The sequence below is a fragment of the Castor canadensis genome, chromosome 14 (assembly GCF_047511655.1).
Source record: "Castor canadensis chromosome 14, mCasCan1.hap1v2, whole genome shotgun sequence".
In the NCBI taxonomy this organism is placed as follows: Eukaryota; Metazoa; Chordata; class Mammalia; order Rodentia; family Castoridae; genus Castor; species Castor canadensis.
The window spans coordinates 96,169,989-97,323,421 of NC_133399.1; the positions used below are offsets into that span (position 1 = coordinate 96,169,989).

Genomic DNA, 1,153,433 nt, shown 5'->3' on the forward strand with positions numbered 1-1,153,433 from the left:
AAATATTGTACTTTCCTCTACTCTCAATTGTCTAAAATAACATTTACTCACTAAATGATGGAATGACCCAAGTAAAGAGAAGTTTAATTTGATGGAGAAACTGCCAAAGACAGCTTTTCTAGCTAGGCTCATTTTTGTAGTGTTTAGAGTGAAAACATTTATAACAGGATATGCTGATGAGGCAAAGAAAAATGGGATTAGGAAGAAAAGAGAAGAACAGAAAATGATTGGGGAATTTATGTAAAAAGCAAGGAACAAAAGAACTGTAGCTTCCTGAATTTAGAGCTGTATACATATGCTACATGTCCTGAAGTATGAGAGGTAAGCCAGTTGCTGATAAGTCTGATTTTTGAAGCCTTCTTCTTTTATTATTATTATTATTATTATTATAAGGAATTAGACTGAAAAGGAAACAAAGTAGATTGGGATAGTGTGAAATTCATTTCACACCCATTATTGGGTTTTAAGACACTGGCTCAAAGGTTTGAAAAGGAAAGTCACTGTACATATGAGGACCCGGACCTCAGCATGCTCTGGTGGCAGAAAATAATCCCATTGTGAAAACGTAAGACAGTAGTGAAATTAATTAGCTCTTGCCTCCAGCTGTGTGAGGCTATGGTGAGAGTTTGAACTTAAGGAGCACCCCAGCAGGGGCATGGACTTTTTCTAGGGGAACAGGAAAAAGAAACACTTTTCTGTCACCAAATTGTCATGATCATATTACATAAAAAATGCATAAAAATGACAAAACTGGCACTTTTCCCCATCTAGAGTATTTAATTGAGATCTTAGGTTGCTTTTAAAAATGAAATATAGGGTAATTAACTTTCTCATCAGGCGACAGCCAGGCTGCAATGATTATATAGAAGAGTTCGAAAGGGAATCTGTTCTATAGTATCTTTTATTAGGCTGTTTATCTGGCTGTTTTAAAAGTTTTTTTTCAGAAACTTTTCTTTTTAACTACATGGATAAATATCTTTGTAGTCTTTATTAATTGATTTTTAAAGTCTCATTCGGATTTCCATGCCTTGCATTTGCAAAGGTCAGAGATGTTTTGCACATAAATGGCATGGGGGGGTTGTTCTATAAATAATATTTCTAGTTTCAAAGGTCACATGGAAAGGTAAAAAAACTCACCTTTGTACTGCAGGAGCCTCATATACGTCACGTGCTTTAAACAAGTCCTCCTTTCCCAATATACCATAGAATGTGTTCTTCCTAACATTGACATTGTCCCTCTTTAATCCAGATTTACTCTAACTGGGTTATGAGGAAATTATGACTCAGCAATCAAGATACATCTGTTTGAAGGAATCTCACTGGAATCATACATTGTTTGTTTTGTTTTGTTTTTTAAAGTTGAGAGAAACGATACAGTACAAATGTTTTGTTTCCCCAAAGGAGATGTGATGACCAGACATGTTGCCTGACTTGCTTCAGTAAGGTAACTGGTTACCTCAGAATGGACCTAGGCGCCAAGTAAGTACCCTGATTCTCACTTCTATGCTCTCTGGTGACATAATCTCGACAAACTTCTAGACATGCCTCTTTTAGAAGAAAGGTCTTTACAAAGCTAGTTCTTAAAGTCCTAATTAGACTTTCTTTTTCTATTTTATTTAAAAATCCCTTCTTTAAAAACCTATATACAGGATAATACCAAGCAATATATGTATAGCTTGATGAATTATACAAAGAAAACACATTTGTGGGATCAAAACATAAATAGAAATGCTGCCTGCACCCCAGAAATACCTGCCTTGTTCCTTTCCAAGTCACTACCCTATTCTCCTCAAAGGCAATCATGGTCCTGGATTCCTTCACCATATATTTACTTTGCATATTTTTGAACTTTATACATAAATTTATTTTCTGCCTATGGTTTCTTTTCCCTCAAAATTTTGTTTGTAAGATGTATAGTGCTATTTTACATAATATGTTACTTTTCATTGTCTTCATGATATATGGCCTTCCTTTGCATTGCCAGGCCACAATTTATTTGATCCACTATTGATGCCTAATTGTTGACTTCTAGTTTTAGGCTGTTAAGGTACTTTTATGAACATTCCTGTTCAGGTATTTGGTTATGTACATAATATATACACATGCACATATCATAAGTGTCTATCCATATCTATCTATTTATATATGCATTTTCCTATATGTCTTTCTAGCATTTTCCTAAGTTGCTTCCTGGAGGTAGAATAAGATAACGAGGTCTGCACATGTTTGATAGACATTGTTACCTTTCCAAAGTGGTTTAACACTGTGCACTCTCAGCAGTAGTCAACTTGTTCCACATTTATATCAAAGCTTGGTATTGTCAGAATTGTTAATATAATATACACTCTGGAACATGTGTAGAGGGTCTCATTATGGTTTTTATTTACATGTACTTGATGATTAATTAGTTTGAACACAGTTTTTATGTAGCTAATTGGACTTTTTGTCATCTTTTCACATTTTCCTCTTAGTTTGCCTACCTTTTTCTTATTGATTGGTGTCTTTGTTTAGGCTGCTCTTACAAAAGATTAAAACTGCATGGCATATAAACAATAGAAATTTCTTTTCCTCATGACACTGGGAGAGAGCATCTTTTATTTTTTATTGTTTTGTTGGGTGGAGTACATTGTGGCATTTACAAAAATTCTTACAATATATCAAATATATCATACTTGAATTCACTCCCTCCATCTTCTTTATCCATCTTCCCCCCATTCCCAGAATAGTTTCAACAGGTATCATTTTTTTCCCATTTACATACATGTGTACACAGTATTTCCATTATATTCACCCTTCTATACCTTCTCTCCCCATCCTCCTCCTTCCCACTAGTACCACCTCTGCCCCCAGGCAGGATCTGTTCCTCCCTCCTGTTCTCCAATTTTGTAAAAGAAAAAAAATTACATTTTTGTTTGTTTAAGATAGCTACACAGGCATTTCCATGTATTATAGCCTGAATTGATTCATCTCTTCTATTTTTTTCCTTTCCACATTAGTCTGCTTCTGATGGTGGTTTCAACAGGTTTAAATATTCTGTATTCATTCCGTGTACAGAATTCAACCATATTCATCTTCTTAATTTTCTTCTTTTACTGCCCACCCCCCAGAATGTGACAGCCCTTAGCATGACCTGTTTTTCGTAATACTGCTGTATTTATATTAGGTCTATATTCCACATATGAGAGAAAGCATGGGGTTTTGGCCTTCTGAACCTGCTAATTTAAGACGATGTTCTACAGTTCCATCCATTTACCTGCAAAGGACAAAATGTCCTTCTTTGTGACTGAATAAAATTTCATTGTATATAAACACCACGTTTTCTTAATCCATTCGTCAGTAGTGAGGCATCTTGGCTGCTTCCATAACTTAGCTTTTGTGAATAATGCTGCAATAAACTCCAGGTGCCTCTGGAGTAACATGTGTCACATTCCTTTGGGTATATCTCCAGGAGTGGGATTGCTGGATCATATGGCAGGTCTATGTTTAGATTTTTAATGTCTCCAAATTTTTTTCCAGAGTGGTTGCACCAGCTTGCATTCCCACCAGCAGTGGATTAGGGTTCTTTTTTTTCCCACATCCTTGCCAGCACTTGTTGTTGGTGGTGTTTTGGATGATGGCTATTCTAACAGGGGTGAGGTGGAATCTTAGTGTGGTTTTGAATTGCATTTCCTTTATGGCCAGAGATGCTCACCAACATTTGTTGTTTGTGTTCTTGATGGTAGCCATTCTAACAAGAGTTAGGTGGAATCTTAATGTGGCTTTGATTTGCATTTCCTTTATGACCAGGGATGCTGAAACATTTCTTCATGTGCTTTTTGTCTATTTGGACATCTTCCTTTGAAAAATCTCTGTTCAGTTCATTTGCTCATTTCTTTGTTGAGTCATTGATTTTTTAGGAGTTTAGTTTTTTTGAGCTCCCTGGATATTCTGCATATTAATCCCTTGTGAGATGTATTGCTGGTAAAGATTTTCTCCCATTCTGTGGGCAGCCTCTTCAATTTAGAGACTGTTTCTTTTGTCATGCAGAAGTTTTAAATTTCATATAGTTTCATTTGTCAATTCTTTCTTTTAGTTGCTGAGCCATTTGAGTTTTATTTAGGAAGTCATTACCTATGCCTACTAACTCCAATGCATTCTCTGATCATTCCTGCACTAGCTTCAAAGTTTCATGTCTGATATTAAGGTCCTTAATTCACTTTGATTTGATATTTGTACAGGGTGAAAGACATGGATCTAGTTTCAGTTTTCTACAGGCAGATATCCAGTTTTTCCATCAACATTTGTTGAAGAGGCTGTCTTTTCTCCATCATATGTTTTTGGAGCCTTTGTCAAAAATCAAATGGGTATAGCTGCATGGATTCATATCTGGGTCTTCTTTTCTGTTCCTCTAGTCTTCATATCTATTTTTGTGCTAGTACCATGCTGTTTTTATTGCTATGACTCTATAGTATAGTTTGATGTCAGGTATTGTGATACCTTCACCATTGCTCTTTTTGCTCAATATTGTCTTGGCTATTTCTGGTCTTTGTGTTTCCAAATGAACATTAGGGTAGATTTTTCAATCTCTATGATGAATACCATTGGGATTTCAATGGGAATTGCATTGAACATGTAGATTGCTTTTGGTAAGATAGCCATTTTTATTATAGTGATTCTGCCAATCCATGAGCCTGGGAGATCTTTCTATCTTCTGTAGTCTTCTTCAATCTTTTTCTTCAGAGGTTTGTAGTTCTCCTTATAGAGGTCATTTGCATCCTTTGTTAACTTTATTCCTAGGTATTTGATTTTTTTTTCAGGCTATTGTGCATGGAATTATTTCCTGTATTCTTTCTCAATTTGTTCATTATTGGTGTATAGAAAGGCTACTGATATTTGTAAGTTGATTTTGTATCCTGCTACATTGCTGAAGCTGTTTATGTTGTCAAGTTGCTTTGAGATAGAGTTTTTTTAGGCCTTTGAGATATAGGATCATGTCATCTGCAAATAGAGATACTTTGACTATTACATTACCTATTTGTTTTCCTTTTATTTCTTCTTCTTGCCTTATTGCTCTGGCTAGGAATTCCAGGAGTATTTTGAATAGGAGTGGGGAGAGTGAGCATCCTTGTCTCATTTCTGACTTTAGGGGAAATGGTTTTTCAGTTTTTCTCCATTAGGTATGATGTTGGCTATAGGTCTGTCATATATATCCTTTATAATGTTATACATTCCTTCTATTCCTAGTTTCCTTAGAACTTTTATCATGAAGTGGTGTTGAATCTTATCAAAGGCTTTTTCTACATCTGTTGGGATGATCAAGTGGTTTTGTCTTTGATTCTATTAATGTGCATGTCATGGTGAATGATCTTTCTGATATATTGTTTTATTCAGTTTGCCACTACTTTATTGAGGATTTCTGAATCAATGCTCAGTAAGGAGATGGCCTGTAGTTCTCCTTTTTTGGATGTGTCTTTGTCCGGCATGGGGATAAGGGTAATACTGGCTTCATAGAATGAGTTCCTTCACTTTCTATTTCATGGAAAAGTTTAAGGAGTGTTGATATTAGTTATTCTTTACAGGCCTCATAGAATTCAGCAGAGAATCCATAAGGCCCTGGACTTTTCTTTTTTGAAATAGTCTTTATTGCTGCTTCAATTTCACTGCATGTTATAGATCTGTTTAGGTGGTTAATATCCTCTTGGTTCAGTTTTGGATGGTCATTTGTATCTAGAACTTTGTCCATTTCTTTAAGATTTTCCAATTTATTGAAATATAGGTTCTCAAAGTAGTCTCTGATGATTTCCTGGATTCCTTTGGTGTTTGTTTTTATCTCCCCTTTTTTCATTTTTGATTTTACTGATTTGGGTCTTTTCTCTCCTCATTTTAGTCAGATTTGCAAGAGGCTAGTCAATCTTGTTTATTTTTTCAAAGGACCAGCTTTTTATTTTGCTGATTCCTTATATTTTTTTGTCTCTATTTCATTAATTTCAGCTGCTATTTTTATTATTTCTCTCCTTCTGAAATCAGCTTATTGTCTGATATAAGTATTGCTACTCCTGCATGTTTTCAGGTGCCATTACCTTGGCAAATCTTCTTCCAGTCTTTCACCCTAAGCCATGTTTATTTCTGTCAATAATGTGGGTCTTTTGTAAACAACAGATTGTCAGATCTTCCTTTTGAATACAGTTTGCCAAATGGTGTCTTTTGAAGGGAGAGTTCAGTCCATTGTCAATCAGTTTAATATTGACAGGTATGTGGTGATTCTGCCATTTAGTTGTTTTTGTTGTTTAAGGATTTGATTGTGTGCAATTGAATCAGTGCTATACTCTGATTACTTGTCTTTCATCTTCTGTGTGTAGAATTCCTTGTAGAATCTTCTGGAGAGGTGGCTTTGTCAATTTAGAATGATAGTTTTGCTGCGTAGACTATCCTCAGGCTGAAGTTATTTTCATTCAGTGCTTGAAGTAATCCATGCCTTTCTTATTTTTAAGGTTTGTGTTGAGAAATCTGCTGTTATTTTGATGGGTTTACTTTTATATTTTATTTGTTTTTTCTCTCTTAAAGCCTTCAATATTCTTTCTTTGTTCTCTTGTTTTAATGATAATATGCTGTGGGGAGGTTCTATTTTGGTCACATCTGCTTGGTATCCTGGAGGCTTTCTATACCTAAATGGGCAAAACTTTCTCAAGATTTGGGAAATTTTCTGTTGTCTTATTTTATATATATTATGTTTCACTTTGCCTTGCACCACTTCTCCTTCTTCAGTGTCCATGATTCTCAGGTTTGGTCTTTTGATGGAGTCACTGAGTTCTTGCATATTCCTTTCACAGCTCTTGAGTTGACTAAGATTTCTTCTGTTTTTTCTTTAATTTCTATTTTATCTTTGAGTTCTGAGGTTCTGTCTTCCACTTGTTCTAATCTACTGGAGTGGCCTTCTAGTGTGTTTTTTTGTTTGAATAAAGGGATTTTTTTATTTCCAGAATTCTTGTTGATTCCTTTTTCTGAAGTTTTCCATATCTTTGTTCAACTCCTCTTTTATATTTGTGTTTTCCTCTTTAATTCATGTATCTCTTTTTCATAGTGTCCTCTGTTTCACTTTGGTGTTTGTTGAAGTCCTCTCTGAGTTCCTTTATTTTTTGTGTGTCTTCTCCTGTTGTTTGTTTTTATGTCTTGAAATTTCTTGAGTGCATCTTGTACATTCTGGTTAGCCATGTGTAGTATCTTCTCCATGAATTTCTCAGTGATATTGTTCAAGATTTCTCTTCTGGGGTTTTTTAATGTAGGTGTCACTGGGCTCCTTAATGACATTTATCATTGTTTTGTTGAGGTCAGAAATTGTGTATTCATTTTCTTCATTTCCCACTGAATCCTGTATTGTGTTTTTTTTTGAGGAGAGTAGTTTCCATCCCTTCTTCTTCTTCCCATTGCTCCACTTGGTGCTGTGCAACTATGTTTTTGATAGGCTAGTTGTCTGTCAAAATTGCGTGATTTCTTTCCCTGATTTAATTTTTGTGTTGTGACTGACTTGGTTGTTAGCTAGGTTGATGTTCTCTTTCTGTCCCTGGCCTGGAAGTATAATTTAGCAATAACAAATTCACAGGTTCAATGACAGACCAGTTGTTTACATATTGTATAGAAAACCCCTCAATGATAATATCTATTAACAGTGGGAATTGGGAGAGGGGTAATGGTTATCAGCCTAGTTAAAGACTTTGGGAAATTCACAAAGGTAGTACTGAAAGGGGAGTTAAGAAAAAGAGTATTGAGGCTGCTGGTTTTTGTGGCCCTTGTGCATGTTTTGATGTATTTCTGTTGTTGTAGTGAAGGGTGCTTATGTTAGGGATTTTAGGGGGATGGTTTGTGTACAACTGATACAGTAGGCTAGTCAGTGGGTGATGAGTGTGTAGGAGGGAGGGGTAGTGTGGTGACAGGTTGGGGGGATAACAGGGGGATGTGAAGACAGGGAAAGAGTGGATGAGAAGGGGAAGAAAGAGTAGTTGGGAGAGAGAACAATGGATTGTAAGTGAAAGTAAATTGAAAGTGAAGAGGGTAAGAATAGGGATAAGAGAATAGTGATGGTGAAGTCTATAATACAGAAAAAAAAGAAACACAATTCAAAACACCAGGTTTTGGAACCACAAAAATTTCAGTCATTTGGTGAAAGTTCTTATTCCTTAGGTGTATAATCCTGGTATTGGCATAAAAGCAGAAGCTCTTATGTGGTCTCACCAGGTACCTGGCTTGTATGTAGTATTTGATCAGTTGGTCCATAAGATTAGTTGGAAATGTGAGGTGAAATAAGACTGATCAGAGCTGTTGTTTTCACCAGGAGGCAGCTGCATTGCCTTTTACCTGCAGTTCTGTTTGGTCAGCTCCTCCCCCAGTAGCATGGGGCAATTCAGTTTTGAATGCTGCCCTCTGTCCTAGAAATCAGCTCCAGGATTCACCCCTTGTCCTGCTTTGGGAGGTTGGCCTATCATCCCACCCCTGTTCTCAGCCTTTGTGTTTTTCCCAACTTCTTCTGGGTGCTAGTGACTCCTCTGGGAGGTTGGCTTGTTGCCCCACTCCCTCTCTCAGTCTTTATTCCTCTCCTGATCTCTGGTGGGTGCTAGCAGCTCCTTTGGGAGGTTGGCTTGTCACTTTGCCCTTGCTCTCAGCCTTTGCTTCTTTACCCTCATTAGTTCACTGAGAATTTGGCTCCTTGCTCCACCCCTGTTCTCCAGGGCAGGTTCAGCATTCCACCCCCACCTCTGCTGTTGGTGTTAGATTACAGTTTGCTGTTTATGTTTTTCAATTTTGCTGGTTGGGGGGTTCAGTCTGCCCAGGGGCTGCACTGGATTATTTTCCTGGGGTATGGGTAGGGGAGTCACACGTGGTGTTTGATGCTCACCTGTTTGTTCTGCAGTTTCACACATGCAGCTTTGGAGCTGGCTGGTGGGGAGAAAAGGCACTGCTTTTTTTCAGTGCAGTGTGGCATAGCGAGGCTTTCCATGGGCTAGGGGTCCAAGATGTTGCAGATTTTGATTCTGATTGATGCCCTGTCTTTTACTGGTTGAGAGAAAAAGAAGAAAGAAAAAAAAGAGAAAAACAGTCAGGGTTTTTTTTTCCCCCAGGGATAGACATGCCTTGCTGGCTGTTATGTGCAGGGTGGCTGTTAGGTGCAATTAAAGGCTTACTTAAGGGTCAGTCTTTGAATTTTATGTGCACCTAATGTGATGGCAGTTATTATTTTGGTTAGGAGCAATCAAATTACCCAAGTGTAGCTCTGAAGTCTCAAGGAGGTTTCTAGTGTCACAGAGCTTAGGATTTCTGGTTCCCTACCCTAGCCACCATTTTGAATCTCCCCAATCACTTCTTGAATAATAAATTTTTGTTTTGAGTTTCCTCCATTCAAGTCCTATTGTGTTCCTATGATTGTGTTTATTTCTTATGTGTTTAAGATGCTTATATTCTCTTTCAGATCACGTTTCATGACCACAGGTGTTAAGTAACATAACTGTTCATTGCTTGATAACTGTCACTTATAATTTTGTTTATTTTGTATGTGTTAATTACATGTTCATCTCTAGTGAGGATTTTTTTTTTCTGTGATCACCTTCATGACAAGAAAACATTACTCTTGAGAGGCTTAGACTTTGCATTCTCCAGGTATATTATGCGTATCATTGGTTTGGAGTCCATTTTAATATTACATTTCCATTTTCCGAACCACATGCAAATCTGAAATATGCATGGGCTTTAGGCCCAAGACTCCTCAGTGGGTTTTGTTTTTTCCTGAACCCTCAATGACACAGATCTTGTTTTCTTGAAAGAGAGTGGAATGAAGGTCACGTCTATTTCTGTCAATAATATATGAAAAAATATTCCTTAAAAGGACAAAATCCAGCACAATATAAAAGGTTGTCATTGCTTTGTATTTTCTGGAAAGGTATTACCCATGTATGTTCAGTACAAAGAAGTCTTGCAATACTTAACAGCATTCATTCTTATAAAACTTGCAATAATGAATGGAACATCGAATCCAAATAGTGCAAGAGAAAAATCTTTGCCCTACTATGGTTGTCTGCCCACAGAATATAGAAAGTAAAAGAATCCATAGTTTGCTTTTATCTATTTACATTTTACATTAAGATTTTATCTCCTTTCTCTCTTGCCTAATAACAGAAAGGACACTTGACCATGCTTTACAGAATGATCCAAGAGAACATGTGCAAACTTAAGTCAGCACTTCAGTGTCTGTGTCTTGAGCAGGCTAGATGAGTGAGAGACGGTTTCATCCTGCTGTGGCTGTCACTAGCAGTTCTGGGTCTAATTCTCATTATGTACACTTAAAAGCACTCTGTGAATCATGCACTCGCTTTCAGATCAATGGTCAAAAAGATTCTAGCTTAGTAAAGAAACAGATAATGAGAGGAAAAAAATCAAGAAGAACAGTGTTGGAGTTAATTCATCTTTGTTAAGAAACCTCACTACAGAAATATTGGCAGCACCAGACGTGAGATTCTAGCTGAGGATAAAGGGAAGGAACTTGTATTTTCATTCTCCTGGGGAAATAAGGACTAAAAATGAATTGGACCATAAAAAAAGCAGGCAGAAATTCTCATCTGAATGATTAGATTTCATAAAATTACATGTCTACATTTTTCATCTTGGTTCTGAAAAGAATTAAAAACATGGAGAGATATAAATTATAGGAACAGGAAGACTAAGAAATCTTTCATTTTAGTAAAATATTTATGCACTTCTTAGATCTTAGATTAGTTTTTATTTTTATTATAGCACATGCAATTCTTAGTTTGAATAGTAATGACCAAAACATTGACCCTTCTCCTGTGCTAGTGTGTGAAATAGGAACCTTTTTTTGTTGTGTCATCTGTATTCAAATATTCTCGGTCACATTGTCTTAAAGGGGAAGTCAACCTGATGAGACCAAAGGATAATTTTGCAGTAAAGGATAATTCTATTAAATTTGTTAGAATCTCAGAATTTTAATAATGGCTTGTTCATGTTTTAAAAATAACAGAGTGGAATTCAGATTTTGTTTTGTATATAATGTTCTGAAGGTATTAGTTTTCTCTTAGCTCTAAGTGCATTTTTCTTTACTTTCTTATCAGTACTGAGGATCCAGCTGAGGTCCGTATGCTTGCTAGGCAAACATTCTACCACTTGAGTAATGCTACTAGCCCTTTTTGCTGTAGGTTATTTTTCAGATAAGGTCTCAAATTTTCTGCCTGGGGCTGGACTTAGACCAATATCTTCAAATTTATACCTTCTGTGTATCTGGGATCATAGATATCTACCACCACACCTGGCTTATTTGTTTATATGGGGTCTTGTTAGCTTTTTGCCTGGGCTGGCCTCAAACTGTGATCTTCCTTATCTCCACCTCCCAAGTAGCTGGGAAAGTAGGCATGAGCCACCATGCCCAGCCTAGAGCTAAGTGACTATTATGTGGGATGAACTATGACCAATGTGAGCTCATATGTTAGATGAGGAGGGAATAGTGGATTGGCTTTTTAATATAGGCACTGGCAGATGTGCTAGTGAAACTACTCAGGACCACAGTAAAAATGCCACATTGTAAAGCATCTCCCTTTTCCCTATCTCAACATTCTAATTCCAGTCAACTGGCAAGTCCTCTTTTTGTTGTGCTCTTTCCCATCTGAATAGGAAAAATTTCCATTTTGATGGTTATAGAGGTTAGCTATTTAATGTTCCAAACAAATTAAGTCAAAGAGAATGTGGAAGCAGCTCAGAACTCCTCAAACATTGTCAGTCATTCTTAGTTTGACCAAATGCTACAAATAGAATTACTTCATCCTGTAACAAACTCCAACTCAAATATTTTAGGCCAGGTATATAGCTAGAGGGAAACTAGATTTTACATATATATATGTACATGTATATGTATACATATATGTATGTATACATATATAAACATATACATATACATGTACATACATATATAGCAACTTAGATTTATCAAGCAAAATTTAGCTAATCTGAATGATCTTAGACTAGGAGTATAACTGATTTTTCCTATATATGAGTTCTCTTTCTATTTTTCTTTGGATCCAATGAAAATAAGTGTATCCTTACCTTAATGCTATCTATGAATTAAATCTGACAGCTAATAGTTTCTGAGCACCAATCTTATACAGAATTTTATAGGCACTATCTTATTTAACTTGTGAAACACTATTTTTTCAAGTTTATTTCATGTAAGGAGAAACAGAGGTTTAATAGTGGTAGTAGTGATTTGAAAAATGGGCTTTTCAAAACTTAGAGGAAATCAGGATAAATATTATGCAATTCTGGAATATAGCCAGTAAGTAATTAATGTAGTTGCCTTTCTACATATATTATGTGTTTTCTCATATAAAAAATATATTACTCATAATTTCCATACACATTTCTTTGGGAATCAATACACACTATATATATATATATATATATATATATATATATATATATATATATATATAGTGTGTGTGTGTGTGCATTGCTTTAAGAATATGAGAATCAACAATTCTCAAAGAAATGTGTACTGAAATTTTAAGTATATTTCTATAAACAGATGTTTGTGTTCTTGTACCTAAGAATTTAGAGATTATTTTTTCTTTTTCTCAGCAAATGAACATGTTATTAAGTTTGATCAGGCTTTCTGAAATTTCTTCATGTGTTTCTGAAGAGTAAATGATATAGTTAGAGTTATCTTAGTTCCAAGCAAGAGAAAGCACTTACATTGGCATAAAAAGAAAGAACAGTACTGAGATATTGGCTTTTGTAACTCCTAAGTCCACAGATAGCTTGAGTGGCATCTTGAATTCAGAGGCTCTAGTGATGTCACCAGGCCTTCCTTCTCTCTGTGTGGTGGTAGCTAAGCTGGTTACTAACAGTAACCAGGCTTTCACACTCTGAGGACAAGCATTAAAAACAAACCAACAAATAAACACTTGCCTTCCCTTAGTAATGCACCCACACAGAGTTTCTTCCATCCATGTGCCTAGGATCATGTCAAAATTATCTGTCTAGGTCAAATGCCACTCCATAACTGTGTCCATATGTCCACTTCTGAACTGGGTCTTAGGAGGTGGGCAGACAGTAGTAAATCTATTAACATCAAGCAAATTACTCTCAAAAGAAGAAAGAATGGATATTCTACAGCAAAATTCCAGTAGTGCTAACATTTTATGAAGAATATAGTGTGCCTTTATTAAAAAAATAGGGGTGTTAGGTCAGAACCAATGAGGGAAAAATCCATGTTAAATACTGAATATTATCATAAAGCATCTGAAAGTACTGTTTTTTAAACCAAATACCAGATTATGATTTTTATGAGTTAGCTATTTAAACATAATGGTTGATAAAAGTAAAATCATAAATTGTAATTACTGAGTACAAAAGTAAACATTAGGATTTACACTGAGGATATGCAAGTCTAGATTGAACCATGGATCTGGTCTCTTCCATTTTAGACTTTTTCTCTGCCTGTTATTGCTCAGGGTCTTATTTTGTGGAGAGATCAAATGGCTGACACCTAGAGCATCACTTTTCCTACATGATCTCTCAACATAACTCTCATGTTGGTCACAAATTCCAGGATTGGTCATTAGCTCCTGGATTACTGTCTTTGCTGGTCACTATTCTTTCTCCACAGTCTTTCAGACTGTGGGCAATGTCTGAAATATGGAACTTGTGTGGCTTACTCAACTCTTTACTAGCACTCTTAACATAGAATCATTGCAAAAGAAATTTTGTTAACAGGATATTATTAAATACAAATTCTGTCAGGAGAAAAGCATATGGAAGCTGAAATCTTTCGTGCCACCACTTGCCAGAATTTGGATGTTCCTGACCTCATCTTCAGCATCTGACAAGAAGGAGAGACTTTTTTTGGTCCTGCAATACTACTGATCTTGAAAGGTTTGTATGCTGTATTCTTGGATATAGTAATTTTATTTCATATTAACTAACCTTTCTAAGTGTTTATATATATACATATCACACCAGATTCTGTCTCCTTCAGGTAATGAAGTTTTTGTTTTGTTCTGCCATTTTATGGATTTCATCAGTGGTAGAGATTTAATCTGATGTCTGGAAAACTTTGAAAAGCAATTGATTGAGCATGAAGTGAAAAGAATGTTAGCAGAGGCTAAACAATGAATGAACCCTTTGACTCCGAGTCCACTCTACCTGTGTGAGAAGGGGCCTATCAGTACTAATGCTTTCTTCTGGGGCCTAACAGTGTGGGATTTGCCTTACAAAAAGCAAAAGTGAGTTATGTTTATATTTTTATTTGGTATAAATTTAGCACCCATTCAAGATGGCTGAAAGACTTTTCCTTTCTGGTCAAAGAACTTTAGCTCTCTTAGAGTCCATCTAGTGCTGATAACAGTTTCATTTCTCTGTACTGATAATGGTAGCCATGATATTATTACAGATAAAGCTGACACTTATTGAATCCACACTGTTTATCTGGAATTCTAAGCACCTTTAATGTCTTTTCCTCAGCCAGAGACCCAAACCCATATATCTAACTGCCTGCTAAATATCTTCTTTTGAGTATTTTGAAGGCATCTTATCTTCAACTTTAATCTTTCTCTTCTCGGTTGTTAGGTTAGCAAACACTCTGTCCACTCAGGCCCATTCTTGGGCCTGGGCATCATATTTGACAAGTCATTCTTTCTCCTAGGCCGCTTGATCAAGCCCTAGTTTGTAGAACTATCAATTCTAGTCTACAAATAGCTTCTTCACCCCCCTCAACTGTCACTTGCTCCATACCTCACTTGTTCTATTGCAAGAGGCTCTAAATTAATTTCTAATATGATCATGTCACTTCTTTATGAAACACCCTTCCATAGAATAACTATCTGCTTTCTTTACTGCCTCATGTGCTGTCTCTTCTTTTATACTTCAGCCTTTCAAACATCCAGATCTTAGTTTAGAGGACACTTCTTCAAGGAGAACTTCCTTGAATGCTTACAGGAACTTTGGTCTCTCAGACACAAGTCCACAGTACATCTTGCTTTTCTTTTTTTAACTCTTCATGATTATGTATATGCTGACTCTCTTCCCCATAAACACAGATTACATGAAAGCTAGAAATACATTAGTCATGTTCAACAAAACATTTATGCTGTCTAGCACAATTCAGGTACTCTTTAAGCATTTTTTAAATGAATGAATGAATAAATAAAACCTACACAGGTCTTCCCATTCCAAGCCTTTACTCTATGCCGTCTGCTTTCAGACACATTTTGATTTAATTTTCATTTCATAAAAATTCAATCTTTGCCTTAGGGACTTGATAGGAATACCCAATACATTCAATGTAGACATTTACATTTTGTTTCTTATTTAGGTAATATTTCAGTTTTTCTTAGTAACAATTTTCTTAGGCTCTTTTTGAAATACTTAGAGAAAAGATCAGAGAGCAATGGATGTTTTGGAATGAAAATGATTAAAGCACATTTTGAACTGTGTTGGATTATCCAAAAGTAAATTAAAAAATGTGCTTCAGACAAAAGGTTTTGAATATTGATATTTCTTGAAGAGCATAAAAGTAATACTGATATAAAAAAATGTCAGAAATCTGTTAAACTTTCTAAAACTCATCTTGATGTTTATTATTGATTTTACTTTTTGTTATACAACAGACATAATAATATTGGGATTTCTAAAGACCTCAAGAGTACCTGCTTTTGAATATTAATGATGTGTGATTTTCTATGTATTTTAAATTAGTGTTCTTTCATTTTCATAATAATAATAATAGCCATGAATTATAATACATCAGATACTATGATAGATATTCTTTCATGCATTATCTCTAATCCATGTTATCTCAAAAGCTGGATGTTATCTTTCTTGTCTTTAGATGAGGCAAGAGAGTTAGAAAAGCCAGATTATATTAGAAAGGTCTTCCTGGCTTCTTAGCCCATACTTTTTGGCAGGTCATGCTTTCTCATTGTGACTGGTGTTATGACTTTTTTGCTATCATATTTGTCCTGGTAAGACAATGCCCATGTTGACTATGTGGCAGGATTGCATACATTGCTCCAATCTGCTTAAATTGGCTACTGTGCAAAACTGAAGCAAACCCTAGCAGCTCAATAGAAAATCTATATGTTCCAACAGGATGCCCACAGGGAAGCAGCAGATCTCTAATTTAGAGCAATCAGCACAGCAGGGAGTGTGGCAGAACTGCTTTGAAGAAATATACAAGAGTTTTGGTCACTGTACTTGGCAGAAGAAGTGGGATTTATTGTAGAAACGAGCATTTTCTTTATAATCAGTCATTGCTTGGATCTGGAGTCAGCAGTTAAATTTCTTTTATTTGGGTCCTGGCAAGGTCACTAACTGGGTAAATGATATTATTTAGATAGAGACCAGGATTCAGTAATAATAGAAGTATGGAGAAAATTTGAGTAAATAAAGTAGTTTTCATGGTAAAATCCATTTGATCCAATAAGGCATATTGAATAAAACAAATTTACTTGAGAAAGTTTGAAAGTAGCTAAAATGATTTTGGAAAATGGCATGACTATAATTTGTGACAAATTCTTTGAAAAGAAATAGCTTGCCTTAACTTTTTGGATTCCTGAAGTTTTCCTTTTGAAATGGGCCCTTGAAATGCCAGTGCTTAGTGCTAGCCACCTTCCCTCGGTGGCAATGGGTATCATGAATGCCAAGAATATTGTGCTGGGCTAGACCTGTTGACCATGTCAAGAAGAAGTGAAGGTGTATGCATTTGTAGGAATTTGTAAAGAATTGTATAGAGAAGGTAGTAAGAGAAATTAATAAATCATGTGGTAATGTATTCAATGCAAATTGCATATGTAATCACCTTTGCCTCAAAGGTAGACCAATAATGTTTTCTGTTAGTTTTAATTTACTAGAAAATTTTCTCTATTTCTGTTTTTGAATTTCTCCTTTATAATGTGTTAAACTAAGGCAGCCCTCTCCTTTCTAGTACTACTCCCTGCTGATTAACCATCACCCACACTTCACTTTTCTAACACATCCCCTTCCCTTGAGATGCTACTTGCTTGACTGACTTTCCACTTGATGCCTTTGTGCTTCTTCATGTGAATTTCAATGAGTCACAGTGACTGTGCCTGCTAGCACAGTTGTACATGCAGCTAGTTCCATAGTTATAAATGTGCCAACCTTGTCCAGATCATGGAATGTGATAGTTAGAATATAGTGTCAGTAAAGCCAAGGGTGCTTACCCTCTTATAGATCAATAAGCACCACTCAGGGAAATGGTCTATACCAAGGGTCCTGTTTGACACCATGTCTCTGACTCCAAGTATAGAACTCACATAAGGTGAGCAAATGTTGCCATGTAAGCTCTGATATGCATTCTTAGAGATTTTTAAAGTCATTACAAAATAGTGTAATAGTGATTTTCTTTGGCCTGAAAAAAAACCCAGCTTAAAAGCACACAGATAATCTGGTTACACTCCTCCCAAATAATTTTGTCTGAATACACACATTGTTTTCTTTCACAGTAGCAGTTTTTGTCTTGCTATGGTACATTATGGGAGTGTCGCTCAATGAACCACACTTCCCAGTAGCCATGCTCTTTGGTGGTAGTCTCCTCCCACATTGACACTAGTCTTAGTTGTATGACCTACAATGATCAATGGTACCACAGCAAACATATGGAAAGCTGAAGCTTGAGATATGGTTCATGAGTATAATCATAGGTACTTGGTAAACAAAGGCAGAAGGATTGTGAATTTGAGGCCAACCCTGGCAAAGTTAGGGAAACCTTATTTCAAAGATAAAGGGCTAGGGGTGTTATACAAATGCTGGAGAGCTTATCTAGCATTCTTGAGGTTCTGGGTTCAATCTCCAGTATTGTGGAAAGAAAAAAAGAAAGAGAGGGGATCCAAGATGATGACTAAGGTGCAGAAGCTGACAGCATGAGCTCTGTGAATCAAAAACCTTGCTGAGATGCTGGAGCCACACTTGGTGGAAATAAAGCACCAAAGAGAATCAAAACTTCGAAACCCTGAACCCCTAGCCTGTAGAAAGCTTCTTCATACCATGTTACACTGAGAAAACAGGAGGGCTCCTGCTGCTGCCAGACACCAGCTCCAAACCTGCCTTGGAGACATTTGGCAGACCAACAGGTGAGCACCAAGTGTCACATGGTAGGCCCCCAGCACACCCCTAGGATAAATCAGCATAGTCCCCTGGGCAGACTGAGCCCCCCCTGCAAACAAAACAAAACAAAACAAAACTGAACAATAAATAAGGAACTGAAAACAAGTGCACAGCAGAGGGGGTGGGAACTCTGAAAGTACATCAGAGAAGGGGGAAACAAGGAGCTGATCTCTGTGCAAACTTTCAGTAACCAAAATGCTGGAAAGGCAGGAGGGCCAACAGTGGGCGGGTGATAAGCCTCTGCCTGCAATAGGCCAGATAGCAGTCCACAAAGCTCATCTCCTGAGCCAGTGAGCAACATCTAAAGTCAAACAGCACTACAAAATTGAAAAACAATCAGCAAACCATCACAACACACTGACAGCAGGGGGCCAGCTGGCAGGTCACTGACCTTGCCCCAGAGAAAGGGGGCAAAACAAAGAAACAAGCCCTCATTAATCAAGCACAGAGAAAACCCAACTCCAAAGCAGAACAGCTGGTGGGCTACAGAGCTGATTTCAGAACCTAGGCCAACATACAAACTTACACTGCCACACCTCACTGAGGCAGGATCTGATCAAGCAGCTGCCTTTGAAAGAATAAATAAAAAAAAAACCCCACTATCCAACCATCTGGCAAGACTATGACAGAGCTTCTGCTTAAATACCAACACCAGGACTGGATGCTGGAGGAGTAACATTAGAACTTCAACTAAGACTGAAATTCTATTGTTCCTGAACCTGGAATTTTTGTTTGTCTGTTTGTTTTATTTCTTATTTGTTTGTGTTTGTACATCTCTCCCAATTGATTCCTTTGCTTTTTTTTTGATAGTTTTACTATTGTGAATTAACTAATACTAAATTGCACACAGACAAGGGACAGAAATAGAACACACACACTTAACTAAAAACCCAATACAGCCACAAAACAAAATTAAACCAACAGAAAGAAAACAAGTACTTGAAACCATCAACTAGCCTATCAAGAATATAGTTGCAAGACCAAGTGGAGTGATGGGAAGAAGAAAAAGGGATGGAAACCTTTCTGCTCCCCAAAATAATTTAATACAGGATTCAGAGGGAAATTAAGAAAATGGATACCCAGTTCCAAACTCCAACAAATCAAAGATAAACAATGCCAAGGAACCCAACGATGCCCATAAGAACAATCTCAAAGAAGAAATACTGCAAGTAATCACTGAGAATTTCATGGAGATGTTACTAGATATAGTTAACCAAAACATGTAAGAGGCACCCAAGACATTTTAAGATACCAAAAATAAAGAATATTAGCAGACACAGAAATAAATAAATTAACTCATAGGAGCCCTAAATAAACACCAAAGTGAAACAGAGAACACTATAGAGAGATAAATGAATTAAAGACAAAAATTGATAATATTAAAGAGTGATCCATGATATGGAAAACCTCAGAAAAAAGAGTGAAACAGAAATACAAAACACAAAGGAAAGCTACACCAGAGGACTAGAAAAAGCAGAAGACAATCTCAGAACTTGAAGATAAAATGGAAATTAAAGGAAATACTAAAGAGCTATTAGTCAAACAACTCAAGACCTGTGAAAGGAATATGCAAGAATTCACTGACTCCATCAAAAGACCAAACCTGAGAATCATGGGCATTGAAGAAGGAGAAGAGGTATAAGCAAAAGGGATTCATAATATATTCAACAAAATAATAACAGAAAATTTCCCAAACCTAAAGAAAGCTATGCCTATTCAGGTACAGGAAGCCTCCAGGACACCAAACAGACTTGACCAAAATAGAACTACCCCCATGACATATTATCATTAAAACAAACACAGAGAATAGAGAAAGAATATTGAAGCCTGTAAGAGAGAAAAAAAAAAATAACATACAAAGGTAAATCCATAAAAATCACAGCAGATTTCTCAACAGAAATCTTAAAAACAAGAAGGGCATGGAGTGAGGTATTCCAGGAACTGAATGAAAATAACTTCAACCCTAGGATACTCTACCCAGCAAAACTATCATTCAAAATAGATCATTCAAAATAGATGGAGCAATAAGCAGAAACTGAAACAATATATGACCACCAAGTCACCACTACAAAAGATTCTTCAAGGAATTCTGCACACAGAAAATGAAAGCAAACAAAACCATGAGAGGACAGGCAGCATGAAACCAAAGAAGAAAAGACAAGGATCAGAGAGTAATATTAATTCAGCTGCACACAATCAAACCCTTAAACAACAAAAACAACTAAATGACAGGAATCACCACATACCTATCAATATTAACACTGAATGTTAACAGACTCAACTCCCCCATCAAAAGACACCATTTGGGAAACTGGATTAAAAAGGAAGATCCAACAATCTGTTGTTTACAGGCAACCCATCTCATTGACAGAAACAAGCACTGGTTTAGGGTGAAAGGCTGGAAAAAGATTTACCAAGGCAATGGCCCCAGAAACAGGCAGAGTAGCAATACTTTTCTCAAACAAAGTAGACTTCAAACTTACATTGATCAAATGAGATAAAGAAGGACACTCCATTCCAATAAAAGCGGAAATATACAACAAGGAAATAACAGTTATCAACCTATATGCACCCAATGTCAGTGTCCCCAATTTAATCAAGCATACTCTGAAGGCATATACATACATTCTAAAAGCACATATAGACTCTATCACAGTGGTAGTGGGAGACTTTAATATCCCCCTATCACCAATAGATAGGTTATCCAAATAAAACACAATAAAGAAATTCTAGAACTAAATCACACCATAGATCAAATGGACCTAGCTGATGTCTAGAATATTTCATTCAACTTCTGCACAATATACATTCTTCTCAGCAGCCTATGGAGCTTTCTCCAAAATTTATCATATATTTGGGCACAAAGCAAGCTTCAACAAATATAAGAAAATAGAAATAATCCCATGCATTCTATCTGATCACAATGCATTAAAACTAGAACTCAAAAACAACAGTAGAAAACATGCAAAAAATTGGAAGCTGAACAACATATTGCTCAATGATCAGTAGGTCATTGATGAAATAAAAGAGGAAATTAAAATGTTCTGGGAAGTTCATGAAAATGAAAACATGACTTACCAGAACCTATGGGACATAAAGGCAGACCTAAATGGAAAGTTTATAGCCTTGAATGCATATATTAAAAGGATAGAAAGATCTCAAAACAATGACCTAATGCTGTATCTCAAACTCCTAGAAAAACAAGAACAAGCAAATCCCAAAACAAGCAGGAGAGAAATAATAAAAATAAGGGCCAAAATTAATGAAATAGAAACACACGCACACACACAAACACACAAAACCCAAAGAATCAATGAAACAAAAACCTGGTTCTTTGAAAAACTAATGAAGATTGACAGACCCCTGGCAAATGTGACTAAAATGAGGAGAGAAAAAACCCAAATAAGTACAATCAGAAACACAAAAGGGGAGGTAACAACAAACACCATGGAAATCCAGGGAATATTCAGAGTCTACTTTAAGATCCTATATTCCAAAAAACTTGAAAATCTTGAAGAAATGGACAGATTTCTAGATACTTATGACAATCCAAAATTGAAACAAGAGGATATTAATCACCTGAATAGATCTATAACACAAAATGAAATTGAAGCAGCCATAAAGAGTCTCCCCCAAAAAGAAATGTCTAGGACCTGATGGGTTCTTGGCTGAATTCTACCAGAATCTTTAAAGAACTAATACCAACTCTCCTTAAACTTTTCCATGAAATAGAAAGGGAAGGAACACTGCCTAACTCATTCTATGAAGCCAGGATTATACTCATCCCAAAACCAGACAGACACCTCCAAAAAAGGAGAACTATCAGCCAATATCCTTAATGAACATCGATGCAAAAATCCCCAACAAAATAATGGCAAACCAAATCCAACAACATATCAGAAAGCTCACTCACAACCAAGTCAGCTTTCTCCCAGGGATGCAGGGGTGGTTCAACATACACCAATCTATAAATGTGGTACAGCATATTAATAGAAGCAAAAACAAAAGCCACTTGATCATCTCAATAGATGCAGAAAAAGCCTTTGATAAGATCCAACACCGCTTCATCATGATAAGAGTGCTAAGAAAATTAGGAATAGAAGGAATATACCTCAACATTGTAAAGGCTATATATGACAAACTATAGGCAACATCAGGCTTAATGGAGAAAAACTGAAATCATTTCCCCGAAAATCAGTTGCTAGACAAGGATGCCCACTATCCCCACTCCTATTCAACATAGTACTGGAATTCGTAGCCAGAGCAATTAGGCAAGAAGAAGAAATAAAAGGAATACAAATTGGTAAAGAAAGTGTCAAAATATCCCTATTTGCAGATGACATGATCCTTTATCTTAAAGACCCAAAAAACTCTACCCCAAAACACCTAGACTCCACAAGCAGCTACAGCAAGGTGGCAGGATACAAAATCAACTTACAAAAATCATTGGCTTTTCTATACACCAGCAATGAACAAATTGAAAAAGAATATATGGAAAAATTCCATTTACAATAGCCTCAAAAAAAAAAAAACACCAAATACCTTGGAGTAAATTTAACAAAGGATGTGAATTATATCTACAAGGTAAAGTGTAATCCCCTGAAGAAAGAGATCAAGGGAGACTACTGAAGGTGGAAAGCTCTCCCATGCTCATGGATTGGTAGAATCAACATAGTAAAAATGGCTATGCTACCAAAAGCAATCTACATGTTTAATGCAATTCCCATCAAGATCCCAAAGACATTCATCACAGAGATTGAAAAATCTACCCTAAAGTTCATTTGGAAACACAAGAGACTGCGAATAGCTAAGGCAATACTCAGCAAAAAAGAGCAATATTGGAGGTATCACAGTATCCTACTTCAACCTATATTAAAAAGCAATATATGATTGCTGATGTGATTGGGTCACATCAACAACAGATGTTGGAGAGGATGTGTGGAAAAAGAACACTTGTACACTTCTGGAGGGAATGCAAGCTAGTGGAACCACTCTGGAAAACAATATGGAGGCTTCTTGAATAACTAAGCATAGATCTGCCATATCATCCAGCAATCCCACTCCTAGGGATATACCCAAAGGAATGAGACTCAGGTTACTCCAGAGGCACCTGCACACCCATATTTATTGCAGTGCTATTCACAATAGCCAAGTTATGGAAACAGCCAAGATGCCCCATTACTGACAAATGGATTACCAAAATGTGGTATTTATACAAAATGGAATTTTACTCAGTCATGAAGAGGAATGAAATCTTATCATTCACAAGTAAATGGATGGAACTGGAGAACATTATCCTGAGTGAGGTTAGCCAGGCTCAGAAGATCAAAAATTGTATTCTTTCCCTCATATGCAGACTTTAGTTCTAGGACAAAGGCAGTAATGTTGTTGGACTTGGGTCACATGCTAAGGAGAGAGCACATACTGGAGGAATGGGGATAGGTAGGAAACCCAAACTTGAAAGTGTTTGATGTCCCCCATGCAGAGGAGCTAATACAGTAAACTTAAACCAACAGAGGTCAATATGGGGTGGTGACCGGGAAGTAGTGAAGAGGTCAGGTAGAGATGAATCAATTCAGGTTGTAATATACATGTGCATGGAAGCAATGCTAGGAATCTCTCTGTATAGCTATCCTTATCTCAGCTAGCAAACATGCTTTGTCTTTCTTTTTATCTCTTATGTCTTCTCGTCAACTAAATTGGAGAAAAGGGAAGAACAGGTTCTGCCTGGAAGGTAGCGGGGTGGTGGGGGTTGGGAGGGTGCAGGGGCAGAGGGAAGAAATGACCCAAACAATGTATGCACATATGAATATATGCATAAAGAAAAGAGAATGAGTGAGAGAGAGAGAGAGAGAGAGAGAGAGAGAGAAGGAAGGAGGAAAGAAGGAAGGAAAGAAGGAAGGAAAGAGAGAGAATGAAAGAATGAAAGAGAAAGAAAGAAAGAAGAAGGAAAGAAGGAAAGAAAGAAGAATGTTAACCCCACTAACTGGTGAGGTTTGGGCTAGCTTACTTAAGGATAAAAGTTCACATAGAGGGAAAGGTTTTGCTATCTCATCTTTCTCAGGCCTGAGTCAACCCCCTCCTCAACTCAATAAAGAGGTATAAGCCAGGCCCCAGTAGCTCATGCCTGCAATCCTTGCTACTCAGGAGGTAGAGATCAGGAGGATCACAGTTCAAAGTCAACTGGGGCAAATTGTTTGCAAGACCTTATGTAGGAAAAAAATCCCTTCATGAAAAAGGACTGGTGGAGTTGCTCAAAGTATAGGCCTGGAGTTCAAGCTCCAGTACCACACACAAACACACACACACACACACACACACGTGTGCACATGCACGCAAAGACAGCTATGCATGTGTGTCCAGGGGAAATTAGCAGATGAACCATCAGAGTAATTAGAAATAAGAAGTCATTATTGTTTTATACCAGCAAGTTTTGGGATAATTTGTTGCTCAGCCACAGGTAATAAAATGCATTCACACACATTATAGAACATATTTTTTGCAGTAAGAGAATAAAAGGTTAACTTATGTGACCTTTACTTTTCTCCTAAAACTTTGCTATGACCATAACAAAAATTACTCCATTTTTACATTTTTATCTGTTTTCAGTTAGAGATTGGAGAAAAACTATGGTCAATTGTTAAACATGTGCTCTATGCAAGTTCTGATTAGCTGCATTAGGAATCTATCCAGAGAGTAAAATCTTTTAGGTTATAGAAAAATATAGCCTATACATTTTCAGTATTTTTATTTAAATTTCAGGAACTTTAGAGGAAACTAAACATCAGAAAGAGAGAGAAAAAGAGGGCAGGGGGGCAGTGAGGGAGAGGGGGAGGGAAAGGGAGAGAGAGTGAGGAAGAGGGAAGGGTAGAGGAGACTTGGGCTATATTTTGTGTGTGTGTGTGTGAAATCCTAAATATTTTATTTGTTTTATTGTTGTGCTGGGTGGGGGTACACTGTGTCATTTACAAAGGTTATTACAATGTATCAAATATATCATACTTGAATTCCCTGCCTCCACTGCTCTCCTTCGTTTACGTTTATGTCACATTATTATTGTTGGTGGTGTTGTTAGGTATGGATTCTGCATATGAGAGAAGGCATGTGATATGTGTCTTTCTGAGTTTGGTTGCTGAACACGATGATCTCTAGTTCCTCCCATTTTCCTACAATGACATAATTACATTCTTTATGGCTGAAGAACCCTTCATCACGTACATATACCACATTTTCCTTATCCATTCATACATTGAATTGATGGTGTTTGTTTTTTTTCTTTTAATGATTGCTATTCTTACTAGGACAAGATAGAATCTCAGTGTTACTTGATTTGCATTTCCTTTATAGCTAAGAATGTTGAACATTCACATATTTGTGATCATTTATGTTTATTTTCAGAATTGTCTACTCAATTCATTTGCCCATTTATTGATTCAACTATTCTTAATCTTTAACTTTTCTGAAGAATAAGAAGAATGTCTATTCTGTTTCTATTGGGTGGAATAATCTGTAGATGTCTTTAAGTCCATTTGATCTAAAGTGTCTTTTAATTCTGAACTTTTCCTTGTTAATTTTTTGTCTGGAAAACCTACCTTCTGGTGAAAGTAGGGGATTGAAATAGCCCACTATTGCTGTGTTGGGGTCTATCTATGCTTTTATGTCAAGTAGTGTTTGTTTTATTAATTGATTGTGCCAGCATTCAGGCTGTGTAGATTCACAATTGATATATTCTCTTGGTGCATTGTTCCTTTTAAATATGAAGTGATCTTTTGTTTTTTATTCTCTTTTGACTAATTTCAGTTTTGAAGTTTCCATTTCAGATGGGAATATAGCTACTCCTAATCCTTCTTGCTTTGAGACTCCATTTTATTGGAAAAATCTTTTTCCATCATTGCACTTTAAGCCCATGCTGGTGTTTGCCAGGGAGGTGCATTTCTTATAGAAAAATATGTTTGGATCTTGTTTCTTAATCCAATACACCACTCTGTGCCTTTTGATTGGAGCATTGAGACCATTAGCTTTCAGAATTATTATTGAAAAGCATGTAGTAATCCCTGTCATTTTGTCTTTGTGCTATTTGATTCTTCTCTATTCCTAATTTTCTTTCTTATTCATCTAGTGAAATTTATTCTTTGGTATATTTTCATGATTGCATTTATCTTCCTCTTCTCTGTGTAGGATTTCTTTAAGTATCTTTTGCAGCTCTGAAGTAGTGGTCATAAACTCTTGTTTTTGTTTGTCACAGAAAGTTTTTATTTCTCATTCAGTTATGAAAGATATTATTGCTAGGTATAGTAATCTGACTTGCAATTATTTTCTTTAAGGGCTTGAAATACATCATTCCAAACCCCCTTGCTTTTAAAATGCTAGTTGAGAAATCTGCTGTTATTCTTATGGGTTTGCTCAACTTGGTGCCTTTCTCTTATAGCTTTCAGTATTCTTTCCTAGTTCTATATACTTAGTGTTTTAACTATAATATGCCTTATCAAGATTCTTTTGTGGTCTAGTTTGTTGCATGTCCTAAAAGCCCCTTGTATCTGGAAGGACCATCTCTTTTCTGCTATTATATTACTGATTATGCTTTCTGTACCTTGAATTTGCACCTCTTTTAGTTGTATGTCCATGATTCATAGGTTTTGCACTTTAATGGTGTCTTTTAATGCTGCATGTTTTCTTTTTTGTAAAAAAAAATTTATGTTCATCTGAATGTTCTAATTGATCTATTTTGCCTTCAAACTCTGATATTCTGTGTTCAACTTGATCCAGTCTACTGGCAAGAATTTCAACTGAGTTTTTATTTGATTTTTTTTTCAGTTTCTATTTTTTATTGAATTCCTCTTTTTTATCCTTCTTTTCCATCTTTATTTTATTCATCTGTTTATTTATATTCTCTTGGAATTAATTTAAGTGTTTATTAATATCTATTTAATTTCATTGATTATTCTTGTTATTCTTTGTGATTTTTTCACCCATTTTATTATTGTTAGTGTCTGTAATTGTGGGTTTATTGACTTTTGGAAGAGTCACATTGTCTTATGTTTTTTGTTTTTGTTGTGTTTCTATCCTGGGATTGGAGCATTTGAGGCCAAGTCATTGCTTGGGCATTTTAATCACCTGTAGACTTCAGTTGACTTATTCTCAATATTCAAGCAGGGGTATACAGTGGCAGAGTTGAGTTGGAGTTTCTCATTACTTGATTGGGGGTGTAGCTGAGTAGCCAAATATCCACCACATGCTCAGGGCTCCAGGACAGCTCCCCAGCACCAATCAGATAGAGGAAAACTCTTGTAGTTCCCAGTATGCAGGTTTGTAGCCATTTGAGGGCTCTGTGTTGATGAGGGCAGGTCTGCTCAAAGATTGGTTGTCTGCTTCTGGGCTGCTTTTACTTTAGAATATTTTCTTCTTTGTGTACTATGAGCCTCTTCTGGATGCAAGGGGCCTTGCAGCCTGTGGGTAAGGCAGACTTAGTGCTTCCACATCTCATACAGTATACAGTAGCTCTCTGATTTATGGGAGGTGTGAAGGTGAGGGTAATTGCATGATTCATGGTTCCTGAGTTCAGTGCCCTCAGTTTTGCCCCCAAAACAAACACATGGAGCTGGGATGAAACTCTTAGAGGATTCTGGTCTCAGTGTTTTCAGACCCTGACCCACAGTTCCCCACACCATGGGTGGGAGGTTGAAGAAATCATGTTGTTATCTTACCTTGGCTCAGAGTTCAGTCAGCCATGGATTTGGTGCTGTTTCTGCAATGATCCTGGTGATGAGACTTGCTCCTTGCCAGGGAGAACAGGGCCACTGACTATCATGCCTTTCACTATCCATGCTCCCTTCTGTTGAAACTTTTCAGTGGGTGCATGTCAGGCCGTCTTCTTCTCCATGACCACATGTAGCTGTCTCCTTTCCAGACACTGTGGCAGTTGTTCCCAGGATCCCCAAACCATGACAGCTCCTTGTTTTCAAGTCCCCAGAGTATCTTAGTCTTAAACAATAGGCCCTCTCTCAAGATGGTGCCTTGCTTTATCTGAGATAAGAGGAGTAATAACATGTTTTTCTTCTTGGAAGATAGCCTGCCACAGAGGAGCAATCACTGTCACACCAAATCATCACACTGGATTTAGGACTTGTCAGAAGTGTGGGCATATCTTGTGGCAAAATTGCCAGTCTGTCACCTGGGCCATCTGATTTATCTTTTCTTTTGTCTTTGTCTTTCCCCTCCCATCCAGGAGAATTTTTTTTTTGCCTGTCTATTTCTCTATGCTTTTCAGCCATCCTGTCACATTTATCTCTTTCCTTATTACCAATGCTCTCCTCAGAATATATTCTCTCCTTTGTTATTCTGATTCTCATTTATGGAGTCCAGCAGAGGACCCTTCTAATCCACCATCTTGCCCCACTCTTCAATGTCCTTACATTTTAAATTTATGGCATTACATATTGAATGTAGTACTATGAATACAAACCATTGAGAGAACCATTTTGTTCTCTCAATGCATTTGGAAGAATATTGTTGAGAAACAAAAAAAGAAAAAATTTTACTTCTGGAAAAGGAGCATGATGCAATGACATTTTATTCTAGGGGATACTGTGCTTAGTTTAGGACTTTTCCAGGGTCAAATTATTTACCTTTCAAAAGTTTTGGCTATACATGATGTGAACCTTTTTTTTTAAGGTCACAAATGACCTACTTTGTCACATTCCAATTATATCTGATTTTCTTTATAAAATATCTTGACATTTGCTAGACAAATGTTCATCATTTCTCCTGAATATTTTCTTTGTACACCAAACACTTTGAAAATCCTATACTATACAGAAAAATATATTGCAGACAGTGTTATTTGCATAACATCAATCTTATGCTTAACTTTAAAAACATTATTTGAATCATTTGCATTGAAGCAAGATCTTTGTCTTTTAAGAGCTCCTGCTGCTCTGTATCTTGTACTGGATTATGACTTCAAGTGAGGAATAAACAGAGGAACAGATGAACTCTTAAAAAAAAAAAGATCTTGTTTTCATGCAAATGCCTCTAATAATTAAAACAGAAATAGGGGAGTTGTACACAAATTATCTGGACAAATCCAATAGTTTATTTTTTCTCTAAAGAAAGGCTTTCATATTTTGATTTACTATCTGAAGTCAGTGGTATTTGCTTGTGTTACTTTGATCTTTAAAACCCTATGTTGTTTTGGTGCCAGTGAATTTCAACAAGACCTGTTAGGTTCCCTGCAATCCTCTTTCTTCAAGGGGCTTAGTGAAACCTAAGCATAAGTGTTGTCTCTCAGAATTTGGTTTGCAAAAATTCTTGAATTTGAACATGATGATGATGATAATAATGTGTGTTTAAATATTAACTTAAGTATGCATTTGTACATAAATATATGTGTATATATTCATGTGTGTGTCTGTTTGTAAAATGGTTACAGTGTTTTTATATTATACTTGCTTAGCTACATAAATTAAAATATATTCCTTTGACACAATAGTTATTACTAGACTTTTCAAGGATGGAAGTAAATTTTTGTTATTAAAATGTTTAAGTCATTTGTTTATATAAAAAATGTTACATTTTTGCTTTTTCCAACTTCTGCTTATTATGTACATCAAGTTTTGATTCTCTTTTAATAGATCTACTTCCCCCTGTTCCTCTTTTCAAAATAACTGACCCAGTATATCTCTGATCTGGTTATTTAATAATGTATTTCTACTTGGGGCAGCTTGACTAGGGCTGGGGAATCCATTCCAAGGACATCTGTCTCATACAGCTGCCAATTTGGGAGTTGACTGGTCTGGACGGGGCCTAATTTGCTTTCCATGAAGGTCTTTCTATAGGCTTCTCAGGCTTCTTAACAACTTGGATGCAGGGTCCAAGACTGAGTATTCCAAGAATACTAGAAGCTACTGGTCACTTACTACCTATGTCTAGAAATTTATAGAGCATGATTTCTTCTGTAGTATATTGATCACACATTGCCCTTACAGATTTAAGGTGAGGGGACACAGCTTTCAACTACTGGTAGGAAGATTACCACAACAGTCAGCCATCTTAATTGTACTTTAGCTCATTTAAAAAGATGAACCTGGATTCAGACACTGGTATAAAGCTTTCCATCATCTTTCCAAGAAGATCAGCATTCTCCGCTCGTGGCTCTGGTGCACACCGCATATTATGGAAGGCCTGCTCTGCTCCATCTGCTTTCTCCTATCAGGACTGGACTTCTCTAGGACTGAAGAAGAGCGCTACAGAGTCACCAGCAAACACAGACCTTATTTCTGGGACACTTTTTTGTGTTTTTTTTCTCACATTGTCAGTGCACAGACAACTCAGTTCAACAACACTAACCCACACTCCTTAGACCCTTGCTAACATTTAGGCCTTTGTTATGAATACTCATAGATGTCTTGTGGCAACAGTAGAAAAGGGGCCAGGGGAAAAATTCCTATAATAAAGTATGCAATCAGTGAAGGGTTGTTGCTTTATTTGTATCCTTCCCTGAACTCAGTTCTCCCTCGTAATAAGGTCTATCCTCTTTCCTGCTCATAGACATGAAGAAGATTGATTATTTTTCCTCTTCGCCCTTTCTCTTCCCTCCCTTCCCCCTTCTCTCCTTCCTTTCCCTCTCCTCTTGTCCTATTTTTACTTCATGGTTGTTAAGATTCTTTTTATTTATTGTACTGGGGATTGAACACAGTGCCTTGTGTATGCTAGACAAGTACTCTACCACTTAGCTCCCCCAATAAGATTCTTGGCATTTCATAGACACACCTTTTAAAAAAACAACATGAAGTCTTTCCTGAGGGACTAAAAGTGAGCCGAAATTAAATCTGTTGTTTCTGGTATTTAAATTAGTGGAAAGTAGCTGTCTTCTAGATGTGAAGATTTATGATTAACTTCTTAAATTGATTACTTTATGGTTTAGAGAAGTTATGTTTTTGTATGTGTGTGTGTGTGTGTGTGTGTGTGTGTGTAAAGTGGGAGAGTTTATTGAGATAGAGAAGTAGCAAAGAATAGAGCTTCCAAAGCTGTGAGGGGTCCCAAGAAGGGTACCTGACAAATTATGCTTTATGTATGCAGTGATCAACATTTTAGAACAGATTCACCTGAATATATGAAGGATACTTGAGAGGAAGGCTAACTCTTGCAAATAGCCTCCATTCCTTCCCTTCCTAGTACTTTCTCTACTTGGAACCTCCCACCTTGACACAATAGCTTTTTATCTGATGTCATGGGCTTAACATAAAGTTAGGCTTAAGATAAAGCTCTCCTGGGTCTCAGACAAGAGTTGTGGAATCACCTCCTTGTTTACACGTGTGTGTGTGTGTGTGTGTGTGTGTGTAGTGCTCAGTATTGAATCTAGGGCCCTGTGAATGCTAATGCAGTACTATTGGTCTATATCACCAGTCCTCTTCTCTTTTACTTTAACCTAGACTTTTAGATGCTTTTTAGTAAACACACACACATGCACACACACACACACACACACACACACACATATACACACAGTACATATGTGTTATAGACTTTTTAAAAAGTGATTTAGGCTTATTCATGTCTAGATGCAGACATGACATGGACAGGTGAGCTCAGTATCTATCAAAATGACAATTATACCCAGAACTCTAAGTTTAGACACTGAGGAATATTACACTTTTCTCCAAAACAGAAATAACTGGTGTGAACAATCTTGGGAATACTGCACTTCTTAATTACATAGGACTAAAAAGCAAGTGTATAAGAATCGGTTCTTCTCATCTAGTTACTTTATTTTAGTTGTTCCTGTTGTATTTTATTTTTTTATGATAATTAGATCTGCAGAAGCAAGTAAATTTTCATTTGTCCCCTTGCCTATAAATCTTACCATAGAGTCACTTACTTTTAAGTTAGTAAATTTTGACCTATGTTTAGGAACATAAAAAGATACACAAGTTTTTATGATATCTTGGTAGCTCTGTATAATCATAGCACAGTCATATCTTTTCCTAAATAAATAGGTATAGCTGTCCATGACTACTAAAACTCATGAATAGCACAGACTGCACTTTCAAACTGATCCTGACAATCTGGCCTGGGAAGAGTTTATCTTTTTTTTTTCTATTCTGGACATCATGTCAATTATTTTAGTGTAAGAAATATAGCACTTTTACATTAAATCAATTGTTTCTATAATGAACTCAAGCAGAATGTTCAGAAGAAAAGTGTCCTAAGGATTGGGTTAATTTGCAGACATCTTGGGGACTGAATCTTCTTTTGAGTCTTCCCTCTCTAATACTCATTTTCTCCTTTGTTCATCACAGATGTACCACTTTTTCTTTTCTTCCTTGTTCTTCTCTATATTCATATTTAGGGCCTTCTATTTTTGCCTAAACATAAATTTTTCTTATTAATGACACAACTTTAGATTATTATCAAAATCTCACAAAACTAACACCTTCTGTGATCTGATTCCTAAAATAAGAGGAATTTAATTACTGTGCCTTTTGGTGACATGGAAGTGAATAAAGCAAGTAGGAAAAACACCTCTTCTTCTAAAAAACCTTTACCAGATGAGCTACTTGATTGACCACTGAGTATCATAAAGTCCTGCAAATGTGAGACTCCCAATTTATGAGCAGTGATAATGAGAAGGTGAAGAAAGGGAAGGTTGCCTGTGTCAACTACAAAAATGAGATAAAAATATTTCTTTTAAGTTTTTAAAATTTTATTAACACTATCTTTTCTTAATGTAAAACTTCTACCAGATTTGAAGAACAGTGAAGACTGAAGGGAATATTTAATTAAAAATCCATTCTTAGTTGAATATCTGTAAAATTTCTCCAGGGCAACTACCCGTTATTACCTCTTTAGGAAATATTTTCTCTTTTTTTAATTTTATGGTTTTTACATTTATTCATGTGTATACATTGTTTGGGCCACTTCCTTCCTCCCCCCTGACCTCAGGCTTCTGGGCAAACATTTTCACTCTTGTCAGGACATGATCTGGTCACTCAACTCTATCCTGCCTGTGATCCCTACAGGACTACCTCATAACTAAGTTGTCCAAATATACATAACAGGCACATGCTTATTCACCTTCTTTCATTCTTCTTAACTACCTAATAGTAAGAATACTAATACAGTAACTTTACTGGCATAGTCTTCTATAGTGGTATATTAAGGTTAATTTTTTTTTCTGTACTGGGTCTTGAACTCAGGGCCTACACCTTGATCCACTCCACCAGCCCTTTTTGTGTTAGGTATTTTTGAGATAGGGTCTTGAGAACTATTTGTCTGGGCTGGCTTCAAGCCTCAATCCTCCTGATCTCTGCTTCCTGAGTAGCTAGGATTATAGGCAAGAGCCACCAGCATGTCTAAGGTTAAATTTTTTTCTTGTTTTTCCTTTTCTTTTTCTATTTGCACATATTAGTTGTACAAAGAGGCTTCCTTCTGTATTTCTATGCATGCATATGATGTACTATGATCAAGTTCATTGCCTGTATTACTCTTTCTTATTCCCCCTTTTAAAAACAATTTATGACAGGTCTCGTTATTCTATTTTCATAAATGCAAAGTAGGTACTTCAATCATTTTCATCCCTTCACCCTCTCCCCTCCTGCTAGTTCCCACCTCTAAACAGTGCCTCCATTTTATACTTGTGTCATCATTTTTTCAGATCTGCATTCCACATATGAGGGAGAACATGTGATATTCGTATTTTTGTTCTGTAGTACACCTATTGATTTATGTATCTTGAACCATTCTTGTACCCCTGTAATGAAAACAACTTGATCATGGTGTACGATCTTTTTCATGTGTTGTTGAATTGAGTTTGCAAGTATTTCATTGAGAATTTTGCATTTATGTTTATTAAAGAGATTGGTTTATATCTCTCTTTTCTGTGTTTGTCTGGTTTTGGAATGAGTGTAAACTGGCTTCATAGAACAAGTGTGGTAGTGTTCCTTCCATTTCTATTTACTGGAAAAGTTTGAGAAGTATTGATGTTACTTCTTTAAAGTTCTGATAGAATTTGTCAATGAATCCATTGGGTCCTGGGCTTTTCTTTGTTGGGAGACTCTTTATTACTGCTTCAATCTCATTTCCTATTATATTTTTATGTATGTGTTGTATCTGGTTCAATTTTGGAGTTTGAATGCATCTAGAAATTTATCCATTTCTTCTAGACTTTTCAGTTTGTTTGAATATAGTTTTCAAAGTAGTCCATCATGATCGTATGGATTTCATTGGTATTTGTTGTAATAGCCATGTTTCAATCTCTGAATTTACTAATGTGGGTCTTTCCCCTCCTCTTTAAAGTTATATTGGCTAAGGGTTTATCAATCTGGTTGATCTTTTCAAGAAAACAACTTTTTGATTCATAGATACTTTGAATAGTTTTTCTTTTGTTTGGTCTCTGTTTCATTAATTTCTGTTCTAATCTCCATTATATCTGTCAGCTAATATTGAGTTTGTCTCATTCTTGTTCTTCTAGGAACTTCAGGTCCATCATTAGTCTATTTATTTGAGCTCTCACTGTTGTTTTGATGTAGGCACTCATAGCTATAAAGTTTCCTCTTAGCACTGCCTTTGTTGTATCACAAAGATTCTCGTAGATTGTGTTTTCATTTTGATTAAGATTCCAGGAACTTTGGGACTTCCTCCCTTATTTCTTCAATGATCCACTGGTCATTCAACAATATGTTATTAAATCTCCATGTGTTTAAATGTTTTTTGTAGTTTCTTTTGCTATTAGGTTTTAGTCTTATTCCATTATAGTCTGATATGATACAAGGAGTGATTTCAATTTTCTTATATTTATTAAGACTTTCTTTGTGTCTTAAGATACTATCTAATTTGGAGAAAGTTCCATGGGCTGCTGAGAGGAATCTATATTGTGCAGTTGCTTGATGAAATACTCAATAGATGTTTGTTAAAACCATTTGGTCTACACCATCATTTATTTCTGAGGTTTCTTTGTTGATTTTTTGTCTGAATGACCTATCTATTGGTGTGTAGGGTATTGAGATATCCCACTATCTTTATTTTGGGATCTATCTGTGCTTTCAAGTCCAACAGTGTTTGTTTAATGAAGTTGAGTGAACAGCATTTGGTGCATATATATTAACAATTGTTATTTCTTCTTGATTGATTGCTGCCTTTATTGCTGTCTCTTCTGAGTAACTTTGGCTTGAAGTCTATCAAATATGAATATAGTTACTCCTGCTTGCTTTTGGGGTCCATTTGCTTGGAAGGTCTATGTTTACCCTTTTACCCTAAGCCAATGTTTGTTTTTTCTTTCAGTGATGCACATTTCTTGTAGGCAAAAAATGGTCAGGTCTTGCTTTTTGATCCAAACTATTCTATGTCCTTTGATTGGAGAATTGAGACCATAAATTCTGTGTCCATACTGAAAATATGTAATAATTCCTGCCATTTTGTTTGTATTTGATTCTTTTCTAGTCTTCATTAGGTTATATATTCATCTGGTGAGATTTATTTTTTTCTATATATTTTAATGGTTATATTTGTCTTGCTCTTCTGTATGTAGGATTCTTTTGAGCATCATCTACACTCTTGGTTTAGTGGTTAGAAATTATTTTAGTTTTGTTTATTATGGAAGGATTTTAATGCACTTTCAGTTATTAATTATACCTTTGGTTGATAGAGTAGTCTAGGTTGGTGGTTATTTTCTTTCAGCAGTTGAAATACATCATTCCATGACCTCCCTGTTTTTAAGGTTTCTGTTGAAAAATCTGCTTGCCATTTTGTGACCAGCTGCATCTCTCTTACAGCTTTCAGTATTCTTTCCTTGTTCTGCACATTTACTATTTTAACTCTGATATGTGGTACTTTTTGGTCTTATCTCTTGTGTATCCTAAAAATCTGTCTCTTCCTCAAGATTCAGGAAATTTTCTCTTATTATTTTATTGAATATGTTTTTCTGTGTCTTTGTCTTTGCCTTACACTTTTTCTTTATCTAAACTCATAATTCATAGGTTTGGTCTTTCAAGACTGTCCTAGAGGTCTTGCAATTTCCATTCATACTTCTTTAATTTTTTTTTCCTTTTTCTACATCTGACTGTTGTAATCCATCTGCCTTGTCTTCAAGCCCTGATAGTCTGTCCTCAACTTGATGCATTCTACTAGAGAGACATTTCACTGAGTTTTTCATCTGACTTTTTGAGTTTTCATTCCAGAATTTCAGTCTGATTACTTTTCAGAAATTCTGTATCTTTATTGAATTCCTCTTTTATATCCTGCACTGTTTTTCTAATTTCATTCATCAGTTTGTCTGTATCCTCTTTGAATTAATTCATCTTTCTATATGTGTCCTCTTTCATTTTGTTGATCTTTCTTGTAATTATGCTTTTGAGTTCTTTGGACTTTCTTCCTTCTATTATCCTTAGTGTTTGTTAATGTGGTGTTGTTGGCCTTTGGGGGTGTCATGTTGCTTTGTTTTTCATATTTCCTGTGTTTCTGCATTGAGATTTGTGCAGGTGTCATGTGAAGCCAAATTCATTAGTTGGAAATTTTAATTACCAGAGATCTGCAGTTGAAGTATTCTCAGGGTACAGACAGGACTGTGTAGTGGGAGGGTTGCAGTATAGTTTCTAATCACTAAACTGGAGGACAGCTCCACAGGCAAGTTTTTGCTCAGGTGTCCAAGGCACCAGCCCTGGTCCCTATCACAACTCATAGAGAAGTAGCTGAAGTCTCTTATGTTTCCTTGGTAGAAGGTGGAGCTGGTTAAATGTCAGTTGTTCACTTCTATGCTGTTTCCACCTTAGGAGCTCCCCTTCTTTGTGTACAGGAGGCCACTGCTGGTCACACAGTGCCTTTTAGTTTATAGGCCAGGTCAGTTTCCACTTGCTATGCAGGTCCTCCTGCTTGTCCCCTGGGGCAGTACATGTTCAACCCTCAGGATATCTCCCTAATGCATCTGATTGGGGGGGGGAAGCAAATAGCACACTGAATACTTTACAGGTGATAGAAGGCTCTCCTTCTGAACTTAGTACTTTTACCGTACTCAGAAGTTCACTGCCCTATGGAAAGAATAAGGCTGGGGAAAATTACACAAACTCTGGGTCCTGTGCCCAGAGTGCTCAGCCCTGCTTAGTAACAAGCTGTGCAAACTACACATAGCTCCTGGATGGTGAACACTACATCAGTTATAGGCTTGGTGATATTTATGCAGTGATCCCACGATACTGGGGCTTGCACTCACCAGGGAGTGCAGGGCCACCAACCACTAGGCCCTTTACTGCCTGAGCTCTTAGTATTGCAGTAATTTCTCAGCTCACCTGTGTCAAAATTTCTCTCTCTCCTCAACCACTTCTCATAGATATTTGTCTCCCAACACTAACCAACTGAAAGCTGTGTAATTGTCCCTTAATTTTTCAAGTGTTCTCAGTTGGCTTAATATCAAAGCCTGCCTGGTCACCAGCAGGTTGGAGGAACTCCTGTAACGAGCTCTCTGCCAGTGGAGGCTAGGTGCTTTGGTTTTGAATTTGTCCTTAGGAAATGTAGCAACTGCTGCTGGGTAGGGTAGGGTGCCCAGAGAGTTCTGTGCCTTTTGCTGCTTCCTGAGTTCCTGCTAGGAGCCCTCAGGTTACCACAGTCAAAACTTCTCTTCCAGGAATACTGAAGATGGTGGCTAGAGGGAGGAAGAAGAAAGCGAGCCTCCTATAGTGAAATCTTGGAGAGATGCTGGAGACACATTTTGCAGGCATAATCACTGAGAACAGGCATAACTTTGACCCCTCCACGCCTCCAGCCAGCGCAGAGAATCTCCACTTCATGTTAAACGGAGAAACCAGGAGGGCCCCCGGGCTGCCAGCGGCCTGTGCCCAGACAGCTTGGGAAGACGTGGACCAGATGAGCTTCACAGTACTGCGGTACTCCCACAGACAAGCCTGGGCCAGAGCAGCATAGCCCCCTGTACAGACTGACATCCACCAGAGGAAAAAAGAGAAACTGACTAATAAGCAATAAGAACAATAAAGACATGCAGGAAACAGGGTGGGGCACCCTGAGCGCTGAGGATTGGGGGAAGGGAATCCTTCCTGGGACTGTAAATAAACAAGCCAGGTGGGCTGGAGAGGCTCTGGCGGGAGCAGGGGCAGAGCACAAGCCCAGTAATCAGGAGCAGGAAAGCTTATAAAAGTGGTGGTGGGAGGAAAACTCCACAGGAAAGGGGGGAAGACCCACCTCCCACATGAACTGTAAATAAACAATAAGGCCTGAGAATGAGGGAGGAGTGTCACCTTTCCCAGTGCTTGGAAAGGGAAAAGCTTGTAGCAGAGGCTCCCGCACAGGAGAACTCTGAGCAAACAAAGCCTGCAGGGCCAGGTGAGTGTTAAGCTCACCCCAGAGATCTGCATAAATAAAGCCTCCAGCAACAGCAGGCTGACGGCAGTGGGCAGGCAAGCCACAGCTGCAGATACCATTCTCAGAACTGTCTCCAGACTCTTTTTTTTCTTTTTCTCCCTACCTTTGATGAGAGAACAACCGAATTACACATGCAAGCTGAAAAATTTACTAAAACTGTATTGCATTTGAACTTGGGACATTTGGTGGGGTTTTCTTTGTGTGTGTGTGCGTGTGTGTGTGTGTGTGTGTAGTTTTGTTCTACTTTATGCGTCCCCTTTGATGAGACAACTACAGAACAACATCTGAGGCACCATCTCCAGGACTGGAGACTGAAACGGACACCCAAATTATTAAGACTGAAACTTCATTGCATTTGAACTTGGAGGTTTTTTGGTTTTTTTTTTTTTTAATTTTCTATTTTCCATTTTATTTTAATTCATTTTTATATATAGATATTTCTTTCATTTACTTATTTTTTATTTTTATTCTTATCTTTATTTTTTTTTATTTTTGATTTTCAATCCTCTCTCTGTCCCTCTAGTGTCTGTTCAGCTTACTGTCAATTAGTACACTAACGCTCTCTGTTTATACCTTTGAAACTTTCTTGTCTGAAACCTTGTTCTGCTTCCTCCCTCTTGTCTGTGTATTTGTTTTCCCCTTTTCTTTAACTTCTTGCTTTCCATCTCAGCTCACCCTTCCATTCTAAATATTACCATTGTTATTATTACAAGCTAGAAAATACTTAATTGCACACAGTACAGGGACAGTAACAACACCAAAGACAATGACGGAAGACAGAAAAAAAAAAAAAAAAGGGAAACCAGTTTCCCCGCAGCAAAAAGTTAATACAGGAACCAGAGGGAAATGAAGAAAACAGAAATTCAGATCCAGATTCCAACAAAATGAAGATAAACTATGCCAAAGGACCCAATGAAGCCCACAAGAATAATTTAAAAGAAGACATACTACAGGTACTCAATGAGAATTTTATAGAGATGATACTGGATAGGGGCAACCAAAATGTACAGGAGACACTCAAGAAATTCCAAGACAACAAAAATAGAGAATTTGAAAAAGCAAAAGAAGAAATAAAGGAAACCATAGAAGCACTGTATAAACACGAAAGTGAAACAGAGAACACGATGAATAAATGGATAAATGAACTCAGGAAAAAAATAGACAACATTAAAGAGGAAACCACCCAGGATATGGAAAACCTCAGAAAAAAGCACGAAACAGAACTGCAAAACAAAATGGAAGGCCAATCCAGCAGAATAGAACAAACAGAAGACAGAATTTCAGAACTTGAAGATGAAATGGTAATTAAAGGAAAAACTAAAGAACTATTAATTAAACAACTCAAGACCTGTGAAAAGAAAATGCAAAAACTCACTGACTCCATCAAAAGACCAAACTTGAGAATCATGGGCATCAAAGAAGGAGAAGAGGTGCAAGCAAAGGGAATGCATAATCTATTCAACAAAATAATAACGGAAAATTTCCCAAATCTAGAGAAAGATATTCCCATACAGATGCAAGAAGCCTCCAGGACACCAAACAGACCAGATCAAAATAGAACTACCCTATGACATATCTTCAATGAAACAACAAGTTCAGAGACTAGAGAAAGAATACTGAAGGCTGTAAGAGAGAAAAAACAAGTAACATACAAAGGTAAACCCATCAAAATCACAGCAGACTTCTCAACAGAAACATTAAAAGCAAGAAGAGTGTGGGGTGAGATCTTCCGGACACTGAATGAAAATAACTTCAACCCCAGGATACTCTACCCAGCAAAACTATCATTCAAAATAGACGGAGCATTAAAAGTTTTCCATGATAAGCAGAAACTAAAACAACATGTGACCACAAAGTCACCACTACAAAAGATTCTGCAAGGGTTTCTGCACACAGAAAGTGAAACCCAACTTAACCATGAAAAGACAGTCAGCACCAAACCACAGGAAAAGAAAAAGCAAGACAGTAGATAGTAACCTCAACTTAGGTACACACAATCAACCTTCAAACGACTAAGACAACTAAATGACAGGAATCACCACATACCTACCAGTACTAACACTTAATGTTAGCGGACTTAATTCACCCATCCAAAGGCACTGCTTGACAAAATGGATGACAAAGGAAGAACCAACAATTTGTTGCTTACAGGAGACTCATCTCACCTACAGAAAAAAGCACAGGCTTAGGTTGAAAGCCTGGAAGAAGATTTACCAAGACAATGGCCCCTGAAAACAGGCAGGAGTAGCAATACTTATCTCGGACAAAGTAGACTTCAAACCCACATTGATCAAATGAGATAAACAAGGACATTCCACACTAATAAAAGGGGAAATAGACCAAAAGGAAATAATAATCATCAATCTGTATGCACCCAATGTCAACACACCCAATTTCATCAAACATACCCTGAAAGAACTAAAAGCATATATAAACGCCGACACAGTGGTTGTGGGAGACTTTAACACCCCATTATCATCAATAGATAGGTCATCCAAACAAAAAATCAATAAAGAAATCCAAGATCTAAAGTATGCAATAGATCAAATGGACCTGCTTGATGTCTACAGAACATTTCATCCAACTTCTACACAATATACATTCTTCTCAGCAGCCCATGGAACCTTCTCCAAAATAGATCATATCCTAGATCAACAAAGCAAGTCTCAGCAAATATAAGAAAATAGAAATTATACTGTGCATACTCTCTGATCACAATGCAGTAAAAGTAGAACTCAACAACAAAAGTAAAGACAAAAAACATGCAAACAGCTGGAAACTAAATAATTCATTACTTAATGAACAATGGATCATCGATGAAATAAAAGAGGAAATAAAAAAGTTCCTGCAAGTCAATGAAAATGAAAACACAACCTACCAGAACCTATGGGATACAGCAAAGGCAGTCCTGAGAGGAAAGTTTATAGCTATGAGTGCACATATTAAAAAGTCTGAAAGATCCCAAATCAATAACCTAATGATACATTTCAAACTCCTAGAAAAAGAAGAACAAGCAAATCCCAAAACTAATAGAAGGAGAGAAATAATAAAAATAAGAGCTGAAATCAATGAAATAGAAACCAAAAAAACCACACAAAGAATTAATGAAACAAAAAGTTGGTTCTTTGAAAAAATAAACAAGATCAATAGACCCCTGGCAAACCTGACTAAAATGAGGAGAGAAAAAACCCAAATTAGTAGAATCAGGAATGCAAAAGGGGAGATAACAATAAACAACATGGAAGTCCAGGAAATCACCAGAGACTACTTTGAGAACCTATATTCAAATAAATTTGAAAATCTTAAAGAAATGGACAGATTTCTAGATACATATGATCATCCAAAACTGAACCAAGAGGAAATTAATCACCTGAATAGACCTATAACACAAAATGAAATTGAAGCAGCAATCAAGATACTCCTTAAAAAGAAAGGTCCAGGACCTGATGGATTCTCTGCTGAATTCTATCAGACCTTTAAAGAAGAACTGATACCAACCCTCCTTAAACTGTTCAATGATATGGAAAGGGAAGGAAAACTGCCTAAACATTTTATGAAGCCAGTATTATACTTATCCCCAAACCAGGCAAAGACACCTCCAAAAAGGAGAACTATAGGCCAATCTCCTTAATGAACATTGATGCAAAAATCCTCAACAAAATAGTGGCAAACCGAATTCAACAATACATCAAAAAGATTATTCACCACGACCAAGTAGACTTCATCCAAGGAATGCAGGGGTGGTTCAACATATGAAAATCAATAAATGTAATAAACTACATTAACAGAAGCAAAGACAAAAAACCACTTGATCATCTCAATAGATGCAGAAAAAGCCTTTGATAAGATCCAACACCATTTCATGATAAAAGCTCTAAGAAAACTAGGAATAGAAGGGAAGTACCTCAACATTATAAAAGCTATATATGACAAACCTACAGCCAGCATTATACTTAATGGAGAAAAACTGAAACCATTTCCTCTAAAATCAGGAACCAGACAAGGATGCCCACTATCTCCACTCCTATTCAACATAGTGCTGGAATTCCTAGCCAGAGCAATTAGGCAAGAAGAAGGAATAAAAGGAATACAAATAGGTAAAGAAACTGTCAAAATATCCCTATTTGCAGATGACATGATCCTATACCTTAAAGACCCAAAAAACTCTACTCAGAAGCTTCTACACATCATCAGTAGCTACAGCAAGGTAGCAGGATATAAAGTCAACATAAAAAAATCATTAGCATTTCTATACACTATTAATGAGCAAATTGAAAAAAGAATGTATGAAAACAATTCCATTTACAATAGCCTCAAAAATAACCAAATACCTAGGTGTAAACCTAACAAAAGATGTGAAAGTCGCTACTAGGAAAACTATACACTTTTGAAGAAAGAGATTGAGGAGGACTATAGAAAGTGGAGAGATCTCCCATGCTCATGGATTCGTTGAATCAACATAGTAAAAATGTTGATACTCCCCAAAGTAATCTACATGTTTAATGCAATTCCCATCAACATTCCAATGACATTCATTAAAGAGATTGAAAAATCTACCATGAAATTTATATGGAAACACAAGAGGCCACGAATAGCCAAGGCAATACTCAGTCAAAAGAACAATGCAGGAGGTATCACAATACTTGACTTCAAACTATATTACAAAGCAATAACAATAAAAACAGCATGGTACTGGCACAAAAACAGACATGAAGACCAGTGGAACAGAATAGAGGACCTGGATATGAAGCCACACAACTATAACCAACTTGTCTTTGACAAAGGAGCTAAAAATATACCATGGAGAAATAGCAGCCTCTTCAACAAAAACTGCTGGGAAAACTGGTTAGCAGTCTGCAAAAAACTGAAACTAGATCCATGTATATCACCCTTTACCAATATTAACTCAAAATGGATCAAGGATCTTAATATCAGACCACAAACTCTAAAGTTAATACAGGAAAGAGTAGGAAATATTCTGGAGTTAGTAGGTATAGGTAAGAACTTTCTCAATGAAACCCCAGCAGCACAGCAACTAAGAGATATCATAGATAAGTGGGACCTCATAAAGCTAAAAAGCTTCTGTTTATCAAAAGAAATGGTCTCTAAACTGAAGACAACACCCACAGAGTGGGAGAAAATATTTGCCAACTATACATCAGACAAAGGACTGATAACCAGAATGTATAGGGAACTTAAAAAACTAAATTCTCCCAAAACGAATGAACCAATAAAGCAATGGGCAAGTGAACTAAACAGAACTTTCTCAAAAGAAGAAATTCAAATGGCCAAAAAACACATGAAAAAATGCTCACCATCTCTAGCAATAAAGGAAATGCAAATTAAAACCACACTAAGATTCCACCTCACCCCTGTTAGAATAGCCATCATCAGCAACACCACGAACAACAGGTGTTGGCGAGGATGCAGGGAAAAAGGAACCCTCTTACACTGTTGGTGGGAATGTAGACTAGTACAACCACTCTGGAAAAAAATTTGGAGGCTACTTAAAAAGCTACACATTGATATACTATTTGATCCAGCAATACCATTCTGGGGATATACCCAAAAGACTGTGACACAAGTTTCTCCAGAGGCACCTGCACACCCATGTTTATTTTGGCACTATTCACAATAGCCAAGTTATGGAAACAGCCAAGATGCCCCAGCACTGACGAATGGATTAAGAAAATGTGGTATCTATACACAATGGAATTTTATGCAGCCATGAAGAAGAACGAAATGTTATCATTCGCTGGTAAATGGATGGAATTGGAGAACATCATTCTGAGTGAGGTTAGCCTGGCCCAAAAGACCAAAAATTGTATGTTCTCCCTCATATGTGGACATTAGATCAAGGGCAAACACAACAATGGGATTGGACTTTGAGCATATGATAAAAGCGAGAGCACACAAGGGAGGGGTGAGGATAGGTAAGACACCTAAAAAATTAGCTAGCATTTGTTGCCCTTAATGCAGAGAAACTAAAGCAGATACCTTAAAGCAACTGAGGCCAATAGGAAAAGGGGAACAGGTACTAGAGAAAAGGTTAGATCAAAAAGAATTAACCTAGAAGGTAACACCCACGCACAGGAAATCAATGTGAGTCAATGCCCTGTATAGCTATCCTTATCTCAACCAGCAAAAACCCTTGTTCCTTCCTTTTATTGCTTATACTCTCTCTACAACAAAATTAGAAATAAGGGCAAAATATTTTCTGCTGGGTATTGGGGGGGGAGAGGGAGGGGGTGGAGTGGGTGGTAAGGGAGGGGGTGGGGGCAGCGGGGAGAAATGAACCAAGCCTGTATGTACATATGAATAATAAAAGAAAAATGAAAAATTAAATAAATAAAAAATAAAACTACTTATCCAAAAAAAAAGGATTGGTACTTTGTTTATGAAAATTTCCACAGGCAATGGAGCAGCCGGCTCTCATTAGATAGGGTGGGGCCAAAAAACATTGTGCCTTTCCCTTCCCCAGTTCCCTTTAATGTCTCAGCTCACCTCAAGTCAAATTCTCTCTCTCTCCATGAGCCTCTTGTGGTAATCCTCTCTTATACACTGTGGCCATGTGTCTCAAGATGTCCTGAACTGTCATTGCTCCTTTTTTTTAAGATTCTTAAATACCCTAGTCTTGATCTGGAGGCCCTCTTTCAAGATGGTGCCTTGCCATAACTCTCTGAGGTATGGGAAATGAAAGGTTGTCTTATCTGATGTTTACTTGTCATATTGGGGAACTCAGTCTCCTGTCAAATCCCCACTGTAAGGCTAACATTTGTGGGAGGTTCCCTTTTTGTCCCAAGCTGGGTTTGCCAGTCTGTTGTAGAGGCTGTCTGACTTACTTGGAGGTGGAGGCTTAGACTTTTCTTCTTCCTAGGAGAATCAAGGCTGGAACTGCAAACTGCCCTTAATTTAGTCTGTTGCCCCCATAGTATATCAGTCTCAAATAATAAGCCTTCTCGTGACATGGCATCTTTCTATAGCTCTCCAAATTAAGGAGAACAAGAAAACGTCTTTCTTTACCAAGGCTAGACTTTCACAGCAGAGCAATCACTGTCTTGCCAAATCCCTAAACTGGATTTAAGGCTTGCAGGAGATTTGGGCTTATCTTGAAGCTCAAAATGCCAGTCTGTCAGGAGGGCTGTCTGGCTTACCTTATGATTACATATTTGGCTTTGCTTCCCCCTCTGAGGGAGCCAGGGATAGGGCTTGGAACTGTCTGCTACTTTTTTTCTGTTGCCTCAGTTTCTCTGTGCTTTTCTGTCCTGCCAGCACTTTTGTAATTTCTAAGTCTTTTTCTTTCTTTCTAGCTTCAGAATATATTTTCTCCTGTGTTACCTGAAACTTCTTGTTCATGGAATCAAAATGGTGGATGCATTTATTCTGCCATCTTTCCCCAGGATCACCAATGTAGTTCAATTTTATGTGTCAACTTATGTGGGCAATGAAGGTTCTTACATATTTGGTTCAATGTTACTCTAGTTGTTTCTATGAGGAGATATTTGGATGATATTAACATTTAAATTAGTAGAGTTTTAGTGATGCAGGTTGCCCTCTTTAAAATGGGTGGGCCTCATACAATTAATTAAAAGGCTTAAATAGGAAACAAAACAAAACAAAACATGGCCTCTCCCAAGCAGGATAGAATTCTCTAACAGATTGTCTTTGGATTTCATCTGCAACATTGATGACTCTTGGTACTGTAGCAGATGGCTTTCAGATTTGAACTAGAACATTGGCTGTCCTGGGTGCCCACCTGCCTGTCCATTCCTCCATAATCACATAAGAGCCATTTTCTTAACTCCCTCTCTCTCTCTCTCTCTTTCTCAGTTCTATTTCTCTGCAGAACTCTAATACAAGTCTCTTTGGTACTTTCGGTATCTTAGCCATTAGATTGCTGTATTATCAGCTAACAATTATTTATACTTTGTCTTATTTCTTTTAATGTTTGTTGACTATGTTTCATTAAATATTTACAAAGATAATGATATATGCAGCAAAGTATTTATATCTTAAATTCAGATGTTCAAAACATTGCTTATTTTTTGTCTAGAAGGATCTTTTATTGTGAGTTGGCAGAGTGGCTAAGATGGTAGACAGCCTGTCTAACAAGTGCGAAGCCCTGAGTTCAAACCCCAATATTGCTAAAAAAAACAAAAAACAAGTGTTTATTCATGAATTCATGAGTCACCAGCCTGATAATGGGGTTTGGGGAGAGGGAAGAAGAACTAAAACTTGTCAACTACACTTCTTCAAGTTTAAATAGTTTATTTCAGTTAGAGTAGTTTATTTAACTTTGTTTCAATTTGCTTTTGATAATCATTTACTAATATTAAAATGAAACCAACAAGGGTTTCTTCTCTCTAAAAATTTTACCCTTTCATCTCTTACAAAGGATAGTATTTAGATGTAGAAAGGTCATGGTGGTGGATTAAAGGACATTGGGAAGCCTAGCTTGTGAACTGCTCTTTGTGCACTATTCACTTACTTCTGTGGAAATTCTAGGACATCTTGGTTACCAGACATTCTGTTGAAATCTTCTATGGATTAACACTACTAGTGAAAACCATGACCTCATCCTCTGAACTGGCAAAAGTCTTGGGATGTTTGGAACTTGTCATTCACAATTCTATTTTTGTTTCTCCTGGCACTAAAGATCCCTCTAGTTCTTTAACCATCATGTAGTTCTGGATCTGGTGCTGCCTCCCTTGATACCCCAATTAACTCCTGCCTTTTCTAGAACACAGAGACTTTAATTCAAGTGCAAAACAAATTCGTTTTTGCTTACTTTGCAATAATCCCTGTACTTCAGAAAGTTCCAGGTTAGGGAGTTATTCCTCACACAACTTCATGATATAGAAATGGAGAACCAGAATATTCTCAAGTGTCATTTATTTCAAGGCACTTTCTATGAAAAGGGTAGAAATAAGCTACTCTGTAAAACATATCTACTTTTTAATAAATACAACAGTGTGACCCAGAGGAGACAAAATAGAAAAATCAAATCATATTGAATGTTCATTATTCCAAAGTAGCATATTGTGGTTTTTTTTGCTGCAAAGACCAAGGCAAGGTGGCAAATGGGAAACGCACACAGAGCTCTCCCATGGAAGGGCACTTCTAGCCCCTAAAGATCATAGGAAAGGAAACAGCTGCATCTAAAATCCCCCAAGTCACTCACATCTTGCACATGTAGATCTCAGCATTAGCTAATTAAGGTACTGTGATTGAATTGTAAACAAAACACCTAACAACATTCATGCATGTGACAAGTTCCATTACCTTATTTTTATCTTCAAACTTAAGGAAGAAAATCGGCCTAAAGAAAGGTCCCATTTGAAGACTACCACTGAAATCCACAATGCCTAGCAGGTAAGGGCAGATTTCCAGCTCCACCTTCACAAACTAGAATGCCTTTCTTAGGTAAAGGGAAGGGGAATTTTAATCTCCAGGTACTTAATAGGTTAAATGTAGCAGATATTAGAGAAGGATGGAGTTAGAACTAGATTTTTTTGAAAAGTACCAGCCAACCAGCATTTCAATGCTGGCAAACTCACAGTGCACTCAATGGCAAAGGAGATCATCAGTAGGAGAAATACCAAGAGCACTGGGTTAGTAAGTTGCATGGTGTTCAGCTCCTCAGGATGTGCCATGGTGCACAGGGTTCTCATTTTTTTGGAAGGCAGCTATGCTCACCACTGTATCACCAATGCTACTCTCACTTTCTTCTGGTTCAGTTCATTCTGAGCACAAAGTAGCAGTTTCAGTAATTTTACCAGTTTGTGTGCGGCCTTATGATTTTCATGATCTAGCTTGTTTAATTCCACACCTTTTGCCTGTGCATCATGTGGCAGGGTCTCCAAAACACGACTCCTCAAGGGCTATCTAAGGCCAGCTGGCCAGTGCGCCCAATTTCAGAGAGGCACCTGCTCCCCTTGCCCTGCTGTGCAGTGGCCTCAGGCTGATGCTGTTCTCAGCTCAATCAAGTGCTGTGACTGCAGATGAAAGTAAAGAGAGTGGTTTTCAACCAAGAGCTCAGGGTGAATGGAACCTGATCAGGGAGATGGCTTCCAGCACCCGACCAAGCCCCATCATCTCCAGAATCCTGATGCACTCATCTGGCATTCCTTGATTCATGCTTGGCTCCATCTTAGCTTCCATTTGAATTTTGTCTGTTACTTCCCTATGGCACCTGCATTCAGGGGTTCATGGCGAGTAAACTTACATCTTCCTATTGAACCTGGAATCTATTGAGCATTTCCAACCACACATTTTTCATTGTTTTGTTTTTTTTGCTGCTTAACTCATTATCATTTATATCATGTGGATCCTGCTCCCTTCACAACACAGCTGCTCTTGGGATAGAAGGGCAGTGGCCCACCTAGTTCTTATCACAAACCTTGATCTTTATCATCCCTAACATACACTAAAACCATGCTATAAATCCCTATTATAGAGTCTGTAAGTTACTCATTCAACAAATAATTATTATCTGATGTTTCTCCTTAGGGATCCAGAGAAGATCCCTGCCATCATCAAGCAAACTTTCTAAAGATCAGCTAGATAAGACAAGCAGGTAAATAAACAAATGATTGAGAAAATTGTAGTATTTGAGACTGTAAGTGATAGAAGATTTGAGATGGACAGCAATTTAGAGAGGATATATTTTTATATTATGCATCTGGGTAATTACTTGTAGAGGAGAACATTTCTATATTATTCTAAAAAGAAGAAAAATTGTTATTAAGGAAAGCATGTAGTTTAGGTTTTTTTCCCAATGTGATGTAAATGTTCTAAATTGATGTGGTACACAACTGTGTGAATCTACTAAAAACCTTGAATCATCTGCTTTAAATGAATAAATTTTGTGGAGGGTAAATTGTATGATATGTGCCTTATATCTCAATAAAGCTATTTTTTAAAAAAACTATTAATATACATTAAAAAAATGAAGGACAAGAAGGTAAAACAGGTCCTGTCTAGGAGTGAGTACCACTGGTGGTGGTGGGGAAGACATAAGGAAAGGGTGAGGGAGGGCAAATATGGCAGAAGTACTTTGTATTCATGTATGAAAATAGAACAGTAAAACTTGAAATTGTTCAAAGAAAGGGAGAGACAGATGAGGGAGACCAATAGAGGGAGTAAATCTAACTAAGATATAAGTACATATGCAAATATCACAATGTGTGTACCTATACAACTATTGTATGCTAGAAAAGTAAATAACAGTGAATATTCTTCAGTTCTGTTACAGTAATGACCGGTGTGCAGAATTTTTGCCTTGGGAAACAGTCTATGGAAGAATGTCCACTGGCACTTTCTTGACTGTAGTTTCTTCTTTGCCATTTGCCATGAGGGTGCTGCATGCACTCTGGGACACTAAGGGGGCTAACAGGTACTAGTTACTGGGCTCCAAGGTACCAGGTCCTGTGCTGAGCATGTTATCTGTGTTATTCCATTACTGCATGGTGTTAGCATCTCCATTTTATAGGTGAGAAAACTGAGAACGGTTAAGACTATAGTCTGAATGTTTATGCCTCCAAAATTCCCTGTATTGAAGCTTAATCTCCATAAAATGGGATTTGAAAATGGGGCCTTGGGGGGTGATCAGATGATGAGGGTGGAGCTTTTAGGAATGTGATTATTATAGTAAAAGCATCAGAGAGCTCTCGTACTCTCTTTTTGGCCATAAAGAAACCAGAAACTGGGCCCTCACCAGAAATCAATCATACTGGTGTTCAGATCTTAGATTTCCAGCCTCCGGAACTATGAAAAATAAATTCCTTTGTTTAAGCCACCCAATCTACATTATTCTGTTACTAAAGCCTGAACTGAGAGTGTTGAGAAATCTAACTTCATTAACACATCTGGTCAATTAGTAAAACTAGGAAGTGAATCAGGTCTGCCTCATGTCAAATATTATACTGTGATACCCTCTCATTGGGATCTTCTTTTGTTGCATTGAGATAGAAAATAGACTTAGGTGATTGGAAAGGTGCTCTTAAAGGTCCCTTTTCCTTTGATTGTCTCTCCTCACCCCCCTCCACCCTCCACCCTTTTCTTTCTCCTCCTTCTCTTCCTCATACTTCCTTGTTTTAGGCTAAAACTGAAAGATCATGAAGAAATTGGGAAACAAGAAGAAAACAGAATATACAACTCAGAAGTAATGGCAGTTTAATTAAATTCTGGCTCCTTTCTGCAAGTTTTATAGAGGAAAAAGATACAGTCTTGGGCTTTATTGGACTATAAAATCTTGATCCTAATACTTAAGGACAGGCTCCCTTTTCCAGTGGACCATCTGTCTGTTGCTTGTTGAGAGTGACCATAGATCACTGGACTTATACAGTGGAACATTATGGAATGCTAACTGGAGCAGGAAAAGAAACAGTTACCTTGTTTGAAAGGTAGGGGCAGACAGTCCATTCTCCCCTCCCTCCACAGTAATTCTGATCTCCATAGTATCTATGGAAGCATCATGGAGTTTTCTGCTACTTGGGGCTAATAAAATTAATAAAATAAAATAACATACCAAACATGTATTACGTATCTCCTATGTACATAGGATTATTACATGGTATTGGGGCACAGAGTTGATTGGGGGTTTCTATCAAGACGAAATTCTCTTAGCCTCTACACCAGTACAGATACCCCAATAAACAGATAATAAGCAAAAACAGTTGCCATGGAAATTAAGTTTTATGAAAAATTCTCTAGGCCATTCCTGCCTTCCTCTCCACAGGGATGCTGCCCATTTCCTCTACAGAGAAATGGAAAACTTTTCCTGTTGTGATGGGTCTTTTGGGAGAACACAAGCTTTATAATGTACAGTCTTTTCCCTCAACGAACTTACAATGGAATTGGAGGATAAATATGTAAACTGTGAATAAGTAAATAACAACAAAATATTTGCTGAAGGAAAAGGAAGAGGTATGACAAGGACACTGAGTTCCAGAAGCATTCACAAGAGTAGCAGAGTTCAAGAACCAGTCACTGGAGCTCAAGCCCTGGCTTTTTACCCTGGATCCACCACTTGCCATCTATGTGCAGTAATTTAGTTTTAGTTTCTTTCTCTCTTATAGAATATTATGAGGACAAAGTAAATTAATACACCAAAAATGTGTAAGCACTTCCTGTCAAAACAACACAGACTTTACTATTATTGCCTTCAAAAAGGGAAACCTCACATTCCAATGCTCAGGGGAGCTGCTGTGAAAAATGGAATCCATTAAATTGATCCTGCACAAAAGTGTGGATGGGAAAAGTCGATTCGTTCCATTTCACTGTGTGGAAAAGTCATGGTGTTTGTTACTATGATACAGCAATGAATTCTGTCTCTTCTCTGTCTCATCTAAACCCTTAAGGCACACAAGAATTTAGTACCTTTAAAATCATAGCATTTAGGCTACTCTCTGCTCTGTTCCTGGGTAAATAAAGTTCTGGTGTTAATAAGCTGGGAAACAGAATGAACTAACCAATCTTATGATTACAAACCATTGAATCAAAAGCATATAGTAAATTGAATTACTAAAAATTAATAAACTCTCAGAATAATTTATCTATGCTGCTGAAAGTTTTTTGTGTTACAGTTGGCTTAAAAGCATCAGTTCATTTGTCCAATTGCATTTTACACACTCACAATCATACTAGCAAACTCCCTGTTTTCGACACATAGTTTCAAAAGTTGGCTTTGAGGGGTACATTTTCTTGTTTATCTGGATGTAAGATCTAGCCTGGAGACAGGAGCATGAACTAGACACCTGAACAGGACCCTTTCAGAGTTCTGAATCTTAGATTATATAGCAACCTGAGACAGAAAGGAGAAGTGACGCAGAATTATTTCCAGTAAAATCACACTCCATTTGTCATTTGTGTTTTTATCCCAGGAAGAGAAGCCATTTGGATGCAGAGGCTGGAGCTTTCACTAAAGTGAACAAATAAAATTAATGGAAGACAGTGTGTGACTCTGCATGTGTGCCTTTCCATCCCAATGTCACATGTCATGAATGATATACAGAGTTCTAAGCAAAATGAAGCAAATAGCAAAGCAATTGTAATGCTAAAAAGTAGATTTTTGACAAGCAATACTTTTGATCAGATGGAAATGATGATAGCATCTTAGGAGTTTATCATGATGACACTAGATTGCAAAGTAACATGCTGCTGATCCTTGCCAAGGATGACATCTATTTATTCTTTACTATAGGGATATTATTATACACTATAAGACATGAGCAAGCAGACATATGGCCAAAACTAATATTCTGCAGAATGCAGAAAATACAAGTAAATATGTACTATTCCTCATATTTTATTTTGGTCATTTTGAGTCTGTTGAATTTTATTGACAGTTATTTTAAGTCTTCTTCTTTCCTGCCTCTCTCTCTCCTTCCCTCTCTCTTTTTCCTTTCTTTCTTCCTTCTTTCTTTCTCTTTTTTTTCTCTTTCTTTCTTCATTCTCTCTCTCTCCCTCCATCCATCCCTCCCTACCTTCTTTCCTTCCTTTTCTTTCATCTCAGGGCTTTCCACTTGCTAGGCAGGCACTTTTCCACTTGAGAATGCCCCAGCTATAAATATAGTTCTTCATATCTACTGAAAGTCTAGGATAGTATTGTCTTTTAATAACTGATCTTCATAATTACCTGGAATGACCTTTGTATAGAATTTTGGAATGTATCCCAATGATTCTAATTCCTTTATGCAGAGGCTAAAAGTCTCAGTCAAGAGTACTTTATAATATTCAACTTAAACATTTCTAAACTATTTCTTTTGTAAATGAACAAAGAAAAGTATTTATGAACTATGACTGGATCTCTATCTTCCCACAGTCCATTTGGACACTGATTGGGAAGAAACCATATTTAACAAAGGTCTACAATATTTCAACCAATTCACTCATTTAAAAAACAACAACAAAAAAAACTGATGATGACAAGTTCTCTCGAGAGATGGGCCTCTTTTTAAGCCATCACAACTCAAGGACAAGGCCATGTTCAGTTCAAGCTCCAAGATCTTCCAACCCAATGGCTAGAAGCCACACAAGTTCAAGTTGGGCATCTCCTGGGCGCTGCTGGAGTGGGAGATGAATTTGAACCTCAAAGCGCAGCTGCGAGAGCTCAACATCAAGGCAGCGAAGGAAGTTGAAGTTGGTGGTGGTCAGAAAGCTATCATAATTTTTGTTCCAGCTCCTTACTTAAGTCTTTCCAGAAAATCCAAGTCGGCTAGTGTGTGAATTGTAGAAAATTCAGTGGGAAGCACGTGGTCTGCACGCAGAATTCTGCTTAAGCCAGCTGGAAAAATATGAAAAGTAAGCATATGAAAAATAAGCAAAAGCGTCCCAGAAGCCTCACCCTGACAGGTGTGCACGGTGCCATCCTGTCTTCTGAGTGAAATCGTGGGCAGGAGGACTCGCGTGAGGCTGGATGGTTGCTTTGGATTCAGAGAAATATAGCAATTGATTGAATAAATAATTTCTCATTCTAGCATTGGTTTCCATGTTTATGTAGCAAAATGGTGAACATCTTTTTGTGTTATTAGAAACCCAAAATGTTAAATGGGATAAAACATTTGTAAGACCTTTAAATTGCAGATGGTAAATATTTCACTGATCAGTAATTATAGAATAATTTTATAAAGCAATCTAAAGAAAAAGGTCAATATTTTATGGTAGTAGAAAAAATAATTTTTTTAGCCTGGGTATTTTGAAACTTTACTAAGAACTTCTAGATATTTCTGTAATTTCCTGAAAAAAACCAAGTATTATTTTGTTGTATGTAAATAAATTAATCTATTTATTTGAATTTTCAATATAAGTATATATTATTAAGACATATGCTAGTGGGATTTCAGTATTTCCAATGTTTAAATTCATGGATAAATACTCTGTAAATGCTTTATATAGTTAAAATTGTAATTTTATTGTGTTTGGATTTATCTTAATGTTGTGATATCTCTTTGCAGTCTTAACCTAGCCTACCCTTAAAATTCAAAACACTTTCAGGATTAGGAGTGCTGTATTGTGAAGATGACATCTAATATAAATAATGGAAATTATTTATATTATCACAGGGTGGGCCCAAGTGATCCTTACAGGTATGTGGCCCAGCTCACTTACAAGTAGAGCACGATTACATAGTTAAGTGCCATCCTGTAGCTTGTAGTTTGGGCATCTCTCTTAGACGTATAACTCCTTTCTTCATACAATTTAAATTTTCCTTTTATTTTCACAATCTAGTGAGTGTTCACTGTTCAGGTACAAAAAATTCAAGATTTGCATTTATATATATGTAATTACCTGAGTAGTATCAGAACAATTCAAATAAGACAACATACATGAAAAAAATCCTGATTTTTTTTTCTTCTTTGAACTCATTTATTTCCTAAGGTCTCACTCCTAAACTTGGTGTGTATTATGTTAGGCCTCTTTTGTGCCCACACTTGTGTATGTTTGTTTTCCTCTTGCATTTGTGGGAATGTTTTATTCATACTATTGACATTTTTTCTCCACTTTTCTGGAAATATTTATAAATCTCTGATATGGATATGTTTCAAACTTTACTCAGATTGTTATGAACAATGATACAATAGACATTCTTATTCATAGTTTTGTGTACATATGGTGTACTTTCTATAAACTCTATTTGTAGAAATGGAACTGCTAACCAAAAGACATACATTCTAAGCATTAGATGATATGCCTGGATTGCTTTCTTATAATCCTATCCATATCTATTCCAAAACAAATCTTTTCAGTCTTAAAATTGTGTAGTCTGATGCCCACTAAGTTGACATCTTATCTTTAAAATTTTGAATTTTGTTTACTACTAAAATTTAAGAATATTTTTATATTTGAATTATTTCACTGGTAACTTTGAAACATTTACTTATTTTATTGGATTAATAAGAGCTGTTCATATTCTATGAAGATTTACTATGTGTATGCTACATAAATTACATAAATACTGAAATTATTTTCCTCAAATTTGTTGCTGACATTTTAACTTTGCTGTACCATTCACTGGAAAGAAGTTTTAAATTTGTATTTACAGAAATGAGTTAATTTCTTCTTATAATGACTGAGAATTATTTAAGAGACTGTTAACAGAATTATATTTAAAAACAGTATTTAATGTTATAATTAATTTTGGATTTGTTTTGCATGTATATATTTAATCTAGCAGGAATTTATTTTTTGAAAATTATATGAAATAAGTATCTAATTGTATTTTTTCCTAAAATTCTATCTAATTACTTCAACATCATGCATTTAACATCTTTCTTTAAAAATACTGAACACATAGATATATTTAAATTTCTGTCTTTACTTATGCATATTAATATGCTTGTAAAAGCAGCGGTGGGAGGAAAACTCCACAGGAGGGGGGGAAGACCCACTTCCCACATGAGCTGTAAACAAACATGCAGGCCAGAGAAAGTGGGTGCAGTGTCACCTCCCACAGTGTGGTTGGAAAGGGGAAAGCTTGTAGCAGAGGCTCCCGCACAGGAGAACTCTGAGTAAAAAAAGCCTGCAGGGCCAGGTGAGTGCTAAGCTCACCCCTGAGATCTGCATAAATAACGCCTCCAGCAACAGCAGGCTGAAAGCAGTGGACAGACAAACCATAGCTGCAGATAATCATTCTCAGAACTGTCTCCAGACTCTTTTCTTTCTCTCTCCCTATCTTTAATGAGAAAACAACCAAACTACACCAGCATGCTGAAAAACTTACTGAAACTGTATTGCATTTGAAATTGGGACACTTTGTGGGTTTTGTGTGTGTGTGTATGTGTAGTTTTGTTCTACTTTATGCATCCCCTTTGATGAGACAACTACAGAACAACATCTGAGGCACCATCTCCAGGATTGGAGGCTGAGATGGACACAAAAATTATTAAGACTGAAACTTCATTGCATTTGAACTTGGGGTTTTTTTTTTATTTTCTATTTTTCATTTTGTTTTATTTTATTATATTTTTATATATTTTTTCTTTCATTTACTTATTTTTTATTTTTATTCTTATCTTTATTCTTTTTATTTTTTATTTTCAATCCTTTCTCTGTCTCTCTAATGCCTGTTCGGCTTAATGTCGATTAGTACACTAATGCTCCTTGTTTATGTCTTTGAAACTTTTTTGTTTCATTCTTTGTTTTGTTTTTTTCTACTTCTCTGTTTATTTGTTTTTCCCTTTTTCTTTAACTTCTTTGCATTCCATCTCCTCTCACCCTTCCATTCTAAATATCACCATTGTTATTATTACAAGCTAGAAAATACTTAATTGCACACAGTACAGGGACAGTAACAACACCAAGGGCAACAACAAGAAGACAGAAAAAACAGGGAAACCAATTTCCCCACAGCAAAAAATTAGTACAGAACCAGAGGGAAATGAAGAAAACAGATACTCAGATCCAGACTCCAACAAAATGAAGATAAACTATGCCAAAAGACGCAATGAAGCCCACAAGAATAATTTAAAAGAAGACATACTACAGGTACTCAATGAGAATTTTATAGAGATTATACTGGATAGGGTCAACCAAAATGTTCAGGAGACGAAAATAGAGAATTTGAAAAAGAAAAAGAAGAAATAAAGGAAACCATAGAAGCACTGTATAAACACCAAAGTGAAACAGAGAACATGATTAATAATGGATAAATGAACTCAGGACAAAAATAGACAACATTAAAGAGGGAACCACCCAGGATATGGAAAACCTCAGAAAAAAGAACGAAACAGAACTGCAAAATAAAATGGAAGGCCAATCCAGCAGAATAGAACAAACAGAAGACAGAATTTCAGAACTTGAAGATGAAATGGTAATTAAAGGAAAAACTAAAGAACTATTAATTAAACAACTCAAGACCTGTGAAAAGGAAATGCAAGGACTCACCGACTCCATCAAAAGACCAAACTTGAGAATCGTGGGCATTGACGAAGGAGAAGAGGTGCAAGCAAAGGGAATGCATAATCTATTCAACAAAATAATAACGGAAAATTTCCCAAATCTAGAGAAAGATATTCCCATACAGATGCAAGAAGCCTCCAGGACACCAAACAGACCAGATCAAAATAGAACTACCCTATGACATATCTTCAATGAAACAACAAGTTCAGAGACTAGAGAAAGAATACTGAAGGCTGTAAGAGAGAAAAAACAAGTAACATACAAAGGTAAACCCATCAAAATCACAGCAGACTTCTCAACAGAAACATTAAAAGCAAGAAGAGTGTGGGGTGAGATCTTCCGGACACTGAATGAAAATAACTTCAACCCCAGGATACTCTACCCAGCAAAACTATCATTCAAAATAGATGGAGCATTAAAAGTTTTCCATGATAAGCAGAAACTAAAACAATATGTGACCACAAAGTCACCACTACAAAAGATTCTGCAAGGGTTTCTGCACACAGAAAGTGAATCCAAACTTAACCATGAAAAGACAGTCAGCACCAAACCACAGGAAAAGAAAAAGCAAGACAGTAGATAGTAACCTCAACTTAGGTACACACAATCAACCTTCAAACGACTAAGACAACTAAATGACAGGAATCACCACATACCTACCAGTACTAACACTTAATGTTAGCGGACTTAATTCACCCATCCAAAGGCACTGCTTGACAAAATGGATGACAAAGGAAGAACCAACAATTTGTTGCTTACAGGAGACCCATCTCACTGACAGAAATAAGCATAGGCTTAGGGTGAAAGGCTGGAAGAAGATTTACCAAGCCAATGGCCCCTGAAAATAGACAGGAGTAGCAATACTTATCTCTGACAAAGTAGACTTCAAACCTACATTGATCAAAGAGGATAAAGAAGGACATTCCACACTAATAAAAGGGGAAATAGACCAAAAGGAAATAATAATCATCAATCTGTATGCACCCAATGTCAACACACCCAATTTCATCAAACATACCCTGAAAGAACTAAAAGCATATATAAACGCCAACACAGTGGTTGTGGGAGACTTTAACACCCCATTATCATCAATAGATAGGTCATCCAAACAAAAAATCAATAAAGAAATCCAAGATCTAAAATATATAATAGATCAAATGGACCTGCTTGATGTCTACAGAATATTTCATCCAACTTCTACACAATATACATTCTTCTCAGCAGCCCATGGAACCTTCTCCAAAATAGATCATATCCTAGATCAACAAAGCAAGCCTCAGTAAATATAAAAAAATAGAAATTATACCGTGCATACTATCTGATCACAATGCAGTAAAAGTAGAACTCAACAACAAAAGTAAAGACAAAAAACATGCAAACAGCTGGAAACTAAATAACTCATTACTTAATGAACAATGGATCATCGATGAAATAAAAGAGGAAATAAAAAAGTTCCTGCAAGTCAATGAAAATGAAAACACAACCTACCAGAACCTATGGGATACAGCAAAGGCAGTCCTGAGAGGAAAGTTTATAGCTATGAGTGCACATATTAAAAAGTCTGAAAGATCCCAAATCAATAACCTAATGATACATTTCAAACTCCTAGAAAAAGAAGAACAAGCAAATCCCAAAACTAATAGAAGGAGAGAAATAATAAAAATAAGAGCTGAAATCAATGAAATAGAAACCAAAAAAACCACACAAAGAATTAATGAAACAAAAAGTTGATTCTTTGAAAAAATAAACAAGATCAATAGACCCCTGGCAAACCTGACTAAAATGAGGAGAGAAAAAACCCAAATTAGTAGAATCAGGAATGCAAAAGGGGAGATAACAATAAACACCATGGAAGTCCAGGAAATCACCAGAGACTACTTTGAGAACCTATATTCAAATAAATTTGAAAATCTTAAAGAAATGGACAGATTTCTAGATACATATGATCATCCAAAACTGAACCAAGAGGAAATTAATCACCTGAATAGATCTATAACACAAAATGAAATTGAAGCAGCAATCAAGATACTCCTTAAAAAGAAAAGTAGAGGACCTGATGGATTCTCTGCTGAATTCTATCAGACCTTTAAAGAAGAACTGATACCAACCCTCCTTAAAGTGTTCCATGATATGGAAAGGGAAGGAAAACTGCCTAAACATTTTATGAAGCCAGTATTATACTTATCCCAAAACCAGGCAAAGACACCTCCAAAAAGGAGAACTATAGGCCAATCTCCTTAATGAACATTGATGCAAAAATCCTCAATAAAATAATGGCAAACCGAATTCAACAACACATCAAAAAGATTATTCACCATGACCAAGTAGGCTTCATCCCAGGGATGCAGGGGTGGTTCAACATAAGAAAATCAATAAATGTAATAAACCACATTAACAGAAGCAATGACAAAAACCACTTGATCATCTCAATAGATGCAGAAAAAGCCTTTGATAAGATCCAACACCATTTCATGATAAAAGCTCTAAGAAAACTAGGAATAGAAGGAAAGTACCTCAACATTATAAAAGCTATATATGACAAACCTACAGCCAGCATTATATTTAATGTAGAAAAACTGAAACCATTCCCTCTAAAATCAGGAACCAGACAAGGATGCCCACTATCTCCACTCCTATTCAACATAGTACTGGAATTCCTAGCCAGAGCAATTAGGCAAGAAGAAGGAATAAAAAGAATTCAAACAGGTAAAGAAACTGTCAAAATATCCCTATTTGCAGATGACATGATCCTATACCTTAAAGACCCAAAAAACTCTACTCAGAAGCTTCTACACATCATCAATAGCTACAGCAAGGTAGCAGGATATAAAATCAACATAGAAAAATCATTAGCATTTCTATACACTAATAATGAGCAAACTGAAAAAAGAATGTATGAAAGCAATTCCATTTACAATAGCCTCAAAAATAATCAAATACCTAGGTGTAAACCTAACAAAAGACGTGAATGACCTCTACAAGGAAAACTATACACTTCTGAAGAAAGAGATTGAGGAAGACTATAGAAAGTGGAGAGATCTCCCATGCTCCTGGATGGTAGAATCAACATAGTAAAAATGTTGATACTCCCAAAAGTAATCTACATGTTTAATGCAATTCCCATCAAAATTCCAATGACATTCATTAAAGAGACTGAAAAATCTACCGTGAAATTTATATGGAAACACAAGAGGCCACGAATAGCCAAGGCAATACTCAGTCAAAAGAACAATGCTGGAGGTATCACAATACCTGACTTCAAACTATATTACAAAGAAATAATGATAAAAACAGCATGGTACTGGCACAAAAACAGACATGAAGACCAGTGGAACAGAATAGAGGACCCGGATATGAAGCCACACAACTATAACCAACTTGTCTTTGAGAAAGGCACTAAAAATATACGATGGAGAAAAAGCAACCTCTTCAACAAAAACTGCTGGGAAAACTGATTAGCCGTTTGCAAAAAACTGAAACTAGATCCATGTATATCACCCTATACCAATAAATGGATCAAGAATCCACAGAAAAAATGCTCACTATCTCTAGCAATAAAGGAAATGCAAATTAAAACCACACTAAGATTCCACCTCACCCCTGTTAGAATAGCCATCATCAGCAACACCACCACCAACAGGTGTTGGCGAGGATAAGGGGAAAAAGGAACCCTCTTACACTGTTGGTGGGAATGTAAACTAGTACAACCACTCTGGAAAAAAATTTGGAGGCTACTTAAAAATCTAAACATTGATCTACCATTTGATCCAGTAATACCACTCTTGGAGATATACCCAAAAGACTTGACACAGGTTACTCCAGAGGCACCTGCACACCCATGTTTATTGCAGCACTATTCACAATAGCTAAGTTAGGTAAACATTCAAGATGCCCCACTACTGACAAATGAATCAAGAAAATGTGGTATCTATACACAATGGAATTTTATGCAGTCATGAAGAAGAATGAAATATTTTCATTCTCTGGTAAATGGATGGAATTGGAGAACATCATTCTGAGTGGGGTTAGCCTGGCCCAAAAAACCAAAAATCATATGTTCTCCTTCATATGCGGACATTAGATCCAGGGCAAACACAACAAGGGGTTTGGACTTTGAGAACATGTTAAAAGTGAGAGCACACAAGGGAGGGGTGAGGATAGGTAAGACACTTAAAAAATTAGCTAGCATTTGTTGCCCTTAACGCAGAGAAACTAAAGCAGATACCTTAAAAGCAACTGAGGCCAATAGGAAAAGGGGACCGGGAACTAGAGAAAAAGTTCGATCAAAAAGAGTTAACCTAGAAGGTAACACACACGCACAGGAAATTAATGTGAGTCAGCTCCCTGTATAGCTATCCTTTTCTCAACTATCAAAAACACTTGTTCCTTCCTATTACTGCTTATACTCATTCTTCAACAAAATTAAAGATAAGGGCAAAATAGTTTCTGCTGGGTATTGAGGGGGTGGGGGGAGAGGGAAGGGGTGGAGTGGGTGGTAAGGGAGGTGGTGGGGGCAGGGGGGAGAAATGACCCAAGTGTTGTATGCACATGTGAATAATAAAACAATAAAAAAAATACTGAGCACATAGATATATTTAAATTTCTGTCTTTACTTATGCATATTAATATTTATGTATATGTTCTTCAAAGATTTATATATACATGCTTACCTGCTTAGAGTATACATATATATATACACATACACATATATCTTCTTCTTATTTTGTTTCATTGACCTACATTACAACCTCTATGTTTTATATAGTAAAACACAAGCCCTTATTAATGTTCCTTTCTCTCAAATTTTTGGGGTGTTCGTGTACATTTGGTTTTCCAGATGAACTTCAGAATCAGAAGACTTTAATGGGTTTTAAGATCCCTTTAAAAAAGTTGTGATTTTGATTGCATTTGCACTGAATTCATGTGTAAATTTTGGAAGAATTTAATTTTTATATTATTGACTTTTCTCTACCAGAAAATTAGCATGATTCTCTACTGATTCAAGTTTTCATTTATGCCCAATATTAAAGTGTACTTAATGTAGATGTTTAACAGTTTCTTTTGATGGTATTGGAATTTGAATTCAGGGCTTCGTGCTTGCTAGGGAAGAACTCTACTCTTGAGCCATGCCTCCAGCCATTTTTTGCTTTAGTTATTCAGATGGGGGTCTGGCCTTTTTGCACCTGGTAGGCCTTGAATGACAATCCTCCTACCTAAGTCTCTCATGTAGCTGGACCACAGGCACATACCACCACACCCAGATTGTTTTTTTGAGATGGGATCTCACTAACTTTTTGCTCAGGCTTGCCTTGAACTTCCGTGATCCTCCTGAGTGGCTGAGATTATAGTAATGCATGACCATTCCCAGACCACATTTTTTTGTGGGTCCTAGAGACCCTATTGCCTCTTTGCCCTTGGGGGCTCTGAGACATTCTTTTTTTAACTGTTGTGCTGGGTGAGGGTACATTATGGCATTTACAAAATTTCTTACAATATATCAAAAATATCATACTGGAATTCACCCCCTCCATCATTCTCCATTATCCTCTCTTCCCCCCATTCTCGAAATAGTTTCAACAGTATCATTTTTCCATTTCCATATATGTGTACACAGGTTTTGCACTATATTCATCCTCCTTCACCATTTCGCCACCTCCCCCAAACTGATATCAACCCCCCACCTGACTCCACCTAGTGAAAATATGTTTCTTATTAATTTTATTCCTATTGCAGGATTAAATTTTGCAGGAAGAGAGACTCAAAATGATAGTGATTTAGCTATGAAAGATGTATATTTCTCTTTCTCATGAAGGTATCCCACAAAAGGCAGGTAGCTCTGTCACACAGTCCTCAGGACTCCATGCTCATTCATCATTGTCCTACCAATTCTTATAATGGAATTCTAATCCTTATGACTTTAGATAACTGCAAGAGTAGCAGCTTGTGTGTCCACATTCCAGGGAGCAAGACTGGGGCAAAACTGAACAAGGAGACAGCAGAATATCTAGGATCTTAGAAGGAAGGCTGTTGAAAACTGATACAGAAAAATTCCACTTGGACTCCATGGCTATAATAGGGTGTCACATGGAGTCTGAGAAACATTGCCTTCATTTGGGGGAGACTATGAGTCTAACAAAAGGGAAGAAGAGAGAAAAGGACATTTGAGCTCAATTAACAGACTCCATTACAGCAGGTGCTTTTTAGTTTTTGATGTTATTATAAACATAAACAAGTTTTACATATTTTTCCTTATGATTGTGCAAATAGAGTAAAATGCTCTTATAACTGAGAAAGAGGGCACCAATTTTTCTTCTGGTAAAATGTAAGACTGTACCACTGTGTTAATAAAATGAACAAGGTGGCCTATGTAGCAGCTGACAGAGTTCTAGGATTTTGTTCCAAATCCACTTTGATGCTATGTGGGGACAGTTCTGCATTCTGTGCCTAGTTGGGATTTCCAGGATGTCTGAGAATACTTAAGGAATACTTTGGTTGAATGGTGCCTCTTTTCATGGTCCTATCTGGGAAGATCAGAGTCAGAATCCTGGAACACAGGAACCTGCCTTTACCCTCTCCAGTCTCTAAAATCTTGGTTATCTAAAGTTGCCAGCACAGCAACCTTCTCTTTTCTGGATGACCTTTGCCCAAAAGTAGAACTTTAGCTTATCTCTCATCTAGAACTGGGGGTCTGGGGAAGATAGGTATTATTCATGTAAGTACTAGTCCTCATCAATGGGAGGTATATTATGGCAGAGTTTTTGGCTAACACATGCCTGTTGTTATAAAAGTAAACAAAAACTATAAAGAATAAGCAAAAATCACATGCAGCAGTCTACATTAAAGTATTTTCTCTCCTTTCTGCCTTTCCTTTGTCTTCCGCTTTCACTTTTTCTGTGATCTTACGAGGACTGTGAGATGTGTGGTAAACCGATTTGCACTGCTTTGCTGTTAAATCACCCGTTCTGCCACCTAGAGTGTTTCCAACCCTTTCTACGTCATTAATCTCAACTACTGAGCTGGTAGGAATTGGACTCTACAAACAGGCTGTCTACCAAAGAAGATGTCCCCAGGCAAATGCTTACAATATTTTTACATAGCAAACCAAGTTTTGGGTTTTTTTTTTAAACAAACCTAACTGAAACAAAAACAACAATCTGTTTTCCCCATAAACTGATAAAATGGCCCAAATGAGTTGGAATTGAGATGAAAATAAATTGCTTTGGACACATTCAGCATTTGTAAAACCTAACTAATAACTAGTGAAAAAATGTATGAAAACAGTAGATAAAAAACTCAGTGATACTTTGCTATGTGAATATTCTGAGGGACTGCAGTAAAACACTTATCTTATTTAAGTCAATCAGCCAAGCACACGAATAACACGTAAACTGTGTTAAGAAAAGTTTCATTCCTTACTCTGTTACACAAACAGATGGATGAGAAGAATCCCCATGCAAATGGGTTAACAAGCAAGGGAAGATTGGGTATGATATTTAATGATCCAAGAAATGCAGATTAGTTACACAGTAGTGTTAGTTACAGTGAAGGTGGTTGCAAATGAGGTTGAAATGTATTTTGAAGTTGCATTGTGTTGTTATACTTAAAACTATCAATTTTCTTTTTTAGTCCTTTGCTTGTCCATTTCTATAGCATAGCACATAGAATTACAACTATTTATTTAACAGTGAACTTCAAATATGCAGTCTCTAGCAACAGGCTTGATATTATCATATACCAACCAGATGGTTTATGAACGAATGGGTGATAGCAATTGATTCTGTTGTTCCAAACTGTCACATATATTGTCATATTTTTTAACACAAATTTTCAAGCTGAAACAAAAATATATGCTTTTATAATAGAAATATGAATGCTGTTTACTTTGTATTTCCTTTTAAGAAAGTGTGCTTGGTGACTGACTTTAATAAGATAAGTGGTGACAACTTGAGTATATCTCTCTCTTCCCCTCAACACAGCTAGTCACCAAGTCAATCCCTGGGACATGTAGAGCCCCTCCAGTTTTTGCTGTCATTAACATTGCTAACGTGAGCACTTTTTATTTTTTTAAAACAAGACAATCTTTGTATACATGTGAAAAAAAAGCACATTCTTAGATACAGAATGCTAATTTAAATTTTTCTTATTTTTATTTAGTGTCCAAAAATCAAATATTGCTAAACAAAAGTGTGTACTAGAAGATCTTGTCCCAATCCTGTTCTTTATCTGTTTTTTTCCCACTACACATACTTGATATTGTGTACTGTTCAAGTGTTCTTATACACAAATGAAAAATAGGAAAAATAATAATGTATCTCCTCTCTTCTTACAAAAAACATAGCGTATTAAAGATGCGTTTCCTCCACTATATTTTTATTGGAAGGCTTTTCATGTAAGTGCACTAAAGAGATTCCTTACCTTTCACATAGATTGCATTCTATTGGATATTATGGTAATTTATTCAACCAGTGGTCTATTAATGTGCAGTCTGTTTCTTATTGTTTTTGACACAAGTAATATTGAATGAATAACTTTATACATATATGATTGTGTATATGTGAGTTGGTTCCTGCAAATATATTTTCCAAATTGGGACTCCTGAACTAAAGATTCATGTTTTTGTAAGGTTGACGGATAATTATCTTTCTCAATATATTAGCAATTTACATTTGTACCAGCAATGTAAGAGCATGCTTATGAATAAGATTGATCATTTTTTAATATTTTAAGGAAACTGCTCTATTTCTTTGTGTGTATATTCTATTCATACTCTGAGATTTTACTATAGTATTTAAAATTTCTTTTTGGTGGTATTGGAGTTTTGAACTCAAGGTCTTGCCCTTGCCAGGCAAGTGCTCTCCCACTTAAATCACCCCCTTTTTCAGTTAAGGTCTTGTGTTTTTGCCTGGTCTAGCCTTGGACTGCTATCTTCTACCTAGGCCTCTGTTATAGTTGGGATTGCAGACATATAACACCATGTTTGCTGCGATGAGTCTCACAGTCTTTTTGCCCTGGGCTAGACTTAAACCACAATATTCCAGCTCTGCCTTTTTTGAGCAGCTGGGATTATAGGCATATGACACCATACTTTTATAATATTTTCTCATGTAAAATTTTAAGAAGTCTTAATACTAGAGAGATTAGTCCTCTGTCTATGATACTTACGTCAATTTTTAAAATAAATCATTTTTACCATTCCTCCTATTTTTATGGTTTCATTTTTGATGGACATGATTTATAAAATAAAGTCACTTCATGTAAGTTGTTATTTTTTAGCAAAGCTGTATCAGTATTCAATCTGAAAACAGTTTGTAAACTAGGTTATTTAAGCCCATTAACAATTATTGAAGTAAAAGATGATGGTCTTTAATGTCATGTTAGCTTATTCTGCTTTTCTGTGTTTTTGTGTGACATGTTTGTCCTTGTGTGTGTGTGTGTGCATATGTGCATTTCTCTTGATATTTAAGAAGACAGGTGTTCTTGCAGTGCTTACCTTATAAATCATATACTATATCATCACTTTGGTTTATTTTTTTCACATTATTTGTAAGTTCTTCCTGTGAACAGTGAAAAAGTAGAATTAATCCTCTCTATTTTCCCTTCTTTCTCTTCTACCACTAAAAGTTAGCTTATAATAATATTTTAGTGTTTAAGTATTCTGCAGGCTGTATCCTGTGTGTGTGTGTGTGTGTGTGTGTGTTTGTGTATGTGTGCTGAGTGGGGGTACACTGTGGCATTTATAAAGGTTCTTATGATCTATCAACTATATCATACTTGAATTCACCTCCCCACCATTCTTCTTTACCCCCTTTGACCATAGCTATTACAAATTTTGAAAACTTACACTATTTTCCATCCCCATCCTATCCCAATCTTTGGTATTTATATTATTTCCATGTTTCAGGATCTATAAAATTTACATTTTACTTTGTCACTCACATTTACATATTTTCCTTAACCTTATTTTGAGAAAAAAATATATGCACTCCTTAACAATTTTTATACTTCCAAAATGTTTTCTTTTGGACAAAAGTTTATACTCTAGTGGCTTCCTTATGAAGGGCTCAAGAGAAAAATAGTCCCTCCTTCTCACAAGTTCAGTGTCACATCTAGCCTTTTCAGTTAGCTCTTTGACAGGGTATACCATCATTTTTTCACAATTCTTTCATTGAGTGTCTTGTAACTATTACTTCATTGCCTTTTAGTATTTAATAGTGCAGTGAGGATATTTGTTTTCAGCTTGAATTTTTTCCTCTTATATTTGAATTGATATTTTTTGCATGATAACCTAAAGGCTATCTTTCACTTTAAAATTACAATAACTGTACTAGTTTCTGTGTTGATTCCATCATTATGAGTCAATTATCTTTTGTATCCAATACTTAAATATATATAGTACATTTTATTTCATATTTCAATCTTAAATTACTTTTAGTTTTTTGTACTTTATTAGTTTATATTAATTATACAAGATAATGGATTTCATTATCGCATTTTCATACCTGTTTATAGTGTATTTTGCTCATCTTCACCACCCAATACCCTATCTTACTCTCCTTACCTACCCTGCTGATCCCCTTTCTCTACCCAAACAGTTCTCTTTTATTGTCATGACTTTTAAAAAAGTTTAGATTTTGTATATGAGAGAACATATGCAATATTTATCTTTCTGAGATGATTTTCCTGCAAATGACATGATTTTGTTCTCTAGGCCTGAATAACACATTGTGTATATAAACTATATACCACATTTTCTTTACTCATTCATCCATTGATGGGTACCTAGGCTGCTTCCATTGTGGAAGTAGTGGTGGTCATTGTGAATAGTGCTGCAATAAACGTGAGTGTTCTGTTGTCTGTATTATATGTTGACTTTGATTCCTTCAGGTATACACCAAGGAGTGGTACAGAAGGATTGTAGTGAGCTCTGTTTTTAATTACGTGATGAACCACCATACTAATTTCCATAGTGACTGAATTAACTCACATTCCCATTAACAGAATATAAGGCTTCCTTTTTCATGCATTGTCACCAGAATTTGCTGCTTGTTTTCTTGATTATGGTTATTCTGATTAGTAAGAGATTGAGCTTCAATGTCATTTTGATTTACATTTCCCTGATGGTTAAAAACATTGAACACTTTCCATGTTTTTATTGGCCATTTGTACTTTTTTTTTGAGAAATGTCTATTTAGTTTATTTGCCCATTTATTGATTGGATTATTTATTCTTTTGGTGTTTAGGTTTTTGAGTTCTTTATATTTTCTGGATGTCAATTCCCTGTTGGAGGAATATTTGGCCAAGATTTTCTGTAGGATTTCTTCCTACTTTTCTCTGCATTGCTGTTTCTGTTTCTCTATGCTTTTTAGATTTCTGGTACTTCTGGTTTGATGCCTGATGCTCTTCTCTTTCTCTCTTCAGAGTACAGTGGGTCCTTTGTTACCCAGACTCTTCTTATTCACAGTCACATGGAGGACACTTCTAATCTGCTATCTTCTCTGGAAGTCCATCTTTCTTTTCTTGAGTTACATCTTAAAACAATTGTCATGTTTTATGTGTTGTTGTCTTTTCCAGGGACTACAATTGTACTTACTTTTGTTCTCCATCACCTGCTCTTTATAACTTTCTTTTCTGAGAAAGTTATAAAGTTGCTTTAGTCTTTTCTGTCCTTTGTGTCCCTTAATATGCTTTCTAGATTTACTGTCCCTGTTCTGTTTATTTCTGTGATGATATTTTAAAAAATTCCTTAGCATTTATTTCTGGAGTTCTGCCAGCTGATGTCTCATCTTCTGTTTCTTTCTGACTCTCTCCTGATTTTCTGTGTTTGTTTAATTTTTGATTATGTATATATTCAAAGTTTTTATTTGCTGTGTCATAATTTTATAAAGTGTTCTTTATGCATTAATTTGTTTTGATGTCTGTTTTACATATGTGCTTTTCTTACGATACTTTTGTATAACAGAACACCAATTCCTTTTTTACTATTACTTATCCTCAGTTGAGTTAGAGTCTGCTTTAGTTTCTCTGCGTTGAGGGCAACAAATGCTATCTAATTTTTTAGGTGTCTTACCTATCCTCACCCCTTCCTTGTGTGCTCTCGCTTTATCATGTGATCAAAGTCCAATCCCATTGTTGTGTTTGCCCTTGATCTAATGTCCACATATGAGGGAGAACATACGATTTTTGGTCTTTTGGGCCAGGCTAACCTCACTCAGAATGATGTTCTTCAATTCCATCCAGGTACCTGCGAATGATGACATTTCGTTCTTCTTCATGGCTGCATAAAATTCCATTGTGTACAAATAGCACATTTTCTTAATCCATTCGTCAGTGGTGGGGCATCTTGGCTGTTTCCACAACTTGGCTATTGTGAATAGTGCCACAATAAACATGGGTGTGCAGTTGCCTCTGGAGTAGCCTGTGTCACATGCTTTTGGGTATATCCCCAAGAGTGGTATTGCTGGATCATAAGGTAGACCAATGTTTAGATTTTTAAGTAGCCTCCAAATTTTTTTCCAGAGTGGTTGTACTAGTTTACATTCCCACCAGCAATGTAAGAGGGTTCCTTTTTTCCTGCATCCTAGCCAGCACATGTTGTTAGTGGTGTTGCTAATGATGGCTATTCTAACAGGGGTGAGGTGGAATCTTAGTGTGGTTTTAATTTGCATTTCCTTTATTGCTAGGGGTGGTGAGCATTTTTTTCATGTGTTTTTGGCTATTTGAATTTCTTCTTTTGAGAAAGTTCTGTTTAGTTCACTTGCCCATTTATTTATTGGTTCATTAGTTTTGGGAGAATTTAGTTTTTTAAGTTCCCTATATATCTGGTTATCAGTACTTTGTCTGATGTGTAGCTGGCAAATATTTTCTCCCATTCTGTGGGTGTTCTCTTCAGTTTAGAGATCATTTCTTTTGTTGAGCAGAAGTTTTTTAGTTTTATGAAGTCTCATTTATCTAGCTATCACTTAGTTGCTGTGCTGCTGGGGTTCCATCAAGAAAGTTCTTGCCTATACCTATTAATTCCAGAGTATTTCTTACTCTTTCCTGTACCAACTTTAGAGTTTGTGGTCTGATATTAAGGTCCTTGACCCATTTTGAGTTAATACTGGTATAGGGTGATAAACATGGATCTATATATTTCAGAATTTGAAAATATAGTGCAAAACATCCATAGATTTCAATATTATGCAAATAACAAATTTTAGTACATGTGATATTTGTGATGTAATTTACCATTTTTTCAGATTTCATTACCCAAAGGACTCCATTTTACTTCCCTGACACAATCTGCTTTCTCTAATATGGCTTTTTCATTGTCTCATTTTGTGCTTTCTCTTCAGAATGATCTTCTTCTCCTTCTCCCTTCTTCCTTCTTTCTCTTTCCTCTTTGTCCTCCTCCTCCTGCTTCTTCTTGTTCCTCCTCCTCCTCTTCTTCCTCTTCCTTCTACTTTTTCTTGTTCTTCTTCCTCCTTCTTTCTTCTTCTCCTTCTCCTTCTTCTTCTTCCTCTTCCTCCTCCTCCCCTTCCTCCTCTCCATCCACCTCTTTTTCTTCCTTCTCCTCCTCCTTCTTTTTGGTGGTACTAGGCTTTGAACTCAGGGCCTTGAACTAGCTAGGCAGATGCTTTAATAAGCCACTCCACATCCCCGCTTTTGGGCTGGCTGTTTTGGAAACAGAGTCTTGTTTTATGCCTGAGCTGGCCTGGACCACAATTTTCCTATTTGTACTTCCATGTGTAGCTGGTATGACAGACATGCATCACTGTGCCCAGCCTTTATTGGTTGAGAAAAGGCCTCAAGAACTATTTGTCAGGGCTGGCCTCAAACCGCAATCTTCCCAAATTCCATCTCTGGAATATGTAGGATTACAGGTTTGAGCCATGGTACCCAGGCCAAGATGAGCTTCTAATATGTGGACAGTGTGGTTCTGTTGGATTTTAGATTACTGAACACTTTGGTAGCAGTCTATTTACTGAGTTTTAAAAACTATCTTTCTTCAGAGTTTTGTAGTTTTCCTCATATGGTTGTTGTACATATTTTGTTAGATTTAAAATATTTTATTCTTTGGTGTGCTGTTGCAAATGGTAATGTGCTTTTAATTTTAAATTCCACTTGTTCATTGCTGGCTTATAGGAAATTGATTGACTTTTATATATTAACCTTGTATCCTGAAGCTAATTATCACTTTTTAGTTCCAGGAATTGTTTTGCCAATTCCTTCAGATTTTTCTATATAAATGATTATGTCATATGAGAACAAATACAGATTTCTTTCTTTCTTCCCAATCTGTATGCTTTTTTTCCTTTTCTGATCTTAATTATCCAGAAATTCCTGTACAATGTTGCAAAGAATTGGTGAGGATATCTTTGCCTTTTCCTTACAACTGCTCCTTCAAAGACCATAAACACAGCATCATCATATCTAAAAATTACAATAGTTCTTTAATATCAGCAAATATGAAGTCAGTATTGATGTTTCTCTATTATAGCTTTAAACAATTTTTTTTGGTGGTACTGGGGTTTGAACTCAGGAACTCACACTTACTGGGCAGGTGCTCTACCACTTGAGCCACTCCACGAGCTTTTACTTTTTGATAATATCTTTTCGTTTCGGTTAAGATTCAAATAAAGGTCACATGTTGGGATCTTAAATTTCTTTTAAGTCTTTTTAAATCTATAACTTCCCCATATTCTTGTTTTTCTCTTATTTTCTGGCAATATTTTTGTTTGTGAAACAGGGATGCATATTACACAAACCATTTTACATAGCATGTATTTTACTAATTTCATGCCTGTTATGTGATGTTAACTATTATTCTTTCCACTAGATTTTCTTTGAGTTGTAGGTTTGTTATGTCTGGAATTTTGATTAAATTCAAGTTGTGCCTCCCACAACTTGTCATAGGTTGTATATTTCCATAAGGAGGCATATTACATATGATTCTCCCACCCTCTCTCCTGTGAGTGAGCAATCAGTGTGATTATTGCCTAGGTTTATTATTTTATTAGTGTTTGTGAGATGGCAATATTAATTAGGCCTTCTGTATTTATTAGCTAGAATAAATTAATGCAGAATAATTTCCCCCATCACCTCTTTGATAGCTCCATTCATTGACTATATTAGAGTTCATACAGGAAAGAAGAAAAATGCTCATTTTTACTGTTCACAAGTTTTCAAGATAGTTAATTCCTGGAATTTTCCAAAAGTGAGTAGCATGTGCACATTTAAATATATTTGATATATTTATTCAATCAGTTTTTTAATCTTTGTTTATCAAATTGTGCAATCTTTGGTTTGTCAGAGTCTCTTCGTGTTTCCTCCTGAGTCTTGACATGAAAACATTAATATTTAGTGGGGTCATTGCTTTCTAATATAGCGAGACATTCTAGGTACCTTTCAATTCAAAACTCAGGCTTACAAAATTTGTACTTGACCATATTGATATTTTTTCTCCTTTCTCCTATACTAAAAATTCTAGTTCCTAATGACATCAAAAATTACATGTTTACTTTATCCGACATTAAGCACTCAAGAGTTTCATAACAACAGCATCAACCTTCTATGACTAAAGGTAGTTTAATTTACTTTGTAAGTGAGATAATAACCTAGGTCAAATTGCCAAATCAGTCACATGGATAGAAGATATTATCAGCATTTACTAAATAATTTCAAGGAAGTAGGATATGGGATGTAGGAGTCTTTCTCAAGGGAGTCAGAAAAAATATAGTGAGATCTGGAATAGTGAAGGCGGTTCCCCAGATTGTTCCTTCAATTGTTACATATGAGTCTCTGACTCAGAATAGGTCATATCTCTAAGACAAATTTGCAATGTTCCTTACACAAGGGGGAACATTTAAACTATGAAACATTTTTGTTTAATATTCCCTCAAAGTTGTATTGCTTTTATAATATTCTTCAAGAAGCCTCTCCTCACATATTCTATGCTTCTTTGCCAGATATATCCCATTAAGGGAATTTCAAAGAAAAAGTCTCTTCTTCCTAGAAAATAGAATCAGCTTACTTATGTAAAGGTCCAGTTAAGCAACAAGATTGGACAAGGTCATCTGACTCCTGCCCAAGCTCAAGTCCCTGGAGCATCTGCCCTGGTGAAGGGAATTGGGTCAGCTCTTTAACTTCTGTCCAAAAGTTCAATTTTTTTTACTTCAGGGTACAACTCACTAAGGAAGTACAATCAAATATACCCTTTTTAAAGACAATTGGACTAGCTCTTCTCTGTATGGCTCTGCCATCAACTTAATAAACATGCTGCTTCATTTCACTTTATATTTCTAAGAATTGCTTTTTACATTTATATTTTTGTTTCTTTTTTGACAGCACTGGAATTTGCACTCAGGGTTTTGTGCTTGCAAGGCTGGTGCTCTACCCTTTGAGCCATGTCTCTAGCCCTACATGCAGTTTTTAAAAATTGGTGTATATTAATTATGCACAGTAAAGTGTTGAATTCTGACATTTCCATACGTGCATACAATGTACTTTGGTCATATGTACTCCTTGTTTTAAAATGGCATACAACACTTATCAAGCCCCAAATACAATGTGCAAAACAAGATATATTTAGAGAACTCTAGAGTCTATCCTTGATCTATATGCTTTCTTTCTACAATGACAACTGTCTTTATAGATTACTACCATCTATACGTTATAGTATAGATACTTTCTTAAGCAAATACTAGTACCCCACATACATTTTTTTAACTCTCCTTAACAATATATCCTAGAAAGTACTCTACAGTGGTAGATAGTGATTTTTCTTTTTTTTTCTTTCCAATTGCATTAGTGCTCCTCTGTGTGTATGTATCATTTAAATATTCCCAAACAGATAGACTTCTGGATTTTTCTAAATGCTCACTTTTGCAAATACTTCTGCAATAGCTTTCTACTGTTTCTTTTTTTAATTTTTCTAAGTATATCTTCAGAATATAAGTTAAAAGTGAGATTTTTAGCTCAAGTGCGTATGTATATATAATTTTACTATGCTTTGCCAAATTATCCTCCATAGTGTCGAATTTTGTTTTCATTCCAGGATTGAAAGAGAAGGCTTATTTCTCCATAGCCTCACCAGCAAAGAATGTTGTCTGACTTTCAGATTTTTCTCACAATCTAATGCAGGAGAAATGATATTCCAGAGTAGTTTTAAAATTCATTTCTCAATTCAGTTGAGCATGTTTTACATGTTCAAGGGTCATGTGCATTTCTCTTTCCACAAACTCTCTAGTCATAGATCTATTCCTATATCCTGTTCAGTTCCTGACTTGCCTTTTTCCTCTGTTTTTAAAAAGCCTTTTAAATATTAGGAATACTAATACCAAGATGAAAATATGATAGATAACTTGGAAATATTTTTATGGTTTTACATTCATTCTTTTTTTTATTGTTCTGGTGGGGGGTACATTGGATTGGAGTATTTACAAAGGTTTGTACAATATATCAAACATACCATACTTGAATTCACCCCATCCACTGCTGTCTTTCCCAATTCCTGGAACAGTTTCAACAGGTATTATTTTTACATTTACATATATTTACATTCTTTCTTAATCATAACTTAAAATTTTTATGTATTCAAGGCTTCAAATTTTTATTTAGTTCAAATTATTAATTATTCTCTTGTATCTTAATTTTAATCATAGTTAGAAAAGCTTGTCTCAGCCCCATGACCATGTTTTCTTGTAATACTCAGATGATTTCAGTTTTTACATTTAAATGTTTGATCTATTTAGAATCCATCATAGAGTAAAATTGAGGAACAGATTACATTTTGTGTCTTGTTTTTCTATCGAGTTATTTTAATATCAGTGATTAACAAATCCATATTTCCCCCACAGACTTAGGCTGCAGTCCTTATCACATGTTGAATGTTCATATGGGATTAATTCTATTTCTACATTTTCTGATTCCAATTCATTGGTCTGCCAACTTATGGGTGGTATTAATGCTGCACTGTTTAATTACATAAGTCATACCATATATTTTGCTATCTGGCACAGCCAAATACTTCCTGACTCCAGTTGTTTTTAGTTTAGCATTTTCTTGGCTATTCTTGTTTGTTTTCTTTTTCAAATAAACAATATTTAATGGCTAATAAATGTTCTATTCTGGTCTAATGGTGGACTGAAAAGAGAATTAATAGCTTTTTATTTTAAACATTTTGCATCTGTAAGCTGTATTAGTCAACCTGCTTGCTGTTGAATCCATGCCTGTAAATCCAGCAATACTATTTTTATCAAAGTCAATTACTTCCATGTATCAAAATGCAATGGTCAATTCTTAGTTCTCATTTAGCTTGATACATACATAATATTTGACAGAAGTGTCCTTTTTTCTGTGCTTGGTTTCCAAGACACCATTCTCCCAGTTTTTATTCTACCAACTGGCAGCTCCTTCTCACTTTGTTCTTATCTTTCAGACCTCTAGACCAGGAAATCCAGAACTCAGTATTTGGATTTCCCATATCTAAATTCACACTTTTATTTATCTCACCATGCCTTAGGGTTGAAATGTCACCCACATGCTTCAGAATTCTGTTTATGTTCTTGCTCAGCACTTCCACCAGTTCACAGGCTCCTCTATTTGACTACCTCCTACTGGATGTCTGGTAGCCTGTGCCTCCACTTAGATTTTTAATAAACAGTTCAAAATTAGCATATGCCAAACTGAAAAAGGTAAGCAACTTAAAATACTAATGCAGCTTAATTTCAAAACATGTTAGCAAATAATCAGTTTTAAGAATACATGATTTTCACTGGCAGAATGGCTAAAGCAGACCACTGAAATAGCTGGTCTTCCTCACTTCTCTCATACATGTTAGTCTTCTCTAGCTATTTCAGTTCTTGAAAATTTCACTTTTCTATTAGCTGTCAAGGGCATCTGTTAATGTACAAGTCTCTTAGGTGGAGTAATACTAGTCTTGGTTTATTTCTTGTTTTTTCTTTAATAGAAAGAATAATATGGAAAAATTGGATCACAGGATAAAATCACTTCCAATGGTGGAAAGGAACTGAGAATTTGAAATTCTTCTTGCCTTCATGTTGGTGAGTCTCAGTGATGAAGAAGTGATGAGAAAACCAACTACATGTCATATGGTTCTGGAAGAAGGGATTTCACGGGTGCAGTCATATCAGCTTTGTTTCCTTCATAGTTTGCCTAAAAGATACGTCAAACAAACATGCAACCAGAGATGGTCTCCATAGACAACTCAATAAAGTTGTAGGTCCAAGAAAACTATAAGGTCATTAATCCTCATGCAGGAAAAAATACCTGAATTATTTTAAGTTACATCTGCTTATTCTCTTTCAGTGTAAAATATGAAAATGGAAAATTACAAAATTAAATACCATGGAAAAAGAACCAATATATCAGGTAGATGACATGCTGAATTTAAATTACTTTAATTTTAATGTTGTTCATGGTAGAATTTATTATCAAGCTAAACAAAAAAAAATGGTTATCCCCCAGGCAAATGTTCTCAAGACTTTCAACAAGGATATATGTAAAAAGGTGAAGAGAAGTTAATAAGTTGCATCATGAGTATCCTTCAAGCTAGAATGTGCCCATCAAAAGTTCACATCATCTCTTAAATATGTGTTTTTCTAAATTCAAGAGTATATCCCAGTTAGAGTAGCCATCAGCTTTGCACACCTCAAAGCTATAGCATAAAATTATTATACCCAAAGAAAAGAAGCTTATTATCTCACCATAACAGCATTAAAGGTGGTGAGAATGATGTTTTGGACACCTGCTGAAGAGATTGAAAGGTGCAGAGGAGAGTCATATCACAGATGTGCTATAGTCAGTTGCACCACTGAACACTTGAGAGGGTCATTCTATAAGGTAAGACTTTCCCTTGTGCACAACATCTATGCTGGCTTGGCAATGATACCGTCCAATAACTAATATTACGTTTAGTAGTCCTTAAAAACTTAACCACTTTTTTCAATTATAAGATGACTTGGTTACTTCTTACTTTTTATCACTATTTCCATGAAAACATTTGTAAAGAGAAATAGTGTTAAAAATGATTGAGAAATTAAATTTCTGTCTTAGCACTTATGTTTGCACTACCTTTGTTTTATTTCTTTTATTTTTCATCTATCATTGATTTATCTTGTGTCATATACAAGTTGACAGACATTTAACTGGACAAGACATGGTGAAATTCATGAAACAAGAATAATTATTCTAGTTTGGAATTTGTCTGGTGTGACTGCTACATGAATACGAGAATTTCAAAGCTACTCTAAGGAAAGTCTTTTTTTTATTGTTTTATTATTCATATTTGCATACAAGGCTTGGGTCATTTCTCCCCCCTGCCCCCACCCCCTCCCTTACCACCCACTCTGCCCCCTCCCCCTCCCCCCACCCCCTCAATACCCAGCAGAAACTATTTTGCCCTTATTTCTAATTTTGTTGTAGAGAGAGTATAAGCCATAATAGGAAGGAACAAGGGTTTTTGCTGGTTGAGATAAGGATAGCTATACAGGGAGTTGACTCACATTAATTTCCTGTGTGTGTGTGTTACCTTCTAGGTTAATTCTTTTTGATCTCACCTTTTCTCTAGTTCCTGTTCCCCTTTTCCTATTGGCCTCAGTTGCTTTTAAGGTATCTGCTTTAGTTTCTCTGCGTTAAGGGCAACAAATGCTAGCTAATTTTTTAGGTGTCTTGCCTATCCTCACCCCTCCCTTGTGTGCTCTCACTTTTATCATGTGCTCATGGTCCAATCCCCTTGTTGTGTTTGCCCTTGATCTAATGTCTACATATGAGGGAGAACATACGATTTTTGGTCTTTTGGGCCAGGCTAACCTCACTCAGAATGATGTTCTCCAATTCCATCCATTTACCAGCAAATGAAAACATTTCATTCTTCTTCACGGCTGCATAAAATTCCATTGTGTATAGATACCACATTTTCTTAATCCATTCGTCAGTGCTGGGGCATCTTGGCTGTTTCCATAACTTGGCTATTGTGAATAGTGCTGCAATAAACATGGGTGTGCAGAAGCCTCTGGAGTAACCTGTGTCACAGTCTTTTGGGTATATTCCCAAGAGTGGTATTGCTGGATCAAATGGTAGATCAATGTTTAGCTTTTTAAGTAGCCTCCAAATTTTTTTCCAGAGTGGTTGTACGAGTTTACATTCCCACCAGCAGTGTAAGAGGGTTCCTTTTTCCCCTTATCCTTGCCAACACCTGTTGTTGGTGGTGTTGCTGATGATGGCTATTCTAACAGGGGTGAGGTGGAATCTTAGTGTGGTTTTAATTTGCATTTCCTTTATTGCTAGAGATGGTGAGCATTTTTTCATGTGTTTTTTGGCCATTTGAATTTCTTCTTTTGAGAAAGTTCTATTTAGTTCACTTGCCCATTTCTTTATTGGTTCATTAGTTTTGGGAGAATTTAGTTTTTTAAGTTCCCTATATATTCTGGTTATCAGTCCTTTGATGTGTAGCTGACAAATATTTTCTGCCACTCTATGGGTGTTCTTTTCAGTTCAGAGATCATTTCTTTTGTTGAACAGAAGCTTTTTAGCTTTATGAGGTCCCATTTATCTAGCTATCTCTTAGTTGCTGTGCTGCTGGGGTTTCGTCGAGAAAGTTCTTACCTATATCTACTAATTCCAGAATATTTCCTACTCTTTCCTGTATCAACTTTAGACTTTGTGGTCTGATATTAAGATCCTTGATTCATTTTGAGTTAATATTGGTATAGGGTGATATACATGGATCTAGTTTCAGTTTTTTGCAGACTGCTAACCAGTTTTCCTAGCAATTTTTGTTGAAGAGGCTGCTATTTCTCCATCATATATTTTTAGCTCCTTTGTCAAAGACAATTTGGTTATAGTTGTGTGGCTTCATATCCGGGTCCTCTATTCTGTTCCACTGGTCTTCATGTCTGTTTTTGTGCCAGTACCATGCTGTTTTTATCGTTATTGCTTTGTAATATAGTTTGAAGTCAGGTACCGAGATACCTCCAGCATTGTTCTTTTGACTGAGTATTGCCTTGGCTATTTGTGGCCTCTGTGTTTCCATATAAATTTCATGGTAGATTTTTCAGTCTCTTTAATGAATGTCATTGGAATGTTGATGGGAATTGCATTAAACTTGTAGATTACTTTTGGGAGTATCGACATTTTTACTATGTTGATTCTACCAATCCATGAGCATGGGAGATCTCTCCACTTTCTTCCTCAATCTCTTTCTTCAAAAGTGTATAGTTTTCCTTGTAGAGGTCTTTCACATCTTTTGTTAGGTTTACACCTAGGTATTTGATTTTGTTTGAGGCTATTGTAAATGGAATTGTTTTCATACATTCTTTTTCAGTTTGCTCATTGTTAGTGTATAAAAATGCTAATGATTTTTCTATGTTGATTTTATATTCTGCTACCTTGCTATAGCTATTGATGATGTCTAGAAGCTTCTGAGTAGAGTTTTTTGGGTCTTTAAGGTATAGGATCATGTCATCTGCCAATGGGGATATTTTGACAGTTTCTTTACCTATTTGAATTCTTTTTATTCCTTCTTCTTGCCTAATTGCTCTGGCTAGGAATTCCAGTACTATGTTGAATAGGAGTGGAGATAGTGGGCATCCTTGTCTGGTTCCTGATTTTAGAGGGAATGGTTTCAGTTTTTCTCTGTTAAGTATAATGCTGGCTGTAGGTTTGTCGTATATAGCTTTTATATTGTTGAGGTACTTTCCTTCTAATCCTAGTTTTTTTATTGATTTTTGTATGTTGAACCACCCCTGCATTCCTGAGGAAAGTCTTATGCTAAAAAGAAACCATATTGCTTTATTCTTTGGATATGTAACAAATTTTTTCTTTTTTTTTTTTAAGTTGGGATCAAGCCCAGGGCCTTACCTGTGCTAATCAAGCACACTAAAACTCAGCTACACCTGCAACAAATTAATTTCTTTTTAAAAAATTCCTTACATATAGTAAGCTAAGGACTTGAAGAATATATTCAGTACTCCAGAATCCTACTGTCTTGTATTGTAGTAATGAAACTGGTACATGACTTTGTGCTTAAATAGTTATTGTCAGTCATATGCCATTATTTGTACCCGGCAAAAAATAAACATGGCATAAAACTTATCAAAGTTCACTTTAGATTAATAATACATTTCTAGTTTTGTGCAATTCCATTATATTTGTATGATTTTTTTTTAAAATGAAATCACTATGGATATAACATTAAATAACTCACTGAAGATCACAAACACAGCAAGTAATGGAACAAAGTCTCTGGCATTTGGGCCTTATATATTTCCCTGTAATACTCATCTCAAGAATGAGAGATACTAACATTTAAATATCTGTCCATGTTGTTTATGGGTCAACCATAAAAATGCAAGAATTTCAAACAAATTGTGTCTGAATAATGTCAGCAGGATGAGAATATTGGAAAAGAGGTCTTTAACCCATAAGGATGAGTCTATTTGACATCTGAGAATACCCAGTTACATATTGAAATATGATATGAGTACCTTTATTCTTTCCAACAATTACTTCCCAGAGTTTCCCAGACAACATGACCAAAATTCATATAGTGTCCTTTAGAACATTTTCAAATAATATCTTTTAAAAGAAATAGTTTTGAGTGAGTGGTTAATATATTCTGTCTTCCCAATGCCAATATAAAATTTTGAAATTAGTCCATTGAATTTTTTTTTGTTTATGTGTTGGTAAGACTAAAAGGTTGAGTTTTTCACTAAACTGGCTGATTTTTTGAAAAACAAAATTAATTGGATTCTCTAGTTGTTTCTATGGCAGTCAATGATAATTTATATGAAATAAAGAATTCAAGGAAATATATTGCAATATAAGACTCTATTTTCAGTGGGCTTGTCAGAGGACTTCTTGAAGGATGTGAAATTTGACTGAAGATTTGAATGAAGCCAAAGAAAAGATTTGTGGAAAGATTCCAGGAAGAGAAAAAGTCCATTGTTAAGGTTTGTGTTAGGAGAATGCTTGGCTGAAGACAGAAATAGCCAGAGGCCAGAGAGGCTAGAATTAGTGACTCAGAGTGACAGCATAGGAACTATTGATGGAGAGCCAAATAATTATAGAGCTTTGTAAATTTAGGGTGAGGAATGAGTCACATTTTGTGTCTTAAAAGGATTACTGTAACTGTTCTATGTATAAAATACTGGAGTAGAAGCAGGGAACCATTCAGGGCGTTATGACCGCGTTCTAGGAGAATAAGTTGATGACTCAGAGAAGGTGATAACAGAGGAGAAAACAAGAAGGGTAGGATTTACATTTTGTTCTAACAGAATTTGTTGAAAGATGATATGGAATGTGATATAAAGCGAGACACCAAGAAGATGTATATAAATGATGGTGCTATTTATTGAAATGAGGAAGAAATGTTGGGAATGAGTTGGTTTGAGAAGCTTATTCAGACGAAGGCCTTTGCACATGTTCCTTTGAAGCTCATGGAAGAAGTTGAACCTGAAGTGAAATTTTAATGTTCTTAGCATAATGATCATGGCAAAGCAATAATATCACTTAAGGAAGTAATGTAGTAAGGACAAGGTATGAGAAATAAGTTTTTAGGACAGTCAGGATGCAGAAGGTGAGGAAGGAAAGACATCCATCGTAGGAGATGGAGGATGATCGGATATGAGAAACACTATAGAAGTATGGGATATAGAAACCAAAAGACCAGTTGGGTCATTTAAAGAAGGAAGTAATTGAGTGTTTCTGATGTTCCAAAGGAGTCAAATAAGATTAAGACTGAAAATGAAACATTGGGAGAAGTAATTGGAGGTCATTGATTAATTTGATGAGAGGTGTCAAAACTCTTGACATCTCTTGATGTCAAGCTGGAACAAAATAATGATTGGATTGAGTTCTAGACAGAACCACTGAGTGTGAAAGTAGAATTAGGAGTAGACAACTGAAGTATTTTTCAAAAGGTATCAGAAAAACAAGGTAGTAGCCCTAAGGAGAAAAAATAAGATAGAAAAAGCAATAGCACATTTGTATGCTGATAGAAAAATCTAGGAAGGAGAAAAGTTACTAAAGCAGAGTCAGGATACTTGAAGAAGCAAAGTCCTTGGGCAGATGAAAGGAAATAGAAACAAAAATATAAGTGGTGGCAATAGCTTGGTAGATATAGATGTGTTTCGTTTATTGTAAAGATGGTATATTATATGAAGTTTGAGAAGCTATCTCTTGGATCTGATGAGGTGAATCTTATCTCAGATCAGGAATTCTGCCTAGATGGATCTCCAATAGATTCCTTCTCCTGCTCAGATTGAGCTTAATGCCCATATGGGATTGAGCCTTCAAATGAAGGACAAAGATAGCAGCAGATAAATGGAAAGGAGGCAAGAGTGAAAAGAGAGTTTTGAGGGAGCTTATGGATTTAATAAGAATTCAAAACTTTCTATTTAAAGTATAAAATTGAATGGTCACTGTAAAGTTAGCAGAAAAAGTCTAATGTTTTAGGACAAAAATTGAATTATGGTGTTTGGTCAGTAAATTTGGTGCTATGTTTTTAATTCAACTGAGATTTTTACAAGGAAGAAAAGAAAATAAAATCACGGCCTTTTTTTCCTGACAATTGGAGTCATTTACATCCATTCACAAAGATGACAGCTTTTGGTTGAACTATCTTGAGACACAAAGTGACCATGTGGGTCCTTAGATAGAGGTCACCAAGCAACAAAGGGTACAGTATCTTTAAATATAGTTTTATTATCAATAAGAAATGCCCATAATTTGCCTTTGTTTAAAATCAATGCTCCATAAAAGTAGAGGGCTTGCCAGTGAATTATAATTAAAAAAGGAGATGGTATGAGGAGTTGTACATAAACTTTGTTCCTTATAGTCAAGCTCAAAGCAATGGCACTTTTTTATTAAATGGGTAATTAACACATTCATTATGAAAAGCTCTCAAATATCAAGTACCTTAAATGAATGTTGTATAGATGTTAGAGCTTACTAAATTTATTTTCAAATCCTTTGGGAGCTACTAAGAGTATGGATACTTTACACTTCTGATTCCAGAGTAAGCCTGATGCTCTAGATACCCAAAGAAGACTGATGTGATTCTAGACGTGGAGCCACACTGGCCAACCATACAAGATGTCAGACTCTGCCTCTGTTCATAGTCTTAGGTATTGAGGTCTCATTGATGCTAGTCACACCAGTCCCTCAAAGGTGATGATGGTCTCATATAACATTCTGTGCTTTGTCAATAAATGTAGTGTTGAATGATGAGTTGCTTACAAGAATTTGGTGATAAATTTTAACTCAGTATTTTTATAACCTTGTAGATCAACATCATGAAATTGCTTCACATATTGCAAATTTCTTCTAAGAGAAGTTTTTCAAACTATTCTATGACAAGTAATAAAAATTAAATTAAAATAAACTCTCTTTTCCCCATATATATTCTATCAACTTTTTCCTACATAATTTGCTGTGTAGAATGCCTAATTCCTAAGTTGTTGGCCTTGAACTCAAATCTTACTAACATTAAGGCTACTTTTAGTTGAATATTTTACTGTAATTTTTCCACTGGCATAGTTTTATGGCAAATTAATGCTGACTATTTTCCAAAAGAAGAACAAATATTACTCTATTTCACAGAAGTATTGAGCACATACAGAGTCAAGTTAAGAAACAAATGCTGACAGAGTAGATATTAAATGTCTCCATCATAAAAGTGATATCTGTGTGAGGTTGTGAATATTTTAGTTAACTAGTTTTAACCATATATATACTTTATAATACCAACACATATGTACTTTAAAATACCATATCACCAACAATAAATACATAGAATTCTGTTGAATTAAAATGAATAAATGAATGAATAGATTTTAGAAAAAGAAAGAATTCTGACATAGTAGCTATAAATGATAGTCACAGTTTAAATGGTAAAGAACCATGTTTAAAATTTATTTCAATTATATTTTAGTGTATGCTATAGTTTGTATCTCCAATGTTTCCAAAAGGCCCAGGTATCAAAAACTTTATCCCCAGGTTAGTGCTGTTGGGAGACAGTGGAAACTGCACAAAGGTGGAGTGGAAGTACACCAGTGATTGGATGGGATAGTGGGACCCTACCCTTCCTTTTCCTTCTTAACTTCCTGCTAACGATGTGAACAGGCTGTTTCATTACTTGCTCCTCACCATGATGTGCTGTCATATACACAAAGCAACTGAACCAATTGATCACAGACTAAAACTTCAAAACAGTGAGAAAAAATAAGCCTTTCTTCCTTATAACTTGGTTATCTCAGGTATTTTATTAACATAATGGAAAACTGACTAATATAGTGTAGTCATCATTTAAAAGAAATCTTAAGTTGAATTGGTTATTTTGCAAAGTATACACACACACGTGTGTACATACAACACTTTTTAGATGCATGGGAGTCTGTTAGTGGACAGTTCTTATTAGTTTAGAATGGATATTTAAATTAGAAGATGAACTTAGGTAATGGTCTCAACTGTTTCTGGTACCATTTGGTGCACTGCATATTCTTTCTGTTCTATTTTAAAAGTTAGTGTGAATTGCTGAGTATTCAGAAGCACAATACACCAACACCCAACTAATTGTTGATATATGTTTTTAGATTTGAAGTATTACTTAGTTTTGAAGGAAGACATTTTTCCTCCTGTTCACACATCACCACAGTAAATAAATAAAACGAAGAAGGTTTCTTTAGAAAGGTTTGGAAAATTTACTGTTTGGTGAGGTAATTGTCAGTTAAGAACCTGCTCCCAGTCACCTTTCTCCAGCTAGGCCCCACCAACTAAAGTTTACAGCACCTCCCAAAATAGCACGACCAAGCCATCAACCTATGAGCCATTGGTATGCATTTCATCTCAGGGTGTATATTCAAAGGATACAAAATCTGTATATTGAAGCAATATCTGTATTCCTATTTATTGCAACATTATTTACAATAGTCAAATTATAAAATCAACCCTAAGCATCCATCGGTGAATGAATGGATAAAGAAAAAGTGGTATTCCACCTTAAAAAGGAGGGAAATGTCTGTAATTTGTTAACAATATGGATGAATCTGGAGGATATTATGTTAAGCGAAATAAGCCAAACACAAAAATACAAATATTGTCAGTTCCCATTTGTAATTAGAATCTAAAACAATTGAATTCAGGAAAGCCGACAGCAGAATGATGCTTATCAAAGGCTGGGGATGAGGGATGGAGAGACGTTTGATAAAAGTATAACATTTCCAGTAGACAGGAAAAATAAGCATCTGAAGAAAACTAAGTTCTTCCAGATGTCACCATGCCATTGTGAAAGTTGCTGGAATTTTGAGTTTGGAAAGGGTTTTCTAAACTCAGTGAGGTGTGATACTTCCTTGTCCCATTAAGCACAAGCCAATCAATGGGCTTTCAGAATATTTGAGGTACCTTTAACAGTGGCAACACATCCTTGTATAAACTCAGGAGGGCGGATTTCCTCATCCCTTGCCACTATCCAGCCTCTCTATAATATTCTAGTTTTTTTGTAATCTTTTCCTTGAGACACTATATCTTCTCTTTAAAAAATGCATTCCTTAAAACAAACCTTAAAAAATACACCCTTAGCACATGCCTTAAAAGTAAGCTATTATGCTAGGAATCTCTTATATAGCTATCCTTATCTCAACTAGCAAAAACACTATGTCTTTCTTCTTATTGCTTATGTCTACTCTTCAACAAAACTGGAGGAAAGGGCAGAACAGGTTCTGCCTGGAAGCGAGGGGGGTGGAGGAGAGAGAGTTGGGCAGGAGGCAGGGGGAAGGAATGGCTCAAACAACGTATACACGTATGAATAAATGATTTAAAAACAAAAAACTAAGCTATTATTTTTTAAGCTAAAATAAAGTTTTGCAGAACACAGCAACCAAGAAAAGAAAAGAAAAACAGGATCATGAAAGGCTTTATGATTGTAGGAATGGGAGACATGCATGAAGATAGAAATTTTATCGAAGAAGTCTGTCGTAGAAATATATTCAACACTTTCACTTTGGAGAGAGCTTATTGGATGTTAAGGTCATTTCAGAAGTAATTTACTTCTAAATGCACAGAAACAGGAAAAACTGAATAGTTCTGCTACTATAGTTAAAGCACACTAAGAATTTATAATTTTATGGCAAAATATTGAAAAACCTGAGTGCAAATATCTTTGCATCAGAAGGATACATTGTCAGTTGAATTATTTTCCAGGAATGAAGATCACACATCTATTCTTAAAAAGTCCTTTAAATATAAACTTAATGTCATGCATAAGTTTATACTTAGTTTATTTAGTGCTGACAAATCAAATAAATTTATAAACATCATTGACAGCATTTACCAATTTCATAAATGCTGCCACTTTAAACACTATAAGTTAATTAATGCTTTTAGAAAAAACCAACATGCATTAATTTCTTTGGTTGCAAATAGAAATGGGGGAACAATATAGTGTTGCTGAAATTTTTGTTATTCCTTCTTTCTTGTTCAACATACTTCGACATTATGATGATGTGGACTTCTTGTGAATAGAATAATAAGTATTTTTGTGTATATAAGACATTAATGGAGTTTATGTAGGTCTTGTGTATTTATTCCAATTTCTGAAAATTATCAGGTCCCAATATGCCTGTCTGCCAGCAAGTCCCTATCCAAGTTATCAGGCTGTGTGAAGCCCTGTCCAGGGTGCTGAACTCAGGCTTCTGGATGTAGATCTGCAGTGTAAAGGTGAATCCAGCAAAGCACTCTTTACTGCTGAGTGCTTATGTGATCACAGTAATTTTGACTGCTTATCCAAGCAACTGCTATCAATTTCTTATAGATGGCTGGAAAATTGAAATGTATTAGTTAATTCAAGAATTTTTTATTTTTATTATTTATATTAGCATATAATAGTTGTATGTGGGGGATGTATTGTGAAACTTATATATGCTTACAATATAACTTTTAAAATTTTTTTTCTTTTTTCTTTTATTCATATGTGCATACAATGTTTGGGTCATTTCTCCCCCCTACCCCTTACACCCTCCCTTATCCTGCTGCTCCCACCCTCTCCCCCACTACCCCCTCACTACCAGGCAGAAACTATTTTGCCCTTATCTCTAATTTTGTTGTAGAGAGAATATAAACAATAATAGGAAGGACCAAGGGTTTTTGCTAGTTGAGATAAGGTTAGCTATACAGGGAGTTGACTTGCATTTCTTTCCTGTACATATGTGTTACCTTCTAAATTAATTCTTCTTGAACTAACCTTTTCTCTAGTTCCTGGTCCCCATCTCCTATTGGCCTCTGTTGCTTTAAAGTATCTGCATTAGTTTCTCTGCAATGAGAGCAACAAATATTATCTAGATTTTTGGGTGTCTTTCCTATTCTCATATCTCCCTTGTGTGCTCTTGCTTTATCATGTGATCAAAGTCCAGTCCCCTTGGTAGGTTTACCCTTTACCTAATATCTGCATATGAGGGAGAACATACAATTTTTGGTCTTTTGGGCCAGGCTAACCTCACTCAGAATGATGTTCTGCAGTTCCATCCATTTACTTCCAAATGATAAGATTTCATTCTTCTTCGTGGCTCCATAAAATTCCATTGGGTGTAAATACCACATTTTCTTAATCCATTCATCAGTAGTGGGGCATCTTGGCTGTTTCCATATCTTGGCTATTGTGAATAGTGCTGCAATAAACATGGGTGTGCAGGTGCCTCTGGAGTAACCTGTGTCACATTCTTTTGGGTATACCTCCAAGAGTGGTACTGCTGGATTATATGGTAGATCTATGTTTACATTTTTAAGAAGCCTCCAAATTTTTTTCCAGAGTGGTTGTACTAATTTGCATCCCCACCAGCAGTGCAAAAGGGTTCCTTTTTCCCCACATCCTCACCAATACCTGTTGTTAGTGGTGTTGCTAATGATGGCTATTCTAACAGGGATGAGGTGGAATTTTAGTGTGGTTTTAATTTGCATTTCCTTTACGGCTAGAGATGGTGAGCATTTTTTCATGTGTTTTTTGGTCATTTGAATTTCTTCTTTTGAGAAAGTTCTGTTTAGTTCATTTGTCCATTTCTTTATTCATTCATTAGTTTTGGGAGAGTTTAGTTTTTTGAGTTCCCTGTATATTCTGGTTATCAGTCTTTTGTCTGATGTGTAGCTGGCAAATATTTTTTCCTGCTGTGTGGGTGGTCTCTTCAGTTTAGAGACCATTTCTTTTGTTGAGCAGAAGCTTTTTAGTTTTATGAAGTCCCATTTACCTATGCTATCTCTTAGTTGCTGTGCTGCTGGGGTTTCGTTGAGAAAGCCCTTGTCTATACCTATTAGTTCCAAAGTATTTCCTAGTCTTTCCTGTACCAACCTTAGAGTTTGGGGTCTTATATTAAGGTCCTTGATCCATTTTGAGTTAATATTGGTATATTGTGATAAACATGGATCTAGTTTCAGTTTTTTGCAGACTGCTAACCAGTTTTCCCAGCAGTTTTTGTTGAAGAGGATGTCTTTTCTCCATTGTATATTTTTAGCACCTTTGTCAAAGGTAAGTTGGTTATAGTTGTGTGGCTTCATATTTGGGTCCTCTATTCTATTCCACTGGTCTTCATGTCTACTTTTGTGCCAGTACCATGTTGTTTTTATTGCTATTGCTTTGTAATATAGTTTGAAGTCGGATATTGTGATACCTCTAGCATTGTTCTTTTTACTGAGTCTTGCCTTGGCTATTCGTGGCCTCTTGTGTTTCCACGTAAATTTAATGGTAGATTTTTCAATTTCTTTGATGAATGTCAGTGTTGTCTAGCTTATAATGGTAGCGATGGTGATATCTAGAATGGAAGGGTGAGAGGAGAGGGAAAGCAAAGAAGGTAAAGAAAAAGGAAAAACAAAACAAAACAAAACAAACAACAACAAAAACAGAGCCAAAGATATAAACAGAGAGAGATAGTGTACTAATCAATGGTAAGTTAAATGGGCATTAGAGAGACAGAGAGAGGATAATAAAAAAAATTTTTTTTTAAATCCCTAAGTTCAAATGGGTTAAAGTTTCAGTCTTAGTAATTTTGGTGTTAGTTCTTCAGCCTCCAGTCCTGGTGTTGGTGTCTGAGAAGTAGTGTTTGGCCAGTGGGCAGCCACCCCATGGTGATCAGGGACTCTCTGCTCACTTTCCACTCCATCCCCTCCTTCCCTTCATGATTACCATGGCAAGTCCTGCTGGCAGGCAATGGGTCCTGACCCATATTACCCCGAGCACCTCCCCACCAAACCTCGACCTATCCCGATGCCCCATAATACCTTAAGCTCTTGACTTCACCCAGGATATAAAAACTGGGCTGCCATTTCTCTGGCGCGACTTCTCCGGCCCTGCTCCGGCCCTCTCCGGCGCTCTCAATAAAGCCTGCTTAAAGCCTGCTTGCTTTATTATTTGGCTCCAATTTGGCCTTCCCATCAGCATCAACCTAACAAGTAGTTCTGCTATTGTCTCATCAAAGGGAAACAAAACAAAACAAACAAACAAACAAAAATCCCAAGTTCAAATGCAATACAGTTTCAGTTAGTCCTTCAGCATCCAGTCCTGGTTCTGTCCTTGTCTCATCAAAGGAAGAGAAAAAACAAAAAAAGAAAAAAAAAAAAGTCTGGAGACAGCTTTGTGACTGTCTATCTGAGGCTGCAGCTCACCTGCCGCCTACTGTCAGCCATCTGCTGCTGCAAGCTTTATTTATGCAGATCTCAGCAATGAGCTTAACACTCACCTGGCCCTGAAGGATTTGTTTTTTGAGAGTTCTCCTGGATGCATGCCCATTTTGTTTTCTCCAGTATACAGCCCTACCTGCCTGTTGCAATTGCAGCCTTTTTTTAGTTAGAGTTGGTGTGGGGATGTCCCCTCCCCCACTCTCCTGTGGAGCATGCCACACTTTAGCCGCCGTTGGAGGCCTTCCCCTCTCCAAGCACACTGGGGGAGGTAGTGCCACACCTGTGTTCTACAGCTGTTTATTTACAGTTCACATGGGGAGTGCCCCTCCCCCACTCTCTGGAGCTCGGGGTGCCCTGCCCTCTTTGCTATGTGTCTTTTTTTTTTTTTTTTTCAGCTGCTTGTTTATTATTCAGTTTGGTTTTTTTTCTCTTTTTTCCCTGGGTGGGGGGTCAGTCTGTCCAGGGGGCTATGCTGATCTGACCCAGGGTTGTCTGTGGGAATACTGCATGCCATTTAGCTCACCTGGTGGTCTTCTTCTCCCAAGCAGGTTAGGAGCTGGCATCTGGCAGTGGGGGAGCCCTCCTGGTTTCTCCATTTACCATGGAGTGGGAATGCTATGTGCAGGCTGGGAGCATGGAGGTGTTGGATTTTTTCCTCTTCTTGGTGGTTTTTCCTGTAAGGTGCATCTCCAGAGTCTCTCCAAGATTTTACTTTAGGAAGCATGCTTTCTGCTTCCTCCCTCTAGTCACCATCTTGGAATTTCCAGGCACATTTTTTTTTTTATTAAACAAAGGACCAGCAAGATAAGATGGGAATTCTGCACTGGGCCTTGAGTACTTGGGCTGGAACTGGGATATTTCTCCTCTTCTTAAAGTCACCCAGTCATGCATACTACACATAGGAGATATCCCCAGTGTTCAAGGATTGGACAAGAAATCATCAAGTGAGATCACAATATATCTTAATTAGATTCACCCCCTCCTTCATTCACTTTTTTTCCTCCCTCCTTCTTAGAACAATTTCAACAGGCTTCATTGTTCTATTTTCATACATGAATACAAAAATAATGCCATCTTTCAGCCTTACATGAATTTCTGAAGTCATAAAACAGAACTCATGTTAATAAAGATCAATATAGACTAGTCTATAAACTGGAATGATTGTTTATTAGCTTCTATATAGAAGTACCTATGAACATTTACCAAAAAGATAGTCTCCTTGTAGTGAGAAAATACTAATAACTAGCATTTAGTCTGTACCAGGCACTGTGAAAATGTTTCATATATATCAAGTAATGCAGTCATCACAATGAATCCCATAAAATCAGCTCTATTATTCTTATTTTATATGTGGGAAAATTGAAACACAGAGCCAGAAAATGAATTCAAACTTAGGCAAACTGGTTCTAGTAAGTGTGATTTTAATTATCACAACATACTGCCTTTACATGAGAAGTCAAATTATATACAGAAGCCACTTTGTAAGGACAGAGTAGAGAAAAATAATTATTGTGACTGAATTCTTAGTGGAAATTTTAATGGTTCATTGAGTATTTTTTCACATAATAAAAGTATTTCAGTCCCAGGAATCAGTTAGGGAAGGAATATGGGTCAGGGTATTACTTCCTTATTCCTAATTTTTTTGGGGGGATATTCACCAATAATAATTAATTCAGTTTTCTATTTAGTGAAGGCAGTATTCTACAGTGATTAAACAGGCTGAGAGTTTAGATTGCCTGGGTGCAGAACACTACCTGGGGCATTAGTAGTTGCATGACCTTTCCAAGTTGCCTTTCCTTTTCACTTCAGTTTCTTTATAACATAGGAAAACAATAATGCCTTCTGCACAAATTCATCTGCTGACTAAGAGACTTAATGCATGAAAACACTCGGAACAATGCCTGGCACTTAACCGATGTCAGTAAACATCACTTACCAGTATTGAAAGTTTTTATGGCATTAATTAGGTTACAATTAGATTTTTATAAACCTTATTATTTTTTCTTTTTTATTAGTGTATTTTGATTATATAAAGTAATGGATTAAATTTTGATATTTTTAGATGAGAAGTTTTGTATTTTCTTATCTTGTGGTGCTGGTACTTGTGCTCAGAACCTTGTGGATGTTAGGCAAACACTCTTCCCCTGAGCTATATCCCCAGCCCTCATTATGAAATTTTCATTCATGTGTATAGTATACTTTGATCATATTTACCCCCAGTTACCCTTTCTTTTCCTCACTCTATTGTTATTACAAAATGTTTTGTGGTCAAAGGATACTGTTTGCATATTTAATTTTATTTCTAATGCATTGATTTTATGTGTTAAATATAGAGGTTTGGCTGCTTTTCCATCTACCATATGCATCTTCTAAATTTAGTTTACAAGCTGAGTAAATAAGAAACAACATATATTATAAATGTAGACATCTAGATAAACAGTGTTTATCACTTTACAGTGAATTTACAGTATGTGATCTTGGTTACAAAAATCACCACTCATGTGTGACCAAATCAATTTAAAGTTGACAGAAGAATTGAGGCTTCATGGCACATGTGGTTAGTTAGTCAGTAGATAATGCATTAGTCACAAGATAATGCATATAAAGTACTTAAACTATAGCCTATTGGTTTTCAATAGAATATTTCTATTATGAATGATGAAAGAGAATTTGCTATGAAAAGATTATTAAATGTGGGTGGTTACCTTTCAGAAACAGGAAGATTACCTAAAGCAAAGATCCAGAGAGTGTGGCTTGTAAGTAAAATCTTAGTGCATGTGGGCGAACAATAGATGAATAAGCTGGAAAATTGGAAGAGGTCTAGACTTTATCTTTTGACTATAAAGATTATTTTAATATACATGATTAAAAATTTGATTGCCTGAGGAAACACGTAATGACAACGTCAGTATGAAGTCAGTCATGTTTTAAGTGAGCAGGCATTAATTGATTACAGAAACAGTTTTTAAAAATGATCGCATATGCATATATGAGACTTTGATTTTCCATGGAAAATGCTTGGATGTGTAGGGATTTGTAAAGCATTTGGAAAGTCTCTCAAGTTATAAACTACTGCTGGTGATGAAGGGGAACCATGAAGAGTTCACTCAGAAGAATTGTATCATCAGGTTTGCATCTGTGAAAGAAGTTTGTCCATGGTGGAAGAAAGTTTCATATTGAAGGTAGAGTGGGAGAAATGCTGTGGGCGTGGTCAGCCAGAGGCTATTTCAGTGGTTGGAATAGGGATGTGCATCATTCTGGGTTTTTATAGGAAACAGAGCACATATTAAAGGATATTTCGCTGACATCTGGATAGAGTTAAAGTAACTAACATGCTAGCACTACCAAGATTGGGAAGCCATTACTCCCCTTAAGACTTACTAACCTTTGGTTATCATGAAAACCTGGTCCAGGGCTGAAATAAGGGAAGAAAGTGCAATTCAGAAGTGAAGTCACATCCTTCAGAACCACAGTGAAATAGGAAAGAAATGCTTTCTTTATTCCCACCCTCCCTATCCTTCTGGTGCCTTCAAACCAAATTTAACCAGAAGCCAGAATGCAAGAAAAACTCTAAAGATGTCCACTGAGAAAGACAAAGGATACAGAATAAGTCTAGGGAGAAAACCTAGAGGAAATATCTTGCAGTGATATTTAGATTTCTTGTTAGAAAACTTTGGAATGGTGGAATTATTTGCCAAGAATGGATTACAACAGAGATAGCAGGAGGAAGAGGGCTGGAGTTGGAGTTAAAAGGAAGTCCGTAAGTTGCCAAAGGTTCATATTAAATGGCTAAAATTGCTATTTCATTAGACAGTAGTTGGGTTAATTTAGTCCCCAGAAGTTTCAACGTTAATGGTATCCCAAGACTGTAGTAATCACCTTGTTTGTAGAAAGGGACAACATACAGGTTCACAGTGGAATATACTAATTTTACAGCTAGTCATCACTTACTAGGGGAAAGAATATCTTTGCAGTGAAAATTACCCTCCCACCTGGATGAGGACATCTGCAAAGAAACTGCCATGCTGAGATATATAGCTTCAGGGCCTCAGGTTCCCTGGCAGCATCTCTAGAGATCTTGTTAATGTGACATCAGGAAACTTAGCTAGGAATTTATAACACTGTCTGTTCTGTTAGGCTCAGCAGTGTGTCGAAAGGTGCTATATTGGTCAGTTTCAAACAATTTTTTCCACTTCATTTGTTTTAAGTTGTTTTATTGACATCATGACCCTGGCCTTAAAAGCACTAGTTTTCCATTTTTTAATATATAAATTACTCTTTGTTGAATATTTTTGTGGGTAAGCATTTTCCTCTATATCTACAGTTATTTTCTATGGTAGGTCCCACAAAATCAAATCATCTATGGGAATTCTTAAAGCATTCCACATGCATTGCCAAAGCTTTCAAGAAAGCTTGAGCAAATGTATGTTTATACCCATAACATAAATCTCTTCTTTACCTCAAGAGAGTGTTACAAGTTGTAAAAACCTTTACTTGATACTTGAAAAATTGTATCTTAACTTTTTTAACTTGAATTTTAAATTTCAATTTTCACACCTTTTTGCCACTGGTGGTTTTGTGTGTGTGTGTGTGTGTGTGTGATTTCTTTATGCATTTTAAAATTACTTTCTGCTGAAGTCTTAGTACTTTTTACTGATTTGTATGACCTCCTCATATATTGAATATACCAACATATCTATTGCAAAAAAAACTATTAAACTTTAAAAAACTATATGTGGTATTTCTGATACTTAGAAATTTCATTTAATAATATATATTACTATTTATATTCATAATTCCTTTCATTGCTTATAGATAAATTTTTGACAGTGTGTTCTCATTTTCATTTAAAATTTATTTTTATGCTTAATATAAATCTTTCCAGACTATAAAATAAGGATAATAAGAGTATAAACCTTAGAAGATTATTGTGAGGTTTGAGTTAGTACATATGAAGTGCTTAGAGCAGGGCATAAAACATAGTAAATACACAATGAGTGAACTACTATTCTTCACACCACTTATCCAAAATTATAAGACCTAGAAATATCTAAACATTGAAAAGAATTGTTCACAGATCCTTTGGAAGAAAACATGACCTGCCCTGATATTAGGCTTGTTTTTTCACTTTTGCTTTAATCGTCATAAACTTTACAGTGACATTTTGCAGAAATGTTTGATTTTGTCATGGTGACCCATGTCCCAGCAGGAATATTATACAAAATACAGTATATATTCTATATTTTCATTTTTTTGAACTCAGTGCGTACACTTTGAACCACTCCACCCATCCTTTTTTGTGTTGGATACTTTTGAGATAGGGTCTGGTAAACTGTTTGCCTGGGCTGGCTTCGAACTGTGATCCTCCTGATCTCTGCCTCCTGAGTAGCTGGGATTACAGGCGTGAGCCACCAATGCCTGACTCTATATTTTCATTTTAAATGTCAATGCATAAAAAGTTTTGAAATGCGAATATCCCTGATCCATGATTTTGAGCTGCATTGGTTATTGACCAACTGCCAAATGCCAGGCATCATTAATATTGGTATTTTCAGGCTGCTATAACAGAATACCATAAATTAAATGGCTCATAGACAACAGAAACTTATTTATTGCCATTCTAGGGACTGGAAAACCCAAGATCAATGTGCCAGAAAATTTGGAGTCTGGTGAGGGCACACTTCTTGGTGCATAGATTTGTACCATCTTGCTGTGTCCTCACAGGGTGGAATAAACCTGAGCACTCTCAGGCCTACAAGGGCACTAATAATACTCATGAAGTCCCCACCCTTACAACCAAATCACCTTGCAGAAGTCCCATATTTTAATAATATCGTGTTTATGATTAAGTTCCAACATATGATCTTGAGGATTGGCAAACATCCAGACCATTGTTCTAGATGGTGTCCATATTCTGTTAAATTTTACTCAGATATTACAGTGATGCAAACATATATATTCGCTCATCTAACCAATATCTGCCAGGTCCCATTTAGGTGTTATACCATTACCATTAACAAATATTAAAAGATTAATTTTTCCTTCTTTATTTGCTATAGCATTATGCTTCTTTGTGACAATATCAATACTGCTTATTATAATTAATAAAAAATAACCTTGGACAAAAATAAAAGTATAGAAAGTACACCATATTTGCATATATATATTGATTTTAAAAACACTAAGATAAATTGAGGAAAACTAACTGTAGTATTTTATAGAAAATAAAAGTTTAGAGGGATTAAGAGATATTGATCAAGGTATAGAAATGGCAAAACCTGGATTAGAAACTTTTAGACCATTATTTACACTGCTCCATTTTTATGTGTGGAGGAATGGGAAAGATTCCCAGTAGGATAGATCTTCTATTTTCCCTCTTTCCTTCTCCCCCTCTTTCCTAGTCCCATAACCAGCTATAAAGACTGCCCACTATGCTTAGGATGCCCTATTTAGATCTGTTAGGACAATCATGCTACTTTTATGTTACATTTCCACTCTACTTTTCTTTCTTATAAAATCCTCTGAAATGAGAGCCAGGTAAGGCAAATACTGTTAACTTCCATTTCCAAATGAGAAAGGTAAGGTGTCTAGGTTAAAGGAATTACTTAAGACGTAAAAGACATCATTAAGAGAATTAAGTTCAGAAGCCAGGTTTTAACACCCTGGGCTTTTCTTATGTGATTCCCAGCTTAGTTTAGGAATTAGAGGACACCTGGAAAATCTGAAATGTCTGCTGTGGACTTTCTGGATTTTTTTTCTTATGATAGTTAAGAAAAAGGAATATGTGAGAAAGGAATATGTTAGAAAGAATTATGACTCTAAATCAGAAAATTATCTCCCTGTGATTTGATTCTGTGCTATCTTTAATTTCTTGTCCATGGCTGGGATCAATCAAGGCAATGAAAACAACTTGAGGAAGCATACATGACCATAAGATCTGGGTAGAACTACTGAAGGCAAATCTTTGCTGTTGCTATTCTAGGTATTAAGAAAAAATCTCAGTCTTAAAATGGAGTGACTGACACATGGTAAGATAACTCAGCATCTCTACTTACAACTTTTATTTTAGAGCAAAACTGTTCAAATACATTCCTTCATAGCGTGTAACTGCTGTACATAGAGCTTCTTTTTCCTTTCCACAAGTAATATGTCTGTTTTGAAGTAAAAATCTCTTTCTAAAGAGAGCCATTCTTCATGCTTCCCTCTATTTTTACATGAAAGCTATTCATAAATGACCACTTCCATGTCATGTAGTGCCACTGATCAGCACTACTGACCAAGCAGCAGGAAAATGAGCTGACAGCCATGGAAAAAAACCCATCCCATTACTAAGAATACTTAATAGCAGAAGAATGTTCTGGAACCAAAGTCAAAATAACATTAATATTTAGATCACAAGAATTCAATAAATTGGTTTCTACCTGTGAACATAACGAACAATCTTGCATATGTAAGAATTCCCATTATTAGTTTCGATCCTTTATGTTGTAAATGACAAATTAATGCAAAAACTAGATTAACAGCATGCTTTGAAAGAATGATTATCTATTACATGAGCCTTTTAACCTTTTTGCAAATCAATTTAAATAACCCTTGTTAACAGAGTTGTTGAACATCAACTATCAAAAAAATAAGATAAAAATGATTTTGAAAAACTCTATGCTTAATATACTGTTTAAAGAAGTTTGGTTTTACATCTGTGTGCAGGAGATATTATTTTCAATGATAAAACATATGGGAACTTCGGTATACAATATGTAAAATGATCACTGTTCCTTATTCATATTCATAGTAGGGAAGACAGCCCTCACTTGGACGGTGAAGTAATTTACCTTCACAGATCCACGGTAGATTAATTGTACAGTGAAGAGAGTTGATGAGGCAGTATTTGTCTCTATTTAAATGAATGGCTTATTATTATTTCTTTATCATTTCATTATTTTCCCATTTTTATTAGGATATATTTATTGTATGAGGGGATTTATTGTGACAACTCTGAATAGCCTTACATTGTACGTTGATTAGATTGCCCCCACTATTTTCCCATCCCCAACTCCCTATCTGTCCCATTTAAAGAAATTGTAAGTGGTTTCATAATTCTATTTCATAAATGAAGCCCATCAACCATAGTCCCTCACCTTCATTTCCTCTATTCACCCTGTCCCCTTCTACAAGTATCCCCCACACATTGTACCTACTTTACAGTCTTGTCTTTCATTATTAATTCCAAAGTCAAAGTGATTTGTTTCCAAGTGAAAAATCACTGGACTTTTCTTTGTGTCTAAAGCTGTTTAAAAATAGATTTAAAAGTGTAAAGTACATTAGTAGCCTCCAATTTTTTTTCTTCATAAATAACTTTAGAAATGTTTCATGTTAGTAGGGATAATAAGAAGAAAATTATGATGAATTCGGTAATTGATGGATAGGTTCACAAGAAGATATTAACCACCTTACCAAATAGAATATAATAAACCTAATATATGTAATTATTTGTATGTATATTATTATGCTTTCATTTTTTCAGAGGAAAAATTATCTAAAAGTTGCAAGTATGTGTTGCTAGGAGAGGTATTAGATATTCCTACCAGTTTAGTTGCTTGGGCAATTTCTGTAGTCTCTCTAGGTGGCCTCTATTCCTTGCTTTCAGGAGTGGTTAATAAGATGGCTATGGCATGGGTGAATTTGAAAATTAAACAGACTAAAGCAAATTGTCACATAGCACAGCATTTGGCACATTGGAAGGGCTTCATAGTATTAGTTCTGCTTTCATTTTATAAAAAGTTGAGAAATTCATATACTGAAAAACTTGTTTAAAAAAAGTCATTTGCTATGCCACAATGTACCCCTAGGACAAGAGTTTTTTTTTAAAAAGTCATGAAAAAAAAAAAAAAAAACCCCAAACAAATGTCTTTACACAATCAAAGGTTCCCGGTTTTTCACTTTACTTTTTATAATGTATTTTTGTTTTCTAGTTTATAACTTACTGTTTTTCCTTTTATTGTAAATTTGTTCAATAAAATACTGATTTTAGTTTTAAAAAATCATTTACTATTAATTTGTCTATTAATTTAAATAAAGCTAGAGTTAAAAAATTATATTTGGTGGAATCCATGAAAGAAAATATTGAAATGTTTATATTTTTTCTTATAAAAATGGTTGCTTTTGTGAAGAGATTTATGTACCTTCACAAAAATAGTGCAGCAGAGAGCATCAGTAATTGAGGCAGAGTTAATACGTCCATCTAAATCCTCAGTTGCAGAGTTCAATATAATCATCATTTAAACAAAGTTAGAATGTAAGTTAGGGTTGTAAGATAGGATTTTTGGATATAATATTTTTCTGAGAATTATGATTCTTTTACTATTTTTGGTGTACTTGGGAGTTGAACTAAGGGCCTTGTGCTTGCTAGGTGGGTGCTCTACCTCTTGAGCCTTCTCCCACCTCCCAGTCCTTTTTTTGCTTTAGTTAATTTCAAGATATGGTCTCCCTTTATGCTGGGCCCAGCCTGCACCAAGGTCTTCCTGTTTGTGCTTTTCCACTATCTGGGGATGATAGGTCCCCACCACTGCACCCACCCATTGGTTGAGATGGGGGTCTCCAACCTTTTTGTCCAACTGAGATCCTCTAGATCTCTGCCTTCTGAGTAGCTAGGATTACAGGCTTGAGTATCCATGTCTGGTGAGCACTTTTACATTTTTTAATGTAACAATTAGATGTTTTATTTTGGTTGGATAAAAATATCTCAAAATATTCAAGCAATTTGACTTTCAAAATACAAAGAAATACAAAAGCAGGTATTAGATGTGAGACATAGAATTGGCACAAGCAAGGATCTTGAGGGGTATACAAACCTGGGACAGAAGTTCTTGTCCAGATGTAGTAAGTTCTCTTTCTAAGACCAAGGGTCACAGTGATAGCCATGGGGCAGTGTTTTTCACCCTCAAAGAATTCCAAAATCACACAACTGAAAGCTTTTCCATTGGACCAAATAAAGTATCATATATGAATGCATTTCAATTTCTTTAAAGTAAAAGTTACAGGCTTTGCTTTAATGTTTTAGAGGACTGTTTTTTTTTTAAGACTGAGGAATGTTTTCTCTGATATTTATAGTCACTAAATCCCCTAGATGGGCTAACTACATATGAACTTCTTGTACCCACGCCTGTGCACTAGTCCAGAGAATGTCGAAGAACGTAAGATAAAGAGAGGCAATGAAGATAGACGGGGCATTGAGGGACCCATCTCAGAGGGGAGGTTTGCAAATTGACCTCCTGATGTACTTAGAACAGCATCATCAGCAGTCCTAATTACTTTTCACCAAGCAACTGGATTACTTTCCTTTCCAAAGACTGACATCACTACATTCCCAAATTCTTACCTCTCAGTGTTTTCACATAGTTTATTTCCCATTTGCTCTGATTTTGTAAAAAAATCTTCATTCTTTTGATATTTAAAAGTACTTATTTCTAGAAGTTGTTCATATGTTCTATATGTTCTTTTGTACTTTGGGGGAAGGAATATGTGATTATCTTTTAACAGTTATTTAGAAAATAATATAAGGTAGTGAAATTAGCAAGGATGTTAGACGTGTTTATTTATAATGTTATATATATATATATATACATATATATATACACACACACTAATGATGCCTAAAATACTTTAATTTGAAAATAACTAAATGCAAGTTAACAGTTAGATTTCCAAATTGCATACATTTCCAAAATGCATTATTTCCAAATTGCATACATCACACCTTTCTATTTTATTTTTAAAAATGATTTCTGATCTTGCTTTATATGTAATTTATTGCCTTTTCCTGAGAAAAGTCCTCCTGGATTTCATGATTTCATAATGCGTTAACAGGCCTATCTTACACAGTGACTAGCCTTCAAATTGTTGTTGCTGTTATTATTGTTATTACTGTTATGAGTCTTCTTTGGATTTGCGAAGGTTAGGAAGTTTCTTATTGTATCCACCTTTATAATGAAAGCTATTCCTAATGTCTGTGTCTCTACAGGAGATCTAATGGTAGAGCCCACTTGTTGCTCCTAGGCACTGTCAGTTAAGCCCCTGGAATCAGCACTTACTGCTGGTGCTCTCCACAGCAATCTTTGCTTCTCCAGGAGTGATAAGTGATAGGTAATTCTGGGGGAGTCAGGAGGCTCCTGGAAGCATAGAAGAGTTAGAGTACGGACATCAGTTGTTGGGCTCTGGCGTCTGAAGAGCATATTTTTACTCATTTGACGATTTTCTAGACTGGTGTAGAGCTGGATCTCAGATTGTACGTGTGTGTACTAATACTGGTGAATCTTTGAAAGTGTGGAGACCGATCCTGTTCCTCTAATACCATTTCTATTAATATTATAAAGAACATTAAACAAAAGAATCGCTTTTGTTAGGTTCAATAAACCCTCTGTGACTTAAATAGTTTCATCGGCGATGTGGCAACCCTGGGGTGAAGCCACAAGGGAGGCATTCCTAGAATGCCCAGTAGTGTCTTGTGGGAGGACTGGAGAGCAAAATACTAAGGCCGAGGGTGAATTTCTGCTGGTGCCTGCTTTGTGCCTCAAACGAGCGGTCTTTTCGGTGTTCATGTCATATAGATCATCGCAGGCCCCTCGTTTCTTGAGATTTCACCTCAGACTATTCTTTTGCCTATCAGCAATACACATCTTTCTTCATCACTGCATGTCTTTGAGGGTGGCACTGGCCAGTTGCCTTCAACTTTATTCATGAGACTTGGGCTGAAAAGTTCCAGGGGTTGTAGCCATTTTCTTGCTCATCACCCAGATATGACTCCTCAGAAGCCAAAAAAGAAAAAAAAAGCCCCCCCGCCAAACTTTCCCCTTACGCTAGGTTTTGCCATTAGCTTAAATCCAGCGAGCACTCTCAGTCCCCTGCCCTGTTTCTACTGCACCCACCCAGTCCCCATGCACCCTTGGAGACACCTTTCCTCAGATCCCTCCTCTGTCCTGTCCCTGACTCCAGTTACCCTGGTCATGCCAGGGGCTGACCTAGAGGCTCTGCTGCCGCCCCCGCCCGCTTTGCGTTCCCGGGAGCGCTGGATTATTCCAGTTTCTGAGCATGGCAGATTTCCACTGGATGACATCATGGGAGCCCAGTGAATGCCGGCTCGGAGAGGGGGACGGAGAAGGGGAGGGGGAGCAGAGGAGAGAAGAGGACTGGGGAGCGGAGCCAGAGCCGGGCTGCCTGCCACCCGGCTGCACATCGGCGAGCTGGGGAGGAGCGCTCCGCCAGCCGCTGACAAAGGATGAGCGGGTGCGGGTTCCCCGGGATGCTGGCTGTGCGCAGCCTGGCGGCAGCCTGAACCACTTCGCCCTCCGCCGGTGAGTGATTGCCACAGTCAGCCTGGTTGTTGAGTCCACGCTGCCTTCGGCTTGCAGTCCTGGGAGGCTTGTCCCTGCTCCCGAGCGCGGGACTTGGCCCGGCACCTGCTCGGAGCACAGGCAGCAGGTGCCTTTGCCTCGTGGGTCCACGCCAGAGCTCAGGCTCCTGGCAGGGGTTTGTGGCGGGTGTTGGGACCCAAGCCGCTGGCGGCAGGCTTGTTGGTGAGTGGAGGCGGCTTCAGCCAGCTGCTTGGGGTAAGTTCCTTTTATTGGACCCCGTGGCCACCGTGCGCTCCTGCTGCTGCCGGTGGATCCCGAGTGCGCTTCGCGCTGTTTACACCAGCATCATACTAGTCACCCAGCCGCACCCCTCCAAACGCGCGGCATCGATGACAGTCACTTCACAGGCACATACACTCCCATTGTGGGCTTGAGGGAGCGAGCACCGCTTACCCAAGGAGGGCGCTCACCACGGAAGACCCCGGGCAGCCTTTGTCTTGGTTTTAACACGGATGCGCTCCAACCTGAGTCAGGCTTCCTGAACTGTTGAGTCCAATCCTGGTTTCCTGAACTCGCCCGCCCGGGCGAAAATGCCATTGTGTTCCTGCGGCAGGCGGGGTTGAGAACTGGGACTTGAGACACCAGAAAGGTCCTGCGCTCACGGGTGAGTGTCGCAGTTATCCAGGTGTAGAGCCAGCTTCGGGGGCTCCAGGAAGTGGCCAGTCGCGGCAGAAAGCCGCCCAAGTTCTATCCCCAAGTGATGCTAGGAAAAGAAACTTAGCGAGAACCACTCGATCTTTTTTTTTTTTTAAACTCCTTTCTGATGTGCTTATTTTGGGTATTATTTGTGGCAAGTGGATGGAGTTGGAGCCATGTCCACTATGTAGTTAGAGAGCTCCACGTTTTCCTGGCAATTCCTTTTGTTACTCAGTACTTCCGAAGGGGGTTTGCTTGCTAAACATGTTTAAGACCAGTATCTTTTCTACTATACAGCTTTGCGGGCTAAAAGCTATTTAGAATCTGCTCAGAGGAACCTTAGTTGAGAGTTATACAGCATACATACCAATACCCACGCTTGCTTACTGGCTTCCTGCCCGTTGGACACACGTTTTATTTATGAATTCCTTCTGTTAGGGAAGAGTCCGATTTTCAGATCACAAGAAGTGGCGGTATCTGCTGGAACATTTGTGTTTAATGTCAGTTCTTCCTCCACACCCCCCCAGAAAAACCCACTTTGTGAAAAAAGACAGAAACAAGTGAAAATTTTGCTGCTTTGGGATTCAGTTATTATTATTATTTTTTAGAATTTTCAACCACTGGAATAAAAATAATTAAAAATTTAGCAGCTATTTCATGTTCATGATTTTAATGTATGATAATCAATGAATACTAAGGAGATTATTGGCATATAATTTTGGTACCCCAGACCAGTATCAATGACAGAATTAAAAGGCTCATGTTATTTTTTTAAAATGATTACATTTTTTCTTTAGTTTTTCATTTTAAAGATAATGATTTTAATGAATTTTTCTAAATTAGAGAACTGCAATACAGCCAGTTGACCAATAATTGCTCTTCTGATAGTTTGAGGTCCTTTCAGGGCAGACATGAAAGAAATTTAACGCAATAATAAATGTGGTGGAAGTATAGCAGGATCTGGTGGAGAGCATAGAGGGAGATTTTCTACCTATGAATAGTGGAACTCAGAAAGCTATCAGAGGATGTTACTTTAGTTTTGATTTTGGAAAAGCTCATTGTAGAGTTGACATGCTCTTTTCTCCTGAGAAGTGCATAACCAAGTGTTTGATTATGTTAGGCTATAATATTATCAAAGAGCTTCATTATCCAGGACTTCTAAAGTTAGCAGCAACATTTCCTCTTGTGATTCAGAAATAATGTTTATTTCATTATTTGTCTCTTGACTTCTTGTCACAAAAGGCTCCATCTATTTTGTCAAAAGTTTACTTTCTGACTTTCTTATACTAACCTCTAAAGCACGAATAGGTTTACATTAATGTTCTCAGAGAACTTGTTGCTCATGTCGACTGCTATCCTTTGAAACTAGCCCAGTGAACATATTACTTGCTGATGTGCTTTTGTGATTAGGTGTATCCAACATAAAAATATTGATTTACATAGAACATGTATAATTCTGAACAATGACAGGTAGGAGGTTCTGGGATATTTGGCTTATGTTTTTGGCAGGTGATATTACCTTTAAAATAAGACATTTAATCCACTTTACATGGTAAAAAAATGTACAATAAGGTGAACAGAGTATATTTTATATCTAAAATATTTAATTTTATTTCAACAATATTTTATCCAAGGAAGCCAAAAGTACTTTGGTATTTTACTATACATGAGTTAAAATAGGTGAGGAAAATCCTCACCAAATGTAGGCATCTTAGAAATAGATATGATTGAATATATTTGAAAGGAAGTACAATATTATTTTTTAAAAAAATACTTGGGAGTAAAAATATGTTCTTGAACTGGAGGTTATTTTCCTAATGTAATGTATCTCACAAATACTTTGACTATTTTGCTACACAGGACTTTTAATTGGGAAAGATGAAGAAGAAAAAGAAGCAGATGCACTGTAAGACAAAAACAAGCCATAGCATATTGCCCAGGGTAGGTGCTAGTGGTGTGCCAAGGTCATGGAAAAGAGCATTCTGTCAGAACACTGGAAATTTTCCGAGAACAGGTTATATGTAGAAATGGGCTCATACCACTTGATGGCCTCCTGCTTTTCTTGTTCTAGTTGGTTGATTTAACAAACATTTTAGTGTCTCCATGAACTGAATTTCCTTCACCTTCCTTGAGGCAAAATTATACCTTGAACTCAATCAGAAGGTTACTTTGTGGCCTTTCCATAAGGATGTCTTATGGCTTTTCTAGTTTAAGGATGCTTATGGATCACAAAGCATTATGGTTTTAACTTTTGGGTAGGCATTTGGAAGGTGGTGAGTAAAACTTTGGATGAAATGTTTTAGTGCCTAATTTTTTTCTGGAATTAGAAAATAAGAGTGGAAGCCAACAGTTAGAGTTGTTGGAAATGTTGAGAACTATGATGACATTTTATTCAGAGGGTAATGATAATGATAGTGGAGTTTTTGCAAATAAAATTAAATTTTCAGACCAGTTTTTTAGAAGCCACCACTATCCCTTTTCTATATATTGGACACATTTCAAATTACTGGGATCCTCTATGATAATATAAATTAATTGCCTACTTTTTATAGTGTCCAAATGATGAACATTAGATAGGAAATACCCATCCTGGTCTTGACTTTGTCATGGCATTAGGGACAAAACTCTGAATCTCTTTGAAGATTACTTTCATTTTATCTAAAATAAAGGTGAAAATGCGAGCTTTTTCTTTCTGGGTGAGGAGGCATCACATAGCAAATGAGGTAATGTGCAAAAGGAATTTTCAGAAATATTGAAAGAAACACTTGGCAAATATTATGATGAATGAGTGAACTTAGCAACATTTTAATTCATAATCAGTTTCAGTGAAAGAGGTGAATTTACAGAAGTGAATTTAGTTTGTGACTTCTATTTTAGACATCTGATATTTGTGGAATTCTTAACTCTTCATTTGTTCTAATTTACTCATAAAATTATGAAGTTGGTTTTTATATCTTTTTAACTGAAGATTTGGGCTGGTGGAGTGGCTCAAGTGGCAGAGTGCCTGCCTAGCAAGTGTGAGGCCTTGAGTTCAAACCCCAGTACCACCAAAAATAACTGAAGATTTGCTGACAAAAAAATTCCCTAAAGTTTTGTATGGTTAAAAGTATTTTTATACACTTATAATTCTAAAGACTATTTAAGCTACTTATGCAATTTTTGTTAGTTAGTTGTTTCTCAACAATTTAACATGTTCTTTTGACTTCCGACTTCTCTCAAAACTGTCAGTCTTGTTGTTCCTTTGAAGGTAATACATCTTTGTCTCTATCTGATTTTAAGATTTTTTCATTTGTCTCTATTTTTTCAGTTTTACTATGATGTTGCTAATGTAATTTTCTTTGTATTCATCCTCAAAATTAGAGCTTCTTGAATTTGTGGATTGATGTCTTTCATTGCATGAAATTAACTGGTGAATTCTCAGGTATTAACAATTCATGTATAGCTCTACCATTGTCTCTTCTTTTTTCTGAGATCTAAATTGTTCAATAGATGATTTCAGGGTACCCATCATGCCACCTGAAATTGTTTGAGTATTTTCTTTTGATCTTTTCTTTAATTTACTAGTCATCTTCTATACTTATGTCTACTATGCTGTCAAGCTCATCCATGGATTATTACTTTATTATATTTTCTCACTTTTCAATTATGCATTTGGTTCTTTCCTATAATCACAATTCATCTGTTTTCTCTATTACTTTGAACATACTGATCAAAATTAAAGTTTTTGTCTGTTAATGCCAATAGCTCTGTTGTTGTGAACCTCTTTTCAGTGTCATTCTTTACTGTTTATTTTAGTCATTGCACATAAAAATTATACAGACTTTAGGTGATTTGTCCATCTCTAAAGAGGTATCAGTTTTTCCTCTTATAGACAGATAAAATGGGAAGGTGATAATCATTGCAACCCAATCAGTGACTGAGCTAAGTCAAATATCCTTAGACTTCATTTTCCTTCTGGGGCACAGAGTTGCTAAGGTATAGATATCCAGAGTTTCCCACTAGGGAATTCAGAGGTTCTAAAGTGCTGCAAAATCTATGAGAATTTGGCTTTTCTGTTCAGAAACATCTTTCCTAGTGCCTTAACCTCTAATCATATACAACTTCAGATCTCAGCAAATATTGTGTGGGTAAAATCAAACGTGTCAGCTGGGTGTTCTATGTTTTAGTTTTCATTGATGGAATTTTGTCCCTCATATCTACTGTGTCTCTCTATCCTCCCAATACTACAAAATCTGTACTGGATTCTTTACCCCACTCCAGTGGCCGCTGTTAAAACAAAGCCCATATTCTCACTCTCTTGCTGTTTCCAGATTGGCCATTATCTCTACTCTTCATTTTAGGGGGAAAAACATCCTAAAAAGTCAGCTTCCCTCTATGATACTTCCATCTGAAAACTTGCAGCTCCTGGTCTTGACTTTTCCCATCTTTGGATCTTGAGTGTTCCCTCAATCACTCCTGTGTTAGGCTCTGCCCCCGTTTGGTGCTATTGAGAGATGACAGAACCCCCTTACTGGGTAGGGCTTCCAGGGTGGTCTTCAGGTCCTCAGTGGTGTTTTCTTGAAGGGATAATGAGATCTCAGCCCCTTCCTCTTCACTTGTTTTTCTGCTTCTCCATGCACTCCCAACCATGATGTACTGCCTTGACCCTTGACAGAGATCCAAAAACACTGGAACCAACTAATCATGAAATGAAGCCTCTAAAACTGTGGGCCAAAAATATACCTCTCCATAAAATGACTGCCTCAGGTATTCACTACAATAATGGAAAGCTAAAACACTCCTCAACAGTTTTTTTTTTATTAATTTTTTTTTATTGTCGTGCTGGGTGGGGGTACATTGTGACATTTACAAAAGTTCTTACAATATATCAACTATATCATACTTGAATTTACCCCCTCCATCATTCTTTATTCCATCCTCTCCTCATTCCTGGAATAGTTTCAGCAGGTCTCATTTTTCCATTTACATACAAGTGTACACAGTATTTGCATTATATTCACCCTCCCACACCCTTTCCTTATCTCTTCCCCCTCTCACTGGTACCAAACCTCCAGGCAGGACCTGTTCCACCATCCTATTCTCCAGTTTTGTAAAAGAAAACAAATGATATTTTTATTTGTTTAAGATAGCTACACAGGGAGTTTCCTTGTGACATTTTCATGTATTTATAAGCTGAATTAGTTCATCTCCTCTGTTTTTCTTCTTTCTACCTTATTCCCCTTCTTATACTGGTTTCAACAGGTTTAAAAATTCTATATTCATTCTTGTATAGAGAGTATATCAACTACATTTGTCTTCTTAACTTCCTTCCTTTACCCTCCCCTTCTTGGATGTAACACCTCTTAGCATGACCTGCTTTTCATAATTTTGCTTGTATTTATTTTAGGTCTATATTCCATATATTGAGAGCAAACATGCAGCTTTTGGCCTTCTGAACCTGACTACCTTCACTTAAGACAATCTTCTCTACTCCCATCTACTTACTGACAAACAACAAAATTTTATTCTTCTTTGTGGCTGAATAAAATTCCATTGTATATAAATACCACATTTTCTTAATCCATTCATCAGTAGTGTCTCCAACAGTTGTTAATCATTTGTTTTCTTATATCTGGCTTTTAAAAGTTGTTTTTGGTGGTAGTATTGGTTTACTGAGGGTTATTTCACTGAAGCTGTCAGCCACAGTGAATAATTATTTGTCACTGATTACAAACACAGATGTACATGAATGCAGGATCTCTACCAGGTAAAACTAGACTTTAGGAGTTTCAGCCTACAGACTTATAGGCAATCTAGGTAGCTCCAAGCCCATGTGATTTTCAAAAGTGTTGTAAAGAGAGAAAAAGATTTTAAGCAGTTATATTATTATTTAATAGCCATTTGCTATTAAAATAGTGTTTTTTTTTATCTTAGCAACAGTGAAAGTCAATAATTCCAATAACCAGTAAATTCAGTTCTTGGCAATGAATAACCAATTGGCAAAACTTTTCTTTCTTTTAGTAGTGACACATACACAGACACGTGTGCATGCATAAAAAACAAGCCTTTTTCTGAATACAAGCACTCTATGATTGATTAATCATCCTAAGTTACAAATAAATATCACATATATGGAGGGAAAATTGTGAGAAGACTAAACCTTCTTTCTCCTCAGAAACAGCTTTATTATTTTGAACTGTTACTCTGAAAAACAACTGATTTCTTGTCACATCTATATAATAGCACTAACGAGCTAGTAGTATGTTTCTTATTTGTATATGAATAAAACAGATTATATTTCTAGACTAATCAACAGAAGTATAGTTAATTCAGATCATACCTGAAGTATATTGGTAGATACATATGATATGAATTAACTATACTCCTATAGATTGGCCTAGTAGTTTTGTTAGGTCTGCATGATAAAGCAACTTCAAGGCAAACTAACATATATAATGCTATTTTTAAGTGGTGACCTATTCCAGGTAAAATATTAGAAACCACTGACCTAGGCTAGGAATGCTGGCTAATGCCTGTGTCCAGCTACTCAGGAGGCATAGTTCAGGAAGATCCAGTTCTAGGACAACCCAGGGAAAAAGATAATGAGAAGCCATCTCAATCAATAACCTGGGTGTGGTGGCATCCTATGCTGTCATGCCAGCTTTGTGGGAGGCATAAATGTAAGGATTATGATGCAGGCCAGCCAGGGAAAAAATGCATAACGCTGTTTGAAAAATAACTAAAGCAAAAAAGCAATGTGGCTGAAGTAGCAGAATACTTGTCTAGCAAGTGTGAGGCCCTGAGCTCAACTAAAAAAATGAAAAGAAAAAGAGAAACCCCTGGCACTTTTTGGGACACAATCAGTTGGAGAATGGCTAAAATGGGTTCTTTTCCTGCTTTATGGTTCCTAAACACATTAGTAGAGCCAGTGAACCTGGGTGAGAGTGATAAGTTATGTCTTTCAGCATTGCTAGGTCAGTGCTTGAGACTGACTCGTGCTGACCACATCCTCTTACCTCATTTCTGATTTGGGCGATAGCTATTGCTAGCCTTGAAATCAAGCTTTGTCTCAATTGTGCTGATTATTGTGCTAAGTATATCACTTTCTGCTCTGTGACTTTATTGGTATGTCTTTACTGACTCTGACCCAGGTCCATGCAACCTGGAATTAAGCTAACAACACCCAGGGAAACCTTCAGTCATTAGAGTTGACTGTTCTGTGAGGCATTCTGCAGCCATGCAGAAGGTTGTGGCAGAATGGAGACACTGGTTATGGCGGTAAATCAACTCCATGTACTTGTACTAGCCTGCCCTGATTTCTCTTTACCTAGCACCTCACTCAGTCCCTGGAATCATCTTCTACTATTGTCACATGGATTCTTACTTTAAGCTCTGCTTTTGAAGGGAACTTTGTCCAGATAAATAATAAATTAGTTTTCCTTCCCTGGAGGAAAATAAAAAAAAATAGAAAGGAAAGAAAGAAAAAGCATCAGGGTATAACTATAAGCCACATCCACTTATAATGAAAGAAAAATGATAAGGAAGAAGCCAAAGCAACATATTTCTCAAAGGTATTTTTTTAAAAAATTAATCATCTTTCAGGTTACCAAATGAGGCCATTTAAATAATTTTTTTTAGTAATTATGAGGCCAATCTTTTTTTGTTTGTTTGTTGAAAGACCATTTTATTTTCATGCATATCTGGTTATTTTCACTCTTTAATTACCATTTCATATCTTGTCAGAGATGTAAGAAATGAATTAATGTTCATATACTGCTTTAGACTAGACATCATGATTTTGGAATTACTAGATATTATATAAAGTATTTTATCATGTTTGTTGTTGCACTTAAGTGTTTTATGAAAAGTATGTTTGTAGTTTTTGATGCTTGTTGATTAAGTTTAAACTTGAGACACTTCCTGTGCAGTTGAACAGTCCCAAAAACCTATTGTTAATTTCCTCAACCTTTTATTTATTTACTGGTTGGGACAGTAAATTAAAAATTTGAAGGGGTTGGGGGAATAGTTCAGTGCTAAAATACTTGAGGCTGGCCCAGTGGTGGAGCACTTACCTATATCAGCACCACAAACAAAACTTAAGTCACTTTTTTTGGGATGGGACTGGGGTCTGAACACGGGGCTTCATGCTTAAAACAGCAGGCATTCCATGGTTTGAACTGCACCTCCAGTCCATTCTGCTCTGGTTATTTTAGAGATGGAGCTCTCTCAAACTATTTACCTAGTCTGGCCTCAAATCGTGATCCTCTGATCTCAGCTTCCCAAGGAACTAGGATTATAGGCATTAGCCTTTAAAGAAAAAAATTTAAATATTTGTGTATATTATATATATATATTTTTTCTCATTTTATTATTTTATTTGTTCCTTTTCTTTTTCTTTTATTCATATATGTGTACAATGTTTGGGTCATTTCTCCCCCTTTCCCCCCCTTCCCCCCCTCCCTCCCTTACCCCCCCCCCCCCGTTACCCCTTGTTACCAGGCAGAAACTATTTTGCCCTTATCTCTAATTTTGTTGGAGAGAGTATAAGCAATAATAGGAAGGACCAAGGGTTTTTGCTAGTTGAGATAAGGATAGCTATACAGGGAGTTGACTTGCATTGCTTTCTTGTGCATGTGTGTTACTTTCTAAATTAATTCTTCTCGAACTAACCTTTTCTCTAGTTCCTGGTCCCCTTCTCCTATTGGATGAGGCCATTTCTTGACCTAATGATCACTTTCCCTTACTCTCTTTTTTTTTCTCATTCTGTGGTATATATTTATTGGTAGTCCTCTGTGTTTCTAGCACTCAGGTAGGTCTTGGTGATATAATGAATAAAAGTGTAGCCAGACTTCTGTTACTATGGAACATTTTATATACGTGAAATTAATTAAATAATCTCATGAACCAATGCACATTTGGAACAGACAGTTGTACACTAATGAGAAAGTCTATTATAGGGAATTGGACTTATCTTTGGGTATTTGGGCAAGCCGCTTTAGGAAAGTGACATTTATCTGGAGGGGTATGATAGAGGGTGAGGAGATGTGCCAGACATGAGGGACTGTCATAAAATGGCATATTAAGAAATGCAGTGCATATGTTTATGTGGGGTAGGGGGTGTCAGTAGAGAAGGGCTCAACAAATAAATAAGATGATCTATTAGCAAAAAAAAAAGAGAAATATATGAAGAACCTGGGAGCATGTTGTATAAAACATGCAGACTAGCAAATATTGAGAGTTATGAAAATCTGAAAAAATGAGATTTGTAGGAATCAGTGATTTTGTTAGTGTATTTCTAAAGAAATAGAGTTGAAAGCAAAGAGATGTTTACTCATTTTGCTTAATTTATCCTGGTGTTTGACAACTACATTTAAGAACTGCATATGAGGTCTTTTAAGTTGTATACATCTAAGTAGCTTTACATTATTGTAAAATTTATATATTTATGCCAGTTGTTAATTTTTAGGCAGTAGAATTATAGGTAGATTTTTTTCATTTAAAAGTACTTCAACTAAAAATTTTACTTGAGGAGGTGAATTCAGTTATGATATGTTGTAAGAACTTTTGTAAATGTCACAATGTACCTCCAGTACAAAAATAATATGATAATAAAAAGATTTTTACTGGAGATTGATTTTACTAGAGTAACACAGGTCTATTTATATGCTTTCGAAGCAGAGTTCACAGTCACATTTAATCATTTAGTCTTGAGTCAGTTCTTGTATTTAAGTTTTAATAAAGCTTAATTTACCCACGTGCTAACATAAATTTGGATTCTACTTTTGTTAATTTCTCCCCAATTTAAAATCCAACCAACTAGAGACAAATTATTTTTCACTTAGAAGTACATTTTGATATTTCTGAGCAATTGTGCTTTAAAAGAATGCAGAACTATATCCCAGACACATCATGAAGTGACCCTTTAATATTTAGTGCAATGCATACAACAGCTCTTGCCCACTACTCTTCCTTTCTAATTAAGTGGTTTGTTTATGGACTACTTTAAAACTTAATCTTTATGAAATTTCATAACACTATGAGTATGTCTTGCTACAAAAATGTTCGATGAATAAATGGATAAACAAATACTCCGTAACTACCATGTGGAAGGAAGATTCTGTGCCATGAACAATTCAGAGAATTAGAGGAAAGTGGGGGAGGGGGGTTAACTTGACAAATTACAGTATTAAAACATTGACTGACGTATAAAAGACAAACTCCGAGACACTGATTTATTCTTTATGACATTTGTGGTAAAGGAAAAATGATTCTTAAAAACAAGTAATCGCAACAATGTTATTTGATGGCCTTTTGTTGTAAGAATGAACAGTAATTGTCACTTTGCAGAAATTACTAAAATGATGCAAAAAGTTTTGATTTTTCCCCATCATGTGTGACCAAGTATTTCTCAAAATGAAGTGTTTATTTTATTCATGAAAAGAATTATTTTAAAATGTTAATAGTGGTCATGTGTTATGCTTAGTTTTTATCCTTTTCTTTTTTCCTTTCTTCTCCTGTCCTTTTCCTCCCTCCCTTCTTCCTTTCTTCCTTTTTTCTTTTTTGTGCTAAGAGTAGAACTCAGGGCCTGGCAAATGGTAAGCAAGCATTTTACTGTTGAGCTACATTCCAGCCCCAGGTCTTACATTTTGTACTTTCCAGATACTTTTTTATAAGTGAGAATCATTTCCAATGATAAATATGTAAATAAGTACTTCTTGAATATAAACATCACAAATAAAACTTCAAAATTTTAACATCTGTTAAATGGCTTTCCCGTGGGTAGTTTCTTTATATGTATGTGTGTGTATGTATATACATATATGATACTTATGATATGTCAACCTAAAAGGCACACCAAATGAAAGAACAAAGACTTTATTTGAGCCAAATTGAGGAGGTCTGCCCAAAAAGCATGAATTCTACTTGCCTAGAATAAGTGCTCTGAAATGGAGTGCAAGAAGTTGGCTTTATACATTAAAGACCAAGAAACCAGTTTTTACAATTGCATTGGTCTATAAGAACAGCAAAAGTTGCTGATTGGTCTTTGGTCACTTACTTAATACTTTCCATGTAAGAGCTTCAATAAGAAGGAACAAGGCATTCTCCAAGTCATTTATTGTTGCAAGGGCTTTCGTACACCTTCAAGGAATGAAATTGAAGCAGTTAAATGTTAAAAGTAATCAGATTATGAGATTTTGCTATCTAGGACTATTGCCTCACAACTGAGATCTGCCAGGCCTGATAGTTTTTAGAGCCTCTTCATTCTTTTTTTTTAAAATTAGTGTATTTAACTGTACACTAGGTTTTATTATGACATATTCATAAGGTACATAATATACTTTGATCATATTCACCCCTCCTCCTGCTGGTCCCCTTCCCTTTCCCAAACATGCAGACTTTCCTTCTTTTATTTTATTTATGTTTTCCATTAAAGTTGTCTATATCTATCTATCTATCAACCTTTCTATCTATCATCTATCTATATAAATGACATGTACAAAATCCTTCTTGCTTAAGTTTTACTTTATAGTGACACAGCTAAAATGGAAATTTCTTTGAAAAAATTGCTTCTCAACAGTGTAAGATAGAACACATGCTAATAAGTTATTTTAAGAAAACTATTAATTATCCCAATTAACTCATCCTAATAAATAACAAAGAACAGTTTCACATTGCCAAGTTTTACTTTTGTGTGTTTTTATGAAGAGGAAAGAGTAATCCACATTTCTTCCTGTTATGTTTGCATGGCAGCAGTAACAGTCCTGCAGACTGTGGACTCTGCACTCGTTAGCCCTTCAGTTCACTGGGGGAGGGGGGGTTCTGTTTACCTATGTGGTGGCTGTGTGTGTGACTTGGATGATGTGCACTTTGCCATATGGGTGCTGAGAAGGAGACAGAAGATTTTTACTTTGGTTCTTCCTTGAATACCATATTTTACTTAGGGAATTTTAATAAGATAAGGCAGTTTTCAAAGTTAGCTTTAAGCGCGAAGATTCAGTTTTCCAGCTAGAAAAATGGGAAACAAATGGTAGCTGGAAAAATCTCAGAATCTAAGTATTGAGCTGTGCTGAAATCCCCATTAGTAGCTGACATAGCTAAATTGCTTAACCTGTCTGGACAATGGTTTCCTTATCAGCAAAATGTGCATATTGTTAGGATGATTAAAAGTAATAAGTAAATTCTTTAATAAATACTAGGTATTTAATAGCAGTTTGTACCATCACTAAAACAAAATTATTGCTTTAAATAATTAAGCATGGTTTCCTGTTTATAAGATATAATGCTATAAATTTTAAGCTTTGAGTTATTTTGGTACTTTTAGGTGTGGATAAAATTTGAGGACTTAGTTGCATGAGAAACTAAAGGAAGTTGGTAACTACCACCATTAGAAAAGAAATGAGACTGAATGAATGATTAGATGATTGACATTCTGCAGTGAATTTTCTCCCCACTTTTTATCTCTTTCTGTAGTTCCCAACTTTTCTGTCTCATGTTTTTAGTACTGGGGATAGAACCCAGGGACTCTCACATATTAAGCAAGTGCTCAATTACTGAGTTACATCTTCAGCCCGCAAATTTCAATAATGAGAGTCCATTAAATGCTGATATGAAGGAATTATTTGAAAAATAAATTAATTATATAAGTATTAGTTTGTGAAACACAACATAACTACTCAGTCTGATATCAGTCATACAAGTGGTATAATAAACATAATGCAAGCTACAAATAACAAGGATGGATTTTTTGGATATTTTAAAACTATAAACCATGTTATAAAATATAATTATCATAAAAACAAGTAATATAGAGAAATGAAGAATAAGAAGTGATTGCTACCCTTTAACTTCCTCCTAAGTCAAAATTTATTTCCTGAGATATATCAAAATACAGATATTTAAATGGCATATATTTCACAATATTTATGCTCAGATATATTAGAATAAGTATGTCGCACTGTGCTCTATGTTTTTACAATGCCTGTCAAATATCTTTTTGATGTTAATACAGCCTCCTTATTGTATGGTATTATATTTCTGAAGGTATTCAGCAATTTCATTTTTATAAAAACACTTCATATATGGAACAAAAGACATGCTTATGGAAATATCACTTGAATTAATCTGAAAATTTCTAAATAACCGTTAATTGTTTTTTTGATGCAATTGAATATTATTAAGAAGCTAAAATGACTGAGCTAAAATTTCCATGTGATCTTTCTTTAAAACATAAATTGAGTTAAAAACATTGCAAAGGAAAATCATGACCTATAAATGATCCATCACTTTACAAGCTTTATATACAAAAACATAATCTGTGACTTACAGAAAAATAGTAAAACTATGAAAATGTGATAGTAGTGTTAAGAGAACAGTTTCTGTCTTTAATAGATCTTTACCAATCTGTCTTTAGAGATATTGTGGTGTTACTCTCTGTTAATGATTGTACCAATTTACATGTTCATACAGCCATGTATGATGTGTTCTCAAACTTTTTATCTTTTACACATGTATATTTAAATATTATATTAATGTTTTATTTTCCCTTACTGATTCTATCAAGTATCTTTTCATATATGTAAGTATTTCTCTTTCATGTAGTTTGTTCTTTTTCCTCCGAGTTTGCATTTTCTAAAACAAGTATTTTAAAAGATTATTTGTTCATTCTGGGTAGTCTTTGACATTTACATGCTCTGAAAATATTTTCATACATACAGTCCCTTCTTTATACAATTTGTTACAATGCTTTGTTTTTTTTTAACTATATAGAGATTTTAAAATGTTATTATGTTTACCTTTATCATTCTTTTCAAATTTTGCATTTCTTATTTGAATAGTTTTTTCTTACTTAGACAGTATAAAGATGTCCACCTGTTTCCCATTAGGGCTTTAATTGTATTTTGTATCAGGTCTCTGGATCAGTCAGTTGGAGTTTATTTTTGTAGTTGATTCACAAAGAGGGATTGGCCTTTCCTTTTCCTTCCTCCCAAATGCATATCCAATTGTTCATGTTTAATTTTTTTCCATTGACTTGTAGGGTTAACTCCGACATACCTACGTGCCACATATCTACATCTGTGCTTGGTTCTCTACTCCTTTCCATTGGAGTTTATTTGTCTAATCCTGTGTTGATTCAATATTTATTTCATTTAATTCTTTAAACATTATAACCAGCCTTTATATCTGTTACAAAGAATTATATTCCTCATTCTTTTTTTTTCCCGTCTTTTGTTTTATGTGTGGTGCTGGGGCTTGAACTAAGACACATGTCTCTACTTGGTCTCTTTGGATGTGTTATCTCTTTCCTCCAAGGGTTCTGATATACATCCTATTGGAATTGGAAGTGCACTCATTTTGTAGTGTAATTTGATATAAGTGTCATTATTATGACAGACTCTTCCTACTCATATACTCCATCTATCTGGTTCTTCTTTTATGTGCTTCAGTGATATTATACATTTTTTCTATAAAGATCTTGCCTAACTGTTTTGAGATTTATTGTCAGGATTATTATGTTTTTGTTGCAATTGTGAATGAGAAAATTTAAAAGATACACATTCTAAATGTTTATTGACAACGTGTATTGATTTTTACATGCCGATTTTCCATCCAGCAACATTAATCATAGTTTCTAATAGTTTTCTGGGGAATTCTATTAAATAGACCAGATAATCATGTTGTATGTGAATAATAATAATAATAATCATTACTAAAATTTTCAGAGAATACACTTATTTTGAAAGACACACTTTTTGTTTTGTTTTGTTTTTCTGAGACAAGGTCTGACGATGTAGCTCAGGCTGACTTCAAACTTGCAGTCCCTTTGCTTTGACCTTTGCAATATAGGTGTTGTTCTTGTCATGCCTACCTGCCTTTTTTTAAGAAAGGGATTCCTAGAGGTTCAGGGTTCTAGCAACTTAACAATGGCAAAGCAGCTAGTGATTTGTAGCTATTATCATCCCTACTTTTGACATAAGAAAACCTAAGCACAGAAATATTAATTAATCTGATTTAAACCACATAAACTAGTATGTAACAGGGTCAGGATTTGAACTCATGCATTCACTTTGATGCTCTTGAAACAATGTTATCTACCTCTGAAATTTCAGTATCTTCTTTTTTCAATTCTTATGCTTCAAATTAATTTCTCTGGTCATAGTACATTAGTGAGAATTTCTGTAAAAAGATGTAGCAAAGAGATTGACTTAGACTGAAATCCTCCCTGGAGAAAGGAGTTGCTGCCTCACTGAGGAGGATATGGTCAATGGACAGCCTTTGCCTATCAACACTTTCAGGGTCAAACTTAACTGCAGAGAACCACCAGGCCCAGATCACTCCCTTCCTGGAACAAACCACTTAGGTTGGTGAGAGTTGTATAAATGTCCAGTCATAGGGCAGCTCTGATGGATCCTTGCTCCTACCTCATTGGCTAAGGCTCTGCTGCAACATGGCCCAGCTTCTCCCCTTTGTTCAATGAGGTCTCTCCTTTCTGTACACACAGTGTTGATCTTTAATCAGTATTTTGTGCTACACTTCTCACAATGCCTCTTTGCAGAGAAAGCTATCTGCGCCAGGATTGAAAACTTCCTTGGGTTAAATGCCTGTAATATTTCACATTAATTTAAAGACATTTATTCTTTATCCTTAATGTGATTCCTATATTTGTTTGCTTGTGATTGGACTTTGAAGCTTTATTTTTAGCTTCTAATCCTTTTGCTTAGTGAGTGTCCAGTGATAAGCAGTCTTTGCATATTTGGAATAAGCCCTGTTTGCTCATTTTATACACACATGGCTGAATTTGGTTTTAAAAGTATTATTTGAGATTGCTGCTGCTGTATCTAGAAATGAAATCTTATACTTTTATGTTCTCGTGTTATATCTTTTAGCTTTGATATTAATTTTATATTAACATGAAAGTGAGTTTGGGAAATTTCCTTCTCCCTTCCCTTCTTTTTGTGGAACGTCTTGTATGATTAAATTCTTTTTTGAATGTTTGGGAACACTAACCTGTAAAACGCTTTAGAAATAGTGCATTTTAACTTTCTGATTCAGATTATTCAGTAATTATGTCTCTTGATGTTTTGTCCTCATTTTTGAATCACATTTCATAATACATGCTTTAGAAAACTGAGTTGGGTGTGTGGAACATGCCTGTAATCCCAGCTATTTGGGAGGTAGAGGTAGGACCATTGCAAGTTAGTGAGACCCTACCAAAAAAACCTCCAAAAACCTAAAATACAAACAAAAGGATGCGGGTACAACAATTCTCTAGCATACTCAAGATCCTGGATTTAATGCTCAGTATTAGTGGGCAAAAAAGAGAAAGCTAACTCCTTATTTTTTATGTTTTCAAATTGTGTGTATTTTTATATTTTCATCTATTAGTCTTCTAGGATATGCCTATTATTTTCCTCTGTATTTTGTTCTCTCTCTCTCTCCTGCTCTCCCTCTGTCTCTTCTTTTTTTCTTCTATCTTGGTTTTATTTTTTATGCTCTTTCTTTTTTTTGTATTGAATTCTTAGCTTATTAATATTTTCTCTTTTTTCTAATGTATACTTCTAAGGCTATACAACTTTAGTTGCCTTTCAAAATTTTGATATATGCTTTCTGAGTACTGGACTTAAGAAAGGATAGAATAACAAAGATACTAATAATAAGCATGCAAAAATGACTATAAATGCAAGCTATGCCTTCCTGAACTGGACTCATAAAATTTCACAGGTGAATTTATTTAAAACTTCATGAGCAATAATTTAATTGTGATTGAAAATGTTTTAGAACACTGAGAAGTAAGGAAAATTTCCCAATTTTAAAAGACCATGCATAACTTGGGTACAAAAATTTTAGAAAAAGTGGCAAAAAATAAAAGAAAGAAAAATGCTATATTATATTTAAGACTTTTTAAACAAATGAATGTCAGTGCTAAAATTCAGAAGAAAATATCAAGGAAAAAACAAGCTGCACTACAACAATAAAGCATAAAATAAGGTTATTTTAGGAATATCATACAGGTTTAATTTTAGGAGACTTATTAATATAATTTATCTATTAGCATAAAATAAGGATAAAATTACTAAATATTTTCAATAGATATTGAAATAATTTTTGATCATTTTTAAGTATGTTTCTAATTAAAAACTATGAGGAAACAATAGAAGAAAGTTTCCTTAGCATGGGGGAGAGGTTTTGTTTTTTTATTTTTTTGCCTTTTCTTTTTTGGTAATGAGATCGAACCCAGGGCCTCATGCATGCTAGGCAAGTGCTGTACCACCAAGCTACATCCCAGCCCTTTCCTTAGCATGGGTAAACACATTTGTATCTGAAGCAGGTTCAAGCACCCTCCAAGACAGATAAGAAATAATAAAAGAATTTCCATTATCATTGCTATTATTTAATTTTTTTTTCTGTAAGTGCCAACTATGAGCTAAGAAAATTTACTAAGCTGAGATTTGAAAAAGAGTAGGCAAATTTGTCCTCATTTGAAATGTGAGACTATAGTATGGTAGTGGTTTCTATGAAAACCTGTGGTACTAGGGTCCTCTGAACAGGTGTCACCTTGGTAACTACACTGAACCTGTAAAGAGCTGAAGATTATGGTTGATTTTTTTCTCTTTTTGGAAAGCTGTATGTTTAATATTGCTAAGTCATCTTTTCAATAAAATGTTTTTAAAAATCTTAGCATCTGTAATAGCCTATGATAAAGGATGAGATCTGGTCAATATAAGACAAGTTCCTGCCTCCTAGGAACTTAGATGCTTGCAAGACATGAAAAAGAAAAAAATACAATATTGGCTTACATTTATTATATATTTAATTTTCTAAAATGTTACATGTACATGCATTATTCAATTTAGTTATCACTGCTGTTTTTTTTTTAATGTTGGTCCTTCTACTAGAGTGTAAACTTTATGAGAACCAGGATTATGCATGCCCTGTCTCTCTCTAGAGGTCACTGCATATCCTCTATTATTTGGTATATGTCCACTGGAGTATTCATGGGAGTGGACAACCCTTATAAGTTATGCAGGAGGAGGAGTATTCATATTTTTACAAATGAGAAGCTTATGCAGAAAGGTTAATGATTTTGCCTTACTAAATATTGTTAATACTTAAACTTAACTTTTCTAATTTTATATTCACTGTTCTATTTAACACAACATTCTGTTTTCTTGTGAGAAACAGCTTAATGATTATAATAATAAAAGATATACGGAGATATTGGTATGCAACCAATTGTGTGTAATGTGTGACTTTCAGAGGGAGAGTTATAAATCAGAATTTGAGGCATTGGTAGGAAGAAGGATAGATTAAGATTATAATTCATGTATTCTCCTTCTCAAACTCTTTGGAAGTATTCATACAATATAGTATTATATATCTTCTCCTGATAATGGGATAATGGGATTTCTATTCAGATAAACTAATATTTATGAAGACCTTACTTATGATAAATGCCCAGCCATTTTTAACTGGAGTTATCATAACAACTATCATTTACTTTGCTTTGCACCTATATAGTATTTGATCTTTGAGAGATCAAGTAGAAATCTGACTTTTTTTCTTAACAAAACTTCCATATCTGTTTATTTTTCTGCTACTTTATGTTTTCCCTGCCTTCCCAAACAGAAAAGAAAGAATCTAGCCAACACATGTTGATTTCTAGTTAATTAGGCAGAAAAACCTTGTTAATGCCAAATAAAAATTTAAACAGGCATTGTTCCAGAGAACTTGGAATGTAGAATGAAAAGGGTAAAATGGAAATGCTGCATTTTGAAAAACAAATTAAATCTTCTCTCTCTAAGCATTTGCATTTTGCTCTAATTCACATTTTAGGTGTGAGTCTGGATATTTCTCGCATGGGTATTGCTAAAGGATTTCTCTTTTTTAAAGGTGCATTTATGTTATGCACTTAAGAAAAAACACTGATTGCTCTCAGTTCAGGAGTATGTAGCTGACTGGTAGGTAGTGACCATGGCACACCATCTCTGGATACTAAGTCTACTTCCTTTGGTTTAAATATCACAATTATTTATTTTGAAGTGCAAAAGCTATCTTTCAGTTTCTAAATGTGGGGATATTACTCTTATGTTTCCTTACGTTTTATTAACTTTATTGAATTTTTTGTCACACTGTACTCTGAGGAGTAATTGTGAAGAGATCTGAGATTCTAGAGGGTGCAGAACAGAAACATGGCTAGAAAAGAAAGAAGAAATGGTGAAAAAACATATGAAGGAAAAGCTAACACTGGTAAAACTACCTACTATATCAAATGAGTAAAATGATTAGAAGAAAAGGGAAATGGTATTTTTTGAAGGAAAATGGTTCAAGGAAAGGTTAAAAAGAAAAAATTGTAGATTAAAAAAGAAATTAAAAATGTAACTCTAAGAATGAAAGGACAGCTGTCAATGGAATATGGTGCAAATACTGTGTCCACATGTATGCAAATGGAAAAATGAGACTGTTGAAGCTATTCCAGGAATGGGTGGCAGGGAGATAAAGGGGAATGATGGGGAGCGGGGGGTGAATTCAACTATGATATATTGTAAACACTTTTGTAAACTTCACAATCTACCCCCAACACAACAACTAAAAAAAGAATGTTAACATGAAAGTCAAACAAGGGGTGGTAAATTAAATATGGACAGTTTTAAAAGGTATGTGCAAAGTTAAATATGAAAGCATAAATAAATGAGTAGATTTACACTACAAATGTAAGGTAAATAAAAGATCCTTTGTGAAAGGTTACTAATATTTTGCTTTGAATGCTTGCTTTAATCACTACTACAGCTCACAAAAGTGAATGAACTTGGGAATTTGCCAACTTCAGAAATGATCTCTAAATTTCAGACGGAGATTGAATATTTGATGACTTTTGCATAAGCCTTTAGAGTTTTACCCGTATGTTTATTGACTGTCTGGACTTGTGCATAATCCTTCTGTAATTCAAATGGAATATGCTTAAGCACAAACTTATATTGTTTTCAAAAAAGCCAGACATTTTCTCTGACTGACTAAAGATTATTAAAAGGGGTTGCTGTACTTATTGATTTAAATCTTGTAGCTGCTTCCTTGCCCTCTTTTATAAGTAAGCCTGCTACATTTCTTCATTACTCCTAGAGATTTATGTGACATAAATGGTGAAATTGGATCAAATTGATACAAAAATATATTCTTTATTTTTATATGTTTTTATGATTAGTTGGAAGAAATACTCTTTTTAATAGAAAACTTACTACGTACTTACTGAGTTGTACATCACTGATAACAGCAGAAGCTGTGCTCATCCTGTACTCAGCAACAGAATCAGTGAGGTAGCATATGATGTAGACAGAGTATGTGATCACACACGTACACACACACTCCTTCACAATAATGTACTTGCCAAATAATAAAATACAGGGCCATTGTATTGGAAGCCAATTTTATTTACAGTGGATTGGTTGGTTTGGAAGTGAACATCTGTGTGTTAGCCAGTTTTCCATCACTGTGACAAAAAATATCTGAGATAATAAACTTATAAGGAGGAAAACTTTATTTTGGCTCACAGTTTCAGGATTTTTTTGGGCTTGTGGTGGTGACTACATGGTAGAGAAAAGCTGCCCATCTCATGGCAGTGGGGAAACAAAGAGAGAGACAGGGAGGCCAGAGTTCCACTATTCCCTTCAAGGGAATAGTGACTTCATTTTCTCTAATGAGGCTCAACCTCTTAAAGTGTCTACCACTTGCCAACAGTGCTGTGGTCTGGTGACCAGGCCTATGGGGGATATTTAAGATCCACTGTTTTCACCTCTTGAGAAACTCCGAGTCTCCTTTTATCATTTCTTTTCCCAAAGCTTCATGTCCTCAAGTTTTTAAAATAAACTTTGTTGGCTTCTCTGTCACTACGGACCAATGGAGCTCTTTCAGCCACTGACGTTATCAGCATCTGTATGGCTCTTTCTTACATTTCTGACTACTCAGAGAAATTTTGCCAACAATAATTTTTGGGCCCTAGTATCTTCTCTTAAAGATACAAGTAGCTTAGAGTTTGGTTTAACCTGTTAAGTATTTAGACATTCAAGTTTTCTCTTGCCTAAGGAGAAAAAAATATGGCTTCTCAATATACTTGGATTCTGTACTTGTTTTTGGAGTTTTCTTAGAATCAGTCTATATTTAGATACTATTTTAAAATATTACTTAATCTGGAAATATCTTTTATTGTCCGTTTATCAAATATGTAAAAACTTACCACTTACAGGTATGAAACATTACAAAACGCATATGTTTTTGCATAATAAATTTCCACTTATCTTCTGAATTGTTGAACTGTCAGAAATTGTAGCAAATGCATATGAAACATGATCCTATGAATCTTAATCAGTAGTTTTTAAAATATTGTTAGAATTTATCTTAACAACCTTCTATTATAGACAAATAGTTTTCTAGAAAAACAGTTGTCCAAAAATGAGGCAGTTTGTGAGGAAAGCAATTGCAAGAAAAAATAAAAAAAAAATTGGAACAGGAGAACAACTATACATAGATGACTCCATTTGTAGGTTAATTCATATCAAAAGTTTATTTCCCTAACACTCACTAAATGGCACTAAATGGTACTGACTAAATAGTCCTATAAATCCTTATGATTTTATATCATATCAAAATCATGATTTTGTTATTTTCTTCACCTGTTTTAACTAACTTTTGGTAAGCCATAGATCACACCATTTAAGTTTTATCTAGTAACAAAAGTATGCACTATTTGAAATTAGTTGTATTGGTTACTACTTTGTTTTATAAAAGAAAATTCACTTCTACTTCTGTGCAGTAAAATGCAATTGTTTTCCATCGGTCTTGTGTATCTATATTGATAAACTTTAATACGAGGCCACTGATGGAGACGGAGTTCCCTAAATCTCTTTGTATGGCCTTGGCCTTCATTCATGAGTCAAGTGCCCCTGGACTCATGTTCTTCACCTACTAGCACTAATGAAAATGATTGTTACCATTCTGTTTTGGAGTGCACCAATATTATCCTTCAAGTTTAGTAACAAAGAGTTGATCATTTTAACATGAAATAGAATTGTTCACATGTGTTTGGAGGATAAAATGTTTTAAGGTATGCATGCTTCTCACTTAGAAAATGAAAAAAAAAAGAAACTTAAAAGTCATTTGCAACTTGAGAGATTATCAAAAATAGAAAAACAAAAAGAGAAGAAATCCTTGCTGTAGCTACACAAGAGTTAGGATTCAGAAAGCCACTTAAAACAAATTCTGTACCTGCCCTGAGCACACACTTGGAGAGTCAGAAGTTTTACTCAATTGAGTTCAATGCACAATTCTAGAGCTGGAACTTTATGGCTATTGAAAACAGAGATGGTGGAGTATTTTTCAGAGGTCCTCTGAGGCTTTAATCAATACTTACCCTAACGCTCAGGTGCACCTCAAGAAACCACTTAAACGACTTGTTTTTAAAACTCTGAGAACCAAAGACATAGTCACTGTCTTGATTGGTTTCTAGATGCAGAAAACAGAACCCAGAAAACCATGTCTTCTGTAGCATTCCAATTTCCCCTGGGCCATATCTGATTTCATTCAAACACACAGTTATTTTTAATTCCCTAATAAGAAAGTGTGAAATTCTCTGGTGATGACTAATTGATGTTGGACTCCTGTTCAGCCAGCTGTTGGATGGGACTCTAACAGGGTTGGAGAGGTGAAGTACATCTGTGGTCCCACCTGCTAGTTAAAACATTCATGGGAGGTAATGTTGTCATATTACCTGTGCTATAAAGAGGATTGATGTAGGTTATTCATGAGCCATTTTCAAAGAGGGCACATTCCTCTGATTAAGGGAAGTTTTGATCTTGAAGTTGCTTCCTGGATTCATGATGGCAAATTTTTTATCAGATTAGTGGTTTCTCGGGTATTGTAGTTAATCCCTCATTACCACCAAACCTATCCCACAGCCCAGGTAAAATAAAAAAAAAGAAAAAAGAAAAAGTCACACATAAATTTGCATAGGTTTTAGATATTATTCATTGATCCTTAAAAAACATTTTATATAAGCCAGTTTCTTTATTTGTTCATTTGTATTTTTTACTTTTTGCATCCTGGTAATATTTAAATTTAAACTACATTTTTTGTGTTAAACCCCTTTTGTTGTTTACTAAAGGCAGAAAAAGAAAGAATTGCTTTTAAAATTCTAGAAATGCGTAATCTACTCATGAATTTCAGTGTGTCCCAAACAGTGTGGATTTACATTAATACTTTTGAGCCAACTAGGTAGGAATACATGATTAAAATTGTTAGCATCCATTTCTGTAAATGAAATTAAAATGTGTTCTATGATACACTATTACATATGCAATTTCAAAGTCCATTCCAAAAGTTTACACCCTTCAAAGCAAAGCCCTGCCTTAGTAAGTTATCTTTGAAATTTTTACACGTTTATTTAGAAGGAAAATATCAGAAAGTTGTGTAGCATACTGATTTTGCTGCAATAAAAAATCAGGAAGGGTTATTTGCTGATTTGGTGATTTGGTAAAGGATTCTTTCAGGTATATTCAATTCCTATTACCAAAAATAGTTCCAAATTATAAAAATAGCTCCTGGTAGAACATAAACATAAATGTGTGCAAAAATGAGAGAATAGATGCAGCGACAGAGTTCAAAATATCGGGGGGGGGGGGGAGAGAGAGAGAGAGAGAGAGAGAGAGAGAGGGACTGTTCCCAGCTAAATAATAGCTGTTTTTAGTAATGTCCATAATGGAGGAACACCAAGTTTCCTTGTGGATTTACATTGTACTGTTTCATATATATCAGCAGATTAGGAAGTGTGACAACAGCTACAGTTATAGGAGGATGGTGCTTGTTGAAAGACCTAACTTAATTGAACTTTAACTGAAGATAAAACAGTAAGAATTCTTGCAATTAATATGAAAGCTTTGATATAAGAAAACACTTTTGAAACACAAGTGTGGTACTTAGAACACAGCAGGACAGTGAAGAGAATTAGCTAATGAAACACCAGAGGAGGAGGTGGATATCATCAGGTTAGATGGATATGCCTTAGCCATGTTTAGCCTGTGTCTTACCAGTTCTTTATGAGGGTGAAGTAGCATGATTAAGACAAGAGCCAGTGCATATCATTAGGTTCATTTTATGTATGTAAATATACATGTATTTTTAATTCGATTTATTTATTTATTTTTTCAGTACTGTGGTTTGAACTTAGGGCCTCAGCAACTAGGTGCTGTACCACTTGAGCCACTTCATCAGCCTTATTTATCTAAGTTAACTAATTTGTTTTTCACGTATATGGTTTACTGCAAATTGTGGGTTCTGGTAGTCTATATTATTTCTGTTCTTATGAAATTCAAACTTATAAAATCCCTCCAACTATTAACATAAATAGATGAAAGTGACATTTATAATAGAAATCTTGATGGTCATCATAGTAAGAACAGTGTCAGGGACCATTTACTGCAATGCTTCTTCAAGCACATCTGTGGACTACCTGTATTAGAATTTTCTAGAAAGGATACTAAAATGCAGAGTCCCATCTCAGACCAACTCTGGCTGGGGTGGACAAATCTTCACATATGCACCTTGAGCTACAATTTTATGGAACTCTGTTGGGATAAAGCCTATTTCTGATTGAGTATGGACACATAATGACTGCAGAAGCAGATCTTTTGTTTTATTATTGTTTTCTTCCTACCACTTTGTTCTCAAACCATTTTAAAGTGAGAGAATAATAGACATAAGGATGTACAAGTGACAGCAATGCCTGTTTTGGATTTTTTGGAGACTAAAAATTCCTCTACTTTATTCAAGTTGGGGATCAGATGCATAAGAGACCACTCTGCCTGGAAATATTACAAGGTGGACACCCGGTGTGTAAATACATTGTCATATCTGAAGTTTTTTCCAGTGGATAAACTTGAAGGTTTTTTTCTTGCACATAAAGCTAGGAAATATAGTGGCTTTGCCTGGTCACAAAATCTTCACTATGATTATCTTGATAACGCTTGCACAATTAATGAGTTGAGCTGGGGCGAATGCTGTGGTAAGAGGAGCCCAGTACTGGCCTGGTATGTTGCTAGGGACTGTGCCTACACTGGCTGCTAAAATGTCACAGTCTCTGAAATAATGTCATTTTAAATTAAAAAAAATCTGTGTCTGTGGTTCTCAGATTTTGCTGTGAATCACGATCTTTAGTAGAAATTCTAAAATCCAGATTTCTAGGCTCCACTTGCAGAGGTTCTGACCATGTAACTGAGAACGACAATCTATTATTTTCCTAAGTTCCCTTATCCAACAGACAGAGATGGATTTATAGGTGGTGCTAAAAGGTAAGCACATATAGCGTTACCAGAATAGACATTATTACTAAAATAACTCACTGAAATAAAAATAATCCAGCTCTAGGGGAAGCCTAATTGTTTTCACACTTTAGCATAAAAATTGTTTGGATAGTCTGTTGCAGTTCATTATTTTGTGAATTCACTTTATTATATACAAAATACTGACTATGAGTTTCCCTGATTTATACATGGAGTGAAAATTTCAGATGGTGTAATTGGGCACTGTACACTTTAGAAAACGTCTGTCTCTTCTTATAGAGGAAGCAGCAGAGGCATCTATCTTGATGTGTGTAGTAGTATCTTAATTGAAAGGTCTCACTTCAGACGGAACTACTGAAGTTCGTTTGGAGTGTTTTAAAAGCATCAGACAACAAGGCTGAAAACACTGACAAATGAGAGAAAGAAGCAATTCTTCCCAAACATCACTTCATGAATAAGGTATTATCTCTCAGAACTACCACACACACATGCAAGGACACACATCATTGGAGTTAATAGAGTGCTTACAGGCATGATGTCAGTGTCCACCTCTTCTGAACATTCTCTAAAAGCTGGGTGCAATGAAACACAATTGCTTTCCTCTTAAATACACCAACTGCACTAGAAATGTTTACTCTGAGTCTCTCTGAGAAGAGAATAAGAATCTTGGATTTTGTAATTTAAAGAAAGGTTTCCTGGAGTAATAAGAGAAACACCTTCCTTAAATAGATTGAGATCACAGAATATGTTATATCTTTCTTCAAATATTTTAAAGAAATAGACCATTGTTATAGAAGCAATGGAAGAGAGTAAATAACCTTTGGGACATCATTTTACGCTTATTTCTCTGTTTTTATTTTTTTAAAGTCTACTTACTTAATGTCCAGTACTACCAGTAGTTTGAAATAGTAGGTTCTTAAAATAAGACAAAATTACTCTACAGAATTTTCTGTTTCAAAGAATGTCCTGAACTTGGTCCACTATCCAGAAATAATATTTCCTTTTCTTGGTCTGTTACAATGTGTTTTCCAGTGGTAGCTACTTAACTGTTAAACTCATGTTAATGAGCTCTTCCAGCTACCATTTACCTAGAATGATATCAGCATTCACCTTCTTTTCATTCTGTTTATGCCCCCAAAGCAATAGTTATGTTGAAAATCTAATTTATTTTTATAAAACTAATTTCAGATATCATGTTTAGAAAGTTTCATGTTGAAATTCTTACTATTTTGTTTCTTACCTCAGTTTTTCTCTTACCCTATTTTTTCCTCTGATACAAAGGAAATTTCCTTGGAGTCCTCAAAATTAATCAATCAGGGACTTTCTTTTTAGCATTTATGCTCCCAGTCACATTGGCTGTCTCAAGGTCCCCACCCTCCTTTATAACCTGTATTTCTAGTCATTCCAAAATGACCCTGGGCTCCTGATATGCATGTAAATGTCACCACCCCATGGGCTTAGTCGTAGGAACAGCTGTTTAGCTAACAGAAGAGGCTTTATGGGGTCCTTTCCAACCCACGTCTTGGGCTTCAGTAGTACAATGTGGATCAATAATTGTAAGCTCAAAGTTTTTGTAGGGGAGAATGATTCCTACTTTATTTACTAGAAAAAATAGTCACTGTGTGTGCTTTCTGCAGTCTTTCTCTCTCTCTTATGTTTCTTACCTTGCTACCTGTTACCTGAGCACGGAGAATCTACAGGTCTGTGGGAGAATGGAAACTCTCCCTGATGCCATGTTCCCTTTCAGAAAATGGATGTTGCCTTTTTCTTCTGAGGTTTTTGGGAAAAAAATATTTCTCAAAAATCTGTTTTGTACAAATTCAATAACTTAAATGAAGGTTTTATTTTGTCAATATTTTAGTTTTTATCAATCACATTTTTGCCAATTGCTACTTCACTCATGATAAAATAAACACATTCATTTTTTCCATTTTATTTATTTATTGTAAATTTTTCCATTTTTATTAGTTTGTATTACTTGCACGAAGGGGCTTCATTGTGATATTTCCATACATGCAATTAATGTATCTTGATTAAAATCACCCCATTTCGGGTTGGACTATGAGCACATGATAAAAGCGAGAGCACACAAGGAAGGGGTGAGGATAGGTAAGACACCTAAAAAACTAGCTAGCATTTGTTGCCCTTAACGCAGAGAAACTAAAGCAGATACCTTAAAGCAACTGAGGCCAATAGGAAAAGGGGAACAGGTACTAGAGAAAAGGTTAGATCAAAAAGAATTAACCTAGAAGGTAACACCCACGCACAGGAAATCAATGTGAGTCAATGCCCTGTATAGCTATCCTTATCTCAACCAGCAAAAATCCTTGTTCCTTCCTATTATTGCTTATACTCTCTCTACAACAAAACTAGAAATAAGGGCAAAATAGTTTCTGCTGGGTATTGAGGGTGGGGGAGAGGGAGGGGGCGGAGTGGGTGTTAAGGGATGGGGTGGGGGCAGGGGGGAGAAATGAACCAAGCCTTGTATGCACATATGAATAATAAAAGAAAAATGAAAAAAAAATCACCCCCTTTCATTCCCTCCCATTTCTTCTTCCCCCTTCTTAAAACAACTTCAATTGGTTTCATTATTCTTTAAATTCATGGGTATAAAGTACTTCAACCGTTTTCACCCCTATAACCTCTCTTCACCTTGCTCCCTTCTGCCAGTCCTCACAAAGCCTTAGTCACTACAGGATTCCGATTTTCTTCTACATTGAAAATTGATGGAACTATGCTCAGAAGTGTCTCTCTCTCTCTCTCTCTCTCTCTCTCTCTCTCTCTCTCTCTCCTCTCTCTTTCAGGTTTTGCTATGTTCATTGAACATTGATGGAACTATGCTTGGAAGTATTTTTCTCTCTCTTTCTCACTCTCTCTTTTAAGCTTTTGAGATGGGGTTTTGCTATGTAGTTTAAACTGACCTCAGACTTGCAATTATCCTACCTTGGTGACAAGAGTGTCACTCCCAACTTTTCATTGTTGTGACAAAATTCCTGAGAAAATAACTTAAAAGAGAAAGCATTTATTTTAGCTCTGATTTGAGGTATTTCAATCCATGGTCTCTTGGCTCCATTGCTTCTGGGTCCTGTGTGGTGAGGCAGAACACCACGATGGGGAGCATGTAGTAGAGAAATGTTGCTCACCTCATGATGGACAGGAGGCAGAGAGCAGGACAAAGAAAAGGGTCTGGGGAAAAGCTACACCCTTCCAGGCCACATCCTCAGTGACCTACTTCTTCTAACAAGGCCCTACCTCCTAGTTTCCCACTAGGCCACAACTTCCCAATAATACCATCAAATTATGAATCTTTCAATGGATTTACCCATTGATTTTGTCAGAGTCCTTGTGATCCAATCACTTCCTAAAAGTGCCATCGGCTGGGTACTAAGTCTTCAACACATGAGCTATTGTGTGGAATACTTCATATCTAAACCATTACACACAGTGAATCAGTGAATGCATGTATCTATAGAACCATGATAATAAAAGTAATAGTACTTTTATCTTCTCTAGGATTATTTAAAATATGTGCATGTATGTTTACTTAAAAATGTATATGCTTGTTATGCACATGAATATGTGTTAAAACATTAAAAGCACATAATCCTTACAGTCTTGTGAAATATCTGTTTGAGTAAAATGAGGGTTATTGGACCAAAATTATTGGATCACCAATGATTGAGAGAGAGTTGAAATTCTAGCTTTGGTATTTCTGACTCCAAAAGCAAATTTTTGTTTAACCATAATGTTATACTATCTTCTGTATTTTTGAAACTTCTTGAAATCTCTTGAGAAATATAACATGGTAAGTTTAAACACCATGTCCCTTTCCTGTATTGCCTTAAGTGTGAAGGAAATATTTTCTCTCTTCCTCCTTGTTTTCTTCATTCATGTTGTAGGTAACTGCTATGTGCCAATAAAATGTCTTTTTAAAAATGACTCTGATATTCAAGTCCTCCAAATTATAGAGTATTGGAAGTCTTAGGAAACCTCTTGCACTCCAAACTTGTATTAATTCTAGAAGCATTCTCATAAAGGGATTTGAAAACTATAACATCGGACAAATACTGGAAATAAGTGCTCTATTCTAAAAACAATATACTAGAGAAAATACCACCAATATTTCTTATGTAAAAATCAGTACTTGTGAATGAGACTGTTAATGGAAAAGGAAAACTTCAAAATTAGGAGATGTCAAGTAGATGATGTTTTGATAGCATTAACTTTCTGATATATTTTAATAATAATGTTGGAGATCGGAGGAATGAAAATGAAGACTATAATAATTTCCCTCAGATTATACATCTACCCAAGAGAAGGAGCAGAAAATATTCTTAGAGTTCTTATGTTATCTAGCAATTTAAGAAGTAGAATTAACTTTCAAGTCACTCGTGTAGTTTTGAGAGGATATACATTACATACTATGAAGTTGAACATGAACTTACAGTGGTGGCAGGGGCAGGTATTTTTTGGTAATTGACAGTAAATTAATTCTCAAAATCAAGTCAATAGATCTGGTAGGGACAGGGGCTTTCTCCCCTCCGCCATTACTCCACTTCATCTTTGCATGGAAGGAAGAGTGAAATCTCCCCAGAAAGAACATCATCTTTGGGGATGTAAGTATACAAAAGCTTGCTTAACTTTACAACCTCAGAGCCAAGTTTGTGAAGTAATTGTCCTCACTATAGTAGAAGACACTGTGAGTGATGGAGATTTCTGGCTTTTTCTTAGAGATACTTCTAGTACATGAAAGAGTGCATGCAATATAGTATTGTCTCAATAAATAAACTTTGGATGCTTGAGTGAATTGATCAAATAATCCCATGTCATACTCATATATGACTAAAGACCAGAAGATCATATTTTTAGGCAGAAATCATGTTTTCTGTTTTCTTTGTTTCATACTGATGCTTTTTACTGCTATTAAATCATTTTCTGCTCATAGTTTTATCTGATATTTGAATTCCTCATGTGGAACCAAGAAGACTTACATCTACTTATAACAAGTTATGACCTATCCGTGTTGTTGGCTCCTCCAGTCAGAGCAGGAAACCATGAAACCCAAATGAAGTTGGGATTATACAAAGCTCAACATTACTGTAGGAAGTGAAAGAATCTTGTCCATATGAGTAAATATTAATGAGTTAATAAAGATTATCCCTTTACTCCTCATTGCTTTTTGTAACAAATTAGGGTAACCCCCCAGCTTCTCTCTGGCACACCAACATAAAGGAAGTTTATAAATCAAGACTGACTAAAATGCACTATGGGCTGCTGAGAAACTCTGTTACTTTAAAATAAGGCTGATCCTCCATGAGGAAAATAAAACAAATTCCCTTGACACCAATTACGGGGAAAATGTCTAGATTTTATCCGTCCCTATTCTATTTGCTTTTAGGAAACTATAGAACTATCAGATTTCCACCCTTTGTAAACCACAGGCAAGTATTCATTTTTCATTTAGTTTATGATTATTTAATTCTATCAACTTTCTCTTCTCAAAATAAAAAAAAATTAAGTCTAATTGGATTAAGGAAAAGCTAAGTTTTAAATGCTACAATGTGACAAAATGAAAATATATAATAAATTGTATTAAATGTCATGAACACAAATGCTTTCTGCTCACTTTAATTAACTCTAAAATAGATATTTTTCTTTTTGAACACCTTGGTTCTTGTTCCCAGTTTATGGTACTATCTCTAAATTGATATCTGTGAAGTACCAACCTCCTTGTGACTCCAGCATAATAACAATCACCTTATACTATCCCTCATTAAGCAGCTACTAAAAGTTCCAAATGATGTTTCATTTGGGGCACTAAGATTAGAAATATATTTTGCATATTCTAAGAAAAAAATGGCATCACAGTGGAGATACAAGACTAAATAGCCCATTTTAGGACATGGAACAAGTTGTCCTTTATAAGCATGATAAATTAAAAGAAAATAATCATAACTAAGAACAGGGAAAGGAAATAAATTTTTTGAAAGGAAATAAGTTGAATGACAAATTTAACATGACATAATAAATACAGAAGGTTTGCTGGAAGAATGGGGTGATGGAGGACAACACCTGACCCTCTTGGCTGAAAGATACAGTTGTTTCTGGCAAGGAAAAGAACGTACCCTATTCTTCGCTGTTCAACTCTGCAGGCCATTTCTCAGTCATGCATATCACCAGAGGCAGTCCTAGTTCAGCAGCGCTTGGAAGGACACATAGAAATAAAATCTGTCATCTCTGACAGTGAAAAGTGGTGAATTAAATGAAAAAAAGAATATTTGAAAAGAGTTTTCTAGAACAGCATTTCATTTCTTCATTCAGCTCAAGCTGCTCCTCACAACTTTTTATTGTTTCATTTATTCACAGACAGATTTTGAGAATCTAGTAAATTCAGTTCAGTGTGCTTGAGAAACGTCAATAGAGAAACCAAGGTCCATTCCTCTCTAACACACTAACTGGAAGGGTAATCCCATTTGTGAATGTCTGGACAGAATGGATTCCATTTCTAGTATGGGGATGTGAATGCTGGCATGAGTTTATAAAGGGAATTTTTTTAGATTAAAGAATTATTATTATTTTATCTTTTGTGGTACTGAGGATTTTCCCGTGCTAGGGAAATACTCTATCACTCAAGCTACACCTCAGATCTATTGCTTTAAGTTTGTTTTTCAGATAGGGTCTCATGCTAACATTGACCTGGCTAGCCAACTACTACTATCTTCCTGCCTTTGCCTGGGATTATAGGATACGAGGTCATACCCTAGTATCATGCCTGGCTAGAATTAAATTATTTTTTACTTATATTTACCTTTTTTCTTAAAGACATTTAAAGAAGGATAGTCCCAAATCATGTTGACATTATGAAAATCACTATATGGCTCTTTGTAAATTTGCATTCATTCATTCAATAAATTACTACCCTAGTGCCATGCATTGTTGCTCAGTGCTAAGCAATGGAGCCATCTTTTAAAATGATTTACTTTCATCTCTGAAGTGAAAAGACTGAGCATTTTATATGTTTTAATGTTTATATTTGAGCATATGTGTATATGCATATAGGGTTTTTTTTTTATTTTATTATTCATATGTGCATACAAGGCTTGGGTCATTTCTCCCCCCTGCCCCCACCCCCTCCCTTACCACCCACTCCGCCCCCTCCCTCTCCTCCCACCCCCTCAATACCCAGCAGAAACTATTTTGCCCTTATTTCTAATTTTGTTGTAGAGAGAGTATAAGCCATAATAGGAAGGAACAAGGGTTTTTTATGGTTGAGATAAGGATAGCTATACAGGGAGTTGACTCATATTAACTTCCTGTGCGTGTGTGTTACCTTCTAGGTTAATTCTTTTTGATCTCACCTTTTCTCTAGTTCCTGGTCCCCTTTTCCTATTGGCCTCAGTTGCTTTTAAGGTATATGCTTTAGTTTCTCTGTGTTAAGGGCAACAAATGCTAGCTAATTTTTTAGGTGTCTTACCTATCCTCACCCCTCCCTTGTGTGCTCTCGCTTTTATCATGTGCTCAAAGTCCAATCCCCTTGTTGTGTTTGCCCTTGATCTAATGTCCACATATGAGGGAGAACATACGATTTTTGGTCTTTTGGGCCAGGCTAACCTCACTCAGAATGATGTTCTCCAATACCATCCATTTACCAGCGAATGATAACATTTCGTTCTTCTTCATGGCTGCATAAAATTCCATTGTGTATAGATACCACATTTTCTTAGTCCATTCATCAGTGGTGGGGCATCTTGGCTGTTTCCATAACTTGGCTATTGTGAATAGTGCCACAATAAACATGGTGTGCAGGTGCCTCTGGAGTAACCTATGTCACAGTCTTTTGGATATATCCCCAAGAGTGGTATTGCTGGATCAAATGGTAGATCAACATTTAGCTTTTTAAGTAGCCTCTAAATTTTTATCCAGAGTGGTTGTACTAGTTTACATTCCCACCAACAGTGTAAGAGGGTTCCTTTTTCCCCTCGTCCTCGCCAACACCTGTTGTTGATGGTGTTGCTAATGATGGCTATTCTAACAGGGGTGAGGTAGAATCTTAGTGTGGTTTTAATTTGCATTTCCTTTATTGCTAGAGATGATGAGCATTTTTTCATGTGTTTTTTGGCCATTTGAATTTCTTCTTTTGAGAAAGTTCTGTTCAGTTCACTTGCCCATTTCTTTATTGGTTCATTAGTTTTGGTTGAATTTAGTTTTTTAAGTTCCCTATATATTCTGGTTATCAGTCCTTTGATGTATAGTTGGCAAATATTTTCTCCCACTCTGTGGGTGTTCTCTTCAGTTTAGAGACCATTTCTTTTGATGAACAGAAGCTTTTTAGCTTTATGAGGTCCCATTTATCTATGCATATAGGTTTAAGGATAGCATATCAGCATTTGTCGGAACCATTTCTTACTGGTTTTGATGCTACCAAGAGGCAAAAGACCCAGGTCTCCATGGCCTTTTGGTCCACCCTTAGATTATTCATTACAGGCTAAATGTTTGTGAACAATGCAAAACAGTCATGTATTTTTCTTGAGAAATTATGGTTTGTAGAGAATTATGAAATCATATTTGCTCTTTAAAAGTGTAAGAAATTATTTCTTAACATGTCAATGACTATCTAGTCATTGACATGTTAGACATCTAGACTTCTGTACATTTATATAAAACAACTTTTTAGGTATCCCAATATTTCTTTTGTCTCTTTATTACTTGAACTCAACTCCTAAGAGACTCATTTCCTATATCCTGATGTATCTAGTGCATTATCTGTTTAGATCTGCTAAGCTCATTTTCTCAGAGCTAATGAGAACAAAGTCTCAGCTTTGATACCTAAGGGAAAATCTGGTCATAGACTGCATATTTGCTGTCTCAGCTCTTAACCACAAAGGTGAATTTTTTCTCAGCAGCAATCAAAGCATTGGCCTGATAAAACTCATGTGGTTGTTAAAAATGCATTTTATATAAATACATAATCTTATTTGCTTATTCAATCACTAATAAAAGAATTATGTGCATAATTTTATTGTTGTGAGAATCATTAAAACAGGTTTTAGTATATATCTTATTATACTCATCAGTGAGCTTCTAATAGTTGCAATGCATTATTAAGTTTTGTAACTCTGGATTTCTCTATTGTTAGCAAAATGAGAATAACATACATAACTTGAAAAAATAGTAGATAAGAAAATAGAAAAACTGCATGTAACAGGCAAGCCAAGGACTAATGTTAGTATTTGCAACAATTCACAGTAAAGTAGCAACAAAGTCATATCTGCATGATGTGTGAATTACAGAAATAATCAGAAATTGTGGCCCATTAATTACAGATTTAGTTACTAGCCTATGCTTGGCATTTGAAAACTATTTGATTATTCTTTTCCAAAGGGAAAACTTAATTAATGATTTCAAGAATGAATTGTTTTTCATTATGAAGAAAACTTTAAATCTAGTAAGACTTCCTAAGTTTAATTTTCAGTTTCCTGAATGTTAGTGCCTGGGCAGGTCAGTTAGGTTCCTTTCTATTTTTGGTTCTACTTCTGTAGGTGCTGTAAGTGTATTATTGAATGGAGAGAGAGGTGAGGTTTTGCCAGATAATAGTTAAGTAGCCAGGAGCAGGAGTGAGGGTGGCTCACAAGCCTCCTATTCACTTTTGAATGTACTTTTGAAAGCTTCCTGCCTTTCTAGATCTTCAGTAAGCTCTCTCACCCAAATAATGGGTGGCATAGGAAATTAAACACACGCATAAGCAAATTTTATCAGTGATGAAAAACTCTTCACTTTAATTTTCAAAGTGATGAGCAAACACCCACTCTGACACAGAACGCATTCTTATTTTTTTTGAGGAAACATTGATTGATAGCACACTATTTTTTAAATACTGAAGTATAATTAAAAATTCCAATTGAAAATTCCAATACTTAAATTCCGCAGCATGTTTTGTGTCTCTGTTTACATTGTGAATGATTACCACATCAAACTAATTAACATACCCAGCATCTCACAGAGTTACTGTTTTTTATTTTGTACAATATGTACTTGCAATTTGTATGGGTTCTTCATAAGACGTCTATTCAGGTCCTTTGCCCATTTTTAATTTGGTTATTTGCTTTCTTGCTATTGAGTTGAGTTCCTTATATAATTTCCATATTAACTACATGTCAGATATAGAGTTTGCAAATATTTTCTCCAGTTCTGTAGGTTGTCATTTTATTTTCTTGATTGTTTCCTTTGCTGTGTAGTTCCATAGTCCCACTTTTAAAATTACTTTTTATAAGCATACATTAATAGTACAAGGTGGTTTCATTGGGATAATTCCATAGGTGCATACAGTGTATTTTTGCTTTTGTTGTTTGTGGTTGTGGCATAAAATCCAAAAGCATCATTATCAGGAGCAATGTCATGGAAATTTCTTCTATTTAGGAGTTTTGTGGTTTCAGGTCTTAAAAGTTCTTCGGTCAATTTTGAGTTGATTTTGTGTAGAATACAATATGAAGCCCTAATTTTTTTTTTGCATGAGGAAATCCAGTTTTCCCAACACTGTTTAGTGAAGAGAATGTCTTTTCTTAATTGTGTTTTCTTGGTACTCTTGTGAAAAATAAGTTAACAACTTATATGTAGGTTTATTTCTGGGCTTTGTAGTTTGTTCCATTTGTGTGCCTATTTTAAGTGCTGTTTTTTTTTATTATTATTACTGTAGCTTTATAATATAATTTGAAATCTGGGAGTGCAATACCTCCAACTTTGGTATTGTTCAAGATTGCTTTAGCTATTTAGGTTCTTTTGTGATTCTGTTGCAAATATTAGGTTTGCTTTTTGTGTTTATGTGAAAAATACCACAGGAATTTAGATAGAGATTTGCATTGCATCTGTACATCCCTTTGGGTATAGATGTAGCCAAAATGTATAGACATTCTAGCAATATTAATTATTTCTCCAAGCATTGAATATATTTCCCTTGTGTTTTCTTCAATTTCGTTCATCAAGTTTTATAGTGTACAGTTGTTTTCGCTCCTTAGTTAAATTATTTCTAACTACTATATTCTTTTTCATACTATTATAACTGTGATTATCTTCACAATTTCTTTTCAAATAGTTCATTGTTAAAGTATAGAAACAGGTCATGGGAGGTGAAAAAGGTCATGGGAGCTGAGCATTCATAAATGGAGTTAGTACTCTGATAAAAGAGACACCTCACCTTTTCCACTGTGTAAGGACACAGTAAGAAGGTACTGTCTGTGGGGAGGCAGGTCCTCATCAAATAGCAAATCTACATTAATCTTGACTTTCCCACATCTAAAAATATATAAAATGATTTTCTGCTGTTTGTGAGTTAAGTTATGATAGTTAAACTTGATTGTCAACTTGATTAGACTGAGAGATGTCCAGAAGATTAATAAATCACACCTTTGGGTGCTTGTGAAGGCATTTCCAGAGACAATTTGATCATGAGGGCTTTGACTTAATCCATAGTTTAATCAATTTATGGGTTCAGAATTGGAACAAGCAATTAAGAGATGGTGGAATTGTGGAAGGGGGAGCCTCGTTGGAGGAAGTGAGACACTGGAAGCATGCCTTTGAAGGGTATGTCTTGGCCCTGACTCATTCCAGTTACTCCTCTTTGCTTGCTGGCTCCTGTGAGGTGAGCAGCTCTGCTCCATCCCATCCTCTCTGCCATGATGTTCAGTCTCACTCCAGGCCCAACAATGGAGCCAGTCAACTGTGAACTGTGAAGCAGATATAAGTCCTTCCTCCTTTAGTTTCCTCCTTTGTTTCTTCACCGTGATGAAAAGTCTACCACACTAGTTTATGATACTTTGATATAACATCCCAAATTGAGTAAGTCACAGGGACAATTGTACTTCTTCCTTTCTCATTTGGGTGCTTTTATTCATTTTTCTTGCTTAATTGCTCTGGTTAGGACTTCTTGGTACCATGTGGCATGGAAATGGAATGGAAATTCTTGTCTTGTTCATGATTTTAGAGGAAAGTCAGTTTTTCTCCATTTAGTATGATGTAGGCTGTGGGCTTGTCATAAATGATCATTCTTATGCAGAGGCCCATTACTCTTTACCTAACTTGTTAGAGTTTTTTTATCTTTTTAAAACATGAAGCGATATTAAATTCTGCCAAATGCTTCTTCTGCATTTGTTGAGATGATTGTATGAGTTTTATCTTTCATTTTATTAAATAATTTAAAGATTTTCAGATGTAGAACCACCCTTGCATTCCAGAGGTGAATCCTAATTGAACTTGGCTTGTGATATTTTTAATGTGCTCTTGAATTTGTTTTTTTAGGAATTTGTTTAAAAAGGATTTTTGCATATATATTCATCAAGGTTATTATCCTGTAATTTTCTTTTCTGGTGTATCTTTGCTACCTTAAAAAAACAAAACAAAGCAAGACTCTTCAACTTTGGGAAGAATTTCAGAAGGATTGCTATTAATTCTTGATTTGTAGAATTCATTGGATTCTAGGTTTTTTTTTTGTTTAGGATTTTTTGATTATTAACTCAATCTCCTTACTCATTATCTTTGCGTTTGGGGTTTTTTACTTCTTTATAATTCAGTCTTGCTTGATTATATGTTTCTCAGAATTCATCCATTTCTTCTAGGTTATTCAATGTGTTGGTTTATAATTATACATAGAACTTTATTACAATGTCTTGTATTTGTGTGTTTCTTTTCTGATGTTATTTATTTGATTCTCTCCCACATTACTTTTTTTTTTTTTTTAGTTTCCCAAAGGTTTGTTGATTGTATTTGTCTTTTTAAAACATCAGCTCTTGGTTCCTTAGTTCTTTTGTATTGTCCATTAAATTTTTTTCTGTTCTGATGTGTGCTACTTCCTTCCTTCTACTAAATTTGGGATTAGTTTGTAGTTCTTTTTCTAGGTTATTGAGGCAAAAAGTTAGATTATTTATTTATTTCTCTTTATTGCTATAAACTTCACTCTTACAATTATTTTTGCTGCATCCCATGAGTTTTGGAATATTGGGATCTCATTTTTTATTTATCTCAGGATAGTTTCAAATTTCTTTTTTTGACCCAATAGCTGTGAATCTTCTGTGATTGTTAGCAATTGTTAATTCTCCATGATTACTACTATAATTGATTTCTAGTTTTATACCATTGAGGTCAGAAAAGATATTTGATATAATTTCAATCTTAAATTTTTTAAGATTTGTTTTGTATCCTAACATGTGTTTTGATGGAGAATGATCTGTGTGCACATAAGAAGGATATGTATTCTGCTGCTCTCTGATGTGTCTGCTTTGTATATGTCTGTTAGGTCCATTTGTTATAAAGTATAGTTCAAGTTCACTGCTTCCTTATTAAGTTTATGTCTCTCTGAATGATCTGTTGAAAGTTGGCACTGAAATTTCTTACTGATACCCCTATTATTATTGTGTTGCTGTCCATGGATACCTTAAGATCTCAGATATTTGCTCTATAATTTAAGTGTGTTGATAATGGATAAATATGTATTTATAATTGTTAGCTGACTCCTTTATCACCATACAATGGCCTCTGTTGTCTCATTTTATGGTTTTTGTCAGAAGTGCATATACTTATATCAGCTTTCTTTGGGTTTGAGTTTGTGTGGAATATTTTTCCCATCCTTTAATTTTAATTTTCATTTTCATTTTATGAGTATCTTTAGGATGAAGTGAGTTTCTTATAAGTAGCATATAGTTTCTTTTTTTATCTAGTCAACTACTTTATGCCTTGTGACTGGGGAATTTAGCCATTTATAATCAAAGTAATTGATAGGTTAGACCTTACTAGTGCCATTTTGATAATTGTTTTCTGGTTGTTTGTAGATCATTTTTGTCTTTGTGTCTTTATGGCTTTTTGTAGTGACATGTTTGGATCTTTCCTTTTTATCTTGTGTTTCCAGATGTTTACATAGTATCGCATCCAAAAATACTGAACTTTTTTCTTTCTTCTCATGTTTTTTTTTTTTAACATAACAAAATGCATCCTTTTATTATTTGTATCTCTTTGCTAATTATAGCAATTTTAGTTGTTTTTAATAGTTTTGCATTTTAGTATGTATTCTAGAGTATTTTAGATTTGATAACATACTTTGACCAGTGAGTTTTATATTTTGATATATTTTTATGTAACTAGTATTCTCTTCCTTCAACTCAAAGAACTTTCTTAAGCATTTCTTGTAAGGTAGGTCTAGTGGTGATAAACTCAGATATGTTTGTCTGAGAAAGTCATTATCATTCCTTTATTTTTATAAAACAGGGTCATTCATTATAACATTCTTGGCTGGCATTTTTTTTTCTTTTAAGAGTTTGAGTATATCATCCCACTACCTTCTGGCTTGCAAAATTTCTGCTGAAAATCTACTGATGATCTTATGGGGGTTTCTTTGTATATGACAATTCACTTTTCCCTTGCTGCTTTTGGATGTCTCTTTTCTTTAACTTTTTTCAGTTTGCTTATTATGTGTCTTGGTGTGGGGTCCTTTAGGTTCCTGGACCTGGATTTCTGTGTCCTTCTGGATTTGAAAATGTCTGAAATTTCTTTTGAATACATTTTTCTGTTCCCTTTTCTCTGTCTTCCCCTGCTGGTATGCCAGTGATGCATATATTGTTGTGGCTGATGGTGTTTCTTAAGCTATCTTTACTCTTTTTTATTCAGTTTTCTTTTTTGCTCTTCAGATTAGATTATAAGAACTGGTATTCTAGTTTGCTGATCCTTTCTTCTGATTAATCTAGGCTACTGTTGAAGCTCTTCACTGAATTTTTTTCATTTCATTTGTTATAATATTCTTCAACTCAATGATTTCTGTTTGATACTTCCTTATTCTTTCTGTATCTTTGTTGAAATTCTAAGTTTGTACTTGCATTGTTATCTTGACTCTGAAGAACATCTTTATGGGTGTAGTTTTGAATTAATTGTTCAATAGTTAACATTTCTATACTTCATGTGGGTTCATTTCTAGAGATTTATGTTGTTATTTTATTTGGAATATATCCCTTGTGCTTCTTCATGTTCCTTGGTCATCTGTATTTTTTTTTAAATTAATTAGATAAGACAACTCCTGTCCTTAGTCTTTTTTCAGGTAGGAGAATCTATGAGTGCATGTGACCTGACATTTTTAAGGTGTCTTTCAAATATTTTTTTTACTGACAGCTGATTCTGTTTTTGGTAGCTCCTTGGAGATTAACATGTGCAACATCCTGTCATAACATTGAGAATGGTTAGGTAGAATCTGGACTCTATAGGTGTAGCTGGAAAGGTTTGAGGAGTTGAGTAATGGTGCAATTTCTTCTATCTTCGTAGTGAAGCTAAGTGCATGTATTTATTGCTCAATCTGCATCATTAGCTAGGGAGAAAATACGTGATAAACACTTATACTTTTATTAAGCCTGAACTTTTTCTTCCTGGGGAGATAACTACTGTAAATGGGTCCAGTCCATGTCTACCTTCTTGTTTTGTGTAGCAAAGGCCACCCAAGAATGCAAAGATCCATCAACTCCAAGAGCTAAAGTGTTAAGGAGACAGGAGACAGTTCTTAGGGTGGAAGCTATAGAAGTTGCAACACTTTGCATATGAGGGAACTTCTTCTACTAAGAATGAGTAAACCTGGATTTATCACTGGGTCAAACCTAAGGAAAAACTAAAGAAATGCTAAGCTTTAGCTCAGGTTGCTAGAGGGTTATTTTCTGACCCAGTAGCTTTCCAATTTTGTTGAAGTGTGTGTTATACACCACTTCTGGAGAGAAAATGAAAACAGCACATTCCAGTGTCTTTCCTACACTCTCTAAGGGGCTATAGCCCTGTATAACTGTTTAAAACCAACTCTTTTCTCTGTGATATAGAGTTCATATTCCTTCTCCCTTCTGTTGCTAGAGCTAAGGTTAGGATGGAGTCTCTCAGGAGTAACTATAAAAGTTGAGGTGCTCAATGCATGGCATAAACTTGTAGTGGGAGAAGCAAGGGCTTACATTTTCATACCCCCTTCTCTAAACTTCATCTAAGGGATGTCGCTGGAAGTGCTTGTATGCCTATAAGTGACTGATTTTTCCCTGAGGTTTAGAGAGACTCACATATACTTTGTTCTATCTGATCACAGGGCTAGGATGTTTCAGATACAGTCCCTTGGGTGGAAATTGAAGTTAGGGCATCAAAAAAAGTTAGGGCATTCAACGTGTGCTCAGTCATATTTTAGGAAAGATTAGTAGATTTGGAATTTTCACTGGGGCAAACCTGGGAAAAAGCAGAGGAAGTACCGGTCTATTTGATAGGCTACTGGCAGGCTAATATTTGTCTACTCTTTCACCTCCCTAGTGTAAGTTACTTAAAAAATCAGTCTACCAAGTAGCCACCTGAAATGTGTCATAAATCCCCTTCAGGTAGAAACAAATGGATGAATTTTTTGAACGTCTTCTTAGCATTGTTCCCATTGGATGAAAGCTCAAGATGTGTTTGCATGCCCATATAAACTGCCACTTTCTTCCTTTGCCGTCGAGAGAGCCACACATCTAATACTTCCACTCCCAGTGCTGGTGAGTTAAAAACCAACCCATAGGGAAGCCTTAGAGATAGGTCATGCATATGTGAGGTCCAAGCCCTGTTCTCCACAGGAATGAGTTAGGTGTTGGAAATTCTTTCCAGGTTTTGCAAAGTAGTGGCTTGGGATATGGTTTGTATCTAAGTGTGCCTCAGCCTTTTCTACCCATTCAGTGAGGTTATTTTAAGAACTGTCTAGTGTATAGGAACCTCTCACTTTCTCCAGAGAAAATCAGTCCATCCATGAATAGGTGCTTATTAAGTGTGTGCATGGGTGGAGGGAGAGTTAAGGGCTTTCCTTTCTGCCATGTTGCTGATATCATCTCTCTTCTCTAGTTAGAAAGGGCAGTGTTTCCAGGTTAAGTATTTTGGGTTGGTAGTTTTTCTATTTCATCACTTGACTATAACATGTGATTCTCTTTGTCCCTGCAATTTTTATTCTGGGAAATAAATTGATATTCTCAGGAGAGTCCCTCATATGTAAAGAGCCTCCTTTCTTATGATGTTTTCCAAAATTTCTCTGCCTTTGATTTTTGACAATTTGATTATAATGTGTCTTTGTAAATTCTTCTTTGAATTTAACCTCTGGAGATTTTTGTACTTTACATACTGGAATGTCTATTAGTCTCCCTAGATTTGATGAGTTTATAGCCATTATTTCTTTAAATAATCTACCCATTTTTTTCAATGTTCTTATACTACCAATGTGTTACTCTTAGCTCCGTTGATGTTGCCAGATAAATACTATGGGATTTCTTCATTCTTTTTCAGTAATTTTTTCCTTTTCTCTTCTTATCAGCTACTTTTAAATCACCATTTTTCAGTTTACAAGTTCTTTTTTTGCTTGTTCAAATGTGCTATTGACACTCTCAATAAGTAATGTTTTGTTTCATTCATTGTATTATTCTTCATCTACAGAATCTGATTTTTAAAAAATAATTTGTATTTTACTACTTGTTTTTATTACTTTTTATAAATTTTGTTGAGTTTTTTTATCTGCTGAACTTCCTTAAAATAATTATTTTGAATTTTTCTCATTGATCTTCATTTCTTTGTTATTCTTATTTTTTATTGCACTTGGGTTTGAATTTAGGGCCCTGTGCTTGTTAGGCAAGTGCTGTGCCACCTGATTCATTAGTGGGAAATTAGTGTGTTTCTTTGGTGGCTTCATATTTCCTTGGGTTTTGTGTGTGTGTATGTGTGTGTGTGTGTTGCTGCCTTTGCACTTGAAAAAGTAGTTATTTCTCTAGTATTTACTGATTATATTTAGGAGAAAGACCACCTTCTTCAGCTAGGGATTCTGAGGTGCTTAGTCCTTTTCTATGGTTACACCTGTCCATTCCGCTTAGTCTTGTCTTGGGAAGAATGCTTAAGATTGTATACATAATTCTGATCCTGAAAACCCTGGCAAGGGCCTTATAGTCTCATTTGTGTTTGCCATAGGGAAGAAATGGCCAAAATGCTCAAGTTGTGTGCTATTCTTTAACCATACAGAGCCAAGCTGGCTGAATGCATGCACTAGAAAGCCTTTTGCAAAGGCTTTCACTTGCTGTCTGATGATTGTGCAGGGAGTTAGTCATGGGGAATAGGCTGGATGAGGCATACGGAACACTGAAGATGCCTGTGTCGGGGGTTTCCATGAAAGATGTCACCAGTGGTTGTGAGGGGCTTTCTATTTGAATCCACAGAAAAGTTAGCAGGGTGTTCAGTCTTTTCCCCGTCATCAGCCTTTCTGAACTATTCAGACACATCTGTCACTTTGGCATTTTGGGTTGAGAATGAAGTGGTCCCTGTCCAGCATGGCCTGGAGTTCAAGTGCTCATTCACTATGATTTCACTTTATGGGAACAAAATGGGCTAGGGAGTCTCTCTGGCACCAAACTATGCATTTTGTGGGATCTGATGTGGGTTAAAGTCAAATTTGTTTTATTGCCCTCCTCAATGTATTTTCAGATTTTTTTGTTACAGCAGCATGGTGGAACTTCTTTACTGGACTCACAAACTCACACAAAGCTATTCTTGTTCATGGTTAGTTGTCAAAATCATTGTTCTTGAGGGAGATCATAGTATAAAAACTCGTATTGCACCATCTTCCTGATGTTCATCAATAGGTAACTTACTGTGCTCAGTACCAAGTGCTCCAAAAGTGATCATTTCTAGGTCTTTCTTTCTTCCTTTCTTCCTTCCTTCCTTTCTTCCTTCTTTCTCTCTGTCTTTTTGACATTTCATTATTTTTATTTTATTTCATCATTTTTACATTTACTTACATGTGTATAAATTATTTGGGTCACCTCACCCTCCACCCCCTCCAAGGCAGAACCTGTTCCTCCTTCTTGTTCTCCAATTTTGAAGAAGAAAAACCATAAAAGATAATAAGAAAAACATGGTGTTTCTGCTAGCTTGAGATAAAAATAGCTATACAGGGTTATTCCTTGGGTTGTGTCTATGAATATGTGTATTACAACACAAATTGGTTCATCTGTACCAGAACTCTTCACTACTTCCTAGCCACCTTCCAACAGTGACCTCTGCCAGTTTAAGATTATTATATTCATTCCTCTGCAGTGAGCACATCAACCACATTCAAGTTTTTTTCCTTCCTTTTCCCTATCCTTCCCATGCATGGTCTCCCCTTAGTGTGTGACCTGTGTCCAATTATATTACTGCATTTGTTTTAGGTCTACAATCTGCATATGAGGGAGAACATGCAATTTTTGGCCTTCTGAGCCTGGCTAACTTGGCCTAAGATGACGTTCTTCAGTTCCATCCATTTATCTGTGAATAACAAAATTTCATTCTTCTTTGTGGCTGAATAAAATTCCATTGTATAAGTACCACACTTTCTTAATTCATTTAATGATAATGGGGCATCTTGGCTATTTCCATAGCTTGGCTATTGTGAATAGTGCTATAATAAACATGGGTGTGCATGTGCCTTTGTAGTAACCTGACACACATTCCTTCAGGTATAATCCTAGGAGTGGTTTTGCTGTATCATATGGCAGGCAGATCTATGTATAGTTTTTTAAGACTCCATATTGTTTTTCATAGTGGTTGTATTAGTTTACATTCCCACTAGCAGTGTGTGAGGGTTCCTTTTTCCCTGCATCCTCACCAACATTTGTTGTTGATGGTGTTTTTGATGATAGCTATTCTAACTAAGAGTGAGGTGTAATCTTAGCGTGGTTTTGGTTTGCATTTCCTTTATGGCCAGGGATGGTGAGCATTTTTCATGTGTTTTTTAGTCATTTGGACTTCTTCCTTTGAAAGAGTTCTGTTTAGTCCAGCTGCCCATTTCTTTAGTGGGTCATTGATTTTGGGGGAGTTCAGGTTTTTGAGCTCCCTGTATATTCTGGTTATCAGTTCCTAGTCTGATTTATAGCTAGCAAAGATTTTCTCCCATTCTATGAGTGGCCTCTTCAATTTAGAGACCATTTCTTTTGTTGTGCAGAAGCTTTTTAATTTCATTTAGTCCCATTTGTCAATCCTTTCTTTTAGTTGCTGAGCCACTTAAGTTCTACTGAGGAAGTCCTTGCCCATGCCTATTGCTTCCAGTGTATTCTGTGATCTTTCCTGTACTGGCTTCAAGGTTTCAGTTCTGATATTAAAGTCCATAATCCATTTTGAGTTGATACTTGTACAGGGTGACAAACATGGATCTAGTTTCAGTTTTCTGAAGGCAGATAACCACTTTCCCCAGCAACATTTGTTCAAGAGGCTGTCTCTTCTCCATTATATGTTTTTGGCAACTTTGTTGAATGTTAGGTGAGCATCACTGCATGGATTTATATCCGGGTCCTCTATTCTGTTTCAATAGTCTTCATGTCTGTTTTTGTGCCAGACCGTCCTGTTTTTATTGCTATGGCTCTGTAGTATAGTTTGAAGTCAGGTGTTGTGATACCTCCAGCATTGCTCTTTTTGCTGAGTATTGCCTTGGCTATTCATGGTCTCTTGTGATTCCAAATAAACTTTAGGGTACATTTTTCAGTCTCTGTGATGAATGTCATTGGGATTTTGATGGGAATTGCACTGAACATGTAAGTAGCTTTTGGTAGTATAGCCATTTTTACTATGTTGACTCTGCCAATCCATGAGCATGGGAAATCTCTTCACCTTCTGTACTCTTCTTTATTTCTTTCTTCAGTGGTTTGTAGTTCTCCTTGTAGACCTCATTTATATCCTTTGTTAAGTTTATTCATAGGTATTTGATTTTTTTGAGTCTATTATAAATGGAATTTTTTTTTATATTTTTTCTCAAGCTGCTCATAATTGCTACGCAGAAAGGCTACTGATTATTGTAAGTTGATTTTGTGTCCTGCTACACTGCTGAAGTTGTTTATGGTGTCTAACAGTTTTAGGGTGGAGTTTTTTGTGGTTTTCAGGTATAAGATCATGTCATCTGTGAATAGGGAGAGTTTGACTACTTTTTTACCTGTTTGTATTCCTTTTATTTCTTCTTGCCTTTTTTTTAATTTATTCATATGTGCATAAAATTTTTGGGTCATTTCTCCCCCCTACCCCTTGCTCCCTTCCTCTCCCCCTGTCCCCTCCCTCTTCCCCCCACCCACTTGCTTCCAGGCAGAAACTATTCTGCCCTTATCTCTAATTTTGTTGAAGAGAGAATATAAACAATAATAAGAAGGACAAAGCATTTTTGCTAGTTGAGATAAGGATAGCTGTACAGGGAGATTCCTAGCATTGCTTCCATGTACAAATGTGTTACATTCTAAGTTGATTCTTCTTGAATTGACCTTTTTTCTAGTTCCTGATCCCCTTGCTATGGCTAGGAATTCCAGGACTGTGTTGAATAGGAGTAGGGAAAGTGGGCACCCTTGTCTTGCTCCTGACTTTAGGGGAAATGGGTTTTTCTTTTTCCTCATTAAACATGATGTTGGCTATAGATTTATCATGTGTATATATATCCTTTATAATGCTGAAGTAAATTCCTTCAATTGTACTTTCCTTAGAGCTTTTATCATGAAATGGTGTTGAATCTTATTAAAGGCTTTTCTGCATCTATTGAGACTATCAAGTGGTTTTTGTTTTGCTTCTGTTAATATGCTATATTACATTTAATGTTCTACATATGTTGAACCATTCCTGTGTTCCTGGGATGAAGCAGACTTGGTCATAGTGAATGATATTTCTGATATATTTTTGAATTCAGTTTGCCATTACTTTATTGAGGATTTTTGCATCAATATTCATTAAGGAAAAATTGACCTGCAGTTCTTTTTGGATGTGTCTTTGCCTGGTTTTGGTATGAGTGTATACTGGTTTTATAACATGAGTTAGGCAGTGTTACTTCATTTTCTATTTCATAGAAAACTATAAGGAGAGTTGATATTTGTTCTTTTTTTTTTTTTATTCATAGTGCATACAACGCTTGGGTCATTTCTCCCCCCTGCCCCCACCCCCTCCCTTACCACCCACTCCACCCCCTCCCTCTCCCCCCACCCCCTCAATACCCAGCAGAATACCCAGCCCTTATTTCTAATTTTGTTGTAGAGAGAGTATAAGCAATAATAGGAAGGAACAAGGGTTTTTGCTGGTTGAGATAAGGATAGCTATACAGGGCATTGACTCACATTGATTTCCTGTGCGTTGGATGTTACCTTCTAGGTTAATTCTTTTTGATCTAACCTTTTCTCTAGTTCCTGGTCCACTTTTCCTATTGGCCTCAGTTGCTTTTAAGGTATCTGCTTTAGTTTCTCTGCATTAAGGGCAACAAATGCTAGCTAATTTTTTAGGTGTCTTACCTATCCTCACCCCTCCCTTGTGTGCTCTCGCTTTTATCATGTGCTCATAGTCCAATCCCATTGTTGTGTTTGCCCTTGATCTAAATTAAGGTATCTGCTTTAGTTTCTCTGCATTAAGGGCAACAAATGCTAACTAATTTTTTAGGTGTCTTACCTATCCTCACCTCTCCCTTGTGTGCTAAAGCTTTGATATTTGTTCTTATTCAAAGATCTGGTAGAATTCAGGGGAGAATCCATTAGGTCCTGGACTTTTATTTTGAGGGAGACTCTTTATTGCTCCTTCAATCTCATTCTGTGTTACAGATCTGTTTCAGTGGTTAATAACAGCTTGGTTCAGTTCTGGATGTTTATAAGTATCTATAAATTTGTCCATTTCTTCAAGATTTTCAAATTTATTGGAATATAGTTTCTCAAAGTAGTTTCTGGTGATTTCCTGGATTTCCTTGGTGTCTGTTGTTTTCTCCCCTTTGTCGTTTCTGATTTTACCGATCTGCGTTTTTTCTCTCCTCATTTTAGTCAGATTTGCCAGGGGCTTGTCAATCTTGTTTATTTTTTCAGAGAACTAGCTTTTTGTTTTGTTGATTCTGTGTATGGGTTTTTTTTTTTTTTGGTGTCTATTTCATTAATTTTGGTCCTTATTTGTATTATTTCTCTCCTTCTGTTTGTTTTGGGTTTAGCTTGTTTTTGTTTTTCTAGGAGTTGAGAAGTAGCATTAGGTCATTTATTTGGGATCTTTCTGTCCTTTAATATATGTACTCATGGCTATAAACTTTCCTCTTAGGACTGCCTTTGCTGTGTCCCATAGGTTCTTATAGATTATGTTTTCATTTTTATTAAATTAGAGGAATTTTTTGATTTCCTCTCTTATTTCTTCTATGACCCACTAATCCTTGAGCAATGTGTTGTTCAACCTCCAATTATTTGTGTATTTTCTGCTGCTGCTTTTGTTGCTGAGTTCTAGTTTTATTGCACTGTGATCAGATAGCATGCAGGGGGTTATTTCAATTTTCTGACATTTTTTGAAACTTTCTTTGTGCCCTAAGGTATGGTCTATTTTGGAGAAAGTTCCATGGGCTCCTGAGAAAAATGTATATTGTGCTGTTGCTGAGTGAAATATTCTGTAGACATCAGTTAAATCCATTTGATTTATGGTGTCATTTAGTTCTAGGATTTTTTTGTTGTTAATTTTTTGTCTGGATGGCCTATCTTTTGGTGATAAAGGGGTATGAAAGTCTCCCACTACCATGTCTTGGAGTCTATATGTTGTCTTAAGTCTTTTAGTGTATTTATGATGTAGGTGGGTGCTCTGACAAGTGCATAAAGGTTGATAATTGTTATTTTCTTTTGATGTATTGTCCCTTTTGTTAGCATAAAGTGACCTTCCTTGTCTTGTTTGATTAATGTGAGTATGAAATGCACTTTGTCTTTTATATGTATTGGTACTCCTGCCTGTTTTTGAGTGCCATTAGCTTGGTAAATCTTCTTCAGCCTTTCACCCTAAGCCAGTGTTTATTTCTGTCAATAAGGTGGGTCTTTTGTAAACAACAGATTGTCAGATCTTCCTTTTTAATCCAGTTTGCCAAACTGTGTCTTTTGATGAAGGAATTGAGTCCATTAACATTCAATGTTAATATTGATAAGTATGTGATGATTCCTGCCATTTAATTGTTTTTGTTGTTTAAGGTTTTTGGTGTGTGCAGCTGAATCAGTGCTACTCTCTGATTACTTGTCTTTTCTTCTCCTGCAGTTTAATACTTTTTGTCCTTTTGCAGTTTTCTTTGCCTTCATCTTCTGTGTGCAGAATTCATTGTAGACTCTTCTGTAGGTGGTAGCTTGGTAGTCATATATTGTTTTAGTTTCTGTTTATTGCAAAAGACTTTTATTCCTCCATCAACTTTTAATGACAGTTTTGCTGGGTAAAGTATCCTAGGGCTGAAATTATTTTCTTTCACTGCTCAAAATACCTCACTGCCTTTCTTGGTTTTAAGGTTTCCATTGAGAAATCTGCTGTTATTTTGATAGGTTTACCTTTATACATTATTTGTTTTTTCTCTCTTATAGCCTTTAATATTCTTTCTCTGTTCTCTGTGCTTGTTGTTTTAATGATAATATGTCGTGGAAGTTCTATTTTGTTTAAGTCTGTTTGGTGTCCTGAAGTCTTCCTGTACTTGAATGGGCATAGCTTTCTCTAGGTTTGGGAAATTTTCAGTTATTAATTTGTTGAATATATTATGAATCCCTTTGGTTTGTACCTCCTCTTCTTCTTCAATGCCCATGATTCTCAGGTTTGGTCTTTTGATGGAGTCCCTGAGTTCTTGCATATTCCTTTCACAGCTCTTGAGTTGTTTGACTAAGAGTTCTTTTATTTTTTTCTTTAATATATATTTTATTTTCAAGCTCTGAGATTCTGTCTTCCACTTATTCTAGTCTGCTGGAGTGGCCTTCCACTGTGTTTTTTGTTTGACTAAAGGGACTTTTTACTTCCAGGATTTCTGTTTGATTCTTTTTTCTGAGGTTTTACATACCTTTGTTCAACTCTTCTTTCATATCTTATGCTGTCTTCTTTTTTATGTATCTATTTTATAGTCTTCTTTGTTTCACTTTGGTAATTGTTGAAGTCCTCTTTGTGTTCATGTAGTTGTTTTTGTGCCTTCTCAAGTTTTTTATTTGTGGTGTCTTCAAATATCTTGAGTGCATCTTGTACTTTAAGGTTAACCATGTCTTGTAGCTTCTCCATGAATTTCTCAGTGATCTCTTCCATGATTTCCTCTTCAAGAGATTTTTTGTGGTCATCACTGAACTCATTAGTGACATTTATCATTGTTTTATTGGAGTCAGGAACTGGGTATTCGTTTTCTTCATTTCCTACTAAATCCTCTGTTGAATTATGGTTTCCCTTTTTTTTTTTTTTTTTGAGGAGTGTAGTTACCTTGCCTTCTTCTTCTCTTTATTGTTCTAATTGGTGCTGTGCACCTATCTTCTTACTTGTCTAATTGGCAATTTTAGTTGCCTGTTTTCTTTCCCTTGACTTAATTTTTTAATTGTGACTGGCTTAGTTGTTAGCTAGGTTAATGTGCTTTTTCTGGCCCTGGCCTGGAGGTGTAAATTAGCCATAACAAATTCACAGGTTCAATGCCAGATCAGTTGTTTACATATTATATAGAAAACCCCTTGGTGATAATATCTATAAACAGTGGGATTTGGGGGAATAATGGTTGTTTGTCCAAAGATTGAAACTTGAATAATCGTTAAAGGTGGTGCTAAAAGGGGGACCAAATAGTGTGGGATGGGGTGGGTGGGGAAAGAGATGTGGGCTCTGCTAGGTTTTGTGGACTTTGTGTGCTTAGATGTATTTTGGGAGTTATAATGGAGAGTATTTGTGTCCAGGATTGCAGGTGACTGGATGTGTGTATGTTTGGTACAGTAGGCTAGTCAGTGGGTAGGGAATGTGTAGGAGGGAGGGGTAATGTGGTGACAGGATGAAGAAGGATAGGAGGGGAAGGCAAAGACTGGGGGAATGAGTGGATGAGGAAGGGCAATTGGGGGGAGAACAATGGATTGTATACAGCCCAAGAAAAGGAGAGAAAGTGAAGGGGGTAAGAATAGGGATAAGAGAATAACAATGGTAAAATTGATAATACAAAAAAAATCCTCAGGTACGGCAACAATAAAAACTTCAGTCTGCTCAAGAAAAGGTCTGGACTTACTCCTTTGGCAACCAATCCCAGGATTGGCACTTTGTATTCTGGGCTTTGTTGGGGAGGTTGCTGCCCCTCTTGTCAGAGAGCTTGGCTGGGGGGAGATGGCTGGAGCATTTTTTTCCTGCTTTCCTTGGCCTTATGTGTTGTGTGTTATAAGGAGGAGCTCTTGAGTGGTCTCACCAGATGACTGGCTTGTGAGCAGTATTTGGTTCCTTCTGACCACAGGCCAGGTTGCAATTAGGACCTGAGGTAACTCACTACCAGTTTGTTCAAGCTGATCTGATCTGTTGCCAGGCAGAAGCTGCATTGCTCCACTGCTGCAACTCTTTCCTACCCCAGAAATGTGGGGCAATTCAGTTTTGAGTACTGCCCTCAGTCTCACAAGACTAGATCAGTGATCCACCATGTCCCCTCTTTGGGAGGTTGGCTTGTCACCCCACTCCCACTCTCAGCCTTTGTGCCTCACTCCACCTCTGCTCGCTGATAGTTCAGCTCCTCTGGGAGGTTGGCTTGTTGCTCATCCCTGCTCTCAGCCTTTGTTCCTTGTCCTGCCTTTGTTTGCTGAGAGTTTGGCTCCTTGTTCCACCCCTGTTCTCTGAGGCTGGCTCAGGGTTGCACCCCACCCTCACTGTTGGTGGTAGATTACTATTCATTGTTTATGTTTTCAGTTTTGTTTGGAGGGGGTTCAATCTGCCCATGGGTTGCACTGATTTATGTTCCTTGGAGGCAGGTAGGGAGTCGTGTGTAGTGCATGTTTTTCACCTGTTGGGTCTTCAGATTTGCTCAGGCAGCTTTGAAATTGGCCAACAGGGAGAAATTGTGTGTGACTTTTCCCAAGGCAGTCACTTACTGGAACTGGGTTCAGCATGGCAGGGCATAGGTATGCTTTCCATGGGTCCCAAATGTCACAGGGTCTTCTGCTTTTTTGAAAAAAAAAAGAAAGAAAGAAAAGGGAGAAACAGGGCAGATATGCCCTATTGGCAGTGCCATGCCGGGATTTTCCCAGCTGTTAGGTGCAATTAAAAACTGTTTTAGTGGTCAGTCCTTGAATTTTATGCACACCTAATGTGTTGGCAGTTACTATTTTGGCTAGAAACAATCAGAATTATCAAAATGTAGTTTCCATGTCTCGAAATGGTTTCTGGAGTCAAAGAGTTTAGGAATTCTGATTCCCTACCTTATCTGCCATCTTGGATCTCTCCTCTTTCTTTCTTTCTTTCCTTCCTTCTTTTCATTTTTCTTTCATCTCTCTCTCTCCTTCTTTCCCCTCCCTCCCTTTCTTCTTCCTTCCTTCCATCCTACCTTTCTACTTTCCTTCATCTATTTCTTATTGAGAGTTGGAAGATTAGTCTCATTATGTTGAAAAGATTGGTGGACAGAATTTTCCATAGTCATTAAAAATCCAGTTAACAAAGTGGATTAAGGACCTTAATATCAGAACTGGAACCTGAAGCTAGTAGAGGAAAGAGCAAGAAGCAATAGGTATAGGCAAAGACTTCCTCAGTAGAACTCAAGTGGCTCAGCAACTAAGAGAAAGGATTGACAAATGGGACAACAAGATAAATGGTCTCTAAATTGAAGAGGCCACCCACAGAATGGGAGAAAATATTTGCTAGCTATACATCAGACAAGGGACTGATAACCAAAATATAGAGGAAACTCAAAAAACTAAACTCCCAAAAAATCCATGACCCAATAAAGAAATGGGGAAGTGAACTGAGCAGAACTTTTTCAAAGGAAGAAGTCCAAATAGCTAAAAAGATGAAAAAATGCTTACCATCCCTGGCCTTAAAGGAAATGCACATCAAAACCACACTAAGATTCTACCTCACTCCTGTTAGAATAGCTACTATGAAGAACACCACCAACATCAAATTTTGGTATGGATGTGAGGGAAAAGGAGCCCTCATACACTGCTGGGTGGGAATGTAGGCTAGTACAATCACTATGGAAAACAATATGGAGGCTCCTCAAAAAGCTAAAAATAGATATGTGATATAATCCAGCAATATCACTCCTAGGGATATACCTAAAAGAAGATGTAGCAGGTTACTACAAAGGCACCTGCACACCCATGTTTATTGCAGCACTATTCACAATAGCTAAGCTATGGAAACAGTCAAGGTGCCCCACTACTGCCAAATGGATTAAGAAAATTTGGTATTTATACACAATGGAATTTTTACTCGGCCACAAAGAAGAATGAAATTTTGTCATTTGCAGGTAAATGGATGGAAGTAGACAACATCATTTTACATGAGGTTAGCCAGGCTCAGAAGGCCAAAAAATCATGTGTTCTTCCTCATATGTGGATTATAGACCTAAAACAAATGCATCAATATTTTGGAACACAGGTCGCACTAAGGGGAGGCTGTGCTAGGGAGGGGATAGGAAAGAAACCAAACACTTGAATGTGGTTGATGTGCTCACTGTACAGGAACAAATACAGAAGTTGTAAAGTGGCTGGGGCCCTCATGGGTAGGGAACGAGGGAAGAGTAAAGAGGACTGGTAGAGATGAGCCAATTGGGATTGTGATACATAAATGCCTGGAAACAACACAAGGAATCACTTTGTGTAGCTATCTTTATCTCAAATTTGTTAAAACACCATGTTTCTCTAATAATGTTTTATGTTTTTTCTTCTACAAAATCAGAGAACAGGAGAGCAGAACAGGTTTGGGGGCAAGTTGGCAAAGTGGGACGTAGGAGGTAGCAGGCAGGGGAAGGCATAGGAGGATGAGTATGGTGCAAATAATGTATACTCGTGTATGTGAATGCAAAAGTGATACCTGTTGAGGCTGTTCCAGGAATCAGGGAAGGGAAGGATGAAAGAGAGCAGTGGAGAGGTGAATTAAAGTATGATATATTTGATACATTCAAAGAAACTTTGTAAATGCCACAGTGTATACCCAGCACAACAACAATAATAATAAAAATAAAAACTCAGCTAATATAAGTACATCACAAGTTTGTAGGAAAGATTTTTTGTGCTGGCCTGCCATGTTGCTACTCCTTTCATATGATGAGACTCATCTTTTGTCCTGAATCTCAATGATAATAGAAGATAAAAGGTTTGTTCCCTGGTTATAACCTTTGTCTTGACTTTTGGGAGGGTGTCTGCTACGCCCATGGAAAAGGATGAGCAGAAAGCTGTCTTTACATTGATCATATTCACAGCTTTTATTCTTAATATATCAACACAATTATAAGCAACTCCAGCTGTGAAAGAAAATGTTCTTTCATGGTAACTCCTTTCAAGATGCATTATTTTAAATATGAGTATTTACTTTAAAAGGAAAGAAATTAAAAAAAACTTGACATATGACCCTAGCTATCTATCATAAAATAAGTGAGGCAAAGAAACTGATTGGCATTTATTAAATGATGGTAGAGACCTGAATATCACATATTCTATGCATAGCCCAAAAGGCAAAATCTTATTTGGCTAATACTCCCTTTCTTCCTTTTCTTTTGTTGCTTTAACCAAATACCAATATTATGTTACCATTATCACACCACTTCCTGCTATTTACTGAGCATGCCTACCTGATGTGGGCTCCTCCTCAGGCATATTGACACTGTTCAGTTGATTCAGGTGTTTAGCCTCTTATATGTCATGAAGAAACCACTTTCTTTTCCTTTGTTGGTCTGTTTAAAAAAATCTTCCCTCTCACAGCTGTGAGCCTTCTGCTTCCCTCAGCATTTTATTCTCAGGAGTATGGCTAAAGGCTCTCAGTACAGTAAGTTCTTTAACTCTCATTGAATGAGTAACTCTACTTTCCACAACTTCTAATTTTAGGTGGAGAAAAGAAAAAGCTGTCTGTTGAAAACACTGTTTATCCTACGATGCTTGCCTTATTAATGATTAAAAGAGGCAATAAGTAATATATATGTAATTTTGTGTGCATAGACACACAATTTTATATAGTTCTTATATTAAATATTATTTACATTGTTATATAAATTCTGAAACAAAAACAATCTTAGCGATAGAGTAAAATGTTCTTGTTTTTTTTTTCTCCTGGCTTTCATAATGATCAACTTATGACCAACTTTCTTTTTCTCTTTCATCTACTCCTCCTATTCTGCCAGATTATACTGAAACAAAACTTAGATATTTCAGATCACTCATAAATATTTCAGATCACTTTTTAAATACAAAAGCGTTATTCAAAAATGATATCCACAATATCACAATCCCACCTAAGAATTAGCAACAATGGAAGTATATTTAATCAGGCAGCTCCAAAACAACAAATTATCTTAAAGTGTTTCCTCTTTTAGTCACTTGCAGAACCTCTCACCCACAATTACAATCTTACGATGCTGATTTCACTTTCAGACTGAATCACAGATGCCCAGTTAATCAAGATGCAGTTAATGTGTGGCTCTAATTGCACCAAGTTCTAGGTGCTGAAGTCAGGGCTCTTCCCTCTTGTCCTTGAGGCCAGCTGTAATGTAAATTTTACAATGCAGTCAAAGTGACCTTCCTTTCTGTATCGTGGTCCAGAAGCCCAGCTCTTGCACATATACTGATCCACAGTAGGGCACTAAGCCTGTTCCTGTGCTACCATACCACCTAACTTTAATCCTTATTCTCATCTCTAATAAAATTTGCTGTCATCTTAGAGCTTCATTTCATTAGCTAAATTTTGGTAGCAGGCAACCTGTACTAAGATGTATTTACACCAAAGTCCATTCACTTTTTATAAAAGCAATCACTTCATTATTTTTTTAAATAACCATCTTTGGCAGGTAAAACAAGAATGTCAGAAGACATGGAAACTGTAACAACAGCTGAGTAATATGTAAGCTCTATATGTCCTGAAGTTGACAAAGAGGACATGATTGAGACATGTTATGGGCCACTTTTCTGTCTTTCTACTTGCATATCTATCATTTTGTTCATTATAATAACATCAATAGGAACAGAAAGAACAAACTAAAAAGGAAGAATAACTGGTAGGGGAAACCCAGAAAGGAGATGAATGCTCTGTGGTACATTGAATTGTGTTGAATACTGGCATATTGGGACTACAACCACCCAGGTAGTTTTTGAAATGGTGTTTAATGATAGGGACCATGGTAATTCATTTTTTGTCTTCTCTGCAGTTGTAATTGTTAGTAACCTTACATAATAAAGATGAAGGTAAGTAGAGTATAAATATGTTATTAGAGAGATGATAATGAAGTTGGTATTATAGTAGTCAGAAATTTCTTTTTACTGGAACACATAAAAATTTGTCCTGAGAATTATAAATTATATATATATATATATATACATACATACATACATATATATATAATGTCACGGAAAAAGAAGAAAACAGGGTGAATTGAAGTGTTCTTTTACATTTCTTACAAACTAACCTGTTACGACTCACAATTTTAAAGAAAAAAGCAAGGAAGTGCCCTCTTCTGGCATTTTAATAGCCTGGTACTAATATTAAAAATTATATTATAATAATTAATTCTTACATTTCATATTAGGTTTTTTATGTAACTTATTTTGAATGAACTACTTTCCTTCTTACTAATTCTTTTCCTTCAAGGAAATCTCTGAGATTTTTTTTTAATGCAATGTTATTCACCTATGGGAGGAAGTCATTATTTTTTAAATAAAAGGATAAAAGTATAAGCTAATGATGTAAAAATGGTTGATGAGATTATTTGAATTTTTTATCACACATACAGTTGAATGTACTGTTTTGTATTTGTAAGTAACATTCAAAATCAGTTATATAGAACGGGAGCATCATCATACATAGAGCTACCTCTGAAAACATCATAATTTGTATTTTTCAACAAATATGGATATAGTTGAATGACTGCTAACATCCTTATTTCCCAAAGTGTGGGAAAAACCCAATGGCTATTGTATAACCATTAAAATAAGAGCTTTGCTGCTGAGGAGGAGTGAGGTATTTTGCACACTTAATCCTGTCCTGTGTTTGTTTATCTTGCATTACTGGAAGCCCCTCATGCCTCCATACAGAGGACCAGTGACGCGCATGTACTTTGCCATGTTCTTGCAGTAGCTTTACTACCTCTTCACACTGGGACACCATATGTCCCCTGTATTTGTAAAGAAAACTTTATCTGTTTTATTTTTTAAATGACAGACTTAGTAATCATGAAGTTTGCAACATGCAGTTTGAAACTTATGGAGCTCTTATTTTGTGGGTAAAGATGGAGGTCATGCATGTGTGTCTGAACAGACAGAGAAATTTTCAACAATAACTACTTTGAATCAAGTGGGGGAAAGACAAAGCATCTCTACTGGGGTTGGTCTCATGTGGAACAAGAGTGAAGCAGAAACCCTGTAAATTGTTTTCTGTAAAGATCCAGCACTGCTGGTCCAGGTGAAAAGATGTGTAGGTAAAAGGCTTTTTCTTCTGACCTTTATTCACAGACCCTGACGCCAATCAGGTAGCTTTAGAAACAGAAGGCAACAACGCCCTTTGCATGTACAGGGTATTCTCTCAAAGAGGGTTTCGCCATGGTCACCCAAGTGGAGGTGCTGGAGCAAAAGAGGAAAAGTGACAGATGCTGTCTGATAACTGCTGTTGGTAGGCTGGTTTGTGAGCAAATGTAAGGAATCCCCAGGAGGACACCAAGAGAGTTTCTGAGGAGGCAATGGAAATATACGAGCAGATGTGGGCTCAGAGCCACTATAATTTGGGCATTAATATAAGTATGACCTTCTTCCCTCTCTCTGTTCCTTTCTCCCTCCCTTCCTTTCTCCCTCCCCACCTCTCTCCCTCCCTTCCTTCCTTTCTTTCCTTCCTTCCTTCCTCTCTTCTCTCCCTCTTTGCTTCCTTACCTCTCTTCCTCACTCCCTTCCTTCTTTCCTTCCTCCCTTCCCTCCTTCCTCCTTCTGAAGATAGTGAAGATTCTGTTTGCTTCTGGCAGTTTTTGTTCTTCATCCAGAAGTCAAATGTCAGAATTTTGATTGGGTGGAAAGTTCCTTCTCCAATAATAAGGTAAAGATGTAGAATCTTGAGGCAATCACTCAGGGGTATTTATACAAGCATTACATGTACTTAAGTTGTTAGTCTATTTAAAGCATCTTAGAAGTCCTGCCAGAAAAATATTCTTAACTGGAAGTTATTTCTGTGGCACAAAGTCTTAAATCAGGACTCTTTTGTGATTTTCTGTGCCACCACCTTAGTGTTACCATAGAAATATGTAAATTCACATTTTATTTATCTCAAAATGTTCCATGTGACCCTGATACATTTACTCAACTATACACTAGGTGCTGTAGTTTAGATTTTTAAATATCTTTTTGAGGAAGGATCTCCTTATGTATGTAGCCCAGGCTGGCCCTGCCTCAGTTTCTCCAGTGCAGGGATTACAGTTATGCACTATCATGCCTGGCTCTAGGGTTTGGATCTTAAATGCTCCCTAAGGCCCATGTGTTGGAGGCTTGGTCCCAGCTGATGTTGCTAGTGGAAGGTGGTAAAATCTTTTAAGAGGTGGGGCCTAGTGGAAGTTCTCTGACCAATGGGTCATTGAGGGAGTGTGCTTGAAAGGGATCATTGGAGCCTGATACCTTCCTCCCTTCCTCTTTTGTGTCCTGGCTCTGAGGAAGGTTTTGCTCTGCCACTTGTGCCCCTGCCACGAAAAAGAGTGCTGCTTTGCCATGGACTCAAAAGCAGTGATGCCAATGAACCCTGTTCTGGGACATCAAAAAATGTAAGCCAAAATAAGTTATTTCTCCATATAAATGTATTATCTCAGATATCCATTATAGTGACATGAAGACAACAACACATTTGATCTTTGGTCAACATTGCTGTATTATCTTTAGCATTTGACTGCTTTAAGTATTAGATAAAGGCTAGGCCAGAAGTAAAGTTCTCATGTCTCACCTGTGGAATGCATTCTTTAATTGTTTTAGGGCTGTAAACAATATCCTGTGGTTGACATGTAGTTGTGGAAATGTATTAATAATTTTAATCATAAATCCAAAGACCACTCTTTGCTATTTTTAAATAAAAACAGCTATTATCAATGTTAACATTTCAGTGTCTTTCAGAACACACCTAATTTGTTAGAGTAATTTTTCCCTTTACTTGTTTAGACATGAGAAGATAGATCATCTAACTTTAAAATTTTCTCCCTGGACATATTTAACTTCCTCCCCTAAAGATCTACGATCTACAGTCAACCCTCTTCTCTTCCTGCAGACTGTCTTTGGGGTAAAGGATAATTTATTCCCATGTGGTAATGGACACAGCTTTGTATTTCTTGTTCCTGAGTCTCAGGGCTGATGCCTAATTGCATGGAAAACATGTTTTCTTGAATGTCTCACGGACAACCACACTGGACATGCCTCATGCCATCTGCTGTGGTTCTAATCTCAAAGAATAGCTGCATGTGCTTTTCAGCTACAAGAACTGGAAACTACATAAGCCAGAAAGTGACAGTAGATTCCTTTGCTTCTTGAAATTCATACATCAAATTAGAAAACAAGTGTTGAAGATTGGTTTCTTTCAATACTGTTTTTCCTTTCCTTACTAACTGCTTTAGAATGGACTATCATCAGGTCTCCCTCAATTATTGTCCAGAGCCACTCTCCCCAGTTCCTTGTAGACTTGGAGGGCAGAAGTAACTGAGAAGTTCACTCTGACTTAAAAACTTTTCAAGATCATGTTCAAATTCTCAAGAATACAGTATGCTTTCTATACTGTTACTGCCATTTCACTGATTTTACTCCAATCACACCTTATTCTTCTCTCTTCCTTCTCACTTTAGCTCCAACTATTAAAAATATTTTTAATTCTCCCTTTCATATTATTGTTTCATTCTTTTAAGGCTTGCACAAGCTGAGCTCTTCACTTTCCCTCCATTTTTCAACACTCATCTCAATAGCTACATCTATAATGGGGTTGTGTTGATGTCTACTTTTACTGAGCTATGGCACTCCCTCTGTTTTCTCACAGATTACATGTATAAATAACCAGAACTTGACGCCATGACTTGTAGTTACTGATTACTTGTCCATCTCCTCATTAGACTAGCTTGAAGTTAAGGCTATATTTGCTATTTCTGTTTCAAGCACTAATATACCATCTGGCATGTAGAAGACACTCAATAGATATATCTTGGCAGACTGAACATAAGATATTTATAGTAGCTAATATCTACTCGTACTTATATGTCTTGGGAATTATTCTCTATATGTATGTATGTGTATATATACATATATTCCTAACAACATATATATATATATACATATATATATATTCCTCACAACAAACCAGTGAAATAGGTCCAATCATTAACCTTTTTTAACTGATGAGGAAAATCACTCACAATGAGTTTAAGCAAGTAAGCAGAAAGTCTAAGATTAGACTATTAGCTGTTCTTTTTTTTAGCATATGTCCAAGACATGAGCCAGGCATGCACAATAGATTGAAAACCATGCCTGAGATAAATGAAGAGTTGTTTTGCTCCTGGTTAGAAACTATGTTCTTAAACTCTTATGAATTAGTGAACTTTGTGGTTTTATTGACAACTTGATAGTTACCTCAGAAAATTTGTAGTTATCTTATTGCCAAATCTATTTATGTAAGTAAAACTATATAAACAGCACTTTGAATTCGTCAGGGATTACTCTCCTCCATATAGCATCACACACAAGTTTCCTATAGTCTCATCACTCCATACCCAGTTTTTCTTCCCATTTCTCTGATACCTTATCCTTCCTCTTCAGGAACAACTACCTACAGAATCATTTATTTGCTCATTGCTTTGTTTCTCCAGGCATTCAAATAATCCTTATGTTTTGAAATACTGTCTTTATGTAATAATTTTCCATTTATTCGATTCTCTTGTGAAAGTGATTGTACACTTGATGGATGCCTAGATCAGAAGATGATGTGGATCTTAAGATCCAGTTCTTCTGTGTCTTTTGTCCTATAACTGTGACCACACACGTACTTTTTTTATACTGCATTTAACACTGTTTAGGATCTTGCTATTCCTATCATTGTGTCTCCACAGGAGAGCTGCAATTTTTTTTTTATGGCAAATTAGAGTTTATTGATTTTTATTTTTTATTATGATTGTTGTGCTGGGTGGGGGTACATTGCAGCATTTACAAAGGTTCTTCCAGTGTATCAAATATACCATTCTTGAATTCACCCCCTCTCCTGGAGAGCTACAATTTTAATAAAGGCAGCAATTTCAGAAAAATGAATGAAAGAACTAAGTAAAAAAAAAAAAGACATGTAAGAAACTTAATAGCAAGCTTTATTTGCTACATTCTGAGTTAATATACCTGTTTGAGAGTACGAAATGAAAAATTTTATGAATATTCTTACTATTAAGGACAATTTTTAAGCACTACCATAAATGAAAGTTTTGGAATAGATGAAATGTAAAATAATGAGCTGTGACTTTAGTACTTGTCAAAGTCATAGTGACTGTTCCATGTAATGTTTTTTAAATTTTAGAAAAAATTGTCATTTTAAAATTATTTTTATGTTTGTCTTTCCCCTTGCCATAAGGTATCAGTTATTTCATGTATGGTATGTTTTGACATATTGTATCATAAATTTATAATGTAGTGGAGTACTTCTATTCTATTTTATACATTAAGGGTTTCCTGTCTTTTGCAAATTACCTTTTATTAGAGTGTGTATTGTCTTTAATTTTTAGCACAAGTCTTCTTATTGATTTTATAAGTATTTTTCCTTTCTCTTTTTTCTTTTTTATTGTTGTGCTGGCGATACAGGTACACTGATAAAATCTTTTTTTTGTTTGTTTTTTTTAAATAAGGGGTTTAAGTCATCTGAAATGAATACTAGTGTGTGGAGTGAAAAAGGTGTTCAGTTTAACACTTTCAGGTATGTAACGCATTATGTGAATACTGTTTATATGAAATTCATCCTTTAAAAATGTGTTGAATTGTAACTGTTTTTGCAAATGTCAGTACACACACAAACACATAGAGTATAGATTTATTTTTCTTCCACTGATCTGTTTCTCTATTTCTAATATTATGCTAGTAACATATCAATGATAATCTTGTAATATAAGGCAAATATCTTCTTCCAATATTTTTTCTTTCTTTCTTTTTTTAATATTGTTCTTGGATATTCTTGGTAATTTATTTTTACATGTGAACTTCAATGTCATTTTTCTACATTAGAAATTTATCACTCTTTTAATTAGGGTTGTATGAACTTTATATATTGCTGTTTTATATATTTATGTTTTGGTTATATAAGTCATGCATGAAAATATGATTCATCTTTCCATTGTATCTTCTTTACAGTTCTTTCTAATTCATTTTATTTTTTTCATATAAATCCTGTGACTTTCTTGTTGAATTTATTTCTAGAGTGTTTATATTTCTGTTACTCTTATAAATATTCTTTCTTACTTTTCAGTTACTTTTGACTTCAATAGAGAACAAATATTGATTTCTTTCAATTTCTTGTATGCTAAACTTATAAAATTATCACATTAAGTTTAGAAAATTTTAAACTTAGAATACCTTGGGTTTTCAAAGTAATCATATTTGCATAGAAAGTTTCATATATTCTTTTTCTATATTTATAGAGATAATTTTGTTTTCTTTTCTAATTATATTTACTAGATTTTCAAGTCAATGGTGAATAATATTGTGATTCTTTATACAGTTACCAATTACAATTGCAATTGCTTTAGTGTTTCAGTATTTGGGATAATATTAGCTGTTGATTTGTAAGTAATTGACTTTTTCGGTTTTCCTTAGAATTTCTTTTAGGAATGGATGTAATGTGCCCAGTGTCTTTCTTACATTAATGTTATACTTACATGATTTTCTGCCTCCATTTATTGGCATAGTTGATTGTTATCAGACTTCTGGAGATGGAATCACTCTTGTGTATATATCTTTAAGAATTCATATTCTCACAAGACTTACTCATGGCTCAAGTACATTTGTTCTTTGTACATGGCAATGATTCTATTTATTCATTTTTTATTATGTAACTCAAAAGATGTCCAGAAAAAAGCCCACACAATTTCTTTGTGGTCAAGGATGTGATTTATTTTTGCTAATGTCCCATAATCATACCCAAAAGCATATTCTAATTAAGAGATGGAAAGTTCTATATATGACTACTAAGTTAATTTCTTAATTTTTGAAATTAAAATCTTCTCTATCTCAATGGTTGCTATCTACAGTTTATACTGATTTTATTACCATTTCATTCTTTCATCTCTGACAGCTTTTGCTTTACTTATTTAGGAATTGTAGTTAGCTATGTTGAAGTATGTGGGCATTATATCTTTTCATAAATTATAATTATATCATATCCCACCATATCTAGTTCTATCTGATTTAATCATAATGGCAACATTTTGTCATTTTTGGGCATTTATATATATTTTTTGCTTTGTCAATCCCTTTGTCTTTATCACTTTGATTTTAGTGAGTCTTTTAAAATAGCAGAGAGTTGTTTCTTAATTTAGACATTTTGTCTTTTAATAGCAGAATTCAGCACATGCTAATGTGTACAATTTTCTTTCTTTCTTAGATAACTATTTTCCCTCAGAAGACACTGTCCTTAACTGTCTCTTCTCCCTACACACACATTCACTCCACATACCCACACATATGTCAGAGAGAACTATAGACTATTTTTACTTCTCTTCTTACTCCTTCTGGGCTAACACATTTTACTCTATATTCCCTCCACTCACAATTCTTAGTTTTGAGGTCAGTATAATAATAGTTACAGGCTTGTTGTGAGGATTAAATGAAAAATGCTTAAAGTATTGCTTTTGTTACATAAGCAGTCTTTTTTTCTGTAATTACCACTAAATATACTACCTTCCACTTGGATTTATGTATTAGTGAACATATCAGCATTTTGTTTATCTTCCTTGTCTTTAGGTCTCTTGTGCCCTCTTTTCAGTTCTAATTTATTTGGGGTGCATGACAATATACCGTTGGCCTCTTTGCATACACTCAAAAGTCTTCTTTAACGTTAAAAAATGACTGACACCTTAGCAGAATTCTTGGGTTGTGGTTCTTGAATCTCAGTGGTCTCTACATGTTTTCCCACTGCATTCTTACATCCCATGGTCCAGGTGAAAACTCATGTGCATATCTGATAATAGTTACCTTTGCATACAGCTTATGTTTTGTGTATGGAATGGTGTCATAGTTTTGTTTCTATCATTGGTGTTTGGGCATTTTACCAGGATGTATCATGGTCTCATCTCCTGTATCTTTCTCCGTTCTTAGACTATTTCTTCTACTTCAGTTTTCACTTTATGAAAGCAAGTTTCAATAGGTTCTAAGCATTCTTTAAATTCACCTACTGAATCGTTTACTTAAGAAATCTTAATTTTAAATTTTATTTTGTTTATTTTTTTCTCCATGAAGTCCTTTCTTTGTATTGGATTTGTAGTCTCTGATTTTGGTTGAATATATATTTGCATATATATGATTTATTTATATATGACATATATATATATATATACGCATATATGATTCATACATACATACTATTTAAATCATTAGCTTTCTTTTCCAGTGGTTCTCGGTCACATGTTCATTTGTTTTGGCTTATCTGTCTTTATCAGATATTGCACTCCTTTAGATATATTATTATGTTACTTAAAAAATCATCTCCTGTGGAGTCACCCAAGTGACAATTATGTCACATGTAGCTGGGCTCCAGTATCTGCCAGACCTTCACCCCAACATGCTGATGCTAGTCTCAGGCTGTGTCAGTCAGCTTTCTGTCAAAACAACAAATGCCTGACTATTCCTGGAAGTGGGGTGGGTGAGGATAAAGGAGAGCAGTGGAGGGGGTGAATTCAAGCATGAGATATTTGATACACTGTAAGAAACTTTGTACATGCCACAGTGTACACCCACCCAGCACAAAAATAAAGGGAAAAAGAAGAATGTTTAGCTAAATAAATAGATGAATTTCTTAAAAAGAAAAAAAAAACCAAAAAAGCAAGAACAAATACCTAAGATAATCAGTTTATAAGGAGAACAGCTTTTTTTCAAGATTTAGCATTTTATTAAAAAAATTTTAAACATTTTTATTAGTATGTAATAGTTGTGCAGGGGGTTTCCTTGTGACTTTTCCATATATACCCACAATGTACCACAGTTTGGTTCATCCCCAAATGGATTATTCTCCCTCCTCTCTCTCTCTCTCTCCCCCTTCATAAAATGACTTCAACAGGTGTCACCTCTTAAAGGTCCTGCCATCTCCAAATAGTGCCAAACTGGGGAGTAGGGCTTTAAAATGTGAGCGTTTTACAAGACATTCCAGATCTAAATTATAGCCCAGCTACTGATGTGAAATTGAGAAAACCCATCTTAGTTCTCTGGCCTTTGGGTCAGGAAAGGAAAGAGGCCAGAGCTAGGTGTACAGGGGTAGTAAGCCATGTTTGGTGGCTATATGTCCAGAGCTTTCAGCTGCCAATCATATCTTTAAAAATTATATGCATTTTTATCTAAGTACATTTGTACACATATCTAGTCTCTCTCTCTCTCTCCCCCTCTCTGTGGTACTTAGGTTTGAACTCAGAGCCTCTCACTTGCTAGCTAAGTGCTCTGCTACTTCAGTCATGTCCCCCACAACCTTTTTTGCTTTTAACAACTTTTCAGATAGTGCCTCACATTTTTGTCCCAAACTAGCCTTGTACTACAGTCCTTCTACCTACGTTTCCTGAATAACCGGTGTTACAGGTTTGCACCACCATGCACAGCCTACTGATTGAGATGGAGTCGTGCTAACTTTTTGCTGAGGCTGAACCATGATCCTACTGATCTCCACCTCCTGAATAATTGAAATTATACACGAGGCACTACACCTGACTTTCAGTTTTCTCTTTATCTTTGTTGTGTTGATATTGTACACATGTACTTGGAATGGTAAGAGATATAGATCTGTGGGTTTGATGAACAGCATGCATAATAGAGAAGACTATAGTTGCTTATTGGTGGCTCTCTGCATGTGGTAGAGAGATAGACTTTTCCATTTCTCCTCAGAGCTGTGTAACTTCTGTGACTTCATTCCTCTTGCCCACTGTTTTCATTATTCCAGTGGCAATAATTCCTTAGTGTTCTGTAAGCCTTTCTCCTCAGTAGAGATTTTCCATAATAATGTTTGTCTTGTGAAATGTCATTTGGCAGAAGGTTCTGGAATTAATTACTGAGTGCATGAATTTCCGTTCATTAGAAAATATTTGTAGGGCTGGCAGAATGGCTCAAGTGGTAGAATACCTGCCTAGCAAGAGTGAGGCCCTGAGTTCAAACCCTTGTGCTGCCAAAAGAGAAAATATTCACAATTCCTACGCAGGTTGAACTGAATGCTTAGCACTATGAAGATAGTAACACTGTTCGAGTTTTTCATTGTTTCTCCAGCATCTAAAATAGTGCCTTGCACATAGTAGATGACAGAAATATTTGTGAGCAGATAATTGGATTCAGCGATACACAATTAGACACAAGAATGTGTGCAAAATGTGATAAACATTTGTCGTTGCCTGCATAAAGCATAGAGTTGTACTCCTGTTATCCCCTCTTCATGCATAAGAAATTGCACACATTTTAGATTGAAAATGCTACACAAATATGGCAGAAAGTCCTTCGGCTTAAGAGGTTAGGATCTTTTTCTTATTACATTTATTCTTTGTCATTCTCAATAACTATCTTCTAAATGTGCATAAAATTTTGCATAGTCCTTTGCTCTTTTGTTCTGGGACATAGATGTGACCCAGACATGGCTCTGGACCATGTCTAAGTCATTTGTAAAAACATATCACCTCCGTAACATCTTTGTCTCCCTCTTCACAATAAAGGATTTTGTTGATTATCTGAACAAAGTTCATCTGCACTAACCAACTAAATAAGCAATCCAAAGAGAAAATGTAATTCTTTAAAACATGGGCTGGAATGTAGCTAAGCAGCGGAACACTTGCCTTGCATGCTGGAGGTCCTAGGTTTGATTCCCAGCACATCAAGAAAACGAAACAAAGAAGCAGACAAAATAATAAAACATGAAGCAAATCTTTAGTAACATGACTGACATTTCGTCATTCTTTCCTTCCTCCAGAGAGTCTATCATCAGTGGTAATTTTAAAGACATTTCTGCCACACATGGGTTTATTAAAATAATGTCATTCTTACTTTTTCAAAGGAGAAATAGTACATGTAAGTTGGTTAGAGGGTGAATTGGGCAGGGGAAGGCAGCATTCTGTTAGAGATGCTGCTTCTCTTGCTTGCTCACCCTGGGCACCAGGACAGTGTGATTGCTGTTGAGTCCACCCAGTGCAGATGTTCAGGACACAAACCAAAGAGATCGTTTAGCTCTGTGCTTTATAATGACAAACAGACAAGAGAAACTCAGTATTATTAAGTCGTCTGATCTGAAAATGATACAATAAATTTAAATAGAAGTATGTGTGTTTTCACCTATTATAAATGATATAGATGAAGGCCAGATATTGAATTTCAATTTCTCTTGCTGAAAGTGCTTTTGTGGCTAAGTGATATATACAGCTAGTCCTTTGCAATCCAGGGTCTGCAGGTTCTTCTAACTTTGTCCCATATCACACTTATCTCATGCTGCTTCAAGGCATTCAATAATAGCTGCTCAGAATCCAGTCAGTGAAAGTACTCAAGAGTTATACTTTCTGTAATCACCATTCATATGCATTTCTATAGACCAATTGGCCTTGTTTTTCACTGTATGAAACCAGGTAATTCCTTCTGTATTTACCATGTTCTTAAAATGCCTGCTCCTTCTTTTGTCCTATATTGTTTTCTCTCTCTTTGTAGGATGATATTACTCTCTGACATCTATCTTTGTGTCTTTCCTACACAATACCCAATCGTTTTCACTTAACTGTTTCTGAATTACGTTGAGGCAGTGTAAAGATTTTACGGTACCTCACTCTTCAGAAGACAGAATCAATTGTATATTGAGTACTGCAAAACAAAATTGCCCTCTCTTCTCTTCCCCGTGGACTTCAAATGCTTCCTCAGACTCATTTTTACTTTGTGACTATCATCTGCATTGTTGCAGGTTACAGTGCAAGGTCCTTTTCCACAATCCAAATTTATAGCTGGTAAGAGATGATTTTTTTAAATTTCTTTTATTCATATATGCATACAATGTTTGGGTCATTTCTTCCCCCTCCCCCCCACCCCCTCCCTTTCCCTCTGCCCCCCTTCCTCTCCCCCCCACCCCCTAGCTACCAAGATGACAGGTTTTTGAAGAGTCACCATGTACAAGGACCTAGTTTAGATGCTTTCTTTATCAACTTGTTTATTTATGTATTTATTTTTGTGGTGTTAGGGAGTAAACCCAGGGCCTGGTACATGCTAGGTAAGCACTTTATCCCCTGAGCTATGCCACCAGACCTTTTATTTTTATTTTATTTTTGAGACAGAGTCTTGCTGCTACCTTTGCCCAAGTTGGGCTTAAACTTCAGATCCTTCTGCCTCCACCTCCCAAGTAGCTGGGATTATAGACATACACTACCATGTCCAGCTCAACTTGTTTAATCTTTCACCAACTCTGTCAAGTAGATTTTGTTATTATCTGTAGTGTTATAGACGATGAGCCTAGGGTAGAGAGATATTAAATAACTTGCCCAACTCATGCTTTTAGTAAAAAGAGGAAACAAGATTGAAATTCAAGCAATTGGGCTCCTGAGTCTGAACTCATGACCATTATACTATGCTGCCTCTCACGACCTTGAATTTTCACTCTTTCTGGAGTAAAAGTGTCATTTTTATCTAGTTAGCAATAACTATATATTTACATTTAGAATATGGGATCAGATTGGAACCCTTGATTCTAGGTAAAAATAACCCTGAGTTGTACATAGCTAGGTCTGGATATGCTATTGATTGTTAGGGGTGCTCATCAGATCCTAAATATTATTTTTCAGCCAGCCATCAAGTGCCTCACCAGGAAGATACAAATGAACATCGAATCAAAATACAGTTGAACTTATTCAGATTAAGTCTGACAAATACCTGGGCTGGTGTCTTCCCATGGTTCACAGCTTGAGCTGAACTATTCACCTTTGGTCCAGTTTTCCCACCTAGTCAATCAATGCAACCCAAAACCTGCCCACCTGCAACAGGCCCTTCTATTTGACTATTCTGTTTTATCATTTGATCTCTTTTCTTTTAGGTAGAAACAACTGTTTTTTCCCAATTTTTCATTCTTTCTTTTTGAAAGCCTAGCTTGTTCTTTGGACTGACCAAGTAACTCAGTTCCTGTCAATGAGATAAGGGCGGGTTTGTGCACAGCAGTTAGGGAGTCTCTTTTTAAAAGGGGGTTATTCTTTTTCTTTTGTGTGTTGCTTGGTGTGATGTTTAGTCCTGTGTAACAGCCATCCTGACTATGAAGATGGTCCACCTACAAGAATGGTTGAGAGGTGAGTGGGAGGGACCCTGGGTTTCAGTAAAATTTTCAAAAGTGACTCTACCAGTTGTTTCCAAGACTTTTTAAAATATAAGGCAAATAACTTATGTCTTGTTTAAGCAGCTATTATTTGAACTTTGTTATATGATACAGATGAATGTAACTGATATTCGCTAAATCATTCTCTAAAAAGTGAAGGGTTTTGAACAATTGAACAAGAAGACAATACAAAATCAAGTAATAAGGTTTATGAGAATTTGCACAGGATGCTTTTGAGAACAGTTATTTGTTTATCTTGGGAGAGCAGTTTATTTGCATTAGTTATATCACTTCTTACAGAAAACAGTATTTATCAGCAAATTGTCTTCAGCACATTTATCTACTAGAAAGGAAACACAATGATCAAAGCAATATAGAATAATGTAGCAAAAGAATTTTTTTTCAGCAAAAATATATTTTGGGTTCTCTTACATATAGTTATCTTTTGCTTATTCTTGTCATTGCTTTAGTGGATAAGTATAGAATTTGGATGTTTAAAATATATTAGGTAGATTTTTGTTACTATGGCCTTTTTAAACTTTATATTAAAAATGCAATGTATCAATATTTACAACATTTCCCTTACTTTCTAATCTTTCCCATTTCCTGTGCTCTTCAATCCCCAATGAGTTTGCTGCCCCCTAAAAAAAATCAATAAACTGAGATCTGAATAGTAACCTGCAGGATGTTTTCATTGTTCTAACAAAGTGTTTATGAATGTGTCTGATTCGTGCCTGTAATTACTACCCAACCCTCCTCAAAACACTGAGGCCCTTGCTTCCCTTGGTGTGACATGCAGGGACTGGGAAGCTAGTTAGCTTAGGTGTCACTAGACATGACCTCCAGTTCTGATTATGTATAATGAGTTGAAAAATGTTGAGTAATTATAATGACTACCATTTTTGAGCAATCACTAAAAAAAGAGCTAGACTCTTTCCTGGTCTCTTGGTATTCATTTGCTCCTTTAGCACATTGCAATCCCTTGAGTTGAATATTTTTTATAACCTCTGGTTTACAATTTAGAGATCTGAGATACAGATGAGTCTCTCTGCCTGTGTGAACTCGCCCTAGAAACCTAACTGGGAGCTAAGGGAGATTAAGAAAGGACAAAAGACAGAAGACAAACAAGCAGAAAGCTGGGGTCAGGTGGGCTGGATGCTCTGATGGAGACACACAACAGCCTTGTCCACTTCCAGCAAGCTTATTATGTACAGTGGCAAACAAGGAAGTAGAGCAACAATTCTGTGTGTGGGGTGACATTGTAGTTATCAGGAAACGGGAACCTGTGATCTCTACTCTCTGGACATGCTGCCTTTTGCCCTCGCCCCCTTCTGCGGCTGGGGGCTGTGCCCATCCCAGTTTGCAGATTATTGGGCATAGCTGTGCTCACTCCCTTCTGTAGCTGGGGCTGTGCCAACCCAGCCTGCAGGTTATTTGACATAGCTGTGCTTATGTGAAGTTCTCATAGGTTTCTCATACTCCACTCTCCACAGCTGAGATCTTATAGTTATATAGTGAAGGATATAGACTTGAACTCAGCTTATTTAGCTAGAGATCCTGTGTTCAAACTTACACTTCAACTTAAATAATCATTCTAATATTGCTTAATTACCTCTACAATAAAGGCAAATGAAACTTAGCCAATCATTTTTTATAGATTATATTTCAGATTCTCTGATTAATATAGTGTAAATGGCCTATCATTAGCTATGACCTAGTTATGATCATCAGGGACCTCTTATAACTAACCGTCTCCTGAACTAACATCAACCAAACACCTTGTGAAAAATAAGATTTCCTGAGACCACTGAATGCCTTCAGTTTTCTGATAGAGACTAGCAGCTGGCCTGGAGCAGCTAAAGCAAGTTCTAAATCATCCACAAAATTGACTATTAATTTAGACACCTGACAAATTTGTCTCCATATGTTTTCTTCCTTGCTTCAGTGTGACAATGACACATTGATATGACTACTGCCCTTATGATAATGTAGTTGGCTAGATTCTCATGTTGTGAACAAAGTGCTGCATCTTGGAGTGATTTTTTTAACTTGCAGAATTAGAAAACTTTAATAGAACCATTACCTATTGGTGCATGAAGTTGCCACATATGGGCCATGTTTCTGCAGAAGTTTGCTAACCATTGTATCGAGGCACTACTGAGTGTTTTGCATTGCCTCTACATTTTCTGTGAGATGGCATTATAATTGAAAGTTAAGGGTCTGTGCAATTTTTTAAGGTTAAATTAACTCAACACAGAGGAAAGCTAAAGTTAGCCTGAGCTACTTTTATTGGCATTGTTCACTTGGTTTTAATGGGTTCTGAAGTGTTTTATGGAGCATAGACAAGTTTGGTGTTTCATGCATAAATTGTAGGTTGAGCATCTCCCTCAGTATTCTGACACACTCTAGTAAACTGGAATGACTTTTCTCTCTTTTATTCATGTATTTTATTTGATATTTACTAGGCGAGTGACTTTTAAAATCATTCCTGAATGTTGTTGAATTATCACTATTATAGATTACTGAGAGTAATCAAAAGATACATGTTTTCTGACTTTTTTGGGTTGAGCAAAGAGAAAAGTAACTGACAGCTTTCATTTTATTTAGTATAGAAAAATAAAAATCATCACATTCTAAGTGTATGGAATGTAGCATCTCATACTCAGTAGGGATTTGACATGTTCAATGTATGAATAACAAGTGAAAGGAGATTTTGATAAAGAAAGGCAAGAGCTACATTAATAAACTATTAACAAAGGAGTAACAGATATTTACTTTAAAACTTTCATGGCTTAGAAATTGCCTAATGTATAGGCTGAAGAATATAATCTTCTAATGCATATGATTAGCGATAAATTTTAATCTGCTTGGGTTTTTCCATAGTTTGGTAAAACTGTTGTTGCCTTGTTGCCCATGGTAAAGGCAAAGATTAATATACAACTGAGAAATGATTTCAGGTAAAGCAAACAGTGATCCCCTTCACTCCAGCCAGTGAGTGATGTAAAGAGAAAGAACTATTCCCAGATAATCTTCCCCAGAGAACTGTGGCACTGATTAAGGTTGGCTCCAACAGTGTATAGGTCAGTTATACTGGCAAATAAGATCAAAGATCAGTAACAAGTTGTAATAAACACTCCTTAAAGTCTGAACTTGAGTTAATTAAATGCTGTACTACCTCTTTTTCCAGTTTCAGTTAACCTTGCTCAACTGCAATCCCAAAATAATAAATGAAAAATTCAAGAAATAAGCAATTGGTAGGTTTTATATGGCATGAGGAAGTCTTTAATTTAATTTACCTTTATTGTTATTAGCATATGATAGTTGTACAGGGAGATACATTGTGATATTTACATATGTGCTTACAATATATCTTAATTAGATTTACCCTTTCCATTGTTCTCTGTCCTCTCCCCCTCCCTCTTAAAGCAAATTCAACAAGTTTTATTCTTATATTTTAATATATGAATACAAAATACATCCACTATATTCACCCTCATTCACCCTTTCTTTATGGCCTCCCCCCTCCCACTGATACCCATTCCTGGAAAAGATATGTTTTACCGTTGTGTCCTTCATTTTTTAAAAAAGTGTATATTGATAGTCCAAGGGGGTTTTGTCTTGGCATTTAAGACCTGTATATATGCACAATGAAATATTGCACCATCTTGCTTTGCCCTGCTGGGGATATGAGTTTTCTGTTTGTCAACCATATCCATTAGTCACTTGGTAGCCTTCTTTGTTGTCTGATGACTGATAGATGGCTGCAGGTGATTGTGCTCAAATAAGCCTTATTTTACTTAATAATGGCTCCCAAACACAAGAGCAATGATGCTGGCTGCACTGTAAAGTGAAAAGGTGAAAGTTCTTTACTTAGTAAAGAAAAAAATGGTATGCTGAGGTTGCTAAGCTCCATAGTGAGAAGGAATAGGAGAAATCAGTATATGTCAGGTTTAGTTCTGCCTGCAGTTTCAGACATTTACTGGTGGTCTTGGAGCATATCTTTTGTGGATAAGGGGGAGACTACCATATATTCAAAAAGTGCATTTTCTCTAGTCTTTACGGAAGTCACAATGAAAGAAATTATCCATTTGGCTACAGACCAGAAAATGCCGTGGGGCAATTTATGATAGAGAAAACACTGGCAGAACATGCTGAATGAGCATAAATGAAGGATCTTCTGTAAAGCTGAAGGGTTTTAACTTTATCTGCAGAGCAATGAAGGATTTGAAGCAGGAGAGTGTCGGCTCTGATAAATTTATTAGAGCATTCCCTCTGGCATTTGAGTGGAAAATGAATGAAAGGGATGCAACTGAAACTAGGAGGCTGTTTTCCTTTAGGCAGAAGAAAATGAAAATTGGAGCTAAGGCAGATTAATAGGGATACAGGAGAAGTCACGGATTTGAGAATTATTGGTGAGAAAAATCTGCCAGGGCTTGGTAAGTGACTGAAGGTGGGAGAGGGAAAGGGTTCATACTGACTCTCAGGGTGCAAAAGTGGGTGATTAGTGGATTTGGTTTTCATCCATGAGTTAGGAAATGTAGGGAGAGGAGTATTTGGGAAGATGATGCATTCAGTTATTCAGGGGTTTTGTTTTCTTTTAAAATACACATGATTTTGAGAAGAAATTCATTAAGCTGTCATAGCTATTTAAAGCTGGTGATATTGTTAGGAAGAAAGGAAGAAGAAGAGAAAGAAGAAACTAGAGCCCTGACAGAGACCATCCCCACTTCACTGCATTGCCTGGTGTATCTCAAGCTCCTTTGTTTTGTACTTTTGAACTATGAAGAGAATTGTATGTATTTGTAATGTTTGGGATTGAACTCAGGGCCTGTGCATGCTAAACAAGACTCTACCAGCTGAGAATTATGTTTTTACTGTGAAGAGGATGGAGACTGGCTTGGCCTGTTCTGAACTTAATATTGAGGACTCATTCGGTGCATGTTCTGATTGTTTAGGAAGTCAGAGTATTGAATAAGAGTCACTGCAAACGCACACACTTTTTACAAATCTACATTTTTGCCAGGTAGTTTTGTGGTTCCTAGATGAAAACAAGGCATCCTTAAGTGACAACATCATTATTTATTGAAAGGTGTAAGTTCCATGTTCAGTGGAGTCCTGGGGTGTCCTACAACTTCTCTGTTGCTTAAATGTATAGTCATGAAGTTTGTGGACCTGCAGGAGGTCACAGGTCTCAAGCAGTTATGATCCCATATCTCAACATAACTACTTTCCTAGTGTAAAATATCTTCTTTAACATATACCTACCTTGAGTTCAACATGAAAGGCATGAAAACTTTTAAAAACATTTTATTAATGCATATACTTTGGTCATGTTCATCCTCTGTTTCTCTTTCTTACTCCATCCCCCTAAAACATTTTGACACATTTCTTCAACATGAAGAAGCACTATGAGAAGTAAGAAATTATCAAGAACTTTATAGATTTTTTAATAAGTAATAGATACCTTCTTTCCCCAATTTAGATAGTTATGATCAGTGTGAAGAAAATAATTTACAGGGCTGGAGGCATGGCTCAAGTGGTAGTATGCTTACTTGGCAAGTTTAAACCCCAGTACTGCCAAAACAAACAAAAAGCAGTTTATGAGGGGAGGGGTGGAGAAAGAGGGCTGGATTTCATTAATGAATCTTGCATTCCTATGTTGAAATATCACACTGAGTTCCATTAGTACGTACAATTAATATATGTTAATAAAGAATAAAATGTAAAAAATAAAAGAAAAATAATGTCCAAGTGCTTCATTTGTTTTTAACACACAAACACAACTGTATGAGGAAATGCTCTGTGAACAATTCTAGCCAGACATTGTCAGTATGACTTACCCATTGTCACGAAGCTTCTGGGATATATGTGTCCTCTATGTTGAATTTACCATTTCTAGAAATTTAACTGACAGCTTGTCAGAACTCTTGAAAGATTAAGTTTTTGGGGTAACAAGAAAATTATTACCATCTTCAATGCTGGCAAAGGAACTGGCATAGATAAAAATGGACTTCTTGACTTGCATAGGGAGAACTGAATGATGCATGGTTATATGGCTTTCTTTGAAGTAAGAGATTAAAGGGAATAAAATGGGAAAGAGACTCAGCCTCAAATTAAAGATAAGAGAAAGTGAATCATTGTTCAAATATCAACTAGAAAGCCATAAAGCTCCTGCTCGTGCCTGGGAGATGTCAGGACATGTGCAATCAGATTGTTTACTGCCCTTATTAAGTCGATGCATTTACATTGTTACAACCACATTTTTGTTCATACAAATAAGCTCTTCTTATTTAACACGAATAATTGTTTGGGTGTAGATGTAATCCAAATGGGACTGCAGACTATTCTAGCAAATTCTATCTGATCTGATTATGGAAAACATATTCTACCCAAAAAGATAATTGCCAAGATTAATGTGATTCAAGATGATATTTGGAACCATAATTTTTCCCTTAGTTTCATAGCAACGGGATAGTAACAACAGATTTTTTTAAAAATGTCTTACTGTCTCTCAAAACTTAAAACACAGAGTTTGGACAGATGGTCAAGTGGAAAGGTTTCTTACATAATTGTTCAATAAATAGTGATCTTTACAAAAATGTAATTTTTCTAAAATATGCATAACAGAGGCATCAGTTAATTGTACATTGCCCGTTTTGGAACTGAACTCCAATATTTAACTTTAGGTATTTTCATATTAAGTCATGAAGTTAAAAAAGTTGTAACAGGGAATCTTTTTTTTTTTTATCTCTCTGCCTCAGGATTACCCTGGAGAATAGCTGAGAATTTAGGTATTATGAATAATAATCCTGTATAGAGCACAGCCAAGTAAAAGGAGTTACTTTCAGGGGCACACCTGTTAGCATACTAAGTAAGCAATGAAGAGCTGCCTCTTGGTCTCTGGAGGCAAGTGACACATTTGAAAGGCCTTTGGAATGGTTTTACATTTGCTGTCTCTGGAATTCCTTAAAATGAGTTCTGAGACAAATCATTACAAGGAGGCAAGTGTTTTAGCGGGAATTCTGAGCATACAATCATAGTACGAGGTTTTAAAAAATTGAATCTGGTTCAGTATTTAATGTAAACCCACAAATTGCAAAATGGAGAAGAAAAGTCAGTATTTATCATACACTGTTATTATTAGAAAGAAGTCTAAGCTGTGTGTGATAAACTGTATTTTGTATATATTTCCAGTTATCTCATTTGACTTAATTCTATGTTTTCTTATGAAACCATATTACTGTTCTTTTATTCAGTTAATTAAAATTAAGGAGCTAAGATTAGTAGTTTTAAGCAGCTGTATCATTTCTACCAGAGCAAACTGTTACACATGGTAAAGGATTATGAAATAATACATTATCCACTATTGTAAACAGTTTTCAATTTTTTGTAAACATAAAACATATTTTCACAAACAGAATTATTTTAATAGTCACTTGAATCCACATGTTCTTTATAAAAATAGGTTCCCTTCCTGGTAATTCAATAAAATTCAAATTCCATTTTTAAAGGATCATTATTTTATATTTATTTCTTGGTTTTTTTTTGGGAGGGGGAAAGAGTATTTCATTTTATTTATTTTTTAAAATTCATTTATTCATATGTACATACATTGTTTGGGCCATTTCTCCCCTCTCCCTTCTACACCCACTTGCTTCCTGGCAGAACCTGTTCTGCCCTTATTTCTAATTTTGTTGAAGAGAAAGTACAAGCAATAATAAGAAAGACAAAGCATTTTTGCTAGTTGAGGTAAGGATAGCTATACAGAGAGATTCCTAGCATTGCTTCCATGTACAAATGTGTTACATCCCAAGTTGATTCATCTCTAACTGACCTTTTCACTAGTTCCTGATCCCCTTCCCATATTGACCTCTGTCGCTTTAAGGTTTCTGTATTAGTTCCTCTGCAGTGGTGACAACAAATCCTATGATGTTTTGGGTTTATACATATCCCCATACCTCCCATATGTGCTCTCCCCTTATCATGTGACCCAAGTCCAACCACATTGCAGTATTTGCCCTAGATCTAAAGTCAGCATATGAGGGACAGCATACAATTTTTGGTCTTCTGGTCTTGGCTAACCTCGCTCTGAATGATATTCTCCAGTTCCATCCATTTACTTGTGAATGATGATTTCATTCTTTTCATGGCTGAGTAAAATTCCTTTGTGTATAAATACCACATTTTCTTAATCCATTCCTCGGTAGTGGGGCATCTTGGCTTTTTCCATAACTTGGCTATTGTGAATAGTGCCGCAATAAACATGGGTGTGCAGGTGCCTTTGGAGTAACCTGAGTTGCATTCCTTTGGGTATATCCCCAGGAGTGGGATTGCTGGATCATATGGCAGATCTATGTTTAGTTTTTAATGAAGCCTCCATATTGTTTTCCAGAGTGGTTGTACCAGCTTGCATTCCCACCAGCAGTGTACGAGAGTTCCTTTCTCCCCTCATCCTTGCCAACACATGTTGTTGTTGGTGTTTTTGATGATGGCTATTCTAACAGGGGTGAGGTGGAATCTTAGTGTGGTTTTGATTGGAATTTCATTTATGGCTAGAGATGGTGAGCATTTTTTCATGTTTTTTGGCCATTTGAATTTCTTCTTTTGAAAAAGTTCTGTTTAGTTCACTTGCCCATTTCTATATTGGTTCATTAATTTTGGGAGAATTTAGTTTTTTGAGTTCCCTATATATTCTGGTTATCAGTCCTTTGATGTGTAGCTGGAAAATATTTTCTCCCACTCTGTGGGTTTAGAGACCATTTCTTTTGTTGAGCAGAAGCTTTTTAGTTTTATGAAGACCCATTTATCTATGCTATCTCTTAGTTGCTGTGCTGCTGGGATTCCATTGATAAAGTCCTTGTCTATACCTATTACTTCCAGAGAGTTTCTTGCTTCTTCCTTTACTAATTTCAGAGTTTCGGATCTGATATTAAGGTCCTTGATCCATATTGAGTTGATACTAGTACAGGGTGATAGACATGGATTAGTTTCAGGTTTTTGCAGACAATAACCACTTTTCCCAACATTTGTTGAAGAGGCTGTCTTTTCTCCATCATATGTTTTTGAGCCTTTGTCAAACATAAGCTGGGCATAGTTGTGCGGATTCACATCTGGGTCTTCTATTCTGTTCCACTGGTCTTCATGTCTGTTTTTGTGCCAGTATCATGCTGTTTTTTATTGCTATGGCTCTGTAATATAGTTTGAACTCAGGTGTTGTGATTCCTCCAGCATTGCTGGGTATTGCCTTGGATTTTGTGATTGCTTGTGTTTCCAAATGAATTTTAGGGTAGATTTTTTGATCTCTATAATGAATGTCATTGGAATTTTGATGGGAATTCCATTAAACATGTAGACTGCTTTTGATAGGATACCATTTTTACTATGTTAATTTTACCAATCCATGAACATGGGCGATCTCTCCACCTTCTGTAGTCTTCCTCGATCTCTTTCGTCAGAGGTTTGTAGTTCTCCTTGTAGAGGTCATTCACATCCTTTATTAAGTTTACACCTAGATATTTGATTTATTTTGAGGCTATTGTTAATGGAATTGTTTCCATATATTCTTTCTTAGTTTGTTAATTATTGGTGTATAGAAAAGCTAATGATTTTTATAAGTTGATTTTGTATCCTGCCACCTTGCTGTAGCTGTTTATGGTGTCTAGGAGTTTTTGGGTAGGGTTTTTTTGGGTCTTTAAGGTATAGGATCATATCATCTGCAGATAAAGATATTTTGACAGTTTCTTTACCTATTTGTTTTCCTTTCATTTCTTCTTCTTGCTTAATTGCTTTGGCTAGGACTATGTTGATTAGGAGTGGGGATAGTGGATACCCCTGTCTCATTCCTGATTTTAGGGGAAATAGTTTCAGTTTTTCTCCATTAAATATGATGTTGGCTATAAATTTGTCATATATAGCCTTTCCAATGTTGAGGTACATTCCTTCTATTCTTAGTTTTCTTAGAGCTTTTATCATGAAGTGGTGTTGGATCTTATTGAAGGATTTTTCTGCATCAATTGAGATGATCAGGTGGTTTTTGTCTTTGCGTCTATTAATGTGCTGTATTGCATTTATAGATTTGTGTATGTTGAACCACCTCTCACCCCTGGGATAAAGCCAACTTGGTCGTGGTGAATGATATGTTGTTGGATTCAGTTTTCCATTATTTTGTTGAGGTTTTTGCACTGATGTTCATTAACGAGATTTGCCTGTAGTTCTCCTTTTTGAAGGTGTCTTTGTCTGGTTTTAGGATGAGAGTAATATTGGCTTTATAAAACGAGTTAGACAGTTTTCCTTTTCTTTCTATTTTGTGGAAAAGTTTAAGGAGAGTTGGTATCAGTTCTTCTTTAAAGGTCTGATAGAATTCAGCAGAGAATCCATCAGGTCTGGGCCTTTTCTTTTTTGGGAGACTCTTTATTGCTGCTTTAATTTCATTTTGTGTTATAGATCTATTCAGGTGATTAATATCCTCTTGTTTCAATTTTGGATATCTAGAAATTTGTCCATTTCTTCAAGATATTGAAATTTATTGGAATGTAGTTTCTCAGTGTAGTCTCTGATGATTGCCTGGATTTCCATGGTGTTTGTTGTTTTCTCACCTTTTGCATTTCTGATTGTACTGATTTGGGTTTTTCTATCCTCATTTTAGTCAGGTTTGCCAGGGGTCTATCGATCTTGTTTATTCTTTCAAAGAACTAGCTTTTTGTTTCATTTATTCTTTGTATGTTCTTTTGTTGTTTATTTGTTTCTATTTCATTAATTTCAGCCCTTATTCTGCTTATTTTGGGGTTTTTTTATTCTTGTTTTTCAAGGAGTTTGAGATGTAGCATTAGGTTATTGATTTGAGCTCTTTCTGTCCTTTTAATATATGCACTCATGGCTAAAAACTTTCCTCTTAGGACTGCCTTTTCTGTGTCCCATAGCTTCTGGTAGGTCATATTTTCATTTTCATGAACTTCCGGGAACCTTTTAATTTCCTCTTTTATTTCATCAATGACCCATTGATCACTGAGCAGTGTGTTGTTCATCTTCCAATTGTTTGCATGTTTTCTACTGGTTTTTTGTTGTTGAGTTCTAGTTTTAATGCATTATGATCAGATAGAGTGCAGGGGATTATTTCTGCTTTCTTATATTTGCTGAGGCTTGCTTTGTGCCCTAAGATATAATCAATTTTGGGGAAAGTTCCATGGGTTGCTAAGAAGAATGTATATTGTGCAGAAGTTAGAAAATATTCTGTAGACATCAGCTAGGTCCATTTGATCTATGGTGTAATTTAGTTCTAGAGTTTCTTTATTGATTTATTTTTGGATGACCTTACTATTGGTGATGGAGGGTATTAAAGTCTCCCACTACCACTGTGTTGTAGTTTATATATGTTTTTAGATCCTTCAAAGTATGTTTGGTGAAATTGGGTGCATTAACATTGGGTTTATATAGGTTAATGATTGTTATTTCCTTTTGGTGTATTTCCCCTTTTATTAGTACGGAATGTCCTTCTTTATCTCATTTGATCAATGTAAGTTTGAAGTCTACCTTGTCTGAGATAAGTATTGCTACCCCTGCCTGTTTTCTGGGGCCATTGCCTTGATAAATCTTCTAGCCTTTCTCTCTAAGCTAGTGCTTGTTTTTGTCAATGAGACGGGTCTCCTATAAACAACAGATTGTTAGATCATCCTTTTTAACTCAGTTTGCCAAATGGGTCTTTTGATGGGGGGAGTTAAGTTCGTTAACATTCAGTGTTAATATTGATTTATATGTGGTGATTCCTGTCATTTAGTTGTTTATGTTGTTTAAGGGTTTGATTGTTTGCAGCTTAATTAATGTTACTCTCTGATTCCTTGTCTTTTCTTCTCCTGTGGTTTGGTGCTGCCTGTCCTCTCATGGTTTTGTTTGCTTTCATTTTCTGTGTGCAGAATGCCTTGAAGACTCTTTTGTAGTGGTGGCTTGGTGGTCATATATTGTTTTAGTTTCTTTTTATTGTGGAAGACTTATTGCTCCATCGATTTTGAATGATAGTTTGGTGGGTAGAGTATCCTAGGGTTGAAGTTGTTTTCATTTGTTGCCCAGAATAGCTCACTCTATGCCTTTTTTGCTTTTAAGGTTTCCATTGGGAAATCTGCTGTGATTTTGATGGATTTACCTTTGTATGTCATTTGTTTTTTCTCTCTTACAGCCTTCAATATTCTTTTTCTATTCCCTGTGTTTGTTGTTTTAATGATAATATGTCATGGGTGAAGTTCTATGTTGGTCAAATCTGTTTGGTGTCTTGGAGGCTTCCTGTACTTGAATGGGCATAGCTTTCTCTAGGTTTGGGGAATTTTCTATTATTATTTGTTAAATATATTATGAATCCCTTTTGCTTGCACCTCTTCTCATTCTTCAATGCCCAGGATTCTCAGGTTTGTTCTTTTGATGGAATCAGTGAGTTCTTGCATATTCCTTTCACAGGACTTGAGTTGTTTGACTAATAGCTCTTCAGTTTTTCTTTTAATTTTCATGTTCTAAGATTCTGTCTTCCACTTGTTCTAGTATGCTAGAGTGGCCTTCCATTGTGTTTTGTATTTCTGTTTCATTCTTTTTTCTGAGGTTTTTCCAATCATGAATCACTTCCTCTTTAATATTGTCTATTTTCATCTTTAATTCATTTATCTCTCTATTTATAGTGTTCTGTGTTTCTCTTTGGTGTTTATTTAAGGCTCCTAAGGGTTCATTTATTTGTTTCTGTGTCTTCTAGTATTCTTTATTTTTGGTGTCTTGAAATTTCTTGAGTACCTCTTGTATGTTTTGGTTAACCATGTCTAGTAACATCTCCATGAAATTCTCAGTGATTATTTGCAGGATTTCGTTTTTGAGGGTGTTCTTGTGGGCTTTGTTGGGTTCCTTGGCATCATTTATCTTTGTTTTGTTGAAGTCCGGCATCTATTTTCTTCATTTCTCTCTGAATCCTTTATTAAATTATTTTGGGGGTGGGGGAGAGAATGGTTTCCATCCCTTTTTCTTCTTCCCGTTGCTCCACTTGGTACTGTGCAACTATGTTGTTGTGTTTCAGTCACCTGTTTTCTTTCCTTTGGTTTAGTTTTGTTTTGTGGCTATATTGGATTTAGCTAAGTGTGTGTGTGCTATTTCTGTCCCTGGTCTGGGTGTAATTTTGTACTTACTAATTCACAATAGTAAAACTAACAACAAAAATAACAAAAAAAATGCAAAGAAATCAATGTGCAGAAATGAACAAACAAATACAAACAAACAAGAAACAAAACAAACAGACAAACAAACAAAACAAATAAACAAAAATTCCAGGTTCAGAAACTATGGAATTTCAGTCTTAGTTTAAGTTCTGGTGTTACTCCTCCAGCATCCAGTCCTGGTGTTGGCATTTAAGCAGAATCTCTGTAGTAGTCTCACCATGTGCTTGGGTAGTGTTTTTTTTTTTCTTCTGTCTTTCAGAGACTGCTGCTTGGTCAGCTCCTCCCTCAGTGAGTTGTGGCATTTAAGTTTGTATATTGTCCTTAGGTTCTGGAATCAGCTCTGTAGCTCACCAGCTGTCCTGCTTTGAAGTTGGGTTTTCACTGTGCTTGTTTGTTGGGTGCTTGTTTCTTTGCTTTGCCCCCTTTCTCTGGAGCAAGGTCAGTGATCTGTCATCTGGCCTCCTGCTGTCAGTGTGTTGTGATGATTGGCTAATTATTTTTCAATTTTGCAGTGTTGTTTGATTTTCAATGCTGCTCACTGGCTCAGGAGATGAGCTTTGTGGACTGCTACCTGCCCTATTTCAGGCAGAGAAGCTTATCACTTGCCCACTGTCGGCCCTTCTGCCTTTCTAAGCTTTGTTTACTGAACATTCATTCAAGATCAGCTCTTTGCTCCTCCCCCCTTCTCTGGTGAGCTTTTGGCACCTCCACCCCCTCTGGTGTGTGCTTGTTTTCAGTTCCTTGTTTATTGTTCAGTTTTTTTGTTTTTGTTTTTGTTTTTTTGCAGGGGAGAGGGTCAGTCTGCCCAGGGGGCTATGCTGGTTTATCCCAGGGGTGGCTGGGGGAATACTGCATGATGCTTGGTGCTCACCTGTTGATCTGCCAAATGTCTCCCAAGGAGTTTTGGAGCCAGCATCTGGTGTTGCTGCAGCCTTCCTGTTTTCTCAGTGTGACATGGTGTGGCAAAGTTTTCCATGGGCTAGGGGTTCAGACTGTCAAAGTTTTGATTCTCCTTGGTGCTTTATTTCCACCAGGTGTGGCTCCAGCATCTCAGCAAGGTTTTGGAGTCATGGAGCTCATGCTGTCTGCTTCTGTGCCCTAGTTGCCATCTTGGATCTCTCTCTCCTTTATTCTTAAGACATTTCTAATTATACCAAGAGTGAAAGTCAGACTTTCTTGATTTGTAACAGTCATTATGCCACTATAAACACTTCTTTTAAATTTAGTAATAGTGTCTTCCACCCAGCAGCCTGCTTGGGTATTCCAGATCCAGAGGGGGCATTTGACCAGCAGCATTCCATCTGGAACCACGGTTGCAGGGTCCATAGTAAAGGTTCTATTCACAGGGCAACACCATTACCTCTGTAAAATGTGGAGGGGAGAACAGGATAGATATGTAGAGAAAATCAGACAGCCATGACACATACACACACACAAAAGTATAATATATACTTTACTGTACTCTCTATATTCTCTCTTTCTCTGTTCACACACACACACACAAAAATATATTAGGTGTTTATATGAGTATATGCGTGCATGTATACATACATACTACATACATGCATGCACACACTAAGTACTGTCTCTGAGTTAATAAGCACTTGGGAATTTCCTAGAATAGAGCTGAAAATAATTTCAAAAATTTTGGACACATATAAAAATTGTAAAATGGGTGTCATTTACAAGTATCCAGTGGAAGTGATTCAATAATTATTTTTATCCTGTTTTTAATCTCTACTTATTTTTCAGCTTTATTTTTCTTCACACTTAAGTTGACCCTCTCTTTGCACAATATAAATATTTGTTATCCACAATTTATCCATCATCTGTTTTTACTGACACAAATTTTACAAGTATAGTCTAAGCAACACTCTACTTTTTCTCTAACAGTACTTCTTACCTTATGTGATCATTTCATGAGTTTTTGTTTTAATTTTTTAAGTTTCTAAGTTAATAAATCATTTTTTATTTTGATATTTTTCTTCAACAATAGCACTCATGATCATCTTGTATAATTAGTTGGACCATTCAGGAGCTTAGTTAAAGCAGAAAATTGCAAAGAGTATGATGTGAGCTGATTATCTAAGAAAATGATCACAAGTCAGTGCTCCCAGTGAATGTGATTTGAGATCAGTAGATTCCAGAAATGATAGGAAGTTATCATTTAATGATTTCTTTATCCTGGAATCCAGAATGTGGTAGAAATATTACGTACACATATATGTAAATGGAAAAATAAGATCTGTTGAAACTATTCCAGGAATGGGGGGAGGGGAGATAAAGGAGAATGATGAAGAGGGTGAATTCAACTGTAATATATTGTAAGAACTTATGTATTATTGTTGTACCCCCAGTACAACAATAATAAAAATAATAAAAAAGAATACACCAGATAAGTTATTCCCCACATTTGTTTGTATTTTTTCAATACAAGTATAATTTCTAAATTAAAATTTGTTGACACAACTCACCTTCTTCAATACTAGGTTTTAATGAAATATCAAGACCCTTTGTGAATTATGTGCAGATCACAAGCATTATTGTGATTTTTTTCCCTACTTATGATCAAATAGATCAGATTAAGTTTAGTAGTTTATGAAAGGATGCTCCATCTCACTGTGCTGGATAGAAAGGCAAATTTTCAAGTCCTATCCTTTCAGCTTTTCTTGTACATTGCTCTGTATTCATTAGTGTGCAGTTACCCCATCTGGCAGATATAAAAGAGTCAGTGTAGCTACAAGACAATGTTAAGATTTGGCATGTTTAGTAGTCTCAAGGGGACAATAATGTGAATGAAGACACATGACTTGACAGCATTTACAGCACAATAGTTTTGAAGTCTTAAACATTGAACTCATATATTCTTCCCGAAAGGAGGCACACTACACAGTTGCAACCATTTTATATTTTCTTTGCCTTTTTACATTGTGCAAGCTACCTTATATTTTTGCTTCCTTTAGTTATGTCTATACTCTGTCTCCTAACTGTAACACTAACTTAAGGGCAAAAATAATTCCTTAAATTCATTTGTACCTTTGGCACTTAGCATGGTCTCTTATAGAGAAATACACAGGCAGAAAATTTCTGTTGTTACTGAGTTTAATTTGTAACTGGGGTCTCCATTCATTGGATTGGCAAAAGTGAAATAACATTGAATTCAGGTGTTCAATTCTTTTTTGCCCAGAGTGTCAGGGCATTGGAGTTAAGAGACATGAGGTAGAACAAAGATTGTATGAGATTGGGAAGAGAATGGGGTAAATCCATTGATTTACCTAGTCTTAGAAGAACGGCTACTGTTTAATCTTTTATTTCTATGCTGAAGACTGCATAAGGCCCATTTCCTTTAGCACATCAGAATTAATTTGGCTACTTGCTTACTATGCTGGGCTATAAGAAACTATAAGAGGCTTTCTTTACCTCACTTCTAGGGGTTTCCAAATGCCTGTGAAACCCAGCTCAGGTTTTTTCCTGTTTCCTATATTTTAAAACTCATTCATGGTTCTTGTCTTTAGTGTAGAAAACCTTTACCTAGTTGGGTAAGACATGAGGTATGGGTAGTAGGGAAATGTGGTTTCCATTCCTTCTGTGTTAAACCAAAGCTAGGAGATCTTTTATTTAAGCAAAGTTCTTCTTAGTTCTTTAAGTCTAATGGATTAAAGTTAAAGTCAAAAAGAAATCATTACAGTGTAAGAATATGTAGGAAATATGTCTGTAACATCTCCAACTAGTATTGTCTCTCAGTAAGTGGATGTTGTCATTGAGGGTGATTAAGTTATACCATGTTCAGTACCAAGCCAATATCTTTTGCAGAAAGGTTAAATATTCTCTTATTTTGTTTTATTAAATATGGTTTCACTTGTCCGGATGAATGATAAATGCACACAAAAGACTAATTGTTTTAATTTACAAACTTTCTACATGTACACTGGGTTAAACAAGCACACTTATTTATCTCTTCATTATCTTTTTTGTCCATCTTGGTTTAGAAGGAGTATTTAGCTTTTGTTACAGCAGACTTAGGTGGCAGCCTGAACACAGGTGACTATTAATAATTTCCTGAAGTGAGATAGCTTTATTGCAGTGAGGAAGTAGTGATTTGAAGTTGAATTTTGTGTGAGGGGTCAATGACTATGAGAAGGCAAAGAAATGGGAGTGAATTTAAATACAATACATATTAAGTCTTGACTCATTTTTAACCCTCTTTCTGGAACTCTCCTCATTTAAAAATTGAAGTAGTTGATTTTAGTAGAAAATTCCTCAAGATATCATAGAATTCTATATTTCTAATAAAATGTAAAGAGAGTCAACTAAGAAAAATGTTATAAATATTGATGAGTTAAATTGACTTTAATTTCTTCAATAATTATAACCTTTCTAACATTTTTAAGAAAAGATAAAGAAATTTGAGGACAGTATTTGATATTTTTTGTGGTATTGGAGATTAAACTCTACCATTTTAGCCACACCCTCAGTCTTTTATGCTTTAATTATTTTTCTGGTAGGGTATCGCTTTTTGCCATTGTCTGGCTTCTGATCAGGATCCTCCTACCTATACTGCCTGCCTAACAGGGATGACAGATATGTGCCAGCATGCCTGACTCGTTGGTTGAGATGAGGTTTTACTAACTTTTTGTCTGGCTGTCCTCAAACTGGAATCTTCCTATTCTCTACCTCCCAAGTACCTTGGATTACAGGTGTGATCTACTATGCCCAGGTGAGATTATCATTCTTAAGAATTAGTGTTTTTGACAATTGTAAATTCTGGTGAGTTAATATTCCTTGATATGTTTATTTTTAAATTTTTAATCCTAGTTTTATTTTATATATACAGACAATACCATAATTTCACCTTAATATAATTATTTATGAATGACACACATGTACATTAGTAGCAGGTATTAGTAATAATCACTTATCTTAAAAGTATGAGGCATTATTAAGTGAGGTATAGTGGCTTATACCTTAGCTACTTGGGAGATGGAGGCAAAAGGATCACAAATCTGAGGCCAGTCAAGGTAAAGTAAGTGAGACCTGATCTCAAAAAACAAAACAGAAAACAAAAATCCTGGGGGAATGGGTTAACTGGTAGAACCTTGTCTAGCAGGAACAATGTACAAGGCGTTATGAAACATTCGAAGTAAGTTTTTCTAACATGCTGCAGCATTATTTTCTTGTCTGCTCTTCTTTTCAAATCCTGGTTGTCTATGGAAAATACAGAGATGTTTCCTTTATTAGCCCTTGGTTAATACAATATCAAGTGTAGTTTATAGAAAATAAATATGTCAGGTAAATAAGATACTTTTATTTTTCTGTTAAACACCAATTTACCAATGTTTGAGGTGAAGATTATTCATGAAAGCATGGGGATTTTATTTTATTTTTATTTATTTAGTTTTCTTAAGATCGTAAAAACATCACTAACATTTTTACTTCAAATGCAGTTAAGCCTTTCATTTACAAGAGGGAAAGCTATTAGTCATGCATTCTTTGTCTTCCTTCTCAACACTGAAGGGACACCAGGTAAACTTCTGAATGTTTTCATCAAAAAACCTGCTCAGATTCTCTTCAAAGACTGTGAACAGTAGATAAAATTTCTTGTGTCTTTGTTTTTACAGAGAAAAAGGAAACAAATGCACAATTAGTTTGGAGGGATTGGTAGTGCTGTTTCACTTTCAAAGTTCACACAAAGTGAGTTAGGGGTGTTCTAAATCAGGATGCCAAGCATGAATCTGATAAGTTTACTGACACCCAGGAAATGCGTCATTCCCTTTCTGTGGGACTTTCTGCAAGGCACTACGCCCCCTCAGAAACCTTTCTTCTCTGTGGTACCCTTGCTGGTAGGCTGGTCTCTCTGACTTTCCTCCAGTGCCCTGACCCTCACCTCTCTGACTGATTTCATCTCCTGATACTTCCCAGCTTTCTGTACATACCCTGGCATTTTGCTTTTTCATCAACACACTAACCTCTTTCCTGCCTCAGGGCCTTTTCATGTGCTGTCCCGGGACTACCTAGTAGGTTCCCATCCTTGATTCTTCCTGACTTACTCTTCAGAGTGTCCTTTCCTGAGCACTTCTAAAATACCCACCCACCTTCCACCCCACCCACAAATGCACTCACTTTACTCAGCATGGGGATTTTAGAGTGGAAAGATACCTTATTCTCAACCCTTTCATTTAGTCACATTGTTGATGTTTTAAATTTAGTATACTTATGATCACATTGCCCACTCTTTTTTAATATTTTTCCTGTGTCTGAGATGATCTTGTGTTACTTTTGTCCCCATTCCTACTTGTTTAGAGATCAGATTTTAGCTTAAATGCTGTTTGTCCTGAACATAACACTCCACAGTCTTTCTCAAAATAGTCTGTACTTTTATTGACAGTATTTAATTTGTGGCTTTGTATATAAATGCATGTTGCATTTATTTGGTTAGTACTTCCCTTTCCATTTAAGTGCAGGGATGTTGTCTTTTTTCTGTCTCTACTGTTTTTGATTCCTAACAGTGTCTCTTTATCTGGCAGCTCACACTAAATTTGCCATGAGTAAATTAGAATGTGAGTGGATGAATGAGTGGGCCCACTATGATCCTAGAAATGTGCTTTAAGGTTTTATAAATGGTATCTGAAACCTCTTAGACTATCTCGACATTCATAAACCTATTTGGTAAAAAAAAAATTCTGATTTGTCAAATATCTAAAATTCTGAAGCTGTCTAAAAAAAATAAGTAAAAATTGAATGGCTTATTACTTATATTTAGCTTCCTTCCTCCTATGAGCAAAATGAAAAAACCTCCATCAATTTTTCAGTCACAGGCATAGCACTGGTGTTCATTGGCCTTTATAGACATGTAGTATGTGAACACAATGGAAACATCACAAATACAGAATTTTGATGCAAGTATTGAAGATATCAGGAATGTTCAGAGGTTACAGGATCAAAGGTGTTTCCAGGATGATTTCAGGAAGTAACATTTCTTGTTATGGTCCCTGCTACAACCCATTTTAGTGCACTGTATTTCTATCAGAGTGACTCAACATTTGAAAGAAATCTAAACCAGGCAACTCAGGAAATTTATACAAATTCTTGGAAATTAGCATTAAAGAATTCTGACCACTGCTGCATTGCTACAGTCTAATTCTAAATTTTTTCCAATGCGTAAAGAGGAGAAGTTGGAGGGGCTGCACAGGGATGGGGGGAAGGGGGGACTGCAGGTGACTTCTCTTTTATCCCAAAATGCACTTGTAGTAAATGTAAAAGCTCTTAGCTAAGAGCTAAGAGCTAGAGGGTATTACCAGTTAGTAATACCATTTTACATTATTGGCTTGATTTGCTTCTTTAGAATTTAATAGGCTATTGTTATAGGTCTCACAGTTTGCATTATTCTCCCCATAACCTGCTCAGTGTTCATGGGTAATCTTCAGGGACATCTATACTTGTTTTTCTCCCTTTGGTTATAGTTAATCATGTAACACAGTTTCTGGCATCTTTTTTACAGTCTCCTACTTATGATTCTAATTGCAAGCTTTGGTACCATTTCAAGGCTTCCAATCTTCCAATCTTTAGGGATTAATTCATAATTTGATTGTTGTCAAGAATGAAATAGCTTGCAATAGTCCATTTGGAAGAGATTGAATAGAGTATCAGCTTGATATCTTAAATGCCAGCAGTGATAGGGACAGAGGAGTTTTAGTCAGATTCATCAGTCACTTAGGGTGTTGATTATCCTTATAATGCCCAGGGGAGCTATAACTTCCTCTGTCCTAGTAAAGCTAAGAAAATAAAAGTTTCTTTGTGTTAAGATGCCTGAGCTGAAAGCTGAATGTGTGTGTGTGGGGGGGGGGTGGAATTGAGGGATGGGATAAATGGTGTCATGGTTGTGATAGTCAGATGTGGTGGAAGAAGTAAAAGCTCATGAATGTCTGGTTAGTTAATGTGACTCCTTTTAAGGTGGTATAAAACACTTAACAGACCATGGCTACAATTCCATTCAGGAATGAGGATGTAAGCCACAGAGTACCCATTCTCTTCAGGCATGGTAGAAGATGGTCCCTATATGTACAATCCCATTTATTTCTCTTTTACTCCTGTGAGGTGTCAAAGATAATAAGGAAGCAACAGTGCTTAGAAAAGTCCAATCTCCAGTTCAGTCTCGCCCAGTCTTAGCTCTTGGTGCTTCTGCAAAGCATTCTGCCTCATCACAAATGCATTCTTTGATTGTTGGAAGGGAAATACGTATTCTTATGTTAAAGACCAACTTTCCTCAGTTTGTTGTACAGTGACAACTCATAAAGTTTCATTAAAAACCATAATGCTGAGAGAAGCCTGCTGAGTTCCATAGGCCCCCAGATTGCAAGAAGGAAAACAAAGGTAAGCTGAGAAGCAGAAAGTGTACGTGTTCACACACACATTATTCCAAGCTAGAGGGAGAACTTGAACCAGTCAAAGTGGCACAGATAAAATTGGAGTGGGCCCATGGAAGTTATAGTGTCCAGCCACTCCAGAAAGGTGAACACCACTAGTGGCTTTAAAAATCTGTTTGGGAAGCCTTATATTTGTAAACATGAAAAATAAATGATGTCTAGCTTAACTCCCTCATAATATGGGTAGATTCTATTATTTCTCTAGGCTTTCATAAAGTGCTAATTAAAATATCTTTATAATTGAACTAAAAAAAATCTTTATAATCGAACTAAAAAAACATTTAAAAGTCTTTTTAGGCTTTCTTCCAGTCTTATCTTCTATAAGTGAAATTCTCAGCCCTTTCTAAATCATGACACCAGGGTTAGTAATGATTTGCCTTTTCTTATAAAAGAGATTTGGAAAATTTAAGGTAGTTTTAAAATGCTACACTGCAAAAAATTTTAAGTAATTTTAATTGAAGACATGTTAAAGTTGAAATTTGCATCTTAAAAATTTTAGTTTCATATTTTGGAACAATGAAACAACGTACTTGTGTGGAAGTGTCTCATGAATCAGGCACAAGACAGTAGCCCATCAGAAGTCCAATTTGTTGAGGTCCTTACAGGGTCTTCCAAAAGCTTTTTAGAGAGTTAGAAGAGCATCTTTCTATTACTCAGCTCTGAGTTTGAAGCACCATCAGTCACAATATCATAAGTGAATTAAGACTACATTTGCGATCACTGCTTTACAAAAGATCTAAGTTCTGAATGCTCCATCACTTAGCCCTGGTGTGCTACTGTAAATGCCAGCAGCATCTATGGTCCATACTTCTCTTTTGGACTAACTTGTCTTCCATCACCTGTCTCTTGATTTGTTTACAATCCTAGCCCATCATTTGTCTCTCTTAGATCACCCACTGGCTTTCTCCTTCTTCCTTTTGTAATTAAGTTTTCTCTTTCATACTTTGCACTGGCTATTTTGTCAAAATCATCAAAATGCATGAACACTGCAATCATTCAATCCTTCTAGAATGGTTTTTCCATCTACTTTGAAATATTCTCATTCTTTTTGCCTTCTATGATAATGACCTAGTGACATTCATTTTTTATTTCTGTTATTTTTCTTAGATACTTTATTAACTCATTAAATATTTGAGTGTATTAAATTTCTTATGTTAGACAGAAATTGAAAATGGTCTGTTGGGTTACCATTTTTTGCTTGGGTAATTTTCCCTGTCTCTATCAGCAATGTGCTTATGACTCTCTTACACACAAATCCAGCCCTGCTCACTTCTTGGAGCTTCAAAGTGGTCTCTCTTTCTGTTGGATGGACTTTTGACCTCTCTTTGTTCTATAAAAATGCAGTGAGTAGACCCAAACCTGCTGTCTCTCTCTTTCACTTTTTTTTTTTTTTTTGGTACTGGTGTTTGAACTCAGGGTCTTATTCTTGCTAAGCAAACCCTACCATTTGTAACACCCCCAGTTCTTTTTTATTTTTCAGATAGAGTTTTATGTTTTTGCCCACTCTGGCCTGGGACTGATATCTGATCCTTTTATCTTTTCTGCATACCTGGGATTACAATCTTGTACCACCATGGCCTCCTTAAAATCTGACTTTTTAAGAAACCCTAACAATTGATCTGTTTCTTGTATAGGAAAATGACTTCTTTTCAACCAACCTAGAAAACAAATAGGCAGGACTCTACTTTTTTTCTGCAGTGTCAATTCCTGGCAATTTTATTTTCAAAATATTCCTCTTTTCCATCCCTACCTTTCAGTTTTTGCTGCCATTGCCATGGGTTATTCTATCTGATTCTCTAGTTTCTATAATGCCTTTTCTTTACAGTGATTCCTACATGATCATGGGAGTTATTATTCCCCTGTAAAACTTAAATGTCTCCCATTTTCAGCATATTAAATGCTTAATTATGTGTGATGATGTTTTAAGATCTGGTTCCATCTTAATTTACAGTGTCTTTTTTAGTGATAGCTCTCCAAAGACCCTATTCCAGGCAACTTAAGTATGCTGTGTATTTGTGCTTCTGTGGTTTAGCTTTTTCTTTTTTCTTTCTTGTATTTTCTTTCCGCATCTACTCAGATCTTCAGTGCTCAGTGTAAATGCTATCATCTTTTTTGTCTGCATCCCAAATCAGGCCAGACAAATGAGTAAATTCTCCTATTATGTCATCTTATATATATCTAATACAGTGATGCCCTTACTGCATCCAAACTAGATTATTGTTAATTTCATACATACTTTCCTCAACCAATTGTAAAAACATCAGTTCAAGAAGTAAAAATTGTTGAAGACACTGAGAAATTCCTAGAAGGGAGATTCTAGGGAGGAATTGTGCAAGTTGGAGGATTTCGGGCTATTTTGAGAGCCATGGATTATCAGAAGGTAAGGCATAGGTTTTAGGATCAATAGGTACTAAAAGCTCCTCTACATATATACCAGTTGGTTTCAGTAAACAAGGTGTATAATTCATTGAGGTATTGCTTTAACAGAGCATTTATCATGAAGGAGAGGTAAGTGGGATTGTTAAAGTAAACTTTTAGCAATAGCAATAATGATAAGAATGATGATGATACACTACAGTGGGAAAGGAGGAGGAAGGAGAGGAAGAGCTATTTGGAATGAACTGAGTGCCTATTCTTTTAGAAGTGTTCTGGACCTGGGAGAGTATGTTTAGATGTCTTAGGTTTTGTCTTTGATACCTATTATTTACAGGTTCTGGACCTATGTGTAGGGCTTACATTTGTTAAGTTAATACAGTTTTCTTCTATTGAACATATTTACTAGAGGAATTCTGAATTCTGGTTAGATAATCAATGAGTTCTACTGAAAGTTGAAATACTGTATTTCACATAGGGTTTATTTTTAAAATGTGATTTAATTTAGAAGGTTTAATTTAGAACCTTCTAAACCATGTACCTGTATATTATCATCACTTACCTATTTTTTCTTTTCCTGAGTAAGGATGGAATATAGCATTGCCTACAGAAAAAGCCCCATCAGAACCCAAATGTTCTTCCTCTGTAGGTTGGAAGAATATTTGTGGTCTAGGTCATTTCAGTTGACCCAAACAATAACTTCTCTTTTGTATATCTAAGGTCTACGCAGCCTCAACTAGAATGTTTTGACTGAGCTTGTAAGATTTAATTTAGTGGGCAAAAATACAACTTTCTTAATCTCCAAAAAATTGTACTTTATGTTCTTTTGATTACTTGATTCATTTTCCTGAAGCTAATACCCCATTTCAATAACAAAGGCAATTTCTTAATTTTTGTCATTATTTAAGACCTGAAGCTTTCCTATACAATGATTTCCTTCCATTAAAATATTTCTAAGATTTCCATTTAACATGTCAAAGTTGTCAGGACTCCCAGCACTAGGGGTTGTTTTTGACCTCCATTAAAACATAGATTTTAGCAGTATAAATTATTGTGGACATTAAGGGATTAGTTCTGAGAGGCCGTCTCGATGGAGAAAACAGAGCTCTCGTGGAATGAACATATATACTACCTCCCTGTACAAAGTCTTGAACTTAGTGGATAGGTGGTAAATACACTTCTTGGATGACTATGAGCTTAATAAGTGCTTTTAATGGTAATTTTTCTGCAGATGATTAGAATGCATGCCAGAAGGAATATGTTCTGAAATAGTATGAGTACATACTTTAAACTATATTTTATATACAATGTGTTAGTTTGTAAAGAAAATACACTTGAAATTGACTTTTATACTCCTGTTTTATTTAGAACTTTTTTGTCCTGAAAAATAAGCTATCATTTTACTCTATAGAATATACCTGTAAGAGAAGTGAATTATCTTCTGTGTATCACTTAACTCCTCTAACTATAGCAAAGTACCTCACTTTGTATTGTATCACTTAACTCCTCTAACTATAGGAAAGCAGCTTACTTTATATTGGAGGATAATGTAATGTAACCTTTTTTTGTAGAGATGTGGTCTAAAGAATAATTCTTTCCAGTAACTAGAGTGTCATTTTTCCACAGAAGCAATAACGTATTGCCTATAACCTGAAAGGCCTTTCGAGACCAACTGCTACTATTCTATCTACAACTGCAAATCCATGTAGAGGTTTTATACCACATCTTATGTGAAGCAAAATATAAAAATTATTTAAAATATACAAAAGGGAATTGTTCATATTTTGAGCTGTTAATCAGGTCATAATAGGTTACTTTCGAAACATAATTACTGCTCAGACTTTGAAGAAGTTGTCTACTGTGGAAAGATTTCTGGGCCATAGGGTTTTTTGTTTTAGCTTGCAACCAGGAAAAGAAGTGCTACTGTAGTTAATTAATTTGCTCAATATGATATTTTCATCTTCTCTTTAGCAATGTAAAACAACTCTAGAGGGATCTTTATTTTAAACTATTAATTTTTTATTTTTAAACTTTTTTCCTTTATTGCTGTGCTGGGTGGAAGTACATTGTGGCATTTACAAAGGGTTTTATAATGCATCAAATATATCATACTTGAACTTATTCTCTCCACCGCTCTCCTTTATCCTCCCCTATCTCCCCCACCCCCTGTTTCCTAGAACAGTTTCAACATGTATCATTTTTGCATTCACATACATGTGTACACATTTTTGCACCATATTCACCCTCCTATCCCCTTTCCCTGCCACTTCCACCTCCCGCTGGTGCCCTGATCCCCACCTGTTCCACCCTCCTGTTCTCCTTCCCTTTTTTTCCCTCCCTTCCTCCCTTTTTTTCCCTCCCTCCCTCTTCCTTCCTTCCTTCCCTCCCTCCTTCCTTCTTTCCTTCCTTCCCTCCCTCCTTCCTTCCTTCCTTCTTCTTTGCTTCCTTCCCTCCCTTTGTTCCACACATGTTAGGGATGGAACTCTCTAAGCCTTGCACATGCCAGGCATGTGCTGTACCACTGAGTTATATCCCCAGCCGTCAATAAATATTTTTTGGACGTTATCAGCAAAGTGCTATGCATTCAGATGTAAGGTATATGTAGGATTTGAGGATGACAGGGTGACTATTTATATGCAAGTGCATGAATATTAAAGATATTGAGCTCCTTTGGATGTTAAATTTCCTTTACTATGGAATATTTAAGAAGAGAGAAGAAATGTGACTTACCTCGCCAAAGCCGGTGATCACCATCTTTATTGGTGAGCTAATGCATGGCTGATTGATTTGGTGACACTGGGTTTTGATAGGAAATAACTAGTACTATTAATGACTACATAAAAATATGAAAAAGATAAAAAATACATCTTCAAGTGACTATGGATAATCTAGTTATCCTGAAACAAGACTGGGAATTTCTGTTTAAGAACTTCCTGTTTTGTTTTGAAATACCAGATTCCCCTCCTTTACTTGGCATCGGTGGTAGTGTTAGTGTTGGTGGTGGGTGAGCCTGTGTGTATTATAGTTTTGTTTTATTTTGATTTTCCATTCATCCTTGATTCTTCCTCATTCTAAAATACTCTATGTGTAATCTAATCCTTTTGCATTATTTTAGGTCACCTTCGTCTGATTACTTAATAAATTCAGCTGTTTATTACCTGTTCTCCCTATTTCTACTCTTTTTCTTTTCTTCTCTTCTATGAGAAATATCTTTACCATATGATGTCTAAATTAGGAAGTCCACTGCCTCATTCTCATATGCAGAACTGATGGAGAAAGATATATTCATAAGTTGCTTAAAAATCTTAAGCTCATCCAAATGTTCTATGGTAATCATAGCCACTGACTTCTTTAATTATACCCCCACAATATACAATATTAAACCTATTTTAGTTCAAATAAATTCTTATGGTTTTATTCTTGTATAACTTTACACTTTTAATTTTTTGTGAGAACTGGCCTATTTCTTAAGTCATTATACACACACATACACACACACACACAGTTCAGATCATGCCATCCAAAAATATGCCACTTTGAAATAAGGATTACTTTGAGTTAAAGATACTTGAAAAATAACAGATGCAAGAAGGGCATTTTAATCTCCCCCTTTCTTCCTAAAAACAAAAACATGCCCTCCTGTCTAGGGGAAAAAATCTTGAATGGGGTAGCCATAGCTGAGAGAATTTTATCTTCTTTTAGCTTCTACCCAAAGTTTACTTACTTTACCACAGTCACCTCTCTTTATTACATATAAAATAAAGAGAAAACTAAATATAAAAGCCTTTAGGTTCTGCTAATTCTTTGGGTCTTAATTTCTTTATGACGGTTCCTATGCCATGTAAAACTTACATAAATGCATATGCTTTACTCCTACTAATATATTCTATGCCTAATTAATTCTCAGCCCAGCCAGAGTCCCTAAGACAGCAGAGGTAAATTTCTGCCTCCCCTTACAACACTGGTGGGTTTGAAGAACCATATTCATTCTTTTAACCCAACTGAAATTTAGTGTTCTTTGTATAATCACCATAGGGTATATTTAATTACAACATATTGCAATTATATATAGATATTTATTATGCTTTAGATATGTGTGTTTAAATTTCTTGCAACCCAAAATAATGAGTTATTTTGTTTGTATTCACAGGTTCTATTCAAATTAAGTAGAGGTTCAATAATTGTTTTTATGAAACATATAATATGTACAATGGCTGTATCTTGATTGGGTGAATCTGGTAAAAATCATATATTTGAGATTTCATGGAGACAGAAAATGATTATAAAGGAGAGGAAGGAATAAATGTAGAAAACCTTAGGAATAAGGTGGTTTATGTAGCATGTGGAGGACATATATAGGCTAGAATTGGGATAATAAGTAGGTTGTACTTGTAGAATCATTTCCAGTCAGCTGGCTGTGGCTGGAGCTATGTGTCAGAAAGATTGTGAATCCATTGTTGGATTGAGAAAGAGAGAGAGAGAGGCAAAAGTGTTTGTGATGCTGCCATGAGCACAAGAGAAAGGATAGGGAAGGAGAACCTAAGCCCTGAATGTGCTGATATGCACCTAGAACACACAGTTCTCAGGCTGTTTTGTTGTTGAACATGTATTATGTTTGTGTTTCTGGCTATGCAACTTCTTGAATCCTAGATTTTCATCATTGATCATGACAACCAGGTTAAGAACTGCTGGTCTTCAGCAGTGAGTCTCAGCCAGGGAGCATATGATTTCTAAAGGGTAGAAGAGCCAATGTAGAGGGTCCTTTATGCCTCTAAGGGTAACATAGTCTTTAGTTAAAGAAAAATGGCCAATCTGTTATTTGTACAAAGTGTTATATTAGCTGTTGTGATTCTTTTTTCAGATCTATTAATATTTTTATTGTATTCATCTAAAATTCATTTTCTGTGTATGTTTTATAACATACACAACAGTACACAAGTACATAATTTATACAAATTAGTATATAATACACATATAATGGAGTTGGCTGTTCAATTTTCCTTACTTGTTACAGCTAGTATTAGGAGACCACTGAAACAATCTATACATTCCAGTACAACTGTGGCTCAGGTTCTTTCCTAGCCCAATCCAAAAATGGGGCAAGTTCTTGAAGGATCCTACACTTGAGAGCTTGAAAAAGTTAACAGTTCAGTCTAGAATAACAGAAAAACCCACTATTGTACTTTAAAGTCTAACAGTTAGGAAAGGTATTGGTTTCACAGGAAGTCTAATTGGTGTCCACCAATAAGTGACTAAAGATAGGACCTCTTCTTATACTTAAGTTTTTACAAGAAAAAAAAATCATCAAAGATTAGTTTTCAGTTGTGGGTAGATTGGTCTGGTTTTTCAAGGTTCCTAGGATGATATGACCAAAACGTCTAATGAAAAACTACTTATCATTCTTAATGAAAATAAAGTTTATCTGAACAATTTATTAAATGCCTAGTAGCTTCTGAGAAAGTCACTGACTTTCTCAGTCAGTGAATACTAAAATATGATTAAAAGTTTTAAATAAGTTAATTTTAGTAGAGTTTATTTGAGCAAAGAGTGATTCATGAATCAGGCAGCAGTCAGAATCAGGAGCCACTCAGAGAGCTCCACTGAGTAACAGGGGCAGGCAATATTTAGAGTATTTAGAAATAGAAAAAAGGAAATGATGCTTGATTGATTACAATATAGAATTTGCATATTTGGGCATGGTCTGATCAAGTGTCAGCTTGTGAAGTCCAACTTGGACTTGGCTGAAGTCCAACTGCTGTGATTTCTAGAGACTCATCTACTTATTTTAAGAATAGACTCTTAAGTTAGGTTGCAGCTCATTTGTACACCAAAATACATTGCAGCTTGCTTTGTAGAAATTCCAGATATGGAGACAGTTTTAGGCAAAATTTAATTTAATAATTGGTATCCTGTAGGAATGTGAGATTTTTTTTCATGTTCAAGTTTTTTCTTAATATACTCAGAAATAGTGGTAGTCATTTGTTGAGAGAGGTAAGAGACACAATGATTAAATCTGATTTTCATAAGTGTTGTTAAAGAAAGTGACAGGATAGCTAAGTGGTTAGGGAAAAAAGAAACAATATACAACATCCTGAGTGTTTATAAGATTAGCAGAAGGTTTTAGAGAGGAGTGACAGTGATATAGTAACATGGCAGTTTTTCCAAAAGAGCTATAAATAATTAAAAAATACATATAATCCTGGTTTTCTTATCATAAAAACATACTGAAAACATTCAATTACTGATGTTACTATGAATTCGTGGCCAACCGTTTCTCATGGATTGGTAAAATGCACGTATTTTGCATATTTTAACAATTCAGAAGTTAATGGGCAACTTGCAACTCATGGTAATCTATGACTGGCTGTTGTCCAGGTGGTAGTTGATTTTATTGCCTTCACATAACTGGTAGTATGACAATAAAATTTCAGTATCATGGCACTTTAGTAAACAAGCCTCATGAAAACCATTTAAAGGGGAATATAGTTCCAGTGTGTTATTTGAAAATTGCTTATTAACATCTCCTGGTGTGGTGAAGTGAGCATCAACAGCAAACCAGCAGTATGGGTGCAAATCTTGGGGACAACAGTGGAAGTCTTTTTTTTTTTCCTAGTGCTGGGGACCAAACTCAGGGCCTTGCACTTGCCAGGCTGTCTTGCAAGCACTTTTTCATGGAGTTAAATCCTCCACCTCCAAGAGTGAGCTCTTTTATCAGAAGGCTGCCTTCACAATGACTTGTATAATGTCACCAGCAATGTACAGTAGTTCCCTTTTTCCACATCCAGGCCAGCATTTATATTTTGTCTTTTTTTTTTTGCAAAGGTCAGAAAGATTTTATTTGTAGAGAAGAGAAAGACTGAATTGTGGAGAATGCAGGGGGACCTGGAAACCAGTGGTTCCCTGTCTTTTTGTTAATAAACATTCTACTTGGAATAAGGAAATACTTCATTGTGATTTGATTTATATGTCTCTGATAAATAGTGATGTCGAACATTTTTTTACATAATTGTTGGCCATTTGTTTGTTTTCTTTTAGGGGATAACCATCAAAATTTTTAGCCCATTCATTGTTATTTTTATTATCATATTGTTGTGCTGGGGGCATATTGTGACATTTACAAAAGTGCTTACAATATATCTTAGTTAAGTTTACTCCTCCACCATTCTCCTCTATCCCCTCTACCCCCATTTTTAGAATAGTTTCAACAGATCTCATTTTTCCATTTTCATACATGAGTACATAATCTTTTCACCATGTTCACCCTCTTTCCCATTGGTACCCATGGAAGCATTGGCACCCATGGGTACCAATGTTCAGACAGGATCTGTTTTACTTTCCTGTGTCTCATTTTTGAAAAAAAAAAGACATTATTTCCCCCTATCCTACAGGTTATCTTTTCATTCTCTTGATTGTTTTCTTTGCCATGCAGATTTTAGCTTGATTTAATCCTAATTTTTCAAGATTTGTTTTATGTTGCCTGTGCTTTGGAACACATTGCCCAGACCAATGCCATTGAACAGTTTCTCTCTCTTTTTTTTGATGGAAACAGTATTAAGGGTCTTGAAAAAATAAAAATAGAACTAATATATGATCCAGCAATTCCATTACAGGATATATATCCAAAGGAAATGAAGTCAGTATGTCTAAGAGATAATTACTCCCATGTTTAGTACAGCACTGTTCACAATAGCCAAGATATGGAATCAACCCAATTGCCCACGAATGGATGAATGGATAATCTAATGTGCTAGCATGCACAGTAGAATACTACTCATTTATTTACAAAGAAGGAAATCCTGTCATTTGCAGCAACATGGATGAAACTGGAGAACACTATGTTAGTTAAATGAATCAAGCACAGAAAGACAAATCACACATGATCTCACTCATATGTGGGATCTAAAGAAGGTAATTTCATAGAAGTAGACAGTGGAAAAGCAGTGACCCCTGCTGGGCAGGGAGAGGGGAGGTGGGAGTGATGCCAGGGAGAAATTCCTCAGGGGCTAGATGGAAGAAGTAATTCTGTTGTTCTATCATAACACAGCAAGGTGAGGATAGCTAATATTGTATTGAAAATTTCAAATTAGAAGAGAGGATTTTCAATTTTTTTTTCAAAAACAAATGATAACTATATCAGGTGATGGATATGTTGATTGTTATGCAATGTATACATTATCAAAATATCACAGTTTCACAAATATGTGTAATTATTGTGTGTCAATTAAAAATTTAAAAAACTGAAAAAGACAACAATGCCATAAGCATTGCTTTCTTTGAGTTGTAGAGAGTTTAAAGAAAGTAAACTGAGATTATGAAAAAGTTTTAGAAATAACCTTAGGCAATTTTTGCATATATTTTTTCAATAAGAGTCAGTATAATACCTATACATGTAAAATGTCTAAAAGTGACTTTTAATAAATAGAAAATAAATATTCTAGGTGATAAATCGTAGTGCCAAAGGTTTAAAGAGCAGGTATGTTTTTTTCTTCTTAGAGACATATAAAAATAATAAAACATTTACAATTAAAGGCATCTTAATTTCCATTTAAAGTATAAGAAATCTCCATTAGTTGAAAGTTTATAAACCCAAATTCACTGTTACTTAGTACTTCAGCAAAATCTATAAAACAGCATCAATAATATTTGCTGAATGAATGAATGAGTAAATTACAGTGAGTGTAAATAACATTAAAGTTCCTGAGAGAATATAATACATCTCAGAGTTATTAAGGAAATACTGAATTAATTCCAAATAAATAAGTTTAGTTTATTGTATTTAGAATGGTAATCCAGACATCACTCCCTATAAACCAGATTTTTTTTTATTGAGACAACCATTCTATGAACAGGTAGGTTAAGGAAAGTTTATTTCATTTAAACTCAGCAATAGAAATGACATGCAATAAGCAGCTTTAATTATTTGTGACAATTTACCATGCCGGAACATTCCTAAACAAGTATTTCATTTATGTGAGTGATCAAGAATGATGTTTCACAGCGTTGATTTATAAAACCAGGAGGGAAAAACTATTAGCAATCTTCCACAAACTGACAAGCGTTTAAAAACTGTGTTGATGACATGCTTTGTGGTCAGCGGAATTTTGTGATTTGTAGTCATGTTCTCTGGTCTACTAAGTATTCTAAAGTTTGAATTTAAAAACAAAGATAATAGTCATAATAGTACAGATGATATTTTTTTAAATCCCTCCTTGAAATAAATCAGTAATAATTAGCACATGCAGTAATTTTTAAATAAGATACAAGAAGTGTATTTATGACTGAAATTAATTAGATAATCCTTGTTCTTATATGAAAAGATGTGTGTTTCTAGAAGTTAAATAAAATTGAAGTGAATTTTTTCATGGTCATTCCTTCATGAGCTATTTACATGGCAGTTTGAAGTATTTGACATAAAATAAATTCTTAGCTTTCATAAAACAAAGAATGAATACTTCTAAACTTATTTTCATTATTTGAGAGCATTAATTTACCTATGAACTACATAATTGCGATTCTTAATATATTATTAGCAAAAATGAATTAGGTAATTAAGAATGTTTATAAGGGGGGATTCTTGTGTTCTTAATTTCTAGTGAAGTAATCTTTTTCATTTTCCAATATGATTCTAATTATATGACAACACAAGATTTGTAAAAAATGGAAGGGTTCGGTTTTAAAACTTTAAAAATGATTACGACTGCAAGGACCTTCTTTTTCAAAGCAAAGGTCAGTTAATCTCAAGTTTATGATACAATATCTTGTGTTTTTGTTGATTATGGATGAAATAATGGTGTCTATGATTTTCATTGTAATTGCAGAGAATTATCATTTATCCACTCATCAAACATGTACCTAGTGATTGGCAAGCTTTGGAGATATCAAGATGCCAAGACTAAAGATGAAACGTTGCAGCCTCTCTGACTTGAAAGAATGTATTTGTTAGCAGAGAAAATAGAGATGCAAATAAATAATTACAGCCCAGTATTTGAATGCTGTAATACAGTTGTATATTAGATGCTTCAGGGCACAGAAAAACAAATGTGTGTGTATGTGTGTGGTGTATTTAAGAACAATTTTAGAGAGAGCTATAGGAGAAGACATAGGGAGTCCATGAAGCCATGGAATTATTAAGAAATAATAGGTCATTAGAATGGATGAAAGGGCAGAGGTATGGCTGAAGTGGTGGGAAATGAGGCAAGAAGGATAGGCTAGAATTAGAGCATTAACAGCTAAGTATTTGTTTATTGTGGTGATAAACCAGCAAATGATGTAAATATGATAAGAAGGTCCCTGTGGGAGCAGGATAGAGGATGAAACGGTGGAAGTTGACTACAGCCTGTGAGAGTCTGACCAGATGTGAGGCAGGGCAGATGGACTAGCCCAGGAAGACTCTTGTTGCTTAGACCTGGGGAATGTTTTGAAGAAGAAAGTCTTCTTTTTCTAACCATTGCCAGAAGTTCACGAACCTCCTGCTTCTGTACTATCTGTCTCCTTTTATTCACGTAAAAAATGTCTATATCAATGAATCAAATACTACTTTAAAAAAATCTGTTTCTCTTAGTTGCTGAGCCACTTGAGTTCTACTGAGGATGTCCTTACCTATACCTGTTGCTTCCAGTGTATTTCTGCACTGGCTTTAAGGTCTCAGGTCTGATATTAAGGTCCTTAATCCACTTTGACTTAATACCTGTACAAGGTGACAAACATGGATCTAGTTCCAGTTTTCTGCAGGCAGATATTCAGTTTTCCCTGTAACATTTGTTGAACAAGCTGTCTTTTCTCCATCGTATGTTCTTGACACCTTTGTCAAAAATTCAGGTGGGCATAGCTGTGTGGCTTCATATCTGGGTCCTCTAGTCTGTTCCACTGGTCTTTATGTCTGTTTTTGTGCCAGTACCGTGCTGTTTTTATTGCTATGGCTCTGTAGTATACTTGAAGACAGGTATTGTGATACTTCCAGTTTTGCTCTTTTAGTTCAGTACTGCTTTGGCTATTTGTGATCTCTTGTGTTTCCAAATGAACTTTGGGGTTGATTTTTCAATCTCGGTGATGAATATCATTGGGATTTTGGTGGGAATTGCATTGAACATGTAGGTTGTTTTTGGTAGTACAGCCATTTTTCCTATGTTGATTCTGCCAATCCATGAGTATGGGAAAGCTTTCCACCTTCTGTATCTTCGATTTCTTTCTTCATTGGTTTGTAGTTTTCCTTGTAGAGGTCATTCACATCCTTTGTTAAGTTTATTCCTGGGTATTTGATTTTTTAAGGCTATTGTAAATGGAATTGTTTTTCCTATATTCTTTCTAAATATATTAATTGTTATATAGAAAAACTACTGACTTTTCTAAGTTGATTGTGTATCTTACTACTTTGCTGAAGCTATTTATGGTGTCTGTAAGTTTTGGGGTAGAGTTTTTCAGGACTTTTAAGTATAAGATCATGTCATCTGTGAATAGGGATAGTTTGACTACTTCTTTACCTATTTGTATTCCTTTTATTTTTTCTTCTTGCCTTATTGTTCTGTAGGAATTCCAGGACTATGTTGAATAGAAGTGAGGAGAGTGGGTACCCTTGTCTCATTCCTGACTTTAGGGGAAATGGTTTCAGTTTTTCCTCTTTAAGTATGGTGTTGGCTTTAGGTCTGTCATATATAGCCTTTACAATGTTGAGGTACTTTCCTTCTATTCCTAGTTTCATGACAGCTTTATCATGAAATGGTGTTGAATCTTATCAAAGGCTTTTTTATTTTTGCATCTATTGACACAATTAAGTAGTTTTTGTCTTTGCTTCTGTTAATACTCTATATTACATTTAATGATTTGCATATGTTGAACAATCCCTGCATCCCGAGGATGAAGCTGACTTGTTCATGGTCTTTCTGATGTATTGTTGGATTCAGTTTGCTATTATTTTATTGAGGATTTTTTATTAATGTTCATTAAGAAGATTGGCCTGTAGTTCTCTTTTTTGGATATGCTCTTGTCTGGTTTTGGGATGAGTGTAGTAAATGGGACTACATGAAATTAAAAAGCCTCTGCACAACAAAAGAAATGGTCTCTAAATTGAAGAAGTCACCCACAGAATGGGAGAAAATCTTTGCTAGCTATACATCAGACAAAGGACTGATAACCAAAATATGCAGAGAGCTCAAAAAACTAAACTCCCCAAAAATCAATGAACCAATAAAGAAGTGGGCAACAGAACTAAACAGAACTTTTTCAAAGGAAGAAGTCCAAATGGCCAAAACACACATGAAAAAATGCCTACCATCCCTGGTCATAAAGGAAATGCAAATCAAAACCACACTAAGGTTCCACCTTACTCCTGTTAGAATAGCTACCATCAAGAACACCACTAACAACAAGTGCTGGCAAGGATTCAGGGAAAAAGGAACCCTCATACACTGGTTGTGGAAATGTAAGATAATATAACCACTATGAAAAACAATGTGGAAGCTCCTTAAAAAACTAAAAATAGATCTGTCATATGATCCAGCAATACCACTCCCAGGGATGTATGTGAAGGAATGTGACTCAGGTTACTACAAAGGCACCTGTACACCCATGTTTATTGCAGCACTATTCACAATAGCCCAACTATGGAAACAGTCGAGATGCCCCACCACTGACAGAAATTTACATGTATGTAAATGCGAAAATGATACCTGTTGAAACTGTTCCAGGAGTCAGGGGAGGGGTGATGAAAGAAAGCATTAGAGGGAGTTCAAGACCAGTATATTTGATGCATTGTAAGAATCTTTGTAAATGCTACAATGTATCCCCACCCAGAACAACAATAAAGAAGATAAAATTTTTAAAAATATGTTTTAATTTAAAAAACTGGGCATGGCAGTGGACCTGTAATTCTAGGACAGGGCAGGTGGAGGTGGGAGGATCTTAGTGCAAGTCTGGCCCTGAGCCAAAAGGTGAGATCCAATCTGAAAACTAAACTATACTAAAGCAGTAAGAGTTGGGGGCCTGGCTCAAATGGTAGAGCACTTGCCTACAGAGAACAAGATCCTGAGTTTGAACTCCAGTTGTGCCAAAAAATTAAATAAATCTGTTTAATAATGATCACCAAAACCCACATAATGACTGATGCATTTTGAATTCATTTGAGTAAAATTTTTTATAATGTAAACATCTAAGCATCTAAAACCATCTGTAAAATTGCAGAATATTAAGCTATTATACAAGTTGTTGCTTAGATTTTTGTGATGATCCTATTCATACTCAGAAGCTCACAGACTCTTGGGGCTGATTTCAAATGGAATCAGAATGAGTATCATTTTTTGTTCACTCATTATTGTCAGTAACATCAGACCACAGTTTCTAATGTTTGCATTATAATGAGCATTTATACATCCAGTTATAAAATAGCTTGAGTAAACAAGTAAGGACATCAACTTAATTAGGATAATTTGCAGTTTGCTGAATGTATATTGGAGGGGAGAATATTATCACAAATATAAAAAAATAAAAAATATTTTATTGGGAAAATTCCAAGTCTCAAACTTTCAAGATTTAATTATTTTTTTACTTAATTAGTTCTTGCAAGTTCAATCAAACTATTTGGATAGTCAATGAACAAAAGTGAATTTGTAGTAATAGGATGTGTTTATAAGTCTTTTAAAATTGATTGAGAAACTAAACTGATACATACTTCACTAACAGCCAATTCTACTGGTAAATTATTTCTGAGATAGTAAAGGTAAAAATATCATTGTCTTGAGTTCTCTCCAAGGATTTTGAAAGGATTCCCATTCGTGTGTAGAGAAGGTATCTAGAAATGTAACATAGATGAAAATTTATCTTATACAACAATAACACAATCACAGCAGGAGAACAATTACAATTGTTGGATATGTGGAAAATCCCTTTTATATTTTGTATTAATTTTTGACCTTTTTTTTTTTTTTGGTTGTACTGGGGTTTGAACTCATGGGTTTGTGCTTGCTAGGTATGTGCTCTACCACTTGAGCCACACCCCATACCTATGTGTTAATTTTTAATATGACATTTTATATAGCCAGATGATTTTTTCATCTCTTCTCAGAGTTAGTTTTCATTAATTCTACTTTCACAGCTAGAAATTCTCAACCTGGTCACTTTTTCAGTCTTCATTCGTATAAACACTGCTTTCCTAATACTGCATAGGAACTAAGTATAGTCCTCATCTTTTGGCAAAAACTGAGATCCACATAGTAGCTGTCACTAATAGCCCAATGACCATTCCTTTACTTCTTCACTGCATTTCCTAAAAATAATTCCAGCGATTCCTTTCTTCAACCCTTACTAAAAATCCTCATTTTGAAATCAGAAATTGGAATTTTAACATATTTTTCAAGAATTTTAAGCAGTTCTGACTGCCGTGGTAAGAATTTTTCCTTCTGTTTCCCTGGTCCCCTGCTCAATAACATCTGTGATGTCTAAGTTTAGAAATGAATGTTAGACCCTCACTGACCTTGAGAACTGTAACCCAGGACTTTCAGCCATACAGAGCATGGACCGAATCTTTGTCTGCAACATCTGTTTCCTTCCCACACCCACACAACTTCTTTTGTAGCTACTCATAGCTTAGTTTAAATAGTTTATGTTTCTAGACCAGTATATATTAATAGTGGTGGAATTCATTTCAGTATGTTCTGAGTTTCAGCTTCTCTGAGGAAATACATCACAGTAATCTAGTGATTTACTAAACAAATTTCTAAGAAATTTTATTTTCACACCAAAACCTTATGTTATCAAAAATTAACTAGTCTCAAGTGACCTCCTGTAGTGTCTTAAGAAGACAAAGATCTTAGTTTGGTTTTCATGTCACGTCAGCACTACTTCTACCATGAAAGAGAAGCAGATGTTTTCCTTTCCCACTACCCAAAGTAAGAACATTGTGAAGATCTCAAAATTAATGAGGAAGAATGAAGTAATCTTGGTGGCTTTTTAGAAATGTGGCTTACTAATTCTAAGGAATGCCCTGTAGTGTGTTCTCTTAATTAAGATGTTCAGAGGTGTATTCCCTGCTTGGGAATTGACCGTGCTGTTAGAACATGTAAGTTTGCCTTAAACTGTATTTTTCACTTAGCTTATTCTGGAAGTAGTCCTTTAGAGCAGCAGACAAGGAAACTAATAATAAAATCGATGACAGGCAATTCTCAACTACTTGGCCTCAAAACAAGTTCATTTTCTATGAGGATAAGTTGTTTCTTCTTCTGTCCACTCTCTTGAAATCTCTGGTGTATACTTTACTGCTGACAATGGGTTTTGTAGAACCCTTGATATGAGAGATAAATGATCTTTTATGTAGATTTTATTAACTCTATCTCAGAAAGATAGAGAAAGTCTTCTAGCACACATTTCGACACTCTTTAAGGAGAATTATTCATGACACTAAGGAAACTGAATCAATTTTCTCTGTCTCTGGAACTTGGTAATTTTCTTTCTGAAAAAATTATGTTCTTGGAACATAATTGGAATGAATGATCTAGTAATTGGCATTAAACCTTGTCAAAATATGTTAGTAGATTTTTAGATAGTAGCTAGACACAGAATGTTGAGAATTGATTAAAATGTTGATGTTATTAATTGGCTGCTGGATTCAACTTTTAATACATAGGGAGTACAACTGTACTTTTAAAAAATGTAATATCATATACTTATCTTTCAGATAAGGTTACCAGATAAAGTGTAGGATGTCAACCTTTAAGCATAAGCATGCAAATTTATGAAACGTGTACTGAAAATTATTCCTTTTTATCTGAAATTTGCACTCAACTGAATATCCTGTGTTTTAACTTGCTAAATATAGAAGCTGTACCCATGCATGTTTATTCCCAAGGTCAGAACTACTCTTTGATTATTTTTGCAAGGTTGATTACTTGAGAGATGTATTTCCAAATGTATACCTCATAAGAGTTTCACATGTGGGACTTCTTTGTGGGACTTCTTTAACATTTCCTGGACCCTTGTCTGGATGTTCTGACTCAGTAAGTTATTGGGGGGCTAGGAATCCTTATTTTTCAAGTGTCTAAATAATTTCTCACAGCCAGGCTGTTTGCACACTGCCTTAAGAAGCCCCAAGGGGTTCCTGGCACTGTCCAGCATCAACCTTCCAATCCATCCCCCCTCTTAGTTCTGTACAAGCTTTGGGTTTTCTTGATACGGTGTCTCTTCACTTTCCATCATCCAAGAGCATATGACCTGGGCACAAGAGAGCACCCTATCATGATTTATTTCTTCAAACATGGGGCCCATGGAATGGCATGCCCTTCACAAAGAAGGTAGAGTTTCACTTCTCCTTGTTCCCAAATATGTTTTATCGAATTTGGGGAACACTTTCTTTCCTTGGTCAGTTCCACATGGTTTGCATTATTATTGTTCTTATTATTGTTGTCGTTATTACAGATAGTTCCATACTTGTGATGGTTGAACTTGAGATTGTTTTTGCATTGGTATGAAAGTGATAAACATTCAATAGGAACTGTACTTCAAATTTTCAGTTTTTGTCTTTCAGAAGATGTGGCGTCATACTCTTCTGCAATGCTAGACAATAGGAATGAGCCTGGGCTCCTGTTAGCCCTGTGACCATAAGGGTGAACAACCCATACTCTACAACGTAAATACAATGTTCAGAAAGTTAGTTATATTATACTTTTCATTTATTTTGGTTTCAATTTATGTTGGGTTTATCAGGATGTAACTCTGTTGCAATCAAGGAACACCTGTGTTTTATTCCTAGTCCTTACAAGTGTATCTAATAATTGAGTCCAGGATTTAAACTACAACTATTTAACTATAAAATGGTCCTGTTGTCCTTGAAAATAATATTATAAAGGTTGTCATGGAATCTCACATTTGGGAGAGAAGGAAAGTGAAAAAAATCATCTCATAAGACCTCACATGCAAAGCTTTTATAATTTTATTTTCCAGATATTCTGTACTCTAATTTTATTATGTAGCAGCTGTTTCCTAAGCATATGAATTAAATTAACAGGTGGACCAAATCCACATGTGAACTAATAAAGTCTGTGTTTTCTGCATTTTTATTGGGTGAACATTGATTTTCAATCTCAATGGTGTCAGAATATATGGAGAACTGTACTTAAAATCAGCTTCTCTTAACAAATGGATGTGCTAGTTTACAATCTCACCTACAGTGTATAAGAATTCTTTTTCTCCATATTTTGATAAATATCTATTCAGATTTTTAGTCCATGTTTTAATTTTTTTTGCTATTGAGCTGTTGAAATCCTTATATATTCTAAATATCAATCCCTTGTTATATGTTATGTTTTGCACATATTTTTCTCCTGTGCTATAGGTTGTCTGTTTGCTCTGTTGATTGTTTCCTTTGTTGTGCAGAAGCTTTTTAGTTTGAGAAAATGCTATTTGTCAAATTTTGCTTTTATTGCCTCACATTTGGGGGTATGATCCCCAAATTATTACTCATCAATGTCCTCAAGCATTTTCCTTATGTCTTCTTATAGTGGTTTCATAGGTCTTATATTTAAGTATGTAATCTTAAAAATCTTTGAGTTGTTTTTTGTAACTGGGAAGAGATAGGGTCTACTTTCATTCTCCTGCATGTGGATACCCAGCCTTCCCAGCATTGTTTATTGAAGGGACCTTCCTTTTCCTAGTGTGTATTCTTCATTCACATGTTTACTGCATCACTGTTTACAATAGCCAGCATATGTAATAAACCTAAGTGGAAAAAAATACAGTATATATACACCATGGAATACTATTCCACCATAAAACCTTGAAATCCTGTTCTTTGTGAGAATATGAATGGATCTAGAGGATATTATGTTCAGTGAAATAAGTCATACAGAAAGACAAACGCCACATGAGATCGCTCATAAATGGAATCTAAAACTGCGGATCTCCTAGAAGCTGAGAGTAGAATAGTGGTTACCAGAAACTGTGGAGAATAAGAGGATGTAGATATAGTAATAGGTTGGTAAATGGGTACAATGTTCTTGTGTGATAAGAAGTATAATTTAAGGTGTTCTCTCACACACAGAGTGAATATTATTAGCTATGGGGCATAATGTATTTCAAAATAGTTAATAGACAGAAATTCAAATTCTACTCTTCTATTTTGAGATATATAATGTACCATAAAGAAATTGCAAAAATTTAATGTGATAGATATGCTAATTACTCTGAATCGATCCTGACCCAATGTATACATGAATCAAAATAGCACATTGTACCTTGTAAATAAGTATAAATCTTGACGCCGATCAAGAAAAAGAAAATTAATTTAAAGAGAGGGTGATGGGGTAAATACAAAGTACAAGTGTATGCATGTACATATATATATATATATATACATATACATATATATGAAAATAGTATAGTGAAACCCCTTAAAACTGTTTTAAAAAGGAGGGTTAAGGAAGGAGAGGGGTTAATGAAGAAAAATATAGATAGGGTGAATTTGACCAAGGTACATTATGTGCATGTATGTAATTATCACATTAAAACTCATTTGTATAATTAATTGATGATAATAAAAATTTTAAAAAAATTTTTAAAAAGAATGTTGTTATAGAGACAAATTATTTCTATAGGAGAATCAAGGAAGGAAGGAAATTGACACATTTTTTCAAAGAAATGACACGAAGGTTTTAAATTATTTTAGTTATAGAAAGAGAGATAAATGTTCAATTGTGCTTGAAATAAAAATTACCTGTCACCCAAAGACATCATGATGCATATTTTGACTTTATGTCTCCATTTGTGCTCACTTTTCCTTTTAACATTGTGACAGTAATCATTGAATAACACTTCTTGTTGGGTTATTAGTTTGTCAAACTAATTTAAATGCCGTGTTTTGTATTAGTAATTTTTTTTATTCCTTATGTAGTTATTATTTGTTAATATTGTTAACCTGCAGTAAATCTTTAAGTATTATGGCTATGTGAAAATTTTGAGTTTTATTTTAAGGCTAAAACTTGAATAAGTGACATTTATTTTTTGTTTTTTCTCAATAAAATACTTAAATGTCTATACAACAAATGAGTTTATACATGCATATATACTGAGGGTAAATGATTGGCATGTGCTGAGGACTTAATTGTTAGTTGCTATGGTAGTGGTTTTTATTGTTCATATTAAGAACTTTCTCCCTAGAAGGTAACACCCACGCACAGGAAATCAATGTGAGTCAATGCCCTGTATAGCTATCCTTATCTCAACCAGCAAAAACCCTTGTTCCTTCCTATTATGGCTTATACTCTCTCTACAACAAAATTAGAAATAAGGGCAAAATAGTTTCTGCTGGGTATTGAGGGGGGGGGAGAGGGAGGGGGCGGAGTGGGTGGTAAGGGAGGGGGTGGGGGCAGGGGGGAGAAATGAACCAAGCCTTGTATGCACATATGAATAATAAAAGAAAAATGAAAAAAAAAAAAAGAACTTTCTCACACAAGTTTCATAAAAAAATGAAAAGGCAGTTGTTATGACTAAAATTTCTGTCTTTTGGGGAATTGAACACAAGTAGATTAACCTGCTGAATACTGAAAACAAATGTTCTACTCATTTTGTTGGAGTGATTTTGGTTTATGGAGTAGTTTCCTTATCAGTTAAATTTTGTTTTCATCTATTAATATTTCATTATCTTACTTGTACACCTATTCCTTCCCAAGTAGGCTGTTAGGGAAAAGAACAGACATAAACTAGCTCAGATTACTAGTTGTTTGTTTTTTCATTTAGTTAGTTATTTGTTTATGTATGCTTTTAATCTGCATTTATTTATGTTGTGCTGGGTGTAAATTGTGGCATTTACAAAAGTTCTTACAGTATATCCAACAGATCATAGTTGAGTCACCCCTCTATCATTCTCCTTTATCTCACCTCCCCTCATTCCTGGAATAGTTTCACAGGTCTCGTTTTTCCATTTATACATATGCATACACAGCATGTGTACCATATTCACCCTCCTCTACCCTTTCCCCACATCATCCCCCCAATCACACTGATACTACCTCCCAGACAGGACCTGATCTTTCCCTTTGTTTGCCAAAAAATAAAAAAAATGGGTTTTTTGCTTAAGACAGCTATATAGGGAGTTTGCTTGTGACCTTTCCATGTATATATGTATTATAACCTGAACTGGTTCATCTCCTCTATCCTTTCTACCTCAGTCCCCTTCTTATGGTGATTTTAAGAGATTTAAAATCCTATATTCATTCTTGTTTAGGAAACATGTCAACCATTCTTCCTTTTACCCTCCTCTTGTATTGCTTGTTTAAATTAACAATTCTGTTGGGAGAAAAATATATTAGTTATTATTAATTTTCATTTATATAATCTATGACTTCAGTTGAGCCTCTTAAAAATAATATATAAAAGATGGAACAATTACTAGGCTATTCAACTTTAAGTTTGAATTTTAAATGTAAAATCAATATTTCCTTTTTTGGTTGGTGCTAAAAAATGAATCCGAGGCCTTGCACATGGTAAGCAAATACTCTACCACTGAGCTGTGCCCCTAGCTAAAACAAATATCTTTAACAGTAAATAATACTGTAGTTTTAGGCTTATTATTGGATACAATGAAAATAATCATTCCTAGTGGCAAGTGTTGGAATTGTATTTGTTCTGAAGCTCTCAGAATTCTAAAAAAATTATAGTCATGGATTTATCATTGTTCAACATGGTCAAGTAATTTCTTTAAGTTGATTTTTGTAACCTGCTACTTTGCTGAAGCTGTTTATGAGGTCTGGGAGTTTTTGGTGTTTTTCAGGTCTTTTAGGTATATGATCATGACATCTGCAAATAGGGATAGTTTGACTACTTCCTTTCTAATTTATATTCCTATTATTTCTTCTTTCTGTCTTATTTCTCTGGCTAGGAATTCCAAGACTATGTTGAGTAAGAGTGGAAAGAGTGGACATGGTTACCTCTTTTCAGAGGCAACCTTTTTCGTTATAGGAAATGTTTTAGGTTTTTCCTCCATTTAGTATGATGTTAATATATAGGTTTGTCATTTATTGCCTTTATTATATTGAGGTACATTCCTTCTATTCCTAGTTTCATCAGAGCTTTTACCATGAAAGAATGTTGAATTTTGTCAAAGGCTTTTTCTGTATCTATTGAGATGATCATGTGTTTTTTGTCTGTGCTTCTGTTAAAATGCTGTATTTTGCTTAACGATTTGCATATGCTGAACCATCCCTGTAACCAGGATGAAACCAACTTGATCACACTGTATGAACTTTTTATTATGTTACTGAATTTGATTTGGCAGTATTTTATTGAGGATTTTTGCATCTAAGCTCATTAAAGAGATTGGCTTGTAATTGTCTTTTTTGTTGTGTCATTTTCAGTTTTGTGATGAGTATCATGATGGCTTGATAGAATGATTTTGTCATTGTCATGTCACTGTTTCATGGAAAAGTTTGAGGAGTGTTGGCATTAGTTTTTTCTTAAAAGTCTGGTAGAATTCAGCAGTGAATCCATCAGGTCTAGGTCTTGGACTTTTCTTTTGTGGGAGACTCTCTTGCTGCTTAAATTTCATTGCTTATTATAGATTTATGTAGGTGATTTATATCCTCTTGGTTCAATTTTGGATGGTCATACGTGTCTAGAAATTTGTTTATTTCTTCTAGACTTTCCAATTTATTTGAATATAAGTTTTCAAAGTAGTCCCTAATGATTCTCCAAATTACCTTGGTGTTTGTTGTGATCTTCCCTTTTTTATTTTTAATTTTACTAATTTGGGTCTTTTCCCTCCTCATTTTAGTCAGATTTGCTAGGAGTTTATCAATCTCACTTATCTTTTAAAGAACCAGCTTTTTGTTTCATTGATTCTTTGTAAGGATTTTTTGGTCTCTATTTCATTGTTTTTGGCTCTTATTTTTCTTATTTCTCTCCTTCTGTTAGTTTTGGGATTAGCTTGTTCTTGTTTTTTTAGGAGTTTGAGATGCAGCATTAGGTCATTTATTTGAGAACTTTCTGTGTTTTTAATGTATGCACTCATGGCTGTGAACTTTCCCCTTAGCACTGCCATTGCTGTCTTCCATAGGTTCTGATAGTTTGTGCTTTCATTTTTATTAAACTCAAGGAACTTTTGATTTCCTCCCTTATTTCTTCAATGGCCCCCTGATAAAGGAGCAATGTGTCCTTTAGTCTCCTGATGTTTGAGTATTTTCTGCTGTTGGTTTTTTTTTTGTTGTTGTTGTTATTTTTGAGTTCTAGTTTTATTGTGTTGTGGTCAGACAGTTATGCAGGGTTATTTCAATTTTCTTGTATTTGTTAAGACTTGCTTTGTGACCTAAAATATGATGTATTTTGGAGAAAATTCCATGGGCTGTTGAGAAGAATGCATATTGTGCTGTTGTGAAATGGAGTGCTCTGTAGATGTCTGTCAGGTCTATTTGATCTATGGTGTTATTCAATTCTAAAGTTTCTTTGTAGGTTTTTTGTCTGGATGACCCATGTATTGGTTATAGAGGAGTATTAAAGTCTACCACTACCACTTGCATGTTGGGATCTATCTGTGTTTTTTAGTACTTATTTTTAATGACATTGGATATACCTACACAGTTGCATATAAGTAAATAATTCTTATTTCTTCTTGATGTATTGCTTCTTTTCTTAGTATGAAGTGACCTTCTTTATCTCTTCTAACGAATTTAGGTCTGAAGTCTACTTTATTTTGTATAAGTGTAGCTACTCCTGCCTGCTTTGTGGTGCCATTAGCTTGGCAAATCTTTTTCCACCCTTTCACTCTATACCAATGTTTGTTTCTGTCTGTAAGATAGGTTTCCTTTAAACAACAAATCATACATTCTTCCTTTTTATCCTATTTTCCAACTGATGTCTTTTGATGGGGAAGTTGAGGCCATTAATATCCAGTGTTAATACTGAGAGGTATATGATAATCTCTGTTATTTAGTGTCTTTGTTGTATAAGTTTTGTGTGTACAAAATTAATTCTAATTACTCTCTAATTACTTGTATGCTCTCTTCTCTTGAGATTTAATAATTTCCATCCTTTCTTGGCTGCATTTATTTTCATTTCCTGCTCATAGGATTCCTTTGAGAATCTTTTAGAGTGTTGGTTTAGTAGTAAAGTATTGTTTTAGTTTCTGTTTACCATGGAAAGTTTTTATTTCTCCTTCAATTTTGAGTGATAGTTTTGCTGGGTAATGTAATCTAGGGTTGAAATTGTTTTCTTTCAATGCTTGAAATACCTTACTCCATGCCCTTCTTTATTTTAAGCTTTCTGTTGAGAAATCTGCTGTTATTTTGATGAGTTTACCTTTACATGTTATTTGATCTTTCTCTTTTACAGCCTTCAATACTCTTTCCTTGTTCTCTGTGCTAATTGTTTCAACTGTAATAAGCTGTGGAGAGGTTCTAGTTTCATAATGTCTGTTTGGTGTCCTGGAGGCTTTGTATACTTGGATGGACATCTCTTTCCCGAGTTTTGGAAAATTTTCTGCGATTATTTTGTTGACTATATTACCTATACCTTTGGCTTTCACCTTATCTCTTTCTTCAATACCTATGATTCACAGGTTTGTTCTTTTGATGGAGACACAGAATTCTTGCATATTTCTTTCATAGTGCTTCAGTCTTTTGTCCAAGTGTTCTTCTGGGTGTTTTTGGTTTTTTTTTTGTTGTTGTTGTTGTTGCTGTTTAATATCTGTTTTGCCTTTGACCCCTGAAATTCTGCCATCCCCTTGTTCCAGGCTGCTGGAGTGACTTCTACTGTATTTTTTTAATGTGATTTAAGGAACTTTTTGTTTCCAGGGTTTTGGTTGATTTTTTTAAAGACTTTACATATCTTTATTAAGCTCCTCTTGCACATCTTGTACTGTCTTATTTATTTCATTTATCTCTCTTTTTAAATAATTTCCTTGGTTTTGTTTCAGATTTTTTGAAATCCTCTTTGAGTTCATTCAGTTGTTCTGTGTCTACTTGAGTTTTTAATCTGTTCTCTTGAGATTCATTGAGTTGTTTTTATATATTCTCTTTAAGCTCCTCTTTAAATTCATTAAACATTCTTCTGACCTCAGCAACTGGGAATTCATCCCCTTCACTTTCCACCAAATCCTCTATTGTGTGATTGTTAACCTTTTGAGGAGTCATGTTCCCCTGCCTTATTTTATTCCCTCTGCTTATATTTTGAGATTTGCTCATGTGTTGTTGGTTAGTCAGCTGGGTGCTTTAGAAAGTTGTTATCTTTCCATTGACTTAATTTCTATGCTCTGGCTAGCTTAGTTGATAGCTAAGTTGTTGTGACATTTCTGTTCACTAACCTGGAGGTATAACTTAGCAATAACAAATTCACAAATTCCATGCCAAATCAGTTATTTACATAATATTTAAAATCCTTGACAATATTATCTATAAACATTGGGTATTGGGAAGATAAAAGTTTTTTTAATAGATACTGATACTTAGGCAATTAGAATGATGGAGATAAAGAGGAAATGGGAGGGTGATGGGCTGAGGAGGAGGAGAGGTGTAAGGTGTGGGAGTTATAGGTTAATAAGGCCCTAATGTTTATAAGTACATAGTTCAGTCATTGTGTGGGAAGGTGCTATTTTCAGAGATTGCAGAGGGATGGAGGGGGTAATGTGTAAAGTTGGTATAATAGACTACATTATGACTGGTTAGTGTGGAGGAGATAGGGACAGTGGGGGGTGATGGGGGAAGAAAGGAAGATAAGGAGAGGGAAGGAAGTGTGAAAAGAAGAAAAGAGAAAAAAATTGTGAGAGAAAAGAAAGTGGAACAAGAAGAGCTAAGCAAATTAAAATTTCAACAGAATGGAAAAAGGAGATAGGACACAAAAGAAAAAGAAAGAAATTTTAGTTAAAAAAATATGTATATTGTCCAAATTTCTTCATTGTTATGGAGAGGTGTGGGTTTCCTCTGAGTTCAATGAGTGCTCTGGGCACTTGCATCTGATTTCTAATCTGGGTGTTGTACTTCCTTAGGACTGATGTACTGGACTGTGTGGCAATTGACAGTGCCCCTCTCTACTACCAGACAGGTTTGAGGGAGATCTGCTCAGGTTGTTTAAGCCCTGGGTCTTCTTGGGGGAAGAGGTGAGCAGTCAAGTTCAGCTTTTTAGAGTAGGCAGTTTCTTTGAAGTGGCCCAGTGAGGAGCTGGTGTGTGAACAGTGGCCAGCCCCCTCTACTTGCAGGGCAAGCCTGGGAGCTGGAATTGAGCTTTGTGTTCAAACACTTTTCTTTGAGAAAGCTGTTATTTTCAGCTTGTACCAGTTTCCCTAAGGTGGTGGATTGGATTGTGTTGTTATCGTCCCCAAGCTGCAGTTGGGTCACCCTTCCCTCATACAGACTGGATTAGCCCAGTACTCTGCCTCAGCCCCACCAGGTGGGGGTAGAATTTTCCTTCCATTTATTAAGCCACCAGCTTTCTCCAGGAAGGGTGAAATCTGCCCATAAATTGTACAAGACTATGTGGTTCCCTCCAGAGCAGATGATGTGGCACAATTACCTGGAGTGGTTGTAGTTTCACTTGGTGCTATCAGTTGTCAGCAAGCAGGCAGCCACCAGAGGGTCCACATCCATGAATGTTGGTGGTTCAGGAAATCCAGGCACTTTCAGAACTTGTTCTGCAGTTCTCTGCATTGAGTTTTTGCTCTTTGAGGAGAGGAAAAAAGAAGAGGGAAAAAAAGGAGAAACTGCTCTCTAGTAGGCCAGCGGAGCTGCTGGAGCCACAGTGCCTGTTGCTAACAGTCACAGTGTCTGTTATGTACTAAAATAAACTAACTTAAAAATAGGTCATTGTACATTATGTACCTGCTATGTATTGGTTGTATCTTACTTAGTGAAAAACCAGGTTATCTGACCCATGCTACCACAAATTTGAATTTTTCTTTCAGATTCATGAGAGCTCAGGGTTCCAGGGTCTGCTGGTTATCTGCTATCTTGGGAGGTAGGGCAAGTAATGTTTTTACTATGAAAACATTTTTACATTACATTTACAGTTGCCAAAACAACTTCTGTAAAATAATACTTGCTGAGGAGACTGGCATTTTATCTATTATCATGCTACCAGTTTGTGAAGGAATAATAGAATTAGCCACTGTAAATACATGTGTATTTTAGCTAAGGTTACTGGGAGAAGCTTGTTCTTTGTAAGGTAAAAACTTAAATATATTTGTGTTAATTTGGACTTAATTTTCCCACTCTGTATTTGGAAAAGATGCACCAAATAGGTGATATTGAAGTATAAAGTTGCTTCTCAGTGTTTCTCAAGGAAGAAAAATGGTTGTAATTAATGAATATCTTTGTAACTTTTGAACCAGTTGTCCTTTAAGAGACAAGATAAAGTCTGGCAGCAAAATAGGCATTTATGAGGGAAATGTCTAGCCATAAAGAATAAGTCAGAGAGGAAGACTAGTCTATGCTTGGTTTTGGACCCTAAGACCGGAGAATTTACTTAAAACTATTTAAAAATTTTTATACAAAATATATTTTCAGCAATTTCAAGGTGACTGCTTCTTTTAAAGTATGTAGCTAGTCTGAATACTCAAATCCTTAATTACCTACTTGCTATAATATGTTAAAAGTGTATGTATTCAGAAAAACTATAGGGTAGTCTGTTTCCTATAGGGTTTTTCTACTGTTAGCAGCTGCTTCAGACCAACATGCTTCTATTTATTTATTTATTTTGCCTTCTTAGCTTAAGGAATATAATGATGTCAAGTTGAGTCATCTCCCAAATCCCTTTCCATTTGACCGATACTTACATATGTGTCAGAATGCCAAATTAATGAATTAGTAAAAACATTCACCTCACATACAAACTAAGAATACGAAGTTTTCTTTCTATCCAATAGGTTATTTGAATAGTCATCAATCTAAAACTTTATCATCTCAGGGTCTATGCTTTCTCAGATTCAGTCTTTTATATCCAGCTATTGCTTAAGTTCCCTTCATCTAAAAAATATCAAATCAATTTTAATTGTTGAGTCCAGTTGTCTTTTATAAAAATAGTCACTCTCTTACTTAGCTACAAGTACCAATTGACATTTAATAATTTTGTTTTAAGTGGAAAAATTACTGGCACTTCTGTTTGTAACACATTGCCCCATGTTGATAAATAGAATACAGTAGAACAATGAGAATTGAAATTATCACTTATTTTTGAAAAGTCTCTTCCCTTGGTTTCTATGAGCTCCCTGACCTCACTGTCTTCCATACACACCCCTTTTCAAATTTTCTCTTTCTTCTGTTGTATTGGGCTTCCTCTGGTGTGGCAAAAATGGAGAAACAATGTTAACTTGACATCTCCACCAGATTCACATGATGGAGGGCTTTTCAAAAAACACAATACCAATCCTGACTGAATTCCCACTGAATATAAATATATGTTTGCATATGAGAATTCCAATGCAATATTATTTTTGGTGCTTCTGGATTCCATTCCAGGTTTTCCCTATTACACACATGTTCTATGGGTGGTCAAACTGGCTACAATGACTTCAAGGAATATACCCCTTAGATGAGTTCCTGAGACTTTCCTGAGCTTCCGGCATTTCTGAAAAATTTCACTTGATACTCGAAATATCTCAAAGAGGATTCATTATGATGAGCTTTCTTCCCAAACCTCCCTTTCTTCCTCTATTTGTGTTTTATCTTGTAGAGAATGTCATATCTTTCCTGTTTCCCAGGAATTTTTTTTGGAAGGTTGAAAACAGGTAAACCTGATGAAGAGGTTACACAATTCCTCTAAATTGAATTATGTATTTTGTGAGTTAGGTTGGGCAGGTGTGTTTATTATTGAAGAAGGAGGAAAAGCAAGCCCTAAGGTATTGGGATTGTGGGTAATAAAATTACTGAGGAAAAGAAAGAGACTTGCTGTGAAATATTGAATATCCATTTGAGTTTTTGTGTCTGAATTTAAATTGAAAACACTAAGCTAGTTTAAGTGATTTTTCTAACAACAGAATCTCATATGAAAACATAGATCATATTTATATTCAGTGGGAATTCAGTCAGGATTGGTATTATACCTATTGAAAAACCCTCCACCATGTGAATCTGATAGAGCTGTCAACATTGTTTCCCCATTTCTGCCACACCAGGGGAAGTCTTGACACTTGTAAAATTCAATGAGACTACTCCACTTCCCTGTCCACAGTGATGGATACAGAGATGGGAAGATATTTGAAGTAGAGTCAAAGTGATTGATGGAGATAGGGGTCTTCTTTCTTCTCAGGTTATTGATTTTAAACATGTCTAGTGTTATTAAGAAGTCATTATCATTGTCTGGGAATAATGATCAGATAGGGAAATAGAGCAAAGAGACAGAAAGATGCCTGTTCATAATTCTTGAACTTTTGAATCCAACTGTTTTAGTCTTCCAGATTTCCCATTTAGGAGGAACAATAACAACAAAAAAAACCTTTTCCTTTTGTGTTCAAATGAGTTACAGTGTGTTCCTGCCACTTAGAGCAGAAAGCACTTTGGTCAAAATGCCAGTTAAGTTGAAAGGAAGAGGGACAGGGGAGTTTAGGGTATGTTACAAAAGAGTGTTTATTTATAATGAAGATATAGGTGTGGGAAGTGAAGCGAGGCAATGATAATGGATGGTGAGAAAGTGATGTGGTGATTCTATCAGAAGGGGTCACTGTGTGAAAATTCTCTTCATAGATAGGGAGAGCTGGTAGGCTGTTATTGGACATAGTACAACTATTGGTGACAATGATGTGGCGGGTGTGATCATGCTAGTGCATGGCTTAGGTGGATAAATGTGAGGAGTTCAAGGCACTGGGGTATCAGATGAAAGGTGGTAAAGTTGAAGAAATTATTGAGCAAACAGTCACAATTGTGGGTGAATTAGAAAACTGGAGGGAATTTGAGTGAGAATTAGTAAAACCAGATTACTTGGGTGTTGAAATGATAGGTTTTGTAGAAGGAAACTATCAAAATGATTTGAAAGTAGTAGTTGTAAGCAAGAAAGAGCCTTCCCTGTGATATGTAACATGAAAGAGAAGGAACAAGCTTCATGTAAATGGGATTCAGTTAATGCAAAAATGTGAAGGTGATGTTTATAAAAAAAAAGATTGATTTATGGAAGAGTTCATACATTAGGCAGTAAGAAGTCCACAGGATAGAATTAAATGGTGAAGTGAGAAAGCAAAAATGAGGCAATGGGCCAGAGGAGGTATATCTGTGACTGGTGTGTGGACAAGGATATTGACAGTAATTGTAAGCTAGAGAATCCCAGACTTTTGGGTATAGCTAAGGGCTCAGGCCTTTAGAAGTATCAAAAATTTGGGGATTAGCTCATATTATTTTTTATAATACAAACTTACTGCCTCTGCAACCTACAATGGTGTGTAAATTTGTGTGTGTGTGTGTGTGTGAGAGAGAGAGAGAGAAAAGAGAGAGAGAGAGAAAGAGAGAGAGAGAGAGAGAGGGCAGCTTGAATGACAGAGACTGGTTCTCTCTTTGTTAGTTTACCTGGCATGTAGATCCTTTGGTATTTAGATCCTCTAGCTTCATTTCTTGCCACTTTTTAGCATTTCATATTATATTCCAGCTCTTCTGAAACACTCTCAGTTCCCTAGGTACTCCTTATTCTCACTTGCCCCTGATCTGCGGGGCAAGTGATCTGATCTTTTTTTTTCTTCTGCCCCAAAATACCCTTTGTTCTCATTCCAATCATCCCTCATTTACCTGACACATGTAGTTATCATTCATGATTCAATTTTAGCATCACCTCCTCAAGTAAGCCATTTCTACTCACCAGTGACGAATGAGTGCTCCCTGTCCCCAGATGCTCCACAATACCTCTTTTTTTCCTATCAGAGTAATAAATACACTTAATACGTAGCATCATCCATGACTTGTAAACTCTTTGGTAGAAGGCAGTATGATTTGTATACCCAGTGTTTAAGCAAGAGGTATGTGATAGTTATTTAATACATCTTTGTAGCATTGATGAATTGAACAAATTAAAATTAGTCATGACCCAAATAAGTTCTGTTTGACTAGTTCAGGTGACTGATTTCACTACTGTATATAATCCATGTGGTTTTACTATAAAATAAATGATGCCTGTGTATCTGGGGATTATGCACTCCAAGAGCTATAAGAATATAATTTAAACACTGAGAAACTTAATTTTTCTGAATATTCAGTGGATTACCAAAAATGTATTTTCCCTTTGGCATAAATTTTCTGATAGAAGATATCCCATTCAGTCCTCTCTTTATTCTTCAAAGTATTATATAACTGCTTGATGATGCTCTTTGACATCACCAGTTCTTGTTCTAATAAGGCCAGACACATTTTCAGAACTACAAAATTATAGCCAATGTCCACATATCTAGGCAGAGTGAGTTCAGATGTAGGAAAATAGAAATACTTATTCTGGTTTTACCAGTTGACATTCTACTTAGTTAGTATAATAGGTCTAATAATATTTACAAAGTAAATTTCAAGAAATTTGAAATGAAAAAATAGAAATCTAAATTTATATCTTAATATGTCTTATTTCTGAAATGTATCTGAATTTTTGAAAATTGCTCAGTCTTTTATTTTCTGGGATAAGTTGACATATGCAATAAATTTGATTTAAATATTTGAACATAAATCTATAATCCATCTGGAGTTTATTCTGGTTTATGTCACAAGGTGAGAATCAGTGTTATTCATTTTCCAAATGGTTAGCCAGTTGTATCAACACCTTTTCGTGAATAATTCATTTCATTCCACTAGTTTAAAATGTCATCTTTATGATATACTAAAGTAATTTATTTAATTAGATTTATTGCTCCTCTTTCTATGCAATACCACTGATAATTCCATTCTTGTGTGTGTGTGTGTGTGTGTGTGTGTGTAATTTGTTATTTTTGTTGTGTTTAAAGACATGTGGATCTATGTTCACATTTCAATTCCAGTTCAAACTCTACTGGTGACTTTCAGGAAATGTCTCTCCAAATCTCAGTGTGCTCAGTATAAAAACCGGGATAATAATAAACTGAGAATAACAATAACATCCTTTTCTTATAATTGTTGAGGATTAAGTGAGGTACTCTGTATAATTACTTCATCCACAGCACATATTAAATATTCAGTAAATCATTAAATCATAATTTATTTCAATATGAGATGCGGAAAGACTCTTTGAATTAATTTCTGCCTTCAAGTTTACTTTTTCTTATTGTTTGACCTCTGTATTAAAATTTAAGAGTCCTGTGATGGATCATGCCTGTAATCCCAGCAATTTGGGATGCAGAGTCCTGACAGTGAAAAGTTAGCAAGACCATATCCCCAAAACAAAATAAAAAATGAAAGCACTGGAATTGTAATTGAAGTGGTACAGTGTTGCCTAGCAAAAAGTCCCTGTGTTAAGTTTCCAAGAGCTTTTTTATGACATTTTGATTAGGGTTTATTAAATTTGTAGTTAAATTGTGTAAACATTTGGGTTCTCAATAAACATGGGATCCCTATGTTCCTCAGTAAAGAAGGACTTTACATTTCTCAATGAATGTATTCATAGATACAGATATTGTTTGTTGTGCTGGGAAAGGGGATCTTTTTTAAATCTTAATTTTGACTGATTATTACTGACATATTGAAAAGATATCAGTTTTTGCATATGCATTTTGTAATGTGCCACCTTCTTGAATTTTTTGAGTCCTGAAAATTTCTTAGTTGAAATGATTGAATTCTCAGATAGACTATGTTGTGCCCAAATACTTTTTTTGTGTTTTATTTCATAGTATAAAATTTTAAATTTTGCATTCTTTTCTTATACTATTGAATATATATTTGTGTATATAAGCACAGAATTCGGTAAATATATGCATAATATATTAGAGGATTTATTTTTATCTGCCTCAACTCATTGCTTCATATGAAAACATTGGTAAAGGTACAGTGATTATATGATATGAGAAATAAATTACTGGAAGCACTTATGCTAACAAGTATTTGGTTTTGACTGTATCCCCTTCCTTTTGTGTAACAGATTAGACTCTGGCAAATGACTAATTTGTTGACTTTTGTCATATGTTATAGTTTCAAAATACGTTGCTAAAGAGTGGAGATTTTAGAGTAATTTTATCTGCAGCTATTGACATTGTTTTTATTTCAAAATATATACTAAGGCTTCTTTGTTAGATCCTTTGAAATATATTCACATATAACTTCTATCGCACTGAACTATATTTGAAAAAATTTTCAAGGTCAACTCTGGTACAAGCTACCATAGTAACATGTAACTCAAAGATGTATGTTAGTGTTTGATTAATGTGTATATGTTTGCTATTTAGTATAATTTTATGAAAGTTAAATTAAGTTGTAAATTTATGAGTCAATTTGATTTAGTGGCTTGGGTGAAGGTTTTCAGTAAAAAAAATTTTCCTAATTTGTCCCTCCTTTGGCATAATGCTCCGTATTTCTTATTTTGCTTAGTTTTCCATTTACAAATTCTTTTGCTTATTAATTTTGAACTTTCCTTTTCATGGTTGTTCTCCTTAGTTGGGAACTAATGTGAATAGACCACAATGACTTAGCCAATTTTCTATATATGATCCTTATCATCCTGATTTAAAGATACATTAATTCTTTCTTCTTTTATTCCACAAACCCTTGTTGACTATAGCTAAGTGTTAGGTATTGTGCTAGACACTGGAAAAAATCAAATAGTGAACACTAGAAAAATGAATAGAGAATAGAATTTCTGCTTTCAGGAGACTTATAGTCTAGTATAGGAAATATAAATTGTTGAAACATAAAAATATAATGGAGAACTTGGCCTTGACAAATATTGTGAATTTTTATAGAGGCATTACCACCTACAGAGACAATGTCTCTCCAGTTAATCACCAGAATTATCAATTTGTTTATCATTACCACTTTAAATGTATTTTTCCACTATCAACTAATTTCTTTTCAACTGATGATGCTGCTTTTTAAAGAAAATGGAAATTTTCCTTTTTTCCCTCTTAGTTTACTGTTTGAGTTCAATGATTCACTGCTTCAATTTTGCTTTACCAAAGACAAATGGAGTCTACATGTAACATACTGGTACAAGGCATAGTGATTTATAAATAGCTGAAGTTTTGGAGCTAATTTTAAGTATCTGAGTTGAATTTAATCAACTATTAATCTGTTTCTGGCTTCTTAGTTATTTATCAAGTTTATGTCAAGAGACTGGGAAAAATTACCCGAACATTATTTAGAACAATCATCATTAGTTAGTAATTCTTATCCAGAGGGGCTTCAACTTTCCTCCCATCTCCCTTAAGGATTATTCTAATGTTAGAGTGGAATTTAAAATGCCTGTAGTGATCTTGACTCTTTCAGAGTGAATGAACACTTATCATAAGTCAGCAAGCTCTATGCTAGAATACGACTGGAGGTCACAGTCTATGTAATGTAGCAAAGTGACAGGGCAAGAGGAACAATGTGTCTAAGAAAATCACTTCCGATTCCTTTTCTATAGGTTTTAAATATTTGTTGTTGTTTTTGAGACAGGATCTCACCATGCAGCCCAGGCTGATCTGGAACTTGCAGTCCTCCTGCTTCAGCTTCCTGAGTGCTGGGAGTACAGGCACATGTCACCATGCCTGGCTAATGTTTAAATTTTGAAATGATTAATCATCTATCCTTTTTTACTCTTCATCTCTCTTCTTGGAATTCTTTGTTAGTATGCACTTACTTTATGTACAATAAGGCAAATTAACCTTATCTTCTGTAATAATCTTACAATTTTCAGAACACTATCTCTACTTTGGAGTAGATTGAAAGGCACACTGAGTGTCTGTCATGTAGGGAGATTACAAATCCTGGCTGAAGGGTGATCTTTCAAACTGAATTAACCCTGGGGGTGTCTTCATTTATTCAAAAAGATATGAACACCAGAGCATTGGGGAGTGATCTTTACACATTTAATGTAACTTTCAAGGTGATTTTCCTTTTTATAATATTTTTTCTTGACTAATCTATACCCACTTATTTAGAAAATAAGCCATCTAAGATTCACTGAAGAATGAAATAATACCTTGCTAACCATTCAGACTTAAGCAGTTTTGGTTATAGACGTTACATCTACTACTTACTAAAAGCAAGTCTAGTTACACAGTACAATATTAGTGAGGAGCTTATACTATTTCAGGAAAAGTTAAGACAAAAGACATCTGGAAAGCAACTAGAGAAGATCATAGGAGTTTTGTTTTAAATCAGAGATACCAGCCTGAAAATCAGAATGTAGGCATAAAACCAGAGTATACGAGGATTTCTGGAGTCTGCAAATCCTATCCAATTGACAGTGGGAACTTATGAAATAGCCTGCAGATCATCACAGTGGCCAAACCTGCCACTTGTAATCCCAAATATGCAAATATAAACACTTCCTTTTCACTTTCCCCTTCCACTTCTCATCCTCCACCTTTCACTGGCAAATCAAACCTGGAACAATGTAATTGGAAGGAGAAGACTTTGGGTAACTAAGTTCCCATACTTAGATATTAGTATAGTGGTGGTAGAATTTGACTATCCATCCCAATTTTCCTACTGCTTACTCATCCGTTTGATTCCTCTTCTACTTTTTAGCCACATTAACATATGTGTTTTATAAACTGTGTTTGGTAATACCAGCATTGGAAGTTTTTACAAGTTTACATCTGTTGCCCATTTTTCTGCTAGCTTTCATTGTTTTGGTTATCATGCTTTGTGGTTTTTTGTCTCAGGGGAAACATAATCTATGGGATTTCTCAGAGGCTTGGTTTGATAGGGTGTTTTTCTACAGAGGATTTATTTTATTTCTACCAGATACTTTGCACATTACTAACCTGGGATCACTTTGAGTTAAATCCTCAATTTGCAAATTTGAGAGCCATGTAGATTGTGTGAGTTGTAAGATTCTCAAAACCAGTTTTTGGTCTTCAACTCCTTCTTGTACTTTCAGTGTGACTCAAGATGCTGGCCAATGCTGTAGTCATTTTCAAGATTGTGGGTGGATCTTCTTCCAAGGTTGCTCACAGGGTCCATCTTAATTCAGTTCCTCCCAGATTGTTGGATTAAAATCCTCAGTTCTGCTTGGAGGTTAGCTAGAAGCAATCCTGAATTTCTAGTTGCTTTTCATTGGGTTCTCACAATATGCAGCTGGCTTCATCCAAGTGAAGCACCAAGAAGGCAAGACAGAAAAAGTGCAAACAAAATGGAAGTCACAGTATTTTATAATCTTATCTCAGAAGCAACATTTCATTACTTTTGCAATATTCTATTCAACAGAAGCAACTCACTAGGACCAACCCACAATCAAGGGGGAACGACCTAAATAAAAGTATGAGCATCAGGAGGTAGAAGCTATTGGGAGCCATTTTAGAAGCAGCATAATAACCTATCCAGAATATATCTTATTCAGGGCTTCATATATGCTCTTTTCTCTGGTCTCTGTATTAGACAAGATCCTTCCTTCTATATGCCTCCTTATTTCAGGTTTTACTCTATCTTTCTTATCATATACACACTACTTCTATATTAAATATGTGTGTCTGTCTTTATTCTTCATAGGTCTAAATGTACACATAATTTCATCCTACCTCTGTAAGAACGAACCCTTATTCTTACCTTGTTAAACATGTTTTTGGTTCTTAATGACTATTTCTGAAATTGTGGAATTGAATTAGTATCTTATCTCCATTGTTGCTCAGCTAACAGTCCAAATAATCTGTCATTTCTTTACCTTCATGACTAATTCTATTAAAAGTTGCTTTTGTACATGTTATTTTGTTAGACTATAATAAAAATGATTAAGGCTAAAATGAATACTCAAATTTTTTTTAAACAACAGCCCTTGATGTGTGACTCTATCCCATTTTCATATGCAAAGGTCCTCCTGAAAGAGGCAAATGTGAGAGTATTCAATCTTGTTTCCCTTTTTGGGCTACGAAAATAAATATTTAATTTACAAATTTAGAGAAATAAATCTGAAAAATCACAGGGCTGGATGAGTTTTGAGTCCCATTGTACCATTAAGCATGACAGTGATGAATGCAGACCCAAAGAATTCTGTGGATTAGCATTTCAGAGGCTCTATGTAGACATTTACTTGTTTTAAAATGTCTGTAAATACTGAGCACATTTAAGGTTATAACATCTGTTATTATTTTTAAGTTGGAAATATATTGCTGTCTAATAATAATATAACATCCATTTAAATTATTTTAATAGTGTTTTATGTTTCCCAATACTATTTCACATCAGATACCTCATTTGATCCTCAATAACAATTTAAATTTGGCAAGGTGGTGGATGCTACTGTCAGGGTTTTCTAATGAAGAACTGAAGCCAAATGAGGTAAGGAGACTTATTGAGGTCACATATTTAGAAAAAGATGGACGTATGCCAGATTTATAGCTCTTATAAGTGACCTGTATGACCTACCATGTCGCTGTCATAGTCCATTTAGGATTCTGTTCTAACAACAAGATACCATCCATTAATTCACTGTTCATTCATTTAGTATTTGTTCAGGAATTACTGTATATTCCTATACAAAATATTTAGGGATTATTTTTACTCCATACAGGAGTGAATAAAATAGGCATGATCCCTATCTTCATGAAACTACAGTCATATGTTTGAGACAGGAGTTAAACAATGAAATTTCCAATTATTTTAAAATTATAAATCTGATTAGATGCTCTATTACTACACAGTTTTTCCTAATTTAGTTGGATGGGAGAGGCAGTTAATAAAGGTTTCCCTGAGCCAGTTCCATTTAAACTGAATTATGATAGATGATTGGTAATTTTTCAGGAGAAAAATAGTCTAGTGATAAGGAGCAGCTGGTACAAAGACATGAATCTGGGAAGACATTTTTGGTTTGGGAACTAAAAATGTCAATGACTAAAGCTGGGGATATAGCTCAGTGATATAGTGATTCCTGGCATGTGCGAAGCGCTGGATTTAATTCTGAAGACCCAAAACAAAAACAAAGAAAAAAACAACCCAGCAGCCAAACAATAACAATAATAAAACCCATCACAGTGTCTGAATCAGAGAGAGGGAGGGAAAAAGTAGTCACTAAGGTCTTGGGATGTTAATGCAAATATAAACATTGAAGAGTTATAGACAGCAAGTGAAAGCACAGTTCTAACAAATTCTAAGTGATTCTTTGTTTGATCTAACTTAAACATGTAAGCTATAACAATTATCTACTTTAAGTAAGAATATGTTCTAAATTGGCAGAATGTTCTCAACAAAAAATCCAAAGAGAATGTCCATAACAGTGTCATCCACATATTTTATTGCCTGGGAATGAGTTTTACCAATATTACTTTGCAGAGTTTCAGCTGGCTTTAAACCAGTTAATGACAATACTCCTGTGTAATACCACTCTTGAAATTTCCATATTATTAGGATATTACTTTACCTTCAATAGTTTTATCCAATTCTGAATATCATTATTTGGAGTAATATTTCAAATTTAAAGCAAAATCATAAGCTTACATGCTATAGCTTTTAATGAGATTTCCCAAAGGAGGATGATAAAATAATCTGTTATTGTTGTTTACAAAAATAATAACTAATAGAGTATTAATAATTTATCAAATACAAATCTTTGAAGTAAATCATATTTCTACAATGTGAAACTGGATTTAAGACCTGCTCCAAGCACTACAACAATGGTATGATTTGCATAGTGAATTTTTATTTATTGTGCCAGGGATTGGCTCCAAGCATTCTACAGTTTGAGCTACAAATCAAGCCATTTCATTTTCATTTTGTATTTGAGATAGGGTCTCCCTACTACCTCTGCCCAGGCTGGCCTTGAATTTGTGATTTTCCTGCCTGTGCCTCCTGAGTAGCAGGATTGCACAAACCTGGCTTTGGTTGTAGTTCTTACATCTTAGCATTTTTATTAGCATGTGCTAACTGTACAATGTCTTTGTTACATTTCCACTGTGCATATCATATGTATATATAATATTCACCCTTCTATTACTCTTTCCTATCCTTCCTCTTCCTGATTTTTTCACAATTTTAATGTGTTTCGTTATTCTAAGTTCATACATGTATATCATGTACCTCAATCATATTCAATGCCTTGTCACCTCTCCTTTTGCCGTCCTTTTATCTTAGTTTGCCATTAACTCTTTATGCCTTAGCTTCCACATCAGTAGATAAGAGTGAATATAAAAGTGAAATGCTGTTCATATTACCCAGTAATGAAAAGTCTTTAACTTTCAGTAGATGTTTTTATTATAAAGTTAAGTTATGTTATTCTAATATTGTATTTTTTATTATTAAAGTATTAAAAATAATTAAGAGTGGTTTGAAATTTCTATGTGCATTTTTCTTCTTCTGCAAGATCAACACACAACAAAACTACCTAACTCCCCCATCTCCATTGCTTTCTGTGCTTCTCTCAGTTCGTGTATCTTCTGCCTCTGATTTTCCTGTGACTCTTAGTTTTTTACAATCATCCTGGATCTCCCTCCCTTACTGACTTTTCTTATTCACTAACACACACATACTCTCTCTCTCTGAAAAATATGATTTCCTTAAAAAAATATTTCCCTAAAATCTTTCATAAATCATCTATTCTCAACCATTCTTTTTTTTTTCTTGGTGATACTGGGGTTCAAACTCAGGGCTTTGGGTACTTTTCCACTTAAGCCACACACCCAGTCTTTTCCTGACTTAGTAATTTTTTGGATAGGGTCTTGAGTTTTTGCATGGGACCTGCTTGAGATCGTGGTCCTCCTGCTTATGTTTCCTGTGTTGCTGGGAAGACATGCACATGTTACCATACCAGCCTTGAGATGGGGTCTCACCAACTTTTTGTCTGGGGTCACCTTGAACCATTATCCTCTCAGTCTCCCACCTGGGGATTGCAGGTGTGAGCCACCATGCCTGGTCACCAACCATTCTTCATCTTGCTCCCTCCCTTTCCTGTCACAGTTTTTTATTACACTGGGAAGGGGAAGTGAATACTCATATTTTCCCCCTTTCCTGCTATATTCTTAATACTACCATATCTTTGTCATTTCCTTTGATGAAAAGCACAATATTTATTGGATTCACTGTAATATTCATCTCATTCACAATGAATACCCACTATCCCTCTTCATTCTGTGATATCTGCAGTTTATAACTTATTTTGACTAATACTTGTCACCAGAATCTAAACAGATGGGAAGAAAGGACAACTTAGCCAATCACAGTCTCCAATACATTATCCACTACTGGCATCAGAGTCCACAGCTATGTGCATCCTCAGTTTGAAGCAGCAGTTTTCAGAGTGACATCCTCCTCCTTTTTAGACTATCACTTTGGTATTTCTTTCTTCTTGCAGAAGACAAGTGGTGCTTCTCAGCCTTAAGTATTTTTTAAATATAATTGAGTGCTAGGTGTCCTTAATTCATATCTCAGAGAAGTGCTGCCATGCCCCATCCTCATAGCTCAGAAAAGCTCAGTGGTGGTCACCAATTCTAGAAAACAAAGGGAGTGGATTATAGCTGAGTGGTAGAGCACTTGCTTAGCATGTGAAAGTCTTAGATTTTATCACTGGCACGAAAGAAAGAAGAAAGAAAGAGAGAAAGAGAAAGAAAGAAAGAAATAGGAAGGGAAAAAGGGAGGGAGGGAGGAAGGAAGAAAGAAAGAAAAGGAAGGAGGGAGGGAAGGAAGGAAGGAAGGAGAAAAGGATGGTTTTCCATTTATAATGGTGATCTCATCTCTATGTATACAAGTGAAAAAAATTAGTTCGTTCAAAGATCCCAAATAGGTCAGGCCTCCTTCGAATTGGGGTAAATTTATATACCAAGATTCTTTTTTGTGTGGTACTGGGGTTTGAACTTAGGTCTTCACAGTTTCTAGGTAGGTGCTCTAATACTTGAGCCACTCCATCAACCCATTTTGTGTTGGGTATTTTTGATATAGCGTTTTGTAAACTATTTGCCTGGGGTGGCTTCAAACCACAGTTCTCCTGATCTATGCCTCTGTAGAAACTAAATTACAGCTGTGAACCACTGGTGCCCAATAAGATCTTTGCTTGCTGGGAATCCAATTTTGATGACTGAGGAATATTTTCCTTCACTATCTACACATAGTCATTCATTAAATATTAAGCAACTTCTACATACCAGGTTTTGTTCCATCCTTTGGGGCTATGTTTACCTTTGACAAGGAGAAGAAGATGAATTAGACCCTTTATGTCATGTAGCATTTTCCCATCCTAATGAAAAGGAAGAGTCAGCAAAGCAGTTAATCAACTGAAAATTTTATGCTAAGTTGTTACAAGAACCATGGAAGAAATAAAACAGAGTATATAAAAAAGACTTTGTGGCCAGGAAAAGAAGCCTTGATAGTAGAAGTGATATTTGAATTGTGACCAAATCCTTGAAGGAGCAGTTCTTTGGAGAGTTGATGGGAGACATTCTGAGTCTAGAGAAGAACATGAACAAGGGACCTGAGAGGTAAGCTCAGGATGATGTAGTGATAGAGGATGATGTCAGAATGGCAGCCATGAAAGAAATCAGAGATGGTTAGGAGTTTGCATCTTATTCTGTGGGAAGGGAAACCTATTTGACAGTTTTAAGTAATGACCTAACAAGAGTTGTAATGCATTTTTTAAAAAAGCAATTGAATGGAGAATTCACTGATTAGCTCAGGAATGTATAATTTTGTACAAGTCCTACAATCTCCGATGAAGAGTTTCCTCACATACAAAATGAAGACAATGTCTACTTCATCATATTATTAGCTTCCTATCACTGCTGCAACAAAATACCACAAACTGGGTGGCTTAAACAATATAAATTTACTGTCTCACAGTTCTGGAGGTGAGTAGTCTCCAAGAAGCTGCTAAAGAAGGACTTGTTCACTTGCCTTTCACTTTGATTCAGATAGTTCTTCAGCTTGTGGCAGCATAACCTGGCACTTTCCTTATATGTCTGTCTTTCCTCAAATTCCTCTTTCTTATATAAGGACATAGTCACACTGGATTAGAACCCTTCATACCTTATCTTACCAATTACCTCTGCAATTTCTAAATCAGGCCACATTTGCAGGCACTAGGCATACCAGGGGACACAATGAAAATCATAACCTGAAGATTACAAAAAATGATATATGTAAAAAATTGAGCCAGGCACCAGAAATTCATTACTAATCTTAGCTAATGGGAAGGCTAAGTTCAGGAAGATCACAGTTTGAGGCTAGCTCAGACAAAAAATTAGTGAGAACTCAACCAAAAGCTGGGGACAGTGGTATGCACCTGTCATCTCAAGATATGAGGGAGGCTGAGACTGGGAGGATCAGGGTTCCAAGCTAGCCTAGGCAAAAAAATTTCCATCTTAATGGAAAAAAGCTGAAAAGCTGAGCATGGCAGTACACATCTACCATCCCAGCTATGGCAAGATGGGAGGATTGGACAGAAAATGAGACCTATGTTCAAAGTAACCAGAGCAAAACTGAACTGGGGGTGTGACTCAAGCAGTAGAGTGGCTTCCTTGCTGTGACTTCAAACCCCAGTACCACTTGAGGGGGGGAAAAAGAATTGAACAAAGCAGATTCCAAATAGAAAACAGTCCATCTAAGTCATCTCATGTTTATTTAATCACAACTTTGTACCACTGGTATATCTATAGGCTCTTTAAAAGCATAGTTACTCATCTTTGTGTCCCTTTTATCTACTGACAGCAAGTAGCTTTACAGAATACAGGTACTGAATATTTGATAAATGCTCTTTAGTCCTGTAAACCATTACCTACTTAGATGCTGTAGGTCTAATAAAGATGGTTTCTATGGCTACACAAAGTCACAAGTACCTGCTACAGAAAATCTCTAGCATGAGGGATAACAGCATGAGGGAAATCATCAACTTGGTTTTGCTGACTTGAGGTGCACGTCAGTTTGGTTGGTCAAGAGAAACATCTAATGTGAGGCCCCTGGAGTTCCTATGGTGATTAAACACACTGAGTGGAACCATTTCTGGAAAATGTGTCAACTAGAGAAAGGTAGGAAAGGGACAGAGATTTAATTTACCATTCACTCAAGTGAAGAATGAGCCACAAACTCCACAAAATTTAAGTAGTCTTAAAGGGCAAGTCATTGACAGATTTATCTTATTGTCTCCTATTTTCTCTTACATTGCCTCAAAACAAAGCAATTTATTGAACCCAATGGTCTCATTATTCCTGAGGTTTATAAGGATAGAAATACCTGGAGTTTTGTGAGCAGTGATAGCATTGGAGTGTAGTTTTAGTAGTGATGTGTGTTTACAACACCTATGAAGTCATAGAGTCTGAGGCTTGAGGACGAATAACCCTGAGTTAGAAGAGAAAATAAAACTTTAGATTCTTCTTAGTGTCAAGAAGAAAAGAATTTACCTTCACATTTCTTGCAAATCATCTTCTTACAACTAGCCTAGTGGTTCTCATCACTGCTTATATATTAAATCACTTCCAGATATCAAAAAACTGTCAATACTCAATCCTGCTACAGATTAAATCATTACTGGAGGTGGCCTTCCAACAGCCAAGCTTGGGAACCAGAGATTTTCTCTGTGGCAGTCAATTTTAGCAGCAATAGCTGTAGGCTATGAAAATTATAAAACAGAAACTAAAATTTACCTCCAAAGAGTTGAACATCTTAAACTTGCTGGTCATTTTAGAAAGAATTCAATGCAAATTTATTTATTTCTAAATGTGGAAAAATACCTAATTTTACCTTTAAACATTATAATTATCATACTTATTGTATAAGAGGTGCTCAGTAGGTTTTTGTCTTTTTAAAAATGAATTTAGCAATTGACATAAGTGATGAATAGATTTTTCAATAACTATATACTAGACTTTATAATCTAATTTATGTAGGCACATAAATACTGAACTCAGATCTCAAAAGTGAGTATTTGCCTCTATAATTCTGAAATGTCATTTTTCTTCATTAACAAAAGTCCTAGACTCTAAAGAGAACAATTCCCCCAAATAATCAAAGTGGAGTTACTAAAAAAGTGATCCACAGAATGATGAAAAATAAATTCAAATATTCTTTGAAAACATATTTATAATCAAAGGGATACACATTGTTTTGATATGGAAATGTATTACAAAATGTCTGCATAAATGATCAAAACATAAGCCCTGAAGTACATTTCTTTGATATTATAATTCCTCACACATGGCAGAAACTCATTTTAACAATTGCATTCAGAGGAAAAGAACTCCAAGACATAAAGGCAAGATAAACTACAAGCCCTATGTGGTGTGATCATCAACCTTCCATCACTGTGACAAGATACCTGAGAAAAACAAAAGGAGGGAAAATTTATTTTTCCTCATGGTTTCACTCCATGTTTGCTTGGCCCCATTGCTATGGGGCTGTGGCAAGGCAGAACATCATGGTGGGGAACATGTGGTAGAGCAAAACAGCTCACTTCATTGTGGTCAGGATATAAAAAGAGAGAGAGGAGGGGGCAGGGGTTCCAACATCCCTATTAAGGGCACACCTCAGTGACCCAACTTCCTTTCACTAGACTCCACCTCCCCAAAGTCACATCCTTTCTTACAGTGCCACATGCTGCTGACTGAGCTTTCAACATTTTCCCATTGGTGACCATTTAAGATCCAAACCATAACTGTTACAAAGTGAGTAAGACTTGGAATGAGGAAGAGGGTAGGAAAGGATGTCATGCTGCTAGGACACAGACAACCTACCTGGTACTCAGGTGATATTTTCTTCTGAGTCCAGGTTGCCTTCTTAAAAAAAAAAATCTCTCTTGCTCGTACTTTGGTTCTAGTTCTTGCTCTCACTCTGACTTTTGCTGACATCATTCAAAACACAACAATATGGAAGTTAGAAAAAATATATTTCTACTTGAAGAAGTTCACAATTTTTAATTTCCCTCATATGCACAATTAATTGTATTACAATTTCCACTTACTCATTATATTAAACTTTTCAAAGTTTAGTTATATGTGCTATATTTTTATGCACATAAATACTCTGTGTGATGTTTTCCAGAAATACTTGTTGTTTTATCACTAGTTATTAGGTCACAACAAAATTTTCTTTGTGGCAATCAGTTATGACATTTAGCAAAATAAAATAGAAGACAAATGTGTTAGAAAAAAAGAAAAGCATAAGATGGAACAATTTATCATAACACACAATATAACAATTTTCAATGGTTTGGTTTCTGAGATGGCTCTCCAGTTTTTAATAGTCACGCTGAGATGAAAATATCACCTTTAAAATTCACTCTGTTCATAAGCAAAACAAGAGAAATCGTCTAATTAATTCTTTTTTTAGTAAATACTAAGATAAAATTAAACATGTGTGTGTCTCAGCCTAGTAGATACGTTCATACTTACATTCTAAGGGACAATCTTTCATTCCTGAATCACATTTTGAGTTTCACTGAGTAACTACATTGTAATTTTAACAGAATTAATTCGTCTTCTAGTTGGTATTTAATATTTCCTATTCTGTAAATATAATGTAATGAACAGTTAACTGAACAGATAATGTGTAGCTTTTTCTTCTTTTAAGCTACTCCACAAGGATACATTTTTATGGTTATGTTAATCTTTGATTCTTCAAAGGTACTACCAAATCCTTGTCCACAGAGTTTTGACAGCTCTGCTTCTATACAGTTATCTATGAATACAGTTATCTACAAGCTCACTATCTTTGTTTTCTTATAAATAACTCTTAGAAATAGAATTAATTAGTGATACGGTAGTTATAAAGATTAAATATGGCCAAAATGCACACTTAGTTGACTGTATCAGTTTATACTCCCAAATTTAAGTGTGCTTTTTGGGCATAATTACTGAAGTCCTTTTAAAATTTATTTTATAATACTTGATTCAGTCATATTTTCAACTTATTCATGGATGTATTCTTAAGAAGATGCCGATATAAACTAGATTTTTAAAGCTATTTAAAATACTTTTCACAATATTATTTTATAATACTTAAGTTTTTCTGTCTGTAGTCATGTTTCCTTTTTTCATTCCTAATATTTTGCCTGTTTTTCTCCTTTCTTTTTTTCCTGGTTACTCTTTGTACTCAATTAGTTCTTTGAAAAGGACTAGTGTTTTATATTTTGCTAGTCAACTTGTTTTTATCTTCATTTAACCTTTCTTTTTTAAAGTTAGCTTCATGTATATTGTAACAGTGGGTTTGTCTGGAGGGAAAAAGGAAAAGAGAATGATAGAGTGGATAATATTGAGATACATGGCATCTGTGTATGAAGATTATTGAACAAAGAGGAGAAGGCTGACAGAGAAAGAGTAAGTAATAGAGGGGGTTAATCTGATTAAAGTAGGATGTATACATGTATGAAATATCAAAGCAAAACCTCCTTGAGCAATCAATATGCACTTGAGAAATGAAGGACAGGAAGGTACAACAGGCTCTGTCCTGGGAAGGATGCCAGTAGGAGGGTGAAGGGCAAACAGAGAGGGTGAAGGAGCGCGAATATGGTCAATGCACTTTGTATATGTGTATGAAAACTGAACAATGAAACTTGTTGAAATTGTTCTAAGAAGGAGGAAAATGGGGATGAGGGAGAAGGATGGATGAGGTGAATCCAATTAAGAAATATTGCAAGCACATATGTAAATGCCACAATAAAATCCCATGTACTACTAATATCTGCTAAAATTTTTTAAAAATTAGCTTCATGTGCTTCACACGACTCACATTTTCAGTCACTCTGTTTTCATCTAAATGAATTCAGCACTATAAATTTTATTTTGAGCATCACTTTAGATATATCCTAAGGTCTTGGAAAATAGTGATATCATTTTCATTCAATTCTAAGACATTTGTAATTTTCCTTTAACTAGATTGTGGAATGTTTAGATACTTGGATTTTTATTTGACTTATTGTTTCTTTTCTAATTTTATTGCATCCAGGATCAATTATGACATAATTTAAACACTTTTTTACTGGGAATGCTTTTGTGGTCTAATAGATGGATAAATTTTAAAAAATAATTGGTTAATATTTGATTAGAAAGTTTATTCTCTATTAGAGATATGAAGCAATTAGGTAAAGTTTATTATGTCATTAATAACCTCAATACATTTCTTAATTTTTCTGTATTTTTTCTGTTAGTTTCTTAGAGAGTTATATCAAAATTATCAAATATGATTTATTTGTTGATTTTTCTTGAAATTATGTAAGTTTTTTATGTATTTCAGAGCTATTCTGTGAGAACTATTAAAATTTGTGACTTTTATGCAATTTGGTCTTTTTCTTTGTCCATTTGAAAAACTTTCCTCTTTTATTTTAATAATTTGATAGCTACAGATGCTCCCTGACTTCTGATGGATTCATGTCCTATCCTAAATTTAAAATATTGTAGGTTGAAAATGCATTTAAAATATCTAACTATTGAATATTGTTGCTCAGTATCATTGTACGTTGTAGAGTCTTGTTCACCCTGGTGATTGCATGGCTGGCCTGGGACCAGGGCTTCTGTCACCGACCAGCATCACCTGAGAGAATGGTACCACATTTGCTGTACCGACAAAGGAACCCATTCATACTCTCTTTACAGTACCAGTACCTTCCATCCAACCTGGCAGCCACTAATCTTATTTCTATCTCTATAATTATTACAAGAACACTACCTAAATGGAATCATACAGTATGTAAACTTTTGAGATTGTTATTTTTTTCCCTCAGCATCCACATTTTGTGTATCTAGTATTCTCCATTTTAATGGAGGTAGTATTTTGTTACATGGATGTCCTAGACTTTGTTTGTCCATTCACTCCTGGAAGGACATTTGGATTATTTATAGGTTTTGGTCATTAAAAGTAAATGATACAAACATCTATGTACATAATGTTATGTAGACATAAATTTTCATCTCCCCCAGAACAAATGCTCAGGAATATGCTTATCATTTTGAAACAAAGTTACTCTCTGTGTATCTTATATGTATAAAGCTTCATTCAGTGTTTATTTCTCCTGTTAGACAAATCAGTGTGCTAACTGTGTTAAACAGACTGTGTTGTTGCTATAATATACTTCTAGTCTCTTACTGTATGGAATCTTAATTCAAGCTTGCTCTTAAAAACATGTTTTGTAGTCAGAGTTTATTTAAATATTACAATAAATTTTGTTGATTCTTTTGCTTTCTATTTTGGGTCTTATTAATAACTTCTAGAATTATTTCATCTTCTATGATATAATTTTATTTCCAAAAGCTCAAGTAAGTGCTCTACTTCCCAGGTTCTCATATGTCTTCATTGTGCCCATTTCTCTCAAATGAAAATCCGGCTACTAGAAATTTCTAGATTCAAACTCTTTTCCCATAGTATTTTCAAGATATTGTTTCAATCATGATTATGTTTAAGATTACAAATCATAAGATTGAAGAACTGTATTTTTTTCATTTTGTGCAATCTGTTGCTTATATTTGAATTCTTTAGATTTTTCTTACCATTGTCATTACCATACTTCACTTTGAACACATTATGATCTCTACTGTTTTGTTTTATCCTTTTCATCACAGAGGAAAGGAGAACTTGCCTGGTTCTTTCCCCACGGCTTTGGAAAATTCTCAGGCAGTATTCCTTCAGATATAGACTAATTTACATCTCCATTTATATTATCTCTTATTCTGTCTTATAAAATCCCTGAAAGATCAATTTGTGTCCTTGCGAATTGTATAGTCCTCATCATTCTTTTCAGTCCATTTAATGAATTTGTCTTAGAAAAATTATATTTTTCTTTTTTAATGAAACTTTTTTTTAAACTGTTAGAGAGTTTTGTTGCATTTTCTGCTGTTCTTATTTTAGGGAAATAACACTTTTCTCCTTTCCCCGAGAATACTTTGTTTATTTTAATAAGTCAATGTTGATTAATTCATCTTATTTTTCTAAGCATTTTAATATGTGATTTTTTTTTTTTTGATGGTGCTGTGTTTTTCCACGTTTGACCTCCCAGGGACGTTGACTTTGCAGCAGGACCTCATGAGCTGAGATTACTTCAGTATTGAGGGGAACACTGAGCATGAGCACAGCCGTGAGAACTGAGGATCTCAGGATGATTCTGTGCTGGGAAGCAGCTTCCGGCTATGTCTCTCTGCTTTCCCTAGGATCACACACACACACACACACACACACACAAACTTGTGTGTGTATATACTTTATAATTATTATATATCTTTATATATAATTATAATGTATAAATTATGTATTATAATTATTTAAAATCTTCTGTATTTTTTTCTATAGCTTTTCTATAGAAAGGGAAGAATACAGTGTATGTTCAGTTTTCTCATAAGTAAGAGATGTAGAGATACTCATGGCCAGTGGTATTTGTTAGATAATAAACTCTTTTTTAATAAAGTATCACGTATGTTATAGAAGCTAATCATCTCATTTAGGATTTTTGCTTTGCATCCATACGTAGACAGATTTAAAAAGATATAATCCACTTCAGGTTTAGTAGTTCAAGTTATTTCTGAAAATAATTTGAAAAATTTTCTCCTCCAACTCTTCATTTTGTGATGGTTGAACTGAAATGAAAATTATTGCTTTCTTAAACAAAATATTTTTAAAAATCCATTGTTTCCATGTCCTTTTTGTGTAAAATTATTTTATTTTTACATTTATTTCCTCAAAATTGAGTTACAGATTCATTACTTTGTCAGTGTTGAGTTATATCCTTTTTGTTCCTAGGTTGACTTTCACTCCAATGAGATTGTATTCATTAGTGTTCAGCTATGCTGCTCTGTGTTCTTGTCTGCATAGAGAACTTTGCTGTAAGGGTTGGTAAGGCAACACAGAAGTGCTTCCACTTAAGTTAGGTCTTGAATTTTTCAAAATCACTGTGAATTATAAAGAAGTCTGCATTTAAAAGTTTTGTTTTATGAATACTACATGAAGCAATTTGCATTTACCACCATCCTGGTATCTAGACTGAAAACCACATCCATTATACACACTGTATAAAGACAATTTCCAGTACAAAAAGTGACCATTGTTTCCATGTGAATTTCTTCTTGGCCTAAGGCTGGAATTTGATATGTGGGGATGTGGAGGGTTTGACTAGAAGTGCCAAGAAAGAAGGCTGCCAGGGCAAACAGTATATTTCATTACACCCAGCATTCCCGAATATTCTCAACTTCAAGGATTACATTGTATTGTTTTCTATTTATCACCTCATGAATCAGAGGGAAAATATTGTTCGTTTGAATTTGGTGACTAAAATTATATGTTCTGTCTTTGAGATGCTATTATCCTTTACAACTATGGAAAGGATGACTTTCCATGGCATGCTGAATAAAGAGCAAATTTAAATACATTTTGCTGAGGAAATACGTATTTCAGAAGTAAATTAGAGAAAGAAGAACAGGAAGCTTAGACTAAATAGTTAATTTTGTATAGTGACTAGCACAATTGTGATCCCGGTATATTTTAAGGCTTTTTATTAGTAATAATGTGACAGCAATGTTTGTTGAGCATTGTCGTGAATCCTTTGTCAGTAGAGAAAGACAATATTCAAGTCTTTACAATGCTCCTTTCCTCTAATGGAAACAGAAAAAACAAAACTAAAACAAAAATGTAGGGAATAACGAATTAGTTCAATTACAAATGAAGGAACAAAAGCACACATTTAAATATTTCTGGTTGTTGGTTAAGGGCTCCACTGAGTCTTCCTCTTCTTTTTCCTTGTAAATTACATTTCCTCCTCTCCTTTTTCTCTCCAATATTGTTACGATACTTTATCATCTTAATTCTCTAGATTCCAATTCTTTTAAAAAATTTTAAGTTGCCTTAGTTTAACACATAATATTATTGATTATTAAGTCATTTAAAGAACACATTATACTTTATCATGTTTCATGACATTTATGCTCAATTTTTCAATTATTTTTTATTCAACTTTGAATGACCCTGGGAATGAAAATAATTTTTCAAAGTGTAATTAAAAGTGACACAACATTTATTAATATAATGCATGTGATGTTAGTTTTATTAATTAAGAACCTTGAAGTGAAAAATTAAATGTTACAATTTTTCCTTTGGATTTATTTCCTAGTTTACTCAGTGATATCAAAACAATACCAATACTATTTGGTCTATATTATGCCATTTCTATGGTTTATCTTTTATATTTTGCACATTCAGAACATCTATCTTGGTTTTTTGAGAACAAACTTCTAACATTTAGTAACAAATTAAGACTCATAAGATGAATGCTTATTCTTAAAATCATTGCCTTCTATTTTCTTTGGCCATGCCCTCCCCCAATTTTAACGCAATATTCTCTCTATTGATGTTCTGAAACTTAATGGTGTTAACTACACATATGACTGACCTCAACTATGTCTTAGATCTGCTCTTTTTGGAGCTCCAAACTTAGTGTAAATGCTATCACATGAATTTTACACCTCTTCTTCTAAGTTAGCAGATCTGCCACTCACTCAGTAATCCTGGGTAGATTCCTTTAACTGACACAATTTCACCATCTATTATGAGGCAAAGCTAGGCAACACAAATAATAGGCTTAGAAGTGTGGGTGAGTCATTTCTTGCTTTCCTGACCTCTTTGTGCCAAGTTTTCTACTTTTTTTTCTAGAAGATATAGCCATTCACCAAACTATCATTTTTCAGTTTGCTCTTTTCCTTGCATCCAACACCAAATTCATGAATTCCCATCATTTTTTCCCCTCTAATTCTGTACTCTAGGTCAGGATCTATTGACTTGGTCATTTCATAGCCAACATTTACCACTCTTCCTTCATCCTTGACTCTTTCTTCCTCAATTAGTTCTTATGCATTTTTAGGAACACCTTCCTGAATACCCTACTAATAAATTTTCGGAGGATGCTCCAAATCCTACAAAATAAAAACCAATTTGTATTGTTTAGGCATGCTCCTTTGTTTACTACTGTTCTCTTTGCCAATCTTTCCTTCCTGTCACACTGAACTAATTTGCTTGCACATATCCACCATATTTTGTTGTCTCAGAGTCTTTGTTTATGCTCTTTCTGCTTCCGGGTCTCAGAAAGTCTTCTTCCTCATGTCCACATGACAAAACTCAAACCCATAGTTTAAAACTCAGAGTCTTTCCTTCTCTTAGTGACTTTAGGTAACCTGGTTATTTCTTCACTTAAATTCTTATTACTTTAAACTTATACTTATTATATGTTTTTTTTCCCTATTAGTCTTCACATTCCTTGGCAGTAGAATCTGTGTTTTTCTTGGTATCTACCCAGGAATTGTAAATAATGCTTATTTGGTACTTCATAATTAATTCAAAATTGTTGAATAAAAAATGGATATGTAGTGATTTAGGTAATTTCCAGTGGTTTCCAAGAGGAGCCAAGAAATTGATGAGGTTAGAAAACACAAACCACCTAAAAAAGGCAGTCCTCAATATAGCAAATTTTGTATTAAAATAAGAATAGTTTCAACATTCACCACTCACTGTTTACAAAATGCTTTGAGATTTTGAATAAAATCATTTTGTTGTAGTTTTGAATTTATGTTTAAAAATACCAAACCAGTTGCATCTTGTCAACTTTAAATTCAAGTCAACAATTTTTTGTTGTTGTTGCTGAGAATGGAGCTCAGGTCCTTGTACATGCTAGGCAATTGCTCCACCACTGAGTTACATCTCCAGCCTTCCAGGCAAAGATATTAGAAGCATTTCCTATTTTCCATTTGAAAAATATTTTTAAAATGAAATTTTTTTACTTCATTTTTGTTTTATCGTTTTTACATTTACTCACATATGTATATATTGTTTGGGCCACTTCCTCCTCTACCAAACCCCACTTCCGGACAGAACCTGTTCTGCCTTCTTGTTCTCCGATTTTGTTGAAGAGAAAACATAAGAGATAATAAGAAAGACATAGTGTTTTTGCTTTTTTGAGATAAAGATAGCTATACAAAGAGATTCCTAGTGTTACTTCCATGCACACGTGTATTGCAACCCACATTGGAACTCTTCACTACTTCCTGTCCCCTTCCCATTAGTGGCCTCTGTCAGTTTAAGATTACTATATTTGCTCCTCTACAGAGAGCTCATCAACCACATTCAAGTTTAGGTTTCCTTCCCTTTCCCTATTCTTCTCATGCGCGTTCTCCCCTTATTGTGTGACCCATGTCCAATAATATTACTGCATTTGTTTTAGGTCTGTAATCCACATATGAGGGACAGCATACGATTTTTGGCCTTCTGAGCTTGGCTAACTTTGCTTAAGATGATGTTCTTTACTTCCATCCACTTACTTTTGAATGACAAGATTTCATTCTTCTTCATGTCTGAGTAAAATTCCATAGTGTATAAATACCACATTTTCTTAAACCATTCGTTGGTAGTGAGGTATCTTGATTGTTTCCATAACTTGGATATTATGAATAGTGCTGCAATAAACATGGGTGTACAGGTGCTTATGGAGTAATCTGAGTTGCATTCCTTTGGGTAAATCCCTAGGAGTGGTCTTGCTAGATCATATGGCAGATCTGTGTTTAGTTTTTTAAGAAGCCTCCATACTTTTTCTGTAGTGCTTGTACTAGCTTACATTCCCACCAGCAGTATACAGGGTTCACTTTTCCCTGCATCCTTACCAACACCTATTGTTGGTGATGTTTTTGATCTAGTTATTGTAACAGGAGTGAGGTAGAATCTTAGTGTGGTTTTGATTTGCCTTGCCTTTATGGCCTGAGATGGTGAGCATTTTTTCATGCGGTTTTTGGCCATTTGGATTTCTTCCTTTGAAAAAGTTCTGTTTAGTCCAATTGCCCACTTCTTTATTGTTTCATTGATTTTTGGAGAGTTTAGTTTTTTGAGCTCCCTGTATATTTTGGTTATCAGTTCTTTGTCTGATGTATAGCTAGCAAATATTTTCTCCCACTCTGTGGGTGGTCTCGTCAATTTAGAGACCATTTCTTTTGTAGTGCAGAAGCTTTTGAATTTCCCATTTGTCCATCCTTTCTCTTAGTTGCTGGACTGCTGAAGTTGTACAGAGGAAGTCCCTGCCTATACCTATGAGATATATATTAAGCAACGTAAAGACAATGATATTTCCCCAACAGTAAGATACATCATAAGAAAGATCTTAATTATTGATACTTGATTCATATATGATATTCGTATCTTAGTAAATATCCTGGAGAACTGGACTATTCTTGATTTTAGTGCAATATACATTCAATAGTATTTTAACAGTTCTTTAAATTGTTAACTTTGCTAAAAGATTGTTTATATTTTTATCTGACATGGGTAATATGATTTTTAAGAGACAATTATTGCTCAAAATTTACTATTCTTTAAGAATTTTTTGATGGAACTGGAGTTTGAACTCAGTGCTTCATGCTTGCAGCCACACCTCTACCCCATTTTGCTCTGGTTATTTTGGAAATGGTGCTTGTGAATTATTTGTCTGGGCTGGCCTCAAACTGTCATGCTTCTGATTTTAGCCTCCCAAGTAGCTAGGATTACTAGCCTCCCTAATACCATTGTCCAACTATGTAAGGATTTTTTAATAAGCTACAGAAAAAGTTACCATTTTATGTTGTTGAAGGTACTTAGGTTTTGAACGCAGGGTCTCATGCTAGCTAGGAAGATTCTCTACTGCTTGTGCCATGGACCTCAGCCGTTTTTGCTTTAATTATTTTTCAGGTAGGGTCTCACATTTTTGCCTGGGATCAGCTGCACATTTCTGTGTTGCTGAGATTGCAGAGTGTGGCACCATGGCCAGCTTGTTTGACTGGCCTTATACATGACCTTATTCGTATCTCCTCTGGATTAGCTGGGATTATACATATGTGCCACAATAGCTGGCCAAAAAACATTATAATAGCCATAATTAGCATTTGTTATCCAACAGATGAACTTATGAATACTTGAGAATATTTTAAAACAGTTTTGGAATGTTACTAGTAATAATATAGCACAGTATAGCTTATTCTACCATAATCAATGTTTATATAACAATTGTTTTTATATTTAAGAAGACAACAGGACAGAGGAAAGGCTTGAAATTTAATAATGCTGAATTTTTGTCTCATTGTCTTTACCTTTCCACTTACTTATTAACTTACACATTCATATTGTATTAGTCAGCTTGCCATCACTGTGGCAAAATGCCTGAGGAAATCAACCTAAAAGAGAAAAGATTCATTTTGGCTCATGGTTCCTGAGTTCAGCCCTTGGTCACTTGGATCTGTTGTCTCTGGGCTATAGGGAGGCAGTACATCATGGCAGGGAGTGCATCTTACAGCAAATCTGCCTACCTCATGGGAACTGAGAAGGAGAGAGGTGGCAGGGAGAAAACAAAAGATAGAAAGAGGATAAGATATAGACCCCAAGGACAGGATCCCAAAGATCGCCACCTTCAGCCAGGTCCCACTTCCTATTTCCATCACCCCCAATAGCCCATCAGTGTATGAACCCATCAGTGGATTAACCCCTTGATGAGGTCAGAGCTTTCATGATCCAGTTACTTCCCACTTCTTAACACTGCTACATTGGGGGCCAAACTTTCAACACACAAGCCTTTAGGGGACATTCCAGATCCAAACTATAACACAGATATTTAGCAGATATTTGTAGAGTGTAATTTTGGACCCTAGAGAGGGAGTGGAGTACAGAAGTACCTTGGGCATTCAAGCTATACCAAAATTCTAAGTTAGATTCAAGGAAGAAGACTCAACACACAAAAGAGAACACACTAAGTTTTCCCCTGGACTAGACAGTGCATGCCCTTTACATGTTGTTTTGCAAGAGTATTGATAGGTATGTAGGTATTTTAAACTCATTTTTAAAAACAGGGCTTCCAGAACTTAGATTACTTATACAAAAAGAAAGCAGTACAACTTAACTGGAACCTAGATTTAACTCTTCCACTATGCCAAGGTCCTTTGCCATGAAGTCATTATGTCCTCTGCCTTGCACCTCTCCTGTGTTAAATGAAGGAGATATTCTGCATCTTTCCTACCCAAGAGATGGAGAGATAAAAATTAGGTGATGTAATTTAAAGTGCTTTGAGTTCTTGTGAAGAATGATGCCATAAAATTCTAAGATACCATCATGTAAAAGTGGTAAATTTTATGAAACTATCATCTTTCTCCTTAAGCAAGACATTTAAAATTCTGATACTACTAGCTTGTTCCCAGGATCCTTTATATTACAAATTGTTCCAGAGTCTTATATAAAACATGAAAGAACAACATATGGTTATAGGATGATTACTGATATAGAGTGTGTATGTGTACTACACACAAATAAACAGGAAAGCTTTGTAGTTCAATTTATAGGCTTGGTTTTGTTGTTGTTAATGCTGTTGTTAATGAATTGCGTAAAAGGGGAAGAACATGTTTAACTTCACGTGAAAAACTCAATTCTGTGTTTGGAACAACAAAGGGTAGCGTCTGTTTGCTCTTTCACTAGTCTCAAGGTAATTTCTAAATAAATGCCCACAGTCTGGTAAATTGTTTGCCTTTGAAAAATATGATGAAGTATCTCTTTAGAAAGTCATATTTGGTTTATTTGCATATCCAATGAATTTATTATGGAATTCATAATTTTCTTATTTTTATTTAGAAAACAGTATTGTAGATTATGATCTTTGCTGTTTTTAATTCTTCCATTATACAAAGAAATAAATACAAAAGAATAAGAAATAGTTGCTCCTAAAAATGTGATATTGTCACTGATAGTTTCCATTTCTTGGACAACTGCTTTTCTGAACTTAGATCTCTGCCTTGCCATGGGCAATCTGATAAGTCATCCACATAATATCACTTCCTCTTGCTCTATTTCATTCCCCTCACCCCTGATTCCCATTGCCTAGCGTTATATTTCTTGATATAACAGCACATGAATCTATGCCTTAGGCTCTGCTTTCTGATAAAGCCAGTACAAGATACATGGAAAAGAAACTTCTTAATTTAGGCCTCTTGACAACCCTCAAACACCTATCATCTTACACTGGAAGAGGAAGGGAAACTATGATGAAGAAAGATTAAGGTCATAATGAAACAAAATCATTCTAAGGTATGAGCGATCATGCCTTAGGGCCAGAATATAAAGTGTAAATTTTTGTACAAACACATAAAAACAAGTGAAAAAAATGTGAACTTCCATTATAGTGGAAGCCATTTCCTGGTAAAGTAATTAGTGGAACCTAAGGCAAGAATGACTGAGGACCACATATTTCAGAGGGAATTAAGGGACATGAATAGAAAGGAGACTTTTCTAAGATGAAGTTTTGGTTTTTTTCCTACAAGGTGTGCTCACTTTGTGCATCTGTGCCACATTTTGGTAATTCGTACAATATTTCAAGCTTTTTCATTATTGTATATGCTATCATGAAATGTGCAAGTAATCATTTTAGGGTACTACAAACCACATCCATGTAAGAAGGCAAATTAATTGATAAATACGGTGTGCATCTGAGTGCTCTGTTCACTCGTCTCTCTCCCTTTCTTCCCTAAAACATAGCAATATTGAAATTTGGCCAGTTAGCAACCCTATAATGGCCTCTAAGTGTTGAAGTGAATGGAACAGATGGTTGTCTCTTAAGTAAAATCAAAAGCTAGAAAGGGATCTTCATGACAATGCTAAGTAGAAAACTCAGATAGATCTAAAACTAGGTATCTTGAACCAGTTAGTTAAGATTGTGAAGATTGGAAAATTGCTACTCCAGCGAACATACAAATTTTAAGAAAGCAGAAGAGCCTTGTTGCTGATTGGAACAAAGTGTTAGCGGTCTGGTTAGAAAATCAACCCTGCAACAACATTCTCTTTAGCTTCAGCCTAATCAGGAGGAAAGCGTCAATTCTGTGAAGGCTGAGAAAAATGAAGAAGCTGCAGAAGAAATATTGGAGCTGGAAAAAAAAAGAAAATAAAAGTTGGGGCTACTGGAGGTTGGTTCATGAGGTTTAAGGAAAGCAGCCATCTCCATAACGTGAAAGTGCGAGGTGAAGCATCAGGTGCTGATGCAGAAACAAATTGTTCAGAAGATCTAAGATCATTGATGAAAGTGGCTATACTAAACAATGGATTTTCAGTGTAGACCAAACATCTTTATATTAGAAAAACAGGCCATGTAGGACTTTCATAGAGAGGAGAAGTAAATGTCAGGCTTCAAAGCTTCAAAGAACAAACTGACTCTCTTGTAGTCAGTCTTGTTTTATGACAATTACTGAAATTTCGTTGAAGACAGTGCTCATTTACTATTTCAAAAATGCTAGGGCCCTTAAAAATTGTACTGAACTTATCTTATGTTCTATAAAGGTAACAACAAAACCTAGGTGACGACACATCTGTTTATAACATTGTTTATTGAATATTTTAAGCCCATTCTTGAGATCTACTGCCAAGAAAAGAAAACATTCCTTTGGAATTATTACTCATTGACAACTCACCTGTTTACCCAGGGAATCTGATGAAGATAAACAATGAGGTGGAGTTGTTTTCTTGTCTGGTAACACAAAAGGCATTCTGCAGCTTATGGAGGAAGGAGAAACTTGATTTTCAAGTCTTATTATTTAAGAAACATACTTCTTTTTTTTTTAATTCATATGTGCATACAAGGCTTGAGTCATTTCTCCCCCCTGCCCCCACCCCCTCCCTTACCACCCACTCCGCCCCCTCCCTCTCCCCCCATCCCCTCAATACCCAGCAGAAACTATTTTGCCCTTATTTCTAATTTTGTTGTAGAGAGAGTATAAGCAATAATAGGAAGGAACAAGGGTTTTTGCTGGTTGAGATAAGGATAGCTATACAGGGCATTGACTCACATTGATTTCCTGTGTGTGGGTGTCACCTTCTAGGTTAATTCTTTTTGATCTCACCTTTTCTCTAGTTCCTAGTCCCCTTTTTCTATTGGCCTCAGTTGCTTTTAAGGTATCTGCTTTAGTTTCTCTGCGTTAAGGACAACAAATGCTAGCTAGTTTTTTAGGTGTCTTACCTATCCTCACCCCTCCCTTGTGTGCTCTCGCTTTTATCATGTGCTCATAGTCCAATCCCCTTGTTGTGTTTGCCCTTGATCTAATGTCCACATATGAGGGAGAACATACGATTTTTGGTCTTTTGGGCCAGGCTAACCTCACTCAGAATGATGTTCTCTAATTCCATCCATTTACCAGTGAATGATAACATTTCGTTCTTCTTCATGGCTGCATAGAATTCCATTGTGTATAGATACCACATTTTCTTAATCCATTCGTCAGTGCTGGGGCATCTTGGCTGTTTCCATAACTTGGCTATTGTGAATAGTGCTGCAATAAACATGAGTGTGCAGGTGCCTCTGGAGTAACCTGTGTCACAGTCTTTTGGGTATATCCCCAAGAGTGGTACTGCTGGATCAAATGGTAGATCAATGTTGAGATTTTTAAGTAGCCTCCAAATTTTTTTCCAGAGTGGTTGTACTAGTTTACATTCCCACCAACAGTGTAAGAGGGTTCCTTTTTTCCCGCATCCTCGCAAACACCTGTTGGTGGTGGTGTTGCTGATGATGGTTATTCTAACAGGGGTGAGGTGGAATCTTAGTGTGGTTTTAATTTGCATTTCCTTTATTGCTAGAGATGGTGAGCATTTTTCCATGTGTTTTTTGGCCATTTGAATTTCTTCTTTGAGAAAGTTCTGTTTAGTTCACTTGCCCATTTCTTTATTGGTTCATTAGTTTTGGGAGAATTTAGTTTTTTAAGTTCCCCATATATTCTGGTTATCAGTCCTTTGTCTGATGTATAGCTGGCAAATATTTTCTCCCACTCTGTGGGTGTTCTCTTCAGTTTAGAGACCATTTCTTTTGATGAACAGAAGCTTTTTAGCTTTATGAGGTCCCATTTATCTATGCTATCTCTTAGTAGCTGTGCTGCTGGGGTTTCGTTGAGAAAGTTCTTACCTATACCTACTAACTCCAGACTATTTCCTGCTCTTTCCTGTATCAACTTTAGAGTTTGTGGTCTGATATTAAGATCCTTGATCCATTTTGAGTTAATATTGGTATAGGGTGATATACATGGATCTAGTTTCAGTTTTTTGCTGACTGCTAACCAGTTTTCCCAGCAGTTTTTGTTGAAGAGGCTGCTATTTCTCCATTGTATATTTTTAGCGCCTTTGTCAAAGACAAGTTGGTTATAGTTGTGTGGCTTCATATCTGGGTCCTCTGTTCTGTTCCACTGGTCTTCATGTCTGTTTTTGTGCCAGTACCATGCTGTTTTTATTGTTACTGCTTTGTAATATAGTTTGAAGTCAGGTATTGTGATACCTCCTGCATTGTTCTTTTGACTGAGTATTGCCTTGGCTATTCGTGGCCTCTTGTGTTTCCATATAAATTTCACGGTAGATTTTTCGATCTCTTTAATGAATGTCATTGGAATGTTGATGGGAATTGCATTAAACATGTAGATTACTTTTAGGAGTATCGACATTTTTACTATGTTGATTCTACCAATCCATGAGCATGGGAGATCTCTCCACTTTCTATAGTCTTCCTCAATCTCTTTCTTCAGAAGCTTATAGTTTTCCTTGTAGAGGTCTTTCATATCTTTTGTTAGGTATTTGATTTTTTTGATTTTTTTGAGGCTATTGTAAATGGAATTATTTTCATACATTGTTTTTCAGTTTGCTCATTGTTAGTGTATAGAAATGCTAATGATTTTTCTATGTTGATTTTATATCCTGCTACCTTGATACAGCTATTGATGATATCCAGAAGCATCTGAGTAGAGTTTTTTGGGTCTTTAAGGTATAGGATCATGTTGTCTGCAAATAGGGATATTTGACAGTTTCTTTACCTATTTGTATTCCTTTTATTCCTTCTTCTTGCCTAATTGCTCTGGCTAGGAATTCCAGTACTATGTTGAATAGGAGTGGAGACAGTGGGCATCCTTGTCTGGTTCCTGATTTTAGAGGGAATGGTTTCAGATTTTCTCCGTTAAGTATAATGGTGGCTGTAGGTTTGTCATATATAGCTTTTATAATGTTGAGGTACTTCCCTTCTATTCCTAGTTTTCTTCAAGCTTTTATCATAAAATGGTGTTGGATCTTATCAAAGGCTTTTTCTGCATCTATTGAGATGATCAAGTGTTTTTTGTCTTTGCTTCTATTAATGTGGTTTATTACATTTATTGATTTTCTTATGTTGAACCACCCATGCATTCCTGAGATGAACCCTACTTGGTCGTGGTGAATAATCTTTTTGATGTGTTGTTGAATTTGGTTTGCCATTATTTTGTTGAGGATTTTTGCATCAATGTTCATTAAGGAGATTGCCTATAGTTCTCCTTTTTGGAGGTGTCTTTGCCTGGTTTTGGGATAAGTGTAATACTGGCTTTATGAAATGTGTTTGGCAGTTTTCCTTCCCTTTCTATTTTGTGAAACAGTTTAAGAAAACAGTTTGGTATCAATTCTTCTTTAAAGGTCTGATAGAATTCAGCAGAGAATCCATCAGGTCCTGGACTTTTCTTTTTAAGGATTATCTTGATTGCTGCTTCAATTTCATTTTGTGTTATAGATCTACTCAGATGATTAATTTCCTCTTGGTTCAGTTTTGGATGATCGTATGTATCTAGAAATCTGTCCATTTCTTTAAGATTTTCAAATTTATTTGAATATAGGTTCTCAAAGTAGTCTCTGATGATTTCCTGGACTTCCATGGTGTTTGTTGTTCTCTCCCCTTTTGCATTCCTGTTTCTATTAATTTGGGTTTTTTCTCTCCTCAGTTTAGTCAGGTTTGCCAGGGGTCTATCGATCTTGTTTATTTTTTCAAAGAACAAACTTTTTGTTTCATTAATTCTTTGTATGGTTTTTTGGTTTCTATTTTGTTGATTTCAGCTCTTATTTTTATTATTTCTCTCCTTCTATTTGTTTTGGGATTTGCTTGTTCTTGTTTTTCTAGGAGTTTGAGATGTATCATTAAGTCATTGATTTGTGATATTTCAGTCTTTTTAATATATGCACTCATGGCTATAAACTTTCCTCTCAGGACTGCCTTTGCTGTGTCCCATAGGTTCCGGTAGGTTGTGTTTTCATTTTCATTGACTTCCATGAACTTTTTAATTTCCTCTTTTATTTCATCGATGATCCATTCTTCATTAAGTAATGAGTTGTTTAGTTTCCAGCTGTTTGCATGTTGTTTGTCTTTACTTTTGTTGTTGAATTTTACTTTTACTGCATTGTGATCAGATAGTATGCACGGTATAATTTCTATTTTCTTATACTTGCTGAGACTTGCTTTGTGCCCTAGGATATGATCTATTTTGGAGAAGGTTCCATGGGCTGCTGAGAAGAATGTATATTGTGTAGAGGTTAGATGAAATGTTTTGTAGATATCTACTAGGTCCATTTGATCTATTGCATATTTTAGATCTTGGCTTTCTTTATTGATTTATTGTTTGGATGACCTATCTATTGATGATAATGGGGTGTTAAAGTCTCCCACAACCACTGTGTTGGCGTTTATATATGCTTTTAGGTCTTTCAGGGTATGTTTGATGAAATTGGGTGCATTGACATTGGGTGCATACAGGTTGATGATTATTATTTCCTTTTGGTCTATTTCCCCTTTTATTAGTATGGAATGTCCTTCTTTATCTCGTTTGATCAATGTAGGTTTGAAGTCTACTTTGTCAGAGATAAGTATTGCTACTCCTGCCTGTTTTTGGGGGCCATCGGCTTGGTATATCTTCTTCCAACCTTTCATCCTAAGCCTATGCTTATTTCTGTCAGTGAGATGGGTCTCCGGTAAGCAACAAATTGTTAAATCTTCCTTTTTAATCCATTTCGTCAAGCGGTGCCTTTTGATGGGTGAATTAAGTCCATTAACATTAAGCATTAGTACTGATAGGTATGTGGTGATTCCTGCCATTTAGTTGTCTTAGTTGTTTGAAGGTTTGAATGTGTGTACCTAAGTTGAGGTTACTCTCTACTGTCTTGCTTTTTCTTTTCCTGTGGTTTGGTGCTGCCTGCCTTTTCATGGTTAAGCTGGGTTTCACTTTCTGTGTGCAGAATCCCTTGCAGAATCTTTTGTAGTGGTGGGTTTGTGGTCACATATTGTTTTAATTTCTTCTTATCATGGAAGACTTTTATTGCAACATCTATTTTGAATGAAAGTTTTGCTGGGTAGAGTATTCTGGGGTTGAAGTTATTTTCATTCAGTGCCCAGAAGATCTCACCCCACGCTCTTCTTGCTTTTAATGTTTCTGTTGAGAAGTCTGCTGTGATTTTGATGGGGTTACCTTTGTATGTTACTTGTTTTTTCTCTCTTACAGCCTTCAGTATTCTTTCTTTAGTTTCTGAAATTGTTGTTTTAATGATGATATGTCGTAGGGTAGTTCTATTTTGATCTGGTCTGTTTGGTGTCCTGGAGGCCTCTTGCATCTGTATGGGAATATCTTTCTCTAGATTTGGGAAATCTTCCGTTATTATTTTGTTGAATATATTACACATTCCCTTTACTTGCACCTCTTCTCCTTCTTCGATGCCCATGATTCTCAAGTTTGGTCTTTTGATGGAATCAGTGAGTTCTTGCATTTTCTTTTCACAGGTCTTGAGTTGTTTAATTAATAGTTCTTCGCTTTTTCCTTTAATTACCATTTCATCTTCAAGTTCTGTGATTCTGTCTTCTGTTTGTTCTAGTCTGCTGGATTGGCCTTCGGTTTTGTTTTGCAGTTCTGTTTCATTCTTTTTTCTGAGGTTTTCCATATCCTGGGTGGTTTCCTAATTAATGTTGTCCATTTTTGTCCTGAGTTCATTTGTCTGTTTATTCATCGTGTTCTCTGTTTCACATTGGTGCTTGTACAGTGCTTCTATGGTTTCCTTTATTTCTTCTTTTGCTTCTTCAAATTCTCTATTTTTGTTGTCTTGGAATTTCTTGAGTGTCTCCTGTACATTTTGGTTGACCCTATCCAGTATCATCTCTATAAAATTCTCATTGAGTACCTGTAGTATATCTTCTTTTAAATTATTCTTGTGGGCTTCATTGGGTCCTTTGGCATAGTTTATCTTCATTTTGTTGGAGTCTGGATCTGAGTATCTGTTTTCTTCATTCCCCTCTGGTTCCCATACTAATTTTTTGCTGTGGGGAAACTGGTTTCCCTGTTTTTTCTGTCTTCCCGTCATTGTCATTGGTGTTGTTACTGTCCCTGTACTGTGTGCAATTAATTATTTTCTAGCTTGTAATAATAACAATGGTAATATTTAGAATGGAAGGGTGAGCTGAGATGGAAAGCAAGAAGTTAAAGAAAAGGGGAAAACAAATACACAGACAAGAGAGAGAATGCAGAACAAGGTTTCAGACAAGAAAGTTTCAAAGGTATAAACAGGGAGCATTAGTGTACTAATTGACAATAAGGTGAACAGATTAGAGGGACAGAGAGAGGATTGAACATCAAAAATAAAAAAATAAAGGTAAGAATAAAAATAAAAAATAAGTAAATGAAAGAAATGTCTATATATAAAAATAAAATAAAATGAAAAATAGAAAATAAAAAAAAAAAACAAAAAACCAAAAAACCTCCAAGTTCAAATGCAATGAACTTTCAGTCTTAATAATTTGGGTGTCTGTCTCAGTCTCCAGTCCTGGAGATGGTGCCTCACATGTTGTTCTGTATTTGTCTCATCAAAGGGGATGCATAAAGTAGAACAAAACTACACACACACACAGAAAAAAAACACACCAAGTGTCCCAAGTTCAAATGCAATACAGTTTCAGTAAGTTTTTCAGCATGCAGGTGTAATTCAGTTGTTCTCTCATCAAAGGTCGGGTGAAAAAGAAAAAAAGAGTCTGGAGACAATTCGGAGAATGGTGTCTGCAGCTGTGGCTTGCCTGCCCGCTGCTGTCAGCCTGCTGTTGCTGGCGGCGTTATTTATGCAGATCTCTGGGCTGAGCTTAACACTCACCTGGCCCCACAGGCTTTGTTTACTCAGAGTTCTCCTGTGCGGGCCTCTGCTACAAGCTTTTCCCTTTCCAAGCACTGGGAAAGGTGACACTGCACCCGCATTGTCAGGCCTGTGTGTTTATTTACAGTTCATGTGGGAGGTGAGTCTTCCCTCCTCTCCTGTGAAGTTTTCCTCCCACCGCCACTTTCACAAGCTTTCCTGCTCCTGCTTACTGGGCGGTGCTGCTGCTCCTGCCAGCCGCCATGTTTGTTTACAGCTCACGTGGGATTTGGGTCTTCCCTCCTCTCCTGTGGAGTTTTCCTCCCTTTGCCACTCTCACAAGCTTTCCTGCTCCTGGTTGCTGGGCACACACCCCTGCTCCTGCCAGAGCCTCTCCCTCTTTCCTGCATGTCTTTATTGTTCTTATTGCTTATTAGTCAGTTTCTCTTTTTTCCTCAGGTGGAAGTCAGTCTGTCCAGGGGGCTATGCTGCTCTGCCCCAGGCTTGTCTGTGGGAGTACCACGGTACCGTGAAGCTCACCTGGTCCGCGTCTTCCCAAGCCGTCTGGGTGCGGGTGACTCAGAAACATACTTCTTAAGGCTATAGCTGCCATAGATAGTGATTTCTTTGATCGCTCTTGCAAAAGTAATTTGAAAACCTTTGGAAATGATTCATCATCTTAGAAGCCATTAAGAACATTTGTGATTCATGGGAGAAGGTAAAAATCCCAAAGTTAACAGGAGCTTGGAAGTGGATTCTAATCCTTTGGAGGATTTTGAGAGGTTCAACACTTGAGTTGAGGAAGGCATGCAGAGGTAGAAATAGCAAGAGAGCAAGAATAAGAAATGAGGCCTGAAGATGTGACCAAATTATTGCAGTTTCCTGGTAAAACTTTTATAGATGAATAGTTGCTTCTTATGGATGAATAAACACAATGGTTTCTTAAGATGAATTTATTCCTGGAGAGGATGCTGTGAACATTGTTGAAATGACAACAAAGGATTTAGAATATGCCATACACTTAGTTGATAAAACAGTGATAGAATCTGGGGGAACTGACTCCTATTTTAATAAGAAGTTCTAGTCTAGGCAAAATGCTGTCAAATAGCATTGCATACTACAGAGAAAACTTTTGTGAAAGGAAGAGTCAATTGATGCAATAAATAGTATTGTTTTTGTATTTAAGAAATTGTCACAGCCACCCCAACCTTCAGCAACACCTCCTATCAGTCAGTACTCATCAGTATTAAAACAAGACCTTTCACAGACAAAAAGATTATGACTCACTACATTCTCAGGTGGTTGTTAGCATTTCTTATCAATATTTTGATATTGATATTGTTAATATTAATATTTTCCAATGAAGTTATTTATATACATATATATTGTTTTTTAAACATAATATTATTTTGCACAGAACATACTCCAGTATAGAATTATCATGACTTTTATATGCACTAGGTAACCAAAAAAAGTCATGTGACTCACTTTATTGTGATGTTGTGTGCTCTGAAACAAACCTGCAACATCTCTAAGGTATGCATATGTGAAATCACCATTCAGTTCTGTGATACTGCTGAGGAGGTCAAAGGAATGGAAGAAACATGGCATGTACACACATACTTTAAAAAATTTTATGAGGATTCATGTTTTCAAGAATCAGTGCTTACATAAGTTATAATTTTATTACTGAAAATGTTGATTAGCATTGAATAAGAAAAGTCTCTAAGTACAAGAAATTTTTGGCTTTTGTCAAAACACTTAGCTGTGCTCAAAGCAGGCTGAATTACTTACACTGAACTGCTTCCTGACACAGCAGTCTGAACACTGTAATCCAGAGGAAAATCTAAGATGGCAAGGACTGCCTGACTATACTCACGTCGAACCCCGTGATTAAGATCTGTACAGGTGCTAAAGTTTTTTTTTTAATTCCCAAATACTGACAGTCTCATTATGAAAAACATTTGATTGTAGGTAAACTGTGGAAAAATGTTTCTTAAAACTGGGAAATGGCTCAAATATCTGACACATAGCCAGTAGCTAATAAATAATTAAAATTAGAACTTTGTCATGACAGGAAGTAAGTTTGTCCCTCACCTATAGCTTGTTCACTTTCCATTTAAATGCAACTTAAATTCTCCCTCAGACAACAAATTATGAAGGAGGGTAGGAAAACCAGTCATACATACTGAAGACATGAGCAATAATAATTGAAACCTAAACTGTGAGGAAAATGAGCAAGAAAATCCATAATCAACACACACATGAAATGTACAGTAGTTCTGAGCCATTTGTTATATATATATGTATAAAGCCCAAAGAAAGTTACAAGCCTCAAGACCTTAACTTCTTTTTCTAAATTTAATTTTTTTTTATTGTTGTGCTGGGTGGGGGTATACTGTGGCATTTACAAAAGTTCTTGTACTATATCAAATATATCATACTTGAATTCACCCCTCTATCATTCAAACCTTAACTTCTTAAACAGAATATAAGAAGCTTCCTTATGAAAGTCTCCAAATTACTCAGACATAGTCAAGTATAATCTGTGCACTCAAAGAAGTCATAGAAATACTTAGGTTTTTTTTAGAAATTTTCTTATCAAAAATGGCTGAATTAAAAATTTTTTTACATTAATAGAAAATACCTCATTTAACTAGGAAAATAAATTCATCTTTACTAGAATTTGTTTAATCTTTTATGTTTATAAGTGAGAATTATTTTTTTTCTTTGGGTGATACTGAGGTTTGAACTCACAGCTTTGTGCTTGCTTGGCAGGTGCTCTACCACTTGAGTCACATCCCTAGTTTTTTCTGTTCTGATTATTATTATTATTGTGGTACTGGAGTTTGAACTCAGGTCTTACACCTTGAGCCACTCCACCAGCCCTTTTTTGTGACGTGTTTTTTTGAGATAGGGTCTAGCAATCTATTTGCCCAGGCTGACTTTGAACTGTGATTTTTCCTGATCTCTACCTCCTGAATAGCTAGGATTACAGGCAAGAGCTACTAGCACCTGGCTTATTCTGATTATTTTTGAGATAGGGTCTCACAGTTTTGCTTGGACTAGCCTGGACCATAATCCTATTTATGCTTCTAGCAGTAGCTGTTGGTTGAGATGGAGACTCTCACTGGTTTTTAAAAAATAATTTTATTATATTTTAAATTAGTGTTCATTAATAATACAAGGGGGTTTCATTGCTGTAATTCCATACATGTGTACCATGTACTTTGAACAAGTTCATGCCCTCTATTATATTCTCATTTTTCCCTCTTTTCCTTTTTTATGCAGTGTTTGGTGAGCTTTGTTATGCTGTCTTTGAACACACGCCCCCTCAGTAGGCTTTCCTTACCTCCTCCTTCCTCCTATTGATTTCCCAGGAAGACTGCTCTCCTTTCACAATCATGTTTTATCGTCATCATCACTATCATCATCGTTTTAGTGTAGGTTTCACAAATGGGATATGTGACTTTTTGAGCTTGGCTTATCTTACTCAACCTGATGATCTCCAGATGTATATTTTTCTTGTCCATTCATTGGTTTTTGTTAAGCATTTTGGCTGATTCTACAGTTTTGCTGTCGTGAGGAGAGTTGCAATAAACATGGGCATTCAGGTGTCTCTCTTGTATATTGATTTACAGTTCTTAAGATATATGCTCAAGAGTGGTGTGGTGAAGTCATAAAGTAGTTCTTTGTTAGTTTTATGAGGAACTTCCATAATGATTTCCATAGTGGTTGCACTTGTTTACATTCCCATCAGCAGTGTATGAGGGTTTTTTTTTCCCTACCTTCTCTCCAGCTTTTGTTGCTGTTTGTTTTCTTGATGATTGCCAATTGGCTGGGGTTAGATGGAGTTTTAGTGTAGTTTTGATTTGCATTCCCTTTAGGGCTAAGGATGTCAAACATTTTTTTCATATTTATTAGCTGTTTGAATTTCTACTGAGAACTGTCTGTTCAATTCATTTGCCTACTTAATTGAATTATTTATTCTTTTGCTATTTTTGAGCTCTTTCTGTATTCTGTATTTTAATCCCTTATCTGTTGAACAGCTGCTGAAGATATTCTCCCATTCTGTGGGTTGTCTCTTGATTCTGCTGTTTCTTTTGCTGTGCAGAAACTTTTTAATTTGATGCAGTCCTATTTGTCAATTCTTGCTCTTGTTTCCTGGGGAATTGGTGTTCAATTCTGGAGTTATCACAATATTAGACTTCATGTTATACTACAGAGCATCATGATACTGTTGTGAAAACAGACAGGAACTACCAATAGAATAAAATAGAAGATGCAAAAATAAAACCACACAGCTATAACTATTTGATTTTTTGCCAGAGAAGCCAAAAACATACACTGGAGAAAAGACAGTCTCTTCAATAAGAAGTGCTGGGAAAACTGGCTCTCTACATGTAAAAGACTGAAAAAACATTTTTCTCACCCTGTGAGAAAATTCAACTCCAAATGGATCAAAGACCTTAACATAAGGCCTGAAACTTTGACACTACTTTAGGAAAAAAATAAAGAAAACTCTGGAAGATATAGCTCTATTTTCTGAATAGGGTGTCCCAAATATTTTCCTCCCAAGGAGGTGGGATTACAGATGTGAACGACCTCAGTCAGCTAAATGTACCTTATTCTTAAAGGCACAATATTTCTATGGAAAGCTCATTTGATAACTTTTTAGATACAATTGCAATATCTCTGCTAGAGAAATATCTTTGTAATGATCATATTTTGTTAAAATTGTACAATGGGTTAAGTGAAATTTTCTTTTACCTATTTTACCTCATCATGTTTTAGAAGATATTTAACTTCATATCTATGGCCTAAGAAATGATTGAAAGAATGGACAAACATAAATTTTCTACAGCAGTGATCAAAATGCAAGGCCATCAGGTGTATAGTCTTAAGGAGGACTCTGTTCTTTTGTGGTAAAGTCATGAAAATAGAATTTTGAATAATATTTGATATGAAAAACTTAGAGAAATCTGTACAAATAATGTCAACCAATTTTTCACTCACCTTTCTAAAGTATGTATGTTGCTTTCGTATTCTAATATTTATTTCACTACTGGAGTATAGAGAAATAGGCTCTCAAGTGCCTGGGTTTTCTGAATTTGCTTTTGAATTAAACTCATAATTATTCCCTTGGTGGAAATAACCTTCAAGAAAAGGCTATGGACACTCTATTCCAAAACCTAGAAAATTATCACCAGTGATTCTGTCATTTTAAATAAATCGACTCCATATAAATTTCTAGTTAGATCTTATAATATGGGTATTTTACTAGTATTCCTGATTCTTTGAACTATTTTTAACTGTTTTTAATTTTGAAGTAAGAAATAATTACTTCTTAACTATAGACAAATCAGTGATTTAAAAATGTCTTGATTAAATCTTAAAGTATGTCATAGGACTCAATTGTTCATCAATTTTTAAAAATATTGATTTTCAGAATTTTATTAGTAGAGAAAGTAGGTTGTGTTTTGACCTGTTAAAGAATACATATTCATAGTGAAACAGGTCCTGTCTGGGGATTGGTAGTGTGTGGGGAATATAAGGAAAGGGTGTAGGAGGGTGAATGTAGTGAAAATATTATGTACTCATGTATGAAAATGGCTAAGTGAGACATGTTGAAACTATTCCAGGAATGAGGGGAGAAGGGATAAAGGAAAATGATGGTGAGGGTGAATTTAACCATATAACATCATAAGAAGTTTTGTAAATGTCACAATGTACCCCCAGTACACCAATAATATTATAATAAAAATAAACAAAATATTCTTAAATTATTTCCCTCTTTTTTACACTTGTAAAAAATACATGCCTAATAATTGTCTTATGTCATATTTTGACAACTTTAGATCTCTTTCTAGCACTGAAGCAAAAGCAAAAACACTGAACAGTATTTTGGAAAAATGGCTTATGAGCAGAAAGAAACACTTTTTGAGCCATGGTATTTAAAAATCAAGAGAGAGAATTAACAGCATAGAAAATCAGTATCAGAGGGTTTTGCAATCAATAAGGAGAACTATTTTGTCAGCTTTTACTTCATATATTCTCATCTTCTGTATGCGTGTGCTCACACACACTTGCATACAGTAAGTCATAATATAAACTTGTATTTCTTATTGTGTTTTGGGGTCAAAATGTTGACTATCCCTGTATTTAGAAATGTATATAGATAGAAAAAAAAGAGGAGACGGAGAAAAGTGTGGAGCAATGTCAAACAAGCAAGGAAAGCACAAAGCATGGAGGGTCTAGGGTATTGAGCAGTGGTAGTGATTGCTTCCTGTTTAACTGAGATCTAAGACCAAGCCATTAGATTTCACAGAAGAGAGGTTTTGGGTGTCAGTGAAGAATGAAATTTTGTTGCATGATGGATGAAGTAGCCAGATTTTTAAAAGAATTCAGACTGCAAGGAAAATTAAGTCATATCATCAGGTACTTATGCAAAGATTTGAAAACAAAACAAAATAAAAATGAGTAATAAAGATATGGTATAATCACTTTCAAGACATTAGTCAGAAAGTTGAACTACATGAAGAGGTTACTTGGATTTGGAACTTTGAAGGAGCAAGTTGGAGACTTGAAGACAGAATCAAGTTACATAATGCTGGAAGCCAACATGGGTTTACTGGTGCATTGTTGGTGAAGATAGATAGTGACCAGTGAAATAGAAGAAGGCTCAGGTTGGAGGATGCATTGTCAGAAGTACATTGAATTAGCAGTTTTCAAGAGTCAGAGAAAAATTATGTTCTTTAAATTTCAAAGCTATGACTTGAAGTGTGTTCTAAATAAGACTTATCAATCACTTGGTTTCCATATAATCAATCCTAATTATTCTCAGATTCTGTATTTGTGACTTCAACTGCTAAAATTTATTTATAACCTCAAAATCAATACTCTTGATACTTCTGTGGTCACTTGCAGACATGGACAGAGTAGCAAAAAATTTGAGTTGCTCATGTACATGTTCCCAGAAGCCAAACCAGATATCACTCTATCTTATTTCAGATATCAAGCTGTGGACAAGTGTCCTTTTATTAGTCCATTTAGTGCCACTTTTCACATTTTAGGCTGTTTGTTGGTGATTTTGCTGCTTAAAATGCCCTCAAAGTATAGTAGTAAAGTGCTATGTAGTGTTTCTAAGCACATGGAAGCTGTGATGTTTCTTACATAAAATTATGTGCTACTCAAGCATTGTTCAAGCACAATCTACAGTGCTGCTGAGTGTGAATTCAATGTGAATTAATCAATTATATGTATTAAGTAAGATGTCTTTTTAAAGCAGGTTATGTATTGATTGGTTTTGATGATAATCCAGTGCTCAGTTGTTCAGTGTTTGCAGTGACTCTATAGTACAAATAACAAGGCTTGATTGCAGTTTTAAGTAGCCCATCTGTAAATAGACTATTAAAATAGAATATTAACAGTCCTTTAAATATTTCTCTATTCTGTGTTTCATTCTTCAATAATAAGTCTTGTGCAAATTAAAGGGTCTGGATAAACATATGACTTTTCTTTAACTAAGGACATGGTGATTGATACAAAGCTCTTCTGTCAGCTTCTGTGTATAAGCAAATAAAATATATTTTCTCTTTCCAAACAATTCAAACTTAAAGAAATTTCATAGATTATTCAATTGCTGTAGATTTTTCAGATGAGTCATTGAAAGTGATTTGTGAGATGATTTTAAGCAATATTTTCAAAAGTGTCTAAAATATTTTATCATCTCATATGCCATAGATAATAAGCACATTAAAATGTGCCTTTTCTCCATCTGGTCTTATATCTTTAGTACAAATTAAATTTTAAAATTCAATCAGCATTGTGAACAATTCTTTAATATTTCCTAAGCCTGCTGTTTTATTTGTCGTATTCTCTACCTTTCTTATCAACATATCAGAAGTAATGTATACATGATCCACTAGGAAACTCAGTAAAGAAATCACTTCAAAGCTATAACTTTGTAGTATTTTGTAGGAACTGTGAAATTAAAATGTTTAATTACTTATAATAATAACTATGCCTTTGAGTCCCTCCAAAGACAAATCATGTAATGAAATAATGAAAGCTATCCCTGCTTCAGCCCTAGAATTTGCACACAGCTGAGTTCTTAATATTTAATACAAGCCCTTCTGAGAAATTAACAAGAGGTATAGGCTATTCATCAGTTTCACAGGCATTTGATAAGCTAAATAAGCTTAAGTGAACTATTTCAGTGGTCAAATGGAAGAGGGGTCAGATGAAGACTGCAGACTCAGTAGACTCTGAGCCAGAATCTCAGTTCAACCACTTTCCAATTCCTGACCCTTAGAAAGTGGGAGATAGAAAATGCAGGCTGTTTTAAGTCAACATTATTGGGGTGTTTATGCCAGTAATACACCATACTTGTTTCCATTTCTTATTATTTGTGGTCAAAATTTAAATATCTCTTTGCTTGTGTTGCTTATTATGATTTTTTGAGAATTAATTAAAATGAGCTCGGTTCTGAAATATGAGTTCTCAGGACATCAAGAGGATCCTTCTCATCAGGGCAATATTTCCTACATATCATGGACAATAAACATGTAAAAATTGTGCACAAACACTTAATGCAGCACTCTTTCTTTGTTTATGGGGACAGGAACTCATGTATTTTCATTATGTCAAGTTCTGTATATAACTGGGCCTCTTTACTAATAGCTCCTTACAGTTTGGTTTGAGATAAAAGAGCAGAAAAAATTAAACTAGGACTCAAATGTCATTGGAGATTGTTCTGAATCCTTAACACTTACCTTAGAAAGGGCAAAAGAGTAGGATTAAATTTTAGGTTAGATTCAATAATTTTCCTGAAATGTACAGACTTTTGTTATGGATATTTTGGACTAATGTGGAGTAAAAATGTAATAACCTAAAGAGTGAGTAGAAAAATTTTCATATTTTTGTTATGTGACATGATCTAGGATGTGAAATTTGAGATGTAGAGAAATGTTTCTTGTTTATGAAGACAGGATTAAGCTGGATATAATAAAGAATTTGTTTCGGAAGATTTACAATTTTCACATGTAGAGACAGTGATTTGGGAAAGAGAGAAAAGAGAAGCCTAAAGAGAAAATTTTAGGAAATGTCCTGATTTAGCACAGATGAGGAGAACAAGATATAAAACAAGGAAAATGAGAACTAAATTATAGCAAGAAAAACAAAATAGTGTTACAAAAATGTGGCTACTTCAGCTTTATCTAAGCTATAATAAAACTTATCTTGGTAGGAAACTCCTTTATTTTCTCTGGTTGTGTCCCAGCAAGGACTATTACAATCTGTTTAACTCGGTAACAATGCTGAGTAGAAATTCAGTTGCAGAAAAAATGGTGGGTTCTGGTAAGGGTGGTTTAAAAGTGGAAACCTTTCCCATTTTATCTGTTGGTATTAAAATATATATATTTTAAGTTTTGAGTCTTCCTTTGAGTTAAGATCTTATGGTATCTCAAAATAATAGCATTTTTTATTTGTGTAGGCTTAAGAAATTACAGAGGCTTACTTAAAGTGAATTCTTGTAAAATTTCATTGTGTTTATTAACTGCTATGCTTAGAAGTGTATTAGAGTAGCACATTTTATGAAAGAAAAAAGGGCAAATGAGGCTGAAACACTGTATTGATCATTTACTCTATCATAGAAAATATACATAGGTATTGTATTATATCTGGCTTCTACTTGGAGGAATCCTGTTATTGAGCAGAATAAGAAAACACAAATTCTTAAAGAGTGGAAAAGTCTGGGATATAGTTATCAGTACTTCTGAGAATTAGGAATCGTGTTTTAGAAATAAGCAGTCACAAGTTAGGAGATTTGCAATACAAGGAAAGAGTTAAGAGTGTAGACCTGTTGATATAATTTATTCTCATGTTAAACAAATACTTAAAGAGACACTTGTTTTTTTTAGGTACTGGAGTTTGAACTCAGGGCCTACACCTTGAGCCACTCCACCAGCCCTTTTTTTGTGATGGGTTTCTTTCAAGATAGGGTCTCACGAAGTATTTGCCCAACTGGCTTCAAATCTTTATCCTTCTGATCTGTGCTTCCTGAGTAGCTAAGAGTACAGTCATGAGTCACTAGCACCCAACTTAAAGAGATACTGTTAAGTGCCTCACTCTTTGTTATGATTCTGAGTCCAATGGTATTAATATTTATTGTTTATAAACCTTTTAAGCACCAGTATTACTTCTAAATAAGAGTTAATCCTGGAAATGTGTTTCAAGGAGAAGTTTTACAGAGTTAGAGTGTGAGGGATAGTTATTAGTAGTGATAAATTGAACTCATGTTGACTATTGAAGAAGTTTTATAAATGGGTCATGCATGATACACAAGTGTTTAAGTGTTTTTGTGTGTGGTTGTGTGGTTGTGCAACTGCTATTATATTTTGCACTGGAATTGAAAATACAGCTCAATGTTTACGTATAAAAAGCTTATAAAAGGATAATTTCCAATCTGTAATAGTCCCATATAACACATTAGAAAATATTTTTATATAGTACTTGCCAGTCATTAAGCACATTATTCATAGCTCAAAGGAAAAACACATGTTAAATAAATTGTTATCAGTTGGTTGACTGCATATAAGCAAAAGATGATGTGGTTTAAAATAGTACTTCCTACCTCTAGAATATGAGACAATGATTTGTACTTGTAATTATTAGCGATCATTCATTGACATTACTGCATCTATATGTGATAACTATTTTATATACGTTCTTGTCCATACTACCCTAACTTCACATACTTCCTTATTACCTGTGCATGTTTTGATATGATATAACTTTATAAACACAAAGATGCCAACTATAGGCCCAGGATTCATATTTAAACATCGTGTGAAATATGTTGTGGTTTTATAGCAATAGTTGTAACCTGTAGTTTGATAACTCCTTATATTAACCTTTAAAATTAGCAATAATTTTTGTTCAGAATTCAAGTGAAGGCTGATTGGAACCAAAAGATGATGAATGAAAATGATGTAGCTTGATTAAAATTAGGTTTTACTAAAATTAGTACTGACTTTGTTCTTTGTGAACTAATTGAGCATGTCAGTGTGTGGTTGCCTCCTTTTCTTCAGAATAGATATTATGAAATGAAATAATATGATGGTTTAATTACAAAATTTCTCACTGGTCAGTGAGTCCATTAAAATTTTTAATAAATTTTTATAATATCTCCATGTAAGTTAACTCAAGACATGTATTGATAAGATGACATTCAGTCATTTTCACTGGAATTACAAGTTGTCCATAGTCAGTCATAAGGGCCTGAAAGTAGAGTTGATTATAGATTTCAGAACTTACTCTCCTATCCAGATGTACTCTCATTTATCAGTAAGAGTCTGACCTATATTAGAGGTCCAGAGAAAACTGTATAGGAAGGACACATTCTTTGGAGAATGTAATGTTCAGTATTTTTATGTATAATTGGGACTGAGAGCTAGAAGCAAAAGATAGGATATTATGGTGTCAAGCTGAATTTTGATCCCCGGCTTTTGGTCTCCCACTGCTTATCAAAATGCCTACATTCTCTTATTCTCTTTAATTCTTTTCTCCCTCTTAGGAATGTAGGTGTCAAACACTTCATAGTGTCCCTTTCACACACCTCTGCTAAAATTAAAAGCTGCAAATTAACAGTCACAAAATTTGAACAACTTACATGCTAAATTTGTTCTATGTTGATCCAGACTAAAGAAGTATGTCCAAAGGGATAATCTTGTTGGATTATAATCCAACAAGAATCTAACAACTAGAGTTTCTAAAGTTTAGCATGCTATAAAAATAGCTCATTTCTCCATCAATGGACTTGTGAAAGAAAAAGCCATATCGTGATATGCCAGGAATACCGCAGAAGGAATTTCTGAGGGAGGTTGATTGGGATGACCTACGCTTTTCTTCCACCTCAGAATGTTTTATTTTTCGTTCTTAAAAAAGTCTCTTTTATGCTTTTCTTTCTCCATCAAAGCAACATGGAATTCATGGTACAGACAGAGTTTGGACAGAAGTTGTGAAGGTGAAGAAAATACACGGTTCTTTTCCCTCCTCACTAATAGTGCTGGATTATGTTCATCCTCACCTTGCTCACGAAAGGGGAGTTCTGCTAGTTGTAAGGAGAAAGTAAATTTTTATAAGCATTTGTATTTTATTTTTTTATGTTTTCTCCAGAGTTCTAAGCAGCAGTGCTTTTAGAAACAGGATCATTTGGATGTTCTAGAGATCACGAAATCTTAATACTAAGCTTGCTTGAACGAATAATTCATTATTATCTTACAAATCAGTTCATTTCCCAATAAAAGCAAATACACATTTTCCTTCTTTTTTCACCCCAAAATAACAATAGTAGCATATGTTCGTTATTTGCTGTTGCATAACATATTGCTTCCAAATTTAGCAATTCAAAACAACTCAGGAGCAGCTTAACAGGTTGGTTCTAGCTAAAGGTCTCTAATGTTATTGCAAAAACCTGGGCTACATCAATGAGGAGGCTGAACTGGAACTGGTGGTTTCACTTTTGAGGGTCAGTCACTTGGTTGCTGACCAAAGGCCTCAGTTTCTCCTTGAATATGGTAAGATAGCTTCTGTCTCTTGCTTTTCCAGAATGCTGCTCATGACATGACATAATGTATCCTAGAATGAGTGATTCAATGAGAAAGCACCCAAAGGAAGCCATGAAGACACAATTCTATAACCTAGTTGCTAAAATTGCAAACAGTATATCCTGGGAAGTGGGCATGGGAGGGTGAGTATAGTGTAAATATTGTGTACACATGTATGTAAATGGAAAAATGAGACCTGTTGAAACTGTCCCAGGAATTGTGGGAGGGGAGAATAAAGGAGAATGACGGAAGGGGTGAATTCAACTATGAGATATTTGATATGTTATAAGAATATCTGTAATGTCACAATGTACTCCCACCCAGTCAAACTCACAGGAGGATAATCAAGCTTTACTTCTTGAAGAAAGAAAGATCAAAACTTTTGGGACATTTTGCAACTATAACATAGCACTACTATGAGTGAACACTTATGCTATGGTTTCAAAAATGGTGTCTGCCTCACAAATTCATGTTGAAATTTAATCTGTAGCTTTGGAAGGTAATTCATCCTTTCTCATCAGTGAGATTAGAACTTTATAAAAGCATTTTGGAGAGAGAGTATATCCCTCTGCACCTCCTGCCATTGAGGACACAGCATTTGTCCTCTACGGAGGGTTTATAACAAGTTTCCATCTTAGAAGTGGAGACTGGGCTCTTTACAAGACACCAAATGCCATTGCCTTGATCTTGGACTTTCCAGCACCCAGAACAAAGAGGAAATAGCTCTTTGTTCCTTATAAATTATCTAGTCTTAAGAATTTTGTTGCAGCAGCATGAACAAGCTAAGATAACTACTGTTCAGCGAATGTTTAGAACATATGAGAGTGTTCTGTATAAGCACAAAGTTAGCTCTGCATCACTTCCTATTTTATTTCAAATTTAGCTGGCATACACATGTGCATCCACTTTACCATATACTCACAAATCCATTGTATTCTTCTTCCCCATAGTTTTACTTATTGCCTGACTTTTATACCAAATTTTCTTTCTCTACTGATTCAACTATGGGTTTATAATAGGATCTCTTTCTTTTGTTACTTTCTCTTCTTCTCCTCTTATGAAAATTGGCATTTACTCCACTAACCCCAGTGACATTTATTTTCTCCTATCAAGAAAGCCAGTAGATGTCCAATAGCATGTTCACATGGACTAAAATTCCTTGAGAAATCTTAAGACAAAGAGGCTGGGAAGTAAAACTGTATCTCTGAAATTTAATATCTGAAGGCAAGGAATTATAAAGAGCCATAAATTCTCTGAGATCTTCTTATTTTAATGATTGAAAATTAAGAGAAATTCAAATATGCCCACTGAGTTCATCCATAATGGGTGCATTAAGATTCAGAAAGACATTGCTTTGTCCTAAACTTCACAGATTTCACCATAATTAAGTTTACTATTTTGTGATAAACTAAATAATTCCACATGCACATTAATTGCTAAAAGAACTTTAAAAAGGTTATTAACCCTGATAATTAGCCAAGAATAAAGCTATTTATTATTACATTCCATTTAATCCAATTAAGGAAACTCATGTGTTGGATTCAGTCTATAGCTATTCTCTAATAGACTTAGGGGTTTTTGTGTTCACAGGGCCAAATAAATAGAATATAGGTATGGCAAAAAATTCAACCCTCTATCATTGAGGAGAGATTATACGTCTGTGAACTAAGCTAAAATCTTAGTAAGATCCAAATTACATAATTTGGTGAGCTCATATGTTGGTAAACACACTGTTTTTCAATTTTTAAAAATTTTTTATTCATTTATTCACATGTGCATACATTATTTGAGCCATTCCTTCCAGCTGCCCCTTGTTCCCTCCCTCTCCCCCCCAACCCTTCTTGCTTCCATGCAGAACCTGTTCTGCCCTTATCACTAATTTTGTTGAAGAGAAGACATAAGCAATAATAATAAAGAAAAAGTGTTTCTGCTAGTTGAGATAAGGATAGCTATACAGAGATATTCCTAGCATTGCTTCCATGCACAAGTGTATTACAACCGAAATTGATTCATCTCTACCTCATCTTTTCACTAGTTCCTAATCACCTTCCCATATTGACCTCTGTCACTTTAAAGTTTCTGTAGTAGCTCCTCTGCAGTGGGGACATCAAACACTTTCATATTTTGGGTTTCCTACCTATCCCCATTCCTCCTGTATGTGCTCTCCCCTTAGCATGTGACCCAAGTCCAATAACATTACTGTCTTTGCCCTAGATCTGAAGTCCACATATGAGGGAGAACATACGATTTTTGGTCTTCTCAACCTGGCTAACCTCAGTTGGAATGATGTTCTCCAGTTCCATCCATTTACTTGCGAATGAGAAGATTTCATTCTTCTTCATAGCTGAGTAGAATTCCATTGTGTATAAATACCACATTTTCTTAATACATTCATCAGTAGTGGGGCATCTTGGCTGTTTCCATAATTTGGCTATTGTGAATAGCGCTGCAATAAATATAGCCATATTTATTGCAAGTGCCTCTGAAGTAACCTGTGTCGTATTCCTTGGATATATCCCCAGGAATGGGACTGCTGGATCATATGACAGCTCTATGTTTAGATTTTTAAGAAGCCTCCATATTGTTTTCCAGAGTGGTTGCACTAGCTTGCATTCCCACCAGCAGTGTAGGAGAGTTCCTGTTTCCCACATCCTCTTCAACACCTGTTGTTGGTGGTATTTTTGATTATGGCTGTTCTAACAGGGGTGAGGAGGTATATTAGTGTGGTTTTGATTTGCATTTCCCTTATGGCTAAAGATGGTGAGCATTTTTTGATTTTGGGAGAGTTTAGTTACTTAAGTTCCCTGTATATTCTGGTTTTCAGTCCTTTGGCTGATGTACAGCTGGCAAATATTTTCTCCCACTCTGTAGGTGGTCTCTTCAGTTTAGAGACCATTTCTTTTGTTGTGCAGAAGCTTTTTAATTTTATGAAGTTCCATTTGTCCATCCTTTCTCTTAGTTGCTGAGCTACTGGAGTTTTAGTGAGGAAGTCCTTGCCTATACCTGTTGCTTCCAGAGTATTCCCTGCTCTTTCCTGTACTAACTTCAGAGTTTCAGGTCTAATATTAAGGTCCTTGATCCATTTTGAGTTCATACTATTACAGGGTGACAAACATGGATCTAGTTTCAGTTTCTTGCAGACAGATAACCACTTTTCCCAGCAACATTTGTTGAAGAGGTTGTCTTTTCTCCATCGCATGTTTTTAGCACCTTTGTCAAAAATAAGGTGGGCATAGCTGTGTGGATTCATATCTGGGTGCTCTATTCTGTTCCACTGGTCTTCATGTCTGTTTTTGTGCCAGTACCATGCTGTTTTAATTGCTGTTACTTTGTTATATAGTTTGAAATTTGATATTTTGATACCTCCAGCATTGCTCTTTTTGCTGAATATTGCCTTGCCTATTTGTGGTCTCTTGTGTTTCCAAATGAACTTTAGGGTAGATTTTTCAATCTCTGTGCTGAATGTCATTGGGATTTTGATGAGAATTCATTTAACATTGCTTTTGATAGAATAGCCATTGTTCCTGTGTTGATTCTACCAATCTGTGAGCACCAGAGATCTTTCCACCTTCTGAGCCTTCCTCGATCTCTTTCTTCAGGGGTTTGTAGTTCCCCTTGTAGAGGTCATTCACATCGTTTGTTAAGTTTACTCCTTGGTATTTGATTTTTTTTGTGTGTGTGGCTATTGTAAATGGAATTGTTTCCATATATTCTTTCTCAGTTTGTTCATTATTGATGGTAATGATTTTGTAAGTTGATTTTGTATCCTTCCACATTGCTGTAACTTTTTAAGGTGTCTAGGAGTTTTGGGGCAGAGTTTTTTTTGGTCTTTAAAGTATCGGATCATATTGTCTGCAAATAGGGATATTTTGACAGTTTCTTTACCTATTTGTATTCCTTTTATTCCTTCTTCTTGTTTAATTGCTCTGGCTAGAAATTCCAGTGCTATGTTGAATAGGAGTGGAGATAGTTGGCACCCTTTTCTCATTCCTGATTTTAGGAGAAATGGTTTCAGTTTTTCACCATTAAGTATAATGTTGGCTGTAGGTTTGTCATATATAGCCTTTACAATGTTGAGGTTCTTTCCTTCAATTCCTATTTTTCTTAGAGCTTTTATCATGAAGTGGTGTTGGATCTTGTTGCAGGCTTTTCCTGCATCTATTGAGATGATCAAGTGTTTTTGTCTTTGCTTCTATTAATGTGCTATATTACATTTATAGATTTGCATATGTTGAGCCACCCCTGCATCCCTGGGATGAAGCCGACTTGGTCGTGGTGAATGATCTTTCTGATGTGTTATTGGATTTGGTTTGCCATTATTTTATTCAGGATTTTTGCATCAGTGTTCATTAAGGAGATTGGCCTATAGTTCTCCTTTTTGGAGGTGTCTTTTTTGGGATTTGAGATGAGTGTAATACTGGCTTCATAAAATGAGTTAGGCAGTGTTCTTTCCCTTTTGATTTTGTGGAACAGTTTAAGGAGAGTTGGTATTAGTTCTTCTTTAAAGATCTCATTGAATTCAGCAGAAAATTCATCAGCTCCTGGACTTTTCTTTTCTGGGAGACTCTATTGCTGCTTCAATTTCATTTTGTGTTATAAATCTATTCAGGTGATTAATGTCCTCTTAGTTCAATTTTGGATGTTCATAAGTATCTAAAAATCTTTCCATTTCTTCAAGATTTTCAAATTTATTAGAATATAGGTTCTCAAAGTAGTCTCTGATGAATTCCTGGATTTCCATGGTGTTTGTTGTTATTTCCCTTTTTGAATTTCTGATTGTACTGATTTTGGCTTTTTCTCTCTGCATTTTAGTCAGGATTGCCAGGGGTCTGACAATCTTATTTATTTTTTCAAAGAATCAGCTTTTTGTTTCATTGATTCTTTGTATGGGATTATTTCTGTTTTCTTATATTTGTTGAGGCTTGCTTTGTGCCCTAAGATATGATCAATTTTGTAGAAGGTTCCATGGGCTGCTGAGAAGAATGTATATTGTGCAGGAGTTGGATGAAATATTCGGTAGACATCAGCTAGGTCCATTAGCTCTATGGTGTGATTTAGTTCTAGAATTACTTTATTGAGTTTTTGTGGATGACCTATCTATTGGTTATAGGAGGGTATTAAAGTCTCCCACTACCACTGTGTTGGAGTCTATGAATGCTTTTAGGTCCTTCAGAGTATGTTTGATTAAATTGGGGGCACTGACATTGGGTGCATATAGGTTGATAATTGTTATTTTCTTGTTGTATGTTTCCCCTTTTATTAGTATGGAATGTCCTCCTTTATCTCATCTGTTCAATGTAATTTTGAAATCTACTTTGTCAGAGATAAGTATTGCTACTCCTGCTTGTTTTCTGGGGCCATTGCCTTGGTCAATCTTCTTCCAGCCTTTTACCCTAAGCCAGTGCTTGTTTCTGTCAATAGATGGGTCTCCTGTAAACAACAGATTGTTGGATCTTCTTTTTTAATCCAGATTGCCAAATGGTGTCTTTTGATAGGGGAATTAAGTCCATTAACATTCAGTATTAGTATTGATAGGTATGTGGTGATTCCTGTCATTTAGTTGTCTTTGTTGTTTAATGGTTTGTTTGTGTGCAGCTGAGTCAATGTTATGTTGTACATTCTTGCTTTTTCTTCTCCTTTGGTTTAGTACTGTCTGTCCTTTCATGGTTTTGTTTGCTTTCATTTTCTGTGTGCAGAATTCCTTGAAGAATCTTTTGTAGTGGTGGCTTGGTGGTCACATATTGTTTTAGTTTCTGCTTATCATGGAAGACTTTTATTGCTCCATCTATTTTGAATGATAGTTTTGCTGGGCAGAGTATCCTGGGGTTGAAGTTATTTTCATTCAGTGCCTGGAATACCTCACTCCATGCTCTTCTTGCTTTTAATGTTTCTGTTGAGAAGTCTGCTGTGATTTTGATGGGTTTACCTTTGTATGTTATTTGTTTTTTCTCTCTTACAGCCTTCAATATTCTTTCTCTGTTCTCTGTGCTTGTTGTTTTAATGATGATATGTCATGAGGTAGTTCTATTTTGGTCAAGTCTGTTTGGTGTCCTGGAGGCTTCCTGTACCTGAATGGGCATAGTTTTCTCTAGATTTGGGAAATTTTCTGTTATTATTTTGTTAAATATATTATGAACTCCTTTTGCCTGCACCTCCTCTCCTTCTTCAATGCCTGTGATGCTCAGGTTTGGTCTTTTGATGGAGCCAGTGAGTTCTTGCATATTCCTTTCACAGGACTTGAGTTGTCTGACTAGTAGTTCTTCAATTTTTCCTTTAATTTCCATTTCATCTTCAAGTTCTGAGATTCTGTCTTCTGCTTGTTCTAGTCTGCCGAAGTGACCTTCCGTTGTGTTTTGTATTTCTGTTTCATTCTTTTTTCTGAGATTTTCCATATCATGGGTCACTTCCTCTTTGATATTGTCAATTTTCACCCTTCATTTATTTATCTCTGTATTTATGGTGTTCTCTGGTTCACTTTAGTATTTATTTAGGGTTCCTATGAGTTCATTTATTTGTTTTTGTGTCTTCTCATATTCTTTATTTTTGTTGTCTCGAGTGCCCTCTGTACGTTTTGGTTAACCATGTCTAGTAACATCTTCATGAAATTCTCAATGATTACTTGCTGGATTTCTTCTTTCAGGTGTTTTTGTGGGCTTCATTGGGCTCCTTGGCAAACATGTGTACATTGTGCATTGAGCAAGTTCACCACCTCCATTATATTCCCATTCCCCTCTTGCTCTTCTCCCTTTTTACAAACAGGTGTTTGGTGAGTAGCTTACTTCCATCCTGTTCACCACTCAATATATTTTCCCCATTCCCTTCCCATTGAACCACTGAACCCCTCTAGGCAATCCCCTATATACATTCATATTCCATTATTATTATTATTATCATTATTATTGTTTTAGGTCTAATTCCACAAATGAGCAAAATCATGTAATATTTGGCTTTTGAGCTTGCTTCATCTTGCTCAGCATGATCTACAGTTCTATCCATTTCTCTGCAAATAACATAATTTCATTTTTCTTTATGACTGAGTAATATTCCATGGTATGTATATATGTATGTATATGTTTGTATATCTTATTTACTTTATCCATTCATCAGTTGTTGGCCATCTCAGCTGATTCCATAGTTTGGCTATTATGAAGAGAAGTATAATAAACATGGGCATTCAAGTATGTCTCTTATATATTGATTTACAGTCTTTCAGATATATGTGGAGTACAGTGGGGTCATAAAGTAAGTCTATTTTTAATTTTTTGAGGAAAATTCATACTGATTTCCATTATGACTTCACTAGTTTACACTCCCACCAACAGTGCATGAAGGTTCTCTTTTCTCCACATCTTCACCAGCAATTGTTTTTTGTTTTCTTTTTTGTTGTTGTTGTTGTGCTGGGTAGGAGTGCATTGTGGCATTTATAAAAGTTCTTGCAATACATTAAATATATCATATTTGAATTCAAGCCTTCCACCGTTCTCCTTTATTCCTGCCTTTTAACAATTGCCAGTCTAGAGTGAGATGAAATCTTAGTGTAGTTTTGACTTGCATTTCACTCATGGCTAAGAATGTTGAACATTGTTTCATGTATTTATTATCCATTTGCATTTCTTCTTCTGAGAAGAAGAAATCTTAAGATTTCTGAAGAAGGAATCTTAGTGTGGTTTTAATTTGCATTTCCTTTATTGCTAGAGATGGTGAGCATTTTTTCATGTGTTTTTTGGCCATTTGAATTTCTTCTTTTGAGAAAGTTCTGTTTAGTTCACTTGCCCATTTCTTTATTGGTTCATTAGTTTTGGGAGAATTTAGTTTTTTAAGTTCCCTGTATATTCTGGTATCAGTCCTTTGTCTGATGTATAGTTGGCAAATATTTTCTCCCACTCTGTGGGTGTTCTCTTCAGTTTAGAGACCATTTCTTTTGATGAACAGAAGCTTTTTAGCCTTATGAGGTCTCATTTATCTATGCTATCTCTTAGTTGCTGTGCTGCTGGGGTTTCGTTGAGAAAGTTCTTACCTATACCTACTAACTCCAGAGTATTTCCTACTCTTTCCTGTATCAACTTTAGAGTTTGGGGTCTGATATTAAGATCCTTGATCCCTTTTGAGTTAATCTTGGTATAGGGTGATATACATGGATCTAGTTTCAGTTTTTTGCAGACTGCTAACCAGTTTTCCCAGCAGTTTTTGTTGAAGAGGCTGCTATTTCTCCATTGTATATTTTTAGCGCCTTTGTCAAAGACAAGTTGGTTATAGTTGTGTGGCTTCATATCCGGGTCCTCTATTCTGTTCCACTGGTCTTCATGTCTGTTTTTGTGCCAGTACCATGCTGTTTTTATTGTTATTGCTTTGTAATATAGTTTGAAGTCAGGTATTGAGATACCTCCTGCATTGTTCTTTTGACTATTGAACCAAAGTATTGCTTTGGCTATTCGTGGCCTCTTGTATTTCCATATAAATTTCACAGTAGATTTTTCAATCTCTTTAATGAATGTCATTGGAATGTTGATGGGAATTGCATTAAACATGTAAATTACTTTTGGGAGTATTGACATTTTTACTATGTTGATTCTACCAATCCATGAGCATGGGAGATCTCTCCACTTTCTACAGTCTTCCTCAATCTCTTTCTTCAGAAGTGTATAGTTTTCCTTGTAGAGGTCTTTCACATCTTTTGTTAGATTTACACCTAGGTGTTTGATTTTTTTTGAGGCTATTGTAAATGGAATTGTTTTCATACATTCTTTTTCAGTTTGCTCATTATTAGTGTATAGAACTGCTAATGATTTTTCTTTGTTGATTTTATATCCTGCTACCTTGCTCTAGCTATTGATGATGTCTAGAAGCTTCTAAGTAGAGTTTTTTGGGTCTTTAAGGTATAGGGTCATGTCATCTGCAAATAGGAATCTTTTGACAGTTTCTTTACCTATTTGTATTCCTTTTATTCCTTCTTCTTGCCTAATTGCTCTGGCTAGGAATTCCAGTACTATGTGAATAGGAGTGGAGACAGTGGGCATCCTTGTCTGGTTCCTGATTTTAGAGGGAATGGTTGCAGTTTTTCTCCGTTAAGTATAATGGTGGCTGTAGGTTTGTCATATATAGCTTTTATAATGTTGAGGTACTTTCCTTCCAAATACACAGACTGGAGGGAGAAAACAGAACAACGTATCAAACAAGAAGGTTTCAAAGGTATAAACAGGCAGTGTTAGTGTACTAATCGACAGTAAGCTGAACAGATATTAGAGAGACAGAGAGAGGATTGAAAATCAAAAATAAAAAAAAAAGGTAAGAATAAAAATAAAAAAATAAGTAAATGAAAGAAAAATCTATATATAAAAAAACCTCCAAGTTCAAATGCAGTGAAGTCTCAGTCTCCACTCCTGGAGATGGTGCCTCAGATGTTGTTCTGTAGTTGTCTCATCAAAGGGGACACATAAAGTAGAACAAAACTACACCCACATGCACAAAAAAAAACCCCACCAAGTGTCCCAAGTTCAAATGCAATACAGTTTCAGTACGTTTTTCAGCTTGCAGGTGTAATTCAGTTGTTCTCTCATCAAAGGTAGGGAGACAAAGAAAAAAAAAAGAGTCTGGAGACAGTTCTGTGGCTTGCCTGCCTGCTGCTGTCAGCCTGCTGTTGCTGGAGGCGTTATTTATGCAGATCTCTGGGGTGAGCTTAGCACTCACCTGGCCCCGCAGGCTTTGTTTGCTCAGATTTCTCCTGTGTGTGAGCCTCTGCTACAAGCTTTCCCCTTTCCAAGCACTGGGAAAGGTTACACTGCACCCGCATTGTCAGGCCTGCATGTTTATTTACAGGTCATGTGGGAGGTGGGTCTTCCTCCCCTCTCCTGTTCAGTTCTCCTTCCACGTCTGCTTTCACAAGCTTTCCTGCTCCTGATTACTGGGCAGTGCTGCTGCTCCTGCCAGTCACCATGTTTGTTTACTGTTCACGTGGGCAGTGGGTCTTCCCTCCTCTCCTGTAGAGTTTTCCTCCCTCCTCCACTCTCACAAGCTTTCCCACTCCTGGTTGCTGGGCGCGCGCCCCCCTCCCAGCAGAGGCTCTCCAGCCAGCCAGGCTTATTTATTTACAGTCCCAGGAAGGATTCCCTTCCCCCAATCTTCAGCACTCAGGGCTCCCCACCCTCTTTCCTGCGTGTCTTATTTGTTCTTATTGCTTATTAGTCAGTTTCTCTTTTTTCCCCGGGGGAGGTCGGTCTGTCCAGGGGGCTATGCTGCTCTGGCCCAGGCTTGTCTGTGGGATTACCACGGAATTGCAAAGCTCACCTGGTCTGCGTCTTCCCAAGCTGTCTGGTCACCGGTGACTGGTGGCCCAGGGGCCCTCTTGGTTTCTCCGTTTAACATGAAGTGGAGATTCTCTGTGCCAGCTGGAGGTGTGGAGGCATCAAAGTTATGCTTTTTCTCAGTGATTATGCCTACAAAGTGTGTCTCCAGCATCTCTCCAAGATTTCACTATAGGAGGCTCGCTTTCTGCTTCCTCCCTCTAGCCGCCATCTTGGAATCTCCTTTTGTCAGGTTTTTATTTCAACCATACTAATATATATTTTGTGGAAAATATAAGAATGTGAATAATTGCCTGGAAGCATGAGTAACAAATATTTTTCTCTAGTTAGAAAAGGCACACTATGATTTCAGGTTTAATACACAGTAGGATGATCGAGAAGAAGTGATGAAGTCAGTTAGACACATGCATTTCCTATGTATTTCCATGTTTATCATTTTCACTTTCAGTTGTCCAAAGGAAAAAAAAAATAAAAGAAGAACCCAAAACAACAACAAATGAACAAACCAAACCAGAAAACCTTCCTGAAGGATATCAAACTTCTTAAAGTTTGGATATCATAGGCCATGAGAAACAGAGAGTTGGCAAATTTACTTGAATTCTTACAATTTATATCTTTGGACTTTATAAACTTTTTCTTAAAACCATATGGACCAAAGAGAATAAATTTGAGATAAAAAATTCTATTCATTAAACAAATGTTTTTTAAATGTCTACTTTATAAGAGATATTCTATTAAGTACTACTACATCACAAAATAGAATGTAATTTGATACAGGCAGGTGAAGACAATTGTACAACCATCCCTAGTTCAAAGCAAATTGTGGGATTTACCATGGGAAGCATATACCATGGGGGCCCCGGAGTTGGGAAGCTGAAGCAGTAACACCTGTTAGGGAGAGCTAGGGGAGTCTTACCAACAACAAACTACAGCCCTGAAAAATGCACAAGGGCCTCTCTGTTTTTTTCATTCTAAAATTGATAGTGTATTGTAGAAAGTTTTTGAAAATGAAGAAGCATAATAAAGGAAAATAAATTACCTAAAATTTCACTACTCAAGTAAATCACAATTAAAACTTGGTTATAGTTCAGTTTAAACTATCTTTGCATTGCTTCATATATTTGAAAAAATGGCATGCATATATTTTTATATGCTGCTTTTTAAAGTTAACCATGTACCAACTTAAATGAATGGGTTACAGCATATTTAAAATTTTTTATAACCATAACAATAGTCGTTTATTCTACCATTCTAAGTGTCGTGAATACTGAATCACATCCTTACATATACTACATGCAGGTAATGTCTTGGATTTGCTAGTTTAAGTCACATAGTAAGCATCCTCTCATTTAAATCCCTTTTCTATATTTTAGATTTTTGTGAGATATATTATCGGGGAGAGACTACTAGGTCAAAAGTAGTAAGCATTTTGCATGCTAGCAATATGTGGATGAAAGCTAAGGTATGAGTGGGGGTAGAAGTATTTTAAAAGAGAAAAAAGAGCATAAAATTAAAATAGCAATAGAGGTAAGAAACCTAGGGAAAAGATAGAGCATAGTGTACACAAAAAGGTACTGCAAAAAGGAGTATCATAAGTCAAGACTGAAATGTCCTGAACTGGAATATTAGTTTTTAAGGGAATTTAGTCATTTATATATGTATAACATAAATTTATTTTAAATGGAAGCATAAAAGTATAAAAGTTGTACATATCGATGTGTACTATGTGATGTTTCAATACATGTATACATTGTATAATGTCTAAATCAGACTATATGTATATCTGTCTTCTCAAACATTTATCATTTTTTATGGTAGAAGTATTTAAAAATCTGTTCTTCCAGAATTTTAAATTATATACACATTATCTTTCTCTGGGTACAAATAAATTTTTAAAAATTAATAACCACATGAGCCAAAGAGCCTTTGGTTTGTAATGTGAATCACTATTCTCTAGGAGGAAAATATAATATGGATGGATTCCTACATTCATTTTACCAAGGGAACTTTTTTTCCAGGGAGGAGTATTCGTATTTCATGAAATGCACTTTGCAAAATGGTAGGTACTGGTAGCAAAACTTGATTAGTATGGGATTTGAATTCAGTTTGAGGGAAATGAAAATCAGTGGTAATTCATATCTACTGGTGCATAAAGACATCGTGAAATGAAGGCCTTTCTGTCCACACTTGCAAAATGTGGTAGGTTTTTTTTTCTATTTCTTCCATTCTAAACATTAGAACATATTTATTGGGTGAAAGTGAATGCAATCAGTAGTTGCAGCTTGCTTCTTCAATGCTTCCTGGTGCATTTTGAGTGTTTAAGTACTCAAATTTTGCAAATAACAGCCTCAGTCATCACTGTATACATGTATTTTCATGATAACTTCTAGCTTCTTCCTTCATGATTTTGGCTAATTCAGAATGCAACAATATAGCCTTTTTAATAAAAATTTTGTGGGTGTCATTTTGCATTTCTAAAACTCCATTATTGATTCAACTCTACAACATTCATTTTGAGATTTTCCCTCAAATTTCCTTCTTTACTTCATTATTCCTACTGTGTTAACTGACACACAGTACATGATTTTTGTCAAATACTGCCCTTGTGGTATAACACATATTATAAACACCAAACAATAATCATTCATCGTTGTAAAACTAGCATAAAAAAGCTACAATCTACCCTTACTGTATTTTACTAATCTTAGACATTTTTTATAAGTGAGTGGGATCTCTCTCTCTCTCTCTCTCTCTCTCTCTTATTTGGAAGACTCTGGAAAACTGCCTATAGAAACACTACCCACCGAAATTTCAGCAAAATCTGTTTTGTCTACATATGCTAACAGGGCTCATCCTTTCAGTTATCTTTACAGATCTACCCCAGTAAGCCTTTTTATAAAAATTAATTTGCTTTTGATCCCATCTGCCTTCTGTCCTGATATACATAGAGCACGTATTTCTTTCACGTATGTAAAGCCACTTTTTATGTGATGTCTTTTTGAAATATCTCCCATAAATTAATATCCTCATGCAAATAAAGCTAAGAAACAGAATAAAACCTAACAGGAAGGCAGCAGGAAATAAAAAGACACATGTTGATTTAAACTTAAAATGCTAAAAATATCAACTGCCTTTTCTAAAGAAAATAAAGGTGTTGGCAGATGATATTCAAGCACATATTTTTTGCTAAAATGACAGCAAAACAGTTCATATTTATCCTTCCAAGGAGAGTGTAATAATAAAATGTACCTGCCTACGAGGTTGTATTAATTTGAAAGCTACCTACATAAAACAAGTACTCTTAGCTTATTAAATTGTAGGGTCAATTTAGAGAACATCTATGGAAGATACCAAGTGTACTCTTCCGATCACTTTGTCCACCAGGTTCAACTTTTTCTTTGTTACCTAAACATTGATTGATTTAAGTACCGGCGAACATCCCTTGAGTTAAAGAAATGTAGATCAGGGAGTGATTGTAATTGATCCGAGCCAGGGACGGTAAGCTCATTGGCTTGCACTAGTCATTAGTCCGGGAGTGAACATGTAACCAAGGGCTGACCAACTGAATACAACCAGAGTCAGTTGGTTAGCATAGCCCTTCGCCCTTTCTTTTTTCTACTTGGTACATTGATGTTTAGAAGTGTTGCAACAGCTGTCTTGTGACTATGAGTCAACATGCAAGACTATAAAAATCAACAAAATATTTACTGTGGAGAAAAAAGAAAAATCCTGTGCTTCTGAAGGCACTACTGTGCTCTGTACTAGTCCTAGATTTCTGTCCTGTATTCCTGTTTGTGTTAGAAAAAGAATCCATTATTTTTTTTGTTCACTGTAGGCAGGTTGTTTTCTTTCATTTTCAGCTGAAATTATTTATAATGAATCTAATTTTGATGTAATGTTATTGATTTTAATTATTCTTTCCATGAATATAAGGAACTCTTCAAATACTGAGTTGAGTGTTTTTATGAGTTATTTTCTCCTCTTCCTACAGATCCCAGTGGTTCTCTAAAGATTTCAGTTCTCCATAACTACCATCACAGTCTCACACATTTCTCCTTATCGCAGTTATCATTTTACTTTTATTTGTGCTGTTTCTCATTTAATGTCTACTTTAGTGCTATCTAATATTTTGAACACTAGAATTTAGGATGTCCCATAATGCTTGCTCTAACTTGCAAATTTAGGAGAATTAAATACAGATTCACTCTCCTATGTTCTTGCATGGTTTCACCGTGGAGGTGATGTAGTTATTGTTAACAATTCCTCAGCAAATATGCAGATTACTCTAGTTCTATACACTCCCAAACTTAGGCAAAAGTAATGATCATTATATTTGTCTAAAATTATGGAGTACATATTTCAAAGACTAAAACCAATTTTGTAGGAATGAAAGGTTTTTCCTTTTTTCCTATGATTTTTCTAACTCACACAGAAAGAAAAGAAGAACATATAAATATGTTTTGGGGCAGGGGAAGAAAATTGCCTAAAATGTATTATTCAATGCCCATTGCTGGTTTATTTCTGCTAAATAAGTGAATTTCATTTCTAATAACTGATGTGTAGAAATGACAAAGTGTGATTATTGAAAAGTTTTCAATGCTTTTTGGAAAGTATGATTTACAAAAAGTTAAAAATATGACTCATACAAATTTAAGATGATGCTCTTTTATTCAAATTATTTGATTAGGTAGTTACAGATAAGATGTTAAACCTGATTTGAAGTACATTAGGGAAATAGGAATTTAAATAGGCCATTTGGAAGGCATTAATGAATGTTAGAATAAGATTGCTGCATTACATACATACACAACTGGTTATAAAATCATAATATTTGGGGGTATTTACATGTATAAGTTAGCATGTAACTTCATTATGCCTGGAACCTGGTTCCAGTTAGTGGTGAAGTCAAACACAAGTATATTCTCTTAGAGATGTAAGTATTCTTGAGTGACTTTGTTAAACTATGTCCTGGTATAACGTTGAAAGGACATATTGCCTATCATTTTGGGGTGTTCTTCCTGAATTTTAGTTAAAGTCTAAGATAGTTAATTAAAAAATATAGAGAGTTACTGAATTTTTAAATGCCACCTTTGAAGGTTAACATACCTTTGCTTCGTAAATCATTTTAACTCCTACTTGTGTTAACATATTTTATCAGTGAGATTGGGTTGGAATATTGATTGGATTACCCATCCTTCTGAAGTCCATGAAATTAAAAATTGAATCAACATGAAAATAACTTATTTAGAATTTAACTATTTGTTTAATTTATCTAGAATTTCAACCTTTATATTATAATGGAGTCTTCATTGTTATGACTCAAATAGTGTGTCTTCTTCATATTAGTTTGAAAAAATTCAATTTGGTCATTTGTCATTGGCTTTAGACTAGAGATGAAAGTATGTTCTGAATTTTAAAACTGATTTTGAAAATAAGATCAGAAGCAATTAATGAGTGCAAAAAAGATGTGCGTCATCTTGTTTATTCACAAATGTTTTGTTTTAGGATTGTGCTATTATTACTCTTTAGCCACATATAGTCATAATTAGAAGACTATTTAATTTTGATGTTAGTACTTGTGATGATTAATGTTCATTGTCAACTTGATCAGATTGAAAGATGCCTAGGGAGACAGTAAAGCACACCTCTGGGTTTGTCTATGATGGCATTTTTAGAGACAATAAGATCATGAGGATTCAGACAATGGATCAATCGCTTGATAGATTCATAAATTTGTTTTGGCTGTACTGAGGTTTGACTCATGGCCTGTGCTTTCTTAACAGGAGCTCTACCACTTGATCCATGCCCCCAGCCAATGGAGTCATAATTTGATGGCATGTTTGGGAGGTGGTGAAATGGGAGATTGGGCATGGATGAAGGAAGTAGGTCACTGGGGGGTGCATCCTTGGGGCTATATCTTGCTCCAGCTCTTTCCTGTGTGTCATTTTCCACTGCTTCCTCTCACCATAATGGGAACTGCTCTCCTCTGGCACATGCTCCCTGCTATGATGAACTGACACCACCAAAGCCAGTGAAATAAGTTTTTCTTTCCTTAAATATTTCTTCCAGGTTTCTGTCACAGTAATGAGTAAAGCAACAAATATGTAGCTTCCTATATGATTAATAATATCGATAAAATTCAGTTAATACTATACTCCTCCTCAATTAATCCCCAAGCTGGGACAGTTGATAGGAATACTCATGCACAAGTTTCTTCAAAAAAATGCAAATGTCTTATGAAACAAAGATAGTTTTATACTTCTCAAGAAGGAACTAAGTATTGGATAATTATGAAATAAAGTAATAGCCCAAATCAATGTAGCCTACATATCCCTAAGTCTTTCAGATTCCTTCCTGATTTGTACATCAATAGCTAAATAAAATGGTGTTGGCCCAGTTTTCTTGCAAGACACTCTAAAGGCTGTTGTTGATGAGACCTCCTCTACCTTAACCTCTTTCTGACTCACTGTCTTATTTCCAGTAGCCACTCTCCTTTTGCTTCTCTTCTGTTATTCTCCAACCTCCTTAATGCAGCACTGTCCACTTGACTGACCAGTGAGTAAGGCCAAGATGGCAACATACAGAAGAGCAAAAATATCACTTCAATTTGAACTCTCAGCACTAGAATTCTTAGACTTTTACAGCTTTTCATTTGAAAGGAGAATTTTTTTACTAGCTCTTTCTAGTAACATCTCTTCATTGTCTCTAATACTTCTATACAATTGTACTTTTATTTGAATGCCAAGTATTGATTTCCCTCTCATTTCCAAACTTGTCATTTTATTTGCTTTATTATACAAGAAATTTAGTATATTGTCTTAATATTTCCATACAGTCTTTGATTGTCCCATGAGCTTTGCCTTTGTCAAACAAGTTTTGTTTCTTAAATTATATTCTTAAAGGAAAAAGTCTAAGATCTCTATGATGAAATATTTCCTCTTCTCTCAATAACAGAAGCTAAGCTAACCTTTTTTTAATAGTCATATTTTTCTCTCTCTCTGCTACAGAATTAGGCTGAGAGCAATTTCTTGCCTATCTATGGAAGTTTTATATTATTTACAAAAAAGAACAGGGACACTATTGAGTGGGAAGCACCTTGTAAACTTAAGTTTGTTGATGGACATGTTAGTGAACCAATGAGTCTTTTCTTGAGTTCTATTTTAAAGACCCTGTAAACAGTCTAGGGTAGAATGCAGGAATAGTTTATCAGGGCTGACATCTGACAAAGAGTCTTTATCACATAAGGTGTCAGAGGTCATTCACCACAACACTGACTTTATTAGATGACTGTGATTTTTAAAAATTATTTTTTAAGGAAAAAATCATTTTCCCTTCTAATAGGCTACTTTTAATCTGCAATAATACTAGGTGGCACTTGTATCCCAAAGTTATGCAGTTTTTTAGCTTCTGATGTGTGGATGAATGAACACACAAAATTAATGATTTGGTTGGTTGTTTAACAGGTGTCTCAAAACTCTTGCCTTTTGGGTGGAGACTTATTTTATTCTAGGCTAAATCAATTCAAACCTACATAAAAATCCCAGTTAGTTAGATACTTGCTCCAAAATTGTTTGGGGTAGTTTTCTGGTTTGATTGAATGTGGATATCAAGAAAAAAAGCAGACCAATAATAAAGTGATTATAATTTAGTACTAAAATTTAGTTTGGATAGTTGAATTCTGTTTGACAGCAAACTGGAAGCATTGGTGAGCAGTTGTAACATTAAATTGTAATCTCTAATAAATGGATGTGAAAGGTGCTTGCTCAATAGGCTTTCATTTATTTCTGATAGCTATAATTCTATATTTGTTTTACACCTACATTTATTTATTTATTTTTATTGGTAATTTTTCATTATTTACAAAAAATTTAAGGTCATACAAACTATCTTATTAATAGGTTTTCTTAAAACACAAAACTAACAAATAGTTATATAAGTAGACCAGGACATTGTTGTAGAAAATAGCTAAAACAGAAAGAATGAAGAATTATAAAAGAGTGAAAGGAGGAGAGTTAATAGCAGGATGTTTAGGACTAGGTAAAGAGAATTAAATATTTTAATAGGAAAAAAAGGACTTACATTGGTTCCTTAGTCATCTGGTGAATGCACTGTAATGCTAATCCCCCAAAATCAAATACTCAGTCAAGTTGTTCTTTTATACTGGAGTTTTCAATTGTATATTTTAAATTGTGCTAGGTGGGGGTACGTTGTAGCATTTACAAAAGTTCTGACAATATATCGAATATATCATACTTGAATTCACCCTCTACACCATTCTCCTTTATCCCACTTCCCCTCATTCCTGGAACTGTTATATTTATTTTTATGTCCCTGTTAAGGTAAAACATATCCTAAAGGACTTTATGGAATAATTACCTGAGTAAACTTGGTTATTTGCAATCACAGGTGTCAAAAATTTGAGTCAAAATATTCATAGTTTACAACACTTACTAACATTTGTAGATCACAGAAAAAAGTGGAAATATTATCATCTTTTCAAAGTTGAGAATTTTCACTTCAGCAACAAAGGCTCCTTCGTGAAGCCTGCTGAGACATAGTTTTCTCAGGGAATGAAATACCTGTAAGACACAGATAAACCTTTTATTTTTTTCAAACCTGTGAAAACATAGAGTATGAGCTCCTTATTCCACCATTAAGCTCAGGATAATGAAAATTCAGATATTTTCTTCATCAGTAATTAATCTAATACAAGAAATGACTTTGCTTTATTAATAGAAAAATTAACTAAACTTGATCATTCCTTTGTTAGCAATTGGGTTCCAAGTAATTAAATTTTCACATAATTATTTCTCAGTCTGCTGCCATTCCTTGTAAAGCATACATTTTTCTTCTTTTTCCTTATTAGAATTGTGTACCCTTTCACCTTAAATTGGAAGATTTAATGAAGTACTAATGAGACTTTCAGATTCAGAAGAATGTTTAACAATGTTATTTTCCAAGACATTTAGAGTAAAGAGCTGTAATTGCACATCATTTTTTCTTTGGCTATCTGACAGTTTCTCCTAAAAGATATTTTTATTTCTAAACAAATGAATCAATTGCCAGCATTAATATTTCTGGTCTTTTCTTGGATAAAGGTCAAGTGAGAAGAAATGGCTAAACCATAAAAGGAAATACATTAAGGTGTTCAGATGTTGGTGTCCTTATAAATGCATTTCTTTTTCTCAAAGCTGTCAGTGCAACTTATGTTTGTTCTGTCCTTGGAAAACAAATCCTATGCTGTTGAGCCCAAGAAAAATTGAGTCTCAAATGTCTTCATTGATTATACAAGCCTTATATGAGAACTAAGCTATGGAAATATTTTTCTCATTTTTTCATTGCATATTCTTAACTACTTTTGATTATATTTTACCAGAATCAATATATGAAATTTTTGTTGTGAAAACAGAAAGAAAAGTCAGGACTTCCTCTAGTGTGTTTGATTGAAAATTGTTTTTACTGTTGATTATACAGATGAAACATAGGTTTCAACTGCCCTATTTGTTACTGGTACTGTTTCACAGTTCCTTAAGACTCTTCACTTAGCCTTTTCTTTGCCTTCCCATGCTTTAAATCTTAGAATCCTTCCCAACCTTGTCTAATTTTGTTGTTTGAAGTTCTTAATCTGATGTGGCAAAAGCAAATTTTAAGAGTCAAATAGTAATGGGAAAATGTGATAAGGGATTATGGCAAGAGGAAATGATGGGGCCTGAGGTGAACTATAAAATGCATGCCTCACATTATAGGCAAGTAATTCATTATGATTCAAATGTATTATAATTTTAAAGTACATTTTTGATACACTTTTCCTGCATCAAAAAAAATAGGGTATTAATCATGCAGGAAAACCAGAACCATTCTAAGTATCTCAAACAATCACAGAGCACTTGTTTAGAAAGTTTTTGAAGGGTGGGAGGAAGCAGGAAGCTGATGTATCTTTGATATTAATGACTGTTGAAGCTTTTTTTATTGTGATGGGATAAAAAGGAGAGTGGTAAAACCAGAGATCAAGAGGAACTCTGCTGCCGGGACTCTTTGCTGCTCTAAATCACCAATACTTTGCAGAAACTTCAAAGGCCACTGAAGTCTGGCCACACACAGTTGACACCCTTGCTGATAGAAATACCACTGAAAGCAGGAGAAAGAAGAGGTGTCTGTTCCTCCCATTTCTACATCCTTCTAGTGCTTTGCATTAGTAGAATTCACACAAGACAGAAAGGACAGTCTGAGAAATGTAACTTCTGGGATTTCCAATGCTTTGAGGTGTGAAAACCAAAGAGAATAGGGAAGAACTGGTACAAGTAAATGGGCAAATGACCTTCACACAGCAACAAATGCTATGAAATGTGTTGTATTTCCTGAAGTTCTGCGGGGATTCTGTTTCTTCTCTGTACACATGTACCACTCTTCTCAACTTTCCCCGTGTCCTATTTCTCCATGATAGAGGTTTTAATGGAAAGAAATGTCCATTATTTTCCTTTCCTTTGCCTGTGCTGACTTTCAACTTTATTTGCAATTGCTGGAGTCTTCCTAATTCATAATGCTGTTCAATCATAATCTCAGCCAACTGATGTTAGTCATTATATTTCCACACAGCTGTAGATTTTATGGTGCTTAATTTGGTAGGAAAAAGCAGTAATTCCTGGGATTGGTTTGTTTTTATTAAAACCAGGGGTTCTTACTCAAAGTTTAAGAAGTTCTTACTCGGTTGTAAAACTATCCTCCTATATTTTCTCTAGCAACTTTGTACTTTTAGCTTTTCCATTTAACTCTGATAAATTTGAAAATAGTTTTTGTGTATCAAATGAGATGGCATCAAGGTTCATTCCCCAGGTATATATTTCTGTTGTTATAGTATCTCTTTTCCTCCTCTACGAAGCATGGTATTTAAAGTACTCAGTGTTTTTTACTTTTGATATTCATATGGGTATGTCTAGCTTAATTTTTGTTTGTAATTTTAACAAACACTTTAAAAATGTGTGTTTCTGGCTTGTGTTTTTCAGTCATTGAGAATCAAGTAGGCTCAAAGCAGTCTTGTCAATAGGAATGGTATCTGTTTCCAAACAAGAATGACATTACCCATAACTTGTAAATTTACTTCAAAAGAGCTTAGTGTAAGGTCTAGATAATCCTTCATAATCCTTCAATATAACCAATCAAATGAGAAAACTAAGATGTCACAAATAGATGGCATTTTTACTTTTGTCAAGGGTTTCAATAATCCCAGAAAAAAAATCTAAAAAGCTATGTCATATTTTTAATGAATGCATTGTTATTGCCAAAATATGAAGAGCTGTCCTAACTTTAACTTTCTTTAGTGCCATTTGTGACCTGCAGCCAGCATCCCTCCCACAAGCTGTGCAGAGGATGAGCACGTGGAACCACTCTCCATCACTTAAAGCCTGTCGCACCTTGGTATTGCGGTTAAAGGATTGAGTTTTAATACACATATCACATTTTTCTTAATATATGTATTATGTATTCTTGCCCCTTTCTATTTTGCTCCATTTTAAATTTAGTTTTAATTTGCACATTTTTTAAAAGTACCAGAATGTCACAGAATTATAACTAATGAATTTTTTCTCAGGCTTAGTCATGTTTTTAAGTGAATATTCTTGTTAGAATATATTTACTGGTTTAACAATGTAAAATACAATTTCTCTTTAGGATAAAGACTGTATACATTTTACTGGAAGGTTTAAACACAACAGAGCGCCACATTACATCTTAATCTATAAGATTCTTAGTACTTATCATTTATATATTTAAATTTCTAAACATAATTTTATTTACAGTACAGAATAGAGAATAACAACATTTTAATAAAATAAAATTTGTTGATCCCAAAGGACATCTTATATGCAACATACAGTTTTTAATGTTTTGAAATTTGTTTTTAGTTTTAACATTTTAAAAAATACTAATGATATAATATAATTTTATTATCATACATCTGTATTGTTGATATCCCATTTGTTGCCAGTAGCCAATGTATTATGTAGAAATTTAAAAGTCATAAAAAGTGATTAAAGACTTTATATGAATTAAGAAATACATTACTTATGATAGGGATTTTTATGTGGAATAAGAAGACACACATATAAGCATACGTAGCATATAAGCAGGTCTGTCATATGACCACTTATTTCCATTTCCAGTTTTGGTCTTTGTTTTCTGACTTACCTCTCAAGGCCCTGGAATTTATGTATTACACATACAGACAAGTATACAGGTGAATATGCGTACTTATATATGAGGCAGATATCTCTTACTAAATACTTGGGACCAGAAGTATATCTAACTTGAGAATATTTGCATATACATAATGGGATACCATGGGGATGGGACTAAAGTCTAGACATGAAAATTTCTCATATTTCATGTGTGAATTACATACATAGCCTGAAGGTGATTTATATAGTATTTTTTGTATATCTGTATTTTGACTGCAACTAGTTACAAGAGGTCAAGGTAGAATTTTCTATTTATGGCATCATGTCTAAACTCAAAAGATTTTAGAATTTAGAGTATTTCAGATTTCAGATTTTCTGATTAGGGCTTCTCAGTCAATACATACATAAAATAAATGATAACTGAGAGTTTGAAATGAGATGCAGACGCAAACATGCATGTCTTTGCTTGTTCTCATGCTTCCAAATCCATGAAATAGCAGAAAATATACGTTTAAAAAATAATTAATTGCATTAACAGCCCCAGACAGGTAGAAAAAAACAGAAAAAAATTTAAAAAATAATTCATAGGCCAGGCTCTAGAGACAGAAACATTGCCACTTTCAGTGTTTGACTCAGCCCATCCTGGCTCCATGCCAAGGTACCCTAGGGTGCCTACTTTTCTCCCCTGTAAAATGGGGGAAATGATGGTACTTTACAGCTACTGTGATGATTAAGTAAGAGAAATGTTCACTATAAGTTTTGCATGGATCTTAGAACATAGTAAGTGATCATTAACTGTTGTTCAGTTGCTGGTTGCTGAGGTTGTTATTGGTTTCTTGTACTTCATCTTCTTTTGCTCATTGTCACCATCATCATTATTAACAAGCAAATTATTATTTCTTGACAAAGGAAGTCAAATAGCACATGACACCACAATAATGTTCCTTCTTCCCAGGGACTTGGCTTCAGTGCTTCTAACATTGCTTTCTTGTTCTCTCCCTTGCCAAATTTTCATTTCTATGAGCATCTGAGCAGGCTGGAATATTTTCCATTTTCAAGAGTACTACTTTGAACTTCCTCCCTCTGACTTCCGCCTCATCACTCTATGTTCTGTCAAAGCAAAATTTCTCAAGGTGATTATCTGAGCAGATCTTCTTTGTAGACGGAAGTGTCTTCCTTCTACTTCTGACTTCAGTTTGCCCCTCTGTCTTCCACACCTGTTGTGTTACCCTACTGCTTCTTCTCCAAGTTCTAAATCCAGCTCAAGTCAGTGAGAGTTAAGAATTTGTTTCCTTCTACACCACTAGTGGTGAGGATGTGCCTTGTATCAGCAGACACTCTACAAAAGCTTACTGAGTGAATAGATACATTTTTCAGTCTTTTTCTCATAAAATATTTCACCAGTATTTATTTCCCTGTTTTGAAACATTCTCCTAATTTGGCTTCTGACTTTTGCCATATTTAATTTTTCTTTAAAAAATTTGATTGATAAAAAATTAATTGATAATTATATTTGCTAATGGGGTGCAATGAAATCTTTTGATATATGTATACATCATAGAAAGATTAAATGAAACTGAGTAACATGTCTATCAGATTACTGATTTATTATTTTTTCTGATGAGAATATTTAAAAGGTACTTTTATCATTTTAGAAAAATACATTATTATTAACCATGGTCAACCATTGTGCAACAGGTTAGTAAAATTTATTCTCTCTTCTAACTAAAACTCTTTAAACTTTGATAAACATTGTCCCTTTTCCATCCTTTTCCCCCAGCCTCGGTAACCAGCATTCTATTCTTCCCTTCCATCAGTTACACTGTTATATTCCCCCTATAAGTGAGATCATGCAGTGTTTGTCTTTCTGGGCCTGGCTTATTTCACTTAGCATAATGTCCTCCAATTCATGTTGACAAAAGTTCCTTTTTTTAAAAATCCATGTTAGGATTCCATATGCCATATTTTCTTTTTCTGGTCACCTGCTGATGGATATTTTGGTTGCTTCTGTTTATTGGTTAAGGGAATAATGCTGAAATGAACATGTGAAAGAAGATTCCTCTTGCTTTTCTGACCATACATTAGTCAACTTTGATAGCTTTTACTTGTTAGCATCACTGCTGTTCATCCACATCCTTAAGACTCAATACTGAACTTATCATTCCTTTCTTAGCTTTCATTTATTTACTCTCATAATACTAAACTCTATCTTTATGGCCCTAAATGCTAATATGACTCAAATCTACAGAGCTCCAGTCTATATATGTAACTATGTACCTGACTTTCCTAACTGGGTGACCTACAGTTACCTCAAACCTAGTATGTTCAAATCCTTACTCGACCTTTCTCTCATATCTATTTATTTTTTAATTTTCTAAATTTCAGTTAATAGAATCTTTAGTCATCCAGTTGCTCACACTGGAAAATGAGGTGTTGTCTTTGATATCTTTCCTCTCTGGTCTTTAACACTGAGTCTACCACAAAGCTCTGTCAATTCTATTCTAAAATATTCTGTAGCTCTAAGAAATCACCCTCTCTTCATGTTCACAGATGATGATAAATGATGCAACATCTCTCAATGAGGAAATGTCATGGTTTTCTCATCAGTCACTCTGTTTACACTCTGCCCTTTTTCCAATCAGCCTTCCATACAGTAATCAGAATGGTGTTTCAGTGATCTTTCTTTACATAGTGAAATAATACAGAAGAATTTTTTTGTACTACTCAAGAAGAATAATTTTCAAGAAAAAAGTAGGAAACATTTAATTATATGTAACTTGCCTAACCTGTTTTTTTAAGTAACCCATTTCAGAGCCAATAAAGCCTTTCTATACTTTTTTACTGTGTTTAAAATTTTTTTTAAATTCTTTTAGTGGTTGGGCATCTTTTCATCCTTAATTCTAAAAGTATACATGATTTCCATGAAATCTTAGTTTTTTTCTAGAGACCACTCAGGAAAATTAATTAAGATTTTTTTCATGAAACAAAGTCACTGAGACCACTTTTACAGGAAGCAGGAATTTTTATTACAGTAGTGGACTCGGGAGATAATTTCTCAAAGCCCTGAGCCCTGATCAGAGTCAGGAGATGAGTTATATACACCCCAGGTGGTTTATGTAACCAGGGGGGTTTTGCAGTAGATGGTTTACAGATGGTCAGAAAGACAAGTCAGTTACAGAGAAACAAGCTGGTACAGAGTTTCCCCTCCACCCCTCTATAGACTGTGGTCACAGTTACAGGAAACCTGGCAGGGCCTTGCTGGAGGTCTGTGACACTTTTGAGCTTGCAGAAAGCTGCTTGTGCCTCCAGAGTAGGAAATTCAGGGCAAATTCTAGACACAGTAAATCCCAGAAAAATAACCACGTTGGCTCCAACAGATTCATATGAAATAAAGAGGACTGATAATAAGGAAAAAGGCAGTGATTCAAGAAAGGGAAAAGTCAGGGTGTTCTACACTGTATTGATCTAATAAGGGCAATTAAAAGCACTGATGTGATGAAAAGCTTCTTGTTTTGTCTTCTCACTCAGAGACCTGAACCACGGTTGGTTACCTTGCTTGCAGAATTTCTAAAAATTCATGGAACCTTGTAGTGTTGGAGACTGTCCAACTTTTAGTAAGTCCATCCCCTTTTCTTCTTGGGGATACAGCTGGTCTCTATGTCCCAACTTGGCTTGCATTTATGTATCACTAAGTTCTAGCCAGGCTTGTGAGAAGATTCTAGCCCGTGGGCTACAAGAATCTCCTTTGCCTAATGTTCGTGCTGTTGAGATTTTATTCAGAAAAAAAACCACTGAGAACCTGAAATACACATTTTAATAGTCTGGGCTTAGGAGGTAAAGATCAGGAGGATCACAGTTCAAGATCAGCCCAGGCAAATAAGTTAGTGAGACCCAGTCTCAAGAAACAAATGGGTATTGGGTATGGTGCTCACACCTGTAATCTCAGCTACACAAAAGGTGGAGGTAGGAAGATTCCTACCCACGGCAGGACCCAGGCAAAGGCAAGACCCTATCTGAAAACAAACTAAAGCAAAAAAGAGTTCAGGGCATGGCTCAAGTGGTAGAGTGCCTGCCTAGCAAATGCTAAGTCCTGAGTTCAAAATCCAGTACCTCTAAAAAAAAGAAAGACTCATTTCAAGATGGGAGAGCCATAAATTGGAAGGAAATTATTCCTAAATTGACATTGTTGAAGAACCATCTGATCAAGAAGCATATTTTTTCTTGACTTGAAAAGAGAAACTAGTATGTTAAGCCACTGAGCTTTTTGGGGTTTTACAGTCAAAAGAACGTTAGCATAACTAATGCTTGTGCTATCAAATGCCAGCCAGGTGTGCTTTCTTCCTAGTGTCTGACATGAGCAAAGCTATTTCAGAAGGAAATAAATGAGAGCCCCGAGTCATGAAACTTGGCACTTAAGGGCTGCCTTGTATTGTAAACTTAATTTAAAAAGAGAGAAACTGGTTGCCATTTTATGCCGTATGCATCAGTCATCTTTTCTCTCTTGCTTGATCTTGTGTCTTGCTGGAGAGGTTGGTAGTTATCTGCACACTGAAGTTATGTAGGCAAATCTAAGTGAGGGGGCAGAGCCAACTGCATCTTCTGGGGAAATGTCTCTAGATGGCACCTGGGAAGACTCTGGAAAATACCAATTTAAACTTTCCTGGTTTATTCGTGAAGGTTAAACCTTTCTAGATCCTTAGGATTGGGCATTAAGTATAGCTCATATTTCCCAGTTTAGATGGGGTTGGGGGAAAGAGAAAGAATCTAACTTAAGATGTTGGAAGGCAGAATTTTTAATAGATGTAATTTAAATCCTGTCATTCTGCTCCATCAAGCCCTTCAAATTCTTTCACTGCACTTGAGTCAAAGTCTACAGTCTTCTTTTCTTTAGAGGGGATGGGTAATGGGCTTGAATTTAGAGCTTTGCACTTGCTAGGCAGGCACTGTAGTTCTTGGGGTCATGCCTCAAGCCCTTTTTTGCTCTGGTTATTTTGAAGACAGTGTCTCACTTCATGCCCAGGTTGTCCTGTGCCATGATTCACGCTGTTGAGATAACAGGTATGTACCACCATGCCCAGAATTTTTCTTTTGTGATGGGGTCTTGTGAACTTTTTGTGCCCTGGCTCTACCTGGAATCATGATCCTCCTAATCTCAGCCTTCCTGAATAGCTGGGATGACAGACAGACCCCACTATGCCCTACTAATGGTTAAGATGAGGCCTTGTGAACTTTTTTTTGCCCAGGCTGGCCTTAAACTGTGACCTTCCTGATCTTAGCCTCCAAGTAGCTAGGATTACAAGTGTGAGCCACCAGTCTTGGTAAGACCCAGCAGGCACTAGCCCCTGCCAACCTCTCCAACCCCTTTTCAGGCTGGTTTTTCTTTCTTTTTTTTTTTTTTTTGTTCTAATCACTCTGATAATTTTGTTTCTTGTGGAAACAGTGCTTGCTAACATCAAGGTTTCACACACAAAATTGCCCCATTCCCAGAGAGCTCTACCCTGAAACCTTTGCCTGGCTGTTGCTATCTTAAAGCTCTGTTCAAATATCTTCTCAACCAGTGAGGTTTTATCTATTTCCATCCCATTCAAAATTAATTTCTTCTTTCATGTTTTCTTAATATAAAATGTTTTCCTTCATTGACACTATTACAAGTTGTATTTATAAATTTACTTTTACGGTGATTTGTTTAATATTGCCTATTTTATTCTTATCTGAATTACTGCCCAGCGCCTATAACACAGAAAGCACCCAAGAAATACATGTCAAATGAATAAGCCGCTTATTGAATTTATTGGTCACAATTGACTAAGCATTTCCAAATTGGCAATGCTGTAGCAAGTGTGAACGTATTATACAATGTATTAGCAAGTAATTTTTTATGAATTGTAAAACATAAAATAATGATGATTTTTTTAGGCATATATTACTGTTCTTTGGTTTTCTTAAGAATGGTTTTTAAGTTGGGTGTGGTGCTGCATCCCTGTAATCTCAGTTTACCAGAGCAGGGGGAGGAGAGAACAGGATTGTGAGTTCAAGGTCAATTTGGACAAAGTTCGTGAAACTTTGTCTCACAAACAAAATACAAAAAAAGGGCTGGGGTTAAAAAGGTAGAGTTCTTGCTAGCGTGGATACAAGGCCCTGGATTCAATCCCATACACTGAAAAACAAAAACATAAAACAGGGAAATGAAAGAAAGAATGGCTTCCAGTTCCTCTTCCTCTCTTGTCAAAAATAAAAGAAAAACAAGGAGAGGAACTTTTTACTGTTAAATGAGTTTACATAATAAATGAAGAGTGCCGCATATGGCACATTCTTAGTGCGGATGAGCTATCATGTTTATCGTCATTTTTTTCTTTAAGCTCTCAGTTTTAATAATTTATTAAGATAAGTTATTTTAATAAGTTACTAAAGCTCATTTGGTTTTATCACTCTTGCTAATCATAATTTTGAGCTTGGTTTTTATGGTGCTCTACAAAGTACTTTTTCACGTTGCTTTTTCCTTAACGCTCTTAGCTTGTGCATTTGTTATACGTAACTGTCACATACAGTTACTGCACCCAATTAAATGCATGCATACCCCACAGTTACTTGTATGAAACAAGTTTAACCTTAATTGTTATTTTGTAAAGAATGAGGGTCTCATTCAAAGACAGTGACACGTCTTTGAAAACAAAATATTCTTCTCTATTTGAAACCAAGGTGAAGGTGGAGTCTGTGTTACAGTAGGTCAATGTAAGGTTTTTGTCCTTTGACTTTTAATTCTTAATTTGGTGTTTGACATAATGAAGCATGGTGTTTTTCAAAGTTTAGAAAGTTAAGCTTATTTTAATTGTTGTTTTAGTGAATATGTTTTACTGAAGCAATCTGGGCTTTCAACAGAAAGAAAGAAAATAGCAGAAAGCTTTAGCTTGGTCTGTGTATTATGAAATAAAATTTTGGTTTTTGTCATTTTCATTTCTTTGCAAAGGTAAGTGGAGATGGGAGTGTCTTGTCATTTTTATTCCTCAGAAAAAGAAAACTAACTGTATAGCATAGCATACCATAGAATAGGATGGGTCACTCAGAGCTTAGGTCTTAAATCTAATTTTATATCAAAGCTATGAGTAGTATTTATAACTATTGTTGATAAAGCTTGAACTTAGTTGTACTCTGCTCAGACAACATTATTCTGTAATGTATCATTCTGAAAAATTTTACCAAATTGTGTAGCTTGGTTGGATATTTACTGTGACTACCATGCAATTTATTTTCACTATCTTTTTATGGTTGTAGAGATAGCTTGTAGAACTCTAGGTTAATTGAAATTCAAGGACAATTAAAGAATTTTATTTTATTTATTTTTTTCTTCTTTTTTTATAGCTGTGGGGTACATTGCGACATTTACAACAGTTGTTATAATATATCAAATATATAATACTTGAATTCACCCCCTCCTTCATTCTCCTTTATCACCCCTGGCTGCCTTCCCCATTCCTGGAATAGTTAAATTGATATATACTAAGTGATGTTTTGATATATGTACATGGTATATAATATTCAAATAAAGATAAGCAAGAGAGTTTTTTCTTTTAAGTAAAGAATCCTGGTTCATCACTAGATAATAAGAGCAGAGAGATCACAGAAACATTTCAGATTCCTAGCCAGTATTTAAAGAAAAACAAGCAAACAAAAGTCACCATCAAAAAAAATCACCAGTGGATGGATAGCATGGAACCTATGTGATTACTCATTTGCAACAGTTTTGGTTATGTTAACTTAAATGAGAAACTTACATCTTGTGGAACAATCAGAAGAGGAAAAAGAAGACAGTCATGGCTGTCCATGTCAGTTCATTCCCCCACAGAACAATTTAGAAATAGCAGGGGTCAAGCCCAGACTCTATTCAATAGAGTATAAGTGACTCTATTCAATTTATACTACAAAAATCTTGTTTTTGTTTTTCAAATGCCGACGACAACAGTGACCATATCACTTAAAATAAATAAGTGAAGTTCTTTGTACAGTGTGGAGCTACTCAATAAATGTAAACTCTCATCATTACTAAGGGATAAAATGTAGCTAAGTTTTAAATACATTTTTCTTTCTGTCAATGGCTAATAATGAAATTAATTCTTAGAGACCAGTTTTATACAAGGTTAAGAATAAGGTATTTATACAAGGTTAAAATAAGAATGAAATATTTAAAATCATTGAATTAAGAGAAGGAATACATTAAATCACTAAACAAAGTTGAAAAAATTCTTCATAGAAAATTTTCTCTGCATTTGGATGACTTTAGTTCAAAAATAATTGAATATTTTTCTATTTAACTTTCTTTATACCAAAAGAAATTAGATTCCTTAATTGTGCATATATATCCAAATACTGAAATAGCAAGAAAGAGTTTCATGTTGTAAATGTGAAATTAAATTTTTAATGCTCCAATTTAAGTCTACAAATCTGTGAGGAAATTACCTTCTGATGAAGCTGAATGGGGCTGGAAGTGTCACTGCAGAGAAAATCCCTACTACTCCACTCTCAATCATCTTTTGACAGCATTATCTTTTCACAGCCTCCACCATTACTGATTTCCTGATGCCTGTCTCAGAGTGCATTTTCAGGATTTCAGGTTTCTGAATCAGACCAGCTTCTTGCATATTTTATTAGGCATAACATTTTCTAACACAGAATGGTTAGATATAACTGGGTCATTGCTACTGAACAGTGAATGACACATTTAATGTCACTTTTCACTGGCAAAATCTGCTCTGTATTTACAGTGAAAAGTGACTCACACAAAGTGAAAAGCTCACATTATTTCCCCTTTTGCTGGCTGTTTCAAAGAGCAAAAAATAAAGTCGTGATTTTTAAAAAATGGATTCTTCTGTGGTGGTCCAGATTTAAAGTCTAGAGGAAAACATTACTCATCCCATCAAGTTTTCTTGATTTGAATACTGTTATATGATGGTTTCTAATATTTGTTCTACTTTTAAACATGTTCAAGATGGTGAAATATCAATGTTTGTCTTCTGCATTGAGGGGATGACATAAAATCTCAGAATTTTTACTTTTAATATGACTTCATGCCACAAGTTTTTACTTAGCTCCTACTAACCATGCCTGGATACAAAAAAGAATAACAGAGTCTGTTCTTCATCGCTACTTTGGGGAAAAGAAATCATACCATAGCAATTACAATACAGGGAACAGGTGCTAGTGGAATAATGCACAAAACACTATAGTTAAATAATAATTTGGGAATTATAAGTGCAATAGATCTGTAAACATATAAATATTTTAGAAATTAATGTATCTGTGGATCTTTATTTAACTATGATTGCAGAATGACACAAATGTCCAACTGTAATATAACTCAGTTACTTCTGATTAATAGTTCATCCTCAGCAACACCTCCCCTCACTTTCTCCTTAATATCTCCCCACCCCCCATGATCCTGTCTACTTTCACTTTAGGTTTTATTCCTTGGGTACAGATTTAAAGTAAAGGAAATCGCTAGTATTCTCAGAATCCTCCAATGATTGTTAATTTTATGTGTCAACTCGCCTAGGCCATGGAGACCAGAAGTTGATCACAAATTTTTCTGGACATTTCTGTGAAGCATTTTATGGCTGGTGTTAACATTGAAATTGGTGGAGTTTGGGTAGGATTATTCTTCATACTGAAATTGTTATATTTTCAGATAATATGATTATGCATATAATCCAAGTTAATCAATTTTATAGTGTCTCTTAAAACTAATAAATGTCTGGTAAGATTACTGGATAGCATCAGTGTAAAAATATTGAGAGATTTTTCTATATATAAGCAATGTTTCATAAAATTTCATAAGAAACCCATTTACAAAACTAGTTCAACCAAACCAAAATAAAAAAACCCAAACAAGAAATCTAGGAAGAAACCTAACAAAATGTTCAAGTACACAAAAGGATATTTTAATAAAAAGAGAGACATCTTATGCTCCAGGGTGGGAAAGTCAAATGTTATAAATAAATCAGTTCTCTATAAATAACATATAAACTCACTGTCATTTCAATGAAAAAGGCAATGCAGTTTTTCAGGGGCCTTAATAATGGATTCTGAAAACCATCTAGGAGAGAACGTATGAATGGATTCTAGTGATTTAGCAAAAAAGAATAATGAGGAGTAGAAAACTAGTCTCAGAAATATCAAAACCTTCATTTGTGAGTTATATGATCAGAGTATATCATAGGTATATATGAAAATGTCACAAGGAAGCCCATTATTTTGTACAATCAAAATATGTTAATAGCAATTTTTGAAGATTATCGCTCTGGAATAAAAAGGAGTTAGCCAGCAGACTGATTTTGGACTTGAACTGCAACTCTTCCCTGAGTCTCCAAGTGCTGGCCTCTCTAATCAGACATTGATACTCCATAATTGCATGAGCTAATTCTTTAAAACAAGTTTCCATATCTGTCCTTCCATAGTATTTATAGAAAAATATTAAAGCCTTCTGTGTTATTTTATGGAATTTGAACACTAATTCATCTTTTCCCACAAGAAAATGCTGAGTTTCTGTCCCCAAATTTGTTTCTTCCCATCCTTCCCCATTGTGATGATACCACTGTCCTAGTTGCTTGAGCAAAACGCCATGAGATTGTTCTTGAAGCTATCTTACTGCCCTATACCTCATAGGTAATCCATTAACCAGTCCTCATGGCTCTGCCTCTTAATTCTCCCTTATTCCCCTTTGCCAGAGTACTAACAAGTCCTAACTGCACTACTACAACAGCCTTCCAAACCTTGTCCTGCTAAAACCCATTTGTCCAAGCAATCTTTAGGAATATAAATCAGATTTTGAGTTGAGACATCTTCAATGTCTTCTTGACCAACTATGGTAAAATCCAGTGCTTTTTCTTGGGCACTGGTTTCAGCAACCTTATTTTCTCCCCTACGTCTTCCTCCTGCTCACTTGATAGCTAAGCTGAGTGGTCTGGATTTCCTTTTCTTCTGCCATGTGGCCCTTGCACTGGCTATTCACTCTGCCTGGAATCCTCTGTACCCCGGGGGCTCAATCATCACCTTCACAGGAAGGTCTTTCAATCATCCACCTAAATGAACCTCCAGTTGTTTCTTTTAACATCATTCTGTTTTCTTCTCTTCATAGCGCTTACTACTCTCTAAATATCTGCTATAGTTGCCTTTTCCCCCCACTTTACTGCTTTATTTTATTGCTATAAACTCAGTGCTTGGGTTGCAGAACACATTCATTTTTTTCTGAAATGAATCATAAAAGAAATGTATGCCTGTTTTTTAGAAAGGTTATTATAGGAGCAATTTAGTTTACAAACACTTGCTAAAATCTGTATATCTAACAACAGGTTATGGTAGAAAAAGGAAAAATGAACAAGTAAATATTTTAGAGAATTGTACCTTAAAAGATAAATAGGATTGAACTAGTTATGCATGATGAAGTACATGCACAGAAAAGAGGTATAAAACATATCTAGAAAATGACAGATCACCATCTGAGCATAACTAGAACATAAATTCAGAGGTAGAGAGGTGAAGTGTGCCTTTTTGTCTTAGTTACTTTAACCACATTAGGATTGATGTCATCTTTGCTATTTCTTTTGGATAATGACTGATGTTCCCTGTGATTTCTTGTAGACATCTAGTGAGTAAATTAGATGGCAGACATTACGAATCCAAAAGTAATAAGTTGAATAAGTCTTTGAAGAGGAAGAGCCAGATATATAATCAACAACACAATATGGTAAGCACAATGACAAAAATAAGCATATGTCAACAGGAGCACTCAGAAGGCGTGCTTCCTCAAATCCAAAGCTGCCTAGGAAGGCCCTGCAGAAAGTGATGTCTTAACTCCTTCTCAAAAGAAAAGGTAACCAAAGGCATATGAAGCAAAAACCAAAAACCAAAGGCATGGAGGTAGAAAAGGATGATGGATTCAACCAGAGCTTTTAGCGGTTTCTTTCTTCTATGACATGCAGTGTAGGTTGCTGTGTAAGGAGAGGAAGATTAAAGACATACACAGACATGAGACCACAGGGACCTATATATATCATGATAAGATCATTGAGAGGATTTTGGGAAGCCAGGGAAACTTTAAGCAGTGACAGAAAGAGTTCATCTTCTGTCAGTTCATCTATTGTCAGTACATTAGATGGATTTAGGGGAAGCAACACAGGAGGATAGAGTTCATTTCTAGCCAGAAGTTCACTGTGGAAGCTGTGGAAAAGAAGCTGATAAGGGTCTGAAATCCAGTAATGGCAAAAGGGGTATACAGAATAGAAATAATTGGGAAAATTCTTAGGTGTTTACTTTTGAGACATTTTAAGCTCATTAAACAGTCTCAATGTTTTCCTGCTATTGTGTGGGTTTTAGGATTTGCAACGTATGATGAAGTTAGGCACACATAAGTCAGTTAGGTGAATACAATTCTTACAATCCATAAATATTTTACTACTGGGAACTGGAATGTTTTCTAGCTACTGCTCCTCATTTTATTTTAATCTACTATTCATATTCTTATAATAAAGTTTTTAGGAAATATGTTTCTATTTGCCTAGAATTTTAGCCATTTAGTTTTGTGCCTGTCTCTTTTAGTAATGTAGCACATCTTATAAAATGGGATGACATGATATTTCTATTAACAATTATAGAAAAATATGAGACCAAAAATATTATTTATCCAAGACTCCTGAAGAGTCTGAAGAGTGGTATTATGGTTCTGACACAAATTTCTTAGGGCCTCTGATGCTAACACTTCTCAGTAGGCCATTCTCTCTTCTTCTATAAAATCCCATATGCCTGTGGAAAGATTCTTTAGGAAAAATATTGTTTGTGGCATAGAATGTTTATTAAGTGTAGAATATATGGTCTACTGAAATGGATCTCATGATACAAAATAGAACCTGTAATACTTCTTCTTTGTTCAGTGAAAATAAAAGAAGTCTCAGGAAGGACAAAATGATTTCTCATTAAGTTAACATATTTGGAATTTAAGCTTTATTCCTATGGAATTTGCCAAATCTAAAACTGGTTCTGTTTTGGTTGTAGTTATAAACATCTGAGGTCAGATTATCAATCAGAAATGGAAAATTCATGATGTTTGATAACACCTGAAGTATAGGTTTAAATTTTTATAGGATGGTTTTATGCATTTAATAATTATTTAAATTGAATAGTAATCTCATCAAAATGTGTTGGTTTTGGCTTATTGTGTTACTCACTGTGATGCATATTCTTAGGTTATGTTAAATCCAGTATTAGATTCAAAGGTAGAATCATTCTGATTTAGGGCTCTAAAACAGAAAACCCAGTTGAAGACTGACTCTCTGACAACTGTGTAGAGAGAATTCCCTGTGCATTCACAGATCAACCAACATGGACACAAGATAGAATTTCTTCTCATCCTCAGTCACACATCCTCAGTCTTACTAGGAAGCTCTCTGTATGTGAATGATTTTCTGTTTAACCCACATTACTTGCTGATGCCTTCATCATAATGTTGGCAAATACTGAGGACAGTAAATTTTCAAATGATTCTCTGTCAACTGTCATCTTTCTTTCACTCGTTATAGACCTGTTTGAGGAAAAGACATTATAACCCAATTAATAATATTTGTTCATATTTTGAAGTGAAATAAGTCCTGTGATTTTAAAAAGTAGAAAGTATAAAAATTTACAATAATAGTGAATTTATTTTTTAACAGGATAGTTTTTGTCCATTTAGAAATTCTGTCATTTGAGTGGTAACTCAAATATAAAAAATTACAGTGAATTTATTGCCAGAGCAAATTTTGTATATTTTTGGGGAAAGGAATATTGTTTTATGCTTTACTTTTATTTTAAAATAACAAATTATCAACTTAAAAACAGTTCATACCTTTTTCACAGTATGGTGTAAATTATTTGAACCATACAAAACCATTGCATAGGACCAATGGGGTATAGCCAAAGGGATTATAATTGTACCTACTTTTAAAATGCAAATTTAGAAATACATATCTGATTTTCAGAAATGTATGTTTACAAGTTTTTTTATTAAAAACTATGCAAAAATACATTTGGATGAATGATATTACACTGAAAGAGATACACCAGCATCCATCAAGTCAAAGGATGCCTGTGAAACTAATAACAATTATAACTTAAAAAGTAATAAATAGCAGTAATTGAACAAGGCATCATCAATGATACCTTTATCAGTCAAGACATTTACAAATGTACTGATTGCTAGAAATTTATAGCATTTCAACTATATTCATGTTAAAATTTCACCATTTTTAGTATAGAATTGGGGACTCCAATAAATTTTTGTAATAAACTAGTTTTAATTATTGCTATCAGACCCTAGCATGCCCCTAATAACTCAATTAATTTGTACCATGTCTAAATATAAAAGCCTATAGAATTGCAGTAAAAGTTCAAAAATAAATTTATAATTCTGCATTAATTCAAAACCAAGTAAGGATCAACAATCTAGAGACCATATTTCAAGTGTCATTGACCTATGTTGGTAGAACTTTAAAGCTGGTCTACATAGTCTTTCAAGTCTTAGTCCTGAAATTCTCTCACTTTTTAGATCATGAAATTGAGGCTACCAGGTGTTGAATTCTGGATCCCGGGCACAGATCTCCCAGTGACTTATAGAGCCAGAATGAGGGCACAGAGTATAATTTCTTCCCTCTGGTGCAGAGCAGCCTGATGTAGAAATTGCTGGCATGAACAGTCTGGAAATCTTGGAAAACTTGGAATCTTTGGAAAACTAAATATTTTATTTAGTTTGACTGTATTTTGCCATGTAGGTTTGGTTACAATATGTCTAAATTACTAAATATATCTTCTCACTGTTCATTAAAGTGTTAACATGTAAGGCATGGTTCAATTGGTAGTGCTTAGCTAGTAAGTTCAAAGCCTTGAGTTCAAATCCCAGTACAATAAAAAATTAATGTATGAAAGTTCATTTCTCTTTTTTAAGTTCTTCATTGTTTGCTTCATAGTAGCATAAGAATCCTGAGATTTTATATTGAAAATTATAGTTGGAAAAATATCCTCTTTTTACTCATTCAATAAGCATGAGTGCCCAGGACATGGAAAAAACGACTAACTAGGTGTTGTATGGGGAACTTAAAGGTTTGTAAGAATGAATCCTGTCTTCAAAAACACTTAGAGCTGAGTAACTATGACAAAAATAATTTGGCTCTTCATAGTCAGTGAAGTTCTCAGGTGTGGGTAATAGTGTGTTAGAATTAGTATAATAGCCTTAAAATTTCTGAAATACTAAATTTTTGAATTTTATTATTTACTATCAAAAGGTTGTAATCAGGCTTTTCTCCCGCTTATAAAAATCCATTAAATGTGTCATGGAACTTGGCCCTAACATTTTGATATTAGTCAGTACTATTCTGCTAGGTTTTATTGTGGAGTGACAGCATGTAATTAAGAGATGTAGACTGGGAGTGTGAAAAGTTAATTAACTGCAAGATTTTCAAGAACACCAGATAATGAAAAATTAAAATAAAAAAGGTTTTTAAAAAAATTTGAATTGTATTTTATTTCATGTTATAATGCCAAGAAATGTGAAAAAGAGTGTTTTCCACCAGGTGGACTTGTTTGTCCACCGTGGTCATTCTCACATTCCGCTCCCAGTGAAGCCATAATGTGTTTCCCACCTGCAGTGCCTTTAATCTGCTTCTGAAAGTAATTTTAGAAATTAGAACACTGCTGCGGTATTAAAGTTTAATACTTTGCTGGCACTATAGGAACACATTTCTAAAAGAAAAAAATCCACACAATTCAAACTAAAATTATGATTCTTATGCTTTTCTGTTTTCAGAAAAGAAGAGATGGTGCTTGGGAGTGAGATAGCCCTGAGAACAATTTTATTTATGACTTCTTGTAATGCATGAGAACCACTATACTTTGTGTCTATACCTCAGTATACTGACATTTTAATTTTGTTGATGATTCAGATTTACTTCACCTATTTTTGAGAGAGACAACCCATCCACGAATATTATAGGTAATGCTTATTGGTGCCTTTAAAATGGTTTTGGTCTGGTATATGCTGAATGCTTTTGAACACTAAAGTCACTTACTTAGAACATCTAACACAGAAATCAAATTTCTTGGAGTATGTCTCCCAAAAGTTCATGTATTAGAGTCAAGCTTGTTCTCCAGTTTGCTGGTAGAAAGGTGTTATAGAACCTTTAAAGGTTCAGCTTAGTGGGAAGTCCTTAGATTAATGGGGGCATGTTCTTAGAAGGGACTGTGGAACTCTAAGCACTCTCTGGCTTCCTGTTCAAGGTGTGACATCTGCCTCACACTTGTACTCCTGCCATTGCCATCTACCTTGACGTGGTGTTGCATCCAAAGGGAGTCCTTGCAGGACCTGTACAGCTATTTTGAATTTTATCTTCCCAAACGATGAGATAAATGAAACTCTATATGTCTAATACCTAATGCCTTAGGTATTTTGCTATAGTAATACAAAATGGACTAATACAATACTAATACTAATAATTTGGAGATAGCTTTTTATTACAAGGTCCTCTGGAGATTATCTGACACATTTGGAATACTGGCCTGAATGTTACAGATTTCCTTTTCAGGATTCTAGTTGACAGGTGTTAGAAGATCCACAACAGTGTGTATACATTTACAAAACTCATTTTTGAATGTTTTATCAAATGATTGTTATTCCAGCACTGAAGGGAAAATAATGAGCAGGTAAGCAATTGCCCTCATACAGTGTTCACTAGATGGTCAGTGCCTAAGTGGCTAAAGGCCACATTGATACAAGAACTGGATTCCATTCTCTCCATTGACAAGAGCAGATAGAAGAAATATCCTCTAAAGTCATTGTCAGAAATTCAAATTTTGTGTAGACCTTTTCATAAAAAGTGCTTCTTTAAGAAGGTGTTGAGTGAAAGAAAAAGATCATTGATTGGCATAACAGTACAATTCCCTAGTGTGGCCTTGTGTTCTGAGTGATTTGTTGAAGAGAAGAGAATCTCTTAATATGCCTAGATTCTACCTCTTAACAATTTTATTAAATGTTTCATATTTTTAAATTTTGCAGTTATTACTTTAATGTCTCTTATGTTTTTTAGGGGAAGAGACCTAGTATTATTATGCAAGTGGCCACAACTCCTTCAAGAGTGACAGAAGTGTTTTTAGTTCCTTCCTCTCGTTCTCAGGATTATATATAATTTACCACTTTAGACATTTGGACAAGTGGAGCCAGCCTGATTCTATTCTATCCAAAAGTACTTAGTTAGTATTTTGTTGAATGATATATATAAGTAAGCCAGAAGTGACTAACTCTTTACTTTCCTGTTATTGGTCACATGAGTGATTGACTGTCTCATGAGGGCTTGTGATACTAGGCTTTGTATGATATTTACTTTGAAGTCAAACATAATTAAATATTAATTTTATGAATAAGAATTTACTCAATGGGATACTATCATTCTTGACAGTTTTCCTGCCCTTGCTTTGTTTTATTAAACTTTGTTTTCTACATTTTACCATTGTATTGTGTTCTATTACCAATTCCTCCTGAGAAATTAAGATCCCAAAAGCACTATCTTATGATTCCATCACTTTAATAAGAATGGCAACACAATGTTGCAACATATGTGATATGTTTAATACTCATTGTGAACAGGATTTGAGTAAAAACATGGCAGGTAAATATTTATCTGCCAGGAAGTGTGATTTTAGTGACTTCAGGGGAATCCATTTTAAAATGGAACCAGGAGTTAACACAATCTTTTTATTTATCATATTATTATTGTATCAGGGGCACATTGAGACATTTACAAAAGTTCTTCCCTCATTCCTAGAATAGTTTTAACAGGTCTTATTTTTCCATTTACACACATGAGTACATAGTACTTCCACCATAATTACCCTCCTACACCTTTTCCTTATATCCTCCCCCTTCCCACTGGTAACAACCCACCCCCCAGACAGGACCTGTTTTACCTTCTTGTTTTCAGTTTTAGAAAAGGCATTTTTGTTTGTTTAAGATACCTATGCAGGGAGTTTATACATATATATATATATATATATATATATATATATATATATATATATGTAATAACCCTAATTAGTCATCCCCTATATTTTTCTCCTTTCTACCTTAGTCCCCTTTCTTATGGTAATTTCAACAACTTTAAAAATTCTGTATTCTTTCTATTGTAAGAACTTTTGCAAATGCCACAATATACCCCCAGCACAACAATAAAAAATTTTTAAATTCTATATTCATTGTAATATAAAAGTACATCAACCATATTCATCTTTTTAACTTCCTTCTTTTACCATCCCTCTCCCATTAGCGTTACCTGTTTTTCATAATATTGCTTGCATTTTCACTATAAGGAACACAATCTTGGACTATGCAAAAAACAAACTATGCTGGATTTTGGCAATCTACTTTCCTCAAGGGTCTAAGACATTACCTATTAAAAAGCTTTGCTAAGTAGCTATTTTCAGAACAATTGCAAAATCATAATTTCCAGTACTAAACTGATTAACTCTGTAACTATATGTAGAAAAGAGACAAAACTTTAGCCCATCATTCAAAATTGTACTTCTAAAGGAAAAAGAAGAATAAATTATGGTATTTCTAAAAACTTTGTAGGATTAATTGCCAAGATTATGATAAATATTATGCTCAGAGAGAAAATGGGATAGTTATTGGCAACATTATTTTTGTTAAATGACAATGTTCAGTGCCACTCCACATTAACAACACATATTATGAAAAGTAATTACTTTCTGATATGTATTCTAACAAATATTTAATTTTGTAGCTGGATTAATCAATTAAGAGAAGGTATAAATCAGCTCTCAGCCATATGTGTGAGCAGTGTGAGGAGCAAGTATGCAATGGTGACTCACTCCAGCAGCATCAAGACTTGACAAAGGTCATATTTACATGAATTAAATGATAATTCACTGAATTTTAACCTATGCTCTCAGTCTTGATTATAGGAAATAGTGACAAGTGTTATTATGATCCAGTGACTGCCAGCTAATGTTCTTTTCAGTGTGCTGAAAGAATTTATACACTTTGGATTATGTATGCTGATATCAGAGAATTATTGAGAGGAAAGATAATTTCCCAGGTGTTTGAAATGAAACAAACAACAAAAATGCAACACACAAAACCAACCATAAAAACTATCACTAGTTTTAAAAATGAGAAGTTCTATGACTTCATGGAATATGCCCAAGTAGCTATCTCAGTAATGTATCCTCTGCCCAAAGAGCTTGCGCCTATTACTTCAAGGCTGAAAGAAAAAGTTTTCTTATCATGCAGATGTGATACAAAGATGACTGTGAAGATGAAACTCAATACTTGCATATATTCTTCCTAAAACTTCTTTGAGAAGTATTTTTTGCACAATATTTGGATAAATATTTGCATAAAACTGTGACCAAATGGAGTAAAAGCAGAGGAAAGTAATTCCTAGGGCTGAAGGTAGTCAAAACTCAGAGTTGAATTTGATGTACTGCCCTTTCTCCTAAAATAAAACTTTCTGCCTTTCAGTTTTACATGGGCCTCCCTCACTGATTTTGCATCTGAAGGAGTACAGGAAATGGCCTTCAGTGAAAAATTACAACAAATCACTCAGGATTTCTGAGCTCATGCTTAGTCTGAGTATTCTGAAGAGTTTATCGGTGCTGTAAATTACTGTCCTCTATAGTAGTTTATGTTGGGGGTTATATTTTCTAATTTGTAGAATTGAAGAGTCAGAACAGATGTGAAGACTGATGTGTGATGCAAGCTATCTGCCATCATCATTGATGAGTAGAGTTATAAATAAAATATATGTAGTTCTTGTTATATGAAACAATCATGACTAGTGATTTGTGAAGGCTTTCTTTTTATTGCTAACCCTTGCACTTATTTCTTTTCATTTACCTGTGATTGAGGTTTGCACTGCCAAGTTCCTAACAGGTCCTAAGTGGCAGTAGGAATTCAGCAGCTGGGAAGGCTTGCCTGGCTCCCTCAGATTCAGCCAGCCAGGAGACAAACCCAAATGATTTAGGCAGTTTGTTACAGCAGAGCAGGAGGCAGAAGCTTAATGCTTCCATCAATTCCTCTTCCCTTGAGGCCCCCTGGGAGCAATTTGGAGGGGCACATGTCTGTGTCACAGTTGAGGAGCCTTGGAAATCCCTGAGTTGTAAAAGGAGTGAGAGCGAACTTTCTTGGCAGAGGCGCAGGGGAGAGAAAGGTGTAAGAGAGATCATATTATCTTAGTCAGAAAGCCAACCTGCCCTCTGAGCCAGAGGAAGACACCTTCTATATCACCCTAGGATGTCTCCGGGAGAGAAAGGAGAACCCAGTTTTATTACCTTAGTACAGAAGGAAATCTGTTTCCTGCTCCAGAGCAGCTTTGCAATGTCCTTCAACAAAGCTGTCAATGCCCTTTGCTCAGGTGTGCAGAAATGCAGGCCCATGGAGAATATCTCCTGATACATGTGCACATCTGATACCCATAAGTGGTGTGCAGATGCTGGGTTTGGGTGAATTCAAAAGACAACAGGCATTGCGCTCAAAAAACAACTGCTTCAGCACAATTTCTGTCTTCTCAAGTCAAGTTATTTTTAATGAAAACTTTGCATATACTGATTTACAAATATGGAACCAAGTTTTGAAACACTTAGACATCTCTGCTTAAGCTAATGCCTTTGGATATACTACTCCCTAGAACTGAGAGTTAGCCTTGTACCTTGCAGGTCCTATCCACAGGTAACATATTTGTCAGTACCCCTTATGTTATAAAGAAACTGGCAACACCTAACCAATTAAATGACAGAGAATTTTAAAAAATGAGCTCTTCTGAGACCTCATTGAGCTAAAATCCTAAGAATTCTTAACATAGCTAAGCACTGCCCTTAGGCTTTTTTTACTCATGTGAGCCTCCCCAACTAAGAAAGTATGAAAGGACAGATCTGAGCAACTTTTTTTTTTTTAACTAGAAGTGAGCACTTTCTCTTTTTTGTCTCGGGTTGTACTGCTTTCTCTTAAAAAGATAGTGATAGTAGGGCCAGGTAACGCCAAAGATTTCCTTCCAAACAGGGACCCAGGGAAATGAACCTGCCATTCAGCTCATTGCTGGTTGAATGAAAGTTGATATGAGAAAGTTAGAAATGGGAAAAATATTTATTCTTAATTTTACACAACTGAACCTGTAAAGGATGGTTAAAAAGGATTTAAGTCCTTTGGGGATGACACTTTTCTTCTTGTTCTTGTTCTTGTTTGTTCTTCTTCTTGTTTTTTGTGTTATGTTTTTTGGCAGAACTGGGGTTTGAACTTAGGCCTTGCATTTGCTAGGCAAGCACTCTACCTCTTAAGCCATGCCCAGCTCACAGGTTTCTTTTTTCCCTCTTTTTTTTTATTATTATTCATATGTGCATACAAGGCTTGGGTCATTTCTCCCCCCTGCCCCCACCCCCTCCCTTACCACCCACTCCGCCCCCTCCCTCTCCCCCCACCCCCTCAATACCCAGCAGAAACTATTTTGCCCTTATCTCTAATTTTGTTGTAGAGAGAGTATAAGCAATAATAGGAAGGAACAAGGGGTTTTGCTGGTTGAGATAATGACAGCTATACAGGGCATTGACTCACATTGATTTCCTGTGCGTGGGTGTTACCTTCAGGTTAATTCTTTTTGATCTCACCTTTTCTCTAGTTCCTGGTCCCCTTTTCCTATTGGCCTCAGTTGCTTTTAAGGTATCTGCTTTAGTTTCTCTGCCTTAAGGGCAACAAATGCTAGCTAATTTTTTAGGTGTCTTACCTATCCTCACCCCTCCCTTGTGTGCTAAAACATGATAAAAGCTTTAGCACAGGTTTCTTAAAATACTAACACCTAATAGAGGCAGATCTTTGAGGAAATCCTGAACACCAGTTCAGCACATTTTTCATCTTGGTGGCTATGGGGCTTCAGGATTATTGGATATTTTAAAAGATTATCAAAATAAGAAGTCAGCATTCTAGCCTATGAGGCTCAATAAAAATCATCTAGTTGCATAGAAATTTAGTTGTTGGTCTGAAATTGTTTTTTGAGTAGTTATAATATTTCATAATATCAATGGAAATTAAAGGTTTATTTTTCCTGAAAATAAGTGATAGTTTATAAATTATCTGGGTATATTGTTATCTTGCTGAGAGAAAACATTTTATTTTTTGATAAATGCAATGTTTGAAGTGAAGATTAGTATCAATAGCTCTTCTCTCAGATGAACTGAGACTCAAATAATGTAAAAATAATTCTGAAGTCTAAATGCTTAAATATGGTCCTTTCAATGGGCCTTATGTCTCTAAGTACTTAATGTTTCAAAGTGTAGATGACTCTAATAATTAAATCTTTTGTGGTAATACATTGGTAACATTGGATAAGATGTCTTTGCTATGTGCAAAATTTAAGACCAGTTAACCTTGGAAAGAAATTTCCCTAATGAAGTTTTATTGGATATAGTCATTGCAACATTTTTTCATTTAAATGAAAGCTAGATTGAGTACAAATAACCATTCACTGAGGTACCTTAAGCGTACTGTTATGATAATTGCTAAATATCTGTATTAGAGCCTCAGTCAGAACTAGTATAGAGTGCTAATGGAACATAAAACAAATCCAAACAGAAAAATAAGCTTCATGGTCAGACATTAACTAGCATATTTATTTATGCTTAACACTCGTCCTGGGCAGCAAAGTGAGTTATCTAGGATGACCAGCTTTATACTGTTTAATATCAGTATTTTAAATTTTGTTTTGCTTTTTAATTATTTCTTAGAATTGTCATAACCTATTCCTAACACGAAATTTATCATTTTAACCATTTTAAGTGTACGGTTAAATAGGTTCACTGTGTGCAAATATCACTATAATCCATCCTCATTACTCTTTTCATTTTTGTTTTATCAATATAGATGCACCTCAACTTATGATGGACTTATGTACCCCCAAAATCCATCATAATTGGGAAATGTCCTAAATTGAAAATGTATTCAGTAACCTAACCTACTGCACATCATAGCTGGGTAACGCAGTCCACCACAGAATGTCTTTTGGATGACATGGCTGACTATGAGCTGCAGCTGGATGAACCATTCTAAATTGAGGACTGTCTGTATTTTTATATGACATGCTCTATGTGAGTTTTGGTATTAGTATCCAATTCAAAATCTCTAAGTACTGTGCAGTCACTCTCAGGCAAGATGGTTAGGTAAGAGTAAGGAGACAGCACTGAAGACGGGCAGTTCTCTCCTGGGTACCAAATCCAAAATGATCAACTCAATATCCATGTGTGTTGTTGCTTCAGGACCTACACTGTCAAGACGGTTAGTGTGTGGCTTTGTCCTTTATTAAGTATATTATTCTAAGTATACTTAGAATAATAGTATACTAATTATTAAGTATATTATTATACTTAATTAGTATACTAATTATTAAGTATATTATTCTATATTGAGTTGTTATCAACCAGTTTCAATGGAAGAGTCAATCTGCAAGGCAAGATTATTGCTTCCGTTTAGCAATGACCCTTCTTTCTTCTGGCAAAATCAGTGTTTTGTTTTGTTTTTTCTTTTTCTTTTTTTAAATGTAGACTACATCCCACTATGCATGTGACAAAGGATATATAACTGTTTTGGTAGAATTTCTATGCCTTTAAAGTGGAAGGTAGAAGTGGATTTGCATTTACCACATGGGTAATAGGGAAAGTCTGCAATGAAGTGTGTAGTAAAAGCACATAGATAATATCAGTTTTTTATTCCTACATTCAGTGGGACATGGGAAGAAAAAGAAACTGTAAGTTGAAAACTAAAAAGTGGTTTAGGAAAAAATTGTAAATTCCAAGTTATTTGTCACAATTTATGCATCAATTTGTTTAGCAAGTCTCTACCCCTGAATGCACAAAGAAAATACCTATATCTGAACTTTAGGTTTTGCATTTCTAATGGTTTCCCATTACTTTCAGTAAAAGACCAGGGTTCCATTAGTTTCCCTTTTTGCTATATTTTATATTTCATGATGGCAGTTAGCTGCTTATCTTTTCATGGTCCTGTCATTTGGCCCTTTGTCTGGCACTATTCCCGCACTAAAGCTGAAAAACTTTTGCTTCCATAGTTCACAATGTACATAGAAAGAACATGACTGAAAGTGCATTAGGAAACCTAGTGCTTCTTTTACAACTCTGGAGTGAGGAAAATTTTATGAGAAAATTTCTAATTGATTCAAAATCAAAAAGCTTGAAAGAAAAGACTGTTGATTTAGACAACATCAAAATCAGAAACTTCTACATAGCAACAAACCTCGTAAACAAAGCCAAATGACAAAAGAACAAGTGGGAAAAAAGATTTTCTACTCTTAGTACAAAGTGTTACAAGAAAATATACCAACAACTCAGTGAATCAAAGTGCAAAGTATTTGAACAAATTGTTCTCAGATTCCAATTTTTATGTGTAGCATTGGGAAAGTATGAGAAAGTGGACTTTCTTCTCACTTCATGATATGAGTATACATTTGAACATTCCTTACAAAGAACAATTTGCTTGTTTTTTATTTTATTTTATTTTTTATTTATTTTATTATTTTTTTATTCATATGTGCATACAAGGCTTGGGTCATTTCTCCCCCCTGCCCCCACCCCCTCTCTTACCACCCACTCCGCCCCCTCCCACTCCCCCCCACCCCCTCAACACCCAGCAGAAACTATTTTGCCCTTATTTCTAATTTTGTTGTAGAGAGAGTATAAGCAATAATAGGAAGGAACAAGGGTTTTTGCTGGTTGAGATAAGGATAGCTATACAGGGAGTTGACTCACATTAATTTCCTGTGCGTGTGTGTTACCTTCTAGGTTAATTCTTTTTGATCTCACCTTTTCTCTAGTTCCTGGTCCCCTTTTCCTATTGGCCTCAGTTGCTTTTAAGGTATCTGCTTTAGTTTCTCTGCGTTAAGGGCAACAAATGCTAGCTAATTTTTTAGGTGTCTTACCTGTCCTCACCCCTCCCTTGTGTGCTCTCGTTTTTATCATATGTGGACATTAGATCAAGGGCAAACACAACAATGGGATTGGACTTTGAGCACATGATAAAAGCGAGAGCACACAATTTGTTAATGATATTTAAAATTGTAAGTTGACTCAGCAATTTCACTTTTGTGACTTTAACAGAGACAAATCACACACTTAAAATGTCATATGCACTAAATTATTCATCAACTATTGTTTTTAAGACCAAAAGACTAGAAATAAATTAAATGTCCACTAAATGGACATTGGTTAAAGTACAGTGCATTCCTACAATGAAATTCTCTTTGAGAGATGGAAGAAAGTTTCTTTGTTTTAAAATGGAAAGGTTTCTAATTTTTATTGCTTAAGAATATTGCAAAATTGTATGTAGAGTATCTTATTTTGAGTTTTAGAACAGGTTAACTCTATACATTCGCATTTGATTATTTTGCCTATAGATTTCTAGAAAACTACACAAAAATAAGAAATGTGATTTCCTACATGCATGGAGAGAGACTGGGTGGATGGGAATAGGAATTTAAGGTGAGTTTTTAAATGTATGATGCTTTTTAACTGTTTTTTTGAATCCTGAAGTTCTATAACCTATTGAAACTGAATAACAAAACCATTAGGGAGATGAAGATGGGAACAGTTAGAAAAATATAACATATGAGGAAGGAATAAAAGTAGATCCTGTTAATGACTAGGCAGAGAGAAGTAATAGCTAAATTGGTAATACTCTTCAAGCTTAAATGCTTCTGCTCAAAAATGAGGGATTTAGACCTTGATCTCTTGGTCACTTCAAACTCGGAGTCTCTATCATTTGACACAAAAGGCTGTTATAAGATGTGATAAGTCCAGATATTTTCTGCTTCCATTAAAAGTAGCACAAAGCAATGTGGGCTTAAATTTTCAAAGGAAAAACATGAAGTTTGCTTCATGTTTCAAGTTATGTTTCTAATAATAATAGAACAACAAACTGGGTATTATCATACAATTCATTTTAGTTTTCTCTTTGTTTAACTTAAAATGGACTTAATTTAAATGGAATATATGACTGGTATATATGCTTTAACAGTACATGAGAACAAGAAATTAAGAAAATGACTCCAACTTCTTCAGCCCCGTTCTTTGACAGTAGTTATGGTCCTGTGACTTATTTTTCCTGCACGTCTGGCAGACAGCTTGATCAATTCACGTTGTGTACTTTAAAAAAGTATGTATGTTATATGTTTAGAAGAGTATTTATAAGGAAAATGATAGAATTTCTTTGTAAAAGAAATGAATTTGACTGAGGCATAGGGGATCACAACTTTAGTCCCAGCTATTGGGAAGGTTAAAGTGGGAGGATCTCTTGAGCCCATGAGTTACTGACCACCTGAACAATATATTCAAAATATTCAAAAAAGAAAAAAATAAAAGAAAGAAATGAGAACAAAATAAACATATACATCCTGCATTAATTTGCTGTTACTGAGAAAATGAGATAATCCACTTACAAAGGAAAAAGGTTTATTTTGGCTCATGGTTTCCTAGGCTGCAGTCCTTGTTCAGTTTGGCTGTTGTCTTTGTGTACGTGACAACGCAATACCTCATGGTGGGAGTGTGTGGTGAAGGAAGACACTCTTCACGGTGGCCAGGAATTCAAAAGAGAGGCAAGAGGAGCCAGGAAACCAATTTCTCCTTCAATGGCTTATCACCCAATGACCTAACTTTCTTCCCCTGGGCCCCCAAAATTCCACCATCTCTCAGTAGTGCCTTGGGTTTGGATCAAGCCTTCAACATCAAGACCTTTGGGGTCATTCAAGATCCAAACTGGTGCACATACCTTTTTTGTAAGTTGCTTTTTTTCACTTACAAATATGACTTGTTTAATATCCCCAGGACATTTATGTCAGACAATACGTTCTGTATGATTTTGTTGTTTTGACCTGAATGTAATCAATTTTATTTCTTAAGCTATTCTATAGGAATACTAATAGGATTTTAAAATTACTACATATTTGCTAGTCAAACTTATCACCTACATTTTTTAATTCATTTATTCACATGTGCATACATTTTTTGGGTCATTTTTCCACCCTCCCCCCTCCCCCACCCTCTCCCCCTCCCCTACTCTCTCCCCCTCTCCCCCCCTCACTTTCAGGCCTGTCCTGTTCTTCCCTTATCACTAATTTTGTTGAAGAAAAGACACAAGCATAACAAAGAAGACAGTGTTCTTGCTAGTTGAGTTAAGGACAGCTATACAGAGAGATTCCTAACATTGCTTTCGTGTACCTATGTGTTGCAGCCCATGTTGATTCATCTCTAACTGATCTTTGCACTGGTTCCTGATCCCTGTCTCATGTTAACCTCTGTCACTTTGTATTAGTTCCTCTGGAGTGGGGACATCTAATGCTTTCATGTTTTGGGTTTTCTACCTATCCCCATACTTCCGGTATGTGCTGTATCCTTGTCATGTGATCCAAGTCCAACCACATTGCTGTATTTGCTCTAGATCTAAAGTCCTCATATGAGGGAGAACATACTATTTTTGGTCTTCTGAGCCTGGCTGACCTTGCTCAGAAAAATGCTCTCCAGTTCCATCCATTTACCTGCAAATGATAAAGATTGCATTCTTCTTCATGTCTGAGTAAAATTCCATTGTGTACAAGTACCACATTATCTTCATCCATTCGTCAGTAGTGGGGCATCTTGGTTGTTTCCATAACTTGACTATTGTGAATAGTGCTGCAATAAACATGGGTGTGCAGGTGCCTCTGGAGTAACCTGTGTTGCATTCCTTTGGGTATATCCCCAAGAGTGGGATTTCTGGATCATATGGCAGGTCTATGTTTAGATTTTTAATAAGTCTCCAAATTTTTTTCCAGAGTGGTTGCACCAGCTTTGGATTCCCACCAGCAGTGGACTAGGATTCCTTTTTCCCCACATCCTCGACAACACCTATTGGTGGTGTTGTTTTTGATGATGGCTATTCTAACAGGTGAGGTGGAATCTTAGTGAGGTTTTGATTTGCATTTCCTTTATGGCTAGAGATGGTGAACATTTTTCCATGTGTTTTTTGGCTATTTGAATTTCTTCTTTTGAGAAAGTTCTGTTTAGTTCAGTTGCCCATTTCTTAATTGGTTCATTTATTTTAGGAGAGTTTAGTTTCTTAAGTTCCCTGTGTATTCTGGTTATCAGTCCCTTTTCTGATGTATAGCTGGCAAATATTTTCTCCCACTCTATGGGTGGTCTCTTCAGTTTAGAGACCATTTCTTTTGTTGTGCAGAAGCCTTTTAATTTTATGGAGTCCCATTTATTCATCCTTTTAGTAGTTGCTGGGCTGCTGGGGTTCTATTGAGGAAGTCTTTGCCTATACCTATTTGTTCCAGAGTGTTTCCTGCTCTTTCCTATGGTAACTTCAGAGTTTCAGGTCTGATATTTAGGTCCTTGATCCATTTTGAGTTGATATTAGTACAGGGTGATAGACATGGATCTAGTTTCAGTTTCTTGCAGATGGATAACCACTTTTCCCAGCAACATTTGTTGAAGAGGTTGTCTTTTCTCCATCGTATATTTTTGGCACCTTCGTCAAAAATGAGGTGGGTATAGTTGTGTGGCTTCATATCTGGGTCCTCTATTCTGTTCCACTGGTCTTCATGTCTGTTTTTGTGCCAGTACCATGCTGTTTTTATTGCTATTGCTTTGTAATATAGTTTGAAGTAAGGTATTGTGATACCTCCAGCATTGCTCTTTTTGCTGAGTATTGCCTTGCCTATTTGATGGTCTCTTGTGTTTCCAAATGAACTTTAGGTAGATTTTTCAGTCTCTGTGATGAAAGTCATTGGGATTTTGATGGGAATTGCATTAAACATGTAGATTGCTTTCAGTAGTATAGACATTTTTACTATGTTGATTCTACCAATCCATGAGCATGGGAGAGCTTTCCATCTTCTCTAGTCTTCCTTGATATCTTTCTTCAGGAGTTTGTAATTCTCCTTATAGAGGTCATTCACATCCTTTGTTAAATTTACTCCTAGGTATTTGATTTTTTTTGAGACTACTGTGAATGGAATTGTTTCCATATATTCCTTCTCAGTTTGTTCGTTGTTGGTGTATAGAAAAGCTAATGATTTTTGTAAGTTGATTTTGTATCCTGCCACCTTACTGTAGCTGTTTATAGCGTCTCAGAGTTTTGGGGTAGAGTTTTTTGGGTCTTTAAGGTATTGGATCATATTGTCTGCAAAATAAGGATATTTTGACAGTTTCTTTACCTATTTGTATTCCTTTTATTTCTTCTTCTTGCCTAATTGCCTTGGCTAGAAATTCCAGTACTGTGTTGAATAGGAGTGGGGATAGTGGGCACCCTTATCTCATTCCTGATTTTAGGAGAAATAGTTTCAGTTTTTCACCATTATGTATGATGTTGGCTATAGGTTTGTCATATATAGCCTTTACAATGTTGAGGTACATTCTTTCTATTCCTAGTTTTCTTAGAGCTTTTATCATAAAGTGGTGTTGGATCTTGTCAAAGGCTTTTTCTGCATCTATTGAGATGATCAAGTGGTTTTTGTCTTTGCTTCTATTGATGTGTTGTATTACATTTATAGATTTGTGTATGTTGAACCACCCCTGCATCCCTGGGATAAAGCCAACTTAGTCATGGTCAGTGATCTTTCTGATGTGTTATTGGATTCGGTTTGCCATTATTTTATTAAGGATATTTGCATCAATATTCACTAAGGAAATTGGCCTGTAGTTCTCCTTTTTGAAGGTGTCTTTGCCTGATTTTAGGATGAGAGTAATATTATCTTCATAAAATGAGTTAGGCAGTGTTCCTTCCCTTTCTATTTCTAGAACAGTTTAAGGAGAGTTGGTATTAATTCTTGTTTAAATGTCTAATAGAATTCAGCAGAGAATCCCATCAGGTCCTGGACTTTTCTTTTTTGGGAGGCTCTGGATTGCTGCTTCAATTTTCTTTTGTGTTATAGATCTGTTCAGGTGATTAATATCCTCTTGGTTCAGTTTTGGGTGGTTGTAAGTTTCTAGAAATCTGTCCATTTCTTCAAGATTTTCACATTTATTAGAGTATAGGCTTTCAAAGTAGTCTCTGATGATTTCCTGGATTTCTGTGGTTTTTATTGTTATCTCCCCTTTTGCATTTCTGATTGTACTGATTTGGGTTTTTTCTCTCCTATTTTATTCAGGTTTGCCAGGTGTCTGTCAATCTTATTTATTTTTTCAAAGAACGAGCTTTTTGCTTCATTGATTCTTTGTATGGTTTTTTTGGACTCTAATTCATTGATTTCAACCCTTATTTTAATTATTTCTTTCCTTCTGCTTGTTTTAGGATTTACTTGTTCTTGTTTTTCTAGGAGTTGGAGCTGTAGTATTAGGTCATTGCTTTGAGATCTTTCTGTCCTTTTAATATATGCATTCATGGCTATAAACTTTCCTCTTAGGAGTGCCTTTGCTGTGCCCCATAGGTTCTGGTAGGTCATGTTTTCACTTTTATTAACTTCCAGGAACTTTAATTTCCTCTTTTATTTCATCAATGACCCACTGATCATTGAGCAATGTATTGTTCAGCTTCCAATTGTTTGCATGTTTTTTACCTCTGTTTTTATTGTTGATTTCTAGTTTTAATGCATTGTGGTCAGATACATTTTTTAATCTGAAAATGACCCAATGTTTATTCACCCTATTGTTCAAATAACTCAAGGGAAGTGGACAGAGATCTAGAGGGAATTTTTAGCTATGTATTAATGCCTTTATGAGAAACTTACTGGTATTTACAGTTATTAATCACTTTGTTGTCATAGTGCCAATTTGTGAAATTTGTTCTTTAATTCATTTTAAGGAGTTTAAAACAACAACAGGAAAACACACCTGTAACCAGAATTCCTAATGATGCACATTAATACATGTAGGATGCATGCTTGACTGAGTCCTAAGAGAAAAACTGATACTGGAAAGTGGTTTAATTCTGTTTACATTTACAGAATTTGTATTAAGACACTAAAAATAGAATTTCATGAAACTGTGGCATAAACCTTAGCTAAGAATATCAAATTTAATATTAAGAATATCAAATTTAAAATTTGTGTTGCAATACTGTAAAAAAGTTCACAAATCGAAAGAATAGTAATATATTTTCATTACCCAAAGTATTTGAGCTAGATTTATATATATTGTCATTTTCTAAGCAGCAATGAATATTCATACCGATGGAATTAAAAATATAATCGTGTTCTGAGGAAGTAGCTCTGGGTTCCATCACTACCATTATAAATTTATCTATCTATCTATCTATCTATAATCTATTATCTCTCTCTCTCTTCATCCATCAAGATATAGATATATATGTACATAAAATCTCCCTCCAAAAAAAATCATAGTTTAGCTCTGTTCATTATAAAAATTAATTATCATAAAACGATCATGGAAATAAACTAGAGGAATGTGTTTTTTATCTGAGAGCTTTATTTTGTAAGATTTTAGAATAATGATGTTTACTCTGTGTTCTGATATTAGAGTCCTTACATTTGGCTATCTATTCCTGCTGTGAAATTAGTTGCAATTTTTTCATGTAGTTGATATAACATATTTGTTGGGACGTAGTATATACCAAAAACTAGGATATAGCTGGGTACCAGTGGCTCGCTCCCATAATCCTAGCTATGTAGGAGGCAGAGATCAGGAGGATCATGGTTTGAAGCCACCCTGGGAAAATAGTTGGTGAGACCCTATCTCAAATACAATGGAATTTTATCAGCCACAAAGAAGAATAAATTTTGTCATTCGCAGGTAAATGGATAGAACTAGAGAACATCATCTTAAGTGAAGTTAGCCAGGCTGAGATGACCAAAGTTGCATGTTCTTTCTCATTTGTGAAATATAGACCTAATACAAATGCAGCAATATTGTGAAACGTTGGTCACACTAAGGGAAGGTCACACACGAAAAGGTAGGGAAACTAATAACTTGAACAGGGTTGATAAACCCACTATACGAGAATGAATACAGAAATCTTAAACTGACTGAAACTACCAAAAAAAAGGGACTAAGGTAGGATGAAGAAAATTAGAGGAGATAAACCAATTGGGGTTATAATACATATATACATGGAAATGTCACAAGGAAACTCCCTGCATAGCTACCTTTATCTCAAGCTAAAATGTCATGTTTTTCATTTTATCTTTTTTTTCTTTGCTCTCCTACAAAATTGGAGAACAGGAGGGCAGAACAAGCCCTGCCCAGGGGTGGAAGGCTGGCACTAGTGGGAAGGGGGAGGTGTTGGGGAAAGGGGTAAGAGGGTGAATATGGTGCAATAAAATGTGTACACAAGTATGTAAATGCAAAAATGATACCTGTTAAAACTACTCCAGGAATCGGGGGAGGTAGGGATGAAGGAGAATGCTTAAGGAGGTGAGTTCAAGGATAATATATTCGATATATTGTAAGAACCTGTGTAAATGCCACAATGTAACCCCACCCATCCCAACAATAAAGGAAAAAAAGAAAAAACCCTTCACAAAAAACTGCTGGTAGAGTGGCCCAAGGTGTAGGCCCTGAGTTCAAATTCAGTACTGCAAAAGAATAGGGTATAGCTAGGTAGACAGATAGATGATATATGGAGCGATATTGATAATATATACTACAATGTGAATGAATGCACATGTATGATTCTGTGTGTAATATGTATATCTGTGCATGTATATGTACACACAAAAGAGAGTAGAAATGATACAAAAGAGATACATAGGACTATGAAAGCTGTAAAATGAAAATTTTATAGAAATCAAAACTACATTGAGCTGTGTATGGTGGTGCATACCTGTAATTCAGGCTAGCTGGAAGGTGGAGGTCAAGAGGAGTGCAGTTTGAAACCAGCCTTGGCAAAAAGTTAGTGAGACCATATCTTGACCAATATGCAGGTCATAATGATGCACATCTGTAGCTCCAGCTTTGTGGGACGCACAGGTAGGAAGATCAATTTCTGAGGCTGGCCCCAGGCAAAAACATTTACCAAAAAAACTTCTGACATAAAAATTTGCTGGGGGTGTAGCTCAAGTGGCAGAGCACCTGCCTGGAAAGTATGAAGCCCTGAGATCAAAGTCAAGCATCACCTGCTCCCCCAACACACAAATAAGAACCTCAAACAATAAGAAAAATTCCATTTCATCCCAATCAAAATGGTTATCATCAAGAAAACAAATACAACAGAGTGTAGGGAAGAAAGAACCCTTATATACTGCTATAGGAACGTAATTATTCCAGCCACTATAAAAATCAGTATGACAGTTCCTTAAAAAAAGTAAAAATAGAACTTTCATATGATCAACTCCATCAACCACTTCTGGGCATATACCTAGAAAATGTCAAAGTCAGCTTACAATAAAGATATATGCACACCCATGTTTATCATTGCACTATTCACAATAGCCATGTTGCAGAATCAGCCTAGGTGCCAGTAGATGACTGGATAAAGATATACACACAGTGGAAATGTTTTTCTGTTTTCCAGGGGGTTTGAAATAAGGGTCTTGTGCTCTACCACTTGAGCCACAACCCCAGCTTTTTCTGCATTAGTTTTTCAAATGGAGTCTCACACTTTTGGTTGGGCTGCCCTCAGACTGCAATCCACCTAACCTCCACCTCCACCTCCTGAATAGCTGGGTGTTGTATTGACCCATAAGGAAGAATGAAATTGTGGTGTTTGCTGCAAAATGGATGGAACTGGAGATCATCATGTTAAATGAAAGAGGACAGTCTCACAAAGACAACTATCACAGTGTTTCTCATATGTGCAGTCCAGGAGGTAAGGAAGGACATGAAAAGAAAAGGATGACTTTGGGATGTGGAAGGGGACAAGGAGAAGAAGGGATAAGAAAGTGTAGTACAGGGAGTGAATGTGATCCAGGTACATTATATGCATGTATGGAAATATCACAATGAAATCTTTACTTGGATAATTAAAAAAATAAGCAATAAAAATTTTACTTAATTTGGGAGTTAAAAGGGAAGGATGAGTAGGAGTTAATAAGTCAAAAAAGGTTAATGTGTGCTAGGCATAGGAAATATCCATGCAAATGTCTTGTTGGAGAGAGACCTTGGGGTATGTGAGGAGTTAAAAAGCTTTAAGTAGCTGCTTTGAGAGAGATGATGTGACCTCATCCTTGTGAGAACTTGCAGGCCACACTAAATCTGAGTTTACCCTAAGAGCAATGGGACTCCAGTAAAGGATTTTAGGTTAAGATGTAAGGTGATGAGAATTTTACTTTGAGAAGATTTCTCTGGTTGCAGAATTGAAAACAAGTTTCAAGAAGGTAAGTGATGTCTAGAATGATGTGAGTTGCCTAGTAAGAAGGCTGCTGCCAGTCTCAGGGGAGAGGTGTCAGGCTGGACAGGAATGGTGAGTGGACATGGCAGTTCTAATACCTATTGTCCCTTAAATGCTAAATGCTATGTAAGTCTAAATTTTATTACTTAATGCTTACCAAACCATATAAGATATTAAAATTTGGAGTGATTAGAAAGAGATTTATAAATATACCTTAATCCTGAGGATAAGGGGAAACTCTATTCAAGATAAGGAGCCACATGGTGGTTATCAAACCTAATGAGTCAAGCCTCAAATTATTTTATTGTTAGCAAATTCTACACAACTTATTGATTGATTGATTGATTTTATCATATTATTGGGGGTACATTGTGGCATTTACAAAAGTTCTTACATTGTATCATCTCCTCCATCATTCTCCTTTATCCCCCCCATTCCTGGAACAGTTTCAATGGGTCTCATTTTTCCATTTTCATGAATGATTGCGTAGTATTTCTACCACATTCACCCTTCTAATACCCTTATCTTATGTCCTCCCCTTCCCACTGGTACAAATACCCTAAGCAGGACCTATTTTATCTTCCTTTTCCCCATTTTTGAAAAAAAGGAAATTTTTGTTTGTTTTATTAAAACACAGTGTGTTTTACTGTGATATTTCCACATATGTATGTATTATAACTCGAATTGGTTTATGCCTTCTATTTTTCTCCTTTTTACCTTAGTTCCCATCTTATGGTGATTTCAAGAGGTTTAAATTTCTGTGTTCATTCTTGGATAGAAAGTATATCAACCATATTCACCTTCTTAACTTCCTTCTTTTACCCTCCTTTGCCCATCAGTGACCTCCCTTTAGTGTGACCTGTTTTCATAATATTGCTTGTATTTGTGTTAGTTCTATATTCCACATATGAGAGAAAACATGCAGCCTTTGGCTTTCTGAACCTACCTGATTTCACTTAAGATGGTGTTCTCCAGTTCCATCCATTTACCTGCAAATGACAAAATTTCATTCTTCTTTATGGCTAAATAAAATTCCATTATATATAAATCCTGTATTTCTTAATCCACTCATCAGTTGTGGGGCATCCTGGCTATTTCCATAGCTTACTTATTGTGAATAATACTGCAATAAACATGGGTGTGCAGGTGCCTTTATTGTAACCAGACTTACATTCCTTCAGATGTATCCTAGGAGTGGTATTGTTGGATCATACAGCAGTTCTTTTTTTAATTTTTTGAGAAGCCTCCACACAGTTTTCCATGGTAGTTGTACTAATATACATTCCCACCAGCACTGTATAAGGGTTCCTTTTTTCCCACATCCTCACCAATGTTTGTTGTTGTTTATGTTCTTGATTATGGTCATTCCTTTACAGCCAGGGATGTTGAACATTTCCTCATATGTTTTTTTGGCCATTTGGAAAAGTTCTGTTCAGATCATTTGCCCATTTCTTCATTGGTCATTGATTTTGGGGGAGTTCAGTTTCATGAGTTCCCTATATAGTCTGGTTATTAATCCCTTGTCAGATGTAAAGATGGCAAAGATTTTCTTCCATTCTGTGGGCTGACTCTTCCATCTGGTGACCATTTCTTTTGTATTGCAGGAGCTTTTTAGTTTCATGTATTCCCATTTGTCAATCCTTTGTAAGCCATTTCAGTTCTATTAAGGAAGTTCTATTTAGGAAGCCTATGCTTATTTGTTACAGTGTATGCCCTGCTTTTTCCTGCCCTATTCAAAGTTTCAGATCTTGTATTAAGGCCCTTAATCACTTTAAATTGGTACTTAATTACTTTAAGTGAAAGACATGGATCTGGTTTCAGTTTTCTGCAAGCAGATATCCTGTTTTCACCATCAATGAACTTGGAACAATTTAAAATTTATTAGAGGGCATTAAATGAATAGCCAGAAAATCATTTTAATATTTTCACTATAAAACTTCCATTTTGTGCAAAGTATTTCACCAACACTTATGTAAAAGTCCAACTGGCAAAAAATTCTTCATCTTTTCTTCAAATTTAGCACTTGTCAAATTCATCTAATAAATCTGTATTTATTATACCTAATAAATTTCTAACCAAAAAAGAAGCCATAACTTAATGCAAATTCCCAATGAAAAATGTATAAGCATGTACCTCATCATAAAATTTATAACAACTGAACATTTGTGTCTTTTTAAGTCCATGTTGTCACTTCTAAAAAAGGTATACTTTGCTGGGTGCCCATACAAGTTACATCTATAATCTTAGCTACTTGGAAAACTAAGATCTGGAGGATACAGGTTCTAGGCCAGCTTGGGCAACACATATGCAAGACCCCACCTCAATTGAAAGTAAGTTGGATCCACACCAAGCTACCACAGAAAGTGTCAAACAAGAGTATTGTGGTCCACACCAGCCTGGGCAAAAAGTAAGAGTCTGTCTCCAAAATAATCATTAACACAAAGGGCTGGAGTCATGGCTCAAGCAGTAGTGCCCTGCCTCACAAAGTCCTGAGTTTATTCCCTGGTACCTCCCCCAAAAAAGATGTGAAATTGTTGGATTCACAATTTAGAAAGGTCAGATTATAATAGAAGAAAAAGACAAGAGTGTTATCTTGTGACTTCAATCCAGAAACAGTGAATCAGAGCCTACAGTGGGCACATATAAAATACTAGTCACTGATGACTGGTGGTGAAGCAAGCTAAGGGCCCAACATCAAGAGTCTTACCATCTAGTACAGAGATCTCTTTCCTGACCTTGCCTTGAAAATTGACCCATATTTAAACTCTTCCCACGTGGAAATTATTGAAATGTTCCTAGGTGAAACAAAATTTTTCTGGTTAGTGCTTTTCCTAACCTGTTTATTTTAGTATAAGTTATAGACCATCTAATTGTTTTTGTTCAAATCAAAATTTTCTTTTCAGATAAAAACATCTCTTGGGAATTTTGCCAGATGAAGAGTAATTAACCACAAATGAAAAGCTGTATCACTAGTGTCTTCTAAAAAGGACATTTTTCATACTAGCTTATAAGAAAGAATGAATGTGCAGGGTTTTCTCATTAAAGTGCCCTTTACAGCCTCTGAGTATATTTTAATTCCAGGTAATTTGTTTTCAGAGTTGACATTTATGTCATCACCTGACATTAAATTAGGAGAGGCATATCTTTCACTGATTTTTAGACTTATTTTGACTTTGAAACTATTCACTCTTAATATAATGATTTATTTCCTAAGCCATAGAAACCTGCCATTTTTTACCCTTTTATTACAAATATTACATACTTTGCCGTAAAAATATGGTTATGAGAAATTGGTACCAAAATAAATCACAATATAGAGCTTATAACAAATGGAGCTCACTAATTGTTAATCAGTTTAGCACATATCTAATGAGAGTTTACTGTGTACTAAGTGGTTTTTATTGAACCCTATAAAGAAGAGGTTGTAGCTTCCTTCTACTCTAACACCTCCTCCATCTGTTCTCTAGGGTTTTGCATCTGGAAAAACCATGTGAGGGGACAAAAGACTTTTGCAGTGGAACCAAGAAAAATAATCTTTTCAGCTAGTATGGACACACATATTCATGCTGTGGGACTTTAACTAGACTTACTCTTTATATGGTATTATCTCACTCAAAAGAACTTGAAAACAACTGTGATTCAGTTTTTTTAATTTATAGAAGGAATGGTTTTCCATTTTTTAATTTGCATTTGGAATTATAAAAAAAATATATATATATATAATCCAAATATACAGAGAAATAGAGATTAAAGAAGAAGGAGGAACAGGAGGAAGAGGAGAGGAGAAACAAGAGAAGGAGCAAGAAAAGAAAGAGTAAGAGGAGGAGAAGGAATAGGAGGAGATGAAGAAGAATGTAAAGGAAAATCCAAGAGTTTCAGCAGTTAGGAGGCCTTTAGGCTAGACAGAGAATAAACTATGTTTCTCAAATTCAATACAGTTGCTTAAGGACCTGTTATTTGGTTATTTTGAATCACAGAAGGGCTATAAAATTAAAGCCCTTGCTAGTAAATTTAATGAAAATATTTCTGTGAGACACATGTGAAAAAATAAAATGAACAACATAAAAGTGGACTCTGTGAGTTCTGTCCTTCTCAGAAACGTTTTACCTTGGATTCCCAAATTCTTATGGCAGCATAAAATATTTTGATTATCTAAATAATATGACTGTCTGGGTATGAATTGATTCTTGATTTCATGATCCTATACTCCTGTGTCTTTTATTGTCCCCAGGGAGTTAATTTTTTAGGCCAGATAAATATTAATACTCCTAAGGAGGTTGGCATTACTCAGGTCATATAAAAATGGGATGACTATCATCTATCCCTTGAATGTGCATTTGGAAACGTTTGTCCTCTGAGCAGAAAAAAAGTTCAGAGCAAATATATTGATACCTCCAGGTAGGTGCTGGGTACTAAAGATTTGAGGCTATTTTCGTTCTATATACATGTGCCAAGCACCAAGTACTGCATTACAGTTCAGCTGTAAAATGATTGTCTCTCTCACTGACTCCCCGGCATTGTCACAATGACCATATTTGGCCATGGTTGTCTGACTAACTATAGAATTTATAGGTAAGTGAGATGTTATGAGGAATTCTGAGTTATATTAACACCTGTTGGGATTAAAAAAGTCTTTACAACTTGGTCTTGAGTTTATTTCTTTAATCAACAGATTGGTATTTAAAATCACTTTTAGCTCCATGTTCCATAGATTTCCACATTTTGGCAATGAGCTTGAAGAAGATGAATAGATAATTTTAGGAATATTGCTAAATTATTAAGGTCCAAGTGAAAGCAATTTGGAAAAAGTTACATGAGTGTATGAGTCAGTGTTTGTCAGAGAAACAGAATCAGTAGGATGTGTGTGTGTGTGTTTGTATGTGTGTGTGTGAAAGACACAGAAAGAGTGAGAGAGAGGACATAATAGATCAAGACATAGAGATGGGGATAGAAAGATTTACTCTAAGTAATTGGTTTATTCTTTAAAGTGATTGTGGAACTAATAAGTTCAAAATCTGCAAGGCAAGTTAGTGGCATAGATGAGAAATTCTGACAAGAGTCAATGTAGGTCCTGATCCAAAGCCAGGTTCAGAAGACCAAAAATCATATGTTCTCCCTCATATGCGGACTTTAGATCTAGGGAAAATATAGCAATGTGGTTGGACATGGGTTGCATGCTAAGGGGAGAGCACATACGGGAGGAATGGGTGTAGGTAGGACACCCAAAACTTGAAAGTGTTTGATGTCCCCACTGCAGAGGAGCTAATACAGTAACCTTAAAGCAACAGAGGTCAATATGGGAAAGTGACTGGGATGTAGTGAAGAGGTCAGGTAGAGGAGAATCAGTTAATGTTGTAATACACTTGCACATAGAAGCAATGCTAGGAATCTCTCTGTATAGCTATCCTTATCTCAACTAGCAAAAATGCTGTCTTTCTTATTATTGCTTATGTCTCCTCTTCAACAAAATTGGAGAAAAGTGCAGAACAGGTTCTGTCTGGAAGTGACAGGGGTGGAGGGAGGGGGAAGGCTGTGGGGGGGAGGGGGGAGAAATGACCCAAACAATGTATGTACATATGAATAAATGAATAAAGGGGAAAAAAAAAAAAGGCAGTCTGGAAACAGAGTTCCTTCTTCTCCTGGGAACGTCAGTTATTTCCATTCAACTAATTGGATAAAGCCCATGCTGTGAGAGAGGTAATTTGCTTTGCTCCCTCTCCTGATTTAAATGTTGATTCCATCTTAACAACACTTCTATTGATATTTGATCTTTGATGAAAAACTGAGCACAATAGCTTAGCCAAGCTGTCATGTAAAATTGACCATCATATTAGACTCTTACAAAAATGAATTTTTCTACAAACCTGGGGAAACAGAGGTATGGTAAATAATACTAAGAAGACTTAAGTTTTACCATTAGAACTACTGAAGTGGGTACCTATATAAAAACAGGACAAGACTGGCAATCTATATTTAGATTTATACTTTGTAGGTTCACATTTTCTTAGCTTTGATAAATAAATTGGAAGGAGTATTTGTAATAAACAACATAATCATTCCAGTGATGGTGTCAACCAGAATATTAAATGTTCCATACTTAATATTTCATTTGCGTAAATCTTAAGTAGATGCTCATGTTATCTGGACTACAAAGTTGAGATTATTGATTCTCAAATAGGTTGAGGCATATACAAGGTCAGAAGACAGTAAGAAATACAACTAGGACAATTACAGCATAGGTGAACAGTTTTTTGCTTGTATCACAGTTGATAAAGTCCTAAATAGAAGATTCTACAGGTTTTTGTTCTTACATCCATTGTATGAATGGACCCCGAGTATCTTACAGCTATTACTGACTTTTCCTCCAATTATAAGCTATTAGTTAACTCATAATACCTTCTAAAGGATACAATTCTTTTTTTTTCTGCATAAATAATTTGCCAGAATTAGTTTTTTAATAGATTAATTTGTTAAAATGAGTTTTGTAGTGATATTTTCATAGATGTGTATGAAATACTTTCATATTTTTGCTCTTATATTATACTCCCTAATCTCCTTTTCTTTTCCCTCCTTTTACAAGCAGTATTTAGTGGGTCTTCATATATGTATATGTATGTATGTATATGTATATATGTGTATGTACATATACATGTACTTCAATCATATGTACCCTGCAGTACCCTCTTTTTTCCCCTTCTCCCAATCTGCTTGATCCTGCCCCATAGACAGTCCCCTTTTGTAGTCATGTCCCATTGTTATTATTATTTCAGATTTAGATTCTTAATTTGAGTGAAAACATGAAATTCAGCTCTTTGAGCTTGTCTTGGTTTGTTCATCATGATCTCCATTTCTATCCATTTTCCTACAAACACCATAATTTCATTTTTCTTTATGGCTTTATAATACTCCATTGTGTAAGCATAGTATATTTTCTTTATCCATTCTTCAGTTGTTGGGCCACCAGGCTGATTCCATAGATTGGCCATTGTGAATAGTGCTGTAATAAACATGGATGTGGAGGTATCGCTCTTGTATGTTGACTTATATTCCTTCAGTTACATGCCCAGGAGTGGTACAGCAAAGTTATAAGGTGTTGTAATTTTAGTTTTTTGGTGAACACCCATACTGATTTCTATAGCATTTGCACTAAATTTATATTCCTGTCAACAGTGTATCTTTTTTCCCTCTCATCTCTTTTGCCAGCATTTGTTGTTTGCTTTCTTGATGACAGCCATTCTGACTGGGGTGAGATGGAATCTCAGTGTCATTTTGATTTGCATTTCCTTTATGACTAAGGATGTTGAACATTTCTTCAAATATTTACTAGCCATATGTACTTCTTCTGAGAACTTTTGGTCAATTAATTTGTCCATTTATTAATTGGATTATTTGTTCTTTTGGTGTTTAATATTTTTGAGCTCTTTGTATATTCTGAATATTAGTCCTTTATCTAATGAATACCTTGCAAAGTTTTTCTCCCATTCTGTTGGATGTCTTTTCACTCTGGTAATTGTTTCTTTTGATGTGCTGTGGCTTTTTAATTTGAGGCAATCCCATTTATTAATTCTTGCTCTTATTTTCTGGCCTATGTCTCCACATGCTTTCCCTATGATAGTTTTAAAGCTTTAGTCTTTCATGAAGATCTTTGAATTTGGAATTGCTTTTGCACCAGGTTGAGACATAGGGGTCCACATTCAGTCTGCTACATGCAGATACCTAGTTTTCCCAGCACAATTTGTTGAAGAGGCTGTCTTTTCTCCAATATATGTTGTTGGCTCATTGGCAAAAATCAGGTGGCTGAGTTTATTTTGGGGTCTTCTTCTGTTCTATTCCATTCACCAATAATGGAATAGAATCATACTGGGTTTGAGTCCAGAATAGTACTGTTTTTGTTACTATGACCCTGTTGTATAATTTGAACAACAGTAGAGGTTCAAATACCTCTTCCGTTTTTTTTTTTTTTTTTTTGCTTAGGATTACATTTGCTATTCAGAGTCTTCTCTGTTTCCACATGAATTTTAGGATTGACTTTTAATTTCTGTAAAGAATGATATTGGGATTAGGATGGAGATTGAATTTGAATCTGCAGATTGCTTTCAGTAATATAGACATTTTCAAAAAATTAATTCTGCTAATTCATGAACATGGGAGGTCTTTCTGCTTCTAGTGTATGCTTCAATTTCTTCCTTCAAGGGTTTTTAGTTTTCAAAGTAGAGGTTTTTTACTTCCTTAGTTAAATTGGTGAATGGAATTGTTTTCCTGATTTCTCTCTTAGCCTGTTCACTATTGATATGTGGCAAAGCCACTGAATTTTGTATGATGATTTCCTATCTTGATACTTTGTTGAAAAAGTTTATCCCATTCAGGAGTTTTTCCATGAATTTTGTAGGTCTTTTAAGTATCAGATCATATTATCTGCAAATAAGGATAATTTGATTTCTTCCTTTTGTATTGGTATCACTTTTATTTCTTTTTCTAGCCTTATAGCTTTGGCTAGGAGTTGAAGCACTATATCGAATGGGGGCAACATAACTAAGGTAACTACATAAGTCTGATTGGAATTGTCATTATGAATCGCCTTCTGTGTAATGAATATATCTTCATAAAAAGTTTTTTTTAAGAAGTTGAAGTAAGTCTGGAGCTGAGCAGGGAAAAAAAAAAAGATTGGGGAGAGTGGTAAGCCTTTTCTCATCCCTGACTTTAGATGTAATGTTTCCCATTTTTGCCTTTTTAATTTGATGTAGGCTGTAGGTTTGATATTATATGGACTTTATTAGCTTGAGGTACTTACCTTCTATGCTTAATTTATTCAGAGGTTTTATCATGAAATGACAGTGAATTTTATCCAAAGCTTTTGTTGCATTTATTGAGGTGATCATGTGGTTTTTGTCCTTGATTTTGTTTATACAATGTATTATGTTTATTGATTTTCATAAGTTGAGACATCCTTACATCCTTAGAATATGCTGTTGAATTCAGTTTGCAAATATTTTATTGAGAATTTTTAATTCTATGTTCATCAAGGAAATTAGTGTATAATTTGGATTTTTTGTTGTTTCTTCATCAGGATTTGGTACCATTGCAATACTGGATTCATAGGAGGAGTTAGGAAGTTTTCCAGATTCTTAATATTTTATGTAATCATTTGAAGATCATTGGTGCTAGTTCTTCTTTAAAGGTCCAGTAGAATTTGGCAGTGAATTCCTCTGGTCCTGGGCTTTTCATTTTTGGGTGATTTTTTATTATTTCAGCATTATTAATTGCTATAGATCTATTTAAGTGGTTTTTATCTTCTTGGATCAAATTTTATAGGTCATATACACCTAGAAATTTATCCATTTCTTCTATATTTTTCAGTTCCATAAAACATACCTTAAAGATCCTCTCAGTTTCATTCACATTTATTGCAATGCCATCATTCTCATCTCTAATTTTACTAATTTGTTTCATCTCCTTCATTCATTTGGTTAGCTTGGCTAATGGTTTATGAATTATATTTATGTTTCCAAAGAACCATATTTTTGTTTCATTGATCTATTGTAATTTCTAGTCTTCATTTCATTAATTTCTGCCTTAATGTTTATTTCTTTCTGCCTACTATTTTTGAGTTTGGTTTGTTCTGGTTTTCCTAAGAACTTGAGGTACATGGTGAGGATATTTATTTGATATCTCTGTTTTGTTAATGTAGGTATTCATTCTTACATACTTTCCTCTTAGCATTGCCTTTTCTGTGCCCCAAAGGGCCTGGTAAGTTTATTTTAAGAATTGTTTTAATTCCCCCATTATCTCTTCAATGACCTACTAGTGGTTCAGCAATGGCTTGTTCAGTTTCTAGTGTTTGAATATTTTCTATAGTTTCTTTTGCTGTTGATTTCTAATTTTATTTATAGTGATCTGATAGAATAAAGGGGTTTATTTCTATTTTCTAGCATTTGGTAAGACTTGTTTTATGTCTTTAAATATGATGTACATTGGAGAAATTTCCCTGGGCTGCTGAGAAAGTTCTATGGGCTGCTGTGTATTATGCAGCAATTGGATGAAATTTTCTCTCAAAGTCTGTTAAGTCCATTTGGTCTACAGTGTCATTTGATCCTGAAGTTTACTTGTTGATTTTTTTTTGTCTGAATGACCTATCTGTTGATGAGAGTGGTGTATTGAAGCCTCCCACTCTTATTGCATTAAAGTCTATCTGTATATCTATGTCCAGTACTGTATGTATAATGAAACTGAGTGTGTTGCCATTTGGTGCATGTATGTTACAATTGTTATCTCCTCTTGATAAGTTTGTTCCATTTATTAATATGAAAAGAACTTTGTCTCTTTTGATTAATTTTTGTTCAAAGCATGTTTTGTTAAATGTGAGTATGGGTACCCCTACCTGGTTTTTGGAACCATTTGCAGAGACAATTGTTTTTCCAGTGTTTCACCCTAAACAATGTTTGGCTTTCTCAGTGAGATGTTCTGTGGACAACAAATGCTTAGGACTTTTTTTTTTTTTTTTTTGGTGGAACTAGTGTTTGAACTCAAGGCTTCATGTTTGCTAAGCAGGTACTCTACTGCTTCATTCAAACTTGCAGTCAATTTTGCTTTTGTTATTTTTGGAGATGGGATCTCATGAATTATTTGCTTGGGTAGGTCTCAAACTACAATCTTCCTGATCTTAGTTCCCAAGCAGCTAAGATTACAAAGTGCACAGCTTGGGACTTTTTTTTTTATCCAACCCATAAGTCTATGTCTTTTGATTGGAAAATTGAGGCCATTAACATTTAATGTTATTATAGAAAGGTATACAGTGCTGACTGTCTTTTTTGTTGTTTTGTGATGTTTGCTTCTTTCCTAATCCTCATTTACTTATTTACTCATTTAGTGGTATTTATTCTTTGCTATTTTTTTGGTTGCACTTATCTTTATTTTCTGTATGAAGAATTCCTTAAAGTATCTTGTAGTTTCTAGTCATGAGTTCTAGTTTATTTGTCATGAATTCCTTTAAATTTTGTTTATGAGGGAAGGTTTTTCTCTCTCCTTCAATTCTGAAGGATAGTTTTGCTGGGTACAGTTATCTAGGTTATTTTCTTTCAGGGTTTGAATACATCATTCCATGCTCTCCTTGCTTGTAGAGTTTCTGTTGAGAAATCATCCCTTGTTCTGTTGTGTTTGCTTTATATGTGATTTGTCACTTCTGTCTTGCAATTTTTAATATTGTTAAGATTTTAATGTCCTGTGTTTTTTAATTGAAATGTTAACGATGTTTAGAGTTATGGCCAAATTGTGGTATATTTTCTCATCAGTGGTCAAACAGTCATTCACAGTGCTCAAGACACTGCCCATGGTCCCCTGATCCACACAAGTAGAAGATTAGCCTTAGAAGCAATCACAGTTGATATACACACCCATTATGAGAATTCAGTAATCCCTAATTAAGAACAATCATTGTCATTGCTCTAGTATCTTTAGAGGAATAAAGGATCCAAAATAATACTTCATGAACTAGGTAAACATTCATTAATAAGGGTATTAATGGGAAGAAGGTAAAAGTGATAGTACTAATGAGTAGTACAAAAATCTGAGGAATAATAAGGGTGGAAGGGGAGGTGGCTCGATTTATTAAGAGTAAGTAATGAGAAAGAGGAAGGAGATAGGTAGAAAATATCCAGCTTAAGATATAGTGAGAAGGAAAGGAAAATGTGAGAAAAAGGAAAACAAAAAACAAAACAATGATCCAGCAATCTAATTACCTGGTAAAAATAAAGACAACAAGTGATTGTGAATGGGGAAATAAAGAGAGCAGAAAAATAAAATGGTAACCACTCTAATTTTGGACAAAAAATGAAATAGAATTCAGGGAGGGTGATAGGAGAGTGACAGAGAAGATGTGCTTAAAAAGGGAAATTAAAAGGTGGGTGCTATGGCTCACATATAATGACTGCTAAAAAAGGAAAACAACAACAAAGAATGACTGAAAATGCACAAAACAAAGAAACAAAAAAATCAAATACAAAGACAAAAAGAGTCTATATATTCATTGCTCTCCAAAGCAGCTTTTTTTCTTTTTTTAAAGTCTGAACCAGTTAACCAGTAGGAGATGTCTGATTTGGAGATTTAGTTCAATGGGAGGGTGGCTCCTCAGGCCCCTGAGCTGAGGCCTCAGCACAAAAAAGCAGACTTAATGTTCTAATTGCAAGTTCCTGGGAAGGCTAACCTGGCAAGCCTCTTAACCATAAAGATACCAGACACTTCCCACTTGTCTCGTGATATCCTCCACATCTTCCTGGCCCACAGCAACTCACAGGCTGCTCTCTGGACTGGTGCAAGTCAAAGACTTAGGTGCTGTCCTCTGGGTTAGCTGACTTTCTCATTGGTCATATGCCTTAAGATCATGCTGTGATTTTCAGGATGTAGCTGTGGCTAGTGGCAGGACTATGCTGACCCTTAGGACTGTATCTTTTGATTGATGGGGGTTTCTGTAATACAGTTTGTATGGTCCCATAGGTTGTAAGTTCCCTGCCACAGTCAAGCAAGCTGGGTGGGGGAGCTCAGCCACTGTGGCTTCCTTGACCAAGCTTACTCCTTACTACCTTTAGACTCCATGCTTCCTCTGTGCCCTCTGAGTCTGCAGTTCTGTGCCCACTTGTATCTGCTGGAGTGCTCATGAGATGTTGGTGCAGTCGTATATTCTGTGCTACTCACTCTGACTTCTTTTGCTTTTCTAGAGGTCCCTCATCAACCTTACTCCCAACTACCTTTGGGCTCCATGTTTCCTCTGTGCCCTATATGTCTACAGTTCTGTGCTCACTGGCACCTGTTGGAGTTCTCATGAGATACTGGTGAGATCATATATTCTGTGCTACTTACCCTGACTTGTATTGCTCTTCTAGAGGCGGTTTGGTGTGAGACTATCGGTTGATTAAGAACAGGTGCTGGGAACTGTTACTCAGCTGCCATCTTGCTTACTTCCCAGAAATAGTTTTTAAGGTTAATATTTTTCAAAAGGATGATGTGACTATCATGCATAAGAGTATAACCATTTACTACTATTAAATAGTGTATCTATTTCAAAAGAAATATTTTAGAACATAAGGCAACTTTCAGTTCAACCTTAACCCAGTAGAAAAATGGTAAGTTGCATGAGCTTGATAAAAACCCTCGACTACCAACCTTTCACACCACTTTGATAGAGATGGGAGAAGCTATTTAAACAGATCCAATGATGAGGCAGAGTGTGCCCTGCCAGCCTTTCTGTTCTCCCCACACTTCTCATTGGAACTCACTACCAACCTTTCATACCACTTTGATAGAGATGGGAGAAGCTATTTAAACAGATCCAATGATGAGGCAGAGTGTGCTCTGCCAGCCTTTCTGTTCTCCCCACACTTCTCATTGGAACTCTTCCTTGTGATCACCCTCAAGTCTTTTCTGTTTCTTGAACAATGACACAGTTATATTTCTGAAATAAGTCTGGAAAGAAAGGAAGGAAGGAACGAAGATAGGAAGGACAGAATGTCCTTCAGAAATACTTTTTAGCTCTGGATTTATTTGTATATATCTCATTACTTATGTAGTACCCCTTTACTTGTGTAATTGGGTATGTAAAGTTGAAGGCTGTGGGGAACTGATCAGCAGGTGATTATGCTCTCATTTCTCCCTTCATTGTTCTTTTGCATCTCTCACTATGGGTTTGCTGCACGTAATGCCTAAGATTGAACATTTGAGTCTCAGAATGTGCTGAGCCATAGTGAAAAACACTTCCAACTTTTGAACTTTCTTATTTTAATGCAGAAGGAACTACTGTCCAGCATTTTTTAATGGATACTTTTAGAAGGTTGGTTGATATTATAGCATCTACAGGGTAACTGCTTTTTTCAAAACATCTTGAGTGATGCTCTCTAGCTATAAAATGACAATCATTATGAACTTGGGAAACATGATTTAAGGATAAGAAAAGATAGAAGTTGCATTGCCATTATTATTTTAATCTGACAATTTGGGCTGTGAAAGTGATGTGTACTGGTGACATTCAAACTTTGGTTTGAATTCACTTAGCTTTGGTTTGAAAGTAATAACTGAAAGAACCCATTGTAATAAGCTCCCTTTTGGACCAAATAATGTTGAGTAGACAAAATTATAACCAGTTATTAATTTTTATTAATTCTCTTAAATTCAGTCATATTTGCCGTCAGTCTCCTTAGTATACACTTTAAGAAAATGTTATTTTCAGGTTAAGAAATAAATACGTTTTCAATATATTTTTAAATTGCTCCAGGGGTTCTAAGTGGAAAATTAAATACCAAACCTAAATATTTGGAATATTAATGAAGGGCTTTCCTTCCTACCTAAATAAGCTTTAGAGAAAATAACATACTCTCACTTTTTCTTTATAATAGTATAATAATATAATTTTGATAACTTCAAAATAATCATTATTTGAGAAATAAATAGTCCTAGAATCTTAAAATTACTTACTTAATATTATACAGTATAATAAGCATTATGAAAATTTACGGGCACTGCGTAATATACTTTAAAAACAAGTGGGTAGACATATACAGATATATACATACTTATTGTATTATTGTTCTTATATTATCGTTAATGTTGTTTATTTAGTCAAGAGTAAATTACTTGATGGAAATACTTAATATCATAAATAATCACAAGTTCTTTTCATTTATGGTGATGGAATTTACGAGGTTCTTAGTATTCACATTGGAATTGTACTATTGAAAAAATGATAAAACATTGTTTATAAAAAGGCAAGCATACTATAAACTACAAATACACACAAAAGACATTTTCCTGGTAGTTTAACATTCAATTGGCTAATAATTATTGAATAAGAGAATAAACATTTATGGACATTTGTTGCTATAAATGAGAGGTTTTTTTTTTCAGTGTGGATCGCAATTAGTAACTAACAATAATAGTTACAATTTTAAGCTAATTTAATCAGATTTTCTTTGAGACCTTTATTAATAAACAAAGGAGCCATCATAATTACTCAGGAACATCTGTACCTTGTGAACATGAGTAAATTTTCCATGCCAGTCAGTACAGCACAACACCTTTCCCCCAGTGTTCTGGATTGCATTTCCTCTCACCTCCGTATGATTTGTTCCATCAATTTTGCAAAAACTTTCTCATTCCACTTTACTCACTTTATATGTCCTTCACAATGTAATTTATGTGAAATAATTTTCTAATTTGTTCCATCAATTTTGCAAAAACTTTCTCATTCCACTTTACTCACTTTATATGTCCTTCACAATGTAATTTATGTGAAATAATTTTCTAATCAGATCCAAATAACTCTGCCCAGCTGGACTCCAATAGCACCACTAAGACTTCTTCTCCCACAAAGATCAAAAAGATCACAAATTGATTGGACAACCCCAACATACTGTGTACTTTTTGAGGAAAAGAATCAGTAAGCCAATATGTATTAAACATTTATTAAGTGTCTTGCATGGTCACATACACTGTCTCATTTAATCTTCACAATTGTAGAGATTGTGAAAGGTAATGCTATTTCTGCTTCAGGCTCAGAAAACACTTGTTGATAATATTATTAGTGACAATCAGAATGTCTTTCATGAACCTGAGAATATATGGGCTAAAAATATCCAAACTCCCACCCCCATTTATGAGAAAGTATAAAGACATTTTCATTAAAGGCAGTTAATGCCACTTAACTCCTGTTAAGCTTCATAACAAAATATAACTTTGCAAAATATGTTAAGACTTTTAGTGGTCATCACAAAATAGTTCAACTCATTGTGGTTTTAGAGTGGCACACTTGATTTTTTCTTCAAGATGCGTTTATCATTTTCATCACAATATAAAAATTTGAAATTTTATGCAAGGTACTGGCTCATATTCATAGGCCGAAAGTGCTCTCCTTTCATTTCTCTCTCTCTCTCCCTCTCTCATTTGTCTTTTCTGTACATCTGCTTTTATGGAAAGACTGCTGAGAATTTTGGCTTTCAAAATACACCTGAGTCCAATTAAGCAGCTTGAAATACAAGAAGCACTAGGAGTAAGAAAAACTGTCCAGAAAATGACATATGAGTTGGTGTTATTAAATGAAGGGTAAATGCATATTTTGTGGAGGTGATAGATATTTAATTCACCAAGTGGTTCTGAATCACTTGGCTATGTACTGTGATTGAAAATGATGCATGGGCTAGTAAATGGGTGAGTCATTCTTACAAGCAAAGATGGTAAGTGGAAAAGGGTGAGTCTTGAACGGAGTTACTTATGGTACAGCCACACAGCCCCAGTGCCTAACAGACCTCCATAGCGTGGTTGTATATCTTCTTTTAACTATGCTGAAAGTTACTTGCTTTTTAGCCATTTCATGTTATATATCTTAACAAACATAAATTATATTTCTCTCTTTTGGGACTTATAAATTGTCATTGAAGAGAACACATTTCAAAATGAAGGGCAAGTTTAGAGACTATTTTCTTGGTAATCTATAGGCTGTCATTTAAAAAAAAACCACACAGCAGTTTGATATAAGATTTTTGGGGGGATAACTTGATTATGTAAGTGAGGAAATAATGAAAAGCATTTAACTAGCTTCACACTTCATTTTGAAGTGAAGGAATTTTATTAGATGTACAAGCTAACCCAACATGCCTATATACTTATCATTTTGTGCATGAAATAAGGGTGCCAGAGGAAGAGGCATGAAGAGACAAAAGGAGCACTTCAAAGGCAAGGATCCTTATTAGGTTGATGGAATTCTATCCCCAGGTTGATTTCTGATGGGCATACAATTCTTTGAATTTCATATCTCAAATTCCAGTGAGTGTGTCTTGTTAAAAGCTGAGCCTCTCAGTCCATGTTTCTTGCATGATTTAATTTTTAAAAAATTATTTGAAAATGAATGCCTGCATTATTTGGTTTATTATTTATTATTTGGTTTCATGTGAAATTCAAGTAAACATAGAAGAAAAAACTGAAATGATATTTCACTTCTCTACTGTTTTGCTCAATGTGCAAAATATTTCCAGTGATTCCCTGGCTACTGGTGTATTGTAGTAGCAGAGGCAATAGAAAGCAGAGACTTTAGAGGGAGGATCACTTCAGCATCACTAATAACCTCAAAGATGAAGGAAGAAGCAGAATTTAATGTTATCAGACTAATCAGAATTTGAATGTACCTCACACCCTCTCCATGAACACATGTGTGCTGTTCTAAAATGCAGGGCCTTTCAGCTCATGTTTACCTTATGCTTTTAGTCTACAGAAGGTTATCCAATATGTAACCTATATTCACCAGACACCATCTACTTAATGGAGTGTACATAGAAGTGTAGATAACCTTAACTCAAGCTATCATAACAAAATACTATAGACTGGGCAACTTAAACAAAAAAAATTTTCTCACAATTCTAGTGGTTGTGATTTCATTTTGGTGAGGGCTGTCAGCTTGCAGAATACCATATTCTCTCTGTATTTTCTTATCACATGCACACACACACACGCACACACACACACACATACACACACAGAGTGAGAGAGAGAGAGAAAAAGAGAGAGAGAGAGAAAATTAATGCTTTCATGTCCCTTCTTACAAGGACACTAATTCTATCATACTATTCAGACAGATCAAGGCCCTACCCTTAATAACTTATTTGTCATTAATTACCTTCATAAAAGCTCATAGTTACATTGGAGGTTGGGACTTCAAATACATACATTTTGAGGGCAAACAAATGTTCACCCCCAACACTAGATATATAAAGCAGTTGTCTCTGGCTCAAAGCCAGAACCATAGCTCAAACATTTTATCTCCCTTATTTACAGAGTCCTGGAAATATCTAACATGGGATCTTTGGACTTGCAGTTATCTGATGTCCTTTTTTTGGTAATTTCCTGCCCTCTCTATGTTGCACTGACATTGATGAATCTAGTTGTGGCCATAGTTAGGATTCTTTTCCTTATACTGATGTTATTATAATTTTAGATGTTTTTCTCTAATACTTCAGTCAATCATGGAGGGAAGGAATTGGGAAGGATCTACTTATCCTGTTGTAATTGTCCTATAAAAGTAAGAGAAACAAATTGTATTATAAGAATTATGCTATGTATAAACTTACATATTGTTTCATTTTGTCTTTACAAAGCCACTATGGTAGAGGTATATATAAATGAGGCTAGTGATTTAAAGCCCATATGCATCCATCAGCATTCAAAGCCTTGATTGTGCTCACAACCTATGACTTCACCACTGAACTGAAGAGTCATTGAAACATGATTTTCTTGCACCTCCATAATGCACACACTTGAAAAACTTATTTGCATATAAAATTTAAAGGATACAACTTACCTATTTCAGCCACCTAAATGTTATCATCAGGCAATTCTTATTTGTGTACATAACTATTTATATCATTTCCTAATGTGGCTAAAATTTATCAGGGATTCTCTATATTTGTGGCATTTGGATTTATTCATAATGTCTTTGTACATTTCATGAAGTTCATCCTTCATCCTTTAATATTTGTATGGTCTGTAGGTGTATTGCTTTTGCCATTTCTGATAATTGGTAATTTATGTCTTTCCTCTATTTTTTTCCTGATTAATCTAGATAGAAATTTGTTTATATTACTAATGACTTTCCAAATACCAGCTTTTGGTTCATAGATTTTTCTGGAGTTTTAAAAATCTATTTTCTGTTTCATTGATTTCTCTTTAAATATTTATTATTTTCTTTATTCTGTTTACTTTGTGCTTAATTTGCTCTGCTTTTTTACATTTACTAAGGAAGAAGTTGAAGTCTTTGATTTGAAAACTTTTATTCTATCTTCTAACATAGGCAATTAGTGCTATCAATTTTCCTCCAAAAACTGATTTAGCAGGATTATCCCAAATTTTGTATTATTTTTATGCTCATTCCCTCAATTGAATATATATTCTAATTTTCCTTTAGGCAACTTTTGCCTATGAGTTTTCTAGAAATCAATCATTTTTCCAAATGCTTGTGATTTACAGATAACTTTGTTTTATTGATTTTTAATTTAATTTCATTGTGGTTTGAGAATACACTTTATATTATTGTTAATTTTTGACTTTGAGATTTTTCTGTAATGCAAAATATAATTTATTGTAGTCAAAGTTCCATGTTCTCTTGAAAAAAATTATATTATTTAGCAAAATATCCTGTAAGTACCAGTTAGCTTAAGTGGATTAGTAGTATTTAAGCAGTCTAATATTTTTCTGATTAGCTGTCTGTCATTTATTGAAAGAAGGCATTAATCTCTTCGACTATACCTCTTGATTTGTCTGCTTCTCCTTCCAGTTATATTTTTTATGTATTCTGAAACTTTCAGTTTGTCCTGTCTTATATTTTGATTTTTCTCTTTTTTCTTGACTTTTCCTGGGTTAATTTTTTTTCTATTCGAGTGCTTTCTTCTACTAGTTTGAAAATTGTAACTCTAGTACCAGTCTTCTACCATTAACTGTAAACCTTTAACATGAAAACTCTAAACTCAAATATAAGGTATTCAAATATCAACATTGTTTTTAAACATTTCAAAGAAAATTTAGTCACTTAATTTTTAATGACTTTACATCTCATGAATGCAAATTTGGTTTTGTATTTTAATTTTTCTTATTTTTAATTCTCTCTGCATTATTATGATGATTTTTAGTCTTTTCCCCCCAAATATCACCACCATATACGTGTGTGTGGCTTGTATTTCTTCTTGTCTTTCGGATCTTTCGTGTGGGATAATTTTTTTTGCCTAAAGTGCATTCTTTACAACTTTAATTCAATAATTCTGTTAATAGCAAGATCTCTCAGTCTTTTCTAAAATTTTCATAATTTATCCTCATTCATGAATGCGATTCTCCCTGAGTGTACAATTCTAGGTTGACTTTTATTTTCTTTTAGCTCATAGAAGGTAAGAGTTCCACTGTTGCCTGACTTCCACTCTTGTTCTTCAGCATTCATGTCAGTAAAACTATTGTTTCTTTAATATTGACTTTTTTTTATGTAGTTGCATTTAAGTGACATTTTTTGGTTATATGTTCTGCTCTTTTCTCATAGTTTTGCTAAATATTGTTTTCTTATTGTTTAGCCTGCTGTGAATTCCTGGGCTCTTGTACCACATAATTGATTCTTTCATTTATTATGAGAAATTCTCAAGCATCATTTCATTGATTTTGCCTCTGTCTCACTGTCTTTTCCTTTTTCTTTTGGAGACTGCTACATATTGTTTTCGATATCTATTTTTGAGTTTCTTATCTCATCTCATAAAAGGCTGATATGTATGGACTATGTCAACGATTTCCCTCACTCCTTTGTTTTCCAGATATGTCAAATACTATGAAGCAGAGATAGCCAATCAGAGGAAAGTGGATCTGGGCATTTATTGACCTTGGTCCTTAATTGCCAAGTTGACTGACCATTTAATAAAGGACACAGATCCTGCCAGGCAGCCCTCCTCTGTCAGCTGTTCTCTCTGAGTTCCTTCTGTTCCCTAATCAAAGTTCCTTCCTTACTCTTCTTCCTAAGTCCTTTCTGGGTTTAGGGTAAAGGTATGCCTGATAATTAATCTTGGGATCATAAAATATATCATGTAACTTCTTGACATGTTAATCAAAAATCATAGTCATTCTTAACTCATCTTCAAACTACCCCGTCTGATTGTACTGTCTGCTTCCCAGTCAGATGCTGATTCATACAGATAGCTATGAGACCTTCTCCATGACACTTAACCTACATTTTTAGGGGAGGCATCACCATTTTTATCTGTGTTGTTTTATGAATTTTTTTCCAGTTCAAAACTTCTTTCTAAAATGTGTTTGTATGGAGAACAAGCATATCAGATCCTAACAGGTAATTTTAAAGAAACAAATCTAATTCTGATTCTTATTGCCAGGATTTTCCCCAAGGAAGTCATTTACTTTTCAACAAAAAAAAGAGTGCAATAAGTTAGGTGCAAGATCACAGGTGAGCTTTTCAGAGAAGTGAGGCAGCTCTTCAATCCCAAATAATATTTTATTTTTCTTAATTTTTTTATTAGCATATGTTAATTGTACAAAGCTTTTCATTGTGATATTTATGACATGTATATAATGTACTTCAACCAAATTCACCCCATTTATATTCCTCTTTCTTAACCTACCTCATTTCTCCATGTTAAACAGTTTTTGGTAGGTTTTACTTTTGATTAAAAATAATCAGTTCAATTTATTTTATACTGATAGCACAATACCTGAATTAGGGAGAAAAAACCTAAGAAGTCTTCAAAAGAAAAAGTATTTTCATAATTCACAATAAAGAATATTCAAAATTGAAAAAAAAAAAACTTCTTTCTATAGTTGCTCTAGTGATGAGTTTTACATTTTTGAATTATATTTGGTTTTTCATCAAATCTATTTGATAATTTTTCATAGTTTATGGCTTTCATTCATATCTTACTTTCTTGTTTTATTTCCTTAAATCTATAACAGATATTTCTCTTATGTGCTGACAATTCCTAAATTTGATTTTTTTCATAGGTCTGATTCTGCTGACCATTGTTTTTATTAGCTCTTGCTTATACTTTGTTTCTTTTAGTGTTTCTCATGTTTTGAATGTGTGGTCATAATTGTTGGAATTTCATTTATGAAATGAAATGGGATGAACAGGAGTTTCATCAAAGGACTGTTTTTTCCGTTACCAGGTCCCTCAGTGAACAGTATGTCAAGGATTACCACAAATAAAAGTTTGTTGTAATTCACAAAATAGATGTATCTATTTCAGCTTTGTACTGTGTTTATAGCCATTAGATGGCCTACATATGTAGAGTGGATTTCTTCTTTTAGATACTCTACCTAGAATTGTAGTCAGGCTTTATTTCATATCCTTTGAACTACAGAATGCTATGAAGATACAAACTGAAGTTTGTGAGGTCTAACAAGTTGTCTTAAGGCACAAGTTATTATCACTGATTGGCTCTCCTGATTTCCACTTTCAGTTAGGTTTGCTTGAAGAGGATTATGATTACAATGATAATTTTAACATCACATGGAGAGATTTAAGAATATGTTTCCTTTAATTTTAATAGCATTGGTAATTGGCTTCATTTGGATGATCACTTACTATACCTTATAAGACAAAAGTACTAGAATCTAAACCATCATTTTTTTCTTATCTTTTTGTATAAGGTTTGTCTTTTGTAAAGAGCATAGAGTCAAATTCACTTTCATTGATTCTGAGATTTCATGTCAGTTAATTGTGTTATCTGTCTTGTTTTATCTTATTACATGCTTTCTGATCTTTAAAATTCTTTACTTGGGTTAGTCTCTAAGAGTTTTGTGGAGAAGCTATGCCTTAAGCTTATCATGATGAAAGTGCAGCTGTCAGTTGGAGGTGTGTAATGAGAAAAGAAGGAGAGGGGACTAACTGTCAATGATTGAATTCGTGTATTCATTTTGGATCATGCTGTTTCTTCTATTTTAAAAGTACAGTATAAAATTATACCCAATTTTTTATGGTAGTTACTTTTTTGATTATGGATACTTTGTCTTTTAAATGTAAAATATTTTTTAATTTCAGTAGTTAGAGCAGAAATCTATAGTAAGATTTTAATGGTGAAATGTCAATATATATTTCTACTAAAATATGGGGTTGAAAAGATATAGCCTTTAGCATTCATCCAAGCTTAGGATGGCTGATAAAATTCATACTTTGTATCACCTAACAATAACAAAAATAATGATAGAGACTTTCTTGAGTATAATATTAAGAAATGTTTTAAGGCCAGATCCTGGCTCAGTAAGAAGGACATCTTGAAGGATAAGTAGTGTTTTTCAAACTCTGAATGCCATCTATTTACCCATGGTGATTAAGTTCAATGTACTCATGTTACAATTGAAAGATGAGGTCCAGCAAGGAGACACAATTTACTGGAGTCAGACAGGAATTAAATGGTAGGAACAGAGTTTAGACCCAATACTGACTCGAAATTCAACTCTTTTCCCTAGACCATATTTGTGCTAGCTCCATCTCCAATAATTCCCCTAAAAAATGTTCACAAATATTCCATTTATAGCTGCTTTATGCCAATTATTACCAACTTTTCTATGCACTTTTATAAGTATCACCTGGGCTTAATGCACAAGGCAGTGTTGAGAACCAGTTGTAATATCTACAACATATAGTGCTCTCTTAATTGCCTAAGGTGAGGAAGGTCTGAATAAACTGTTTCTCTCATCATTTTGGACATTTCTAAAAAGATTGTTCAAGGTAAATTACAGTAACAAAATCCTGAACTTGTTCAGCTTTCTTTCTGTTCTCTCTCATTTGTGTCTTTTATACATTGTTTATTGCAAAGGAAAGAAATACTTATCCTATCAAGGAACAAATGAAAATAAATTGAATTCATTATTACTTTTTCTTCCAAAGACATTTTATGTTGGAATAAACCATCTATGATAGTTTTTGCAATTAACAAAGATACAATGAACATTGGTACTACTGCATATTATTCAAAAATTCCCAACAGTTTCAAGGTTTCTTTAGCATCAACTGCACAGAACAGTATGTAGTACTTACATGAGCCCTATCAAGTTAATTACTTCAATATCTCCATTGTGTGATAAAGGAAACTTAGACTGGGATAGATTAAATACTTTAGCAATGCTCACACTGTTAGTCATAGTGTGGATTCTAAGTTTATCAGATGACAGAGCTTGTGTTCTTAACACAGTGCTGTGCTAGAATTGCAAGCACAGTAAAGCTTTATGAAAAGCACAAATATTTCTAGAATCGAAATCTACCATTGGTGAGTGCCATGATTATCCCTGACATGCAGGAATAGGAGGAGAATGGTTCTCAGAAGTGGAAATGTTGATGCAGAAAACGTCATTTCAATTGGGTATTGAAAGGAAATGGAAAGAGTAGAGGGTAGGAGCTGAAAAGGACATTTCTGGTAGGTGGTGGTTGGGAACAAATGTAGAAATAAAAATAGTAAATATGGAAACAAATAGGTCTGTTTTACCTGGGAGAGGCTTCATGCATGAAACCGTCAGATGAGATCATTGGAATTAGAGTCTTCTTTCACAATTTATACCTTATGTGTTTGGCTCAAATTTCCAAAGTGAAAGCAGGTAATATATAGATGTTATCACTTTAAAAATGAATTTCCCCCCAATCAGAACTGTGCTTATAGTTTGTTTTTTTTTCCCTTTTTGTTATTATTGTTATACTGGGGGGGTACATTGTGACATTTATAAAATTTCTTACAACTTATCATAGTTGAATTCACCCCCTCTATTGCTGTCAGCAATCCCTCCCAGCCCCCATTCCTAGAATAGTTTCAACAGGTTTCATTTTTCCATTTACATACATGTGTATAGAATATTTCCTCTGTATTTATCTGCCAATATACTTTCCTTATATCCTCCCCACACACACTGATACCCACCCTCCAGACAAGACCCATTTTGCCTTCCTGCTCTCTGGTTTGTGCAAAAATGGCATTTTTTGTTTGTTTAAGATAGCTATGCAAGGTGTTTCATTGTGACAGTTCCATGTAATATGTATTATAACCTGAATTGGTTCATCTCCTTTATTTTTCTTTTTTTTACTTTAGTCCCCTTCTTTTGTAAATGAAGTACATCAGTCATATTCATCTTCTTTAATTCCTTATTTTACCCTCCCTCTCTCATATGTGACCTCCCTTGCTTGTAGTTCTTGACCACATAGTACAGTACTTAGTTGTTAAAATATAGTAGGAACAGCATCTTTTTTAGTCAATTAAAACACTGACTTATTTCTAAGCATGCCACTGATTGGGCATGTTTAAAATATAAGAAGTAGTCGTTTCTATTGGGGTTTTAATATAGCACCAAGTGCATGCAGATATTTTCCCTGGAAGCTATGGATGAATTTAGTCAAATGAGTGTGGAAGCAATTACTAAGAATAGGAATGATTGACACATACTGTGGAACAATTATCAAAAACAGCATTGAAAAACATTGTTAAAATTTCCATTGAAGTGTTGCTCTTTTCTTTCAAAGTGTGTTATGATTTAGTACCTCCTTCTTCTCCAAAAAAAGAAAAAGATATGTTGAAACCCTAACCCTCCCCCAGTACCTTAAAAGTGACCTTACTTAGAAATTGAATCATTGCTGATGTAACTAGTTAAGCTGAGGTCATATTGGAGTAGGTGAACTCCTAATTCAACCTGACTGGTGTTCTTATGAAAAGATGACCATGGGAAGACATAAACACACAAGGATAACTCCATGCCAGGATGAAGACAACTGAGAATCATGCGTCTCCAAGTCAAGAAATGCTGACAACACAGACACTAGAAGAAGGAGGCAAGGACTCCTCTATGTGTTGGAGAGGGAGCACAGACCTGTGGACACCTTGATTTCAGTCCTCTAGAATTTTAAAACAAGATAATTCTATTATTTTAAGCTGCCAGTTTGTGACATTTAGTTATTATAGATCTCTAAGAAAGTAATACAATATATAATGGAATAAATTAGAACTTTGGTGCAATATTTCAACATTTTGAATTATTTTCAAAAACTGAAGACTCTTATAAATTTTTATGAAAAAAGTATTTTTCTGATATGTTAATTTTATATTTGTTAAAAATATGAATTAAATATATGTAACAAATACTATGACATAATTTGAATATCATGCATTATATTATAGTTATGAAGATTTTTCCATATATGAAAAAATGAATAAATTTATATGTGGGTATATATTAAGGAAATAAAATGCAATTTATAAGAGTGAGAGAGGCAGGAAAAAAACAAACTGAAGGTCCAAATAACTGACTTCTAATCTCAGCATCATTATTTAGCTGCAAAACTTCCTTGAGTCATTTCCTTTGTAAAACTAGCATAATGCTGAGATGTTTAAAGATCAAATAAGAAGGCACTTCTTTTCATCTGACAGTGTTCTTGGTAAACTGCAAGTACTTAAATTGGGCCTGATATGTGGACATAGTAACCTAGAGGGCTCCTGAATTAATGGGATATATGCATCATCCTTCACTTCCTATACAGTAACAAGGATTTTAGTTTTCCTTATTTTTCTACTGACATTTCTCCTCCACCTTTTTCTCCTACTGAAGCTCAAGCTAAGTTAAACAATATAGTTTGGGAATAGGTACCATATATATTTTTAATGGACAATGAAGATGAAAAGAAAACATGAAATTATCATTGTGTTCAAGAATTTAAATAAAAGTTTGGTGTGGCCTCAGTCAGAATGACTATCATCAAGAAAACAATAGCTATAAATGCTGGTGAGGATGTGGGAATGGGGAGAGAGACAACCCTTATATACTTTTGATTGGAATGTAAATTAGTCTAACCATTACAGAAATCAGTATGGCAGAATGGAGGTTCCTCAAGAAACTAAAAATAGAATGACCATGTGATTCTCACATTTCACTCCTGGGTATATAGTCAAAGGAAATGAAGATGCCTGCAAATTCACTGTTGACAATAGCCAATTTATGGGATCAACCTAGGTGCCCATTGACAGATGAATGTATACAGAAACCATGCTATAGATACTTAACAGAGAATTACTAATCTATAAAGAAGAAAAAAATCATCTCATTTGCAGGAAAACGGATGATCATATGAAGTGAAATAAGTCAGACTCAGAAAGACAAACATCATGTTTCTTTTTACAGGTAAAATCTAGATTTTTTTTTTTAAAGGAAAAGAAAGGAGAAGGGGGACTATTTGGAAAGAGGAACCAAGGGTAAAAAGGGAGGGTAATGTGGGGATGAGTATGGTCAAATGACATTGTATACTTATATGAAAATGTCCTAGTTATTTTGTACATTATTATACACCAACAAAAACAAAGAGAGATTTTGATGTGAGTAAAATCTACAATTTGAGGCTTCATTTCTATAAATTAGGTTCAGGAGGATTGCAATCATACTCAAATTTTGTATTTTGATAAAGCCCTTGGTAATTCTTCAGCAACTAGACTGTTAACCACTTTTGACAAAAAAAAAACCCCACAAAAACAACAACAAAAAATCCCTCTGTCTTAGTCCCAGCTATGAGGCCAGCCTGGGGGAAAAAGTTATTGATGAGACCCTGTCTCAAAAAACAGTATTCAGTGACACACATCTGTAATCCCAGCTATGTAGAAAGGTAGGAGGATTAGCTGTCCAGGGCTAACTCTGGGCAACAGTGAGACCCTATCTGAAAAACGAACTAAAGCAAAAAGGGCTAAGGGTGTGGGTCAAGCGTTGGAGTGCCTGCCTAACAAGCACAAGGCCCTGAGTTTAAACTCCAGTACCACAAAAAATAAACAAGCAAATCCTCTTTCAGCTATCAAAAGCTAATTGATACAGTCCATTAAGCCTTGTTGATAGATTTTGATTACCAAAATAAGCATTTCCGAAAAGGTTATGATTCCCTACCAAAATATGTTACTTTGAACCACAACTGAAGGATGAAAATGCTTTTGAGGGTGGAAGGAAACTGAGGAGAAATGTAGACAACAAGATTCGTTTCACATGAAAATTCTCAACAGAAATTTGTAAGTCAGCAAGTGTGCAGAAAAATAGCATGAAAATCTTTCTTTGAAATTCAGAAAATTATATAACATTATTAGCTCTTTAGCAAGATCAATGAAATTTTAATGAGTTACTGGTGGTCTTGAAATGTTGAGTAATGTTAGTTATATAAAAATCATAAAATCCATTTTTTTGTTTCAGTGAGTTTGTTTTCATTATTTGTGATAAACAGTATGAGATTTCCAATAGCTATATTAGAATATATTGAAAAAAGAAAAGTCCCAGGCTTAGGGTTGGAGGCCATGAAATAAATCATGCTTGGTCATTAATTTCTTAAATGAGATTATCAAGATTTTTAACATCTCAAATCCAGCTTCCTCATTTGTAAAATGAAGAATGGAGGCTAAATAATTTTTAGACTTTATTCTGTATCATAATTCTATATCTGTTATGTTTTTAAAGGCATCCATTAGCAAATTTTATGCATGACTGAATTTTTTCCCTTTCTTTAAAATGGCCAAATGGTAAATTACAGCACATTTTTCCGCATTTAAATAGCGATTTTGGAAGCCTGATGTTGCTAATATTTGTTCTATAAAACATGCAAAAGTGCATGCAACAGTATTATGTTGCTTTCTGAAGAGTACTAATTTGTATATAACAATGTGTGAAATGTACCCGGCTCACATTTAGGTTAGCTCTTGAGTGGCACAAAACACCATTTAGAACAGGTAAATGCAATAATCAAACTTTGGCTTTTTATAGTTTACTGAACTATTTTTGAAAGCACAATTTCATTAACAGTGAACTTAGAATTTCAAAGAAATATAATGAATTTGCTAATGTATCATAAATATGTATATATTGTTTCACCTGAGTTTTGTAATAGTATATTTTAAAGGCTAATTCAAGATTTTTTAAAAAAAATACAAGTTATATTTTAAATGCACAAGATGATACAGCTATTCATCTGTGATGAAATTTTTCACTTTAGTTATTCGTATGATTCATATTCTGAACATCAGCATACTTTGTCTATGGAGAGCCCTTTTGCGAAAATGTTTCAGTTATTCATACATGCTGATTTGTAAAGTCAAGCTATTTTCCATGAAGGTTGGCAGGATTTTTTTCTCCCTTGGTAGCAGTGCTTTTTTGATTGAATTATAAGTTAAAGATTATACAAATTATTTATAAGAAGTAATTTTATACATTTAAACATATGACTTAATTCACAAGTTAAATGTATTTTATTTATATTTTACCTTAAATCTATTTTGGTGGTGAAGAAAGAGTTCATAATAATTTAATTTAAGTAACAAAATTTTTAAATGATATAGAATTGAATTAAATGTGTATATTTTATAAGATATTTATAATGAATATATAAATTATTATCTGAATACAGCTTATATTGCATAAATAAGAGTGTTTGGCTGTTTTTCAACATTTCAAACTTCCCTTATGTTTTACAGCAGTGGGACTTAAACCTGGGGACTCATACATGTTAGGCAATTGTTCTGCCACTTGAGCAATGTCCCCAGCTATTTGTTTGTTTAAGTATTTATTATGTACCTATTTATTTAGAAATGGTCTTGCTAAATTTGTCTGAGCTACCCTTGAATTTCTGAGGGACTGAGATTATAGGCACCCACCACTCTGCCTGGCTCAACATCTTAAAACTTTTAACACTTCTCCTTGGATGGAGTACTTGAGGAAGCCTATAAAATTCACTGGAACTTCTGTTGAAAAGGTTAGGAGTGTTTTTTTGCCAGGTTAGAAGAGAATGGGTATATTAGAAGTTACTTGTCAGCATAAGATGGTTTGAACCACTGCTTTGGTGGTTGAGGGTTAGTGCCAATTTTGTCTTTCTCTGTGTCTGTTTTGTGGTTGTATGATGTATTTAACCTAATCATTATTTTGCCTAAACTACCTGTTTATATCTACTCTTTAATTTTCTGGAACAACAGGAGAAGAAAAAATTAGGAACAGAAGTAACCAAAAAATGTTTCCTAGATATTCAGAAATAGTTTTTGATTTCATCTTGGCTGAAGTAATGTCTTTTAAGACATCCTGGTTTCCATTGCTTAATTTTATATACCACTTATCACCACCTGAAATCATAATTCTTTATGTAGATACATATATATATATATATATATATATATATATGCATGTTTATTTTGTGTTTCTGTCTTCCTTTCGCTCTCATTAGAAACTAAAATTTCCAAAAATTGAATGATTTTGTTATTTTTAATCATTATTGCAGTCTCAAGATCTCAGAACACAACTTAGCAAAGAGTAGTAATTAAATATATGGGATGAATGAATAAATAAATAGATATGGTTAGAATTCTAAGGTCTCAATATGAATAGGTGCCCAATCGAAAAATTCTCATTGTGGTTGTGAAGAGCAAGATCTAATAAAACCTGAATGATTGGGAAGATTAGGAAGGTGCAATTTTAAAAACAAGTGAAGTAAAAGTTTAATGTGGTTAGTGGCTAGGGAATTAAGGTTGCTGGCAAATGTTACCTCGGGTGAGCTGGAAAGAAATACTTCTAGTCTTGTTTTCCTATTTTCAATAAAAGCACAAAATAAAATAATACCTCTGTATATATTATTTCTGGTTCTAGGGTTTGAACTCAGGACCCTGTACTTGCTAAGAAGGTGATCTTCCACTTGAGCCGTGCTCCCAGCTGTTTTTCCTTTAGTTTGTCTTTGAATAGGATCTCTTGTTTATGCCCCACCTGGCCTGGACCACAGTTCTGCTTTTTACACTTCCTTTGTAGCTGAGGTGATAGGTATGTGCCACCATACCCAGATTTTTATTGGTTGAGATGGTGTCTTACAACCTTTTGTCCTGGCTGGCCTCATCACAATTTTTGGGATCTCCATCTCACAAGTAGTTAGGATTGCAGGTGTGGGCCACTGAGCCCAGCTAAAATATTTTAAAGAACACTTTTAGGCCAACATTCAGGCTCCTTCTTGCATTTAGCAATTCCCATGGTGTAGGGGAGGCCTGCTCTGGCTACTTGGATGAACCCCTGGGGAAGATGATGGAGCTGAGGACTCAAAGTGAAGTTCATTGAGCACAGCAGTGCTCAGAAATTAAGGAAAAGAACTCAGCTTTCAATCATACTTAGTGTTTCTAAGCACAGTGTAGGAGACAAGTGCCAGGTAGGAAATGTCACTTCATAACATAGTGAAGAATTGCCTACAAAGTTTCATAGGTTAGAATAAGATTCTGCCCAAGAACAAACACATGAACTCTGACACAACTGATTTTGTGGGTGGGTGGTAGTTTCCATGCTGCAATTTTGGGCTTAGGAGCAAATTGACTTAAAACCAATCTTTCCAAATCCAAATGGAGGAGTTTCTGTAATGCTTTTCACCTTGAAGCTGTCTTAGCTGTCCTATTCATCATTGTCTTAGTTTCTATTGTTGATGTTACGAATTATTGTAAATTTATTGCTTAAAAAAACCCACATTTATTTTCTACACTTTAGAGGTCAGATGTTCAAAGTAAGTCTCACTGGAATGAAATCAAATGTGAGCACCGCGTTCCTTTCAACAGGGGAAAATGTTTCCTTGACTTTTCCAGTTTCTAAAGACATCTCTCGGATTGTGGCCCCTTCCACCTTCAAAGCCAGCGGTCACTGACCATGTCTGTCATATCACATTGATCTGCAGTAACACTTTTGCCCTCTTACTCTCCTTCAACAACTGTGATTATGCTGCACCACCCATATGATCCAGAATAAGGTCAGCTCATAAAGAATCATAATTCTGTTCCATTTTTTGGTTTTTGTTTTTAATGACTGTACTGGACTTTGAACTCAGGGCCTCCTGGCTTGCTAGGCAAACTCTCTGCCACTGGAGCCACATTCCCAACCCCTTTTGCTTTAATTATTTTTCAATTAGGGTCATGAATTTATGTCCGCACTGCCCTGGTCCTTGATCCTCTTACTTATATTTCCAGCATAGTTGGGGATAACAGGTGTGCATGACCACACCTGGGTTTTTCATTTGAGGTGGGAATCTCACAAACTTTTTTGCCCTGGTTGGCTCCCAGGTAGCTAGGATTATAGGCACGAGCCACCACACCAGCTCTGTTACTTTAATTCTCCTTTGCTATGTGATGTAACATATTCCTAGACTTTGGGGATTAGGAAGTAAATACCCTTGGGAAAAAATTATTTGCCTATCAGATCAAATATTTTCTTTATGAAGATTTGGACTTTTCTGAAAATGAACACATTTCTAGAAAGGAACAATTCTGCTGTGTCTGGTTTAAATGACCTAAATCTAGGATATATGTGTTTTTGGTAAGTGCAGTACTCTGAAAGGATCCAGCTCAAGGTGCTCCTGAGCAGGGTCAAGCTCAAACAGGACCAAGTTCAAGACTAGGAGGGCAAAGAGCACAGAAAAGTCACAGTGACAAATTATTTTTTACAGCTATTCTTTTCTTCTCTGTTGTAGAAATTCCTTTTCTTCATGTGAAGAGAGCAACAACAGTCCTCATTATACATAACTTCCTACTTGGAAACACACAAATCTCAAATTGAGCTTTTGATGCAATGTCTTTTGTTGCACTCTGCTCTCAGTGGAAACATTTGAATCCCAGGAAAGACAGGAAAGCAGTGCTTTATGTTAGCAAAACACACAAACTTGAGGCATTCAAAAGTTTTTAGAAAAGCAAGTTGCTAATAAATCCCCTGAAATTCATTAATATCTGTCCGGGTGAAATTTAATCATGAAATTTATATGCTTGACCTCTGTGGCAAGATTCTAAATAAAAATTAATCTCTGTAATTAATTTATAATAGAATTTTCTTTCTAATTATGTGCAAATAAAACCAACCAATTGCTTATTTTTTACTGTTTTTGGCAGTAACTATTCCATCACCTTGTTTTATGAGGCAATAATATGGTATCTAAATAGAAAAATTCAGGGCACAAATAATTTGTCCTTTTGAATAACAAAGAGATTTTTGTGAATAAATCATGAAATCAAATTACTTTTCATGTGGGCCAGGAGTAAATGTGACACTTACAACTGCAATAAAATCCATGATTAATGATCTTTGAATGTCACAAATTTGAATATTTGACATAAATTTATTAAATATCCAGAAAGTCATAAGACAATCCTCACCCCAAACAAGTGATTTGAATTTCTTTACATCATTCATCCAAGATTACTACACTCAGAAATCTGTCTTTTAGAACTATTGTGTCTAAAACTGTATGAACTCATGGTATTTCTGACCAGAAAAAGATGAATTTTTTTACTATTAACCCAAATCTAAAAATGGCTGTTTTTACTGAAGAAGTCCTTGAAGCTGTTGCTAGGGAACAAGCTTTAGAAAACAAGGACCAGCTATCATGAAAATCTGTTGGCTAAAAAGGAGAAAGCTCTGAAAAGCAGTCATTTCTCAGGAAAGCTCATATGTAGTTATAAGTTTTTCCAGGGCTAGTCCAGCCCCTGGTTTTTAATTCCATAAAAACATCTTATTCTGCTCTCTATATCCAATGTTCTGACACTACTTGAAATGTTACCTATTGGATTTAATAAAATATGTTGGGGGGAGCAGTAGTGGGGCTTAAACTCAGAGCCTTGTGCTGACTAGCCAAGTGCTTTTTCCTCTTGAGCCACACCTCAAGCCACACCTTTTTGTTTTAGGTTATTTTTCATATAGGGTCTCAAGTTTTTGCCATCGCTTACCTTGAACTATCATCTTCCTGCCTATGTCTCCTGACTAACTAGGATCATAGGCATATGTCATCATGTCTGGTTACTTGTTGAGATAGAATTTCATTCACTTTTTCCCCAGGCTGGCCTTGATCTGTAATTCTCTTAACCTCCACCTCCTGAATAGATAGTATTTATTTATGGCTGTGAGCCACCCTGCTTGGCTAAAAACTCACTTTCAAATGCAGAGATCTTACAGAAGGTTTAGGGTTCATAGGTCATCCTTAACATAATGGATGCATAATCCTTGCCTACAGGAAATCACATGTCACAATAGAGGTACACACATGTGAGACAGTTACATCACTGTCTTTGTCTATGTTAATTACACTGCTGGTCGGAAGGCAGAAAAAGCAAAATTTGCTAGAATCCTATGGAATTACATGTAAGAATTAATTTTTCTTTCAGCAAAGAATTATTAACAATGGCACAGTGGTCAGTGAGCCAGAATTTTCTAAATAACAGAAATTCTTAGAAGTTTAAATATGATTATCAATATTCAGTTTGATAAATAGCATTTCATAGTGACAAATTTTATTTCGATTTGAGGACCATCATAATATAGGGTCTAGAGTTTCAGTTAATGGCTTAAATAAGCACAATATAGAAGCAAACCTGCTCACCTAATGATTTCTGCAACTGAAAACCTATAGGAAAGCAAATTATGAATAATGAAGCTAGAAAAGGAGTGTAGAAATAGTAGAATGACTGAGCAGAAGAGAACTGGTCCTGATGAGCAGTAATAGATTATTTAACCAGAAACCATGAAGTATGGAGTTTCTCTGAGGAGTCTGAATTACCTGCTCTCATTAGGTAAGTGGTGTCAACACTGACTCACTAGGAATTAAATTCAAGAACTGAGCAAAATCTAGAAAAATGACATTATGTCAACCTCACCTGTTGGTGGTTATTAATCTAGTACCTTAGCCCTGTTACATAAATTTTCCTGGTATGTGTATGTGTTTTCTTTTTTGCCCTGGACTCATGATCAATCACTATGAGGAGGTATTACCAGAAGGTATTTTTGATCAAAGGAAATGAATAGAACTGAGTACTAATCCTTAGAATATGATAATTTTTTAATCTCACAATTAATTTGGTTATTAAAAGCTAAATATCAATGTTAATTTTGTTTTTTATCAAATTTTAATATTCTATAGGTTATTCTTTTCTATGTTTACCTAAAATTCAGAACTTTTAAACAATATTTATAATGTACAACACATTGCTTTGAAATATGTATACTTTGTGAAAGGGTTAAAGTGAGGTAATTAACATATGTAATTTGAATGATTTTTACATTTGAATTTGCTTTATTTGCACAATTATATCTGACAGTCAGGGTTATTCTTAAAGGTGAATTTGAACAGGTTTTTGCAATGCAGTTTTGGGAGAGTAGTGAAGAATTTCTAGTTTTACCAAGTTGCTGTCTTACCTAAAGTTTGCTCACTGCCAGGTAAAATGATATGGACAGCCAATAGAGGCATATTGTTACTATTTTCATCCTTGTTACTATCAATTTGAGTAAGAAAGCTAATCATGCTGTAAGGAACAGTTTATGAAAGCATGACAAAATGTATATGAAGGAACGACAAGGAGTATGCTTGACATAGCATGGTCCCAACTTGTTAACTCTAATGGAGAAAATTGGTGGTGTGGCTTTAAGTTCATTTCTTTACAGGGCTCTTCTTTGTAAACAGAGGTCAAAAGTCAGCTAAAAACAAAAAACAAAAATACTTGCTGTGTCCCTTTTCTAGATGAAGCAGAAATCATAGAAAAAGAACCACTAGCTTATTCACATACATATTGGAGATAATCACACCAAGTTGTTCACTAGTAGAAGCAATTTTCAGATGCTGTCATTGAGAATATTGTATCAGATTATAGTGATATGAGATCTCTTTTCAGAGGAACCTTTCAAACTTGGGATGGAAAATAGGTTTCAATTCTTATGTCAACCTTCATGGATTTCTAGGCTACCTACAACATTCTCTAGATCCGGCTCAGGTTTGTTGAATAAGGATGTCATGATTATTTGTGGTGAAGTGTAGGGATATAGGTGTAGCACTATGAGTCACTGTTAACAATTGGACTTCAGCTCTCATGTGTGTGTGTGTGTGTGTGTGTGTGTGTGTGTGTGTTTTTAATATCTGTTTATGTTTTACATCGACATGGACAGAGAAATGTTGGTGCTCTCTGAATTCCAAAAACGCAATGAAATGTTTAACCCAGAAACAGAGCTCTCAATTTGTTAACTGGCCCTCAGACTTATGACGCAGGTTATATTTAAGAAAACAGAATTAACAAGCCTTCATTTTTTGGGTTGTATGAGAAAGATGAAGTGAAAGAGACCAATTGCCCAGAAATTCAAATGGGTCTAAATTACTGTTAGGACCCGGAATCCTATTCCCCCGAGAGACAGAGAGCCAGGCGTGAATGCAATCAACAAAGCAGAGTTTATTGGACTGGCTAGCCAGGGTCGAGCTCCCACACGGACACGCAGGACCGGTTAGGAAAGCAAGACCCTGAGCCTCTTAGGGGGAAATCTTATATAGACTGCAGTGGCGTGCATATTTTTGTTATCAACATTAGACAAGCAGGCAGAGCACATCCTGCACGTACTTCACATCTTGCTCGTACCTCACATCTTGCTCGTATCTCACATCTTGCTCGTATCTCACATCTTGCATTCCTCACATTCTATATGCCCTAACTGAGCCCTGCCTCATTGCTTATCTTATCTACATGGGATGTTTGGTACTGGTTTCTCCAACAAGGGGGTTGGGGCCCGCTGAGACCTCATATTCCTTTCATTCCCCCCTTTCTTATGGCCTAAATTGAGGAATCATCCTCGAGAGGATGAAGAGCCTGATATTGTTGGCGGAGGACCAGAAGTTGGATAGTATTAATTCGACTTTTGACAAAAGTCATAAGTCGGTTTAGAATCCAGGGTCCTATGGTAACAAGCAGTAGGATGATTATTATTGGCCCTGCCAGTGCAGATAAAAGGGTAGCCAACCATGGGGACTGGTTAAACCAAGACTCGAACCAGCTTTCCCCTGCCTCTTTTTCTCGTTTTCTTTGTTCCAGGCTCTTTCGAAGTTTAGACATGGAGTCACGAACAACTCCGGTATGGTCAGCGTAAAAACAACATTCTTCCCCTAGAGCAACGCATAGTCCCCCTTTTTGGAGGAACAACAAGTCCAGACCTCGTCGGTTTTGAAGTACTACCTCAGACAGGGAAGTGAGGGATTTTTCTAGGTGGCTAATGGAGGTTTCTATTCTCTCTATATCTTCATCTATGGCTGCGCGCAGTGAAGACATCCCTTTATGTTGAGTAGCCAGGGAGGCTATGCCGGTCCCTGCCCCAGCCACCCCTAGGCTAAGTAGGGTAGCAATGGTTAGTGTAGAAATAGGCTCTCTCTTCTTTCTCTCACCTGTTCCTATATTCCAGTATGAATATAGACTTTCCTCCGAATGATAGAGGATGCGGGGCAGCACAGTCACTATAACACAGAATTCTTTAGAGCTGTTAAACACCTTAGTTGATAGGCACGGGGTGAGTCCGGACCGCGAGCATAGCCACCACCCATTGTCCTTTGGAATTACCCATTTAATAGCATTTCCCCAGGTAGAACTGGCGTTAATAACAGTACATAAGTCCCGTCTGTTCTTTGGCACTTTTCCTAAGCAGGTTCCTTGGCCGTTTACCTGCTGTATGGTCAGACCTCTCTTACGGTCTCCCCAGGAACATTGACTAGGGTTTTCCTCAGATGAGGTATCGTGAGTGGTGTTTAGCCCTATTGCCTCATAGAATGGGGGCCTCACATCATAACATAACCAACAGGAGTTAGTCATGTTAGGGTTGGTGTGGTTTAACGTCAGGAAGGCAGCACCCACTAGCTCCCAGAGGGGGTCTTTAGATGCGGTCATGAGACTGGGCCTCACCAGGGGAGGGCTGGTTTCTGATGGTCTTGGAGTTGTAACATTAGCCCGAGCTATGGTTGAGGGAAGGTGGTGAGTTGTGGAAGGTTGGGGAGATGGCTTTACATTGGGCGGCCTAAGTACCTTATTGGGGCCTACTGCTGTGGACGGTGGCCCTATGGGCTCAATTTTTAATCTGACCACTATGGTCGAGCCAGCATGTCCACCATATTTATAAAATACAAGTCCCCATACCTTACCTTGTATCCACCCAGGGGTGTCCTTCTTGCCAGTTTCAGTGAAAGTGACCTTGATTCTATCTAGATCCGTGGGCTGGCATTTATGGGTGGGTATTGGAATTCTGTGCCCCCTTAATATCCCATTTACAAAGGCAAATTTGACTAGGTCTGATTTTGATATCCCCCATTTCCATTCACTATCATTGGATGTGACACATGCCCATGACCTACAGAAGGAGTATTGTATCCCCCCACATTCCTGGTTCTTTTTGTGGCCGGGGCAGGCATAAAACCCATAACGTCGGGCTGACTCCGGGGCAGTAGACTTGTAGGCAGGATTGATGTCTCTGAAGCAGAACTGAAGCTCCGGCCACCAAGGTCCTATGGGGGCAGTGCGAGTAGTCTCGTTGAGGGTGGTATGAGTCTCCCCATCGGTGAGTATCCAGGTTTGCTTATAGGGCTGGTGAGGGTTGGTTTCTGCGAGGCTCCCGCTCTGGGCATTGAGCAAGATCAGAGTGATCAGCCACCCCATCCGTGGCTGCTCCTGAAGGCTCTGCATGTTCCCGGGGCCACAAAAGCTTTAGCTTTAATGGGTTGTCTGGGTGCCGCCGTACAGTCCACTCCTTGACCCCTTCTTGTTTTTGATGATTGGCTCGACGCACGTGGGAGTGGTGGATCCAAGGTCCGATGCCATCAACCTTGAGGGCGGTAGGGGTAGTAAACAGTACAACATAAGGTCCTTTCCATCTAGGCTCTAGGGTTTTGGACTGATGCCTTTTAACCCATACCATGTCACCCGGGACTATGCCATGTTCCGGAGCCGGGTCCCTCTTAACAGCGTGGTATGCTTGAATTAAGGGCCAAATCCGTTGTTGCACTTTAGCTAAAGCCTGCAACATGGTCAGGTAATTTGGGGCCAGATCACCTAGTTCTGGGCTTAAGGTCCTCTGAATGATGGGGGGTGGAGCCCCATACAGGATCTCAAAGGGAGTTAGCCCATGGACATAGGGGGAGTTCCGGACTCGGAAGATGGCCAAGGGAAGGAGCGTCACCCAATCACCGCCAGTCTCCAGGGCCAATTTGGCTAAAGTCTCCTTTAGTGTCCTATTCATCCTTTCTACTTGCCCTGAGCTCTGGGGGTTATATTCACAATGTAGCTTCCAATTGGCCCCCATAGTCTGGGCTAGTCCCTGCAGGACCTTACTAACAAAAGCCGGACCGTTATCTGACCCAATTGCCTCGGGCACCCCATATCTGGGTATGATTTCCTCTAGCAAAGCCTTTGCCACTACCTGACTCGTCTCCTTCTTTGTAGGAAAAGCCTCCACCCAGCCTGAAAAGGTATCTATGAATACCAGCAAATATTTGTACCCAAACTTTCCCGGTTTTACCTCAGTAAAATCCACTTCCCAACTTCTTCCCGGAGCCCTCCCCCGTTCCCGAGTACCTGTATGGTGCCCCTCCCTTCGTCCTGGTTTCATGATTGTGCAGCTGGCACAATCTTCCACAATTTGGCGGACTGCTATGGTCTGGTTCGGAAATCGGAGCTGCGCAGATGTCAACAAGTCTAGTAATTTTCTCCGCCCCAAATGGGTGGACTTATGTAAGTTAGCCAACAGGAATCGTCCGAGTTTTTCAGGCAGAATTAACTTGCCTTCCAAGTCGCTTTTCCATCCGTCTTCCCCTTCTCTAAAGGGGGAGTGGGCTCTCATCCAAGTGAAATCCTCTGTGGAGTATTCTGGTCGGGGGGGTAGCGGAGGGAGCTCTGGGACCGGCACGTCTATCACCGCAACCGTGGAAGGTTGCCCTGTCTCCATGGGAGGACTCACCATTGCTACTCTCTTTGCTTCTTGATCTGCTCTGTTGTTACCGACAGCTTCCGGCGTCTTGGCAGACTGGTGGCCTGGGACATACATCACTGCCACTGCCTTCGGTTTTTCCACTGCCATTAATAGACGCTGGACTTCGGCTAGGTTCTTTAGATGTTTTCCTTCTGCTGTGCGGAATCCTCTTTCGCGATAGATGGCCCCGTGGACATGGATGGTACCGAAAGCATAGCGGCTATCGGTGTAGATATTGACTCGCTTTCCTTTTGCCCTCTCCAGGGCCTCTGCCAAGGCAATTAATTCCGCTTTTTGGGCTGATGTTCCGGGTGGGAGGGCGCTGCTCCATACCGTATTTCCTTCTTGGTCGACTACAGCTGCCCCTGCCCTTCGGGCTCCATCTTGGAAAAAACTGCTTCCATCCGTGTACCAGTTTAATTTGCAGCCGGACAGGGGGGTATCCTTTAGGTCAGCCCGTACCTGTGTAACTTCGGAGAGGAATTCTTTGCAGTTATGGACAGGTGTCTGCAGTTCCGGGTTAGGCAACAAGGTGGCAGGGTTCAGGATTACGGGATCTGTGAATGTGATCCGAGGGGAATCCAACAAGAGCCCCTGGTAGTGGGTGAGCCTGGCATTCGTCATCCATTTCCCAGGGGGTTGTTTAAGGATTCCCTCCACCGGGTGAGGGGCCGTTACCCAGAGGGCCTGTCCAAAGGTTAGTTTATCGGCTTCTCTCACCAGCACGGCAATGGCCGCTATGATGCGGAGGCAGGGGGGCCATCCTGCCGCTACTGCGTCTAATTTCTTGGAAAAGTATGCCACTGGTCTCTTCCAGGGACCTAGCTGTTGGGTCAAGACTCCTTTGGCTACCCCCTTTTTCTCATCTACAAACAGAGTGAATGGTCTTGTAGGATCTGGCAAGGCTAAGGCAGGGGCCTGCAAAAGAGCGTCTTTTAGCTGATCAAAGGCCTGTTGTTCTCTCTCTCCCCAACTCCAATCTGGAGCTTCTTTGGTGGCCTCATATAGGGGTCTGGCTATTTCCGCAAATCCTGGAATCCAGAGTCTACAGAACCCCGCGGAGCCCAGGAATTCTCTCACCCCCCTAGTGGATGTCGGGGATGGGATAGCCAGAATAGTCTGTTTCATGGCATAGTCAGCCACCTTGCCCCATCTGCAATCCGATAACCCAAATACGTCACTGACCTTTTACAGATGTGAGTTTTCTTGGCACTTGCCCGATACCCCAGCTCACCTAATTCCGTTAGCAGGTGTTCAGTAGCCTTGATGCACTCCTCTCGGGTTTCTGCCGTTAACAGTAAGTCATCAACATACTGTAATAGAGTGACTCGTGGGTGGCTCCGACGAAAAGGTTCCAGGTCCTGGCTCAGGGCCTCATTAAACAGGGTGGGAGAGTTTTTAAATCCTTGCGGCAGTCTGGTCCAAGTGAGCTGTCCGGATTGGCCCCCATCTTCTTGCCATTCGAAAGCAAATAGCGGCTGACTAATTTCTGACAATGGAATGCTGAAGAAAGCATCTTTCAAATCAAGGGTTGTATACCATACTTGCGAGGGGGGTAGGTGGCTGAGCAAGGTATAGGGATTTGGAACGGTGGGATGAATGTCCTCCGTCCGCTCGTTTACCTTTCGTAGGTCTTGCACAGGCCTATAGTCCCCGCTTCCCGGCTTTCGGACGGGGAGCAGAGGAGTATTCCAGGCAGACTGACAAGGTCGCAGTACTCCTTCCTTTATTAGCCTGTGGATATGAGGGGCTATGCCTCTTCGGGCCTCCTCAGGCATAGGATACTGTTTCACCCGAATGGGGAGAGCAGAAGCCTTCAATTGTATAACTACGGGCGGGAGGTGTTTGGCGAGGCCGGTTCCCGCAGTCTCCGCCCAGGCCGTGGGAAATCTTTTTACCCAATGAGTCATGTCCCCTCCTGGTTCCTGTTGACTCTCAAACAGACGATGCTCATCAGCCAATGATAGGGACAAGACATGAATCGGGCTCCCTTCTCGATCAGTCACAATTATTCCATCTGGTTCAAAATGGATATGGGCCCCTATTTTGGTGAGTAGGTCCCGTCCGAGCAGGGGAGCGGGGCTCTCAGGGACGACCAAGAAGGAGTGTGTGACCTGGTGTTTTCCTAAGTTCACCTTTCTTTTGGTAGTCCATGTACATAACTGCGTACCGGTGGCCCCCTGAACAACACTTGTTCGTGCCTTGTTCAAAGGTCCATGTGCCTTGTTTAAAACCGAATATTGGGCGCCGGTATCCACCATGAACCCCATCGGCTTCCCCTCCACATGCATTGTTACCCAGGACTCGGGGAGGGGGTCTGAGCCCCGTCTCCTTCAGTCCTCTTCTCCGGCTAGTAGGACTCTGGCCTGCTCTACTGCTCGTTCCCTTTCCCTGTTTTCCCCCGGTCTCCTTCCAAACCCTCTTCTTCCCTTTAACTTAGGACATTCTCTCTTCCAATGCCCCGTTTCCTTACAGTAAAAACAGTGTTCCTTATCCGGGGTCCTGGCGTGGCCCCCTCCTCTGGGTTGGTCCCGGACACCCGCTAGGAAAATACGAGCCATTTCTCTCTGTTGCTTTCGGTTTTCCTTAGCCTGGAACTCCCGGTCCTCCTTTCTCAATTTCTCCTGGGCTTCCCTGTCTTCCTTTCTCTGTCTTTCCTCCCTTTCTTCTGGAGTTTCCCTAGTGGTAAAAACCTTTTCTGCTACCTGTAGCATTTCCCTTATAGTCATCTCCCCTAAGTTTTCCTGTTTATTGAGTTTTCTCCTAATGTCTGGGGCTGCCTGATTAATGAATGAGAGTACCACAGCAGACCGGTGGAGGTCCGCCTCAGGGTCAATCGGGGTGTACTGACGGTATGCCTCATAGAGGCGCTCTAAGAAACCGGCTGGGCTTTCGTTTTCCCCTTGAATGACTGCTTTTACTTTTGCAAAATTGGTGGGCCTTCTAGCGGCCGCTCGGAGACCGGCCATCAGAGTCTGGCGGTAGATCCGAAGACGCTCCCTACCTTCTGCGGTCCCGAAATCCCAATCAGGCCGGCGTAGGGGAAAAGCCTCGTCTATGGCCGGTTGGAGAGTTGTGGGTCTCCCATTATCCCCCAAGACATTCTTCCTCGCTTCGTTGAGGATGCGCTCTCGTTCCTCCGTCGTAAAAAGAGTATTGAGCAGCTGATGACAGTCATCCCAAGTGGGGCGGTGTGTATGCATGATGGACTCCAGGAGATCTATGAGACACTTGGGGTCTTCAGAAAAGGGCGGGTTCTGCGTCCTCCAGTTATATAGATCACTGGAGGAGAAGGGCCAGTACTGAAACTGTTGCCCTCCTCCCGGTCCCCCTTGGCCCACCATCCGGACTGGAAGTGTAGGGACAGTTTCCTCCCCCTGTGTTGATGAGGGGGGCCCGTCTTCCCCCTCCCTTTCCCGGATCCCTCGGGGGCGAAGTCTTCGACCCATTCCTCCTCCTGCTGCCAGTCCTGTTGAGGAGGATGAGGAAATTTCCTCCTCCGGGGCACTGGCTTGGCCAGGGGGAGTCACGTATGGAGGCGGCCGATCTTCCTCTGCCCCTGCGAGGGATGGGTAAAGGGGGGAACTCTCTGGTAAGACCGGAGATGGTGAAGGAGATGCCCTAATTTGAGGACCGGTCAAGGTGGGAAGAGGAAGTTTTTCCTCCTCCTTTATGACCAAGGCGGGCGTAACTGGGGTTTTAGCCCCGGGGGCCGAACTGGAGGGGTGGGTCAGAAAAACTGTTAACCAAGGGGGAGGGTTCCTCACCAGATCCTCCCAAACCAAAATGTAAGAAACTTGGTCTGGATGGCCTCGATTGTCTGGCTGAAAAATGACTGCTTTAACCTTAGTGATCAGGTCTAGGGAGAGGGAACCTTGAATGGGCCACCCGACTCCAAAGGTGGGCCACTCTGTAGAACAAAAGGTGTCGAACTTACCTTTCTTGATGACCAGACCCGCATTTAAGGCCCTTTCTTTAACTTCTGGAAAGTGAGAAAGGATCAGAGACTTTGGGGTTGTTTGTCCCTGTCCCATTGTGGAAGGAGACTCAAACACCAAGAGAGATAGAACAAAAAGGGTAAAGGCAACAATAATTCCACACACACACAACACTCTCCAGCACTCGCTCGGACCGGTCCTTCTCTCACACTGGTGCGCACCCCATTCAACCTCCTCACCGTCCAACTGGGATATCAGGCCGAAAGGCGTCCACTTGACGGGTGGTCGGTCGACTAGCTCAATTAGTTCTTCACCTGGCGCCAGGGTTCCTAAAATGCTCGAGCCCAAATGAGAGGAAAGCCTCTCCCAATAGGACCCTGTGGTCCTCCTTGCAAGATTCCCAGAATGAATCTCCCTGGGGATTGGCCGAATCCCCGCCGCGGCCCAAATGGAACACTCAAGTTCCTCCAAATGAGGGTCTGGGATCCCCTCCCAACGCCTAGGACTTGGGATCGCCCCTGCTTTCTCGCAGGCAGGTTCTGTCTCTCGAGAAAATGAAATCTCGGTGGGACCTCCAAATGTTAGGACCCGGAATCCTATTCCCCCGAGAGACAGAGAGCCAGGCGTGAATGCAATCAACAAAGCAGAGTTTATTGGACTGGCTAGCCAGGGTCGAGCTCCCACATGGACACGCAGGACCGGTTAGGAAAGCAAGACCCTGAGCCTCTTAGGGGGAAATCTTATATAGACTGCAGTGGCGTGCATATTTTTGTTATCAACATTAGACAAGCAGGCAGAGCACATCCTGCACGTACTTCACATCTTGCTCGTACCTCACATCTTGCTCGTATCTCACATCTTGCTCGTATCTCACATCTTGCATTCCTCACATTCTATATGCCCTAACTGAGCCCTGCCTCATTGCTTATCTTATCTACATGGGATGTTTGGTACTGGTTTCTCCAACAAGGGGGTTGGGGCCCGCTGAGACCTCATATTCCTTTCATTACTTAGTAGTTTTCCTAATGGTTGACACAGTTCATGATCCATATTATACATTATATTTAGTATTTAATCACCATTAACACACATATTTGCATATAGTGCTCTTTACATTTTAGTTCCCTCGAGTTAGTTTTCCATTCTGCAGAAAATCATTATTCCTGCTGTGAATAACCTGTGGGCAAGTATGATTAGTAACCTCTCTCAGATCTGTTTTTCTCTTGTTCAAATACCACAGGTCAGTCCTTTCTGTTACTCAGCACTTCTGCTTGACCTTCTCAGCAGCCCTTACTGACACACAGAAGGTAGATATCACATTCTCTCTCTCTCTCTCTTTCTCTCTTTCTCTCTTCCCCCCTCCCCTTATTTTTTTCTTGCCTTTTGGTAGCTCAGCTGCTGCAAATCAGTGTGTGGGGTTTTTGGTTGTTGATGTTTTCAGCAGGAGCAGCCTGCACATGAGGTTATAATATCTTTGCTTTTTCAGTTCCTAGCCTTCATGAGTTGACCGAGGCAAGTTGAGTAGCAGTAATAACTGTCTCTTACCACGACTCTGCACTGACACCAACACCTCACTACTATGGGCCTGCTGCCTCATCTGGTGTGTGGCCATATGCATGCCTTAATTTCTCCAAACACAAGAAGGATACATTTTTGGTTAGTCTTTTCTAAAAGTTTAGTAACAAGTACAAAATAGAAGTACAATACAATAATAACATGTAGCTATGGTAGAGCTGGCTTTTCACAGAAAACCAGGCATAATAGGGTATGCTTCTATGTTTAGCCCCAAGCATACTGCCATATTGGTGGGTACTTCAAACTCACTATTACTGCCAGTCCTCCAAGAATAGCTATGCCTCAAAGTACAGACCATCCTTCTTAGAAGTGACGCAATCCCCAGGGTCAGCTTTTGCTCCCTCATTCCTACTTCTGGTCATAGGAGGTAACTTTTTTTGGCTCAATGACAATTGAAACACTTTATCTCTCATATAAGAACATCTTGAATTGTATCTCTTGTAGGAAAATTGCATCTGCTCATTTTCTAAAATGTAGTTTGGTCACTCCTAATTAGCACTACAAAGAGTACACTTGTTCTGCAGTGCAAACCCAGATCATTTTTTCCCCTAAGTGGCATCTTTTATTTTATTTTTGGAAGTACTGAGATTCGAATCCAAAGCCTTGTGCTTTCTAGGCAAAAGCTCTGTCATTTGAAGCGTGCTCCCAGCCCTTTTTGCTTTTAGTTGTTCTTCAGACAAGGTCTCACACTTTTAGCCTAAGCTGGCCAGAGATCACAGTCCTCCTGCTCAGGACCTATGCCTCCTGCTTAGCTGGGACTGCAGTACGTACTTCACACACTGAATGTATTCTTTTAACAAATATCTTTCTTAAGATTTGATCTGAAGTCCCTGGGGCCTCACCTCAGCTTAGGTTGTTCAGAACACATACACACACATACACATACACACACACACACACACACATACACATACACACACACACACACACAGACACACACACACAGAGAGAGAGAGAGAGAGAGAGAGAGAGAGAGAGAGAGAGAGAGAGAAAGAGAGAGAGAGGAGAGAACTAATAATGGGTAAATGCCAAATTAACACAGAACAAAGGAAGACTTCTCCCAAAGAAGAATACCAAGAGATGACTTCTCTTTGTATTTAGAAGATAAATACCTTTTCCTATTATTTTTCCAGAATTAAAGAGATATATTTCATAGAGCCAAGTACAAGCACAGCCCAAGTTCATTACAATTTAAAACAATAGCTCCTCTACATGTTGTGTTGCTCAACCAATCAACTAAACTAACAACAACAACAATGCACATCTGTGTGTCTTCTGTCTTCTTTGGTTGTTAGGTAGCAGGGATATTGGCTTTTCCAGATCTCTCCAGCCAGAAATCATCCTTTCTTTCCTACACATCCCACACAGCACTTTGACTTTCTCTTGTGTTGCTGCTACATTAAGTATTTGGGTACACTTGTTTCAATATTATATTATAAAACCCATGAAGACAGAGACTAAGATCATTATTATCTCTGTGACCTCCACACACTCTATTGTGCTTTGGAAGACATATCACTAATTTTGATAACAGTTGTCGTTTTGTGTAACTGTTCCTTCAAATTAAGGATCTTACATTGTACATTCAAGTTTAATATGCATTTTACTATGGTGCTTTGATTCTAATCCATCTTCTATGGCTTGGTCATTACTACAGTAAGAAACACTCTGAAGAGTCAGTGTGGTGGTACACATCTATAATCCCAGATACTTGGGAGGCATAAGGAGTGTGGCAGAAGGGACACAGCACCTGCCTAGCAAGTGCAAGGCCTGAATCCAAACCCTAGTACCACCCAAAAAAGGGGAAAAAAGCACTCTCCTTGCCACACAAAAAAATCCAAGTAATCAAGGTATGAAATGGTAGCTATAAATTTGTGCTCACTTCACACTGACTTCCTCAAAAGCACTTTTCAATGAATCTGCTGTTCTCAGTTCTAAATGTCATTTGTATGTTTTTGTTTGTTTTGTTGGCTTTAAGATTTTAGTTCTAGTGTGGAAGAGAAAATATTCCCCAGAAATCTTGAAATAGTACAAATGATTAGAGGCAAAACTGGAATTTATCCTTGCATTATTAATGATATACTTTGTTAAATGTAGTTCTCAAAATTAAAGCATTGAGATTTGCTTCTTTTGTGTATGTGACATGTCTTATTAGGAATGCATATTTTGACATAGTCTGAAAAAAAGCAAAGAGAGCTATCTTATTAAATATTGACCCAATGAACCTAATCCAGACCATCTTACTTAAAAATCTGAAACTTACTTCCCATTAATATTATGAAAGCATATTGATAGCTGAATTTTCCTTGATGCTATTAAAAAATAATCACTCTGTTGATGTTGCATGAAAGATAATACCATGTATTTTATCATCAAGTTTTTTCTGTCATGTTCTATTATCATAATATTATAGAAGTATATTAGCATAATTATTTTACTGAGAATAGTTCTCCTTCTGACATATCCTACAGTTTCAGTCTAGCAAGTTACAAGGTTTTCTATTAGGAAGATGAAAAGTCCTGACAATTTTTAAGTTAGAAAATGTATCACAGTAGGCTGGGGATGTACTCAGTGGTAGAGGACTTGTTTAACATGTTGAAGACCTTGTACTTGGTCTAGAATTAATATAAGTTGTATGTCCACAACAAACTTTAATAATACTTAAGTGAGTAATGAAAGCTGTGAAATTTGAATTGAAGGGAAAGACATTAATACAGCAATATCTTTGACTTTTATAATTTATTATATGGTTTAAATTCAAAATACAGTTTGTTTTTTCCTTTAGGTTAGCATATTTTTTTATACAATTAGTTCCTTTCATTCCTTTGGTTCACAACAGGATTTTACTCCAAGATTTCTATTAATTCTGAACTTCCCCAGAGATCTATAGCAATGTGTCAAAAGTCTGCATTTGTGGTCAAAAGTTATGGAGAAGCATACGTCTTAGCAACAGCTAGCTCATGTCACAATACTGCATTTTCCACACCTTTCTTCTCCTCCATGCCACATGGATCACTTTCTTTGGTGATGATTGTACCCAGGGAGCATGAAGTTTTAATAGTTCCAAGTAGCTTTTTGCCATGAAGAGTTCATGTTGAGTGATCATGCATCAGGTGCTATACACACAGACAAGTAACTGACTCTTACTTTTGCAAGTGAGAACAGATTTGTTTGACTTTTGTTTATAGCATACTTTCTTTTTTTTGCTGTACTAGGGCTTGAACTCAGGGCCTACACCTTGAGCCGCTTCACCAGTCCTTTTATGTGATGGATTTTTTTAAGATAGGGTTTCGAGGACTATTTGCCCAGGCTGGCTTTGAACACAATCCTCCTGATCTCTGCCTCCTGTAGCTAGGATTACAGACATGAACCACCAGTGCCCGGCTTACAGCATTCTTGGTCACTTAGATCTCCCTGCCAGTCCTTGAGCATCCATGACTCTTACAGTACTACCCCTGATTAAACACTACTCCTTCTTCCACAACTCTATGATGCTGGTGCCTGCATGCTAAGGAGTAACATAAGGAGCTGCAACCTAAGGAAAAGAAATATTGAAAACCAAATTTGATGTTAAGTTCCAAGTATTCAAGAATAAAAAAAAATACGCTTTAAATTGTATGGGTATTCTATTCTAGAAATACCTACCTATAATCCTAAATTAGTAAGGGACTCATCAAATTATTGTGACTTTTCTCAACAAAGTATTTTTATTTCTCTTTATAGTTAGTCTTGCATAAAAGCTATGCTGAAGTTTCAACCTGTAAGTGGAAGAAACAAAGTCCATTACAGTCACTTTCCAAAGAACCATCTATTCTAAATCATCCTCATTAGCTAAACAAACACCAAGGAAAAATTTGAAATTGTAGGATTTTTTGTATGTTTCTGTACCAGGATAGCATTTTATTTTTTAATTTTAAATAAATTTTTTATTATTGTTGTACTGGAGGTACATTGTGACATTTACAAAATTTCTTACAATATATTGCAACTGAATTCACTACTCTATCACCCTCCCTTATTCCCATTATCCCCATTCCGGGAATAGTTTCAACAGCTCTCAGTTTTTCATTTCCATCCATGTGTACATGATAGTTTCACCATAATCACCCTCCTATACCCTTTCCTTACATTCTCCCTCCTCCCATTGGAACTCACTGCTCAGACAGGACCTGTTTTGCCTTCCTGTTCTCTGGTTTTGTAAAAAAAAAAAATGACATTTTTGCTTGTTTAAGATAGCTATATAGAGTGTTTCAGAGTGACAGTTCCATGTTTGTGTATTATTAGTTTATCCCCTCTTTTTCTCCTTTCTACTTTAATCCTCTTCTTATAGTGATTTCAACAGGTTTAAAAAATTCTATATTAATTCTTGTATATGAAGTACATCAACCATATTCACCTTCTTAACTTACTTCTTTTACTCTCTCTTTTCATATATGACCTCCCCTTAAAATAACCAGTTTTTCATAATATTCTTTATATTTATATTTGGTCTATATTCCACATATGAAAGAAGACATGTGGCCTTTGGTTTTCTAAGACTTCCTAACTTCACTTAAGATGATGTTCTTCAGTTCCATCCATTTACCAAGTCAACATTTTAAGCAGGCTTCCCATTCCTTTCACCTTTAGTGACTGAGGAAATTCTTAATGATGCTTAATAGGAGCTGTCATAGTGAACCTCAAAAAAAGAAGAGACTACTCTTGATAACAAGTACTTGAAATATTCACTGTGAAGGATGCTTACCCCAAAGAGATAATGAAAATAAGAACACTGCTGTGAGCCTCCTACTCACAGAATGGGATAGACTTCGTATAAGTATTAGAGTAAATAATCTGATAGCATCATTTGGGAACAGTAGTTATGTGGCATTTCCCAGAATTCTGTCTTAAGTACATTTTTTTAAAATGAACTATATATTTGTTTATATTAAATACTTACTCAATTTTATGTAGCATATATAATCATCCAGGACTAACTAAGATCTTTCCTTGTTTTAAAGTACTAAGTTAAACTCTTCCGTTAAGAAGACATTGAAAAACCTTGATTAGGTGTATTAAGATACTCAAAGCCAAAATCTTTGTGGACAAAGTGAGTAGATGTAGTATAAGGCAGTTTCTGTATATGGTGCTCATGTTGACATTTTTTTCAAAGTGATTCTTATATATAAATAGCAATTCAGAGTAATCTGATTATAACCACTTAGGTTTTCCTTACTAATTCTTGAGTTACAAAATAATATTCCTAAATCTCTTAAAAGTGTTAGAAACATGCATCTTAAAGACTTTCAACATGCCCAATCAAAATTGAAAAAGGAATATTTACCAAGCACCAATCTAAACTGTACTCATGTTTACTGTCAGTGACTGAGGAAAGGCCAGTGGCGTCAACACGTCCAGTCATGAGTGGAAAATCTTTGTCTCCTCCTAATTCTGACCCCTAAAACATTAACTTGGGCCAGTCACATGACTTTTTCGGATCTCATTTTCTTTATTTGGAAAACTATGAAGCTAGAGCTTTATTGAAATTTTCTCTTTACATTCTATGTGTGTAGGTTTTAAAATATGTTAAATATAAATGATTTTAGTTGCATCATCTTAAATAACTATTTAATACCTATTTGGGTTATAATGGTGAATTCAATATATGATCCATTTTGATTGAATTGTTTATGATTCCATCATAAGTCAAAACTAAGCATTATATTCTCATTCAAATTTGAGTTTCACTTCCCTTATAATTTATGCTGGTAAATGTATCCAGTTAGATATCCAGTTATATCCTTAGAGTAGAGGTGTGTTTGCCATATTTATTTCAGTATTTTCTATGAGTAATTCTCCAAATAAATCTCTTCACTCTTTATAACCATTCCTGTATATTGCAATGTAACATGGTGTTATGCATCTAAATGGGTATCAACATTTAGTATAATATTTCATTTCAACATTTTCCCTGAACCATGGCATTATTAATTTAATTTACATTTTAGCTATTTTTCTTGAGATACAATTCATGTACCATAAAATTCTCCACATTTAAGTATGTAATTCAATGATTTTAATGTAGTCACAGAGCTGTAAACCATCACTGCTCTCAATTCCGTAGTATTTGTCTACTTTACTAAAAAGCCAGAATAACTTTCCTTTGATTACCATAAAAGTTTTATTTTTTAGAGTTAGATTTTATTTGTGATTTATCTCATTCTCTTTAACCCATTGGTGAAGGAGAAATTCTTTCCTGCTATAGGTTTTATGGAGATGGCTGTAACATACAACACCAATGAAAACAGGAGTTGTCTATTTGTGTTCTCTTATTGCTTTCTGAGTTTCTTTAAAACAATTATTTTGAATTCTTTGTCAAGCAGTTCATAAGTCTTCATTTCTTTAGGTTGGTTACTGAAAAGTTATTCTGTTCATTTGGTGATGGTGTTTTCTTACTTTTCATGCTCCCTGAAGTCATGGATTGTTGTCTCCACATCTAAGAAGTAGTCGTCTTTTAAATCTTTACTGATTGTTTTCAGAATAAAAAACATTTCCCTATTCTTCCTGTTAAGAGATTCTGAGGCTTTCTCAGACCTCTCCGATGAATGAAGCTGTTCCTCTCCTTTTGCTCCTTCCTGAGACAGGAATTCTTTTTTTTTTTTAATTATTATGTTGGGTGGGGGTACACTGTAGCATTTGCAAAGGTTCTATCAATATATCAAATATATCATACTTAAATTCACCTCCTCCAGTGCTCTCTTTCATTCCCCCCACAGAGAGGAATTCTTAAGATTGTTCTTTCTGTCACTTCAACAAATCTTGTCTATGTGCTGAGAATCTCTAGTTTCATTCTCTTGGAGTTTTACTCTGAAGCTTTTGTACCTTCTCTCAATCCTGCAGAGGTAAACTGGTTGACTGGACATGCTCACAAGCCATCTGCAAATTTTTATCTGGGGTGTAGGAGTGGGAAGAAAGCCATAGAGACAGAGAATGAAGCCCCTGAAGAATTTTGGGCATCATGGATCAATTAAAAGGGATCCATAAGTGATGGGGTTCCCAAAGTGATGAGCAGGACACATACACATAGCTTTTGTTAAATTTCAAAATCTGATTGCTTTGAGTGACCCTTTCTCTTCCCAGTGCCAAGCCCTGCCCAGCCTCAGTCATGCTGATGCCCTTAATATTCTACACAGGGCAAGAAAAATGGAGGCCTTTTGGTCAGTGTTCCAAGTGTCTGGAAAGCCAGGTACTCACTAACTGTGCTCTCACTTTGTCAGGAGGGAGAAACTGCAGGGTAAGGGATGACTAGCAGTCAACTGGGACACTTTTGAAAAAGAGTAATACAGGTGAAGTGAAATTGCTCTTCTTACCTCTTTGATGCACTTATTCTTGAATATTTTGCTCCAACTTTGAATTTCTCTACTGGACTCCCAGACTCCCACAAAGGTACCGTCTTCTGTGTGTGGTTATACAAATTGGTGCTGTCTCAGAATGTGATAGAAAAGTACTATTGGGTCATCTTGTAAACATCACTTCCCAGTCATAATATACTTAAGTTGACAATTATCTGTACAGGAAAAATAAATGGAAATTTGATAATTAAAAATGAAGATTCTAGTAGTAGCAGGAAAAAGAAGAAATGTTCCCATGTTACTTGTTTAGGGATTCAGCTCAAAAATAGGAGAGTTATCTGAAATGGAATTTTGACTCTTAAACATTCATTTTATTGCTATGAAAAGCCAGATGTCCTCTAAAAATCTCCAAAGACATGATAGAATCTTGTTTCTTAAGAATAGCTTTCTATTGATAGAAGCTAGAAAAACTACAAAACCACTTGAAATCATATCTAACATACTCTAAAAGGACTCAACATACAAAACAAGGAATTATAAGAGCTAGAAAGTCCCAGCCTCAGAAAAACTAGTTTTCCATGAGTTTATTTTAGCAGTGTAACTTAAAAGTTTAAGAGAATTGTTTCACAAAAAAATAGATATTCTTTCTTATAATTTCATGTTTAGATACAATTTTTTTATTGTGCTAGGGGGAGGTACATTGTGACATTTACAAAAGTTCTCACAATATATCAAAATATCATACTTGAATTCCTCCCCTCCATAGATACAATTTTAATTAGTTTTACTAGTAGAAAAAACTTAAAACCTGAGAGAGAGAAGGGAAAGGAGGTTCAAGTGAAGTGATGACAAGTGAAAAATGTCATTTCAATTTATAATGAGGTAAAATACTTTTAATGTACAAAGGTGCATAGTAACATAAATATATAATACATACATATATAATACACAATGATTCACATCAATAATAATGACCTTGTTTTATCACAAAAAAATAACAAATTTATTTTATATTTTTCTAATCTTATTTCAATAGTATTTGGAAGACTCCTACAGAAATATACCGTTAAGTGATAAATCATTGAGATCTTACAATGAAAACACAGAAGTAGATTGAAGTCAGATATTCATCTTCAATCATTAGAACTCTGTCTTTTATTTCTTTGGTCCAACTGGTTCAAATTATCTTTTCAGTGACAGCTCCTTTTGCCTTCACTTCACTATAGCTACTCTTTACTACCACAAGCTGTAAAAGTAGCCTTATCTGATTGGCTTAAAAATTACCCTTCATTTAAATATGTGAATACTAAAATGAATCATTTCCCTAAGAGCTTATCTGTTTCTTATTAAGAAATTGCCATAATTTATTTCTTAAGTTTCTAATTAATCTTTACTCACTTGGGACTATATTACTGTGTGTAAAATTATATATCTATGTTGTTATATATGGACATATGTTTAATAGTATTTATCAGTATTTTACATATTTAAATTTATACTATGTAAGTATTTTGTATATTTAAGTATATACATTATAGTCATACATGTATAAATATATTAAATCAATACAATCATGTCAATAAGAGAGAACATCTTTCTTGATTTTTGTATGTGGTTTTGGCACCATATAAAATATAAGTTTTAAAGTAGATAATAGTGTTTATATCTTCTATGAACTTACAAACAGATGCAGTCTTTCTTCTTTCAGATGCTCTAAAGTCATTATTCTGGGACTGATGTATAAAAAGGGTTCTACCTATGGACTAAGGTTGAGCTCAAGCACCTGCATTTTTCACAAGCAACTTCAGTGACTCTGATGTTGGAATTTCTTGGATCACAGGATTTTAGTATTTTAGTTTGAATACTAATCACCTAGTTCACTATAAATTCAATTATGTATACTCTACCTGGAAGACTCTATCCTTTTATTTGACTAAGAGAATATTGAAGATAGTGGTCAAAGCAAATCCTGCATAGAAATCTTTCAAAGGATATAAAAAATGTAATATTAAGAATACCCATTCCTTCACAGATTCTGTATGGTCTGTTTCCTGTTACTATAACAAAATGTTGAAGCTTGATACTTCACAAAGAAAAGAGGTTTATTTAGCTCATAGTTTTTGAGGTTGGAAGGTCAAGGCTTGGAGACCCCATGATCTCAGCCTTTGATAAGAGTCTCATGGTGAGTGTCATCAGAATGGTGAAGCAAGTGCAGAAGAGATTACATAGGAAGACTGGAAACCAAGGAACTTGCTCCTTTTCTAATAACCCATTCCTATAAAATCTAACCAAGGGCTGGTGAAAACTATATTAATTTCTTCCAAGAACAGTGCTCCCAGTGATGGCCCACTGGCTCCACTTTTTTTTCCCTTTATTGTTGTGCTGGGTGGGGGTACATTGTGGCATTTACAAAGGTCCTTACAATGTATCAAATATACCATTCATTCTTGAATTCACCCTCTCAACCATTCTTCTTTAGCCTTCTGTATCCCCATTCCTAAAATAATTTCAACAGGCATTATTTTTGCATACCTGTTGAATATATTTTTTGCATACATTTTGCAAATGTGTACACATTTTCTGCCCCATATCACCCTCCTACCACCTTTCCCCACACCTTTCCCCTCCCAATGTCAGCCCCACCTCTTCCCCTGGGCAGGAACTGTTCTACCCTACCATTCTCCAATTTTGTTGAAGAAAAAACAGAAAAGATAAAAAAGAAAAATATGACATTTTAGCTTGTTTGAGATAAAGGTAGCTACACAGGAAGTTTCCTTGTGATATTTCCATGTATATATGTATTATAACAGCAATTGGTTTATCTCCACTAATTTTCTTTATTCTATGTTAGTCTGTTTCTTATGGTGATTTCAGTCAGTTTAAGATTTCTATATTTATTCTTGTATAGAGAGTATATTGATCATATTCAAGTTTTTAGTTTCCTTCTTTTAACCTACCCCTCCCGTGCATGACCTCCTTTTAGTGTGACCAGCATTTCATAACATTACTGCATTTATATTAGGTCTATAATCCACATATGAGGGAGAACATGCAGATTTTGGCCTTCTGAGTCTGGCTAACTTCACTTAAGAAGATGCTCTCCAGTTCCATTCATTTATCTGCAAATGACAAAATTTCATTCTTCTTTGTAGCTGAGTAAACTTTCATTGTATATAAATCTACATTTTCTTAATCCATTCATCAGTAGTGGGGCATCTTGGTTGTTTCTATAGTTCAGCTATTATGAATAGAGCTGCAACAAACATAGGTGTGCAGGTGCCTCTGTTGCAAGCTGACTCACATACCCTAGGAGTAGAATTTCTGGATCGTATGGCAGATCTATTTTTAGTTTTTTAAGGAGCCTCCATACTATTTTCTATAGTGGTTGTACTAGCTTACATTCCCACCAGCAGTGTATGAGGGTTCCTTTTTCCCTGCATTCTCACCAACATTTGTTGTTGTTTGTGATCTTGATAGTAGCTATTCTAAAAGGAGTGAGGTGGAATCTTAATGTGGTTTTGATTTACCTTTCTTTTATGGCCAAAGGTGGTGAACATTTTTTCATGTTTTTTTTTTTTTTTAATCATTTGGACTTCTTCTTTGCAAAGGCTGTGTTCAGTTCGTTTGCCCATTTCTTCATTGGGTCATTGATTTTGGGGGATTTTGGTGTTTTGAATCCATGCATATTCTGGTTATCATAAGTCCTTTGTTTGATGTATAGCTAGCAAAGATTTTCTCCCATTTTGTGGGTGGCCTCTTCAATTTAGAGATCATTTCTTTCTTTTTTTGTGCAGAAGCCTTTTAATTTTATGTAGTCCCATTTGTTGATCTTTTCTCTTAGTTGCTGTGGCTCCACTCATAAAGGTCCCACTTGTGAACATTACCACTCTGAGGACTAATTGGCTAGCACATGAACTTTGGAGGGACACAGTGAAACCATACCAGACCACACAAGACCTGGTCATACTTACTTTTGTGCCTTGACTCTTCTATGGTTTTCAACTGGTCATGTGTGCCTATGCTAAAAGAAGTTCAAAGAGTTAAAAAAAATAGAGAATCAAAAATAGTTCCCTGTTTTACCCCCGTTCTCAGTCCTCTGGTTTCTTCCCTAAGTAGGTGTTATTAGGTATTTCTATTACTTCTGTGTGTTTCCAGAATGTATTTAAGATTGTCATGTGTTTGTGATGGCAGTGGTGGTAAAGGATATAAATAATTTCAGGATAAGAAATTCCTTCTACTTCAAATTATCAGAAAGCATACACTAAAGAATAACAGTAGCTTAATCACTTATTGTCACTAAGCAACACATTTACCATCAGAGAATAACTTAGATTCCAGAGAATATATAATATATCCCTCACATAAGCCTTCATGCTTTCAGGGGAAAAAAAAAAAAAGACTTTTATAAGCAAGTACTGCTTTCAGTAGCAAACACACACTTGAATGAGAATACACTTTAGCTTAATGAAAACTTCCTGAGTTTTAAGATAACCCTCTAGATTGTGGAAACACTGGCAACCATTCAATTGTTCTGGCAGAGTAAAATCAATGAGTACTCTGTTTTAGCAATGTGTCTGGAGAGCAATTTGGAAGTGAATGAAAAAATTGTTTCCTTGGATCCACTCATGATGTTTCATCATTAAAACATAACTAAAAATATTGTCAGAAAGATAGGAATATATATAATGATTCCCAAAGAGTAAACATCATATACTATGCCAGGGTTATAAAACATCTTGAGAATTTTTTCCATATAATTAGTAAATGACATATGTGAAAAGTATAATCTTAATGCAGTATCCATTTAGAAAATGAGACAATATTATGTGGACCTTGTGACTCAGATTCCTTCAGACCTATGTTGCTCTCCATCTCTTGTGCAAAGTGCAGCAGCTCTCTAGGTCAGCGGGAGGATGGCTGGCCAGTGATGTATGTGGGAGATGCCCACTGCTGCTGGGAGGAGCCAGACTGTCTATCAGTGCCTATCTAGTTCTAAGAACTTTACTTATCTTCATGGCTGTGCTTTTATCAGCCCTTACCTACAGCCTCTATAATTTATTATTTTGTCAAATTATCACTAATTGATTAATCTAGGATTCACCTAGGTCACAAACATTACTTCTCTTTGGGTAAAATTTCTGTCTCTATTGCATATCTGTTTGTTTTTGTTTACATTAGTACTTATATTTAATGTGATGAGATTTTTATATTAAGTAAATTCCATAATGGTTTTGAATCCAGTGGAATACTACTTCTCTTCCTTGTTCAAGATCAAAATCAATTAAGAGAGAATAATCATGATGACTGCAGATCAAATAATACAAATGTTCTTGATAAAAAGCTAGTCTGGAGTACATGGCTTAAATCCATAACTATGAGGACTTGTCCTCCAATCTTAAACCAGGCAGACTGGGGTAGCTGGGAACAGAAAGCTCTCCCCTCCAGGGTTTCTCCTTCGCTGTGCAGATGAGAGCCCCTAGGACATGTAAACACTGTGAAGATCTCTTTAAGTATGGACAGAGCCCTGGGTGGATGAGCTATGTTCTCTTTCTACCTCCATCTCTCCTCCCAAATATACCAATAAGATAATTTACTCCTGTTCACTTCTAGGATGTATGTTTCAGATCTGGGGCAACTATAGTACAAGTTGTGCCTGGAATACCTTATTCAAGCAGAATGCAAGGAAGCTTAAGATTAATGATATCATGTCAAAAGAAAAAATTATCTAGCTTGAAGATGCTTCTACTGGATACATTTGAAACATATTGAGTATCTAAATAGAAAAATGCTTATAATTGATTATAATATACACAATAAAGGCATGCAACCTAAGACTTATGAATACATACATAGATATTTGTGAACATACAAATGGGAAATAAGAAAACAGGGTTTTTTTAAAAAATGAAAGATGCATTAGATTATAAAGATCGATGGAATGGTAGAATTGAAAATTAAACATTCACAATAATTCAGATAAGAGCCACTGGTGAAGGCTAAAACCATTATGTCAATGGTCAATACAGCAGGATAGCCATACAATCTTTGACAAAAGTGCCAAAAACATATGGTGCAAATAATGTATGTGCATGTTTGTAAATGCAGAAATGATACCTTTTGAAACTATTCCAGGAACCAGGGGAGGGGGATGAAAGAGAGCACTGCAGGGGGTGAATTCAAATGTGATGTAGTCGATATATTGTAAGAATCTTTGTAAATTCTACAATGTATCCCCACCCAGCACAGCAACAATAATAAAATAAAATAAAATAAACCCCATATGTTGGAGAAAAAACAGCATCTTCAAAAAAATGGTGTCAGGAAAAGTGGATAGCCACGTGTAGAAGACAGAAACTAGATTCTTATTTCTCATTCTCTACAATAACCAGCTCGAAATGAATGAAAATCTTAATATAAGACTTGAAACTTTGAAGCTGCTGCAGGAAAAAATAGACATGTAGATGTAAGCAATAACTTTCTGAAGAGAACTCCAGTTGCTCAGGAAGTAAGAGCAAGAAAGAGTTGACAATGAAATTGCATCAAACTAAAAAGCTTCTGCACATCAGAGAAAACAATTGCCAGAATGAAGAGGCAGCCTACAGAATGGGACAGTCTTTGCCAGCTATTCATCAGATAAAGGATTAACATTCCGAATATATTAAGAGCTCCAAAAATTAAACTCCAAAAGAACAAATAGTTCAAGTAATAAGTGGGCAAATTAATTGAGCAGACAGATCTCAGAAGAAGAAATTCAAATGACTAACAAATGCATGAGGAAATGTTCAATATCTTTAACCAAAAAGGAAATGCAAATCAAAACTACACTGAGACTCCATCTCACCCTGGTTGGTAAGGTAATCATGAAGAAAACAAACAACAAATGATGATGAGGATCCAGGCAAAAGGGAATCCTCTACACTGTTGGTGGGAATGCAAATTAGGCTAGCCATTCTGGAAATCAGTATGGAGATTTCTTGAAAAAGTAAAAACACAATTACATACCATATGGTCCTGCTATGTTACTATGTCACTCAGGGGTGTATATATTGAAAGGAATGAAAGCAGCAAACAGTAGCAATACCTGCACACCCATATTTATTGCAGCTCTATTCATAATAGCTAAGCTATGGAAATAGCCAAGATGCCCCACTACTGACAAATAGATTAAGAAAATGTGGTATATGTATATATATATACCATAGAATATTAGGCAGGCATAAAGAAAAATTATTTCATATGCAGAAAAATGGAACTGAAGATCATGTTAAGTGAAATAAGGTAGACTGGGAAGAACAAATATTACATATTTTCTCTCATATGCAGAATCTAGACTTGAATGTAAAAGGGGGACTATTTGGGAGAAGGGACCAGTGAAAAGGAGCAGGGGGAAAAGAGAGGGTCATGCTTGAAGTACATTATATGCATACACGAAATAGCATAATGAAGTTCATTAAAATTGTAAATGGAAAAAAGCTGGGGAGGTGGGGGGAGAAGAGAGTAATAGAGGGAGAAAATATGATGGAAAGTACATTATATGGCTGTATGGAAATGTCACAAAAAACCTTTTTACAATTGAGAGACAGAGAGAGAGAGAGCCAGAACAGATTGAAAAAATGTATACACTTGAAACAGTCAGAACAGGTAATCATTTTAACCAAATGCCTACATTTATAGTTGATTATCACTAATCGTAGGGCAAGGTAATATTTTCTTACCTTTTAATATCAATGTGCAGAAAAACCACCTATATTATATTCTTGCTCACAATGTCAGTCATACTCAAATAAATAATCTACACTTATATTCAGATTATAGAAAAGGTACTAAGCGGAAGAAAAATCACATGATATGTATAAAAATAAGAGAAATTTGAAATGGGGAACATTCTATAAGAAAATGAGACAGGACTCTTAAGACATGTTTTCAAAATTGAGGTAAATTATTTTAAATTAAAAGACGTTAAAATCCATAGCAAATAAATGCAAATTGTACATAGGTGAGATCCTAGTGAGAAGAAGAAAGGGGAAGTAAGGCAGAAAGGAGGAAAGAAGGAAGGAAGAGAGGGAGGAAGGAAGGAAGGCAAGAAAGGAGAGAGGGAGGAAAGGAGGGAGGGAAGAAAAGAAGGAGTAAATGAGGATTATATTACCACACAATGAAACATTTATGTTACCAGTCCATTACTATTGAAGGTTTTTTTTTTCATTTTCTTCTACTGGCTGTTCTGTTAAAGATTTCTTACTGTTAAAAGTTAGTAGATTTCAAGTGGTAAATTTTCTATTTATACATAGGATTCATAAGTGAATATTCCAATGGAATTTTTTTAGTACAGACTATACAATCAATGCATTTGCTTTTCTTAATAGAAATTTATATGGCATGCATCACCTGTATTCAGCACACAGGTTTCATGTAAGGAACTACATTGTTATGCAAATCTATTTAATTCACTGAGGGCCTCTCGGAGTTATCCTAATTAAAATGGTGGCTGGTTTATAGTATATCCATAAGCTGCACAGAGTTGTAGGCAGAGGAAAAAAGTTTGCAAGCAGGGCCAACAGCATAGAATTTTAAAAGGTTTGTTATTCCCTTTGATTCATTGTTAGGGTTTCCAGCCTCAGATCTTGAAGGAGATATCACAAGCAGTTTCCTACTTTCATTTTCCTATAATCATAAAAAAGAGGAAAGTTTAAGCTCATATTAGTAAAATATATTAATTTGCTTTTCTCAATTAGTTCTTGGAAATTGTGTCCTCGAAGAGCATTACGATGTCACTATAAAAACTGCTCTCCAAAGTTTTAAAACAAATGAGGTTTATAATTATGGGATTGTGTTTCTAAATGCCAAATGTAATTTGCTTTGACAGGAAGAATTCTTTTGTAGATAAATGTATCACTCCTATTGTTTATGGCAAATTAAATAGAAAACTTCTCATTTCATACCTGCATGTACTTTATTTAGCTTCTTTCCATCTGCTCTGCAAATGCTCTTATAAACCTGTTTCCCATGGCAACCCCCAATGGCATTTTAGCTCCTGGTCTCCCAACTGAGTTGATCTCTCCCAGGGAAAGTACCTTAGCACTTCAAGGAAAGCAATTTTCATTCATTTGGAAGGGACTTGGTTTGGTGCATTCCCAGGGTGCTGTGGAGATAATATGATATTCTTAACAAAATACCCTCTTGGTTGGAGATATAGCTCAGTGGTACAGCACCTGCCTTGCATTCTCTGGGTTCATCCACCGCATCGCAAAACCAACCAATTCACAAACCAACAAACAAGCAAACAAAACCAAAATAGAAATTGTCTTTGTAAATGGCAAAGCACTATTTAATGCAGGACTTATCATTATACTCTCTGAATCATTTTATTATTGCAAGTATCATCTGTACACAATTAAACCATAATGATATTTTAGCCTTAAGTACACTTATGTAAAACAATGAAATGAAATCATTGTTAGTGAACACTAACAGTGATTCACTTTGAACTTTTCTGCAAAAACCAAAGCACTCCACCCCATATTTGGTGTCTGCATTTACAATCATTTTGTGCCTTTGAATATATATCCACATTTTAATAACCATTTTCATCATAATTATTTTGAAAAATGGATTAGCATTCTATTATGAATAACTGCCACAAAGGAACTAAAATCCATATGAGTTTTTGTCTGTTTACTTTTTTTCAGTACTGGGGCTCAAACTCAGGGCCCATACCTTGAGCCTCTCTGCCAGCCCTTTTTTGCAAAGGGTTTTTTTTCGAGATAGAGTCTTATGAATTATTTCCCCAGGCTGTCTTTGAACTGCAATCTTCCTGACTTCTGCCTCCTAGGATTACAGGCATGAGCTACTGGTGCCCCACATGTCTGTTTACTTTTAAAATAGTTTATTCCATTTCTCCTTCTAGATGTTATCATTAGTCCTCAAGTTTAGAATAATAATACTAATTTGTTAGTTTTTGCCTCTAAATGAATCGTATTAAAACATTTTCATTTATTGCATATGCTTTACACTCTCTGGATCATAAACTACTGGTTTGATCAAAATTCAATAACTTAGGACTTACTTTTCAAAAATAATGTAAGGGGCTGAGGAGTAGTTAATGGTGGAGCACTTGCCTAGTAACATGCTGGAGGCCCCGTGTTCAATCCCTAGTCCTGAAAAAAAAGAACAAAGAAAAATGTAATTGTAGTAGGTTTAAAAAAATATTCCAGGTAGAAATTTATTTAGAACAATACTAAAAAATCCTCAATATATAAGTAGTCATTTATATAAAATAAACTACTATGAGGGAAAATCCACACTGTAATTTCTCTACTTGTTCTTTAGTTTCAACATGTCCAACTGCAGAAGTAAAAAAACAACAACAGCAAGGAAACAGTACTTTGAAGGAATTTACCTTGGATAAAAAAATCATGGTTCTGTTTACTTTGCATCTTTCATATTTCAAACTTTTCTTCATTTAGATTGCCCTTTTCTTAAAAATGTTATTCTTACTTATTTGATTATTTGTGCTACTGTTTACATAACAAGTGAGATTTTCCCTTTCCATCATATTTTTCATTCAATCTGGAAATGTACGCCACGGCTATTGATTCTAAAAATCAATTTTGTATTTTTCCATCTTACTAAACTTGTTACTTTGACAATTGATTTAGTATTGTTTTGATTCCTGTGCAATCCATGTAATTTTGCCACCTGCATATCAAAACATGGAAATAAAGAATTTACAATCCAATTCAGACCTTCTGAATGCAAATCAACATTCTAAAATGTCCCTGGGTAACATATATGTCTATTAAAATATGGTGAGCATTGACCTAAAATAATTAAAAAACTTAGAATTATATAATATTCTCTTAGAATAGAAATTATTATAGTGTTTAAAAGAGATATTAATTTGGTATTTACTATGGATTTTACTTTTGTGTGAACTAGCAAGGAAATGTATAAACATCTTTTTTTTTTTTGAGGTACTTTGGTTTGAACTTAGGACCTACACCTTGAGCCACTCCACCAGATCTTTCTTGTGAAAGATTTTTTTCAAGATAGTATCTCGTGAACTATTTGCCTGAGCTGGCTTCAAACCACGATTCTCCTGATATCTGCCTCCTGAGTAGCTAGGATTATAGGCGTGAGTCACTGATGCCTAGTTTAGAGTTAAACACCTTAATTCTGCTATTTATACTATGTGATAGAAATGGGCATTAAACTGAATTTTTAATTTGATTCAATTTTAGCTAGCTATTTAGTTACTTTAGCTACTTACATTAAAATTTACTATTGAACAACAGAACTCTGTAACAAAAACTAGTAAAGTTGCCTGCTTTTGTGTGACCCATGAGCTAAGACTATTTTTTCTGTATTTAAAGGACTGAATATACAACACACAATAGAGTACTTTTCATGCATGCATTTGCACACACACACACACACACACACACAGAAACACCAAAGAATAATGCAAGGCCATGAAGAGTGTGTGTTGACCTGCAAAGCCTAACATATTTGTTACCTGGTTCTTTATAGACAGGTTTGGAGACTCCGGCTGTAAAAAGTTCATTTTACTTAGTATAGTATGCAGAATTAGGAAAGAAATGTAAAAATAGGTATTTTGAATACTATACCATGCTCTACTATTCTAGAATTGATAAATTTAGTATATTAATATCATAAAATATTTTTAAATGCATGACAGTTTTGTTTTTAGTGATATGAAGGCAACAGTTTAATTTTCCTATTGAATATTTATATTGCTTTTTTGTTTATGGTTGACAAATTCTTAATATCTTAATGAAGACAAGGAAAGTTGTATAGACAACCTCATAAAACAAAATCAGTGATGTCCAAACACATTTTCCCTTTATCATTCTTATTCATGCTTACCAACTAGATAGCAAAATTACAAATTTAGAATTCTTTAAAACTTTATTTTGAGGACCTTCTACTGAAATCTATTATGTTTAATGTTTATATTTGTAGAAGCTATGTACCTTCCAAGTCCTCAGTCATTTTTTTCCCCATGATTCTGAACTTTAGCAATCTTTAACGATTCATCTCCTGGAAACGTTTTCTCAAAAAAGTTTGTATAAAAGTTTTGAAAAGTTTGATCATCAATTAACATTAAATATAATTATCTATACCAAACTTACATCATGAATTGTGTCTAAAATAATTTGAATAACAGTGTTTTCCTTCCAAATGACTCAATTCATTGCTTCTATAATAAACCTATTCAGTTTTGTATGTAACTTCTTAAATTATGTGTAACACTACTTGGTGCCAATGTTTACACTTTGAATAAACATTCTTTCATGATATTATGAAGTTTTATTATGGTCTCTGCCAAATGCTAGAAATTTTCATTATCACTCTCATAAACTTTCTTGGATCATCTTCTGAACACATTTGCCTTGCCAAAACCAAAATTATGTATATTGGATGTTCAATAATGACATATCTTCTCTTCATTTTTTTGAACAAATGCAGTTATTGGGTTTTCTGAATTAAATTTTAGTTTAAATATCTAACATTGTGATTGATATCCAGTTCACCCTATTCTCATGTAGTCATAAATCATAATCAGTGTTTGTCTGTTCTCAAGTGTTGGTGGATTTTTTTGATCCAGAAAGAAATTCAGACTAAATATAAGATCGTGTGCATAAAAAACCACAATGCATTTTTATTTGAAAAATCAGAATATAATAAATATTCTAAAACTTCCTTTCTCCTCTGTCTTTTGTAAAGTCAATTTTTCTTTTGTCAGGTGGTAATTTTCATCAAGAATAGCTCTTTGCTAGATTACCTAAAAATATGTCCACATTCTCAGATTGTAAGGGAATACATTTGCTGTGCTGAATTCTTCAAGACTTTTTTCTCTGTAAACTTTTCTTAGAAGTCAATAGCTACTGTAGTAGATGTGGAGAATAATTTCATGTCCTGTGCTATCAGTGATGATTTTCTGAGGTCTGTTTTTACTTTCAGTGGCTCACTTAACATTCTTAGAAATTATTTTAATGTTTCAAATAATTTTTGTGTATATAAAGTTTTCCATTTTTGTTTACTTGTTTCAGTAATAATTATTATAATGAAGAACGCTTATTCCAATAATTGTCATCTTATAAATTTTGTTGTATTTTCAATACTAAGGAACAATACATAATACATAAAATATATTTGGAAAATTTAGCAGGTATTCACAGAACACTTAAATTTAAATTAAATTTGTACATAAAAATTTATCAATTCCTGTGACACAATGGAGGAAATATATATGTGTATATATATGTGTGTATGTGTATTATTAACATTTACATTTGAATTATAGATTGATAATTAATGACTGCACTTATATCATGCTTTGTATAAACTGAATGTGAAGTAAACGGGGGTCCTCATAAGTACAAGAAATGGATAAGTTCTTGTGCCTTTAATTCATATCCTGTAGAAAATAAAACTATGTCAGGTGCACAGTGGCTCCATTAGGTTCCCAAAGACCAACTGGCCATTGATCTGTAGCTCATCAAAAAAAATCTTCTTAAACATAAGAAAAGAAACTTCTTTAAAAACACCATCTTCCCATGACTACTTGACCATGGACCACTCCAGCAACCGAATTAAATTAAAGATCCTGTTCTTTCCTCCCCCTACCCTCTGTCAGTGCTTCCTCCACTCCGCTTCCTCACACCTTTTCTAACCTCTTCTCTCCCTCCTTCTTGATAAAAAGCCTCCACTAAAGCTTTTGCTTGAGTGTTCATTCTTTCTTTTTTTTGGCAGCACTGGGTTTTGAACTCATGGCTTTGTACCTGCTAGGCTGGTACTATTACTGCTTGAGCCACTCCATCAGCCCTTTCTGTGATGGGTTTTTTCAAGATAGCATCTTGCAAACTACTTTCCCAGCACTAGCTTGGAATCCTCCTGATCTCTGCCTCTTGAGTATCTAGGATTCCAAGTGTGAGCCACGAGCATTGGGCTGAGTGTTCATTCTTAGTTTTTATTTCTATTGTTACTAGGATGGAAGTCCCCTTGCATCCTGTATTAACTTTTACTTAAATAGGGAACTCAGCAATGACAATTTAACAGCAAGCAAAAGTAGATTATATGAATTATAATAAGAATGCTCCAAATATAGCTAGTGCATTAACAGCAATGACATTTTCATTTTTATGACTATGTATACATAAATGTGTGCATACATACAGCAGTAGCTACATTAGATAGGTAGCTTGATCAATTTATCAATAGTTACATAGGTAGACTGACAGGTGGACATGTCAGTTTGCAGCTCAGATACTTGTTCAGAGCACAGATTTTCATATACATTATTATATCAGCTGCATGTTTTGATTATTAAATCTTTAGTTTATCCAATTTATTTCTCCAGTGTAAATCCAAATGTAATTATGTATGTTGACTCTGCTACAATGGAAAACTTTCCTATCTTCTACAAGTTTGTCAGAATAAATATGAAAATCATCTATTTGTTAATTAAACAGTTAGAAAAATATAAAAGTTGTTTAAAATCAGTGAGCTACCACTGGACATGTTGTGCTCTCTCTGAATTATCAAAACTGTCCAGCCTACTTATTGAAGCAATTTCACTTTTTATTTATATCCTTTCATTTTCCAAAGAATCTGCAAAGAGACACAAGAGATTGAGTTGAAAGATAAAACTCACATCAAATCATTTATGTACCATCTGTTACATAGTGTTATATTCCCCTCTTCTCCTACATGAATAATTTATTTCTGGGATAAATGTATCTATACAATTTTCTCAGGACTTGGTTGTTCATTCATATGTTGAAATATTTGGCACTCACCTCACAAAATAACCAAAAATATAGAAACAGTGGTGACTACATTTTAGTCTTGTACTCCTTGTTTTCTTCAGATACGTAGCTCTTTCTTTTCCTTTCTGCTTTCTCTGTTTCTTTCTGTATTATCTTTCATGCCATGTTCCACAAAAAGGAAGTAAAATGTAAATATGTAGAGGGAAAGCATAAGGTTTGTGAAGCTTTCAAAAGGCCTGCTGGAGAATCTAAAATGATGAAGCAGTAGAATGCATGGTCTTAACCTATCTTACCCAATTAAAGACAACATAATAGTTCATTAGCATTTATTTTATCATTAGGCTAATAGACCCAATGATATTTCACAACAATTCATATTTGGAACTCAGCTTGTGATATCCAATTTCCATTTAAATTATATAATTTGAAAAAAATGGGTCCTTACACAGAAACAGAAAATTTTCAAGTTATTGAAGTGAATGTAAGCAAAACCAGAGGCAGCCTTAGTTAAAGCCGGATGACCGTAATCAGTATGTCCTGAGTCAAAGAAGGTTATCATTCTTTAACATGTAAAATAATCCACCTGAAATTGTTTAATGGGTATGCCATTGGATTGTTAATATGTTACTTATTTTAAACACTTTTGAACATGTACTATGAATAAAAATGTATTTAGTCAAAGTAAAAGCTACAATGACCTATTTCAAAAAATTGCTTTGACAATCATTTCAGTATTTGATACAACATATCCTTTTATTTTGGAGACATCACTTTGGTTGTTTCTCTAATTGATTTACCTGATTTTCAATTGGTTTGTATAGTTTGAATTTTGTTTCTCTACCTCTTAAGGTTACAATGTGCTCCTGTGTCAACATTTGGACTTTTATAAATTTCCATTAATTCTACAAGTGGGCTTAGTTTTAAGTAACCATTTACACAATCTCTGCTTTAGTGTAATAAACATTTATTCTACAAACAGATACAATTCCAAATTGAAAGGGTAGTATTTTCTCTGTAACTACACTCCTACTTTACATATTCTTTGAAAAATGATAAATAATATCCTCTATTCAGTTTGTTAAAATGCCATCTTGTGATCTTCCTACATGTCATAAGAAATAACTTGTAGATATTGATGCTAGCTCAGTGTACCAATAATTAGCATTTTTAGCTTTTTCAGCAAAACAAAGGCAATTCAATATTAGCCATGTATGTCTTCTATTGGAGTGGGTCTGCAAGGAAATAAGGAGTAGGTTAATTGGTGCTGCTTTGTTCTATACATGAGAATGTTAGAGGTAGTAAACTGGATGTCTTATGAGTATATCCTCTTGATATAACACCTAGGCAAAATAAGGATAGGTAATGAAGCCATTGATTAGCATCCATGAATATTCTTTTGTTCATTCTTCAGGTGTTAAAAAAGGTTTTTTTGGTATTGAAGTTTGAACTCAAGGCCTTGTGCTTGCTAAGCAGGTGCTCTACCACTAAGCCATTCTCCCAGTCCATTTTACTTTAGTTATTTTTCAGATAAGGTCTCCTGTTTTCTTCCTGGGCTAGCCAGGACCACGATCCTCCTGCATAGCTGGAGGTAGAGGAGTGACCCACCAGCACCTGGCACACTGTTTTATCTTTATATTTGTTACCATTATGTTTAAACAAAATTCAGACTGTATCTTTATAAAAAAATAATTCAAACTGAGACCAGGTATGCTAGTTTGATTTTTTTTTAGTTTGTCTATTGTTTTTGGGGTGTCCTGAAGTTCAGTCATTCACAAGGGGCACTTGTAACCCTTTCTATCTTGTAGAGAAAAATAATATTGGAAGCCTGTGTTAGAAAATAAATCTTTAGTTGACTCTTTCTTAATGTACAGAAATATGCATATAGAAATTGGGATTAATTCATTTTATGACCTGGATATTAACAGAAATGAAATTAGGAACACTCCTTATTATATTATATCTTGAAGACTATTTAAATAGATTTACAATTTACCAGTATTTATATGGTCTTTGTATTTTACAAATCATAGATTCCTTTTTAGATTTTTCAAAGCTTAGCCTGTCAAGTTTATTTATTTTAATTTTCTTTTTCAGGAAATGTACCCAAGAGGAGTTCTGACAGGATGTACTCAGTTATCCTGCTGTGATTAAGCAAGACACTGCTGTATTTGTAAGTTCATCTATTTTAATTTAAATAAAGAAGATTTTTTTGCTGCAGAAAACTGCTTTTTATTTCCATTTGGAATTAAGCTGAATCGTGTTTTTAATGGGAGACTTAATTGATTTTTTCAAGCTTTGTTTTACTTCAGTCTTATTCAATTTCAGCAAATTTTGCAAAAGCATTTCATTGTTAGATTAACTGTGCTTTCTTGTATTTGTCAGCCAATATTTTAATGACTGGTGATAAGAACCTTATCAGCTATGAGCTAGTTCAAAGAGGTGGTGACAATAATGCTGATTTGGCCTAGGCAAATATATTGGTAATTATAATGTCTTCCATTTTGGTGAACAAATAAATTTGATCTTATTTGTAGAAATTGTCCTAAGACACTGCATGAAGGTAGCTAAAAACTGACCTTCTTCAGCAAATGGAGTGATTTTATCTTGTACTAATATTTAAGATTTGCATTCAGGATTATACTATCCATCATGAAGAGATAGGCACTATATGACTTTGATGTCTTAGAATCTGGCATTTATTCATTCCACATAACACAAAACGAGCAAATGAAGGCTACTGTGTGGTGAAACATGAATGACATTAAATTCAGTGTTTCCTGATCTTACAAATTTATAACCTTCTGTTCTTTAAAAGTTGAAATTTGGCTCTTTCATAGTTTCTGAAACACAGTATAAAGCAAATAGATTTTCCCATCTTTTACAATCTGCCTTCTGACATTGAGATAAAATGGTCCTTTTGTCCCTAATTAGTTTTCTATGACAGACCCAGTAGAATGAGATAATGTAATACACGTCATTTATTTTGACATGCACAACAATTTTTTGGCTTTTCATTTATGTAGACTATTTCCAACTAATAAGAGAAAAAATACTCTGTATCATCTCAGAATAAATGGATTAGGGATAAACTAGACGAAAGATGCATGCAAAGTTCTGAATTCAATGTCACAGTAAACTCAAAGTCACTCAAAGAGGTCTTTACTGGGATGTTTTTTAGCCCAGTATTTGTGAAAAACTAGTACTGAGGTGATTACTTAAATAACAGTCTTAAAAGTCAGAACAGATTTTAGGAACCTATCCACTAATTAAAAGGCATAAATCAGTTTTAAAAAACCTTGAAATTAGCAGAGAATCATATATAAAAAGAGGAAAATTTTATAAACAAAGATTTTAAAAAAATTTTTATCTTAAATTTAAACTATAGCCCAATGGTTGCATTTTTTAAAAACCAGCCAATTTAAATTATTTTTCTCCAAGGATATCATTATTTTTCCTTAAAACTGTATTTAATAAAAAATTTGATTACTTTTTATTTACAATTTATGAATGAATTTATTTCTTAAATTCTAATAAGTATTTTGTTCATATCAAATACCAACAACATTAAAATGAATTCATACAATTTTATATGAATGGGAAATGTCTGTTTAATGCTTACAAAGTATCAAACCCTGTGCATAAAATTCAGAAAGCAAGTTTGGCATTGACCTATGTAGCTTTATCAGTGGCAAATGTGCATTTTCTATTAGAAGTTCACAGACTTCATCTTGTCTTTTACTTTCTACAAGTCTAAAGATCCCACACTGGAAACCCTGGAGGTGTTGTTAGAACCTAGACTAGTAAAATCCTAAAAAGGTTTTTTAACAGAATATCTTTTTCCAAAGGAAAAACTGTTCTCTTGGTTTTTGCCATGTTCTCCTTGATTACTCTGAGTCTGAGCTCTTGTGGTCTGGTGAAATGCTGAACCATATGAAAAAGGTGCAGAAAGAAATGAAAATTGTGAAAAAAATCTCAGAAATAATGTTTGATAACAAATTAAGAAATAGAACAATGCCACATGAAAAAGAAAATAGTGAAATAACTAAGTATTATTCTTTATGTATATGATGAGATTTTATGGAAAAGTGACCAGTTTTTTGTAGTGATCAAAAACCCCCAAATATTAATAAACCTAGATTATTACTATTGAAGATTTCCGAGCTCTGACAAGTTTTAAAGCATTAGAATAGCTGAAGAAAGAACTGTGTAAATTCCCTTCTTTGGAAAGACCTTTAAAGCCAAACAGATTTTATGTTGAAGGACTGTTTGAAGGGATCATGTACTAATGAACTCACCAGGAAATCTTCCAAACCTAGGACTACATGTTCATAAATTAATTGCTGTTTTACATTCTATAAGGAGATCATCACTTTCATCACTTCAGTCAACACTGGCTTTGCTTTTCTGAAATCATACACAGAAGGAAATAACTAGTTTGACAAAACATCTCATCTCAAATGTGGAAGCAATTGAAAAACTGTCCAGTCCCTAATGGAGAATTACTGCACTTTTCTCTGAAGGCTTAAAGGGTGATCAAAGTAGACGTTCACTTTTGGAATGGGTATTGCTTTGGGGACTACACTAATTTCATCTGGTTAGAGTTCATCTAGACAAATGTGTTAATGAGGACTGGCGAGGATGCGGGGAAAAAGGAACCCTCTTACACTGTTGGTGGGAATGTAGACTAGTACAACCACTCTGGAAAAAAATTTGGAGGCTACTTAAAAAGCTGGACATCGATCTACCATTTGATCCAGCAATACCACTCTTGGGGATATACCCAAAAGACTGTTACTCCAGAGGCACCTGCACATCCATGTTTATTGCGGCACTATTCACAATAGCCAAGTTATGGAAACAGCCAAGATGCCCCAGCACTGACAAATGGATTAAGAAAATGTGGTATCTATACACAATGGAATTTTATGCAGCCATGAAGAAGAATGAAATGTTATCATTCGCTGGTAAATGGATGGAATTGGAGAACATCATTCTGAGTGAGGTTAGCCTGGCTCAAAAAACCAAAAATCGTATGTTCTCCCTCATATGTGGACATTAGATCAAGGGCAAACACAACAAGGGGATTGGACTATGAGCACATGATAAAAGCGAGAGCACACAAGGGAGGGGTGAGGATAGGTAAGACACCTAAAAAACTAGCTAGCATTTGTTGCCCTTAACGCAGAGAAACTAAAGCAGATACCTTAAAGCAACTGAGGCCAATAGGAAAAGGGGAACAGGTACTAGAGAAAAGGTTAGATCAAAAAGAATTAACCTAGAAGGTAACACCCACGCACAGGAAATCAATGTGAGTCAATGCCCTGTATAGCTATCCTTATCTCAACCAGCAAAAACCCTTGTTCCTTCCTGTTATTGCCTATACTCTCTCTACAACAAAATTAGAAATAAGGGCAAAATAGTTTCTGCTGGGTATTGGCAGGGGAGAGGGAGGGGGCGGAGTGGGTGGTAAGGGAGGGGGTGGGGGCAGGGGGGAGAAATGAACCAAGCCTTGTATGCACATATGAATAATAAAAGAAAAATGAAAAAAAAAAAAAAAAGAAAAAAATCACAGCTATCTTCTTACTGTCCATTATTGCCATTCCCTTAAGAGAAAATTATGCCTGACAAGGTAATACCTATCAAAAGAGATGATATTTTTGGTATTTTAGACAATGAATGATTCTGGGTTAGAAATACTAGCATCTTCTAGTTTATCATGATAATTATTTCATGGAGTTTTTTCTAGTTTAGTATAGATTGAATCAACATTACATTTTTCAAAGTTGTTTCTTAATTTATGGAGTTCAATCAAATGAGTATTTATTCTTTTATTCTGGAGAATAAAAGAAAATGAAAAAAAAATCTACTGTTTCTACAGCTCTATGATCTTACTGTGGAGAAAAGTCATATAAAAACCCTACATATAAAAATAATATAGGATTAAAATCTCCTTTTCACTCCCCCCCTCCTCTTCTTTCTTTATTTCTTTTTCTCTCAGTACTAGGGATTGAACTCAAGGCCTCATGTTTGCTAGGCAAGAACTCTACCACTTGACCACCTGAGTCACATCCCCAGTCCTTTTTGGTTCGGTTTCTTTTTCAGATAAAGTCTTATGCTTTTGTCCAGACAAGTCTCTTACTGAGAGAGCCTTCTACCTTCAGAACAGCTAGAGTTACAGGGTATATGATACCCTGCTCAGCCATTCTGTATACTTTCTTAATGGTATTGCTATTCTTTTTACTTTCTTAAAGGATAGGAGACGCTTGGTTAGAAGAAGCAACCACAAATGATTACCTCCTCATATTAGGTATTGATTTGTTCATTTACTAAAATAGTCTATTTACAATGTGGCCAAAAGTAACTAGGCACTGCCTGAGGAAGACAAAGTGAAATTTTAAACATTTAGTTATCTAATTAAGCAACAGCTTCAAAAATATACATAAGATATCTTTAGGGGTAAAATACCAAGGCAAAACCCTACTGAGCAGTTACTTAAACTATAAAGGACAGGAATGTAAAACAGATCATGTTAATGAGTTCCAGAGAGAGGGGGAGGGTAAATGAAGAAGGAAAAGGAAGGTGAACCTGGTCGATGCATTTTCTATACACATATGAATATGGAACACTGAAACTTGTCAAAGTCATTTTACCAAAGGAGAGGGAGAAGAGGGAGAATAATGGAGGAGTTGAACCAAGCTGTAGTACACTGTATATAAATATGGAAATGTCACAGTGAAACCTCCTGTAAAACTGATAGAAATTAAAGAAATGTAGGATATATGACAGAGAGTAATATCGAAGGAACAGTTATCTACTAAAGAGAGTTGAGTAAAAAACAGAAAAATAACTCTTAATACCTCTCTATACATTATTAGAGAATAACCTAGAATTAAAATATTTATTAAGTAGTGATTATGAGTGTCAGTGAAAGTTGTGCATGTGGATACTTTTAGGGCTCCAGAAACTAGCTGTAATAAATTAGAATTAAGAACAAAGATTTCAGTGTCTATTTTATATCTATGTCTTCACCATATATCATTTTATTCAATACTATCTAATCTAAAAGTCATTTCTGGTGGCTAACAGAAAGAAAATGCACTCTGTGAACCAAAACTCACCAATATATGATGAACCACACAAGCAGAGTACAGAATTGGCCATGAGATTACTTACATCAGAATAAAAAACTAAAATGTTCTGAGGAAAACAACAGCATTTCAGTATATTGCTCCGAGGTTTTAGACTTGTCTTGTCTAAAAGATAGAATAGCATTTCATAGCCACTGTTCCCCATCCTGTGTTTTGAAGATGATAATACATCTGAAGGAAGGGCATGTATTCTCAATAGAAGCTTTATGCAATATGAGAAAGTTCTTCTACATATGGTTGTCTTTTGCATCAGTCTTTGGTAAACACCTTGGTCCAAATTTAAGTGCAATAATTCAAGGAAGCAAAGTGATATGACAGCATTCTGATTATCCAAAAACACAGGAGAAAAGAGTCTTGAGAAATCTGTCAACCATGTGGCTGGCAGCTTATCCCTTAGATAATTACCTTGAGCATCAACTCTCTTAGTAGGCTTGTGATGGGAGTTTTCTGTCCTAAAACTCATAAATTTTAGTAATTATCTGAAAGACAGGAATTTTTCATTCTTAACCAGAAAACCAACTCTATGCTATAGCTATTAACCATCTTCAAAACAAGATATTGCATTTTGAAAGTTAAAGGTTATAGTTTTATTCATTCAGGCAAGGTATATGCATTTTTTAGTCTGTATTGATGGTCATTTAATTCTATCTCCAAAAGCTGAGGTACCTGTATGTAGGATAAAAAATTTCGTTAGGAAGAAACTCTAATTGTTTAAAAGAGTAATGAAGGATCTCTCAAAGTTTTGTATGTGTTTGAAAGATTTCATGGATCTTGGAGAAATGTTATATTCCATCAACACAGTGGAACCTTAAAAGTTGGCTCTCTATTAATGATTTTTATTTTATTGAAATTATTGTAATGAATTTATTTGGTGAATATGGTTTCTAAGTATATTCATGGAAAAATGCACACCTTCCCCAACCTCCTAATCCTTCATTTTTAAAAAACTATGTTATACACTACAGAGTTATGGCATATCTATTATCTGGCATATCTGTTATCTGTTATCTGAAACTCTTAACACTTCAAAGCAGAAAAAAATCTATGTAAAATAAGCACAAAAAAGCACATATAAAAATTAGAACTTTCTTAAAAGAAAGACTCAGTTTCTTTATAGTGAGAGATTCACGTACACAATAGAGATCAATACAATGAGAATCAGTTACAGCAATGTTCTATCCACTTTTTCTTCTGATGCACTCAGGCAATAGAACCTGCGAATTAGAGGAGAGATCTATTTCTTCCTTTTTGTTCAGAGTTACTATTAATTATGTTATTTCTTCCTTTTTGTTCATAATCATTATCAGTTATATCCTTGGGCATTTATAATAGAAAATATAGCAAAATTGAAATGCATTAGATTCTCTGTTTTCACAACTCTTAAAAATTCATATATATTCTTGATATTATAACTTCAGAGAACAATATAAACATTTTCTTTTCTTTTGAATAATTTCTTTGTTAAAAAAGATTTTCCTTAAGTGTGACAATCTCTAATTTGTTTTTTCAGCATAATTAACAACTGTGGCTTTCTGTTTCATTTGTCTTAACGTTCACATTAATGAACTCACCTTTTGTCCTGCTCGAACTTGTATTTAAAAAGGTTTTATGCACCATTGCTTCTTAATATGCCTCAGGTAATTAGCTTGGTTACAGTAGCTTATATAATAGTTCTCTGAAATGACTAGGAAGACTTTTCTAGGAAACAGGGATTATCTCAAAATGATTTTGTTTCAGTGAGGTCAGCACCAAGATGGAAGATGTTTTGACAATAAAATCTATGAAATTATAGAAAATTTAAAAGGTATCATTGAGGCAGTCAGAGAATATTTTCCGTACAGTCTTAAATATCCTTAATATTAAATGTCTTAACATTGCAGTCTGTTCTCATTACATAAATAAAAGCAGCCTTTTGTGGTAGAAGAATGGTACATATATATCCATCTGCTAATATATTCTGAGTTTTCCAGACTGGAATTCCCTCTACCATTCTATGGGTCTCATGTGGGTTTAGCACCCTGTACATGTCAAACTTTTATTTGTGCAGCTGATTCTGAACAAATACTGATTTCCACCTTTCTGTTATTTTGTGGAGACCATGAATTAAAACATTGTCAATGATAACAAATGCAGGCGAATGACTGGTTTGGTGATTCTTTGCACAAATTCACGCTGGCCATATTTCAAATGCGATCTGTTAAAAAAAAAATCTCTTCTACTTTTGCAGTGTAGCAAAATGTCTATGTTCTTTCAAGCCAAAGTGGGTGGATAGTTTGGGCTCTTGTGTAGCCTTTTGAAATGTTACTTTGAGCATTTCTGCAGTGGATTTTAGTCTAGAAGATAAATGGTTATGTGTCTAAATGCATTCCTGACCATGTTCTTGGTCAGACGGCTCTGGGGCACAGAGTGAGTGCTGGCCATTGTGTGAAGGATTTTCACATCATACTGAGAGATCTAGATCTGAGCACAACTCTGTTCTGTGATTGAATTGATCATGTGAAGATCCACATTCTTTCTTAAAATGGCTGTGAACCAGCCTTCTTTGTTGATGATGCTGTGCTCTCACTTGTGATCAGCAGATCACATATAAATCTTTAAGTACCAATTCTGCAGTGAGAGTGGAGTAAGAGCCACCATGGAATAAGAAAGAGTTTTTGAATAAACTCAACTAGAAGGAGAGTTCGACAATTTCTTTGAATCGACTCATGACACTCTTGGACTGCTCTTCAACCCTGCTTCTCACCCTCGGAGACGAACATTTCTTGATAAATGTGTTTTCTGCCCTCCATTTCAAGGGCATTATCCAAATACGTCTGGCCTGGAACCATTGGGTTTGTGATAAGCTAAAGAAAAATTATAATTAAATTGGTTCATTGTGAAGTTAACCTACATACTTTTTTTTTTTTTTTGTAGTACTGGGGCTTGAACTCAGGTTCTTTATCTTGAGCCACTCCACCAGCCCTGTTTTTGTGAAAGGTTTTTTGAGATAGGGTTTTGTGGAACTATTTGCCCAGACTGGCTTCAAACCGTGATCCTCCTGATCTCTGCCTCCTGAGTAGCAAGGATTACAGGCATGAGCCACCGGTGCCCAGCCTACATACATTCTCATGGCCAGAAAATGGCATCCAATAATTGCTCTTGAAATTAGAATAAACATCAGCTAATTTAATGACTTTGTGATTATAATTATGAGTATCTGAAATTTTGCTTTGAACATGGTTTCTTCATATTATTTCTTTGTATCAGTATTCAATTAGAGAAGATGAAAACTTAGGAAATAATTGTTTTAATAAGAGCTTTTTTATAAGGGTTTGCATAATGGAAGGACCTGGTTAGATGATCTTTCAGGCTGTTATCTTTTCCTGTGAAGATAGGGTTTGAAACCTATCAGACAGGCAGTTAAGAAGGAAAGAAGTGTACAAAGTTTAAAAGCAGAAGTTATACGCCACAAAGTATGAGCTGAAACCAGTGGTAACAGGTTGAAGTCATACAGGTTTGCACTTGTCACTGCTTTCAACACTGATGGCACAGATGTCCTACAGAAGAAGCTGGTGTCTGTGGTCACAAGGCAAAGCACATATCTAGGCCAGGGGAAGTTGAAGGAGGGTACAGGAAGAGGTGGAACCATAGCAGACCCATTCTTCAGCATTGTACAAATGAAGGAGCCAGAAGATAAACTGTGATGGGTGTGATCTACAAAGCTCTGGCTGACCCTGCTTTCTTGGTTTTCCAAATAAAAGCCAATATGGTGGCTTCTATGCCTGTGCCCTCAAATCTCACAACATGTCTCTGTAGTATGCCCTAAGTGGACTGGATGGAGATTTTGGAAAACTTAGTTGACTTTAGCCCAGTTGACACATTACAGAGTCATCACAATGCCATGGGTGCATTTAAAAGTCTGGTGAAGCTGGCATATCCTTTCTCAGAATATTTGTGAACATTTAAAATGCATTGAATTAGCTACAGAAGATTATTCAGAAAATCAATTATGTTGAACTATAGTCATCAAAAAATCAAAGTTGTGATATAGTAATAGGCTTTTTGAATTTATATTAAGTTTTCAACTGGTACATAAAAACATAAAAATTATGCATGCTTATGCATTCCCATGTGATTCAGTATACGTATACATCGTGCAGTGTCCAAATGGGGGTAAGTGCGTCATTTCTGTATAGTGAAAACTTCCAAAAGTTCTTTGTTCTAACTTTGTGAAATGTACTGTACATTACTGTTGTTCATCTCACTGTGCAATAGCACACTAAAGCTTCCCATTCCTATCCGACTATAACTTCGTAGACATTCATCAGCCTTTCCCCTTTTTTGCCTCACCCTTCCTCCCTCCAGCCTCTGGTGACCACCATTCTATCTCAGCTTCTATGAAGTCAACTTTTTATATTCCACACATGAGTGAGACCATGTGGCACTTAGTCTTCTGTACCTTATTTCAGTTAACATAACTTATCTCTAGTTACATCCATGCTACAGCAGAAGACAGTATTTCAGTCCTTTTATGACTGAATAGTATTCCATTGTACCATATTTTCTTTCTCTTTTCTTCTTTTGTTGGTACTAGTGATTGAACACAAAGCCTTGTGCTTGACAAGCAAATACTCTACCATTTGAGCTATGGCCCCATTCCTTTTCACTTTATTAGGGTAGTATGATTTTTGCCCTGGACTGGCCTCATACCACGATTCACATACGTATGCCTCCTGCATAGCTGGGGTTACAGGGATGCCCACTCATGCCTGGCTTTTTTGTTGAGATGTGGGGGCCTCACTAACTTTTTGCCTGGGCTGGTTTCATCCTGAGATTCTCTCAATCTCTGCCTATCAAGTAGCTGTGACTATAGTCATGTGCCACCATGTTCAGTCCTGTGTCATATTTTCTTTATCCATTAGTGAACTCTTAGATTGTCTGTTTCTTTTATTGTATGAACAGTGCTGTAGTGAACACGGTTGTGCAGGTGTCTCTTTAACATTCTGATTTCATTTCCTTTGAAGAGATATCGAGAAATGCAATTGTTATATCATAAGCTTTAAAACACATTAATTACCAAAACCTAAGCATATGTTTAATAGCAAAAACAACTTTGAAATTGTGATAAGTGTAATTTATAGTTTATTACATTTATAATAAGCAAAATATTATATAATAAATTCTATAATAAATATTAAAGTTGGAATGTTTATATTATATAAATTAATAAATTACATAATAAAGTTTATGATATCTATAACAAAATATTCTGTAAAATATTTGATGATGCAAAAGCGATGATTCACAGGTGCTGCTACTGCTGCTGTGGTTGATAATTCAGTTCATAATTCTAGAAATAATAAGTCTCAGTTGTACTAGTGAAAATGAAAATACTACTTTTTTCCCATCTATGTGCACAAGGTGTCTGGGCCACACAGACAGCATCTGTAAATCCTAGCTAGGATAGACTCTTCCCTCTGGAGTCTCAAACTCTTTTGGAGAAGATTTGACCTGCACTTATTTTTTGAAGAAATAAATTCAAAGATATAATTTTCAGGCTTGTGCTCCATGGTGAGATCTGTGTTACATGCTAAATGATGTCTGTAGTACAACAATCCCATATTCTTTTTTTTTACATGACCATACCTTTAAACTTGCAATAATAGTAAGCACTGAACAAGTACTCCTCTTGAAAAGTAAAATTAATATTACCAGAGGAATTGGAAATGCTAAATTGTTCGTAGGCTCCATGGTATTTTGCTTCTTGATATTAAGATTTCACTGATTTTTTTTTCTTGGTTTAGACACAATAAAATAGCACTATTTAGACTTCTGAGAATGGCAGTCTCTAAATGTTTTCAATGTATTATACTTATTGGGAAAAATGGTTGTTTTTGCATGTAATGAGATACAGAATAATGCACAGTTTATTAAATGGGTATTGCCATATGGGTACAAAGTGAAATCATATTAAGTATTAGTGTAGAATACAAAATTTCTATAACATTCTGTTTTTAATTGCATTTTGTCTAGCCCTAGAACTTTTTTCTTTTTGTTCACCATTATTTATTCTTGCACGCTCCTTCGAAAGCGACAAGCTCTAAGGCGTAATTTTTTTAATGCAGCATATGTTAAAATATTTGCTAAATATTTTTATTTTGAGAACATTTTCAGAGAAAAAGATGAAAGTTTGCTGACTTGCTTATAGTCACAGATACCATACATCATCAGCAATTAATGAATTATTTTGCCCATTTTAATCATATTACATCATAATGTCCAAAAATCACTTTAGCTTTGTTTTGTTTAATAGTCTTGACAATCTAATGCTGAGAGGAATTATTTTTTCATTTTGTGGGTAAAGGACCTATAATGAAGTGAGGAAAAATGACCTGTCTAAGCTCGTGTGTGTCAGTGTGCATATGTGTGTATGTGCACAAAAGGTAAATGCATCTACCACTTCCAAAGCATTTTTCAATTTAATTTATGTTTTTAACTGATCCATAAAAATTAAAAATTGTACATATTGATGGGGTAACGTGATGTTTTGATGCATGCATAAATTGAATAATTTTTAAATCATCACACATTTATCTTTTATTTACAGGTAAGACTTTCAAAAATCCTTTCTTATAGCACTTTGAAATGCACAGTACATTATTGCTATCCATAGCCACCTACTGTACAATAGCACAACAGAACTTCTGGCTTATAACTGTGGCTTAGTGCCTACTGATCACCCTTTCCCTGACCCTCTTCTCCCCCGCTCTCCCCAGCCCTGGGTGATCAGCACTCTACTCTCAAGTTCTATGAGATCAATTCTTTGCTATTCCACATATGAGTGAGATCACATGGTATTTGTTCTTCTATTTCACTTAGAGTAATGTTTTCAAATCCTGCTCATGTTTCACAACTGGCAGAGTTTCCTTATTTTCAAAGGCAATGGTATTCCATTGTGTATATACACCACATTTTCATTATCCATCCATCAGTTGGCTGCTGTGAATAGTGTCTCAATGAATATGGGAGTGTGAATAGCTTTTTAATGTACCAATTTCATTTCTTTTGGACATTTACCCAGGAGTGGTTGCTAGATCATATGATAATTCTAATTTTAATTTTTCAAGGAACATCCCTACCTTTTCCTAGACATTTTCCAGTGCATCACCTATAATGATCTTATTTGTCCTCACAGTAACTCTGTGTGTTGCTGTTACAACGTTTACTTTAAAGATGAAGGAACTGAGGTGCTGAGTTTATGTAATGATCTCAAGTTCCTAAAGAGTTGGTGAGTGGTTCTGGAGTGTAACCCACGCTGCTTTTAACTTCACTAAGATCTCTTTATTTATTTATTTATTTATTTGCATTTTCATCAAGTGATAGGTATTATTTCTAGTCACTGTCTTATTGTATTAACTGAAGTTTTTAGATTATAGTTACATGTTAGTGATAAGAATGAGCAACTTTGAAAATATTCAGGTTTTTATGAGATTGTTTTTGGTTTGCTAGATTTTTAGTGGTGTTATTGTTATAATAAAGGATCTTTCATGAAGAAAAGATGTGTTCTTATATTTCTCTTTAACTTGGAGTGTTTTCAGGGAGTGTTCTTGAATACTATAAAATAAATAACGTTTCACAGCAAGATAATCATAGATGCTCTTTTGTTCGAATTGGAGATGTATTTTGTTGATAAGATTCCAGTAGCTTATTAATTTTCTTTCAATAGCATTTAATCATGGTTCTGAATTCAATTTGTCTGAAGTTAGCTCTGAATATTTGCATTTGTATTCTCAAGCTAGCTTTACATTTCTGTAACCTTTATAAGATTTTTATAATAAGATCATATTAAATAATTTTCATTCTCTGGAGATATTTGTACCTGTTCTTTGCAGTCTTAATTAAGAACCACTTGTAAGAAAGCAAGGCTTATAGTGAAGTGTGGTGGTGCACACTTGTAATCCAGTACTCGGGAGGCTGAGACAAAAGGATGGGAAGTTCCAGGCAAGCCTGGGCTAATCAGCAGAACCCTGTCCCAGAAAAATATAGGAAGAGAAGGGAAAGGTAGGGAAGAAAAAAAAAGCAAAGAAAGGAGAAGAAAAAGTAAAAGAAAGCATGGCCTATGTATCCTTATGTCCCTAGAGACAAGCCATAACTTTCATTAATGATTACTAAAACGAAATCATTGGCACCCACTTTTCATATTTTACTCTGTGCTTTCAGGACCTGTTAGCACCTAGGGACTCCACTTTGGGCCAACATGGATGCACTGTGATCTATCTGTCATCTGTGTATCTATCTATGGATCTATCTATATATCTATGTATCTATGTATATATCTATGTATCTATGTGTCTATGTATCTATGTATCTATCTATGTATCTTTGTATCTATGTATCTATGTATCTATCTATCTAGCTATCTATTTATCTATCTATCTAAACATCTCTCTATCCACACTTAAGCCTTCATTCACTTGGTCCATATCTATCTTAGGACCCAGCATTATCCTCTTCTCATTGACATGGCTTCATGGCAGGCTGGTGCCTCCAAAGCCTGTGTACCTTTCTTTAGTAACTGAGGCAGGCTCTTTGTTTTCCTCTCTTTTGGCTGTCCACACATTTCAGCCCTTTTTAACATTCTGGGCCACCCTTGTTCTCTTTATAGGAAAGTCCTGCACAGCAGACATAAGTTCCAAACACCTTTGGATCTTAAGTATTCTTGCTCCACCAGGCATGTGTCTCTGTTGTTTGGACTGAAACAAGGAAGGGTGAAACCAATAGACAGAATAATCATATGACAAAAAACACTGTAGTTATTTCAAGTAGAGAAATTAAATCAATATGGTAATGCTGTAAAACCATTGCAGTGTTGGAGAAGCAAAAAAGAGGAAGATAAGATTGTTGGAGCAAAAAGAGAAAGACAAAGCAACTTGAGAATTAGTGACTAGTCTGCAGGTACAAAACCTTTACCTATACACTAGATTCTGTATTAGAAAGTTTCTATGGTTGAAGCCAGGATGCCCAGGAACTTACACTGGCATGAAGATCTTGTAGTACCCTACTGGCTGCTGTCCTCACCTTCAGTGCTTAAATCTCTGCTCACAGCTCTGCTGAGGATGCCACAGGAAACATAAAGTCACTCATCCATGTGTCCTGCCTCCTAATGTTCAGCATGGGTTTCCCATTGTAAGACCCTAATTGGAAGTTTAATCAAGGAAAATTTGGAAGGATAGCTTGCTAAGAGCAAAAGGACAAAACTTTACACTAGTCTTTATCTTCTACATAGCAATAATATCAGTTGAATGCATGCCTTCTATGATAAGTACTATTTTCATATGACTGAAGAAGCCTATTTTTATTGGGAGGTGGGACTGATTGAAGAGGCTTTTCACTCTTCCCTGAAAGGAAGAAACAAGTTTTTGCCAGTCCCCATGTCTGTCTTTGCAGGTAGTAATTCCTCTGGTGGCTTAGTAATATTCCCATTGGCTCTACTGGGAAACTAAAAGTCATATTTTAAAGAATTCTACCTCTAGTTTTTGTATAAAATAATGGAAAAAAGAAGAAAAATTACATTTATATGTACAAATAAATAAGGAAGAAAGTATAAAAATCTACAGCTAATGGCCTCATTTCTGTAAGTATAATTTTCTTGTTCTACCATGTAATTCCCTTTTCTGAGGTTTGTTACAAGTTCAGATTGTCAAGGTTATTTACCTGTGGAGTGACCCAGACCTTCATTTCCAGAGGGTTTTAAATTCTGTGTTCTTGTACTCATAGGAGTGCTGGGGTTTTCCATTAACTCTTACCATTAAATATGAAATAATAAGAAAAGTTCTAAGGAATTCCCTTAGGGGCCACATATAATCCCCCTGTCCCAGTATATATCAGTCAACCTAACTATTAAAGTATCTTTCTTAACCAGTAAACTAGGTTCCTTCTGATAATTAGGATCAATTTAACCAGTAATAAAATTTTCAAGTGATTTTGCTTTCCTGAGTGCCTATTTAGAACTATTGTCTGTTTTCATTAACCTATATTCTTTCTTCTTTTTCGAAATTTCCTTAATGATTTCTTTTTGAAATTTTGAGAGGTATTAAATATGCCTGTTACTTTGTGCTGATGGTCCGATGGTTAACGTCAGGTTTCAACTTGACTAGGTTGTGGGATGCCTCAATGACAGGTGAGGTTTTAATTCTGGATGTGTCTATGTGGATGTTTCTGGAGGAGATATGTCTGAATCCATGGAGCTAGTGAAGAAGATCCACCCTCAGCCTGGCTGGGGACCATCTAATTGGCTGGGGACTCAAATGGAACAAAAAGGCAGAAAAAAATGAACCCTTTCTTTCTCTCTGCTGAGGCTAGGATTCTCCTTTCCTGCTCATGGACATTAGGTTCCTTAGCCTTTGGACTCGGATTTGCAACATCAGGCCCCATGTTTTCAGGCCTTTGGCCTTGGAAATGGCATTTGATACCACTGGCTGTTTTCCCTGGTTCTGAGGCTTTCTGACATTGATAACCATGCTACTGACATCCTTGGTTAATTAGCTCATAGATAGCCTGGTGAAACATTCCGGCCTCCATAATTGTGTGAGCCAATTCCTGTAGTACATCCCTTTATCTAGCTTATCTATCTCTCTATCTATCATCTATCATCTATCTATCTATCTTATTGGTTCTCCCTGGAGAACCCTAAAGCAAATGGTATTACAGGTGTTTACGTGTGTCAAAACTTATCAAGTTGTATATAGTAAGCATATTTTTATGTATTTCTGTTTTTTCCCATTACAAAGCTTTCAATGACCTCAAAATTGTTGAAATATTTAATTTGATAGTGTTAAATGTGATGTATATCTGTCATAGGCTACATCTCCTGATGCATACTATTAAAAGAAGTAGCTATCTTTCAATATTCAGTAGATTTTATTTCTTTATCCTTAATCTTGAGCTGTGAATGACAGAGATACACTAAAATTTCCAGCTCTACCAAGGGCTGACATCTATCTCTAGACTGAGCTGTGGTGAGACCATATCCTTTCACAGTTCATTTAGATAATAGTCAAATTACCTTCTAAATTTGACCCAAAAGCAGACTGACAGCAGACTTCCCTCACCTCTCTCTGTTTAATCGTCATTCTCAAAGTTAGTCTGTTGTTCTAAAGTAGGATGATTTACTTGGCTTAAAGCCTGTTTAGAGCACTTCAATCAAGCAGGGTCTCTAGAGAAATATACTTTACATTTTCTTTGTTCTCTTTCAGCTCTGGACTTTGGTGCTTTGGTGTTCAAATGACAGCCACACCCTCCTTCCTGGTTCTTTCTTTTTTTGTTTGTTTGTTTATTTTTTTTATTATTCATATGTGCATACAATGTTTGGGTCATTTCTCCCCCCTTCCCCTACCCCCTCCCTTACCACCCACTCCGCCCCCTCCCGCTCCCCTCCTCAATACCCAACATAAACTATTTTGCCCTTATCTCTAATTTTGTTGTAGAGAGAGTATAAGCAATAATAGGAAGGAACAAGGGTTTTGCTGGTTGAGATAAGGATAGCTATACAGGGCATTGACTCACATTGATTTCCTGTGCGTGGGTGTTACCTTCTAGGTTAATTCTTTTTGATCTAACCTTTTCTCTAGTTCCTGGTCCCCTTCTCCTATTGGCCTCAGTTGCTTTAAGGTATCTGCTTTAGTTTCTCTGCGTTAAGGGCAACAAATGCTAGCTAATTTTTTAGGTGTCTTACCTATCCTCATATCTCCCTTGTGTGCTCTCGCTTTTATCTTGTGATCAAAGTTCAATCCCCTTGTTGTGTTTGCCCTTGATCTAATATCCACATATGAGGGAGAACATACAATTTTTGGTCTTTTGGGCCAGGCTAACCTCACTCAGAATGATGTTCTCCAATTCCATCCATTTAAGCAAATGATAACATTCTGGTCCTTTTCTAAGCCTCACCATCTTTCTTACCAGTTTTCTTCTTCCTTTGATATACCTTGTCATCTGACTTGGTTTTTTGGTTCTTAAGAACCAAAAAACCATTGGGGACCATTGTTGACATCTCTCAGCTGCTTTTATCAATTTTGAAGTTACATACTTTTCATCCAGACTTTAGCTACTATATTATTATATTTTCTGTGTTTTTGCATTTTAATATCTTCATGAGTATTTTATTATGAAGTTGGATAAAGTGATTTAGAAGATGATAACTTAATATTTACAACTGAAAGTGTATGAATACCAATTTTAATGGACACATGCTATACTATGTTAAAGACATATCATTCCTTTGTTTGAATTTGTGATGTTTCAAAATTGAGTCAACATAAATACAATAGCGGCAAAATAATTTCACAGAAGTAGAAGGACTAAATAATTGAGTATGAACATTTTTAGGCCCTTCATCTGTTGTGACAAATTTCTTTCCAAATAATCTGAATCAATTTATGGTTATATCAATACCACTTGACAGTCCTTGTTTCAACAGCTCTCAGTATTGCACTTTTTATTAAACCTATTTTTATCCCAAATTGCAGGGCACAAATGGAATTTTATTTATTTAATTTGTATTTGATTGCTTAGGTATTTTTGTACTTTTTTTCATATTTAGTTAGACTTTTGTATTTCCACTTGGTGGATTGTGTGATAATGTGCTTTGTCTAGTAATCACTTGCTAGTTGAGGATATTTCTTATCAACAAATATTCCAGTTCAGCATGAATTCTTGGGCATGATTTTATTACATTTGTGTGAAAAAACATATATTTAAAATTCTATCTTTCTTTGGTGGTACTGGGGTTTGAACTCAGGGCCTCAGGCTGGCTAGGCAGGTGCTATACTGTTTGACTTACTCTACCAGCCCTTTACATTTGTTTTCTAAGATATAATTGACTAGATTTTACCCAAGGAGGCAGATTACCATGGAAAATAGAGAAGAGGTTAAGAAAGAGGTATCCCTAAAATGCATTAGCTGCCAAGATAGTTTTACGGGTGAATTCCTTCAAAGATTTTAAATCAATAAACATTTAGTCATTCTAGATAATTCTGAGGCTAAACTCACAATGATTGTAGTTCCATCAATCAAGACAGGATAGTTTTACTTGAATCTTGAGAAGCTGGTCTTTACTTGATTGTCATCCACTGAAATCACATTTTAAAATGAAATATTAGTAGAGTTAATTATCTTTGATTTCCTATGCCATCATCTTTAGAACATTCTTTAAAATTTTTTATTTTGCTTTTTAATTGCCATACATTGATAGTATGAGGGGGTTTGTTATGATCATTTCATAGATGTGTACCATGTACTTTGAACAAGTTCATCCTATTGATTATCAATTATATTCTCTTTTTAAACAGTGTTTTTCCTTTCCTCATCATCCTTCTTCCTGATCTCCCCCTTTTACATTTATGTCTCACTGTTATTTTCAGTATCATTTTAGATCTAGATTATACAAATGAATGAAAAACATGCAATATTTGGCTTTTTGAGCTTGGCTTGTCTTGCTCAACATGATAATCTCCAGTTCCATCCACTTTCCTGCAAATGACATAATTTCAATTTTTAATAGCAGAGTAATTCTCCATGGTGTATGTGTGTGTATATATATATATGTATATATATATGTATATATATATGTATGTGTGTGTGTAGTTAATATTTTCTTTATCCACCCATTGGTTTGGGGCACCTCAGCTAATTCCACAGCTTGGCTAAACTACAGTAAGCATGGTTATATAGGTATCTCTTATACATATTGATTTACACTCTTTCAGATATTTGCCTGAGGTGGTATGGTAGGGTCATAAGGTAAAGTCTGATTTTAGTTTTTTGATGAACTTCTGTATTGATTTCCATAGTGGCTGCACTAGTTTACTTTCCCACCAACAGTGTATGAGGTTTCCTTTTTCCTTATATCTCACAACCAGTTGTGGCTTGGTTTTTTGGTGATTGCCAGAGTGTTCTTCTCATAAACAAATAATGCACATATCTGATGTACACAACTTAATGAGTTTGGACATACGAAATGTGTGATATTATCACTTCATTCAAGGAAATAGGCCTTCAGCCTTGACAGTCATATTGCTGGCTCCCTGGTTCTCCAGCTTTCAAACAGAATATTGTTGGACCAATACTTCCCTAAATTTCCTTGGGTTCCTTTGCTTGTGTTTTTGTCTTGTGGTAAGAACACTTAATATAAAATCTAACCTCTTAACCAAATTTGAAGTGAACACTTTTTAGCAGAAATTATACCTGATCAGCATGTGTTCATCTTCCAAAAATACAAGTCTAAATATAAACCTAAGATTTACTTTACTTCTAAATTCCTTTCATATTGTTGGAGACGTATATCCAGAAGTGTATTAAAAACATTTAGTTGCATGGACAATATTCAATATTACATTTTGTTATTTATTTCGTTTATCATTTCTTACAAAGAAAAAATAAAAATACTTTGTACTGAATGTTCAATTTTATAAGAAAAGGACAATAATGCCTTGTAAAGTAAATTTTATGGCTAATTAAAATTTAAGTGACTATGGAGGATACAATGCTAAACCCTAGGAGAATGAGAAGGATCATTTCAAATCACAAACATGTTTTCATTCAACTTCAAACTCTGCCTTTGACATTGATTCTGAAAAAGGGATTAACCAGATATTTATTAGTCAAATGTGTTTCCATTTTAGCATTAAGTCCTTCTTACCTGTAATTAAAAATAAGTCCTATTTTGTCACATATATTTCTTTGTCCTAAAACCCAGTCTCTGTAGTTTTATGATTACCTTCAGTTAGCCTTTCAATTTATAAGTTTTTAAATAGATACCTTCTAAGCTTTCACATCTCCAGATTATATACAATGTTTTATTTTAAACATTTATAAATATAGTATGATCTTGACTAAGCAAATATTAAATCATTGGAATTAATTTTTGTTAGTTTCTCTAACTGTTGATTTATCAAGCTTTATGTATAGGAATCTTTGAAAACCAATTAACCTACATCCTTACCTTTAAATAGAGAAATCTTCCATATTTGTGATCAAGTGTAAATAAATAACAAATTCTGAAAGACCTCTCATATCTATTTTAGAGATTAAATTCATAGGGAAAATATACGAACTCATTTCTCATAAAGTTACTTATGTCTATTGTCACTTTCTTCAACATGCAAGTTAGCCATGCTTCATGCTCTTGAGGTGAGGATAAACTTTTCTTTTGTCCCTAAAACCCCTTCATGTGTTGGAAGACAATTTTTAGGTCATACCTAGTTTAATGTCTCCATTAATTTTCTGCTATTTCAATGTCACTCATCTTTTCCTTCAAAATTATTACCAAGTCTGGAATTATTCAAGAGATGAGAGCAACATATGACTCATACACTTCCCCCACATCCCACTTAGGTTTTATGTCTTTTAGCTTGGAGAGACTAAATAAAGCTATTGGTTATAGAATTCAGTGAGGATTTGTTCAGCTCCTTGATAAGCTAGAGAGCAGTTTTGTGCAAAATTCCTTGGATTTGTGCTAGATTTGACAATTAAATTATTCTAGCTTGGTGCATATTGAGCTGGAGATAACATTGACAAAGCAGTAGATTGTGGTCATAGCACATGCATCTGACATAATTTTAATTGATTCCTTGTGCTTATCTGAATTTAATCCATGGATAAAACTTAACCGATGGCCACTCTGAGAGTCTACATTGAATCCCTTTATCTCATTGTCTATTTTATGTTTTCCATATTTTATGCCTATTTGGGTTTCAGTATCTTCATGATCTTACTCATAACAATTATAACTGCTTTTTAAGTGATTAAAACCTTTTTATTATTAAGAATGTGATTATGATAATCATTTGCACAATGTCATTTTGAAATATTTATGAAATATATTTTACACTTAATAGGGAATAGTTCTAGCCAATATTAATAGAGAGAAGTGAAAAAATGTTTCCTCTTATCAGAGAAATGTGTTGCTTGTGTCACTGTCTCTCTTCAGCATCTTTAATTCTTTAGCAAGATTAAAGAAAAAAGTTCATCCAGTTGTGCAAATCATCAAAATTCAGTTGACTGAATTAAGTGTGCCTCATTTCTGATGCAAAATCATAGGGCAGCTCCCCCAAAGAATTGGTCTAACAGTTTACCTAAGACTACTAAAAATATCATCACCTACTCTTGAGTTCATTAAATGACTATTTATTGAACACATATTATGCTCCAGGTATTGAGCTTGACATTTCATTCATGCAGTGTTCCTTGGGTATTATTTCATGTCAATACTTTCCTCATTTTTGCAGTTTTTCATTTCATTTACTTTATAGATATTTTTTTCCTCCTTTCAAGCCACCATCCATCTGCTTAAGATCATTTAAGATTTTTTTCTCTCCCATTCACAACGAGAAATCATTAGCAGACCATTTGTAAATTCTTGGTGATAGATAATATCTTGGTGTTAGCAATTTTTAATACTAAAAATTAGCATTCTTACTTAATCTCTATTCTGCAAAAGTAAGTGTAGTATGATTTTCTGTTTAAAAACATGAAGTATGAGTTTTTCTGGGCTTGAATATCAATTCTCTCTCTCTTAGGTCTATGGTTACTATTATGAATATTTAGGCTTTTAGAATGTAAAATGAGTGGATCAAAAATTTCAGTGAAATGATGAAAGTCAATAGTTAATAGTCAATAAATATCACTCTAAATGAATAGTGTTTTAGTAGTGAAATACTGAACTTTTCATGACTAAATGTGAAATTTTTCATGTTAATGGAAGACCTATGATTACTATGGTCATTTATATTTTCATCAAATAAATAATTTCATATTTTAAACAAAATTGAGTTTAAAAATTCTAGTGTGTTTTTAAAATTCTATTCATTTGATAAGGTCCATAGCTTGTCTCCATGCCAATACATGCTTTTGATCAGTATTAATAAAGTTTGTACAGTGGCCTTAGATACAGAAAATGAAACTGTTCCTTTTATTGAACTGAACCAACACTTGAAAAGCAAAAGTGTATTTAGTGGGTTAAAAAAAAATGTTTCCCTTTAGGGGATAATAATATTTAGCTTTTAATAGTATTATAAACCCCAAAATTTTAAACTCTCTCAGCAAAATAATATTTTGGGTGATTTTATTTCCAAGATTTTATTTCTATTTTAATTGACTTTTACTTTTTAAGCTACTATTATTAATCATAGTAATTGATTCCTAAGATAGTTAAACACCCCCCATTTCCAAATAAAAAATTTCTGAAACTCATGGAAATAGGAAATTCACAAGATTGATTCTTTTCATGATTCATTTTTTTTACATTGCTCCAATAATATGCTCTTTTATCTCATCTCTATCCTGAAAAGTAGTAAGGATCATAATAGAAATAAATTTCATTCACCAAGACAGTGTTTAGAATTGCACTACAAAATTGTTGTAAATACATTGAAAACCTCAATTGGCATTTGCCTTTTAGAAATCCATAATAACTATATTTCCCTTCCAGTGCCCAAGGGTTTTATCCTTGATAACTATGTATTATTTTCTATGCACAAAATCTCTTAAGTTACAATATTCTTTCTTCAGTCTATGCTGCAGTGTCAGTGAGAACTTGGCAAATGAAGCAATGGCAAGGGAATGTACCTATGGTTGAGGGCATAATATAAGTAGTTATTATGACTATTTTGTGCTATTGGATTTATGAATATAATCATCTTCCTATAATTTTATCTTTAGTTCCATTAAGACACTGTACATTTTCCTAGGGTGTATGTTTTTGAAAGTGCTAAAAATCTTACTAGGTAGGAGAAAATTTAACAAGCTAAATCTTAATTGAGTAAAAGACCTCATAAAACTAACATTTTGATTTACATGGAGATTTTTAAAAAATTAAAATCAGAGTATATTTTTGATTGATAAGAACTCCTATAAGTAGAATTATGAAATATAAATTTTGCTCTAACGTGAATTACAGATTCACTACTTGGAAGGTCTTTCAATTGCTAAAACAAACAATTTTGTACTTTTGGATGCATCAATTTAGATTGGAGAGATAAAAAGAAGTAAGTTGAAGTCTTTACTCCCACTTCCTGCATGGGAAATAGGAAATGTTTCTCACTTTTTTCCCATTTCTTCCCACTTTTATCCTATTATACTAAATTTCTTTCTTAATAAATTTTAGTATTACAAAAAGAAATGAAGGAATCTCTTCAACAAGCAAAAATGTAATTTTTTGGTTTTTTTACAAAATCAGAGAACACGAGGGTGGAACAGGTCCTGCCTGGGAGAGTTGGTACCAGTGAGGGGGGAGGAAGTAGGGAAAGGTTGTGGGATGGTGAATATAATGTAAATACTTTGTACACGTTTGTAAATGGAAAAAATGATACTTGTTAAAACTACTCCAGGAATGGGAGGAGGTGACCGACCATAAAGTAGAATGGTGGAGGAATTCAAATATGATATATTTGATATATTGTAAGAACTTTTGTAAATACCACAACAACACACAATAAAAAAATTAAAAAAAATAAGGTGTGGATATGTAGCTCAGAAGTAAAGTGATTGCCTAATATGAGTGAAGCTGTGGGTTCAATCCCCAGCACTACAAAAAAGAAAGAAAAAGAAAAAGTAAACATTTTTAAAGGTGATGTGGAAAGAAAATGTATCAGTGGTCACACTGAAATTAAGAATTCAACCTATAGAATGTAGTCAGTGACAGAAAAACAAAAACTTCTGAACTTTGTGGGATTAGTAATTGAAGTCTTTTGGTGAAATATAAATAGATGAGCATTACTTTGAGTTACTTATGTTTTTAAAAAATCATCAACTTTTCAACTCAGATTGCAACACTGTTTTATTTCATATTGTGATAAAATCATCTATATATCGTTTGTTACTTTGACACTAAAGTGGTTCAAACAGGATGTCCAGAAAAGATGAATCATGGTGCAGAGCAGTGCAACAGGATCCTATGCTTCCCCACAATAACGCTGATAAACTGTTGCTTATATCACAATAATTCTTACCTGAATTTTGAGAATATGCAAAATTTTAATTTGTACAGGATATTAAACCAGCAAATTATAAGGATTTACTTCAGTTTGATGGTTGCAAATTTAGTACGTGCAAAATACCAGCTTAGAATCACACACTAGTATTGCTTGTTTTACTTTGCTTGTACAATTCTATTTATAGACAATTAAGTTTTTCCACAAATAAAAATTTATTTATCTAAACCATCTGAAGTATGAAAATTCATCTCTTTTCCCTGTTTAAAAATTTTACCTGAGGTAAAGATATGTAAAAAATCTGAAATCTGGAAAGCAATTCCACTCACCAGACATTTATTATGTACCTTTGTATTAAAAATATGAATTAACAAAATGGGAAAGCATTATGTAATAACCTAGGATCTCATCACTTAATAAATAATAGCAAGTTAGTTATTCCAAGTTCAACATTAAAATAACTTATACCATTAATTAATTATACAAACGAGTTTCATTGTGAAATTTATTTTATATATATAATCTACTTCAACTAAATTCACCCCACTTATATGACTTTTTCTTAACAAGTTCAACATTTTTAAGAAGGAAATCCTTGACTATGGAAAAATTTGTTTTTCACTACTAGGCTTAAACTTAGGGCCTTTCACTTGATCAACAAATGCTGTAACATTGGAGTCATGCCTTAAGCCCTTTTGAGCACACTCTTTCTCAGTCTTTTCTACTTTTAGTGTATTTCAGATAAGATCTCATGGTTTTGCCCAAAACAGCCTCAGATGGTAATCCTTTAACCTTTACCTCCTGAGTAGCTGGAATTGCATGTACCACAATGCCCAGCCCTCTTATGGAAAATTTAATAACATAAAAAATCCAATCAAAACCCCTCTAACTCATTGCATGAACTATGGTACTATCGTGATTTTTTATGATTCTCAGTATCTTTATCTACAAAGTAGGATGAATCACACCTCCCTGAAAAAGTAATGATAAATGCAGTGAGATGAGCATGGCAAATAATGTGCTTTATGATGTTTAGAGGTTCTCTGCTAGGTTAGGGAGTGTTTACTTCACAAAACTAATGGAAAATATATCATAGAAACTAAAGCAGGATAACAAAAACCAAAATCACTTTCTTAGGTGAAAATAATTGAAAAGAAGGATGGTTAATAATAGTAGAAAGTACATATTATTTTTCTTCTATTTTTGTGCCTTGGAGAGGATTGAAGATGGTGGATAGGATAAGGAACCAGAATTCCTGAGCTCTGTGAAAACACTTTGAGACATGGAAGTTACACTTGGGCCAGAGACAGAAATTGCACATCAACCTAGCTAAAAACTAAGGCAGTCACAGCACAAAAATTAAATCAAGGGGAAGACAACAAGCAATTAAAACTGTCAACTAGCTAGTCAAGGACATAGTGCATACCATCAATTAGAATGTTGGTGTGAAGAAGAAGGCAAAGAAACAGCACTTTTCAAAAAACCCAATTCAATAGAGGATCTAGTGGGGAAAGAAGAAAACTAATACTCAGTTCCTAACCCCAACAAAACAATGATAAATGTAACTAATGAGTGCAGTGTTGCCCAAAAAAAAGTCTCTCAAAGAGGAAATCATGGATGAGATCACTGAGAGACTCATGGAGAAGCTGTAAGACATGGTTGACAAGAAAGTACAAGACACACTCAAGAAATATCAATATGCCACAAATAAAAAGCTTGAGAAGACACAGAAGTTACTAAATGAACTCAGAGAGGACTTCAACAAACACCAAAGTGAAACAAAGGAGACTATAAAAAAAGAGATAAATGAATTAAAGAGGACAACACAAGATATGAAATAAGAGTTGAACAAAGATATGGAAAAACCTCAGAAAAAAGAATCAAACAGAAATCCTGGAAATAAAAAGTCCCTGTAGTCAAATAAAAAATACAGTGGAAGAACACTCTAGAAGACTAGAACGTTGGAAGACAGAATCTTAGGGCTTGAAGATAAAATAGATATTAAAGACAAAACATAAAAACTCTGAGTCAAACAACTCAAGAGCTGTGAAAGGAAGATGTAAGAACTCATTAACTCCATCAAAAGACCAAACCTGAGAATCAGGGATATTGAAAAAGGAAAAGAGGTGCAAGCCAAAGGGATATGTAATATATTCAGCAAAATAATAGCAGAAACATTTCCAAATCTCAAAAAAAGAGTTACCCATTCAGATACAGGAAGCCTCCAGGACACCAAACAGACTTGACCAAAATAGAAACTCTCCACAGCATATTATCATTAAATCAGCACAGAGAACAGAGAAAGAATATTGAAGGCTATAAGAGAGAAAAAACAAATAACTTATAAAGGTAAATCCATCAAAAATAACAGCAGATTTCACAACAGAAACCTTAAAAGCAAGACAAACATGGAATAAGGTAATTTGAGCACTGAAAGAAAACAATCTCAGCCCTAGCATACTCTACCCAGAAAAACTGTCATTCAAAATTGATGGAAGAATTAAAGTCTTCCATGATAAACAGAAACTAAAACAATATATGACCACCAAGGCACCACTACAGAAGATTCTACAAGGAATTATACACAGGGAAGATAAACACAAACAAATCCATGAGAGGACAGGAAGTATTAACCACAGGAGAAGACAAGGCAAGTAATCAGAGAGTAGCATTAATTCAGTTGCACACACTCAAATCCTTAAACAACAAAAACAACTAAATGGCAAGAGTCACCACATACCTATCAATATTAGCACTGGTAATGGACTCAACTCCCCCATCAAAAGTTTGACAACTAGATTAAAAAGAAAGATCCAAAAATCTGTTGTTTACAAGAGACCCACCTTATTGATAGAGATAAACACTGGCTTAGGATGAAAGGCTGGAAGAAGATTTACCAAGCTAATGGCCCCCCAAAAGAAGCAGGAGTAGCAATATTTACATCAGACAAAATAAACTTCAAACTTACATTAATCAAATGAGACAAAGAAGGACACTCCACACTAAAGGGCAATACATCAAAAGGAAATAACAATTATCAACCTATGTCAATTCACCCAACTTCATCAAACATATACTGAAGGACTTAAAACAATATATAGACTCCAACACAGTGGTAGTGGGGGACCTTAATACCCCTCTATCACCAATAGATGGATCATTCAGACAAAAAAAATCAACAAAGAAATCCTAGAACTAGATGACACCATAGATCAAATGGACCTAACCAATGTCTATAGAATATTTCACCCTGCAACAGCATACATTCTTCTCAGCAGCCCATGGAACCTTCTCCAAAGTAGACCACACCTTACAGCACAAAGCAAACCTCAGCAAATGCAAGAAAATAGTATATTATGATCACAATGTGATAAAACTGGAACTCAAGCAGCAGCAGAAAATATTACAAACAACTGACAGCTGAACAACGCATTGCTCAATAATCAGTGCATCATAGAAGAAATAAGGGAGGAAATCAAAAATTCCTGGAATTTAATGAAAATGAAAACACAAACTACCGGAACCTATGGGACACAGCAAAGGCAGTCTTGAGAAGAAAGCTTATAGCCACAAGTGCATATATTAAAAGGACAGAAAGATCTCAAATCAATGACCTAATGCTACATCTCAAATTCCTGGAAAAACAAGAACAAGCTAAACCCAAACGAGCACAAAGAGAGAAATAATAAAAATAAAGGCTGAAATGAATGAAATTGAGACCAAAAAACCCATACAAAGATGAAACAAAAAGCTGGTTCTTTGAAAAAATGAATAAGATTGGCAAGCCCCTGGCAAATCTGACTAAAATAAGGAGGGAAAAGACCCAAATTTGTAAAATCAGGAAAGAAAAAGGGGAGATAACAACAAACACAAAGGAAATCCAGGGAATCATCAGGGAGGACTTTGAGAACCTATATTCAAATAAAATAGAAAATCTAGAAGAAATGGACAAACTTCTTGATACTTATAACCATCCAAAACTGAACCAAGAGGCTATTAACCTGGCCCAAAAGACCAAAAATCGTATGTTCTCTGTCATATGCAGTCATTAGATCAAGGGCAAACACAACAAGGGGATTGAACTTTGATCACAAGATAAAAGCGAGAGCACACAAGGGAGATATGAGGATAGGTAAGACACCTAAAAAATTAGCTAGCATTTGTTGCCCTCAACACAGAGAAATTAAACAGATACCTTAAAAACAACTGAGGCCAATAGGAGAAGGGGACCAGGAACCACAGAAAAGGTTAGATCAAGAAGAATTAACCTAGAAGGAAATTAATGTGAGTCAACTTCCTGTATAGCTATCCTTATCTCAACTAGCAAAAATCCTAGTTCCTTCCTATTATTGCTTATACTCTCCTTCAACAATATTAGGGATAAGGGCAAAATAGTTTCTGCCAGGTATCGAGGGGGTGGGGGAGAGAGGGAGGGGGTGGAGTGGGTGGTAAGAGAGGGGGTGGGGGCAGGGGGGAAAAATGACCCAAACATTGTATGTACATATGAATAATAAAAAAAAATTTAGAAGAAAAAAAAGAGGCTATTAACCACCTAAACAAATCCATAACACATAATGAAATTGAAGCAGCAATAGAGTCTCCCAAAAAAAAAAAGTCCAGGACCAGACTTATTGTTCACTGAATTCTATCAGATGTTTAAAGAAGAACTAATACTCCTTAAACTTTTGCATGAAATAGAAAGGGAAGGAACATTGCCTAATACATTCTGTGAAACCAGCTTACACTCATCCCAAAACTAGACAAGGACACATCCGAAAAGGAGAACTACAAGCCAATCTCCTTAATGAACATTGATACAAAAATCCTCAATAAAATAATGGCAAAGCAAATCCAAAAACATATCAGAAAGACCATTCACAATGACCAAGTTGTTTTCATCCCAGGGACGTAGGAATGGTTCAACATATGAAAATCATTAAATGTAATACAGCACATTAAATACAGAAGCAAAGACAAAAACCACTTGATCATCTGAATGGATGCAGAAAAAGCCTTCCATAAAGATGCACAACATTTCATGATGGATTGACAAATGGGACTACAAGAAATTTAAAAGTTTCTGCACAACAAAAGGTCTCTAAATTGAAGAGAATATGCACAGAAAGGGAGAAAATCTTTGCTACTATACATCAGACAAGGGACTGATAACCAGAATATACAGGGAGCTCAAAAAACTAAACTCCCCAAAAATCAATGACCCAATAAAGAAATGGGCAACTAAACTAAATAGAACTTTTTTAAAGGAAGCAGTCCAAATAACTAAAAAACACATGAAAAAATCCTCACCATCTCTGGCCATAAAGGAAATGCAAATCAGCACTTCACTAAGATTCCACTTCACTCCTCCTAGAATAGCTACCATCAATAACACCACCACCACCAACAAATGTTGGTGAGGATGTGGAGTGGTGTGAATGTAAACCAGTACAAGTACAATGGAAAACATTATGTTGGCTTCTTAAAAAAACAAAAATACATCTGCCATATGATCTAGCAATACCACACCTAATGATATACCTTGAGGAATGTGACTCACTTCCTCAAGGTGAGGTGACTTACTACAAAGGCACCTGCACACCCATGTTTATTGCAGCACTATTTGTAATACCCAAGCTCTGGAAACAGCCAAGATGCCTCACTACTGATGAATGGATTAAGAAAATGTAGTATTTATACACAATGCAATTTTACTCAGCCACAAAGAAGAACGAAATTTTGTCATTCACAGGAAAAGGATGACACTGGAGAATATTATCTTAAAAGAAGTTGGTCAGGCTTAGAAGGCCAAAAATCACAAGTTCTCCTCATATGTGGATTATAGACTAACAAATGCAGTAATATTATTGGACATGGGTCACACACTAAGGGAAGACCACACATGCAAGGAATAGGGCAAGGGAAGGAAACCAAAAACTTGAATATGGTTGATGTGCTCACTGTCTAGGAACAAATATAGTAATCTTAAACTGTCCAAGACCACTATGGGAAGGGGACTAGGAAGTACTGAAGAGGTCTGCTAGAAATGAACCAATTTGAATTGTAATACACATGTGCATGGAAACAACACAAGGAATCTCCCTATATAGTTATCCTTATCTCGAAGTAGCAAAACACCATGTTTCTCTTACCGTCTTTTATGCTTTTTTCTTCTACAAAATTGGAGAACAAGAAGGCAGAACAGGTTCTGCCCCAAGGTGTGTGGGGGTGATAGGGGAGGTGGACCAAATAATGTATACACATGTAAGTAAATTCAATAATGATACAAAAATAAAGAAAATAAATTAAATAATTTTTATACTTTTAGGTTTAATATCATAGAGCAAAAATTTGCTTTTAAGGGTCATTTTGTTCTACTCTTTTGTGAAAATGTGGCAGCAGATTTTAAAAATATGATGGAAACTGAATTGGGTGGTGCATGCATTTGACATTAAGGCAACCAAAACCTTTGCTTTCAATGGTTGAACCCTCACAATCTGACCAAGATGCAGCTTAGAGTTAGGGATGCTGTGAAATATGCTTTTCTGCTTCCTTGAAACACAACATTCTTTTTTGGAATAATCTTTCCATTAACCACATCTGCATTGTTCCTACATAACAGCAAGCTGCTTGCTCTGTCTGGTTGTTGTTCCTTCCACCATGGCCTTGGTAGCAGTCCCATGAGGCCTTTTAGTGAGCACCCAAATGGAGTCTTCATATTTGCACTGACCCTAAGATGCTTCTGAAGAAAACACATGACCAATGAATCACCTATGTATCTATTTAACTTTGTACGGTGCTTTATCCAGGAGAAATCGAGCTGATTGTTAAAAGTTAAAAAAAAAAAAACAATTCTCAGCAGCTTGTCAAGTTCATCTTCATCCAACCTCTGTCTGACTTTGTTTCACCACTCCATTCAGACTATAGAAAACCTTTCCCATCTTTTTACCACCTGAACTACTTCTTCAGTTTTTGAGAAGAGGCACTGGAAGCATCACCATGGCAACTTGTGTCCTCTCTTGATATGATCAAATGCCATGGGCTCTAAGTGAGAAAAAGAAAGGAAGGCAGATTAGAGAATGGATATACATTCCTTGTTGGAACCAACGTTTATTATCTTTTCTTGCAAAATTTGGTGCTACAAGTTTTGACAAATAATTTAGGAAAGAGCATCTTGATTTGTGAGAAGGGCTTTGAGATTTGAGATACAGGGCAGAATAATGGCAACATGAGTTTTTCATGTTGATTCTAAGTTAAGTATTCCACATAGACAGTGCTGATTTGTAGCAGTGGTTTGTGAAGATGTGCTTCATTAAAATCCGGATTCTGCTCTTCATAAAATGGATTGCAAGTCAAGATGGAGGTACCAAATATGGTTAATTTCATGCTTGCTTCATGAGTTTCAAAATGAGACACAATTTATGAATTTGTCTATCTTTAGCACATACATTATTTTGTCACTGGTCTGTACAAGATATGATGCCCAATTCTTTGATGTCTTTTGCAGAGTGGCTTAAAATAATTGTAGAGTTAAAACACAGATGATGCTGTGTATATGCTTTCTAGGAAGTATGTGAATCTTTTAATGAAATTAAATTTTTACTGTCATTCTACTTCTTTTGTGTTTTTTATTTCTTGTAAAGTTGCTATGTTCTAGTTTAGAAGATAGCTCAAAGCTGTCTTTGGAGGCTTAAGGGAGGATGGATGAGAATTACTACAGGGTAAAAGAAGGAAAGTAAGAAGATGAATATGGTGGATATACTGTCAATATAAGAATTAATATAGAATTGTAAAACTGGCTGAAACCACCATAAGAAAGTGACTAAGGTGGAATGAAGAAAAATAGAGATGAACTAATTAGGATTATAATACATATATACATGGCAACATCACAAGGAAACTCCCTGTGTATCTAACCTTTATCTCAAACAAGCAAAAATGTCACTTTTTTCTTTTTTTCTTCTACAAAATAGGAAAACAGGAGGGCAGAACATGTCCTGCAGGAGAGTTGGGGAGTTGGTACCAGTGGGAGGGGGTAGGTGGTAGGGAAAGGGTTTATAAGGGTGAATATGGTACAAATATTGTGTACACATGTATGTAAATACAAAAATGATACCTGTTAAGACTATTCCAGGAATGGAGGGGGCATAAAGGAGAGCAGTGGAGAGGATGAATTCCAGTATGATATATTTGATATAGTGTAAGAACTTTTGCAAATGCTACGATGTACCCCCATCCAGGACAACAATTAAAAGAAGATATTCTAGGTGTGGCTTTATTTTCTGTTGTGCTGATTTTTGGCAAAAATATATATTTATAATGGACAGTGTAAGTTGCTATATCTAAGCTGATGGCTTCCATCCCTCATGTCCTGCAGGATCATTTACTTCACTAATACATAATTTCATGCCTTGTTAGAAAGAGAGAAGCTGTTGACTGTTGAAGGCAAAATGAGAAGACAAGCTTCACTGGAGATAAACGAACTTCTGTGATACCCAGAGAGAAATTGTCATTTATGGGGAATATACAGATGTGTGTATAGTAAGGAGGAGGCTTTGGAGAATGTAGCCTCTTGGGGCTGTTTTCACAATTTGCAAAACACTAACACATGAATCAGTTGCCTTGCTCTGTTGGTAAATTATACAAGAGTACATGGACAGACCATGTGAGCAGGCCTGTGTACATTTGCCAGCCAGATGGTGCAAGACAGTTTATTAGCACAGTGTCCTTTGATGATGTCTCTATTAGTCTTAGTCAAGATAACTATGTGCAATATGGTTCTAGTGCTGCAGTAGATAAAATATACCCATATTAACAGAACCAAAGTTGAGATGTTTAAGTAGGTAAAAGTCTAAAAGCAAAATTCCTAGCAGTTCACAAGAACTCATGCTCTGGTCTCTGCATTGGTGTGTGCATATGTGTGTGTCTGGTTTTCCCCTTGTATCCCAAACCAAGTTAAGGGTTTGGGCTACATAAGATCCCTTTTTTCTTTCTGTCTCAAAACTATGGCAAGACAGATGCTATGCCGCTTTTTTATCATACAAGAACACTCATCGAGGGTATTTAGATTCCCATATCCCCGAGTTGCCAAGCTTCTCAGTGAGTTCTCTTCCTTGGTGGGCTAGGTAGTATCTTTCAGCAAGGAAGAAAGATAGGTATAGTGTAACATTTTATTTATGATTTTGTCAGGAAGGTTCTTATTTTGCAAACATCTTTCTTTGCTGCTACTGCGAACAGTGCTTACTTACTAAAAATAGTATTTAAATTTTCCCACAATAAATTTTAAATAAAATCTCTGAACAAGATCTGCTAGCACAATTATATTTGTACTTTTGGAACCAGAAAGATTTCTGACATTGATAATTTAATATGGAATACTTTTCACATCAAGATATTTCTCTAGTTTAGTATTCTTAAATCATTATTGGATAAATTTGCCATCAATAACAAGTTTGACCTCTGCCTAACAATTTTTAGAGCTTTTTTCCCCCTTAAGTAATTTGATGATTTCATGCAATGTTCTCTATGGATTTCAGGGCTGTAGGCCTTTCATGCTGTTAAAATATTTGCATCTTTTAGTTTTGATGCCTCAGCAGATTTATTGGAAGAATACATAAATGATAGAATACTATTAAACATGCTTCTCTAAAATTTATAAGTGATAATATAAAATAAATTGTTACAGAAGTTTGTGGTGTACTGAAGGAAAGTGAAAGAATTTTGTGAAAATATTCAATCTGCAACTCAGGAATTTCTTTTGATGAAAATCTGTGCTCCATTTTCTTCCATGCTCAACTCCATCAGTTGTGATAATAGAAAAATAGCCAATATTGATAACTAGATATTTGAACATTTGGAAATATGAGGACTTATCTATTGACACATAACTGACCACCCCTAAAACTCAGTGCCTTAAACAAATAAGTATTGTATTTGTTCATGAGTTTTGTAACCTGGGTAAAGCTCAGCTGCTTCTTCTGCTAGTCCTACCACTGGTCATCCATTGGCTGCAGTCAGTTGACAGGTGACTAAGCCTAGCTTCAGCTCTGATGTTGGAAAGGCAGGGAGTCTGTCTTATTCTCTGTGGTCCGGGAAATGTTTGTCTCCACATGACCCAAATACATGGCTTCTTCATTCAGGTAGCCTCAGATACCTGGTATCTCAGGGCTCCCCAAAACACAAAAGCAAGGTTCCAGTTTAGGCTTAGGTCCAGAATTGAACCAATGTTAATTTAATTGCATTGTGTTAGTTAAAGAGTGTCACAGGACAACCTAAAATCAAAGGATTTGGATTATACTACAGCACAGGTATTAAGATAAGGCTTATTGTGAGCTGCCCAACAGACCACCATACTCATATTACACTATTCATTGTTTGTGTGATAAATCTGTAATACTAATATTATAGGACAATATGCAACTCAAAGTACAAGTGACTACCTCTTTTAGAATATATGTGCTATGAAATTGCATTTTCTTTTTACAATGGGCAAAACATAACTAATGAAAAGTAGATATATAGAAAATTAAATAAAATTGACCCAAAATGAATGGTGCACTAATTCTTTTACAAATGAATATAAGTGCTTAGAAAAGCTTTTAGACTAGAAGATACATCAAACTGCTATATTTTGTTAAATTAGAACTTACATGAATTCTTAAACTTATTCTGCTTGATAATATTTTCTTAGATATCTGTTGCATAGTGAATTTTATTAAAAATAAGAAAACATGTTGTCTAAAGAAGAACAATATAAGAACAAGACAATGTAATAACAAAGGAACATATTTACTAATACTGGAAAAATTAGTTTCCATAAACTTTTTCTCCATAGTTCAGTGACTCGCCTATTCCTACCCCAGAGTTTCTTAAGCTGTTGATATTCCAAAATATCAGTATATATATATATGTTTATGTATTTGGCCATACTAGTTTGAACTCTGGGCTTTGCACTTTCAGGAAAAACACTCTACTGCTTCAGCCACACCTCCACCCCTTTTTGCTCTGGCTATTTTAGAGCTATGTTCTCACTTTTTGCACAAGCTAGCCTGGATGATGATCCTCCTATTTACATTTCCAACCATAGCTGGAACAACAGATATGTACCACTACACCCAGCCTTTTCACTTGAGATGGGGTCTTTTTTGTTGTGCTGACCTAGAACTTCAATCCTCATCTCAGCCTCCCATGCAGCTGGGATGATAGGATCACGTCCTTATGTCCAACTATTGGTTGAGATGGGGTCTCATGAACATTTTTGCTCAGGGTGACTTCAAACCTTGATTCTCCTGATCTCAGTCTCCCAAGTAGCTAGGATTACAGGCATGAACCACTGGTGCTCGGTTAGAATCTTATTTTTTGTTAAAAAAATGCATAAAGAAAATATTTGCCATACATAAAATACAAAATGGTAATATCATCATATAAAATCTTACAATGGAATACGAAGTAGGTACATAATTAAATAGGAACATAGAGTAAAAATGCCAACAAGTAATATATAGAGGAAGAAATGCAAGAGACAATAAATACAGAAAAAATGTTCAACCTCCTTTAACCTCCGGTTAGAATAATAACCGGATATAATTTATCATCTGTCAGATTGGCAAGTGTTTTGAGAAAGCAGGACCATACAACTGTTGGTGGTATTATGTGTGTGATTTCTAAATATCAGCACAGAACTGTATACCTGGAATTAAAGTGAAAGTATCTCTTAGTGCAGATGCTAAAATAGTCTAATTTGCTGCTAAGCCAGTCATTTAATTTTTAGCTTCAGTTATAATAATCACTTCTAGAAGTTTTATGTAGCTCTTTTTCATACTGTTAGGTTATTTGGCATAGTTTGCTGTTAATTTACATCATGTTAAATCTTTTATTTTCTTTCTTTTTTTATTGTTTTGTTGGTTTGCAAAACACTGTGGCATTTACAAAATTTTCCCCATTCCTGAAATAGTTTCCACAGGTATCATTTTTCCATTTACATACATGTGTGCACAGTATTTGCACTATACTCACCTTCCCACACACTTTCCCCACCTCCTTCCCCATCTCACTGGTACCAGTACCCCAGGCGGGACTTATTCCGACCTTCTGTTCTGTGATTTTATAGAAGAAAAATATGACATCTTTTTTGTTTAAGGTATCTGTATAGAGAATTTTCTTGTGACATTTCCATGTAGATATGCATTATAACCCAAATAGGTTCATCTCTATTTTCTTTCTTTCTACCTTAGTCCCCTTCTTATGGTGATTTTAGCAGATTTAAAAATTCTATATTCATTCTTGTACAGACAGAACACATTTTATTTCTTTGAATGTACTAAGCATAATTGTCTTTTACGCTATTTCTTTGAATTCTAATATTTTATGTATTTCCAAGTCTATTTCTGGTCTTTTATTTTTCCTTCTAGTTTTTATTTATGATTCCTTATTTCCTCATGTGCTTGAATCTGGTTGATTGGTTGCTTGGTTTCCTTTTATCCCTTGAGCTGATTGTTGCTACTTTTGTGTTAGAAAATTATTTGTTTGAATTCTTTCAAGTCTTAGAATGAGAGCTGCTTTTTTTCCCCCGTAGAGGAATTTGATCTTCTATCAAATACCTGGACACTCCTTTTAGGAGATACTTTTAATTAAATACATGTCTAGGAGTTCAGTTATTAAGTCTATGTGAATTTCAGTCCAAATCTATAAAAAGAGCTGTGTGGAGTGGTGTCTGTACTTCTTATCATTTAAGTAACTTTTTCTTGTGGGTCCCACAGATGTGTCTGGAGGGAGAGGGACTCATTTCAAAGAGATGGGTTCAGTACATGGGAGGAATAGGGAAAGGAAAGGAAACCTAAAACTTGAATGCATTTGATCTGCTCACTGTAGTGGAGTGAATAAAGTAATCTTAAATTGGCAGAGACCACTATGGGAAGGGGACTAGGAACTGGTAGAGATGAACCAATGTGGGTGGCAATACCCATGTGAATGGAAGCAATGCTAGGAATCTCTCTGTATAGTTATCTTTATCTCAAACTAGCAAAAACACTAGTCTTTCTTATCTCTTATGTTTTCTCTTCAAGAAAATTGGAGAACAAGAGGGTGGAACGTACTGCCTGGGAGTGGAGAAAGGGAGGGGAAGATGGCCCAAACAATGTATGCACATGTGAGTAAATGTAAAAATGATAAAATAAAAAAAAATTGAAGAGATGGGTTCATTTCAGCCTAAGCGTGCATGTCGTTCAGGGGGCCTTAGATTAAAGGGTCTCTGAGCCTCTAGCCGATCTTGGGATGCATCCTGTTATTTCATTATCTCTCCTTTCCCTTTAAAGCTATCAAAACAAAAGCATAAACTCACTGAATTTGGCAAATGCCCTCAGGACAACATGGAATTCAGGGCTCCAATTAATCATTAGGTTTTCAGTTGTCACTTAGACTTTAACGTGGTTATTTTTATCTCTTGTCATAACAATGCCATGTAACAAGCAGATACAAAACTCTGATGGTATATAACAAGCATACATTGTTCATGTATCTGGGTGATCAATTAGCAGCTCTGGGGGTCTCACTGGGCTTGTTTCATGTTTGGGTGGGGCTGGCTGCTAGCTGAACATGGCCTCAGACGGCATGTCTAGTGCTTTGGTTCTCTTTGCAGTCTTTTCCTGGGGTTACACATATTTAGTGAGCTTGAGCTCATGCCTCTCAGGTGATGAGAGGGTATGAAGGAGCTAACTCAACCATGGAAGCACCTTTCAAGCTGTTATTTGCAACATGCTTGCCAACTCCTTCTCGACCCAAGTAAGTCAGCTGTGAAACCAAAATTAAAGCAAGAAGTGTAACTGGCAGAGAATGGATACTGTTTGAAGAATAGACTTATTTTTTTTCAGTTTTAACATTGCCCAGTAACTTCTTACTATCTTGTCAGTTCTATGTGTTATTAATAAGTTTATTGTTTATATTTACTTAACATTTTTGCTAGTTTTTTTGGTACAGATGATTCAAATAGAATATATAAGAAACAAAAGATGCTTTCACTAAATTTTTTTAAAGTTGTATAATTACTGATTTATTTAACACTTTTAGGCAGATATCAAATATAATACAGGCATGATGTCACCTTTGCAGATGGGTGAAATCATTGGACCAAACATTATTATAATCCAGGGTAGCATTTTTTGGTTCTTGTAATTGTATAGTAGATTTATTTTTTCTAATAAAATAGAATATACGGATTTATAAAATGAATAAAATATGAGTTACCCCTAACCAAAACCATTTAAGATATACCACTGCAGATACGTTTTTTTAAAAAAACCAATACTATACAAAGTATGTCTTCATTTCTTTTCAAAGCTAACAAAGAAAATTTTTCATGTCTATAAAGCCTCCCTTATTCCATATTTTAAAATTTTATTTCATTCTATATTTCCCATCATTTATTCAACTAAATATCTATTTTTATACTGGTTGTTTCTAACTTTTCAGTGTTACAAAAGAAGCAAAAAACATTCAGGTTGATTTTTGTTCTTTGTATCAATTTCCTTAAGAAAAAGTTGTTGGCACGCTACCTAGAAGTGATGCACTTTATTTTATTGGTTTGGGCACCATATTTAGATTTTTTCTGATTGGTCTAGCTAGAAACAGGGGTGAATAAAAAAGTAGAGAATTTGGCAGCTGTGGAACAAGTGCCGAGCCTCTGAACGAACGCTGCTGGGTTGGCGGCTGTAGGTGTGATTTGGCTACTGCTTCTCGTGTTTGCCTCTGGGCTTTATTGCTATTTATGGACCACCCATTTCTCATTTGTACATACATCCAATATGTCTTACAATGCTGAAGGAAGCATGTAAGAGCTAAATGCTCATGCTCATTATGGTTTTATGTATTCCAAAATACAGTTTTAAAATGTGTGAAAAATATGCTAACCTGTCCAAACGCAAAGAATGGACTCAAGGATCTGTGGAATAGAGCAAAAATGAGACTTTAATGACAGTCTTTCAAGATGAGGTGTCTGGTGAGCAGGCACACCCAAAGCGGTTACAACGAGCACCGTATTGTCTAGTGTACAAGTCTCTCCCCTGCTTCCTCATTGGCTGAGTACAGTCTTCCCATACATCGCCTAAATTTCCTATTGGGTCATTTTAAAATATATCTCTCTGGGAATTGGTCACATTTGAGAAGCAGGCCGTAGTGTTATCCGCCTTCCTTTGTGGTGGGATGGTCTCCCTGTGCTACGTGCTTTCTGGCGTGCACATAGTTTTGCCCATTTCCTCATTTTATTCCCTCTGAGTTTACGGTGCCTTATATATCTGCAAGCTGATGCACAAGCAAGAGCCCAATAATTTTCCTCTCAGGGTTAAATGCCTTGCCTTGAAAGTGAACCACCACTGACTTTATTTCTAACAAAATGAAATAATCACAGAAAGCTCTTAGCAAAATAATTGATCCACAGCAAGAGCTCAGCAAATGTCTCCTATTGTTACTTACTTCAGTTGGTCTTTCTAAAATAGTGTATTCAGGATAATACCCTTTATTCAAAACTCAGTGCTGATTTGCTTACTTCCTGTGTGATGATCTGAAAATAGTTAAAGTCCTTTCTACTGTATCCTTACTGTGCAGTCATCTGCCTGTTCTACTCAACTCATACATATTACTTGTTCATAATGTCTGCACAAGTCACTGGAATTAAAAAAAACACCCTTGTCTTTGACTTTGTTTACAGTATTCTGGTATTCCTTCTCCCTTTTTATCTATGTGAAGTATCTTCAAAACTACCACAGGCTGGGCGTGGGGCTCACACTTGTAAGCTCAGGCACTCAAAAAGTGGAGGTAAGAGGATTATAAATTAGTGATACAACATCTCAATCAAAAAGTCAAGCCTGGTGACATCTGTGGTCTCAGTTACATGGAAGGTCATAGAAAGGAGGATTGCAACAGGCCTCAGGCAAAAGGGAGCCCCTTTCCAAAAAGTAACTACAGCAAGAAAGGACTGTATATCTAGTTGTAAAGTACCTGCTTTGCACGTGTGTGCCTCTGAGTTTAACCCAGTAGCACAACAAAACATCAGCCAAAACCCTGCTATAATTTTCTACATGGACACCAGTTACCATTAGGCTCTCTCCTCTGAACCTTTATAGCACATGAAATCATTAGTTTTCCATTTGTCTTATTTAACAGCTCAATTATGTAGATTTCTTACACATTTTAACATCATTTTTATGTCTAATATATCAACCTCTATTAATAGGCAGTATACTTCTCTCTATCAATGTTCTCTGTGAAACCAAAGATTTAGGGCACTAATAAAGTATTTTTTCACTAGGAAACTTCGTTAACTTCAGGGTTTAATGCTCTCATTTTTTAAAAGGAGATAAGATTTTCAGTTTCCTTTCAGAAAGGTAAGAATGATGAGAATGCTTAAAGTTTATCTGCTTCTAGAGAAGCCTTTATGTAGTGAATAATAAGGCTGATATGAAAGCATAAATAAACGTTGGAAAAGGATAATGCTTTTACATTTGTTGTAGGAAAAAATTATACCTTCATATTAGCAGATCCTTTGTTGTTCTCACTGAATGTCTTCTATGATATATCAAATGAGGAAGAAATCATGGCTTTGTTTGTCAAAAATAACTTCCTTTTCTAGATTTTGATTAGCTTGGAGTGCAGGGCACAAACTTTTTTAGATCTTTCAGGCTTCAGTATCTCTTAAAAAATTTACAGATGCATGGTCATATTGTTAGCATCCAGATTATCTATTTGATATAAATCCCACTTTCTTGCTGCACTAAAATATTCATAAAAGATACAATGAAGCATTTCTCTTTCAGAACAGAGTGTAGCATTTGGGAAGAAGAACGCGTAAATTTCTATTTCATACGGTGTGTACTTACAGTGGGAGCCAGAAACACACAGCAGGGTGAGAAATTTTAAAAGCAAAGTTTACCACTAGGAAGTTATGTTTTGTCAGTTGGAATACAAAGAGGTGTCTTATAGAAAGAAAGAAGAGCAGCACAGACTCTCAAACAAAGGAACAAAACTTTAAATATTCATTGTAACAGTTTGGATTAATTTGGGGAAATGCATTGCCTGTGTTTTCTTTATGAATATTAATTAAAAATAAGTAAAATCCAACCTTTGATTTATTGTAAGATTAACAGTTTTGTTTCTTGATGGACAATACTTGGTAGCAGTTTCATAATATTTTAAACTATTATATTTTAATCACTATTAATTTTGTTTTGAAATAGTCATAAGAAAATACAAATTTTTCACTTTTGGGGGGTAAAGACCAAAAAGAAAAGAGGAGTTATGCTTTTATTTTTTTCTATTTCTTTTAAATTTGAAGGATAGTTTTAACGCTTTTAAGAATAGTAACTGGTAGTTATTACTTTTACTACTGATATTATCACATATAAAAAACTAAGATGTTTCATTTTGAAAGGGAGATAAAGTTATGCTTTTCATTATTATTTGTAAATTGGAAAATTGATGTTTGTTTATAATTCAAAGATCAGCACCAAATCAGATATTGCATTAAATTTTGGAATATTTTAACAGAATGAACAGAGGCCTTGAGACTGGCATTAATGCATTGTATGATTCTACTCTGCCTGTCTTTCAGGTATTTACTTATTAATACGTAGAAACAGAATTCACTTTGTGCCCCTTACAAATCTTTCCAAATGAATAATTTCATGTTACTGAATTGGGAAGAACATAATTTATCATCTAAAGCAGACTTGCTTTGAGTGGTGATTAGTATATTGATATCACTTTGACAACCATATTGCAACAGTAAATAACTTGTTTCTCCAGCATTTTTACTAATAAATGCATTGGGAGATTATTTACACTATTATCAAGTTAGATTGCAATACAGAGATGAAAGGGATAATAATATATGGCTTAGGGGAACATAGAGAGGAACATCTCCAGGGGTTCTTATAAAAATCCACTTGAACTTTGTTTAATTATGACTATTAAAAATACTTATTTTTATTGAATGGATTTATGCCTTGTAGCTTTTTCTTATTTTTCCTGGTTCTATTTCTTGGAGGTTACAGAGAAGTTTGCACATTTTTTCTAAGTGAAATCTGTTCAATTATGGGAAAACTCTTGTGATTGTTTCTATTTTTTCCTGGGGAAAAATCCCTGTTTTTCAACTTTTTAATCAAGTACCATGCTCTTGCACTTTATGTACTATTTCTTTTGTTTGTTTGTTTTGTTTGTTTGGCAGTACTGGGGTTTGAACCCAGGACCTCATGCGTGCTAGGCAGGCACTCTACCACTTGAGCCACTCCACCAACTTGCACTATTTCTTAATAATTATTTATTATAAAATATTTTTACTTACTTCATCACATCTTATTTCAGGACCACAAATAAAATAAGAAATATTTGATAAAATAAAAATAAAAATATTGTGTCAGTATAACTCATTTATTTGAGTACTAATTTTTATCACCATAGTTCGAGAGCACATTAGAAAATTGTTCTCAAATGCGATTAAGTTTTAGTAAATTCTCCAATACATCTTTTAAGATATGTTAATTCTCAATTGCTATTTCTGTAATCTATACTTGAACTACCATTTCTAAACTAAATTCTAATATTTTACATTATAATTGTCCATCTAGTGCAAAAATTCGAGAAAAATATAAATATTTTGGAAAAGGGTGATATTTGCTTATTAAAGTCCCTTATTTTCTTTGTACAAAAACTACAGCATCTGAAGAATATGACTGAAAAACAAAATTAAAATCATTTGGATTTGCAAATGAACTTTACTATACACTAAATTATCTAATTTAACTTAAATAAGATATTTATCCTATGAAGGAGAAAATGAAGACACAAAGATGACCAACAACTTAACCACGTTCATAACCAACACTAAACGACAGGCCTGAAAATTGAATGAGAGGCTTATTTAAGTCCAATCTGTGAACTGATTGAAAGAAATATTTCCTTCCTCAATTTTGCTCATCTTTATGAAAATATTATGCTAAGATTTTAGTAGCAAATTTTTGTTACTTTAAAAGTGTTCAATGTCACAGAATATTGCAAATCATAAATAATACAAATTTGTGTTTCACATGATAGTGTATTTTAAGAATAGATTTCATTGATAGAAATTAACAGAAGTGTAGTCACTTGATTATGAACATTTGTATTTATTTGCATCCTTTTCAAGTTTTTATTTGGAACACATTAAGCTGGTACAATGAAGCTTCCATGTTGTTTAATTTCATTTTCATTGCTAAGCTTAATGGTGCCTAAAAGCTGCAACGTCTCTTACATGGTAGGGATATTTTTGCCAATAAATTTATATAAGGCTAAAAAGCTGAAGAAGCATGTTTTATTTACCCATCCTGAAAATGTATCAATCATGTGGAATTTTTTAATGAGAAGTCTCAACTTGAAAAGGCTAGAACTTTATCAAAATTTGGATCTGTCTCAGTCAAAAAGCCTGGCCTGGAAACATTCTACAGAATTGCTTATCACGTGGCTAAGAGAATGAGAAAGAATCCCAAGACATTGGAAAGCACTTGGTGAGCCATATGTCCTGGAAATGTCAAGCTGCTGTATGAGGAGGCAAACTGAGTCAATGACATGTAGAAGTACATCATTCACTCCAAACTCACTGATATTTCTTTTAATATTTTGAAGCAGATTATGCAGGAATTGGCAGTTTTCATTTCCCTTTAGTACGATACATGAATCTGCTGTTCTTTCAGTACAGCCAGGTTTTATGTGCACGCATCAAACATGAATGAAGAATTCCTGCTCCATGAACCCTTTCTGCAAGCTGTTAAGGCCATTGGTATCTTCAGATGGTGAAAATTTTCTGTGCCAACCCAGACTTCAACTGGAGAGAAAATCTTGTTACTCTGCTTAGATGGAACACCTGCAGTTTTTGGCAACATAACTGAATTTGCAATTTTAGGGAACAAAGACATTCAACAGGCACCATTGTGACTCATTGGTTTCTGTATTTGTGAATATTTGCATCAGAGACAGAGCCAGCCAGCCTCCAAACATTTCCCACTGCCTTGAAAGTTGTCAATTTCACCAGAGTCAGAGGCTTGAATAATTATATTTTTGATAGGTATATTTTAAAATCAGGACTGGAATAAAATTTGAAGATTTTTTTTTACTACATGGATGGATTTTAGCTTTCAGGAAAAATTTTGCAAAGAGATTGCTTGGATTTTAGACCTTTTCTTAAGAAAAAACAATTACCTTTTTTTTTTTTTTTTTTTGTCAGCTAAGGTTAAGTCTTCCTGCACATAACAGAAAGGAAAAAAAAACCACAGTGACTTACTTAGATGAAAGTTCATATTTTTTCTTATATAAAAAGAATTCAGGTCCATAGGGAATGAGGATTGCTACAGTATCTTCTTTTGGTATCTAGGCTTCTGTCTGTTTTGCCACATTAGCCCATGGTTCTTATCCTTAAAGTTACTTCATGACTCTAGATGTTTGCTTCATATCTAACAGGTTGGATCCTTTAAGATGAAAGAAAGATAATGATCAAAAAAAAATGAAAGTCCTGTAGCTGTTTTTATGGAAGTTCTATGAAGCATATATGCTTAAATGTCAATACATAAAACTTAGTTACATGATCATATGCAGACATGAAGGAGGCTGAAAAATCTCTTCTGGATTATATGTAATGATGTGCTTAGAAAGTAATTAGGTATCTGCTCTTCAGAGAGAGGAGGAAATGAAAGTTGGGTTTAAGAAGTTCTTCATGTCTGTCCCGCTGGTTCAGAATGATTTGTTGGGTGTATTTCTTCATTGTTTGGCTCAGCTGGTGGATCTTCTTGTGATGTGATATGAATATGGTAATATTTTTCATTGAATGTGCTGCAGTCTTTGTTGTCATTATCAACAAAAGAAAAGAAGTGATCCAAACCATCTACATTATTTTTTGGGCCTTATGAAACTTGAAAATGTGGGGCTCCTTGTTCAAAAAGCAGGCAAAAAGTTTTTTTGCTTTCTTCTGCAGTCTTTCTCTTAATCTGTCACCATGTTTTTTTATGTTTTACTTGTAATTTAATGTTGTGTTCCCTGGGGTAAGGACAGAAACTCAATATATGCTCCAGTGTCTGCCCTGCAACTCCACATAACCCTCCCAGGGTTCACACTGAAGCCATTCTGGCAGAAGAGTGACTGGGTCAGTGTCTAAGTGAGAGCACAAATGCCTGGCTGTCCTAGGAAGAGGAGACAAGGGGTGGCAGAATCCAGCATCATGTGTGAGCTAAAGCCCTCAGCTTCTGGTTCTTGATCCATTGTCCCATAAGATTTCATTAACAACAAGGGAATTCTAAGATAAAATTATTCAGAACATTAACCTCTAAATGTCATACATGGGAACCCCTTCTGATCTCTGTGTGACTAGTTGATCAGAATCCCTAAGGTCAGCCCTAGGTATAGGTTCTTTTACACAATCAGCTACTGTTACTGAGTAGATTGGAAAATGATAAAACTACTAATAGTTTTCAGTTGGATTTCCCAGAGATAAAGCCTGATGTGAATGTTCCTGTGAAAGTGACTCATTTGGAAATCTTCCCAGAAAAGCATGGAAGGAAAAATGGAAAAATGCAATAGGAAGTGAAAGCCCCCAAGTGGGCCTTCAAAGAAACTTTATCTCAGGAGGCTCTTGAATGGACGTAGGTTGTTCTATTCAGACAGCAGAAGCGTTTATACCTCCACACCTGTCAGTCTGTGGTCAAGGAATAATCTCTTGGTATATAAATTTCCAGGAACTTCCTAGTTTCTCTGCTGCACAGAGCAAGGGCATCATAACAAAGGTAACTGAGGGGATGTGGTCCAAGCACCGACAATAAATGTGCACCACAGTCACTACCCAAAGCCTTCTGAAGGCTGTGGTTGCACTCTATTTTCCATGTTGCAAATATCTATGAACACTTGGAAACATCACAAAGTTATTTAGAAGTCAGCCCTACATAGTGATGCTTGAATGCTTCCTTAGTGTCAAAGATGAGCAGCATCAATAATATAGGCTTAAAGGAGAACAGATTGACTTGAACACTCAAAGGTCTTCAAGAAAACAGGTGCCTCTTGGGTATAAGCCAAATCTTGCAAATCTCATAATGAGGATATAAAATGAAGGGGATGGAGAGTATTACATGCATATGTATGTGGGCATTTTTCTACAGACTGACTATAAATTTAACTGAGCAATGTTTCCCTAAAGACCATTACTCTAGGGAATGTATTCTTTTCCTTAATTCATGCTACCTAATATATTTTAAAGCAAAATGAGAAATGGTTCAATTGGCTACGAGTTCCGTATAAACCTGCATTTATTTATCACTGCTGTCCTCCTTATATTATTCTTTTAAGTAATACGTATTGGACAGCCAACACACATGTTCTGGGAAAGAAAGGCTCAGTGGTGATATTCTGGACCATTCAAATCCAGTTTCCTACCTCTAATTTCTCATTGCATTATTCAGGTTTATTTCCTTCATTGTCATTTTTATTAACTTACTGAAGCTTTTTATATTTGCATGTTTACTTACTTTTTCATTCCTCCCACTTATGTAGCCCTGAACACATTGAAGAGAGGAATAAATTAGATAACACTCAAAGTCACCTGCAACTTTCATATCCCATGATACTAAAAAAAATAATTTTCTAACAATTAAAGCTGTTCCAAGTCAAGATGCCCTTCTTCATGACCTAGTGAGTTACAACTGAACATTTTCAAACAGAGCCCAAAAAACAGCTTGTTTAAAATGTTGAAGAGATGATTCCTGCATTAGAAAAAGAAATTGAAGTATCCTTAAATATCATTTTCATCTTTGAAAACGTAAGCCAAAACAGAAAAAATAATAAAACTAGGATAAATACAAAAGAAAGGAGAATAGTGAGGTACTTGAGCTATTTCTTTATGGACTAAAAAAAGCTATTTCTTCTTAGTGGAGGAAGCATGTAGAAAACACAGTAAAGCACTACTTCAAATGCTTCCTAATGGCTAGACACAGTTAAGAAAAATGCCTTTTTCAAAGCTAATATGGCCTGGGTCTACAAAAAACCTGAGATTCAAGTACTCCCATTCACATATAAAACAGAAATTTCTTGTACGCAATCTAGAAAACCAGGAGATCGAATCTACTTGCATCTTTTCAATCACATGCAATTATTACCTTGACGAATATAACTGTCACCTTATTGTGTGCCAGTGTCACAGTATGATAGCACTGTACTAGGATTTTTACTAGATTCATACATGTCATAATTGAGTGAGAAATATTAGATTCCTAGTTTTGCAAGTATTATATGAAATAACATTATAGGTCAAAATACCCAAAGAATGATTTCATGTAGTTTTATCTGAAGCCATGAGAAATGATTATTGATAACTTTGAAAGAAACATCAAAGGACATCTTGTGCATTCAAATAGAATTTTCTCCAGCCAGCAGACATTAGGCAGGTGCTCTACCATGGGAAAGCTATGCCCCCAGCCCCAGCCAGCAGACTTTAAAAAGTGTTTTTCATCATACCTTTTGTGTTATGTCAAATTTTTTCTAAATCGACATTGTTTTTCACTTCTGATAATTTATTAAAGATTTTGAAGAAATTAGTAATCACATTACTTTTTTTTTGACTGTCCAATAATTAACTAAATACTCTTGGAAGAAGTCTATTTTGTGACTCTGAGAATCAGGCTAGCCAAGTGTTCTAACACTGTGCTACATTTTCGGCCATGGAAGCACTCTAAATGTAGAAGAGAGAAGAGATTATGTGAGACAGCCAATGAAAAAACATAAAGAAATCATCTGAATTCCAGATGTAAAAACCATGCTAACTAGGTAAATTGAAATCTGTAAAGTTTTAGAAAGTAAAAGGCAAAACAACTGGGGAAAACACTTTAACAGTTATGATTAGGTAGGAATGAGATAAGATAAAACTGATGTAAAAATGGAAATGAAACTTTGATGGCCATAAATATAAAAATAATATGTCAAGAGAAAATGAAAGTTATAGTGAGGTTTTTTTTTTTTAAGTACAAATTACTTGCATAATATGTTTTCTGAAAGAATGTTAAAAAGTAGCCACATGCAGGGCATGGCAAGTGAAGCCATACAACAAAAGGACCGCCATTTCCCTCTGGCTTCCCTGTAGCTCTTTCATTTCTATAGAAAGTATTCATAAAAAATAACTATCAGGTAAAATAAACATGATTTAATTAAATTTTATGTTTTTGAGTTTCAAGTCTATCTAAAGTTACTAGCCATCATTTATTTGGATCTCTCTTAGTTTTAGCTTTTTCCCTTTATTAATTATTTTATCTAATGAATTCTTGAATTTTAATTTTGCAATATACAGTGATGTGCTCTATGGGTTAGTTTAAAATGATTAACAATATTCAGTATCAAAATTTATGAGGTTTTAGTGCCGAATTCAAAAGCAGATTCTATCTAGTACACTCAAAGTGTAAATCAGAAATGAGTATAAATGTATTTTATCTACTTTTTTTCATTTATATTTGTAAAACCAAAACTAAAAAGTATTAGGTTTTTCAGGTGACAGAGGAATGTGACAGCCAATAGAAGATCAGGATGATTTCACTAACAACTGAATTTTTTTAACATGATGTCCCCACTGAACAATGAACAAACACTTAAACAATGAGGGACAGGAATGAAGAACAGGCCATGTTAAGGGAGGATTAGTGGAGGGGGAGGATAAGTGAACAAGGTAAGAGAGTGAATGTGGATGATATATTTTCTATACATATGTGAATATGGAACATTGAAACCAGTTGAAGTTATTTTAAGAAGGCGAATATGTAGAATGGAGAATAATGGAGTGGATGAACAAAACTGAGGTATAATTCATGTATATGTGGAAGTGTCACAACAAACCCCCCTATATAACTGTCATGGGCTTGCAGAGTGACTCAAGTGGTAGAATGCCCACCTACCAAAAGTGAGACACTGAGTTCAAACCCCAGACCACCAAAAACAAAACAAAATTGCTATATACTGATAAAATGTTTTTTTTTTTTTAAAAAAGAAATTGATTTAACCCTAGATTGTCAAAGAGGAAATCATTTTACCTGGGATTTAGGCTGGACCTTGATGAATGTATATGATTTTTTTTCAAGAAAAATGACCCATCAAGGATTTTCTAGAACAGCCAAGAACAAAATTAATAGAAATGAAAAAAAACATTTTTAGATCAGAAAACAAAATAAAGAAAACATATTAGACATTTACATGGTCAAATATATGGGGGAGGTGAAAAAACCTGCAAAAGTAAACTGGGACTTGTTTACAGAAAGTAGAGGTCCCTGTGTGGGATTTCTATTGCTGTCATTACAAATTACCACAAATTTAGTGGCTGAAAGTGACACTCATTTATCATCTCAAAATTCAGTAGGTCAGAAGTCCATGTGACATGGTCAATTTCTCTGCCTCTGGTCCCAAAAAGACTCAGATCAAGGTTTGGGATGACCCATGATGTTTTCTGAAGGGCTGGCAGAAGGTCACCTTTAGGGCCATTCACCTTGCTATAGGACCACTCATTTTCTTGTGTTTGTAAGACTGAGGTGTCTGTCTTTCTGGCTTCCTGAAATGCAAAGTTCATTGTCAACTTTTAGAAGCATTCTCTGGGCTAAAGATTCATTTGTGTGGATGTGACTAGGGTTAGGATAGAAAGATTAACCTATTGTATAGAAGAATTTATTTGGATATGATCTCAGTCAAATTTCCTTTATTTGAAGTAAATGTACTGATATTTAATAACACTTATGAAAGCTTACATTTGTTCATGGAATGCAATAGTTTCCTGAAAATAATGTTCTTAGTGTTCATTCAAATATTATAGGTTGAATACATTTGTGTTTATTTCTTAACTTGAATTATAAACTCATTACAGGACAATGATGATAATCTATAATTCTTAGTATAAACCAAAGACCCATTAAGCATTTAATGAGTGATTTTAATAGGAAAAAATGAGTATTGCATTTGCACTGGTTATTTAAAAAATATCAATATGTAGGATAGAAGTAATACTATAAAATTGTGATTTTAAATGGAATTTATTAATATTATTTTCATCTATTAACAAAACACTGGAAATAAGCTCCTACTATGTGATAGAAGACAGTTCTCCTAGGGTCTTTTGTTTTCCCTACATCTTGTGATCAGAGGCACTGATAGCTTTTGCTCTGGGCTATCTGTTCAGGAATATTTGTCCCTTTGAGACAGAAGGCAGATTTATTGACTGTCCAGTATCATGAACATTATGTGTTCCTTTGGATCAAAAGCCCATTGTAAAACATTGGGATGAAGCTTTAGGTTCCTTTCCTCTAAAACAACCCATTGCATATACAGGTGTCTCATGTCCTTATGGCATCAACTTGTGGATATTGGGAGTGAGGAGCCAATGCAAGAAAACCATCATCCTCAAGCTACTCTTAGTTCTTTGAATGATAAACTCCTTTTCTTTCATTCTTGATGTAGGAAGCTTGTGTCTTCTGCCAGCATTCATAAACCTGTAGCAGGCTGGCTTGTTGGCTTGAGAAAAGGGTAAAATTTCTTATCTTTCGTAACCCTCAAAATTATGTTTCAGGTACCGTAACAAATATGTAAAATAAATCAAACTACATCCTTGTCCTCACATAGCCAATTATTTACCTTGAGGTACTTTTACTTCAGGCAAGAATGCAATGAAGAAAATCAGGAGGAAGGAGTGTATTATATGACTAGTTTTTTCCCTATTAGACCATATATTTTGCTGGGTTTTTTTAACTGAACCACAATACTCTCATCAGTGTAATGCCAAAACTAGACTAAACCTGAATTGCTTTACCTTTAAAACTTGCTAAGAAAGTATTGATTTTAAATTAATCAAAATTGTATTCATTTAGAAAGTTTAAAATATTTTAGTAGGTCCTTGTTAATTGTTGTTTATTTTTTGCTTGCTTGGTTGATTGTATTGTTTTTGAGACTGTAGAAATACCTTATCTATTTTTCTTAGTCAGTAATACTGAATTTTTTATTTTGGTGTTAAGGTCTATGATTTTGATACATCTTACCACATCTCAGCCACATCAATTCCATTACCTCCCTCAAATTCCTATGAGGTAGCTGTTTTAATTCTTACATTCCTGAGGTAATGGAAAATGTATCTTTTCTTATATTTATGGAACATAATCTCAGTTGTATCACCTGTGTACCTCCAGATGATACCATGGGAGTTATTTTAGGATTGGGGGAGAAAAATAATCACGTAAAAATGTGACTGGGTAATTTGAGGAATAGAGGGACAAAAAACTATTACAGAGGTTCCCAGGACTAACTCCAGTCACCTGCCATCTGTTCCTGTGGAGTTTAACTTCTCTCTTGGAGTGATTTAGTTCAATTAGAATGTGAGTCTCTCCTTCTTTAGCCTGAAGAGACTCAACCTGGAAGGACAGAGTGGCCTTATTCTTGGATCCTGGCCTCTGAGGACAAGGATAGAAGACAATGATAAATTATTCACTCTCTTAGAAAATATTAATTAAGAGAAATAAGTTGAATATTGTTGGTGATGGCATTTTACAGCAGTACTGGTATCTCTAGCAAGCAGGGCAATTGTGACATTATAAATCACAGAATTAGGGAAGAAAGATTGTCTGTCTTCTAAACCCAGACAGATCACTTTTTCCTACAAAAAGTACATCTTAATTTTAAGCAATAAGATCACTTAGGGCTCTTGAGACCACAGACTTAAAAGCTAATCAAAGAGTATAAACTTACTGTGAATCTTTAAATTAATGGTTCTCAAGACTCAGCCTAGGTCAGCATCAGTAGGAAGACTTATAAAAACAGATTTCTGGAGCCCACCTCTACAGTTTCTGATCTAGAATGTCTATGGTGATCACAACAATTCCTATCTATAATAATAAACTTCTACATGATGCTTGTGCTACTACTGATGGTAAGACCACAATTTGAGAGTCACAGCTATAAGTTATTAGGGGGAATGGAAAGGAAAACACATTTTAAATATTCCAGCCAAAATGTCAAGATTTTTGTTATAAAACATGTGCTAACTTGGCTTAGTAATTACTGTGTTCATTCACTCAAAAAATACTTTGTAAGGATATATTGTGACCAAGGAATTATGATGGTAGGAGTTGTGACAGAGAACTTCATGAAGTAAGCATGAATCCTTTCCACAAAGAATTTCTAGGTAAAAGAAGAGATAATCCATGTAAGCTAATGATTTCTGACAGAAAGGCTAAATGCCATAACAAAAGATATGGATATAGTGCTGTGGTGGCCAAAGGAGGGAGAGATTTCTGACAGAGATCCATGGATGTTAAGATAGGCTTCATAGCTCCAGACCTAAGTATTCTTGCTGTCACATAAAAAATATTTTGTTTGTACATACAGATGCTGCCATAAAATTTGCAGCTTACTTGAGTTGACAAATGTCCAGATGTGTTTGCTGCATTCTGAAACCTAGAGCTGGTTGGCTTGCCTAGTTTTAGAATACCATATGGGGTAATGGTTTTATGATACTATGATTCTATTAAAATTGTCACTACAATTTCATGTGAGATTTCAAATTGAATTTATTTTCTGAGAGCTAATAAAATTGCTCACTGTCAGGAAAGGTAGTAGTGAACACATATTTTGCTAAAATATGCATGCAAGTTTATCTTGGTAGTGTTTTAGCACAACTCGCTGCATTTATATTAGATTACACCATTCACAATTCCAAATGATTTCTCATCTTTAGGCTAGAAAATGGTCAAGCTTACTTCCCTAATTTGTTTTCTGGAAGCTCTCTAAGCACAAAGGAAAACTATTCCTTTAAGCACAAAAGAAAAGTTTGTAACTTTCTAGCATTAAAGAAACTCATATTTAGAGTATTAAAGAGGAAACAGAAAGCATTGCCATGGGCCTATTTGGTACAAAACCCAAAGCTATATTAATATTCAACATGCATATTTTCTAAAAATCTACTTATTAATTATCAGTGCATATTCATCCCAATTCAGAGACATAATTAAAAAAATAAGTATTCAAAAGTATCCTCAAAAGTTTCAATACTATATTTTCAAACATTGTCTTATCTATTTGTTAAATATACACTGACTTATAAATATATATAAAAACATTAATTTAATGCATGTTTTCAAGTGAGTTATCATTATAAACTAGATATATATATATATATATGCATATATAAAATTTCGTGAAGATGCATATTCCTAGCATCTTACTTGTTTTTATTCTGAAAATATTAAATGTCATAAGGTGGAACAGATTTATAAATGTTCACCCTTATAAAAATCCACCTATTCAAATGTTTCTAAGTAAAGACCACTTCCATTGTCTCAATCAGATGTCAACAATTCTCAAAGTATTCATTTAATATATCTGAATACTGTATTGTCAAATTGCATTGTGGGGACTACCATGGAAACCGACATGTGTATGCTTTTGTTTTTTAATCTGTATGTGGAGTGTTGATGAGGAGAGAACGTCTTAAGCAGAAGATTAACTTGAGCTGTCATGAATAACACATGAAAGTTCATACTTCAGAGTACCTCCTCTTCACAGTTCTTTCTGCATAATGCAACTTCCAGTGTGTAGGTGTCATTGACGAGTGAGTTGGGGAAGGGTGAGACATATTTTTTTATAACTATGATTACATGAGCCTTGTGTCTTTGGTGATAATAGCATGTAGAAGGAATTGCTTATATTAAGGAATTCTGCACTTTCCATATGATTTTGTTGCAAGGGTTTTTACTGGTACATGGCAGACGCAATTTCAACCCAATTTCTTTCTTCGTAACTTTATTAGCATGTCAAAGTCAATATGTGTTGCTGGTGAGAAGTGCCATAGGAGAGTCGAGTTTTATACCAGGCCTGTGGCTATTATTACTGTTTTCTGAAATATCTTAAAATGCCAGATTTGCAACCATCACTGCATGTTGAAATTAAGGAGCAGAAGAAGTTTACAGAACTTTTTCTATTATTCCAAAGTAATAATTAAAAATAGATTATTTTACTCCTTAGTGTAACATGCATGTCTGTATTTGTTCTATATGTTCAAATTCCATATTTTAGTAGCTTATATTATTAACTCACTTGAAAATCTGTATTAAATTATGTATTTTTAAGTATTTATCTTTTTTAAGTATTTATCTTATGTTGACTTTATGCTGTATTGTCATAATGTTTTATTACTCTTTTGTTTTATATTGGTTGTTTATTATCAATTGTACAAATTATCATTGGTAACATTTGAAATCATATACCTACAGATGAATTTGGTGACATAAATAATATTTAATAATCTCAATCTATAAAATTACTGTTAAAATCATGTGATTAATAAATGTACCACTTGTAAATTACAGGACTGAGCTGAGACCAGTAGATATTAGAAAGAAATACAGACAAGGCTGGAGTTTGCAAAGACAAGCAGACTTCCTTACAATTTTCTAAGAAATGAGATATGCTCCTTTCATTTTCAGGGTAAAGAGATAGTAGGTTGTTAAATTAGCAAGAATCTTAAGAAAAAGAAAGGACCACTCACAGCATGTACACAGAAGCCTATATAGCAGCTGTACAAATTTCAATTAAATGACCTATGAAGTTAGATTTTTGCTTTTATTTATTTTAAAAACTGGGTTATTTTGGTGCTGGAGATCAAGCCCAGGGCTTCATGCATGCAAAGCACATGCTGAGCTACACCCCAAGCACAAAATTGTTTTAAAATTTGAGGTAATTATAAATTCACATGCATTTGTAGGAAAATGTACAGAGTGATTCCATATACCCTCTACTCGGCTCTCTCCAATGGTAATATTTTGTACAGTGTAGTCTAGTATCACAGCCAGGAGGTTGACTTTGATATAGCCAAAATATGGAACATTTCTATCACCAGAAAAATCCCTTACTGGCTGTAAAGCCACCCATATTTCTTTTCCACCTACATCTCCTCCTTAAGCCCTTATAACCACTAATTTTTTCTCCACTTCTGTAATTTTGTCCTTTCAAAACTGTAATATAAATGGAGTTGTATAATATGCAACCTTTTGGGATTGACATAATTCTATGGAGAGTCATTCAAATCGTTGGAAGTTATCAATTATTTTCATCACATCATATCAAAGTACATACTATCAGCATAAGAAATCATTGTTGATGTTGACTTTGACCTCTACCCTAGAGGTGGAGCTGAGGAGTTTCCCTCATTGTAAAGTGATTCTTTGTTTTCTGCCTTTCTGTACTGGTGAAAAGGAAGTCACCAAGCACCGTCCACAGTTAGGGAGTTATGCTCTACCTTGCTGACACAAAAAATCGCAGTGTTGGGTCTCTTAATGTTGGGGATAATTTCTGAGAAATGTGTTATCTTTGTCATTTTATGAACATCATTGAGAGCTCTGACACAAACTAAGACAGCTATATCACAAAGCAATGTGGTCCATTGGTGGCAGAAACACCATTGTGGCATGTCTGTACTTGTCATTCTGCAAAGGAGACTTGTTTTTTCTCCACTGTTTATGTATTTATTCAGTCATTTTCTTATATCACAGTATTTCCTTATATATAGTATAGATTTGTAGGTATTTGTTTTGTACTTAGGCTTATAATACAATGCTACTTTACTTACTTCTCATGTATAGATTTTTTTAAAAAATCAGATTGTCTCTAGAGTGGCTGAACATTTTCACTAGCAGTGATTGTGTGATCCAGTTCTTCACATCCTTGTCAGCATTGGGTGTTGTCACTTTTTTCTTTTAACTTTAGCCATTCTAATAAGCATGTGAGAATATCTTATTCTGGTTTTAATTTTCATTTCACTAATGCCTATTGATGTTTAACAGCTTTTCATGTGCTGTTTTCCATTTATATCCCTTGCCCTATATTCCTTCATGTCTCTTGAAAATTTTCTAATCACATTGTTTGATTTTTTTACTAATTGGCTTTTAAGAGTTTTTCATATAATCTGAATACTGATCCTTTTCAAATATGTAATTTGAAGATATATTCTTCCTGGCTATAACTTTTTTTTTTTACAGAGTCCTTGGGCTAGAGGTGTAACTCAATTAGTGGAGTACCTGCCTAGCAAGCATGAAGCTCTGAGTTCAAACCCCAGTAATGTTCCCTCTGCCCCCCAAATTAACATTCTTTGAGAAGAAAAAGGTTTTTATGAAGTTTACCAATTTTTGCTATTATGAATCATTCTGTTGGTGTCAAATCTAAGACCATTTTGCTTTTCCTAACTTTAGATGCTGAAGATTTTCTCTTATGTTGTTTTTCTCTAAAAGTTTTACAGTTTTGGGATTTATATTTAAGTCTATGATTCATTTTGGGCTAATTCTTGAAATACAATAATGAGAAATTTAAGGCTTAGTAAAGTTGACAGATCAGGAGACAATTGTATTAAAAACATAGTTTATTACTTACAGTTGCCAAGGACAGGGTTGGGGGTGCTTGTCACACCATGCAACAGGGGGCTTGTGGAGTTGATCATGAGACAGGAGGGAGGATTTGTAAGCAAGGAAGTGGAAAATCAGTCCAGCAGGCTCTGGGCATGGAAGCTATCCCTAGTTTTCTGGTTTCTAGTCCTAAAATGATTAGTGCAAGTGAAGTGTGAGAATTCAGTACAGGAAAGATTGGGGGTATGAACTTTGGATTACTTAATTTGTATTTGAAAAGCATGCCCTTGTGGAAAGACTTCTCTTGGTGGGTATAGAGATGGGAATCATGGATGGGAAAAGGAGAGGAGGGAGGCAGAAGGTCAAGGCAAAGTGACTCAGGCATTTATAGGGTTGTTAAGAACAAGGTGTGTCCAGCATACATATGTAGGGAGGATATTAAAGTGTCAAATTTACAGGACTAGAAATGTGGTTAACACAGTCAATGAATTGGGAAGATGTATCCCATGGTGTTCTCTGCTTTGCTTTCCAGACTGATTTTCTACTTTGATCTGGGTCTTAAGAGACCATCTTTAATGCCCTGCCTTGTTCCAGCTCTCTTCTTCCCCTGTGTTTTGCAGTAGGTCACAGTAATGAGACAAAACTGCCAGAGATTGCAGGGTAAGAAGAATAGATCTGGCTATTTATGCTATTCCTGCTCACTCCCTACATTGTCCTACTTCTAAGTATAACTCTTACCAGGTAGTCTTTCTGCCAAAACCATAGCTTTTACAAATATCTGCTAATCTTCATTCCGTTCCTTTATACTTAGGGGTTGTTATACATTCCTGTTGGTTCTACAGTCTTGAATGCTCTGGATACTTCTATAAATAGTCCCTTCAATAAACTGCCAATTAAATTCTGAATGTATCATCTTTTTCCTGCTGGGACCTTAACTGCCACACACTTATTCTAATGAGCTACATCCTTGCCAGTCCCAGCTTGGTGAAAAAGGTGTCCTTTGTGTTAAAAAAAAAAAAGAGCATCTCTTTTTTTTTTTTTTTGGTATATCTCATTCCTGGATAAAGGCTTTAGTAAGAAAACACTGATTTGTTTTACTCCCTCTAGATTCTTTGCTCCTTGCTCCCCAAACTACACAAAATGCACTGAATGTTCTGCACATACATGGAAGAATAGAAAATCAAAGTGTGTCTTCTTTGAAGACTCAATGCCTCTTGACAGTTTTATGTTTAAGCTTCTTTTTTCCTACTATAATTACACATTAAGAACAAGTCTCTATTTTTTATTCATAATTTCACATGACTGTTCACTGAGACAAAATAATACTGTGGTTTGTAGGTATCATAATCTATCAAAGTTATAGATCTTGAGTATGATACTCTGAACAAAATATCATGGCCCACTTTATATTAACTAGCCAATTTTCATTATATAAATTGAAAATTGTGTAAGACAACATAAAACTTGCACAGATATTTTTTTCCCGGTGATAATTCAGACATATTGATGAGGCTCCACTTAACCACCCTGAGCTAATAAATATCTGTGGGCATGTGCTAGTTTGTTCATACTTGGACATTTTCAGATGTCATTTTTTTCTGTATGTTTAATGTATCTCGTTTTGCTGTGTATATAGTATATATAATAGTCAAATAAGTCCAAATTTTGCAACTTGTAGTCTCTAGATGTTACAGAGGTTGCCAGTGTATGACAAAGTAGTAAAATGAGCACATTTTGTACACTTTGTTTTGAAATTCATAGGAAAGCTTGTCCTCCATAAATGACTTTCAGGTATGAATTTGTACCACTATCTCTAAGCATTACATATTATGCCTGTACTTGTCCACTGGTTTGAAGGCAGAGAGAAGGAAGTGAGGAGGGAGTGGCTCAAGGCCAAAATGGTCATATTTATAAGATACCTCAGCTTATAGTCATTGTTATGTGTGTAATGTTATTTACCAGTGCTGTGTGCATAACAGAGATGCTCATATATGAAATATCTAGTCCTAGATATTGAGAATTTTTTGATGTATTTAAAAGTAGAAATAGTATATGTGAATAGCTTTCAAAAACTTGGGAAATACTGTGTTTGAAAATGGAGTTGTAAAACCATCTCTGAACAGTGTACTGTTTGGACTTGCTCATTGGGTTGAGTGAGGTGGTAGGGAAGAAACTGCAAAAAAGCATTTTGTTAGTATGTGCTAGAAAAATTCAGCGTATCCATTACCCTATATGTTATGCGTGATTCATTTAACTTTGCTGCACTATATATATTGTGTATATACTGGACAAATGAATCCTAATTTTATAATATATAATTTGTCAGTGTAAAAAAAGTTAAAGATTTCTGAGGGCTTGATAGTAATTTGGACAGAAAAAAATGAGTGTTTCTTGTAAGTGAGGCAAGTGGAGGGAAAGACTGAGGAAAGAAGAGAAATTAAGGAACTTAGTTCACCAAAGAGCATTAGGGTGGTACCTAGCAACTGGAAGAATGTAAAGAAAGGTCTATGGCTGTTGGGAAAGTGCTCCAAAATGGTGGGTACATTGAGATTCAGATGCATTGCTTACCAACTTATTCTTTCCTTTTTGCAAACACAGTCACACTTTTGGCATTAGCTGTAATTGTAATCAGGCATTGGTTTTCTTCACTCTTTGTCTCTAATTACATTTGCTTCCTTAATGACCTAAATTAGTAGCATGACTTTGCATATCATCTATAGGACAACTCCAAATTTTCATCTCCAGCTTAGTTCTCGTCTGAGTTTTAGACTTGCATGTCCAATAGCTCACTGAGAAGCTCTGCCTGAATGCCTAATCAGCATCTCAAATTCAACATGTGTTCCCCACTCATCCTTGCTATCTCAGCTGAACACATTATCTATCTAGTTGCTCAAGCACAAAATATCAGAGTTATGTTTTGCACTTCTTTTCCTCATATTAAACTAATCATGAAATCTTGCAGCTTCTATCTTTAAATATATCCAAATCTAGTGTAGCAAATTCCATTGCTACACTGTGGTATGAAATATCACCTTTAACTAAGAGGCGAAATTACTGATTATTGAGAATGCAAATTATCGCCAGTAGATAATACCAACAATTTTCCAAAACTGCATTTTCCCCAGCAATGAATAAATGACTCCCTGGCTCATTATTCTCACCAAGAGCACTTTTTTTTCAATAGTGGAGATTGAACTCAGGGCGTGGCGCTTGCTAGGCAAGCACTCTGCCACTTGAGCCATGGTCCCAATCTTTCTTTGTTTTTGTTTGTTTTTCAGATAAGATCTCCTGCTAACTTTTGTCCATGGTGGCCTGGAACCTTGATCCTCTTAAATCTGCTTCTGGAGTAGTTAGGATTACAGATGTGAGATACCATGGCAGGCTTGTTTTTGAGATAGGATTCTACTAATTTTTGCCTAAACCAGCCTCAAAGCAGGATCCTCCTGTCTCTCCCACTGCTTCCTGAGATTAGGATTACAGGTATCCACCACCAAGCCCAGCTCACCAATAGTCTATTAAATGTTAGTCCTTTTAGTGAGTAAGTAGTGGTACCATACTGTGGTTTTAATTCATGCTCTGTAATTTCTGAGGCTGAGCCCTTTTCTCACCTATTTATCTGTCATTTGTCTAGTGTGTTTCATGAATTGTCTGGAATGGTATCACTTGTGGGGAATGATAAAATAAGAGTAAGTATCCTGTATGTTCCTTTATTTTTAAACAACATTTGAAAAGATAACAAAAGCAGGTTACATGTGTTTTTATTCTTGCAAATCTTAGATTTACATAATACATCACTTTGTTCATCCTACTTATTTATATGATTTCAGACAACATTTCAATGATTCCAGAGAAATCCTATAGATTAATTTTGCAACTTCCCTGTTCAATTATGGAAGTAGTTTCTGTTTGTATCATTGAACACAGATCCTCCTGGTAGCTTGCTTCAGTCTTCCAATCCCTTCAGCAACTGTTGTGTAGAAAAAATTGTCAACAATCCAATAGTATCTGTCAAGTTGTTTAGAAGTAATTAAGAGGGATTATTTGTGTGTGAGTTAAATCACTGAACTCTGAGAATTTCATTAACATTAATTCAAATTTTAAAATTTAGCACCTCACAAACCATTTTTAGCAAACTTTTTTTATAAAAAATTCTATTATTTAGATCTGGCTTTCATGAAAGTTTTTTGCTTGCTTGTTTTGAGACAGTGTTTCATTATGTAGTCAAGGCAGGACTTGAGCTCACAATCTTCTTGCCTTAGCCTCTTGAGTGCTGGAATTATAGGTATATGCCACCACACTCAGCTTCATTAACTTTTATAACACTTTCATGTTTACTTGGAACTTGGGAATCCACAGTGTTCCAATTCATTACTTACATTAAAAACATTTTATGTACAGTGTCAAGTATTTATACTGTGTTCATTTGTATTTTACCCCCTGGTACTTTACATGTATGGAAATGCTTGATTACACAAATATTTTGCTTCCCTAAAAGTTATAAAAAGTTGTCAATTCCCCAGTGCTTGTGTCAAGAACTGGCATGAATCTGACATTGACTTTGCTTGTAAACCAGCAAGCCAGCCTGCAGTCATGGATGCTCGCAGAACACAGACACCTAGTCAGAGACAAAGCTTTTATCTCTCATGGCACAGCAGGCAGATGAGTTTCAGGAGTGTCGGGCCCCTTCCTCGCAAAGTTTTATAGAGAAGATGCACAGCAGCCCAGTTAGGTGCTGCACCGTAGGTCTATGCCTCAGTCAAGAAACCCTTAGCTTAGGAAACCCCTCAACCTCATAAAGGAAGGCTAGGAAAGCTACCCAGTCTTCTCCCAGTAGGGAGGCATTGTTTCTGTTATCCTGACTTGAGAGAAACACAATCTCTCACTTTCAGGGCTGTTTACTGTGAAATCATCCTTGAAAAGATAACACAAAACAAGGTGTTCCAATGACTTTCCTTTCTATCTCATAGTTAAGACTTGAGTAATGACTGTTCTTCTTCTAAACTTATGGCAAACTGGTTACATATTATTCATAAAAGGAGAACTAGTCAACTGAGAAGCTGTGTATTTGTTACAGTTGTCAGGTTTTGCTGAATTACTTCTTGGCTGTGCACAGAGGTAATACCATTGTTATTCTCTATTTATACCCATCGTATGCTTCTGAGGACATTTACAAGATCCTTGATGAACTTTTAAACTTATTTGACTTCACTAATAGTTAAAACTCTTTGATCAGGCATAGGAATGTACTATCTTCTAACAATAGTTTATATACATATAAATTTTGAATAGATCAACTTTTTTATTAGTTAAAACATTCATTAAAATATAAAAATATCTCATATGCATAAAATTAATGGAAATTACCAGTGTTTCTCTTTGCTAGCTCCTTGATAACATTGTTTTAGTGGGATATTTGTGGAAGTGAATTCATAACATTTTATTAAATTCTCTGGCTTTGGGAACCAGAGACCTATAGGTGATGCAATGCTCTATTTTCTGTCATCTGAGTGACTTCATAAAAATTATTTTTTTCAATGAATTTTTGCATCTTTGTAAAACTATAATAATAATGACAGTCATTCTGAGCACTAAAGACACACTTCACACACACACACACACACACACACACACACAGCTTTAGAAATTGAAATCATTAAAAATTACTGAGTTAGGAGCTAGGCATGGTGGTACATATTTATAATCCCAGCACTGAGAGGCAGAGGGCTACATAGTGAGATTCTGCCTCAAAACTGCTGAACTATGGTACATCTTTTCTTTTTTTTTAATTCATATGTGCATACAAGGCTTGGGTCATTTCTCCCCCCGCCCCCACCCCCTCCCTTACCACCCACTCCGCCCCCTCCCTCTCCCCCCCACCCCCTCAATACCCAGCACAAACTATTTTGCCCTTATTTCTAATTTTGTTGTAGAGAGAGTGTAAGCCATAATAGGAAGGAACAAAGGTTTTTGCTGGTTGAGATAAGGATAGCTATACAGGGCATTGACTCACATTGATTTCCTGTGCGTGGGTGTTACCTTCTAGGTTGATTCTTTTTGATCTAACCTTTTCTCTAGTTCCTGGTCCCCTTTTCCTATTGGCCTCAGTTGCTTTTAAGGTATCTGCTTTAGTTTCTCTGCATTAAGGGCAACAAATGCTAGCTAGTTTTTTAGGTGTCTTACCTATCCTCACCCCTCCCTTGTGTGCTCTCACTTTTATCATGTGATGAAAGTCCAAACTCATTGTTGTGTTTGCCCTTGATCTAATGTCCACATATGAGGGAGAACATACAATTTTTGGTCTTTTGAGCCAGGCTAACCTCACTCAGAATGATGTTCTCCAATTCCATCCATTTACCAGCGAATGATAACATTTCGTTCTTCTTCATGGCTGCATAAAATTCCATTGTGTATAGATACCACATTTTCTTAATCCATTTGTCGGTGGTGGGGCATCTTGGCTGTTTCCATAACTTGGCTATTGTGAATAGTGCCGCAATAAACATGGGTGTGCAGGTACCTCTGGAGTAACCTGTGCCACAGTCTTTTGGGTATATCCCCAAGAGTGGTATTGCTGGATCAAATGGTAGATCAATGTTTAGTGTTTTAAGTAGCCTCCAAATTTTTTTCCAGAGTGGTTGTACTAGTCTACATTCCCACCAACAGTGTAAGAGGGTTCCTTTATCCCCGCATCCTCGCCAACACCTGTTGTTGGTGGTGTTGCTGATGATGGCAATTCTAACAGGGGTGAGGTGGAATCTTAGTGTGGTTTTAATTTGCATTTCCTTTATTGCTAGAGATGGTGAGCATTTTTTCATGTGTTTTTTGGCCATTTGAATTTCTTCTTTTGAGAAAGTTCTTTTTAGTTCACTTGCCCATTTCTTTATTGGTTCATTAGTTTTGGGAGAACTTAGTTTTTTAAGTTCCCTGTATATTTTGGTTATCAGTCCTTTGTCTGATGTATAGTTGGCAAATATTTTCTCCCACTCTGTGGGTGCTCTCTTCAGTTTAGAGACCGTTTCTTTTGATGAACAGAAGCTTCTTAGCTTTATGAGGTCCCATTTATCTATGCTATCTTTTAGTTGCTGTGCTGCTGGGGTTTCGTTGAGAAAGTTCTTACCTATACCTACTAACTCCAGAGTATTTCCTACTCTTTCCTATATCAACTTTAGAGTTTGGGGTCTGATATTAAGATCCTTGATCCATTTTGAGTTAATATTGGTATAGGGTGATATACATCGATCTAGTTTCAGTTTTTTTATTAAGTTCTGGAGTTTGAATGTAGGGCTTTATGCTTGCTAGGTAGGCCCTTTACTGCTTGAGCCACACCTTCAGCCCTTTTTGCTCTGGTTATTTTGGAGAGAAGGTCTCGCTTATTACACAGGCCAGCTGGGATCACAGTACTCCTATTTTAAGCTTCCCATAATCAGGATAACAGGCGTGTGCCAGCAAGCCCAGTTTTTTTCTTTTAAGATGGGATCTCACAAGCATTTTTCACCAGGATGATGGCCTGGAACTGCAATTCTCCTGATCTCAGCCTCCCTAAGTAGTTTGGATCAAAGTTGTGAGCCACTGACTCCTGGTTTTTAATGAAATTTTTTTGTCTATGATATTTGCCATGAAAATTTGTTGTTTTAAATAAAGCAAAAATAAAACGAGGTCATGAAAGTGAAAGGGGGATTACTTGGGAAGTGGAAGGGGAAAGAAAGGAGGGAAGGAGTAGGGAGATAAGAAAGAATAATGGAGGAGGTGACTATGATCAAAGTACATTATATACACGAATGAAAATGTCATGATGAAACCTTTTGCTATGTACAATTAACATATGCCAATAAAAAGAACGTATCAAAAATTCAGATAGTAAAGCTACTATTAGGTAATCATGCTATACATTTTATATTTGCATTTTAAGTGAAAAATTATGACAGTTTTCAAGATGCTGTTTTATATTTTACTAAGTCACAGTATCTTAACCTTTTTCTAATTTGCCCACACATTTGATTATTTAATCTTGTTAAATATTACTCCTGTGAAGTAATTATCTAGACTTATAAATTTATTGAAGAATCCTTGTGATATAAAGTTCGCTCAGTAATAGAAGAATATAAATCAATTTGGCACAAATTATGACTAATTTTTGAGAAATCTAATAACCCAAAACTACTTTGACAATTTTGTGACTATAGACCTAAGGAATTTGATGGTGACTTATAATTAATAAATCATTTAGCTTGAATTTGAAATATGTAAAGAATAACCAGATTTAAGTTATTTTTGGTCATAGACAGTATCTGGGTTAATGTTTCTGTGTCCACCTTTGAGAATTTATGGAAGATATTTTCCTGCTCCAAAAAATACACAAACCTTCAGGGATTAGAAATTTTGCACAAGGTTTCAGAAAATTCCTGGTTCCCTCTTGATCCATAGAGTCCATAATAAGATACCTTGCCTGAATAGTTCATTTTTATTTCAAAAAATAGACATGCATTTGAAACACTGATACAAAACTGATAAAGAAATATTTCCAGACCCACCTGGATGTGCACACCTTTCCCTTAACATCTACCATATTATCAACTGTTTGGACATATTTACCCAGAATAGTTGAATATTATATTGCTCAACTGAAACATCAGACTTTGTGGACCAATTTTCTCACTGTTAAATAGATAGGATGCTTATTAGAACCAAACTGCAACAAACTTTACTTGCAATAAGTGAAAAAATTCAAAAAATAGAACTGCAGAATGAAAGGGTACACACATTTTCTAAGGTTTTAGAATAAAGTTCCTTCAGGAGGATTTTATTAACTCTAATTAACTTCTGAGTGTTGATAGCAAAGTCCCAGTCTTCCCAAATCTTCTCTTCTACTGTGTATTGTACTTAAAAGAGTCTTTACAAATTTTGAATATGAAATTTTTTGTTGTATTGTAATGTCATGATTACTAGAGTGACTCTAAATACTTCAAGCTATATTGCCTATGAATTATAGAGTAGCAAAAGTAGCTGTAACCACTAGGGTCTGTAGTCACCATGAATGTGGCAGAGGAGTAAATGTTAGGGAAAAGAAAAGTAAGGGGTTTACTTTCTCTACTAATGACACTTTTTGTTTTGGAGATCTGGGGTCACTAAACACAACTAAACATAGATTTTAGTGAGAGAGCTAGAGTTTACCAATTTTAAGGAAATATTTAATGGCTCCAAAATTTTGTTTACTTTTCTGTCAAATGTTATCAATTTACTGTAAATGGTTTAATATATACTTGTATATATTCACTTAATGATTTATTATAATTACTTAATTTACTATTAAATGTATTAACATTTTGTTTAAAGAGGTGTTATTTCCTATTTCACAGACTTTTCATGAAGGTTAAACAGAATATTGGTGAGATGAGAATGTAGTTCAGTGGTAGAGCACTTGCCTAGCATGTGAGAGGCAAGAAATAAAGTGAAAAATACAGCACAGAAGTCAAGATCTTAACATAGTGTTGGGTGAATACTAAAGGTTCAGTAAAAGTTTACTGTCATTTTTTTTTTGTTGTTCTTTTGGTTTGGTAACCTCATATATAATGACAATAAAATCTCAAAACCCCCAAATAGTTTACAACTTGGGAACTGTAAAATTATTCCACTGTAGATTTTCTATAGTATTTTGACATTTTGAACATTATCTAAAGACAGTTTTTGAAACTGTTGTACAAGTCACATTTCAGAGGGGGTGAATTCATGCATGATACATTTGATACATTGTAAGAACCTGTGTAAATGCTGCAATGTACCCCCAGCCATCACAATAAAGGAAAAAAATAAGGTACAAATATAAGCATTGCTGGGGTTTGTGGTAGGGAAAAGTAATTTGTTTTTAGATTTTTCTTGTAGGTCAAAGAGTCTACCATCCTTATATCGTCAAAATTCTCTCTTCTTACCAGCTCCTTTTCTCCATCCAGTTCCATCCTTTCAATCCACCACTCTAATCTCACCTTCACAGTGAAAATTTTCTGCCCAAACATATACTGATTGATTCATGCTGAAAATTGTGGTGCAGTTGTTATCTGTGCTACACAGACTTGTGTGTGATAGCATTTTCTCCTAACTGCAAATAAAACCTGTTTGATAAAACTAAACCCCTCCACAAAGCCAGCTCCTCATGCTTCTTGCATGCCACACAGTGTCCAGTTCTGGATGCTCTGTAAAAACACTACAAAGTTGTTTCATTATAATTAGAAAAGGGTCACACTTGCATATGTCACTTATGATTTGGGCACATCTTTTGTGTCAAGGCAAATCATTCACAGAAAATGTTGCAATAAACAGTGAGCTTGATCTTGAAAGAATCCAGAAGTGGATGGTAAATTGCTACACAAGGTTGTCACAAGGCAGTGGTCATCTTCACGTACACATACTTTATAACAAGAAGAAAGTTTATTTTGGAGAGGAATGTAAAAATGCTTTGCTTCTATTTTAAAGACTAAAAAAGTGGAACAGGTGTATAAGCAGTTTTAGTTTTTGTAAACAAAAAGTGGAATTCTCATTTTTTCAAAAAAAGACATCTTTTTTATTTCCTCTCACTCTCTCTCTCTCCTTCTCTCTCTCCCTCTCCCCTCTTTCCTTGCTGTGTATCAGACTGGATCTTCACTCATGCTAAGCACACTCTCTACCATCGAGCTATCAGCCCTTGTGTTTTTTTCCTTTTTGAGTTTACAATGTTTTATGAAATATTTTTCTTTAATAGTATATTAAAACAATGTTCTTTTCAAATTTCAGTCACTTGTAAATGATGACTAAAAGTATTGTGGTTTATTAATATTTATAAATAAAGAAAACATTGGCAAGTATATATGAGCTGTATATTGCTTTTCAGAAAATACGGCTGTCCCCTAACTGATTTCTTCTTTTACAGGTATTTTTTTATGACTACTGTCAATTTTTCACTTGTAAAACCTGTATGAAATGTAGACACCCCAAAGGAAGAAATGATGTTTTCAAAAATTGTTTTCTCCAAAGAATACAGTGTTAAAGAAATATAATTCTCACATCCATGAGGAATAAAACATCTAAAGAAACATCAATAGATTTTTAAAAAGCATTCTAAATCCTTGCTGCATTTCTAATAGGAGGTTAATGACGACTACCTACAAATACTCCAGTAAACTAAAAAATTACTTCAGGGATCATATTCAAGCCACCTTAAAGCTATCACTTAGTAATGTCACTACAAATCAATACAAAAAAGATGAAATGTTAAGTTTGATGTGTTCAGGAAGTCGTGACCACGACATCTCCTGCAGTGGGACCCACCAGCACTTCCTGAAGTAGTGGGGATATCCTGTCTTGCAATGTGAGATTAGGTGATAGCTAGCCCTGGAAATGTGGCTAGCCTAAGTGAGATAGTGAATGGCAGGTAACAGACTGCACAATCAAAAGCATCTAATAGAAGAAAAATCCATAAGCCGAGCATGGCAGCACTTCCCTATGATTCCACCTACTCCGGGGATGGACGCAGTGGGATCTTGTGCTCCGTTTGGGCGAAAGGTAACAAGACCCTGTCTCAAAACCAAAATACCAACAAAATGACTTAGGGTGTAGTTCAAGTGATAGTGTGCCTGCCTAAGCATGCAAAAGGCCTTGCTTCAATAACCAGGACCGCAAAAGAAAAACGTTCTCTTTAATAGCATATATAAAAGTTATAAGGTTCTTAACACTGCAAAAAAACCTTGTCTTTTAATGAAATTAAGTCTTTTAATAAGATACAGTCTTTCAAAAATGTTTCTGGGATCACTGGAGATTCATAAACCATAAAATTAACCTTGATGTGTACCTCACACCTTGTATAAAATGGATTGGTTTCTTAAATATGAAACAGAATATTATAAAATTCTCTAAGAAAGCCTAGGAGAAATCTTTTTTTCTCTTGAGTTAGTCAAACAGCTTTTGGCCATAATATAAAAATCACAGCCTAGAAAAGTAGAAAAAAACCCCCAATAAATTAGACTGATCAAAATAAAAATATTTTGCTATTCCAAGGACCTAACTAAAAAGATTTTGTAAAAAAAAACCCACAAACAGAAGCATATACAGAGGTTAAGGAAATAAAATGGAATGATGGAGTACTCCATGAAGAGCAACATCAGAACACCATTTTCTTCAGAGTTGAAGACAGGAGAATCAAGTGATATTACCCAAACCCAGTAGGACCAAGGGCTCCCCAAGAGCAGCTTCATTTGATGAGGAAAGTAGCCACTGGCAAAAACACAGGGAGACATGGGTAAACACAGGAAATAGATTTTCTGTCACTAACCACCAATCTCAACCATCTGCATTTCCTTATGCTCTGAAATCCAGAGGGTGGAACCTGGACTGTGTGCTCCATAGAAAACAGCCTCTTGAGCCACACAGTAAGGGGAAAGGAGGACAGGAGTTATACTGAAGGAAACTATCCCTCTGATTCTATTCTCTTTACCACATAGCTTCTATTTCAGTACTTCCCTTAATTAAAACAAAACAGCAACAATAAAAATATTTCAAACATAGAAGAAACACAAAGTCATAGCTATAGTCATTATGTATATCTTTGCAACATACCAATTCAGTCATAATGCTTCCTGGATAGTAGACTGTGCAGATGGTCAAAGCATTTCCCTCGTTCCAGAGCTCATTCACTCGATTAATAGTGAAAACTACCTCTGGAGCAGACTTGGGGAAGACATTCAGTGCATACTTGTTGCCATGTTATGGTTTTTCAAAGTAAACAGACCTCTCTCTCTCTCAATTAATTTGTTACAGGTGTATAAATTAAGTCTAAGACCAGGTTAAGGGCTCTGAAAACCCAATGGTGATTTGATTCAGATTTATTCCTAGCACAGAGGTGCCTCACCTCACATGTTATTCAACATTCTTAGTGAATAGTCCCGTGATGATACCGCTGGACCAGACCAATGCCATAATTCCTCCTCCGTGGGAAAGCAACCCTAGACCATTTCTCTCCACTTTCCCTCAGCTCTTGACAAAGGAAATGATATAAGCCCTACAAATACCCAAGCGTTTGTGGCTTCTCTGTTTGAAACAGACTTTGCACTTTTTTCTCTGGTTCATTGTCAGTTTTAACTTTCATGATGAGACTGGAGGCCATAAGGAAGATGAAGATAGATAGATGATGCAAAAATATCAGCGTACTATTTTTGAGGCAATCGTTTGAAGTAAAATAATTGGCATTTTTTCAAGAAAGATTTATTCTGTGAGATGAAAGAGATACTGTTTCCATCATCAATGACAATTCAAAAGGACTTTTGGATTCAAAATTTTAGCTGACTTGTTTTTACCCTAATCTCATGGTTCTCCTTCTTCCCATCAGGTATTATTTCCTTAGTAAATAAGCAATGCAGCAAGTTATCCAAGACACTAACATGGCAGCTCTGCCTTCCCTACAATTAGGCCTCAGGCTTGGTCCTCAGCCATGCCTGCCCCAGGCAACCCCACAGAAAGGATTGTTATAAGATTCTCATTAACATTATACAGATTTCCACCTGTACTTTGAGTTGGATATTTTAAGTATGTATTAATATTTGTGTAAACTCTCAAGAATCAGTCTCATCCCGTGGTATAACCATGTTTTCCATGTCCATGAAGTATCAAAGATGATGACTCAATACTTTGTACTCAATCAGAAACCTCACATTATTTTATTGAGAAATTTGAAAATTGTGAGTTCACTTCACCAAAGATTACCAAAAAGAGAAATAAAAGAGTCAGAGAAACAGCTCAAACACCAGCACAGGATTTATTTTCTGGCAGGAGCCTTGTGGAGGGGGATCCCAGCAAGAGAGCTATAGCCCACTGCCACACACAGGATTAAAAGGTACCAGAAGGTCACGAAGGAATACCACTGTGGGGCAACCAAGAAAGATAAGTTGTAGTTAGGTTACTGTCTGCTCAACTGCCCTTGGCACCCATCTAGAGATAAAGGTTAACAACTGTCCCTTTGTCATTTTTTGAGGTCACATAGGGAGTTTTGAGTAAGCCACCTGCAAGAAGGAAGGGAGTCTGGTCCTAACATGGCTGTCCTCACAGTTAACCCCAACATTCCTGCCTTTAGATAGTTAGATAGATAGATAGATAGATAGATAGATAGATAGATAGATAGGAAAAAGGATGATGAAATTTCATTTAGCTACTTCCTGCTGAGGTGTTGAGGTCTCTTAAGGACAGAGGTTATCAGCAGGGTCTTCTTGCTATAGCAGGCTTGTTGGAGGAACAAGATTGAGTTGATCTGGGTAGTGTCCTAGATGAAAGCCTGGAGCCTCTGGGAAACAAAGCAAGAAAGTGTTTGAAAAAGACACCTCTGGGAAACAAAGAAAGAAAGTGTTTTGAAAAGACAAGGTCCAATAGCAGAAAAATAAGAGGTCCTAGCAGAGGGAGAACCCAAGGCATCCACTTAGCCCAGGAAGGTCACTGTCCCTAGCTGTCCATTGTTTGTTGGAGGTTGGCAGCACATCTTGAGATCTGTTAGGTATCATGAACAATCCTGGACCAGCTGACATAAAAGGAGCATTTTTCCTGTAGAAGTGGCATGGTTTTGAGTGGCAACCTGTATAAAGGAATGTAGGCTTTGGGAGATACGATGAGACATGCAGTTACATACACATGCCCAATGGTTATCAGCATGAGAAAGAAAGCCAGGGGATCTTGGGGTACAGGCATTGGCTGTAGGTTTAGGTAGAAAAAAGAACTGGGGTCAGGGGACAAAGGCAAGCACAGTAATCGGTCCCAACCACAGGTGAGACTGTGTTGGTCCTTATCTCAGATCTGGTTTTGGGAGAGGTTCTGGAGTTATTATCTGGAGGAGGCTTATTCTGAGTAAAGTCTGTTGTTGGGGTAGTTTTAGTCCCTTGTCATAAAGATGTTATCAATCATTCCTGTTCTTTTTTGGTTCCAAGGTAGCTGCAAGAAAGAATGGCTCAGAGCAAAAGACAACAAAATGGACAGATTCCATGATTTTCTTGTTTTTAGGGGCCCAAGTAAGGAGTCAGTGCTTTTTAATAAAAGCAGTCCAAGTACCTAAGGAACCAGGGAAGTAGGATCTTTTGGCTAGTGACAAATACAGGAGAAGGGGACAGATAACTGACAGCTAAATCAAAAGTACTTCTAATTTAAGTTTAAAACTTGAAACATCTTTATTAAGCAGAATACACAGTAAAAGTCAGAATACTCCCAGTTAAATACACTGTGTAGGGAAGATAGCTTTATGAGCATAGACTAGTAAGAAGATAAGTTTGGAGCCAGCAAAAATAATTTTTCTTTACTTAAATAGAAGGCCTTGGCTAAAAATATGAGTTTGCCTTCTGTTAGAGGTGTCTAGTAACCCTGTGTAAGATCACTGCTTTAAAACCTCTTGGCTTTAGTATCTTTTGTGAGGTCTGGTACAGGTGTGTCCATCTGGATTGTGACAGGTCTCCCCTCTTGTCTCCAAACTGTCTCTGAAGAATCTCCTCTGAAAATTTTGTCAATTAACCATTTTGGTTAATGAAAGTCCCTTGGTGCCGGAATAGCTTGGAGGGGAAAGGACCAGGCAGGTCAAGAGAAAATCAGTGCCAATTAAGACCCATTTGGCCAAATTATAAGCAAAAAAGAGGTTTTGAAGAAGTGGTCTTACCTGGCATCCATTTTTAGTTCTGTCTGGACTATGGATGGTATCCTGACAACTTAAAAATGCTACAGAATGTCAACAAACAACAGTTAAAAGTTTTCCAAAAAGCCAACAAAAGCAAATATTTAGAAGACTGACTCAATTGAAAAATAGATACTTGTTAGAATCATTTTGGGGGTTTGATTATAAATGCTCCAGAGACAGAGACCCAGACTGCAAATGACAAGACTTAGAATTGCCAGGGTTAAAATACTGAAAAGCAGTTTAGGAATTGTCAGAACATCTAGTTATTTTTATTGTAGACAATATTTTGACTGACAGCATTAAAAAGGCAACAGTAAGTGTTCCTTGTTATAATTAGGAATACATGGATATATACCTGTTTGGTAAAGTTTTTTAAGCTTTGCATTTTAGGCTTATATATTTGGGGAGTATAAAAACATTCCAAAGAGCTGGCAACAATTAGTATCACAGCTACATAGATATCAGATATACATATTAGTTTAGGGTTTTTTTCTTCTTTGAAGTAAAATTTAGAATTTTGGCTAATAAGATAATAGGTGTACAGCACTGACAAAAGTCAAAACTTTAGATCTCTTACAAGTTAGGAGGACAGTGCCTGTAATCCCATATAGTCTTATTATCTAATGTACAAGTACATTTCATATATACATTACCTCTTATTTGGCTAAGACAAATATAGGCCAGTTTTAAATAGCAGAATTGCCCAAACGGTGGGTTGTTTCTGAATGTTACAGATTACAAACAGCAGAACTATCAAAAGTTTTATTAACCATTTTGTATGCCAAAGGTTTAGATGAGATGCTGTTTGATAAAAGAGAGCGTTAGCTGGTCATTTTAAATATTTAAGTGACACATTTTTAACTCTGTAAATGTTTGTGCAATATTTAGGTAAAGTCTACATACTTTTAGTCACAAATCCATAGCATACCAATTGTGCCAGAATTACCCAAAACAACAGTTGTTCTAGCACACAGATATAAGGTGGTCATTTAAGAGACTTTTACATGAACAGATACTTAAATGAACTCTGACTTCATTAAGGTTTAGTTTTTTAAGTATTTAAAAGTTTGACAAGATCAACAGAAAACACAAGTAATTATTTTGATAAAATCTTTTCTTACAAAAGGTTTTTACAGATCTTACTCAGAGCAGAACAATGTTAAGATAGTCTTTTTATTTTATGGACATAGAGAATCAGGTTCTAGTTTAACATGACCCTAGAGAATCTTTTAGGTAACTCTTAGATTACAGTCAACTTAATCACCTAGGCTTTTATAAGTTCCATCTATTATATACTTTTAAGACCTACTTAGAATCTTTATATGACTTTTTGAATCTTCTGATGGTTTGTCCTTATTCCCTTCCATTAGGACAAACCTTTTTACAAAATCCTTTTTCATTTAGTGGCACTTTGTTATTTCCTTTAACTTTTCCCCAAAAATATTCTTAATACCTTTTTATATCCTTTATAGACCCATGAAGAAAGGCAATCTTAAACTACTTTTATACAGAAGTAACTTATAAAGACACCATTTGTTAACAGATCTAATTATAAAAGAATTGAATGTAAATTATACTTACACAGGATGAAACAGATTAAGGTTACTTTCCACAAAATAATGTCTGCATTCTAGTTAGACCTGACTGACACAGAACTTTGAAAAACTGATTTGTCTTGAAAGTAGCAGCAGATGAGGTAGGAGGACAAGAGAACAGAAGCCTTTTATTTATTTATTTTTACATTGACTCTATAATAAGAATCATCCTAAAGATGTTTAAACACACGCATATGTAAAAAGTATTAAATTAGGCGTGCCATAAGTGTCAATTTAAGAGCTTATAGATTCAAAGAGCTTAAAGAGCACACGAACATGTAAACATTAACTAAGTGGCCACAAATACATTAATCAGTTTTTTTTGTGTTTAAATTTTTAGGAGCAGATTGAGATGTGCCCCAGTCTGTTTTTTTAGGAATCATTTTGGGCAGTTTGATAGCTGAAGCAAGAGTCAGTTGTAGGAAAATGTTTTGAGTCAGTCTCAGTCTCCAGTAAGACTGTTGTAGTTATCAGACTTTTGTCTCTAATAAGTTAGTCATACAATAGACATACATAAAATGTACACAATGATGCACAAAACAATTACATCAATTCCAAGTGTACTCTTAGATATTGAAGGCTTTACATTTACCTCTAGGGTGTTTATTTTTTAATAATCTCTAATAATAGTTTACCTTGGGCTACAGTAGCTTTGTTACTAGCCAAATCTTTAAAGCAAATTTAGGGAACCTAGTCTTGTGTGGTGACGGCATCCCACATCCTTGTTTGGGACAAAGGATACGAATGCATGAGAGGGGGTACAAGTTTTTTTTTTTATATTAAAAATTTGTTTTTAAATTCGAATTTGTATGACAAGCTAGGAAAAGGGCAGACTGTTGTGGTAAAAAGGATTATATTTTCATTGAAACTGGTGATAGCAAGCATAGAAAAAGATAGAATAAATTAGCCCTTCAAGAGTTAATTTTAGGTAAGTGGCCTAATGATAAAAATCCAAATCTCCTCAGGGAGGCTTCCTTTTTCCCTTTTAGCTAATGCCATAACCTAGAAAACTGAAGTTTTTTAATTTTAAATATATAGGACATTTTAGACAGAGAATTTAAATTTTGTCTTTGCTCCCTCCAGCCTGTGTGCAAAAATGAGGCCTAAGGCATGAGTCCATAATGCTGACTGCATGGTGTTTTGTCCAAGAGAGCCAACAGACCAGCCCAGGGTCACTGCCTGCAGCAACTTGGATATGACTCGATCCCCCTCCAGTCTTGACATGCCTGCAGTGGGAAAACCGCCCATCTCAAAAGCAAGATTTAAAGGAGAAAAGTGTTAATAGAGTGTTTAGGCAGACTTAGAGACTTAGTTTTAGGTGGGATACCAGGGAATCAGGACAGAAAAGTAGCACCAAGCATTAACCATGTGTTATTTAGACTTTTAATCCATTTTATGTTTGTAGTCCTAGGACTATGTGAGTCACTCAGGATGCTGAGAGAACTGACAATGTGACTTGAGTAGGACTTTTCTTTCCCTTTTTCCCCGTCCTTTTCTCTCTCTGTTGTCCTCATCTGTATGGCAGGTCCAGTAGAAGAGACAAAAGCTGGCTACAGAGTAGGAGGGGTGGAAGCAAACTCCATAATGGGTGAGACAGATTTAGAGAGAAGAGTTACAAAGTTAGACATTATGTATAGCTTGTGAGATGAGAAAACAGGAAAGGATGACATAAGAGCTGCATTGAAATCAGAGGAGGCTTTTTTTTTTTTTAATTTATTTAGAAGGAAGATCTGTAAGGAATTACAAGACCGACAGAGAGAAGGCTTTGGGTGGTGAAAAGCCTGGATGTATGGGACTTCAGACCATCTGTCATAGCATTGGAGAAAATTTTTACACTGAATTTGGAAATCAAAAGTGTTCTGTTTAAGCCAAGGGTTATCATTGTTTAATTTATATTGGGGCCAAATTGTGTTACAATAAAAAAATTAACTGTTTGGGTTTAATGGTTTTTGTGAGCCTCAGAGTCTAAAGTTTTTAGAGGAGACATGCCAATAGACTGTCATTTGGGGGCTTGGGCGACTTGACCCATTTTGTGGGTCGGAAATTGAGGATTGGAAATTAAGACAATTCCAGTGGGACAATTCCAGTGGGACCTAAGGTCCAAAACCGAGACAATTCCCATTGGCCCTAGACTGAGATTGAGAGATGGTGAACAATCTCCATAGTGGCCCTTCCCAGTGGGACAGGCTTATGAGAAGGCAGAGTGTTTTCACTGTTAACTGATAGCATCCAAGTTTGTGTACTTGGATACTTTCCCAGAAAGTAGCAGGCAAATCGACTCAGTGGTGGATGGAGGAAGTCCCTTGCCCAGCTGGGGCTTTTGTGGTTCACAGTAAAATGTCTACAGTAAGATTAGAGAGAAACCCAGATAAAAGAGAAAGCTCATCAAAATTTGAAAGCCAGTATGGGTGGAAATCCAGTGATGGAAGATGGTCTCTGGTGGAGTCTTCAAATAAAGGGAAGAAAGGAAAGGGTGGGAGAGTGGCAAAAAAAGAAAGAGACAGTAGGAATGGAGGAGGAAAACTCTAGCCTCTCTGTTCAGGGCCTGAGAGTGAACCTGGGAGGAGCTGCTGCTGTCCATTGCTTTTCAGATTGTGACAGCAGAGAGCTGAAGTCAAACCTACATGCCTCAGAAGTTTGAACAAAAGGAGGGTTGAAATCAGAGTAGAAGAAAGCCTAGAGATAGGGAGCCTCTTGCCATTTGCTATTTCTCATGGTAAAATTGTTAAGGTCTTGGAGGACATTGGGATCAAAATTTTAAATTTGGGTCATTTAGGGGAATTATCTAGTTTGTCTTGAGGCCAAATTTTTGTAGAAAAAAAGGATGATTTTTTTGGTTTTAAATCACCATTTTTAGCCCAGTTTAGTAAGGTTGTGTAAAAGGCACCTCAAGGATGCTTCAGAGAGAATCTTTGAGTGGGTATTACTCATGGCCGGGGTTAGGAAGTTTTTCCTACAGTGTCCCCCAGAGAAAACTTGCAAAACTGGAGAACAAACCTGGGGCAGTAAGCAGACATCGCTGACCTACGTAGCCAGGGACCAGAATCGCCTAGGCCAAATGGCCAGAAGGTAAAAGGGAGAGGGAGGAATAGGGATACTGAAGGTGAGAATGGTCAGAGACCCACACACTGAGGCACCATGGGGTGCCAAACAGAAAGGCCAGCTCTTACCCTTTCTTGTAGAAACCAGAGCCAGTGTTGAGTGTGCCAAGTGGAATTGGTGAAGGGCCCTGCAGGAGGTCACAGAGGAATGGGAAGTCAGAGGGTATGTATGACCAGAAGGTCAGACCCCAGAGTAGTGTGGCTATTAGATGGAAGTCAACCAACAATGTTTTTTGGGCTCACGTCCAATCAGAAGGAGTGGTTATGCCTAATCCCATGCCCAAAACAATTGTCAGTATAATGGGGAAGCTAGCAGAAAATATAATAGTTCCAGAGACATGAAGAAAACAGTGAGCAGAGAAAGAAAGAGAGAGGGAAAGAGAGAGAGAGAGAGAGATTAAGAGAAAGGTCAGGTGGTTTGGGGATGAAGGGAGGTACCAGCCACACCCCTCACCAGAATTTAGGCGCCTCTTAGCCATAGTACATCCATATTAAGCCCAGACTAGAGACCCCAACGGGATGCTCCATAGACCATATGAGGATCACAGAATTGCGGTAGCCCAAGAAGAGTGTTCCTCCTGTTCAAAACTCTCTCCTGGGTTTCAGCACCAAATGTTAGAAATAAAAGAGGCATGGAAGAGACAGACATGGCTCAAATACTAGCACAGGGTTTATTGTTCTGGCAGAATCCCTGTGGAGGGGGACCCCAGCAAAAGAGCTAGAGCCCACTGCCACACACAGGCTTGGGCTAAATACAGAGGGCTAGTGGAAAAGAAACAGGAAGGTCATGAAGGAGTACTGTTGCTGGGCAACCAAGAAAGATAAGTTGTGATTAGGTTATTGTCTGCTCAACTGTCCTTGGCACCCATCTGGAGATAAAGGTTAACAACTGTCCCTTTGTCAGTCTTTGGGGTCAGGTGGGGAGTTTCCAGTAAGCCATGTACAAGGGGGGAGTCTGGTCCTAACATGGCTGTCCTCACTGTTAACCCTAACATATGTGACTTTGCATTTGAAGTGTATTATTTTCATTTTCGCATTATTTATACAATTTGACAGTATTTGCCTTTTAACTAGAGTGTTTAGAAATTTTGTATTCAACATATGTAGAAGTACTTTGGTACTTTGGGATTAAAATGTATCATACAGCTGTGTTTTTTATTTCCATATTTGTTTTGTTTTCCTTCCCCTCTTTTTCTTGGCTTTATTTGGTTTACTATTTTTAGAATTCAGTTTATCACTATCTTTGGCTTATTAGTGGCATCTATACTTTTTATAGTGATTTACTGTAAAGTGTTTCTATATTCATATTTAAGTGTTCACATCTACCTTCACACTTTTGCATATATACCATAGATATACTACTTTAAATGTAAGACCCTTATTGACATTCTTCTTTATTCCTTCTCTCATTCTTTGCCCTTTCCTTCTGCCCAAATAACTTCCTTGGACAACCGTTAGTTATTCTAGTACAAATGCTATGTAACAAAAAGAGTGGCCTTTGAAAGTAATCTAAAGGATAAATCATATATTAGCCTCTGTTTAAAAAAGAAAAGTATAATACTGAGCAGTAAGATTCCAGATGCATTAATTCTGTGTTCTGAAGTGCAAAGCTTGTATGGTAATATTAATTAATATGTCCCAAATGTCTTTCACATTCTTCATATCTTACTCATTCACTTATTGTAGCTAGTTTTAGAAAAATGATCATTGGAAAATTGAACCCTCTTTTAGAAACAGATGAAAAAACAGATAATTTAAAAGTTCTGGACAGAGATCTTTATCACTTTATTATATTGAGGCTGTTCTCTATACAACAGTAAACATTTTATGAGTAGTTGTTCTTCTATGAAGGAAAATATATCAATTTTTAAGTTATGCAAAGTGTTCATAATAGAATAGGTAGTTCAGACTATTTCCACTCAAACATATCAATTCATTCTTATTTTAAGTATCTTTTCTCTTTCCATTTATATAAATATTTATGTTTACTGAACATTTTAGTTAATGTGCCAGCCGACACTTACAGAAATGTTTAAGGTAGTAAATTAAGTATTTTCTAATATTTAGAGATTTTTTTATGAACATTTGGATTATTATTATAATATGGTGACTGCAGTCTGTGAAGTTTTTATGAAACAATGTCTTGTAGAATATTTGTCATTGGGTAAAATGAATCATAATTTATATTATTTAGAATATCTGTTTTCAATTATTTTCAATGACTTTAAACTTAATTTTTAAGATTTTGGGCATGTTCACACTATTGACTCCATATCTTTGGGGAGATGAACAAGTAGATAGGAACTTATGTTAGGCACATCCTTTTTGCCCACATTCATGGCAGCAAAAACATTATTATAGAGGCATCAATCTGAGTAGTACTGTTACTAAACCTATAAGAATGTTCTAATAACGCCGCATTCATTGACTGCTTGGTTTTTTGACATGTACTTTGAGAACAGCATAATTAAGGGACCATGATCAATCTACTTATTGCCTCACACAATCAATATGTTTTCTGCATCCGACCAATCAGAGCCCTCAGTTAACATCTTGTTATTAAGTTATGTGATGTCAGACAAAGTTAAATTTAATCTATGTCAGTCATTGACAATATGTGAAACCTTGGGCAAGCCATATAACTTTCAGAGCCTCAGGTTCTTTTCTCTGTTAAATGGAGATAATAATCCTGCCAGAAGATTATAGTAAGGGCCTAATTAAGAAATATGTATGTAGAGTGCCTAACACATTACTTTCCAGATAGTGTATGACTCAAGAAATGACTATTGTCATCATTATTGCTTCATAATATTCAGACTTATAATAATACCAGACAACTATAACCATCTGATTTTAAAACTACACCATGTAAACTACAGTTTTGGTGCAAGGTACATGCTACTTTCTCATAATGCTTATTTTTTGAAAAGTGCATATTTTTATTAAAATGCATGGCATATATTTGATATATGAATTTGTATTTAATCAAGAGGTGAAATTATTCCCCTCACATAAAAACTACTGTGTTTTACTATGTGTTTGAATACTCCTTCCTAAGAAGGAACTTCAAGGGAAATATGTAATAATTTCTTTTAACATTTAATCTTCACCATTCTTTTAAATATAAGTACTATTTTGTGACTGAAATATCCAGTAGGCATGATTAAGCCTCAAATATGCGTGTCTAGCTATTAATTAGTGCTTAGTCATTGCAAGCCGTGTGCCACGTTAACGTGCACTGTCTTATTTTTTTCTGCTTTTAAATTTATTTTTTAGTTGACAAATAAGGCATAATCCCACTCATATATAGAACATATGAAGTTGTACTTCATAGAATTAGGGAGCAGCATGTGGCTAAGGGCAGAATGAGAGGAGGTTGAGGAGATGCTGATCAGAGGATAAAAACTTTAGTTTGATAGGTGGAGTAAGTTCAGGAGATTTATGGTGGCTGTGTTTATAACAATATACTGTGTTTGTGAAAATTGATGAGAGTGGATTTTAGTATTCTTCCAATCCCCAAATAGGTATTTCAGTTAATGCATGTTAATCATTTTGATAGCTGTTACCTCATTTATTTTTCCAAAGTATTAGCATGGTACCTCTGTTTTATTAATAAATCCTATTTGTATAAAATGAAAACACCAGAACATCATTGCCTAAGAGAACGAAAAAATCTACATGATTCTTAATGTTTTTCAAAGTAAAGAAAATGGTCAAATGATTATTATACTGCCCTAACTCATTAAATTTGGGGGGGCCTAATTATGAATATAGAGCATCTTATAAAAATGATATAACAGAGTTAGGCGTGGTGGTACATGCCTGTACAGTACTCAGGAGGCAGAGGCAGGATGGGAATGAATTTGAAGACAGTCTGGAGTTTTAATTTAAAAAAAAGAGATGTATTAAACATCTGATAATTTTATTCATCTTAGAAAGTAGTGGCAGTAATATTTTTAAGTATTCAATAGCCCATTTTCAAATACTTTGTTTCACAATTCATTTTATATCTTTTCATCTTCTTATTAGAGGTCTTTTATCTATGGAATTTTCTTCTGGTAATAAAAATATCTTTAGTACTTCAAAGTTAACTATATTAAGAATATCTTGTGTTATTTGTTTATTGATCCTCTGTAATAAGTCAGAGTTTTTGCACATGGGGAAACTACTTTTTCTTCTTTAAGCCATTGAGGGGCTAAGATGAGTTGTGCTGTTTGACTCTGAGAATCCTAGGTTTCTGGAGTTTGGGGTGATAGTGACGGTGACGTTTCAGAGCATGGGAGGGAAGCCCTGGCCACACACAGCCCACACACACCTTCCTCTCTCGGACAAGGCTGGGCAGGTTCTGAAGCAATGGTGATTGAAGACACTGTACAATGTTCTGATTCCCCCAAAGATGCCATGCCACTCTTTCGGCATGATTGTTCCTCATTTTTTGAAAATATAAGGAAAAACAGTTGTTTGCTCTCAGAATTACTTTTATTTTTTTAGTTCCTGTTTGTTCAGCTAGATATACCAATATTTTGAAAGTGACACAGAACTTTAGGAAAGATTAACTTACATCTTTTTATGCCTGAAAAGAAAGGTTGACTTAATTCTATTTGCCAAAATAAATCTTGCTTTTAAATAAGGTATTAATTCCATTTTGCCAAGAAAGCAAAACAAAACAGAAATGTGAACTTATTTAATTACAAAACATTTCCTCAAAATTTATTCATTTTTTCCTGGTACTTGTGAAGTTTGAGCTCAGGGCCTTGCACTTGCCAGGCGGGTGCCGTACCACTTGAGCTGCACCCCTTAGTCTTTTTCACTTTTGTTTTTCAAATAGGGGCTCATATTTATGCCTGGCCTGGCCTGGACCAAAATCCTCATCTTTACACTTCCTGCACAGCTGGAGTGACAGGTGCACACCACCATATGCAGCCTGCATTGGTTCGGATGGGATCACGCTAACTTTTTGGCCTGGTCTGGCCTTGAACTGCAGTACTCCCAATCTGTCTCCCCATAATTAATTTTTAATATCCACTTATCTCCCTAATTTTTTACTACTTCTTCTGTCATTTTTTTAGAGAATTGAATTTACAAATTTTTTCTTACTAAATTACAATGGAGAAAAAAAAAATCAGTCTCTTGATGTTAATACAAAGATTGTGATGGCATTCTTTTGTCCTGAGTGTGATGTAAGGAACAACTTGTACAACTGACTTCTAATGCCTGTTGTAAACATCACACACTTTATGTGACTGTGGTGCTTGCTATGGATTCCTCATAAGACTGAAATCAATTGCATGGCAATGTTGTGATCTCCTCCAACCTTAAAAAACATGAATACTTTCCAGAGGATAGAATTAAGGATCTTAAGAGTTCATCTGATCTATCGTCTGGTTCTCAGTGTTGAAGTCTGATCACCAATTGTTTCTGAAAAGTCTTCGCAAAGTATTCATATTAGAAAGATGCTCTTTTAATTACAAAAGATAGTTGCATGTGCAAAGTATAATCACAATTGGATTCTACAAATCAGACAAAAACCCAGAAAAGCATACTATTTTATAAATATTATATTACATTGAATATATTTTTATAAATTAAGAACAATACATTTTAACCATTTTTCCCATTGAACTTGTTTGGCTAGTTTGAGTTCCCTAAACCTGTTAAAATATGCTTCAGCCTTTTCCTAGTAAAAGTAGCCTTTAAATTTCAGCTCATTTTTCTTTGTTCTTTACAAGATGTGAGGTCATTGTGCAGGGATGGCTTCTCATACATTCTTCCCAATAACCTCTGACAGCAACCATCACCTGTGCAATGACACATTGAAGACCCACTAGATCCAGGTTTCTTCCCCCTGCCCAGGGATTTGTTATGAAATATCCTTTTCCCAACTCAGAGTACCTTGTTTTTATTTTCACAAATCATTTAAAATTTTTGCTATTTTACTTCTCTTCCTTGAATCCATGCATCTGTAATTTTGACATTGCTTTGCATAGACGTTTCTTTTCTTCTTGTCCTGAGCCTGGTTTCTTCCCTCCCAAATGGTCTAAACAACTGACAATCTTAAATATATTTTCTGTGTTATTCAAAATTGACCTGAGCTAACCCTAACCTCACACTTGTCTCTGTGCCTTGAAATAACTTAGTCATCTTATCTCTACCAAGTCTGACCCAGGCCTCAGTTCCTACTGAAGATGTTCTTAAATTATCTATACCAGTTATGATTTCTTGGTGTGCAAACCTTCTTTGACATTTACATTCAGCATTCTACATTATCTTTCAAATATTAATTGCAACATGCTGTGATCTTTCAACTGGATTTACTTATGTAGGTTATTATCACTCTAATGACATATGGTAAACCTTTTGAATGTGGGGATGGTACCATATAATTCCACACATTGACTCCTGTCTTTTCACTCCCAGTATGGTACAGAAAATAGAGAAGATGCTCAATAGATGCTTGCTGAATTATCAATCTGTCCATTTAATGTATTAGCTGGTGCTTCTTGGTTTCTTGTCTTTTCCTAAAACTATGTTGCCCTTTGTTGATTAATTAAAATCAAAATAAACCTTTTAGAGGTCTGATTTTTCTTGATCTGGCAAAGATTGAGGTGGGCCTATGGTAGAGGATCTGATGCATATTTTGTTCTGTTTTTCTTTTAAAACCGAGGCTACCAAGAGCAAGAAACAGCAGCAAAGCAGAATGTCGTGGGGAAAGCTGAGGTCTTAATATTGGAGCTATCAATTGCAGATGCCAAATTCAGGAGCCAGAGCAAGCACTGAGGTGCTGTTCCCAAAAGTGGAAAGTTGGAAGTCAGGATGTGAAAGTAAAACAGTCATAATTAAGACGCACATATAGAATAGCATCCAAATGGAGAGTCAATATTCCAGTATAGTTCTGAAAATAATTGTAATTCATAGTTTCCACAAAAATCAAGTTTAGAAATCTGGATCATGTATTATGGTGGTATATGCAGATGCAGGTTAGCTGAATGACTCTTCTCTGGCCTTGTGATGTGGCCAGTTCTTATTAGAGCATAGTTGCTGAATGCATTGCTTCTCCTCTACTCCATAGGGCTTAATTACTGCATAAGATGGTCTGTGCTCCCAAAGGAGAAATGCATTCCCCAACAATTTTCTTTGCTTTGGATTATTACATACAGACTCACCCTGGAGACTTTATGCTTCCAGCACATAGAATACTTTGGGAGCTGCCTGAGGAAAGGGATTGGATGACTGCAAGTCATTGACCTTAACCGATGTGAATTCTAGTGTTCCAAGGCAGCAAGGGTTGGAACAAAGAATAATACAATCACAGAATACAAAGTGTGATATACTCTGAAAATTTTAGAAACTCAGGTTGTTGCAGTACCTAATATAATACTTGATAAATGCTTATTAACCTTTTTCTTAGTTATTTCTAAAACTTTTACTGAAAAAGATATAGCAAACCTCCTCTTGCTAAGGGTGTAAAATACTCTAAGAAGCACATATCCTTTTCTTGAAATTCAATTTATATTCTGAATTTTAGAATTTAAAAAAAGCTAATTGAAATAACTCAACCGTATAAATCAAATTAACTTTAAATTTAAATCTTATTTTTAAAAAAATCTCATAGTAAACAAAGGATAACTTCACATGCATAATGAGGTACAGGATTAAAATAGTCATTGAGTTAATTCAAGCTAAGAGTCTCCTTTTCTGTAACTTTAATGAGTATTTTCAGCAAAAATACTGAAATCTCACTTTATCTGGGGAACTGCCTTGGCTTTTAATGGAAACTTTCATGGATGTAAACACTGACAGTATTACTTTTCTAAAGAGGTTTATAATTTACATTTTAGTATTTGTCATAGACTATTAGATTTACAGACTTCTATTTCCAACTTTCTCTTAATTAAGACAGTCCTAGATAAAGGGATTAACAATCTTTTTTAAAGTAAGGAAATGCCCCCTTCACACTGACAGGTCACAGATAGGATCCTTAAACCACAGCCATGTTTAGTCATTGTCAATTTAACTTCAGATGTGACATTTTTGGAAGAAGTAGGACTTCTATATTTTACAAATACACTTTGCAAGTGTGCTGATGGAAAACAAATGTCAAGTTCAGAGCTGACCAACTGCTTCTTTTTGCCATTCTAAAGCAAGAAATTTGTTGCTATAGAAACCTTAGCTTATTGTGCTAAGATAATCTAAGTGGTATACTGTAGGGGTCCTCCAAATGAGTTTGTACAAGAATCACTTGTGATTGCTTTAAAAACTGTCTACTTCAGTTCTCCACCTCAGACCTGCTGACCTCAAATACTCGTGTGTCGTAAGTTTGCTATGCATTTAAAAACCTCCCCCAGATAAACCTGATGAATGGTAGCCATGAAAACTAAATGAAGGTGACTAATTAAATTTAAGAGGAACACATAATTAAGCAGAACTTGAAAGTACATTGAAGTATATTTAAATGCAAATATTTAAAGATGGATTTTTGACACTCTCCACAGTCATTACTTTTGGTTTTATCGCCAATGAAGGGTCCTACCTTTTCCACATTTTACCTCTATCCTAAGTTTAATCAGATTGGAATATCATGTTGGAAATGGCATTATCATTGTGAGATACAAAAATAGCTGGATATGAATGGAAATGAGAAACTATGGTGATCTCCTATGTGATCAGGGAGGGCACTAATGGGAGGGGATGGGTAAAAGAAGGAAGTTAAGAAGGTGAATATGGCTGATGTACTTTATATACAGCAATGAATATAGAATTTTTAAATCTGTTGAAATCACCATGAGAAGGGGACTAAGATAGAAAGGAGAAAAATAGAGGAAATGAACCAATTCAGGATGCAATACATGTATACGTGGAAATGTCACAATGAAACTCTTTGAATAGATATCTCAAACAAACAAAGAATTCTAATTTATAAGATAGTGACCAAGGATTAAAATACATATATTTTAAACAGACAGATTTTCCAAATTTTGCTTTATTTTAAACAAATGAACAAAAAAGACAGTGGGATAGCTAACATATTTATAATGTCCAGAAAATATAAAATGCATATATCAAAATGAAAAAAGAAATTTTGTCTTTTTAAAGACAAAATGCTGAATACCCTAAAAAAAAAAGAGGAAACACTCAAAGGGCAAGTGATTTTTACAAAGTTTAAGTGTCTTAAGGATTTACTTCACAGAGAGAATGAGCTATTCTTGAAAGGGTATTTTGTTTTGTTTTTAATTTAAAGGACAGAAATTCTGACTCACCATTTATTTTGTTCAGATTCTTTAACTCTATTGAGAGCACAGGAAAACCCTCAGCAGAGTTTATTTCCTTCTTGGAAAAGAAAAGAAGAGCTACTGCTGATTCTGACAAATCTATCTTAGGGAGCACAGGAGTTTCAATGAAGCTGAAGTGAGTAGTGTAGACATCTGTGCTTCCCTACCCATGCTTCTGAAGCTGTTGCTTATGTGCTAGCAAGGGAGATGCAGGGAACAGTTAGCTCTTTACAACCATGGCAGAAGGGCTTGTGCAGTCTCTGCCAGTCTCATCTCTCCCCTCCCCTCCTGTCTCCCCTCTCCTTCCCTCTCCTCCCCTCCCCTTCTTTCCCCTCCTCCCCTCCTCTTTTGTGCCCCTTACAAATCCTTCCCAATGAGTAATTTCATGCTACTGAATTAGGAAGAACATAGTTTATCATCTAAAGCAGGCTTGCTTTGAGTGGGAAAGGAACACTAGCCAGATGTGATGGTGGGACAGTTAGTGTGAATTGACCATCACAGGCAAATGAGAATATGCAGTCATGCTACAAAGAATATACTTTGAAACACTCTTTTTGTCCTCAACTAACCAGTTTTTTAAATGGTCCCCATCTTGGTTGTACAAACATGTACAGAATCTAATAAAAATTCTAGAAAATTGGCAGAACTTGTGCAATCACTGTCAGTCTCCCTCTCCTCTCCTCTCCTCCCCTCCTTTCCCCTTCTCTTCTTCCCCTTCCTTCCTCTCTCTCTCTCTCTTCCTCTCTCTCTCTCTTCCTCACCCTCTCTCTCTCTTACTCTCTCCCTCTCTCTCTACCCACTTCTGTACCTTACTTGAAGCTCTTCACTTCAAGACAGATCCTTTGACCTGATCAGATTATTGTAGACTGGAAGGACACATTCAGCTATCCCGGCTTTTCAAGGAAGAGATTTGGCCCCAAATAGTACACTAAGCTTTTCAGCCTCCTGCTTATTTACCTAGTCAGCAGGATACAGTGTCTCTGGGTGCTTAGTGGACTTCTAGGGGCTTGGGGGTGGGGAATCTGGGGTGAAAGAAAAGCAGAAGTGGCAGCCACTGCAAATGTGGGAGTCTGTGCCATTAAAGGAAGCAGCTGCTAATAAGGGCCTATGAGACCTGGGTTTCCTTGGTTTCCATGACAGTTATTAGGTAGCATAGAAATTGAATTGTCTCCCACAAAGCTCTTAGGGGAGAGGGGGCGCTCCAGTGACAAAGCAGTGCAGTTATGACTTGCAGTAAATCATCCTTTTGAGAATGCGATACTCCCTGGATTGTTTGCTCATGCATTTCTTGTAAGCACCCTTTTCAGTGTGTTTGACATTTTGGCCAAAAGACACTGACTTCTGCAGCACAGTGTCTCAAACACTGTTTTTCCCCTTTTTATTTAGACCTGAGCTTGGCAAGGCAAGGATATGAACAATTGTGCAGGTGGGCTGCTCAGGGAGAGTGAAGAGATAAGTCATCTAATCAGAGATTGGCAACTTGCAGCCCTGCCAATATGCCCCTCCACCAGACATCCGTAATCCCTGCACGGGAGACTGCCAACAATGGGAGAAGTTCAATGGGCAGAAACAAAGAGAAGAACAAGGAAATCGAGGTAAGAGGAGTTTCGATGTGACAAAATAGGAGAACCAAGGCATTGTAGCCAATCTCTCTCTCTCTCTCTCTCTCTCTCTCTCTCTCTCTCTCTCTCAGCAACAGGATGTGGTTCAGGTTTAAGAGCAGCTGTATTCCAGCTCTCAGTGTGTCACAGTAGATTGGAAGAAAATCATTTGTAAATGACAGGGACAGATGAAGCTTAACCTCTGTTTTCTGAATGAAGAAAAGAACCAAATCCATATGGACATTTGCTATTTCACAGACAAAAACTTCTACCTCTTTTTTCTAAACAATCTACAGAGTTGACTTCTTTGGCTTATAGGGTACAACCCTAATGTCCTGGGTTGGCCAGGGGCTTTGATGTTGCTCATTTTCAGACATTGGGACCATTGATACTTGCTAATTTTGCCCATTGCCCATGAAGCTAAAGTGTTTGAGAATAACTTTCTTAACAAAGCAGAAGAGATGTGAGGGATAAGAGAGCTGTGGCACTGAATACATAATATGATTTAGGACCTCAGAACATCTATTGCTGTCATTTCTGGGCAGTGAATGAAGGTGCATTACTTTCACTTGATGTCTGTATTTTATTCTTCATGAAAAAAAACATTTAAAACTTAGTCTATAAGATTCAACTTACTACATTTATGCTTTATTTTGGAATAAAACTTAGCAGCTATTGATGTAAGTTGAATTATTTGAAAGATCAGACACTTACTTTCAAAGGTTTTTAAGAAAAGAATTGAGCAGAGTCAAGGATATTGGGTGAAAATGTTATGAGTACTACTGCTTTTTCTTTAAAGTGAGTTTGAAACAGATTGGCAAGTGACCACTCCTTTAAAAGCCTGGAGCACAACTGTAATTGAACCACTCAGGAGGCTGAGGCTGGAAGATAGAGTTCAAGGTCAGCCTGGATGCATACAAATAACTCAAAACAAACAAACAAAAGACCAGGAACTGTAATCCTCATGTATCTTTTTAACATAACTGTTGCTTAGACCTCAGGGGTTATTAGTTTTGTAGGAGATGAACTTTTCCCACTTCCAGGTCTGTAGGTTAATCTTTTTTTTTTCCTCAGTGATAGATGTTTAGGACAGATGAAGCAGCAAACAAAAGCAAAACAAATAAAGGAAATGAAAGCAGAGCATCAAGCAATGCCCGATTGGAAGAGTATAATAAGCTTGAATATATCTTCAAATGACAAAAGACATTTGCAGGCTCTTTCTATCTACTCTGTTTGAACTAAGTTTTACAAATGTCACTCAAGAGCAATGAGTTTTTTTGAGGGTTAAATTGCTGGGCTCCCCCAGACTTTTATTTTTTTGTTTGTTTTATTATTCATATGTGCATACAAGGCTTGGGTCATTTCTCCCCCATGCCCCACCCCCTCCCTTACCACCCATTCCACCCCCTCCCTTTCCCCCCCACCCCTCAATACCCAGCAGAAACTATTTTGCCCTTATCTTTAATTTTGTTGAAGAGAGACTATAAGCAATAATAGGAAGGAACAAGTGTTTTTGCTGGAGCACACAAGGTTGGGGTGAGGATAGGTAAGACACCTAAAAAATTAGCTAGCATTTGTTGCCCTTAACGCAGAGAAACTAAAGCAGATACCTTAAAAGCAACTGAGGCCAATAGGAAAAGGGGACCAGGAACTACAGAAAAGGTTAGATTAAAAAGAATTAACCTAGAAGGTAACACACACGCACAGGAAATTAATGTGAGTCTACTCCCTGTTTGGCTATCCTTATCTCAATGAGCAATGAGTTTTTGATGAGGCTAGAATTTGCAGAAAACTTCAGGAAAGTTATCTGACTAATTTAGTACAAGACATACTTTGACTTTAGTAATTGCCCTGTCATACGCACATCAGCTGTTTCAAAGAATGAAATATCTTTGCTAAAGAAATTTATCAACTATGTATTAATTGGAAATACTCTATAATACCTCTTCAATGACTTGGTACTGTAATTATTAGAATATCAAAAAGCTGTCACTTGCTTATTGGTGTAGGGTGAGAGAAAAAGGGGATACTAACCAATTCTGAAAATAGGTATGGAATGCCAAAAAGCAAGATTTACAAAAGCTGTACATTACTTACTCATCATCTGAGTCTTTCGATAAATTTAAGATTATTGAAGAAAGCATCACATAGAGATATAGGGTGGCAAATTTGTTTGCTGTCTGGAATGACCAGAAATGAAATACTGCTTTACTTCCAGGTCTTCGTCTGAAGTCTCCTACTGTTGATTTCTACTTGGCATCAGTCAGATAAACTGACACAGCTTACATGACTGTTGAAAAAAAAGGTGACATAAATGCATCTGATTGGAGAGTTCAGTATTAAATGAGCAAAGTTTACTCTAGGTCACCTAAAATAATATGCATCACTGTGACTGTTTGATTTTGGCTGGTTGCTTGTTAAATTTCTCTGAAGAGCCTTACTTGAAATAAAAAGAAAAGTAAATTTGAAGGTTCATTACAGTCTTTTAAAAGAGCAACACCCCCAACTCTCCAGTTAGTAGATGGGCCTGTCTGTAAAAAGTGCTAACAACATTGCACAATGGGAGTCAGTGGGTATAATTAAAGGAAAATTGGACTAATGGTGAAAAAATGAAAGGGAACTTCTGCCTACATACTATTTTAAAAAGAGGTAGCATTCTGAGTGTCGGAAAGGGAAGCACTTTTAAGGTTTCAAGTACATTTTGGTTTTCTAGAGAATGGAGTTAAAAGTTTTTCTTTAAAATCATGTTTGAGTGCAGGCGTGATAGTGCATGCCTGTAATCCTAGCTATGCAGGAGATACAGATAGGAGGATCTGAGGGAGAGGCTACCCCTGAACAAAATTGCAAGATCCTATTTGAGAAGTAACTAAAGCCAAGAAGGTCTGGGGGTGTGGCTTAAGTAGGAGAGGGCCTGCACAGTGCTAGGCCCTGAGTTTAAACCTCAGTACTGCCAAAAAAAAAAAAAAAAAAAAGGCATGTTTGAAGCATATTATTAAATCTCTTAAGCCATCAATTGCTTCTTTTTCTTTTTTTGCAGTACTGGGGTTTGAACTCAGGTCCTACACTTTGCGCCACTCCACCAGCCATTTTTTGTGAAGGATTTTTTTAAGATAGGGCCTCACAGAACTATTTGCTTTTGCTGGCTTCATACCATGATCCTCCTGATCTCTGTCTCCTGAGTAATTGCTTCTTTTGATAAATTAAATAGTCTTAAAGAGACAAATATCTTCTGAGGTGGATGAATTAAACAATATAAGTCCTGTGCATTAAAAAGCAAGACTATTTAGTGCTGCACAGTGATTTCTGTCATTTCATGTGATTCCCACTAAGGGAAGGGAAAACATCTTGTATTCGTATAAGCATTTCTTGTCTTGTAAACAGATGAGAGACATCCCACTTTAAAGTTTCTTTGATGTTTGTTGCTTATCTTAAAATCATTAAAGGCTCTATATGCACATTGAGCAAATGATCTAATTTCCAAATTAAGAATTTGCTAATTTAAATATAAGCCAATTTTATTTCTATTCCACAAGAAACTTAGAGACTCTTGAATAAATGGATATACTAACATGATATCATCTTTTTTCAGTTTTTTTTTTTTTTTGGAAGGGGACTCATAGAGAAAATACAAAACTTTTCTTAACTTTTATTGTAGCCCAGAAGACCTAGGCTGTAAAAATAATTAAGAAATTAAGATTTTAAAAATTTCTAACTTCAAATTTAATAATGAATTTACATTTTGACATTTTTACATGGCATTAATTATTATTTATCTATTTGGGTAAAAACCTGGAAGCACATGCTGGCAGGGTGGCTCAAGTGGTGGAGTGCCTGTCTAGAAAGTACAAGTCCCTGAGTTCAAATCCCAGTACCACTAAAAAAAAAAAAAAAACCTGGAAGCACAAAAAACAGGTCAACATATATCTACTTTGGGTTGAGTTGATGTTCAGGATCAGGGATATGTTATTTTCTTCCATAGCCATCAGCTCTAGAGGTTGGTCGAGTATCTAAAAGACAGTGCCTCACACTTATATCCCAGTTACGAGGTTTAATTGGCACAATTGAGATTTTTAGTAGCACAACCACAGTCATTATCACAGACATTTTAATCTGTTATGAAGTATATAGATATCTGTCTGTGACTTTGTAATAGACAAAAGTATATTGTATATATAATGTACTTGGTCAAATTTACTAATTTATATCTGGAGATACAGATATATAAAATTAGTGATAGAATAGTTGACTGCAAGCTTCAGAGAATTCTAGAAGGGAAATTACACTTGGTAGTGTAGAATTGAGGAGGGAAATTAAATGGTCTAGTTGGGAGGTAATTCACCTACACCTTGAGAGAATCATGACCTTGGGAAAACAGGGGAGGAGATCTCTCTCTAAGGAAATACATGGTTTCAGCTTTCCTTTTCTCTGGTTGAATGTTAAGAGACTGGCAGGTTCACTTCTTTAAGTCTCATTTGCTGACTTTGCTGGACCATCTTCCTTCTATTAATCTGTTCTTTCCTTCTTTTTATCTATGCTAACACCAATTACTAGGATATAATTAATTCACATTAGAGATTTGGCTTATAAAACATGTCTCTTACAAGGGTAGCAAATTTTATCCTTCAAATTCTTAGCCTTCTAAGGGTAACTTAATTTCCTTCTCTATATCCAGAAATTATGACCTTATAAATCTTATTATTTAGTCAAACGCTAGTACATACTCTTCATAACTCTCTGAGATTTGAAAGCAAGTGTCTCTAAGACTCACTGTGTTTTGGATGTGGATACACACCAGGGATCTAGGCCATGAGCCTTTCTTTCTAATCTTTCTTTACTGTAGGCTGACCACACAAGGCAGAAGTGCTTTACAAAGATTTGAGGGGGAGAAAGAAAAGCGTCTTTGTTTATATGTGCACTTTCCTTTAGCACTTTCATTATTTTGTGATGTTTCTCTACGTCACCTTTTCCATTTTTCTCCTCAAAGTATGTAAAGCTTCTTTCCCTTTTGCCTAGGATATCTCTCTCAACCCATACCTCTTGAGCCAGGCCATCTTTCCGTCATTCTTTTTTTTTCTTAAAGAAGCTGAAGATCTTAATCATAAGGCTAGAGCTGAGATTAGTATTCAGGCCATTCCGATTTTAAATCCCATGTGATTTCTTTACAATTAAGGTAGCTTAACCTTTTTCATATTCTTTAAGCAAAATTTACAGAAACATACGATACATAAACCAGACCGAATCAATGACAAACACTGAACCTTTAAATGGGATTTGGGAGAAAAAAAAGTCATACTGCTCCTGAAAACTTCTGAAATAGATTTGTTCACGTCTTATGGGTAGTTTGAATGAAGACTTCCAATTCAGGCCATTCCTCAGAATGATCTGAATATTCTGAGGAAAGGGTTGAAGCTTCAAGAACATAAATATGCCTGATGCTAAAGATGACTTAGAAATAGCAGGACAGAGAAGGAAGGAGAGGGAGTGAGGAAGGGGGAGAGACAGGGTGGAAGAAAAGTCCTGGGTCCTGGATAGTAGTGGTCAGACTAGTGGAACAATCTTTTCTTGAAAGTAACCTTTGTTCAAAACCAAAGAATTTTTCTATGAAGTAATTCAATGTATTATGTTCAATAATATATGTCTTTTATTGTTTATGCCTTTTAAAAGTTGAATATTTCTGCTTTACAGCATAAAGGACCCTAAATGTCAGTTTGCCATAATGCAGTTTAATAGTTTCCTGCTTTGTTAACCTGGGCAGCCACTGTCTTCTGAGATTAGCATAGGGATCTGAGTAAAGTCGTCACAAACGTTAATTTGTGAATAACCTCTGCTGAGAGTACACTTAACCAGAGCATACAGGTTAATGCTTTGTATTAACCAAATGAAATGCATCTTTAGCAGGTGTGAATCTGACACCATGGGAGAATGCCAGGGGGTAGAAAGGCTAATTCCCTTTTACATTTCTCTAGATGAGCACTTTCCAAGTACTATCCTGAGTCGAAATTGAGTATTAGCATCCCATGTGCTTAGAATGAATTCCATTGAGTATGCTAATAGTGTTGAAATACTTTTTTATATCAAGAAAACCAGGAAATTTCCATATTATTTTTGCTTTCAACAATGAAATTAGCATAATTCACATTAATTTTTCTTGTTTAAAACAGATGTTGTGGGTAATTGTGTTAATAAGTAAGACTGAATAATACACTTTACTGACTATCAAATTAAAATAATTAGTAAGTATTGACATACTCTGGTCAGTATTTTCAAATTGTGGCCTCGACTAGGTACATAGATTGTTAGAACTCCTCCCTAGTAGGAATCTTAAAAAACATTATTATGAATTCATGGCTGATTTAATGAGACTCCACGTGGTCATTGTGTTTGAAGGATTATTGAACAAAGATCTTGATGTGGAAGTGTTTTGGAACATGGGAAGAACAGGTGTGGTTACACATGTTTCATTAATCAGGATTTTTAGAACTCGCTGATTAGCCAACATTTACCTCAATTCTTTGAAGCACAAAGGGAACACTGACATGCCAACATGGATTTAGCATCTCTCAACTTGAGGGCACATTAAATGGGAAAGATCACAGCCTCAATACCACTTTTCCCCAGCTCATTCCCAGGAATGTCACTCTGAGCCTCTTGCAGTAGCCTTCATAACATCCAGGTGAGGATGAGAAATGACATCTATTCAATACTCATTCTCTTCCCTGTCTCTGCAACCCTGTTAAATAATTGAAAGAGGCACGACAGGAGGATAGAACTGGTGATAAGACTTTGCTCTTAAAAAAGTAAAAAAAGGAGACTGAAGAAAAGGACTGAGTGCTCGTGGGTGCTGGGTGTCAGCCTCTCATTTTTCTCCTTGATGGTCCCATTCATCAAATTGTACAAATCTGGGTAACAAAAGGGAAGGGGACAATTGCAGCAGGATCTCTTCACCCAACCATTACCAATGGATGCATGTTTCCTGATACAGAGCAACATGTTACATTCTTTAGGATTTGTGCTTTTGATGTCAATATGAATAAAAAGGAGTTTCTTAGGGGAAAAAAATTGACATCAAGAAACCACTGGACAGGAAATGCTGTAGGACACAGAAAATGAACCTCTTGTGAATTACAGAAAACAAATGTTTGTTAAGTGAGGCACGACCTGTGTGGTTTCACATATGGTCAGAGTCTCTACAGATAGTAATTATTCTTACTTATAAACCTAAACAGGTTTATACCTGAACAAGCTCCTATAGTGATGTATAGCTATTGCTCAGTGGCTGAAAGATAAGCTTACAACTTATATGTTCTTATGTAATTATTACATCTTATGTAATTGTAAAAGCACAATTTTGCTTTCAAATTTTATTCAAAATTAATTATCATAAGCTTAGAAAATATATTAGAGCTTTATTATTAAATATTACAAAGATTTACCAATTTTAATTGCAGAAATGTTTTATTTTAAACCAAAATTACTTTCCATATGACCATTAATAACAGAACTACTATTATAGTTCATTCATGTTTTAGAAGCAGCCATCTCTGCATACAGTCAGTCAATTATACAGTGAAGGATTTGCCTGGGACTGTCATTGTTACCACATGATTCAGGCATTCTGTTTGGGGTCCGGTGAGAGTATACCGGCAACTTCATGCTTCAGAATTAGAGGCAACGGGTTACGCAACTGCCTACGCTGAGGGGCAGTGGAGTAGTTAAGAACACGCAGCTACAGGGAGATTGGGTTCAAATCTGAGCCTTATCTCCTTCTTCCTGTGAGACATCAGCATGGTTACCTTATATCTCTATGCCTCAGTTTCCTCAAATGTAAAATAGAGACAGATGTGGGGACTACCTTATAAAAGAATTAAAATGAGTAACTATTTCCAAAGTTCTAAGAAGATTCACTGGGTCAAAATAAACACCATTAAGTATTTGATAAATGAAAGTGCTAAAACAGTCATTTTCCTATGTTGGCTATGTTTTTTCCATGCATTTTGTTATTCTTAGTAAATATGCCTCATTAATGAGTTAATATCTTTGATTATGAGAGATATTTAAAATTTCATGGCTCCATAAACAGTGCCTTCTATAATAACAATGATAAAATAATGATAGTAAAGAGACTAACTCACTGCTGTGTGAAGTTTGCCAGCACTCTGACCTCTACTTGAACAGACCGTATATGTTTTCTTTAGATAAAAGACATCTAACCTTATGGTTTCTTTTTGCTAACTTGACTTCACACACATAGTTGCTGAACTAAGAATTTTCTAGAGTTAAGTGTTTGTAGAGAAATGCATATTATCTTTTTATTTTAGTTGCATGCACAAGTGTTCTTTGCTTATGTTGATATTTTTCAACATTTCATGGACTTTTAAATTTCTGTTTAACTACCTATAAATTTGATAATTTTTTTACTTGTCTTCATCTATATGGTAGTCTTTATTATCTATATGGTCTTTATTGCCTATTATTTTTACCAATGTTTTTAGGTTTTATAAAGAATAAGCCATGCTATAGAAAACTATAATGATCAATGATACTGAATAGAAAAGTTTGTGGACAATTTATATGCATGTAATTATTTTGTAAAAATTTGAGTACTTAGGAAAGTGGTAAAATTCTATTTTCATTTGTGTAAATCATAATAAGACTTTTCCTAACAAAATAACTTTGTGCTAACCAGCATTTAAATTAATGTTCAACTGAACAACAATGACTTTATTATATGTGGAACCTGCAGCATTTAATCTGAGGTACTGGCCTGGTTCAATTCTACATAAATTTTTCTGTGAAAGTTTTTTTTTTTTCCTTTGATACCCTTTGAGAATATCAGTGCTTGTAGTATTAACTAAATGGCTTTGAAAAGTAGGACTGCCTAAGAAAGCACTTCTGCTCTGAATTTGATTTGTGCTCACAGAATATAATATACTTGAGGGCTTATTTGTATGGACTATTGAGCTCTCTAGATACTCCCCAGGGGAACAGTCCCGCTGCTGCTTTATGATGCCAGCAAAGGAGGTGACCATGTTTCCCTCAGATTGCTCAAATCCTGGGATTAATGGTTCTGGATGTAGATGGGCAAGTGTTGGATACTAATCAGGTTTTCTCCTGTCATTGTATTTGACATTTATATGTTCCTGACAGATAGTTTCCCAACTGAATTGCTGAATATATAAAATTCAGGTTTTCTCTAATCTTGCTATTAAGATAATATTTTATGCTTTCATATTTTATAATCATTATCATTATTATTGAGATGTACTATGTGTATAATAGAAACTCATTTGTGCACTTTTTGCGATAACTCACAAGTGCTCTATGTAATAATATTTATGTTGCCACTTTAATGATTTGTCCCAAAACTTAATGAGTTAAATTATTTCAAAATGCCCATAATTCTGTGAGTCAGAAATTTAAACAGTACACAGTGGAATAGTTGACTACGTTTGACCGTGACATCATCTGTGACTCTGGAAATGACACAAATGTTGGTGCTGGCATTATGTGAAATCTTATTCACTGGACACCTGGATTGAGGTGATTAGAGCATTAGGACTGCCAGGCAGAAAACCTACATGGCCTGTTGATGTGTCTTTGCATCCTCACAGCATAGTACCTCAGGCTAGTCAGACACCTTGCATGGGACTCAAGGTTCTAAATGTGAGTTTAAAACAAACCAGAAGCTTCTTGGCTTGTTTTTTTCTATAACCCTAGCAATCATCTAGCATCACTCAGGAAATCACCTGTTGGTCAAAGCAATCACTCAGATACCCACCCTGATGCAAAGGGGATGGATATAGAACTCACCTTTCAGTGGAAGTTGTATCAAATAATTTGGGTTCTAGTTTTAAAACCACTGCAGTACATGCTATGGCCACAAAGACTTATTTTCTTTGCATTCCTGGGTGAAAATATAATTATTACCTCCCCCAAGACCTGTAAAGTGTGTCACCCCATTCTGCTGTTAACTACAAGTTCTGGAGCTTATTATCTAAGTTACTGGTGAGACTTCATGGGCAGATTCTTGTATATTTTCAGTGTGAAGACCCAAACAGTCAGACAAGTTATCTGTTCACTCTACAATTAAATACATTGGATAACCTCCACAGAGACTCCCAATCAAAAGGAGAGAAATAAGAGACCCCTATCAGTCACTGGTTCCAGAATTCCAAAATGTGGGAACGTGTCACAAGTTCTTCAACAAGGGTCTACTCCTAATTCACCAAGAGTATTCAGATGCTCTAAATTCTGCCCTATGCCTCATAGTGCCTCTGCAAACTTATTTTTTTTTCCAGAAGATACAGCCTGTACTTCAAATTAAAGGGCCTGTCAAACTTTCTTCCTCCTCAAAATGGTGGCAAGTTCAATGACATCACTTCACTTTGGACTGACTTTGTTCCTTTCAATCCAAGCTGACCAGCCCTCTTCAAACATTTTATGTACTTCTTGCATATCAATTTATAACCCACTTCATTAGACAAAATTAATATCCACAAGTCTTTTTAAGATAAACTTTTCTCTACTTTGACATCCTGTGAGGTGCTTGATTCAAGTCCCTTAAAATTCTTAGGATCTGAGTTGTTTATCAGAGAAGGCCCATTGGGGATGTTCTTAAGGTCTTTGGAAAGCTCTTGTTTCTTTGAAAGGGTTATGGGATACCACTTCTAATCTTTCTAGGCTCTTACTGAATGATTTGTATCGTTATGTCCTTGACTTCTTCTTAACTCTGAGTTTTTTACATGAGAAAAACAGGAAATTGATATTTGCCCTAAGGCATTGACTCTTCTACTGAGAGAAACAGGGGAAGGGGAAGGTAAGTGCACACAAAGGAGGTATGAGGATAGGTAGGTAACCCCCCCCCAAAAAAGATAGCATTTGATGTCTTCAATGCAAAGGAACTAATGCAGAAACTTTAAAGCAACAGAGGCTAATAGGAGAAGGGGACTAGGAACTAGAGAAAAAGTTAGTTGAGAAGAATCAATTTAGAAAGTAACACATATGTACATGGAAGCAAAACTAAGAATCTCCCTATATAGCTATCCTTACCTCAACTAGCAAAAACCCCCGGTCCTCCCTATTAATGTTTATACTCTCTCTTCAACAAAATTAGAGATAAGGGTAAAACAATATCTGCTTGGAAGCGAGGGGGTGGGGGCGAGAGGGAGGGGATAGGGGGAAGGGGGAAGTAATGACCCAATTATTGTATGCACATATGAATAAAGGAAATAAAAAAAATTTAAACCAACAAGTCCAGGCTCCTTTATATTTCGTCTAGGTTTTGTATGAAAACTTAGGTTTTCTCTCAGTTTATCTCTCAATTTGTATCCTATCATATGGAGGGAGGCCTTTGGATCAATAATTCCCTTAGCTATTTTAACCATAATAAGTGTTGCCAAATTTTCACCATTAATAATAGGCAGCCTTTTGTTAAACCTCTGATAACAATTTCTTCCCGATTTTCTCATTTTTGATGAACAGTCTCCTTGACTTTCTTCTGGCTCTAACTTACAGTCTCCTCAAGGTCTGTTAGTTATGGATCTCCAGAAATACAGGAATGATGAAAGATGTATATGTACCATTGATTATGAGGAATTGGCTTATGAGATTACAAAGGCTGAGAAGTCTCAAAATCTTCAGTTGGCAATCTGGGGATCCAGGAGAACCAATGGCATAAATTCAGTTGGGATCCTAGAGGTCCAAGAAGAGCCAATTTTCCAGTTTGAGTACAAAGTCAGAAGACTGATGTCCCAGTTCAAGCAGTGAGGCAGAAAGGGTTCCCTTTTACTCAGCTTGTCTGTTATATTTATATCTTTAACTGATGGAATGAGGGCCGCCCACATTAGGAAATGCCATTTGCTCTACTCAGTTTACCAATTCAAGTATTCATTTCATCTAGAAACATTGTCATAGACACACCAGAGTAACGTCTGGTCAATGTCCAGGCACTCAGTGACCCAGTCAAGTAGCTGATCAAACTGACCATCACAGGATCCTTCCAGCTTCTGCCTGCCACCTGCACTGAAAGCCAACACACGTTTTGGGATTTTATGGCACCAACTTTTTCCCCCCAGGTACCATATTTCTTACATAATTACTATTGTTATGTAATTAGCCCACATCTTAGTGGCTTAAAACAAACATTCCCATGCTTATGAATTCTGTGCATTAAAAATTCAGGGCATAACACAGATGGTTTTTCAATACTCCACATGCCTGGTGCATCAGTTCGAAAGACTCAAACATTGGAAAGTAGCTCAACAGTTGGAATCATCTTATGGTTTGTTCACTCACCATTCTAGTACATGTGTTAAAAAAGATTCCAAGAACAGAAGTGTCAATTGAAACATCTACATGTAGCTATTTTGTGTCACTTGGCTTTCGCATAACAGTGTGATCTCTGGGTTATCAAATTTCTCAATTGGAGCCTCAGAGCTTCAATGACCAGTGTTGTAACAATCAAGGCTAAGCCAAATCGCGTTTTTATGACTGGCTCTTGACAGTTGTACAGCATTATAGTCACCAGACCTATTAGTCAAAGTAGTTACAAACCGACACCATTCATAAAGAGTTGTCATAAACCCTATCTCTTCAAGCGATGTCAAATAATTTGGGAGATGTATTTATAACCACCACAAGGGGGTGCTTTTGGTATCCTTATTTCATAGGTCCAGAATTTGGGACTAAACAAGCTGTGATGCTTTCTCTAATGTCACACACATACTAAGAGGCAAAGCCAGGATGTAAGTCCGAACAGTCTTCCTGAAGAGGCCACATTTAAACCATTGTATTACTCTTTTTTGTTTTCCATTGTGCTAGCCAGGTGTGTTTTGGCATCCTTCCATTTAAAGTTGTTCACATACTCAACAAACATTTATATGTGACAATTAGAGCCAAAGATTGGGCTGACTACTAAGGATATTGATGAACAAGGGAAAAATGTTCTCTGTCATTTGTAGCATAAAATCTACTTTATTGTCATCTTTCTTAGCACTTTCCATTGTTATTTTTTGCAAGAGGTCATTTTCACTTTCTTCTATGAAGATATATTTTTGTCACGGGTTGCTGTTTGTAGCTGTGTTGGATTCATTGCAGTAATGACCTCTCTATTTAAGGACTTCCATAGTGCTATCCTCAACAGTGCTTCTGAGCTTTGGTATGTGACTTCGGTATGTGAGTCCTTTTGCCCAAAGGAAGAGCAGGAAGAATGATTCGAGCTTAAACCTTGAAAGATACTTGACCATTAGCATTTGCCCTCTTGCTCTTCTAGCAACATGGATAAACCAAACTAGCTATTTAATGGTGATTCATGTGACCTAGTTATTCCTACTGCTTCCAGGCTACAGATAGCCAGTTACTAGACATGTGAGTGAGGCTAAGACCAACCAGCAGCCTCCCGCTGATGGCAGACATGTGAATAAGCCTCATGGAGATTATTTGAGTTTGTTCCAGGCCTTTATACCTATCCCTCAGAATCATGAGCTAAGTACATGGATAATGTTTAAAGTCACTAAGTTTGAATGTAGCTGGTTATGTGACAATACAGGACTGAGGCAGTGGTCTTCTTTAAAATATATGTTGATGCTTTGTGCTCTAGATCCTGACTCTGTACTTGGTACATTTGTACAGCTGGTTCTGATAGTCTCTGAAGAAGTTAAATGCAGATTTTATGCTTGCTACACTGTTTTTTGAAAGGACATGACAGTCTATTTTAATACCACATTTACATATAGAAATCATCTTTGCCATTGCTAGATTGGTTAATTTCAGCTGCCAAATTAACTTTACAACCATAACAATTACACTGATAGTGACTAATTCTGATTCTTCTAAATTGAACGCCTTAAGATTTCTATACCTAACAGAACTCTTAAGAGATACACATAAGACATTTTTGTATAAATATACCTTGTAACATAAATAAATCTACTACATAAAAGTCCAGTCTAGTTCATATCTTTAAACTTGAACAATTTCAAATACAAGCTGCAAAATTATTTCAGCAGTAGTCTTTCCTTTGACCAATTCATACTTCACTATTTTCATCTTTGGAATGATCATATAAAAGGCATTATGTATTTACTTCTTAAATATGTAATACTGTATTTGGAAGGCTCGATAATGTTAAACAATATCTTTAAGATATGGTATTCTTATCTGGCCCCGAGGCCTTTAAAGTATAATAGCTCTCTAATGTATCTTACCATGGAGACATATTTATTTAACATATGTGGACCAAGACTCTGATTTATATTTTACTTGGCCCATTCTCTCAATCTTTGACTCTCTTATTGCCTTTCTTTAGCTTTAGTTTCTGCTTTTTTACCCTGGTTCACCCTCCATGTTTGAAAATCCACTTGGCCTAACATCCCTGGTGTGACAATCACGAACAACTGCTGCATTCTCAACTCTGCCACTTTCTCGTGTCAGTACCATTTACAATTCTTCATGGAGGGGCAACCGTTCTATTAGCTATGATTTTGGGGAATCTTCAGTAACATTAACCTGACTGACAAGTCTAACAGGAACATGAACTAGTCTACTTCAAACACAACCTAGTTATAAGTAATACAGCTGTTTCCCTGCTCATCAGTGGCTCCTGTAAGGACATCAACACTGTGAGTGTTTCTTAGTCAGTGTGCAGGAAGCTCATTTCTGCCTCAGACATTAAAACTTACTGTTTGCGTTTACATGCCATTCTTTTCACATGTTTTTCATGTGGATGGCTCTACTCATCTGTTCAAATTTATCAGAAGTAATACTGTGGCACCTGCCTCTTCTCCCACTACTTGACCTTATTTGCTCTTTACCTATTGAAACTACCTACTCTGTGTATTCTTCCTTCTTGAAAATGAGGTACCTAAGAGACAAGTGCTTTGTCTTTCTTCTCTATTAAAGCCACAATGCCCAGAGTAGTGTTAGTACATGGTACTCCTGCAGTAAATATTTATGAAGTGAGGAAATCTTATTTAGAACTAGCAAGATGACATTGTTAATATGGCCTGTACTGCTTCAGATTTGCCATGGGTCTTGTTTAGTTTCACTAGTTGTCTTTTAAGAGGATCACTGTCTAACAAAAGCATTCCAAGAAACAGAAAACCAATGTCAATGAAGAGATGAAATAATTTTCCTTTAAAAATATGTTTTAGGAGCATATGTTGATATATTGTACAAAATAGAAATGATATATTAAGCCACGAAATTTGGAGTATTTGGAGACTAGAGTTGGGAGAGATTAAATAAATTCTACTTAACACTGACTGCACAATTTAGAATTAAAAGAATATTGAATATCAAAGTCTAATGATAATTTAAATTAAAAGCAACCAAACTTCTATTTTTTTCAGATAAAGAAAAACAAGCTCTTATGCCCCAAAATGTTATAGATGTTGAGAAACTGGTAAACCAAGAATCAAGGTTTCCTGATTCCTACTGCATTGTTCATTATACTGTAATTCTCCCCTTACCATTTAATGTCATTGTTTTTTCAAACACTTAAAATGCTTGTCCATCCATCCATCCATTCGGCATTTATTGAGTATGTACCATCTGTGTGCATGGATAATCTGTTGTGAGAGTTCGTAGACTACTCAGTAAAACCTCCAGGTGAGCTGATTGGCCCCAGAATTCTCTGGGATCCAGGGGAGAGCAAGGTAATTGAATATTCTTTGCTCAGGTTGCTTGATTTGAAGCACTCTTGGGTCCCTGTATCAGTCATATTATTTTCAAAACAGTATAAAATTGAGATTCACAATATATTGTAACTTTTCAATCTAGTATGCTACCCCAAAACAAGTACTTTTAAAACTCCACCAAGTATCGAACACTATGAAGATGTATCCTAAACAGAACTTTCAAAGTGTCATACCATGAAAGTCGTCTAAGTCCCTGGGCTGGAGGCATTGTCTTTCCCGGGACCCTTTGAATGTGTGAGCTCTATTGGCAGAAGCATCTTCAACCAGATCTACTGCCATTTAGCTCTGTCCTAACTACTGTCCTCCTGCCTTCCACTTAGGCAAATGTCATATTGATGAAGTGATTTAATGAAAAATATGCTTCTTTGAATCTAAATCATGCTTATTTAAATAATAGCTTCCTTCCACATTTCAGATTATTCTGTGACTGTTGGCTGCCATTCCCCTAAGCCTTGCCCTAAAACATTCTTTGGAATCAACAATTTTCCCAGGCCAAGTGGCATCATTTCCTATGCTATTCCATATCTCTCTTCTCATCTACATATTTTTGTTGAGTGATAAATGCATTGATTAATAAGCAACATTGCATTGAGTTCAAGAAAAAGTGGGTCATAGAAACATGTTTCATGTAGCATACATTTCTGTTTCATATCATTTATTTTGATCTGTTCCCCATCCAGATGGACTGAGGCATATGCTGCATTTATCACTGGAGATAAATAATGAAAGGGTGAACTTGCAGTCTAAGGAAAATCATTTTTACCTTTACATTAAATCTAATTTAATTTTCTGTAAAAGCAGAAACCATGTTAAAATAAATATTGCTGTTCTGTCATGTACCAACTTTATTGGGAGGAATCAATACTCCTGCAAAACATTGTATCTTTCCTGAAATATATCACCATTCTGACAAGAGATCTCTCTGGACACATTTTAAAGCATCCTCATTTCAGTAAAAATTTACCTCAACTTGTAGGAAATGCCATTGGGAACATGCAGAATTAATTTCGTGTGGCTGCTCTTACAGTTTTCTTACTTGAAATGGTACTCTTAAATATCGAGCCTAACACAAAACAAGAAGATGCAAATAGCGCTTACCAGCTGTGCATATGAAGAGGGAAAATGTGGTCGTTGTTTCCTTGGCAGTGTGTGAGTTACATTCCTCTCCTAACAGTGCCTTTCCACCTCTTTCTTGTAAAGAAAAGCAGATGACCACACTAAAGAGTGCCTGGCAAGCCTACCTCACTGTGTGTCTATTGCAAAACTCTCAGTCATGTCCCCATGGCTAGCTGCAAGACCTCACTGCTTTTTCTTTGTGAGATCTGAAATTCAGGCTGTTTCTAGGCCCTCCAAGTCCTGCGGAGTAAGCACTGGTACAGCAACATTTTCCACCCTGTTTTACTGAGCAATTAAGCTTAGCCCTCCTCATTAATGCACTGTGGCTAGACAAGTTAATTTAGATAAACAATTCCTGAGCCAGGAAGTGTACTACTTAGTTTGTTGCATTTTATCTTCCCAAGCTGATTGTGTTTTAGAGTTGTGTGTTGGATGAAGGGCAGATGGAAGAGGGTGCTGAGAGAGAGAGGAAATGGTTGCCAACTATTAGGATACGTCTGTCTGCATCCTCAATCCCATATTTGTTTTAAGTGCAAATAGAATAATGTGTCCAACTGGGAAGGAAACTCTCAAACTATAAGAAAGCAGAGAGCATTTATTTAGTGCTTGGCATAAAGTAAGAACACAGCAAATGCTGAAGCTTAATGATGTTTTTGATTAATGTTCTTTGCATGAATTAAATGCTATGACTATTATTTGATAACAGTAATACGTGGAAAATAATTGAGATTTTTCTGAATAATAGGGAAAAAATAATACACAACAGTAATTATTGTCTTTACTACAAGTAGTAAAACATATATCCAAACTCTCAATTGGCAGATTGCCCATGGAAAAATCTGAGTCTAAATTTTTCCATCACTTTATTTTTCTCTGCTTATATGTAGCAGGAATGTCAAGTTAAATGCTTTCCAAGAAACCAGCACTTTCACTTTTCCTGGGTATGGAAAGTACAGTGAATAACATCCAGGGAGCATACTATAGTGAATAACATCCAGGAAGCATACAAAGGTTTTCTGTAAATAAGGCATTCTTCAGCAGTCAAGAGTGTGCACACCTGTAATCCTAGAAGGAAGATCACAAGTTTAAAGCCAGCCTGGGCTACATAGCAAGACCTTATCTCAAAAACAAAACAAAACAAAACAAAACAAACAAATAGTAAATATTCTTTTAAAAAAGTAAAGCATTCTCATGGAGATGGATACAGGAAGCCTTGAACTTTACCCTGTGACAAGGGAAATACCTGCAGCCACTGAAAGGATTTTCTTGGTGCTAGGCTGAAAGACAATACCAACCATGCAGATTCTTGTGAATGCTTAATTGATTCTCCTTTAAGTAGCAACTTACTCTGAGACATGTTTAGGAATAACCACAGTGATATTTAATTTTATGTGTCAATCAAGAGAGTGTTTTTGAGTGAGATTAAAGATTAAATTTAAGTCAGTAACTTTCAGTAAGAAGATATAACTCTCACCATGTGAATAGACATCATCTAATCAGTCAAGGTTCTGTATACAACAAAAGTCTGGCCTCCCCAGCCAAGAAGGAATTTGCCAGAAAACTGTCTTTCTAGTTCATCTACTCCATCAGCACTAAGTCATGAGCTTACTGTAGATTTTAGATGTCTCAGCTCACATATGATGTGAGCTAATTCTTATAATAAACCTCCCTTATACTGGTATGGACAGAGATAAACATAGGTAGAGATTTAGAGATAGGTATAGATAAAGGTGTATGGATAGGTAAATAGATAGATAGATTTCTGATTAGTTCTGTTTCTTTGGAGAACCTTGAGTAATGCAGCCATCAATTTTTTTTTTTTTTTAATGTTCTGTTTGCACTACCAGAAGCAATGGGGACCTGAGAAACTAGTCAGGAGGGCAGGGGAACGAGAAAGTGAGAGCAGGAAAGTCATTGACAGCTGTGAATGAAAACACTACTCCTGGAATGTTTTCATTGGGCTAGTTATGCAAATTGCCAAAGTGATCTACTTGCTGCAAAATATCTTCAAAGTAAAGAAATGGGCCATAAGGAAAGCTTCAACACAGCAAGGTGCAACACTGATCTTTGATCACTTATTTCTTCTTTCCCTTATTCCTGCTGCTTACTGGTCCTGACTGATCCCTATCAAGGACCAACCTTAACTTCTGTTGACAGGTTAACTTAGTAAAAGATAATTGGACAATATCACTCTTCTGCTAAGTGACTTTGATTACTTCCCACTGCCTTATTGGTAAATCTAATTTCCTTGTCACAGTATGCAAAGTCCCTTGATAATCTGATTCCAAAAGACATTTCTCCTTCCAGGTCTCACTCGGGTCCTTTCATTCTGTGATTGCTGCAGACTTATTGATCTACCCATCAATGCCTGACTATCCAACTATGCTGGCGTATTTTCTCTCCTCCTGGAATGGTTGTTTGCTGTTCCTTAGTGTCTGTTTTTTTTAAGGCCACACTAAAATGAGAACTCACCTGCAAAATATTTTTTATATAGATTCAGAATAATCCCCTTCATTGTGCTGTAAGAAAACTTGTTTTCCATGATTTCCATCATGCTGTCACACCAGTATTTAGCAGACACTGCTATGTGCTTCTGACCCTCCTGCTGGAAGTCCAAAGTACACAAACCTGGCTTAGAAATTCTGTTGTGATTCCAGGAAAGTTGTCCCCTAAAGCCCAATTTCCTTACCTGTGAAACTGTGAATATAATAGTAATTTGAAGAAAATTAAATGTTTTGATACATGAAAATGTTCAGGACAGTTCCTGACCTTTAGAAAAGCCCCTAAAATATTAGGTACAATTCATTTATATATTGGCTTTCCAAACAATATTGAGTATCTGTTATGTGTCACACATTGTTTACTGTTTGTCATAATCACTCTTACTGTTATTGAGTTCCCATTCGTTTTTGAATGCTCAGCGTCTAGGTCAATAAATGCCACATAGATGTTCGTTATATGTTTACTGATGTAAGAATTGGTTTGATCATTCAGCTTATACTCTAGGAAATTGGATGCTCAGTTTTAATCTTATTTATTAGGGAAAAGTTCACAGTCTATAGCTATGAAAAACATGCTTTATACCTTGAAGCTATTTTTTCTTAATGGTGGGGAATTTAAATAACCTAATTAAAATGAAATAATATCTCCCTTATATGCAAAATAACTATGTTTATAAAGACAACACATTAGGAAATCAAATTGGAAATACCAACTTACAAATGGTGAGATTATATATTTTACTCTTAATGTAATAGAGCAAATTTTTGTACAATCACATGTAAATTTTCCTTTGAAATATTAATAATCTCAACTCCTTGAAACAAAAATCACTATTACTTTACAAGCACTGAATACATAATATTAGCTGTTGATAATAACATAGTATATAACACCAAATATACTAGAATTTTATAATTTTTATGTTATTGTGTTTACCATAGCTCAGTTTCTCAAAGATCATATATTTCACTCAAAATTGTGAGAAACAGAAAAGAAATTATGTCCTTTCTCTCATAGAAACACTGTGCACATTCTTGGACACCAAGCATAGATTCTTTGAGGGAAATCTATCCCAATCAGTGTGACTTACGCGGCTCTAGTAACAAAGCCTTCACAGTGCTCTGCATTCTGATTATGTGATTTTTTTAGGTGCAAGAATCTGTCCATTTGTAAATAACTGAAAAGATAAACTTGGTTCAACTGTACAGCATCATAGACTTTAAATGCTCACAAGGCAGATATAAATGCAATGCCATTCTGAAGGTGACTATGTCAACAATTCTCATAAAAGTGTCATATATAGTTGACCTGGAGACAATAAAGAGTAGATCTGAGTCTTTGATTTGGCTATTTGAAACTCTTTTATAATTTTATTTTCTCATTGCCTTAAATGAGAGAAATGTAGCCTAAAAACTCTAACAAGCCCAGTCTCTGGACTTCCCAAGTTCAATTCTACTGGGACATTTCTTCGCCATGGATCAGTTTCCTCATATGTAAATAAGGAGGTTGAAGGTAAGAGTCCCAACCATTAATGATGAGGGTTCAATGAGTTGATACATGTAAACATATCTCACTCTCTAACAAGAAAGACTCACATTTGAATACAAAGTACACAGTTTGAAGAAAATCACCCTTCCACACAACTTCTGTTAGTCCGTGAATACCTGGGTGTATGATTGTAACTTATTTATGATTAGTCCCTTAGATTCAGTTAACATACGTGCTTAATAAATTTCTCCTGAGACCTATTTTCTGAACTACTTAAAACTCTAATGTTGATGTTTTTATTCTTTTTCAGTTAATAGAAATATATTCTTAAACTTGTATGGAACCTTTACTTTGTAACACCATAGAAAAATTGTAATCAATTTCTGCTTTAGGTTGATTCTGTCTTTAACTTTACTTAAAAACAGTTGAGTATCAATTACATATTGTTGCAGGAAACGGTGAGGGAAATAAAGTCACCGAGACCACTTTTACAGGAAGCAGGAGGTTTATTATGCTAGCAGACTCAGAGAGGATAATTTCTCAAAGCCCTGAGCCCTGATCTGTGTCAGAGGCTTGGTTAAATACTTACAGAGTTTGCCCTTTATCCCCCTTACCACCCCCTCTTTTGGTATGTGGTTACAGTTGTGGGAAACTTTGCAAGGCTAGCAGGTGACTGCAGTGCTGCAGAACTAGCAGAAAGCTGCTTGTAGACTCAGAGTGGGGAAACCAAGGTGACTACCAGACACAGTAAATCCCAGGAGAATAGCCAAGCAGGCTCCAACAACATGTCACCTATGGTGTTGGGAACTGGTGGTACAAGACTAATATCAGCATAATCTCAACCCAGAACAAGCTCTAAATTGATCATGGAAGCAACATTTTTGAGTCCCGACTGAAACTATGAAAACTTTTAGTATGTGCTACATACTTAGAGGAAGTTATGGCAGTGCTGGACATTACATAGAATGACTCTAGGAAGATGAGAAAATGAACTTGAATATGCTGTCATGGAGTGGATTACAGAATACAACACTCACAAAGGAGAGAAGCCAAGAGTAAGAAAATGAAAAGCGGAGTCAACATGTTTAATGACTTGATTTACATTTTTTTTTAATTAGCAGTCCCAGAAAAGAGGCTTTTGGCATTATCTTAACCTAGGATTCTCAAAGTAAAGTCCTTGACTCTTGTGACACCAACATCACTTAGGAACATCTTAAAAATCCAAATTCTTGGCACATATTTTAGGCCTTTTGAATCAGAAATTGGGAAATGGAGCCCAGACAGTCTGACTTTAGCAAGCCGTTTAAGTGGAACGATTAACATAACCTAGATCATAGGTAGGCAACTGTTTACATTCACTGCTTATTAATGTCAATGAAACTTAGTTTTAAAACATCATTGTGGTTACTAAATTAATACTGAGTATTTACTTGTTTCTGCTAGTCTGAAGATAAGCAGCACATATCTTCTGCTTTCTCGTTAGTGATAAATCGTAAGTGAACCAACAATTCAAGGAAGTATTTGCTAAATTTTGAATGATTATTTGTAATACCAAATGGTATAGATATTAGAGAAAGTACTGATAACCATAGATGCATGTCACTGAGGAAAGGGTCAAGCAATGGAATTTAGAAGAGCTAAGATACTGTCCTGTTCAAGCTCTATGTTCCTAGATGGTCTATTTGCTACTGAGCAACAAACCACCTCAAGGCTGGTGGTCTAAAATGACAATTTATTATTGTCTCTCATAGTTCTGGGAGTTTATAGTGGACTCAGTTGGGAGGTGTCTGTTTTGGTCTCTTGTGCATTGCCATCTGAGTATGCAGATAGAGTTAGAATTCTTCCAACGTTTGACCAGGCTAGATGCTCAGGAGTGCTTCCTTACTCATACATCTCTCTCTACATTCAATATGTCATTCCCAGAACCTCTGCATATGACTTAGGCTCTTTAGCATAATTTTCTTGGGGTAAGTGCTCTTTGTGTCATGTGGATGGCTTTTGAGAGGGAGGAAGTATAAGCTCCCAGTCTTCTGAAATACCTGGAACTGGCACAGCATCAATTTTACCATACTCTTTTGGCCAACACAATCACAAGTCCAGTCTTGATTCAAGGGAAGGAGATACTCAGGTTTGAATACTGGGAGGCATATTTTGTTGTAGGGCCATCTTTGGAGACTTGGTACAACAAATCACTGATAATCTCTGGAAAATGTTAGGTTTGGACTAGATGATGTCTGGAATATTTTTAAAAGAAATGCTACAGTTTTAACTCAGAGTCTCCTGCTTGGTAGGCAAGCACTCTATCTCTTGAGTGCTCTTGAGCCAAGCCCCCAATCCTGGGACTATTCCTGTATGTAGATTCACCTTTCCATGTTCCACAAAACTGGGCTCCACAAACAGTAAGATAATATTTTAAATGCATATCATCAGTTTCCTGTTTCTATGTCATTTTGTTTTCAATTGGTTGCCAGTATGCAGCATTGAAAAAGAAAAAACAAGGATATTTTCCTTCTAGTTATAAGCTACCAGCACCTCTCAGGAAAATATGTCTCTTAAGTTTATGAAGCATTTGTCCTTTCATTTCTACAGTCAGAGTGCTCTAATGCCCCAGGCTACATCAAAAAGTGCAAATATATAACCTGTACATTTGTATATAAAGGTTTTAAAAGTCAGTAATAACTTATAAATTCATGCGACTGGAGCTTTTGAACTTTTGTCTCATTTAAATCACTATTCCTTAAAAACATAATGGTTTTATTCTGAGCCAGATGTTTTGAAGTATAAGGTTCTATAGAGAGATGCAGTGCCCTCTAGGAAAACCTGTTGAGTGGAAATAAATGTAAATCTTTTTAGAGTGTCTTGAATATACAAGCTCTATTGCTCATAGTAGTTATCTCGTAGGATCAAGCCAGATGTCACATCTTTATATGAAAGTCATTAAAATTTTACCGAAGAAGCAAAGTAAAATTCTAAGCTATAAGTAATTCAAATTACTTAAAAAATAGTTTATTCTCCAAAAACAGTGAAGGATTCTTAGAAAATTTAAATTCATAACAATACTCATTTGTTCTTGAGTGTTCTAATAAGAATGACTGGAGTATAGTGAGGGAAGGATGGAGTTGAGGTGTAGTCAGGGGATGTACATGCAAAGTCTTTCAGTCTGTTGTAAGGCTATGTTTTTTATTCCAAGGGTGAAATTATTCAAATATTTAAAAGGCTCTCTGAGTGCAGTATGGATAATAAACTGTAGAGGAGTTCTGGGAAAAGTGACAATTGTTAGAAACACTGTTCCCAAACATTGATCAAAAAAACATGTGGCTGTCGCTCAGCAAGGCAAAAAGAAGAGTTTTATTTCTGCAGAAGGGTAGAGCCACAGACCAGAGTCTGAGAGGCAGAATACACTAAGAGTGGAGTCAGCTCAGTTTTTACCAATCTCTGTCCCTCACCCTGATGGATGGGTTTGGGTTCACAATCTTTGTGACTGGTTACTTAGAAAAAGGGGCATGTGGGACCTTAACGTAGGGAGAACAAGATAATTCTTTTGGACAATATTCATCTTTAAGTAAACAGTTTGAGATTAGGCCATCAGGTGATAAACAGCTCTTTGTTTGACCTCAATAACCTTGCAAGGTCAAGCAACATTTCACAAAGCATGTAGGCAGCAGTTTGGGGAGGTTAGAGGCCATCTGCACAGTGATAGGTTTACATTAAGTCCTTTGACAGAAAAGACCTGACTTCAGTTGATTCTCACACAATGTAGATCAGTAACTGGATGGTAGTTGTGGATGTGAGGAGACCTAGTGAGATTCATCATGCTGACTCAGAGTGGATCTATTTGGAGGTTGGATGTAGAGTGTAAAAGATCTAAATAGTCAAAAATGACTTACAGTTTTTATGGCCTAAGCAACTCAACAACTGGCAAGTAGAACTCTTTCTTTAGCAAAAGCAATGCAAAAGAGCAAGTTTCAGCATAAAGGAAACCAAGACTTGAATTTACATGTACAAGTGCCTATAGCTGTATCTGGTACATAATTAAGTGGATGCACTTTCATTATTTATTTACTTATTTATATATTTATTTGTTTTTTGATGAAATATGTTAAACATATCTTTTAAAAATGGGGAAAAAAGACAAACTTGACAGCAAAAAAGAGCATTCTGGCATTCACAGAAAATTAGGATCAGTGGATGGTATAATTTTCTGGGCAACACACTGCACGCTAGGTTTGATAGTCATAAGAAACCCTAAAGCCACGGTCTTTATTAATTTGTAATTGCAGTTAATACATGCATGCAGAAATTTTTGAGAAGAAATATGTCTTAGTACTTTTATGATTGAAGAATTTGACAAGTGATTTAGTAATTTAGTATCAGTTTAATTGAGCAGTTATCATTTTTGTCAAAGAAAAAAAACATGCTATAACTGAAATTTCCATTGGTAAATTCAAATAAGATGTGCTAAAAACATGCAGATTCCATTTTTAGCAGTTAAAAAATAGTTATTTAAGTACTAAAAAAATATATAGTTTCTATATTTGACAGAAAAATAGAAATCACTTTCTGAAATTTCCAATAGTACTGATGCAATGTGAATGAATCTCCTGGCTAAGTAAGAACAAGTTAACAGTGGGGGTTCTTGTTGGATGAATACTCAGCTTATTTAGACTAAACATACAATCGTCACATTATTTGCAGATTTTGTTGTCTTTTGATGAAGACACAACTTCATAGGAGTCATTATTTCAAATTGAATAATAGGAACAATATTTATGTACTTAAACAGATATCCACTATAGAAAATCATGTCACCATTCCATATTTATTTATTTCCTCCCAAACTACTTATCAGTGACCTCCACATATAAATTAAACTATTTATTTTAATAATTTGTGGTCTTCTCTTAAAATTTTATGTCTAAGGTGGTGTAGTTTACTGGTATGTTTTTGTTGTGTTCCTCATGGAAATGTTCTCCCTGGTATCATCTGTATTTGTTGCTTAAAGGAATAATTAATGAAGTGAAAAACTTACTGTTAATTTACCAGTGTGCTAAAGAGTTATCATCTGATCTGTTCACTTAAAAGTGACATTATGGCAACAGTACTGACTTCCTTTTTGACCAATTCAACTAAGTGTAATGATGAGATTTCCAAAATAAGAACTCATCATATATTGCATTATTTGTGTCAGCAGAGTTCATGCAACACATTTTTGAACTCATATGATAGGCATTTTAGTAAACATTTAATGAATAACTAAATGAGTTTAGGAAATCTACCTTGAGGCTATGATTTCAGAAAATTTGAGTCAATGCTATTAACTATATTAATTATTATCCTTTCTTTTTAAATTCTACCAGTTTTTCCTATTCATGTCCATTTTCTGTTCCAGGACCCCACATTGGATTTTTCTTCTCATGTCATCTTGTCCACTCTCCATGATAGTTTTTGAGGTTTTTGAATCTAATTCCAAAATAGGGAAGTGTTTATAGTTCCTGATACATTTTATACTAAAATGAAAGTTGTTTCAATTCACTGATAACATCTATCATAATATAATGTTCTTGGCATTGGAATATAGACATGACTAGAATGTTCTTTTTTGGAGAGGCTGTAATGTAAGCAGAACATTCTAGACATGACATAAGTGCTATATCAGAAAAATGGAGAGGACATAAGTGAAAGTGTCTGACTCCAACTGGAAAGTTGAGATGGGTCTTCAAGAGAGAGTGAGTGAGACTTCTATAGACAATGATGGCGTTTGAGACAGTACAAGGACACAGAGATGAGAACCAGAATAATTACAGACAGAACTGCCCATACAGTGATGAGTGGGTTATGAAAAAATACAGTGGCCAGGGACTGTCAGACTCAGAACCTTGTATGTACTGCTGAAAAATGTAGACTTTATTTTGTAGGCAATGGAATCCATTAAAGTTTTCTTCTCAAAGCAGACCCTGTTCATTTCTTGCCCTATATCATGGGGGCAGAACTTGCTGGAGATCATTCTGGAGGGTTATTAGATTTGCATTCAGAGTGTTTCCTCTCAAGCACTATGTGTCTCCTTTTCTTTAATACTTAAAAATGAGTTGGAAAGTCTTTAGATCTCAAGCTTTCATCCATATACATTTTTGGAACTTATGTCTTAATGTAAATTTTGATGTAACATATAACAGCATATTCATTGTCAGAGTTTGCATATTTCTTACATATAAGAAACACGATGTCATGAACAGAAGCAAGGACTACAGAGGAACACAGAATGTCACTAAAATTTCGAATTGGTTTTCTAAATGAAAAAAAAAGTTGATTCTTTTATAAAAAGATAGACTTAAAATTCCAAGTTGAGCATCAAATGAAGCAATTTAATGCTGGATTTATACAAGGTGCCAGGGGCAAATTTATTAATTTTAAAGCATGGCTTTACTGATTTTTGTCTCTGTGTGAGAACCCAGTATTATGTAGACATTGATGCAGAATGTGTGATCATCATCTGGGCAGGACTCTATCCATATGGTATCTGCATTTGTATCAAGACCCCCAGGTGATATATACACATTCAGGTTTTAGAAGCACTAATTTAAGACCTACTTCATCAGATTTTTTAAGTTTTATAGTTTTTGATAGTCACTATAAAATTATGATTAAAGTTTGGTTTTGAAAGATGAAAATCTGTCGAGACAACATATCTCAGCTGAAAGTCTGAAAAGAAAAAAACCATTATGTATAATTACCAATCTTTTTAAATATGCATTTTATTTTCATGCAAGCACATGCAAGGGACAAATGGGAAAATTGTTTTTAAGTATCTTTAAATGTCATCTCATTAAATTCTACTTCTTCTGATTATGCATTTTTAATGACTGGATGAAGCTTTCTTGTCTTCCAAGAAAGTTTTAGATAAGGAACTTTAAATACTGAGTTCTTTTTGTTGTTGTTGTGCTGGATGTGGGTACATGTCCTATTTACAAAGTTTCTTACAATGTATCACATACATCATACTTGAATTTCCCCCCTCCGCTTCTCTCCGCTATCCCCCCCTCCCTTGATACCTGGAAGTTTCAACAGCTACCATTTTTGCGTTTACATACATGTGTATACATTGTTTGCAACATATCCATCCTCCTACCCTTTTCTCCACCACCTCCCCTCTCCCATCAATGGCTCTCTCCACCTCCCTGCGGAACCTGTTCTGCTCTCCTGTTCTCCAATTTTGTAGAGGAAAAACAATAGCTACACAGGGAATTTTCTTGTGTTGTTCCCATTCATGTGTGTATTACACCACTTGCAATCCTCTTTGTTCCTCCTTAGTCCCCTTCCCATAGTAGCCCTGGCCAGTTTAAAATTACTACATTCATTCCTGTTCAGTGAGCTCATCAACCTCATTCAAGATTTTGGTTTCCTGCCCTTGCCATATCCCTCCCTTGCACAGCCTCCTGTTAGCGTGACCCATGCCTCAAAATATTGCTGCATTTGCTTTAGGTCTACAATCGACATATGAAGAAGAACATGTGGCTTTTGGCCTTCTGAGCCTGGCTAACTTCACTTAAGATGATATTCTCCAATTCCATCCATTTACTTGAGGATGACAAGAATTTCATTCTTTATGGCTGAATAAAATTCCATTGTGCATAAATATCACATTTTCTTAATCCATTCGTCAGTAGTGGGGCATTTTGGCTATTTCCATAGCTTGGCTATTGTGAATAGCACTGCAATAAACATAGGTGTGCAGGTGCCTTTGAAATAACCTGAGTCACATTCCTTCAGGTAAATCCCTAGGAGTGGTATTGCTGGATCAGATCTATTTTTACTTTTTTGAAGAAGACAGCATACTGTTTTCCATAGTGGTTATACTAGTTTACATTGCCATCAGCAGTGTATGAGGGTTCTTTTTCACCCTCATACACTTGTTCTTGATGTTAGCTTTTCTAACAGGAGTGAAGTGGTGTCTGTAAGGAACTGCCGAATAAAGACCACGCCACGTGTGGAAAAGAAAGATTTATTAGGAACCAGACTACAAGGCTGTCACTCTTTTGGGTTCAGAGAGAGCAGCTTGGCTGAAATGGGTAGCGGGCTTTATAGGAGGGGCCAAGCCATGGGAGAGGGACAGAGTCTCTGGTCTCTGATTATCTGCAATCACCAGATGGAACAGGTCGACATGCCTGGCTAGTTGAGAAACTGGAAGTTACTGAGATTTTGCAAGCAGAGAAACAAGCAGGGAAACAAGCAGGGGGGATTGGCAAGCGGTCATAAATCAGGGGGTCTGGTTTCAGTGCTAACCTCAGGAGCTTCCGCCCACCCCAAGAATGCCAGTGACCTAACAGTATCTTAGTGTGGTTTTGGTTAGAATTTCCTTTATGGCCAGGGATGGTGAGCATTTTTTTCATGTGTTTTTTAGCCATTTGGATTTCTTCCTTTGAGAAAGTTCTGTTCAGTTCAGTTGTCCATTTCTTTATTGGGTCATTGCTTTTTGGGGAGTTTAGTTTTTTGAGCTCCCTGAATATCCTGGTTATCAGTCCCTTGTCTGATGTAGAACTGGCAAATGTTTTCTCCCACTCTGTAATGGTCTCTTCAGTTTGGAGACCATTTCTTTTATTGTGTAGAAGCTTTGTAATTTTCTGTAGTCCCATTTGCCCATCCTTTCTCTTAGTTGCTGAGCCACTGGGGTTCTATTAAGGAAGTCCTTGCCTATACCTATTGCTTCCAGAGTATTACCTGCTTTTTCCTGTAATAGCTTCAAGGTTTCATGTATTAAAGTCCTTGATCCACTTTGAATTGATACTTATACAGGGTGACAAACATGGATCTAGTTTCAATTTTCTGCAGACAGATAACCAGTTTTCCTAGAAATGTTTGTTGAAGAGGCTTTTTTCCATTGTACGTTTTTGGCACCTTTGTCAAAAATTAGGTGGGCCTAGCTGTGTGGATTCATATCCAGGTCCTCTAATCTGGTGCACTGGTGTTCATATCTCTTTTTGTGTCAGTACCATTCTATTTTTATTGTTATGGCTCTATAGCATAGTTTGAAGTCAGGTATTGTAATACATCTACTGTTGCTCTTTTTGTTCAGTATTGCTTTGGCACAGTCTTTTGTATTTCCAAATGAACTTTAGGGTTGATGTTTCAATCTGTATGATCGATGTTGTTGTGGAAAATTATGAGCTGAGATAGGAGTCTCTGAGGCAGATTAGCAGAAAGCAATGTTTATTGTGCTGGCACACACCCAGCAGACTTGTGTCCAAAGGCTGAGCCCTGAGAACAAAAGGGTCTCACCTTATATATCCTTGCAAGCAGGTTACAGAAGCAAAAAGCAAAGCTCAACCCACATATGGCTGCATGTGACTTCATTGGCTATTTCCCTAGTGCTATGTGACCTTCATGTTTCAATTCTTTAAGTTTTATCTCTCTGCTTTGCCATCCCCTCCCCCATCTCATTGTCAGAACACCAGCCTGTTTCTTTTCTGGTCTCCCCTTTCTTGCTACAATGTCATTGGGATTTTGATGGGAATTGCATTGAACATGTAGATTGCTTTTGGTAGTATAGCCATTTTTACTATGCTGATTCTGCCAATCCATGAACATGGGAGATCTTTCCATCTTCTGTAATATTCGATTTCTTTTTTCAATGGTTTGTAGCTTTCATGTAGAAGTCATTTTTATCCTTTGCTGAGGTAATTCCCAGGTTTTGGGTTTTTTTTTGAGACTATTGTTAATGGAATTGTTTTCTTATATTCTTTCTCAATCTGTTCCTTGTTGGTGTATAGAAAAGCGACTGATTAAGCTGTTTATGGTGACTAAGAGTTTTTTGTTGGAATATTTTGGATCTTTTAGGTATAAGATCGTGTCATTTGCAAATAGGGATAGTTCGACTTCTTTTTTACCTATTAGTATTCTTTTATTTCTTCTTCCTGCCTTATTGTTCTAAGACTATATTCAATAAGAGTGAAGAAATTAAGCTTCCTTTTCTTGTTTCTGACTTTTGGGGAAATGGTTTCAGTTTTCCTTATGAAGTATGATGTTGGATGTAGGTTTGTCATATATAACCTTTATTATGTTGAGGTACATTCCTTCTATTCCTACTTTCATAACAGCTTTTATTATGAAATGGTGTTGAATTTTATTGAAGGCTTTTTCTGCATCTATTCAGATGATCAGGTGGTTTTGTCCTTGCTTCTGTTAATATGCTGTATTACATTTAATTATTTGCATGTTGACCCTTCACTGCATCCTTGGGAGGAAGCTACCTTGGTCATGGTGAATGGTCTTTCTGATATGTTGTTGGATTTGGTTTGCCATTATTTTATTGAAGATTTTTTTATTCAATATTCATTACAGAGTTTGGCCTGTAGTTCCCTTTTTGGATCCTTGTCTTGGGATGAGTGTAATGCTGACTTCATAGAATGAGTTAGGCAGTGTTCCACCCCTTTCTACTTCATGGAAAAGTTGAAAAAGTGTTAGAATTAGTTCTTCTTTAAAGGTCTGGTAGAATTCAGCAGAGAATCCAACAGGTCCTAGACTTTTCTTTTGGGGAGACTATTGCTACTTCAATTTCATTGCATGTTATAGATCTGTTTTGGTGATTAATATTCTCTTGGTTCAGTTTTGGATGGTTGTATGTATCTAGAAATTTGTCCATTTCTTCTAGATGTTACAATATATTTGAATATAGGTTCTCAGAGTAGTCTTTGATGATTCCCTGGATTTCCTTGGTATTTGGTGTTATTTTTCCTTTTGGGGGTTCTTTCCCTCCTCATTTAGTCAGATGTGACAGGGACTTACCCATTTTGTTTATTTTTTCAGAGAACTAGCTAGTTTTATGTCTTGTTGATTCTTTGTAGGTTTTTGTTGTTGTTTGGTTTGGCGGGTTTTTTTGGTGTCTATTTTGTCCCTTATTTTTATTATTTCTCTTCTTCTTCTTGTTTTGGGTTTTGCTTGCTCTTGTTTTTCTAGGAGTTTGAGATGAAGCAATAAGTTGTTCATTTGAGATCTTCCTGTGTTTCTAATGTACGCACGCATAGCTATAAACTTTCCTCTTAGGACTGCCTTTGCTGTGTCCCATAGGTTCTGATAGGTTGTGTTTCCCTTTTCATTAAATTCCAGGAATTTTTTGATTTCTTCCCAATATACCAATACTTGGACATTGGAAGAACTGTTGCTGGATAAAGGAGTAAGAAGGGTGGATGGGGTGAGAGGGGGATGGGTGTGAAGCATGGGGGTTCTAGGGTACCAAGTCCCTAGTGTGTGTTGAGGTGTAGTTCAGTCATTATGGAAGATGGTGCTATTGTCATGATTGCTGAGGGACAGGAAGGATGGGGTAATGTGTAAAGTTGTTATAATAGACAATTCAGTGGGTGGTGTGTTTTGAGGAGGTTGAGGTATTGGAGGGAAAGAGGGGGAGGGCAGAAACATGAGGAAGGGAAAAGAAAGGGAGAGAAGATGGAAAGAGTTGAGAAAGAAAAAAAATGGTGTAGAGAAAGGAAAGTGCAGCAATAGAAGACTGAGCAAGTTAGTGTTAGGACAGAATCGAGATGGGAGTTAGGGAACAGTAAGATTGAAGAAAAAAATGAAAATAAAATTAAAAGTTAAAAAAAAGTAAAGTAAAATAAAAATTAAAAGGATGTATATATTTAGTATATACCACAAAAAAACAATTTAACGAATATTCTGGACTCTTTCCTCTGATTTCAGGTTGAGGTGGTGATGCTTTTATTTTTTATGGGGGCTTTAGCTAAGACATTGTCCCTTCCTAAGTCTGGTAGGTTGGGTTGCATGGCAATGAGTGTTTCTCTTCCTTATTGGACAACTTTAGTGGGGCTCAGCTCTTGGTGTTTGACCCCAGGCTTCCTTAGTGGAGTGGGGCCTCTGGAGCAGTCAGGTTCTCAGCAGTGATCCATTGAGGGGTTGGTAAATAAGCAGTCGCCAGCCTCTTCCGCTCACAGGGCAAGCCTGTGAGTTAAATGAACTTTTCTGTCGGTGAGACTCTTAGTTTTTTAGCTTGCTCTCAGTTTCTTTAAGGCAGTGCAGGGCCTGACTTTTCCCACAGGGGCTTTTTCAGCCCCATGTTCTGCCCCTTCCCCCCAGGCAGCGCGGAAATATTCCCTCTGTGTACTTGGTCATTAGTTTTCCCTAGAAGGGGTGCAGTCGCCTCCCCAGCTGTGCTAGAATATGTGGGTTCCTCCCAGAGTGTTGCACTCACCTGGCAGGTTAGCAGATTCACTTGGCTGAAAATGAGTCAGCCAGCACAGGCAGGCAGCAGCTGGAGGTTCTGTGTCCACACGTATTATGGCAGGTCCAGATACTCTCAAATGTTTTCAGGTCTTTGCCATTTTCTGTGTTGGATTTTACCTTTACCGACCCAGGTGGGAGGGAACTAAGAGAGAGAGAAAAAGAAAAAAAAAAAAGTGGCGGATCGGCCTGGGCTAGCTGACCCTGCTTTCAGCTCTTCCCTGCCACTGAACAGACAGGCCCGCCCGCCGGCTGCAACTGTCTAACCCTGCCCTGGGGTGTTATGCACTTTAAAAATTAGCTTAAGGGTCTGGTCAATGAATATTATGTACCCCTGTGTTGGTGGTATCTTGGTTGGCAGGAAAAGCAGTATTACCTAATCCTTGCTGCCATGAAAATCCGGAGTAACTGTTTTACTGTCAGCTATCTGCCATCTTATGGGTCTTGTTTCTGAAATGCCCTCCTAAAACTGCTCTTGTTTCCTACTTTCCAAAGTATATTCCTTTTGATTGTTATTGGATGTAGGCCAAACTCTTCAGTCTGACAATCTGGCATTTCCAGCTCCCAGTCACCCTAATCTCACTAAATTCTCAGTGGAGCTGAGAATGATCTCCTGGAAGCTAGATCATTCTCAACATTGAGTTATTTAACCTAAAACTTAAATGTTTGGATTTATGTTAAATTGGAACATCACGATTGTTCTAAGAATCTGAATTTCTTGAGATTTCAACAGACGATCTTAGTGTTCTATTTGATTTCTAGAAGAACTATAATCTTACAGCTACTTTAAGTGGAATTTAATAAATGAAAGAAATCCTTTACCTTTCAAAGCACCTATATCCTTTACTTCATTGTTTCCTTATATATATTTTAAAATGTATATACAGGATTTATTGCATATAAATTATTGTTAGGGTTATAGTGATTTTTTGCCATCAAGAAATTAGCACAAATACATGGAACACTTCCTTCTTCATGAATAATTTTGATACAGTTCTCTACTTATCTTATTGAACATCAGGTTAACTTTTTCTATAAAAGACCAGATAATAAAGAGTTTTGGCCTTTTTGGTTCATAAAGTCCCTGTTTCACTTCACCTACTTTAATCTGTCATCGTAGTTCAAAAGCAGCTATATGAAATATATAAGCAAATAAGCACTAACACGTTCCAAGAAAACTTCGTGAACACTGAAATTTCAATCTTCTAGAAACTTGTTATTCTTTTATTTTAACCATTTAAAGGTATAAACTCCATTCTTGGAGTTTGGGCTATACAAAGAGGCTGCCTTTCGCCTGCAACACGGTTTGCTAACATCTGATATAAGACATTGCGTATATAGCTATGTATTGATAGTGATTCACTATTGACTTCAGATTTAGTAAGTTCCTGGTACCTAGACCACAATGCTGCTATTGTGGGGATTTTTGTTGTAGTCATATTGATTTGAGAAGAAAAACAGAGATTGAAAAAGAAAGAGAACTAAGTGAACTAAAAGTCATTGTAAATCTAAGTACTAACACTCTGTTTAGTGTTATATCTTATTTAAACTTCACCATAGCAGGTTGAAATAGGTACCATTATACACATGAGAAAATTGAGGATTATGGACTTTACAAGTGCACAGTGTGAGGAAATGGTGGGATTCATCCAAATCTGACTCTAAATTCTGAGATATTTTCACTGTATCACTCTAGCCACAGTGACTCATGCAATAAAAATGCATGCTAATACTAAAAGATTTTTTTTTATTTTAGAGGACAATGAGGGACAAAGTCACAGAAAATGTAATATTTGTTTGAAACCTTTAGGTGGATTTCTGACAAGTGGCTGAAGGGTAGAGGATGACATCCAAATATATTGGTGCAAAGGGAAGAGAACACAGTTGGAGGCTAAAAAATAGAGAGATGCGTGGAGAGTTTTAAACTTTCAGAGGGCATGCCATTGTCTTTCCTCTCACTCCTCATGCACGGATCTTCCTCTTCCCTTATCATTTTTAGCCTTTTAAGCTTGATAAAATTGGATTGGTTAACATTCTTTATTTGACTTTCTGTTTCTATTCTTGGTCTAAATTTTTTAAAAGTAAGCTCAATGCTGCTCACCTGGCCCTTCTGAGTCCCTAAGAAACAGCTCAGGAGGGCCTCCATTTCTCTGATGATTTGCATTTAAGCCTTTGGGCCAATTGTACTTGACAGTAAGCAGGCATAAAAGACAAAGGAGATAGCCGATAGGGGGGTTGTGTCTTTCATACACCATTGCCTTTCGTACTTTCTCAAAGCAGATTATAACCACATAGCTATTTAGATGATATGCAAATTATATCTGGTCACAGTATTTGAGCTAGATACTAATTACTACATAGGTGGAGTGCTGAATATTTCATTAGTACAAATATGCACCTTATGCAGACTCTCTTTTTGTTGTAAAGTGAGCCTGTTGGGAAACATAACCCATAACATTTTTCTCTTAATGACTCAGTCTTATACTTTATAGTGTGCTTAATTTTTAGGCATTAATTGTTCTTTGTTCAGGAATCCCTCCTAACCAAAAGAGCCATACAAAGACAATGAAGATATAAGTTAAACCTTTACACTTGAGTTTAGAGTAAGCTTGTAACATGATATGAGAAAAGTTAGGCCCTAACAAAGATGTCACATGTCCTTGGGTTAGTGTTTTCTGCAGTGTGCATCATTATATAGGATAAAAAAAAAAAAGCATGTGTAAGGAATCTCTGATATGTGAAATCATATAATATTAGAGTATTCAACTTTGATTCAGGAAATAGACCATAAGATTTTGTATTTGGAAGATCAAACTTAAACGTATGTTTGTCAAGCCTTTGTGCTTATTCAGGACAAAGCAGGCAATTTTCATGGTGTCTTAAAGAAGTTAATAGAATCTTTGTTGCTGCTAAATAATCATTTCTTGAGATTTAAGAAATGTTCTGTCTATTATAATATTAAATTGTGTCACAGAATAAAAAAGTGAGGAAACACAGGCAGCAAATAATTTTATAAAAGTGTGATTTGTATAATCCATAGTATGTAGCATATTTAAAATGGTTACCTGGGGATTGCTTGCTAATGAAAATACTGTTCTAATCCACTTTAAGCTACAGATTATTGAAATAGCATTTATTTGTGGAGCTACAGTCAGGAGTATGATTCATATTTCCTAATTGATTCCTTGGGCTATCCCTAATACATGTCTTTAAACTCTACTGATCTACCTACGTAACTGTCATAGCAGGCCTTTAGAAGCAAGCTGTAAACTGCAATTGTTGCTTTTAAAAATTACCTTGGTACCATTGCTACTTTGCCTGTCTGATTTACTCCCTCTTCCTTTAGTCCTAGATTTTACTTCTTGTTCCCTTGGGCCATCGTTTCAGGGATGCCTTCAGCAGACCACTCAGACTTTCTCTTAAATATTTTTACTCTCTCACTTGCCTAAAATTTGATTTTCTTTTTGGTTTTAATTTTGGACTGTGTATCATCTACCGAAAAGCATCCTATTTACTTACATGGGCATATTTCTTCAAATTCTGTTCTCCCTCATTTAATGTGGTTATTCACATCTAGATAGCAAATCTACCTAATAATGCATTCAGGACAAAGGTTAATTTAAAGGTATTACAGGAAGAGAAAGGCCATTGATAAATAGCTTTAAAGATAAAATTACAGCTATGGATAAAGACAAGTACAAATACATGGACTATCTGCAGAAGTAATAATCCTTTTCCTCTCTTTTTTTTATCTTTTGGCCTCTATTAAGACCAGTATTCCTCATTTCCACAATTGTTGTCTCAGTTGAAGTGATTATTTTGTTTCTTTTTCTTTTTATCTTTTTGGTAATTGCCAAAAAGTTCAATCCATGTGAGTCAACTCTGCCAAGACTGTAGGGCTCAGATTGATCTGACTGCAGCCATCTTGAGTCTTACTGCTGTGGTTGTCCCTGGTCTGTTTTCTCTGCGTAGCCTCTCAGGATGCTCTGGAGCTTTATGATCAGGCTCTGCTGCCATCATAAGCAGGGATGTGCCTGATGTCCTTGAGATAAACCGTGTATACTCCAGTTTAATGAAGTCACTTTTGTCCTCATCATTAAAAAGTCCCCTTAGACACAAATCTCAAGATCCACTGGCCTTACTGCTTCCCAGACCACACTTCTGTCAGGAAGTCCCCAGTAAAACTGCAGTCTGTGCAATCTTGCATCTGTCTGCCCCTTTCTTTGGTCTCATGGCACCTTGTGACCAGTTCTTGATACATTGGGACTGAATTGTTCTGGAAAGAAAGACTGTGACATCTCATGCTTTTTCAATGCCAAAGCAGATTTCTTCAGATCAATTTCTTGAAATACACTTTTAATAAGCATATACTTGTATAATTCAAATAAGGCTGTAAATTAGTATATTTTGTCACCCCAAGATAACATTTATAACCCTTAGAATCATAATGTGGATTCTGGGAACTTCATGGCACTACATGGTATGGTGCCCTTGAACGTATCAAAAAATGGCTCCAGGGTTAATATCCAAGATTTACCTTCCCCTAGATTTGATGCTTCTGATTTTTTTACTTCCTCATACTTATCCCATTATGATAATGATTGCTGTTTTAAAGCTTTCATCATTTTATGTACTTTCCATGGTTACCATGTTATCTTGAAAGTGGACATTTATTCTTGTGTTCGGGTTTTCTGATATTCCTCCAGAAAATGCAATCATTGTAGTACTCTACTTATCTCCAGGGCCTCTACTCTTGTTGTTCGCTCCTTTTAGAATGGCCTCCATCCTCTTATACAGATAACCACATCCTCTGTATAATTTTAAGCACAACACAACTCACATCTTGTCAACATACCACCTTCCCTAAGAAAGCTCTTTTTGATCAGTCTTTAATTTTCTTTATACAGCCCCTACAAGCTGGGTCATCTCAATAGAAATATCCAGTAACTAATTAACCATTACTTTTTTTCACTAACTTGCACTGCTTCCTTAACTGTAAATTTCATGTGGGTAACTATTAAATTTTACACCACAAAGTCTTAAGGTACTAGACATGTAGTAAATTCTTAGGTGACTACTCTTCCTAATGAGAGTAAATGTGCTCTCTATCAGGACATCTAAAAATAACCTAACCTCTAAGAATTTGTTTCTTAGTATGGAAGATATGTAGATAATGACACTGTCTTCTTTGATAGCAATATTGTTAAGGAACCATTAAAAGATAAAGTGCACCAGGTAATGCCATTTTAGGAACTGATTGTTTAGTTTAAAATGACAATGTATGTTTTATGACTTTATTATTATCAGCCAGATTTTAGTGTTATGCCTAGCACACCATGTTAGAGAAACAAAGTAGAATGGTGAGAAGGCAAAAATGTAGTCAAGAAAGAGTAATGCTTATGGGAGATGGAAGTAAAGAAGTCTACACTGGGGAATATTACAAATTCATAGCTTTAGAAATTTGATATTAGCCAATAGAAATGGTTCTTTTTCTAAGAAATTATAATAACTACAAAGCATTTTTTTGGTCCTTAGCTATGAAATAGAAAAATAAGGTGAATAATTATGAACCAAAGGCAATTTAGAGCATATACAAGTTGAAATTAAGTTATCTAAAAAGCAAGTGGCTTCTGGACAACATAGCAGCAACCCATTTCCTGTTTCTACTGTAAAGAATACCCCAAATATAGTGACTTAATATAACACAAATTTATTATTTCAGAGTTCTAAAGAACAGAACTATAAAATTGGTGAACATGATTCTGTCCCTTAAGAAGCACCTGGAACTGAATTTATTTCTTTGCATTTTTCTAGCTTGTGGAGACTATAGTATTCCTTGGCTTTTGGTTCTACATCACTGTCACCATTGTTTCTATTGTCCTTCTGGACTTTCTCATTTTGGTCCTCCCTGCTTCCCGCCTTATAAGGACCCTGTGCTTATATTGGTTTCACCTGGATAATTCAAGATAATTTCCCCCCTCAGCATCCCTAAAAAAATCATATTTTCAAAATCTTTTTTGCCATATAAGGTAGCATATTGACAGATTTCAGGGATTTAGACATGGCCATCTTTGTGGGGAAGATATTATACTAGCTACCATAGCTATTAAGTATATTAGGATCTTAGTTCATCTTCCTATTCTAACTACTTGGAAAAGAGTAGCACAAAAACATGAGATTTTTAGATCATATTGTTAGTAGCTAAGTTTTATACAACGTGAAAAAACCTTTTCCAAGTGTCTTTACATTGAACATTTCCACAATTCACAAGTTTCCAACATATTTCTCCTCATTTATAACATTTCTTTACACACTTGCTAAGCCAAAAAGTTCAAAGTCAGTATTTGCTGAATATACTATTTTCATTTTCTTCCCGTAAGTTTATATAAAAGGCAAAGGCTACCTCTATTTAGCAAATTCTTAAAAAAGAAAAAACTCTATATTTAAACACAGACCTGAATATTCTTTACAGAACTTGATAGCACTTTCTAGTGGTTTTCATGGTTAACATCTGAACAAAATGTTTCAGTGATATTTAAGGGGCATGTTTATAAATAATGCAGTTTCGTCTCATGGAAAATAAATCATGGAAAACTGAATCATTGCTTAACTGCTGAGGACTATTGAGATGTCTCTGCACCACTGAAAGCACAGCCACAGTCACATGAAGTTTATAAGATTTCTGAAAGCCAAATTAATCAGCATTGATTGTTTACTTGTGCTCAGTGTAATCTGCAGTCCCTTGGGTACACACACATACAAAATTGCTGAAAGCATGATCTTTCTATCTATCTTTTTTGGGGGAATTAAGTGAGTAGTCATAAAAAGTAAATTTCATTAGGAAATGATGAAAATTATTGCCTTGAATTAAAGGAGTCGGGGAACTTTCCTAGAAGCTATTATTCTCTTTTTAAAAATAAATGCTATTGTGTATAGATGAGGTATACAATGCAATATTATGGGATACATATAGCTAGCAAAGCAGTTACTCTGGTAAAGTAGATTATATATATATATATATATATATATATATAATCTCATATACTTATGCTTCTGCTGGCAAGAGCAGCTCAAATCTACTTGTTTAACAAAAATCCCTAATGCAGTTTTATTAAATTTAGTCCTCCTGTTAGACATTAGATCTCTAAACTGCATACATATCTGCTATTTATAATTGATCTACATCTCCTTAATTTCTTCTTCCCACTTCTACTATTGTCCAAAATAGCCACTAAGAAGTGGTTGTCTCTAAATATTGGAGGTCTTTTTATTTTTGTTTTTAAATTGACATTATTTTTAATTTGAATCATATAACTTGAGCATTGGAGAGGAGAAAATAAAACACTATGGACCAAGACATGAAGTTGATAAAAACAAAAATCAAAGATAAAAACAAAAATAGAAGATAGAGATGGATGAAGTATTGGGAGGAGGTGTTTTGAATAGATGATTTAGGGAGCAACTCAGAAGGTCCAATAAGCAGATAGACAAAGCAGTGTTCCCCTGTAATCCCAGTACTCAGAGAGTTGAGTCAGGATGATCAAGCCTGGGCTACATAGTTTGACACTGTATCAAAAATAATTATTCCAGAAATGGGGGTAGGGGATAAAGGAGAATGATGGGGGGGGTTTGAATTCAAATATGATATATTGTAAGAACTTTTGTAAATGTCACAATGTACCCCCAGTGTAACAATAATAAAAATAAATTTTAAAAGTATAATCAGTCAGCATAATTAGCATAGTTCAGAAAAGTAGTAAAGTTTGGGCTTGTTAATGCACACAAGATAGAAAAATCAACAAAACCAACAAAACCCTAGAATGGAAATTTTCTCCACCCACAAACATGCACTATATTCACACAGAAATATACTTCTCAGTGTTCAAAGAAAATTATGGAGACTTTCATTGCTTTTTTTCAACTGACATTCCAGATGCCAAAGTGATCCAAATGTTTATTGAATTTTATGGAATGAATGATTTGAATTCATTTTCCACATAACGTTTTGTAACAAATTAACTTTAAAATTTATGTTTTAGTGCAAACTGTAAAACATCAGTTTGATGCTATATGTATTTAGGTTTCTTTTTGTTTTCCATAGATGTGCTAGAAATTGAGAATGAGGATTGAGCTTCATATTTCCCATAACAGCAGCCTAAGATGTAGGGAAGTTGGAACATACACCCTCTACCCAATAATAGACAGGTGACTGTTTAGGCTGGGCATCCTATAACTCTCCAAGGAGACTTAAATATCTTCTAAATGAAAACCCATCCCTTCGAGTAACTGAGAAGCAAAGTATTCTAATAACCTGTGATAAACCTATGAATGCACCCCTTTTTTTCTTTACAATAGTTCATCCTTTGAAATATCAAGATTACTCAAGAAATGAATTAAGATTGCCCAGGGAAAATGCAATTTTTCAATTAAAATAATATGTAAAATATTGAGTTACTAATCAAAAGCTAGTTTATGGAGGCAATGAAATATGCAACTGATGAAAAATTTGTAATGGTAACATTGCCGGAACTGAGCTCAATAACTCATAAAGATTTAGGTTTTTTTCTAACTTAACTATTAGACAAACTAACTTAAAAATATTATGAGTGGTGATTTTTTAATACCATTTAAAAATTATCCTACTTTCACCTACTCACCTTAATCAATCCCAAAGAGATTGAAAATCATATCACATGGATATTAGGCTATTATTAAGAAAGACTCATTTTATTATTAAGCAAGGAATTTTGGTTACCTTATTTTCACCTAATTGCATCTACTCTTCTGCTCTTCAATTAGAGATTGAACGTTGTAGGACAAAGAACCCCAGAGGGGGAAGAGACTGGGTCTAGACTATAACCAGGAGTTCAAAGAAAAATTGATATTTCTGTAAAGATATGAATAACAAATTTGGCATTTAAAAAAATCATTAGGAATAGAGGCTAATGTAGGAATTTAAGGGCATCTAATATCAGTTTTTATGGCTTCTTCCTCATGCTTGCTAGGCCTGTGCTCTACCACTTAAGCTATGCCACCAGCCTTGGCTTCTTCCTCATGTATGCAAGACAATATCATTTTATATTTTGCCTCTACCCCTAGGGTTATTTCAGAAATAAATTGGTCCATGAATATGGAATAGTAAGTCAGATACCTGTACTCAGAGTACTTAAGTTGCATGGCTATCAATAATAAGTTCTTATAGGTGAATTTACTATTTTCATCTGAAAGCTGTATCTAAACATATTAGATTGATACTAATCTGGCAAGACTTGAGTCAGTCAAATTGTCATGAATGTCTGTGTGGAAAAGTAGAAATGGCCTTGGATTTTTGGTTAAGATATACGTATTCTAGTTAATTCTCTGCTTACAATTAATGTGACTTTGAATAAGTTACATTGCTAGTATTACCTTAGTTTTCAAGTTGGGTTTTCTGGAGCAGGTGTTAAAATTTGGGAGTTTAACACATTTCTTAGAGGAGGTGTGGCTCTAGTGGTAGAGCGCCTGCTTTGTATGCATTAAGCTCTGAGTTCAAACCCCAGTCCCACCAAAAAAAAAAAAAAATGCTATTTCTTAGAGATAATATTTGGAAAAGAAAAGGAGAGGAGGTAGAATTGAGCAAAGAAAAAGTTGAAATGTATTGCAGATCCAACACAGCTTTGACCAAACAGGCTGGAAGCTCAGGGGAGAATGTTTCAGTAAAGTTACCCCATGACTGGACAAAAGGCTGCTTTTATCTACTTGCCTTACTTACTCCATCAGTGGACATGGACTAACCCAAGAAAATTCATTACATCAGGTAAGGAAGCTTTCGGCAATGGAAGCAAACCTAAAAGAGGTAACCGCTAGAGACTGTCTACTGGCAATACGCACTGCAGCTAGGCAAGCCCGTCTCTAAATAGTAACACCCTGAGGCAATAAATGGTGCATTGCAGTCAAGGATTAGGGAAGCATTTTGTAACAATGTAATGTGTGAATTATTAGATGATCTATAAGACCTAATAATCTAAAAATTTTGTTTGTAGACATCATAAGCCCACACTTAAATTCCTAGGAAAATTCTAGAGCCAGCCCAAGGATGAAGGCAGTCTTGAACTTCATAAGCACTTAAAGGACACAATGGCCAGAGCATCCTTCAGTGGGTCTTTATAGATTTTGTTTGTCTACAATCCAACTCCCTTTCTCCTCATGAACAGAGCCTCGATTTTGCTTTGGAAAACCACTGCTCTCCTACTACACAATAGATAGGTCGTCTGCCCTCTTCTGGCTGAGAGGTATACATCTAAACCTATTGCAGCCAAGGCGATGCATTTTCGCTAGAATTTAAATTGTGAAAGTGACAGGAATAGGAAAGAAATTATTGATGTTGATTCCTCTATAAGATGACAGCTGCCTTAAGAAATAGTCCTGGTTCCTGACAAGCCTGAACGTTAACTATTAAACTTTTGCTTAATAGCAAAATATTAGCTACAGATTATTTCAATAAATTCATGGTTATTATTATTAATTATTTTGGTTAACCAAAGTTGATTTGAGTTGATTACAGAGAAATCATTATGTGACCTCTAGAAATGGTACTCAGACTATTCTAAATAACAGTAATACAGTAATGATAACTTACTATGAGTTGATTTCTGAGACATGAATGCTGGATGAACTAGTGTATCCATTTTGTTCTTTCTTTAGAAGAGAGCTCTTCTCCAAATAAATACAATTCCACATTAAAAATAAGGTCATTATGGATGCTACAAAATCCAAAATAATTAATGAACAAGAAGGAGAAAGCTAAATTGAAAAAAAATGTTTTAACTTATGACCAGAGAGAATTTTTTATTAAATAGAACTGTCCAAAAAATATCTAGACAGGTAATGAGTTCTTCCCTGTAAGTTCTTATGAGGAAAAAAAATGAAGAAACAGATGTTTTGTTTGGAAAACTATTAGGATGTATGTCCCTTAAACTCTCCCATCACCATATAATCACTTGGAAGGACATTAGAAAAGGAAATTAATAAGAAATGTATTTAAAATGGAAAACTATTTAAAAACCATCTTTTTATGATTCTGTGTGCCCCTATGATAATTCACCTATACCAACAGCTCAAGTTCTTGTCAATATATGTAACATAAAGTCAGAAAACTGCCTAAGAGGCTTATAGGACAATCCTCCTTATCATCTTGATGTAAGTCTTAACAGGAATTACAAACAGAAAAATGTCTTCGTATCCAGAAAAGAATTTTTCCAGGACTCCTGGATATAAAGTAGAGACTTGAAACCTATAACTAATTTCTTTGCTTCACTATTTTATGCTTCTGCCACTTTAAGAACAACTTCTGAATTGGCCGTGGGGGATTGAGTTATTTTTCCAGGGAAAGGGTGGTGTGGAACATTAAAACATCATAGACATTTCACAAAAGCAGACTGTGACTTTTGAAAGAGGTAATGTAAGTCAATAGAAAAGAAATGTTAGCACACTGTTTTATTGTTCATGAAGCGAAATACAAGAATTTTTATTGAGAAAGTGTCTCAATTTAATCAACCCTGCACACTAAATTGAGTGTATAAAATATTTGACTTGACTGAAATGTAACCACAAAGAAGAAAGTTCTTGACTTAAGAAACACAATATGAAAAGAAGTAGACAGGTTTATTCAAACCTGCAGACATTTTCTTTAAATGAAGCATTTCTGAATATATGTTAACACTTTTAAAAATTGAATCACAAATTTAAATAGTAATTTTAGCACATTTTTATAATATTCACTATATATTAAACAATGGTTTAAGTGCTTTACCTACATTAAATCCCTTAATCACTGCCCATGCTCTGTGACACAGTTATGATAATTTCTTTTAAACAGAAGTACTTAGCTATACTGCTCTTAAGAGACAAACCAGAAAATCGAGGACTGTCTCTAAAGAATCTGTGAAAGAGGGAGATCCATTCTTTGGAAAGAATTTGGTGTGACATATTTTGTCATATGCTCTGTGTGTTTAAAGATCCAAGAAGGTCAGTAAAAAGGTAGTAAATAGAATGCCTAGAATTTGAAGGCAGGAAGAGTCATTTAGAATGCAAAAATTTATCTTTTACTGCTATTTAGCATATGTCAACAATTCTAATAAGATCAGCTGGGTTTCCTAACTGCTTCTACTACATCTGACAGATTTACCCCTACCTCAACATTTGCTCAGACTCTTTTGCTTTCATTGTTTCTTAGAATATCCATTCTTTCTGTTTAACTTATTTACCTGAATTCAGTGCCCTCTGTTTTAAGACCTTTGCAAAGCTTTCTCAACAAATGCAGTTAAGACTGGGTTTACCTTTCTTTTCCTATTAATCTCAGGATTTGTACTATGTAATTCATTAAGGAAATCTTTGAAATATGCTATTATTCTTATTTGAAATGAAGTAAATGACATTCAGAGAAATTAACTTTTTTTTCACATTTTTAAAACTAGGATATATTCATTGTATGGGGAGATTTATTGTGACAATTCCAAATAGGCTTACATTGTACATTGACTAGATCACTCCCACTCTCTCTCCCTCTCGACCGCCTCCCACCCCACTTAAAACAATTGCAAGAGTTTCTTTGTTCTATTTCATATAAGTATATGAAGTCCATGAACCATACACACTCACCTTAATCTCCAAGAGAAGTTAAATTATCTTCTCAAGGTTACATAACTGGTGGGAGCAAGATTCAAGGCTTCTAAACTTACACAGGGTGTTCCTTAATTGTTGCATCTGTTTTGTGTTCAACTAGATTAGAAACTCCAAAAGAGAAAATATCATGCCTTACACTACTGTATGTCCCCAAAGTTCCTAATACAATGTTTTGTATAACAGCAGAAAAAACTATTATAAAAGCAAATATTTATTGTTTACTCCATGCCAGATAATTCCTTTCACAACACTGTAAGGTAGGCACTGTTACCACCCGTTCTGCAAATGAGAGAGCTTCTTTTAGAAATAATCAGCAGATGAATACGTATCTATGCTTTTTTAAAATCCTTATTTTTGCAATGCAAATTCACTTTTTAACATAAAGTTCAGTATTTTAGAATTTTATTAAATGAAACTCATGAATATTTCATAGAACGGCAAAGGAAGCCAGTAAACAAGTGTATGATTTAAGGTTTGCTCCTCTGTGAACAGATCACTTCTTTGAGTCTTTGACATTGATTGTGCTTGACCCATGTTCTACAATGTCTTACAAATTGAATGACAATAAGGAAATATGTGTGAAGCATGTATGCATGCATAACTTATTAAAGTATACATACATCTAATTGGCATTTGCAGCTGTATTTATATAGCAGCTGTATTTATATTTTTCCTCTTCTCCTGAGTATATTTATAGAAATAAATAAATACATTCTTATTTCAACCCTAGTGCATTAAAAATAGAATATATAAATAAATAAGGCAGAAATCACAAATAGGTAGCTTGGACCCCTTGTCTTAGTCCAGGTTTCTATAACAATACCACAGAGTAAGTGACTTAAACAACAAAAATTTACTTCTCACAGTTCTGGAGGCTGGGAAACCCAAGATCAAGGTAGAAGATCCAACTTGTCTGGTGAGGTCCTTCTTCCTCGTTAGCAGATGACCATCTTCTGCATGTATCCTCACACGATGGAAAGCAGACAGCGGAACAAGTTCTATTATGTTTTTTTCTTATAAGAGATCTATATAATTGCATTCATTAGAACCTCACTGTCATAATCTAATTAACTCTCAAAGCACCATCCCTACCATAGGGACACAAACATTCAGTTCATAACACTCTTACAACACTTTTCTGCATCAAATTCTCTCTTCAGGCCAAACCGGTCCTCAGAGGAAGTTCCTTAGGAATGATGGTTCTGCATGTTGTGCTGGCTTAAACTAGAAATGGATTTCTCTATCATTACACTCCCAACCAGAAATGTCCCTAAAAACTAGTGACAAAAAGTAATCTTTCTTATGAATAAAATTTGGAGTCATTTATTTTGTTAAATATTTTATCTTGTATAACAAATTCTCAAAAAATAAAGCAATATACATATTAATCAGTGGTTGCTATTGTTTGGTGCTATTGTATGTTCAGGGACATACAACAGGATTGGCAGGTTGGTGACAAGAAAAAATGGAGAAAAGTTATGTGTATAGAATGGGAAAAATGATCAAACACCATCCACTACAAAGACTTCCCAAAACCAGATAAATGTGAAAATGTGTTCTATGGATGCCAGTCAGACATTTTCTCCAGTGAGGTAACATACAGAATTGGATGATCAAATTTGACTCACCCAAATCAGAAATTTCACCTATTACCAAATGTTACTGAATTATCAAGCTAAGATCCTATGTCCTGACTTCCTATTCTGGATATATTCTTTTCCCCAGAATAACAGATAAGGACTCTATATAAGATTTGTTGGATTATCTCAAGTAATGCGAACATTTAACTCACAAAACATATACATTTCTATCCCAAAGAGTTGCATGGTCCTTAGGGAGTGTGCCTCAGAGATTGTGAGTTGTATTCCCTCTAAGTCATCTTTTGTCAGGAACGCCCTGCTAAAGACACTTCAGATATGAAGACTCTACCTCTCAGCAAAAATCATTAGCTGAATTTACCAAATATCTAATCTGAAAGAAAGTTAGACCAAGTCATTAACTTTCTTTCTTACCTTAGGTGCATCTTCAAGGTTAAAGTAGTGATTGGTCATTTTTTTTCAGCCAGCTATCTATGTACTATTGTTCATTGTGCAAAGTACAATGTGGCCATTGTGTAAGCTATGTTTTTGGCTTCATAGTGTGTACTTTTCTTTGTCAATGCAGAACTGGCTACCACCAATACCGAATGCCTAATCTCTTTAAAAGCAGAAATCAACACAAAGCACCCAAATGGCACCTTTCCCAATAAGGACCAGCCAGTCACATCATCAGACACCTTCCAACAGAGTAGACAAAGGAATTTTCCCTTGTTGGAATTGTCAAATTGTATTCTGGATATATGTGTACATTCCATGTCCTATTAACACCAAAATCTATGGTCTTATTCATTTTATTCCACACTCCCTTGTGTAAGACTAAGATAATGATTCCACACCAAAAAAAGTGTGCCAGTGGGTTCATACTCATGGAATTAGTATCATGCAGTCCATCGTTGGAAAGAAGATGGCCTAATAGGATGGTGGAATGGTCTACTGAAAACAATCACAGTGCAATCTTCAGATTACCTGGTTTAAAAAAGTGAGATTTATCTTACCTAATGGAGGATGTGTTTTGAATCACTAACCAGAACATCATGTTGTTTATCCAGCAGCAAAATATATGTGTGTCTGGGAATCAAGGAGTGGAAGACAGAGTTGCATGGCTTACTATTTTACTTAAATAACCCACTCTCAGAAGTTTTGCATTTCTTTCCCACAATTTAGAACCTGTTTACTTGAATTTCTTACTTCCTAAGGAAAAGATTCTTCCACCAGGGTACCCAATAGTAGTTTCATTGAGTTATAAATTGAGACAGCCACCTGGGCATTTTATGCTTCTCCTGCCATTGAAAGAACATGCAGGTTGCAGTGGCTAGCCTGATTGTTCCTGATTGCAGGGAGAAGTTAGATCAATACTACTAATGTCAATGAGAGAAATATGCTAATGGACCCAGAAGTTGCCCCAAATCTAATGGCAAAATGCTAATGGAAAATTTTAACAACACCCTCCTCCAAGGTAGGACCACTGAAGATTCAGATTTTTTAGATATGAAGATTTAGGTTATCGCACACACTGCCAATGACAAAGGACATATGGGATTTATATAAGAAAGAAGTTACAAAATCTAGCTATAGCTTTGTGACCAGCTGCAAAAATGAGAACCCTGTAAACTATGCATATTTTATTATGTATTTTAAATGTGTGATTATATACATATATACATGTGTATGTTTGTATGTATGTATTTATTAATTTCTTCTGATATCCTTATTTCCTTTATTATATTATTTAAATCATGGTGATTTTTTTTCAAAATTCAGCCTTCAGAGTACAGAGTGTTCTGTAACAGAAGAGTAATAAGCATCTCTAGTAAGGCATAAACTACTGTCACTAGAGGATATATGACAGTTTGGATATATGATGGTTAGGGTTTTGTGTCTTCTTTTTTAGGCAGAAATTAAGTCTGACACTATTTGAATGGAAGTTCAGTGTGGCTGCTAAGGGGAGTATGCTCCAAATCCAGTTTTACACACTCTTCTTAGAGATGTAGAGTCTGAAACACTGAAAATTACTTTTCCTTTTCTCAGCTGATTCTATGTTAGTGGCACCTAGTTGGGTATGTCGGACAGAGCTGGAAAGGCAGGAAGAAGAATGTTGTTCCTGTCCATGTCATCCTAGCAGATCGTGTTTCACTCGATCAATAGCAATTGGTTTATATCTCAGGGTTTGTTACTCTTTTTCAGAGCCAGCCTTCATGTGCCCACACAGAGCTATCAAAAACAGGTTTATAACATCTGATTCCAAAAGGCTTCAGCTCCACCTCCTAAGTGCCCATCTCCAATCCCCTGAGATACTATCATTAGTCAAGCAACACACCCTTCAGAGAGACCTGAACTTGGGCACCTGGTGCCCCTGGTTGAGTGCCTAAGGTATCAATAATAGCCAGATATGTTATTCATAGGTTTACAGAAAAACAGTATCAATAACACCTGTATATACACAGAAAAATTTTTCTTTTTAAAGGAATTGTCCTGTGATATTGTGGAGGCTTGAGAAGACCAAAGTTTGATGAGATGGCACAAGCTAGAGGCAATGGAAGGGTTGCAGTAGAAGTCCAAAGGCAGCCTTGCTGGCAGAATTTCTTCTCAGGGAAGGTCAGTCTTTGTTCTATTAAGGCCTTCAACTAATCCGTTGGATGAGACCCAACCCATATATGGAATGTCTCACAGTTCTCAACGTTGGGAAGTCCAAAGTCCAGGTGCCCATAGATTCAGGGTCTGGTGAAGGCCCATTTTCTCACTGAGTCCCAAATATGCTAGGATAGTTCTTTGAGCTTCTACTACATCAACAGTTTTTTGGTAACTTTTGTAAAAAAAGTTTGATTTTCAGTTATCTGGTGCCCTCTGAGGTTTGAAAAACTCTCTTTTTATTTCTCTACCCCAGGGAATAATAGCCATTGATTCCTGAAGTAGCTATTTTCTAATTTAGTGTACTGGTTTTGCTTTTTCAGGTCTCAAAATGTGTTTAACAAATCTCCCTTATTAAATTCTCCATATTAAAATACCTGATGTGGCTTCTGTTTTATTTACTACACAATGGCTGACATACCACAATCCTGGCTTGCCTGGGACATCAAGATTTATGTCTGTTTTCCAATGTGTTTTAACAGTGCCCTCATTCAGTCTCAAAGTTGTCCTATTTGAACAACAAATTATATGATTATGCTGAAAATAAAGAGTAGCATCCTGGAAATCAGACACTTCCAAAAGCATCATCTGACCTGAGCAAAGCCCTTCACTTAAGAAGATGACTATTTCTACCATTTATTACAGCTGCTGGACTCTGATTTTATCATCTATGATGCTATTGCATAATTTACTCATATATATTTAAATATGCCACCATTTGATATTGATGTAAACCTGGGCAGTTTGAGAAGGTGCCAGGTATGATGTGAGTTTTGAACAGTGTCCTGAAGAAGAAGAAAACACTTGGTTGGCAAAGATGAACCGGGAGAGATTTTGGTGAAAAGGAAGTGTTAAGTCAGTCTGATCACTATTAGCACCAGAATTACTGCAGTGGAAAAGATACATGATAATATGATATATGTGACCATTTTAACATGTATACATCCATAGATAAAAAATAGTAACTAACATTTGATTTTTTTCCCTCCATACAGAAACTCTTCAAGCCCATATAATAATTCATTCAATGTTTGTAATAACTCTGTGAAGCAAGCATTATTATTAACATCATCTCTATTTTATTTTATAGTATGAAAAACTCAGAAAGGTTTAATAAATAGCAAGATAGGGGTGATAATGAGCACTGTATCTTGTAGTCTAATTTCGCGTAATTTTTACATTTTAAGATCAAAAGAAATAAAATTAGAGTGCAGTTTGATTAGAGAAAACCTCTTAATCTCTGTTAAAATATAGGGATTCTTCTTTTTCAAAATTAAGAAGACTGGGGCATGGCTCAAGTGGTAAATTAATATATGTATATATGTCGAGGGCTTGAAGAAATCTGCCTTTGCTCTGTGCCTTCATGCCCCCTTGTGCCTGTTTCTCCTGTGTCTTAACCTTTTCTTATAAGAACACCATTCATGTTGGATTCATATCACTTAAGAACTCCATTTTAACTTAAAGATCCTGTCTGTCTCCAAATAAGGTCACATTATGAAGTTTAGAGGTTGATGCTTGAACATGAGGATTTTGGAGAACATGTTGAATTTACATCCCAGATTGTTCAGCTGAATCCCAGCTTACTGACATACCAGACAATTTTTATTAGAGCCTATTTTTAATCTCAAAAGAGATCAAGTTTAAAAGTTGAAAATCTTAAATATAAGCATATATAGTTCTCTTAGTTTTTCTTTGTCCTTTTGGCCTCTTGGTGACAATTAGTATAGTGTAGAAATTATTAGAACAGTGAGATTTCAAAAGTTATGCTATGTTAATAATGTATTTTAATTGTGTTATAGTTAAAAATTAAAAACCCCAGTGAAAAGACATTACAAAACTAAAGTGCTTATGGTGGATTTTACCACTCACACATGTGCAATTTTTTTTGATTTTGTTACTTAATAATTACTTGCTTATATTCAGGTTTTACAATATTGATCTATAAATTAATCAGAATTTTTTTGTGTAAATGCTGCCACAAGCATAATTAAAAATGTTATTTCTATCCAGAGCTTTCAATAAAAAAATTAGCAACTCACTTTTCTGAAGTTGTAATAGTGCAATTTCAATACCCTCAAGTCAGTAATTCTTTTTGCCCTAGTTCCTGCAGTGATAAAATGCAAATTGTAGCATTGACTACTGAAGAATTATGAAAATTAGAGAGTTCACATAAATGCTCTACAGAGCTCTCACCGTCATACTTGCCTCCTCTTCCCCATCTATGGTCTCACTGCCTCTCCTCTAGTACTCGTCACATTGCTTTATATTACACTTTCATTCCAGCTTCTTGGAAGCTAGCATCTTGAGGAAAACACACTGTGTTGGTCTATTAGTCTGTTTTTAATCCCTTTTATCCAGTAGAAGATTTGGAATATACGTACACTAAGTCAGTCAATATTCATGGAGAGAAGAGCAAATAGATGAAAAAAGAATGAATAAATAGTGTAAAAAGGCACTTCAATTTTCTCTACTGTTGAGAATTATGTAAAAGATTCCTCAAGGACTTGAACATCTAATTGAGATTTTCCTGAAATGAGTAAACTATGCTTAATCCATTTGAACATCAGAAGTGGGTAAAAAGAGAGAGAACTTAAACAACACACAGGAAAAGAACACCTTTCATTCTTCCTTTACCATATTTTATTTGGAAAGTAGAAAAAAATAAATATTGGTTTATATAAAAGTTCTTGACTCATGAGTATCTCCTTACATGAGCACACATGTTTAATATTCAGACAAAACGCTAACCTAAAAAAAGTAGGTTTACTTTCATCTTTCATCTTACAACCTTTATAACATAGAAGCACATTAACTTTAGGTTGTATTTTAGATTTTACCAAGAGCCCATAGGTGGTCTTCTATCTTTATTTCTTGAAGACAATTTCTATATTTGTTTTGGAGTCCATTCTAAAATTACTCAGCAAGCTAACTGGTGGGCCTGTTTCATTTTAGTGCTGGAAAGGTTGTTTCTTGAGCTTGTTTGAATCACTTAAAATGTAGTTACAGAATCATGAAATCACACACATGAATCTCCTATTCACTTTGAAAACACAAAGGAACCACCTCTTTGGGTTAAAACTTGCATAACTTCATTGATATGAAGAAAGTATTCCCCCATTTTTTCCCTTGTGTGCAAGTATTTGTGAGTTTGAATGAGGTATGCAATTCCCACACTAAACTTTAGTTTTAATGACTGAAACTATTTTTCATTTTTTTACATGGGTGGCCCTAGGAGTTTATTTAAAATTGAAATTATTCTCAGTTTCAAGACCTGAATTTTGAATCTGGTTTGGCCTGTCTAATCTGGAGTCATTAACTGGCTGTTGGAGCTGACAAAGTCTAAGGAAAGAACACGAATCACATCAGGCTGCATTGTCACATTTTATATGCCAAAAGTATGAGGCCTCATTATAAATAAGAAAGCAACACATTTGTCTGTCTTAGAAAAAGAAAATTATGATAATATTTGAAAGTTCTTTTCCAATCCAAGATTTTTTTCTTAATTTGGGATAATTGGCAATGTAGCTTTTTGATAGTTTTAAATTAGCATTGATTTATGCCCAAATTAAATTGCATGTATATTATTTTAGTGGTGTTTAGATGTTCTCTACTATACTCATTCTACTCTAGAATTCTGTCCACTTTAATTTTGCTAGAACTGTCTGAAAAATGATAAAGTTAACCATCTCCTTTGGGAGACATTCTCAAGGGTTGTCAGTTTACCCTGTTCAGGTATTGGTTTATAAGTGGCAATGTTTCCACCTCTTTCTAGATCTCCCTAAAATGCAAGTATCTTAGTATCTGAAAAATGCAAATTAAATCTCAAGTGGAATCCTACTATTATATACATCAGAACATAATAAATTAAAAATATTTATAATTCTAAATATTTGTGAAAATGTAGAACTCAAATTCTTATGGAGTATTGATGAGAGTTTGATAAAACTGTTCTGGAAAATAGTTGGGTAGAGTTACTAAAAGTGAACATATGCAAATACTTTTTCCCAAAAATTCCACTTCTATGTTTGTTCCCAGTGGAAGAGTGTGTATGTTAAACTGGAAGCAATTCAAATATCCATTAAAAGGTGATAGATAAATATAGCATTTTATATAATTCAAAAATATATTTTTTAAACCTATAACTGCTTATAGAAATGTGGATGAATCTCACAGACTAATTGAAGGAATCCAGGTACCAACATGTACATACTCAATGATTCCATTCCATGAAGTTCAAAAACAGACAAAAGAAATCTATGTAGATCTGAAGTCAGAAAAATGGTTATTTGCAGGTGGTGTTAATTGGGTGTTCTGTATCTTGACCTAGATACTAATTATATCTTGATGTTAATTCATTCTATATAACAAGGTCTTCAACTAAATATTTTTTCACTATGTTTCTGATATCTCAAATTGAAAGTATGCAAGATACATTTGTATATGACTTGGTTATTATTCGCATACTGATCTTGGAAAGAATACAAAAGCTCAGAATATTTCGAAACTAATTCCTCGGGAAGGGAAAACTGTGGACAAGTATTTAAAAATCTTAATCACTATATTTATACTAGAAATTTAAATTTTCTCATGTTTAAATGAATTTCTTAATGTTAAATTTTCTTTACACATTTTAATTAGAAAAAAAATAGCATACTGTTAACTAACAATAAAGCTATTCTGACCAAATAATCAATGACAAAGAAATTTGCTCCAGCAAAGTCAGTTCTACCTAACCTTTAAACTTACCTGTATCTTCTTATATTCTTCCCCAGAATTTATTCTCTATTTTCACACCAAAATTATTAGATGTTTCTTAAAGTTCACAGTGAGCTTCTTTAAACCAGTAACTGATGCAGATTTCCATTGGCACTTCTTTCTTATGAAGATCATTCTGAATGTATCTCCCTTGACTTATTTTCTAAGCATCTTATAAGTGTTAAATATACGATACAATGCAGCAATGGCTTATTGGGAAGAATTACTTTCACTGCTCAATAGCTTATAGCAGCATTAAATATAGAGATACTAGTTTGAGAGCATTTCTACTTGAAAAAATACAGAACATTCCATTACTGAGTTATTTGAGATGTTGGAGTCATGGGCCATTCTGTTTGCAAGGTCAACTTGTGCACTCCTGCACCCCCAACAAATACTGCATGACTGAACTTTTGCTCTGAATGTTTTCATTGTACTCTCATTTTTTTTTTTACTACTTATTACTGCTTTTCCTTCCCTGTTTTGAAAGTATTGTCAGTGTAATAGGAAAACGAATGTCAAAAATGCAGCCTTTGGCCAATCTCAACCCTGCCTATGTTAAGTTCTTTAGTTTTATGAGTAATTGCAGTCCTGTTTAGGGAGAATAAGTTCAAATCATTGTAGATCAAGCCCAGAGGAAACAACTGACTTTGGGACCTTGAAAAACTCTTTCAAAATTAGGATTCTATAGACTGTCATAGTATTTTATACCTACACCCATGAAGCTAAATCCAAAATTAATTGATTCAGGAATCTAATAGGGCATTTATGGAAATAAATTCTTTATAAATGTGTATCATGTTGCAGTTTATCTTACTTTTCCTAAAGTTTATCATGATTATGAATTAATCATAAACATCAGAAAAGAAAAAAAAAGAAGCAGAGAAATGACCAAGAGCCTGGACTTGGGAGTAAATTTTTTGGGTTTTATATCTAGCTTTGGTACCTGCTCCTTGAATGCCTTTGATCAGATTTCTTACCTGCTCATTTCCTCTATTTTCTCATCTGTGATATTTATATCCATTTCTTAGTGTTGTCAAAATGATTGTGTAGTCAACTTTGCACCACATGGCAAAACATCTGAGATGATTATCTTGTAAGAGGAAGGATATGTTTGGCTCATGGTTTTGGAGACTTCAGTCCATGGTCAGTTGGTCCAGGTGCTTTTGGGCCAGAGAGAAGGTAGCATGGTATGGCAGAAGTGTCATATGGAGGAAGCTGCTTGTCTCATGGCAGCCGGGAAGTGAAAAAGGAAGAGGAAGTCACTGATGCCTTCAAGGGCACGCCCTCTGTGACCTAACATCCTTCCACTAAGCCCCACGTCTTAGAAATTCCACCATTTTCTAGTAGCACCACAGGTTGGCAACTAAGCTTTTAACACATGGGTCTTTGGGGAAAACTTAACCTCAGGAATGATCAAAGGAACTTCTGTTTTTAATTTTATAAGTGAAATTCTTGGGACTATAGGCCCTGGGTTAAACAAAATGAATAGGTAAAAATCTGAGAAGAAATTAAATAAATAAATAAGAGGAATCACTAAAAACACTACTATTGATATTGCTTTTAGCATCATTATTATGCTAGCTTCTGTGATTTTTCCTTGTTCTATGAGACACTTATTTCCTCTAACCTGACAATTTCTTAGGTTTTTGTCCTCATTTTCTATACATATCTGTCACTTTTCCTTAGTACGTAATTCCTCTCCAATTTGATGCTTGCTCTTCTTATATTCACATGTCCAAAGTCCAGCCAGCCTTGAAAGCTTAGTTTAACTGCATTGGTCTCTTTGAGTATTTCCTAAAACAGAATGATAATTTCTTCCTACTCTGAAATTGTAAAGCATGATTTTTTTTATAGCAAACTAAGTGCTTTTCATCTTGTGTTATAGCTTCTTAAATATGGCTCTTCATTTCCTAAACTATCAGTCTATGGAGTTATGCAAATCTTTATCAGCTCCATGTATCATGCATAATTTTCATGAATAGTTGTTCAACAAATATTTAAGTAGATTAACTAATGCTTAATCTAAGTAGATTTTAATGCAAAATGTGTTGATTTTGAAAATAAAATTTTCTAAGAATATTTACTGAGAAGGCAAAAATAGTCATAATATAAGACTAAGTGGTATAAAACTTTAAGCAACACGGCTTAAATTTTCTAAATAAAATATTCATCTGTCTACTTGTCACATCCTATGTCTATCTATGTCTATCAGTCTGTCTGTCTATCTGTCTGTCTATCAATTCCTATCTCCCTGTTGAAAAAGACTAGTAGGAAACATCCCACATATTCACAGTATTTATGTTTGCATCATAGGCTGCAGGGAATTTAAAATTACTTTTACTTGTATGATAAAGTTTTGACAATTCTAACACATTCACTTTATAATCATAAAAGTTTAATATTATAACATAAATTCTTATATTAAAATAAAATCACTTTAAACCTAGAAATCCAGCAAATGTAATGCTATCATGGAAGAGTTTAACTTCGGATTAAACAGAGTAAATAAGTGAACAAGTTTCCTTTTGGCTTTGAGCATACTGATCTGGGACTCACTATGGTGAGGTAGCACTTAAGATGTCTTTCTCCCTTGCTTATTTTCAGTATAATAGCTAGTTTTTAATAAAACCTGGAATCTTAGTGTGAATAGATAACAGGTAACTTTCAATAAGAAGTCTTAAAAGAACGACTGAATGTTTTCCAGGTGGAACTTAACAGAACGCAAAGTCTATTTGTACCGTGCTCTAGACATGCAGAAACCACTAAGCGTGTGGGGAAAAATAGGTATCTGTAGGGCTGAAAAAGATACATCACATCTTTAGAAAGCTTTTGAATAATTCATTTTGAACGTGAATTTCATGTTAGTGCATGTAAAGGAATAATAAATATTTTGATGATTTGGAGGGAAAATGTCATTTCAAGAAAGAAATTAGAAGTGAGTTTAATTGAGCTTCCAAAATTTTTCCCCAGTGACTACACTACCATCACCTTGTTAAGATAACCAGCTCTGGATCACCTTTGGTATCTTTTTCAAATACATACTTTATCATCTCTTTTTTCTTTGGTGGTACTGGGGTTGAACTCAGGTCCTCGTACTTGCACTTCACCACTTAAGCCATACCTAAAGTCCTTTTTGCTGTCATTCTTTTTTAGATAAGTTATAATAATTTTTCCTGGGTTCAGCCTCAGACCATGATCCTCCTTCAAAAACCCCAACTTGCTGGGATGATGAGAGTGCACTATCATGCCTGGCTTGTTTGTTGAGATGGGAGTCTTGCTAATTTTTTGTCCAGGCTGGCCTCAAACTGAAACCCTGGGAGTAGCTGGGATTTCAGGCGTGTGCCAACACCCCTGCTACTTGACCATTTTCTTAGCTGGCGTTTCTTTAAACCTTATGAGAAGTACACATGCCCAACATTTGTTCACCTAAAGAACTCCTTGATTTTTTGACAATGCTTTCTCTATCTGTATAGCTTTTCTAGTATCAAATTTTTATGCAGTATACTTAGTTGAGGTGAAATTGATTTACTTGTGATTGTTTTTTTCTCTATAATAGAGCTAAAATGTTTTTGTTGAAAACAGTACATTTGAGATCACACACACACACACACACACAATGCACTAGTAATAAAATGGAAACAAAGTTGTTTGTTCAGTGAGGAATATCTGTTGAATATGTTATTTGGTATTAAGAAAGAATTAATTGCTACCTATGAAATGAAGCTGAAATATCTATCTAATATAGCTGTGGAGATACATCAGAGAGACACATTTAAAAGTCTAATGATATAAATCCATGCACCACTATTCAACACCCGAGTCAACAAGTTTTTCATAGAACTGCAGATTACAATAGCCCCATGTGAGTAACAGGTGGATGAATTAAATATGTTAAGCAGCTTTGCCGTGTTATGAAGAGCCTGACTACCAGAGCTGTTTCAGTAAAGCATGACAGGTCTGTGTGACTCACTGTACAATAGCAAAGGAAGCTTACTGTCTGCTTAGTACATAATATCAATGTAAAGTGAAAAACTCAATGTTCTTTTTCTTTTGTAGAAGATGTAGAGGTACAAAGTACCTTTATGAATTTTTAAGATGTCTAAGAATTTTCCCAATTTTAAAATCTGCTAACATTTCGAAGGATGAAAGAAGTGGCTGGGTATAATGGTACAACCCCAGCTCTAGGCAGGCAGGGGTAGGAGGATCACTGTCTGAGGCTAGCTGGGCAAAAAACACAAAAGCACAATGCCCAATCAAAAACAAACGAAATTAACGACAGGGCTGTGGGTGTTGCTTCAAGCAGTAGAGTGCCTGCCTAGCAAGCACAACACTTGCTGAGTTCAAACCCCAGTACAACAATAAAAAGAAGTAAAGAAGTCATCGTTTTTCCTCCAAAAATTTAGTTGTATTTTTCCTGAGAATCAAACCTCTCTGATAAATTATAAATTGATGCTTTTCTTTACCATGGGATTACCTTTATGTCCTGTTTTTTTTTTCAACACAGTAGTAATAGGCTGAGAAAAAATTTAGAACTGCTAATAATCCCTGAAGTCTATGCTATGTCACACATTCCCAAAGTCACTGCAATTCTTACTTTGCTCACTTATGCTTGTGAGTCACTGGGAGAGGGTTCTAGTGACAGTCACATTGTTTATGAGCACCAACATCCTTTTCTTAGAATTCCCCATACCTTGTCCTTGAAGACAAAGTATAATAAGAATATGATCTTCTAGATCTACCAACTTTCTTTTGAGCTAATGACTTAAATCTGATTTAACATAGACTCACAAAAATCTAAGTATGACATTGTGAGAGAATTTTTAGTTTTATCCATAGGCATGATTAAAAATAAACTATTCCAAATGAAAAGGAGTCTTCCAAACATATACAGAACAAGAGTTTATGACAACTCATAGCATCATGTGTTGTTTAGAACACTTCCCTTCAGGCTATACTTGCATCTTCTTCTTTAAGTTTCTTATCTGTCATTTTATTTATTTTATTTTTTGAGGTACTGGGGATTGAACCCAGAGCCTCACGCTTGATAAGCAGCAACTCTACCACTTGATCCATGTCCCCAGCCCTTTTGTTTTTCTTTTGTTTCTGAGATAGGTTCTTGCTAACATTACCTGGGCTGGCCTTGAACCACAATCCTCCTGCTTCCACTTCCCAAGTAGTTAGGATTACAGACATACAACACTATGTCCAACTTCTCATTTGGTATTTTAATCTCAACTAGCCTTCCTTAGTTTGCTCTCTGTAGAAATAAAAACATTTATTACCTATGTCTTTGGAAGAAATTACTTTGATATAATTCAATTTGAACATGCTAAATCTTTTAAATTATATTTCTTTTGAAATTTTACATTATTGAAACTTTATATGCTTTACTTTTTAAATTGTAGCCAGGTTGGCTACACTCTTTAACTTGAATCCTTTTTACTTTATGAGTTTCTGTTTGTAGAGGTTCTCATATTGTTCATATTACACTACTAAATCTATTAAGTCTTGGAAATTCAACTCTAAAACACAAAGATATTATCCTATATAACTGATTTCACTTACAGTCTTTTAAATTTTCAATTAAAATATGGAAATATGGCAAAAGAATGCTTCCCCATTCCTGGTTCTTTTAACTCTGTCAGTGCAGCAGGACTATAGGCAAAGCAGACCAGGATCACAGGAGCCCTCCCAGGACTACACTGAAAGAGGCACAGCAGCAACAGATGAATTAAGCAAGAAGCCTAGCTCCAGAGAACTGTCAAGGCTGGTAGGACTCAACCCTGTTCTTTGGACTCTGCAAAGTCTAGAGTGTAGCAAAATAAAAATAGAATTCAGAGGCTACAGGGAGCCATGTCATTCGAACTGAAAGAAATAGTGAAATCTACAGAAAAAGGACAAAGGAACTAGCATCAAGGGATAGCAACTACCAACTTAGCATCTCTGACCAATCAGGAACATTCTTGTGAATGAATATTTGCAATAATATTACACAGGAAGAATGTTAAACTACATGTTTCCAGCTGGACTGGGGTACTTATGATGGGGAAAGAAAGTAGAACACAACCCCAGAGCATCTACCATTTCCTAAATGATCAGACAGCCACTACAGTGATTCTATCTTTTGAAAGCCTCTGTGTCAGATCCTATATAGTGAGTTTTGTGTGGTTGTCTAATTTTAATTTAATTCTTCTAGTTTTTTCAGTAGCCTGTGAACTGTTTGTCATTCATTATCCTCATTTTAATGCAAAAAATGCAATCAAGATAACTTAATTATTTACCAAGATTACATGCTATTGGAGGGAGTAACTGGATTCAAATTGGACTGTTTTTATTTCTGAATAGGACAGATGTTTCCCTATAGATTATTAGATATAATACTAACCATTTACTTTTAAAGGCCATTAAAACAGAAGTGCCCTAAAGACATGGTGCTAAAATCTGTTAGCTAGTACCAAGGGACTGTTAAAATATCCTGGATATTTTGAATTATTAAAATGTTTTAGTAGGCATTTTGAAAAATTAATATATTGAGATAATAGAATTCATGCCCCTTTTATGTACAATATATTTGTATTAGCTATATAATTGATTGTATGATAGGAAAAGTGGTAGTTGCATTTGTTAGCAAAATTAAGTTATCCCATTTATTTCCAATTATAAAGATTATATATTCCTTATGCCCTAATGGAAGAAACAGAGTAAAATATAGGAAATGAAAAAATATGTGCGAATTTTATAGTTCAAGGCATTATAATTTTTATATCCATTCCAATTATGTAAGTAAAATATACATCTTTTTGGTTCATTTATAATTTTCAGCACATTATTTCAATTGTTTCATATTTTACTTCCTTTTGGTGAATTATTATCTGTACCCATGTACTTATTGTGCTGTTAATCTTTTCCTTAATGAAAGTACTTACTCTCATCCTCTTTATGGACTTCTAGGAAATTCTACTCAGATTTAACATCTTTCTCCAATAATTTTACAATAGATTTTAAGCAAACAAAAACGTTTTAACATTTGCTCTTGAAATGAAATCTAACTCATATTATCTTTGCTAGTCAACGGCATTTCTCTGGATTCCTGCTCACACATTTAAGAAAAAATCAATACCGTCTCATGGACTGTGTGTCAATATAGTTTCTTAAGCAAAGATGAAATAAACAGCCTTTTGCTTTAGAGTTGTTTATGACCTTGTCAAAGTATATTTACCTACAGGAGAAAACAAAAATGAACTCAACACAGAAGCAACTTAATTTCTCATGAGTTCATGCTCAAGGAGGAAAAGAGTAACTCTTAAGATCAAATTCTTACAGACACCTATATATAAATCCATATAATGAGAAAACACATATAAATAAATTGATGATGAAACATAGTTTTTTTCTTATTGGACTTACTGTGAAAAAATAATGCACATGCTCTTTCATCCTTCTGCTTATTTCTAACCAATTAGAAATAATTAATCAGTTAATCCTCATATTAGCAAAAATAAGCCAAACAACAAATAAGCAACCAAATAAATGAATAATAAATAATGTGACTCTGGATATAGCTTTTTAAATAAGTTTTTCCTGGAAGAAGAAAACTTTAGCCACATTTTAATGGGCAAACATACCCACATTAGGAAGTAAAGTTGTCTGGTGATGAAAATGTATTTTTTTCTTATTACTTAATCTTTGTTACCACATCTCCTTTAAAAATCATATGTATGCAGGACTTTTTCACAATCAAGGGTCTTTTTCACATTTTGGCCCCATTTCAGCACCCTATTTAGTCCTATTTAGTCCATTTCAGCACCCTATTTAGTCCATTTACTTCTCAACCTAACTCAAGTGCTCTCAGAGGAGGTGAGACACAGTCTGGGAGAAGATATTTACAAACTACGTATGTAATAAAGGAATTATATCCAAGTTATACAGAGAACTCAGAAAACTGAGCAATAAGTAAGCCAACAATCTGATTTAAAAATTAGCCAAACACGTGAACAGGTATCTCACCAAAAAGATAATAAATAAGCTTATGAAAAGATGTTCAGCATTATTTGCCATTAGGATTGCAAATTAAAACTATAATCAGATACCCATTAGAATGACCAAAATCTAAAACATTACCAACATCAAACGACCAACAGATGTGAAATGAGAGGAACTCTCCTTCATCACTAGTGGAATACAAAATGATACACTGTTAGAAGGCAAATTGGTATTGTGTTGAAAGACAGTTTCTTACAAAACTAAGCATACTCTACTATATGATGTAACAATCAACCCCATTGTATTTGTCCAAAGAAGTTGAAAACTTGTGTCCAAACAAAAACTTGCACACAGATATTTATAGCAGCTTATTCATAATTGTTAAAACTTGGAAACAACCAAGATGACCTTCAGTAGCTAATGTATAAACGGTGATATATCTAAACAAGGTAATATTATTCAGAGTTAAAAAGAGATGAGTTATCAAGTCATAATAAGACAAGAGTCCAGTTACTATGATTCTAACTACCTGAAATTCTGGAAAAGGAAAAATGATTTAGATAGTGAAAACATCATGGTGGGGAGAAAGGATAAATAGATGGAGCGTTAGGGCACTAAAACTATCTGTATCACATCAAAACTCATAGAGTGTCCCAAATCAAGAGTGAATTCTAATGTAAACTTTGTGCTTTGTGTGATATGATTTGTCTGTGTAGGTTCTTTGAGGGTAATAAATGTACCACTTGGGGTGGGATATTGTTAGAGAGGGAGTCTGTGTGCATTGTGGAGCCACAGGTATAGAGGAGATTTCCTTATCTTCCACTAAATTTGCTGTGAACCAAACACTTACTCAATCAAATAATGTTTAAAAATATAAAACACACAGAGGTTACCTGTAGCACTATTATTTTTTGATAGACATATGGGGAAGTCGCCCTCTTCATATGTTTGTCAAGACTTCATAAGATAACTTCTGTGACTCTTTGGGGAAGCAGGAATCATACCTCTGGTTATTTGAGGGGGCACATCTTCATAACCTCTTTTTCTCTTCATACCTTCTCCTTGTACTTTTTTCCCTTCTCCTGCCCTCAGACAGTTATGTACTATCTGTCCTGTCTCAGAGTCTGTCCTGCCATTGTTTATAAAATGATCTCTATTGTGCTAGAATGGAACAGCCAGACCCCAACTGTGGTGCCAGTTTTCATCCCTCTGGTTCATGAGGGTTGGGCAAAGAAGGTTTCTGTTTCAGGGACAAACACTAAAGTTTGGGACAATTTATGGGGATCCCTCTTTGAAAAGACTGAGGAAAACCCATTTTAAATCACAAAAGTGGAGAAATCAAGACAGCATATATAGACAGACCCTAGAACCTTGACCTGCACAATATCAAACAATTACTCCAGATTTTTGTGGCAGCAAGGATTGGGTAATCCTGCTTTTTCTGACAACCAAGATACCGCCAACACAGAGGAGTCACATAATATTTTTAACTACCCTTAAACTAACTTTTTAAAGCACATAACAGCCTGGCACAGAGATAGGCAGCTGCTGCCAGCCTGCCTGTGTGTTCATCGGGTGGGAACAGCTGGCAGCAGGGCTAGATAATCCCAGCTGATCCGCAGCTTTTTCCTTTTTCTCTCACTCTTAATTCCCTCCCGCTTGGGTTGATAAAGCTAAAACAACACAGAGACCAGAGAACAGCAAAGACCTGCAAGCATCTGAGAGTACCTGGACCTGCCATAATACATGCAGGCACAGAACCTCCAACTGCTGCTTGCTTTGTGCAGATCTCTCTCTGCCTTAGTGTGTCTGCAACCTGTCCAACAATGATGCAGCACAGAGAACTGCACAAAGAGAGCTGCTAAAAGCATTTGGGAAGACCCACCAAACACAAGCAGACACAAAACCTCTGTTTGTCACCTACCTGCACTGTCCTGTAGCTGATTCTTTTTCAACCAAGTGAATCTGTTAACCCACCAGGTGAGCGCAGCACACTGTTTGGGAGGGAACCTTATATTCTAGCACAACTGGGTGCCAATCACATTCCCTCTGAACATTACTGGTAGCCAAATACATGGAGGGAATATTTCCCCTCTGCCTGCATGGGAGAGAAGAACACAGAGCTGAAAAGGCCCCCGTGGGTGTGGAGCGACTTAGCAGTCACTGTGGGGAAAGTCAGCACTGTACTGCCTTGAAGAAACAGGAGCAAGCTGAAACTAAGAGTCTCACCAAGAGAAAAGCTCATTTCTAACTCACAGTCTTGCCCTGTGAGTGGAAGGGGCTGGTGACTGATCATTTACCAACCACTATGGGACCAGTTCTGAAAACCTGCCTGCTCCAGAGGCCACACTCCACTAAGGAAGCACAAGTTCAAACACCCAGAGCTGAGCCCCCAAAGGTGTCTGATAGGACGGAGCAGCACTCATTGTCATGCTACCCAATATACCAACCTTGAGGGACAGTGTTGGAAAGCCCTTATAAAGAATAAAAGTGTCACCACCTCAACCAGAAGTCAGAGGAAGGAGTCCAGAACATCTATATACATTTAATGTATGTATACCTATATATCTATATAGACATATATAAATATATACTTTTTTTTGCTTTACTTTTATTCTATTTTAATTTTTTTGTTCTTTATTTTTTGTATATTTTTTATTTTTAATTTTAGCTTTTATTTTCTCCCATCTCACTGTTAACAAACTCCCTTCCATTCTGACTCACTAACTGTATTGCCCCACTTTACTTTCTCTAACCCAGTTTTTTCCTTTTCATCTCTTTCCATTTTCTCCCCCTTCCTTTTCCCGTCTTTACCTTCCTCTCCTCCCCCTCCTTCTCCACTACCTCAATGCCCTCAAAAAGCACTACCCACTGAATTGTCTTTTATACCAGCTTTCCATATTACCCCATCCTTCTTATCCCTTGGCAACCCTCACCATGGCCCTCTTCCACAACCACTGAACTCTACCTCTACATATACTAGGGACTTAGTACCCTAGAACCCTCACACCTCACACCCTCCCCTTCTCACCCCATCCACCATTACAACACCTTTCCTCCAGTGCCAGGTCTTTTAATAACTAAGTATCCAGCTATACCTAAACAACTGTATTACCCCCAATCTCCATGGCTTATAGATAATATCACTATGGGGCTCACTACATATTTTGTAAATAACTGGTCTGGCACTGAATCAGTGAATTTTTTCTTGCTAGTTTATAATGCCTAGGCAGGGAACAGAAATAGTACATCAACTTAGCTAATGACTAAGCCAGTCATAACATAATAATTAAGTCAAGGGGAAGAAAACAGGCAATTAAAATACCCAATTAGTCACTCAACAACATAAAAGCACAGCACATCATAGAAAGATGGGGAGAAGAAGGAGGCCAGGAAATCCTACCCCACAAAAGACCAACAGAGCATGACCCGAACAGTACAGTGATAAATATCACCAGTGAGCTCAGTGATACCACAAAAAATTTCTCAAAGAGGAAATTATGGGAGAAGACACAGAAACAACTATCTGAATTCAGAGAGGACTTCAACAAACTCCAAAGTGACACAAAGGAGACTATAAAAAAAGTGATATATGAAATAAAGAAGACAACACAAGATATGAAAAAGGAATTTAACAAAGATAGGCTAAACCTCAGAACAAAGAATCAAACAGAAACCCTGGAAATAAAAAGTTCCTCAAATCAAATAAAAAATACAGGGGAAAGCCACTCCAGCAAACTAGAATAAGCAGAAGACAGAATCTCAGGACTTGAAGACACAATAGATATTAAAGAAAAAACAGAAGTACTCTTATACTGAAGATTCAAAAGCTGAGAAAGGAATACACAAGAACTCAGTGACTCCATCAAAAGACCACAGGCATCAAAAAAGGAGAAGAGGGGCAAGCCAAAGAGAAGCATACTATTTTCAACAAAATAGTAACAGAAAATCTCCCAAATCTTGAGAAAGAGTTTCCCATTCAGTACAGGAAACCTCCAGGGCACCAAGCAGGCTTGACCAAAATAGAACCTCTCCACAGCATATTTTCTTTAAAACATCTAGCACAGAACAGAGAAAGAATATCGAAGGCTATAAAAGAGAAAAAACAAATAACATATAAAGGTAAACCCATAAAAATAAGAGCAGACTTCTCATCTGAAACCTTAAAAGCAAGAAGGATATGGAACAAGGTATTTCAAGCACTGAAAGAAAACAATCTCAGTCCTAGGATACCCTATCCAGCAAAACTATCATTCAAAATTGATGGAGGAATAAAAATCTTCCATGATAAACAGAAACTAAAACAATATATGACCACCAAGCCACCACTACAGAAGATTCTGAAAGGAATCTTACACAGAGAAGAGGAAAACAAACATAACCACAAAAGGAAGAGAAGTATTAAACCTCATGAGAACAACAGGCAAGCACTCGGAGAGTAGCATTGAATCGGCTGTACACACTCAAATCCTTAAACAACAAAAACAACTAAATGGCAGGAATCACCACATACCTCTCAATACTAACACTGAATGTTAATGGACTCAACTCCCCCATCAAAACACACTGCTTTGCAAACTGGTTAGAAAGGAAGTTGCCACAATCTGTTGTTTACAAGAGACCCACCTTATTGACAGAAACAAAGACTGGTCTGGTGTGAAAGGCTAAAAGACAATTTACCAAGCTAATGGTGCCCAGGCCAAAACAGGCAGGAGTAGCAATATTTAAATCACATAAAATGGACTTTAAACTTAAATTACTCAAAAGAGATAAATAAGGTCACTTCATACTAATGAAAGGAGCAATAAATCAAGAGGAAATAACAATTATCAATTTATATGGATTCAATGTCAGTGCACCCAACTTCATTAAACATACACTAAGGACTTAAAACCACATATAAACCCCAACACCGTGGTAGTAGGAGACTTTAATACCCCTCTGTCAACAATAGATAGGTCATCCAGACAAAAAAAAAATCAACAAAGAAATCCTAGACTAAAACAACACCATAGATCTAATGGAACTGACAGATGTCTACAGAGTATTCCATCCTGCAACAGCACAATATACATTCTTCTCAGGAGCCCATGGAACTTTCTCCAAACTAGATCATATTTTAGGGCACAAAGCAAGCCTCAGCAAATATAAGAAAATAGAAATAACCCTGTGCATACTATCTGATCACAATGTATTAAAACTCAACAACAAAAGCAGCATGGAAAACTGGGAAATCATCAGGGACTAATTTGAGGATCTGTATTTGAATAAATTGGAAAATCTAGATGAAATGGATAAATTTCTAGATACATACGACCATCTAAAACTGAACCAAGAGAATATTAACCACCAAAGCATATCTATAACATGCAATGTAATTGAAGCAGTAATCAAGAGTCTCCCCAAAAACAAAACTCCAGGAACTGATGGATTCTCCACTGAATTCTACCAGACCTTTAAAGAAGAATTAATACTAACATACCTTACACTTTTCCAGAAAATAAAAAGGGATGGAACACTGCCTAAGTCATTCTATAAAATCAATATTACACTCATCCCAAAACCAGTCAAGGACACATCTGAATAGAGAACTACAGGCCAATCTCCTAAATAAATATTGATGCAAAAATCTTCAATAAAATAATGGCAAATTGAATCCAACAACATATCAGAATGATCATTCACTGTGACAAAGTTGGCTACATCCAAGGGATGCAGGAATGGTTCAACATACACAAATAATTAAATGTAATACAGCACATTAACAGAAGCAAAGACAAAAACCACCTGATCATCTCAATAGATGCAGAAAAAGCCTTTGATAAAATTCAACAGCACTGCAAGATATAGGCTCTGATGAAACTAGGAATAGGAGGAATGTACCTCAACATAATAAAGGATATATATGACAAACCTATATCAAACATCATACTTAATGGGGTAAAAAACTGAAACCCTTTAAAGTCGGGAAGGAGACAAGGGTGCCCCTCTCTCTACTCCTATTCAACATAGTCTTGGAATTCTTAGCCAGAGCAATAAGGCAGCAAGAAGAAATAAAAGGAATAAAAATAAGTGAAGAAGTCAAAATATCCCTATTTGCAGATGACATGATCTTTTATCTAAAAGATTCAAAAATCTTCACCTGAAAACTCCTAGACACTATAAACAGCTTCAGCAAAGTAGCAGGATACAAAATCAACTCACAAAAATCAATAGCCTTTGTATACACCAACAATGAACAGATTGTGAAACAATATAGGAAAACAATTCCACTTACAATAGCCTCAAAAAAAAAATCAAACACCTAGGAGTAAACTTAACAAAGATGTGAATGACCTCTACAAGGAAAACTACAAACCACTGAAGAAAGAAATAGAAGATTTACAGAAGATGGAAAAATCTATAATACTCATGAATAGGCAGAATTGACATAGTAAAAATGGCTATACTACCAAAAGGCATCAACATGTTCAATGCAATTCCTATCAAATTCCTGAAGACATTCATCACAGAGATCGAAACATCAACCCTAAAGTTCATTTGCAAATACAAATGACTGTGAACAGCCAAGGTAATACCGAGCAAAAGGAGCAATACTGGAGATATCACTCCTGACTTCAAACTACTACAGAGTCATAGCAATAAAAACAGCATGGTACTGGCACAAAAAGAGACATGAAGACCAGTGCAACGGAATAGAAAACCCAGATTTGAATCCATGCAGCTGTTCCCACCTAATTTTTGACAAAGGTGCCAAAAACAAATGATGTAGAAAATACAGCCTCTTCACCAAATCATGCTGGGTAAACTGGTTATCTGTCTGCAGAAAACTGAGACTAGATCCATGTTTGTCACCCTGTACAAGTATCAACTCGTGGATTAAGGACTTTAATATCAGACCTGAAACCTTGAAGCTAATACAGGAAAAAGCAGGGGTTACACTGGATGCAATAGTTACAGGCAAGGACTTCCTCAGTAGAACGCAAGTGGCTCAGCAACTAAGAGAAAGGATGGACAAATGAGACTACATAAAATTAAATAGCTTCTACACAACAAAAGAAATCAAAAGAAATGGTCTCTGAATTGAAGAGGCTACTCACACACAGAATGGAAGAAAATCTTCACAGCTATATATCATACAAGGGACTGATAACCAGGATATGCAGGGAGCTCAAAAACCTAAACTCCCTAAAAATCAATGGCCCAATAAAGAAATTGGGAATTGAACTGAGCAGAACTTTTCAAGGGAAGAAATCAAAATGGTTAAAAAAACGCATGAAAAAATGCTCACCATCCCTGGCCATAAAGGAAATGCAAATCAAAACCACACTAAGATACCATCTCACTGGTGCTAGAGTAGTTGTCATCAAGAACACCACCAACAACAAATATTGGCAAAGATGTGGGGATAAAGCAACCCTCATACACTGCTGGTGTATGAGTGGGAATGAGTGGTGTATGGCGGGAATGTAAACTAGTACAACCATTATGGAAAACAGTATGGAGACTCCTTAAAAAGCTAGAAATAGATCTGCCATATGATTCAGCAATACTGTTGTGGGAACAATGAGGAAAACAAAGTCACCGAGACCATTTTTATAGGAAGCAGGGAGTTTATTATACCAGTAGAGTCAGGGGAGATAATTTCTCAAAGCCCTGAGCCCTGATCTGTGTCAGAGGCTTGGTTAAATACTTACAGAGTTTGCCCTTTATCCCCCTTATCACCCCCTCTTTTAGTATGTGGTTACAGTTGTGGGAAACTGCAAGACTTGCAGGTGGTTGCAGTGCTGCAGAGCTAGCAGAAAGCTGCTTGTAGACTCAGAGTGGGGAAACCAAGGTGACTACCAGACACAGTAAATCCCAGGGAAATAGCCAGATATAGTAAATCCCAGGAAAATAGCCAAGCTGGCCTCAACAATACCACTCCTAGAGATATACCTGAAGGTCTTTGAGTCAGGTTACAAGAAAGTCACCTGCACACCCATGTTTATCACACCACTCTTCACAATAGCTAAGCAATGGAAACAGCCAAGATGCCCCACTACTAACGAATGGATTAAGAAAATGTGGGATTTATACACAATTGATTTTAAGCAGCCACAAAAAAGAATGAAATTTTGTCATTCATAAGTAAATGGATGGAACTGGAGATTATCATCTTAACTGAAGTTAAACCAGGCTCAGAAGGCCAAAAGTCACATGTGCTCCCTCATATGCAGATTGTAGACCTAAAACAAATGCAGTAATGTTATGAGACACAAGTCACACTAAGGGGAGGCTGTGCAAGGGAGGGATAGGGAAAGGAAGGAAAGTTGAATGAAGTTGATGTACTCACTATACAGGAATGAATATAGAAATTTTAAATTGGCTCGGGCCACCATGGGAAGGGGAGTAGGGAGGAGTGAAGAGGACTGGAAGTAGTGAATAGATCGGGGCTGTAATACATATATGCATGGAAACAACACAACGAAACTCCTTGTGTAGCTAACTAGCAAAAAAATCATGTTTCTTGTTTTATCTTTATCTTTTATGTTTTTTCTTCTATAAAATCAGAGAGCAGGAGAGCAGAACAGTTTCTGGGAGTGGGGGCACCGGTGGGAGAGGGGAAGGGGTGGGGAAGGGGGCAGAAGGACGAACATGGTGCAAACAGTGTTTACACATGTATGCAAATGCAAAAATGATACCTGTTGAAACTGTTCAAGGAATCAAGGGTGGGGGAATGGGGGAGAGAAGTGGAGGGGGAGAATTCAAGTGTGATATATTTATTACATTGTAAGAACCTTTGTAAATGCTACAATATACCCACACCCAGCACAACAATAAAAAAAAAAATCACCAAAGTAATGTTTGTTTCCAGCCTACACTAGTCTGGCTTAGTTACATCTTCTGATACATGTATTTTCTGCAGATAATAGCCTGACCAATGGTTTCAGCCAGGCTCTACTCTCCTTGCACTGGCCTCACTGAAGCATTTTACCACAGATTCAATTCAGATTCTTACAGTTCAATGGGAAGACCTAACTGTCCCAGAGGCTGGTAGAATTACCAACCTCCATAAACCATTTGTACCAAAATGCAATTCTTCATATCCAGGCTCTTAAAAGGAAAAGGTTTTGGAACAAGTCACTAGTCAAGAAGGAAATCAAGTAAAGCTCTTCCATAGTAGAGAGGAGCTTACATGCTGAGTCAGACCAGTCCTGACTGATCCTAATGCCTGACTTTGTAGGGGATCCCACAACTGTTCTAACAGCAACCCCATTTGTATAACCATAGTTGTAGAGACTACGTGTTCTCTTTTGATTTTGGTGGTACTGTTGGAGCCAATGTGGCTATTTTTCTGGGATTTACTGTGTCTAGAATTTGCCTTGAATTTCCTACTCTGGAGCCACAAGCAGCTTTCTGCAAGCTCAAAAGTGTCACAGACCTCCAGCTAGGCCCTGCAAGGTTTCCTGTAACTGTGACCACAGTCTATAGGGGGGTGGAGGGGAAACTCTGTACCAGCTTGTTTCTCTGTAACTGACTTGTCTTTCCGACCATCTGTAAACCATCTACTGCAAAACCCCCCTGGTTACATAAACCACCTGGTGGGTATATAACTCATCTCCTGACTCTGATCAGGGCTCAGGGCTTTGAGAAATTATCTCCCCTGAGTCTGCTAATGTAATAAAACTTCCTGCTTCCTGCAGAGTGGTCTCGGTGACTTTGTTTCCCTTGGTTTCCCGCAACAGTACTGGGGTTTGAACCTACAGCCTCATGTTTGCTAGGCAGTTGCTCTACTACTTGAGCCATGTCCTCAGCCATTTTTTGCTTTAGCTGTTTTTCAGGTAGGGTTTTGTGTTTTTGCCCAGTGCTAGCCTCAGACAGTGCAATCCTTCTATGTTTGCTTCCCACATAGCTAAGATTACAAGTATATACCACCATGCCCAGATTATTTATTGAGATGGGGGTATTGCTAATTTTTTGCCAGGCTTGCCTCAAACCATGATCCTCCCAAACTCTATCTCCCACATAGTTGGGATTACAGGCATCAGCCACCATACCTGGCCTCACTTCTTATTAATAGACTTTATTGTAAAAATAGACAAAGGTCTGTGGGAAAATTGAGCAAATAACACAGAAGATTTCCATATACTATCTGCCTCCCACTGGTTATCTTATTATTAAAATCTTATATTTCTTTGATATCTTTAGTATAAATAATGAGACTGTATTGACATTGCTATTGACTGAAGTCCATAGTTTACTCACATTTCCTTACCTTTTTCCTAACAGGATCTTTATGTCTCTGGTTCCATCTTGGATCTCACATCACATCTTGTCAGGTGTCCTTAGGTTCTGCTAGCTTGTGATCATTTGTCAAGGTATCTTAGATTGTCATGATCTTGGCAGTTTTGATTGCTTTTTTTATTGGGGTTTTTATATTTTTCTCATGATTAAAGTGCAGCAATGGGTTTGGGGGAAGAGGGTCACAGAGCCAAAGTGCCATTTTCTTCTCATCCTACCAAGAAAGCATTCCTTGAGCAAAATGTACTTTTGTATTTTAATAAAACAAAGTGTATTCCTGTTTTGCCCCCACCCTATACCCTAAAAAGCATTCCCTTGCTCTTAGAGAAAAATATCCTATAACCTCATCACTGTTTGCAATGCCCTACAATGCTACAGTTCCTGCCTGTCTTAGTCTTGTCTGGGCTCGGCTCCCTGTTCTGCTATGGCCTAGCCATGCTGTTCTTAAAACATACCAGAGCAATGTGGTCAATAGAGCTACCATGCTGTGGTAGCTGCCAGCCACTGATGCCACCTGGGTGCCCTCCATCTCCAAACAGTACTAGAAACTTATAGGGAAGAAGCTGTAAAACAGAGTTGGAGATTCAACAAAACATACCAAAATTTGCCTACTAATAGATTTCCGTTCTCCACCAGATTGGCCTTTGTTATTCTTTCCCTCCCTCTCAAGTGTTGGGTGCTCTTATCCACTAGTTTTCCACATAAGCTTCAGAAACTTTTCCACAAAAACAAAATCAAAAGAAAAAAATTGCTAAGTATTTAGATTAGAATTATACTCTATAAAATAATTGGAAATATTTGACATTTTTATTGTACTTGTCAGAATGTTTGTTGTTTCCTGATTTATCAGTTTTGCTTTTGGGTTATTGTTCTTCTACAACCAATTAAAATAATTGTTTCTTTTTATTAACTTTACTTTCAATATTTAATCTTTCCTTTCTCATATCTTCCTTAGACCTGTTGCTTGTCTCTTGAAATGAATATTTAATTCATTGGCAGCAATTATATATTTAAAATGAAAAACTTTTATAACGACAATATAGCTTGATATTTATAGCTTTTCAGTCATACTTTTCTATATAATCTGTATTTATAAGTTTTGCTTAGTGAACATTTTTAAAGAAAAAGTCCCTTAGATGTGATATAAAATTCTAATTTTATTCTATTCTCAAAAATATTATACCCACTTAATTTCTAATTTGATGATCTTTTCAGGTATTCTTGAATTTAATATCTGATAATTTTTAATTAATATTTGGCATATGTTCAAAATGTGTTCTTAATAGAATGCAAGGCTTAACTTTTCCTTAATCCTAATCATTACAATATTCATACACTATTGTTTTCACTTTCTGTGAATTTTGGGTTTTTTTTTCCCTCACTGTTGGGAAAGCAGTGACACCTTAAATTCCATTCTCCAACAAGTCTCTGCTTTTATAACTGATGTTTTATTATATTCATGGATTAAAATTTTACAGCTATTTATAGTCACATGAGTTGTTTTCTGAAGATATTTGTAAAAGTCAAGCAATTTACTTCCAGTGAGTTTTAAAACCCTTACCCTTATTCTAACACAGAATCAGATGGTGAAAGTCTATTTTTTTCATGGCTTATCATGATTATATTTATCATAAAAAGTGATTGCTATTTTCATTAAATAGTGCTTTATTAACAATTTTATCAGAATTTCTGTAAACGAAAAGAAAATTAGTCCATATTTAAAGAACAATTTAGATGATGTTTAAGGATGCTTTAAAAAGTTCCTTTTAAATTGACATTTTCATAAAATTTGATACTATTTTCTCCTAAGTGTAAAAAAGATCAAAATTCTTCTACACATCTAAATTATATAAAGCTTGATTACAAAGCATCAAAAAGATCATTTGTTTTTGAGTACAGGAAGAACAAATCAAAGTTGAGATCACCACGTAGCCACATCCCTGATATTACTAACCTCATATCTGCTTTAATAGCCTGCCTTCCCCCACAGTGCAAATGTTAAAGAAACATATACTTCAGACAGGTTGAAAGCCAAGAGTCTAGCCAATTAACATTTATTAATGTCTAAGATATGCTGGGTGTGTGCACTCCAGCTGTGATGACAGTAACAATGGTGACAGGAAGGAATGTCAGGAGGAGGGTCACCAGAGGATGGGTGTCTTGAAAGCAGTGGAGTTGGTGTTAAGCCAGCTTTGTGTGTGTGGTAAGAAGTGTGACCATATAGGGTTAAACTGCTTCTCCTCAGATACCTTCCTCTTTATTACAAACAGTGAACACTAACTAGCAAACTATAGGGGATTAAATCACTTTGTAGTGCAAACTGTGGGTGAGAGTAAAGGGAATTTCCTGATACTTCCCTACTAGTAATATAAGCTTCCACAGAAGTAGTAGGATTTCAAGAACTTGTTATAGGAAAAATAGGAAATGGAAATTTTCCTTGATTAAGGAAGAGGGTTTTAGGCATTAGAATACAGTACTGAAAAAGACTGTTAACATTTAAACTATAAGGTCCCAGAGAAGGCTATTCTGGGTAACAGCTAATATTAAAGGCCAATGTCATTTCATTACAAATTAAAAGTGAAATAAATCCTTCTTTGGGGCACAGAAAATTAATCAAGAACCCCATAATCACCAAAAATAAGAGATTGAGCATCAAGCCCTCACACTAATGGTGGACATAATTGTACACACAAGTGCAAACAAAATGCAAAATTACAAAAGGATTTTGGGCATTGTGATATTCTTCAGCTAGTTAAGAAAAATGAAACAAGACCTGCCATTTTTCTATAATTTTGTAACTTAAAAAAAGTCTTACTCTCAAAAAAAAGTCTCCAAAATCTCTTCAGATACTATTTATCAACAGGTTATGTTCCTCAAAGAAAATTTACATCCAATTGCAAATCATAATAAAATATTTAACTTGTTCAATGTATCATTTATCTAAGATTTGCTTCAAATTAAGAGTAACTTGCTTTATAAGAATGTGTCTTTCAATTTACATGGTTCTTCATATTTATCAAAGTAGCTTTATTGCATGTGAGTTTATCCATGGCAACTTCCAAATAATTTCCTTTTATTCATGCAGCATTTCCTTTTGGTTTCCATGGTGTTTAGACAACCGCTAAGGCCTCTAGTCAATCTTTAAATTGCAGCACATTCTGTCAGGTAATATGATGGTTTCCTTTTGTTCTGCTTTGCTTCTTTGACTGAAGCAAACAAAAAGAAGAACTTAATGATCAATATGGACCACAAAATCATTGAGTAGAACATAGTAAATGGTAATAACTAGGAAAATAGTAAAATGAATCAAGTCAACCATGCTGAAAAGTCAGCTCTTGCAGATTTTAAGAATTATTTCTTGTATACAAATGTTTTGTTTATTTTTCCCACTCACACTGGTTTTTAAGGCAATCCTAGATGTGGTTTCCTTCCTCACTTCATGGGGTTTACCTACAATATTCTGGATAATCCTGTTCTTAGAAATTGCTGGCTTTTTGCAGGGAGGAAAGTATAATTAGATAGCAGTTCTTTCTTCCTGCCCTCAGTTCAAAGCCAAATAAGAAATGGTCCTTTGTCTGTCTATTTATTCCCCCAATTCTTTTGCCTAAGAGGACCTCAAGTTTTTAGCTAGACACATGACCTTTTAAAATAATGACTACATTGTCCAATCTCCCTTGCAGCATCTAGAAATGGCTGGTATCTATACTCTTCCAATGACTATGGAATCAGACTTGTTTGTACCACAAGGGAACTCTTATTTTTTCTCCCATTTTTTTTCTTACTGCCACTAGGATGCAAGTATGATGGCTAGAACTGAAACATGGAAAGAACCTCCATCCCTGAAGACTTCACAATGCTGGTCTACCAGCTCTAGGCTAAGGATCTTTTTCTCTGATAGATTCAATATCTACCTTGATATTGAATTAGTTTGCTAGGGCTGTTATAACAAAGTAGCACAGACTTGGTGGCTTAAATAAGGGAAATTTATTTTCTCACAATTCTGGAGGCTACAAGTCTGAAATTAAGGTGTTGAGGAATTAATTCCTGATATTTTTTTCATGTTATAGTGCATTTAATTTTCTGTTAAGGAATGATAACTTATTGCAAGTGAAAAGTCTTAAGCAGGTAGCATATACATTTACCAATTATTATTGATTACCCCAACTGCCCCTTATAGGAGAAACTTTTCTCCAGACACTTCGGAAGATTACTCTTTGGGAAATAATTAAATCTACAACACCTGAGATGACACATGATAAGAACAGGTCACAGTGCACAGGCTTGAGAACATACCTTTGAGAAAACTCCAAAGCCACTGAGAAGTGATCCCCTTTCAGGATCATTTTATTTGTAAACATAGACTTAAGTTCACAAAATATGGTCTATGTGCTAATTTAGCTTTCTGCTTCTCTTTACAACTGGCTTTACTGGAGCATATTCTTTATGCAATGTCTATTGCTGCTTTTGTAGCAGACAACAAATTTGAGTTGTTATGAAAGAAATTGTATCTAAAACGTTTACTATTCCAAATGTTTACTCTTCCAAAATATTTGTGGACTCAGGCATAGAATAGAGTCACAGGAAGTACTTTCATTGGTTATCTCTTTTTAAGGACTAAATCTTGGGACTGAGAATGTAGGTCAGTGCTTTGGTGCTTACTTAGCATATGTGAGACCTTGGGTTTGATCCCTTGTACTGAAAAAATACTAAATTGCCATGCATAATTGGTTACATATAATTTAGTTATTCCTAGAAAATTTTGATGGGTTAATTCAGATATAATTCATGGAGTCTACATTTCCCCACAAACTGAGGATTTGTAAAATGTTTTGCTATGATCAGAAAATTGTGCAAGTTATTTCTTTAACTAGGCTCAGAGCAAACTGTTCTAGTTGAGATAACAATTAGATAATTTTATTTCCAGTGCAGTCTAGTGAGAAAAACATGCTGATATTTTAAAAATGATGGTAGCCGGTGAAATATTTATTCAGTATATGAATTGTTTAGGGTAGCTACTCATAGCATATTTCAGTTTCATTAACATCAAATACAAGTGAAGGATTAAAATATTTTACACATATTTATGCAAATAGTTTGTTTCCCAGGGTATGATTTAAAAAATTTTTAAGTAATTTAACTTGAGCTGCCCAATTTTACATGAAATTAAAGGTGTTTTGATTCTTCATATCTAGTCAGAGTTCAGTTAATAGTATAAAGTATTTGATTATGAAAGATAACCCTTTATTTTTAACTCAGAAATCTGAATAATATTTCTGGTTGCTGCTTAATGAGAGAAAAATGAGCTTTAGGGTTTGAGCTATGAAGCATGTCCCTAGGCTGGTGGAATGACTCAGTAGAAGAGCACCTGCCTAGCAAGCATGAACCCCTGAGTTCAAACCACAGTGCCACCAAAAAAACCCAGCATGTCCCCCATAAATTGTTGAACTCCTTGTGGATGGTGAATTTTTCCAATTACAGACATGGAACTCTGCTCTTTCCCTTGAATCTATTCTATAGCATTTCATAGCAATTATAACTATGAATTAGATATAATTTTAAGTGTCATTTATATGTACCACAGTAGGATACAGTTTATGGGTCTGCAACAATAGAATTGCCAGTGTTTATAAATATGAAAGATAATGTTAAACCACTGAAATCAGAATCCTGGAGTGCTGTAAGAGTACATTGTCATCTTACATTCAGACACTTACTGTTTTTATTATCGCTTATAGTTTTCCATCATAAGCACTACCTGAATTTAATTACAGTATTCAATGACTTACATTAAATTAAGTTAATGCAGAATGGGTTGTTTATAGAAAGATAGTATACTGCAGTGTATCAATTAACACTTATTAAAAATAATTTTAAGCCTAGAACTCCCATAAGAAATTATATTACTGGGGAAAATCATAATGTTAAAAAAAGAGAAAATAATGAAGTGGGTTATTGATTTTCTTTCCCTAATGTTATATTCTGGCAGATGAGATAAAAGTTATCGATCCTCTGGTTTTATATTCTATCTTCCTTATAAACTGTTATATCTTTATTTAGTATGTAACAAATAAAACCAATATAAACAAAATGTATAGTTTCTAAATTCATCAATCCTACTTTAGGGTTATAAATACAATGATAACATAAAAATATCAATTGCAGATAATTTATTATAATAAAAATTTTCATCATTAAACTTCTCTTTTCTCCTGATTTTGTTACTGAAAGTCCTATGCTATGATAATCCCATGGGTCACCAGTGATAGGTAATTTATCATCTCTGTATCTAATCTTGTCAGTTTACACTAGAGAATCATTGCACTAGATACTCTTGACTGGAATCCAGATTTTGGATGATCATATCTCACCTTTTGATGTTTAGTGTGGTGGTGCTCACAGGATTACTTTGTGATCATCAACCTGGACTTCAAGGCTCCTCAGTTAGCATTGTAGTCTACCAGGGTTGTGTTTGGTTGCCTTGCTAAGTGAATCTTGTATTCTGCATAAATAAAATTCATTGGCTCCTCAAAGGAGAAGGACTTCCTGGTTTTTATCCTTGCAATTGAGCCCATAGGATGCTATCTTCCTAGAATTCCCCTAACCTCTTTGAAAATCTAATACAAAACTGTTCACCTACAAGATATATCTATATGTTCACTATGCAGAATTATCATTTAATAAGTCAGATTTTATTGATAAATTCTTTGTGAAAGTATTATTTATTGTATAATAGATTCTTCTTAACCAGGTTAACCAGTTCTGAAAATATGAATCAGGACATCTCTCTTTCTCTCCTTTTCTTCTTCTCTCATCACTGGCATGTCTTTAAATAAGTGAAACATTTTCCTTGATATAAGTACATGATTAACATTTTTGACTAAAATCTAGTATCCATAGCAAGGTGAACATTCATATCGATATATGCAAAAAATGGTTGCAGTTTTCACATTAGTTGCTGATTAAAATATTTTCTGTGAGTAGAAGGTAAGCTGAATATCAAGCTTCTTCATCTTGATATTATAAAGTTGTATTGTTGAAGTAATCCTATGAGATGACACATACGCATGTCTTCTCCACACCTGCCTAGTGTAGGCATAAGTAATATTTGAGTAAGTGCTTCAAGAATGTAGCATTATGAGTAGGCAATAATTTGAGATTTTTAGAGGATGCAACACTGTAGTCTAACACCAACCTTTAAGTCATTTATCTTATTCTCAAGGTACCTCACACTCACTTCTGTTGGTGTTGGGTTATAATGGGTGAGCCATGTGCTAAGAGATCTTGCATCAGTTTTCCATAGATATTGTCCTGAATGACTTTTGGCAAAATGATAGAAGAGTCAAGATTTCTTAGTAACTGGTATAGTTTAGTTGTATTAATGTATAAGTAGAAGAAATGGATCAAAATGGAAGGTCAGACCAGATCAAATAAGAAATTACAGTTGTAATTTATTCTATCCCACTGACTCACTAAGGTTTTGTTCCCTTCACATACCATTATCATTTTATTGATTTAAAATTCCAATCTAGTTGCAATCAAATGTTTTATTCAGTTATTACTTGGCTACTTTGTTTATATGGGGCTGTTGACAGGCAAATGAGGAAATGGGATAGGTGACAAATCCTAATCTACATATTTTCCTTCAATATGTTATTCATTTTTATTTTGTACTCCTCATTTTTTCTTAAAACAAAACAAAAAATATAAACACATATACAAAGCAAATAACCTTCTATTATTGCATAAATGTATTCCATTCACTCATAATGTATTTTGTTAAAAGAGCTATAAAACGAAGATCTTATAAAATACAGGATAAAAATCTCATAAGAGCAAATGTAAATATATAAAAGAAAGTAGCTTATGTGATTGAACATAAAATTTAACTCTGAGCTTCTGAATGTAATGCAAGAACTAAAAAAGACTGCTATATAATTCTCATCAGATGATATAAAATACATGTTATAAAGAAATGTCAATATTTCCAGTTCTAAAGTCTAAAAAGGAAAGTATCACAAGAATCCAAAACAAGAGTTAAAGCTAAAAAGTGGTAATACATGAACAATGGAGTTGTAAAATGTGTCAACAATACTCTTCATAAAGTCATTTTATCTATTGATTTTCAGTGAAAGCAAAAAGCATATGATTACATTAACACTAAACAAAAATGTGGTGATCACTTGGTCTTTGTGTGTATGCTCTACCTGATACAGAGAAAGTCTTAGACACCTGGTATCTAAAAGACAACAGAGAGTGTGTCCCTTAATCATCTTTGACAAATATCAGCTTTCTTGCCTAGGACATTAACAGGATCCCCAGAATCTTCAGTTTGAGGCTAAACTTCCTGTCCATAATTCAAGGTGCAAACATAGCCTGAGTTGCAAACATATAACCTTGTTACTTTGCTGACAAAAAGAGGTGATGGAAGGTTAATGATATAGATGGTGGTGATGGTTTTCATAACATGTGCTCATCTCCAAACTCACCAAGTTGTATATATTAAATATGTACAGCTTTTTGTATGTCAAAAATATAAACTTAAAAATGATGAATTTGAAAATAAAAACTAATGTATTATTTGCATTCTAGTCAGATATATATTTCTATTTTCTCTTCTGTATGCCTTATCTCTGTTCTAATCTCTTTCCCCTTTCAGCCTAAGTGTTTTTCTAGCCTCTCCAAGGTAAATCCTAGTGAGCCTAGCCATTCCACAGATTCTCCCTCAATATCTCATTTATTTCCCCAGTTACACATTAAGGGATGGGGGAAATGCTTTGTTTTGTGACTAGAGCCTGAAGCAAGGAAATGAGTGCCAGTGGTCAGCAAGAAAGTCCCCTATTGGAGAGGAAACAGAACTATAACTATTCATCAATTTATTCTTTTGTACAAAATAAACTATCCATCATTTTAGAGCTTCAGGGGTAAAATACAGTGACTTTACCATGTATTTATTGGAAAAACTTTAAGCCCTCCACAGACTACCAGAGATTTAGCAATCTTTTTTTTCCTGTTTGAAAGACATGGAATTAAATCAGAATTATTAAACCACAAAGGTTAATAGGGAAAAGTATGGAAAATTTCCAGGTAACTTAGAAGATCTAACAATGAAAAATTTTTTATGGTAACTGATTAACTGGTTATACTGACTGTGTGACTCTAATACTTTATCAGTAGAAGTATTATTATCTGGTTTCTCAGGCTGGAGATAGGTGAAGAAGGAGGCATTGATAGTTGGGGACATACCTGAAGGATTATACTAAAACTTTGTTAATCACCTTAGTCTTCTTATAGCTCACAATTAGCATCAAATGATGCTCAGAGGTAAAGCAACAGTACAGGTTGCTGAAATCTGGTTTGTAGAACCCCAAAAGAGTCTCTGTCACAATGTTTTTAAGGATTTGAAATGGACATTTACATAGCAGAACTATCTCTGCCTCTACTTGCAGCAGAAACTCCTTCCTTAAACTCTTAATTTCCCTTTTTTTGTGATAGAACCTAAGATATATATCCATGAAAATATATGCAAAGTAAATTTAAGATTGAAGTTAGCTCAATATTGGCATAACCATGTTCTATTTCAGAAGCTTTAGTCTTTAAGCTTAAGATCAAAATTTTGGAGAAGAATCATCAAAAGAGCTTACTAAGTTTGTTCTAGATTCAGTGGGTGGCTCAAATAGATCATTAGCTATGTTGATGAATGTTCATATTGGGTACTCAATAAATATTTGCTGAGTGGAATTAAAAATTATAGTAGGCTTGCCACTTAGGATTGTTATAAATTTTTCTTCATTTTCTGGTTCAAAATTAAAATACAATAATGTTCTTTATGCCCTGGATTCTTCATCAGTAGTATTAGAAATTGCTGCCTTCTCTAATGAATGATTATAAGTTTGTCAAAACATCAGTGTCAAGCATGTGGGAATCATTTTCAAATATATTTAATATACTTGACCTTAAATATGATACACAATTTTTATTAATGATAGTTCTCAAGTAAAATATAGAAAATGATTGCTGTGAAGCATAATACAAATGATATTTTCTCCTTATTTAGCCAATCCAGTTTTAGTTGTTGTTTTCTTTAAGCAGTGTAAAATACAACTTAGAATCCTGGGGAATGGTATCCTGCATAACTGCATGTCTTTGTTAAAATCCAAGCAAAAGAATCAGAATTGGGAGATTCAAAATGATTTTAAAAGTGCATACACACACACACACACACACACACAGCCACTGGAGACCATACTAAGAAAATAAAATATAAACTTCAAAGAGGAAATCGACCAGGTGGAACTTAACCATACAAATGCTAAGTAAATATTAGCTACTTTGGAATTGGGACTGGCCACCAGATAGCAACTTTTCCTAACATCTACTGTGTCAAGGGCTGGATCTCTAAATATGGATTTCCTTTGACTGTGCTCATTATTCCTAACTCTCCATCTCTCTGGTAAGACCTTCCTGATGCCTGTGGGTTCTCTATTTGACACATTGTTTATCTTGTCTTCCCTCTTGGTGAAACTTCTAATAATAGTCAGCATCTGTCCCTTTAGAGTATAGCCTTCTCATTTTAAGAGTCTTCTTTATATTTCCCTTGCAAAGATCTCAAACCTTAAAGTCTAACTATGTCCTGATATAACCCAGACAAGAGTATGATTCCCAAATGCTAAGAAATGGCACATTCTAACTTAACCTAAAGTTATTCAGCATGTATTTTAGGAGGTTTTGTGATGCAAGGAAATTTATTTTATAAGATTCAGCAGCCAAATTCTAAATGGGCAGTATCTATAGAGATTTGCCTCAAAGTTGCATTTTTAGATAATTTCAGAACAAGAAATATTAGCCAGGGAAAATAGGAGATTCTTACAAGTATGGCAAATAATAAATGAAAAACATTTTTCTAATGTCACATCTTTCACATTATCTGTATTTATACTTTAAAATAAGACAGTTGATTTAAGTAGTATAATAGTTTCAATCACTAGTTAGGCAGACTTTATTTAAATTATTACATAGTAATAATTTATGCAGAATAAAAATGTTATATAGAATCAAAATTGTTATTCTACATAAGTCTTGTGTTCTTGTACTGTCTTCTTTATTTCATTTATCTCTTTTTAAAAATAATTTTCTTTGTTTTGTTTCAGTTTGTTGAAATCCTCTTTGAGTTCATTTTGTTGTTTCTGTATTTTCTTGAGATTTTTATCTGCGTTCTCTTAGGATCCATTGAGTTGTTTTTGTATGTTTTTTTAAGTTCCTCTTTCAACTTGTCAAATATTCTTATCATATTTCTGACCTCAGCAACTGGAGATTCTTTCACTGTCCACCAAATCCTCTATTGTTTGACTGTGAGTCTTTTTGAGGAGTCATATATTATGAAAAACAGGTCACACAGGACAGAGGGAAGGTAAAGGAAGGAAGGTAAGAAGGTGAATATGATTGCCTTATGTCTATACAATAATGAATTTAGAATATTTAAACCTGTTGATATCACCATTACAAGGGGACTAAGGTAGAAAGGAGAAAAATAATGTGAACCAATTCAGGTTATAATACATATATACATGGAAATGTCACAATGAAACACCCTGTATAACAATCTTAAACAAGCAAAACTGTCGTGGTGTTTTTTTGTTTGTTGTTTTTTACGAAGTGGAGAACAGGAAGGCAAAAGTTCCTGTCTGGGATGGAGGGGGAGGGGGTTGGCACCATGGGAAGGGGCACATATGAGAAAAGGGTGTAGGGGCTGCATACGGTGGAAATAGTATGTACACATATAGGTAAATGGGAAAATGGGCCATGTTGAAACTATTCCAAGAATGGGGGAGGGAGGATAAAGGAGAATGATGGAAGAGGTGCTATGATATACTTGATGTAAGGGGATATGATATTCTTGATATATTGTAAGAGCTTTTGTAAATGTCACATTGTACCCCAGTACAGCAATAATAAAAAATAAAAAAAAGAAGAAAGTATGTGGCTAAACTTAAGAGGAAAGGAGAAAGCCTTTTACGCTTGTGGCAGACAGTACTCAAAATGACTTCTGTCATGACTCAGATTGTAGGTGCCCGTAATTCTCACAGATGGGCTGCATTATTTCTAAAAATTCTGCAGAATAGATTATTTTATTTATCATTCTATTTTTAAGGATGTTGGTTAAATAAGCCCAAACACCTGACAATAAAAAGTCATAAAAAAAAAAAAAAAACTTGTGTTAACTTCTTTTTGGAGTTTTATGTTTAAAAAGCACCATCTATTTAAAATATAATTTTTTAATTATAACAGTAAGGTTTCATGCTTATCTATGTTTACTTTATGAGTTAAAGAAGTATTTCTGACATCACAATCAACTAAACCATCTCTATTTTGTGTTAATCAGGAATCTTGAGATAAGCAGCACTAGTTTCCAACACTGAATTAGAACTTCAGGAAGCAGATATCCTACACACACACACACACACACACACACACACACACACACGCACAGAGAAAGAGAGAGAAAGGAAGATTTACAAAGGGTACATAAAAAGCTAGAAATTACTCTACCCACACAAAAGTTAAATATTTGGGAACATTTTTCAAAGATGTCAAGCAAATTTACAAGATTATATGATTTGTCTGAATGGACAATAATCTGAGATTTCTGGCTCTCCCACCTATCTTGCAGAATTGGCAGTTATTAAGAATCATTTTAGAAATGGAGGTCATTGGGAACAGTCTGTAGATGAGGTGCACTTGAAAGCACAAGTTCACAAGGAGTGGGAGAAGACTGCGTGCCTCTCTGCAGAAGAGAAAAGGAACAAGCTTTAGAGGAGGGAACAAAGCCTATGGAGTTAACCATGTAGCAGGACTGGTGGTGGACTCTGCAATAGCAGTGGAGAATTTAGCTGTAAGTATAGCAGGGAATTAAGATATACAATGTTTGGAAACTGGAAAAAGTATTTATTTGCAGAAGCCATATGGCATGTGTTTACTTATTGTGAGAATGAAAGCTTCTAGGAAGAAAGACAATCATGATCTCCTTGTCGGGGAACCTGGGATCTGACAATTGAGGCTTTTCTAGGACAGTTCAGAGAGAATTTCTTACCTGAAACTCTTCGTTTAGGGCAGAAAAAAAGCATTAAAGACGCAATAGGTGGTTTTTAACAAATGTATGCAAATTACTTTATGAAGGAAATAATGTCTCAAAGATTTTTTTCAATAAAAAAAGAGCCAAAAATCAGTAAGTATTAAGGATCCCATGTCTGCAGTTTGATGTATTCACTGTCTTAATGACACTAGGTGCTCTGTGAGCTAGTGATAACATTCTTTTGGTATGTGTGATCAACTCTTTCTCATTATGGCATCAAACCACTAGAAAGAATGTGCATTGCCTTCTTAATATTTAATTAGTTTCTGCTTAAATTAGCATTCTCTGATGATAATTCAGGCATACTGATGCTGCTAGGACAAATTGAGAGACCCTTGTGGGGTCTAATGGTATACTTGACATTAGCCCTGGTGATCTGCTTTGGTGCTTCTTCTCTCATCAATCCTTGCTGAGGAATATTGCCTAGTACATCTAGCAATGCTTCTGACACCTATCCCTAGTGATTTTTCATTTTCCTTCTTTTGAGGTGATACTTGGGGATATGAAAAGTACTAATATGCAAGGGTTTTTCCCCACTGAGGGCATTTTTTCTATTCATCCAATAGTTTTACAGCAGAATTCCTCACTTAAGTGATATGGTATTATTCCAATTTCCACAAGACTTGGAGCTTGACATTGCTTTTTTTTTTTTTTATTTTTAGTATAACATGATCAAGATGGGTTTATTTCTACTCCCAAGTACTTCTCAAGACAGTCATTTATCCAAACTAAGACAGTTGTATCTTTAAGAATTCTGTTGGTATGCACAGGAAAGCAATGTGGAGGAATCTCCCTGTATAGCTATCTTTATCTCAACTAGCAAAAATCCTTTGTCCTCCTTTTTGTTTTTATTCATATGTGCATACAGTGTTTGGGTCATTTCTCCCTCCTTCCCCCCACTCCCTCCCTTGCTTACCCCACCTCCTCCCTCTCCCCCCCACCCCCTCACTACCCGGCAGAAACTATTTTGCCCTTTTCTCTAATTTTGTTGTAGAGAGAGTATAAGCAATAATAGGAAGGAACAAGGGTTTTTGCTGGTTGAGATAAGGATAGCTATACAGGGAGTTGACTCGCATTGATTTCCTGTGCATGTGTGTTACCTTCTAAATTAATTCTTCTCGAACTAACCTTTTCAGAAGACAAAGAAAGCCAAACACTTGAGGCAGAGCCACGTTTGCATTGTTTACTCTGAAGTTCCTGAAATGAGTGCTTCAATAGATGGGATAAAGGGGGAATTATGGATGCCTTGGATGTTCCCATAAATTTAGCAAAACTCTGAATATCTGAAATAGGACACAGTGATTGCTCTTGTGGGAAGAGAAATGCCAGTCCTGTTGTAAATCTTTACTGCCCAGGCCTTCACAACCCATTTGTCACTCTATGCTTTTCTATAACAATTTTAACTCTAAAAAAACATCCCCAGGGCTAAAAGCTTATTAAACCTCTGTGTGGAGTAAGTATGCTGCATTGGGTTCTCTAAAGAGTTGTAAAAATAGAGAAGACTGGTCCTACCCCTAGAGGCAGTAAATCTAATGAGAACCACAGGTAAATAAAAAGGCTTATGTGTACAAAACAGATGGCCAAATATTAATAAAGACACCTGCAATCATAAAATAGACTGAATGAAAAGTTTGCTGTCAGTTTAGAAAGCTGTAGTACCTTAAATATGTCAGTCTTCCTCCTACTAGTAGTAACTCCTATGGAAGTCCCCTGTGTACTAGGCAATTTATTTACCTTAATTAATTAAATATTTATCATATGTCATAAAATAGCATAATATCAATTGACACAGAAGAAAGGTGAGATTTTAAGAGACATATTTATAAAGCCAGTTTATCATCAAAGCTGGATTTTAACCTAGGATGTCTCTTTACTACTCTATAATATTTCTACAGTATGTAGCATTCACAATGAATAAATATGAAATACACATACTGTCTTGGCATAAAGTTATGTGGTCAAAAAAAGATAGTAAAGTAGAGTGTAGTTTGTTTTATGGTAAACAGACCAGGAGCTGGCATTACTTAAACATGTTTATTAATGTCATCTTGAATCTATTATTAATATTAAGTGTTAATTTCAAGCCACTACATTGATGTTTATCATGCCACAGGTCCCTTGGTGCACATTTGCAATTTATCTGTCTTTTCTGTTCAAAGTTCTCTAAGAACTACCATGTCTATCTATTCCCTCAGTGTCTGCCTCAGTATGAGCACAGAGCACAGGAAATCCTCCAATAAAAGCAGTGAAACCAAACTGGTGATAAGATATTTAAATGAGACTCTTGAATTCATATTGTCGGCTGCAAAATTGATTTTGGTACCACATAGTAATCCTTTCTTAACTCCCAACAAGCAATAGATGATAATCACGATATCAAAAATCTATTTGCTCAATAGATTTGTATCAGTAGTAATTAGACTAGCTTAAAGAAAGATCTTTAATGCTCTTTGTCACTTACCTTCTTGGATGTATTCTCCAGTAGCCATTTACAGGACAAGTCCCTAGGTACTGTTTTTAGGCAAGAAACTCTACGTGCACATTGCATTTCCTGGAACAATGGTTACAGAAGCTAGGTTGACTGTAAGATCAGATGGGTCAAGGTGAAAACATTGAAAATATTTTTGATAAGCAAATATAATGTTTGGATAGGAATATATTAATGACCGTTTGCTAGTTATCCTCAAATAAGTCTTTAAATTTGATAAAGTAGTAATTATTCATTCATTTATTCATTCAACAAACATATTGAGACAGCAATGTCACAATCATTATTCTCAGCATGGGGTTTTGCAGTGAACAACATATTCTGGTGAGAATATACAGTAATAAAGATTAGCATCAAAAACTTAGAAGTAAAATTTTGATCAAGGCACTTCATACAAATAAAGTAGGAAGGCAAGAAGTATTCCTGGGGAAGGAAACTAGTGAGGGCTCTACAGAAGGTGGCATTTGAGTAAAGCAAAGAACATGAGGACCAGGCTATGGTGATGCTGGAGAGCAGACTTCAAGGCCAAGGAAAATTTTTATAAAGGCTTGACATGGCAACATCACTGGTGTTAAAAAAAAAAAAAAGTCTAACTTGGATTACTGCAAAACTGACCTCATGGCTACTTATTAGAAAGGGAAAAACTGAAAGACTCAGGTATGTCCGTGTGCAGTGGTTGAGACTGGGAGTCTGTGTTTGAATATATTCTGTTTGAATTGTTACTTAACACAACATGAGAGATATCAAGAATCAGTTTAAAATATGAATTTCAGGATCAGAAGAGAGATTCAGGGACAGAGATTTGGAAGTCACCAAGATTTAGATGGCATTTAAAACAATGAGACTGTTGATATCAGTTTAGAATGAAGCTTAACTCAAGAAGAGATTAGAGGACAGAGCCTTGGGCTATTCTTATGTTTAGATTTGAAGTTAAAATAAAATTGATAAAGGGGATGAAAACAGAGGACAAGGAAGTAGGAGGAAAATGAGGAGAGCACTGTGTTCTAAAAGCCAAGTGAAGAATGTGTTTTGAAGATGGGGAAGAATCAATTGCTGATGCAGTGAAAACCGACAGCTTACCATTTCATTTCATTTAACAATGTGAAGTCATGAGTGACGTTGACAAGAGAAATTTTGATTAAATGATAGAAGTAACTGGAGTTGAATAATAAGATGAGAACAGGGGCAATAATTTGAGAAAAGAGAATTTGAACAATTTTTTGAAGAGTAGAGATCAAAGATTTGGACTGACTGCTAGAAGATACTTTATCTTAATACATGGGAAATAAAGCGTATTTGTATACTGCTAGAAAGACTAAGGTCAATAGAAAAACAGTGGTGATGCAAGAGGAAGCAGAAAACTGCTGATCTAGGTAAATGGAAATGGTGGTTTCTATGCTTGTGTGGAGAACTAACAGCTGTCGGCTTACAGAGGAGCAGAGAGGATTTGTCCACAGGAAAATAGATGATATGGACACATATGTAATACTCTGGGCATAGGGAATGGGGGGAATGTTTGTAATTTCTTCTCCAGTCACTTACATTTTCTTAATGCAATAGAAAGCAAGTCATCTGAGAACACCGATGGGGAGGAAGTGGTAAAAACTTGGAGATGTTAATACACAATGGGATTGCTAGGCTCCCTTGAAATAAGTGACTTGAAATAGTTAGCTTAATTTTGTGTTCTTATTCTAGTTTGTTCAAGTTGGAAGGTTCTGACTAGCCACCATGGTGAACTTAACCAGTGTTGGCATTTTTCCAGGTGCAAAGTCATAAGAATGCAGGGAATCTGAGGATGAGTGGAAGAAAATAATTATAAAGGTGGGATATAGAATTTAAGTCATGTAGAAAGAAACTGAACTGAGATTCTAAATTAGGCAAGAAATAGAAAAAAATGGTGGTTTTGGTAATTATATATATATATATATATATATATATATATATATATATATATATATATATATATATATAAAACACTTGGACTGAGAAACTGTCAGAGTCAGATACTTCTGGTAATGAGCTAGAAAGTTATGAAGAATTGAGTTAGATATTTGATCTTAAGATTAAGGTTGCTGGTAATGACAAAGTCTATAGTGTGACAATACAGATTGTTCATGGTTGGGTGAAGAAGATGAGACCAAAGGGTTTAGAAACCATTGTAATGGAAAGGTTATCCACTTGTATACCAAATCACCATTTATTTGAGAGTAATGGAGAGAGCAAGCAATAAGATAAGAGCTCAAATAATCAAGAAATGAAAAGGAATGGAATAGGGGTGAATTGACTGCCGCTGAATTAATATGGTTGGGGTGTTTTAGTGACACAAATTTTAAAACTGGGGAGTTTTATGGAAGAGGGAGGGAAATTATTAGAAACAGTTATGAAAAAATTAACTTCAGGTTTGTTTAAGATAATGGCAGGATCAGAAATAAGTCAGGAAAACTCATATGCCAACTGTCATTCAAACAAATTAGAGGCAGAAAAGAGAGGAGAAAGACCTGTAATACAAATCTAGGTGAGAAGTTAGAGAATTTGGAAAGGAGTGCTATAGAAGAACAGTTGGAGGAAATCCAAGAGAAAACACGATGAAAGGAAGGAATTCTCAGAAGGGAGTGGATATCTTTAGAGTCTCAGAAATCCGCAAAACAATAAGGATGGAATGCCTTATGTTGGTCATTTACAGACCGGAAATTAAATCACAAAGAAACAAAATAAGTCCAAACACAGTAGAACTGGAACTTGAGTTCTGACTTCCAGACTGTACTGTAGAGGTCAGACAAAACAACAAACTCAACTGAATTCTATTGTTTTGATTCTTCTTGGTGTCATTATCTCTATTATTATTGTTATAATTAAATGTATGTAAATAAAGTGTAACTTCAATAGAACAGGAAATTATTTTTATCCTTTTCAGAATAATATATTTAACATAAATTGTGGAGAAGGTAAGATGACACCATCAAAGAATAATATGAAAGAATGATCAGATAGAAATGTTTGCACATTATCTTTCATGATTGGCTTAGAACATCATTTGTATCTCACAAAACAATGACTGAAAATTGTCTATCAGTGCTGCAAAGTACCAGAGTCCCTTTTGTTGAGAATTTTTATTTCCTATTTCTACTTGTGTCTGTGTACCTTGTTGAGTGATAGGGTCATGACTGAGCAGTAATGGTAAAGTGGAGAGTCATGGGTAAGTCCCGAGGGTGGCAAGGGACATTGTTCATGCATTACCCATGTGTAAGTGATAGCTCTGCACTCACTTAGCATACACATGGCAATGTAAGCAATTAAAGCATCTACTTATAAATCAGTAAACTCAACAGACAAAGACAAATGTTAGCTGACCCAACCTTCCATAGGAAATCTGATGAAAATAGCATTACTTTCACAGCATGTCAAACTTGGTTAAGTTTGTGGGACAGAAGCCTAAGAGAGAGATTCCCCCAAATACATTACCTGTCCTTTCTGCCTCCATCTGCCCTAGGCACCTCAGACTTTGGAAGAGCTGTGAATAACCACACAAAAAATAAATGCAGAGAAATGTTTCGCTTTACATCTGGTTCAGGTGACAGAGTTCTGTGCTGAGGTTCAGCTAGTTGCCTTTCCAGAGCAAAATATGGAGCTTATCAGCTGCCAGGCATCAACATTTGAGCTAGTTCACCAAGCTCTCAGGAAGTGTAGCTATCTCAGGAAAGCAGCTAAAATGATTTATTCCTGTTCAGAGGAGGGCTTAATTGGCACTTCAAAAGAGCAAAAGAAGTGGGAACAATAATGAAGCCAAACAATTCCAAGTTGTCCTAATTGCATAAGTAGACATTTTAATCATTTAACCTGCTACAAACTTCAGTGCTGCGAACTTTCTAGCTATTGTAAATGTGTTGCTGTGCACACATACATTATGTGTTGGTGTTTATTTCATTGTGATATGTAGGTAGAAATGCATGTATATGTGCATATATATACATATATATATATTTCTAGTCTTTCAGCAAGATGATTTTACAGGGACTTGTATATTATAACTGTGTTATCCTCATTCTCATAGAGACTGGCAATGAGGCTTAACTCTCTTCATTAATAGATCATTCATTTATTGATTATATGTATACTTATTGCAATCTATACTTCTTTGCATTAAGCTTGTTGGGGAGGTAGCAATGATTATGGCTCTATATCTATCTGAATATTTAGTCAAATAAATAAACAACTATACCATAAAGTGTTAAATGCTGTAAAAGGAATTCTGTGTTATTATAGAGTAAAACTGCCAAACCAATCTAGCCTTGGAGGAAGGTTTCCTCTGACAGCGGAGTCCTGAAGGATGACAGATGTCAGCCCAATGTCCATATAGAAATAATGTTACTTTGTACCTGAGTCTTCAACAGCCTTTGTGATTCTGAATCATTATTTCATGCTGCTTCATTTTCTGTGATTACACAAAAAAAAAGATGAGTAAGAAAAATTAATTGTGGTGTCATAAGCTAGCATTAACCCAATTTTTTGAGGAATATCATTAGTGTTTGCAACAGCAGTTCTTTGATAGTGCTGGTTCCTGTCTGTCTGATATAAATGGTGGTTCTATGGCCCAGTCTTAAATGCTTTAATTAGTCTTCAGTGAATGTTTAGGGACACTATGAAATACCCCTTCATTTGACTTAAAAGAAAAATCATTACTATTGTTTCATATTCTTACTCAAAAGACACTTATTAAACTTCATCTGTTTGTCAAAGTCTTAACAAAGTTCCTTAATGTTTCCTCACATTAAGTTTTAGAAATAGCAATAAACCATCCAAATAAAATGGAGAAAATATTCAAATTTTTGATAATTATTTACCCAGGCCCATTTTTCATGTGTATGCTTGATGTGTTGAAAAACAATGACTCATGGTGTCTTGCTTTTTGTGCATTGACTCCTTTTGTTCTAAACTATCTTTGCAAGTATATCTGCATAACATACAACCTTGTAAAATGAAGGTGCAGAGGGAGGGTTGGTTGCCATCGAAATAATAAAGAAAATGCAGCCTGTAGAGTTAAGGTCAAGGATGCTCGCTGACCTTTGTAAAAGATCTGGTTTCTTTAAGTCAGGGTTTCCTTTTCTGTAAAGATACCCACTGTGTATGAAGACATCACATGGCCCTCTTTGCATTATCTTGTGAAATATGAATTCAGGGAACTGGCACAAATGCCGATCCTCTGGCTATCGCTGCTTCCACGAATAATAAATCCACTTGCCTTTAAGCACAGGCTTTATGTCTTATGTTTGCTTTCATGAAACTTTGACAGTTTCTTACAAGTGGTCAAATAGTTCTTGACATAACGTTCTTTGAAATGAATTTTATTTTATCATCATCTTACAGCAAAAAACCTGCACAAATTAATAAACATAAATATAAACCTACCTAACAGAATTATATTTTCCTTGTACCTGTGTTGCTTATGACAGAATGTTAATTCCATGATGACAACTGTAGAAGCTTATGCCTCTCCAACTCAAGCAGCAAGTTTCCTAGGAGGTGATTTTTCACCTAAGTCATACAGAGCCAGAGCAGGCTACCTGGTGAGATTGTGACAAACTTGAAGGATGTCCTTCTTTTTCAAACACAGCAGTTCCGTGCTTAGATGTTCAAAATGTTATACTCCTGCCTAAAGTTTTAGGCACTAAATAAGTGACTTAAGATGTCTATGCATGAATAAAACAATGCATAGATAAAGTGTTTAAAGCACTGTACTAGGTTGTGCATTCAAAGTGTTTCCAGACTAATATTGGAACTGGTTAGGAAGTGTTTATGCTTTATTTTCCCTCTCCTTTGACTTAGTATGTAAACCTTCTTGAATAGAGTAAGCCATTTTGACAGTTTAATTTTTTAATTTCCTGCATAGTTAAAATTAATTTATCCTAATGTTGCTATGGTTTGAATGTTCCCATTTAAGCCATAGAAAATTTAATTCCCTTTGTGATATATTAAGAGGCGGGTATGAATGGGACCGTTAAGAGGTTACTGGGCTCATGGGTTATGGTGGGAGCAGCTTTGTTATGAAGTGAACGCTTTCGAGCTTACTTGTTCTGGCTACATCCTGACCCAGCAGAAGGCCCTCCTGAGGTGTCAGGCAGACACCAGTGCCACACTCATGAACTTCTGCAATCATGAATTACATAAAATTATTCTTTATAAATTATCCAGCCTGTGACACTCAACCATAGCAACCCAAAATAGACTGACACAAATGTCAATGAGCTGATGCTTTTGTTTTGTTCTTTGTTTTGTGCTTTAAGATCTGTGGAGTCTCTTTAGTACCTCATTAAAAAGGGACAAGTGTGGTATCATTTGGTGTTTGTGGAATACAAAGCAGGATGAAATCTTGTACTAAAATTATTGCTAATAAAAGACCCACTATGTATGTTACTAATCACCTGCAGGAGGATGAATATCAAGAAATATGTAGTAGAAGAGGAAAAGGAAAATCCAGTTTGATTTGTTGTTGCCGTTGTGATTTCTGCAATAACCTGCTTTAACTTTATTTGCATCAGTCTTTGAATGACAAAAGCAATCAATGTTCTGCTGCTTCATAGCAGTGTACAAATCCTCGGGGAATGCACCCGTTTGATATGTGCAATGATGACAGTTCTTACAGTTTTTTGTTTTCTTTCATTTTTGTGAGCTGAGAGAGTTCATAAATTTCTGTAGGTAAAAGTGCTCCTCTGTGAAACATATTTTGGAAAAAAATCCTGTGGATTTATAGCCACTGGAAATTTATGTTAACCTTTAAAAAGGAGAAAACAGAACACAAAGCAATTGGCAAATAATTTAATTGAGAATCTCAGTTTTGTGTTCTCTAGTTAACACCTTTTATTTTAGATTTTCTTCTTACAAAGTCACATATTAAAAGTATTCCCCATCTGAGCTAGTGAAGTCATTTATCTCTGTAGGACCTAAGTAAGAAATCAGAAAGACAATTACTCACCTTCTCAGAGGGAAAATTTAATTACTGTTTATATTCTGCCAAGATAATAGCATGGAAATAATTATTACTAAAACATATATAATAGAGCTCTCAATATTTGTGGTCTGACAAGAGTTTAGTGACCTTTTCTTCTTCACATGGTGTCTCCTGGATTTTGAAGCTTGTTTTTGCCTCTGGTGTTTGAATTACAGGTTAATTATATTAAGTAGTATGAAGTGAGAAAAGTAAAATAAATATAAATAGTAGTGCTATACCTCAAACTCAACTGACACAATTCTGTGAATATTTATGCATTATAGGTTCAGGTTTGAGAGCTACTAAAATTTTTACGAGAAAAGTTGGCTTGTATCACTTTAACAGGATTTTGAAAATCTACATATCAGAAATTAAAAAACTCATAGTAATTATAAACACCAAACAAATTAGATCACATGAAGTAGGCCCAATAATTGCAATAAAATTGAAAAACTAAATAATAACTAAGAAACAAAAATTTAAATAAGAATGTGTATCTTTCCATTCAGGAAAATAGAAAATTCTTCTAGTAAAAGATCAAGAATGGATTCTATGGGTGATGGAGTTGCTGGTAAGACAAACAGAATAGGAAGGCAAATCAGACAGATCAGACACTAGGATCTGAGGCTATATCCTAGCCTCAGAGGCTAAATCCTAGCCTCTGATATAGAGGCTATAGTCCATTCTAGGTCAGAGGAGACAGGGATTAGGGACACCTGGTGAATTCTAGAAACTGTATTCTGTCCATGAGGAGATTAGGTATGGAAGGGACACTGCTGGCAGTCTGGGACACTTTTCAAGGTAGAGAAGGAGGAACAATAATCCTTGGCTTCTCCTTTTTTCCCACACTCCAATCCCCTGCCAATGATCCCTATGTAAACCCCACAAGGAAACAACACTGGAGCCTGAAGATCACAGACTGTAAGGCTCACCCCTCTTGGTACCAAGAGGAAAGAGCCAAGAGTGGAGAAGAGATCTGAGCGTGAACAGGTCCAGGTATTTGGCAACCCAGCTCACAAAGTATATCATTATAGCTTATTTCTTAAAAAATACATTATACCTTATTTCCTCTCTTACATCAATCTAAAAAAGTTGATTACAAAGAAGTTGAGAGTAAAATGGTGGCTACAATGGGCTGGAGAGAGCAGGGGGAAGGAGGGAAAAGGAGAGGTTGAACAATGGGTGTTAAGTTATGTTAGCTATGAGCAAGAATTTCTGGTGTGCTATAACACTAGGATTCTTAAAGATAATGATAATGTATTGCATTTCAAAAAAACAAGAAGTAAGAATTCTTAATATTTTTGCCATAAGGAAATGGTAAGTGGTTAAGGAGATAAATATGTTTACATTCATTTAAAAATTATACTATACATGTAAGGATTCAACCATCATATAGCACCCCATAGATATGTACAGTTTTGAGGGATTTTTAAACAAATATTTTTCATTTTTATTTGTTTCTCTTTATTTTTATTTTTGTTGTACTGTGAGTACATTGTGACATTTACAAAAGATCTTACAATATATCATAGTTGAATTTACCCCCTCCATCATTCTCCTTTATCCTCCCTCCCCCCATTCCTGGAATAATTTCTTCTTTTATGAAATCTTCTTTATTTCAGCTTCGTGTTTTATGAATCAACTGAAAACAAATAATTTAATTTAAATTTAAAAATTCCACCAATCAATTAAAGAATCCAATGGAAAAGCAATTTGCATCCATTGAAAATATCTGTCAGTGAAGTCTTCTGTATTTCTAAACGTTCTGGGGCATCCCCTTTGTCTTTTTGTGCTAATTATAACTTGGCAGTCACCTGCAACATTGGTTTCCGTGCAGTTACTATTCCAAATCATCTGTTTTCATTGTCACAGTACTGCAACCACTGGGCCCAGAATTGAAGTAGGCAGATTCCTTATCCCTTATCGTCAGTTTCAGATCACTGTATCCCCAGCTTCCCTGAGAAGCCCTGGAACCATGCACACGATGCAGAGAAAAGATCTCGTCCTAAAGCTATTCTTCTTCATCTCTTGCAGATATCTACTCTGCCCTCTTGGGCAACATTGCCCTTTCCTGTCTTCCAGGCACTGATTCATCTCGGTAGCTCTTACTGCCATCTGACATACTTACGTTGACTTGCTTATCTGTTTCCCAATAGAATGGGAGTGTCTCGATGTTGGGCACCATCTCCTGCAATCTCTGCTGCATTCTTATTGTCAGAAGCATGTCCAGAACACTGTAGTTACCTAGCACATGTCTGTTGAATTAAGAAAGGAATAAATCTGGATATACTTTAAAATGCATATAATGTGAGCTCACATTTCAATAGTGCTTAGTGTTTTCCAGGCTTAGTTCTAAGGGCTTTACACATATTAAACCATTTCATTTTCCTAGTAAAAAGAATTGGGCACCATTTTCTGTCATTTGATAGGTGAAGAAACTGAGATACAGACATATCAAGTACTTTGCCCAAAATCACAGTTAATGGAGGGCAAGAGCCAGTGTTTTATTCCAGTCTGTCTGTCCCTAAAGCCTGGGCTCTTATTTCTTGCATTTTGTTTCCTATTTAAAAAACAACCAAACAAAAAGAATAAAATGTCAGTGTGAGAGGAAGAGGTAATTTTAAAATTTCTAGACAGTTTATGTATTTTGTGATATAAACTCAGAGAATGCATGACATGTATTAACTATAGTAAAAAACCTATGAACTGCAGCATACATTTTTACATTTAGAATCTAACAAAGATAGTAACTGTATTTATAATTGCGAAGTGGTTTTTGATTTCCACTTAGTGATTTGGCAAAAGCAATTTATCAAGAAGATTGGTTGTAGAATATATGCGGATGTGGAGAAAGAGGGTGATACAATGGTGAGAACCACCAGATCACAGATGTATGGCTTGTGGATTGTAAAACATTAAAAAAAGAAAACAGGATTAGGACATGATTCTTACTGGGAACCTGAGGGATGAGTATACCAGTTACTCACGAGATGCATGTGCAATCGTGAGACTTAGATCTGAGAAAATTAATCAGAATCACCTTTCTCAAACTTAATTACCTTTACTTCTTTTCTTCTACCATGTAACATATGTATGGAATGTGTTGGTCTATACCACATTCCATAAATATAGACTAGAGAAAAGACTATAATACAGTCCCTGCGCTAACTCTATGTATAATTTGGTAAAAATATTTTAAAGATTAACAGATTACATGGCACAGTTATTAAGAATGAGATCTCTGTAGTTCTACTGACTGAGTTCAAGTTGTTCTGCCTAGAACACTCATCCTATGCTAGCAAGAAAAAGATGCTAATTTTTCTGTACTTCAGTATCTTCATCCCTAAAATAGGAAAGAAGAGAATTATCTAATTTGGAGGATTGTTGAAGGATTAAATGGTTTGATATTTAAAAAGAACTTAAAACAGTACCTGGTATAGAGTAAGGATTCTACAAAGATTGTTTTTTTATGTATATGTATATCTATCTATCTATCATCTATCCATCTATACTTGTTATATGAGTTACACATATGTAGTATATATGACTTACTGCTGTAGTACCAGGGACAAGAAATTTCACTTTAGATCTCTATTTTCTTCTTTTTATATGTCATTCTCTGCCTCCTCATTTAACTCTAGTTAGTGAAATTTCAGCTCAGGTATCTACCCACAGCTCAAATAACACTTAATACAATTCCACAGTAATGGATATAACTTAATTTATCTAGATACATGCTTCCAACTTACAGGGAGCATACTGAGCTCATTTGCATCCTTAGCTTCTAGCAGAGCACCCAGTACCAAAAATTAAACAGCAACAACCAACTACATGCGTAATTGGCCCATTTCTCAAGAGTAGACTCCATTTAATAGGACTTGTCTAGACAAAGGGAAGTCGAACCATGATTTAAGTGACCAGAAATAACAGAGATCTTATTGCATGTGTTCTGGGAATTTTGAAGTCAATCATCTCTGTGTGAAGTGAACCCAAGATCACCTGTGATCTTCCCAGGTCACACACATCTTGGAACTAGACACTTGGGGACTCTCATTAAACATCATTAGAGAACAAGAAGAATGGAGAGGCTAGTGATGATATTATTGTATGACCTTTCAGAAGCAAGAGATGCTTGGGACACTGCATTTTAAAGAATTATTTAGAAAATGCCTGATTTTATGGCAATAAAATGTAGTATAGTTTAATATAAGCTTATATGTAGATGACATTAGATATATATTTATTTTATAATTATCAGAAAGTTTACCTAATATGAGATTCCCTTCTCCTTTCTTTCTAGAAATAATTTAAACAGGTCAAAGGGGATCAATTACCTCTGGAAGGGTCTTTTTAGGAGATTGCATAAGACAAGCCATTCTACAAAGTTATGGTTCCCTGGGTTACTAAGTGACCTGGGCACATGTGACAGTCAACCATGAATCTGTTTGCTCAGAAATCATTTTGAGAGATTGTTTATAAAGCTTTGAAAATCAGGGATTTCTTTATCATGGTATTTATGCGGAGCTATTTCCTTCTTTCACTATTGTAATTGCTAAAGGAGACCGTCAGAAATCACAGTATGTGTGGCTCAAAAGACACCCTTGTATGTTTGTCTACTAAAAAAAAAATCTATGAATAATATTTTTCTGTTTAATGATAGATTTATTAAACATTTCTGGATTTATTTATAGGCTGGGACAAGCAAAGGGTTTAATATGGTGCTATGTTGCTGAATGTTTGCCATCAGGAGTCTGTGATAGGGCTGTTAGATTTAACACATAAAACAAAAACGTCCAGGAAAGATAGTTAAATTTGACTTTGAGACAGACAATAATTGATTTTATTATAAATCCCATGCAGTGTTTAGACATAACTAAACTAAAATATTCATCATTCACTTGAATTTCAAATTCAACTAGGTATCTTATATATAAACAGGCAATTCTATGTGTAAGCCTCAGGGAAAATATATTGCAATTACAATATCTTTCTAAAAATCTCTAGAATTGGCACATAGTACAACACACAGCACAGTATCGGATCATTTTTTTGTGGCAAATCTTAAGACTCCTTAACTAAGATGAATTTTCTAGTGGAAACATTGAGCAAGTTAAGAGACATCATTCTGAGCGAAGTTAGCCAGGCTCAGAAGACCAAAAATCATATGTTCTCCCTCATATGTGGACTTTAGATCTAGGACAAATGCAGCAATGTGGTTGGACTTGGGTCGCATGACAAGGGGAGAGCACATACGGGAGGTATGGGGATAGGTAGAAAACCCAAAACATGAAAGCGTTTGATGTCCCCACTCCAGAGGAACTAATACAGAAACCTTAAATTGACAGAGGTCAACACGAGAAGGGGATCAGGAACCAGTGTAAAGATCAGCTAGAGATGAACCAACTTGGTTGTAACACATTTGTACATGAAAGCAATTCTAGGAATCTTTCTGTATAGCTATCCTTAACTCAACTAGCGAAAACACTGTCTTCCTTATGCTTATGCCTTCTCTTCCACAAAATTAGAGATAAGAGAAGAACAGGTTCTGCTTGGAAGCGAGGCGGGGAGGAAGGGACAGGGCGAGTGAGGGCGGCAGGGAGGAGAAATGAACCAAACAATGTATGCACATGTGAATAAATGAATAATAAATAAATAAATAAATAAATAAAAGTTAAAAAAAAACAAGAAAAACTTAAAAAAAGAAAGAAAGTAGTTAAGAACCCTTAATGGTTGACTGGTGATGAGCCTTTGTTTCTCCACTTGCAAAGGTGTGTCTGTGGGGGGATATCATTCTATGTAATTTTTAGCTTTTGAATAAGAATCAACAATAATTGTTTATTAACTTATCTATATTTATATGAATTGGAAGTATTTAATAATTGCTTATTAACTTATTTATCTATATTTATATGAATTGGAAGTATTGTTTACACAGAAGATAGAGGAATAGAATATTAACGTGCTTCACTTTTCATATCTCAGCTCAAAAACAAGACATAACATTTAAAAATATTGAATGAAATGCTCAATATGACTTTCCTAATTCTGAGTTCACATTACCTGTGGTATGGCAATCAGGCAGCATTCCAGCTAGCCTTATTTCCAAAGCATCTTGAATATGATTTAGTTTTGACTGTTAAATTTGGAATACTCTGAAATCCTATAAAATCAGTCCTACCCATTTTCAAATATAAATACCAGTGTTCTTTTCAGCAGTGATTAGTTAGAATGTGTCACTAGTGTATCCAGAAAAACAGGAAAATTAGTTATTTGGAGGAAAGAAGTAGATGTGACCCACCAGATTTCAATAGGCATCAAATTCACATGTAGGAGCAACAGATAAGGAAGAAAAGTAGCCCAGTTTCACTTCTTTGCTTTTATCTCTAGGCATGTTGGTTTATGTGAATGATAGAAGGTTGAGCACATCTCCTGTCTCCTCCTGTTATCCTTATCTTCTAATCATTAGACCTCTGATTTTATCTCCAATGGTGGGAAGCTGTGTTGGTAGTAGCAAATGTCAGCAAGGGGGCAACCCCCATGTTTCTAGAACAGACAGAAGTAAGCACTATACAAAGCAGAAGTGCATGCAACCCGTTTCTTGTGCAGCTGGATCCTGAGTGATGATATAGTGGTCTTCAGCAAACTATGTGACAATTCTCAAGAGAGGCAATTCCAAATATGAAGAGAGTAATTGAGACAACTCCTACAGAATGATGAAACTTGAATATGGATTTTTTTTGTATATTCATAACCCCTTTAATAATATCATAACTGTTCAGCTGATGAAAATGGTACATGTCTGCCTGAAGGCATGAGCCTGGATTAGATACTGTCTAAGGTTCAATCTTCCCTGGGATTGGAAGCTTTCTGGCTGTCTTGAGGACTTTATGAACTTTTATTATAACATCCATAGTGAAGGTTAGCATTACTATCTTGTCATTGCTTTGGCAAAAAGAGGTTAAATGAAGTCACTGAATCATTTGTTACCACAAAGTACAGAGACACATTCTGTTTATTTTGATGACAACTGCTTCCTATAATTGTAGAGTTTTTAAAAAGCACTTTCAAAATCAGACATCCAAAAATTCTTCTTTCATCTCTGCTCCATGAAGTACTATATTTCTGCAAATCAAAATGAGAAGCAAGTCTCTTGCCTTGTAGAAAACTAAAATAAATCAAAATGTAGGTGTTGGTGCTGTAGACAGTACCCACAATTCACTATTTATGAAGCTTTCTTCATGAGGTGACTAAGAATTTATGACTTTAGTTATAGAAGTTTTCACTTGGGGTAACCTCGTAATCAAGATATTTCATTTTCCTAACACTCCTTTGAGAAGATGGCAGTCCAGAAGCAGGCTTCCATACCTGCTCATGTAGAAGAGGTCGAGTTCAGCTGCTGTCGGATTTAATAAATAGTACCCATTCACATGCCTTGGACTGCTGTTATCGGCATTTAGGTCCAAGTGAAGTTCGTAGATGTATCTTTGTTATTAAAACTGTCCATATATTCTTGGATAATCATTCCTATATTCTATGTATACTTTATCTTTTGTTTGCCTTGATACCAATGAGATTAGATCTGTTTGGTTTATTGCCTTTCTTCCTTTTCCCCTTAATATGCATTCAATTACTTTGTAGAAGAGGTAACTTGAAGGTAGGAAATATTTCTTTCTCTCCCACTACTTAACAAAGGGACTGGCACAGAGTAGATGCTAGATATATGTTTGCTAGATGATTTTTTTCCCTGTACTTCACAATGTCAATTGGAAACATTTTGTGTGTTCAAATGTGTGCCTGGATGGGATGATCATGAGTGTGCAGAGCTGCAGTGATTTCCAGCTCCCCTGGGTCTTCTCTACACTGCTGCCAGGGTGATGTTACTTTGACAATCTCTGCACATCTTTCTTTAAAACTATTCCTAACTCATTCAGCTTTGCAAAGAATTCTGTCTTCTTCAGGGTGATTCTGTCAGTGTGGAATGACGGGAGTATGAAAAGGAAACTCAATACACAAGTACACAGAAGAAATGCTAGGAATCTCTCTGTATAGCTATCTTTATGCCAAACCAGGAAAAAACGCTATGTCTTTCTTATTGTCTCTTATGTTTTCCCTTCAATAAAATTGGAGGTTCTGCCTGGAAGCGAGGGGGGTGTGTGTAAGTCAATGTAAAAATGGTAACATAAAAGAAGAAAAGAAAAAAAGAAAAGGAAACCCAAGCCAGTGTTCATATGGAAAATAGGACTTGTGGAAAAATTTAAGTTTTAAATCAAGAGAATACACATTAAGTAAATATACTGCCTACTTATATAAGAAAACATATAGCTTTACACAATAAATTAGTTTTAGAAAGTAAAAACTGTGTTTTTCTATAAATACAATTTGACAAAAATCTCAGATAAATTGATGTAATTATTGCTGCTTGTATATGGGCAGACAAATATTGTTTGGTGAAATAAGGTTCTTCATATATTATCATACATTTATTCAAGAAAACAAATTTTCTTGCATTCCACTAATTATTAAAATAACTAATAATTTTTCAAAGCAATCATTTTAAAAGTAGTTTTTTAAATAGTTTATTTAAGAACTAATAATACCAATAATTTAAAGGATTATAATAATTAAGTGTAATTGTGTTAAAACTAGAAAAATCAACATGTAATCATAAGAAATGTTAATTAAGATAAATATAAAATAACAGATTACAATTATTTTTATCAAAATTATTTTTCTAGATATCTAATTATATCCATTATAAATAAAAAGAAAATTGTAAAGTATACTTAATGACTATCAAAATTTGAATGCCGAGTTATTTTAAAGGTAAAGAATGTTACATTATTTTCTGAAAAGTTGCTTAAATCTAATTAATAAAATTGACCAAAATAAGAATGTTTTAACTCTGTGTTCATCTAGTTTCTAGTTTATTAATCATCTTCAGCCTTTCTGAATGTTACATCTAACCTCTCACTACGTAAGTTTAAGATTATTATAAATTGCTTAATAAGAAATTTTATTTGGCAAATTTGTATATTATATATAAATTTATTACATTTATAAGTATTGTGTATTTGTATAATTTATAAATTATTTAATAGAGCAAAATTTTCTTTAACCTTCATGGACAACTGGTACACAAATGCCTTGCTAATTAATCTTTATTGCACATTCATGAATTAGAGCCTAAAAAGAAACAAAATTTCCAAATAGCTACCATATTTTACCTCAACTTTTGATTTTTAAAACTAACCCCCCCACATACTCCTTCAAATCTTTTCTCTAACTCATGATTTTTGAATCACCACAAGATATAGACTCATATAAATTCAAGTAACAGAATTTATAGAGTAAAACATGAAGTTTCTGTCAGTAACGCCAGTCCCTTCCATAGTGTACTTTTCTAGTAATTATTTTTAACAGTTTTTATAAACTTTAACTGATGTTTGTGCCACTTGTATGTGACACACATGCACATAAGCACATATGCACATGAGCACATGCCCACAAACTGTCTTTTTAACTTAAGAGATGATGTTGCATATCATCTTTGCAACTTGGCTTTCACACTAAAGAGTGATCACAAGCATCTCTCAAGACTCATACATATAGTCCTTTGTTTATATTTTATAATTAATTTTATTCTATGGAGGATGTATAGATTGTTTCTACCCTTTATAGAGTAATGCTGCCATGAAACGAATTTATATTTACATAAATGTTTTATAAAGTTGGTTGGTAGATGCAGCTATGCTGATGTTCTGAGCATCCCAACTCAGGGGTCTCCTCTCACTGCAGCAGTTGCCTCTGTCTGTGCCTTAAAATCCTCTACACCATCCCAATAAGCACTCACCAGGACCTCCTCTTCTATGCTCAAGCTACACAAAACCTTAAAAAACCTTTCTCTTTATCATAGCTCTTTCAAAATCATCCAAAAGACAAGTTTCCCTTCTAAAATTATTCCTTAGTTAAAATCTAAATCTTCACTTTTAATAATTTAATGTTTAATATTGTTTTATCGTGGGAGCAGGCTGCCCATTGCTAGTTGAAAGTTTTCAGAGGACAGATATTCCAAATGTCTCTGTATTCCAAATGTCACACTAATGAAACATCTTGCATTCATATCCAGGTCATATCCCAAGCATTTCATGGGTGGCAAAAGGGTATGTAAGTAGTACCCAGAATAAATTACCTAATCACCCTGTAAACACTTGACAAAAATATCTTGGATAATGGTACCCATAATTGATTTTTTAATTAATATGAGTCACAAAATACTGAACTATTGAAAAGGGTATTCTTCAAGACTTTAGGGAAAGAATTCTTTAGAACCTTCTCAGCATCTAAGACAGAAACAAACTCATATACTCTAGAACTGATAGGTTCACGGTCATGCACTCAATCCCAGCCTAAACTTCAGAAGAACAAAAAGGTGGGGCAGAGTTGAAACAGTAGAGGTACTAAGGACCTTCCAAATCCCAAGTTAGGAAAACCTTATGGTCAGGGTAGAGTGTTGCACTAAAACCCCCAAGAGTCTTCCAACACCCCCTCTCCCCCAAACCCAGACAACTGACAAATAACATTTCCTTGATTAACTAGCAATGTATGAACTCAATCTTACAATTCAGAACAATCATGGATTCATAGGTGTAAGCAAATATCACTTAGTTTCTGTTTCCACACCAACATTCTACAACTCTGTTTCTTACCTCCCCTGTTACTTACCTCCATTCTTTGATGCTTAGCAGAATAAGGAAGCTGGTGTTATACAGAAGCAAATGTGTATTTGGAAAGTGTCTGCCCAAACTCTGTGTGATTGCAGGGCATTTGGCAGAGTTCCTACAAATGCACAACAAATGATGCCAAGAAGAAAAAAAGCAAACAAAGCTACCAGAAGGCTCTTTGTTCCCTGACAAAGTGGCTGAAAGAGAACAGTGAGAAACAAGAAAAAAATTTCTCAAATAGCTTGGAAAACTCCCCATGAATCTAAATGTCCACATCTCTCCATCTTCTCCTCCACCGTCATACCTGTGCACATATGAACCCATAGATGTTCACATGTGCTTACACATACTATCTCAAGGCTATGGGAAGAGATTTGACTTCATTCTAAATATAACCGAACCATTGGAGAGTTTTATGCAATAATTCAATTTACATTTTTAAAAGGTCACTGTGATTGCTCTGTGAAGAATACTGTAGGGCCAAAGTATAAGCAGAAATATCAAGGTTGGTAGCAGTAAAAGCAAGACGTCGTATTTTTATGTATGTATATATTTTGTACGTAAAGCAGGTATTTAGTGAACTTGAAAGCAGCAAAATTGTGGGGGAAGTGGCTGAGTTTTCTTTTATCATATTAGGATGAAATGTTCAATAGAGATTGGGCATAGTAATCTATAGATAAGAAAAAGGAAAAGTTGGATTGATGTTAAAATTTGAGAGTTTATAGATGGATAATATTCCAGGCAAGGGAGAAGGTGTCAATCAGTGGTGCTGAATCTTGTCTGTTCATTAGAAAAAATAATAATACTGCCCAAACTCAAGTCCAAACCAAGTGAATAAAAAGGTCAGAGAAGGGACTGAGGCAAGAATAATTTTTTTGAAGCTCTGCAGTTGATTCCTGTGGACAATGAGAATGGGGAAGAATTGTTGAAGAGAGCCAACCCTGAACACGTACAAAAAGAAAGATTAATAATGAACATATTGAATTAAGTTGCTGATGCCTGTGTCATTTAGACATTTAATCAAGAACATTCCTATAGCAATGAAAATAACTGATCTGGAGATCACAAGTGATGGCAGATCAGAGGAACTTGTAATATAAGGCTGTCATTATCATTTTCATAGTATAGTTCTTAACACAGACTCTGTAGAGCTAGCATGGATAATACCTATTATTTAGGCACCTGTGGAGTTTTGCGAAAATACATTTTAGGTTACTTTATGCTTTCTAAAATTTCCAAAAGTTGATAGTAATTAAAGATGATTTAGTATAATAATATTTATGTTGTATTCATAAAGCAATCTCTTTTGTTATGACTGATCAGTCATCAAACATTATTAACTTAGTATTTTCTTCTACATATCCTTCTCAACTACCAATCCTCCTTTATGTAATAGTTAGGAAAGTCTGGCTAGTTACTTTTCTGACTTAAGTAGTGAATTAATGGAAAAATTCACATCTACAGGCAAGATTGTAGAAAACCATCATCAGTAGACTACAAAAGGAAAATACATTGCTTTGTTATTTTTACTCAGCCTTTTTCCACTTTCACTCTCTGTTAGGAAGCTATTTTAATCATCAAGACACACCCAGAATAAGAATTTGAATTATAATAAAGTTACAGGGAGATGGACAGAAGAGACCAAGTTCAATCTTTACAATCTGGTGGCTGATTAAAAATATGGGGAAGACAAAATCCATGAATGACATCTATGTTTTTGCTTTAAGAGCCTGAGTGGATGGGAAGTTTTAACAAAATGGAAGTTTTAGGTGATACAACAGGGTTTTTAATCATTTAATGTTTTTATTTTGTAGTGATTTTAAATCAGAGATATTGCAAAGAAAAGTATAGTGCATTTCTATATATCCTCCACCAAACTTTCTCTAATATTAACATCTTTTTTGTCATATTTTTATTATATTAAGGTTGTGTACTGGGGGTACATTGTTACATTTACAAAAGTTATTACAATATACTTTGGTTGAATTTGTCTCCTCCATCATTCTCTTTTAATTCCCCCTCCCCCGATTCCTGCAATAGTTTCAACAGGTATAATTTTTGCATTTTCATGTATGTTTGCATAATGCTTGCACTACATTCATCTCTTTCACCCTTTCCTTATGTCCTTCCCCCTCCCACTGGTACCAATCCCCAGACAGGAACTGTTTTACCTTCCTGTTCTCTGTTTTTGAAAAAAAGGTATTTTTGTTTGTTTAAGATAACTCTTTAGCAAGTTTCCTTGTGATATTTCCATGTGTATATGTATTATAACTTGAATTGGTTCATGCTCCCTGTTTTTCTGCTTTCTACCTTAGTCCCTTTCTTATGGTGATTTCAACAGGTTTAAAAATTCTATGTTCATTCTTGTATAGAAAGTACATAAACCATTATCACATTTTTAATTTCCTTCTTTTACCTTCTCTCTCCTATTAGTGACTTTCTCTTAGCACAACCTGTTTTTCATAATATTTCTTATATTTGTATTGTGTCTACAACAGTTTTGGAGAAAAGATAAGCTTCATTTTTAGACACAGTAATTCTGCAATTCATACAGTAAATTGAAATAGATACAATTGCAGTGAACTGTTGAAAATGTGAGTCTGAATTTGAGCAAACAGGTGTTTGAGCCTTCATTCTATTTATTTATTTTTGGTGGTACAGGGCATTGAACTCAAGCTCTCATGCTTGTTGGAAAAGTGTTCTGCCACTCATGAGGCTTCATTCCTAAATATGTTGTTTGCGTCAATTTTTGTTGTGTGAGGTTCATCAAGATAGAGTTTCTCTAGAAATGTCTTTGTTTCTAAAATGAAGAGATCATATCAGATAATCTAATAAAGTTTTTGTATTCTAATTCTAGTATTTTACTTTTCTTCATCTACTCAGCATGTCTTCATAATCCATGTTCTCTACTTTTCTGTCATTCTCTCTGCCTGAAATTTACTTTTGTTTCCTCTCCAAATATTCACTGTTCATCTTTCAAAGTTTGGCTCAATTTGCTCTCTTCAGCACTCTTCTTCAGAATTACTTAATCATTCCTCTTTATCCTGACGAATGTACCTTAAACAGCTTATTGAACAAGTAGAATTAACCTGACCTTATATTATTGTTTGTGGGAGAGCCCACCAACTTACAAAATGCTAATTAGGCAGCTGATGTCAATAAAGATTTTGTGTATTTGGGTCAAACATGGACCTGATTTTAATATTTTATTCAAACCCAAAGAGAAGGTTCATGATCCCTGTTTCTTTTATTGACCAGTAGGGTACCCTGTGGAATTAGTGTGTTATTCTATTGAGAAAAACTGTGATGCTGTGATGGTGAATATAATTTAGCAGAGTAACTTTCTTTAATGCTGTGATTTTAATTAGTACCAATGTAAATCTATTTAGGATGAAATTGTGACAGATTATTTAGATTTGGAATACTTTATTGCTGGAAAAGATTAACTTTTGTGGGGGGGGGAATCAATATCTTCCTAGAATTAAAGAATTATTTAAGCAAAACTCAAAATTGTGAATTTGCCAGGGACTCCTTTGCTTATATTGGAACACGGAACAAGAGACAAACTAAAAAAATATTTTCAAAAAGACCATTATTGATATGTTTTGTACACATTTTAGTATTTTAGGGCTTCTTTGTGTCTAACAATACATATTCTATTTTTGTAAACTTTTGCTAACTAAGTTTATGTGCCACCTAAGTGGAACAAATTTCTAAGAATATCATTTTCATGTGCAGTGAAAGTTATAACACTCTTCAGAAATTTTGATTTTATATTTACATAATATCTCTATAATTGTCTGTTTTCTGTGATAATAGTCAGCTCAGGACAATTCATGATTGTGGAATTTTTAAAATTTTATTTGCCTTACTTGAACACATGTGTTGAATTTTAGTTTGAATGCCTGCACTTCTTTTAACACATCAGTAATAGTCTTTTCTTCAACATGTTTCTTCATTTTGTCTTTGGTCAAATGTGTTCAGTGTCTGAATATCAGCATAACCATACCAGCTGTTAGCATATTGTTATACCCCTTGTCCAGGTGGCAAATAAAGCAGACCTAAACCTTCTAAGTGCATTTCTGCCACTTAGATAATAATCCAAAAACCAAAATTGTAATATTGTTAAGGGAGCCCCCTGGCCATAAAGCTTGGCTCTGAGTTCACATATTTTCTTGACTTAAGAGAAAATGACATATATGTGTATATATATGCATATGGGAAAATGAACTAATTTTCAGTTTTGGCCAAAACTGGGAAGGGAGACATTCTCAATCTGTTTCTGCCTTACTCCCTTCAGTGCCTCAAGTTATAGAAAAAACGAAACAGAAGCCAGGAAATATTCATATGTAAATAGTCTTTCTTCTGGAATCAGGTCTTTTGGGAGTGGTTCATCTTCATGCCTAGTATGGAATTTTCCCAGAAGAACCATAATTCCTACACCCCCAGTTATAATATGTGCCGTAATTGGTTAGTACCCATCCCATCCTGGTTCTTAAATATTTCAAGTATCATATTTTTCAGTCACTATTAATTTAATGTATATACATATATACCTTTTTATAGACTTCAGATCTCTGTAAGAACTCAGCTTATGTGATATTCATGTTTACAGTTTTACAATATCCAGAGACATAGAAGACAATGCTTGTTAAATTAAATTTAATGTTTTTAAAATGTCTTTTCAAAATGAGAGCTGAACTAATATTCCAGCTCTAGTTACTATTTTATCCCTTTTAAGCTTAGAAAAAAGAGGGTGAAGCGAGGCTTACTTGCTAATGCATCATTATGGGGTGCAATTGCAGAGCATGAGGAAAATGCATAAAAGATACTGCTTCACCTGTCTGTACAGCTGCACAAGGAAACGTGATTCATTTGCTCGAACAAAGAGGATTTGTCCAGAGAGATCACATAGAACTACTGGATTTCAGAAAAGTCCATGAGTAGGGAGGAAAGGCAAGGAATTTGTAGTCATTTTTTCTTTTTCATCTTATGTCTGTCACTGATCTTAGTTTTCCCCACTAGGCATTAACCCCCACATACTTCTGTATTGTGTCACTAAGCCACTGAAGCAAATGCTGGGGAAACCAGTGATCCTGTGAGCTCACCACCAGGTAACACAGGGCAGTTCCCACCATGAGGAAAGCTCCATGAATGCCATGCTATGGTCCAACCTATAGTTAAAACCCTTCCCTTTGAAGAGTCAGATAGCAGAAGTGTTAGGAAATGAGGCTATAGCAAAGGGGGTCAAGGGGCTTTGACTTCATCAATAGCCAGGGGCTATTGTAGTCTGGATTTGTAAGTAAGACCAATTCAGTTGCTAAGAGGCTTTTCATTTTTAGCACTTCAGCATGGTCCTCTCTTCCACCCTAACCACCACTACCAGCACAGTGATCTATAAACTAAGTAGAGAGAAAATGTCAAGGAAAATTTTACAGATGGTTCCATCTTTTCAGTCTGATAGAAAGTAAGAGAATGTTAGCTAAAGAAGAGCCTTAAGAAAGTGATTTCTTTCAATTTTTAGTGACTCTCATTTTCCCAACAATGACTTTATTATTTTTAAATATATGTTTAAAAAATCCTAACAAACTATACATCTGAACTGGCATTCTGACATGGAATTTTACTTGAAAGCAAAATGAGGATTATTTGTTTGGAAAAAACATTTCTTGAATGCAGGTAACTCACAGTTGACCATGTTTATCTTTTGCTTAAAGACATATCATTACTAAAAAATAATCTCACCTCAAGTAAAAGAAAATAAGATACCTACCACACACCAGCTATTCATTGTAGAAAAGACAAGCATGACACTCAAATATCTCATATCAGATAATGCTTTGCTGATATCTTTCAGCTTCTGATCAAGTCTCTAAATGATTTGTTTTCATCTTTTATTTTTGGAACAGATTGACCATTTCTCAGGGATCCACTTCTACAGATTTAAGTGCAAAATTAAGTGTTCTTTGGCATTTGATTTTCATCAAATGTTGTCTTCATCTTCCCTTTGGGCAGCCAATCCATCCGGTTTCACTTCAAGGTGATGGAAAACACTCCCTTTACACAAAAAAATGCAAGATCAAGCAATGCAGTGATACCTCAGGGTATCATTGAATGAGACTTTAATGTCATTTATATTGACATAATTTCTACTAACTATGTCTAATGAAATATCTAACTCTATTTAGTGGCTGGTTCCATTATATCAGTTCTCTTAAATTTTGTTCCTTTCAGGTTTTTCAAATACTTCAAGATTCTTCTTGACTGAATTAGTATCAAACTCCAATATCAAATATGCTTCCTTGACTATTGAAACTCAAGTGTATGGAACATTACAGACCATGAACTTACTAATTTTAATAAATGATCTAAAATAAACTTTTCCTGGCATTTCATTTTGGGTTACTCATGGATTTGGAATCCTTGGACTCAAATATTAACAAACAAAGATAATTTTTATAAAAGTGCATGAAAAAGAAACAAGCATATAACTTTCATGTAATGCAAATACTGACTTCAAGTGTATGTTCTGTGACCATTATTTTTATATCTGATTTAATAGAATCACATATATATTTTAACATTTCAAATCAAATATATTTATTTTAAAATGTTCATGACATTTTAAAAATTTTATTTTATTTATTTATTTTTTAAATATATTTTTATTCATATGTGTATACAATGTTTGGGTCATTTCTTCCCCCTTCCCTCCACCCCCTCACTTCCAGGCAGTTTTGCAAGTCAATTTATTCTCCTGTTATCATGATTTTCATATATTAATGTAGTTTTCATTTTTTTGTATTATCATATGATTCTCATTCCCAATCATACTTGAAGAGTTGGTACAAAGCAGCATGTTTTCATGTGGTCTGCTACACAATAAGGATGCTTAATGAAAGATCTCAATAGGGTAAAAAAATGACTAAACGGTCAGGGTTTTATATCTACCTCATATTATCCCTAATACCATCTATCCTGATGTCAAAACTGCACTGCTAAGGACCTTCTTGTCATGGTGCTGTGGGGACTCACTAAGAACAAGAAGTCCTCTAAGGACTTCATATTGAAAAAGGATATTCACACATGAAAATTTGTGATTTAAGTTCCATTTATTGCTCTGTTTAGTTTCAAGTTATCTGAATCTTTCTCTGAGCTACAACAGAAAAGGCAACATCTCCTGACTGCCCATTGTTCATAATTTGTCCAAGTTTGTTTCACCAGAACACTGGATAAGTGTGTCAGGGATTATAGAAGAAGTACACTTCACATTCTTTTTTTAAAAATTTCTTTTATTCATATGTGCATACAATGCTTGGGTCACATTCTTATTCACATAAGTTAATTAATTTTAAAGAATGTGTGCCTACTTCAGTGTACAAAACACCATTCATAATATGCCAACAAACTACACCAAATCAAACCAAATTTGGATGCTTACAGAAATGCAATATCTCTCTTCAGTTTTGTTCATATACTAAATGTATTTACACAAAGGCAAGAATAATGGAAAATGGCACTGGTTTAAATGATAAAATTTTTCAAGTGGAAATGTTCCAGAAATATCTTAAGAACCATAGTCATTTGCAACAACTAGACATTTTAAATATATTATAGAAATTTAGAAAATTAAAATAATTCTATTATAAGTCATTATTTTTCCCTTAAATAGTTGCACATGAACCACATGGAAGCATAGAATTGACCAGTAAATAGTACAAATGTTATGTATTGGACTTTTGACTCCATAACTAAAATAAGTTTCAAATTTCTAGAAGACAAATATTCAAGTATGCACATTTCTTAGGCTTTGTATTTCTCTAGTTTCCAGAGAGTTTTACTGTTTTGGAATATGCCAATTTGCAATATTCCTTCCACCAACCTGCTCATATGATGTCCAATAGCAACTGTTGGTATCAATATAGGAATGAAAAATGAATAGTATCAATATAAACTACTTTCCAATATTAATAAAAAACAAAAATTTATGACTTGACTTTTAATACTACATAGAAAATATATAAATATGCTGTAATATAAATAAAAATGAAAATCAGAGAGAAAAATCATTTTATAAGGATGTAACTATAAATTACTTTAAATATAAATAGAATGTTGGCATCAAAGCAGTGAATATAAGATTTTATTGTAGAAAACTAACATTGATGTTAAAAGAGAAATAGAAAACATAATTTGAAAGTGTCAAAAATTATGAGCTTTCTTAGACTTCTAATTTAACTAAAAAAAGAAAAAAGGATATATATATTATGTATGTACTATATATGTATGCACATATACACAAATGTGTACTCTGTAACTGATCCTATGAGACCTAAATTTGTGTATATATGAATTCTATCTTTTAAAACAACATCTGTGAAGATCCATGTAAAGATAAATTTTACATTTAAAATGTATTCTGTTTCATTGTAGAGAAAAAATCAAACTGATGATAAATGAAGAAAAGAAAATTTTGAGTTTTGATATAATAAAATAAAAAGGAACTTTCCTGAACTTTACCCCTTTCCAAAGATTGCTTGTGTGGTGACAATGAGGTAGGGCCCATCTCAAAGGATGTTTTTTTCAAGAAAGATGAATAAAGTCATGTGAAGCAGACAGGCAGCTCCCATATGACAGAGTACTCCACTTCCATATTCCTGACTACATAATTTTAAGTTACATTCCATACACCATTTATAGTGAGCTAAACAGCTTCTTAAAATTAAATTCATAATGCACAAAAAGAAATTTCTGAAGCTTTAAATCATAGCCCAGAAAAGAGGCTGATTACTGTAGCCAAAGGAAAAAAGATTTCCAGAGAACCAGAAGAAAACCAGAATGACTAGTGTAGTTCATGGATGAATGACTCTTATATATCATGTTTTATTTCTCCAAGTGTAGTCTAGGTCTGTGATAACTTTCAGATTTATGCAAGCTTAACGAGGGCCTTTAGGGAGTCAGGTATAAATAGCAGACTATTCTTTAGGAAGTTGGTTACAAAGATGCTCTTTGACCTTCGGTGATGGTAAATTCCAATAACAAGAGCAATCCAATGGCTTTGCTGAGATGATGAGCAGACTCAATTTTGCACATCCAGTAGGCTGCAGAAATGAAGCCCTGACCTGATGGACTGCAATTCCACAACAGTTGTAAAATCTGCCCCAAGGCCATTAATCTCTTGCTTTCTTTGACCTCAAAATTCACCATCAAATAAAAACACAAATTACATATTATATTCTGCTACTGTTGAAAAATTCCCTCCATACAGTTTCTGTCAGACAACCTCACAAAAATAGAAAAATGTTGAAATGAGAGAGCCTTTTTAAGCAGTTTACCTAACTAAAGGACATTATATGCTTACTAAGAAAACACCAAAGCTATCAAATAACATTAAACAGATGGCAATTCTGTAAGAAGTTACATTGCTATATTAATGAATCATCTCATGATTTTGGCCAAATTTATATAATACCTTGTCCACATTTCATGCTGTTACAAATTAAGACTGGTGTCATTAATACATTGTTCATGGTTCAAGATGTTCCAATATCTTGAGTTCAGATAAACTACCAAGATCACATAGATAGGGAGAAGTAAATAACCGGACAAAATATTGCAGAGCCATTGATGAAGTAGTCTAGTTTACACATCATGACAAGACTATGAGAACAGGGAAGAGAAATCACAGGGAAGGGAGTTGAGGAGACTCACCAGAAGGATCAGCGTCTCAGGAAAACAAAATAGGAAGTCAGAGAAAGTTGGCATAGCTTTTACCAATTTGAGTTTTAGATTGTGGTTTGGATTCATACTTTAGTATGCTATTTCAAACCTAGATGTTAATGAATACCTATAACAGCATTTTGAGGATTTGAACAAAGCAGTTTTCTAGGAATGGCAAAGAGTGGTGTGAGACAAACAAATCTACTGTATAAGGAAAATCCTTAGTAGGTAATATCTTCATTATTAGTCAGATAAAATATCTATGATGAAAGGAGATTAGTGTTTAGTGGCATACTCGTTATATTTCTAGCATTGGAATGCAGTTCTTATTAGATAATGCAAAATAATTTTAATATTAAAAATAAATAAATTCTATATAGCATAGATATGATTGTGTGTATTCAATTAACCTTAGAGAAGGAAATCCACTGCTATGCCTGCATATGTGTAATGTTACAAAATATTAAGAAGTTTACACTTACTGTGATCATTAGCAACTGTCTAATAATTTTAAAAAATCTGATAAGATTAATGATGATACATTTGAAACATATTTTCTTTCTTCAATTTAAACAAGTATTGCAATTAGAGACTACTAGATGAAGAAAGAAGGAAATTCATTATGAGTGAATGCCAAGAAATTATTAACTCAGTATATAATTGCTGTTTAGAAAGATATTATAGTGTACTTTTTATAATTTGTGAAAAAATGTTTTGGGGGTCTACAAAGATATATTTAAAACATTAGGTTAAAATGTCTCCAAAACAGGCCTAAAATATATATACCAATAGTTGATGGTGTTGAAACATTAATAAATCTTTAGGATTACAATTATAGAATATTGCTTATTTCTTAGTGTATGTTTATGCTTAAAGCATAGAAAATATTGAGCTTGTTTTTAATTTACCTCTGAATGCCTACAGACTACAGAAGGAAATATGTAACTCTTTAGAAAAGTCATAGTATCAAAAAAGATAAAAATTTCTTTTGATTATAAGAAATTCAGTGAAATTTCAAGTGATAACACGAGAAAGGTTATAATGAAAGTGAACAGTATCTTAACGTGGGCAAAACAGAAGAAAAGTTATGCCTGATATTTTTTTAATCTTAAGGGTTCTGTAAAACTTAATAGGAAAATGCTAAATTCACACAAATGATGAAGAAAGTCCTCCAAATAAACACAGATATTTAGGCAAGTCTGTATTTATATTTTCATACATTTTTCAGATGTTAGTTATATAGATTTCATAATTGTGCAAAATAAGTGAAACAATGAAAGATGCATAAAATATTTGATGTGGTTAGTCACACTTATCTGTTATGCAAGCCTAGACCTTTCATGAAACTTCCATGAATGATGAGAGACACAATCATCTTAAAATTGACTCAAAAAGTATGAGTTAAAAAATGAAACCATAATTCCTGGAAGCCATATTTTCAGGCTCCACGTTTCTGGTAAACACTAGATATTAGAAATTTTTGTGCAAAACATTCAGACATCCCAATAACTTTTAAGATATAGGACATAAATCCCTAAGATGGATTGCAAAGTTATTATGTCAGAACTTAATTCCATGTGCCAATGTATTTCTCAATAAATCTATGTAAAATTTGATATTAAGTCAAGGCCTTTCTAAACTTATTAAGATAAAAAGATGTTTCATGCTGGAAAAAAATGAGAAATTATATTTTATTTAAATATCTTTTAGTATGTTTATAGGGAGCTACTAAAGAAACATGCTCTCCTTATATATTCTTATACAGTCAACTTTTAACACTTTTTCTGAACAACCGCATCCCCATGATAAACAAAATATTGAGAAAGTATACATGTCTTGTGCACATAGCAAAATCTCTCTTCTAAAGGCATCCCATTCAATTCGATGACTTTATCTATCTTACCAATTCCCTCATTTTTAAGAGACACAGGAATGGAAGCTGGCTGATTTTCATTCCAAAGGTGATGACTTTGCTGGAACGTTTGATTAAAATCAATTTGACAACTTCTGAATCCTGTTGTAATACAAACTCTTGTACCGCCTCCTGGGGTTATTTATTTATTTCTCCCAAGAAGGTAAAAAAAAAACCACCTCACTTAAAAATCCTAACTTGATCTGCAAACTTTCTCCATAATAAATGCCTGAAACACACTTTAAAACAATTTGTTAGAATTACTAATCATTAGCCTTTGTATATGTGTACTTCTTTGCTGGTTGTTTCTTAGAATTGTGCACTAAAATTAAAGGTTTCCACAGACCTGAAAAATGGAATTCATATTTCATTTCTTAAATAACATTTTTATTTTAGAACACCATTATATTTACAGAAATGTTGCAAACATAATTACAAAGGTTTGCCATACACCTCACACCCAGTATTCCCTAGTCCTAACATCTTATGTTAGTATGGAATATTTTCAACAATGGGTAGACCAATGCTGATAAGTTACCATCATGTAAGTCCATAGTTCATTCTAATATCTTTCACTTTTACCTAATATCCTTTTCAAGTGTCCCTGTGGGACACATTATTTGGTGTTCTGGTTCCTTAGGCTCCACTTAACTTTGTCACTTTGTTAGACTTTCCTTGCTTTAGATGACCTAGACTGTTTTGAAAATTATTGATCAGGGCTTTTGCAGAATATTCTCCACTTGGGATCTTTTTCCAGGCTTTTCTTCCTCATGATTAAGCTGGAGTTACAGAGGAAGGATAGCTCAAAGTTAAAGTACCATTTTCATCACATCTTTAGTGAGCATGACTCTTACCACTGTTAATCAATTGGCTGAAGTAGAGTTTGTTAGTTTCGCCACTTTAAAGTTGCTTTTCTTTTCCATCTTTTAGTATCGTACTATTTGGAAGGAAATTGCCACATAGAGTCTACAATGAGGTGGGAAGTGATGTTGCACCTTCACTTTGAAGGGGGGTTTTTCTACATAAATTACTTATAACTTTCTACAAAATATTTATCTGTTTTCCTCTAATCATTTCTTTATTCAGTCATTCATTATATCAGCATAGACATGTGGATATTTATCTTATACTTTGTATTATAACCTGATACTATTATTTTGTTCCAATTGTATCAGCTTTGGCTGTTGAAAGTTGTTTTATTTGGCTCTTTTGTACCTTTGAGATATATCCCAAATTTTGTTTTTGTGTATTATTTTGTTTGGCTTTGATTTCCAGCACTTCCATAATCCTTAGCACTATGGGTTTCTCCAGGAGTGTTCTGTATTCCTCCTGTCCCAGTCCTACAACCAGCCATTTGTCTAAGAAGTCCTGGTTCCTTTTTTTGGGAAATAACATGGAAACCAGGCTCTGGGAAGTAGGTATAATCATTGCTACTAGGCTTTCATTGATTCTAGGTCTTGTCAACTGATCCACGTATATAATGTGTGTATATGTATATGTATATGTGTATGTGTTTATGTACTGAGCTAAAAGTGAGTTCATAGTGAAGTCTCCAACTCTGATTCATTATTACATGACATATGCCTTCTCTACTCCCTTGTTCTTAAACTCCTTCTCCAAAACTGAAAACCTGGCTCTTGCTATCAAGCATGTACTTCATTGTTCAATTCCAGTATACATTTTAGCAGTACCAGAGTCATTAACTCACACGTCCCTGGGGAACGTTGCTATGAATTGGAGCCCAGTGCTTATGTTCAATATCTTTTGCCGCCAGCCTCTCAGGCTCATTTCTAAATGTATTGAAGTCAGCACATTTTCTCTCAGCCTCTGTAGTGAGTTTTTTCTATACATTTGTAATATATTCAGATTGCATTTTTCATAGTCTGAATTTTATCCTGGGATCCCTAACCTCCTAAATGTTGTGTTAATTTGCATACATGAAGGTTAAAACTTTGAGCTATAAAGCTCTATAGATTTTTGACAAATGCAGAATGCAATGTTTTCAGCATTAGAATGTCAACAGACTAGTTTCACTGCTTTGCCATTGGTCATTTTATGTTCACTATAACATTGCCTTTTCCAGATCATCTTATAATTGGACTCAAAGAAAAAGTAGACCTTTTCAGTCTGGCTTCTTTAATATTACAATACACATTTAATACTCATTCATGCCTTTTTATTGCTTCATAACTCATTTCTATTTATGTCATTATATGGATGTTTCACAATTTGTCCATTCTCCAACTGAAGGACATCCAAATTGCATCTAGTTTTGGGTGATTATAAATAAAACTATGATAAATCTTTGTGTGTTGATTAAAGTCAGTTGAGTCAACAGCTATGAGTGCAAGTGTTGGATTGTATGGTAAGACTATATTGATCTTTGTAAGAAACTAGCAAACAGTCTTCCATAGAGTCTGTACCACTCACATTCCCATAGGCATTGGTAAGAGCTTCTGTTATTTTACATCCTCGCCAGTACTGGACGTCATCAGTTTGTCTGAGGTCAGTCCTTCTGTGGGTGTACAGTGGTTTCTCTTACTAATTTGCAATGACCTAATGGCACATTATGCTGAGCATTTTTTCATATGAGTATCTTCTTTGTTGAGATGTCTGTTTACATCATTTGCCCATTTTTTACCTGATTGGTTGTTTTTTTGTTGTCTTAAGAATGTTTTAGATGTTCTGGGTAATAGTTTTTATCTCATATGCATTTCTCAAATATTTTCTTCCTGTCTGTGTCTTGTCTTAAAGTTTTATACAGAGTAGAAACTTATAATGTGAATAAAGTATAACATATTAGAGTTTTTAATTAATTTCTTTCTTTCACAGATCATAATTCTAGTGTTATACCTAATACCTTATTTCTCATTCTAAGGTCATCCACATTTTCTTCTTTGTTTGCTGCCAGAAGTTTTGAAGTTTTGCATTTATATTTAGGGATTATTTTGAATTTAATTTGGTGAATGGTGTAAGGGTGTGTGGAGATTCCTTTTTGTTTTGTTTTGCATGTGGACCATTTATTAGAAAGAATGTTCTTTTTCCATTGAACTTCCTTTGCTCATTCACTTGACTATATTTATGAGTCTATTTATGGTCCTTCTTCCATGTTCCACATTGTCTAATATTCTTCTGGTTTCATGCTGTCATGATTGCTATAACTATAGTAAATAGGACTAGGTTGGGTCCTCCAATTTTATTATTCTTTAGAATTGGGTTGGCTAATTTAGATATTTTGCCTTTCTACATAAACTGAAGAATGCATTTGTTAATATCTACAAAATAGCTTGCAAGGATTTACATTGGAATTGTACTGAATGTGTAGCTCAGGTTGAGAAGAACTGATGTGTTAACATTACAGAGTCTTCCCATTATGAACACACACTGTATAATTATTTCAGTTCTTTTTTTGTAAAATTTTTACAATTTCCATATAAATTATGCAAATATTATATTAGACATACCTAAACATTTTGGTACTATTAAATCTGAAATTGATTTTGAAATTTCCACTCCCAGTTGTTAATTTGATATTCAACAGGTATATGGGTATATACCATTGCCTGCCAGAAAGCAGTTGCTGACTTTTGTATTTTAATCTTGTAGTTTGTAGATGTTTTCAATTTTATCATCTTTTCTGTCTCCTTTTTATGTCCCAGTTATTTATCTGTTGAATCTAAAAGTTACCAACAGTTCTCCGACATTCTTCTTTTGCCCTCTACTTTTTGTCTTTTTTCTTTCATTAGATAAGTTTCTGTTGCTCTACCTTTGAGGTCAGTGTAGCAGTTGGTGCAAAGGAGAGGCATGTTGTAGTTTTCCATATATCTAGGGAGTAACACTTGAGACACACATGCACAGAAACAAACACATACACTTTCATGAAACAAACACTAACTCTCAGAGGTATGCAGTCTACCAAGGAAGTGAAGCATATTTCTAATTGTTCCTTTCTTCTCCTATCTGCAAGTTTTTTCTTTCACTATAAAAATTGAGTTTCATTATTATTCTAAGTGGATGGCCTGTCCAATAATTGAGAAATGTTTCTTAATGGATGACAATTCTTAACTAGACAATTGCACAGTTAAATCTCAGAAATTTCCAGTTGAAAAATCCCTTCAAATTCTCAGAGAAGGGACTCTCACAAGTCTCAAATTTCAGGGTGAGGTTCACTTTCTCAGTTATATGTTTGTGGTGAAAAGAAGCAACTTTTGGCTAGAACACAGCTGAATTTCATGATATGGAGTGTACAAGTTAGAGAAGGAAATAGTTGATGAAGTAGAGTTGTAAATAGAGGCAGGAAACTGCATTTTCCTGTGAGGGACTAATTCTGATTTCAAGATTAAACCTCATCAGATAGGGATAAAATAAGGTGAGTACGTAAATGCCATTTGGAGAAACCAATCGGGCAGGATTGCCAAGTTACCCAGCTCCAGATGTGCCCTGTGTGCATGGTATTTGAGGTGAATAGTGTCCCTTGTAGCACAAAACCATTTGCATGGACTGTGATGTGACCAATGCCCTCTAGAGCTGTGTGCTGCAGATTGTAGTGGCAGAAGTCTTTACAATAATGGCAGTGTTCATTTTCACGTGAACTTCTTGTAATTTTGTTTCCTTGGTGAGTCTTCCAAAATCTACCTTCCCTGGTGCTAAGTTAAATGCTGTTTCTCAAAGTGCTCAGGATGCTATGTGCTGCCATCATATCTGTCATCAACCATCCTGTCAAAGTTGGGGTACTTGTCTGTGTCCCCTCCTCACTCTAGGCTCCATGTTTCTTCCATCCTTGTACTATGATTCCAAGCACATTCTCAGGCACAAAGGAAGTGCTGAGTAAATGTTTCCTAGACGAAAAGCTAATTATTCTCCAAAACATACACACAATTGCTTTTTATTTTTCCTAATTTTAATTTGTTGTCAATTTAATCCACTGAGAATGTACTGTTCTCCTATCTATTAAATTAAATATCTGCTTGAAGTGGCATATTAAAAATTAAACTTAGTTAAATCTCAATTTCCTGTGATCATTATATAAGTTGCTCATTGCTGCATCTCATATTAACTTAGTTCAATGGCTAGATTGTAATTAACATGAATGCTTAATGACCACTTTCCTACTCTGATATATTACTAATGATACTTACAGTTTAAAGTGCTTTAGAGTTAATTATCAATGCTTATGATTTGCCTTCTCTGCCTGGCTGACAGTATGTTCTTACACCTAAGAATATCATGGGTGCCCCAGACCTGTGTGGGAAGAAGGCTGATCAACATTTTTAACCCTTTAGTTCCCTCAATTTGCCTACACTATTTCTAGCATCTCTACCTTAGGATCAATGATGAAAAAAAGCCTTTGAAATGAAATAAAAAATCTTATTGTTTGGCAAGAACAAAAAAAGAAGATATTGCTGAAGGTGATTACAATAGTACCTTACCCACAGGAATTTAAGGGAGAGAAAGTGGGTCTCTCCCCACCACCTCTCTTCCCTATCAATTTTCACTTATACACAAGCTGCTTCTTTTAAGGCTATTTAAAATTGATTTTCTTCACAAGATGACGCTTTTACTCTAAGGTAGCCAACAAAGTTAGCAGGTGCATATAATAAAGAATAAGTCATTAGGCAAAATTCCTTTGAATAGCCAGATGTACCAATGTTGACATCACTAAAAAGCAAACATCATAGGATTTTTTATATTATTACAGACTCTTATTAATATCCTGAAAAGCTGCAATAAATCTGCATATGTAGATTGTTTGCTATCATTTTACAAATTTAATTCTTTATTAATATTCCTGCAAATATGTCCAAGTTAAATGATGAGCTTTCCAGTCCATATGTATGCAGTATGTTTCTTTTCTGTTTTCCCATAGCCATCAGTGTAGTGCCTGTAGTTAATACTTAACAATTATCATTAATGCATTATTTATACAAAAGTATGTACTTTAAATTTTTGAATTACTTAACCTAGCTGACATTTTTAAATTAAGATAATAATGGTTACATGGAATAGAAAATGAGAATGCGGAAGACATTTTATTGAAACATGCATTTCACCAGGTGTGGCTATTGTTGTGATGACTTGTTGACAGCAGGTTGACACCATAACTCAAAAAGATGATTTGTACAAGCCAGTTTTAAGAAAGACATCTAAGATCAGGAGAAGTGGGTAGTCATCTTGAACAAGTAAGTTTACAAGTCCAAAAATTAGAGATCAGGAAGATCCCCAGTGTTTCTCAGACATTAAAATTCTCGAGAATAGATTATTGCACAGAACCCAACTAAAAAATGAAAGTAACACTCATTTCAAGGCTCTTCCATGCCTTCTGCAGTTCCTACAGCGTAGGAGGGGCTCAGTAAATATTTGAGTGTTAATGTGGACTAAATAAAGGAATGACACAGCTACTTTCACCAGCACATATCAAAAGCATGCTACAGATAAACTACTTCATTTAACATTGAAATTTGAACGGGAAGAAAGAAGTTGGCTGCCTTTACAAACATCCCAGAATGGATACTAATGACAGCATAATTTTGTGAACCACTTTGCTGTGCTTTTTATTCAAACATGAATCCAACACTTTATTGTAAGTACTAAATTGATATTAAATTACAGAGTTAAAATAAAAAATGACTGACAAATGACTTATAGGAGGGACATTTGTTTACACTTGATGAAACTGTTTTGGTCATTATGTATCATTTCACTTTTTGCTTTTGAATAAAGATAATCATTTTCATTTACTCTTAGCATACTTCTAGAAAAGCAATTAAAAGCTGATGAGTAACCAAGATAGTGTGCACTGGGACTGGGGAAATTCTGAGGAGTGTAAATTAGTTAGATATGCAAATTTGATATTAAATAAATGATATTTTTTAGAAAATCTCCAGCAACGTGTTTTGAAAAGCAAGCTCAGTCGGACAATTGTTTTCAAGTTTTCCTCACCATTTCTCTGCACCCTAAATGAATGAGTTATTCATATTAGATTGCCAGCCTTATTAAGAGATTCATTTCATTGGGTATCTTAAACTTAAAGTTTGTGAAAGCTTTTTCCCCCCTTTGTTGTTTACATTGTTCAGATTCATTTAACTTGAGTATTTTGTCATTTAGAGTAATAACTCATCAATCCACGGTGCAACCTTTCTTTATGTTACTTTTCTTAGTGCTCTGAAATGTGCTATTTTGAATCCCTGAAATGTTACAAACCGCCAGATTGCTAATTGCTTTGGATGCTGTGAAAAATAATTACTCCACATTATTTTTGATATTTAATTGACAGTGTAATGCATTTAACTAAAGACCTGCAATAAAGTATTTCTAATTACTAAGGGTGGTGGAGTGGAAAAGTAGGCTGTAAAACTTTACAAGGGAACAATGTTTCTCCATTATGTTAAAAGTCCCTGTTGATATGACTTTTTCAGATACAAAATTACCTTCAAATACAGAGTTCTAGAAAAGTAAAAAGATTTGTGAATGTTTCTATTCACAACACAAGAAGGACTTTTTAATGAAGATTTTAAGTAGATTGTACTTGTGATGGCTATTGTATAGTACATTTACTTTATCTGCACTAAATTTTTTCCTTCTTCACTTGGCAGAACTTTATGAGAGATATAATCATGGCACTACCAGAATGAATAATCTGTGTTCAATCTATTCTGCTTCTGTAGAACATTTAACTGAAAAACTGCCAAATTTTATTTGTCATTGACATGCATTCATACACTGCATGCTGATGTTTTGATGAATGGTGACTGCAATGTACAAAGGTTGTGCTATAAGATTATAATGGAGCTGAAAAAGGACTAACGCCCAGTTACGTCATAGACATCTTTACCTTGTACTGCAATAAATTCCCACAGGTCTGTGATGATGCTGGTGTAAAACTTTCTACTCTGCTGTTACTCATATCAAAGTGCAGCACACACAATGGTGTAGAGTATGCAACCCTTGATAACGAATTACTATGTTACTAGCTGATGTACTTTCTATAGTATACTTTCACATCATCATTTTAGAATATTCCTACTTACAGAAAAACCTTCTTACTATGACAGTGTGCCACATTACACTGGCAGCAGTCTCAGGCTTCTCATGTTTACAAGAGGCTGCGTCCACTGCATGACCCAGGCTGTCTAGATCTGTGCCAGTACATCCTGTGATGTTCACACAGCACTGAGCTCACCTACTGACTCATTTCTCAGACTGTATCCCTGTTTTTAAGTGACAGATGATGTCATCTGTCAGGCGTTGGGCCTGTTCTTATCTCCCAAAGTAAGAACTTACTGTTATAAATGGATCCCTGAAAATAAAATACTTGGAACCTGGTACAAGGAGCTCCCCTTATCTAGAAGTATCATACAGAAGGTTGTAAATGATGTTAGGTCCTTTCAAAAGATGTGTGTAGTTTCAAGGCTCCTGGGACTATGGGAACTTACAAATATTTGACATATTCTTGCTTTTCCACACATGATCACTCATTAAAACATCTGCATTAGTATTTCATTAAGTTGTTGATTTAATTTCAATTATGTATATTTTCCAAAACATAACTAAAATAAGTGACATGTTTCAGGGAATGTAAATTATTTTCAGAATTTCAGGAATTGAAAAGGGAAAAGAGGAAGGAGAAAATGCTGGGTTGGTGTGAAGCAATAGCCCGTAACCCTCACAGAATCCCAAACAACACGCGGACACCTGAGATTTCAGGGGAGTTGGCTGATGTCTCACAAACCTCCACATTGGTGAGTGGAAAATTATCTTACCTTAAAGTGACTTGTCTGTGAATGGAGTGCTAAGAAAATGGGGAGAAGATAAACTTCTAAATAGATGTCATTCTTGTTTACAACAGTATTTGTTATTATTGCTTACACTGTATTATTCATATAGATCCAGTTTAATTAGTGAATTTTAATAAAAATATCATAATATCTCGATTAATTAAAATATGATATGGAAGTAGAAATTAACTCAAATCAACTATTTCTTTTACTTTTTATTAGTTTGGAATTGTAGTCATGTTCATGACCTTTAGAAATTCTTACAAAGATGTTGGATTCTATGCAGTGCAGAGGAATTGATGGAGGAAATCAAGTACAGTTAGGTAAACATAAACAACCAGAATCATACTTTCTGTATTTTTTAATATCTTGTATAAAAGTCTCTAAGTAAAGGGATTCAAAACTTGCAATTTTCATAACAACTTGTGAATCAAATAATTGAAAAACAACTAGAAGACCAAATACTCTTTCATGGTTTGATTTTAGTTTTAAGTTTAAATACTTAGTCTTAGGTAGCCACTATTTTCCAGTGACTAGGAAGAGATAATTCATTAGCAAAAGGTATTTTAAATATTCTTTGTTCAGTATTTGGTTACAACATTCTTCATTTTGTTTTAAAGAAGGAAACTTCCATTCAGTTTCTATTAAATTTTTAGATGTATCTTCATTGCCATTTTATCACTTTATAAGAATTTAAAAACTTTTATTAGCATGACTTATTAACTGATGAACATATAATTAACAATAAGCAAAAGTTGTTTAAGTGATTTTACTTTTGGTTTATTTGAAAACTTCTATTTCAAATAAAATAAAATGCCAGAAATGGTGGCTTATAAACAACAGAAATTTATTTCTAGCCATTCTGGAAGCTGGAAAGACATAGACACTGGTGTATTTTGATCTGGTGAGGCTCACTTTTCTGATTTATAGGTAGTATGCCTTTTCCTTGAGTCCTCGCATGGAGGAAGCATAAACAAGATCCTCCCAGCCTCCTCTATTAGGGCACTGGTCCGGTTCATGAAGGCTCCATCCTCATGACCTAATCACTTCCAGGGCCCCACTTCCTATTAACTTAGGTGTTAGGATTTCAGCACATGAAATTTGAGAGGACACAAACATTCAGATCACAGCATTAACCGAAATAATAATCCTCAATAAACACAAGTGAATGGATGTTAAGAGAAAGCTTCTGAAGGAACAGGTTTTCAGTGATGAAACAGAAATAGTACTCAGAATCCTGCTTAAATTCAATCTCTCCAGACTCTTGTGGAAGGCCTAATGGAGTGAAGTGTGCAATGCTATTCAGAGTTCTAGATTATTTGAAATTATCACCTGCACTTTCTCATCTCACACTAGCATGATATTTTTGCAAGTTATCTTCTTTCTGGTCCTGTAATGTTCCATTGTGTTATGAAAAGGAAGAATTGCTCTCTAGACTGATGACTCAAAATTCTTTTAATCTTGGGGTTTAGACATTATTTATGTAGTGTCCTCATCAAATAATGCTGACAGTAGTGACCATAACCAAATTATCTGCATTTTGCAACTTTCTCCAACATTTACATACAATATACAAAAAAAAGAATATCTTTTTTTCCCATTTGAGGAAGATTATATGACCAAATGTGATTTTGAGTATTAAATATTTTAAAGCCCATATTTCTAGGATCATGGAATTCTTTGAAATCTTACAGGGTTCTGATCTATTCCTTTCCTGACAATCTGTGTGCTTAGAAATTTTATTTCTTTTACAAGTCTTAACCGTCCCTTCTCCCACATCTCTCTGAAGTTGATATTGTTGTGAAAACTAGGTAGAAGGACTGCGTCCTTAACCTGGTTTTCTCCAATGATACCTTATTCAGCTGAGATGTTTCACTGGTGTTGGCTCTCAGTCTTCCTACATTTGCCTTGAGTTACTTTATTCAAATGAAATTTTATTGAGTTTTTGGTGCTCAATTCTTTCACCAACATCATGTCCCTCCATCTAGCGTTTAGAAAAAGTTAGACATGTTGTTTAATACACACTGGAATCCTCTCTGTCTTCCTTCATGTCTACCTTCAGACTAGCCAGTTAGTTACTGAGCACATGGGTCTCTTGTAACACCTTGCTGAATATAATAATAGTCAGCACACATTATAAGGTTTTGCTTTCTGATCTATTTCAAATGTATCAGCCCAGCAAACCAACCATCTGCCTCTCAAATCAAGTAGCAGTTTTCAGAAGAGTTTTGTCAAAGCATCATGCAGATAGATGATGTTTTACCTTTGAAATTAGCAAATATTTTCTATCCATTGCCCAATAATTGAGGGAAAGGCATATTTTTTTGTATTTTTGTTATGGTAGCTCAAGCTTTGGCTACAATATTAGCACTTGGGTAGTACAAAATTTGGAGTATAGTGAGCAAAACAGAAACCACACCAACCAGTTTTAAATATTTAACTTCAACTTTTTCCCACATTTTATTACCACATATTAATTATACAATTTAGGAGATTTCATTGTGATATTTCCATAAGTGTATATAATATACTTTGCTCTTATTCAGCTCCTCTATAAATCTTTCTTATCCTTCAACATCGCTTTTGTCTTTCTTGAATTTTTTAAAAATGGATTTCATTCTAATCTTGTCATACATGCATACGATGTATATAAGTAATTTTAATAGAGAATATAATATAGAATTTATTTAATCTGATATTGGGAGACTGAAAAGTTCAGGTGCAAATGTTTATTAAGTGAAGAAGTAGCAACTACCCATAGTGAAGAGAAATGAAAAGGGTGGAGTTGTTAGAAAGGCTGGAGGAGAGAACACTCAGAGATTTGTCCCAGAATTCTGAGAAGGTGGCCCTCTCAGGAGTTCTGAGGAGAGTCAGTTGACCTAAGAAGGGTCTGGAAAGAGATATACTTCTCTATCCTTACACTTTTAGGTGGGAGGGAGGAAATGTTTCAATAATGATAGTCCAGGGAGTGTTAAAAAAAAAAAAGCCTCAGACCTGATTTCCACTGCTTAGAAACAGGGCAAACATGAAAGAGGGAGTTTTTCCTCACTCCTCTTGATTTTAGATGCAGTTAGCACTAGGACTGGCATATCCTAACCAAGATGTTAGGGCAAATGAGAAATCTGGTTTGAAGTATTCCAGCCCTAGCATCTTGAGGCAAAACTCAAAAAATGGGTTTAGGGTTGGAAGGTAATAGTTTTGTAATTCATATGTGGAAAGTAAGGGATAGGAGCTTTGGCAAGTAAAACTCAGACATTTCAAAGGCTTATTGTGATTAAGGTTTCTTAGCTCAGGGCTGAGTTTAAAACAGATAATTTGACTCACCAACAAAGAATGCAGGGATCCATGTTCCTCCAATCTCATGCTGCTATTATGTTTAAAATATGGCTTTTGAGTTTATCAGAGAAGGAAAAAAGTGTGAGTGGTCCATTATGAAGATATATGAGTGCATTTTGAGATGATATGCATCACTTCTATCTTAATACCATTGGCTGGAAATCATTGACCTCACAAACACATGTGTAAAAATATTGGGAAGTATAATAGTCTATATAACCTAAATAAGGAAGCTTATTTAGTTATCCTGTGTCATAACATTCCTTCTTTAAGAAGTAGCCTTTCCATTTTATGTAGTAATGGTTTTTATTGTTTAACCCTCTGCTGTCATCCAGAGCATTTGAGCCTTCGAGGATAAAGATGATGATGGTGGTGGTAATGATTATGATGGTATTATAATGGAATTATGCTCCAGGGACTTTTCTAAGCATTTTACACATATTCTCATTTTTAATAGTCACAAAAATCTGATGAGGAAGGTATTATCACTATCCCCATTTTTATGGGTAAAGAAACAAGAATGGAGAAATTTAAAAACCTACCCAAGTTACCATAGGTAAGCCACTCTATCATGTTTTTCTCAGGTCAAAGGGAAGAACACAGTCATTACTTGGATTGTGAACATTAGCTAAAAACAAAGATTGCAAATGAGATGATAGCTCATTACAGAGTAGCATAAAGGCAGGTAGGATTACTCCTTATCAACCTATTACTATATGTGTCTCTAAGATTATTCTGGGCTCTTCATTGATCACATATGAATATGTACAATTTCATAGTCTTTTTCACTCTTGCATTCTCACTAACTAACCTGATTGAAAAGAACAGATTTTTCTGTTTTGATCTATAAGGCAATTTGCATTTCAGAAAATATATATTGAACTTAAAATCTTTCAAATTAATAGAATCTTGTGGGGCTTGAGAGACTGTTTGTGAAGCAAACACCCTCACAATGGTAACCTAAGTGGAAGGAGGTGTCTCATCTTTCATGATAGGCGGAAAGAAACCTCTATCCTGACCCAATTTTACTTGTCTAAATAAAAACAAAAATAGAATACACCCTTAGCAATTTACTGAGTTAAATCAGAATTTCAATGTTAAATTCACAATGAGAACAAAGGAGATCAAAGAAATCAGGAATGAGAAGGTGAACGATTTTATGGGGATTGGAGTAGGAAATACTATGGAGTCAAAGTAAGAAGATTTTAAAATGTCATCTTACACGGTCAGCAATGACTCCAGAGAAAAGTATTCTCCTACAATCAATGATGATTCTTTCAGGCTATAAATAGACTAGTTAGGTAGAGACGAACAAAGTTGTCACTCTGTGATAGAGGTGACTTGACTCCAATGGTCAGCTCAGACCACATTTTTGAGCCTTCCATGGACACGAGCTCCTTGAGTTAGGATGGGGTCACATCCTGAAAAACCCATCATAAGTTTAAAGTAGTAAGTATTAAAAAAAAAAAAACCCTCAATTCTGGGCACTGGTGGCACATGCCTGTGATACTAGCTACTCAGGAGACTGAAATCTGGAGAATCATGGTTTAAGGCCAGCCTAGGCAAACAGAATTGCCCCATCTCAACAGAAAAAGCTGAGGGAATGGTGCATGCCTCTTGTCTTACATAACTAGGAAGCATAAATAGAATCATGGGGTTCAAGCCAACCCAGGAGAAAAAATAAGAGCCTATCTCAAAAGTAACCAGAGCAAAAAAGGGGTAGGAGTGTCATTTAAGCAGTAAAGTGCCTGCACGGCAAGCATGAAGCACTGAATTCAAACCCCTCTGTGCCATCAAAATCAAAGCAAAACAACACAAAAACCCTCAAGAAGAAATATGGAATACATATTTATGAAACTCAATTGATAAATTAATTGTTCATAATAAGATTTATTTTTTACAAAACTTTATAACTTTTCAAAGCATATTTAATTATCCAAATAAATAATGAAATAGATATTATTAAGAATGTATGTAATTCATTCCTAATCATAAAGATCCAAGTCTTCTAATTCTTGGAGTTATTTTTAGTACAACACTCTGAGTATGAGAAGTTACACTCATGTTTGTACAATGCTAGTAAAAATATGATTTTTCTAGTTTTTCACAAGATATGTCTTGAAGTAAGGCATAATTTGCTATACTAGAGATCTTACAAATCAAATTTTCAACTACTCAACCAATGTATAGTCTCACATACTCTAAGTATTTATTAATAATAGAAACAACTAAAATATTTGTGTTTAATTTTGTCCTAAATAACCTTTCATTTTTGGAATAAAACAGTTGTCCCATATTACATAACCAATGAAGAAAAAAGGAAATTTCTAATTCATAATAAGTGTCTTCATTTTGATTTGTTGTTGAAGCCCACAGCTAGATTTTTAATTATTGTTCTTCTTGATGTCCTTGTCACTGATAGACTATTTTGTCATTTGTTTTATACTAAGCTAACCATTGAATGACACTTCTTCTTCTAGAACCCCGTTCTTTATGATTTAATGAATGTGGCCGTTTCCTGGATATCATACAGAAAATAATGAAATGCAAAGAATTTGTTTCATGTTAATGGATTAAGAAAATGAGGGCCATTTCATCCTTAGTGAAATCTGGATTAGATTCCTAACACCTTCTTTCCTCAAATCTGTCCATAGTTGGCTTGTTCATCAAGATGTGGTACATCTACCTTCACAACTTTGACTAGTTGTGCCCCTAACTCACCCAAATATGTGTCTCCCATTCACTCTATGCCAATTCTGATTTTCTTTTTGTTTCAAAGACTCAGGTTTATGGGAAAATATCTATATAAGTATGGATGCATGTTGGTTTGCTTTCTGTTTTTCCACATGAAAATATAACAAGAAAAGAGATCTGTTCTATTTACCTCTATATCTTCAATATTCCAAACACAATAAGATTTAATAAAATTTGTAGACTGGATAAACAGCTTGAGCAGGGAGCATGAACTGAGCAAAAGAGAGTTTGTTTTCTGTTTACAAGTGCCATGTCTCATGTATTTAAATCCCTTCTGCTCATTAGAAATGCCATCTGCCTTAAAATATGGAAGAACCAAACTTAAAGATCAAACAATTCTGGGATGATTTCTATCACTGAAATATATAGTTTAAACTTGGGAAACTGAATTCATGATTATAACAGTTATATTCTGTGATAATAAGATTCTGCTTTCAGTAAGAATCAAAACTATTACAAATAGTTTTCTGAAGATAGAAGGTGGTGAAACTTAAATTTGTCCTTTCAAAGAAATCACACTTTCTAGGTAATATTTATCAAGGACATCTTCCTCACTGTGTTCCCAAATATTTCTGTCTTTTACTCTTAGTCTACTATTAAACTATAAGAAATCATACATGTTCCAGTAGCAAATGGATCAGTGTTGCCCCACAAACATAGCCTCTCTTGGAAACCAAATAAAATTTCTCATTAGATCTACTGACTTATTTTCAACAGACTAACCCTCATTTGATTTTTGCACTGTGGCCTTTCTGCATTCTGAAAATAATTTGGGTCAGAGCAGATAGAGTATTTTTTAGCTTCTTTTATCTTTCTCTCTTTAATTCTTATTTAATCAGGCATTGGTTATTTTTGTGATCACTACTACAAAGCCTTTACAAGTATTGCCAAAGACAACAGTGAATGAAATTTAAATTTTGTTAGGGCAACTATCCAAAACAAATGAGAGAAATTAAGTAAAAGACATGACACCTTTCAAAAGCTTTGATTTTTGTTAAGAAAGTAAAATCGTTAAAAATATATCATAATGGTTGTTATAGGAACAGATTGAATTGGAGAATGCAGATGGGAGAGGAATGCTTCAAAATCACACCATGAGGAAAAATTACATTCACTGTGATGCTTAAAGTAGTATATTAACTTTAATTGTATAGTTACTGAACAATGTCAAAACATGATTATTCACCATATTAATAATTGGTCTAAAATGTTTCTTACATGAGGAAATCTTTTCCTCTAAGGAGTAAAGTCACGAGACTATACTCACAGCTGCTTTTCACCAAAATGTGTCATGTCTGTCTGCTTAATTTAGATATAAATTAAATCTTGAGCTTCTCAGAGAGACATTTAATTCTTAGCTTTTTCCACTATCTGTATAGTATTTAGAGCACATTGTTTTTTAAAAATATTTCCTTTCTGAGAACCATAAGGCAGAGTCGTATGTACCTGCAAAGCAGAAGCCCCAGGTAATAAGTTCAGCTGAGGTGCATGGGCTCTCACTTCCAAATGGCACTGATGGCAGAGATTTCTTCTTTGTTCTTGATTTTGTGAGAATATTGTTACTTTATGTAAAGGGGGAAAGCAGGACAAATTGACCAGATACCTATCCAGTCAAGTTGGTTTTCTCTCAGAATGAAAATTATAGATGGAAATAAGTGGAACCAGAATCCAGAACCATTTCTGTGTAGTGTTCATCTTACTCAAAAAAGAAGTGGGATAAACAAATTAGTGTCATCATACAAATCGATCTCTCAAAGCATAATAATTAATAAAACAATGATAGTATTTTAAGGCTTATGCTATGCCAAACAGTTTGGACATGTATCTCAAAGCTTCACAGTATCTCTGAAAGTAGGTATTGCTTCCCATCATTCAGACAAGGAAACTAAAGTGCAAACAGATTAGAAAAGTGGCAGAACAGGGATCCAGAGCCCTAAATCTTTTCAATCCTCTCTATTGTTTCATAGAGAATATTTTACTCATGTAAATATTTGACAGTTAACATGATATATAACATGACAGATCTTAACCTGAGAAAACTACTCTACTGATCCACAATGCACAAGTTTCTTAAATCCATTTCTATCACCATCACAGATCACACCACCTAAGAAAAGAATTGCAAAGTCTTCGGTGTTATAGATTGTTAATCTGAAATTTGGGACTCCAAAGTTGTCTGTTATCATGGAACAAAATAGGAGAAATGTATAACCAAAGAAATGAGTTCATTGAATATATTCTAATTCAAAAATATTATGCACACATGTATGTAAATGGAAAAATGAGACCTGTTAAAACTATTCTGGGAATGGGAGATTAGGGGATAAAGGACAATGATGGAAGTGGTGAATTCAACTATAGTATATCATAAGAACTTTTGTAAACATCACTATGTACCCCCAGTACAACAATAATCAAAAATACTTAAAAATTTTAAAAAGCTTTTAATTACAGTAATCATCCTATTTAGAATGCATCTTAACTTATTTAACTATTCTGTTGAGCGTCAGCTATGTGCCAAACACTATACTATACAAAAAATAGTATTTTTTGAAAAGACATAGATCTCATTCTGAAGGACTTACTAAAGAAAACACAAATGAATACATCAACAGCAACATGGAAGTAAACAAGGGGTGTTAGAAGAGCACAGCTATAGGGATTCAAGTGCTCCCCGAAGACCAGTGATATCTGTTATTAAGGGGGATGGTGGTAAGGAGAGAAAGGGAAAGGACCTGTCATGTACAAATTAAACTTCAGTAATGTATTCTGTTTAACTTAAAAGACACCTTACACTCTTGGTGTAGTTAAGTAAAAATAACCATCTCCAGTAATTATGTTAGAAAAAAATACTTGAATTTGTATAATACAAGGTTTTACTTTCTACAGATAGTGAAACTAACCAGATATTTGATAGAATTTATTTAATCTTGAGTGTTCAATATGGTAAATATGCAGCTTGTAGCAACACTTCTAACAATTTATTGGCTCCATTGAGAGAACAATGGGTCTTCCCAGCTGAGCAGTGAAGAGAAGCCATGTGTCAAAACACATTATGTGGGAAGGAAACAAGTACGTGTGAGTGTGTTTGTATTTGTTCATTTGACAAAGCACAAAGTGGGAAAATAATACAATGAAAACTAATATTGTTAACATTTCCTGAATACATATGAGCACCCGACATGTGAATAACTCATTTAGTCTTCACTACAGGATTGTGGGAACTGCACAAAACCGTCATTTATGTGGAGGAAGGAGGTAAGTAATTATTGAAGTTTACCCTACTAGTAAATCTGATTCTGGAATCTGTGTTCTAAGGCACTATGCCATGCAATAAGGAATATGATCAGAAAAAGATAAAAAATATTGACCTTATGAGTTTAATTTAGATTCTTACTTAACTAATCCTTGTTAAACATACACATATGTTTCCTAAAATATGTATCTATCTCTTAGAGATACATAATTCTCAAAGCAGACCTCTGATATATGTGTCATATTCCCCATTTCATAGATAAGAAACTTGGGTTTTTCAATAAGATATACTTCAGATAGGATGGAGATGTAGGAATAAGTTTCAGATCTATCTATCTATCTATCTATATATGTCTGAAATGGCTGGCTAATTATCCTCATGAATACTAATAAAGTTTTGTAATAGATTCTCTTTTTTAGGCTTAATTTGTTTTAACTGTTAGCACAATGTCCTTTAGCAAAATATCTGCTCAACATTATAAAACAAGTTCCTTAGGTTAAAAGCCAAAATCCGCCTCTCAGTTCATAGACCATTAAATTATTTTTTATATCACAATGGTAATTGTCAACTGTAATTATTAGGTGAAATAATCCATGAGTATAGCTTTGTGATTTCACATTAAGGAACTGGCAACTCAAACACAGGTATGTGAACTTAGACACTTGCTTTCTATGTGTCTGATCCAGCCTGCAGGAATAAAATTTAATTTAACAATTCAGTAATTCTTTAAAGATAAGAAATGAAATAACTTTCACACTGCAGTTACCAACTTGTCATCTTCCACAGACACATTGTCATATCGACCAAATTTTATTACACATATTGCAAGGAGACTACAAACAAAATTGGTTGTCTTATTTTCATAGGTTGAGTAATTTCACCTATGGAAAATGGACAAACCAGCACTATTTGGTGGGTATAACTTTTCTGATGTTGTTACCACCCTTTAATATGTGGGAATAAATTTAGAAATTAGTGCATCTATATGCCTGAAACCATATCAATGACTTTGTTTTTCTGTACAAGCATTCCTTTTGTTGTGAGTTGCTTCATTATACATCACAGAAATTGCATTTTTTATAAATTGAAGATCAGTGGCAATTCTGCCAGGAGCAAGTGTGTTGGCACCATTTTTCCAACAGAACATGCTCACTTTGTGTCTAGGTAACATTTTGGTGATGATTACAACATCCCCAACTTTTTCATTAAGTATTTCATCTGTTATGGTGATTTGTGATCAGTAGTCTTTGATGCTACTCTTGTGTTGGGGATGCCACAATCTAAGACTGAAATCTTAATTGATGAATGTTGTATATGTTCTGATTGGTTTACTGACTGCTCATTCCTCTATTTCTACTAAGACCTTTCCAGTCCCTGAGATAGAGCAATGTTGAAATCATGCCCATTAATTGCCCCACAATGCCCTCTAAGTGAAAGGAAGAGTATTATATTTCTCATTCTAAATCAAAAGTTAAAAATGATTAAGCTTAGTGATGAAGGTATGTCAAAAGACCAGAAAGGCTGATAGCTAGACCTCTTGCACCAAAGAGTTAGCTAAGTTGAGAATTCAAACTAAAAGTTTGTGGAGGAATTGAAAAAGGTTACTTTAGTCAACACACAAATGATAAGAAAGAAAAACAGCCTTATTGCTGATGTGATGAGAGTTTTGGTGTTCTGAACAAAAAATCAAATCTGCCTCGACATTCCCCTAAACCAACATTCTCTTAAAACTCCAATCCTCCTGAATTCTATGAAGGCAGAGAGAGGAGAAGAAGCTGCAGGAAAAAAGTTTGAAGCTTGAAGAAGTTGCTTTTGAAGTTTAAGGAAAGCAGCCATCTCCATAACATGAAAGTGCAAAGTGAAACACCAGGTGCTGGCAAACAAGCTGCAGCAAGCAGTCCAGCCTATCTAGCTAGGATCATGGATGAAGGAGCACATGCTAAACAAGAGATTGTCAGTGTAGATGAAACAGCCTTATACTGGGAGATGTCATTTAGGACTTCATAGCTAGAGAGAGAAGAGAAGTCAGTGCCTGACTTGAAAGCTTCAAAGAAGAGGCTGATTCTGTCTTTTGGGGCTAAGGCAGCTGGTGACTTTAAGTTGAAGACATTGCTCATTTACCATTGCAACAGTCCTAGAGATCTTAAGAATTCTAATTATACTAAATCTCTTCTGCTTGTGCTCTACAAGTGGAACAAAAGTACTGGGTGAGAGCACATCTGTTTATAATATGGTTTACTGAATATTTTAAAGCGACTGTTGAGACAAAAAAAAGACCTCTCGAAATATTAACTGCTTTGAGCTGGTTGTATTAGTATGTATCTGTAGCCCAGCTACTGGAGATGCTGAGGTGGGAGAATTGCTTGAAACCACAAGCTCGGGAGCAACCTGGGTATCATACTATCACTCCATCTAAAACACGATTAGTGCTCACCTGGTCACCTTCTTAGTTCTTGCTTGGATAGAGCAACATCAATGCTGTTTTCATGCCTATTAATGTAATATACACTCTGTATTCCATGGATCAACAAGTGATCCATATATAATCACTTCAATAGCACTTTCAAGTGTTATTGAAGAAATACATCTCTTAAGGCCATTGGTGCCATAGATAATGATTTCTCTGATGGATCTGGGAAAAGCAAATTAAAAACCCTGTGGGAAGGAGTGGCCACTCCAGATGCTATGAAGCATATTTTTGACTCCTGGAAGAAAATCAAAATATCACCCTTGGCAGGAACTTGGAAGAAGTTGATCCCGATACCCACCGAGTGACTTTGAGGTTGTCAAGACTTCATTGGAGGAAGTAATTTCAAATGTGTTGGAAATAGGAAGAAAACTAGAATTATAAGTGGAGCCTGAAGGTGTGACTGAATTGATGAACCTTGTGATAAAACTTTAATGGATAGGGGGTTGCTTCTTGTAGATGAACGAAGAAGGGGCTATCTTCAGATGCAACCTACTGGTGAAGATGCTGCAAATAGTACTGAAAAGATACCATTGTTTGTAAACATAAACATAAGTAATAAAGCAGGGACAGATGTGGCAATTAAGTACACACAATTAACATGTATTTTTTAGACAAAATGCTATTGCACATATAACAGACTAAAACATAGTATAAGAATAACTTTTATATATACTAAGAAGTCAAAATATTCATGGTATTCACTTCATGGCAATATTTGCTTTATTACAGTGGTCTGGAATTGAACCTATAGTATCTCTACAGTACACTTGTCATATCTTATGATTAGGCACCACTGTTACTGGTTTACATTAATTTCTTCAAAAGTAGACTTTATTTTTAGAGCAGTTTTAGGTTTATAGCAGCATTAAGCATAAGATACAGAAGACATCCATATACTCCTAGTCCCCAACATCACAGCTGCCCCAAGTACAAACAGCCCCTACCAGAGTGGCACATTTTTATAATTGACAAGTCTATTGGCACATCATACTCACCTGACAATCATATTCTACATCAGGTTTCACTTTTGGTATTGCACATATTTATAATGTCATGTTCTCACCATAATAGTATCACATCGAGTAATTTTACTGCCTTAAAAATCCTCTGTGTACTGACTGTTCAATCCCTCCTTCACCCCTAGCCCTTATATATTAAACAGGGACATACTTAAATTTAGTGAATGATATTTAAGAAAGCAGGTTCTTTTACCTAATCTTAATGCAATATGTTTATTTGTCTTCAGGTTAATATAATGCATTGATTTTGCTATGCAAAAGTAAATGCAGAGTAGAGGTTCTTAAAAGTCTGCTTACAAAAAAGTTTATTTTCCAGATTTATTGAGGAATACTTGACCAAAAAAACTACATATATTTAAGGTATCCAATATGAAGTTTTGATACACATATACATTGTAAAATGATTGTCACAGTATATGAATTAACACAGCCATCTTCCTACTCAGTTATAACTTTGTGTGTGTCATAGGAACACTTAAAACCAATTTAATTCCAAGTATACATGACAGCATTATTAACTATAGCTACCATTGGACTTCCAGGTCACTTGTGCAGCTCAATTGAATCTCTACCCTTTGACCATAATCTCCCATTTCCCCGAATTCCCTGCCCCTGGCAACAGTCATTCCCTCTCTGCTTTTATGAGCTCAACTCTCAGAGTTCACCTATAAGTGACAGCATGCTTCTCATTCTACCTTCTTTCTTAAAGGATCAAAGTAATGTTTTCTTCTATTTAGATTTAAGTGCAGTGTTTCCCTCAAGTCATCTGCCTTTCTTTAAATACTTTACTTTCTACAAAAATGATTATTTCCCAGGTGATAGATTGAACACATGAATCTACAACCTTTCTTTCCTGAGATTCCAAAGAAAGAATTACAGAAAAAAAAACACAAAAAGGAATACAACCATGACAACAAATAAAGATTTCCACAAGTTTCAGAAATGTGGAAAGCAGAATTTATTTCATTTGAGTATTAGTTTTAAGATATCTTTAGAGCTGCCTGTTTCATCCAAATAATGATTAAATATCAAATATACTGGCATAAAATTGATCATAATATTCTTTTAATTCTTATAGAATCTATAACAGCATTAGCTCTTCCTTTCAGATATTGATATTTTGTTTAATTTCATTTCAGGATATTTCTTACTACTTATGATCTACATTTTCCAAAGAATAAACTTCACACATTTCCAATTTTCTTTGTTGTACAATTGTTATTTTCTGAAAAGCCCAGTTATGTAATGAATATTCAATACTCATTAAGTTTACTCTTTTATCTGGATATGGTGACATACATCTGTAATCCCAGTTCTTGGGTAGCTGAAGCTGGAAAATCACAAGTTCAAGATCAACCTGGCCAGTACAGTGAGTTTGAACTGATCCTGGATTGCATAATGAGACCATTCCTCAAACAAAATAAAACAAAACAAAAACAGATTATCCATTTAAAATGTACAAGTCAATGGGTTTTATTATATTTATGCAACCATCAATGTAATCTAATTTTGATACATTTCAGCATCTCCCAAAGAACCAATAGCAGTTAGTCACCAATACTTCTTCCACTCGCAACTGGTAGTTGTTCTGACCAGCTGGACAACTACTAATCTACTTTATCTCTATATATGTGTCTAATCTGGACATTTCATGTAAGTGGAACAATTTAGTGACTTATTTCTTTTACTTAGCATGTTTTGGGTGTTCACCCATGTTGTGGCATGTATCAGTACTTCATTCGTTTTGTTTCTAATAATATCACATTGTGTGAATATTCCATATTTTATTATCCATCCATTAGTTGATATGGGTTGGTTACACTTATTGAATATTATAAATAATGATGCTATGAACATTCAAATGCAAGTTTTTAGATGAGTATATGTTTTCATTTACTTAGATACTTAGCAGTGAAGGTGAGTGGTTGAATATATTATTGCTCTATGTTTAACAATTTTAGGAACTGCTAAAATGTTTTCCACATAGCTGCAACATTTTAAATTCCTACCAGGAGTACATGAGAGTTTAAATTTATCTATATTCTCTTCAACACTTACTGTTGTCAATCTGTATGTTTATAGCTATCTTAATGGATATGAAGTGATTTTAGTTTTGATTTCCCTACTAGCTAACGAAGGGGAGCATCTTTTCATGTGTTACCAATTCATATGTCTTCTTTTGAGAAACATTTATTCAGCTGTCTTTTTGTTATTCAGTTATTAGAGTTCATTTTTATATTCTGGATACAGGACCCCAATAGACACAAAATTTGCAAATACTTCTTCCTGTTTTGTGAGTTGTCTTTTCAGTTTATTAATGGTGTTCTTCAAGAATGTTTTTAACTGATGAAGACCAAATGATCATGATCCAGCTCCTATTTTATTGTTTGTGCTGTTAATGCTTTATCTAAGAAAGTGTTGCCTTGCTAAAGATTACTAAGATTAATTCCTATGTTTTCTCCTGAGCATTCTATAATTTTAAATTTACATTTAGACCTACGATACATATTTAGTCAATCTTTTTGGACTGTGTAAGTAGGGATCCAAATTCATTATTTTGCATGTAGGTATTCATCTGCCACTAACTAGAAAGGCAATTCAATTGTTTTAGCCCTTGTACATTTGCTTCTATTTCAATTGTTTTGTTTTATGATTTCTTTTACCTATTTACTTTGGGTTAAATAATTTATTTTCTAACTTCTTGAGAAAGACACACAGATCATAATTTGTAATCTTTAATAATAATAATGATGCTCCTTTCCTTAGTCTTTGATAAATTATCTTTTTGTTAGTTTTTGTGTGACAAAAGCACTTTTTGCCTTGCTAACACTGCCATTTTTCTCTTTCACTGTATTTAAGTTGTGTCTCTTACATGTACCTTATAACTAATTATAATTTCTAAGCTTCACACTAAAAATATTTGCCCTCTAATTGAGTTTGATTTGAGTTTAATATGATAACTTTTATTATTGGGATGTAGTATACTATCTTACTGTGTCTTTTGTTTGATACCTGTTTCTTTGCTCCTATCATCTCAATTTGAACATAGCTCTGCCACTTTGTACTTGTATCTCTATAGGCAAGGAAGCTAAGAGTGTTCAAATGATGTTAAAAAGTTCCCTCACACTATATCTATAATTTAGTCCTCTGGTTCCTCATGCTGATTTGATTGTGATTAACCAACAATATTTTCATTCTGAATCTACCACCAACCAGTGGTATCTTTTAATTAGCCAATTGTCTTATATTTCTATTTATGGTGTTTTCAGTTCCCCAAAATGAATTCTCATCTCTCCAATAAGTGATTAAAATCCGCATTTGAATAGCTTTGCTTCAACTTACTCACCAATGATTAGACTTCCTCAAATTGTTTCCCAGTTATACTGTGAGTTTTCCAGGAGCCTAATTCATGTGGGCTCAGAAACAATTTGGTTTTTTTTCTTTTTTTTTTTTTTTTTTTGCTATTATAGTCCTATCATCACACTGCTTCAATGATTTTTCCCACCAATGGCCTGTGTGGGGCACTCACTTTCCTCTACTCATGACTACTGCTTCTATCACTATTCGCTTCAGCTAGGAGGACCCTTCTCTTTCATTGTCCTTGCTTATTCCAAAAGTGTAACTTTACTCCTCATAGGACAGAGACTAGTGTGCACCTTTTAACAAGTCCTAAAATACAGAATAAAAAGTAAATATGCATCAGAAAATAAGTTACAACTACTAGATATCTTTGGATCAGAAAAGGTGTCTAGCTCCTGCCATTTACAGGGAAATATCACTTGGAAACACTGTAGAAGGCTTTACAGTAATTCTTGGCACTATAAACAAGAAATAAGCATTTCACCCAATCTTGATTATTTCCCATCATCAGTCTAGGTTAGGAGACACTGTGCCAAGGCAAGTCTGTTTTATTTTTATTTTCTCCTCCTCCTCCTCCTCCTCGTCTTTCTTCTTCTACAGTACTGGGTTTTGAACTCAGGGTTTCATACTTACTAGGAAAAGGGTTCTACCACTTGAGCTATGTCCCTAGATCCTTTACCTTTAGTTATTTTTCAGATAGGATCTTGCATTTTTGCCGAGAACTGTCCTCTGATCAAGATCCTCCTAACTACTTCTTCCTATAGCTGGAACTACAGGCATGTGTCACCACCCCTAGCTTGTTGGTAGTGCTGGGGTCTCACTAACTTTTTTGCCTGGGCTGGCCTTGAAATGCCACCTTCCTAATCTCCTCTTCCTAAGTAGTAGGGACTACAGATGTGGCTCACCATGCCTATCTTCATTTTTATTTTTCCTCTAAGACACTTGTTATATTGTTTTCTTATCTACAGATGGAGAAGTTGAGGTGGCAACATTTCAAGCAAAATTTCCCATCACTGATAATGATAAATAAAAGGAAAGTATTTCTAATCATAACTCTTTTTGTCAAGTAATTATATGTACTTTTGTGAAATGCATACAAACTCCTCCCATTTCACATATACAGAGACAAAATCTATATATTATTTGTATGTACTACTCACCTACCTGCCTAGCTAGAAAGATTTCTGACTTGAGACTTTAGGATCCTTGAATGTGGTCTTATCTGCTCCCACATATTCATTATGAATGATAATAATGATGTAATCCTGGTTATTCTAACAGAATTTCTTTACTAGAAATATAATTAAGATAAATATTTATGTATATCTACAATAATTACATAGGTCAACATTTCCAGAAAGTTGTGCTGATTGGAGGATATGCCTATGGGAACAATCTCTGTAAACAGACTGATTTAAGGTCCAACAAGTGAAAATGGTGTTATATTACATAGCACTTAGAGATTGAGCAAGAGTGATAAATTATGTATGACACATTTTAGTCATACATATTAGCAAAGTTATTTTGGAGGACAGAGAGTGGTCTGTACAATTTCCCAGTTGTCAAGTGTATTTGGCAAGTTTTTATCAAGCACCCAATTCTTACTTCTCTTGTCCTAAAGTTACAACTCAATTTACCTAAAATAAGGTTATTTTTCACATGCTTTTATTTCTGTGTCAAATGTGGAATTAACTCAAATGCTGATTTGCATTTTTTTGTTTTGTTTTATTCTTGGTAAAGAACACATTGTCTTTTCTCCTTGGAAACAAACGGGTGAAGTACAAAAACATTCTGTAACTATGTTTTTTTAATGTAGCAAGACAACAAATGAAATAGCTTACATTCATTGCTTTTATTCTTGTCAGAGTGGTTGAAAAATGAAGACAGGATTCTCAATTGTCCCACCTGCTCACTGGTGGACATGGACTAGATGATGAAATTGTAGTTCACTGTGTTCTCCTAATTGCTTTAGGAAAGTTTTGATTGATGTTACACAGGGGTGTGCACAGTAAACTGAAACACATTATTCCACAGTAAACGTTCCATTTCCATTGAAATTTTTGAATTGCTTTAATGTTATTGAAGTTGTCTTTCTCAAGAAAGTAACACACTCCACAATACTTCACTCATTTTTTTCATACAAAAGTAGCCCAGAGCACGCAGTTTGAGATGAAAACAATAAATAGTATTTGGGGGTCTGACTTTAAACTGAACTTGATAAAGGAAACTAAATCAATTTTTTTAAAGTTTTAGTTTACAGTAGCAACCAAAAACAATTTAATTTTTCATATAACTATCACATTAACTCATTTTATACTCAGGTCAACTTCATGTATTTTGGAGGATAGGAATTATTATCTCTGTTATATGAATAAGAGAATCTTGATGATTGAAGGATTTTATTCAGGGTCACACATAGGGAAAGATCCCTTGGAATCAGGTGGTCCTGACTTTCTTACTTGCTGAATCCCAACTTGTTCTTTAATCCAGTGAATCCATACCAATTCCATATCTCTATGCAAAGAACCACAATTCATCCATTTTCCAAAATTAGAAACTACATCCCTTCATCACTATCTTACAAAATCTGCCATAGATGTCTTTTCAATTTGTCCTGGCTTCAGTTCATTCCTTCATGATAATAACCTCTGCATTTGTCTTTCTGCATCCATGTCTTGCTATTTCTTATCTGTTCTCAACTGTACTTGAAAGCTTTGTTTTCAAAACATCAATCCAGTGTTCTCAAATCATTAATGTCTCAATGCAAACTCTGAACTTGTTGCACAGTGTGTGAAAATGAGAACCCACACTCGAGCACTCAAGTGCTGTGTTCCTAGTTATGACTCCCTTGATGTTTCAAGCTCTGCCACACCAAGGAGGCACATACACTTCCAAAAAAGACCTTGGAAATGCTGACCACTGGCTGGTAAATTCCTCTGAACTTTCTTGTGCTCTCTTTCAATGTTGTTATGATTACCTCTCCTTTTTCCCTGAAAATGTTTTTTGGTGATCTAGATTTGGACTTTTTAAATAGATCAACCTTAGATTTGAGTTCTAACCTGGTAATTCCTTTGAGTGTTGTGCCTAGAAAAGTCCCTTGCTATTAAGAAGGGAAAACTCAGTTGAGAGGCCTCTTGTCCTCACTCTCTTTATCAATTAGGATTTATGTAGGAAGCAAATGACTCTAAAAAGTCATCTAACCTTTTCTAAACCCCAGGAGAGCATGTGATTGATGGGGTTTGATTTTCATCTAGAACCCTAGCTACAAGGCTATCTGAGAAAAGTAATTTTGACCTCTCCAAATCTGGAAGTGGGAGACGGCGATTGAGCGAGCCAGTGTAGGGTCCTCAGCAGCTTTCTGACTCTAGCACCCATGCTACTCTTCAGGGAGCCCCAACATGCTTTTCCTCTTCCCTCTGTATAATCTTCTGTTCATGTCAAGTGTTCCTTCCTGTAGTCCAACCTCACTATTAATGTGCCATGATTGTATTGATAAACTTAGAAGTGTTTATTTAATATATATTACAAAATTCATATAAAACTTACAAAGCTTATTTTTTTATACACATACATCTAAAGGAGAGCAGCCAAAAAGGAGAGATTAAATAATCAATATTCCTGTAATCTATGAAAATTTCAAGTTTACTAGGCATTGTTTGATGTAGTCTGTGTTTATCCTATAGGTTGACTCCTATTCCAGGAGTGCTCAAACATTACGAATCGAGCTTTTGAAAGATTAAATTAAAATATTCACAATTTGAGCTTACTCACAAAATCCTCATGTTTCAACATTCCTCCAAGGCCATACAGAATATGTTTTAGAAACTAAACAAAAAACTAGACTGATGAGATAAAACGTATCTGCTACTTGAAAAATTAGTTTATGAAACTTAGAAAGTCAGACAAGACTAAGCTATTAACCTGTCTGCTGTGAAAGTTGATAGAGTTATCTCTTGTGTGTGGCCTCCGATGCAATGTTTTGCCTAATTAATTTACATATAACGTAGGTGTTCACACTCCCTTACCACAGATGTCTGAGAAAAAAATGTAAATTTGTAATATACATTTGCATTGCCAAAAGTAATGCTGGCAGAAACAATGATTATGAATGGAAGCTTTTGTGGTTTTTGGTTTTTTTTTTATGTGGTTGTTCATGCGATTCACTGCAGGGAAGAACATTCTCCACTACTTTTTCACCTTTATTATGGGTTTGCATGAACATCCCTAGAAACCCAAGGACAGTGCCCCGCTGAGGTTCTGAAAAGGCAGTAAAAAGATCTGGCAACTCCTAAATACTCAAGTGTTTTGCTCTGTGAGTGACTTAAATTGGAATATATGTAACTGTGTAAAATTTAAAAAGTCACAAATATATAGGTGATTGATACAAGAGGGTGTCTATAGTACATTTTATGAGATGACAGTCAATTATAAAAGTATAATTTTTATAAAGGGTTTTACATAAAACCCTTAAATTGGGGTTTTATAGCAAAACAGGTCTTCTAATCTTTCTATGTCCTCTGTGTTGCAGAGTGGGAATGAACAAATTTTTATCACCCAAACATTTTGAAGATGAAGTGGTATTCCACAAACTGCTTTGAGATTTTCCTTGCAAAATAGGTTCATAGGAAATCCATAGCATAAAAATACTGAGTGAAGAAATATGCATCTACTGGTCAGAAATCATGCAGATTAAAGATGTATCTTTATTTGTTAGTACTCTTTCCTCCTGCCCTTCTGGGCATGAAGGGATTCTGGTTGTGATGTCCATTGCCCTTCTGATATCACGGTTGATTTAACAGCTCAGCATGGCTAGCCAGTTGTCCCTTCCTTATGTCTTTGCACCTAATGAATCACTCCTGTACCCAGTGTTCTCTGAAGAGAATGACCTTAGTAGAACTAGAAGTCTATGCTCCTGTCCTTCAATGAAAGGCTTTATCTCTGTCTCAAAACTATAAAGACTGCATTCTAGTTCTGTTGAAAGAAATTAAAAATGTGGTAGTTGTGTGTTTTCAATTAATTTATTTTCAAAAATAAATTAGAACAGCTATCACTTGATTTTCAATCATTTTCTTTTGATGTATAACATATATTCACGTAGCCGGAATATCCAATACTCATGGTTGAAGAAGAAATTAAAATATCCTTAACTAGTCACTTTACCAAATGACTTTTTTCCAGTTAAGTTGTTTTTGAGGTTTTGTGTGCATGTGAGTACAAAACTTGAATACATATTTTTGCTATTGTAATGTAAATGCCACTTTATTTCTTCCTCTTTTTGCCTTATATAAAGAGCTATAAGCACATCAATAAAATGTGTTTCACTTTTGGTTTCTTAAACACATCCATTTTGTTCCCTTGAAGTGTGCTTCCACACAGGTATAAAAGAAACATAGCCACAGAACAAAAGTCTGTAATGACTAGCACACTAGGTTTTAAAACTGAAAAATGAAAAAAGAGAGACTGATTTAAAAGAAATAAAAAGCAGCATGAAAACTGCTTGAATACAAATACTTGGCTGTTTCTCATGTTTCATTACTCTCCCAATATTATTCTGATTATCTCTATTAATAAAGAACCAATGACATTAAAATTAAGTCAGAAGTTTTCAGTCGGGACAGACATCAGAATCACTGAGGAGGAGGATGGTGGTGAAGTACGCATATGTGTTTTATCTTCATTTGCATGCATGCATGTGTGTGTTTTTGAGTGCTAGCTAGCAGTATACCATTACTTAATTTTCATCTTTAATCTACTTAATCAGTATCCATAGCATCAATTCTATGAATATATTTACAGTGGAAACTTATTTTAGGTTTGTGCTTCGTTAGCTGTATTGGTTTCAAAGTTATCCATTAAGAAAAAGAAAGGTTTTATTTTTATTGACAACATGTCTAGTTGCATGGTCCACTCATTGCAATTTTGCAAAGCTCCAGAGTTAAGTTCAATTTATGCATAGTGTACAGAGAATTAGCAATTAACTGTAAGTTTCAAGGCATCCCTTGAGTATATCCAGGATTAACTCCACTGGCCATGACAAGTAGGAAGTTTTTCTTACTTAGCCTGTTTATTGAATGCTTTCCTTGTGATGGGCACATTCACTTATGAAGCCCCTACCATAAAGGAATTTACAGTTTCAACAGAAACATCTAATAATTCAATGTCAGCAATAAGTCACTAGTCAGTATTTTGACACATTTACATCCTTACTAGATTCAGAAATTATCTCAATTAAATAGAAATTTGATTCAGCTATTTAAAAAGAAATTATTTGACCTGGGTGTATGACATGGAGTACAACAATCACCTACAGATATGTGCTGAAGACTTCTGCTAGTCTTTGGTCCTTGAAATGACTATTTTTCCCTAAATACTCTCCTGATTCAGTGGAGAAAACAATCAATGTGTTCATTAGAAATCTGCCTATTAAAAGATAACTAAGGCTCTATAAAGCACCAATACACTTACTAGAAGTTTATACGTAAACAGTTCCATAACACTACCTATCTTATTTTCAGCCTAAGGTAAAATGAAACATTGATATCTGCCTCAGAACTGGTAAGAGACTGAGGATAATTGGGCATGGCTTTAGTTTCCAATGGGAATGATCACAAAGAAGATGTTGCATTACCTACTTTCATTTTTATTTAAAAAATGAAAATGTTCATATCTTATATATACAAAGGGAACATGTTTTTATGTAATCTTAGATGCTTAAAAATACTTTGTAGTCATTAATTTTCCAGATATAAGTTTGGGGAAACCATGAACTTCTCACAGTTTTCTCTTTGTAGGAATTATAGAAAACTCTTTGATGTCATCATTTATACATCAGTTTTGCAATATTATTTCTCTGTGATGTCTCCCTTGGCTGTATTGTTCTCTCTGCTGGGAACAGCCCCATGTACCCTAGGTCTCTCCAAGATTATCCATGGTCACAAGAGTTAAATAGAAATGTTATATCCTTATAGTAGGCTTCTATCCTTTCACAGTCCTCCCCTTTTATTCTATATGTCAACACTTGTTGTTTATTATATTTGTTAATTATTTAATCAATATATCTGTTTATTTATATTTCATGTTTGTCCTATGAATTCTATCCTCAATGAATATTTATTTAACTTTTTAAATTCATTTTTATCTGCATGTATTAGTTGTATAGGGGGTTTCGTTGTGACATTTACATGCATACTAACAATGTATCTTAATTAGATTCACCCCTCTATCATTCTCCCTTACCCCCCTCACCTACTCTTGAACAGTTTCAACAGGTTTCATTGCTCAATTTTTGTACATGTATACAAAGTATATGGACAACATTCACCCTCCTTTACCCTTATGGTTTACCCTCCTCCCTCTCCTTGGTACTCTACCATGGGCAAGACCTGTTTTACCTTCCTATCCTTCACTGTTTAAGTGAATATTGATTGTCCAAGGAGGGGTTGTTTTCATATTTCACACATGTATATATTGAACTTTAATCAGATTAACCCCCTGTATTGCTTACACTTTCTCTATTGCTCCACTTTTCAGTGCATTTTTCAATGCATTTTGTTATACTATCTTCATGTATAGGTGCAATGTATTTCATCATTATTCACTCTCTATCTTTCTCTTTTCCTTTCCTGCTTCCCCTTAGTTCCTTCAGACAGACCTACTATTACATTTCCTTCCCTCTCTCTCTCTCTCTCTCTATATATATATATATATATATAGTATGCCCACATATAGATATATACACATATAAGATCATACATGTATTTATGTATACATTTATGTTCTAGGTCTAGCTTCCACATATAAGGAAAATCATGTGACCTTTGTCTTCTGAGCCTTCCTTGCATTGCTTACCATGATGATTTCATAATTTCATTCTTAATTATGGCTGAATAATACTCCATTGTGTACATGTATAACATTTTCTTAATTCATTTATCAGTTCTAGGGTATATGGGCTGTTTCCAAAGGTTTGGTTATTATGGATAGCACTTCAGTAATGATGGGTGTGCAAGAGACTATTGTATCTTGGCTTACATTTCTTGGATATATGCCCTTGGATATTAATTTCTTGAGGAACCTCCATACTGCTTTCCATAGTGGTTGCACTAATTTACATTCCCACCAATAATGGATAAGATTTCCTTTTTCAGGAACCCTCATACACTTCTGGTGGTAATGTAAGCTAATACAACCACTTTGGAAAACAATATGGAGGCTTCTTAAAAAACTAAACATAGATCTGCCATATGATCCAGCAATACCACTCCTAGGGATATACTTGAAGGAATGAGACTCAGGTTATTACAAAGGCCCCTACACACTCATACTTATTACAGCACTATTTACAATAGCCAAGCTATGGCAACAGCCAAAATGCCCCACTACCAACAAATGGATTAACAAAGTATGGTATTTATACACAATGGAATTTTACTTAGCCACAAAGAATGAAATTTTGTCATTTGCAAGTAAATGAATGGAACTGGGGAACATCATCTTAATCAAAGTTCATCAGGCTCTGAAGGCCAAAAATCATATATTCTCCCTCATATGCACATTATAGACCTAAAACAAATGCAGTAATATTATTGGACACACACTAAGAGGAGAATGCACAGAGGAGGAATAGGGAAAGGGAATGAAACCCAAAACTTGAATATGGTTGATGTGCTCACTGTAGAGGGGAGAATAAAGTAATCTTAAACTAGCAGGTCAGAATGGGAAGGTGACTGGGAAGTAGTGAAGAGGTCTGGTAAAGATGAACCAATGTGGGTTGCATGGAAGCCACATGTACATGGAAGCAACACTAGGAATCTCTCTATATAGTTATCTTTATCTCAAACTAGCAAAAACGCTATGTCTTTCTTATCATCTCATGTTTTTCTCTTCAACAAAATTGGAGAACAAGAGGGTGGAAAAGGCCCCAGAAGTGTGGGGATGAGATGACCCAAACAATGTATATACATGTGAATAAATGTAAAAATGATAAACTAAAATAAAGGATTTCCTTTTTCCCTGCATCCTCACCAGCATTTGTTGTTTGTGTTATTGATGGTAGCCATTCTGAGTGGAGTGGGGGTAAAATCTCACTGTCATTTTGATTTGTATTTCCTTTATGGCCAGGAATGTTGAGCATTTCTTCATATATTTATTGGCCATTTGTAGTATTTCTTTTGAGAATTGCCTATTGAGTTCATTTGCCCATTTAGTCAATGGGTTGTTTACTCTTTGCAGGTTTATGTTTTTTGAGCAACCTGAATACTCTAGTTATTAATCCCTTGTCAGATGTATAGCTGGCAAAGATTTTCTCCCATTCTGTAGGCTCTCTTCAGTCTAGTGACTGTTTCCTTTGTTATGCAGAAGCTTTTAGTTCAATTCAGTCCCACTCGTTAATACTTTCTCTTAATTGTTGAGCTATTGGAATTCTGTTCAGGAAGTTTTTCCCCATGCCTAAGTATTCCAGTGTTTTCCCTATTCTTTCCTGTAGTAGTTTCACAGTTTTAGATCTTATGTTAAGATCTTTGATCTGCCAGGCGCCAGTGGCAGGGATCAGGAGGATCATAGTTCAAAGTAAACTGTGAGCAAATAGTTCTTGAGACCCTATCTTGAAAACACCCAACAAAGAAAAGGGCTGAAGTGGCTCAAGAGATAGAGGACCTGAGTAGTAAGTTTGTTGACTTTGTATCCTGCTAGAGAATGTGTTTATGAAATCTAATAGTTTCTTGGTGGAGCATTTTGGGTTTTTCAAGTATTAAGTCATTTCATCTGCAAATAGAGATAATTGGACTTCTTTCTTCACTACTTGAATCCCTTTTATTTCCTTCTCTTGTCTTACTGTTCTGGCTAAGAATTCCAGTACTCTATTGAATGAATGGGAAGAGTACACAACCATGTCTCATTCCTGATTTTGAGGAAATGATTTCAGTTTTTCCCCATTTAGTATGATGTTAGCTATTGGTTTGTCATATACAGCCTTTAAAGTGTTGACACATGCACCTTCCAGGTTTCTTTAGAGCTTTTATCATGAATGGATGTTAAATTTTTTCAAAGGCTTTTTCTGTATCTATTGAGATGGTGATATGTTTTTGTATTTGATTCTGTTTATATATCATATTATGTTTACTCATTTTCATAAATTGTATCATACTTGCATCCCTGGAGTGAAACCTACTTATTTATGGCATATAATCTTTTCAATGTGCTGTTACATTTGGTTGGTACTTTATAGAGGATTTTCGCATCTAAGTTTACATGCAGCTTTAGAGTATTCATTTTCATAACTCTATGAATTTGGGGATTCAATTTATAAAAGTAAAATTTCAAAAGCAAATCTTTTAAAAAAGTTAGTTATTATTTCTGATACATTGACTTCTTTCTAAACTAAAGACAGAGGAAATGTTTTGGTCAATGCTTTCTGGCCACTTAACTCTTAGAAGATATCATTGTTAACTGTTGGATTTGTAATGCAAATATAAGTTGTCAATGCCAGACTGCACTAAAAATTACAAAGTGCACTCCAAAATTGTTAAATTACTAAAATAATCCAAATAAATTTACCTAGGCAAGATACCTTAACAATTAATAAAACAATATTACTTTTCAACCCGTTCAATTAGGGGCATTTGATGTCTATAGAAGTTTCACATAAAAAGTTTTCAAAGAGTGAACAGTGTTTGATATAAGGAATAGGCTCAAAACGTAACACTTCCTACCCTCACTGATTGACAAAAAGCAATGTACTCATGTGTTCTCTGGTAGTAGCCAGTCCATTCCCATATTCTGACTAGAAGAATATAGGAGAATGAGTTCAGTACATGGATAATTATGCACAATTAGCTTTGATAAAGTCCAAATAAATAAGAAAATGAAAAATGAATTGCTAGTGCTTATCCATGTTATCATTTCACTGAAAGGTGAAGAAAAATTAATTATAATGATCAATAATTGTGTAAACATGAAGAGCTCTGTGGTCACTTGAAGTTTTAGAAATGAATGCTTTGTACACCAGGAAAGGGCATATTGTGTTCAAAGTCAATTTATTAATTTAACAGTGAAATCCTTCACAAGTGAGAAGTGTTACATAAATTAATAATAAGGCACTGTCTTGAGAGGCAAAAACCTCAAGGTCAAATTAACCACAGCTGTCCATAACAAATGAAGGGCAACAATGTAAAGTTTAGAGTTGTTTAAAAGAAAAGTCTATCCAAATGTGGAGATACTTGGAGTGTATAGCATCAAGAATAGACAAGGTCAAATGCTGTCCTTTGTAAAGTTTCAGCCACTTGACACTTAGGGTAGGCACTCATTTTAGCAATTATCCAGTGCCTAGTTCTTACAACAGGCATAATTATACTTCAGTATTGAATCTACCTAAGGATCTGATGCAGTGACGGAGAGAAAAAGTGCAAGATCCATCCAGCAAAGATGTTATGATGAGGGTTTCAGAAAGGGAAGGCAGGAGAGCAAAGGAAGGTGGGGAAAGAATACACATTGTCATATCCCAGCAGAAGACTGAGCTGAAAGGAAAATGAACCCTTTTCTCAAAAAAAGAGAAAGAAATGAAAGTGCTTAAATTTTCAGCATGTTAAGAACACTTAAAATAGATCTATTCCCTTAATAGATTTTAAGTATATTGTACTGTATCATTACCTACAGGCACAATGTTATACAAAAAAGTGAATAGATTAAAAATGTGGTATATATGCACAATAAAGTATTATTCATAAAAAGAAGGAAATTTTGGAATATGTAACAATGTAGGAGGAACTTGAGGACATTATGCTTAGTGAATTGAAGTAAGCCAGTCACAGAAGGACAAATAGTGCATATTGTTTTTATATGAGTAATCTAGAACAGTCAAACTCATGGGAGCAAAGAATTGAATTGTGTTTGACAAGGACTGAGGGAAAAGGAAATAGAGTTGCAATGAAATACATGTTATTAATGTAAAATATAATGTAATACAGATGAATCTATTTTATATATAAAGATGTACTTTAAAATAAAATAAACCGGAACTTTGATTTTTCTCTATTTAAGTATATGTATTTTAAAACTTTTAATTTAATACATTTATTAGGATTACCAAAACTGGATTACATGAACTAGTTTAATCTAATTTTATCATTCACTCTATATCCTTTTTGTAATTCCATGTCCTAAAGTTATTGGTTGGTTATTCCTACTGTTTCAAATATTGTGATAGTGGACCTCATCCAATTTTTAACAAAAAAGAATCTTATCATTTCTACAAAAAGGTAATATATTCTCTAAACTGGCTATTTCTTTTTCTCAATATCTATTGCTAAATCTTAAAATAACTTTAAAAATATTTTGTCTCAAAGTATAATGATTGTGGTTTTATTAAATTTAGAAAAACAAAAATATAATTTTCCTGCAGGCTTGGTGTGTTTTAATTACCCTTATCATTAGATTTCTCTAGGTTACTTTCTTTTAGCATATTTTAATTACTGTTTTTCATCATTCTGCTTTGTAAACATTTATGTTATAGTAGTGTTAATTATAAAACGGACAAACCAGGGTAGAAAATTATCAACTCAGTTAATCATCTAAGACTAATTTAATAACCACTATTATGATTTCTGAAAGAATAATGGTATTTGCATGGTGATAACCTGGCTTTTGTTAGAAAATGTTTTTTCTGCAATATTACAAGATAATTACTCTTTTAATTTTCTAATATTTTAGTGACTTCTAGGTTAGTCATTTTTGTGTCACTGTGACAAAATATCTGAGATACACAAATTAAGAGAGAAAATATTCATTTTGGTTCATGGTTTCATAGGTTTAATCCATGGTTGTTCCATTACTTTGAAGCTTTTGGTAAGGCAGAACATCAGGTAGCAGAGACTGCTTACCTCATGGTAGGTAGACAGCAGAGTGAAAGCAAGCTCACTTTTATAACAAAGTCACCTGCCCAAACCCACTAAGCTATGAATCCATAAATACATTAATTTTTTATGTGGCTAGAACCCTTATGGTCCAATCATGACTCAATGACTTTAAACACTTTGCCTCTGAAAACTGCTACATTGAGGACCAAGCTTTCAATACATGAACTTGTAGAGAGGATATTTAAAATCTAAACCACAATGCTTCTTGTCGTCATCAGATAGAATTCAAGTAATGGACAGAACAAGGTGTTTGGGGTTGATTACACTGGTATGCTAATTCTGATTCTGCCACATACCAGCAATCTGATCCAAATCAGTAGTTTTAAGCCCTTGGACACTTGGTTTCTTTACCTGTAATATGAGGGCAATAAAACCTTCCTTGTTGGGTAGTTGTGAGATAGTTTATATATCTGTCAGATCAATTAAAATTGTAATTATTGCTTTTCTGACATAAACTTCAGGCATCAGTGTACTTCTGGAGATTAAGTTAATATGACAATATGAAGAAAATTATTAAACCAGTCACCTTTCTACACACCAACAATGAATAGATTGAGAAGGAATGTAAGAAAACAATTCCATTTATAATAACCTCAAAAAACAAATCAAATACCTAGGATAAACTTAACAAAGGATGTAAATGACCTCTACAAGGAAAACTACAAACCACTTAAGAAAGAGATCGAGGAAGATGACAGAAGGTAGAAAGATCTCCCATGTTCATGGGTTGGAAGAATCAACATAGTGAAAAAGGCTATACTACCAAAAGCAATCTAAATGTTCAACACAATTCCCATCAAAATCCCAATGACATTCATCACAGAGATTGAAGAATCTACCCTAAAGTTCATTTGGAAACACAAAAGACTGCAAATAGCCAAGGCAATACTGAGAAAAAGAGCAATGCTGGAGGTATCAATACCCAACTTCAAATTATACTACAGAGCTTTAGCAATAAAAACAGCATGGTACTGGCACAAAACCAGATATGAAGACTAGTGGAACAGAATAGAGGACCCAGATATGAATCCACACAGCTATGCCCACCTTATTTTTGACAAAGATGCCAAAAACATATGATAGAGAAAAGAAAACCTCTGCAACAAATGTTGCTGGGAAAAGTGGTTATCTGACTGCAGAAAACTGAAACTAGATGCATGCTTGTCATCCTATACTAGTATCAACTCAAAGTGGATTAAGGACCTTAATATTAGATCCTAAACCTTGCAGTTAGTACAGGAAAGAGCAGGGAATACCCTGGAAACAATAGATCTAGGCAAGGACTTCCTCAGCAGAACTCCAGCAGCCTAGCAACTAAGAGAAAGTATGGACAAATGGAGCTACATGAAATTAAAAAGGTTCTTCACAACAAAAGAAATGGTCTTTAAACTGAAGAAACCATCCACAGAGTGGGAGAAAATATTTGCTGGCTAAGTGTCAGACAAAGGAATCATAATTAGAATGCAGAGGATGCTCAAAAAGCTAAACTCTCCCCAAATTAATTAATCAATAAAGAAGTAGGCAACTGAAACAAACAGCAGTTTTTCAAAGGAAAAAGTCCAAATGGCCAAAAAAGCAGATGAAAAAATGCTCACCATCCCTGACCATAAAGGAAATGCAAATCAAAACCACACTAAGACTCCACTTCACTCCTGTTAGAATAGCTAGCATCAAGAACACCACCAACAACAAATGTTCGTAGGATGCGGGGTAAAAGGAACCCTCATACACTGCTGGTGGGAATGTAAGCGAGTACAACCACTTTGGAAAACAATATAGAGGCTTCTTAAAAAAACTAAACATAGATCTGCCATATGATCCCGCAATACCACTCCTAGGGATATACCTGAAGGAATGAGACTCAAGTTATTACAAAGGCATCTGCCTTTGTAATAGTAAATTACTATTACAGCACTATTTACAATAACTAAGCTGTGGAAACAACAAAATGCCTCACTACTGACAAATGGATTAAGAAAATGTGGTATTTATACACAATGAAATTTTACTCAGCTAAAAGAAGAATGAAACGTTGTCATTTGCAAGTAAATGGATGGAACTAGAGATCATCATCTTAAGCAAAGCTAGCCAGGCTCAGAAGGCCAAAAATCTCATCTTCTCCCTTATGTATGGATTATAGACCCAAAACAAATGCAGTAATATTATTGGACATGGATCACACACGAAGACAAGAACATGCACGGGAGAAATAGGGAAAGGAAAGGAAACCTAAACTTGAATGTGGTTGATGTGCTTCCTGTAGAGGAGCAAATAAAGTAATTTTAAACTGGCAGAGGCCTCTACAGGAAGGGGACCAGGAAGCAGTAAAGTGGTCTGGTAGAGATGAACCAATGTGGGTTGCAATACACATGCACATGGAAGCAACACTAGGAATCTCTGTGTATTGCTATCTTTATCTCAAACTAGCAAAAATGCTATCTTTCTTATTATCTCCTATGTTTTCTCATCAACAAAATCAGAGAACAATAGGGTAGAACAGGTCAGAATTGTGTGTGAGGGGTGGTGGTGGGAGGATGGGGGAGGTGGCCCAAACAATGTATACACATGTAAGTAAATGTAAAAAAGAAAATTATTCATTCATTCCCTTATGGATCTAAATTCTGGTAGGCTAAAATTCTAGATTTTATGAACTGAACAGAGCTTTTTCAAAGGAAGAAGTCCAAATGGCCAAAAAAAAAAAGAAAAAAGAAGAAGAAATGCTCAGTATCCCTTGCCATATGGGAAATGGAAATCAAAACCACATTAAGATTCCACCTCACTCCTGTGAGAATGGCTGTCATCAAGAACACAAGCAACAACAAATGTTGGTGAGAATGTGGGGAAAAAGGAACCCTCATACACTACTGGAGGGAATATAAAGTAGTACAACCACTATGGGAAATAGTACTGAAACTCCTCAAAAAACTAAGAATAGAACTGCCATATAATCGGGCAATACCACTTTGAGGGAGGAATGTATAAGCACCTGCACACTCGTGTTTATTGCAGCATTATTCACAATAGCTAAACTATGGAAATAGCCAAGATGCCTTACTACTGATGAATGGAAAAGTGATATTTATATATAATGGAATTTTATTCAGTCATAAAAAAGATTGAAATTTTGTGGTTTGTTGGTAAATGGATGGAACTGGAGAAATCATCTTAAGTGAAGACAGGAAGGTCCAGAAAGCAAAAGACTGAATGTGTTCTCTCATATGTGGAATATAGACCTAATACAAGCAATATTATGAAGACCAGGTCACACTAAGGGGAGGTCACATACAAGAGAGGCAGAGTAAAAGAAAGAATTTTAAAAGGTGAATATGGTTGATGTACCTCCTATACAAGAATGAATATAAAACTTTTAACCCCATTGAAACCACCAAAATAAGGGGGCTAAGGAAGAAAAAAGAAAAATATAGAAGATGAGGCAATACAGGTTATAAATACATATAGACATGGAAATCTCACACACACAAAAAAATCTTCCTATAACAAAAAAACCTTCCTATAACAAAAAAACCCTTTTTTTTCTTATCCTAGTTTTATTTTTTTTATTATTCATTTATTCACATGTGCATACATTGTTTGGGTCATTTCTCCCTCTGGCCCCTGCCCTCACCCTCTTCACCACCTTTTCTGTGCTTTTCTCCAGTTCTGTTGAGGAGTAGAAATAAGCAATAATAAGAAAGACATAGCAACAAAAAAAAAATCATGCTTTTTTAAAATTATTTTTTACAAAATCAGAGAACAAGAGGGCAGAACAGGTCCTATTTGGGAATTTGGTACCAGTGGGAGAGGGGTAATGTGGGAAAAGGGTATAGGAGGGTGAATATAATGCAAATACCATGTGCACATGTATGTAAATGGAAAAACAAGACCTGTTGAGGCAATTCTAAGAATGGGGGAGGGGGATAAAGGAGAATGTTGGAGGGGGTGAATTCAAGTAAGATATATTTGATATACTGTAAGAGCTTTTGAAATGGCACATTATACCCCAAGTATATTTTTATACAACAATAAAAATAAAATTCTAAATTTTATAATTGACATGACTATTTGTGTTGTTGGTGCAATGGAATTAATTGTGGGTATAAAAGATAAGAAGACTAAATAGCTTGCAACATGGTCTCTCCATCCAGAGCCATGAATGGTACTCAGGACACTAAAGATCACTTGACAGCTTATGCAGAGCTGTACATGAGGTGTACAGTTTCAAGGAATGAAAATCATGTGTGTCTCTATGACAACATATGTCTTTAGATTCCCAACTTAGAAGTAAAATGACCAAAGATTTGTACCTAAGAACTTCAAAGTTTAGGACATGGTTTAAAAAAAGAAGATAATGAAGAGTAAGGCCATTAAAACTCTTGACAAAGCATAAGGAATTGTGCAAAGTAAATGCTTTTATTAATTTTATCTAATGACATGGTATCATAATGCCACAAATTTTCTTGCATGCTTCTGCAGATGAACTTATAGAGAGAAAATCATTCTGTATTTGATTTTGCCAAAGGGAGCTTATGTTCTGTGATTCTGGAGCCACACATGGTGTTTTCTTATGGAGGTGGGATTATTGCCAAATCACCCTTTCTTAGCCTATGTCAAAGACAAACTTTTTGCCCTAGCCTGGGCAATAAGTAAAAGGTTTAGAATTTGAAGCTTCAATTTTCTACTTTCATGGACTTTTGTTCTTCAAAGGACTTTTGTTACCTTTATTTTGGAAGTAGTCATTTCAAAATGAAATTGGGAAAGACATGGAAAACTAAGGGGAGTCAAAAAATGAATTAAGGCATATCCTAACCCTGCTAACAAAACTGCCATCATTAATTTCATTTATGTTTTTGTAAATTTTTATCTAATAATATTTTAATTTATCTTGCAATGTCATTGAGGTAATTTTCCACAATTTTACATCATTAGGCATATTTATAGTTCATATTCTATAAATATCCATTGATTGTCTACTACTGACAATTCAACATTGGCCAAACATGGTTCTTGACCTCTGGCCTAGTTAAAAATAGGCATTAATTAAATAACCAATCACAAAAAAACAATAAAATCAAATTTGTGATGGATGACAGAGAGGAGTGGTAATTGTGCTAAAAGTGCATAAAGTTAGAAAATAAAATAAAAAATGCCCACTTATTTTGAGATCTGAAGGGTTAAGAGTTATTTGAAGAAAGAGCAGAAGGAGGTATACCTCAGAATAAGGTGGCCTTGTGGAAGGGTGCAAACACTGTAATCTTTGTTTATTATGTGTATGAAAGTCTAGAGGACCACTATGATTGGAGCAGAGAAAGCTGGTGAAAGATGGTGCTAGATGAGGCTGGAGCAGAAGGAATATTAAGCATGTACGTGGCATGATCACATTATTTTTTTATTTTAAAAAACTCCGACTGCCTGACAGAGAAGTGGGGAAAAAATTTATGTAACATACTTAGGAGGCTATTTCAATATCCCAGGAAAGAGGTGATACCATGGACTAGAATTCATGGAGGCAGTGTTTGAGAATAGAAAGTAAATACTTATGAACTTCATGAAGACAACTCTTTAGAATTTAGTGATGGATTAAAAGTGGAATGAAAAGGAGAAAGCTATAAAAACTACCCTAGCTTCCCAGTTGGTAAACTTTGGTGAGTGGGTTCTATTTTTAGAAATAATAACTATGTGAGGCAATAAATATGTTAATTAACTTAATATAAGTTATACATGAGAAATACACACAGTTTTTTCTGTGTTTACCAAAAAAGAGCAAATGACATTAAGTGGAAGCAATTTTGAGGGAATGTGAAGATGGTAAAATTCATGTTAGCCATAATGAATTATGGTTTTTGAATACCCCAAATAAGATGTCATACAGTAGTCTTTGAATAAGTGATGTGCAGTTTAAGGAGTTGTCTGATTTGGAGATGTATGTGTGCATATATTATCACAATATGTGATTGAATCTATGAGCATGATGATTCTCTAGAGAGAGATGAGAAAATGAAAATGGAATTTTGACAGCCAAGTACAGGAGTATGAACCAGGCAGAGAAGGAGAAGGTGGACATTTGGAACAGGTACAAGGAAGTTGTGACATGAAGTTTATAAAAGAGGGTTCTTCAACAGGACTACAGGATGAGCATTGAAAAACACAGCTGAGAGACAAGAAAAATGAAAAATATCTATTGCATCCAGAGCTGTAAATGTCAGCACAGCCCCACCAGTACAGCATTCCAGTGGATGTGGAGACTAGATGCCAGATTGGCATAGTCTGGAGGAGATGGTGAGTAGAGCTAACCTCTTTAAGAAATTGAGCTGTGAAGGAGAAAGAATTGACAGGAATAGAAGATGGTATTGGTATATTTTTAATTCATTGTTTAAGTTTTTTTGTTGTTGTACTTGTTTTATGTTTTTGTTTTGTTTTATTTGGGGGAGGTTGTCACTGTTTGTTTTGGTTTGTTCAGACTTGTGCCTCTTTAAGACATGATGGGAAGAAATAAAATGAGAGGATGAGGTTGACTATATAATTAGGCAAAAGAATCATCTAGTTATAATTTTCAGAATGCATGATGTCGTAGGCAAAATGACAGAAAGTATAGGTGCATATACAGGCTGGTTTGTATAATTAATTTCACAAATATTGGGGTGGAGCTTAGGAAACTGAAGAAATTTCCATTTTAGAACTTCCATTTTCTTTATAATGTAGGAGGTGAGATCTTTACTAAATGAGAAGGATTTGGAGAAGTGGTGGGTGTCAAGAATTGGATAAGACTTGAAAATTTTCAAATGCTTGTAATGTATTGAAGAATTTTTCAGCAAAACATAGTTAAGTTTACATGAGATATTTCAATGAATGTTGAGCTTAAATAATCATTAATTTATGATGAAATGAATCTGATATATTGTGAAACTGTTCCCAGAAGGCTCTGTTGCTCTGGTAAAAAAAAAAACAAAAACACAGAAAATTCCTATGTGAAGAGGCTTCATTCAAGCTTGTAGTTTCTTCAGTCAGGAGCAATGATGAAACACAAAAAGAGAGATATCTGAAAGTATGTTATTAAAATGAAACACAAAAAGAGAGATATCTGAAAGTATGTTATTAAAATGAAAAAGTAGACCAGTAAGAAGGAAAGTGAAGAAAGAAGGCTGGCATATCAGGAAATCACAAGGAGTACAAAGAAGTAGGAGTCCAAGTCTATTTTAAACTGGTTTTGGGGGATAGGCATTTGGTAACAGAGGTATAGCTGAAGTATGGATAGTAGAGTTGATGGCAATTGAAAGCTGTGATGTGGGGGCGCATGGCTGAAGTAGAATAGGAGAGAAGAGCATTGGTGATGATGGATCATTGAGATGTTGTCACCAGGCGCCTGGGCTCACACCTGTAATCCTAGCTGCTTGGGAGCTGCATGCATGGCTTAGTAGCAGTGTGCCTTGACAAGCTCAATTTGCTCCTCTGAAGATGTTTCATCATTTTTAAAATAAAGATCATCTTGACTACTGGGAGGAATATGTGAAATTATGTGGGTCTTGTATGACAACGTGCCCAACACCCAGGAACCTCTCATAGTTTGGGCAGTGTAAGCACTGAGCATGGGCTTAGAGAGCAGACTGAGTTCAGAACCAGGCTCACCTACTTACCCCTGTGTAACTTAGTTAAGGTGGTCTTCCCATCCTGAGTTAGTGTTCCCCTCCAAAAATAGAGATATACTGACAGCATCAATATCTTACAGGTGTCAGAATTAAATAAATATGTGCCTCTTAGAATACACCCTGATGTGCAGGAATTATCCAATAAGTATTTTGTAAAAATTTTATAAACAGTAATAATTAAAAGTATTAGTAATAGTATCATTAAGGATATTCATTAAAATATCCAGTCAAGAAGGGGAGAATGTATGAATGGAGAGAGTTTCAGTTGAACTACATGCTATTTTTAAAAATCACATCAAGATACTATTTCACATGTCTGATGTGGCCTAAATGCTTTTTTAAAGATCAGTGTAATTTATGATAATGATTTGTCAAAAAATTCACATAGGATTGCCTGGGAAATAATCTGCCTATTGATCAACCTCAGGTCTTATTCTCTTTTCTCAGCCAATTTTTCAGTCCCTTCAAAGCAGTTTAGATGTAATTACAAACATCTGGTCCCACTGACTTCTCCCTAATTTTACAGTTATTTCTCAAGCCCCAGACACTCTTTTTACAAGCACCATTTTATTGCTTATTTAGTAGAATTGAGACAACTCTGAGAACAATATGGTTGCTGTGAAGTTAGTAATTTCTGGCAACCCATAGAGACGATGGTTACTACTTTGTTCTTGGTAAATACATGTGCATTTCACTGGAACATGTTACTTGGAGATAGTATTTGCTTTTTTTCCAGCCATAAGAAGGAGGAATGAAGGAAGTTAAGATCATTGAAAAGGACATACAATGTTTTATTTTCCTTTGGTGCACTCATTTTCCCACATTTCTTTATTAACTATTAAGGTGATAACTCTCACACTTTTTCTAGGAGGAAAAACCACAGATTTTTCTTGAATATCTCTTAAAATAGTCTAATGTTTTTGAATCTGCACAGATTAGCTATTAAAAATTATTAAAATCCTTGAAAGATTTTGATATCCATAAATCTTTTGACACATTTGAAGAAAAAAGTCTTATTGTATATAACAATGAAAACACAGAAACATCCAACTGTAGCTGAGTATAAAGAAACTAGACTTTGTGGCCTGGTATATCAGTTGGGACCCCAGCCCCTCTGTTGGATGACCATGTAATACCAAGGTATTTCTTCTCTCTGAGCCTCTCTAAGGTAAGGCTGATAGTAGCCATCAAGGTTCAATCACCTGGGTTATCCAGTACTCAGTATAGCGCAGTATTCATAACAGATGCATAGTTGACATCTCTTCCTTTCTTTATTAACAGCGAGACTTGGAAGTTTTCTTCATCTGCCACAAATGGCACCTCTTTCAAAAGTACATATGGAAATTTTAAATACAACCACATTTTATTTCTAAATATTAACATTGATAATCACTGGACTCTGGCAGTTTTTATATACTAGTTTAAATGGAAACCCTATTGTGCGGACACAATATGGCAAAAGTGTATATTTTAACTTTTTATTCTTTTTTTTTGAACTGTGTACCATTGATTTATTTGAATTTCACCTTTTCATTCATATTTTATATGCATCTATACAGATATATACATACACACATCTGCACATACACATACATGGCTAGATCATTGTGTACTTTTACATTCTGATCAATTAGGGAAAGGTAATTCAGTTACAAATGGAAATAAACTTAAGGTTGTTTACTGAAGACAACCTTATGTTTTCATAATCAATAAAGTATATCACTATGACCTACATACCTTGAAGAAAATATTTTTTTTCCATTTTGTAACATTGGAATTTGAACTCAGAGCTTCACACTTGCTAGGTAGGCACTCTATCATTTGGGCCACTCCATAGCCTTTTTTTTTAAAGCAGTACTGGGACTTGAACTCAGGGCCTACACCTCAAGCCAACCCTTTTTTATGATGGGCTTTTTTTCTTTTTTATTCATTTGTTCATATGCGCATACATTGTTTGGGCCACTTCTTCCCCCTTCCCCATCCCTCTTTCCCTATCCCCCCTCACTTCCAGGCAGAACCTGTTCTGTCCTTTCCTCCAATTTTGTTGAAGAGTTCACATAACCAATAATAAGAAAGGCATAGCATTTTTTCCAGTTGAGGTAAGGATAGCTATACAGAGAAACTCCTAGCATTGCTTCCATGCACAAATGTATTAAAACCCGAATTGATTCATCTCTACCTGACCATTTCACTACTTCCCAGTCACCTTTCCAAAATGAACTCTGTCATTTTAAGGTTTCTGTATTAGCTCTTTTTTGGTAAACACAGAAAAAACTGTGTGTATTTCTCATGTATAACTTATATTAAGTTAATTAACATATTTATTGCCTCACATAGTTATTATTTCTAAAAATAGAACCCACTCACCAAAGTTTACCAACTGGGAAGCTAGGGTAGTTTTTATAGCTTTCTCCTTTTCATTCCACTTTTAATCCATCACTAAATTCTAAAGAGTTGTCTTCATGAAGTTCATAAGTATTTACTTTCTATTCTCAAACACTGCCTCCATGAATTCTAGTCCATGGTATCACCTCTTTCCTGGGATATTGAAATAGCCTCCTAAGTATGTTACATAAATTTTTTCCCCACTTCTCTGTCAGGCAGTCGGAGTTTTTTAAAATAAAAAAATAATGTGATCATGCCACGTACATGCTTAATATTCCTTCTGCTCTTAAGATAAAAAGAAAGCTCATTAACCAAGTCCACACCATCCAGCATGGTCCTACCCTTCTGCTCCAGCCTCATCTAGCACCATCTTTCACCAGCTTTCTCTGCTCCAATCATAGTGGTCCTCTAGACTTTCATACACATAATAAACAAAGATTACAGTGTTTGCACCCTTCCACAAGGCCACCTTATTCTGAGGTATACCTCCTTCTGCTCTTTCTTCAAATAACTCTTAACCCTTCAGATCTCAAAATAAGTGGGCATTTTTTATTTTATTTTCTAACTTTATGCACTTTTAGCACAATTACCACTCCTCTCTGTCATCCATCACAAATTTGATTTTATTGTTTTTTTGTGATTGGTTATTTAATTAATGCCTATTTTTAACTAGGCCAGAGGTCAAGAACCATGTTTGGCCAATGTTGAATTGTCAGTAGTAGACAATCAATGGATATTTATAGAATATGAACTATAAATATGCCTAATGATGTAAAATTGTGGAAAATTACCTCAATGACATTGCAAGATAAATTAAAATATTATTAGATAAAAATTTACAAAAACATAAATGAAATTAATGATGGCAGTTTTGTTAGCAGGGTTAGGATATGCCTTAATTCATTTTTTGACTCCCCTTAGTTTTCCATGTCTTTCCCAATTTCATTTTGAAATGACTACTTCCAAAATAAAGGTAACAAAAGTCCTTTGAAGAACAAAAGTCCATGAAAGTAGAAAATTGAAGCTTCAAATTCTAAACCTTTTACTTATTGCCCAGGCTAGGGCAAAAAGTTTGTCTTTGACATAGGCTAAGAAAGGGTGATTTGGCAATAATCCCACCTCCATAAGAAAACACCATGTGTGGCTCCAGAATCACAGAACATAAGCTCCTTTGGCAAAATCAAATACAGAATGATTTTCTCTCTATAAGTTCATCTGCAGAAGCATGCAAGAAAATTTGTGGCATTATGATACCATGTCATTAGATAAAATTAATAAAAGCATTTACTTTGCACAATTCCTTATGCTTTGTCAAGAGTTTTAATGGCCTTACTCTTCATTATCTTCTTTTTTTAAACCATGTCCTAAACTTTGAAGTTCTTAGGTACAAATCTTTGGTCATTTTACTTCTAAGTTGGGAATCTAAAGACATATGTTGTCATAGAGACACACATGATTTTCATTCCTTGAAACTGTACACCTCATGTACAGCTCTGCATAAGCTGTCAAGTGATCTTTAGTGTCCTGAGTACCATTCATGGCTCTGGATGGAGAGACCATGTTGCAAGCTATTTAGTCTTCTTATCTTTTATACCCACAATTAATTCCATTGCACCAACAACACAAATAGTCATGTCAATTATAAAATTTAGAATTTTATTTTTATTGTTGTATAAAAATATACTTGGGGTATAATGTGCCATTTCAAAAGCTCTTACAGTATATCAAATATATCTTACTTGAATTCACCCCCTCCAACATTCTCCTTTATCCCCCTCCCCCATTCTTAGAATTGCCTCAACAGGTCTTGTTTTTCCATTTACATACATGTGCACATGGTATTTGCATTATATTCACCCTCCTATACTCTTTTCCCACATTCCCCCTCTCCCACTGGTACCAAATTCCCAAATAGGACCTGTTCTGCCCTCCTGTTCTCTGATTTTGTAAAAAAATAATTTTAAAAACCCTGATTTTTAGTGTATCACAATTTCTGTTATGTAACAAGTTATCCACCACAGAAGATGGTTTATTGGCTAGTGCACAGGTTTGAATACTTGACAGTACTCAAAGCTCAAATCCACCAATGGTCAGTCATGCTACTTCAAACAGTGGCAAGTCTGTAGTTCCTAAATCCACAAAGTCCTTAAACCTCAATGGTTTTCATAGCTCCTTAATCCACAGTATCTTCCCCTTCCTGAGTTGACACAAGCTATTATAGTCTTTTTCCTCTTACTTGAAGCATTCTATGTTTTGCTCCCTCTATTGTCCTATACCATATTGTGACATCGTACAGCTTATGTCTCATGTATCATATCACTTTCTGAAATAAACTAAATGAAAAATTGTGAATTTCAAAATCAACTTAGTTCCAGAAGTTTTGAATCAGACATTGTGGGTCTATAGCTAATATCACTAATCCTAATGTTTCCACCTGTGAAATAAGGAGAGAGCTGTCCATAAATGTACTCATCAAGCATTCTTTGGAAAAATAGAATCAATAGGAGATTTGTTATTATTACATATGATAACTGTCTATCATTCTTGTGGTATGATGGAGCCTGAGAGCCTTTTATCTGCTACCTGAAAGGTTGGGACTCAGGAAAGCTGACATAGTAGGTATCCATTCCCACTGGGTTCTGAAGGCCTGGAAACCAGCAGCATAAAGGGAAAGAGATCAATGTCCAAGCTCACACAGTCAGGCAGAATTCACCTTTCCTTCACCTTTTATTTTATTCATACCCTGAACAAATTGGTTGCCCACCTGTATTGGGGAATGTCATCTGATTTTTACTCCCTCTACATTGAAATCCTAATTTATTTTTTTAACTCCCTCAGTGACAAACCCAGAAATAATGTTTAACCAGCAATGTGAGTATCCTGGGGCCTGATCAAATTCACACATAAAATTAACCATCACCATTCTCTGCTATATTTGAGGCTACTCCTTCATCTATAACTGATTATTTCCTTTTCCTACCAAAGTGTGTTTTCAGCCAAGGCAGCTGTAATTTGATTCTACTATTCTCCAAATCCCCTCTCCATTGAGTTTCTTAAGATTGAAAATACTTAGGCACTTTTATTTTTTATTTATTTTAATCTTTGACAATGAGGGCATCTCCAAAATTGCATTTCTTTTAGTAGTAGTTGCAGTGAAAAAAATCTTAAAACTTGGACCCATCTGAAGTATAAGTGATAATGTTATTTTGGCAAATGAACGGACTTCATAGAATTAAACAAAATACATCCTGAGGTTTAAAAAAGTAAAAAAGGGAACATGATCAGATGAAACAGCAGAGATCTCATCTGTGTGTCCATGACAGAAATGTCATGCAAAACTTGACAGGTTTTCTTTAAGGTCATCCTTTACTGCAGTGAAAGTTCTTTGACTTAACCCAAGTGTAGCAACAGCAACAAGACACTCAAAAACAGTGACATTTGACACTATTCCTTGGCCTTGATTGCAGTACCTGAGCCACTATTGCTCAAATAAGCAAATTCAGTGGTTCACTGGTGTATTTGGGGTAGAAGAAAATGGCTTCAAAGTGATTTCTTAACCATGGGTGAAATTACCTTATGGTCATGGGTATGTCATGTTTATATTCTACTAAAATAGTATGAAGTATCAAAGATATTTCTTAAAAACATCAACATTTAGTATATATTAAAATAATAAAGATGTCAAAAATTTACATAATTACATTTGATTTCAAATGCAAACAATACTTTATAAATGATTTTCTTTTGAAATAAGAACTTCTAGAAAAATTTTTCACACCAACATAGAAATTTTTGTCATGTGAATAATGTGCTTCAGCCATTGAAAATCCATGAAACTGAGTCAGAGAGCAGAAGTAGAATCTCCCATACGCTCACTGCTTAGCTCCCAGAAAAGCAGCAGACCTGGTCATTTTAAGATAAAAGTTGGTGTTTGTTACTTTGTAAAATAACATTGAAGAACATTGAAAAAACAGCTTCAAGTGAAAATTAAATTGTTATTAGGCATTTTTAAATCTATCTGTGACTGATTTTTAAAAATACTCTTATAGTATTATTGATATTATTAACACAAGTTAACATTACTGAAGGCCAGAGTGGAGGTATCCTGGTGAATACATTGAACTTCCTCATCATCCTCCCTTTTGCCTTCATTTTGTACAACCTCAGCCACCTCAGTTTTCTGCACCAATGTGAGAGTCCAGACTTACAAGGACAATTCTAGAGCCTGACTGGGAAAGGCTGGATTGTTGATTGCCTAATAGCAGACTTTCACATTTATACTTGGGTGGTCTTGCATTCAAACCAGATATGTCTCCCAATCTGACAAGTTTTACTTGGTGCTTTTCAAATGGCACCATTTATAAGAACATTATCAAAGCAAATCTGCAGACATAAAAATGTAAGCTTTTGGAGGCACTATTGAATGTAAAAATATTCTAGTGTAGAAGGATAAATCTCATTGCAAATCTATAGTATTGTCTCTATTGTTGAATTGTTTATAAAATACAAATCATTTTTAACATTCAAATTATTTTCTTATTTAACAATATTTTTATTTTACCTAAAAGTTGAACACATATATGTCATATACATGTTTATACCTGACATAAATATGTGCACATACAGATAGATGCATATACTAACATGGCATATGTTATATAAATGTAACATAAGGAAAGAAATTATATTGTTTGCACATAATATCCTCAACAGATACTATTCACTGCATGTGTCTTGGCTTTCAATACAAATTATGACCTTCTTCCCTGACTTATTCTGAAATCAAGGAGAACTTCATAATAGGAAGAGGGTCAACTAAACAGCAATTTGACATTTTCAATTCTTGTGGAAACTTTTTCCTTACCAAAGAAATGTACAGAAATGATACTTAAGACCAGAATACTATTTTGAAGTAAATAGAAAAAGTATGAACTATGATAGATAGCATTATAAAATACAAATGTCACAGCAAATGAATTAGATAATGAGGTCTCAGCTGGGTTTTTCCTGAAACATTGCTTCATAAAGATAAACACTAATAAAAATGTTTTTCCTTTTTTTACTGTTAGTAAGCCAGGTTGCATACCTGAGAGCTATGCTAATCTTACACAAATCATAACTCTTATTTAAAAATAAAAACAGGGATATTTATTAATTGGGTTAATAATATCAAAGCATATTTAAATTTTAACTTAAAATCATATGTTATTGATTGTCACTTGCAGAAAATGGTTAGACAAAGTAAGAATGGGAAGCTTCAGTGAAAGCTGAGACTCAATTTGAAAAGCTACAAGAAGAGATGAAAGAAGAGAAAGAAAGAAAGAGGGGTCTTGGTGTGTTTGGGATGAGGTTGTAGTGATGGTGCTAGGTTTTGGAACCCCTAGCCTGTGTGAACTGGGTGAGATAGCCTTCTCTGAACCTCACACAAGTAACATATCTCAATTTCTCTTTAAATATCAAAGTGGACTTAAAAATGCATTTCTGTGTGTTCTTCTTCTCACAATACTATTTTAGGTCCCAGGCTTTACTTATACTCATTTTACCAATATTATTTCTAGCTCTGAAAAACAATTTTGTGCACCAATATTAAATTTCTAAAACATAGGTTGAAAAGGCATTTTAAGTGATACTGACAATTGAGGTTTTTTGTTTGTTTGTTTGTTTTTCCAACAGAAGTATTTCAAATTCAGGCTGCAGAACTTACACTAAAGTAAGTCAGTCCAGCTGGGGCAGGATTGCAAATTGTGTACTTGAATCAGAAATGCTAATCTAGAAAAGCCAGGTAGTTGCCATGGAGAAAGGATGTTCCAGACAGATTGTGATTAGTAAAATGGACATTTTATTTCAAGAGGACAGGAGTTATTATAGGGTTTTGATTAGATGTGGGTTTTGTTGCAATTATGCTACCTAGTTGGAGACAAACTAATGTCACTTAGTATCTGCATGTCAGTCATTTTTTTCCTCTCAATATAATATGTCACAAAACAACACAATGGAAAGCAAGCAGCACAGGAAATGTATATAAGAGTGACAGAAAAGAATACAAGGAAACAGGCTGACTTTTACCAGGATTACCAATTGCTTGTGACTAATGACTGAAAACTCAGTTCTGTGATTTAGGAGAAGTATTTTAAAAAAAACACTGTTAGAAAAATGCTTTACACAAAACAATTTTATAATAAAAGTAATAAAAATGTATTTGGAGACAAATACAGCAAAGCACTAACGGTTAGTAAAAAAACCTACCCATCAAAATTCCAATGACATTCATTAAAGAGATTGAAAAATCTACTGTGAAATTTATATGGAAACACAAGAGGCCACGAATAGCCAAGGCAATACTCAGTCAAAAGAACAATGCAGGAGGTATCACAATACCTGACTTCAAACTATATTACAAAGCAATAACAATAAAAACAGCATGGTACTGGCACAAAAACAGACATGAAGACCAGTGGAACAGAATAGAGGATCCAGATATGAAGCCACACAACTATGAGCAACTTATCTTTGACAAAGGAGCTAAAAATATACGATGGAGAAATAGCAGCCTCTTCAACAAAAACTGCTGGGAAAACTGGTTAGCAGTCTGCAAAAAACTGAAACTAGATCCATGTATATCACCCTATACCAAGATTAACTCAAAATGGATCAAGGATCTTAATATCAGACCCCAAACTCTTAAGTTGATACAAGAAAGAGTAGGAAATACTCTGGAGTTAGTAGGTATAGGTAAGAACTTTCTCAATGAAACCCCAGCAGCACAGCAACTAAGAGATAGCATAGATAAATGGGACCTCATAAAACTAAAAAGCTTCTGTTCATCAAAAGAAATGGTCTCTAAACTGAAGAGAACACCCACAGAGTGGGAGAAAATATTTGCCAATTATACATCAGACAAAGGACTGATAACCAGAATATACAGGGAACTTAAAAAACTAAATTCTCCCAAAACTAATGAACCAATAAAGAAATGGGCATGTGAACTAAACAGAACTTTCTCAAAAGAAGAAATTCAAATGGCCAGAAAACACATGAAAAAATGCTCACCATCTCTAGCAATAAAGGAAATGCAAATTAAAACCACACTAAGATTCCACCTCACCCCTGTTAGAATAGCCATCATCAGCAACACCACCAACAACAGGTGTTGGCGAGGATGCGGGGAAAAAGGAACCCTCTTACACTGTTGGTGGGAATGTAGACTAGTACAACCACTCTGGAAAAAAATTTGGAGGCTACTTAAAAAGCTGGACATCGATCTACCATTTGATCCAGCAATACCACTCTTGGGGATATACCCAAAAGACTGTTACTCCAGAGGCACCTGCACATCCATGTTTATTGCGGCACTATTCACAATAGCCAAGTTATGGAAACAGCCAAGATGCCCCAGCACTGACGAATGGATTAAGAAAATGTGGTATCTATACACAATGGAATTTTATGCAGCCATGAAGAAGAACGAAATGTTATCATTCGCTGGTAAATGGATGGAATTGGAGAACATCATTCTGAGTGAGGTTAGCCTGGCTCAAAAGACCAAAAATCGTATGTTCTCCCTCATATGTGGACATTAGATCAAGGGCAAACACAACAAGGGGATTGGACTATGAGCACATGATAAAAGCGAGAGCACACAAGGGAGGGGTGAGGATAGGTAAGACACCTAAAAAACTAGCTAGCATTTGTTGCCCTTAATGCAGAGAAACTAAAGCAGATACCTTAAAGCAACTGAGGCCAATAGGAAAAGGGGACCAGGAACTAGAGAAAAGGTTAGATTAAAAAGAATTAACCTAGAAGGTAACACCCATGCACAGGAAATCAATGTGAGTCAATGCCCTGTATAGCTATCCTTATCTCAACCAGCAAAACCCCTTGTTCCTTCCTATTATTGCTTATACTCTCTCTACAACAAAATTAGAGATAAGGGCAAAATAGTTTCTGCTGGGTATTGAGGGGGGGAGCGGGAGGGGGTGGAGTGGGTGGTAAGGGAGGGGGTGGGGGCAGGGGGGAGAAATAAACCAAGCCTTGTATGCACATATGAATAATAAAAGAAAAAAAAAAAAAACAATAAAACAAAAAAAATAAATAAATAAATAAATAAAATATTCTATAATATAAAAAAAAAAAAGGCTCATTGAGTCTTGTGGTCATGAATTTAAAGTAAGACCATTCAACACAGTTGTCTAGTTTTCAAAAAAAAAAAAAAAAAAAAAAAAAAACCTACCCATGATTTCATTACTCAGAGCTAATTAAGTCACACTAAACCTTGGGTATATTTATTTATGCTATTTAGTCTACATCTATTTTTATTGACTTGAAATAATTCTTTACATAAAATTCTGTACTTCTTTAAATTGAAATAGAAATGTTTTCATAAATTGATTAGCATTACTTTAATATTTGTTAAATATATATGTCAAATTTTATATTTTAATGATAAATTATCACTTCTAGTTTGTTGTTTCCATAACTATCTTTGGGCATAAAAATTATTTTGCAATTTCAAATTATTTTCTTGCGATAAATTTCTAGAAATGAAGTTACAAGATGAAAAGGATGAAGATGTCACAAGGCACTTGGAAAAGTAATAAATTGCTTCCCAAATAGCAGCTTGCATACACATAAAAATATGTGACTACTTACTTCACATGTGTATTAGTTCATTTTTTGTTACTATAATAAAATAATTCACATAGGCTAACTTTATAAAGAAACGAGGTTTAGCTCACAGTGGTGGAACTTCAAGGCTATGGCAGAGGCACCATTTCCACTCTGGTGAGACCCTCTTGATGGTTGGAACCACAATGGCAAAAGGAAGAGATCACATGAACAGACAGAAAGCCAGAGAGGGGTTCAAGGTTCCAGCTTCCTGTTTTAAAAACTCACTGTACTGAGAATTTCAAGATCCCATGAGAACTACCTTAATCCCTTCTGAGAGAAACAACCCTGGATCAGGACCTCAAGACTTCCCACCAGGCCCCACCTCTTAAAGGTCCATATTACCTTCCCACTTTGTCACAGTGAGGACCAGTCCTCCAACACAAATCCCTGAGGGACATACTCAAAACATATCCAACCAATACCAACATGTATGTACATATACAAACATTTGACCAAAAGCTATAATTCATTTTGCATTTCTTTTTATCCGTGATAAATTTATATGTTTATTTATATTTTCTCCTTGTAAACTGACTGTTTATATGTTGACCCATTTGACTACTGGGGACATTAGTGCCAATTTTTACTAATTTACATAACATTTCACAGAGTAGCTCCCTTTGTGAAAATTTTAGTGATATTGTACTACATTTATCTAATATGTGCCATGGGATATTTTTTGGCAAACTGAAAGCCTTTTTATTTATTTTGTTCATTTTATCTGGTATTCCTTTATATCATCTTCCTCTGTCAGGCTTAGAAATTTTTCCTTTATTTTGAAGTTGGTTAGTTATTCATTTTTGCTTTCTTCAAGATTTTGATACAATTATTAATTTTTACATTTATCCTCTTAATCCACCCGGAATGTACTTGCTTGAGTGATGTTCCATTATTCAGGTATGTTTTTGCTGTAAGTGATCACACCATTTTGGACTAAGGTGGCCATGTCTAGTGGCCCATAAAGTTGGGAAGGTAATCATTATACCCAGGGATACAAGTTTGGGACTGGATGCCACCTGGATGTTATCGCCCATCTCTCCTTCCCTCTGCATGCTAGTTTCATTTTTTTCCTTGTAGTCAGCAAATGGTGACCAGCCATTCACATCCTCACAGCTCTGCCCCTACTCAAGAATTCTTAAGGATGGATCAGTTATCACAGAACATGATACATGTATACCCAGTGGAGGAGGTGAGTCAGGGTACCTGTCCCCACATGAGCCACAGGCTGCAGTGAGAACAGAGTGGTTACCACCAAAATAGAGGAGGACATTTCCTGAAATTAATACAGGAGAAAAATCGACAAAAAGCAATTGAGACTCTGAGGTAGGAGGACACTTTGTATCAATGTTCTGTTTGAATTTGTTTCCATGTTTGGGGTTTATGGGGTTTAAGATACTCCCATCCTTGCTCTCTTCCCTCTAACCCAGAATGTGGAACCAACTGAGAAACAAAAGGACGACATCAAACAGATGGTGATTAACATGTTCATTGTATTGCTTATAAAGCTATTTGGGGAAAAGAGCATGTTTATTGCCCAACTTGGATTCTTAGTGTGAAGCTTTTAAATTGAACTCAAGCCTTCATTCTACAGGCTTGTACCTTGTAAGACCAAGGCTTTCAAGGCTTCCCCGGGTAATCCTAACCATAGATGAACAATATATCTAAACATCTCCTAAAGGAGTAGCTGACCCAAGTGTTGAGGGAATCTTTCCTGACAGTGAGTAGACTGAACTTTGCATTAAGATCTCTGGATATATTATTATATGTAATAATAATGTATATATAATATATCTCTGGATATATTATTATTTAATGAGTTGTTGAAAGAAGTCTTAGCATCTTTAAAATAAGCAAACTAACTCTGGGCAAAAAACATTTTGACAAGGCAAGAGAAGAGCAAGGTGAACCTGGTATTTGTGTGGATATTGTGGTCATGTAAATTCACCCCACTGATCATCATGATTTGGTCCTGCCATAGCAACTAATGTTATTGTCCTAGAAGATTATAATACCTGAATTTTTAATGGGCCAGTGTTGTCCAATGATTTCAAACCTGTTTTTACAACATAAAGAAAATTTGGAGTCTATGTAGTCTGTTTCCTGTTGCTATAGCAAATACTGGATACTGGGTAATTTATTTTTGAAAAAGAGTTTTATTTAGCACATGGTTCAGGAGGCTGAGAAGATCAAGATGTGCAGACACATCTGATGAGGACCTCATGTTGCTTCACTCTTGGTAGAAAGTGAAAGATTGAGAAGATACATGCAGAAGAGGCACAGCACAATGGATGACTTTGCTGTGTAAAAACTCACCGTGTGGTTATTAATCCACTTCTGTGCTAAAAGCATAAGTCTTTTCCTGAGGGCTCCACTTCGATGGCCCAAACACTTTCTACTAGGCTCCAAATCCCAATGTGGTTGCACTGAGGATCAAGCCCCACCTGAATTTTGGGGGCAACAAACCTTTTTCAAACCATAGCAGAGCCTAATGGCTTATCTACAGAGCCTGATGTCTCCACATTTACTTCCATTTAGGAAAATCAACTTGAAATTTCACATGTAACACTCATTCTTTTTCACGCTGCCCCTGTCATATAGTAATAAGAGCTAAGTCTAATAGGTTCAAAAGGTTATTGCCAAATTTTGCTTTGCAACAACTTTGTTTTTGAGTTTAAGAATGTTTGCATTTATATACCTTAGAAGTCATTTCTAATCTCTTATTAATTACTATTTTGCTGAATCTTTTTAAAAAGTGGTTATGTATATGTATGAATATGATATTTATAGAATTCCATCTAGCCTTCATGGATTATGCAATTAGCTAATATATCTGGGATATTATCCATAGTTGAAAAAAAAGTAGATGACTTAACTACTTGTTAGGAGACAACTTCACTATAGTCTCATTTCAAAGTTGTAATCACTGAAATCTTCAAAAGGGATGTGTTTTTTAAGTCAGTAATTTGAAACAGGAGACTAAGAGCTTGGGATTTGTGTGTGCAGCTAAAAATAAAGACAGGACACAGAGCTGATTACGACAGAATGCCTTGAAAATGGGGATGTGCAAATGAAGTTTTTTCTCCATTTCTTCATGTTTATAGTTTTCATGTACCAGCTAGCCAGCATTAGGATGCATTTTGACTATGAATGATGGACTGAACATTGCATGGAAGGTCATTATGTGACAGCTGTTGGTCCCTGGAAGATAAAAACTTATTTGGCCTTCTATTGTTCTCACAAGAGGTGGCAAAACAGGAAAGTTTTTAGTCAATTATATTGATTTAGCCTGGTGATTTTGCTAAATACAGAGCTTAATTATTAACCACAGATTTTTCTTCTGTGTGTTTTCAAATTCTTTTAGCTTACTCTTTCTATTGGATAGTGGAACATCAGAATCCCCTGGAGAAGTTATTAACAAATTTTTCTCATCCCACGCCCTAAAGTGTTTAGTAGGTTGAGGATGGAGCCTAAGAATTTGTGTTTCTATGAAGTTCCCAGAAAATACTTATGCTGGTCTGAGACCCCACTTAGAGAGCCAGTGTTTTCGACAGTTGGTTGTGGCTCAAAACTTGAGGTACTTGTTGCACTGGTTCTTCAGAAGTTGCAGTTTGGGTTTCTAAAGGGAACCAAGACTCTGTGTGTTGGCTGCTTATTGGGAAAATATCTGGGACCTGTGAGAAGACCAGTTTATTAGCAAATGATGATCATGAGTAGTCTTGCTGTGGTTCTAAAATGACAGTTCATTGAGAAGATCATTTCACTACGATATCAGTTCCACTTGTGAGCTGCTTCTCAAGGACTATCTTTCAGGTACCTTAAGCATTGGCTTTCTAGAAAAGGAAGAGTGTGCTTGGGAAAGTAAAATAAAAGCAGAAAATGAATACTTTGTTTAAAATGATTTCAAACAATACTTCTAAGATGGTCCCATAGTTAGGTAAGTTTAAGAATGTACCTATGTACAAGTATTTTGCTAAAATACACTGTTGGCTTCACAATGTGGATCACCACTGAATTGACATTTTTTTCCCTAAGCTACATGGAATCAAAATGGAAATATACAAAAGACATTACATTGGGTGAAAAATTATCTGACTTCAGTTTTGAACAAAAAAATTCCACCTCTTATTTACAATATGATAATCTTAGCGGGCACTGTACTGAGCAGTGTGCTCTCTATCACAGGAGGGAGAATGTGATTCCAGAGATAGAGGCCGCTTAGCTCTCACTGGACTTAATAGAAATACAAAGTTTAAACACACCTGTGGGTGCAGGGTGGAGAAAGACTCTTTAGGTATCTGTTGAGACAATATTATTTTGAAATATTCAGAAATAGCTTCCCAATGTTGGTCAGCCTTCTTGACCATTACTTTCAGAAATGGTCAAAAGCTGCATGTTCTCTCTCATATGTAGAATACAGGTCTAATACAAACAGAGCAATATTCTGAAGCCCTGGCCACACTAAGGGGAGGTCATACACAGAAGAGGGAGGGTAAAAGAAGGAAACTAAGAACTTGAATATGGGTGATATACTCTCTATAGAAGAATGAACATAGAAATCTTAAAGTGGCTAAAACCACCATGAGAAAGGGACTAAAGTAGAATGTAGATAATTAGAGGAGATAAATCAATTGTGGGTATAAACATATGTACATGGAAATACTACAAGGAAACTACCTTTGTGGTTACCTTTATCTCAAACTAGTTAAAATGTCATATTTTTCTTTTTATCTTTTCTCTTCTGCAAAATCAGAAAACAGGAGGAAGGGTTGGCACCAGTAAGAGAGGGGAGGTGGTGGGGAAACAGGGTAGGAGAGTGAATACAGTGCAAAAAATGTATACACATGCATGTAAATGCAAAAATGATACCTGTTGAAACTATTCCATGAATCAGGGGAAGGGAGATAAAGGGGAGCCGTGGAAGGGGTGAATTCAAGCATGGTGTAGTTGATAAAATGTAAGAACCTTTGTAAATGCCACAATGTATCCCCACCTAGCACAATAATAAAGGGAAAAAGTGAAATAAAAAAAATTCAGTAGACTTAAAAGTGTAGAGAATCAGAAGAAATACTTTTTAATATGAAGCTGAATAAGGATGAGTCAGATAATGAATGTGTCCCTTTTATCTTGCTTGAATGTACCACCAGAAATCATCCCTTCCAAGTAGAAAGTTCTGAGTTGCTATTAGTATAGTCAGGTTAATGATTCTGCAACATTACATTCTCTGTGATTGAGATAAAGCTCCTAAATATTTTTATCTGATCCATGGTTAGCTTTCTCACTAGAGGACACAGCTACATTTTGTTAATTATCTTTCATATATATATGAAAGATAATATATATATATCAGGTATAAAATGTATCATATATATACATATATATATACTTGTGAGGAATATATATAATCCTTACAAGTAACACATACAAAGTTACAGAGTATAGGCCCTCAGAAAATCAAGTGAGATTTTGAATAATGATTTTCTCACAAGAATGTATTGTGTAATATATTTTCAAATTTGCTTTCTAGTTTCAGATATTTCCTCTTCCATACAAGAAGCATTCCTTAAAATGCTCTTTGAAAATACTGCATCACAAAAAATGTTGTGAAATTAAAAAATAAATGAATATATTTTGAAACATACACAAATAGCCATAGTAATCTAAAAATATAAATATTCACATATTAATGAATTAATGTCAGAAAACAAGAGGTAAATTGCATTCTTTTCTAATGTATTTGACTTTTGGTACCATATCATTTTCAATATTTGAGTACTGACTATATGCCCAGTATAGAGCTCCATAAAAGCAATTGAAAGTAAAAAATACAGTCCTGCCTTTTTGTTTTAATGGGGAAGACCACATGTAAAACAGGATAGACACCAGATGTTGAAGATGCATTTCTCTTCAATAATGCTATAAGATAATGGTGGAATTCTTAACTTTTCAAAGGATTAGATAAGGAAGAAGTTAAGAGGAAGATAAAAGTAACCTACAAACTTGGAAACTAGAAGTCTATTAAAACTCTCCAAATGACTATTATCGTTTATACTTTAATAATCTTCTGAAATAGTATTGATGGTTTATAAATGCATGAGATTTCCTGAATCAGAGGTCTAACCTTAGTTCCCAAAAAACCTAGATTTTAAAAAATTAAAATTTCATTTTAGATTAAAAATATAATTCATCTGATAAATTATATATGCAATACATACCAGCAATAAAAAGGAAAAAATAAAGAACTTTAATGTGCAATAAAATGGATGACTCTCAAAACTTAGTGTTGAATGACAGAAGCCAGGAACTAAAAGTTTATTTTTTGTATTCTATTTGTATGAAGTTTCAAAACAAGCAAAAGTAACAGAAGATGGTAGAAGTCTGATTAACTGTTGCCTCTTAGAAGAGGAGCTAGTGGAGGAGGGGAAATAGCAAGCATATTAGGGTGGTGAAAGTGCACATTTGATCTGAATGAATGCATGTATATATGAAAATGTAAAATTTCACTCTGCTGTGTGCTCAATGAAGATTAGTACATATCACCAGCTTTATGTTGCCATACACAAAATAAAATGAAAACAAATCACTGCAAATAATTCAAGCTATTTTCCTAGTATAACTTAAAGTATTTAGAAATAGAGTCTTTAAAATACAACAAAAATCAGAGTTTCCTTAGAGAATTTTAGAAAATTTGCAGAGAAATGTCAGGAAAACTTTTTCAGGAACTGTTCAATAAAATATTAGTCAGCCTGTCTTTATATTCTATGTATATTATTTTTGTATTTCCCAAGACTCATGGATTGTCTATGACTAAAACCAAAAAAATTAGGATTCATATTTTATAAATTCCACATTAAAATCCTAGCTAAATCATAGAGTTTTGTGGGGATTTTTTTTATGGGAGTTGCTTTGTTTAAGTGACAAAGCAGTTTTGTTCGCTCTCCCATTCCCAAGTGCCATTGTGGCTGCATTACTATTTCGCTAAGAATTGCTAATGGAAAGAACGTGGAAGTTACAGACAATCTTCTGTGAATGCCAGTTGTAGACATGAGCAGTTTTAGTGCCCGGTGTTCTTCCCCATGAGTATTTCAGTTCACAGCACAAAAATAGTCTGCAGGAGTTAAGAGGAAGGTAATTGATTTCAGAGACACCTTGAACTCTTCACTTATTATCTGTTTATTGGCTGATGTGAGAGCTGGCCGTTTCCTGCAGTTTAAGAGGCTGATCGCATCTTGCCCGCCGTCATTCACCTGATGAAATATCTCTTATGGCATTTTCATTTAGAAGGTTTGTAACTTCTTCTAGTAATGATTCTTGATGTTCTATAGAGTCTGAAGACTTTCTCTTTGAAATAGTTTAAAAAGTAACACATTATATAATGATTTTCTAAGGTCTCTATGCCTAATGATACTTTGTTGTTTACTGCTTAAATGAAGTGAAACATATTTCATCATAGAAAACAGACTACTATTGTGTGGATGTATCTTTTTATTGTCACCAAAGTTCTCTGTGGATAGGACTATAGAGAGGAGATTTGAGAGAACTATTTTATATGACCCTTAATGATTAGGATATTACAGTAAGGAAAAAAGATTGGAAATATATGTTGGAATATGCTAATAAAATATAGCAGCAAAGGAAAGAAAAGTTAAAAAGATAGCATGGGTCCCAATTAAATGAAAATTGGAAAATATGGGCTGATAATTAATAAAACATAATTTGAAATTTAGAATAAAATAAGAAAAATTAAAATTAAGATGATTCTTTTTCTTAGTTGAATTCTTCATCATTGAAGAAACAAATTATGCTTATTTGTGCATTTCTTAAGCTTTGTAAAGGTACCACATGTTTTAAAGAAATTTCCCTAAAATCTGTTTTAAAATGTCATGTGTATACTTTATTATTATTTTTATTATCAGGTCTCTGTTGACTTAAATGTAAATGCTTTTTCAATGCTCATTCACAGTTGCTTGATTTAGCAAAGACTGCATAAATTGTTTATGCTTTATCAAATATTCTCAAACATTACATTCAGTTTTGGAATGGTATGTTGAACACATTTTCAAGCATACTATAAAATATACCTTCTTCCATCAATAAAGCTTGGGCACTGAGGAACATCAAGATACAATGCTTTGTCAGAATTATCAAAAATTATTTAATAAGAATCTCTTTAAAGGCCTACTTAAGTGAACTGTATCCTGTAGGATTTCCGGGGCTGCAATAGGGCTCTAGTGGTAGAGCATCTGCCTAGAAAGTGTGAGATCCTGAGTTCAAACCCCAATACCATTTTTAAAAAAAATCTTACAACTATTGGACTTTTGTGATGACGGAGTTCTGCATTTGTACTGGAAAGTTAGCCACATGTAGCTATGGAGCAACTGAAATGCAGCTAGAACTAATAAGGAACAAAATTTTAATTGTATTTGCTATCAAATTTAATTACCCATGTATGACTAGTCATTGCCATACTGTATGGTAAGGTTTTTTTACATTCATAGAAAATCAAGGCAATTACCTAACAACACCACTAAGAATGTTAAAAAAGCTGATATCAATAGCATGCAGACAGGGCCCTTTATTACCAGAAGCTGTATGTAAGTAACTTTTCTTCTTTTTCCCCATGTAGCTCCATACATACCCTGCTACTGATCCTAGGGATTTGTAAAGTTTTGTACTACTTTTTATACACCCCCTACCATGTCCCCATGTTCTCCCTTTATGTTCTTCTTTCAGACTCTTTCTCTCTCTCTCATTCTCACGCTCTGTTTAATAAGTATTCTATTTACTGCACTGTACAATCTTGTGTTTATTTGTATTTTTCTAACTCTTTTTCTCCTGCCTTTCATAATGGGAAAAGCCATTCAACAAATTATTTCTCTTCCCCACAATGCTCTGTGCTGAGTGTAAAATTGACTTGGGAATGAACTCACTTGGTTAGAAACTGGCAGGGAGTTGAGAAGGAAAAATCTCCCCTGGGAACTTGTAAATTGTCTCAGATCTCATGTAGCGCAGTCATCCAAAACCCCCTCAAAATGAGAATCATATAAAATGATATTATGACATCCATGCTCCCTGTCTTGATATGTGAGGCCTACCATAACAAAATACCATGGCCTGGGTGACTCCGACAACAGAAATTTATTTGTTCAGAAACCAGAGTGATCACAGAGTACCCGTTTCTGGTGAAGGCTCTGCAGACTGCTGTCTTCTTGCTATATCCTCTCTTGGCATTCAAGGAGAGCAAGAGAGAATTTCTATAAATCTCACTGTAAATTATAGGTAAGGAAGATGGGACTTATAAAAGACCAACAGATTTGGAAAAGAATCAAATGAAATTCTCAAAGTAATAACAATAAAAGTAATAAACTCAACAGACAAGTTAAAGAACAGATAAAAGGTAGCCCAAGAAATTAAGTGAGCTGGAGTATCAAACCAAATATGTACAATATTAGCACAAAGAAAAATATAGCACAAAGAGAAATAAATATAAATTATAAAAGAGATGTTAATCACATAATAATGTGAACATCTTTAACATATAATTGTCTTGAGTTTTAGAGGGAAATAATAGGGGATTCATCAATATTTGGAAAATTCAACAATTGTTGAAAAATACCAGTCCAACATCAGAAAGCCCAAAAAAATCTCATTTGAAATGCTCACACACACACACACACACACATACACAAGCACAGTCTCACAATGAATATTCACAACAGCCAAGGCAGAAAGATTTTAAAAGTAGCTACAAAAAAGACAAATCTCCTGAACAGGAATACAATTTTCTAGTAGCAATAATGGAAGCTTGAGAGCAGTATAAAAGCATCATGAAATATAGTGGGATAAAAACAAATACAAAACTCACCAAAAATAAAATGCCTTTCAAGAATAGGGATGAGGGCCAAGCATGGTGGAGCATATCTGTAATCCCAGCTATTTGGAGGATGGGGATAAGGAGGACTATGGTTGGAGGCCAGCCTAGGGGATAAATGTTAGTGATATCCTATCTCCAAAACAAACTAAAAAGGGTGGGGGAGGATGGCTCAAGTGGTAGAACACTTGCCTACCAAGCATGAGGAGCTGAGTTCAATCCTCAATACCTCCCCCCCCTAAAAAAAGAATTAGGGTAAAATAATACAAAGAGTAAGAATTTATCAGAGTTTACTACTAAAAATCTTAGAATGCTAAGATATGCCTTAACAATTGGAAAAATAATTCTAAGTAGAAGTTTTGAGACACAAGAAAAACAAATGAGTAAAAATTAAATGATATAAATACCCAAGGTGTGGATTAAGAATAGTAAATCTGACATATTAGACAAAGTGAGCATAAAAACTGTGAGGTTCAGTGTAACCTGAAGTACTCTCATTCCATCTCAGTCCTGCTGTTATTCAAAGGAGAGTAAATATATTGATACAATGCATATTTTATTAAACATGCAAGTCAAAAGTTACATACTTACTAAAAATAAACACAATAAATATAACTACCAAAATAGTGGAGAGAAAAGATTAGTATGTGGGTAGGAATAATACAAAAAGCCCCCTAAATGATGGGGGAAAACCAAAATAATCATAATAGATATAAATGAAATCTACTTACCAAGTAAAAGAGAAAGGTTGCCAGACTGTGGCAATCACATCTGTGCTGTTTTTTTGAGCTGTACCTAAAACTTAAGGATACAGGAAAGTCTAAAGATAATAGGCAGAAATGTATGTCAAATTCTAGCTCTGCCTTTCCCCTGCTCAAGGACAAGAACAAACAAACTGATGTGGCTATCCTATTAGCATAAAAAGTAGACTTTAAACTAAATTTACTGCTAAATTTAAACCTAACCACGCAGGGATAAAAGTTTCAATTGCCTAGGAGAATATGATGATTACAAACTTATATACATTAAATAATTTTCAAAGTGTGAGAGAATTACTCAAAGTAATTGATGCATTCTGTCCTAAAGGAAAATGTTTAGAACATTTCTATCAGTAAATGACAGATTGAAGAGGAAAAAAAAAGTTACAAAAGACCTAAGCAATAAAACATGAATACTTTAACATGATGGTATATTGTATAAGAAAAAATTTATTAGAAAATATAAACTCTCTGGGAATTTATCCAACCAAAAATGTGCCTTTAAATAGCAAATTATGAACTTTTACTGGCAGACACTGAAAGAGTAATGTGAATTGGCTAGAAACAATCTTTCACAAACTGACATTATTATTGTGATTTAGAAGTATAATTCAATTGTGATCAACACATTTTCATGAAAATTGATAAAATGGGCCTAAAATTTATGTGAAAGTAAGACAGGTGAAGAATATTCCAGACAGGTTGGAAGAAGATGAGACTGTATTCAAACACAGAATGTTCTGTTTCTTATTTTTAGTGCTGGATTTTAAAATGTCTGTTTTATCATTTTAGCCCCCAATTTTATTTTATACATATTGTATTAATTTATGTTCTATATCAAAGTTCTTTTTAAAAATTCACATCTTAAAACCAAGGCTCTTATCTTTGAAGAACCAACAATAAGAACCAGGATATTTTACAGCTAATATGTATAGAATTCTTGCTGACAGTTATTCACCATTTAAAAATAAAATAAATGTAATCCATTTGTAGTTTAGACAAGTGGAAAATATAGGAAATCTGAAGAAAATAATGAAAGTCACCATGACCTTTACCGTCTCACTTAAATCCCATGAATGTTGTTTTACTTCTATGCTAAATGTGTGCTTATGTTAGTGTGTTTGTAACGTTTGACAAAATGACTGTCCTATCATGCATTCAGTTTGTGTTAAACTTTTTTTATTTTCCATTACAACCTATTATTATTTAATGTGTTTGGAGCCTTGTAAAACCACCACTTTTTTATCATGAAAATGTATAGTAGAAAATGATATAATTGCTCAAACAATTCTTTCAGCATATAGGAAGATTTTAGGAAATAAAACTTGAAAATTGATCAAAAGAGGAAATATATACGGAGGAAAAATCTATACTGTACAGGGAATATATATTTTCACTAGCCTCTCCACCAGAAAAGTGAGGGTCAGAAAGGTATACATCTCATATTCTAGCATAGTCACCACATATGCCAGCAAGTTTGTTAATTATTAAAACACAGTGCAAAAGGGTTTCCTTAAGCAGTTCCTTTACAGAGGCTGTTCCCAATAGTTTGCATAAATGACACATTTATTTCAACAATTACTGAGGAAGAAAACAGTAGTTGAACTTAACACCATGAGCAAATACCTTACACTCTGCTTTATCATTCCATCATTAAAGTCAGAATCATCTTCAAGGCCAGGGAATAACCTGAACAATGTTTCAGAGGGAGAATTCTTGCAGATTGAGAAACTCTTTCACGTCCATATCTTTTTCTACAGCTAGGAGAAAAGAATTACAGGCCTCAGGGTGGATCTGCTTCCTAGCAATTGATTTTATAAACCCACCAATGCCAGTACCACTTGAGACTTCTTTAAATGCTGTTTTTGGTAAGTGAAGTATATTCCTGCTACTGCCTAACTGGAGAGAAAAGCAAGGTGGTATTTGCATTGCCATGGCAACTTGCTTTTCTAGATTGAGGTGACATCTTTGCCTGTTTATTTCTACTATTCATTTAGGGATAACATTTTTGTTGCCTTTTAACTGAAAAAATGAATATGCACAGAAAGGGAGAAAAAGTTAAAACTTACATAACATCTACTATATGTCAGGCTCTGAGTTTATATACCCCACTGCATTCAGCCCTCCAATGACTGAGAAGACGGTATCATTGTAGAACAGAAACTTAGAGAAATTTTAGTATTTTTCCATGCGTATGGGTGAAAATTTACAAACTAATAGAGCCAGGATCTGTCAGAGCTTGGGACTCCTAATTCCTGGGCTGGTGCCTTTTCACTACTCCACACTTTCTCCTCCAGGTTTCATTTCCTCACTGGGTTCCTAGTCTAACTCTCCCCTAAAAATGACAACCACATGGTGAATACCAGTAAGTATCTGGCAATATGTCTTTTTCAAGTGATGTGGTTCTTAATGTTTAATTGTAATTCCCATATATAGAAAATTGCATCTAAATCAGGAATGACTGATTATGTTTTGCTCTTTAGTTAAAATAGTGATTCAAATGCTGTAATTGCATTCAGTGTGCTTTAGAAGATGATACCAATTAAGTAGTTAGAATTTAGCTACACATATGATGGGGATTTAGTTATGTAGCTATGGAAGAATTATATCTGTACTTTAATAGAAATTTACAGATAGAGACTCAAATATACATTAAAGATATTAGATTATAAAGATCAGCACATGTTTATTGAGCATAAGGAGGTATCTGTATGATTTGGGTATGTCATTCAGAAGAGCAAAATAACAAACATGAATTACATTTATAAGTTACTGAGTCAAGATTAAGTCATCCCTTCAAATATTATTATTTTGGTGGTACTGGAGTTTGAACTCAGGGTCTTGCACTTGCTAGGCAGGTGCTCTATTATATAAGCCCTGATGCCAGCCCATTTTGCTTTAGTTATGTTTTAAATAGGATCTTACTTTTATGCTCAGGCTGGCCTGAACCAAGGCAGTCCCTCTATTTACACTTCCTGCATAGCTGGGATGACAGGCCACTTCACCCAGCTATTGGTTAAAATGGGATCTTGTGAACATTTTGCCTGGGTGGCCTCAAACGGCAATCCTCCCAATCTCAGCCTTTGAAGTACCTAGAGTATAGACTTGACCCATTGTATCGACTATTCTTATTTGGACTCTAAATATTCTAAAATGAGACAACATTTACATTTAGTTATAGGAATTTTTCATGAATTAAAAAATGTGAAGACTAATGCAAAAACTCTTTTGTGATGGACTTCATGAGCTAAATTCAAGTAGTTCTGTTGTAATGACATTGTTATTGACTCGAAGGCATTAGCATCATTTGCAGGAATGAAACTGAAAATTTTTCTCAATGGTTTTATCTTTAGGATGCAATATCAATGGAAATAAGGAAGTATTTTTGTAAAAGGTGACATTGTGGTTTAAGTGGCCTATCCATTACTTTTTCCTGTTGATTTCCAGCAAGAAAAGTTCTCAGAAATAGTTATTGTTTGGAGAGTTTGAAGGACAATTGGTATTTGAAAGCAAGATAATTTCTACTAGAGTTATAGACAAAAAGGTGGATAGGAAACTATTATGGACCAGTGAACTGTGAAAGTGGAATACAAGGAATGCTTACCAGAAGTTTACAAATGATGGGAAAAAGAAATATAGCTGGGTAGAAGGAAGAATTGTTAAGACACTGTAAACCTAATTTGTTCATAGGCTATCAGAAAGAAATTGGAGAACAGAAAGTAATTGAAGATGCAAGATGAAACTGGAATATTAAGTTGGTTCAAAAGAGGCAGGGAGACATGCCTGGGTGGATAGATTTGATTCTGCAAAGAGAAATGTACTTTTTCCAGGACCCAGAGCCTTATTCTCATTTTGCAGTCCTGTAATAAGCACCCTTGTCAATCAGAGGTGGTTTTGAATTAGGATTATGCCATATTCTAGCATAAAAACATTTTTGATTGACAAATTATTCTAAAAAAATTAATATGAATATGTATAATATCCAGAGCACAGAAAAAAACTTAGGTATTATGAGTACCTTTAAGTGAAATGACAGCCCTCAAAATAAGTTTGCTGTAATACTCTTTTGGGTTTCAATAATATGTGTGTGGCTTTTACATGGGGCATGTTATGACAGAGAAGTCCATCCACATGGAGTGAATACAATGGTATCATATAAAAAGAACAATGATGGCTGTACACACTAATACCTCTCATAACTCTCTCTATCAAATGTGGTACACTTTCTACTAGAAATAATTGACTTTTTAGAACACCTTAGTTCAATACTTAGTAAATATGCTCCTCCCACATCATGTTTTTTTAGCCTTTGGAATTCTCAAGGTGATATGGTTTATGTGTTTTTATTCTGAACTTATTGTTGAATAGTGTCCCATGCTAAGCCAATGAAGAGTTAATAAATGAATAATTTTCTTTCTCCTTTTTCCAAAAACATATTAAAGGAGACTGGAAATATGATAAAGGTGTTCATTGCTGGTAGATATTCAATGAGACACTTTCTCTACCCTAAAATACTCATTCTTAATGACATTCCTTGCACACCAACAACCCCATCAACCAGGTCAGGAATGGGATTTCATCTCGTGTGCCACTGCTGAGAACGTACCTCCATGTTTTCACTCCCTTACTTCTCATTGCATGACTGCCTAAAATACTCTTCTTCCTCTGTCCCAAGATCCCAACACTTTGGATTTAGTTTGGGCTCATCTGGGCTATTAGAAGGCAAAAAAAAAAAAATTCATGTTCAAACCTTAGTGCCAAGGTCCAGATTCATCATTTTTCAAGGTCCATTTTATAAGAAATCTTCCTTCAAACTATTAGTTTCTTGAATAAGATGAAATGAAGGTGGGTTTTACTTCAGGTCTTTGCCCAGCTGAAGAGACATTATTATCACCTAAGTGAAATATGCATAGATGGACAAAATACTCAGCCTTCTGAGACCTTATGGAAATCTGTACTATTAATAGCTGCATTACTTAGGAGTCATTTCAGCATCTTTTTTCTGTCAAGTGGTTAGTTTCTGCCTACAGTACTGAGTAAAAGAGCCATTATTATGTGTCTTTTCAGGCTTAAGAGCATTTGATTTCACAAATTAACAAGGATAAAAACTCATCTATCCTTTGTGGAGAGGCTAGAATGATAAGAAAAGAAAGGACTATTAAGCTGTATCCTTTCTTTTAAAACTTTTTTATTAAACACAGTGAACAAGTCATTACTCCACATTTCTTTCTCATATGACTGTCCCTTGTAACCATCTTTTGGTTATATCTACCAAGTGCTACAAAGAGATCAATAAGGTGGAGGACAATCAATAAAGTATTTGAAAAGATGGAAATTGTCCTCATTTGAGTTATTTGGCAAGCAGCACTGTATATTAGCAGGTGACCATGTAATTACATCACCAGTAATAAGCCCTGCTGAAGGCTTTACCTCCTGAGGTGGTGCAGTGGGAAAGGCATTTCACCTCTGTGGTATTCTTTCCCTAAATTCATGATCCCAGTCTAATAATGAGAAAACAACAGACAAACCCAAATTGACAGACATTCTATAAAATGCCTGGCTAGTATTGTCCAAAAGTGTCAAGGTCATAAAAAACAAGAGAACAGAAAAATTGTCACAGATCTGAGGAGACTAAGAAAACCTGATACATAAATATGATGTAGCCTAGCTTGGGCCCTGGAACATAAAAAGACATTAGTGTGAAAAGTAGAGAAATCCTAGTCATCTGTAGGTTAATCGACATCATTGTACCAGTGTTGAGTTCTTCATTTTGATAAACACTCTTAGGTAAAATACTAACACAAGGTTAGAATTCTCTGTATTGTCTTTGTAACTCTTCTCTGAACAAAATCATTTCAAACCAATATAAGATTTTTTTATTGTGTTGAAAAACACATAACATTAAATTTATCACCTTATTCATTTTTACATGTTCAGTTCAGTAATACTAAATATATTACATTTTTGTGAGGTCAGGCATTATGGTATATACATGTAATCCCAGGTACTCAGGAAATGAAGTCAGGAGGGTCACTTGGAGGCCAGCCTTGCAAAGTTAGCAGGAAATCCTATCTCAAAAACAAACTAAAAGCAAAGGGCTGGGGGGGACTAGTGTCTCAAGTGGTAAAGTGCTTGCCTAGCAACCATGAGGCATTGAGTTCAATCCCCAATGCTAAAAAAATAAAAATTAAACCTTCATATTTTTACAAAATAAGTATCTAGAAGTTTTCATTTTGCAAATATAAAACTCTATACCCATTAAAATCTCATTCCTCCTCCCTTACCCTCTCCTTAGGAACCACTTTTTACTTTCTGTTTCTGTGGTTTTGACTTCTTCAGATGTTTCATGTGGGTGGAATCACCCAATATTTGTCCTTCCTGACTAGATTATTTCACTTACATAAAGTTCACAAAGTCATCAATATTGCAGTGTTTATCAAAGCTTCTTCCTTTTTAAAGCTGAATAATATTATAGTACATGATGTACTAAATTTTTCTCATCTATTGTGAGTGATGTTTCAATAAGCATGGGTTTGCAGAGATCTCTTTGAGGTCTTTGGTTCTCGTGAATGCACACGTATGAGTGGAATTGCAGGAGGAAACTCATAATGTTTTCCATGGAGACAATCCCATTTCATATTCCTATCAGTACTGAACAAGTGTTCCAACTTCTCCACATCCTCATCAGGACTCATTATTTTCTTTTTTTAAATAGTAACCATCCTTTCATGAGTGTGAGGTGACATTTCATTGTGGCTTTGATTTGTGTTTTCCTAACCATGAGTGATATTGAACATTTCTTCCTTTGCCCATTTTTAAATTAGGTTCATTTTTTGTTTATATTTGTATTTGCTTTTGTTGAATTGTAGAAATGACAGGTCTGCTTTGGACATCAACCTATCTATACTGCTCTGTGACATTTCATGTCTTTTTACTCTGCTGATCATCTCCCTCAATGGTGAGAAGGTTTTGCTTCTTTGTTTTCATTTTTTATAGTTTTTGGTACTGGGCAATGGCGTTTGAATTGAAAGCCTCATGTTTGGTAGGCAGGTGCACCTGAGTCATGTCACCAGCACTTTTTTGCTATAGTTTTTCAGGTAGGCTCTAATGGCTTTGCTGAGGACTGCCCTCTCTCAGATGGATCATGATCCACCCACTATGCCTTCTATGTAGCTGAGAAGACAGGTGCATATCACCATGACCAACTTTTACGTGTGAGATAGGGCTTGCTAAATGTCTACCTTCGTTGGGAATTGAACCTGGATCTTCCTAATCTCTGCCTCCCGAGCAACTGGAATTACAAGAGTGAGCCACCACACCCAGCCACATTTTAAGTTTTATATAGTCCTATTTGTCTATAGTTGCTCTTGTGGTCTCTGCCTTTGATATCATTTACAAGAAATTGTTGTCTAATATAATATCCTGAAGCTTTTTCTCTATATTTTCTTCTAGGAGTTTTATAATTCTTGGTCTGAGGTTATGTCTTTAAATCAGTGTGACTTAATTTTTGTATATAGTGCAGATTAAGTAATTTCATTCTCTTACAAATGATTATCTGATTTTTTTCCTGACACTGTTTGTTGAAAAGACTGCTTTTTTCCATGTGTGTTGTCTTGGAACCCTTGTCAAAAGTCATTTGTCAAGTTAGGTGTGGTGACACACATCTGTAATCCCAGCATTTAAGAGGTTAAGGTAGGAAGACTGTGAGTTTGAGGCCAGTCCCAGCTACATAGCAAGACCTTGTCTCAACAACAACAACAAATCATTAGGCATACATTCAAGGGTTTATTTCTGTACTCTCTATTTTATTCCACTGGTCTACAAGTCTTTCTTTATGCCAATGTGACACTATATTGTTTATTGTTGCTTTGTAGTACATTTTGAAGTCAGGACGTGTGACGCCACTAAATTTGCTTTTTTAATCTCAGGAATGTTTTGACTATTTGACTCTCAAGGGGTTTGAGAGACCACAAAAATTTTATGACTTTTTTCTCTATTTCTGAAAGAAAAATCATTGGCATTTTCATAAGGATTGCCTTGAATCTGTAGACCTTTTTGGATAGTATGGGAATAAACCAAAATGTTTTTTAATACATGCTTCTTAACAGTTAGATTTCCAACACCAGAAAAGCTCTTGATTTTATGAGCAATTTATGTTTATTTGCTATGTTCATTTTCTGTAGTTCCTACACAATAAAATCTTACTATTAGTAGTACTTAAAAAACAAATTTATTAGTTTCAAATATTTATTTAATTTTTCATTATTTATTATTCTACATTAAAGAGAGACTGAGAGAGCTCTGTTTTCCTGCTCTTACCAGTTTGAGATGCCCTTTCAAAAACAAATTGCAGTACCTGTATACCTCAAGTCTATTTGTACCAAATCTGATCTGAATTTTAACAGGCTTAATTTAATTTCCATTAATATTTTCAAAATGTTAAAATTGAAAAGATAGTCAATAACTGTATTCATTTCATTTTTATGCTGTAACAAATTGGCAGAAAAATAGTGCCTTGAAATAACACAAGTTTATTATCTTATGGTTTTAGAGATCAAAATGAAGGTGTTCTCAGCCCCAAATTTATTCTGGAAGTTCAAGGGGAAAGAACATTTTCTTGTTCTTTCAAGCCTTTGAGGTCACCTGCACTCTGTGGTTCCAGTCATCTTCCTCCATTTCCAAAGTCAGCAACACAGCTTCTGCAAAACTCTCTCCCTCCCTCCTTCCATCTCTCTTTCTCTCTCTCTCTCTCTCTCTCTTTCCAACTCTTCTGCTTTGCTCATCATATCTCCTTCCCTGTCTCTGACCCTCTTGCTTTCCTCTTATAAAGATCCTTTTGAATATATGGAACACATTTAGATGATCCAGAATATTCTCACCATGTCAGAATCCTTAATTCAGTCACATGTGTAAGTTTCTTTTCACAATGACTGGTAAAATATCCATAGGTTCTGGAGATTTGGATGTAGATATTTTTTAGGGGGCCATTATTCTGTCTGTCATAGTGGCTTTGTTTTCTTTGTTATTCATTAAATTTGAAATGTTTGTTACTTTTAGTCATTAAAAGATACTGTGAGAATATATTAGCTATGGTTTTCTTTTCCTAATAAAGTGTAAAAATGTACAATCGTACTTTTATTCTTCAATCAAGAGTCACTACTAACAATGGGATATTGTGCTCTCATGAATTCTCACACTTTCATATGTAAATTTTTTTGAGAAAAATATCTGTTGTCTCGATTTTGCTTTGGTTCTGACTAAATGGGAATTGTAAAGATATAATTTTAGATCAAGACTTGACAACACTTGTATAAGGAAAGGCTTTATAATTATAACTGAGTGTCAGGGTATGAAATATCAACTTCTTTAAAATGCTATGACAGGCTTTGAATCAAAGCAAGCTACAGAAATAGACAAGTAAACTGTGGACATTGGTATGGGAACCTGTGGGGAAATGTTCAAATTGTAAATGAACACTGTTGGGAGCTAATGACATTGATGTCATCTTTGTATGGTGCTGTAAGAACTTCAATGTGGAGTTCTTTGTATTTAGTAACATTTAAGTTCTAAAATCTGTGATTCTAACTTCTAGTGGCCCTAGACCTATATACTCTGTGTAATTAAGAATAACTATTTTGGGGTTTTATTTGAGGCTAATTATCTCTCTGGCATTTCTTTTGTCACAATGTGGCTGTGAATGCATTTCTCTGTTCTGCAGTCAATATCTGCCTGGTACAAACGGGTACTTATTGGAAGCAATAGTGTTTTACAAGAGAGAGGTTGAAAAGCCTGCAAATCAGATAGAAATCTTTGCATGTGGGATCAGGCTTTCTTGGAGAGTGTGTAGAAGACATATAAATCAAGAATATCTGAACAGGAATATCTTTTTGTGGCAATCACAGGTTTTCTATCAAAAGCTGCAGTTTAAGAAGAAACCCTTCACTAGAAAAGTAATTATTAGGAGAGCATGTCTATTGATTGCACATTGCATTTTTGTTTGCTAAGCATTTACAAGTATTTAATGAATACTGATTTCAGCAGTTCTACAAAATGTCATTGTTTTCCAATTTTTATTTTTCCAGAAATGGAGAGCAAAACACTAAGCAAATTATCAAAGGTCACATATGTCAGAGGCATAGGTAGAAACAGATATACTGCTGAGCTTTTAGTCTGTGGTTTGAATGAATTCTCCTTGTGCTTTTTTAGAGTTCTAGTGCTCCAACAAAGGTCAACAGACAGGGTCCCTCAGGTGTGCAAAACATTAATCTACCCTCCCATCAGTTCATTTCCTCTGCCTATATTAAGGGATGATGTAGGTCATGTAAGGATGGCAGGTACCCTTGAAGGAAGTGTCCACTTGAGTGCTGACCCTGTGTGCATGATCCAGAAAGTGAGGCTTCCCTTAATTCTACAAGATAGTTGCTCCCTTCCCTCACTCTGTCCCTACTGTGCTTTGATCTGTTAGAGGTGGTTCCTAAGTCTTTGCTTCAGAAGTGAACTGGAAACTTATTATTTTTCTATCTGTTACAGGGGCCTTTATATTAGAAGTAAATTGGGAGATAAGGCTGGTGGAGCTGGTGGCAGATGCAATGTCTCCCTTGTACAGCTGTGGGACAGAGCTTTCATCAGAGCCAAGAAAATGTGACAGTGGTTCATTAGAGTCTCCAGCTCACTTGCAGGCCAGTTCTGTGTTATCATTCTGACATCTGTCTCATACACTTGGCCTGCATCCAAAACCCATCTTTTCCATGGATCCTGGGAGCTGCACAACATTTTAATATTAAATATCTTCCTGTTTAAATTAGGTAGTCCTAATTAATTAATTAAATTAGGAATCCTGCTGTCTAATCCTTAGCATTCTGATAGTCAGGCATTTTGACTTATCATTTCCCAGTTTTGTGATATTTGAGATTTCTCTACTGAGCTTCAATTTACTCTCAGGTGATTGGAATTTGCACCTCCTGGGATTATTTAGAAAATTAAATATCTATGTCACAACACATTTCAAGTACTATGTTGGGTAATTGATAGGTATCAGCTGCTTTGTTGATGTTATTTATCAAACTAAGTATTTAAATTATCTGTGATTTGACCATCCTTTATTTCTACTTTACAGTAACTAATGTGATTTTCCTTGTTCCTTTGTACAGATTATTATCATAATTTAGGTCTAGGTTCTATCTTTTTTCATTAGTGTAGCTTTCTTGCATTGTTAATTTGCTGTGGACCTCAGTTACAATGAGACACAACTTTTCATTTCTCTTGCAAGCCCACTGAAGCCTTAAACACTAGTAGCAGTATTTCCTATTCTTTCTTCCTGGTGCCACTAAATACTTGCCTGATATTGCAGCTTGCTTTGCACTCATAATCTCTGTCCCCATGAACCATGACTGCTGTGGGATTTTCCCATTTATGATTTTTTTTCTCAGTCACCATATACTGCCTGTCACCATATTGCTAGCTAGTGTCAGCCTGCCTAAGGACTTTCCCTATTGCTTACAGATGATATACCTTCAGACACCTTCCTCCTCCCAGAATGTTTATCATGTCTTTGAATCAGGCTGCTTGTATTCACCCTATCCAATTCCTGTTTCTTTAAGGATGGTTATGAAACTAAAGCTATTCTGTCCTTCCTGACTTCAGAAAGAATTATTTTTCCTTTAACAGTGTCAATAGCAATAATTTTTTCCAGAAACAATGGAAGATGGTTTTCCCTAACTTTTAATATATGTATATTTCTAGCTCATTGAACATATGTATTAAGAAACTGTAGTTGATATGGAAGAACCTGTTACTGATAATGGTCTGATCTTAACATAAATGTCACATATTGTAGCTCAGAGGACAAGATGTATCAGGTGGGAATCTGAAGGAAGCACTGATGTCATCTGGTTACACCTATGTAAGAACTGAAAAATTTCTCTGGATCGCCAGAGGCAGTCTTCTTAGACTAAAGGCAGCACCGTCTTTATGAAGGCAGTCCCCAGCTTGAATTTAATCTCATGTACATAGAACATACAACTTCTCTAAACTTGGAGTCATTTTGCTTCTGGTCCTATTGCAGGAAACATTTTCTTTTTTCTATTATCTCTGCCTTTCCATTTTTTCTCCTTTATTCCTGCTGTAGAAAAAACTGAACCTTGACAAGGTGACCTGTAGCAATTTACTGCACTCACCATAATTCCTGCTTAATATTTCCTTTCTCTACTCTTTTTTTTGATGGTATGTAATTTGAACTCAGAGCTTCACACTTGCTAGGCAGATTCTCTACTACTTGAGCCATACCTCTCACCCCTTTTGCCATGATTATTTTGGAGATAGGACCTCATTGTTTGCCTAGACCAGCCTGGACCACAATCCTCCTATTTTAAACTTCTTGCCATCACTAGGATGACAGTCATGTGCCACCACACCCAGCTTTTTTGCTGTTGAGATGGGAACTCACAAGTTTTTTTGTCTGGGCTGACCTGAAACCATGATCCCCCAGATCTCAATCTCCCATGTATCTTGGAATGACGGCAAGCACCACTTTGCCCAACTATTGGTTGAGGTAGGATCTCACAAACTCCCTGTCCAGGCTGGGACAACTGGATCAGTTATGATCTTTACCCCCCACCCCCAAGTAGCTAGATTATAGATGTGAGCTAACACCAGTGTCAGGTTCCTTTTCCTACAATTTTAATAAACGCAGGTCACTTGCGAACTTTGAAACATATGTCTCAACTTAACTCCTTGACTCTTAGTTCTTACACCGTCTCCTTCCCCACTCTATAAGGCAGGACTCCTTTGATTTCAAATGACAAACATCCAAGTGATTTTGAATGAATCATGGTAAAGTTTACCCCTAACACCATCTACCACCAAATGGGACTCATACAGAAAACAGAGAGACTGCAAACCTGACAAAATCTCGGTTGTTACTTTTTTTTTCTGTTCCTTTAAATTGACCACTCCGTCTTTCTGCAGTCAGACTGATATTCAACCAGCATGTTGATCCCAAGAGTGAAGGGTTGTTTTCTCTGGGCTCTGCAGAACACCTCCAGGGAGGAGTCTTATCTTCCCTACTTCAATCACATGTACTTTTCTCAAATGCACACAAGGGCACATAAGTGGTGAAGAGTATACAAGATCTTACCTGTCAAGTTCTAAGCCATAGGGAACCTCTGTGGGAGTATGCAGACAGCCTCACCAAATTCATGAGGAATGACTGCCTTGAAGACAAGGTGGTCCTGTTATTAGAAGAAAGGATTGCTCAGAAATCAGAAATAGTAATCTACTCATTAACTGCTCAATATCTATGCGTACTGTTTCAAGCAGGATTTTCTTCACATAAACCAACTATTCTTTATATACTCCAAAAACTGTCTTTAAGTCCAGAACAACTGAATCCTGAGCCTGTGTAACTTACAGGTCCAGACTGGCTCTTCCTAAATATAGAGACTATGGCTACCTAACATCTAAGCTATGGGTAACAAGACAGTCAGTAAACAATGATGAACGTATTTAAAAGAATAATATAAATAAGTAAATTGACTTTAGTAAACAGAAGAGGAAACAAAACACAACTTACCTTTTGGCAGAGATAAAGATAAGATAAGAGATTTCCTTGACAAGCTGATTTCACAGCTTTCCTTACCTTCCTGCCTCTTATCATGCCACATACAATAAAGGCCCTGGGGAACAGCCCCCTTCTTCAGGCTATCCATTCCTTTTTCTGAAGCTGTGGTTTGGAATTCTGAGCCTTTCCATAAGTGCTCAACAACTACTAGACCTTCTTTTCCTGTCTTTAAGTAAAAATATTATCAAGTGCATAAATGTGTCAATACTTTGCTACATGTCTTATTTCACAGGCTGGTGGATAAAAATGTACACAATGACAAAATGACAACAAACCAAATCCAATGGAAAGAGAATATATTTTTAAAAAGATGTGATGAAAAGAAAAATCCATGGAAGTGCTATTTTGGCTCAACCTAGGAATATCAACCCATCCCAAATCAATTAGAATAACCAGTGAAGAAAGGAGCTCCAATTAGCAGAGCTAAGTTTTGGGTTCCTATATTGAAGATGAGAGCATAAGTTTAGCTCCTCTACAACAAAAGTGAAATTTGTTCCTTTTAGGAAAAGAAATTGGTTTTCAAAGGAATATGACATGAAAAATACTCAAGTTAAAAAATCACAGATGTAGCTATAAGCTTCAATTTACCACATAAAAAAAAAGGTAATAGTAATTTGTACCATGTAAGTTTTGTGCTTAATGGTCAGGGAAGAAGAGGTGGCACTTTGTGCCCCTAAAGATGAGAGGTGTCAGAGTCAATGATTTTCTAGCATTGCAAGCTCTTTCTCACTTTCCCCTTTCAGCGTCTCCTTCTCCTTTGCAGATAGAAGAAAAAATCACTCAAAATTAGAGTAAAATTTGAGATATGAACAACACTCACAATCTTATGTGAGCTCAATTTCAGTCAAAGGAGTCAAAAAGTCTACAAAATTAAAACTACTTCCTAAAATAACTTCAAAAAGCAAGTGACTTTATACTATTTCTTAGTATTTAAATAGTCTCTCAGTTCCATTCTGGGTTTAATTTACCATAAAATGCCAGAATATCTTCCTACTGCTAATTTAGAAATACACTTTAGTGGAAAAGAAGAGTGTTCTTAGTGGTGAACACTTGGAATGCAACCATTTGATAATTTGAAAGTCATCTATAGGTCTCTATAGAATTTATTTAAAAATCTTTGGGAGTATTATAACAACTTCAATTACCAGGAATCTTCAGGGTCCATAAAGTGCTAAGAATTTGTAGCACTGCTTATTATACATTGTTTTACTTAATAATTGCGGGGGGGGGAGGGAGTGGGCAGGGGGGAGAAATGGCCCCAACAATGTATGCACATATGAATAAATGAATAAAGAAAAAAATAATAAATAGGGTATAAAATATTTCTCCCAAATCATTACAGTTTGTTTTAACTTGGGGAGATTTTATTATTATTTAATTTTATGAAAATAAATTTAAAACTCCAGTAACATTCCAGAATGTACCAACTAAATATTTAATGGAAATAAAAGAAAGAGGGGAATAAGGGAGAATGATGGAGAGGTGAATTCAATTATGATAGATTGTAAGAACTTTTGTAAATGTCATATCCCCCAGTACAACAATAAAAATAAAGTATAAATAAATAAATAAACAAAGACTAAGTCTTGCAGTGCTACCTTTATATTTGGTGTCAGAGTATGAACTTACAACAGATGTATCTGTCACAGAAACTCATTCTCATTCAGCAATGTTATGACTTTGATTTTCTCTAAGACACTAAGAAAGCATCAAGAAGAACATTATAAATATCACATGTGAAAATGAGACAGATAAATATTGAATGTCTTTTGCATAATGAGAAAGTATTCAAAGGAGGTTTAAAATGAAGGATTTCTAATTTATGAATCCTTGATTCTTTATCATGATTTTCCTTCTTTCAATGTTCATTCAATAAACATCTGAACATATTTTCATTGTCCTACAATTTCCTAGGCTCTTAGGATTTATCAGTGAACAGAGCAGACAAAACTTACTATTGTGTATATATATTCCCCAAAAATTCACATTCTAAGAAGGAAAAAGTGAACTCTATAAAACACACAAATTCTCTTTATTATTATCTCCATAACAACCTAATGTAGTAAAGCAGAAGCCCTACAGCATCAACACAACCACTTAAAACATATTTTAGCCCCTAGTGTTCATATTTCATAAAAGCATTGGTAAAAGTATTAAAATTTACCCTTTGAGAAATGCAGATTAAAGACTGATGAAAATTCTTTGCTGCCCATCCCCTTGAGAGGTGAAGCCTAATTTTTTCCTCTTGAATCTGGACACCCCAAATGACCTTCTTGACCAAAAATATGTGGTGGAAATGATGTTTGCTAATTCCAGTCTGACTTCTTTGCCATCTCAAAGTCCTCCAGCGCTTTTATGCTCTGAAGAACCCAAAAACAAGCTATGTGCACATGATGGGAAACCAGTTGACAGAAGCAGTAACCTTCAGTCTCATAAGTGAACCATCTTGAACATCCAGTCTATCCGAGCCTTCTGGGGACTCTAGCCCCAGTGCTCTGTGGTCACAGCCATATGGACAACTCCATGAGAGAAACAAACAGCTGTTGTTTCTCCTGTTAGAAAGAGATTATCAGTTTTGTTTGTTGCTGTTGTTTTAGTACCCTGCTTTATCTTTTTACTGAGATAAATTCTCAAAAAATGTTATTATTTGTTGATTTGGTTGCTCCATTCTTGCTTCTGGGCAGCATTCTTGCTTGTGGTTTATGACTTTTTATAAAAAATCATTAATATCCAAAAGTGACACTGATCTCAAGTGCATAAAACTCTAAGAAACAGACAAGAAGCCAAGGAACATTCTCAGTAAATAAAAAACTTTTTACACAGTTTGTAAAAAGGCATTCTGCACTGCCAGATGCAGCATGGTACAAAAAAAAAATGAAAATTAACTATTTCTAGGGTTTCTTAGTGATAGCTTTAGACATGAAGGGAGAATTAAAAATGTCCAGTTGAGAAGTCTATCCTTGTATCTCTTTAAGATTCTAATTGTCAAACTAATACTCAGCGACCAAATCTTGTTTCATTCTACCTTTGTGGAGTCAGGCAGGAGAAAGGCAGTCTTAAATTCAAGTTCATGTTGCTTTCTTTGCTTTATTGAATGCTTTTTAAATAAATGATAAAAGAAGACAAATAGTCCCCGCATGTGGTCAAAATATATGAATAGACCCTGCCCCAAAGCAGATATCTAGTTGGTAAATAGCACATGAAAAGATGCTAACTCAACATCTTTATTCATTAAGTCAGTATAAATTAAAACCACAATACCACTAAAATAGCTAAAAATAAAAGGATGACAATGCCAGAGACTAGTGGAGATGTGAAACACCAGTTTGGCAGTTTCTTATGAAGTCAAACATACATTTATTATAAAACCTAGCAGAGTCTTGCCTAGATATTTATCCAACTGACATAAATACTTGTGTCCATAAATTTATTCACATATTCAAATATTTTACCAGCTTGACTTATTATAAGTAATCAAATTGTGAAACAACAAAAATTTCCACCAAGTAGTAAATAAATAAGTAAATTCAGGTATATTCTCATAATAGAATACTGCTTTCCAATTAAAAGATGTGGTTTATTTATATATGCAGCAACATGGATGAACCTCAAAAATATTATGCTAAGTGAAAGCAAGAATGCACACTTCATGTTTCCAGGAATATTCCATTCTAGAAAAGGCACAGCAATGATGGTAGAAAGCTGTTCAGTGATCACCAGCAGCCACTAATTTGGGGGCGAGAAGAAGGATTGTCTGCTAAGAGACCCTAGGAAACTTTTTGTGATGAAGAAAATACTCTGCATTGTTGTAGTGTTGTAATGGTTACCTAGCCATTGTATACCTTTTTCAAACTCATTAAATTGTGCATTTAAAATTGTTTAGTTTTATTACACATAAATCATACCTCAATAAAACTGGCATAAAGACAATACAAAATATGAAGGAGGAAAATATTAAGCAGAAGTATCACCAGTTGTTTGGGTAGGCATGACCTTGCATTTGACATCTTTATATTCCTGCAAGTATCTCAGAAAATGAAACTACAAACCTTCTAAAACAAATAAGTAGATCATTCCCAAATAAAACTTGTACTCTTATTGGCTGATACCATATTATTGCTTTTTCAGTCTTTCAGTGATCTCACTAAAGTATTAAAATTATTTCTGGAGGAATCAATTGACCATTTACCATATACTTTTTCCACAATGATCATGTAGTACTTTTCAATGGAGGTCCTCAAGCAGAACTCAGTACATCTGCAAAAGCCACAAGGGACTTTAAAATGTGCCAATGCAGACAGCTGAAAGAAAAATAGATATGTCACTTCATGCTATGTTTTACATTTATGGATATAGCCATTCATCATGAAAAAATGAATGAGTGAAATGGTCCTTCATTAGCAAAGGAAAATATCTTTCGGTGGAGTTTACATTCTCGGCAAATTCCAAGTGCACAGCTACTGTTTGAAAGATCCATTCATCTTCAGAGAAGACACACCTTATCATCATGGAAATTAGCATGTAGCTTAGACATGATTCATTGACCAAAGCTTCTGCGAAGGCAGCATCTTGACCCAGAAGCAAATAATCATAAAATGCCTTCTGACTTGAATCACATGGATTGAAAGTTTATGTCTTTTCTTGCTAAATATGAATTACAAATGACTTCCTTTACAAAGGAGGTTAGATTAAAAGAGTTGGTAAGGAGAGTACAAAGGCATTGTATTTGAAGGTAGAAAAAAATGCCACAAGTTGTTCTAGTCTCTTAAAATTACCTAGTTTATCTATGTGTAAAAAAGAGGATATGTACTCTCAAGACAAATCTTTTTAGGAAATGCCCAAGACAGACCTTCTCTGCAGCAGTGACACTTACCAGATAACTTCATATTTTGTCTGCCATATATAATGTTAACTATTTTCACAGAAAATAATTTGATGGCCTTCTATGTATAAAATTATGCTGGAGATGTGGAGATACCTAAGAAACCCAGTCAGCTCCCAAGAGATGGCAAATGAGAACATGAGATCACATGTGACAATTTCATGTATCAGTGAAGACATGAGGGCAATCAAGTACGGATATTCCCTGATTTACAATGGCTTGCCTTATGATTTTTTCAACTTTATGATTGTGCATAAATGATGTGGATTCAGTAGAATGTGTACTCCAGTTGGGACTTTTGATCTTTACCCAGGATAGTGATAGTAAGATACTTTCTTGTGATGCTGGACAGCAGGAATAAGCCACAGTTCCAAGTCAGAGATTCAATGTGAAGAATGAAAATTGGTATTCTACAGTGTTCTGTGTTGCAGCCTTGAAAGGAGAAGGCAGATTTTTGAGGCAGGGTCTCAGAGTACCTCAGGCTGGCCTAGAGCTGTTCAGCCTCCTGCCTCAGACTCCTGAGTGCTGGAATTACAGAACTGTACCACCATACCCACCAGCATTTTTTAGACACCGTGAATTATGCTTTTGCATCTCATCATTTCTATAAAATACCCTCTAGTGTGTATGCATGACATATTTAACACTTTGTCATAAAATAGGCTTTGTATGAGATGAAATTACCCAACTATAGGCTAATGTAAGTGTTCTGGACACATTAACTCTAGACTAAGCTATGATGTTCGGTATATTAAGTGTATTAAATATATTTTCAACTTATACTTTCAACTTACATCATGTCATCATAAATGGAGGAGCATCTGTGTCACAAAAGGCAAATGTACTGAATACTTGAGTTAAAAAGTGAAAGTAACTTTTGTATTTTTTCAGAAAGACAGAGATAGAGAGAGAAAGACAGACAGAGAAGGAAATAACAGAAACTAGGAAATGGTAGATTTAGACTTGAATACAAACTTTTATTAATGAATACATTTTTAGCCAATTCTTTAAGTTTTTCCTGAACTATAATTTTCTTATTTATGAAACTCATACAGTGATATCAAATAACATAATCATATGTTTGTAGTAATTTAAATACAATGCATGCAAGAGTTGAGAGTGTCTGACAAGAGGTAGAATCTGCACAAATTTTGAATTTCCATTTTTCTTTCCCTCTTCATATGATTTCAATTCTGTGGCCTATCAGAGTCTTCTTGTGGTAAATATAGACTAAAGCCTAAAGCTTGACCTTGCCATCAGAATGGGAGGGCCATTGCCAGCTCAGCTCCTCACCTGCTGTTCTCACTGCATCACTCTGTCTTCACTTTGATCACCTGTGGATGTTTATGGGACTTTAGATCATGTGCAAAATTCTCTCCTCTTTTTGACCATCCATCATGGCTGCTCTAAATGACCCCACGTTTCTAGCCTCCTCTTCTTTTTCCTTTGTCTTTTCTGCTCAACTCAGGCAATCTCTATTTCCTCCTTGAAAATATTCTGTTAACAACTGAATGCTTTTCCAGTAGTGGACTTACTTACACCTTAGTTATTATTATATTAAAATCAGGGAATTAAGCCTTTTAATGTCTCTCTGAAAATTATATCTGCTCTGTAAAGTCTTCTCTGAACTGAGGCTTGGCAACAAATTCTTCTTAAATTTTTCAGAACTGAATTTGAGACTATCACACTTACATACTGCTTATTCTCCCTTGATGTCTAAAATGTTAATAATTCATGTATTTATTCAACAATATTGAAATGGCTACTACATAACTGGTTTTGTTCTAAGCATAGGGGACGTTGCACAGAACAAAACAAAGTCCTGTTCTCATGCAGAGAGAAAGGAGATACAGACAACAAAGAAAGAAATACATAAATAAGTAGTACAAGGAAATATAAAACTAAGTAAGGGAATAATGATGAAAGGCCTGTCTGATACAGTGACACATGAGTAAGACATTAATATTTTTTCATACTTGATTCCAAGCAAGGAGACAAATCCTGCTGATACTTGTGGGAAGATAATTTAGAGAGACCAGTAATGCAGGAGTTTCCTTGAGAGCAGCTAGACCCGGAGTCAGGACAGTGAGCAGCACAGATGAAGGGAGAGCTGCTCACGTTGTAGCAAATAGCGATCATTTCTGTTACTATTGGGAAAGAAGGAAATCATTAGAAGCTTTGGACAGAGAAATGACACAACATGACTTTTCTTTGGAGAAAAGGATTTAAACAGACTTTAGGTAGTAATTCCAGATCTCATACTGAACTCCAGTAAGGTAGTCCAACATTTTTGAAACTCAGTTTCTTCCCTTGCAAATAGAGTTAAAAATAACTGTCCAGAAAAATTGAGAAAATGAAACAAGGACTTACCAAAATGCTTAACATATGGAGAACACGTAATTCAAAGCCCTAAACATTATTAATTTATATTTACTAATTTATATTTACCTTCATCTTTCTCCATAATAATATTTTTCTTGAGATCATGTTAAAATAACTATGTATCAAAACAACTGTGAAAAGTTTGGTTAGATTCCAAAGATACCTGTTTTATCATGTTTTATATATGCAATCTTAAACCAAGTTAAGCAGAATTCAAAAAACACTTGGAGTTATATGGCTTGTTGTATATACTGTGTTGTACGGCTTGAGTGGTGCCATTTATGACATTATGTATTTTTTTATTTCTTTTATTCATATGTGCATACAATGTTTGGGTCATTTCTTCCCCCTTTCACCCTTCCATCCCTTTCCCTCATACCCTTTCTCTTCCCCAACCCCTCGTTACCAGGCAGAAACTATTTTGCCCTTATCTTTGATTTTGTTGAAGAGAGAGTATAAGTAATAATAGGAAGGACCAAGGGTTTTTGCTAGTTGAGATAAGGATAGATATACAGGGAGTTGACTTGCATTGCTTTCCTGTACATATGTGTTACATTCTAAATTAATTCTTCTCAAACTTACATTTTCTCTAGTTCCTGGTCCCCTTCTCCTATTGGCCTCTGTCGCTTTAAAGTTTCTGCATTAGTTCCTTATGTATTTTATTGTAAACACATTCTTGAAAATACCTTAAGAGAAGCAGATATATAGAAAATTTGTCTTCCTTCTGATTAATTCTCAAATGATAGCCTTTTCATCAAACTATTATGTAAACTGGGTACGGTGATTCATGTAATCCCAGTTATTCAGAGGCAGAGGTAGGAGGACTCTGGTCTGAGGCTAGCCTAGACCCTACCTGAAAAACAAACTAAAGCAAACAGGGCTGGGAGCATGACTCAAGAAGCAGAGCGCTTGCCTTGCAAGCATGAGTTCAATCTCCTGTACCACTTATACATACATATGTGTTTATGTGTGTTTGGGTGAAACTCCTTTAAACCACTCTTAAAAGAGTCTTAGGAGAAATTCAAAACTTAGGAAAAAGGAACCTATTGTATATAAAAGCATTATAAACCTGCTTGCTTTAACTCCACCTATGATTTTACTGAAACTCAAAGAGAAGGTTTTAAGTGCATCAAAAGAATATATTTATATAATAGAAATACGCTCAATATTTTCTAAAATTTCTGTCTGGCAAGACAGAAAGCTTTGCCTTGCAGCTGTGTACACCAGGGTGAAAAGTGTGAAGGACAATGCAGAGCCTCCCAAGGCAGTGGCACCTGGGAGACTTATGACAAATGAGGTGTCACCCATTGTTTCTGTCAGTCTCGTACTTCACAATCTCTTATCTATAATAAAGTGGGAGGGACAACAAAAACAGTCATCCCTGTGTTCTGTATTGTTTAAACATCATTATCAGGAATCTCTCAGGAAAGTCTTCACTATTAGTAAGAAAACCATGATCTTTGCCTTAAAGCTCCATGAAAAATGGAAAAATTGTGTTTTCTTGTAACTTCTAAAATTTCCTTAAATAATTAACTCAGTAATATCATCCACCTATAAGAAATCCTGAAACTCAAGGAACATGGGATCCTCCTCATATTCATTTTAATGTAATAAAGAAGCAATAACTTCAGCATGTTTTTCCTCAGTTATTTGTCTGAACTTAGTGGTAATCTGGCTTTCTTTTAAAAAGATGGATTCCTTAGCAGAGTTTAGAAGCAGAGACTGGTCCTTCCTCCTCTCCCCATTCATACCCAGGCAATTTCAGTGCATGACCCTTCTGCCTTGTGGAAACACCTCCACTCTCTTGAGGCACAGCCCATCTCCTACTGGTTCTCAGCACTGTCCAGTAACATTTCTTTCATCTTGTTTTTCTGTTGAACTCTCCCTCCATTGTCTGCCCTTTCAAAACTGTTTCACTTGCTTAAAATCCTCCCATTCCTTTACTGCACGTTAAACATGGCAAACAGGTCTTCAGACATCCTCCACAGCCAGGTTTATAAATTTTTCAGGACTCTTCTCTACTTCTTTCCGAGACCTGCCCCAGGCAAAAACATGAGATCCTATCTAAAATATAACTAAAGCAAAAACAAAACAGAAAAACACAACCAAACAAAAACAAAAAATGGCTATGGCCTTGATTGAAGTGGTAGAGCACATGCCTAGCAAGCATGAGGCCCTGAGTTCAAACCCAGAAAGGAAGGATGGAAGGAAGGAAGGGAGGAAGGAAATGAGGAAGGAAATAAGGAAAAGAAAAGAAAGAGAAAAAGAAAGAAAGAGGAAAGAAGGAAGAGAGGGCAGAAGGGAAGGAAGGAAGGAAGGAAAAAAGAAAAGATCCAATTGTTCCTTTGCCATGTGAGGACACAGCATTAAAAACAGCCCCATCTAGGTATGTTTGAAACACTGTAAGAACATTTGTGGATGCTAACAATGTACCCTCACCCAGCACTACAACAATAGCAAAACAGCCCCATCTAGGGACCAGGGAGCAGGCATTCAGCAGACATCAAATTGCCTTCATTGTGGACTTTCCATGATAAGTGAGAGATAAACTTCTTTGGTTTATAAACTCCCCAGTGTAGTTTCAGTACTCAAAATTGTCCAGAGGAATAGAACCAACAGAGGATGGATAGTTCCACAATTACCATCTGCAGATGAGAAGCTGCTCAGTCCAAGAAGCTGGAAGCCTCAGCACAGTGATGCACAGTGATGCAGAGTGATGCAGCCCCCAACTGAGGCTGAAGGCCTTGAAGCCACTGGAGAGCCGCTGGTGCAAGTTCATGTTCAAAGCCTGAAGAGCCTTAAGTCTGATGTTTACGGCAACAGCAGTAGCAGAAAGCGCACCCACTCAAGATGGCTGAGCACACCTGTAAGCGTCCCCATTCTTCCACTTGTTTGATCCATCCAGAGCCCTAGACTCTCAGATGGTGCTGCCCACATTCAGGGTGGGTCTCCCCAGGTTCCTCAGTTCAGTGGAGCCAGTCTTCTGATTCACACACCAGCCTTCTGGAAAATGACCTCCCAGACTTACCCAGAAGTGCTCTTTACCAACTTTCTAGGCATCCTTCAGTTCAGTGAAGTTGACAACCAAAATTAACCATCATAATTACATTCTCCTATAGATGCCTAATAAAGGTAATTCCCCAGATGAACTTTATGTTACTCAAAAGGTGACCCTTAGCACTGCTGTCATTTTGGAACAGATAACTATTTGCTGTGTGAAGCTGTCCTGTGCCTTATAGAATATTTAATAACAACTCTACTAACTAGATGTCCCTAGTACCCCACAAGTTGTAACAAACAAAAATGTCTCTAGACATTACCAAATGCTCCGCTGAGAGCTAAATCACCCCTGCTTGAGAACAACTACTTTAAAGTTTCAAGGATACTGAATTATGGTTTAATTGGCAAAGGAATAGATAAAAGCACATACCTATTTTTTTTTTTTTGGTGGGACTAGGGTTTGAACTCAGGGCTTTGCACTAGTAAAGCAGGTGCTCTACAGCTAGAGTCATACCTCCAGTCTATTTTTCTCTGGTTATTTTGGAGATGGGATCTTGTGAACTATTTGCCTGGGCTGGCCTTGAACTGCAATCTTCCCAATCTCAGCTTCCCAAGTAGCTAGGATTACAGATGTAAGCAACTGGCGCCTAGCAGCACAGACCTTAATACAGAATTTAGTGCACTTTTTTCTATTAAAGTACAGCATAATAATGTTATATATCCATAAAATGATATAAAAATTATAACACAATCTTTTTAAATTAAAAATATTTAAGTAAAGTCTTATTTTTAAGTACAACATTCTAAGATCACTGCTTAAGTTTTAATTTTGTAATAATAAATTGTTCAATTTATAATGTGCTGATTAATACTCAGTTCTAACACTAAGTTCTATTTTTGAAAAACCATCTTTCTGATAAAAGCTATAAATAAAAAGGTTTTTTTTTCCTTTGTCTTTTAACATTTTTCATGAACTTTAAACTATTCTTTCTTTCCAATCCTTCTTCATTGTTTATTCCTACCCAGTATATTAGTCATTTGTTTCTGGACAATACCACTCCTGAATAACATCTCACCCTCTTTTCTCTCCAGAAATGACACACACAAAAAAAGGCGATTCTGGAACTTTCTTGGAGTCTGTGTAAATCCTTATCACTGTTATGTGAGTGTGTATGTGTGAGGGAAAACATATTCTGACAACCGTGCTTTTATATTATGTACAAATACCAGTCCTCCTTTGAACTTACTTTTTATGCTGAAATTTATTCTTATGGCAGTCTGTCAGCTACATAGATGTGTGTCTGTGTGTAACTTCTGTATTTTTACCAGTCACCATTCCTTCTCTTCCATTTGAGCATTTGAAGCCTGATATCTTAAGTTTAAAATCACTTAAAGAGTGATTTTAAATATATATACACTTTCTCTCTGGTAGTCTAGTCTGTTGTATATGTAAGTGATTATGGTTCAATTATTCATTTAAAATCAAGTCTATCTCAGTTACTGCTAATTTTTCAGATCCAGAGGCCATTGTAGTAGAAATAGGTGACTGAACAGTGTTGTGATAGTTCTGTTAGTGATGGCTGGAACAAAACTCATTCATTCTCTTAACAGTCAGATTTTACTCAGAGAGATGGTGTCACAAAGTGGTACAAACCCTGATTTTTGAGTTTCATTCTAACTGTGTGGCATCATTTGGGAAAATAAATTCCCTAAATCTTAGTTTCTCCACTTATAAAAGGGGGTGAACCAACATCCTACATTTCCTGTGAAGGTTAAATGAGATAATAAATGTAAAATCCTTACCACTGAGCTAGGCCCATGGAAAACATTCAATTTATAGAATCTGTTATATTTTTACAGTCATACATAATGTAACAGTGGGAATACATTTTGAGAAATGTGTTGTTTGGCAATTTCATCTTTATGTGAACTTCATAGAGTAGACTCACATAAACTAGATGATACAGATCAATCAGTCAAGCTTACCTCATGATACAGTCAAAGGACTCAGTGCACACAAGTTGTGTAAGGTTGCTGCCACCTAACACACACTGTTTCACACTAACCTTTTTTTAAATAAAAGGATCATACTCTAAAAAATATAAAAGTATAATATATCAAACACACAATCCAATAAAATTAATTTATTATCATTATCAGATATTAGATAGTGTATACAATTGTGTACACTATACTTTGATACAACTGGCAACATAAAAGAGTTATTTCCACCAACATTACTACAAAAACACAAGTAACACATTGCACTGCTACATTAGCAATGGCCATGGTGTCATCAGGCAATAGGAATTTTTCAGCTCCCTTAAAATTTTATGGCGCCACTATTATATACGTGTTCGACCATTGTTCAAATGATCTTTATGCACCACATGACTGTATTTTACTTCTCTTATCTCAGGAATAGCAAGTTTTATGCTTATCTAACTATATGTTTTTCCTATCATAGATAGACATATAGGCATGGCTTCATCAGAAGTTTATTCATATTAACATATATAACACATGTATTTGCATGGATTCATAAGTCACTTATTAAAATATTTTTATCTGCTTTTTTATAAAGCACAGCAGAGACCAGTGTCTACAATAGCCTTTTGCTTACTAGGAAAATCAGGTCTTATTTTTAACTGCACTTAGTCACATAGTATGTAGTTTAAGGGCGAGATTCGCAATAAATATTTTCAGCATTATTGTAGCTACTAAGAAGTCCAGATAGTTAATGTGTAATGATTTAATATCAATCAAAGAACTAATAGCTCCAGGAAAAAATATAAGAAACTTAATTCTATTCCTATAGGTAGAAAGATTATTGACTTACAGTTCTTTCTTTGCTACCTATTTGTCAGAACTCAGACCAAAGAAATAAAGCTCAATTTGGTGTTATAGAGATGAATTTTCAGAACATACCACAAAGTGCAAAAGGTCACACTCAATAAAGTTCTAATGAGCACAGTATTTTACATGACTCACACAGTCTTTGAAATCTATTCAGGCTCTTGTAAAATAATAATTACCTGTGAATTTCCTAAGAAAAAAACTCAGAAATTGTCATAGTATTCTGTTAATAAAACGTTTCAAACTTTTTTTTATTACCTTTTGATTCAAGGTGACTGAACAACCTTCCCTGTTTGACAGCACTTTTCTTGTTTTGTCCCCCCACTCCTGGATTTGAATAAAACTGCCTGTACTTTCTATTGAATTTAAATTATATTGCTAAAACCCTCATAGCCTTGTACTAAAACATTTTATAATGACAATTCTGATTTATCCTTAGTCTGAAAATATGTGGCAATTGAACAAATTGAAGATGTTTTTTAGTATTAATAGAATTAAATATTAATCTCTTGCCTGCATTATATATATTTTCTTTTTTTTTTTTTTTTTGGTGCTGCTGAGGATAGAACTCAAGTCCATGCTCATGACAGCAAGTTCTTTACCACTAAACTATATCCCTGGCCTTCTTATGAATTTTTGTGGGAATCTTGTTTAAAATCCAGTGGGAGGAGAAAATGAGAGAAGTCAGGATGCTTCTTGTCTCAGCAGCAAGAGGTTTCTCTTATTTGAAGTGGAGACAGAATCTGGGCCTCTGGAGACCAATTGATGAAATTTAAGTACCCAGGTCATGTGCTATTGTTGGTGACATTTGGGCTATTTTTAAAAGAGAAAGGCTATCTTTTACAATAATGAAGATGGCATTTTAAAAGACAGTGTGTACTGTTTGGAAAGAAGCAGGTTTGAGTGTCTGGGATTGGTTGTCAATTAAGGGTCAGAGTGAAAATCTCCAGCTGGGGAGAAGAACACAAATTAGAAGCAAAATGCAAACTAATAAAAATAGTGAAATTAAGAAAAAAAATAGTCCAAAAACTTCAAGACAGAATTATAGATTGTACATGCCCCTAGATTTCATAAAACATTTAGTTCAACTTGGACCAACAAAACAAATCTAACCTTAGAATCTGATTTTTTTTTAATTCCCTGAATTTTTCAGTAAATATGATGAGTTCTTTTGTTTGTTTTGTTTGTTTGGTTGTGTTTTGGTGGTACAGGAGTTTGAACTCAGGGCCTTATTCTTGCTAGACAGGTGCTATACCACTTGAGACATCTACTATACCCCATTTAAAACTTTTTTATGAAAAAGATTTTTTTATTTTAAAGAAAATGCTCTTTAAGATGCAGTAGGACAAAATGCAACAAAAGAAACAAAAAATTTTCACAATAATTCATAACATAATTTTAATAGCAAAAATAAAATTCCTTAATCAATAAATGAAGATAGGTCATAACATAAGAGAAAAGGCCAACAGTATCTTTGCTGTCACTGCTGTGTCAAAAATGGTGACATTGGGCTAAAGATAGCACAATGTGTGTTCTCTGTTGATAATAAGGCAAAACGAAATCATATTTTCATAGGTTATAAAAAAAAGATCCCTCTGTCCAGATTCTATCTCCTTCCCAAAGGAAATGAATAAAATTTCAAAGAAGGAAACGCTAGAATCAGGCAGATATGTAATCCATTCATTCTATACACCCTTGGGGAATACATTTATTTTTTTCTACATCTCAGTATCCTTATCTGAAAAAAACACAACATTGTGTACCTTGAACAGTTTCATAGTGATTAAATAACGAAAAAATGCATATCATAATGCCTGACATACAGTAATTATTATTTTTACTGCCAGAAATAAAATTATATGGATCTTTTGGAGCTATGTAATGTTAAAAATTACTGAAGAAAACAATTTCCTTTTACATGTATATGAAAGTGCAGTATTTTTATAGCAGCTGCAAAAAGATAATGAAAGTTCTCATGTTTCATAAAATTATTACTGAGAAACATTTTGCAAGGCCAAAAAGTTTTTCTGTTATCAAAAGATAAATAATCCACTTGCTCCATAAAATGAAGCAAATATTTGTATCCTTGAGACAACTTCCATTTATTGGGCATGTAATTTGTGTGAATGGCATTTTCTATGATTGATTATAGTATTGGTGTCCATTAACCTGCAAAGAACCAAGTTCCTCCCTTGTTTGTGAGAGAAGTATTGTCATGTGAGGTCAGGGCAATTGGGCTTCTAAGCTTTCTGACAATGGAATATCGTTGTCAATCTTGAGTAGAACTAAGCTGAAAAGCTTTATGATCACAAGTAAACTAATTCCTTTAACATGTTGGCAGACTGGGACATAGGAAAATCAGAGCAATCCCAGTACCTACTAAATTTGAAACTGTCTTTTAGAATAAAGGTTAGTTATTGGAGATAAAAAATAAATTCACAATTGGTAATTCAACACATATGTGGGTTATTTCTTCTTAGTCTCCTTAAGTCAACAGAAGTCAACTGTGTCCCATCTCTGCTAAGAAGAACCAAACTAAAGATTTTAGGACATTATTCTTTGTTTTGCTTTCCTGTTACAGGTTTTTTGTTGCTTTTATTTTTATTTTTTGTTAACAAAGGAAATCATTCTCCTTTACCCATCCTCAAATAAGATTCTAATGGGACAGTATCTGTAAAAAGACTATTCTTATATTGGCTCTATAGATAATGTTCAACTGCTCAAAGCAAAGTGAGTTTCAATGAGTAAGAACAATTGGAAGGAATGGTTCCCAGTCTACACTCTACCTTCTTTCCTTCCTTAAACCACAAATGTGTCAGATTGAGTTTCTAATCTTTAGACTCATTACTTCCTCCACAGGTTCATTTTACAGTGTGATAGCAAGTAAAATAAAACTGCAGTAAGATTGTGTACTTGAATAAAGATAATTCTTGGCATGCCATAATCAGCCATTTATATTTTATTTTTAGTACTATGTACCAAGTTCTCAGACTTCTAGAAATACGGGTAAGGGTTAAATATGGAATGAGAAGAGTTGAGAGAGTTATGCATTCTCTTCCTTTATTTGCATAAGCTAAAGTAAACTAATCTTTTAGTTTAAACTGGATCTTTAATTTTCTCTAAAATTGCATTTGCTTTCTCTGGATGACTTTTCCTCTGTGCATTTTTCCTTTAGTTTGACCAAGCAAAAATAGAAATCTCCAGAGGAATGTGGAGATGATTTGTAAGTGTCACCACACCTCTGGTGTAAAAATATCATCTTTTGAAATGTATCATTTAGGGTATTTTACTATTTTATAATTTGTTGGGAAATTGCTAGAGCTCAACTCTTATTATGATTGTATACTCATGTAAGAATTCATTGATAATCATAGAAAGAAATTCACAACATAAATTAGGCAAAAAGCAATCTTAAGTCTGTCATTCAGGACCCAGAACAGAGGAAGAAAAAAAAAATTCTTCCTTGAAGTACACGGTAGACCTCCCTTCACCTGTAAATACCATTTGCTATTATCATTTTGCTCTGTTGAATTTCTCTTACATGGGAGAATGAAATAAGTTCAAGTTCTCAGTCAATAGTTGCACTGAAAAAGAGAGTAAAAGTAATAATGGCCACAATTATCAAACTAATCACACTACTGTAGAAGACATAACAATGCTCTCTGAGCTCATACAAGCCAGCTCTGGCATACCATTGGTCCCAGGTTATGATATCATAGTGAAAACTTGCAACACATGAAGAGGAAAATGGTTGAAACTAGCAATACTCACATTGACACACCTCTATGTCTAATAGTGTTAAGTTTGTACTCACTAGTTGTTTTTTTTATTGATACATTTCCATGGTCACTATAGTTATTACCTGGAAATTTGAGACCTTGAAGCTACATTATATTCAGAGAAGGGTATTTCTGAGGAATTTATTCAGTTCCTGTGGTTGAATAATTTTCATTACAAAGACAAATTTTCTCAAAGTAAAATTGACTAGCTGTGAACTGTCATGATGTCCTTCTATGGATATGTACACTATTGCTTCTCCAAAGAAATAGCAAATATAGTAACTTTAGAGATCTTTCTTTCTTACTATCATTCTTAATTAGGGCAATAAGGTAATCATTTTGTCCACTGAAAATATTTCAAGAAGCATTTGAGTGTGCTTTATACCCACTGCACATTCTCCTTCCTACTACTTAGCTTATTAAATTGCATTTCTATCCAACAGTTACCAAAGCAAGAAACCAGGAGGTCATCCTGTGTTCCTGTTTTACCATCATCCTTCACAATTTATGAATTACCAAGATCTGGTGTTTTTTTGCTCTTAAACTTCATTGTATCTAAAAGTGCTGGAACAATACTAGACCTACAAAACCATCAAAAACTGCTTAAATGAATGTGTCCTTCAGTGAATTGGCTTAAAACAGGCAAATAAATAAATAAGAAATGAATGGGTCTAGAGCTTGTGGTGAAGAACTAGGCTTATATTTTTTGGCTTTAGCTGCCTAAACAGTGTAGACCTGAAAGGTTCTATAAGAAGAATTGAGAAGTTGAGCCCTTTTGGTTTATAGTTGAATCATCAGAAAACATTTACAAATAGAATTGAATGAGATTTTTCTTTGATTCAATTTTCTTTCTTACTTAATACATAGTAGAATAGAATAAGTGATATTTGAGACTAAATAATTCATTGCCAGTATGATGGTATGACTGATTGACTTCAAGGCACAGCTATGAGCCTTTATTATCATAGATTTTACTTCTATACAATCTGTAATGTCCTCAAGTAAGGTACTACTTCAAATGCCATGTATTTTGTGCTGAAATAGTCCTCTTCTTTACCATTTTTCTTTTCTTTTTTGAGACAACTATAGAGTGCTAAGGTGAAAAAGTCATGTCATTTGAAATACTCTAAAGCAGTGATTCCTACATTTTTGTTGGTCATAGGCCCTAGTGAGAAGCTTAGGCAACTTGGATTCTTCTCCCTAGAAAAATGGGCATGCCTATACAATGCACGATTTTTCATGAAGTTTTAGGAAGTTATACAGTCTGCAGATTAAAAACTAATCCTCTGGAGAAATTTGGTTTAGGTAAACTTTTTTTTTAATATAATGTGGAGGGTTATATAAACAGTGACAATTTTATTTTATTTTCTTTTTTCTTTTTTCTTTTATTATTCATATGTGCATACAAGGCTTGGGTCCTAGGTAAACTTTAGCAAATAAAATTAACATGGACTTGGACAAAATATATAATTCCATAAAAAAGAATAAATATGCTATTACTCAACAAAGGATAAGATCTGAAAAGGTATAGAGGTAAGGACAGAGTACAGACCATAAACACAGTGACTGCATTGGGAGATTTCCTATGGCCTGCCTTGATTTCTTTTCTCAGATTTCATTAAGGGTAGAATGAACCATAAAGATTTGCAGTACAGATCCCAAAAAAAGAATTGTATCTGCACTGATTTATGGCGAAATAGGAACTATAAAATCTTCTCATTTAAGGTGTCTCTTTTACTACCCATATAAAAAATAAACGTTAAAATTGTGCCAGAATGCTGTAAACATCTTTATGGTCCCCATGACGTGAGCATACAACTTGTATTTTACTTATGTGGCTTATTTTGTCCCCTGAACATTTCAATATAGCTAAAATTTTGTTATTTGCAGTAGGAAGATGCATGATTACATTGTAATGAACAGAGACTAGAGTAAGCTTCTAAAATGGCCATCTATGCTCTTACCATTACCTACTTTTATTATCGTACTCATAATGAACATCAGAAAAGAATACAAAATCTAAACTCCTAAATAGTTAACACATAGTGTCAAAGTAAGGTATGTGGTTACATGTTAACCCTCTAAAAATAATTGCATATGTGTGCATATTAAGAAATTAGACTACAGCAAAATTTTACATGCTAGCAAATACATTTTTGAAATATTATTTAACTTTTTGAATTATTAATTAAGTGTGCTATTTGTATAATTTAAGACATTATAATATGTGTTTACACTGGTAATACTAAGATGTAATTACTTCTACAAAAAATTCTAGAACATAAAAATCATATTTATATTTGGACTGATTTTTAAATATGTACATATACATCCATATATATATATTTCTTTTTGACTTTTTGTATATAAAATGAAATTTAGACAGTCAGGATAATTTTGAAGATAAAGTGTAACAAATAATGGAATTTTTGCCTTAAACATCCAATTAAGAAAAAAAGTATTTTTATAGACAATCAGGTAATTGCTGCAATTTTCCTCTTGAATATATAGTAGCACATTCATAATTACTTTTGCCAACTTTTTAAAACCAAAGTATAGGTAACCTTTTTCACTAATTATAAAAAATAGAAACTTATGAAATCTGATTCATAAAATCCCCGAGTATTAATCATACAGGTCAGACATTCAAATGTGAAATAAAATAGTTAATAAACAGAAATATCTGAATAATTCAAAGTTAAGGAAATCTGTTTTGGAGAAATAAAATTCAAGAGAGACAGCTTTGTAAGAAGACACACACATGCACAAAAATACTTGAAAATATGCAGATAATCGCCTCAACTTTCCAGTTCAGTTAGCTGGCTAACAGTATAGATTTCTATAAAAAGGTGCCTTAATTCCTGTCTTATTGCTTTAGTTCTCATTACAGAAACAGAATAAATTATTTTTTGGCTTGAAAAGCCAATGACACCTTATGATATATTGAAAAAGGAAAATGAAATGTCTAAAAACTTTATTAGTGTTTTACCATAAAGAAAAAGTATTTATGTGTATATTTCAGTAAGCAAACAAACAAACCCAATACCCAAATTGAGAATGGAGAAGAGATGGGGAAGAGAAATGTGTTCTATTTGATGGTTGGAAAATTACTGAAGATCATAAATATTCCTGGACTATGAGTGGTGGCTTTATAATATGTCAGCTTGGCTAGGGTACACATTTCCAGGAACTCCTTTTCCTATGCTTTTACACTTAGGGTGGGCAATAAAGATCACTGTGACTCAAGAATGAAGTAGCAGCTTTCTTTCAGGCATGTTACCAATTATCTCCTGGCACATTTCATATGCGTAACTTCTTCTTCCCCTGCATTCTCCTTTACTCTCTGATTCCTAAATTCAATGACAATGGACTTTATTTATTACAGGATCCCAATATCTTTAAAGTCAGAGGCATTAAGAGCTGACATGGGTTCCAGTCTGTCCTCCTGGGTTCAAAGTCATGCTGTGAGCTTATCTTTGCCTTCTTTTCTCCATTCTTCTTACCTACCTCTTTCCTTCTCTACATCCTGCCTTGCAGACTTTAAACTCCAAACATAAAAACAACAGAAACTGTTTAACCAGCTTCTATAATTGTGTAGTGTCAAATCAAACTAGCAAACCCCTTTATATGTAAATATGTATCTTAGAGTTTCTGCTTATGCGATTAAAACCTGACTGATAGTCTAAACATCTTATCAGCAGTAGAATTTTGTGTATTTTTAATTTTTAAAATGATTATCCCATGAATAACTTTGTGCTTTCTTTGTCACTATTCTAACAGCAATACTTTTAGTTCTCATACTAGCTGTATCTTTAGTTCCAGAATTGTGCAGACTCATTGTTGGATGTTTTCCACAGACTCTGGTGTTTGGAGTATGTTAATAACTGTGAAACTGCAAACTCAAGAAGCAAAATGTACCTCCCTATTCACTTATGCTTAGCAGAAGTATGTTTAACTGATGAAACTCAGTTTCCATTTTTCAAGAAAAAATAAGAAGGATGGTAAAATTATAAGATGGAGTATCAGTCAAACTGTAGTAACTAAATTAGAAACTTAAAAATTTGGGTACTCCATGAAAAATGAAACAGTGAATTTCTGAGATAAATATTTTTAACAAGAGTTCTGCTTTTTCAGACAAAGAAAAATAATTTTTTCTCCACTCAATTCTACATTGCAGTATTACCCCCAAAAAAGCACCTTTTAATACAAACTTTATCTCTACTTCTTCATCTCTTGGGGAAAATTCCCATCATATTTGTCAAGCTACATTTAGAAGCAGTTGTCAGCATAATACAAACTAGTCAATATCTGGCAAACAAGAAAGGAAAAATTCTTCAGTTTCTCCGAGAGGAAGGTTAGGACATCACTCTCTACTAAACCCTAAAGACTAGGATAAGTTAGTCACAATGAGTGGAAGACAGAATAATGACTCCTTCAAAGATGTCTGTATCACTCAGACCTGAGAATATGTTTTGTTACATGACAAGAAAGAATTAAACTGGCTAGTGGAATTGTAATTGTTAATCAGTTGAGTTTAAAATATGTAGATTTATCATGAGGAATTGGCGTGGACTCAAATTAATCACAAGGATCCTTAAGTAGGATGAGAGAAGCAGAAGTGTAGGACAGGAGAAATAGTTGCATGAGAAAAACTGAATCATCTGTTGCTGAATTAGAAAATGGAAGAGGATCACAGATCAAGGAATGTGGGCAGTTTGTAGAATCTGGCATAGACCAGGCCAATGGCCTTTTTTCCCCTAAAGTCTGCAGAAAGAACACAATCTTACTGATACCTTGGTATTAGCTAATGATACCCATCTTGAAACTCTTACCTCTAGAATGGTAAGATACAAGTTTGTAGAGTTTTTTATTTTGTTTTGTGTTTGCGGTACTAGGGTTTGAACTCAGGGTCTACCCCCTGAGCCACTCCACCAGGCCTTTTTTTTTATGATAGGTTGTGAACTGTGATCCTCCTGATCTCTGCCTCCTGAGTAGGTAGGGTCACAGGTGTGAGCCGCCAGCACCCAGCTAAGTTTGTGTTTTTGAAATCTCCAAGCTAGTGGTGGTCTATTTTACAACAATAACAGGAACTTAAATACACATGATATCAGAGTAAAATGAGCAGTTGATGTCAGCAACTTCCGAAGAATGTATTTGTACTCACATCAGCTCTACCAGCTCTACTGGAAATGAAAAGAGAAAATAGGAATAAGTATTCAGTTAGATAGAACTCACAGAAAAGGAAATGTACCCATATTGAGCAAGTCAAAAAAATTCTGTATTCTTAGTTTTCTAGCTTTTATGCAAGAAACAAAAAAGAAAATCTTAGAGAGAGAGAAAAAAGATTTGACATATGCAACACTGACTTAATTTACAGCTCCATGTTCACCTGCATTATATCCTTTGACGATGGGAAGTTCATTTCTGTTCATTGTAGATTAAATCGAATAATAACGTCCCCAACTGGACTACCAGATGGAATCACATTTTAATTAACTTTTCAACTAGCATACAGATGTGCTGCTTGTGATCATTATCAAGAAATCATTTGCTTTTAGCAAAATGAGAAGCCCTGGTGGCAGATTGTAGCTTAGAATGATTGATCACAACATGAGATCATTAACCTTAAAGTGCTTTTAATCATTTATTGACCAAACAAAGAAAAAGTTTATAGACCAGTATCTGAGGTGCATTATCAGTAACTTTTGGGAGATATAAAATATTTGCATAACAATCTATTTGTGTATACTGTTAACTTGCACAAAAGTCACCATGGCTTCCAAATTTAAGTTTTCATGCATTAATGTAAGAAAATGCCACCCACATTTTCTTCTTCATCACAAATAATTCTAGCTCATAGCTGATGCTTTAAGAATTGCAAAGTCTATACTTTCCAAACACTTTTAAAAAGAAGCCGGTATGAATAATTTGTCCTTAAGTTAAAAAAGTTAAGTGGATATCATTGAGATATAAAAGAAAACTTAGAATTATGTTGAAGGGACAATGATGCTTACATGGGTATTACTCACTCTAATGCTTACTTCAGTGCTTTTCAAGCTATCACTAGGCAACTCTAGTAACTAGCACTCTAGTCACTAATAACTCTAGTAATAAGAAATCTTTCCTAATACTTAAATTTTTTCACTTGCTTTTTCCAAACTCTGTAAGTGAAAAGCAATATTTCTATTGTTAATAATTATGGAGTTTCTTTAGTATGTTCAATATCAAAGGGAAAAAATAAACACAAGTCTTCTATCTGAAAAGTTTTAGGCTGTGAGAGAGTAAAAGGCAAGCATTTTAGGAAGTCAGAATCAAGCCTCAATTATTTGGCATATGGTTTAAGGTGTCAAGGTAGAAAGCATTTATCCTTCACTTCATCTTTACTCATAAAAGCCATAGCATATCTATTAACCATCTATAAAATGCTTCCCAAGTGAACTGAAATTGCAGTTGAGGTTTCTGTGCTTCTAGTGTAACAATTTATCTGCTAAGGGACATTTGGATTTTTCTTCTAGCTCCCTGCGTAGCCATGGAAAACACATTCACATTCTTTGGGGCTTAGTTTACTCATAAGAGAAATGAGCAGTTTCCATTTGTAATTAGTACCTAAGCCACTTTTTTTAGTTAAAAATATCTCATGTAGAGGTCCAGTTCTTAAAGCCTTGTGGTGGAATGTTCTTGGCTAAACTCAAGTTGGACTGGGAAGAGTGGACTTCACATTGTGCCATTCCCTAACATGCAGCCCCCTGAGGCTGCTCAGTGCCCAGATTGAAAGAAAACTACTGCCATCCCTCAGTCCAGACCAGCTCAATCTGTCCTGTCTAAGTGTAACTTTTTGAAATTATCCAGACAGCAGCAGTGATAATCCCAGCTGGGCTCTGCCTTCCGTGGTCTCTCATTCCTCAGCCTGGTAACTGACCCAGGATGTCTTGGCTCTGAAAAATATTTGTTTTGAATAAAAAAAATATACTAGAAAGAGTAAGCAATACACATAAAAAAAGAAATAAAATGCTGGATATGAAAATGGGTAAAGTAGCTTTTAATGTTACTAATTCACATTTGTGTCTCTGTAGAATCTCATATTGGATTTTTCAATGTAACTAAACTGAAATTTTAAATTGTGAATTAATGAATTAATTTCAGCATTAGAATGTTGAAGTATCACCTTGACCCTTTTAATAGGCTGCATTCAAAATCTTTTGTGTGAATAAATGACATTTAGTGAGCACATGAAGCATGCTAACACTTCAGTCCCTAGTGTAATAACTGCTCAGCCATGAGGCCAAGATAACCATTTGATTCCAAAGTCATTTGATCAGGTGAATATAAATCAACAGCACCCTTGATTCATTTAAAACAATTGTTTAACCTGCTGTGAAAGCAAAGTTAGACCGAGTTGCTGTTTCTATAGAAGTTCTTTCGTTTTTCGCAGAACTTTCAGTTTTCTTTTAATGTTGCTATTTCTGAGTTGATAGGAACAGAGTAAAAAAAAGAAAGAAAGAAAAAAGCATTTATCCTCTTAGGCAATCTTCTTTTCAGCTTTCTGTAAACCAATATTCCTAGGCTTCCAAAAGTGACATCACTATTATGAACTCAAAACAGGCATGGGCACAAGACCCAAGTGACAAGCTGGATTTATCCCTGTCAACAGTACTAGTGTTCATGACATTCAGATCCACATTTTCTCTAGAGTTTATTCAGAAATTCATTGGCATTAGTAGAATTTAGAATTTGGAAGAAGTCCCTGGTTTTGTCCTAGCTTCCTGGTACTTATAGTCTCTTCACATGTAGACCTTGGGTCTGTTTTCTGGGTCAGTCTCCAAAACAATACCAAGACATGAGAAAAGCAAATGTGAAGACTGAAAGGATCTTGACAGTAACTTGTGTTTCCCAGTTTGCACAATGACCTTCTCCCCAGAGACTGAAATTGGTAAATGTTATTGATTTTACAAAGGTTCAGATTGTAAGAAGAGTTTAGTTTAAAGGAAATATATTTCAATAACTATGAACTTTCATTTTCATTTGAAGTGTGATTCTTAAATCCATATAAGGCTTCAACATAATCAAGATAGGCAGCCCCTTTCCTCCCCATGCTCTTACCTGTAGTCTACGAGTCTGTCGTGAAAAGAATTTAAAGCTTTAGGGAAAATCATCTCCCATTTCCTTATCTTTCAACATACAGGTTTTCTTTCATTTGAGATTTTCTGCTTTTTTTCACATGAAGCATAAAACATCAGAATCCTAAATAAATTTACCTTAGAAATTTGAATGCAAACAGCAAGCTGTATTAGACACCCAAATACCAGAACATAACACAAGTTATTCAAATTTTACTTTGTCATACTCAGAACACATAACAGTTTGAATTAGGGTACACTTTTTTCCTTTTTGCTTTTTTAAATTGACTTCTTTAACCCCATTATCTCTCTAGAAAAGAAACAATACTGACCTAGTTGACAGAGCTCTGAAATAAGAATTCGGCAAAGAGACTTGAATTATTCTGTCTCCACCTTTACTGGCCCTATAGTTTTGGACAAGGCATTTTTCCACTCAGTATCTCAATGTTCACACTTGCATAAGGGCTGTAGCGATGCTCAAAATATAAACTGTATATGAGGGCATTTCATAAGCTCAGCATTACTATATTTGTGAAGTACTATTTGAGTTGCTCTGAAAGAGTGACAAGTAGCCTTAAAGTGAAAAACATTTGGATAATAGGTAATTGCTATACACATAGGGCAAAGTCAACTTGTGTAATAGAAAAAAATTTCTTTCTATGCCCAACAGAGAGGGTAAGGTCCAATATATCTACATTTAGTAGTAAGGCCCAGGTTCAGATTGAACTGAAAATGTATCATTGGTTATACCTCCCTGGAAGACAAAGCCAGAGTGCATGTACCTTTACATAGTTTTCTGTATCTTCTAGGGACTCTCCCATTCAGCACCAATATTTCTGAGCTTGCTTACTTTTCCATCAAGAGTTCATATACTTTGTTATTTCCCTTCCAATGACATTGTTCCATTATATGGTATTGTTTCTGAAGCTATTTTGTTGATTTCATTTTCCTTTTCAGATGCCCAGTAGTCCAAGGTACAAGCATCAGTTGAACAAATTGTTTCACCTCTTGAGTCTTTTCTTATAGGAGCAAAATTGGATCTTTGCAGCATGGCTCCCTTTTTATTTTTTTTTTTGACATGATCTGCCCAAAATGATAGTGTCAGACACAGCAAGACAGTTGTACTCACTGCTGGAGTTAAGTTTGGAAATTAAATTGATGGAGAAAAATAAGAGCCCCAGTATTGTCAGGGACTCAACATGAAACATCTATTTAAGTTGATATCCGCCAACCATAGCTTTTTAGGTAGGCTGACAAAGCAGGCTTTACCTGCTGTTGGAAACCTAACTCACAGAAATGACTCGCCGAAAACATAGCAAAAGGCAAAAACTTCATTAGCAGTGTCTCACTTCCTGTATGCTGTCAGCTAGCCGGTAGAGAGCAGCAATCTCATATACTTTGTTGACCTGGAAAATTGATTATGAGGCTAAAACTAGAGTTTCTCAATAGTATTTCTAATGACAAATCAGATCAGATAATTCTTTATTGTATGGGGCTTTCATTGTAATATAGGATGTTTAACAGTTTCTTTATCCTCTAACCACTGTCTTCCCTACTCTGTTGGAAAAACCACATCTCATCCCTACTGCCGTTGGAAAAACCAAAAATGTCTCCACATATTGCCAAATGTCTCCATGGTATCTAGTTAGCCCTATAAATCTCATCCTACATATTAGGTTAGTTGCTATTTTCTCTCCCATTTTTTTACTCTATTATCTTCTAGCAATAGCCACAGATTTTATTTTTGGATAGGGTACCTTTCTACCATTGACTCAATTGATCTGAAAGGAAAGGAACCCCTCTTGGCTGGAAGAATGAGGACCATAACACAGATCTAATCCAATGAGAGAATAGACTTTATTGTGTTTTTCAGGAAGAGAAAGCTTCCTTTCCTGCTGTACTTGCATAAGGAAGAATGTAGTCAGGAGCTGTCTAAGGTTGTCTCAGCTCTTTCAGCCTAGGAATGAAAGCACAGAAATTTCAGCAGAAATAAGAGCACTTGCTGAGTGAGGTGGCTCACACTTGTAATCCCAGCTACTTGAAAGGCAGAGATCAGAAGGATTGAGGTTTAAGGCCAGCCTGAGAAAAAAATTCACAAGACCCCATCCCAATCAATAAAAAAATGGGGTACAGTGGCATCTTCCTGTCACTAAGTTTAAATAGGAGGATTGCGGTCAAGACCAACTCTGGCATAAATACAAACCTTATTTGAAAAATATCTGAAAGCATAAAGGGCTGGGATCATGACTCAAGTGGTAGAATGGTTGCATGTAGGACAAGACCCTGAGTTCAAACTCTAGTACTGCCACCAAATAAAAGAAAGAAAGAAAAATCTTAACTGAGATTTCCAGCTATTTCTGGGACTCTGGAGGTATCCCTTGTTTGCTCACAAATAACCTTATCTTCCTCTACTTCAGCACTCTTAAGTGATGTCTGCTATTCTGCTGCCATTATTATGTATGCTGGTATTGGCACAAGAATGCCAAATCCCATGAAGAGGGTGATATTGGTCATTGTTCCTAAACTAGCAAATATCAGTCCTAATAATATTGCCTTCTTTAGAGTCTTGGTATAAGAAAACTATAAGAAAGCAAGGAGAAAACCATCGTGCTCATTCTTTAGTCTTCTGACTGTGGAAGCAGTGTTGCTTGTAGCTCACAGAGGCACTAATGAAAATACTCCTTGCAGCTGTTGCCTGTCAGTCTTCCAGCAGGGGATTTAGATGTGTGCTAGGGAGGCTCAGCCTTCAAGGGCTTAATCTTTAATAGGCTCCCATGCCAAGTCTCTCAAGGTGTTTGTGATGACATCTTCTCTCCTGCAGGCAGCCTCCCATGAATCAGAACTGTGGTGATTAAAAAGCAGACAAGAAAAAAGCAACAGCAGACTCATGGAAAAGGCATTTCTTTGAATATAAAATATCTGAAATGCTAAATTAAATATCTTTAAAACCATGGTATGCTTACCCAAGAAGAAATCTGAGAGATCATCTAATTCAAAGAAATCATCTTTTTCTCAGTTTCCATTAAATAATGAATAATTGCAAAACAATATATACGAAATAAATGTATGGGCATGCACTTAAAAGAATACACAGAAACAAGAGCTTACATACCATTCTGTTGAAGAACACTGGCATTGCATGTACAAACTTTCAACTTTATTGGTAGGCAAGTTACTTTGTAAAGTAGTTGTACACATTTAAATTTGAACTAGAAAGATATTTAAATTTGAACTAGAAATACATTCTTGCTAGGATTTGACACTGTTAAAGTCTTTAGTTTTCACCAATTTCATATGGATTTGGCTTATATTTAACATTTGCAAGTGAGGTAATGCAGATTTTCATGTGTTCATGGAAAGTTTGTGTTTGCTATTCAGGCTATTTTTTGCCAATTTTTCCAGATGGTACTTTCATTTGCATTAATTATTAGGAGTAGCATGCACAGTCTACATGTTTATTCTATGCCAGTTATATATTCTGTGAACATGGCATTTAATTTTAATTCATCTTTTATAATAACAATATTTACATAGTAATTATTACCCAGAAAATTTGGAAATAAAGAAATGAGGGCCCAAGGTCACACAAAGCCACTGAATGAGAAATCAAACCCACTTTATCTGATTTCACAATCTATAATCTTCTAGTCTACATCATACTGCTTTTTTATGATGTTTTAATGGTATCTTTTGCTTAACAGAAATTATTAGAATAGTGTCATCTATGTTTGACTGTTTTCTCTCTGTGATTCACCTTTTGGAGGATAGTTTTAGAAATCCTTCCCTATTCAGAATCATGAAAATATTTTCTTATGTTGCCATTGAAATATTTTATCATTTTTCCTTTCCTATTTTGGCGTTTCACCTACTTTGGATTGAATTTTCAGCACAGAATAAAATAGGGGTTCAATGTTGTTTTGTACTTGGATAACAAATTATTGAAGCCCCAAGTAGAGAAAAAGTCAATTATTAATCTCATGAAATACCATCTAAATACAATCTCTAAAATATCACCTCTATCATAAATCATTTCTTATTCTGTGTCTATGTACTTACCTAGTACCTATGCACTTCCAAAAAGAAAATTTTGTTAGTATGCCAGTTCCATCTAACATTAATTGCTCTTTCATAACAATTCTTTCTATCTAGTAAGTCAAGCCCACCCATCAAGTTTCCATTTTGCACATGGCTTTGGTTATTCTCCATCCTTTTCTCATCCATCTATGCCTTTCAGTCAGTTGGACAACCTCCTGTACTCCTCCCACTTGTGTTGGGATTTTTAATTGGAATTGCATTAAGTATTTATTATAACATAAAATATATTAACTTGAGAAAGAGTGATGTCCTTTAACAGTGTTTCTTTCAGCCATGAATATTAAATATATTTTTGTGCTTAAATCTATTTTTCTCAATAAAATATTAAAAGACACCGATACTTTAATTTTTTTTTCATTTTTCTTTTATTATTCATATGTGCATACAAGGCTTGGGTCATTTCTCCCCCCTGCCCCCACCCCCTCCCTTACCACCCACTCCACCCCCTCCCGCTCCCCCCCTCAATACCCAGCAGAAACTATTTTGCCCTTATTTCTAATTTTGTTGTAGAGAGAGTATAAGCAATAATAGGAAGGAACAAGGGTTTTTGCTGGTTGAGATAAAGATAGCTATACAGGGCATTGACTCACATTGATATTAAAAGACACCAATACTTTAATTTTCTTATTAAGCTGTAGCTCATTTGCTACTAGATACATTCTTAGAACATATAATTTTTGCTAGTACTAAAAACTGCATTTTTTTTGTATAGGTTGGTTTAGGTCATGTAATTTTTCTAGTATTAAAAATTGCATTTTTTGATATAGGTTGGATACTCTAAATCTTTTTTTATTAATTACGTTAACTTATTGATATATCTTTTTGGAGTTTTCTGTATAAAATTGCATCCTCTGCAGAAAAAAAAAAGGTAATTTGATCTACTCCCTTCCCCAAACCTTCAGAGCCAAACGCCATGCAAACCATTCCCCCAGCCTTTTTACTTTATTTTTTCAGATAAGGTCTTGCACCTTTTGCCTAGGCCAGCCTTGAACTCTCAACCTCCCACTTACATCTCCGGCATAGGTGGGATTACAGAAGTGAGCCATCATTTTTTGTCTAGCTGGCTTCTAACTGTAATGCTCTCTATCTCTGCCCCCCGAAGTAGCTGGGATTATAGCTATGAGTCACCACTCCCAACCCCTTCTCCAATTTGTATGCATTTTACTTCTTGTTTTTTCTTTGTTTGATTGTGTAGCTCACACTGTTACATAATATCACCCAGAAGCGGTGATAACTAATACTCTTGTCTTTTTTTCATCTTCAAGTGAAGGGTTATGTGGCTATTCTTCCATCAGCTAAAGAAAATTCTACTATTGGTATCCCTAGGAAATAGAAATGCCTAGGACAATTCATTCACAAGAATCAGGAGTGAGGGGCAAGAGGAATAAAATAGAGAAGGAAAAAAGGCCAATATATGCATGTATTTTTGAGTTAGTCACTATTTATTGCTCCTGCTTGTTGGTTCCACAAAGTAATTTCTGAGAAGCTGTATAACCACACCATATGATTAATTGATTAACTCAGTAGATTCAGAAAGCACTTGTGACCAAAGTTAATGATTGTTCATGATTTTTAAAAACATCTCACAAACTAGGAGTAGAACAGAGATGTCTGTAATTTGATTGAGACTATCTACAAATACCTGAATATACTACTACACATAGTGGTAAAGACAGAATTCTGCAAAGGTGATGTCCTCATCACTTTTACCTAGGTCAGGAAGACAAGAAGGACAAATGAAAATAAAATATTCAGGAATAAGTTAGCAAAATAATGTGTGAGACCTGTAAATTTAAAAATAAGAACAGTACAGGAAAAAATATTTAAAGAGATATAAATAGATGTACCACATTTATAAACTAAAGGCAAGAAATCACAAAAATACCTGATGGGAAAGGCAGTCATTCACAGATCCTTGTTGATTGCATGGTTGCATAAGAGTAGCCTTGGGCCTGGAACATTTCCTTGCAAATATATAGAAAAATCCTTATAGCCTTTGGTGGACACATCACTTTATTTAAGAAAATAGGTAGAGTGTTTGGCTAGCAAGCTTGAGGCCCTGAGTTCAATCTCCAGTACAGCTGAAAAGAAAATCTTTTGGTCCTGGTTTAATTTGTACTTTGTTCTGCTTAAGTGTACATCACATGCTATCTGACCAGTCCTGCTATTGATCTGTCCCTGCTGGTGAGGAAACCAAAGCTTTTTACTGCAGAAGGACACTGCTTACATAGGCTGCAGAGGAGACCCACTGGTCATGGAAATCAATGCAGTGGAGGCTGGGATTGTAAGAGGCTGGGTCTAGTGTAGTCTGTCTTCCTCCTCTTGGCTAAGTAAATGCTGTGCTTTTTGAGCCTGATGGCAGGCTGCATATTCTAAGTGACCTCCAATCAGAGCCCGACCACCTGGTGGAGCAGTGAAGTAGTAGCTATTCCACCCAGTAGGTCCTAAAGTTCCAATGCAATACCATTAAGAATTCCAGAAAGCTTTTTTTGTAGACATTAACATCTGATTCTTAAATATGTATGGAAAAGTGGAGGACATAAAATAGCCTTTATTTCTTTCTCAGTCTTATTATCAAATACATTAGACAGTATGTAAATGTCGTGTTTTCTGTTTTCTGTGTAGATTTTTCTACTTTATATCTTCCAGTTAATTGTCTTATCAGCATCAAATTAATTGCTAATTTTATCCCTTGAATTTTTTTAAATTTCTTTTATTCATATGTGCATACAATGTTTGGATCATTTCTCCCTTCCTTACCCCACCCCCTCCTTTTCCCTCCGCACCCTCCCTCTCCTCTCCTTACCCCCTCCCTACCAGACAGAAACTATTCTGCCCCTATCTCTAATTTTGTTGAAGAGAGAGTATAAGCAATAATAAGAAGGACCAATGGTTTTTGCTGGTTGAGATTAGCATAACTATACATGGAGTTGAATCGTATTGCTTTCCTGTACATGTGTGTTACCTTCTAAATTAATTCTTCTTGAACTAATCTTTTCTCTAGTTCCTGGTCCCCTTCTCCTATTGGCCTCTGTCACTTTAAAGTTTCTGCATTAGTTTCTCTGCATTGAGGGCAACAAATGCTATCTTGTTTTTTGGGTGTCTTACCTATCCTCATACCTCCCTTGTGTGGTCTCACTTTATCATGTGATCAAAGTCCAGTCCCCTTGTTGTGTTTGCCCTTAATCTAAAGTCCACATATGAAGGAGAACATTCAATTTTTGATCTTCTGGGCCTGGCTAACCTTGTTCAGGGTAATGTTCTCCTGTTCCATCCATTTACTTACAAATGATAACATTTCATTCTTCTTCATGGCTGCATAAAATTCCATTGTGTATAAATACCACATTTTCTTAATCACTTTGTCAGTAGTGGGGCATCTTGGCTGTTTCCATAACTTGGCTACTGTGACTAGTACTGCAATAAACATGGGTGTGCAGGTGCCTCTGGAGTAACCTGTGTCACACTCTTTTGGGTATATCCCCAAGAGTGGTATTGCTGGATCATATAGTACATCTATGTTTAGATTTTTAAGAAGCCTCCAAATTTTTTTTCAGAGTGGTTGTACTAGTTTGCATTCCTACCAGCAGTGTAAAAGGGTTCCTTTTTCCCTGCATCCTCACTGACACCTGTTTTTAGTGGTGTTGCTAATGATGGCTAGTCTAACAGGGGTGAGGTGGAATCTTAGTGTGATTTTAATTTGCATTTCCTTTATTGCTAGAGATGGTGAGCATTTTTTCATGTGTTTTTTGGCCATTCGAATTTCTTCTTTTGAGAAAGTTCTGTTTAGTTCACTTGCCCATTTCTTTATTAGTTCATTAATTTTGGGAGAGTTTAGTTTTTTGGGTTCCCTATATATTCTGGTTATCAGTCCTTTGTCTGATGTGTAGCTGGCAAATATTTTCTCCCAGTCTGTGGGTAGTCTCTTCAGTTTGGAGACCATTTCTTTTGTTGAGCAGAAGCTTTTTAGTTTTATGAGGTCCCATTTGTCTATGCTGTCTCTTAGTTGTTGAGTTGCTGGGGTTCCATTGAAAAAGTCCTTGCCTATACCTATTAGCTCCAAAGTATTTCCTACTCTTTCTTGTACCAGCTTTAGAGTTTGGGGTCTGATATTAAGGTCCTTGATCCATTTTGAGTTAATATTGGTATAGGGTGATAAACATGGCTCTAGTTTCAGTTTTTTGCAGACTGCTAACCAGTTTTCCCAGCAGTTTTTGTTGAAGAGGCTGTCTTTTCTCCATTGTATATTTTTAGTGCCTTTGTCAAAGACAAGTTGGTTATAGTTGTGTGGCTTCATATCTGGGTCCTCTATTCTGTTCCACTTGTCTTCATGTCTGTTTTTGTGCCAGTACCATGCTGTTTTTATTGCTATTGCTTTGTAATACAGTTTGAAGTCAGGTATTGTGATACCTCCAGCATTGTTCTTTTTACTGAATATTGCCTTGGCTATTCGTGGTCTCTTGTGTTTCCAAATAAATTTAATCTCTTTGATGAATGTCATTGGGATTTTGATGGGAATTGCATTAAACATGTAGATTGCTCTTGGGAGTATAGCCATTTTTACTATGTTGATTATACCAATCCAAGAGCATGGGAGATCTCACCACTTTCTAATAGTCTTCCTCAATCTCTTTCTTCAGCAGTTTATAGTTTTCCTTGTAGAGGTTGTTCACATCCTTTGTTAAGTTTACTCCTAGGTATTTGATTTTTTTGAGGCTATTGTAAATGGAATTGTTTTCATATACTCTTTCTCGGTTTGCTCATTATTAGTGTATAGAAATGCTAATGATTTTTCTATGTTGATTTTATATTCTGCTACCTTGCTATAGCTATTGATGATGTGTAGAAGCTTCTGAGTAGAGTTTTTTGGGTCTTTAAGGTATAGGATCATGTCGTCTGCAAATAGGGATATTTTGACAGTTTCTTTACCTATTTGTATTCCTTTTATTCCTTCTTCTTGCCTAATTGCTCTGGCTAGGAATTCCAGTACTATGTTGAATAGGAGTGGAGATAGTGGGCATCCTTGTCTGGTTCCTGATTTTAGAGGGAATGGTTTCAGTTTTTCTCCATTAAGTATAATGCCGGCTGTAGGTTTGTCATATATAGCTTTTATAATGTTGAGGAACTTTCCTTCTATTCCTAGTTTTCTTAGAGCTTTTATCATGAAATGGTGCTGGATCTTATCAAAGGCTTTTCCTGTATCTATTGAGATGATCAAGTGGTTTTTGTCTTTGCTTCTGTTAATGTGGTGTATTATATTTATTGATTTGTGTATGTTGAACCACCCTTGCATTCCTGGGATGAAGCCAACTTGGTCGTGGTGAATGATCTTTTTGATGTTTTGTTGAATTTGGTTTGACATTATTTTATTGAGAATTTTTGCATCAATGTTCATTGAGGAAATTGGCCTATAGTTCTCCTTTTTGGAGGTGTCTTTGCCTGGTTTTGGGATAAGTGTAATACTACTGGCTTCATAAAATGTGTTAAGCAGTTTTCCTTCCCTTTCTATTTCATGGAACAGTTTAAGGAAGGTTGGTATTAGTTGTTCTTTAAAGGTCTGATAGAATTCAGCAGAGAATCCATCAGGTCCTAGACTTTTCTTTTTGGGGAGATTCTTGATTGCTGCTTCAATTTCATTTTGTGTTATAGATCTACTCAGGTGATTAATGTCCTCTTGGTTCAGTTTTTGGGTTATCAGAAGTATCTAGAAATCTGTCCATTTCTTCAAGATTTTCAAATTTATTCAAATATGGTTTCTCAAAGTAGTCTCTGATGATTTGCTGGACTGCCATGGTGTTTGTTGCTTTCTCCCCTTTTGCATTCCTGATTTTACTGATTTGGGTTTTTTCTCTCCTCATTTTAGTCAGGTTTGCAAGAGGTCTATCAATCTCTTTATTTTTTCAAAGAACCAACTTTTTGTTTCATTAATTCTTTGTATGGTTTTTTTTTTTGGTTTCTATTTCATTGATTTCGGCTCTTATTTTTATTGTTTCACTCTTTCTATTTGTTTTGGGATTTGCTTGTTCTTGTTTTACTAGGAGTTTCATATGTATCATCAGGTCATTGATTTGAGATCTTTCAGTCTTTTTAATATATGCACTCATGGCTATAAACTTTCTTCTCAGGAATGCCTTTGCTGTGTCCCATAGGTTCTGGTAGGTTGTGTTTTCATTTTCATTGACTTCCAGGAACCTTTTAATTTCCTCTTTTATTTCATCAATGACCCATTGTTCATTAAGCAATGAGTTGTTCAGTTTCCAGCTGTTTGCATGTTTTTTGTCTTTATTTTTGTTGTTGAGTTCTAATTTTATTGCATTGTGATCAGATAGAATGCATGGTATAATTTCTATTTTCTTATATTTGCTGAGGCTTGCTTTGTGCCCTAGGATATGATCTATTTTGGAGAAGGTTCCTTGGGCTGCTGAGAAAAATGTATATTGTGTAGAAGTTGGATGAAATGTTCTGTAGACATCAACTAGGTCCATTTGATCTAGCTAGGATTTCTTTATTGAGTTTTTGTTTGAATGACCTATCTATTGATTATAGTGGGGTGTTAAAGTCTCCCACTACCACTGTGTTGGAGTTAATGTATGCTTTTAGGTCCTTCAGGGTATGTTTGATGAAATCGGGTACATTGACATTGGGGGCATATAGGTTGATAATTATTATTTCCTTTTGGTCTACTTCCCCTTTATTAGTATGGAATGTCCTTCTTTATCTTGTTTGATCTATGTAGGTTTGAAGTCTACTTTTTCAGAGATAAGTATTACTACTCCTGCCTGTTTTTGGGAGCCATTGACTTGGTCAATCTTCTTCCAGCCTTTCATCCTAAGCCTATGCTTATTTCTGTCAGTGAGATGGTCTCCTGTAAACAACAGATTGTTAAATCTTCCTTTTTAATCCAGTCTGTCAAATGGTGCCTTTTGATGGGGGAATTTTTAAATTTATATTACCATATTGTTACATCATTTTAGCTCTAGCAGTTCAATTTGGTCCCTGTGTTAAATTTGACCTGGAATCTTTTTAATAATTTTAATAATCTTTTCTGTTAACTCACGTATCTAATTCCCTTATTTATTTTATTAAATGCTTGAACATATGGCTTACCTTACACTATCAGAATTCAGAGCCTTTGTGTGAGACAAATTCTGCTGTCAATTTATTTGTTGCCTCTCACCTATAATACCTGTTTTCCTACGAATGTTAAGTTCTGATGGTGAATTTATATATCTTGGAACTTTACCTGTGGGGAATATTTTGAGTTGTAAAGTAGATTCCATCAGAGAAAACTTATATTTGCTTCTGCCAATATCTTGGGGGCACTAGTAGCTTGGGATGACTTTAAAATAAATTCTGAACTTGAAGTGTATTGGTCCCACCAGCTAATATGGATTCAGGCTAACTACAGTTACAAAATCTTAAGGGAGGATATTTTTCCTTTTTCTAAGTGCAGGCTTTCTCAGAGACAGTTTTCTTTATAGTCCCCTAAAAGGAGATGAAATATCTTCTTCCTCATGACACTGACAGTACAACCCTTTAATGTTGCAAATTATACAGTTCTCTCCTATTACCCTGCACTAATGGCAGACTCTGAACTTTGTTTCTTTTACCTCAGTGAGATGTAATGGTAGAAAGAGTGGATCCAGTCCTCCCAACTTTGAAAACATTCCCAGATCAAAGAGCAACTTCAATGGTCTATTTTTCTCTGGTTTTAAGTTTCCATTTAGATTTTGGTCTCTGAGTAAGGAATCTCAGCCTCCAAATGCTCCCACTGCTCATGTGTAATGATGAGGATAAGGATTCAACAGAAAATGTCAGGAAAAAGAGCAAATGGCAGCAAGGAAAATGGAAGTGCACAAAACAAAGATGGGAGCTACAAGAATGCTCATCTCTCCTGGTGCAAGTGCACAATGTACAGCCATTGTGGAAGATGTTTTGGTGGTTTGTTGCAAAACTAATCACAACTATTTCTACACCATCCAGCAATTGAGCTTCTTGGTATTTACCCACATGAGCAGAAAACATTATATCCACACAAAAACCTGAACATGGATCTTGGTAATAGCTTTATTCAAAATTGCTAAAACTTGGAAGCAACCAAGATGTCCTTCAGTAGATGTATGGCTAAATAAACTATAGTGCATCTAAATAAGGGAATATGATTCAGTGATGAAAAGGAATAAGCTATCAAGACATGACAAAACCTGAAAGAACTTAAAATGCATATTTGTAAGAGAAAGAAACTAACCTGAAAAGCTTACACATTTGAATGCAACTCTATGACATTTGGAAAGGCAAAACTATGAAAACAATAAAAAGTTCAGTGTTTGCCAAGGAGTTGTGGGGAAGGAAGAATGAGTAGGCAGAGCACAGAGGTTTTAAAGCTTAAGGAAATATTTTGGATGATATTAAAATGATAGATACATGTCATCATATATTTGTCCAAATCTATAAAATGTACAAGACTAAGAGAGAGCTATGATTAAAAACAGGTCAGTGTGGGTTTGTTGAGTGTAACAAACATACCAATCTATGCTGGATGTTGATAATGCACAACACAATGCACCCACGCTGGTGAGAGGTATATGGGAAATCTCTGTTCCCTCCTCTCAATTTGTTCATGAAGTTTAATAGCTTTAAAAAAATAAAACCCCTTTCTTAAATGAGGAAATGAGGATACACATTACCGAACTTGCCCAGGTTTGCAACCATCCAACTTCTCTAAGGTAAAAGTAACTTCGAAACTACACAGAGGAAAAGAAACAGGTCTTCCATTCGGGTGCCCCTGCTTTTACATTATTGGCTCTTGGGAGTTTTCTCCTGGCATGATATTGAGATGAACAATTTGGGAATATAAATTTCGATTAGATGTTGTACTGTTTGAGAAGAAAGAGCCAGAGGTAAGAAGGATCACTATCTAGCTATTGGAGAGCCGCCTATCAGTAATCAGTACATCCGGCTGCCATCCAAAGTGTGTTCGTGGTGTTGCTCCATCATTATGACTGCATTTAATCTGCACCTGGGGGCCTTGTAGTTAAGTACATTACCCACTACTTGTTCCTTGGAAAACAAACCAGGCAACATTTTTCAGAACTAAACATTATGAAGAGTTTTATTTCTGGTGTGTCATCGCTATTTTTTTTGAAGTATGTAAGCTATACTTTGGAACTGGTTTTATGTTTCTTTTTGCTTTGGTACCTTGAGGGTTCAGAGCCAATGTTTCAGTCCTTTATGGTAGGAGAAAAAAAAAGTTACAGGAAACTAAAGTCCATTTTTCATAATTTATATTTTATCATTCTTTTGTTTTATATCTTTACTCTATCAGTATATTTTCTGGATGAGTTTTATCTTTAATGTTATTGGCTTTTGAACTTTTTAAAAGTTGTCTTAATCCTTTGTGAAATAAGCCACATACACAAAAGGATGTATAGACACATAAAAGAATTAATTTTACTCACTTTTAAGATAAAAACTATAACAGGGCAATTTATAACTTGGCTCTCTCCTTTCAATTGCAATATAAACAAATTATAATCAAGGATTCCTCATTGCTAGGCATTAGTCTAGACATTTTTGTTTGTTTGACCCTCACATAATGTTTACCAACAAGTTCGGTATTTCTTCCCATTTTTCTGATAAGTCAACTGAAGATCAGAGCTTAAGTAACTGCAAATTCAGATTGACTCCATAATACAAGCTTATGTCAACACATGGATCTGTTTCTGTTATCTAGACAGAGACATGAGAAGTACTTATTACATAGAAAACACTGTGATGAGCAACATGTTATATTTCCACATCAATCAGGGGATGCATGAACCTGAATTACAACCCAGGGGGAAAAAGGCTTTGGTTTGATAATACAAATGAAATGTAGAGAAAAGTCAACCCGTGGGTCCTTGGAGTCTTGTCTTGATAAAAAAAAATGCACACAATAATAAATCAATCACTGATCCTGTGAGTACATTTAACTGCAATCACTTTGAAAACTGCTCCAGCACCTGCTCATGAAATAGAAATTGATTGAAAATAAGGGTCAGTTTCCAAATTTAGATTGGTATTTTATGGAACAATTAGATATGAAGTACTTCTCACTAAAACCTAAGGTGATTTATTGCATACACTTAGTCAAAACTGCAGCTATAGCAACAAAGTGTTACAACACAACTGAGAATCTCAGTTGAGATACAAGATGTATATTCCAGCACTAACTTCTGGGTATTTATTTGTTATACTTTTCTAAGTGACATTATTGTTTCCCACCAATTACTTAGTGTTACCCTGCAAAAGATGACTTATCTTTCCATTGTGTGTTATTGTGATTAAATCTGTTTCATCAAAGAAGCAACTTAGGTATACGTAGTGACTGTCCTGTTGCTATGTGTAGGTAGTATCTAGTGCTTTATATGTTAACTTTGCCAGAATCTGCCATGGGAATAAGAGCCTTAATATTACATTTATCATATATGCTCTTATTCTCTTGCCTCTGCTCATTTGGTGTAGCCCGACAGCAATCTTTAGATGCTCAGAAATTCTGAGGACAATTTGCTTTTCATCTGCTCCTCTGTGACCTATGTATGAAAGGTGGGGAGTGTGGGACAGCAGAAGAAAGTCCTTGACCTTGGTGCTACATAGGCTATTTTTATCATCTTTGTATGGAATCCCTAGTAGAATGCTCAGTGTTTACAATAGTCTGAAGGTTATCTGTGATGTTTCTTCCTTCCATATTTAAGATTATTCATCACATCTGTCCTCTTTCCCCAGTATTTATTCTAAAATGAGAGTCAGGGATGTTATTTGAAACAAGTGCTTTATTTTCCCCTAATCAAGAGGAGATACTTTCTGCACAAATACAAGCATGTCTTTTAAAGCTACTCATATAGTAGCAATAACAAGGAAGTTATTTCTTATAATTTGGTTTTTCCCTTGGGTTAAAGTGCTAGAATAGCTTTAAAATAATGTCTGCTTAAGTCGTTATGTGCTTAACTGACATGGTATTTGTGTGTTATGAATGCAAATAGTCGTATAAAATATAAAGAGTCACCAAATAAACCAGATGAAAACATTATTTATAATTCATAGCACCTCCTTCATGGAGCTAGTCTTCTTCACTGAAATCTTATCAAAATAAGTGCTAATAAAAATAGATAGGCTAGAGATTTGTAACTAAGAAATCTTCAAGTAAGGAAAGGGTCTTAGCCTTCTAATTCATCTTCCCAGAATAGCTGATGCTGTCATATGCAGGTTAGTTGGGTGACTCAAAACTTCAGGCAAACAATTGTATCCTTTCCATTCCTTCTTCATTAAAACCTGTACATAATCTGCATGCAATTATACACAGAGAGACAATTTTACCTTTGGTTCACATATTTAACTTTCCTCTTCTGGATGCTGCTCCAATTTCATATTGTACAAAAATCCCTTTTTTAAAAAACATTGTTGTGATGGGAGTATATCGTGGCATTTACAAAACTTGTTACAATATATCAAAAAATCATAGTTGAATTCACCCCCCCTTCATAATTCTCCTTTATCCCCCCTCTCCTCATTCCTGGAATAGTTTAATCAGGTCTCATTTTCCATTTACATACATATGTACAACTGGAGATGAACCTGTGACCATTCTGGCCTATGAGTGAAATGTCATTAAACACATCGTGATGGTTTCTCTATTTCATGCTGAGTAATAACAGATCCACCACAACAATGATGGTATTATGGAATCCCAAAGGTTCTCTTCCCTCAGTGGTTACCATATTGCTGTCTTATCAATTGTAGTTTTACATTCCCACAAGCACAGATTTGAGAGTCATTACTCTTTCTGTTATTTCCCCTTCTCTTTTCCCTGTGTTTGTTTCTTCCCTGACCTGGCCTTTCAGAGGCACCCACGGGTGTTAACAAGTCATTTTACACTAATGAGTCTGTTGATGAGTTTTAGCATCCCTCTTCCCTCACCTGGATCTCATGGTGACAATGGTCATTGGCCAAGGTGCAGCTTGAATCACTACCTCTGAAAATTATTTCTCTCCCTCAGTTAATTGCTCCCTGATTACCATAGAGAACAATCTCCTGACCTTGACTTTATTAGTCCTGAATTTTTACTAGCTGAGCTATCCAATCTAAACTACTCCCATCTGTTTCTCTTAGTACAGTGCAATTGCTCACCAGGAATAATGGAATAAACGAGAATATCTCAAGAAGAATCCCCATAGAGCTAATGCCTACATTAGCAGTTGCAAAGATGTTACTGAAATGTCACTGTGATAATGAGATAGTGGAACATGGTGACTAGAAAGACATGGGAGTGGTGACTACCTACTGACTCATAATCAGGCTGACGTTCTCCTCAGTCTGCTTCAACTTAAAAAGAAGAGATCCATCCTTTGCCAGTTTCCACAAAGCAGTGCAAAACCAGGCTGTAACACCCATTATTGAGAGCTGGGTATAGAGATTATCAGGCATGTAAAAGAAACATAACTTTACTGTGAAGATTACTTATTGTTCCTAGAACCCATTGGTCAAAATATTTCCAGAGATGAGGCCATCCCTTTCCATTGAGATGTTTCTCATCTCATCTCATGTTTCTGCTGAGATGTTTCAAAGGCAAATTTCTCTCCCATTAAGTAGAATCTTCCTTGACCTTTCCTCTCAGGATTCAAAGCCTACCTCCTTCTTTAACACCAGTTTGGGAAGAGGGTTCTTATTGTTGATCGTTAGATGGGGTTTCCTTTTGCTCTATCCAGATAGAAATTTTGAAGAAACAAAGAAATGCTCTTCTAGTGTTAGCAGTCTTGGGCTGGACCAGCAAAGCCAGAGGCTTACAGCTGCAAACCCTGAGAGCTCCAGCCTATTGGTCCAGGCTTCAGAAGCCAGAGACTTATTGTTCTGAACTTTAACCATCAGTGGTCTTAGCACTTGGTACCTATTATAATTCTCAGCTTCTACCAGCAGTGAGTGGCAGCAGGAAGCAGCAGTGAGCAGTACCTGCTAGTGATGAAGTTCCTGAATAGTCCTTGGGTGTTGGGACACTCAGCTCCTATAGAAAATAGTATTACAGCTTTCAGACCTCATATGTCTTGGACCCCTGGCCCTTGACAGTGGCTAGTGTTATAGCTCTTGGGCTTAGGGTATTGGGACCAATGGCTTTTAAGACCTGGCATTTTAAGACCAGTGCCTAGAGCTCGTCCCACAGTTTCTCATCTCTGCCTCTTGCAGCCTTCTATCTTTCTTCAGCCTCCATTCTTTTCCTCTCACCTTCTGCCAATGTCGTCTCTACCACCTTTGTTCCCATTGTTTCTTTTCCAGCAGCTCTCTGAAACTCTTCATTGCCCTCTCTACACTACTGCTGCTGTTGCTGCTGCCACCTCCACCACTGCTATCACTCTGCTGCTTCTTCTGCCATCTCATTTTCATGTTACCAGCTCAGTCCACTTTACTAATGATAAATATCAAAAGCAGGTAAGAAAAGACCATTTGAGATTTTACTGGCCCTAATGCTGCAATAAGGAGGAACAAAACAGGAGATTATTTCCAGCCTAACTTGAAAATTAAGAACAGCCTGCTTATATAGCCATACAGGGGAGTATGGCAAGGGTGTTAGCAATAACCATGGCAGTTCTTCATGCAACTGAAAGGCTGTATTAATCACAGGCTTTCTGCTGGACTATCAGGGAAGCAACCCCCTCTGGCCTGAGTGAGAGTAATTATAAGGTATCATCAGGGTCATCTAGAGTTCACCAAGCCTTATCTGGTTTAAAGTGCTGTTTTCTAAGGCTAGTGCCGGCTAGCTGGAGTGGTCATAACAGGATTATGTTTTCATCCATGATTGTAGTGGTTCTCTGCTCCTGCAGGAAAGTCCTTAGAGTGATTTTAAGGTGTCCAAAATAGCCGAGATACCCTGAGGTAATCCAGTTGGGTTGCCAGTTAAGGGACTGCTTCAATGATAGCTATCAGGCATAAGGGAAGGGACTATCAAATGATAACAGTTTTAATCATTCACACACAGCATTAAAAGAATGTTTATAATAAAGGCTCAGGGAGAATTCAACACAGAATAAATAATTCTAATACCATGTAACATTACTTAGCAGTATTTAACATTGCTTAACTCCTATCCCAGGGTGCCAGAGAGAGGTGGGTCACATGTATCTATTTCATTCTCACCCAGAACAAGGCCTCTTCATTCTTGCTCCAGCATGACACATGGAAGGGTCATCCACCTTCCCCAGGGCAAATCCCCACTTTCACCCTACACCTGCATCCCACATCTATGGACTGGTCTGTCTTCTCTAAATCCCAGAAAGATGCCTACAAAAATTAATAATAAATGGCTTAATGTCTAGATTATTCAATCTAAAAGATGGAGTCATGAGTGTCTATTAATAATTTATATTTAGACTAAGCATAAGTATAATCATTTCAAGGCTCATTATGACCTTTATTTTACTACTATGGTCTGAATATTAAATGTCCTCCACAGGCCCATGAGCTGAACATGTGGTCACTAGCTGGTGGTGCTATTTTGGGAGGTTGTGGAAACTTCAGGAAGTGGGGTCAGATGGAGGAAGTAGGTCCAGAGGAATGCCTTTGAAGGTTACACCTTGTCCCTGGTCCCTTGTCCTTTCCCTCTACCTGCTTCTTGGTCATTATGGGAACTGCTGTGCTCTGCCACACACTCCCTACCATTATGGACAGAACCTATGAAACCATGAGCAAAATGAATCTCTCCTCACCTTGTTTGTGCCATGTATTTGATCATAGCAACACAAAGTAACTCATATAAAATAAGTTGTTCATTTATAATGAGTATATACTTTCCTTATATTAACTTCGCTTAAGAATTTAAAGTTCCTTATTAAAATTCTGAAAATATTTTGATTACTCATGTTATAATTTTAGTTTCACCCATATGAAAATTCTAATTCTAACCAATATAAAGTAATAATTGTTAGCTTTCAAATGGTATTTTATCCCTTCTATATTGCCACAGCTGTTTCCTCACGAAAACATTGGAAAATACACAGATTTTTAGACACCATCTTATGTCTACAAATTCAGCATCTTTGGCATTATAGTTTTGAAAATTTGTGTTTTAAGTGTCTGTTGTTGATTGTGATCTTGAGTGAAATTTAAGAATCACACATTAAAATAAAAAGAATCACACATTACCTGCCTGTTTGCCAACCTGAATTCTCATGGCTTCTTCAAGCACCTCCCGTTAGAAACAGCTGTTATGAAGAAGTAAGACAACTTCAAGCAGAAGAGAGAAGCAAGACTGATTCTAGTCCCTCCTTTTGTATTCAGTAATTTCATGGATGTCAGTAAATTGCTTAGTCCCATTGGTTTTAATATTCTAAGTTTTAATATAGTATGTTTTGGGGACAGAATGGATCATGTAAGTGAACTGTGTAGTAACTATATAGTTAGATAGAAGTAGACGGGTTATATTCAGTGCACAATTTCTCCTTCCCATAATTCATTGCTTCCTCATCTCTTCTTCTCCCATCTGAAACATCTGAAATTATTTCTGTGGAATGAGGGAATTGGTTCCACTGAATGGCACCAGAAATTGCAGTGCTTGTCTTCTCTGTCCCAGCCTTTCCTAAGTGACAGCTCCTAATCTTTCTGACATAGAAAGTTAATCCTTTCTTGTACTGGTCAATTGACTGTCATATTTGTTTAATGTCATGCAGGGTTCACAGAGAACCTGAAGAAGGGACATGTGGAGAAAATGAGTACAATTAGAAACACAGCTCAGTTGGTTGATTTGATAGAGTATCATAAGAAGTATTCCATAAGCCAGTGGTTATGGAATACCACTGATCCATGATTTTTGATCATGTACTCATAAAAAAATTTGCAAAGATACCCCCAATGTGCCTACATTAAAAAATAGTTTAAAAATTCATATGCTACCACACTCATATACTATCTACATTGCAAGCCATACACAAAAATAGAAGCTTAAAAAATGAGATTATCAGGAGGAATAGGGAAAGGTAAGAAATCCAAAACTTGAAAATGTTTAATGTGCCCACTGCAGAGGAGCTAATATAGTAACTTTAAAACAACAGAGGTCAATATGGGAAGGTGACCAGGAAGTAGTGAAGAGATCTGGTAGAGATGAATCAATTCCGGTTGTAATACACTTGTGCATGGAAGCAATGCTAGGAATCTCTCTGTATAGCTATTCTTATCTCAACTAGAAAAAAATGCTGCTATGTCTTTCTTATTATTGCTTATGTCTTCTCTTCAACAAAATTGGAGAAAAGGGAAGAACAAGTTCTGCCTGGAAGTGAGGGGGGGTGAGGAGGAGAGGGAGGGTATGGGGGACAGGGTGGAGAAATGGCCTAAACAATGTATGCACATATGAATATATGAATAAAGAAAAAATGAGATAAATAGTAAATATTGCACAACATTGTCAAGGTATTTAATGCCACTGAACTGGCTAAAATGGTAAATTTTGTTCTGTGTAGTTCATCATAATATTAAAACATCATTAATTGTTAGTAGAAAATAGAAATGATATTGTACTGATCTAGAAGGACTAGTGTGGCCTGCAGCTTGGTTGGAGAGATCAGAGAAGCTAACAAGAAGAAAAATGTTGACATGTTAGAGAGAGAAACACATTCCATATCCCCTCTGTTAAAAGCCAGATCTCTTATAAGACAGAATTCCATCAGGAAATAGCTGTGACACTGGAGGAAAACTGACATATTACCAGTTATATCTTGGGCAGGCCTTCAAACATCCTGATATTACATTTCCTAACTCTTCAATGAGAGGAAAATGTAAAAGAATTTATATTTATTTACATCAAATATGTATCAGGACATCTTTCATCAAAATTTCATTGTCCCCTGAAAACTTCATAGGGTAATTATTCCAATTTTCTTTATTTTTGCCCTCTTTCTTATTACAAAGGAGTTTCATTGTGATAGTTCCATAAATGCATATAATGTACTTTGATCAAATTCACCCCCTCTATTACTTTTTCTTATCTCTCCTCCCCTTTATTAAACAATTTTAATGGGTTTCATTTTTCAATTTTCATACATGCATATAAAGTACCTCAGTCATGTTCAACCTGCCCCCCCATAACCCTCTATTCCAATGACAAAACTAAGATTCAAAAAAATTAACTTGTCTGAGATCATGCTGTGGAAAATGGCAGATTTAGCATTTGCATCCATGTCTACCACCAGTGCAAATTTCATCACTACCCACCAGAGGCATCAAGGGTTTTTGTAAAGATTAAGCCAAATGGCCAAGGCAATGCATTATGCACAGTGATTGGTCAAAACAGGTCTGTAAGTTAAAGTTTCTGCTGCACATTTTCTCCAGAATACACTCCATAATCATTAAATTAATGAGGATTTAGCATTTCCCTTAGGGGACAAATAGGGACAAATGAGCAACATTAAAGGCAAGTACACACACACACACACACACACACACACACACACACACCAAGCACACTGCACACACATACACACACTGCACACACATAAATACACACCACACATACACACACCACACGCATATATGCACACGCACGGTACATACTACATGCATACATACTACACACATATATACACATACACATACATACCAAACACACACCACATACCACACACACCATGCACACATACACATATACACATCACATACACATATGCACATTCACACATCACATACTTTTACACACACACCACACACACATACACACACAGAGAAAGAGCTTCTCTCTCGCTCTCTCTTCTCTCTCTCTGGTACTGGGGTTTGAACTCAGAGCCCTGCACTTGCTAGGCAGGCATTCTATCACTTGAACCATGACTGCAGCATTTTTGCTTTTAGTTATTGTTCACCTCAGACTGAGCTCCTCCTACTATGCAATTAGACCATGAAAGCACAAGTCAAAGAATAATCTGAGTAACAGAAAAGTGCTCAACATTTGGCCTCCCAGTTTTATATATTTGAGTATTGTGTTTTGCACTACACTTTTCCCCATGAAGATTAAGTGGATAATAGAACCACATAAACAAGCGACAGCAGAAAAGACAGTTCACAGGACAACATGCAGCATGGATCTCAGTTGCAGAGAGGCCCATATTGACATGTCATTTCATAGAAATAGCAAGGACTCTGCAGTACATGGCACAGAAACCTCCATATCACTGTCTTTTCTGGTTGCCACCGTGTCCTCTTGTAGTCTTTGAGTGGAAAGGTGGATAACATTTTGTGAACTATCTGCTTTAGAGTTTCTGCATTCCAGCATTCACTTTTTCTTTATTCCACTATTCGCCACAGCTGAAATTCAGTACATCATAGTGGAATTAATTGCAACACAATTCTCCAGGAATTCTTGCATTTCTGCATGTCTGGCTAAAAGAGGTGGTCCTCACTGTCTTTTAAAAGATGCTTATACAGTAAAAAACCTTGAAAGAGAGACAATGTCTCCCTCTACAGCAAAGAGCCATTATACTTACTGGCCATTATAATTAATTTATCTTTCCTAAACTCTTGTTTTCTCTCCATTTTCATAACCCACTAACTTTATAGACATTACCTGACTTTCATCCAGTTTCCCACTGGAGTTTGGGCCACAAAGAAGTATAATGCTGACACTGTGACTGTGACCACTATGGCTGTAAGCAATAATCTCTGCCTGCATCATGAAGCTGTGACAGGCTAAATTACTCAAAAGATAAAATATCACACTCTTCACAGTGTTTCACAGTAGTACGGTCTGAAAAGAATGATATGAGCTAGAACTTTTACTGGGATCAAAGTGTCTACTGGTGAATAACCCATGTGCCCAGCCCTGAGGGAGATTAGGTGGAAGCCCAGAATGTTGCTGGGTTTGGGCATGGAGACAGGTAGTTTGTGCAATGTCAGCTGTCTTTATCAAGCGTTCAAATTGTTTGAGCTCTCTCTGCTGGTGTGTAATCATAAATAAGTCTCTCATTTTAAATGACTGTGAACCAAGTTTGGTTCCATCATGCAGTCTGCCTTTAATAATCAGGTAATTTACATATGAGTAACTAAATGACAAAAAGTGGTTGTGCCAAGAAAAAAGTGAGTAACAATTTATTATTATTTTTCTAACCACCACTCAGGTATTCTGACTTAAGGATGGAATGTCATATCAGAGAGAATTAGACTTCACTGTAAGGTGTATAATGAGACAAATGGATATTTTATGACATGATAAGATTTATAAAATTCTGAAGAAGTAATTGTTGCTATATTTTACAGAAAATGTACCTTAGTCTTAACATGAAAATATAAAGATTATCTCTGAAAATTATCACATAAAAGGACTTTAAGTGATTAAATATAGCTGAAAACTTTTTTCTAAGAGAAAATTATTTCCTCCTGAGAATATATTCTGAATGTCATGTTAGCAAATTTTGCATGATTATCCCTTATACTATTTTAGTTATTAAATACTGAATAGTGTTCTTTAAAACTTTTAAGAGGAGGGAAGTTTTGAGTTCATGACATTTCCTTTTATTGTTCTTTTATTAAGAATATGGTTGAAATTACTTTTCTACCACCCTTACCACACATGCAATTTTGCCATTCTCCCTGACATAAATGTCAAGTGTGCAAAATGTCTTTTTCATCATACTGAATGTTCTCATCTGTAATAATCAGCCTCCATAATTTGTGAATAATAACTTGTCCAATGATGACATTGAACTAGTCTATGATGTTCTTATCCAGCTGTCTTTGTATTTCAGCAGAATAGAGTCTGAGTCAATGGCAACTCTACAAGATATCTCTGTGATATATCAAATGAACACAATCTTGTCAACATTCAGTGTGTTGCAAGGTTTGTAAGATACAAACAAATATTTACTCATGACAGAATCTGACATAGATGGTCTGTACTCCAATTCTCAATAAAGTCCTTATTCCTATCTGAAACCTCATAAGCCTGGCCATCACCTGCCCATATTCTTATTGGCATTCTGGTCTTCTGAGTTCTGATCAGAATTTCCTATTTAGCTCTGCTTACAGCATCCTAGGGCTTCTCTAGCCCACTCCTCCACATTTTTCAAAATTCCTTCTGCAAACCAGTTCCAAAGCTTCTGAACTTCATAGTCAAGTAGTCATAACAGCTACCCTACTCCTATTACTAATTTTCTGTATTAGTTACTTTCTCATCACTGTGACCAAAATGCTTTACAGAAACAATCTAAGAGTGGAGTACTTAGTTTAGCTGATTGTTTCAAGGGTTGTTTGGCCCCATGAGCTTAGGCAGAACATCAGGGGTTAGGAGTGAGTGGTGAGAAGGTTCTTCACCTCTTGGTGGGCAGAAAGTAACAGTGAAGGAGGGACCAAGGATCAAGTATTACCTTCAAAGGCATGCCCCCAGTGATCTACTTCGTCCAAATAGCATCCATCTCCTAAAGTTTCCAGAACCTCTCAAAATAGTGCCACCAGCTGGGGAGCAGGAATTGAACACATGAGCCTGTGGTAGACATTTCATAATCAAACCATAACACACATGTAAATATTTTTAGATTAAAGAAACGAAACTATGTTGTATGTGTGGCATAGTGGGAGATCCCTTGCCTTACATGTCTGAGGCCCAGGGCTCCATCTCCAGAACCACACAAAAACCAAGTTAGAAAATCATGTTTGGTGAACTATTGCATGAAGGGCTTTTGATTTCTATGACAGACTAATATTTATTTCCATTGAGCAAATAATGCCAACCTGAAAAGAATTTGACAAAAGAGAAAAAGTCTTATGTAATTTCAAGCATGTATTTCAGTTTTTCCTCCCTTTTTTCATCTATGGCTGTATCAGAAGCAACTTCCATTTGAATTAGAAACAAGGCAGGAAAAGGGTAGACCTTAGTTACTAGGCCTGAGAATTTGGAATATTTATAATGTTGGAGATAACTTATAGTTTAAAATATGCTTAAGATTTTAAAGTTTAATGAGTGCTTTTTTTCCACTGATTCACCATGCTTTTGTCCTCATAAAAGTGAAATATTTTTACTCAGCCTAAGTGCTGAATAGAGAACCAAAACATTGTCCTGCTTTGCACTTACGAGAACTGATGTCTAGTAGAGTGCTACTCACCCGGCATAAAACATCCTTAAAACATCATTTTGAGAACTGTGTGTATGGCTCAAATGGTAGAGTGTTTGCCTAACAAGCACAAGACCCTGAGTTCAAACCTCAGTACTCTCCTCCTCCAAAAACATTTTGAATAAAAACAACATCCCTTTACAGGGCACAGAAGGCGGTTCTAGGCATGTCTTGGTGTCTAACATGACTGTACCAAGTGGCTGATAATATACTACTCCTCAATTTGAAGAAGCTCTTATTACATACAAATGTGAGCTCTCCTGTATCATATCACCTAAGATGTATGATAGTTGGTGCAAATATTCATACAAAATAATGAAAAAGCTCCCTGTTCCTGAATATATTTTGTATTTATATGATAAGGCATGAGCAAAATAAAACCCCAGGCTCATAAGCACCTAGCTCTGTTTTACCAAATAGTATAAATGGTATCAAAGAGTGCTTTGGTTCTGTGGTAGAAGATTTTACTATCAAAGGATAAAGACTTTCATTTCTTTGGGGGCCTGAAATCAGATTAAAATATAGCCTCAGCATTTTTCTGTTGACTATACATTTCATTTTTGAAGTCAGACTCGGGTTTCCTCCAAGCCTTTCTGAATAAACAAGAATCAAAGCTGAATGTGTTTCTTAGTACCATTTCTATGGGGCCAACTAACCTGCTGGTTTCAGATAAGCATATAGCCCTCTCTTGTTTCTTCAATACATCCAACATCCAGACCACCAGGAAGCCTAACCTCTTCCCAGGAGCAATTGAAGAACGCAGTGAATGCTGAGAACAAACATAGCCACAAGAGTCGTCTGAGTAAACGACACTGAGACACCAGGACTCTGCTTTGGGGCCTGGCAAACAAATGCCATCTCACTGGTATCTTAACAGCTTTGCTTTCCATGAATGAAGTAGCTGTGCTTCTCTGTCTGAGCTATGAGAGAGTATTTAAAAGCAGTTTAGACCGAGACCTAGGTTTCTGTCTCTACTTTCACACTCATTAGTTTCATTTGTTTATGTGTTGTGTGCCACTGAATGTGTGAGGGTCATCAAAAACTTCTTAGGCCTTTCACTTTTGTACACTAAGGAGGAAAATGAAAATAGGCTTTGGGGTTTGGAAAGTATGAACCAATAAATTATATTCTATGCAAGACTTTATCTTTAGTGAAAACAACTTCTGGCTTGCAAGGGTAAAGATAGCTCTGTGTTGACTATAATAGAATAAAAGCATGATTTGGTGAGTACTGTGGACTTTTTATTATGTTTATTAGGTATGATATAACTTAGTAGAATCTGCTGATGATTTCTTTTCATAACTCTTATTTTTAAAAATATGTTACCCTATATTTCTTAGGCATCATAATGTCTTATGTGCTTTAGGCATTGCTACCGATTTCTGCTTGATTCTTTGAACTCTGGAAAACGTTGGGAGCATTATCTAAAATATTGTAAATATACTAACCCAACACACATATCACAAGAAGAAATGCAAGGGATATCTTAAAGAGCTGACAAGAGCTACTCCAATGCAACAGCATACAGAGAAAAGTTTAGTGCTTTTCTAGATAAAAAATTATAACATTTATTCTTTATTGAGTATACATTAGATACTCAATAAAGTTCCAGATGATGGAGTTATAGCACTGAACAAAACATACCAATTTCCATTACCATAGCTCTCACATCCTAAAGGGAAAAATGGACAATAAATCAATAAGCAATTGTTTAATATATTACTAGGTAGCTATGCAAGATCATGGTAGATAAGGGGACTGGGTAACAGGATCAAGAGTAACATGTGTGAGAATAAGCAGTGTGGTCAGGGAAATAGTCTTTAAGGTGGCAGCACTTGATTAGAAATGAGGGAGTGTGATTGTGACTATTTGGAGGAGAAGTTCATGCAGTTGAGAGAATAGAAAGGGCTCCTGATAAGGAGCATGACTGACAGTTCAGTGACAGAGGGTGATGAGGTAAGAACTAACCATGAAGAGAGTGACTATAAACACAGGATGAAACAGTAGCCGGGGGTGAGGTCATGGAGAATCACTTAAGTCACAGAAGGAACTTCAAATTTTATTCCAAAACTAACAGGAAGGTCTTTGAGCAAAAAAGTGAAATAATCCCTTTTATTTTATAGCTTTATTGAGGTATAATTGGTGTACTATCATCGCAGATATTTAAAGTGTACAATATGTTAAGATTTGATGTCTATATATCTGTGAAACTATCACTGAAACAAGCATAATGTGCAAGTTTTTCCCCGAAAGATTTCCTCGTATCCCTGAATCATTATTCCATTCTGTTCCACTTCCTGCTCTCTTCTCCAGGCAACTGTACACTGGCTAGTGTCACTGTACGGTAACATCCATGTTCCAGAATTCCAATGTTCCATTCTGGAATTATACTACAAAAAAGTGCATACTCTTTTCTGGTCTAGCTTCTTTACTTGGCATGGTTATTTTGAGAATTAATGTTGTTACCATATGCATCTGAAATTCAATTTCCTTACTGTTGAGTAAGGACTCCATTGTGCAGATATTCCAGTTTGTTTATCCTTTCATCTGTTGAAGGCAGTTAGGCTGTTTCCAATTCTTTTGTTGTGAAAATTTTTACACAAGCCTGTCTGACATCACACTCAAATTTCTCTGGGTTAAATATCTAAGGGCAAAATAACCAAGATCTGTGATAACTTCTTAACTTTTAAAGAAATTGCCAAACCATTTTCCAAAGTGGTAGTACTTTTATGCATACCAACCAACGGTATGTGAGGATTCCTATTTCTCCAAAACCGTCAACCCTGGTAATTGTCAGGTCTTGTTTGTTACTAGGTTTGTTTTAATTTTTGCCTTCTCAATGGGTGGATAGTGATGTTTCACTGTGGTTTCAAAATGTGCTTCTCCAATTGACTAATGCTGCAGAAATCTTTACATGTGTTACAACATGTGAATATTTGCCATCTGTATGTCTTCTTTGGGGTAGAATCTGTTCAAATATTTGCACATTTTAAATCTATTTGTTAACTTCCTATTTACTGACTCATAAACACTTGTATGTGTTTATGGGGTACCATGTGGTGTTTCCATATGTGTACTACATATGTGTAGTATTCAAATCAGGTTGTATATATCTATCTCAAATGTCTTGCTCCTGCCTAGCTGTGGTATTCACTGTCCAGTGTTTTCTAATCCTTCCCTGTTCCTTCTCTCTATTCTATTCTCAACTATCTGATCAACATTTTTGTATTATACTTAACAGTGATATTATATAATATTTGTCTTTCTTTGTCTGCCTTATTTTGCTTAATCTAATATTCTTTAGATCTAGCTATGCTGTCACAAATGACAGGACGAATAGTATTCCAGGGTGAATATGTACCACATTGTGGTTTTCCACTTACCAGTTGATGGGCACAGGCTGTTTATACTTCTTAGATATTGTAAGTAACACTGCATTAAACATAGGAATACAGATGTCTCCTTGACATACTTATTTTGTGTACTTTGGATATACACCCAGTAGTGATTGCTAGATCATATGGTGGTTCTAGTTTTAATTTTTTGAGGAAGCTCCATAGTTTTTTGTAATGGTTGGGTGAGTTTACAGTCTTAGCAACATGTTCAAGAGTTCCCTTTTCTCCATATCCTAGCCAGCACTTTATCTTTTATTTTTTAAGTAACAGCTTTTCTAGTGAAGTGAAATATTTCATTGTGGTTTTGATCTTCATTTCCCTGAAATGAATGATGTTGAGCTTTACTTTGTAGGCCATTTGTATATCTTCTTTAAGAAATATCTATTAGATCTAGTGCCCATTTTAATGGATTTTTTAAAAATTGCTTATTATTTATATAGTCTAGATATTCAGCCTTTTTCAGATGTATAATTTGCAGATTTTTCTCATATTCTGTATAAGTTGTCTCTTCTGTCTCTTGACTGTTTTCTTTACTGTGTACAAATTTCATTTGATTCATTCCCATTGATTTATATTACTTTTCTTTTGTTTCCAGTCCTTGGGGTCAAATCCAAAAAAATCCTTTCCCATTACAACATCCTGAAGTATTTTCTTTATGTTTTCTTCTAGTAGCTTCATGGTCTTGGGTCTTACATTTAAGCCTTTATTTTTGAGTTGATTTTATATATGGTGAGATGGGGATCTAGTTTCATTCTTCTTCGTGTCCGTCTTCAGTTCTTCCCAGCATTATTTATTGAAGAGACTATCCTGTCTTTCCACAATGCATGTTCTTACCACATTTTTGGAAAACCAGTTGGCTATAGAAGTATACAGTTATTTCTAGGCTATATATTCTGTTCCATTCCAGTTGGCTATAGAAGTATACATTTATTTCTAGGCTATATATTCTGTTCCATTGGTCTTGTAGTATATTTTAAAGTCAAATAGTATAATGCCTCTTGCTTTCTTTTTTCTTAAGATTTCTTTAGCTGTATGGGGGTTTTGTGATCCCATAGAAATTATAGGATTTTTTTTCCAGTTTCATGAAGGATGCTTTGTGTATTTTGATAGGGATTGCACTGAATCTATAAATTGCTTTGGGTAGTATGGACATTTAAACAATATTGATTCTTCTATACCATAAATACAGGATATCTTTCCATTTGGGGCATTGTAAATTTCTTTCATGACTGTTTTATAGTTTTCATTGCAGAGATTGGTCATCTCTCTGATTAAATTTATACTGAGATTTTTTTTGTGGCTACTGTAAATGGGATTGCTTTCTTGATTTCTTTTTCAGATTATTCACTATTGGAGTACAGAAATGCTACTGCTTTTTGTATGTTGATTTTGCCTCATGCAACTTTGCTGAAATTGTTTTAGTTCTAACAGACTTAGGGGTTTTCTATATATAAAATCATGGCATCTAAGAACAATGACAATTTGAAATCCTCAGTTCCAATATGAATGGGCTTTATTTCTTTCTCTTGTCTGATTGCCCTGACTAGGATTTCTCGCATGATGTTGAGTGAAACGTGGTGAAAACACTTGAAAAGACATATCGATGTGTTATTCCAGACCTTAGAGAAGAAGCTTTTAGCTTACATCCTTGGTATGAATCAGACTTGATCATGGTGATTAATCTGTTTATGTACTGTTGGATTCATTTTCCTAGTCTTTGTTCTTTTGTTAGGGACTGTTGGATCAATGTTCATAAGAATATGGTCTGTACTTTTCTTTCTTTCTTCTTCCTTTTTCCTTCCTTGTTCTTCCTTTTTCCTTCCTTGTTCTTTCTTTCTCTCTTTTTTCTTTTTTTTCTCTTTTATTTCTTTTCCTTCTTCTTCTTCTCCTTCCTCCTCCTCCTCCTCCTCCTCCTCCTCCTCCTCCTCCTCTTCTTCTTCTTCTTCCTTTCTTCTTTCTTCTTCTTTTTTCTTCTCCTCCTTCTCCTCTCCCCCTTCATCTGTTGTTGTTTCCTTTGATCTTATTATCAGGGTACTACTGATCTCATAAATAAGTTTGGGGGAAAAGTCTCCTTCAATTTTTGGAAAATTAAAAACTAGAAAATAATTGGTGTTAGTTCTTTAATTATTTAACAGAATTTAGCAGTGAAGTCATCAAGACCTGGGATTTCTTGGAAGCCTTTTAATTACTGGTTCTGTCTTGTCTCATTTATTATTAGTCTATTCCTGTTGTCTATGTCTTATGGGTTCAAATTGGGTGGGGTACATGTGTCCAGAAATGTATCCATTTCTTCTTGGCTTTCCAATTTGTGACAAGACTAGATTCTTTATGTGATTATAATAATTTGTAGGATGATATGGGTACAAACATGGAGGATGTGAAAACCACATTTGATCCCACACATTCATTGTTGGTGGTAATGAAGATGGGAGAGTGAATTTAGAAGACAATTTGATGGTTTCTTACAAAACTAAACATAGTTTTGGCATCTGACCCAGCAATCATGCTCCTTGGTATGCAGCTAAATGAGTTCAAAATGTACTAGCAAAACCATGCATAAGGATGTTTATATCTGACAAAAACTGCATGCTCTGATTCCAACTATGTAATATTCTAGAAAAGGCAAAACTGAAAACATTGAAAGAAATCAGTGATGGGATTGATGGACTGTCTATTCAAAAATGAACATAAAAATTTTAAACTTATTAAAACAACCGTAAGAAAGGGACTGAAGTAGAAAGAAGAAAAATAGAGGAAATGAACCAATTGGGTCTATAACACATACATATGCATGGATGTGCCACAAGGTAACTCCCTATGTAGCTATTTTAAATAAGCAAAGTGTTCTTTCTTTTGCAAAATCCCGGGAACAGGAAGGAAGGCAGAACAAGTCCTGCGGTGGGGGGGGGGGGGTGATATCAGTGGGAGAAGGGAGGAGGTAGGGAAAGGGTGTAGGAAGGTGAAAATGATACAAATACTGTGTACACATGAATGTAAATAGAAAAACAATACCTGTTGAAACATTCTCAAATGGGGGAAGGGGCGATAAAGAACAGTGGAGGGTTGAATTAAAATATGACATTTTTGATATACTGTAAGAACCTTTGTAAATACCATAATGTACCCCCTACCAAGCACAACAATAAAATAAAAAATAAAACAAAACAAAAATGAATTTCTGGAAATAGTAAAAAAATATTGTCTTACAGGCATAAGCTATGCAAATTAGAGGATTTAGTTTTAATCTTTACATATTTATTGAGTGGAAAGCACATTACTTATTACTACTGAAATTCTAATTTACTTTCTCATCTGTATTTCTATGCCACTATTTTTATCATTCTTTTTCAAATACCTGAAATACAGGGATATTATAAATAAACATATATTAATACTTAACAGCTTTATTCTTATGAAGCTACTGTGCATTGGAAATGACTATGGATAAAATCTTTCTAAATCTGTAATAGCTTGTGGACCTAGGGCTGTTATTCAACAGTCAACTCTTCCTTAGCCATCCTGTGCACTCTTTGATTGTTGGGCAATTCTCTTTGGGACATGGCTGTCCCAATTCTGTCAGATGCTCATAGGTGACTTTCCCACAGGTCCACCAAGCACCAGACATGATCAGGGAGCCACATTAGCAGAAGTCAGTCAACACCACTTCAAGAAGACATGGATCAACATGTCCTTTGCACTTCTATGCAAAAGGAGCATAGAAACAATCCATCACATGACTCTTTCCCTACACGGTTTTATAAGTTAAGGTTCTGTTTGCATTTATATTAATAATAGAGGATTTACATAGCTTTCAGGTTACCTAATTCTAATTTGACTATAATTTCATTCTTTCTGGGATTGCAGTCTTAGGATAGTCAATATTATTATCCAGAAGGCTGTAAAATGATTCTCACCTGCTACTAAACTCTGTACATCTTGTATTCTAAAACAAATAAAAAGTAATGACCAGAGGCAAATAATTGTACATATCAGATGCTTGGGTTTTTTTTGTTTTTGGTGGTTTGGGAATTGAACTCAGGGCCTAACACTTGCTAGCAAGTGCACTACCACTTGACCCATGTTCCCAGTCATTTATTCTTTTTTTTATCATTTTTTATTTTATATTTTTTATTTATATTTTATCATTTTTTTTATCATTTTTCAGATGGGATCATAGGATCTTGTACTTTTGTTCAGTCAGCCTTGAACCGAGGTCCTCATACCTCATCTTCCCAAGTAGCTGGATTAAAGACATGCACCACCATGCTTGGCCTGTTTATTTTTTTCCTTTATTGTTGTGCTGGGTGGGGGTACATTGTGGCATTTACAAAGATTCTTACAATGTATCAAATATATCATACTTCAATTCACCCCCACTCCTCAACTGTTCTCCTTTATCCCTCCTTTCCCTGAGTCCTGGAATAGTTTCAACAGGTATCTTTTGCATTTACATATATGTGTACACATTTCTTGCAACATATTCATCCTCCTACCCCCTTTCCCCAACCACCTCCCTCCTCCCACTGGTACCAACCCACCCTCCCCCTCTTCCACCCTCTTGTTCTCTGATTTCATAAGAAAAAAAAGAAAAGAAAAAACATGACAGTTTTGTTTATTTGAGATAAAGGTAGCTACACAGGGAGTTTTCTTGTGATATTTCCATGTATATATGTATTATAACCTCAGTTGGTTTATCTCCTCTAATTTTCCTCATTTTACCTTAGTCCCTTTCTCATGGTGGTATCAACCAGTATGTATAGAGAGTATACCACCCATATTCAAGTTCTTAGTTTCCTTCTTTTACCCTACCCCTCTGGTGCATGCCTTCCCCTTAATGTGACCAATGTTTCATAATATTGCTGCATTTGTATTATATATTATATATTGTAATATATATCATAATATATAAATTAATAAATATAATAAATATATTATATTCCATATGTGAGAGAAAACATGTGGCTTTTTGGCCTTTTGAGCCTGGCTAACTTCACTTAAGATGATGTTCTTCAACTCCATCCACTTACCTGCAAATGACAAAATTTCATTCTTTTGGTTGAGTAAAATTCCATTGTGTATAAATACCTTGAGATAGGATCTAACATTTTATCCAGTCTTACCTTGAAACATGCTCCTCTATTTCTGCCTCCTACATAGCTGGGAATTCGGGTGTAAATCACCATCTCCATCCCCATGATCTTTTTTTTGTTATTGTTCTTTTATTTAAGTTAAGTCACATTTACCAAATTTGAGAGGTCTCCTAGAGCCTGCTTCCAAGGAAAGAGTCATGATAAAAATTAAATTTAGTTCTTCCATAAAGACTTGCAGAAAACTAGCTACATAAACATGTAAATCTTTCTTGTGTTAAACAATTTATTAACATTGCATCATTTTGAAACACCAATATTCTGATGACAGCACACATCCATCTTCTTGTATATGGTGATGGAAGTTCTGTACTTTATATTTTTTACATTTGTTAAAAATTTTAGAAACTAAAGTATTGCCTGGACTGTCTAATTACAACTGGAAAACTAGGAAGTATTGATTTTTGTTCCTCCCATGAAGTGTTGGTGGAAAATTCTTTAATTCTCTTCAAATCTACTCATGGTTGAAAGTCTTAATGCTTTTTGAACTGTTGATACTGAAGTAGAGGATTTTCAACAGATGGTAGCCTTTACTTTATTATTTTGTTTCTATTATAAGAAATTTGAACATTTTTAGTAAATAGTCATACATTCTTATTCTTTTGTTCACATATGTGTACATCTTGAATCTCAGTGATTTTAAAGTTCATTTCATTCAGATTTCTGCATCTGGGTCATTGAAATCATGGGAACAATTTTAAACTGAAAGAAATTCCAATATGTAAATGATAATATCTTTGCCAGGGGAGCATTGACTAACAAAGGTGCAGTAGAACTTATAATTGTATATGAAATCAAATAATCATATTAGTATGACCAAGATCAACCCAATGCTGATTTGTATTTGTGACTTCATATTAAATACATTTGCAAACAGGTTTGGCTTTTTAAAACTATAAATGCTATAAAATATGAGACATTTTATTATTCATGAATGAAAGCATATAAACTATCACCATATACTTGCTTTCTATTTTTCTCAAGCATGATTATGCTAATAAAATAATATAGAATTCTTAAACATCTAATTTTATTTATAAAACACCTGCAATATATTCAAGACCATTATGTTGAATTTTAAAGGATAAATATTTAACTTAAATACAGGTCCTTTAATTGAGGAACACTTTACCCATGGTAAAGTTACTCTTACATCACTTTCATTTATTTATGGACAGGAAGTCTCCAGAATTTTTATGTACAGGAAGTTTATGGGCAGTAAAATACTTAGAAAGTATTTCTATAATAATTGAGTTCACATAGCAAGAACAGTGTTTTTACTTACATCATGTAAGTAAGGATGTTTTCTATCTGTGGTAGCAGAGAGTTGAGGAACTCATGGAAGTTGAGTGAGTAAAACCTGTATTTTGGGGCCAATTCTTATAACTGACTCTCTTTATTGAGTCATATGCCAGAAATCTTACTGAACTCTGTACTTATAATATTTCTAATCTTTCAAAAATGCAATGAAAGAATAATATGAGACATTGAAAAGTAAAGTCACTGGCCCAATGTCTTTCTCACACACACAGCTTGTGACTGACCTGGAATTTGATTAAGGTATCTGCTATAAATTTATTCTCGTGCTTACTTGTTAGTACTAATGACCATTACATATTTACTGTTTGATGTCTCGTTTGGGAGTCCATAACATCATTTCTTCCCATCTCTTTAAATGATTCACATATCTCTTCACAGTTATCCGTTACATATTACCAACAATTTGAATTTGAATTGCCTCTCCCAGGCTTTATGGTGAGGCCTAGGTCTCCAGCAGATGGTGCTATGGTGGAAGATTCTGGAAACTTTAAGGGGTGGGCCTACCTGGTGGAAGTAGGTCACTGGGGGAGGTGGGGCCTTGGGGCTACATCTTGTCCTGGCCTCTTCTTGTCTGTCCCTGTCTACCATGAAGTGAGCAGCCTCTGTCATTCACTCTCACCACCATGATGTACTGCTTCAATACAGGCCCAGAAACATGGAGCCAAGCGACCATGGACTAAACTATCAGCCAAAATAAACACTTCCTCCCTTTAAGTTGCTTATGTCATGTACTCAGCGTTGAGAAAAGTAATGCACACACACAACTTGCTAAGACTTCTACAGATATGACTGAGGTTTTCTGAGGCTACTAGTATTGAGGATCATCCAGGTAAGATGAGGCAGAAACCCTACTCCACAATGACCTTGTTAGAATCAGAGTCTCATATCTCTCCCACTATCCATAGAAGAGATTTAAATGTGTCGTTTTAGTTTTATGAAGAAATGATACATGATCTAATTCTTGTTAGCATAAATTAATTGTACAAAGCAGTTTCACTGTGGTTTTTCTCTACAGGCATATATTATACTTCGAGATTCATGACATATTTGTTAAACTATTTTTAATTTAAAAACACACACACATCTTCTGTTTCTAACAGATTATGCATTTACTATAATAACATATAGACTATATGTAATTAAGATTTAAAGTTCACATAAAATATAAGTTATACTACTGCTTGTACAGTCCATTGTGTTGAACATAAAACATGTTATGCTTTCTTATTTAGTTCTCACAACAAAGTTAAGAGGACTGTATTATTATTATCAGCATTCTACAGAAGCACAAACAGAAGTTACCCATGACGATTGCACTACAAGTGTAGTACTTTGGACTTAAACCTCACCAATTCCAGAAAATACGCTATTTATAAGTTATAAAATTGTACTAAATAATAACTTCCTAGTGCCATTTCTATTCTTCTCCTAGATCTAGGAGATTGGATGTATGAAAAATATATATTTGATATTTCTGAGGTCATTTATTTTCCTGCCCTCTTTCAATTCTCCAGTAATTTAATAATAATGCATAAGAATTCTAAAGCTGTAGTCTAAAATATGGGTTAAATTTTGTTTGTTATTAAAAGCAGCTTACGAAGGAAATACTGAGCAGCAGTGAAGAGAAAAAAATATATGAGAGGATATGTCAAAGCTACACTGGAAACCCTAGTGTTAATAACTTAGAAAAAACCCATTTGAGTTTTGATGCTGGTATGAGTTTTGCATTCATGCAAAGAATGACTCCATGAAATAGTGTCTTAATATTTGTCTCTTCAGCTAGAGGTGTGGCTCAGTGGTAGGGTGTTGGTCTTGCATGTGTGAGGCCATGGGCTCCACTCCCAGAACTTCAAAAACAAAAAGATTTGTGACTCCAGACTTCCTTTTGGGCCAATATTACCATATAACAAAGATTTTTTAAAATGGGCCATAATTTAATGACAGTGAAGGCAAAGGCTGAGATGTGGGCAATACCAGCTCTCAAAGCCATTGTGAACATGTGCAATCAAGTGGTGTGTGCTTGTGTGTGCACAAGAATGGCCATTAATAAGATTTTAAATCCTTTAATCCTATCCCAGAATTTAGTAAACGCATAGCTTGACTTTTTCCTGACAATCTTAAGAAATATGTGGTCATTGAGGTGCTTTTAATAGCAGGGAAGATGAAAAAACACTAATGAAAACATCTCATCATGCAGCCGAATTTAAATTATTTGTGTCTAATATGTGGACTTTCTTATAAACATGACCCTGATCTTAAATTAAACCTGTAGAAGAAAACAACATAACTCTTCTGCCAAAAATGGCTTGAAAGCTACTTGATAGATTTCCTAGGAGTTGCAGACTGTGGTTGACAAAACACAACCTTATCTTTATAAGATTTTTAGCTGATAGAAAACAGCAAAAAAATTAACAATAATAGTAATGTCATACAAAAAACACTAAAGACTTTGTTGACTTTCACCCATTAAGAACTAGAAAGAAACATGTCATTTCCAAATTAGATAATATGGGGAAAATCAATGGTGGACTAACAATGGTTGTAAGCAGAAACGGAACACAGCACAGACCCCCTTGGCAGAACAGCAGTGGGTGGGTGACAGGCACAATCTTGAACAAGCAAGAGGAAAAATTTTCCAGGACCCAGAGACAGAGGGATTTTTGGGCAGAAGGTTACTTGACAAATGCTGAGACCACTTACTGAAGGACCCAGCTACCTTATAGTGAAACCTCAAGGATGGGTAATTAATCTATCTACATTCTTATAATCTCTGACTGGGGTTCTGTAGTAGTTGAATGAAACTGGAAGTCAGGACCAAGGAGCCTGTAATAAAATCCATCCAGGTGGACCTGCTATGGGCACAGAGTATTGTGGGAAAGAGCAGACGTGGATCACAGGGCTGAATAGAAGATGTCTAGCACACCTGTAAGAATAAAACTTGAAATTAAAGCTAATATATCTTTAATTACTATTGAAATTCTGGGATTCTCTGAAAAAGTAAAGAACCTACACTCCATAAAGTACTAAGTGTTCATAGGGAAAAAATTCAATTAATAAGAAATTGGTATTTATATTTTGCATTTTGCAAAAAGAAAACATTCACAAAAAAGGAGACTGTTGGTGTATTTTTCTTTGGGTGACCTTAAATAAGTCTATCCAATTCATTCTTCCTAATTACCTAATATTCCAAGGTGTGGCTCTATAATAAATCCCTCAATTGTTTTTTTATTGATGACTATTGTTTACTCTTAGTGAGAAGAGAGAAGCAACTTTTATTTTAACACAAATAATTTCATGTAAACATTTCCTTCCTGGTTGTAAAAGATCGTTAACTAGACTTTGTAGACCTTTGATCCAGGTCTACAAAGGAAAGAAACATAAATTCCTAGAAAAGTCCCATGGAACTGAAACTCAGACTCTTCAGGACAGAACTAGCCATAGAGGTTGGTGTCTACAAAGAGCAAGGAGCCAGCTTCTGGGGGCAGGAGAAACGACACTCTGCACTCAGCTGCTGCTGCAGAAGGGAAGTGTAACTACCTGCATGGTGAAGAAGCATCTCTGGGATGCTCCTGATGAGCAGAAGCCAACAGGAAGAAAAAGGATGGAGCAGGTGCCCAGTTCCTTTCCTGGTCATCCAGCTTCCCTGCCATGCCGCTTAGCAGAGCTGAGTGGAAGGTCAGGTGACAAAACAGTGTGCTTTATGGAGTCTCCCCCTGGAGCAGAATTGAGAAAGGAAGGCTTGACTTTGAGACACTAGCTTAACCAGAGACACAGGATTTTCTTTTTCAGTTTAGAACAGAGTGGTATTGAATGACTTTGCTCACATGTATTTATGTCCTATTGTTTCTATTTCTCTAACATAGGTCTTCAAATGAGATTATGCACAAAACGTTGGTTTTAGTTTTACATATTGACAGATTTTTTTCAAATTATGTTACAGAAAAATCACACTTCTACTAGCAATTTTGAAAATATATTTTCTTCCTGTCTACCCCAGTAGCAGGGGTAATTACTCTTAAATTTTCCAGCATGGTAAATAGTAAGCACTGTCTTGTTTCTTTTACATTTTACTGACTGCTTGTGACTTTTAACTATGTTTCCATGTTTATTGACAACCTGGAATCTTTATTTTTGTAAATTTTAGTTCCTATGTTTTGACTAATTTTTTCCTATTGGGTTTCTTTTTGTTGACTTTTTGTGAATAAAAAAACCTTATAGTATATTAAATAAATTGAACTGAATCAATATCTGTTTATATTGTCTTCTAACTCAATTGTATTCTCTTTATTTTTTTTTTGTATTTTTCCAGACAGAATATAATTAAGTACACCAATGGCACACAGCTTCTGATTCCTGTCTTTCTTATATAGATCTCGCTCATGCTAAACTGATCTTATAATTCAAATATATTTCAAACGTTTTTATTTTAATACTAAGACTTCATTCCATCAGGCATGGTATCTGGTAGGGAATGCATTTTCTTCTAAATGAATAGCAGGTGTCAAGCGTCAGTTATTAAGTCAACTATCCACTCTTACAAAACTGATGGTTGTATATGAAATTCCTATATGTATACTTGTAGTTCCTATTTTTGATCACAGTGATCTTTTAGTTAATTGCTATGTCAATACCATATAAACTTAATCACAGTGACTTTTAATATATTGAATACTTAGCATAAGAAACCCTCCTCTTTCTTTCAATCTTTTTTTTCTTTTTTGACAGTGAGGGAATTTGAACTTAGGACTTTGCTCTTGATAGGCAGGCACTCTATCACTGAGCCACAAGCAATGTTCTTTAAGATCATTTTATCTATCTTCTCTCTTCTCCAGAAAAAAAAAAGGAAATAAATTCCACTGAAGACATAATTGGAATATGTACTATTGATATGATAATTTTATAGGATTTATATTTTATTCAATTACCCTCCCCTCAAAGAATGGTGCTTTTGTTTGTTCAAATCATGCTATATATTCCTCAGTAAATTTTTATAGTTTATCTTTTTGAATAAAATTCTATGCTTTCCTTGTTAAATTGATTCCTAAATGTTTTATACTTTTTAATTCTATTATTACATTCTCAGGTAGTTAATACTAAGCGAAAGCATTGAGTATTCCATGGTATTTCCATTAAGACAAATAAAATTATTATAATAAATCAAAAACGTAATGACTCAACAGAGCACGAGCTTATTTCTCCCCAGTGATGGGCTCGGGTATGTTCCAAGGTGGCACATGATGATGCCTAGTCACTTAACCTTTTAAGGATCAGGAGAATTCAGCTCCGCCATCTTTGACACTTGACTTCCTGGTTCACTGTGATAGTTATCATCCCAGAGCAAAGAAAACAAAAAAGAGCATGGAAGAAATTTTAGGGAGACTTATGCAACAAGAGGGAAACTGACAACTGTTAGCTCTGTTTACATCTCCTTGGAGGGAATTTGTTCTTAGGCAACTTGTGACAGAAGGAGTACTAAGGATACATGTCACTGGGAAGATACATGTCCTGTTAACTTTCCTGTTAATACAAAAGAAGGCAAGAATGGGTTTTATGAAACATAAAGGTATTCTCTATGATATAATTTAATTATTCTGCATGGAGCCCCCATACAGGATCTCAGTAACTATAGTTTTCCTTAACTAGAGACACTTGGGGTTTCTATAATGCTGTATCACCAATAAGAGAAAATTGGGTTTTTGCTTCTTTTTTAATACTTCTCCTACAAATATGCCATTTTCTTATTATGTTGGTTAGACTCTGTAAGTTGAAAAATGAAAGCAAGAGCAAGCAACCCTAATAAAACTATCTTAAGGCTGGGGAGGGCCTCAATGGTAGAACATTTGCCCAGCAAGCTGAAGGATTGCCCCAAACAGCAAAAGCAAAACAAAACAAAAAAGATGCCAGTGATGCCCCAAACAGCAAAAGCAAAACAAAACAAAAAAGAATGACTTTAATGTACAGAGCTCCAGTATTTTTCCACATAAAATATTTGGTATTCGTTTTCAGAATATTGTTTTTATTCCTTTAATTCCTTTTATTCTTGTTTTACTTAGAACTTACATTATAATATCATTGACAAGGTTTGTTAAACATCTTTTCAGCACTTAGAGATATAACCATAATATTTGTCTCTTTCAATATATTAATTTAAGCAATTATATTGATAAATATCATGATAAGTAAATATTTGGAATAAATTCTCTTTATTCCATGGGAAATATGCTGCTGTGTCAAATACCTATGATACTCTTTAGATATATGCCAAGATTTGTTAGAGATATCTTTGCATTTGTTTTCCTGAAACAAAGAACTCTTTTATTTTATTTATGCCTTTATAGGTATTATCTTATACATTTGAAGCTTTGTTTACACAAAATTCATAATATAAATTAAAGAAATTTATGTTTCTCTGGCAAGAATAGTGCAAATAAAATTGAAACTGTAAAACATAAGAATAGCTCAGTTGTGATATCATTATGCCCTTATCTTTTTTTTAAGGGGCACATAGACTTTAATTTTGCAGGTTTCCTTGCTCAACTGCCTTTTCAAGTTTTCTTCTTCTGCTTGAACAAATTCTGGGAAGTTTTTCTTTGTTCAGACAGCACTTATTTATTCTAGATTTTCAAATTTGTTATAATGGTGCTGTAAGTAGTAGACTTTTTATAGTTTTCCTAATCACTTCTGCTCCATGGTTATGTCTCCTTTTTCATTTATTAGCTTACATATCTTGTTCGCTTTCTCTTAATAATTCTTATGGGAAGTTCATGTACTTTGAAATTATCTTGAAAGTACTTGCCTTAAGGAAATATTTCTCTATATTTCTTCTCCTTTAAATTCATTGAATTCATTTTATCTTTTATATGTATTATTGTTATATTACTTTGTTTTTTTTTTAATAATGAAGGTGTTTACAGTTATAATTTTTTCTGGCTACAATTTTGATTCTTTTTTTTCAAAATTGTATTTCTATTTTATTGACTCAAAATTAAAAAGAACCATGTAAAGACTACTTAAAAATTATTAAAGAATTTTTTAGGACAAATATTTTTAGTGTTTTAGAGACTTTTCATGTTTTTATTTGAGGAATATAAGATTTTTGTATATCAATTAATCAAAGTTTTCATGCATTGTTCAGTTTCTCTGCTTTTGCTTATTTTTAATTATGTCACATTTTTAAAATATATTTCTTCAATTCCAAGTTTTAATTAATCTACAAAAATAGTACCACTGTCTACTTAAAATTCTTCAGATAAGCCTCAAACTACCTCATTTTCTTCCTTTCAGATATTCTTGATTTGTGCTAGTCTTGGAGGGAACACTACAGAATAGTATTGTATCAGTAATTTCTGTGAGGATGTCTTACACTGTATTTTTTCATGCTGGAGTATTTTGCTCTTCCTCTAAATTTACATAAAAAGCTTCCATTGTGTTTTCTTACTGTGCTCCTCCAATCAAATACTACAGTATACATTCAGAGAATTCATATGTAGATACGTGCATGACCAATCATGCTGCATATTCCTTAATGTAAACCATTCCATTTTAAAGGTACTATGTCACTTCCCTTACAGAATAACATTAAAAATATAATAAAACAAAACTTGGTAATGATTTCCTCATTTGGTAATAATTTTTCCTTGCTCATAAGATTAAATTTGATAAATAATTTAATAATAAGAATCACAACACAAAACCAGCAACATGAGATACATTTATATAAAACCAAAAATTAGATTCTTCTTAAAAATGTTAAAATACACTGATGAAACTCTGAGTTTCTCTACATGCTAAGATCCAATCCACACTTTTCATGCAGACTTGACAGGAGCTCTTTTGGTTCCAACTTTTATTGACCTACAAGGTCACTATAATTTGGGTAACAGTAAGATTTGTTAGATTCTGAGACAGCTGTATTTAATCTAAGGTAACGTATTTAAGCTGATCATAATGAGGTATGACAACTGTATTGACTAATCTACAAAGAAGAATGTCATTGCAATAGTAATGGAACAAGCTACCAAATTAATTAGTAGCAAATTGGACAGACTGCTTTGGAAGTTTTCCAAGACAGAAAGCACTTCTGATGCTTTACTTCAAAAGCAAGAAAGACCAATTTTCTTAATACCCTTGAATAGAGAACATTTTGATTTTTTCCATTCTTAAATATTATAGGCTAGAGTCTAATCCATAATAGAGGCAGAAAGAGAAACTGAGATGTTTACATGATAACTATCAATGCAGTGGAGGGTGGGATAAAGGAGAATGACAGAGGAGGGTGAATTTAACTAAGATATATTGTAAGCAATTTTGGAAATGTCAAAATGTATAACCAGTATGACATTTTGATAATAATGATAATAATAAAGACTCCTTTCTATTAATAAATAAATAAAAATTAAATACTCAATGCAGTAACTTCATTGATCACCGTGATCTTTGGGGAAATTCTGCAGTTTCCTTTGCCTGTGAGTAATAATGGAAATATTATATCCTTACAATTTCTAAGATACTTTCATTGTTAACTCACTTGATCCTTATACAGTCCCCAAGATATTATTGTCTCCATTTTATAGTGATAAAATTCATGTTCAGGGATGTCAGTTCACTTGTGCTGAGCTAGTACATCTCCACAATTCTAAATGCATGGCAGTCTCTTGCTTTGTGCCACTGTGGGCATAGCAACAGAACACACCAGTGCTCCCATGTGTCAACACATCTGATGCACTTGCCTTTTCCATGATCTGAAGCAGAACAGAGAACTTAGCCATGAAAACAATGTTAACCTTTGCCTAAGTTCACTTGTTTCTTTCAATGCTTGATCTTGTCTTAGGAGAAAATAGAACCAGTGAATTTCATATTAAGAGACCTTTGGAAGAACTAAAATATTGAGCAGATGCTTCCTCTCATTAGATTTGAGGATGCTGGTAAAAAATGGAGCTATTGCCTGCTTATGATAATCTTATACTGAACTCATTCACAATTGGGAAGGAAATCTGACCCTCCCTATTTTATCTCCAAACAGCACCAAGTCCATTTAGTTTGAAAAATTAAGTAATCTAATGCCAAATTAGATTTCCTATTTCTCTTCTTGGTTCTTGTTACAGTACTTTCAATTCTAGTTCCTTAATCACATTCTTGAATACCATGTAAATTTAGAAAACACAACAAAACAACCACTATGACAAGGTTACCCTCAAAGCCTATTATTTTACCCCTATTCCACACAATTACATGTCAAAATCCTAAGTTTCACTGAGAGGGAATGATAGATTGATTTTATTAGCTAGTGTCTAGAAGAGGAGTTGAGATATCAGTAGAAAAGTGCCTCTCTCCATCACCAGAGGAAGATTATCAGGGAAAAATGTCTGTGGATATCACTTGTATGCATCTCCAGTTGGATCACAGAGCCATTATGAGGTGTAACTAATCGCCTCGTGTGACTCATCTCGGTGAGTAATAACATGCTCCACAGTGACAGCATGGATGCAGGAGATGGATATGTCATGAAAAGGAAAAAGCACTATTCAGCTGGAATATCTGCAAGCCTGTGCATGACAGTGACAATTTGCAGCAAATGTAGCTACTATTTTTCCACAATAGCACATCTGCCATATCCCTGTCATCACTGTGTTTCTGAAACTGGCTCAAGTAGTCAACATGGGACAATTTCAGACACAGAGGTTGTTATAACAACTTAGTTACCAAAAATGACCTCCATCAAGATACAGTACAGGTTAATTTTGAGGCTGAGTCTAGCAGTTACAAAAGAAGAAGAAAAAGGTGGAGGAGGAGGGGGAGAAGGAGAAAGAGAAAGAATCCTTGCACTGGTAAAATATTTCAATGACAGTATTGATTCAATACTTTCACAAACATTTGATATTCAGGACTGATATTCCAACAATATTTTCTCTTCAGGAGAAGTGTCCTGTGGCCTTTTTCTACTTGTAAGTGCACAAGGTTCATAAACTCTGATTTTCCAGTCAGTTATTCACTAACTGATAATTGGCAGAGTAGGAAGTGCAAACAGGCTGGACGATCAGTGCCCTCAGACCTGACCCTGACTCTGACACTGGACTTAGGCACTAACTCTGTTATTGCCAGGAACATAACGTCTCTGGTTTTTGATTGAGAAGGCTCAGCCCCTTAAGTTCTCCTTCTATTTTAAAATTGCATGACTAACACCAAATTGAAGAAGCTGTTCTTAGAATGGTAGAAAATCTTTGCCAGCTATACATCTGATAAGAGATTAATAACCAGAATATACAGGGAACTCAAAAAACTAAACTCCCAAAAAGTCAATGATCCAATAAAGAATTGGGCAAATTAACTGAATAGAACTTTTTTAAAGGAAGAAATCCAAATGGCTAAAAAACACATGATGGAATGCTCACTATCCCTGGCCATAAAGGAAATGCAAATCCAAACCATACTAAGATTCTGCCTCACTCATGTTAGAATGGCTGCCATCAAGAACACAAACAACAGCAAATGTTGGTGAGGATGTGGGAAAAAGGATCCTTCATACACTGCTGGTGGGAATGTAAATTAGTAAAACCACTATGGAAAACAATATGGAGGCTCCTCAAAAAACTAAACATAGATCTGCCATATGATCCAGCAATTCCACTCCTAGAGATATACCTGAAGGAATGTAAGTCAGATTACAATAAAGGCACCTGCACATTCATATTTATCGTAGCATTTTTCACAATAGCTAAGCTATGGAAACAGCCAAGATTCCCCACTACTGATGAATAGATTAAGAAAATGTGGTATTTATACACAATGGAATTTTATTCAGCCATAAAGAAGATGAAATTTTGTCATTTTCAGGAAAATGGATGGAACATCCATTTTCTTAAGTGAAGTTTGCCAGGCTCAGAAAGTCAAAGGTCACATCTTTTCTCTCATATGTGGAATATAGACCTGATACAAATGAAAACAATATTATGAAAAACATGTCATGGCAAGGGGAGTTCACATAGGAAAGAGGGAAGGTTAAAAAAAGAAGTTAAAAAGTATAACATAGGTAATGTACTTCCTATATAAGAATGAATAATTTTTAAGCTTGTTGAAATCACCATAAGCAAGGAACCAAGATAGAAAGAAGAAAAGTAAAGGGGTTGACCCAATTCAGGCTATAATACATAAACACATGGAAAAGATACAAGGAAATTCCCTATCTAGCTATTTTGAACAAAAATGTCATTTATTTAACAAAGAGATCAAGAGGGTAGAGAAGATTTTGCCTGGGGGAAGGGATTGTTACCAGAGGGAGGGGAGAAGATGTGAGGAAAGGGTATAGGAGGGTAAATGTGGTCAAATACTGTGTACACGTGTAGTAAATGGAACAATTAGACCTGTTGAAACCGTTCCAGGAAGAGGGGAGTGAGGATAAAGGAGAATGGTGGAGGGGGTGAATTCAAGTACAATATATTTGATTAATTGTAAGAATTTTTGTAATGCCACAATGAACCCCTAGCAACAATAAGAATTCATCAAAATTAAAAACAGAATAGGGCATGTACATATGAAAAAAATTTCATGACTAAAAAAATCTATTTAAAAGTGTTTTTCCTGTTTATTTTCTTCTAAACTGAACTTTTTTTTTTTTTGAACTGGGGCTTGAACTCAGGACTTTGCATTTGCAAAGCAGGTGCTCTACCACTTGAGCCATACCCCCTGTTCATTTTTCTCTGGTTATTATTTTGGAAATGGGGTTTCACAAAGTATTTGCCTAGGCTGACATAGAACTGAGATCCTCCCAAGTATCTAGGATTATGGGTGTGAACCACTGGTGCCTGGCTTTAACTGGGAATTCTTTAAGAGGCAAAAACAGGGTATACATTTTTAAAACATTTTTGAGTATTAATTTAAAAAATAACTTAGAAATTATTTAAAATTTTAAAGTCATATGTTTTGTTTGAAAAATGAGTAAAATAACAGAAAAGACCAATACAATGTATTTTAGAGAAGCGTGTGTTAGGTGTATCTGCCATGCATGTACACATGGAACATTTCCTGGCATTGAGAATGAGAACTTCCTTAGTTTCCTGATTGCAAAAGGGGAAACCATAGACTCTGCTTTCACTGACTAATGTTATTTTCAAAGAAACTGCACAATTTTTTCTGGAGAAATAATTATTTCCTGGAAATAAAAACTCCTAGGTTGATGAATACTCAGATGTTAACTGAAATATTTTCAAACATGCATAGCTATATATTAGAAAAATACAATTTGATAAGAGAAAAAGTCATTCTGTAGAAGCAATTTGTATCTCCATCAGTCCAACGAGAACATTCACAAAGTTGCCCTGTACTGAGCTGTCTCCTCTCAGTGATAAACACTATTGCTATACTTTCTTTTAATCAATGGTTCCTATTTTATTTTTCAGAATGACAAATCCCCAGGGCGGTCTGCAAGTCGATCAAGTAACATTTCAAAGGTAAGTGAAATACATTCATGTTCTTGTGTATTGACTTCTACATTTCATGTGTTCAATAAATATTTGTAATTTTTGACCTGAAGTTGTTATCTGTGGGCAATACTCAAATGCAACTTGTAAATGACTTTAACCATTTCAAGTTTTTACCCTGTAAAAACATATGAATTTGCATAACAAAATAAGTTCAGCTGTTTTTTCCCTTCTTCAGATTTGTGTGCAGGAAACAATTTGCTACTCTCAGAGTTGTAATGCAAAACGTATTTTCATTTTCTCTCACTTTAAACAGCATAGAATCATCCCCACGCTGAAGTTAAATCTATACCAGCAATCATGGCACTATTCCCATGAACTTAATTTGTCAGGATTCTGGCTCAGCTCTGCTCTAATTTAACTTTTTTTCTCACTAGGGTGGGTTTTAGAAAGCAATTTAATAAGGCTATTAGGTTCATCATATTTAGGCTATAGGATCACTGGATTTATGTTTAATTTTTTATTATTGTGCTGGGGGTACCTTGTGACATTTACAAAAGCCCTTACAATGCATCATAGCCGAATTCACCCTTCCATTATTCTCCTTTGTCCACCTTCCCCCATTCCTGGTAGTCCCTGAGTGACTACAAATCTAAGCCAGACACCAGAGTATTGAGAAGATTGTGGGCTGAAGGAGAACTTCTAAATTTTTATTTTGCCTGGAAAATAAAATTGAAGAACTGTGCTCTAAAACGAGGCACTGTGTGATGTATAGATACAGTGCTTGTGAAGTGAAAGTCATTTAGGGCCTTTTGACAAACCGGAAAGTTATTATTTTCAAAAACATGATTAGAACCAGGATGACTATACCATGAATGGAACTTGTATATTCTTTCCTTGCCAGGACACTTCCACACCCTTGACCTTGATTCTGTATTAGTAGTTTTATGTTACTAGTAATTTTGTTTTATTTTCCTTGTAGAGGATCTCCAAAGTGCTAATGAACTATAGGCATTGCAAAAACTAGATCAACTTTCAAATTAGAGAGGCTTTTGTTTCATTCTGTTTTTTTTTATTATTATAATTATTCACTGAAAAATAGGAGTAGGCAGAAGATTGGCATTTCCTTATGCTAGATTCTGGGTCCAGATCTTACAGAACAATGCAAAATTGCCAGGTAGTATGTGAATACACTCTGGGAGGATTACAAGAGCAGAACCTGGAGTTTAGGAAACCTATTAAGGTTTTAATATTAGTTTTTGATAGACAGCAAGCATGCCTGCCATTCTCCATAGGGAGACTGTATTTTTACCTTGCATTGCCAATATCAATACAATCATCCTTTAAAAGACAGTTCAGAACAAATGCAGTCAATATGTTTGCTTGTAAGACACGCAGGGGTACAAGACACCCATAGAGAGTTATGCGGCAATACTTGACACTTAACTGCAGTTTGAATAGTAAACATCCCCCAAAGGTCCATGTGTTGGAAGCTTGGTTCCCAGAGAGGTGCTCTTGAGAGGCTGTAAGGTCATTTGGGGCATGCCTTTGGGGAATTGTGGTACCTTTCCTTCTCCTCCCGCTCCTTGCTCTTCTTTGCTCTCTAGTCATTGAGATAAGTGTGGTTTTTGCCTCACTACCCACTCTCACTGTGAGAGTGAGAGCCCCCACCAACACACGCACACACACAGCTCACACACATGCTCACACACGCACACGCACACACATACACACGCACACACATGCACACACACTCATGCACATGCACACGCGTATGCACACATGCACATACACGCACATGCACACACATGCATGTGCACATGCACACACACGCACATGCACACATGCGTGCAGACACACATGCACACTCACATACACACACACACAGCTCGCACACGTGCGCACACACACACGCACACATGTGCACACACACGCACACACACATGCACACGCACACACACGCACACGCACACACCCACCCCAGAGGCCTAAAAGCAGTGGGCTCTCCCAGTCATGGACTAGAACTTCCAAAACTGTGAACTAAAATAGGTTTTTCTCTTTTTAGGTTGATTATTGCTGGTATTTGCTATAGTAATGGAAAGGTGACTAAATATTGTCCTGAATGTTTCTTAATTACTTTCAAATCTTGGGCCCTTCAGAGATAATTGAGAGGCAATGTGGCTTCCTGGTTGTAAACAAGCTCTGGAGAGTGAGGATATGAGTTCAAGTTCCTACTTATGTGACCCTGACTATTCACTTAAACTCCCTAAGACACAGTTACTTCCTCTGTGACACATGGGTGATAACACAAGTGATAACATCTTGTGTTACCAGGAGGATTTCTTTCATAGTTGTAAATTACACAATGCCTTTCAAATAAATGTCTGTCATTCTAGTTTCATAGCAAAGAGCCTGGCCCACAGTTGCAGAACAGTGCCATATTTCAGAACCTGAAGATGAAGGTTGAATAAGTAACAACTTAGAAACGTGTAAACAGTACTGACAACTCTTCTGTCATACCAAATATTCATGATCTAGGAGTGAAACTGTATCTTCTTTCTAAACTGCTGTTTGAGTTTGACATCATACACTTTCTTTACAATGTTTAATTTTTTAAACTTATTCTTTAAAAAACACAAGTGTACTTTCCCTTCTACAAATTTGTCTTCAGATTCTGATATGTATTAATTTTCTCCTGCCTAGAGGAGACAATTAAATATAAAAATGCATTCTGTTCAGGGAGGAATGAAAAACTTTTCTTATATAGACACTTTAATTATATCATAACAAAAACTGAACTATCAAACCTTGATAGGAATGAACAGCTTTCAGTGCACATAAGTTTATTTTATTTATTTAGGCATGACATTTTTTTAATTCATGTTCAGAATGATAGCCAGAAACCCTAAGTACATTGCTGGATCCTCACTACTTTTTATCCATTACTAAGTGATAAACTTCATTAAGATCATTAGGCTCCCACTTATGAAATGGCAAAATCTAGAAATATTTTAGTTATTTAATATTTAGAATGTCAAAGGAGAAAACATTAAAAATGGAACAAAGAAATTTTTATTTAATATTGTCAAAATAATTCTATGTCAAAAGTAAGGTGAGATTTTTCAAGGATGTGAAAAATCAGTATAATGGAGTAACTAAGAACATAGTTATCAAGGTACCTGCTTAGAAAGGCTATTTAATTTCCTTCATAACCTTACCTGTAAAAGTGGAATAAAAAACAGTGTGTACCCTTAGAGTGGTGCTTAGGACATTGTATGGTCCTCTGTAAGATTAGCTATTCTAATTATGGGGCTCTTAATATTTACATCTCAGTGATGGCATTAAGTGCCTAGTAAATCTCTCTTTAAGAAAGTGAATTTAAGACATGGCTTGTAAAATATGCAATTTTTTTCAGTTAAATCAGAATAAATTACACAGCAGATAGGATTATAGAAGATGTTGGTGATATGATGTGATGTTATTTTACTGAAAAATACTGCCTATTCTTGTTTCCTCAAAAATATATTTATATCCAATAGTAATGAATTCTCTTAGGTCAGTGTTATAATGAATATCTTCCTTATCTTTCATCTGGTTTGTGCCATGCTCTGTCCATTGACACAGGAAATTTTCAAAAAATCCTGAGAACTCCATCCAGGATGGGATGGCATAACTTCCTCCATGTTCTTAGGTCTGTTCTCCTGTCTATTTCTTATTTCTTGCAGGCCCCTACCAAATGAGCAGCCCATCTATTGAATATGCCCAGACTTTTTCTTGGGGGGCAGTAGAGAGGGCTAATACATAAGTTGAGACTTCATACTTGCTAGGCAGGCACTCTTCATCTTGAACCACACCTCCAGCCCTTGAGCAGCCCTTCTCATTATCAACTCTTGTTGAGTGTCTCCTTTCAGAAATCTGGTTCTATTCTAGAATATATGAGCAATGAAAAAAACTCTCTACTCCATCTTCAGTAAACTCACACTGTTGAGATGAGATATATGTTATGTATACACACATATGTATATATATAATATATATTAATAAGATATATGTACATACACAACACACACACACACAAAGTGAAACTTCATAACATCACATGCAAAAACAGCTGACATAACAAGTCTCAGATTCTCATACTTTGTAAGACATGGTAAGTTTGGCCTTTGCTGGCATCTCAGAACTTGGATTTCTGGAGTGGAGTACCATGCTACCTGATAAGAATGGTTCACTGGTTCATTGTACCGGAGTGGCAAACCAAATGGCTTATCCTAAACACGTGCCTTCTTTGGGGGAGTCTGGAATATTGGTAGATGTTAGGCAAATGAATGCCAACAGAACCCAATCCTAGGCAAAGCTTTGGGTAATGAGTCTCCAGTGAATTTCTCTGGCAGACAATTCTTCACAAGTGTTGTTATAACACAATCCTGTAGGAATTAAGTTCATCCTATGTAACTCTGCTTGGATGGACTTTTGGAAGCTTGCTCCTGGTTTCTCTGACCTTCAGCCCATGTGCCTGTCCTCTTTGCTGATTTCCCTTTGTATCCTTTCACTTTAATAGATCATAGCAAGAGTATAACTATGGAGTCAGTCCTGAATCAGTTCTCTTTAGTCTAATCATACATATTTGGCTTGGAAGCAGAGAAATGGATTTAGAACCCAGCAAAATCCTAAGAGCCCTAAGACTTTTCTAGTGAATATATATAAAAGATAACATGGGCATCCTTGGCATTCAGAATTGAGTAAATGTGGTCTTACTATTATAAATGTGAAAATTCTGAAGACTATAGAAATAATAAATGTTGGATTGTTAGTGAACAATAGTGATCTCCTTAGCTTTTAATCTCTGAATTTTATACCACATATTATTTGACAGCAATGATTTGATTTTCTAGTTGTTCTAACATTTGTTTTATGCTAGTTTATATTTCTAGTTTGTTTTAGTCAATATAAAACCGCCAGCCTGTAACTCTTTTTTCTTTTAGTTTAGTACGATTGGTGTAGCTTGGATATGTTAAAAATTGATATAAGAGATAGGAGAAAGTTGGTACAAAGCTACAGGTTTAAAATAACATTTAGGAGATTTAAGATAGGTAAGACACCTAAAAAATTAGCTAGTATTTGTTGCCCTTAACGCAGAGGAGCTAAAGCAGATACCTTAAAAGCAACTGAGGCCAATAGGAAAAGGGGACCAGGAACTAGAGAAAAGGTTAGATCAAAAAGAATTAACCTAGAAGGTAACACACACTCACAGGAAATTAATGTGAGTCAACTCCCTGTATAGCTATCCTTATCTCAACCAGCAAAAACCCTTGTTCCTTCCTATTATTGCTTATACTCTCTCTACAACAAAATTAGAAATAAGGGCAAAATAGTTTCTGCTGGGTATAGAGGGGGTGGGGGAGAGAGGGAGGAGGTGGAGTAGGGGGTAAGGGAGGGGGTGGGGACAGGGGGAAGAAATGACCCAAACCTTGTATGCACATATGAATAATAAAACAATTAAAAAAAAGAACACTGATTTACTTTATAGAATGAAAAATAAATAAATAAATAAAATAACATTTAGGAGATTGTCAAAATATCTTGGGTATGGACAAAGCAGCATACGTTTATCCATTACTATTTTTTTCTCTTTTTTTCAAATAGCTGCTTTAGATATTAATTATTAGTTCTTTCTTGCTGCTTTTTAAAACACCTGGCTCACAAGTAGTATCCTCAAGATAAAAGAATTAGCCAAATTTGGCCTTTCTTCTAACTATTCTATAGTGAGGGATCATTATACTCAGCTAGCAACAGTATATTATTCATTTTATAAGAAAACCTTCTCAAAAGCAGTGTGTCAAAATGAAAGAGAGACTTACTTCCACTTGAAGTCAACAGAATTCTCTTTAAAGTAGAGTACTTTTTATTTTGGTTTGTATAAAGCAGCCTACAAAATCTAATCTATTTATGAAAAGAAATTCAAAAGCTACTACCCTAACAAAATAATATTTCAGTTGTTTTCCATAATTTCCTAGTATATTCCTCAAACTTCATTGACTTGACAAAGGTTCACCTAAATTGTTCACTTGGTTTCTACCCAGAAATACTTTATAAAGTAGTATAAGTTAGGGTGAAGATGTATACAGTTTATAAAATAGTGTTCTTAAAGCTTTCTCTTGTATGAATACCCTAGCTCATTCTGTAGAAACATAATCAATGCAATTTATTTAACAAATATTTTTGAGGTTGTGTTATATACAAGGCATTCATACAGACCGTAACCTTTTAAGTAGGCTTTTACTTCTGGAAATCTTTACCTCTCCATATTTTTCAGATTTGCTGTTAAGGTTCCAAGGTTTTTTCCAGCAAGGTCAAGGTGAAAATGTTCCCCATATGTAAAATGTAGTGGGAATTCTTTCAGCTGAGCCTGAGCCAAGCATTTGTATCTCTGAACAGGTGTTTAATGTTCTGATTTATTGAAAGATCCATCTTGGTTTGCTGATACAAGGGACCTATAAATCAGCCATACCCTCAGATAATATACCTTTAAAGAGTAAGTTAGGTTGACAGGTTGATAAAGTAAAGCAGAATTAGGAAATAAATGGAAATGAAGTGAACTAATTTGAGAATTTTCCAAAACCTCAAAGTCCATCCTGAGACTAAAGCTGAGTAAATGGATATAAATTTAATAGGCTTAGTGAAGGTGGTAGGGGAAGATTAAGAAAATCTGAGATCTTCTTATATCCTAAAGCTTTTTACTTTATGTACGGTCACTCTTTGAGTGATCTCATCTAACTTGTGAGTTACCTCACGTTTACTTGTGATTACCTATAATCAATAATCCAACAGCTCTCAGAACTCTTTATTTCAAATATCAGCCATGAAGTCCAACATCAAATATCCTAACCAAAATTTCTCTATAAATGTGTAATAGGAAGATGTCTTAGGTCAGGTTGCCCAGAGAAGATCCCTTTTACAATGACTTACTGTAGGAATAGTCCCAGAAGAAACCATTACAGGCATGAGAGAGCAGCAAAGGGAAAGAAAAAGAAATCAGAAGAAGTGCTCTGTTCTGTCATGGAGACTCCATAATACCAGAAGCACTTAAATTTGTCCCCTCTAGAGGCCAGGGAGTGAGGCTATCATTTGCTTGTACTTACCATTTGTTGGCTCAGGTCATTCAGGGAACAGAGTCTTCTAGGCACTTTGACTCTCTTCACGTGCAGGTGAACTCTCCAAAAAGCCAAAGGGGCAGTTTCCCAAAAAATATTGCAGTTGCGTAATTTTCGAAACAAACAAAAACCAGAAACTGAGGGAGTACATGGTTAAGTGAATCTCTGTGGAGTACTGGCACTATCTGTTGTGGTCCATCCTTGGTATACCAGACTGGTCCATATGAATACATTCCAGCCTGTTCTGCAGTCATATACATGATAATTAGTCACAGTTTCTGAGGATAAACTGAAAAGGCCTGGGTTAGTAGAATGCACTTCTGCTATATAGTTACCAGGCCATAACTGATTCATCATCTCCTTCCTATCTTTCTTGGTAAAGTGTCTCTGACCTGAAATCCGGTTACCATCCTCTTAACAGGCCGAAGTTACTGTAAGCACTCAATTGAAGTTAAATATAGGTGTGAGTATGAAAAAATGTGACAGTGGATTTCCCAATTTTTAAATATTTCTTTGTTTTTTGTGGTACTGGGGTTTGAAGTCAAGGCCTACACCTTGAGCTACTCCACCAGCCATTTTTTATAATGTGTTATTTTGAGATAGGGTCTCACAAACTGGCTTTGAAACATGATCCTCCTGATCTCTGCCTCCTGAGTTAGGATTACAGGCATGAGCCATCTGTGTGCAGATCCAATTTTTAAATATTTTCTTGCTTTCTCATTATGTAGCAGCAACTCTAGCTCCTCATAATAGGCAAGTTCCACTGTTCCATGAATTGCTCTTTTACCTCTCAGACAACATAGCTTTTTTTATTAAGCTCATGAGGAAAAGCTCCAGTCATGTGGTCAACTGATATCAACCATCAGGCCTTCAGTCTTTGTAGAGCCAATAGCGTGCTAGGAGTTTCTTTCTAAATTGTAAAGAACATGCAATAGCATGGCTTCTATTTACAACACCAGAGTTTTCACTGCAAGTCTCCTTTAGATCCTTAGTGCATGTTTTTCCATTTTCTAAATAGAATATTTTATTTGGACTGGCCAGGTATGACCTAATAACAGATTCAATTGTATCCAAAAGGATGATAAATTAAAATAAAAATTTAAAGTAGTATAATTTCTTATTCCATTTGGAACTTGACAGAAAACCTCCATCACATTCCTTATCTACCATGGTATTTGCATGGAATTTGCCATTTTTTTTTGCTGTGGCATCATAGCTCCTATATTACAGCTGAAACTACTGAAGAAGCCTATTATCTTCAGTCCTCATCAAAATTGCAACTTTCTGATCCATCTGACAAAGGAACCTGTGCATCATTCCAAAGTGTGACTCACACTACCTCTAACACTCAGTTTTCTACCAACCACTCTTTTTTCTAACAGAATAAAAGGCAAAGTGTGACCTTCACTCTAGAAGGACTGAATTAACATGTGCCAGACTGTGGGTTTCTTATAAATTTTATCTGTGTAGGATTTCTTCCTCCTACCCTGTGGAACACACTTGTCTAATAAGGCAGTCAGATGATTGGCCCTTCCTGCTCATTAGGTTTGATTACACATGGTAGTATCATTAATAGAATGGAGAATTCTTTTCTTCTGGTCCAAACTTAGAATAATGGAGTAGTCTGATGTTTGACAATTGCCAGTCAATTAAGGTCACTTCCAATATATAGTGTATAGATTTCCAATCTGTGTCATATCTCTGGGCAAGACCATGAATGTATATTGTTGTCCATGCCCAGTGAATGAAAACTGCTTTTGACTCTCATTTATGATAAATACTGAAAATAACACATGGTAGATCAATAGCTATGTGCCACCTGCCAGCTAGTGTATTGATCTGCCCTATTATAGATAGCACACATAACACCGCAGCTGCAATTAGAGCTCTACCTGGTTACATTTGCTGGGTTGACTATACATGGCCCAAGCCACCAGGATTTGGCTGGAAGCCAACTGAGAAACAGTCACCCTTGTATCTTTTTATATCTGTTTTAACAAACACCTAAAATGATCCTTTTCAAATAGAAGTTAGGTGGTATCTTGCTGCAGCTCAAAAACCTCCATTTTTTATGTGACTCAGAGTAAAACATAAATTCTTACATTGACCAAGAAATCATAAACTGGCCCTGCAATGTCTCTTTAATTGTACATCACTTGAGGAACCAGCATATATCTCCCTGTCACCAGTGTGTAGTAGAATTTTTTCATGCTGTCAGCCAGCGCCAACATCTGAGGACTCAGACTATCTGATTTACTAACATGGGACATGATTCTTCCTAACATCATCTCAGACCCAAGGACCAACTTTGTAGCAAGAAGGTGTGCCAGTGAATGTGTGATGATGGGATTTACTTTCTCTACCAACCAGATGTGCCAGCTTGATCCAGCAATTTTATAGCCTCTTGAAGGTGCATCAGAGGTATCAGCTTACAAAAGCAGGGGAGAAGTTGCTAAAACTCACAAGATACAGTATATTTTTATAGCAACAACTATAAAATGTCCCTTCACCCTATAGATCCAACAGCTGGGTCTAAAAACCAAAGGGTGAGAGTAGAAGTCACCATGGTCATCATGACTTCCGCTGATATACCTGGGGAATATGTGCTTTCTACAGCTGTCACTTAGGTGGCTATAGGTTTGTAAGCTATGGTTCAAAGAAGAGACGCTCTCAAAAGAGTCCCAATAAGGAGAAATCTATGGCTGCTGCCTGCCCAATTTGAGCTCTTCATATAAGCTCAACAAATAAAGAAATCTGTTGCCAATTAAACTAGCTTCTGTTAGCATGCAAAAGTTTGTCTGAGGCTTTATGTAGCATACTGGCAAGTCATAAGTACAGCTAAGTGTGAAATATGTTCTCTCCCATCCTTCATTAACATGGACCTCAAACCATGTAATCTTTGTTGGATTTTTTTAACATTAGAACCATATTCAGTTTGTTCAACCTTCTGATAATTGGAAGAGTTGGAAGTTCATTTTAATGTGCTTTATGTGGGGGGATTCCAAGATGGCAGCTAGAGGGAGGAAGCAGAAAGCGTGTCTCCTATAGTGAAATCTTGGAGGGACACTGGAGACACACTTTGCAGGCATAACCACTGAGAAGAGGCAAAACTTTGACCCCTCCACACCTCCAGCCGGCGCAGAGAATCTCCACCTCACATTAAACAGAGAAATCAGGAGGGTCCCCGGGCACCAGTCACCCGCGCCCAGACAGCTTGGGAAGACGCGAACAAGGTGAGCTTAGAAATACCACGGTACTCCCACAGAAAACCCTGGGCCAGAGCAGCATAGCCCCCTGGGCACACCGACCCCCACCCAGGGAAAAAAGAGAAACTGAGTAATAAGCAATAAGAACAATAAAGACATGCGGGAAAGAGGGTGGGGCGCACTGAGTGCTGAAGATTAGGGGAAGGGAACCCTTCCCGGGACTGTAAATAAACAAGCCAGGCGGGCCAGAGAGGCTCCGGAGGGAGCAGGGGCGCGCCCAGCAACCAGGAGCGGGAAAGCTTGTGAGAGTGGCAGAGGGAGGAAAACTCCACAGGAGAGGAGGGAAGACCCACTTCCCACATGAGCAGTAAACAAATATGGCAGCTGGCAGGAGCAGCAGCACCACCTAGTAATCACAAGCAGGAAAGCTTGTAAAAGTGGCAGTGGGAGGAAAACTCCACAGGAGAGGGGGGAAGACCCACTTCCCATGTGAACTGTAAACAAACATGCAGGCCTGAGAAAGCAGGTGCAGTGTCACCTCCCCCAGTGTGCTTGGAAAGGGGAAAGCTTATAGCAGAAGCTCACGCACAGAACTCTGAGTAAACAAAGCCTGCAGGGCCAGGTGAGTGTTAAGCTCACTCCTGAGATCTGCATAAATAACACCGCCAGCAACAGCAGGCTGACAGCAGCGGGCAGGCAAGCCACAGCCGCAGACACCATTCACAGAACTGTCTCCAGACTCTTTTTCTTTTTCTTCTCTCTCCATACCTTTGATGAGAAAACAACTGAACTACACCAGCATGCTGAAAAACTTACTGAAACTGTATTGCATTTGAACTTGGGACACTTTGTGGGTTTTTTTTGTTTTTTGCTTTTTTTGTGTGTGTGCAGTTTTGTTCTACTTTATGCATCCCCTTTGATGAGACAACTACAGAACAACATCTGAGGCACCATCTCCAGGATTGCAGACTGAGACGGACACCAAAATTATTAAGACTGAAACTTCATTGCATTTGAGCTTGGAGGTTTTTTTTTTTTTCTATTTTTCATTTTGTCTTATTTTATTTATATATATTACTTTCATTTACTTATTTTTTATTTTTATTCTTATCTTTATTCTTTTTATTTTTTATTTTCAATCCTCTCTCTGTCACTCTAAGGCCTCTTCAGCTTACTGTTGATTAGTACACTAACGGTCCCTGTTTATACCTTTGAAACTTTCTTGTTTGATTCCTTGTTTTGTTTTTTCCTACCTGTCTGTTTGTTTTTCCCTTTTCTTTAACTTCTTGCTTTCCATCTCCTCTCACCCTTCCATTCTAAATATTACCATTGTTATTATTACAAGCTAGAAAATACTAATTGCACACAGTACAGGGACAGTAACAACACCAAGGACAATGACGGGAAGACAGAAAAAAAAGGGAAACCAGTTTCCCCACAGCAAAAATTAGTACAGAAACCAGAGGGGAATGAAGAAAACAGATACTCAGATACAGACTCCAACAAAATGAAGATACACTATGCCAAAGAACCCAATGAAGCCCACAAGAATAATTTAAAAGAAGACATACTACAGGTACTCAATGAGAATTTTATAGAGATGATACTGGATAGGGTCAACCAAAATGTACAGGAGACACTCAAGAAATTCCAAGACAACAAAAATAGAGAATTTGAAAAAACAAAAGAAGAAATAAAGGAAACCATAGAAGCACTGTATAAACACCAAAGTGAAACAGAGAACACAATGAATAAACAGATAAATGAACTCAGGACAAAAATAGACAACATTAAAGAGGAAAACACCCAGGATATGGAAAACCTCAGAAAAAAGAATGAAACAGAATTGCAAAACAAAACAGAAGGCCAATCCAGCAGAATAGAACAAACAGAAGACAGAATCTCAGAACTTGAAGATGAAATGGTAATTAAAGGAAAAACTGATGAACTATTAATTAAACAACTCAAGACCTGTGAAAAGGAAATGCAAGAACTCACCGACTCTATCAAAAGACCAAATTTGAGAATCATGGGCATCAAAGAAGGAGAAGAGGTGCAAGTGAAGGGAATGCGTAATATATTCAACAAAATAATAACAGAAAATTTCCCAAATCTAGAGAAAGATATTCCCATACAGATGCAAGAGGCCTCCAGGACACCAAACAGACCAGATCAAAATAGAACTACTCCACTACATATCATCATTAAAACAACAAGTTCAGAAACTAGGGAAAGAATATTGAAGGCTGTAAAAGAGAAAAAACAAGTAACATACAAAGGTAAACCCATCAAAATCACAGCAGATTTCTCAATAGAAACATTAAAAGCAAGAAGAGCATGGGGTGAGTTCTTCCGGGCACCGAATGAAAATAACTTCAACCCTAGGATACTCTTCCCAGCAAAACTATCATTCTAAATAGATGGAGCAATAAAAGTCTTCCATGATAAGCAGAAACTAAAACAATATGTAACCACAAAGCAACCACTACAAAAGATTCTTCAAGGGATTCTGCACACAGAAAGTGAGACCCAACTTAACCATGAAAAGACAGACAGCACCAAACCACAGGAAAAGAGAAATCAAGAAAGTAGAGAGTAACCTCAACTTAGGTACACACAAACAAACCTTCAAACAACTAAGACAACTAAATGACAGGAATCACCACATACCTATCAGTACTAACGCTTCATGTTAACGGACTTAATTCACCCATCAAAAGGCACTGATTGACAAAATGGATTAAATAGGAAGAACCAACAATTTGTTGCTGACAGGAGACCCATCTCACTGACAGAAATAAACATAGGCTTAGGATGAAAGACTGGAAGAACATTTACCAAGCCAATGGCCACTGAAAACAAGCAGGAGTAGCAATACTTATCTCTGACAAAGTAGACTTCAAACCTACATTGATCAAACGAGATAAAGGACATTTCATACTAATAAAAGGGGAAATAGACCAAAAGGAAATAATAATCATCAATCTGTATGCACCCAATGTCAACACACCCAATTTCATCAAACATACCCTGAAAGGCTTAAAAGCATATATAAACGCCAACACAGTGGTTGTGGGAGACTTTAACACCCCATTATCATCAATAGATAGGTCATCCAAACAAAAAAATCAATAAAGAAATCCAAGATCTAAAATATACAATAGATCAAATGGACCACCTTGATATCTACAAAACATTTCATCCAACTTCTACACAATATACATTCTTCTTAGCAGCCCATGGAACCTTCTCCAAAATAGATCATATTCTAGGGCACAAAGCAAGCCTCAGCAAATATAAGAAAATAGAAATTATACCATGCATACTATCTGATCACAATGCAATAAAAGTAGAACTCAACAACAAAAGTAAAGACAAAAAACATGCAAACAGCTGGAAACTAAATAACTCACCACTTAATGAACAATGGATCATCAATGAAATAAAAGAGGAAATTAAAAAGTTCCTGGAAGTCAATGAAAATGAAAACACAACCTACCAGAACCTATGGGACACAGCTAAGGCAGTCCTGAGAAGAAAGTTTATTACCATGAGTGCATATATTAAAAAGACTGAAAGATCCCAAATCAATGACCTAATGATACATCTCAAACTCCTAGAAACAAGAACAAGCAAATCCCAAAACAAATAGAAAGAGAGAAATAATAAAAATAAGAGCTAAAATCAACAAAATAGAAACCAAAAAAACCATACAAAGAATTAATGAAACAAAAAGTTGGTTCTTTGAAAAATAAAGAAGATCGATAGACCTCATGGCAAACCTGACTAAAATGAGGAGAGAAAAAAACCCAAATTAGTAGAATCAGGAATGCAAAAGGGGAGATAACAACAAACACCATGGAAGTCCAGGAAATCATCAGAGACTACTTTGAGAAACTACATTCAAATAAATTTGAAAATCTTAAAGAAATAGACAGATTTCTAGATACTTATGATCATCCAAAACTGAACCAAGAGGAAATTAATCACCTGAATAGATCTATAACACAAATGAAATTGAAGCAGCAATCAAGAGTCTTCCCAAAAAGAAAAGTCCAGGACCTGATGGATTCTCTGCTGAATTCTATCAGACCTTTAAAGAAGAACTGATACCAACCCTCCTTAAACTGTTCCATGAAATAGAAAGGGAAGGAAACTGCCAAACACCTTTTATGAAACCAGTATTACACTTATCCCAAAACCAGGCAAAGACATTTCCAAAAAGGAGAACTATAGGCTAATCTCCTTAATGAACATTGATGCAAAAATCCTCAACAAAATAATGGCAAACCGAATTCAACAACACATCAAAAAGATTATTCACCATGACCAAGTAGGCTTCATCCCAGGAATGCAGGGGTGGTTCAACATACGAAAATCAATAAACTTAATAAACCACATTAACAGAAACAAAGACAAAAACCACTTGATCATCTCAATAGATGCAGAAAAAGCCTTTGATAAGATCCAACACCATTTCATGATAAAAGCTCTAAGAAAACTAGGAATAGAAGGAAAGTTCCTCAACATTATAAAAGCTATATATGACAAACCTACAGCCGGCATTATACTTAATGGAGAAAAACTGAAACCATTCCCTCTAAAATCAGGAACCAGACAAGGATGCCCACTATCTCCACTCCTATTCAACATAGTACTGGAATTCCTAGCCAGAGCAATTAGGCAAGAAGAAGGAATAAAAGGAATACAAATAGGTAAAGAAACTGTCAAAATATCCCTATTTGCAGATGACATGATCCTATACCTTAAAGACCCAAAAAACTCTACTCAGAAGCTTCTACACATCATCAATAGCTACAGCAAGGTAGCAGGATATAAAATCAACATAGAAAAATCATTAGCATTTCTATACACTAACAATGAGCAAACTGAAAAAGAATGTATGAAAACAATTCCATTTACAATAGCCTCAAACAAAATCAAATACCTAGGTGTAAACCTAACAAAAGATGTGAATGACCTCTACAAGGACAACTATACACTTCTGAAGAAAGAGATTGAGGAAGACTATAGAAAGTGGAGAGATCTCCCATGCTCATGGATTGGTAGAATCAACATAGTAAAAATGTCTATAGTCCCAAAAGTAATCTACTTGTTTAATGCAATTCCCATCAAAATTACAATGACATTCATTAATGAGATGGAAAAATCTACCGTTAAATTTATATGGAAACACAAGAGGCCACAAATAGCCAAGACAATACTCAGTCAAAAGAACAATGCTGGAGGTATCACGATACCTGGCTTCAAACTATATTACAAAGCAATAACAATAAAAACAGCATGGTGCTGGCACAAAAAAAGACATGAAGACCAGTGGAACAGAATAGAGGATCCAGATATGAAGCCACACAACTATAACCAACTTGTCTTTGACAAAGGAGCTAAAAATATACAATGGAGAAATAGCAGCCTCTTCAACAAAAACTGCTGGGAAAACTGGATATCAGTCTGCAAAAAACTGGAACTAGATCCATGTATATCACCCTATACCAATATTAACTCAAAATGGATCAAGGATCTTAATATCAGACCACAAACTCTAAAGAGTAGGAACTACTCTGGAGTTAGTAAGTATAGGTAAGAACTTTCTCAACGAAACCCCAGCAGCACAGCAACTAAGAGAGCATAGACAAATGGGACCTCATAAAACTAAAATCTTCTGTTCATCAAAAGAAATGGTCTCTAAACTGAAGAGAGCACCCACAGAGTGGGAGAAAATATTTGCCAGCTACACATCAGACAAAAGACTGATAACCAGAATATATAGGGAACTTAAAAAACTAAATTCTCCCAAAACTAATGAACCAATAAAGAAATGGGCAAGTGAACTAAACAGAACTTTCTCAAAAGAAGAAATTCGAATGGCCAAAAAACACATGAAAAAGTGTTCACCATCTCTAGCAATAAAAGAAATGCAAATTAAAACCACACTAAGATTCCACCTCACCCCTGTTAGAAAAGCCATCATTAGCAACACCACGAACAACAGGTGTTGGTGAGGATGCAGGGAAAAAGGAACCCTCTTACACTGTTGGTGGGAATGTAAACTAGTACAACCACTCTGGAAAAAAATTGGGAAGCTACTTAAAAAGCTAAACATTGATCTACTATTTGATCCAGCAATACCACTCTTGGTGATATCCCCAAAAAACTGTGACACAAGTTACTCCAGAGGCACCTGCACACCCATGTTTATTGCGGCACTATTCACAATAGCCAAGTTATAGAAACAGCCAAGATGCCCCACCACTGACGAATGGATTAAGAAAATGTGGTATTTATACACAATGGAATTTTATGCAGCCATGAAGAAGAACGAAATGTTATCATTTGCTGGTAAATGGATGGAATTGGAGAACATCATTCTGAGTGTGGTTAGCCTGGCTCAAAAAACCAAAAATCATATGTTCTCCCTCATATGCAGACATTAGATCAAGGGTAAACACAACAATGGGATTGGACTTTGAGCACATGATAAAAGCGAGAGCACACAACGGAGGGGTGAGGATAGGTAAGACACCTAAAAAATTAGCTAGCATTTGTTGCCCTTAACACAGAGAAACTAAAGCTGATACCTTAAAAGCAACTGAAGCCAAAAGGAAAAGGGGACCAGGAACTACAGAAAAGGTTAGATCAAAATGAACTAACCTAGAAAGTAACACACACGCACAGGAAATTAATGTGAGTCAACTTCCTGTTTGGCTATCCTTATCTCAAACAGCAAAAACACTTGTTCCTTCCTATTATTGCTTATACTCTCTCTACAACAAAATTAGAAATAAGGGCAAAATAGTTTCTGCTGGGTATTGAGGGGGTAGGGGGGAGAGGGAAGGGGTGGAGTGGGGGGTAAGGGAGGGGGGTGGGGGCAGGGGGGAGAAATGACCCAAGCACATATGAATAATAAAACAATTAAAAAATGTACTTATGTGAACTTTTGTGTTGTTGGGAAAAGAACTTCAGCTTTAAAATAAAAAAAAGTTGGCTCATGGTGTTTAAAGACTTTTTCTAACCTCACCTTTTACTATTGTGAATGACTAAATCCCTGAATAGAATGCCTGCAAAGAAGATAGGATCTATAACATTTTACCTCCTCTGACATTATGGTAGATGGAGATGGTTTTCTTTCAATGTTTAATCTGTGTGTTCTATTACCACTCAGAACATACCCAAAGAAGACGATGACTCTCAGGGAAGACCAGGGCCAAAGTAGTTTTAGTTGAAAGCAGAGTTAGCTGTTAAAAAGCTCCATGTTTGCAGGGCTGAAATTTAGAAATGCAGGTGCACAATGGCTTGCAAAGCAAACACAACGGGGCATGGAACTTCTGTTGGCATTCAGTCTGTATGCTATGCGTCTTCTTAGCTGAAGCACTCTGGCCTGTTATCAGACGTATGAGAAGCTTAGCTCCCTTGATGTGATGCCTAACCAAGCTTAGGCTCCTAAAGAATTCAGAAACAAGTTCATGCCAACCACGCATTGGGAGAAGAAAAGGAGAGCACCAGAATAAAGGCAGGATTTTAAAAAAGTAACACTGGCAGTGGCAATCTTGACATATAAAATGAACGACTTCAATTTAACTTAAACTTTTCAATATTGTACTTAACATTTTTTTTAACTATAATGTATATCAGTAGCCTTATTTGGCGAATTTGGGATATCATGTTTTTTAAACTTGCCTACTGGTGTGAATAGTTCTTACCCTTCCCACATGTTATGGAAATTGGTCTTTCCTCAAGATCTGGGCCATTTAGTTCAAGTTGAAAAGTATTGGCTTTAAGAGATGACTGAAAAAAATATTCTTACAGGTGAATTTTTAGTAGCAAGTAGCTAGTTATTGAGACTAGAGTTTCACTGTCCAGTATGGTATCCATTAGCCACAGGTGTATATTTAAATTTGAATTATTGCAAATGTGTAAAACTTTAAAAACCAGTTCAGATGCAATGAACTAATCGATCATGAATGCGACCTGGAGAATTAATGATGGCTCTACTTGTTGTGGCAGTGGTACTGTAGTAATGTTGGAAGTTGTTTCTCCAGGCTGAATCTTAAATCTAAAGTGGATTATCATTATAACTCTGAAAGCAAATAACTAACATGTGAACGCATGGTGCCAGGAATGTACATTATCTGTCACCACTGACTAGCTATCATATAACTAAGTGAAAAACCAAAAGCAAGGTGTCAGTTTCAGTTTCCTTTCCAATATAAGGGATTCTCTTGAATGAGATTTACTTTGCTCAATTTATTTCTAATTTTTGGAGCTATTCACGGGTCAGTGTAATGAATCTCTGATGAAATGAGAATATAAATTTCAAATCGATTCATAAATTAATATTTTTCTGGGATTTTCCATAGTGAGAATAGGAAATAGTACTCAAAGGAAAAGGAATGAGTGCTGTTTCTTGGTACTCTGTGAAATCACAACTTTCTCTAGATTTCCTCAGCTAAAAATCTCAATATAAGAAAAATGGATCCAAAGACAAATTGGATTTCTCTGAACATATTTGAAGTCAATAAACATAGAAACTTTCTTTAAATCCATGTGTCTAACAAGGTACTTTGGTGGTTGCATGCTTATGTTTTTTTAACCTATGATTTAGGAAAAAAAATCTACAGATTTCCCAACTCATGGCACTAGGTTTTATTTAGTTCCATCACATATAGAAGGGTATCAGCTAGGGGCTTGGATATATTTTAGTTCAAATACTTCAAGTAAATTTAAGAAACAGTGTTTACATTGCTAAAATCAAAGAAGTGGGTATTTTTAATCACCTTTAATCCTTTCATTTTTAAACAAAAGGTGATAGACTGGAATGGTTTCTGTGGATTGTGCTATCTCCTCTTGCTCCCTTTCTCCTTTACTTGTACCTCATACATCATTAGATATTAGTTCTTTACTTTAATTTCTGTATGACTGACTTGGGGTTTATTTGCATGTTATAATTGAGTCTTGCTTTTTTGCTTCTCTCAGCCACATTTACCAGATTACTTGTGATTATCTAGTATTTGTTTCACTTTAATGTCCTTCATCACCCCCTATTTTTGAGCTCTTTCCATATATCCTACAGTGAGTAGAATGCTGGCAGCTGTGTTGTTAATGTAATTAATGTGCATAGTCAATTTGGATTGACTAGGCCAAATAAATCCACTTTGAGACATAAACTACCCAATTTGGCTGTCTTTGTTGATCAGATTAACTGGATAATTGTCAAATCTCTATCTCACTAATTACTGCAGAGACACCTTATGTATTCCCTCATTTGATTCTCATTTCATTAAAATTACAACCAAAGCCATATGAAGAAATAGTGACATATAAATAGACCAACTTAAAATCAAATTCAGTAACCATGTATATTGTTTCCCATCTCATTTTCCTGCTCAAGTGAGGAAAGAGAAAAGTAATAAAGGACACATTTTTCTTGCTGCCACTGAGGCAAAGATGAACCAGGGGACCTCTACTTAAAACCCACAAAGACAGCACTTCCCTCTCAACACCAGACTATTTGGATCTAATGATTTCACTTTTACCTTCAGAAAATGAAAATCAAATAATTAATTGCTCATCATAGGCCTCATATTAGAAGAGAAAATTTTGCTGATCAAACTACAATGAAATATTTATTTATTCAGCAAAGACCTTTTATACACAGTCTGTGCTAGGGGAAAAGAACATGGTTTCTTACCTTTAAGAACTTATTATGATCTTGAAGACCTAGACAGATAAAAGGTTACAGTTACATTTTGAGGACTTCTTGACTCCCCAATTTGGAATTTCCACTTTTTTGAGATGATTTTATTTGAAGAAGAAAAAAATACAAAGATTACTTCTTCTGATCATCTATCTAAAAACTTGGACAAAACATATATCCTGAAACACTAATAACAAATTTGAAAATCATTAATCCATATTCTGTAAGAGAAATTTTTCAATTTTGGGCAGAGTTCTAATAGAAGGGTCTGGTTTTGCAAAAACTTGTTTGTTCTAGGAACAGAACAAAATGGCTAAAAATGATAAAAAGAATTTTTATAATTATTGAATGACTCTACAAATACTTCAGTTTGCTACTATATTTCTAAATTTTGAACAATAAATTGCAATAGCATACTCATTTTGTACATGGCAAACGCTGCATGAAAGAGCATTTTTCTTGAGTCTTTACCTTTTTTCTAAATGGAAAAATATAGTAATAACAACAATAATAATAGTTACCATTTATTAAATACTTATGTGTCAAATACTGGATTCAACATTTTATCCATGATACAAAGGTTTTCAATATAGGTATTCAGAAAATCAGCCTTTATGATAAAGATAGTCCAGTGAATATGTATTCAGGGTACTTGAAGATTGTTTGAAGAAAAGTACTAACACAAATATGGTCCACTCATTTATCTTTCCACATGCCTTATCTCTCCCCTGCCATTTTGCCTGGCTAGTCTTGGACCGTGATGCTCCTACTTCTGCCTCCAAAGTAGCTGGGGTTGCAGGCATGCCTCACCACAAATACAACATCCATTATATAATCATCACTAGTAATGTTATTAAAAAGTGTGTTTGTTATGACCAAATCTAAAAAATAATAATTGCAGAATTGATTGTATTAAGAAAATATTTGGGAGGGCTTATGTTGGTAGACTATAGAAAGCCATTTAAGTTTCTTAAAGATAAATAGCATAATAAAAGTGAAGCTTAAAAAAAGCAATGTGTTGTAAATTTGTCACATGGTGCATGTAAGATTTATGTATTTCACTGAGTGTAAATTTGCCTAACAAAAGGACTATATGTAAATTTTGAATGCTAATTAAGGCAATGCATTCTGAATTATATAGGAATCTGTTTTGTATGCAGATTATTTTTACATGCATCATAAAAATAAGATGGATTTGTGAGTGGATAGAGCAACGGATAAGCGTGTGATGAAGTAGAATCAGAAAAATTTTAGAAATTTACATAGTAGATATATTGGAGTTTACTTCAGTTCTCTCAACTTTTACATTTACTTGAAAATTTCACAAAATGCTACAAAAAAAAATCCATTGGCAGGAATATGTAAATTAGACATTAACAGCAAAAAGTATATTTACAGGAGTAGCAATAAACCAGATGAGCTCTTGAGAACTTGAGCAATGTTGGTGAGAATGGGAATGAGGAAATATTGGTGGTGATGGATACTTAAATAAAGAAATGAGAGACTGCTAGTTAAAATTAGAAATAGGGAATGAAATAAAGCGATAAGTATTATGGACAGATGTTTAGCATGCTATAAAGAATACATGGTGGGGCTCTTGTATTCTTACATTGAGGTTCTTGGTGTGACAGGTGCACAGTGTTGGCCATCTTTGAGTCACTTATGTAACAGTATATTTGTTTTGGTTTTTTTTTTTTTGTTTGGTTTGTTGGTTATTTGGAGATTGTCTAAACAGGAATTCTCCTGGACAGGTCAACATTCTTTCTAATTGGTATCTCACAGTCCTACTAGGGGAACATTTATTGGCTACGCTAACTAGTATAGCCAATAAAACATAGCTGCCCTATTTTTCCCTTCAGTGCAAAATTGGCACTCCTTTTGATAGACTTTCTTCCCCTCAGAAAGGTCCTTGAGCTTTCAGAAGTGTTCTTGGCTTTTTTTGCATTTTTTATTATCATAGTATTGTACTGGGGGTGCATTGTGACATTTACAAAAGTTCTTACAATATATCACAATTGAATTTACCCCTCTCCATCATTCTCCTTTATGTGACTTCTACGACTGGGTCATGGAAGGCGATGCATCTTTTGTCCTGTTATCTCTCATGCCACATACCTCCAGAGCCCTGAGATGCAGAATCAGAAGACTGGCTGCTCTCAAGCACCCAGCTGGAGAGATCACAGAGTTCCAGTAGAGAAAGAGATGCCTGAGGTGCCCCAGCTGCTTGAGCTTCCAGCTGTTTGAGTCTTCTCAGCCCAGCTGGCAGACACACGACTGAGTGAACCTCCACATGGTTCCTGCCCCCAGCCTTCACGCCTCTTTAGCTGACACCAAATGAAGCCAAAAGACTTGTCTTTGCTGAGCCCTATCCAGATAGCAGATTTATAAACAAAATAAATGAGTTCATTTTAAGGAACTCAGTCTGGGGATAATTTGTTACTTGGGCATCATAACTAGAACACATACACACAGACATTTTCTAATAAGGTTACTTTGCTCCAGCAAGAAGACCTGACTTTTAAGATTTTTTTAAACCCAATGGAAATGTGACCTCCTCACTCTTTATCGCTAGAAATACACCTTGTTCTAACTAGTTTTTTCTCCTCACTCTGCATTGGTGCCTAGATTCAGTTAGTCTCTTATCTTTAACTTTTTTTAGATGAGAGGCAGATGGTAACCTCTACAGCTTCCAAAATCTAAATGGTAAACATCAATCTCAGGCCTACAACCAACCCACAGTGTATCTTTATAAAAAGTTGGTAAACTTAACACTCACTCAAGATACTATGACTCTGTCTATCATTAAATTGACACATTATACTGGTTCATTAGAACAAAATAATTTACTGTTACTTGATTGAAAATTTGTTTTTATTGTGCTAAATATGAATGGCATCCCTAAGGTGCACTATGCAATCTGCACAACTGTTTATGCCAGCTCTGAAAAGTCTTCTTGAGATTTTCCTAAAGCTTTTGCTAACTGACTTGAGATGGAGATAAGCATTTTTCCAAACACACTTAATAGCAATTCTCTCCTATCAGTCTTTCCTTCTTTATTTAGCCTGAAGATGGTTCATAGCATAGAAAATTCACAAAACTAGTTTAGGGAAGTCATGTCTTGAAAAATCCTATATATCATATAGGATTATAGGATAGCCTATTAAATGACAACAATGCTATTCACCTGATCTCAGGTACAGTACAGAAACAAGATGGTCCCATTGAACATATGTTTGTCATTTATCTAATCATCACAAATTGATTAAGTGCCTAATGTGTGCCTTTGTGTCATTCATACTTATATATCGCACACAATATCAGGCTACTAGGAATATATCTGTGAGCCAGGAAATTCACAATGTAAGACCCATTTAGACAATCATCAAATCATACAAATATATCATGGCAAACTTTGATAAGTGTCCTGAAGGAATTTAAAGTCACAGCGGAGCACCTTAGAACATTAATCTGTATTGAAAATAGAGATTCAGGGTTTATTCAAAGCAGGTGTTTCTAAATATAAGAGATGGTATCATAGGAAGTAAGTACATAAAAATGTTTAGAAGTCTAAAGATAGATTGGCAATAAACACCCTAGTTTCATAGATAAAGGATGACAAGGAGCCCTAGAAGAACACAAGTGACACGGAGAAAGGAAAAAATCAGGAACATGCTAAGCCACATAATACCAAACAAGGGGTGTTTCAAAAGATCTGGTGTTCCACAGGGCAAAACTTTCCAGAGTTTAGGAAAGATTATCACTGAGACACGATCATTAGGTTTGATACAGATCTAAGAACTGGTCACTTTCACCTTTAGAGAAAGGACTCTTAATTTTATGATAAGACACAAGAAGGATATTAGAGCATCACAAAGAAGAGAGATCCAAATTGATTTGCAAAACCAAGAAAGGCTCTAAGCATATTCAGCCCACGATGAATTTTAAAAGGTAAAATAAATAGACAAAAATAAAAAATACAAAAATAATATGTGCAAAGCCACAGTGGAACTAAAAAGCAGGATGTTTGGAACTGCTAGTCATTAGAAAAAAAGGAGGTATTTGGAAAAGTGCCAAGAAGGGATCTGTGAGATGAGTAGGGACCAGATCACATAAGGTCCTTGGACTGAGTTAAGGAAAATGTTACTATGATAGTTATGGAAAACATTTAAAGAGTCAAAACAGGAAAGCAATGTGAAAAGATTTGAGTTTTAGTAAGAGCACTGTGCTAAGTGATTTTGAAAAAGACAGACAACCAAGACAGTTAAAAAGCAATGGCAGTTGGCCCAAGTGAATCAAAAGAATTTAAAGTAAGAACCAGAAATAACTATGAGCTATCCTTTAATAGTAAAAGAAGAGAAGTATGACTTGAAGACTTTGAATTTGGGGCTAGATGGCAGAGGAAATGATATTCAGGTTTCCGTTGTTATGATCAGGATGCTAACGTGTGTGTCCGTGTCCTGTCATTTACTGCTAAAGAGGACACAGGAACAGAAGAATATGGAGTTTCCTGTAAACTGAGCTTTCTAAGTGACAATGGTCTCTAGACATGAAGATCTAGGCTGCAGAAAGCAAATTGTTACAGTAGTGTAAAAGCTCAGATTTTCATCTGAAAAAGGAACAAATTAAAGTATCTTCATATCTACTAAAATTTTCCTGAAAATCCAATGAGTTCCTGGAATCCATGGCACAAATTTAAACACAAGGCCCAGAAAAATCTCATTTAGGATCCTCCCAAAGAACTGTAATGGGACAGGAAGCAATTTCAACTCTTCTCTTTCAGATAATTTGGGTTTTGTGATACCCAAACACTATATTTAATGATTTGTGGGCACCACTTACATCTACAGGTACACTTTCTCTTTCTTGTGCACTTTGCACACTGAGATGACAAATACAAATACTTCAGTGCCTGACTCATTAGTCTATGCCCTTATTTTTGAAAAATCATGACAGTTGTGGAAATAAAGCATTTAGTTTTTAAGTAGTGCTTACTACAGAAGAAAGTGGCTTATCTACAAGGAGCAGCTTTTACATTAAATGAACATTAAAAATTACTGTGGTTATCTAGATCACTGAACAACCTGGCAAAAGGAAACCTTTAATATGTGGATAAACAGGAAGGCAGGAACCTAAATTTCATTAAACTTGTGTAGTTCCAAGAATCCAATATCAAGAAAGAAAAATATAAAGTATTCCTGGAAACATAAAGTAGACCCGAAAGAGACAAAGCCAATAAAGAGAACAGTATACACTATGCTGCTGTCAGCGTTATTCCACATAACTCACACAAATAGCTTATTTTCTGCCAGAAAATGCTCCAGGATAGTAGAGGAGATATACTGGGTGTTTATTCTAAAATTACCTAGTGTGAGACTTAAGACATTTGTTTCCTTAAAGGAGTCTGCATGACATTTGAACTTCCTTATAAAACTGCATTAAATATGTATCAGCTTGGAGAGCCTACCAAAATAGAATAATGTATTTTCAATTTAGTCTTGGTTACACTTGACCTGTTTTAAAGTGCTCCTCTAATGAAATGGAAGCTATAGCAAAATTAATTCTATGCAAGAGGCAGAACAGATTCTGTGTTACTTAATCATAACATATACCATCCACTTTGCCTGAGCATGGAAACAATACCGAGATGGAGATTGCTTTAATCTGGCGGGCCTGGTAACGTTGTCACAATAATCAGAATGGAGTTCAAGTGCTTTCCTGACCTGAATGTAACACTCATGTTTTACTATAAAAAATAAGGAGGGGCAGGGAACCACAGAATTCTATCTGTGACAGCTGCAGCTTGTAGTTGTGCTAGTAATTTTGTATCAGAGGCAATTAAGCTGGGGAAGATAAGTCCAGAACCCAATCTTCTTCATTGATCCATTTATCTGCTAAACACTAGGCATTATTCTTGGTATTTTTCACATGAATGAACTCATGAATTCAACCTAGCAAGGCTGTTAAAAACTAGACACTTTACTGATGAAAAACCTGAGGCTAGACGCGTTTCAAAGTTATACAACTGACCAGTTGGAAATGTGGGATTCCAAAACTATGTTTTTCCCTCCATATTCAGTAACACATTGTCACACAGCATGTCTCAAGCATCCACTCTGATGATGCTGGAATGTGCAGTGGATAAAAAGTCATAATCCAAGATAGGGCTTTGTACACTAGTAGGAGAGACTGACAAGAGACAAGGTAGAAACAAAAGTACATCAGATGGTGAATTACTGAAGAAATAGTGTTGGCCCAGGGAAAAATAGGTATCTTTTGCTAGTTTGTTTATTTTAAATATAGCATGAATTGGCAAGGGCTGCCTCTGGAGTAGAGATAATTTAAGGAGAAACCTGAGTGATAGGAAGGCACTAGTGGAAGACTGTGTCAAGGAAACAGAAACTCCAATATTCTAAGGCAAGTAGGAACAAAGTAGAGGCCAATTTGATGAAAATGTAATATATAAGAGAGGAAGAAGAATGAAATAACATGGGAACACATCTTGACCAAACATGCAGAGACTTGTAGAATCTTCTGGATTTTATTCCAAGATCAGCAGGAAATTAGAGAAGAATTTCAGTAGGAAATTCTTGAACAAGGTAATTTCTTTTCAGTGGTACTGGTGTTTGAACTCAGGGTTTCTCACTGGCTAGGTAGGTGCTCTATCACTTGAGCCATACTTCCAGTCCATTTTTCTGTATTTATTTTTGAGATAAGGTCTTGTGAACTATTTGCCCAGGCTGGCTTTGAACCTTGATCCTTTTGACCTCTACCTCCCAAGTATCTAGGAAATGCATGAACAAATTTATATCTTTAAAATTTTTATCTACGTGCTATATAAGAATAGTTTGCTTGTTTTTTCCACTTGGCCCCAGTTTCTGACAATTGTTTATGTACCTATCCCTCTCTGAGAGGTTTTGATGTATGTGTTTTGAACCAGTATTATAGAGGCATAAATGTTTATGATCTCACGCCTTCGCTTTATGTTTACTTTATACTTTATGCTATTCCTTTTCTCTCAAATGATATTCTTGCCTCAAATTCTATTTTGTTAGAATTTAAAAATTGTTACTCCAGTGTTTTGCTTCTAATCTTTAAAAAAATTGTGATCTGGGCACCAGTGGCTCACACCCATAATTCTAGATACTTGGGAGGTAGAGATCAAAAGGATCAAGGTTCAAAGCCAGCCTGGGTAAATAGTTCACAAGACCTCATCTCAAAAATAAATACAGCAAAATGGACTGGAAGTATGGCTCAAGAGAGCACCTACCTAGCAAGTGAGAAACCCTGAGTTCAAACACCAGTACCACCAAAAAGAAATTATCTTGTTTACAAAAACATACTACCAAATATTATGAAATTTTATTTCTGTGATACAAGGATTGAACCCTGGCCTCACACTTGAGCCCCACTCCCAGCTCTTCATTTTTATTTTGATTTTGAGATAAATTCTTGCTAACTTTGCCAAGGCTGACTTTGAACTCACAATCCTCCTGCCTCCACCTCCTAAGTAGCTACAATCACAGGCATACACCACCACCTCTAGCCTGAAATATTATTTTTAATACCATCTCAGTAACTATAGCTTTTTATTTTTAATTATATATGAACCTAGCCATTTCTCTTTATTTTTATTTATATATTTATTTTTGCTTTTCTCTGATATACTTTAGTTCTAATTTTTTTTCTTTATCCTTGTGCTGGATGGGGGTACCTTGTGGCATTTACACAGGTGCTTACAATGTATCAAATATATTGTACATGAATTTACCCCCTCTACTGTTCCCCTTTATCTCCCCTCCACTGATTCCTGGAGTAGTTTTAACAGGTATCATTTTTGCATTTACATACATATGTACACATTTTTTAGACCATATTCACCCTCCTATCCCCGCCTTTCCCCATCACTTCCCCCCTCCTACTGGTGCAAGCCCTCCCCCCTTGGCAGAGCTTGTTCCTTCCTCCTGTTCTCTGATTTTGTAGAAGAAAAAAGAGAAAAAGAAAAACATGACATTTTAGCCTGTTTGAGATAAAGGTAGCTATACAGGGAGTTTCTATGTGATATTTCCATGTATATATGTATTATAACTCCAATTGATTTATCTCCTCTAATTTTCATTCACTTTAGTTCTAATTTTAAATCTATATGTTATCTTGTGATTCTACAGTTGTTGATCTCAACTGAAGAGCTACAGTGTTTATTTAATCAATTTTTGTAAATTTACCAATATCTACATGTTCAACAATATAAGTCACTCTTAGAACAGACTATACCTCTTTGTAAGTTTTTATTCTTTGTTAGTTTTAGAACAAAGACTTGTTATTGATAAACTTCCTAGTGAATCACAACATTCTTTTTCTTCTTTCCTCTCTCTTCTTCTTACTCTCTTCCCTCTCCACAATAAAATGTACTGAGAAATTTTACTATTATTTTTCCCCTGACACTTATGGAACCTATGGTTTTTTTTTGTTTTCTTCTTTGCTTATTTGAATACCAATCCAAGCATAATTGTATTGTGTGACCTTAGCAAAAGTTCTGAAATCTTAAGTGCCTAAAAATATTTTATGCCATCCCACTTCAGGAATTATTCAGCCTAATATTCTTAAATACTTTAAAATTATTACTGTATTATTTTTATACCAAATGTTGTTAGTAAAAATGTTTGACAATTTGATTCTTATTGTTATAAAGATTTGTTATTACTCTCCGAATGCTTCTGGATTTCTGTCATTGTCTTTAGTATTCCTAAATTTCACTAAATTTATTAGATAATATTTTTCCTTCTACCTCTTGTTTAGTATGCTGTTACTCTACCAGATGAGGTTTTCCTCTCTTTGTGTTTGTCTTTAATATTATATCTCATGTGTATTTTTCTGTATCTTTATTCTTTAGGTAAAAACATACATATCATATTTATTTTAAATTATGCCTCCAGTTATTGTGCTTCAAAAGCTGTATCTTATTCAACTTAAAATACTTTTCTTTTATAACAATTCTAGATACTCAGGTATCTAATGTTTGATTTGTGAGTTCTTATTTCTGTGGCAGTTTCAGATCCTTCCAGGAGGGGGCACTGGAGAAGGGCTGAAGGCCAAAGTTGAGGATGAAAACCAAGGCAAAAAGTGACATTCAACTACTGATAACCCCCATTTACCACTATTCCTCTTGATAAACTCATTGGCCAGGTTTTCACCTGAGCCTTGGCTGTGAAGCTGCCTAAGGAGGAGAATGTCTTGCTGGAATTAAACAAACAGGAAACCTAGGAAGAGAGAAGTTAGAGGCTCTAGTGCCTGAAGTCATCTGGTCAGCAAGACCTCATTGCTAGCCATTACTTTCCTTGTTCATTGTGTTTTGCTCTGTTACCTTTTTACAGCCTGGTTGTTCTGGAAATCCATGTCTTCTAGGTGTTGATGATGACTTTGAAATTGAGAACGAAAGCAATGGTTATCTGAGGACAATGAAGGGAAGAAGATTAGAAGAGCATTAAAGAACTCCAAAGTTTCCCTTCACCAACCTCAACACTTGCTAGGTCAAGGCCTGGGGACTTTGCTCAGAGTGGCTCAAATTGAGTTGATCATTTGTTGTTTATGTAACTCCTGGAATTCGTGTTTCCTATTCTTTCTTTGCGTCTTCCACATTTGATTTTGTAGGCAGTAGCTAGGAATCTCTTTCATGAAAGGAGAGGAGTTTGCTTTCTCTGTTTATTTTTCTCATGTTTATTTGCTTTGAATAAATAATAGCTATATTCCCCAACTCCAATTGCTGGTATATTCATGGCAGACCCCAAAAGCAATATTTAGCACAACAAAGTTCTTAAAGTGTATGCATGCCTTCTATGTTAACCTGCTATGGATTTCCCAAAATCTTTGCTTTATTTATGACTTTCTTCCTGCTATAATATTTCAATATTTTCACCACCTGAATTTCTTAGAATAGTTATTTTAGGATGCTAGAAGAGCAACTCTTATTTAATACTATGTTGTTTTGTTAGCATTTTGCTTGGGTATGGAAGTCTTAAGGAAGTTCTTCTGTTTTGTTATTGGAACATAACTAAAGAAATAAGGAAAGAAGAAATGAGAGCACAACAAATTAAACACCTGGTTTTAAGATGAATAAACATTCATAGAGGCTGGCATGTTAGTGCACAGCTGTTGTCTTGACTACTCAGGAGGTAGAGATTGAGAGGATGGAGGTCAGCCTGTACAAAAAGTTAGCAAAACTCCACCTAAACAAAGCCAGGCATGGTGGCACATGTCTGTAATTCCAATTATTTAGGAGGCTAAGGTGGGAGGATTTCATTCCCAGGTCAACCCAGGCAAAATATCTTAAACTTTGTCTGAAAAATAACTAAAGAAAAAAGGATGGAATCATGGCTCAAGTAGTAGAGTGTTGTCTAGCAAGTATGACACACTGAGTTCAAACTATAGTACTCCCCCCCCCAAAAAAAAAGGAAAAGAAAAAAGAAAGAAAGCCTAATAGATACCAAAATATTCAACATTAAAATGAGATGCAATTGTCATAAAATCCTAATAAGAGTGTAAATTATGGTGTACTTCAAAGAAGGGGATGAACCAAAGATGCAGGCAGCTCTACAAGTAAACATGGCAAGGAAACTGATTGTATCCTAGAGCCTGTAAAGAAAAGAAATGGACTGTCCCCTAGAACCTGTAAAGAACACAAAGAGCACAACCCTACCTATGCCTGGATTTCAGACTTCTGATCTCCAAAACTTAGATGATAAAGCTAACCATCTCTGTTTTGAACCACTGAATTTGTGGTGATGTGTTAAATTGGTAATAGAAGACTAATAAATACATAATAGTAAAAGAGTTAACAAACCAGCTACAAAAGTTAAAATATTATGGCACATCAAGAAATACGTTATACAGTCATTAATATTCTATAGAACAATTTTATTATATAAGATATAATGGTCCTATAAAACAAAATGTCAAGTAACACACTTTAAATAAGCAATACGTAGCACTCATTAAGGGTTCTTGTGTGCCAGGAACTTTTAAGGAGACATATGTTTACTGTCTCCTTTACTGCTCCTATGAGGTAGATAATACTATGTCCATTTGACAGATGAGGTAATTAAGGCACTGGGAGATGGAAATACTTGCCCAAGGTCACACAATTAGTAAGTGACAGATCTGAAACAAAGATGTCAGACACCTAAACTTTCACTTAGTCCTGTTTATGTAAACAACTTTGGAAAAAAGCAATCAAACATACTACGAGCATGGTAGCGCTTACAGTAGAAAGGAAGTGAGTTTTATTTTGTTTATTTGAAGAATGAACTTTAGTTTTGAAATGCAAAAAAAGTTAACTTTAAAAAGAACAGAGAACTATGCAGGACATGGTAATACATGTTTATAGTCCCAAAACTGGGCAATAGGCAGAAGGATGGAAAGTTCAAGGCCGGCCTGGGCTACATCATGCCACCTGTCTCAAAACAACATAAAAAAAAAGAAAGAAATGTGTTGAGATCATCTTTAGAAAAATACTTCCTGTTCTCATTTTAATTTTAGAAAAAAAGGGTACATTTCTTCTTTCAAACTAAATTACTATGAGGAATGTATATAAATATGCAATTGTCTAGAGAATGAAATTCTATCCTGACCTACAATTCAGAGCTTTGCAAGTCTAACATATGCATAATTAAAATACCAGCATATTTACTTATAAACACCAAAGATACATATGAGGAAATGTAGCATAAGAAATTGAACTAAAATTTAACATTTATGGCTCACCTCAGCACTTTGTACTAGGAAAGTACCTACAAAGACACACAAAAAAAATCACTACCAGAATAGATCACAGATTTTAAAAAAAGCAATTGGTGAAAGATTTGCATTGTGTTATTGCTGAATGTAAGTAGAGCAAAAAGGAAAGCTGGTCTGCCACGGATCCCTATTCCAAAATATGGAGTCTCTAGTTCAGCAATATCTTGCAGCTATCCCTTTCCTAGGAAGAACTCTGTTTTTTGAGGTAGCCAGAATGCTGCTTCACACACCCCTGATCACCCAGCCTTTGTACATCTTGTTGCTGATTGTATTTCTCAAAAAATAATAACAAGATTTACAGAGAAACAACTTCAAGCACAGAAAGAGGTCACAAGAAACTTTGAAACAATAAGTAGTAACCATTTAGTTTTTCATATCTCATCTCTGTAACTACATATCATAGGCAGTCTTTCAGAAGATCCAAGTGCCAAAATAGAGAACTGTGCAAGGAGCTACATGCTCCATTTAAAAAAATCCAGTTAAATGCAAGGGAAGAAGAACTGAAACAGCAAACAAGAGAACCCAGAAGGGATGGAGTCCCAGTCTTTCCATTGGAATATGCTGGGTCAGCCTAGCTCTCCTATCGCTCAAAGATTAAGAAACTGAAATAAAAAGCAACAGACACTTCAAGACACAAAGAAAGAAATACTTGAAGATTCAGAAGAAAAACTGAACTCTTACAGTCTTTTACTACCAGGATAAATTATTAGAATATTAGCCTTTCCTGTTAACCATTATACCCCTAAATCCTATGACTGACAGTGGGTATTCCATAGTCATTGGATTAATGAATAAATCTTTTATAAAATTAATCTTCATCTTCAGCAAGTGGTAAGAAGTCCTGAATCAATAAAGCATGAAGATAAAGCTACAGAGAGACAAGGAAAGAAGTATGGAAGGAAGGAGGGAAGAAAAGATGGAAGGGAAAGAAGCAGGGAGGGAGGGATCTTCAAAGTAAGAAAATATAAAAGAAAAAGAAAAATGCAATAGATAACGTATAGGATGATGGATATAGGTAGACTTTCCTATATATGTTTGCATATATAAATAAATAAATAAATATGTATCAAATGCTTAGCCTCAGCCATAGCTTCATGTTATTTTTAATATAGAGAAATATTTCATTTTATAGAGTAGAATTTCTCTTTCTCTCTTAATTTTTGTTTTCAACTTTTTATGTCTGACTTAGGAAAGCCCTTATCATACTGAAAGCACTTCAGATTTATATGTTGAGAGATTTGTGTTTACTGAATGATATTAAAGAAATAAATTTTAAAAGAAGTCACCTCTGATGACCTCTACTTCCCATGATCATGAAGTAATGTGGGTCTTCAACTAAAAACAATTAGCTGAAAAGTTACAAAACTTATTTTCCTGAAGACTTTGAGGACTGAACATGATATTGGTGAAATATCACACAAACATTCATAAGAAGAAAAACAGGTAGAAAGAGGACTTTGGTATTTGGGGCTACTTTTCCCTAGGGCTGTTTAAAAATTTCAGAGGTGATTGAGCAACTGAAAGCTGGAGAAGCCAAAAACAGGAGTCCAGGACCTACCCTGTCAGAGCCCTAAAGATGTTGCCTGCTTTCAGTGGCCCTTCAAGGCTGAACCCAAGGATTGAGGGTGAACAGGAAGTAGACGTGCCTCACAACATCTGGTGTGCCTGAACAGGATTAATGACACTGTGGCCTACTAGCAGCATCAGCCACCTCACATGAGCCAGCCTAAATTCTCACCTTGCCCCTAAATTAATTCTAAGGAGCGCTCTTCCTAATGCAATGGCCAGAAAGAAAAGATAACTAGACATACAATGGGACAAAACAATAAACTAGAGCCAAGTCTAGGCCAGTTAGAAAAAAAGAAACCATTGTATATGCTCCAGGAATAAAGTTTTTAATATAAAGACTTTCCCAGCCCTGGAAAGTCTAGAGAGTAAAGATCTGAGGAGTTTTCATGCCAAGTGACTATGTTCAGCCTGAAGCACCAAAGCCAGCTTTCTCAAACGCTTTCCAAAAACTTCTGCAATTCTCAAGAAGCTCTGAGGGGCTCCCACAAATTACCACAGAGTACAGAAGTGAAATGGGGAGATCTCAAGGGCGCACCAGAAGGCCACTGTGATTCATCGGTGGCCCTGCACATCTAGCTGCAAATGCCTGTGGACAACAAAGGATTCTCTTCCTTTCCACCTTCTAAATTACTCCAAAAGTTCTCTCACTAAGAAATATTCATGGAAGAGGATTCTGAGAACCATGGCCCTAGGTTTCTTTTCTTGATTTCTGATAAACTTGGTTTTGCCTTTCAGAGACATTATTCCAAGCCACAGTTAGGCACTCAGCTTACCCTATTTTGCAGTTTAGCCTGTGCTTGACTTTCCACCTACCCCTTTGCTGAGATCTCGGTCTTCTCTAAAGACTCCTCCTTTATTGTATGCTCTCAATTTTCTTTTGCCCAGTCTACCTATACCTCCTCTTTTTTCTCCTTTGACTTAGTCATTCCTCTGTGCTATTTTCTATCATATACATGATCTATTGATTCATTATTAAATATTAGTATTTCTTTAATTGTTTGTTCAGTTGCTTCTGTGTAACTCTGTAACTACTGTTACTATGTCTTTATTGTTCATTTTCTATGGCCAGCATTTACCTGCCTCACTCTGTTTAGGATCTCAGAAGGTTTGCTAAGTGGAATTCACTAGCTCATTGCTAACCTGGCAGATAAGTTGATGAAATCTGGATGTTCAGAATACACCCACAAAACCACTATGGTAAAGTTTCCTCCAAACTGTGGTTGCTTACATCAGATAGGGTGATATAACTACATCATAATCACGATATGATCGTATCACGATTCAATTCCTGCATACCAACACTGTTTTAAGTAGAGATATTTGGCAGGTTGGGATGAAACTGGGTACACATTCATTCTTAAACAGACCTTTTCAAAAGCACTCAGTACTCAGAAGACAGAGAGAACATCACAGTTTGAGACCAACCCAGAGGGGGAAAGTTTGCAAGAACCAATCTTAACAAACAAGCCCAGTTTGGTGGCTCATGTCTACAACCCCAGCTATTTGAGAGGTGAATGGTCATAGTACAAAACCACAGGCTAAATCACAAGACCCTATCTGAAAAATAACTAAAGCACAAAGGACTGGGGGCATGGCTCAAGTAGTACAGCACCTGCCTACCATGCACATGGTCTTGAGTTCAAACCCCAGGATTGCAAAAAAAAAAAAAAAAGTAGCACTCTTAAAAATTATACTTTTTTTCATCAAATCTGAAAGTTTTATAATGATGGCATGATGTAATTATAATCTTATAAAACACTTCCAAGGAGACCAAGACCTCCTTAGGAGCACACACGTTACTTCTCACATAGTTTCAATCTTAATTGAAGATAATGAAAAATAAATGTGTATATTTTGATGTCAATGAAGGTTTTATGGCCTATGTACTCAAGCAGGTGAACACTATTTCAACATTTTCTAATTTATAGGACTTTTTTGTCTTTACTTTTTTGGTGTTGTAGATTGAACTCAGGGCCTCACACATGCTAGGCAAGCTCTCTACCACTGAGCTACGTCCCAGCCCTAAGGGGCATTTTTATTGATGTTAAAACTTTCAGCACAAGGGGAAAACTAAATGTAGTTAGTGATGGAAAATGTAGCAGTTTACGTGTCTTTGGTAAGTCCTAGCCTGGCAGGTTGAGTCAAGTTCACAGCACAGTCTGTTTCTGGCAAAGCCATTCTCCAGAGTAGCTTCAATTTGCCCCTGGAGTTCAGGAGCATTACCTTGTCCCTTGTAGGGTGTCTGCAGGTATTCACACTGCTGGGAGGGATTTTAAGGTATTTTGTACCTAATAAACTACTAGCTGTTTTTTTAAAATTATCTTGAACTATTTTTTGTTATAAAATTTCCCCCATGTTATTTCAGTCACCAAATATTAAGCACAAGGTAGTGTATAGATGGAAGAGAAAAATAATTCCTTTATTCAAAAAGCTTGGAGTCCAGATATAAGAACATCAAAAATTCAGATGTATGTGGTTTTAGTGTCCATTATACTTACATTTTTAAAGCAGAGTTTTAGACTGTTTTTAAATTGCATTTTAAAATGGGAACCCATAGTGGTGGTTAGAAACAGGAAGCATAAAGCAGAACCCTAAAGTCTATGAAAACAGGCCAAAAACAAAGTTTCTAAAACTTTGATCTTGTGACAGGACGTCCTCTCGTGATCTGACTGCTCACTGCAAGTAACCTTGACAGAGAAGACCAGGGTAGATGCTCAGTCCTTCCATTGAGAGCAAGTCCAAGAACCAACTTGGGAAGAATGGACTGGCAATGTGTGAAATGACTGTTTTATGTTTACAGAGATAGTCTAAGTGTGAGCACATACTTCCCTGAAAAATTCCTGATAATAAATACATGAAAGAATCACTCTGGCTGCAATACTTACACAGCACTAATGCAAATTCTGATTTTTCTTTTTGCAACTAAAAAGAAGAATAATTGTGTTAGGAGCAATAAAATGACAAGCACTTCTTTTGTACTTCTCAGATTTTCTTTTTTTCTTTTGACAGTACTGGGGTTTAAACTCAGGGTCCCATGATTGCTAGGCAGGCGCTATACCACTTGAGCCATGGCCCCATCCCTCAAATCTTTTTTGAAGATCAGTTTGAGAGTCACTTACAAGATGAAGTTCCTGTAATAGAAAATAAAATATCGTAACACTGTGTGATAATGGCCAAAAGTTTATCGAACCAAGTGACAATATCAAATGACATATGTTACATTTTTCAAAAGACACATGAAAAAATGGTTCAGATAATCCATTAACCTAGTTCTTTGCTTTAAAATTAGACAGAAGGGGAGAGATTAATTACTTGGGCATTTTGGGCTGAGGATGTAGCTCAGTGGTAGAGCATTTGCCTAGCCTTGCCTTGGACCTTTTGTTGATATTTGTTCTCCATATTTAGGATGATGATATGTACAACATGCTTAAGAAGAAATTGAGTGAGATGGAATATTTTTAATGTAGCATGTGAGATTTTAGTAAGCATGTTCGCACGCCCCGTAAACATTACTGCTTGTCTGAAGAGCCTGGGAGTGATGCCATGCTAAACCCATGATTAAGCACATTTACCAAAATCCTCTAACCTCTGAGATGTTATCATGGTAGGCCCAATGAAGTAGTATGACTGGTAACTTTTAGTTATCAGAAAATAATTTAATGTTTTTACAGAAGTTTATAATCAAATGGAAGTTTCCAACACAGATTTATTGCCTCCCAGGTAGGGAATGATAGGGATCAGTTGTCTAGTTAGGGTTACACAATTCTTTTTTGTGGGGAGAAAAAAATATCACAACACAAGGAAAAAGGATGGATGAAGGGAATGAGTACACACTTGGCCTTCAGAATCTCACAAAGCAGGTTTATTTGAGAAATTTTTTCCTGAAATGTTATATACTCTCTAGTGATATCATCAAAAGAATAATGAATATTTTATAACATATATAAAAATTGTTGTAATGAAAGTAAACTAGAGTTGATTACAGTGCTAGTGAAAGAATGTCACTAGCCATCTGTATGTTTGAAGAACATCTCTTCCTGAGACAAGAAAACTAGGATGATTTCTTTAAGTTGTTTGCTACATGAATATCTTAACTCTTTAGGAAGAAGTGACAGCCAACAAACTCTCACCCAAAACAATATTCGATTATTGACAGAATTTTTAGCATCTTTTTTCAATTTTATCCTTGAACAAATCTTTTAAGCAATTTTTAATATTTCAATTTGAATTTCTATGGTTATTTTATTCTGTAATACTAAATTTTATGACACCAAAATGACATGGGAATTTTCTTGTGAACTAAAACTTACAAATATAATCAATCCTTCTTAATTGTTTGGAATGTTCTGAAAATTGTTGGGATCGGGGCCATAGCACCATGTCCAGTAACTAACAATGTAGCTGAGAAGGGCATTCGATATTCTTGCTTTGTTGGGTCCCTTTCTCCTAAAAACAACATTAAATTTTTATTTTATGATCATGTTTGTAAAGCTCCTCCATAGCCATCATCATGCACTCATTTATATTATATTCATTTTGTAATATTATATTCATTCCTATATATTGTTAACTTTTATGATTTCAAAATACAGTAAAATCAAAATAACTTCATGGGCTTTTAAAATGATGGCAGGCCTCAGGTCCCTTTATCTAACTGTGCCTGCCACATAAAATTTACCTTGCAGATAGAATATGTCTTTATTCCATCGTGTTAAATATGCAAGCCTGGGTGTGTGGTTCACACCTGTAATCTCAGCCTGGGCTGCAGAGTGAGAACACACACACTACAAAAGTCCTCTAGAAGTTTAAAACATAATTTTTAGATTTAGATCATCTCCACATAGAACTTGGGTTGTTCATAACCATTTCTGAGGACACCCGGATTCCCTGAAGGTGAAATACAGGCAGCTAGGATAGTGGGGAAGTCTCCTTTACTACTTCTTCAAAGATAAGAGTTTTATTTTCATCTGTTTTATATTTAAGTGTCCTTAGTAATAGTTAATTTGTAAAAAAAAAAAAAACATAGTACTTACTGCATTATTTTTAAATCATTGATTTGGAATCTATACATTAGTTAAAAAATAAAGGCCAATTTCTATATTTCAAAATATCTTAATTAACTTGATAGCATATGTATGCATCTGGGTTTTACTGAGCAATATCTCTCAGGAAAATGTCTACATATGCTGTGAAAATTCAGTGCAAGAGTATATTTATTATTTTCTAAGGAATAGGCAAGTAGAGATAACAGCACTCAAGTACATTGCTTTAAACTCCTTACTCTTTGGTTTGCTGAATAAAGCACCTTCTCAGTCTTTTTCAGCATTGTTTGTGCCTTAGGACTTCACTGTCTATGAAAAATAAGGTACTGAGACTACTCTTGGTTTATTTTTCAGTGTCCAACCTCCAGTTACACCATGCAAATCCACATAGCACAGCTGACTGCATTTGTCAGCTGTTTGGTGTTTTGTCAGGTTTTTTTAATTGCTCTATTTTTGGCAAGTACTTTACAGCCTTGACCTAGCTCTGTTAACAGTTCAAAGTTATAATGAACAATTTAGCAGCAAGAGGTTTTTAGAGGAGAAAAAAGATGCAGAATGGAAGTCACTAAATATGAGACCTAAGGAATTTAGCTTCTCTTAACTTCTAGACACTTGATTGCCATGTCTGAATATAAAATCATAGGTATCAGCATGAACTTGTATGTGTAGTTTATGTTAAAATCAGAATGTTTTAGAAATTGAAGAAATCTGGGGACACTGTGCTGGAGAGAGCACTGGACCAGGAGATGTGGCCCTGGCTCTTGCACGTGTTTCTTGCTCTCGAGATAACCATTTAACCTCCACAAGCTATGGCTTCTTTGCCAATAGAGTGCGTTATTACAAAGATGAACTTAAACAAGACAAGTAAAGATTAGCAATGTTGCAGATGAGATGATTTGAAATCACTCCTAATGTAAAAACACAGAATGCTAGAAATGCTATAAAATGTATACCAGGAACTACCATTGCTTACCTGTTCTAGCAATATCTGAAATCTCCAGGAATTATAAAGAAGAGAGAAACTTAAGAAAATGACCTGGGAATTGACTGTGTGGCTGCCCTGAGGGGCTAGTCAATTGTGATTATCTGGTGTCAATGTCCCCTCAGGACAAGGCCATGGGCCTGTATGTATGTACAAAGAAACACCCCTACATTAAAAAAAGAGAAAAAAATCCCTTTAAAATACTACAGTCTCATTGAAAATACACACTAGGGGGGAAAAACAACCACCCACACAGAGAGATAAAAAAGAAGCTTCTCTTTTATTTTGATCTGAATTCTGTGTGCACATAAAAAAAATCCTCTTACACATGTTCCATTGAGGCACTCAAATTTGTATTATTTGCATAATCTAGGAAATACTTTTCTAAGCCAGTAATAACCCCTGCCAAACAAACAATCTCTCTGAAGAGCTAGGGTCACTGTAGGGCAAACAGTTTGCATACTGAGTTGGGATCCTCTTGGCACCAGAGCATTTGCATTAAATATATGTCCTAAAGCAAGATATGGCAGGATTTTTTTTAAATTGATGAAGAAAAATAGCTGCAAATACTGGAGCTGAGGGAATTTCCTCACAAAACAGGGCAGCCTGAACACTCTAGAGTAAAGGATACTTACTAGCTAGCTCTAAACACTCACACAGAATTCCCATTCAACTTTTTAGTGACTCATTCATAATTGGATTTGAAGTCCAGGTATTTAAGGAAAGCTTCTAGGAGGAAGGAGGGGATGGAAAAAGATGAGAGAGACTGAGAGGGAGGAAGAGAGAGAGAGAGAGAAAGATAAAAGGACTGAATGCAAGAAGCGAGCATGAAAAGAGCAGAGGAATTTTTTTATGTAATACTGTATGGGAAGGGAAGATTCAGGGAACAGGAAAGAGTGCAGAGATAGCACAAATACAAATATAAGTACAGAAATCAGGGTTTGGAAGGAAAAGAATCAAGGAAAATTCTAGAGAGTAAAACAAATGGCAGAGAATAAAAGAGAAAAATTTTAAAAATTAAGAATCAGTTTAAGAGTGTCAACATCCAAGCAATTAAGAGTTACAGGTTGACAGAAGAAAAAAATGAGCTGAAATCACCAGGAAAATAGTTCAAGAAAACATCTCAAACTGAATGACACAAATTTCCAGAAAGGGTGGACCAACTCCACAGCCAGAAAAATGGATTTTAAACCTGCAGCCAAACACACCTTCCAAAAAAATATTTCTTAAAGAATAAAAGTAGACTTTAATTTCTTAGTTACATCTAGGAGGGGAAAGGTGCAATTACTTCAAGTTCTTAAATAAAATTATTTCTAAACTAGGATCCTATACCCAATTAAACTATCAATCAAATAGTAAGGTAGACTAAAAATATTCTGAGAAATTAAAATCTCACAGCTTTGCATCCCATTCTGTGATACCTACTGAAATTTGTATTCCTTTACAACAAACAAAATAAGCATGTAGAAAATGAAAACACTGGATTCCAAACTCCAAAAGATTCCAGAACAGGGGAGACAAGAAAGGAATCACCAGAATAATGGCAAAGAAAGTTGCCAGGATGCAATCAATTTAGATAGGGCTAAAGATTTTCAGATCACAGCAGAAGAACAGAAGTCTCCAAAAGAGAAATAACCAAGAAAAGAATGAAAATTTTCTGATGTGGTGACTTTTAAAAGAGACAAAACTTCTGGCAAATCAAGAAATGAATTGTTGAAAAGATTACAGAAAATTAACTGAAAAGATAAAACACTGCTAATAGCAAAAAGTATAATAAAGGACTCAGTATCTACATAGCCAAAATTATTATATATTAGAACAGAAGGAAGGAAAGAGGAGGAATTATTAAGTTCCCTAATTTCCATCATGACAAGTCAATAAAGGACATCCAATATTTAAAAAAATAAAGCCAATATTATCATATATTTAAGGATACAAAGGTTAAAGATCAAAAGAGACTTACCTCAATGAACCAAAAAGAATACATCTATAGAGGAAGAAGCAAGTGAAAAATTATAAAATATCTACTTGAACTTCAATAACGGGCTGGTAAGAAAGAATTAAAAGCCCAAGCCCAGGGTCACGGTTCTGCCTCAAGTCTAGCTTGAATTCTCCTTCTGCCCCAACCTCCAATCAGCATGAACCATAAGATCCTAACCAATCAGATCATGCCGAGTCTCACTGAGGGGTATTTAAGCCCCTGCCCCCTCTCTCTCTCTCTCTCTCTCTCTCTCTCTCTCTCTCTCTCTCTCTCTCTCCCACCCAGCAATAAAAGACCAAAAATCGTATGTTCTCCCTCAAATGTGGACATTAGATCAAGGGCAAACACAACAAGGGGATTGGACTTTGAGCACATGATAAAAGCGAGAGCACACAAGGGAGGGGTGAGGATAGGTAAGACACCTAAAAAATTAGCTAGCATTTGTTGCCCTTAATGCAGAGAAGCTAAAGCAGATACCTTAAAAGCAACTGAGGCCAATAGGAAAAGGGGACCAGGAACTAGAGAAAAGGTGAGATCAAAAAGAATTAACCTAGAAGGTAACACACACGCACAGGAAATTAATGTGAGTCAACTCCCTGTATAGCTATCCTTATCTCAACCAGCAAAAACCCTTGTTCCTTCCTATTATGGTTTATATTCTCTCTTCAACAAAATTAGAGATAAGGGTAAAATAGTTTCTGCTGGGTATTGAGGGGGTGGGGGGCAGTGGGAGGGGGCGGAGTGGGTGGTAAGGGAGAGGGTGGGGGCAGGGGGGAGAAATGACCCAAGCCTTGTAAGCACATATGAATAATAAAAAAAAAAAAGAATCTCTTGGCCAGATAACTCCTCTCCACGTAGTCACTTTGGGGCCTACAGCAAAGCAATGACTGAGAAGTTTATTAGAGTTCATGACAATCATGAATCCTTAGATTTAGGAATCCTTTTGCCTTTTGAGTAAAAGCCCACACTAAAGAAATGTAATAAATGCAACAAAGACAGTAAGTCAGAGCAAGAGTAGAGGAAAAGGGGTACCTCCAAATAAACCAATACCGCATTTTCAACACAAATAATAAAATTTGAGTGACAATGAAATACTATCATGAAAAGTCTAAAAAGTATCCATCAACCTGAAATTATACACCCAAATAATTTATTTTTCAAAAGAGAATACATTTTGAAAGAGTTCACTGCAGATTTTCACTAAAAGAACTATAGAATTCACTTATTCATGAACAAAATTAAGTTTAAAATTCCACGGATACAAGAAGAAATTATGAATGAATGAAAAATTAATAAATATGTAGATAGAGCTAAAAATAAAGCCATTACAATACAGCAGTAGGAATAATAATGACTAACTTAGGGATTTGAGATGGTAAATATTCAGCAAGAGAATAAAGATGCATGTTAAAAACTTAAGTAACCTTTTGGGAGGGTCATTCCTGGGACTTGAACTCAGGGCCTCATGCTTGTGAGGCAGGCACTCTACACTTGAGTCATAACCCCATAATCTTAAAATCACAGAAACTGAATGCGTGACTTCCAAATGGATGTGGATGAGAGAAGAGGAAAGTAGCAAGGGGATATATGAACAAAGTAAATGTAATTAACATAATGGAAATCAGAAAGGTAAAATCAAGCATGGCTGATATAAAATACATGAAAAGAAGATAGAAATAAAAACAAAACCAATATATGAGCAACCACAATTGATGTGTATGAATCAAAGTTACTGCTTAGTAACCAGTTGTAAAATTCACTCAAAAGAGGCAAATTTCAGCTGCATGGGGTTTACAAGAAATCTAAAATCTAAGACACAAGGGCAGGCAGAGTGGCTCAAGTGGTAAAGCACCTGCCTAGCTATTGTGAGGCCCTGAGTTCAAACCCCAGTACCACCAAAAAAAAAAAAATTACTAAAATATAAGACACAGATGACTGAGAGTAAACAGATGGATAAGATAAACAACTGGTAATTAACAGCAAAAGAAAGTTGATCAGTGTTGAATAATATCAAAAATGAAAGGGAACATGATATGATGAGAATAACTCACCTGAAAGATGTATTAATTCTAACCTTGTATGTACCAATCACATGGTCTTAAAATATATGCAATAAGAAATGATCAGAACTTCAAGGAAAAAAAAAAGAAATCCACAAAATAACAAATTTTAATGCATCCTTCCAGTACTTGCAAAATCAACCAAAAAAATTGGAAATGTTAACAAGATGCAAACAATGCAATCAACCAACTTTATCTGACTCACTACTTCTCAAGTAGGAGGCTAAAGGAGGCTAGAGATATCAAACTTGTTGTTGATTCCCTTCAATCAAAAAGCATCTTTAGAACTGGGTGCAATGGTTCATCCCAGCTAGTCAGGAGTGCAGGTAGGAAGATCAGGATTCCGGTCCAGTCCAATGAAAGTCAGTGTGAGCCCCTGTCTGGAAAACAAGCTAAAACCCAGAGTGGAGGCACAGTTCAGCACTTGCCTAGCAAGCATGAGGCTTAGTCCCCCCTTCAAAAAATTGTATTAATATAATCCCTGAACCAAATGACCTCACCACAAGTCCTGCCTCAATCTAAACACTTTTCCTTTCTACAAATATTGTTATCTCCTGTATAGAACATCATAGAAAAAGGCTGGAAAACACAAACTCAAGATTTGCTGAAAAAAAAAAAAAGTGTGGTGCATAGGTACTCAATGTAGTTCTCTATACTGATTTTTATGCCAAAGAGATCATTAAAAAAATAAGAGGATTTAAGCATTCTTGAGTAGGTTTTACAATGTCTGATCTACTTCAAAAGGTATAAATTCAACACCATGCAAACTTCATCTGCCTCAAAGGTTCCTTTTCTCCTGCCCTGTTTCAATATTTGTTTCCCCTTTATAGAACTCTATCAGCTTTGTTTTTTGTTTTTGAGGTTTTTTTTTTTCTTTTTTTGAGACATGGTTTCTCTTATGTAGCCAGACTGGCCTTGAACTCATGATCCTCCTGCTTCTTGAGTGCTGGGATTTATAACCAGTACTACCACCCCCGCCTACTGACATCATTTCTATTTCAATTATTTCTTGAGCATGTTCCCGTCAGGCTTTCTACCATTGCATTGTTCGGGTCAAAAATTTCACAATGATTTATTTCCACATTGCCAACAGTCAGTTCTTATTTATCTTACTCTGCTTCTTGAGATATTTAACGCATGGGTTCCCTCTGTCCTTGTCAAAGTGTCTTTACTTTTTCATTCGATTTCCAAGGCCTCTCACTCAGTGTGGCTTTTCCCCCACCCAAGTGGCTCCTCTTCATAACAATTTACTCATTCCCCATCATCTTTCTGAACTGAACGTAAGAATAGCTTAGAACTACATCCTTGCTTCTTCACTATCTGTATTCAATTTGCAGGTTATCATACCCAGTGCATGATTTTAGACTCCCTTTATATAGAATGGTTCTAAATGTGTGACTCTAATATATATATGTAACTGTATATATCTTTATTTGACTATCAATAAATACTCAATATTTTTTAAACAGAACCCTAAAATCTACTCTCCTCTGTCTAAAAAAGAAACTACCCTGTACCCTGATATATCTTTTGGAGAGTTCCTCTTCTAAAAAAATTTAAAAGAAAGGAAGAGGGCTGGTAGAGTGGCTTAAGCAGCAAGAGCACCTGCCAAGCATGCATGAGACCCTGAGTTCAAACCCCAGTGCCACCAAAAAGGAGAGAGAGAAAGAAAAAGAAACCTAATCCATTTATCTAGTTCCTCAAGGAAAAATCTTTGAAGTCTGCTTTCTTCCTCTTATCTATCCAACAATCACAGGGTCTCATGGTCAATGTGTCAGAGAATTACCAACATAAGCTTCACCTTCAACATAAACATAAACCCAACCTCTTCTTGCCTCCTCTCCCACTGTCACCCTGGACACAGCTCCTCTGTCTCTTGCTAAAATTGCAATAATCTTATAACTACTCTCCCTACTGCCACTTCTACCTCTCTCAACACCCTTCTCCAAACAACAGAGTAGAACTTTCCATGTACTTCTGATTATGTCATTCCCATGCTCAAAACTCTACAATGGGTTCACATCAAACTCAAGGGAAAACAAAACCTTGTTCTTGTAACAGTCTACGAAGTGATGTCCTGGGACATTACCCGGACCACGTTCCTATCACTGTGCTCCTCCCTGGCTATGCTCCGGTCACATTTCCCTCTAGATGGCTCATGTTCATTTGCTTCCACTCTTGCCTGTCTCTCTGCCTAGGCTGCTCTTTCACAAGGCATGGGCCACTCCCTCACCTCTTCAGAGAGCCCTCTGTGACCACTGTATTTAATATTAATCCTCCACCACCAATGAGTCTCCATCCTATTGCCAGATTAGTTTACTTAATTGTGCTTGTCATTGCCTAGTGATCATACCTATCTATCTATCTATAGTGCATGTTCTTGTTTTTATTTTTTTAATGTCCTATCTTCAGTCTCCCACCCCCTTAATAATGCTTGAGCTCCAAAAGAGAAAGGACTTTGTTTAAGTTACTGTTCTATCACCAATCCTTAGAACAGTACTAGGAGTAGAATAAAAGATCAAGAAACATCTATTTAATGTTGGCTGAATTAACAAATTTGAACTTTACATAGCATATGTTACACATCAAAAGATGAGTAAGAAAATACCACTTGGAAATGTATATACAAATTTGAAGTTATTTAGCCCCTTTTCTCTTATTTCTTTTTTTTTTTTGGCAGTACTGGAATTTGAACTCTGGGCCTCCTTTATAGTTTTTTTGTTTTAGAGAGGTTCTCATTCTTTTGCCCTAGCCAAAGTTGTACTGCAATCCTCTACCTTTGCTTCCTCTGTAGCTGAAACCATTGTGTGTACCACCATACCTCACTTGTTTTTGAGGTAGGGTCTTGCTGACTTTTGCCCAGTCTGGTCTTCAACTATGATCTTCTACCTTCACCTCCCAAGGAGCTGGTATTACAGGCATATACCACCACACCTAGCCCTCCTTTTGTTTTAATTAAAGTGTAAAACATCTCTAGCTTCTTCCGAAAGAAATAAGATATTTGTTAACAAATACAGGGCTCCTGCACAGCTGTATGAAACTTACTGTAAATACTATAAAGCAAAACTCAAGATCATCTGTCATAGCATAACTGGAGAAGGGAACTTTAAATACAGCAATTAATTAGGGCTTGAGATAGGTAGAAAGAAGCTACTCTGCCAAGAGTTGGAGAAGAGAAAGAAGACTAAACATAAGGTCACTACCAGGAAATCTCTCAGAGTGTTGAAGGAACAGAAAGGAAGTGGTTGCTAATAGCACAGGATGAGTAATGGAGATTTTAAGGAATGATTCATGACAGCATAGTTCATGTGTGTCTCTGACACTTGTGATCAAAGACTTGACTATTATTTGAAATAAAATAGGAAGCTAGAGAGATATTTTAATTAGCAGAGACAAGGTCTATTCAGACAGAGTCAACTCAGTGAAAAAAACACTGTTTCAGGAGCAAGTATAGGGTATTATGGGGCAACTTGAGAGCATCTAAAAAAAGTCCAAGTATGTCAGAGAGGATTTCCTAAACTGAGACAGTGTCTGGGCAATGAGTAGGCATTAACCATCTGCAGATGAATGTAGGATATTCTACAAAGAGGGAAGAGCATGTATAAAAGTCCAAAAGAAAATCATGAGATTACAAATGGTTTAGAATGAGTAACATACAAGATAAAAGGGAGGGAGGGAAGAGGGTCAAAGGCAGTCTAAGCCTGATCAAAAAGCCTAGTCAGCCATAATAAAAAGTCATGACTTTGTTTTTAGGGAAGTGGAGTGTATTAAAAGAAAAGCCAATTGGGAGATAGCTAATGTCATTTGGTCAAAAAAGTAATTCCTTAAATTAAGTACATAAAAATGTGAATAGATAATGTGGATAGATCAGAGATATTTAGTAGAAACATATAGCAGAATTTGATGATTGGTTGGATGTGAGAGATAGCACAAAGAAAAAGGAGTCAAAGATAAGACCTAGGTGTTCTTTAAAGAGTAGATCAATCTACTTATCTCTGCTTTTCTTTAAAATGCCATCCTAAAAAATAAACTACAGGAATTTTTTAATGACATAAACCATTTTTTAAAAGAGTAATGGGAAAGAACATTATAGCAAAAACAACTTGTAGTGTTTGATAAGAAGATAGAGTTGAAGGAAGTAAAGAAGCAGAACAAAAAATCTGACATGTAAAGATGCACCCAGAGATCTGAAAACCACTCTTTATTTCAAGGACTCCAAATGTGAACTGATGACCTTCAGAAGTAAGGATAAAGGTGGGGCCAAGAGGACTAGGACTGGTTGAAAGCCAATTTCAGAAGCAGTGAAACCCTAAGGTCACATTTTGTTTGAATAATATAAAAGAAAACCCAACAAACCTATAAAACATATTGGGAAGAAATTTCTTAAGCACATATACTAGCAAACAACAATCCAAAAACATAACAATTAACCCCAAAGAATTACTCCCATATGGCTGTCCTCATATGGCACCAAAAAGAAGCCACTCATTGATTCACTTATTCAACAAATACATATTGAAACAGTATAGTTGATGATGAGATATCATTGATTTTGGAATGAAACTTCCTACCTGACCTCTGAAATTTATTTTCTGCATAACTTTAGATAGGCTATATTACTTCTCTTTGCAAGAGGAATTTTTCAAAAGGGATTTTGTAAAATATAGATATATATAACTCATGTGGTGTTACAAAGACCAAATTAATATTTTTAACTCATCATTTAATAAGAACAACTTAAGCATTTTCTTTTATTTCTGTTACTACAGTACCTCCAATTGGCCCACATCCTGGGATTAGGTCTCATGGACATTCTGTGAATGAAAACATTTTACTTGGAATTATATTATTTCTCTGTGCAATTTAATTTCCATCACCAAATTTATGATGAAGGGAAATAACAGCACATGTCCTAGTTTTACAGACAAATAAAATAAAACTTAGTGAAATTCAGGAGCCTTGTAAGTCATAGTTCTAGTCAGTGGCAGAACAGGAATCCAAAGACAGATGTGTCCTTGACTTGTGTCTTCTTTCTTTTCTTCCCTTTTCTTTTCTGACCTCCTTTCCTCCTCCCCTTCTTCCCCTTCTATCTCTTCCTTCCATTCTCTCTCCCAGTCCTGCTCTCCCTCTCTCTTCTTTCTTTTTTTGACAGAACTGCAGAATGAACCCAGGGACCAATGCATGCTAAACAAATGCTCTACCACTAGAACTATACCTCTAGCATTTTTGTTCTTACTTTATTTATGAGACAGGATCTTGCCATGTTGTTTCCTTTGCCCAGCTGGCCTTGAACTTAAAATCCTCCTATCTCCACTTCCCAAGTAGCTAGGATTACAGAAGCCTACCACCACACCTGGCTCCGTGCCTCATATTTTCTATTTTTAATCTTTTCCATTATATAAACATTTATTTTTCCTAACATTAAATTTAGAAAATGGCTTTGTTTTGCTTTTTCTGTCTTTGTGTTAGTTTTATGAGCAGTTTAACAGCTATTTCTAACAACTTTAAATGCTTGATTATGCTCGGTTATCATAAAGATTTCAGTAGTTTCTTTTATTCCAATTTTACACTTCTAGTGACTTCAAAAGATGATAGCACATAGATTTGTGAAAGTCATGTGCCATACTTTTATAATAATTTTTATGTCTACTTACTCTTTTACCTTAACATGCTAACTTAACCCCTGCCCATGTCTTGTCACTCGTCGGAACTTACATGCTAAATGTTCTTCCAAGGACTACTTATTGTCCTTTGCTACGGTTTAGATCTTGAATGTCCCCCAAGGCCCATGTAGTGAACTCTTGGTTCCCAGAGTGGTGTTATTAGGTTGCGAAAACTTCAAGAGATGAAACCCAGTAGGAGGTATTTAAGTCACATACCCTCGCAGTGGGTTGTGGGACCTTGGTCCTCTCCTCTCTTCTTTTGCTACTTGACCTTGAGACAAGCACTTTGTTCAGCCATGAGCACCTGCCATTGCTATCCAGAACACCCACCAGAGGTCTCAAGGCAGTGAGTCTGCCTAGAATCTCTAAAACTGCAAGCCAAATAAACCTTTTCTCTTTCTAAGCAGATTGCCTCAGATACTTACTGAAGCAGTAGAAAACTGGCTGACACACTCTTCACGAAAGGCTCCCAACATGCTGAGAACTGGTTCAGGCCCACTCATGAAAGCAAATGACAGAGAATTTTTCCTGTCTTGTCATCAATCAGGAATCAAGCTGTGCTTATTCAGCCACTGGGTTTTTTTGTTTTTTATCTTCCTCCACTACTCATTTCAACCTTATCCTCACATTGGCCCTCTCTCTGCTTGTTTTTTTGTTATTGTTTTTGTTTTTTCTTTTAAGGAGGGAAACCGAGTACAGTCATTAAGGAATTATATTAAGGACACAATGAGAGGACCAAGTACAAGAATCTCCCTTTATCTGTGAGATAAATGTTCTAAGACCCACAGTGGATGCCTGAAACTGTGGGTCTGAAATCCTATGTAGTCTATGCTTGTACCTATACCTATACACCTATGGTAAAGTTTAATTCATAAATAGGCACAGTAAGTGAGTAACAATAATAACTAATAATAAAGTAGAACAGTCACTATATTAAGTGAACTATGGTCACTTGAATGCAATGCTGCAATATCTCAATAGTGTATCCGATAATCAAGATGGCCACTAAGTAACAAAGGGGTGGGTGTTGCATGTGGCATGGATTTGCTGGAAAACGGTGATCACATCCTGGATGAGACAGTGTGAGATTACCCAGCATTTCATCACACTACTTAAAATGGTACACAATTTAAATCTTTCCAATTTTTTATTTCTGGAATTTTCCATTTAATATATCTGAACTCAGTCAATTGTCAGTAACATATCACAGAAAGGGAAACCATGGATAAGGGGGAATGGCTGTATAAACAAAGACTTTATAGTGTATCACAAGAGGAGGTCCAGTTTGCTGTGTTTGAGGAAAAATGCTGCTTGAGGATTTTTATATGTTTTTGTTTACTTGTTTTATCATTATGTATTAAAGCTATCAGACTAAGAGTGATAAATTGTTTCTATGGCCCTTGTGCAGTTGGACTCCAGTGTATGGAGAAGACATAGGCTTATGCTCCATGTTGCAAATACTATTATATCCTAAAGAATCTATTTGAAATTTCATCTGATTATTCTCACTGATGGATAGATTTGGAAACAAAAACATGAATTATCATCAGTTATTTTTCCCAATAGCCTTCTCTTTTGTGTAATGTGTTGTAATTTATCACTTTCTACCTATAAATTTCTCTTCCATTGTAGCATCAAGCATTCCTGTGGAGTTCCAGGAAATTAAACTGAGTATAGTTAAATTCCAAAAATACTCCAGGAAAATGGGTTTTTTTGAATGATATAAGTCAATGTGAGGACTGTACAGGCCTATTTCGGTACAGAGAATCCATTCATGTTAATGGAATATCCAGTCTAATGGAGCATATTGTGTTCAAAGAAAAACTCATTCTCAGGAAATTCTCAGGAATGTGCTGTACCAGGTACATCATTTACCAGAAATGAAGTTCAGCATATTTTAGAAAAATGAATCACACGAGCCTTGGATCCTACACTGCGCATTCAATGTAAATAGCACTGCTTGCCTTCCATAACCATGATGATTTGAGAAAAGCCAAAAATAGTCGCTTGGGGGAAATAGGCTGCAGTAAAATCCTTGTGCATTTCTGGTTTGTTTGGTTTTTTTCCCCAGAAAATGGTTTTTGTAACAATACTTCAGATGCATAATAGGAAAGAAAGGAAAAGGATATTTTATGCTTGCTATGTCTGTGCACTTCCATGATTACATTTACCTATGAATATCTGAATTTCCATGGTCTTTTTTCCTCTCACATCCACTCCTCTTTGAATTACTATTTAATACTTCAGTTTTAATATGTACTCTGATTATTATTTTACCTACTTCTTCTCTATATTGATTCTCAGTTTGTTCATTCTTTTAACTTTCTATATGACATTGCACATGGTGTTTTGTTTTGTTTGTTTGGCAGTACTGGGGTTTGAACTCAAGGACTCATGCTTGCTAGACAGGCACTCTACCACTTGAAGCTCTCTGCCAGCCCCATATGCATTTTTCTTTCCAGCTCAGCAACTTTCTCTGTAAAAGACCAAACAGTAAATATTTTCAATTTTGCAAGCCATGAAATGTGTTCAATTACTTCACACCGCAGTGACACCGAGAAAATGCCAGTAGACAATATGTAAATGAAAGAGCATGACTGTGGTCCAATAAAATCTCATTTACAAAACAGGCATCAGGATGGATTTGGCTCGTGGGTCACAGTCTGCTGACCTACTCTCCTACCCCCATTGTAGGCTATTGAATAATATAATGAATACAATTTTCACAAATAACTAGAAATGTCTAACCTGCCTGCTTCCATGAATGAAACTTCAAATGTTTTTGAAACAGTGAATATGCCTTAAAATTGCCAACTCACCAAAGTTCATACTATAAAATCACTGTTGCAGTACTGCTAATTCTCTGGCAGCATTCTGTACAGTGGCTTTATGTTCAATACCTAAAATTGGTCTCAATAGCTATCTACTAATCAAACCTAACATCTAGAAACCAAAATCTATATGAAGTTAAATCTTTACTTAGTCTTGATTTCCTATTTTTACCAAGAAAAATAACTCTATCTTAAAGTCTATTGGGAAAAATTTTATTAAGTAAATAATTTTTATTAATAAAAAAATGAGCCCCTAATACACAGAGGAAGATCTCAAATTTATTTCTTGTTAATAAAAAACATTATTAGATGGTATTCTTACTTACCAAACAACTTTCTGAATCTTTTAGTTTTTGTGGAAAACATGTGTTTGAGTCTTCTTTTTTTCTTAGTTAACCTAAAGTCTGTTACTTTTATCTTTCAAAGACATTAACTATTATAACCGAGAATGTAGCTCGGTGGAAGAGTGTGACCTAGCATGCTTAAAGCCTTGAGTTCAATCTCTTCTGAAGGGGGAAAAAAAGACACCTTACTTTCGTTGTTCTCATCTATTGACTTCCTAGTGTTTATTTCACTTATTTCTGTTCTGATCTTATTTCCCTTCTTCTAACTGTGAACATTAGGTTGTTTGTTATATTCTTTTTTAACGTAGGTATTTATTGCTAAAATTTTATGTCTTAGAACTGCTTTTAGTATGTGTATTTCCATTTTCATCTCTCTCAACACTTTTTCCCTTTTGGTTTTTTCTATCATCCATTAATTATTCAGGAGCACATTCAATTTCTACATTTGGTGACTTTTCCAAATTTCCTCCTATTATTGTTTTCTAGTGGTTGGAAAAGATACCTAAAATGATTTGAATATCTTTTAAATTTATTAAGACTTGTTTTATCCCTTACAATATGATCTACCCTAGACATTATTCCATTGATACTTGAATGTGTATTCTTCTACAGTTGGATGGACTGTTTCATACACATACATATTAGGTGTACTTGATCTATAGTACAATTCCAATCTAGCCGTTTCCTTACTGATTTTCTGTCTGGATGATCTATCCACTGCTGAAAGTGGTGTTTTGGAGTCTCCTGCTGTTACTGTACTGCTGCCTATCTCTTCTTTCAGATCTATAATACTTGCTTTGCATATTTAGGTCTCCAATATTGGATGCATATATATTTATAATTATTATATCCTCTTGATGAATTAATGTAATGACTTACTTTTACCTTTTTTATTTATAGTCAATTTGGCCTAATGTAAATATAAATAAAGCTACACCCGCTCTCTTTTGGTTTTCACTTACATATAATAACTTTCCCTAATTATTTCACCTTCAGATTATATATACCTTTGAAACTAAAGTGAGTGTCTTGTAGGCAGCATATAGTTGGGGTGTTTTTTTAATCCAGTCAACCACTCTGTCTTTTGATTGGAAAATTTAATGCATTTACATTCAAGGTAATTGTTGGTCAATAAGTACTTACTACTGTCACGTTATTATTTGGTTTTTGGTTGTTTTGTAGATCCTTTGTTCCTTTCTTCCTCTTTTGCTCTCTTTTTTTGTAGTTTGATGGTCTCTATAGTAGCATGCTTTGAATTCTTTTTTTTGTGTGCTTCTACTAAGGATTTTGTTTCATGGTTGCCATAAAGTTTACAGAATATATTAAAAGAGCTTAAAAACAATTTAAATTTGGTAGTATATAACTTCATATTTTTACTCTTCCCTCATTTTGTTTCTCATGTCACAACTTACATCTTTTCATATCATTTATCCATAAGAGATTATTTTAGCTACTATTATTTTTATAGTTTTTTCTTTTAACCTTCAGATGATATATAATTAATTTACAAACACCACTACATTATTTAAATATTCTGAATTTGACTATACTTTTTTCACCATTGAGTTTTTACTTTCCTGTGTCTTCATGTTATTGACTAGCATCCCTTTGTTTCAACTTGAAGAAATTTTAGAATTTCTTATAAGACATATCTATTGGTAATGAACTCTCTCTGCTTTTGTTTGTCTTGGAAAGTCTTTTCTCCTTCATTTCTGAAGGACAGCTTTGTCAAGTATAATATCCTTGGTTGTCACCTACTCCCTCATGACTTGAAAAGTTTCTAACAAGTCTTCTCATACCCTAACATGGATTCCATTAGGAGTGAAAGTTTCTTATCTCTTATTGCTTGAATGATTCTCTCTTTGAGACTATTAAATCACTTCACTATAATATGTCTCAGAGTACTGGTCTTTGGATTGATTTTGCTTTGGGTCCTTAGAGTTCATGAATTTGAACATCCATATCCTATCCAGAATGTAGGAGGTTTTCAGAAAGTAGTTCTTTAAACTTATTCTTCTGTAACTTCCATAATTTGTATGTTCATATGCTTGGTGGTGTCCCATAGGCCCCTTATGTTTTCTTTGGTCTTTTTCATTCTTTCATCTTTTTTGTTCTTCTAATTAACTAATGTCAAATTACCTTCAAATTTAAGCATTCTTTTTTCTGCATGTTTAAGTCTGATGCCAAAGCTTTGTTTCAATTTTTTATGTCATTTATTCTTCAGCTCTGAGAGTTCTGTTTGGTTCTTTTTTATGGTTTCTGTTTTATATTAAGCTTTCCATTTTGCTTCTGCATTATCTTCCTAATTTAATTTAGTATCTATCTGTGTTTTCTTGCACCTTTAAAATGATAATTTTGAATTCTCGGGAAATTCACAGATCTCCATTTGTTTGTTTCTCCTCATGATATCATATTTGCCTGAATCTTCATTTTCTGTGTATGCTTGTATGGATATCTGTGCATTTGAAGGAACAAACACCTCTTTCAATCTTTATAGACTAGCTTTGGCAGGTTAAAGCCTTTTCCTCTTCTGTTCTTGGTCTGATGGGATTGCCTTCAAGACCATGATCAAGTGGTCACTTCTGAGTCAACGGTGTGGTGAGTGGTTTATGGGCATGTTACCAGGTGCTTTAGCTTTAGTGGATATGAGTATTTTCTGATTGCTCCAGTACCTTGGTTTTTAAGACTTGCACTGTGGTAGGTGTCCACTTCAGATATGAAGATAGTGGGCCTGTTTCTAGGTTCATGTATGGCCTTTCTCTGAGTCTCTGGAAGATTTTTTGCTGGATAACTTTTGATTTATCTGAGTATCTGAGCATGTAATACCATTTCAGTTATTGTTTAGAGGGCTAGATCCAAATCATAGGACTATTTAATAGTCAACAACCAACACCCAAGTCTTTAGGCCTACATTTTGGGTTCACAGATGAGTATATTTCTTGGCAGGTCCTTGAGCAAGCAGGCATGAGCAGTCTAGGAGTGAGTGAGATTGAATGATAGGAACTTTTCACTAACTACACAATAGAATCATGGTCAGTGTGTCAGCTTGAAGGGGCACTAACAGGCATGTCTCATACCAGGTACCTGTACAGGAAGAACTGCTCATAAGCTGCTATTGAGAGAAACTGGAAGAAAGTTTCAGAGCATGTTTAAGATATCCTGTAAAACGAAGTTCAGCTGGCTTGGCTGTGAGTGTTTGGATCCTTGTGCCTCCTTTTGGTTCCCTAGGTAATTATAACTGCCCTCTGAAGTTGAGAGAGGTTAGGGCCAAGATTCAGGACCATTACAGGATACTCTGTGGAACTGTGTTTGGCAAGTATCTCAGATGGACATGTCTTTCTCTGGGCCCTTGCACAAGCAGAACTGATCTCAGACCACACTGAGAGGGATAAAACCAGGTTACAAGATATTGAAGGGTTCAAAGTTAAGACCAAGGCGGATGGCTCTGAATTCAAAGACACAAGTGTGCCAGACTACTTGCAGATCCTTGAAACAGAGCTGTAGCTGAGCCTACAGGGATATGGGGCTGTTTCTGGGTCTAGATCCAAAACTAAAGATAGTGTGTCTGCCAGGTGAATATGGGTCTGCTTTCTCAAAATGACCCCCTTAGGATATCACAAACACTTTCATAATGTTCCCACAAAGAACCTTTTGTGTGTGAATTCTGTGAAATTATTGTTGTGGATGGATATGAATAGATGACCTCCTATTCTGCTATTTTGCTCAGAGAACTTAAGTTTGAGGTTTTTGAGAAAACAGTATCTTACTAAAAATTGTTAAAATGTGCTTAAGAAAAATGTGGCATGAAAGAGCATATAGAAATACTAGCTGTGCCTGAGTACTATCCATTTAATAATTAAAAATTTGAAGAACCATATCACTTACAAAAGCACTATTAAATATTTTGCTAGAAAAACACAATTTTATGAGACCATCAGAAAAGTATTGCACAACAAAACTGTTATTTTCTCTTATGTTGTTCGCCTCAATAGTGCCACATTCATCCCACTCTGTTGATTAAAGATACATATATATATATATTTCCCATATTGCCCCTCTTGTCATTTTCTTTCTGTTTTAACAAAATAGTAAGCAAAAATGAACTAAAAACTTACTTTGAAAAATTTAAAACTTTGCTTACTTTTCCCCCTCAAAAAAGAAAAGAATGTTCAAGGAAATATAAATCATTAAAATTATTGCCAATTATTCATAACATCCCCTGACATATTATGAGAAAAAGTAGAATAGCATTCTTCTTTTGCTATTTCAAAGTCAGTATTTGGGAATAATTTACTCATATAAATGTATTTCTTTCTTGTACCCTGAAATTCTTATAAGTCATAGTTTACAAAAACAAAATACTAAGATGTGAGAATAATACATATTTCAATTAGTGTTTAGCTCCTACTGAAGCAATCTCTTTTATTATTCTTAATCTAAATCTTTTGTGCTTATTTTCTAATAATCATAGTAAATGATTATATTCATTGCCACCAAATAATTCTAATTGTAGTGCTCCATAAATACAAATGTGTTCAAGAAAATTATTTTAAGACAATAATAGCAAGACAATACCTAGTTCTCCAAAATAAATTTAGCAGATCTGGAGTTCTGGAGGAACAAACCAGAGGGATAAATACTGTCTCCTAAGTTTCCATTAATCATCCATCAATTTGCTTTAGAGCATAGAAAAGAATCTAATTTTAACAGTCATTGTGGAAGGAACTTTACAAAGAGATCTAACAAACTTTTCTCCTTAATCAAAAGATGAACATGCAATCAAGTCAACCAGAATGCAAGACAATGCTTTATAAACACAATGAGAATGATTCACCCAGAAATGAAGTGATTTTTAAAGCACAAATTTTTAAGCAAACAGTGACAGCTATACATTTTAACAGAAATAATAAATACAGTGGATCAAGTACTCTATTAAAACAGAGAGGGGAACCTTCAAAAAGTTAAATGTTAATAAAAGAACCAACTCTTCTTTGTTTTGAAGAAATGAATGAGTGAACAAGTCTTCCCCTCCCTGATAAGAAAAATAAAAACCTAAAACTAGCTCTGAAAATTACCCTCTAGATAAGGAAAAAAATAAGAGCAATCACTGGCAATGCTACATGCTTATTTGTGAGTGCCTTTGTGTTAGTCTCAGTTAAATTTATTAAGTACCTGATCTAAATATAAAGTTAAATTACTAACTCTTGAAATTTGTTCTAATAGATTAGGATTTGGTCTGATCAATGCAACCACTAGGAAATAAGGCAATGTTACCACTGGGGAGTAGAGACAAGCAGTAGAGAAATGTACACAAGAAGAGGAGTGCAATGTTTCCATTGATGGACACCAGGCATAAATTTTATGTTGACCTTCAATTCAACAGATTCTGAGGAGCTGTACATAGTGCAAATCAAGCCAAAGAAATCAAAAAATTTTCATATTCTTTAACTCCAGTAGAGATAAACCAGGTTCACTTCTGGTCCTACTGATCTCCAGCACCAATCTGAAGATGAATCTAACAATAAGAACAAAGAAGATACATGAAAATCAAAGAGAAAAAGACAAGAGTAGAAAGTTGCTTTTTGAAATTCTTTGCTACTCCCAAATGTATCCATCAGATTTATGTTTCTCAATTGTATTAGTTAACTTTGCTAATCACTGACAAAATACCTTAACTTAACTTAAAAGAAGAAAGATTTGTTTTCACTCATGGTTTTAGAGAATTCAGTCCATGGTTTCTTGACCCCATGCATTTGAGTAGAACATCATGGCAGTGACAGCATGTGGTTGAGGAAGTTCTTCACCTCATGGTGAACAGGAAGCAGAGTAGAGAGAATGCTGTGCTAGTTGGTGCTCTCCTTTTTCCCCTTTAATTCTATCTGGACCCCCAGCCTATGGAATGGTGCTACCTACATTAAAAGGTTTTCCGCCCTTCTATCCTCTCTGGAAATGCCCACACAGAAATACCTAGAAGTGTGCTATACTAATCTCCTGGGCACTTCTCAATCCAATCAAGTTGACATTCATATGATTAGTCATCAGATCAACCAATGTTCTACTTTTGTTGTGACTCAAGGAGAAAACTCTTATTCCTTGCATATAAATATTTGTTTTGCATTAAATTCAACTTAAATATATATGTCAAGTCTTGCATACCTTTAGAAATTGACACTGTCATTGTAACTTCCCACTTTCCATCAAACTACATATAATAGATGCTTGGTTTTCAAAAGAAATGCAACCCAAGACCTTCAGGAACCCCATACTCATGAGTCTCACAAGAGTTCATTTCCTTTAGAAGCTTCCTTCTTCTCTGCAAACAGTCATAATTTTATTGTTATTATTAGTCATAATAACTAAATTACAGGAACTGTAATAAATTTAGTTCTTTGCTTTCTTCTCCCAAACAGTGTTCCTATTTGATTTCCCTGGGTTTGTTCAATCAATGCTAAACTATCATTTTATTCTTGAAAAGTGACAGGTTTTAGGAAGTAATAATGTAGGTATTAAATATTCTTTAGCTTCTTATAGTGGAAGCAATTTAGAAATTAGCATGTGGAAAATGCAAGAATGACATATTATAACATTAAGTAAAATGTATTGTATTTGCCAGATGTTAAAAATGACTTAAGGGACAACAGAGACTGCACTTACAGATTGACACGATAGTGAAGTTTTATGTTAAAACTATTAAAACACAAATTGTGAATGAAGGAACTAGGAAACAGAGACTAATATTGTGAAGCCTGTTTCTTGCATACTTCTGTTTTGTTGCCCATGGTTCCCCTTTGTCATTTGAAATGGAAAGATAAGCATTCATTTTGATACAGACAAAATTATTTTAAAGAACACAAAGGTGAATAAGAGACAATTGGTTCAATTACTAAGTTATCACCCTAAACATCTATAAGGTGTCTATTCTAAAATTAAATGTGATTTTGCTACAATTTAAAATGTTAAGAATCCAACTTACATAGTTATCTAAGCATGAAGTTGGCAATCTGTTTAACTGATGGCTACAATGGAAGGGGATAATTCAAATGGGTTTCTGAAATTTTTTGTATCAACACAGTAGAAATATGATGGAGATACTTTAAATTTTTTCTAAGCTAAAATTATCTATCATTATGATTTGGAATTTGACCTTTATGTGTACACTTGAGTGGACCTCAAAATCTTTTTTCTAATATCTCTTAGCCAGAGAGAAATCCTTTGACCAATTTCCTTGTGGTTGTTTGTTAGCCTTTTTAAAATTTTATTTGTTAAGTACCATACACTGATAGTTAAAGGGGTGGGGGGCTCATAGTGATAATTCCATAGATGCATGTAATATACTTTGAACAAGTTCATCCCTTCTATTATATTAACTTACCCCCCTCCCCTTTTCTTTTCAAACAGTCTTTGGTGAATTTCACTATGTTACTTATCTATATATCTATATTTATATCTATCTATATCTACACAAGTACCTCTCTCTCTCTCTCTCTCTCTCTCTCTCTCTCTCTCTCTCTCTCTCAGGACACATTTTGGATAGGATCCTCAACATAAGTGAGAAGATGTCCACACTATCCTGACTTTTCTGTCTCTACACTTACCCAGAAACGTAGCATGTCCTCACAGAATCATAGCCCAGGAATATATAACTCTGAACTCATTTCAGCTAACAACTCATTTTGTTGGGTCTCAACAACACAAGAACAAAGGATTTAGCTCAGGGGGCGGTTTTTGTTGCTGCACTTCCCGAAACCAGCTGGGCTATTTCACGGGCTGTTTCAAGAGTGGGCTCCAGAAGAGAGTACCATGGCGAAAAGCAGGATGTCGCCATGGACAGGTTGCTGATAGGTGCTGGCCACATAGATAGGAGAAAGGAAAACTCCACCCCTCATACTGATCAAAGATAAAAGAGCCCCCTGCTGTTACCACAGGGAGCTACCAGTTTCCAGGCTCTGCTGCACTACTTTAACTCCAGCCTTTTCTATCCCTAATAAATCTATCTGTGTGTGCACTATCTGTGTCTCGTGAGCTTATTCCTAAACCCAGTGAAGACAAGAACCCACGGAGTGGCGACAGCCCCCAAAATTTCTTACTAAAAACCTTACTGAGACACAATATTTAGAGTTTCTGATCTCTGATTTTTTCATCTGTAATCTAATGTAGATTCTTGAATAAACCCAGACAGCAAAGAGTCCTTTAGAGCCTATATTTTGCTGTCCTGTATGACTGCTTTTCATTCATATAACCTATATAAATTCAGGCCTTCTTATTCTGAAGGCCTGGCTCAGGACAAAATCTTATTCAAAAGAAATGCAACCTCAATTCTGCAAGCACTGGTGAGCTCTGTCACACAAATCTTTCTTCGGGGGAATGAGGTTTGGGGCAGGGGTGAAGATGAAGTTAGAATCAGATCAAAGAAATGCAGTAAGACTTCCTAAAGATATCCTTTCCTTATCTCTATCCTGAGGGCTTCACGCATCAAATAGCTGCTCATCTTTGTCTCCTCCACAAACCTCTTAAAACTTCTTTCAGCACCCTATCACTCAATCTCAAATCTTCTTTCTTATTAGATCTTACTTATTTCCTTTACAAACTTTTCCTTTGTAGAGAAATCTATCTCATCCTCCTTTCTTCCCTAAACACTGCTATCTGCCAAACCAAAAAGCATGACAAAGACTTGATAGACAAGTATTGAAAATGTTTTCAAAAGGGAAAATGGGTGAGGGAACTAAACATATTTTATAACTAACATAACAACAAATTTCAAGCATGTATCCCTTATTTTCGGAAGGCATAATGTTAAAGTAAAATTTTTCCCATTACACTGAAGTTTGGTTTTACATTACCTCATTGGAAAATAATAATGGGCATATGTGTTAGAAACTCATTGCTGTATTCATCATTAAAAATCATGTTGAGTGTAAGTGTTCAACAGTGTTTTAAAAAATTTACCAATCAGGGATGAAAGTTCTCTTTGGTCTCAGTACCAGAATTGCACTTCTTCCAATCATTTAGCTTGTTTTTACCTTACGAACAGTGCAAACCATATAATTCTTTGTATCAGAGACAAGAAAACTTAAAAGTAAATCCGGGTTGCTGCTCTGATTGGTGTATTTAAAGATCTGAATCTCATCTTTTCTGCTCTTGTTCGCTCTTTGTCTCATTTTCTTCTATTTATTTTTATCATTTTGGCACATGGCATAAAATTTACCCCTTAGCCATGTTAAGTGTACAGTTATGGTCATGTACGTTCACTAAATTAGTAACTGTTTGTCACCACAAACGAAATGCCCGGCATGCTAACTTTATAGCAAAGAGGTTTGTTTAACTCACAGTTGGGAGGCTGAAAATGCAGAACATGGCCAGGCAATGCTCCGAAGTGGGAGATGGTAGAAAGCTTGAGCCACATGTGGAGAAGGATCATATCCTAAGCCGAAAAGCAGAGGGGGAGGGAAGACTACAACCACTCACGAGAAGTACAAAGGGGTTTCCAGAGAACTGCCTCAAGCTCCCAATGACCTAAAGCCTTCCCACTAGGCACTGCTTCTTAAAAACTCTATCACCTCATAATACTGTCACACTGGGGACAGAGATTCCAGTCATGTGGACCTTTAGAGGACACCAACCTACATCCATAGCATTCCACCCCGGCCTCCAAGAGTTCACTTCTATCTCAAGTTGCAAAATGCGTTCATTCCATTACCAGAATCCCAAAGACTTAACTTTTCTAGCATTGCTCAAAAGTCCAAATCCAAAAGTCTCGTCTCATTAAAGGCAAACTCTTTAGCTATGAGCCTGCAAAATTAAAAAACCAAGATACTTTCAACACACAATAGTAGGACAGATACAAGATAAACATTCCTATTCCAAAAGGAAGGAATAGGGAAGTAAAAAAGGAGTAATGGGATTAAAGCAAGACCAAAACCCAGAAGGGCACACATGAAATCCCAAAGCTCTAAGTCCAACACCCTAGGCACACTGTGGCCTAAGGTCATATGCAGCCCCAGCCCTAAAGCCTTGCTCTCTGAGGGTGCATACTGATGTCAGCAGCTTTCCAAGGCTATCATGGCATATTCCTGCTTGCTACACATTTCTGGGGTCTTCTTGGCAACTTCACTCCCACACCTCCACTAGGTCTATCAGGGGGTCCAAGCATGGGCTCCAAATCAGCAGCAGGCTTTTTCTTTTTCCCAGCCCTTCCTTGGAAATCTGAGGGGAAGTTTCCACAACCACATAATTCTTGCATTCTGCACACCTGGAAAACTAGCAATCATGTTGACAATGCCAGGTTTACCACTGGCACAAGTTGCACCCGAGATCACTTGAAGCATCGTTATAGTGGTTTCAGAGCACTTTACCAGCAAGCTAGAATGCCAACATAGCCTTAAGCACGCAAGTGCCTTAGAAGCTCTTTCCTGAAACAATTCTTCCATGGAAGGTCTCTAAAACAAATTTTCATTTGAGACCTCTGGACCTCTCATAGAAGGGGTAGCTCTGAAGACTTCTGAGATACCTTGAGGCCTTTCTCTAACCATCACAATGATTAGCACATGGTCCCTTTCACCCACACTAACCTCTTTAGCAAGTGGTAACTCATCCACATGCTTCTTCACCACACCTTTACCTTTCCAATATGTTTTTATGCTCCTTCCAAATTTTCCAAATTTTTCTGCTTATTTTTGCTTCTGATCAGCAGCTGCTAAAATGCCTTATGTCACTATACATTAGTTTGCATTTTATAAATGGGATGGTAGCATATGTGCTCTTATAACTGCCTTCTTTCACTCAGCATAATTATTTTGAAATTTATCTATGGTGGTACACATTTCTGTAATTTGTTTCTTTTTATTGCTGAATAGTATTCCATTGTAAGGAGTATACTACATTTCCCTTATACATTTGCCTGTTAATGGAGATTTTGGTTGTCTATAGTTTGGGCTGTTGTGAATAACACTGCTATCTATAAAGATTTAAGTTTGAATATTGATGTGAACAGACATATAATTTCATTTCTGTTGGGTAAATACATAAAAGTAGAGTGACTAGGTCATATGATAGGCGTATTTAAGCTTGTATGAAACTTCCAAATGTTTTCCTTTCCTTTCTATATTTCATCCAGCAATGCATAAAAGTTCCTATAGCTCTGCATCCATGTCAGAACTTGATATTGTCAGTATTGTTAACCAGAGTTTTGCTAATGCAAATGTAGTGGTATGTTATTGTGACTTTAATATACATTTCACTGATTATTCGGGATTGAAGGCATCTTTTTGTGTGTTTCTTAGAAATTCATGTAAGGGAGGGGGTGGGGGCGGGGGGGAGAAATGAACCAAGCCTTGTATGCACATATGAATAATAAAAGAAAAATGAAAAAAAAAAGAAATTCATATATCTTTTTTAAAGTGGCTTCACAAATATTTATTGAGTTTTTGTCTTATCAAGTCATCATAGCACCAGTTCTTTATATTCTGGATACAAGTTCTGTAACATGCACTTGGCTTTTTCTTTCTTTATAAATGTCTTTCTGAAAGGACAAGTTTTTAATGTTTATAAATTCTAATTATCAACATTTTATTATATGATCTATACTGCTTGGGCCTCATCTACAATTTTTTTCTTATTCCAAGGTAATATAGATTTTCTCCTACAATTTTAGCTTTTGTTTTTAATTCTTTGAATCATTGCAAGCACATTTTTACTGTCTGATAAGGATTGAGATTCATTTTCTTCCAGGCATTTGTTCCAGCACTATAATTTTTTGGAAAAGTAGATATTTCTTTTCTCAGTAAATTGCCTGGGCAACGTTGTGGTAAATTAATTGGCCATAATCACATGGTTCCCTTTCAGCTCATGTTTTCTATTCATGATATGGTTTGGGTACGATTGTAAGTTAAATTTCCTTTACTTTTTTAACTCATTTTTATTATCATATTATTGTTGTACTAGGGGTACATTGTGACATTTATAAACATTCCCACATTGCATCATAGTTAAATTCACCCCTTCCATCATTCTCCTTTATCCCCCTCTCATTTTATTTGTAAATAGATGATTGTTTTTAGATGACATCTATCATCATCCTTTCCTCTTACAGTGATTACATACCAAATAAGGTAGAACACTCTGTAACCTGACATTGAAAACATCATCGTCAATAATCTTCCTTTACAGATTGTCACCTGCCTCCTCTCTTTCTCATAAAATTAATTACAATCTGTTCTAAACTTGTAGAGTCCAAATTTACATAAGAAGACAGAGGACCAAGTGTGGGACAGAAGAATCAGAGATAATAAATAGGAGACAGACAGACATTAAGAAAATTCTGAGTGGAGTTAAAGGGTAAAAGTAGGACTCAAACTGGAACACGAGAAACAGGCTTCAGAGCTGGCAGAGTGGCTCAAAAGGTAGAGCACCTGTCTACCAAGTGTGAGGCTCTGAGTTCAAACCCCAGTGAATACCAAAAAATAAATAAATAAATAAGAGAATCAGGTTTCAATATAATGCTCACATGGTACAACTAGAGCACTTTCAAAATGCAAGAGTCATTCTTGGGAGACAGTGAGTTCCCTTTTACTGGATAAGCAGGGGCAAGAAAACCCTGTTCAGAAAGGTGTAATAGGATAACAGTCTCAGAAAGGAGATAGACCAGGTCACCCTCATAAGGCTCCTTGTAGCCCTGAGACTTCATAAATATATTCTCAAAACTTGTTTTTGTCATTACATATCTTTTTTCACAACCAGAAGGGTATTTGAAGTGATTTTTTGGCCAAATTTCTGTTTCCTAGAACCACTATACTATTTCATTTATACATAATTCTTCAACATGATACTCATGAACTACTGCTAAAATTAATGTTAACTTAAAAAAAAAAGAAGTTTCTGCAACAGCATTTCCCATCTGCAGTGCTAGAATCATGCCTCATCAGGTTTTATTAATGTATGACTAAAGAAGAGAAAGCCATTTGCAAATGATTATGCATGATTCTTCTTTGTCATCTCCATAAATTATACATCGGGCTCTCCTAGTGGAGTGGATCTAAACTGGTCAGGGCAACGGGAGGCAACAGCTTCACAATCCTTCTAAACAATAATTAATTTTCAGAATGCTGAGGCCAATTGGCAATCGTTAACATTGCCCCCAGAGCACAATCATGGTCTAGACGCCACAGAGACAAGTTGCCTTGTGTTTCCTATAAATGGATTCTCCAAAAACCTAATTTGAAATTACTGCCTTTAATTATACTGCTGATATAAATAACTTTGATAAAATTAGTGCAGCTGGCCTCCTGTTTGTTTTTCCCATTTGAATGCACTGTACAATATAATCATCTGAAATAAACATCCATTACAAAGAATGCTTTATTTTCAAAGAACATATTATTCTGCTCATCTAGCCAATTGTTATTTTTCCCTCTCCAACCCCACTTCAATCTTGTGCCTATTAAAGGAATGAACAAATTATCAAGCTTTCATAATGTACCAACTAGCAAATTAAAACTATAGATTGCTGCTGAATAAGACCATGCATTTAAAAGATTTTAATTCATTTTTACCCTCAATTACCATGTTTTCTTTTTAAACATGACCTGCCAGCTTCAAAATTGTTGAAAGACATGTTCTTCTCTAGATATTATAATTATATCTTTTCCTAAATAAAAACCCGTATCTTTAAAAGAAAACAGAAAATGAACATTCATTTGATATGCTTCTTGTATCCAAAGTCCAAAGAAAGGGTCTTAAGACTTAAATAAAACTTTGGCCTCTGTTCATCTGTTTTGCTGCAGAGCAGAACTGCCTCTCCTATAGTGGAGAGTGTAACCTTTTCTTCTTTGTTCACTGTGAGGTGATTGATTGTCATCTCTATCTCTACTGCAATCAGGACAGGATTTACCAAAGTCAATTCAACTAGATTCAACCATCACCAAGCTCAGTTCAACTCAAGTCAACAATTATCAAACTCAGTTCTACCCTACAACTCTTTATTAGCTACCTGCTCCGTATGAGACACCGCAAAGATTTCCAAAATGAGTAAGACATGGCTTTTACAGTGAACCAAAAAGGAAGATAAGCTGTAGGACACTGTGGCAGTTTGGAAATGGGTAGACAAGTACATAGATGATAAAATAGATGCTAGAGTTTAATATAAGAGAAGTTTAAAAAGGGCTTTTAGAATTTAGAAGAATGAATGGGTATAAGGTAGGAAAATTAACTGGACTTTAAGGGAAATTCCAAGTCTAAGCTCTTGCTGTTTTCTTTATAAAGCCAGAAACAAATAAGGACATATTTAGGAATAATAAATGAGCTAGTTTTTGCTGAAACCTGGGTCTTAAGGGAAATAAATGATGTTAATACAAAAAAAATAAGTAAATAGGATCCAGAACATAGCAACCCTGAAATTTCAAACTCATGTTTTTGTACTTAATTTACTAGGCATTGATGAACCATTACAGTCCTTTTGAGAAGGGAAAGCAAATGATTGGGGTTATATGTTAGGAAGATAAATTTCAAAGGTTTCTAGAATACAGGTCAAAAGAAGAAAGAAAAATGAAGCAGTAAGAACTGTTGAGTATATTCAACTTCTTCTCAGGAGTTAATTGCATCAAGTTAAGAGAAGGTCAGGAAGTGGAACTTGATCTTCTTGCAGTGGGACTTAGAGCTAACACCAGACATACCACTAGGACACTCAGGTGATGGGGGGATACATATGAACACAGGAGCATGGAGATGGTCCAAGCTGGCAGGTTTAGTGGCAGCAATCAACTCATTTATCCTCCAAGTGGGCAGGTCAATCCCTGTCCAATGGACCTGCCAACCTGACCCCCTACCTGCCAATACACTCACCTTATTCCTCCAGTGTGTGGGTTTATGTCCTTCCCAAAGCAAACCCTAAGTGCTTGTGTAAGTAGTTTGTTTGGGAATGTTCCATAGGCAGTAGGAGTGAGGGAGGAACAATGAGACAAGAAAGAAGTGAACCAAACAGAAGGCTATATTATAGAAAACACTGGTAAGACTCAGGGCTTGATTCAGCAGGCTCTCCAAAGAAATGTAAAGAAAGTCTCCAAAAATCCCTGATGGACTGGGCAATGGTGCATTCATTCCCCAGCTCCTGCCTTCTTTCAATTAAGAAATGCCTAGGAATTACAGTTCCGCATTTAGGGGTACACTTGTATACAGGCTTTCTTACTTTCATAGAGTATCCATGGTCAATAGCTGGCTTAGTTGAACTTGCCATTCTCCTTCACAAAATAATCCTTTTAATTCCCATTGGCCCTTACTATACAAATACCAGAGCTGCTACATGCTTCCCTATCAATGTGCAACCAGTAATTGTGATGCTACACAGCTCACAGGGCAACATTGCTACCCCATTCACTACCAGCAAAGGGTGTCTTGCCATGTCTGAACATGAATGATCCATCTCCTAAGTTCTTTTTTGTGCATCTGCTTTCTAGCATTAGTTCTGGTGTCAGTTGACTCTCAGTTTGGGTTTCACTCAAAGAAGCAAATGGAAGGCTGCTTATGATGGGACTCCCAAGAAATATCCAAAATGTCTCTCAGAATGTTCTACCTTAGTAAGAGAAAACTCCTCATCTCAATTTTTACTGAGGGTTGTCCCTAGTGGCATTAACTCTTTCCCATTCAAGCTTATGCAAGGATAAGTGGATTCTCATGGAATTAGCAGAAAGTTGAAACTAAGTAGACAGGACATTGTCCCACTTCAAGGTTAGCTGGCACTCACAAGGAACTGTTCACCAGAGCTGACATGAGAGGTGGACTGAGGGGATATGGCAACTGCTTGTGTCTGTTTCTCCATTGAGCTCCCAGAATACCTGCACTTTAGCAGGAAGTATAGGAGCTATGATCCCATCCCAACTTCTTCACAGTATGGCTTTTAGTCCTTACCCAGGGTTACAGTCTTTGTTGTCATCATTAGTCTTATGGTCTCCTGGTTCCAATAGTTCAATCTGAACTACCAGTGATGATCTTAGATCTGGTCTTATCTGGAGCAAATAGCATTTCTGTTTAAAAAACATGAGAGGTGACATGAGCTGGTACTTCAAGCCAAATTTCCTGAAATGCCCTCCATGCTGACAATCATTATCCTGATTCTGTTTGATGGGAAATATATCCCTCCTGAGCTTGGCCTCTGCCCACCAGTGCTGCTCCATTCCCTGGCTTTCTAGGGTCTCTTGAGGCCAGCTAGATTCCCCATCACTGGTTGCATTTTCTACTTATGACCTGCTGAAAGAACATAGCCTTGCTCTCCCAGCAGTACACATTGCCAAAGGCAGATTTTGTTTTCTCTGAAAAGATGTTCAGTTCCTTTCAAACCTTGGCACACCAAAAGGAGCATGAAGATAGCGTGCCGTGCCACTGTTTTCTACATTTTGCTGTCTGGCCTGTTTCTCCCTTTGTGCACCATTTTTGTTCCAGAGGATTGTAGACTTTGCTTTAAGATCACTTTCTACTACACATAGATTTAGTAATCAGAATGTTGTGCAGATGCTTGTTGGACAGAGTTTTTATTTTGTTTATTTCTGTTTTTGACAGTATTGAGGTTTGAATTCAGGGCTTTGTACTTCCTAAGCAAATACTCTACCATGTGAGCTATGCCTCCAGCCCTTTTGGTTTTTAGGTTATTTTTCAGATAGAATCTAGCAATTTTTTCCTGGACTGTCTCAGACCATCATCCTCCCATCTCCCACATAGCTGGTCTTCCAGGCATGCATCATCACACCAGGTTTGTTGGTTGAAATGGGGTCTGACTAACTTTTTGCTCAAGCTGGCCTTGATCTATGATCCTTCTGATTTCTGCCTCCTAAGTAAGCATGAGCTACCCTGCCCAACCCCTTCTCCAGGCTGGGGACATGGTGGCAAACTCTCCAGTTATACTTAGCAGAACTCTGGCTTTTAATCTATTCCTGCTATCACTGGACCAGTTAGGTCTCCTTAGCTGGGCTGTATTTTCTGTGACCTCTGTTACAAAGTCACATTTACTCTGGTGACCCCTAGTTACTTTCCCAGGTGAGCAATCTCAGCTCTTTCACACACCCAGGAAAGCACAAAATGTGTGATTTCCTCATTCATGTCAGGCTGAGGAATGAGGAAGGTAAGTATCTCAGGTCCATCTGCCTCAGTCACTTGTGCCCTTTCACACAGATGCCACATTAGGCCCTGCCCATACTGGGTGAAAAGCTGAACTGAAAGGTGCACAGTGTTTCCAGGGAAGGGAAAAACAAGTTTGTGCTCTTGGTTTCCCTCCAAAATGTCTTAGTGAGTCTTCCACCTCTGCACTCTCTTCTCAAACCATGTTCAACTCAAGGTGGATAAAGAGAAGGTAAGCATAATGTAATTGTACCCCTCTTCCTCTTTTCTTGTGTTGCCCTTCAGCAGCAAGTAGTAGTAAGAAGAGAGTAATTTTACTTTGTGCACCATAAATTTTCCTAAGTCATACCTTCTCTCTTCTTCATCATGGACTGTAGCAAAACTATGTCCATAATTCCAAGAACTTTTCTAAACATAGGAAAGTGAGATTTGTGGATTTAGAAAACACTTTCCTCTCTTTAAAAATCAAATGACAGTATCTAATAGAGTCTCACTTAAAAACATCTAATATGAAATTAAATGTAAGACAATGTCTCCTTTGATCAAAGTCAGTGGTTATGAACTCTGTATACACATTAAAGTCATTAGGGCAGCTTTTAAGAATACTGATGTCCAGGTCCTGTGCCTGGATCCCATTCCTCAGAGATTCTAGAATCAGGACCAGACATGGTATATTTAAAATCTTCAGTGGCAATTCTAATTTGCAGTCATGATTTAGTGATATAAAGCTGTTGCATGGTTTTTCCTCAAGGAAATACCACTGAGTCCATGTGTGGAGAGAAAATGTGACTTACTAGGAATAAAAAGAATTCTAATATCTCAAAATTAGCATTGTATTACAAGTCTTGGACACTCTGAAAAGAAGTTATCAGAACAATTAGTTCATGTTATCATCTTAATAATCATTTTATGTAAGTGTAATTATTGACTATATTTAATTGAAGGGGAAGTGGAGCTCAAAGAATTTAAGTAAACAATGATTTTATCACTTTAATTCTGCAAAGAAAAATCCAAATCTTTATCATTAACATGATTGAAAAATGTTCTTCTTGTATTAAGATTAGAGATTTTTTTTAAAACTTATAGAAGCATATAACATGAAAAATAAAGATTTCCCATGATCCTGAGAGAGAATCACTGTCAGTGATTGGATGTATACATCCAATGTGTACAATAATTTTTGATGTGCAAACAGACATCAATAAAGCATTATTTACCCAAACACCACCACACCACATACAATTTTGAAACTTGATTTCTCTCTTAAAATTTCATTTTATAGATGTATGTGTATGTGTGCATGTGTATGGTGTACCCGGTTCTTTTTAATGGCTATAGTTTTCATTGTAAACAATTAAAATAGGCATGTGGCTTGCTTCCAATTTCTTGCTACTACAAGCAATGCTAAAATGAAAATCTTCGTAAAATGGGCAACTGTGCAAGTGTTTTAGCAAAATTAATTTCTATGAGTAGAATTCCTGACTTAAATTACATAAACCCTTTTATTTTAATAGAGTTTACCAAATTACCCTGCAAATAACTTGTCAAAATTTACAAAATATATTACAATGCTTGGTTTTCACACCTCATCTATGCTTGGTGAGTATTATCATTCTTTTTTGAATGCTGATCTGATAAGTGGAAACAGATGCTACTGTCAACTGAATCCGCATTTGTTTCTTGTTGAGATTGAACATCTTTCTACACCTGGTTTTGTCCACTTATAATTTTTTTCAGTGAGCTGTCTGTATGTTTTACCCATTTTTCTGTAAAATTAACCAAATTTTCTTTCTTGATTTGTAAGAGATTTCCAAATACTCATGAAATCAGTTATCTGGCTGTCTAAAGTGTTATGAAATATGGCATCATTTATAGTTTTGAAGTTTGTGGTTGTGTTGGCATATGAGCATGTTATAAATGAGAAGGTTTTTGTTTTTGAAACCATCATGCCGATCTGTCTTTTCCTATATTAATTTTTTGCTTTATGTCATTATAAAGAAGAGATTCCCTTTCACAATATTGTAAATATGCTCAATTTAGCTTCCTTCAAGTACTTTTAGGGCTTTTATTATATTTAAGTCTTTCATTCACCTAAACTTAGTGCAAGCAGTAAAGTAGAGACAGCTTTTCCTCTAATTCAAAATGCAATTTTATGTGTACTGAGGGATAGATAGACAGATGATAGATAGATAGATTCTTAGTTCTAGTCCAATGATGGGTCCCTTCCTGTATGACCCATACATTCTATTAATTTCTGTGTCTTAGTATACCCTGCTCCATGCTTTTGGACAGTCTTTTCCCTGTCTGGACCACTCCCCCCACTTTACTCATATTTACCCTTTCGAGGTAGATATTAGCTCCTCTGGGATATTTGCTTTAAGACACTACTGTATGCTAGGCACCCAACCTCCTGAGAACACTCATTTTTTATTTTATTTTATTTTATTTTATTTTATTTTTTTCATTTTTCTTTTATTATTCATATGTGCATACAAGGCTTGGTTTATTTCTCCCCCCTGCCCCCTCCCCCTCCCTTACCACCCACTCCACCCCCTCCCGCTCCCCCCCTCAATACCCAGCAGAAACTATTTTGCCCTTATCTCTAATTTTGTTGTAGAGAGAGTATAAGCAATAATAAGAAGGAACAAGGGGTTTTGCTGGTTGAGATAAGGATAGCTATACAGGGCATTGACTCACATTGATTTCCTGTGCGTGGGTGTTACCTTCTAGGTTAATTCTTTTTAATCTAACCTTTCTGAGAACACTCATTACTGGGCTCTATGTGGATATACTAAACGGTTTTGAAATTAACTGTTCACCTACATGTCTCCTCCACTAAACAGGAAATCCTTTTGAATACTGTCTGTTTCTTTATTCACCATAGTATCTATTACATAACAGACCCTTAATTCATGTTTCCTGAACAAATAAATCAAATGTGAAACAAACTATGCTCATTTTTTGTCTCAGTTGCATTCTACAAGAGTCAACTAGTCAAATAAATTTAGTTCTTAATATAAAAACTGTCTTAATTGATTATATGTAGTTTTTCTAGAAGATGATTTTACAAAGAAAACACATGAAAAGTAAGACAGAGAAAGAGGAAGTGCCAAAGGCATGAGTTAATGAGATGGGAGAAACTGGGTCTTGATCTAGTTGGGGACCTGTTGAGAAATTTTAGAAGTAACCATAGAACTTCCCAGAAATCCCCCCTCTACAGAGTATAGAAACTAGGGCATTTATCCACTGACTGTAGCCTCAAGGGTTTTCCCCAGGAATATTAGCTTATTGCACGCTTCCAGGTTGAGTATGTATGCAGCCAAGCAAGAGCACATGGAATCAGAAAATATCTAGGGCACAGAAGCAGATAGGTCCAGACACTAAAGTAAGAAGCAATCTACATGCAGGTGAATCCAGAGGTGGGCCAAGTGTCCATCATTTACTACAGTAGCACTCCAGAAAACTGAATGTGTATAAACTAAAATTGGATGTCAGCCATTTGAGTATTCTTTATGGGCAACAAGGACTGTTTCCTATTCCCTTCAAAATACTTAAGGATTTTAGACATAAATATTACTTCAGTGCCACAGTGGACTCTAACACCCTCCAAAAGAAATGCTTTTCAAGTTCTTTGTAATCAATCAGTTATAAATCACTTTCCCATTGTAAGACAAACACTTGTTCAGACATGTGAGATTATAATGTTTGTTTTATTACAATTACTCCTATCTATTTTGACACCTTTGCCAGGGCAACTTCATAGCCTTGGGTGTCCATTACGATGTTCATCAGAGAGTGGTTTGTATCCACAATTACATAATCAGTAATGTGAGGACACTTTGAAATGCATTGATTTTTTTTTTAAAGAGGACAAGTATCAAACTTTTTGGATGACCTCTCCTCAGTATCTACAATGTGCAGAGCCTCCTACTACAGGCATATATGAAATATGAGGTGCACAATATAAGGAAACTAATTAACTGCTTAAAGAAGAGAAATCCTTACATTTTACAAAATTTTGACTATATGCCTGTTCAAAGAGTGCAGAGATTAAGTTATTCTGGAAGAAAACTTTGAAATAGGAGAATTTTGATTAGTAATTGAAAATGGACTGGTGCTCAAAGATGATGTTTAAAAACCAAAACTAAAAATATACCTTATTCATTAGTTGTTAGAGGAGAGACAGAAACTTATAAACAAAGTCTACAGATATACATCAGATTATTGTAGCATGTTGAGGGCGCCATGCATCCCTCTCAGCACAGTTTCTTCTACCTGGAATATTTTTATCTCTTCTTTAATATTCTCATATGCCTTCTAATATTTGGTGAAGTGTCTCCTTCCTGTATTACTTTCCAATGGATGGTATAACAGATTGCCATGAACTTGTTGTCTTTAAGCAAATCAAATTTACTATCTTATAGTTTTGAAGGTTAAGCACCAAATATGAATCCCATAGGACTAAAAGCAAGGATTCAGCAAGCAACATTCCTTTTGAAGTTTCCAGTGAAGAACCCATTTTCCTAACCTTTTCCAGTATCTCCAGTCCACTTGCATTGCTGGGCTTGGGGTCTCATCTCTTCACCATCAAAGCCATCAGCATAGCATCTCCCCTCCTTTCTGAACTCTACTTTTATATTCATTTTTTTACCTAATGCTTAATTCTGTCTCCCTCTTATTAGGATCTTCATGTTTACATTAAGTCTCCTGGGATAAATCAGGATAATCTCCCCATATCAAAATTCTTAAACACATATAGAAAGTCTCTTTTGCCTGCAGGGAAACATCTACATGGTTCAGATATTTGGATGTGGACATATTTAGAGGACCATTTTAAACCTACTATACCCACTCATCCAATTTAATTTTTTTCTTATCCTGAGTTAGACTTAGTTTACCTTTCTCTGCATCCCAAAATTATCAGCATAAGGTAGTTCCTATCAATCTAACATGAGAATTTTGAGAAGCACTTTGAAATTTTGAGTTAATATTTCTACTCTTAGTGTTATTTTCTTGGTGATGAAATTGTATACTTCTCCTATACAGTCTGACAAGCCTCAACCTAAACTCGTAATTTCCTTGGTTTCCTCCTAAATAAAAGAGGAGAAAATACATTGATGGCAGGTCACAGAACAGAGGGCAGAGTCAGATTCCTGGTCCAAATCTCTGTTCTACCCCTTACTGGTGAGAAACTTCCCCAATTCAGCAGTTTCCTCAACTGTAACATACAAATAGCTGTAGCATTTTACATACATTTATTGTGTTAATTGACTACATGGAAATAGTTTGAAAAATGACTGGCATATAATCACTCAAAATTATAAAATGATGGATATAACTATCATATAGTTGATACATTGTAAGAACTTTGTAAATGCCCCAATTACCCCCACCCAGCACAACAATAATAATTTAAAAATTATAATTTATTATTTCTCACCTGTTAAAGTATTCAAAGGTTTAGGGGTGGTAGATAAAGACACCACACAATGTACACAGTAAATTATCAAGATATTCTAACATTTGATTTCTCATCATCATCTCTGTTAAATACAGTTGTTTAAAGCAGTCAAGTAGAGTGAAGAAAATGCTGTCTTTCAAAAGTAGGAATTTAGTGAAATTATTCAATTTTGTATTAATAATCTGAATTATTGCAGCAACTCATTCTGAAGTTCAATATGTCAAAGAGTTAAAAAGGTTAAGACTGGTGCCACGGACAAATTTTATTAGTTTCAGTAATGAAGTAATAATAGTAGCTGCAGAATTTTAACCATTATAAAGTGTTTTCAAATTTGTGATCTCATGAAGCCTTGAACTTAACTAAAGGCAATATGTAGCAACCTAAAGACTATTTGATTATTTAGGTTTACCAGACTGTTATCACCCTTGTCACATCATGGCACTGTAGCTGTAAAGTTATTTTGTAGGATTTTCAAGTGTTACTCATTTGTTTCCTAGGCAAATTGAGCTATTCCACCCAAATGATTATAGTAAATAGAATAGAAACTTGTGGGATCATCTTCCTCTCTCACAAATGAAGCAACAGCAGAGCAGTGCAGCATATCAGCTGTTACAAGTTCCTCAAACAAGTTTTGCTTTTGCAAAACGAGTCCCTTAACTTCCTATATTCAGTGAGCTGCATTACCAGCAACATGACTGGCAGCCACATTTGTTGTAATTTTTTAAATATGTGGAAAAAAAGCAAGATATCAACCATGTATTACCTTAACCAAGATGCCAAATTATCTAATTTGTTTCTCCAGGCAAGCAGCCCAACAACAGGAGCAGCTCCCAGGAGCCAGTCAAGATTGTCTGTCTGTCCATCCACACAGGACATCTGCAGGTAAGTACTGGGGAAATGTTCCTATCAATATTCCTTAGACCAGTGTTTTGTATTTTTCATTTTATATACTGAGAATGTGTGGCTCTTGCTTCTGCTTCACGTTGTCCATGGGCAATTTATACTGGCTTAATTTTTCCCTTTTAGTTCCTTTTCTTCTGTTGCTCTTTATTTACCAACTTACAGTCATTCTGTCATTTTCATCATTCTCTCTTTCTCTCTCTCTCTGTTTTTCCATGACTTTCCTCTCCATTCCCATTTCCCATCCTTTGCCTGCCGCTTTGTCTAGATCTGCCACCTTGCATAATATGTCAGAAGATACATTTGAGCACTGCACCCCTGTCATGGTGTTGAGCCCTGCTAGAAAGGAGTCTGGTAAGAAAACAGTAAAACAGAAGCCTAGTAGGAGGAGAAGGGTCTCTGAGAGATATGAGCATGCAGAAGAGCAAACAAAAGGGAGAAGAAATGATTTTCATCTCCAGCTCTCAAATCCCAGATGGAGAGAACTTTACATAGATTCTTCAGATTCTTCTTCCACAGATGAGAGTCAATGGATTCAGGCAAAAAGGAAAGCCCAGGTTAAATTCAGACTGTCACGAAGAAGGAGAAATACTGATAAGCCATGTGGAAGTGTGTCTGGGTCTTCCAACCCTAATGGAATTGAGCTTGTTCATCTGGGATCCAAAGGTGAAAAGCAACAGGAGTTGATGGAATGTGAGAGTTGCTCTTTAAACCTCTGCAGAGGAAAAGTCATACGGTACCAAGAACGCAGTCCTTCTCTCCCAAAAGAATCCTTTGAGCTGAAGAGACCCTCAAGGAACTATGAGGGAAGCAAAGGCAGGTACCGCCACAAAGACTCTAAGTTCTTGCATACTCTTAGACAAAATGAAGCAATCAAGAAAAGATTTTCAGAAATGGATTCCAGCACTGAAATACTGGCAGGTACAGAAGGTGGGAGGTATGTGGAAGACACTGGGAGCCAGGTGAATAACTCCATTCAAAAGCCTCCTACAGACCATGATGATGGGTCTGATAACTTAGAAGTATGCAGGTCAGTAACTATGGAGAAAGCCTGGATATCATCCAATTGTAGTTCTTCCTGTTGTGTGTTAGGTGTGTGTTTGTGACCTAACCTGAAAATGTTTCATTTATTCATACTGTTATTTGTCTGACTGGATATAAGGTGATAAAAAGAGAAAGGATGAATAGAAGAAGAGTCATCAGAAGTATCTGTGGGTTTGAAAGCTGCTATATAAAACAGATTTCTTCTTTCTTTTAGTTAAATAATGACTTATCCTGAAAAACGGATTGATAAAACAATTGCGTCTTATGCCCATTCTAGTTTAGACAATAATAGTGGAGATAATGTGGGTGAGAGTATGTGAAACCCTAGCTGCTCAAAGCAAATTTAGTGAAATGTTATCATCCTGACAGAAAGATATTCAAGAGGCTCGGGTTCTTTAAGGTCAGTTTTCTGTATCAGAAAAATCTCCTCTACTGTTGGCTTTAATTTGTTCTCCAATTGCCTGACTCAGCAGGGTAATTCAAGAATGAAAGGATACAGACACAGGTCATGGACAGATCAGTGGGGTTGTTGGAGCCTCTAGGAAAGAAGACCACATTAACTTTTCTAATTATCATACATAAAACACTGTAGCAAGTGGACATTTCATAACAATGAGACCATTTTCTTATACTTTTTACCCCAAAGCATACATTTGCAAAATAGTTTTAAAAGGGATTTGTAGGAATATCCATGCCATAAATGAGACAATTTTAGACAAAACAAATTATTTAACACTTTCATATTCTACTTATTAGTGTAAACTGTTTGCATTCAATTTAGGAGCAAGTGGAGACTTTTGCTGCACATTGCTTAGTTGTTTGGGTTTGCTTTTATAAAACTTGAAGTTACTTTATAAATTATGTATGCACATTTAACATGAACCACATAACCCAGAAAATGTGATCCATGTCCATTCAGGGCAGGAGCAAGAAAAATAAATAAGCTCTGGATGTGAATAATATTAGAATAGTTCGTTCTCTGGAAGTTATTCATAAAATGTTCACTTATTCACTCAAACATCCATTAAGCATCAAGCTTTATTCTAGGCATTATATGTGCATTACAATATTTAGATAATTTCTGACATATTGGAATTTACTGCCTAATGGGGATCACAGACGTAAAACAAAATATTTTATAATTAATATACATTTATAATCATGATAAGGCATTTGGGAACACATAACAAAGCCTTAACTTATTCTGGGAGACCAGAAGAGACTTTTCAGGAAGTGACAAGCAGACAGAGGCTCAAAAGATGACAGGAGCTGATCAAAGAAAAACTCAGGAAAACTATCCAGTCAAAGGATGCCATTAGCAGGAAGACAGGAGAAGGGGTGGAGCTTGGTACCAGGGACCTAAAAATCTCCTGCTGTGACCAAGCTGTGATAAGTGAGGGGGATGGAGGATGAAGATAAGGATGGAGAAGTGGAAGAGGCCAGACTACCTAGGGCCATATGAAATAGGCTAGGGAATTTAAGAGGGACTTAAAAGTGAGGTGACACTATTTTGATTTATATATTAGTGTAAGTTATGTATAATCACTTGAATATGATGCATATGTGGCTTTTCTATAAAGTCAGGGGAAGGGCAGAGATGTCTGGACATCATTCTAGACAGATCAGGGGACATACTACTAGGTCAGGTGGAGATAAGGGACTTAACATTGTTCGCTTAAGATTTTTTTGTGAATTAGTGTGGAAGGTTCACAGGTTAATAGCAACCAATTTTTTATTATTTATTTATTTATTTATTTTATTCATATGTGCATGCAATGTTTGGGTCATTTCTTCCCCGTTCCCCCACCCCTTCCCTTCCCTCCACCCCCTCCGGCCCCCTTCCTCTCCCCCCATCCCCTCCTTACCCAGCAGAAACTATTTTGCCCTTATCTCTAATTTTGTTGAACAGAGAGTATAAGTGATAATAGGAAGGACCAAGGGTTTTTGCTAGTTGAGATAAGGATAGCTATACAGGGAGTTAACTACATTGATTTCCTGTGCATGTGTGTTACCTTCTAAGTTAATTCTTTTTGATCTAACCTTTTCTCTAGTTCCTGGTCTCCTTCTCCTATTGGCCTCAGTTGCTTTTAAGGTATCTGCTTTAGTTTCTCTGCGTTGAGGGCAACAAATGCTATCTGGTTTTTTAGGTGTCTTACCTATCCTCATACCTCCCTTGTGTGTTCTCGCTTTGTCATGTGATCAAAGTCCAATCCCCTTGTTGTGTTTGCCCTTGATCTAATGTCCACATATGAGGGAGAACATACGATTTTTGGTTTTTTGGGTCAGGCTAACCTCACTCAGAATGATGTTCTCCAATTCCATCCATTTACCAGCGAATGATAACATTTCGTTCTTCTTCATGGCTGCATAAAATTCCATTGTGTATAGATACCACATTTTCTTAATCCATTCATCAGTGCTGGGGCATCTTGGCTGTTTCCATAACTTGGCTATTGTGAATAGTGCCGCAATAAGCATGGGTGTGCAGGTGCCTCTGGAGTAACCTGTGTCACAGTCTTTTGGGTATATCCCCAAGAGTGGTATTGCTGGATCAAATGGTAGATCAATGTTTAGCTTTTTAAGTAGCCTCCAAATTTTTTTCCAGAGTGGTTGTACTAGTTTACATTCCCACCAGTAGTGTAAGAGGGTTCTTTTTTCCCCCACATCCTCGCCAACACCTGTTGTTAGTGGTGGGCAACCAATTTTTTTAAAGGTGCTTTGATGAAAATATGTTGTTGCAGTTCCAGGCCAGTCATAGGCAAAAAAGTTTGAGACCCCATCTAAACAGTAAAAAGCTAAGTGTGGGGGTGCACACCTATCATCCCAGCTATGGCAGGAAGTGTAAAATAAGAGAATTGTAGTCCAAAATGTGAGAGTTAATCTCCAAAATAACCAGATCAAAAGGGACTAGAGGCCTGGCTAAAGTGTAGACCACTTACCTAGCAAGTATGGAGCCCTGAGTTCAAATCCCAAGGCCACCAAAAAAAGCAAAGAAAATATAATATTATTCCAAGTTGCTTAGCTCTGTTTTGTAAATGAGTGTTTCCAGGTAACCTCAATGAGCTTCCTGAGTTCCAAGCTTTTGTCTTAAAAGCCGAGGACAGCCAACTGTAATCTCAGCTACTCAGGAGGCAGAGATCAGAAAGATCACAATTTCAATCCAGACAGGGCAAAAAGAGAGAAATAAATAAGCCAGGTGTGTGTGGTAATACACATCTGTAATTCCAGCTACATGGGGTGCATAGGTAGGAGGATCATTCTGAGATCCACCAAGGCAAAAAGCCCAAGACACTATCTTAAAAATAAACTACAGCACAAAGGGCTGGAGGTGTTTTGAGTGGTAGAGCACTTACTTAGCAGGCACATGGCCCTCAGTAAAAACACCAGCATTGGCCCCCCGAAAAAAAGAGAAATACACAGAAAATCCTTTACTAAATAAAGTTAGCTTGATGAAGAGTCAAATAGACAGAGTAGTCACCCATGTCCCCAAGGATTTGCTGACAAAAGAATATAGGTTTAGCAGGAGCTTGGTGGAAGTACCCTAATGTGAGTTAAGTAGGAGCAAGGATAAAAGGTCATGAAAGGGAAGAAGAAACGGCATATTAGCATTTCACCAAGTGAATAGGAGGAATCTTCATGGTTCGATTTGATGAGCGCATAAGATGAAGGAATCAAAGATGACTCTGAACCTTGATCTTGGGAGAAAGGAAATGCTGATGTTGCTGACAAATGCAAGAGAGTTCAAAGGCCAGTTGTCTTGAGAAAGACATAACGAATTCAGTCATAGGAAGATATATGTGATTCCAATGACATTCCAGTGTCAGCTGTCCAGCAGACATTATGAAACATGTTAGCAAGATGAAGAACAGTCGTCAGAGCTGGGTATGCATAATTTTTCTATCATTAGTGAGGTATGCACAGGGTGACACCAAACAATTGCATATGTGTAATTGCATATGCTAAATGATGTATTGACACAGGGAAGTTTGATATCTCATCCGACATTAATAAAGAGATTTGATAATGATTCTCAGAGAGGGATCAGTGATGCTTGGATAGTTCGTTGAATCTCTACATGAGATCATATGTAGGAGAGAAGTCTACAATGATAGAGCATAGGCACCAGGGTCCAGATGAGGGGGAAGATGACCATGAGAGAAGAAGCAAGTGCCTGTGAACTTACACTCCTGTTACTTCAGACATGCATAGGCAGGACCAGTCTCGCCCCAACCACAAAGCAGAAGAAGTTCCTAAGCCCTTCCTCCTTTTCTGTTCCCGGCATTTAGTCCCCACATGGACACTATATCCTCTTTCACACCCTTATAGCAGCCTTATTCAGAAAAAAGTTTCTCTATTAGCCAATGACAACTTGGAATTTAAATCATCTTGTGTACACAATTGTACACAGTGAGAAACCTTTGCCTTTTACAGAAAAATTACATTAAAAAAGAAAACATGAATCAGACCATGTTAGCCCCTCAATGAATCTTTTCAGTGTCTTCTAATTTGCCTTCAGAGGAAAGTGTACGATCTGATATTATTTTCAAGCCCCTGCATGATCTCTCCAACAGATTTGCCTCTCCAGCTTCGATACCCATCATTAAATCTGACCTATTCATACTGGGCCATTCCTAATTCCCGGAGAGTTCCAGGTCTCTTCCTTTCATGACCTAGATTGACATGACATTGCCCCTCTGACCTTAGTCACATTACTTCCTAGTCATTTTTGCTTAGTTTAAATTTCATTTTCTTTGGGACTGAAGCCCCTAGGCTATCACTTTCATAGCATAATTTTAATTGCTAAACTAGAAATATTTCACAATTAATTGCATCACATTTGTTTACTGGCATATCAAAAGAATCTGGGGCAAAACCTAGAAGATAGCACATACTCAAGACATAATTTTAGAATTCATATATTTAAGGAAAATGCATTTTTCTAAGGGATTTATGCTTATGGGTAATCATAGCTCTAAGTGTTAGAATATCTCACTTGGAACCAACCTGTAAAGGATCCTCTAGTCTAATAGTTTTAAAACTTGACTGGATTTCAACATTAACTGGAGGACATGTTAAAATGCCTGCAGACTTTTCCTTACTCAGTGATTGGTCCCATGATTTTCTATTTCTAAAATGTTCCTGGTGATACTGATGTTTCTGATTCAAGGATCACATCTTGAAAAACACTGTCTTGTACTACAAATGCTCCCCGTTTTTGGTGGTAGAAAAATGATGAAAAGGACTTATACTTATAAAAGTATAAGTTTGAGAAGATAAATTACAGATGTCCATAGTTTTCTATCCTATCAGTTGGATGCTGATACAAAACATAACTAGGTTATTACCCAGTACTTCACAGTGTCATGCCGTAGTGTGGGTTCTGTCATTAAAACCATAGGGTGACAGAGTCCCATCTTTTCCAGGAACCCAGTTGGCATGGTTTGGCTGCTGCTTCTATTCAAACCCACTTCCTCACCCAAACACTCTCTTTTCTATCAGAGTTCACAAGTTTCCTGAATTCTCAGATTTTGACTTTTGTTCCTTCTGACTTGTTTCCAGCAAGTCCTGTTGTTTCATTCTCCAGAAATTCCTTCTGACCTATACTTTCTTTCTCATCCCTTCTTTCTCATCCCTAGTTGGATTCCATTATGGTCTTTCTCTACACTTTCTATCTCTCCCCACATCTATCTGTTAGTCTACTACCTATTTTGGTCAGGACTTCTCTACCAGATTAAAATTGACAAAACCAATTCAAATGAGCTTAAGCAAGAAAGGGATGTATTAACCACAGAAAAAAAGTGAAACTAGATCTACAGATGGTTCAAGGACTTAAGAAAACCAAATTGACACAATGTGATTTCTCTCTCTCTCTCTCTCTCTCTCTCCTCCCTCTCTCTCCTTCCCTCCCTTCCTCCCTCCTCCTGTGTTGTCATTCTCTCCATCTGCAGACAGGCTTCCTCTATATGGAAGAGGGAAGAGGCAGTGGGAGCAGAGGTAGCTTCAAACTTACATTTTACCAGCAGTGGCCTAACACAAAAGAGAAATGTTGTCTTCAAGTACTCAAGCATAGAATGTTGGGGAAGGACTATAATTAGCTTATCCTAGGTCAGTCACTCACCAGAAGCATGGACATTATGCTTGGGCCAAGTCCTTGGGTAGGAAGGCTAGATTCTCAATGCAGCTCTCAGCCCTTCAAAAATTTTTTTTTTTTGGCATCACTAGGGTTTGAACTCAGGGCCTCACACTTGCTAGGCAGGCACTCTACCACTTGAGCCACTCCACCAGCCCTTTATAATCTTATGAAATGGGGAAAGGACATTTCAACAGCAAAAAAAGAGCAACATCAGTACCAGAGGATGTGAAAAAGAATTATGTGGAGAAAAAATAAAAGCAAAGAAAAAACGACACCATTAAATGCAAATTTTCCTTCATCTAAATCTCTTTGTTTTCTTCTCCAAATGCTCATACTTAGGCATGTTCCAATATTCACCTCATTTTTATTCTCCTGTCTGAAAGTGTTCTAAGCTATTATGGTCCACAATGATCTTGTCTTTCTTGGAATTTCTATAACATCCAGTGGATATCACATATCTAATATTCAATTATTCTCTAGTTTCATGTGTCTTCATTCTGTTTCCCCCATAGAATAATCATTCTTTGAAGAGAGGGATCGAGTCTTACACCTGTTTTGTGTCCTCTGCAATACTCAGAACAATTCTCACATTGCTCAAACAGGACTGCAGAAATAGCTTTCATAATCAGTGAACACTAAGGGAGGCTTGCATACACCATGGGGACAATAATGAGAATTTGGTGTCACACTGTAAAGTCAGTAAGGAATATGGAATTCCATCATTAATTTCCTTAAAAAGGGAGGAAGCCAAAGATAAGTGAAAACTCTAGCTTTAATTTGAGCTGGATGGTGAGTTTGAGTATACACTTTTTAATATTATGGTGTAACTTTCATATATGTTATGCATATTTTCATTTTTATTAAGAAAGATTTTTTTAGGAGAAATTAGATGAGAAAATGGAAGGAAAAGTCTTTATTTGACATCTTTTACTCTTTCAAGATGCAATAACTTTAACCTGGGCATGGGAAAATGGGGAGAAAATTTTCCTAAGGTGCAAATTCATAGCAGAAGACCAGTTTACAAAAGCAACAAGACCATGGATTCTGACAGAGCACTGGCATTGTAAGACTGACTTAGGTAACTGTTAGGTAATAAGCCTGAGCTTCTTGGAGAATTGTGCTTAAAATGCACCTTCCTACCCTGATCATTAAATCTCAGTATTGATTTATTCACCCACATGTATCAATCAATTACTTATTGAGGATTTGCTTTGCATCAAGGCCATGTCCTAGGAGTTGGAAATGCAGTGGAAGGGACAATGTGACCTCATCTTTTAACTTTTATTCCAGTTGGTAAGCCAAATAATTAAGTGGGTGAATTTTATTTTTAAAACCTATAAACAAAGTCAAACAAACACATTGCAGAGAGTGGAACCAAACAAGTCTGCAAGTTTTCTTGGGGAAGTAATAACTAGAGAGAAATCCAAAGAAAGTAGAGTAAGTAGAAAGGATAATGTTTCAGCAAAGGGATATGGCATATAAGAACACCCAAAGATTAGGAGATGTAATATGAAAGGGTTTCAATAGGACCTATCAGACCTGGGGTGGTAGGCGGAGGAGTCAATCACACAGTGTCTTATAGATTACAGTTAGGAGTTTGGACTTTCTTCTTTTCCTCTTCTAATGACAAAGGAAAAGTTTTTGCAGGCTTTTAAGCAAAGGAATGAGTCTCAGTTTTATATTTTGGATAATCACTCAGACTGTTACTGGAAAATCCTCCAGCTCACAAAGAGAGAACAATTTTCTGTTGAAGATACAGAAAATTGAGAGGATCCATTATTTACTAAGTTCTCACAAAGAAAGTAGGAAAGGATGGAATCCAAAGTGGAAGATTTAGCAATCACAAGAAAAATAGGTATGTCTTTCTTTACATCAGAAGCAAAAGAGAAAATGACAGATATGAATACATGTAGATACACAGATTTTAATCAGTTCCTTTTGATAGCCTAATCAGGTCATCTTATCTGAGTGAGGGTCAAACACAAAGCAAAAATTGTATTTCTTATATAAAACAAAGAATTTTTCATTGAGACATACTGATAACGAAAAGGTATTGTTTCTCTAAACTTCAAATTTAACTGGGCATCCTGCAGACTTTTGCTAAGTCTGACAATGGTAAATGTAGTAAGATGGACAAGCATTATTGAAAGCACTGACCAGTGCTTAACTACAAGTATGGAGGCCACAGACTGCCAGAAGTATACTTTACTTCTGCAATACATTTTTGAATGCATACACAGCCAAGGAAGACAGTTGAATATGAGCCTATAAGATTGATATCGTGAAATATACCCCTTTCTCATTTACCAATTTTATGGACATATGCTTTGATAAACTTGAAATTAAAAAGCATGTATTATAAAGAAAAATATAAAGTAAAATAACTTTTCAGTAAGTAGTTTTGTGTCAGTACTTAAAAAAACAGTTACACTTTCCTTTACCTTAATATTTCAGGTAATTATTGGTCATTGGGAAGATACAGACCCACTCACCATCTAAGTCACTTTCCCATCTGCTCTTTGAAGACCCTCAGAACATCAGCAATGTTATCATCTGTTACTTTCTTGGACATGTTATTCCTGGGGCAGCCTTTTTTCTTTCTGAGTCTCTAGTTGCAAGGAGGTTCTTACAATCTGATTCCTCCTATTTTCTACCTATTGGTCCTAGATTTACATTCACTCAGTAATAATTTTGTTGAGCTTTTGCTACTTATTCTATTATTTCTTCCAATTATTTTTTTGGTATGAAATGAGACTGACATTCTATTGTCAAGTTTCATCCCATGGGTAAAAGATAAGTTATTCAGTCTTCACTATTCAGATGAAAAGGGTTATCCTAAGTGATCTAATAGGGAGTATTCATTTCGAAGAAGCAACAGACTTAAGAAAGTTCACAAGTTTATTCTCTTCCTTATGCTTTTGCTTTTGTTTTGCTGAGTCTTGTCAGAATTAATAGCACCCTTTGTCCTGTTCATTTTAATAACAGCTGAGCTGGCAGGAAATAGGTGTGAACATTGTTGGTAACCTGCCAGAAGCAAAGTACTTAGGAGACTACTCAACATAGTCAGGAAGGCCCATTCTTGACATACTTTCTCTCTACCTGAAGTGGTTAAATTTGGAAAAGGTAAAAATGGCCCTCTCTTTGCCTGAGGAAAATAATATTTGCACTGAAAATGAATACATGCCTAACATAGTACAATGTTTCAGAACTAATTCCTTTCTTGAAATGAACAATTTTATTCATTGCTGTCTTCAGTTTAAAAAAATTAGATATGCACTATGCTTCTTTATTTTACACAGTAAAGATTTTCCCAACCAAGGTAAGCATTTATAACAACACATTTTAATGTTATAAATGTTTACTCTTATTTCACAGTCTATCAGAATCTCAATAATTTTTATTTTGAATGAACACAAATAATGAAAAATATTTGAAATGATTATAGAAATGGCATTTTATATCTTTTGTCTGTATATTTTAAAGACATGACATGTTCTTAACAAGTTTTTTTCTAATTGTTCCCAGTTTGAAAGAGAATATTTCCAGGAATGGAATGACAGTGTCATCAATAATATAATTATTTTGACTAATAAATTATTTTACATGACCAAGAGCAAGTGGATTGATCAATTTCTTTCTAATTTGGTTAATAGTTCACTTTGATTTGGAAGAATAGCATACACTCTGTAGGGGAATTATTTCAGTTGTGCTTTTATAAAGGAACAAAGAAAAATAGGTGTTTCCTTTGCTTACAAAACCATATTGAAATAGATTTCATCGTCAAATCAGGAATTTTCTAATCTCAGAAAATTTCAGGCAAAAGTGGAAGCCTGCTACTCGTTTAGATATGTAACTTAATATTTACATATAAGACTTTATACAGAGCAAAGTTTATCTTTTCTTTTGTAATTTCTAAGTTTGGTAAATACCCAACATATCAAAGTGCAAAATACTTAATTTGAAAATTTACTTAGAGCTATCTACTTCGTAACTGAAGAACCATATTTACTCAGTAGCATAGTTATTTTGAACCACATGTTTCCTTTAATGAATTTATATCTGTTTGACAATATGAAATCTCTCCTTTCTCTCTCAATAAACAAGCCCAGCATCTCTCATTCAAATTCATTTTTGTAATGATTGTTGTGTTAGGTTTTTGTCACCTATATATTTATGGCACAGGAAATGAATAGCATGTGTGTAGTCATATGGATATTAGGTACAGTGCTTCTTGCTACCAAATTATGATTAATATTTGAGAATTTACTTATACCTTGAACATATCCTCTATTTGTAATTATCATATTCAGGTCTTTATCTTCTTCATAACCACTGCAGTAGTTATACATTCATTTCAAATCTTCTGCAATCGTCCTCAGACATAGGTAAATTTAAATACTAGTACCTAATTTGGTTCAGAAATTAAAATGTCTCTGCATCAGCCTCTGTGAGTTGTTTTGTTCACTTCCCCTGACAGTCTTAAATCTAGCACTGTGCTCTCTTTCCCACCCCTGTCAGGTGCAAGCAGGACTCCAGGAGTCCATCAGTTCCCTTCCATTCACTTCCAGGTATGCACAAACTGAGATGCTGTAATGTAGAAGTTCCTGTGTCAGAAGACAGACTTTACTTAAGACATTCTTCAAGAACTTCTTTTCCAGTGCTGGGGATGGAATCCATGTGCACACAACACTCCACCACCCTCACACTGCACCACACCTCCATTCCCTTGGACACATTTTCCTTGAGACAATACTGAGAATGTTCTTCTTTCCCTCAAGCTTGCCAAGAAGTCATAACCAAAGCCTAATTTTCACTACCTTGTGCATACTTGACTCTTAACCTCACCAACAAATTCTGCTGTCTTTATTTTGGAAACTCTTTGATCAAAGCTAGGACAACACTGTGAGTGAAAATGTTTACCATAGTCCAAGATGGTGACAATGGGAAGGTAGAAGAGGAAAACAAAAAGAAAAAAGAAGAATGAAGTGTAAGCCACATACACCACCAAAATGTCCCATGCAGCAAACGTTCTGTGCAGCAAATGCCCTTGCATCCTGCCTCCAGCCAGTATTCCAAAGCCTCAAGTTTCCACCCATCTGAGAAAGAAAAGACCTGAGAGGCCATTTCACTGACAGGTTCCAGTCTGAGCTGCTGTTAGACTCACCTGGAAAGTTTAAGGAAAAAAAGTGTTATTTTCTGGATTCCTCTGGAAATGGGGCCTCAGAATGGGTGCATTTTTAAAGAATGCCCTGAATGATGTTCTCAGTCAGGACTGAGAATCACTGACTTTTAAATCAATCTCAGGCAAAAAAATAGCTGCCCAGAAGGCATAGATAGATGATAGATAGACAGATAGAGAGATAGATGATAGACAGATAGATAGATAGATAGATAGATAGATAGATAATAGACAGATAAACACATAGATTGCAAACAGAACAACTTTGGGCAGGAGGTCCACTCAGCAGCACTTGTGCAATCTGGACACACTGAAATGGAGGCTGAGGGTATAATTTATTTCCCCTCTGCTCCTGAAGCCATATAAAATTTAAGACATTTGCTTTCAAGGTGGACCAACTTTATTGATAGAAATAGAAAACACAGTTACTTTGAGCAGCTTCTATCTTGGATTTAACTTCAAATTTTTCATCAAGTTGACATAAAGAATTGCAAATCACTTTTAAATGAAACTATAAGGAAAATAAAGCATCAAGAGTATAAAAACCACCTGGAAATTTATTAAACATGCAAATTACAGGACCCAGCCCAGACTATTGAATCAGAGACTCTTAGGATTAATTAGTCCCCCTTGCGAATCTGAAATATGTTAAAGTTTGAGAACAATGAGGTAGAGGACGCAGATATGAAATGGGGTGATTGTAATAGTGTCTTCCTGCAGTGAGGGGCTGCAGGATGACTGGAATTTAAGGGAAAGGAGATTAACATGAGCCCATGCATGAAGGACAGCAAGTCTCAAAGCAGAATAAATGAGATGGCATATTTGCACTTGTTGGCTTTCTATTTCTTTTTAAAAATGATTTGATGTACTATATATATATATATGTATATATATATATATATACATAAAAGGATAAAATGGGAAATTGACAAACTAGGGCACATAAAGATAAGGGCATAAAATACTAAATCCACAAAAGTGCATATGTGACTATGTCTTACAAGTTTAATTTCTATAGGCACAGTAACTAAAGTGAGAGAAAAATAAGAGTCACAGAAAAGCTAGCTAAGTGTTTAGAAAAAAACACCGTTTTTCATGGTAATGAAGACTTGCTGAGAAAACTGTCTTTCAAGGAACCTTAAAATGAGAATATTCAGATAATGCATGACAACCTTGAGTACTCAGTAATAAACATGGTCTAAGTCAAGCCATTGGCCTTGGTAATCCAGGTCTGGCAGAGGACAGGATTACAGTGTTACAGTTAAACCCTAGAGCTACACTGAGATAACTACTTAAAAGATGGCCTCTCCAACTGCGAAACTCCCAAAACCTCAGTATTTGGGAGGGACAGAATGTCAAGGAAGCAAATGTTTGTATCTACTGGTAGTCTGAGCTTTTTCTTGGTGTTAAGTGGCTCAAGATCAATCCTTTCTTGTGAAATCACTTAATTTCCCATGATGATATATAAACATTTGTGCATGCTTGCAAGAATGATTTTTTAATTAAATCATGTTTGATTTTATTTTATTTGTTTCATTTCTTTTCCATTTTGGTGCTAAATAAAATGTGCTATTGCAAAAGCTTATTGATTTTATAAGAAATGCAAAGACGTAGCATAGAAAGTCATGGCTTACATTTTTGTCGTTATGCATGCATGGTCTCCAACATACAATATAACATCATTGTGAGGAAGGGGAAAAATTGGGGTAAAATTGTCTTAAAGTTGCTCAGGAAAGTTTTAGGATAGAGGGAAAAGGGAATATTCTTTCTCCTCCTCACCTCCCCTGCTTCCTAAACTCCAAGCTAGAGTAGCAATGTAAAACCTTTGTGGATGCTCCTACTAAAAAGACCAATTGTCCTGATTTCCCACCTGACCTCACAGTCATAACCTTCAGTATCTCTGGAGAAACTATCTCAGCCCAGAAAAAAATAAGGCTCATCAATGTGTTAGGTTTTGTAGCCTCTTTGTAACTGGGCCAGGGGTGAGTTAACACACAGATTGTGTTCCCATATATTTATCACAGTGATAAGCCACAGTGATGTCAACAGGCTTCTTCAGTTCCATTTGCACCAGTTCCTCTACTTTTTATCAAATGCTATTAAGGGACCAAACAGGTGAATCAGTAATACTACATTAATGTGATTCATCATAATTCAACGTGAATGTTCATTACAGTATCAATATGGCATATACATTTATGTTTATAACATATATGTATATGTGAATATGAAGTATATAATATAACAATTAAAGCTGTTCTAAGTAGGCTAAATTTATGAGATGAAATCAAACTGAAGCTATTAACAGCTTATATTCACTATTTACCATTTAGATAGTATCCATATAAAAGATGCTGTTGAAAAGTTAAGATATAGTTTAAACATGAAAAGCAGCTTTTGTTATGGTAACTCTAAAGGGGTTTCCAAATATTAAGCCTTGAATTTTACCTTCTGTCTTGCTCTATATGTTTTAGAAAGAGTAATCTACTCTGTATTTTACATCATGTGTAGTGACCTGCCATACTTGAGATAAAATATAACAATTGCAACCTAGATTTGCTATTGCATTTTTCATTTTTATTTGGTAAGAGAAAACCAAATAAATAAAAAAGGTTCTTTTCTTTAAATTCCACAGTCACATTACAATTTTAAAAATGTTTTATTGTTTCTATCTTCAAGTAAAGACAGTTTCATCAGAGGCACAAAAGGAAGGAAAGATAACAAGGAAGAGATAGACCAAATGATTGCATCTGGTGTGCACAATTAATGCGATTCATTCATAATGAGTGGAGGGGTAAAAGGTGCTGATTTATCGTTTAGATTCTTTTATAGTGAAAGAGTCTGGCCGAGAAAGAGAAAGATTAAAAGAGCATATAAAAATGGAAGCAAGACGAAGAAAAGGCATTGACAGAGTTGAGTGTTGAGAAGGTACAAACAGACCTGCAAACCCAGGAAGTTAAAAAATCAATGGTGCAGTTAAAGATGCCTCTTTCAGCTAGTAACTAACAAAATAAGTTGTTTTATCTTTTATGAAACTGCAGCAGGCTCTCATATGCCTAAAATGGAATGTCTGAATACACACACTTGTTTGGGGTATAGGTCTACCATAACTGACATGAAATATGTTTGTATACTTAAAATTTAGATGAAACAGGATATTCTTGGCACTGGCATATGTGGGAGGGAGAGGGAAGCTGTCTTTCTGTAACGGTCTTCTGTCCTTACCATGAATAAGTATATTGGAATTTTGAAAAGAAACTTTTGCTTATGTGGTTAACACCTGCAAGTTTCTATGTCTATTCGAACATAAATAACATACATGGAAATCCATCAGTTCCCAAGTACCATGGCACATAGGCTGTCCCTGATGCTGGACAGGAAGAGAACAGAAGAGCAGTTCAACAGTTATGTATAATGAGACGTTGCACTTCTCCAAATTGTTCAAGGATGTAAATCTATCAAATTTATTCATGAGTTTGTTGACTTACTAGAACACAGAGGAAAAAAAAAGGAGAGAAAAATGTTAAATCTCTACATTTGCTTAATATTTTTATTATTATAGTAGTTTGTAGCTGTTGTAAAGAAAATTAAAAATAGAGAAAAACTGCTATTTCAATTTGAACTTAATTGAATAGATCACAATTTAGCTTTTTATATACTTCCCTCTAATCTTTTTTCTATGAATTTAATTTTTTAATGAAAATTACACTGTTTTTTCAATTATACCTCTCAATTACAAAATAAAAATTTATATACTTAAATTTGGAAGAATGGAACCTATCAGGAAAAAATATTAGTGCTTTTGTCAAAGTATATATTCTGTTCTATTAAGAGTTTAAATAAATAAGTTCTTACGGTTTTATACCTTGTCCTACTTGAAAAAAAAATGATAGAGAAAAATAAAGTGATAGAATAATTCCAGATTCTCTACACACTAGGAAAATGTGAAATCAAAATAAGTAAGGTACCACGTTATAAATTATGTATTTGCAATTCTATTGCTACTTGGGAAAGTATCTTCCAATTATGATTGTTCATTGAGCTATCCCAAATCCAACACAATAGCATCTCTGAAAAAGTTTGTAGCTTAATCCTTCTGCTTTTCAGGGTGTCTGTCCCCATACACTATAACTAAGTAAAAAAATCAAATTATGAGCATTCTGGTTTTCAACTGGTAACTGTTGTGACAATGCTCAGAGGCCCTGCACATGGATTAATCTTGAGCAGCTGTCCCAGGGAGTTTTAATTAAAAAACTGTGAAGTCAGTTGACTTCATTTGACTCTCATTTTCCCACAGCTGTCCCGCCTCCTTTAACCAAAGTGCTACATACATTGTACCAACCTCTCTGCTCTTTTTCCATTCTCACTCTATTGCAATAGTTTTTGCTCACTTTACTCTTTGACTTTATCTATTACAATAATCTTTTCCTTTTTTGGTGGGGTTGGGGTTTGAACTCAGGTCTTCTCAAATTCTCCTTTTTATGGCTAACCTTTCTGCACTAGACTAATCTTTCTAATCTAATCATTCTCTTTTTTTTTTCTAGACAAAGACTATTTATTTACTTTTTTTGTTGTGGTAAGAACACAACATGAAATCTACCCTCTTAATAAAATTTTAAGGGCAGGGTTGGAGGTGGGGTTCTAGTGGTAGAATGCCTACTTAGCAAGCCCAAATCCCTGAATTCAAATGCCACTACTGAAAAAAAAAATTAAATGTGCATTACAGTATTTATTGTACCTAGAACTAAATCATTTTGTATAAGTGAAAATTATACTCATTGATAACAATTCCCCATCTCAACTACCACCCACGCTCTGGCAACCAACATTGTACTCTCTGATTTTATGTGTCTGAATATCTAATATGCCTCATGCAATATTCATTCTTCTGTAATTGGTTTATTTCACTTAGCATAATTTCCTCAATGTTCATCTAAAAGATAGCCAAATCCTGATGCAAAAGATGTGACTTTCTTCTTTTTTAAAGGCTGACTGACATTTCATTGTGTCAATATTCCACATTTTATTTATTTCTGGATATTTAGATGGTTTCCACATCTTGACTATTGTGAATAATGTTGCAATGAATGTGGGAGTTCAGATGTCTATTTGAGGTCCTGATTTCGCTTTTAAATATTTACTGAGAAGTAGGATACCTAGATCATATGGTGTTTCTATTTTTAATTTTTAGAAATTTCCTCACCATTTTTAACAGTTGTACAAATTAACATTCCCAATAGTGTACATGGTTTTAAATCTCTCCACATCCTTAAGAACACCTGCTAGCTATCTTATTTTTACAATAGCCAAACAAACCTATTCACCATTTGTATGACTTCTTCAGAGAATGTCTACTTAAGTCTGCTTTAAATGTAATCTTAATTCTCATTCAAATTCTTTAGAATTTTTTAGTATTCCCACTGAGCACATTTAAAGGGCAAATGTGCTGTATGTTCGCACTGAGTAGAGGAGACTTAAGACCTTCTATAATCTTATTATTTCTTTTTGCTTAATGTACCACTCTAATCCTACCAAAACTTTTGCATTCTTTTTGAGCTTGGCCACAAACTGTTACCCAATTAGTTTACTAACCCTACTTTTAAGCACTCACTGAAATTATCTTCTATGCCTGGATTATCCTACCATTATCCATCATTATCTGCCAAATTCTACCCAGAATTCAACTGTAGTTCATGTGCAGCATCTCCCATAAGGCCTCAATCCTCCTCCCCCTCTGTCTTATTATCATTCTTAATGACCTTTCTTTCTACTGCATACAGCAATGCTTGACATCATCCCCCTTTACCTTATATTTGTCTACTTGTGTTCTATATTGTGGCCAGTATAGAAACTATCATACAATAAGCCCCCTCGGCTTATTGAATTTTGGTAATTAGCAATAACACAGAGTTATTGAATTAAATCAATAACTGATTCTTAAATCAGTTTGAATTAAGAATTTCTGTCACATGCAGAAAAGAAAAAGAGTAAGAAAAAGTTACAAGTGGATAATTTATCTGATGGCTTTGTTACTATTTTGATTCTGACCACTTATATTTCTTTGGTTATATCTGCACAGTAAATACCAAATGAGTTTGTATTGTCTGTCCTTTTGTTTTCCCTTTTTACTTCATGCACGCAGGTAAACCCAAAAAGATCTCAAAGCTGATATAAAATAATGTTTATGACGTGAAAATATACAGAAAATCATGACCTTAGGAAGTTTATTCAATCTTAATTATGAATTAAATTGTCTATATGTCTCCAAAATTATAAGGTAGAATCTGGAAAGATGGAGGTCATTGGGGAAAACTATTTCCTTCAACTTAAAATAGGTTGTGTTTAAGATAGGGATGTGGCTTAGTGGTGGAGAGCTTGCCTGACATGCATGAGGCTCTGGGATCAACCTCCAGCACTGCAAAAAAAAAAATAGATTGTGCTCTGAGCTCACCAGCAGTATAAAATTATACTTAAAAGAGGAGGGATTGTCCAAAAAAGTAAGGCACAGCTTTTGATCTGTCCTTGATTTTAAAGATTTGGACATTTATAGCCAATCCTAAAATTAACAAAGATCTTTTCTGTTGTTGGGTACACTAGGGACCAGGATGCCTAGGGCTACATATGCCAACACAGGGGGCTCACAGGTGGCAATCTAACGTGCTACACAAGCCCATGGAGGCTTCTAAGAAGTCCTCAAAGCTAGGCTTAGTGAGCATCCTTCTAATCCCAGCACTAGGGAGCCTGAGGCAGGAGGATCATGAGTTCAAGACCAGAGCAAGACTCTGTCAAAAAAAACAAAAGAAAAACAAAGAAAACAGAGGAAAAGTTCTCAAAGAAGGACTAGCCCACTGTGATACTGAGCTACAAGGTTATATAAGAACAGAGAAATGTCTGTGAGCTTCCAGCTCAATCAGGATTTAAACTCCTAGTATCAATGGCATCAAACTACCTCCAAAGGTAATGAAGGACCCAAGAGGAGCAATACCAATGGAATCTTCCCAATATATATTCACAGAACTCAATGCCTGTGAACTTGAATGAAACTTGGCCTCCTCTGTTTCCATTATTGGCACAGCAAGGTGAGCATTATCTTCTCCACTGTTTTCTTTCAGTGGGATATCTAGTGAGAAGAAAATGTGGCTGATTAGTTGAGACTTTGGATTGCCTCCAGGAATAGAGTTAAAGCCAAGAACATTGCTCTATCATTGTCTTTGTTGTTGATCATTCCCTACAGCTCTGTGCAGATGGTCTGAGATTTTCGACCAAGTCAGTGGTGAAAATTAGGGCACGAAATTATACTCAGGAAATCATGCAATGTAGCAGTTTTTCTGAGTTGAAAATATTCCTTTGAGAAAAAAAAACCACTTTTTAAAAATCACTTATGCGTGAAGAACTGTCATTCATTGGTAGATGTTAAAAAATTATCGATTCACAGAAACCAACCCTATGATTACAAAAATTATATTAGTTGCTTATAAAATACTTTTATTCTTATGTCCTAGTTGCATTTTTATTCAAGTTTCTAGGATGTTTCAAATCTCAGGCTTAATTGTAGTTTAGAATACTTAACTTCATCTCTAATAAGGAAATCTTAGAAACCTGGTTTATAAGGATTTTTAGTTTTTATTCCAAAAATGTATGCAGGCTCCAGATCAGTAAGAGTAGCTGGAAACAGCTATTAGTAATAATGATATTAAATACTGTCCATCTTCTTCTGTTTATTAAGTAAGAGTTACTTCTCCTTTTTACTGCAAATCACATTGCTTGACTTCCTCTGCTGCTCTGAAAGGGTATAAAATTGGCACACCTCCGGTTACTTCCTCAAATACAAATTAAAAGTTGCAAGGTATAAAGATTAAATCTTTCTCACTTTCACTAGGAGTGCATTTTCCTGAAACATAAAGAAAACATTGAGAACTGCTAAATCATCTCACTAAGTGAGTTCTTTTGGTCTGCTCTCCGTACATGTAAAAATAAAATCCTAAAGTATAGAATTTCCAGTCCATTTATAGTATAGTGATTAGTCATCTTTACCCTGACTTGTTGACATTTTTTTTTTAATTTTTATTTTATTCATATGTGCATACAATGTTTGGGTCATTTCTCCCCCCTTCTCCCACCCCCTCCCTTACCCCCTCCTGCCCCCTTCCTCTCCCCCGTTTACCTCCTCGCTATCTGGCAGAAACTATTTTGCCCTTATTTCTAATTTTGTTGTAGAGAGAGTATAAGCAATAATAGGAAGGACCAAGGGTTTTTGCTAGTTGAGATAAGGATAGCTGTACAGGGAGTTGACTCGCATTGCTTTCCTGTACATGTGTGTTACCTTCTAAGCTAATTCTTCTTGAACTAACCTTTTCTCTAGTTCCTGGTCCCCTTCTCCTATTGGCCTCAGTTGCTTTTAAGGTATCTGCTTTAGTTTCTCTGCGTTGAGGGCAACAAATGCTATCTAGTTTTTTAGGTGTCTTACCTATCCTCATACCTCCCTTGTGTGCTCTCGCTTTATCATGTGATCAAAGTCCAGTTCCCTTGTGTTTGCCCTTGATCTAATGTCTGCATATGAGGGAGAACATACGATTTTTGGTCTTTTGGGCCAGGCTAACCTCACTCAGAATGATGCTCTCCAATTCCATCCTTACCACACAAACTAATCATAATATTAATGTAAATACATGAAAAGATCCTGCCCCTCACAATTAATAAACATAAATTGATTCTGCTCATAATATAAGATACTGTGTGAATAAGATAATTAACAAAGAGCAAAGACCTTATATGGGTAGTCTAAGCTTAAGAGACAGAAAGGGAGTGAGCATTGCAGAGAAGGAAAAAAGTAATGATTGTTTTATTTAGAATGTGATTCTTAAATTGCTGTGAACCTTAAATTTAGATGAGTCTTAATTTCAGATTAGGTTTTATGGACAGAAGGAAGGTATTACAGGTATGAGACCATATTCGAGGAAATTCCCAGTGGTAGACATTCAATAGACTGAGAAAATAACTCTCTGGCCACTAATTGAAAAATACCATTGAACTTTTACTGACCACTTAATTAACTTACACTTTATTGACAGTCTATAAAATTAACATCTCTATTTTTCCATTTTACTGTTGAAAAACTTGAAACATAAGAGATTAAGTAATCTAATACACATAGGTAGGCAGCTCTACAAATCTAACACTGATGGTACTTTCAACAACCACAGGTATTTGACAACATTTTTCTCGTCATGGCACATGCAGAACATGATAACATTTGTGAATCAACTGGGGTCAATGGACAACACAACCAGGACCTCTATAATGCCTTCTAGGTTGAGAGGAATCAAGATCCTGGCACAGCAGTAACTTCCCTATGGCAAAACCCACAACTTAGAAGATGTTAACAATGCTAACATGCCATTTTATGTGGATTGCTGAAAAACATAATAAACTAAGAAAGGTAAATACAAATTATGGAAGAGCGTATGAAAATCAAATTAGACAATTTAAATTTTCTTTGATTGGTGATAGTGTTATTGATGAGTGACAGTATCAAAAGACACCCTGGGAAAATTTATGTGTCAATGGCTTCTTAATGGAGGGAGCAAGTCTTAAGGAAAAATTGTGTATCTATTGACAGGCCAAAACTATCAGAGAGATGGCAGTGGTGAAGAAAAGATATTAAAAACACAGAGTGAGAAAAATATTGATATGTTTATGGTAATTTGAATAGAGGATCTGAAGTACCTGAGGTTCAAAGAAAAAAGCAAGCCATTTACCCTGAGGCAGTGGGGTACTTATGGAATGGGATATTTAAAAAGAAAAGCTGTCTTCATTTTTAATTGAACAATCACTCTTTTATTTCTTTTTTATATTGTGCTGGGGTTACATTGTGGCATTTATAAAAGTTCTTATGATATATCATAGTTAAATTTACCCTCTCCATCATTCTCTTTTATTCCCCTACCTCCATTCCTGGAATAGTTTCAACAGTTCTCATTTTTCCATTTACATACATGTGTTCACAGAATGCACTATAATCACACTCCTACACCCTGTCTTGGAGATGGAAATAGTAAGTGTCCCAATAGGGATATCCAATTATTATAATTAGAGAACTAACTAAAGTTTCTTGCTACTGGAGAGGCAGAGGTTTTGAAGATGAATGTTTGAAAATCATAAGTCTAGGATTAATATTTGAAATTGAAGGCCTAGATTGCTTCACTGAGGTAGTTAGTGTAGAAGAAAAATTAAGGGGTCAAGTACATAATTCCCAGGGTAAGTAAAGGAGAAATGCTGACAAAGTATTAAAAGGGGAAAGCATCAGCCCATGGAAAAGGAAAAATAATGGAATGACAGAATTGGGAAAGAAATTTGACATCATGTAGTTTACCTTTGCTCAGATTCATTTTATATTATGTCTACCAGATATTCATCCTACCTGTTGGATGGTAGGAAATCCATACTCTCCTGCAGCAGCTCATTCTGTCTCTAGAAAGCGCTGCTTATTTTCACTTCTTTATACTTCATGGAAATTTGCTTCCTCTGACTTGTACTCACTGGCTGTAGTTGTGAGACAGACAATTGCTCTTTCCACAATAGACTTTTGCATAGTTGAAGACAGCTGTTATATAATTTCCCACTCCCAGCCTTTTTCTCCTCTGAGACACTAAGCATGGGGATTTGCATTTATTTTTGTTTGCCCCCAAGTTACTATACTTACATTCTTTAAAAGTAGCCCCTAGAGCTGTAATTTTGAAATATGGCAGAAGAATCTTACCCATGAATTTAGATAGATTGAGTTCTATATTATTCTTCTGTATCACACTCCTCAGCTCCATAATCCTAACAGTCTTGGTCTGCCTTCTTTAAGTAGACACTCTTCCAATTGCTCCAAATATTTTATATCCTCTAATTCTAGTTTTTCCAACTTTAAGGTGGTAGTATAAGAGCAGTCCCACATAAGCCACAAAGGGGCAGTTTCCAGGAGAAATTGTTAGTCAACCATGCAGAAGGCATTAAGAAAAATAAAGAACTAGAAAGATCCTTAGGCTTGACTCTAAGGAGAGTGTGAGTATCTTATTAGGGAAGTAATCACCCCAAAGTAGATAGAGGAAGTATCTCCCTTTCTTATATCACAGTCCTTTGAGGTAAAACATAGCAAAGTCCTGTGAACTAATGTGCAAACAGAAATTAAGTTGCTTGAATAAAAGCATGCAATACCTTGCATTTATAGTACTTAGCAACATTAACAATTTTGTTGTTCATTTACATATTGGCAATAATGCATTCCTTCAGAATAGTATTCAAACTGTGCAATATTTTCTCAGATACCTTACTTGAGTCTCACAATAATCACATAAGATTTTACAGGTAAGAAAAACAATGCTGAAAATGTATCTGAGGCCACCCATTGTAGTGAAGAATGGCACTGAATTCAATCTCAAAGTTGCCCTAAACAAACCCAAAAGAGTTCCTTCGATGAGCTTTCTTTGAGGGATACCTATGACATGACTGACCTGGAATTTCAAATGTCAATAGCTGACCCACTGTATGGAGTCAGAATTTATGACCTTGTGCTTAGGAATGTGGTTCTAACCAACTAATTATCTAATAAAATTGGTTCCAGTGCCCTGAAAGCAATGTCATAGGTCAGACAAATTAGTAGTAGTAGTTGTAATTCCATGACCCCATACTAACTATAACACAATTAACAAAGTCAGTTAAAATTGTATGAGCATAAAATAACTAAATAAAATAAACAAATATTTAATTGCCTACCATGGACCAGGTGCTGCATTTTTATCTTATTAAACTTCATGACACCCTAAGAGGTATTTCTAACCTTACTTACAAATGAATAAACTGAGAATTTTTCTAGTTTACTGGAGCAAAGAGCAAAAATGTGAGTCAGGATTTGATTTACTTCAAGTATCAAATAATTCTAGATGATATCTGTTCCTATAACAATGGAAAAAAGGACAAAAAAGATTATGAACTCATCCATGAGGTATATAAATATCTTACAAATTCACGGTCATTGTTACACTTCTTCCACTTTCCCCATTGGTTCTTTACAAGCATTGTGACTTCCAGTCGCTCAGACCTACCCTTTTCTCATAGCACACTAACCGCTAACTTTGCCTTGCTTAAAGTCTAGACCCTGTGTTCAGCATCTTCACACTATATTCTCTGCTATACCCGAACCCTTCCTTTGTATCCTTCCTGTTTCTGACTTAGTGATCTGGGGATGGTTAGAGTATTTTACCAGTTTCAGGACTTCTCTCTGATGCTCAACGCTACCAAGTCACAACACAATGTTATAAATTTGTGCTAAGTTCACCAGGGACCTTACCACTGCTCTGTGATTCTTATAGTCATGTTTGGTTAATTTTCTATCACAGGCTTTTTCTAACTAGTTACAGCCGCTATAAGAACTTAACCCTCTCCTTTCTCCCTTCTGTTTAGCATACATGTTGTCTCCTATGTCACAGAAGATAGTTAGACCACCCATGCTGACATACTGGGCTTCCTCTGCCTTCACCACCTTCTCATCTCTGCCTATCACTCCCTCTACCTCTTGCTCCCTGGAAAAGATGTCTGTTTCCCTTCCATATGTTCTTCTACTTCTCCAAAGATATTCTTCTACCATGCCTTCTTTTTTATACATTCTGGACATCTCAACACCATTCATTTAACAACTCTTTCACAAATGTGTTTATTAATGTCTAATTCTCTGAGGCACCTGCACTTTTGCTTATGAACAAGTTCATGTTTTCCCTGCCAAAAAATAATATGAGAAATTAAAGTTTCTCTAGTCTGTTATTTCATTGTTATGCTATATTGAGAATCAGAGACATTATTATAGCTTCACTCATGAATTTCCCACCTCTGCTTAGTAGCTTTCAATATGGCTTCTGACCAAAATATTTCCAATAAGTTTTTGGCTTACAATGTGAGTTCTAAGAATGAGTGCCAAACTCTGAAGTGTGGTGATTAGTTTTGAATGATTAGCATCCAAATTAAACCAATAGAAACATAGCAATATTCATAATTATGATGCATGAAGATTATTGAATTGGGGACGGGTTTGGAGAAGAAGGCAATTTGGGAAGCAGGGGAATAAACTTAAGATGATGTGCCAAAAAAGAAGGGACAAAACAGGCTGAGTATCCCTTGTCTTCTCCATATCAGCGCAATTGTCCAGATTCTCATTACCTACATGGTTGCAATAGTTGTCCAAACAAGGCCCCTGACTACAGGTTCTTTTCTCACCATTCATGCTGAATCTGTCATTGTCTAATTAACTTTGCATATGGCAAAACCTAAGAAAATTGTGATGAATGAATGGATTTAAAATTTTCCAAAATTCCCAAAGCTTTGTAATTACCATGGTTTTTAAAGTAATATTATACAATCTATGCAGAAAAAAATATTTTTCTACCAGAGCTAAGAAGACTTAGCAGAGGAGAGAAGGAGTAGCAGTAAAAGTCATTTTAAGATACATGGAGCTAAAAAAAGATAAGATTGCTTTTCTTTCCCATTTTAATTTTTTTTCTTTGTGGTACTTGAGCTTGAACTCAGGGCTTTCACACCTTTCACACTTGCTAGACAAATGTTCTGCCTCCTGACCCACACCCCCAGTCCTTTTGCTTATCAGATAGTGTCTTGAACTTTTTCCGAAGCTGGTCTCAGACCATAAACCTCCTACTTCTACCTCCTAAATTGCTGGGTTTACAGGCATGCTAAACAATACCTGCCTCTGGCTCTTTTTCTTAAAACTTAAACATTAAGGCAATGGATTTTAACCATACATATTATCAAAAACAATCTAAAATTTAATTTGCTACATAGCGTTTTCTGAGATTTTTTTGTTCACAGAAAGCTAGAAATTATGTAGAAGTACATTTTCATCCAAGTCCTACATGTGAAAATCTCAACATATGCTGATTAGACTATAAGCAGACTGTTTGAGTTCCTGTTATTTGGTATCAGGCTTCCACGTGTATCACCAGGGATTTTGTAGAATCACTGAATTCCCAAACCTCAATTTCCATCAGGTAAAAAAATTGAATATTTTACAAAGCAATTTTATTATAGCATATCATCATTTTCTCTACACAATTATTCTGTTGGGAAAAGCATATTTATATTTTCATTACTATGTTTTCATTTGTAATTCAGCAATTGTGATTTGTGTGAAGTATATCAATTAAAGAATCATTTACTTCTTTCTTTAATGGCACTATAACTTTTTTTTTACTTTTAGTATTTAGCTTTTAAATTCATTTAGAACAATCTAAACTCTAGAGGCCTTACTTGAGCTGAATAATTTAGAAAATGTTGAAAATGCTAAAAACACAAAAATACATCATGTGAAATGGAAATGAAAATGAACCAAGCTTTTGATTTTTCCACTGGAAAATAACTTTAATTTTATGAGAAAATGGTGCTGCTGGTCATGCTTTAGGTAAGAGTTTTACAGAATTATTTTTACAGAACATTTTAAGAATCAAGAAGTTGAACTATCAGTAATCTGGTCAAGTCAGTGTGAACTTGGTAATCAGCTAAGTTTTGGTATAAGCTACTTATGAATGAATTACTTTTCCCATGTTGGTAAAACATCAGAGCCTCAAAATCTTTCAGCATCTGTTAGAGCATTTGACACAATCTTTTGTCCAGTAATAAATTATCAGATGGCATTAACTCCAAATCTTTCTTTTCCAAGTGAGAAATTTCGGCTGCAGAAGCAACTGGCTTGAATGCCAGGTCAAGAGAGGCTTTCATTTACATTGTGGCTTTATTGCTCCTCTGTGTGATCTTCAGTTTTTGTTACTTGCCAAAGGTGTGATTTATTTGTAAAATTTGCTTTCGTATTGTCAATAATAGTCATACATTGTCTTTAACGCAGAGTCACCACGTATGTTTTCAGGTAGGGATTTACAAACATTTTCTGAAAAGGGCAGATGGTCATTATTTTAGACTTTGCAACCAAATGGTCAAGCAAACTATTCGACTTTGTTGTGATACTGCAAACATAGCTGTAAGCAATATATAAAGCAATACATGAGGCTGTATTCTAATAAAACTTTATTCATAAAAATAGTCAGTGAATAAAATTGAGCCATAGTTTGCTGATCCCTGGTTAAATGAAGTATATTTGTGCAGAAGCAGACAGCTAAAAGGTTCAAGGACTTAAGAAATATTGCCTCTTATTCACTATAATTCATTGCATTTCAGAAGCCACAAAAATAAATATTACAATGTCATTAAGTTCTACCGAAACTCAGATTTCCTTCACTGGTTGATTTCATAGTATGTCATGTTACTGACTGAATTTAAGGACACTGTGCTGTGAGGGTGTATTAACATCAAGTGAGTGTGATACAAAGTACACTGGGCTTGGTTCCTGATGCTTAGATTTGGGGAAAGAAGATATCTCAGGTTTGACATTAACAGTAAGCACTCAGGTAATTTGTAATTTTCCTCTTTCACATTGGCCTTTTCTATGTATTGATATATTCAATACAGCTACTTCCCAACTCAGTCCAGGGGAAAGGGGGCATTGATTTTAGACTTGCTCATGTTCTCATCCCATCACCTGCACCCCAGGATTGTAGAAGCCAGTTGTTCTTTTTGCTTTCTTTGTTTTTACTTAAGAAATCAATACAAAATGCTTGTGTACTCTGTCTTCTTTAGTTTGAGGTTGGAGGAGCATTAGGGCTCAATTACCACAGCTAGCAATCTGGGCAGACATTTCTTCCCTGGGAAGAGAACACATTTTAAATCCACTCTTTAAAATGTTTTAAAATTGTACTTCAATATTCATATTTTGAACAGATATATATCTCTAATTAAATTTATTAGCAACTTCTAACTCCTAGTTAAGTCATTAGAATTATTGAAGAGCTAAGTTTTTCATTCACAACCTAGAGTTACAGAGGCTTATCTCACCCCAAAAGAAAATAAATTATTTTTAAAAATCTGAATATGAGAGTAATGAAGATTTCAAACTACATATATATGAAACTAGAATTCATAATAATTCAGAAACTGGTGGAACTCTGAAATCACTGGCAGGAGTAGAAATTAACATTTTCAAATACTAGAATTTACTGACCTTGAATTTTATGTGGCCAGTAATTTTTGTGAGATTTACAGAGTGTTAACTATGGAAAGTTCATTGTAATCTAATAGATATGCATCTTCCTTAGGAAAATCTTTGAATATTTTTAGACTGCGACTTTTGGTGTTAACTTTATTATTTGATTATACCTTAAATTCTTTTGAAAATCTTCCATGGTGGTAAAATACCATAGTTACTAAATTATACACTTGACCCTATAAAACCGCCATGAAAATAACACAATGAAGTTATCAGACTATATATTCCTTAGAATACTTATGAGTCATAACTTCTATATATGACAACCAAGTGGCCTGCTAAATAGATTAAGCTGGAACTTAGCTCAGTCCTGCTCTTAGGATGGGCTTCAGTATAAGAATAAAATGACAATGCATTTTAATATGCCAGGGTCTAGTGCCTTATAAGAAGACTTGAGTCTAATAATGGCCATATAAGTGAAAATAAATTAATATTGATCATAGATTCAGTTATAGCATCAAAGTTGAGGTGAAATGTCCACGTTGTAGTCTCTAATGCAGCCTGGTATAAGCCGGTAAAGGTAGAAAGCTACTGGTTGTCTGAGAGATCTCATACTGCCTGCTGTGTTCCTCCGCAGGATCTGTCATTGTGAGGGCGATGAAGAGAGCCCCCTCATCACCCCCTGCCGCTGCACAGGGACCCTGCGCTTTGTCCACCAGTCCTGCCTCCACCAGTGGATCAAGAGCTCAGACACACGCTGCTGCGAGCTTTGCAAATATGACTTCATAATGGAGACCAAGCTTAAGCCCCTCCGGAAGGTACAGGAATTGGGTTGAGAAAAAGAACTTGCAAAGCAAGCTTATTTGAAATATCCACTTTCTTCCTCAGAAAGAGTCTGCTAACATACTAATATTTATGAAGATTACATATCTTAACTTGGGCTCAATGTTCAAAATACAGCCATCTTTAGGGGAAACCCCTCCTTTCTTCTCTGTTTTATAATCTAGGATCTCTGATTTATACATACAATTAAAAAAGTGCGTGGATAAATACACATATAGAGAAACATATATATGCAAAATATATTTATAATTCAATGTAATTGAATTGATGAGAACCGTGGAGTTTCATATTTACTGAGGTCAATTCTCAAGGTTAGATGATAGATTACGTTAAACAATCTGAATTCATCTAATTTCTTGAAAGTCGTGTGTTTGATAACAGAGAGAATGATTTCTTCTATAAGGTGTGGGTTATTTAATGTTTTCTTTCCTTTGAGAATTGGTTTGATGTTTTAAATGTAATTAGAGTAGGTAGAACAAAATACTATTTTCTCTACTGTGCATAAAGCTGTTAAGAGAGGTACAAGTATATTTTATCTATAAAATTTACCTTCAAATTCTTCATTTTTTTTCCTGAAGAACAACAGTAAGACTGGGAGTCAAGTATAAAGTGACTGGAAAACATCATCTTAAGTGAAATCAGACAGTTTCGGAAGGCCAAAAGCCATATGGCTTCTCTCATGTGAAATATAGACCTAAAACAAATAAAGCAATATTTTGAAAAGCTGGTCACACTAAGGGGAGGGCACATACAAGGGGAGAAGGGTAAAAGAAGGAAGTTAAGAAGGTGAATACAGTTGATGTACTGTCTATACAAAAATAAATTTAGAATTTTTAAACCTGTTGAATCCACCATAAAAAGGGGACAAAAGTAGAAATTTAAAAAATAGAGACAAACCAATTTGGGTTATAATACATATATACATGGAAATGTCACATGGAAACTTCCAGTGCAGCTATCTTAAACAAAAAATATGTCTTTTTTTTTTTTCATTTACAAAATTGGAGGAGGGCAAAACAGGTCCTGCCTGGGGGGTTGGTACCAGTGTGGGGCAGAGGGCGGGTGTTGGGGAAAGTGTAAAGGAGGGTGAATGTAGTGCAAATACTATGTACACATGTATGAAAATGGAAAAATGAGACCTGTTGAAACTATTCCAGGAATGCAAGGAGGTGGGTATAAGGGAGAAGATGGAGACGGTGAATTCAGTATGACATATTGTAAGAACATTTGTAAATGTCACAGTGTACCCCCACCTAGCACAATAAAAAAAGAAAGAATGACAGAGTCAAATATAAAGTTAACATCTCACTCTAAACTACCAAAGAACTACTTGTAAAAGATACCAACAAGGACAGTGAACTTTATATAATTCATACTTGAGAGCTAGCCCACTGGATTTCAGCCGGTAACTTATTCAGCTTTTTGTCTAACTGTAGTCTTACATGTACACGGATGCCTCAATCTCCAAAAGGGAATGTGGAGACTGAAATTTAAATAATGAATCAGCTCAGAACTACTTTTTCATTTAAATTAAGTGTAAAGCAAAAGTAGATTTTTAAAAATTGCTTAGAAATAAACATGATGTGTTCCAGACTGAGCAGAGACATAAAGCAACCAAGAATATTCCAGGAGACATCTGATTAGTCGCTGGCCATGGTAATTCTTCATTAATTCTGTAAATTGTAGAGAAGAATAAATTCCCTGCTTTTGTGATAGTCTTGATTTTAAAAATCTGCAAATGGTTGGTAGGTGTCAAAAATTATGTCTAAAGTGCCTTTGGAATGTGCTTTATCTTTTTTTTAAACATGGGGTGACCTGAATGCCAAAAGGCAACACAGATCCCTCAGTTCCAGAGCAATCAATGCCAGAGAGAGAAATGGATGCTTATTCCTTACCTTTGCTTTATCCACTAAACAGATGTCATGTGCTATCTGGAGAGACTAAATGATGTGTTGTGATACATGAGTCTCGAAATTTCTCTTCTTTCCCCTCCAGGAGCTACAAGTTGTTTTACAGCACCTGTATATTTCCTCATACTTTTCCCCACCATCCATCTATGAAAAAGTTTTGTTTTGACTTTTGTCTAAACACAATATTTCAACAATCCAGGATGATAACATATTCCAATTGTCTCTTTTTGTAGTGTGTACCATTCTTTGCCCCATTTGGGGGATAATAATCTAAACAAATGCTGGGAAGAACATGAAAAATCTTTATTCTACCCTCAGCTTTTGTAGAATCACCCCTTAAATAAAACTTCTATTACTTTCTTAATATTCCATTACCAATAATTTACAACCCTTTCAGGAATTTTTCTCAACTAATCTATTTACAAACCAAATAGAAAGGAAGCAAATACATTATCTTTTAAAATATTCATGATAGTGAATATGTTGTTGCAATCTAATGGGTACCTATGAACTGCTGATTAATGAAATACTTAGTTTCTTTAAAAAATATTTCCTTTGATCATAAATATTGATGAAGGACAGCATTTCAACATCCTTCATTATTAATAACATGCACAAATATAAATACAAATATAAATAAAACACAGGCAGTGTTAGACTCTAACACAAAAATGACTTCTTGACAGCCCACATTCCCAAATGACAGCAACAAGCGGGGCTAAGTGATAGTTGGGCCCCTTAAAATGCATTATGCTTTCAAGCTTCCATTTCTCATCTCTCTCTTTCTGGTCCTGAGACCTCCTGCCATCTTCATTCATCTGAGTACCTCTATGCCCTGGTTTAGGAATCTACATATTCAACTCCTGTATACTACAAGAGCCTAGACATGCTCCTTAGAGAATGTATTCTATTTCCCCTCTAGAACTTAGGAGGCTTTCAAAGCCCAGGGCAAGTATTTCAAATTCTCATTTTCCCCTTTAAAAATAGAGTACTGGAAAACACAACAAGGGGATTGGACTATGAGCACATGATAAAAGCGAGAGCACACAAGGGAGGGGTGAGGATAGGTAAGACACCTAAAAAACTAGCTAGCATTTGTTGCCCTTAACGCAGAGAAACTAAAGCAGATACCTTAAAGCAACTGAGGCCAATAGGAAAAGGGGACCAGGAACTAGAGAAAAGGTTAGATCAAAAAGAATTAACCTAGAAGGTAACACCCACGCACAGGAAATCAATGTGAGTCAATGCCCTGTATAGCTATCCTTATCTCAACCAGCAAAACCCCTTGTTCCTTCCTATTATTGCTTATACTCTCTCTACAACAAAATTAGAGATAAGGGCAAAATAGTTTCTGCTGGGTATTGAGGGGGGGAGCGGGAGGGGGTGGAGTGGGTGGTAAGGGAGGGGGTGGGGGCAGGGGGGAGAAATGAACCAAGCCTTGTATGCACATATGAATAATAAAAGAAAAATGAAAAAAAAAAAAAAAAAAAAAAAATAGAGTACTGGAATGATACTTAAAAGGTAGTATTTGGAATGACTTCAGATTGCATGAGGTGACACAAACTTTGCAGATCTGAGGCATTTTTAAAGTGTTCTAGATGGTTTGTTTTGATGGCTCTGGGATTCATTAACAGTTTTCTTTTGGTAGGTTTTAAGTGGTCATAAAGAATGCCAGGTATAGCATTTGGTTAGAATATATTTGAAGTATATCTAATTAATTGCTCTCAGTTCAGTAATTCCATTACAGTTTATAACATTCTAAAGACCAAGCACATGAAACAACTAATTTAGCTAATGATTCTGAATTTCCGCATTACCCAATGGAGGCAGCAGATTCTGTTTAAATGAAATAACTTCATAAGTAGAAAGGTGCAAATATTTATAGTCTGACAAAGCTTGAGGCTTAATAGTCTCCAAAGATACCAGTAAAACTTTACTACATTAATTGCTACTACTACACCAAATCTACTGTTAGCAAATTCATCAATGTATCCTAATGTTTCCAGAAGAAAATCTTTAAAGTTAAAATAAAATCAGGGGTTATTTAAGGAAAAGCAATTTTCATCATCTTTAAATCCAGTAGCTCAGCTACTTTTATGACACTCAATAAAAGTTCCATTAATTTGCTGAGTTATCAAGGGTCAGAAGTAATTCTCAGAGCCCAGAAAAATCAAAAAGTCACAAAAAAAAAGAAGCACAGTGATGACCCAGTGAAATCTGAAAAAGCACATAATATTGACTAGGAAACATAAACTAACCTAATTCTAAAGCCAAAGAATTGCATGAGGTTGAGATTTGAATCTTCCTGAATGAGAGAAACTAAGTGTTGAAATGAAGCCAAGTTTACAAGGACATCAAATACTACAGACAACTTTCTGTCCTCCCTAAAATACTTCTTTACATAATTTTCTTTATGCATTATTTCTTTAGATAACTTTCCACATAGAAAGCATTTGACAAATATATAATACAAAATATTTAACTCCATGCATCCTTTTGTTTTTTATCATAGTTAACTAATTCAATCCTCAGTAAATCTGTTTCATGTGGTATAACAAGTCCATTTTATGGACACATATCAAACATCCTCAATATCTCATATCCAAGGGATCTTTGATTCTGACAGTTATGCTCATTGACTGGTGCCACACTGCCACTAAATAGATGAAAGTCTCTCTTTAAGCATCAGAACTTTAGTTTTGCTAGATGTGGTGGTACACACCTGTAATCCTAGCACTCCAGAGGCTGATGCAGGAGAATCAGGAGATCAAGGACAGCCTGGGACACACTGGGAGACCCTATCTAAAATAATGATGATGGTGATGACAATAACAACAATAATGACAAAGGAAAGCAGCAAGGTGGCCCTTATCTAATGCTGGCACATTAACATTGAATTTCCAGCCTCCAGAACTTGTTGGTTGCTCTTTTGTATTTCTGGAGCTCTTACTTACCCTTACTCACCCTTACCCACCCAATTCAAAATTTCCAGTTTGATCTTCCATAGAACCAGCAGTGAGTGTATGAAATAAAAATGTTGTTTTTGAAAACCAGCACAGGAAGTACTCAAAGAAATATTCTCCAGATGGTCTTTGGAAAAACCACAGAAGAATGATTCAATTCATCATTCTATATGGAATCTGAATAATGGGAGATAGACTAAATTGAAAACAATTTTAAAAATGCAGTTATAAGAGACATTCAAAAAAGGAAACTTTAGTTTTCACTGAAACCATTTCTGATGGAAATCTTCAAAAGAAATATTTCTAGAACAAATATTTCTATCTTCCTTCTTAAACATGGGTATTTTACCCAATATCTTTTTCTAATAACACAATTACACCACTATACACACAACAATTATTTTGCAGGCTGAAAGCATTAACTGCAATAGTTTGAAAGACATATTTTTATCTCCTCTCTACTTTGTCTTTTTAAAATGTGCTTTGAAAATGTGTTTTGAAAATCTTTCTAGCTCTCTGCATTTTGTTGTTTCTTTCTTCCCTGATCTCAGAACATCAGACACCACTTTTCTGTTCCTCCAGTAGCCTTATTCAACATTTTACATAACTCTTCGTTTTCTGGTTTAAACAACAGAACAGCGAAAAAAAAAATCAGAGATTATAAAATTGGGTTTGCAAAAAGTGGAAGCCAATTCTGGATGGACTTCTTCAAGATTCTCTTTTGATCATGGGCAAGAGTTTTCATTGGCTTTTTCATTGGCATGGGCATTCTAGAGTTCTTGGAGTTCTCTTTGGCATCCTTCTTTTTTATTTTATGTATTTTTATTATTATACTGGGGGGACATTGTGACATTTATAAAAGTTCTTATAATATATCGTGGTTGACTTCACCCTTTCCATCATTCTCCTTTATCTCCTTCCCCCATTCCTGAAAGAGTTTCAACAGGTCACATTTTTCCATTTACACAGAGGATTACACAATACTTCCACCATATTCACCCTCCCACACCCTTTTCTTGTATTCTCCTCCCTCCTACTGGTACCAACCCCTCAGACAGGACCTGTTTTGTTTGGCATCCTTCTTAGTTCTCAGTTTTATTCAAGGAATTTGGGATTGCATGATAAGGAAGCCCTCTGAAAATGAAGTTTTGGTGTCTCCAGGTGTTTCCTCTATCACTGGCGCTCAGTTCTGGGGTTTAGTTTTGCTGTTCCATTTCTTCACAAAAAAATACAAGCCTGCCAGCAATTAAAAGCCTTGCTCTAATATAGTCCAGATGAAATTTTCTTTATACTTTTTGCAAAATACAAACATACTCATAATTCACACGCATATTTCTTGGGCTCAGTTTCAACTCTAGTATTATATGAACCTTGTGGGACGTCTAAATGATTTAGAGCACTGTTAGGAAATTATTTTGTTTTCCAACTCACACTCTCCATAACAAAATTTTCACTGCCCCATGGTGGTGTGTTTTATAGTCACACACTCTTCCACTTACTTTCTCACTGCTCATTCATTGCGAAGGAGTCCAATAGGCTCCTTCGTTGTTGCCATGGGAAAGGAACACAATTAACAAACTGCTAAGTAACAAAAAGATCATTTATAAAAAATATTCCAACTTAATTAGAGCATTAACCTTTCTACTAAAGTTGCTGAGTTCTTAAATTTTGTTTTAATGCCTTAACACATTCGTACTCTCAGAACTACAATTGATATTTCAAGTAAAATAACACTCTGCTGTGAGTACATAGCAATGCCAGTATGTCTTGTGTCAAACAATTATGAGATGGAAAATACAGGCATCTCATGACTTATTCTAATAGATACTTGGGATTTATCACATGCTGTTTATCTTTTTACCATTAAATAAAGCACTACCAAGTCAATTCATTTTTAGAATTTTCAAAGAAATATATAGTCTTCTGGAATCAGTATTACAGAATAGTTTGTTTGAAATAGAAATACTGTTTTCTTGGCAGCAAAAAGTTTATTCTTTTAGGAAGCCCTCATCCATAAACTTAAGTCTCCTCTAGGCAGATCTGAGCTCACATCAGCCATCTATGTCTGAGTGATTGTTCTGCAGGGGCTCAGAGATGTAGACTTACTCGTTCACTCAACTTACTAAGTATCTGCTGTATGGTGGTAATGTTTAGTAGTGAACGAGACAGAATAAAATCCCAGAAAGCATAGAGCTTCAGTAGGATGGAAATGTGTCCTGTAAGTCCAGAGGGAAAGATACAGGGAGTTTAAAGAGAAAGCTGGCCACTGTGATCATCCATCTTTGTAAACATATACATAAATATACATAAACAAAACCAAAAACTGTAAGCACATAGCAAAATGTGCATCTTTTCTCGTGTTCTCCGTACTAGTCTGAAGATGTATCACTGAGCATGAGAGCAGTTCAGTATCCAGGAGAGAACTGGAAATATGGAGTAGAATTTGATAAAGAATTTCACAAACTAGCTTTACATAAATAACCCTTGAATAATTATTGTTGGCTATAATTGATTAAATGGGAACATTTGTTTCCCGTACTTCTTCATTACTAAATTTAATTATGCCCTGCTTTAGCTTTGTTTCTTCCTTTGAAAACTGATGCTTAAAGAACATAACTTCACTTGGCAGTAAGAAGTGTAACCAGATAAAAATCTGTTGAAAAAAAGTCCATTTTTATTTTAACAAAGATACACAAAATGGAGATTCTCTTATATATTGCATATTGTGTTTTGAAACATAAACTATGTTGGAAGTTAGGAGTCGATGTTCCAGTGTTCCATATGGAAAGCATTAAAGCACCAAGTTAGAATGTGCAGAAGCACACGCGTACACACAGGTAAACTAAGGATTTCCCTGAAGCATCATCTTGTAATTGAGTTTTAGATTGCTTTCATATTTAAAATTTCCTCCAGTTAAAAGATTGGAGTTAGCCACAGGAACATTTTTCTTAATTCATTATTCCAATTTTTTAAGTCTTGGCATCAAATTTTGAAGAATTTCCTTCTTTTTAGATTTTTATTATGTATCCCAGGCTGACCTGAAACTATCAATCCTCCTATCTCAGCCTCCCAAGTGCTGGGATTATAGACATGTACCACTATGTCCAGCCCCCTTAAAATTTAGACTGATTTTTTTAAATGTAAGTGACTGAAAATCAGCATGACTTTTTGTAATTTTTGAATGGGTTTTATGATGACATTTTCATAAGTGTATGATTGAAATTCACTTTAATCATATTCACCCCCCCATTCCCCTTACTTGTCCTTCACAACATGACTTTTTTAAAGAAAATATTTTGGATCTAATCAAATTCCTTTTCTACTGTATTGACAAGTAAAAGGGAAATGGAGACACTTTCATAAGGTCCATCTCAATTGGTGGTACCTAGCTCCATTGTACACACATGGACATGCTAGTATATTATTAACATTCCAATACGATGAATAGCTAAAAGACTTCACCTAAAAAAAGAACTAATCTCTCACCAAATCAGCCTTCTTCCAATTTCTTATTTTCTCTAAAGTGTACCACCCACATGGATAACCTTAACTATACCAATGGTGTTACCTTATACAGGAATATTTACTCTAAATTAGGCTGATACAACAGACACAGATATAGCATGGTAGGTTTTAAACAATATGGAAGGCCAAAGATAGTGTTACGTACCTATAACCCCAGCACTCAAGGGGATGAGGCAGGAGGATCTCAAGCTCGAGGCTAGCCTGGGATACACAGAGAGACACTGTCTCAAAAAAAATCCAAAAAGATAAAAAATAAAAAGGTGTGGGGAATGAGGAGCAGAAGGTAAAGAGGTGCTGATCAATCCATATCCAGGTCTTTTCCCCACTCTCACTGGTGGAGAAGTGAGGGAAAGGCAGAGAGACATCAACATTTTACTCTGATGGAGTTCCTACCAATGGAAACATAAATCAAGGGAAAAGAGGTTTTCCTAGAGCACAGAAGTGCTTCTGTTGTAAAGCCCCCACTCCTGGGGACTCTATACTGCCATCTCATAGTACAGCGTGCCCTGCCCTCAGGGAATGATAAATACTTTAAGTCATCTTCCATTTGAAATATGAGTAATATAACTAAATAATAAGAAGAAATAGGGCTAAAGGTGTGGCTCAAATGGTAGAGCACCTGCCTAGCAAGCACAAAGCCCTGAATTCAAATCCCAGCCACACCCCAAAATAAATAAATAAATAAATAAACAAATGAAGAACAAGAAGAAGAAATGATCAATTCAACCCATAAAGGAAAGAGTACTGGTCTTGAAGTCAGAACACCAAGTTTTCATTTTTCATTCTGGTTCTGCTGCTTACTCCATTGAGCCTTGCCTCAGTTTCTCTGTGAAAGGAAGAGATTGGATAAGCTTATCGTCAGTTTCTTTCAACTTAAAACTCTGTAATTTGATGAAAAGAAAAGAATTTGCTTATTTTAAAAGGAAAGAAGAGAAGGAAGGAAGGAAGGAAAGAAATATGACTCCAAAGTCTGAGGTAGGACTGTAAGTTTGAGGCCTGCCTGGCCTATACAGAGAGACCCTTTCTCAAAAAAATAAAAGATAAGAGAACATCTGATAAATGTTCAGATGAGAAAGGAAATGGATATGGAGGGAATTCATGTCCACAGTAGATTAGATTTTGCAGGACAAGATCAGGATGAATGAAAACAAGAGAGAAGAGAGGAAGAGGGAAAAGAAAGAGAAGGGAAGAAACAAAGAGAAGGAAGGAAAGTATCTGTGGTCTGTTAGCATGAATGAGGACTCCAGAAAGGAGACCAGAAGCAGGATCTGTGTCCAGCCTTCCACTTCTTTTCTTATAAACTGTAAGCTGGTGGTTAAAGGCCAAGGTAAAGCAAATTCAAGTGGTTCTTGACAGCAAAATTGTTGTGCAGCAACAAGGCATACATGAAAGACTTCTGACCCTAAGGAAAGAGGCTGGATAAGCTGAAAACTATTTTCTACTTGGTATAGGGAAGAAAAGCAGAGTAGATTTAAGGTCTTAGCAAGTCAGTTTAGTGAGTCCAAGAAATAGATCCTACTTTTTAAGATTAGATTTCCTTTAAATGTATAACTACTTCAATGCAAAGTTGATACTTTGATGAAACACTTTTTATTGAAAACATAGTCAACAAGTTTTGGAGCTACATCCTTTTCTGCATGTGGGAAAGATTTATTCCCTGAGAAACTAATGAGCTCCTACTGGACTCTACTCAAATACAAGCTGATACCAACAGTCACTATGTCTGAAGGACCATGCTCAGGGCTTCAAGGAATGCCCCGTATAATTCACTACTCCCACTTAACAAATATTTCTTGAGCACCTGCTGTGGAAAAGTCATGATCCCTGGCACTAAGATTACAGTGATGAATAAGACACAAATCCTCTTACCTCAGACAACTTACATTGTGGGGTGGTGGGAATGAGGCAGACAGTTTGAAAAGGATTCAATTGTAGTATCTTCTTTTTTTCTTTTTGGTGGAACTGGGATTTGAAATCAGGGCTTTGAGCTTGCTAGGCAGGTGCTCTAGTGCTTGTGCCACACCTCCAGCCTTTTTTGGCTCTGGTCATTTTGGAGGTAGCATCTTATTTTTCACCCAAGCCAGCTTGCACTATGAACCTCCTATTTTAGGCTTCCTGCCTACCTAGGATGACAGGCACAAGCCTCTGCGTCTGCTATTGGTTGAGATGGAGGGGTCTCGTGAACTTTTTTTGCCTGTGTTGGACTTAAACAACAATTCTCCTAATATCAGCTTCCCAAGTAGCTAAGATTACAAGTGTGAACCACCAGTGCCTGGCTGGATATACTATCTTGAAATAGGCTTGAAAATGGCACGGTAGATAATTCTAATAACTCCAGATAGAGTTAATATAATTCCAACTATTAAATTATGACAAGGGAAATTTAATAAAGAAAATTAAGATGAAATGATTGTTGAATGAGTATAAGGAGTCAGGGCTAGGAAGACACACAAAGATAAACCTGCCCAAGTTGGCTGAAAAATATGACTGAGAGTGTCTGTACAGAGCTGCTTACTCTCAGAGACAATTTACTTTACATTAGGAATAAGTAATATAAATGTTTAAAGCATTCTGGTTTCATGATGATAAAATCACACAGTACTGGAGATTAATAAAGAGTGGTGGGGACTATGGCATTCTGACATATATGTGGCTACTTATCCAATTGTTACACAGTTCTAATTGATTGTTGCCAAGTCAACTACTTTTTCAAATGAAGCTCAAGTTCTACTTAATTTAATTTCTTTCTTTCTTTCTTTCTTTTTTTTTTTTTTTTTGGTGGTACTGGGGCTTGAACTCAGGGCATCTTGCTAGGCAGATGCTCTACCTCTGAAGCTACACCTCCAACCCTTTTTGCTCTAAGTTATTTTTGGACATAGGGTTTTGCTGTTTGCCCAGATTGGCCTGGACTATAATTCTCCTATTTTATGCTTGACGCCATCACTGGGATGACAGGTGCACACCATGGTGCTCAGCTATGGGTTGAGATGGACACTGTTAACTTTATGCCTAGGCTGGCCAGAAACCACAATCTTGATTTCAGCCTCCCAAGTAGCTAGGATTGCAGGTGAGTCACTGGTGCTTGGTTTCTTGCAATTTTTTAAATAATAGTAAACAAATCATATATGAAAAGCATTCAGACAAAACTAAAGGTTAGATTGAGCTCATAGACCAAGAGTATACCAATTCTGCAGGGTAGAAATGTCCATCTAGCTCTGAAAATATTTGCCTAGTGGGATACAGTCAACACAATGGAAAGAGCCTGACTGAGTGGGTGGAAGAACTGGATTTTAAATCCACCCTGTAGTTGCTCAATGGCCTTATATGCGTCCTGTGACCAGAAACAGTTTCCTTTTTATCACTAAATGTAAAGGAGTCGAAGGGGTGGCTCTAGTACCCACCTTTGCCAACTTTTGGGAATTGTATCAAAGAAGAAATTGACATAAGTAAAACCCTTTGTAGTCCCTAAAATCCTGTAATATAGTGATGTTTTAATCTCTCCCATCCCACCATTATCAATACTGTGAGAAGATCACTTTTCTGTTCTTCCTGAATCAATACTTAATATTGATTATATTAATATACCAGTGTTGGTTTCTTAGTTTTGACAAATGTAATAATATAAGAAGTTAACATTACAAAAAGAAAGAAAAAATGAAGTTAACATTAGGAGAAACTGGGTGAGGGATATATATGATCTTTGGTATTTTTTGAAATGTTCTATGAACCTAAAAGTATTCCACAATTAAGTTTATTTTAAAAGATATTGGGGCTGGAGCTCAGTGGTGAGCTAGCATGCAGGAGTACCTGGGTTTGATTACAGCACTGCAAGAAAAAAAATACTACATAAAAGAACAAAGAAAAATAAGGCAAAAGATGGAATGCTCTGGCTGAACAAATGAGAAGAGCACAGAAAGGGGGACCCAGAGATTTTCTCTTCCCTGGTGTCTTCTGACTTCTCATAGCCTCAAGTCCTTGGCCTTTAACCACTAAATCTAATTTCTTATTTTATAATGGGGAAAATACCTAAGCTTCAAAGGCTATTAAAATGGCTTGCCCAAATTCCACATTTGTGTAAAATTATTAGAATCTAAGGCTTTCTTCTGAGTTCTATTGCTTTCAGTAGCTGTAGGTTTTACATAGATGTGCCTTCTTCTTTTTTTTTTCTAAAATAGAGGGATTCCTAAATGTTAATGCACAAGTTTGACTCAACTATGTCACCCAAATAACTCTCATGTGAGATTTACCTATGGATGGTATCACTAAGGACAGAAGGCCCATTTACCATGAGAAACTGAGTCACTGGTTGAGTTCTGTCTTCTTAGATTAAATACCTGTGTCCTGTGGCCCTACTAGAGTGTTTGTATGGACAATACATTGATGAGAATGTCAACCTGCAAGGTCAAAGGACTTAGCTAAGTACTAATTATGGCTTTATATGTGTTTGGGTTTTCAACATTGTTGTCCTGCGTGAGAAATTCTAATATTTAGGGTGAATCAGCAGCTGCCCATGAGTATTTTTAAAACATGTTTCCCAAATAATAATATGCTATTTTTCTTCCTAGCATATCATCAGTGAGTTATTGTTGAAGCTGTGTGTGACTACTTATCACTTCTAAAGCTACTTCTAGCAAACAATGCTTCCATTCATCTGTTGGCATCCTTTGAGTCATTCGTAAGTGTGGAGTGGTGCTCCACCAGACATAAAGCCCAATGAGTCACACTGGCCTTGAATGAAAGAAGTAGGTCCATCTATTAAGTATCCTATCTATGACCCAGGAAAAGAAAAATAAATGCCAGTGGGAACAAAAACGTTCTTTGTTCTTGTCTTCATGGTCAATGGCACAGTCTGCTAAGTTACCTTGGCTCTGCACATATTGGAGCTGTCATTGTCTGCAGATTTATGCTGTCTGAATTTATAGGAGCTGGCTCTAGTGCTTCTCAACTTTGTTATTACAGAGGCAGTCCCTCTGCTCCTAATATGTGTCCCTCTGGTCCCAATTCATTTCCACAGTCTTAAAGCCAGGAAATCAAAAAGCAAAGGCCAGCCTAGCCACACAGTATGTCTCTCTTACTCAGGGCTATCGCTGACAATATCAGATGAAACACAGCATGAATCTGTGCTGAAAACAAAATTCATACCGCAATTTAAACCAAAGAGAAGCATAACTCTGCTTATGAAAGGAAAATCCAAGTTCTTCAAAATTGGTTTATGGTGAATTTTAGAAGCAGAGCATCAAAATTGTGAACTTTGAACAGTGTCACAAAGAGGTACTTGCTGGGCAAAGGAAACAAGTTTGTTCAGTAGTGTAGGTTTTCAATAACAAGCTTTGTGTTTGAGGTTTGATACTTCACAGATAAATCTCTCCTTGGCTCTGCCAGGGTAATTGGACTAGAGCTCATGTATGTTAACAGGTTTTGTCATCTATGGAACTAATGACTAGCTTTGTTGTGGTCATCCTTATTTATGTTTATTATTTAAGAATAGCCAACAGGCACACGTGACAATCCTTAGGGAGAAATTTTGTGGGAGACTGCTCAGGTAGTCAACAGAATCAGAGCAATCCATTTTCCTTAGCAGAATCAACGTACAGAGAAGATGTTGGAATGTTGATTCCTTGTAGGGTGCCATGGCTTAGAGAAGGGGGGTCAGATTTGAGTAAAACCCATTTCACTCCCACTCTCCTCACTGCCTTCCCCACCTAGATTTTTCATCTCTTTTCTAACATGGGTCATGATAAACAGTGAGAACTAATATTTCATAGGTCAGGTAACACTGACTTGCTATGGGAATAGTTTTCTTTTAATCTAATTTGGTAAATAGTTTGCAATCTTGACATACCAGAAGAAGGTCCTGCATTGCCATGGATTTCTTGATGCAACTGTCCCATGTTGTCAAGGCAACCAATGTCCCTGTTTTTCTTCCTCTAGAAAACCATTTCCAATGTTGTAAACCTTAAATTACAATCATCTCTTATAATACTCAGGGTCAAATACATCTCCTATATGCACAAAGCTGTTATTTTTTTATGAGGTATCGTGTTGCTACAGTGAAAGAATTTGACTTGAGGGATAAAGTGTATATTAAAGCATTAAAGTTAAAATAATCCCACAGCAGTTATACTGTGCCTCCTCATTACCTAGAGATGTGAGACTGTTTACTAGAGGCAGTTACATTTTTCAAAGCTGCAGTACCAGTGTTGGCATATTTTGACTAATTTCTATGTAAATTGATTGCAATCAACAGCTTTCTCATGGTTTGTGAAATTAAAGCACTGAAAAGACAGTATTTTCTGGAACTAATATCACCCACCTGTTGTATATGTTTTTTTCTTGATTTTAAGAATCAAGGCCCAGTTTTGAGAGCCTTTTCTATGTCAATGCAGTCACTTTGCAATTCTCTAAGACACTACAACAGCCATCAAACTTGAATTCAGAAAAAAAAAAATGTGGCCTCAGAGACCTGAGGTGCAGAATGGTTGCTTTAAGGGCAAATCCCAAAAGAAGAATAGGAAGAACTGTTTGGAGCTTTTTGCTTGCTTACTCTTCACAGGAAGTCAGGGTTTGGCTAAGATTCTCACTGAGGTTTGAAGAGCTAATGCTTTCGTTTTAAAACCAATTCCCCACAATGCACCTCACAGGCTACATTTAACTTACATAGTAATTTCAAGTAATTCTTAGTCAATCATCCAGGGCTGTTGGTCTGAATTTCCAGTTAGTTTCTCAAATATTTATAAGACTTCCTTCCCCTTTCATTTTTGTTTGGAAGTTAATTACATAAAAAGGAGTGTGTTTCATTTCATAATTCCCAAAGGTTTCAGAACACAAATATGTGGCTTTAAATGAAGTTTCTATATGAGACTCTAATGGTTCAGAGAATTTTCATGTTGTACTTTTATTAGAAAAAATATACCTCAGCTCCTTTCAGCTGCCATTCTTATTTCAATAAACCAAAGAATTTTTTCTCCATATAAACTAGTACAAATTACCATATCCACTTTTGAAGAATTGGCATTATTTTCTTTCCATTATTGGGATTTGACAGATCAGGCATTTAAATGTCAGTCAATCTAAAAAAAGTTTCTCAGTTGCTTTTCTCAGACTTTTCCTATTGCACCCTTCAAAAATTATTAACACTCTATCCTAATGCACAAAAGCTTTAAGGCCACTTAGAGAAATCTATACCAAAAAGTCAGGTGAGTGGTTAGAGAGATTGTGGTGAGAGTGAAGGAAAGTCATAAGGCACACATAAGGAAGAAGTGATTCATTCCAAAATCTTTAGCACCCAAAGCAAAGAGGGAAGCATGGTCAATTAAATGATTTACAGTACACAAAATGCATGTTTTAGTTAATACAAAGAATATCAGATCACTGAGATCCTAAGACAATGTTACTCCTCAGATAGCCATAAATAAATTCAGTAGAGGGACTTATTACTTCCAGCAGCAACTGGACCCTAAGACTATGTTATTGGCCACAGTCATCAGCCAGAAGTTACTGGTTGCTTACTAGTGCCCTGAACTGTACTGTGTTATATACATAATCCCATTTAATCTTCCCAAGACAAATGTTTTTACTATACTGTCACAAATGAGAAAACTACAGCACAGAGAGGTTAAAGAAATTGTCTAAACTTTTCCCAGGTTTGGCGTAGTTGAGCTGGATTCAAACCTAAATCAACGTTATATCCAGTTCATGGTTATTAACATTACCAAACACTGACTCAGCGGTTCAGAATAGGGAGAGACCATGTCTGCCTAGGTGGGTTAGGAAATGCTTCCCATGGCAGCAGTTAGTTGAAAATGGATATGAATTGTTCCTGCATATTTTCCACTGAGATGTAGAGACTTGAGGACAGTCTAGGCAAGGAAATAGTACATTTAAATGAAGAAGAACAATTCTGAATGAAAATAGCTGGCTTTACCAGAAAGATGAATACAGGCAAGTTTCTTAGCCTCTTGTCCTTCATCTAAAATGAAGGTAAGAGCAAGATGTCCAGCATAGGAAGGTTGTGATAATTAGATTAACAATTTAAATTTGTTAATATTAACCTTATTAAGACAGATAATAGGTTAGAAACCTTAGTGTCAGATTATATAGTACAGTTTGCTAAAGAATTTCAACTTTGTCTAAAATGAAATGGAAAGAAAGTTAAGGGCACTAAATAATGTATCTGTATTCCTTAAACATCACTCTGCAGCAATGTGTGGAGGCTGAATTTTCAGGTGAATGAGCCAAGCACAACATTCAAGCTGAAAAACAGGATGAAATCAAAGTAGCAGAGGAGGGGAAAGAGAGAAAGTTCTTAGCAGGGGTGAGTTACTAAGCTGCTTCAAGGGTGAGGGATGAGGTGAAAGTTATGGTGCATGATGGCAGTCAGCTTTCTGACTTGAGTAATGGGGGTGAGTAGCTTAATTATTAATGGGAGAAGACTGTACATGCAGATGAGTGACTCGGGAAATAACTGAAGAAGCCCAGTTGGAGCACATGAGTTTGAGCTGCTTAAGAACCAGTAAGAAATGAGATGGTAAGTCTGAGAGAGGCTGAGTCTGGACTTAGAGAGAAATGTGAACAGCAGTCATCAGGAAGTCTTCCAAAGCCTCAGGTTCAAATGGATCAGCAAGAAAGTGATAAGACAGAAAGAGATGGTGTGATGTGAATGAAAATAAAGACGGAAGACTGAGAACCAAGAAGAAAGGACAAGTGGAGAAGAGGAGCCAATACAATGGCAAACAAAGCAGCTAGAGAGGTGCAAAGAACCAATACAGAGTGATAACTCTTTAAAAACAAAAGCTTAAAAAAAATTGCAGCCAGGGATGTTGGCACATTCCTGTCACCCCTGCCAGTAGGGAGCCTGAGGCAAGAGGAACTCCAGTTTGAGACTAGCCTGGGCTACAGAGTAACTTCTAGGTCAGCCTGTATCCTGTCTCAAAAACCAAAATAAACAAAAAAGAGTGTAGCATTATAGCATCAGCAGTGTCAGGTGCTACAGACAGGACTGAGAGTACATCTAGGTTTAGGATATCATCAGTAATTTTAACAAGGACAGTTTCAGTGCCATAATGTTTTTGACAGCTGAATTTTAGAGCATTGAAGAATCTAGAGAAAATGAGAAAGGGTGACATTCAGGGAATCATAGAATATGTTTCCCAAAATGTTGCCCATGAAACATAAGCAAGCCAATAGCTGTAGGTGGAGCACAGAATGGAGAGATGGATGTTTTACTTGAGATAAACATAAAATAGATCTTAAAAGTCAGAAAGATGAACTACCAGTGCAAACACTATAATAGGAAACAGGAAAAAAATTCACAAAAGCATGCAAATAGTAAATTCACAAACAATTCTACCTTATAAGCAATCTTAAAATGAAAAATTAAAACAATGCCCTAATACCAATTTGATCCTCTTAAGTTGGTTTTTAAAATATACTGAAATAATTTGGCATAATTTTCTTGGAAGGAAATTTTGCCAAGAATGTCATATAACTTCTTCCTAAAATCTCATTTCTAAGAATTTACGTTAATGAAATAGTCACAGATATGTATAATATTTTTCTACATGAATTTTGGCATAATGTTATTTATGATAGAAGACAACAAAATGAAAAACTTAATACTTTTAGAAGAAAACTTGTATGACATTGAGATAGGCAAAAAGTTTAGATATAGCACCAAAATGAAGTAAAACTTCTATTAAGGGGCTGATAAAATAGATTATTATACTATAATAATCTATATATAATAACACTATATAATAACATGTATGCAATCATCAAAAATAGAATACAGTGACTCTCATGACACATGCCTAGGTTCCAAAAATTGTTATAAGTGAAGTATGGTAGTACAATCTCCTTTTTTAATTTAAAAGGAGATATTATTCAACATTGTATCAAAGTTTTTAGTTAGTACAATAAAGTCAGAAAACATGAAATAAAAGCATTCATATTGGAATGGGTTAAGTAAAATGGTACTTATTCACAAATGACATGATTACGTAGAAAATTTGATGGAACTTACCAAAAATGTATTATGACTAATAAGTGAATTCACTTATTTATATATTATTATTATTGCAAGATTTCAAAATACAAGTTCAAAATATAAAAGTCAAATGTATTTCTATATGCAAACTAAGGTATTGTAAAGTGAAATTTTAAAGAAATTCCATTTATAATAGTATTAAATTATTAAATACTTAGCGATGAGTATGAGAAAAGGTGCATAAGACCTGCACATAGAAACCAACAAAACATAACTAAAAGAAATTGAAGTCCTAAATATACAGGAAAATATACCATGTTTATGGCTTGGAAGAGTCAATATCGTGAAGAGGTCAAATTTTTTCTCTCAAATTGACATTCAAATTTAGTGTAATGCCAATAAAATTCTCAGCAGGCATTTTCATCTGTCTGTTTTGGTGGTACTTGGGTTTGCACTCAGGGCTTCTCACTTACTAGGCAGGTGCTCCACAACTAGAACCATACTTCCAGCCATTTTTGCTCTGGTTATTTTGGAGATAGGGTTTTGTTTTTTGCCCAGGCCGGTCTGGACCACAATCCTATTTCATGCTTCCTGCCATAGCTGAGTCCCTAACTGGGATGACAGGCACATGCCACCACACTTGGTATCCAAGGTTGGCCCCTTTCTTGTACGTACAAGTGCCCTAGGGCACCTTAAATGGGATTGTCCATGCTGGTTATATAGATAGCTACCAATAGAAGCATGATAACATGGAAGTTACCCTTCTACTGGGTAGCCAAAGTGCGAATCTCTATTCCTGGGCTCCACCAATGCTAATGGTAGACACAGGACACAAACTCAGACAATCACAGACTTATAAGGAATGGATACATGGTCTTGAGATGTGATTCAATCTTTGTGTGGCTCCTGTCTTTAAAAATGTCTCTCAGTGAGGGCTTTTGTTAGACCTGTTCTCCAAGTACTTCCTGAGCAATGGGACTTTGCCAAGAGACCTCATTACTATCAATTTCCAATGTGAATGTATTTGTTCTCCCTACACCATTTCACCTCTTCTTAGTTCAAAGGAACCTGCCTTTCTATGTTCCTAATCATCAGCCACTCCTAGCACTGTTCCCCTCACTGTTCTGCAAATGCTCCAAAGAAATGAAGATACACAAGAACTAGAATTTAAAATGGTCTGAATGTTAATGTTATTCTTATAATTTGTTCTTATAAAAGGCAAAGAGGCAAAGTTCAGTTATCAACTTAAAAATGGACCAAGAATCTTTTCATTTACTTATCTTGTTTCTATAAAAGATCATAAAAACTATTTGATATTTGATCTGAGCATGATATAGGGGACTTTGGGTTATGGGAAAACATGCCAATATATTTGTATGTACATGTAAATAAAAAAGCATGCATTACAAATGAGATTATGAATGGTTTTATATGTTCTACTTTCCCAAATTTTATAAATTTTCTACACTAAGCAGGCAGTTAATAAAAGCAATGACATATTGCAAAATAAAATCTGGGAGTGATGTGTGAGCAAGTTTTCATGTTGAAGGAAAAGGAGCAACAGAGAAAGAGAAGTAAAAATAAATGAGAAGATACCAGAGTCCAGGGCTGCAGGGAATGTTTCATTTGGCCTGTGGAAGGACCTTTTGTCGTCTTAGAGAAGAAAGGAAGTGAGAAAGACAGAATGCAGTTATAAATAAGTGCATGGTCTGGGGGGAAGAAGTTAAGGAAGTTTACCTGTAAGAGTATCCAAGCTCTCCAAAGTCATATTTGATAAGACCTATTGTCAGGAGCCAAATTCCTTGCCTCCTCATAGCTGCAAGATGACCTTTCAAAAACTGATACCTTACTGCTTGGAGTTTTGCTTAAACTTAGCCCATTGCACATCCACAGACTGGGACTTCTACATCTCTCATCTGCCTTCTGCCGTTATCTGAAGTTTATTCTCTGTTTCTGCATACTTTGGGCCTATAGGCTGTCCTTCATCTGTTCTTGTAAATCTGAGCTCAAAAATCACACACTTCGTAGACTTCATCTCCAAAACCATTCACCTTGGCATTTGTTGAGTCTGGTAGCAGAAAAGAAATCCCACCCTGAAGCCAGGGCCTCCCACCTACCTTCTTCCCAGTTCCTCCTCCATCTGTCTCAACTCCTCCCTCCCCTTCTCCTCAGACAAACATGTACTTCCTATTATCTCATCCAGAAGAAGCCTCCTTACATTCAAGTCCCTTGTGTCTGGATCTCTACCCCAAGTTGTCATAGACGAATTTCTTTTGAACAAATTTCGTAAAGGAATTCCAAGTAGAAAAATATCTACTTCTCCCTGCATGCTATCTCCATATCCCCCCACACCAGGTGATGATCAAGGGTTTTCCCCTCACCTCAGGTTCCTCTGACAAACCTCTGTTCCACACAACCCCATCTCACATCATCAAATGTCCCCTTCTTCTCTTTCACCCATATATCATGCTCAACTCAAGTATCAGAAGACTTTTATGATCCTGAATAGAAAGGAGATATTTAATTAACACTAAAGATTCCTGCTCCATTTTCAAGTTGATAGCTGATTTTCATCTCTTTTTTTTTTTGTAAGAAGAAATTATAAGGATGGCATTAGGTTGGTTTAGCATTTAATTTCTATCTCCTTGCTAGGATCCAATGCTACCAAAGAAATTGACACCTGAATATGAGTCTGCAATGTTCTTTATCAGGATCAGTAAATTATACATCATAATAATAAGTAATTGAGAGTGGAGGATTTAGGGAAAGAAGCAAAGCCATCTATTTTTATCAGATTTCCAAAGAGAAGGGAAAGAAAAATGACAGACTATTAAATAAGGACTTTAGTATAATAATTCCTCTCATAATCACTTCTTACCTAACTTTAGGTAGAAAAATAGAATCTGTTCTAGAATGTGAATAATTATCAGTTGTGTCTCAGGAAATTCCACACAGAGAAAATGAGGACCTACGGGACCATTGCTGAAAATGCACAACCTTGGCACAAGCTCCCAAATGTGCCAAGACACACATTCTGGTGTCATTAGACTGCAGTGAGATCCTAAGCTTCCTGGAGTTCTCTTTGGTTCAAAACAACTTCTCTCTGATTGAAGAGAAACTAGATTTGGGTGTGACAGGATGGCACAGAGTTGCCCTTCTTACACAGTCAAGTTCTGAAACAAAGAATAAACATTTTGTATTCTCTCCCACCACCCAGTAGGCTGGGAGTCAGCTTTGGGATGTGGAATCTTTCCTAAGTACTGTAAATGAGGAAATCTGGCTGATTGTGGTTGCAAGGTTGCAAAGTCACTCTGTTTTTCAAACCAAGTCCCTGAACCACAAGTTTCATTTCCAGCCTGAGGAGATTATGCATACCTCCAGCTCTTCCCTGGCCCAGTGCTTCCTTATTCTGTGAGTTGATATGTCACTATTAAATCAACTCAAGGGGGAGTGGTTTAAAGCAAGAATTTAAAGCAAAGATCTCTTTGAGAATCCAGTGAAAGGCTGGCAGAGTAGTTCAAGTGATAGAGCACCTGCCTAGCAGATGAGAAGCTCTGAGTTTAACTCCCAGTAGAGAGAGAGAGAGAGAGAGAGAGAAAGAAACTCCACAAAAATCATGGCCTCTCATCAGAAAAAGTTAAACCCACACAATATTTTGCAGAAAATTTAAATTTAAGGAATTTATATTGAGTTTCTTAGCGACTCCAAAGAAATTTTATCTTTGAAAAAAATGTCTTCTGTTTTAGGGAAAAATTCTTAACAAAGGCTCAGACTGCATAATGCCAAAGGCAATTCAAATATAACACATTCAGTTTGATATCAAAATACTGATAAGACTGACTTTTAGTTGAGTAAAACACTATTGCTAACTAAAACAGTTTGTTTTAAAAGTCTTAAACATCCAAAACCTAAATCAATATTTAAAGAAATTAAAGTTTTACTGGCTAACATTTCAGATGGAGTGGAATATGCATTTATCAGGTTTATTTCAAATATTTATATGGCTAAAAGACTGAGAATGAAAGAAAAAATTCAACTCAGTCAAATTATGTACAATATTCAGATATCCCACTGCTATTAAAGCAAGGGAGGACTAAGATGCAAAAAAATTTTATGACCCGTGAAAATAAGCAGTGACTGTGTTGTCAATAGAATTGAGCTTGCTGTGGGTGTGTACAATAGGGGGGTACCAAGAAGAAACTTCTCTTTTTCTTTGCTGCCACCCAAAGGAGTATTCTAGAAAGATGTTTCTATACACACACACACCAAAATGCAATCAGGAAAGAGATCTAAGTACTTATGAAATCAAAGCCTTTTATCTCTTCTTGATGGGCAATTATACAGTCCCTTAATCTAATAAATACACACATTTTCACTATTGCAGTCCTAATATAAGCTTCATGGAAGCAGGAATTTAAGCTATCTTCTCTCCCAGTACCTAGAAAAATATCTGAGACATTGTGATGCTTCAATAATTAGCTCTTGAATTAAAATAATCTAATAATTTACTATATTGCTTTTTTCAAATTAATTTGGTGTCCTGGGCTTCAGTTTCTTCTACTAGAAAAATGAGGTGGTAAAACTGGGTCTCTTAAAAAGTCTTCCTCAGACAATAATGGAGGGGATAAACCAATATGGCATAAAACATATATAAATATATATACATATATATATATATATGGAAATACCACAGTGAAACTCCCGGTATAACCATCACAAAACAAAAACGTCTTTAATAAAAATGAAGGACAGGAAGGTAAAGGAATTCCTGTCAGAGGAGGTACCAGTGGGAGGGGAGAGAGGATAAGGAAAGGGGAATACAATGGAAAAACTATGCATCCATGTATGAAAATGGAACAATGAGACCTGCTGAAACTGTTCTCAGAAGGAGGTTGGGGGATAAAAGGGGTGAATCTAACTAAGATACATTGTAAGCACTTTTGTAAACGTCACAGTGTACCCCTAGTACAACTATAATGTGCTAATAAATAAATACAGGAAATAAGTAAATAAAAGTCTTTCAGGCTGGGAATGTAGCTCAGTGATAAAGAGCTTTGCCTAACATGTGCAAAGCCCCAGGTTCAATAACCAGCATTTAAAAATAAAAAGTCTTTCTTCTAATATTCCCAGTCCATGATCATGTTTGATCCATGGAAACTCTCTCCTAAACTGCAAGGCTGTGTGTGATCATTGTAAACACAGAGTAACCACTGCCCAGGGTAAACCCCACACGCACTATGAACCCTCATGAGGAGGAAAGGAGACACATACAGCAGTAATAAATGTGAGTGATAGGGTGCGCCTATTGGAAGGTTCCTAGACATGGGCTCAGTTCTATATGGAATATGCTACCTTATGAAAGGTAATCTAATTATTCTTTTTGTTCTCTTTATGAAGCTATGGTCAATAATTAAGTGTCCTCATGGACACAACACCATAGATTTCCTCCTGCTTCAACACATCTAAAGTAGTGTTATACTGGCTTCTCTTCCAGAGTACATGATAGGATATTTTTCACCAGCACCTCCTAGAGAAAACAGACAACCAAGTATTGGTTAAATATTTTGCTTAAATACATTTGCTAATTAAATCTTTAATTTGTGTTCTTACATGGTAATAGTAATTGACTCCAATTTGGTTTTTGAGGGGAACGGGGAGGGAAGTAGAAATATGTTCACTCCTATGAAGCTATAATTGACATTATAGTGCCTCTCTAAAATAGTTACCTAAACTTTTCCTTCTCTAGGGAAGTCATTCTCAAACTTTAGCATACATAAAAATTATTTTTAATGTTTCTTAATAATGCAGATTCTCTGTGACTGCTTATTCTGTTAACAAGGAGAATCCAGCAATAATTTCTGTCTAAATCTAAGAAATCATACAGCTTACATCGGGATATAATGGCAGAACTACAGTGACTTCTTACTCCTTTTCACCACATGTCTGTCTTGGCCATTTTGTATCTTGAAGGTCCCTGAAGAGACTGGATCCATGTCCCTTTATTTTCTCAAGCAAAGAGAGTAAAAGATACAGGGTGTGGAGCTAAGGTTCACTTAAACATATATTTCTTATATGCCAACGTTATGGGACAGGGAAAGGGTACGTGAAACTGATTATGGTTTCTCTTTAACTGTCTTGTACTGTCAGTCCATGTTCAATCTTAGAATAAACAAGCAATACTTAGACATCTGCATGATCATAGGGACATGGCTACTAATTAAAGTAATGTCAACCATTCAGTTATGTCAAAAAATTAAAGATTACCCATGACAGCCATGTTAACAGTTCAAAATGCTAAAATATGCTGCAAGATAGTAATCAAAGTTATTGTTATCTCTTGTTTACTTTTTATGTACCTGTGATATTCAAAGTATAAAGTAGACCAATGACTTCCAGGAGTTTACATTTTCCTGGTGCCATTGGTACAAGCAAACTGCTTCTATTTTATTCTGAAAATTGCTTGGCTATTACTTACACCATTTTGAAAGGATCCCTTAGCCAACAGTCTTTTTTTTTTTTTTTTTGTGAGAAGCATTTATTAAATATAAACATATATTTGACTTAAAAGTAAATGGAGGGTAAAAATTATGCCATAGTCTCTAAAGGTGTGCTTTCTGGTAATCTCATGACAAGAATTTGGGATCTAGACTTTATACATAAATGTATATTTAACAGATAAAAATGAATGTTTCCTGGACTCAGAGAAACCACCTGCTACTTACCTTCCTTGGTCTATCACATTAGTGACTGGACCTCAGGCACAGATTCACAGACATAGACAGCACACAGAAAGTCAGAGTGAAATGGCAGATGTGCAACGTGAAGAGCTCTGTGGTGACAGCAGAGTACAGATAAGGAGGGAGATGAGGCATAATGCCATAAAGACAATACTGTGCAGTAACTCAGGATTATCCAGCCACATTCCTGGCCTGCAAAGAACCTTCTATCCCTGAGTCAGCTTCTCAGGCCTTTGTCTGCTGCCAGCCCATCCCTTCCACAGTGCTTGTTGGCCTCACTGCCACAGGGCAGGGGACTCAATGACCTCTCTGAAAGAAAACACTTGGGCATTGGTGCCAGCTACAAACCACCTGTACTCTCTACACAAAACCTCTGCTTTTCAGTTTCTGTGGGTGAGTAGAAAGCTAACTTTTCTCTTTTCAAGTACTGGGGTTTGAACTCAAGGTCTTCTGCTTCCTGCACAGGTACAGTAGCACAGGAGCCATGCCTCCAGTCTTTTAAACCTTGGGTATCTTTTTTTACCATTGCACAAATTATTTATCTATTTATCTATCTATTAACCTATCTATCTGTTTATTTGTTGTGGTACTGGGGTTTGAATGCAGTGTCTTACGCTTGCTGGGCCACTTCAGCCACTCTGCCAGCCCTTTTTTGTTAGACATTTTAGAGACAGAGTCTCTCCAGTGCATAGAAAAAAGTGACCATAGACTGAAACTCAAAAACCATGTGCAATCATTCTTTCCTTTAAGTTGTTTCTGTCAGGTATTTTGGTCACAGTGACACAAAAGTAACTGATACATATGCATTATGCCAGGCACTGTTCCATATATCTGTACAGGCCCTTATATGGTTTTTCATGAAGTTTCATGCAATTTCCTGTAGGCTATATGGCAGAACAGAATGGCTAGTGTGTAAGGTGCACGTAGCTTTCTTTGCACTTTTAGGTACATAGATACTCAAATTAGTTACTGTATTTAACAATACTATGACAAACATTTAAATGAAAATGTATCAATTCCACTCCCAGGTATAGATTCTTTATTTAGCAGTACAAGTATATGAACTCAGAGCTTTGTGCTTCCTAGGAAAATGCTTTACCTCTTGACCCCAACCCAATGTAGAGACACTTCAGCAATTGAACCTATAAGAATCAGGAGAAAAGAACTTAGGTGCTGGCAGCAGTATTAATAACAGGTGAAAACTAGAAATGACCCAAATATCAAGCATAGAAAATATCTATGTAGTAAAGTATATCTATTTGAATGCTATATGTGTATATGTATATATATATATATATATATATAAATACATACACTCTATCTGTGCATATGTATGTCATACACATACAAACTGTTCAACATATGTACTTGTACATAAACATGCAGACATTTGCATGTATTTCAGGCAGTGAAATAGTTAAAGAGGACAGTATTGTACATGTGTAACTTAATACTCTAGCTTCAATTGTTGTAATATAAGCCTGAAGAAGTGATTTTTTAGTGATTTTTTTTCATTTTTCTTTTATTATTCATATGTGCATACAAGGCTTGGTTCATTTCTCCCCCCTGCCCCCACCCCCTCCCTTACCACCCACTCCACGCCCTCCCGCTCCCCCCCCTCAATACCCAGCAGAAACTATTTTGCCCTCATCTCTAATTTTGTTGTAGAGAGAGTATAAGCAATAATAGGAAGGAACAAGGTTTTTTGCTGGTTGAGATAAGGATAGCTATACAGGGCATTGACTCACATTGATTTCCTGTGCGTGGGTGTTACCTTCTAGGTTAATTCTTTTTGATCTCACCTTTTCTCTAGTTCCTGGTCCCCTTTTCCTATTTGGCCTCAAACTCTTAAAAGGCAGAAGGCTATGCTAAATTTCAGGGCTGATGCTAGTGTCTCTGTTTACATTGTATTAGCTCTTCTCTTTAACTCCTCCTCCCCAGAAAGCTGTACAGGTAGTGCTCATTAATGTGAATCAGAAAAGAAAGTGTTCTGCCTAAGAACGTCTTCACTGTCTCCCTACACTATATACCTACTTCCATGATATAGCTGTCAATAAATGACCTAGAAGAGTCATTGCTCTGTGAAAAGAATGCAGATTCCTAGGCTCCTAACAGCAGATATGTATCTGGGACAAAGCCTAAGAATTGCCAGGAAATATGGGTACATGCCACATATATATGTATTTTTTCCCATCTCTTTCTCTTTTTTTTTCCCCTCACAAATCAGCTTCATGTGCATTCCACCCTCTAGTGGATGTCTTTACTTAGCAATTTTTTTTTTCTCTATTACAAATAATCTTGTTCAAAACTTTTAGGGAATCCTGTCTGCCATGAAAACTTGAAAGGAAATGATGGAGGATGAGGAAAAGATTTCTAAGAAAAAATAATGTAACAACAGGCTCATAAAAATTGACATACACATTTATAAGCAGTATACATGTGTTTTATACAGGAATTTTTAGTCCTAATATGGTGGACTGGCCCTTCCTACTTTGAAGTTGTGTATCTGCAGAGTCAACAAATAGCAGATCTGAAATGTTCACAGAGCAAACAAGGAGTAGGTATTCAACATGTGAAGACTTTCTCCTTGTCATTCATTCCTAAATAATACAATGTTATAGTTATTTACATAGTATTTATACTGTATTAGCTATTATAAATCACCTAGAGGTGATTTAAAGTATACAGGAGAATGTACCTAGGTTACCTGTAAACACTATGCCATTTTACATAAGGGACGTGAGCATGACAGATTTTGCTCTCTGGAGGGGTTCTGGAACCAATCTCCCTACACCAAGAGATGACTGAATAGCTAGACTGTTTTAATAAAAGTAATTCAGTAACTTTAGATTTACTGGTCACAACATTTTTCAGCAATTTGCACCTGTAAGATTGACATTAATGTTTTCTCAACACATTCTCCTCATAAACTTCCCACACATCAGTACAACAACGTGAATCTGCCTGACTGCTCGCATACAAGCATCTTTTCAATACACCTCTTCATGTTCGCTCCTAAGATTCACAGCACTTTTCATACCACAAGAGTTTTGCACTTTATGACTTTTTCTCTCTGAAAAACTTGGCTTATTGATGCTAAAAGAGCTGTCAATTATTTCAAGGTTCAGGAACTCAGTTGCCCACAAGTACCAAACAGGTGACGTAAATGAGTAAGCTAGATGTGAACTAAAGAGAATGGTGGGAACTTAGACAAACCAAGTTTGCTACATTTAAGGAAATTCAAAGGACAATTATACTTTTCAAAGGCCAGAAAGACCTAATAAAGCATCAGTGAACCAAATGAAATCTTGTTTCATGAACCAGCTCGAGATCCCTGGTTTACTTGCTTACTTCCTGTGTACCAACTATTAATGTATATAAGTTCATATAATTCTAGCAACAAGCCTTTACAAGAGATGGAATTGTTTTCACATCTTACCAATGAGGGAACCGAGGAGTTAATAGGGTAGGCTACCTGCCCCAAGGTAGACAAGTCTCTCTATCCAGGTCTGCCTAACCCCAGAATCTGAAGTCTAAGTCACTTGACTCCCTTGCCTCTCTATACATGTGACTTCTTGCCTGCTCACCCTGACTCTGTGTGCTCCTCTCTGCATCTACCATCCCTGACCTCCTGCTCCTATGCCAGGTCTCTCTGCCCCCTCTTGCTTTTTTCCAATGTCTTCTAGGTTCTTTTGGTCTCTGACTCTATTAGCATCTTTATGTTTGGACAGTTTCTCATCTGGAAGTTGACACCTCTCTGTGCACCAGCAAGTACTTCATGTGTCTAATAGTACAACTGAGTCACAATTCTTAGTAAAGTGTCCCTCACATTCCAAACTAATGTGACAAACATCTCAATGTAATATATATATATTGGCTACTGTTGACGTTAAGTGCACTTTTTCCTACATCTTTCTTTAAAATCATTTTAAGTTGTATTCATCCTGCTATCTCAGTTCTACTTTTCAGTTCCTAGTACAACAGTATTGTAAAGTAATGTGAGCTCTTGTTATATCAACTTCAGACATTTTTGGAAAGTTAACATTAAGAGTACTTTTGTGAAGAAATCCAAGTTAATTACCTTTTGAGAAAAAAAGCCACTTCTTTCACTTACCTATTTTCATTTGGCTTCTTGAATTTTACCATCACTAAGCCAGGTCTGTTTGGGACCCATTTCAGTGAGAGTGCTGCTTATGTTTTATGTTACACAAGGAAGACATGTAACTAGAGTCCTAGGTCACACACCCAACTCCAGAGATTCCACTTGTCAGGTCTGGTCAACATAAGAAATAACACACCAAATAACAAGATGAGTAGCGGTGGAGGGCAGAGAAGCAGAGAAAGCAGATTTAGTAACCTGGCATGGGCCTGGCGTGGGAAGACACAAAGTAAGCACCTCACCCCATCTTCCAGGTAGACTTGAAATTTAGGTTTAAAAAGAAGAGGAACTGGGGGCAGAGGACAAGAGGTATGCAAAATTATTAAACAGTCACAGATGCGGTCTTACAGTCAGAAATGGATGGGTTGCTTGTTATCTCAGGATCAGTGTGGGGGGTGGGGCGCGGGTGGGGGGTGAGGAGAATCTTGTTACAATAAGAAAGTTATTTTTGCCTGTGGGTGGTAGCTTGGTCTTCTGTCACAGAATGTTTATGGTTTATCCATCAGTCCAGTCCTTCCTGGAACCCACAGTGATTGCAGGAGAGACAGACTCAGAGTAGAAGAGACAGAAAACAAAACGGAGTTCAGGAAGCCAAGCTTTTATACTGCTTTTAGATATCCTTTGATATTTGTAGGCCGAAATAAAAAGACAGTGCTTTTCAGCCAAAAGTAGTTTCAAAGGCGTTGTTACAGACATAACTGTAACATCCACGAACACATGAATGCCCCCAGTTTATTTGGAAAGTTTGACTCCCTTTAATTTTCTGTAAAACCTGTCACCCAGAGCAGTATTTCTTTGGGAAACATGAAATCTTAACATAACATTTTGAATTACACAAGTCACTGGGTCATTTGTTACAACCTGTGATATGTTTTTCATTCTTAAATCAACCGGATCCAGTGATCTGGAAGGTTAGGACAGTTGAAGTCTACTTGGATATGGTGCTGCAAGTTCTAAGTTATGGTGAATGTTAACATTTTCTGAATTCTTTTTAAGGTACTAGTTACAATTCTACATTTACATGCAGTAAGTCACACAAATTTACCTTGCAAAGTAGGTGCCCTCTTGTCATCACACTACAGATAAGGAAATGAAGGACAGATAACTCAGCCAAGTCACATATTATCTAGTGGTAGAGTTAGAATTTGAACCCAGAGCCCTCACTCTTAATAAGTATCCCTTGGATCACAGAGTACAACTGCCTGGTTTACCTGTCCTGATGGATTCAAAAAAGCCTGGAAACTACTCAACTAACTGGATGACTCTGTTAGTTGGTCAACACTGAACACTACTCCCAGAAGTGAGTAATTTTTATTATTATTTCTCTCCTCATTCAGATAGTGTCCATTACTCAGTAGTTTGGAATACAAAAAGAGACTCAAACTGAGTGGTGGCAACATGAAGCCATTGATTTCAGATTCTCAAGTACTCTTCTTTATGGAAAAGTCTATCAGTCATTTTTCAGCAATATTGTCAATTGGTTGCAATACTGTCTTTACACTCACGTGGATATCAATAACTACTTCCTCCAATTCTAAATTAACATGTTCACAATTCACAAACTTTCCTAACGATGACAATCAGGTTCATCAGAACATATGGCCATTCCTCACTGGTTTCACTTGCAATTTCTTTGGGTGTGCATCCTAAGCCCTGCTACAAGGCTATTTTCTCTTCTCCTTGTTATTAAGAGAAACAGAGGCGTTGCATTCAATGTTCAGCCACACACACACACATGTCCCCTCACTTGGAGCATGCACAAAAAAATGCCAAATAATCATCATTGGTGTAATCAAAGTGGGAGAGAACTATGGTAAAAAAAAAAAAGATATTCTAGGGACTTACAGTACACTCAGAGCATTTATGGGTAGAACATCTGAGGTTTTGACTCTTAGTAAGAAAGCCAGGGAATCCATGTCCGTGATTCTGTTGAGGAGTAGTTTGCACCATGCACAATTTCTGATGTGTGCTTGAGAGTGAACACCTCAACTAATCTGTGACCTTAACCGTAACCATCTGCCCATTGTCTGCATCTCAACATGGCTTTCGGGTTTCCTATGCATCATCGAGTTTGTAGCAATTTCACTAAAGATCTGAAGAAGTTGGATTTCTCTTTTGGTGTTCTTAAGTATATTGTTAGGAGGGAAATTACTTACTGTTGGGATAACTATGTTGGGTAATTCATTAACATCTCAAGAGTTATTCCTCATTAATATTAGAGTCTGTGGTTTGGTTCTCTCCCAAAGTACTTGAAATAGTAACTAATACAATTACATTTTAATAAGCTTTCTTATTACCTAAACACTAATTTAAAAAATAAAGTTAAAAATGAAACAGTTTGTTTTAGTGTTTAAATGTTTAGCTAAATCATTTAGCTGGGTCCGAATGATTTTAAACAAATCCGCTGACTTTGTGGCTTTTTTCACTCAACCTGAAATTTACATCATAGCCAGATAACCACTTTGTTGATTTCTTCCCTTCCCTGGACTAGTAATTAGCTTAAAATATGGAGTGACAAATGGCATTTCTAGGATGCACCCCTCTGAAGTCATAATATAGTTCCACCAAGTGTCATTTCTGATACAGGGAACTTTGGATTGCAGGAAATAACTGAAGGCTTGTTTAAAAAGATTAAAGGACCCTCCTGCCAGAATTTCCAAGTCATTTTGATATGGAGCCCCAAATACTAGATTTCTAACAAGTTCCTATGTTGATTCTGGGGACCATTCTTTTGAGAACTAGTGCTTCCTAGAAATGGATACTTTAGATCCAGTTGGCAAGTCTCTGAGCCATTGAAGGATGTATTTAGCATCCTCTAGCACAAAGTGCTCATGAAGGTGTATATTTTACACCCACTGTCGTATGTATTATTGCACTCATATTGTGGCAAAACCCACAATAATATAACAGAGTCTGGAAAATTTAAGCATTTAAAATGTGCCTTTGCATTTATACTGACTGATGAAATGAAAGTAAGTCTGTGCAGTAGGTTAGCAGGGAGAGAGCTTCTCGGACCTGCCTGTACAGAAAAACCTTAGTTTGGGTCTAGTGCCACCAGGTGGTGGTTATTGGCTCTATCATACTGCAGATTCCTTGAAAAGGCTATCGGAGAGCTGGGAAGTATAGCTGAACTGTGTTCAGCAAAAAAAGAAACGCCTTTGGCAAAGTAGTCACTACCTCAGATATTTTGGTATTGTGCAAATAAGCTGCCTTCATTCTTCACTGGTACAAAGACTTTTAAAACATTTTCATTAGGCAGTAGTTTTGAATTTATATTTTAGGAAAAATGCAAGTAATTTAAATTAGAAAATCCAATATCATAATGTACAGTTTGATTTAGCATAAGCAAATGGAAAGTTTCACAGGAATAATTGACTTTATCATTCAGAAATCTTCCCAGAAAAAAATCTAGTTGTGTATCTCTGAGTAAATAATAGAGTTTTTTTCCCCATTCTTCCTATTGCTTAAGGGTGTCAGCAAGAGAGCAAAGACTGAGAACAATAAAAGAAGTACCAAAGACCCAGGGATTAGAAAGTCTGAAGCAAGATCCAAGACCAACTATGTAGGAAAGACCAAAATTTTGTGAAACTGGTTTTGTCATCTTGGCTATTGCCTCACTTTTGAGTTATGAAAGAGAACAGGAGAAGTGGCAGTGGAAAGAGTGGTGGTAACCTTGACGGTATGCCCCTTGGAGATGGAAGAGGGAGCTACTCGGTTTTCCACAGCTTCCTGTGACCGCTAGAGAGACTCGTGGTTTCTTCCCAACGAGGGACTTGAGGACTGGATGTTTGGCTCAGTACTGATAATCTGCACAGGAAAGGCAGTGGCATCGCTACCCTGCTAGCGGCAAGGCAACAGTGAGGTGGCTCCATGAGTGGGGTGGGGTGCTAGCCTTCATCGACAACAAGGCAATGGCTCGTTTTCTGACTGTGCTGTGGGAAAAGCCAACAGAGTCATATCAAAAATGGAACTCCAGAATTTGCGTCTCTTCCAAGTGATGCTGACACTGTCACTGCTGATCCAGGGAACACAATTTGAGATCCAGAGAGGCTCTTCTGCCACCCTCTTCCCTGGGTGTAACAGTGGTAACATGGGCACAATTCGCACATTGTTTTATGAAGCTAGGCAAGGGAGCCAAATGTCATGTGAATTTTCACAGGTTAGCACTTTTCTATCACCAACGCTTTTGTTAACAGCTGCTGAATTTTGACATTGCAAATATTAATTTACTGCACGTTGGCAACACTTTTGTTATAAGATTTCTATTCTTACCTTCTCCATCTATTCCTCACTGTGAAGTCTTGCAAAACATATTGAAGCATTTTACACAAACCTGAACAGACAATATGAACAAACATTCCATAAATAGCTTGGTTCCTGTTGGTACCATGTACTGAACGTGGCATGCAGTAAGGAAATCACCCGGAAGGGGGCGCTGTGGCACTACATTTACCTGTATGATTTCTAGTGAATTTCTGTGTAGCTCCTGTAAGGATTTATAAGTGGAAAAGACTGATCACTCATTTCTCCTTAATATGTCACTTAGAAGTGACAATTTCTGAGCTTCTATTGTCTGAAAGTAGAAGGAATCTTTACAAACATGGTTCACCCTTGTCAGCTCTGAGGTTTTTCTACTTGAGGTTCATTGATTTTTAAATAATGCGTTTCAGCCATTTTTACCAAATCGCTCCTCAGATATAAGAAGTTCCCATTTTTAAGGGGTTTTTTAAGCTAGTTTTACTATTGAGGGTGGTTGTAGTACAATTATTCTGTTACTGAAGGCAATATTACGCACTGGAACATTTCAAGAATTTGAACTTGTAAAGCCGGTCCTCCTGCCATCTTGCACTTTTTATCTGGTGATATTGAATCTTGGGGTAATTTAAGGAATATTTATTAATGTTTATCACACAATGTCACTGCCATTTGGTAATGTTCTATGGTTACAGAGGTCATTCAGATTAACATTGCAACGTCAGTGCCAGAACAAGATCTTAAAAACCAATCTTTCATAAACTTCATGTGAAGTTTACTAAAAGCCAAAGTAATACTAAAATTCTTCTCAATTCAATATTGGTTCATTCAAAATAGAATCCAAGCCAAGCTTGTTGGCACATGCTTGTACTCCCAGCTACTCGCGAGGCGGAGGCAGGGGATGGAGAGTATGAGGTCAGCCCTGGCAAAGTTAAGGAGACCCTATCTCAAATGAGAATAAAAACAAATAGGGCTGTGGGTGTGGCTGGGGGTTTGCCTAGCGAGTGAGATGACCTAGGTTCAATTCCCAGTACCGTAAATTAATAAATAAAGTCTAAATTGAAGCACCTGTTCATTCCCTAGCTACATTATTAAGATTCCACCATTCTTATAATTGAAATATAATTTGATGAGAGAAAGCAAGCAGTAGGGGGAGCAGTATGAATTACTAATTTATTCTAATAGATCCCTACAAAGAAAACTGTGATGGATGTCTGGTTAGTAAGAAGAGAGGAGGGATCATTTATAAATAAAACTGTTTTTCCTTAGACCATTTCAAAACTCTCTGGAGCATCAAGATCAGACTTTCACCAGGTGTGGTGGTACACACCTGTAATCCCAGCACTTGGGAGACTGAGGCCAGTCTGGGCTCTACAAGGAGAGCCTGTCTCAAAAATCCAAAAAGGAGCAGACTTCTACAAATCAAATGATAAGATCTTAACCTCAGAGCAAAAGGGAAGCTAGAAAATATCTGTGTAATTCTTTTATCCAGAATTGCGTTTAACAGCAAGTAACAGAGACCTGGAGGTAATGGCTTAATGAGACCTGGCTTTATTTTTCTCCCATATAACAGGACACTTTGCAAGTCTTTTCCTAAGGCTGCAAGACAATTGTTGTCGATATTCTTTCTGTTAATTATGACTGCTAGGCAGCAAAGAGGAGAAAATGAAGCAAAGGGGAAAATAACAACCCCTGTATCCAGGAGGTAAAATGTCCTAGTAGAGATCCGCATCTCATTGGTGGAAAACAACCAATGTCCGTCTCTGCCAAGAAGGCTAGAAAGAGCCTTTGCCTGGACGTGGTGTTACCCTCACAGAATTAGCCTGCCAGTAAAGGAGGAAGTGAAGGACGGTTATCCTCTTCCCAGGCTCTCTGACATGGCTTCTAACACAATTTGTTTCTCATGAAGATGAAGCAACTGGGACCCAAAGAAAGAAAGCGATTTCAGCTATATCTCAATGGGTGACAGTTCCAGGACTTTATGCTACACAGTGTGCACCTTCTTGCTTTTAGCTGAGTTGTGCATTGGATTCTATGTGCTGGAGTAGGGAAGGGTCAGGTCTGTGATGTTCTGAAGATTTTGTTTTGTTTTGCATAGGAATGTAAAGAATCATGGGTTATCAAAAGCTTTGCATGTCAGTTTACCTCTCCTAAAATCATAATGATCTGGTTTCTCCATGGGAATATAGTAAGGGGAAAAAAAAGTGAAACACAATTCCTAATTTTCATGGCAACAAGGAACAAAGGCCACACTGAAAAAGGCTTCAGCAGATTTGATTCCATTTTCTTGATATTAAATTTTATTTTCCTAGAAAAGTGTGGACAGAATTTCTTTCAGATACATCAGCCATTCAAATCCTTATTAAATTTATATCTGAAAGAATGTAAATCAGCATTCAGTAGAGATAACTGCACACCCATATCTATAGCAGCACTAATCACAATAGTCAGGCTATGGAATCAGTCCAGGTGCCCATCAACTGATGAATGGATAAAGGTATTTATACACAATGGAGTATTATTCAACCATAAAGAAGAATGAAATTATGTTGTTTGCAGGAAAATAGGGAGAATTGGACACCATCAAATTAAGCAAAATAAGCTAGACTAAATCAGACAAATATCACATTTTTTTCTTATATGTGTAATCTACACCTAAAAAACATGACAGCTCATGCCTATAATCCTAGCCACTTGAGAAGCTGAGATGGGGAGGATTGAGGTTTCGAGGCTAGCCTAGGGAAATAGATCCTGAGACCCCCATCTCTAAAATAACCAGAGCAAAATGGACTGGAGGTGTGGCTCAAGTGGTAGAGTAGCTACTTTGCAAAAGTGAAGCCCTGATTTCAAACCCCAGGCCCACCAAAAAAAAAAAATGACATGACATGAATGCCATGTTTTGGGGTGAACCAGCAGGAGGGAGGATGGTGAAAGGAGAGGGTGGTAGGGGATGAATATGATCAAAACACTTTACACATATGAAAATAGAATAAAATATATTAAAATTGTTAAAAAAAGGGAAAGATGTTTAAGAAAGAGTAATTGAGGAGGTTAATTTGATCAAAACACATTATATTTAAGTATGGACATATCACAATAAAACTCCCTTGTGTTAATTAATATACACTAATAAAATGCATTAGGAAAAAAGAATGCAATAATCCAAGAAGGCAGTGTTACCTATTACTACTTACAATCTAGTGTCACAAAGAAGTGATAGGCAGAAACCTGAAAGGAAATGTTCTCTAAAAACTGTACCATGTTAGAACTATCTCATCCAGCTACAGAATGAGAATTGTTAAAACAAAATGACTCAACTTCATTCATTTGGAAAATAAAAAATTACTTTTGTTTTTATTTTTACATGTTTAAGTTATATTTAACTGTATGTGTGATTCATTCCAATTGCAGTGGGAAAAACTACAGATGACCACGAGTGAAAGGAGGAAAATATTCTGCTCTGTCACATTCCACGTCATTGCCATCACCTGTGTGGTTTGGTCCTTGTATGTTCTGATAGACCGGACAGCAGAGGAAATCAAGCAAGGCAATGACAATGGTAAGAACTTCTTGTTTCCTCTCCCGGGGTCTAATGAGAACAACAGTTTAGGTTCACAGGTAGGATACCTGAACAAAAGTCAGCACCCATTAGCCCTGATTGAAAAGCATTGACTATGTGAGTCCCAACCTGAGTTGTGAGATAGATCAAGCATGTGTAAAACTCAAAGGGAGAAATACACTGATGGCATTCACCACCTCAGACTTCTCAGAAGATAAATAAGGATCAGATAGAAGGTTTAAATTTTTTAATTTAATTCACCCTACTCATTGTTTCTGTTGATGCATGAAAAGCTGACATTCTAGGAAAGAATGGGTTGCATCTCCCTAGTAGTACACAACTTGGTTGAGTGAATTGGCATGAGAGTTTAAAACTTTAGCCATAACTAGCTTGATGGTAAAGATTGGAGCCAAGTCTGCAAAGAAAGATGTTTCAAAATACATTCTTAGAGCTAAAATGGATAGGTCATTTAAAAAAGAAGCAGAGTTGGACATGGCGGTGCACATCTGTAATCCCAGCACTTGGGAGGTAGAGGCAGGAAGATCATGGGTATGAGACCAGTGTGGGCTACACAGCAAGAGTGTCTCCAAAAAGGAAGAAAAAAACCTGAAACACAAACAAAAGAGAAGCAAAAACAATACCCCCCCCAAAAAAATCCATGACATAATGGTCATGAAATACTGTTTACATTCACTTGTGAAGGCCCCTCTCCTGTTTCACTGGGCTCTATGAGCTTTAGTATGTAGCCTAAATCATGGCTGGTAAATCAATGAGAAATATCCCCACACAAGAAACTGATGAAATGAAAGAATAAACTGTACATTTTTCGTGTTATGAGAAGTATCTACATACCTCTTCTCAAAAAGAAGAAAACTGAAGGGAAAAAGATGGGATAAAGTGAGAGGAAAAAAGAGACAGAACAAATTTTGAAAGAACAGTGTATTGCCTCGGTGTGTGTGTGGATTCATCCCTGCAAAGGAGAGAACGTTCATTTCCAGGCTTTCCCGCCTGGTGCCAACAACATCCACTATAGTGTGCTCTCTCTGCGCATTCTGGAAGCTGAATGGGGCTGGGATGACTCACCACAAGCCCTGGGGATACAGTTGTAATGTAGGGTAGGGGAAGGATGAAGAAGTGGTGATAGAGTTGCAGATCCTATCATCCTTTTCTGAAAGATTGAAAATTCTGCTAAGTGTCAATGCTAGAAACCAGGTAGGGCAGGGATTTTGTGGTCTATGTTTGTCCACGATTAACTCATTTATATACTGCATCGTTTCTATAAAATTACATTTTTCGGTAATATGCATTGTTCCAAAGATTACTGATTTTTAAATGTCATATTTCCTCCAGATTTCACCAGGGAGTAGGACATTTTTAAAAATAAAGATCCATATTCCCTCTAGATAGAGGTACTGGCCCAAGCCAAGTAACAGAAAATACAGAATGTGTGCCAGGAGCACTGCAATCATGTGTGGATGGAAAAACAGATGCATCCCATCTCACTTCACCAATGCACTACCTAAGGACTCATGTATTCTTAGCCACCCACAGCAGACCAGAAGACAGAGACTTACTACTCTTAGATGTCCAATTCAGAGACCATTGTTTGAGAACAATGCATTTGCCTGGAGGTGATGTAGCCTGACACTTCTTCCAGTGGTCACCTTGACTTGGCCTGGCTATGGCAGGCAGCAGGGCTCCTCTTCCTCTTTGAGCTACAGGTGAGAGACAGAGATGCTAGGCACTTCATTTCATCTGTATGCAGACCTCCACAAGACACCCATTGAGAAAACTGATTTCACATTTATTTCAGTCTGCACTTCTGAGACACATAAGTTGTGATCCTGCAATGAACATAATTGTTTCAACTTTAACCATCAAAATCTCCCCAGAACCCAGGAAACCCATAGTCCTTCCTTTTGTTTTTTTTGTTTTTTTTTTTTTTTTGGTTTCTTTACTTATGCGCTAGCTCTGTGGTTATCCTGAGCTCTCTAGCTGCTGTTTCTATGCAAGTAACCTTCCAATTTTACCTCCAGGTCAGAATGCACTCCAACCCATGCATCCACCCACCTCCAGACTGCCTCTGTTTCAAGGTCTACCACACTCCCAACCTCCATGTGCAAATTCAGTCAACTCCATGTCTCACTCTGATACTGTGAAAAAGGCATCAGTAGCACCCAGCAGCCAAATCCACATATCTTGCTTTCATTCCCTTCTCTCTTTCTCTCTCTCTCATTTCCTCTTCCCCATTTCCCCCCCACTTTCTTCTCACTTAAATACCTAAATCAATCACCAAATCCTATGTATTCTGGCTAATATGCCACTGGAATCCATCCATTCATCTCCTTTCCCTTGGCAATATCCATGTACAAACTATCATATTTTTTATTCAGAAACAAGGCTTTGTCCATCTTCAACCCATGCTCAGAATGTGATTCCAGCAAATTACAAACCCACAAATCTAGTCAAATTCTATTCCCACTTAACCAACACTCCTAATAAATTCAAATTCTTTGGTGAGACTACAACTCCAGGACTTAGATGTCACAAAGTAGTTTGAACATAATGGATGTTCCACAGATCTATTTCCAAAATCTTGTTCAGCTTTTCCCTTGATGTAAACCTTTCTTCCTAGCTTCTCTTGTCCACTGCACACACACTTAAACTTAGTTCAACTATTCTCACACGTCTCCATAACCTTTCACTTTCTCTCTGTGGGTAAACATAAACATTACATACTTTGCGAAATCTAGCTCAGCTTCTTGAATTTAGATATTTATTGCTACTACAGTGATTCTCAAGTTGTGGTTCCAGAACCAGCATTAGCATCTCCCATGTATTTGTTAGAAAGGCACGTTCTAACGTTTGTAGAGTTGTAGATTACTACAACTCTTCAACTATGTATCCAAAAATCCTGAGTGGATCCCAGCAATTTGCACTTTAAAACTCTACAGGGATTCTGATGCCTGGTGAGATATGAGTTACTGCCCTTCTACATGATTCCGTCACATCCTGCACCTATTTCCACAGAGGTCCTCTACCTTGCTTGCATATTAAACTGCCTTTGGAGTTTCTATCTCACCACCAATCTTGCATTTTATTTCCAGAAATTCAGACTCAATCATCCCTATGTAATTCTGTCATGCAGCCATGTTGAGAATTTCAGCCCTACCACAAGACTTAGCACCTTAAGGCAATCTTTCCTTTAATTATCTGTCTCCCTTCACCTGTTCAGAGCAGGCTAGAGCCACATCTGCCCCAATTATCACCACATCCCTGGTGCCGTGTCTGGGAATGAGTCAGTGGCTTAGTAGTCATTGTCATAGATGGAATGATGAAATGTGAATTCCTGGTACCCAAGATTTTCTACCTTTTGATTTCCTTTCAGAATTTTGTTTGAAATATTTGTTTCTTTCTCAGTTCTTGGCAGGTGCAAGATTTCAGACAATAGTCTCTGAAGGGACTGTCTCTAGGAAAGTCAGATTTCCCAATTAAAAAAAAAACTTGAATGATAATCAATGGTCAACTTTCATATATATATATATATATATTTATGGGTATATATATATATATATTTATGGGTATATATATATATATATTTATGGGTATATATATATATGTATACATACACCCATACATATGTATCATATGTATAATTTAAGAATTATTTTCCACTTCATAAAGGCAACTGGAAAGGACATCAATTTTATCTTTGATGTTCAGAGCATTCGAGTTAGGGAGCAAGATATTTATCAACAAGCGTGGCCATGACTGTTTCTGCAGAGGCACTGCTGCTGGAACAGTTCCTAGGACACACATGAGAAACAGAGTGACTTTTATGAAGGGTACCTTCTATATTTAACTCATTTTGTATTTGAAACTTTACTTCTCAACATCCCCATTTATGAGGAGTGTAAGCATCTGTATGAATTGTTTCGATTTTAATCTTCCTCTGGTATTGTGAGTGCTGATTCTGAATTTACTTTTGAAGTTATTGGAGGAAAACTGCACAATTTAAAAGCCAGCATATTTTAAATCCACATTGAAAACTTTCAAAAATGTTTATAGAGGAACAAATTGTCCTTTTCAATCAGAATTGAGGATGAATATAAAAGAGCAAAATAATTTGAACTATAATGACAACACTGGAAGAAAAAAAATCCATCATGTGTTCTCAAATGTTATTGTCTTTACATTAAATATGCTTGATACCCAGACAGCTCTCTCACCTCACTCTTTTTTCCCCCATCTGATGACTCCCTCCCAAAACACTCAAATATATGGTACTTACAACTTTAACACTCTAAATAACCCTTGGCAACAATTTATACTACATGTTGAGTATTTATTTTGCAAGGATGATGGACTTTTTCAGATTTTAGAATATTTGTATATACATAATGAGATGTCTTGGGAGCATGACTCAAGTCTAAACATAAAATTCCTGTATACCTTATATACATATCCTTAAGGTAATAAACAGTGTGCCTGCATTTTGACTGCAACCCATCAGGTGAGGTGGACTTTTCCAATGTGGTATTATTCCCACACTCAAAAAGGTTTGGATTTTGGAGCATTTTAGATTTTGGATCTTTCCTATTAGGGATGTTCAACCTATATTAAGAGACTATTGGTGCAGATGTGATATTGGACTGGATTATTGCTCCCCGAGTTTGTGTCCTAATGCAGTCCATGATTGAAAGTGCCAGACAAGCAGTTAAAAGTTAAAGCAAATTTATGCCACAGACAGGAGTTAAGAGTAAAGCAAGAACAAAGTGTATTGAAAGGATAGCAAAGCACCCTGAGGGGTGGGATTTAGTGAAAGAGCTAAGCCAAAGGATGCTGAAGCTCATGAGATTAAATAGGCGCTGACTTTAGGCACCCCTCCCCACTCTACTTTGAAGCTGTAGCTATAATTGGCTGTTTGATCAATTCTTGCTGAACCCATTTGGCTGCCCCCATCCTTATCAGGCCGGACATTCCAAGAGGATCTTGTTAGTCCATCCTGTCCTTGAAACCTGTCATGTACATTTTATGACTATGCTCATAATTCTGGTGAGACCCCTTTCTTTGTTTATCTTGGAAAAGTTTGCTATGTTTCTCTCCTTTTAGGGGTCTTTATCTTTCCCTTTGGATGTCTGCCCTTAGGAATGTTTTATCTTGTTTTCCTTGTCTAGGAAGAGAAACTACTGTGCCTCAGCACCTGTATAGTAAGCTTGTTTCTCAAATGTTTTGCTTTTAAGTATGCCTTCCTATCTTCTTTATCTAAAACAAAGTTACTTCTGCCATCTGTCCCTTTACATTGCTAGGGTTATTTCTGCTGCTTTTTCCTTTACATCCCTAGGATTGCCATTTGTTCCTAGGGGTATTTCTGCCATTTTATTTCCCCTCACTCTTGTCCCCTTACAGATATGAAAGTTGCCCCAGAATTATTTAAATGTCTACACCACAATGGACTCACATAACAAATTGATTTTGTTTTCATGGCTGATTTGCAGTGAGTCTCTAAGCTGCTTCAAAGCAGAGGCCATGTCTTATTATTCAGGGAACACTTGGCATTGGTAGAGGCTCAAAAATAATTGCTAGCTGTGGCTAACTCCAATAGACATGAAGAATCCAAGTATAATAAACGCTGGCTTGGGTTACTTGTCAGAAGGTCAGGTGCTAGTTCTGTCTTGGTCACTGGCCAGTTATTGTGCACAAAATAATCTCTGTGAAGTTCAGTTTCCTCATTTCTGAAACGAAGAAAGTTGTGTCTTCTTTTGTATGACTCATTTGTCTGACATCATGAACTTAATTTTGCCTCAGGTAAATTGTGATGTGTTTATATAAGTAACAAATACATATCATACATATTTACTCTCAGTGAATATTACCACTAAAACAAACTAAAAGATATGTTGCAACAGTTTTGCTGTTGTTTAATTTACACAACCAGAGATAAGCAACTAGGAGAAAACCAATTCATATACACCCTTCCTTATACAAACCACTTTGTAACTCTACATAGTCTGAGTGCTCAGCCAAAAATATCCCAATTTACCAGTGTGATACTTTTTCTAAATATAACTGTCCCTGCAGCTGTGCAATGAGGCAGGTTTCTTCTCCTGCTTGGTGATTTTAAAAGGCTTTTAGATACATTCCAGGTGTCTCCAGTCATATGATCTTTTATATAAGACATAGCAGAATTTAAAAGCTGGGGGAGGCTTTAGAAATCATTGGTTTAAAGAAGAGAAAATAAGTAATTTGGCTTATCTCCAGCTATAATATAAACACCCACCTCGGACCTTCTGATTCACCCACTTTGACTTAAAGAGAAAACAGGAAAATGAGATATTACAGGAGTGTTACTTTGTGTGCCTCCCGCAGAGAATCAGAACCCAACTCTATTACCAAGGGAAATATATTTCCTGATAAACAATACTGCTGGCAAATATAAGCAGTTAAAAGGGGCCAATGAATACATCTTAGCTTACAAGCAGCTGTAATTTGGCTCAAGCTTTCTATAAATATTTCCTAACAAATGTAGAACACAATTTCTCCTTAAGCTTTTAAGAACATTTTTGTTTACTCTTGGTGAGATTTCTGAAGTATTCTCCTATTTGCAACTGCAAGGGATGTGTAGGGGCACAAGATAAAGGTGTCTAATGCTGCTTAAGTGCTAGCAGCCTGACTGGCAGCTAATTGGACTGCTTCCTCCTGGATTCTGGAGGTTTTTTATCTAGAGTCAAGGTAGGACAGCCAAAAGCTAAAGCCCAGTTAAGATAGAAAGCTCTGAGTCAGTAGGCACCAGCGAAAGCTGCTTTTAATCTGCAGCTTAATCACCCAAAGACATGTTGCACTCAAATCACTCAGATCATAGCAGTAACTTCTACAGGGTACTTTCTAGGTGTAGGCACTGTTAACTCACTTAATTCACACTAAGAACCCCATGAGTAGATACTTTTACCTCCATTTTTAAAGTGATGTATTAGTTGGCCTTTGTTGAATTAAAAAAAAAAAAGCCACAACCATTTATTTCACTCCCAGTTCTGCAAGTCAGGTTCTCTTGGCATGGACCAGCTGGGCTGATCTCTGCACAGCTCACTCATGTTTCTGCAGACAGCTGGCATATAAGCAAGTCAAAGATAGGCTCTTTTACATGTCTGGCAGGGGATTGCTATTGGCTGGAAAGGTACATGCAACTAAACTGGACTTTTTTTTTTTTTTTAATTATCTAGCATGCTGGCCCTACTCTTCTTATAGGGCAGCTTCAGTGTTTCAAAAAGCAGCGAGAGGCCAAAACCACTATGCGCAAGCACTTTTAAAGCTTCCAACTGTATCATATTTGTTATTGTCCTATTGGCCGAAGCAAGACACATGGCCAAGGCCAGAGTCAATATGAAGACATCATAACTAATGTCTTCATAGACATCAATTGGCATGAGCCAACTGGGGGCTATCATTGCAACAAGTTACTAAGAACAAGGAAACTGCCACCAAAGAGATCAAGACATAACAGGCACAATACTTTGAGGAAATGAAATCACTACCTAAGATGGATAAAAACATAAAGATGCAAGAGCTGATTCTTAGAAATAAAATCCATAGCCCCCAGAAATAAGTATGGATTTAGCACAGAAAAAACTTTGGAAAATTATTAACCACAATAAGGACATCCTGTTAGGATTTGGCTTCAAAAAAATTGAATAAAATGTGAATCATTTAGGGATTTGGGTATTTCTTAGCCAAAAGGGATGAGATTTCTGGGATTAGAAGAAATAGTAACTGTAAAGATATGAGAATCACTTGGTTGCAGTGGATCTGCCTATAGTTAATGTTCCAGTCTCTCAGGTTCCAGAAGAGTAAATTTCCTTGAATAGTCTGAATTCTAATCTCCTAACCTAACTCCAACAGAGAATGGGATGAAGAAGATGTAGGGGTTTTTAATGTGAAAAAATAATTTATGAATTTTTTCATTTTTATCTCCTCCTTAAAATTCTTTACATATAGTTGCTTTTAGCTGGACACCCCAGTTTCTCCTACTTGGCTTAATAGAAAAATCTTGCACAGAGTCAGATTCTAAGAATCTAAGATGAGCTGGGTATGACTATGTCTTTTTCTTTGTTTACTGTGCTTTCTCTTGCTCTTTAAATACACATTTTCCTTACAAAACTGATTTATGTGGCCTTGCAGCACTACATTTTCAGGGAGAAGTAATGTAGCATTTTGATTCCTATAATTCTAATTTGTGAAGTGTTCAACATCATTTTGAAGAACGAAATCTACAGACCATCTTAAGCATTTCCTGGAAAACCTATTAGTATGTTGATTGCTCTGGGGTAGCATGTTCTGATGTTGCAGATCGGAACAAGTGCTGTGTGACATACGTACAATTACCTGGAAGAATTTAATAATCATATATTGAGACTGAGAATTTATTGCCCCTTCCATTACAGAATGGAAATGAACCAATTAAATTTATTCTGAGAGACAAAATTCTTATTTCTTCTGAAAATAATGGTAGGCAGAATATTTGCTCCTCTAATTCCAGTCCAAGAATTTCCAAGAATTATTTCTCACTAATACTTAGACTACAGAGATGGGCAGAGAGTATTCCCAAACCCACAGAATTTCTTACAGAAAGACTCCACGCACAAAGGCAAGAGTAGAGAAGAATCCTGTGCTTCAGAAAATGAACAGACAATTGAATTGCCTGTAGTTGTATTTTCCAAATTCTTCTTCCATTCTGGAGAGTGGAGACAAGTTTCTCAAATGGCATTTCCAGGTGCAGGCTACACCTTCAGATGCATATTAGTGAGGGCAAAGGAGACCTTAGGTTATACAAAGAATCCTCAAGGAGCAAGATTTTGTGTCTTCCCTACTCCACCACTGTCCTTCCTTGTCATGTACATTCTTTCCTCTTTGCAGAAGACAGCATAGAAACTGACTAGTGTAACAAAGTTGATTATGAAGACAATTTGCTAAGTCTCAATAAAAAGAGGCAAATACATCTTACCAGTGAAAACATTCTTGAAAAATCAATTTATTCCCATTTAGCATCGAAGTGAGTTTTCCAAGGTAAAGATTCTCATAACCACTCAATAATATTTTTTTCATAGACAACAAACATAATGCACACTTAGTCAAAGGCAAGAGAACAAAGGCTGTCTTTTAAAGATGGGGAACATCTGAACAATGAGTTTAGACCCAAGTATTTTTCATATGTGGGGGCAGGAGGTATTCTGCACTTTAAACTCTGTCTGAGGGGTTTAATGTGAGTTTTGAATTCCCAAGAAGAATGAATGAAGGATATGTTGGGCAGAAGAAATCAGTTCAGAGTTGGCTAATGAGGGGAAGTAGAGAAATCCCAGAGAGGCCCAGAAAATGGCAGTTGGTGATTCCTGGTATATCATCCATTTTGGTCACCATTTCTGAAAGGATTGGTGGGGCATGAGAATTTCTTTCAGACTGTTTACCAACAAAAGCAGAGCTTCACTGATAAGTCAGGAGAAGTCCTAGAAGCTTTCATTCATCCCAAAAACATCTTCCAAAGACCAATCAGAGAAAATTCTGGTCTTGTCAACATTTTAGCATGGCAAACTCATGTTAGAAGGTGAATGTAGGCCACAAGCACAGCAGTAACATGGAGCTGAAAAGTGGGAAAGTTTAGTTCCAGCTGGAATGTACTTCTGAGTTGGGTTTTATTGAACAGGTTGATATGCAGAAAAAGGGAAGGAAAATCCAGAGAGAAGAAATATGATGAACCAAAGCTCAAAACCAGAAATCTCCAGCATTTATGAGAAATGACAGGTAGTCTGATTTAGCAAATAGGAGAGAAAGCTAGATGTCATCCATAGGGATGTCCCTAAAAATAGTAGAACAACACTTCAACTTCAGCCTATTGGTAGCTAAGCTTTCTAAACACAAAGAAGAGACTGCTTAAAATAACATCCACAGCAAAAATTCTTCTAAATTTGGAGAACACAAAAAATGTCTTTTTGGACTTTGAATCATCCCTGCAAACATCCTAATAAAGTCTTGAGTAGTGTTTCTACAGCAAAGATTCTCACGCTTACCACTGACATGTTGGACTGAATAAATAGTCTACACTGAGTCAGTCTGCCGGATGGTTGCTCCCCTTGCATAGATGGAGAGAATTAAGGTAGAAACTAAAACAAAAACTTCTTAATTCCAAGTGCAAGTTTGGAGAGGAACTCATCCTTTTTCATTTTTAACAGTGTTTTAATGCCAGTATGTTACTTATCATCAGGAATGGTCAGAAGATCCAGCCATTTATATATGTGTGCTGACACTTATCTGTGAATATTAACATCATTATATATATATATATATATATATTTAATTTTTTATTCTTTTATTCACATGTGTGTATATTGTTGGGGTCATTTCTCCCCTCTACCCCCCACACCCCCCTCTCTCCCCCACCCCCCTGCTTCCAGGCAGAACCTGTTCTGCCCTTATCTCTAATTTTGTTGAAGTGAAGACATAAGCAATAATAAGAAAGACAAAGCATATTTGCTAGTTGAGATAAGGATAGCTATACAGAGAGATTCCTAGCATTGCTTCCATGTATAAATGTGTTACAACCCAAGTTGATTCATCTGTAACTGACCTTTCCACTAGGTCCTGATCCCCTTCCCATATTGACCTCTGTCGCTTTAAGGTTTCTGTATTAGTTCCTCTGCAGTGAGAACATCAAATACTTTCCTGTTTTGGGTTTCCTACCTTTCCCCATTCCTCCCATATGTGCTCTCCCCTTAGCGTGTGATCCAAGTCCTACAACATTGCTGTGTTTGCCCTAGATCTAAAGTCCGCATATGAGGGAGAACATACGATTTTTGGTCTTCTGAGCCTGGCTAACCACGCTCAGAATGATGTTCTCCAGTTCCATCCATTTACTCGCGAATGATAAGATTTCATTCTTCTTCATGGCTGAGTAAAATTCCATTGTGTATAAATACCACATTTTCTTGATCCATTTGTCAGTAGTGGGGCATCTTGGCTGTTTCCGTAACTTGGCTATTGTGAATAGCACGGCAATAAACATGGGTGTGCAGGTGCCTCTGGAGTAACTTGTGTTGCATTCCTTTGGGTATATCCCCAAGAGTGGAATTACTGTAAAATCATTATATATTCAGGATTATTCTTCAAATTTTCTCCTAAAATCACTTGTCAGGACTTTAATTCAAAGTATTCTTAAATAAGAATAGCAAGCTGGCTGCTAATTCTATGCAACATGCAAACCAAATTCCAACACTCTCAAAGGTTACTAGCCAAGATCATTGGGTAGTGGCCCCAGCTTTAGCATTAGTGAAGAGAGGAATTGTGCTCTAAAGTACAATTGAAATAGGTGGTCTTAAAAGGTCTTTGATCTCTGAATTTTTAGTTTCTTTCTTTTTTTGCTGGAACACCCAAAAAATTAAGAATTGAGCAATGCATATTTTTTCCAACTGATAATTTCTAAAAAATTCTGGTTTATAAAGAAGCTGAATCTTTTGTAATGTTTAACAAACAATTGTTCCAAAGGTAAAAGCATTTAGACTACCTAGAATATGTCAAGTATAGATTATTATATGTTCCTTTATGAAAAACACAGTAAAATCTTTAAATGAGAAACTAAGCTGCCAAAAGAAGAAAAAATTTTAAAAAATTGTACTCATGCCAAAAAACATTAAGTGTTATTTTTGTTTATAGTAAGTTATTTAGGAAATTAATGAATAAATAGTATGAGGATTTTATTCCTCAATTTTTGTAATCATCTGGTTTCCTGTCCTTAGTGAAAATGTTTCTGTAGGATATTTAGAATATATAAGAATACCATTGCTATCACTAGACAAGTGTTGTCACTAACCACACATTGGTTGCCAATACTTCCGTATAAAGAAATCAAAATCTAGATAGTGTACTTCCATTGTTTAAATCACTATCCTCAGAGTCAGAGAAAGGGACTCTGCAAACACTAGTATAAGACTAGCAAAATACTGTCAAATGTTTAAGAGTCAATTTTTGTACTCTAAAGTTTCCAAAATCAAAAGTTGTTTTTCTTGCCATTGTTTTCTAAAAAATTGCATCATCTTCTTTTAAATAAATACACTGATAATTTGCCTCTGTTACTTTAAAGAATTTAACCTCATAATACCCTACTTTTTTCCAAAGTAGTGATTACTTTAGAAAGTACTACTACCTCCAGTATCTCTTGATTTTGTATGCGCGGTCATTCCATTTTATTCTAAAGCACCATTTACTCAATTAACATTCAAAAGTTTTCTCCTGGATTTCTATGCAGACAATCTGCAAAACTTGAAAAAAACATTTGCTTCCTCCGGTCAGATGGTAAGAGATTTCACTTCCTGTGCCAGCTTCAGACAGAGCTTGATTGTGGTGGTGGTAGGGACTATGAAGCTATCACAGAGATTAGCAGATAGTGTTGTCACTAATTAGGGCATGAATTCTGATTTTCAAACTCATGATAAACTGCAGGTCTCCCTCGCTGGGGTGGGTTCTAAAAATTAGTAGGCGTTTACTATACAATAAAGAAGAGAGAGGAAACAGCGTGTACTAAAGTCTAAACTTCTGTTAGCATATGGGATGTTTGGTTTCCCACACAGACAGCACTTAAGATAAAGTTTACTAAAAGATGCACCGGGTGAGAGTAATCAGGATGAGGAGGACAAGTACAAAATCAATACAGCTGTTAGATCCTGAACACTGACTGTGTGGGACTAGAGCAAATTTAAGCACAATAAACTTGGGCATAATTTAAAAGATATGGTGTACTTTGATGAGATGTTTCCACAAATGTACAACACATACATTACTAATTTCCAAATACTTAAATGCTGACAGACCCATCTCTTATAGTACATTCTTTAATCGACCTAGACACAAACTTGAATTCATGGTGCTAAACCCAATGATGTATATTGTTTTACAATAGGCTTCATTATTTAAAGCAATGTTAGGTTTACAGAAAAATATTTGGTAGAATTCACTGTTAAAACTATCCAGTGCTGGTGCTTCCTGCTTTGGAAGGTTATTAATTCTTGATTTGATTCATTTAACATAGACCTATTCATATTATTTCTTTCTCCTTGTGTGAGCTTTAGCCAATGATGATTTTCTAGTATTTTTCCACTGGGATCAAGTAGATGATCAGAACGCTAATACCATGAGTTAAAGTTCATTAGGAATTAGAAAAACATTCTTTGCTACCCATAAAGGTTCTAATAAATTCTACTGCAGATATTTAATTCACTGAAGGATCAAGTTTCAGATTTGATTATTAAAACATAGAAATTCATTTTAGATCTTCAGTGCCAAAGAATAACAAATTAAGACAACACCAACAATAGTGAGAGGTTTTTCATGTCAGTTAAGTCCAGAAAGCATTTTTTCCAGCATTTCAAAGGAAGATTTAGAGGTAAGGCCTTTTAAAAAGAAATGGGGGAAAAAAAGTTTACTTCAAAGGTTCAAGGGAGTCAGACTTCAGAAAGACTAGCTTCCCAAATGACTAATATAACAGGTACTGAGAAAATATGAAAAAATATTGCCATGGTTACTGAGTTTGCTTTATGTTGTTCAGTTGAATAACAAAATTTTACATGATTATGATATTCAGGAAAGTTTGTTATAATTTACAATATTAGCCATGCAAAAGCCAAGAGTAAATTGTCCGTGCTGGGGAGCCTGGGCATACAAGAAATGCTCATTGTTTTGTTGCTTGGAGGAGCCAGAAATTGGCAGGGCACGTATTACTTCTTGATTACTCTTAGGTACCAAAATGCCTTATCCTGAGTGCCTAGTGTGTACTTGGTTTTCAGAAAAATAAAGGAAATGTCATTACCACAAAATACAAGTAGTGTGTTTCTTATAAGTCTACTCGTTGTAATAAAAAACCCAAAGTGGACTCATAAACTCTCACGTCCTGCTTCTACCCATTTCTGCAGCTCTTCCTAGCACACCATACATACTAAGCCATATTCTTACTTGACAACCTTTCGCATAAAGCAGTTATGTTCCCCACATCATCTTGATATTGGCAGGTGAACTTTAGACCATCATAAATTGAACATTTATATATAAGTAGCTTAAATACTATTGTAGCTACAGATGCTCCTGTCAATTTTAAAAAGTTGTTTCCTTATGAAAGAAAGCCAATTACTAGTAATGCTGTTGGAAATTTTTAAAAAAATAAAGATGTCTAGGAAAGTGATGGTTCTTAGTGATAAAACACAAGATTGATGAAATAAATGGCTAAAATATTCTTTTGCATGCCTGCGGTTAGAAACTCTGGTGAGAGTGTGTTTATCTTAAATCTTAATTTTTTCTCTCTCTCATGAATGCTGTGAGGAGTCGGGGGAAAGTACATACACGTACCTATGACTTTCACCTTCTTAAAAAGATTTTAAATTCTGATTTGGTCACTATGTTCACTATCATTCCTTGAAATTTTAGCTATAAGGAAGAAATGTCAAAGCAAGTACACAAAGTCTAACACAGTACCTGATGATCATAGCAGGTACTGGATGCTGGAGAAATGAAACCATTGCAATGACAGATATTCCCTCATTGCAATTTTTAGCAATGTACTTAAGACTATGTGAAAAGAATTCAACTGATTCAGGTCATAAATCTTTCCAGTTACCACTGTATCCCTTAGAAACATAATTTAGCAGGCAGGTATGATCCTTTGAAAGAGTCATGGAAAAACATGAGCGAATCTATTTATAAAAACATGGTGATAACATTCCCTCTTTTTTTTTTTTTAATTTCAAAGGTGTCCTTGAATGGCCATTTTGGACAAAACTGGTTGTGGTGGCCATTGGTTTCACAGGCGGTCTCGTCTTCATGTATGTACAGTGTAAAGTCTACGTTCAGTTGTGGCGCAGGCTGAAGGCCTACAACCGTGTGATCTTTGTGCAAAATTGCCCAGACACTGCCAATAAACTGGAGAAGAACTTCTCATGTAATATAAACACGGACATCAAGGATGCTGTGGTCGTGCCTGTATCACAAACAGGTACAAATTCACTGCCATCTGCAGAGGGTGGCCCCCCTGAAGTTATACCAGTTTGATGGAACAAGATGGGAGTCACTTCACTGCAGGATACCTTTCTAGCCCTCAGCCACTACAAACAGAAGTGATCCAGCATTATTCACCCTCATATTTTCTCCTTTCTCCTACTGACTCATGATTCCTTACTTTGCTCCAAAAGAAAGGAGGAAAAGACATCAAATGACTAGGATCCTGTGAAGCAGAGCCTAACGTGGGATATGGAAATGAAGTTTACTAGAAAATGATTTCTAAGACAATAAAGAATCATTGGTTCAAGGAATGTGTTCAGGCAATGATGGATGATTGAATGGATCCATGATACTCTTTACAGCAGCAGGGGAAGAGTTCAAGAACACAGACTTTAATGTGTTTCTTCTTGGGGCCATGTAATGTGAGCCATCTCAACTGCAAAGAACAAACGTATTTGGTCTTAAGTCGGAAACTGTCTGCATTATCCCTCAGTCACAATGGAAGCAAGCTTGGAGGATGTGTTTTTTGATATACATTGACAGTTGATTTTTATGGCTATTGTGGAGTCTGGTTATTTTGACAGATGCATGTGTTAAAAATGTATGCAATACACAATTGAAGATAGAAATATTTGGAATTATGTTTAAATCATGAACAAAAGATTTTCAGAGAATTTTTGGGTTTAATTAGCTCTGTTAAATACTCCCAAAAGATGAATTAGGCTATCAGGTCGTATATTTTATCTGGTTTTTCTAATACCGTGCTGTACAATGGGCATATGACACAAGATACAAATATAGGCCACAAATGAAAATTTTTAATTTCCTAGAAGCCAAATTAGAAAAAGCAAAAATGAATAGCTTAATTTTGATTTTTATATAGCATTATACCTACAAATTATTTCATGTCATCAGTGTAAAAACTTGAAATCATTTACATCTTTTGTTAATCAAGTCTTCAAACTCCAGCTTGCATTTTGCAGCACATCTCAACTTGAATTGGCTCTACTAGATAGCACAGCCCTAAAACTAGAGATGAAGGCTGTGCCTCATTTAACAGTTAAATACTTCAAGACGGCAACTCAACCCATTCCTTTATTTCAAAGTTTCATTTAAGGGTCATGATATTACAAAGCACTAAAATAAACAAAATAAGTTTACTGGTCTGAATTAGATGAAGTTACCTTTCTCTAAAATGTAAAAAGACAAAAATATAGAAAGACAATCTGCTTATACCCAACTTGCAAAATTAACTTATTTACTACTATAAAGCAATTGACAGAGAAATAAAAATACATATTTTTGTTATTAAACCAAAAGTATGTTTTTTTAACCCACATGAGGTGTCTATTTGACAGATGAGTAGTTGTAACCAAGAATCTAGACCCTATTTTTCAAAGCTGACAGTATTTCCCTTGCTTGGTTCAGAAGCAAAAGTATTGAACAGATTCTATGGTAAATAATAAATTGGGTTGTTTAGGTTTGACAGTTGATTAGTGCGTAACTGGATATGAATGATACTGCAGTGAGCTACATTAATAATTCTGACATAGCAGCCTGTCAAAGATGTCTACATTTTTTAAAAAGTGCTTTCTGTTGGCTCTCGTACTTGTTATCATATAAAGGCAGAGGTGGTCATAGGAACCAAAGCATGGGTGTCACATTGCACAAACCCGGGTATCACACCAATGCACTTTGTAATTATCAGTGTGCTTGTTCTTCACAGATTATCAAAGGGAAAATAACCTTTTAATGAGACAGTATGGGTATTAGTAGAGGTTGACACTGAGTCCAAATAGTTCTATTCCTGGAAATAAACAGTAAACAATGTCAATTCTGTGTGTGTGTGTGGCATGTGTGTACTCATGTATATATGCAAGAGAAATGTTAAGGTATTTAGTCAGTCAGGAAACAAAAGGTTTAAAACTCGTCTTTCTTAAAGGGGCAAGGAGTAATTACATAGGGAAAACATGGAGCTTACTGAATTAGACCAAAAATTCAGCACAAAAAGAATTCAACTGGTATTTTAAAAATGCATGAACCTTAAACTAAACTTTGTATTAACTTCCTCTTAAGTTTCCAGTCTATAGATTTAAGGCAAACACATTTATGACTAACAAAGCTTTGGGTGATTTAAAAATAGTATTGCACCCAAGGGACTAAACTGGATTCAATTTTCCACTAATTTTCCTAAGCGTTTTACTAGTCCATTTTTTCCTGTGGTTTGCCAATGGCAGTATGTTGTCTACAAATATTTGCAGGAAGAAAGTCATTGATTCCTCTTCTGTTTGCTCTAGAAGGAAAAGGATTATTTACCTCAGTTAGCATGGAAAATATTGTTTTAAAAGCAAGATAGGTAAGTGCATGGCTCATTTCACAATGGGATATGACTGGCTAAACTGAAACCCCGTTTATCATAGGGTACACTTAACCTGAGGAAAACTCTGTAGAACGAAAAGTAAAGATAAGCTTGTTATATTAATGATAAAAAGGTAACACGGTGTTTTAAAACTATACCTAAATTTAAAAAATTAACTTTTATGGGTTTTGATTTTATTCAAATGAGAAAATATAGCTCCCTACAGCTTAGAAGTCAACATTTAATTCCATTATTCTGCCTTTTAATACACTCAAGTGAATTTCATTTTAAAATATCTATTGCAGAATTTTTTCTTAAAAAGTTTTCCTGCAATGAATATTTATAGCTCAAACAATCAGAAATAATTCATTGAGTCAAAACCTAACGTTTTCTTTTTATATTCTGTGTGGCGATGGTACATTTCTCCTTTTAAACAACTTTGCGAGTGTTTTTTGGTGGAATCCTCTCAACAAGAAAACTATAGTACAGAATGATAAGTTCGGGGGGCATGTTTATCTGCTCATGTAAAAAACGGAATTGAAACAAAGGACTGAATTGAAGGAACTTACAGTTAAAACCTTGGCTTTTTATAATCATGATAGGAATCTGTGGCATTATCAATACCAAAAACCAGACATTGATGGTAATTAAAGAGTTGCCATCTTCATTGTACAGAATTAAAGATTAAGTTGAAAAGGAATGAAATTCTAAAGACAATTAAACTTAACAAAAATACCCCCAAAATGGGGAAAAAAAAATTTATAGGTGATCCCCAACAACCTGAGATACAGCAATGCAGAAATTGAAGGAGTCTTTTGAAATGCCCCAGCATTTTTTTTTTGACAAAACACCTACTTATTAAATACAAACATGAAATGTTAAGTAGACATTATAGATTCTAGGAAATGACATCTCAGATTCCCAAATGCCCCAGCATTAACTCTCACTGGGAGCTGCAGTCCCAGAGAAGACCTCATAGTCACATTTTTTGTTTTGCAAAACGTCATTCATTGGGTACCTTTCAAACATCTGTTCTTTGGCTGGAAAATTATTAGCTCATTAGCACAATGACCTCATTATGAGAAATCATAGGGAGGTGTGAAGTTTACTCCATCTGCCAGACTCAATTTACCTTCCCTTGCCTTGCCAGTGAATATTTTGAAACAAAAGTGGAGGTTTTAAACTCATTTATTAATGTACTTGCTATAGAATAATTCTGTAAGGGTTAATACTTTAATTAAGAAAGATGAAAACCTTTTTGTCTTTCCTTAAATCTGCCCAATGGTGCTATTTTACATATCAATACAGCTGAAAGAAGTACTGTAATTTTGGGCTGCAATGTTTCCTCCACATCTGAAGAAAGCCCATTTTGAAATTGGATATTGCATTAAAACAAAGGAGAAAAAAATTATTTTAACTGTGTGCAATTTTTGAGACTGGGCATTTGTACTTTTTTAGTTTTACCTAATTCTCTTTCATTAATAATTTACTGTTTGTGAACAACGTGTGCTAAGACAAACTAAGGAAAAGAAAACAATTGTCTGTCAAAGACTTTGTTCATTAAACAAGTGATCCAAATCTTGGTTGTAGTTGCTATACTTTTTTGCTTTAACATACTGAAATTTCTGCAGGTTTGTATTTGCAACATTCAAATCCCTTGAGTTCTTAAGATCTGACAATGGCCTAGGTTTTTAAGTAGGACCTGAACATAGTAGTAATTATTTTAAGGAAATATACACTGATTAGCCTTGGACATTGTAGAAAAGAATAGATACATCAGCCAGTGGAAATAACATATAGACTTTCAAAACCTGTTTTTTCTTTTTTAAGTTTAAGAAATATCATAATGTAACCTAGAGGATTTTCCCTCATGATATTTAAAGAAAAGTAATAATATAACAGTACTTTTATACACAGGGGTATTAAATGAGTATATAACTAAATGCATCTGATAATTTTGTATAGAAGAAACTTAAGACAAATCTATTCCACAATAAGAGGTTTGGCAATAGTTAAAAAAAAAAAAAAAAAAAAAAAAGTCCCTTTCCAAAGCCTCAACTTCTAAGCCAGATTCAAGGTAAACAGATTGCAACCTGGGGTGTACCTACAGGTCTCTACTACACTGAGCTCATGCTTCTGCCTCAATTGGATGTCTGAAATTCATAGCCTTCTCCTACCACCCAAAATTAAGCAAGTACTCCCTGGATCACTAATCAGTCATTGTGTTTCAACTAATGATCTTCAATAAAGGATTCCCAAGGATAGTATGAGTATGAGAGTAAAGACACTTTAGAGATAATTTTTAGGCTCAGACCTGAGGATGAGAAAAGTTACTGTCAGCCTGCAAAGATTTATGAGTGGCAATGTAAAGAGGGAACAACAAGTACAGAGTCCTGAATGGGATGTGTTAAGCAAGGCTGACAAAATCAGCCAGTAAATAAAGAAGACCTTATTAGCACTATAGTTAACTTACACAGATGGTAAAGATGGATAAAATGGCCATCCTTCCATAGCCTTGTCCCAGGAAAACACATAAAAGCAGCCAGATAACACATAATACAACGTAAGGACCAGAGTGCCCTGTTGCTAAGAGGCTGATTCCAGGTTGCAGCTAAGTAAAGCTTGCAATACTCTAAAGGGACTTAAGATGGAAAGTCTCATCTTTCAATAGGACCAGGAGTGATGGCAAAATCTACCCTCCTATTCTGAGATCACAGGAATCCTTCCAAGGCTGAGGTATGCTGTGACAAAGCCTTGCTTTTGTAGACTTACTGGATCTATACAAACTCATGAGCGTGACAGCAAGAGGATCAAGAATGGTGGCAGAAAGGCTAGTTAGGAAGCTGCTACATATATATAGTACAGGTAAGACATAGTGACTCTATTGAGGGTGAAAACAGGAGACACCCTGACATATATTTATTTTCATTTTGGAAAAGGAACCAGTAATACTCGCTAATTAAATTAGACTGAGGTAGGGCAAGGAGGAGAGGACGGGGGAAAAAAAATCAGGGAAGATTTATAGGAAGATTTTCTGGCTTGAGAAATTACATGAAAAATTTAGGGGAGTATCAAAGTTACTGGAAATGGGATCAGAACACAAATAGGGATGTTTGCTCTTAAAAGGAGAAAAGACATTGCATTCATTAAATCAAAAGTGAAAAGTGATGGTTTTTATCTTTTTAATGAATAAAAAGGCAATAGAGAATAGTATTCAAGCAAAGTTAAAAAATAAGTAATAAACTGTCAGTCAAAGTTATAGAAAGAACTTAGTAGGAAAAACAAAATCACTAAGCAAAACTGAGAAGTCAGGAGCAAAGGAACAGAGGGCATATGCAAGGAATTCACTATGAACTCTGAAACTAAGATGAACAAGAAATAATCTGAAGGCAGGAGAAATCTGGCAACAGAAAATGGAATGCCCAAATTGACTTTATGCAAACAGGTGCTGCAAAGAATCCAAGGTTGACTGCTGAGGGGACTCTGATGGAATGGGGAAAAAACCTGAGAAATTTAAGGTCACAGCATTCGATCTGTTGTTACAAGGAATCTCAAAAATAAATGCTAGGAAGGAGAGAAAAACCGAGCCAAGAACTAGATCTTCTGTGAATGAGCAGAAAATTCTCTGAGAGGTAAATTAGTAAGGAAAGGGACACAATGATAAAACATCAGAGAACTGAGAAATTTTTATCAAGTGGTAGTTGAGCAGAAGATAACTATCCGCTCTCCTGCCACTGAAGCACATGTGATATAAGAACAGAAAAGCTTCCATCTGAAGTAACCAGAGTCCTAACAAGACACTAATGTCACCAAAGCAAGGAAGTGACTAGGACATTAGGGAGAGTCGAACACAGATATCAGTTAGCTGAACTTAGAAATTTATCATTTACTTTAGTCCTTGGAGACCAGTTACTGAACTGGTTTAGGCCAGGAGTTGGCAAACTGTACGAAGCAAATCAATCCAGCCTGTGTCCCTCTTTGTGTGGCCATGAATTAAGAATGTTTATGATTTTAAAGGGTGATAAAACACACACCACACAACACACAAAACAAATTTACTTTGTGCCATGGCCATGGACTATGGAAACATCTTATAAAGACAGGTTACTGACCTAAAAGGGGTCTAGATGAACAGCAAAAGTTATCACCACAGAGAGAACACGTTCTACAGACAAAGATTAAAAACATCACTCTAAAAACAAGTTCTTTCAAGCTACTTTGACAGTCAAAAGTAACATGTCGATTACTATGGTCCTAAATGGCACATTTATGCATCCAACAAATACTTATCTATTCTGGTTCCCAATAGTGTAATCTGATAAATTATATTTCTTACACTGACAGCATAAGGAAAACTAAGGACTAATGTTTGAGGGGGAGAATGATCTCCAACTTTGGCAAGTTACTTATCTATCAGTATGGGCTTTTAGTTATCAGACAAGATTAAATAGTTCTTATTTTCTTTACTGTAGTTTATGGCTATAATTTTTCATCATTTTACTACAATATATGGAAAAAGGAGAGATAAAAACTTGCTGACAACTAAAAAGATGTTAACTTCCTATGGTATCATAAAACACAAGTTTTACAGACTATTAAAGCTACTGTTAAGATTAGATCACTGAAAATTACAATCTTAAGAAGCAAAATTACAAAAACAAATTTTATTTTTGATTTTCAGAAGTAAAAAATTTACTACTCTTTATAAAATTGTTAACAAGACAGTTGACATCTAGTTAACCTATACATCATTTTTTTCCTTTTCTTGAAAATACTCAAATCCATATTAAGTATTGCATCCTTCAAAAAAACAGACTAAAGGATATTTGTTTTTAATAAGTTCTGTGAACAAAATTCTAGAACATCCATGTTTTTGACTTGAATATTGTTATTTATCAATTTAACATATCTCCTGGAAGGAACAATAACAATAAAATCACGGTTCTAATTTTTAGTTCTGTTTTGACAAATAAAACCTATCACTTTTGACAATGAGAAAGCAGAAAATAATACTCAATAAAAGGAACTACTTGAAATAATTTATTCCTTTGGTCAAAAGCTTAAGTGTAGAAGATCAGGATAACAAGAATAATCAGTATTTGTTTCTTGCGTTTAATTGGGCTCAGAAGATTGTACATAATAATGTACCATCTGTTGGTGAGTATGAATTCCCTACCACATTTCCCCCTACTTTATAAGAAAATACGTTTAATGTGTAAGGAGGAAATTAGTGTGACATTATTACTGAAACACAATCTTGCTTTTATCACAACTCAAAACTGTCCACAGGAACCTTTTAGAAATCAGGTCCATTATTCAAAATGTGAGATCAGGCAATCTTAAATATACATAAGGAAACAAGTTAAAGCTTTCTTTGTCCTAATACTGCTCCCACCTCTACAAAATGCAGACTAAATAGCTTTTGAAGATAACTCTGCTATGATTTGGATATGGATACTTAAAAGTGTGTTCCCAGAGGGTTCATGTGTTAGAATTTTGGTTCCCAGTGTGGCAGTGCTAAGAAACTGTAGGACCTGTAATACAGCCAAGTCATTACTGGCTCCTCTGTACTCGCTGGCTACCTATATTGCCTGTGACTCCTCCCTCTGTCATTCAGGCCCACTATTATGATGCCATCAACCATGATGTGACATAGCTAAAAGACCTTGCCAGATCTGGCATTATGCTGTTTGGACTTAGTCCAAAACTCTGAGCGACACAAACCTTTGTAAGTTTCCAGCCTCAGGAATTTCATTATAGTAATAGAAAACAGACTATTACAACTTCTATTTTTAAGACAACTTAATGAAAATGAACAACAGCTTTTATTTTTAAATAAAAATCATAACACCAGCTTTGAAACTGGAAATGGGACTCTATGTAAGAGAATAAGTTAAATACCAAATTCTTGCATCTAGATGATTATCTACCATAATAAATGAGTATGACTTCAAGGTCTCAAATTATTTATCTTCAACTCAAAGAAAGACAAAAAGGCACAGGAGTCATTTCTTCATCCGAAGCATCTGAGTCCCCTGTTAGTGCCAATTCCCCTAAATCTTTGTCTATAGTTAATATAGGTTTCTTCTTACGTTTCTTAGGAATTGCATCATTAGCACAAACTTTTCTCATTTTAATGTTTGGCAATTTCTTCAGATCAAAATCCCACTCCCTAAACAAAAGAAAGAATATAAAGGGTTGAGAACTGAGGTGAAAAGGCAGACAGTTAATTCTCAAAACTCTAAAAGTATCAAAAGAACTACAAGATTTTGAATGCACTAGAAAGAAATGAACTGAGGCTTTCTTTCCATACTTATTGCATTTTCTCACTATTCTACAGCAGCAATACCTACACAGATTGTCCCACATTTTCAAAACTTCAAAAGCAAACAGGAAGACAGTAGGCTCTGCCCCATTCCTTTATTCTCCCTAGCCCAAGTATCTCCCATTATCAGGCCACACAGTCTTGAGAATTTCAAAAGAACTAGGTCATCCCTGACAAGTCTCCAAAATACAGTCAGTAAGGGATTTTCTTTTCAGGCACAATGCAGCTGAGTCTTAATCAAACAATTAGAATTTTTTTTGGGGGGTGGGGAGGTACTAGAGTTTGAACTCAGGGCCACCTGCTTGCTAAAGCCACGCCTCCAGTCCCTTAATTACAATTCTTATAAGATAAACTTTCCAGTTTTTCAACCTCAGGACTTTCTATAACAATTCTGTTATAGGACCTGAAGAGCAATGTGAAGACTATCTCGAGAACTGAACTCTAACCAGCAATACTAACAGGCTGTGCTCAACTCTTCTCTCACTTCTGGCTTTCTTTAGAAGAGGCAGAATATATTGTTTCAGAAATAAACACATCCTATATTTGATTATGCCTGGATTTAAATTTATCTAAGTTCAATTAACAAAAATGTCAGATCCATCAACATGGTCTAGTTCAGAACAAAATGATTAATGGAAAGCATTCTCTAAATATAGAGAATCTGTCTGAAAACTAAAAAGCTGAAATCCTACTCAGTGGTCTCCCTGGTTACAAGATGTACAGAGACACTACCGGACAAAAGGGTTCTTAATGACTAAATTCTGTGACATGACTTTCCATTAGTCTGTTGCTATTACTTATTTTTTTAAAAAATAAGAACTGGAGAGAAATAGTAACATCTTTAAAATGCTGTATTAGAACACCTTAAACTATTTTGAAAAATAAAAAGGTATGTCATTATTATCATTTCAGTGTACATCAGTAGCAAATGATGTTGTGTTCAAATGAACACAACTGGAAAATTTCTACTTTCTGATAAATGGAAAAGGCTAAAAGAAACCTCCATTTTTGGGGGGTCAAGGGGGAACTCTAATGTCTAGACTCAAAAAGGAAGAAGCTTATACCTCATATATTTTATATACAGCTTCCAGGAAACAGTAAGAGATACTCACCTAAACATCTTTAGATTACTTCCATCTAAAAGATCTGGAATCTCTGGAAAAGAAAATAATTTATAGCCAATAGGTACTTCCTTCTAAATTGTATAATTTCTTCATTTATTATTTCAGATACAACATAATAATAACACCAACAATATACAAAAGGGTATAAATATTTTAAAGTTCCATAATTAACTTAAAAATTTAAGTTTGCCAAGATTAAAGAGTTTAGTTTAAGAAGAATGCTGAGTTGGCCATGGTAGCCTAAACCTGTAATCCAACACTTATCTGGCAGAGGTAGTAAGACTGAGACTTCAGGCTAGCCTGGACTACCTACCAAGCTCCAGGCTAGCCTGAGTTACACAGTGGGACCCTTGTTATGTGGCTCAGTGTAGAGAGCTTGTTTAGCATGCATGAGGTTCTGAGTTGGATCACTAATACCATTAAAAAAACCCAAAAAACAAAACTATTAAGTTATCAACTCTAGCATGATCTTGAGAAATTAAATAAATCAAGTCATTAAAACAATATTCCAAGGTGTTTTTCTTGGTGAAAAGTATAAATTTCCAAGCACATACTTTATATAAGTTATAAAATCACATTATTCAAAATGTGAAGAATTAAAAAGCTATAATCAATAGATGCTCAAAATTTAAACCCATCTTTAATAAAAACTAGATATAGATCTTTACTATGGTTAGAAAGTTTATCATAAACTACTAAGAATGACAATACTTACTGCTGAAACACAGATCTGGTCAATGCAATAAACAAAATTCAGTATCAATAAATGAAAAGGTTAAAAACAAAACTGTCAGATGCAACTGTATACTGACTTTTACCACAATTTCAGAAAATAAGGGGGTAGGTGTTAAAAGGTGTAAATTAAGCACATTTTTCAGTAATAGGAATCCTAATGAGTCAGAAATAATTATTTCTGGGGCAAGAGGTATCCATAATTTAATCTTCTCAAAACCTGAGAAAACAGATTTTGGCAATGTGTCTCCATGTTTCTATATATTTGTGAACTAGTAAGAGTTCACAAACCTTCTTTCACCGGATGCATTTCCTGACTGGAAGAATCATTGTGGCATAGTTGGAAGAACACCTGATCTGGACTCTCCTACTGGCTCTCTCACCAATAAATATTTCACTTGGACATGCTCTGTTAAATACTGCTAATTAGTGTAGCTGCTATATGCTGAAAAGGCTTGAGAGGGAAGAGGGGGAGCACAGAGACCAACTAGGAGGATGTTATAGTGAGTGATACATTTGAGATGAAGGTGGCTTGAACTGGGAAGGTGGTAGTAGCAGAACTCATCAGATTCTAAATATACTTTGGATGTGCACTGTGAAAGCAACTAGGGTTTCTCATATGAGCACCTGGATAAGTGGTGATATCACTGACTGAAATAAGGAACTTGCAGAAGAAACAAGTTTCAGGAAAAAAGCAAGACTGTTTTTAATATCAAATTTGAGATGCCTGCAATTCATCTAAATAGACTGGAGAAATCTAAGTTTGATAATTCAAGTCTGGAGCTCTGGGAACAAATTAGGGTGGAAAATATGAATTTGGAAGTTGTTGGCATTCAGATGGGATTTAAACCGACATAATTAAGAGATTAACTGAAGAATGGGTGTAGATAGAAATGAGAAGAAACCCAAGAACAGGGACGCAGGCCACATTTAGTTTCTTAAGATGTGGAGTACTTAGCTTACAAAACTGTAAAGTTGTGGCCAGTGAAACAGAAGAAAGCTAGAAGAGTTCGGGATCTCTTATACCAAATAAATATATGACAAAAAAAAACTACTTATCTGCATCAAATGCTCAAAAAGGTGACATCTGTGAAGAGTACTTTTGGTTGAGTTATGGAAACAAAGTCAAATTAAAATAGGTTCAAAGAAAATGAAAAATGAGAAACTGGAGACTATAAGTACAAATTTTATGCTCTTACAAGATCACTACTTAGGTGAAAAAAGACTGGTTGAAGCTCTCTATTACTCTCTTGTACTAAGTACTATGTCAGGTACTTTTTTTTTTTTTTTGGCAGTACTGCAGTTTGAACCCAGGGTCTTGTCACTCTGCCACTTGCACCAGTATCAGGTACATATGCCCAGGGTGGTCTTGAACTCACACTCCTCCCTCTGCCTCACAAGTGCTAGGAAAATGGGGGGAGGAGGGATGGAGAAAAAAAAAAGAGCAATAAAGGAGTGAACATGAAGAAAAAAATCAACTGCATTTTGTTAACTTAAAAAACATCTATTAAAAATAATTTTGCAAAAATGAGTAAAACAAGACCTGAGGTCTTGTTAAATAAGTTGCCTTCTGTTATCCAGAAGGCAGTAAGGATTTAAGTATGGAACTATCTAGTTCTAAAGCTTTTTGTTGCTTTTTCAATTAAGCTCACTTCTTAGCAATCAGGAGAAACTATCATCTTCTTCAGTTTCTAACACTAGCCACAGAATACTTCCTTTTCTATATTTTCATGTTTTTTTTATTTAATTTTGCTGTTTCATTTACTGTACTATCCCAAGAAACTCCACATAACACAAATGCCTACAGGGAGGAGGCATGAAGGTACAGGACCATTGCAAACTTCAGAATATATGCCAGGTCTACAAGTGACAGCTGCTATTCCACTCCAGGAGATTACAATGCCAAATCGTCTGCTTTTTGTTTTTGTTTTTTTTTTTAAGCAAAGCCAGGTTTTGTTTTTTTTTTAAATACTAACAATAAGCTAAATAACTACTATTTGCAGACCACATAACTTGTGAGTGGCTTTGGTCTGTTAGCTTTGCAACTCTCAGTTCCCTCTCCTATTAAGTGATTTTCATCAGACAGTGTTAACAAACAAATATACTTACCTTTAGGAATTAATTAGACATGCTACAATGCTAAGAAAGAAAATTTGATTTCTATACTTTTTCAAGAATGATTAAGTGTAGCTATGTAGAGCAAAACTTACAAAAGTGAAAAGGACATATACTATTTAGTCTAAAGAAACTTAGATATGATTGGAGATGGGTAAGTTAACAACCCTATTACAAAACAAATTAGGTATATATTAGAAAGGAAACCACTATTGTCACAGTAGAAAGAGGTGATGTCACTATCAAAAACTTACAGTTTTGTTGAGAATGTGGAAGAAAAAATTAAATCCAAAAAGTATTCATAAAGAAAAGGAAAACAATGGAAGAGAATCCAACTAAATCAATAGAATAAATAAAATCAAATACTTGAAATGAATTGCAAAGCTGTTATCACTGCGTATTTTAGAAAGAAAAAATAGAGAACATACCAAAGCCATAGCCTTCGTACTGCTGTCGTTCACGCTCCATTGTCTGCTTGATGACAGTCTCCCGGGAATGGTGCCGCCTTCCCTGCCTGTCCTTGATGCTGTTATGTAACTCAATCTGCTCTAGCTCGCTGTTGAACCTATTTAAATACCTGAAAAATATGAACATGATTTCAGTTCCAAAGTCTATACATTTAAGTTCATATTACAAAACTTAGTTTCCAGCTGTTATCTGTACTTTCAAAGTTCATATTCCTGAGTTCACCACGTCTCAAACTTCTTAACCTTTCCTGTATAGCTCAATTATTTCTTTAGCTTTAGTGACTGAATCAGTCTGCTATCTGCTGAACTGAGAGCACTCATATTGAACCAGTTACTATACTTCTCCATTTAGATGTTCCCTGGTGCTTCACCCTAACACATCAAACCTGTCATCACCCTGTTACCATCCACCCCACACCAAGCCTGTTCCACTTATTGGGCTCCCTAACTCAAGACTATAGTATGTCCATTGACCTAGCAGCCCGAGCAAGGTTATGTAGGCATCCTCCTTTACTCCTTTCTCATTATTCTACACCTAAGTTCTCACTAAAGACTGAGACTTCTACCTGCTTACTGTCTCTGGGTTTCTTTCATTTCTCTTCGGTAAACTGCTACTAACCAAGCAGAGGCCTGCACTGCTACACTGGCCTCTCAACAGTCTGTCTTCTCACAAAGCCATATCCCCTCTCAGTACCTTTTCCCCATTTTAACAACTGTGACCTTCCTAAAGCTTAAATATGACCATCTCACATGCTTAATGTGTAAGTCTCCCACAGATCCTAATGTCCTTAGGTAAGATCCAAACTCAGACTGACAACTGAGGTTGTTCATAAGCCAACTGTCACTTATAGCACCTACCACACTAACCTTCATGAACATGTAATTCCAGTCACATTAAACATCTGATAGGTCACTACACCAGTCATCTTCTCTCTCACTCCTGGGCCTTTCACATGTTGTTCTTTCACACTAGCGGTTCTTCAAGCTATACCTTACCTCAATCTGCTAACCCCACCTGGGAGGAGTCAGTGCAGATGATCCTTCTCCAAGAGGCCTTTATGATCATTAGAAACAAACTGGGGTAACTACCACTCTGAGGCCCAGAAAGATTACAAAACTAAGAAGTAGGCCAAGCTAGAATACAAATCCACTGTTAACAAAGCCCATTTGCTCTTCTTTCAAATCCAAAGCCAAACTCCGTTGCTTAAAAAACAGCCTGGACCTAGCAAGTGCAAGACTGTGAATCCGAAGTGCAGTGCCACACACACACACACACACACACACACACACACGCGCACGCGCGCACACACAATTCCCTTTTCTGACCCTTTGCTTGTAATATACCTGGTGTTTACCTTTCAGTTAATTCACAAGCATCTTTCTTTGAATATCTCACTTTTTGAGGATCTAGATGATTATGAAACCACTGCAGTTTTTCACCTGTAAACAACAAGTACCAAGGCAGTTCAGCATCACAGGTCATCATCTAAACAAAGAGGTACTCTTTATAATTCTCAGTCTCAATGCACTTAAAACCAACCCAAAATTATTTCATTGTTAAATAAAAAGCTCTGTGTAGGCTCGAAGTTAATCAAATCAGTCTGTCAGAAATCGTCACATTTGAACTCAGAAAATAGACAAAAGATGAGAACAATGCTCTTCTATTCACATTTCTTATCTAATATTGAGCAGGAAAGACTTCAGTAGAACAGAAAACAAAGTTATAAGAATTTAAAAAGCAAAGGGCACAATTTGTTCAGGATAAAATTAAAACCCTGATTAATGATGAAAATGATATTTGCTAAACACTTAGATTGCAGGCACTATGACAAGAGCTTTACAATTCTATGAGGATTAGTACTACTATCTACATTTACATATGATATTAACTAACATACAGGGCCACAAAGTTAATGAATGCATTGAGCTAAAAGAGCTGCCAGATGAAAGACTGAAATAAATTATCAATGGCCAGGAGAACTCATCCTTAAGAACATATCTGACCATCAGGGTCTCACTTTCAGTCAGATTTCCCACACAGATTCCCTGCTTAGACATATTATTCTATTATCTGATGAAGCATTAGAGATGAAGCTTCAACTACCTTTTATTTTAGTAATAAAGCCCAGTAGTCACTATTTTTAAATTTCAGACCTGTCAGTAAAATTTACTATCAATAAGCTTTACCAGAGAGAGTGATTATGACACTGAGATACAGACTGAAGATGTTCTTTTTATAATACTTCAGCCACTGCTTTTACTTAAATCTAAGATGCCTCCCAAAGACCCATGTGCTAAATGCCTGGCCTCCAGCCCATGGTACTATTGGAAACCTTTAAGAAAAGTGGCCTAGTGGTAGGTCTTATGTCATTGAGAAAGGGCCCTTGGAGGGGTTATTGGGTCTTGAACTCTTCCTGCCTCTCTTTGCTTCCTGGCTACCATGAGGTGAGCAACTTGCTCTATCACACACTTCCCAACATGATATGCTGCCTTGCAACAGGTCCCAAAGCAACACAGCCAACTGACCAAGGACTGAAACTAGCAAGTCTCTGAGCCAAAATAAACCCTTTCTCATTACAAGCTGACTTTTTTTCACTTACGTGTTACAGTAATGGAAAGCTGACTAATCTTAGTGGTTAGGAAGCTAGAATTAAACTTCAGAGAGAATGGTGGATAAATGTAAATATTCACAGAGACGGGAAGATAGTATAAACTTAAACAAGTTCTGGAAACAGCTAGGAATCATTAGCATTGTTTAAAAGTTACTGGTTTGTTTCACTACATTTAATCAAGTCTTGTTAAAAAAGGTACTTAGATAAAAGTATTATTTCAGTAGTAACGTAAAAAGAAAAACTTATATAGGGCAAAATTCACTATACACTAGCCAGGATTTCAAATAAGCAAAAACACTTACCAATAAGGTTGAGACGCAAGGCCTTTTCATTCTTCATTCTTAGAAGAAGAGTGGTATATACACATTAAAAAATTAAGTTTTAGAAATCTGGCAAAAAAAGCAAAAATAAAAACTACCCAAAGAACTTTAATTCAAATATCATTTTACATTTATAAAGGTAATCTTAATAACACAGAAACATGAAATGCTATGATGGCTGATCTTGAGTGTCAACTTAACTGGATAAGAAATGCATAGGCGATCAAAGCACATCTCTGGTTCTGTCATGATGGCTTTTTCCAGAGAGGAATAAGATGAGGGACAACCTGCCCTTAATGTGGTAGTGTCATTTCAAAAGCAGAGGGACAAACAGAATAAAAGGGGAAAGAGAGAAAAGCTAGCTGAGCACGATGGTGCATGACTGTAATCCCAGCACTCAGAGGCAGATTGGAGTGTTCAAGATCAGCCTGAACTACAAAGAGACCCTATCTCAAAAACCCAAACACACATGCATAAAAAATAAGAAAACCAGAAATCCCATTTCATATGAGAAAATTGGGTAAATGAAGTCATGAAAAAAACATTTAAACATTTTCTTAGCTACAGAATGGGAGAAACTATTCACAGAACTTGTGTACAGAGTATACAAACAGTTCTTACTACCTAACAATAAGCATATATTATGACATACCACAAAGTGCAAAATATTCTTCATCATAGTATATAAAGATGCTCAAGATCATTAGTCATCAAGAAATGAAAACTGAACACACCAAGAAACCTCTACATACCTACTAGATTGGGTAAAAAAAAAAAAAAGGAAACCACCTATTAAAGAGGATACTGAGCACAAATAACCCCTATATTCTAGTAGTACTTTTATAAAATGGTACTGCCACTTTGGAGTAAATTTACCCTATATACTTTAACATGCACCTAACATATGGCCCAATAATTCTTTTAAAGTTAATTTGTTATAAACTCAGTTTCTTATACACCCAAACACCTACCATATGACCTAGGAATCCTAGTTGGAACTGAATGAAAAATGAACATACATGTTCACATAGCACTTGAACATAAATGGTAACAAAAGCTATCTCCGTAACACCAATGAATGGCAAAGTATTTTCTTGAATTGTGGGGATCGGATTATAAGAAGCCTATGAGAACATGACATAAGCACAGCTGTGCCCAATAATCTACAGACTGAGTCTGGCATGGCCCCAGCCTGAGAAGAGAGTGAGAGGCAAAATGCAGTACAGCTGCTTTTCCTAAGTTGTTTACATTAGAGAAGTAGGCAGAGGCTTCTCCTGTTACAATGTCACAAGAGAATTGTTGCTCCACCTCCTTGTTTACCACTGTGTATAAAAGACACACTGAAGGAGGATATGAGGTTTTCTGATGGCAATTTCTGATTGGCTCATGCTGATGCTGCTGCTGGCTGTGTGTCTCCACAACAGCAGCTTTCTGCACCAAGAACTTTATAGTCTTTAGAAAAGCTAAGCTAAAGAAAAGCTAAAAACAACATGGGACAGTGCAAGTCTAAGGTCCGAGACTTTAAAGAGTTATGCCAATGCAGTTTTTAGACACGGCTGCTGTTGTTTGTCTGAAAGTCTGAGCACCGAGACTTTAAACAGAACATGGGACAAGTTGAGGAAAAAGACTTTAAAAACATGGGACAGAGCAAGTCTAAGGAAAGAGACCTTAAACAATAGAAAAGAAGCAAGGTTTCAAAGAACTGTAAAGGAGTAAGGCCTTAAAGAATAGAGAAGTAAAAATGCAACGAGGCTGCTATGCATCTCCATCTGAGTGCCCAGCAAACCTGGCCCCAACTTTATGCATGTCTGTCTTCTATCATTTGTCCTTTCTCCGTCTCCAGTCACCCCCAGTTAGGTCAGGAGAACCAGGAGCGTAAGAAAGCTCACTCCATTGAATGGCTAGATAATAACCGTCTTTGTGGACCCTGCAGTCTGTCATAATCACTCATCTCTGTCATTGTAGCCTGAAAGCAACCACAGAAAACACAAAATGAGTATGTGTTTGCCCATAAAACTTTTTACAAGTGACTGGACTCTTGATGTGCAGACCACTAATAATCTCCAAAAACTAGATGTCCAAATGACCATCAACAGTGAATGGATAAACAAACTGTTTATTCATATGGTGAAATAATAAAAGAGACAACTGAATAAAATGAAATAAAATGACATGAATAAATCTTAACAACTCCATGCTAAGTAAAAGAAGCATAAAAAGACTATATACACTGTAATTCCACTTACATGAAACATTAGGAAAACCAAATCTCTTGTATCAAAACAAAAACCAGATTCATGGCTGCCTAAGCCCAGGACGGAGAGTAATGATTACTGGGTAGACAGAGAAGGAAATCTTAGGGAGGATAAAAGGCACTACCTATTGATCATGGGAGTAATACAAACACATACAATTGTCACAGCCCAGTAACTGCACACTTACAATGTGTCCATTTTATTGTACAGCTCAAAGTTGACTTAAAAACAACATAGATACAGAGAATAGTTTTGGAAGGAATTCAAATCAATTCTTTAAATGAGGGGAACCTCAACAAGATCAAAGCTCAAAAGTAGTTTTCTAGATTCTTACCCACTACACAGTTTCCCTTGTTGATTGTCCATAGTCAATAATTTTCATTTGTTATCTGAATTCTGTACTAAAATGCTCCTATGATGCCTATAAATTATTGTTTGTGCTAATCTTGAAACCATACTAATTCCTGCTCATGGTTTTTTTGAAGAGGCAGTGTTTCATATACTCCTAAATCAGAGCTCTCAAATGCTGAAAATTACCATGCTTGAATTTTTACTCTAGAGTTACTTATTCTTTCAGTACCTTTAAGTAAACTGAGACCATCACTAAGCGTCAGCCTCATCAACTCAGGAAGTCTGATTGCATATACGCCATCATTTATCAAAAGGTACAGTACCCTAACATACCCCTTTCTGACCTTCCTCTACCTCTCTTTCTACCTGTTTGATTTTTGTGGGAAAATAAAGGAAGTGGACATTCCATGCTGTGTGAGGGCCCCTGTTCCTTAGAAAACCAACTGCTTTTTTGTTACATAGATACCACCAGAAGATGTTTCCAATGATTCTTGTTTTTTAATATTGATGTCCTTGTACTCCATAGGTATGAGTGGAGACAGTGACTCACTTCTAACAGAACAGTGCAATAGTGATGGATGCCGTTCCAAAATTAGGTTAAAGACTGACTTCTATCTTATCCTCTCTGTCGCACAGTGGTCTCCAAGTGCCATATTTAAGTAGCTTTATGAAGACACATGTAGCAAGGATGTGATGTCTCCATTCAAGAGTGAGACACGACACCCAAGGTCTGCCAAGAGCATTGCGAGTGAACTTGGAAACAAAACCACTCCCCATCAACCTCTATGATGAATGCAGTCCCCGCAAACAACTTGACTACAGTACAGTGAGAGATCCTGCACTAGAAACAGCCAGGTAAGTGCCACTGGGACTCCTGATCCAGAAACTGTTCCTTTTAAGCTAACAAACTATGCTATAATTTCTTATACAGAAATAAGTAAGTAACTATTTACTTATAAGAAGCCACAGATATATGAAGTTCAACTTAAATCCCATGGGTACCTTTTCTATCATCTCCGGTACAATTGTCCCAAAGGTTTGAGTACATTGTCACCTACTGTCTTTTGCAAAGATGAAACAGCATTTCTGTCTAGCGGAGCATTATGCTAGAGCAGGAAGATCAACAGCATTTCAAGATGTTATTTGTGCTGGGGGTGTGGCTCAAGTGGTTAAGTGCCTGCCTAGCACGCACAAGGCCTTGAGTTCAAACCCTAGTACCACCAAACAAAAAAAAAAAATGAGAGAGAGAGAGAGGCTATTTGTGACCATGTTACTATTAAAGTTAAGTATGACTCATGGTTACAGATGCTACAACTCAAAAAACTGGCATGTATGACAGGCCTAAGACAACAGTTTAACAGCCATAAAATGTCAGACAAAACAAAACTGTATTATTGTTGTTGTTGGTGGTGGGACTGCAGTTTGAACTCAGGGCTTTGCCCTTGCAAAGCAGGCACTCTACAGTGTGAGCCATACCTTCAGTCCTATGTTTGGTTTTGAGACAATGACTATTAAGATGATGACTTCTTTGAAACAGATGAGAAAAAGGAGAGTTTAGAATGTTGCCCCAGGAGAAAAACTAAGTGACACTTTCTAACTCTACACGATTAAAATAAGAGGCATGGCCAAGAGCAAAACTTCCCTACAACAGGTTATATATGAGATTAACATCTTGCTTTGTTTTCCTTCCATTATTCTTCTATATTGCTGATTATTTAGATTAGTACCTACAATCCTGAATACACCTGACAGCATACAGGCATTCTAGGCCCAGTAACAAGTAACTACAGTGAACCAAAGTACACAATCATATGGTTTGGCATTACTAATCCAAAAATTCAAAATCCAAAGTGCTCTGAAATCTGAAACATTTTGAGCACCAACATGACACAGTAGAAAATTCCACACCTGACCTCATATACTGGGCCACACTCAAAACACGGGTACACTAAAAATATTGTACAAAATTACATTCAGGTTATGTGTATAAGGTGTATCTGTAACATAAATGAAATTCATGTTTAGATTTGTATCCCATCCTCAAATAAATCATATATATATATGCAAGTATTACCAAATCTGAAACAACCCAGAGTCTAAAACATTTCTGGTCTCAAGCACTTCAGGTAAGGAAAACTCAACTAATATTTCCTAAAACATTGCACATATACCACTGATACTACAAAAGGTCTCCACATAGCTTATTAGCAAGGAATTAAACCACTAATTAAATGGCAAGCAAATTGCTTGCCCCCTCCTCCCATTTCCTTTTGAACATTTCAGATTACATTAAGGACAAAGCTTGGTTTAGAGTCAGTATGTAAGTTTTCCAACCTGTGCCAAATCTTTTCACTACCAAAGCATAAGCATACCTCAGGCTCAGACCATTTGGAGTAAATATCACCTCCTTCGTTTTAAAAGAGATAAAATGTCTCTTAAAAAAGTGGTATTTAAGGGAAAAGATTTAAAAAGAATATTAAGTAAGTAAGAGTATAGAAGTGTTATCGTAGTATAGTCCCAGAATCAACAGCATCAGGATCACCTCCAAAGTTTTTGGAAGGCTTTAGGTCTTAAGCCATCATCAATATCTAGCAACAGAAGTATAAGTCTCCATCAGCTAGTATGCAAAAATATCTAGCATTCATTAAAACAATACAGCTAGTCAACATGACTTTTATTTGGTCTTTGTTTCATTTTAAGACTCTTTCAAATATTATCGTCTTTTTCCTCCTCTGTAGTCTCGCTGTGGAATCTTCCTCCTTTGCTCAACCTCTATGGTAGAGGGCCTCTAGATTCAGTCCTTGGTTGCTTTCTCTTTTCTATCTACAGTTCATGAGATGATCTTATCCAGTCTCCTAGCCCAAAATCCCACACAGATATAGATGGATCCCAAATTTGTGACATCTCTAATCTATCCTCTGAACACCAGATCCAACATATCCAACTGACCATTCCGTATTTCCTCTTATGTCAAATAGGCATGTTAACCTACATGCCCAATATATATTGTATCAGTATAACACCTTCCCTAACATCTTTCAGCTCTCTGCTAGAACGCAACTAAATGTAACTTCTTGAGCCCTCCATGACTATCCTACATAAAACAGAACCTGTCTCTCCATCCGATAATCCTTCTTAATTTTTTTCCACTGCACACATCACAAATTGTTATTTACATTTACTAAACTATTTTAAGTAAGCTCTATAATAGTATTAGTCTTGTTCCATTTCACCCTTGGTACAAAGAATATACTCAACAAATACTAAAGGGAGAGGAAGAGAAAATTGAGAAAGAATGTATGTTTGAAGGATAAATGTATAAAGGAGATTTTCACCAATGTGTAATTTGAATGATGAAAAGTTACTTACTTTTCCTTTTTCTCTTGTTTGTGGGCCTCTCTTGTAATCTGAGCTGCTTTTCTACTGTATGGATGGATTACTTTTTTTTCCCGTCCTGTACTTTTTCCCTTTAGTGTTTTAGGCTGAAACACAGGAAAACATATAGTCATACGTCAAGTGACTTTAACTATGAAATTTCCTTTAGAAACAAATTTTAAGAATAGAGCTGGGCACCAGTGACTCACACCTATAATCTTAGCTACTCGGGAGCAGGAGGATCGCAGTTCAAAGTCAGCCCAGGGAAAGGGTTCATGAGACCCAATCTGAACAAAACCTGTCACAAAAAAAGAGCCGATGAAGGAGTGGCTCAAGCTTTGGCCCTGAGTTCAAACCCCAGTACCACACACACACACACACATACACAAATAAATAATAATAAAACACAATGAACCAGAAACACTACATTAGCAATCAGGAGATATGCTGTATTTGTTAAGTAATTCTAACAGTCTTTGTTTCTATGGTCATAACAGAAATGATATATTCAAAACTACTCTCCAATAACATAAGACAACAGAAAAAGGCATAGACAAGCCCAATAAACTCAGCTCTTCATCTGTTTCATCTTCAAAGTGGGCACAGAGCATACAAATAGTGAGATTCATGGGTGTAAATTGGTGCATCATTTAGGGAGATTGAGAGGGTAGAAGAATATAGGATATTAGTAGGAATTTGAATGTAGAAGTTACACATGGAAGAGAGTGGGCAGTGAATCAAGCAAAATCAAGGCTGGGCCTAAGGTCTGTGCAAATTAGGAAAAGGAAATAATAGAGGCCGTTTCAAATCAGCACATCCAAATGGGAATGCGTTATTTCCTCACTCAAGCCTTGTATCAGTTAACTAGGTCACCACTCATTCAGTCCTCCAAACTAGACATCTCAGTAATTTTTCTTTTATTTCCACACTATTTCCTGTCTTATCCAACCTCCATTATTTAAGAATCAGGTTTGTCTAGGCATGGTGAAGCATGCCTGTTATCCCAGCTTCTCTAGAAAAACAGGTAAGAGGACCACAGTTCAAGGCCTATCAGGCAAAAGCATGAGACTTCCTAACAAGAAAACTAAAGTAAAAAAGCTGTAAGTGTGACCCAAGTGGTAGAGTGCTTGCCTAACATGAGACCTTGAGTTCAAACCCATTCCAAAAAAAAAAAACAGAAATATATCTATATCTATATCTATATAGATATATAGAGGACCAAACCTGATATATATAGATATAGATATATGTATCGGGTTTTTCTCTGTAATAGAAACACAAAATAAAAATGGCTTAACTCAGATAGTTTCATTCTCTCCTGTTAAATGCAGGTGCTGGAAGCTGTGCTCCACAAAGCCCTCAGGGATCCAGACTCCTACCATAATGTTAGGCTACAACCTCCCATATAGTCCAAGATGGATTAATACCAGATATATGTTCCAGCAAATAAGAAAGAAAGAAAATTCAGAAAATATGGTTCTTTCCTTTCTGAGCATAATCTGGAAATTGTACATTCTTTTGCTCATGTCCCACAGACCAAAATTTAGTGTTACATAAAGGAAATGAATAAATATAATCTTTAATCTATGAAAAAATAATAATCCATTGCTACAGAAGAAAAAAAAACCACTAGGGAATAGCCAGCACATATCTAATCCTCTAAAAGGCCAAGTACCTCTGGAATCTTCTCTTCAAAGCTACTGTCAATTGCCTTTATAACCCTCATGATCTCTCAGGTTAGGATGCCCTCTAGGTACCCTGCTTGTCCTTTTTACAAAGAAGCCACAGAGCTCTGTTTAACACTTATCTCCTGAAGTCCCTCTCCCTACTTAAAGAGCTCCATTAACTCTCAGTGTGGTCCTAAATTTTTAGCATGGAAAGCAATCTATTCTCAATTTTGTTCTCTAGTAAGGTTGCTAAGCAAGTGCTCTACCACCAGCTCTTTTTCTTGACGGTACTGGGGTTTGAATTCAAGGCCCCAGGCATGCTAGGCAGGATTTCTACTACTTGAGCAATGCCCCTGACCCTGTTCTGCTTTATTTATCAGATAGGGTCTCATGTTTTTGCCCAGGGATCTTGGCCTTGGCCCTCACACAGCTTGGATTACCAGGCCCAGCTTGCTGGTTGAGAGGGAGTTTTGCTAACTTACTGCCCAGGCTGGTTTCAAACCAGGATCCTTCTGACCTCTGCCTCCAGAGTAGCTCCCAGCTCATCTTCCTCACTTTCTTGCTCTCATTTGGCTTTGGTTTGCTCTATTGGAAACCAGGTGTTATGCAGTAAACTGCCCTACGGAAAGGCCCCTGTGACAAATAGCTGAGGGAGGCCTCCAACAACAAGAAGTGAAGAACTGAGGCCCTTGTAGCAGGGAGGAGGACCAGAAGAGAGACAGACAGGCCTGTGTTCTGATAACATAGTGGGGGGAAGGGCTGACATAGCAGAGAGATAAAATCTAAAGAATCCAAATGTGAAGAAGGTCACACAGGTAAACCAGGCCTGACTCCTGACCCACAGGAACTATGAGATAGTTAATGTTGTTTTAAGCCACTAAATTATAGGATAACTTCTATTACTCAGGAAAAGACAATATCCAACGAAGGCCAAAAAATAAAGCAAAGATACACTCTTTGAAAAGGTATATTGACCACAGACATCATAACAAATAAAATGCTTTATTTTTAAAAAATGAAAAAAAGGTCACAAAATCCTAAGGGGAAAAAACGACAAATTCTCTGAAGCTGCAATTGCTTTAATAACTGAGGTTGCATAGTTACTAAATTTCAGCAACACATCTAAGTCTACATAAATGTCCTTTAAAGGCTTATAACTTTCATGATTTGAAAGTCTTTGAGTGTAAAGATGTCCTCACAGCTTTAGAAGATTTAGTTGAACTTCTAAGACTTGGTACAAACAAAGTACAAAAAACCTGAGCTTACATTCTGCCTCAATTGTAGCTTATAGTAATTTATTTATGAAAAGACTGCCTCAAGGCAGGATATGAATATAAATGAGGTGCAGAAATATGTACAATAACATTTAGTACATTTCAAAACATTTTCATTATTCTTTAGGAAATTAAAATTTAAAGAATCCTTCTACAGGGAAACACTGAAGTCAAACTCTCTCAGTAAGATATTAACTTATTAAACAGTAAAATGCTAGCTCAAATCAGTTGGACAGGACAAGCTTGTTTCTATTTAAACTAAATGCTCCTGAAGGAACCAATTTTCTGTAATGTTGGTCTGGCACTAAAAATCAGCAGCTTGATAGGCTACCCAGATGGATAATAGGGACTGTCTCGGTCTTTATAAAAGGAGCTGTTCTATTTAAAGCATTCATCAACCACCAAGGTCACTCCAACACACACTCAGGTTAAAAACTGTATCAATTGGATAAATAAGCTCCAAATTTCTTACATATTCAAATTAGGATGTTTCATTTGTAAATCAAGTTTTGAACCTTCAAATGTTCTTTACCTTAGAAAATAATCACTACTTCTCAAGCCAAGGATTCAGAGTACTAAACACACAGATGTTACCAACAAGATAAATTTATCAAAGTGCATATGTTATAGTCAAATAAGACAATAAATAGCATTTGATAACATTTGTTCTTTAGATCACAAAAGTTTAGTGGAGCTTTTTAGGGATAACATCTCCTGTGTGTTCAGGTTTTAGGTTAGCATTAAATATTTCAAGTACTCAAAAAAAGTACATAAAAGAAAAAGCACATGAATGTCTTAAAATTTTGGCATGTCTTTCCTCAGTCTAAATTAAGTTCCTCACAGACATATTTAAACATAAAATGAAATCATGTGAGGAAAACATGGTTTATTTCTTTATAGATAAACCTCAGAATGAGAACGATCTTTCCTAAACATTACATAAAATCTGGAAAAAATTTTAAAAATAACTATACACAGAAATTTAAAAGTCTGAACTACAAAACATCATAGACCAAGTGGAAGACAAATAACAAAAAAAAAGTATTTGCAACATAAATAAAATAGCTAATTCCCTTAACTTAAAAAGGTTATAAGATCAGTAAGAAAAAGATCCACAGTCTAAAATAAATGTTAGGAAAATACAAATAAGTAAAAAAAAGTAAAGAGAAATGTTTTGCAACATTTGAAAATGTGTTCTGATTTAAAAGAAATGTAAATCTAACCTTCAATAAAATAAAGCTGTTATGATTGACAAAGGCAAAAATTATTAATATTGTATTAGTGAGAGTAAGAGTCTAATAAATCAGTGAGAACAAACTGGTAATCTTCTGGAGAGCAATTTGATCATTTTCATGAGGAAAATAATGGCACTTTTTTTAACCAAGGAATTCTACTTCTTCTAATTTATTACACAGACATATTAGCAAAGCGGGGGAGGATGTAGTAGTGTTGCAGTATCTGCAGTAGCAAGGGAATGAAAACAGTTTAAATGTACCAGATATATTATTAAAAACAATGCTGTTTAAAAAGCAAGCCTCTTGGTTCAATTTATACTGCTGTAACAGAATACCTGAGACTGGCTAATTTGTAAAGGAAAGTTTATTCAGACTCACAGGAAGCTAAATTCAAGATCAGGTAACTGCATATGGTAAGGGCCTTGTGCTGCTTCATAACATGGAAGGAGTCAGAAGGGGGGCTCCCATGTGAATGGCATTAATCCACTCATGAGGTCTCTGCCCCAGTAACAAAGCACCTCTCACTAGGCCTCTCCTCCCAACACTGTCATATAGAGGAATCAAGGTTCCAACATAGGAACTTTTGGGGGGCACACTCAAACCATAGCAAAGAGAAGGATCGATATACTCACATGGACTGATCTTTAAAATCTAGTAAGACAAAAACAGCAAAGGGCACAGGGTCATGCCTAGTGCACTGTTTATATAAAAGGGGGAATTTGAGAGCTGGAAGCTGGTGGCTCATGTCTGTAATCCTAGCTACTCTGGAGGCACAGATCAGGAGGATTACAGTTGGAAGCCAATCTAGGTAAATAGTTTGTGAGACCCCATCTCAAAAACACCTCCCCCCCCCCACACACACAAAAAGGCTGGCAGAGTGGCTCAAGTGGTAAAAGCACCTGCCTACCAAGAGAGAGATCCTGAGTATCAGATCCCAGTATCACCAAAAAAAAAAAAAAAAAAAAAAAAAGTGGGGAGGGGTGAAATGTGAGAACCTACCTATCTGCTGCTACCTGCATATAAAGTATCTGAATGGATAGCTAAAAATTGATAGCATGGCTGTGGTAGGCAAAATAATGCCGTCTCATCCCTAAAATATATCCATGCCCTAATTCCTTGACCTGTTAATATATGATCATACATGGCAAAAGGGACTTTGTAGATGCACTTGAAAATCTTGAGGTGGAGAGATTATCCTGAATTACCCATGTGGACCAATATAATCCCAAGGTCTTTACAAGAAGGCAGGACGACCACTGTCAGAGATGTGGTCTTTGGGAGAGAAAGATTTGTAGTCAATATGCCACTGGCTATGAAAACGGAAGGACCCAAGGAATAAGGATGGCCTCTACAAGTTGAAAAAAGCAAGGAAACAGATTCTTCACTTGAGCCCCTTGAAGGAAAACAGTCCTACCAACACCTTGATTTTATCTCAGAAAAGTTCATTCTTGGACCTTAGACCTCCAAAAATGTAAGAAAACAAATCTGTGTAATTTTGAGCCACTGATTTTGCACTATTTAAGAAACCGTACACTTTTCGAAGACAACCATTTTTTAAAAACCATATATGTAAAATTATTCCCCCAAAAGTTGGTATACAAGGTAGATTTTCATGAATTCTTTACTTTTACAAATTTTGTAATAATCTCTTTGAGATTTCTGAAACTAACTTGTGGCTGTAGCTCACATTTAAAGGGGTGAGTCCAACAGCCCTCAATTTCTGCCAGGAAGGAATCTGTAGGTAGTCACTAATGCTTGATGCCTACAAGTGATACACATAAATGTGACACATGAAGGGAGGATGGTGGCACACTTTTTTTCAACATTTATAATCTACCTAAGGAAGGGGGGGGGGGGGCAGCAAACTTAAACTCCGTAACAGGCTTATGTTAAAAAAATAAAAATAAAAAAACATATCCGTAAGTGTGTAGCAGCATGGTACAAACCAAACGTAAAACCACTGGGTTTTTTTTTTGTTGTTGTTTTTTTGATGTGGTACGGGGGCTTGAACTCAGGGACTACACTTTCAGCCACAGCACCAGCCTTTTTTTTTTTTTTTTTTTTTTTTTGTGATGCGTTTTTTTTGAGATAAGGTCTCGCGGACTATTTGCCCAGGCTGGCTTCGAACTGTGATGCTACTGAGCTCTGCCTCCTGAGTAGCTAGGATTAAGTTTTGACATTGAAAAACTTGCTGAGCTCCTGGAAAGATTCACAGTGGAGAATATAAAAAAGCACAAAGTAACAAGTGAACTTCCAATTACTCTATTGCTACTTACTCCTGACACTAAGTACATAGGCATACTAACATTTACTAAGGGAAAGGCGATGAGCGGATGCAAAGGAGAGGAGATTGAGCCGGGGCCTATCCGCGCCGGCCACCGGGTCAAGGATAGGGGAGTGAGTCCGGCAAGTCCACCTCCCGTTTGCATTGAATGGAAGTGGGAATGCGGAGGGTGCGAGGTCTCCCCGGAGAGGGGAAGGACCAGAGAGAAGTTGGCCACCAAAGCCAGCACGTGAGCACTTCGACCCTGGAGCACGCGCCAAGCCCACTGCAGTCAGTGCCCAGTGTAATCACTTCGCACCCCCTCTCTCCCGTCTGCTTGACCAGAGCCTTCCTGGGAACCAACCCGGCGGACTCAGGAAACGGAATGAGGCCCACCATTGTGACGTTCCAGCAGCCACCGAGAACCTCCGCAATCCAAAGCCGAGAGCCTCACCACAGCAGCTGCAGCAGCTCAAGCCCCTCACGCCTACCCGCACACACGTGGGGCGAAGGAAGTGGCCGCGACCGGAAAGGGAAGGGCAAGTGCGTCTCTTTAAAGCGTCCCCGGAAACTTAGTCCTTGTCTTTTTCGTCCGTATTGGACTTTCCAGCTCTAGCCAATGGACCGCTCTCGCCGTGTGCTCGCGGGGCAGGGGCGGGACTTTGGGGAGGCACTTTGGGGCGGGAGGGCGAACTTCCTCTGTGCCGGCGTGGACCTTGAGCGTCTTCACGGAAGCTCACCTCCGGAGTCCGTAGAGTAAGCTCCTCGGATGACGGGTTTTGTGTAGCGCTCGGGCATCACAGGGGTGGGCCCGCCAGGAGGCGGAGATGGTCGCGCCCTACCGAAGTCGGCCTTGTTTTCCCTGCCCTGAATTACCGCGGCCAGGGCTTTTCTGCATTTATTAGTTTCCTAGTGCCTAGAGGTCCTCCCACGCAGACAGTTATTTCACCCAAAAGTTTATTGAGTGGGTATCGAGGATGCCCTGGCAACACCCCTGCCTCACACAGCGCAGATTCCAGGGGCCGTGCAGAAAAGCCAAGTACTTAAATAGGATAAGGGCTGAAGGAAACTGTGCTGGTGGGGTGGGCAGGAAAGCTGTTCTGCACGCGGTAGTCTCTAAAATCCTCTTTTGAAAATGACAGCGGGGAGAGACGAGTAAGGGAAAAATAGCCATGGGAAGAAGCTCCAGGCAGAGTGAATTTAGGCGTGCTTAGATATTTGAGCAAGCACATGTATTAATTGAACAAATACTTATATCCACCGTTTAAGCAGTTGTTTAAATTGTAAACGGGAGTATGTCCCAGTAGATTCCAGAATCTAAGAGCAAGGCATTTTTACATGACTTTTTTAAGTGTGTGTTATGTGAACTTACACAATGAAGTCGTCTTGCAACATAGTCTTTGAGGACGGTACAATACTTGAGGGAGCCAGTTAATCCAGAATGTTAACACCTTACCTTAACCCTCTAACCACTCCCTGTGACACCAGCTTTCTCCCACCCTAACCCATTCTCAAAATCTGGCACAGTACAATCGGCCTCCTGAGTTCAGTGTTATGCAAATCTGTGAAACATTAAATCCTCTTTCTGGCTGTTATTTAGCTGGTATCTATTGCTCTCTTGACCACAAAATTCCTACCTGCCATGTGTTCCTAAACAGGAGACATCTTTACAAATACTTTCCTATACTTCTAATAAATACACTAACGTGTGAATGTATTGTGTGTGTTTAAGGATAAGTATTGATTAACACTAGATATTGATACAGTATGAATACATGCACAACTTCTACTAAACTACTAAAAGAACAGAATCTATTTAACTTTGCACACTAAACACAAGTAGAGAAAACAAATGGAATGATGAAAAATATTTACATAATTCAAACCATATAAAGGAGAAAAAAATGAAACAATAGAGCAAATAAAAAGCAAAAATATAGCAGATATAAATCCATAAAATTGTTGTAATCCAAGTAATTGTTGATTTACTGCCCCAATTTGAAATCTACACATCTGTGCCCTGTTTATAAGACATATGTAAAACACAAAGATATAAAGAAACTAAAAAGATGAAAAGAAAAATGAAAGAATGCTGGCATGGATACGTTATTCAAAATATACGGTGGAGAAATGACCCAAGCATTGTATGCACATATGAATAATAAAATATATATCCATCACAAAAAAAAATAGATGAGCTCAGACAGTATTATGTAAGGTAAAAAGAATAATCTCATAATGATGAAAAGTTTCCAGTTTAAATTCATATGCATCTCTAGTAATATAGCCCTAAAATATATATTGGAAAACTGTTTCAATTTCAGGGAGAAATAGAAAACCCAACAGTTTTTAGTGGGAATTTTCGAATACTCTTTAACATAGAATAAGCAGATGAAATATCAACAATGACATAAAATTTAAGTACAATTTAAACACAATTTAACATAAATGTATATAGACTACTGCTTCCAGTGCTTACAAGAATACACATTTTCAGACATGTGGTTTAATTAATTAACAAAATTATCATACATTGGGTCAGAAATTAAGTCTAAACAGTGTCACATACCTGTAATCTCAGCTACTCAGGAAGCAGAAACAGAAGGATTACGAGTTTCTGCCAGTCCTAGCAAAAGTAAGCAAGATCCTAGCTCAAAAACAAAAGCAAAAGGTCTGGCAGTATAACTCAAATGGTAGAGCACCTGCCTAGCAAGCATGAATGAGGTCCTGGGTTCAAATCCCTGCTACCACAAAAGAAGAAACTAAAGTCTAAACACATCTGTTGTTCTTTGATCACCATGTAACTAAACTAGAAATCAAGAAGATAGCTAGAGAATTTTCACATACTGAGAAATCAAGAAGTATGCTTCTAGCCTGATATCTGTGCTTCACGTTTATAGTCAAGCTTAACTACACCAGAGGCTGAGATTGGGAGGTTCGTGGTTCCAGGCCAGCCAGAGCAAAAAAAGTTTGCAAGTCCCATCTCAACATAAAAAAAGAAAAAAAAAAATCTGAGTGCAGTGGTGCATGCCTGTCATCCCAGTAACAGTGGGAAGCATAAAATAGGTGGATCACAGCCCAGGCTGACCTGGGCAGACGTTTATCTCCAAAATAACCAAAACCAAAAGGGCTACAGGCATGGCTCAAGCTGTAGAGCCAGCCTCACAAGGGCCAAGTCCTGTGATTAAACCCCAGTAACACCAAAAAGAATAAGAAGAAGAGAAAAAGAAGGAGTTGGAGAAGAGGAAGAAGGGAAATTATGCTTCTAAGTCATGGGCTAAAGAAGAAGAAATCTTGTATGATGGAAGGAGTGAATTCAGCTATGCTATATTTGATATTTTGTAAGAATTTTGTAAATGCCACAATGTACCCCTAGCACAATAATAAAAAATAAAAAAGACATCCTAATGGAAATTAGAAAATAGTTTGGGTCAAATGATAACAAAAACACTAAATGTCCAAATTTGTGGAATGCATCTGAAACAATAATTATATTCTTTGGTGTACATATTAGAAAAGATGAAAATTAATTTACTGAGCATCCATATATCAAGGCATTTGAAAAAGAGTCAGTCATGGTCCCAATAACCACAAAAATCATGGCTGAGGGTCTACATAATAAGCCTCTGTCTCAAAACAAAAGAAAGAAAGAAAAAGGAAAACAAAATAAATTCAAGAACAAAGAGCAGAAATTATTGAAATAGAAAATATACATAAAATTGAAGAAAATAGGAGAGACAAAAATACTTTGTCAAATAACAAATCCCTTTGGGATCACTAAAATAGAAAAGGAATGGGAGGAGACACAATTAACCAAGACCAAAATTGAAACAAGTGAAATCAGTTCTGGTTGTGTATGCATAATAGGGTATTGTAACAAAAATGTGTGCTACTGAATTTTAAAATTTAAATAAAATTAAAATTTTCTTAGAAAAAAATATAGCCTATCGGAACTGACACAGAAGAATGGAAAACTTGAATAGTCCCTCACTTTTTAAAACATGGTTACTAAAATATCTCTTCACACTAAAATTACAGGCCAAGATTCCTAGATTTTATAAGTGCACACTAATTTAAGAATAGAGCATCTTAATATGATAAAAATGTGGATTAGAAGAAGTAGTTGGTGTCATTTTCTCATTACTGACCTCAAAATACAAACTTTTGTTTAGCCAAAAACAGCTTGGCATAATCTAGAATGTTGAAATGTACAGCCTCTAAACAGCAGTGCCATTTCTATAAACCTTTGAACTCCAACACATATCTCTCAGGATACATATAAAAGAACAGCAGCACTGTTCACAGCAGTATTGATCATAATACCCCACATGAGAGAAAAGCAAGTTATTCATTAACAGAAGATTTGAAAAATATATTGTGGGAAATTTTATGTAGCAATGGACTGAACGAATCACAACAATGCTAACAATATGAATACCTTTTAAATCACAGTTCAAAAATGATACACAATCTACATGTACAGAATAATTCCATTTATATAAGTTCCAAATCAAGTATGATGAATTGTTTTACTTTCATAGTTAGCCAACAATGTTTTTTAACCCTATGTGGTGGTTACCTTGGTATTTCATTTGTAATTATTCTTTATGTTCCACGTTTACATGTAACACGGCTTTATGTTTGTGTGTGGGTACCAAGATCAAAAGATGCCCAAGTCCCTATATAAAATGGCATAGTGTATAACCTACATACATCCTCCTGTATGTTTAAAATTATCTCTAGATCACTTATAATACTTGACACAATATAACACTATGTAAATAGTTGTTATACTATATTGTTTAGGGGATAATGACAGAAAGAAACCATCTGTACATGTTCAGTACATACACAATTTATTTTTCCTAATATTTTTCATCTGGTGCTAGTTGAATCCAGAGATGCACTTGTCTCTTGAATCTACAATAATTACTATTGTGAATTCTCAGTTAATTTTTGTTTCTTGTGGGTGGTGTAACTTGTTTGTGGAATCAATAATTTCAGCTGTATTTGTTCTTCTTCAATTTCACTAAACATGTCCAGGAATTGGTATTTCCTTATATATCTTTGTTACTCTGTGACATCTTTCAATTTCCTTCTAAAATTTGCATTTTCTGAACCTGGATCATTCTGTTCTCATTATTGTGTTGCCCTTCATTTACATTTTTCCATCTCTTCATTTTTTTCTGCTTTCTGGAAGGGGTCCTAATTTGATCTTCTGGTTTACTATTTTCATCTTTGATATAACCTATTTTGCCATATATTTCATCTGTTGTCATCTTCACTTTGCTTATCTCATTTTTAAGATATAATATTTATACTTGAAAAGTAATTTTGCATTCTTTGCTACATTGTCAATATCTTGCTGAACTTTTCTGGATAAATATAGTGCTTGTTTTTTAAAATATTGTCCATCTTTTCCAGTAAATATATACTTCATGTAGCATGTTGCTCAATTTTTAAAATGTTTCTAGTATAATAGTTATACTCCTCAGAGATTTATTTTCTTTAGACCTGTAGCATCACACTTATGTCACTCATGAAATCAGCTATCTTGTCATATCGTATGTGTTGGAGAAGTGCTCAAAGTAACCCATTTGTGGCCTTAGAGAATTTGAGGAAAGTGAAAGGGTTCAGTCTCCCCAAAGAAGAGGGTCCAGGGATGGCAGAAGATCTGCTGACAGGAGAGTGGGAGGCAGGAGCCATCAAGGGCATCCTTCATCCTGCTCCTCTTCTCATCAGCTCCTCACTTTTGCTACACTTTGTTTCCTTTGGTACAGTCTCACCTCACTGAGGGGTCATGATGTTCCCCATTTCTAAAGGGAAGTTTGAGAGACAAGAGTTAAAATTCCAACCTTTCCAGATCTTCCAAAGCTGCCACAGATCCTCTCCTTACCAGCAACTGCTGAATCTTTACCTGCCTGCCTCCCTCATCACTCACTGGATCCCATCTTCCCGAGGGTATCTCATAATTGTGATTTTACTTCAAATATATTCCTTCTTGATCCTGTAGTTTTCAGGGTTGATTTTGGCAAAACCCATTCTCCTTTATCATTTTATTCTACTTATTTTAGGACTTCCAATTACTTTAATAAAATTAGCCTTTGCTCATATGTTATACAATAGTAATTTTTCTTTTGACATATTTGTAGCTTCCTTCCTCCCCCCTCCCTGCCCAGGGAGAAATAGTAAGATGTATTTTAGTACAGATTAGTTGTTACATAAATGAGTTAAAGATGGGCGCCTGCATATGGTCCTATGTGTACTTCACAGCAGGCTTGGATTTTGCACATCCTGTTATTTTAAATATATCATGAAAAAGTAGCTTGTTAGTCATTTAAAGCCTGCCTGTTTTGACTATGCTGAGAAAGTGCACCCAACATCTGGTAGTCATAGGTGTCATGGAGAAGACAAACTCTAGGATATAAAAAGACCCCAAGCCACTGCTGCCCTTCAGAGTTTTCTACTCGCCCCCACTACTAGATGCACAAGTCCCCTCTCCAGACTCCCTCTCCTTCCCTTTGAGTAGTGACCTCTGCACTCTTTCTTTTGGAAAGTATCATGTCTTGAGGGACTGACTACTCCAACAGACAAATCTGTCATAGCTTCTCCCAAATAAGTTGTGCTCTATTGCCATCTTGTGGTCATATATATATTTCCTTGAACTCACTACATTAGTTAAATATGTTACAAAAAAAAATTGCTGTTTTAAAATTTGATATCTGAGCGCTTGGAACATGGCTCTAGTGGAAGAATGCTTGCCTACCAAGTATGAGGTTCTGAGTCCAATCCTCAGTACCATAAAAAATTTTCTGTTAGTAACTATGTAGAAAACTGTTGTAGACTTAAGCAGAAAACGAGTTATAAAATGGCATGCATAATAAATCCTCACTTACAAAAAGTGTGGGATGAAGACATGCGTAGATGCTTATTCATGCACAGAAAATAGCTGGAAGGAATCACAAGAAACTAGAAAATTAGGATTGAAGTAGGGAAAGGACTTTCCATTCTATTTGTCCACAGTGTTTGAATTTTTTATAACTATATTTTATAAGTTTTCCAATTAAAAAGGAAGACTGTGATGAGGGGAAAATGATCAGTAAGGGGGACAAAGTTTGTAGTGCATTACAGAGAACTGATGCATGGGAGCTGGAAATCAGGAGGATTGGGGTTTGAGGCCAGCCCCAGAAAAAATTTAGGAAGGCCCCCATCTCAACAAACAAGCCAAATGTGGTTGTTCACACGTTATCCCTGCTACCTAGGAGGTGTAGTTAGGAGGTTTGAGGTGCACGACTGGTCCAGACAAAAATTGAGATCTTATCTGAGAAACAGCTAAAGCAAAAAAGGGACTGGGAGCCTGGTTCAAGTGATAGAGCACTGCTTAGCAAATGCAAGGCTCTGAATTCAAACAACAGTATTGAGAGAAAAAAAGAGAGAAACCAAAATAAAGATGCTGTAATGTTTGTCTCTTTTAAGAGATGTTAAAAGAGAAGCTTTGATGTAGAAGGAGGATTTTGTTATTCTTCAGGACGTTTTCTTGTTTTAGGCTCATCCTAAACGTGTACATGCATTGGAGCAAAGAAGAAGAATGCAATGCAGTTGATACTGTTTTTGTTCCCTCATCATATACAAAGGGAATTATAAACCTAATGTTCTATATAGTTTCAGCAATTTATGAGTAAGTAAGACATTTTTCTAAAATATATTGCATTTTTTTTAGAGTAACACATAGGTGACTCTTTACAGTTGTTGTTTGAATTTTACTCTCCCCAAATCCATATGCTAAAGTCCTAATCTCCAATACCTCAGAGTGTGAACTGATTTGGAAATAGGATCATTCCAGTTATAGTTAGTTAAGATGACATCACACTGGAAAACAGTGAGTTCCTAATCCTTTGTAGCCAACATCCTTATAAAAAGGAGTTTGGACTGAGACGCGTACATTGAGAGAATTTCATGAAATAATTGGAGTTATGCTTGTGGTGGGGGGGGATTATTTCCTCTCAAAAAGATATGTTGCAATCTTAACCTCTAGTACCTTAGACTCTGACCTCATCTGGAAGTGTCTATAGAGGTGTTTTATACATACTATAAGGTCATTACAGAAGTAAGTTAAAATGAGGTCATTAGAGTGGACTCTAATCCTATATGACTGGTGTCCTTGTAAAAATGGAAGATTTAGCAATGCACAAAATGTGTGGTGGCACACTCCTATAACCTGAACACTGAGGAGGTGGGGACAAGAGAATTGCTAGTGCAAGGCCAGTCTTGACTACACAGTGAGACCCTGTCTGGAAAAAAAATGGTAACAAAAAAAATCATAGGAAATTTTTGGCAAAGCAATATGCACAGATGGAAAACAATGTGAAGACATAGGAAGAAGACAGCTATTACAAACCAAGGAGGTCGGGCATAACTCCTTCCCTCACCCCTGTGCTACCAACTCGTTGGTTTTTGACTTCTAGCCTTCAGACCTGTGAGACTGCTGTTTTGACCATACAATTTGTGACACTTTGTCATAGCAGGTCTAGCAATTTAGATATTCACCACAACATATCCAGTACTTTCCTCACTTCTTTATCCTCAATCTTGTCAAATAATTCCATTTGTTTGCATTAAATTTAGGCACAGCACTATCATTTTGAAAACTTTCTGGAGCTAATAAAACAAAGTTCAGACCTTTATTATCTTATGGATGATACCGATAGCTGCATTTACCCTTTATTTTTCCCGTAACTCCACCAATCTTTCCTAACACTATAAAAACAATTTTCAAAACACTACCATGATCAAGACACTCAGATGATAAAAATCTTTCCATTATACTTTGCCCTCAAGCTAAACAAAAGAGAACAAAACAAAATATCCAAACAACCCACTTGGCTCTGTTTCAAGGCCTTTTCAAGACCTGTCTTCTGCTTTACCACTGTTTCTCAGCGTGAGTCTTTCCTTCCTTTCACATTAGAAATTGTCTTTCCCTGTGTATAATGTTTACTGACTTCCTCTCATACTTATCCAACCAAAATTCTGCCGATTGCAAAGCTTAGGTCAAAGATTCTCCCTCTTCAATAACACCTTCCTGATCACTAGTTGAGAGAAACCACTTGATCCTCTGCTCTGTTTAAACTTACCACTGATGGACATTTGCTATAATCATGTATGATCAATTCATTTTCTTTATGGAAGTCCAACTTCTGGAGGGTGAGCACCATCTTTGACTTCCCTGTAAAGCATTGCATAAGATTATCCATCAAGTATACAATAAAGAAATGAATGAATTATTACAAAATGAAAAATCTGCTTTGGTTCTAAAGCATGCAAACCATTGCTTTGGATATAAACTGTTTTGAATTTTAAAACACTATAAATAAACAGATATTTGTCTACACCATACAGTCAAAAAGTTAACTCTTAAAACCATATCCCATAAAGACTGTGATTTGTCTACCAGTATTGGTTTTTCCTTTTGTCTTTGTTATAACCTCCTACCCTAAGTCTTGTCAGACCAGCGACAGTTTGCTACATTTCCCAATCTCTGTTAGTTGTTGGGTACAACTTGGCAAGTAAAGTCTCACTAATAAAAAATGAGAAGTGAAATTTGCAATTCCTAGGTTACTTCCTGAAAAGAAATGGTTTGCCCTCTTGCATTCTTTATTTGTTGCTTCCTGTGGTGGGTCAACTGGACAAGATGGTTTCTGGCTTCAATTTCACAGATGAGGTTAGCTCCTGGACAATAAAACAAAGTATTTGGGATCCAGATATTTTGAGCAGAGGTGTCTGACAAAGCCAGAAAGGATCTCCACCATCCTCTGTACATTGTTGTGACAGAAAAATAAATCCTTTTGAGCCACTTCCCTTTTATTTTTCCTTTTCATCTTGTTACAACAATCATCTAACCTGAAAAATATACTAAAGTATGTTAGTAAAAGTTGAACATTTATTCTGAACAAAGATGCTAGAAATAACCTTCCTCAGGCACTATTCTCACTAGTTATTTTAAATTATTTAATTGAATTTCAATAGAGCATAATAATGTTTACAGTGATGACCATTAGTTATCAGAGAAAAGGTTAATGCTCTGTGTAACCTTTATAAGAAAAAAGGTAGATATTTGATGTGTTTTAAAGAGTTTAATTTAAAATCATTCAACTGCAAAAGGTTTTTGTGTTTAGCAGAGCAATACCAAATCTCTCTGGAAAATATAACTAAACATAATGATGGAATTTTTTGACAGTACTGGGCTTTGATCTCAGGGCATTGCACTTGTTAGGCAGGTACTCTCCCTTTTGACCCATGCCCCGAATCCTAACAATGTTATTTTTGTTACACTTCTTAACAAGTAAGATTTTTATTAGGGGGACACTTTTTAAAAATGACATCTTAAATGTTAGTACTAATTGGTGCAGTTAGGAATCTCAAACGCCATAGTCTTCTGGGATCAGAGAGGTAATGCAACTGTGTATATCAGAGGGGCACCTGATGAGAGTTTAGCAAGTTGGACTATGGTTATATGTCCTTTATAAGGTATTAACATTCAAAGCATTTGTAACTACTATTCTGATAGAGTAACTGAATGAGACTTTCCCTTTAGACATAAACAACTAGTAGACCAGACAAACGAAATCAAAGCAACCATTTCCAAATATTGGAAAAGAGGCAGCTCAAGGCTGTTATCCCTACAAAAAGAAAAACAATGAGGGAAAACACATCACCTTTTGGCTTTCCTCTTGAAGCAATTTCCAGACAGTGCTATGAGGAAAGGGGTCCAACAGAGCCTCTGCCACCTTGCTGAGACACAGAAAAAGAATGAAACTCAGAAGGCTGAAGTCTAGAATTCAGAATGCTTATGACAAGGCAACCACCTAGACACAGCTCTCAGACATTGCTAAAGGGATCCCCTTACTTAAATTCAGCCTCTACAAGGCTGGGAAATGACAACTTGAGAGCAGAAATACCTAAGCAGTTCTCAGCTCACGCAGGACAGAGGCACATTTGAGCACTGGACAACCAGAGTGGAGGGTCCTTCCTGAACTCTTTAGACATTCAAGGAGACTGTGGAGAAGCTTTTTTCTTTTTGAGGCTGTGCTTTTGTAGTGGAGCTAAATTAACACCAGAGAAGACCATACCCCATCTTTACCTTAGCAAACTTAAAGGACCAAGCTACTTGCAAGAACAATATCCAACTTTCCTTAAGAAAACATAACAAAATCCAGCATCCCAAAATAATACCAAGCATTAGAAGAAAAAAAAGCCCAGATATTTCTAACAAGGCAATGACGTTCATTATCAGAATTAAGAAACAGTCAATAGAACAGAATTAATAGGCTTAGCAGACAATGATATTAAAAAATCTTTTTTAAATATGCTAGAAGAATTAAGAGAAAATATTATGAGCAGAGAAAGACATAAAGAAGAACCAAGGTGGCCATGGTGGCATGCACCTGTAATCCCAGTTATGCAGGAGGCAAACAGGATGGAAATCCAAGGCCTGGGCAAAAACACCAAACCCTGTGGTTAGATTAGGTCAAAAAAGAGTTGGAGGCCTGACTCAAGTAGTGAAGCACCTGCTTAGTAAGTACGAGGCCCTGAGTCCAAACCTCAGTACTGCTCCACACAGCCCCATAAAAGGAAGAACAAATAACCAAATGGAACTTTGAGAAATTAAGAATACAATATTTGAAATAAATTTATTGGACGGGATTTATAACAGACTACACACTGCGGAATAGAGAGTTAACTTGAAGACAAGGCTGTTGAAACTATACAAACTGAAGATCAGGAGGGGGAGACTAGACAACAGAGCCTCAGGGAAGGAAAACAGAGGAAGAGGGGCTAAGGTAGAGCAACTGAACACAAAAAAGCATAAGGGAATGTTCATACATGATGGAAGTGTTAAAAATAGATTTTGATTGTGATGGTAGCTAAGTACATGTAAACATTTAAAATCAATTTGGTGATTAAATGGATGAATGTTATTAATATTATTGCTAGTAACTTGTTATTAATATTATTGTTAGTAACTCGTAATTCAGTAAATCTGATAAAATTAGCCAAAATAAAATCCACTGAAGACTGAATTTGGTCTGAGGTTGAGAAGGGGTTAGGTAAGACATGGCACCAGTGCCCATTCAATGGTTAATGCATGCAGTAGAAACCCCTTGTAGAAAGGATTTACAGAATGAATGCAAAGCCTTACCCATTTGAAATTGATCATAGTTACAATCAGTAATGTCATATAAGTCTCTAGAACTTTGGATTCTTTTAAAATTAATAGTTGCTATTATTTTTCACTATCTTTTATTTTTCAAAAAGTAAGAGGTGTTTGTAGTGACTATTTTGAGATTATAATCTGGCAGAAAGGGGGAAATTTCTTCACCAAGTGTCATTATCCATAAGAATATATGTCCAGCAGTATTGTTTTTACATTCATGTCACAAACAACCAACTAAGCCAGACAGAGATGAATATGATAGCGCATTTGGGTCTCTCCTATAATGATGCCCATGCAGCAAGTATGAAATTTTTAGTTTTCTAAAAGATTGTCAAGGTAGCAACAAACATAAAGGTCACTTACAAGTGCATGGATGGAACCAGGCAGCAAGAATAAACATAATGAACAAACTACCTCATGCCCCTCTTTTTCTAGTCTGAACCGCTTTATGGTTTCTTTCCCCCTGATTATTAAAGTTATACGAGTTTGTGATGCATTTTGTGTCTGTTAAGAGTACCTTCAGTTGTAGATAATAAAAACTCAGCCTTATATAGTTTTATGAATCACGGGAACATTTAATGGTTTCTCAAAAAGAATTCTGGACGTACTGGTCCCAAGGTTAGTTGTGAATGCACAAAGTTATTAAGTATCCACAATCTCTGCTCTTGCATTCCACCACATTAAGCATGCTAACTTGCACTCTCAAAATTGTTGCACTAAAGTAACAAGATGTCTGCCTTAACTAACATCACATCCTCTGGTGGTGGAAATGGTGGTGATAGTGATGACAGTGGTGGTGGTAGAGATGATCCAAACAAGACATCACAGTCTCCTGGTGCTCACTCCTGTTTATCAGGAAGAAAAATTTTCAGAGAAATTATTGTAACCAAAGCAGACCTCTGCTTATATCTTATCGATTGGAACTGGGACATCAGCTGATTTCTGTTACTACCAAAGCATATTTGGTATTATGACACTGGTGTTAATCAATTGCATTGGTTCTCTGGGGCTGGGAAGTAGACCTAGTTTTCAAAACACGCTGTTGTCTCTGCACTATCTCCCTCCAAAATGCAATGTATAGACTCTAGAAAAGTAGACTAGAAAATAATAGTAACATAATTATCAAAGTGATAAAACAGAAAGGTAGCGGACATGCCCTTCCCCCACCCCCAGCAAACTTAGTGCCTTACACAACAATCTTCACCTTTCATTTGCTCCACATCCCACCTACTAAGCCAACCCAATTCAAACAACAGAAGAAAAAGACAAATTCAGAATTTGTGTCTTTTATATAATTCCCTTTCAGTAAAATTCAATAGTTTAGATAGGATATAAGTAAAAATTCAGTGTTTTAAACCTCTAAATATTATTCACCCTCACATAGTGAAAATGTGTGTTTTCATAGATTAGGTAGACCTCCTGAGTAATTGGTAATTGTGTGTTCTGTTCTCTCCCACAGCCCAGTACTGCAGAAATTGTACATACCAATTTCTGCTATTTGTATTCCACCCACCCATAGCTACTTGTATTAGTGATTCTGCTACATTTATTTTCATTAGTAAGTATACACCACAATAAATATTTTTGCATACTAAGAGAAAAAATAATACTGAAAAAAGTATTTTGTAATGAGGGGTTCTATTTTTGTCTGTTTTTTAAAACAGATATTAAGTTGAGAGTCAAATGGGAAGCCTAGGCGCAGCCAAGGTGGGTCACATCTTGTGACACACCATCTTGTGACACCACATCTATAATCCCAGCTACTCAGGAGGCAAAGGTAGGAAAATTGTGGCTCAAGGCTGTCTCAGGCAAAAGATAGCGTAAGACCAAATCTCAAAACAAACTAAAAGCAATAGAACTCAGGGATGGCTTAAGTAGTAGAGTGCTTTTGAGTACAAGGCCCAGTACTATAATTATTAATTAACTAATTAATTAAAAATTCTGAAGGTCTGTCTTATTTGTTTAACAAAATATCCACAAAAATTTTTCAATTTCAAATGCCTTTTGGTGGGATTGTATTCCCCAGTTTGTTCAACCTTCTTTTTTCTTATTTGCTGGAAACTTTTGACTGACTTCCAAAATGACCTCCAAAATGAATAATGCTCTCTTCCCTAAGACAACTAATGTTCTGACATGCTGTCTTACAAGTTTTTGGCTGGCCTTTATCAGTAATAAACTTCTAAACAGAAATAAAAGGTGGTTTCATGTATTTTATTTATTTGACTATTTATGTACATGTCCACATTGGACAGCTTTGTGTTAAATTATGCATACTTTACACTTACATAGTTATCAACTGTGTAGTTTGAAATATATTTTAAAAGAGAAAAATACTTAAAATAACAAATAACTCATATATATTATATATATAAGTATAAAATTTCCAGATTTCCCTTTTAAAAATGAGAACACTTTATAAATATTTTACAAATAATCCACAAAATATTATTTTCTATGTAGTACAAAAAATCCACACATTCTCACACAGTGACTGAAGGAAATTCACACTCATTGGGGTATTAAATCTGGAAGACACATTCTTTTCTTAACAAAATTGACCTTTACTAACGTCAAAAACTTTCTACTTAATACTTTAGGAAATTGTTTAATAATTTAAATGAATGGAAGAATTTGGAACTCGGAAAAATGTTAAGTAGTTCCTACTCTCCCATCTATTTTTCATGCGGACACTGCCTCATAGATCATTTTTATGCTCGCCAGTCAAAACAACAGTGGCCTACCCATGTTTCTGTTCACTGCTCTCCTGGCATCCCCCATAGTTTGCTGTTATGATGCTGTGGTGGTGGTGATGATGGTGATGATTATTGTGTGTTTTTTGAGACAGGATCTTGCTATGGAGACCAAGCTGAACTTGATCTCAAGATCCTCCTGCCTCAGCCTCCCCCGGGGTCAGATTACAAGCATTCACATCACATCCAGCTTCCCTGTGATTATTTTTTCCCTCTAATGCTCCACCTTCTTTGCCATCAGTCCTTGTCTAGTATGCTTGTATTTTCTGCCCCTTTATTTGCCTAAAAAGATAGGCAGATGTTAATTTGCAAGGTCATGGGATGAGGGGAGGGGGATGAAGGCAAGACAGTCTCCTTAGGACATGTCCAACTCCAACATGCCTTCACCAAGCCTTAAAATCTTTACTGTCATACCACATCTAATAGATGTGTCTTTAACAATTAAAATGATAAAACTAGTTGAAACAACAATGTCTAAAATATTTTTTCTGACATGTAATGCAATATATATAAAGAGTAGGAAGACCTCTTGAGTAAATTGTTTATAACCCTGACTAGACACAAAATTGTCTGGGGAGATTTTAAAATTACTAATGTCTAGATCCAGCATCCAGAAATTCTGAATTAATTGGTTTGGAGTACAGCCTGGACATAAGCGTTTTTAAAAAGCTTCCCAGATGATTTAAAATACAACCCACGTTAAGAACCACTGTTTCCTAACTTTGATTTAACCAGATAATCTGTTCTTAACTTTAATGTTGTTAAAATTATGGGGTATTAAAAAAATATAGCCTCCCAGATGTTAGTTCCAGAAATTCTAATTCAATTTTTGCGGAACTCAGACTTTTTTTAAGTATTGTGATTTTAATGTGAAGTCAAGGTAAGAATAATTGTTCAAGAGCCAGAATGTTAAACATTACAGCATGAGGGAGCATACATGATATACTGCCATAGTATTTTCACTTTTTTTTATTATACTCTTTAACCTTTGCTCACTAGAAGAATTCAATAACAAGAATTCAGTTTTATAACTAAAAAAAATCAAATTAATTTTGTTCTGAAAATTATTTGTAGTAGCAGTTGTTAAAAAGTAAAATGAGGTACATTAGGAAGTATTATAGTTTATTTGAGGCTGGACATGCTAGCCTACACCTGTAATCCCAACTCCTTGGGAAGGAGAGATTGGGAAGATCATGGTTGCAAGCGAGTCCTAGCAAAAAGTTAACAAGGCCATCTCAACAAATAAGCTGGACATGATAGGCATAGGTAGGGAGATGTGGTTGGGGCAAAAACAATGTTGCAGGAGGGGTAGACAGAGACTGAGAGGACACCAAAGCTTCCCGAAAGCAAGTTTATTAAGCAAGCCAGCAGTGAATCAGTGGACTCATGTCCAAAGGCTGACCATGGATATAAAGGGGGCTTTTCTTATATACTATTTAGAGCAGGTTATAGATTGGGGGGGCACGGTGTACAGCTTATCCCATACAGAATCACATGTTATTTCATTAGCTGTTTTAACTTCTGGGGAGAGGTGACCCTCCTCTGGTCTCCAGGTAACATTCCCCAACTCTGGTTTTCCTTTGTTTTACTGTATCACTCATTAATCTCTCTTCCCCCTCCCTGCCTTCCTGCCACATTCCCCCATTTGATGCTTGGACCCACTTCTGGGTCAAAGAGCATCATTTTGATAGACTGCAGTACTGGGGGATTAGGCAGGGTAATATCAGGCATGCTTTTAAAACAAGAAACGTCCCTATTAAGGTCTTGAACCCATCTAGGGTTGAGAACCAGCCCCCAATAGGCCATTGGGACTATAACCCTTTCAAGTCTGCACAGGGACATGGGTAAGATTTTTTTAAAAAATCTTGTCGGTAATCTCTTTAATTACCTTTTCCTCATCATCAATCTGTAAACAGCAGTTACTCAGATTGAGATTATTCCAGGCTATCATAGCCAGTGGGTGAGGTTGGGGCTCTGTGTGATTGGAGCCCCATATCACTAAGTCTCCTGAGTAGTGTCATTGTAAAACTTTTGTTCCAAGCAGATCAAGTCCCCTACCCGGGTGTGGAATTAGCCTTTTGGAAGGGAAATGCAGTAACTCCCAATAATAGAGGTTTTTAGGAGCCAAATGCTCTCCCCTTGGCTGAGGGAGTGGTTGCATTAAAGTGCTCTTGTGGGCTTTGTTCTTATGCCTCCCATGGCCAATGGTCTCTTATATTTGTTCTTCCACAAACCTATTCACCCTATCCAAAAAAGTGCTGGAGGCATGGCTCAAATAGTTGTGTTTGCCTAGCAAGAAGGATACCCTGAGTTCAAATCCATTGCCACTACTAATAAATTAATATGTAATTAAGTAAATAATTTATTTGGATATTAAGGGAGTCACGCATCAGGTTGTTCCAGACTTCCAGAAGTGCGGAACTCTGCCAACAGTCTAAGAAGGAGCCTTTTCTTAGGGTCAATGCAGAGCAAAGCAAAGCAAATATCTCATTGGTTAGTGTTGCCATATTGGTTAGATTAAAAGTGACTTTGAATCTTTTCTGTTTACTGTTCTCACATAAAAGAATGAGCATATCTCAAATATATTTTTCATGCATTAAAGAAAACCACAATCTTAGCAGTAGTTTCTTATGACGCACAGATGTAAGAACGTGCCCTTTTTCTTTTCTTTTTTAAACATTTTTTATTAACATACATTAATAGTACAAGAGAGAGTTTCATTGTGATAATTCCATAGATACATACAGTGTACTTTGAACAAATTCACCTTAGCCCTTGCCCTTTTGAATTTATACCACAAAGAAGGGTATAATGAAATTTAATCATTTTGAATGATGTTGAATCTGCAAGTGGAAAGGTAAACATTAAAAATCTGATCAGTTGGATGGGGGGAGGAACTGCGCATGCGCAAACGCACCTACTGTGCACCCAACCGAGCACCTGGTGCTTAACTTGCAGTAGGTTTCTCCAGGAGGCGGAGCCCAGCGCGGTGGTCACGTGACGAAACTGCCACCCACTCTTCAGCGTTTGCGCTGCAACCGCCCAGAATGCAGCCATGGCCATGGCCATGGCCATGGCCAAGGACCCCAACCCTGACGCGGAGACCCTGCAAGTACTGCGGGACATGGCCAATCGCCTGCGAATCCACTCCATCAGGGCCACCTGTGCCTCCAGCTCTGGACACCCTACATCGTGCTGCAGTGCGGCGGAGATCATGGCTGTTCTCTTCTTCCACACGATGAGATATAAACAGACAGACCCCAAACACCCAGACAACGACCGATTCATTCTCTCCAAGGGCCATGCGGCGCCGATCCTCTATGCCGTCTGGGCAGAGGTGGGCGATATCTGTGAATCCGACTTGCTGAGCTTGAGGAAGATTCACTGTGACTTGGAGGGACATCCTACCCCTCGTCTGTCTTTTGTTGACGTGGCAACGGGATCCCTCGGGCAAGGATTAGGTGCTGCTTGTGGAATGGCTTATACTGGTAAATACTTCGACAAGGCCAGCTACCGGGTGTTCTGCCTCATGGGAGATGGCGAATCCTCAGAAGGCTCTGTGTGGGAGGCTTTGGCCTTTGCTTCCCACTACAGCTTGGACAATCTCGTGGCAGTCTTCGATGTGAACCGCTTGGGACAAAGTGGCACTGCACCCCTCGAGCACTGCACAGACATCTATCAGAAGCGCTGTGAAGCCTTTGGGTGGAACACTTACACAGTCGATGGCCATGATGTGGAGGCTTTGTGCCAAACGTTTTGGCAAGCAACTCAAGTGAAGAACAAACCTACTGCCATAATTGCCAAGACCTTCAAGGGTCGGGGTATTCCAAACATTGAGGATGCAGAAGATTGGCATGGAAAGCCAATGCCGAAAGACAGAGCAGATGCAATCGTCAAACTAATTGAGAGTCAGATACAAACAAACAGAAATCTCACCCCGAAGCCCCCTGTTGAAGACTCCCCTCAGATCAGCATCACTAATATAAAAATGACCTCTCCACCTGCTTACAAATTTGGTGACCAGATAGCTACTCGAAAAGCATATGGTGTGGCTCTGGCTAAACTGGGTCATGCTCACAAAAGAGTTATTGTTCTAGATTGTGACACAAAGAACTCTACCTTTTCTGAGATCTTCAAGAAAGAACACCCTGAGCGTTTCATAGAGTGTTTTATTGCTGAGCAAAACATGGTGAGTGTGGCACTGGGCTGTGCTGCACGTGGTCGAACCATTGCTTTTGCTAGTACTTTTGCTGCCTTTTTGATCCAAGCATTTGATCAGATCCGAATGGGAGCCATCTCTGAAACCAATATCAACCTTATTGGTTCCCACTGTGGGGTGTCTGTTGGTGAAGATGGACCCTCCCAGATGGCCCTGGAGGATCTAGCCATGTTCCGAAGCATTCCAAATTGCACTATTTTCTATCCAAGTGATGCTGTCTCAACAGAGCATGCTGTTTATCTGGCTGCCAACACCAAGGGAATGTGCTTCATTCGGACCAGCTGGCCAGAAACTACAGTTATTTATACCCCAGAAGAAAATTTTGAGATTGGACAGGCCAAGGTGGTCCGTCACAGTGTCAATGACAAGGTCACAGTTGTTGGAGCTGGAGTTACTCTACATGAAGCTTTAGTTGCTGCTGATGAGCTTTCCCAACAAGGCATCTCTATCCGTGTCATCGACCCATTTACTATCAAGCCTCTGGATGCTGCCACCATCATCTGCAATGCAAAAGCCACAGGTGGCCGGGTCATCACAGTGGAAGATCACTACAGAGAAGGTGGTATTGGAGAAGCCATATGTGCAGCTGTCTCGGGGGAGCCTGACATCCTTGTTCATCAGCTGGCAGTAACAGAAGTGCCCCGAAGTGGGAAGCCTAGTGAATTGCTGGATATGTTTGGAATCAGTGCCAGACACATCATAGCTGCTGTGAAGTATACTTTAATGAACTAAAATAACCCACTTCTTCTTAACAACTCAAGTCTGTTAGCTTTGGTCTTACAGCACTGGTGTCTTTATATTAAATTTACACTTGTTACAAAACCATTGTTTATACAGTTGTGCCTCTTTTTTTTTTTAGCAAAGCCATTTAACAATTTCCCTTCTAATTCAAAAATTGAAGCTAGTGAACTTTTTGTTAAATGAAGCTAGTGAACTTTTTTAAAAAACTATATGTACAAATGTCACTCATTTGTGTATCATTAAATTGGGTAATAAAATTTTAAGTTGCAGAACAGGAAATAAAACATCCACCTAATATACATTTTTCTGATAAGACTTTAATTAACTGGGTTGGGGATAATGTAGAAGAGGTAACTGTTGCTTAAACGTGTATCATTTCCTGTAAATTAAGATGTGAATTTAATTGTAGACTTCATTAGCCCAGATTTTGATGCAAGTTTGAGCTGTCATATAATGTGATCATCATCCTATGCCTGCAATTCTCCAAAAGTTAATGTTTGACTGCAGTTGCCTTGGCATTTCCTCCGTTCACCCCCTGCATGGTCTACATGCTGTGCAGTGAAAGTTTCTATGATGTACCATTCTGCTGGTGGTGACTGTTCTGTAAAGAAATGAAGGCACAACGAATTCTAATCTGCACACTCTGCACTTTTTTGTGAAAATTCAGAAATGTTTCATTTTTTTGGTGACCTAACCAGATTGTTAACTTGGTTTTATCAAATGTAGTAAAGCATTTAAAAACAAGCTGTTAGATTCTGTTGTATATATGTGATTTGATTTCTCCCTGATAAAATCATCGATAAGAAAGAAACTTGGTCTAAATCATAAGCAGAGAAAGGCAAGTCATCTGACAATAAAACTGGAAAAAGGCCAGGGCTGGAGATAAATCACTAGAAACCAATGGGTGGATTGAGAAAACATCCTGTAAGCAGATTCTTTACTTTTAGCTGTGAGAACATAAATGACATATTTGAGAAAAAAGTTTATCAGTCAGATAAATTTTAAAAGAACCCTAAGTTACAAACTAAATTAAAATTACTCTGAGTGTGTCTATGCAGGTAGTCATCTTCTTGTTTTTACTTCCCTTATTAGGTGTCCTCACTAAGCTCTTTGGAGGTGGGGTTGAGGTACAGCACAAGTGGTAGAGCCTAGCAACTGGAAGGTCCTGGGTTCAAATCTTAGCACAGCCAAAAACAGTCATTGAGGCATAGGCAATTTGTCTCAGCAACTGTTGTAGGTATGATAGACAGAAGAAAAACACATAGGGATATGAAAAACCAGAGCCTAGTCATTCTGCTACTGTTTCTCTGATCTGGTTTCCTCTTTTGTAAATGATCATGACAATTCCTCTGCTTTTCATAAGATTCAAAAATTATTTTGAAAAAGTGATGCAGGAGCATTGTAGGATTTTAGGAAATGAAAATATGCAAAGAACAAATTCACCTCACATCTCACCCCCTCCTCAACCATGTTGCTAGTATCTGATCTGTTTTTGTGGCTCTTCCAATAGAGTCATTCAATTCTAGTAACATCAGTCAAATATCACATCTATTCTTTAGTGGGGTACTAATAAGAGATACATCGTTATATACAACACTGATGCAGACATAGTAATCTAGGTAAAATATTAACACAAAAATAGTTATCATAACTTGGTGGTATGTACTGGGGAACGTTTTCAATTTTTATTACATATTACATTAATGTGGGGTTACAAAATGGTTTGTTTTCACCTTTAGTAGTGACCATAGATTAGATTTTTAAAAAATACCTTGTGGGCGCTGGTGGCTCACAACTGTAATCCTAGTTACTCAGGAGGCAGATATCAGGAGGATTGCAGTTCAAAGCCAGCCCAGGCAAATAGTTCATGAGACGCTACCTCGAAAACACTCATCACAGGTTAGCCTGGTCCAAAAGACCAAAAATTGTTTGTTCTCTCTCATATGTGGACATTAGATCAAGGGCAAAGACAACAAGGGGATTGGACTTTGATCACACGATAAAGAGAGAGCACACAAAGGAGGTATAAGGATAGGCAAGACACCCAAAAGACTAGATAACATTTGTTGCCCTCAATGCAGAGAAACTAATGCAGAGATTTAAAGCAACTGAGGCCAATAGGAGAAGGGAACCAGGAACTAGAGAAAAGGTTAGTTCAAGAAGAATTAACTTAGAAGGTAACACACACGCACAGGAAATTAATGTGAGTCAACTCCCTGTATAGCTATCCTTATCTCAACCAGCAAAAACCCTTCCTTGGTCCTTCCTATTATTGCTTATACTCTCTCTACAACAAAATTAGAGATAAGGGCAAAATAGTTTCTGTCTAGTAGCGAGGGGGTAGGGGAGGAGAGGGAAGGAGTGGGGAGGTAAAGGATGGGGTTGGGGGGGAAGGGGGGAGAAATGACCAAACATTGTATGCACATACAAATAAAATAAAAAATAAGAAAATTAAAAAAAAAGAAAATACTCATCACAAAAAGGGCTGGCAGAGTGGCTCAAGATGAAGGCCCTGATTTCAAGCCCCAGTAACACGAAAAAAAAAATATATACATATATACATATATACAAGCTAAGAACAGTTTTGCATTTTTAAATAGTTGAAAATATTGAAGTGTACTATTTCATGACACATGAACGTTATGTGAAATTTGAATGTCAGTGTCCACAAATACATTTTTATTAAATATAGCCATGTTCATTCAGTCTGCAACTGCTTTGGAGCTACAATGAAAAAGGAGTAGTAATTTGAGACACTGTGTAGACTATAAAGTCTAAAATATTCATTATCTGGGTTTTTCAATAAAAGTTTGCAAAACCTAACCAGGAAATGCCTGAGGTCATCAGAGCAATTCTCTAGAGGTTTCCCAGGAAGAAGGAAGCCACCATGATCTTGATTTTGGACTTCTGTCCTCCAGAACTTTGAAAATAAATTTCTATTTTAAAAAAAAAGGTTTACAAAACCCAAGATAGAGCACTGGAGAGAGATGAGAGTGGCAGTCTAAGCTCTTGGAGGAGATATGAGGACCTCTCCAGGTCCAGACCAAAAGAACCCCTATGTATTTGACTATAAAGTGCTAATATGATTGGGGGTTGAATGATTGCAGAGAAACTCTGTGTGATACTTGATAGATGGGACCATCAGCTCAAAGAGAAGCTACTTGCTTCACATTTCTTAGGTTGGGTCAGTTGGCCCTCAGCCTTGTTGAGTTTATAAAATAAATCAGCAATGATGCTCAACAAAAAAGGGGACAGTAGTCTATTTGGAGACACTGAAGAAAGGAGTGAGAGAAAAGACTGCCCTTCAACTCTTACAGGAGCAACCAGGGAGACAGGGAGAATGCTGGTGCTGCAGCTTTAAGGAGTGTATGGCTAACTTTAATACAATGAAGCTGTTTTAATGACTGAAAGTGTTACAAAATTTGAGACAATATTAAATATGCTTTATATGTAATTACGAAAGGATAGAGGAGGTTTCAACATAATGCAAATGACAGTACTTAGTAGAAAAATAAAATAGTGTCTGATTATGCGTGCAAGAGTTGAGTCACCACAATCAACCTAGTTATACTGAGAAAAAAGAAACAATTTTCTATAAAATATTTTTATCTTATGAATTCAATATTTATAATGGTGAACTATTTTTGTAACAAGCACATGGAACAAAAATGATTTACAATGACATTAAAACAAAACTATGTTGTCTCTTTTTTTAAAGCTTCCATGTGGGTAAGCTTACTGTGGCTGTGAATAGAAAATCTGACAGATCTTATAACTTTTGCATTCACCCATAGGTATTTGACAGTCCTATAGTCACTTTAAATCACAAACATCCAACCTAGATTCAATGATTAAAATGTGTTCAGCTTAATCTATTAAACAATTTCTGTCTTCATTAAAATTAAGACTTGTTTAACATCACCAAAGTAAAGGTCTGTGGTGTCAGCTGTTTTGTTATCTTTACTTTCTTATCTCTTTTTGCTGCTCCAAGACCCTTCTCTGGTCTTTAGATCAGAAAAAAATGGGAGTGGGGAAGAGTGGCTTAGAAACTGTAACTTCCAGTTTGGAAGGTAGCTAAGGCTGATGGGTCTTGGTGTTGCTACCTTTATTTCACATGTGCAAGTATTTCTGAAATTCAGAAAACCTCACTATTAGAATGAATGCAAGTTGTTAGACACAAACTTGACACATGCACAATTTGCAAGAAGGCAGAAAGGCAGACATGCAATGTGCTATTGTAAGTTCAGGGAAATCAGGCACTTTGACACACACCTTGGATATATATTTGCATGGGTAGAATTTATGAAGTTCAAAATATGAAAAAGCTAGTATAGCAGTATAGCATTGGTATCTATCACTAAAAGTGGATGTTGATCTAATTACAATATCTTCTAACTGTAAAGAACCAAGAAGACTATACTACAATGTATGCCCCCCAATCAGCACCGGGGTCAGTAATATTCTGAAGGGAGGAACAGCCAATCATCTAGTTGGACCAAGATTACTCCATGAGCACACAAAATCACATAAAGCTGTACATCGCAACTGCTATTCCTCTAGAATACACTCTGGATTTTTATAGATTCTATCTAATGCTTTCAAAGGGAGAGTGATAAGCATAAAATTTCTATTGAAACCCCTATCATGAACAAATATATTTCACCATACAAAACTTATTTAAACAATATTATGTTGATCAACAAAGCCTCCGTAGTGTGGTTTTCAGATTAGTAGACTTCAAAAGTGAACTCAGTATGCCATGCATTTGGGGGAAAATGGCTTGTACACATACATACACATATACACATACATTTGTGTGTGTGTGTGTGTGTGTGTGTGTGTGTATCGTGCCACTTGTTATGGTTACTCCTCACTGTCAACTTGATTGGATTAAGAAGTGCCTAGGAGATTAATAAAGTGTCTCTCTGGATTATCTATGAGAGTGTTTCCAGAGAGCCCTGATGGAATAAAAGTGGAAAGAGTAGAAAGAAGAGAAAGCCATCTAGTGAAAGCACATCTTCTCCTCTCTCTCTCTCTCTCTCTCTCTCTCTCTCTCTCTCTCTTTCAACAGGGTCTTGCTGTATAACCTAGGCTGAACTTGTGATCCTTCTATCTCAGCCTCCTGGTACTGTGATCACAGTTGAGTGTGTGACCACATATGGGTCTCTTTTAGTTCTTGACAAAATTGCACAGCACATTTTTTAAAATACCATCTTTTCCTTATTGCATCACAGTGCTGTCTTTCTCATAAGTCGGGTGACTGTACACATGTAGATATGTCTTATTGATTTATTTGTCTATTCTTGTACAAGCCCATGCTATATGTCTTAATTATCATGTTTTAATATCCAGTAGATATTTTGTTCCTTTTCAAGATTTCCATTTTAGTCCTTTAATTATTACATAAATCTCAGGAATAGACACCTTCCATAAAAAATCAGTTGCATCAGTTTACATCAGGATTATATTCCCTTTTAATGTCTCACTTAAAGACATCATGTGATTAAAAGTCATTTTGGAAGTTACACCAGAGAGCTCTTGTTAAAGTGATTCTAGCAAGTTAAGTTCACAGTCTTCAAACTGGGGTAGGTGTGCCTTGTGGGGACCTGAAGACTTTCTATGTGGCAGAAATGAAAGATTTTTAAGTGAATCTGCTTCTAGATTCTCAGACCCATGTTTCAGTTCCTAAAATTGATCTGCCTGGGAGTATCACTGTGGTCCTTTGAAATATCCTGTTTCATAACTGTCCCTCTTCTACTTTTCAAAACAAAGGCAAACTCCTCACCCATCTGTAATATTACTGTTAACTTCTAGTTATGAAATCATTGCAGTGTCAAGCAAAGGAACATTCCAAAACATTGGTTCTGGCAAAAGCTAGCAGTAAATCATTGTGTCTCCTTGTCTTATTTATAATTTTGTTAGCAGTAAAGCCTCCCATTTGGAACCTCCCATTTACATGACTGTGCTCTGAATTCAAGCTATATTGGAGGTCAAGTGCTAGCTATGATGGCCTTTTTTGTCTAACCAATTCTTTCTTCCCATCCCTGAACTACTGTCCAATCACTGTTGTTGACAATCTCAGGACAAGAAAGCTAAGAGCAAGAGAAAGAAATACTAAACACAATAGTGCCTAATCCACCTGGCCTGCAAGTTCTGACAAGTCTCCATGCTTTATCTGTGAATTTTAGAAATGGATATTCAGGATTTACGGAAAGAATCTTCAGTCTTCTCAGTAAGAAAGAAGGTGGTAAAGACTTTAATTCACTTGTGCCTATAGTATGGAATTATACTTTCATGTTATTAAGGTAGTGGAAGTTAAAGTTCCCTGTTTATTTCTGACAAATCAATGAATTATTCCTGCCCTCCACTCCAGATTCACTGGAGATGTGTTTTGTTGACATGTGTCATGATTCCTGGATAATGCACAACCATAGGGTTTCATTTGTGTATGAGACTCCCATTTATTATACTGATAGACCATTTCTCTGTCTATTTATTACTGACATTCCTGGTTGTTTCTGATGGTATGTATACATTCCTACCATGTGTTTACTGGATTTAGACTGATTTTACTTTAGTATATTGTAGAGGTTACTATATAATTAGAACATTTAAGAGCCAGCCACTAGTATACCTGCTGTAAATCTTACATTTACTTTGGGTTCAATATCTTATTTTTGAGGATAATTTCTACAAATTGGATAAAAGCTGCTCTCTTATTATCAGAAATCTTAAGAGCAAGTGCAGGTCAACCTGTACTCTTTTTACAATCTAGGTTAGTCTAGGGCATCATGCCCTGACCTTTAGAAAATTTGTTTCTTTTCATCTGAATTAATTTATCCCACTCAGATTTGATATGTATGTACTTCTTATTCCACTGGATACATTAAGATGGGATATAATAAATGTATCATTAAAAGCAAATTAATAACATGGCATAAGCTACATAGTAAAATAACTATTAAAATATCTCTAACACTAGCAACACACACACACACATATATATCCTTAAAGTTTCTGTATGTGAGGAAAAAAATTAAAGATGACTGGTTTAGTTAATTGGGATCCATTTGTACCAGGAAACTATGACAACTGCTGGCCTGAGGATGAATCCAGCCCACAGAAGTTACCAGCTTCAACCCAAGGTTTTTTTTCTTTAACATAGAATTTGAATTGAAAACCTGTATGCAATTGCATTCTCTGTTTCTTTCACACCCTCCTTACTGTCTTAAGTCTGTTTCACAAGCTATTTGAAGGCATTTTAATTAGCTACTCAAGTATCAGTTTGTGAGGATCACACACCAACAAGGAACAAATATCTTGTTAAATAATTAAGATACAAGTTCAATTTGTTAGAAAGTATAAAATTTAGCAGGGCCTTGTGTGGCACACCTTTAATCTTAGCACTTGGGTGTCTGAGGAAGGAGAATTCTGAGTTTGAGGTTAGCCTAAGCTACATAGTGAGACCTTGTCTCAAATAACAAAACAAAAAACAACAAAAAACAAAGAAAGAGGGGCTCAATTGCTAAACTACTTGGCTAGCAAGTGCCAGACCCTGAGTTCAACACCAGTACCATTAAAAACAAAAAAGTATAAAATTTTGCAGAACCATATAAAACAAGAGTAGGGTTGATGTTTTGATATCAACATACATACATACATACAGCATGCTATGTTCTATGATTGAAAGGTTCAGACTCATAAAAATATTGGCCGTTCACAAAAATTGAGTGAGTTAGAATACCAAAAGTTTCTCTGGAAAGTTAGAGTGAAGACAAAGGAAATTGATTTTAAAGTTTATGTAACAGGATAAATGTGTAAACATTGATTCCCTCCCTCCCTTCCTTACATCCTTCCCTTCCTCCCGCCTTCCCTCCTCCTTCCTTCCTTCCCTCTTTCCTTCCTTCCTTCCTTCTTTCTTTCTTTCTTTCATTTTCATTATATAGGGTATTGCTATGTTGCCTGAGCTGGTTTTGAATTTGAGTACTCAAGTGATCCTCCTGCCTGACTTGCCAAGAAATTTCGACAAATAAAAATGAAAGAGGACTGACCACCTAATCTGAGGACCTCAATGTAAAACAAAAACACAGAACCTTGTGAAAGGATTAAACTAAGTGTACATCTCTGTCCACCTGCAAAGCTGCATGTGGATGAAGCCGATCATGGATGTGCCCATGTGGTGATACCTACACATGCATTAATGAACATAGAGTTTTCTGTACTTTCTACAAGCATAGTTCAGTATCAAATCACATAAGAAGTTGACACCCACCAGGACAAAGAACAGCTGTTTCGTGTCTGAACTAGTGAGTTTCTTTGTTTCTGTGTTCTGTGTCTTTTGATCTAAAATTACACAACTAAAGCTATAATCTCTCCATGAGTATTTATGTCTCATGTCCTTACTTCTCATAGTATAAGTGTGAAATATTGTGTCTAAGTAGGTATTTGTAAATCACATTACAAGTTATTTAATTAAAGGAATTTTATTGATGTGCTTATAAAGACAGATTGGTGTGTATATAAATCAAATATTTCTAATGTTTCAGGAAAATAAAAACATTAAACATAATTTAAAATAAGCTAACCAACAAAATGTTTGCCATTAGGAAAAATTAAATCTTTAATTGAATTATTATTCTTTCAAACATTGTTTTAAGACTAATATACTCTGATATATTAGCTTAAAGATAATTTCCAAAATGTTTAGGTAACTTAAAACCTTAGACTGATCTGAAATTGACTTAACTAATAGATAATCATTAGAAATATAGATAGTTTTTAAATAAGATAACATTGTTTACAAAGCATAATAAAAAGCAAAGTGTTGAAAGTAAATTTTATTGGGTTTGATTCCTTGTGTTTTTCCCATTAAAATTCAAAAACTATCTTTGATATGCAAAAAGACACAGAATGTAACATGACAAATCCTAGACACATTTAATCAGATTGCTAAACAGCAAAATAGAGTAGTCTGGAATTGAAAGTATATCAGTTCTCTTATATCCCTAACTTAAGATAAGGACTTTTAAAAATTACATGAAAAGTATCTCTGTGGTTTCTATCACACATCATGTTTGAAATTGTGATTTCTCAAAGCTCAAGTTTTGAAAAACTAAGTTTGACCATCAAGTATTTAATATAAAAATATATTATTTCCCTCCATCACTATAAGAAACTAGGTATCAGTGGGAGGCGCGAGGATATAAGGAAAGGGTGTAGGAGGGTGAATATGGTAGAAATGCTATGTACTCATGTATAAAAATGGAAAAATGAGACACACTGAAACTATTCCAGGAATGGGGAGAGGGGGGATAAAGAAGAATGATGGAGGGAGAATTTAACTATAATATATTGTAAGAACTTTTGTAAATGTCACAATGTACCCCCAGTACAACAAAAATAAAAATAAATTTAAAAAAAGAAAGTAAATTTTATTCACCTTAATTTATTATACCTAGACTGAAAACATGTATCGAATGTGTTAAAATCTAAGCAAAGTTTGCTCAGTTTTGATAGTCTTGCTTCATTGGCTTACAAATTGCTGAAGTTTGAGTCTATAATGCCTCCCAAAGGCCTACATGTGAAGTCTTGGTCCATCGTTTGCCACTTGGAAAATGGTGGAAAGTTTTAAGAAGTGGGGCCTACTGGGAGGTTTTAGGTCATTGGGGTGTGCCCTTGAAGGGGACTGTGAGACAATTGTTCTTCTCTCTCTTTGCATTCTGGTTGCAGTGAACTGAGCAGCTTTCTTCACCATGTACTGACTGCTATGATATGCTGCCTCATCACAGTCCCAAAGAAAATGGTTTGTCCAATCATAGACAGCCTTCAAAATTCTGAGACAAAATACACTTTTCTTCTTCACAAAGTGATTGCCTCAACTAGTTTGTTACAATAATAAGAAACTAGCACAAATTAATACTTTTGCCTACAATATAAAAATGTTCTCCCTTGTAAAAGACCTAATGTCGTTTGCACTTGTGGAGTCTATGTTTAAAAAATACTTAACACTTTGATCAAATAGGTAAACAACTATTACTCGTCAGACCCCATCTTAACTAAGTATCCAAATTTTCTGTTCTGACATTTTATTTTTGCCTTTCCCAAATATACAAAAAATGAATAAAACTCTTAGGATAACTTTTATACTGAAAAATACTTTGAGATACCCAGAGAGACCTGAGAAATATATTTTTTCATCTTATAAAAAGAAATGCTAGAAATTATTCAGTTTATTTGATATGTCACTAGTTCAGAGTTGCATAGGAACACTTGTGCAATCAGAAGAGATACTCAGCCTAGTCTAAATTTGTATAGGTAAAATGCTATTAATTTCAATATTTAAGAAATTGCATGCTTTGTGGAAATTTATATAAAGATTTGCTCTCACTGTCTGAGTGTTTAACCTCAGGAAAAACACTTTGAAATATTTTTATCTTCATGTATTTGCAATTTGCTGACTAGGTTAAGCCAAATAACATTAGGGAGAAACAATATATTATTGTCACTTATGATTTCAGTAAGTATTTTAAATAGTGATTGGCCAAAATAATACTTCATTAATTAAAATCCAGCATCTTCTTGCCAGTAATGTTTAGTTGGGGATGTACATCAGACTTATTCTTGGAGTCTTATTTTTTGAAATTATTTGTAGGAAAAAAGATATCTTGGCTTTACTCTGAATTAACTGCACCTTTTTTGTTTTTGAGTTATACTGTTGAGCTACAAAATTAGGTATCAGAGTTACCATATCATATATCTTGAGCTGTTTCTTAACAAATTATGTTCATACATTTTCATGAAGTGAGTATAATCTTTACTGGCTTCTTTGCAAATAAGCTTATTCTTTTCCCTTAGGGACATTTCACCTAAATTTTATTTTGGAGGAGTGTTATTGCCTTAATTTTGTATGTCACAGAAACAATCAATTTTTTTGTGATTTGAATTATTTTTATTTTATGTCTTTACTAGTTATCCATTGAGAGTCTATGATGCACTGTAATAATTTGCTGATGAATTATAGAGTTTAAAAATCCAGAACCAGAATGTCACCTATGTTTATGATATCGGTAATCATCATTTTTGATTCCTTCTGTCTCTGTACTTAATTCTTAAATCTTATTTCTTCCCTCATAGAAAATGAAATGTGCTTGTTGCTACTGGCTTCCATCTAACTTTAAAACTCCTAGTTAGGTTAGCCACATCCAGTGTTTCTAAGACTACTTCTCAGCCTTCAGTGTACTCAGTGGAAGATGGAACACTGCTTCATCCTGAAAGCCTTCTCCTGAAAGCTTTCCTTTCACTATTGTCTCTCTTTGATCTTAAGTGCACTTTCCAAGACTGACATCATTTTCCATTTTTAAAGAATGACTTGAATCAGATTGGATGATAGCGCTTTTCCAACCATTTAGAACTACTGCTTCATCTGGACTTGGCTACTTCAAGCTTTGCTAGATATTGTGAAACCAAAACAGGAAATATTTCACTTAGCAATTAATCATCAGATTTGGGGTTGCCTTTATCCCCAAGAGAGTAATTTAAAAATACATTTCTGAGAAATATTGATGCGTATTCTTCAGAATTTAGCTAAATCATACACGATTGCTATGCCTTTCATTTTCATGTTCTCAAAGTGTTTTTGCTTTATTATGCCCTTTTTATCACCATATTTGCTTCTCTACTTCAGAGTTTCTCAGTATCTTCATTGATTTCTTTGTTCTATGGTCATCTAGAAAATATATGTTATGTACAAGATGCCCTGTTAGACTTCAGAGATACAAAAGTTAAGAAAAAAAAATTTGTGCACTGTTCAAGGCCTCCATTTAGTTAGAACTGTATATCCATAGTAATAGCTACAAAGCACATAATACAGATTAGAATATATGAAATTACCATTTTTGTAGATCAAAACTGGCCAATTATTAGCAGTTTCATTTGACTTACCCTGATACTGTAATATATGGATATAATATTTTGGAAGTGTTAAGGTATTATGAAAAAAGGCAGGGATTAGCTGTTTGTTAAGTCAGTGAAGAGACAGGGAAAGGGAATAGTGGTTTTCGGATGAAGAAAAGACTGCATTCTATACAAAGGGAAAATTCTTAGATTTGAATGTATCAAGCAATGACCTATTATGGGAAGGATAAGAAATATGTTGTTGAGAACTCTTAAGTAGCTAAACTGTCTGGGTTCAAATTTCACCACTTACTAATTATAAGATTACTAAGGCTAAAATGAGGACTGTATTAAGACTTTTCAGGTGTAAGACTATAAGGCTATGAACTCTGTCCTGCTATTGCTTCATTTGTAAAATGAAAACAATGATACAATCAACTTCCTATCGTTGTCGGTGGATCGAATATGTTAGCCGTATAAAGCTCTCAGAGCAGCATGTTCCAAAAGGGAAGCACTCTCTAAGGATCCATTGAGATTATCATTGTGAGACAAAGTCTAAAGAGCACTCATCTTTTTAACTTGTATTCAGAGAGGAGAACTGTCCATCTCTTTTTCAGAAGCTCTCCCTGCAAGATCAGTCTAATTCTGATCCTGGTTTACCCTCTATAAATTTACTTCATTCGTGTTTCCTCTTCCCAGTGCATTCACTCTTCTTGATGGTATCAAAATCCTCTTGCTTACTGAGAAGGCCTTAGAGAGAGTTCAGCTGGAGATGAGCTGACAGAGTTTCCCAATGTGAATATGTTGCAGTTGCCACAGGCCCACCCACAATGTAAAATCTGCAAGAACTCTGGACTAATTTGTAGAATATTCTGTGGTTCCAACATTTTACTTACCGTTTGGTATCATCATGTCATCTTGGAATTCAACAACATTAAAGTTGACTTTCTATCATTATTATAGATTCAATATTTTAAAGTTTATTTTAGATTTTAAAATGAGAAAGAATATATGTACTTATTTTAATAAGAAAAATAATATAGACTTTGATTAGTAAAAATTAATCTCATTCTTCTCAACCCATCCCTCAACTCCCTCTCTGCAGTAACCACTTTTAACAGCTTCTGGTATATTCTTTCATACCTTTCAGTCCCTTTTCCCAAGATATTCTTAGTTGGATATATAACATGCATACATTTTTTAATATGGTTTTGTTTTCACTAAAATTGAACCATTTTTCTACCCATTACACTGAAATTTTCTGTCTTCACTGATAGTATACACTAAAAACATCTCTTCAGGTCAGTGGATATAGATAAAACTTGCTTTTTGAAGCTTGAAGACATTAAAAGATGTAGTATAATTTATTCATTATTCCCTACTTGGTGGACATTCAAGTGCTTCCCGCTACAAAAGGCAGCTTTATATTTGCATTTTTATGCCAAAGTGATTGGTATTTCTATAATGAGATTAGAATAAATTGAGCTGCTTAGTCCAAGATTCTTTGTCTTTTAGTATTGACACTTATGACAGACTGCCCTCCAAATGCTTTACCAACAGCCTCTCTTCCTGCTTGCTTTTCTGAAACACTATCAGAGGGACATATTTCAATCTTTTAACATTTGCCCATCTGATGAGTTAAAAGACATCTCATTATGGTTTTATTTTATATCTCTCTTACTACCAGAGACATTAAATACACTGCATTTTTCAGTGTTAGAATTGCATCTTCTGTGAATTATCTATTAAATGATTTTTGTGAATCCTTTGCCTCTTATTTTCTAGTTATTTGTCTTTTATTGTTAATTGGTAAGCTTTTGCATATTTAAAATATTAAAACATAATTAAAAGACAAACAACAAAATTGAGAAATGTTTATAGTTCATATGAAGGTGAAAGCATTAGCTGCTCTGGGCATACAGAAATGATGAATGTCGCTGAATGCTATAAAGTAATTGAATATATGTGTTTGTCCTCTATGGCTCTTAGTTGTACTACCTTGCTTAAGAAAGTCTTCCTGGCCACGTGTGGTGGTACACATCTGTAATCCTAGCACTGAGGAAGCAGAGTCAGGAAGACCGTGAATACAAGGTCAGCCTGAGCTACAAGGCTCAAAACAAAACAAACAAAAAGAATAGGTGCCACTTAAAAAGGAGATTTACCTTTACCCACATTTTTGCCAAATCTAAGGCTGTACAAATATTCTCTAGATTATTTCCAATAATTTTGTATTTTTATTTTTATACCAGCACTTAATTTAGACATTTTAAAGCATTGTTTAAAGTGAGAGTTGAATTCTTTCAGAGATTATGCCAAAAGTATCTACTCTTGATATTTTTAAAGATTTTTATTAGTATAGATTAACATTTCCTAAGAGAGATATCTGTTAAAACTGGGCTAAAGCCAGACACAGAAATTAAAGACTGGGTTTTCTTTAATACAAAATACCTTCCTGTAGTTGCTAAATTTAGAGTTTATTTTTTGCTATAATCTTGGGAACTAGATTTATTTAAAAACATTTTGTACTATTTTATTCATATATGGGATAATGATTAGAAAACCAGTATCTGAAATCACATAGACCAAAGTCCATATATGCTGTCTAGCTTGGGACAAGGTATTTGACTTTTACAGTTATTAGTTTTCCTCATCTTTTCAGAGACCTTAGTGAGATCTATAACATTAGATTATTGTAAATTAAATATAATAAAGCATTTAAAATTGTAGCATAGTGCCTTATAAACGTTCAGCAGTTATTATTATTAAAATCTACTATATAGATTTTATGTATTTTCCTTATTATCTGAGGTGGGTTTATATGCCTAATTTAAATCCACAGTAGAGAAATTTCAGATTATTACAGATGATACATAATGAACCAAAGACTATTATTACGTTTAAATAATAAAATTCAATCTAATTTTTAAATTTTACTCTCATGATGACATTATGATTGCGTATTGATCATATTCTTAGTTCTGAAAGTTGCAGATTTTGGATTAATGTCAATTGATTTATTAATTTGCTATGCTGACTGTCACATGGTAAACTTCATTTTGAAAATGTCTGTGATAGATAATAGATGCAGACATCACATGATTTAAGTAAATACTCTATGATTTTTTCCTTAAATTTCTGAGTATCTCTTTTATCACTTTTCTATCTGCAGACATTCTCAGACTTTTATAGAAATGTAATTTTCTAAATCCAGCAATTTCACTTGACCAATGACAAGAGTAGCTTGGTTGTACTTTGATTTTTCTGTCTGAAATAAAAAAGGAAACACATATCACTGTACTCTTCTTGCTCACCCTCCATCTTAACCACTTTAGGGAAGGATTTTCATTTTTTGTGGTACTGCTGGTCCCTTTGTAGTTTAACTATCAAGTACATTCATTAGAATGTTTGATTTTTCTCCAGAAGTGAAGTGTCAACTTAAAACTGATATAGCATATGATAGTTTATCTCATGTCTTTTTAAAAGTAGTTTTTGAAAAAAATTAATTTATAAAATAAAAAATAGAATAAAATAAACATCCCTTCCTTCCAAATCTTGAGTCAAAAAATAATAATATAGAACACAATTAGGTGCAGAAACAGGTACTTCATTGTTGAGATCAATATGTTGAAAGCACTTTATCACCTTCTCTTCCAGAAACAACTACATTTCTCAGGGATTTTTTTTTCATCCTCTAGAATCTCTGTATTTTACCTAAACATGTAAAAAATTAATTTTCCTCCTTTCCTGAGCCAATCAACATGTCATCAGGATACTAAGATGTCTTGTGGTGTGTTGAGATCATCTACTTTCCTGTTGACTAAACAAGAGTCAAGTTGACATCATTCTGAAATAAAAAGCTAAAGTGTTCTGTTGTCCTTTCAGAAATTATGTCTGGGGCTGGTGGAGTGGCTCAAGTGGCAGAGCACCCACCTAGTAAGTGTGAGGCCCTGAGTTCAACCTCCAGTACCACCAAAAAAAGAAAAAAATGTGCCAGAAATTGCATCTGGAGTTCTTGGCTTCTTAGCCATAAGAAAAAAAAAATCATTTGTAAAATCAGTAGCTATTTGATGCACTATGATGACACGCTCCAATAAAGATACCACATTGGGAACAGTAGAAGCAACTGGAGTGATTGTCTAATTTCTCTTGTTATACTCCACTGCCATTCTTCAAGAACCATCAGTTTTCCACAATGGCCAAAAGAAGCATTAAAGAGAGATATGATATGAATTTTTTTTATCATTTCTCCTTGGATTTTAAGGTATGTGAAGGCAAAGGCTTTATTTAGTGCAATATTTACAGTACTTAGAAACTTACTTGGCACTTGATCAATGTCCACCAAATAGCTTGAATTTTATGAATATTTAGATATAAATAAATTGTAAAGAGGTATATGTGAGAATGCCAAAGGATGTGGGTAAAGATGTATATATAAGATCATAATCTAAAGGCATTTTGTAGAATATTTGGACATTTATTATGTAAGGAATGAGGAATTACTGAATAAGCTTAAAAGGATTACAGTGATTATAATGTTAGAGTGGAGGACAGTTTAGAGGGTGAAGAGTCTGAAGACAGGGAGGTCTAGGAAGCAGGATAAATTAGAGATACAGTAGTCTCCCCTTATACATGGTTTCACTTTCTGCCATTTCAGTTGTCTGTGGTCAACTGTGGTCAGAATATTCCAGATTTTCTCAGTCATGAATTGCATGCCACGCTGAGTTGCATGACGAAATCTTGCACCATCCTGTCCAACCCAAGATGTGAATTATTACTTTGTTCAGTATAGCCATGTGGTCTATACTAATACCATGCTGTATACATCACCTGATCTTCAGTTATTTAATGGCCTTCTCAATTATCAGATTGACTGTCAAGGTCTCAGGTCTCATAGTGCTTGTGTTCAGGTAACTTTTATTTTACTTAATAATGGTCCCAAAGTCCAATGTAGTAATGCTGGAAATTCAAATATGCCAAAAAGAAGTTGCAAAACATTTAAGTGAAAAGGTGAAAGTGTATCATAGGTATGTTGGAAGAGGAAAAACAATAGCATTTGTAGAGTCTAAAAACAACCATGGTTTTAAGTATCCAGTGGAGGTCTTAGAACGCCTCTCCCATAGTAAAGGGGGCAGGGAATGACTGTAGACATCTAGGCTTTTGTAACAGTCTCATGTTTCTGGTCATTAATTAATCATAGTTTTATAATGGATTAAGCTTGGTACCCATTTATGATTAAAAAAACTTCTTAGAAAGGTAGGAATAAATTTCAGTTAAAAGTATTTTGTGAAAAATCACAAAAAACATTACATTTAGTCATGAAATGTTAAAATATTCCAATCAAGATAGAAAAAAATCTACAAGGATACCCCCTGAGAAAGAAAAGTAGCAGTTCTGATCAGCAGGTGCTGATCTGGCATTCATATAATACAATTTCATGTAACAACCACATCCAACATCCCTCTGTGAATGACAGTGATAGAGTGAGCAAAATCAAGACTATTTCTTAATCAGGTTCAAGCACAGAAAAACTAGAAAATTATGCAATCCATAACAATACCAAGCATCACCCTCTTTTCAACTTGAGTGACTTGCTTTTCTTATCCATTACAATCTTAGCACCACTCCATTCCAACTATACCCAAGGTAAAGATGAAGACACACAATTATAGAATTGGCTTCACTTTCTGATAGTAACTAAGCCAGACCAAAACAAACTTGATCCTTGTCCAGAATCACTTACTACTAAGACATCCAGTGACAATCCCCTCACAATTTCCTCTTAGTGAGATACCTCCTTGTCTTCCCAGGTAATCATGGTCTCCCTTGTGCAACAAGGGACCTAACACTGTTTATTATTTCTTGTGGTCTTTGGCTTGTGGGCATTCATACCACTTTATTGCAAATAGTAAATATTATTCTAAAAGCAAGGCGGAAGAAAACAGATATATTTAGAAAGGACAGAAAAGAAGTAACATCTCTTGGATAGAGTTAAGTTTTGCTTAAAGGTAAAAGGAATATTCAGAGAACTGAATGGGGACCACTTACAGTTGAGGAGGCTGTGTGTAGCCTAAGGATGTTAGGCAGAAGTGGTAGAGAGGCTAAAACCCAACCGAGGCCCCACTAGTCAACCTTCAGGGCTTGACTTGAGCTATCACACTGGAAGGCAAGAATATCTTTTAAACAATGTGTGGTGGCACAGCTATGGTACTATTGAAGACAAAGAAGATGATTTTATTATGAAATTACCATGAGTTTCAGAAGGCTGTGTGCAGAACTCTATGAGGATGAGAATCTAGAAGATTAGGGCTGATTTGGAAGTCTTGGACTTCATGTGGTAATTGAGGTAATCAGTAATAAAACACAAGACTTTTATGACACAATCAGCCATAACTGTGTCAAGATGAATATGGTACTGGGGCTATGAGTTTTAGAGTTGGTGTCTGTCTTGCTAGAAACATTCTGAGTGTGTATGGATTCCTTTTTCACTCCCTCTCACCAAGGTAGAAGCCAGGCAAAAGGCAATGTTCCCTAGAACTCCATCTTTGGTCTCTCTCTTAATAGAATACCTTCTGTGGTACCTAGGTAATTCCTACAAATTATATCCTGGAGGCAGGGAGAGAGAGGGATAACCTGGCAAAGAAGGAGTACTTTAGTTTCTGCTGCTAATGGTGTGGGGAAAGGGGAAGTTCACAGAAAAGAATGTATTCTTTCTTGCCTTTTCCTTTCTTGCTTTTACTCTTTCTCTCTAGTAGAAATACACTCTCATTTGGCTTGATATATTCCTTCCCTCTCCTGAAACTCCCTTCAAGAATTAAGTCTTAAGATATCATGGTACATGCCTATAATCCCAGCACTCCAGAAGCTGAAGAAGGAGGATTAGAAGGATTATGTGTTCCACATCAGACTGGTCTACATAGCAAATAAAATAAAATAAAATAAAATGAAAAAAATTAAGCCTTCACTGACCTTCCTGAATCAAGTTGTACCCCTCACACTTTGAACCCAGTGCCTCTGTTTTGGCACTCATCTTAAATAAATATATTTCACCTAAGCACATATTTCTATCTCCTTAGGCATCTGTAATGTCTTTTTTTTTTCATCTCCATCGCTCAGCAAAATACTTGGCATATAGTGGTATTTTTTATTGAATCAAATAAATTGGACAGAATTGACTTAAAGGTAAATTCATGGAATGAATATGAAATCACAGGGCACCCCCTAACTTTCTTTGCCTATGCTATTTTTATTCATACAAATCTCAAAACTTCTGTGCATTTTAGCTTCCTGGTCTGTAAAAGTGAATGTATTGGTTGATCTCTGGCATCGCTTTGACATCATTACGTTATGATTCAGATGCTAGGTCTCATATTTGACTTTGTAGCTGAGTTTTCATAATTGGTATAAAGCACAGTAATGTATTTCCAGGCATAGAAAAGCAAAAGGATCATTGAAACTATGGCTTTTGCTCAAGTACTAAGGGTTAACTTGGAAATCTAATCAGAAACACTTAGGCATTTCCTGAGGTTACTAAATTTCTCATTCAAATTAAAAAAAAAACAGGGATATAATTTATCAACCTTTTTATATAAATGTAATTCATACAGTGACCTTGGGGTCTATTAAATTACCTTGGATACAAAAAGATTTGTATTGCTAGGCCAGATAGAACCTGTGATTTATTGGAATGATTTTGGAGCTTATGCACATATAGTTAACCTGTGTCATTAAAGAGTAATTCCCTTTCCACATTTTGTGTTTAAAAAAATCTTTGGCTGTGAGGAGCCAGCTATCAGAACAGTGTGATTTCAAATGAATTCAATAGTGACAATAGCTCTAGCATTGTGAAGATGATGTTTACAAATGCTCCAATTGCTTTTAAACTGTTTCCACCAAGAGCTACACTAGCTTACAAAACAAGGACCTTCCCCTTATCAAAATGATGTTATTTACTCAAGCTGCTTTATTAAACAGATAGGTAATTTTATTTTGTATACTGGATGGTTAAAACAAAGTATATTTTTATGCAAAGTAAACTAAAAATGCAAACATATTCTTAGCAATATGTACATTTCATCAACCGGTATATATTTACACTGGATACATTAGCATGGTGAGGTCAAGGAATATGTCATTCCAAAGCGATGTCTGCAAGTTTATGTTAATTATGTAGTTTTATGTCTGTTGACAAATGCACTGTAAAGCATGAGAAGGGCAGTTCTGGTCATGGTCTTTGACTTTAATAAGATATTATTATAGTTCTGTGTGGCCATGGATAAACCATCAAAACAGCAGAATTTTTCCATCTGAAAAAATTGCTATAATTACATTCAAATGATTATCAAGGCTTTAAAATTACTTCCTATACAACACTGTCTTTGAGTAAAAACTGTCATTTGTGTAATTGCCAGGTATTAGATATATTCAGTATGAGATTTGAAGAGTAAATTATTTTCTCAAATAGCAGAAAACACATTTACTCTTTTATTTTTGGTGTGAGGCCAAAATAAATGTGCTAAGACCTTAAAAATGTTTTGTACTGAAATGTTTCCAGAAAAACAAAGTGCTCATTCTTAGTAATAGTCCATTTAACCAAGACCATGTTCCTCTATGAAAAACTGCACTGCTTCACCTACGTCAAGGGAGAATTGATATTACCAGTGGAATTGCAAGTTGTCAACATTGTCCTCAGGTGATCTTGACATTTTAAAGCTATGGTGCATCACTTTCCTACTGTAGCAGGAACAAAATACAACACTCAGGAGCTTAAGACAACATAAATTAATTGTGTTACATTTCTTGAGTTGGACTTCAAAGTACAGTTTGGTCAACCAAATCAAGATGCTGAACTCACTTCAAGTGTCTTTTCCAGCTCTTACATGCTTTCTGAATTCTTTGGCTTGTGGCCCCTTCCTTCATCTTCAGAGTGTGTCATTCCATCTCTGCTTCCATTACTACGTCTTTTTACAGACTTTGACACTCTTGCCTTCCTTTTATGAAAATCATGTGATGACATTGTGCTCACTTGAATAACTAATCCAGGATCATGATTTCGTTTCTGTATCCTTAATTAGATTCATAGGAATAAGGGTCACAGGAGACTGGATTTTGCACCGTTAGAGCATTACTGGATTTGTGGACATGATGTTTGCAAAAAATGGATGTCCTTCAATAGTGATAGGAAAGCTGAAATGTGGCTGTGAAGCATTTCACATTAGGCTGTACTTTCAACATTGTTACCATCCTATTCCTACATATAGATAAGAGTATGCTCTGTACTAAATGCTCTTCCATTAGCACTTGGAATTTCTAAGTCTATATTTGGAGTATTTGTCTTGTATGCCTACACAACTGACATTAAAATAAAAAGCTGCAATGTGCGAATTTGAGAATACTTGATTAATGCTAATAAGACACACTAATTGATTTTCTATTTTTTTATTTCTCTGAGAACATTTTTATAAAGAATCTACATGCTTATTTTCATCCCTTTATATTTGAGGAGAGTCAAAGTCTTGGTTAAATTATAACAGAACTGAGGCATTCAGGTCTCAATTTCTGGGAAAATATTCTTACTAGATACTTGGTAAGATGTTTCTTTGGTTAAATAATGAGATAAACCAAGTAACTACTTTGGGAGTCACAAATGACATTTGCTAAGTGGAATGTTATGGTTGGATTGAAGAAAGTACAACTTGAGAAATATCTCTTTTTATTTGTTACTAAATGTCATTAAAATTTTGGGTCACATTCTATCAAGTGAAATATGAAAGTTCAAATAATATGATATAAAGAGTTGAAAATTACAGACTTATTAGTGTTTTAATTATTCATTCAGTGTTCACTTACCAAATGATTATTAGAAAGCACAACTTGACATTCACCGTGCTAAGTACCGGTAATATAGAGATAAATGACAACAATTCTGCTCTGATATCATTGCAAAACAAAACAAGGCCACAAAATATTCCACAAAGTAAAACAGCTACATGTACAAAGTTGCAATCTCTGGAATGAAGTTTAAGCATAATTTTAATTAAAAAACATTTATAAAATTTTTCAAGATAGAATTGTACTTTATTGCAACATACAATTTTAGAAAAAACAGGACTGGAATTCTGACTGTCACTGACATCTGCTTAAAGTGTTCATCTTTTTGAACACATGCTAACATTCTCAGTTAAAACAGAGTGATGGAGTGTGGTAGTGGTGATAACAGAGTAGTAGGGATGGAGGGAGAAATGGTGATAGTTAAGGTACTTGTAGTGGGTAATCGTAGACTAGCAGCAGCAGTATAAGTAGTACATTAGCTAATTGCATACTTCATGTGTTTGCTGTGTACCGAGCTTCGTCCTTTATAGATATTATCTCACTTTACCCTCATCACAATCCTATGAACTAAGTACTATTAATATTGTTCCCATTTTTCAGATGAGAAAAATGAGACACAGGGAAAAGTTAAGCAGTCTGGTCAAATTCACAGCTAATTAGACTTGAATGTGTGTTCAAGTCTAATCATTCTGGGTTCAAAAGCTAAGTCTTATAACTGCCATGCTAACAGCCTCCCCAACAAGATGTTGATTAACTGCAGCAATTGTGATTATGATGTATCTGTATTTGGACTTCACAAGCCATGCACTAATAAATAGTGCAATTATATTTTGAAAGTACATTTTTTTCCTATTAAAATTTTTTTGGTGTCACCACGCCTACAGTCCACTACAGTCCATTTGGTTCTTTTTTTTATTTTATTTTTTTTGGAAATGGGGGAATCTTACAAACTATTTGTTTGGGCTGGCCTCAAACTGCGACCCTCCCAATCTCAGCCTCCCAAGTAGCTATGATTACAGACATATACCATTGGTGCCTGGCTCAATCACTACCTTTGTGATGACTAGAATGATCTTCTTTCTCTAGGTACTTAGTTATATACTTTCTATCATTTTTTCTCACCTTTCTACTGATAATCTTTCTCTTTAATAAATAATTAGAAGGTGCCCCCAATTTCAGATAGGTCTCTAAGAAATTCCTACTTGGAAATCATAAAATTATCTTCTCCTTTTCATTTTCCTGAGTTACCAAATTAATTAGGGGAAGAAAGGGAGAGATTGACAGATCAACATTCTAATTTCTTACACCTCATAACACAAACAAATCTTCCAGTGTTACTGAGTGCATGGAGGAGACAATGCATTTTTTTTTTCACTTTAAGATTATTTTATTTTATTTTATTTTTTATTCATTGTTTTTCTTTTATTCATATGTGCATACAATGTTTGGGTCATTTCTTCCCCCTTTTCCCCGACCCCTTCCTTAACCCCCCCTCCCCCCCACCCCCTTGCTACCAGGCAGAAAAACTATTTTGTCCTTATCTCTAATTTTGTTGAAGAGAGAGTATAAGCAATAATAGGAAGGACCAGGGGTTTTTGCTAGTTGAGATAAGGATAGCTATACAGACAGTTGACTCACATTGCTTTCCTGTACATATGTGTTACCTTCTAAATTAATTCTTCTCGAGCTAACCTTTTGTCTAGTTCCTGGTCCCCTTCTCCTATTGACCTCTGTTGCTTTAAATTCTCTGCATTAGTTTCTCTGCATTGAGGGCAATAAATGCTATCTAGTTTTTTGGGGAGACAATGCATTTGATGTGCCTGGAAAACAGTAAGTACACATTTTTGTCCTCTTTCTCACCACTTATGTGTGGAGAGACGCACACATGAATAAGAAGAATTACTTAAGAAAAAAGTTTTTCATACAGTACAAAATTCAAATGAAATAAAATGAGCATAAGTAAAAAATAAATTTTATTTTATCTCTTTCTACTTAGACAACCAGTTTCCTTCTTTAGAAGTGACCACTGTTACCAATTTCATAGTTTACCTTATTTTCAGAGATATTTCAAAAATTTGGGTTTTTAAAAAATTTATGTTTAATCTTTGTGAATTCACTAGGGAAGAGGCTGTTCAAATGGTAGGTGCATTCTTTTACTCTCCTGAGCTGTGAGTGATGAAGTTAAAGTGAGCCCAGAAGCTTGGGTTTACCCTTGCCTCTTTAATAATTTTCTCTGGTCAATTTGCCCAAGTTTTTCAATTTCTCTTACTTATAAATCATGCAATAAGTGCTGGAGACATGGCTCCATTGATAGAACACTTGCCTAGCAAGAGTGAGGACCTGAATTCAAACCCTAGTACTAACAAAAAAAAAGCAACACAACAATTAACAATAATTATTTAACTGAATGCTTATTGGTATGGTGCCTCTGAGGGTGTACCCTTTTAGGATTTCTTGTATATCCCCATTAATACCATTAGAAAGGCACCAGGAGTCTACTCTAATGAGAAATTTATTAAAGATCTCAAGTTTATCATAATATTTTCTCTTTACACAGTTGCTGAATCTTCCACATGATTTTCACACAAGGAAATCATATAAACCTTGGAAAATGCTACCAGGTCTAATGAACTAACTTCTTTTTCTTTAGAAGAGACAGTGCCATCCTAAAGTAAGACACTGTGTTAAGACTTGTACCTCCTGTGGAAATTAAATTGTGATATGATAAGAACTGAATAGTTTAAAGTTATTGGAATGAACTTTGTAACTTTTGGAATAATTCCTTCTTTGACTAATTAGACAATTTATTAAAAATTCTTACCCTGATACATATATAGAGAAAGGAATATTTGGCTTTATTTAATTTAGATGCTCTGAGAATGCTTCCTTTCCTAGCCAGTAACACACTGAGAAGGAAATTCTCTTTTATGCTTTGAAGCTGATAAGATTAAATCTCAGCACTAGGTTTTCTAAAAATGTTTCTCAAACTCCTATGGAGTTTAATCACAGAAGAAGATATGTGACCTCCAGGTAAGATGGAGCAGTACATGTTTGTTTAACCTCCCTACCTGAATTTTAAATAGAAGGAAAAGGTACAAATAAATGAAACAAAAGTAAACAAATAAATGAAACAAAATAAAACAAACAAAAACCCTCAAAATAGAAAGAAAGCTGGAGGACAAACTTTTCTCCATTGAAATTAGGGAACAACTATAGTCTAATATGAATATCATAAATAATATCTGCCTTATACAAAACAATTGGAACCAAACTGAAAGATGAGTTAAGGATGCAATAAAAGCCTTTAATTCCAAAACTAGAAATAGGGAGTTCACAAAGCCCATGCTGAAGGTGCTGGGGTTACGGATGCATCTCAACTGCAGGTGAGCCTAGAGGACCTCCGTTTGAGATGTCTTTTGCCACTGTAGAGCAGGTGTGTGCCTCAGCTGAGCAGGAGGAGATCACTTACCGTGGAAATGTTTAGGTTTCCATGTAGTTCACCCTGCTGGAGTAAGGACTCACTGTGTTTCTCACTCAGCCCAGCAGTAATACCTGGCAACTGAACTCCCTGCTGCAGTCTTGTTTTCAAGACACCCAAGACTCTCCTAACTCTCCAGTCAGCCTGGACAACTCATCATCAGTCTGGACACCACAAGATGCCTGTGCTAACTTCATCTTTCTCAAGCTGACACTGCTGCTGGAGAAGAATTTCTTGCTATGCTCTTTCCAGCAATGGGTATCGGTGGTGATGCTATTCAAGTATCGAGGTGTACTCATGAGCAACTTTCTGCATAATTATTTCTTGATCCACTCACTTTTATTTCAAGGCCCCCAAATACTTTTATCTCTTATATAGTCCTTCATGCTTTATTCTTTCATAAAATTTCATGACTTACCTTACAACACAGTTATTTCTGTTCCTGACACGATCTTTCATCGTTGTAAGTGTCTTCAGGTAGAAGCCATATTGTTTTTGTATTTATTCCCCACATCTCCTTGAAGAGTTCTTTGCATGTAATAATTATTCTATAACTGCTGGTTAACCTGCATTTTGGTGGTATTTTATTTTGTTTTGTTAAGAAAGTGTCTTGCTATGTAGTCCAGTCTGGCCTTGAACTCATGATCCTCCTGCTTTCACCTGCTGACTGCCGGGATATTTTGGATTTTAAAATCACATGGACATAAATGCCTTTAAATCCTGAAAGATACATACGTATATTCTCTAAACAGAGTAAGCCTCAACATAGTAAAGAATACTTTTCAAGGTCCTGGAATTCACCAGTGTGAAGCAAATGAGTCTCTCAGCTCACTTTAGACTTTGCCAGAGCTCCAACATGATAACTATAACCCTGAGCCTTGACATCTCATTACAGCTCGGATGGCTCAAAAGTTCCCCCTCAAATATTTAATTATCTTACATAGATTGCTGCATCTTTTTAAAGAGTATTTCTTATCCATAATTATATCATTTGGACAAGGTTATAGGCAGAATTGTTTCAAAATTTTTCCTGCTGAAATCTTCATTTTGGTTTGATTGTGTTATTAATAATGTATAATACAATCATAACACATAAAATAACATATAATACAAAGTTCCAATTATTTTTCTATGATTTCCCATGAGATCAGCAGCTTCCAAATTACTCCACGAACATTCAGGATCTTGTGGAAAATAAGTGTGGTTTAATGGAAGGAACACACATGCAAATCAAGAGAGGTAGTGGCAGTCACTCAGCTTTAAGTGTTTTCTTCAAAAGTTATTTGCTTTCTTGATTTTCAAATCTGTTTTTAAGTCACACCATTGAAACTTTTTATCATATTTCTTAACATATTAATTGTACAAATGAATGGGATTGATTCACTGTGACATAAAGCCCTAACTCTTTGGCTTTATATAACATCTCTTCTGAATCAAGAAGAGTATAGAATAACATAATTTTTAAATGAGGGAAAATTGTCCTTAAACCTATAGTTTATAAGTACAATTATAAGTACTCTCTTTAGTTCTTCTATATCTACCATGGAAACACGTCTAATAACACAACAAATTTTCTATATGCAATGACAATCTGAATCTTTGTCTTCAACTCCTACTTCTAATCTGGGTTTCATACACAATTCTAAGTGTTTATTAGACAATTCCACCTGGGTTTTATATTGAAAGTTTTACCTGAATAGCTCTTAAACACACACACACACAATCTCTGTCAGAAATTGGTTGCCCATCTTGACATTTTCATTTATATTTCCATTGAAACAATGAAGCATTCATGCTACATATATATATATATATATATATGTATATGCCATTTATCAAAAATTCACAACTCATAACTATTTTTACATATGATCCACCTAATTGCTCATAAACTATTGTATTCATGTAACGTTTGTTTGGAAGAAATTGATTTCAAAAGTTCTAAGTTTAGTAATAATTTATTCATGCAACCACAAATTCACTTTGACAGATGGTTTTCTTTGAATTGGGTAATAACCATAGCTTCATGTTTATCTTTACACTTCCAAAAAGATCTAGTTCAATGACCTGAATTTAACTGGGTCATGACAAATGCCTGTTGAGTAATGAACTATAAATACTTTAATGAAAAAAAACCTCTAACACTAATAGGGAAGAACAATTCTGAAAAAAGAAAGGGCAATTATGTGAAACTGCAGTGCAAATGATTCAAGCACAGTGGCAGGGTGTAGGTGAAAGCTACCTTCCATTGTGACTTCAAGAATCTTTTACTTATAATATTAAGATGATGAATAAGCAACTACCAAAACTATACCTAAAGTACAAAATCTGCAATATTGGAAACTAGAGCATTTTATAAATATGGTATTTTGTAATGACTGGAGTTTCTGGAGTTTGATTAAAAAAGAGTGAAAATGAGAACAATTAAACAAGTATTTGTGTTTATATGAAAGTATGTACATGACAGGTATTCTTACTTATTTGACAGACATGAGTATTCAAGTCATTTTTAGAAAAATGTTCTCTGAAGAGGAGGAAAAGCAATTCTACAGGCTTAATCAGGTAAGATTATTCAGATCACTCTGCTCAACCTTCTGATATCATCTTTTTGTAGGTACTGTAGCTTTTGGATTTGAATAGTAAGATCATTGGAGAATTACAGATATTATTTCCCATTGTAACAAATTTCTTAGTATGCAAGGAAATCACTTTGTGTGGCAAAAACTCTGGACAAAATTTATGTGAATTCCTGATTTATCTGTAAGAAACCACATAATCTTGAGCAAGTCACTTAATCTTGCTATCTTCTCCTTTTCTCATCCACAAAATGAAGAAATAGGACTAAGGTTCATTTTTTAAAAAGCCTTTGAAAGACTTTGATATTGAGCAGGACTATTTCTCAGTCACTCAAGATACTTTCTGGCAAGCCAAAACCTTTATTACAATGATAACATTCATAAGAAAACTAGAAATTTCTGAAGAGGACTGGATCCTTAAAAGGTTTAAACCCATTTATTTTTTATTTACATGTATTTAATTTGATGCTTGTAGTCAGGGAACATATTTCTTCAAATTAAGTTTTCACCCAAATTATTTTGTCCTGCACTGCGCATCCAATTTTCAAACACAAATGGCATTTGCAAGAAGTCATGGCATCAGTCAAAACTCTGATCTTATCTTCCTTCCACAAACTTAAAAAACAGATAGGGAGGATCCATTCTTTTTGATAGAGGAAGAATCTGGTTCTGGATTTGACTCAGTGTGAAACCCAGCTCTATTCTAGCACATTCATTGAATTTAGGTGTGCGCTGGAGTCAATATTAGAAGTTTTGCATCTATCACGCTCTAGAATAAACCTGAATTTCCAGGAGTTCCCAAACTAAGAACCAGATGAAATTGAGTACATTGTATAATTTTTTCCTGATTTAGATTACTTCTCAACTAAGTGTGGATGAGACAGATGTCTTACTTGTATAGCTCATTTTACTAGCTATAACACATTATCAAATAAGATAAGGCACAGAAAGAGGTAGCAAGCTAAAAACATGTGTAAAAGGGAAACCCAGGGCCCTACTAAATAACCTCCAAAAGTCCCCTAAAAGGAGTATCCTTAATCAAATAGTTTCTTTTTTGTGGTAAAAGGCAATTTATTTTTAACCATAACTGTTATAACTTGCAAGCATTCCTACTTCTTCAGCTACTTTTGGCTGAGATCAACATTATCTTTGATGCCAGTTTACTCCCAAATATAATAAAATCGTTATAAAATCAACAGGTGTTAGTCCTAGTCTATGAGCCAAATATGTCTCAACAGAATTGAGACTCAGAAGTTTGTTAGCTACATGTAGCTGGCTTTTCATAAAGCTACACAGATGAAAATGACATATGTGAGAAACTTAAGTATATCCATCAAAGAAGATTAAGAACTGACACCATTAAGTTATTCCTTTTATAGTGAAGACCCTTGTAGAAAAAAATTTTACTTAGAATTTTCTGTAATGAGTTATAAGAAGCATTTGGACACAACGTCTATGTGTTTAATACACATTAATTATAGTTTTAAAATACTTAATGAACACATATTATGTAACTAACCTGTATGCATGTGATTTATATACTAGCAAATATTAAAAAGAGAATATTTAATCAAAATCTAAATAGAATCAATTGCTTCTCTTCCTTCAGCAGACATTTTTTAAAACGATGCAATGAGACCAGCGAAATGCTAATAAATCTCTGTACATATGTTTAGGAAAAATTTTAATGTTTATTTGCCCCAATCTTGATTCAGAAAGGAAGATTTAAATTATTTTCTTTAGAAATTTCTGTCAGCAGAGAAGTTTGAGATTTTTGGTTTCTGTGACAACTCAAGTATCCACCTTCATTATTAGGAAAACTGAAAACCAAATAAGGCTTCAATCAAATGATTTCTGTAATTGAAAATATCTTCTGGCTTGTAATTTCTTGTTCTCCTATGTGTGAGTGGTAACAATGAAACACCATGGGGAATACATTATGCCACTGGCAATCCAAGTAAAATCAGAGTGGTTTTTCAGATAAAAGGATGGGTGGATCTAGGAAAGACATGAGCAAATGAATGCCAGACAAAAAAGAAGCTTGGGTCCATCCAGGATCTAATGCTTGCAGCTGGTGGATACTATTTAGAGCTATTTGCTCTTTCACTACACTTGCTAGGCAGGAATTCTACCACTTGAATCACATCCCAAACCCTCAAAATTCTTAATATGTTGTTTCTGGTAGACAAAATAATGTCCTCAAATGTCAGTGTCCTAATTCCTGGCACCTTTGAATATGTTATTTTACATGGCCAAAGAGACTGTAGATTGAGTTAAGAATATTGAGATGATGAGAAAGTTATTGTTGTAAATTAACTGTGTAGACCTAGTTAATCACAGGTTCCTTAAAAATGGACAACTTTTCCTGACTGTTGTTAGCATTAGAAATTCAATGTGAGAGAAGGATCAGAGAGATCAGTATGATAAAAACTTGAGCCCAAGTTACTGATTTCAAAGAAGTAGAAACAAGGACAAGTTGAGGAATGTAGGCAGCACCTAGACAGAAGCAGACCAGGAAAGGGAATGTTCTTTGAGCTTCTAGAAAGGAATAGAGCCCTGTTAATGCAGTGATTAAGGAATAACTGTGCCAAGGGTCATCCTAGAGGATCATATGGTAAACAGGGTGGAGAGAATTGACTGAATTGGTCTGTGACTCCTGAAGTCTAGCCTCCCAACCAAGAAAAAATGGAGGATCAAAATAATGTCTTTTGAATTTACAAAAAAGTTTCTGATATCTAAAGATATGTTCAAATTTTGTCTGATTTTGTATTTCTAACCTAGCAGAAATTCAGTTAAAGTTGTTCACATATTTCAAACTTGTGTCAAATGTTAGAAATATTGTTATCATATGATTCTAACTACTATAAAATCAGAATGATAATGGTTCTTATCCCCTATTGTTCAGTGTACAGAACTATACAATTGGACTTCATTATTAACATACTTTTATTAAAGCTTTTTTGAACAGTAGGAAAAATATACTAAAATAAAAATTCAGAAATTATAATAGTAAAGACAACATAGGGTAAAGGGTCTCACCTATGTTGGTCATCCTGGGAATGTAAGTTTGTCTTGACTTAAAGTCCCTCAGAGAATCTGAGAAAATGAAATCCATTTTTCTCCTTAGTGAACCACACTTGCAAAAACCATGCAAATACTTTCAAAAGAATTTTAACATAAAGCTTTTAAAAATGAAGAATATACACAAAGAGCCAGAGCCAGATAATCTCACAGTGACCCCATAGCCTGCAGAGGCTAAAGCAAGATACCCTTACACTCAGTCTTGGTTACAGGGAGAGCTGTGTACTAACTGTTGGTTCACCGAGCATACATCACAACTCTGGTCTGTCTTTCAGCCCCAGCTCTGCTTTTGCCCCCAATACTGCTCAACTCTTCATCTTTATGCAAAGAAACTGAAATGTCTTCTCTTAGGTAGTGTTCTTTCTTCCTATGAGCAATTAAGTCAGCAGTCCTCAATCTTTATTACAGCATGAAAGTTATTCTCAATTGATCAAAAAAAAAAAAAAATAACAAGCAATCAATGAAAAGGGAAGGAAACCGGGTGCCTATAATCCTACCTACTAAGGAAGCAGAGATCAGGGGGATTGAGGTTTGAAGCCAGCCTGGGTAAATAGTTCATGAGACCCTATCTTGAAAAATACCATCACAGAACCAAAAAAAAAAAAAGGAAGGAAAGAAGGAAGGGAGAGTTTTAGGGAACTTTAGCTTTTTCCACTGTTACTTTTGTTTTCAGTCAAAAATCATTCCAGGTGAAAGTGATATTTTCTTTAAGATTTACAAGTTGTACACTTTAGGACTGTTTTCTATTCTCTTCATTAAGGAAAAGTACATAAAAATAAATATGACTTTCCTTTTAGAATCATATCATTTTTCAGGTCATAGACATGATGAACGCATTCAAAACAGTCTTAATCACGCAGTTGTTTAACTTGTACCTAAGGTGTGGTGGAAAGGTGAAATACCTACTACTTCTCCTTTGGGACTCAGGACTGGTCCTCATGTTACCATGCCCCGAAACTCAATTTTAAGTGTTCACTCCAAGATTCCGAATCACATTCCTGAGTAGATCCTCTAATCACAGCATGATTAATGGATCTGAATTTCAACCTACTGGTTTTGAATGAGAGAGAGGTTACTATAACTGTGGCCTAATCATTAGAGCCAGTTGTATGAACAGCCTAGCCCTTTTCTGATGTTTCTGGAAAGTTTTACAGAAAAAAAATGTTGCTTACTGAGCTCAAGATTATAACCCACAAAGTAAATTGTCCCTAAGGTGCATCTGTCAAGGTTTCATGGTCTCATAAATGGATTTTCTCTATTTTAAAGATAGTTATATCGAAGGACTTGGGACTAACAGTTTAAAAGAGGAGCATTTTTCTGTTTCCACAGACTTTTCCACTCTTCGCATTGCCTCTTTGATTGATATTCAGGTAGTAGCACTTCCATCATTGCAACATTGTCTCATGAACAGCTTAGAGTTTCCAAGATAAACTTCTTCCATTTCTTCAACACTTGGCTTCCTGACCTGTTCATTTAACCAGTGAAGCAGCTCATGAGCAAGATCCAGAATGAGTTATTTAGGGAAAGTTTTTTAAGTAATTAAGTATATCTCTAGTTTGTTGGCTGTGTTATCTTTAACTGAGAGCACAATTTCTTTTCTCAACTTTAATTTAGTCTCTATCTATATTTAACCAATTCTTTGTGCTTTTCCAACAAAACATAAAAACAGATCAATTGTAATCCTCCCTACTCAGGAGGCAGAGATCGGGCTGGTTCAAAGCCAGCCTGGGCAAAAAATTTCACAAGACACCCATCTCCACCAATAGCTGGGTGCAGTGATGATGCATCTATCATCCTAGCTATCTATGTAGGAGGCTGAGATTGGGAGGCTACTGGTTCCAAGGCAAAAAGTTCTTTGAGACACAGTCTCAAGGGAAAAAAGCTGGGCGTGGTGGTATATGCCTTTCATTCCAGCCATTGTGGGTAGCATATATAGAAAGATAGTAATTCAGTGCCACCTGGGCAAAAAAGCAAGTCTTTTCTCAAAAACAAGCCTCAGAGCACCGTGAAGATGAGGAAGAGAAAGATGGTGAAGACAATGAAGACCGTGAAGAGGATTCAGAGGATGAATGATTGTAATGAGTCACCTGATGATGGAAAGGTCATTGAGGGGGACGTGAAAGGGAGGAACAGGATTAAGACTGGTGGATGATCTAGGTAAACAAGGCAAGGGGGCCTCGGGGAGATTCCAGGCCAGTCCAACCTAACCTGTACCCCAGCGCCAACACCTCAGCCACAGAACCAGATGAGGGCCCTAGCTGGTACCTGAAAGCTTATCCTCAGGCACTTCCTCAGCTGCTGCCAGAACCTGGTCTCCTTGGCCCCTTCCAGGACAACAGTCTATTCTTGAATTCCCAGAACTTGAGTCTACCCCAACTTCCTGGCCAGTACCTCACCTCTTGGTTGCCAGGTTGGATCCCTTTGTAACGCTCTTTTAATAAAGACACAGGACTGATTTTATTTTTAAAAAATAATAAGGCAGGTAAGGGAGAGGGTGGAGGGAAGGGGGGAGAAATGACCCGAACATTGTATGCACATATGAATAAAAGAAAAAGAAAGATAATCAGCAGAGCAAAAAGGACTGGAGTCACGGCTCAAGCTGTAGAACTCCTGCCTCGCAAGCACAGAGCCTTGAGTTCAAACTCCAGTAAAAGAAAAAATTCTCTGGATGCTAGCTTCGCGTTTGTGAAATGTGGATAATAATATTGACCTTAAACTTAGTATGAGGAATGAATTAAATCCGCACTATAAAAAAGTAGCAAGTGTGATGATGACAACTACTTGAGTAGTATTATTACCCAATGGCAAATTTGCTCCTTTGATATTGTGAGTATGTCAAAATGGTGCTATTTACGTCTTTGAAGGCACAGTCATGGTAATCAAATATGGCCCGACTTGCTGCGCCTCAGCGAGAAAGTACAGAACTTCAAATATCTACAAATGCCTAAATTTCTGGAAGATGCATGCACACCATTTATTAGGGAATTTATGGTCAAATTCCCAAGTCTCTTCCATTGAGAAGCTCACTAGATGAATTTATGCTAAACTAAAGACATAAGCATAAAATACACTTTTTATTCCGACTGATGATATTGCTTGGCAGGGTCAGGTTAATTATTTTAAAGATGCATCCTTCTCTTTTACTTTTTCTTTTGTATCTTATGATTCAACCCCTGAATGATTAAATTTATCCTATTTGTTTATTGCTTTTTTTTTTTTTTCACTGAGGTTTGAACCTAAGCCCTTATGTTTGCTAGGCAGGCATGCTTACCACTTGAGCCACTCCAATATCCCTTAAATTTATTCTCAATTGATGATTTTGACTGGTAAAACACACACACACACACACAAAACCCATGCACACAGATTTATCCCCACACCAAGTATGAGGTTGATATTAGGACAGGCTAAATTGCAATATCAAGTAGACCCCCAAAATTCAAACATTCTTCTCTTTCTTTTGTAATACTGGGGATTGAATTTAGAGCCTTGCACTTTCTAGGAAAGCACTCCACCACTTGAGCCTCATTTTAGTTCATTTCTCAGATGATTTAGTCCAGAGACAGGCTCAGACTGAAATTCTCCTGCCTATTTCCCACATAGCTAGGTTATAGGCATATATCACTACTTCTTGCTTGTTTTTTGAAAAGGGTCCCACTAATGTTGTTCTCAGTTTAGCTTTGAAGAGCAATCTGCCCATCTCCACCTTCATCATAGCTGGGAGGCGTGTTCATATTACAAGCATGGACCACCACCCCTGGCTAAGAAGATTTTCTATACAAGCCAAGTATCAAAGTCAGCAGAATAGCTTTTCTTTATAAAAATTACCCATTGATGAGGCTGATAGCTTCTCTGTCATTTTTGGTCCTAAGTCACCCAGGGCCTTGCCATTCTATCAGCTAGAAAGGGAAAGGAACGTGGAGGAACATGTGTAGGAGACTGTGAAGTATAACTGGATATGGGATGTGATAGTGATACGGCATGTTATCATCCACTGGGCAGAGCCAAGCTCACATAGGCTACCCTCACTGCAGTGAAATAGTCTGGTTTTATTCCAAGAAAGAAGAGGACAATGGATTTTAATGAATCTCTAGCAGCTTCTTCCACATTTTTCAACTTAACTTAGCTGAAATGGTTTCTGTATTCACTAGTTACTTTAGAGAATATCTCCCAAAATGTCAGAGGCATACAATTTTCAGTTTCAGTTTCCTGGACATGTCACCTACTGATAAAAAATAAGAAACAATGTACCCTAATACTTGATGTACATCCATTGGTAAATGTTAACAAGAGAAGGGACAAAGAAGAACACGTCTATTAGTTTGAAAATTGACCCCTAAGTGAAACCATTAATCCATGGCAATTTCATGTTCTCCTTAGGTCACCATGGTAATAGAAATGAATCAGCTTTTCATGGGACAAAATCCGTACTTCAAAAATGTGATTCATTTCAGAAATAATTTTCTTTAGTTTTCATGTTCATTTTTATAAAATGAGTGTTCTCCTGAGTTTAACCCTTCTTCCTACCATTCTGACACTGTGTTTCCAGTGAACAACACTGAAATTACATGCAACGGATAACGGATCAAGTCATCTCACTATTTATACTTATGTTTACTGAAAAGTCAGGCAAAGTCCCTTTCCCTTTTTGTTTCTGGGTAAATCTAGGCATACAAAAAAAATGAATTGGCATACGAAAGAAAAATGTCAATGAATTTAGATCTCAATTTTTTATGTGATTCAATGGCCACAGGGGTTGGACCTGGACTGTGTAGAAAATGGACACAGTCCTCCGTTTTCTGGTGATGTTTTAAATAAAAGCCCTGAATAGCTCGTCAGTTTGCTGTCTTGTTACTCACTAAGCTCTGTTTGGTGCTGCTATACTTTGTTCTGGGCCAGTTCTGCATGGCTAGTGGCCATTCAACCTAGAAATTTCCTGATACTTATCAATAGCTGTTGTGCAAAATGTTCGTAAAGGTAGTGCTTTATGGAACACAAATGCAATACAAAACAAAATTCCTGTTCCTAAGGATCTTACAATCTGCTTAGGAGTCCAGACCACTAAAAGTTAATTAAGTTACTAAGCGAATAGATAGAAATGGCTAATTAGATCTTGAAGGAAGGGAACATCCCTGAGACAGGTAAAAGAGAATACTTAGCCCTTGCATTGTTGACGATGATCTTGCCAGTGCACTCACTCGTCCTGATCACCTACCATGTGTAAGTACTGAGCTAAGAACTAGACAGTCACAAAAAAGACGCAATTATCGACCTCTGAAGCTGATAGCTGAATGGAGCAGAAAAATAGTAGCTAGGAAGTTGCAGTAAAGTGCATGAAGTGTAACGACTTGAAAATTGCAGCACATGATTATAGAATCTTATTAAATCTGGAGGAGTGAGGGGAAGCTGTATGAAGGAAGTGGGTTTGTTGAACTCTAAAATATATTTATGTCCATCACTATTGATGGTGATTTGTCTTGTAGACTCCATTCTATGTTTACTTATAACTAGATACCTGATTATGCCAAGATAAACTTCATCCGGTGGTTGTAACATTTGGGAAAGACTTTCAAAGAATCAAACTGTTCTGCTTTTTGTGGTTGGGGGTTGTGGTTAGAGGTACTCGGATTTGAACTCAAGGCCTTGCACTCGCCTTGAGGTAGGCGCTCTACCACTGGACCCAGACCAGTGTTTTGATTTACTTATTTTTCAGATAGCGTCTTTTGTTTCTGCCCAGGCCAGCCTTAAACACTATGGTTTCCTGGGTACCTGGGATAACAGATGTGCACCACCATACCCAGCTTGTTGGTTGAGATAGGGTCTGGCTAACTTTTTGCCCAGGCAGCCACAAAACTGTGATCCTCCTGATCTCTGCCTCTCGAATTGCTGGAATTATAGACATGAGCAGCTGTACCCAATATCCACCTGAGAATTCTTTCTAACCATACACAGGTAAATGTTCCAGCAATTATATATGTTTCCCACAATAGCTCAATCAGAAACAAGTAAATAAAAAAGCTGTGTTTTACTTACAAGTCTTATATGAGTGATAAGCATTAAGAAACTTAAATTGACAATAAAATAGTATCTTAAGATGAGGTAAAGAGCACAATGAAAATCACTGATATTCTATTACTCATATATAGAGAGAGCTACTCCACAGAGGTATATGGCAGTTAACTGCCTGATGTAACTCTAAAGTAACACCATGTTCTCTTTAATATATGCAAGTAACAATAAGAAAGCCAAATTGTCAGCCCCTTGCTAACACATTTCTGCTTAAGGAATTAGTTACTGTAGCAGAGAGGAAGATCAGAAGGAAACTGTCAAGGTCTGAGTCCTGAGAAAGTAGCAGGGAGGTCGGGATGGCATAGCAGAGAGATAAAACCTGAGAAATCTGAACATGAGGAAGTTCAAGTAGAACAAAGGGCGGGGACAGTCACACAGTGCTAGGGTAAAGTAGCCAATAAAATTAAATGTAACCATATATGGATTAGACCTTGCTTTTTGCTTCTCTAACCTGCTTGCAAGGGTATACAAGGTGAGGCCCCTTTGTTCTCGGGGCTCAGCCTTTGGACATGAGTCTGCTGAGTCTGTGCTGGCACAATAAAACGTTGCTTCCTGTTAATTGCCTCAAGAGTCCCATATCTCAGCTAGCAAACTCCTACAATATTTCTTGGGGGCTCATTATCTGGGATTGCAGAGGTGGTAAGTTATTACCTTCCTTGTCACTGGGGTGCATCCCTACAACCCCCCAGGAGGAGATCCCACCAGGTGCCAATGGATAGCTTAATCCAGAGGGGGATTTATCCTCCTGAACAGTAGGAGTGAGGGCCTCAGATGCACAACAGAACCCTGTGAGGAATCAGCAAGGGAAGGGGAGCACTGCTCATAAGACTGGTAAAAACCTGGGTTCAAATTCAGACCTGCCCCAGGAGGCAGAAGGGGAGCTTGATCATCTCCCAATGGAACATCCTAGTAACTGCCATTTTGTGGTGAAACCGTGTCTCTCAGGTTCAGGCAGCAGGATGGAAGTACAGTGCTGTGTGAGAGTATATGAAAATGCAAGCTGAGATGCAGCGCAGCTGGGAGGCAAGTGAGGAGTTCCCTCCCTTTCTGTGTCTGTCTGGCAGTCTGGTAACAGGAGGAGATGAGTGGAAATCAGAGTAAAAACACTCCCTTGGAGTGTATGACTAATAACTTTAAAAAGGGATTTAATGGAGACTATGGAGTTAACTCGTAACAAGCTAAATGTACTTTGTGAAACAGATTGGCCTACTTTTGGTGTAGGATGACCCCCAAAGGGTCACTAGATAAAACTGTGATTAATGAAGTTTACAGAGTAATTGCAGAGAAAAATTAAAAACATCCTAACACCCAGGAGAATGGGAAAAGCCAAGAGGCTAAATCTGGTCTCCAAAAACCAGACTTTGTTGTTTATTTAAATTCAGGTAGCAATTTATTGGGCAGACTGAGGAGAAATCAGAGTCTTTCAGTCTTGATGGATAGCTTTGGTGCCCCAGTTTGCACATCTTCACCTAAAATGGGCATCCTGAAGGAGAACTGAGGCTCAGCACTAACTGAGTTCTTACAAAAATTAACACATGAAGGATGGATTTGCACTGATACATAAGATCTGGTCTGACTTGAAAGAAAAGGAATGTTGCAGAAGGGTTGTGAACGTAGAGGGGGGAAATGGAGAAATGGAAACAAAATTGGGATGAGGTCTTCATGGATGAAGTGGAGACAGAGAGAGGGGAGAAAGAGAGGAGGGAAAAGAGAGAGAAAAAAAATAAAATATTTAGAGACAGAAAAGGATGAAAGGTTTAATACACTCCTTCAGTTGAGTTTTTATGGCCTAAAAATAAAAAGTAAATAAAAAACAATTTAGGATTATTAAAATATGCCAGAAATACTAAACTTGCTGGCACCTTTACTTCTAGGGAGCATAAATAGGGAGAACCTACCTAAAAGGGTCGGAAAAGGAGCAGCTTTGACTGTTGCTGGTAAAAAAAAGCTGTTCCAAAAGGTTGGTGCAGTAAGCTTGGTCTGATATTGAGACAGTCATGAGATCTCTGTTTCCCTTGCTAATGGCTGGTCAGATTATGCATCCATCTAATGGTGTGCTCACAGTGTGTGTGTGTATGTAAACATCTTCAAAATGGTTCTTAAAATGCTGCTATAAGGTTAATATGATACTCAAGGTAAAAAAAAAACAGGGCATTTATTTTAAAGATCTCTGTTATAAACTGCTTAGGCTTTTTACACATAAATATGTAAACATCTTTAGCACGGTTCTTATCATAAAGTCAATGTAAAAATTATTACTCTGTTCTACTGCTACTTTTAAGAAAACAGGTTATTAAACTTATTTCAATCAGGTCTCACTAAGGTGCAGGAATTCAGGAGTTAACACTCTAGCTTAGACTGGGTGTGGGGGGAGGAAGAAGAAAAAGAAAAAAGGGGGCCACAGCCTGCAGCAAAAATTTTAAAATTTGGATATTAAAGAAATGACCGTCACGTTTCATTCTGCCATAATTACAATCTGGAATTTAATTCTCTCTTATAATACAGGGGTCTACTAACAAATGGGCTTTCTATAAATTGTTTTGATACAAAAAAATAATTTTAAGCTTGCTTTCTTTCTGTTTTTTTCTATACAAATATAAAGTTCTAAGTTAAAAGGTTTTATAAATTAGTTTCAAGAAGTAACATGATATTAAAGATATGATTTTTTTTAAAAATAAAAGGATAAAAAAGTACTTAAAAAAAGATAAAGACAAGCTCTCCCAGGGGATGCAAAATAAGTTGTCATAAAGATACAGAGTAAGTTGTCATAAAAGTTGGAGCTTATAGATGCTTATGTAAGTGATTAACTAAAATCCAGTTGCATTAAAGGTTTTTAAGGTCAAAATTTAATGTACTGATGTTAAACTAAAACCTAATTCTCTAAGCTCATAACAACAAGGTTATCTTTAAAATGTTGTATTGTTCTTGATAACATTTACAAAAAAATTGTCTTAAAATGGTTTTTGTTTTGTCAAGATAACTGTCAGGGAATTTTTGGTGCAACAGGTTAACCCACAAATTTGTCAAGACAACAAGAGTTTATTAAAACACAGAGAAACAAGAGGCAGCTGAGCTGCACTGGAAGTACTGGTGCACTGATATGAGGGTTAAAACAGATTTACTTATGAAAGCCAAAGTGCACCTTCCAAATAGAATGAAAAAAAAAAACTCAAAAAGGAGCAATACTAGAAGTCAAGACCTCCAGTTTTTATTGGACTCAACAGAGTGAAGGTGGTAGTCCTACTATTTCCACATGTTGGATGGAGGGAATTTTTGGCTTGGGATGGCCAGTTTAGGCCTGTTATTTTAGGGGGGCTCATTGACTACAGGTTGGTGGGATCCTGTTGTATGACATGAACCATGTATTAATGTCAGCAATCTGGAATGTGATCCCTTATCAACATCTGAGCCATGATTCTTGGCCACTGTGTTTCCTAACTCACACTTATTTCCCATAAACACTTACCTGTTTTCTCTGGAGATTTTTGTCGGGGTTTTAACTACTAAGGTAACTGAGTTGTGTTCATCGAGGAGTTGGTTTATGTTGGGGTTAACAATAAGGACAGTCATGTTAGGACTAGACCCTCTCCCCTTTGCAGATGGCTTACCTTTATCTCCCTAGATAGATGCCAAGGACAGTTGAACAGACAGTGATCTAACTACAACTTATCTTTCTTGATTGCCCAACAACAATATCCCTTAGTGACCTTCCTGGTACTTTTCCATGAGCCCCCTATATCTAGCCCAAGCCTGTGTATGGCAATGGGCTCTAGCTCTCTCTTGCTGGGGTCTCCCTCCGCAGGGATCCTGCCTGAACAACAAACCCTATACTGGTGTTTGATCCATCTCTCTGTCTCTTCCATGCCTCTTATTTTCTAACAGTTTATACAAAACTTTCATAAATAGCCTTTACAATGTTGAGGTACATTCCTTCTAGTCATAGTTTTCTTAGAGCTTTTATATGAAGTAGTGTTGGATCTTGTCAAAGGCTTTTTCTGCACCTATTGAGATGATCAAGTGGTTTTTGTCTTTGCTTCTATTGATGTGCTGTATTACATTTATAGATTTGCATATGTTGAACCACCTCTGCATCCCTGGGATGAAGCCGACTTGGTCATGGTGTATGATCTTTCTGATGTGTTGTTGGATTCAATTTGCCATTATTTTATTAAGGATTTTTGCATTGATATGCTCTAAGAAAACTAGGAATAGAAGGAATGTACCTCAACATTGTAAAGGCTATTTATGACAAACCTACAGCCAACATCATAATTAACAGTGAAAAACTAAAACCACTCCCCCCCTAAAATCAGGAACAAGACAAGGGTGCCCACTATCCCCACTCTTATTCAACATAGAACTGGAATTCCTAGACATAGCAATTAGGCAAGAAGAAGAAATAAAAGGAATACAAATAGGCAAAGAAACTGTCAAAATATCTTTATTTGCAGATGATATAATCCTATACATTAAAAACCCAAAAAACTCCACCCAAAAACTCTATGACACTATAAACAGCTACAGTAAGGTGGCAGGATACAAAATCAACCTCCAAAAATCATTAGCTTTTCTATACACTAACAATGAACAAATTGAGAAGGAATATATGGAAACAATTCCATTCACAATAGCCCCCCAAAAATCAAATACCTAGGAGTAAATTTAACAAAAGATGTGAATGAACTCTACAAGGAGAATTACAAACTCCTGAAGAAAGAGATCAAGGAAGATTACAGAAGATGGAAGGATCTCCCATGCTCATGGATTGGTAGAATCAACATAGTAAAAATGGCTATACTATCAAAAGCAATCTACATGTTCAATGCAATTCCCATCAAAATCCCAATGACATTCATCACAAAGACTAAAAAATCTACCCTAAAATTCCTTTGGAATCACAAGAGACCACGAATAGCCAAGACAATACTCAGCAAAAAAAGCAATGCTGGAGGTATCACAATACCCGACTTCAAACTATATTACCAGGTAATAGCAATAAAAACAGCATGGTACTGGCATAAAAACAGACATGAAGACCAGTGGAACAGAACAGAAGATCCAGATATGAATCCACACAATTATACCCCCCTCATTTTTGACAAGGTGCCAAAAACATACGATGGAGAAAAGACAGCCTCTTCAACAAATGTTGCTGGGAAAAGTGGTTATCCATCTGCAAGAAACTGAAACTAGATCCATGTCTATCACCCTGTACTAATATCAACTCAAAATGGATCAAGGACCTAAATATCAGACCTGAAACTCTGAAGTTACTAAAGGAAGGAGCAGGAAACACTCTGGAACTAAAAGGTATAGGCAAGGACTTCCTCAATACAACCCCAGCAGCCCAGCAATTAAGAGAAAGGATGGACAAATGGGACTTCATAAAATTAAAAAGCTTCTGCACAACAAAAGAAATGGTCTCTAAACTGAAGAGACCACCCACAGAGTGGGAGAAAATATTTGCCAGCTATACATCAGACAAGGGACTGATAACCAGAATATACAAGGAGCTTAAGAAACTAAACTCTCCTAAAATCAATGAACCAATTAAAAAATGGGCAACTGAACTTAATAGAACTTTTTCAAAAGAAGAAATTCAAATGGACAAAAAACACATGAAAAAATGCTCACCATCTCTAGCCATAAAGGAAATGCAAATCAAAACCACACTAAGATTTCACTTCACCCCTGTTAGAATAGCCATCATCAAAAACACCACCAACAACATGTGTTGGTGAGGATGTAGAGAAAAAGGAACCCTCATACACTGCTGATGGGAATGCAAGCTGGTACAACCACTCTGGAAAAAAATTTCGAGACTCCTTAAAAATCTAAACATAGACCTGCCATATGATCCAGCAGTCCCACTCCTGGGGATATACCCAAAGAAATACAACACAGATTACTCCAGAGGCACCTGTACACCCATGTTTATTGCAGTGCTATTCACAATAGCCAAATTATGGAAACAACCAAGATGCCCCACTATTGATGAATGGATCAAGAAATGTGTTACTTGTATACAATGGAATTTTACTCAGCCATGAAGAAGAATGAATTCTTATCATTTGCAGATAAATGGATGGAACTAGAGAACATCATTCTGAGTGAGGTCAGCCATGCTCAGAAGACCAAAAATCATATGTTCTCCCTCATATGTGGACTTTAGATCTAGGGTAAATGCAGCAATGTAGTTGGACTTGGATCACATGATAAGGGTAGAGCACACTTGGGTGATATAGAAAGGGGTAGAAAACCCAAAACATGAGAGCGTTTGATGTCCCCACTCCAGAGGAGCTAATACAGAAACCTTAAAGCAACAGAGGTTATCATGAGAAGGGGATCAGTAACCAGGGTAAAGATCAGTTAGAGATGAATCAACATGGGTCATAACATGTGTACACAAAAGCAATGTTAGGAATATTTCTTTATAGCTATCCTCAACTCAACTAGCAAAAACACTTTGTCTTCCTTATTAGGCTTATCTCTTTTCTTCAACAAAACTAGAGATAAAGGCAGAACAGGGTCTGCCTGGCACTGAGGGGGAAAAGGGGGAGAGGGTGAGGGAGGGGGCAAGGGGTAGAAATGACCTAAACAATGTATGCACATGTGAATAAAAGAATAAAATAAATAAATAAATAAATTTTTCATGGTTAAACAACTGTTGTCTTGGGTGATTCTAATACAATTGATATCCTATATATGTCTGTGACTGGGTTATTTGGGGTCACTGACACCGTTCCTCCCCAAAATAATGAAAAAAAATCTAAGGTTTTAGTTCAAAAACAACTTAACTAGTATGTATATATAACCTTTATAGAACTGTGATGCTGTTGCTGGTTCCTGTATATTATGTTTTTCAAGTATATCAAGCCTTCTAAAACACAAAATTTAGATAAGCACAGTAACAAAAGGTTAGTGGTACTGATATACTGTTCTGTTAGTTGCTAAATTGTCCATCAAAATTTTAACCATAGCTCTTAAGTTTTTGTCATTACAGTTGTGATCCTTCTGGGACATTTACAATCAAGTCCATTAAAAAAAATTACTCTAATAACTCCTTATGTGTCAACCAAGTTAGCTTTTTAGACATCTGCTTTTGTTAGATTTTGTTTTGTATTGTCCTTGTCTACAAGTCCACTGCCTAAGAGCCACTCTTTCTAAGCCTCTTTGATGCTTAAATTTGGGCAAAAGGGTCTAGTTGGCACTGACTTCCACCAGATCTGTTTGTTATTCCCTCCCGATGTGGAACCAAGACTAACTAACCAAACAAAATCCAGGCAAAAGCAAATCCTGAGATGATCAATCAAGAAAGATCTTCAGTCTAAGGCCATAGCAGTGAACGCGCTCAATCTCATCTGGTCTCAAAAGCTAAACAGGGTCAGGCCTGGTTAGTACTTGAATGAGAGATAGATTTTCAGAAGAGACTGCTCAGAGACAAGCAGTTTGGAGACAAAGTGGGGAATGCCATCAAAGTTCAAATGGAATTTCCGGTGCCAGACCTCTCAGAAATAACCAAGGAGAGAGGATTAAAGAAATGGTTCTTATGCATGTGTGGCTATCTGGCATTAAAGCTCTTCCAGACACAAACTCATATTTTTAGACAGGGTCTACTACTAAAATAGAGACAAAATAACTATTTTTACTGGCTCTAAACATGCCCTTTAATACTTAAAGATGGTGGTTTTAACTTTTTTTTTAAACATATATACGAACAGTATATTGCTGCCAAGGTAATTCTATTCAAAAAAAAATCACAAAAAAACTAAAATGTCCAACCATTAAAGGCCCATTGGAGGGGCCCTTTTGTTATCTGGTCTACTCCCACCACAGTTAAAGTAGCAGAGATAGCTCCTTGGATCCACCACAGTCGAGTCAAGCCAGCTTCTCTTGAATGGGAGTACATCCCTGATCCAGCTTCACCATGCAGGATCATCTTCTGAAACCTAAGTGCCCTCCCTTGGCAAAACTCTGCTTCCCAGAAAACAACAGGGGACCAAGAACAACTAAACGACAGCCCTGTGCTAGTCACCACTGGAAGCTGACTAGTCTATGCATGGCAGAAGCTTGAGGAGTCAACTCTCCAACAGGACAAATGGACTATGTTTTTCACACCAGTTATTTCACTGTAATGCATTGTCACCCCTTGTCTGTATCTGTTGCTGTAGTTCTCACCCTAGTCTTTGCCATAGGCTTGACAGAAACCACCCCTGCTGATTGATCTCACTGTAAAAGGTCTTTATTTGCTCTCTTCTATCTCTTTTGAGCAGGATGCATAACATATTTATTCTTACTGATCTGGTTTAACAAAGGACTAAATACACAGCCATCCTTCACAAGGGGAAAGCTGCCCCTAACTGCACCTGTGGCACCTGTAACTCTGTAAATTTCACTGTGCTTAAGCCATCGGATTAAACATGACAAAACATAATTAATATAAAAATAGATAAAAAGGGTCTTGACCCTAAAAGTCTCATACACCTCAAATTAGTAACAGTTACCCATGAGAGTTCCTCATACCAAGTTTTTCACTCCTTTTATGAGGAGATAAAGAATAAATTTTCCATCTCTGCCAAAGCTAAAAACTTATTCCTCTCATGGGATGAATCTATAGCCCAGACACTAAATGTCACATTATGCTATGTTTGAGGGGGATGACCAACATGGGAGACCACTGGACTTGGGAAAAAGATGACAAATGGCCTTACATGTAATGATGTTATGAAAATAAAAACCCTTAAATTAAGATGATGCTCCTTGACTCTAGGTGGGTCCAAGCATCAAAGGGGGAATAATGTAGCAGGGAGGAGAATCAGAAGAAAACAGACTAGGCCTGAGTCCTGAGAAAGTAGCAGGGAGGTAGGGATGGCATAGCAGAGAGATAAAACCTGAGAAATCTGAACATGAGGAAGTTTGAGTAGTACCAGGGAGGGGAAAGTCACATAGCACTAGGGTAAAGCAGCCAATAAAATTAAATATAACCATATATGGTTATATATGACCTTGCTCTTTGCTTCTGTAACCTGCTTGCAAGGGTATATAAGGTGAGACCCCTTTGTTCTCAGGGCTCAGCCTTTGGACATGAGTCCGCTGAGTCTGTGCTGGCACAATAAAACGCTGCTTCCTGTTAATTGCCTCAAGAGTCCCATATCTCAGCTAGCAAACTTCTGCAACATTACCTATAGATAAGCTTTTTCTCTGTGTTAAAACTTCATTGTGGACAAAGGTTCTGAGACAACAAAACTATTATAGATATCCAATAATTTACTAGTAGTTCGATACCTTGATCTGTGGCTGAGAGCTGATTTTGAGGGTTATACATATGGGGTGTGTGCACACATGTGCGTATGCATGCACATGTGTATCATGGAGAGAGTTTGGAAGGACTGGACAGGTGTACATGACATAGTGCATATATGCAACATTCTTTAGGCTAAAGTAAAGAATTTGATTTTGGATCTGAGTACAATAGGATTGGAGGGTTTTAAGCAGAAGAGCGACATGAACTGATGTAGATTTTTAGAAGGTCACCATGTTCACTGTGTCTGAAGCACTTCAGGGGACAAAAGTAGAAGTGGTGGTCAGTTAGTTTTCCTTTACTTAATTCCTGATGAGACCTGATGGAAGCACAGTGAACTCATGCATCAGCAGTGGAGGCAGTGAGAAGTACGAGGGTCTATGCATTCCCCCAAGGCTGAATGCAAACCTTCAGGCAAATGGGGGCAGAGTGTAATGCAGCATCGTTTTCTGCCAGATGTGGATCAGAATTCAAATTCATATTTTAATCAAACAACAAGTTTCCTTTTAAGCTCTCAGTGATTTGTGAAGTGTTAGAGGACATAAGCTAAGTACATTTTGGTTCATGCCAACAAACATGATCCTAAATAATGAAAATGGCACCTGAACGTAAACCTGGTGGTATACTGCGATGGAGACCATTGGTGTACATCTGTACTTACCCAGCTCTGTCCTTGAGCACAGGGAGGAAACCATTTCCCAGCCTTTTGCTGTTCATCAAGATGTGTGCCTAAGTTCTGCCTAATAAAATGAGAGAAACCGGTGTGAATGTAGTTTCTACCTTTGAATGTAGTCTTCTAAAGTCTTTCCCAGCGAGAAAGACTTTAGAAGACAAGCACTGAGACAGCAACTGGAGACCAGGCATGGTGGTACATGCCTGTCATTCTATTCACATACAGTATACTTCTTTTGTCTACCTTCCCTCACTTGGCACAATTGCTTTGATATCAATAATCTCTATTGCTAAATAGCATTCCATTTTAACTATTTACCTGTTGATAAACATTTGAGTTATTTCTAGCTTTGACTGTCACAAATAAAAATGCCATAAATACACAAGTACACGGACTTAGGCGTAATATTTGCCTTTTCTCCTATGTAAGTAGCTAGAGTGTAGTGGCTAGATTAGATGTAGGTTTGACTCTTTAAGAAATAGCCAAACTGTTTTCCACAGTGTCCTCTCCATTTTATATTCCCACCAGTTGTTCGTGAGAGTTCCTGTTCTTCCAAATTCTCACCAATATTAAGGGTGTGGTCAGTATCTTTTTCATTTTACTGTGTTGTATACTAATAATAACATTGGAGTTTTCATTTTCATGTCTTTAATGCTAGTAATGTCAAACATCTTTTTATGCACTTACTTGCTAACTGTTTATCTTCTTTGGTGAATTGTCTTTCCAAATCTGTGTATTTTTAAATTGAATCCTTTATTTTCTTACTAATGAATTTTCAGAGTTCTTTATATATCCTAAATACAAGATTTTCTTTGTCAGATATTTGCTTTGAGAAACTTTATTTTCTAGACTGGGGCTTATAACACATTTTCTTAACAGTGTCTTTTGAAACAGCAAAAGTTTTAAAATTCCATGAAGCCAAATTTAATACTTTTGTTGTATCTACAAAATATCTGGCAAACTCATGATCACAAAGATTTTCTTCCTAAATGTTTAATGTTTTTAGATTTTATGTTTAGACCTAATCATCCACTTTAGTTAATATATGACCTTTCAATTTTTAAAGTTATCAACCATCCAAAGGCTCAATTATTTTGAATTTTTTTCTGACATTACCAAATATCTGTTTCAGGTCAGGTTTCCAAGAAACTTTGGATAGAAATCCATATCTACTGAAATGAATAAAGAACAATAAAAATGGTAATTTATAGGAACTTATTACAGCGGCCATATGTATTTGGATTCATAAAAAGATACAACAATATAGCATAATACTTTAAAGGAAAGGAGCCAGGTATAATGTCACCTACCTATAATCCCAGCTATGTAGGAGTCTAAGGCTGAAGCATCACAAATTTGAGGCCAATCTAGGCAATTTAGCAAGACACTATTAACCAGAATTAAAAAGGGCTAGCAGACATAGCTTAGTGGCAATACGTTTACCTAGCATGCACAAGATGCTGGGTTTAATTCCCAGTATGTTAAAAAAAAACTATTAAAGACTAAATTAAATAGAAAAGAAAGAAAGGAACAAAATAAATGTAATATCTAATAATAAGAGATTAGTTAAATAAATTAAAGGACAGTCATATAAAATAAAATACATAGCCATAAAATATATTCTTTGGAAGTATTTTAATGTTATAGAAAATGTTAATAATTTATACATAAAAACAGTTTCCACAGTAATTCTGTAGTATGACTTAAGCTTTTTTTTTTAATTTCAAGTGTAAATTTCTAAATGCTTAGAAAAATATGATTAGTTCATTACCTGCTATATTGAGTTTTAGCCATCTAAACCCACTACAAGAGATTGGCATGTAAACAAATCATTTAAAAATATTTTTTAGAGACTGATAAGTATAGCCCATTGCTCTTGAAATTACTCAAATTAGCCAATCCACAGGAAGCTCCACAACACCGCCCCATTTTTCCATATGACCTGCATCCTGCATTGCAGCTTGCTGATGCCCTGCCTCAGCAGCAACCTTCTGCCTGTGGCTCTGCCAGGCTGCCTTCTCTCATTTGAAGCTGTAGCAAAAAGAATTCTCCCTTTTCTCTATCTCATGTCATTATGCTACATCCTTCCATCAAAAGAAAGTTTAAAATCTTATAAAATAGGACCAGAAGTGGGGCCTGTAATCCCAGCTATTGGGAGGCAGAGGTTGGAGGATTGAGGTTCTTGGCCAGCCCAGGCAAAGACAGTATGAAACCCTAACTGAAAATCAAACTAAAAACAGGAGTTTGGGCATGGTTCAAGTGATAGAGTGCTTGTAAGCACAAGACCCTGAGTGCAGTCCCCAGTACCAGTCTAATAAATAGAAATACTACAATGACAATGACTACCATTCATGCTTTTCTAGATCTACTCTACCTTTTTTACAATCTTTATTTATACTACTTTTATGCTGACTATCATGGTTTGCACCAATGCCTTCTAGATGGGTTTAGCCAATGTTGTACAATGCTGGAAACTAGAGGGTTTGAACACTTTATAATTGTGGCTCTTTCCTTGTAAGACTGCGACAGATTGCTTATGTTACTCTTTCAAGGTTCCCCTAGGTAGCTCTATTCATAATGGTACTTTTCCATTTCTATGCCCTCTGCTTGCACCTTCAGCATACATCTAGTAACAGCTCTTTGCTCTTGTTAGCTATGAAGAATTGTGTTAAATTCTCTAAATCTAACTCATGCCTTTGTAACAAGTCCACATACTAGGATTGTTTGGATGTACCCAAACTTTAATAGCTTCAAATATTCTCAAGTACCTTGTTTTAATTCACCATCTTTTTCCTTCTAGAAACCTGATACAATAATGCAGTAGTTATATAATTTTAAGTATCTATTAAAATCACTAAATTTCTTATAATATTTGGCAAATGGAGTTCCATATGTTTTAAATTAGCTTTCACTAAATTCTTTTGTTCTATAAAATGCCAATAAGTGCTGTTTAAAAAAATGGGGACTTCTTTTTTGAGAATATGCCTATTAATATTTCACAAAAAGTTATTAATAAAAAATTGTACAATAGTGCTCTAAACAATTTTCTCACAGAAGATATCAAATCTATTCCCTTCTTTTGGTAAGTGTTTTAGAGGTTAGTTATTTTAAAATTAGCTAAAGCTTTCTCTTTAATAAAATTCAGAAACAATGGCTATCAAACATGACATAGTTTTACTAAAAGCTATCTTTATAATGATGATATTAAATACATTCTCTCCATATAAATCAGACAACACAATAGCATGGTCAATTTTGTAACTAAGGGAAATGAGAATACATAGTTGTACAGATTTGCCCAGTGATAACATAAAGGAGTAAGAATTCAAACCTATTTCTGTTTCAATCCAAAGTCTGTGCTATGATGTAGCATCAGTTTCAAGGACAATTAACTAATTTAAGAACAGTTAGGAACAACTTCTTTTCTCAATGTGAAAAAAAATTCCAATATTCAGGTTGTTTGTGGACTCACATCATCTCTAAACCTACTCCTTTAGACTAATTTCTGTGTATTGAAAAGATGGAAGAGAAATACTGTACGTAATGAGAAAAAAGAGCAACAAAACAATTAAATGCTATAAACATCATCACCAGATATTAGTATTAAATTAGTTGTACATGGCTTTTGGCTCAGGTTTCATTCTTTATATACTTTAGCTTGAAATGATACTACATATGCTCTTAGAGATATAAACAACTGTTTAATTTGTGACATTCATGTAGATATAGGGGCATGTAGATTATAAAAAGAATAATTTTAACACACTTGTCTCAAAACAATTTTTTACATTAATTTTTTATTAAGATATATTCATTGTACAGGGAAGATTCATTGTGATAATTACAAATAGGCTTATATTATATATTGGTTAGATCATCCCCACCGTCTCTCCCCCTTGGCCTCCTTAAACCCATTTTTAAACATTTTATTAGCACCTATTAGTTGCACAAGGAGGTTTCACTATGACATTTTCAAATGAGCTCCCCTCATCCCCTTGTCCCCCCACATACACTTAAAGCAATTTTGATAAGTTTCATGGTTCTATTTTCATACAAATATATAAAGTACATCCACCATATTCACCCTCCTTCACCCTCTCCATTCACCCTCGCCTCTCCTACTAGTGCTTCCAGGCACTAGTTAATAGAACCTGGTTTATGTTCCTGTCCTTCTGTTTTTAAGTGCATGTTCATTGTTTAAAGGGGTTTTGCCAGGGCATTTCACCCATGAATATATTATACTTTAGTCAGTTTAACCCCCTCTTTTCTTCTCTCTCACCTTTTGCTCCATACCCCTATTATTCAACAGCTTTCATTGCATTAGATACGGCCTCTTCCTACAGAGATGTGGTGTATTTCAATATTACTTACTCTCTGTCATTCTCTTCCTCCCCTCAAACAGTCCCACCATTGAAATCTTTATTATATACATGTGTGTGTGATCATATTTTTATTTGTCTTTTGGATCTTTCACATATGACAGAAAATATGTGACCTGTGTCTTTTTGAACCTGGCTTACTTTGCTTAACATGATGATCTCCAGTTCCACTCATTTACCTGTAAATGATGTAATTTCCTTCTTGTTTATGGCTGAATAATACTCCATTGTGTATATATATATCACATAACCACATTTTCTTTAATCCATTCGTCAGTTGTAGGGCTTCTTGTCTGTTTCCAAAGCTTGGCTACTGTGAACAATGCTGCAATAAACATGAGAGTGCACGTGTCTTTATTGTATCCTGACATACATTCCTCTGGACATATGTCCAGCAATGATATTGATGGATCATATGGCAGTTTTACTTTTAGTTTTTTGAGACACTTCCATACTGCTTTCCATAGTAGCGGTACTAACTTACCTTCCCACCAACAGTCGAAAAAGTTTCCTTTTGCCTTGCATCCCCATCAATAATTTTAAGACACCTTTCTTTTTTTTTAATTTTATTATTTTTTTTTCTTTTTTCATTTTTCTTTTATTATTCATATGTGCATACAAGGCTTGGTTCATTTCTCCCCCCTGCCCCCACCCCCTCCCTTAACACCCACTCCCCCCCCTCCCCCTCCTCAATACCCAGCAGAAACTATTTTGCCCTTATTTCTCATTTTGTTGTAGAGAGAGTATAAGCAATACTAGGAAGGAACAAGGGTTTTTGCTGGTTGAGATAAGGATAGCTATACAGGGCATTGACACATTGATTTCCTGTGTGTGGGTGTTACCTTCTAGGTTAGTTCTTTTTGATCTAACCTTTTCTCTAGTACCTGTTCCCCTTTTCCTATTGGCCTCAGTTGCTTTAAGGTATCTGCTTTAGTTTCTCTGCGTTAAGGGCAACAAATGTTAGCTAGTTTTTTGTGTCTTACCTATCCTCACCCCTCCCTTGTGTGCTCTCGCTTTTATCATGTGCTCATAGTCCAACTCTCTTGTTGTGTTTGCCCTTGATCTAATGTCCACATATGAGGGAGAACATATGATTTTTGGTTTTTTGAGCCAGGCTAACCTCACTCAGAATGATGTTCTCCAATTCCATCCATTTACCAGCGAATGATAACATTTCGTTCTTCTTCATGGCTGCATAAAATTCCATTGTGTATAGATACCACATTTTCTTAATCCATTTGTCAGTGGTGGGGCATCTTGGCTGTTTCCATAACTTGGCTATTGTGAATAGTGCCGCAATAAACATGGATGTGCAGGTGCCTCTGGAGTAACAGTCTTTTGGGTATATCCCCAAGAGTGGTATTGCTGGATCAAATGGTAGATCGATGTCCAGCTTTTTAAGTAGCCTCCAAATTTTTTTCCAGAGTGGTTGTACTAGTCTACATTCCCACCAACAGTGTAAGAGGGTTCCTTTTTCCCCGCATCCTCGCCAACACCTGTTGTTGGTGGTGTTGCTGATGATGGCTATTCTAACAGGGGTGAGGTGGAATCTTAGCGTGGTTTTAATTTGCATTTCCTTTATTGCTAGAGATGGTGAGCATTTTTTCATGTGTTTTCTGGCCATTGGAATTTCTTCTTTTGAGAAAGTTCTGTTTAGTTCACTTGCCCATTTCTTTATTGGTTCATTAGTTTTGGGAGAATATAGTTTTTTAAGTTCCCTGTATATTCTGGTTATCAGTCCTTTGTCTGATGTATAGTTGGCAAATATTTTCTCCCACTCTGTGGGTATTCTCTTCAGTTTAGAGACCATTTCTTTTGATGAACAGAAGCTTTTTAGTTTTATGAGGTCCCATTTATCTATGCTATCTCTTAGTTGCTGTGCTGCTGGGGTTTCATTGAGAAAGTTCTTACCTATACTTACTAACTCCAGAGTATTTCCTACTCTTTCTTATATCAACTTAAGAGTTTGGGGTCTGATATTAAGATCCTTGATCCATTTTGAGTTAATCTTGGTATAGGGTGCTATACATGGATCTAGTTTCAGTTTTTTGCAGACTGCTAACCAGTTTTCCCAGCAGTTTTTGTTGAAGAGGCTGCTATTTCTCCATCATATATTTTTAGCTCCTTTGTCAAAGATAAGTTGCTTATAGTTGTGTGGCTTCATATCTGGATCCTCTATTCTGTTCCACTGGTCTTCACGTCTGTTTTTGTGCCAGTACCATGCTGTTTTTACTGTTATTGCTTTGTAATATAGTTTGTAGTCAGGTATTGTGATACCTCCTGCATTGTTCTTTTGACTGAGTATTGCCTTGGCTATTCGTGGCCTCTTGTGTTTCCATATAAATTTAACAGTAGATTTTTCAATCTCTTTAATGAATGTCATTGGAATTTTGATGGGAATTGCATTAAACATGTAGATTACTTTGGGGAGTATCGACATTTTTACTATGTTGATTCTACCAATCCGTGAGCATGGGAGATCTCTCCACTTTCTATAGTCTTCCTCAATCTCTTTCTTCAGAAGTGTATAGTTTTCCTTGTAGAGGTCGTTCACATCTTTTGTTAGGTTTACACCTAGGTATTTGATTTTGTTTGAGGCTATTGTAAATGGAATTGTTTTTATACGTTCTTTTTCAGTTTGCTCATTGTTAGAGTATAGAAATGCTAATGATTTTTCTATGTTGATTTTATATCCTGCTACCTTGCTATAGCTATTGATGATGTCTAGAAGCTTCTGAGTAGAGTTTTTTGGGTCTTTAAGGTATAGGATTATGTCATCTGCAAATAGGGATATTTTGACAGTTTCTTTACCTATTTGTATTCCTTTTATTCCTTCTTCTTGCCTAATTGCTCTGGCTAGGAATTCCAGTACTATGTTTAATAGTAGTGGAGATAGTGGGCATCCTTGTCTGGTTCCTGATTTTAGAGGGAATGGTTTTAATTTTCCTCCGTTAAGTATAATGCTGGCTGTAGGTTTGTCATATATAGCTTTTATAATGTTGATGAACTTTCCTTCTATTCCTAGTTTTCTTAGAGCTTTTATCATGAAATGATGTTGGATCTTATCAAAGGCTTTTTCTGCATCTATTGAGATGATCAAGTGGTTTTTGTCTTTGCTTCTGTTAATGTGGTTTATTACGTTTATTGATTTTCGTATGTTGAACCACCCCTGCATCCCTGGGATGAAGCCTACTTGGTCATGGTGAATAATCTTTTTGATGTGTTGCTGAATTCGGTTTGCCATTATTTTGTTGAGGATTTTTGCATCAATGTTCATTAAGGAGATTGGCCTATAGTTCTCCTTTTTGGAGGAAGACACCTTTCTTAAACCAAATTTTTAAAAATTTATATTATGCAGTTTGCCAAAATCAGGAACTGAAAAAAAATGCAAAATTTCATCTACTCAGGCCATCACTAAGGTATTTGTTGAGTCAGAACAAGAGCATATGATTTACCAAGATCCACAAATGCTTCATCTTACTTCCATCATCTTTTGTACTCTTGTGAGGGCATAGATAACTTACCATTATTTGACTATTGTGTGTGAAAAAATCTAAGAAGAAAATGGTCAAATTCATGACACAAATTATTGATCTACTTTGTCCCTGAAACTAGGTTCCCTCCTACTTATTCTCTTGGATAGACACATCACAGGACATATATTTTTCCCCCCACAATCAGTGCAGTCTTACTGTTGCACCCTTTCTCTTATCCGTTGTCTACCTTATAGATCCTTTTGTTCCACTACATATGCCTACGATGTAATCTATTTCCAAAATTCCAAAATTAATAAACTTCCAGTTGACCTCCCACTGTGCAGATAAACTTAGTCTCCTCAGTGACCTGAATAAAGTCCTGTTAATGCAATATACACATGAAAAAAACTAAGTTTTACTTAAATAAGACATGATGTAAGAGTAGTGAAGAGACTAGAAGCATTTCTGTAGTCCTCTCAGAAACACTATCTAGTAATTTTTAGACTCTATAATGAGTTTAGTATTTACTTTGCCAGCTTTATTTCTTCCAGCAAATTGAAGAAATGGAATAGACTGTTTGGAAACTGAATTTCAATTTAAAGCTTTCATCGACTCTGCATTTCCATTAAAATTTTTAATAAGCATAATTAGAAAATCCCAAATTGGATTTCTCTTATTCTTTGATGAAGGATATATAATTCTTTCCTGACCAAATGATTGTTATATTGCCAAAGGACAAAAATATGAAAAGAGCTCATTGTCAGTTGTTTGATGTCATAACAATGGTATATTTAGAAGGACAATCCACTTAAAGTTTGATTATTTTATTAGAATGTTATTGATCGATGCAAACTTAGACTGCAAAAGTAAAAGGATGTTATCTGAGGTCTTAGGAATTGCAGTTAAGTAGACACAGGTTTAGATAGCTCTGAATTAAGAGTTCCAAAGAAAGAAGTGCATTTAGGAGCTTATACTGAATAAAAGTGTTGATTAATTATGAGGCCAAAAATTCTTTAGTGGAGAAACTTCTGTTGAGTGATAGGATGTATGTGACCACTAGAAGATAAATAAATAAGTATGTATATTCAGTAAAAAAATGCCCATAAAAAAAGGTGTGTCTTGATTCTCTGCACACAATGTACTTACCTTTTCTAGATCTCTGTAGTCAGAAGGTGATCAAAGTTCACATTCCTAGGCAGCAACTCAAGTTGTGCATTAGTCTTGCTTCCCAATGACTTTCTGACTCCATTTTGTAAAACTCTTTCTATGTTGTTTTCATCATGATCGTCCTCCATTTTTAGTGCAGCTCACAATAGAATTTTCCCAAGATCATAGTCAGAGATACAAATATTGTAAGGAAGTAGAATTCACAGCAGAGCATCCTCTCTGCTTCTAGCTTCCATGTATGAGCCATACTACTTCACCACACCCTCCCCACCATGATAGACTGAAACCACGAACCAAAAGAAATCCTTTCTCCCTTAAATTCTTTTATTTTAGGTATTTGTCATAGCAATGAAAAGTTAAAAACACAGGAAAATGGTATTAAAGAAGTGGGGTCATTGCTATGAAATGAAAATACATTCATTGAGATTCATGCCTTTTGGAGCAAGGCATGAAATGTTTTTGGGTGTCAAGTTGACAAGGGATGGACTTGTGATGGTTAATCTTGATTGTCAATTGAGTGTTGTGAGAAGTGCCTAAGAAATTATTAAAGTACACTTCTAAGCCAAGTATGGTGGTATACACCTGTAATCCCAGCATATGGGAGAATGAGGCACGGGGATCATGGGTTTGAGGCCAGCCTGAGCTGAATAGTAAAACTCTAGAAATAAATAAATTATTAATTAACTTAAACAAAATAAATAGTACACCTCTGGATATATCTGGGAGTTTTCAGAGAGGATTAACTAAGGAAGGAAGACCCACAGTAAATGTGGGTAGCACCATCCCATAGAATGAGTACTCAGGTGGAAGAAAAGGGATAAAAGGAAAAAATCTACAAGCATGGCTGTTCTCTTTCTTTCTGTTTCCTGGCCATGACGTTGTGAGTTTCTCTGCTCCACCATGTCCTCCCTACTTTAAGGGACTGAAATCTCTGAAACCATGAGGTTCCCCAATCTTAAAAAAAAAAAGTAGAATTAATTAGTATATATTTTCCTCAAGTTAAGACAAACCCACATAGACTACGTGTTCACTTTTTTATTCAGTCACTCAACATTTCCTATACATCTACTATGTTCACAGCACTCTTTTTTCACAAAGGATCTATTATGTGCCCAAATTTGTTTACCTGAAGTACTTGTGGTCACTTTTTTTCATGCCAAGTGTTCACTTATAATTTCAAGTTCTGAAATATCAAAAAGTTGAGAATATTTATAGGATGAAGATAAGTTAGACTCTTAACCCAAATTGTCCCTTTTTACTTTCTTACAGTATTTACATGTAGAGAAATCAACCTGAAGGTTTTAGAGAAGAACAGAAAGTTCATATATTAAAACTTGAACTAGATGCATAGACCAGGATAGAGTTAACTTCATCTGATAAGTTTCATCCATGAATTTGTGCTCCTCCAAAAGCCAGATTCTCATCTACTTTAGGACTCTTAGTTTTAAAGACATTATTTGGATATTGAAGCTAATTGTGTGCTTTTACAACATGAAATCATCAGGAAATTTTCTATCATCAGGAAATAGCATTTAGTCACATTAAAATCTTTTAAGCATATTTTTTAAATAATTGGAAAGCTTCCAGGGATATAAATTTGATAATACTTTGTGTGCTGAAATACTGAGAATAAGTTGGAAAAAAACAAAACAGATTATCTTAGAAAGTTTCCTACTGAAGTATACTACTTCATAAATAAATAATGCTGTAAGGACACCAATGTCAGCAGACCTGACCACAGATCATGGAAACATTCTTCTTGAGCCTCCTGAATGTAGACAAGACACTCATCATGTACTGCTGAGGCATGTTTCTGAGGAATTTACCTTTTGTAATATCTTCTGTGACTTTTTTATTTTAATTAATAATTTTAATGTCTTAAATGAAGCTACCAACTTCTTAGTTTTAAAATGTACAACCCTGCAAAAAAAGTCTAAAGCAACCTCGCTGGTTTAACTGATGTAGTTATCAATGGTCAAGATGATAGGGCTGGTAGAGTGGCTCAGGTAGTAAGAGTGCCTGCCTAGCAAGTACAAGGCCCTGAGTTCAAATCACAGTCCAGCCAATGGGGGAAAAAAGATCCAGTGACCCACGCCTATAATCCTAGCTACTCGGATGGAAGAGATCAGAAAGATCTGATCCAGCCTAGGCAAACAGACCCTATCTTGAAAAAACCCCACCACAAAAAAGGGCTAGTGGAGTGGCTCAAGGTATAGGCCCTGAGTTCAAACCCCAATATTGAAAAAAAAAAAAAAGACGGACTTCCTCTGTGCATTTCTCAAAAACCTCTTTGACCCAAATATAAGTCAGTAAATGAGATTAAAATCACTCCAAAATATTCTCCATATTTTGGGACTGGAAGATGGCACTTCAGCAGAATTTTGAAAAATGATTTTATTCCAAATATATTCGTTATAGTTAGGGGGTAATTACTGCCTATTTGTTTTCTAGTGCTGCCCTTTTGAATAACGTGATTCTTATTGACATTTTGATAAAGTGAATTTCACTTCATGAAAGGATTCACTATGATTGTCCAATACTGTCATGGCATTTACTAGAAGTATTTCTTGTCAGACAGGAGATGTTAGCAACAAGGGAGGCAGAGATCAGTAGGATTATAGTTCAAGCCCAGCCTGGGCAAAAACTTCATGAGACCTCATTTCAGCCAATAGAAGCTGGCATTGTAAGAGATGCTTAAACTGCCTTTGCTGGAAAGCACTGACTCCTTACTTGGGCCCACAAAGTTTGGCATCCATTTTGTATTTGTCTTTGTTCTAATCCATTCTCTTTGCAATCACTTCGCAATCACCCTGGATTCCAAGGACAGAACTGATAATATCTTTATGACAAGGGACTGAAACTTTCTGTAAGGAACAGTGGAGATTTGTAGGACAGACCACCCTTCTGTTATGTGCCCATGTGAAATTCTGTAGTCCAATGTCAAGGGTCTTTGCCTTCACAGGCCAGGGAACTGGCTCATGAAGCAGCTGATTGACTTGTGAGCCAAAGCTGGTATATGAAGTAGGATTTATAAGAGAGAAAGGAAGGCTACAGCTAGAGCAGTGCAGCCGAGCCTGGAAACCAGTAGCTCCCTGCTCAGGTGAAGGCTGGGGTTTTTATGGACATTTTAACTCTGGGTTTGGGTAAGGGTTAGGTGGGCTCTGCTCATTGGCCATGGATTTGCCGGCTTTCTCAGGTGAACTGGTTTGGTTTGCTTCTTAATGGGGAGGCCATGGACAATCTTGAGAGTATTTTGCTCATCAGCCCTGTGGCAGATCTATCAGACCCTTTATCTCCTGTTCAGGATGCAGAAATGCAGATTTATAACTCCTTCTCAGATGCAGGAATGCACAGATTTATAACTCTTTTACTGGGTGCAGGAATCTTAGTGCTCAACAGGGGGGATGGGATACTCACTCATCTGCCTTGGGTCTCCAGACCCAATACCTCCAAATGAGGACAATCACCTATAATGATGAGGCTGCACCCTGGAGCAGGAGCAGTTATTTCATGGAAACCAGCTCACTCCCCTCAAGTGATGACCAATAATATCCTCTCCAAAACCCCTCTCAGAACCCTAGAACTGAGATAATGGCCAACCAGAACACACCTGTGATTGGGACTGTTTAGCTATGCATACTTTTGTCCCGCACCCCTCGGTTCTTTTGTCTATTTCAACCTGTAGCTCATGCCTGTACCCCCAAAGATGGCTGAAGATGAGCTGAGTTCTTCCTCTTTCTCTTCCCATGACCTGTAATAAACCTTCTTTCTCTGCCTTCTTTATTTGGGATTCAGGGATGAGTGCCTGGACCTGACATAAGGAATTCTGAGAAGGAGTTTGGACCTTGAGTCCAAAACTCTGGTTTCAGCATTATGGCTGGTCCCTGTCATACTAGCTACACAGTGTTGGGTCTGGAGACCTAAGGCAGATGAGTAGCCCATCCTATTCCTGTATCCTGAGAACGAGTTGTAAATCCTCATTTCTGTATCCTAAAGAAGAGATACAGGGTCTGGTAGATCTGCCACAGGACTGATGAGCAAAAACGCTTTCAAGATTGTTCCCTTCCCCCAGTAAAGGTGCAAACCAAACTAGTTCACCTGAGAAAGCCTGTGAATCCGTGGCCAATGAGAAAAACCAATCTAACCCAGAGTTAGAATGACCATAAAAGTCCCAGCCTTCACCTGAGCAGGGAGCTACTAGTTTCTGGGCTCTGCTGCACTTCTCTAGCTGTAACCTTTCCTTTCTCTCTAATAAATCCTATTTTATATACCAGCTTTGGCTCTTCATTCAGCTGCCTCATGAGCCAGTACCCTGGCCTGTGAAGGCAAGGACCCTTGACAGGAGAATCAGGAAAGTGTGACCCTACTTGAAAAATAACAAAAGCAAAAAGTGCTGGGGGCTTGGCTCAAGTGGTAGAATGCCTGCCTAGCAAGGACCAGACCCAGAGTTCAAATCCCAATACTGCCAATGTAACTCTTTTTTTATGTTGATCTTTGTAGGCCCCAAAATTAATAATCCTGAGCAAGGGCTTGTCACCAGATGAGGGATGAGTGGTTACCCTCAGCTTCCTAGTTTCCACCCAAAATCACCAGAACCTGAGTTCCACACATGAAAACTTTTTAAGGTGTCTCACAAGGAGACTTGCAAGGTGATAGTTTTAGCAATGATTTATTTTAGTAAAACAGAATAAATTAGGGAGAAGTGGGGGGAAAGGGAAAAACATTTTCTGCTCCCCATGAAGGAAATGAAAGTAAAGATCAAAATGGTGGTTTTTATCTGTAGGCTTTATACTTTCTGAGCTGGACGCAACCTCTAATCATTAGTCAATGGATCCAGGTACCCAAGATGGGTGCTGTTTATTATTTTGAAACTTGGAGATGTGATTTAGGCATACCCAAAACACAGGAACAATTGGTAGTGTTAGGTAGGACTTTCTTTTGCCAGACATGCCTTTCATTCTTTCTGTTTCTATCCCATGGAGGAGGCTTACAGCTTCTTAACATCTCAAAGGGGAAGGTAGATGCAGATAGCTCCTCTATGTCTCATTATTCTTATAATTTACATCAAAAAGAGGTGGGAGGTGGGCTTGCTGCTCTGTATTTTGAGGGTTTGACTTCCTTGTTCTTATGTCTTAGTTTGGCACTTTTAATATTTATTAAGAATACTATAATTTCCCTGTCTCCTCATCTATACTGTCTCAGCCTCACCACCTGGAAGTGCATTGAAGCCAAAAACATGGCAAAAGGCTTTTCTAGAAAGAAAAGGTTTTTATTCAGGGGGACCATAAAGGTTCTAGAAGTTGTGCTCAAATATGCTTCCCTGATGGGCTGGTACTGGGGAAAGAAGGGAACCTACCTGTTGAGTGGATGGTGAGAAAAGGAAGTTATTGGAATTTTTTTTGCTCAGATGCAGAGGGTCATCATGCTTTTTCATGGGTGACATGTTTCTTTCAGTGGGAGGGTAGTTGTGTTCTGCTGCGTGGTTTTGAGCTTGTTATGTCAAAAGCTCATCCTCCACAGAGTGGACTTGTTTTGCACATATTCACTCTTGACAAGCCTGTTTTAAGTTGACCTTGAGATCATTCAGGACGCAATTTTGTGAATAACTCCTGTCATATTGAAATGGTTATCTTTTTGTGAGATCGGAGTCTTCTGGGGCTGGCTAGGTCACAGTTGTTTTAGCTCATTGGTAGAGTGTTCCTAATTCATGCCAAATTCTTTGTCTCATAAACTCAAAGAATGCAGTCCACAGACAATAAAGGGTGAGCACACCGGCCGAAAAGCTCCTATGGGAGAGAGGGGTCCTGAACTGGCTGTTGGTGAAGTAATTTGGTCTTGTGTATATCTGTCTCTAATTTTTTTTTTTCTACAAGTGACACTGGGCATACAAGGGGACTTCTGACTCAGTGATATTAGAAATAAAACCGAGACAAAGAGTAAAAATTATGTAGACAAATGCTTTAATCGAGTGGGAATGTGGTTTATGTCAAGGAAAAGGAAACAGCACTAATTAAGAGAGAGATCAGGCTACTTGCAAACAGAAGAATGAGGAGGCCTTTTATTGGAGTGCTGAGGTAGGGTAGAGCTGGTAATTTTCCACAGGTCATGAATATGTCATTTGGAAAGGAATTTCTTCCTTGTACAAGAAAAGGATGGATAGCTGGTTCATCTCTGGAAACATTATAGTGCACCTGGTTGATTTCTCTGTGATTAGAGTAGGCAGGCAGGGGAAGGACATATACCATAGATTATTGAAAAGGGAATATAGCAAAGAGATATTTTTTACTTTTAGTGTAATGAAGCAGGCTTGGTTAGTGGTAGTTTGGGACTGCTCTCCCTTTTGGCTCAAGGGCTCCTCCCCCTAGTACACAGGTGAGAGGAGCCAGGTGATGACTTAATGTCTCCCCACCTCCAAGTTCAAGGTGGTATAAAAATAACCTGCCAAGAGACCCTGGCCCTTCTTCTTCTTCCCTTTGTTCACCTGGCAGAACAGGTGAACAAAGCTATTCTACCTCACCCCAACCACATGCTCCGCTTGGATTCTTCCACTTGGAGCACAAAAACCAGGATCTTCTGGTCACAGACTGCACCAGTGCCGTTAACAGTAATGGGTTACTGATTGAGGTCTGAGGACTTGTCTCTTTCTTGTTCCCAGGGTTGTCCCTAACTCTTTCATAAGTATACCTATCATTTAAACTAGTGTCCACTCTGATGATGCCATTTTAACTTTGTTATCTCTGCAAAGCATCTGTCTCCAAGTGACATTAAATTATGATGTTCTAAGGACTAGGACTTCAACATATAAATTTAGGGAAAGGGCAGCATTTAATCCATAATAGAAGGCAAAATCAAGATTAATTGAGAATCTGGAAGTTTTATTAAGGGGAGTCTTTCAAAGCAGGAAACTAGATCAGTACTGAGTAAAGTCATGATACAATAGTCAAGGATTGAAGGAAAGAGAAGCAAGGCAAGGATTTTGAGATGAGGCTCACTTTCCATTAATGAGTTCATAGGTTTTTCAGGAAGTTCTATAATGAATTAAGAAAAAAAAAAAACCCAAAATAATGTTAACCAAGACAATAGAATTGCAAAATTGTGGTACTCTAAGTGTTTGTGGGGTTGTAGTTTCAGTTCTCAGGGTCTAGGTTGAATATAGGGATAGAAGGTTTTGGTTTTCACTCTCAAGACTAAATTTTCAGGGAAACAATTTACCTCAGTACAAAGGGAATTTATTTATTTATTTTACTATTTAGTTGGGAGAATGCTTGCATAAGCTGTAGATTTGATTAAAAATAATTCACCTAATTATAGGAAAAGATTATGGCAGTTTTACTTCTCAAGGATTAGCATGAAATCCATTTCCCTTAGAATAGGCAAAATCCAAAAATGCAGGGAAAGCAAAGTGTCTATTCCAGCAGTTACTGTTCCTGAATGATTAAGGGAGGCTGCCAGCTGTGTTTGTTAATCCCCCTTAACCAAAAACCTTGAATTTCATTGTTGCCATAGCTAACTCTCAAAGCAAACTGCTTTATAGCATCAAATCACTCTTGATTGATTGAATATGTCCCCTTTCCTCTTAGCTCTTAAATGAGATTGGGAAAAATTTGAATTTTCAGTGCTGACCTTAAATCAGCACTCCACAAAATATGCGTATGTAGTGAGCTTTAATGTGTTTTTAAAATATTAACTATTCTGTGACTTCACATAGTCTAGATGTATTCTGTGGAACACTAGGATCACTGGGAATATTAAGGAATTGTTTATAATATATTAAAAAGTCAAATTTAGAGAAAATTGGATCAAAGTAAAACAAATTTCTTGACTGTAAAATGTCTCAGAATTTTTAATATGTCATAAAACTTTAAAATGGTGCAGTCTTCAGAACTACTTTGACTCTAATTTTTTTTTTAAACAGACTGTCCTAAGGACTAGGAGTCTAGAAAATGAACATTGGTGAACACTGCCTTAGCTTGTAACTAAGGCAGTAAACTGTAAACTACCACCTTTCTTCACAATTTTGTACTTCAATTTATTACTCCTTACCTTCCCATACCCAATGTATCCATTCATGCAATTTATAGAAAAATTAAACTAACTAGTAAAGTTGAACTAACTGGTATTCCTCCAAAAAGGCACAATACTAAAACACAGTAAAATATATTATCCCAAATATATTTCTTTGGCATATTTTGAGTTGGTTATTCAAAGAAATTGTAGCTCCCACACACAGGGATGGCTCTGAAAACCTGTCCTTTTATGAAAAAATATATATCTACATAAGTAAAATAAATAGCAGATGCAAATAGAAGCTTTTCTTGTCTGATAGCCCTCTTTCTGCTTAGGAAAGAGTTCTCCATAGAAGAGGCTGTGGGTTTGACACAAGGCCCAAAGATTCCCACAGGTAATTGTTAATTGAAGACCATCTACACAGGAAGACTGACCTCTCATGTTCCCTGATCCCCAGAAAGCTCTTTCTCCAACATCCCACTAGAAAAAGGAATATATAAGCTCCTTCATAATGCTGAGCTGCTGAGTAACCACACTCCTGCGATTTTCCCCTTTTTGCAAATTAATACATTTATATGCCTTTTCTCTTATTTTAGTTCATCAGTTAATTCCAGCAAAACCTCAGCAGGCTACAGGGAAATTTCCCTTTTACCTTATGATATCAAAAAGGATAGTTCAGTATAGATTCCTCTTATGAGTAAGTAACATACATCTTTTCACATTTCCAATGGTGAATTGTTTATTACTTATTGTCCTTGCATTTCTCATAATTGTGTTCAAGATTCAAGGTTTATTAGTCACTTCTGATTCTCTGAAGACTTTTCTTATGTTGGTGAAATATAATTTAAAAAAAAAAGTTTTGTCCTAGTTCTGGAAACTTCTACATAATGATAGGGGAAAAAGGAGACAATTTTATTATTGGATAAAAATTAAACCAGAATGTGATGCATTACATAGGCAGTGAGCAAAGAAATTACCTACATAGAAATCTCTTTCATACAGCCAAGCAGATACAAACTGTTACACACACATTCTCAAAAGAAACATAATTTCTCCTCAAGGAAGGGGACTTGACACCATTTGTCACACATAGTTCATCCTAAAGTCACATGGTAACTGGAGTGTCAGCTCTGTCAACTGACTTCAACCAAAAGAAAAATAGTCTCATATGTCAGGAGGTAGCTCCACAAGTCAAGGAGTTAGGCTCCTGGCCTCCCACAGATAGTGGGAGGTAGTTCTGCTCTCTTCCTTGATGATTCATTCCAAAGTCCCCAAGATGGTTCAGGTCATAAAACTAGTGAGAGTCTTATTTGGCTTTAAAAAGATTTGCACACATTTCAAAGGGGCAGAAAAAGAACTCACAATTTCAAGTTTTCTAAAGTAAATGCTTACTTTCTTTGGGATTCGTACTTTATTTTCAACAGGGAGAATTGGACCTCTTAGGTTTACTTTGCACTTGCCCTTCATTCTCAGCAGATGACCTCCTACTTCTTATAACATATACAGTCTTTTTTAGTGGATTTTCTTAGTTAGAATGAAAATACGACTGCACACTCTTCTGACTTAGTTTCTATGTTTGTAAAGCAAATTTTCTGTTGTTCTCTAATGAAAGCATAATTATGACTAAGATTGTCTATATTCTTCAAATTTGCAAAATACTGTCATACTGATTATCTCAATTGACATTTTTACTACTTCTCAGCACTCAGAAATAGTTACTAAAATACACTTTTTACTTATGGTAAAATTAATATAAAAAAGGCAATGGTAAAAGTGTTAAACCAAGATCATAAAATAATGGTAGCCATGATGGGGTGGACAGTGCATGGATGAGGGAGGAGAGCTTCTTCGCTTCCACAACGGAAATTCCATATTTGTCTTTGAAATTAGTGTGACAGAAAAAAGAACTCACTGCCTTTTGGAGTATTTGAGGGAGAATGAAGTTTAACATATGGGGAAAGGCACCAATTTTAGAGAGCAACTGGCAAACATATTTGCTTGACTAAACTTTAGTCCGGCTCCTGAACATTCTCCTCACCCATCTGTGTGCTTCCTCATGAAATCCAGTTTTAGCAAGAACCCTGCTGTCAGTTTAGCAAAAATTCCTTATTATGTGATCACCCTTGAGATCTGATTTCTTCCTTCTCCTCCTCCACTGTTCTACACACAATGCCTGATTACCCTGGTTTGTGTTCTGCAAGAATCCTGGTTAGATCTCTTTAGCCAGAATCTCCCCTTACTTCTGATGCTACCTCAGTAATTTTCCATTCATTGATCCCACCTTATTCCTTGGCTACAACTCCCATCTGCCCATGTTGCATTCAGAATCAAGTCCAATTTTATACTGAAGCCTTTCTCTTATTGCAATTGTTTTGAATAAAAGTATTTTCCACCTTAATTATGATCAGCTCTGGTTCTTTTGGTTTATTTGTTTGTTTGCTAGTTTATTTTCACAACACATCTGAGTTTTAATTCTTGGTTTATCTCTTACTAGCTGCCTACCTGCCAGTTGTAAGATGAAGATAAAGATGCCTATGTGACAGGGTTATTGTGAAGATTAAATGAGATGTTTGAACTAAGGTCTGGCCAGTGAATGATGTGGAATAAGTCCTAACTAAAGAATTTTTTTGTCCTTTTGAGAATTCTAATTGGTAAAGTTGGAACAAGAGTTTAGCTCTTCTCACTGCTCCATGTCTTGTGCTTTAGAGTCCAAATTGAAGCAACATACTATTATTAAAAAAGGAAGTTTCAAAAGTTAATTAATTTAGCTAGAATAAAAGTCATCACTTAATTTACTCTGTGTGTGTGTGTGTGTGTGTGTGTGCGTGTGTGTGTGTTAGGAACTGAACCCTGGGTCTTGTACATGCTAAGCACATACTCTACCACTGAGTTATACTCTCAGCCAACTTAATTTTGATTTAAAAAACTAGAGAACATATATACTTAAATATTTTAAATTTTTTCTTTTAATGTCTAGGTGTTTTTGCTGATGTTTACTAGTTAATTCAAAATGCTTCTTTACTTTCAGTTCTGGAGAAATATCACATACTACTAAAAGGATTATCTGAAGTACAACTCACTTATTTGTATTTATGTTTTAGCAACTATGATACTGTATAAGGATATTTATTATATAAAAAAAAAAACTTCTTTAGTGAATATTCAATTAGCCAGCCCAAGGCCTTGCACTCTTTCCAGCTGCTGCTTTTGAAAAATAGGAGCTGGAGGCTGAAGCTGTTTTTTGTGTTCTTTCACTGGTGATTCAGTGCTCTGCAGAGTGTCTGGCCTTGTTCATTTACTTATGCAACCGTCATTTGGCACAACTCATTTCCAGACCATAGCAGTGAACCACAAGACTTGTAAGTTAAAATATGTGACCTCCACCATCGAATTACCATTGGAAATTGTTTTGAATGTCATCTTTCTCAAGGCTGCACATCCAAACACACATTCAAAATTGAGCAAATGAATGCAACTGTTTCAATAAAATAGTGGCTAGTGGTATATCAGGAAATGTCAGAAGTTAAATTATGTGAATATCATTAGCTAGAAAAAAAGAAATACACTGCTTTCACTCCATTTTATGAAGGGCAAATGTAAATAAAAGGAAACTATGGCTTCTCTACTTTTAGTGTATGAGGTTATTTATAATACTGGGAATGGAGAAGGACTATTTTCAATTGGTAACCAGGAAGATAAAAATATTTAGAGTGATAAATTATGAATAAACTACCTCTTTAAGAGAATGTATTTTTATTTAATAACAATACTTTTACTTTTACAGAAATCAAAATTGGAGCTGGGTGTATGTAGAGATACATGACTGCAATCCCAGCACCCAGGAAACTGAAGCAGGGAAATCATGAGTTCAAGCCCAACCTAGACCTCATAGCAAGACAGGAATAAAATAAAATTGAAATCATTCTACCCTACACCTAGAAATAAATAGACATTTTGCTTTTCTGAAAATAGTATTATTTGACCTCTTCTGCAATAACAGCTGAAATTTTAGCACATTTTTTGTTTTATTTGAATACTTCTTCTTTGATGTTAGTTTTTCTTACAGAACTAAGACCTCAGCTGGGGCAGTGTTTACCCTTGTGGATTTAGTTATGACTGGAAATGTTGACAGAGCTGCTAGGATGGGTCCAATCAGAATCATACATACACAGAAACTGAGGAATTATCTAGAAAAATCACTGAAGCTATGGTTTCTTCTATAGTTCATATATTCTACCATGTCTACCAAAATAGCAAGTTTGCCCAATGAAGCTGCCTTTGCAGAAGGGTTCAGAAGCATCATTAATGCTCAGTTGTTGAATTGGAATATGAGTGTCAAGTTCAACGGCCTCACTGGACTGACTCTCAAATGCATTTGGGGTCCCACAAAGAGACAAGGACAGCATGTACGCAGGCAGTCTCTGCTTTACCAGAAAGTGCAGGGCCATGATGATAACCTCAAGCTGAAAGCATCCAAGGAATTCCTAGTGGCTCATGGTAAGCCACAAACATAGCTCGCAGTGGTGGAGTGCTTGACTGACATGCATAAAGCCCTGGATTTGATCCCAAGCGCTGCAAAAAAAAAAGAACAATAACTAATGGAGGAGACTACAATTGCTCTGTGATCTTTAAAGTTTTTAATCAAAATGTTAAGATTCTTTGCTATTAGTTATAAATGTTTAGGGAAATGGAAGAATGGTAAAACGAACATTAATTTAATACACTGTACTTTAAAACATTAACAATGGTGAGAATTAATGGGCTTTATTTCTTTAGAAAACTCTTGTCAGTAGCATGACAAGTGACACAGCTTGCCTTTGTAAGATGATTACATGATGATACTGTACTTTTTTTCCTATGCCTTTGCAAATTGTCATACTTCTAAATTCAGATCACCTTTTTAATGTTTGTGTTTTGTCTTTTCAGTGCAATGAACTATCTCTGAGAGTTTCTTTTTTTCTTATTATTTTGAAAAAAGGACTTGCTACGTAGCCCAGGCTGGCCTTAAACTTGAAATCTTACTGCCTCAGCCTTTTGACTGCTGGAATTACAGAAATGCACCGCCACTCCAGGCTCTCAGAGTTTCTTCAAGGTGAAGTTTATTGCCGGTGTCACTGCCACTGAGTTTCCTCGTTTATGTTGGTAAGTTTATTTTATTAAGTTCTTCTGGCTACATATCTAGAGTCTTTCAAACTTCAGCAGCGTCAACATTCCTATAACTAGCTATTTCTGCTATATCTCTTAAATTTCATTCCTCACATAATCAGTTTATGCTTCTTTGCTGCATGTGGATCTTTATTAGCTAATTCCCTTTGTCTATCTTACCTTTTCCTCCTTTTTCTTCTCCTCCTTGTCTTCCTCCTCCTTCTCCCTCATTTTCCTCTTCTTGTAAGACACATGTATTTATCATGAGGAGACAGAGGAAATGCAACTACTCACCTTGTTGTCTGAGCATGAACTGAGTAAAAGATGCAGAGACCAATCACCAGCAGACTTACAAGTGGTAGGTATGGCTGTTCCACTGACTGTGACACACATCTATTATTCAGTGGTGACTGTGAACTAACAAGCTAGCAGTGCGGTTTATACTTTACACAGCTACTCAGTTAATGTAGTATAATAACTGAAATTTGGACTGCTATGGGGAGCTAGTCATGCTTAAATTGTGAAAACTGCAATACATGCATATTGGAGCCATTTAAAAAGATTTCCTGCACTGAAATATCTGCTTAACTGTATAATACATTGGGAGCCAAGAAACCCACTTTGGGATGCTTCTGCAAGAGAGAAATGGAAAGAGACAAAATTAATTTTTCTTGCTGCTTAGTCTTAACTATTCACTATCTTAAGTGTTCAGTGCAGCCTCTGGCAAAGAGAATCACGATTGCCAGCAAAGCAGAGTTGTTTCAGGTCTGTAATTTTTTATTCAGTTAGAATAAAAAGCTCCATGGATGCAGAAAACAGGCTGGTCTCATACTCTATGTACTACTAACACATTTTTTATGTAGTAGACATTAAATAAATGTTTCTTGATAGACTGCATAAATGAAGTAATAAATATTGTTAAAATTTTGATTAAAAGACTGAAGTATAGCAACATTTTGTATTTAATAAAATGAGACATAGATCTTAGATTAGAAACCATGTTTGCTAACAGCTTCAAAGACCAAGATCTATAGTTAAAATAAATGACCACATAGCTAGCTTCAAAGCTTCCCTCTGATTGAAGAGACACAATGATATGCTGCTTTCAGGATCACATATTTGCAGCTTTGTTGTAAGTCTTATCTCTCCCTTTCGTTTAGAAGGATAGAACTCTCAATCTCAGAAAGCTAACTGAATATGCCTAGGACATAGCAATACCTGTGCTCTCTTTAGACTGAGATTGGCCCAGTGATTTTTGAGAGCTATGAAAAAGAGCACGATACCCATCCCATTCTCCAACACTGGAGACTACAAAAAAGTGAAGACAAACAGAAAATGAAAGTGGGCCACTATGGAAGCCATCATTTCTACCATAGAATTTTCATTGTTCCCTATTATCCCTACTCTGCATTGTTTGGTTCTTAATTATGCTTAGCGAACTACACTACACATAGCACATAGCATAGGGTCCTCATTCCAAAAACATGTAGGTGGGGAGAAGCCCAAATGTCTATTGCCACCAATATTTTGTTGTTTAAGGAGGGCAGAGCAAGAAAACAGCGTTCTTCACGGAGTGCTCCATTAGCAGGATATATTTCTGCCTGGAAGAATTAAATATCACATTAGCAATTAAATTTGAAGCCATGTTTGTTTAAAATTTCTATATTGTAGCATTATTTTATAACCAGTGATGTATTTAGTTATTGTTAAATGGCCTATGATTTTATTGATATTGTTTGATAGAAAACATACAAAAATTTTTAAAAAATGAATTATGTCTCTTTAAAATATATAAGCAGCAAGATGATTACTATGGTGGAGTAAATTAGCATATCTATCATGTCACATAGCTTCCTTTTTGTGTGTTCTTCAGTGGTAAGAGCAGTTACAGTGTACTCATTTACAAAAGTCCTGAATACACCGCCCTTAAAATAGTCCTCATGTAACAGCCTTGGATAAATGCTGGGAGGGGTTGTAATAAAGGCATAGCCTTGATTTCCTTGTGACAAAGCATCTTAATTACAGGTAAAGTACTCAGTGCCTGGTTTGCAAACTCAAATTCATAAAGTAAAGTGAACAGCACTGGAAAATCCCTGCAAATGAGCATGGCACCAGTTTCTTGCCTTTCTCTTGGAATTAACTGTAAAAAGAGAAGAAATTATATTTTTAAAGGACAAAGCACTTTCTTTCTACAATATTTATTCATATTTCCAGCTTCTGTGACTATCAAATAACACTGAAGTACAATTTGACAGCTATTTGAATTCCTAGTTTTAAATGAAAATTTTTGGAAATGTGAAAAAGATTCATGCTAAAAGGGGAATAATTAAAATATTCTTTGCTTATGATGCACACTCTAAATTTCCAAGACAGTATCTCTCATATTTAAATTCTGTGAAAGAATATTGAAGTATACAGTACTTTTTATTTAAATAACCCCCTCCCCCATGTTTTAAAAATACGCATGGCTTTTTTATGCCAACTTCACAAAATATCATGAAACTTTTTTTTTTTTTGGTAGTACTAAAAGAGGTACTTAAACTGCTTTTGGTAAAAAGCACTGATTCCTTAATTGGGTCAACAAATTAGCTGAAAAGCATGAGAAAAACATGCCCTCTGCCTTCATTTTGTATTTGTCATTGCTCTAAACAATTCTTTCTGCAGTCACTTTGCCATCATCTTGGATTCTAGGAAGGACATAACTAACAACATCTTTATGACAGGGACAGAAACAACTACTAACAGTAGAGCCTCCTCGGAATAGATCACCTGTCAGGAGACAATGAAGTTGTCTTCATTGGAACAGCTTCTTAGGAACCTCTGAAAATTAGGGCCACACCTGTGACTGGGACTGTTTAACTATGCACACGTCTCTCGCCCTGCCTCCAGATCCTCGTCAGTTTAAACCTTTAGCTCATGTCTGTACACTGAAGATGGCTGAAGGCGGGGCTAAGTGCTTTACTTCGCCTCTTCCCATGGCGTGTGCTGGCCCATGGAATAAATGTCCTTTCTCTGCCCTTCATCATGTCTCTTTACTTGGTGTCTAAGGGCAAATGGCCAGACCTGGCATGTAGAATCCCAGAAGTTTGAGCCTTGGATCAAAACTCAGGTTTCAGTACTGGGGTTTGAACTCAAGGTCTCATGCTTGCTAGACAGGCATTCTACCCTCTGAGCCACATTCCCAACCCTTTTTGCTCTGGTTATTTTTGAAATAGGTTCTGACTTTTTGCCTGGGCTGGCCTGGCCTGTGATCCTCCTATTTTATACTTCTTGCCATAGCTGGGATAACAGGCACATACCATCATGTCCAGGTTTTTCCATTGAGCTGGAGGTGGGGGGGAGGGTCCCACAAACTTTTTTTGCCCAGGCTGGACTGGAACAAAGATCCTCTCAACTTCAGTCTCCCAAGTAGCTAGGATTATAGGCTTGAGCCACTGTGCTGGGAATTATGAAACTTCTTTTGCTAGAAAAGAAAAATCATGGTTTTTACTGTGTAAAGACAAAATACTAAAATTATGTTTGCTTATTGGAAATGTGTAGCTTTAGAATTTTGAAAACTGATGATTGGAGCCCATAGGTAGTAGTTAATGGATTTGTATAAAATTCTAATATTCTCAAATAAGATTGAAGTCTTGTACAATCCTGCATATTTTGTTAAGTGGAACAAAAGTGAGATTGTTGCAAGATGTTTTAGGTCCCAGACCCTCAAATTCTATGTTTCATAGGTCAGGACCAGCCATTCACCCCAACACACCAAATAAAAGAGGAATAATGGTGAAGGGCAAAGACAGGAAGTTCATTACAAGGCAGCTGTGGAAGTAGAAAGATAGTGTTTTATCCCATTTCCAAACAGATATTTGCTTTAGGTTTGAATGGAAAGACTAATTGGGAGCAGGAGAAGAGGTGTGCATAATTACCAGTCCCAGTTCCTGGTGTATTCCAGTTGTCAGATGTGGTGGCAGGGGTTTGGTATTTCATTGCCTTGGTATTGGTCAGATGGAGCCTGTTATAATAAGGGTCATGGCTGCATGACAAGTGGTCTGTCTTGTGGAGGCTCTGCTATTCCTTTCCTTGAGAGGCAGTTTCCTCCATCTCTTGTTGTAAAGATGTTATCAATCAGTCCTGTCCTTTCTGGATTTCAAGGTGGCTGCTGAGGGATGACTCAGAGTAAAGGATACAGATACAAAATGGAGGCCAGGATGCCTAGCTTTTGTCCTGTCTTCAGTTAATTCATGGGCCCAAGTAAGGAATCAGTGTTCCTCAGAAAAGCACATTTTAAGCACCTGTTGCAAGGTAACTAAAGAAGACATGAGGCTATAGCAACAAGGCTACCATCTATTGTGTGACCTTTTGAAAAGGACAATGATATTTATCCTAATAGTGACTGGACAGTAATCAGAATAATTTGTGGTTAAAAAGCAAGAAAAATTGTCTAGCAGAATAAGCAAACAATAGTAAATTGTTTTGTAAATTATTTTATTTTCCTCAAATGGGGAAGCCCAGTTGATTGCACCTTGCTGTTTTCAGTCATACCCATGGTGATTGCTTTGATTATTGTCAGAGCATTATTTTATAATGAAATGGACATGTTGAAGCTTTGCAGAAATAATTTATATCTTAATGATTTGCATTAAGCAAAACATGCCACTTGCTAAACAACCATATTTATGCCCTTTCACAGATCATTCACGTACCATTCAAGCAAAATATAATACACTGAATAGCAGTAGTTCTCTACCAATACCCTAATTCCATCTAAGTCTTTTAGCTATTATTCATGAACCTTTATATCATTCTTTTTTTCCTGACATCAATCCTTTTTTTTTAGGAAGAAACGAACACTACCAGGTAGACATGAAACTTGCCTCAAAGCTATTATCATTTCTGAATGTAAGAGAACACTATTATTTGATTCCTTATTATTTGGACTTCAGAGTATCTGGCAGAGCTTGGAAGCCTCTGCTATATTTTCTAAGTAATTTTATGTTTCAGATGTTTTTATGTCAGAGCATAAGGCACGACTGCTTATCTAAGAGCATCAGCATAAACCAATGGTCCATATATTTCTTGTGCAAACCTTCTTCTTCCCAGTGGCAGAAGTGTCATGACCTACCAATGGTAGAAGAAACTGCCTTGGATGGTAACTAAAGATAAAGTTTCATCCACACATGTTTAAAAATTTATTAAAAATTATACATGAATATGTTTAATTTAAAGAAATCCAATAGCACAGGAAGATAAAAGATGAAGTAAATACATTTCCCTAAGACTGTTCCAAGTCTTACTACACAATTGGGAGTCTTCCCAGAAACCTTTCCAATATATCCAGATATATTTCTATAAAGGATAAGGATTTCCTGTAGGAACAAGTCTTAAAAGCTGTATTTCCTATTGTAAATAAATTACCATAAGCATATGGTTTAGCACAATGCAAATTTATTGTCAAGTAGTTCATAGGGTCAGAGTTCTGAAATGAGTTGGCAGAACTATAGGAGAGAAATCATTTCCTTATCTTTTTCAGCTTCTGTAGGCTGCCTGCATTGCTAACCTCTATTTCTATCATCACACATCCTTCTTTGACTCTAATACCCTCCCCTCCAACTCCCACCTCTCTCTTAAGGAACATTTGATTACTTTGAGACCACCCTGATCCAGAATAATATCCTTATCTCAAAATCCTTAACATAATCAGTTCTGCAATTACGTTTTGTTATGCAAGGTAATTTGTTTATTTTTTGTTTTAGGAATTGAGACTTAGCTGTCATTGGAGAACACTTTTTTTGTCTACCACAATATCTCTCAATAAGGTATTTGTTTTCATTTAGGTTTAATAGTTTTCTTATTTTGTTTATTGCTAATTGTATTAACTTTTTGCTGTTGTTGCTGCTGACTATTCATACTTAGATTCTCGTCTGACATGGGTTCTTTGATAATTGAAAAATGTTGACTTTCTTTAATATTAATAGCAGAGCTTGCTAAGGATTCTCAATTAAGTACAAGAAATGAGCTGCCCACACTGAAAATTCAAACCCAGAGAAATATTTCCTGGAAATATCTTTCATTCCATCTTCATGTTGACTTGTCAACAATCATTGATCATTTCTACCTCCTTGTAATGTTATTTTCCCTTGTCCTTTCTATGTTGCTCTCTTTCACTGACTGCTCTTTCTCAGTTTCTGTTATTCTACCATATCCTTTCTACATTTGGTGTGTACCACCATCTTCTCTAGATGTACACACTCTCATGTCTTTCAATACCAGTTCTGTGCAAAAAACTCCGAAGAATTTATTCAGCTCCAACCTCTTCCCTAAACTGCAGGCTAGAAAGTTAAGCTATTTTTTTTTTTACAATCTTTACCTAAGTGTTAAATTGACATTTCAAATTTACATGTCCAAAGCAGAACTTTTGAATTTACAACCAACACCTTTATAAGATATTCCTCTCTCCTTTCTAGTCTCAGTAAATGACAATGTTTTTCCTGAAGCTAATTAGGGAAACAAACTGTACACACACGCACACACACACACACACACACACACACACACACACACGAGTCATATTTGATTCCTCTCACATCTTCATCCAATTAAACATGAAATCCAGTTAGGTCATTTGAAAAATACTCAGTGTCTTACCATATTTCATTGCTTCAATCACTAACATTCTAGGAAAAGATACTAGAACTGAGTGACTGCTTTGGCTTCCTTTTGATTTCACTCTTGTTTCCTTATGTCATCCACAGTGGCCCATGCCAAATATTCAAAACATCAAGAATTTTTCCTATCCAAAACTCTCTGGCTTCTAATTTCAGACCAAAATCTTCACTCTTTGATATTTTGGTTCATTGACTTTTGAGATGGCTACAGGGAACAGGTAGCTTTCTACAAAATCTATTCAGTAAAGAAAATATTCTATAAAGACATTTAAGATGCAAACAAATGACTTCTTATGTAGAGTAGAAATGAGAGCAAGTTCAGGGAAGAAATTAGGAGCTGCGCTTGGCTCATGACCAAGGATGGCAATAACGTGAAACCTGAAGGGAATAACTGCTTCTGAGATTCCAAATTAACTTGGTTGTCAGTTTAGACTAAAACTTCGTATACTTGAATTCAAGTTAAAGAATTAAAGCAAACCTGTTAGTGTACAGAGAGGAAGCGGTGAGGACTAGCACCAAGAGAGAGTAAGAATATTAGGAAACCCAAAAGGGAAGAGAAAAATCAAGAGGAGGGACTTGTTGCCATTTACTTCAGTTGTCCCTCTATGCTGATTCCCTAATCAGTGCTGACTTGATGAATGCTAAAAGTTCTGAGATTCATTTTATTAAAAAGAATTATTTTGCTTCTAAAATCAATGCTTTATTTATTTTTCTTGAACTTCTAGATCCTTTTCTCTGTATCAATTTTTCATTAAAAAATTTTAATTTCAATAGGCAGGATTAAAAAGAACGATACATATTCCAGCTAGGTGTTTTTCAAGGTAGCTGTTATGGCCTCAGTACTTTACAAGGCCATAATGTTCTCTTTCATGTGTAAGTATGTATTTTGGTCAGTTCATAGGCTTTTAAGTCATTAGTACATTAGGGCAGTTCAATTTCTCCTGACTCACATTCACAAAAAAATCAATTACTGTGAATATCTTTAACCTCATCTCTTAGACAGTCAACAAGTTTTTCAGGGCAAAATCTTTTTGCTGACATGTGATAACATTATATGTGAATGTTCTCTGACTATCTTCAGCCAGAGATGTCATTTCATTTGTATTCTTTTCTAACCTTTCTTAATTATAATCATAAAATAAATGGATTACAGAAAAGTAGCCAGAAAAACTACCTGTACAATAATGTGTTGGGATTATAAAATGCTTTTCTAGTGTTCAAACCACTTAAATCTATGTTCTTTCTTTTGTCTTGAGAACACTATAGACTAGATCCAGATCACTACACTGTCCAGAGAAAAATAATCAACAATGTTTAGAAACTTGCTAATAGGTATCACCAACAAACTAAAACCTAGACTTTTTGATTCTTAATTCTTTATTTTTCCAATTTTTGATACTGTGGTCATTAAAGAGTAGTCAGAAAAAATCCATGAGAAAATATAATTTAGGATATAAAAGGTTACATTATAACTATTATGGCAGTCATATTTTTACCTTCTCGTGATTCCTTTTCAATTTGTACCCAATCAGAAAATTATTCTTTATGCCACACTTTGAAATAACAGAGGGAAGAATATAATTTCTTCCCATGGCAGCAGCACAGAAAGAGTGGAGAACACTGGGGCACCTCACCCAAAACAGGAATTTCAGAGCAGAAATAGCCAACTTGGCAACAGGTATTTTGCAGAGCATCCTGAACAAAGTGAAGCCTCACAGAGAATACAACAGGTAATGACTGTATTTCAATGAACCTTGTATAGTTGTGGGAGTAGAAACCAGACATGTTCTACAGAGAGTTAAATAGTCTTTATGCTAAAAGTAAATGATATGAATGGCACAGACAGGTGTAGGAGAAGCACAGTAGATAACACACATGAGAATCATCAGAGCCTAGCAACAAAAGGAGATGAAAACAGGTACTAGACAAAGAATAGGGGTTTTTCCAGATCCTAGAAAAAATGGAATTGGTAATTATATGTATGTAAAATATATATACATAGTAATTTCTATATATATACTAACTACGTGTTTGCAGTTGGAGGAGGGAATTCAGCAGAAGATGTGCTCTGTAACACCAATTTGGTGAGTTCCTTTAATTAGGATTGTGTGAGCAGATTTTGCCATGCACTCTCTAGGGGGCGCCATTTGCATAGCCTATGCTAAGCATAGAATAAATCATGAATAGCACCCACCTACTTAACTGCATTTCAGATGGCCTTGTGAATGTAAGACTTAGTTTTTCATCATCTGCTCACATCAACTTTACCTATCGGTATGTGTGTCTTCATCCTTGTTTCAGCTCAGCTGTGATCTCAGAAAAACTCTTTCTAACCTCTTGACCCAATATTCTCTCCAGTCTCAGTTAATTTCCACTTTCCTACCAAATTACATTGCCTTCAAGAGACGTTTTTACTACCTGAGATTTCCTTGTTCATTTATTTGTGCTCATCATTATTTTCCTGCTCCATGAAAACTTTGCAGTTTTTTTGTGAATGAGCCATAGCTGTAGAGAAGTGCCCAGTACCTAATACGAGCTCAATAAATATTTGTTGGATAAAGTGAATAAATATAATCAAAATGCTTTGATAATTAAATGAAAATAATGTATCTGGCACAAAATGAGTCTTACTAGGAAATCTACATTTTCCCCCCCATGATTTGACATTCCAATAATTCTTTACATGCAAGCTCAGCTCCTTAGCTCTCTTTTGCTTCATCATCACAATAAAAAAATTCCAATCCTGGCTAAATTCAACTCTTCACACTCTTCAATGACACCTACACATCTGAATGTGGCTGAAGAAAAATCACACTGTCTTGCTGTTTGATCTTTCTTTATAGTCATGAAAAACTCAAGTGAGGTCGTTGACATGCTCAGAGATTCAAATATATTTCTTTAGTTCATTTCCTTTCTTTTCTATTCTTCGTAAGTGATTTAATTTAGTCTCCTGCATTCTAAAACTGTCACCATTTCTTTCTCCCTCAGCTGATCACCTCATTCTATTGAGAAAATAATAGCAAGCAGAAGTGTTCCACATACCTCTCTAAGAATTTACTCTCTGTCATCATCTGGGTGGGATTATCATTTATGGATGTGAAACCAAAGTGACTATACAGCAACCAATGTATAGAGGTTAATGCTGTGTAGAACCTGCCTTAAAATATAAATTCTTAATGCTTTTATCTTTAATGTGTGTCTTGTATGTGAAGTCTGATATGACAACAGTGCACCCATCAGGGGCTTGGAAACTTGGCTTACAGTTTCCTCCTCGTACCATCTCTGTCTCCCCAAAATAGATTTTCAAACCTTTAATTCCTGCTCTGCGTCCTCTCTCTTCCTTACTCTCCTATCACGCCCCCCACTGCAGCTATTGTCCTCCACCTAGGGCTGCAAGTTGTGTAGGGTTAATGGCCTGTATTCTGCTGTCATTCTCCACGCCAGGAAGAAGACCTGAGCACCAGTACAGGATGGGTTTGTGTTAGGCACATGCCCCATGGCATCTTAGGTGAAGGCAAAGCAGTGGCTGGTCTAGCAGCTTCACAGCTCATTCATTCAACATGCAACTAGGCAGGGGCTTCTAGTTCACACCTGGTCCCATTCCCAAGCACATCTTATGGAGAAAATTATGAAAATAATCTATCTGGCATGAAGTGTCTACAACTTTCTAAAAACTCTATGCTTGGAGGATCTCCCACAGTGATGTCTAATTTTATGTGTCAACTAGACTGGTGCAAACTGCCAAGATGTATGTTCAAATATTATTCTGGATGCATCTATGACAGTGTTTTGATGGGTTAGCATTTAAATTATTGGACTTTTAAAGCAAATTGCTCTCCAAAATGTGAACTTGATTTTTTCCAATCAATCCAAGGTGTAATTAGCACAGAAGACTGACCATGAGCAAGGGGGAAATTTTGCCAGCAGAAAGTCGGAACTGAACTATAACACTATAAGCCCCCTTGCAAACTCTGCAGCAAGTGTCCATAATCACATGAGTCAATTCCCTAAATCTATCTGTCTATCTTCCTGTCCGTCCCTCTCTCTGGCTACACACACACACACACACACACACACACACACTTACAAAATGCTGCTTTGGGCCACAAAGCATGTATATAGCCGATCCTGATCTGATCCATATGGTGCTCTGTTTTGCTGTTGTTCTATATGAATTTCTAAGGCTAGCCCCTCCACTTATGCACTAGCTCCCATTTTCTCTCATCTGCTCAAGTACATTCTTCAAAACTTCTTTCCACTTTCTCCTGTGTGATTTCTCTCCTATTGAGTCATGTTCATAACCATGTCAATTTGTTGTAATTTCTCTCATCTTTGAAAAAATTCTTCTCTGATCTCATGTACCCCTTTAGTCTGATCTTACTTCTCCACTGTACTTTAGATGAAAGCTTCTCAATAAGTAGTTTATACTGACTCTTTCCAATTCTTCCTTAATCTAGAAGTTATTAACTGCCAAGGAGAGTTATTTGGTTCTTCTGTTCATCTCTAAAGTCTCCTAAGTCAACTCTTGCTCTGTCCAGTGCTGTTGATCATCCCTTTGCTTTAAAATGTCTGTTGACTTTCTGCACATGCTATTTAAGGAAGTCAGAGGCAGTCAGAGAGAATGGAAGATGTACTGTTACCCACTGAATATTCTACAGTATTAGTTATATAGGGAGCACATTTGGCAGGGATAAAACAATTATAATCTGTAACAGTCACTAACCAAGATTGTATCGTATTGTAGCTGGGCACCAGTGGCTCACACCTATAATCCTAATTACTTTGGAGACAGAGTGGGAAGATTGTGGTTTGAGGACTGCCCAGGCAAATAGTTTGTAGACTCTATCTCCAAAATAACCAGAGCAAAATGGACTGGAGGTATGGCTCAAGCTTTAGAACACCTGCTTTGCAAGAGTGAAGCCCTGAGTTCAAACTGCAGTCCCACAAAAAATATTGTATCACATCCTGTCTACATCATATCTGATCTTAAAGTAGGATTTGGTAACTTTATCTAAGTAATAATCATTTTCTTTTTTCCTTAGTCAAAGAAGAAATAAGCCAGTTATTCCTATAAATGTAATAAGCACATCCTATCATGATATCTGCTCAGCTGGACATGTTGGTGTTTTCTACAAAGAATAACCTGTTAAATGAATTGGTCTTTCCATCGAAACAAAAGCAGCAGGCAGCAGCAAGAATAATACTGATCATTTTGTTTTTAAATGTAATGTTAGTTTTCCATGCATTTCCATGTGCTTAAAAACCTAAAACTGTAATTGGACTAAACACTTTTTAATGTGTGTTTCATAATGAGACATTTATTCCAGGAAGCCACATGTCCCAAGTTTTCAGGTCTCATCTCAGAGTTTGTATTTACCATTTCTTTTATACTGGAGAATAGAGGTAATGAAAGTACACAGAAATCAGGCAAGCCACACTAAATGCTGAGTGAATACATGGAAAGCTACAGGAAAGAAGATGAAGCAATGTTCAAGAGGCCATCCAGTAACATAAAATTCACTGAGGGCAAATATGTGTCTGTCTCCTAGAACAAATAAATATTTGATAATGATCAGTTATGAAAGCATCTATATTCCAGAGGAAAATTCCTACTCCTTCCCTTCTGTCTCATCTCTATGAAAAGAGGAGTCTTTCCTTCTATCTGATTATGTGCTTCCTTTAAATTTAAAGATTTGAGATCATGTTCTCATCATTGCAAAACATTCCTTACACACATTTTTTCTTTTAAATAGATTTTATCTGTTCAAAATAGTTTTAGATTCACAGCAAAATTGAGTGGAAGGTACAGCAATTTCCCATATCTCCATCCCCCATATATGTGCCATCACCCCACCTCTGTATCGCATTCCAGAGTGGCATATCTGTTACAATCGTGAGCCCATACTGACACATTGTGAACCAAAGTCCACAATTTGTATCACAGTTCACTCTTGGCACTGTACATTCAATGAATGTTGAAACTGTATAATGACATGTTCATCATGATAATATTACACAGAATAGTTTCACAGCACTAAAAATGCTCTGTGGTCCACCCATTCATCCCTCCCCTCTAATTGCTACAAGCACTGATCTTTTTACTTTCATGATAGCTCTGTCTGTTCCAGTGTCATGTAGTTAGAATCATATAGTAAATATCTTCATTGCAAATGAATGGCTTCTTTCATTTAGTAATACACATTTAAGTTCCCTCCATGTCTTTTCATGGCTTGATAGCTCATTTATTTTTCTTTTCTTTCTTTTTTTTTTTTTTTAAGTACTAGAGTTTGAACTCAGGGCTTACCCCTTCAGCTACTCCATCAGTCCTTTTTTGATGATGGGTTTTTTTTGAGATAGGTTCTCACCAACTATTTGGCTTTGAACTGCAATCTTCCTGATCTCTGCCTCCTGAGTAACTAGAATTATAGGTGTGAGCCACCAACACCCTGCTCATTTCTTTTTTAAGACTAAATAATATACTATTGTCTGAATGAAACACAATGTATTTATTCATTTACTAAAGGACAGCTGTGTACATCTGTGTGCAGGTTTTTGCATAGGCATTAATTTTTAATTCATTTGGCAAATACCAAGGATAACCATTGCTGGATTATATGATAAAAATATGTTTAGTTTTATAAGCAAGTGCCAAACTGCCTTCCAAAGTGGCAGTACTGTTTTACATCCCAGCGAAAGAGAGTTCCTACCATTCTACCCCACAGGAGCATTTGGTGTTGTCAGCATTCTGAAGTCAGTCATAATAACAGGTAGACAGTGGCATCACTCCTTATGCTATGTAGCTTAATTCTCTGACATTCTGCATTTACCTCTGAGGAACAGACAAAGTTAATATCTGCCTTTCTCTCTGTCCCTGACTCTCTCTTTCTCTTTTCCTCTCTCTCTTCCTCTTTCTCTCTCTCTTCTCCTATTCTTCCCTTTCTGTGTCTTTTTCTTCCTCTACAAGCATAACTCTCTCAGCCTGCAAAATAAATTAATAAATAAGTAAACATGTATTCTGTCACTAGTATACTGACAAAGATGTAAGAAATGTCATCCCTAGTTAAGCAGGCAGCATAGTCCATCTATATCCCATAATAAAATTTGGTTACTTTTCTGAGACAGTAAGGTACAGCATTTCTCTCTGTTTTTATTTCCTGAGGCAAAGAGTGAATCACATAGAATCTGATTTCTCTTAATAATTGCTTTCTTTTTTTAAACAAAGTTTTTGTGTTGAGACTCTTTTTAAATATGTCTGTAAGATATAATTTGTGTTTGTCAGATAATTTAAAAACAGTGACTTAGTGTCCTCTTTAATTATTTCAGTAATTCCTATTCACTCATGAAAATTAAATAGTGTATGTCTGTGTGGATATGAGTCTGTGTGTATCTCAACCATAATTTCATCAAATATTTGACCACTACTGGCCTTTGAATGTGAATTCTGGTTATTGCTGCTTTGTTTTGCAAATATAGGTCTAGAAGATTTCTTTTAGTATTTCAATAAAATTATAATGTGTGTTCTTTTTATGACTTGTTTTGTTCATATAAAAAAGGAACTTCTACCATCATTATAATATTGTTTTTTCTCTGCATCGCACCCTCCTATATTGATAGTAACAAAATTAATTTTAACAATACCTCATTAATGAACATTAAGATCATTTACACTTTTTAAATTGTATATAACCTTCTGTGAATATTCTGAAGCAAATTTTGTGCACAGTCCTGATTATTTCCCTGCAACAAAATTCCTTAGAGTAGAATTTTTGAATTATCTAATTTCGAATGAGATAATTCTAATAATATCTAATTGTCTAATTTTGAATCAGAAACCTTTTCAAGACTTTTGAAACATTCGCCATATTATACTTCTAAAGTCCTTATGGATTTGCAGTGCACTGAGAAATGCATGTGTTATCAGATAATATTTAAAGCATCACCCAGTATGTTTTGAGGATTAGTAGGGCAGCAACTTATGAGATAAAAAACTGGATTATGGGAGCTGGATAGAGGCCTTGTATTCATAGGGTTTATAGTGGGTATTAAATTGTAGAAAACATAGGCTTTAAATGCTGTTTACAAATTTATCATGCTCTCAAATTCTTATGAAAATCTTTTCTACATCTTGTAACATTATAATAATCAGAATGAAATTATCCTGGAAGCAAGGACCTCAATGCTCACTCTTAAATCTTACCATTAAAAAAAACAAATTCTGAGTGTCTCCCATCATCCTCCTTTCTAAAGTATTCCATCAGTAATGAAGCTATTTAGATAGGGTGGTGGTTAAGAGTCCATTTAGCTTTTGGCCAAAAGTGATTTACTGTTGGAATTCACTGGAAATTCTGCTTTAAAATAATTTTTTCCTTAGTGTGGAGGAAAATTGGACAATTACCACTTGGAGGTGATTTGTAGAGAGAGGTACCAGAAAGCTGGTCCCTGCTAGTTTTGCAATAGTATGGCTGTCACTAGCCCAAAATGTCTCTTTTATCTATCTGGAATTTTCTTCATTTGTTTGCTTTCTTTTTCTTGGACCATGCCGAAATCCTATGAGTCAAAGAAAAAGCAAATACTAATAGGAATAATATTTAATGTTGAAAATGTTTCTACCCTTAATTTTTAGCTCTGCTTAAACTTTCTAACTTCTTGGTGGATTTGATATAAAAGTGTTTTAAATTTTTTGGCTCCAATCTTGATCAGGAAATTGAAAAAGAAAGATAAAGGGGGAAAGAATCTATGATTGGAAGCCTTCATCAATGAGAAAATGCACACACACACACCTGTGACATAGTAACACAAAAGAGAGGAAAATATGACATCATATCATAAAATATTGTATTATGTATTAGCGTGTGTGTCTGGGTAGCTATCTTATGTGAACTCTTGTTTTCTTTAATAACAAACAAAACAAGATAGTTGCCTCTACTGATATCACAACATGATCATTTGATTTGTGCTTTCTTCTCAGTTTATAAGATCTCAAACAGTACCTATTCAAATGCAGCCTGAATATTTTTAGCAGTTACTTAATTTTTGCCAAACACTGTTCACACAAAAAGTTAGATCATGCTAATTTAGTAGCTACTCTTCTGAGAACAATTACTTAATTTTGAAGTTGCACATAGTGTTTTTAGGAAATAGTTGTAACACCTCTAAGACCTGGTATTATTCACTTTTCACCAGGACAACATGACCAGATAAGAAGTGACTGGCTATAATAAATCTGCCAGATGATTGCTTTCCTTTGTTATGTTTTAGGATGCATCACTTCCTTCAAACCAGGTTGCTAGGGTGATGTGGGCCCTCTTTCTTGAAAAACACCCATTAAGCTGTGAGGACAGAAGTGAACTAAGGCCAGCATGACTTTTTTTAAAGAGTGAAAGCACAAGAACAATTTGAGATGGAAGGTGCAAGAAAACCCTAATAGAATAATACTGAATGCTCTTTTTCCAAATAGATAAAGATATCTACAACTGAACCAGAAGGCTCATGGTAAGCAACTGATTTTTCTCTGTCCTGTTGAACTTCTGAGCTAGATACTTAATTTTCAGCCATCACATATTTAATAGAAGTGTTAGATGGGTGTGCACTTTGAGAATCCTATTGACAATTCATTTGCCTCAAAAGAAAAATAATGAAATTCACACAATGTAATTCAATATTTATTTTATGAAGCATTCAAATGAAGTTCATTGTAAGCAAATCATCTAAAAACAACAGTAAATAAAAAGATACACATTTTCTTTAATGAAAAATAGATGTTGTCAAAGTCAAGTTTTTATAAAGGCGATGGAATGCAATACATCAGTATTTTATATATGCCTTACAAAAGAATCATCTATTAAAATAGTTGTTGACTGTCTAAAAAACTGACAAAATCCAAACTCAAAGGCAGATTTTAGGTTTAGAATTTCCACATAGACATCTGAACTTGGAAATTAACTGGATAGAAAAATTTGTGACTCTAGAGAAACACAGCATTAAGGGACTTTCAAAAAACAAAGAGAAATTATTATTATTATTATTCATTTATTCACACGTGCATACATTGTTTGGCCCATTTCTCCCCCTTCTCCTCCTCCCCCTTCCTCTCCCCCTCTCTCCCTCTTGCTTCCAGGCAGAACCTGTTCTGCCCTTGTCTCTAATTTTGTTGAAGAGAAGGCATAAGCATAATAAGGAAGGCAAAGTGTTTTTGCTAGTTAAGGATAGCTATACAGAGAGATTCCTAGCATTGCTTCCATGTACAAATGTGTTATAACCCATGTTGATTCATCTCTAACTGATCTTTACACTGGTTCCTGATCCCCTTCTCATGTTGACCTCTGTCACTTTAAGGTTTCTGTATTAGTTCCTCTGGAGTGGGAACATCAAACACTTTCGTGTTTTGGGTTTTCTACCTATCCCCATATCTCCCATATTTCCAGTTTCAGTTCAAACCATTTGGGAAGCCCTTCTCTGGCATCCCTGAGTTCACTGGCTGTGGTCCTTTGACAACGCAGTCCTCTCCAATCCTGAGTGGTAGTCACTGTCAGTGTCAACCACCTCATGGTTTTGTCCTCTTTAAAATGGAACCGCTGATAAATATTTTCTAATACAAGAGACAAAAAGAGGGATTGTGGTGTAGCTCAGAAGCAGTGTGTTTATGTGAGACCCTTGGTTCAATCTCCAGAACCAAAAAATAGAAAATAAAAGAGAAATTTCAGAACTTCTGGAATTAGCTAAAAGTCCTAATAAAAGAAAGTTACTGACCTGGTGAATCATCACAGAATACTATTGAAATAGGTGAATGAGTGAGAGGATTCAAAAGAAGTCAGATTAGAGATATTTTTTAATTTTACACCACAAATTATGTCATCTTCTTTCTGTCCTTTTTTTAATTTTTATTTTACTTTATTTTTTGTGATGCTGGGGATTGAACCCAGGCCTTGCACACACTTGGAAAGTGCTCTATCACTGAGTAACACCTCCAGCCCCACCATTTCTCTTTTAAATAAGGTTTATTGGAATACCAGAAAAGTATTTTATATATGTTGAATTTTAAACTGGATATGAGTTGGGAGTCCATATGAGTCAAGCTTAGTTCAGAAAGCCACTGGTATTTACAAAGAAATATTAACATTTTCTTGACTTCTTTAAAGAACATTAAAAGCATTCAATTCATAATGGCTGGGGACATAGCTCAGTGGGAAAACATTGGCTTAGCATGTGCAAAACCCAGGTTTTGATTCCCAGAACCCTCCCCACTACCAAAAAAGCAATTCATAACCAACAATATTTTTTCAAAACTCATTTGTTTCTACTCTAGATTTATAGTACAAATAATACTTGTTGCAGGACCCTCCACAGACAACCAAAACCTACAGATGCTCAAGGACCCTATACAAGATGACATAGCTTTACAAATGACTTATGCATATCCTCCTGAATATTTTACATTACCTCTAGGTTACTTATAATACCTCACACCATGTGAATGCTGCATAAATTGTTGTTAAACTGTACTGTTTATGGAGAAATTATAAGAAAAAAGAAGCCTGCACATGTTAAATACAGACATAATTTATTTTTTCCAACCCACTGTTGTTTATATATGTGAATGTAGACCATGCAGACACTTAGATTTATTACATATTATATACCTTTGTAGACACTTTGAAGTCTTTTAGATGTTAGCTTTCCAAATATTCATCTAAACTCATCTGTATGGTTTCCTGTCTCTCATTCTTCTCCACACCAGCACTTTGTTGGGTTGATCATCTTGGCCTGTTTGACTTGCTTCTTATTTGGCTCTTAGTTCTACTCATTCAGAGGGTTAGCATCACACAGAAAACAGATAAATAAAAATCCTACTTGAAATAGATATTTGGACACTCGATGCCAGTTAATGAAGACGCTGCCTTTGAAGCATGGGAGGAGGAGAAGGCTCTCCAAATTAAATTAATATCCATTATTTGTCCTCAAACATCTAAATAAAATTATTTTAACAAAATAAATAGAGTACAACACTTCAGAAACATGTTTCATGGTAATGCAAGTTCAGATATTGTGTTTCCCCAGCTTCATGCTCAAATGGGAGTTGTCTAATATGTGAGGGTGGTTTGGAAGGGACTGCTTTGTAATTATTTGAGATGATACATTCTCAGTTTAACATAACATTATCTGTGTACTGGTTTACAGTCTTTACTGTTACATGCTTAGGACAGTGCATTGTAATTAATACATATTACCAATTCTTTTGTTACCTTTTTAATAAGGTGACAGATTTTAAGAAATTGAATTCAGTGGATTCCTTATCTATTGTTATGATACACTTACTTTGTATGATTCATGTAAAAATAATACATTTATTGTAAAGAACTCAAGTACCACACAAAGGCAAAAGAAGAAAATGAACAAAATACTGTAAGTCTTGTTACCTATAAGAACATACAGATATATTTAAAGAACATATAAAACATGATAGTTGAATACCATAGATCAAATGCAATTCTAAGAACACATATTACCATATTTCTTTAATAATAAAGACACCATTTCATAGAAAACATGATAATTTAACACCATAGAGAGTGCAATTCTAAGTAATACACATAGTCATATTTCTTTACTAAACAATAGATTTTAAAAAAGGACATCCTTGTATATAAGAAATAGGTATCTAACCAAGACACATTCTTGTGTTTTTATGTATCCATAAGATAATAAATTTCTGTCACAGGTCATCTTCTTCAGAAAGGCCATTCTTTATGTTTGAACATCAAATAAACTAAAACAACAGGATCTAGATGTATAGTCTGGGGCACTGCTCATTCCAATAAATCTTTTATATTATTAGCATAAATTGCAAAATAAGGAATCCCTTCAGATATTAAGAAGAGGCACAAACCCCACCTGACAACTGCAGTCAAGATGTTCATGCCCAGGAATAAGCAAATCAGCTAACCAGCAGCTCTTACAAGATGGATCTTGAGTGGGGCCCCTTTGGCATTCTTCTCCAGTAAATGGATCTTGGCATGTGTCCTGAGGTTGAGTGATATAGGAAGATTTTATTATTCACCCTCTGCCTACAGTCCTTAGAGAATTTAATTATAAATGTGGAGGTATAGGTGGATAAAAATGAGATTTTATTTAGGACAAGGAGATGCTGGGTTTAAAAATAAAAGATAGTATTGATTGGAACAAATAAAATAGTGACCTGGAGCTTCTACAACTGAGTCTCAAAATTCTGACTCTGCCACAGCCCAGATGTTGACCTATTCAAGTAACCTAGTCTTATCAGCCTCAGTTTCCCCGTATCTATATTCAGAAAACACTATACTAAATTACTGCAGTAATTAATTACAGCAACTAATGTTAAAATGGCTAGTTCATTTTCATCTTTGTTCTTTTCTTCATATCTATGATTAAGCCCTACACACTGTTAAGAAAACAATACGATGTATCAGGATATAGTGAGGAATTTAAATCAGATTATCAAGATGGTCAGGTAGCACCCAAAAGAAAAAAATACTGCATCTTCCACCTCCCAGTCTATCTGTGTCCTGTGGGATGTGTTATTTCTTTGAAGGGCCAACACATTCTCCTCTAGTCCTTCCTAAGAGTGAGTGCCTTTCTAACTTCCTAATAATAAGGACTGCATTTAGTTGCAGAGCATGGAAGAGAAAAATCTTTTGTGGTTCTCTCAGATACTGAATCTAACTGTTTCTAAGGAAAATAATTTAGGTATCTTAATGAATAAAAGTCACTGTTGTGTGTCTGCTGTTGTTCAGGAAATGAAGGTCCCAGATCATGAAATAAGAGGCAAAGAAGCTGACTAGAGTCCAGACAATATGGTCACCAGCAGGCTGAAGATGCTGAAGAGAAGGGCTGCAGGAGCTCTCACATGTCTTAATAGTAATAGTCATAATCTTGCTGGGTTTGGGGGAAAACATCTACCTTGCCAGTTTTGAATAGCTTGTTTTGTAATACTTTTGATGACAAAAAAATTTTTTTTCTACGTTCGAACTTCAAAACAAAGCATTTTGAGAAGTTTATCAATGAGAAGATGAGTGTCCAGCAACTATGGACATTTTCAGAAATTCTTTGTTTTATTCACATCTTCCACTCATTGTCATTATCTATTCAATTCTGACCTTGAGAAGTTTGGAACTGCCATTGCTGGTAGAGATAGAAGGTTGTACTTTTTTTTTTCATTGCGATGACAAATATAATATGTGACATAAACAATTTAAAGGAAGAAGGATTTATTTTGGCTCAGTTTTAGAGGTTTCACTTCATGGTGAGCTAAATTCTGAAGAACATGGTGGCAGAAGGGCATGGGAGAAGAAATCTGCTCACTTCACAGTGGCAGGAAGCAGATGGACAGATAGGAACACACCAAGGACAAGATATTCTCTTCAAAGGCATACCACCAGTGACCATCTTCCTCCAACCAAGCCTCACCTCCTAATAGCCCATTCAATATGAACTTATCAATGGATTCAACCATAGATGAAGTTGGCACCTGCATGATATAATCACTACTCAACAGTGCCACTACCTGGGAACAAAGCCTTTAGCACATGAGCCTTTTGGAGGGACACTTCATATTCAAACTCTAACAAGGGTGGTAGTTATAATTATGATGATAGGAGTGGTAATTGATAAGATTTTAGCGTTTCCAGGCTAAGGCTAGCTAAGGGCTTCCTGTTTGCTTACTAACTTAACCTTTGAAATAGTCAACAGTGATTGCAGACTTCACATGTGCCAGACATTGTGCTACATGCATACTTTATTGTATTATCTTGATTAATGCTCATATGTAAATAATGTTGCTAAGTTCCTTATATACATGATGTCATTTGATTTGCATTTCAAGTCTAGAAGGTTAGTATTATTTTCATTTGACAGATGTGGGAATTTCTTTTCCAAAATGTTAAATGATTTGTTAGAGGGGGTGAGTGCATTCTGTGTACGTAGATACTTTGTAATTGGTGCAGCTAAGATTTAAATACACATCTATATGATATTCAATCCGATCCAATTTTTACCTTTATCTCATAGTATATTATTTAGATGTACTATCCATAAATAATATGTTTTATTTGAGTCCTACACACTGCATCTATATTAAATAGATATTTTATTGTGTTATCTTGATTAATACCTATGTCCTATGTCCTATGATTAATACCTATGTCCTATGTCCCTATTTAATAGATGAAGATATTGAGGTTCACAGAATAGCATCTCTTGGTTAAGGCTACACAGTAATAGTAATTCAGGCTTACCTTGGTCCAATGTCTACAGTCTTCCACTGAACTTATCTGCTGAATCTACTGAAGAAAATACTCAAAACAGTGGTGGCTACGTCATTCCTATGTGTATAAGCATGTGCTATGATAGTCAAATGGCTGTATTAATCTTGAAATCACTAAACCATACTGACATAAAAAGATGAAGAAAATGCATTTTAATTGTGTTACATCAAAGAATGGAAGTGTGGGACAATTCCAAGAGGAGCTGCACAGATATGCCATCATTTCTTTTACCACTCTTTTTTTTTTCAATTGCACAAAAAAGGACAGGCTGAACCCAGTCCCAGTAAGACTTTGTCTTGAGAAAAACTGCCTGCCACTTCTCCCTGCTGGCTGGTTTTAAAGAGACCTGCCTAAATCTGTGAACCCAACAGGTGACAGCCACACAACCTCTCCACCCCCAACATAATCCAGCACAGCTCATGGGCAGATTGGATGCCCCCCCAACAAAACTGAAAAATATTGATAGTGAATTGCAATCTAACACTGAGAGTGGGGGTGGAGTGGAGCCCTAATCAACTTAGAACCAACACTGAGAATGGAGATGGGGCAAGGAGCAGAACTCTGCAAGTAGATGTGGGGCGAGGAACAAAGGCTGAGAACAGGGCTGGAGCAACAAGCCAACCTCCCAGGGTGGGGGCAAGGCAGATCCCTGAGCTAACCTGGTTGGACTGTGGGTGGTGCACAAAACTGAATGGCCCCGTCTTGCTGGGGTAGGAGCAGACCAGCTAGAGTTGCAGCTGTAGAGCAACACAGTTGCTGCCTGTAATTTTATTGTTGTTGTTTGGTTTTTTCTTTTTTGTTTTTTTTTTCTTAGTCTTTCCTCTTTTTTTTATTAAGCATTTTTAATTTTATTATTGCTATTTTTTTAATCTCTATTCTTACCCCCTTCACTTTCTCTCCTTTCATTGTGCCACAATCCATTGTTCTCCTCACCAACTATTCTTTCTGCCCCTTTTCATCCACCCGCTCCCCCTGACTCACTTTCACCTACCTGTCACATCACTACACCCCCTCCTCCATGCTTATCACCCACTGATTAGCCTACTGTATCAACCATCCACATCCCCATCCTTCCGCAAACCCTGAAACAAGCACCCTTCACTTCAACAGCTGAACTACACCCTAACACATACAAGGACCCCAAAACCCTGTAGCCTCCACACCTCTTCCCTCACTCACCCTATTCTCCTTTTCTGCCTCCTGTTTAGCACCATCTTTTCAAATTACCCAAGTCTCTATCTTCATCCAAACAACTATACCCACCTCAATTTCCACTGGTTTTAGATAAGAGTCTCTATATAACATGTTAACAACTGGTCTGGCATTGAACCTGTGAATTTGTTTTTACTAATTTACATTGCTAGACCAGGGACAGAAATAACACATCAACCTAGCTAACAACTAAGCCAGTCACAACACAATAATTCAATCAAGCAATTAAAACCATCAACTAGCCAATCAATAACATAGGAGCACTAATTAGAAGCATGGGGAGAAGAAGGCAAGGAAATCCCACTCCTTAAAATAACAACAATTCAACAGAGGATTTAGTGAGAAATGAAGAAAGTAAATACCCAGTTCCTGACCCCAACAGAACAATGATAAATATCACCAATGAGCTCAATGACATCCACAAAAAATCAAGGAGGAAATCATGGATGAATTCATTGAGATACTCATTGAGAAGCTGTAAGAGATAGTTAAATAGAATATACAGAATGAATACAAGTGATATCAAGACACCACAAATAAAAAACTTTAGTAGAGACAGAAACAACTAAATGAACTCAGAGCAGACTTCAACAGACACCAAAGAGAAACAAGGGAGACTATTAAAACAAGAGATACATGAAATAAAGACGACAACACAAGTATGAAAGAAGTGTTGAACAAAGATATGGAAAACCTCAGAAAAAAGAATCCAACAGAAAGCCTGGAAATTAAAAGTCCCTTTAATCAAATAAAAAAATACAGTGGAAGGCCACTCCAGCAGACTAGAACAAGTGGAAGACAGAATCTTAGGGTGTGAAGATAAAATAGATATTAAAGAAAAAACAGAAGAACTCTTAGGTAAAAGATTCAAGAGTTGTGAAAGGAATATGCAAGAACTCAGTGACTATATCAAAAAACCAAACCTGAGAATGATGGGCATCAAAGAAGGAGAAGAGGTTCAAGCCAATGAGATATGTAATATATTCAACAAAATAATACAGAAAATTTCCCAAATCTTGAGAAAGAGTTGCCCATTCAGGTACAGGAAGCCTGTAGGACATAAGTAAAACAGACTTAACTAAAAAACAACCTTCCTGTGTTAAAACAACTAACACAGAAACAGAAAAAGAATATTGAAGACTGTAAGAGAGGAAAAAACAAATAACATATAAAGGCAAACCCATCAAAATAACTCAGATTTCCCAATAGAAACATTAAAAGCAAGAAGGGCATTTGAGCACTGAAAGAAAACAATCTCAGCCCTAGGATACTCTACCCAGGAAAACTATCATTCAAAATTGACAGAGGAATAAAAGTCTTACATAATAAACAGAAACTAAAACAATTTATGACCACCAAGCCACCACTACAGAAGATTCTGCAAGGAATTCTACACACAGAAGATGAAAATAAACAAACCATGAAAGAACAGGAAATATTAAACCACAAGAAAGAAAAGACAAATACTCAGAGAGTAGCATTGAGCTGTACATAATCAAACCCTTTAACAACAAAAACAACTAAATGACAGGAATCACCACATACCTATCAATATTAACACTGAATGTTAATGGACTCAACTCCTCCATCAACAGACACCATTTGGCAAATTGGATTAAAAAGGAAGATCTGACAATCTGTTGTTTACAAGAGACCCACCTTATTGACAAATGAAACACTGGCTTAGTGTGAAAGGCACAAAGCAAGCCTCAGCAAATGTAAGAAAATAGAAATAACCCTCTCTGATTTCAGTGCAATGAAACTAGAATGCAACAACAAAAACAACAGCAGAAAATTCACAAATAATTGGAGGCTGAGTAACACATTGCTGAATGATTAGTGGGTCATAGAAGAAATAAAGGAGGAAATCAACAATTTCCTGGAATTTAATAAAAATGAAAACATAACCTATCAGAACCATGGGACACAGCAAAGACAGTCCTAAGAGGAAAGTTTATAGCCATGAGTCCATATATTAAAAGGATAGAAAGCTCTCAAGTAAACAACCTAATGCTGCATCACAAACTCCTAGAAAACAAGAACAAGCAAAACCCAAAACAAACAGAAGGAATGAAATAATAAAAATAAGAGTCAAAATCAATGAAATAGAGACCCAAGAAACTACACAAATAATCAAAGAAACAAAAAACTGGTTCTTTGAAAAAAAAAAAAAGATTGACAAACACCTGGCAAATCTGACCAAAATGAGGAGGGAAAAGACCCAAATTAGTAAAATCAGAAACATAAAATGGTAGAAAACAAATGTCAAGGGAATCCAAGGAATCATCAGAGACTACTTTGAGAACATATATTCAAATAAATTGGAAAATCTAGAAGAAATGGACAAATTTCCAGATACATATGACCATCCAGAAGTGAACCAGAGGATATTAACCACCTCAATAGATTTGTAACATGCAGTGAAATTGAAGCAGCAACAAAGAAAAAGCCCAAAGCAAAAAAGAAAAGTCCAGGACCTGAAGGATTGTCTGCTGAATTCTGCCAGACCTTTAAAGAAGAACTAACCAACATTCCTTAAAGTTTTCCACAAAATCAAAAGAGAAGGAGCACTGTCTAACTCACTTTATGAAGTCAATATTATACTCATCCCAAAACCAGACAAGAACACATCCAAAAAAGGAGAACTACAGCCCAATCTCCTTAATGAACATAGAATCAAAAATCCTCATTAAAACAATGACAAACCTAATTCAACAACATATAAGAAAGATACATATACAAGGAAATGTAACAATGAACCTCCGTGTATAACTATCTTATACAAACAAAAATGTCTTTTTTCAAAGACAAAGAGTAGTAAGGTAAAACAGGTCCTATCTGGGGGTTGGCACCAGTGGGAGAGGGAGGATGTAGGGAAAGGGTGTAGGAGGATGAATATGGTGGAGATGTTATGTACTCATGTAGGAAAATGGAAAAATGAGGCCTGTTGAAACTGTTCCAGGAATTGGGGAAAAGGGGATAAAGAAGAATAATGGAGGGGGAGTGAATTCAACTATGATATATTACAAGAACATTGGTAAATGACAATGTACCTCCAGTACAACAATAATAAAAAATATTAAAAAATTTCCCAATGGGGTTTTATTGTGATATTTCCATATGTTCATATAATGTACTTTTTCATATAATGTACATTGTATGAATTTCACACCCTGTATTACTCTTTCTTAACTCATCTCTCTTCTCCCCACTTTAAAAAAAGTTCTAGTTGGGTTTCATCACGCTATTTTCATAATGAGACTCAAGATCCCTGGTCTTCTCCACTCCCTTTCTCCCACTCTACTTTTGAATTCCAAATTTTCCATTCCACTCTTCCCAGTCCACTCATCAACAGGACTGTCATTAGAGAAGACTATTCAAGGCAACAATGAAAGTGCACAGTTTTTGACAGGCCACACAGGGCTCCACAGGTGCAAGGAGAGGTAGAGAGTTGTATGTATTTCACATACTTTAGGTCAGATTTCTTCATTTCCTTGCTTCGGTCAAAAGCCCAATCAAAATATATAATGATTTTATTCTGGCCTCTACATACAGACTTAGAATAAAACCAGGCACTAGGAGTCAAATATCAGCTTTTGTGTCATTTTTTCTTATTTAGAGACTCTTCCTGATTCTATAGCAGATTTAATATGTCCCTTTCAGAACAATGTTAATATTAACATTTTCATTTAGATGATGTTACTAAATAAATACTTCAGGAAGTAGCTAAAGATATTTCAAACATGATTATGTATATCCGGATTGCTATGATTAGCTCTCCATTAAGACACAGCTTAACATTTTGTATTGTTATGTTAGGTAACTTGAATATTTCAAATGATAATGGCTATATTTAATAAATTCTCCTATATTATAGCTATTTTAGGGGTGGCTATATTTTGATGTCCAGCATCTGAAAATAGAGGGTTCCCCAAGACTTCAAAATATGAAGGAAGACAAAGCACATTTGCTCTTATAAAAGATTCAGTAACTACAGTTGCAAATCTTATTTACATGAAAGAGAACTGCTTTATTAAAAGGAATTAATCAGAAGCTAGGCATGTTTGTACACATCTGTAATCCCAGCACTCAGAAGAGCTGAGGCAGGAGGATGGCAACCTCAATTTCAGCCTGGGCTGAGTTTGAGGTCAGCCTAGACTATATAGTGAAACGCTATCTCAAAAAAAAAAAAAAATACAGTGACTGCCTAGCAAGCATGAGGCCCTGAGTTCAATTTAGTTCTTCCCTGAAAAAACACATAGATACATATATACTTGTAAGAAATTTTATATATATTACATATAAATAAAGATTACATATATATACACGCACACACATATATAAAAATTTTTTGCAAATACATGAAGTCACCAGTAGTTTAGCAGATACCAGAATAATCGAGAATGTACTGAGCTTGGCTTTAAATTGAGGGTGCATTTCAGTTTCATGTGTCTGTCATCCTCCTTGGACATAGAAAACAAGTTCATCTCATGGTAATTGACAGAGCCCAAGAGAAAAAGTCCAGTCACACAAGAACTATTAATTCTGTGCTCATATCACATGCATTAATAATCCATGGGTCAAAGCAAGTCATCTGTTCAAATCTGAAGTCAAGGAGAGGGTTGGCAGAGTGGCTCAAGGGGTACAGAGCCTGCCTAGCAAGTGTGAGGCCCTGAGTTTAAACCCAGGTGCTGCAAAAAAAAAAAAAGAAAAAGAAGAGTCAAGGAGCAGAGAAGTAGTCTCTGTCCTCTCTGAAGCCACATCAAATCACATGGCTAAGCACCCTCTGGGAAAGGGAATATACTTGTATTAGACTTCTCCAGAGAAACAGAACCAATAGGATATGCATATAGACATAAGAGAGGGAATTTATTAAGACACTGGCTCACACAATTCCAGCAGCTGAGAAGTCTCATGACAGGTAATCTGCAAATTAGGGATTCTGGTACAAGTTCAAAGGTCTCAGAATCTGGGAAGTCAATTTAACTCAGTTTAAAGTAGAAAGCCTGAGCACCCAGGAAGGGGCCACTGGTGTAAATCCTAGAGTCCATAGGCCAGCAAGCCTAGAGTTTTGATGTCCAAGGCAGGAGATAACAACTCTCAGCTCCTAGGGGAGCTACCACCTCACCTTCTGTATTTATTCTCTCTGGATATCCAGCTAATTAGAGAATGCCAACATTGAGTGTTGGTCTTCTCCAACTCACATTCTAAACTCTCACGGAAACACACAAAATAATGTTTTTCCAGGTTTCTAAAATACTTTTCATGTTTTAGCAAGGATTTATTTCAGTGTAACAGGATACAGAATAGATAAGGGGTAGGGGAGAAAAAGAGAGAGAAACATTTCCTACTCCCCATGCAGGAAATGGGAGCAAAGACTCCAGGAATTCTTAATCCAGTCAAGTTGACACCTAAAAGTAACTATCACAATACTCTTCCCATGAAGCAAAGTGGACAGTGAGTATTGGTTGTGCAACCATCTAATCTGCCATGAGATTTAAGCAGAAGTGTTATGTGTTAGGCTCATGCTCTTTTCCCCCATAGAATGGCATTCTAGCTGCCATCTTTGATCATGAGACAAGAGTTCCAGGACATGTGCAGAGGTGGCAGGACAACAAAGTGGAAAATTTGCCCTGACACCTTCAAATATAATCACTATTAGCTCTGTTTTTCAGTGTTCTGAACTTATTTATTTGACACACTGTTATTTGCTCTTTCTTACTCATAGCTACTTTTAAACAACTAAAAAGCTGGTGTCCAAAAGTTTTATGCTGGTAACAAAACTAGACTGTGACATTTTCTTAGTGGAAATAAATGGGCAATGAGGAATAAGGTATTTCAAGTGGGAAAGGTAGTATCCCATCTTATGAATGACAAATTATTTGATTAAATTGTCTGCTGCTCACTTTGGAAGACAGAATGTATATCAACCAAAACTATAGTAATAAGGGAAGTTGTTGAGAAGTATCACAAGTCTATTGTTTGCTGGCTTCTTCTGGCTGCTTTTAGAAAACTCTTAGAAGAATAAACAAATTCATACTTCAGTTATCCAGCATGAAAGGAGAGATGGAACTGTATACAATTCTATTGGAAGGGAGCTTTTAAAGTTACATTTTTAACTGACTGAGAGTCCTATGTTTTGAAGCTATAGATGATTGAAAAAGACAACTGCTTCTATACCTGGGTGCTTCTATGAGTGGTGTCTCTAAAACAGCAGGCTTACATGAGTAAAGACTGCAATCATATTATCAGAATACTAGCATAGGCACCATAAGAAAAACCATGTTGAGACAGATTCCAAGATGGTGGCTAGAGGGAAGAAGCAGAAAGCGTGCTTCCTAAAGTAAAATCTTGGAGAGATGCTGGAGATACACATTACAGGAAAAACCACCGAGAAGAGGCAAAACTTTGACTCCTCCACACCTCCAGCCTGCACATAGCATCTCCACTTCACGTTAAATGGAGAAACCAGGAGAGCTCCCGTGCAGCCAGATGCCAGCATCCAGACTGCTTGGGAAGATGCAGACCACAACGTGAGCTAAGTGGCACACTGTACTCCCACAGACAACCCTGGGCCAGTTCAGCATAGCCCCCTGGACAGACTGACCCCCACCCAGGGAAGAAAGAATAAAAAACTGAATAATAAGCAATAACAAAAAGGCAAAGAGGGTGGGGTGCCCTGAGCGCCAAAAGTCGGGGAGGGGCAATCTCTCACGGAACTGTACATAAACAAGCCAGCCAGAGAACGCAGGAGCAGTGGCACATGCCCAGCAATCAGGATTGGGAAAGCTTGTAACAGTGGCAATGGGAGGAAAACTCCACAGGAGAGGGAGGAAGTCCCACTTCCCATGTGAACTGTAAATAAACATGCAGGCCTGAGAAAGCAGGTGCAGTGTCACCTCCCCCAGGGTGCTTGGAAAGGGGAAAGCTTGTAACAGTGGTAGTAGCACCCAGGAGAACTCTAAGTAAACAAAGCCTGAGAGGCCAGGTGAGTGTTAAGCTCACTCCTGAGATCTGCATAAATAAAGCCTCCATCAACAGCTGGCTGACAGCAGCGGGCAGGTGCGCCGCAGCCTCAGATAGCCATTCACAGAACTGTCTCCAACTCTTTTTTTTTTCTTTCTTCCTTTGATGAGACAACAACCAAACTACATCTGCATGCTGAAAAACTTACTGAAACTGTATTGCATTTGAACTTGGGACACTTTGTGGTATTTTTTGTTTTGTTTTGTTTGGTTTGGTTTGGGTTTTTTCCCCTTTGATGAGACAACAACAGATCTACTTCTGAGACACCATCTCCAGGACTGGAGGCTGAGGGACTAACACCAAAATTATTAACTAAGACAACTAAATGACAGGAATCACCACATACCTATCAGTACTAACGCTTCATGTTAACAGACTTAATTCACCCATCAAAAAGCACCGCTTGATGAAATGGATTAAAAGGGAAGATCCAACAATTTGTTGCTTACAGGAGACCCATCTCACCGACAGAAATAAGCACTGGCTTAGGATGAAAGGCTGGAAGAAGATTTACCAAGCCAATGGCCCCCGAAAACAGGCAGGAGTAGCAATACTTATCTCTGACAAAGTAGACTTCAAACCTACATTGGTCAAACGAGATAAAGAAGGATATTCCATACTAATAAAAGGGGAAATAGACCAAAAGGAAATAATAATTATCAACCTGTATGCACCCAATGTCAACGCACCCAATTTCATCAAACATATCCTGAAGGACCTAAAAGCATATATTAACTCCAACACAGTGGTTGTGGGAGACTTTAACACCCCATTATCATCAATAGATAGGTCATCCAAACAAAAAATCAATGAAGAAATCCAAGATCTAAAATATACAACAGATCAAATGGACCTAATGATGTCTACAGAACATTTCATCCAACATCTACACAATATACATTCTTCTCAGCAGCCCATGGAACCTTCTCCAAAATAGATCTATCCTAGGGCACAAAGCAAGCCTTAGCAAATATAAGAAAATAGAAATTATACCATGCATTCTATCTGATCACAATGCAATAAAACTAGAACTCAACAACAAAAGTAAAGACAAAAATATACAAAAAGCTGGGAACTGAATAATTCATTACTTAATGAACAATGGGTCATTGATGAAATAAAAGAGGAAATTAAAAAGTTCCATGAAGTCAATGAAAATGAAAACACAATCTACCAAAACCTATGGGACAAGAAAAGGCAGTCCTGAGAGAAAAGTTTATAGCCATGAGTGCATATATTAAAAAGACTGAAAGATCACAAATCAATGACTTAATGATACATCTCAAACTCCTAGAAAAACAAGAACAAGCAAATCCCAAAACAAATAGGAGAGAAATAATAAAAGTAAAGCTGAAATCAATGAAATAGAAACAAAAAAACACATAAAGAACTAGTGAAACAAAAAGTTGGTTCTTTGAAAAAATAAACAAGATTGATAGACACCTGGCAAACCTGACTAAAATGAGGGGAGAAAAAAACCCAAATTAGTAGAATCAGGAATGCAAAAGGGGAGATAACAACAAACACCATGGAAGTCCAGGAAATCATCAGAGACTACTTCAAGAACCTATATTGAAATAAATTCGAAAATCTTAAAGAAATGGACAGATTTCTAGATACATATGATCATCCAAAACTAAACCAAAAGGGTATTAATCACCTGAATAGATCTATAACACAAAATGAAATTGAAGCAGCAATCAAGAGTCTCCCCCCCAAAAAAAGTCTAGGACCTGATTGATTCTCTGCTGAATTCTATCAGACCTTTAAAGAAGAACTGATACCAACCCTCCTTAAACTGTTCCATGAAATAGAAAGGGAAGGAAAACTGCCTAACACATTTTATGAAGCCAGTATTATACCTATCCCAAAACCAGGCAAAGACACCTCCAAAAAGGAGAACTATAGGCCAATGTCCTTAATGAACATTGAGCATAAATCCTCAATAAAATAAATGCAAATCCTCAATAAAATAATGGCAAACTGAGTTTAACAACACATCAAAAAGATTATTCACCATGACCAAGTAGGTTTCATCCCAGGGATGCAGGGGTGGTTCAATAAACGTGATAAATCACATTAACAGAAGCAAAGACAAAAACCACTTGATCATCTCAATAGATGCAGAAAAAGCCTTTGATAAGATCCAACACCATTTCATGATGAAAGCTCTAAGAAAACTAGGAATAGAAGGAAAGTACTTCAACATCATAAAAGCTATATATGACAAACCTACAGCCAGCATTATACTTAACAGAGAAAAACTGAAACCATTCCCTCTAAAATCAGGAACTAGACAAGAATGCCCTCTATCTCCACTCCTATTCAACATAGTACTGGAATTCCTAGCCAGAGCAATTAGGCAAGAAGAAGGAATAAAAGGAATACAAATAGGTAAAGAAACTGTTAAAATATCCCTATTTGCAGATGATATGATCCTATACCTTAAAGCCCCAAAAACTCTACTCTGAAGCTCCTAGACACCATCAATAGCTATAGCAAGATAGTAGGATATAAAATCAACATAGAAAAATCATTAACATTTCTATACACTAACAATGAGCAAACTGAAAAAGAATGTATGAGAATAATTCCATTTACAATAGCTTCAAAAAAATCAAATACTTAGGTGTAAACCTAAAAAGGATGTGAATGACCTCTACAAGGAAAACTATAAACTTCTGAAAAAAGAGATTGAGGAAGACTATAGAAAGTGGAGAGATCTCCCATGCTCATGGATTGGTAGAATCAACATAGTAAAAATGTCTATACTCCCAAAGTAATCTACATGTTTAATGCAATTCCCTTCAAAATTCCTATGATATTCATTAAAGAGATTGAAAAATCTACCATTAAATTTATATGGAAACACAAGAGGGCACAAATAGCCAAGGCAATACTCAGTCAAAAGAACAATCATGATACCCGACTTCAAACTATATTAAAAGCAATAACAATAAAAACAGCACGGTACTGGCACAAAAACAGACATGAAGACCAGTGGAACAGAATAGAGGACCCAGATATGAAGCCACGCAACTATAACCAACTTATCTTTGATAAAGGCGCTAAAAATATACGATGGAGAAAAGATAGCCTTTTCAAAAAAACTGCTGGGAAAACTGGTTAGCAGTCTGCAAAAAACTGAAACTAGATCCATGTATATCACCCTATACCAATATTAACTCAAAATGGGTCAAGGATCTTAATATCAGACCACAAACTCTAAAGTTGATACAGGAAAGAGTAGGAAATACTCTGGAATTAATAGGTATAGGTAAGAACTTTCTCAATGGAACCCCAGCAGCACAGCAACTAAGAGATAGCATAGATAAATGGGACTTCATAAAACTAAAAAGCTTCTGCTCAACAAAAGAAATGGTCTCTAAACTGAAGAGAACACCCACAGAGTGGGAGAAAATATTTGCCAGCTACACATAAGACAAAGGACTGATAACCAGAATATATAGAGAACTTAACTAAATTCTCCCAAAATTAATGAACCAATAAAGAAATGGGCAAGTGAACTAAACAGAACTTTCTCAAAAGAAGAAATTTGAATGGCCAAAAACCACATGAAAAAATGCTCACCATCTCTAGCAATAAAGGAAATGCAAATTAAAACCACACTAAGATTCCACTCACCCCTGTTTGAATAGCCATCATTAGTAACACCACCAACACCAGGTGTTGGTGAGGATGTGGGAAAAAGGAACCCTCTTACACTTCTGGTGGGAATGTAAACTAGTACAACCATTCTGGAAAAAATTTGGAGGCTACTTAAAAAGCTAAACATTTATCTACCATATGATCCACCAATACCACTCTTGGGCATATATCCAAAAACTGTGACACAGGTTACTCCAGAGGCACCTGCACACCCATGTTTATTGCGGCACTATTCACAATAGCCAAGTTATGGAAACAGCCAAGATGCCCCACCACCGACGAATGGATTAAGAAAATGTGATATTTATACATAATGAAATTTTATGCAGCCATGAAGAAGAATGAAATGTTATCATTCACTGGTAAATGGCTGGAATTGGAGAACATCATTCTGAGTGAGGTTAGCCTGGCCCAAAAGACCAAAAATCGTATGTTCTCCCTCATTTGGGGACATTAGATCAGGGCAAACACAACAAGGGGATTGGACTTTGATCACATGATAAAGCCAGAGCACACAAGGGAGGGATGAGGATAGGTAAGACACCTAAAAAACTAGATAGCATTTGTTGCTCTCAATGCAGAGAAACTAAAGCAGATACCTTAAAAGCAACTGAGGCCAATAGGAGAACGGGTCCAGGAACTAGAGAAATGGTTAATTCAAGAAGAATTAATTTAGAAGATAACACACATGCACAGGAAATCAATGCGAGTCAACTCCCTGTATTGCTAGTCTTATCTCAACTAGCAAAAACCCTTGTTCCTTCCTATTATTGCTTATACTCTCTCTACAACAAAATTAGAGATAAGGGCAAAATAGTTTCTGCCGGGTAGCGAGGGGGTGGGGGAGTTAGACTGGGGGTGGGGGAAGAGGGGAGAAATGACCCAAACATTGTATGTACATATGAATAAAAAAAAATCTAACATAGACCTGCCTTATGATCCAGCAATCCCACTCCTGGGGATATACCCAAAGGAATGCAACACAGGTTACTCTAGAGGCACCTGCACACCCATGTTCACTGCAGCACTATTCTCAATAGCCAAGTTATGGAAACAGCCAAGATGCCCCACTACTGACGAATGGATTAAGAAAATGTGGTATTTATACACAATGGAATTTTACTCAGCCATGAAGAAGAATGAAATCTTATCATTTGCAAGTAAATGGATGGAACTGGAGAGCATCATTCTAAGCCATGTTAGCCAGGTTCAGAAGACCAAAATCATATGTTCTCCCTAAGTATCTTTGTTTTAGGTAATCCTCACTGAAAAAGCATGATTCAACACATACCCTGAGCTCTGAACAGCTAGATCAGTGAATACTTCTCTTTTGATGGGGTGGGAGGAGAATGGAGTAGGATTTGGGTTGGGGTGTGCTTAGTGTGAAAAAAAGAGCAAAGCGTGCCCTTTCCTTTTGTATGTACCCTATGAGCTCAAAGGGACTTCTTTGTTTCCAGTTATATCATAAAATTTTTGGAGGTGAACTGAACCAGTTCATGAAACCATATTGTTAATTTCTAGGAAACATTAAGCCAGTTGTTTAAAACAGCCATTATCAATAATTATATAAACTTATAAGTAAAAAAGCATATTGAAAACAAAGGTGGTGATTATTACAAATTCATCCCTTTCTAACTATTTTACTACATTTTAAGATTTGCTTTGCTTTTGAGGTTATTGTGTGGTAAAAATGCTATAGAGCGGTGCACTGACGTGCATTGCTTCTCTCAACGCCATGTTTCAACATCATGTTGAAAACTTGAAATCACGCATGCCAGCAGTGTTTACACCACAAAAATCTCAAACACTACAAGTGAAGGCACTCCACTCCCTCCCCCACAGAGAGTTGGTTATTAAATGTTTAAAAGCGCATTCTGAGAAGCCCTGTAAATGGCATAGGAGTTCTAATGATAATTCTTGGCAGTCAAGTTATTGGCAACTTGTTTATAGGCAAGGTGACCGTACATCATGCATATGTCATATATCCCAGCCTAATTATTAACAGCACAGTTTTTCATTCTGAAAAGTGTCCCAGCTTAGATTATATATTATGGGAAGGCCTCCTTAAAGAGCAGCTTTTCTCAACCTCAGCACTGTTGACATGGTGGGTTGGGTGTTTGTTTGATGTGGGAGACTGTCCTATGCCTCTGAGGAAGTTTAAACAGCATCTCTGACCTTTACAAAATAGATATCTGTAGTTCCCTTCGCCCAATTATCTCAACCAAAAATATCTCCAGACATTATCAAATGTCCCTTACAGGCAAAAATGCCCCCTTCTGAGGGCCACTATTGCACACTATAAGAGTAAAAATACATCTGAAAAAGAAGAGAAAGAAATTTCTTTGATGCTGAAAGAAAAAGATATCTTCCTCTCTTCACCTCGATCATGTCCTTTCAAAAACCTGTAATTATATTTTCTCTCTTTCTCTGTCTCTGTCTTTCTGTCTATCTCTCTGTCTCTCTGCCTCTCTCTCTCTCTCTCTCTCTCTCTCTCTCTCTCTATATATATATATATATATATATATATAGGGATATATATATATATATATATAGGGATATATATAGGGATATATATATCCCTATATATATATAGGGATATATATATATATATATATATATATATATATATATATATATATAGGGATATATATATATATCCCTCTTTCCTCCCTCCCCCTTTTGATTTGTATGTAAGTCTTCAAAACAGTATGAGCGCTTTTTTTGGACAGTTTTACAACCCAGGAATATCTTTCCAAAGCGACTTAGAACCCTGTCTCTGGAGTGTACGCATGGGACAGGGTAAGGGAGAGAGTCTCTATCACTCTGTCTATGTGGGAGTTCAACCTAGACACCTGGTTTCAAGTTGTAACAAGCTGCTTGCTATAGAGATATAAAGTGTTTTATTTTGAATAAGGACAATTAGCTAACACAGATGTCCACACTAATACTAAGAGGATTTAGGGTGAACTATGTAGAGCAAATGGTTCTGTTACCTAGGGACAAGCATCATGTGTTTTGAGAATGTGCAGTTAATGCATTGTATCTACCTATTTTTATTAAAAAGTGAGATTTCTTTCTGTCTTTACATTCTCTACAGCAGATTTCCTGTGATGCTCATTGCAATCTGTTTTAATGCTTTTTAATAATAAAACTGATTCATTTTTTCCTAACTTCGTGAATTCACTGGGTTGGCAGGGGAGTTCATTTTCGTTCCCCTCCTCCACCCGAGAACATCAGAAGTGAGAAGGAATGAGAAAAGTTGAAGAAAAAAAGGGCAAAGGAGTAACTGAAACTTTATCAACCATCCAAGATAAACACAATGAGCATTTCATATTAAATGTAACCCTTTCAAGGGCCACATTCATCTCATATTTGAGATGTTCAACCCTGTCTCACTTCTGCTCTTAAATTAGTACAAGCTGAAGGTTGCCTTCCACACGTCTATCTTCTTAACATTGTTCTAGACTCCTATAATTGTACTGTCCCTCTACACCCGAGATGCCCCTGGCATGGAATGTCATTCTACTACTTTCATTCCCCAAATGAGCCACTTCAACAAGACTATTATATATTATAGATTTTCTTGAGGAAATGGGATAAGTGATAATAAGAAAGAAGGCAATATTACAACATGATAGGGCTGACAGAAAGAGAATGAAAGTTTTGGGATGCGGCTCACGGGTAGAGAGAGCTTTCCTAACATGCAGGAGGACATTGGTTTGATTCACAGCAGCACTATACAAACCAAAACAAACATATAGAGAAATCTAAATGTGACAATCACGATTCAAAAGTTTTTCCTTCTCTCTTTCCATGGGGAATAGTCCCAGTAGCCAATTTTTTCTCTCTTCAACACTAGACTTATCACTTTGGCCCTCTTCTCTCTAGACTAAAGGTGATAAATGCTGACCAATACATCTGTTTTTGTGTATGGCTAATTTTCCTCCACAGTGTCTAAAAATATCATGTATGCTTCATTCCAATTATGAAAAAAAAAGAAGCAGTTAGCAATACAAGTAAAACTTTGGGGATGGGAAAAAGGGATAGTAACAAGTAGAATTTTGGAGAAAGCAGTCAGGGAATGGAAAAGGATGCTATTCGGGGGAGACTGAACACATAAGTAGCTGGTACTTATATAGAGAGAAACAGACACATGGAAAATAATGAATCAACTCAGTGACAGAACTCAAGACTAAAGATTGGTACTGTCTGTGACTGAGGATCCCAGTGCTTCATAAATGCTTTCAATTCACAAAATAAACTTATTTTGTGAAGACTTGTTGTAGAAGACTTGTGTCTCTTCATAGAATTATTCTTAAGATACTAATTTGTTTTTACTATCTGTTCTGTGTCAAGACCTGAAATAGACAATGAAGATATAATGGTGATTAATTCAGACAGATCTCTGCTTTCATGACTATAATACGCTAGTGAAATATTCTGAATTGATTTCCCACCTTGCTCTTCTCCCAGGTACTCTTACAGTGCATTCCATGTTATTTAACATAACTTAGGGAATTTTTATAACCAATAAACATAAATAAAACATTTTATAAATGTTTTCTATGAAGATAAAGAAGAAAGTAAATCACCTTCTTGGAACAGTGTTAAACCTCCATACCATGCTAACTTTGGACAGAATCCAAGCTTTTATCTATAGGTTGAGATTTATGATGGCACCACTTTTTATAGGTCAAAATGATTGAATACTGGCAATTTCATGGTTAAACTTAGTATACTTTTTACTATAGATTATAATAAAAGACATTTCTTCCTTAAAATGTCTATCAACATTAAATTTTATTTAAATATAATTTTGTGCTTCTGGCTAAATAACATTACATGACAAAAATTACCTGAGATAAATCCTTTGGAAAGGAAAGAATATGAAATAAGAACTTCCTGACATTGGGTGATAAAGTGACAGAAATGAAAATCAACACTATAATATGTATGCAGGTTCAAAGGCATTATAAAAATAACTTGATCTTGAAGAGCATGGTTAGCATAAAATAATTATAGTGGCCACAAATATAGGTCAGTGATAGAGTATGTGTTAGCATAGGCAAAGTCCTGGGTTCAATCCACAGCACCAAAAAGTACATAAAGAAATAAATAATAAAACAATGAAAAATGCAGTGGATAAGTATGAAACCTTCCGTGGATTTCTATGTTGCACTGAAAATTAGCATCTGCTTCTTTCAAAAAATGGTTTGCTCACATTTGGAATAAAATAAACCCACTGGGTTGATCAATGGGTTCAACTACTCTCTGTATCTGATGGCATCATATAGAGGAGTGGATTTATAAGTTTGAATTTGAGCATCAAAATAAGTAGCTCTGTTGAATCTACTCACAGGATAATAGAAAACACATTAAAGAGACGAGAGTCAAAGCAGGAACAAAAATAGGAAAAAAGTAAATTGAAACATGTATTTCTGAGTTTGGGAGAATTCCTCCTTTTCCCATGCTCTCTGGTTCATCAAAGCAGTTCCAGCCACTGTTCCCATTTCATGACAAAATTGTCATTAAGGTTTGGAGGAAACTGTGGGAAATGGCAAAGTCTCCTTCTCCTAATGCAAGTTGCCTGGAGTCAGCAGTCTGTTTTATAGCTTATGTTCCTGTTTTGACATTATTCTAAAGAATCGGGTTTATTCTAAGTAGTAAGAGACTATGAGAATTACTTGCAATTACCAGAAAAAGAGAAAAAGATGTGCTTCTATAACACTTATCTAAAGCAGTGTCACACAGGACCAGCCAGGGTGGCCTAGGTCCCCAGTAGCTGATGACAATTTAACTTCAAGGACTACGCTTCCTCTCAGAGAGGCAGGTGGTTTTATCCTTTAATCAAAAGACAAGCCAAGCGAGGTGAAAATAGTTTCCAAATTAATTGGTTTATGCCAAAATACACAGAAGCAGAATAAGCAAAAGTAACATATGAAAACATAATCAAAAATAAGTGAAAGAAAATTACTCAAAAAGAGTGCTAATGAGACAAACACTGTGCATCCTTGAAAGAAGCTTCCAAATGGTCCATTTTTGTCCATGTGCCAAAGATAAAGTCAAAAGACTATTCACCAGGGAGGGTCTCTGGTGACAGACACTTTTTCAGAGTAAACACTTGCAATGTAAAAAGTCACAATGAGATGCATCTTAAATGGTGGTCTGAAGTTACCATCATTTACAGTCACAGAATTGTATTATTTCAGTTCCCAGAGGTCAGTTTTTGGAGGGAACAATTCTAGATACTACTTATATATTTGCAAGTTGGTGCAAGATTGTCAGTGTGGCTGTCAATCTGCCAGTTGTCAAAGAAGACTATCAGCCAGCATCTTGGCTCAGTAATAGCTTGTGTTACAAGATAAAGCTCAAAATGGAGTTAGTGCCATTAAAGAATAGTCACATTAATCATAATTAAAACATCCAATTATTCACATTTGCAAGAATCATAGCATAGCAAAATACATACTGCAATAAACAAATCAAAGAACTTCAAAAGTAACAACATTTAAAAGCACAAGAATTAAACAATAATACCATTCAAAAATAAAATGAAATAACAAAATCAGCCTGGGGAAAATGATCAAATTAAAATAAAGACAACTAAAACAAACTTCCTCTATTACGAAGCCAAAATAGGCATTGTAGATGTTCCACAAAGAGAAAAAAAGAGCAAAATATTCAAATGTAAATGCAGATACCCAAAGCAACCTTGAAAAACTCACTTCTCAATTTCAAAACCTACTACAAGTTTTCAGAAATCAGGATGATGGGATACTGACATAAGATTACAGATCAATGGAATGGAACTAAGGGTTCAGAAATAAACCCTTAAAATTACCCTCTGTTTGTTTTTAACAAGAGAACCAAGATAACTCAATGAGCTATCCACATGTAAAATAATGATGTTGGACCTCTCATTCAAAATATATTCAAACTAACTCAAAATGGATTACAGATCAAAATGCCAGACCTACAACTATTAAACTCTTAGAAGAAAACTTAGGAGTACATCTCTCTAAACTTGGATTAGTCAATGGTTTCTTGGATATTACACCAAAAGCTCAAATGACAAGCAAAATTTAAATAAATTGGGCTTCATCAAAATGAGAATCTTTGTTCTTCAAAGAACACCACCAAGAACCTGAAAAGACAACACACAGAAGGGAGAACAGGGCTGAGGGAGTGGCTCAAGTGGCAGAGTGCCTGCCTAAAAAATTCAAACTGCAGTACCACCAAAATTTAAAAAAAAAAAAAAGAGAATCATTTTCCAGTTCTATATCTGCACTTATCCAAAACATATGCAGAACTCTTACAACTCAACTGTAGAAAGAAAAATGGACAAAGAATTTGAATAATATTACTCTGCAGAAACTATACAGATATTCAACAGGCACATGAAAAAGATACTTAATAACATCAGTTATTAGTGAAGCCAGACCAAAACTGCAGGCAATACCACTTCATGATAACAACTTAAATGCCCACCAGCAGATGAGTAAACAAAATTTGGCATATGAGTATGATGAAATATTAATTGACAATAAAAATGAATAAGGTACCTATACATGGTACCACAATAATCAACCTTCAAAACATTATTCTATTGAATAAAGGCAATCGTAAAAAATCATATTGTATGATTCCATTTAAGTGAAATGTCCAGAAAAGATAAAGTCATGGAACAAAAAGTAGATCAGTGGTTTACAGAAAAGGGAGGAGGCAGGAAATAATGGGTACAGAGACTTAGGGGTGATAAGAAGTTTCTAATATTGGAGTAGTGTTAATTGTGCAATTCTGTGACCATACTAAAACCCACTGAATTATACATTTAAAAAGGTGAATTTCATGCTGCATTTTTTGTATCTCAAGAAAGCTGTTATAAAATATAGATCTTGCCAGGGTATGGTGGTGCATATCTCTAATCCCACCTACTCAAGAGGCAGAGGCAGGAGGATTGTGGTCTGAGGTCACCCTGGGCAAAGTTAGTCCGAGATCTTATCTGAAAAACTAACTAAAAGACAAAAGGACTGGGGGCACAGATCAAATGGTAGAATTCTTGCTAGAAATGAGAGACACTGAGTTCAAACCCTAGCTTCAATCTTAACCCGGTTGCTAGAATAAGAGCAATATGAGTTTAGTGATAATGATTTGACTTTTTTCCTGAAGTAATTTAAAGCTTCCTCATTTCCTGAAAATTATACATCAAAACACCAGTTTCTTTCTTTTCTTTCTTTCTTTTTTTTTTCTTTTTTGGTGGTAGTAGAGTTTGAACTCAGGGCTTGACACTTGCTAGGCAGGCACTCTACTACTTGAGCCATGTTGCCAGCCTGTTTGCTCTGGTAATTTGGGGAGATAAGATCTCACTTTATTCCCAGGATGGACTGGACCACAACTATCCTATTTTACACTTCCAGCTGTAGCTTCTGATCTTGACCTGCCACATAGCTTGGAATGACAGGTGTGCCCTGCTGCCCCCAGCTATTGGTTGAGATGGTGTCTTGTTAACTTTCTGCCCTGGTTGGCCTAGAACCATGATCTTCCCCTTTCTGCTTCCCAAGTAGCTGGGATTACAGGCTTGAGCCACTGGCACCTGGCTCACCTGGCTCTCCTATTTTTGAGACAGGGCTGGACTTGAACTTGATATACCAGCTGGGTTAAAAATACCAGTTTCTTGTGTTGACCACCATAAACCCTTCATCACCCACTAAGCAGTAGGAGGCCTTTTCTTGGCCATACCTTATTATTAAATGGCATAGTGTACTCAGGGTAATTAACATGCCATGTCATTAAGATCCTAAGTGGAAAATATATATATAAATATATATAAAAGAGCAGTGAAAGTTCCATAAGAAAAAGCCACAGCAAAGTCAACTAAACATTTTTGGATTATCTGTGTTATTTATCCCTCCCTTTCCCATCCCCTATTCCTTTCAGTTTCATACTAAGTTACCACAGCTTTAAGAATATTTGAAAATATCATGGGAAAAGTCCAGCTATAGGTATCTGTAGTGACCTATTTTATTGGAAGATAAGAAGCAAAGAAACTGGGTTTTGGTAAAATAGAGGCAGAAAAAACAGACTTTAAAGGACTTTGGGATAGAAGGAAGACTCTAAATTCTGGTCTCAGCTGCCAAAACCCTGACAAAGCCAGTATGGTGATCAGGAAAAGCTCACTGCTTGTGGCAAAGACCTCCTGTGAAAACAGAGTAGGCTCAAACAAGACATACATCCTTCCATTGTCATGACTGGAGAAATTCAAAAGGAAAGTCTTTCTTATAACAGTCTGATTCTCCTTTAGAAACAATCATCAAAATGAAAATCAGAGTTAATCTGCCCCAGTTTTAATCAAGATGCAAAATAGGAAAAAAATGAGAAGATGTCAGAAAGGTGGCAGAAGAAAATTGTAGTGAAAGATGTTTGTTTAACTCTATGAGAAAAGAAAGGTGAATCAAATTGAGGAAGGGGACGTCAAACTGGTTAGTATTGTCAGAAGCCCAACTCAGCAGATCTGAACAGAGACCAGAGCAAATGGGCATAAAATCTAAGATTACAGTGAAGCTCCCTTGCCTATTTTTATTGTCGTTGTTGCTGTTTGTTCTTGTTTTGCTTTTATCCCCCATCTCCTGACTTGCCATCCAAACTCAGCTCAGGACTATGAACACATTATCACAAAGTTATCTATTGGGACTGACCAAGCTGTTGCTTAATATAGTAATTTTTTTTTTAGAAGGACAGTGTATTTTAAATGACCTTTAACAGTATTCACTACATTTCTAGAAGGGTTGGGATTTTTATACACAACACTTTCTTTAAAATAAGGATTTTGTTTGTGCTTTGATGCCAGGAATGCTGCCTAGTATACCTCCTTAGAGGGGGACATGCTGGGAGGAGCCAGGTTCTCGTTCTCCAGCTGCTCTGCCACCTCCTCTTCTTCCCTGACTCCAGTCTGACCCCTCCTATGCTGTAATAAATGTTTGTAAATAAAAATATAAATAAAATAAGTTGGAATAATGTCACAAATTTAAAAATGGTTTCTGGTGGTGGGTATATTTTACACAATAGGTTTCAATGCAAATAAATGTTTATGAAGTCAATAACACGCCAAAAACCCAAACCTGCTTTCATAACCTGATGTTTGGAATTGTTTTATCTTGTACTTCATAAATTCAGATTTTAAGATGCTTCCATTTTGATTGTAAATGATTAAGTATATTGGAAGTTTAGCTTTTATTTATGGAGTACTTCTCTCCAAAGTTTTATAGTGAATTTGAACAAACAATAAATCAAAGACCAAATAGGCCCAGTTATTGACTCATTTTAATAATTTTTATTAGATATAGAGCCATCTTAACATGCTAGATCAAATTTTAATTAGATAATGCAAGTCCTAAAGCTGTTGAATATATCACAAGACAAATTTTCAGATTTATTACCCCCATGTCCATTCTCTTTATTGACTTACAGTTTAACACAATGTTCCTTATATTTCCTAAGAAACAGTGCTCCATATTGCACAACCCAAGTCTAAGTATTAAAATAACTGCAAACTTTGTAATGGTCAAAATCACCACTGATTTTGAGGGTTACAGTGTCTTGCTAAGTGCTTTCTTAACTGAATTATTGGTTCACCCACATGTTCTACTGACCTATATTAAATACATGGTCTTTGGCCCAATGTGCACTTAGGAACTTTCAAAACTGCACTGTTAAAAGAAGGAAGATTAAATAGTAAATATTATTTTAGTAGCCATTTAAACAGCACTTATTAGTGCCTTTAATGATTCCAAAGGACCCAAACATTTCCATGACCTGCCTCAAGGGCTACAGAACTCAGTAAGAAAACACTGGACCAAAGTAGTGCCAGACAGCACTGTTTTTGAATGCTGGTATGCAAATGAGATCATTCATGTCAAGTGCCTTCAGTGTGTCTGGAAAGTAATGAACATGCTTGTCAAGAGTGACAACAATGATTATGATAAGAATGATGGTGTTGATGACGACAAAGTAATACTCCATACATTTATCGTATCAATTACTAGCATAATGTTTTATCCTAGGTTTCAATTCAGTAGCTTTTTTTCATCGCAGAACCTGAGACTATGCCTGGATTAGCTAAGAGAATGGACTGAAGCATGGTCACCAATGTTGGATCTCAGTCCCTGAGGCTGGCACATGGGATGTAAAAGATTTCCCAGAAAAACAGGAATTGAGGTAGAAGCAAGGTTTAATTTTTATTCACTTTCCAAGAGAGGAAAGGAGATAGATACTAAGAGAAGGTTTGACCTGGAATGAGATTAGGGCTGGGGTTTATAAACATTTAAAATATAGAAGGAAAGTACTGCTGATGTTTGTTTTTGTTGTTTAGCTAGTTGTTTCAAGAAGCAGCTGGGACGGTCAGTTTCAAAATGTTTTTCCAAGGCAGTTGTTTATTAGCTTGTATAATCTTTTTTATAACATAACGTGATCAGAATATGTTGTCTACAAGGAAGGGGGATTCTTCTGCAAAACAAAGTAAAACAACCTTCCTGCTGACAAAATGGAGTCCTTTACAAAATGGAGTAGGTTAGGCTAATTTGAGTTGGGACTTTACAACCAATGTTTCTCTGTTTCCATTTCTTTCCCTCTAGGGAAGATGGTGATCATGATTTACAATCTCCCTCCCCCTAGAGAGCAGAGGAGCCTTTTCAACCCCTTGATGTATGCGGTACCCAGAAATAATCATAGTTGTGATATCTGAAGAAAACCTAAATTAGTAGTCTAGAGGTTTTATCTCAAGGATTAGGAAATTTAAATGTCAGCAGTTTACCCAAATTAGCATCTAAGAAAAAAATGAATTTTAGAACTAAGGGAGAACTAGAAGATTTGGAATTGAATAATAGATCTACTCTGACTCCTTTTAAATTCACTCTTCATAGATAGATAAGGGACAGAGAAAATACTCAAAGAAATTTCATTTGCTAAAGCATTTGATGTATAATAAGTAATTGGTACATAGAGAGCCTTTACCCCAAACTTTGGGGTCATATGCATGAGGAAAATATTAATAAATTTTTGCATTGGTTACAAAATTCTGTGGATATCTATATCATCTGTAATTTATTACACTGATTATGGTCTAAAGTAGCATTCTACAATCAAAAGTATTAATATTTCTATCCAAAATACATGGCTATACTGGTGCATGGAATAAGAGTTTAGATCAGATCAGGTCAGTAATGTCAGATAAGGGATTGTAGACCTGTATTAAGGCAGATTACTAAGAACAAGAAGAATTTTCATGCAAAGCACAAGAGTTGCACTTGTAACATCTTGACAACCTTTTCTGACTGTCCTCAAAACATTTCTATGGTGAATTTCAGAGTAATCAGGACTCTGGCCACAATAGCTTCTAAAAGTACTTATTTTCTAAATTATTTCCTGAATATGAGCTGCTAAAAAGTTCTGACTTTCAACTCTTTTGAGAATGTATATAATTTGCACTGGACTGTCGGTAGCGTTAGCCTGACCTATGAACAAATCATATGTAGTACTATGGAATCATAAAAGTGTTCAAGATTATCTAGGTCCAATATTATACTACTAAGCACTTGGCATTCAATTCCCTGAGTAACCTACTAAGAGAAAGAGAGCTGTAAAAATCCCACAAATGAGTTACTCTCATTCCTTCAAATGTCCTCTTTATCACTTAAGATTTGAATGTACATAATAGTTTCCTGCTCCTGTTGTGGATAAGAGCTATTACTGGACCCGGCCTATCATAGATGATGATTATAAATACAGGATGAAAAAAAAATTTGACCTAGAAACAACAGGAAGGTGTTTGTGCTGGTCAAAAATGAAAATATTTGAGCTTCTTCATTAATGGGAAAAAAGGCAATGGATTAAAACTTATCAAATGTATTTTAACTGGTGTGTTGATCACTTTCCAACAAGTAATGACTGGATGATACCAAATTTTCATACTATCTTTCCTAAAAGAATTGTATTATTGAATAATCAACCGATAGATTGAGTATATTTTCATCAATATATTAAATCTTACGGATGTAACAGAAATGGAAGAATTAAATATTACTAACCTATAACCTCCTAATATATATTATATATAATGTATGTATATGCATAAAGATCCACAACTGCTTAAATCATAAAGGAAGATGAAGGAACAGTCTATTATTGTACATAGAATGATCCTTTTAATGGAGGTCATAGTATGTTCTATCTCTGGGAAATATCCACAATCATGCCTCATTTTTCTGAGGGAAAGTCAACATCCTTACAAATGCATGTAAGGATCTGTTCTTGAGTCAGTGCCTTATGTCATTTTCCTCTGTTGACTGCACTTCTGTTACAATGCTTGCTTTCCTTCCTACTCCTTTCACACTCAACATGTGCTCCTCCTTCACGGCCTTTGTAATAATTGTGATTTCTGCCTAGAGTGTTTTCCCTGACACTCACATCCAGTTTCCTCTTCTTTTTCAAGTCTTTGCACAAAAGTTAGACTCTCAGTTAGGGTCATAGAGCTATCCCATTTGAAATTACATGCAACTCTCTTCCTTCTCCTGCCACATGCACTCCTTTTCTGTCCCTAGTTGATATGGTTCTAAGTTTCCTGCATTACTAATAATTATTAAAATACTATGGGACTGCAGGTATGGCTTGGTGATAGAGAGCTTGCCTAGCATTCTTACTGCCCTGGGTTTAATCCCCAGCAGTGCAAAAATATTGTTATGGGTTGTACTATACCTCTCCCCTAAAAATGTGTATGTTGAAATCCTAATGCTCAGTATCTCAGAATGTGACCTTACTTGGAAATAGGATCATTGCAGATGCAATTAGTTAAATTGGAAGGCAAGGAAGCAATCCAATATGACCGGCGCCCAAGAAGTTGATACGTCTGGACACAGACACAGGCAGAATGTCATGGGATAGCAAGGGCGGAGTCTGGAGTCATGCAGCTGCAAAGAGCATTAAAGACTGTGAGCTAACTAGAGCAGCTAAACTGTTGACCAGACTGTCAGTGAGAACCAGAGTACCAATTCCCCTACAGCTTTCAGAAGGAAGCATGACCCAGTGGACACACCAATTTCACACTTCTAGCACCCAGCACTGTGAGACAACAAATTTCTGTTCTTTTAAGTCATCCAGGTTTTAATACATTATTATGCCAGCCTTAGGATAATAATGTATGCTAATTAACTTTATTGCTCTCATGCTTACAGTTTGTCTACCTCTTTTCATGAAGTCTCCTTCTCTCAGAAGGCAAATAACAAATGATCAGGGATCTTCTGTGTCTGTTTTGTTCACTGACACATCATAAGCACCTAGGAGAGGCCTCTCAGACACTAAGGGTTTTAGTCTAGCTCTTGCTACCCTAATAGATTATAACACATGATGTAGATTCTATTCTATTCTGTTCTTTCTATTGTACTCTATTCATTTTTGAGATAGGGTCTCACTATGTAGCCCAGACTAGCCTTGAACTCTCCATCTTTCTGCCTTAGTCTCTTGACTACTAGGTTTACAGGTGTGTACCACACTGGGCAAATTATTAAAAAAAATAATTTTGTCTCATGGTTCTGGAAGCTGGGAAATACAATACCAAGATGCTAGCTTCTGGTGAGGGCCTTCTTGCTTCATCATAACATGGAGAAGGGCATTACATAGTAAGAGAACTAGTGAGAGAGCAAGAGGGCAGAAGCAAAAGAAAGCCATTGGCAATAACTAACGCGCTCCTGAGATAATGGCCTTATCTCACAAAGGAAGTGCCCTGGTGACCCAATGATCTCTAAACATTGACCCTCTTAATACTGTTACAATGGCAATTAAATTTCCACTTGTGTTATGGAGGAGACATTCAAATCGTAATGGTAAGTATTCAATAGATATTTTTTGATTAAATAGTCCTAATACAAATTTCTTCTTAGTTTAATCATTTTAGTTGCTCTTTATATTTTCCTCAGCTTTTTTTCCCATATGGTGTTTTGTTATCCACAGTAATGGGCTATATAGCTAGGAGGAATAATTTAACTACTAAAACTCAATTTAACCTGCTTCCTGAATTAAATATTTGAAAATAATTGTTAAAAAGTAATGAGGTTGACTGTTTATAATTTCATCTCCATCTCTTTCCCCTGGCCATAGTTTTGTGAAGGCGCTTCTGAACAAGTAATCATGTCAAGTCCCAGGAGAGAATAGAAACACAGTTATGTAATCAGCCCCTGAGCAATGGAGACTTGAGGAAGCAAAAATTATTTAACTCACTAAAGAAGGCTTCATGGGAGACAGTATCATTCATAATAGTTTTCTAAAACCATTAATCCTGACCTTAATGACATCTACTCAACAACCTATTCAAACTTCTCAACTTTCAATTATTAAGAACATTCAGTCATTTCTAATTAGGGAAGATCAATTACTTCCTTCGAGTTCAATAATTTAACATCCCCAAATTAGATTATTTAGTGTAACTAAACTCATCTATCAATCACTATAGTATCTGAGACTTTTGCTATTTAACATTTGCTGATGTTAGTTATTCTCACAGGGTGGATCTCTGTGAGAGACACATTTGTATTTGTCCTTGCTGGTGAGTTTCTTTCCCTTTCAGCCACGAATAGCAAACCTTGAACCTGTTAGCCCTAGTGAAACTGAGAATGCTAATTTGTTTGAAATAAGCATTCACTCTTTAGCACAGACTCTTTTTGTCCATGATGAGAAAATAGAATTGAATCCAAGCATTGAAAGAGGGGAAAGGTTTTCATAATACAAAGCTCATTTCCCAAAACCAAACCGTGATGTTTTGAACATAGCTTTACTGTAAGTAAAGTGTGGAGGAAAAGAAAGATACCGGTGGGGGACATTCTTATGACAAAAAGGAGAGAGAAAATCAAAGGTGAACAAGGTTTTCCCTTTTTGGGCTACAAAACAAATGCTTGGGGAAGGACACTCATGTAGCATCAAGTAGGTTACAGAAACCCTTAAAAGCAGAGGGGGATTATGGCTACATGATATATAAAAACTTAGAAAGGGGCTTGAAAACAGAGTGGTCATGTACCAGTTGAGGTAAGTACCGCACAGTGGATACAGCAGCGTATCGTGTTTGAGCAGACAGAGGCCTGAGAAGCTCAAGATGCCTGTCTCAGTTCTTTGTGACCCATGTCAGGAGCAGAATTTTGTAAGTTCCCTTGAATTCCCAGTGATGAATATATTGTGTCCCTACAGTTCCCAGACTCAGCACGGGATAGCATGATTGACTGGGTAGCAAGACCCTCACAGGCTAGAGACCCTACGCTTGGAACAAAATGCAAGGTAGGGCTGAGACTCAAGCAATGAAAGTTTAAATAAATCCTACCATGCCAGCAGAAGTGTAGGATTCTGGAGCTGACTCTCAGGCCCTGACTTTGCTAAGAAACCATGCATTATACAGCTGAGGCAAAGGCTGACGTAACATGGAAAACAGATAAGATTGACTCCTCAGTTGGTGCTCCACAGGAGCTGTAGAGGACACCTTGTGGCCCACCACCATCTTCCCCATGACATAAAATCAAGGCAACGTCTTTTGTGTGTACATGCCATCTAGGGAAGAAGAAGGCAGAAAAAAAAATCTGTAGGGATTTTAGATTTTTAATTGACTAAATATGAAAATTGCCTGTTACTTGCAAATGTAAAAGGTTTTTGTTGTTTTGTTTTATTGTTTTACCTTGCTACTAGTATGAATCAATTCAGCAGGAAGAAAGATTTCAGTATTATTTCATATATCTGACCTATTGTACAAATACTCAAGTTTTTTCAGGGCTTAGTTCTTTAAAAAAAAATGGCAAAAACAAGGCTGGCGTGTAGCTCAGTGTTGAAGCGTGTGTTTAGCATGCAAAAGACCCTGGGTTCCATCACTAACACTGCAAATGCAAGCAAACAAACAAAATAACCAACAACCAAACACACAAAACAACTGGCAATAACAAACATAAACAAAAAGTTCAAGTAGTTTGAAAGTTTGACTTTAATCTAACAAGACAGTATATGAGACTTCATATCCTATGAATATCATGTGGAAATAACATGAAAATACATTATATATAAGTATATTGTATATTAATCACTTCTTATTTTATATGAACCAAAAGTTAACTTTATTCTCCAAGAACACTTAAAGTTGTCTTTAGAATTATTTAGCGGTTCAAAACACAGATACATTTAGGTTTCAGATTTTAGAACAGAAAGAAGGTATACAGAAAACAACCTTCTTTAATAGTATTTAATGTTGTGGTATAAATTTTTTTTTTTTTGGCAGTACTGGGGTTTGAACTCAGGGTCTCATGCTTGCTAGGCAGTTTTCTCTACACTTGAGCTGTTCTACCAGCCCTTTCTTGTGTTGGGTGTTTTCAAGATAGGGTTTCACAGACTATTTACCCAGCTTGGCCTTGAACTGTTATCCTCCTGATCTCTGCCTTCCAAGTAGCTGGGATTACAGACATGAGCCACCCAGTGCTCGGCCTTAAAAGCTATTTTTATTTGGTTAATTAATTGTGTATTACTGGGACAGTAGAGTTAAATTGATAATTTTACGAATTGTCAGTAATATGACATAATCATTTTCTTGTAGGATTTCCAAAACTGCATCTCATGCTTAAAATTATAATCATGATTTAAGCATATATCTATCATTTAGTTATGATTTTACATTTAGTTATGACTTTAGTTATCATCTTTAGTTGTATAAACATTTTTTATATTTTCACAAACTAAACATTAAGAAGTCTGTGGGATAGAAATGAGGATAGATAGATAAAGGAATTCCTTAAATTTGTAGTTAAATATTCTTCAGGAAAAAAAATTTTTGTTTTGAACAAAAATATTGAGTCAATTATATATAACTTATTTTTAAGCGAATACCATTTATTTACAGATAACATGAAATGGAAGGTAATATAAATACTTTAAAAAATGAAATTACAGATTGGATTAACACTAGCTCTGTATAACTAAATGAATTAATTATAACACATTAAAATTATCTTCCATACACTACAAACTAGCATTCAAACCTAGAATTCTTTCACATAAATTAAATTCCACATATTAACAAAATTACAGTTATGCTTACACCATTACCATGGATCTATTTTAGATGACCTCAACATTTATTCTGTCAATGGTTAACAGTGAGAATTATGACATATGAAGACAGTGTATAAGAGACATTAAGTCAGCTTTGATCCCATTATTAAGAAATCCATATAGAATTGGATTAAGACAACAGGACATCATGCCTAGCAAATGACAAACACAATACACTAACTTGAAATGCCTGTTGGAAATAAGGTTGTCATTGAAATCAGTTACCACATGGAAAAGGTGTAGGGGCATCCAACTCACAGCAAACACTAATATCAATATGGTCAGTCTGTAGAAAACACTTCGAGATCTCTTTTTTAGTCTCATGACCGAACGTTTTACTCTCATTTCACGAACATCTGAGTTTTCTTCAGGTTTCAGCTCAAAGCAGGTTGGGACCGCAGGTATGAACTTACTGGATGAAGAGAGCTGACTTCTCACAGAGCCAAAATTTTCTGGAAGTGCTCGTGAATGGTTCTCCTGGGAAGGTCTTGCTGGAGCAGGTAATACACATGCTGTCTTCTTGCTATATCTTCTTCTGTATTTTCTGATGAATGAATAACTCCACTTACGGCTGCTGGAGAGTTTCACCTGATTTCCACTCTTTTTGGAAGGATGAAGGGTTAAGTTGATCATCTCATTTTCTTCTAGTCTGTTTTCTTTATTGGATAATCCACAACTTACACTCCTACAGACACTGGTATGACTTACAGTTAGACAAACTAAGGGAAGAATGTACTGCACTAGCAATAGAGAGATAGTAAAAGCAATTCTGTACGAATCAGATGGCCATGACTCAACACATAAATACCTGCTGCTCAGCAAGGCTGAACCAAATGTTTCCTGAAGTTCCACAAGACTGTGGAATACTGGAAGGGGAGAACAGATCGCAAAACCTAGTGTCCAGACAGTAGCTATCAAGAAGTAGCCATGGTTTGCTGTTAAATTGTTAGATATGGGATGCTTTATCATATGATATCTGACAATGGCAATTGATATTAAAATTAAAGTTGAAACCAGAACTGACACACATTGAAGAAAAGGCATAATATAACACATGACTTTGCCAAACATCCACTGATCCAGCAAGACAGAGGTCAGGGTGAAAGGTGAGCAAAACAACACAACCAAGATATCAGAGAAGGCCAAGTTCCCTATGAGGAAGTTGACTGTAGTCTTCTGATTACGCTTTTTCATGACAGCCATTAAAATCAGTAGATTCCCCATAAAACCCAGAAGACTTACAAATGTATAGAGCCCAATCAGGAAGTACTGTAAGTCATCTACACTGCTTCTATAATCATCCCAGACTGGGAAATCAGAATTCCGAGTGGCACCAGTATTGTTCTCCATGGCAAGTGTCTTGTTATAATACTCCTTGAGCAATAAATCCATATTAGAATCCTGCTTGGAATAAAAAGATATTCATTAGCAACTTGAAAAAAAATTACATGACCACTGTCACTTAATCCATTCATAGAGAAACTAAATTCATAGTTTCCTTCCGTTACCATATTAATTTCCTGAGAAAATTTAGAGAGGCCTTTCCTTGGTTACACATGCAGTTCAAATTCAGCCAATAACAATGCAGCAAATTTAAGTCTATCATCAGCTGTATGCTGGGTTAACTTCTACAAAAGAAGAAGACATTGCTTTTCAAGTTTATGTGGGAAATGTAAGGAAAGGGAAAGGCAAATGTAGATCAGAATTTTGAGATACATAATTTATAATAGCTCATAACTATTATTTTCTAGTCAAGATACCTGGCACAGCATATAATCATATAATATTACCTTAAAAATTCCTTTCTTTTTCACCTGAATCAAGGCCAAACTTAAAGTCACTTATCCTAAAGTATTCCCTAGTCTACCAAATTGGATGTGGTCTCCTCTTCCGAATTCCCTTAATACTCTGATTATAGCTTCTGATGCCACATATCACCATCTGTTCTGTATTTCAATTATAGTAGCTACAGTCTACCTTACTTACTTACAAGCAATGCTTAAGTAGACCAAGGTATCCATCACAACACACAACACACAACACAGAAATGTCACCACTGAAGGTAATAAATAACTATTGAGGAGAGAATGAAAGTTGAAACATAAAATCTAGTAACCTAGGTATGATTTTGTTTAGGCTTTAATCTTCTCAAACATAGAACATTATCCCAGCATCTAAGTGTAAATAGTAGGCAATTCAATAAGTGCTTATCAACCTGTACTGTGATTATGAGCACAATGGTAAATAACAAAATCATTCAAAGATCAATTCTCAGTCTTTTCAGATATGCTATATTATCACAAATTAACATGATCACTTACTGAGAGGCAAAGCTATTAGTATTTTTAAAAACAAAGTTTATCTGTTTACTTTTTTAATCTGAAAGTTATATAGACATGTGTCGTCTTAAAAATGGTTGCATAAATTCCTATTGTTTAAGGAAAGCATTATATTTTAAAGTTAAATGTGGAAGTGATAGTAACACAACACCCTATAGTAAGTTTTTTTTTTTCATTTCAAATACAGTTAGTGTCTCGTCACACTGGTATTACTTAAAGATAGGTATTTTATGGTATTGCTTTATGAAACTCTAAATTGCCCATAACAGATCAGTAAGAAGCAAAAGGAACCCCTTCTCTCATTTAATAAAAGGAAGCACTTCCATTTTCTTAAACAAGAGATTTCTTCAGAACACTCAAGGCATCAATAGATAATTAATTCTAGTGATTATACATTGTTACAGAGATCTTGATATAAATAGCTATGAAACTACTTTTGCTACTTACCAATATGCACTTGCTTATTTCTAGACCTATGACTGAATAATTATGCTGAAAACTACAAAAAGATGTGTATTTGAATTAATAATAAACACAATTATCTTCAATTTATGAAGGACTCAGAGGTTCTGGTCCAGTAAATTTCCAAATAGGAAATCCTTTCCTCTGGATACATTCATTATGAATAAGATTAACTTCAGTTTTATGTAAGCAAGTTTCAAATATACTTAGAAACTGCTTTTGTGAAAAAGCACTGACTCCTCACTTAGACCTACTTGTCTCTGTCTTCTTTGATCTGAGTCTCTTTCTCCCCCGCAGTCGCTTTGGATTCTGGGAATCTCAGGACTCACTCATAACATCTTTACCACAAGTGACTGAAACTACCCACCAGCAGCAGTGAGCCTTGCAGGATGGACCACTCCCCAGATGAGGATGATCATCTGTAAAAATGAGACCTTCCCCAACCTATTCTTCCTCCATTTAAACTTAAAGCTCGTGCCTGCACCCTGAAGATGGGCTCAAATGCTTACTTTTTCTCTTCCCATGGCATGCTGTGTAGTAAATTTCCTTGTTCTGCTCTTCATCACTACTTCTCTTTAGTTGGTGGACTGGGGTGAGTGAGTGGCTAGACGTGACAGGTTGAAACCCTGGAGTTTGGGCCTTTGACACAGAACTCCAGTTACAATAGCCTGAAGATACAGTCATCATGGGGCTTTGAGAAAAGGTGAAAGTTTCTCACAACCTCCACCACTGATTCCATGTTAATAGAATACTCTCAGAAGCAATTTATGTCCCTCTAAAGATAACTTAATCCAAAAGCTCCATATCATGTTCATTTAGTCTTAGACCCAATCCAATAATTTACACTGATATTGCCTCAAGGGAAAAAGGATAACAAGACTCACTTGGCCTCCTGAATCAGCTACTCTCCATATGTTTAGCCTGCAGCACCCCCCCGTGCAGCTCCCCTAGAGAGATGAGTGTCTTCTAGTGAAAGTAGCTCTGACTTCTGATGACCCTCTGGAACATTCTAGCTTGTTCATGAGCACATGCATATATATTACGTCCACAGGCTATTTGTAACAGCACTTCTGCTTGGTTTTTTGATACTTTCTTTGTTCCTCCCTCCCTCCTCCCCTTCCTTCCTTTCTTCTTTACTTCCTTCTTTTATAGGCAATGTCTTGGACCTACCCCAGGCTGTCCTTCATCCTCCTGAACAGCATCCTGCACTCTGAGATTATAGGCATGTACACCATGTCCAGCCTTGACTCACTGTTGTTGAACCAATCCTTTTCTCCTAACTTTGTGGTTAGTAGTAGCCATCAATTGACTTTTTTTTTTTTCTACTACCAATGTAAGGACAAGAGGGAAACCAGATAGTCCCTTTTACAATGGCCTTGTGCTTTCTTGAGATAAAATATTCAGAGTAATATTGCTGTGCAAAAATTTTTTGAAAAAAGAAGAAATGCAGCAGAATGTGCAGCAACAGAAAAGATATGGTTTTGAGTCGAAAATTTAGATGATCTCCAAGATACAGGGGCAGATCACTCAATCAGATTCTAATGAAGATAAGGAAATGTCTAAATTATTTTCATGGTAATAAGGTGCTTAATATTAATGGCACATAAACATAATAGATACTAAGTAAATATTTGTTACTAGTTATTTCAGAAAGGTAGTTTAATGTTCCCAGTCTTAAAATAACAGAACTAAATCACCCTGGGGATTTTAAGTATAGAGTATATGTGTGCATATGCAACATGTATTTTTTTTGTGTGTGTATATGTATATGTAATCACTGCAATTAGAAAAGTTTTTAAATGGCCCAAAAATGAAATGTGGAGATGGCTATACAGGCAATAACAAGAGGTCAGCACTTTAACTTTTTTAATTGGACATCTTCATTGATAAAAGTTAACACAAACTAGATGAAACTACAACTGAAAAACAAATTGCAACCTATTTTTATTTAAATGAAAAAAGTACATCAGATTGCACAGTTAGTTGCCAAAACTCTTCCATTTTAAATATATGAACAATTATTATTGAAATCATTAAGTTATAAAAACCACTGATTCCTTAGTTAGCAGATGAAGGAAATGCCATTCTAAATATTCATTGAACACTAGGAAAATATTGAGCATCACATTTCTTTCCCTCCCTAACATATTTGAGAATTTCAAGAAATTAGATAATTAATATAATTTTAAAGAGAGGCTCCCTTTCATTAACAAATAGCTAGATAAGATTTTTCACCTCTTTCTTCGTTCATTCAACAGGCATTTATTGTCCAACTACTATACTGGGTGTTCTGCTCTACTCTGTTGGCATAAGGATGAATAACTAAATTTTACATATTCTATGAGCAATTAACTCAAGGTCATACAGTGAGTGGAATAGACTGACTGCCAGAGATAGGAAGGTCCTTAAATGGAGGATGAATGGCTGGACAGCATTCTTCTGACTCCAGGGAGTTACTCTTTCCCTACAGCATGAACACCTGTGCTTCAATGAATATGATGGATACTTATGTAGTTATTTAGCTTGATTAGTAAGTTATCTTTTATTCCTTGCATCTTTCTCTATTCTAACATTCATTTATTCATTTTATCTTGTTGTGGTTATGTAGTTGATTTTCTCTTATTCTTCAGTCTCACCCATCCATCTCCCACACTTACACACTATTATCACCTGAAATACTAAAGACAAAATGAGTATTCTATCTTTGCTCCAATGAATGTCAAGAGGACTAACTTACAGGAATTAATTATATTGCAAAGAGGGTGTGTGGATTTTGTAATCAGTTTCTTCAAAAATGCCTCTGATAAGGGACAGTTTAAACATTAGGCAAATTTTGTCCAATAAGATTTATGTGATTTGTTTTAAAGTTGAAAATCTACTGTAGAGGAGCTACTTTGAAGTAAAAATAAATCAGTAAATAAAAGCACAAAGAATTTCTTTCCTTAAACTTACCCCTCCCCTTCCTTTTTCCAGAAAAACACAATAAACAAACCTACAATGCAAATGTAAATCTGTTTAAAAATTATGTCTTCCAACAAGTGCTATAATGAACATGGTACAATTGTATGCAGTGTAAACATTACAAAGATAATGAAAATAATATCAGATGAAAATATTATTTCATCTCAGATTGCTGTAGAAATTATGAAATGCAGCCATTGAGAGAGGATCTTAATGAAATAAAGAAATAATTCAGGAACAAATCAGAACCAGACCAACTAAGTGAACCCTTTCCTGTGCCTAATTGCTGTCAGCTGTTCTTTCCTGTATGTAGTTGAGATCTCACCACCAGAATTCCCAGCTGAAACAATGAACTTTAATTCTGACTTAAAAAAAAAAAGTGAGAAAAAGTTGTTCATTGAACTGTGGCAACTTTAATAAAGCAATGTCTTTGTAAAGATTTATGAATTGATCTGCAACTGACACCTTGACAAATGAATAAACTTTAAGTATTTTAAGAAAGTAGATAGTTCTTAAAAGGTGTAATAGGAGGAACTACTGGGATTCAATGGATACGGAAAGACTCATTCATCCATTTAAATAAGGTTTCTTTGTTAGGATAATTTCCTGCCCTATGAAAATGCACCGTTTTTCTCAGGAAAGATGCCAATCACACAAAAGACGAAAGTAAATGATTCCCCCCCAACCCCCCGGCAATGATAAAACAACAACTCTGTCTATTCCGCCGTGTTCTTGGAACATGGCAAGAGCCCATGTTCCCAAATATTCTCATGATTTGTTCTGAAAGCTAGAATCTGGCAAGTCTGGAATTGTACGGACAAATAACAGCTCCGTTCAGCTAACCAGCATCCAGGCACACGCCATCCTCCCTTCTCAATACCAACAGCAGAGTTTCTTTTCCTTAGACAATTCCCAATTTTAAAATTGCATTCAGCCTGCAAATTTCCACTGGAAGAGCCTTGGGCTCTTTCTAGGGACCGTGGCAAAATCTTTTTGGCCTTTATCTAAGGCGATTTTCCTATAAAAGATAAAATCAGGGCTTCAAACTTGAAGATTCTGGATTTGTAGGTGTATGAACGTTTGTGTGTGGCCCGCATGTCTATGAGGCCACTTTGCAAATGGGAGCGCACATCTAGGAGCGCAGCCGCCTTCCGGGCTTGGCCAACTGCGGGCCAGCGCGGTGGCTGGACGGCCAGCGTGACACCCCACGGGCTGTGCCCCGGGTCCCCCCAGAGCTAACCTAGGGCAGAGATCCCGCCCAGCACCTCACGAACTGCGACTCCCCTGCCTGGGACGCCCGCGCGGCTGCACGCGGGGCTGGCCCAGCCGAGGGGTGCGCTTGGCCCCTGACAGCCGCCGCCATCCCCAAGAGACACCTGCGCGCACCCGGACCTTCTCCTCCCGTGTTCGGCCGTGCCTGCTCCACCCCGGGTGAGTTTGGGGCTGGGGGGACCAGCTCGGCAAGAAAGATTTCAGCCGAGCCCTCCCCTGCTCCCCCTTCTCGCTTGGCAACTGCCTGTTCTGCCACCCTGACCCCAATTTTTCCAGCCGCGCAGCCTTCAGCGACCCCCACCCCACCCTCTGGGGGACCACGTAACGCTCCAGGACCCAGGACAGGGGTGCGGGCTCCGGGAGCCCCAGGCGTACTCGCCACCCTCTCCAGCACGCACCACGGCCCCCCAGTGCAGGCCCACCTGGCGCCCAAGGGGGCGGCGGGGAGGCCTGGGGCCGGTACCTCGGGGAGCCCCGGCCGCTGCAAGCGCCTCTGCTCCCGGAACGCTGCCGAACGCGGTGGCTTCTGCACCCCGGCGACAGCAGCGGCAGCGGCGGCAGCAGCAGCAGCGAGAGCAGGACCCGGAGGTGGCGGTGGGAAGGAGGGGGGCGGGGAGCCGCCTGGGTTTTAGAGGCGCCTCGGGAACACGTGACTGCTCCGGGGACCCCCGAGACCCTGCTCCAGGGCGCCTCCTCAGTTCCAGTCTCTCCCCAGCCCCGGCCGGGGCATCTTAGCCTCTACCCCGCTGTTTGGAGGCCCCGGGGAGAAGATGCTGAGCTTCAGGATGTCGTCCTGTCTCCCTGGTCTCTGGTTCCAGGACCAAGTTAACTTGGCGGGCAAATAGATTTTTGCCGGTCCTGCCCCCAGGCCCATAGTGAACTGTGGGGGAGTGGGCGCATCTCCGGGTGCTTTTTCTGAGAAAAAGCGTCAAGGCCCGGGTTTTTCTCTGTGTTCTGCGTTCAAAAGCAAAACTAGGACAGAGCATGGCTCTTTCTTGCATCTTTTTGAAGTGAGGAAGAGGTCCAGACAGAGGAGGTAGATCTGATCGTGTAGGTACCGCGTGGTGATGTGTTGCATTGAATAGGAAAAGGGATTTGTTCCCTCTTGAAGCAGTGGTTGTGGATGGGAAACAAAGGTGTGGAGGTGAGGAGTGAGGTTGAAGTGGCATAAACTCTTCTCAGGGGTATATACAGTTACAAAAAGAAGATAAAGAGGTAAAAAGAGTTGTCATTGGTTAAGAAAAAAGGAGGTAAACACCCTCTTCCCCCAGCAAACAGACAAAAGCCAAACAGACAAATCCCCTGTTCTCTTGTTTGTTCCCAGCCTGGTTTCCATCCCTAATGCTTCCCGGTCTATATTGCCAAGGTTCGCCTCAGTTTTAACTAATAATCAGCTGGCAGGTGTGTGTGTGTGTGTGTGTGTGTGTGTGTGTGTGTGTGTGTGAGAGAGAGAGAGAGAGAGAGAGAGAGAGAGAGAGAGAGAGAGAGAGAGAGAGAGAAAACATGAGAGAAATGAGAGAAAGATATTAGGAAGAGATCCATATGCCACATGTCTCTGGACATAGCTCTGGCATGAAAAACAAAAGGTGATCATGGAACTATCACGTGACAATCACAGAGGTTCCTGATGTGTGCAGTCCTGTAGGCCTGGCTCTATCAACCAAAGATGACTTATCCCTTGGGAGCAATTCAACCTGTAAATCTAATAGCTGGTCAGCAATTGCTAGCTGTGACCCAGGAGGGCAGACATTCCTGTGCCCATTTAACGTTCAATACTGGGCGGGGAGGGGTCTGCATAGCTTGTCATTCCATCAGCCAGAGAGTAACCCAAGAACTTCTAAATGCCTCAAGAAAATAGGGTTGCTATTTTATTCTTCCGTGCTTTGTTTCTGAAACACTTTCTTCTCCCCAACAGCTTAACAGAGGAGGCATCTGAGCAGACTCATGGGATTCTGCAGTGGGGATAAGGAAAGATGGAGGCATCAAGAACGAATAGTGTTGAGAAAATGGATGCTTGGTGTTTGGGTTTCTTAACTCTTAACTACTGTGCAATTAATGTGCTACACATTGCCACAGAATTTCCCATCTTCCCCTCCCTTAAATATGCTCTTCAAATACACAGTTACTTCATGTAGCTTCCTAATGAGACTTGTAGTGATTGCTATCCAAAAAATAAACCTGTGCTCACACTATTGACAGCACAAACATTTATGTTGAATAAAGGGTTATTAATAATAAAAGGCCCAGTTAGCCAGAAGAGCTGCATGCTCTCTCTCACAGATAGAATACAGACCTAATACAGATGCAGCAATATTATGAAAAACTGGTCATCCTAAAGGGAGGTCACGCATGGGAGGGGTAGGGAAACTAAGAACTTGAATATGGTTGATACACTCTTTATACAAGAATGTATATAGAAATCTTAGACTGACTGAAATTACCATAAGAAAGGGACTAAGGTAGAATGAAGAAAATTAGAGGAGATAAACCAAGTGGGGTTACAATACATATACACATGGAAATGTCACAAGGAAACTGCCTGTGTAGCTACCTTTATCTCAAACAAGCTAAAATGTCATGGTTTTCGTTTTCTCTTTTTCCTTCTACAAAACCGGAGATCAGGAGGGCAGAACAAGTCCTGCCCAGGGGGAAGGGCTGCCACCACTGGGATGGGGAAGGTGTTGGGGAAAGAGGGTAGGAGGGTGAATACAGTGCAAAAATTGTGTACACATGTATGTAAATGCAAAAATGATACCTGTTGAAACTACTCCAGGAATTGAGGGAGGGAGAGATAAAAGAGAATGGTAGAAGGGGTGAATTCATATATGATGTATTTGACACATTATAGGAAACTGTGTAAACACCACAATGTACCCCCACCCAACACAACAATAATGGAAAAAATAACAATAAAAGGCAAATATATCATTGAGATGAAGACTCTGTAACTTGCCCGTTTTCCTTTCTGGGAAACCCACAAACATGCAAGCCTCAAAAATGAGAGACAGAATTTGTTCTTTAAATCATTCCAATATATGCAATGACCAAAGATTAAGAATCCTTTGTTTAGGAGAATTTGTCCGATTGAAAAAGTTTCAATCATATGCTGCCTAAGAACAAAGGAATAGATATGAGGGAGCTTTCACCTTCAAATTTCCCAAAAAGGATTCAAGACTGACCATCATCCCTCTCTGTAGCACAGAATAGGGTAAATTTGTTTCTATTTTGTGGAGCAGCTTTCAGCAGAAGAAGTGCCGTCTCTGGGGATGTAATAGTAATGTCCACCTTTGTGCTAGCTGTTTTCCTATTTACTGTTTAAAAGAGCTCACTTGGGAAATTAAGTTCCATTTTATTCATGTTACAAAATTAAACTGGTTGTTTCCCAGTTTTCATGATTTGTATAGTTATGAAAGAAAGGCACAGACCACTTTGGGACTCCTAAGACAAATTACTGAACAGTTGTGTCTGGGGTACCATTGTGCTAAGGAACATGTCTGTGGTTTTTGTCAAAGTTTTTGCTCCATTTCAAAAATAGCTACCATTTGTGAAGGACAATTACTAAAGTGCATTGATACAATCTCAAAAGATCTGCCATAGGAGTGATGGGGGTAAGTAAACTAGAGAAAATAATATTATTTTACTAGATGCATTTTTCCTCTAAGAATTTTTGTTTGTATTCATTAAGAGAAAATGTTTCTGTGTTCACTTTTATATTATGGCAAATTTATATCCTTAATACTTAAAAGATGTGGAGAGGGCCAGGTCTGAGTGTTATGAAGAACACTTTTATAATACTTTTTGCTGCATTGATATTTTGGAATAGTAATTCTTTGTCATATAAATCACCATTTAGGACTTCAAATGAGGAACTAACATTATTGTGAAATACATTCTATTATTTTTATGGAACATAATCTTTTATTAGCATATATTAATTGCACAAGGGTTTTTTTAAAAGCTAACCCAAAGCATTGTGGACATAGAGCATCTCAGTGTAATTTTGAGGGCCCAAGGGGAACCATAAACACTTCACTGACTTGTAATAACCACTGTCTCCTTAAACATTTTATTTCTCCTTTTGATGCCCTAATGACTAAACCATAAAATATAAAGCAGTGGCTGATTTCCAGAGAGGATGTACCATTCTTTTTTAAAAGTTAAGTTATGTTTCCACTTAAAAAATACACACATATGTGATATGTATGTATAAATTTACATGAGCACACATCATACATATTTTTATGATAGACACTTTGAACACCTGTGTTGTAGCCAGCTATGGCCTAACTAGTGTGGCTTTATACACGGAAATTTATCTTTTAGTGTTTATTTCCTTAGTCTGTAAAAAAAATGTTTTAACTAATAGATCTGGTGCCCCTTTAAACTCTGTATATCTATGACTTTATTCCATTAACAGGTACACATTATAGACATATGTATACAAAACAACATTTTTTATCTTCAGAAAAATTTGATAGTCATAGATACTGTTTATCTCCCTTCTATAATAAGAAAAAAAGGAAAGGAGAAGAAGAAATACAACACTGTTGATAAAGGTTTCTATTACTGGTACATTCTCTTTTCTGCAGCTAATAATAACTATACAATTATATTTGGTTCTTTTTTAAAAATTGTGAATGTCTTACATATCAATGAATCATCCCTTTTCTGAATATATTATTTTAAAATTTTGTGATGCAAAATATACACGAAAGAAGAGAACATGGGTTCTTTTGGAGACAATATTTTTTAATGTAAATTGACATGTAGACTTTATAAGTCTTTCCTATTGCAGATCAAAACTCCTCTGGAAAAATGGTGTTCTTCATTAGGATCCTCTAACACTATTTTTTAAATAAGTTTTCCCATTTGCTATCTAACTTTCATGGTGAATATTTTAAATCTAGTTATGTCTAAATATAGCTTTACTATATTTAAGTGGAAACGAAAGGAATAGTATTATTTATTTATTTTTGGTATGTTGGTTTGTTTTGAATAGTCTTTAAAAAGAATGTTTAGAGAACTGTTCAAAGCATGATCCTGGAATTAAAAGTTAATATGGGTGAGTAATATGTTCTCCTAAAATCTATGCTACCATATTCTTACTCTTACCATTCTCACAGGCATTTAAAAACTGTATAACACAGCAAGTAGAAAAATATGAGCTTTTTCCTCCAGGAGACAATTAGAAGTATTTTCAAAGGACATAGGATCCATTGTTGTTTGAGTTTATATATGTTGGGGAAAACAGAAGCAACACATAAGAAAATCTAAAAATATGAGATGAATCATCAAGAGTATATAATAGTAGGCAAACTATGCATAAAAATGTATATGCATAAAAATTTATACACATAAAAATAGCAATCATCCATTGTAACTTGTAGCAGTGAATGTTAGAGACATCTTTTATTGTCTGAGAAGAACAAATGGGCTTGATTTACAAGGTTCTAAATTTTTGTAATACTACCCTAATCCTAATTTTTCCATCTTCCAACAAAACTGCTTCAGTTTTAGGATTTGCCAGATACTATTCTAGCCTCTAAATTTAAAGAGTTAAAAAAAAAGAGAGAGAACAAAACCACTGCCTTCAGGAGATCAAAGTCTAGCTATAGTTCTGTGCAAAGAAACAATTAATGGTAATGCAATAAGGACTTCTCATTAGAATGAAATCTAGAGTGCTGCAATAATGTAAATAAAAATGCACACCCTGCTTATGAGAAGAGGTGGAGAGATGGAGGACAAGTGGCTTTATAGTTGAAAAGACATTTGAACTGCAGTTTGAGGGACTGGTAAGAGCTAAACAAGCAGACAGGAGGTTGAACAAGTAAGAGTTGGGGCAACAGCACAAAGGGGACCTTCAGAGAAGTGAAAATGGTTCAGATGACTCAAGTGTGTGGGGTAGAGGATGATACACTAAAAATCGTTGAAAAGGACAGTGTTTGCACTTGTTTAAAGAGGTAGATGGAGAGAAACTGGACTACTTAATGTGGGGATTTGTGAAAGCAGATAGTGGCAGAGACCATTTTAGCAGAAAAGTAAGTGAATCTTGTGAAGGTAAAAGAACATGGAAGAAATTGAGGAGATAAAATCAATGGGAATCTGTGGCCAATTAGATTTGAGGGTGGGGGGTGGGGGGATAAGGGGTTCTTGGGACAATTCTTAGGTCCTATCATGAGGGAGAAGAATCCTGCTGCCAGGAACTGAGGAGCACACTTGCCAAGGAAACCTGAGAGAGCTGTGCTTTTGATGGAGACTTGGGGTTATGAGCATACAAGGACATAATTAATGGCAAAAGGTATGATTGTACATTAAGAATGGAAAGGGAGGGGCTGGTGGAATGGCTCAAATGGTAGAGTGCCTGCCTAGCAAGCACAACACTCTGAGTTCAAACCCCAGTGCCGCCAAAAAAAAAAAAAGAGAGAGAATGGAAAGGGAGACAGTTAAGAGTTAAGATTGGGATCTCTAGTAAGTGCAATGTAACGATTTATCCAGGAAGAAACAGAATGGTGAAATGACCCAGTTTTATTTGGAAGGGTTGCCCAAAAAAGGGTAGAGTTTCCCAGAAAGAGAACTTCCAGAGACAGCAGAGTGGTTCTAACATTTGGAAAGGGAACAGGGCAAGAGACTCTTGGAGCAGAAAGGATAATGGAAAGAAGTCTTACATGTCCAGGTGGGGAACTCTGCATCAGAGAGTTCTGAACGGCAACAATAGTTTGGTGTCCTTTGTAGTTATAGTAATTGGCTTATGCGTGGTTAGAAGATGCTGGGTACTCTTTTCCATCTCTAAATGACTGAAATTATGTTTGATTTGACTATATTTTAAGCAATTAGATATGTGATGATTTGAGTTGCTGTTGATAGGCTTTGACCCTAGCCTGATGTGAAGGGGACCAATTTAGGCTGATAAAAAGGGGCTATCTCTGGCCCATTTATGTAACAGGATCCTAGAGAGAAAACCATCTCAGAAGTAGTTGATCGTAGATCCTGGGGGAGAAGCCAGAAGTAAATCCTCACTGGATTCACCAGAGTGAAGATTCAGGAGGAGACAATGGTCAAGCAAGGCCAATGCAATGCACAGGGTAAATATAATAATGTCTGGATTTTGTCCACTGGCTTCGAGTATTGGTGTCCTGAGAAGAATTAGTTTTAAGGTAGGCTATAGTTGTAAAGTAAGTGAGAGGACAATAAATGTGCTTTATTATCCAGGAAAAGAAAGGCAGCTAGAGAAAGATATGCATGGGGAATTGAGTTACTATGAAAAAGAGATGAACAATTTTGCTTTGGTTTTTATTTTAGTGCTGAGCCAAAAGGTAGTGAATTGTTAAATAAACAGATTTCATGGTTACCTTAACATTGTCTAATGAACCTCGAAAGGTAGTAGAATATGACAACTCATAGCTCTTATGATTGTGGACTGCATGGTCAGAACCACAAAAGAGCACAGGAGAGATGGCTTCTTTCTGTCCTGTGCTGTTTAGGCTCTTGACTGGCAAATTTCAGTGGGCTAGGATGACTCACAGCCTGGGGGCTGATGCAGCTGTGAAGAGGATCTACTGCCAACCCTGAGGGATGTGAAAGTTAGGGAGTAAATCCACAATGGTCTTTACTCATATGAAAAACAAACAGGAGTCCATTGAGAATAAGCATCTGAGGTATGGGACTGGGAGACAGGACAAATTTCAAAATAACATAGAAGAGGAGAGGAACTGAGCATCAATAAAGCAGGTGATATTTAAGGTTCAATTAGGGTTTAAACATTTTAATTACAATGATCTGTACAGTTAAGGTAGCTAATTGACATCATGAGTTCAGAAGAGTCAAATTATACTATAGCTCATTTGTGGATATTTGGGTATTTTCTAGATTTATGTGGATCCAAGAGAAGAAAAGAAACTGCTAGACCCTATACCAAGGAATAAAGACAGGATACACTTAACTTTACCAGAGTGATACCTAGGAACACTTCATACCACCTCGATGTGTACTCATTTGTGATAGTAGTTATATGTACATGAGGAATATTTCTCCTATCTTTGTTTTCAACCTAGGCCACTTCTCATCTACAGATATTGGCTACTTGGAGTGCTGTGTAGAGAAGGAGTCTAATGCTAAGCCTGAGGTTTCAGACAGTGGGAGTTTGAGGAGTAAGAGGAGCAATTAGAAATGTTTGTCATACGTGATGAAAGGTCCAATGGTGGCATTCATACTAATCCTTCTCAACTGCTATTCTTATTTCTGTATCTTTGAGAGGAGATGTGAAATGAAAAGTAACAATTACTGTTAAACATAAAAGTAACAATCCCCAAGCTCCTTTCATTATACCGTGCAATAAACTTATAATGTTACATTTTTGTTGAAAGTCTAAAGATTGTCTGACAATATGACAATCCTGAAAAAAATGTTTTGGATTTGTACTAAATAATTTTAAGACCTTGGTTTTTTAGAATATTATTTGTAAAATGTTCCAAGTATGGAGCCTATGTAATGAAGTGAAACTTTATTGAAGCACATTTCCATTTCAGATCAAGTGGAAATCCACAAGCAGTATTTGGCATCTTCTACACAAGAGAGGTAATTGAATTATTTCTCTAAGAACATGGATACTGACATTTCAACTGAATTGTCACTTCTTTTTGCTTGTTAATTCTCTCAAAAAGACAACTGAATAAAAATATTGTATTGACTATTTGATTGGACTGATCAATTTAGTCAAAACTACCTACTATATTTCATTGGTTCTTAGAAATGGACTTTTAAAAAGTTACTTTTAACTTTGATATTTATTTACAACTGATGGTATGCCATTGCTTTACTGAAAGCATTCTTCCTTATGCTCTCTTAAAAGCAGTATTATTCCATAAAATAACATTTCACCTTACATTCTTTGGCATCCCAGATTCAGAGAAATGTGCTAGGTAAATCAAGAGGGAAGAAAAACCTTTACTGACAATCAGTTCATACAGGGTGAACTGACTGGCCAGTGTGCTTCACAATAACTTCTACCCAGATGGACGGACTTTCCTCCTCACCGATCCCCTCTACATTCTCGTTTTCATATGGAATGCTAATGCCTATTGAGATGCCTTTGAATGATTATTTATGATGGTTTACCTGCATCAGGGCCCAATAGCATTTCAGGAGCTTTAACCCTTGCAGCAGAAATTCGGCAGGAGATCAATAAAGTAATTACACTATTTAAGTTCTGTAGCAAACATTGTGACACATTTTTTCTCCAGATGATTATTGAATCATGGAATTTATTTTTACATTTTATTTATTAATTTATTTTTGAGACAAGGTGTTGGTATGTAGCCTCCAACTCACACGGATCTTCCTGACTCCACTTCCTGAGTGCTGGGATTACAAACATGTGCGTCAAGTCCGGCAGTACATAGTGTGCTGCTGGAGGTTGAACCAGGCCTTGTTCGTGCTAGGGACGTGCTTTACCGCTAAGCACATCCTCTTCCCGACCACTGGAATTGAAAGACTTGGACAGACCATGAAAGTGACCCATTTTTACATGATAGAACTAGGATTTACTTAGAGTTGATGAATAGATACTCCTTTTCAGTTTAAATGAAGGAGCAAGACTGTTGCCCAAGAGAACATCAGAATAGCTTATTAATTTAATTATCTTAGTAATGGTTTTATATGTCAGGCTGTTATGAAATTTCAGATGGGAATACTCAGAATTAAAAACATTTCTCTTTCCCTTGCGAAGGTGAAGTTTAATCTAGTCTGAATCCCAAATAGGAAAGTATACAATTAACTACTTAAGAGGAGAAAAAAATGGTCTTGAAATTCAACATAAATCTAATGAATTCAGGTTATTTTGATTATTACAAACCCTTCATAAGATTACATTATAAGGGGCTAACGTAGTATTCGTCATTATGCCAGGCTTATTTTCTCTAGTTACACCTGGGATAGTCTTTGGTAAATTAATCAGATAATTTTGCTTATGACGAGCATCTCAAAGCTTCTCTTGGTACCCCAATATTTGACATAGAAAAGATCTTTTTGAGACTAGTGATCTTTCCAAGAAATTCATATCTCAAGAATGCACCTTTATATATTTGCTTTGGGCAATACTTCATAAAACCGAGTTAATAATGGCAAAATATAATGCCGTATTAGTTCACATCTTCTTGCAGATGTGACTTTATTAGCATTCTAGGAAAACAGTACCTGAGTCCAAATTCTGTTCTCATATCAAAAATATTCTCTGATAGGACAAAAGTTTTTACATAAAAATATATAGCACTGGTACAGAATTAAATTATTCATAGTAGTTCTTACACCAGGCTAAAAGCCAATTTGATGATGAAAACTATAGGGGAAGCTTCCTTCTCAGAACAGAATGTGAGTTGAAGGAATGGAATCAATAGAGAATGAGTGGAAATGTCATAAACATAAATGATTACATTATTGCTCATTAAAAGAACTGAAAGTCCCAAATTGTGCCATATATATGTGCTACACCATGGATATATACGATATCCTTGGCCTGTGTATGTGTTTCTGTGTATGTGTGTATATACACATATATATGCATATTTATATGTGTACATACATATGTACACGAATGATATCATTTTACTTTAACCATTACTGGGATTTTAAAATGTGTACACATATATATTGTTATATATTCAATATGTTTATGGTACATTGAAAACATGATCATGGTATTTTAACTTTTGCTCATAATCTTTTTCCAACCATATACAGATATGTCTAGGGCTGGTGGAGTGGCTCAAGTGGGTAGAGAAAGCATGAGGCCCTGAGTTAAAGCCACAATACTGCACATATATGTGTGTGTGTGTACAAACATGTATATATGTGTATATATATTTATATGTCTAGTGCAAATATTTTAGAAAGCTTTCCTAGGAGAAAAGATCTCCAGTGTGTACATCACTATTTATATAAATAAAAGAACTCATATTGAACTTTAAATAATGTTTATGTAGGCTAGCAATCAGAACAGAAGATATTTTTAACTGCAAATTTCAGGGGATTCCATAGGATTTTGGATTTTATTTTGCTTTTAGTTAAAAGACAGGTGATCAGTGTTGTTTTGTGGTAGAATACTTATGTATATCCAAGACAGTGCCTGTATCTTTTTTGTGTTTTCACTTTTTCAGTGTTATTGTTTCTTTTTCAATGTTTCTTTTTGTTGTCCTGAACTTCTCAAAAAGGATTTTTAATTAATTAATTAATTAATTTTTTTTTGTGCCTTGATAGTGCTTCAGTAGACTGGAATTTATTGCCTACATCCCCTGTAGATAAAGCAAGTGCTCATTATCTTTATTAAAAAGACTTTCTATTTTTTTTAATTATAAATTTTTTATTAGGATATATTCTTTGGGGGGATTCATACTGACAATTCTGAATAGGCTTATATTGGTACATTGATTAGATCACTCTCATGTCTCTCCCCCTCAACTCCCTCCCCCGCCCCACTTAAAGCAATTGCAAGAGGTTTCTTTGTTCTCTTTCATATAAGTATATGAAGTCCATCAACCATATACCGTCACCTTACTTTCCTTCCTTTACCCTCCCCCCCCATGTTATGCCCCCCCAACACACTGAACCTATTTTACAGTCCTTTCTTTAGTTACTAATATTTACAGACTTTCTAGTATTGAATTGGAAGAAATTCTAGCCATCTACATCACTAAATCTTGTTTGCATGTGTATGTGTGTTTTTTACGCAACTTTGATTTTCAAATAGAATAGAACCATGCAAAATATCTAAGATCACTATGTCAGTAATTGGCCTGAATCACCCCATGAAGGGTTTGCAGGCCTATGTTTTCTTTTCTTTTTAATGTTCCAAGCCTTGTATGCACATATGAATAATAAAACAAACAAACAAAAAGACTTAGTTGCCCTGTCTCCCAGCATGTCTTTTAGTGGGTCAAACTCCCATGGAGGAGGTGTTAGGGACAGAATGGAGTGTGTAAAAAAAAAAAAAAAATTCCTTACTGTAGCAGATTAAGTAAGGAGGAAATTGTATCCACACTTTTTGATGACCAGGAAAATGTTAGCTTCATCGTGCCCTCCCCCGCCCTGCCAAAATTTTTTTTCTTTTCTTTTTTTTTTTTTAAATGCTGCTAGGAGCTGGGAACAAATCTGACTCAGTGTATTTTCTCAGAGGAGAAAAAAAAGGAAGGCTAAAAGGTCATTCTCTCTCATCAGAAATTCACTCCTTTGGCGTCTACAAGGCTTTCTTTTTTGTTCACTTATAAGCTGGAGAAAATAACTTTCTACTGGTGTGAGGAATATTTGGGCGTCACAAAAGAGAGCAAAAAACCTGTTAGTGGCGTCGCTGCGGTGAATTACACGTTTCCTCTTCCCCTGAATAACCACCCCTTTCATTCTCGAGTTGGGCTGACGCTCCAGCTTTCGGCCTGGCATGACTTCGGCCACAAGGTGGCACTGACCTGCAAACAAAGAAAACGGCCGTGGCATTGACTTTTTTAAAAACCTTGCAGAATCGCCTTGAGTCTCCGGAGGACCGTGGGCATGAGGCTCACTCCGCTCTGCGCAGTGCCCGTGTGACTTGCGTGTGGCTTTCTCACGTTACTTCCCTTTTTCCCTCGTTAATTCCCGGGCAAGGCACCCGGGCGGTGCACAGTCGAGGTGAGGAGATGGGGGGCGTGGGGAGCTGAGCGCGCTTCTGGCGGGGCGCCGTCACGTGATCCGGGATGAGGTGGAGTTCGGCTTTAAGGGGGCGTCTCTTCCTATGTTCATCAATCTTTGGGATTTGAGCAGGGGAAAGACCAGCGGGTCTTTCCTCCCCTCTCTGCTCCCTAACGTTACCCTTCCCACTTTAATAAACGAGAGGCGGCGGAAAAGACAAAGTCAAGAAAGGGTAAGTTTCAAGTTTTATGCTTTTTAGGGGACTTTTGAGAAATCGCTTATCGATGGGCTGAGGGAGGAGAGAGGAGGAGAAAGGAGGAGAGTTTCCGAAACTGGTGGTGAGAAAGCGAGGTGGGCTCGGGTTCCCAGGCGGGCAGGTGGCAGAACGCACGGGATGGATGGAGAGCCTGGCGCACCTGCCCGAGGTCCGCGCACCTCCACGCCGGGCTGCTGGGGGCCGGGTGGGGCCAAGTTTTCCTGCTCTGGCTGTCCTGAGAAGCCGAGGGCGTGGGATGGTGTCCTTGCTCTTCCCTGAAGCTCGGTTATCTTTCCCTTTCTCTGGAGCTGCCAGGAGCAGTTGCCCGCGGCGGCCGTGCGGGAGTTTTCTGGAGTAACCGGCTGGGGTACGCTGGGGACAGCGGACTTGGGGAGTCGCCCGCTTTCCTTCCTGTCCCGAGGCACTGGACGGGCTGGTCCCCACCGCGGGCGCCTGACCCTAGCGGGGCGCACCCTTCCCCCACTTGTCTGGGCTGCAGTCCAGGGAGACCCAATCCCCCTGTGCTGGGCCCTTCCTAGGCACCCCGAGCCCTGTCCTTCTATTTTTAAAGTTTTAATCATCCAGCTCTTCGGCGCCTTCTTTTAGAACCGTGGTGATGGAGCATGCTGGGTTAGGAGATGAAGAAGGATGAAGAAGGTGGAGGCTTCATAGGGTGACCTGTTGGTCCTCAGGTAGACTGGAGAGATGTGAATATTTTAAGGACGGGTGTTGGACTAAGGAGAGAGAAATGACTTTAGATTTGGGCTGTGCTTGTTTAATTGTTGGCTGGTGTGGATGTTTTTTGTTTTGCCAGTCTCTTGTCATCATGGGTAGAGACTGTCTCTGATGGATGAGTGGGTGCATATATGTGTATGTGTGTGTTCAGGGTCAGAAATGGGGGAGATCCGAGAAGTTCACCTAGTTACACAATCTGGAAAAGGTGGGCGGGTAAGCTTGCCAACAGGAATTTTGACTGAACACCATTTTACTCCTTAAATCCTAGAGCACAGGAAAAACAACTAAGGGCGTGGAAAGAGAGTGGATCTCCAGTTCCCCCTTCCCCTTTTAAAAAAAAATTAAGTCCTCAGAGATTTGCCATGCATACCTAGATCCTATGAGAAAACAGTACCTGGGGACAGAGGATGGCACAGCAGGCAGATGGAAGTGCAGAGCATGTCTGTTTCTGTTAGGACTGGAACTGAAGATGGTAACCTTCAAGTCCCACCACCCTAGGCAGGTCTCCTGGGTGTGTGTGTGTGTGTGTGTGTGTGTGTGCATGAGAGAGAGGGAGAGAGAGAGAGAGAGAGAGAGAGAGAGAGAGAGAGAGAGAGAGAGGGAGAGAGAGAGAGAGAGATTTTCTTTTTGCAGAAAGCCCAATTCCCCACCCATTCCTACAGACAGAATGCTCTCTGTGTGCTACCACCTTCTTAGTCTGTCCTTATTCTCTTAAGGCAGCTGTTGGACAAGCCCTCCCCCATTCCAGGAAGGAACACAGAATTATGTAAGACATTTAGATAAGCGACCAGTAACTTTAGGAGGCTATGTGTAACAAGGCTGACCTTTTCCAAAACAAGTAAGATGAACAGACAATCCTGAATATTTGAAAAAATCCATAGCAGATTATGCCCAGAAAGCTGTTTTCTGGAATGGTACTGTGAATCGCAAAAAGAGAGACACTGGAATTGGAAAGAAGGGAGAGGGACTTCCCTTTGTAGGGGCTGGTTAGTCCACTAGTGATGCATGCAGTGCCTCTGTGTTGTCTCCAAATATGCATGCAGCGATACTGAGATTTAATTCTTTCATTTTTTGCAGTATCTATAGTCGTATAGCTTATTTTACAAATATATCTTAGAATAGTAAATATCAGATTGTTTTCTTTTGCAAAGATAAGGTATGCAAACTCTAAGTACTGTTATTTTCTGACAATTATTTTTCCTTGAAATTGTATTAAGATAAACTAAAAATATACATTTTATCCAACACAAAACTGTTTTATCCAACTGGAATGATTACTGATTCTGTATTTAACAAAAGAAGCTTGAAAATATTTTAAAAATAAAGTTTGCCTTGTGTGCATGGATAAATTAACTTAGACTTAGTAGGAAAACTGCTGTTCCTCATTGAGTCTATCATGTTGGGTTTGTCTGTCAAATATAATTTCAAAGGTATCAGAATAGTTTTCATGTGTTTGCCTAAACTCATCCATAAGGAATCTTTTTAGCTCATCATGAAGTAATTTCATCAAATGTTTGCATGAATTCCCACAGTTCTCAAAGTAAGTCAGTGGAGGTAAAATTTCTGTTTTCTTCCTTTCCACTGCAGACAACTTGACTATTCCCTGGGCTATTGCACTAGCTTTCTTAATGCCTCTCCCTTCTTCTCTTTCCCTTCTAAAGGGAGTGAAAGCAGGAGCTAGAGTAATAATTTTAAAGCGAAAATCACATAGCTTCATGTATTTGCCAAAGGCTCTCCACAGGCTTCTCAACTCTGAGAGTAAAAGGCAAAGATCATCTCAGTAAAAGTAGGTCCAATACAGACTGTGCCCCCCCCCCAACCTTTCCAATTAGATTTCTATTCACTTCCTTCTCAATTAATTTAATTTCCTACTTGTCTTTCCCTATTCATTTCTGTTCTGAATGCTATTTAGCAGTCCAGCTGTAGGGATTCTATATTTGTTCCTTCCTCATGGATTGCAATCCCTGAGGTATGTTTGGCTTCCATACTCACCATTCTTGGGTCAGAGGCCTTCTCTCATGAGCCAGTAATAAACTGGAATTCCCAACAGTCCAGTCTCCCTTCCCTGCTTCACTGCTCTCCATAGCACTTATCACGTAACCTTACTTTGTTTTATTATTTTTCTTACTTTCTCTGCTCCTAAGATTAGAAGCTTAGTGAAAAGGTTACCGCTCTTCCCATTAAAACCATGCCTAACACAAAGGAAATATTAAGTAAATATTTGTTGGATGAATGAATGTTCATTCAGAAATAATTCCTTTTCTAATACAAAACGTAACATTTCCCCCTATGTACCCTATGTAATAGAATGAGTATTGACTTAGCATTCATTTTGCACTTAAAAGGACTATGATGGAATGGAGCCACTGATGTTATATTTGAGCTGCACAACAGCCTACTATTCTAACCACGAACCTTCTATATCAGTCAATGTATTTTTGGTCTAAGTCTAATCATTTCCAAGAACTAAGAAGTATTCACAAAACATGTCTTAAAGACATTATATTAAAATCAATGGGAGCTAATTAAGGCTTCAAGGACTTTATGAAGATTTCAAGGAGGGATAGAATTTGGCTTGGGGAATGAGATAGAGAAAACACCCAGCAAGCCAAATGGAATACATGAAGATGCAGAGCTATATAGACTGGCTTGCCTAGAGCAAAGTACTCAAGTTGGGGCTATTTCAGCAAAGAAAGGAAGGAAGGCACAAGGTCTTTAACTGTCAGAGTGCGAAAAGCCAAAAGTCCATACCTAGTGTGTCTTAGAACAGGATCCTCATTCACCTAGTGGAACCTGATGACAAGGAAGGACCTTAAGAAGACACAAGATAGTAAGGATACACTACTACTCACTATGCTAGTGTTACTTTAAATAAATGAAGAAAAACTCATAACTGATAAGTAACATTAAGTATCTCCATAGTAACTTGAATATGAAGTAGGATTCTAAATTTTCTTGAATTCTGTAAGAAAGTAAGAGCTTTCCAAGAAAACTTAAAAATTACCACCCACTTCTTCTGTTTGTTCTTACACCCTAACAGATATTAATTGATCATTCTCTCACTGCATTTGGAATTCATGAGAGAAAAAGTGTGATGACCCATAAGTATTAGGGAGTCATTCCAGGTTGTTTCATAGAGGAGAAAGCCATATTTCTAACAATATTCACCCTTGAAATCACTCCATTACCATTCCTTAACATTTCTTTTGACTTAGTGCTAGCAACCTTTATTTTTATTCCTCTTCAGTTTTATAAGCCACATTGTGGCTTCATGATAGAGAATACCTTATGTTCTAGAAAGCAAAAACACTAAAGGAAAGGTTTATCAGAGAAATCACTTAAAAAGTAAATGCACCTTTGTTCATTACATTTCTTATTCTTCTTCAGTGGCATAAATCACAATTTTCTTTACTGTTCTAACATAAGAAAGACAATGAATGAATTTGATTTCTTAACACAGGTACAGTAGTGTGTTAATTAACATAAGAAATCCCTTCTCATGTATTTTACTTAGTAATCTAGGGAAAATCAGAGGTTTTTCTTTCTTTTTTATTTAAAGGAGCCTTTGACCTGTACAAGATTTGTCTTGTTAATAATAGATGTATACTTATATCACAAAATGCTGTGGATAATTAAAATTATAGGTTTGGGGAGTGTAAGTTAAGTGGTAGAGTACTTGTCTACCATACGTGAGACTCTGGGTTCAACTCTCAGCACCCTCCCCAAAAATTAAAATTACTACTAAAATCCATGCCCTTGCTTTGGATACATGTATCATCTGATGGGGAGGGAGAATATTTACATGGATAAAACCTTAAATATCTTTTGAAAACCTCTGACATACTAACAAAAATTATAGGGTCTCAAAATTAAGATCTCCTACAAATGCAAGAATTGCTCAAAGTTCATGTAGTAGCTGTGAAATTTTATGTATGGAGCACTTGCTACTTTTGCAGGCAGTTTGTTCATTTGATTAAACTTTGGTTCCTCATAATTTTATTATTTTTATTAAAAAATAATGTGCATCCTTTGGTCCTATTTCTAACTTATATAGTTGGAAATAATATTCTAAGTCTGCTTCTGTATATTCTACAGGCCACCCATTAAAATATGAGAAGAGTGTAATGAAACTCCCTATATACCTATCTTTAACAAACAAAAATCTTTTTTTCAAAAATGGAGGACAAGCAGGTAAAACAGGTCTTGTCTGATGATTGGTGAATTGGTACCAGTGGAGGGAGGAGAATATAAGGAAAGGGTGTAGGAGGGTGAATATGGTGGAAATATTGTGTACTCATGTATGAAAATGGAAAAATGAGACCTATTGAAACTATTCTAAAAATGGGGGGGTAGTGAAGGAGAATGATGGAGGGGATGAATTTAACTAAGATATATTGTAAGCACTTTTGTAAATGTCACAATGTGCCCCCAGTAGAACAATAATATGTTCATAAAAATAGAAAAAATAATAAAATATGAGAAGAATGATAGAGATCATTGCAAGTATTCTGAATTAAACATCATCTGGTCTTTCAACAGGCCCTCAGAGGACAATTCTTTTTGATGTTCTATTGTATTGATCATCTCCTTTTGAATATATTTGAGGTAAATAATGTCTGCCTTAAAAAGCAATCCTGTGTATAGTTAGCTGTTTCCACAACTTGGCCTCTATACTTGTTCTTCCTTTTCTATGATAAGAAGAATTATGTGTTTGTTGTTGTTTTGCTTTGCCTGTTCCATATTTTTAATGTCTTCCTTTGTTCATTAACCTTCATATTTTTTCAATGCTTAAGAATGTGTTGCTGGTACTATTTGTTTGACTTGGGGGGAGGCATGAGATTTAGATGTGCCTTACTAACTTTTGGATCATAGAAAGTCCAATTAAAATTATTTCAGGATTTAAAAATTTTTTTAGATGGAGTCTCTAGTTATGTCATCAGGCTGGCCTTGAACTCATTATATAGTACAGGCTGTAGTCAAGGCTGGCCTTATACTTGGGATTCTTCCACTTCAGACTTCTGAGAGTGCTCAGATTATAAGTGTAACACCACCATACCTAGCAGAATTTTTAAAACTTAAAATGTTTGCACAGTTTCTATTGTTTTAAAGAGATATTTACAAGATTACATTTTGTTTGCTTATTTCAGTGTCTTCATTTTAAAGAGTTCTATGAGTCGGAATTCATTTTGACAGCCCTCGATAAAATTAGTAATGCAGTTGGTCATTTTCTCTTTACAGATGGTTCAGTTCAAGGGAATGAAGAATCCAGAATAATGTAGGTAAATGGATTCCAATCTGTGGAATAAGAATAAGCTGAACATTTAACCTGCTTTGAAGAAACATACTGCCCATTTGTCTAATCTCTAGCAACAAAACCAATCAAAATGAATTCAACATTATTTTCCCAGGGTGAAAATCATTCAGTTAACTATAATTTATCAGAGAAGACATCTCCATTTTTGGCTTTTGAGAATGATGATTGTCACCTACCCTTGGCTGTGATATTTACATTGGCTCTTGCTTATGGAGCTGTGATCATTCTTGGGATCTCTGGAAACCTGGCCTTGATCATAATCATCTTGAAACAGAAGGAGATGAGAAATGTTACCAACATCCTCATTGTGAACCTTTCCTTCTCAGACTTGTTAGTGGCTATTATGTGTCTCCCGTTTACGTTTGTTTACACGCTCATGGACCACTGGGTCTTTGGTGAGACAATGTGCAAATTGAATCCTTTTGTGCAATGCGTTTCAATCACTGTGTCCATTTTCTCTCTGGTTCTCATTGCGGTGGAACGACATCAGCTGATCATCAACCCACGAGGGTGGAGACCAAATAATAGACATGCTTACATAGGTATTGCTGTCATCTGGATCCTGGCTGTGGCTTCTTCTCTGCCCTTCCTAATCTATCAAGTACTGACTGATGAGCCTTTCCAGAATGTAACACTTGATGCATTTAAAGACAAATACGTGTGCTTTGATAAATTTCCATCAGACTCCCATCGGTTGTCTTACACTACTCTTCTGTTGGTGCTCCAGTATTTTGGCCCACTCTGCTTCATATTTATATGCTATTTCAAGGTAAGAAAACTTTTCTTTCTTATCATTTGCCCTTTATCTTCTTTCCACAGAATTCCTCATTAAATGAGTGGTTCTATTTGAATTCACTTTTTTTCCCTTTATAGATATATATTCGCTTAAAAAGGAGAAACAACATGGTGGACAAGATGAGAGACAATAAGTATAGATCCAGTGAAACCAAAAGAATCAATGTCATGCTGTTGTCTATCGTGGTAGCATTCGCAGTCTGCTGGCTCCCTCTCACCATCTTCAACACCGTGTTTGATTGGAATCATCAGATCATTGCCACGTGCAACCACAATCTCTTATTCCTCCTCTGCCACCTCACAGCAATGATATCCACCTGTGTCAACCCCATTTTTTATGGATTCCTGAACAAAAATTTCCAGAGAGACTTGCAGTTCTTCTTCAACTTTTGTGATTTCCGGTCTCGGGATGATGACTATGAGACAATAGCTATGTCTACCATGCATACAGATGTTTCTAAGACTTCCTTGAAGCAAGCAAGCCCAGTTGCATTTAAAAAAATCAATAATGATGATAATGAGAAAATCTGAAACTGCTAGGCGCATGTGGTTCCAGAGGACATTCGTTTAAAAGCAAGCACAACCTAACACATACTTTCATTCTCCAGGGAATGGGGCTGAACTCATTTAAGGAAGACCAAGATTTTCTTGACTTGTTGTGAAACAATTGTATTGTTTTTGTTATGGTTGTGATTACATTTGGAACAAAACGTATGGGCTTTGGAATCTTCTGGCAATAGTTTTGGCTAGACTTCCTTGAAGTGATATCATGCATATGATATAAAGATTTTTAAACTGTATTTATTGGAGGGAAATTTCCTTGAGGTATTATTATGAAATGACCTCAGAAGTATAGTCACCTGATACTGTCATGACACTGGGCAATCCTGATTAGATTAGATTGTCAGATTGAACCATCTTCAGTTGATGACAGGCATCAATTTAGTATGCTATGGGGCTGACAGAATATAATAGCCACCATCAGTATGTGGAGCCAAAAAAGAGTCTGAAGTCATTCAAGAGCAATTTTTTTAAAGAGAGGACTTAATTTCCTTCTTGTAATTGAGTATCACTTAAGATAAAAATGTATAAAGAATGCTTTTCAGCTAAGAATATCATGGGGAATTGGGCTACCCACAAGAATTAAGTGGGAAAACAATTCCCTGATTTCAAAATTAACCTGGTACCTGACAACCAAAGCATTTTAGAGTAATTAGTTTAATAAGTAAATTAGTTTTGCTGCAAATAGTTAAATATTCATTTGAATTGGTAGTCAAGAGGTTTTCCATCATTTATAGACTTATTCAGTGTTTGTGAAGCTTTCTGGCATAAAAAGGCATTTCCAGCTTATAATATATAGAAACACAAAATGTATTTTCTCTACAGCAGTGCCTATATATTAACTCATTTTTAACTTTCACTGACCATCTTTCAAAGTAAAGGAAACCAAGGGACAATGTTAAAAGAATGTTCACTCCAGCTAGGAGGGATACTTAAAAACTTCATGTAGTCCATGTTAATTTGTACAAATCGTGTGAATATATACTATATAGAGTACTGAGTAGTTTGTCATGTTAATATACTTAATTTCATGTATTTTGTAATCGTGATTGAGCCTTGGAATCATTTGGAGGAACGAAATTTTGAAGAACATGACATATCTTCAGTGTATTATACAGAGAATTAAATGTGTTTGATTTTCAGAAGGACAGATACTTTCTGTAATAAAACTGGTTTTGCTTTTTCTGAGGAGTCTCTGTTGTGTCTCTCTCAGGCTTCATTTTTTTCCTGTCCTCTGACTTCCCTCCCACAGTGTCCCACTGCATCCAGGATCAACTTGCTAATGAAACATTTTCAACTCTGTGGTAAAATCAGAGTCACTCTTCCCAGCTAGATTGAAAGCTTTGTGAAGGCAGAGACTAACTAATATGACTGTCCCCAGTGCATCTACCCAAGTGTCAGTACTTAGAAGTTTTTCAAAAACTATTTCTAAAACTGAATAATTAATGTCCAAATTTCTTTCCTTCTCCTTTATAATGATATTGAATTTCATCCTGATGTTTTCTTGGGTTCTTCTTCCTAAGTTCTTCATTACCAAGAAAGTGATTTCTTTTTAACTGTATTATTTTCACTCCTAAATGAAGCAAAAGTAACATTTTAGATTTTAGAAACTTGTGTCATCAGCTTTGTAAGTCAAACACATATCTAACCTTTTACATTAAATGTTAATATGAAGTTAAATCACAGTCCTTTAGTTACCTAAATAAAGAAAAGCAATTCTAAGATCTAATTTTAGTGCCTTTTGGAAAATACCATTTTTTGTACCCAAAACTGGGGTCTTAACAACTTGGTATTTTTCTACTCTCAGGGAGCAGGAAATTCTGTTTCTCTTTGTAGGTGCCATAGAAACAAATTGCTACTTGGGAACGGTCCTAATACATAGGTGCTTCTTGGTGAGCACATTTGCTGGGATGGCCATTTCTAGGACTGTCATTGGACTGTGAAGGCTGTAAATTCCTTAACTGTATACATATAATGAACCAAACACCAAATTCTTCAATGTTAGCCAAAGATGTTGATGAGTTAATAGTTAATCTAGGGCCAGAACCAAGGCACTGAAGTTCAAGAAAGAATAAATGGGCATATTAAACATAAACTGTGGAGCCATTTGGTTTTTTAAACCTCAAAACAAAAATCAACTATTTAGTAGAAGAGCATAACTTCATATGACTTATATGAACATTAAATGAATTGTATTAGTTAGAATTTTTAAAATTCTTGTGTGCGAAGTAAGATGTCAAGTAAGAATGTACTCACTAATATTATTCCCACTTCACATAAGAGGAAAACAAAGTTCAACCTGAAATATGCATCTGAACCACAAACTGAGGAGTAGGTGGAGTGTGACTCAAATCCAAGCCTGGTGGATTTGAGTTTAGTGACACTAAAGTAATTGCAGAACTGTACTTATGACACAGTTTTAGAAATAACTTTTCTATCTCTTTACAATTAACATGACTAGGGTATAACAATATCCTAAATGATGCTGAAAACTGCAGAAAGGAATAGAATGAAATAGAACAGCTGAGAGAAAATGGTCATGATAATTATATGCATCCTCAATCCTCTTCTGAATTAGAGAGCTCTGCTTTAAAATAGAATTTGATTATTTGCATTAGTTTTCTTTCTTTACTATTGTAAAATAGAGACACAACTGTAAAATAGAGTCACAAATCTGTCTCACCCAAGGATTATCACTGTAAATCTGTTTTTTATTTTCTTTTGGTCTCTTATTTCCTCTGCCCTTTTGGTTTATGAGATCCCTTATCTTTCTAGGTTCCCAGCCAATGCCTGAATCATCTAGGAACATTTTTCCCAGTAAGTGGCCAGGGTTTTGAAGCCTGATTAAAAATAGGGATAGAGGATAAAGTATTTCTGTAGATGGTCCCATATTCTAGTCTAAAGGTTTTATTATATTTATTATATACATACAAATAGAATATGAATAACAATAATGATGATATAATTGTTCCATACATATAGAATAAGAATTGCTGCCCAGCTGACTTCTAACTGTTGAATCCTGTCTAGGAAGAAAAAAAAAGGGTGGACAGAATTATCAGTTAAAATTGTTGACCAAATGTGAAAAGTATTTCACTCAAGCTAAAAAAAACACACTGAAGCAGAGTAAATGATAGAATTACACAACTCCCCTGTTACCTAGCAGCATTGCATTATAGTTTGGGGGATTTTTTTTTAGACACAGCTTTGAAAAAACAAAACAAAAAACCCCAGCTATATGTTATTACGGGACTGCTTTTTGTCAAAAATAGCATTGCTCAACATCTGTTTTCTTTATCATCAGCAATGAGAGTTGTGAGGGTTATTTGGCATTCTTGCCAAACTTTTCCATTATTTTATTATTGAGGTATAATTGGCATGCCATGAGATTCACTCTTTAAAAAAATATGCACTTCAGTGGATTTTGGTGTGTAATAGCATTGTCCCATCATCCCTACCCAATTCCAGAGCATTTTCATCCTTCAAAAGAAGATCCCATTTTCCAGTCTCCAGTCTGGGGCATCAGAAGCCTGGAAGTTGTCACTCTGTTCTAACAAGTAAAAACCCAAACAAACTGAAAATCTTCTTAGATTTCTCAAAGAGATCATAGTGTAAACTGCTGTCCCCTAAATTGGGGAGACAGACAATATAAAGAACCACAACTCACCACAGCAGGAACCCTAAGCAGAAACATCTGTGGGAACAAGTGCCTGAATAAGAAAACCTGTGGACAAAGCTGAGACTTTAAACTCCTAATGGAAGTGCAGGCCTGCACACTTTTGAGATTTTTGGCCTCAAGGATCTCCTCCAAGCTCGACAGTGATTAAAAACATATTTCATTCTGACAACCTGTGAGAGTAGAACCATTTTTAAATAACCCATTTCTTCTTAACAAGGTCTGCCTTAAGAGAAACTGTTTTACCTTAGTGTAGTTGGAGTTGGGCATTTCCCTGTACACAGCTTTGAAATGCTAACTCCAACTATCCTATTCCACTTAAGGGGAAAAGCAAATGAGAAGTACTTGTGAAGTTCACAGTTCAGAGACTCACTAAAACATGGAGATCAAATTTTAGTACTGAAGAATAGTTCTCCACCACATTACCAAAGGTCCTTTTATGGCAACTTCTTTACCAAGTACCTCATATGCAACTATCAAGGACAAATTATAAGTACTACCCAAGACAAAAAAACACAATATGAACAGTCAAGACTCAGATATGGCAGGGATGTTGGAACAAGACTAAGATATGGCAGGAATGTTGGAATGATCAGAAAGGAATGTGAAAAAACTATGATTAATATCCTAAGGGCTCTCATTCATAATCAATATGCAAGAACAGATAGGACCTTCAAAGAGAGAGATGGAAATTCTAAGAAAAATAATAAAAATTCTAGAGAGTAAAACTAGTGAAAGAGAAATTAAGCATGCTTTTGATGGGCTCATTAGATGAATAGACATGACTAAGGAAAGAATCGCTGAGCTTGGTGATATGTCAATAGAAATATGCCAAACAGAAAAGCAAAGAGAAAAAAATGACTGAAACTGAAAAAAATCAGAACAGAGTATTTAAGAAATGTAGGTGAACAGCAAAAAGTGTAAGATTGGAAGAGAAAAGAAAGAGAATAGAAGAAATAATATTGTTTAGCAATAGTGATGGAGAATTTTCTTAAATTGTTAGATAGCACTTTTCTATTGCAAATGATATTTCTATGTATGGACACACCATATTTGTTATCCATCCATATGCTGACGGACATTTGTGCTATTTTCACTTTGCGCTATTTTGAATAATGTTACTATAAACATTCATATATAAGTTTTTATGTAGATATGTTTTTCCTTTCTCTTATATATATACCAAGGAGTGGAATTGTCAGGTCATCTGCTAACTCTATGTTTAGCTTTTGGAGTGACTGCCAAATAGTTTCCCAGAGCAGCTGTACATTTTAAATCCCTACCAGCAACATATGAGGGTTCCAATTTCCTCACTATTGTTTATCATTTTTATTATACCCTTCCCAACTGGGGTGAAGTGGCAACTCATCATCATTTGAATACAACTTCTTAATAACTATTCTATTGAGCATAGTCTCACATGCTTAATGTAAATTTATATATCTTCTTTGGAGAAGTGTCTGTCAAAATCCTTGGCCCATTTTTAAGTTGGCATATTTCTCTTTTTATTTTTTAGTTGAAGAGATTTTTTAGATATTCTTGACATTAATTTCTTATTAGATATACTCTTTGCAAATATTTTCTTTCATTCTGTGGGTAGTCTTTCATAATTTAATTTTAAAATATATATGTTATTAGGATGAAAACTGACATAAGAAGAATTTGAACTATGCAAATATAATTTCATTTTCAAAATGTTTTCTAAAGGAGTGGGAAGTACAGAAGACCAAAGAAAACTATCTTTTGAGTACACATGATGTATCTGAAATTTCATGTTACTTAATTTGATCTCCACAAAATTTCTTCTCTGATCCTCATTTCACAGATTAAGAAATAGCAGCTAAGGTAAATTAACCAGAATTCCAAATTCACTGAGTTTATAAAGTGCAAAGCAGGAATTTAATTGCATGTATTTGACTCTAAGGCTTGGGCCAGTTCTAATCTATCAAATTTCCTCCTTCATTTTCTGTACATTCCTAAACATGGTCAGAATAAAATTATTCAAATGACTACTGCTGGCATTTAATGAGAGAATTCTGTGCAAAGCTTCACCTTCTTCCAGTGAAAGCTGCTGCATTCCCTGGGTTTGCACTAAATCCCCTTAAGACAATGTCATATATGGTAGACTTTGCATTTGCATCTTATACTCCTAAGAGATGTAGAAGAGAAGCATTTGCTGATTAAAATTGTCTCTTGGGAATACTGCAGTAAAATATGAATCTGACTTGAGGATTCTTGCCAGGTGCTTTTACTCCTATTTCATGATACTCAAATATGAGGTGATAAAATTCAAATGTAAAACTATGTAACTACAAATCCCATGGATTTTTATTCTGTACCTCCACACTAGTGAGTGATTGAATAACACCATATGGTTTATTCATTTTTGTCTATTTTCCATGTAATCAAAACTACTGGTAGAAAAATGAGTAAAGGCAATCAAACAAATACTGTGCTTTTCCCAAATGTTAAGAAGGAAGGAAGAGAGGACAAGAAAGAAAGAAAGAGAAAGGAAAGGGAAGAAGGGAGGGAGGAATGAAGGAAGGAAGGAAGAAAGGAAGGAAGGAAGGGAAAGTGGGACTTAAAAAACTAAATATTATTAGTTATTTTAGTATAAAGTCATAATCTTTGGTCTCCCTACCCTAACTCCTTTGTTGTTTATTTTTTCATCTTCAGATTTAGTATTTTATGTCAAAAAGTATTAATGAAACCAGTAAGCATAAATAGCAAACAGTTTCTTTAGTTCCACCAGTTTTGTTTTGTCCTTTTGGAAAACAATTTTGGAGACTGTTGTACTTATTGCATACAGGTAACCCCCTAGTTCTATTTAATAATCTTTAATAATAGGTGACAACTACGGAGCACATTCATGGTAGTTACCTATTTGTGTTAAGGCCCAGAAACAGGTCAAGTGAGTTAACCAAGCTGATGAGCTAGTTACCTGGTAGATTCCAATTCAGATCTATCCAGGCCCAAGGTCCATGGTCTCTTTTCTGTATTCAAAGCACACAAAGGCCTAATAGACGGCAGAGGACAAACACCAAAATATAGCACAATCCAAAGTTCCAGGTCATCTTTCTGCAAATGGTTTTAAACACTAACTATCAACATTATGGTGTTTGATAGTTAATCTCTAAAATTATTTTAAAATTTATTAGAGTATTGATTACTGTCTCAGCACCAAACTTATTTAGTGCTGAGGCACATGAGGATGTACATAAATTGTAATTTTTGCTTATAAGGAATAATTATAGTTGGAAAGAAAGGACTGGCAATGTTTACTATGCACCAATATTTGAAGACCTCAGCATAATGAGGAAATTATACCAAGTAAAATCTAAGATGAAAATCAGCTTCAAAATTTTGTGGCTCTATTTAAGCAAATCTAGAAATGAGTTAACAGAAAGGAAGACCTTGTCAGGGACTGTTCATAGATAGAATCTTTTACCTATACCAAATTCTACAAGAGAAGGTATCCTAAAAAATGAGGAGAGTCAGGCATAGCACAATAGGAGAGAAAACTATACTGTGTGACAAGGAAGAAGAAGAAGGTAAAAAGGGAGGCAAGTTTGGCTAGAGCAGATACAAAAGTGAGGTAGGCTGAGAGGAACTACTGAGGAGAATGTACCTACATTTCAAAAGGAACAATATATTTCAAGGCCACAATGGACACTTTGCAACTGGAAATGGAAAGAGACATTCAAGACATTCAGAATATGGGCATGAAATAAGTTGAGGAAATGAAAGCAAATTTGTCAAACTAACAGACTAGATGCAAGGTAAAACTCAGGTCCAACCAGGACTATATTAAGCATAGGATTATATAGAGGTAAAGAGATTGAAGTTGAAGGAAACAGAAAAGAAAAAAATGGCAGTTACTAAATACTGAAAAGAAGACTGATTCATCTTTCCTATGAAAGGTTTGAAATTAGAAAATATCCAATTAGAAGTTACTAATGCAAAATGATACAAACAACAATAACAATAGCAATTAAGTGATCTCATTTAGAATGGAAGACAGGGATAATGAAATCCTTCCTTATCAAGTAAATAGTAATAAAATTACTTCATAGAGGGTATACAAATAGCTATCAGTTGAGCACTTAACACTTCACAAGCCATAAAGTATATAGTGTTATTACTTTACAGATGAGAAAGCTGTATCTCAAGGAGATTGCATAGCACTCCCCAGAGTCTCAGTTAGTAATTTGTGAAGTTGAAGTTGAATTTAACCCCTCATCTGGGTAACTCGAAAGCATGCCTACTTAAACACTGAAATATTGCAATGTTCACTAGCAGCCAATAGAAGTTTTAAAACTTTGCTATACAGCTATCTTTATCTCAAACTAGCAAAAAACACTGTCGTTCTTATTATCTCTTAGGTTTTCTCTTCAACAAAATTGGAGAACAACAGGGAGGAACAGGTTCTGCCTGGGAGGGGTGAGGAGGGGAGGTGGCCCAAACAATATATACACATGTAAGTAAATGTAAAAACAATAAAATTAAAAAAGGAAAAAAACTGTATTCATCTTGAGCACATCTGTACAACTATTCTATTTTTTTCAAATCCACATAAAAATACTATAGTTACTCTATATTTTATGCTAAATAAAAACACAATGTAATTTTGAAATCAAAGTTCAGGTTTCTCAAGAAAATCTTGTTCACTGTTTAAGTACTTCTTCAGGGAAAAATGTACCTGAATATAATTAAACAACACACTGAGTCTTTAAAAATCACATCCTGAAAGAAAATATGATTTATAAGTAAGTGACCATGAGAATACTTTCAATAATTCAGGACAGGGTCTTCAAATATGTTGCCCAAATAAGAAAATAGAGTAAGCTAATATATTAGAAGCTAGTATACAATTTAGAGTTTTATTCAAGTATATTCTTTTTGAGGAAGTCACCAATGTGGTATTTCAATTGTTACTGGTTTCCAGGTCAGATTAACACTGTTAACTTTATACCTTTAAAGAAATTCTTCTATTTCTTTTTCATGCTTTCTATAGTTTGGACATAATGTTCCCTTTCCAGCCTGCTTTGTTGGGTTTCTCAACAACTTAACACAACATTCTTGGCTGGAGCATAAGAAAGGGAGAAGTAACCCACTGTGAAGTTAAGAATTTCTCTGTAATCTTTATTTAGCAGAATATACTTAACCCATTACCAGTTTGACCAATGAAGTTCATCAAAGGTAGCATCATTTCAGTTCCATTTAACTGACATTTAATGAACAACCTAACTGGCTAGCAGTTTTATGGAAGATATTGGCAGTAAAAGGAGATGAGACTGTCCTTGTTTCTGAAGGATATTAAGATCAATGGAACGACATCTACAGAATTAAATCACTTCATGTAGAGCACATGGTGGATGTAACCCTAAATGTATATTTGAAGTATTCTGGGACATACTTTGCTCAGACAGGACTGAAGCAAGATTCCTAAAGATTGACATGAGAGGTACCTGCACCAAACCTTGAAAGTAATAGTTCTTACTACTCTGTAACAGGAAGAACTACAGAGAATTCTAATCTGGTCAGATATATGATATACCACAAAACTGTAGACTTTTTGTGCTTTTTTTGCCTATGTTATGCATAACTTATTCATTCAAAGCTAAAGTTATTTGTATTTTGTATTTTTACTTTATTTTATACTGCTAGGCATCAAACTAGAGCTTCATGCATGCTAGGCAAGTGCTCTACCATTGTTACAACCTTAGCCTCAAAAGTTATTTTAAACTTTTAAATATTTAAATAGAACAAGAAATATTTTAGCTGATAAACAGCTAACATTACTCAAATACAAGCATAAATAAAATGTTGAATAATGTTCATAGTGATAGAAAAATAATTAACACATTTCAAACATCATGCTTCTTTTCAGTTTGTCGGATTTAAGTCTAATCATTTATGGAATGTTTCTTCCATTAATACACCTGTTTGCACATGAATGTCCCCTTGGACAGTGCTAGAGACTCAGCAGTTTGCTAAATATATTTAATTGATTAATGAAGATGTTTTATCATGGATTTCTCCTATGTACATTTGAAATTTGACAGCAATATGTATACATGATATCCAAGTACACTTTCATTTGCTTCCTATGGAAATTTTTTTAAATCATCTTTAGGAATAGAAACTAGTTTATTCAGATGAAGAAGGTTTCTTGTGGATCTGTGTAGATATACAGCTAGTTATCACTTCTAACTATTTTAGTTGCATCTAACTTTGCTCATTCCAATTTGTTGCCCAGGCCACATTGGTTGTCAATAATAACTACATAAACCAGAGAAGATCAAGTGGGTAGAGAAGATAAGTGAGTTGTATTAGAGATCCATATCATGGTTGACTTGTTATTAAGACTAAAGAAATTGCTACCCCTCCCATTGCCATTTACATCACTTGACAAATGGCCACAGAGACAAGAAGATAGCATCTCAGAAGAAGCACAAAAGCCATTTGTAGTGTCACTAGGAAATGGAGACTAAACACTTTAAAGTTTGCACTCATTTCTTGTGCTAAGTAAACCCACTCTCTTGTTCCCTAGCCTCTCCTTGACCTAACTCTTTAGATAAAAATATCTGGTATTTCAATGTTTTGCAGTTCATGAGGGAGGGAGGGAGGGATGAAGGAAAAGAAATTACAGATCGGGCACAGTTATTCACGCCTAAAATCCTAACCATGCAAGAAGCAGAGATCAAAAGGATTGTGGTTCAAGGTCAGCCCAGGCAAAATGTTCATAAGACCCCATCTTAACCAATGGCTGGGTGTAATGGCTAGAGCCTGCCATCCCAGCTGTGTGGGGAAGCACAAATAGGAAGATGATAATCCAGAATGGCCTAGGAATGAAGTAAGACCCTATCTCAAAACCAATGCAAAAAGAGCTGGAGACATGGCTCAAGTGAAAAAGTGCCTGCCTAACAAATACAAGGCTAGAGATCAAACCCCAGTACATTAGGAAAAAAAAAAAAAAAAAAAAAAAACCTCCAGGATTGCAGACCTAGATGTAAAAAATAAAATTATATTACTTTTACAAACCTCTAAGACTGGGCAAAGTGAAAAATACATGAGTTGCAGACACTGCTAGTAAGATTGTAAATTAATTTGGACAGTTTGGAATTAGCTAGTATAGTTAAAAATATGCAAATCTTATCCTACAATTTCAACCCTTGGAATAGAACTCATTAAATCTGCTTATGTGGACCAGAATACATTATATGTAAAAGAATGTCTATAGCTTCATTGCTTCTAATTATCCCAAACTAGACACAATTCAAATGTCCAAAGACAGAGAAATGGATAAATAATTATGGTATATTCATAGATTGGAACATTTTATAGCAATAAAATGAAATAAACTCTGGCTCTATTCCAAAATCCTCCATAGATGCTATTAAATAAATGAAACCAGAACATATAATAATACATTTTGTATGGTGCCACTCATATGAATTTCAAAAAAAATACAAAACTAAATTACATTATTAGGGATGTGGACATATTTGGGAAACTATAAAGAAAATGATTATTGTAAAATCAAGACAATCAATGCCTCAAGAAAGAAAGGAAGGGAGAAGGATCTGGATGAGACACACAATGACAGTGCCTCTAGCAGTGTGTCCACGTTTTGTTTCCCCTATTGTATATTCTCTACAACAATCCATTATGGTCTTCAGTTAAACTTTATACACTTTTCTGCATGTGTGTTACATTTCACAATATTCAGGTGTTAGTAAATCAAGCAGAAAATCTCTCATGAAATATTTATTACTATTGAATTTAAGCACAGTAACAAGTTGGGGTCAAGAATCACAAAGGATAAACATATGAATTTGATTTCCTGCTGAAATTGTGTATATATGGACAATTGTCAGGAACCATAAGTGACTTTTTAAAATTCTTTTGGAGTAGGGAGTGGTTGGCAATTTTGGAGTTGCTTTTTTTAATTCTAAAATAACATTTCATACAATAATCTCTAGAAATCAGAGAATGACAATACAGATGTATCGCTGGTGAAAATAACCATGAAGATCCTGCAGGCAAGGCCTGGTGAGTGAGATTTCAATTAATCAGCATGTTTATTTTAGTATGAATTTTTGCCCTCCCACCACTTCCTGTGTGTAGAGTCTATTATTAATATTTGCATGGATGACATGTCTTTCTTCCCAAGACCCTGCTCCTTTCTTTGTTGACTTAGGTATTTAGGAAAGGGTTGTTATTTAACCGGCTGATTCTCACATGAGTCCTTTTACAAGAAGAATCTGATAAAAGGATAAACCAATGGACTCATATTAAAATACAAAAACTAAAATTATGGGCAGCATGGCAACAGATTTGGTCATAAAACTGGAGCACATTATGTCAGGACTAAAACATATTTACACATTAAATGAGAACATTATGAATGAGCACACAGAAAATAGAGCTATCCTCATAATGTAAATGGAAACAGGCCTCTTATCTCATTTGACACTAGCAGAATCCTTCACCCTTCACCATCCACAGAAATAGAAAATAACTAAATAACAAATAAAGGTGTTCTTTCCAGCACCTCTAGTTTTTTTTTTTTTTCATTTTCATCAAAAGGTGTACTCTTTTTTATTCTGATTAGAGGGTTATGATCCCACCAAACCAAACAAAAAAGGATGACTTTCCTGGAATGAGAGCAGTTGGCGCTGCAATGTTGTGTAATAATAGCTAAAGTTCATTTATAAGTTAACATATGATAAGTATCTTACATATATTATTTTCTTTAATCCTCACAAAACTTTATAAAACAGAAATCCCAGAAATAAACTCATAAAATTTTAACTGTATGCTGTTCCGAAGAGCATGGTGAAATCCCATGACACCTTACTGTCACAACTGGAATGTAATCATCCCTTTGCCCAGTATATCCACATTGTATATGCAACCTGCCTACTAGTCACTTTGTAGCCATCCATCTAAATTATCAGATTGTCACTACTCACAGTGCTTGTGGTCAAGTAACCCTTATTTTATTCAACAAGGGCCCCAAAACACATGAATTATGATGCCAACAATGCACTATGCTGAAGAGAACCATAAAGTGCTTCTTTTAAGTAAAAAACTGATGATTGTTGACTTAAAGAAAAATATGCTGAAGTTGCTAATATATATGGGAAGAACAAATCTTCTGTCCAGGAAATTATGAAAAAGGAGGAAAATCAAATTTATGTTCGATTTGCTGTCACATCTCAAATTATAAAGATACAGCCACAGTGTGTGTGAGATGAATACTTAGTTAAAATGGAATTTGTGTATGCATGTATAGGAAAAATGTGTGTGTGTGTGTGTGTGTGTGTGTGTGTGTGTGTGTGTACTGAACCATAGGAGGTTTTAGGCATCCACTGTTGATCTTGGAAATATCCCTCTTGGGTAAAGGAAAACTACTGTAAACTGCCATTTGTTTGTCTTCACTACCAGATTTTGAAAAACAGCAAAGCCAGGAACTATATCCCGAGTACGTTGCAGAAGGCCTGGAATGTAGCAGACACAATAAATAGTTCTAGAATGCAGGATTAAGCAATAATGGAATAGTGCTTAATAGTCCTTGTCTACTATGTGTTAGGTGCTATAGGACATATTTTTATGATAAGAATTTAATGAAGTAAGAGACTCTTAATTGCCTTATTTTTAAGCTTATAATTATAAGCTTAGGCTTAAATACAAAAAATAACTTGCTTATGGTCACATAGGTAGTGAAGCTAAATCCAAACTCAGGACTATCTGTCTCCAGAGTCTACCCCCTCGAACTTGTCAGTGTGCTAGTTTTTGTGTCTTAAAATTAGTAACTTTTGTTTTATGAAGTTAGTCATATTCAACTAGTTGGCTTCTTTTTATATGACTTTATGATAACCTATAGGGTTCAAAGCAGTGTATATAAATATTCCTTGAAATATTTTTAATTTCCTAGATGGATGATTCTATCAGTTAGCCCCTTCAATCTCCTTACAGCCCTCTTTCATAAACACATGTGGAGAAATTAATAATGCTTATTCCTCAGTAATATAAAGATGAAATAGTTGAATAGTGAAGACCCTATGTATTAGTTATTAAAATATGATGACAGAGGGGACCAGACAACACAAATTATTCTTTTTACATATAGTCACTAAATATTAATAGCTCTGTTCATCCTCAAATATGTAAGCCCTTGGTATTTAAGGAAACAGAGAATAATACAAAAGAACATTCCACGTTGAGGAAAAAAATAATTTCCATTAGCATGTTGGAAGCCTGTAAAAAATAGACATTCTAGGTCTGGTTCTATCTAAGATCAGCTATTTTTACTAAAGTTAGTTCTTTCCATACAGTGTACTTCTGCACTTTGTTTTTAATAAGAAATTTAAGAAGCATTGCCAGAACTGTGGGAACAATGTCACACTTTAAGTAAGAGCCTGGGAAAAACACCAAACAATATATTTGAAACAGATTTTTTAAAGAAACCACTCATTTCTACTTTAGAAATCATTTTCCTCAAACTTGGTCACAATCATGTAAAATTTTGAGAAATATAAAATAGTTTTCTCTACAGTGATAAGTCAAAATAAAACCAAAGACAAGTGCTTGCTAAGCATGGCTCACCAAGAACAGTTTAGCTGTAGCAATCTATGGATTCTGGTGTTAAAAATGAAACCAATGAAACAGTGATACTGTCGAACCATTAGGTCAAGGTTCAGTAGGAAATGTTACTGTTTTCTTGTAGTCTTTCCTTTATTTCCCACTCAAACTATTGTACAAAAAAAGATTAGAAAACTAAGAATAGCCTATAGAAAGCAATGCAATTAGGAAAGGAGAAAATTAAAGTTTGCCTTTAGAGATGATGAATTGCCCACCATGAATTATGCTGAAGCACAGCCTGGACAACTACTGGTCAGGAGTCCTGACCAAATCTGAGGGTCTGTGATTGTAATGTTCATATATGTTCATTGCTTAGCTGCTGTTACCTATTTTCTCTCTCCCTCTCCCTCTTCCCCTTCTCCTCCCTCTCCTTCTTTCTCTTCCTCTCCCTTTCTTGTACTATGGTTTGAACTCAGAATCTCACTCTTGCTAGGCAAGCAGCTCTACCACTTGAGCAAGCCCTAAATTTCTATTTTTTTAAGGGCAGTATTCACTATCAAGCTCCTGACTCCTGCCTGACTGGAAACCACATCTGTAGGTTAGGAGCAACTCTAGCCAGAAGGAAGTTTAAGATCAGCAGTGAGGAAAACCTTTCTGTGCTCGCACTTGGAGTCCTGTCCAGAGTTCATCCACCTTGGTCCTCCTTCAGTTCTGATCCACTTGTCTATAAATTTATGCCAGTTAGAGGTGGGATTGAAACCAAAGTCTGACTTCAAATCTTATGTTCCTATTGAACCACGTATCATCTATGAGTTTAGATTTTTGGCCAAGGAGTAAGTTTGGAATTTCAATTTGTTGCTCTTCAGGGTCTTTAGCTCCCAGCGTGCTAAAGGCTGCCTAGCCTCAAGTGTACAAAGGTCAAGGACATGACGAGGCCAGACGGTCATAGCCGAAAAGATTTTCTTGTCTGTTATCCAGGCTAGCATTGATGCCTCTAGCATATCAGTTGCATTTTTTTCAAAGAAATGAAACTGCTCCTGCTGATAACATCCTACACTAGGAAATGCTGGCTATGGGGCTAAATTTCCACACCCTGGCGAGTTGGAGAATCACAGAAATACTGAATTAGAAGAACTTATCTCTGAAGTCCTTGAGTTAATAAGGATGGAAAACAGGCTCAGCAAAGTCCAAGGAACACAGTATAAACTAGGACTGATGTTGGAAGTAGAGCCTCAGTCTGAGCTCTTTCTACCACAGAGTCCATTCACACCACACCATGGAGGGAGCCTTGGGTCAGTGTCAGTAACCTTCTGGGTATGCCAGAGGGAACTCAGGCATTTCCTTTTCCATCAGGGTCCAAAGCCAACACCAATAATAAAAGAAGCTTAATAGACTTGTCCTGTGATCGGAATATACACAGAAAGTGCCCGAAGCAATACTAAAGAACAGAAAATTGTGGATTTAGAGTGCATAGAATTTGAGACACCTGTTCCAATTTCAGTAGGCACATTCTTAAGTACCAATTTCCATGGCTTTATTTAATGTTTTAATGGCTTTTTCAAACACTTTTTTTTGCAGCAACTTTACCTGTAAAAATAGGATGAATTTCTGGCTGTGGACAAATAAGGTTAAAATTTAGCTGATGCTGAAAATATCTTAAGCAGTACTGAATAAGGCAACAAGAGCATAAAACAAGTCCTTTATTCCAGAACAGCTTTATCTTGTTAAAATTGCAACTCAAAATGTCAGCAAAAGCATAGGTGGAAGGGCATCTTAGTTATGAAGAATTGACAGCATGTTTTACTAAGCTTAAAGACAAACTCTTAAGATATAGAACTATAAGCAATCTTACCAATGTCAAAGTCCTAATTTTGATACAGTATAATAGTTATATAAGATGTAAACACTGAGGAGAACTGGTTGGGAGGCATTTGTATGAATCCATAATTGTTTCCAAATAAAATTATTTTATTTATATAAAAATAATACACATTAATTATGCATTATTTCATGACTTATTAATATTATAATCAATTATTAATATGTTTTACAAGTATTCTTAGTGTGTTTTTTGCTTCTGCTATTGCATGTAATTTTAGCCTATCAGATTAGTAGATTATTTCCATTATCAGCATTACAAGAAATTCACTGAATGCTTAATGTATTTTCCATTATGTTAAGCCATGATTCTCACCATTAGGTATTTAATCCTTCATATTCACTGATATTTTACTGTGCCAAGTATAACTCTTTTTTTTTTTAAAGTACATTACTCTCCAGTCACAAAAGAATTTTAAGATGGTTAATGTTGGCAGAATCATTTCCAGTGCTACAGGTTGTAACTAAAATTTTGTTCTTGCTGATAAGGCAAAAGACCCAGTTTAAGAAATTTTTAATTTTGTTATATCTATCATAAATGGATCATGAATCTTATGTCAAACACATAATGTTCATTTATTTCAGGACACTAGCTTCTCATGTTGGAGCTGGAAGAGACCATAACAGTCATCTACTCAGGACACTATACTTTCTAGACAATGCACCTTAGGCCTTGAGGATCAAATGACTTGCTAAGACCACCGGTTATCACTGTAAAACCTAAACATTTTTATCACCATAAACAATTTGCAGCCCAGTTTTATTTACCTGAGTTTAAACATCAGCCCCAACATATAGTAGCTATGTGACCTTGTAGGGACATATTTATTCTCCCGCTGCCTCAGTTTCTGCATCTGTAATGTGAGGGTCCTAGTAGGGTAATCGTTGAGGTTTTGCTGTGATGGTATGATACTCTGAATTCTAGATACTCTAGATTTTAGTTGAGGTGACTTTATATTGGTAATGCTAGATATTCTGGATTTTTTATTATTTTTTGATTATACATCTGTTCTAATTTAACAACCATTATTTATCGTAAAACTTGATTAATTTGAAATGAAATATAGGTATATTTCAAATTTTATTGTGAGAGCAGACTCTGCTGTATGTATTTCTAATATCCACTCCTCCTTCTCCTAGGTTTACAGGTTGGAGGAACTCTGTCCATCATTACTCTTCTCCCTCCAGGGTCAGTAGACCCTTAGGTCCTCTCAGGAACACTCTTCCCTTTGTTTTGGAGGAGGTTCATAGCTTTTTCCTGGCAATCTTGATCACCAAGAAGTTCTAGACTCATGGTTCTTATCTGCCTAGGAGAAAAGTCCAGAACTGTTCTCTCCATTGGAAGCCCAGCAGGGCCTGGGCCTGATTCCCACTCTCTATCCATGCCTGTAGTCAGGCACCAGTGGATTCTCCTTTTACATTTGAGTCTGTATTTAGGGGACATCAGCAGAATTGTCTACAAGACATAATCTTCTAAGAATCTTCTAATGGCTTTTGAAAAAGTGAGGAACTGGATTATTAATTTCCCAAACCCATTTCTCTTCCGGAATATTAGAACAAATCATAATCCAGTTCTTAGAAATCATCCTTGATTCTTCTCTTTCTGTCATTCTTCCTTCAAATCTATCCCCATGGCCTGTCAATTTTACATTCTAATACCATGTCAAAAGCCTGCACTTTCTCTATTGCTGCCACCATCTCTCTAATACTTCATCAGAGTCTTCTAACTTGTGTTCCTGATTCTTCGTTGTGTTCTGAATCTTCAATTCCTGCTCTACACAAGAGCCTACATGAGCATTTACATACAAATTTAGTGTCTTTCCTGTGTTCCTCACACTTGGCAACTACAAGGTTCTTATTGTGGACTACAAAGCCTTAAGTAATCTTGCCCTACTTACATCTACAACAATGTCTGGTCCCATTCCTTATCTCACTCACTCTGTCTCAGCCACTTGCATCTAAATTCAGTTTCTAGAACATTCCAAGACTTTTTCTCATATTTAGATTTTTGCTCCTGTATGTTTTTGCTTTTGTCTAGCATGTTCTTCCCTAGGTTTTCCTTACAGCAGCTTCCTTCTTACTCTGAAGCTCTCAATCAACACTGATTACATGGGGAGGTCTATCTTGACCAATTTAAGTAGGTTCTCTTCCTGCCATTTTTTTGACTGACCTGCCTACTTCTTTCATAATATTTCATATTTCTAATTATCTATTTCTTTGCTAATTTATTTTATATGTTTTATCTATCTATGACAACAAGGACCATGCATGATTTGCTAAGGAGTTTACACAGTATACTCAGCACATGATTGGTATCAATAAAACTTTATTGAATAGATAAATGTAGGCTAAAAGATACACAAGACACACCACAAACCCAAAGCATCAGCTGTCTTAAAAAGAGATTAGTCATGTACAAAAATGGCTACAATATAAATAAACATATGCTAAATGCTATATTAAAGACATAAACTCAGTACCATAGGAATAAGATAGAGAGTATAGATGAGGGCATCAGTAAAGAGTAGTTGACATTCAGCCTTCTGGTTAATAATTGGAGATGGAAATGAAGGCATTACAAAAACGAAAGACTTCATAAATAAGATCATGGAGATAGAAAAATCCTATTATGTATAACTGAGCAATAAAGCAAATAGGATAGAGGAACTTGTAGGGAGATAGACTGTGATCAAATTATAGAGCAATCTGAATAATGGATTGAGAAGTTTGTACTTTGTTCAGTAGTAAAAGGAAAAGTATTTGTTAGATTCCTCTAATAAACCTTTTCTTTAGTGTTTTTGCTTTCTAGAATGTGAGGTATTTTCTATTATGAAGCCAAAATTTGGTCTTTTAAAATTGAAGAATGATGATTCAAGCTTGTTATCACTAAGTCAAAAGAAAGTATTAAGGAATGGTACTGGAATGATTTCAAGGGTGAACATCATTAAAAATAGCACCCTGGAATGACTGTCTAATGCTTATGGGGTAATCACACTTTTTCTTCTCAAGACTTCCAAAGACAGAGGGAGAATGATTAATTGATGTCAGTTCAATATGACAACAAAACTTGAAGAAACGGGTAAAAATTTTAAGTTGGATAGTGACATATTCAACAGGAAGTATAAACTCAGTAGAAGAGATTGGGTGAGGATAACATCAACTAGAAATATTCTTAAATTGGCTTGAATTAGGATGGTAACACTGGAAATGGAAATGAATTAGGATGGTAACAGATGATTGGCAGTTCCAATCTGGGTGTCCTGAAATGTTTTACATATATTTTTAGTGTCTTTTTTCAGATAGGATCTCATGCTCTTTGCTGTAGCCAGCCTGGACTATAATCCTCCTACCTGTGCCTCCTAAATAGCTGGGATTACAGATATGCAACCATTGTGTCTGACCCAGTACACATATGTATATATTTTTTAAAAGAGTCAGCTACATTTATCAGAAATCTCAAAGGAATCTCTAATCTCAAATATTTAAGAATGTTGGATTACTTGATGCTGGTTTTCTTTTTCTAGGACTATTTAGAAATTCTTATCTGTGGTCTTACTCTTTTCTGCCTTGTCTGATTCATTTCGTAGACTAAGACACTCTAACCCAAATTAGTTTACATTTTGAATACTGATTGAACACAGACCTAATCTGTTCCATTTACAACCATTTTTTCTATTCAGAAGAGAATGGCAAATAATCTCACTGATTGTAGCTTATGAATGCATGGTGAAGCATTCATAGTCATTGGATTAAATACACCACTTAACCCTTTTAAACTAACATCCACTTAACTTTTTTTGTTCCAGGCCTCTAACACAAATCACCTTTTACACCCACATTATTTTCATAATACCTAGATCCAAATGATAAGTTTATAAACAAAAAAGTGTTTGCATTCACAAGCCTATTTACCTCTTGTCAATTTTTAGGAAATTTGAATCTGTAATGATATCTTGCCATGGTTTTCCTAAGTATGGATATGAACTCATGAACACTGTCCTCTCAGTGGCTGAAGACAGATTTTAGAAATGTTGCTATTGGCCTGTTTTTGTACTGCATGCTCTGATAGACTCCTGAGATGCTCTCTCCTAAGGACTCAGCCAAAACTGCTAATAAACACTCATTTTGTTTAAAGTATGAGGTTTCTTTTTTTTTTTCTTTTATTATTCATATGTGCATACAAGGCTTGGGTCATTTCTCCCCCCTGCCCCCACCCCCTCCCTTACCACCCACTCCGCCCCCTCCCTCTCCCTCCCACCCCCTCAATAAGTATGAGGTTTCGATCATTGTTTTTGTCATGCTTTGCTTATACAGGTACAATAGTTGCAGCACTATCTTTTTTTTTTTTTTGTGGTACTGGGGTTTGAACTCAGGGCCTACACCTTGAACCACCTCACCAGTCCTTTTTTGTGAAGGGTGTTTTCAAAATGGGGTCTCACAAACTATTTGCTTGGGCTGACTTTAAACCACAATCCTCCTGATCTCTGCTTCCTGAGTATCTAGGATTATAGGCATGAGCCACTGGCACCCAGCTCCAGTACTATCTTTTAAGACTATTTTTCCTCCAATGACTTTCCATGCATCTTTTTTGAAAATATGTCGTGTCTATTTGTCTCAGTCTCTCTGGGGTCTTTACTCTGTTCTACTGATATAGACGTTTGTTCTTTCCAAGATCATACTGCCTTAGTTACTGTACCTATATAGTAAGGCTTAGTATAAGGTAGTTGTATTCTGCCCACTTTATTATTCCTTTTCAAGGTTGCATTAGCTATTCTATGCCTGTACTTTTCCATATAAGTTTTAGAATAAGCCTGTTATATTTTTACATGCTGAGATTGTTTAGAAGTAATGGTTAAGCATAAAATATTTCCTTTCTTCTTTTTTAGAGTTGGTATTATTAAATAGAAGATAATATTACAAATAAGGATGCTGGGATCACCTTTATTAAAAACAAAATTTGTGCTCTTATTATTATATGTATTTTTTAAAGAGTAAAGCATTTGAGGAAGACAAGTAAATTTTGGGTAGCATCTTATGTCCAGTGCTACTGAGAAAGACTGGATACAGAAAATACATATTATGGTGTCTTATTTCAGTCATGTGTACATTCATAAAATTTGGTAGAACATGGTAATTCAAAACTGTCACTTTTCTTAGATATTTCCAATGGCAGTAGCCTTGCGTGAGGAGTGGTGTCATTGAAGCTAGCTTGTCTTTCCTTGACCTGTGATAAAGAATAAGTGATTCAGAGTACAGCAGAGAGAAGATAGCATTGGGTTTTCTATTTTGCTGTTGTCACAGTATCATGTTCCTGAATCTGGATAGCAATTCAACAACTCACTATTTAACAAATCACATCTCAAGTATATCTCTTCCAAACAATTTCTGTCCTTGAATCCTTTTTTTCCTGTTAATGAATAAACCGTGGTGAGAGCTCCTTGTATATAATTTCGGTAGTGCTCTCTTAGCCCATAGCCAGACTTCTCTGACAGCTGTCGTTGTTTTAGTTTGTGACCCTCTGTTTCCCATTCCTAACTCCAATCCTGACCTTAAGTTGGTGGATCAGAGGTGAATGTGTGAACTCAGGTTTTTCAATCCTATTGTTTCTCTGAAGTTTGTAATCTGAATTAGGATGTTATCCAACTGAGGACACAGAAGCCTGGCAACCACGGCTGTTGCTGTGAAGAAGTTATCTTTAACTGAAACTCCAATCCCACTTAGACCAATTTTCTGAGACCAAAGGTAATAAATAGTCAGTTTATATTTTGCCTGTGGGAAAATGCATTTGAACATAGGCTAGGCCAAGGGAATGTTTCAAAATATATAAGAAAGATAAAAAAATCTTTGAAAATGTGAACATGGAAAAGGAGAAATTATATCTGGTAAAAATGCCCTAAGGATATAGTTCCAAATTGAGATGTGTGGGTGGTTTCCTGGAAGCAAAATGTGTTACATGGTGGGGGTTTTTGTTGTTGTTGTTGTTATTCTCATGCTGCATTCTCCAAAAGATATATCTCACTGTTGTGCATTACATAAGAAGTTGTATTAACTAGGTTGAAATATGTCTTTAGTGTCCTCCTGGATTATTGCCTTTCCATATCCTCCGTTTTGTACTTTTAATCTTTCATGGTTTTTGAGAAAAGCTTTAATTAGGAATGAATATACCAAATGTATAACATATATGTATGTAGAAAAGAAAATTATAGGAGGGACTGCCTAGCTGCATTTTAAAATACAAAATTTTGACAGTGCTTATTTCAAGGAAGCTATAATCTAAGGCATAAACAAAGCTGTAAGAAAGAATTGTTGACTATTCAGAGGAAGGCATATAAATATCTAGAAAGTTAAGAGAAAGAATTGGGTCTTTTTATAGTCCGGAAGCTGAACATCACATAGCAGGAGGAGATACTTCATGTATGTAATCGCCTCACAGTTCTTATTTCTTTCCTTTAACACAACATACAAAGAGAATTTTTTTTGAGAGGGGAAAGGGTCAGAGTATTATTTCTCTGGTTTTTTTTTATTGGAAACTTATGATTTCATATCTTTTATTTTTTAATCTCATTTTCTGAGCTTCCTTTCCCTACCTCTGACTCTGCAGGATTCCGCCCACAGCCTCTCCTGCACATGGTGAGCTGAGTCTCTAAGCCAATTTACTCTGAAACCCCTAAGAACAAATACTTCCCTCATTTTCTGGCAATGAAGGTTTATTAATTGTATTTAGCCAGAATTGTTTCGGTTTCCGGCTTTTATGATTTCTTCCTTTTTTTCTTTGTATAGTTGGTTTAGTGAGACCAAGATTACAACAGTATTGCCAGGAAAACCCAGATGAGTACTTGGTTGTTTATAGTAAGCCCAGACAGTTCAATTTCCCCCCAACTGGATACTTTAAAAAATATTCAAAGTGCTATTATTTTCTTTAATGCTCAAAAAGAATTGTATTTCCCTAGATAAAAAATGTACATATTCTTGTTATTTCAAACTCCTCTTGAAATAAGCACAATTTCTACCTAGGCCATCTACAGCTTTGGGTCCACTTGCTGTAGATATGAAAGGAAATTTGAGAACATTTTCCCAGCTATTCTAGGGAGCTCATGCCAAAAGAAAAACAAAAGCTACTGTCCATTTAAGAGGGTGTTTGTTGAATACTTCTTATATACCAAACTCTCTTTTAAATGCTTGAACTATATCTCCTTTAACTCTTACAAAAATCCTGCATAGTTGATTATCCTCAGATTGTTCTCATTTTACCTACTAGATCAGGAGACATAGAGAGCTTAAGCAAATTGTTGAGGATCACACACTCAGTTCATTACTGAAGACATGGTCTTAACCTCTCCCTTACAGCTGCTTTCAGCAAGGTGGATGGACTACTTACTTCCTTTTTTAAGGAAATATTGTAATTAAATATGGTTATTGGAGAATTCACTGTCCATTGGTTTTCCATTTTTGACTTCTAATACACATTATGATACTGCTATGGTTTGATACCAAAATGCCCCTCCACCCCTGAAGGCTCAGTGTTAAAGGCTTAGTCACCAGCTGATGGGGCTTTGGGGACATGATTGGATCATGAGGGCTCTGACCTGATCTCATCAATGGATTAATCTATTGGTGGATTTATGATTTGATAGTGTTATTGGGAGGTGATGGAAACTAGGAGGTGGAGCCTGGTTGAAGAAGGTAGGTTACTGGAGGCATGCCTTTGAAGAGTATATCTTGTCCCTAGCCCCTTCTGCCCTCTGTTTCCAGTTACCAAGAAGTGAGCAGTTTTTCCCTGCTATGCCCTTCCACCATGATGTTTCTGCCTCACCTCTGTTCCACAGCAATGGAACCAGGTTGACTATGGACTGAAACCACTTGCTGAAAACCATTTGTTTCATTTCTTTAGCAGTTCTTCATAGCTTCTAGAAAAATTCAAATTCCTACAGCCCTTCTAGACTTACCTCCCCAAATACCTACACATTCTCTTCGTTTCAGTCACATAGCACACCCAGTGTTTTCACAGGCCAGATGTTCCTAAATCGCTATCACTTTGTTTAAAATCTTGTGGATTCCAACCCCTATTTAATTGTCTGTTGCATTCTCCTGGATACATCAACTCCTACCGACTTTTAGAAAAAATGCCTTATTAAAACTCCACACTTCTGAGCTAGATTAAGTATTCTTTTTGCCTTACTGCTGCTACTTCTATTTATTCTACTTATATATGATCCAATTTAATCATTCTATCTCTAATTTGTTTTACATATATATATATTTTTTTTTTCTCATTGTGAAGTTTTGGAATGAGAATACATGTTAATTGTTTCTGCAGCCCAATTTTGCCTGGTAATTATAAGCACTCCATTCTTGTTTCTTGAACTGAAATGTTAATACATGCTTTAAAATTATGATAAATAGTAAACAGAAATATTGTTGGTTTCCCTGAACAATTTGAGTAATGGTGAAATGGTGGAACATTAAATAGAAGAGGGAATAACTTTCAGATCATTGCTGCAGGTTGTACATTAAATCCCATTGCCTCCATATTCTTTTTATATGTTTATGCTAATTTATGACACAAGCATTGTTCAAAGACTTCTAAGTATGGTACTTCAAGACTTTCAATCACCAAAACACAGTTATCTGCAACACTATCTTCTATCATGCACATATTTTAGGCATGTTTATGTAGATGCAACACAGATCACATCAACATGGAAATAAAGATAGAATCACATTATTACAAACACCTTTTCCTCTCTTCTCTAAACTGTTCTAGAGAAGCTCTAGACTCCTCTCAAATCCTTCCAGAATTATTCTGGGAAGCTTCAGGCATAGTATGTTGGATAAACTAAAAGCTCCTGATGATGCTTTCTGCTCCTGCTCCAGCTTGTCTTGGCTGAGCTTTCTGTCTCTGCTGATACCTTCCAGTGGCATGGGGGTCTTTGTTTTGAACAAGATATACAGAGAGTCCTAATGCCCAGCCCTCTCCTTTCTCAAAGGACTGCTATTAAAGACAACCTGGGTTACCCACCAGGCAAGATAAGCACATGCTTAGGGTAGTAACAAAAAAGTGGCATCAGAAAGAATTCTGCAAATAATTTGACATTTGCTATTCAAAAATTCATTGATACAATTTTTATGGCAAAATCAGAACTTTATTTAAATTTGTTTAATGGGCTAGAATTATTATTTTTACATTTCCATGGAAAGAATACTCAAATCTTTTTTGTCTCTGAGCAGCTAAAATCTTAAGGCATCCTTATGGACACTGATGTCCAGGCAGCAACTGCAGGTGCCCAGTGGGCAGGGTGTTCATGTCTGTGCTGCTGGTGTTCCCTTGTGTTTGAAACACAGACATGTACTTGATATTTTGCATATCTTTTCTTTTTTCCTGTTTTTATTGTCAAGATAATTATCTTTTTCTCTCTTATAATTGGCACTTACATTGAGAAAAAGAAAAAGAAATGGAAAGACAGATTTGGGTTCATCTGCAAAATAGAAGCTGGTGGAACAGCCATAAAAGGTAGGTTTGCAGTGTTTGTGAAAGGCCCAAGAAGAATTGAGACATGGAGATCTGAAGAGAAGACATTTGGGTAGACTGTAGATATGTTAAAGTCCTTGCTGTGAACTGAGGTGTAAATTCATGAAGATGAAACTGAAAGACAAAGAGTTGTCGTCCAATCCTTGGCCTGCGTTTCTTGATAGTTTTCTCCCTGGGGTAAGTTACATCTGAGAAGCACTTTAGGCTTTCGATCTGTATCAGGACTCTGGACAGATCTACTACAGGTAGACTTAGGGCAAGGACCTCTGGAATTAAGTTCCAAATGGGAACACTGTTTTAACAATAAATTTCTAAATATTTTTGTCACAGTTTTTAAAATGAAAATGATCTGTTTTATTTTGTGCAGCTTCAGTTAACAATACTATCCTTTATTCATGTAAATGACTGATCAGGCATTACTATATCATTTAGCTCTCAGAATTTTAAAATAAACAAAAGAGGACTTTAGAAAGAATCAGGAAATCTTTAAAAATTTCCAGAAACTATCATTAGACATGATGATGCACACCTTAATCACAGCCCTTAGAAAGCTGAGGCTGGATGATTATGAGTTCAAGGCCAGCCTAGGTTGCATAGCAAGACCCTGTCTCTACATTAATTAATTAAAGATAAATTAAAAACGTCCCACATGAAACCAATGTCTAAATTGTCTCTAGATAGTTAGAGGTCAAGTAAAAATGGCAGAAGTTAATTGATGAAGACACAGACTTCTCCTAATTATTCCACATGCAATATTCATGTGCCCTTACCAGTTGCTGGGACAAAGTGTGGGCAAGCAGGAGAGGATTTCCTTCTAATTCCCATCTCAGAACATCCCTGGGTTTTACTAAATTGGTAAGGAGATTTCCAAAAACAAATTATGATGACTTTTCTCATTTAAAAGCAAAAGAAATGCCAGTGATGGTAACAATGAGTGCCAACTGTGCTTTCATTCTTTTCTAGGCCACCTGCTCTTCTTTCTGTGCTCTGAATATAGCTTGTGTTGAGATCATTGAACGAGATAAATGAGAATAAGCAAAATAGACTCTATTTCACTGACTCCTAAATTGTTAAAATACCTAATCTCATTTTTAAAGAACTTTTAAATATAAAAGTTCAAGTGATTTTGTGGTATATGCTATTTGTTTGGATAAAAGCTCAGCTGCAATTAATTTTAAGAAAAAAACCTAACATGTAAACATTAAAAAAAACACACATTGGATTTAAAAATGAAATCAAGGTGGTAAAGTTGATCATTTCATTGTGGAAATATCACAATGAAACCCCTCTGTATATGCTAACAAAAAAGAACTCAGTGCATCAATTGTCACAATAGAAATGACAAATAAACATGACAAACTTTAAAATTAAAAAAAGATAGTTTATTTCTCTATCATGTAATAGCTAGAGGTGAGTTGTCCAGAGTCTGCTGGAAGGCTCTGCCATCTACACATTTTGCTTATTTTTTGTTTTTGTTCTGCCAGAGAGGAGAAGCCATAGTCAGACCAGATAGAAAAGTCAGAATATAGAACCAGGCGCTTGTAGCTCATGCCTGTAATCTTAGCTACTCAGGAGGCAGAGATCAGGAGGATCATGATTCGAAGCCAGCCCAGGGAAATAGTTCGAGAGACTCTATTTTGTAAATACCCATCACAAAAAGGGCAGACGGAGTGGCTCAAGGTGAAGGCCCTGAGTTCAAGCCCCAGTACCACAAAAAGAAAGAAAACACAGAATGTCACACAGAATTTCTGATGAAATTTGGGATTGTCACTTTTTACAAAGAGGGAGAGAAAGTTGTATTAGTGGAAAGAATGGAAGTATAAAATAAGCGCAAAGAAGGAAGTCAGAGGGGCAGATGGAGCCCTCTGTTTCCTAGTATTCCTTCTCTATTTTAATAACAGAGTCTTCCAACTTTTACCCATGCCCATGTATCGCTATACCCCCGTCAGCCTCCCACTATTCTCCTGGTCCTTGTTCATAGTCATGTGAGGTCATGTGACTATGTTCAAGCAGACAAGGTCTGTGAGATCTGAAGTAGGCAATTGCTCTGTCATCCTTTTACAAAAGCTTACTGTGTATGATTCCCTTCATGATGCCTAGAAAGTGGAGACAATTGTAGAAACTATAGGTTGAAGATAGAAGAGTCACTCCCAGCCCTAGAATGCACACCTTAAACAAATTTATTTTTTAACACCCTGCGACAGTTTTAAAACAAGACATTAAAGGGCAGAATCTACATTCCCTCTGTTGGACACAGATTTCTTTAGCCAGTGGAGATGGTAGCATATATCTTTCAAGGACTGGCCAGGTATTCAAAGTGATTTATGTAATTAACACATCAAATCCAAACAAGACATTTTTGAGGACCCAAAACCATCTTGAATGCAAACTTGTAACCTCAGATAGTAACGATTGACCTATACCTAAGTGACCAGGAAATTAAGGCAATTTTATTAAAAACACAAAAAACTGTTCGGATCTCTGGAGGAAAATGAAGAAGGTGCTGAAATTTGACTGTCTTAATATTGTATCACAGGACTTTGGTTTGCTAGAACAATGTCATCCATACTTGCATGTTCATTTCTTTCCTTTGTAACTTGCCGCCTATAGGTCTGAGGGACATAGGTTTGGGTTAAATCTAGTGCATGGAGTATGTACAAATAATAAAGTTGTAATTGAAAACTTTCCTGTTAACCTGGTACATAATTCTACAGACATCAAATTATTGTCTGCTCTCCTCTAAGTTTGCCTTTAAGTCCCTGGATATATATGACATTGATAGCTCTTGTTGTAATGGGGTCCACAGTAACTACATTCTAATCCCATAAACTCAAAACTCCCTTTTCAGGAGTTATTCTCATGTCTGTTATTTTTGTCATTGTTATCAGCGGTAGGGCAAAATATTATGCTGCAATTTGCTTACATCTGTCTGCACAGAGTAGATGTAGATGTAAATTACACAACATTCCTGATCAATGGACTACCACACTTCAGAGAAAGAAAAAGAGGTTGGGATTAGTGAAACTCTTCTCCAAAAGACCATGAGCATCAAAACATTAGTGCAGGGACTTGTCATTTATATTATTTACCTTCTCTGAGTGTCACTTTCCTCTTCAACATAAGAGACAATTGAATTTCTACCATCTCTACCTCAGAATGGTGGTAGGAAGAAATTAAAAAAATTTGATAAGTTCTGAGTCACTTGCTGGTGATCCTGATCCAGTCTTTGGAATTCAGGTTCCTCACCTATAATGGACGTGTTGTAATGAACTATTTCTAAAATTTCCTCCATTTGTAAGATTTTGTAATCATATTTATTTAAACAATAGTATCTAAGAGTGTGGGTTCTTGAGCCCATTATCAGGGCTCAGATCCTAATTCTCCCACTTACCATCTGTATAACCTTGGGTGAATGACTTAACTTTATGTATCTCAGCTATCCATTGGAACTATATGCAAATGATGCTCTCTAGTACACAGGGTAATAGGAGGATTAAATGACACAATATGTGTATATAGTGAATAGGATAGTGCCTGAAAAAAATGTAGACTTCAATGAGCATTTAACTGGATTGCTATCCCTCACTTCAAGTTAATTAGGTGGCAGACACTGTACTAACATTGCAACCATTTGAAGTATGAGTCTGACATCCCTGATAAGGAAAATAAAGTTCAGAGAGCTAAAATCCTAAGGACACAAAATTAGTCCATTGTGAAGCAAGATCTCAACAATAGGTATGACTGACTACAAATACTTTGCCTTTTGAATTTGTGTATCCATACAATTTGGCTTATTGAAAAGTCTAAGAAATGGCTATGTATGCCATATCACAAGCATTATAACTTCTCATTGTCATGTCCACCTGCTTTTGTAGTGTCCCTTTTTGACAAGATTTATATTTCCCATGTTTTTCTGGCAGTGAGAGTTCCTTGTTTTGTTTTTAGTTTCATTTCTGAGTAACCATCTAAATCCCCTAGCTCAACACTTTGTTTTAGGAATTTTCCTGGGGCACCTGCAGGAGAAGTATATGATCCGTGACCTTATATTAACCAGACAATGCAGATGTCAGCAATTTCCAGGTTAACTTTTTGGTTTTTACCACCAGTGTAATTTCTTTACTGGACTCTTTTATTTACTTTCTTGAGCTGGTGAAGGGTGATAAACAGAAAGACAAAAGGACAAGTGATCCTGAGTCAGATGAAAGAGAAGGAAGAAAATGATCAGATGGGGCAAGGCCAGGGTTTAAAGAGCAGTTTGAATACTGCTCACCACTTACTATTTTTGAGCCCCCACGCCTGTAAGCAAGACCCACACTCCTTGTTACTTGGAGCAGTACATATAAAATCAAACAAACCATGACCTAAGTATTCAGCCCCATTTCCCCCACTAAGAAACTAAAGGCAATCATACTAAGAAGCTCCATTTTGCCTTCAAACATTATTTCAGAAAACAGTGAAATGATCTGTTCCTCTTAATGATTTTCATTTATTTAAGAGCTATTCACTGGAAGCTAACCACATGCCAAGTACTGATCCAGGACCTGGAGATGTTGGGAAGTGGAAGTGAAGATCCCCCTGGGAGAGGCTATATTTAGACATAGGATATTCAGTGTGTGATTGGAGATACCTTAAAACCAGGGAAGAAGTTAGACATGTAAAATACTAATGACAATGGTAATGATAATAGAAGTCAGTGGCCCTAGGGGAGGAGAGAAAAGACTCGATTAAGCAAGAGCTTCTGATTGGCATCTGTTGTTGGGAAGGAATAAATAGATGATGGGGCATTTTCTTAGCGAGGCCATTCAGAATTAGTCAACAATACAAAGACTTGACAAGGCCTATTATTAATGGTGACCCCTTAAGTCGCTTCACAGAAGCTTATCAGATACTATCAGATTCCTAGATATAAAATTAAATTATATTTCCTGAATACACCCAGGCTGGAAGACAGGAAAAAGTCAGCTCATCCTTAGGGAATGAAAGAGAAATGTATATTAAGCAAAGCCTGATCAATGAAATGTGGCTACTGAGTACTTTATAACATAAAGTAGGCTAATGAAACAGGCCTTGTTCACAAAGCCAAAGAGAAGCTGGAGCAGCTCATCTGCCCATGTCAAATGGTTGAAGCTGGCAAGATTTGACTCTGAACCACTGAAGTTCACTTCTAACTTCTAATTTTGTTTCTCCCTTGCCCGGCAACCAAAGTGCTCTTCACACACCTCCTTTCTCACCACCTGTTTATCCAGCTAACAGCTAGTTACCCAAAAGTCCCCCTCTGAAACAGAAGTCAAGGGTGTGATTCTGTTTCATGCCTTCATCCTAGAGGTACACCCATTTTGAGTAGGAGAGAAAGTCATTGGGAGGAGTTTCTGGGAACAACAGGGTCTTCTGCTCACCTTAGAACCCAGCAAACAGGGAGAGTTTATCCCACCCTCTCTGTCGAGCAGCCTGCATGACAACTGGCCTCTGGAACAGGGATGTCCAATTGGAAACCCTCAGCTTTCAATAGTGATTTCTAACATATTTTTAAAAATACATTCTGAGCAGTAACCATTTATATGTTTTCCATTTTTTTCCTCAGTGTAATAGCTGAGGCAGAAATGTCAAGGAAAAAAATCTCCTTACAGGGCCTTGTCACAACAGTATCAGTGCTTTTCAAACTGGCCAATCACTATGGTCACAAAACAACTCATCATTGTTACTATCCGTAGGCTTGATCACTCTTCCCCTAGGCCCTTCATCTTGCTTCATCAAGTTTCAGTGCAAAATTATATTAGGATATACTCAAAAATCGTCTTAAAGATTTATAACACATCCTCTTTGTCCTCTCAAAAGATAGTTTAAATCTTTAGCCAACTGCTTTCCACGTTTCTCTTTCTCCACACCAGGATGTATATTTAAAATAACATTTATTTACAAAACTGTATCTTAGCAACGGTGACACAGCACAAGAGTGTGTTATCTAAAGCAAACCAATTCTGGCCATAAAGTATATAAGCAAAACTGCTAAATGTGATTAGTATAGCTCTCCTATGATACTGGGAGCCTGAGGTGTTACAGGAGGTTAAAGGCATATTTTTCAGACCTGAAGTGATTCATTATTCATGTTTAAATCAAGAGATAGGCAGTATTTTTATTCATAATTATGGAATCATAAAATTTTAGAGCTGAAAAGTATTTTGGAGGCTGTCTAGTCCAGATTTGTGATAATATAATGGGATAGGAAAAAAAGAGAAAGGAAGGGCAAAGGAAGAATAATTTGTTTTCCTTAGAGTGCACAAGTAGTTAGTGTGAAAAATCAGCTTTCCTGACTTTTGTCTGGTTACTCTAGTAACTGATTTTTTTAAAATTCTGCTGATAAATAATAGATATATTAACAAAATAGCTAATCAGATTTCAAATCTGAGGCTTTGAAACTGAAAAGAAAAGCAAGGCAACAACAAAAACTCCCTTTTCATATAAGTTAAGAACCCATGACTTCACAATAATAATGTCATTTTAGTCATATTAGTCAAATAACTAAACCAACCATTTTTTAAACTACTGGAAGTTTATTTACAACTAAGAAAAACTGAGGCCTTATGAAGTTAAACACTTTATTCCAGGTAGGTGCTCTACAACTTGGGCCATACCCTCAGCCCTAAACATATTATTCTAAATTCCAAAAGCCATTCATCAATATTACTTCATCGATTCCTTGAAAGGGTTGTTAGATGAAGAGTCTCAAATTTTATTATTTTACTTAGGAAGGAAAAAAGTAGTCTCCCAATATTTGTACATAACACATACATGCATACATACATACCACACATACATATATATACACACATATGTAGATTGCCACGGTATCTATGAAATGAAACAATTGTTTGGAAAAGGCAAGCAATACTAAAAATGAGGTGAAGATATTCCTTATCTGCCTTTGCATTTATCCTTGATGAATTAAGAGCTACTGTACCAAAACTACTGCAACATTTAAAAATATTCTTCTAAATAATTGCAATGAGTGTCTTTTATAGTTATAAGTGGGACACAGATAAAAAAAAGTTAATAATGAAAAACTTACCTTGACTTTTGACTAGAGCAAGTAACTATGCTCTCTTTTTTAAACTCCACATTGATACCTGCAGAAATTTAAAAATGGTGTGATGTTTATAAAAACATAAACCCAAGTGGTCACTTGCATTCACTAATACTTCATTTTCTCTAAAATGGGTCATATCCTTGATTTGGTTAGTTTGTATCATTTGCATAATCTACAATTGTGAAACTTTCATTCTAGGACCACAAACATTTTGAAAGCATATTTACCTTTAATGGCTTATCTACTTGGAAGGAAAGTATAAATGAGAGTCAGGTAAGTTAGACAACTACTCTAGAGATACATACTGATTACTAATCAGAGATGGGCCCGAGCAGGAATCCATGTCTCCATAACTCCAGGCCATGAGTTTTACAAAAACTGTTGTTTTTAAATTCAAAGCAAGTGTTTCCAATATCTTTCTTGTCTTCATTCCAGTTAGCGTGCTGAGTGCTATGCTTCTGGATAGAATGTCCCAACACCCCACAATTACTAATTGCTTGCTCATGTCTGAATTAAGGGATAGCTCAAGGAAGAAATGAAAACTACCTTCAAAAATGTTACCCAGTGTTTTTTGCTGGAAATAATTTTCCAGACCTCACCTTAGATTTACAGAATCTGAATTTTTAGGGGCTGGGCATTTTAATATCTTCCCATCTCGTTCTCACATACACCAAAGAGAACCACTATCCAGAAACAAAAAGCCCACTTTCTCATGTTGAAAGCTAAACCCTCTGTTTGTCTCCTGCCTACTTGTCGAGACTTACTTTAATTGCAATTCCCTCCACTGAACTTTGTGCTCCAGCAAAATCTTTCTAGTTAGAGCTGTCTGGCCAAACTTATTCTTTCACACCTCTGTTCTTTGCACTCACTCTCTCTGTCTGGAAAATCTCTTTCCCCACCCATCTTCACCTAGTTGGCAAACTGCAGTCATTACTGAAACTAGGCCAGGCTGCTCCTTCTTTTCCTAGCCTTTCTTCTACCTGTAGAAGCAAAGTCAACCATTTTTGCAGCTCCTCCTAAAAGCGTGTGTATTTACCTGTTGGCTTGCATCTTGTGCAATCTGCTGTTCTCAATTTTTAGCTACAAAACAAATGAATGTTTGAAGAAAGAACAACAAAATGCATCTGGGATATGATAGTTGACATCACAGTTCTTTGGCAAATCACCGAGTTGTAATCATTTGTAGACTACTTAACTATGAAGCACTATCATTTTCTAGATACTTCTATTGGTTCTGAAATATAGAACCATTATAATATTCATGGCAATACACAAATGAAAAATCTAAAACAGGAATCTTCTCTTCAGTAAATATCTATACGAATTGGAACAATTTCAAATTTTTTTTTCCATCTTCTTCTTTATTTTTTTTTAATGTCTTTCTGAGTTACAGACTGTTGCTTGCCATATGAACTAGAAACTGCTATGGTTTCATTAACATTACACACAGATGAGAGGATTTGGAAGTGTTGTCTTCATTTCTCTTTCATTCTCTTGCCCTTATAAACCAGATAATTGCTGACTAGCACTATTTCAGTTTTCAACTCATTTCTTCTACAACTTAAAATTGATTTTATAGTTGTGATACTTTTAGGAAATTGCCTAGGAAATTCTGTTAGAGTCTAATCTTAAGTTTACATATTTATTTTTTACCCAAGGGCAATTTCACTCCTCACTTTAGGTTTTGAATGCGGTATAGATGAGTAGAATTGCCACATAATGATCTCTAAAAACATTTATTACAAACAGTTATTTTTTGGATACTGTAATTAGGTAAATTAAATGAAGAGCAAAGAAATAACAATGAAAGGTACATAGCAAATGTGATAAATAAGATACAATCCAGAGAAAATATCTTTGAGATAGGTGGCCATGAAGATGACCTAGGAACTAACAAGCACTAGTTACTTTTGTAAAAGCATTTATATAAAACAGAGAAGAGATAAATAATGCTGTCTTAAAAAATTAGAGGAGACTATAGACATGGATATTTGAATAAAAATATGAAAGAATGTAGAAGAGGTGCAAAATTGAGGAATTTTATTTTGGAGGCTGTATTTTGCCATTATTATTTAATATTGTTAAATGCCAGAGATTAGCTTGTCAAAGGTTGCTTTTGACAATGGCCTACAATATTTGTAAGGACAATTGACTGCTCTGTTTATAACTTTACACAGAGCCTCAGAGACTATCTTGTAAATTGATATATATCATAAAACATGAATCAAAACAATCAAGGTAAAAAGTTATGGTGCTATTCAGCAGTCTACCTAAATCCACATTACTCTAATTTCTTTAAAAACAAACAAAAACAAGGAAAAAATACTCTCAGCATTGATTTTTCTCAGGAAAAAGCTTGGCTAGACAATGAATTAAAATGAATTTGCATGTGTTATCCCCGTTACTGCTTGGTGGTTGTAATTGTTTTTATTGTTGTTGCTTCAGTCTAGAAATAACTTCACTGATTGAAATTGCTGCATGTGGAAGCAAGGGTTTCCTGGATGGCCAACAACTTTTCCCTGCACAACACAGACTCTGAAGCCATCCTTTTCTAGTAATACTGCTCTTTGCAGCTGGGCCCTTTTCCCCTGCATTGTGTGCCTGCTACTTCCCGCACCGTTAAATCAGAAGGTCCCAGGCTGCTGAGTGTTCCCACTAGCGCTCTGGCTCACACCAGCTATCAACTACTGTTGCTCCAGGTTGTTTCTGGCTCCATTGGTATAATTAAACACCATCAATCACCCAACTACTGCCAGTGTTTGTGAATTAGCTTTATTAGTTTTAGAAATGAGAACCTAGCGGGATTCTTTGTAAGCACAAAAATCTAAAAAAAAAAAATGTAAAAGAAATTTAGGAAGCATGGATCTCCAAAGAATTAACTTAAATCACCCTACTCTTAAGGGTGATGTTTTGCAGTTTAATAACACCTTATGTAGTAAAAAAGACGTGGGTAGTATGTATAAGTAAAACAATTTAAAATATAGAAAGTCTGTAATGATATAAATGAAATTTGTTAAGGCAGTGCTATTAAACAGAAAACCAAAAATAAATTTACAAAAGCACTTTTAGAAGCATTCTACTATCTCTTTTGAATCGTGTTCGGTTTTAGTCGTAAGACTACCAGCGGTGCATCTCTTCCAGTCGAAAGTGCCTAAATATGTCAGTAGCAATCTAGGCACCATCTTGGCTGAGGTTTTAGTGAAAATTAAATTTTTAACAAGTACAACTTTTTCTGTAGAACTTTCTTTTCATTTTTCATTCTTAATTCTCTGTCTTTCATTATCTGAGATTGAAATATTCATTCACTAGCAAATACACTGCAAATGATGAACAAATACATTAGCAGCTGTAACTTTTTTTTGCTATTTTCCACAGAGTTTTTAAAATAAAAGATAGAATTCATTTAACTTTTGTGTACCAAAGTTTTTATAATTATTTCGTGATTTTAAAATAAACTAGTAATAAAGAAATGGCATAAGCCAGGCACCACTGGTTCATGCCTGTAATCCTAGTATACTTGGGAGGCTGAAATCAGGAGGATCATGGTTAGAGGCCAGACCAGGCAAATAATTTGTAAGACTCCATCTCTAAAATAACCAGAACAAAATAGGCTGGAGGTGTGACTCAAGCAATAGAGTGTCTGAGTCCCACATCAAGAGCAAAAAAGATAAAGGAAATGGTTTAAGATGTAAAGAATTCCACTGGACAAAAACAAGTCAATCATTCCACATCTGCAATTTAAATTTTATTTCAAAATGTACAAATAAAATGGGAGGTTCAGTTTACTTTCTAAAACAGTCAAAACATTAATTGCAATGTGAAGAATGTGTGACGATCTGAGAGATACAGAAGGGGCAATGTGTCAAAACTTTGTTTTTAATTCCCTGAATGATGAAAAGCTTTAAACCCTGTAATATTTACTCTAAAAACAAAATGCTGTGAGTTGGAAAGAAACAAAAGAAGACTTTAAAAACCTTCCAAATAAAATAAGACAATCATTTGGTCCAAGCTGGAATTGGAGGAAATAAACACCACCATCTATCTCTACAGTTCTCTTTGGTGTGGAAAGAGCAGACTGTGAAAACTTGGCTTCAGTACTGGCGCCCAGGTGTTTAGTATCTTTGGATGGCATTGATGGTATTGAAGCCATGGGGGCAGAGAAGGTCTCAAAGAAGATGAGTAAGAGGATGCTGTATGCTCCAGTTGGTTTTACCTAATGCTATGCTAGGGAATAAGCTCTTCCATAGAGACATCTCAAAATTCTAATTCACATTACTTATCTAAGAGAGCATTTGACAAATCTGGCCATATCTGCCTTGTTTCATGAGCCATAATTAGCCGTGGATTTGACATAAGATGATGACATTTAAATATATGTTGTTGCCAATTGTTTGTTAAATACTGTGCATTCATGGTGATTCAGCTTGACTTTAAAGAAAGTCTTCTTTTCTTAAAAATGTACTCTACACACCATTTCAAAATGTTTCTTTTCATGTTATGTGTATGTTTAATATATCTAAATATAGATGTTCTACTATAAAATATGATGAATAGAGTAAATAATACAATATTTTCTGAGGTTAAATAAAATCATATTTGAACACAAATTATTTTAGCTGGAGGTAGTGGTGCACACCAGAAATCCTAGGACTTGGGGAGACAGAGGCAAGAGGATTAAAACTAGAGACCAGTCTATGTTACACAGTGAGATTGAGGCCAACTGGGTTACATAGTGAGACCATGTCTCACAAAACAAACAAAAAAACCAACAAGTATTTATTTTCTATTTACTTCCCTCAGATTAAATGCCTGATACACTTATTGTGACATAACAAAATAAGCATTTTAAGTGATTTAAATATTAATAAATACTATTTTAAGGTTTCCTTGCTATTTTGTTGTTATGCTTAGAATAGTCTCATGTTTCCCTTTCTGCTTGTTAATTTTCGGATGTAACATTTTATTACTATTTACTCATGTCCTTGCCAAGATCTTCAGCACTATTTGTGCCTAGTGGAGAATGCTCTCAAAACTGTTCGGTTAGACATAAAGAAGATTTTTCTTTTTCTTTTTTTTTAAATTCATGGTCCCATAGTCAGTTTATTTTGTTGAGGTTGTATTCACATGGTCTTTATATTTAGTGGATTTTGTTCCTAGCTTGTCATCATGCCTCACATGAAACTTTTAGAGAAGCCTAACTCTTTGCAATGTGTCTGACTTTCTTTTTTGCCATTTTCTAAGAATTGTTTGTTATTAAGCAAATCTTGATTATAAGATATGAAAAATATCATCTGTCATTAAATAATCCCAATTACTAAAATCCATTTGAAAATGTCCATCAGGATGTGCATTACATAAGGCAGAGATTTTTACTTTGTTCATACATGGAACCTAGGAGCCCAGAATTATGTTTGACACATAAGAGATACTCAGTAAGTATATATGTGTTTTTTGCTTAGTATAATGATCTCCAGTTTCATCAATTTACCCGAAAACAGCATAATTTCATTCTTCTTTAAGGCTAAATAATAATACATCATATATGCATATACATTATATATATATATTATACATGTATATGTATACATATTCACTATTATGAATAGTGCTGCAATAAACTTGGGTGTGCAATTGGCTCTATTATATCTTGGTTTACATTCCTTTGGATATATGCCCAAGAGTAGTATCACTGGATGGTATGGTAGTTCTACTTCTAGTTATTTTGTAGAACTCCATACTGCTTTCCATAGTGTTTGCACTAATTTACATTCCCACCAACAGTGGATAAAGATTCCTTTTCCCTGGCACCTCACCAGCATTTTTTGTTTGTGTTATTGATGATAGCCATTCTGACTGTAGTGAGGTGAATCTCAATACCATTTGATTTGCATTTCCTTTATGGCCAAGAATGTTGGGCATTTCTTCATGTATTTGTTGGTCATTTGTACTTCTTCTTTTGATAATTGTCTGTTCAGTTCATTTGTCCATTTATTCAGTGGGGTGTTCATTCTTTGCATTGTTAGTTTTTTTGAGATCCCAGTATATTCTGGTTATTAATCCCTTGTCAGATTTATAGCGGATAAAGATTTTCTCCCATTCCATAGGCTGTCTCTTTAGTCGAGTGACTGTTTCCTTTGATATGAAGAAGATTTTTAGTTTGATGCAATCCCATTTGTCAATCCTTTCTCTTAATTGCTGACCTATTGGAGTTCTATTCTGGAAGTTATTACCTTTACTTATCTGTTCCAGTGTTTTCCCTAGATCTTATGTTAAGATCTTTGGTCCACTTCAAATTAATGACAGTACAGGGTGAGGGACTGGGATCTAGTTTCAATTTTCTACAGTTGGAGATCCAGTTTTCAGTACTGGGCTTTGAACTCAGGACCTTGTGCATCTTGGGCAAGCCCTATACCCCTTGAGCCATGTCCCTAGGACTGAATCTAAGTTAATGTCTTGTAATTACTGACCCATTTTAGTTAGATTGTTATACCATGTTGCTTTCCCACACAGAGTCAAGTTAATTTTCATCAATATTGTTAATGTTTCAATAATTAAAGATCTAAATATTAAGTAGTATAAAAGGAAAGCCTGGTAGGGAAGAGACTGTGCTTAATATGTAAGACATTTTCTATGAATGTTGTATTTCTTTAAATCCTTCTATCACAGGAAGTCTTTAAAATCATAATATTTGTTATTATTATCTGTTTCATGAGTAAAGATATTCTATGAAGTTAATTTGGTTTTAACTGATACATTAAAAGCTCTACTTATTTGTGGGTACCATATGATATTTTGGTACATGTATACATTTTACAATGTTTAATCAGAGAAACATACCTATATCCTCAAGTATTTGTCATTCCCTTATGGTGAAAATACTCAGAATTGTTTCTTTTAGCTTTTTGAGAGATGCAGTACATTATCCTCATCTGTTGTTCAATAACTCACCAAAGTTTCTTTTTTTCAAAATTTTTTACTCTTACCTTAGTACCCATTGATCTGTCTTTCCTATTTCTCCTTCCCCCTGAATCCTTTTACAAAGTGATTCTACATTTTGTTTGATTAAAGAAATTGTTCACGGCAAAAAGTTAAAATTTTTTACAAAGTAAGATGAAGGTAAAAGCAGTTACAAACTACATAGCAGCTTCTCTCCTTCCTTCAAGACAAATAGGTAGATGAGTGTGGTTGAGACTCTGTGGAGAGAAAGAGGGAGGGAGGAAGGAAGGAAGGAAGGAAGGAAGGAAGGAAGGAAAGGTGAATCAAAAATAGAAAGGAAAATAGAGATGTGTCTAACCCAGAAAAGTGATTTTAATTAGTAAAGAAAATCTACAGGAGGCGATATGTGTGAACCATGAACCAAACTGCAAAGGATATTAGACATAAAGATGATGAGCAAAAGTCCAGCAGGAAAAGTACTTAACTTTGCTTACCTGGACTGTTTGTCCCTGCAGCACTGTGCTGTATTTAAAGTCTTATGCTCTAGTACGTTAGACTCTAAAGGAACCCTTGTGATTTGAAGACTAGTTATTGGAATACATGAAAAACAAACTGCCCATAATGTTTATCTTTTTAAGAATACTTATAATGTTCATGGTATGAACTAATATGGAGCAGAGCCATTTAAGATAATCATTTGCGTACATTGCACATCAGCTATTTCATCTGATTCAACCTAATATATAATGAAAAAGCACAATAAAATGTATATAGAGATCAAGGATAATTTTTAAATAAAAAATTGCACTGTTGAAAACTTTGGAGAACACTGTCTAATCCATTTATAAAATAAATATCTCCAATTCTGCTCCCTAAGAAAAGTATGATGTGTTTAAAGAAGAAAAAAAGTCTATCTAGTTTTCCCATAATTTTTATTCATAATCATATGAAATCTTAAAATCTGTTTTTAATAAGTACTATTTCTTAACTATTCAAATTGATATTTACATATAGTTCTATGTCCTTAAGTTTCCCTTTTGAGCCTTATTTTCTAAAATTGCCTCACGAAACCATTCTTCCTGACTACACTCACTCAAGTGCGGTCATGCAGTTTGAATGCTACTGTTGTAGAAATAGTGAATTTTGAATAGAAATTTGAAAGCATCCTCACATCAGGGGTCCATCTAATGTGTACCATGTGTGTTCTATGAAGCCTTTGCCACTCTTAGGGAGCAGTCCTTAAAAATGCAAGTTCTTAGATGGCAAATTCTATGACATGTACGAGGTGCTTAGCTAAAAGAAAAAAATAATATTCAATTTTAAGCCTGTACAATAGAAAAGGAAGGATGTGAATTTTAATATACCCAGTTTAATGACTGAAACATAAAATGGAGTTAATAATAGTTCTCATAGATTAAAGATATTTTGGCTCTTCATGTTAGCCAACCCAACATTCCTTTTCTCTGCCTTTTAACTTATTTTTTCCTTAGTGCTTACCATCATTTTATATTTTGCACATTCTAATTTTTATCTTTTATTTCTTCCTCTACCCAATCAAAGATAAATTCAATGAGCTTTTTTCATTTATTTATCCTAAACACCTAAAGTGGTCTGGCACATAGAAGGTACTCAATACGTATTTGTTGACTGACTGGATGATTGCTGAATTGGATATTAAGGTCTTGGTAGTCTTTTATGAGTGTTGGAGGCCTGCTGAGCATGATTAAACCCATTTATTCATTTGTTCAACAAATATTTACTGAGTACATATTTTGTCTCAGGCACTGTACTCAGC

General features: G+C 35.8%; 5 protein-coding genes, 2 long non-coding RNA genes and 1 other non-coding gene across 38 annotated transcripts; 3 read left to right on the plus strand and 5 right to left on the minus strand.

Moving 5' to 3' along the window:
• Positions 1 to 102,269: 102,269 nt before the first annotated feature.
• Marchf1 (membrane associated ring-CH-type finger 1) lies at positions 102,270 to 916,981 on the plus strand. Of its 20 annotated transcripts, XM_074055057.1 has the most exons (13): positions 102,270 to 103,095; positions 399,078 to 399,153; positions 486,520 to 486,728; positions 535,359 to 535,477; positions 536,206 to 536,391; positions 536,486 to 536,616; positions 613,219 to 613,367; positions 757,927 to 757,977; positions 833,648 to 833,727; positions 834,014 to 834,775; positions 862,823 to 863,003; positions 899,973 to 900,120; positions 914,900 to 916,981. In XM_074055057.1, the coding sequence occupies exons 7-13, from the start codon at positions 613,257 to 613,259 to the stop codon at positions 915,196 to 915,198; spliced, it is 1,632 nt and encodes a 543-aa protein (XP_073911158.1). In that variant the 5' UTR covers positions 102,270 to 103,095; positions 399,078 to 399,153; positions 486,520 to 486,728; positions 535,359 to 535,477; positions 536,206 to 536,391; positions 536,486 to 536,616; positions 613,219 to 613,256; the 3' UTR covers positions 915,199 to 916,981. The 20 variants fall into 20 exon arrangements, with proteins under 20 accessions (XP_073911158.1, XP_073911157.1, XP_073911153.1 ...); XM_074055056.1 differs by lacking the exon at positions 536,206 to 536,391; XM_074055052.1 differs by lacking the exons at positions 535,359 to 535,477; positions 536,206 to 536,391; positions 536,486 to 536,616 and adding an exon at positions 436,158 to 436,240.
• On the minus strand, positions 441,302 to 441,374 carry Trnaa-agc (transfer RNA alanine (anticodon AGC)). The gene has a single exon. It is a non-coding gene; the product is annotated as a tRNA-Ala (tRNA).
• LOC141416923 (uncharacterized) lies at positions 510,624 to 534,088 on the minus strand. Its single transcript, XR_012441555.1, has 3 exons — positions 533,288 to 534,088; positions 519,732 to 519,905; positions 510,624 to 514,234 (listed from the first exon to the last, which is right to left on the minus strand). It is a non-coding gene; the product is annotated as an uncharacterized lncRNA (long non-coding RNA).
• On the minus strand, positions 558,198 to 593,287 carry LOC141416920 (uncharacterized). Of its 2 annotated transcripts, XR_012441552.1 has the most exons (7): positions 592,999 to 593,287; positions 584,405 to 584,531; positions 581,358 to 581,435; positions 579,668 to 579,723; positions 578,754 to 578,802; positions 575,265 to 575,354; positions 558,198 to 572,455 (listed from the first exon to the last, which is right to left on the minus strand). It is a non-coding gene; the product is annotated as an uncharacterized lncRNA (long non-coding RNA). The 2 variants fall into 2 exon arrangements; XR_012441553.1 differs by lacking the exon at positions 581,358 to 581,435.
• Positions 860,515 to 944,175, minus strand: Tma16 (translation machinery associated 16 homolog). 5 transcript variants are annotated; one of them, XM_074055070.1, is made up of 8 exons: positions 944,018 to 944,175; positions 937,177 to 937,289; positions 931,184 to 931,221; positions 929,625 to 929,709; positions 928,231 to 928,379; positions 924,944 to 924,986; positions 863,578 to 863,722; positions 860,515 to 861,844 (listed from the first exon to the last, which is right to left on the minus strand). In XM_074055070.1, the coding sequence occupies exons 1-8, from the start codon at positions 944,018 to 944,020 to the stop codon at positions 861,818 to 861,820; spliced, it is 603 nt and encodes a 200-aa protein (XP_073911171.1). In that variant the 5' UTR covers positions 944,021 to 944,175; the 3' UTR covers positions 860,515 to 861,817. The 5 variants fall into 5 exon arrangements, with proteins under 5 accessions (XP_073911171.1, XP_073911172.1, XP_020035182.1 ...); XM_074055071.1 differs by lacking the exons at positions 860,515 to 861,844; positions 863,578 to 863,722 and adding an exon at positions 916,225 to 917,440; XM_020179593.2 differs by lacking the exons at positions 860,515 to 861,844; positions 863,578 to 863,722 and adding an exon at positions 923,313 to 923,678.
• A 17,474-nt stretch (positions 944,176 to 961,649) lies between these two features.
• Positions 961,650 to 963,581, plus strand: Tktl2 (transketolase like 2). 2 transcript variants are annotated; one of them, XM_020179589.2, is made up of 2 exons: positions 961,692 to 961,880; positions 961,995 to 963,581. In XM_020179589.2, exons 1-2 carry the CDS (start codon positions 961,707 to 961,709, stop codon positions 963,531 to 963,533), a joined length of 1,713 nt encoding a protein of 570 aa, XP_020035178.2. In that variant the 5' UTR covers positions 961,692 to 961,706; the 3' UTR covers positions 963,534 to 963,581. The 2 variants fall into 2 exon arrangements, with proteins under 2 accessions (XP_020035177.2, XP_020035178.2); XM_020179588.2 differs by having other exon boundaries at positions 961,650 to 963,581.
• A 118,500-nt stretch (positions 963,582 to 1,082,081) lies between these two features.
• On the minus strand, positions 1,082,082 to 1,092,215 carry Npy5r (neuropeptide Y receptor Y5). Its single transcript, XM_074055074.1, has 2 exons — positions 1,092,056 to 1,092,215; positions 1,082,082 to 1,086,000 (listed from the first exon to the last, which is right to left on the minus strand). Exon 2 carries the CDS (start codon positions 1,085,989 to 1,085,991, stop codon positions 1,084,651 to 1,084,653), a length of 1,341 nt encoding a protein of 446 aa, XP_073911175.1. The 5' UTR covers positions 1,085,992 to 1,086,000; positions 1,092,056 to 1,092,215; the 3' UTR covers positions 1,082,082 to 1,084,650.
• A 7,973-nt stretch (positions 1,092,216 to 1,100,188) lies between these two features.
• Positions 1,100,189 to 1,113,128, plus strand: Npy1r (neuropeptide Y receptor Y1). 6 transcript variants are annotated; one of them, XM_074055075.1, is made up of 6 exons: positions 1,104,325 to 1,104,516; positions 1,104,849 to 1,104,907; positions 1,105,147 to 1,105,232; positions 1,109,815 to 1,109,880; positions 1,110,514 to 1,111,358; positions 1,111,463 to 1,113,128. In XM_074055075.1, the coding sequence occupies exons 5-6, from the start codon at positions 1,110,660 to 1,110,662 to the stop codon at positions 1,111,913 to 1,111,915; spliced, it is 1,152 nt and encodes a 383-aa protein (XP_073911176.1). In that variant the 5' UTR covers positions 1,104,325 to 1,104,516; positions 1,104,849 to 1,104,907; positions 1,105,147 to 1,105,232; positions 1,109,815 to 1,109,880; positions 1,110,514 to 1,110,659; the 3' UTR covers positions 1,111,916 to 1,113,128. The 6 variants fall into 6 exon arrangements, with proteins under 6 accessions (XP_073911179.1, XP_073911178.1, XP_073911176.1 ...); XM_074055076.1 differs by lacking the exon at positions 1,104,849 to 1,104,907; XM_074055078.1 differs by lacking the exons at positions 1,104,325 to 1,104,516; positions 1,104,849 to 1,104,907; positions 1,105,147 to 1,105,232 and adding an exon at positions 1,100,189 to 1,100,207.
• Positions 1,113,129 to 1,153,433: the final 40,305 nt, after the last annotated feature.

Coding starts and splice junctions, on each gene's coding strand:
- Npy5r (XM_074055074.1), bottom strand. CDS start 1,085,991: ATGGATTTATTGCTCAAGGAGTATTATAACAAGACACTTGCCATGGAG.
- Tma16 (XM_020179593.2), bottom strand. Junction 928,380..929,624: donor GCTTGTGAATTAACTGAAAG/GTAAACACCAGG, acceptor CATATTTTTCAG/GTATTTAAATAGGTTCAACA. Junction 924,987..928,230: donor GTACGAAGGCTATGGCTTTG/GTATGTTCTCTA, acceptor TTTCTTTTCCAG/AGATTCCAGATCTTTTAGAT.
- Tktl2 (XM_020179588.2), top strand. CDS start 961,650: ATGGCCATGGCCAAGGACCCCAACCCTGACGCGGAGACCCTGCAAGTA.
- Npy1r (XM_074055078.1), top strand. CDS start 1,110,660: ATGAATTCAACATTATTTTCCCAGGGTGAAAATCATTCAGTTAACTAT. Junction 1,111,359..1,111,462: donor TATTTATATGCTATTTCAAG/GTAAGAAAACTT, acceptor TTCCCTTTATAG/ATATATATTCGCTTAAAAAG.
- Marchf1 (XM_074055052.1), top strand. CDS start 613,257: ATGCTGGGTTGGTGTGAAGCAATAGCCCGTAACCCTCACAGAATCCCA. Junction 757,978..833,647: donor GATCAAGTAACATTTCAAAG/GTAAGTGAAATA, acceptor TTGTTTCTCCAG/GCAAGCAGCCCAACAACAGG. Junction 834,776..862,822: donor GATAACTTAGAAGTATGCAG/GTCAGTAACTAT, acceptor GTTCCTCCGCAG/GATCTGTCATTGTGAGGGCG.